A 1153433-nucleotide genomic window follows, 5' to 3' on the forward strand; every position below is an offset into this window, starting at 1 on the left:
CACCGTCACTAATAATAAACAGTATGTGGGTTTCTCAGGAAGGTGGTTCCTACAGGGACGTGGGACGATCAAGCTATTATCCTGTAATGCATGAAGTACACAAAGCTTGTTAATCTGTACACCGGTTTTCAAAAAGCCCCTGAGTAATCGGACGCTTTTAGCTCCAAGGATCCATAAGTGGATTACCGCGGCATCGATAAAGCTTTTGATTGATATTTAATACATATTCGTTCTGAAGCAACAGCTTGAGTATCTGAAACGAATAAAATATTAGTGAATTGTTTATTTATTGGGAAGAGAAAAACTATGTTGAACCTTTCATAACAAATAATAACGCGTTGCTATAGCACGACGTGATAAAAAGGGCCAGTGCTAAGCTGATGTGAATGTCGAAAAAATGCATTTAATGCAATTTGATGTACATTCGATGTGCACTGAAGAAGTGATCCACCCCTTGGCGTTATCCCAGATTATGCGAGATTTCACGAATTATGTGTGAGCTGAGCTGAAACATTTCAGGACCCCTTTCAGCGTTATGAAATTTGTGAACAATAAGCCCCTTCTGATCAACCGTAGAACGGAAAGTTATCTCAAAAAATGGTTAAATACAACAGCGTGATACTGCTAGTGATTTATACGAAATTTCCGACAGCGAGTGGGCTGGTCGAAAACGCCCTTTCAAAAAGTCTGACCACGTTCTCGAACCAAGAAAATTCGTCGCATGCAACATTTTTCAAACCCATTTCCATCGTCGCGTAAACAAAACCAGCTAGGCACGCACACATTCAAGCGGGATGATGCATTTTTGTGCATTGTTTCTATCGTCACACGAGTCGAAACCGTGAAACCGTTGCGCGGTGGGGTAAAGTTGTGTGCGTAAATAACCGACGGTTTTTTTTTTTATTGCGAAAAGCAACACAACAAAATCGGGAGATTGCGTCGCGACGTCCCCTCAGATCAGAAGTTTTTCTCGTTCGAAGACGACACATCACTGTCACGATATTCTGCAACAGAAGAAAAAAGCTGTGTTTTGTTTGTTGTTTTCTCTATGCGGTGAAAAACAGTTTCCTCTGGGTTGTAATTGTGGAAAAGTGCAGTGCAAATCAGGGTGAAGAGTGAAAAATCCGGAGACAGGTTTTCTGGTAAACGTGAGGACAAAAGCGGAGACATTTTTGGTGGGGTGACATCTTGCATTTTTTTTTTTCGCTGCCCCATCATTCGTCGCGATAGTACGTGTTCTTCTGCCCCCGTTTGGAAGCTGGTAGTAACTTGGACGTGGCCGGTGTAGAGGCGGATGCAGCGGGAGATCCCATCAGCTGTCCGATCAGCAGAAGCCGACGGCCGTTTCTGGAAGAGCAGTCATCATGGAGTACTACGCAATTTACCTGCCGTACAAGGAACCGGAGCTGTGTAAGAATCCAATACCAGTCAGCAGGGCTAGGAGCGGGTGTCTTTTAATAGACGGTCTCTATTATAATACAAGTCCTAACAAAAGTTATTTTCTATTGATGGTCTCTGAAGTCTCTTTTTAACCAAAATGGTATCTTCTGCTTCTTCTTCTTTGTGGCATCACGTCCCAGCTGGGACAGAGCCTGCTACTCAGCTTAGTGTTCTTATGAGCACTTCCACATTTGTTAACTGAGAGCTTTCTTTGCTTATTGAGCATTTCTGCATTATGTATATCGTTTGGCAGGTACGAAGATACTCTGTGCCCTGAGAAGTACACACGACCCTCAGCTTGATCTTGTTAAATAGCTGCGTGTTTAGCGTTACGGCTATCTAGGCCCCAAAATGGTCTCTAAAGTCACTTTTTTGCCTCTTTCAGGGTGTCCATCCATCCGGGAAAAGCGGGAAAAACCCGGGAATCACAAGTGGCCGGGAAATTGTACAACACACCGGGAAAATCACTAGAATGTTTTTTCATGAGATGCACGACTGAGTTGCTTGAGAGACAGTTAACGGATTCTAGTATAACTTGAGCTTAAATAAACGTTAATTCCAAGGAGAGATCTTCGGCCTATTTTTTCACATTAGCTATCGTTTTCATATGAAATGCATTACAAATTTCTGGCTGAAGATATCGAGCACATTCAAAGAATTTCTTGAGAAACATCATTGAGATCATTGAAAAGTGTTTAGTACTTCCTGGGATTCCTGGCAAGGTTTTTGATAAGATGCTAATAATTTTTTATTAAGATTCATGGCACATTTTTGATTACGAGTCCTTAATGAAATTTAGGATTCTATGAAAGAGTTATGACGGATTTTTCTTGAAATTTTGAGCAAATTCCTTTAGAATGGTAAAAGTATAGCTTAAAGACTTTGGGAAATTTCTTGGGACGGTTTCTGATATTCTGAACAAATTAATTTATAATTGCTTTTTGACAGATACCTGGAGGAACTAATTCGGATTCTTGAAGAAGTCTTGTTTGGATTATTAACTTAACTAATCCGTGATCCGTGATCTATGATAAAGCCCTTTGGAGCTCCCTTATCAAATTTTGTATGGATTTCTGCTGATTTACAGCGTATTCTTCCTGAAACTCTGAACGTTTTGCTTATAAGATTCTCAATGAGTTAATGAGGAACTTTTTAATGGATGAATAAATGGCATGGTCCTCTAGGTATACTTGGAGAGATTTTTGTTTATTTCTTAACTAAACTCTTGACAAAATATTTGATGGTTTGCTATGAAGATGATTGCTCATGTTATGTAATTATTTTTTTGCAATCAAGCAATCAAATGTATTTAGCGAATTATCGTTTCTGCGAGAGTTGCAGTAGATCAAGAATTTCTTAAGGAACCAGCTATGAACCATGTCAGACGCATAATTTTAAAGGCGTTCTTAGTAGAAGATTTGTTGGTGACTAAAACATATTGTTTTGTGGAACAATGATTTGAATTTAGTTATTTAGTTTAGCTAGTATACAGAGCAGTGTTGATAGACTCACACTCAAAATCTCAATCAATACGCTCTCCCGTGAGAGCAAACTCATTAGAAATCTGCTTCGCAAATCTCACGCTTGAGATTTTGATGCAAAATCAACTCAATCAACTCAAACCGTAAAAAATGATTTCAGTCGCAAAACCCGGCAAAAACTCGTGAAACCCGAATGTTGTTGTTTACGGTAGAAAGGATTAACATAATTTTACCAGACTAACAAGAAATTATTGCCGTGTGTGAGTCAAATGTGGAAATACGAGACAATGAGTTAAAAAGGTGAGCCAACTCATACATGATTTTTTGACTGCTGAGTTGCATGATTGACAACTCACGCATGAAAAATCTCAAGCGTGAGTTGTGAGAAATTGAGTTTTTCACAACACTGATACAGAGCAGATTTTTATCTCCCAATTTCCTAGGAATTCTAGTGCATTTTCCAGTGGCAAACACTCTCGATTAAATGCAAAATTTTTCGAGAGTTAAATACATTTTTTTAACAATATAATTGAATTGATATATCTAAAAAAAACTGGTCTGAGGATAACTTCTGCTAATTTCAAGTGCGGACAATTGTCTACATAATATTGATTTTTTTTATATATACAATTTGGTGAACTGATACTTCTAAACTTTTCGCACTAACAACGACATTATTGTTCAACCATAAGGCCTGTTCATTTAAGAAAGTGGACACGTGTTTTTTACAGTAAACTGTTTATTTTCGAACAAATTCATGAGTTTACCTAAAATACATGGAAATCAACGTAATTTCGACCAAATTCACATAAATTTGAACATTTATTGAGCATTGCTGGAGAATGCTCTTACTTTTCTCATTATACCTCCCATAAGGTTCTGCACAACTTTTTTCGGAACTTTTCGTTGTGCTGCTGTTCGTTGTGACCACATTTTCTTGAAAAAATCGATGGAGCTTGCTTCTCTTCCATCCTTCTTAAGATGTCGTTTGATTATTGCCCAATATGTTTCAATGGGGCGTAGTTCTGAGCAATTTGATGGATTCGATCATTTTTCTACAAATTCGACTTGTTCCTTCTTGAGCATCTCCAAAGTAGCTGAAGCATAGTGAGCCGATGCTAAGTCTGGCAAAAACAATAGAGGCATGGTATGCTTTCCGTAGATGGGCAGAAGCAATTTTTTAATGCATTCAGTTCTGTAATTTTCACTGTTGATTGAACCCGTCGTGAAATATGTAGTATTTTCATACTGCAGGAGCAAATTGCTTGCCATAAAGAATCATTTTTCCCAAATTTTTCTGTTGGGATGTATCGTACGTCGTCAGGAATATCTGTTTTGGCCAAAGCGTTGAAAAAATTCAATTTGGACACTTCGCGATTTTAGCCAACGACAGTTTTTCTGTACACCATTTGTGCAGAAAAAAAATGCGAGTCGCCATGTCAATTCAACCCATCGCTTGGAATTTATAATTTTTTTATGTCAAATTTTGTCTGCTGTCAAAATAAACACTTGGGTACACACTGAAACAAAATTTTATTTGTTTTTATGGAATTTTCACACCTAAATGTTAATATTTAGGTGTCCACTTACTTAAATGAACAGTCCTTACCATTTAATACCATTCAATGGCATCACGACTGTAATGGTAGCTGACTAAGTCGCTTCAGAAATTTACAAAACCTTTGAGCGATGGAATGGATGGAAAAATTCTATTCTGAAGGCAATTTCCATTGTAAATTAGTTCATTTTGCTGCTCTAGTGATAAACACCAACAATGTTTTTCTTCCATAGCCAAATCATTTACTTGCAAGTCAATTTATCTTCAAAATCCTATTTAAAATTATCCGGTGCATCCAACCTACGTTTTGCATGGTAAATTTATTTATTCGAAACTTGAAAATTCAAGCATTTTTGCGATCATTTCTCCCGATTACATTTGTGTTGTTGCTTAATTCTCTCACGTCTTTCGCGTTCCATCTAATTTTTACCACTGATTAAACAACTCTTCCGGATCAAAAGGTTTTAATAAGCTTCTCGCTATGACTACTATAAGCAACACAGTCATTAAAAAGTAGCGGACAAATACTAAGTGAAACAGACTTCATACCTGTTTGTCTAAAACTCTTTCAAAGTTTAAAACCGTTAAACAATATTTTTAAAATAACTTCCATTTTTTTTGGCAAAAATTATACTGCCCACAACTGCATATCTGTAACATTCGACAAATGCAGGCATTGAGTAAATGGAATACCAAATTTGCATTTTATGGCAGTATGGGAGGAAATTAATATTTCTAAAAATTACAAAGAACTCAAAAGTGCTTATTTGTGGCTGAAATTGTGTACAGCTCATATCACACACTAAGTGAATAGTCAGAAAATAATTCTGATGAAAATTTAATTGCTACTACATTATGAGGCTCATGGATAATCTCAATGTTACTGTTATGCGGTTATAATTACCAATGTGGCAAAAAAAAACTTGGTATCTTTTTTTAAAGTTTTCTAGAACAATCTCACAGATTTCAGTAAGTTGATCGAAAGTATTTATCATTTGATGGCTCTCAAATTGTCAAAAATGTCGAATGTAACAAATATGCAGTTTTGCGCAGTATATATCAAATAATAAGTCAAATGATAACTAAAACATTTGCAACTTTTTCGTATAGAAATGTCAGCGATTTTCTTCAAAAATCGCTCTCAATAGTGGAGTGCTCGGAATATGAATCATGATCGGAATTTGAGTACGAAACTTAGTTTGACAAAACGAAAAAGTTGCAAATGTTATCATTTGACTTATTATTTGGCATACAAAAGCAAGCAGCTGTAGAATTTATTTAAATCTTCTATGAGTTAGTGATTAGATTCAAATAACCCTCTATTCTGTTTGGTTCAATATTTATGAAATTGCAATTGCATAGCTAATGTTTTCCAATATTTGAAACAATGAAATGCTGTTCTGACGTTAACAAAATGCATAGAATGATAATAAATCTTTGAGCGGTTTAGTGGAATTCGGTTTTTCATTTACTGCATAAAATGATCTTATAAAATTTATCGATAAAAAAAAGATTATGTATTTGAAGACCTGCTTCAAACTCCATAGTTTGAAAACTAATATTTTGAAATCCAGATAAAATACCAAACCTTTTTGTTGAAAATGTCCAACAACATCCGGTTTTGAACTTTTAGGCATCCGGGAAAAATCCGGGAATTGGAAAACTGATTTTGAATGGACACCCTGGGTATAGTACCAATGAGTTACATAGACTATCCAATGAACCAATGCACGAGCTCACGAATTTGACGTTTGAGCGGTGCCAAATTCACTCGTTGCCATGGTCACGTAAAAAACACGGCACCGCTCAAACGTCAAATAATGAACCCGTGCATTGGTCCATGTTGAAAGATTGGAACAAATGTCAAATAAAATAATTATTTTCCGGCAAAAATCGTTACAATTTTCTATTTCCACGGTTAATGCGTTATATATTTAGGTTTAGTTTGGTTAAGTAAATTAAAAACGTGTTTTTTTTCTATTATAAGCAGGTGAAATCAACTCATCTGTAAAAAATCTGAACTGCTACCGCAAATGACTTTTGTTTTATCCATTACTTTGTCTGCCGTATATCCTAGTCGTGACAGAAAGTCGGCTACTACATTATCCTTTCCTTGTTTATATCTGATATCAAATTCCAGTCCTTGCAGTTTTAATCTCAGTCTTGTCAGGGTTGTAGACGATTCCCTTAGGTGCCATATAGATACCAGTGGTCTATGATCGGTATATATAATGAACTTCTGGTTGTAGATGTAGTGTTTGAAGTATTCTACAGCCCATGTGATGGCCAATAGTTCCTTTTCAATAGTATGATATCTGACTTCTGCTCCCACTAGAGCTCGACTCGCGAAAGCTATAGGTCTATCTGTGGTTCTTTCATTTGATAAAACCGCACCTATGGCGTAGTCACTGGCGTCTGTTGTTAAAACGAACGTATCCTTGTAATTTGGTCGTACTAATATTGTGTCGGATGTCAAGAAGTTTTTCAACCTTATAAATGCTTGCTGGCATTCTTCTGTCCATATAAATTTTACGTTCTTTTTCAGTAGATTATTTAATGGTTTTCTTACTTCTGCTAAGTTTGGAATAAACTTTCCGTAGAAATTTACTGTACCTAAGAACGATCTTACTGCCTTTTGAGTCATCGGGACTGGCATGTCACGGATGGCAGTAATATTGTCTTCCATTGGGCGTATTCCTTCCTTGTCAACTATGTGTCCCAAATATTTGATCTCCTGTTTCAATATCTGACATTTGCTGGGCTCTACTTTTAAATTGTATTTCCGCAGTGCTTCTAAAACCTTACACAAGTTTTCATTGTGTTCTTCTATTGTTTTTCCGAAAACAATAATGTCATCCAAATAGACGATAGCTTTCACATCTTTGATACTGTATAGTACCGTATTCATCAATTTCTGGAATGTTGATGGACTGTTTCTCAGTCCCATTGGCATTCTTGTGAATTCAAAATGACCTCTAGGGGTGGAGAAGGCTGTTTTAGCTGCATCGTGTGGATGTATTCGTACTTGATAGAATCCAGATTTTAAATCTAAAGTTGAGAAGAAACAATTATCTTCAAGATCGTCCAAAATTTCGTTAATATTGTGTATCGGGTATACAAATGGTTTAGTTATAAGGTTCAGTGATCTGAAGTCTACAACTATACGGTACTTTTTCTTCCCTTCTGCATCTAGGTCCTTTTTAGGTATACATAAAACTGGAGCATTCCATGGACTCTTGCTGGGTTGGATTACCCCTTGCCTTTCCATTTCTGCTATTTCCTCATTAATTTGTTTCTTAGTTGATTCTGGGAATCTATACTGCCGTTTGTTTATTGGGACGGTTGTTGTTGTAATATGTTGTTAACAAAATGTCAATAAAATCTTAAATTTGTTTTACCAAATTAGGATGATAGTGTTGTCTAATAACACAGAACACCTTGATATAAGAAATGAATTTAATGTTTGGAATGATACTAATAAAGAAATTAAGAAAAAGAAGAAAAAAAAAACAAACTACATTAGGTCTCGAAAGTTTGTTTGTTAAACACTTAGTCGCTACCAGCCCTGGTTACATTATTATGCCGATTCCCGTTCGATTAGCGTTCTGCCATAGTAGGTATCAAAATCAACACTAACCCATATCGTTTTCGCTTTTTATTTTTAGCCGTCAAGAGCTTCTACAACGATAAGGAGGAGGCACTCAAGGTGCTGAAATCGCACAAGGAAGCCCGCCTGAAAGCGTTCCGCACCAGCGAGGAGGCGGTCTATTTCTATCTCAATGGGCCATCGGATCCGGTGCCGTCGACCGCGCCCAAATGTAAGTATACCAGTGCTCCATTCTTTGATTCTTCGGTTGGTGACGAATTAAAAATATCAATCCTTCTGCGATTGAAATGGTTTAGTTTCGCATTTTGTTGTGTTGGGGACTATTTCTGGAATAGTTAATGCTCCATGTTCTGGAATTTTGCTAGATGCATTATCGCAGAAGCGGCATCCTAATTGTGTAATTTAGTTGCTTCACGAAGTTACTCAGTCACCATGCTGAAGTTTTATTCGTTAGTTATGGAAAATGGTCGTAAGTGTATCTATTTTTTGTTACATATTTTGTATACCTTAACATTTGTTCTGCAATCAGGTCACAACATATATTTATAAGATTCCATATTTACTTACATGTTTGAAGTATTAGCCATAGTTCATTGTCAGTTCTATTAATCTTGTAAATGCCTTTAAAGCCTTATTTTATCATAAAAAGCTATTTGAGATGTAGTCCTGGACTGTCCAATCTCAGAGAAGATATCTTTTTGGCAATACTTATTTGTTTATTTCCAGGCTTAAGCGCCACTAGGCATTCATTATTTCTATGTTCTCCATTCTCTCCAGCACCGACCAGCACAACGTCCAAACTGAAGCTCGAAAAGACCCCGTTCAAGGCGCCGAAAAGCCAAGAACTGGTAGCCTTCCGCAAGAACATCGAAAAGAACGAACTGGACATGGTACGGAACATCGTTCAGCTGAACCCGCGCTATCTGGTCAGTTCGGGCGATACGCCCACCATCTTGAAGGAAGGTCCCCGCTACAACGCGCTGCATGTGGCCGCCATCGAGGGCAACACGGACATGTGCAGGCTGGTCTTGCAGACGATCGAAAATCCCAGCTTCATCGAGTTCCTGCACGGCCAGCGGAATCCCTCGACCGACGAGGTCAGTGCCATCCTGTTGGATCTGTATCTGAACATGCCGGACAAGTGCCGGAGCGAGACGCCGCTGCACTTTGCCGCCAAGTTTGGATCGGTGGGCGTGGTGGAAGTGCTGATCTCGTATCCCCAGTGCAAGATGACCAAAAACTGCGACGGACACCTGCCAAAAGATGTAAGTACAGGGAGTTGTGAAAAAATTTGGTCAATTTTGAAAGGCTGTAACTTTGTCAAATATTTCCCTATTTAAATCTTGAAGAAATGCTGAACAGATAAACTAAATTAAAGAGAAATATAACCGTAATCGTTTTACAAATTCTCTCCACAAAGTGGCCACTATAGTCAGCCATTAATAGTGAGTTACATGCGTGACATGAATATGAGACGTCACATGGCATGTTTTGGTGTTAAAGTTAAAACCCAAATGTACCCTAAGGAAAAGTTTTCCCGGGGCACCTGGTTGCGTCATGCATGGCTAAATCGACTTGGAATGGCTCAAAATTGGTTAGATACCGTCAAACGGGGTAACTTGCAACACATTGTAGTTTACAACTAAATTTCAGTATAAAACCCAAATTTCAAAAGAAAATTTGTTTTAAATCGGTGCTTCAATACGTGTGACTCACAATTCAAGAAACGGCCACGATTAAAGCTGTTATTATAAATATGTTCATACATTAAACATAATTTTTTTAAATGTCTTGAAAACTGATACTTGATGGAGGTTCAAAATCGTTACCTGAAAACAAGAGATAGATTTAATTTACAAAAGTAATAATCTACATGGTGTTTCTATAACTAATAAGTGATAATATTACAAATTTTATTTTACGAAATTGTAGCAGTAACTCATTAATAAAAATCATTTTTATATAAATGTACCTATGCGGGTGACTTACAACACTTTATTTCTAAGCAATTTAGAGAATTATAAAAGTTAAACACTTTTTGCTAAGTCTTCTTTGTTATTAAAAGAGTAATAATTCATCATTCAACTACAAATACTCATCAAAAATATTGTTCCCATACAAAAATAGCTAAATTATTTTCTTACAAAAAGGTGTTCAAAATGGTCTTGTACTGATTCGAGTGTTTTAAATACATGAATAACAATACTTAACAATTGTGACTAATAAAAAATATCAACATTTTGTTGGCAAAAACTAAATTAGAATTGAGTGTTGCAAGTCAGCTCGAAGGATATTTAAAAAATTTAAATATTATATTATTTAAAAATAATTCGATTCAATCTTCTGTCATTCCATTCTGTGGGCGGGCCGGCCATTCAAAGTTCTATGAGGAATTTAAATTTTTAGATGACGATTAGATCATGGTTTTGGTAGATTGAAGTTGAAAAGTGTTGCAAGTCACCCCGTTTGACGGTAGCTTAAAACGGCTTACAAATGCTTAAAATGCTTATAGGGGCAAGAGGAGCACCCCTAGTTTGTGTCGTTCCTACCGTTTTTTCAATAAATAATTTGGGGTTCTGACGAACATCATTAAATAGATATGACGACCATAAATTTCAGCTAAAAATCAACAGCACAACGTAAATATTGTCAAAAATACATAGTAGTCCAAACATTTACCTTTCCATTTAAGGCCGCACGGGACGTCATCATAATCACCCTATCCATTTCACGAAGCAAATCTCAAGAACCACTCCATATATCGATGCGAAAATGTATCACTATGATTCTATATATGTACTGCACAACCCGATAAATTTTCAGCTTCATCGGATCACTAAAACTCGAGATTTGCTTCCACAAAGTTTTGATGATTATTGTTAGAGTGAGACGAAAGATAGGGAAAATAACACGGTCTCCCGTGTCCCCTTAAGATTTGGTCATTTAAAAGTGATATTTTTGTTGCGTAAACAAAATAATTCATACGTTTTTGGCCGTATAGTTATAGAATAATCTTCTGTAGATAATCAGGAGCAACACTATTATAAAACTTAAAGAATATTTAAATTGTTTTGATTACATTAATAAGTTTTTACCCTTGGGGCAAGATGAGCACCATGTTCAAAATTAAGTAAAAGTGTGAATTTATAGAACCACATTTAGCTGTGGGCTTGAATTACGGTATCCCTTTTGTACAAAATTATTTTTCTAAAACATATATAAACAAACAACAAATTTAATCGTTTTTTAAGTAAAACCTTAGTAATTTATGATTTTTTTTTTAAGTTTTAAAAACTAAGCTAATTAAAGATAAATACCATCAGAAATTAAAGATAATATCTTCGGATATTAAAGGCATTGAAAAATAACCAAAATTTGAAAACAAAAAATGTTTTCGTGGCAACCTGGATTTGAACCAATGACCTTGCGATCGATAGGCCCGTGCGTACACCACGCGCCTATCGACGCGTTGATGTGAGGTGATGCTAAAATGGTACATAAAGCGTTCGTATTGCATTAATCGTTCCACCTTTCATAAGGCAAAATGTAAGAAATTCGATAAGGTACCGCGGGGCAAGTGGGTAAATGAGGTAATTGAAAATACACCCGATTCTGTTTTTGCACGGATTTTTTTTACACGGCTTTTTTTTGCACGGTTTCTCGAAATAACACGGATTTTTTTTGCACGGTTTTTTTTTTTACACGGTACGCATCCCCCGTGCAAAAAAAGAATCGGGTGTAATTGGTATATTTTACGGCACTCAAAATAATCCAAACGTCATTGCTACGTGGAAAATCACGTAGCCCAGTTCAAATTCATTTTATCCTGACTTTACCTGACTAAGGTAATGATTACCAGGGCATATATAATCATCAAAAAGATACTCGGTCATTTTCACTACGGTAGCCCATTACACTTACGTGAAATTCACGTACAGTCACCCCACAGTTATGGATCAGCTAAGGGTCATATTTTAGAATAAAATATGATTACAAGTCATGGTGACCTTGTACAACACAAATTTACCCGTCTGGCAATGACGAATATTATTGTTTTCGAGAATAGACATAAACAATCGCGGTTATTTACGAAAAAGTGTCGATTTCGAAAGAAATTTCAAACGTTGTCCATCCCACAGATGTGGATCAGTGGAACAGGAGGGTCCTTATTATGGATCAAATCGACTCATATTATGGATCAGAACACTATAAAAGCAATTTATCTGTGTAGCAAACGAATGGTGTGTTAGTGAAAGTATACGTTTCGGCGTTTCTTTCGGAATCGTCTTATCGTTGATTCATAACTGTGGTACGGGTTTCAATGCCCCACAGTTATGAATCAACGATTCTATGAATACGGATAAAATTTTATTTCATACCGACGAATAAAATATGCTAGAAGATGTTATGATTGATTGCAATGCTGTACAGATTTATGGTTCACGTAGATAAAATGTGTTCTGCGTAATTGCAACTATATTTGATGAGATATTCTCCGTTTAAGTCAACTTTGATCCATATCTGTGTGCTATCCATAACTGTGGGTTGACTGTAGACACTTAATTCATTCTGAGTTTTGACATTTGCACATTGCGTTCATTCTGTGTTCAGCTCAAATATAAATATGGTGGCCACTAGTTTTTTCAGGAGCATTTTTGATATTCCGCTTGATCGTTTTCGAGGTAAATATGGTTTAAATACTGGATAATACTATATTAATTAAGAGTTTATCTAATTGATTAGAAACACAGCAAGGCCGACACGCAACGTTTGGAACGAACCAGCTCCTGAATGGTTTGGCACCGGCCGGAGTCAAACGGATAACGTGCATTTACTGTAGTTTTTTACCCATTCTACAGACATGTTCGAATGCCGCTGGACTATACCGAGAATACAATTATACAGTGTTTCAAATCACCTACAAAATGCGTTGCTAATTTATGCTGGGTATCGACTGAATCTAATAAATATTTTAATTTCTCTAGTTTATTGCTTTTTTTTTTCTAGAAATTGAAAAAAAAAACCTCCGGAAGCTAACTCGAAACAGGTGGTTTCATTAAAAATAATAATAACTTATAGTGAAAAATTATGTGGGATTTATTGGGAACCTTCGTAATAACTACGTGAAAATCCACGTAGCTGTTACGTGAAACTTCAATCGAACGGATGACGTTCATTAGTTCATGCGTTCATTCGGTGCTACGTTACATCCACGTTAGTGCTACGTGAAAAGTGCGATGGAAAAAAACCACGTATGTTTCCACGTAGCACTGACGTGTGGATTATTTTGAGTGTGGATATGTGAATTAACGTCTTGAGCTCATGCGTAAACCTTCGAGGCCATTCAACCTGTCCACTATCACTCCGTAACAAGTTGACAGCGTGCAATCTTATTTTAATATGTTCAGTGGAAAAAAGTAGCGGAAAACAATTTTCTGTACCACTTCTTAGTTGTCCCCTCTGACAGTTTCAAACTGAAATGAAAAAAGTTTTAGAATAAATTCGACTTAGACCTAAAAAACAAAATTGAAACACCGTCAATTTTCTTAGAAAAACATAACGTGCTGATAATTCAAGAAACACTATACTCAAAGCGTCAAAAGCTATTAGAAATCATGGAACATCTCTAAAAGTGGTTGCCAAACATTACGATATTAATTTGTCTACTTCGGGCAGCCGATTAAAAGGAAGACGTTGACTGAAAAGTTGCATTATTAGAGAACGCACGGAAATCTCGTGGAATGTCTATGTAAAGCTAGTTCAAAACATAAAAATGGGGTATTGGTCTATCCACATAAAAAAGATTCTAAATACTTTATTGAAGGATTCCGTTCGTTTTTTCCGGAAGAGTTATCCGACGTCATATCCGACATTCTTAAAAACAAATAACGAGCGGTGGAAATTCTACAGAGCAGAAATGCAATCGCTGTTCCAAAATGCAAGAACTAACATTGGAAATGTTGCAGTTATAATGTTGTCGAATCATTTTAACAAACATAACTGAACAGAAGAAAATTCAAGTGAGAAGAATTAAATATTCTTTGTTTACATGTTAGGGGTAGTTGGGGCGGTTTGGCCAATGGGGTGGAATGAGCACCTCTTGAAAACTGCATAAATTCTTGAAATTTCATCTTAAACAACATGCAACCCCAAAGCTGATGAGGAAATGAAACAATAGTCATGTTATAAGTCAGTGTTCGAAACTCAAAGAAAAAGAAATAAATGATGTTCGAAAAAACTGCTCATATTGCCCCGAATGTTTTTTTTTTTTTAATTTCATCATTTCAGAATGATGATGTTTGACTGTTGGAATGTTCTTAAAAAAATACATCTTCTTGCACAGAGTATTTGAAAATACTAATAACTTTCAAGCGTAGTATCAAAATAATTAAATTTTTAGATTGTATGAGATTATTTTGCGATAAAAAATAGGGTGCTCATATCACCCCATCAGTAAAAAATCGACTCGAAAAATTACAAATTTTGAAAAATCAATCATTCATCCTCCTCCTTTCTGGCGTTACGTCCCCACTGGGACAGAGCCTGCTTCTCAGCTTAGTGTTCTTATGAGCACACTTCCACAGTTATTAACTGAGAGCTTACTATGCCAATGACCATTTTTGCATGCGTATATCGTGTGGCAGGTACGATGATACTTTATGCCCTGGGAAGTCGAGAAAATTTCCAACCCGAAAAGATCCTCGACCGATGGGATTCGAACCCATGACCCTCAGCTTGGTCTTGCTGAATAGCTGCGCGTTTACCGCTACGGCTATCTGGGCCCCTCAATCATTCATCCGTGATCTTTATAAGACAAAGGAAATCATGCGGATCTAGTGTATTCATCTAAAAAGTGTTGGAAATCATGCAAACATTCGAAAAACTTATAATATTTTCGACTTTTCCTTAAGGTGGCCAAACTGCCCCACTTTCCCCTACTTATGTTATATTGTTCATTGGGACGCCTTAACAAATGTTAAAGCTGAAAGAAATCGTGAATATAACTGTTTTTTTTTTCGAATTTATTGTTCAAAACGATAAACTTTTCACTTGCTCCACTTTTGGGAAAAGTGAAAAGTAAGGAGACGTTTTTCAAAAACGTAATAACGTGTATTTTTTTCTTTAATTCTTCAGAAAATTTCAGCATGCTTATATTTGGTGGGAGTCAAGTTAAACAATATACACGACCTCATTTGTTTCAACTTAAAGTCTCTAGAATTTGAAGAAGCTCAACTATGCGAATTCCATTGCCCCACGGTACCTTAGTCTAGTTCACAGCGTGTAGGATAAAACGACCTTGCAGGACTTAAAATAGCTGGTAACGACTCAGAATGGCCTAAAACGTCTGAAAAGAGCTCAAACTGGTTTTAAATGGCTTAAAGTGGATTTAAGTGGTTAAAAATGGCTTAATGGTTCGAAATGACTGGCTTATAATGGCCTAAAACGCATTTTTAGCTTAAAGCAGCTTCAAATAGCTTAAAACGACCAAAAACGGCTGTAAATGGCTTTACCGTAATAATGACCATAAATTTACCTATTTTTAACATAGTAAGTCTCAAAAGGCCTACCCCTACAGAAACATTGAGAAACAAGATAGCGTGCCGATCCATGATTCATTTTTTTGTATAGACGTGTTTCCGTGTTGCCAAAATCGAATCGAATCGTTGCACTAAAGCTGTAGCCCCTGTAGATCTGGGAGGGAGAAACCTATAGAAAATTTCTGTACGTCATAGTAAACCGGGATTCCCCTGTCACGAACTGTCACTGTGAGCCCAGATCTCAAACATTGGACTAACATGGAAAAAGCGCGTAACTGATCAAAACACATTTTCGCATTTCATCAAAAGTGACAAAAATCGAATGAAAATCAATTCATGCACACAATGCAAGTAATGTCACGTGAGCACCTTTCAATCTGATTGAATATAAAGCATTGAAAACGCATCGTTTTACTTTTTGCAATGAAAATTAATGTTTGGTGCATAGAAAACTGTGGCCCTTTTTCCATGTTTGTCAGGAAAGATCGAAAGTACACAACAAAAGAAAACTACCGATTTTCCCCAAGCCTGCCTTGATTGTTGTTGGCAAGCTGGAGTTATCTTGCAGTTCAAACAAACGTTGATCTATAATTAGTATGTAGTATCTGTGCCTCCCTAGATAGTTATAGCTGTAGCCTAGATACCTAGATAGTTATAGCTGTAGGATCTTAGTAGTCCATGCTGTATGTAACTTGACAAGGGACTTTAATAAATGATCATTAATAAGTATACAACCAAGCAATAAAGTCTCGTCATTACAATAGCTCGCCTAACGGGAGCCCAATGAAAACGAAGTATTTTTCAACAACGTACGAAATTCCACTGTATACCTATAGTTTTTATCTTGGTTCATTTGTTGCCTAAAAACACTCGGTTATCAAAGGCCTATTGCATTCAGTACCGCAATGATAATTATCCTTGTGATAATTATCGCGATAAGCTAAGAGCTTGAGCTTGATTTGCCGCCCGTAGTTGCTACTCCTGTATCGCAAAATCAGTTGCACCTACACAAGGAACCTACCAGATGACTGGTTGAGATTAACAGACACCCTCAGTGAATAAGTACTGGTGATCTTCTATTTTTAGGCAACAATGGCGCCTGCCACGTCACAATGCAGATCAATGAGGGGAAGGGGAAGGAGTTGAAGATGCATTCAAGTGGCTCCAACGGTAGACCGTATATATCGCTGCGTCTACGCCAGTTCATGCGGGAAGGGGGAAGGGGTGGTAATTTTGATGGCAAAAAAGCTTGCTTGGTTTCGTTAGCAGATTGCCTATGTGTCAGGCGTATGGAAAGGCGTGCGCAGGGAAACGGTTTATTTCTGCCTGTCTCGGGTTCTAGCAAAAGCTATGAAGCTAGGGGCAACGAATTGAGACTTGCTTGAAAATGCCTATTTTCGTATCATTTCCGCGATAATTTCGTTCACCACACATAATAACACAAAATTTCAATAAGAGCACGTGAATTTTTATATTACTATTGTTAAAAGCTTCAAAACACGTTGAACTAGCGGGTAAAATAAATCAAAATTGAATTGTTGAAAACTAATATGTACTACAGAACAACACAAAACACTGAAGAATAAATAGTTACAACAGACGGAAAACGAACGAAGAAAACTAAAAACTGTAAGTTAACCCTAAATTTGTTAAAATGTAAAATCTAATAAACTATTTTTTGTTACTCCGCCAAAAACGAATTCGTCTAGAGAGGTTTTTCGAAGTCTAACCGTCCGTCCCGTAACAATCTTCCAGAGTTTTTATCTCCGGTTATCTCCGGGAACATCAATAGATGTCGACCGAGTCGGCCGCATATCGGTACTGTATTCTCTGCGAGCAGCGCAGCCGCTAGCCTATGATTGAGTGTGCCAGATGTCACAATCGATACCATAATTCATGCGCCGGTATCCAAGATGGTACGTCGGCTACATCTTAAAATGGCTTAAAAAGTCTTAACCTTTGCGTTCCTAACCTATGTTTATAACCAAATTTTCGTGATCTTTTGGTTTTAATTTCCATAATTTTCAGCCGATTTAAATTTCTCTATATTGATGACTTTGGAAAGTAGGATGGGCAGTGTGTTGCGATGGCCCAAGCCATCGGGATCGTTTTCGTCGCGCAATCGCTGCTTTTTTTTCGTTCGTGGCTCGGTTCACGCTTCTTTTGATGGGCAGTGTTTTGCGAAGGCCCAAGCTATCGGCATTTCGCGCGTTTTGCTGGCCAGTGATTCGCGAAACCCAAGCTGAAGATGATTTGTGGCTGCTCAGTCAAGGATGAAGAATAAATTGGTGAGCTCGTTCTGTGCTTTTATTTCATATCTGTTAAATATGTAAAAAAAAAGACAATTTACACCGTCTTCAGCCAAAGGCTGCTCAGACTGGACGATCACTAACATTAGGCAACGGACAACACGGAACACCCAGTAGCCCAGTGATGAATTTTTCGTTTGACGAAAAGTTTCCACCGACCGGAGCGGGAATCGAACCCACACCCCATGACACAATACGCCTAAACGACTGACGCCGCTAACCGCAAGGCCTCGAAGCCCACATTTTCATCGTTACAACGGTGGGAATGTTATGTGAATATGATTATTCATCAAACTATGAATGGTTCGTCACTGTGAGTGTTGGCATAAGAGTGTTCTGAAATGGTCCAATCAATCGAGTTTATTTTTCTCTTCTTTTCAAATGAGTAAAATACGATAATATACGCTTTCTCCTGACAGCAGAAGGAATGTTGCGTTTATGTATTGTTCAATAAACTTTGAATAGTTCGCCACTTCAAGTGTCGGCATTAATTTTCTTCCACTTGGAAATTTTTCATATTCACGAAAAATATTATATTTAGGTAGCTGGATCCTATTCTTGGCACTTTTGATTCACTTCTGCAGTGGAGTTTTTTGTAAGCTACTGAGCTCATATTTGGCTACAACATGCGCCGTATTAAAGTGCTTCTTATTGCAAAGTTTCAGACAATTCGGCCGAGAATAACCCACCATGCCAAAGTGAATCATGGAAGTGCCCAAGTAGCTTTGCACCCTATAAGCATTTATAAGCATGTTTATATCTCACACATAATCCTTCATCATGATATAATCGCTCATCAAAATGAATCCTGTGACCCAACGAACCTCACCATTAACAAACATCCCTTCTCGTAACCTTTGTGGAGATGCAGAGGCAAACATGGTCTCCAAATAGCAAAGGTTACACACTAACATTCTTTTCCCCCATCCCACCTGACTGCAAGGACGTGGCCGGTGCCGTTGTTGACCCTGCATAAATAGAGGCACTGAATTATGCACACTGAAGAAGGTTATGGCCAATCCCATTCGAATTTCTAGGTGATTCTAGCAACCATAGATATGTGCAGTCAGTCTAAGCTAAGCTGATGACTTTGGAAAGTAGGATGCTGAGATTTATCATCAGGGTACTTACCATGCTAGAAAAAGTTGAACATGTCGTAATCGGCGGACCCCGATTCGGTAGGTGCCCTGACGAACTTGTGACTCTCCATTGCGATGACAATTCTGAATTCGGAAAATTTCTTAGCAACTCTTCAAAAAAAGTGAAATTTTTTAAACAACTCTTTGAAGACACGTTACAGTGAAACCTCCACGAATCGATATCTGAAGGGACCATCGACTCATGGAAATATCGAGTCATGGAAACAAATGCCTTGGAAAGCTGCTTGAGGGGACCATCCTAGTAACCATGACATTTTGCTTTTAGTATGGTTCCATGAGTCGATATCGAGTCATGGAACATCGTCTCATGGAGGTTTCACTGTACCTTCAAAACGAAAGTAGTTCCGAGCGATCTCAGATTATGCCTTCTCAATTTCGGGGGATACCCGATGCTGCTGCTGCTTCTGCTAGCACCCAATCGCTACGCCGACCGAAACAAGAATGGGTTGCGCGAGCAATCGCACCACTTTTCTGCTCTTCTTCGCTGCTGTCGGGGAAATCTCAACCCGATTCCAATAGTGACCCGTTCGCTTTGCCGTCCGTGATACGAATGAAGTGTCACTGTTTTATTCCATTGCTTTGTTCGTTGGCAGGGAAACCTCAACGCGATTTGTGCCGCTGCTATTCACGTTCTTGAGCAGAATAAGCCACACCTCTTTTACAACGATGTGGAAGAATTCGCAAAACGGCCAGACCCTACTGTATGGGATATGTGAATCAGATATTTTTAAACAATACTACTAATTTAAAAGCAAGTTTTTTTAACAGTTTTATTGTTCATATCGTTCTTTATTCTCTAAAGAACAGGCAAGAAAAGTGACTTATTTCTTCAAGGATATATGAACGTAATGACCAATAAATACTTTAACATTTAAGACTCTTTACAATTGACATATAAGACTATAATCTCACGTAAAAGACAGGATAAAGGATTAAACGCAATAGCATGACTAAAAATGACACTTAAGTGACAAATTATTCTAAATCATTTTGACTAGACAGTATTAGGAATGTCACTACTATTTCAAACAAATTTCGATGGAGCTGCTGATTTTTACAATGCTTCCTTTACCTTGTCACATGAAAAAAACAGTGTTCATGTGGGCGCCTGAGTATTGGTCCTGGCAGAGGGGAAAATTTTCAAAAGTCAGACAGAGGGTTCAGCCTTGACAAGTAAAACTGTCAGGCAACTCCAACTGAACAAAATATAAAACAAAAAAAAAATAGGTCAGGGACACAAAGGTTGAAATGACCTTAAATGGTTAGATATGGCTTGAAATGGTTGAAAATGAAGGTTTAAATATCTTGAAACGGAAGGGTATAAAACAACTAAAACAGGCTTAAATTAACTTGAAACGACTAAAAACGTTTTTTTTCTGTTTCTGTTCGGGATGAACAACTGCGACCGTTTTTCTATGATCTTTTGTGGTATATCATCGTATAATCGTGTTCTAAGTTTAGTTCATGTGGTTCTACTCCTTTACTTTTGAGAGATAATGAAATAGTCGTTTTTAATACAATTATCATTCTTGGCCAATTTGCATAAGGCCTCTTTAGAAAAAAGATACCGTTATTTATACCTTTTGGAGAAAACAGTTTGTCACCATTAAACTCTCAATAGCGCGCCCCTCATTCAGGTTCGGCCACTAAGCTGGTTGAATGATACTGATTTTGACCATGCATCGGTACTACAGCATATCAAATTATTGCTTCTACTTTTACTTATAAGGCTCAAATTCGTTTTTTGTAACTGTGAAAAGGTTTCATTGCATTAGACATTTAGATTCCTTGAAACAAAAAGCTTATTCTAGAAGGTGATTCGGAATCGTTTATCTCCTAGATATCGAAAGATAAGCACTTGAACTCGGAAAGAACTTGTCTCATAATTTGAAACCATCCTCAGATGCTAATTGAGACATTTTTCCACATCGACCTTTCCATCATCTATGACAAATACGTGGGTCTTAATATACTCTTATACTCTTCCGACCGTAACTTATAAGTATTAACAAGAAAAGATACAACAAGAGTACAATATGGTAGGTCTTACGCTTACGGTTAAATGATTTGATTACATTCTGGACTTACTACCGGTTCCGATTCCTTAGACATTTTTTAACGATATTTTCATCCCAGGGCTAGGTTCTTTTCGTCACCAACAGCTTTCCTTCCCTTTCTAAGAAAGTCGTCTTTATAACTCTTACGTCATAAGTGACTATCCCGGAGATGGTATTCGATTCCAGATCCTTGTCATGAGAGGCATGTGTTCTATCCCCTACACAAGATCCATCTCCTTTCCTTGGACATAGCCATATCTTGGTTGTTTCTAGATCGATTTTGATATATGGCGCATTATTGACCCTTCAGGAATCCCTCTAATTGCTCAATGTGCAGTCATACTTTGAAGTTTTATCTGACTTCCTTGCTGAAATTATGTATTAATGTTACTGCATAATACGTGCTTTTGAAAATTCGGATTATCACTGGTATCCAATGGCCATAACTCATCTCTGTGGGTGCATCGCGAAACTATATTAGTTTACTCGTTAAGTAATATTTGACAAAGTTGCTTTTCACTGCTCAGCAAGTAATTAATTTTGAACAATTCACAGATCATTTGCAACCGCGCCAAAAGTAAAAACGACACGCCAGAAATTCGCAAGGCCATAGCAGATCTGCTGCAGGAGCGGTTTTTCGTGCCGGTTATCCGGGCCGTGGACAACAGCACGCCGCCGGTCGTGGGAGAACCGTTCACATTCACGAACCCACCGAATCTGGAAGCCAAAGACCGCTTCAGTCCGAAGCTGGAAATCAAAGCCTACGCCGGACCAATGGACAAAGAGAAGGCACATGTTTTCTGCAAACGGTGGAAGACACCGCCGAGGTTGATCCCCTCGCCGAAGTTTATCTCGCCGGTGAAGGCACTGAGTTCGAGTAAGATTCCGGTGTCCACGTTGGGGGCACTCAGTCCGCTGTCGTCGACTCCGATAGGGAAGAAAGCCGGCGGTCGGAGAGCTCTGTTTCCCAATAGGTCTTTCGAGTTGGATGCGGACGAGCACGATAAAAGTAATTCGTTGAATAACAATTTCGAAATCGATGTCGTCAAAGAGGACGTGGATCAGGAAGCACTGGAGGAGCAGCGACAACTGGACGAGAAAAATGGAAACAGTTTAAAGCCGACACCAAAAATTATCAACATGCGAGCGAGCCCAATAAAGAGAGGAATCGATGGATTCCTGTTCCGGAAGTACCGTGAAAGACTACAGAACTCGTTTGCCACTATCTACGACGATGATGATGACGACATCGACGGAGCGATGAATGACAGTCGAGAACTGGAGAACGTGGCAGAGAGATCCATGGGAAACGGTGAGGCAAACTACAGCTATTTCTGCGATGAAAACAACTCGATCTACGAGGGTACGAATATCACGGAATCACCGTCGTTCAAAGAACGGAAACTGCGACTGACTGACACGGAGAAAGGGCTTGAGATTATTGGGCGTAACTTGGCCCAGGATCACGACGTCGGTTGGAACGAATACTGGAACTTTTTGGGAACCTTCGCCGACCTGAGAAGCAATGAAGGCTTACAACTCCTAGAAGACTACCTCCGAAAGCGCCAACTCCAGCTAGATTTTAACGAACAGGAAGCACTCCTAAAAGCATCCCGTCTTCCGGTGGCCGTCAAAACCCCGATCCCCACGCTAGAAAAACCAAACGACAGCCTCGGTTCGATCTGCGACGCCCTGGACAAGATGTCCCTGGCCGAAGCGCTGAAAGCCTCGCCACAGATAACTGCCGCCAACTTCCGTAAGCGCTTGGGCAATCAACAACCGGCTACTACTCCCGCACCCGAACCGATCCGCTCGAGGATCACCAACCCGTACCTGTGCCTGCACAACTCGCTGCAGGTCTTTGCCAAGCGGTTCGTCAAGAACCTGGACGCGAGCAGCAGCAGCACCATGACGCTGGACTTTGGGGCGTTCTTCCAGCAGGCCGTGGTGGACTGCGTCCGGAAGCTCAACACCATGGTGGACAACTACCGGAAGGATGCCGCGTTCGGGTCGATCGACTTTAGCAAGGTGCACTCGCGGTACGCGCAGCTGATCGTGATCACGATCGAGCAGCAGCGGGACACGGCACAGGGGGTGGTAAGTATCGGGGTGTTCTTCGGAAAAGTCTGACTCGCTTCAGGCAAGTTGTTGCATTAGAAAACAGATAGTTATTTAGGAAGGTTAGTCATTCCTTCAGGAAAAATCATTAGCCCTTCAAGAAAGATCATGAGCCCTTCAGGAAAGTTATTATATTCTTCAGAAAAGTTTGGCAATCCTTCAGGAAGACTAATCAGTCCTTCAGGCAAGTTAATCCACCCTTAGAGTAAGTTTGTTCTTTAAAAGTTAGCTCATCAGTACTTTGGGAAATTGAAGTATTATTAGCCCTTCAGAAAAGTTAGTCAATTCTTCAAAATAGTTTGACAGTCATTCAGGATGATCAGTCAGTCCTCTAAAAATGTAAGTCACCTCTATTGATCAGCAATGTCCTTCAGAAGAGTCTAATTACTTCAGGCAAGTTGTTGCTTCAGGAAAGATAGGCTATTCTTAAAGAAAGCTAGTTAATGCTTCAAGAACGCTCACTAGCCCTTCAAGAAACATCGTTTACCCCTTCAAGAAAGTTAATCAATTCTTCAGAAACGTTTGACAGTCCTTCAGGCAAGGTAATCCTTTGGGGTAGTCCTTCAGAAAAGTTAGGTCATCAGTACTTTGGGAAAATTGATCGGTCCTTCAGGAAAGTTAGGCCTTAAGAGAAGTTGATTAACTCTTCAAGAAAGATCATTAGTACCCCAGAAAATTTCATTTTCACCAAAGTTGCCATTTTCGCATTCGTATATCGTTTGGCAGGTACGATGATACTCTATGCTCAGGGAAGTTAAGCAAATTTCGATTCCGAAAAGATCCGGGCTCGACCGGGACTCGAACCCACCTTCAGTATGGCTCTAACTCTCTCTAATTATTCGGCTAAGGAAGGCTCCGCCCTTCAGAAATGACTCAGACTGAAAAGCTAGTCCTTCAGAGCAGATAGTCCTACAAAAAAGTTCATCAGTCCAATTTTGCTGGCATTCTGCAAGCCTAAATGTCTTTTTCCTCATAAATCGGCGTGCCGAAAATCACTATGCGGTCCTTCGGAAAAGTTAGTCAGTTCTCCAGGAATGTTAGCCAGTCCTTCAGAATAGTTAGTCTGTCCTTGAGAAAAGTTAGCTTGTCCTTAAAGATTGATCTCAGAAAGTTATGCTTTTTTTTTCAGAAAAGTTAGTCCTTCAGAAAAGTCAAATTAACCTTTTCTCCCCTTCTTCAGATTCACCGACTGAAAGTCCTGCTGGACAAAAGCCGGGAGCTCAACTCGGCCAGTCGCTATCCGGACATGCACGATAGTCTGATGTGCCTCCAGAACTTCCTCGATTTCTACATCTACAAAAAGGCCGAACTGATGCGTGGAAATAATCAGACGAACTCCTCCGACCAGGAGGACACTTCTGCACAAGATTCCTCACCACACCAAACGGAGGACAGCTGCAGTCGGACGTGGCGCGAAGATCCACTGGTGCACAGTTGCAACTGTCGGATCGACGGAGTCTACGCCAAGAAGGGCAGCCTGGAACGGTTGAACAAACGGCGCGAGCAACGGAAATTAGCGGCCGCGGCAGCCAATAGCAGCAGTAGCATTGCGGCAACAATGCTGAGCAGAACCATTTCTAGTCTGGGACGTTCGATGACAGCAGCGCCGACGACGACGCCGACGTCGACGGAGCTAGGGAACTTCGAAACGTATCGGAATCCCGCGGCGACGGCTCTTGGCGGGGCGTCCGACGAGGAGGATGACGAATACTTTGTAAGTAGTAATCGGACAGGGTTGGTAGCAGGTCTTTTCTTAGACTTGGTCACTATTATTATGCAAGTCTCTAAAAAGTCTCGATTATTAGTTGAAGGCCTCTCAAGTCAAGTCCCTTTTTGAACCAAAATCATTCCTAGAGACTCCAGTGAAACGTCCAGAGACTTCTACATGAATACTTCACAGGTTATCAATTTGTGTGATTTGTGCTAACGTAAGAACAACACGACATTCACGAAACGCGACGCGAGACAAGACATAACACTTATAGTTTTTACTGTCGTTATATATACTTCACAGGCTCATCTGAAATTTATTCTCTGATTCATCGAGGAAAAGCCTCATGAATTCTTCTTGTTATTTTTTCTGGAACAGTTTCAAAGACTTTTTCAGGCACTCCTCCAGAAATTCTCTGAAGAATTTCCTCACACATTTTCCCAGAAATTCCACCAGCGCTTACACTGAGAATTTTCACAGAAACGGTACCGGTGTTTCTTTTACAGATTTCTGCACTTATTCTTTCACCAGTTTCTCCAGTTGTTACTCTTTCTCCATCAGACCTCTTAAAGATTTCTACAGGAGCTCTGACAAAAAAATCCATAAAACCCAACACGAATTCCTCTAGGAATTTCTACGGAGATTTAGCCAACTGTTTTCATTCTTTATGGAACTCAGCTTTTTTACCCAGGAATTGTTCCAAAAACTGTTCCAGAAAATATATTGAAATCATTAGGATTTCTTCAAGAAATTCAGCCAGGAAAATCTCATGTACTTCGTTACCTAGAAAAGCATTTCAGCATTTCATACTGGGATTGTTCCTGCAGTGCTTTCAAGCATTTCTCGATTAAGTTTCTCTTCGGTCATTTCTTCATAAATTTCTATCTTAGCAATTTATATTATACACTACCCACCATAAGTATGGAATCGTTGCAATACTGAGTATTGCAGCACTTTTAAGTTTAGCATCACCCAAAATCCAGTGATAATTTTTTTTTCAACAAAAATAATAAATCGCAGGGGCTCAAAGACGTATTTTTTAAGATGACCTCAAAAATTCATTGATCTAGCACTTCAGAATCATGAGATAATATTCATTTTAGGTGATGCTAAACTTTTTAAGGTGCTGCAATATTCAGTATGAGTGTTGCAATACGCGATTCCATACTTATGGTGGGTACACTATATACACTATATCTACAAAATCGTACAAGACATCCTCAAGAGTCTAGAAGTTCTTTCATAGATCTCTCCACGAGTTCATCATTAATGTCTACAGAGGTTTTATTAGAGATTACTACAGGATTTTGTTTAGAATATCCGCCATGCCATCACCGCATCAAGGTAGGCAACACCAGCCTACTGAAGTCTGCCGTATTTTACACCAGTGTTAATGAATATTCGCTTCTTTATGCACATGACATAACTCGTGATTTATGTGTGTTTTCTAGTTCCCCGACGAGTAAGGTCCATAGTACTTCACTTTCGAAAACACCGAAGGTCGCTTTCAACGTCTATGCTTTGTGCCCGTAGAGAGCTACCAAAAATATCAATGTTTTATGCAGGGTGAATTTTGTTTCCGTTTGTAAGTTTCGGTACCTAAGTTGATTACCATAAAAGACCCTATTCGCAGCCAACATACGTCTTTTCACTTCACGAAAAACGTCATTGTCACATGTCACAAGTTTTCCAAGATTAGCAAATTCTTCAACAACTTCAAACACACCTCAATCAAATACTATCTCAGTATCAACGTCAATAGGCCGGTCTCTATTTCCTCATGCAACCATGCACTTTGCTTTTCGCCAAATGTCGGTTCCTCGAACGCACAGAGGTCTAGTTTTTCAAAAAAGCTGTCCAACACAAAATGCTTAAACTTGATTTGAGGTTTTAAAAACAAAGTCAAATATTCATCTGCAAAATCAGAACGCAAACGAGAATTCAAAAAAAAAAACATAAATTTGGCATTGTCGGACAAAAAACAGCTACACATTTCCACCAGAACCCGTGCCAATTTGAGTTTCGATATACCTTATTTTGGTCGATCCCGAGTTCTTGTCTATATACGGCATCCCTGGTTACATTTTTTTTTTTCAAGTGTTGTTAACCTTATTATACTAAAAGTTACTGTTGTAGGTACACTCCAACCTCTTTTTAAGACCGTTTTTTTTACCGACGGTTCTTTTTCCGACCACTTTTTTACGACCGGAATTCAGATTAACGACCGTTTTTATAAATGACCATAATCTTAAAAAGTTATCAAAATAGAGGATCATGATGTTCAGCAAAATTGTTCAGTAGTTCAAGGGCTAACGGATATCTCTGTTTTCCGGATAGCTCAGGATCCTGACCTCTTAGAAAGATGGCGCCTTCGGCAAAGTTGTTCAGTAGCTCAAGGATTATCATTATAAAAGTTACGAGATTCATAATTCTGCCACCAGGCGGCGCTAGTGAGCATGAAACTTTTGTATTGGGTTATCTTAGGATCCTAGCCACTTAGAAAGATGTCACCTTCGGCAAAGTTGTTCAGTAGCTCAAGGACTATCATTATAAAAGCTTTGAGATTTAAAATTTTGCCACCAGGCGGCGCTAGTGAGCATAAAACTTTTGTTCTGGGTTATCTTTGGATCCTGACCACTTAGAAAGATGTCGCATTTGGCAGAGTTGTTCAGTAGCTCAAGGACTATCATTATAAAAGCTATGAGATTCAAAATTCCGCCACCAGGCGGCGCTAGTGAGCATAGAACTTTTGTTTTGTGTTTTGCGCTAGTGAGCATAGGAGCCTCGCTAGCGCCGCCTGGTGGTAAAATTTCGAATCTCATAACTTTCATAATGATAGTCTTTGAGCTGATAAGCAACTTTGTCGAAGACGCCACCTTCTGAATAGTCATAATCCAGAGCTATCCGCAAAACAATAATTATATGCTCACGAGCGCCGCCTGGTGACGGAATTTTGGATCTCATAGCTTCTATAAAGATAGCGCTTGAGCTACCGAACAACTTTGCCGAAGACGCCATCTTTCTGAATAGCCATAATCGAGAGCTATCCGAAAAACAAAAATTATGTGCTCACTAGCGCCGCCTGAAGGCGGAAATTCAAATCTAATAGCTTTTATAATGATAGTCCTTGAGCTACTGAACAACTCTGCCGAAAACGTTATCGTTCTAAGTGGTCAGGATCCGGAGTTATCCGCAAAACAAAAGTTCTATGCTCACTAGCGCCGCCTGGTGACAAAATTTCGAATCTCATAGCTTCCATAATGATAGTCCTTGAGCTACTGAACAACTTTGTCGAAGACGCCAACTTTCTATGTGGTCAGGATCCTGAGCTATCCGGAAAACAAAAATTCTATGCTCACTAGCGCCGCCTGGTGGAAAAATCTCGAATCTCTTGGCTAGAATAATGATAGTCCTTGAGCTACTGAATAACTTTGTCGAAGACGCCATCTTTCTAAGTGATCAGGATCCTGATATATACGCAAAACAATAGTTGCATGCACACTTGTACTGCCTGGTGGCGCAATTTCAGCAGTGTTGCCAGCTACGAAAAAAAATTTGAACCCTTCATGAAAAACTGGATTACAGCTGAAGAGTATTGCTTTGTTGCTAAGCATTATATTTTTCTGTTCCGCTCAAGTTTGATGGTTTTGATCTTTACTTTATTCTTCTTAAACAGTGTTGTTAGCCACATGAACATTTGTGATTCGGCCGACTGTATGGCACGCAACACTTCCTTCAACTTTGGTGAATATTCGGTATCGTTATCTTTAATTTTTTTTGGTATTTGCATATCACACCCCCATAAAATTGGCTCTTTTGATAACAATCGAGCAGTGTTGCCATCTATTACTAAAATATTAAAACTTGAACGGCCATTTTGGAAAGTTCTCAACCCATGCTTCAATTTTGCCGAATATGTCGAATCAGTATTTCCGCATCTAGACGTTGCATTTTTCAAAACATAATTATTACCCAGATTTTTTTTACGACCCCCCGATAACGGTCGTAAAAAGAGGTTGGGGTGTATGTCAAACAATCAAAGAACAGTTTCTTTATGCTGTACAAATCGCTCTCCGCCACTTCTCGCGGAGATAACGTGCTCAAATGGGCTCTCAAAATTATTGAATCGAATGAAGAAGGTTTTCTTCTGTCTAATAAGTTTGCCCAAAAGTTAGGTTAGTTTTTAGAAAAAATTGAAAGGCTGCTAATGTATGTACAACAGCGTTTTTTTTTTAAATTTTGCTCTACGAGAACCAAAAAATTGTAAAATGCAAATCTTCAATCCTAAATCATATTCAAATTAACTTTCTATGGCTAAAAATAGTAAAATATTGAGTAGAGCAGAGCAGAACAAAACAGAGCAGAACAGAGCAGAGCAGAGTAGAACAGAACAAAATAGAGTAAAGCAGAACAGAATAGAGAATATTACAGTATGGAATAGAGAAAATAATACAATCAAATAGAAAATAAAACAGAATAGAGAATAGAATAGAATAGATAATAGAATAGAGAATAGAATAGAGAATAGAATAGAGAATAGATTAGAGAATAGAATCGAGAATAGAATAGAGAATAGAATAGAGAATAGAATAGAGAATAGAATAGAGAATAGAATAGAGAATAGAATAGAGAATAGAATAGAGAATAGAATAGAGAATAGAATAGAGAATAGAATAGAGAATAGAATAGAGAATATAATAAAGAACAGAATAGAGAATAGAATAGAAAATAGAATGGAGAATAGAATGGAGAATAGAATAGATAATATAATAGAGAATAGAATAGAATAGATAATAGAACATAATATAGAATAGAAAAGAGAATAAAATAGAATAGTGAATAGATCAAAATAATTACATAATTGAATAAAGAATATAATACAATAGACAACAGAATAGAAAATAATAGACTAAAATTAATAGAATAGAATTAATGGTCTATATTTAATGTCTCCCTTTTTAGAGGCAAGAAGAGGTACTCCAGGTTGGTAAATGCTGGGTATGGCGTATCATTGGTACCTTGCGTACCTGAAGGAATAAAATAGACCCCTCTGTGTGCTCCTTAGCTTTCTGCTCAGCAACTCTTATCCCTGCCTCCTCGCGGTTCTGGTCGGGGTACCAGTTACCTCAAGGATTATCGGGTAGCCAACCCCGGTGGGGGCTTTGGTCGTATGCTGGCAGGAAGTGCGGGGTTTGCTTCTGCAAACCTGGAGCGTCTGTACTCCATGTTAGGAGCGGCTCACAACAGCGTCTGTCCCCCATGTCCGGGGGGGCTGATCATCGTCCGAGTGCCACACAAGGACTCTAAGCTAAACTGTGCACTATGGCCCTCCGAACATTTAGGGGGAGTGGTCCTCCGGAAATCAAGGGGGTTGGTGTCAGGCTCTGCAAGCCAGCCGTAAAAAATCAAGCAACGAATAATCAACGAGACAATGCAAACCGGGATAATCGGCGAAGACCACTGCGACGTGAAGAGATCAGCGGTTGGAAGCTCGGTACGTGGATCTGTAAATCTCTCAACTTCATCGGGAGCACACGAATACTCGGCGATGTACTGAAGGACCGCTGATTTGGCATCGTAGCGTTGCAAAAAATGTGTTGGAAGGGATCAATGGTGTAAATGTTTAGAGCAGTAATCCTCAGCCCTGTTTTTCGGCCATTTTTTATTTATGAGGTTGGCCAGAAGGAGGAGTTTAGACCGACTATTGGAAAGATCAGCATCCATGGGCTGGCGAACGAAAACGGCTTACGATCAATTGATTTCGCCGCCTCCAAGAATATGGCCATTCGTTGCACCTACTCCCGTATCGGTACACCCGGATATCACCACAGCAGACAGAATCGCAAATCGACTTCTCCGACATTATGGACGTCAGGACGTGGCGGACCTAATCGACTCTGGCCACTATCTGGTGATGGTTAAACTGCGCCCAAAACTCTCCATCGTTAACAACGTACAGTACTGATGGCCGCCCCGCTATGACCTAGAGCGGCTTAAGCAACCGGATGGCGCAACTGCATACGCACAGCACCTCGAGGCTGCATTACCGGAAGAGGGTGAGTTGAAGCCCCTCTTGAGGACTGCTGGAGAACAGTAAAAGCAGCTATCCACAATGCATCTGAGAGCAACGTCGGATACGAAGTTAACGAAACGATTGGTTCGACGAGGAATGTAGGCAGATTCTGGAGGAGAAGAATGCAGCGCGGGCGGTCGTGCTGCAGTAAGGGACCCAGCAGAACGTGAATCGTTATAGCCGGAAAAGGCAAAGGCAGACACGACTCTTTCGAAAAAAAAAAACGCCGCGTGGAGGAGACGGAGTGCAGAAGACGGAAAAGCTGTGCCAGTCTCAAGAAACACGTAAGTTCTATCAGAAGCTCAACGTATCTCACAACGGCTTCGTGCCGCGAGCCGAGATGTGCAGGGATAAGGATGGGAGCATCTTGACGGACAAGCATGAGGGGATCGAAAGGTGGAAGCAGCTCTTCGACGAACACCTGCATGGCGCTGAGAGCACACACAATGAAGGTTGGGACAATGGAGAAAATGCCTTCGTTTGTACTGCGGATGATGGAAACCAACTAGCCCCCACTTTGATGGAGGTTAAGGATGCCATTCACCAGGTCAAGAACAATAAAGCTGCTGGTAAGGATGGTATCGGAGCTGAACTCATAAAGATGGGCTCGGAGAGGCTGGCCATTTGTTTGCACCGGCTGACAGACACAATCTGGGAAACAGAACAGCTACCGGAGGAGAGGAAGGAAGGTGTAATATGTCCCATCTACAAGAAAGGCGACAAGTTAGATTGTGAGAACTTTCGAGTGATCACCATTCTAAATGCTTCTTACAAAGTTCTATCCTAGATCATCTTCCGTCGTCTATCACCTGTAGTAAACGAGTTTGTAGGAAGTTATTAAGCCGGTTTCGTTCTAGGCCAATCGACAACGGATCAGTTCTTTACTGTACGACTAGAGTGTCCATTTCCCGGCCATTTCGCTCGTCCCGGGATTCGGGATAAAAACCTATGCCTGTCCCGGGAAATCCCGGGATCCCGGGAAATCCCGGGATCCCGGGATTTATAAAATTTTCAATCAAACTAGCATTTTGGTTGAAATGGAAGTACAAATTTAACAATACATTTCTTTTCAATGAAATTAACAGATAATGAAACTTTTCAAAATAATATGTCAATTAAAGCAAATCACATTTCACATAAGACTTTCTTATTCTGATAAAATAATCTAACAAAAATCAAAACTGATATGATTTTTTTCGAATTCTCTATAACACTTATGAATGGAAGTATGGTAAAAACTTAAGTCATAATTCTAAAGCAATTTGTTTGAATTTGAAAAGTCATAAAAACTTTAGAACAAAAGAAACGATTAAAGATCATTGAAAAAATTGTAGACCATGTTAAAAGTTAATTTCTGAAAATTATTGACTGAAGTTTATTGCCGTGAATTGCAAGTCAGTCCTATCTGCGTTTTGATCGAAATTGAGTTGATATCAGTTTTCAATATATCTTTTAATGATCTTTCAGCTGCACTAAAAATCATTTTTGTTCAGCTAAATTAGAAAAAAAAAAACACCAAGATGAATTGTCCTATAATGAAAAGTAAACGCATGTCAGTTCCACTGCAGATTTTTGCATCGTGTAACATAAAAATTAATCGTTATTTGGTCATCTTAATATTTTGTTGGAAAGGCAACGAAGTGAAAAGCAAATTATTAAAGTTTCATTAAGACCGAAACATGTTCCAATCTCCTGGAATTTTTGAATATGTGTATGGAAAACAAGATTGAGAACTTCTCAGTCAATTTTTTCAATGCGTACTTTTTTAGATGGTACTGACTTGCGATTTGCGGCAGAGTTCTGTTTGATCTTTCGACCTTGACGCTTGCTTTTGCCGGAGCGAGCGACGAGGGCAGGATCAAACATGTCGCGCGTCGATCTCGTAAGTGAAAAAGTGGCGTGATCGGGGAGTTCGGTTGGAGTAAGTTAAAATGTGCCGCGATCGGTTCGTTCTTTTTGATCTTTCGACGACCTTGACGCTTGCTCCTGGGCAGTGCGTCAAGAAAGCCCGAGCTGTCGTCCGTGTTTTTTTCGGGTCGCGCGCCTATTTTTTTTTTTTTTCTGAGTGCTAGCCGAGCAAACGAGTGAAGCTGAAAGTGGATTGTGGCTGCTCAGTCAAGGATAACGGATCAATTGGTGAGCTCGTTTCATGCTACTATTTCTAATCTATAAAATATGTATGACTGCACATTTAATCGTTACAATGGTGGGATGTAAATATGATGTTTCAACAAACTATGGATGGTTCGTCACTGTGAGTGTCGACACAAACTCTGATTCATGATTTATTTATGTTTAACATTTTTTTTTCAGAACACCCCTTATATACCTTCATTTTTGTAATTAAAAAAACTTTGAATGGTTCGACACTACAAGTGTAGACTTGCGAAAGGTTCACTTTATTCAACAAACTTTGGATGGTTCGCCACTGTAAGTGTCGGCATAAGAAAAGGAGTGTTCTATGATGTCCCAACCAATTGAGTCTTTTGTTTCTTTTCAAATGAGTAAAATATAATAACACATGCTTTCGTACTGACAGCTGTAGGAATGTTACATTTAGGTATTTGTCAACAAACTTTGAATGGTTCGTCACCTCAAGTGTCGGCATAATTTTCCTCTACATAGAAATTATATGAACAATTATATTTACGTATAAGCATGTATATATCTCACAAATCATTGTTTATCATGGTCTAATCGCTTATCAAAGTGAATCCTTTGACTCAACGATCCTCCCCATTAACAAACATCCCTCCCAGTAACCTTTGTGGAGATGCAGAGGCAAACACGGTCTCCAAATAGCAAAGGTTACACACTAACATTCCTTCCCTCAATCCCACCTGACTGCAAGGACGTGGCCGGCGCCGTTATTGACCTTGTATAAATAGAGGCACTGAATTATGCACACTGAAGAAGATTATGGCCAATCCCAGCTGAACTTCTAGTTGATTCTTTGTGCATTTTCACTGACTTCGGTCAATCACGGAATAGCAACCATTGATATGTGTAGTCAGTCTAAGCTACGCTAAGCTAAGCTAAGGTACTGACTTGCGATTTGCGGCAGTTTACTTTCAAATTTGTTATCTCTGCATATGATTATAAAATCTATTTTATTTATTTATTTATTTATTTATTTATTTATTTATTTCATGTCGTCAATCAGAAGTAGACCATTTTGTTACAATTTTACACTTAATATTATATAGTTTGAAAACGTTATTTTCTTAATCTAGTTCGAATTTTGATATGACATAAATTTTTGTTTTAGTTCCGATTTCGTCATAGTAAAGTCAATGGTTTCGCAATGTTTATTGTAAACAGACATTATTTGATTTAAAGGCTCAAATTAGGCATAATTTGTGCGGTGATAGTTTGTATAAAAAATACTACGACTTCGCAGTTGTCTTGAAGGAGCATAAAAATTTAATTTTGATAAAAGTGTCATCGAGTCAATACGATGCGAAACTATATCGTTTACAAACGGGACCATTGCAAATTCGCGACGTTTCTTCAATGTTTGAATATTAATGAGCATGCATCGTGCTTCATAAGATGGTAGAGGTAACCTTGTCCAACCTAATCTTCGAAGTGCGAACAACAGAAATTGTTTTTGAACTGATTCTATACGATTTTCATGGGTTGATGAAAATTGTGACCAAACTATGCTACAGTATTCTAAAATTGAACGCACATAGGTTATGTATATTGTTTTTATAGTGTATGGATCGTGAAAATTATAGCTAAATCGTTTTATAAATGCTAACATCTTGTTTGCCTTGTTGATAATTGTATTATAGTGATCTATAAAAGTAACTTTGGAATCTAAAATCACTCCTAAATCTCTTATTCTTACGCATTTTTCTACTAGTTGATTCCCTAGGTAGACTGTTGTGTTAGGTATACTACGCTTTCTGCTAAAGGATATTGAATTACATTTTTTCACGTTCAATTGAAGAAGGCTTTTATTGCACTATTTGTAAAACATATCAATTTCATTTTGAAAAGTATGTATATCTTCATCGTTTACTATTTCAAGAAACAGTTTCATGTCATCAGCATATATGAGAGCTTTCACTTTTTTCAGAATGAAGGAAATGTCGTTAACGCACTTTGGCTTATCAGGTGGCCAATAATCAAAAAAGTGATGTGCCCCAAATTTCAATTCTTGTTCGCCATTTCATTGTAAACATGTCTGCTAAGAAATCCCCAAAATATTAGGGCATGATTTGCATTGCACACTCAGATATGAGGTGCCAAAGTTGAGCCTATGAAGAAAAACTTGTTTTTATTAACAAAAACTATGGTTTATTCAAATAAATATAACTTTTTTTCTATAATACTTACGTAAAATGTTTTTACACCATTTGAAAGCTTACAAAAAAGGCTTCCTAGAAACAATAAAAAAATAACAAAAAGCTTCAAAATAGTGGCTTTTATGATGTTTTTTTTTTGTAAAGCAGTTAAAAAATCGAATAAGCTTATAGTTAACACATCGAGTACTTTTTTGTCCCAAGTTGCCCCAGGCTTAAATTCAGTTCCAAGGGTTCTTTGAGTGGTAAACTAAAGGATCGTGAAGAGTTTAGCTGCACAAATTTGCACTTTTTTAATTAAGGGCTTTTTGAATTTTTTCAATATTTTTAACCATTTTCTATTGAAAACGGCTAAAAACTAATTCAGAAAATGATTTAATGACGCTAAATCATTCAAATCATCATTTCTATGTATGTTTTAACATTTATAATGATTTGCACAACGTTAATCGCATAAATGGCATATATGCATTATAAGTAACAAAGTTTAATATTTCGCTATAGGCCCTATTCAAAAGTTAGTCTCGAAAACTTGTTTTTGAAAATAAAACATCAAATTTGTATCATAAAACTCATAAATACGATATGAGATGGAAAAAATATTTTTGGCCGCCAGTCTGTATGGAAACCGCCCATAGTGTAACGTATAAAATAAAGAATAATGGCCCTAAATGAGACCCTTGAGGAACTCCCGATGTAACTTTAATTGGAATAGATTTTACTCCTTTGTATCTAACTATTTGTTGACGATTAGTAAGATAAGACTCTACCCATTTAAGAAGGTCCGGTTGAAATCCTATTTTTTCTAACTTGAAAAGCAACATTGGTATGTCAATGCGATCGAAAGCTTTACTGAAATCTGTATAGAGAGCTTCCACGTGATTACCATTATCCATGGCTGTCAAAGAATAATGAATGAACTCCAGCAAGTTTGTGCATGTTGAGCGTCCCTTAAAAAAACCATGCTGAGTATGAGTTATTCTGTTTTTAACCATATCGAATAAAATTTTATTTATTATTGCCTCGAAAATCTTTGGAATACATGAGATAATGGCTATCCCACGATAATTACGTATGTCAGATTTTTTGCCACTTTTAAAGATCGGCACTAAAAATGAGCTTTTCCATGTTTCAGGGAAACTACCTGATTGCAGAGACATATTGCAGAGCCAAAATAGCGGAGATGCAAGTTCGATTGATAACATTTTCAAAAATACAGGTGGAATCCCGTCAGGTCCAGCACCTTTGGAGACATCTAGACTTTTTAGTGCATCTACAATATCATGTACTTTGATTTGATTGACGCAAATGCCATTTGGGATTTCCGGAAGAAATGAGAAATATTCACGATCTCGATTATTTTCCGAATAAGTAGTGTAAACGTCTTGAAAAAATGTTGCAAACAGATTGCAGCTTTCTTCAGGGTTCACACCAATTTTATCATCAAGGTGCATTTCAGATGGAAAGTTGTTAGATTTGGTTTTAGTTTTAACGTAATTAAAGAAATTTTTACGACATGATTTCAATTCACGCTCAGTTTGTTCATTATACTCTTCAAATGCGGTATCAATGGCAAGATTTAATAGATCGCAAATATTCAAATAGTTAATTAAATTTGCATCAATTTTACATTTGTTGTATATTTTATGTGCCTTTTGCTTACGATTCTTTAAATTTTTGATTTCTCTACTAAACCATATAGGATACTTTGAGTTATGATTCCTTCTTCTTTTTATTAAGGGTATATCGTCGTGTATTATGTCGTTTAAAATTTTGTAAAACATTTTAACGGCAGATTCAACATTTTCTTCGTTTCTTAACACATTTTGCCAACTTAGGGCCCTATTTTATAAGTCGAGTCGATCATAAACGACTCGACTGAAGTCCCTGTCGACCAAAAACTTCGCTCGACTTGGCTCTGTCACTCGAGTTTATCGACAGTTGTCACTCTATGTGACTGGATTACTATGGGAGTCGACGGGTGACGTCTGAAATATGCATGCTTACTTTGATCGACAATGACTTCAGACGAGTCACGTGAATTCGCTCGCATTACAAAATAGACCCCTTACTTGATTGATTTTCTGTCTTATATTGTCATAATTTGCTGAACGATAATCATGAACTTCTTCAAAGTCGCAATCTTTAGGTCTGTTATTTCCATGCACGAATAAAGAAAACTCAATAGCTGTATGAAAAAGTTCGTTTTTCCATAAGGGAGTCAATGATTCTACCACACAGAAATCTTCATCAGTATTGGTCATTAAGAGATCTAAATAACAGTTCTGCTGATTTTTAACGTGGTTAATATGGTTTAGGCCTAGACTTGCCGATGTATCACATATAAATTGCAAAGCCTCATTTTCTCCAAATATTAGCAGGATGCTCTCGTTGTCGACGTCTGGGAAGAAATCGGCTAATGTGGAAAAGAGAAGCATTAAAACTTTGCAACTAGACAAATAAATATGCGTTTCTTACTTGGTAAATTGATCTTTTCATGAAAATAATTACACGATTATTCTCCTTTTCATTATGCTCTTCTACTTTATCAAATAAGGTTGATAATGAGGAAAAATGTAATTGTGTTCCATTGAAATTTAGTGATTATCATCAAATTCTACGTACATAAGTTTCGGGAATCCCGGGAATCTCGGGATTCCCGGGATGTCAGAAATAAAATCCCGGGAAACGGGAAATCCCGAAATTTGTCAAATCCCGGGATTTTTTGTCCCGGGATGGACACTCTATGTACGACAAATCCTCCAATAATGTCGTCAATACCAGGTCCCAACGCATCACCTTTCCATCGATTTCAAGGCGGCATACGACAGTATCGACTGCATAGAGCTATGAAATATCATGGACGAGAACAGCTTTCCCGGGAAGCTCACGAGACTGATAAGAGCGACGATGGAGGGTGTGCAAAATTGTGTAAAGGTTTCAGGCGAACATTCCAGTTCGTTTGGATCCCGCCGGGGACTACGACAAGCTGATGGACTTCCGTGCCTGTTAATCAATATTTCGCTACAAGGTGTTATGTGGAGAGCCGGGCTTAACAACCGGGGTACGATTTTTACGAGATCCAGTCAATTTGTTTGCTTCGCGGATGATATGGACACCCGCCTGAAATTCGAGGCAACGAAAGTTGGATTGGCGGTGAATGCGACCAAGACAAAGTACATGCTAGCTTGTAGGGTCGAGCGCGACAGGGTAGCAGTGTAACGATAGACGGGGATACGTTCGAGGTGGTCGACGAGTTCGTCTACCTAGGATCCTTGCTGACGGCTGACAATAACGTTAGCCGTGAAATAAGGAAACACATCATCAGTGGAAGTCGGGCCTACTATGGCCTCCACAAGAGCTGCTGTCAAAAAATATTCACACCCGTACCAAATGTACCATGTACAAAACGCTTATAGGCCGGTAGTCCTCTACGGACATGAAACGTGGACGATGCTCGAGGAGGACTTGCAAGCATTTGGAGTCTTTGAATGCCGGGTGCTTAGGACGATCTTTGACGGTGTGTGGCGGCGAAGGGTGAACCACGAGCTCGCCCAACTCAACAACTCTGCAAAGATGATGTTCGCTTCGGATCCAGTTGGTACAAGAAGGCGTGGAGCGCAGCGAGCTAAGTGGGCGGATCAAGTGCGCAGCGATTGTGGCGTGAAATTGTTGATTCAGTGTGTTATCTGTTTAGATGTTAACTAAATAAATGAACAAATGGAGAGCTTCTCCATTGACCTGGATACAGTAAATTTGTTATACAGTAAATTTTTTATACAGTAAATTTGAAAGTGCGTCTCCTAGCCACTATCCGTATGTGGCTGAAAGCTCGTCTGTGATCGGAACACTAGATTTCGAACCATCCAGCGCTGCACGTATTAGCCTAATTAGTTTCAGCGGAAAACCATGTTCTGACATTATCTACCACAGGTCATTTCTTCTTACTGAATTATATGCTGTCAATAAGTGTTTTTTCCAGGCATTAATAATTATAAATACAATAATTTCTTATAACTGTTCTTGACAATTGACAGACATCCCCAAAAAAATCGTGGATAATAACTACTGAAAGAATCTTGGAGAATCCCTTAAGTTATCCTTAGAGAAATTCCTGATTGAAAACTCGAAGCTACGACAATTATTTATTAGAGAAGACCTAAGAAAAAGGTCAAAGTATCTCTGGAGAAATTACAGCTTGTATTTTTGAAACACTTTCTATACGAAAATTTTGGACGAAAACCTACTAATAATTCTGCTGATTATCAGCAACGTTTTGCTGAAACTTATCTAATCGTACTGCAATTTGTGTTGCTGAAGTCTCCAGCGTGGCAAAATTCGACAAACTTTGTCGAACGAGTTTAGTTCGCGAAGGGTAATCGGTGCAAAAATCACTAGATGAAATCCTGGCGAACTTGGGATTTTTTTGAGAAGTTTTTGGAAGAATCTTTAGAGAAATTCTTGAAGGAAAACCTGGTAAATCTTTGGTTACTTGATTCCTATTGGATCTCTTTTTGGTCTGTTTGGTCTCTTAAGCTTCTATGTTTGAGACACTCGATCGCTACTAGCCCAGTAATCGGTAATGTAACCTTCTAATCCAATTTCATCTTACGAATCTTGCAGAGCTGCAGCGACTCGGAGCTGGAAAGCGGGACCGATTCGGATGATCCGAACGTGAGCTACGAGACACCTCCGTCGAGCCCTTCGTTCTTCTCGAAAACGGGCGAGTTCGACTTCAGTACGTTGTCTTCGACTGAAGATGACAAAGCCATGCTGAGTGCGACGGACGATGAGCGGGACGAGGATCAGTTCTTGGACGTGGAAGAGCGCGAGGAAGACAGCAGTGGTAGTAGCGATGGCAAGGAGGAGCAGTACAAAGTCTTCATTGAGGGGCAGGAACCCAGCAAGCAGGACGTCGACGTGCTGAACGTGCTCGAAAAGCGTGTGATAGATCAGGACAAGTTTCCGCTGGTGCATGAATGGCGGAAAGCGATGCTCAAGCTACCGGTGGAGGAGAGGGATAGGTGCGTAAGGCCGCCAAGCGTCGCCCCTCCGTATCGCAGGATAATCCAATGAATCTCCCATTTCAGATTATCCTCAAATACGCAGAAATCTCGTTGGCGAGCGGCCATCAACGGAGGCATTTCGGTGTCGGATCTCAGCAGTGGTAACAACAATAGCGCCCCTCTCATCGGCGGGGGCGGTGAGTCACCTCCGGCCAGTCCTGTGGGTTCCGTCTCCCGAGTGTTTCGGACCGGAAGCTTGGGCAGCACTGGCGCCAACAGCACTACTTCCTTCGATAGTCGAATAAGCTTGATGAACGTTTCTGACTATGCCGGTGGCCGGATCCATCAGCGAGTAGCTCCAGCGCCATCTTCGTAGTCCCGATCCTCCCGGACGGTTGGAAGGTTAGTTTTTCGTTCTAGCTTAGAGTTTTTCCTTGTTTTATTGAATTGGTTCTGCGAGACTCTTATTTTATCCATGAGCAACGGATCGACACGTACGATAACTCTTGTTATTCGTTGTTTAAGTGATTTTATTCCCTTTATTTGAATTAATTCTGCTAGAAGCTCCATTTTCCATAATTTTAACTTATCGGCGATCCGGAGGCTCATGATTCAGGAATCACTTAGCATTAGTATGTAAAGAGGAAAACCAGCCTGCCAAAAAACCCTATGAGGACGCCATGTTCCGAGAACTGAGAAGTCACCAAACTCTTACAATTCCTCGTCATCACCGCTCGAACTACAAATCAGCGACAAGTGTGAAGAACCAGTGTCCATTGTGAGACTTAATAAGCCTTCATTTTTCCGTTTTTACTCCTAACATTATCAGAATTTTACACTAAGTGAGCGAACTAAGCGATTGAATGAAAAAAAAAACATTATTATATGGGACATTTATCTAAAGAAATGCAAACATTAGTCAATCTTTAAAGCCCGTCTCGGCGTTCTGATCCTGGTCCTAAAACTATTCGAAAAGTGTCCCTTGTTCCTCGTTAGGTATTTATTTGGGATGCAAATTAGGCCGTCCCCTGCAAACAACACCTTGCCGCCGGAGTAATTAAGTCGAATGAATAAATTCGCACGCCCGACAAGTGCTCGCAGGTGCTGCTAAATGCAGAACATTTAGCTTTTCTCTCCGCTTTCCGCCCCAACTCTCACTTGGTCTTGATGTTGCTGTGCGAAACTTTTGCTTTTTAATCGGAGTACTTCGTCTACTTGAGCAAGGAATGGGGGTCCGAGTGGGGGACAGGCAAATGAAGACATGGATTTTGACGTGATGCTGCTGAATAATTTATGATCACTCTTTCGTTCCGGTTGCGATAATACTTTCTTTGGTATTTCTTTCGTCTCTTTCTGATTGAGGTGTGTCGATGCAGATGGTGGTATGCTGTCCACTTAGTTGATAGATTGTTACTAGGCAGATGTCGCCAAACAATTCATGGTAGGTACCTACATTGCATAGTGTTGCGGTTTCTAACTTTTTGGTTATAAACTATTCGTGTTTAGCTTTTATTCCAGTTTGCATACTTAGTTATTGTAACACATATGTTTTTGTGATTATTTATCATTTTATAGTTGTCGTAATCTGCTGAGGATGTTAAGCATCCTCAGCCAAATCGTCGCAACACGTCTGTTGCTCTCAACTATCACCGATTAACTGACTCATGTTTTTCACTGTGATCGTTGCATACGCAGACTTTCGATTCGCTATTTGTGTGTAATCGTATCACTTACGCACACACTCTCTCGTTCTTTTCTTCACCGAACGAGCGACGGCTTCTTCCAACCCAGTCTCCAAAGATTCAAATAACTCTCCCACTGAAGCCTCTATCCAACGCATGATGCCAACCGAACGCAGCCCCTAGCGTTATTATTGAAATGGTCCTATTTTCAAATGATGATTATCGACATCATTTATATAAGACCGAATTTAAATGTATGTTTTTTATAGCTTCAATATAATAAAACTGTTAATATTATAAACAGCTATGAATCTATTACCACAATAGTGTTTGTCAATTTTTGTTAATTTGTGTTGCGTTTTCTAATTTTTTAATTATCTCTTATTCGTTTTTTAGCATTTCTTTCAGTTTACCAGTTTCAACACATAATATGTTTTTATGATTATTTTGCTTATTTTTTCTTCGTTTATTTTGTTACTATTTTCCAACAACGAAGCGTGAAAGCAAAGCAACACATTCCATTTTAAGCCAAACGACAATTAAGCGAAAACGGGCCGATAAGGATAAGGATTTGATCTAGCTCCCTCAACAAGAAACTCATCGTCAGTCTGCATGACAACGACACGAGCTCCAACCGTCCAACATCTGAAGCAGACTGACAATTGGCCCCTTTTCCGAACGAACGTGCATTAACGAACAAGAATATGACATGATTTGAGCTACTTACCGGATGAACGTGTAATGATCGAAAAGTGAAAGCAGCACTTCGATGAACACCTGAATGGTGTGGAAAGCGCAGGTATTGAGAGGGAGAAATCAAGACATCGGAGGAAATGTCTACATTAAAGAGTCTAAATTATAAAGAGACGAAATCTGATCATATTCAAAATAAATCAGCTAGCAACTATGCCAAATCTATTACGCAGCACTGCCAATGTTGAATCCCACGCTAAAAGTGAGTCACAGGTTTTATGTGTTGAATTTTCACAGGTTTGGGTAACGAATGAAAAATTGACTAAATGTGTGGAAAACCAATGTAATGAGTTGAGCATTCTTTATGCAAAGCATGAAAATTGCAACCGACACTCATGTATTCAGAAAAAATGCTACTTCAGAAGAAGGAAAATTTTCGTGGACGGTAACATTTTTGTGTGAGCCGTTTTCAGCTTGTGTGAAAAAGTATTTGACAAGTCTCCTGCTCGATTGGAATGACATTGACAGTAAACTTGGAATTCCAATTGGAACATTTCGCTTCTTTGTTTTTAGTTTCTTTAGTCTACATCAGCTTGGCGGACGATGGAAAGCAATCGGATTCCAGTTTTAGGAAAGTTAATAATGCCATACAACAGCTCAAAAACGGGGAAACAACTGTAATGAAGGGTAGGGAAACTGTGGGTAAAATGAACCGGGGGGGTGGGGGGTGGGGGTTGTAAAATGAACAGGTTTGTGTTTTACGGTAATTATGCTATAAATCTATGCAAAACATAGCACCATCCTTAATACTCAGATTAATAAATTATTTCGACAACTCAAGCACGAACTAGAACTGTCAAAAACTGGATAAGAAAACAAAAACAAAGTACGCCTTGGTTTTCTCATGTGATGTAATTTTTCACTCTTGGAATTTAAGGTTTTTGTGACTAAAATCATCAAAAATCTATTGAACTGCGTAGAACATCATATCTTTAAGGTTTTTATGATAAGTAGACGGAAATTGAAAGTATTTTTATCTTTTAAATTCTTAGAACAAATGATTTGAATATGTTGATTCATTGGGGGTAAAATGAACCACTCGAGATGGGGGTAATATGAACACCATTGCAGGGCGAATATTGCCGGATTTTATTTCAGATGCCGAGAGTTTTCCGGAGAAAATACAAAGACAGACATCGGCAGCCATCAAAATGGTCGCAGCTAAACGTTCCATCGATTCCAGAATGTCTGTGAGATATGCATTGTTCATGTACCAGATGCCGAGAATCATACTGCAAATTAAATGGTGTTCATTTTACCCCCAGCATGTGTCCATTTTACCCCCAGTATATGTTCATATTACCCCCATTGTATGTTCATTTTACCCCCAAGTATATGTTCATATTACCCCGTTACATGTTCATTTTACCCACATGTTTAGAACATTGACTCTGTGGAAAGAAATTTTCAAAACTATAATAATGTTGATAAAATTCTATTTCCATCACAATATTTCAACTTGTTACATGGCATAAATATACTTCTTCAATTCTGAGCTATTGAAAAAGAATCTGACAGCTTCATAAGCAAGAAAACATGAGAATTGCTTAGGGTGTTCATTTTACCCCCAGTTCCCCTATAGGTGCCAACTTGCGATTTAGTTTAGGAGCGAAGCTCTACAAAAAATGCACTACATTATCATCATATCCATATCAAGTCAATTTGTTTGCTTCGCAAATGATATAGGTATTATAAGATGGCAGACCTATACTCCTTTTATACCTATACGATACAGCGATCGATAATCGATGTACTATATCCACATAACACCACGATTCCATAATCCCAGCGCTTAACGGTAGGAGATTGCGACATACAGTCCAAGCGATTCCTCAAGCAGCCTTTCGAGGATGATTTTTACAGGTTCTGCTGTAATTGCTAGTAAACTTAAGCTCCTGGTAGGCGGGCCGCTATCCATATTTAGAAATGGATGACTAATCTGGTCAAAAGTGCTTGGAATTAGCAGAAACCTAAAGCGACTAGAAATCATGTCGTACCCGCATTTCATTGTTGTCCCAGTAAATATTTTGGTTGGTATAACTTTTGTTATACATCATTCTATATGAATCAATTCAATCGTATAGAATGCATGAAAAGCCTATATACAGTGGCCCAATTTCATATTCGTACAGGATACTGTTTCCACATCAAGTTAGTTAAAAACTATTAAATGAAGTATTGAGTTACAAATACTTTATCCACATTGAAGGTAACAGGTGTTAACTATTGTTTGCCAATCACAAAATGTTTCCATTTACATTCATCTTTGGATTGATAGAAAAGTATTGAATTGATGTCTGAAATTCACCCAGTTCCATATTCGTACACCTACCAAAATTCATACGCACAACGTTCAAAACTAAATTTAGAAGCTCTATTTGATTACTGAAATGCTTTATTATGATGTTCAGATGTAGTGAAATACATTTGGACAATTTATTAGTGGACATATATGAAATTTAGGTAAAGTTATGAGAAATGCCAGTTTTCCAATGATTTTTGCTATTAATTCCTATAATTCGAACAATAACGTTTATTTTTGTCATTGGATCCAATCTATAGATTATACTCGTAAGCTCTGATAGAAATTTAGTTGAAATATATATAGTTTACAGAAATCATAAACAGTTTTTATCCCTTTTCAGTTCAGAAAATTGTTGTGCCATAAATTCAAAGCTCTTCTAAAATGATATTTTTAATCAATGTAAACCAAATTTTCATTCTAAACAACAGGTAAATGTTAATTTTGAATTTGTCTGTAAACATAATTTGAACTACGAACTTCGTTTTACAATAAAGTACCCTAAACTACGCTGTACATACCTCCACATAATTGATGTCATCGTAATATTCAATTATCTTTGAAATAATATTCAAATTATATTCAAAATAGCACCCTATTTTGCAATTTATTGATTTTATAAGAAAAATACAAAATAACTTGAATGAGCAGAGAGCATTGATATACTATTTAATAGAATATATCCTGTTGTTTTCATCATTTTAAAAAACGTTTGTGTTGCGGTTATGGCAATAATATTTATTCTTTAAATCTCTATAATCATATTTGGTAGTAAAATGTAAACGATAATATGCAATGTTTTGATAGGAACATTAACTATGGATTATGTATATACATTTAGGAGCCAAACATAAAGAAATTGACTAAAATTTTTGGTTTTGGATTTGTTATAAATGTTATACTACCTAAGACTCAAAAGTATAAGTTGTCTATATCCACTCCTAGCTACTCTCAAACTGATTATAATTTTTTGAAACTTGTGCAATATTCGCAGTTATCATTCTTAAGGAAGTGATGTTGGAAAAATGCAATTTATTGTTCGACTTACCGAACATTTTAGCAAAAAACATGGGAAAACTGGTATTTTTCTTAAATTTACTTAAGTTTCAAATATGTCCGCTTTTAAATTTTCCAAATGTATTCTACTGCATCTGAACAACACAACGAAGAGCTTAAGTAATCATCTTGTCCATTAAAAATTAGTTTTGAATGCTGTATATTTATTTTTTGTTAGGTGTACGAATATGGAATTGGGTCAATTATAGACACAATCTCAATACTTTTCCATTATTCCGAAGATTTAAGCAAATGAATACAGTTTGTCATTGTCAAACAATAGATGACACCTATAACCTTCATTATTGATAAAGTATATCGAAGTCCATGCACCATTTAATAGATTTATACCAACTTGATATGAAAACAGTGCCCCGTACGAAAATGAGATTGAGTGACTGTACCTACCAAAGTGGAGGCTATATGCGTACTTGGCACGATATTTTCAGACTTTCTGCGATCAGATATACGATGCCACAAAATTTGGATGTAAATGAAAAAAAGTTCCCAGCAAGTCTCGAACGCGGGACCTTTTAGTTAGGAATCGGATATCTTACCACTGTACCATCAAGGGTTTCATGTTGGATGGGTCATTAATTGTCAATATTAATACATGTTTCATGTACAGCGACACATACTGTGTTGTTCTTTGATGCCCATCGTCAGCAGATACCAAGTATGGGTGGCAATTTTTGCTAAGTTATTGCGATTTCATACGATGCTTTCTGAATTGATATATGATCTGTCAGTTTATACAACTTAACGCGATTCTATGTTGCACTATTTACGAAATGTTTTGTTGTCAACACAGATTGTTGTTTATGAATCGTATTGGGAATTTATATACAACTTGTGTTGAGATTGATAGCGTTTAATTTGGCATCTTGTGCGATTCTGATTTTTGACGTACGAATATGTGATTTTGGATGCACATTCTTATACGATACGTGGTTCACTGGGGTGAGAGATCGCATATCCCAGGGCTGATAGCAGATCTCTTTTTGATGCAAGTCTCTAAAAAGTCTCTATTCCTAATTGAAGGTATCTGATTTTTTTTTACCAAAATAATCTCCAAAGTCGCTATTTTCCGTTTGTTTCCAGTGGATAATATAATACCTAAACAGGAATTTCCAAAATGCTTTTTCAAGATTTCCTTCCAAGATTGTTCTACCAATCCCAGTTTTTCAACATTTTTCTTGTAGTTAGCGGGTACTGCCCCGTATGGACATCCTAAGCAATTTGTCATTTTTCACTGGCAAGACATAAATATTATACTGTTTTTTATATGCAGTATGCTTCTTAGAATATTTTAGGCGTGTGTTTAACATTGTTACAGAATTATGAACAATTTATGTTGTTTCCAGAAAAGGATTTAAAAATCCATATATTTGGCAGGGGCACCATTTAGCTAGCGGGACAAAGTGGACACATCTGTTGGGCAGTATGTACAGTTGTGTTCAGAATAATAGTAGTGAAAGCCGGTAGTGATTCCTTCAGAATCCAAGAAGGATTTCTTCAGAATCCTGGAAGGATTCCTGCAGAATCCTGGAAGGATTCCTGCAGAATCCAGGAAGGATTCCTCCAGAATCCTGGAAGGATTCTTCCAGAATCCTGGAAGGATTCTTCCAGAATCCTGGAAGGATTCTTCCAGAATCCTGGAAGGATTCTTCCAGAATCCTGGAAGGATTCTTCCAGAATCCTGGAAGGATTCCTCCAGAATCGTGGAAGGATTCCTCCAGAATCCTGGAAGGATTCCTCCAGAATCCTGGAAGGATTCCTCCAGAATCCTGGAAGGATTCCTCCAGAATCCTGGAAGGATTCCTCCAGAATCCTGGAAGGATTCCTCCAGAATCCTGGAAGGATTCCTCCAGAATCCTGGAAGGATTCCTCCAGAATCCTGGAAGGATTCCTCCAGAATCCTGGAAGGATTCCTCTAGAATCCTGGAAGGATTCCTCCAGAATCCTGGAAGGATTCCTCCAGAATCCTGGAAGGATTCCTCCAGAATCCTGGAAGGATTCCTCCAGAATCCTGGAACGATTCCTCGTGAATCCTGGAAGGATTCCTCCAGAATCCTGGAAGGATTCCTCCAGAATCCTGGAACGATTCCTCGTGAATCCTGGAAGGATTCCTCCAGAATCCTGGAAGGGTTCCTCCAGAATCCTGTAAGGATTCCTCCAGAATCCTGGAAGGGTTCCTCCAGAATCCTGTAAGGATTCCTCCAGAATCCTGTAAGGATTCCTCCAGAATCCTGTAAGGATTCCTCCAGAATCCTGCAAGGATTCCTCCAGAATCCTGCAAGGATTCCTCCAGAATCCTGCAAGGATTCCTCCAGAATCCTGCAAGGATTCCTCCAGAATCCTGCAAGGATTCCTCCAGAATCCTGCAAGGATTCCTCCAGAATCCTGCAAGGATTCCTCCAGAATCCTGCAAGGATTCCTCCAGAATCCTGCAAGGATTCCTCCAGAATCCTGCAAGGATTCCTCCAGAATCCTGCAAGGATTCCTCCAGAATCCTGCAAGGATTCCTCCAGAATCCTGCAAGGATTCCTCCAGAATCCTGCAAGGATTCCTCCAGAATCCTGCAAGGATTCCTCCAGAATCCTGCAAGGATTCCTCCAGAATCCTGCAAGGATTCCTCCAGAATCCTGCAAGGATTCCTCCAGAATCCTGCAAGGATTCCTCCAGAATCCTGCAAGGATTCCTCCAGAATCCTGCAAGGATTCCTCCAGAATCCTGCAAGGATTCCTCCAGAATCCTGCAAGGATTCCTCCAGAATCCTGCAAGGATTCCTCCAGAATCCTGCAAGGATTCCTCCAGAATCCTGCAAGGATTCCTCCAGAATCCTGCAAGGATTCCTCCAGAATCCTGCAAGGATTCCTCCAGAATCCTGCAAGGATTCCTCCAGAATCCTGCAAGGATTCCTCCAGAATCCTGCAAGGATTCCTCCAGAATCCTGCAAGGATTCCTCCAGAATCCTGCAAGGATTTCTCCAGAATCCTGCAAGGATTTCTCCAGAATCCTGCAAGGATTCCTCCAGGATCCAATCCTGTAAGGATTCCTCCAGAATCCTGTAAGGATTCCTCCAGAATCCTGTAAGGATTCCTCCAGAATCCTGTAAGGATTCCTCCAGAATCCTGTAAGGATTCCTCCAGAATCCTGTAAGGATTCCTCCAGAATCCTGTAAGGATTCCTCCAGAATCCTGTAAGGATTCCTCCAGAATCCTGTAAGGATTCCTCCAGAATCCTGTAAGGATTCCTTCAGAATCCTGTAAGGATTCCTTCAGAATCCTGCAAGGATTCCTCCAGAATCCTGCAAGGATTCCTCCAGAATCCTGCAAGGATTCCTCCAGAATCCTGCAAGGATTCCTCCAGAATCCTGCAAGGATTCCTCCAGAATCCTGCAAGGATTCCTCCAGAATCCTGCAAGGATTCCTCCAGAATCCTGCAAGGATTTCTCCAGAATCCTGCAAGGATTCCTCCAGAATCCTGCAAGGATTCCTCCAGAATCCTGTAAGGATTCCTCCAGAATCCTGTAAGGATTCCTTCAGAATCTTCCCGAATTCTTTGGGAATTCTCCCCGAATTCCAAGGAGATCCTTCTCAATATCCTTCGGAGATTCTCACGAATACCTTGTGGGATTCTTTCAGAATCCTTGTGGGATTCTTTCGGAATCCTTGTGCTATTCTTTCAGAATCCTTGTGCGATTCTTTCAGAATCCTTGTGGGTGTAGCATACCAGTTGCATCCATAACCCAAAATAAAACCCATGTTGTAAAATAACACACACCAACCATCCTAGCACCAAAGCAATGACCAGGCAATTATGTAATCACAAACGGCACATATGGAAGTCATTAACCACCGAGGTGCATCGTTCTATCGGCTCACCTTACCTCCCTCGGTGAGGTCCGGAGCTGGTTGCAGGCAACTCGGAGGAGTCAAATAACAAGCCAAGCCAAAGTGATCGCGACAAATAACCGATATTGCTTAGCATGCAAAGATGAACTTTTTGGTCACATTGTCAATCCAGTTGTCTCACCTATGCAACAAATTACTCTCTCTATCATACACACTTTAGCAAACTGTTCCAGACCTCGAAAATGTATAAAAACCTTTGAACTGCAATAAACGTGACGATTCTGATACATTAGCTCGACCCAATTGGACGTTTCCAAATTTGGCCATCGACCACTAATTGAAGAACCCTTAAGCGACCCAACTGGCAAACGTCAGGTTGGCTATCGTTTAGCAAGTAAAGTCAAGTTCGTCGCGATTCAATTAAGAACAGCGAGGTTCGCAAAACCACGTTGTACCGCGGCATACCAGTGATCGCGGCGTACCAGTGATAAGTGACCTAAAAGTGATAAGTAACCTAAATGGGATTCTTTCAGAATCCTTCTGGGATTTTTTCAGAATCCTTGTGGGATTCTTTCAGCATCCCTCTCGGATTCTTCCAGAATCCTTCGGGGAATCATCCCGAATCCTTCGGGTATTCTTTCCGAATCCTTTGGGTGTTCTTCCCGAGTCCTTCGAGGATTCTTACCGAATTGTTTAGGGATTCTTCCCAAATTTTTTGGGAATTCTTCCAGAATCCTTCGGGTATTATTCCCGAATCCTTCGGGGACTCTTCCCGAATTATTTGGGGATTCTTCTCGAGTCTTCGGTGGATTCTACCTCAATGCTTCGGGGAATCTTCATCAATCCTTCTGGAATTCTCCTAGAATCCTTCGAGGATTTTTTTTATAATTCTTTGGGAATTCTTCCCGAATCTTTCCTGAATTTTATCCAGGGATTCAATTGATTAATTTTTCTGAATAATTGCCTTTGCGATTCGTCTAGAAAAACCTCGAAGTTTTATGAAATGTTAAGAAGTTTTCAGAGATGCTCGCTGTAGTATTTGTTTTAGCGATAATTTTCATAAATAATTAATAATTAATTAATTTAATTCAATAATCAATCATAATTGTTGGCGCTGTTCACCGTGGCCAACTCCGGTCGGGTCGGGTGGACTGTATATTTCGGGATGAAAGGAACAACACCACTGATTCTGCTAGTCCACAGTACACTTTATTTCACTACTTTACACTGTTCGCCTTTTACACTTTACTATTACTGTTCACTTCACTTTCACTTACTCGGATCGGGTTATATTCGCGGCAGGTTAAAACAATACTGACTCACATGGTGGAGCGGTCGCATATTTATACCAGTGCGTTCGTATTCTAGAAGTTTCGACGGTTCTCATTCTCGAAGGTGCTCATTCTCGAAGCTTCTGGAACAGCACTCACTGGCGGAACTCACTGGAACTCTCGTCGGGGATACACTCATAGGGAACTCACGGCATTTGAGTTCCTGTTGGTAATTCACATGGTACTCACGCTTATTGTTGATACTCGTACACTCAGTGGCGTAGTCAGGGTGGGTCGAGAAAGGGCTACATTCGGATACACCTTGAGTCGCACATGTTTATGGCCCGTTCCGTACGGAACAATAATTATCTTGACGATTCTCTGGACACATCCCTGGAATAATTCTTCGAGTACTTGTGAAATTTCTCAAAGAATTCCTTATGGACTTTCTGAAGACATCATAAAAGAAATCTCTGTAGTAATTTTTAACGGTGTCTGTAAGATTCTGTCCGTCCGTCTCTCTCCGTTGCCAACAACCTAATCCCCTCCCTTTGTTTATATCCCTCCTGTCAGTGCCATGCAATGCAAGGTTAATTAAACTTAAGGTATGCACCTCCAGATGACGATGCGATACATCACAAGGTATGCCATAAGAGGTACTTACTCTTAGTACTCTTAGCAGTATACTACAATCTCCCCTTTTCAATAAAAATGCAACAAACTTACTGGATAATATTTAAATAAAAATTTATATAGTTTTGAACGTGAAGCTCAAATATTATTCCCTTTTGGTGCTATGGTTACTATTGCCTCTTCAAATTACATGCATCAATTGTACATGCGTTTCAGTCTCTTCTGCTCTTCTGATTGAAGTATGAACTCTTAATCAAAAACAAGTTTTGTATTCAGATTTGTATTATCTAAAAGCATGACAAAATCTGTCTATCTCTCTGAAATAGTTCTCAACAGTACCTTCCTCTTTTTTCTTTTTTTTTTCTAAACTAATACTATTCCAGGAAGAAAAGTATGCTATTCCAGCCGAGAACTTCATATACCAATTAAATTCATCATTACCGTGCGTTCCAAGTCCATCTATAACACTTACCGACATCCAAACGTTATACATAATTTGCTATTGATTTCTATTGAGAAATAGTAATAATTTCAGAACGCATATGTATTTTGCTCTGAAGTTCACTATCACATCCAGTGGTGAAATACGGTGAACAAATTCTGTTAATGTGTTGCAAAATAATGCTACCATAACTTGTATTTCCGTTGATTCATGCTGCATGCTTTATTTGCTAATAATCGCCCAAATTTTGTTTTACTCTGGTTCTCCGATACATGAAATATTGAGCACATCGGTCGTTATTTGTTCGAGAGCGTGTGAGCGTTGCTCCTGCTTAACTTTTGTTTATTCGCGATTCATTTCCACCACTGATTACATCCACACAAATGGTACCAACACACTTGACCATTATATACTTAATAAGCCCCTTAGAATCAACTACCCTCTAAACTAGTGTAAAGTACAGCACCTTTCTGCCGTACAAGAGTATATTTAACAACACAAGCTTGATACTATCCAATTTCCATCAATATTATTCAAACGCTATTAATATTACGAAATATTCGTAAAACAATATCCCTCAAGCAACTAAACGAGCTTTTCATTGCACTGCATTTTGTTAAGGTATTTTTTGATTGAATCCAGTATATAAACTTTAGTATGAATTAATATCGAAACGCGTGCACATGTTGAAATTCTCATTGATACGAGTGCAAGCTACTGTTTTACATTCTGTTATTTTTATCCATTGATCCTTTGATCTAGTATATTGGTTTTCGTTCAACAAAACATTTGACATTTCACTCGATCATTGACTTGTAAATAAATTCCATAATAACCAAAACTATAACTTCAAACAGGACGCCACCATCGTGTTAAGTTTTTCTGTGAATTGATTCGTAAGTGTAACTGATTGTTTGATGCGTTCATCAATTGGTAACCCCTACACAATACAAAGTCAACTCATGCTAATGCATCTACTGCGTGCCATCTTTCACACCATTGCTTTGTATTGTTTTTTTTTTATTTATGCATGAGGCTTTACTGCATCAAATCCTTCGGCTGTTTTCAGCAATACCCCGACTATGAGCAGCATTACAAATCTGTCAAATATTTTCAGTCCTTTTCGAATACAAGCTAATGAATATTTCAGCAGTCAATAACAAAGCTTGTATTCGGTCTTGCCTCGACCCAGATACGCATTTGTCCATCATACTAAAGTGATTACCTTATGCTTTTCTGTAGTCAGTAGTTCAAAGAAAAACTCGAAAATTTGCAGCCCAAGAACACGTTGAACCAACAAGAAAAGGAATCTAGAAAACAACCAACCGAGTTTAGTTGTACAACTTTGCAACATAACTCCGATGTTCTGTATTTGTTAACAACCTCTTTAGCTTTTTATCATCATTGAGAGGAAATTCAGTCACGTTCACCTTACAGAATCATTGCTTTATAGAGGTTTTCAGGCAAACTGCCACGAATACCAAGTCATGGTCCAATGAACTGTGTATTTGATCCCTGTTTAGCAAGCTCGTCTGCCTTTTCATTTCCTACAATGCCATTGTGTCCCGGAACCCAATACAAACATACAGAGTTTTCTTGGCACACCTTTCGCAATGAGAGAATGCATTCCCAGACAAGTCTTGATGAGCATTTATATGCGCCCAATGCCTTCAACGCAGCTTGACTATCAGAAAAAATACAGATATTTGCATGTCTGTATTTTCTCTTAAGACAAATATTAGCGCATTCTAGTATGGCAAAAATCTCCGCTTGGAATACTGTTGGATAGCTTCCCATCGCCACGGACACGTTTGTCCCAGGGCCGTAGATTCCTGCTCCAGTTTGTGTCCCAATTTTTGAGCCATCTGTGAAGAATTTTATGGAGCCTTGACGAACATTGGGACCTCCAACATCCCAATCCGTACGCGTCGTATCGCATACATTGTAAGGGATATCAGAATTGTCCACAGTTTTCATCCAGTCCTCATGCATAGTCATCACTGGCCCACAATGGATATGTTGTGAAATATTCAAGTGCCCAACAAGATCACCTGATTTGAACTTATTTAATCTATTAAGCCTTAGAAAACTCTTCTCCGCTTCTAATTGTACAAATTCGTACAACGGTAGCAGATGAAGAATAGCATCTAATGCTTTTGACGGAGTGCTTTGCATCGCTCCCGTTATAGCGATGGACACAAGACGTTGTACTTTTGATAGTTTTGCTTGTGTTGTGGCCTCTTTTGTTTTTGGCCACCACACTAGCGAAGCATATGTTACTTTTGGACGAATTATGGCCAAATAAATCCACATTATCATTTTTGGTTTCAAGCCCCATCTTCTGCCAAAAATTTTGGAGCATGCCCAAAATGAACTTGTAGCTTTATTAGTCACATATTCAATATGAGCATTCCAATTCAGTTTAGAATCCAAAATTACTCCTAAGTATTTGACTTGTTCACTAAGGTGCATTTGTACTCCTCCAAGCTTCAAAGCTTTTAGGATGAACTTCCTTTTCTTAGTAAAAGGGACAATTACTACTTTTGAAGGATTTATGTTAAGGCCCTCCTGAATACACCAAGAATTGGTTAAGTTTAGGGCCAGTTGCATTCGTTCTGAAATGATATTGTCAAACTTTCCTCTCACAATAATGACTATATCATCTGCAAATCCTACAACATCGAAACCTTTTTCTTCCAAGCTTTTAAGAAGATCGTCAACTACTAAAGACCACAATAGAGGCGAGAGGACTCCTCCTTGTGGACAACCTTTTGTAGCCCTTACTGTTATAGACGAACTTCCCAGCTCGGAAGTGATTTCTCTTTTTGCAAGCATATTATTGATCCAGTTAATGATATTCTTGTTGAAATTCCTTTTCTTCATTGCACGAGTCATTGAAGAATAGGAAGCGTTGTCGAAGGCTCCTTCAATGTCCAAGAATGAGCAAAGTGCTATTTCTTTCACTGAAAGAGTTTTTTCCACTTTTGTTACCAATGAATAGTAAAAAGGGACATGCCACAAAAGTTCAATCCAATGGACGCAGTGGCTTAACCTTCCCAACAAATAAAAAAAAAAATAAAAAACGCATGGTCCATCTTACACAAGTCGATTTCCTGATAATGAAAACGTATCGATGTTTGTATGACGTTATTTGAGCTTTCGGTCAGCGTCAGTCCGGCAGCAATTCTGTTTATGTTTGCTTTTTCACAGCAAACAAAAGCAATGTTGTGACAGTTCCCACAACAAACAAAGAGAATTTTGTCAACATTGCACTACTACGCAGGCGGTTGAATTAGTATATAGAGCTTAGTAACATTTGAACTCACGAACACTCGCATACTCCCCTGAGAAACGTGCACACGATCTCCAGACTCATCAAAATGCTGTATTATTCAATTTGAATAATTTTCACCTAGATTCTGGGTGGATTTTGAGACAAAGTGCATATTGTTTTCCTCTGACTTTCACATCCACATCTACACTAGGGCACCCATACCATTAAGCGTGTTAACCACTATTACTGCAAACCATGTGGAAATCTATCACCTACCACAACGTCTACGCAGTCGAAGTACGCATAACAACCACTTTCTCAGTTAACCAATCAAAACTCTTCCTATCCATGAAAAACAGATTACTGACAACTACTATACAATTTTCTTATTGGGTACAGTTGGAGTAGCACAAAATTCTATATTACCCACTGGAAACCAAGGCGGGTTCCCTTCACTACTCTGGCTAATGCACACACTTTGCTGGAAACCACTCTTTCAATCACTCTTCCTTCTTCCAGCACAGGCACAAAACTTTATTACAAGGGACATCTTGTCCTTGATCTCTTATTTCAATCTGATGACTTGTATGACATATTATGTCCAGAACTTAGAAAACGAAAAACATGCTCTTTTGCAACCTATCCGGTCGTCATCAAAAACAAATACATCGATCTTCGAACGAACTGGAGATCCACTGCGTACTGCAAAATATTTCGACTGGACAACAGTCACTCCACATCGCCGGTACTCAAACAAAGATCGCTACTTGCTCTCCTGCATGACTCCAGTACAAACAAATAATAGTTAGTGACCCACTCTAACTGCCTCTACAACACAATTAGAAAAATCATTCTCTGTCAAACAGACGCCCACGCAACAGAAGTAAAAACTCATAGGCCCTATGCAATTCAGATGCATTCTTAGTGGTCTTCACACAATTTGAATAAGCTATCTGTCTAACAACACAAACAAGGACAATCTCCCTTCAATGATAGCATCCAATCATCCAAAACTCAATCCCACTATGCTGCGCTTGCGCTCGTTCAATTACACCTTTATGACAACCGCATTGCACTCCTGAACCTATGACCCAACTCTGAACTATAATTTGCATCGACTCTGTTCAATTGCAATCCTCCGTGGGAAACCGGGTGTTCTTTTTCTGCTTCATTTCATCAAATCTCTTTGATTCACAACCCCAGATACTTCCTGATATGCACGTCGTGAACTCTTGCATATTCTATACGAATGCCAACCAGCCATATGCACTCTCTGTATCTCTTTAGAAGCATTCTACCACTTCTCTCATTTTGAAATCCTGCTGATTTCCGCCATATAAATTTCATCAGGATAATTCCTGTTTTCAAAATATGCCATCCGGGGAATTCTACCAATTCTCGCAATTTACTCGGGAAATTCTTGCACATTTCCGCCAACGCCATGAGAACCAATCTGGTTCTCTCGAACTTTGCCCCCGGGAGAATTCTATCAATTCTCGCTTTTCATTCAAGGGAAATCCTACAGATTTCCGCCAACGCCATGAGAATCACTCTGATTCTCGCAAAGTTCGCCCCGGAGAATTCTGCCCAATTCTCGCTTCAGAAACATTTCGCATGTTTTTTGGCACTTCCTCACACCAGATTTGCACAAATCGCACATTTCTCCGACTTCTTTTTGTGAATCCAATCACCAACAGTTGATTTTCTGCTAATTGCATATTTACCTCTTATTTTTTCTCCTCGTCGCCAGCTGTAAGATTCTGTCCGTCCGTCTCTCTCCGTTGCCAACAACCTAATCCCCTCCCTTTGTTTATATCCCTCCTGTCAGTGCCATGCAATGCAAGGTTAATTAAACTTAAGGTATGCACCTCCAGATGACGATGCGATACATCACAAGGTATGCCATAAGAGGTACTTACTCTTAGTACTCTTAGCAGTATACTACAGTGTCCTTAGAGAAATCCTCGGTTGAAATCATGGGAAAACATAACGACTATTCTGAAGGAAGTTCTAAGAAATTAGTGGAGGCTTCTCTGCAGAAGTTATTGTTTTGACTCTTGAAAATGTCCTAAACGGAAATTGTGGACGAAATCCTAGCGAAATCAATTGAAGAATCACTTCCGACTCCCGAATATTCTTCAAACATTTGTGGAAGAAAATCTGAGTAATTCCTGAAGAAATTCGAAGTGGTCTTTGGAGTATTTTCTGTGGATATTTTTTAAAAAGGAAGCATTGCATGCTTTAGGGTATATAGAGTGTCCGGAATCAAATTGCGACGCGAACTGAAATATAGTCAGTTATCGTTAGACCATCAACCAAGCCGGTTGTATTTTCATTTAACTCCAAACGGTTATGGACCTATGCACGAGTTCACGAATTTGACGTTTGAGCGATGCTGAATTCACTAGTTTCCATGGTCACATAAATAACACGGCACCGCTCAAATGTCACATAATGAACACGTGCATTCATCCATGGACCGATGCACGAGTTCACTTATTTGACGTTTGAGCGGTGCCGAATTCACTAGTTTCCACGGTGACATAAATAACACGGCACCGCTAAAACGTCAAATAATGAATCCGTGCATAGGTCCATTGGCCAACTGCTTGGGTATCCGTTGCCGTAGCAACCGATCAACAAAGTGATTTTTTTTCTGAAACTTAAGCCGAAATGCAGAAAGTTTAAGTCCCGAAGCTCAATGGATCTAATTATAGTAGGTGGAAGTTCAGCACCGAACTGTTGCTGATCCGGGAAGATCTCTGGAAATTTGTCACCAACCTCGACCGGAAGAAGTAACTGCGACGGAAATCGTCCCGCGGAATGCTGCTGCTGTCGAAGCTTGGGATTCCGGAGATCTGTGTGCTCGAGCGACGATCAGTCTCTTGATGGGGAGCAAACAGCCGACGCTGACATCTAAGGTATCTGTAGAATAAGATAGCGATGCAATAAATAGATATGAAAATTGATAAATTATGTTGAAATACTTTTCCTGGTGAAAGAATCATAAATCATCTTGAATGAATGCCTTTACTCGGGAACGAAAACAGTCAATTATTTCTCCAATTTGCTTCTTCTTCATTGCTTCATTTTGCTTGCTTCTGATTGGTCGTAATAACTTGTTTTCTAATTGGCCGATGTAACTTGTTTCTTATTGGTCTTCGCTGCTTGTTTCTGATTGGCCGTTGTTCATCCGCCATGCTATTGACTGTTTAACGATAAACTTGCGACGATCCACGCGCCATCACATTTCGTATAACGGAGGGCATTAGAACTAACTTGGAGGTGATGATTTGGAGGTTATTTGGCAATTTGGAGGTTAAAATCCCCTCCAAACACTAGCGATTTTGCGGTGGGATGTTGACGTTTGATGACGAATATAAAGCGATGGCATTGCTCGATCAAGCTCATTCATCAGTGTAACGTTGTGAGTGACACAACTCAGCAGCAGCAGTAGCAGAGTACGGGGAAAAGCAGAGAAACCAGTCGGCATTGGCAGAGCGTCGATAGCAGCAGCGGAGCGGCGAAAAGTGAGCTGAGCCACACAGTGACACATTGTCGGAGCGAGCTGGTGGCAAAGCGGTACAGTGAGGCAAAGCGATATAGTGACGCACACTGATACAGTGAGTATTGCGGTAAACTAAACGGCCCTTTTTTAGGGTCACAAGTTATTAAGAGAAATCAGTTCACAATGCAACAGTTCTTTTTAGAGCTACAAGATGTTAAGAAAAAATCCTAAACGGCCCTTTTTTAGGGCCACGAGTTATTAAGAGAAATCAGTTCACAATGCAACAGTTCTTTTTAGAGCTACAAGTTGTTAAGAAAAAAAAAAAATCGGCCCTTTTTCAGGGCCACGAGTCATACCGGAAAAATATTCACGACGATCAAGCGGATTCAACAGAAGCGGATACCAAAAAGGAACCTATCCACCATGTCCGGTTACGACAGTATCGTATCTGCGAAATTTGATTGCCATGCGGTACTTTGAAGGCGACGACATGGAGAGCACGTGAACGGAATGGAGGAAGTTTCCGACCATCTCTCCGTGGCAGGACTGGGACTTGACGGGCAGCTGCAGATTGCACTGGTACTGAATAGTTCCGAAAACGTTCAACACACTCTGACGACCGCGTTGGAGAGCCGAGCGGACGACGAGCTGACGCTGGACCACGTGAAGACCAAACTGATCGACGAAGTGACGAAGCAGGGTAGTTTCGGCAAATCCGGTAAGAAGGTAATTTCGTGTGTCAAGCCGTGCAAATAAATGAGTACCATCGTTTTGTTTCCGAGAAACTAGCAGCCTAGCAAGTCAGCGTACGATGCAGCCGAGGACGTTAGCTGAAGCTTTAGCGAGCGCAGAGCGGGAACAATGGAAGGCCGTGAAGGATGAGACGTATGCAGGCTGCATAATGCAGCACAGCAAGCAAACCTCACCTGGGATATCTCTTCGCAAGGCCCGATTAGTTGCCCAGGGATGCAGCTTTTCATTTAACTCCAAGATCTTCTGCTTTCTGACGTCTTCAAGGACAATCGAAGCGACAGAAATTGGTGCTACTATCAAAGGCGGGGAAATCACCTGGTGACCCGTCGGCATATAGACCTAGCTGTCTACTAGATACAACGGGTAAGTTATTGGAGAGGTTGATCCTCAACAGGCTAGTACCGTATACGGAAGGTGCGGACGGCCTGTCCAACAACCAGTTTAGATTCAGGAAAGGTAAATCTACTCTGAACGATATGCAGTCGGTCGTTCAGACAGCTGAGGTGGCAATCGAGCGTAAAAGGAGCGGCATCCGTTACTGCACGGTTGTCGCTCTGGATGTGAAGAATGCGCTCAACAGCGCAAGCTGGGGAGCAATAAGGATTGTTCATTTTATAAAGTGGACACCTTGTACATGCAATATCTTTTTAATTTATTATTGAAATCGCAATCGGTTTTCTGTACGTCGTTCGACTAATGCTGTACAATATTGTGATAATGAAAAAGCCACCAAAATAATTATATTTCACACGAACAAGGCACAAAGTTTAGAACGATCGATTTTTGGAGATTATCATAACCAACGATTATTAAACAAAATTCTGGAAAATTCGACAAAATATATTTTTTGATTTTATAAAAGGCTTGCTATTTGAAAGCATCATCAATCAAAAGCCTGCAGCAAAATTTCAAATTATTTTTAAGAGCAACAATTTATCAGATATCATAAAATCATTTTTTCACCGCTTTTTTGGTGAAAAATATTTTAATTTGGAATGTAACTGATATGAGTATATATTTTTGGTTCAAAGTACGTCCTGACGGAGGTACAAATAGAGTAAAGTGGGGCAAAAGTTCGAGTGGGGCAAAAGTTTCTTTTTAAGATTTCTAGCTCAAATCAAATCAAAACTTAGAAATGTCATGGTGGTTTGAATGCTATTCAAGTAAGAGACTTTCACTCCAAATATCATAAAAGTTGATTGAGATTTGGAAAAGTTATGGCTATTTGTTGTTTTTCGACGTAACTATTGTAATATTTGATCAAAATTTCGATGCATGGAACCAAATGAAGATAAAATATTTTTCAATATTTTATGTAAGGGCGTTCCTAGGCCTATCATAAGGATGCTTTGACGTGTATTAGTTTTTCCATAAATAGTTGGAATCAATTTTTGGCCCATAGCGGGGCAAAAGTTCGAATCTGCGGGGCAAAAGTTCGACCCATGTATAAACCCACGGAACATTTTTCAAATTTCCTGAAATCTACATATTATCTTCAAATTTAGCGAAATTTGCCTGATCGTGCGAAAAATGTCACAAAAATTTTACATTTTCACTTAGTTTTGCGAAAAACTGCTATTTTTTGGATGTATTATAATTAACCCTGTTTTGGGCATTTTTTGATGAAAATTTAGTGTGTATTTTTCGGCAAACATAAGTTTACGACTGGTATAAAGTATGCCTGGCATAAAAGTATTGATATTTTGCGTTTTAGCCAACGAACTTTTGCCCCACACTAGATTCGAACTTTTGCCCCACCGGTGGGGCAAAAGTTCGTTTAAGACAATCAATTTTGAAACTGTTATAACTAAAAATGGGTTAATATTTTGACACAAGTTTGTTCAGCAAAGTTATAGCCAATATGTTGAAGGTTCGCTGTATGGTATTTGTTTTGTTTCATCTGCTATTATTTTCCTGGAAACTTTGATTATACCACTAAGGTCGAACTTTTGCCCCACCTTACTCTATAGTATTAATATGAAAAATAACCAATGCCTTCATAGAGTTGCTTATTTAGTCCCCATGTCACATTTAAAGTACAATAGAAGAACAAATGTTTTATTTTCAGAAGACCTCTCAAAGCACAATGACAATCATCAAAACTGGCAACACTGGTGTAATTGAATCGAATTTATTTTCCATGTCTTATTTTTATAATATGTTATTCTGAGAATTCCGATCAAAATATTCGAAGAAACACTCCTACAATTTTCTGTTGATCGATAAATATGCGTAAATGATTTTAAAGTATGAGATTTTTCAATAATACGACCATAAAGAGTAAAGTTTATATTTGAGAATGCGATTGAAACTCACGAATTAGCTTTCATTTATACTAATATAGTTTCTTTACTAATACAAACCAATTTTTGACACGCTTTCTACTTTCCTTTTTTGTAGGGAGTAAGAATATGGTGTATCAGCAAATTTGGCCATAAAGGATAAATCCTTAGAGTGATTTAGTGTCAGAGAATGGTTGAATATTATAATATTTTTTAAAGGTCTACCTATATTAGAATAGTAAAGGATACCAACACACAATTTGTTTATAAAAATAAGGATTTTTGTTATGCGAAAAATAATGCTTAACTTTGATAAGCAGTTTTTCTTAGGAGTTTTTGGAAAATTTATTTAATTCTTCAACCAAAAGCATTTTGTAAGATTTTATATTTTCAAATAATTGTTGAATAATAGTTGAACGATAAACAGAAAACCGATTACGATTTTATCAATAAATAAAAAAGATATAGCTTAAAAAAGGTGTCCACTTTATAAAATGAACAGTCCTTAGCACACGCACTTCACCGCCTCTGATGGTAGGATTCTACTGTATGACACAGAGGAGGGCAGAAAAGCGTTCGAATTACCGCGGTAATACCTCAAGGTTTAATCCTGGGCCCGCTTTTATGGAATGCGATGTACGATGACGTACTGAGGCTGCCCCTTCCGACGGGTGTTAAGATTGGCTTCGCCGACGATATCACCCGATAGGGTCTATGGGAATCAATGGAGGAAGTAGAGTTGATAGCAGTGCCCTCTCTTTCCATAGTTGAGGAGTGGATGAAGTCTAGGAAAGTAGAACTTTCCCGTCACAAGACTGTGGTGGTGGTGGTCAACAACCGCAAATCCGAGCAACGGGCGCTTATCTCGGTATGTGATTGCACCATAGAGTCCAAGCGATCCCTTAGGCATCTTGGGGTAATGATCGATGACAAGCTCAGCTTCGCTAGCCACGTTGAATATGCCTGTAAAAGGGCATCTACGGCTAAAGCGGCGCTATCGAGGATGATGTCTAACAGCTGGCGTGGCGCTGTCCAGGTATAGATGAACAATCTGGTTAAAAACGCTTAGAACGAGTAGAAACCTAAAGCGGTTGGAAAGCACGTACAGGATAATGTGCTTAAGAGTAGCAAGTGAATACCGGACGGTATCTTAAGAGGCCGTGTGCATCATAGCCGGGATGACGCCCATCGGGCTCATCATCAAGGAAGATGTTCAATGCTTCAACCAAAGAGGTACCAGAGGAGTCAGCGACACGTGTAAAGAGGAAACGCTCAAAAGTTGACAGCAGGAATGGGATAACTCCACTAAGGGTAGATGGACCCATCGGCTAATACCAAATGTGTCAGATTAGTACAAAAGAAAGAGAAGTGAACTTCCACCTGATGCAGTTTCTGTCAGGATATGGTTGCTATAGGCAGTACCTGCATAGGTTCGGGCACTCAGAACCTCCTGTGTGCCTCAGTTATGCTGGTGTGGAGGAAACAGCGGAGCATGTCGTATTCGATTTCCCCCGTTTCATTGTTGCGAGAGGTCGCATGCTCGCTACATGCAGGGGGGACACGTTCTCCGATAATATAATCCAGCCCTATAATATAGCCCTGCCGAGGCTGGTCCCCTATAACATCGTTAAATTCGGCTAGGAGAAGCAGTTTGTCTAGGTCATTTCTGCCACATGTGTTAAGTGTTATATGCCCTGGCCCCTCCCCGAAGAAATACCGTAAGTTGGTTCCGGGGAGATAAGGGTCTGAGGCCAAGGGTAATGTCTGTGCACTCTGTACACCGCTTGAGCGAGAATTGCGCACGTTCAGTGCCTGGGCTTGTTTTAGTGAGTCGTCGGTAGTGCGGCATCTCCACACTCCCTGAGTTACCTTCTCAGGAGATTGCAGGTTTCATCCTTGTGAAAAAATGGTTCGACTCGTTAGATTAATTCTGGAACGTTTCAATTAGTATTTCTTGTCGAACGATGTTAAAACATCTTTACCTAAGAGGTTCCGTTACAACCCTTGAACATAAACTCTTAGAGTTTTTCCTCAATTTTCCGGTGAAATTCGACATTTTTTTCACTTTTTTACTTGAGTCGTAAGCTTTTTCGATGATTTTTATTAATGAATAAGCGTTTCTATACCACAGGGCAACCTCATGGAGACGCTTGGTTGCTGACTCTTGGTTCTAAATGAACATCTACCTCATCCATTCGGTCATTTTGAACCACCACCATTTTTCAACCAACTTTTCGACACGATTTCAAACCGTAAAAAGCTCAAATTGGTATTGTAAAGCCACTGTTAAGACTTGTAATTGCCTTAAGATGATTATAACACAAAGCCATTTTAGAATTTTCAAGAGCACTAGTCTAGAGAACCAAACAGTGCTTTGATCTAAAAATTTGATCGACGGATCATCACCAATATGCTACCAATCGATCAAATTTTTAAAGCGAACAAATTCCATACTCTCTAGATCTGCGAACTTGAACGTTTGAAACGTCTTAGAACTCGTCCTGCCAATGGTTAAAGTACTTGCCCTTCACTCTCAAAACACAGAATCCGTTCATTACTGGTTCCACCAGATAACTCGCTTTATGTGCTTCCCAATCCCTATAAAGCCTATAAAGATGTGGTACTTACTTGGATGGAATGTTATCAAATCGATAAACGTAAAACATAATATCCAAAAAACTATTGACGTTGTAGAACATCTTTTATATTTATCAAATAAACATTCATATTTCATATTCAGGTTAATACAAAATGTAGGAACATAAGTTTAAAAACTTCATCTTTAGTTTGGTCCGGCCACTTACGGCAAGTATCCATTGTAGACCAGTCCACCCGGGTCGACTATCACATTGTTCTCTAGCGGCTTGATCCTCTCACTGTACGGTGCCACCATAATCCGTCGAAACTGGTTTGGCCTGGCCAAGTTCGCAATCCGTTCGTACCGGGACATGTACGGTTTGGCTGGTCCGGCCAAAATCAATCCTTTACTGTTGGGTATCTTAACGGCTTCGAACTCCTGCTGGATCAATCCCACCGTTATGACTTGCTTGTTGTTGAACGATCGTTTGGTCAGACCTTCGGGCTGTGGTTCGGGTGGAGTCGAAGCCTGAATTCGATTTCCTAGATCCGGTTTGAGACTGAGATCGTACCGATGCTGAGGTTGTTTCAGCTGCTTCTGCTCGATGGCGATGAGCTCATCACGGTTTTTGTACAACATACAGCAGGCACGCATCGTGAAGAAGTAGATGATCTCTACCCCAGACAGGAGACTGAAGCCCAAGAAGAGACCTGCGATACCACCGAATGATACCAGAAGGTCGACCCAACCGAACAGGACTTCGCGCTTGTAGCGAATGATGGGCCACGTGAGGTACTCGATCGTTACTACCGCATCCTTGTTGCCGTCGGAGATCAATCTGCATGAGAAATGGGAGATCTTGACTCTTGAAAGTTTTGATGAAGCAACAAGGCACTTACGATTTGGAATACTTCTCGATGTCGTACACCGTATTGTGACAACCCAGTTCGCAGTCCTGGCATCCGCTGATGCTGGTGATGTTTGCCACGTACTTGTCCAAACACGCCAGCTCCTTGACGGTACAGGACGGCAGCGAAACCGGCGGGGCATAGAACGGAGGAATGCACTTGCAGTACTGGAGACACTTCTGCATCCGGCACTCCTTCATGCAGCCCGAAAAGGTGTAATCGTCCCAGTAGTACTTTAGTTTGACCTCGTCCGGAAAGATGCACTTGCGCTGTCCGGTGGAGAGCTGCCGGGCGTCCTCGGTGGTGTAGGTTTCCTTCATCGAGATGAGGAAGTCGATGGCGAAGTTTTCCTCCCACTCGACGTGCGGCCGGAAGTCCCAGCCGGAGATTTCGTTGTACGAGTGGACGAAGATGTGCGACCGGCGGGACGGTTTGAACGTGAGGCCCCACTTTTTATCCGTTTCGTACAGGAAGTTGACCTTAGTGGTGCGCTCTCTGGTGGGGATGGGTAGAGGGAAATTATTGTAATATAGGGCTGGTTGTAAGTCTCTGGTCACTATTTTAATTCAGATCTTTAAAAGTCTCTAATGGTCTCTAATGGCGGATCTCTAAAATTTTGTGCTCAAAAACCTTTTTTTAATTTCTCTGTAGTATTCCTGAGTAACTCTTCAACAGCGTTTTTATCATGCTTTTTTGTATTGAAGAACGTTACACTCTTCATTCACAATGAACAAATGCTGAATATTATGGGAAAGCTTATTAACTACACTAACTATTAAAAAAACTTACTTAAAACAAAATCCTATAAGCACAATCCGGAAAATCTACTACAACTGCGTTACACAAACTTGTTTCAAAAATAGATATAAAAAAAAGATTTGGATCAAAGGAAGCAGCTTTTGATAATGTATCATCTAAATTCATGGCGAGGGCAATCGTAAAATGGATTAGTGAAATGTTATCAAACGCGAAATAACAGCTGCTCTTGGTATGGTGCAGAGCTACTTGGGCACTTCCATGATTCACTTTGACATGTGGGATTTTTCTCGGCCGAATTGTCTGAAACTTGTGGCCAAATATTAGCTCAGTAGCTTTGAAAAAACCCCACTGCCGAAGTGAATCAAACGTGCCAAGAATAGGATCCGGCTCCTAAACGTATCTTTATCCGTGAAAGCTGTAAAGGGGTGTCAAAATCATGATTATGCACCCCGATATCATGATAACAGAGTGTTTCCATGTTATGACAATACACCATGATTCGGACTCATGGCGGTGTTCAAAACCGCGTAAAAAACTTCAGTGTACTTTATTACTAAGAAAATCTATGATTTTTTTCGCTTCATAGCTTAAGATTTCTTCTGAAAATAAATGCACTTTTGGCAATATTTTACATTAAAACTACAGATATCACCACAAGACTCATTATTGTCCCAATTACAAATTAAAAATGATTAAAAAATTGTTTGTTTATCTAAATCAATGGTTTAAGACGATTTTCATTCATTGAGTTTATTTATTCATTACATATTCCTGAATCAGTGCGCATCGTACCTTCGAGCTGTGCGTACACGAATTCTCTCTGCTCTTGGAAGCTTTCTTTAAAAACTACCTAAATCAATAAAACAGTACTTTTCAGTGCCAAAATTCAAAACTGTACTTTTCAGTGCTACTAAAACAGTACTTTTTTTCTACTATTGATCCCTTTACGATCCTTGTTTGGACCCGTGCCTTCGATTTTTCGTTGGACCCGTTGGCGAAAGCTAGCGGTGGTAATCCTTCTTGGACACCGTCTTGGGAAAAAAACCTCTCGAAGGTCACGTCTTCTTTCGTTTATTCACTAAACATGGTTGCAACAACAAACAAAAGGAAGGGTGAATCTCTGAATTCACTACTTCCTTCCAAAAAAGTGGGTTTTAAAACTGTCACTACACGTGGCAAGAATGGAAGAAAGGACGTTTCCCCGGAATGCGAACTTTCTTCCAAGGGTGAAATGGATAATGTTGATAATTTTTTACCAATTTTACCGAACACCAAATCGAAGCAGTCTCCAGCCCAGGCTCTTTGATTCAAGTGAGGAAACAAAGAGTGCCGCCTATCGTGGTCAGTTGTTCCGAATTTGCGGGATTTAGACAGTAGATCTTGATTCCATTAGGGGAATCAAGGTCGCCTTTCAAATCGCAAAGAAAGGAGACTGTCGCGTTTTGCCGGAAACTCTTAAAGATCACGAACTTCTTCTCAAACATCTTGAAGAGAAGAAGCACATTTTTTTACTTATGACGACAAAACTGAACAATTGTTCAAAGTCGTCTTGAAAGGTCTCTCAAGTGACTATGAGTCACCTGAAGAGATCAAAAATGGAATAAAGTAGTCCAAGTAATCATTATGAAAAAGAGAACCCAATCTGGCTTTGTTCCGAAAAGGCTTTCTCAAGAATATTATTTAGTTCACTTTAACAAAAAAGATCTAAATAATATTAAAGCTTTAGAAAAAGCTAGACTTATGTTCGATGTCCGTGTGACATGGGGACATTTCCAGAAACCTGGAGGAAATTACCAGAACCCCACTCAGTGCTGTCGGTGCCAAAAGTGGGGTCATGGTACAAAAAATTGTCGCATGGATGCTAAATGCATGATTTGCGGAGGTTCTTCTAACGCTAAGGACGTCTGTCCAGTGAAGGAAGATATCACCAAGTTTACATGCTCGAATTGCGGGGGCAATCATAAGTCCATTTTTTTGGGATTGCCCTTCGGGTCGGGTAGCCGTTCGAATCTTTCAATTTCGAATATATCTACCCAAGGCAAATCCTTTGCCGATATCGTAGCAGGTAATTTGAACTCCTCCCCTATTCATACTTTGAGTACCCATTCTACTTGTTTCAAATCAAATGAAAAATAAAAACCCTGCCGCCACAGGAAACTTCTACTCCGCCTCTTCGTCTTCCGAACATTCTAACGGGAAATCATCAGATAATGTACCCACTTCAAGTGATATGTCTGACTCTGATTTTAATTTTGAAGCAAAAATTTAAATGTTATGTAAAACACGATTTGATTTGTATTTTGCTTTGTATTATAGGCTATAGCAACAGCGACAGTAAATACAAAAAAAAATTTGTTCTCGTATTTTTTGTGTTATATTTTTCATAAAACCGTTGGGAAAGGTTTCAGACGTAAAAACAATGCCACTGGCTTTATTTTTCGATTTTATTCGAATATTAAATTGTTCTTAGTCATGCGGCTACCCTATATGTATTTTATACCAGTAAATTTGTTGGTTATTTCTTTTCTTTGTGAGTAATTTATTCATGTTTTTCTAAAGAAATGTTAGCTTCATTTCAAACACTAGGCTTCAGAACAACAAAGTTTATAGCATTAAGCAAAAGTCCTCGTGGAGTTTATTCTTGATTCAACTGGAGTCTTTATGATAAAAATTGTGACTGTTACATCCATGAAAACTTTATAAGTCTACTGAATTCATAGAAAAGATCCCTTGAAAATTGCTTAAATTTATATAGCAAAATTCGTCAAAAACGATATCTATTTTATGAACAACTTTTTATTTACTAAAAACAAAAAATCAGCATCGAAATATAACTAGTGATGTAGTGAGTTCATTGGTAAGAATTATATGATAAGTAAATGGTGCGATGGTATTTGTTTGAAAATACAGTCGCCTCTCTACATCTCGATATCGAAAGGTCCATCGAGATAGGGAGAGATCGAGACAAAGAACAATTTTTTGATGAATACTAGATTGAAAACACTCCGATGCCAAGAATTTAATACACAAACAGACGTCATTTTGCGCTCCTAATTTGTTTTCAATCCCAAAACTTTGGTCTAGTATCCTTCGATATTGGTCATATTGACATACGGAGAGAAAATTGAGAACGAAAAATCAACAGAAACACATCGAGATATGGGGATATCGAGATAAGAAGGATATCGAGATATGGAGAGTGAAAATGTATGCAGACTGAAGGGACTTACGAAATCATCGACAAAGGGAGAGATATCGAGATGTAGAACATCGAGATGGGGAGAACCGACTGTGGATAGTAATTTCTTTTCTTATAAAGCTACCCGGGAAATATGAAAATCCCTGGAAAGACGGGAATCCCGGGAAACAGGAAATCATTTCCCGGGAAACGGGAATTCCGGGAAATCTCAATTCCCGGGAAATGTTCCCGGGAATGAAAACTCTACCGAGGAGTCCTCTGCACGTCCACAAGTAAACACTGGGATTTTGGATATGAGGGAGGGATTCGTTATATAATTTGAAATGAATGCGCCTAACCGGATTCGCCATATTACTCGATAAACGCATTGAACGCCGAACAAGTGTTCGTCACTCGCCTCCCAAGCGACAAGATCAAAGGATCAAACACTAACAACGCGTTCCGCGATCCGCGACACTAATCCACCGTGCTACGCGAGCCGCGCGCAACACGATTGATCCTGCCCTCATCGCCTGCCCCCGCAGGAGCAAGCGTCAAGGTCGAAGGATCAATATAAATAAAATAAAAAAATATTTGTGTTTATTTTTATTTTGCCATTGTATGAATGCCACATTTTCCAAGATATGGATTGGATATAAATTAAGTAAAGTAGGGGTATCATTCATAACTAATAATTTGGGAAATCCATTCGCTAACAATCTTGATGAGATCACTTATCCTTTTAGTTACACCACACTCTTGTTTGAATCTTTTAATAATATAAACCCTTTTTTCATAACAATAATTCAATCCTATATAAAAGCTTCTCCTTCTGATATTTGTAAAAAAAAAGATAATTTTTTTCTTGTTTTAATTTCTTAAATCCAGTTAACTGTGGGCTTCTTGGCCGTGCGGTTTGTGTTACCAAGTATTTAGCCGTATCGAGTCAAGGGGTGTGGGTTCGATTCCCGCTTCGGCAGGAAGGTTTTTCAACTGTCCACTGGGCGTTGCATGCTAGTCCGTTGTCTAGTGTGGTGCTTCCTTCAAAGGGCAAATCGTCCACTGGAAGCATTAACGTGTCGGTGTCTCAAAAAAAAAAAAACTCTCCCTTACTCGATATTTTGTATCTCGATATTTCCCCTAACTCGATGGAATGCGCGTCCCTTCAATATAGCATGCTTCGGTTCCTCCGGATAGAGGAGAAGAGCAAAAGAATAACAAAATTTACCGTTAAAATAGAATGTTTGAATAGCAAAATTTGTTCTTTGTTTGTTCGAGATAAGAGATAAAATAACAAAACTAATAACTGAGTTTGTATGGCATAAAAACTAAATCATAACATATTTTACCATTGTAATAACAAAATAATAGAAAAAATATAGGAAACCGTAAATAGCAAAATATGTTATTATTTTGATATTGATAACTAAATAAAAACTAAATAAGCTATTCACGAGTAGATCAAAATAACGATTTTAGTTCTTTGACTTTAATATCTAAATTTAGCATGATTAAAAAATAAACTTTTAGCTTTCCTGATAAAAAACTTTTGCTTTTTGAATATTTAATGAATATCATACGAAAAAATGAGCTATTATGGCAAAATTTGATTTTGGTTTGTTCTCATAAATTATTTAAGTTAAGTTTTCAAATATCAAAATAATGACATATTTTACTGTGATGGCGATGTTTGTTATTCTTTAGATATTTAATGTTTATTTTTAGTATTTTTGCACAAATAACAAATTTTACCATGATAGTATATTTTGTAATTGATTAGTTATTACATGACTCTCAAGTATAACATACCAATGACAAATTTTGCTATGATTGTATGTTTTGCTATTGATGAGATCATGAAATATTTAATGTCATATATTAAAAACATAATAATGGTCAAACTAGATATGATTGCAAAATTTGTTCTTATTTTACCATTATTTTGTTATTCAGCTCTACCCGGGCTCTGTAAGTCGATACCTCTATGTCTCGATGTTCCCTAACTCGATGCGATCCGTTTGAGTTTCCCAGGTGAGCTTACCTCTCTCACTCGATATATTCGTGAAAAGTCCCATATGTTCTCCAAATGTTAAGACATTTTATTAAATTGAATATTATTGTTAAATTGATAGTAAAATTAAGGTTTACTACCCATGTCTGGGTGATAAAATTTTCAATTTTTTTCAGGCCATTAAAAAAGTGCCACATAGGTAAATGTGGCAAAATGGTTTTATTTTTCACGTCAAAATCACTATTTTGCATGTATTTTGTCAGAATAATGAAAAGTTTAAAATTTCAAAACTATGTGTTCTCCCGAACTCAAGGGTTCCTTCAATATCAAGTTAGGGAGAGTTGATTATAGTATTATTCCAAACAATACATTCATTTCTTATATCGAGGTGTTCTGTGTTAGGAAACACTATCATCCTTGTTTGGTTAAAGTCAACAATGTATTACATTTCATTTGTCGTAGTAGTAGAGAATAAACTTATCCTAAATAGTAAAAAAAGATGCTGGATAGTAGCAAATAAAACAGCAGGATAAGAAGATTTTGCTCGATGCGTATAGCAAATTTGTCATCCTCCTTGAGCAGATCAAAATGTTAGCCCTTGTGGTACTGAACAGCTTTGCCGAAGACACCAGCTTCCTAAGTGGTCAGGCTACTGAGCTATCCGCAAAACAAAAAATCAGTGCTCACTAGCGCCGCCTGGTGGCGTAATTCCGTATTAGAATGACCACCGCATGTCAGCCCTTGAGCTACTGGTATCAGAAGGCCGGCTCCAAAAGCACGTTCCCCACCGGTTGGGAGATTTGTGCCATCGCCATATTTGAGCCTATTTCATCATCTACCCGATGGGAGAGGAAAGGGAAGGGAAAGATGGGAGGAAATAGGAGTGGGTCCCTTGAAGAGGGAAGATCGCATAAGCGAAATGAGAGCATGTAGCTCCATACCACAATGGGTTCGAACAGCGCCCTAAAAAGGGCACTGCAAAACGCGTGAGCGTAAAGAGAGCCTATAGCTCATTACCACAGCGGGTTAAGAATAACAGGATGTCCTGAAGATTCAGGCTTCTGTATTCAGTTTCACTTAATAAGTGTTTACCAAGTAATTGGAATCGCATTTGCGCAAAAACTGGACAGTTACATATCAGGTGATACGAAGTTCCATAATCGGAGTCACAACTATCACACACAAATGAGTCAGCACGCTGAATATTTGCCATGTGATAGTTGAGTCGGCAGTGGCCTGTCAACGCTCTGACCAAGAGACTGCAATTCTGCTTTGACAGATTTGTTAAATACTTCGCCACCTTTGGAGATGGCTCAGTAATATACAATTTTGTTTGACGACACGACTCCAAACTATTCCAATATTGCTTGTGCTGAGTTGCCGCCCAAGAGTTTATCTGAAGCTTCACCCAGCACTTCGAAATTGGAATAGCCGGCTCAGGGCCAATGAAGTCATGCGATGCTCCATCGCGAGCTAGCTCATCAGCCAATTCATTTCCAGCGATGGAAGAATGGCCAGGTACCCATACAAGGTTTACAGAGTTGACTGAATTCAGTTCCTCAATTTGAGTTCGACATGCGATAACAAGCTTCGACCTTGAGTTGGCCGAAGCGAGAGCTTTTATAGCAGCCTGACTATCTGAACAGAAGTATATGACTTTACCCATTACGCGCTGTTGAAGTGCTGATTGCACTCCACACATAAGAGCAAATATTTCCGCCTGAAAAACGGTGCAGTTTCTACCAAGTGAGTAAAACTGATTCAGCCTTAGCTCACGAGAATATACTCCTGCACCAGCTCTACCTTCAAGAAGGGAGCCATCAGTGTAACATACTATATTGTTTGATATACTTCTTTCCAAATAGCCAGACGTCCACTCTTCCCGTGAAGGGAATTGTGTGGTAAATGTCCTGTAAGGAAAGTTACAAGCAATTGTGAGATCACTTGGAGCAAGGACAATTTTGTCCCAATTCACCAAAAGTGGAAACAACGAAGTGTGTGTAGATCTACGATTCACTGGATTTTTCTCCAGTAGATCCAGTACCCATAAACGGTAAGAGCAAGAAAGTGCTTCTTGTTTAAGATATATGTGTAGTGGCGCAACGTCGAAAAGGGCCTCGAGCGCTGCTGTGGGAGTTGTAGAGAACGCACCAGACATCGCCATCAAGCACATCCTTTGGAGATGGCCCAATTTTGATTGGATTGTTCTCACTTCGCCCTTTTGCCACCACACAAGACATCCATATGCCAATATTGGTCGAACAACTGTTGTGTAAATCCATTTGATATATTTGGGTTTGAGGCCCCAAGTTTTACCAAAGGTTCGCCGGCATTGACCGAAGGCCATGCAAGCTTTTTTGACTCTGAAATCAATGTGAGGTGTCCATGAAAGTTTGGAATCTAGAATGACTCCGACATACTTTACTTGATCAGTCACATTAATCTCAGTGCCAAAAAGACGTAAAGGTCGAATTCCATCGCGGTTTCGTCTTTCCGTAAAAAGAACAATAGATGTTTTATTCGGGTTAACCGAAAGGCCATATTGGCGACACCAACTCTCGACTACCTGAAGAGCACTTTGCATCAGGTCGAATAGGGTGCTTATGCACATACCAACTATCAGAGCTAGATAGTCGTCGGCAAATCCATAAGTTGGAAAACCGCAATTATTGAGTTGCCTCAATAGCGTATCTGCTACGAGATTCCACAAAAGTGGTGACAAGACTCCCCCTTGGGGGCATCCGCAAACACTCAATTTTCGAATCGCTGATTGACGCAATGTCGAGAAGAGATGTCGGTTTTTGAGCATTTGATGAATCCAATTGGTAATCATTGTAGGTAGCCCATGGTTTCGTGCGGCTTCCAATATGGCATCGAAAGACACGTTATCAAAGGCACCCTCAATATCCAAGAAAACACCCAAGCACGATTGCTTCTGAGCGAATGCTTTCTCGATATCGTATACAACTTTGTGTAAAAGAGTCACAGTGGACTTTCCAGATTGGTAAGCATGTTGATTCACATGAAGAGGCATGTTTGCCAAATAAACATCACGGATGTGATGATCGATAATCCGTTCCAGACATTTCAGAAGAAAAGAGGTCAGACTGATTGGTCTAAAACTCTTCGCTTCCTCATACGACGCACGTCCTCCTTTTGGGATAAACTTTACAGTAATATCACGCCAGGATTTGGGAATGTACCCGGTAGCAAAACTGCTTACAAGTAGCTTTTTCAAAACATGTTTGATAAACTCAAATCCCTTTTGGAGCAGAACAGGATAAATCCCATCCGCTCCTGGAGATTTGAAAGGAGCAAAACTATTAAGTGCCCATTGAATCGATTCAGTAGTTACGATACTGCGAGCCGAGGCCAGAGACTCGTAACTACATGAAAAGACATTTGATTCATCCGTAGATGCTATGTCCACACATCCGGGGAAGTGTGTATTGAATAAACATTCTAAAACTTCTTCATCGGAAGAAGTAAAGTCACCATTAGGTAAGCGAATTTCGTTCACTTGGAAATCCTTAGATTTTGCAAGAATTTTGTTCAACCGACTGACTTCACTCAAACTGGAAACATTTGTACAAAGGTTTTTCCAGCCGGATCGTTCAGCAGAACGAAGAGCCTTCTTGTAAGCCTTGCGAGCTGACTTGAACGACTCTGATCCAGCTGAACGGCGTCTGTTCCAACTCCTTCTACATTGTTTCCTGAGTCTAGTCAGATCGGAATTCCACCATGGGGTCCCTCTTGTAGTCTTTACAGACCGCAGAGGACATGCTTCTTCAAAAGCTTCCATAATGTAGGATGTTGTAGTATCAACGGCATCATCCAGATCACTTGGATTTTCAATGGACGGAGAATATCCATGAAATTTGGTCGCAACCAATTCAATGTAGAGTTCCCAGTTTGTTGACCGGGGATTCCTAAAACGCAAAGTCTGCGCAGTTACATTTGAATGTTCAAAGAAGATGTAGCGATGATCAGATAATGATTCCTCATCTGATACATGCCAATTCGTCAACTCGTGACTGATTCTATTCGAGCAGAGCGTTATGTCTAACACTTCTTCTCTATTAGAAACCATGAAGGTTGGGCGATTGCCTATGTTAAGTAATCCAAGGTCTGTACTACTTAAGTATTCCATCAGACTGGAGCCTCTCAAATTGATATCCGAGCTGCCCCAGATGATGTGATGAGCATTGGCATCACTGCCCACAATCAGCGGAAGGCCTTTTGTTACGCAGTGTACGACAACTCGTTTGAAGTCATCCGTTGGGGATGGTTCATCATGTGGTAAATATACCGAACAATAGACGTATTTCCTGTTGAGGTCACCAACAGAAACATCGATTGTGACAGCACATACATCTCTGGTAGTTAACTCAGAAATGAGTGTAGCAACGATTGCTTTATTAACGAGCACGCATGCGCGGGGCATGGAGCGCGAGTTTGCCATTTCAAGCTTGCTAAAAGTAGCAAAAACTGGGTCCACAAGGTTACCTAGATAGAAGTTCCCTCTACGAAAGTAGGGTTCTTGAACTAGCGCCACTTGGGCTGCACCATTTTGCATGAGTCTGCAAAGATTGATCGTTGCTGTTCTTTTATGCTGAAGATTGATCTGAGCTAACCTAACCGTAGCCACTACCCAAACTAGGCAGGATTAAGCTTTTTGCAATCTCAGCACGAAAAAGACCAGCAACGAAAAAACCAGATCGGTATCTATTTAAAGTCGCCAAAGGCGAAAGAGCACAGAATACACTGTGTAAAACGCATAATGCGAATCCATATAGGTGATAATTTAAATTAAATGTCAACATATTCATAATCCCACCCTTATTAAGCCTCAAGATAGAGACTGAGGAAGGGCAGCCGATTATCTCGGAGAAACACAAGGTCACCTGCACCATTGCTCCGGGTAGCACAGGAAGGACTCAATACTGTGGAGGGCGCCCTGGTACCCCACAGGCTCCGTTTGCGGTTAGGTTTTATTTAGACCCCCCTAACCATTCATTCTTAGGCACGGTACGCATCACACCATAAATTAGGGGTCACCTGTGAGGTGGACTTTTACCACCGGAACAGGCAATCCGTAGTGTTAATTCTTAGCCAGTTGAAACAACCGCTACCGACACTACGCGGCTATCTAGGCTGCTCGGGAAAAGGAGGTTAATATTGATGATTAACTCCTGACGTGCCCAAGCAGCCACTGATTGTATGTTTTGCTATTGATGAGATCATGAAATATTTAATGTCATATATTAAAAACATAATAATGGTCAAACTAGATATGATTGCAAAATTTGTTCTTATTTTACCATTATTTTGTTATTCAGCTCTACCCGGGCTCTGTAAGTCGATACCTCTATGTCTCGATGTTCCCTAACTCGATGCGATCCGTTTGAGTTTCCCAGGTGAGCTTACCTCTCTCACTCGATATATTCGTGAAAAGTCCCATATGTTCTCCAAATGTTAAGACATTTTATTAAATTGAATATTATTGTTAAATTGATAGTAAAATTAAGGTTTACTACCCATGTCTGGGTGATAAAATTTTCAATTTTTTTCAGGCCATTAAAAAAGTGCCACATAGGTAAATGTGGCAAAATGGTTTTATTTTTCACGTCAAAATCACTATTTTGCATGTATTTTGTCAGAATAATGAAAAGTTTAAAATTTCAAAACTATGTGTTCTCCCGAACTCAAGGGTTCCTTCAATATCAAGTTAGGGAGAGTTGATTATAGTATTATTCCAAACAATACATTCATTTCTTATATCGAGGTGTTCTGTGTTAGGAAACACTATCATCCTTGTTTGGTTAAAGTCAACAATGTATTACATTTCATTTGTCGTAGTAGTAGAGAATAAACTTATCCTAAATAGTAAAAAAAGATGCTGGATAGTAGCAAATAAAACAGCAGGATAAGAAGATTTTGCTCGATGCGTATAGCAAATTTGTCATCCTCCTTGAGCAGATCAAAATGTTAGCCCTTGTGGTACTGAACAGCTTTGCCGAAGACACCAGCTTCCTAAGTGGTCAGGCTACTGAGCTATCCGCAAAACAAAAAATCAGTGCTCACTAGCGCCGCCTGGTGGCGTAATTCCGTATTAGAATGACCACCGCATGTCAGCCCTTGAGCTACTGAATAACTCTTCCGAAGACACTAACATTCCAAAACATCAGGTTCGAGAAATATCGTGTTACAAATTTTGCATTCCTATCCCTCATACCCATGTAACACGCGAAAAATCTTTCAAAGAGATGCATTCTAAAATTGGTTCCAAATATGTATAAATAAAAGCATCTGTAACTTATCTAGTTCTAGTTCCGTCGCATATTAATATCAAAAGCTTATATAGTTTCGTTATAGTTCCAATACACTTGCATTTCACCCCTTGTTTGGCGTTTAACTTTATCGAAACAACGAGAATTGCTGCAAACCCGAGCAAAGTTGAATAGCAAAATGATAATAAATCTTGTTACCTGGTTATCATCATTTGATAACTGATTTTGTTATCATCTTAGCTGAATTAACAGCCAACATAACAAAAATGAGAACTCTAATTTGTTTGTAGAATAACAAAGTAATAGTAAATTATGTTATTACTGAGTTCAAGTTGATAACTAAATTTACAGCATCATATTTTTTTGAATTTTATGATCATAAATCAGGGAAAAAAAATTGAGCAACGTCTTAGATGTCTTTTCGTCTTGTTACCATCGTATTTCATCAATATTTTTCAATTGTGGATGGTTTTGCAATCGTATTCTCAAAAACAAGATATTTCAATTACAATGACCCAATGTCATCCCATCTAAGGGGTGAGATTAGGTCGTTTTTTATTTACGTGTAGTGCCGTTATTTAATTTTGTTAAATCATAAATTGTTTTATGATGAACTGCCTGGAGAATATCCAAAAAAATGAAAGTGATACTAGGCATAATGTCACAATGAACCTTCGGAAATAGTTTTGGCAGTGCCGTTGGAAAAAATGTCTGGGTGAATCCTTTGGAAAATAAACTAATTCATTCCACCGTTTCCGTTTCGAAGAAAAAAGTGACAAGAAAGCTGTTGTTGTATTGCAATATGGACCGATGCACGAGTTCACAAATTTGACGTTTGAGCGGTGCCGAATAGGCCAGGGGAAGTGGTTCACCTAGAGTGAATTTCTGTCAAAGAAAAAGTAGATTTTGTATGAGATTTGACAGAAAAATGAAGGACAAGTTCATCCACTTCTCCTGGCCTATTCACTGGTTGCCATGGTCACGTAAATAACACGGCACCGCTCAAACGTCAGATAGTGAACTGGTGCATCGGTCCATTGTTGTGTTGTTGAATTCAAACAACCCTTAAAGGCTTCGTGTTGCTAGTCGAAATATGCAGGAAAAATGGTAAGAGCATATTTTTGAATGACAGTGGAAGAATAATTTCAATGAACACCTGAACGGTTCAGCGGCCTGAGGAAAACACAAGACCAGGACAGTAGAAATATGTACTGTCGCTCTGTCGTGTTTTGTACAATCGCACGACCGAGCACACTATGCTATCTATCTCTATCCTATTTCTTTTCAAACCTTTCTAAAAGACTTACTCTACATCCTGATTCGACACATATCGTGCATTGAACGAGTAGCAAAACCCATGCTCCGAATACACCTGCTTGAAGTACGCACAGCAATCGATCGGCTCGTCCTTATACCGGCAGTCGACGAAAGTTTTCGTACAACCAATCGCCATTTTGAAAACCAGCTTCCGCAAGTTCTGCAGCGACTTCATAACCAGCCCATTCGTGTCCGAAATATTACTGCCCAGGGCCACCAGCTTGTCCAGCACTCCATACGACATCTGAGTCAACAGCTTCAGAAACGGTTCATACTGTTCCGATCCGGCTTCGTAGTTGGCCAGCGTTACCAGGGCCACCTCGCTAACTTGCTTCTCGTCATAGGGCACTTCCGGACAGACCATCACCGTTGGGAAAATCACCTCCTGATTGTGGAAATCCGTGTCCAGCCCGGTGATGGTCGGATTGGTTTGGAACTTCTCCCACAGACTGAAAATGATGACGATGGCCGCGACGGCCCCGGTGGCCACGAAGCTAAACCACATGAATCGCTCGAAAAAGGGTCGCCCCTCCTCAGCGATATAGCGCACTCCATGAAGGGTGGAATTTTCGAAGAACTCCTTTGTCTGATACAGGAGACTGCCCTTCAACAGCCGGACCGTTCCGAAGGGATCCTTTTTCTTTTTCGGTTTCTTCGTCTTCTTGGACTTGGCGGGTTTCTTTACGGCACCTTTTTTCTTGACCGTTACTTTGTCCGAAGGATCCATCTCGCAGTGAATTACATTTTATTGCTTTGAGAAGAGAAACGGATACTTGAAACGACACAGAATGGTACACGTGTTCCGGTGATTTGGGGGACGTTGTCAATGTTGAGCGCGGTCGCGTGATTGACTGTGATTATAGTGCTCGATGTGATCGAGTCAGGTATATAATTTTTGGGTTATGCGCACTGATTTCCGGCGTAACAATCTTATCTGGGGATGTAATCAGTGCCGGACTGAGGACACGCGAATGGCGCGACGGGAGTTGTTCTGGATTGAATTCCTTATCCTTTATTGAATCATTAACGTTACCGTGATTGAGAGTGGAGTTGGGCAACTGTGTCATGAGTTGTGGATAGTAATAAATTGTTTGAATGATTTTTGTCAGTGTTTATGAAAATGGAGTACTGAAGGCTAGTCTTAAGCCAATACTTATTTCAGTAATTTTCTATACACTCCCGTCCAAAAGTTCGGATTAAACCCCTAAAAACATACAAAAGGGTTTTTTTTTCGAGGATTTTGAGATAACGGTTCAAATGTCGTACCGGTTTAAAATTTGGGTCGATCCAATACTGAGAAAATAACCATATTTTCTCAGTGTAGTTTTCGAAAAATGTCACAATTTCAAGTAGAATTTAGTAAACATAAAAATACCTACGAAAGTAAGATTAATTCATTCTCTAGGGGGACCCACATTTTTAGACGAGAGTGCAAACTCTTGTACAGTTAAAAAGGAATTAAGAATTTTTTCGTTCAAAATCAACAAAGTTTAAATGAAAATGTGTTCACTGTATACTATTCTCCATTCAAATTACAGTGAACTGCTTTTTGAGTTTCGATGATGACGATGATTGCAATGACGGATTATTTACATTGGCGTTAATAGGGAGGGGCCAGGGAGGGCCTGGCCCCCCTGAATCATGGGCTTGCCCCCCGAAAAAAAAATGGAGAAGAAATGACAATATAGTTGAAGCTAGTTTTTAGTATCAAACTTATTATACTAAACGCGTTAAATGCACTTTGAATATAAATTTCTGGACGATCATTGTTTGACAGGCAATTGCAATATTTAATTTTAAAACGTCACATACTGCTATATTGCTATATACTGTTTCCTTTTGGCCCTTTCCCGATATTGAAATTCATTGAAGCATGTTTTAGAATTAGCAGAACTGGCTTGATCCATTTGTAGTGGTATTGTTAATTAGAAAACCAAAGTCTCTTCTTATCTTCTTCTTATTATCTAGAACGAATCGTTGTTTAGAATTTATTAGAATTTTATGCATGTGAAATCACAAAACATTATTAAATTTATCTTGGCTCAGATTCCTTATTTTACCAAGTCCAATGAAAAAGACGTTTTTTATGTGACCTTTACCTTCATCTATGTCAATCTACTGTATTAAAACTGATTATTTTTCAAGCATAAGCTCATGTATTTTTCAGTGAAAATGTATTTCTCAGTATATTTAAAGACCGGCCGGATTTATTTTTCAATTTTTAGTATCCCAAAATTGAACATTATTAGAGAGAGTGGGGCAAAAGTTCGAGTTGTACAATATTTTTTTAAGATTCCTAGCTCAATTCAAATCAAAGCTTATAAATGTCATAGTGTAGTTTCACTACAAATATCATAAGAATCGATTGAGATTTGGAAAAATTATGGCTGTTTGTTGTGTTTTGACGTAAAAAATATAAGTTTTGATCAAACTTTCATTACATGGAAATAAATAAGGATAAATTCTTCTTTGATTTTTTTATGTAAGCGCGTTTTTAGGCATCATAAGGATGCTTCGATGTGTAATGTGTATTAGTTACTACATAATTGCTTAGAATCAATTTTTCAACTCATATTGTGGCAAAAGTTCGAATCAGCGGGGCAAAAGTTTGAACCATATAAGCTCGCAGAGAAATTCACAAATTATTCCAAATTAACATATTATCTTCAAGTTTTGCGAAATTCCCCTGATCGTGCGAAAAAAATCACCAAAATTTCACATTTTCGCTTAGTTTTGCAAAAAGCTGCTTTTTTGGGTATTTTTTTGATGACAAATTAGTGTGTTTTTCTACAAACATACACTACCCGCCATAAGTATGGAATCGCATCATCTAGTATTGCAACACCTCAATTGAATATTGCAGCACCCCCCAAAAAGTTTAGCATCACCCGTAAGCTATTACACTAATGACGCAATATCTTGGAAACCTTACTTTCTAGAAAGCTGCGGTCTTCAGCAAAGTTGTTCAGAAGCTTTACGGCGTTCATCAGCTGACATTTTTAATGCGCCATTTTGCCGCTACGTGGCGCTAGTGTGCATGTAATTTGGTCATATTTCAGACGGCTCTAGCTCATGAACCTGATTACTTAGAATGTTCGTGTCTTCAGCAAAGTTGTTCAGAAGCTTAAAAGCAATCTGAAAGAGCACTGATCGGTTAGCATTTTTGCCGATACGTGGCGCTAGTGTGCATGTAAATTGGTCATATTTTAGACGGCTTTGGCTCATGAACCTGACCACTTAGAATGTTCGTGTCTTCAGCAAAGTTGTTCAGAAGCTTAAAAACAATCTGAGGTAGCACTGATTGGTTAGCAATTTTGCCGCTACGTGGCGCAAGTGTGCATGTCATTTGATCATATTCTAGCAGGCTCTAGCTCATGAACCTGACAACTCAGAATTTTCGTGTTTTCAGCAAAGTTGATCAGAAGCTTAAAAGCAATGTGAAACAGCACTGATTGGTTAGCAATTTTGCCGCTACGTGGCGCTAGTGTGCATGTTAATTGGTCATATTTTAGACGGCTCTAGCTCATGAACCTGACCACTTAGAATGTTCGTGTCTTCAGCAAAGTTGTTCAGAAGCTTAAAAACAATCTGAGGTAGCACTGATTGGTTAGCAATTTTGCCGCTACGTGGCGCAAGTGTGCATGTCATTTGATCATATTCTAGCAGGCTCTAGCTCATGAACCTGACAACTTAGAATGTTCGTGTCTTCAGCAAAGTTGATCAGAAGCTTAAAAGCAATGTGAAACAGCACTGACAGGATCCCTTGTCTTTTGGGAACTCGCAATCTAAGCCATCTGTCTCCTCTCTCTCAGATGTGCAGGTAGGTTTGGTTATATTTTCGCGGGCTCTAGCACATGATCTTGACCACCTAGAATGTTCGTATCTTCAGCAAATATTTAGAAGAAGGCATTTTCTAAGAACCTGTTTACTTAGACAAAATTCAAAACATTGTGGAATTTAATACAGTGAGGACCCGATTTTGTCAGCCCCTCGATGAATTTTAGGCTGACAAAATGGGGAACCTGACAAAATCGGGTCATTTTATTATGTTCCTGTTTTTCAAATTTCGACGTGTTTATGATTGCTTGTGAACCGCGTCAAGAACTTGCATGGACTTTAAAGAGTTCATATTCCTAGCTACAAACAATACATTACACTCTTTTTGCATGAAACATAAAACTATACAAGATATTCAACGTATTTTTTTTCATAGTAAGCTAAGTAAAGTCCTAAACGCGTCTTATTTCAATGTTGAGTGACGGGTCTATTTAAAGTCTTGCAGATTTACCTATTGGAAAAATTCCAAAGATTCGATTCGTTGTGGTCCCTTTGATCGCCAATTTTGCTTTGTCCAGTAAAACAAATGGAATCAACCTGAGTTCCTAGTTATACATGATCGATGAATTATCTAAAAATTTCTCACAGAACACAGAAATTCCTAAAGAGGTTCATATTAAAAATCCTCTTGATTCAGAAACTCCTTCGAAATAGCATGAATGATTGCCTCGAAGCTCTTCTTAAAATTCATTTTAGTATAATTCAAAGAATGTTTCATACGGAGTTTTCACATAATTTTTCCTAAATATTGTTTTAAAACTCAATGTTCGGAAATGGAATGTGTGTAAAAATATTTCTTACTGTATGAAAACCAAGAAATTTTCTTTATTTTTCATGGATTTTATTTGCTGGGTTTTTAGCGCAGAAGTATTCATAAATTACATCACATGAAGTTGTGAATAAATCTCATAAATTATTCCTATACCTAAGGGATGATTTAATGCTTCAAAATGATTTTGACGAAATTCCTTGTCAAGTTCCTTAAAATCTCGTGACAAATTTTGAAATTTATCTCGAGACATACTGAAGATAAAAATTGAATGAATTCAACAAGGACTAAAAGAAGATAATTATTGGAGTAATTACTTGAAAAATGAAAATATTCTATTAGAATTTTAAGTGAAGTTTGTGGTCGAGTTCAAGTTCAAGCAAAAATCAATTTTAATTTAGACGCAAAACCCTTTCGGTGTACCCAGTATGTTTCTGGAACAATTTATGAAATTATTGTTTGGAAATTTTTGAAAGAAAAGTTTCAACAGGAATCCATAGATTAATTTTTAAAATAGTATTGAGAGAAATTCTCGGAGGAATTCATGAATGAACCTACACACATGTTTTTTTTTGTCATAAACTCGGCTGTATGAATCCCGTTTTTTTTTTATTTTAAAAATGATTTAACTAGCGAGTTGCCAAGTTGCTAAGTAACGAAACACAGTTTTATGATACTTGAGATCGCTGTACATAACTCGTTTAATATTTGGCATATTAAATTGAGTTTTTATGGAAGAATTTTTAGAATAACCTCTAGAAAACACCTTTAAATTTTGTTGAGGAATCTCTGGAGAAATTCGAGGCACAGCCAGGAACGATTTATATAATAATTTCAGGAATAATTGGAGAAACACGTTGGAGAAATATCTGGAGGATTATGAATGATATCTCGAGTGGAATTCCTGTGGGATATACGAGGAGTCCGATTACTCTAATGATAATATTCTGCTGAAGACACGAACATTCTAAGTGGTCAGGTTCATGAGCTAGAGCCGTCTGAAATATAACCAATTTACATGCACACTAGCGCTACGTAGCGGCAAAATTGCTAACCAATCAGTGCTGTCTCAGATTGCTTTTAAGCTTCTGAACAACTTTGCTGAAAACACGAACACTCTAAGTGGCCAGGTTCATGAGCTAGAACCGTCTAAAATATGACCAATTTACATGCACACTTGCGCCACGTAGCGGCTAAATTGCTAACCAATCAGTGCTGTTTCACATTGCTTTTAAGCTTCTGAACAACTTTGCTGAAGACACGAACATTCTAAGTGGTCAGGTTCATGAGCCAGAGCCGTCTAAAATATGGCCAATTTACATGCACACTAGCGCCACGTAGCGGCAAAATTGCTAACCAATCAGTGCTACCTCAGATTGCTTTTAAGCTTCTGAACAACTTTGCTGAAGACACGAACATTCTAAGTGGTCAGGTTCATGAGCTAGAGCCGTCTAATATATGACCAATTTACATGCACACTGGCGCCACGTAGCGGCAAAATTGCTAACCAATCAGTGCTGTTTCACATTGCTTTTAAGCTTCTGAACAACTTTGCTGAAGACACGAACATTCTAAGTGGTCAGGTTCATGAGCTAGAGCCGTCTAAAATATAACCAATTTACATGCACACTAGCGCTACGTAGCGGCAAAATTGCTAACCAATTAGTGCTGTCTCAGATTGTTTTTAAGCTTCTGAACAACTTTGCTGAAGACACGAACATTCTAAGTAATCAGGTTCATGAGCTAGAGCCGTCTAAAATAGGACCAAATTACATGCACACTAGCGCCACGTAGCGGCAAAATGGCGCATTAAAAATGTCAGCTGATGAACGCCGTAAGGCTTCTGAACAACTTTGCTGAAGACCGCAGCTTTCTAGAAAGTAAGGTTTCCAAGATATTGCGTCATTAGTGTAATAGCTTACGGGTGATGCTAAACTTTTTGGGGTGCTGCAATATTCAATTGAGGTGTTGCAATACTAGATGATGCGATTCCATACTTATGGCGGGTAGTGTATGTTTATGGCTGGTATAAAGTATGTATGTCGTAAAAGTGTCGGTATTTTCTGTATCGACCAGTGAACTTTTGCCCCAAAAAGTTCGATTAAGACAATCAGCGAAATTATAGCAAATAAGTTGAAGGTTCACTGTATGGTATTTATTTCTTTTAAACTGCTATTGTTTTTATGTAAATTTTGATTATACCGCTAAGGTCGAACTTTTGCCCTACCTTACTCTAATTGGATATTAATAAATTCATGAGCAAAATACCTTTCATCCTGCTTTCTTCAACAACTGTTATCGTACGAATTTGCTGACGACAGCTTTATTTGAACACAAACAAAACCTTCAATCCTTCAATATGATGGTAGCCAAGCAGCTTTAGGATTTGAAGTTTTTAACTCTAACAATATGATATTATTCAATCCTTTGTTCAAATTTTGATTTCGAGAGGTTGAGGAAAATGAATCGTTCGCTACAGAAATTCAGGGCAGCAATCATTCATATCTTCAAACTAACAAACTTTTTTTTTCAAAGGCTAGAGATTTTTTTTGACTTGTCGGCTTCAAAAGATTTGAATTTCACATTAATCTTGAACATTAATTAAACTGATACATTTAAATCTTTATCTTGTTTTAAAACTTTGCAAAAATTCTAGTTCACATGGAATTGGAAAGGTGAATCCTGATATTGTTTATCCTTTTAAATCCTTGTATTCGAGATCTATAAGATATCTATAAGGGTTCAATACGTCATCTTGGCAATATAAAACGAAAAAAATATATTTTCAAATACGTTTACTTTTTTTACATAGAAGTACCAAATGTCAAATGTCATCTAAGAAAATTCATCAATCGGTTTTGGACGATATTCAGGTTTTGATTCACCTCTGTATGAAAGTGCGCCACCATAATCGGTTCACAAATATTATCGAAACAAGCACTTTTATCTCTCGTGAGAAGGGGCCGTGGCCCCCTCAAGTCTGATGGCTATTTACGCCCATAACGTGATTTTCACAGTCATGTCAAATTATTTGTTAAAAATAACAAGATAAATCTAACATAACTCTTGATTCAATTTTATTGTTTGGAGCAGATGCATTTGGTATTGTGTATCTGTTAATATGTATTGCAATAAATTATTGAACGAAACTGTTCAACAGCAATCATATTAACTACAAGCTACGGTACCCCGTATATCTCACAAATAGAACTCTATCCAAACTTGAACGGCAGATCCGCAACTTTGTCGAACCAGGCCATTACCATTTGTGGGTGACATCAATGTGCCACAAGATGCGTACCGTTTCGAATGGATTGATTTACATCGTCGAACAATTCTATATAGCAGTACTCAACAATGGTTCCGACACTTTTTCTACAATGGACGTTTCACTTCTTTTATAGATGCCTCTACAGTAAGTCGTAATACCGTGGCCCCATACTTGACGCACTTAGGACTTTTAAATATCAATCAGCTGTAATAAATTTAAAACGACATAATACTCTGGAATTTTGAAAAAAAGTAGGCGGAAATTGTGCGACTCTCAGGATGGATTACCAACTAGTGAGCTCGTTTCGTGTTTATGATAACACATTTCTATTGTTTCATGTAATTTCCAAACAAACTAAGGATGGTTTTTCACTACAAGTGTTTGCATAAACCCTTATTCCTTTTTTGTGTAATTTAAATATTCCCATTTCTTTCTTTTTTATTTTTACTAAAAATAAATTTGAATGGAGTAGTGTTTGATCCGTCGACCTTGACGCTTGCTCCTGCGGGGGCGGGCGATGAGGGCAGGATCAAACATGTCACGCGTCGGACGAGTAAAGTGAAAAAGTGCCGCGATCGATTAGTTCTTTTTGATCCTTCGACTTTGACGCTTACTCCTGGGCAGTGCGTCAAGAAAGCCCGAGCAGTCGTCAATTGTTTTCCCTCTCAGGTCATGTGGCTTTATATAGCCGTGCCTGAGTGCTTTTATATAGCCGAGCAAACGAGTGAAGCTGAAAGTGGATTGTTGCTGCTCAGTCAAGGATGACGGATCATTTGGTGAGCTCGTTTCAAGCTACTATTTCCAAACTATAATATATGTATGACTGCACATTTAATCGTTACAACGGTGGGACGTAAATATGGTTTTTCAACAAAATTTGAATGGTTCGTCACTATGAGTGTCGACATAAACTCTAATTCATGAATTATTTATGTATTTCTAATTTTTTTTCAAAACACCCCTTTCTTTTTACCTTTATTTTTGTAATTAAGAAAAATTTCAAATGGTTCGACACTACAAGCGAAGACTTGCAAAAGGTTCACTTTATTCAACAAACTTTGGATGGTTCGCCATTGTAAGTGTCGGCATAAGAGTGTTAATGATACAGTCAAACCTCCATGAGTCGATATTGAAGGGACCATCGACTCATGGAAATATCGAGTCATGGAACAGCTATTCTTTGGAAAGCTGTTTGAAGGGACCATCATAGTAACCATGATTTTATGTTTTTAGTATGGTTCCATGAGTCGATATCGAGCAATGGAACATCGACTCATGGAGGGATGACTGTAATATAAGAGTATATAAGAGTGTTCTATGATGTTCCAGCCATTCTTATTCTTTTCAAATAAGTAAAATATAATAACACATGCTTTCGTCCTGACAGCTGTAGGAATGTTACATTTAGGTATTTGTTCAACAAACTTTGAATGGTTCGTCACCTCAAGTGTCGGTATAACTTTCCTCTACATATAAATTGTTAATATGAAATGAAAATATTATATTTACATATAAGCATGTTCATATCTCACAAATAATTATTTATCATGGTCTAATCGCTTATCAAAATGAATCATGTAACCCAACGATCCTCCCCATTAACAAACATTACTTTCAGTAACCTTTCTGGAGATGCAGTAGCAAACACAGTCTCCAAATAGCAAAGATTACACACTGACATTCCTTCCCCCAATCCCACCTGACTGCAAGGACGTGGCCGGCGCCGTTATTGACCCTGTATAAATAGAGGCACTGAATTATGCACACTGAAGAGGATTATGGCCAATCCCAGCTGAACTTCTAGTTGATTCTTTGTGCATTTTCACTGACTCCGGTCAATCCCGGAATAGCAACCATTGATATGTGAAGTCAGTCTAAGCTACCCGACTAAGAGTACATAGCAAAATTATATCAGCATATGTTATTATGTTATAAGTTTTTTTCGAACATAGGTTGTTACAAAATTGATGCAGGATGTTGTTAAAATAACTAAAATTATAACAAAAAGTATATAAATAGTAACATAAACATAACAAAATGTGTTTTAATTCTATCAAAAACATATCAAACCAAGTTATAATGTTTGATACTTTGTATCAAAATTATAATACTGTTCGATATGCGATAATATTGTATATTATTGAAATGCATAACTATCTATTTATTTTGTTATAAAGTTGTTAAAAATGAACAAAAAAATATCTTAAAGGGAAATCTATATCGATCGCTATCGAAAATCACTGACTGGTTGACCGGGTTGTAACAGAAATATAACACAATATGTTGTATTTCTATAAAAAAACATATCAAACTTAGATATATTTTTCTATACAAACTATCAAAACTATAATACTGTCTGATATACAAAAAAAAATCGATTACGAGTTTTTTTGATCAATTATATGAAAATTCTCACAAAACTTTGTATTTGGAGCAATACCTACATAGAAAAATGTATGTTTTTAAATAAATCGAGCAATTCAAAATTGGGCTTATAGCACAAAAAGTCAATTTTCAGTAACTTTAGTCAATGGTATAATTAAGATAATAACAAATCACAGCTAAAAATATGTTGTAAATTTCAATTTATTTTCATGCACATATTTGGAGCATCAAAATAAACTGAAATGTTCAGTTTATTTTGATGCTCCAAATATGTGCATGAAAATAAATTGAAATGTCAACACCAAATCACTTATGTTTTAATCGAATGTACTTTAAATTTACACAATCATGTAACATTCAACCATCTTTAGTTGAAAATCAAACATAATGCTGTAACAATAGATGAATTTTACTCACTTCTCCTATACTCTTCTTTTCACGCTACATTGAAATTTAAATATTTTTATCTGTGTTTGTTACCGCTTGGATGGTTTAAGAAACCCCAAGAAGAACCCATGAGACCTTTCTTTCATACCCCCCATGTGTAGGTATTTAATTTTATTATAAAATTAACAAAAATAAACAAATAGAAACATATTCAACAAATATAACATATTTTGTTATTTTGTTTTGTTTTTTTAGGCGTCTATACTCTATGTTAGGAGCGGCTCACAACAGCGTCTGTTCCCCATGTCAGGGGCAGCTGATCATCATCCGAGTGCCAGAGAAGGACTCTAGGCTAAACTGCGCACTATGGCCCTCCGAATATTTAGGGTGAATGGTCCTCCGGAAATCTAGGGGGTTGATGACAGGCCCTGCGAGCCAGGAATAAAAATACATTAACACATGAACGTCAGGACCAGAACAATCGGCAAAGATCACAGCGACGGAATTTGACTTGAGATTGGAAATTCTGTACGTGGAACTGCAAATCTCTCATCTTCATCGGAAGCACACGCATACTCTCCGATGTACTGAAGATCCGCGGTTTCGGCGTCGTAGCGCTGCAGGAGATGTGCTGGACAGGTTCGATGGTGCAAACGTGCGAACGTTTAGAGGTAACCATACAATCTACCAGAGCTGCGGCAACACACGTGAGCTGGTAACAGCTTTTATAGTGATGGGTGATATGCAGAAGCGCGTGATCGGGTAGTGGTCGATCAATGAATAAATTTGCAAGTTAAGAATCAAAGGCCAATTCTTTAACTTCAGCATAATCAATGTGCATAGCCCACACTCCGGAAGTACTGATGATGAAAAGGACGCATTTTACGCGCAGCTAGAACGCGAGTACGACCGCTACCCAAGCCACGACTTCAAGAGGAGATTTGAACGCTCAGGTTGGCCAGGAAGAGGAGTTCAGATCGACAATTGGAAAGTTCAGCGCCCACCGGCTGACGAACGAGAACGCCCTACGACTGATAGATTTTGCCGCCTCCAAGAATATGGCGATTCGTAGCACCTATTTCCAGCACAGCCTTGCGTACACGCTAAGATCAGTCTACCCAAAAATGGGTAGTTGATTCACCCAAATTTGGGTTTCTGTTGCATAACCTATAATATGGGTAAATTATACTGATAAAATTTGGTAAAATTCACTCATATTATGAGTAAAGTATGTTTACCTATATATGAGTACCACAAACTACCCATATTTGGATGAAAATAAAAAAAATAACTTCATGGTCATCAACGACGTTATCAAGAAGGAGGTAGCGGCTAAGAGCGGCTGGCTGATAGAGCTAAATTGCAAACTAAATATAATTTATAGCAGTTTTTAACTGATAAAGAAGTTCATTTTACAACATGCATTCCGCTACGGAAGAAACTGCAGTAAGGTGAACCAGCGATGAACTTCCATCCGAGCCTCGTGTGACCATCCGAACTGATACCATTTTACTCTCTTCCGGCAGTTCGGATTGGAAGGTGCGATTTGATACTTTGGCTGGGAAAACCTGCCTGGGGTTAACATTTCGATTATACCATGCCCGGATCCACTAGGGCAATGCAGATCCAATATTGATGCTCTCAATAAATGAAACATGTGCCTACTATTTCTATTGAAGTGTATTCATTTATAATAAACTACAAAACCGTATTAAAAATATTCTAGCTCTAAAAAAGTGAAAATCATGAATTTCCAAATAAAAATAAATTACCCATTTATGGGTAGAGAGACTTTACCAATTTATGAGTAAAACTCGTTTACCCATGAAATGAGTGTGTGCACTTTTCGCCGATTATGGGTAAACTTTACCCATATTTGGGTAGACTGATCTTAGTGTATCGGTACACCTAGAGGCCACCTTAGCAAACAGAATAGTGAATAAAGTGGTTGTAAATTAGAATTGAAGTTTTTAAAAGTTGAAGAAGTTCCTGCCGAACTTAAGTGGTATCGGTATCGATACAGCGAAGGCTTCGTCAGCACAGCGGACAGTGGAAACTAATCAGAGCTGGGGAAAGCTGAAGATGCCATTCAACAGCTCAAAAACAACAAGGCTGCTGGCAAGGATGATATCGGAGTCAAATTCATCAAGTTGGGCCCGGACAGGTTGGCCGCTTGTCTGCATCGGCTGATAGTCAGAATCTGGGAAACGAAACAGCTACCGGAGGAGTGGAAGCAAGGCGTTATATGCCCCTATCTACAAAAAGGGCAACAAACTGGAGTGTGAAAATTATCGTGCAATCACCATCCTAAACGCCGCCTACAAAGTGCTATCCCAGATTCTCTTCCGTCGTCTATCACCTATAGCAAACGAGTTCGTGGGAAGTTATCAAGCAGGTTTCATCGACGGCCGCTCGACAACGGACCAGATCTTTTCCGTACGGCAAATCCTCCAGAAATGCCATGAGTACCAGGTCCCTACGCACCATTTGTTCATCGATTTCAAGGCGGCATATGATAGTATCGACCGCGTAGAGCTATGGAAAATCATGGACGAGAACAGCTTTCCCGGGAGGCTCACAAGATTGATCAGAGCAACGATGGACGGTGTGCAAAACTGCGTGAAGATCTCGGGCGAACACTCCAGTTCGCTCGAGTCTCGGCGGGGACTACGACAGGGCGACGGACTTTCGTGCCTGTTGTTCAATATTGCGCTTGAAGGTGTCATGCAGAGAGCCGGTCTTAACAGACGAGGCACGATTTTCACGAGATCCGGACAATTTGTTTGCTTCGCGGACGACATGGATATCATTGGGAGCAAAATTTGAAACGGTGGCAGATTTGTTCCGCCTAAAACGCGAAGCAACAGAAGTCGGGCTAATGGTGAATGCGTACATGCTGGTTAGCGGAACTGAGGGTGACAGGGCCCGCCTAGGAAGCAGTGTTACGATAGACGGGGATACCTTCGAGGTGGTGGACGATTTCGTCTACCTCGGATCCTTGTTGACGGCTGACAACAATGTTAGTCGGAAAATACGAAGGCTCATCATCAGCGGAAGTCGTGCCTACTATGGGCTCCAGAAGAAACTGCGGTCAAGAAAGATTCACCCCCGCACCAAATGCACGATGTACAAAACGCTCATAAGACCGGTAGTCCTCTGTGGGCATGAGACGTGGACTATGCTCGAGGCGGACTTGCAAGCTCTTGGGGTTTTCGAACGCCGAGTGCTAAGGACCATCTTCGGCGGCGTGCAGGAGAACGGCGTGTGGCGGCGAAGGATGAACCACGAGCTCACCCAACTCTACGGCGAACCCAGTATCGTGAAGGTAGCTAAAGCTGGAAGGATACGCTGGGCAGGGCATGTTGCAAGAATGCCAGACAACAGCCTTGTAAAGATGGTGTTCGCTACGAATCCGGTCGGAACAAGAAGGCGTTGGGCGCAGCGAGCTAGGTGGATTGACCAGGTACACCAAGACCTAGAGAGCGTGGGTCACAGTCGAGGATGGAGAGAAGCGGCCATGAACCGAGTGAATTGGCGAAATATTGTTGCCGAGGTTTTATCAAGATAATTGATGTAAAGCCAAATAAGGCTCAGATACGAAAATGATGTACTACAATAATGTTCAGGAAAGGCAAAGGAATGATACTACGGTTGAATTTTTATGATTAGGCATGAGGTCAATGTCGCGAATTCTCGCGTGAATTTTCGGGATGAAGTTTGTGGTGACTGACGCAGCCGTGTTGCAGTGCTTGTGGCCCGCAAACTTAAGGATGTTGCGGAAGAGTGGAATCCCGAAAATTCACGCGAGAATTCGTGACAGTCAAGAATCTCATTGAATGAAAACTGTAGGGAAATGTATGTTTTACAGGTACTTAAATGAACAAAAATCAATTTTATTAGGTCAAACCTATCTTAAATCGGCAAACACTGTTCTAAAAAGTTGTAAAGTACTAATAATACGTTCAACTAGTGGTATTTATTTTGATTTTAGTTTTTCAAAATTCTCGTTAGAATTTATTGAAGGTAAAAAACAGTCAAAAAACACTAATTTGATTTGAGGCACCTCCTAATCTCCTCCAAATTGGATGAAAATTTGTCTGGTAGTTTGTTTTAGTATTGCAATTAGGACTAGGGGTGACTGGTTGAATCCCAGACTTTTCGATTTTTGTGAAATGGTCTAGTGCATAATCTGCCATAGCTGTTCTCGGTCGATTGTATCATAGGCCGATTTAAAATCGATGAATAAATGATGTGTGGGTATATTGTATTAGCGGTATTTCTGCAACACCTGGCGGATGACGCATATTTGGTCCGTTGTTGCTTGTTCGCCCATAAATCATGCCTGATATTGCCCAACGAATTCTCTAGCGATTGGTGATAGACGGCGGCATAGAAGTTGGGAGAGTACCTTGTAGGCGGCGCTCAAAATTGTGATGGCACGATAATTAGCGCAATCCAACTTGTCGCCCTTTTTGTAGATGGGACACACGACACCTTCCATACACTCCTCCGGCAATACTTCCTCCTCCCAAATCTTGGAAATAACCCAGTGCAGCGCTCTTGCCAGTGCATCACCACCGTATTTTAGCAACTCGCTCGGTAGTTGGTCCCCTCCATTGGCTTTGTTGTTTTTCAACCGTCTAATCTCCGTTTCTACCTCTTGGAGATCTGGAGGCGGAAGTCTTTCGTCGTCCGCGCGCGCTCCCAAAGTTATTTCCGCCTCCATTAGGTACTTTGTCTTCGAAGCCATGAGAAAAAATTACTTAAATTTGGTTTATTTATTTATTTACTGCTTTAGTCAACAGGTGAAGTTCCCACCCCAATGACAATTGATCTTAAGTCTAAAAGCAAAAAAACCAAAACAAACATTTCACATGAATTAACATAAAAATTGTCTAAAATTACACTTATTTGTTCCACGCGACACATTAAAATTAAACACATGATAACTACTATTAAACACACGGGACATGCTACGCATTGGTTCGTGAAGGCCATAATTTGTTCTGGCGGAAGGAATGTTCAGAAATGGATGAAACCGGAGATTTCGGCGACGAGTGTTGATGTCCAATGAACTGAGCAGCAGAGGGCTGTCTATCGATCCTTGCAAAAGGCCAGAGATGAAGCACGCCTTTGCTACATTGCGTCTAGGTTCCAGAAGGTCCAGATCAATAAGTTTGCAGCGGCTTTCATAGCTTGGCAAGTTCAGTGGATCTCTCCACCTAAGTCGGCGAAGGGCGAAGCGCACGAATTTGCGTTGAATGGCCTCAATTCGTTGAATCTCGTTCCTGTAGAATGGTGACCATACAACCGATGAGTATTCCAGGATAGGGCGTACAATTGAGCAGTATAAAGCTTTCAGGCAATACACATCGGTGAACTTTTTGCTGAAGCGGAACAGAAAACCCAGCTGCGCAGAAGCTTTCGAGACGATGTAAGCAACATGATCCTTAAAAGTCAGCTTAGTGTCCAATAGAACGCCTAAGTCCTTCACCGTAGTTACACGTTGCAGTTCGACACCAGCCAAACCATAATTAAACTGTAGAAGTGTGCGTCTGCGGCCAAATGAAATCACTGAGCACTTGGACACATTTAGGGACATCCTGTTGATATTACACCATTCTGCGAATATTTCCAACTGATGTTGCAAAAACTCAGAATCTTGCGGTTTAATGATTGTGCAGTAAAGCTTTATATCATCAGCGTAAGAAAGTTTTAGGCAGTCCAGAATAAAGTTGACATCGTTCATGTAAAGCAAAAACAAGAAAGGCCCGAGGTGGCTGCCTTGAGGTACGCCAGACCAGACCGAGAAAGGCATCGAAACATGTTCGCCAATTTTGACGGACATGCTTCGTCCAGTCAGGTAGGATTTCAGCCAGAGAAGCATGTTGTCATTCAAGCCCAGTTTGTCAAATTTCGCAATTGCAATTTGATGGTTCATCTTATCAAACGCTGCCGATAAATCGGTGTGTATCGCGTCTACTTGGTGACCAGATTCTATTTGGCGTATCACGAATGAGGTAAAGCAAGTCAAATTGGTTGTCGTTGAACGTCTAGACATAAAGCCATGCTGATTTGGCGATATGTAATGAGAGTAGCTCTGAGTTAGTTTGCGAAGAACAATTAACTCAAACAATTTAGACGTTGAACTCAGTGCAGCAATTCCACGATAATTCGAAACGCTCTGTCTACATCCTTTTTTAAACACTGGAAAAACATAGGAGTGTTTCCAGCAGTCCGGGAAAACGTTAGTACTTAGAGATGTGTTGAATAATTTTGCCAGCGGCGATGCTAATGAATTCATACAGCGTTTGAGGACTAGAGAAGGTATGCCGTCAGGGCCAAATCCAGTAGACGATTTCAGTTCCTTTCCAGCCGCGATGACCATGTTGTCAGTGATAGTGAACTGCTCTGATGCAGGTAGTCGAGGAACATTTGTGGTGGCATTGGTTATGTCTTGAGGGTGGAGATGCTCATTGATGAAAACGTTGCTGAACTGGGTGCGAAAAAGATTTGCAATGTCCATGGTGGAATTGAATTCGTTCAGGCCATCGGTCATCGTAGAGGGCAATCCGACCTCCTTTCTTTGCTCATTTACATAACGCCAGAAACTTTTAGGGTTAGTTTTGAGGCGGTTTTGCAAACGGTTTTGGAAAGAGTTGTACAGACGATTATTGAGTTTCTTGTATTCGGCATTCACTTCCATGTATGTTGCTCGCGTAGAGTCTGTACGGTACTTGCTATGTCGCCGAAGAGCTGATTGTTTCATTCTTTTCAGATGGTTAAGTCCGGTTTTCGACCACGCTGGCTTGGGCATATCGCGCCTGAGCTGGACTGGAACGAACTGGTCAATAGCGTACATCAGTATACCAGACAAGGTCGACGCAGCGAGATTAGCTTCAGAATCGTGGAGCGCTTCGTCCCAGTCAACATTCGCAAGAAAATTATTCATTCCGGAAAAATCGGCCTTGCTGAAGTCGTAGTTGACACCTTCAGTTGTATCACGGAAGCGTAGTTGTGGTCTTATCGCAATTTTCGTCAGCACAGGTGGATGGTGCCTACACATTTTTACGAGTGGGGACGGAGCCTGCATTACCACACAGTCGTTTTGTATTTCCTCAATGAAAAAGCACAGATCCAGTATGCGATTATTTTCGTTTTCCACATCATTCATCTGGCGGAGTCTAGCGGTACTATACGCGTCAAGAAGTTTCCGCGAAGCCAGGCTAATCGAGGATCGGGTTGCGACGGGAAAAAGATAAACGTGAAAATTCCGTTGCCAAAAGATCGCACTTAAGTTGTAGTCACCCAGAATAACAAGTTTGTCTCTTGGTCCCATTTGTGAGACCACCCAATTCAGGGAGTCGAGATGTTTTTCGATCACAATTTCGTCATTTACACGATCTGGTGGAATATAGACCACGCATAAATATAGCATTGCATCAACAGTGCTGATAGCGATCCAAACTTGCTCAACCATCGAACTTCCAGGAGGATCTATCACATGGGATTTGTAGTTTGAACGAACGGCTAGCAAAACTCCACCTCCTGAGCATTTATCACTATTCGAGGATGACCTATCTTGTCGATAGACGCAATAAGAGTCGTCAAACAGTTGGCTAGTAGAAGTATTTCCGTTAAGCCAGGTTTCGGTAAGGGCGTAGATGTCGTAGCAACCGTCACTGAAGGCCAACTGATACTCGGCAAGAGAGCTGTTGATTCCGCCAACATTTTGGTAGTACATTAGAATATTGGTGGGAGCCGACGCATCATTTCTCGCATTGGTTGCGGCCCTAGGGATTGAAGAATCATCAGGACAAGACACACCATTATTGGATAGATACTTGCCATCGCAGGTGGCTTGGAAGACCCCTTCACCAACACTAGACTCAGGGCCGGGACGACTTGGATGGCACGAACGAAATTGCTGCAACGTTTCTTCGACGACACTCGATGGCGCGACTGAGCTAGGTGGAATAGGGGCTTCCATAGTGCTTAGTGTCGAGCGTCCCGGGTTAGATGCTGATGAGCATGATGAACGGTACGAATACGATGCGATGGGTACAGAGGACATCGTTAATGTACTGGAAGCGGGGAGACGATCAGGAAGAGTTTGTTCTATTGAGTTAGAGTACTTGCCTGGAAAAGCAGGCTGGAGAACCCCTTCCACAGATTCGACAGCAGGACCACGACGACTCCGATGAACGATGGCTGCAATTGGCTGGACTGCGCCGATCTGAGAAGAGGTCTCCATTGTGCTTTCTACGGTGCGTCGTGGTTTATTATTTTGTGGTCAGCAGTCAGCAGTGTCCATGGCGGCTTGATGGGGAGTTACTTCGGAATCTGATGTAACAAGGATCGATGGAGTACTTGGTTCGGGCATCCAATAGTTCCGTTCGTTGGTGTTTTCGAATTCACGGAAGAGAATTCCGCTTGGCCATGAGGAAGGGTCGAGGGCTGCTGTTCGATATTCAGGATCAATGCCGACTTTGAATGAAATGAAATTCAACGAATTCACATCTGTTCCCTGCTTGATTAGAGGAATAGCTTTTGCTGAATTGCATTGCAGGCTCTCTTTCGTTAATTTTTCAACTGCATCTGGTTTAACGCTAGGATGCAGTCGAGAGAGGTAAATCCAGAACAAAGCAGTTGGCTGTGGCACGGTGGCAATACTGACAGAGTCAGTCGCCTTTGTACCACCAAGAAGAGGCTTGGTAACTTGAGGATCATTTTCCATCCGGCGGCGCTTTGATGCGCGACGATTGATAGAAGCGGGATGTAATGGAGTGACCGAGTTGAATTGATTCGAAAGCTGAGCGATTTGTTCACTATGCTTCATTAATTCCCGTTTCAGTTCATCGTGAGCAGCTTGTTGATTTCTGGTGAGCTCATTTATCGTGTTTCCGACGGAAGAGATGGCATTTCCGAAGCGCGTTAACTTCATCAACTTCACGCATTCATCACACATCCAATTCAAATTAGATGAATCATTAATGGCTTTGATGATATTTTTGTCGATGTTTGCGCATCGCAAATGAACGACATGATCACAGAATCCCATGCAAATAATCACTTCTTCGCCACGCTTGATCGATTTTGCGCAGCGGTCACATGCAGCGGTCATTTCGACGAGATGATTGGCCCTTATTCTAGCACACACTTGATATTTTATGCTAGCGTAAGTCCAATGCACGGATGCGAGTGTGTGTGTGCACCACTACTTCGAAGACTACGAATTTAACTTGCTTGCAAGTCGAGTAGGTGAAAGCACACTAGCTGCGCAGCTTGCAATTGTAGTTTACGCTATCCACCGGGGTGCGTCGCTTTGGTTTAATTCAGCGTGGAGAGCAGTATTGGTTCATTCTTTGTTGAGCTACCGTGCGAGACAGTCGATAGTTCTCGTGTGTCCGGGTTCACCCCCGTTTTTCCAAATCTTTGGTATTTCGACGCCTATTGCAAAGTGTTTTTAGTGCAGTGAAGAGCCTTAGTTCGGCTTGGAAGCGGAACACTTTTGGCGAAGCCATTGTGTTGCCGTTTAATCGAGTTTTGCGCAAAAGTATTGAACGTTTTCGCCATTGCGTGGTTATTTTCCGATCACGTGTATCGTAGAAGACAGCTTGCACCTCGTCCCGTGTGCTACCTGAGTGATCATCGTTTGTGGTGTGCATATAGCGTGCACAGCGGTGCGCTCTCCACACCGACAGTGGTCACCATCGTTATCGACGTCTGTGTTGGTTGGTGGCAGGCAGTGAGAGACCAACCACACATACACCGTACCAGCGAACCAGGAACCAGACCGTCCTTTTTTGATCACGTGTATCATCGAAGGCAGCTCGCACCCCGTCCCGTGTGCTACCTGTGTGCAGTGCAGAGTTCATCAGTGCGATCATCGTCTGTGGTGTGCGCATAGCGTGGACAGCGGAGATCAACCACACATCTACGCGTCCCAGCGAATGGTCGTACGTTACTTGCTACCTCTCCCCAAGCGTAGACGCCCATCGGTTACAGCATCGACGACGCCAGCGTGGATAGAGTAAAAGATAAGTACCTCTCGTTGTTCTTCTCCTCTTCACGTCTTTTTTGATTAGTTTTTACTGCGTGTGAAAGTTTTCCCTCTTCCCTTTCCCCTTTGTATGTGTTTTTTTTCAGTTTGATTCAATTTCCATTTCTGTTTATAGTGTTAGTTTGAGTTATTCGTGCGCCCTTTGCGGTGTTAAGCTACCGCAATGGGTGTAGATGATGATGGCGGGGGAACGTCGTATCCCCTCACTGAGTCTTCGAATGTGTTGAACCAACAAAAAACAAACACCTCTATGCCCAATCCATGTGTGTCCCCTCAATCTGATGTGTCTCAAATGGACACCAATATTCTACCATCTCCGACGTCCCCTCGCCTCAAGGCCTACCCGCCCGACTCTGGTGGGCCTTTTGTTGTTTTCTTTCGATCCAAAGGCAAACGGTTGAACACTATTCAGATCAGTAAGGATCTGACTAAGCGATTCTCTTCCGTTGTCGCCATTGACACAGTGGGTTCTGGTAAGCTGCGCGTCACCGTCAGTGACCGTAAACAGGCCAATGAGATTGTGGCCTGTGAGCTCTTTACTCGGGAGTATCAAACTTATCTGCCAAGCCATCGGGTTGAGATTGCGGGAGTGGTCACCGAAGGTAGTATGACCTGCGAAGAATTGATGCAGGGTTGTGGTCGCTTCAAAAACCCTTCTCTCCCATCTGTCCCCATACTGGAATGCAAGCAATTGCATTCCGTATCCCTGGTGGGAGAAAAGAAGATCTATTCACATTCTGAATCCTTCTGTGTGACCTTTTCCGGATCTGCTTTGCCGAATTTTCTTGTAATCGGCAAACTTCGTTTACCTGTGCGGCTGTACGTACCGAAGGTAATGAATTGCACAAATTGCAAGCAGCTGGGCCATACTGCCCAGTATTGCTGCAATAAACCTCGCTGTGCTTCTTGCGGGGAGAGACATGTGGATGGTGCATGTAGTATACCGCCAAAATGCGTTTATTGCAACGAAAGTCCACCACATGCCCTCGAAAACTGCCCGACGTACATACGCCGGCAGCAACATCAGCGACGATCATTAGAGCAGCGCTCTCGGCGTAGTTTTGCCGAGATGTTGAAAAAGGCTGCTCCGTCTGCTGAATCCCAAAATATCTACTCTTCTCTGTCTCTTGATGATCAGGGCTCCGACTCTGAGGTTGGTGAAGGAATTTCCTTCGTTTTCAAGGGTTCATCGAGGAAGCGTGTGAGACTCCAGAGACCCACAAAAAAGCCTCGGAATCTGTCTAGCAGTGATGACCCACCAGCCATGAAAAATACTAAGCCTGTCGCGAAAGTCTCAAAGCTTTCACCTCCTGGATTCAAACTCCAAGAGGAAAGAGACTTTCCGCCACTACCGGGAAAATCTAAAATCCCAAATATTCCAAAATTTCAAACTGCTCAGCCAAAAGAAAGTTCGCATTCGGAGCCCCTAGGGCAACCTCAGGGCGTTCCAATGTTTACGCTTTCTGGCATTATAGATATCATCCTTAATTTCTTCAATGCTTCTGACCCAGTGAAGAACATTGTCAAAGGATTGCTTCCATGTGTGACTCCTCTTTTGAAGCAACTGGCTTCTAGAATGCCCCTCCTTGCAACGATCATATCTTTTGATGGATAATTTATCCACAGAGGTCGAAGATATGATTTCTGTTCTACACTGGAACTGTCGTAGTATTATGCCTAAATTAGATAGTTTTAAATTTTTAGTTAGTAATTTACAGTGCGATGTTTTTGCGTTATCAGAAACATGGCTAACACCTGATGTGACCCTTCCTTTCCATGATTTTAATATTATTCGCCTGGATCGATCCGACTCATATGGAGGAGTGCTTTTGGGGATCAAAAAGCATCACTCGTTCTACAGAGTCGATCTGCCGCCGATGTCAGGCATTGAAGTCGTTGCATGTCAGGTGACTATCCGAGGCAAAAGCCTCAGTGTCGCCTCCATATATCTTCCTCCGAGATCGGTGATATCTCGCAGAGATCTCTCTCACATCTGCTCTGTTATGCCTGAACCACGGTTGTTCATTGGGGATTTCAACTCCCACGGAACAGGCTGGGGGGAACTGTATGACGACCACCGATCAACGTTGATATATGACCTCTGCGACGACTTCAATATGACAATTCTCAACACTGGGGAAGTTACACGAGTGGCACCTCCAGCTCAAGATGGAAGTCCTAGGGATAGCCGTTTAGACCTCTCAATATGTTCAAGCTCGTTATCGCTGGATTGTTCATGGAGGGTAATCCAGGATCCCCATGGTAGCGATCACTTGCCGATCGTAGTTTCAATTTCCAATGGAACACAACAGTCTTCATCCATCGATCTCGCCTACGACCTCACAAAGCACATAGACTGGGGAAAGTACGCGGAAACGATCATTGATGGAGAACAAGCGGTAGAAGTACTTCCTCCGTTGGAAGAGTATCGCTTTTTATCCGAGTTGATTCTCAACAGCGCTCTTCAAGCCCAACGCCGTCCTGTGCCTGGTCCGTCGGTTCGCAAGAAGCCTCCCAATCCGTGGTGGGATGAAGAGTGTAAGGCACTATATCGCGAGAAATCCGCCGCGTTTAAAGACTTCCGGAAACGTGGTTCAATTGACAACTATGAGCGCTATTCTTCCCTTGAACGCAAGTTTAAAAGCTTGGTCAAAGCGAAGAAAAGCAGTTATTGGCGTCATTTTGTGGAAGGATTATCACGTGAGACCTCGTTGAGAACGCTTTGGACCGTCGGAAGAAGAATGCGTAATACATCGTCGGTTAATGAAGATCGAGAGAGCTCTCCTCGGTGGATTATCGATTTCGCTAAGAAAGTTTGTCCGGATTCCGTTCCTGTTGATCGCGTGCGACGAGATATTCCGGTGGATAGGGACGCCATGGATAGACCTTTTTCGATGGTTGAATTCTCACTTGCTCTCCTTTCATGTAACAATTCCGCTCCAGGAATGGATCGAATCAAGTTCAATTTGCTTAAGGGCCTACCTGACGTCGCAAAGAGGCGCCTATTGAACTTGTTTAATCACTTTCTGGAGTGTAACATTGTTCCGGATGACTGGAGGCAGGTGAGAGTAATAGCCATCCAAAAACCCGGGAAACCCGCGTCGAACTATAATTCGTACCGCCCAATTGCGATGTTGTCGTGTATTCGCAAGTTGTTAGAGAAGATGATTCTCTTTCGGCTGGATAAATGGGTTGAATCGAATGGCATGCTGTCAGATACACAGTTTGGTTTTCGCAGAGCCAAAGGAACGAACGACTGTCTTGCGCTGCTTTCTTCAGAAATTCAACTTGCCTTTGCCCAAAAGGAACAGATGGGTTCAGTATTTTTGGATATTAAGGGTGCTTTTGACTCAGTTTGTGTTGATGTCCTTTCAGACAAACTCCACGCAAGTGGCCTTTCATCAGTTTTGAACAATTTTTTGTACAATTTGTTGTCCGAGAAGCATATGAGTTTTACTCATGGCAACTTGTCAGTTTCACGAATAAGCTACATGGGTCTCCCCCAGGGATCATGTCTGAGTCCCCTTCTTTATAATTTTTATGTGAGAGACATTGATGACTGTCTCATGGAAAATTGCTCGTTAAGACAGCTTGCAGACGACTGTGTTGTTTCTGTCACAGGACCAACAGCAGCCGAACTACAAGGACCCTTACAAGATACTCTGGACAATTTGTCTACTTGGGCCTTAAAGCTGGGTATCGAATTCTCTGCGGAGAAAACTGAGATGGTTGTCTTTTCAAAGAAACACAAACCTGCCAAGTTTCCGCTTACACTCATGGGTAAGACAATCACTCATAGCTTGTCTTCTAAATATCTCGGGGTCTGGTTCGACGCCAAATGCACCTGGGGGAAACACATTGTGTATCTGACACAGAAATGCCAAAAACGAATCAACTTCATGCGAACTATAACCGGAACATGGTGGGGAGCCCATCCGGAAGATCTGATCAAGCTGTACCAAACAACCATCTTGTCGGTCTTAGAGTACGGTAGCTTTTGCTTTCAATCCGCGGCGAAAACACATATGCTGAAGATACAGCGGATTCAGTACCGCTGTCTTCGCATCGCGCTAGGCTGCATGAACTCGACTCACACAATGAGTTTAGAGGTACTTGCAGGAGTACAGCCCCTGACAGATCGTTTCGCGGAGTTAACACTCAGGTTCCTCATCCGTTGTGAGGTTCTCAATCCATTGGTTATTGAAAACTACGAAAAGCTGCTTGAACATAACCCTCAAACTCGTTTCATGAGTGTGTACTACTGGTACATGACGCTGGAGGTTAGCCCATCTTCGGTTAACACCAATCGTGATAACTTCCTAGAATTCGACTGTTCCTCTGTAGTATTTGATTTGTCCATGAAGCAAGATATCCATGGTATACCAGATCACTTTCGTTCAAAGTTTATCCCTCCCATGTTTGCAAGTAAATTCGGGCATGTCAGCGAGAACCGACAATTCTTCACTGATGGGTCAAAAATGGATGATATCACTGGTTTCGGTGTTTACAACGTTTCTCATAGCGCCTCCTTCATGCTTCAAAAACCATGTTCTGTATATGTTGCTGAACTAGCAGCTATACATTACACCTTAGAGTACATCAGTTCTCTCCCACCCGAGCACTTCTTCATTTTTTCCGACAGTTTAAGTTCTCTGGAGGCTGTTCGGTCAATGAAGCCGGTGAAGCACTCAGCGTACTTCCTGAATAGAATACGCCAGGCATTGAGTGCTTTGTCAATTCGCTCTTACACTATTACCCTAGCTTGGGTCCCTTCGCATTGCTCCATTCCTGGCAATGAGAAAGCGGACTCTCTGGCTAAGGTAGGCGCTAAAGAAGGCGATGTTTACGAGCGTCAAATCGCCTTCGAAGAATTTTTTGCATTGGCCCGTCGGGAGACCTTGATCAGCTGGCAACAGAAATGGAGAGACGGAGAAATGGGTAGATGGCTGCATTCCATATTTCCACAGGTGTCGAAAAAGCCATGGTTCAAGGGGTTGGGCATGAGCCGTGATTTCATTCGTGTCATGTGTCGGCTTATGTCCAATCACTATTCGTTAAGCGCGCATACCCACCGTATTGGGCTCTCAGAAAGTAATCTCTGTGTTTGCGGCGTGGCTTACCAGGATATCGAACATGTTGTGTGGGGATGCGTTGAGCATCGTGGCGTCAGATCTGAGCTGACTGAAACTCTCCGGATCCGAGGAAAGCAGCAGAAACCTGTCAGGGAAGTGTTGGCGGGCCTTGATTTAGAATATATGAATTTAATCCATCTGTTTTTGAAGCGTATCAATATCCGGGTTTGATTGTGTTCGTTCCCTGTCTTTCTTTTTCCCATTCAAATTGTCCTCTTCTCGTCGTGTCTCCCACAAACCGTTTCTGTTTAGTTTCATTACAGATCTGGACATCCTGTCCCTTCAAGCTTCATCAGCTTAGTAGTCTAAGTAGCTTAAGAAATTCCAAAAAATCCTTTCCTTCCCTATTTCAAATGTATCCACTAACCTTAAAACTTCCGCAAACTAACATAGTTTTTAAAATAAGTTCAAATTTCAAAATGTAAATAATGTAAAAAAAAGAAAAGATTTCGGCTCTGTTATGCCCTACGGCGCCTGAGCCTGCCAAATAAACGAGATAAGTAAAAAAAAAAAAAAAAGAGCAGTATTGGTATTGTTTATCAGCAAAACGAAGTACGACTTAGCGCAATTAGCGATTATATCACAAAGGCACTAATCACAGATGTTGACTCATAAACGCTCGATTCACTGAACGTATACAGTACACGGGGAACAGAAACGGCGATTTTAGGATGTGGTTAACAAATAAAACGAAGCTTAAATACGAGACCGAATACAATTTGCATAACGTACAAGTAGCAGTGATGCCAATTGTTTGATTCAACGCAAAATTGAGTTAATTTTACTCAAGCCTGAGAATAATGTATTTACCCAAATTTGGCTTATTTTGCCAAACTACCCCCATTTAGTAGGTGCAGCTTACTCTATTTTTGACAACATTGGTGGGGAAGAGAAAGAGAGAATACCGAGAGATTTTGGGTTGTGGGAATAATCGAAATACTTGATTTTGCGTAAAATCAATCAAAAAATAGGTAAAATGCTTTTTTCCGTGTACCGTAAGGACGTCATCCACAGCATTTCAACACATTTAATTCTTTCAAAAATCTGTGTTTTTATATTTTACATCACTTTTTGCTAGACACAAGGTGAAACCTTTGTTTTTGTAGTAAAAGAATCATTTCAAAAAATGTGTGTTTACGCCGAATAATATGTATGACAATTATACATGTGTATGGCGCTATTCACCGCTCATCTTAGATCTGGTAGGAATTAATTTACTTTCACTGGCTGATTGAAAACTTTGTACCATGGTAAGTGATCCATTAGTTGTAAAGGCCCAAACGCAATGATAGCGGAACGGCAACGGAATGCGGAACCGGTTCGCCAGCATGAACTATGATCAGCTTGTCGACTCAGTGTTGATCCAATTTCATTCGTTGTCAGCTCAGTCGAGATGTTGTGATTCATGCTGGCGAACCGGTTCCGCATTCCGCTGCCGTTCCGCTATCATTGCGTTTGGGCCTTAAGTGTTCCTACAGTTGCGGTAGTGCTATTTATACTGATTTTATTGTGCTCTGCAAGATGAATCCACGTAATGCGATTATCTGAAAATGTCGATGTACCGTCGCAGTAGTAATGAAAATCACCAAATGTTTCAGATTTAGCAAATTTGAAACATTTGTGTAGTGGTTATTTAATTATGGGACAATTTTACTTGCTGTTTTTCCTAATTATCCCGAACAAATTATTTTATTTCATTAGTGCAGCTGAAAGAGCATTGAAATATTGAATATTGAAAACTGAATTCAACTCAATTTTGACGAAAATGCATATGAGACTGACTTGTGATTCGCGGCAGTATAGGAACAAAAATTAAAAATATACCTCAACTAAATGAACAGTGTACCAATGGACCGATGCACGAGTTCAATATTCGATGTTTGAGCGGTGCCGTGTTATTTACGTGACCATATGGCAACAAGTGAATTTCGGCCATGGACCTATGCACAGGTTTACTTTTTGACGTTTGAGCGGTGCCAAATTCACTTGTTGCTATGGTTATATAAATAACACGGCACCGTTAAACGTCAACGAGTGAACTCATGCATTGGTCCATAATGGATCAGTGCACGAGTTCACTATTTGACGTTTAAGCGCTGCCAAATTCACTGGTTTCCATGGTCACATAAATAACACGGCACCTCTAAAACGTCAGATAGTGAACTCGTGCATTGGTCCATGGAGGTATTATTTTCCACTGACATGCCGTTGGTCACTTCGATAAAATTATTTTTCACATAAAGTTCAAGTTGTTACTTCCCGTTATAACTATAATATGTACATTCATCACATTTTTTGAATTTTTAGCGGTTAAATGAAGTTGAATCGTGCTTAGTGCCTCCACTATTGGAACATTCACCCTACTATACGACAGTATACTAAGCTATGACAGGCAAGAAGCATTTTTCGCTCCACCAAAATAAATCTAGTATTGAACTCACATTTACCACCTTAAACAGCTTGAAACTATTTTTATCAGACAATACAAAAATAAAATTTGATGTCCTGATAAATGGTGGTAATTTTTCGTGCTTATTCTGCGCGGCGTGTGAGGTGAGACGAGTCGAATGAGGTGACAATTGTCGACTCGCTCCCATTAGTTGTCTCACGTCACTCGCTGTGAGAGCGACTCGTCTCGACTCACACGTCGCGCAGAATAAGCACATTTGTCGCAGATTTGTTTTTCGGTTTACAAAAAATAACGTCATGAGCGATGAATGCCGTTCTTACGATACAGTCGACTCTCCATATCTCGATGTTCTACAATCCGATATCTCTCCCTATGTCGATGAATGCTTCGGTCCCTTCGTTCTGCATATATTTTCACTCTCCATATCTCGATATCCTCTTTATCTCGATATCTCCCTATCTCGATGTGATTGTCGTTCCCGATTTTCTCTCTGTATGTCGATATGCCCATTATCAAAGGTTACTAGACCAAATTTAAGAATTCAAAACAATTTGCGAAGACAAAATGACATCTGTTTGTTTTTTTATTTTCCTGGTAACGGAGTGATTTTCAATCTAGTATTCTATAAAAATTTGTTCTGTGTCTCGATCTCTCCCTATCTCGATGGTCCCTTCGATATCAAGATGTGGAGAGGCAACTGTATATTCCTATTTTATAGCTCGCTCCTGAAGGAGTAACACAATTAAAGGAACAAACCTTGATCATTCTGATCATGATATACAAAAGCTAAGCATAAAACCCGTTTATTTTAAACATCAATTTTCCGAGCATTTATAACGTAAAACATGTTAAAATTTATTCATATAAAAATCATGGTAAATACCCATCGTAGAAGAGACCATTCACGTTGCCTAGCACTTTCTGATCGAGTGGCTTGATCTTCTCGCTGTACGGTGCCACAAGAATCGGATGAAAATGGTTCGGCTTGGCCATGCTGGCAATCCGTTCGTACCGGGAAATGTACCGTTTGGCTGGTCCAGCCAGAAGCAGTCCCTTGCTGTTGGGTACCTTAACAGCTTCGAACTCCTGCTCGATCAAGCCCACCGTTATGACTTGCTTGTTGGTGAGCGATCGTTTCGTCAGACCTTCGGGTTGTGGATTCGTTGGTGTCGAGGCATGAATCCGATATCGAAGATCCGGTTTAAGCCCGAGATCGAACCGATGCTGGGGTCGCTTCAGTTTCGCCTGCTCGATGGCGATGAGCTCATCGCGGTTTTTGTACAACATACAGCAAGCACGCATCGTGAAGAAGTAAATAATCTCTACTCCAGACAGCAGGCTGAAGCCCAAAAAGAGACCCGCGATGCCACCGAATGATACCAGCAGGTCGACCCACCCAAACAGGACTTCGCGTTTGTAGCGGATCAGAGGCCATGTGAGGAACTCGATTGTAACGACTTCATCATTGGTGACATTCGTGGTTCTGTGAAAGAATGATTAGGTACATCTCTTGAAACATTAGTTCCATGTTGAAGCAAACACTTACGACTTTGAATACTTCTCGACGTCGTACACCTTGTTGTGACAGGCCAGCTCGCAATTCTTGCATCCATTGCTGCTGGTGATGTTGGCCGTGTATTTTACCAAGCAAGCCAACTGCTTGATGGTGCAGAATGCTAACGAATTCGGTGGGGCGTAAAACGGTGGAACGCATTTGCAGAACTTTAGACACTTCCGAATCCGACACTCTTTCATGCAGCCGGAGAATGTGTACCCATCTCGGTAGTATTTGAGTTTGACCTCGTCCGGAAAGATGCATTTGCGCTGCCAGATGGAGAGCTGCCGGGCGTCTTCGGTGGTGTAGGTTTCCTTCTTCGAAATGAGTATGCCGATGGCAAAATCATCCTCCCATTGGGCATGCGGGTGGAACTCTAGGCCGGAAATTTCGTCGTACGAATGTATGAAGATGTGCGATGGGCGAGACGGTTTGAACGAGAGGCCCCATCTCTTGTCCGTTTCGTATAGGTTGTTGAACTCGGTTGTGCGTTCCCTGTTGGAGAATGGATAAACTTATTAACCCTTCAGTCGTCGCGCGGTTTGCCACCGTCAGAAGCACCACGCTGTGTACGAAAAGCGAGGTTTTTTCACCACTGTTGTACAAAATACAACAGCGCGACGACTGAAGTGTGAGACTGAGATGATACTTGCAGGTTTTAACGCACCGAAATTCAGTTTTTACTCTGCCACAATTTTTGTTCTCTCTCACCACCAATTTTGTTGAAAATCAGTGGGTTGGTCAGGGTTCTAATTCTCTAAAAACAATGACCAAAGATTTCCCAAGTAACCATAAGCACTAATAATAAGCCCTTAATCAACATCATAGATGCGTACATGCATTATAATAGCACCACAAATGCTTACACACCTTATAACAGCACTTCCGCTGTATAGAAACCCTATTACAGCATCATTAATGCTTCTAAGCCTGATGCATGCAGGCATTCAATAAGCACTATATTGGCTTTATATTCGAATACAGGGTATGTTTAAATGCCATCCAGTGTTTTGACAGATATACCACGTGCTTTGTGTTTGCATATAGTGGTAAAAGGGAGTCAAAAATAAATCTTCTCACTACTACAATTGCAGGTTTTATGACTGGGAAAAGTGATGGTTTAAATTGGCCACTTTTCTTTCCAATACTATTCATCTTATGTGGCCGTAGGAGCAAAGGAGCAGGACAACAACTCAACAATACGAGTGTCGCAGGTTCGAGACGCAAAATGAGGAATTTCATCATCATAAAACGAGGATCAAAATGTGGCAATTGCAAGTCCTCAAAAGGATGGAAACTACCAAAACAAATATGTCTGATACGGAGAAGTACTATCTGTATCATTTTATTACATTTTTTGCATACTATTAGAGGTTTCCGTTTTCATTCATTCATTTATTTACCTCGTGTACCAGTTGCTTGGCCGCATACGCGAAAGCTCTCTGGCTGCGTACGCGAAAGCACAAAATATTCGCCCTAAAAACCTGGCGAAAACAACTGACGTTTCTCACGTGGTCTTATATCAGCATTAGTGGTGCAGAGAAGCACGGTTATATCTTGGCACTATAATGGCACGCTATTTCGCCTTTTCTGGCATTATAATAGCATTATATGCGTATATAAAACTGACATGCATCAAATGATTACCCTATAGGCACATATAATGCTGTTACCGTGCCGCATTTTCGTGCTTACTGGTTACTTACTTGGGTTAAGCTTATGCCAAGGATCTCATAAGAAATTATCAAAAGGTTTTGCTAAAAATTCTACACAGATGTTGCAAGTAATCCTCCCATAATCCGTCTTGAATCTATCTAGGTTTCTTTCAAGCATCTTGTAGTACTTCTGCATCTTCTCTTTGACACCGCGTTATTTTGAGCACTTGCACAGCTAATAACTGAGAGCTTTTATGCCATTTGTTCTATTTTTCATTCGTATATCGTGTGGCAAGCAGGAAGGGAATCAGCCTAACACAAAAACATCCTTGAACGGTGGGATTCGAACCCACGACCCTCAGATTGATCTTGCAGAATAGCTGTGCATTCACCGCTATGGCTATTTGGACCTCCACATTGTATTACTTCTAGAAACCAATTGGAAATTAATCTTGCCAGACATTCTCCGAAGGTTTTATTCTGTAATCACTCGCAGTGTTGCATTTGAACGCGTTCATTTCGCGTTCCAGTTCAAATTTTTGAACGAAAGATCAAGTAGGCTTGAACATTGAGCAGTTCAAAAATTTGAACGCAAAAGAGCAGAAAAATGAACGCGAAAGGAAAATTGTTTTCATGCCAGATCAAAACAAATTTAACAGCAGAAATATTTACTAGAGATGTCAAGGAACACGAAAGGTTCCATACATTGTACGGGATACGAACTCAGTGCAGTTCAAAGTAGTACTTTTTAAGTTTTGTGCTTCAGTGTGCATTTTAAAGTGAACGGGCCGTTCGTGAGCAGCGTCAGAAACTTGCACGAGATATCAATGTTTACTGCGTTCACGTGCAAAATTAGAACGCGTTCAGTTCATTTTTGGCTCGCGTTCAGTTTAAAATGCATCACTGATCACTCGAGAGATATCTCTAAAGCTTTCAGTAAGAATTACTCCGGGATTTTCGCTAGAGACTTCTGCATGCTGAGGTTCGTGGGTTCGAATCCCGCTGGTCGAGGATATTTTCGTAAAAGAAATTTTTTCGTTTCCCAGGGCATAGAGTATCTTCGTACTTGCCACACGATATACACATGCAAAAATGGTCAATCAGCAAAGAAAGCACTCAGTTAATAACTGTGGAAGTGCTCATAAGAACACTCATCTGAGAAGCAGGCTCTGTCCCAGTTGTGACGTAACGCCAGAAAGAAGAAGAAGTTCTGCATGTATTTTTTGAGATGTTCACAAAATTTTTTTCATTGACTTCTCCAGAAGATCTAGCATATAGTTTTTTTTTTATTAATTCTAAAGAAACACTGCAGATTGGTCCAGAAATTGTTCAAACAACTGATGTGTTCTCAACGAAATTCCCATTAAAGTGTTTAGTGATTCTCTCAGGAATTGTTCTACGAGTTACCTTAGTGATGTTTTTCATGAGTTCGTTTACGAATCTTCTAACATTTTTTCATGAAATTTCCTCAACGTGCCTCTGAAAGGCCCAAGTAAAAATTGAACAAATGTAAAAATTGAAAAAAAAGCAATGTTTTGCTTCATAATCCACAATTCCTAAAAATAAAAACACAGAGCTGTTTTATCATTAAAATAAAACGGCTTTTTTTTTAATTTGTTGATTTTAATGCAGAGAAGGCCTCAGTCGAGTGGTTAGAATCCGCGGCTACAAAGCAAAGCCATGCTGAAGGCGTCTGGGTTCTGTTCCCGGTCGGACCCGGATCTTTTCGTAAAGGAAATTTCCTTGACTTCCCTGGGCATAGGGTTTATTTACAAATTTCATAACACCAAAAATGACCATTTTAGACACCCACCCACCCCCTCGTAACGCTTTTTATATGAGTGTTTAACAAATTTTGTACGAGCTGTCACAAGTCAAGGACACCCCCCACCCCCTTCAGCGTTATGAAATTTGTGAATGGGCCCATAGAGTATCATCGTATCTGCCACACGATATACGAATGCGAAAATGGCAATTTTGGCAAAGAAAGCTCTCAGTTAATAACTGTAGAAGTGCTCATAGAACACTAAGCTGAGAAGCAGGCTCCGTTCCGGTATGGACGTAATGCCAAGAAGAAAAAGAAGAAGGCAGAGAACTGCGTTTTCAGTTTTGATATTTGCTTTATTTTTACTAGGATTATTTATGCCTTAAGAAATACATGGAGGAATTGCTGTTATTTTTTCTGAAATTTCTGATGATTTCCTCTAAGAATTGTCGGAAATATTATTTCTATGATTGTGCCAATTCTCCCTGAATGTTTCCCCGAATTTCATTTCACCGAACCTGTTTCTCCGAAAAGCGATACACACTAGACTGATGCAAATTTTGAAATTTTGGCTTCCCTGTGCTTAAACGGTGTCAATTATGATTAAAATCATTCTCCCAAAATTTGAAGTGATTTGGTAGAAATTTGGTTGTGCACACGCCATTTGAAGTTTATATTGAAATTACTATGTAAAAGGCAAAGCTTTTGTGTTCAGTCCTCTAACTGCTCGAAATAATAATATATGAAAAAGGGAACAAACTCTTCTCATGTGAAATCCTTCCAGTTACAACTTTGCCGAAGACCACATTTTGATGGGACGTAAGGATTACTTACTTTACTTTTGCTGGCGCTACGTCCTTCAAGACATGACCTGCGCCACAATGTTACGCCAACTAACTCGGTCCATGGCTGCTAACCTCCAATTCCTCGATCACCCCACACTTCCAAGATCCTGCTCCACTTGGTCAAACCACCTAGCTCGTTGCGCTCCCCTTCGTCTTGTACCGGCCGGATTTGAGTTGAACACCATTTTTGCAGGATTGTTGTCCGGCATTCTCACAACGTGTCCCGCCCATCGTACCCTTCCAGCTTTGGCGACTTTCGTGATACTGGGTTCACCGTAGAGTTGCGCAAGCTCGTGGTTCATTCTTCTCCTCCATACGCCGTTCTCACATACTCCGCCGAAGATCTTCCTAAGCACACCTCGTTCAAAAACTCCTAGCGCTTGCAGGTCCTCTTCGAGCATTGTCCACGTCTCATGCCCGTAGAGGACTACCGGTCTTATTAGCGTCTTGTACATGGTACACTTAGTACGGAAGTGAAGTTTACCAGACCGCAAGGTCTTGTGGAGTCCATAGTAAGCACGACTTCCGGCGATGATACGTCTTCGAATTTCTCTACTGCAGTTGTTATCCGACGTTATCAATGATCCGAGGTAGACGAATTCGTCCACCACCTCGAACTCATCCCCGTCGATCGTCACGCGTCTGCCTATGCTAGCTCTATCGCGCTTGGTTCCTCCAGCCAGCAGATATTTCGTCTTCGACGTATTAACCTTCAATCCAACCCGATCTGCTTCACGTTTCAGCCTGGTATACTGTTCAGCAACCACCTGGAACGTTCTTCCGACAATGTCCACGTCGTCAGCGAAACAAATGAACTGGCTGGATTTATTGAAGATCGTGCCCCGCATGTTGAAGCCCGCCCGTTTCATAACACCTTCTAGCGCAATATTGAACAGGAGGCAGGAAAGACCATCGCCTTGTCGAAGTCCTTTGCGTGTTTCAAACGGGTCCGATAAAGCACCCGATATCTTCACACAGCACTGTACACTATCCATCGTAGCTTTGATCAGTCTAGTCAGTTTCCCGGGAAAACCGTTCTCGTCCATAATCTTCCATAGCTCTTCGCGGTCGATGGTATCATCGGCCGCTTTGAAATCGATGAATAGGTGGTGCGTAGGGACTTGATATTTGCGACACTTTTGGAGGATCTGCCGCAACATAAAGATTTGGTCTGTCGTCGATCGACCGTCCACAAATCCGGCTTGATAACTTCCAACAAATCTGCTTGCCAGTGGCGATAGACGGCGGAAGATGATCTGGGAAAGCACTTTATAGGCTGCATTAAGAATGGTGATCGCTCGATAGTTCTCACATTCTAACTTGTCACCCTTTTTGAATATTGGGTATATTATTCCCTCCTTCCACTCCTCCGGTAGCTGTTCTGTATCCCAGATCCTGGCTATCAATCGGTGCAGACAAGTGGCCAACCTGTCCGGGCCCATTTTAATAAGTTCCGCTCCAATACCATCCTTTCCAGCTGCTTTGTTGTTCTTGAGCTGTTTGATAGCATCCTTAACTTCACCTATTGTGGGAGTTGGCACGTCTCCCTCATCCGCCGTACTGATGAAGCCATTCCTCCTGCTGTCTTGATCTTCCTCCTCCGCGCCGTTTAGGTGTTCATCGTAGTGCTGCTTCCACCTTTCAATCACCTCACGTTCGTCCGTCAAGATACCACCATCCTTATCCCGGCACATTTCGGCTCGCGGCACAAAGCCTTTGCGGGATGCATTTAGTTTCTTGTAGAACTTTCGTGTTTCTTGAGAACGATACAACTGCTCCATCTCTTCGCACTCCAACTCTTCCAGGCGGCGCTTTTTATCCCGGAATAGATGGGTTTGCTGTCTTCGCTTCTGTTTGTATCGTTCCACGTTTTGACGGGTGCCTTGCTGCAGCATCATCGCCCGCGCTGCATTCTTCTCGTCCAAAACCGTCTGACACTCCTCGTCGAACCAACCGTTCCGTCGATTTGCTTCCACGAACCCAATGGCACCTTCCGCTGCGTTGTTAATGGCTGCTTTGAGACTACTCCAGCAGTCCTCAAGAGGGGCTTCGGTGAGCTCTCCCTCTTCCGGCAACGCTGCCTCAAGGCTTTGCGCGTATTCAGTTGTGACTTCGGGTTGCTTGAGTCGCTCCAGATTGTACCGGGGCGGGCGTCGGTACCGAATGTTTTTCACAAAGGAGAGTCGTTGGCGCACTTTAACCGTCACAAGGTAGTGGTCCGAATCGATGTTTGCGCCGCGATAGGTTCTGACCTGGGAGGGAGGCACCGATACTACACACGAAATATGACACATTTTTTTTTTCAAACTGCAAGAAAACTCCAGCTTGCCAACAACAATCAAGGCACACTTGATGAAAATCGCTAGTTTTCTTTTGTTGTGTACCTTTGAACTTTTTGGACAAACATGAAAAAAGGGCCAAAGTTTTCTATGCATTTTATTTTCGTTTTTATTAGAAAAAGTAAAATTATGCGTATTTGAATACTTTATATTCAATCAGAATAAAAGGTGCTATCGTGACATTACTTTTGAATAGGCATGAATAGCTTATCAATCGATTTTTTGTCACATTTGATGAAATGCAAATATATGTTTTGATCAATTACGCTCTTTTTCCATGTTTGTCCGTTGTTTAAGATCCGGGCTCACAGTGACAGTTCGTGACAGCAGAATCTCGGCTCACTATGACGTACAGAAATTGCGTATCGGTTTCTCCCTCCCAGGTTCTGACGTCGATAATGTCCGAGAAGTGCCTTCCATCAATCAAAACGTGGTCGATTTGTGATTCAGTCTGTTGGGGTGATCTCCAGGTGTACCGATACGGGAGGCTGTGCTGGAAGTAGGTACTACGTATGGCCATGTTTTTGGAGGCGGCGAAATCAATCAGTCTAAGGCCGTTTTCGTTCGTAAGCTGGTGAGCGCCGAACTTCCCTATAATCGGTCTAAATTCCTCCTCCTGGCCAACCTGAGCGTTGAGATCTCCGATAACGATTTTGACATCATGGCTTGGGCAGCCGTCGTATTCACGTTCCAGCTGCGCGTAGAAAGCGTCCTTATCGTCATCGTCACTTGCTAGGTGAGGGCTGTGCACGTTGTTTATGCTGATATTGAAGAAACGGCCTTTGATCCTCAACTTGCACATTCTGTTGTCGATTGGCCACCACCCAATCACGCGCCTCTGCATTTCGCCCATCACGATAAAAGCTGTGCCCAGCTCATGTCTATTGCCGCAGCTCTGGTAGATGGTATAACCATCCTTATACGTATGTACCGTCGACCCTTTCCAGCAAACCTCCTGCAGCGCTACGATGTCGAACTTGCGGACCCTCAATAATTCGGAAAGAATGCGGGTACTTCCCAAGAAATTGAGAGACTTACAGTTCCATGATCCGAGTTTCCAATCGTTAGTCCGTTTTCGATGCCTGGGTCTATGCCGATTGTTCCGGTCCGAATTTACATTGTATGCTTCCTGTACTGATGATTTTTACGGCTGGCTTGTAAGGCCTGCACCAACCCCCTGTCTCGCCGGAGGATCATCGTGCACAGCACTGTTTAGAGTCCCACGCTGGCACTAGGACGATGATCAGCCGCTCCTAACATGGAGAACAGACGCTGTTTTGAGCCGCCCCTAACATGGAGAACAGACGCTCTGATAAGCTACACCCTCAGAAGAGAGGAGCCCCCCTTCCCTGTCAGCATACGACCAAGGTTCCACCAGGGTTGGTTACCCGATCTTCCCTACGGTTACTCGTATCCCAGGCGGCACCACGGGGAGGTAGGGATAGGAGTTACTGGACAAGAGGCTAAGGACCACAAATGGGGTCTATTTTATACCTGCAGGTACGCGAAGTACCAATGGTACGCATTGTCCAGTCATTTACCACCCAACGTATCTTACTGCATATCAATAATACTGATGCGACATTGCTTATATTCGACAAATTACAAGAGCTGTCAAGCAAAAGAGCATTAACGCTACATTACAAATGTATTAATGCACTTATATTACTTTATGAATTGCTTGGTTGCTTTATAAACATTCTTGCATTAGTTCGACTGTATAAGGGCCCTTTTCCACTTTTAAACTACTTTAATGGTAGGCTTACGGCAATGCAGCTGATATATATAAGCAATGATATAATGCTCCATGGTTACTTGGGTATCACCTTCATAATATAGTACACCGTACACAAACTTAGATTTTTTTTCACGGCTATCTCGGTTTCCCGATTTTAACCGAGACTCAGCTAACAATTTGTCCGGTTGCTTAGCAACGAAGCACAATTTACTGATACTCGGCTTTTATTTACTGAGATCCCAGGAAATTTGTTTGCTGACTTCTCGGCTGTGCGGATCTCGGTTGAAACAAGCCGAGAATCGGCATTCTAATTTTAATGTGCAGCTGAAAAAGGTGCAAGAATAGTCTTCAGTAGTCAACTAGAAAGAACGGTAGGCAATCGAAAGAAGGAGATATTGCACACTACCAAAAAATCATGCGATTTCATATCTTTCTGCCCAGACAACCAGAAGTCGCATAACAGTTTACGAACAAAATCGTTCACTCATACAAATTGCATCACATCCGCACTAAATGGTGGTTGAAATCGTTTCATCGATGATTTTCCTCGCATAAAACGCTATTTTACGAGTTCATATGTACATTTTGTTTTGTTCCGTATACTCGTACAAAGTAATTCGGATCAATCCGTAGCAGCTGTCAAATAAATTTTGTTTCCATAAATTATGTCGTATGAGAGTATGGATTAGATCGCAATAAAATCTACACACTCGCATTGAATGCTATGTTTCATCATATAAAATATGCACGTATATCGCCTCCACTTTTGTACATATAAGGCCTTTTCACGACATCTTATACGTAAAACGTTGCACATATAAGCATCGCATAACGCAAAAGATGATTTCATTATACGTGAATTCTGGTTGTCTGGGTGATGCACATAAAAGCAGTGTTGTGAAAAACTCAATTTCTCATAACTCACGCTTGAGATTTTTCATGCGTGACTTGTCAATCACGCAACTCAGCAGTCAAAAAATCATGAATGAGTTGGCTCACCTTTTCGACTCATTGTCTCGTAGTCTACAGTTTACTCACAAACTGCAATATTTTCTTGTTAATCTGGTAAAATTATAGTGATCCTTTCTAACGCAAACAACAACATTAGGGTTTCACGAATTTTTGACGGGTTTTACGACTGAATCATTTTTTACGGTTTGAGTTGATTGAGTGATGTTACATCTAAATCTCAGGCGTGAGATTTGCGAAGCAGATCTCTAATGAGTTTGTACTCACGGGAGAGCGTATTGATTGAGATTTGAGTGTGAGTCTATCAACACAGCATAAAAGAAGCGAGCCGAATGACATAAATTTGTGTCGAATTTTCAATAAGATAGTGTCTAATACGGGAATCTAATGTAGGAATAATATGAGAACTTATTTGAAGAGATGCAACAAGAATCGCTATAATTGCTGTACCAATTCGTGTTAACATATCAATTGGAAAATTTACTAGAGTTATTATTTGACAAATCGCTGCAAATTTGGAAAAATTTGTAGGAAAAATAAATATTTGTAGGAATTTCTTGAAAAAATTCTAGAGGAACACCTCGACTACCTCTAGCACGAATGCTCTCGTTTGGTGAAAAGTATCTTTGATAAACAAACAACGAATTCTCGACAACTTTCTTGTGAAATCTTTAAAAGTTTTCCAAGAGAAAAAAAACCCCCTTTTTAGAGTACAAGTACTCTTTTTTGCCTTAAAAATGTGTGTACTATTCTTTTTTGCTAAACGGGCTCAAGTGTACTCTTTTTCAGTTATTACTGACGATAATCGTCAAATCAAATTACCTGTTGAAGAAGTCATATCAACTTTTTTCCCAGGATAATACAGATAATTCACCGATTTTTGACAAAAACTGGCACACAATCAACCCACAAATTATTTTCAATAAAAAAAGTCAGTCAAAATTCAAAATCACTTTGTTTCGAATAATTTAATCTTATTGAAGCAACTTGTTTTGTCAAACGCTTTTTAAAGAAACGTCATTTTGGCGATGCAATTTTTGATGAACGTGGGAAAAAAGATGTGGGAATGAAAAGATTTCAGTTTGAAGTGTAGTATGGAAATCATAAAAAAAAACTATTAAATCAATCAAGCTTCTTAGTTTCATAATGTTTAAAAAGTCCTTAATAAAACTTAAATCGAAAACAATACTTGAGGTTCTTTTCACACATTTCACTCTTCTTAGTTCTTCTGGTTCCTTCACATACTCAAATTGTTCTACATTTTCTTAAGATTTTTTTCAACAAAACTCATTTGAAAGACAATATTTTTTGAAAACAATCGAACGACTTTTGGTATAGTAAATATAATAAATAAAATTGATAGAAAAAATCGATTCACTTAGAGTCAATGTTCAATATAGTAAGAGAGTATGGCATGAGACAAATGAGAGTTAAATTTCGTAAAATATTTGATAAAAACTTGAGAATAGTGTCTCCCTGAAAAACTTAATTTTTATTTATATGTAAGAAAAGTGGCTGTGATTAAAGGCCCAAACGCAATGATAGCGGAACGGCAACGGAAAGCGGAAAAAAAAAAAAAAAAAATTGGAGCTAATACCGGGGAGAATCTGTGAGAAATCTGTGAGATTGTTCTAGAAAATTCGAAAAAAATACCAAGTTGTTTTGTCACATTGGTAATTGAGCAATTCTCGCTGAAACCAGGCCGCCATCGGCACCCATCGTTAGAATGCCAATTTTATGTCACTGATCGCTAGTTTTCGATAAAACTCAAGGGTGGTTCTTTCTGTTTTCTCAAATTGGTGGACCCCTCGTACGCTAGTTAGCTGAACAGTTTGCGAAAAAGCCCATTTTTTCATAAATCTTGGGCATTTCTTCACGGGATATGTCTCTTATTTCGCTTGGAACACATAGCAAACTTAGTGGCATCGTATAGAGAAAGGATGTAGCTTTCATTTAAACTTGAAAAATTTTTGGCGGCCATTTTGAATTTGGCCGCCATCTTGAATTTTGTTAGAAAAATCGATTTTTCACCATTAGCGCACCGCCAGTTTTGAATTCAGAGATCACCATCAGAATGCTGAGGAAAAATTGCGTAAGATAGGCTACAGAAACTAGGTGAGCAATGGTATTTACCCTATCAAATGAACGATTTTCTAAATCATGTTATACGATTTTGACGTATTTTGTGAGTGCAATCAATACAAACATCATATTTTGTACAACAAAGAAACAGGTTTTCAATCTTTGGTGTTTTATTCGAGTCGAGTAAAGAATAAGAATATTATTTTTAGTGAAAAAATCTGGCGGCCATCTTGGATTTTGACGCCATCTTGATTTTAGGTAGTAGAATTAATTTTTCACCTTGATAGCACTCAGCATATCGAATTTAGAGGCTACCAATAAAAAAGGTTACGTATACTCTTCTTCTTATTATTCTTCATTTTACTGACGTTACGTCCCTACTGGAACCGAGCCTGATACTCAGCTTTATTAGTTATAAATCCAGGTTATTAAACAAGAATTTTGTTTTTTAATGAATTCAGTAATAATGAATAAATAAATTCAATAAATGAAAACCGTCAAAAAGCATTGATTGTAATAAACAAACATTTTTTTTACCCTATGCATTGTTGTTCATCATACGTAATTCCGAAAGGCAGGTATATAATTTCGAGGTTAGAAAAACTGGCGGCCATCTTGGCTTTCGACGCCATCTTTGTTTTTAGCAGTTGCATGATTTTTTACCATCTCAGTGCTCATCATGTTGAATTATACAATGAGGCCTCCGTTAAAAAAAAATAGATTCTATCTTTCTTATCTTATCTCAGCTGTTCAACTGATTGATCATTTGTATCAATGGTTTTAGACCAAATAAATGAAAGAAATAATGATATTTTACAACTCGAAGATATGCAGAAGAATCATTCAGGTAGCAAATAAGCGTTAAAAAATCCTATTGGTTAATTTGAGTTTAAAACTAGTTAAGCTGAAGGGCTGGCTCTGTTCCAGTAGGGACGTAACGTGAGGAAAAAGAAAAACAAGAAGAAGAATAAGTGTAACGGTAGCATTGAAATTCAACATGTTGAGTGCTAACAAGGTGAAAACTCATTCTACTACTTAAAACCAAGATGGCGTCAAAATCATCTGTCTCAAATAATACACCAACAATTGAAAACTTGTTTCTTTGTTGGGTCCACCAATTTGAGAAAACAGAAAGGACCACCCTTAAGTTTTATCGAAAACTAGCGATCAGTGACATAAAATTGGCATTCTAACGATGGGTGCCGATGGCGGCCTGGTTTCAGCGAAAATTGCTCAATTATAACCGCATAACAGTCACATTGAGATTATAAATGAGTCTCATAATGTCATAGCAACGAAATTTCTATCAGAATTATTTTCTGACTGTTCACCTAGTATGCGATATGAGTTGTACAAAATATCAGCCTCGAATAAGCACTTTTGAGATCCTGGTAATTTTTAGAAATTTTACTTTCCTCTCATACCACTACCTGTGCTCATACTACCATAAAATGCATACTTGGTATTCCATTTACTCAATGCCTACTTTTGTCGAATGTTACAAATATGCAGTTATGGGCAGCTGTACGTCCATTACAACTCGACTGAACATTCAATTTTAGTATCTGGCTATGAGAGATTTGGGATAATCAGTCTCATTATTTGTTATAAAGGTTGAGTAGTGAATGGTAAATATACATCATTTTCACAACTTACCATTGCGGCATAGTGTCGTAGAACTTAGCGTTGAACCCATAGCAAAACCCAAACTCCGAAAAAACCGACTTAAACTGGCTGCAGCAGTCCAGTTCCATGCCACGGAACCAACAGTTTGACAACAAATCTTCACACCCAATTGCCACATAGTATACGAAGCTTCGAATATTTTTGACCACGTTCAGCAAACCCACATCCTCCGAAGTCACTATTTGTCGGTAGGAAATTCCCGCCAACGCATTCACAGTAGGTTCAACTTCCGTATAGTTCACCAAAGGATCAATCAGTTGCACAATCTTTTCGGCTCTGGCTGCATCCACGACATCCGTTGGACAGACCAGCACCGTGGGAAAAGTGGTCCAGTTGTGCTGAAATCCAGTGTCCGGACCGGTGATGGTTGGTTTCGTCTGGAACCGCTGCCACAGATTGAAGATAATGATGAGCGTCGTAACCGAACTGATGGAAACCATACAGAACCAGCAGAACTTTTCCCAAAACGGCCTTCCCTGCTCGGTGATGAAGCGAACTCCGTGTAGGGTGGACTGCGCAAAAGTTTCCCTCAATTGTACCAACAAACTGGCCCGGAACAACCGGAGGAAGGTGAGTGGGTCCATGCTGCTTGTCCGGGCTTAGTCTGATTTAACGACACTGGACATGCAGGTTCTTAAGGGAAACTGAAACGGATTCCCGGTGCAAAATTGCTGGAACGATGCTGGCGTGACCGTTGCATATAATTCACACCTTGGGCGGGTATGTTCTTAATTGAATTGCACACTAGCGAGGTTGTGAGCATGGATGTTGGACATGGTTTTCGTTTTAAATGTTGAACAAGATGGAAGCACAACCGTTGCAACGAACTTTGGTGGGACAGTACTCTTTTTATTATATCCCTTTCGGGACGAACCAGCACAATTGTGCTGTTCGGCACCCTTGACATCGAATGACTATTTCAGCCAATAAATCATTGTTTTACTAAACTTTTTCGATTTCGATTATTGAATTATCATTGATACTTGTAATCAAGCACAACAGCTTTTGTTTACATCGTGTTTAGAAAACACCAGCTCAGGGTAAACAAAAAGTAAACAAACACCGTAAGAATGGGCAAAAGCGTGATAGTGGACATGGAGAGGATTTAGATTGACTTAAAAACAATGGACGTAATTTTTGAATTTCCCCTTGCTTTGATAATCGATCAATACCATGTTGACGCGATAATCCATTTTGGTGTTCTACAATGTATGCCGGTTCAATTTCTGCCATAATATTTATGAAATTTGACAACTGAAGCTGAAAACCTTTACTTACTATTTGCTTCCAAACCACAGAGTCCTTTGAATGGCATACTATTAATGTATGCAGCCCATGCTAGTCTTCTTCTTCTTCTTCTTCTTGGCATTACATCCTCACTGGGACAGAGCCTGCTTCTCACCTTAGTGTTCAATGAGCACTTCCATAGTTATTACCTGAGAGCTTCCATTGCCAAAGTTGCCATTTTCACATTCGTATATTATGTGGCAAGTACGATGAAACTCTATGCCCAGGGATTGTCTCCAGCACTCGTATTTATGCAGTAGTTACGTCATGGTAGATTATAAAACTTAAAAAGTCTACCAAACATCAGACTTTTTGAAAACATTTTGCCAGACATTGTTCGAAGGTTTTATCAACAGTCCGCAATGGAGATATGCACAGATGAGTAGTCGACAAACGAATTACATACATTCTCGAGTATCAGGAAATCGTGCTTCGTTATTTGGCAACCTGGCAATTGTTTGTTAAAAATGAAAAACCGAAAAACACAGCCGAGTTCACGAAAAAGAAATTTGGTATGTAGGTTCATTCATGAATTCCTCTAAAAATTTCTCTAAAGGTTAAGATGCATCGAAGCCAAACCTCGAATTTACAAGAGCACATATCTAGAGAACCAGGTAACCGTTTGTACTGGAAATTTAACTCATTGGTCACATTTTGTTACATTCTTTGAGGGTTTTTTTAAGTAATAACTCGAAGATTTCCTTTAAAATTTGCTCCAAATGTTTTATTGGTTTTCTGCCTTGAATAACTCTATAAGCTCTTGAAAGTATCCCTTCAAAACTACATATTGATGAAATTTGCTCACAGTATTCTTAATGTAGTTTGGCCTAGGACTCATCAATAGTTTCAAAAACTCCTCTTGAAACTGTCTTAGAGATTCCTTCAGAAATTCCTCTAATTTCACTTCTAGTTTTTTTGCAAAATTGCTACGATTATGATGGATTCTTACAGGAATCATCTCACGAGATTTTTCATTAATTCGACCAGGAATTTCACGAAGATCTTTTTCAAGCATTTAATCATCCCATAGGTATGGAAATAATTTCAGATATTTATTCACGACTTTATCGAATGTCATTTATGAATACCTTCCTCTAAGAACACAAAAAAATCGCAAACTTAAGAAAGTTTCTTAAAATATTATTTTTTAATTTTCATACTGGAAACAATTTTTTTACAACAATTCCAGGTCAAATTATTGATGAAACTGTTAAAACAATTCTATAAAAATCTTAAAAACAGTTCTGGATGAATTTAAAAATGTTTTAAAATTTACATAGAAATCTCCAGTTGAAATATTCTATGAATTATACTTGAAGGAATTGCAAGAAGAGCTTCAAGGCAATTACTGATGCCATTTTAAAAGAAATTCTGGGAAAAAAACCTAAAGAAATTTTCGATTGATTTTTCTTAAGAATTGCGGTGTCCTAAGAAAAATGCTTAGATAATTCAACGGTTAGGTAGAACTAAGATTCAGATTGATGCCGGTTGTATTACAGGCCAGAGCAAAATTGCCGATCAAAGGGATCCTTTGGCGTGAAATTTGAGAATGAAATTGTGAGGGCCGCTTTTCTCACCCTGATAAACAAAAAAAAATCTGACTACGCCCCCTTTAAAAGCTACGTAGGTCGTAAACGTAGTTCATAAGTAAATATTAACATGTTAAAATTTGAAAAAAAAACAGAAACAAAATATATGTCCCGATTTTGTCAGGTTCCCCATTTTGTCAGCCTAAAATTCATCGGGGGGCTGACAAAATCGGGTCTCTACTGTATTACAATGACTTAAATTCCATTTTAAGCAAATAGACTCGATGTAAAAAATAAAATAAAATAAATTTGATATTGGGAGCCAGATAGCCATACGGTATACACGCAGATACTAAGCAAGATCATGCTGAGGGTCGTAGGTTAGAGTCCAGCCGGTCGAGCATCTTTTCGTAAAGGGAATTTTCTCGACTTCCCTGAGCGTAGAGTATGATCGTACCTGTCACACGATATACACATGCAACATTGGTCGATTGACAAAGAAAGCTGTTAGTTAATATCTGTGGAAGTGCTCATGAGAAGTTGAGAAGCAGGCTTCTTTAGCGTCAGAAAGAAGAAGAATAAATTTTATGGTAATTATTTGCACTTAAAAACGTCCAAGCTGTCGGGCACATATGACGTAAATTTACATGAATTTTTAGGAAAGCTGCTTACGCAGACTGAATATTTTGACGAAGAGCTAAAAAGGAGCTCTAGGAATAAAATGAATGATTCCAGTTATTTAAAATAAATTAGTTCCATGTTACCAACCTTAACAAAAACATGGTTCAAGCATCATTTGAAGGAAGGCTATGTGATTTCAAAAGTGATAGTGTATATGTTAGGTAAAGTGAGTGAAAGAGGTTGGAGGGAGTCTCTAAAAAAATAATTTAATTTTCGAGTCTAGTACACGACTCTGACAACGGCCATATAGTGGAGGTCGAATTATGCGTAACTGTCAAAGGATACAAACTGTAGTGGAATAAAATGATATAGTTCTTAATTCGGTTTTCATTTATTTATAGGTATTCCACTAAACAATTCGAAGGTTTATTATTATTTTCAATTTTAATTTTTATTGCAAAATTAGGCTGATACAAATATTAAATTTCTTTTATGTCCGAGACCACTTGGAAGGTACGAGGGGGGGGATAAAAATAAATAAGGAACAAAAAAATCAAAAAGGAAAAAAAAGTTATTTTTCGAATTTTTATTTTTAACGATAATTGTTAAACTTTTTTAAAACGTCCTCTGGATCATTATTTTACTTGTTTTTTTAGGGGAACATGGTCCAATTCGGACCTAGTAACAGTTTTTTGGCCATATCTTTTCAGCACGATGAACAGCATGAAAAGTTTTATGTTTTCGTGAAAGCGCAATTCAGCGCGCACATTTTTCTCTCAGAGAGTTTTGTGATAGCTCCTACCAGAACATGGCTAGACATTTTTGAACCAACTTCTCCAAAAGGTCCGAATTCGACCAGCCTTGTTCCAATTAGGACCCTCCATGTTTTAATTCGGAACACCCTATATTTCATCGTTATTTGCAGTGTTAGTAACAAAATATAACTCAGATTTGTTTGGTATTAAAGCTTATTGAACTTTTTCTGCAAGCGCAAGCATAAAAAATAAACTCAATGTGTGAGAAATTTCAAACTAATTCGAGTCAGAACAAGCTCAAGTGAATTATGAATTTCATTAAAAAATATATCAGAAACTTGTTCAAAATTGGGTACAGTCAACTCTTCCTGACTCGATTTTGAACAGACTATCGTGCATGGGAGCTATCGAGATGAAGTACACATATTTTCAAATTTTAGAGCTTTTTTATTTATTTTGACAAAATACATTCAAAAAAATAATTTTGAAGTTGAATATTGTAAAATTTTCCACACATTAAAACTTTGCTATGAAATATCGGGTTGAAAAGATGAACATGTATGGGAAACTCAAACAGACAACAAACAGACTCGAAGTCTCGGAAATTCAAGTTTGAGAAGTACCTACTTATATTTATGGTTTAAAGTACACTATATTGAAGGGACTGCGCTTTCCTTCAAGCTTGTGAACAAAAACACAGTAAAACGGATGAGGGATAGTTGACTGAATTGCTCTTATATAGTACTCGTAAACGTTTTTTATAGCGTATTGCCAAACTATTTTGGATAAATCTTGGCTGTGGTATTGATGGAAATGCTTTTCAAGTAGCTGATTTATTGATTCCTTTAGTTTTTGCTAATCTACCTTATTTCTTAGATTTTTTGCGAAGCCATTTTCTTGACCGCAACAGAAACAAAGGGACTATTAATCAATATTACAACTTCTGTGATTTTCGATCGAGTCGGGAAGATTTTCGCGGGGTGGAACTCTTAGAATAGACTGAGTACACGTTGAAAATCAAGAGGTCCGTATTGAACCATATCAAAAGGTCCGGATTGGACCAACACACATTTTGAGATTTTCAAACTCGTTGAACACAAACGGTGCATAGACATATCAAAACCATATGGTCAGATGAAAGCTTAGGCTAGGGTGATTCGATTATAAAATAACACAGAGAAATTGAAGAATTATTGTCGCTTATAGAAGCTTGGAAATAACGCCAACCGACAGTACACCTGAGCACTTTACAACAATAAACTAATATAAAAAGCAAACGTAATAACTGAAAGGCGTCAAATTTATTGTGTTAGATCTAAGCCAAACGGTGAGCAGAAAAACGGTACCCACGATCTTTACAGTAGCGCCAGTATTGAGAAATGCTTGATGGTCCGAATTAGAACAGGGTCCGAATTGGACCAGGTTCCCCTACTTTAAAAATTGATAAAAACCTAACTGATGTCAAAAAAATGATGAATCTTTTTTTTTCTCCCCTTCAAAATTTTCGGATTTTTGAAGGGGGGGGGGTGACATAAAAGAAAATTAATATTTGTATCAGCCTTATTTTTGAGGAAAAATCCCACATAATTTAGGAGGATATAAACAAACATAGCAAAAAAAAGACGATTTGATTGAGCCAATTAGTTTTCAAGTTATTCACACATGTATTTTTACCCATTTTTATATGACGTAGACTTGTTCTTGAATAATCTCGATAAACGTCATCGTCACGTGATGCTTTGAATATAAGAGAGAATATGAAGTATTTTTATCTCTCGTACATTGTTCTCGTTCCATTTATAAAAAAAATCATATTGATTCAAATACATTATTTTTTTTAATTTCAATGTGCATTAAGGTGATTATAAAACGAAGCCAAACTTCGAATTTTCAAGTGCACAAGACGAGAGAATCTGACAAAAGTTTGCCTTGAAAACCAATTAAATTGCTTGCTTGCTGGTGGTGACCATTGGGATAGATTTTCTACGCGTAGCGCTGTTTCGTTCTCAAGTCTTGTGCTCTTGAAAATTTGAGGTGTGGCTTCGTTATATAATCACCTTAAAAAAAGCATAATTATTTCTGAATTTTTGGGTCACCCTATCTCACGAAAGAGCACCCTAATGACGAAATAAAAAATAAGGGTCCAAAATTTTTTAAAAAGGCATGACTTAAACAACTTTCTAAAAAAATAAAAAAAAATATTTTTTTTTTTCGAACATCGACCGCCTTGGGGACGGACCAGCACAATTGTGCTGGTCTGAATTTGACCCTAAAAAGTTCATGGAGTGATAGAATAGCCAAAATAAAGAATGTTTTGTTCTACGAGATGATGAGTTTATAAGGTAAATTTTGAAATAATCACTCAAATATGGTCCGTCCCGAAAGGGATATTCAATGGATTTGAGATATACAGTCATACCTTGATATAACGTAACCTCTTCATAACGTAACACAATGTAACGTAATTTTCATAAACTAAAAAAAAAAAATAACATTCAACCACTTATCAAAACCAAGTTGAAATAATACAAGCGTATTCTATCACTAAATATAGGGTAGATCTACCTGTTTGGGAGCTGGTCCCTTTCCTTCCAAGTGAGTGGACTGTATTAGGGCCTTGCGGGTTATCCGGTGGGAATTCCTGGTTGGACAAGTTCTTCGGGCAATTGGATACTTGTCTTCCAATAATCTCAGGTGGGTTTCTCTCCGGGTAATCACTTAAGACACTTCAATTTACGCACATAAACACACTATTTATTCCACAAAAGTTCGTCATACAATAATCAACCCATTTATTAGGTAAAACACATTTATTCTAGGACACAAACTACATTTATCTATTTCGCGTCAATTATTTAAAATGCTTATTATTAGCTACGACCGAGCTGGGTGCCGATGTTGGGAAAACTATATTCTTACAAAATACAAACTACGTTACACAAAACTATGGAGACACGAAGTAATTACGTTGTTACGTCATCGTTACATGCTTCGTTCGGGAACAATCTCTCGCTCTTATGATGAGTCGTGTACACACTTAAAAACGACATCGCTGTTCGGTAATTTATTTTACGGTCTTCGATCAGTAAACCACAAAAAATACTGAGATTTCAGCACTCTTTGTTGAAATTACTAATTTTCAGTAATATTTTTCCTAATTTACTGAACTCAGTAAACGATTATGCTGATAAGACCGCAAAATTACAAATTCGCCGAGAAAGAGCAAAAAGTCAGTAAAATGATAGTACTGACTAATCAGTATCGATTATTTTACCGAGTTTTCGTTAATATGAAATGAAAACAATAAACAACGTTTGCTATCTGCCAAGTCACAAAAAAAAACTCCTGCAATAGCATGTTTCCTGATGAAAATTTCCATTTTCTTGAAGGAAATCTCATTTTATTAATATTTAAAAACATCCAGCTCTGTTGTATCCAGTCGCAACTCATGGTAAGTAATCGGAAATGTATTGATGAATAAAAATCACAACGGTCTTCCGACAATGTTTGTGCAGCTGAACAATGTGTTTAATTGGTGCTTGGATTGCGCAGCGACATGAGCTTTGCATCCAAAACTTACGGAAGGACGCTCCGATTCTGGTGGGCATCATATTCGTTATGATTTTTCAATCCTAGCTTGTAGGGCAACGCATCCCAAACTTTTCTCGACGAGCCACCTTGATGGAAGCTAGATTGGGCAAGTCTCTGTCCAGCCAGGGTGCCATGTAAACCGAATGTGAGAAGCGTTGCGAGGAAATGTTTGGACATCAGTTTCCTAACTTGGGATGAACTGGAGCATAAAAACGGGAATGATGAAATCATTATTATTATGTTCATGTTGAGAACAACCCGTATAGTACTAAAATCGTTTAACTGAAAAAATCAGTAAACAGAAGTAAATAAAAAAAAATTACTGAGAAAGGCAGTAACGTTCCGCAAAAATGTTTACTGACTTAGTCGGTATTTTTTTGACAGTTCAAAATTTTCTGGATTTGCGGAGTTTTCGGTACTTATAAAACATTACCGACTTAACTCTGCTGTTCAAAAACCCAGTAAAATTTTACCGACTTCGGTAATAAAATCTAAGTGTGTAATTCGGCTAAGCGAACAACTTATGTTTCAACGAGGGGGCCGTCAATGCGTTGGGTGGTTATTCCGAGTTGCAAACACTACCAATAGTGTAGGTAATAAGCACGATTGAACTTCATTTAACCGCTTAAATCCGAGATGCGCAATTAATGTACATACACGTTACATTGTAACGTGAAAGAACGAACATTGACTTAAAGAGAAACATGATTTCATCGCAGTAACCAACGGCGTGTCAGTAAAAAATACTACCTCCACTATTGGTACAATGTTCCTTTAGTTGCGGTATATTTTTAATTTGTGTTTCTAAACTTGCATCAACAAGACATGGAATAAAATCAGTGAAAATGGCATTGATTATAAATAATTTTTCTCTCGGTAAAATATATCTTGAACATTGAAGTACAATATGATCAATGTCTTCATAAGAGATTCCACACTCACACAAATTGGAATCTTCAATATTGATACAATATAAATGACTGTTACACAAATAATGATTTGATAACAGTCGTAAAAAATTGGGGTGGGTAATGTCTATTACATTACCGCGGGGTTGACGTAGAACTACGATGATTAATAATTTGATTTGTCAAGTGTATGAATTTGTAAGTGTACTAGTTTTGTGTTGTTATTGATCGGATGAAGTTTTCAGAAGTATACTCTTTTTGGACTCATTTTGGTAGTCCTGAAAAGAACCATTTGTCGTTCTGTGGTTCCGAGAACCATTGTTTGGTGTTCCAGGAATAATGCCAGATGATTGAATTTGTTTTTTGGTCGTTGCTTCCTTGTGTTGCTTGGTTGGGTGATCGGTTTCTGGCTCCAGCTGTAGTTCGCCAAACTCCTCCAGTAGATTAGATGTTTGATAGTTCGGGTGCTTCGATCGTTAGAATCGATAGAATCGGTCCAGTGCTTTGGTCTGTAGCAATATCCATTGAGCATTTAGGCTCTGTACATTGATACTCATCAATATGCAGGCTTGGCCGCTATGATCCAGTATTTCACGCAGTTCGTCTCAAAGCGTCACTAATCGATGATTGCCTAAGCGCTGCAGCTCATTCCTCAAGTCAACCCTCTTGAGAGAATTGCTGCCTTTGGCGTGATGGAACTTAAAAAGTAAGAGGTTGTTTCCGAGATACGACCGCCAAAGTGACGTTGGATAACATTAGTATCTTCTATTTCCTGGCTTGAGACCGTCACGAACTTATGAAAGATTTCTGAGAGAACAGCACCAATTTTCGACCCAACACTAACTTTCGACCGATTTTCGATACGGTTTTGGCCTACTTTGTATGAAAATCCGAAAATTGGCACAGAATTCTTGTAGGTCGAAAATAAGTGCTCTTCTAATCAATTTTCACACTATTTGTTGCATGCCATTGTTGACCTATTATGAACATTTTGTGTTATTATTTGGTTGGTTCGATTAACTCTTCAACCGGTCGATGGAAGAAGAAGCATGAGCGATAACTTTTGCTCAACAAACAAATATTCCGCTTGAAGGTCCACGCATGACCCACTAAGATTGATTGCTTAAGTGGGTTCCGAAGCCTTTCGATACTCGTCGTATCCGTGGCGAACGTGCTGAAATTGCATTGAAGCACAATTTCAAACAACTGCCCTTTTCAGGGCCACAATTGATTCAATAATTTATTTAGTTATCAATTATAGTTTCGGATGATTAGTTTTCAACGGAGATAAATGGCAAACAAAGTTTAACATAGGTTCCCGTCGTTCGGGTCGGGCGGCGGTAGCAGTCTTTTCTGTGTGCGTATTTCCATTCGTTCGACAATGTCTTACCAAATCGAAACGTCAACAAAGCTGTTGCTTATTAGTTTTAGCTCTGTGTTCGACGAGTTGATACTGATCGCTCTAGTATCATTTAGGTAGCGACGGCGACAACGGCATTATGCGATCATCTCTAAATGCGAAACAAACCGGGAGGAATTCTTCATTCAAGTGCCGTTCGCAATTTATCCGACCCATGCACACACTGTCGAGGATTGCCCCGCGCGCGCACATGACTGACCAAAATCTGAATCAATCACATTCAATCATCAGTAATGTCGCTCTTCAAGGTGGAAAATTCTCACAACTCTTTTAAAATGAAATTGTCGTCCTGAAAAGGACGGTTGGTGGTAGTCACCGTCGATCAAACTGGGTTTTCATTCCATTGTTAGACAGAAACACACCAAAAGATCACCGAAAACGATTAAATTAAAATGCGGTCGGTAATTTTGTGCTCTCTTGTCCATCCTTGTATTCGATGGTTTGCTCACTCCTCCGACGGTAATTATCAAGGTTTCTGGACGCATTCTCCACGAATTCGATGGGCTAGCTGGATGCCAAGGGCCATGATGAGCAATTACACGGAACCCGCAGCTTTTAGCTTGGGAATAAACAGCAGCAGCAGCGACGAACGTGTAAATTTTATTCCGATATGAGTCCTTCTCCGGTTGCTGGTCAACGATTGACTGATGCGCGCGTGAAGTCGAGTTTGGTTGGCTTCAACTGAACACGAGATAATAAAGAGAAGTAAGAAGAAGACCGAAAGGGGCGTTTCCCTTTGAATGACGAAAGTGGCTAAGATATCGCGCAATGATGTCTGTGTCAGGAATACACAAGAAAAATGTGCTTTTCTATAAAAAATAAGACATGCTTCGATATTTCCCAATTTTTCAATAGTTTAGTCATGATAATCAATAGTTTTCATTGTTGGAGTAGATTCGAAAGATTTCCAACCGATTGGTGCAAGAATCTTGAAAATCTATCCGGGCGTTAGTAAGTTATTAAAAGTCAAAATCTAACAACTTTTCGTGACGCGAGCGATTTTTTGTTTTTCGAAATTGTACCCCAGTATGTTGCCGTAAGATGTTATCCAACGTCAACAAATTGGAAGAGTTTGTCAAAAATAGCCCTTGCAGTGAAGTAACCCGCGACAAACCAACATATACCAATTGCTGATCCTGGCTTTTGTCATAGTCGTACACGACCTCGGGGAAAGTTCCACCTTGCGACTTATGAACAGTAAAAGCACAGGCGCTAACCATCGGGAACTGAATGCGTTTGCATTTGATTATGCCGCACAGTTTGAAAGTAAAATAAAAATTCTCTATACAGGAGTGAAATTGGAGTTTCAAAACCAAGAGCCTTACGTTGGCATGAAATATTTTGAACTCTTATAACTGTTTTCTGGTTTAACGAAATTCCTTGAATGGCACCTCAATTGAAAGACAAGACATCAAAGGGTCATGTCGTTTACTTACTGAATCCCACATAACTGTCTAAATAGTTTAATAACTGTTTTAGAAGAGAACGTTGATTTCAAGCAAATCTATAAATAGGGGTGGCTAGAGAAAATTTGACGTCATTTGCTTTCCATTCTCCGCTTGGATCGCATCTCAGCAGGCAACAGATCGTCTTGCTCTGACCGGGCGTGCTTCTCAGGCACAGACTTCGATAGCGAAGGACTTCCCCGTTTGTCTTGCTTCGCTCAAATCAAACTGTCGAGCGAGCGAGAGAAGATGCCGTCCGAAGCCAAAGTCATCACCGCTGCCGCCGCCAAGAAGAAGAAGAAGAAGAAGAAGAAGAAGAAGAGGAAGCAGTCCACAGGAAAATTTGCGGTCGAACTGTGAACACGGTCGGGCAAGTCATTCTGGCTTTGTGCTTCACCGCTTGTTTGCGTTCACCCAGCCATCGTCATCACCGCCATCATCAGATTTCAACTTAAGCCCGGTGATCCACTACCTGTTATTGTTGTGCGTCATCCACGCCACGAATCTTTCGGTTCGTCGTATAAGCAAATAACTTGCTCAAATTTATACATTTGAGTTGAGGATTCCCCGTTTGACCATGGCAATCAACTGATAACATCCCGCAGTGTTATTTATCTGTAAGAGCATCAAAGCTAACAAAGCCATCGTCCTGAAAAAGCCATCAAATTGGTGGAAAAGAGTTAAAAGAGAAATATTTTCGACTTTATATATGACTTCTTATATTCCTAAATCAATTTCACAGCTTCATACAAAATTTCATTTGTCATGAATAATTTATGACTAAACATTTTGAGACTGTAATCGCGGACGCTGCTGCAGTGCCGTCGGGGTGAGTGCTCAACATTCCACAACAATTGTAAAATAGAGTGGCATTTCCAACAGCGTCTTTGATGTTCCATATTTTGTGGGAAAACTTTGATTAGCAAAATTCACAAAACTTTGATTAGCAAATCACATGTAACAAAATTGCGACATTTTAAGAATGCATTCGAATAGACATTCTCATTGAACAATTGTAATAATTTTGGCACCCATGGATCAGAAATTTACCGTTATAATAAAGAAAACTATTGAATATCATGCGTGATTTTAATTTATTGTAAGCTATTAAAATAATGTTGATATTTTTACTGTCCATACGAACGCGCATGTGAATTTTCCAAGATATGTAAATCCCTAACCAAGACATCAACTTCATGTACCTTATCCTAGATTGGTCAATCAGAAGAAGGCGAAGAATACGAAAGGGAGGAGCATCGTCTGCAATTCAAGTTATGTAAAACATACTATCTTTGACAGATTCGGTCATTTAAGGGACGAATGACCTTCGGATTAAAATCCCTCTGTAACAACAACAGGATTCGGTTCATTTCATTTACACTTTCGAGCTAGTAAGAACTTCTCGTGATAATATAGCTAGTAATATTTCTTAATGTGCTTACCAAAAACTTGCTATAATCTCTTAATTCATCTCGTAGCATCATACAATATCTGATTTATCACGAATTATCGACAATACGACAATTTGAGGATGTTCCAAGAACGCTGCTGCAGTGCCGTCGGGATGCAATAACAGCATAATGCTCATCTTGTACATCACTTGCCAAGAAATCAATTTCATATAGCCTATTTCTCAGATTAACGCAATAGACAACATGTTGAAAAATCAATTCAGATCAATAGTTGCTCATTACAATTGGTCAAGAAACAATTTATTGATTTTAATGTCGCAATTTTAATACATTTTCCAATTTCCGTACTCGAGAATTTCGGAAGCGGGGGCCGTGATGCTCTGGATGGATTGTCCTCCATGACTGGTCCTGGCTGGATATATTCGTGGGGAGAAACTCGACCCTTTACTGCAGGAATTTCATTACCAACTCTTTGGTAAAGCAGAAATTTTCCGAGAAAAAATCCTGATAAAAGTGAACTTTTTCAAAACAACTCTTATTGATTGGAATATTTATCAACAACTCTTTGTTAAGTAAAATCATCCTTAATAACTCTTTGCTCCATCGCCAAACCAAACCATTTCATTGAATTCATCAAGTACAAGAATATGAATGGTAAGGAGAGGCAGATGGTGTATATTTCGCTGGTGTTAGTTTCCAACAGGTCGCCGGTTGGCGCTGACTACTAATCCGTCCACTGAATGATTTTCAGTTGTTGCTTTCGCTTCGTTGCTCTCTGGTTCCGTTCGCTACTCGCACACTGCTGTGGCTTTCACGCGCTCTTCTTTGCTGCTCCGCTGCTTGATCCGTTCGTTATGCCGTTCGATTTGTGAATGAGCTGGGAGCAGAACAACCAGTGGTTTTATTTGCTCGAGCTCCGTTCACCGATGGCGAGTGGTGGGGTTCTCGCTTGGTTGTTTCGTCACTCCGTTCGCTACTCGCACGCGATTGGTTATTGCTTTCGCGCTATTTTCGTTGATGGTAAAAAAAGGCAACGCTGAGAAAAAAAAGGCAACTCTATTGATTTTTCATGCAAAATGACCGACTTTGATAAACTATATCTCAGTTATTTATGGACCGATTTGAATGAAATTTTCACAGAATATCAGACATAACTTAAATTTTAACATATGTTTTTGAGTGATTTTTCCAATCACACGTTGAAAAGCAGTTACGATTTGACTAAAGTGAATATTTTGACGATTTTTTTATGATTGACATAACTAAACATATTGAAGGAATAGCTTCATGGTATCTTCAGCAAAGTTGTAGACTTTGACGAGATGAATAAGTTTGCTCAAGACAGTTTTTGTGTAAGGCTATGAAATTTTAAGATAAAAAGTTTTGAATTTTTCGTCGAAAATTACACTTTAGTCAAACCGTTATTACTTATAAACTTGTGATTGGAAAAATTATTCAAAAATATATGTTAAAATTCAAGTTACATCTGATGTTCTGTGAAAGTTTCATTCGAAAATATTTCCATAATAACGGAGGTCTAACTTACCAAAGTTGGTGATTTTGTATGGAAAATCAAAAAAGTTGCAAATGCATGCGAATAAGTTGGGGCCTTCCTTAGCCGAGTGGTTAGTGTCCGCGGCTACAAAGCAAAGCCATGCTGAAGGTGTCTTGGTTCGATTCCCGGTCGGTCCAGGATCTTTTCGGAATGGAAATTTTCTTGACTTCCCTTGGCATAGAGTATAATCGTACCTGTCACACGATATACGAATGCAAAAATGGAAACTTTGGCAAAGAAAGCTCTCAGTTGATAACTGTGGAAGTGTCATAAGAACACTAAGCTGAGAAGCAGGCTCTGTTCCAGTGAGGACGTTATGCCAAGAAGAAGAAGATGTGAATAAGTTCTCTGTTTATTCAACAAACCAGCTGAATAATTCATGGGTGCACAACAGAAACAGGGTAGCGGATCACAGGGATTTAGTTGAAATCTGGAAACGTAGCTCAATATTGAAATCTTGAGTGATTTCACAAACCAGATTCTGGATTAACAGCTCAGCAAGCCTCTAGCAGCGAGGTACTTCTCGCTAAGCAAGTTCGGAGGAGCTCTTACCAGCTCGAAAGCGGAAATGGAATGAAACTGAATCCAACGAAGGCAGCATGTTTTATAACCTTGGAATAGCAGATGATGCTCCTCCCTTTTGTGCTCTTCGCTTTCTGAACGACCAATCTGGGAAATGGGTATGTGCCAATAATGTGTTGGGCTTGGAATTACTTGAAAATTGCGGAGAATACTATTACGTGAGAAATTGGTCGAACATGAATTGTTGGAATGATTGGCATTCCCTAAATATTCAATACGAGCTATTGATAATTAATAGTTTTCTTTATTATGACGGTAAATTTCTGATCCATGGGTGCCAAAATTATTACAATTGTTCAATGAGAATGTCTTTTCAAAAGCATTCTAAATATGTCGCAATTTTGTCACATGGGATAATTTTCCTAATCAAAGTGTTCCCATAAAATATGGAACATAAAAGGCGCTGTTGGAAAAGCCACTCTATTTTGCAATCGTTGTGAAATGTTGAGCACTCACCCCGACGGCACTGCAGCAGCGTCCGCGAGTACAATCTCAAATGGTTGAGTCATAAATTATTCGTGACAAATGAAATTTTGTATGAAGCTGTGAAATTGATTTAGGAATATTAGAAGTTATAAATAAAATCGGAAATATTTCTCTTTTAACTCTTTTCCACAAATTTGATGGCTCTGAAAAGAACCGATGGCTTTGTTAGCTTCGATGTTGTTACGGATAACTAACACTGCTCGGACCAGCAAAACTCAGGGGGCTTCTGGTATTTGCTCCTAACGGGATTGCTTCTTGACCACCAATGATGATTTCATCACGAGTCGAAATTTTGAAGCGCGGGTCAACAGCTTCTCGGCCGATGAAATTTGCGGCGGCATGACGATGGCTGGGTGAACGCAAACAAGCAGTGAACCACAAAGCGAGAATGACTCGCCCGACCGTGTTCACAGTTCGACCGCAATTTCTCCTGTGGACTGCTTCCTCTTCTTCTTCTAGGCGGCGGCAGCGGTGATGGCTTTAGCTTCGGACGGCATCTTCTCTCGCTCGCTCGACAGTTTGATTTGAGCAAAGCAAGACAAACGGGGGCGTCCTTCGCTATCGATGTCTGTGCCTGAAAAGCACGTCCGGTCAGAGCAAGCCGATCTGTCGCCTGCTGAGATGCGAGCCAATCGGAGAGTGAAAAGCAAATGACGTCAAATTTTCTCTAACCACCCCTATTTATAGATTTGCTTGAAATCAACGTTCTCTTTTAAAACAGTTATTAAACTATTTAGACAGGTATGTGGGATTCAGTAAGTAAACGACATGAAGCTTTGATGTCTTGGCTTTCGATTGAGGTGCTAATCAAGAAATTCCGTTAAGCCAGTGCAAAGTTATAAACGTTTAAAATATTTCATGCCAACGTAACGCTCCTGGTTTTGAAATTCCAATTTCACTCCTGTATAGAGAAGAAAGACGTACTTCTACGTCAAAAGAGCAAATAAAATTTCTACTGCCTGGTATATTCTTAAACCAAGGAAAGTGACTGACCTTAGGACAAATTGAATAACACCATCTTCCTTTATCGCTAGAATTCCAACAAATTTGCCATTTACTAATGGAATATTTTTTTAATTTGGGATAACATTCAGAAGAAGAAATGTCACGGTTATAAATAAGCCCCCGAGCAACACCAAATTTAGCCAATAAATTAGCCTGCTCATTACCATAAATTTTGCAATGGGAAGGGATCCATATTATTTTTATGATAAATCCCTGAGAGTGAAATCAAATAAAAGTTGTTTCAACGTAAATAACGTAAACACTACCCGCCATAAGTATGGAATTGCATCATCTAGTATTGCAACACCTCAATTGAATATTGCAGCACCCCCCAAAAAGTTTAGCATCACCTGTAAACTATTACACAAATGACGCAATATCTTGGAAACCTTACTTTCTAGAAAGCTGCGGTCTTCAGCAAAGTTGTTCAGAAGCCTTACGGCGTTCTTCAGCTGAAATTTTTAATGCGCCATTTTGCCGCTACGTGGCGCTAGTGTGCATGTAATTTGGTCATACTCTAGCAGGCTCTAGCTCATGAACCTGACCACTTAGAATGTTCGTGTCATCAGCAAAGTTGTTCAGAAGCAATCTGAGGCAGCACTCATTGGTTAGAAATTTTGCCGCTACGTGGCGCTAGTGTGTATATCATTTGATCATATTTTAGACGGCTCTAGCTCATGAACTTGACCACTTAGAATGTTCATATCTTCAGCAAAATTGTTCAGAAGCTCAAAAGCAATGGGAAACAGCACTGATTGGTTAGTAATTTTGCGCTAGTGTGCATGTAAATTGGTCATATTTTAGACAGCTCTAGCTCATGAACCTGTCCACTGAGAATGTTCGTGTCTTCAGCAAAGTTGGTCAGAAGCTTAAAAACAATCTGAGACAGCACTGTTTAATTAGCAATTTAGCCGCTACGTGGCGCTAGTGTGCATGTCATTTGATCATTAAGTATAGCCTATTTTAACAAAAAAATGTCAAATTTTGATTTTTTTTAACACGTACAGTCAAACTTCCATGAGTCGATATTGAAGGGACCATCGACTCATGGAAATATCGTGGAACAGCTATTCTTTGGAAAGCTGTTTGAGGGGACCATCATAGTAACCATGATTTCATGTTTTTAGTATGGTTCCATGAGTCGATATCGAGTAATGGAACATCGACTCATGGAGGGATGACTGTAGTAAACAATTATATGTATTATATTCCACAATGTTTTGAATTTTGTCTATGTAAACAGGTTCGTAGAAAATGCCTTCTTCTAAATATTTGCTGAAGATACGAACATTGAGGGGCCCAGATAGCCGTAGCGGTAAACGCGCAGCTATTCAGCATGACCAAGCTGAGGGTCGTGGGTTCGAATCCCACCGGTCGAGGATCTTTTCGGGTTGGAAATTTTCTCGACTTCCCAGGGCATAGAGTATCTACGTACCTGCCACACGATATACACATGCAAAAATGGTCATCGGCATAGTAAGCTCTCAGTTAATAACTGTGGAAGTGCTCATAAGAACACTAAGCTGAGAAGCAGGCTCTGTCCCAGTGGGGACGTAAACGCCAGAAAGAAGAAGAACGAACATTCTAAGTGGTCAAGATCATGTGCTAGAGCCCGCGAAAATATAACCAAATCTACCTGCACATCTGAGAGAGAGGAGACAGATGGCATAGATTGCGAGCTCCCAAAAGACAAGGGAACCTGTCATAAACTGCCACTGGAAAACCACACATTTGAAGAGCAAAGCGTAAAATACCTTCAAAATTTAAGTAAAGGGGGGTCTGTAGCCTTGAGGTTACGCTTTCGCTTCATAAGCGGAAGATCATGGGTTCGATTCCCAGCCCCTCCACAAAAAACCCGTCCAGCCACCAGAAGACGCCTCACGGAGGATCGTGCTTTGGGGAGCACATCCATCCTCCGTCAGTATCAGATGGTGACTGAGACAAACTGATCCTCTTCGCAGGCAGCTAGCCTCACTAATAGCAGAGCTCTCTCCTACCTGCTCGGTGTGAGAGTAAAAGGTAGGAGAGAATGAAACTAGATGTAAATATAGATAAGTTGAAAATAGATCTGTATCGATAAAGAAGCTACAGATCAACTGAGTCCGACACAGTAGTGGCCACAAGCACGGAGTGCCTATATATATAAAAAAAATAAGTAAAGGTAATTAAATTTTCTAGGTGTTTTTCGATGACTGCACATTTTAAATAGTTGAATACTTAAATATAGTTGTGTGATGGCAAACTGCTATTGATTTTTTTATTCATACCTTTTTCATAGTGAACAACAAGAAGTGAATTATTTGGACCAAAATAAGGTCATTAGACCATTGTGCACAACCCAAGAACTAAAGAAAGAAGTCTAAGAAAGCAAGAAAACATGCCAACTGTCAGTGAGCTGTCTCCTCTCTCAGCTGTACACTAGCACCACATAGCGGCAAAATTGCTAATCAATCAGTGCTGCCTCACATTGCTTTTAAGCTTCTGACCAACTTTGCTGAAGACACGAATATTCTACAGGGTGTCCGCAAATTATTCGAACAGCAAAATTTTGGAAAGATAATCTCTCATTGAAAACAGTGAAAATTCAATGTGCATGTACCTTTTATAATACAACTGTATGGTAACACAAAATACAACTTCAAATAATTTCGAAATGATTGCTTGTTACTGAGATTGAGATTTTTTTTCGGAGACGTTTTTCCTGAGGGCCGCTAGTCATACTGGAGATGTGTTATTCCTAAAATCTATAAGAGATGAATCCAAATGTCCTATTATTATTAAAAGTTACCTACAGTTTAGTGGCTTCAAGTTAGACTGGAAATAGGAAATTGTACGGTTCAAATCCAGTGAGTTCTATAGACATTTCTCTTCCGTCATAACGCTCGAAAAACAGCTCCTTATAAGACATCTCAATACATTTAGCTTGGTTTTGCAAATATTTGAAATCGGAAATGTGTCGAACTTATGTCTTAAGAATATAATAAGACAATGTTTAAAACCATGCAAGAATATTGATTTTTTTATGCTTGTTTGTTTAGAGCCATGTCTTCAAAGTTTGTACGGATAATTTGCGGACACCCTGTAAGTGGTCAGGTTCATGAGCTAGAGCCTGCTAGAATATGATCAAATTACATACACACTAGCGCCACGTAGCGGCAAAATTGCTAACCATTCAGTGCTGTTTCACATTGCTTTTAAGCTTCTTAACAACTTTGCTGAAGACACGAATATTCTAAGTAGTCAGGTTCATGAGCTAGAGCCTGCTAGAATATGACCAATTTACATGCACACTAGCGCCACGTAGCGCTGATGAACGCATTTTTTATTTTTATTGATAAAATCGGTAATGTTGCTTTCAGGTTTCAGAAAAATGTATATCTAGTATTGTTATTTGTTTAATACATTCGACATTCTGCCTCACAGTGGGATAATTTAATCCGACACTGGTTGAAATTAATTTAATGTTTTTGTGAAACCTTTTGAGAATGTCGTGCTTTGTAAAAGCGTAGATGGCGCTTGTGGTCACCATATATATTTGACTAAATTCTTTGCAATAATATTTACATATTTCTGTGATTTTTTAAGAAGTGCTTTCGGATGGCGGCGCGTAAAATCTTGAGCTTTGACACATGGTAGAATGATTGAATTTGATTGTAAAATAAAACTATGTAAACCTTTCTACGATGTACTTTTGAAATTATGCTTTCGGCAAAGTCGACAAGCAGACGTTTATGGTTGTCGGAAATACCCGAAATTCAATAACACAGTGGAGTTTATGGATCTGATAAATAGGTAAAATTATTAAAAAGATTCAATAAATTATTTTCAGAATATTGTTTCAGAAAAGCTACCTAATGATGGGACGAAAAATATGTAGAGCTGCTGTACTGTGGAGTAATTGCACTTTTTTTGGGTTAAATTTTTTAACTGTTCCTTTGATCTTTTTAAAGATGATGAAAATATTCGATGTTCATTCGATTTTTATAATCTGCTGGTTCAGACATAGCGTGTGCAGGTGTGATTTACTAATGGTGGCCTGAAGGATACGGAATTTTGTGGCACAGGGGTGTAATTGAACCAAATATTGGGCCAATACAATTTTAACGTAGCCATGTAGTTTTTAGAGGATCATGTTTTAGCAAAATTGTTAAGGACGTTTATGGTCTCAAAATAGTGATCTGAATATCATGGAATTCTGCCGCACAGAATTGTTATTAAATCAGATTATTAGGCAAAACTGTGAATACATTTTAACTCATAAAATTCAGTTCCTCAATTATTCAACCGATTGTTTGAGCTTTCATTGAAAGGAAATAGTTTAAGCGTTGGCGCAATTCTTCTGAAACCTTCCACGTTTTTGTGAGAGGTAAATAGGGTTGGTGTACCAGTTATGGACATATTGGTTCCCTATTTCGCCATACGTGATTACTTTAATGTCTTCAAATTTTGAAAATGTTTGTGTGTTGTAGTAGTTAGATATTACATATATATTGATGTAAAAACATTCAAAAAGATTCAACATGTGAAAGTTATTAGAATTTTACATGTGGCCAAATAGGGAACCACTATGGCCATAACTGGTACAGTTTCCCTATGTTTCTTTTTTTCTTGTTTGCATAAAGCTAATCATATAGCTCTGGTTTAAGGTCTGGTTTTAAGAAGCGACCCAAATCTTATCAGAAAGGTGCCGGTCAGTGAAAAGATAGCCTCACACATGTTGGGGACTGCTTGGCTTCAATGGTAAATAACCTGGATCACTAGAAAATCCGCAATATTCATAAAAATTATCAATTTATAAAATGATCCAATCAGGACTGCCCATGAACCACTACAACTCCCTTTGGAAGATCCGCAAAACTGGTCGTAAAAATCATCCCAGACCACTGCACAGTATTTCGATCGGCCGAAATCGTGAATTTAATTCTGTAGCACCTTTAAACGTGATTTTTTCGGAATGGTGTCTTCGGACGAAAATTTTCTAAAAATATAGCGCATATATTGACGGTAAATGTTAGTTCGCAACTCTGCCGGCGCTGCGAAAATATTTTTTTTTGAAATGACGATCTTTAAATATGATGTCTTCGGCAAAGTTGTAGATAATTCAAATACAAACAACTTTGCCAAAGACACCTGGTGTGTATTCAGCCGCATTTCCAAAATACGGGAGTATTTTATGAACGACCCCCTGAAACTAGTTTTTCTTCGATATTTTGAAAATGCGAAGTTTCCGGTAGAAACAATGTTCTACAAAATTGTGTAAACAGTCAAAATGAATCATTCTCTAAAGACCAAGGAAAAGCAGTTATAACTATTTAAGTGCAAAAATCAGTCATTTTTGGGGTCCGTGTATTTATTCGGGTGGCAGCTGGTGGCAGATGAAACCTAGGGTCTGTCTCAATTGGGCTATTAAAAATAATTCACACTTAAATTTGACAGTTCAAAAATAATTTCCCCTACAAACGATTAATGAACTGTCAAATATTAATTTTTGCTGGTCCAATTCGCGAAAGTTGCCGAACCAACGTTATCATAATTTATGATGATTCGTGAAAAGAAAATACTTCAATCTATTTTGTTTGTCTGTTGAAAATTGCTTCGAATCATTGGAAGTGTATCTGCTTTAGCCAAGTCAAGTAAATAGTTTTTTTTTTATTTATCAAACATATGAGATATGTTGTAATAATGTTCAACATTTCTGATCTCTAGGAAACAAGACTCTGAAAATATGCCGTCAATGTATCGTCAGCCTTGGTGAGGAAAATTGTATTACTATTATCGGCGCTTGCGGTTAAAGTTAGAAACGGTTTCGCACCGTTGTTGGATTTTTTTTTAAATCTATGCGAGGTTGGAAGTGGTGCATTCGATTCGCATCCGAATGCGGCTCTAATACGCCCTACTTCCAAAGAGTGGTATCTTGCATGGATTCTGAGAAAACTCCATTTTCGGTAAACTGCATTTTCGAACGATTGATCGAACTTACAATTATTCATCTCATCAGCTTTAGGAAAAATCTGGACAAATTCTTACCGTACACGCAAACAAATTTTGTTGTATAATCTACCAAATCCATGGTAGAATTAAGAACTGTACCAACGATTTTCAACCGACTACAAAAATCTGTTAAGTTTACTATAATCTGGTGAAAATCACTGAGCAGTGCAGTCAATTTGACTATGTCCATAGTAGCATCCACTACAAAGCATTGTATTTCAATCCGTGACACCCACCGTACAACACAGTGTGGTCAAAAGTATGATGCTAAACTTCTCAAATCAAGAATGTTTCTAGTCAAAAATACTATAACTCTGGTTGAATCAACAGAAGAAATTTTCTTGTATAGTGATGTTGACTATGTTTTGGTAGAGTTAACAGATTAATGTAGTCAGTTGAAAATCGTTGGTGCAGTTCTTAATTTTACCATGGATTCAGTAGATTCTACAATAAAATTCATTTCAGTGTACGGACCAAGGTACGAACAATAGTTTGAAACCGAAACAGTGTTCTTAAGTATATTGTTAAATTTAGGTTTCAGAATGTCCGGAAAAATAAAATCTCTCTCAACCAATAACTTTATTTTCGATAGTTGTTTGCATCAGTTATCGTGAAGCTAAGCTGGCTTATATATTCCAGGGGTAACGTATAAAGCGTTTTCTCGTATTTAGACGAATACCGAGTTATGTATCTTATATTATATTTTAGATGTGCGAAAACGTCCACTGTTGTAAAGTGAAGCCATACTGAAGGAGTCTGGGTTCGATTTCTGGAGAATCCACTGTTATTCTTAATGGAAATTTCCTTGACCTTGTTTAAGGGGGCACAATCCATCATCAATTTGAGAATTTTCAAAAGCAGTTTTTTTGAGAATGTGTTCACTATATTCCATTCTTCAACCAAAACACAGTGATAACACTTTCGTCGTATAAATTTTAGTTTTGATCAGAAAAACTGGTGTTGAAGTTCCAATTATGACGATGACGGATCGTTGAACGTTGGTCCTAATAGAAATTGAGACATTTTTAAGCCTCCAAAATGCAGTTTTTAAACAAATTGAAGAAAATAAAAACACAGTTTAGACACTGGATGCTTAATATTATGCACAATGCTCTTTATTATGAGCTAAATGTTTATCTACATAGGTGTTTTATGCAAGGCCTTTGACGAGCTTCATCAGATCTATAGTCAAAGTCGTCGTAGTCCTTTGATGCTGCATTATATTCTCAACGTTCGACAATTCCAGTAAGAATGCATGGTGATCTGTCATTGATGCGATACATCGAATTGAATGATCATAATTTGTCGTAAATGGGGCGTGACAATGAGTAGTTGGTTATTAGAACAACTCCGTCCACAATTCCGACCATAAATCCCCTGCCTTCATCTTCAAAGCTAAATAGCTTAGATAGAAACGTAGATGCCGTCATTGATGGAAAACACTTTGAAAATAGTCGCCTTGCTTTCCTGCTGGTAATTGAACGACAATCGTTATCATATTGTTGAAACAAACGTAAGGAATTAATGTACCTATTCTTACGGTTCCTTATTACAATTCTGTGGGGGTGGCGTCTCATCAGCGAAATCCGAAACATTCAAGTTCGCATGATAATCAACGAGTAGTTCAACCAGACTCCAGTTCCGCCGTTCCACGGCTACATGTAGAGAACTGATGAACTTGTTTTGGACACATAGACGGGGTTTGGGATTTTTCACCAATAGCAACTCAGCTTTCTCAATCATAATCTTCGGCGGCGTTTGTTCCGACATGCACTTTATTGACTTCTATTTTTGACACTAGAAGCTCGACATAGTCCAAATTTCCGCAGGTCCTTGCATTGTGCACCTTGATGAGACTATTTTGGTTGATTCCGGCTTGAGATATACTGGAAATCATCAGGTCTCCTGTGGTCGCTGCTTTCCAGATGTTTTGTACGTCGAAATGCTTTGCGAGTACCTTGCCAGCTGTTCAGGAAAGACTCCTGGTTGTGAGGATTTCATCCCACCCTTGCAACCTGTTCCGTCACTGAGAAAAAGTGATCGTAAATAAATCTATTCTGGCCAGAATATTAAACTTACTTTTACTGGTCTTGAATCTTGCAAAGGCAGCAGGAATATCCGACCGCAGATGAATTACCGGATAGGGGAAACAACATTATGTTGAAAGTAAACAACTAACACCGATCGCCCGAGCGAGCGAAAAAGAAAATAACTATCGATCTGTCAAATTTAAGTCTGCTCTGCAGCAGACTTATTTTTGACAGATCGAAATCAGGGGTGGAATAATTATCGAACTGTCAAGTTTAAGTACGAATTATTTTCAATAGCCCAATTGAGACAGACCCCTAGTAGGGTTAAAAATACACCATTAGTAGTTGTAAATGTCGATAGTGTCATTAGTATCCACGAGTATCCCTTTTACTTAGAGGAAGTTTCATCAATGACTCTTATTACCCTGTAGTACTTAGTTATGTGATGGGTAGAGGGCTATGTGACTCCAAACTTCTTCTCTTTCTTCTCCTTGACACATTTTTCATCTTTATACACACACTCAATAGGTTCCAAATACATTTATGAAGAAAGTTCTCAATTAGTCTTTACTAAATGACTCGCCCTACAACTATTTTTCGCTTGCAGTTTTAGCTATTTTTCGTACATAGACACTATAGTAAGTGCAAGCTATGCAAATTTGGTGAAATATTCTGTTGAGAAAAGAATAAATCATTGAATCACTATTCTGTGAATCAAATCAGTGTTTAAATGTTAACGCAGTTCTTATGGCTGCGACACTCATTTACAAAATGATCTGATATTAAGGCACTTGCCTGATTTTGGATTTGAATTTGATACATCACTTAATTTGCTACTCACCGCATCGTTCTTGCACGTGTCATGTAGTAAACACTAGCCTGCTAGTTTATCTTTTTGGTCTTTTAGTGCTATTATTCGACCAATTAAGCGTGTCAGCTGTATAATGCTAGCACGCAGAGCGAATTAAAGTGCTATTTGGTTACTTGGAATGTACGAAAAAACGCAAAAATCTCAAGTGAAAAATAGTTGTAGGGCGAGTCATTTCGTAAAGCGACTTTTCAGGAGATTGAAAACTTTCTTCAAAAATGTATATGAAACCTATTGGTTGTGCGTAATGATGAAGAATGTGTCAAGGAGAAGACAAAGAAGAAGTATGGAACCACATAGCCCTCTACCCATCATATAACTAAGTACTACAGGATAATAAGAGTCATTGATGAAACTTCTTCTAAGTAAAAGGGATAGTCGTGGATACTAATGGCACTATCGACATTTACAACTACGAATGATGTATTTTGAATCCTACTAGGTTTCATCTGCCACCAGCTGCCACCCGAATATATACACGGACCCCAAAAATGACTGTTTTTGCACTTAAACGGTTATAACTGCTTTTCCTTGATCTTTAGAAGACTAGTGTCTCCCAGAGAATGATTCATTTTGACTGTTTACATAATTTTGTAGAACATTGTTGCTACCGGAAACTTCGTATTTTCAATATATCGAAGAAAAACTAGTTTCAGGGGGTCGTTCATAAAATACTCCCGTATTTTGGAAATGCGGCTGAATACACACTAGGTGTCTTTGGCAAAGTTGTTTGTATTTGAATTATCTACAACTTTGCCGAAGACATCATATTTAAAGACCGTCATTTCAAAAAAAAAAAAATATTTTCGCAGCGCCGCCCGTGGCAAAGTTGCGAACTAACATTTACCGTCAATATATGCGCTATATTTTTAGAAAATTTTCGTCCGAAGACACCATTCCGAAAAAATCACGTTCAAAGGTGTGTGTGTGTGTGTGTGTGATACAATCCACCTCCCACTGGCCGGCAGTGCTTTTATGGAAGAAAATTGTATGCATGTATTTAATAATACCCTTCTATATCTTTATATCTGCAGACAATTTTAGCCCAGGTGATGAAAGGTGATAGCTCTACTGAAATTCCAACGACCCATTTCAAGAATGGCAGTAAATACACACACATTCTGAGGTCATTTTTATTTACAGTAAGCCCCGCATAAAAACATCCAGATATCAAATGGATATATGCAATGTTTTACACTTCCCGAATCGAAAATTATATTTTCGACCCTGGCACGTATTTAGTTTGAATTGGTAATAAGTGAGTAAAGTAAACAATAATAAAGAACGATTTTACCAGGATGTGAAGCAGTTTTGCTCCGTCGCCGCACTGGGGTTTCCGTAAAATACTATACACTTTTTCACCGCACTCCACGCATAACACGTTCGATCCTGACCGCATCACCCGCCCCCGCAGGAGCAAGCGTCGCAGTCAAAGGATCACACACTACTGCAAAACAGGGGAAAAAAATCTCCGGCAACGAAAATACGCGCGAATCCGTCATGCAAAATCAATCGGACGACGCAAAACCGAACTGTCCTGCTTGGGCTTCACAAAGCACTACCCAGCAAGACGCTCCAAAACAGGGGCAAAAAATTCTCCGGCAACGAAAATACGCGCGAATCCGTCAGGAAAATCAATCGGACGACGCAAAACCGAACTGTCCTGCTTGGGCTTCACGAAGCACTCTTGCCACAGTTACTGCCATAATGTTCTATTCCTAAATTACTATTTCATTTGTTTTTATTCATTTTGTTATAATCATTCTGAATTAATATATCAAAATACAAATGAAAGATTTTACTTACCCTGTAGCGTTAGCGTTAGCGTTAGCGTAGTTAAAAGATTTTACTTACCCTGTATCTACGAAAACTATGTGAAATGAATATTTATTTGTTTTTATGCTCATTGAAATTTACATAATTGAAACATGTATTCAAACATTACTATTTTCATCAAAGTTTCGTTCGTTGTTTCTTCTTTCTGGTATTGCGGTCAACATGCGATGAACTTCTCATCTTAATATTCTAATGAATACTTTCACAAATTTTAACTGGGATCTTTCTTCGCCAATCGATTATCTCTGCATTTGTATATCATGTAGTAAACAAAAATACATTACGAGATCATCGATCGGTGGAGTTGAAATTTACGACCCTCAGCAGGCATTGCAGAATTGGCTCTCATTTGAGTATGAAGCACGATCAAACCAAGCAAAGAAAAACATCCCATCTGTTGTGGTCCACGATCGTCATTCTATCGCAAGGTGTAACAAGTCTGATAAATGGAAGCAGCGAGCGAGAGCCCCAAAGAGAGAGCTATGATAAAATCCATTTTTCTCGCTTGTTTACCGTTGGGGATAGTGGTTTTTCTTTACTGGCACGATGAACAATCCACGAACTTCCAATAGCAATAGTTCCCCCCAGGCTTGGAGCATGTTTAGAGGGGTGTTATCAGGCACTACTATCCCCCCAATCTGATCAAACTTGTAGCAGTATACGATAAACAGTCTCTCATAATGTGCAGCATGTTATGATAGTTACAAAGAGCGATACGTGAGAGATTCTCTCAATTTTCTCAGGATTCAATCCCTGGCTGAGCGTTTACTACTAGGCTATCAGGGTTCATTCTCAATGATGCTACAAATATTTTATCCATGATCAATTTGACATCAATACACTCGTAAAACCAAATTTGTCACACACTGCTAGTCCTAATACACAACATGATTTATTCATACTTATTGAAACGTTGTTTTTTAATGTTATCTGTTCTTTAATTATGCAAATTTGAATACGATCACCATTACTAATTCATTGCATTTTTACTAATCAAGACTCTCAGTTGGTGAATGTAATACAATACATAATTGGTTTCAATTAACTTCTAGTTATTGATTATTATAATGCATACAGTTTCTGTGATTCTAGTAGCACGTACTTGTTGTTCAGTAAATGTGGCCCACTTATGCATCATATACATATATACATCGTCAGGCAAACAATTCTAAAATGTCTGATCAAGTTGCTAAGCTGATCTCCATGGCGCGCAGTTGCCAATAGCTTCTCCCATTCCAGAATAGTCATTCAAAATAATAAAAAAAAACAAACAGTTCCTTTCCGTGACACTCAGTTTCTGCTCAGTATTTGCACACAGTTGCTTCTCTGGTTTAGAATAGCCGTCCAGGAACAGCGCAAAATATATCTTCATATTTGTCGATTAAAAATAGCACACAATTGCTTTCCCAAATAAATAGTTGTCGCACATTCAATAGCACACAATTTCTATTGCACTCTATAAAGCTTACAAAAAATCGTTTAAAAATAACGCACAGTTGCTCTCCATGGCACATATTAGCCGATTAAAAATAGCACACAGTTTCTCTACATGGCACACAGTTTCCGATCCAAAAAAGCACACAGTTTCTCTCCATAATCTTCAATAATCGTTCAGATAATAGCGCACAGTTGTTCTCCATAGCTTTCAATTATCGTTCAAAAGTAGCACACAGTTGCTTTCCATGGCACACAATTGTCAATCCAAAATAGCACACAGTTGCTCTCCATAATCTTCAATCATCGTTCAAGAATAGCACACAGTTGCTCTCCATAATCTCCAATAATCGTTGAGAAAATGGCACACAGTTGCTCTCCATAGCTCTCAATTATCGTTCAAAAGTAGCACACAGTTGCGCTCCATGGCACACAGTTGCCGATCCAAAATAGCACACAGTTGCTCTCCATAATCTTCATTCATCGTTCAAGATTAGCACACAGTTGCTCTCCATAATCTTCAATAATCGTTCAGATAATAGCGCACAGTTGCTCTCCATAGCTTTCAATTATCTTTCAAAAATAGCACACAGTTGCTCTCCATGGCACACAGTTGCCGATACAAAATAGCACACAGTTTCTCTTCATAACCTTCAATCATCGTTCGAAAATATCACACAGTTGCTCGCCACAATCTTCAATAATCGTTCAGAAAATAGCACACAGTTGCTCTCCAAAGTTTTTAATTATCGTTCAAATATAGCAAACAGTTGCTTTCCATGGCACACAATTGTCAATCCAAAATAGCACACAGTTGCTCTCCATAATCTTCATTCATCGTTCAAGATTAGCACACAGTTGCTCTCCATAATCTTCAATAATCGTTCAGATAATAGCGCACAGTTGCTCTCCATAGCTTTCAATTATCGTTCAAAAATAGCACACAGTTGCTCTCCATGGCACACAGTTGCCGATACAAAATAGCACACAGTTTCTCTTCATAACCTTCAATCATCGTTCGAAAATATCACACAGTTGCTCGCCACAATCTTCAATAATCGTTCAGAAAATAGCACACAGTTGCTCTCCAAAGTTTTTAATTATCGTTCAAATATAGCAAACATAAGCCTTAATCGCCGAATAATAAATAGAAAACCATTGACTTACACTACTGGCAAATACATAGTAGAACTCAATATAAAGCACCCAATTTGTCTCCATGGCTTGCAATTCCCAATCAGTAATCAACATTTAGTTACTTTGTCAAAACATAACTAACAGTAATTTTCAACTGCATATTTTTGCGCTCAAAGTTCTTCATCATATTTAATAATAATATGCATAACATTATTTATAAGCATGAACGTGCGTTGATTAATTATCCATGTGGTATATTTTAGCATATATGTTTTTCAATATCATACTTCGAGCCTTCATTATACTTGTATTAACATTCTTTATGACTTATCACTTTAGAAGTTGGATTGTCATTTACAATTGTAGTTTACAATTGCTTAACAGTTCTAGAATGCTTTAGTATTTCTTAAACTTAAATAACATATTGGTTCTACGACGGCCATGGCGTTTATTGGTAATGTCAGAAATCCAATATTTCACATAAAATTGACTTCAGCTCTTCCTAATTTTATATATTTAGTAAGTAGTCGAGCTAAACCTAATAAAAAGACATGACTGATTATATCTTAACTCCATATATTCCATGGCATGTTTCCGCTTTGTGAACTTTTGAATTAATTTCAACATGGAAAGTTTTAATAACAAAAAATTTCATCAATGCTAGTAATAATGTCAATATCATACAAATAGAGGCGTGTCCTCCAGTTTCCTCCCTCATTCAAAAGTTCCGAAACCAACAATAGTCAACACCACATATTTTAGCTAAGCATAAAACATTATCATGATTTTCATTTGGAAGGAAAGCCCCCCGAAAGATGTAGAATTCGCTTTGAACCCAAGGCTAAACGACAGAGGTGGCACTCTAACATTATTCTTTTCATTTTCACAAGCTCACAAACATCTACCATACCTCACATTATATCGTCAAGGAACGAACTACACCATACATCGCAGCAATCATTGCTTTTGCTTTTACAAAAATAAAAATGTGACACACGATCTCGATGTTTTCAACATTGCTGTTTAACCCCATCTAAATCAATGACATGGTGGAAAAACTATTCTTCTAGTTTGTATAGAATTTTTTGGAAGGAAACCCTCTGTTACAAACTGATCAAAGGTCAGCACCTACACCATTATCTCCAAACAGAAACGCCTTACGGCCACCCACCGCGCTGTCATCGAGCTCGATCTCTCCCAGCAAATCATCTATACTAATACCTACCTTCTTTCAATGTCCATCGTTGGACGCCAACAACTTTTACCCATTTCCACTATCAGTAACATCAAAATACAATTATCAAACAATCACACTATTTCTTATTACACCTATCTCAATATCCTAATTTGAACCTCGTCGCCAAAAAGTAGTGTCGGAGGTACATAATTAAAACACGTCTGTTCTTCAGAATCACGACCAAAAAAGAAAAAGAAAAGAAAAAAAAAAAAAAAAAAAAAAAAAAAAAAAATCACGTTCAAAGGTGCTACAGAATTAAGTTCACGATTTCGGCCGATCGAAATACTGTGCACTGTTCGTTTTTTTAACACGTAAAATACCATAATTATAGAACATATAAAATTTGCAATACACGTATAATTGGGGGCCTTTCTCAGCCGAGTGGTTAGAGTCCGCGGCTACAAAGCAAAGCCATGCTTAAGGTGTCTGGGTTCGATTCCCGGTCGGTCCAGGATCTTTTCGTAATGGAAATTTCCTTGACTTCCCTGGGCATGGAGTATAATCGGATCTGCCACACGATATACGAATGTGAAAATAGCAACTTTGGAAAAGAATGCTCTCAGTTAATAACTGTGAAAGTACTCATAAGAACACTAAACTGAGAAGCAGGCTCTGTCCCAGTGAGGACGTAACGCCAGGAAGAAGAAGTATAATTTGTATTGAAATTAAAGACCACCTTGATCACCGAAGTTTATAACAAAAGTAATCAAATTCATTATTATACAACGTAAAGGATGAATGTCAACATAGATAAATGTCATGTCTTGTCCAGAAGATTTGAAAAAAAAACTACGTGTCTAAGTTTATTTTTATGAGATGACATTCTTTTACGGTTGCTCCAGATCCTCTTAAGAGCTTTATAGCGGCCACCTATATCCAAGAACAATCCCGATCATCTGTTATGTTTAGTAATTGATTTCTGATATGTTTTGAAAGAAGCGCAATGATCTAGGATGATTTTCACGAAATGACCATTTTTACGGATGTTCCGGATCTTCCAGAGGCCATTATTGAGACCACCTAGGTCCATGAACAATTCTAATTATGTATTGCGTTTTATTATAAGAAGTTCTGATGAGTTTGCAAAAAAAAACTGTCTTAGATTGTTTTTATGAATTGACCATTTTTAAGGATATTCCGGATTATCCGCTGGAGAACCACGTTGTTTACCATCAAAGCCTAGTATTCCACAACATCTAAGAGACTATTCCTGCACTAAACGGCACCTGTCTGATAAGATTTGGGTCACTAGCCAACGAGTTAGTTAAAAACCAGAGCTACTTGATCAGATTTGAGTGAAAAACAAGAGAAAACAGACATACCCACATTTTACAAAAACGGGGAGGGTTTTAGTGGGGTGGCACCAACGCTAAAAGCTAGTAAAACTATTTCCATCTAATACAAATCAAAAATTTCGAAAATCGGTTGTAGCATTGCTGAGAACAATCATTTTGAAATTTGTAGTTTCATCCTGAAAATTTACGGTTAAAATTAACGTAACGCGACACCAAAACTTTGCACCTAGTGTAACTTCTCGAAGAATGGTCCGATTTTAAATCTTTTTTTATGGAAACTCGTACCTTGACGAGTAGGAAAGGAATCCAAAATATAAGAGTTCTATAAGAAGTATATATTTGACAATGTCAAAAATAAGGCTATTTTCGTAACGCGACACCATAATAATGTGACTATTTGAAAAAATACGTTTTCAAAGAACCAATAATTTGTTTGAAAAAATTAAACCCATACATAACAATGTCATCTTATACCCTTCTAGTTAACGGATAAGACAATCATATTACACTTGATAAACTATGATACAGGGCTTTTATAAAAATGTTGTTTTATGTCTCAATTTCTCACCAATAAATTATATGAAATTTATATAACTTTTCAGGTATATTATTCACTGTATTTTCAATCAAATTTATGTTTTTTATATAATTCAACATATTGTCTTTCATGTTCTGCACAGCTTTGGAAATATTTCATAGTTTGAATTTTTGATATCTTGGCTAGATGTACGTGGAATGTGTCATTGGATTGTAGTACAGCAAGTCAATTTGGGTTGATGAGATTAGCTGGAAACACATTTTAGTATTGGAGGAAAAATTCCCTTATATGATTAGGCCAATGTACGTTGTTGCTCTTGAGTTTGATGCTGACCACGAAAACATGGCTGCCTAGCACCGGGTTGGGCGAATCTCTGGAGGAATTCCTGGTGGGATCATTGTTGGAATTCCTATCATAACCCATAGTGACCTCTGGAAGAATTTCTAGTATAAGACATGTAAAATTCTTGATAATGAACAACATAGGAATTCTTTGTAAAAAGGTCTAGTCTGGAGGAATTCTAAGAATTCGTGAGCGAATAATTAACTATAAATCATATAAAATACGCTAGTTCACCTACATAGAAAGACCAATTAGGGACATGTCGAAATGTTAATATGCAAAAGAAAAAAAAGCCCTGCCATCCCTGAATCCCCAAAACGTGTTTAATCCCGTTACTGCACAGCGAAGATTAAAAGTTGATGCCCACCTGAAGCACCGCCGGATTAATGTGTTGTCGGTCGATGACAGTTAGCCAGTGGACCCCATTCGTACTGCCAAGAGGGACAGACCGAGACGCAAGACCCACCACGGCACGGTCATCAAAATGCAATTAGATGCAAATCTCTGCCACATTTTGATGGCGAGGTTGGGTGAAAAGGGATTTTTTCCTGGTGGCGATGTACCGAAACGACCGAAACCGAACGCACACACATACAGTATTGGACAATCCAATCGGCCATGGCGAGTTTGCCACTATACAAATAATCTAGAAAATCTAGGTCCATATATAATCTAATAGATCCAACCCCTATTTTGTGCGGAAAATAGAAACAATTGCAAATACACTGTCCAACACTGTAAATCCTGACTGACTCTGGTTGGCGTGACTGACGACCGCGATTATATGGTGACACCGAAATGGGGGGAGCTTTTCGGATTTATGGAAATGATGGGACGACGCACGGCTGCCCGCCGCTATTCGGAGCGGCACGCACAATGTTTAATGAGCGCTTTCCATGTGTTGGTGCAATTTATTTAGTTTATTACTTCATTTCGTTTTTATATAAGAATTTTAAAGTGAGGAGGTTTTTCATACATTTTGATTTGGTTTCGTTCGGTTGGTTGTTCTGTCACACAGTTTTGATTCGAGTTGCTTCTTGATGTTTAAAGTTTGAGGATCGGGTGGGACTTCGTTCTGGAAATTTAAACTCTACGCGTGGAACAGTTTGATATGTGAAACGATTCGGTCATTGTACGTAATGTTTTGCAATGAAGAGAGGTTTTGGCTCGGTTTCCGTTTTGCGGCGTGGGATTCGGTGTTGTAATAAGTGGAAGACTCTCAACAAACTTTTATTTTTTGAATGAATAGATGCTTTGGAGAATGTAGTGTAGACAGCAAATCGTGTTCAATGAAGAAATAACCTTAAAAAAGTAGGTTCGAATACAAACATGTTATAGCTTTTGGATGCCAGCAGAATTTGGAAAAGCTTCCAGCAAACGCTAAAAAAACCCACAACATGGTTGAAAAGCTTTTAACATAGCTGCAAAAGCTTTTCCAGCTTCTGCTGGCAGCTTATCCGGAAGCTTTTACAGCTTCTGTTGGAAACTTTTCCAGCTTTTACAGCCTCTTCTAGAAGCTTTTTCAGCGTCTGCTGGAAGCTCTTCTAGCGTCTGTTGGAAGTTTTTCCAGCGTCTGTTGGATGTTTTTCTAGCCTCTACCGGAAGCTTTTTCAGCCCCTGCTGGAAGCTTTTTCAGCGTCTGGTGGAAGCTTTTCCAGCGTCTTTTGAAAGCTTTTCCAGCGTCTGCTGGAAGCTTTTCAAGCGTCTGCTCGATGATTTTCCAGCCTCTGCTGGAAGCTCTGTCAGCCTGTGCTGGAAGCTTTGCCAGCCTCTTCTGTAAGCTTTTCCAGCGTCTGCTGGAAGATTTAGCTTTTCCAGCTTCTGTTCGAAGTTTTTCCTGCTTCTGCTTGAAGATTTTCCAGCTTCTGCTGGAAGCTTTTCCAGCTTCTGTTGGAAGCTTTTCCAGCTTCTGTTGGAAGCTTTTTCAGCGTCTGCTGGAAGGTTTGCCAGCCTCTTCTGTAAGCTTTTCCAGCGCCTGCTGGAAGATTTACCATCGTTTGCTGGAAGCTTTTTCAGCCTCTGCTGGAAGTTTTTTCAGCCCTTGCTAGGAGCTTTTCCAGATTCTGCTAGAAAATTTTCCAGCGTCTGCTGGAAACTTTTCCAGCGTCTGCTGGAAACTTTTCCAGCGTCTGCTGGACGATTTTCCAACCTCTGCTGGAAGCTTTGTCAGCCTCTGCTGAAAGGTTTGCCAGCCTCTTCTGTAAGCTTTTCCAGCGTCTGCTGGAAGATTTAGCTTTTCCAGCTTCTGCTGGATGCTTTTCCAGCTTCTGCTGGAAGCTTTTCCAGCTTCTGCTGGCAGCTTTTCCAGCTTCTGTTCGAAGTTTTTCCTGCTTCTGCTTGAAGATTTTCCAGCTTCTGCTGGAAGCTTTTCCAGCTTCTGTTGGAAGCTTTTCCAGCTTCTGTTGGAAGCTTTTTCAGCGTCTGCTGGAAGGTTTGCCAGCCTCTTCTGTAAGCTTTTCCAGCGCCTGCTGGAAGATTTACCATTGTTTGCTGGAAGCTTTTTCAGCCTCTGCTGGAAGTTTTTTCAGCCCTTGCTAGGAGCTTTTCCAGATTCTGCTAGAAAATTTTCCAGCGTCTGCTGGAAACTTTTCCAGCGTCTGCTGGAAACTTTTCCAGCGTCTGCTGGACGATTTTCCAACCTCTGCTGGAAGCTTTGTCAGCCTCTGCTGAAAGGTTTGCCAGCCTCTTCTGTAAGCTTTTCCAGCGTCTGCTGGAAGTTTTTGCAGTGTTAGCTAGAAGCTTTTTCAGTCCCTGCTGGAAGTTTTACAGCCCCTGCTGGAAGCTTCTCCAGCGACTGCTGGAAGCTTTTCCAGCTTCTGCTAGGAGCTTTTCCAGCGTCTGCTGGAAGCTTTTGCTGCGTCTGCTGGAAGCTTTTGCTGCGTCTGCTGGAAGCTTTTCCAGCATTTGCTGGAAGCTTTTCCAGCATTTGCTGGAAGCTTTTCCAGCGTCTGCTGGAAGCTTTGTCAGCTTCTGCTGGAAGCTTTATCGGCCCCTGCTGAAAGCTTATCCAGCTCCTGCTGGAAGCTTATCCAGCGACTGTTGGAAGTTTTTCCAGCCTCTGCTGGGAGCTTTTTCAGTGTCTGCTGGAAGTTTTCCAGCTTCTGTTGGATTTTTTTCTAGCCTCTACTGGAAGCTTTTCCAGCGTCTGCAGGCAGTTTTTCCAGGGTCTGCTAAAATCTTTGTCAGCCTGTGCTGGAAAATTTCCCAGCCTCTTCTGGAAGCTTATTCAGCGTCTGCTGGAAGTTTTTTCAGCGTCTGTTGGAAGCTTTATCAGCCCCTGCTGGAAGCTTTTTCAGCCCCTTCAGGAAGCTTCTCCAGCTTCTGCTGAAAGCTTTTCTAGCTTCTGGTGGAAGCTTTTCCAGCTTCTGCTGGAAGCTTTTCCAGCTTCTGCTGGAAGCTTTTCCAGCTTCTGCTGGAAGCTTTTCCAGCTTCTGCTGGAAGCTTTTCCAGCTTCTGCTGGAAGTTTTTGCAGCGTTAGCTAGAAGCTTGTTTAGTGCCTGCTGGAAGCTTTTCCAGCTTCTTGTTTAGTGCCTGCTGGAAGCTTTTCCAGCTTCTGCTGGAAGCTTTTCCAGCTTCTGCTGGAAGCTTTTCCAGCTTCTGCTAGGAGCTTTTCCAGCGTCTGCTGGAAGCTTTTGCTGCGTCTGCTGGAAGCTTTTGCTGCGTCTGCTGGAAGCTTTTCCAGCATTTGCTGGAAGCTTTTCCAGCATTTGCTGGAAGCTTTTCCAGCGTCTGCTGGAAGCTTTGTCAGCTTCTGCTGGAAGCTTTATCGGCCCCTGCTGAAAGCTTATCCAGCTCCTGCTGGAAGCTTATCCAGCGACTGTTGGAAGTTTTTCCAGCCTCTGCTGGGAGCTTTTTCAGTGTCTGCTGGAAGTTTTCCAGCTTCTGTTGGATTTTTTTCTAGCCTCTACTGGAAGCTTTTCCAGCGTCTGCAGGCAGTTTTTCCAGGGTCTGCTAAAATCTTTGTCAGCCTGTGCTGGAAAATTTCCCAGCCTCTTCTGGAAGCTTATTCAGCGTCTGCTGGAAGTTTTTTCAGCGTCTGTTGGAAGCTTTATCAGCCCCTGCTGGAAGCTTTTTCAGCCCCTTCAGGAAGCTTCTCCAGCTTCTGCTGAAAGCTTTTCTAGCTTCTGGTGGAAGCTTTTCCAGCTTCTGCTGGAAGCTTTTCCAGCTTCTGCTGGAAGCTTTTCCAGCTTCTGCTGGAAGCTTTTCCAGCTTATGCTGGAAGCTTTTCCAGCTTATGCTGGAAGCTTTTCCAGCTTCTGCTGGAAGTTTTTGCAGCGTTAGCTAGAAGCTTGTTTAGTGCCTGCTGGAAGCTTTTCCAACTTCTTGTTTAGTGCCTGCTGGAAGCTTTTCCAGCTTCTGCTGGAAGCTTTTCCAGCTTCTGCTGGAAGCTTTTCCAGCTTCTGCTGGAAGCTTTTCCAGCTTCTGCTGGAAGCTTTTCCAGCTTCTGCTGGAAGCTTTTCCAGCTTCTGCTGGAAGCTTTTCCAGCTTCTGCTGGAAGCTTTTCCAGCTTCTGCTAGGAGCTTTTCCAGCGTCTGCTGGAAGCTTTTGCTGCGTCTGCTGGAAGCTTTTGCTGCGTCTGCTGGAAGCTTTTCCAGCATTTGCTGGAAGCTTTTCCAGCGTCTGCTGGAAGCTTTGTCAGCTTCTGCTGGAAGCTTTATCGGCCCCTGCTGAAAGCTTATCCAGCTCCTGCTGGAAGCTTATCCAGCGACTGTTGGAAGTTTTTCCAGCCTCTGCTGGGAGCTTTTTCAGTGTCTGCTGGAAGTTTTCCAGCTTCTGTTGGATTTTTTTCTAGCCTCTACTGGAAGCTTTTCCAGCGTCTGCAGGCAGTTTTTCCAGGGTCTGCTAAAATCTTTGTCAGCCTGTGCTGGAAAATTTCCCAGCCTCTTCTGGAAGCTTATTCAGCGTCTGCTGGAAGTTTTTTCAGCGTCTGTTGGAAGCTTTATCAGCCCCTGCTGGAAGCTTTTTCAGCCCCTTCAGGAAGCTTCTCCAGCTTCTGCTGAAAGCTTTTCTAGCTTCTGGTGGAAGCTTTTCCAGCTTCTGCTGGAAGCTTTTCCAGCTTCTGCTGGAAGCTTTTCCAGCTTCTGCTGGAAGCTTTTCCAGCTTATGCTGGAAGCTTTTCCAGCTTCTGCTGGAAGCTTTTCCAGCTTCTGCTGGAAGCTTTTCCAGCTTCTGCTGGAAGCTTTTCCAGCTTCTGCTGGAAGCTTTTCCAGCTTCTGCTGGAAGCTTTTCCAGCTTCTGCTGGAAGCTTTTCCAGCTTCTGCTGGAAGCTTTTCCAGCTTCTGCTGGAAGCTTTTCCAGCTTCTGCTGGAAGCTTTGTCAGCCTCTGCTGGAAGGTTTGCCAGCCTCTTCTGTAAGCTTTTCCAGCGTCTGCTGGAAGATTTACCATCGTTTGCTGGAAGCTTTTTCAGCGTTTGCTAGAAGCTTTTCCAGCATCTGCTGGAAGTTTTTGCAGCGTTAGCTAGAAGCTTTTTCAGTGCCTGCTGGAAGTTTTCCAGCACCTGCTGGAAGCTTAACCAGCTTCTGTTGGAAGCTTTTCCAGCTTCTGCTGGAAGCTTTTCCAGCCTCTGCTGGAAGCTTTTTCAGCGACTCCTGGAAGCTTTTCCAGCGTCTGCTGGCAGATTTTCCAGCCTCTGCTGGAAGCTTTGTCAGCCTCTGCTGGAAGGTTTGCCAGCCTCTTCTTTTAGCTTTTCCAGCGTCTGCTGGAAGAATTTCCATCGCTTGCTGGAAGCTTTTCCAGCTTCTGCTGGAAGTTTTTCCAGAGTCTGTTGGAAGCTTTATCAGCCCCTGCTGGAAGCTTTTTCAGTCCCTGACGGAAGCTTTTTCAGCCCCTGCTGGAAGCTTTTTCACCCCCTGCTGGAAGCTTCTCCAGCTTCTGCTAGAAGCTTTTCCAGCGTCTACTGGAAGCTTTTCCAGCTCCTGTTGAAAGCTTTTCCAGCTTCTGTTGGAAGCTTTTCCAGCTTCTGTTGGAACCTTTTCCAGCTTCTGTTGGAAGCTTTTCCAGTTTCTGTTGGAAGCTTTTCCAGCTTCTGTTGGAAGCTTTTTCAGTTTCTGTTGGAAGCTTTTCCAGCTTCTGTTGGAAGCTTTCCCAGCTTCTGTTGGAAGCTTTTCCAGCTTCTGTTGGAAGCTTTTCCAGCTTCTGTTGGAAGCTTCTCCAGCTTCTGTTGGAAGCTTTTCCAGCTCCTGCTGGAAGCTTTTCCAGCTCCTGCTAAAAGCTTTTGCTGGATGCTTTTCCAGCTTCTGCTGGATGCTTTTCCAGCTTCTGCTGGAATTTTTTTCAGCAGAAGCAGAAAAGCTTCCAGCAAAAGTTGGAAATACTTTTAGTTTAAATTTATAGCTCGCTGAACATTACTAAAGGACCTATGAACAAATAAGAGATTCTCTCCTCTCTCGCTCTCTTTCGTTTACAACAGTGGAATACTAAAGCTTTTGGGAGGTTTTTCATAGATCGAAAAGCAGTTTTCCTAGATTTCCTTGTCTAGCGTTTCATACAAAAAACGCAATAGAAGAGGTTAATAAGACTCAGTTATTGATTGAAGAGAAAGTAAACAAAGAGAACCTCTTAATGTTAGATAAGTATTTTTAAACATTGCGCAAGTGATGATGGTTTTATGGAAAATAAGATTATTTCTTTCATTGAACCCGCTTCTGTGTACAATGGTTTTTTAGGCATTGTTTTTATTCGGAAAATATGTTCGATTCTGGTGCGCTTTTGTTGTATGAATTCTCTGTTTGATTGAAAATTTTAACACATTAAATGTTTACATTCTTCTTTCGCAACGGGTTTTCGACATTTCACGAACACATCAGTGTCAGTTTCACATATGTAGTTATTATCAAGTCATGATTCTCAACATCGAAAGAGAAGCTGTTCAATAGTTTTCATACGTCATCTGATAGATTTTGATACTATAGTAGTTTCTTCTCACTGTTTTCTTAAGCCCATTATAAGTAACAAAGTAAAACATTCGACTCAATTCCAACAATTAAAATGTGTCGTTTGATATACATTCAAACCGTTGCGTTTATGCTGATCAAATCTGATAACTGTTATACGGATCATTGATTACATAGTCTTTCAAACTGCAAGCAAAAAATCAAACTATTTCAAATACCTTACTGTACTTTTTACTGTCTAACTACCAAATCACACACTCTTATAATTTGTGTATTTATTTGCCATTGAATTTCTTCCTACCATGGCCTGCTTTACCCCTTTGTTAAAAGATCAGTTTTCGTTGTTTCTCCGCGGCGCCTACTGCGTCAATTCAAATACGTCGTCAATCAATACTGAAAACCGCTTGCTTTGATCCCCTTTGTTTGCTGCTTTGTTTCATTGTTATTGGTTTTCATCTAATCAAAAGCACAAAAGTGTTCTGTTAAGTTGTGGGTGTGTGTGTTTGGAAAAATTACACAACAAATACAAATATGTACAAACAGATCACATCTACATACATCTACGTGTGACGGTTTACACACCGAGCTGTACAATGCTCAAAACACACGCATAGACATACGAACGCGATTAGATCACAAACAGGTCGCTGCAGCTGCCGGAACTGCGCCGCTTGACGCGCAGATTCCGTTTGAACTTCAAAAACGAAGTCAGCAGCAGTTTGGTGCGATTGGCGAATTTGTTTGCAGCGGTACCGGTGGCGGAGCACGACTTGTCATCGATCAGGTTGAACCGCTTGACGTTGGGCTGCGGTGAGGCACGTTGCTGCTCGCGGGCTTCCTGCTGTTGCGCTCCGAGGTCCTCCTGCATCTGGCCGTCGAACGACAGGCGCTTCAGGAAGCGACTGTTCACGCTGTTGAGGTTCTGCGTTGAGGTACTCGGCAGGTCGTACCGCTTCCTATGGAGAAGGTTCATCTCGTTATCGGTGGATCGCTCGTCGTCGCTCTCGGCATCGTCGTCATCGGGGAAGTCCTGAACTTTCTTGCGTAGACGTTTGTCCCCAAGGTTGTAGTCATCGTCGTCTTCCGACCCGAACTTGCCGATACTGCTGCGGCGTACGATACGCCGTATCCGGCTGGTGGCATCCCGGGCCGGAAGCTCTCGCATAGACATGGCCATCTTGCGGCCTTTGATGGGCGTTTTGACCGGAGGAACTATGGAGCCTGCTATGCTGTTGCGTTGCTTGTCCGTGAGTCGGTTGATTCGTTGAGGGTTCAGCTTCACCTGGGCTACGATGCCGACGAGCAGTTCGTCCACGTTGTAGTCCATGCCGCTGGACGTTTCGATGAACTTGGCACCGATTTCTTTGGCAAGTCGTCGGGCGGCATGCGTAGGAACTTCACGCTGACGCTCCAGGTCAGTTTTGTTGCCGACCAAAATCACTCCACGGGTCAGCAGCATTTCCGAATCTTTGAGAAAGTGCAAGATCTTCTCCGCTTTTTTGAACGATCCTCGGTCTACGACCGAGTAGACCACGACGAAGATGTCGATGTGGTACGTCGAGCAGAATGCTTCCTCCTGTCGAGGAAATGAAGTTGAAGTGGGAAGATGTGGAAGAATGTCTTAGAATCAGAACTTACCGACATCTCGCACGCGGGGTGATCGATGATCTCCAGGTCGGTCTCCTGTCCGTCCAGCAGCACTGAAACCGTCTTCTGGCCGTAATCATCATCTGAAAACAACTTCCGTGAGTTTCCTAACACTCAAAACAGTCTTCCAACCTAACTTACCAAGGCTCAAATCGTACGCGCAGATATACTCCGATGTGGTGAACTGGTAGGTCAGCGCCGTCTTGCCCACCCCGGAAGCTCCCAGCATGGCCACCTTGAAGCCCGGAATCTTTTCCTTCTCGCCATCGTCCAGATTATCCTCGCTGCCTTCCCGGGAAGCCGAGGCCATCTGCACGTCCTGCTTCTGCGAACCGCTGCTACCCTTGCGATCCTTGGCACCTCCGGAACCGGCCGACGTTACCGAGTTGATCGACCGCGATCGACGACTTCTGCAATCATAGTTTTTCAGTTAGCATAAGACATTTGTAGTGTTTCAATATACGAACCGCATCGAATCGCCGAGATTACAAATTCCATGCGATGTTATGCTGAAGCTCCGCAACCGGTAATATACCAGATCCATGTCGGCGCAATGGATTGCGGATCGTCGAGTATCCGCCAGTCGAGGCTACCGTGAAACGCAAAAGAGAAGATTTTTAAATTATTTCGATATCACGAAGTTGATTTTTGCGAAAACTAGATTGGAAAAGTTTCATCCATCTGAAGAAGCTAGAAAAGCTCCCAGCGAGCCTCGCAGGATATATTCACGACTCGTGCTGTAAAAATCGTCATTCTGCAATTTGTTCCGTAAACTAATATAATAGAAGCTGAAAAAACTTCCCAGCAGGAGTTGTTATTTGTTTGGGTGTAGAATCACTACGTCAAAGGGAATTGATCTCATGAGCAGTAGCTGGAAAAGCTTCCAGCAGAATGCTTCATAATTTCCAACAGAAGCTCAATAAGCTTCTAGCAGAAGCTGGATATGCTTCCTTCAGAAGCTAGTATAGGTTCCTGTTAAGTAGGCCTGCCCAACCTTTTTAGCTCTTTTCCGACATACTTCGCAATCATTGTTTTTCTTTGTTTTTTACCCTACATACATACATGTACATGTCCAAAAGCCTTAATTTTTGCTTTAAGAGTTAACTCTCGACTTAACTATTTTATCTTCACCAAAACTCGTGCAAAGTTTTTCTGGCTTACTTAGACTTAACTTTGTAGCGGTATTTGCTAGAGTAATTAATTAAGGATATTTGTTGACGTAGGACTACGTCTTGCTTCTCTATACAGGAGTGAAATTGGAATTTCAAAACCAAGAGCGTTACGTTGGCACGAAATATTTTAAACGTTTATAACTTTTTGCTGGCTCAACGAAATTCCTTGATTAGCACCTCAATCGAAAGACAAGCCATCAAAGGTTCATGCCGTTTACTTACTGGATCACACATACATGTCCAAATAGTTTAATAACTGTTTTAGAAAACATTGATTTCAAGCAAATCTATAAATAGGGGTACTAGAGAAAAGTTAACGCCATGTGCTTTTCACTCTCCGCTTGGATCACTTCTCAGCAGGCAACCAACAGATCGGCTTGCTCTGACCGGGCGTGCTTCTCAGACACAGACATCGATAGCAAAGGACCCCCCATTTGTCTTGCTTCGCTCAAATCAAACTGACCGTCGACCGACCGAGAGAAGATGCCGTCCGAAGCCAAAGCCATCAGATACAAATATCTGTATTTCTATGTAATGGAAATGATCACTTCTGCAAGAAAGCATTATTATTTTGTTGATAGTATGTTACAAACTATTATTTGAAAACTTTTTTCCAAGTTCTCAAAAAATCACGGATTTTTTCCAACTATTTATTTTTTTCTTATTTTATGTTTTTTTTTTTAACTTTTATTACAACTGGCAAGTATTTATTCGCTTCCAAATAAGCATTAATACAAGTTGCCTCAAATGAGAAGGATTTTAATATATTATATCGAGGTATCGGGCCTTCCTTAGCCGAGTGGTTAGAGTCCGCAGCTACAAAGCAAAGCCATGCTGAAGGTGTCTGGGTTCGATTCCCGGTCTTTCCAGGATCTTTTCGTAACGGAAATTTCCTTGACTTCCCTGGGCATAGAGTATAATCGTATCTGTCACACGATATACGAATGAGAAAATGGCAACTTTGGCAAAGAAAGCTCTCAGTTAATAACTGTGGAAGTGCTCATAAGAACACTAAGCTGAGAAGCAGGCTCTGTCCCAGTGAGGACGTTAATGCCAAGAAGAAAAAGAAGCCGAGGTATAGGATATCGAGTAATGGAGAATCTACTGTATTTTCAGTGATGAAAAACAGGTGAAGGTTTCAGCTTCTGAAGAAAGTACCAGAAAAGGTCCTAGGAAAAGCTTTCAGAAGAAGCTGCTCACTGCAGAAGCTGAAAAAGCTACTAGCTGATGCTAGCTAACTACAGAGACTGAAAAAGTTTTCAACAAAAGCTGGGTAAACTTCTAGTAAAAGCTGAACAAACTTTTAGCAAAAGCCAAGAAAACTTACAACAAAGGCTGGAAAAGCTCCTAGCAAAGGCTAGTAAAGCTTCCAGCAGGAGCTGGAACAGTTTCCAGCAAAATCTGGAAAAGCTCTCAGCGGAAGCAAAAAAAGCTTCGAGTATAGAAGCTAAACAAATTTCCAGATAGCTGAGATAGAAGTTGACAAAGCTCGTAGCAGTAGCTGAAAAATGCTTTCAACGGAAGCTAACAAAGCTTCTAGCAGAAGCTTAAAAACGCTTCAAGAAAAGCTGGAAAAGCTTCTAGAAGAAGTTGGAGAAAATTTCCAGCAGTTACTGAAAGACTTCGCAGTATAAGTTTAAAAAGCTTCCGGCAGTAGTTGATGTTTGTTGAAACGTAGATCCACTGCGTCCATTGAGTTGAACTTTTGTGCAGAAGTTGGAGAAACTTCTAGCATAATCCTGGAAAGCTTCCAGCAGAGACTGATAAAGCTGGACAAAAAGGCTCCATTAGAAGCTGGTTGAGCTTCTGTAGATTCCTATAGACAAAAAGGGAAAGCTTCCAGCAGGAGCTAGAAAAACTTTCAGCAAAAGCTGGAAAAGCTTCTAAAATGAAGCATGAAACGCTTATAGTAGAAAGTATAGAAAAGCTTGCAGGTGAAAGTTTAGAAAAACCTGCAGTAGTAAGCTTGGAGAAGCTTTCAATAGAAAGTTTGGAAGAATATCCGGCATAAAGCTTGGAAAATATTCCAGTATAAAGTATTTAAGTGGAGAACGGAAGCTCGAAAAGTATCCAGCAGAAGCAGAAGCTTCAATTTTAAATATTGATCTCCGGCATTCATGTATATGAATTGAAGAATTTTTGAATTCAATCTGAAAATCTAACTTCTGCAAAAGATCATACCAGAAATCATCTGAAGAATTCATCAACAGTCCACAGCGAGTCTTGCGAGGAATCGGTCAATAAACTGTTATGAAACTCAAAGGGTTTTGAAATAAATTCATCCAGGAATTCTTCGATGAATTTGTCAAGGAATTCGATAATGTACAAATCCACACCTCCAGCAGAAATTTCTTCTGGGATTCTTTCGAATTTTCTACTAGATATTTTCATTTAGATTATTCAAAGAATTTGAATTGAATGAATCACAATGAAAAATATGTGATTTTGATAAATAAATACAGATTTATTGTATACGGTACACTTACCCCTACTTTTCAATGGGGTGGGGTAAGTGGATCAAGTATCTTTATCATTTATTGGCTGACTGCTTACGAGAATTTTAATAAGTTTTCATACCCGCAAATGTTGTTTTTCCTTTTTTTTCATTCCCAGCTTAAATTTGTCAAATTGAGCATAGAAAAATTGAATTAATCCACCTAAATGTTTTTTTAACCTTTCTGGTATACAAACGAATAAAAAAGAATAATAATTTCAAAACTCACATGAAACTTTTCGTGGATTATCTAAGCTGAGTTGCAGAAGAGCAAAATATACTAATTTTCCAATTGAACACATAGTACCGTACCTTATTTGACCATATAAATTGTTCTAGACAGATGATACAAATATATTCATAAATAGAATAGAAGAATTTCAGTTTGTTATTCAAAAGTAAATGTAACTAATATTTTTAAATGACGAGTCTTTTTCGAAAACATCGTTAGGAATAATCCTACAATACTTCTGTATAACTTATGTGTATAAATGGTTGCATTTTCTCCAATTTTTTTCAGTTACAATGTTTTTTTTTCTTATAATTAGTGTGAACTAATCCATACATATTTTTCATTATATTTTGATTAAATAAAGATACTTTCTTATTTCAAAGTATTAAAATGTAACATTACATTAGCACTAATAACAAGAACGAGAGTAATATCATTCTTACCATACATAATTACACCACATTTGTTTAGAGAACTGATTTTTTTTATTGGTGATCCACTTACCCCACCATGGTGGAGCAAGTGGATCATTTGGCGCAATTTTTTCAAGTCCTTCATACTCAATACAGGCCCAAATAGCCGTAGCGGTAAACGCGCAGCTATTCAGCAAGACCAAGCTGAGGGTCGTGGGTTCGAATCCCACCGGTCGAGGATCTTTTCGGGTTGGAAATTTTCTCGACTTCCCAGGGCATAGAGTATCTTCGTACCTGCCACACGATATACGCATGCAAAAATGGTCATTGGCATAGTAAGCTCTCAGTTAATAACTGTAGAAGTGCTCATAAGAACACTAAGCTGAGAAGCAGGCTCTGTCCCAGTGGGGACGTAACGCCAGAAAAGAAGAAGAAGAAGATACTCAATACATGGCAATCAGAAAAATCGAAATACATGTCGATTTGAAGTATAATAGTTCATCATTTGTTATCCACAGAAAAAAGTTTGAATTACGTTATTCACGTTAGCCGTACATAACAATGAAGGTGACTATTGATTTTTCTGTATCCACTTACCCCACGGTACCTTATATTCAGGTATTCCTTAACGTAGTGTTTCAGAAATATACCTGATAACTATCTCTGAATTTCACTTTATAATTCCAAGAAGTCCTTCAAAAGTCCTTTCAAACATCTTTTTTATAAAAATTGTCGTTGGAGATCCTTGATGAAATACAACCTGCGACTAATAAAAAATATTGTTCAGAGAAGAATTATTTTATGAACTCTTGCAGAAATTATTTTTCCCTTCTGGAATTAATGTAGGATTTTTGCAAACCAGGTATTTGGAGAACATCTCCAAGCACTGCCGCCTTAGGAAGTTCCCCAAGAAATTACTTCAAGTATTTTTCCAGTAACCTACCTTGAGTAGTTTTAAGCTTTTTCTCCAGGAATTCTGATTCTGCTTCTTCAGTAGTTTGCAGAATTCTTCAGGTAATTGGAGCTTCTTGAGAAGTTTTTTTTTTGTATTTTGCTAGCATTCCTTCTCAGATTATTCTTGGTATTACTCCAGATACAACATAAAAAAGAACTTACCGTATTGTCTCAAGTTCCAAACATGACTCATTTTCCGAACAGTTGCGATTTTGAAGGTATAAATCAATATTTTCAAACCCTTTACAATTAGGATGCGTTAGATGGGTTCTACAGTGAAATGGACTTGAATCATAGAATTGATGAACTGTGATGAAATTTGAGTGATTTTCTTGCAAAATCGTTATTAAAAGTCAAGTGTATGGAATATCAGTCATGTTCGTGATTTGAGACAATACGGTATAGCGATTCCTGCAAAAGTATTACAAGGCATTTCTCTAGGATTTCACAAGTGACTTTTCATAGAATTTTATCTAGAAATTCTCTGTGGAGTTATTTTGAGAATTTCTTTAAAAGTTCCTCGAAAATTACTACAGAGACACAGTTATGTTTCCAATTCCGAACATAACTCATAATCCGAACACTCGACTTTTTATAGTATTTTTTTTTTTTCAGGAAAATTACTCATTATGGCGATCGATTTTCCAAGACTTCAACCAGAAGTACCTAATATGTTATGTTTTTATTTCCTCGGGATATTATAACTAAGTTTATCTTAAACATCTTGCATTGATTTCTTTATGAGTTAATCTTGTTACTTCCTTAGAATATTTTAATATTTTAAGAATTCTTCCAAATATTGAAAAAGACATTCTTCCACGGAAACATGAAAAGCAGTCCAAAGATTTTTTTAAGACTTCATCTAATGTTTTTTCGGGTTTACTATAATTTGTCAATAAATATCTCTAAGAATGCTACTAAAAATTACCAAAAGAGTACTTTGAAACACTATTTAAGGTCAGGGAGTTACTTTTGGAAGAAATGTTGGTGGAAACTATCTTAGGAATCCTTGAAGACATTGTACGAACCTGTCTTGACAAATAGAAATTTGGAGCTTATTCCAACCTGGATTTTTTTGAACAAATTGAAAAAATGATCGTTTTGGTTTTTACTTAGCTCATTTTAATGAACCGGATCTTCTGAACGATTCAGTGGCTTAGCGGCTCGCAAAGAAGAGCGAACTGCAGAGAAGAGCGGTTCACTCCGAGCGTCATGCATTGTACTTTTATTTTTGCTCTCTCATACTACGTACATTGTGCCCAGAAACTAACGATATACTCCGCCAATTTCCCGTACCCGAACCAAAAGGAAGAAGCAAATGTATGCAAATTAGGTAGTTGTTTGGTTGTGTAATGCTGAGAGGGTGGAGCTGCAGCAAACTGTGTTTGCAGGTGTGCCGTGGCGCGCAAAGCAGGTCACGTGTCAATCGTTATACGAGAAACGAACAAAAGAGAATAAGGGGAAAAGAATCGGTTCGTTCTTTTTCTGGGTCACTTTTCGTCTGATCCGTGCTGATCAAATGAACCGACTCTCGCAAAAAAAGAGCCACGGATCACTCGTTCATTCAAGTGATCTGGATCTTTTGAACGGCTGCCCATCTCTACCATGAACAAAAAAGGACGGATGTGGTTCACAGTTAAATATTTCACGCAAAAAGGGTGCAAAGTTAGTGTAGAATGATCATTTTAGCATTAAACATTTCGCACAAATTCGTAGGTGGTACAGTCCTAGACAATTGTATGAGGGTTGCCTCCTTCCCGTCCGTTACCAACGTCAGAGCTGTCCTGGCCACGTCCTTGCAAAAGCTGGGGAATGGGAAAGGATGATTGATTGAACACCTACTTAAGAAAGATGCAGAGAACTCTAGGATCTCTCATAGATGTTACGGGATGTTGTGGAATGTTGATGGAAAGAATAGTGCCAAAGGATACGTTCGGTAGACGTTCTGGCCGACAAATGTTTAGTATTTACGCATTGTGATTATGCGCTGCTGATCAGAACAAACTCACCAAATTCCATTTTCGAAAATCCTCCGCAGCCTATCGCTCCTTTAATAATGAACAAAAGCTTGAGCCGTAACTTAGCACTGCCCATCAAAATGCACGCACTGCAATTCTTAATTCATCCCAAACTGAGCATCCTCGAATCACATTCGATTTTTTAATCAACACGCACAGGGGATAAAAAACGAGTCACGTGAAACGAATTCAATTGATGGTGCCATCACAGAGCACTCCCGAACAAAACTCAAACAAAACTCCACAAAACATCTTCGGTTTTGATCTCCGATAATAAATCTATCTATCACTTTCAAAAACATATTCCCACAGATCATTTGCACGTGGCGTAATTTTCACCAGCGAATTGAAAAAAAAATGCGAAAGAACGCGGTCGAGGTAAACGTGACACAAAATTCAAAACGCAGCCACCCGCGCGCATGGCTTGCTGCGATCTCAGTGTAGAATGATCATTTTTGCGACAAATTCGAGAATGCACTTTTAAGGAGGGAATTCACAGGCTACTCTTATGATTCGACATCCTCCCACAAACCACAGGTCACATCGAACCGCACAGACAAAATCGACCAGCCAGCAGCCGAAATCATACATACTTTGATTAGATATTATACACTTTTGCTGCAGTGCGCCAAAGTGCGGAGAAAGTTAACGAGCCATGATCTGAAAAAGCGTTAAAACTTTCGCCTTAATTACGCTGCTCCCTGCACAGATTGAGCCGCAGCCAAACGGAATTGAAAGCATGCACGAATGAACATAAATCCTCTTGGCGCTGTTTTCCTGCTGGTTTTCTTCGTCTGGAAATGTGGACTGGAAAACCGAAACTCACGACGAGCGGTTCCCTAAATGATGATATGAGAAAAGTTTTTTGGAGAGCGTGTTGAACCCGAATTTCATTAAGGTACAAGCAATCATTTTCATTTCGTGTTAGTCGATGATGATACTTTAAAAACGCATGTTTCGTAGTGTAAATTGTGATACAATGTTGGAAAAGCTTCTGCTTGTCTTTCGACCTTTGATCTTCTTCTTTTTCTGTTTTTGGCATTACGTCCTCACTGGGGCAAAGCCTGCTTCTCAGATTAGTGTTCAATGAGTACTTCCACAGAGAGCTTTATTTGCCAAAGTTGCCATTTTCGCATTAGTATATCGTGTGACAAGTACGATGTTGCTCTTTGCCCAGGAAAGTCAAGGAAATTTCCAGTACGAAAAGATCCTGGACCGACCGGGAATCGAACCCAGACACCTTCAGCATGGCTTTGCTTTGTAGCCGCGGACTCTAACCACTCGGCTAATGCAGCCCACAGACGACTCAGACGGTTTGGTCAACATTGGCTCAGCCCCCAAGTTAGTCAAACCAATTTATATTCGTACGACCGCTTGACGAACTGTTAGATTTTGTGGCACTATCTATTAAGTTACCCAATGGAGTGCGCCAAAATGTTCAAAAACGCCTTTTGCTTGACCCTTTGGATACTTTATATAAACAATATTTGGAAACCTGTAAGAGTGAACAGGAATCTGTCTCATTCACATCGTTCTGTAAACTTAAACCAAAACAATGTGTTTATACAAAGGATTCATCGGCCATGAATGTTTGTGTTTGCATGATACATGAGAATATGAAATTCATGGTTGATGCATTGAAAAAAACTAATTGCTTTGAAGTTCATAATACAGAAAAAAACTTAACACCTTTTTGACTAGTCAAATGATATGTCCAGATAGTACAGATGAGGTCCTGTGAGGATTGTAAATTAAAGAAATTAGGTTTTGTTGCCAATCGCTTAGATGAAAACAACGTTGAAGAAGTTAAGTATTGTTTTTGGATTATTTCTCCTCGTTGTGAAATTATCAACAAAGAGGAAAATGTAAATGATTTTATAGAAAACTTGAAAAATCTCATAGAGAAGTTTCTTGTGCATCAATTCAATGTAGATAAACAAAATAAATTTATAAGAGCTAAAAAAGAATCACTAGTTGAAAACAAAGAAATAATGTGCCAGATGGATTTCGTGGAAAATTATTCGTGCGTGATACAAGATTCCATTCAAAGCCATTACTTTGTACGACCTCAAGTAACAATACATCCATTTGTAATTTATTACAAAGACAAATCTTCGATCAAAGTCTTAAATTTTGTTGTAATTGCTGACATAAAAAAGCATAACACGACATCAGTTTATGCTTTTCAAACAAAACTAATTTCAAGATTGAAAAATAAATTTCCTGAGCTTGAAAAAATCATTTATCTTTCTGATGGTTGCGGAGAGCAGTACAAAAATAAATCAAATTTCAAAAAATGTATGCAACCATTAAAATGATTTTAAAATTAGAGCAGAATGGCACTTTTTCCAAACCTCACATGGAAAAGGTCCATGTGATGGTATCGGTGGCAATATTAAGTGAATGGCTAGAGATGCTAGTATTAGAAAGTCAGCGGAAATTAAAAACGCCAAACAATTTTTTGACTGGGCTGTGTCGCAAAAGGTGAAAGACCAATTTAAAAAAGATTGGAAATTCATCTATGCAACTGAAAATGACTATTCAGAGGCTGAAAAATTACTTCAGGAGAGATTTTCTAACCTTGTTCCAATTCCTGGAACAAAAAAATATCATTCATTTATTCCAAAAGACGAACGAAGCATTTTTGCGAGTGAATTCTTTGATGCACATGAAAACCAAGAAAATACAGCATAATTTGTTCTTAATACTACAAAGAAACGAAAACCTTCTGGTGGTAGCAACCAAAGGCAATCTTCCCGGTTGAAAAAATAGATAGTTTTAAGATAAAATGTTAGTTATGTACTGAATAATTGAATAAATAAAATTAAAGAAAAATATAAAAAGAATCTCAATCCCTTGAAATGGAAAAGAAACAGTTTTTTCAGCTTTGCTTAATGGTGTAATGTTTCATGAAAAATATAATCCAATCCAACTTATACTTCATTAAAACCAATCCCATATCGTTTCTTTCAGATCTTTTAGAAAATTTGCAATTGCTTTGATAAAAAAAACCTTGTTTTTCTGATGCTTCGATTGAAATATGAAAAAAGAACATCCTAAAAGTTACTAGAATTGAAGTTTATAGAGTTTCCTTCTCAAAAATATTTTAATAAAAATTTTCCGCGAGTTCGGGCATAGATTTTCCAGCTTTTCTTTATGAATTTCCCTAACGGTGGAAAATTTTGTGGAAAACATTTTCCAGTTAATATTTTTTTTGGATTTTTGAGAAAACTTGCTTAAATTTTCATATAAAAACTTTGTTTCTACGATGCTTCGTTCTTGAGTTATGATTTTTCAAAGTAAGTAGTGTCAAGGGAAAACAAAAAATTTCCACCTGAGTTTTCCGGAAAAATAGGTGACCCTGAATTTTTCTCAATTTTTTTTTATTCATATATCCATGAGCCCTGCCTGTGGAAAAAGTTTCATGAAAATCTGAGACCCTTCGGCCCAATTTGTACGATAATAAAAAAAAATCCCCTACTTTAAAAACGCATGTTTCGTAGTGTAAATTGTGATACAATGTTGGAAAAGCTTCTGCTTGTCTTTCGACCTTTGATCTTCTTCTTTTTCTGTTTTTGGCATTACGTCCTCACTGGGGCAAAGCCTGCTTCTCAGATTAGTGTTCAATGAGTACTTCCACAGAGAGCTTTATTTGCCAAAGTTGCCATTTTCGCATTAGTATATCGTGTGACAAGTAAGATGTTGCTCTTTGCCCAGGGAAGTCAAGGAAATTTCCAGTACGAAAAGATCCTGGACCGACCGGGAATCGAACTCAGACACCTTCAGCATGGCTTTGTTTTGTTGTAGCCGCGGACTCTAACCACTCGGCTAATGCAGCCCACAGACGACTCAGACGGTTTGGTCAATGTAAGATATTGATGAAGACTTGTTGGAAGATTAATTGTTTCTTTATTGAAGCTGAATCTTAAACTGACTAGAGCATGAGCATGAGCATGAGCATAGATGACCGTACAATTCGTAGTTGCTACTCCGTGATTGACCAGAACAATCGAAGTTGCACAGGGAGTTTATGAATAGGGCTTGGGATTAGCTTACCATTCTTCAATGTGCACAAATCGAGAGCTCAAATTTTAAAAGTCAATAACGGCGCCGGCCACGTCCTTACGGTCATCGGGGAAGGGAAGGAATGTTAGTTAGACAACCGTTGTTACTAGAGACCGAGTATACCTCTGCATCTCCACAGTTGTCATGGAAAGGATATTGGGTTAGTGGGATAAGGTAAAGATCTGGGAGTCACCAATGGTTGGTGATGCGATCCATGATATAATCAAGCCTAATCAGATTCGCGATATAATTCGATAAACGCATTGTACCCCAAACAAGTATTCATCACTCGCCCGCGCAAGGGCAAGCGACTCGATCAATAGATCAAACACTACTAAGGATCCGCGGCGCTTTTTCATTTCACTACTCGACCTACGCTCGACATGTTTGATTCTGCCCACGTCACTCGCCCTCGCTTGAGCAAGCGTCAAGGTCGAAAGATCAAACACAACTAACCGATCGCGGCACTTTTCCACTTTACTCGACCGACGTGCGACATGTTTGATCCTGCCCTCGTCACTCGCCCCTGCAAGAGCAAGTGTCAAGGTCGGAAGATCAAACACAACTCCTGAATCTTAAACTGACTAGTGTACAGAAATTGGATGGTTTATATAGGGTAAATGATGGCTTCGGCACCCTGAGGGTATTTTCGGCAGCACTAACTTATCGTCCTTGTTTGAATTTATCTACGGAGCCAGAATTAACTTCAATGTACTCAACATATTCTTGAACTATAATCTTCCATGAAAATCACATCTTTCACAAAAATATTATATAACATGGGTTTTACCATTAAATGAAATAAGTGCTTACGAAATTATCGTCTTTCGTGAGCTGCCGAATAAAGCAACACAAGAACAGCTTACAAAAACTCACCACTTCAATAGGTCCAATTCTCCGCTCCAATGCCAATTTTTTCACAAAAGCTACACACCGATCACTTAATGCACTATTGAACTTTTGATTTGTATATAAAGCACTCGAAAATACTTAATTTTTATGCTTTAAATCACATATTAAAATTAATGCACTTCGATTTCCTCGGCAATCACTTTTTATTATGGGACCAGGTTGGCAGAAAACCATATTCAATTGCGGTATATTTATTATTTTTGATTTAAATTGACAGAAAAATACGAACATGACTAATTAATTTATTGCAATTAGGCAACAAAGCATGCATTGGTAACAATTGAGCCTTTTAGTACTTACTTATTGGAAGATTGTAGTTCATAATCTTCAATATACTGAGAAACATATAAAATATACGTCTTTCAATATGTTAACTATTTTGGCAACACTCCTGTTGTTAAACAGGCAATCAGAGGATGATGTTTTTGTGTCAAGTCATAAGTGCATTGATTTGCAAAGGGCCTATTCTGATTTTCTCATACACTGAGAATAATACGAACGTAAAAAAAATTGTAAAAATAGCCTGTAGCATTTTCAATTTCGCGTTACCTTTTAGCGATTTTTTGCGCATAGACACTAGGGTGCGGCTTATTTTCCAAAAGTTCTCAAAACCAAAAATTCGTGTGCTGTTATGAATTCAAATCGTATAAGAAGAGAAACCTCAAAGTTTGAGCCAAATATATTAAGATTTATTTATTTATTTATTCGCCGTCTTTGACTACAGGTCACACAGACTGAAAACTTAATATTATGTACTTTACTTAAATTCTATTTCTTATCCTATTAACAATTTAGGGGTGGCGCATGCGTCTTTACGGTGAATTTTCAAGTTATAAAAAATGGCCTTCAGTGAAGTCACCATAACTTCAATTATTTCTTACCAATTTTAAAACTTTTAGCATCATTATTTTCAAAATTAATTTCATGGAAACTTTGTAGAACATCAAATTTGTCTTAAATCGAAACAAGTCTTTGTTAAAAGTAGTTTTCTCGAAATATTTCTTCATTTTACTGGAAAATTCATATTTGTTTTTCCATAACTTCATAAATACTCAACCTATTTCAAATATTAGTACAGTCGAAGCTTGTTATAACGACATGCCAAGGGACCGTCGTAATAGAGAAATGTCGTTATAGAGAATAGTGATAACATTCAAATCTTTTTCAAGGGATTGAAAAATGTCGCTATAGAGAGCTTTTGTCGCTATAAAAGTGGTCGTTATAACGAGCTTTGACTGTACATGTTTTTGAAGCAAAAAATAGTTGTTACCATCTTGTTCATACAACACATTTTTCTAAAAAATGGTTTTGGCTTAGTTTTGTAACAAAAACTACCAAAAACATGATTTTTTAAAGAAAAAATCGAATTTATTTGGATTATTTATGTTTTTTCCCCAAAAATTACATTTTTCCTATAAAACTTGTGTTCATAAAGCATTTTGTTTTAATTACGAGTTGAATAGGGCATGTATTTTTTAACATGAGGAAAAATATTATTGTTTCAAAATTATAAAAAAATTGTTGACAAGTTCTTTTTAAAGGTTTAACAAATGAGGAAAACCAGTTTCAGCTTTAAAAATATTGATTAACTGACAAAAAATAAATAAAAAAAACTGGCGTTTTTCGTTAAAAAATCATGGTTTTGTGCAGTTTTTGTTGAATAACTTGGTCAAATCATTTTTTTTAGTGAAATGTGGCGTATGAAAAGTATGAAAACAATTAAGTAAGCTTCTAAACCATGCAAAAAGATTTGGAATCGGTTGAAGTTATGGTCAAACAAAGATATTATTTTAGTAAAATGAGGAAACATTTGTAGTAAACTACTTTTTATTGAAACTAGTTTTGATTTTACACAAATTTGATATTCTACAAAGTTTTCATAAATTTAGTTTTTAAGAAAATGGTGCTGAAAGTTTCAAAATTGGTTCAAAATTACGGAAGATATGGTGATTTCACTGAAGGCCATTTTTTATAACTTGAAAATTTACCTTCAAGACGCTTGCAAACCCCCCCCCACCCCCCTCTAAATCTTAATATTTTTGGCTCAAACTCAGAGGTTTCTCTTCTAAAATGATTCGAGTTCATAAGAGTACAAGAATTTTTAGATTTGAGAGCTTTTGAAAAATAAGCCGCACCCTAATAAACAGTAGTGTGAGTAGCGAATGCATGTAGCCCATTCAAACGCAAGTCTGAAATTCAAGTAATCCGATAATCGTGTTCCGTGGATTTTTCTTGGCAGAGCACAATATTATGAATCAATTTACTATGCAACTTCTAGGCTTGATTCGCACTTGCTGCAAGACCATCACATGGCAATTTTTACAGCCGAAATGCTGCCATAGCGAGATTGAATACAAAAAATATTCGATAAAATAAATGAAAACGAAATTAGGCAGCGTCAATTTATGACATAACGTTAAAATGTACAATTTTCGACCATTACCCCCTCCGCAACGGTCTTTGCATGAAAATAATAAATTTTGTTAGCGTTACGCAATTTGTGGACGGTGCCTTAGTCTGTATAAATTTAGTGGCGATGTGTATTCAACTTGACTCTCTGCTATTGACTGTTTAACGATAAACTTGCGACGATCGACGCGCCACCATATTTCATATAACGGAGGTTATTAGAACTAACTTGGAGGTGATGTTTTGGAGGTTATTTGGCAATTTGGAGGTTAAAATCACCTCCAAACACTAGCGATTTTGCGGTGGGATGTTGACGTTTGATCACGAATTCTATTTATAACTGCAATTCTGTTCTCAGTGTAGTCTGTATTTTTCTGCATTGGCCCTTTCAACGAATAGAACATAATGAGTGACATTTAATTTCAGGATTTGTCAACAAATACGAAATGTTACCAATAATAAACTAGTTTTAGCGCAGTTTTGGATTGCCAAAGTGAACATTTTTGTTGCCGACAATAGTAATTGCATTGCCGATAAAAGAACAAGTGACTCGTGACTTTGGTGAGGAAAAATAGAAGATTAAGAGCAAGCATGGGAAAATTCACTCACTCACCCGAACGCCACCGATAAAAAATAGCAAAAAATCTGCTGCTACCGAACATTCAGTGATAGCTGAATCGTACTGGGTGGAGTGTAGCATGAAAGCGTCAAAACCGATTGTGTAAAAGCAAGAATCGGAAGGAACACGAAGAGAAGTGAATACCAATACACTTGTATCTGCGAGGCTCGAGTGAAAGCATTAAGCATCCATTCACCGAATGCTTTGAACTGAGTGAGCGGATTCCCACTCACTGAATCATTCCGTGGTGTGGATTGCCAGTCAGTGAATACTCATCAGCACTCAAATCCGAATACCACTCCAACGGAATCAGAATGTAAACAATCATTCGGTATGCATTCGGTTGCCTTCGGCTTTTAGAATCGGTAGCGACTCAATCAGTTGCCGTTTTTTGTTTCGCTTGGCGCTCGCCGAAGAAGCAGAATGGGCACTGGAAATTGAAACGTTCGGCTTGGTTAGAGAAACGGCTTTCTCGCTCCCGACTGTGCGTGGAAGCGAATGAGAGAAACACAAAAACTGAGTGAGTGTTTCCCATGCTTGATTAAGAGAATAAAATAGTGTTTTGTGTATTATAATTAACAAATGAAGAGTGCTCAAGTGTAGTTAAAGTGCTAATTGTTGTGCTCTATTGTTGCGTAAAATTGCCCTCTTAAAAGTTCAGCTGCTTAGACTGCCGACAATACGTAAGTTCCCCTAGCAGTTAAAATCAACAACCGGCTGGTTGCTAGGTGGCAACAGATCTCCAAGGTAGCAGTGCTGCATCGCCGCAATGAACCGATGCATGAGTTCACTATCTGACGTTTGAGCGGTGCCGTGTTATTTACGTGACCATGGAAACGAGTGAATTCGGCACCGCTCAAACGGCAAATTAGTGAACTCGTGCATATGTCCATGGACCTGTGCACGAGTTCACTATTTGACGTTTGAGCGGTGCTGAATTCACTTGTTGCCATGGTCACGTAAATAACACGGCACCGCTCAAACGTCAGATAGTGAACTCTTGCATCGGTCCATGGTTAACAACGCCACGCGCTACGCTTTTCGACGCCAAATTTGTGCCGCCTTGCTTGTTGCTGCAGCGCGTAAAAGCATTGCTTTCAATACACCACAGTCAACATTGGCTCCGCCCCCAAGTTATCAAACCAATTTATATTTGTACGACCGCTTGACGAACTGTTAGATTTTGTGGCACCAACATTATTCACCATATTTCAAGTGATCTCTGCTCGTATAGTATATATGTGATTATGCAACCAGAAAGGAGGATATTTTCGATTGTTGCGTGAATGCGATGCAGCAGAGAAAAATCGGAATTCAATCAAATAGTGGCTCTTGAAAAAAACTTGTCGACTATTGTGGCTCATCATCAACACTGGTACTTGAAAATTGAAAACATGTAGGGAGCAGGATTTTAAACAATTCGGCTGATAAAAACTCTTATGCGCCAAAGTCAATCAAGATAATAAACAAGTAGTTTTTTACCCAAGGGGTTTATCCAGGAATTTTAAAAGGAAATTCTCCATGAATCGCTATATAGACACTTATCTAGGGAATCCTTCAGAAATTCCTTCAAGAATTCTTCCAATAATTTCACCAGAGATTACTCCAGAAAATTGTAGACGGATTCCTCCAGAAGTTAACATCAGATTTTTCCACATAGAATTCCACCATGGATTCCTAAAAAAAAACTCCAGAGGTTCTCCCAAATCTTCTTTTACGGGTTTCTTCAGAAATTACACCACGGAATTCTCCAGTTATTAACATCATAAATTGTTCGGGAAATTTTTACAAAAAATCCTAAACAAATAACTCAAGTTCTTCTTTCGTCTGGAAAATCCTCCAGGAATTCCTTCAGCGATTCGTTTAGATATATTCCGCTAGGCACGAAGCATGAGATTTCTTTAGCAACTCTTCTGAGAAATATTCCAGAAAACCCACAAGGGACTCCACCAGGAACAATGCTCAATTTTTTTCAAGATATCCTCCTGAAATACGGGATACCTCCAGAAATTTTTTCACAGATTTCAGCAGAAATTCCTTCAAGGATTTTGCAAAATTTTCTAGGTATACCTTGAAATCCACCAGAAATAAACAACCGAAATTTCTTCACAAATTCTTTCATGGTTTCCCAAACAACTTTCTAAAAAATTTTCTATTTTTTAAATTCGCCGGAAAAAATCAACCCGGAATTTTTTCACAAATTCTTCCAAAAATTACGCAAGGAATTCCATAGGAAGTTCCACCAAAAGTTACCAACAGATTTTTTTTATAGAATTTCTCCCAGCTATGCACAAGAAATGCATCCACAAATTCTACCATGGCTTCCTCGGGAAAATCCTCCAACATTTCTATTCTGTGATTCTTTCAGAAATTCCTAAACACAATACCTTACAGATTTCTACAACAAATTTTCCAGGGGTTTCTTCAAGAAATTATCCATATATTTTAACATAAATCCTTCAAAACTTCCCCAACAAATTCCTCTTGTCAGGAATTATTCAGGGATTCCTTCCTTTATTATATCAAGGATTTTTCCTGAAGTTTCTTAGTGATTTATTCAGAGATTCCACTTACACACAATCCTCCAGGGATTACTTCTAAAAAAACCGAATTCCTCCAGAAATTTCTTCAGTAATTCATCCAGAATTTTCTGCAGAAATTATTTCAGGAATTCCTAAAGAAAATACAGTGATACCTCCATGAGTCGATGTTCCATGTCTCGATATCGACTCATGGAACCATACTAAAAACAAAATTTCATGGTTACTATGATGGTCCCTAGAGATAGCTTTCCAAAGGATTGCAGTTCCATGACTCGATATTTCCATGAGTCGATGGTCCCTTCAATATCGACTCATGGAGGTTTCACTGTATAATAAGAAATTCCTTCAGAAATTTCACTGAGAGTTCATGCAGAAAATTCCAGCCCTCCTACATTCCTACAAAGATTTTTCTACGATTCTTTCATGAAGTACTCCATAGTTTTTTTACAGAATTTCCTCAAAGAATATTCATAACTAATTCCTTCCGGTTGTTTTCCTTGAATTTCTCTATGATTTGATACAGAATATTTTCAGCGATTGATCCAACATTATTCCGGATATTCTTCACGGAATTCTTCTGGAGATACATCCAAAATTCCCTCTTGGATTTCTTGCATGAATTTCTCCAGGAATACCACCGTCAGGACTTCCTCCAGAAATTCATCAATTGATTTCAGAAATCCCTTCAGAGACTCCTCTCAGAATATTTGCAATGATGTTTCCAGTTTTTTCAGGTATTCCTCCAGACACTTCTTTCGGAAATCTCCAAAAGAGTTACTCAAAAATTACTTTAGAAATTCTTACAGTTATTCCACACGATTTTTTCAATATAGGTATTTCTCCACGAATTCCTTCTAATTTTTTTCATGGATTCCACCACAAATGTCTTCAACAATTCCTCCAGTAATTACCTCATAGAAATCTTCAATAAATGTTTCCATAGACTCCTGCAGGAATTCTACTATGTATTCCTTCAAAAGTATTTGCAAAATTTTGCATTTTTCAGGTATTTCTCCATTATTATCTTAGAAAATTAATCAAGAGACTCCTCCAAGTACGCCACTGCCAGGAATGTATCAAAAGACTTTCAAAGCCTTTCAGAATTTACTTCAGAAATTCTTGAAGAGATTCCTTCCAGAATATTTGCAAATATTTCTAAAGGATATTGTCAATAATTTCTTCACGTGCTATTCATGGGATCCTTACTGCGATAGTTCCAAGAATGCCTTTAGAGATCCTTCCAGAATTTTTCCCAAAAATTTCTAGCGATTTTTTAAAAATTCCTCTATGAATTATTTGGTGATTTTTTTTTTAATTACTCAAATTAATTTATGCTACGATTCCTTCACAAATTTCTCTAAATATTTCTTCTTCAATTCCTCCAAAAATTCCATCAAGATTTTTTTATAAATCTTTTCGGAAGAATTTGTGTGAGTGTGAATCGTGCAATTGTTGTAGGAATACCAAAATGAATTGCTAAAGTACTGCCTGGAGGATTACTTGAAGATATTCTTCTTTGTGCAATCCCTTACGATATTTCTGAAGAAATCTCCGAGGAATTTCTTCAAAAACACCATTGCAAAATTTCCTGGAAAAGTTTCTGAATGATTTTCAAGAGAAATGCCTTGCAGATTTGATGGAGGAATTTCCAAAGAGAGTAGGAACCCTAAGAAGAATCGCATGAAGAATCCCTGTAGAGACCCCAAGAAAAATACCAGGTGGAATTCCTGGAAAAATCTCTAGAGGAATTCTCAAAGGAAATGCCTGTAGGTATGATGAATTGCTGTAGGACTGTTGTACAAATTTCTGAAGTAGTTTATTGAGAAATCCCTGTATCCTTGGAGGAATTCCTTAATAAACTTCCGCGGAAAGTTTTAGGAGAACTTTGTGTAGTGGTTATGGTTAGAATGCCCAGCGAAATTGCTATATTCGGCGATGTGTGTAGAAGTTGGAGATTTATCGTGCCACTTGAGTACCCCTAACCGAAAAAAAGTGTTAGTTGTACTAAACCGATTTAGACCCGACGGGCGAAAGTTCGTGTCGTGGTCGGAAACGCAACGTGAAGATTGCACTTCGTCTCACGCTCGTAAGTGTGGCGATTGCCATGCGACTGAACCGAGATGAAATCGGTTCAGCAGAAATGAGTGGTAGTGGGCTTCCGTGGAATCGTCAGTCATTCTGGTAACTATCGTAGTAGCGATCAGATGTGAATGTATTTCTACCATCTTTCGTTCACTACAATGGCGCAGTCAGTAGGACAGATGGATAGTTTAGTGATTCATTGTTTAATTGTGAGAAAGTAGTGATCAAATTTGTGATTTTCTTCAAAGTGTCTCAACAAAAAGTTGTTAAAAAATGCAGATAATGTTCGTTGCGAGAAAAGTGTACACTAGAACAAAATGGGGGACAATGATTGGATTTGGATGGAATTTGGATTGGATTTGGAACATATGTGAACAATTGAGTCTGGAGAAAAAGTGAGCGAGAAGAACAAAATGGGGAGCAGGGAAATTTGGTGGAGAAGTATGAGGGTTAGAAAAATATATTAGTTCATGGAAATGGAGTTAGGGGACGGGAAGAACGCATGAAAAATAAAACGTGTGTGAATAATTAAGCCTGGAAAAAAATATAAGCGAGTAAAAAAAATGACAGATGATGATGAAAAGCACGATAAAAAATGGCACGACAGAAAAATAATTCGGTTTAATGGATAAGATATGGAATGGCAATGTGAAAACAATTCTGAATACCAAGTAAATATGAATGAGAGAGATATGGAAAGAGAAAAAAAAACATGAGATAAGAGAAAGAAATTAACCTAAACTTGTGAGACATAGAGTTCAAGAGACAATATAAGAAAAAAAAAAAATAACTAAATGCGTTTCAAACGTGATTGTTGCAAAAAAAAATCTATAACGGAAGAACTCGAGCAAAAAAAAAACATGGGTTAAAAAAAATGAGCAAAAGAATGCCGAGACAGATGTTTTAAGAGAATATAAGGGAAAAAAAATTGAGATCAGTTTCAAAGGAATTGACTGCAAAAAAAAACATGCACGAGAAAAAAAATTATATGACACGAAAGCTTGAAATGGTATTGGAAAGATTAAGAAAAAAATAATGAAAACAACATAAGAATGGACATTATTCGGCTTTAACTTGGATAAGCTTTGAATTGGATGTGAGACGGATATAGATTGCTTGTGATTGAATTTTATCGGATTCTGTTTTAATGTGCATTGGATTTGATTTGAAAGTGAATAAGATTTGGATAGAATCAAAAGTGATTATATTTCTCTGGATTAGGAATGGGTAAGGATGGATATTTATTCTATTCGGATTGGATTTAGTTTGAATTTGGTTTTGGATTGGATTTGGATTGGATTCAGATTGGATTTGAATTTGGATTGAATTGGGATTAGATTTGCATTTGTATTGGATTAAGATTCAATTTGAATTGGATTTGAATTTAATTTGGATTGGATCTGGAATGGATTTGGATTTGGATTTAGATTGGATTTGGATTATATTTGGATTTGGATTGCACTCGAATTGCAATTGGATTGGATTTGGATTCGATTTGAATTGAACTTGGATTTGATTTGGAGTGGAATTTGGATTGGATTTGGATTTCATTTACATTGGATTTGGATTTTGATTACATTTGGATTGCAATTGGATTGCATTAGGATTGGGTTTGGATTAGATTTGAATCGAATTTCGATTGGATTTAGTTTGGATTTGCATTAGAATTGGATTTGAATTGAATTTGGATTGGATTTGGATTGGTTTTGAATTTGGTTTGGATTTGGATTGAATTTGGATTGGATTTGGATTGGATTTGGATGGGATTTGGATTGGATTTGGATTGGATTTGGATTGGATTTGGATTGGATTTGGATTGGATTGGATTGGATTGGATTGGATTTGGATTGGATTTGGATTGGATTTGGATTGGATTTGGATTGGATTTGGATTGGATTTGGATTGGATTTGGATTGGATTTGGATTGGATTTGGATTGGATTTGGATTGGATTTGGATTGGATTTGGATTGGATTTGGATTGGATTTGGATTGGATTTGGATTGGATTTGGATTGGATTTGGATTGGATTTGGATTGGATTTGGATTGGATTTGGATTGGATTTGGATTGGATTTGGATTGGATTTGGATTGGATTTGGATTGGATTGGATTGGATTGGATTTGGATTGGATTTGGATTGGATTTGGATTGGATTTGGATTGGATTTGGATTGGATTTGGATTGGATTTGGATTGGATTTGGATTGGATTTGGATTGGATTTGGATTGGATTTGGATTGGATTTGGATTGGATTTGGATTGGATTTGGATTGGATTTGGATTGGATTTGGATTGGATTTGGATTGGATTTGGATTGGATTTGGATTGGATTTGGATTGGATTTGGATTGGATTGGATTGGATTGGATTTGGATTGGATTTGGATTGGATTTGGATTTACTTTCAGATACTTTTCAATAAATATATCACCAAAAATTCCCACAAGGATTTCACCAGAACTTTTTTCAGGACTACTCCTTAAGAGCCAGTTCGCGAGAGCCGCAACCCCTTCTTGTATTGATGTTCTCCGATCAGGCTGAAATTTTCAGGGATTATTCTACTATATAAAAGATGATGTTTTGCAAAATTTTAGATTTTTATATTAGGGGGAAGTGGGACAAAATGACCCCCAATGATTTTATGTCACTAAACATGCAAAATCATAAAAACTGATATAACTATAGTAAAAGTGCACGGATTTTGTTGAAATTTGGCATGAATACTCTACGTTATATGAACTTTGAGATTGGCATGGTATATGGATTTTGAAAGCACTTCAAATCGAGAAAAATGAGTTTTTCATAAAAAATTTAGTGATTTTCAAATCGATTTTTTTCTTACCAACCGAACTAGGTCAAAAAACTAAATGTGACGTTTTGTAGGGTAACTCATGGCCTTTCATTTGAGGTGCATTCCAGATATGCCGTTTCAAAAATTTTCGAAAAAAAATTTTTTTTCGGGGTAGTGTTTGAACTTGAGCCATTTTGCGAGTACCGCAACCGCCTTGTCTAGAGAGGTTGTATTGATGTTCCCTGATCGAGCTGAAATTTACAGGAGTTGTTTTCCTATATAAAAGAATATATTCTGCAAAATTTCAGATTTGTATATTAGGGAGAAGTGGTACAAAATAACCACTAATGATTTAATATATAAAAACATTCAAAATCAATTAAAGTGCTATAATAGCGATAGTAAAAATAAAAGAATTTGCATGAAATTTGGCATGTTTAATTAACGTTATATGAACTTCAAAATGAACATGGTATTTGGATTAGAAAAATGTTTCAAATTGATAAAAAAATCTGTTTTATTTTTTTTTAATTAGTTTTTTTCAAATCGACTTATATTTTTGTCAACCGAATCAGTTTAAACAAATAAATATGAAGTTTTGTAGGGAAACTCAGGAACTTTGTGTATTATTATGTTACAATCACTACTACTGCGACGATTGCCTCCATCTAAGCGCCCCTCAAACGCATGGGGGAAATGTAAAGTGGGGGAATGAGAATTGAAAAAAATACCTACTCATTGTTGATTGATCGATGTGAATGCAAAATCGTTTATTAAGTGAATTATAATTTATATATTATTACTATATGCTTATTAAAACTGAATAATTACAGATAGCGACCTGAATTACCCTATATTGAATTTAAAAATTTGAATTTGTTTGCCTAGTAAGAGACCAAATGTAAGTAATAAAAATATGCTATACGATTATCTCTAACCAATAAATTTATACCTTTGAGCTGATCTCATCGGGGACATTGATGAGTTTGTTGAACAGACCTCCGAAAGGCCAATACGTCGTAATAACTACAAAAACAGCCATTTTTTCATTCAATATAGTTGTATAAATGTTGTCAATTTAGCATTTTATTGGTAAATATTATCAGAGTGTCCGGATATTGGTACCGTCTGAATTTTGATTTACCACGGTACACCGCGAATGAAAGCCCTTGAGTTGTCCTACAAAACTTCAACCTAGTTCGGTTGACCAAAAATAAGTCGATTTGAAAAAAAAAAACTAGTTTTACAAACAGGTTTTTCCTCGATTTGAAACATTTTTTCATCCAAAATGATCATTCATATAACGTAAAGTAAACATGCCAAATTTCATACAAATTCGTGCATTTTTACAACCGCTATTCTTCTTCTTCTTTCTGGCGTTACGTCCCGACTGGGACAAAACCTGCTTCTCAGCTTAGTGTTCTCATGAGCACTTCCACAGTTATTAACTGAGAGCTTTCTATGCCGATTGACCATTTTTGCATATGTATATCATGTGGCAGGTACGAAGATACTCTATGCCCTGGGATGTCGAGAGAATTTCCAACCCGAAAAGATCCTCGGCCGGTGGGATTCGAACCCACGACCCTCAGCTTGGTCTTGCTGAATAGCTGCGCGTTTACCGCTACGGCTATCTGGGCCCCTACTATCGCTATTATAGCAGTTTAATTAATTTTGTATTTTTTTATATATTAAATCATTAGTGGTTATTTTGTACCACTTCTCCCTAATATACAAATCTGTAATTTTGCGAAATATCTTCTTTTATATAGGAAAACATTTCCTGTAAATTTCAGCTCGATCGGAGAACATTAATACAACCTCTCTAGACAAGGCGGTTGCGGTACTCGCAAAATGGCTCAAGTTCAAACACTACACAGAAAAAAATTTTTTTTTCGAAAATTTTTAAAACGGCATATCTAGATTACACCTCAAATGAAAGCTCATGAGTTACCCTACAAAACGTCATATTTAGTTTTTTGACCTAGTTCGGTTGGTAAGAAAAAAATCGATTTGAAAATCACTAAATTTTTTATGAAAAACTCATTTTTCTCGATTTGAAGTACTTTCAAAATCCATATACCATGCCAACCTCAAAGTTCATATAACGTAGAGTATTCATGCCAAATTTCAACATAATCCGTGCACTTTTACTATAGTTATATCAGTTTTTGTGATTTTGCATGTTTAGTGACATGAAATCATTGGGGGTCATTTTGTCCCACTTCCCCCTAATATAAAAATCTAATATTTTGCAAAACATCATCTTTTATATAGAAGAACAATCCCTAAAAATTTCAGCCTGATCGGAGAACATCAATACAACTTCCCTTGGAAAGGGGGTTGCGGTTCTCGCGAACTGGCTCTTAAATTCTACCAGCAGTTGCTTCAGAAATTCCAAAAGGAATTTCTTCAGCGATTCTTTATTTTTTTTACTGGGATTTATGCAAAAACTTTCCAAGGGATTTAATCAGTGATTCATCCAATGCTTCCCACAAGAATTCCACCAAAATATCCTCCAAAGATTTCCAGGAATTCCTCCAGCTAAACTTCAAGAATTTCTATTTAGATTCTATAAGGTTTTTTTTCCCGCGATTCCACCAGGAATATCTCTAGAAATTCTTAGAGAGATTAGTCATTGAACTTCTCCAGGGAATTCTCTGATGATTCCTTCAAGGATTTCACAGTAAATTGTTCACGAATTTAAAAAAAAAAAATCTTCAAGGGATTCAACCTGAACACATTTAGAGAAATGCTTTGTTTAATCCTCTGAGTAAATATCTGTGGAATCCCTGGAAGAATAATCTTTTGGAATTTTGTAGCTGCCTTCCTAATGGAATACCTAGAGTAGAAAAGGGAAGAATTTCTAGTTCAATCCTTCGTCGAATTCCTGGTCGATTATCTCGCGGAAATATTGGTGGTTTTTCAGAAAAAAAAATCTTGTTAGCTTGTGGAGTTTATTTGGTTAATACCCTGGAGGAATTTCCGGATAACCTAAAAAATTCTAAGAAGGGAAATCCTAGTCAAACCATTGAAGTATTTTCTGGTAGAACTTCTGACGAAGCTGTGGTAGATTTTTCTGGTGGAAATTCTAGCTAAACTCTGGTGATATTCCCAGTGTTTACCTTGGAAGAACTCCTGACGAAATTCATTTAAAAATGGTGAAATAATTAGAGAAATTACTGATGGAGTTTTTATAGGATCATTAGAGATTATCTTATGGAACCTTTGGCGGATTTTTTTCCAGAATGTTTTGGAAGAGGATTTTTTGAATTCCCGGTAAAATCAAAGGAACATATTCGTGAAGTTTCTGAAAGAATTCTTAGTGAAATCCCCATGAGAATTTCAACTGAAATCCTTCCAGATTTTCCTTAAGGAAATCATGGAAAATTACCTGGACAAATTCCAGATGCAATCCATGGATGAACCTCTGATGGTATCCTTAGAGAAAACCCTGGAGGATTTTTAGTTGGAATCCTTAGAGATAATCCTAGCGGAATTCTCGAGGGAATTCCTGGTGGAATCAATGAAGGAATTCTCAGAGCAATCCCTGAAGTAGATCCTTTTTTTGAATCCTAGGAGGAACTCCTCATAGAGTCACTGGAGGATGTACTGGGGGGTTCCCAAATTACTTGGGAAATCTGTATGAGACATTTTTGGTAAAATTGCTGGATGAAATCCTGAAAACCCCCAAGAATCCCTGCAGATGTTCCGCGAGAAATTTCATGAAATATTCCGGAAGGAATTTCTAGAGTAATTCCAGTGATAGAATCCTTATATGAAATTTCTGGTAAAATCTCATGAGGAATTCCTGATAACCCATGACGATTCTAGGAGATATTAATTCCTTGGGGCATCTCTTGATCAATTCCGGGAGGACTCATTTGAAGAATTCCTGGACGAATCCCTTGAAGAATTCTCACAAAAAAAAACCCTGAAGGAAAATTTTGATACAATCCATTCATAAATTCCGGGAGGAATCCGTAGCAAATAGCTTGATGAAAACTAGAGTAACCATAGAGGTATTCCTGAAGGAAGCTTTAGAAGAATTCCTGATAGAATTTCTAACAGAACTTCTGATGGAACCCCAGAAGCTGTTCGTGATGGAGTCCCAGGAGGATTTTGTAATGGAATCTAAGAAGTATTTTAAAAGGAATCCATGGAAGAATTTCTCATGGAATCCCTGTGAAACTTCTTATGGAATCTATTGAAAATTCCTGTTGAAATCCAAAGAGAAACTTTTGATGGAATCCTCGGAAGAACTTCTGACGTAATCCCTGGTGTAATTTATGATAGAATCCCCAGAGAAACTTTTGATAGAATTCCTGTAGCAATACCAGGTAGACTTACTGAAGGATCTCCAAAAGAAATTCCTACAAAAGCTTATATGATTCTTGAAGGTACTTCTGATGAAATCCTTGGAGGAACTCCTGATACAATCCCTAGAAGGACTCCTTCCCTAGAGAAACTCCTGCAATAATCCATAAATGAACTTCTGATGTAATCCCTGGAGGAATATCCGATGGAACTCCTGTAAGAATCCCTAGAAGAATTCCTTATGATATCCCTAGAAGGAGTCCTGATGGAATTCCTCAAGGAATTCCTGATATGATCTCTAGAGGAAATCCTGATTGAATCTTTGGAGGCAATTCAGGTGGAAGAACTCCTAGCTATAGATATTCTTCAAGCAACTCCTAATCATTGAAGGGACTCCTGATAAAATCCCTGGAAGAATTCCTGATAAGTTTCCAGTTAGAACTCCTGGTAAGTTTCCGGTTAGAACTCCTGAGAATCCCTAGAGGAACTCCTGATATTTCTAGAAGAAACATTGATGGGATTCCTCGAGGAACATCTGATTTGATCTCTTGAAGAATTCCGGGTGAAATTTCAGAAGGCACTCTTGATGGAATCCCTGGAGGATCAAATCGCATTTTGACTTTCCACTCCTAATGAAATCTCCAGAAGCCCTAAAGGTACCCTCGATAAAATCACTACAGGAGCTCCTGATGAAATCCCTGGGGAAACTCCTGAATTAATCCTTGGAAGCATTTGTAAAGATATTCTTGAAGGAACTCTGGATGGAATCATTGGAGGAATTTCTGTTAAAATCCCGAGAAGAACTCCTGATAGAATCCCTAGAGCAAAGATGAACGGAGTCCATGGAGGAATTCCAGGTAGAATCTCTGAAATATCTCCTGATAGAATCCCAAGAGAAACTTCTGATGAAATCCCTAATTGAGTTCCAGGTGCAATCCCTGAAAGAACACCTGATCGAATATCTGGAGGAATTCCAGACGGAATTCCTGAAGAATTCTTGATGGAATCCCTAGACGAACATCTGATGAGACCCCCAGAAGAATTCTTGATGGAATTCCTAGGGGAACTTCCGATGGATTCCGGAGAGGAGCTTCCGATGGAATCCCTAGAGCTAGTCCTGATAAAACCCTGAAGGAACTGCTGAAAGAACCTACGTGAAATTTATGATTGAACCTTTAGAAGTTCTCCTGATGGAATGCCTGGATGTAATCGTGTTTAATTCCCTACAATAACTCCTGACTCTAGAGGCCTTCGTTAGCCGTGTGATCGGAGTCTGCGGCTACAAAGCAAAACCTTGCTGAAGGTTTCTGGTTTAAATTTCCAGTCGGTCCAGGATCTTTTCGTAATGGAAATTTCCTTGCCTTCCCGGGGCATAGAGTATCATCGTACCTGCCACACGATATATGAATTCGAAAATGGCAACTTTGGCAAAGAAAGCTCTTAGTTAATAACTGTGGAAATGCCCATTGCACTCTAAGCTGAGAAGCAGGCTCTATCTCAGTGAGGACGTAACACCAAGAAGAAGAAGAACTCCTGATTCTCAGAGGAATCACTGATGGAATCTCTGTAGAAACTCCTGATAGTATCCCATGAGGAATTCCAGGTGAACTTTCGGAAGGAATTTATAAAGGAATTCTTTCAGGAATTTCTTGTTAAATCAGTGGACAAAATGTTGATTAAATTTCTGGAAGAACACCTGGTGGAATCATGAAGCAGTTTTGGAAGAATTCCTGGTAAAACCCCTGTAGTTCAAATCCAGGTACAATCCATGGATGGATTTATTGAATCACAGGTGGAACTGCAGATGGATTCACTGAAGATATTTCTGGAGAAATTGGTTGAGGAATAATTAAATAATCCTTGGTGAATTTGCTAAAGAAAACGGTTAGAGATAGTTGGAAACGATAGTAAAATATTTAGAAACAACTAAAGAGCGTGCATTTGATAGATCACTGTGGCACCGACGCTGCGTAAATTCAAGCATTTTGAGTTTCCACCCATCTGCATCGGCAGTTCATGGGACATCGACATCGACATGATGACGTCGGTGTTCGTGCAACATCCCTACAGACGGTACGTTCGGTTCGTCGAACATTTGGCTCCGCCCACTGGTGGTTTGAGCAAAATCAAACTCGTTTGATTTTGGCCGACCGATTCGTCAACCGTCAAACTGGTTTCACAAACTGTCAAATTGGTTCGTCAAGCAGCATAACACACGGTCAAACATAACGCCAACGTGACCACCCACCTGGAGGCGGAGTCAATGTTGGTCAAACCGTCTGAGTCGTCTGTGGGCTGCATAAAAAAGGCCCCTTTTCTTATATTTTGAATTTGTTTACCGGCATATCGGTCTATTTTGCTCGAAGTAAGAGGGAGCATGGAGAAGAAAGCAATGAATACTAGATGGATAGGTACCGTAAGGGAACGACGAGAGAAATTGGATTAGATGTTGAAGAGGGCATATCATATGGAACAGTATTACTTGAAACGTCCTTGTGGCCAACGTCCCCAATGGTCGTTCCCAGCGTGTTTTTTAGAATGACACTACCAAGACACCCTAAACAAATTAAAAATATAATTATCATGGTCGATACCTTTGTATGTAAAATAAAAAAAATAAAATAAAAAAAATATATACGAGAGAGATACTTTCTAGTTCACGGTTTATTTCAAACTGGTTTGTACATGATATCAGTTGTCCTATTTATTCTCCGCTATTCCTAGAGAGCTTGTATGGAACATTCTAGTCTAGCAGCCTATTGTTGCATGCAATAATGTATTGTGGCGTAACTGTTGTACAATAAAAGCTATTGCCGAATCTTCTGGAAACGTCAAAGAATGATAAACAATAAAAATATGATTCCAATGTTTGGATCTGGAATGGGCTTGAAATTTTTGTCAATTTCGATTTAATACCGTGAAGAGTCATCAAATGATAAACACTTTCAACTTACTGAAATCTGTAAGTTTGCTCTTGAAAATGCGAAAAAATAACAAGGTGTTTTGTGACATTGATGATTGTAATACCATAACAGTCTCATAGGGATTATACATGAGCCTCGTAATGTGGGAACATTTCTATCAGAATTATCCAATATTAGCTGTACACAATTTCAGCCCCCATTTTTGAAATTTTGGTAATTTTTAGAAATTTTAGTTTCTTTGGCATAAAATGCACATTTGGTATTCTATTTACTCGATGCTTACTTTTGTCCAATGTTACAAATATGCAGTTATGCGCAGCTAATTTAGCCAGAGTGTTCTTAGTTTGTCAACCCTCATAAGAAACCAAAGCAATCGGCCAATTTAGGAATCGAAGTGTAAAATGTGGCCAAATGGTTCTGGTGGCCCATATTCACCAACGCAATTTTTCAACGCGAACAAATGGTTTCTGTTCAGTTTACTTCCAAATTCAATACCCATTCTGACTACAGTAAAACGTTTATCGCCGTACCGTAAATCGACAGTCACATAATTGAGGGAGCGTCCATCAAGTAAAAATGTAATGAAGTCATTTTTCACACAGACATAAAAGAGAAGCAATCCACCGTCGAAAACGGCCACCCAGAACTATACAAGAAACTCGTCGTAAAAGAAAACTTCCACCGTAAATAGCAGATATTATGGCGGTCGTGCTTTGTCAGCGGAATCATGACCTGTTCCATCACCATCTTCTCCGTTTAAGGCACGCGAATTTCTTTATCCTGGCTACCGTAGCTTGGGATTAGATTGATCACTGGGGCGAGTTTGATTAGGATGCTCAATGTCTCGTTGCCATCTCAGGCATTCCATGTTCTCTAACGGGTGTTCAATAAATCTTGAAAATTATTTCAGTCATATTGAAAAAAAAAAATCAACGAATTCAGTATCTTTTTTTTATTAAAAAAACATAATGTTTATTCTTCAACGTCAAGGAATATTAAGAAAGGGCCCTGATCAGCCGTACGACGCAAATTAGTCGTGATGCTCTCACAAAAGCACTGGACGGCACTGACGTCCATCTTCCGGATACAATTCCGGATCCTCGTGGTCAACTGTTCAAGGGGCAAGTACGCCGGGTTCTTTCTTTCCGTAGGTACGGCGTTTCGTAAAACCGTACAACACGCTCGCGGAGTGCTTGCGGTTTCGACGCCATCTTCGATTGAACTGACAGCACTCGAGCAAAAAGAAACATGCCACCTATTTTTAGGGAGTACAGAGAGTAATTCTTTTGGAGAGAAAAAAATACGTTATTTTCTTGGAGAGAAAAAAACTCAAAATGAATCGTTATGCCAGTAATTGTATAAAAACTATGAAATTAAAATATATAGCAAAGTTACTACGTTTTACGGTACTAGCAAAGCTCGAAAAGCTTTGTTCTGCCCTGTTCAGGATAATGGGCAACGGATTCCATCAGTAGCGGTGGAAGCGAAGACGACAAACGATGTAAGACGGCATAAAAAGGATATAAATCATTCATTCTTGCACGTCCATTCTCGGGTAGTGTATTCGAACGTCGTCGTTTGGACTTGAGTACTTCGGAGTAGACGACTATTACGGAGGACAGTTATGCATTCCACTGGGGGTAATCTTGAACTCTTCATTGAATGAGTGATGATTATTTTCAATTATTTCCTTATGTCGGCTTACGCGAAGTGCTTATAGATGTGACAATGTGGGATCTTAAGCTGACATTTCGGTACTCTCATACTGCGTACATTGTTCAACGGAGTATTGCAATGTATGATGTATGCTGTACCAATATAGAGCATCTGTGGTAATACCAGGAAGAAATCTCTGCAGAGGATTCAAAATAAAATCTTGAAAATGATTCTGAAGCTCCCTCTCTGGTATAGTACTAATGAGTTACATTGAGTATTTAATGTTGAAACATTAGAACGAATGTCGAATAAAATTATTCATAATTGTAGACAAAAATCTTTGCAATAGAAGGCCGTTATATATTTAGGTTAAGTTATGGTTATAGGTTATGTTGATCGAAAGTGTTTTTTTCTTATACTGAACTTGAACTGCTACGGAAAATGGAATATAATAGGGGTATTCACTTAACTGCGTAATTCCCCCGGTAAATCGTGTTAAGTTAGTAATCTTAAATATTTCATGACATCGCATAAGCCGCGAATGGAACATTTCAAATAGTTGGAAAATAACATCCAAGAACGCCTTGGAGATGATAACAAATATCAACAAAACAATTATGAATTTGTCTCCCGAAATTTTTACCTTATAAAGACTATGAAATTTAGAAATTCAATTGTTTACAATTAAAGTACGTAACTTCTTATTATCATTACAGTGGGAAGATGCTGGAGGGTAATCCAAGATTCCCAGAAAGACACAAGCTTGAGTCCCTTGATGAAATGCTGGTAATTGATTCGGAAAGAATTAGTGGAAGCCGAAGTTGAAGATTTTCCTTTGTAAAGAATCAGTGTCCAGTATCTGCGTTATTCTCAGATACTGTACACTGATGTTTTTTTTACTAGGGGGAACACTGTAACCAGACCCTTGAGAAGGTGTAGGGATACCTCACCATCAACGACCCACTCAAATCAGCCCATGCACTGTATGCCAGCAATTTTCGGTGAATTGCTCAAGTGGTGTACAGAATGCATAGATACTACCCTTGCCCTCGTGCTCTTTTCTCCCCGGACCCACCATCACGGTATTACTTCGGAGAACCGGACATTGGGGGTGTGAATCAAAACATATATTAGAGGTTTTTTCAATTCGAGGCAGCATTAGTGAGGTTTCTGGGCAAATTCGTTAAGAAGAACTGTATATATGGTTTTTTGGAAGTCCTCGCCGCTCCACTAGCGTGCGAAGTAAAAATGGTTCTCAACAAAAGGGACACAGTCATCCATAGTTTATGTACATTCAGATTTCTTATTTTACAAAACAAACACGTTAAGGAATCATTAATGGGAATAAGATCAATCAGCAATCATTCACCAACCGGTAACCGTGCTACGGTTATTAGCAATGAGACTTGCGACTCTTAACCTATTTCCAGGTCCAAATTGAATCAAATTCATGGAAGAATAGCCTTTGAGCGTACCTAACTCCTTCCCGTTTCCTGTCCCCTCCACCTGAGTATCGCTGTCACATCGTTTCAAATGTAATAACGTTTTCGCATCGCCACTCCAAATTCAATTTTCTCTTGCAGCAATGTGGAAACATTTCCCACAGCGAACATTACAGCAGTTACACAAAAGCATGATGTAGAACCCCCAGTTCTCGTACAGTACCTACTTCTCCGAAGGGAAATACAACGTGAGATCACGTCCTAGCCGCCACATCTCCTTCAGCCATTTCATGACCCACCTGCTTGGAAAAACGCTCCTCTCAAGCGTCTTTGACAGAAATGTCTCACCACTCATTCAGTCGGAAGTGGAAAAGTGGCACACACAGGGGTTAGTCAAAAATTTGAGATAGGCGAAATATTGTAAATTCAAACATGTATAACCTTCTTCAAAATATATAAAGTTTGAAGTGTTCAGAAGCATCCGGCGGGAAATTTTGTCTAGTTTCATAAATTGGACATGAAGCCGACGAGACACTTAAAGCTCCTGAACAATTTGTATCTTAACAACTATATCAAGCTTAGGGAAACGCGTTTTAGTGAACTATTATGTTCTATTTTTACTTTTAGATAACTTAAACGATTTAGTAGCCAACAAATCTAGAGCCGGTTCTTCAGGGCAATAAGTCCAAGTGGTACAATCTAAACGTTGCCAAACTATTTATTTATAATGTTGAATATCAGATCTTAATGATTTATGCAAATTAAAATGGTTGACATGGGAAATAAACAAAGATAACTTGGCATGTCCTTAAATATCGCCTTTTTCACCCGACTTGAACCAGTGATCCACTGCAATAACTCCGGCTACTAGAGTGTTCCCGAGTTCCACCGGTCACTTTTAGAAACTAGAGATGTGGGCTAGTATACTTACAAAAAAAATATTTCAATCTGTTACGTATTCGCTGAGCGGTGAGAGTTTAAGTATTTTTGCTTTCACTCAGGCCTATACGGATTAGTAAAACATTTGTTTCGCAAATATCTCTGGAACCGGAGCTATTGAAAAGATCGCGTGTTCTGCAGAGTTATTTATAGTAGATCAAAGGCTATTTTTGTTTGAGCCTTGAAATTCAAGATTGGCTAAAATAATGATAGACCTTGAGCTACTGAACAACTTTGCGGAAGACTCCATCTTTCTAAATGGTCATGATCCTGAAAAAAAAACAAAACAAAAGTTTCATGTTCACTAGCGTCACTTAGTGGCAAAATCTCGGATTTCTTTACTCAAATAATGATTGTCCTTGGGCTACTGAACAACTTTGCCGAAGACGCCATCTTTCTAAACGGACAGGCTACTGAGATATCTGTAAAGTAAAAGTAAAAGCTTCATAGCCACCTAGCGGTCAAATTCCGAATTGAATGAGCTCCACCTCCACAACAACTTTTCAGAAGACCCCAAGTTTCGAAATTATCTGGATTTCGAGATATACCGATCTCTAGTTACTACAAAAGGTACCAAAGTTTGACAGATCGCTGTACACTTTTTACGGCATTCTATATTTTGCTGACATAAGGTTGTCTTTGGCTATACTTTAAACAAAAACTGTCGAGTATGATTCATAACAAGCATTAACGTGGTCGGTATATTGTTTTACAAGCTCTATTTTTTAAAGCAAGATTTTATCTCATTTTTGAGGTTTGGCTTAGATGTATCTTCACTTTAATATTTGACGAGAGATTGGTCAAAAACGGTGATCGGTGGACCCTTGGTATGGATTGACATGTCAGTGGGTAGGACAAACTGTAGCTATATAGGCAAATGTTTTGCAAAGGGTAGTGCAAATGGTTAGAAGCTATCATTAAGATACATTCTCGTTTCAAGGGATACTTGAAAAATGATTTCAATAATTAATTCTTTTAATCAAGGATTCTATTACAAGGATTTGTCTGAAGGTTCAACAGAGATTTCTTCTTAAATTTGCTATAGCTTGGCCAGGAAGGCTTTAATAGAGTGCTCCATAGCATCAATGAATATCGAAAATTTAAAAATTTAGCGTTATGTAATAAATGGACTCTGCCGTATGCTAAGAATTCTTTGATGAGGGATTTAAAAAGACACTTTTCTGGAGAATCTTTAAAGATTTTTTGCAGAAAGTTTAGGGAAGTTTTTGCGAGTCTTCTCTCATGACTTCTATGCAGTTTCCTTCCTTCATCGAACATCAAAGTTTATACATCAATTTCGTCACACGACAAGGAAATCAGATAGATCATCAAGAAATTAGAACAAGCTCAAAAAATAGTATTCTGTAAGGAAAATCCATGACCTACTAGAGATACACTAGAGAAGTTTATCCATTTCTAGAGGGTGGCTACTGTTCCCTCGAAAGTATATGTACAACATATATACATACTCATATAGGACCATCAAATTATATTCCGTCAAGTTTTGAGTTCAACTACCGTTTAAGGTTATACATGAACTTCTTTCTCTACAGGCCTTCAGATGTACAAGTGTAACCAGCGATCTATGGAAGGATTATGAACAAGCTTGATACCTATAAGAGCTTGTATAATTACCCGCAACCAGGTTTTTTATGGTCACCCAAGAACTGCTTGCCGTATAGATCATCAGAACCATAAGCACAACGAGTGATCTGAAAGAATTTTGAAAATTAAGATAATATACATACAACCTCGTATAGTCAGGCTATACCATGTTTTAAGTTCAGCGACTATTGAAGATTTTTTTTTTCAAATTTCTTTATGTTTGGGTCTACAGATCTATAAACGTAACTAGTGATCTCTGGAAGGTTTATGAATAACACACAAATAGTCTCATGCAGATATGTATCCATAAGATTATACAAGAACTAAAAGCATAACCTGTTATTTTTTGAAGGATTAGGAACGAGGTAGATACCTTTACGAGCTTATCACCACGCTACCAGGATTCGAGTTCAACAACTATTTAAGGATATCCAAGAGCTACTTGGAGTACAGGTCATTAAAACTACAAGCATAACGAGTGAGAATATTGCAAACTATGATATTTCACATACAGGCTCATTTAATTATGCTGTACCAAATTTTGAATTTAACGACTATTTAAGGTTATCCAAGAGTGCGCTTGGTAAAACCCCGTGTTTTTTTTCTGTCAGCAGTGCGCTTGGTAATACTCAAGCTATTTCGTTTTTTTCTGTGCAAGCAAGTTTTTTTCTGCGTCGCTGGATTGACTTCAGCCGAGGATGGATTACCAACTGGTGAGCTCGTTTCATGCCACAAATTTGATCGTGACAGTGCTGCAATTATTCATTGGGCTGTTCGTCATTATCAGTGTCGGCATAAGCTCTTATTATTTTATAAAAAAAAAACTTGAGATGAGCGTACCAGAGCGTACCAGAGCGTCGCAGTTATCAATAATAACCTTTGAATAGTTTGGCATTAAAAATGTCGACGTGCTGATAGCTAATTTCTTAAATTGAGGCTTCATTAATCGCATCACCTACCAAGATGAATTCTGATCATGTAGCTTTTGAACCCTTCCACTAACAAAACTTTTTCCGCTGAAAACCATGGAGATGCAGAGGTGATCTCGGTCTCTAGTAGCAATGGACGTCATATTATACGTCCATTACTTCCTTCGATGACCGTAAAGACGTGGATTTTTTTTTCGAGTCCAACGGCTGTTTAAAGTTATCCAAGAATTAGGTAGAGTACAAGTTTACAAACGACTCGTCACCTTATACAACCTTTCAATATAGGGAACATCCACACAGTCTCATATGATTAGGTTTAATCGAGTTAAATGTTATGTATTACATACATAAATAGTGATCTCTTGAAGGTTTATGAACAACAAATCACAAATATGTATGTATAGGCACAGAGAACAGACATGGAGGCTCGAGCAAAATTTCATCTGAACCATGTGTAAAGGTTCGAATCAACCATCAGCGCCGCCAACGCAGACAGCCCGACATACAAACTCGTTTCGACAACACGATGTCACTAGTGAACGTCAAAATGCATTAGCACACAAAGCAACGCTAGCGACAAGTGGCAATTTTTGATATCGACACTAGCGCCAAAGTGTAAAAAGCGGCAAATTTGTAGCGTTCTCAATGTGACGACAGCGCCACGTAACAGGAGCATAACGACATACTTTGAAATGACCAGTACAAGCTTTACACACGCTGACGAGAAAAGATGAACGTCTGTTCTCTGTGGTATAGGGTTCTTTGAGTACAAGCATACACTGAGAACAGCGTTGCAGTTGAAAAAACATTACATACACAACGCCACTTTATTTGTGCAGACTAATTTCAAATATTTTGTGTATTAAATTTTACCATGGTACCATTTGAATAGTAAAAGTTACTATATTATGGTTAAAAACTTGCAGCAGGCAAGAAAACAACCCAGGATCTTGCGATTGTCCAGCGCAAACGCTTACGGCATGGCTAACGATACGATTGAATGGATTACCTGCTTTGCTCTTTTCTCGTTTTATTATGTATGGGGAAAGGCATCTAACTTCAAATTTCTCGTAAATGAAAGCATTAATTGAAAAAATATTTGGTAGGCGTGATAGTCGTTATCATCAGGTACAACCGGAACCGAATATTTTTTCGAAAATTGTAACTATTTTTTTATGCAATTTTGAGAAATAATTCGTTAGATGATTTTCGACACACAAAAATTTTTCACGTTACCTTTTAGCGATTTTTCGTGCATAGACACTAGCGCATGTGCGTTACTGTGCGGTGAGTAGCGAAACAAGCCATGTATGTAACCTATACATGGTAATCCATTTTCCAATTTTCTCTCTCTAAATGTCATCAACACCGACCCGATCTGTACATTTTCGAGGGAAAAAAAGTTAATTATGTTTTTCAGTGATTTCTGATTGCCTACGAAATAACTATTCCGAGAAAAAAAAGTAAATTGTGTGCTTCTTCCTATGCTGCATACGGTGCGTTCTCAACATAAATCTGTTTTGAAGGTTCTTCTACTGGCCATCAGATGTCGAAGAGATCGTTAAGCTTTGAAATTATTTGCCTATTGGCAATATCGAAGAACCCTGTGTGAGCAGTGTATCTATCAGTATACACTTATTTGTCGTGTGTGTACTGACCAAATGAATTTTCAAAAACATTGTTGTGAAAATATTTGTCTTACTCTGCACTGTGTTTTATTTTCTCGTTTTCATGCGCTTTTTGAATAGCGCCCAAACCGTTGATTTTAGCGATATAGTTTGTTCGGAGAAGTTTCTTGGTATATTAAAGCGCAACTTTTGACGAAAAAAGTTTTGTGATCAATTCACTTAGCAGTGAGATAGAAAAACTATTTTTTCAAAAAATTTAGATAGACATATGGTGTCTTCGGCAAAGTTGTAGAATTGGCAATTTGGAACAACTTTGTCGAAGACAGAATTTTTCTATCTCTTATACTTTTTGAGATATATGCCGTTGTATGTGAATGACCCCTAGAAATCATAATTTTTATCATAATTTTTTTCCAAGATTTTTAACATTTTTTGTGTTTTCTACAAAGTTTTTTGTAATAGAAAAATCCGTGTTTTTGCTGAACATATCATCACCCTATCTTTTGAAGTAACAAAGTTATTCATGAATTACTCTTTTTCCAAGGGGTAGTTTAGGCCTCTATAACTGGCCTCGGCGCAAAATGGCGCAGACAACTCTTATAAATCATGAAAGTACCATATCTCCCCTTTCGGAAGTTGATAAAAACTTTTGTCTATAAGCGTCTTTGCATGGGTTTTACTATCAAACAAATAAGCCTTATTAAAACGAATTCGACTGATAATTATTTTACTTTAAGAGTTAGAGAGGAACAATGTTCAGCAAAAACACGCGTTTTAAGATGTTCAACAACTTTGTAGAAGACATGAAAAATGTTAAAAATTTAAGTAGAAAGTTATAAACGAAAATGATTTTAAACGTTTTTTTTTATACAAATTTGTGTACTTTAAGTTAAAAGCTTCGTAACTCTTTTACAAGATTTTTAACATTTTTCATGTCTTGTACAAAGTTGTTGAACATCTTAAAACGCGTGTTTTTGCTGAACATTGTTCCTCTCTATCTCTTAACGTAAAAGAATTATCAGTCGAATTCGTTTTAATAAGGCTTATTTGTTTGATAATAAAAACCCATGCAAATACGCTTATAGACAAAAGTTTTTATCAACTGCCGAAAGGGGAGATATGGTACTTTCATGATTAGTAAGAGTTGTCTGCGCCATTTTGCGCCGAAGTCAGTTATAGAGGCCTAAACTACCCCTTGAAAAAAGAGTAATTCATGAATAACTTTGTTACTTCAAAAGATAGGGTAATGATATGTTCAGCAAAAACACGGGTTTTACTATGACAAACAACTTTGTAGAAAACACAAAAAATGTTAAAAATCTTGGAAAAAAGTTATGATAAGAAATATGATTTTTAGGGGTCATTCACATACAACGGCATACATCTCAAAAAGTATAAGAGATAGAAAAATTGTGTCTTCGACAAAGTTCTTTCAAATTGTCAATTCTACAACTTTGCCGAAGTCACCATATGTCTATCTAAATGTTTTGAAAAAATAGTTTTTCTATCTCACTGCTAGGTGGATTGATCACAAAACTTTTTTCGTCAAAAGTTGCGCTTTAATATACCAAGAAACTTCTCCGAACAAACTATATCGCTAAAATCAACGGTTTGGGCGCTATTCAAAAAGCGCATGAAAACGAGAAAATAAAACACAGTGCTCTGTAGCCAATACTTGCAGATACGGCAAAATATTAATTGTAAAAGTATGCAAAACACATTTTATTTGGTCAATTTTGCAACTCCTTTCAGTTCTCCAGTGGCAAGCATGGACAAATATTGTAAATTTTGCACCCTATCGGACGCGACCATTTGTAATCGTCGCCGGTGAAACCGTCGCCAAAATCGTCGCCAGGCAATCAACCGCTGTGTATTTGACTTTTCACCAGTCTTACCAACACAATAGCAAATCACCTCCTTTGATTTTTTTTCTGGCATTTGACGTTTCACCAGTCTTGCCAACACGAAGGCGAATCACCTCCTTCGATTGGTTTAGCTGGCGACGATTTTTTTCAGTCTGTTCGAAAGTTGGCGGCGCGTTTTGTTGCGAATGAAACAGACAATAAGAGTTTGTCGGATGTTTGATCATGGTGTACTGACCTTTGGCAAATAATAGGCAAACGGCAAACATTGGCCAAACGTCTGAAACGTCAAAAAGCCAAATATTTGCACACTTGGCAAAGTGTGTACTGATAGCTATTGATATTGATACTGATAGCGTGAATGTCATAAACGAAAACTTCGACATCTGGTGGCCACTAGGAGAACGTCTCGTTTCAGATGACTTTTGACTCATCAGAGCTGCGCTGTTCGTGCTGCCTAGAAAAGACCGGAGTCGGTTTTTTTTTCCTTCGAACCATCTTTGGTACAAGCCTACAGATCTATAAGCGTAACCAGTGATCTTTAGGAGAATTGGGTCCTAAAACTATAAATGAATTCTTGTTTTTATTTAATAATACGAAAGAGTTCTTTCAACCAGTGCTGGGAATGGTAACAGTAGTAGGCTTGAATTTCGCGAAAATCACGTGGCTTTCCCAGTACAGTAGTTCAAAAACGTGAATCTCATCAAGTAGCCTATGTTGGGTGAATGAATTTTCTAAATCGTGAGTGTCATTGAAGGCTCTAAATGCGGGAAATGCAGCAGGAAATAGAACATTTTTCTACAGTAATTTTGGGTTGCCCTTAGCAACGGGTGTTTTGCGATTTTCAAGGCTCTTTGCCTACAGCAGCGGTAGGCGTGAGTTTCACTGGCTTCGCTGACTACGATTGGCTTTGTTTGGCTACTGTAGAATGAATTTCAGATTTTTTCCCAACCCTGCTTTCAACTACTTTAGCAATTTTTCCAGCTCAAATAACGGCTATAACATTTTTAAACTTTAATTTTAGAAATGGTTCCAAATATGAACCTTGACACTTTTGACCATGTTTGACGTTCACTTTCTCGACAAAAATGCCACAGGGCTTCTAGTTTTAACACTGGGGTTGTTCCTATCTGACATTTCGGAATGGACACGGAAAACAAAATATACCCTAAATTTGAGTTTAAACTAAAAAATGTGACAAAATATCAAAAACCGCAAAAAATGTTTTTTGGACTAAAATCAACAAAACTAAAATTGAGACAGAGCTTTAGGACCATATTAAGTACAGGGTGATTACTATATCCTGTCAGTAAAAAAAGTAACCATAGAAAAAAGATGGTTGTATGAATTTTAATAACCAGTGCATATTCAGTTTTGGACATCAGAACATTTATCTTTGCTATGCATAGATAACATATTAGTTTTTTTACCTCAATTTCCAGCCACATGCGTGGATTCAGAAGCATTACAGTTAACACGCACGTTATTCAAAAGCATATATTTTAACCAAAAAAGACATATTTTTTCGCTAAAATTTTCCATAATCAATCTTTTTTTTTTTAAGGCACTCTGTGCTCGTGGCCACTACTGTGCCGGAATCAGGTGATCTGTAGCTTCTTTACCGATACAGATCTATTTTTAACTTATCTACATTTACATATCAACTTTCACTCTCTCCTACTCTTTTACTCTCACACCGAGCAGGTAGGAGAGAGCTTTGTTGTTAGTGAGGCTAGCTGCCTGCGAAGAGGGTGAGTTTGTCTCAGTCACCATCTGACGGAGGATGGATGTGCTCCCCAAAGCACGGTCCTCCGTGAGGCGTCTTCTGGTGGCTGGACGGTTTTTTTTGTGGAGGGGCTGGGAATCGAACCCATGACCTTCCGCTTATGAAGCGAAAGCGTAACCTCAAGGCTACAGACCCCCCTATATAATCAATCTTATGCTATTTCCTAGTTAGTCTAAAAGATTGTGGTAACATGCTGTTTCAGTCAGGAAAATTTTCAGCGGAGTTTAGTCAAAAATACATATTTGTGGAAAACGTGCGTGCCAGGTTCAATGCCTTTAAAACAACACAAATGGCTAAAAACTGAAGTAAATGAAAAAAGATTTAATCTTTGTTTTGTCAAAACAAACTTCATAGATATGCAAAACAGGATGTACACCGGAAATTAAAATTCATACATACATCTTTTATCTATGATCATTTACTTTACTGACAGGAATAAGTAATCACCCTGTACAAGATTGATACCTATGTGGACTTATATAATTATACTCTACCGGGATTTGAGATCAACAACCGATTAACTAGAAACTAGAATAATAGATTCTACTAAGTTTGGTTATCTTAGAATACTTAAGTAAGCCGCTGAACTTCAAATTTGATGGAATATGTTTGTTCTTATCTGTTTGAGAATGATTATTTTAAAAATCTCTGGTTACGCCTACAGATCTGCACTCAACGAAGTTTTTGGATAACCGAACACAATCGTTGATGTCAAAACTTGATAGAACAAATTGTTTGACCCTAGTTTGGCAAAACTTTTATCATTACGTCAGAAAAGAGTTTGCTTCTAGATCTATAGGTTTTTGCTCGAACGATTTAAAAGGTAACCTGAAAACGTTAATCTTGATCCAACGTAGTTGTATGAGCCTTGTGGATTTATCGTCAAGAGATCACTGGTTACGTTTGTTGATCTGAAGACCTAGACTCAACTGTGTTCTTGGATAACCCTAGAAAGCCGTTGGACTCCAAACTTCATTAAATATGCTTGTTTGAGTCTACTTAGGTATAAACCTAATTAATTACCCTTAGAAAGATCTCTGGTTACGCATGTAGATACAAAAGCCTTGACTCAAAGAGATATTTGGATAAATGGTAACAACCGTTGATTTCGAATTTCTAGGACATATTTGGTTGAGCTTTTTTGGGTGTAAACCTTATTCATTAACGTCAGCTTGGTGCCTGGTTATACGTGTAGATTTTAACTCATAAATTCAAGGGAGTTCTTGGATAATCTTAGATAAACACTGAACTATGAATGTTGCACATGTTTTCGGTATGGTAGAATAGCATTTTAAAGTGGCCTATGAGTTTTTACATGCAATTTATTTAAAAAATTCTATTTAAAAAAAATATACACTGAAAAAGGTTTCATTTTTAATCATGGAAAATAGAAAATTAAAACTTTTTTTTAAATTACTCAAAAATCCAATCTGTAGTATTTTTCAAATTTTCACCGTAGAATCTTGATGGGAAACATATTTGGGGGACAAAGCTTTATGATGGAGAAATTTTTAATATATTTTTAGAACAATTTTTGACCGATTTTTGGAATTTTAATCTTTTTATCAAACATTAATCTTATTATGCGTGGTAAAGATAGATAAATTATGGGCAAATTAAAAAAAAAAAAATCACTTGCTTCATATTTGAACCCATAACTCTTGTATGCTAGACGAGCTCTTTACCAACTAAGCTACAAAGTCACTTGCCAGTGGCTAGGTAGCTTAGTTCCGGTGAAAGTTCAAATAGCTCGTGACTGTATACTACCCTTTGTTTTATGAAAAATTTAAACATGTGTAAAAAATGTTTTAGGCGCTCTTTTTATATAGCTGATATGGGGTAACATTGATCACCTATGTACACATTGTTCGGAAATATTGAAAATGTCGTTACTTATTTTAACCATGGCCGACTATGAAGGCCAAATGCTTACATAAACGACTTTCTGAATTATATTAAAATTAAAAACACTTTGAATCACGGAATACGCCTTCACTTTCATTAGCTCATGAATATGAGAAAGCGAAGCACCATTCATGATTTGGAAATGTTCCACCAATAAATGATGATGCGAACTTTTTACGAGATGAATTATTCCGATCAATGTTACCCCGCTGATCAATGATACCCCAGATTACGGTATGTATATTTTTCGAAGATTCACAATAATGGGACAAGTCTACTACACATGACAGACATATTTATAAATCTATCAGATTTCCAACAAAAGGACGACACACTAACTTTTGACTCATTTTGCTTTCGAGACATTTTTAATCCATTTAAATAACGTTGAGTCAATCCCATTCATTATAATTTGAAAAAAAAAAAATGTTTTGTTAGGTATGTGGATTTGAGATTGTTCTGCTTGAATCTCGACTATATTCCGAAACACTTTGAATATTTTTAAATGTATGGAATCAACTCGATCTGAAATAATTCGATGTGATTCAAAAAAGTTGGTACCGTAATTCGTAACTTAAGAATTTACAACTCGTCATTGACAGACTCAGAATCTTTGTTTTTCTTTTATCATAAATCCGCTTACTAATGAAAACACGCGCTTATTCCAAAGGAATTTCTCTATCTAAATATGTACTATACGGATTTCAAAATTTTATTTTAGTAATTAAATGGTTTAATTTATTAGTTGCAGAAGTTTTGACACTATTTTCAAAACCTGCACAGACTGTAACTTAAAACTAAACAATAGACAACCATGCTCCAATAGTACAACCGAGAAACATTCCTGACAAAAAGTTTCAATGAGTTCAGCGGGAATGGAACCCACATACCATGACACGATACGCTTAACTGCCTTAACTTAATACGCTAATCAATTTCGCCTCAGAGTGTGAATTTCAATTTTTTTTATTTTTCAGGTTATTTTATCAACAATTGAATGTTGTTTTATCACAAATCAATTACGTAGCCTGGCAGTGATCGGCGAAGTACTGATTTTCTCGAAATTAGTTTCACAATATCTGGACTCCTAAGGACAATACAGTGAACTCTCCTGCAATCGATGTTCCATCTCGATATCGAGTTAGAGAGCAATAGTAAAATTTGGTTGGCTACCTCCCAAACTCGATATGGTACCTTCAATATCAAGTTATGAAGAGGACCTGGTATCGAATCCCATCCCCGAGATAGTCACTACAAATTTCAGTGACGACTTCCTTTGGAAGGGAAGTAAAGCCGTTGGTCCCGAGATGAACTAGCCCAGGGCTAAAATTCTCGTTAATAAAGATAAAAAAAGTTATGAAAGGTTGACTGTATTGAAGAAAATTCTAAAATGTTGATAAATTTACCCCGGCCCGGTACCAAAATTGGTTTCTACAAATTTATGCAAAAACTAATACATTTCAAGGCATCCTCACTTTATGCATTGCTAAACGCTTACATAAAAATAAAATAATATTTTTTTCTCATGTTGTTCCATATAATGCAAGTTCGATAGAAAATGACTTTTTTTTACGTCTGAAAACAGCAAATCTTAACCAATTTCTTTAATTTTTAGAGTTGATGTCCCTTACAGGAATAGAATCCCACATTACTCTAAATGTAAAGATTTACAACAGGTGCAAGTATTAGTGACTAGAAAATTGATATTTAGACATGCCCTACGGAAATCCGTAACAACTGCGGTGACCAACAGTCATCATGTCCAATCAGGTCAATTTATATTCAGCCATTTACATAAAAGTTATGCATGTTGGAATTTTGACAAAGTTTAGCCAAATTTTTTGTTTTATCCCTGTACTTTTCATATTCCGTCCCAAAACTCACCTTTCGATTCTCGACCGGCATGCTGGAGGTTCGCATCCGTTGACGCGCCGATTCGGTTGATCCTGGTCCTCCAACACCACCACCTCCGCCACCACTTCCCGGCCCAGTCCCCGGTGGAACCGGTGTTCTACTGCCATCCCGTCCACCACCCCCGCAAACGATGGCCGTGGTACTGATACTGACGGTGCGATGAGCCGAAGGATGGTGGTGATACGATTGCTGTTGCTGCTGTTGATTGCTGAAATTGCTGTCGTTCTCCTCGTTCTGAAAGCGTCCCGACTTGCTGTGGGGAGGCGCCGAATTGCACCCATCACCTCCCCCTCCACCCCCTCCATGTTTCAGTCGCGACGAGGACGGTGACGATGATAGATGGCCACCTGCTCCATCTTTTGGCGCCATTGTGCCAAAGTTGAAATTGAGCTGCTGAAGTTTGCCGTTTGGCTGGCCACTTCCGGTCTCCGACTGCCCCATGGCGTCGATGGCGTCCATATTGGTCTGGATTGCGGTCGGGGGGCCGGTGTTGGCGCCTTCGGTGGTGCTGGTGCTAACACCGCTGACGCTTTCCACCAGGGTGGACAGGGTGGAGGTGGATGAGGCCAGGGTGCTCCCCTTGGTGTTGGTTGAAAGCGTGGGAAATTTATCACGGGGCTCGAATCTGCAATGGGAGAGGAACGCAATCTTTATTAGTGATGTAAGGAGTTGTTTTGAAAATTCACTAAACCTCTTCTTGTATGTGAATTCAATTTTATGATTTTTTTTATTAAGAACTTCGTAAATAGAGTTTACACGATTGAATGACACATAATGACATGGAATGATAATTTTCGCGAAAATTATGGTATTTGTTTTGATCTTCAGCTTTGTAATTCAATTCAGATATGTTTAACCTATCAAGTAGTAATGACTGTATTCATAGCCGAAAAAAATGCACGCACAAGCCTTATTTCAATTGTTTTTGTATTTTCTGGTAGGGTAGTTGTACCAATTATAGATGTCCAGATAACCAATACGCCGTATATTTGACCGAAATGTTTTTTTTATCTTTATTATACTGCCCATAACTGCATAACAGTCACATTCGACATTTTTGACAAATTGGAGTTAATACCGGGGAGAGTCATCAAATGATAAATACTTTCGATCAACTTACTAAAATCTGTGAGTTTGTTCTAGAAAATTCGAAAAAAATACCAAGTTGTTTTGTCACATTGGCAATTGTAACCGCATAACAGTCACATTGAGATTATACATGAGCCTCATAATGTAGTAGCAACGAAATTTCTATCAGAATTTTTTTTTGACTATTCACCCAATATGCGGTGTGGCCTTTCAGCCTCAAATAAGCTCTTTTGAATTCTTAATGATTTTTTGAAATTTTAGTTTCCTCCCATACTACAGTAAAATGCAAACTTGGTATCCCATTTAGTCAATGCCTACTTTTGTCGAATGTTACAAATATGCAGTTATGGGCAGTATAGAGGTTTTCAGCTTTCGCAGCTGGTTCTCCTCTTCAAACGTTTAAAGCTAATTTTTATGTCTCGTTGAACAATTTGTATCAGATTTTGCAGTGTGTAGCGTATTTATTCTTAATGAGTTCGTTGAAAATCGCCTGATTTTTTTTTCCAGTGACTCGCCTGCCCGTGTTTCTCGTTTGATTGACCAATCAACTTTGGGATTGGGACGATCCCATCATCGATTTCCGACTCGGTGGAGTGTGGCTATTTAGGGAAAGTCAATATTAGTATATTGTTGCAACAACTTTCTTGTCTCATCGAGGATAAAAATGTCTCTTTGTGCACCGTATGTTTTTTCGATAAAGCTTATCGCTCTGTTGCTTGCTGCCGCAGTTAGGATGTACTCAAAAGGGAGTATTCCGGCTTCAACCATTGTGGACAAAGTCGGAGAGCTTAGAAGTGAGACGTATCATTTTGTTGTAAGTAGGGCTAAACATTTGGATCATAAGCGTTGCTGAACGGATTGTAATTTCTAGGCCGTACAGTAACTTGCTGATTGTTATGCTCCAACCAATATTCATTAGCGACCTCCGGTTGTTAGTTGAGTGCCTTCCGCTTATCGCTTTAATTAGGCGTATTCTGCTTTCGCTGTCTTTTTTCACGAAGGAAGCAAAGAGCAAAGCAAAGTTGCATTTTCTGTCGGCGACAACTCCTAGGATTTTTGCTTCTTTTTTGAACGCAACCTCACATCCATCGACAATTACTGGGTTTGTCCAAGGGTGATGTTTAAAGTTACAAACATGTGAAATTACACATTTTTCCGCAGCCATCTTGAAGCCACAGGAATAGGGCTGTGCACTATGAGGATTTATCGGTATCGGCGATATCGTATTGAATAAATATCGGTACCGGCGATATATCGGATTTGACATTATCGATATAGAACCGATATTCGATAATTTTCAAAAAAGATATTTAAAAGTAAAACCGACAATATAGGATTTGTTTGACAACAACTGCTGCATTATGGAGTCCATCACTTGAATTTCATAGTGATACTTTGCCATAAACATGTATTTTTAAAATTTATTGAACAATTTTCAATAATGTGATATAAACAAAATTATTTATCGGAACTGTTATCGGATCGATAATAGCTTTATCGATATCGAAAAATATCGGGCCGACAGATATCGGATATCGTATCGATAAAATCAATCCGATAATAACGATATTATCGATAATATCGATATTTGCACAGCCCTACACAGGAACTTGTCCACTTCGAAACTTTACGCACCGCTGATTGGAGTTTACGCCGTATGAGTTTGGGACTTCTACCAACAACGACAAGTATTATGTCAGCGGCGTACACGATGATAAATATATCATTGGGGGGATCGTTGAAGACGGAGTTCATAGCCACCAAAAAAGAGAGAGACGGCTAGTACGGATCCTTGCGGTACACCTGATTCCTCGATGAATTTTTCTGACAAATTGTTTCCGACGATCACTTGAAAAGTTCGTCTATCCAGGAAGCCTTTTAATGAATTTCCCCATGTTTCCTACGATGCCCCAGTTGATGAGCTGGCGCAATACTGAGGGTCGCCAGACCCTATTGTAGGCCTTAGAGAGGTCTAATGCAGCTATATCAACATGTAGTGCGTTGGAGAGAGCGTCATGTAATACCTGTCCAAACGATCTAGGAGTTGTTTTTCTTGGAGAACTGTTGTTAATCGGCGAATAACCATGCGTTCCAAAACTTTTGAGATGCAGCTAGTTAATGCAATCGGTCTAAAGTCTTAGGGGTTAATTGACGTTGCCTGTTTTTTTTTTGGGATCGGAACACCGAGACTGTGACGACTAATAACGCAATCTTACCTCATAATGGCAGACGTTTTAGTAACGGATAACTTATCCCGACTGGCCCAGCCGATTTTCCGTTGCTGGCATCCAAAGAGAAAAGAAGTTCCTCCATTGTGAAAGGCTGGTTGAAGTCGTTATTTTCCTCATCGGTCGGAACGATAATTTCCGATAGCGTGCAGTTCTTATCTTCAGAATTTTAGGAAACTATCGTGATGAAATCTTAGCGAAGTATTTTCCAATGTTATTAGCAACGAACGTTGGGTCACGAGATATGATATCATCTTGGCAAATAGCAATCCCTCTCAATTTCCTTCGACCAGATAGTGCATTGACTCGCCTCCACATTTCACTCGTTGATTGCTCACAATCGAAACCATCAAGGAAATTCTCCCAAGACCTCTGCTTTGCGTCTCTGATTGTCTTTCTACACTCGTTTCGAAGTCGTCTGTACTCGGCATGAATTGCATCATTATTGGGGTGGTCCCTTTGAATACGTTTCACCGCCCTCAGAGCTTTCCTACGGGCTTTCACTGCAGTTTTCACTTCATCGCACCACCAGTGTGAAGCTTTTTTTCCGGGTCTACTGCTCGTCTTCGGGATTTGCTTCGTTGCAGCATCAATTATGATGTTGGATAGTTCTTCAAGCTGATATTCACGGTTGGGATCTGTGAAGCTCTGAATCGATGTTGGCAAGCGGGAGCCCCACGAAAAACCTTTCATTCCATTCTGACGTTACTATAGGAGTGAGGCGTCAAAGTTGTGCCATGCCTACTAGATCGTTTGATGTTCGATCCGCTGCTACATTCTCGGATATCTTTCAACAGGCTTTTGATTGTCAGCCATCATAACAGGGTTGGAAGACAAGATCTATGACAATGTTCATTCAGTACCACACATCCTCCCTCTTCTCAGGAAAAAAAAAGTTTCAAGTGATGAGTTTTCACATCGTTTTCGTCATCACGAAAGCTTTTAGGAATTCAGGATATATCTTTCACATCGCTAAGAATTTCCCCGATGTATACTGTCTCATATCTCAACTGTTCACTTGTACATGTGACTTGGAAACATTTTTCCGCTGTAGGATACGGTGTTGAACTTATTGATCGGTTGAATGTCGTTCCATTCATTAGAAACGGCAAGCTAATTCTATGCAATGACATCTCTAAGACAAATTAATTTTGGACAAAATATTGCTATTAATAAACTGACATATACATGTTGAACAGAGTAGCATCAGCGTTTGACTCTCATCTTGCTGTACATTCAAACCACCGTACTTTCACGAAAATACTCACTCGAAGACTTGTTTGGCTGTTATTACTTGTTTTGATATAACATACCATGATCTACTAAGTTACTAGACATCATTGGGCTTACATATATTATTCTATAGATACATTTTCGACCGCCAGTCGCGCATGCATGTGAGCATCACTTTTATTAGGAACTAATTTGTGACCACTAGTCGCGATAGCAAGTGTACACCACCATTGCTTAGAGCAAATATACGATCACTAGTCGAGCTTAAAACATCAATAATACTTGATAGGAACAAGTATACGACCACCAGTCGAGTTAACAACATTAATAGCAGTTACTAAGAACAAGTATGCGACCACCAGTCGAGGTAGCAAGTGTACACCACCATTGCTTAGAACAAATATACGACCACCAGTCGAGTTTACAACATCAATAATACTTGCTATGAACAAGCATACGACCACCAGTCGAGTTAACAACATTAACAGCGGTTACTAAGAACAAGTATGCGACCACCAGTCGCGGTAGCAAGTGTACACCACCATTGCTTAGAACAAATATACGACCACCAGTCGAGCTTCCAACATCAATAATAGGGGGAGATCCCCCAGTACCGGACACTTAAGCCACTAAATTCATAATTCGAAAAATATTGGTTTTATGTACTCGTGTTACCCATTTATGATAAATATTATCATTTTTATAGTGTACAAAAATAAATTTGAAAATATAAGTATGAATTTCGACATTGCATTTTGATGATGTATTTTAGTACCAAATTGATCGATCTTGAAAGGTGGCACCCAATACCAGACACAATCTGGAAATGCCTCGAATTCTGTAAATTTGAACCTCATTGAATGTGTTTACTTTAGAAATAGTATATAATTGGCAATTCAATGCATTTGCAACATTTACAAGAACAATTTGATTATTTCATAGTTTGCAAGATGTCCATCAAAAACCTCTTTCTTATGTGATGAAAAATAGCACATTTTACGATGTTGTTCTGAATGTTCATTTTTCTTAATTTTATTGCATGTTTGATACCATGATCGACGCAATCCATGAAAAATGAATGTATTTTGAGACAATCGTGAAATAATTACAAAGATATCATATAACAAATCAGGCTGTCCGAAACTGGGGGACAGGAGGTGCTTAAACAAAATTGTAATTTGTCCATATTTAGTCCAATTATGGTACAAAATTCATTCATACTATCAAATTAGGATTATGTTCAAATATGCTTGCGTGATCGAAAATATTTTTTCATTTTCAAAATAATTACTAAATAGGCTCAAAATTAAGGCAATACGTCAATTTTTTTGAAATTTTCAATCTTTTGTACTTTTTCTAAAAGGCATGCATATTTTAAGGATGTGTTATTCTACGCAAACATTAGTCTCCATAATAGCTTCCTTTACTACTAATACACCATCTTGATTGGACCATGATTTCTCAATGTTTCGACTTTGTCCGGTATTGGGTGCTGTCCGGTACTGGGGGATCTCCCCCTACTTGCCAAGAACAAGTATACGACCACCAGTCGAGTTAACAACATCAATAGCAGTTATTAAGAACAAATACGCGACCACCAGTTGCGGTAGCAAGTGTACACCACAATGGAACAAGTATGCGACTACCAGTCGAGTTAACAACATCAATAGCACTTCATAGGAACAACCATGCGACCACCAGTCGCGGAGGCAAGTGTACACCACCATTGCTTAGAACAAATATGCGACCACCAGTCGCGCTAGCAATATCAATAACATTGATTGATAGGAACAAGTTTACGACCAACAGTCGCGTTAAGGACATATTTTGCAACCATTTGTCGCGTTAGACATTACTTTTATATTGCAACCACCAGTCGCTTTTAGGGACATTTTTTGGACATCCTTTTGTTTTATTGCAAACTCCAATCGCGGCAAGAATATTTATTTTTATTGCAACCACCTGTCACGTTAAGGACATTTTTTTTGCATTGCAAACACTAGTTGTGTTAAGGACATTTTTTCCATTGCAACTACCAGTCGCGTTGAGGACATTTTTTTGCATTCATACATGTTTTTTAACATGGCATTTATTTAGAAATAATAATGAATTGAGCAGATTTGAAATGATTATCGACACAAAATTCACAAAAAAATTACCGATTCAGTATGCTTCACACTTAACTTGTAAACATTACTGGATACACAATGTACTGAAGGAAATAGGAAAGAAAACAATCATGTGCACTATTGGGCAAATTTGACCGAAACATCGATAGTACTGAATCGATTCAAATTCGATACGTCGAATCGTTCCGTTTATTCAATCGAATCCTTTGTACCGTAATCCGGAGTAACATTGATCAGCGGGGTAACATTGATCGGGATGACTCATCTTGTTAAACGTTCAAATAAGGATTTATTGATGAAACATTTTCGAACCATGAATGGTGCCTCTCTTTCGTATATTCATAAGCTAATGATAATTAGGGTTTTTGCCAAAATTGCGTTTAGTTCATGCGCAAATTTGTCAACTTTTTGAAACAATGATTTCTATCATTTTCACTGACACTACCGAAAATTCATGTCTCACATGAGTTCTGCAGACGATGTGATCAAGGAAAATGCGGGTGTTACTAAAAATGGCATCGCCGAAAACGATTCCGTTGTCAAATCTTCCATAAGTTTATTCAATTAGGCAACATTAACTAATTACTATTACGAATGTAGAATTTCCTGAGGAAATTGCCTACTTTTAGGCGTATTACGCGGTTCAAGGTGTTTTTAATTTTGAAATAACTCAAAAAGTGAATGACTTGTAAGAGTTTGGTCTTCATATTCGGCTTCAGAGGACCTGATTTTAGTAAGTAACGACATTTCCAATATTAACGAACGTTGTTTACTTGGGTGATCAATGTTACCCCATATTAGCTGAATCAAAAAATCACTTAAAACATTTATTTAAATATGTTTAAATCTTTCGAAAAACAAAATAAAGTACATAGCTAGGAGCGGTGGGTGCCAGTACTTGTTTTAAAATTATGAAACTTGTAACATTTGTATTGTGAAATGAAAAATTTAAGAAAAATTAAAAAAAATGATCAATGTTACCCCGGATTACGGTATCCATTTTTTTTTAAATCTATTCGATTTTTCCAATCGTAAGCAAATTTACAAGAACAACGACTCAAATTAAGACCAAATCCCTTGAATTAGGATTTCATGTAGTGCTAACATAAAAAAATCGATTAATTGGAACGAAAAATCTACTTTTGCAACATCAATTCAAAATCGCCCATGGCTAGGCAAATTTGCACACACTAACATTCATTTTTCACTCTATCTTACTTGATTAAAACTATTTTATTTTCATTTGAAAGCAGGAGAGATAAAATATAGAAATGTGCGTATTATCACAGAAGAAACAATAAAATGATCACATACAAACAAAGCGAAATTTTATTATTGTTTATATAGAAATTTGCAGAGTTGATGAATGTTACGGGCGTTTTTTTTGTACGATTGATATAACTAAATGATAAGTTATACAAATTGATTAACATTCAAAAAAACCACTAATAGAACTTTACCACTTCACTTCTCTTTTGCATTATTATATTGCTGTTTGCATTTGAGATGCAAATCTTGTCCAAACGTCCTCCAAATGCGGCAACACAAAACAATCAAAGGACACCTAGTAACGATTGCATAAATCACCGCCGCCCTAGCAAGAAAAATCCATCTTTGACATCGCATTACTTGTGGAAAATCTTACCGCATTTGGTGTTCCCGCATTTGATATTTGCATTTCAAACGCACACAGCAATACAAATTATACTTATTATACATATTATTATACATTTTGCACGGATATGTTCAACTGACTTCTGCAAAAAAATAGTTCAGTTCCTAACGTTATTCTGCTTCCGTTCAACTTATGAAGAAAAAAGGTCCTTAATAAAAGCAGAATGCGCACTTCATAACTTAGATGAATCAGCTCGAAATAACATAATCTTTGAATCGGATAAAACAGATGAAACACTTTCTCCATTATTTTTTACAATCAAATATTTTCATCGAAGTAATCTGTTTGAATTCAAAAGCAAAACAAAATATTCACTTCAAAGCCTGCATCGCGCAACTCAAATAGTTGAGGTGATGCTGATGTTCAATAAGAACAACAACAAGCTGCTTCAACGAGTAGTGAAGCGGCTAATACATATTCATGTCATATTTCCTCTTCAATCAGTTTTCTCTTGTTCATAGAAAAATACCACATTGCTGTTTACTTACAGATAGGGAAAGTGTACCAGTTATGGCCATAGTGGTTCCCTATTTGAACATACGGGAAATTTCGATAGCTTGCACATTTTAAATCTATTTGAATGTTTAAACATAAAGATATATCTTAAATTTTACTACTACAACACAAAGAATTTTTCAAAATGTGAAAACATACAAGTAATCCCGTATGGCGAAATAGGGAACCACTATGGCCATAACTGGTACACCTACCCTATATGCCTTTTTTATCAGATTCAAACTTCACTCCACAATCACTCTGAACACATATTTTCACACGCGGTTTAAGAAGCACTCGACACAAACACGTTTTCTAGTGGACACTCCCGCTTGTTAACGAATCCAGGCTCTCCAGGAACACGAAATATTATTTAAAATTCTGGCAGGATCACCAAATGTGAAGCTCTGAATCGATATTGGCAAGCGGGAGCCCCACGAAAAACCTTTCATTCCATTCTGACGTTACTATAGGAGTGAGGTGTCAAAGTTGTACCATGCCTACTAGATCGTTTGATGTTCGATCCGCTGCACAATGGTCCGAGGGCGGCCAAAACCTCAAAAATTAAAGTTGTTTTATCCGAACAGTAATATTTTTCCCGACTTCCTCAACACTTCTGTTGTTCAAATCCAAAGTTTGAAGCAGATTCATTGGAGTTTGAATTTTATACAGCTCCTTGAGTGGACCGTGGACATGATTTTTCAAAAAAATTAATATTTACGATCCATTTTTCACAAGCTGTTTATGAATTTAAAGAGAGCTCAAGCCGCAATGGTATCTTTAGAGAAGTTGTTTGTATATACATATGGCATACCTGAGTTGAATAAAAATTTTCATTATATTCATACAAAGTGAATTAAAGTTAAAATTGTTCAAAAAACATATTATTTTTTATAAAAGTACCCTAAGACATTAGTAGCCCGCGATGAGAATAAGTTCATTCGAAAGCTAAAAACAAGAGCTTTCAAGTAGGGTACAAATTATTTTGCGAAAACTTGCGATAGACCACTTTCAACGCGTTTGAAAGTGTACGGAGTGCAATTCTAATTGAATAATAATAATCCTGTAATACGCTAGTACGTGCATTGCAATCGCAGTAGTCATGAATTGCATCCCGTTCCGAGAAGAAATGAAAAACTCGCTCCTATCTTCTTCTTCTTTTTATTTCTGGCGTTACGTCCCAACTAGGACAAAGCCTGCTTTTAAGCAGGCAGGTGTTCTTATGACCACTTCCGCAGTTATTAACTAAGGACTTTCTTTGCCGATTGACCATGTTTGCATGTGTATGTTGTCTGGCAGGTACGATGATACTTTATGCTCTGGCAAGTCGAGAAAATATACTTTAAAAAAAGACCCTCGACTGGTGGGATCCGAATCCACGATTCTCAGGTTAGTCTAGCTGAATAGCTGCGCGTTTACTGCCAGGACTCGCTGGGCCTGTATGTATGCAATATTTTGGTGTTATACCTTAATTAAATATTGTCCATACCGTTATTTGACATTATTAGGATATTGAACTACCATGAATTTCAATTTGAGCTGTCACTAAATAATATAACACAAATTATCTCGGCTTATTAAGAAGGTTGAACAAAACTATTTTCTTCGACATGCAGCCTCCAGATAAAATGATACAAATTGGAAAAATCATTTCCTACGTGGACTTGCTTTAGCTGTTAAAACAAGTATGACAACAGACTGGAGCTAAAGACATGGCAATCATGCTGAAACTGATTAAATGGATGATACTTGCAAAAAGGCAGGGTTAGATCTGAGATATTTATGGACAAATGTGCATGAAATTTTCACATTTTTTTTTTCAGACGTCACATGAATTTCAACATATATTTTTGAGTGGTTTTTCCAATCAATAGTTCATCGTAGTGTTTTTTTTTACAAATTTGAAAAATTGGCACATTCAATAAATAAGGTGTTCATTGAGACGAGATGAACATATTTACTTATGATGGTTTTTGTGTAGAGCTTCCATACCTTTGGATGAATAATTAATTATTTTTGTCAAAAATTGCGCTTAATCTAGTTGTTTTTACTATTGGAGTTGTGCATGGAAAAATTACTCAAAAATATATGTTGAAACCCAAGTAATGCCTGGCATGCTGTGAAAATTTCATTTCAATCCGCCAATAAATAACTGCGAATCAGTCTGCCTAAGTTGACCATTTTGTATGGAAGATTGGAAAAGTTGGAAATGTATTGTCCAAACCTGAATATTCGAATTATCAGTCCAAAACAAGAAAAAATCGGTAATAAATGTCCATAATAGTTCAATATGGCATAAAATATGTCAAATATATGTTTTCAACTATTTTAAAGAGAGTTTGAGGTTTTGTCCGACATTTGTTCTAGATCGAACCTTTGTGCGCTGCTACATTCTCGGATATCTTTCAACAGGCTTTTGATTGTCAGCCATCATAACAGGGTTGGAAGATCTATGACAATGTTCATTCAGTACCACACAGGATCTATTAGAGATGTGATGGTTTGTTCATATCCTTCCCAGTTTGCTTCGTTGAGTTTCCATTTTGGACGACGGGTTGTCTCCGGTGGGGGTACATTGCACACTGGGCCAGGAGCAGAATTTAGCCAGACAAAACCTCTAGCGCTTTATGAGTGCATTTTTTCGGGTTGGTGTCAAAGGAGGCTTATCTTAAATTTGTTTGTTCTTCAATTTGATGACAAAAGTTAGTTGGAAATTTCGCCGCATAGGTGGCGCTGCGATGCAAACTTTTTTGTTTTGCGTCCTAGAGCTTTCGCGTCTTGGGCAATGTTTTAGAACGTGTAAAAATACGACAAGTTGTCGAAAACACCAAAGTTCCAGGACTTCAAATAACAAAGTTATGGTAAAAATTGTGTAAATCACTTAAATTTTACGTTTTTTTCTACTTTTTACGTCAAAATCGTAAAATGTTTCATTTTAAAAACCATGCGTCGCTTAATTTCCATAACATGCATGTACTGTATGAAAAAAATCTTATTTTATATGAACATTTTTTTTTTTAAAAGACACCGACACGTTAATGCTTCCAGTGGACGATTAGCCCTTTGAAGGAAGCACCACACTAGACAACGGACTAGCATGCAACGCCCAGTGGCACAGTCGAAATACGTTCCTGACGAAAAGTTTTTCCGGACTGAAGCGGGAATCGAACCCACACTCCTTGGCACGATGCGCTTAAATGCTTGGTAACACTAACATTTGAATTTTTGAATAAATTATCGTAAAAAAATCATAATTTTTAACATAACTTTACTGCAAAAACTTATCAATGTTCCAAAATACGCTGTATTTCATCTACTAAATGTCAAAGTTTGCCATTGCCTACACACCAAAAAAAAGTCTTAGATTTACACGTAACGTAATTTTAGCCTCAATCATGCAAAGCCAATTCAATGATAAAACCTATAAACACATATATCATTGTTACCAAATCCTTAATATTGAACGCGAAAAGTCTTCTGTCGAAGAACGTTGTATGCAAACCGGCTCGGTTTACATGATTTTCATGCTGAAAATTCAATCTATAATAATGTACATGACATGACAAGCCATCGATCCATCCATGTGCATTATTTTTGACAGAATATTCAGCGTAGAATCATGTAAACCGAGCATTCTTGTTTGCAATTTCATTTTCTAGATGCAAGAAAGCATGCAATATTGGCGAATGTTAGATAGAAGATCATGAAATGTTTCAGTTTCACTCAAGATTGGAAGCATTTTCGAATGCAATGAGACAGTTTACATTAATTATCGTTGGATGTTCAGTTGCAACTCCTTTTACATGATAATCATAAAAAAATACGTACTTGAGAATTTTTTGCTGTGTTTCTCTAAATTTTAAAATTCGAGATGTGGCTTCGATGCACCTCCACCTTAAGTAAAAATAACCCACGAAAATTAAAAACCTTAAATGAAATGTAGTGTTTTATATTACCAACCTGTTCATCTATTGAGACTATGGTAAAAATAATCGTTATTTGGAAAACGAACTTAAATTAAAGAAAAAAACTCCGCGGCGTGGTACATTCTGATCGGTATCGACCTATGGAATACCGTGCGCCTCCACAATTACATTCGTTTAGCATATAGAACGATAGAGTGCGGGCCCGCAATACATTTGTTCACAGAGTCAAAACGTTCCGAACGTTTTGTCTTATTTATTTGTTTTGTTTGTTTTATACTATAACTAGGATCGATTATAATAGGAACAAAAATTTGCAAATAACACTATTACTGGAACATGTCCCAATAATGAAGGTAAAACTTTCTTGAAAGGTTCAATGATTTTATCATTATAAGGTTATATTTTACCTGAAATTGAATAGAAAGCTGGCGATATGAAAAACGTGCTTCCGTTAGTTTTGGTAATTTCTCATTCCACAACCGGTTACTACGTTATAACTGGAATAGGCGCCCTAATACGTTTTCTTGAATAGGTTTGCACTTTTTTTTATTTTTCTTGAGCGGAACAGCATACTATAACCACGACCATGGCGTTACGTTCCAGCTGGGGCAGAGCCTGCTTCACAGCTTCTTATGAATACTTCGTCAGTAATGGATCATTAAAATAACCAGAACGGCCGCTATGGAAAGCATAGATAGCGCCACCGTAGCCTTGTGTGTTTGACAGAACAGCAAAGCTGTCACAATGTTAAATCCCATAAACAGTGGCCTTTTTTTGATGCGGTGAGCACTTGCAAAATCAACCTTCAATGATCCATGATCTTTCTTTGCCGATTAAACATTTTGGATTTGTGTTTCCGTGCGCAAATACGAAGATACTGTGTTTAAAATTTGCATCAGTCTAGTGGGCAGGGTGTGTTGTTAGACTGCCGATTCTCTGTCACCCTTCAATACGTTTATCTGACATTATAAATTAGCGTTTTCATCTTTTTGAGTATTTGAATATTTCAAATAATTGTGCTTTCTCTGTTTCGGAATGATTGAACTCCTTATGGAATCAATCAAGCATGAAACATTGAGGGCACCAAACATCCTCAATTCCCGGGTGAGCCATATTGAGTTCAGGTCGATCAAATCCAGTGGCACCATTACCGTCAAGTTTATCCCATTCCCGGCTCGATTCACAACCAAGATATAAAAGCACAAATAAACCCCACAGCCATTCTTGTTTAAATGCACCAACAACGAGTGGAAAGCAGTGCGCCGAGAAGGAACGAATGAATGAATGAATGAACGAATGCACGGAATATTCAGATTATGCTAGTTTAAACTCTTGCCATGCCATGTCTTCGTCTTCGCAATCTGCACGACAACTGCCAACGAACGATGAGGGTGGTGACTGTGCGAAACGAACAAAGTCCGTGAGATAACCGGTTCGGATAAGGACACTCCACCGCTGCTCCCGGGTCCTCGTGGCAAAGGCCAACGACGGACAAGTTGTTTCTAGTAGTTTCTACCGGGGAACGGGGTGTCTTTGGTAAATGCGGAACTTTGATTTTGAACATTAGATTTGAAATGATAATTGGGGTTTTTAGGGGTGTTGAGATTATCTCATTTTCAAATTTTTCGTTAAAAGATGACTCAAATACCAATTTTTTCTATTAAAAAAATATTTGAAAATTTTGAAGAAAAATTTTTGTTTAAATATTTTTGATGGGATCTCTGGTGGAATTCCAGAATTCTCGATGGAATTTCTGGAACCCTCTCTGAAGAAGCTCTTGGGTGAATCCCTGGAACTAATTCTTACGCCCTATCGGAGCCGATTCGGATTCCTAAAAGTGCTCAGAAGTGCTTTTTGGTCGAGGTTTTCGCGTCTCTTTACTTATGGATAAAAAAACCCCGTCAACTTCGATCCGTCGTCGATTGTCCTGATTTGACACTATTGGAACCGATTCTTGGTATTCTTAATGTATAATTGTTATTTTTTTCTTATTGCATCTGAAAGTTTAAGCAAGTTGGATTTGAATGCTCCAGAGCTTAAAAAGATTCTGCAGAATGAACTCTTAAGTGCAAAAAAAAAAGCAAAACGATGAAATCCATATCAAAATGATTAAGCAGATTTGCTCAAATACACTTCACCTGACAGTTTCCATATTTTCGCTGACAACAGTTTCAGAAAAGGACGCTGGATGGGCGGTGAAGGTGAACCACAATTCCAACACAACGCCAACTGCGCTCCTGCAAGACTAATAAGCAGGGTATGGTTTTCCTTACGAGCAGCCAGCAGCAGGAAGAAAAAGGAAGATTCATCGTCGTCCTCGTCGTCGACGTCGTCGGTATGGTCTCGTCATAGCAAGTCATGAATTTTAAAACGTGCAATCTCTCAAACTGCTCGTTTCCTTCAGTATCTATAGGTATCTTGTACTGACTCGCCAACAAGACCGCGGGAACGAGGCAATACTACACCGAGGTGGAACATTCATACTTGGTAAAAGATGCATTTTTTTCTTCACTTCCTTGTGGAAAGTCTCGCTTCCAGCCATAGTGAAGTGCGAGATTGAGTTTTCTAAAGGAGCAGCTCTTTAGCCGCACTATTTACCGCGCATCCTTGGATGGTGTGTAATGGACCCGCACCATTGACGAGGGCAATGATGATGGCAAACCGGATGGTGGAAATATTCAAATCAGCGTGTTAACTCGCAATCGTGAACCGGAATACAGAAATCTCGGCATTTACACGTCCCTCACGGGGGGAGGACAAAGGCGAAATTGGGTTTCATCATCTTTATCATTAATCGGGATCAGTGTCAGTGGGTGAATTTTCCCCATCCAGAAGAGCTACTCGACCAGTACTTGAAGGCTGACTAGAAGTAAAATGGTACGCCACTCGCAACGCCGCTAGCACGCCTCTGGCGTAGGGTATCGAACATGTTTGACAGCGGTTTGTTTACAATTGTATAGAGAGCAACTGGGTAAGTTTGATCAAAGTAGTCGATCGCGTTCAGAAATAACGTCAAATGGAACTCTAAAGAAGAAAAAATATTGTGCACAAACACCAGGCTCAAGACCTCTTGAGCCCTTTTCAAATGTTTGTCACGAATTTATGTTTGTACAACCGCTTGACGAACTGTCAAATCTTGTTGCACCAACATTGATGTGACCGGGATGGAAAATATTTTCGACCGTTGATTTTTGAGTGACTGTTGTTCCGATGAATGCGAAAAAGGTACAAATTGCTTCCGGTATCAATCGGATGAAACAAAAATCGATAAGTAATTATGAATTAATGATACCGCGTTTCAGAATCGAGAAAATATTTATGAAGAATCAAAACAAACTAATTGGGTCCTAATTTTTAATGAATTCTTAACGTTCTTTCAACTACCATTTTTTCCAACTTTTCCAACTTAAATAATGGCTATAACATATTTAATCTTTAATTTTCATGTTTGACGTTCACTTTGTCGCCAAAAATGCCACAGGGCTTTTAGTTTTAACACTGGGGTTGTTCCTATCTGACATTTCAGAAGGGACACGGAAAACAAAATATGCCCAAAATTTGAGTTTTAATAAAGGGGTGTGACAGAATCTCAAAAACCGTAAAAAAAGTTTTTTTGGACTTAAATCAACAAAAATCATTAAAAAAAAATTGAGTAAACATGTGTTTCTGGCCTAAACTTCAGCGTTTGGTACTAAAATTGAGACAGGGTCCTAACTATTAAAAATGTGAATGGAATTTTAGCTAATCATTGTCCATTGGTAACATATGTACCAAGATTTAATATTTAAGTTTCCAGTAGGGAGGGAGGGGTTCTCACGTAATATCCTTCAAGGAAAAGAATTGGAAATTTCACCAGGGAATTCCCCAGATATTAACATCATAAATTCATCCCGAAATTAATCCGAACAAAAAATCCTCACCAAATTACTCAAGTTATTCCTCTTTTAGAAAATCTTTCAAAAATTGCACCAGAAATTCGTCCGGAAAATCCTCCAGGAATTCCTCCAGCGATTCATCCACGAATACCACTAGGGATTACTACATGAGGTATAAGACTTCTTTAAAAAAATCTTTCAAGAATTATTCCAGAAAATCCAAAAGGGGCTCCACCAGGATTACTGCTAAAAATTCATTCAGGAAATCCTTCATAGATTCCTCTTAAAATATGAGATACCTCCAGAAATTCTTTCAGAGATTCTAGCAGAAATTCCTTCAGGGAGCTTGCAATATTTTCTAGGTATTCTAGGAACGCCGTCAATAATCCACCAGAAAATAAACATAGAAAATTCCTTCACAAATTCATTTAAGAATTTATAAAGGTTTTCCTACTTTAGTAATTCATTGAAAAAAATCAACCAGGAATTCCAGAGGAAGTTGCATCATCAGAGACACTTTAAGAATTTCTCTTAATGAAATGCATTCACAAATTCTACCATGATTTCCTCCAGAATATCCTCCAGCATTTCTGTCAGTGATTCTTTCAGAAATTCCTGAAGAAAATTCCTTTTGAGATTCCTTCAGCAAATTTTCCAGGGATTTCTCCAAAAAATTCCGTAAGGTATTCCTTTTTTAGGAATTCTTCCTTAAAATTCTTCAGGGATTACTTCAGATATTCTTCCAGGAATAGGGTCCTAAAGCCCTGTCCCAATTTTAGTGCCAAAAGCTTAAGTTTAGGCCAAACACACATGTTTACTCAACTTTTTAATGTTTTTCGTTTGTTTAAGCCCAAAAAACAAGTTTTATGTTTATTGTAGATTTTGTCACACCCCTTGGCTTAAACTCAAATTTTGGGTGTATTTTGTTTTCCGTGTCCCTTCCGAAATGTCAGATAGGAACAACCCCAGTGTTGAAAATAAAAGCCCTGTGGTGTTTTTGCCGACTAAGCGAACATTTTAGGACCCTATTCCTCCCTTAATTATTCCAAGCATTTAACTAGAAGTTTCTTAGTGATTCCTTCAGAGATTCCACTTATACAAAATCCACCGGTGATTCCTTCTGGAAATATTTCAGATTCCTTCAGAAATTTCTTCAGTGATTCATTCAGAATTTTCTGCAGAAATTACGCCAGGAATTCCTGTAGAAGGAACCATAAGAAATTCCTTCAGAAATTTCACTGAGATTTCTTGTAAAAAATTCCAATTCTCCTTCAGAAAATTCTCCAGAAATTCTTTCAGAGATTATTTATTTTAATATTAATAAATCTTTATAAATTGATTACAGAGCATCTTCATAATTGAATAAACAGCCTACTCCTATTTTGTTTTTCAAAAAACTCTCCATCAAATTTATTGACATATTCCTCCAGAAACTCCTCCAAAGATTCCTCTGGGAATGTATCCAGAAATGATTCCTGGCATTCCTATAAGAATTTTTCTAAAAAAAATCTACAGGAAATCCACTAGAAATTCCTCCAGGAATACTTCTATGTTTTCAGAAATTTTTGCACAGGATTCCTTAAAAAAAATCAACAGAGATTCCTCTACGATTTTCTTAAGTACTCCAGAGATTTTTACAGAATTTCCTCGGAGATTTTCTTCAGCAGTTCCTCTAGAAATTCATTATTTGTCTCTTGAATATTTATAACTAATTTTTTCAGGTTATTTTTCATGAACTTCTGTATGATTTGCTTCAGAAATTTCTGTATGAACAACTGCAAGGGTTTTTACAAAAAATACGTCCAGAAGCATTTTCAGAAGGTACCGTAAAACGGGGTAGCTTTGATAATGCGGGTAACTTTGATAATGCGTAACCCATCGCATACTAAACGAAATATCATAATTTCTGTTAATCAGTTAAGCAAAACGAATGCAAAACTAAAGAATATTAGTATGACACTTCATGTAAGAGCGGTTTTCATTTGAATCAAGAACATTTTAGGCTTTTTATACGAATTCAAAAAATTTACACAATTTTAACATTTTCGAAACGCTTACAAACAATCTATTCTACGATCACTATTTGATGTAGTTTTGAATAGTTGGCCACTAATCTTTGATAGCCTAGTTATCATAGAACTTGAATACGGTCTCAAATCTCTTAGCGAAAAGCATTTTCACAAACTGGGACCATTTTTTTTATCTAAGTCAGAAATTTCCATATAACGTTAAACGCCTAAAGGTATGCAATGCCCTACAAATGTTCGCTATTCATTCAATTTTGTTCGAATCATACTCCATTATCAAAGTTACCCCAAAACAGAAAACCAACTTTCGATTATATGAAAAATTATATATCCAATCAAAATAAATCTTTTGCCAATTTATCGACTGTAATCGATAGCTAGGATGCCAGTACTTGTTTTAAAAATATAAATTGTAAATCTCTGAAACAGCATGCAAAAATATTCAAGTTTTCTTCGAAAAAACTATCAAAGTTACCCCGTTTTACGGTACTTCGGAAACCCCTCTATCTATCCCTTCAGAGATTGATTCTGAAATTTTACAATCTTTCCTCTAGAAATAAGTTCAAAGCTTCCACCGGAAATTTCCATGGATTCTCTCAGAAGTTTCTTCATTGATTCCGTCGGTATTCTCTCGGTATTCGGTCAGTAACTATTTCTAAAATTTTTAAATGTTTTCTTCTTCGTCTCGGCATTACGTTCTCACTGGGTCAGAGCCTGCTTCTCAGCTTAGTGTTCAATTAGGACTTCCACAGTTATTAACTGAGAGCTTTCTTAGCCAAAGTTGCCATTTTCGCAGTCGTATATCGTGTGGCAAGTACGATGGTACTTTATGCCTAGGGAAGCCAAGGAAATTTTCATTACGAAAAGATCCTGGACCGACCGGGAATCGAACCCAGACACCTTCAGCATGGCTTTGTGACCGCGGACTCTAAGTACTCGGCTAAGGAAGGCCCCAAAGTTAATTCTTAAAGGTATTCTTTCAAAAATTGTCTTGATAAATTATTCAGGAATATCTACAAGAATATCCATGTAACATTATTAACTGAACAATAGTTTATTCATTCTAAAAGCAGCAGAATTGTTTATTAGGTTGCTTCAGAAATTTCTACAGATATTTCCCCAGGGAATCATCCAGGAATTTTTTCATGATTTTTTCTGTAAAATAGCCAACAATTACTTCATGATTTTCACCGGTACTCCTACAGAAATTTTTCCAGCCATTACTTCGAAATTATTCCAGATATTCCCCATAGAATTCTTCTGGAGGTACGTTCGGAATTTCCTCTTAGAATTCTTTCAACGGTTTCTCCAGATATACCACCGTCAGGAATTACTGCGGAGATTCATCAAGGGATTTTAGATTGTTTCAGATATTCCGCCAGAGACTCCTCTCGTAATATTTGCAATCATTTCTACAGGAGTTTCTTCAGGTATTCTTCCAGGAATTTATTTAATTTTTTGACGTGTTTCTCCAGAAACGCTTTAAAAAAGTCTCGCTAAGAGATTCCTCCAGGTTTACCACTGCCAGAAATTCCTCAGGAATGTGTCAAGGAATTTCAAAGCCTTTCAGAATTTACATCACAGATTGTTTCAGAGATTCCTTCCAGAAAACTTGCAAAAATTTCTTAAGCCATTTATTTCACAATGTATTCTTCATGGGATTCTTACAGTGAGTTCCTTCAGAAATCCTTCCAGAATTTTCTCTCAAAACTCCTTCAATAAATCATCCAGAAATTATTTTAGGAAATCCTCCAGCGATTTAAGAAATTTCTCTTTGAATTAGATACTTCTCTTATGGAATTTCTTGGAGAACACCATAAGAAATCCCTACAAATATTCCTGGAGGATTTTCTTCAGGATTTTCTAGATGAATCCCTTGCGAATTTTATGGAGGAATTTCCAAACAGATTAGGAATCTAAATCAGAATCGCAGGAAGTAACCCTGAAGGAATTCCAACAAATCTTCTAGGAGGAATTGCTGGTAAAATCTCTAGAGGAATTCTCAGAGGAAATCCTCTAGGAATTCCTAAAGAAATGCTGTAGGACAATTGTACAAATTACTGGATCTCTAAATGATCTTTAAAGAAATTTCCTGAGAAACCACGGTATCCTTAGAGGAATTCCTGAATGAAATTCCGCAGGAAGTTTAGAAGAACCTTGGAAATTATTATGAAAGGATAACTGAAAAAAATTCTAAATGAAACCCTGGCGTTATTTCAAAAGATTATCTACTGGGATTTTTGAAACTTTTCTTGGGCGATTACTTAAATAAAAAACTAGAGAATTTTTTGGGAGAAATCTCTTGAGTAGTTTCTGGTAAAAATGTGGATTTTCTAAAACATCTCAACAAGAAGATTTTTTGGAGGCATTTCTCAATCCCTGTATAAAATTCCGAAGTAATCACTGGCGGAAAGCCTGCCGGAATTTATGGAAGAACCCCTGGAGACACGTTTGAAGGAGAATCTATGACATTTGGTCGAAAGACTTTTGGTCGAATGACGTGTGGTCGAAAATACATTTGATCGAACGGACATTTCGTCGAATGGACATTTGGTCGAAAAGGTTTAGCTGCAACAGAGATCATTTGATATTTGATCGAACCGACATTTCGTGGAAAGGATAAAGGCTTAGATAAAGGTAGATTCTAAATAGTATGGAAACAATGTTTTACGTTTGGCCTGACTATCGTCAAGAGTAGCATTTTGTCGCTAATACAAGAGTGATTGAATAATCGAAAAAGTATGAGCCATATAACCAACAATCTTTATACGACTAGCAAAATGTTGTTATTCAATTTGATGAAGACTTTCCCAATATATTGATCAACCTCTTGCGTTTTTAATGTTTCATGCTGCTTTTTCGTTCAGGCATGTTCTGCGGCAAACCACCTGTTGTCTCCTCAGTCAACTTGTCTTCCCTTACCCGATACATTGAATTAGCACAATTTTCATTCAAAGATTCTACTGCAAACTCTGTTATTCACCAGAGGTCATCAACAGCTAAGCCATATATTTGTTTTAAGATTGTTATTAAGCTGAAAGTCTCAATAAGCCAATTAGCCATAAGTAGAGTTACCGACACTTAACATTCACTTCGCTATAAAGGTTTACCTTAAAGCATTTTTTTCCTGCCGTTTTAATTATGATTTCCGTGTTCAAAAACCTTACCCATGTCCGTAAGCTGCAAGACCCGGAATTAAAAGAAAGAACCCGAGCACACTCCCCGAATTCTTCCATCAAATGAAGATCAGCAATTCATTACGAAGAACGATGACATTTGAAATTAATAATAAATAATAAAAACATTATGTGTGCAAATTCGAGTAATAAAATAAAAACTGGTTGAGCAGATTTCCAAAGAATGATGATATTTCCAAAGAATAATAAATTCACTAAGCTAGTCAATGCAGTCAGCAGTCAATGTACAAAAATCTACTTCTAAAAAGTTCATTTGAGTAATCATCGAAATCCTATACATTGACATAACTTCAAATCACAAACAAACAGATGATTGTTATTTGAAATATGGCTACATAAAATGTCCCATTTTTCATTCAACAACAGTTATTAATTTAGATTATTAACAAGAATACGTTAATTCTGCCAAATGATCCTTCAGTAAACCATTTAAAAATAAGCCTTCGGCCCAAATTTCGTCATTCGAATAAATGTCACTTGACGAAATGTTCTAAAGCCATTCGACAAAATGTCCTTTCGATCAAATGTCCTTTCCACCAAATGTACTTTCAACCAAATGTCATTCGACCAAACGTCATTCGACCAAACGTCATTCGACCAAATAGCATTCGACGAAATGTCCTAAAGCCAGCTTAATACATTAGCTTAAAAATCCTCCAGAGAACCTGATAATATTCTCTCAGAAATTTATCCAGATATTCCTCAATAAAACCTTCAGGTACTTTTCCAGAACATTCTCCAGAGATTTCAAGATATTGATCTGTATAAACTTCCAGAATTCCACGATGCATTTTCCAAAAAAACACTAAAATTCTTTAAAGTGTAAGTTCAGAAATTCCTTTAGAAAATCGTTCATAGATTCCTGTATGACATCCTCGAGGCATTACTTCAGGAAATCTTTAAGGCATTTCTCCAGATATTTTTTCAGAGATACTTACAAAGATTACTCCGTGTATTCTTCTAGTCATTTATTAAGAAATTACTCTACATGTTTGTCCATTTATTCTTTCAGGTATCTTTCCAAGGATTGAATTTTCCTATTAAATAATTTCTCCCAGTTATTCCTCCAGGGATTCCTCAAAACGTAAGGTTTCCTCCAGAGAGTTATCCAAGAATTTCTACAGGGTTTTCGTCAAAAAAATTTCTCGAGATTTTGTCACAAAGTCCATAAGAAATTTTGTTCAGAAATCATTCCAAGGCTTCCTTCAAAGGCTTCAGGACATTTCGTCGAAAGACATTTGGTCGAATGACATTTCGTCGAAAGACATTTGGTCGAATGACGTTTAGTCGAATGACATTTGGTCGAAAGTACATTTGGTCGAAAGTAAATTTGGTACATTGATTTGGAGCATTTATTTTGGTCGAATGATGTTTAGTTGAACAGACATTTGGTTGAAAGCTAATTTTCAAATGGTTTATTGAAAGATCATATGGTGAAATTGATTATTGTTTTATAAGATTTGCAAAGTCTTTTGAATAATCTGAATCATTAACTGGTGTTAAATAAAGAAACGGGACATTTTAGGTCGCCTTAATTTTAAAATACAAACATCTTTTTAATTGTAATTAGAAGTTATGCCAATATCGAGGATTACGATGATGATTCAAATGAACTTTTTTTGCTTTTTTTGTACATTGACTGAAATATTTAGCTCTAGTGAATTTATTATTCTTTGAAAATATCATCATTCTTTGAAAAACTGTTCAACAAGTTATTTTCTTACTCAACGATGTGAACATTACCTCGGGTGAAAATCAGAGTTTGCAGTAAAGGCTTTGAATTATTAATTATGGCTTGTTTCCATTAAAGATCAGCTTATCCCGAATCACAGAACATGCTTGAACGTAAAAGCAGCATGAAACGTCAAAAACCCAAGAGGTTGATCAATATGTTGGAAGAGCGTCCATCAAATTGAATGACAAAAAATCGCTTATCACATACACCCGATTCTGTTTTTGCACGGGTTTTTTTTACACGGCCGTGCAAAAAAAGTTTCCATACATTTTTTTCCGCCAAAAACTTATTTTTGCATGAAACGTCGAGAAATGGTATCACTTTTTATGCACGGTTTTTTAAATTTTGAACTGAAAAATTTTTTTTGCACGGGATGCGTACCGTGCAAAAACAGAATCGGGTGTTTACCTAGATTGTAGGTAAAATGACTGATACTTTTTCAATTATTCAATCACTCTTGTAATAGCGACAAAATGCTACTCTCAACGATAGTCAGATTAAACGTAAACCTTTGTTTTCATACTGTTTAGATTTGACCACTATCCTTAGCACGAAATGTCGGTTCGACCAAATATATGCTTTCTGTTGCAACTAAGCCTTTTCGACCAAATGTCCATTCGAAGAAATGTCCGTTCGACCAAATGTACTTTCGACCAAACGTCATTCGACTAAATGTCATTCGACCAAATGTCATAGATTCTTCAAATACACAGTTCATTGGACCGGAGCCATTCTGTGGCATATCGTACTGTGCACTAAATATGAAACTAGAAAGCTGGGAACGACAAAGGGTGATGACCAATTGGATGGTCACTAGAGTGATGCAAATTTTAAAATGTTTGCTCCCCTATGCTTAAACGATTTTAATTATGGTAAATAGCATCCTCCCATTTGAAGTGATTCGGAAGAAATTTGACTGTGCACACGCCATTTGAAGTTTATATGAAGATTACTATGGAAAACGCCGATCTTTTGTGTTCAGCCCTCTATATCTTCGTCATAATATTTTATGGAAAAATGAACAAATTCTTCTAATGTGAAACCCTCCCAGCTACAACTTTGCCGAAAACCACTTTTTGATTGGACCTCAGGATAAATTGTTATTCATCATCATGAAGTTGGTTTGCATGTAGCATGCTTCATCAACTGTTCGACAGGCAACAGTGCCCAGTGGGACGAAACTGAAAATTGACGGTCAAAACCTCTTAGAGGCGTTTTAGCCCATAGGTGTCTTCAGAACATTATTTTGAATTGTCATCCTGAGTAATAATAATAAATAATTTTTATATTATACTGAATAGGGCACCCAAGAAAAAAATATATTTTTGATAAATAATTTTTAGGGCGATCATCACTTCAGCAATGTTTTAGATCTTTTTATTTTGAACAACTTTGCTGAACATACTTGACATATTTGACTTTATTTTCACGATGATATGTTTAAATTTCACAAATTTTACCATAAATATCAGTTTTTTGACCATTTCTATGATCAATGTGCAATTTATGAGCATAACATGTTCTACAACATTTTATATAGTACACAAATACACAACTTTGTGCAATATACAAAAGCTGTGAATTCATCACATCGGAAGATATAATGAAATTAAGGTAAAATTTATATAATTTTCGACCATTTTTCTAGGCAAGTTTCTCTTGAATCGGCACTTTTCGGCAGCCATATTTAATATGCCTTGATGCCTTATTATATCAGTTAAGGCCCCATGGCAAAAGAATGATCGGGTTTCACAGGGCATATTGGTTTCAACCATTTTTTTGACGAGCATGGAATTTCGATCTTAAATTGTTTTTTGACCTTCGTATGCTCACAGTGCAATTAATAAACTTGGAATACTCTGTATTTATTATATAGCAAAACAGCATTTTAAAACAACATCTTTGTCACACTGCTCAATTTTAGCTCCAAATCGTAGTAGCCGACGATAATTCGCCTTCGGTCAAAATGTGTGAAAAATTTAAGAATAAATAATATTATGTATTTATGATAAAAAAGCAAATAATAATAGAGAGTAATACAAAATTTCACCTGTTAAGCCCAATTCTTCTAATTTTTGAACCATTAGGTTGTTGTGCCAGCAAAAGTGAACTTGCTGATACAAGAGAAACCTACCTAGTAAATTCTCAAAAATAATAGGGGAACCTTGTCCAATTCGGACCCTGTTCTAATACGAACCATCAAGCATTTCTCAATACTGGCGTTACTGTAAAGATCGTGTATACCGTTTTTCTACCCATCTTCTGGCTTAGATCTAACACAATAAATATGACGCCTTTCAGTTAATTAGTTTGATTTTTATATTAGTTTGTTTTTTTGAAGTGCTCTAGTGTGCTGTAGGTTAGCATTATTTCTAAGCTTCTGTAAGCGACAATAATTCTACCATCTATTTGTGTTATTTTATAATCGAATCCCCTAAGCTTAAGCTTTCATCTGATCATATGGTTTTGATATGTCTATGCACTGGTTGCGCTCAACTAGTTTGAAAATAAAAAAAAGTGTGTTGGTCCAATCCGGACCTTTTGAAATGGTTCAATACGGACCCTTTACTTTTCAACGACCACTCAGTCTATTCCAAGAGCTTCACCCCGTGAAAGTGTTCTCGACTTGGTAGGATATTATCGCGTCTCCAGTTGAAAGCCGGAATCATCGACACGCGAAAACAATTTTTTTTCTTAATCTATGCGTTGAACCTAACGTCGGGCATAGTGCGCTGGACAGCGGACGTGGTATACTACGCAGCGCACCTTGCCCGACGTAGCTCCGACCCATGGATTCAGAGAAAATCCATTTTTCGCGTGTCGAAAATTCCGGTTTTCAACTGTGAGAATAATACAAAAGTTGTAATAATGATCGATGATGCCTTTGTTTCTGTTGTGGTCAAGAAAAACGTCTTCGGAAAATCTAAGAAATACGGTAGACCAAGAAATAAAGAAATCATAAAATAGTTCAAAAAAGCTCTCTCTGAGAGAAAAGTGTGCGCGCTAAATCAGGCTTCCACGAAAACATAAAACTTTTAATGTCATTCATCGTGCTCAATAGATATGGCCAAAAAACTGCTACTAGGTCCGAATTGGACCATGTTCCCCTATTTATTTTAATAAAAACATTTTTTTTTTCGATGCAATACTTTTACAGCTTGTCAGTTTTTACAAATGTCTTCAACTATGTTTTGTGATATAAAAAATTACAGAATATCTCAAGTTTATTGATTGCACTGTGGGCACACAAAAGGTCAAAAAACTAATTGATGTCAATATTCCAAGCTTGTCAAAAAAATTGTTGAAATCAATGTGCCCTATGAGACCCGATCATTCTTTTGCCATGGGGCTGTAACTGATATAATAAGGCATCAAAGCATATTAAATATGGCTGCCGAAGAGTGCCGATTCAAGAGAAACTTGCCTAGAAAAATGGTCGAAAATTATATAAATTTTACCTTAATTTCATTATATCTTCCGATGTGATGAATTCACAGCTTTTGTATGTTGCACAAAGTTGTGTATTTTTGTACTAAATAAAATGTTGTAGAACATGTTATGCTCATAAATTGCACACTGATCATAGAAATGGTAAAAAAACTAACATTTATGGTAAAATTCGTGAAATTTAAACATATCATCGTGAAAATGAAGTCAAATATATCAAGTATGTTCAGCAAAGTTGTTCAAAATAAAAAGATCTAAAACATTGCTGAAGTGATGATCGCCCTAATATTTTTTAGGAGAAGGTTTCGACCGTAATTGTTTTTAAATGATTATTGTTTTATGGCTATATCGGTCATGCGACTCAAAGGTAAAGGGAGTCTATAGAAGTAAATGATGGAAACGAATAGGTGCATAGGCGTCGCAAGGGAGCGACAAGATTGAAATTTAATTAGGTGGTGAAAATTGAGCAAGCCATTTTAAAGTCAGTAAGCATCGAAGCGTCCTGTATTTTGCCTAGCTTCTCTACTGGAAAAGGATTGGCTCAAAGCTTTGAGCTTTCAGTGTAACTTTGAAATTATTTTTCATTATTACTCGGGATGACAATTCAAAACAATGTCCCGAAGAAACCTATGGGCGAAAACGCCTCTAAGAGGTTTTGACCGTCATTTTTCAGTTTCATCCCACAGTGCAGTGGTGCTCCTGGCGGGAAGAATAGATCAAAGTAATCCAGGCTACTATGTTCTACAGCAAAAAAGCAGTGTTGCTTTGAAAGTAATTGAATGATCATCTCAGCACGATTTAGACTTTGTTATCAAAAATAACAAATTATCCTTACGTCTCATCGAAATATGGTCTTCGGCAAAGTTGTAGCTGGGAATTTTTCACATGAGTGTGTTCATTTTTCCATAGATTATTATGACGAGCAGTTAGAGGGCTGAACACAAAAGGTTAGCCTTTTCCATAGTAATTTTCATATAAACTTTAAATAGCGTGTGCAGAACCAAATTTCTTCCGACTATTGACAACCAAGTGAAATTTGGACTGGAAATCCCAGTAAGGTTGTGGGTTTTATTAACTCTATTTTGTCTGACTGGGAAAAGACGCGTAAAAGTGCTTAAGCTGTTCACTTGATTCATGGCGGACAGTTTTAGTTCCTTCAATGATGCGAATAGTAAAAAAAACATGCCACAAAAGTTCAATCCAATGGACGCAGTGACTTAACCTTCTCAACAAAAAAAAAAGTCACTGGAAAGTGATTCGCTACACGGGAAAAAAAATCTGATTCCCAAATCATGATTTACAAGTCATGAAATTCATAATTTGGTTAGGTCATGATATCAGGACCACAAATCATGGTTCCTGGAACCATAATCATCATTCCTCATAAGCGTAACATCCAGAGTGACAACACCAAACGGGGTGCATTGCATAATTTCATTCGTTTCGATCACCTTGTTTCCAACAAAGTAAAGTTGTAGTGTGGTATGATGCGGAACTGTCAATCCGAAGGTTCTTGGTTCGAATCTCTCGCTAGCTTTTAATATTTTTTTATGTTATCGATCATAAACGGATGCGCGGCTCATGATTTTAGGCATATGATTCATGATTCAGAGCAATCCGCAACAAAAACATAACGCTTGTGGAGCGTTACGGCAATTTGATTCATGATATCATGGCTCCAAATCATGGTGTATTTTAATATGCTGAGAACACTCTGAAATCATAATATCATGAGTCATAATCTTGTTTTTGGATCCTGATTTCTACCCGTGTACCAGCCCAGAGAATTCTTGAAGGAATTACTCGAGAAGTTTCTCGAGGAGCTCCTGAAAAAAAATACTCATAGAATCCTTTAACCATTCTGCTTAGAAATATGTGAGATCATCAAGTGATTACTACAGTCATCTCTCCCTTACTCGATATTGACGGGACCATCGACTTAGGGAGGTATCGAGTTACAGCACATAAAACCAATGCAACTGCGATCCAAGGGACCATCGAGTTAGCCATGAAAACCAACTTTTACTATGGTTCTCTAACTCGATAGCGAGATACGCAATATCGAGTAAGGGAGAGTTAACTGTAAATTATTTACGGAAATATCTCAATAAAAAATTTCAATTATTTCTGGTATAATGAAAAATTTCTCTCATCGCCGATTTGGCCAGCTGCCACTAGACTTTTAGAACTTATTGAATTTCGGGTTCTTTTGTGCGTACCGATTTGCTTCCAGTCAGCCTTCAACAAACTCGCGTTTGTTTGGCAGTGCGAAGCGAAATATGGAGAAGCAAAACCGAGCTGAAGAATCTCATTAAAAATTTGAGTTTCTCAGCAGTTCAAGTGTGGGAATGCCGCTCGGGGGGCAGCACCCGGCTGGGGAGTTCTGTTACGGCCCACCTAGCTTCGTTTTTCGCAGATGGACGATAACAAAAGAATGGAGGAAACCGAGCGTACCTACCTACCGGTGTTTTCGCAGTGGAGTCCTCCCCGGGGAACCCTCGTAGGGGGAAGCGGAGTGCTTTGCAATTTACGGGGCTTTTGTCGTTGATGTGGCTTTTGGAATTTGAATTGCGCTGGGAGGGATGAACGAAGGAGGCCTTGGTGGAGAACCGGAGTCAGATACAACCAGCGGAAAGTAGGCGAAAGAGAATGGTTGTTGAAATTTTACTGCTGTCGGCAGATGTTTCTGGATATTGCTTTGTAATTCCGAACGGAATTAAGTTCGGGTAGGTCTATGCATACCATAAATAGAGTTTTCATGGCGACAAACTGCAGAGCTTTTGCTACCAATATTTTGCCTGGGAATGTGTGGTTTACTATCATTCTGTTCGATCTAATCTTCGATTGGTCTAGTTGGATGAAATCATTGAAGTTTTGTTAGATTTTATGAACAATTGCAATTAAGTAGCGAATTTGAGGAAAATTTTGATGCTTTGAAATTGATTGGTAGGGTGAAATTGATCACCGTGTCACACAATTGCTTTCCTTGCTATAGGAGTACCAATACCTATGAAACTTGTAGTAAATTAACTTTGTTTATCTTAACTATTGTCGAATTATGTGTAGTGAAGTTTTTCAGGTTAAACATGGTTTCTTTGATAGTTTTATTACATTATATTGTACTAAAAAGTCATAGGTGTAAAAGTGTGTAAAAAACTTGGACGCTGAAGTCAACTCCTGTTTTTTGACAAAGCGAAATTTTGGGAAACCCCAATATACATACCGAGGGCGTAAGACATTGGTAATTGACAACCGTTTAAATGCTTGAATTTCCATCAAACAATAGTTGACATCAAGCATCTCATAGAATGGAACGATATCCCATAATTTAATCAATTTGATCAAACATCGAGCAACTTTGACGGGATTAAAGCAAATTACCATTTGATGACATGTCATCCGATCTTCCTCGAATCGAAATATCATTCATACAAATACCCACCCCTTAGCCGGCAACGAACGAAGTTTTAAGCAACGTCTAGAACCAAAAGCTATCAGACAACCACAAGATCCTGCTAACAGGATGGAAAACTAATCCACCGTGAAGCGGAGTGTATGTATACGTAGGTGGTAGCCTAACAAATCCCATCTCCATACATGAAACCTGCCGGTGCGTGTGAAGCGGGATCTGGAGGTGTGGAAAACGTACAGATGCTTTCAGCATACGGTCGGTCGGTGGTGCTTCTCCTTCCCATGGTCGGAGGAATGCCGCCCGAGATAGAGCATGAGCCGAGAAGATCCCAACTTAAAAAGGGACACGTTCCCGGCCGCAAACGGAATATCCTACATGTTGTATGCACAGCAAAAAATAGATTGAAATCGACCGACTTGTCTCAAGCACTAAAATACCGCTATAGTGAAACCTCCATGAGTCGATGTTCCATGACTCGATATCGACTCATGGAACCATATTAGAAACCAAATTTCATGGTTACTATGATGGTCCCTTGAAACTGCTTTCCAAAGGATTTTTGTTCCATGACTCGATATTTCCATGAGTCGATGGACCCTTCAATATCGACTCATGGAGGTATCACTGTATTTACTTAATTTAAGACTGCTGAATCCATAACCTTTTTTTAAAAATATCATGGCATGTCTAGTTTTTGCGATACTGGCTGTTAAAAAAGCATTTTATACCGATTTCAGTCAAATTGCATGCAAGTTTCTCAGCTTGTATGGCGATAAATTTGCTTTGTTTGCCAAGGAACTCAAACATTATGTATTAAAAAAATACTCATTAAAAAAGTTAATAATACTTTCGACGATTAATGCTTTAGAAAAGTTTTGCACCTTTCCATACAAATGGAACGAAGAATTTTGTATGGAAGCTGCGGGCATGTTGGAAAATGGGTATAATCAAATCTTGCAGTTAAAGGCGAAGTAGGCCATCATTGAAATTTGTACGCGTCGTCGATGATTGTTGCTCATTCATCTCACGATTTCGAATCAAAGAAAATCAGTTGGTTTTGCATTGACACAGCTGAAAATGTATCAGCATACTTTATGCATGTTAGCGCACATTTTCAAGTCAATATAAACCATCAAGACTAGGTTTTATCACTTTGAAATGCAAGCTGAAAAGTCATCATTGTTGCCAAAACGAATGACGGGCTACTTAGCCTTAACTCAAAATATATTCTACATGAAAGTTTAAGACCTAGGCTGCATTCTTAATGATTACATCACTGAAAAGTTTTATAAATCAAAGTTTAAATTTGAAATTAAAGTTTTGGTGAAAATCCTGGTTTTTGATGAGATCTTTGATAGTGTGTATGAAAATCTTGAAAGTATTTTATGATACTGGAAGAAATATGATGAAAATCCAGGAAGGACTCTGATGAAGACCTAATAAATATTTTGGCATTCTGGAAGGAATTCAATAAGAATCCTGGAAATATTTTGTTGTGAATTCTGTAAGGATTCTAATGAGAATCCTGGAAGAATTCTGATTATAATCATGAATGATAATAGATGAACATTTAAGAATTATAGTAGTCTGATGAGAATCCTGGAGCATTTTGTTGTGAAGCCTGGAAGGCTTCTGATGAGAAAATTAGAAGACATCTTATGAGATTTTGCAACTATTCTTATGAGAATCCTTCTGAGAGAATCCTGGAATGTTTCTAATAAAAATCCTAAGAGGATTTTGATGAGAATCCTAAAACGTTTCTGATGAGAATTTTAAAAGCTTCTGATGAGAATCCTGGTTGCAGCATTTTCATTGGATCGATCCTGGACTCTCATCAGAATCGTTCCAGGAAACTCATCAGGTTTCTCTCTGGATTCTCATCAGAAACCTTCCATGATTCTCATCATAAGCTTTCTAGGATTCTCATCAGAATCGTTCCAGGATTCTCATCAGAAACCTTCTAGGATTCTCATTAGTATACTTGCAAGATTATTATAAAATGCCTTTAAAGATTCTCATCAGAAGCCTTCAGGGATTCGCAACATAATGCTTCTAGGATTCCCATCAGATTTATTTTAGAATTCTAGGATTCTTATCAAAATATTTCAGAATTCTCATCAGAATCCTTTCAAAATTCTCTTCAGAATCCTCTGGAATTCTGAAAGAAATTGTATGAGAATTTTGGGAAGAATTCTGATGATAATCCTGGATGATGTCTGTTGAAAATCCTAGGAAGTCTGATGAGCATCCTGGAAGCATTTTGCTGCGAATCCTGGAAGGCTCCTGATGAGAATCTTTGAAGGCTTCTGATGAGCATCCTGGAAGGTGCAACCTAAAAGGCTTCTAATGAGAACCTGCGAGGATTCTGAATCCAAAAAAGCTTCTGACGAGAATCTTGGTAGTCTTCTGATGAGAACCCAGGAAGTTATATGATGAGAGCCCTGGAAGGCTTCTGATGAGAAAATTAGAAGACATCTTATGAGGTCTTGCAACTATTCTTATGAGAATCCTTCTGAGAGAATCCTGGAAGTTTTCTAATAAAAATCCTAAGAGGATTTTGATGAGAATCCTAAAACGTTTCTGATGAGAATCTTAAAAACTTCTGATGAGAATCCTGGTTGCAGCATTTTCATTGGATCGATCCTGGACTCTCATCAGAATCGTTCCAGGAAACTCATCAGATTTCTCTCTGGATTCTCATCAGAAGCCTTCCATGATTCTCATCGTAAGCTTTCCAGGATTCTCATCAGAATCGTTCCAGGATTCTCATCAGAAACCGTCTAGGATTCTCATTAGTATACTTGCAAGATTATTATAAAATGCCTTCAAAGATTCTCATTAGAAGCCTTCAGGGATTCACAACATAATGTTTCTAGGATTCCCATCAGATTTCTTTTAGAATTCTAGGGTTCTTATCAAAATATTTCAGGATTCTCATTCTTTCAAAATTCTCATCAGAATCCTCTGGAATTCTGAAAGAAATTGTATGAGAATTCTGGAAAAAATTCTGATGATAATCCTGGATGATGTCTGTTGAAAATCCTAGAATCATAAAAGAAGTCGGATGAGCATACTGGAAGCATTTTGCTGCGAATTCTGGAAGGTTTCTGATGAGCAACCTAAAAGGCTTCTAATGAGAATCTGTGTGGATTCTGATAAGATGATAAGAGCCCTGGGACGATTCTGATGAGAATCCTGGAAGGCTTCTGACGAGAAATTAGGAAGGCTTCTGATGTGAACCTGCGAGGTTTATGATGAGACCTCTGAAGGCTTCTGATGAGAATCCTGGAAGGATTTTGATGAGAGTCCTGGAAGAGTCTGATGAGAATCCTTGAAAATTCCTGATGAGAACCTGGAAGGCTTCTGATGAGAACACTGGATGGTTTCTGATGAGAATCCTAGAAGACTTTTGTTGAGAATCCTTGAAGCCATCTGACGAGAATCCTAGAAGGCTTCTGATTAGAATCCGGGAAGGCTTCTGATGAACACCCTGGAAGGCTTCTGATGAGAATTCAGGAACCATTCTGATGAGAATCCTGAAAGCTTCTGGTGAGAATCCTAGAAAGCTTCTGATGAGAAACCACGAAGTCTTCTGATGAGAATGCTGGAAGGCTTCTGAGGAGAAACCTGGAAGGCTTCAGATGAGAACACTTGATGGTTTCTGATGAGAATCTTAGAAGGCTTTTGATGAGAATCCTTGAAGGCTTAGGATGAGAAACCGGAGAATCTGTGTGGTTTCTGATTAGAGCCCTGGAAGGCTTCTGATGAGAATCATGGAAGGATTTTGCTGAGAATCCTGGCAGCTTCTGATGAGAATCCTGGAAGGTTTCTAATGAGAACCAGCGAGGATTCTGATGAGAGCCCTGGATAGATTCTGATTTTGAGGATGATTGTGAGGAGATTTCTGGAAGGCTTCTGATGAACATCCTGTAAGGCTTCTGATGAGAATCTGCGTGGATTCTAATGAGAGCCCTGTATGGCTTCTGATGAGAATCCTGAGAGGATTTTGATGCGAATTCTGGAATGATTCTGATGAGAAACCTTAAAGCTTCTGGTGAGAAACCTAGAAGGCTTCTAATGACAACCTGTGAGGATTCTGATGAGAGCCCTGAGACGATTCTGAAGAAAATCCTGGGAGGATGAGAATCCTGGAAAGATTCTGATGAGAATCCTGAAAGCTTCTGATGAGAATCCTACAAGGCTTCTGATGTGAACTGTGGAAGTCTTCTAATGAGAATCCTCGGATGATTTTTAGGAGAAATCTGGAACGGTTCTAATTAGAATTCTGAAAGCTTCTGTTGATAATTTTGTAAGGCTTCTGATGAGAACCCTGGAAGGCTTATGATGAGAACCATGGATGGCTTCTGATGATAATCTTGGAAGGTTTCTAATGAGAGCCTTCGAGGATTCTGAATCCTAGAAGGCTTCTAATCAGAACCTTGGAAGGCTTCTGATGAGAACCCAGGAAGGCATCTGATGAGAGCCCTGAAAGGCTTCTGGTGAGAACCCAGGAAGGCTTCTGATGAGAACCCTGGAAGGCTTCTCATAAGAATCCTGGATGGCTTCTAATGAGAACCTGCAAGGATTCTGAATCCTTAAGAGCTTCTGACGAGAATCTTGGAAGTCTTCTGATGAGAATCCTAGAAGGCTTCTGGTGAGAATCCTGGAAGTCTTCTGATGAGAATCCTTGAAGGCTTCTCATGAGAACCTGCGAGGATTTTGATGAGAGCCCTGGAACGATTCTGATGAGAATCCTCGGATGATTTTTAGGAGAATTCTGGAACGGTTCTAATTAGAATTCTGAAAGCTTCTGATGATAATTTTGGAAGGCTTCTGATGATAACTCTGGAAGGCTTCTGATGAGAACCCTGGAAGGCTTATGATGAGAACCATGGATGGCTTCTGATGATAATCTTGGAAGGTTTCTAATGAGAGCCTTCGAGGATCTGAATCCTAGAAGGCTTCTAATGAGAATCTTGGAAGGCTTCTGATGAGAACCCAGGAAGGCATCTAATGAGAGCCCTGAAAGGCTTCTGATGAGAACCCAGGAAGGCTTCTGATGAGAACCCTGGAAGGCTTCTCATGAGAATCCTGGATGGCTTCTAATGAGAGCCTGCGAGGATTCTGAATCCTTAAGAGCTTCTGACGAGAATCTTGGAAGTCTTCTGATGAGAATCTTAGAAGGCTTCTGGTGAGAATCCTGGAAGGCTTCCGATGAGAACCCTGGAAGGCTTCTGAAGAGAATCCTAGAAGGCTTCTGGTGAGAATCCTGGAAGGCATCTGATGAGAGCCCTGGAAGGCTTCTGATGAGAACTCTGGAAGGCAAGTTCCATGCTCGGGTTCATGTGCCGCAATGCCGCAGACTTTGACGACGTTTACGCTCTGAAGACATTGTACTGTTCGCTAGTTTGAAATGTTCTCGAATACGGAGTTCAAATATGGGCTCCACATCATGCTGTCCACGAATTGCGTATTGAACGCATTGCTTTACGGCGGCTGCCTTGGACCAATCCAGATAGCTTACCAGCATACGAACATAGATGTGCGCTTATCGGACTGAAAACGCTGTCAAAACGCCGTACTTCGCTGCAGAGATTATTCATATTTGACATGATAAATCATCATATTGATTGCAACAGCGTGCTCCAGAAAATCAATATTCGTGCCCCTCTCCGACAACTACGCAACACTAACTTCTTGTGGACTCCTGTACACCGAACCGCTTATGGCTATAAAAACTCATTGGACAGATCTTGTAGATTATTCAACGGCGTTTACGATTTGTTTGATTTCTATATTAGTAGATTAGTTTTTAAAAATAGAATTAAGAATATTTAAGCAGTCTGTGTGGCTTCCGCCAAAGATGTTGAACTAATAAATAAATAAATGAAGAATCCTAGAAGGCTTCTGATGATAACCCTGGAAGGTTTCTGATGAGAACCTTGGAAGGCTCATGATGAGAACCATGGATAGCTTCTGATGATAATCTTGGAAGGTTTCTAATGTGAAACTTCGATGATTCTGAATCCTTGAAAGCTTCTGATGATAATTTTGGAAGGCATCTGATGAGAACCCTAGAAGGCTTCTGATGAGAACCCTGAAAGGCTTCTGATGATAATCCTAGAAGGCTTCTGGTGAGAATCCTGGAAGTCTTCTGATGAGAATCCTGGAAGGCTTCTAACGAGAACCTGCGAGGATTTTGATGAGAGCCCTGGAACGATTCTTATGAGAATCCTTGGATGATTTTTCGGAAAATTTTGGAACGGTTCTAATTAGTATTCTGAAAGCTTCTGATGATAATTTTGGAAGGCTTCTGATGAGAACCTTGGAAGGCTTATGATGAGAACCATGGATGGCTTCTGATGATAATCTTGGAAGGTTTCTAATGAGAACCTTCGATGATTCTGAATCCTAGAAAGCTTTTGACGAGAATCTTGGAAGTCTTCTGATGAGAGCCAGCGAGGATTCTGATGAGAGCCCTGGAAGGCTTCTGGTGAGAATCTTGGAAGGCATCTGATGAGAGCCCTGGAAGGATTCTGATGAGAGCCCTGCAACAATTCTGATGAGAATCCTTGGATGATTTTGAGGAGAATTCTGGAACGGTTCTAATGAGGATTCTGAGAGCTTCTGACGATAATCTTGGAAAACTTCTGATGAGAACTCTGGAAGGCTTCTGATAAGAACCCTGAATCTTAGAAAGCTTCAGATGAGAATATTGGAAGGCTTCTTATGAGAATCCTGGATGGCTTCTAATGAGAACCCTGAAAGGCTTCTGATGAGAATCCTAGAAGGCTTCTGGTGAGAATCCTGGAAGTCTTCTGATGAGAATCCTGGAACTGTACTTCATATTTGCGACAAGACCGATGCGAAGCTAAAATCACGATATACTACAATTTCTTTTTTGCTGTGTACCCAGAGCACAACTCGGGACCGAACGGGAAATATGTAGTTCTTACCGTAAGGAAAAACAGCTGTATTTGACCCCGGGGTCTAGGTGTGCGGTAGGATGAACTCTTCCATGGGAAGGATGGGGGGATGAACATCTTGCGTTCGACTGCTTCATCTTTGCAGCATTGCTCTTTCCGAACGGGGTGTTGTAATGGGGAAATAGCAAGATGAAGTGAAAATGAAGTAAAAAATTGCTCACAGCTGGAGGTGGATTCGATAGGTTCGTGTAACCTACTTATGATTCCGTCCATGTGAGCATGAAATACAGCACCATTTCGATTGAAAGTTTGAACATTAGGTGTTTTGATGGGGATTTGAACAGCTATCTGCATTCAAGTAAGCTATGACTGAACATTTATGTGTTTTTTAATTGATTTTCCTCTATAGACTGAGCTATGCAAGCATTTAACAAACGTTAGTTCCGTTTTTCAATGTATTATTAGTTTATATTCTAGGGAAAGACCTCAAGAAACTGTATTTATAAGGGCTAGATTTACGGAAAAATCCCTGGTTGAAATATTTAAGGCATTTCTCATGATTCATGAATAAATTGCAAAAATAATTCTTGATAGAATGCCTAGAGAAATTGCTGATCGACTTCCTATGCGCTTTCTAATGGAATTCATCATTTGGAGATATCCTAGGAAGGTATCATGGTTGAACTTCAGTGGTATGAATATACCACTGAAATAATTTCATCATGCATTTTTAAGGTGGAATCTCAGATTTTCTGGAATTTTTGTTACTGGAAATACTTGAGAAATTGACAAGGGAAATTCTGTAGGAATATCAGCCCTGTCGTCGTAAAATTTGAGCTTCTCAGTCGTCCCTTTTTTGAGGGGGGCGTTACTATAGCCCAGAGGGCGCTTCTGTTTCCAGGCGTTATGATGTTTTCTCATAAGAAACATCACATATATTTTAGTATATAGGGATCAACTATGACGGAGGTTATATTTGCTATGGGATTTCGACTTTTAGTCTGTACAGATCACAAACGGAAATCCAAAAACCCTTAGCAACATTAAATATATAAAAATTACAAATATCACAAATACTTCAATATACATTCCTAACAAGCGAAAACTAATATGCTTTTGCACCTATTTAGTTTGTATTTCATTTCTATTAAAATATGGAACGAAGATACCAAGTACATGGGCTTCAAATGATTCAGTTGATAAATTTGCGAATGTAAAAAGTGAAAATTATTTACTCCTTGTACCAATTGAAACTACCATAACAATGTCTGTGACTATTTATTACAGTCTAACAACTAAGACTATTACGATGTGCACTTTAAAATTAATCTCAATCCATGAAATAAACTCAGTCTTTTAGAACCTATCACTCAATGTAAAACGGATCATCGAGTGCAAATCCAAAAACCTCATCGAATCGTTTATCGTTTTCAAATTCGCCTCAAATTTTTTTTTTTCTAATGTTCGGCATTTTGCTTTTATAACAATATATTGTTATTGCATTTCGCTTTTTAAACAAAATTGTGAAAAATTTAAGCAAATTGATGCAACAGTCAAAAGCATAATTTTGACAATACAACTGAATAGTACCGTTTTGATTCATATTACGGACACTTAAGGCCTCAATGTCGTATAACCCAGCTTGGACCATACAAAATAAATCATTCTGTATGATTTTTTAGCGTTATCGAGCGTCGAAAATGAGAACTTTTGGACGGCGAAAATTGAAACATTTCGTGCGAAATGTTTCCCATACAAACGACAGTGTCCGGAATTTGAAGCTGTCCGTAATATGAATCAAAACGGTATGATAGTTTTTATTACTTGACTTTTTTGTATTTCTTTTTGTTTGATAAATTGACTAAGAACGAAATTGCCTTGTACAAAATATGATGTTTGCATTTAATCAGAAATTCGTTCATTATTGCAAACTGTCAAGCCTAGGGTTCAGCATTTTGAGTTATTTTTTTGTTTTTTATTTATGAGGGTTTAAACTTGATTAGCCAGTTCATTCGCCTCGCAATTTTAATTAACCAAAACGCATCTCCTTTAGTTTTATGAAATTGAAGCGAAATACGACACAAACTGTAATTCTAATTATGTATGCCAATGGTAATCACATTTCAGCGATATTTACTCAACCATAACTCGAAACATTTTTAACGAAGTATTATGCGTATTATCAGTTCTGTCAGACTAAGAAAATTTGATTAGGAAGCAAAGAAAAGTTTTAAAGTTTTAAATAAATTAATACTTAAGATGAAATATTTCAAATGATTGATTATATTTGAACGTAAAGTATTCATATATTATACATACGTATAGAAAAACATTATATTTTTTTCTTTACAAAATAAATCAAATAATTAAGTTAACAAAGACTTTTTTTGAGTTTTCTAAAAGCAGGACATCTAGAACGTTCGAACTTTTTTTAACTTTAAGAAGAGGTGTTCAATTTTCAGCCAAATCTTATTTCTGGCATTACGTCCCCACTGGGACAGAACCTGCTTCTCAGCTTAGTGTTCTTATGAGCACTTCCACAGTTATTACCTGAGAGCTTACTGTGCCAACGACCATTTTTTTGCATGCGTATATCGTGTGGCAGGTACGAAGATATTCTATGCCCTGGGAACTCGAGAAAATTTCCAACCCGAAAAGATCCTCGACCGGTGATAATCGAAACCCACGATTCTCAGCTTGGTCTTGCTGAATAGCTGCGCGTTTACCGCTACGGCTGGCTTAAATTAAAATAAAATATCGCTCAAAATGAAAAAAAAAAATCAACAATTGCTCTGGATTTCAATATATTTTGCTATGGTTTTATCGTTTGTAGTTTTACGATGGATATATTGTCATCTGGTAGCAATCTGTCACTGAGAACTATTCTTGCACCTTCATGAACTGCATCATTTCTTGAAGTGACAGGTCATTCGGAAAAAATGGGATTCGAGGAAAAGGGTTATTCGGGGAACTGCCATTCGCAGAAGCGACATTCGAGGAAAAGTAGCAAAATCGTTTGACAAACAGTATGGAAATATAATATGAGACAAAATATAGATATTATAAACAACGTATGGGCCCATTCACAAATATCATAACGCTTGAGGGAGAGGATGGGTGTCCTAAGGATGTTACGGCCCATACAAAAACTAAATAATGTTCATATAAAAAGTGTTACAAAAGGGTGGGTGAGTGTCCAAAATGGTCAATATTAGCGTTATGAAATAAATGAATGAGCCCTATTAAACGGAAAGAACTCACCAATATAATAAATAAATAGCTCAGCATACACAATCAACATTGATCTTGATTGCATTGCTCGTTCTCGCAAGAGCAGACGACGCAACTAAAGTACCAAATACTACTCTCCGCTTGATATACGTTAGTTAAGTTCATAGAGCAAACAAAATTTAATTGTTAAGATGCAGCTGATCTACGTGAACAAAGTATTATTACTTCAGGGCGTTGATACAGAATGAAAAATTTAATTGATTTTTACATGGCGTTACGATTTAATTCATTAATGTGGACTTGAGTTAAATTACTGCAGGATGTTGATAGAGCTTGGAATTTTCAATTAATGACCTACAGAGCATTGAGATCTACCTGATCTACATAGAATAAGGTCAAACTACTCCAGGGCGGTAATACAGTTTGGAATATTAAATTGATGTTCTAAAGGGATTTAAGATGCACCTGAACTACATAAGATAAGCTTGAAATATTCCAGAACGTTGAACAGGCTAGAATTTCCAATTGATGGCATATAGGACGTTAAGGTATACGTGAGAAAGGAACAAATTAATCCAGGGCGTTGATATATTTTGACAATTTCGATGACATCAATCAGAGCGTTGAGATGCACCTGATCTTCAAAAGATAAAGTAAAATTACTTCAGGGCGTTGATACTACTAGGAAATTTCTATTGATTTTAAACAGGGCGTAAATATCCTCCAGATCTTGCAAAGATCTATATGGAATAAAACAGAATTACTTCAGACCATTGATATAGCTTGGTCGATTGATGTTATACAAAGTGTTAAGATGTTTCTGAACTATGTGAAATAAGAGCAAATTACTTCAGGGCGTTGCAAAAGCTTGGAATTTTTAATTGATGTCCTACAGGGCGTTGCAATGTACCTGATCTACATAAAATAAGCTCAAATTACTCCAGGACATTGATATAGCTTGGAATTTTCAATGGATACAGGGCATTAGGTTGCACCTGATTTACGTAAGACAAGGTCATTGGACAAGGTCGCAAGACAAGGAAAATAGATATCGACAAGGAAAATAATATGAATTGCATGAATTGCGTTAATGTGCACCTTATCTAAGATCTACATGAGACAAGGTCGAATTACTCCAGGGCGTCAATACAGATTGGAATTTTCAATCGATACAGGGCATTGAGGTGCACCTGATCTTCGTAAGACAAGGTCAAATAAGTGAAGGGCGTTTATACATCTTAACATTTGTCCCACAGGGCGTTAAAATGCAGCTTATTTACATGTAACAAGGTCAATTCACTCCAGGGCGTTGAATATTCAATTGATGTCCTACAGGGAGTAAAGATGCACTTGGTCTACGTAAAATGAGGTCACATTACTCCAGGACGTTGAGAAAGCTTGAATTTTCAATTGATGTCCTACAGGGCGATGAGATGTATTTGATCGACATAGGATTAGGTCAAATTACTTGAAATTTTTTAATAATGTCCTACAGCCATGTACGTTAAGATGTTGCTGGTCTATATGAGACAAGTTCAAATCACTCTAGGGCGTCAATAGATTGTAGCTTTCAATCGATGCAGGTCATTGCGGTACACCTGATCTACGTGAGACAAGGTCAAATCAGTCAAGGGTGTTTGTACATCTTGACATTTGTCCCACAGGGCGTTAAGATGCAGCTGATTTACATGGCACGAGTCCAAGTTACTCCAGGGCGTTGACAATGCTTAAAATATTCAAGTGATGTGGGGCGTAAAGATGGGCGTAAGGATGCACTTGGTCTACATAAGGGAGGTCAAGTTACTCTTCGGCGTTGATAAAGCTTGAATTTTTAATTGATGTCATACAGGGCGTTAGGATGCTCGGATCTATATGGGACAAAGTAAAATTACTCCAGGGCGTTGATACAGCTTGTAGTTTTCAATTTTAATCTACGTGAAATAATGTGAAATTACTCTAGGGCGTTGATACAGCTCAAAAATTTCGATGGAATTTTTACAGGGCGGTAATATGTTCTATATGATGTTCTGAAAGAAATAGGGTAACAGAGCGTTGGTAGGTACAGGTTGTAAATTTCGATTGATATCTTATAGGGCGCTAGATTGTTGTTGATTTTGCACATTTTTTTCTATGATTTCGGGTGAAAAATTCAAAAAAAAATCTGAGAAAAGCTTCTTAGTCGTCGACTAAGCGCGACTAAGCAGGACGACAGGGCTGAGGAATATTGAACCTCAATCTTGAAAGAATTTCTACAGATTACAAAAGTAACTGTTGGTGGTATTTCTACAATCCTAAATATATTCTTAAAAGAGTTCCGAAGGAACCTTTGAAGAAATTCCTGCTGATGAAATCTTTGACAAGATTCACTGGAAAATACCTGAATCCTTGGAAACTAACTCAAAGAAATATTGCTCGTTGGTACACATAACAGCGGTTCTATCGAAAACACCCAAGAGTGCTATGGTAAAAAAAACCACAAAGCGTATAGCATGGAAAGCCATCTCCCCTATTACACCTGGAGTTTCGATGTCCCCAAGCATGTTGTTGATCCACTGTGTAAACATATCAATAACAACTACTAAACAAGTCGTTTTGTCACCACTTGAAAAGCTCACATCGTTAAAACTCACAAACAGGCGCCCATCCTTCTACTACAGTGTTGTTATTATATCCGTTGTTTGCTCTTCAAACCGCGCCCTCTTCCTGTCTTCGCAGCTTCACCCACCACGAAACTCTTGTCATGTACCATTCAGTCGTCTATGTATACAATGTACTGACTGTGGGGGAAAGGGGCTCAAAATGGCATCCATATGATATATTTTAAACTCTTTGTACGACGGTTTTACAACCACTTTTTCACGACCGAAATTTAAATTAACGACCGTTTCAACAAAAAGGAGAAAAAGATAAAAAGAAAGCAAAGACTATCATAAGCTGTCATAAAGAGAGTCGGTAGACTCACACTAAAATCTCAATTATTGAGTTATCCCACGAGGAGAGCAAACTCATTTGAAATCTGCTTTGCAAAACTCACGCATGAGATTTTGATGCAAAATCACTTGCTCACGCTCATACCGCCAATGGTATTGCTTACATTGCAAAGGTTTATAATATCTCTAGCATAGAAACAAACAATAAGGTAAAAAGGTGTAATACGCCCCCCCTTAAGGAAAAACTGCTCTATCGCAGTAGCAAATGCATCACTTCTATAGTTTTCTATGTCAATGTGTTGCTTACTTAGTTGGCCATTCTCTGCACGCAACTTACTTCTTCCAGGTTGCTTTAAAAAAGTGTACAAGATGTTTTTTTGTAAACGGTCCCAATGTTTACGTTTCAAAACAACCCGGGCAATATGCCCCTCCCGTAGAAAAAAGGTCCACAGCGTTATAGAAATGTTTCCAAGGATAATTCCACCACCTGCTAATCTCAAAGGGGTCCATTAGCAGTCGTCTTCCGGTAAAAGTTTTTGTATTAAGTACAATAGTAAAGAATGAGCTTCATCCCCCCTGAGGCTTGCTTATCAAAAGCAAATTTTTAAACCAAAAACCTGATTTTCGATATTTTTATAATTTCTTTTGATTGTTTATACTTTTCAAAGAACATATATGCGTAACATCATTTTTTCGCGAATATTCAAGATATGTAATCATATTTATGTATGAAAGAAGCCTCAATCCCGTGAAAACGAAGAGGGGCGTATTGCCCCGTTGGGGCGTATTACACCCAGTTACCCTACGTACTTTGCGTGAAAAAAAATTGTGTAAATACAACCCAATGAGATCCCAATCGGATGAGCCAACCCATGGAGGCGCGTGGTTGTTACTTCGTTGTCGAAACTGAGTGGCGCTTCAATCATCACTCTGAAATTGCTCTCATTGATTGTGGTGTCCGTAGTGTCGGATTACGTTATTAAAAACACGTCTGTCTAGTTAAATCGAATATCAAAACATGAGCCTTTATATTTCTTGGCTACTATGATCTATGACATTACAAATAGCATTCTTGTTCTAGTATGCTCAACTTGTGCACGTGCCCGATCGTACAACTCCTCCTTTTCATCATTTTTTTTTTTAATCTTCATGTAAATAGTTCTACACCGCAAAACCTTTGTTAATATGATGTGGATTCAAAGCCTCAGTGCGTAAAGTAGATTCCATAAGCATGAAACCTGTAAATGGGAAGAGATTTTTTTGTACATAATTTAATGCTTTGCAAAACTTAACTTCGCGTCTTTACATTTTCTTATTTTCTTCTTTTATATCCAACTCCGCCTGATTGCTTTAACTCATGTAGCGTAGTTACTCAAATTATTATTTTGATTTATCACATTTCTCCTCTTTTTCCCTTCATTTTCGCACTTAACATTCATTTTTATAAACTAAAATAACTGATTTCACTGAACTTCACTATATATGTTTATTATTGCAATGTTTCTACTTATGCACACAATTTCACGTAATATAGGGAAAAAACATATTGTGGTTTGTATCCTATCTATCTTAATGGACTGAGTATGCAATATCTTTTACCTTGATTTTAAACATCTACTGGATTGACTGGTTTGCTAAAAACATCTTCCTTAATGTGAAAAGCTTGCTAACAAAATCGTTTTGATATGCGGATAATGTTACATATATAACGTGATGATTTATGATGAAAATCACTTCAAAGACCAATAATAAATACGTTTGGCTAAATTGGGACACAGTCGTAACACTATCGTAAAATCTGTTCAGCTTTCTACTGCTTTTTCAATGTTTCTATTTTTATCGCTTTTTGAAGCCGACCTAACGATTTGCGAGCTTTGATGAATTTATCAATATTAAAGTGTTTATTACATCAGTATGAAATATTCTTAATTGAGCCGAAAATGTATATTTTTATTATTATCTTTATTAGGAAGATTTTCAGCAAACGACTGATTTGTCTCCAAAATATAATTATACTATTGTTTATAAAACCAACATTTTTCAATGCTCAAACGAAATACTTGACTGACTGATAACTTTTATTTATTTCAAAATGCTCCATAATTAATAAAAAAATAGTATTCTTCCGAAGTTGTTTATACTCTGGACATCTAACTTGAATTAATATATAGAGAATTATTAAACTTTAAAACATAAATTAAAACTCTAAATACCTCAAGTTTTTACCCTTTTCATTTGTAGGGTTGCGTCCCAACTAACTAAAAGCTTGCTATTTAGCTTAATATTTTTATGAACAGTTCAAGTTATTAACTGAGAACATATTTTTGCTCATAGACACTTTAAGCCTTGCGGAAGTCAAGAAAATGTCAAACCTGAAAAGGTACTCAACTGGTGGGATTTGAACCTACGACCATGTTCTAATCTTGCAAAATAGCACAGCTATTCATCGCTACGGCCCCATTCCTTAACCAATGGAATGATTTAAAACCTATACTTTTATTCTTAATAAATCCTCATTTGCACATACACGGTTTTCTTTTCAAACTTAATCAAACAATTGAAAAATCACCTGTTCTCATCGTCATAATTTTATTAAAGTAATATTCACATCCACGTCATATCTTATCAGGAAACTGATCTGTTCACATCATGGCTGTTGCCATCGTTAACAATCAAATTTCCGCTACCACGCAAATACTTATCACAACATACAAGTTCACAAACGCAATAATTCATAGCACTTAATCAGTGTAGACAAATTGCTATATTGTTGGTACTCAGTGGAACTAACTCTATAAAAAAACTACGTTATTTTATAAACAGCATCATCAAAAAAACATTTCATAATAATTTCAGATCACATTAAGGCAAAGTATGCTGCCAAAACCGAATGACGGCTACTTAGTCTTAAGGCTTATATTTTCTTTTTCTTGGCACACTGTTGTTCATATGCAAAAAAAAACATTGTTGTTTATACGCACCAGTTTGTATGCAAACTAATCTTATATTCTTTGAAACACCATATCTTTCAACAGAACGTACACAATAACCTCTGAATAAATAGAACACAGTTTTTCCTCTAAATCACACACTTTGACTATCAATAACTATCATCAATAAATAACACGCACATTATATCAAATCATTTATTGCCAATAAATAAGTAGAACTTTTTGGCATACATTTGCCCTTTCGTAATTACAGTAGTTCCTCAAAATATATTTTTATTTAAGTTGCTTGTTACGCAAGTTGTACAGTAACTATTTCAGTAATAGTTCAACATTGTTCCCAATGTCACTCAGTTGTCTGCCATGAACTAACATTAACTGTCATTAAGAAATCTGAGCATAGTTTATTTCCCAGGCAAATAATTGCCTTCTAACAACAAGCACACAGTCGCGGTCCTTGTCATACAATAACCGATCAATAAGTAGCACACAGTTGCTCTCGATGGCACACATTTGCCTTTTGACAATTAGCTCACAGTTACGCACCATAGCACACAGTTGCCTTTCAACAATTAGCACACAGTTGCTTTCCATGGCACACAGATGCCTTTCAACAATTAGGTCACAGTTTCTCTCCATAGCACACGGTTGCGTTTCATAAAGTAGCACACAGTTGCTCTCCATGGCACACATTTGCCGATCAAAAAGTAGCACACTGTTGCTCTCCATGACTTAGTTTTTTTTTTATAATTAACACACAAATGATTTTCTCGAGACACAGCCGGCCTTTCGAATACTAGCCCAGAGTTGTCCTCTATGACACACAGTAGGCCTTTCAATAGTTAGCACACAGTTGCTATCCACGACACTTAGTTGGCCTTTTAGTAAATAGCACACAGTTGCTATCCATAACACATAGTTGACGAACAAAGAGTAGCACACGGTTGCTCTCCATGAAACACAGCTATTTTTCAGTAGAACACAGTTGCCACAGTTCATAATTATTTTAAACTATCAAACTGCTGTCGTGCATTAGAAAACTTCTTAATTTGTATTTTTTTTCACAACGATAAGCATTGTTTCAATAGTTATATGCAATATGCAAACCAAGGAAAATTGTTAACATTATTGGCAAACTCATGAGGATTTTTCAAGTGAAACTATGATATGCCATGCACAAATAAATATTTAAAAATATTTTCCGATAAGATCTGTAACTATACCATTTTAATATGATTCATGATAATATGCTATAAAGAATTAGTTAATATTATGTATCATCTCTCGCTTTAACAACAACAAAAACATGCTCTCTGCAATTCATTTGTCGTTCTTCATTCATATCTTTCATCTCAATTTTTTTTTTAAATATTACTCTTCATTTTAAAACTAAGCATCCATCAGTTAAGTGTAATACAACTGCATTTTAAAACGTCAATACTCCAACTTATATAAAAACGAAGAAATATCAAAGAAAGGTGATTTTACCTTGAAGAAACCTTTTTCACGGTTAATAACAATTGCTCATAAGAGTTATACGAAGTATTGGATGAAAAAGTTCTTCACATCAATAACACCAATTAATCAGTTTTCTACTAGTCCACTATCGTGGAGTCAAATAATGATTATTCGTTTTGCTTTATAAAATATAACTTGCACACATATCTTTCTAAATAGTTACATACACTCTATTCAATTAACTTTATCTTGCTTTTTTACATTTCCATTATACGTAGCTATTTATTTATTAACTTATGCAATCACATTTGGTAAAAAGTGATTTACTACGTTCCTCAACCTTTAGCAAGACACAAATGAAACCTTAAGGCTTTTAGTAAATCGGTGGTCTTTGTCATTTTGATTTTCCAATGTGCGAAACACTGAAACTTATTATATTTTTTAATAAAGCTGGTGAAGTTATCTAGATGCTTTGATAACAATTCATTACATTACATTCATTAACAAATTTTCACATTTTCATTCTTCAAGCATCTGTCAAAAATCTCTTATGCATCTACGATGTGTCAGACCAGTAAGGGAATTCAATAAATATTATAAATTCAAAAAGGGTAAAACTTGTATATTCCATACCGAAGCCAATTAGTTTTCCCAATAACATTTCCTTGCTGTTACCAATGTTGAACGAAATAACTCTGGTGAGAAAACCTCGCTTTTCATACACAGTACTAACGCTTTGGTTCTGACCGTAGTCAACCACGTAACAACTGGCAGATTAAATCATTCTGAGACAAAATCCTTACTCTTACTCCCTAATGATCAATAAATTACCTTCGTTTTGCCTGCGTGACAGCATTTTGGATGCACTGAAAACTTATAAATATACGTACATATCTCTAACTGTTTGTCCATTCTATGTTGACGAGCAATTTGGATACAAACCATCGGGCTTTTCCATCACCAATCACAACGTAACAACAAACGGATTCAAATTAACTTAACCATTTTCGCGGCCGATAGGATATATTTTCTTCTCTTTCATTTCACTTCAATTTTCTCTTCGTCGCCAAAATGTAGTGTTGGATTACGTTATTAAAAACACGTCTGTCTAGTTGAATCGAATATCAAAACATGAGCTTTTATATTTCTTGGGTACTATGATCTATGACATTACAAATAGCATTCTTGTTCTAGTATGCTCAACTTGTGCACGTGCCCGATCGTACAGTGTCTAGCGAAGTTCATGTTGACTCTTCTATTGATTTTAAAATTCTTATTTCTTTTTTTTTTTTTTTCAATGCACCATTGTGAATCACTTTCCCCTAACGACCGTTTCTAGTCCTACTTTGTATCCGATACGTGCACCCACTTGTTCGCTCCCATTGTAGGCAACAATTTGACCCTCTTGTACTGCCGTTGACGAGCGAACTTTCCACAACAAGGAAAACCACACAAATTTCACTCATTTTCTTCGTTGTATTCGGAACGAGGTTGGTTTGTTGGATGGTCGGTTGATTGCTTGGGTTGGGTTGGCGGTTTTCACTTGCCATTCGCCGCGCCGCCATTCCCACCGCAAACCACTTGGCTTTAGATTACATATTTCACGTGGAATTTTCTCCGGCATTGTCATTATCGTCCTCAAGTCGGAAGAGCAACTTTTTCACCGGGAACAGTTATTGGCAATCAGCTCGGGCCCATCGCACAGTGGTTCGATGGTGGTCAAAATCTCCACAAGAAAAACACTTTGCTGGTTTAAATCCAAACTTTGAAGCAGATTCTATTTTTTGACGTTGGATGACGTCTTACGGCGGTTGGAGTCAGATTTATACTAATAAGTTGGGTAAAAGTTGATTGAAAAGGAAGTTAGGGTCATTTTTACCCGACTTGACCCACCGGAATAACTCCAAACCGGTAGAGATTTCCAAAAAATCCAATGATGATTAAAAAACTAGACGTTCCATTCGAACTTAACCGAATGCAATCCGTGAAAAATTGTCAAAATGGCAGCATTTTGACACTTTTTTTTCATTTGCTGGGCGGATACGGGTTAATTGGCACAGAAAGCTCTCAAGCGTATAACTAAGGAAGTGCACAACAAGAACACTAAGCTGAAAAGCAGGATCTTTCCCAGTTGGGACGTAACGCTAGAAGAAAACGAAGAAGATTTGTTACAGAACTACTGTGTACAAAAAAGCTGCCTTAAGCACCATTAAATGAAATTGTTTAGGAAGCTTTAAATTATTTTTTGGATACAGTGTTGCCAAATATATTTCTTTTCAATTTCGAAACTTCAAATCGATTTCTTGTGGAAAGAGTATTTGTTATTTCTATTGGTTTGCTCTATTGTGTTTATTCGGCATTTTCTTATCGAGAGCACTGAACTCCCCGAGGTGTTTTGAGCCTATCTTGAAAATATGTAAGATTTATACTGCCGTGAATCACAAGTCAGTCACATCTGAATTTTCGTCAGAATTGAGTTGAGTTCAGTTTTCAACATATCCTCCAATGCTCTTCTAGCTGCACTTATGAGATTATATGATTTGTTTGGAAAAATTAACCCGTATAGGGCCTATACTATAGGCAGTATAAAGAAAAATAACTAAAACTCTCACCGCTCAGCGAATACTTAACAGGGCTCAATTATTTTTTGACAGTTTACCCGAGCAGAAGAAAATAACTACTGAATACCAAATTGAGGTATTCCATACCGGATAATTTCCAATGTTTCAAACTGGATGAGGTATGAATTAGCCCTGCATAAGAGGTAAAATACCTCACATAATACCTTCCGGATATTCTACAAATACCAAGCTGATAATTAGATCAGGTATTGTAATATCTAAATAATACATGCTGGATTTCCATATAAAAGCGTTTTTTTTTTCAATAATAGTTCAATACCTCCAGCAATATGGAATACCTCAATTTGGTGTTCAGTAGTTATTTTCTTCTGCTCGGGATATGAAGGAGTTTTAAGAAAAACGTGTCAGCCTAAACCTTCCTAGAAACAATTGAATCGGATGGCCATATGTACTGCATTTGATTGATCCTAAAAATGACTATTTTCGGGTCCCCTGGACGCCCCAAATTTGTGATAAAGTGATCAATTTGTATCTTAAATTCTGTTTCAAGCTTATGGGAAGACATTTTAGTAAACTATTATGTTTGATCCCTACTTGTAGAGAACTGAATCGGTCCAGTATCCAACAAATCTAGAGCAGGTTATTATTATTATTATCTTTATTAAGGAGATTTTCAGCCCACGGCTGGTTCATCTCAAAATAAACAAAAAAACCTCTGTGTAAACTATATGGTGCAAAACTTTTTATTTATAATGTAGAATATCAGATCTTAATGATTTATGCAAATTAAAATGATTGCCATTGGAAGTAAATAAAGATAACTTGTCATTTACCAAAAATATGCCCTATTACCCGACTCCCAGTGACCCACCGGAAAAACTCTGACCACAAGAATATTGCCAAGTTAAGATTTGGATATGTTCCACTCCAGCATTTCGCGTCAACCCGAACAAAGGTTGACAGTACTCTCTCAGATCTGGAATTTATCTGGACTTTGTTATCCCTTGAAAAAAAGTTTTGTATGGATGGCTTGCAGATAATTTTCTAAATTTTTCATTAAAAATACCGAAAAAAATCTCATATGGTGTCTGCACTGCCATGTCTATGTAGTCGGGATTCTGATATATCCGCAAAATAAAAGTTTCATGCTCACAAACACCGCCTGGTCTCATAACTTTTATAATGATAGTCCTTGAGCTACTGAACAACATTGCCGAAGACGCCATCTTTCAAAGTGCCCAGGATCCTGAGCTATTCGCAAAACAAAAGTTCTATGCTCACTAGCGCCGCCTGGTGGCGAAATTTTGAATCTCATAACTTGTATAATGATAGCGCTTGAGCTACTGAGCAACTTTGCCGAAGGCGCCATCTTTCAAAGTGGCCAGGATCCTGAGATATCCGCAAAACAAAAGTTTCATGCTCACTAGCGTCGCCTGATGGCAAAATTTTGAACCTCATAGCATTTATAATGAAAACGCTCGAGCTACTGAACAACTTTGTCGAAAACGCCATCTTTCTTAGTGGTCAGGATCCTGAGCTATCGGGAAAACAAAAATTTTATGCTCACTAGCGCCGCCTGGTGGCCAAATCTCGAATCTCTTGGCTAGAATAATGATAGTCCTTGAGCTACTGAACAACTTTGCCGAAGACGCCATCTTTCTAAGTGGTCAGGATCTTGAGCTATCCGCAAAACAAAAGTTCTATGCTCACTAGCGCCGCCTAGTGGCATAATTCCGCAATTGAATGGTCACCATATGTTAGCCCTTGGACTACTGAACAATTTTGCTGAACATAGTGATCCTCTATTTTGAATACTTTTTAAGATAATGATCATTTATAAAAACGGTCGTTAATCTGAATTTCGGTCGTTAAAAAGTGGTCGGAAAAAGAACCGTCGGTAAAAAAAACGGTCGTAAAAAGAGGTTGGAGTGTATTTTGAATATTTTTCATTACATAACACAGTGTCCGATTTTGTCTGTCCCCGTCCGGGCTACCCCCAATTTGAATGCAATATTTTCCGTTGTTTTTCCGCGATTATATTGAAAATTATCCCATATGATGATATTTGACGCCAGGAAGCGTCCATCAATTACGTCACGGCCTTTCAATACAATCCTTCTCAACCCCCATCTTTCATGAAGATTGTATATGTTTGTTATTTATTGTTATTTCTCAAAATTTTGTATGTATTGTTGCGTTTCGCTTTAGTTTCCCTCTCTTTATGAGCGTGATGTATGTTATGAACGCTCCCATATGCTACGTTAAGCTTAAATTTATATTGATATTATTATGATGAATTTGAAAACCTCAAATACGCTTCAAAATGGGCCAAATATAAAAAAAAATCGAACAAATTCATGATATGCTTAAAAGTTAAGCATTGAAAATTGTAAGAAATCCCTATTATAATGAATTGTATCCAACACAATGATGATGAATAAAACAGTTTTGGTTGAGCGTTGCGGTAAATCAGAAGTAGATGCACCGCATTACAAAAAATGAGATGTATTTTCGCGTATTTTATTTTGTATGGAGATTTTGTTGAAATATTTGAAGATTGTGACTCAAATTTATTGCCCTAAAATCTTTTTTAAATCCTGGAAGTAGTAAATGTAATTGAAATTGACTCTTCAGCAAACATTAGTTTATTCATGCCTGCAGTGCATTTATGTCACTGTAAGCCTGGAGCGTTCAAAATATGAGTAAACATTTCATATCAAAAACAAATGGAGCGTTTGACGATGTAAAGGTGAAGATGCATCGAAGCCAAACCTTAAATTTTCAAGAGCACAAATATAGAGAAGTAAACATCCGTTCAAAGTGCAACCTTAACCGATTGGTCCCCATCAGCGTGTGGCCAATTGATTAAGTTTTCAGCTCAAACCGCTGTCTGGTTCTCTTGATTTGTGCTCTTAAAAATTTGAGGTCTGGCTCCGACGCATACTCACCTTAAGAAATTCGTCTTTAATAAAATATTATGTGAATTCACTTTGTGTATGTGTCTCAAACTATTTTTGTCACAAATTTATTCAAATGCATCGTTTTTGAGTTATGAATTTCCAAAATATTAAATTAATTTTATTTGATAGGCCTTTCAAAAGCGTATTCTAAGAAAACCAGCTACACAGAGACGGGATTCAATTCAATTTTGGGTTGGTTCATCGCAATTCTGAGTTTCAGCCCAATTTCTTTATTTTTGGCTAAATTTCCAAGGTCTCCGTTAGGTAGTTTGCCTATAATTTTATTAGCAAAATATGCTCAATGTTGGCTTAATTCAACGCAAAATTGAGTTTTTTCTACCCAAGCTTGAGAAATATTTACCCAAATTTAGCTTACTGGCCCCATTGAGTAGATGCAGCTCTTTATATTTTCGACAACATTCGTGAGGAAGAAAGATAATACCGAGAAATTTTGGGTTGAAAGTATTATTGATATACCTAATTTTGGATAAAGTGAACTTAAAATTTAGGTATTTTTTTCTCCGTATAGTTTTCAAAATACCAAATGTCATATTGGATAGTCATTATTACATGTACAAAATTCAGTATTATGTTTTTTGATTCGATAGGAAGAAAGACATGTACATTTCTTTTCATGGAAATTACAAATAAATTGTTTGGAATATAAAAAAACCCAAATCACCTCCTCCCAAAATAAACTTTAACGTAACCATATGAAAGACCCCTTAAAATATTTTTGTCATCTCAAAGTTCTGTCCCCTCAAACATTTCTAATTTGTCTACATTATTTTTTAAAAATTTGGTAGGTCTTAGGACCCTCTCCTTAATTTGTGTAGATTTTAGCCCTTTTTCCCTTACAAGTCTTTATTATTCATAAACCATTATTTACACTTCCAAAGTTGACAAACAGGAACAAAAATAAATTGTCACGATTTTGTCAGCCTAAAAAATATTGAGGGGATTACAAAATCGGGTCCTTACTGTACTTGAATTGTGAACTAATCGATCATCCTGCTGAGAAATTTCAAAGATTGTGGTGATTTAAAGGTGGCCCAAAGACAATGTAAGTTTATATGGAAATTACTATGGAGAAATTTTGAGATATGGGATCATGCACAAATTACGTCACGCTCCGAGAGGGGGGAGGGGGTCAATCCAAGTGTGACAAGCCTTACACAAATTTAGGAGGACTCATACAAAAAACGTGACAAAGGGGGGGGGTCAAAAGAGTTGAAATTTAGCGTGATATAATTTGTGTACTATCCCTATGTTACAAACACGCTAGTACTGGAATGTAGTACAAACTTATTATCCCAAAGTAAAAACTCATTCTCCAAACCATAATAAAGAAATTTGATGAAGAGAGAAATTCAATCCAACGGATAGCAGAAGTTTGTTTTCTATTATTTAGCTTAATATGGGATTTAAGCCCTGCAAACATGCACAAAAATCCCAAGCAAAATTAGCTCCAAAGGGATTTGTTACTTCAGCAACATCCTTAATTAAGGTTTGAAGAATGAGTTTTCAGTATGGGATGATAAGTTTCTACTTATACTACAGTACTAGCGTGTTTGGAAAATTTCTCAAAATTTCTTCATAGTCATTTCCATATAAACCTACATTGTCTTTGGGCCACATTTAAACCACCACCTAGAATGTTGAAAATTTCACAGATTAATATTTTGATGGTAAGGAGCATATAGATTGGACTCTCAAACATTTTTAAATTTTGAACCGCCCTATTGCACCATCTATTATTGGTAACCCAAGAACAAAAATTGATAAAAAGATAACGAACTATCATTGAGATGGTATCTGCGTCAATCAAAATATTTCAACCTCTTCTATGAGGAAAAACGATAAAAAGAATGATAAAATTATGTGTTCCGCTTAGAACTGGTTGAGCCACTATTGGTACACGTGTTCCAGTACAGGTATGTTCCGTTTTTATCAACACGATCGGCAATTTTCAGTTGACAAAAACGGAACCGTGACAAAAACGGAATAATTTTCTTAGACAAAATATTTTATAAATTTAAAGTAAAATTGCGGTTTTGTCAGTATAATACACATTTCATCATAATTATGGACAGTGTTGATGTTTAGGAGCAGTGATTAGCATTAAGATTGTTTATTCGTATAAGTTCGTAAATAAGGTGGATTGCAGACTCTGATCAATCAATATGATAAATTAATGCGATATATCATTAATAGTTTTAGTTTTCTTGATTAGAATTTAAATGTATGAAATATGGAATAATAAAACGATAATCGCATAAATGTGCTGTGTATCATGAGATAGGTCATATTTGTAAAAATAACTACAAGGAAGAGGGTCAAGCTGATCATTGTTTTTTAAAGAAAGATTGTTTTTCGAAAACACAAAAGTGTACAAACTCCCGAACAAGCATTATCAAATTATAACTTTTTGGTTAGAATTTCTTTTATTAAGTTTTATGAATAAGCGCATGGCAGTTGGTATAAGCTCTTAATTAAACGTTCGGTCTCCACGTGAAGAAGAGGCGCGTGTTTGCTCAAAGATCAAGATCCAAATACATTTGAGATAGAAACGTGCATGACGTGGGACTATCCATTATTAACAGTTTCTCAAATTGTCACCCATTTCAGTCCATTTTCCTCTTTCTTGATGCAATTTTATTGTATGGAGATTCCAAATATTTAAATAGATTGTAAAATTTTGCTGGACCTTTTCCCATATTCTTGCAATGGGACCTTATCAATGGCTATTGCTATAATCTGTGCAATGTTTTAGAGTTTGAGAGATAATAGATAATGTACCAAATATGACGAGATCGATAGCATAGAGAAACAGACGTAACACTTAGAACAAATCGTGCTCAAAATCATAGTGGCGAAAACATGTACGCTCAATGCTAAAATCTCTGTAGTTGGCCGATGGACCAACAGGTGGCGATAGTGTGTAAACGTCAAACACGAACAAAAACGACGCGAGCGCTACGGGTGGTGGATTGACCACCTACCATATATTCGAATCGATCGTTAAAAAGTTGGTCGATGGACAGCTATGAGAGTCTGTTTGTCTGTGTCGATAGTCTTATCAAAAATAAAATGAACTTGATCATGTCCCTTTCCATTTCTAAAACTATCTTGAACTCATTCTCAGGTACAGTACTGGACAGAATAAAGTACGCATTGGCCGTTTTTCCATACAAAATGGTCAAGTTTGGAGATCTGAATCTCAGCTTTTAGTGGTCCGATTGATCTAATATTTTCACCACAGCCTAGATATAACATAGATTTTACTCTATTAAAATATCACTGCATTTGAAACACAATCTTTTATATTATTGAAAATCTCTCAATTTGCAAAAAATTGCAAAATTTAATTTTGAAAATATTTTGAAAACAATCAGTTTTACCGAAAAATGATGTTCTGTAAACTTGTGTGTCATATCAAATTGTACATTTTTGCAGAAGGACATATTGCTCTAAATATTTTCATTTGAAAATTATTTTTACTTTAAAATTTTGTCATTTTTATCGAAATTTGAGATTTTCGATAACTTAAAAGTTCGTTAATGAAAAACTATGAATTTTTAGCCTAGCAAATTTGAGGTTACTTTCAAGCTGCGTTGAAAATATCAGGTCAATCGGACAACTAGAAACCGAGATATAAGACTCCAAACTTGATCATTTTGTATGAAAAAACGGCCAATGCGTACTTTATTCTGTCCGGTACTGTACATCCCTTATGAACTGAACATGCTCATTGATATATGTCTATAACATTCACAACGAAAATTCTATTATGCCATTTTATATAAGAAAAAGGAGAGGTCTCTACAACTCTGTTAAGTACTTATCACAAATTCCAGTTGTTGCTAGCAGGCTTGATAATACTCCTCAACATCAACAGGTGACATACTCTAACATAGCGTGGTGCTTTTGCCTCTTTGCGAGAGAGCAATAAAATTATAAATAGAGAGGCAACTAAAATGAGCGAGGAAGATGCAGAACAGAGCAAAATTCCATAAAAAAGAGTGCCATCACAACTTTGCGAGGGCTGTTTTGTTCGGGCGGGACACTCAAGAGTTTTTTCAAAGTGTGAGTAAATGTGAGCATAGTACCAAAAGCGAAAAAGAGTATCAGAAAAAATCCTCGTATTTTTTGCACTCTCCCTCGAAACGTTTGAGGATCTGTGTTGAATCCTCAAGATCTGTGTTAAAACATCGAAATCGTTTCATTTTTGTATCGCAGAAGACTTCTGTCAAGCCTGGTGGCTAGGACGTGGCCAGAGCAACTCTCGACTGCTGAAAGATGCATCAATATCGTCCAACGGCCCATGCTATGTTTGAAAACTCTAATTGATTAGCGGATAGGAAGAAGTCAAACCTTATTTAATCGTATATGACTTGACATCTATTATGGATCGTAGGTGATCAACACTAACATAATGCCAAAAATTCAACCCTGAGGCTATTGAAAAACATTCAATAGCATAAAAATAAGTTTTTAGTTTATATTTGAAGCATTTTAAAAATAAGAAAAAATATTTTTTGTGTTGATAAAAACGGAATAATTTGTTGACGAAATCGGAACGTGATAAAAACGGAACATACCTGTAGTAGATTTTTTGGTCTGATAAAAATTTGAGATTTCGAAAATAGATTAAACTAGAGATTAAACTGATTTATTAGCCTTGCATAGCAAAGCAATAGGGGCCTTCCGTAGCCAAGTGGTTCGAGTCCGCAGCTATAAAGCAAAGCCATTTAGGAACCCAAACTATCTCCACAGACGTCACGGGATCGATTTTTTTAATTATTAGGCATATGTCACTTGCACCTATTTGCTTCTAACCCCTTCACATGTCGTTTGAATCGAAAATATACGTTTTTTCTACTGTCCTCGTACAACCATAATCATTGGTACCGGAACCTGCTTTACCATTTCAATGAGAGTTTGAGGTTTTGATCGACATTTGTTCTAGATCAAACCACTGTGCACCGACTCGAAGGGTTACACACGAGCCACTTACCTCACAATCTTGGGTGCCCTCCACGCAGCATCATCGCAGTATGCCGGGTACAAGTAGCTATCATCGTCGTCGGCGTCTTCTAGAGCAACAGTAACAGCACCATAATGTTCCAGTAGCAACAATCTAGTAGGCAACGGTCTCGTAACATGAATTTGAATCATGCTGAAAATTGCATCCGCTCCGACTTGAAGTGGATCTAGGTTGTAACTGAAGAGAGTGAGTTGCTTAACGCCACCTAACAGGGTCGCACCATGCACACGCAAACGGCAATCAAGGTCGACTCAGGGGGGCTGTGAAGTGTTTTGGAAAAGTGTGCTTCTAAACAATCGTTAAGCCGTGTTTCGTTGGTTGCCGTTTTAGTGGATTCCAGTACTCCCTGAGGCGATGGATAAACATTAAGGTGGCCCATGGTAAATGTAAAAAAAATAATCAAACTGTAAATTGTTAAATTATACAGTCAACTCTCCATAACTCGATATTAAAGGGACCATCGAGTTAGATAGGTATCGAATTATAGATCACAAAACCAGTGCAAATGCGACCCAATGGACCATCGAGGTAGCCATGGTTTTCTTACTCGATATCAAGATACGGAATTTGTTCATTTGGACTTTCACATAAGCGAATGCACCACATTAGTGTGAGTAACACTACCGTTATGAGCCACCCTAATAACCATTCTAAAGTCTAAATATGGAATGCGATTGGAGGAAAACGTGATAATCGTCATTTTCGATCGGCGGGAATGACGTCGTGCGGTCATGATTGAAAATTGATTTGTAAACTTTTCGCTGGACCATGATCCCATCACTCAGTCGGCAGGCCAAGGTGTTTGCGCAAAACGGTGTTGATTGAGTGGTTGTTTTTTGAACGAGTCGAACAAAAGGTTATTTTGGAAATATAGTAGAAACATTCCAACGCGCAAATTGTTACTTATATTTAGTCACGATCATCGGATTGAAAATATTTTCCTTGCTTTAAATCCATTTCGATAGGGAAAACTTTTCTGTTTGTTTGTTTTTCAGAGCAACGATTACAATCATTTTTTTTTTGTTTTAACATGCAGTCGCCAACCATATCGGCCGACATCTATTTTTAGGAAGTTAATTACAATTATTTATCTTTATATAGAGAGAATTTTTTCTCAACGCAAGTTAACGGCTTTTTAGGGGGAATGGGGCAAAAAATGTTTCATCTGAATGGTCTTTCTAAAGCCAAATATGCAATCGAAAAGGGAACGTCCATAAATCACGCCTTCCGAGGTTAGAGGGAATTATGCGACTTATACAAAACATAAATTATGCATATAGGGTGCAGAGCTACTTGGGCACTTCCATGATTCACTTTGGCATGGGGGGTTTTTCTCGGCCGATTTGCCTAAAACTTTGCAGTAGATACTACCTCAATACAACGCATATGGTGTCCAAATATGAACTCAGTAGCTTTCAAAAAACCCATCTACCGAAGTGAATTAAAAGTGCCGAGAATAGGATCCGGCTCCCTACCGTTCAAGGAATTTTAGTTCAGTGCGTGATTATTTCTTGACCGATTCTCTAAGGCAATCAAGGAATTTAGGAAGATTATTTCAGGATCTTCTCTTGTAATTATCAGAACGTAATGACACCGCCCACCACCCTCTGTCCTTTGGTCCTACCTCTAGCATATGGTTTTCAAACCTAGCTTGTTATGGTGGTTCGGTTGAAAATCTATTAGTAAATAATATTTTCTCAATTTCCCTGGGCATAGAATATCAATAGAATAGGGCCCTAAAATTTTGGACAATATCTTCATATTCACGATAGACCGCGTCCTCGAACTAGTTTGGCAAATTTTCCCGCTCATATAATGGTTTTACTATATTTAAACTTTAAATTTAAAAATTGGTCCAAATTTGAACTTTGACACTTTTTTTATCATGTCTTGCATAACTTAAAGCCATTGGTAACCGAGTGTGTAGCTCGTTATTTTAAAGCAAATAAATGAACTAAGATGAAAACTATCACCACTGTGAGTTGGAGGAGGATCTTTTCTTCAATGACAACAAGCTTCACACTTGGTTACCAAGTGCTTTTAGGACGAGATCACAAATAAATCGACATGTTTGAAGTTCACTTCGCCGACAAATTTTCATTGGGGTTTATTGTAGGTTGCTTTGAAATATGGATTTTCGGTGTACTTCGTTGATCATACCTATTTTCTGGCTCGGAAGCGGTTGCCGATAATTATTTAACAAATAGGGTAGATGTACCAATAGTGGAGGTACTAAGCACGATTGAACTTTTTTCAACCGCCTTAACTCAAGAAGCGCAATTAAAGCACATTTTGATGTTGTAATGGGAAGTAATGACTAGGGCTGTGCAAATATCGATATTATCGATAATATCGATATTATCGGATCGATTTTATCGATACGATATCCGATATCTGTCGGCTCGATATTTTCTGATATCGATAAAGCAATTATCGATCCGATAACAGTTCTGATTTATTTATTTATTTCTTCTTCTTTCCGGCGTTACGTCCCCACTGGGACAGAGCCTGCATCTCAGATTAGTGTTCTAATGAGCACTTCCACAGTTATTAACTGAGAGCTTACTATGCCAATGACCATTTTTGCATGTGTATATCGTGTGGCAGGTACGAAGATACTCTATGCCCTGGGAAGTCGAGAAAATTTCCAACCCGAAAAGATCCTCGACCGGTGGGATTCGAACCCACGACCCTCAGCTTGGTCTTGCTGAATAGCTGCGCGTTTACTGCTACGGCTATCTGGGCCCTGATTTATTTCTGATAAATCAGAACAGCATTTGTTGTTTATATTACATAATTGAAAATTGTTCAATAAATTTTAAAAATTCATTGGATATGGCAAAGTATCCCTAAGTAATCGACTCCATAATGCAACAGTTGGTGTCAAACGAAGCCGGTATTGTCAGTTACATTTTTAAACATCTCTTTTGAAAATTATCGAATATCGGTTAGATATCGATAATGTCAAATCCGATATATCGTCGATACCGATATTGATTCAATATGATATCGCCGATACCGATAAATCCTCATAGTGCACAGCCCTAGTAATGACCATTGACTTAATGAGAAAAAAGATTTCATCGTAGTAATCTACGGCATGTCAGTGAAAAATAATACCTCCACTATTGGTACTCTGTTCCTTTAGTTGCGATATATGTTTAATTTGTGTTCCTATAGTTGCGGTATCCGTTGTTTTCTTATGGGATCCTCCACTATAGGAACACTTTACCGCAACTATTGGTACAAGCAAGAAAAGTTTCAGCAATTTCAGTGATATTTCATCAGTTTTAAAGCAATTTGAACGATCTTTTCAACTATTACGTGTATTAACAAGCCAATACGTCGATTGGCAGTGTCGGTTCAGTGGCTAATGTAATAAAATCAGTGAAAATGGCACTACCGCAACTATAGGAACACCCACAACTAAGGGAACACTTACCCTACGTTCAAAAACAAACTTTTTCAATGAAATTAATGAAGAATATCGCAGAACTGGAAACCTTGCTCGTTCTTCGGTGATAATTGAAGATCAAAAACCAGAACGGTGAAAGACAAAGGCAAAATTGGTAGCACGTGGTTTTTCATGACATTTATTTTTGTTAAGATGCTGTCAGATCGCAAGGTTGCACTTTGCCGTCACACTTCTAAGCGTAACACTTTCAAAGTGTGCTGTTCGATTCGGTGTGAACAGCGTAATAACTCTATTTAAAGCTAGGTATGCTGTTCCGCTCAAGAAAAGTATAAATTTCTTCCCAAGAAATGGTCAAAAAATGTCCTACAGTGAGCTCCATTTGAAATGACATTTCTTTTCAACTGCGTATTGCGATCAAAGAAAAATGCTTTTCTTGAGCATTTCTTGCAAGAAATTTCCCACGCATCGAGATAGGCGATTACTTTTCTGTTGAAGTGCATACTTCGCTTAAAGTGTTAACAGTGGGGTTGTTTTTATCTGAAATTTCGAGATGGCACGGAAAACAAGCCTAAATTTGAGTTTAAACCAAGGGGTGTGACAAAATCTCTAAACCCTGAGATGTGACGTTAGATAGAGGAAGAAGAAGGGTTGCCGAAATCCTCAAAGGGGTGGTCCATGAGTTACGTAGGGGTTTATGGGGGAGAAGGGGTTCGAGATTTCTTACGCGCCATAGAAATTATTTGTGGTTTTCATACAAAAATCTTACCATGGAAGGAGGGGGGGGGGGCGGCGGGTTCGAAAAACCACCAAAATAGTCTTACGTAGTCGTTGGACAACCCCAAAGATATTATTCATCATTTACTAAAATAATGCAGTTTCAGCAGATTCCTTTAGATATTACTAGTACAAGCCGTTTTCTAGGGATTATATGAGGGATACCGCTTAATTTTTTCAGGAATAGCTAAGGATTCTATCAAGAATGTCCTTGAAATTAGCTAATATTTATTATAAGATATCCTGATGACATTTCTTTATACACAACTCTTGAAAGTTTTGTTTTCCTGAGTTTTTGAAATTAATCACTCCATGACTGCATCCTTGGATCTCTTTAATGAGAAATTCTTTGAGTGTGCATGCTCTATATCAGTGTTCCTCAACCTAATTGACTAGGCGGGCCACTCCAATGCATTCAAATCATGATGCGGGCCGCAAGTTATGTGAGGATATATATTAACGACTTTTTTTAAGAATCTTTTTTTTTATAAACACGAAGATGAGATTTCTATGATCTTTAATGCTTTCCCTAATAGAACATCACGATCACAACGTTTCTTCAGCGTCGATGACATCAAACATCTGGATTCTCATGAATTTAAATAATTCTTTGAATTTGGGAAATATTTTAATTTTATCAACCAAGTTATAACTTAAAAACTGATACACTTTTGAGAAATATTTGAGTTTTCCTTCATCACAATGACACATTTTAAGGCCATAAAAGATGAACGTTGAAGTTACTGCGAAGAGAAGAAATTTTTAGAAATGAAAAGAAATTACGAAGCTCGTAGCCTGCTTTCTTTTCGAAAAAAATGCAAGATTTGATGAACCTTGAAATGTTAGAAAGTGTTCGAACTATTTCTGAGCTGATAAATATAGTTGATGCCTCATTAATTCCTGATAAATTGAATGTGATTGTTGGACATGTAGAAAAGCAAACAAACTGGACGTAATTTTAATAACGGAACGGAATCTTTAAAACAAATTGACACAGAATCGGGCTTTTCTGGACCACTACATATGTGAGTTAGTTTTGATTTTGTGCTTTTTTATGCTTCATTTTCACAAATTATGCATGTCACATTGAGATGCCTCATATTGCGAATCATCTTCTTGTGTCATATACTTTGCGGAAAACCAAAATAAATGAACAAAGGAAAAGGTTTTTTCCAGAATTTGTTGAGTTACACACATGAAGTGTAATTGAGAAGAGCTCAATTTAGTGCGAATCGTACTTAATTGTGTAACTTCGTTTAAGCGTGGATAAATTAAAATAGTGTCCAATAATTTACTACATGCAGGCCACTTGCATTAATGTTCAAAATCGGTTCACGGGCCTCACAAAATGCTCTCGAGGGCCACAGTTTGGTGACCACTGCTCTATATCAATGTGGGACATTAGAAGGTGCGGTCAAGCATTCAAATTAGTATTTGTGACAACTTCAGTTTCAAAGTGGTAGTTGTGCGGTGCCAACTTCGACGAGCCGAAAGTTCACGAAGTTGCCGAAGATAACTTCATTTATGGTAAGCTGCGAACCAAATTGTTAGCTGGGCTGTTGTCACCATCAGCTGATCGTTTTGTTAACATATTTTTCGTGACTAATACAAGCATACACATACTTAGAACCGCACCTCTCCTATATGATATCGGCTTTATATGAGTGTGTAGTGGGGCGGTTAAAAATTTGTTCAAAAAATGTTTGAAAATCCAATATTCCTTATCTTTCTTACCATCCTTACCATAATAATAGTGTTCTGTGAGCAGGCATTGCAGAATTCGCTCTCATTTGAGTATGAAGCACGATCAAAGCAAGCAAAGAAAAACATCCCATCCGTTGCGGTCCACGATCGTCATTGTAAGGTGTAACAAGTCTGATAAATGGAAGCAGCGGGCGAGAGCCCCAAAGAGAGAGCGATGATAAAATCCATTTTTCTCGCTTGTTTACCGTTGGGGATAGGTGTTTTTCTTTACTGGCACGATAAACAATCCATGAACTTCCAATAGCAATAGTGTCCCACATGTTTAGAGCATGTTTAGAGGAGTTTTATCATTTACTGCTATCCCCCCAATCTGATCAAAGTTGTAGCAGTATACGATAAACAGTCTCTCATAATGTGCAGCATGTTATGATAGTTACAGAGAGCGATACGTGAGAGATTCTCTCAATTTTCTCAGGATTCAATCCCTGTCTGTGAGTAATTCTTAGAGTATTATAAGGTGGTTGACAGCCACGACACTTGTGATAGTTAAATATTTACGCTGGCTACCCTGTCAGGAGCTTATTATTGCAATTGGTTATTGTTCAGCCAAGGTGGGAAGAATCACTCGGAATATTTTAACTAAAAAAGCGGCTCATACACAATGCAGTGTATAACAAAAACGATTGATAGAAAAGGTGTATCAGAAAACCTTAGGCGCGTAATGTAAACCACCTTGATAAAAGTAAATGGATGCGTAATGAAAACCTTCCAAATTAAACAAATACGGTGTGCAATGAAAACCCCCTAAAAATAGAGTGTAATGCACAGGGCCGGACAATTTAATTTCATTGAAAGCATTTTCAGTCCCCAGCTGTCAAGCTTGTCTTTCATCACTCAATCAACCGGATGTCTAACAGCGTTGTGAGCCACACTAACACATTCACATAACATGAACGGTAGGCGTACCTCGATGCGTATACCGGGTTTTCATGATGCGAGATTTCACGCACACTACGACGAAACTGTCAAATGGTTCTGTTATTGCAATGAACCGATGCACGAGTTCACTATTTGACTTTTGAGCGGTGCCGCGTTATTTACGTGACCATGGCAACGGACCAATGCACGAGTTCACTAATTTGACGTTTGAGCAGTGCCGAATTCACTCGTTGCCATGGTCACGTAAATAACACGGCACCGCTCAAACGTCAAATAGTGAACTCGTGCATTGATCCATAAGCCTGCAGATTGAAATTGATTAATTGATTCTGCCAAATATTTCTCAACTGAGGTATGTCTTCAGGGATTCTTGATAAAATATTTTGAAGATTTTCGATCAAAAATACAACCAGATCATTTAAGGTACATTTTAGACGATTTTAAAAGAGTTTTTTTTCAGAATTATTTTTAATTATACCTCAGGGATTAAATCAGAAATGCTTCAAAGAATTCCACAAAGAAATCTCCCATGAGTTAAAATGTTAAAAATCCAAGTAAAAACCCTTCAAAAAATCCTACTGTGTATTGAATGTTTCAATCATTTATGAAAAAACTTCACAAAATCACTGAGAAAATTTTCTAAATCATTATCTTAAAAATTCTATAATAAATGAAAATTGGGAAGCATCTTTCGGTGAATACATCCGGGAATTGCTAAAGGATTTTTAACGATAATTCCTCCAACGATTACTACGGAAATTATTTCAATGATTCGTACGAAGATTTGTATAGGGAGATTCCTCCGCGAGTTCATCAAGCAATTCCTGCAGAATCCCTCTAGGGATTAATCCGAGAATTCCAACTAGGATTCCTCTGACCATTCCTCCTATGGTTTCGGTGGGTTTACCTCCTGGGATTTTTAGAATACCTCAAAGGAATCCCTTTCTTCTATGAGTCCCTTTAGGGATTTTTCCAGAAGGTCATTCAGGGATTCCTCGAGGGATTCTCTTTGGATATCCACCAATAATTTCTTAAGGATATCGTCTAGAAAATCCTCCAGAATATGCTTCACGAAATCCTCCAGAGATTCCTATCAGAATTGCTTCGGTGATACCACCAGGAAGATCTCCAATGATTCCTTCAGCGACTCGCCTATTAATTCCTAAAAAGATTCCTTCCAGAATTCCGCCAACAATTTCAGGATTTCCTGAAGGTATTCCTGCCAAAATTACTTCAAGAATTCATTCAGGATACATCTCAGAATGGGGGAGGACCATGGTGCTGCACGCATTTCCTCCAAGGATTTTTCCAGTCATTTCTAAAAGAAAAAACACCTAAAGGGATTTTTTCGATATTTTTTCTAGTATTTCTTCTGGAGAAGCCTCCTGAAAGTTCTTCAGGAATTATTCCAGGGATTTTCGCATAAATTCAGTAATTCTTCTAAGTAGTCTTGTTGGGATTTCTTCAAGGATACCTCCAGATTCTACAGAGATTTCCTCTTCCTGAAATTCCTCCAGAAACTCTTACAGCACGATTTTCATGGATTTCCATCTCCAGGGATTTCTATCTAAAAGACATACCAGGACCGATGAATGCTTCCACGGATGCATACAGAAATTCTTCAAGTGATTACTCTAGAGATTTTTCAAGTTATAAATCCAGAAGTACTCTTCCGAATCCTTTCCAGGAATTCCTTAATGAATTCTTCCAAGTATTCCTGCAGGAGCTCCTACAGCAATTCCTTTTAGGGGTTTTCAGTGATTCGTATAGGAATTTTTCAACTCATTCCTTTCTTCAAATATTCCTCCAGGAATCCCTGGAGGAATATTTGGATTGGAGTAAGGAATGAGTGGAAAAAATCCTATACGAATCACTGAAAACCCCTAAAGCGTCGAAATTTATTCTGGAATTCCTCCAGATTTTCCTTCGAGAATGCAAGAGTTTTCGTTAAGGAGTCCTTCATGATTATTTTCAAAGATTCCATAAAAAATCCTCCAGGATACCTCGGAGAAAATTCTAAAGAAATATCCGGAGAACCAATTGGAGAAACTGCTGGAGCAATCCCTGAAGGAACTCCTGAAGGAATTCCTGGCGGAATCCATACAGAAATTCCTTGAGAAATCTATGAAAAAAAAAATCCTGAGAAAATCCCTGTAGAAACTGTTGAAAGAATCCCTTAAGGGATACCATACTCTAGTGAAACTTCTGGAGGAATCCCTGAAAAAAAAACTAAAGGAATTTCTGGAGGAACTCTTGGAGGATATTCTGAAGGAACCTCTGGAGGGATTCCTGCAGGAAATCCTAGATATATAATACTATTGGAGAAATTCCTGAAGGAACTCCTGGAAAAAAAATCTGGAGGAACTTCGGAAGTAATCCCTGGAGAAACTCATTGACGAATTCCTGAAGAAACTTCTGGATGAATTTCTAAACAAACGAAAAATATTCAGAGGAATTCCTGAATAGATATTTGGAGGATTACCTGGAGGATTTCCTGAAGGAACTCTTGCAGGAATTCCTGAATGAACTTTTGGAGGAATTCCTGTGAGAAATCTTGAAGGAACTCCTGGAGGAAATGCTGAAGAAACCCCTGGAGACATTCCTGAAGAAATTTCTCGAGGAACTCTTGGATGAATTCCTGGAGGAATATTTGGAGGAATTCCCGAAGAAATATTTGGAAGAATGCCTAGATGAACTCCTGGAGTAATCCCTGAAAAAAATCCTTGAGAAATTTCTTAAGGAATTATTGGAAGAACTCCTGGAGGAAATGCTGAAGAAACCCCTGGAACAATTTCTGCAGGAACTCCTGAAGGAATTCCTGAAGGAACTCCTGGAGACATTCCTGGAGAAATTCCTCGAGGAGCTCTTGGATGAATTCCTGGAGGAATATTATGAGAAATTCCTTGAAGAATATTTAGAGGAATTCCTAAAGAAATATTTGGAGGAACGCCTGGATGAACTCCTGGAGTAATCCCTGGACAAATTCCTGGACGAATTCCTGAAGGATTTTCTGGATGAATTCCATCAGGAACTCCTGGATGAATTCCATAAAGAACTTCTGGAAGAATTCCTGAACGAAGTCCAGAAAGAATTTCTTAACGAACCCCTGCAAGAATATTTGATGAAATTCCTGGAGGAATATTTGGAGGAATACCTGGAGGAATTCTTAGAAAAATTCCTGATCCTTCCTGGAGAAATTCCTGAGGAGTAAATACTCTGTAAAAATCATGAAAAAATCTCCTAAGAAATCTAGCGGTGGAATTACGAAACGAATGTGTGTGAAACGAAGAACGAAGCACCGCAGTTGTTCGGCATTATCAAAACGACACAGCTAAGCTTTCGTTTTTCACATGATGGTTCCGAAAATGCACAGCCCTGGTAATGAAAACCATCCGGAAAAAATATGGTGTGAAATGAAAACCATTCGACAAAATATATTTTTCCATGAAAACCACCTGAAAAAAATATGTGTGTGATGAAAACCGCTTGAGAATAACAGGGTATATGCAGTAATGACCCGATTTTGTCAGCCCTCGATTTTGTCTACCCCCGATTTTATGTACCCCCGATATTAGCACCTTTTTTGACCCGATATTGTCTACCCCCGATTTTAGCATCCTTTTTGGCCGATTTTGTCAGCCTTAAAATTGAAATTTATTTAATCAGAGTAAGCTCGTCTATACTGGCAATATTGGGTGCATAAAGTCAATTATGTCCTTGACCACGTCTATACAATCATCCTAAGACCAAAATTTTGAAATAGGAAATTTTCAATAATTATTCATGAAACTGATCAATGTTACCTTGAATTACGGTACATAGAAAATTGAAGTAAAAAACACAATGTTTAGATTAAAACTAAGTCCTTGAGTTAAAATAAACCTTGAAACCAGTCGACAAAGAATTTCCCGATTTCAGTTCTTTTCCGATTTTGTCAACCCTAAATTCAGCATGGGGCTGACAAAATCGGGACATTAATGTAATGAGAACCACCCGAGGCTTAATATGATGTGTAATGAAACCACCTGAAATAAAATAGGGTGTGTAATTACTTGATCGTGGAGTTTCTGTGTAAGAAAATGCCACCAGAATAGAGGTAGTGCTTCGTGAGGCCCAAGCAGGACAGTTCGGTTTTGCGTCGTCCGTTATATTTTGCTCACGATTTCGCGCGTTTTCGTCGCCGGAGAAATTTTTTTCCTGTTTTGGAACGTCTTGCTGGGTAGTGCTTCGTGAGGCCCAAGCAGGACAGTTCGGTTTTGCGTCGTCCGTTATATTTTGCTCACGATTTCGCGCGTTTTCGTCGCCGGAGAAATGTGTTTCCTGTTTTAGAGCGTCTTGCTGGGTAGTGCTTCGTGAGGCCCAAGCAGGACAGTTCGGTTTTGCGTCGTCCGATATATTTTGCTCACAATTTCGCGCGTTTTCGTCGCCGGAGAATTTTTTTTTTTTCCTGTTTTGGAGCGTCTTGCTGGGTAGTGCTTCGTGAGGCCCAAGCAAGACAGTTCGGTTTTGCGTCGTCCGTTAGATTTTGCTCACGATTTCGCGCGTTTTCGTCGCCGGAGAATTTTTTTTTCCTGTTTTTGAGCGTCTTGCTGTGTAGTGCTTCGTGAGGCCCAAGCAAGACAGTTCGGTTTTGCGTCGTCCGTTAGATTTTGCTCACGATTTCGCGCGTTTTCGTCGCCGGAGAATTTTTTTTTTCCTGTTTTTGAGCGTCTTGCTGGGTAGTGCTTCGTGAGGCCCAAGCAGGACAGTTCGGTTTTGCGTCGTCCGTTATATTTTGCTCACGATTTCGCGCGTTTTCGTCGCCGGAGAAATTTTTTTTCCTGTTTTGGAGCGTCTTGCTGGGTAGTGCTTCGTGAGGCCCAAGCAAAACAGTTCGGTTTTGCGTCGTCCGTTAGATTTTGCTCACGATTTCGCGCGTTTTCGTCGCCGGAGAATTTTTTTTTTTTTTCCTGTTTTTGAGCGTCTTGCTGGGTAGGTATTTGGGAAGGCCCAAGCAAGACGGTTTGTTTTCGGAACGCCAAGAAGTTTTGCTGACAGTGTCAGTTTTGTGTTCAGTCGAGAATGGATTACCTACTGGTGAGTTCGTTTCATGCTTATGATAACACATATTTTCTTGAAAGCGTAACTTTTATGTAATATTAAAACTAACTTTGTATGGTTCGTCACTATAAGTGTCGGCATTATGCTATTTTCTTATTCAATTTCAATATACATATATTTTTCTCTTTTTGACATTATTGAAAATTATCTTTTGAATTGTTCGACATTGTGAATGTTGACGTATTTTTTAAAACTTCTACCATATCGAGACAAAATGCACAGTAATACTCATATGTCATTTTCAAACAAACTATGTATGGTTCGTCACTACAAGTGTCGGCATTATTTCTGTTTCATATAATTTAAAATATATACATGTAATTTTCAATTTTCGTCATTAATAAAAACGTCTTTTGAATTGTTCGACATTATAGATGTTGACGTATTTTTTAAAGTTTCTAAAAACCAAAAACTTCTCGAGACAAAAATACAAAACTAGCTTTAAATATAAGTCGTATATTTCCCCCTTGTCCATGGATCGCATCACCGACCAGAGGTGACTCCCAGATCTTTTCCTCCCTCACTAATAAACACCCTTCCCGTGGTGATTGTGGAGATGCAGAGGTATTCTCGGTCTCTAGAAGCAACAATCATTACACCCTAACATTCCTTCCCCATCCCAACTGACTGTAAGGACTTGGCCGGCGCCGTTATTGATCAATAATATTAGATCTGCTAAAATTGCACTTCGAGAGTAAGCGGAAACTCCCATCCCTTATTCATTTGGATCGTAGTACAATTCTTACCAGTTCCGATCAATCACGGAGTAGCAACCATTGACATGTACAGTCAGTCTATGCTATGCTATGCTATGCTATGCTAATTTTTCCGAACAAATCATATTATTTCTTTAGTGCAGCTGATAGAGCTGTTGAAAACTGAACTCAACTCAATTTTGACGAAAATGCAGATGGGCCTGACTTGCGATTCCCGGCAGTGTAGCATTTTTACATTTCCGTCAATGTTAATTAAATAGAATAATAGACTGAACTTTTGTAAAATGACAATCGGTTATTTATTTTTGTTAAGAATATTATTAAAATAAATAACTTTAGTTCTAACACGTACAATAATCAAGAATTAACACCGTTCACGTCTTATCGCGATAAAAATTGCCAATAGAATGCTCAACTCTCAACATTGCAGTGACGACGACCCTATGCTAAAGATCAGTTGCGAGCAGCTTCGTTTTTTTCGTGTTCATTTGGTTCGTTTGCTTCTTTGAAAGCTCAACCAAAGAACTATCGTGCTATTATCGAAACCGACCGAACCGAAGATTGGGCACCTTCCATCTCACTTTTCGTTTGTCAAGCCGAAGCATCGACTCGTCATTCGATCTACCTACACTCTCACACTCGGCTCTACTTTTAACCCGAAGCATTCACATAGTCATCTGTTTTAAAATCCGAATTTCACCCCTCTTCTCAACCAGCCACACTCTCTGCAGAGATAAGGCGCTCAATCGCATACAACGCGCATTCTTCCGTTTGCCGATTCTCTTTCGTATAGCAAATTATGTTCTCTGGTTCGATATAAGACACGCTTAAATATTATCTACTCAAGTTTTGTATTTTGTTTTAATTAGTTTATATTAAAGGAATATTTATACACCATCGTACCATGCTTTAATCGTATCAGTTTTCTTCTGTTTTTTTTTTTTTAATCAGCTTTTAAACATGCTAGTGTTTCGGTATATTTTATTACCAAAAATCGTATATCTACTACACAACGGTAAAGGTTTTGCACGATTTTAGAGCACGATTCGGACTAGTTGAAGGAACGCATTTAGCCGAAGGTACGCATTTAGAAGTACCGTAACCCGGGGGCAAATTGATCACTGATTTACAACTTTTTGTTGTGTTATCCTTCGGAATTCAAATAATGTTAAATTAATTACGACAAAATCAGTACTTCATTGATCTTTATCAGTTTATGTAATCGACTTTTCATGAAATAATATTTAACATATCATAAAAAATAGTTTCAATATCAAAAAATAAAAATGACACACTGGGGCGAAATTGATCATCATATAACGAAGCAGGTTTGACAATGAAAAATTTTCTATTTACTAAATTTGGGTCTCCTGAATCTGAAAATGGTGGCATCTTGGCATCTTGATGCTCCTCTGAGCAAACGCTCAACTGTACCAGGATTAACACGGCAATCGACATAAACGGCTATGAACAAATGGACCTCTCTAAGACTGAGAAAAGCATCCCTGCGTACTCTCCGATATCTACCTGCGAAAAGTAGAGAGCGACCTTAGAACGATCTCACCAGACCGACGTTAAAATGGACTCTGCCGACCTTTTCCACCCTTGGGCGCCAGCAATGGAGAAAACGAACACTCGCACGTAAAGGTTAACTTAAATTTTTCTATGCACGCGTTTTATCCTACTACCTCGTGTCCACTTTTATATTGTATGACGGGGTTGGTGGTCTGATGGCTACCGCTTCTGTTTCATAAGCAGAAGGTCATGGGTTCAATCCCAGGCCCGTCCCTTTCCTCGTACTTTGAAGTTGTATATCTCTCACTTGCTTCTATCTTCCATTTTAAATCTATCACACTCGAACTATTCGTTCATAGCAAATGCTAGAACCAGATTCGGACAAGATACCGTTTCCCTAACGCTTCCATTCTTCCACGCGCATGCCTTTCCTTACGCCCAATTCATAGGCAGTCTGCTAACCACAAAAGCAAACGTCTCTGTCATGCCTTTCCCCCAATCCAAACACTCCCGCATGAACTGGCGTAGATGTAGTGGTATATACGGTCTACGTGGGAGCCAGTATAATGCATCATCAATTCCACCCCCTTCCCCACATTGGTCTGCATTCTGACGTGGCAGGCACCATTCTCGTCTAAAAAATAGAAGATCACCAGTACTTATACACTGAGGATGCCTGTTAGTCCCAAGCAGTCATTCGGTTGGTTCCTTGTGTAAGTGCAGCTGATCTGGCGATACTGGAGTAGCATCCACGGGCGGCCAATCAAGCTCAAGCTCAAGCTCAACCTCGTGTCCACTTTTATATCTTTGTATTCAGATTTACAGCAAGACCGGGATTGCGTTAGTGAACTGTAGAACTAGAACTCCGATAAGCGAATGAGACCTTCGCCTCGTATATTTTTAGTTTTGTTTTTTTTTATCTGTTTTCGACCGTTCCGTTGTGGAACAGGTTTAAACAAAAAAAAAACCCAAAAGGGCTTATCCTCTTTACGAAACATCGAACATGGGGTTCCATAGCAATTTGTGAATAGGGTCAAAATTCAGATAAGGATACAACAGCAACGAAAAACATTCACAGCGGTACAGGACCCTATCACTACTGTGGTATTTCTGCTGTAATTGCACAAGAAACGTGAAGGGTTCGATATTGAGTGAGTGCTTCGTGAAGCCCAAGCAGGACAGTTCGGTTTTGCGTCGTCCGATAGATTTGGCTCACGGTTTCGCGCGTGTTTTCGTCGCTGGAGATTTTTTTTCTGTTTTGGAGCGTCTTGCTGGGTAGTGCTTCGTGAAGCCCAAGCAGGACAGTTTTTTCATTCAGAAATGGAATAGTGAAAAGTGAAAAATGAAAACGTGATTTGTTTGATTTGTGTCCTCAGTACTATTGGTTTTTGGCTGCCCTAAGTTCACCGAACCATCCGGAAGTAACAGGCAGCACATAAATTTAGAGAATCAATCCGGTGAGTTTGTTCCATTATGATACTTTTTCTTTTGTGAGCCTTCCGGATCGTTTTTGTCCGCGTCGTGGAACTTCTGATCGTTTCTTGAACGGAAAATGTTATTTTCGGAGTTTGACAATTATGTTCAGATTGCGCATTCTGTCCGGGCGGGTGTTACGCAACTAACAATCGGTTGTGGATGCTTTTTAACCGTTCGATGACCCTGGAGGGATCGATTCTGCTTTTCGTATAATTTTGAGCAGAAAAACCGACTGTGTTATCCTAGGGAGTTTAGTTCGAACGCGCTTCCTTTCGTTTTTCGATTATCTAAAAATGCAGTACCGCCCAGTACAGTTTTTCAATAGGCGTGATATTTTTTTTACGCGTATCGTTATTTTATACAATCCGATGACCCTGGAGGGATCGGTTTTGCTTTTTACTGGTTATTGAGCAAAAATATTACTGCACAATCCACAAGCATTTCGCGAAATACTATTTATACTATTTATACTATAAATAAGCTATTGTTTTCTCTTTTGATTGCCGGCATTCAAAAGATTAATTTGAAAACGCTTAAACAACAAATATTTATGGTCTATCGCCAGCTTTCTAGGCGAATCCTGACAATATACCTTCCCCAACCTCCAACTCCGTAGCACTTATGAGGGTGTCGCTGAGTCGGTGGCCTCTCATTAAGTAAGTGCTACATCAACATTTCCTTCCCCTATCCCTAGTTACGGTAAAGATGGGCGTGGCCGGGAATAGCGATATTCATGCTTTTAGTATTCTTGTTTATGATTTGAACAAGGTATACTCCTCTGCCTTGTTCTTGAAAGTAGTCAGGATGAGATTATTAAAAAGAGACATGAATGTTGCTAGTATCCAATCTACGAAGTATACCGTGACTACGCTAACGCTAACGCTAACGCTACGCTAACGCTAACGCTAACGCTAAGAAAATGCCACCAGAATAGATAATTAGTACCATGTTCTAGAAATGCAAAAACATTTTTCAGATAGATTAGATAATATTTTGGTATTCTAAATATACATTAGGAGTACAATTCCGAGTTTTGAGACAAAAACGTGTTCCGCATTATTGGAGTGCTTCGTGAAGCCCAAGCGGGACGGTTCGATTTTTGCGTCGTCGGGGAGGTTTTGTTCTCGGTTTCGCGCGTGTTTTCGTCAACGAAGAACTTCTTTTTTTCTTGTTTACACGCGTCTTACTGGGTAGGTATTTGAGAAAGCCTAAGCAAGACGGTTTGTTTTCGGGACGCCAAGAAGTTTTTCTGTTCGCACTGTGTGAGTGCGAAGAGATATTTGTGTTCAGTCGAGGATGGATTACCAACTGATGAGTTCGTTTCATGCTTATGATAACACATTTTTTCTTGAAAGCGTAACCTTTATGTAATATTGAAACAAACTTTGTATGGTTTGTCACTATAAGTGTCGGCATTATATTGTTGTGTGCATTTGAAATGCAAATATCAAATGCGGGAACACCAAATGCGGTAAGATTTTAAACAAGGAAGGCGAAGTCAAAATTTGATTTTCTTTGCTAGGTTGGCGGTGATATGCATCATGGTTGCTAAGTATCCTTTGGTTACTTGATGTTACCGCATTTGAAGTTCAGTTAGACTGTATTTGCACGTCAAACGCAAACAGCAATACTTTAATATACATATATTGTTCTCTTTTTGACATTATTAAAATATCTTTTGAATTGTTCGACATTGTGAATGTTGACGTATATTTTGAAACTTCTACCATCTCGAGACAAAAATGCACAGTTATACTCATATGTAATTTTCAAATAAACTATATATGGTTCGTCACTATAAGTGTCGGCATTATTCCTGTTTCATATGATTTAAAATATATACATATAATTCTCAGTTTTCGCTATTAATAATAACTTCTTTTGAATTGTTCGACATTATAGATGTTGACGTATTTTTTTAAATCTTCTACCAAAAACTTCTCGAAACAAGAATACAAAACTAGCTTTAAATATAAGTCGTATATTTCCCCTCTTGTCCATGGATCGCATCACGGACCAGAGGTGACTCCCAGATCTTTTCCTCCCTCACTAATAAACACCCTTCCCGTGGTGATTGTGGAGATGCAGAGGTATTCTCGGTCTCTAGAAGCAACAATCATTACACCCTAACATTCCTTCCCCATCCCCATCCCAACTGACTGTAAGGTCTTGGCCGGCGCCGTTATTGATCAATAATATTAGATCTGCTAAAATTGCACTTCGAGAGTAAGCGGAAACTCCTATCTCTTATTCATTTGGATCGTAGTGAAATTCTTACCAGTTCCGATCAATCACGGAGTAGCAACCATTGACATGTACAGTCAGTCTATGCTATGCTATGCTATGCTATGCTAAAACGTGTTCCGCATTATTATAGTTCAAATCAGCTTATGGTTCATTTTGTCTGTTTTTCTACAAATTACTAATATATTTTATTCATTTTATTTTATTTTAATCGCAGAAATTGTTGGAAACACTAGTCGAATTCAGTAGATTTTTTGTGATATCTAGGGTGTTAGGAAAAAAATCATGAAAAAATCTACTCCAATTCTCTGAACATGAAAAATATACTTACAAGAATAAGTTTCTACAGAAACTAATGAAGAATTCCTGGGTGAATCGCAAGCGAAATCATCCCAAGAATCTCATGAAATCGGAGCATTCTTAGATTCATTCAGGACTTGTTTTTCTAGGATAGCATTAGAAACTCCTCCAAAATGTAATGTGTACCTTAGAGGAATTCCTGACTTATTTTTTGCTGGATTTCTTAAATTTTTATTAGAATAGCTCGAAATTGAGAATTCTTCAGGAAAGCTTCAGGAAAAAATGACTCACATTTTTAGAAAAGACATTGGTGGTTTGTTAAGAAGTGCCTGCCGGGACCGGCGTTCTTTGATGTAACAGCTCGAGTAAATCCTTCAAGAACCCTTAACGTCCGGAAAAATATTCAAGAGACATTCTTCTGAAGTTCCTATCCACTTCATAGAGAAAAAACTTTCTAACAAATTTTTGGCAATTCTTCAGTGAACACACGATCGTACATAATAGGATATATGACTACAAATTTGGAGGCGATATACGTACATATTGAATGCAGCCTAATGGCGCATACACGTATATCGCCTCCACATTTGTACTCATATGCGTAATTCGTATACGAATTTGTGTTTACTGGGTCTTTTAGCTAATTAAATAGAAAACTAATTACTTTTTTGAATTAACACTGTAAAATCTCATAACTTTGTATAAATTATTGAAAATGATCAATAAATGGAAGACATAAAATAAGATGCAACATTTTTGAAATTTCGAAAACTGTCGTTCTTCTTCTTCTTGTCATTACGTCCTGACTGGGACAAAGCCTGCTTCTCAGCTTAGTGTTCAATGAGCACTTCCACAAATTCGAAGTTGCCATTTTCGCATTTGTATATCGTGTAACAGGTACGATGATACTCTATGCCCAGGGAAGTCAAGAAAATTTCCATTACGAGAAGATCCCGTACCGACCGGGAATCGAACCCAGACATCAGCAGAATGGCTTATGTTGTTTCGATAAAAAGTAGGCCGACATGCAACGGAATTGCACTATTATTAGTTTCTGTAATGGGTGTACTGTCAAATTCTCCAACAGTACATTATATGCCAAGCCTCTTGTTTACCAATCTAGACAAGTAAACAGATTTCACCCAAATTCCGTAACCTAGAAAACAACCGATCGCTTTCGAATCAACCACCTGACAGCGAAAACGTGATCCAATTTTAGACTACAAACAAACGGTTTTTCGGAGGCCCCAACAAAACGCGGAAGGGCATTTTGCATCGGTACAAAAATAGCGCGCTTGTTTCCATCCCCCCGCGTGCCCGCTATCAGCTGCCCGTCATGAATCATCGCGCCAAAACGCAGTAGGCCCCTCGGCGCTCGTCGCCAAACATAAATACAATGTCATGCTTTGTTCTGGTACCACCGCCGAGATTGACGCACTGAACTGGAATTACGTAAATGGGGGGAAAACCATCAGCTTGCTTGGTTTTCGAAACGGATAACGATGCTAAATCGGTTGGGTTTCCACGGAAAACATGCCTCCTTTCGATCGAGAAGGCAACCAAGGCTGATAAATGTTGCTTCCAGTGAATATGCGCCTACTCTAATGCTGTTACGTACACACATAATTCCCGAAAGTACAAGACTTCATGAAAATGCACAATGCGAGCGAATCGAACCGAAACAACCATGAGGGTGGCCAGTGGGGTGCGTCGCAACCATCCCCCCCTGATAGACGGAAAATAAATTTTGTATAAACTTTAGTTTAATTTTTGAGAGACCGGCAAACTTTGAAAGCTTTGTCTCGATTTTATTACCAAACGCTAAGGTTCATATTTAGACCCATTTTATTGATTAAAGTTTAAATATTATATAGCCGTTATTTGAGCAGGAAAATTTACTCAAGAAGTAGCAAGAACACGCTCTATCGTGTTATTTAATAAAATCAAGAATTTATCAAAAATTTTAGGACTCTATTGAAGAGAAAGAAGGGAAACAGAGTCTCTTCATGATTGATAGATTCGTTTGAAAAGACACGCGAGAAACCTCTGCCTTTTAGACGAAATTGACACTTCCTCTAACAGGCGAAAATTGTCCTGACCACATCTTTACCTGGGTGCTGCGAATTGAATCCCTTTTTATTTTCAAGCAAATCTTGAAACATGCTTCTTGTGAAGAATTGAGTTTGTCGTATTAGTACCTCAAACGTCACTTTGAGTTTTCTGTTTATCAAATTTCGCTCTCTGATCTCTCTCTGGAGAGCTTGAATGCGTCCTAGCTCGAATGACTTTCTCATTGTGAAATCGGCTAATAGTGGGTCTGCTAGGAGTTCGTGGATCTATTTCATTTTTATGTGACTGTGCCTTCGGATTACAACGCTGAGTTCGTTCAAAAGTTGCCGGAGGAGCAATTGAAAGGATCATGTCGATGGTTTTATTATTCCGGCCGTAGCATACCCCCTCAATCAAGAAGGTGGGCTAATAAGATGTATAAACTCGATTCCTAGCATCAAACCGAATAACATCGAAAACGACGATTCTGATTAATCAATTTCGGAAACACCGATAGCGTCAGCATCTCGAACGCTTCAATTATAAAGATTATTTGGGTGGCCAAAAGCCAAAAGGAGAAGAAATACTCAACCGACAAAATGTTGCGCATGGAGTGTCAAGTATTTATCCTTGTGTGAATATTAGGTACACTGTTGTTGAAATAAGTCTTAAATAATATTTAGACTATTAAACAATTTGTTGCAATATAAAGAAAATAACAAAAATAAATATATTTTTTATCTCTGACATTACAATACTTTCTCACGAGATCACATTATTCTCTCACAAGTAACATAACCACAATCTGGAATGTTTGGCTCCGACAATCAGGCTCCCGCTTGACAAGCAAATTGAGTCAGACCGCAGCACCAAGATCTTTACTAAAGCTTTATTGCAGAAACAATCCGTTCTCGAATACGTGAACAGCTGTCATAAACTCGAGATCAAGCAAAAATACATGGTGAACTAGATCATGTTTACATGTTGATTCGACCTATGCACGGATTCACTTTATGACGTTTTAGACTATGGAAACAAGTGAATTTGGCACTGCTCAAACGTCAAATTAATGAACTCATGCATTGGTCCATGGACCGATGCACGAGTTCACTAATTTGACGTTTGAGCGGTGCCGAATTCACTTGTTACCATGGCCACATAAATAACACGGCACCGCTCAAACGTCAAATAATGAACTCGTACATCGGTCCATGGATCGATGCACGAGTTCATGGATTTGACGTTTGAGCGGTGCCGAATTCACTCGTTGCCATGGTCACGTAATTAACGACGTCAAATAGTGAACTCGTGCCTCGATCCATTGTCTGATTTCGAAAACGTTCATGTTCATGTTCATTTTTGACAGTCCCTTTTCTTTGTATCTTTTTTATGAGCGTGTGGAGGAAAGGAAAAGAATAATCGATTGCCGTCTTGTGAGAAATTCGGTAATTGATGTCGCCCCCACCCCCCGAATGGGCTACGCCCATGGAAGAAAACCCCCTTCGTTTGCTTTTCGTGATGGCATCCGGGCGTGCTATTTATCGCCCTGAGGGGGCTGACCTGACGTTGTACAGCTTCTGGAAGAGCTCTTGCCCACATGTAGGTGCAGATGTTTGACATGTAATTCGCATTAATATTGAACACTCACCTCGCACCGGGCGACAGAGGCTGCTGCGATGGAATCTCCGTCTTCAGGAACCGATACAGGTCCGGAGTGGGTCGCGCCACGCTTATCGACGACGAACGCCTCCGGTTGAATATCGGTGACTTTTGGTGCTGTAGATAATCCTGCACGTGGGGGGAGAGAGAGAGATAGAGAGAATAGTTACATCGGATGCGGGTGGAAATTAGGGTGACCCAGAAGAATAAACTATGTTCGAAAAGTCATTGTACTCCATTCTCATGTTTATAAAACAAATCAACTTTCTAAAAGAAGCATTTCGAGGTTCCGCCAGATCAATTTATGAAAAATTGTCATTATTGATAAAATTGTCTTAGTAAACTCTCCATAATTCGATATTGAAGGAACCATCGAGTTAGGGAGATATCAAGTTACAGAATACAAAACGAGTGCAACTGCGATCTAAGGGACCATCGAGTAACCATGAAACCGAATTTTACTATGGTTCTCTAACTCAATATCGAGAAACGGAATATCGAATACAGGAGAGTTGACTGTATTTGACGTTTTGCGCCAATATTTTCAAAGCCCATATTTCTAAAATATTTTCTTATTGTTCTATGGCATTTGTGCGGTAGAAGTTTTCTAAAATATTCAATTTTCATTGTTTTTTTTTCTTTCAGGCGTTACGTCCCCACTGGGAAAGACGCTTAGTATTTTAACTTTCTTCTCAGCTTATGGAAAGTATGCACTTCAACAGAAAAATAGTCGCCTATCTCGATGCATGGGAAATTTCTTGCAAGAAATGCTTAAGAAAAGCATTTTTCTTTGATCGCAGTACGCAGTTGAAAAGAAATGTCAATTCAAATGGAGCTCACTGTAGAAAACTTCTTGACCATTTCTTACGCAGAAATTGTTACTTTTCTTGAGCGTAACAGCATATCTAGCTTTAGTGTTCTTTTCAGCACTTCCACAGCTATTTACTAAGAGCTTTCTTCGCCAATCGACCATTTTTGCATGTGTATATCGTGTGGCAGGTATGAAGATACTCTATGCCATACCATGGGATGTCGAGAAAATTTCCAACCCGAAAAAATCCGCGACTGGTGGGATTTGAACCAACTACCCCCAGCTTGATCTTGCCGAATAGCTGCGCGTTTACCAAAAACGAAACAAAGACCTCCAAGTTCCTTGCAGAAGCTAAAAAAAAATTATAGCACATAATGCACCCCACAGACGCTCAGACGGTTTGACCAACATTGACTCCGCCCCCAAGTTAGTCAAACCGACTTAAGTTGATACAACCGTTTTACCGACTGTCAAGGTTGGTTGCAGCAACACGACATTTCTTCGCATGTTTTTAGACTTGCCGAGAGTCTAGTGAATATGTGATTGTATTTTTTTCGAATGCTGTGGCTGCGGGGGAGATTCTTTTCGTGATTTTCTGGCAATAATCGCAATAAGAAAGAGAAGAACTTTCAACATTTAAGTACCGGATGAAATAAATGTTTAAGAGGAATCCCAGTTATAAATCATACGAAATATTCCGGAAAAACTCAGAAATCATGACGGGTCTCTTTCGGCAAATATTCTGAGCAGTCATTGGTATGGGAACCCGACCAGAACCACATAACAAGATTATAACACATTTCTATCAGCAGCAGTTATAAATAACAGAAGATGATAAAATTTTGCTATCAAGATGGCATTGTTCTCAACTTGCTATATTTTTAGTAACACATTTATAACAACATTTGTAATATTTTTGACATCGCATTTATAAGTTTGTTGCAAATGACATCCGATGTCATAAACAGTAACAAAGTTTGCAATAATTTAGTTACTTTATAATAGCCTTGCAACACATTCTGTAATAATTTTGATATAATTGTAACAGGGTTTGTTATATTTTAGTTTAATTTGGTACAAATTTTGTTAGAATTTTTGTTATTTTAACTACTAACGGTACATGTTTTATAACAACTGGTGATATAAAAAAATCATATCAGGGGAGCACATTGTGTAATAATCTTGTTTCTTCCGTCTGGTCGGGAATGGCCATGGGATTTTCTTTTTCAAACATTCTATCCAGAATCTTTCAGTCGTTTCCTCTAGTTATTCTGCTTTGACGTTTTTCCAGGAATCCATAAGCTATACTTAGGATTCCAGCAAAAGCTCTTCCTGGGATTCTACCACGAATTTTATCAATAATTCCTTTAGAAATTTATCCACAGATTCAACCAGAAATTCCTCCGGGGAACATTTTTCAGGCATACCTTCAGGTGGTATTTTTCCAAGGATTCCTTTATAGGGTCCTCTACAAATTATTGTGGATTTCAACCATTGATTCCTTCAAAGATCTGTCCAAAAAATCCATAGGAATTTTTTCAGGGCTAACTCGAAGGCTGCCTACTAGAATTCCTCCAGATTGTTATAACAACTTTTTCGAAGATTTCTTCAGAAATTTCTCTAGAAGTTAGTTCCAAGGATTCCATCACGCGTTATCCAGGAATCACATCAAGAATTCTTTCAGAAACTTCTCAAGGGATTTCTAAAAAAATCATCACCAGAAATTCCCCCAAGGATTTCACCAGAACTTTTTTAAGGGCTTGCTCTTAGGACTCCTCCTCAAATTCCTCAAGGAGTTACATCAGAAAATCCACCAGGAGTTTCTTCAGCGATTCTTTCTAGCAATTTTTCAACAAATTTCTCCAGGGATCTATACAAATACTTCTCAAGGGATTTCTCCAGTGGTTTATCCAATGCTTCATTTAGGAATTCCTCCAACGAAACTTCAAGCATTTCTATACAGTTACTACCCACAATTTATCCAAGGATTCATCAAGTTCCTCCATAGATTCCACCAACAATTCCTCCAAGAATTCCATCAGAAATTGAAGGCTTTCAAGATTTCCAGAGAAATACTGTAAAAAAATCATCAAAACTTAATCAGCAGGAATTCCTTTAGAGATTCTACTTGTAATTTTTTGAGAGGATCCCCCAGGTTATCCTTCGGTATTCCTCTAGTAGAGAATCTTCAATTGATTCTTTTATAAACTCCACCAGTGTTTCCTCCAAAGATTCTCTCTTGTATCTCTGAAGGGACCCTACGAGGCATTCGTCCTGGGATTTCTGCAGGAATTACTTCAATAATCTATTATAAATTTCTCCGAGGATTCCTAAAGGAATTTAACCATCAATTCCATCTAGTATTTCTTGAAGGATTTTTTTCAAAGAATCTACCAGGAATTATCTTAGGGAATCTTTCAGAAACTCCTTCAGGGATTGCTTTAAAAGTTTTTCCAGAAATATACTAAGGAATCTCTCCAGGAAACTCTCTAGGAATTAATCTACTGATTTCTTTGGTTATACATCAAAGAATTTCTAAAAATATATCTCCATGGATTTTTTTCAGCAATGAAAAAAAATCTTTTAGATCTACTGTAGGGATTCATCCTGAGGTATTTAGAGAAATATGTTGTTTGAAACTCTGAATAAATATCACTTAACTTCCTGGAGGAATTTATGAAGCACAATCCTAGTAACACCTTTCAAGTATTTTATGGTTGAACTTTTGGCGAAACTCTGGTAGATTTTTCTGGTGGTAGTTCTAGCGAAACTCTGGTGATATTCCCAGTATTAACGCTAGAAGAAATCCTTAAAAAACTTCTCTCGCGAAAAATTACAGGTGATATAATTAGGGAAAATACTGTTGAAGTATCTGAAGGAATTGCTAGTGGAATCTTTATAGGAAATTGTGGTCAAATCGCATAGGAAATTCATTATTGGATAATTAGAGTTCATCTTGGTGGCATCCACGAAGTAACCTCCCAGAGGAATCTCCTCCTGAAGAAATTCCTGTTTTAAATCCCAGGAGGAATTCCTGATAGAGTCACTGGATGATATACTGGTAGATTCCCAAATTACAGGTAAAACTATTATAATAAATTTCTGGTAAAATCGCTGGAGGGTTCCTGAAAACCCCCAAGAATCCCTGGAGTTATTCCACGAGAAATTCCTTGAAAAATCCGGAGGAATCCTTTGATGATTTCCGGGATTGATTCCTTAAGGAAATCCGGGAGGAACCCCATGATGAATTCCGCGAGGAATCCTTTGAAAAATTCCGGAAGGAATCTCTTGAGTAATGCCGGTAATGAAATAATTATAATAAATTTCTGATAAAATCCCTGGAGGAAATCCTGATCATCTTCGAGAATCGTTGGAGATATTGCTGGAGGAATTCTTTGAGGATTGATTCCTTAAGGAATATCGGGAGGTATCCCTTGACTAATTCCGGGAGGAATCTCTTAAAGAATTCCAGGAATTCTACCTTGAAAAGTTCTTGGATGAATCTCTTAAAGTATTTTCTAGAAGTTCGGGTAATATCTCCTAATAAATTCCGAAAAAAATTCATAATAAATTAACCCAGAACAACCCTTGAGTGATTCCTGAAGGAACCTTTAGAAAAATTCCTGATAGAATCTCTGACAGAACTTCTGATGGAATCCCTGCAAAAATTCCCAATGAAATCTATTAAAGAACTCCTTCAGATGAAATCCTTGGAAAAACTTGTGATGTAATACCTGGAATAATTCCTGATAGAATCATTAGAGAAACTCTTGATAGAATTCCTGTAGAAATTCCAGGGGGAATCTCTGAAGGAACTCCTAATGAAAACCCTAGAGGAACTCCTGATAAAGTCCTTAGAAGAACTACTTATGGAATCCCTTGGGAACTCGTAATGAAATGCCAAAAACGACTTCTGTTGTTTTGCCCTGTAGGAATTGCTAATTGAACTCCTGATAAAATCCTTAAAGAACTCCTGATGGAAATTCTTGGGAACTCCTATTGAAAGACTCAGGGGAACTCCTGATGAAATCCATATAGAAACTCTTGATAGAATCCCAGAAAGAATTTCAGGTGGAATGTCTAAAGAAAATGCTTATGAAACCCCTGAAGTAACTCTTCTTGAAATTCCCAGAAGAACTCCTGATGTTATCCCTAGAAGAAACTTCTGATGCAATCCCTCGAGGATCCAGGCGAGTAAACTTCTGATACAATCTTTAGAGGAACTCCTGATGGAATCTCTAAGGGAACTCCTGTTGAAATTTCTGAAGAATTTAATGATGATTCCTAAAAGAATTCCTGACGGAATCCGGAGGAACGGAACCCTTGTACGAATTCCTAAAGATATTCTTGCAGGAACACCAGATGAAATCATTGGAGGAATTTCTGATAAAATTCCTGATGGAACTCCTGATAGAATGCCTAGAGAAATTTCTTATGATATCCTTAGAAGATCCTGATGGAATTCTCAGGTGACCTCCTGATATAAATTCTGGAGGAAGTCCTAATAGAATCTCGGAAGAAATGCTAGCTGGAATCTCTGAAGGAACTCTTGGTGGAATTTCTGGAGGAACTCCTGATGAAATCCTTGGAGGAAATCTTAAATATATTGTTGAAGGAGCTCCTGATGGAATCAATGGAGGAATTTCTGATGAAATTCATAGAACAACTAGTGATGGAATCTCTACAGAAACCCCTGATAGAATCTCTGGAAGGAATTCCAGGTGGAATCGCTGGAGAAACTTCTAATGGAATTGCTAGAGGTATTCCTGATGGAATCCGTTTAAATTTCCGGTCGGTCCAGGATCTTTTGGTAATGGAAATTTCCTTGACTTCCCTGGGTATAGAGTATCATCGTACCTGCCACAATGCAAAAATGGCAACTTTGGCAAAGAAAGCTCTCAGTTAAAAACTGTGGAAATGCCCATTGTACTCTAAGCTGATCATGAATTCCTTCAATAAATCTTTAGGAATTCCTCCAAGGATTCCATCAACAGTTCTTCCAGGGATTCCATTGGAAGTTCCTATAGGAAATACGTTGTAAGTTATGGCCTTCAGTCTGTTACGCTCAAAAACGTCGAAACGTCGGATGAAAACTTAAAATCCGTTTTTGAGCATAATAGACTGAAGGCCATAACCTACAACATAATCATCACAGTCGTATCCCCGATATAGGAAATACTCCAGGAGTTTTTCTAGGGAAATCATCACGAGTTCCTCCAATGATTTCATCAGGAGTTCCTTCAAGAATATCTTAAGGATTTCCTCCAAGGATTCCATCAGGAGTTGCTCTAGGGATTCCATCAGGACTTCTTCCGGAGTTCTAGCGATTCTATGAGGAGTTCTTCAGGAATATTATCGGGAATTCGTTCAGGGATTTCACCAGGAGTTCCTATAGAAATTCCATCAGGAACTCTTCTGGGGAATTCATCAGAAGTTCCTCCAATGATTTCATCATGAATTCCTTCAATGAATCTTTAGGAATTCCTCCAAGGATTTCATCAACAGCTCCTCCAGGGATTCTAAGAAGAGTGCCTTTAGGGCATCCATCAGAGTTCTTCTGGGAATTTCTTCAGAAGTTTCTCCAGGGATTCCATCAGAAATCTTAGTTTTATCAGGAATCCATTCATGGATTCTTCCAGGAATTTTATCAGGAATTCCTATGGAAATTTCAGGGAATTTATCAAAAGATCCTTAAATGTTTGTTGTGGAGTTGCTATATGAATTTTATCAAGAATACCTTTAGGACTTCCAACAGAGTTCTTCTGGGGATTTCATCAGGAGTTCCTCCAGGAATTCCATCGATAGTTTCTTCGTAGATTTCACCTGGGATTCTTCTAGAGATTCTATCAAGAGTTCCTCCAGAGAATATATCAGGAGTACCTATAGAAATTCCATTAGATTTTTTTTCTAGAGATACCATAAGGAGTTCCTCTAGGGATTCTATCAGGAGATCTAACAGGAATCTTATCAGGAATTCCTCCAGGGATTTCTGCAGCAGCTCCTATAGGGATTCCATCAGGAGTTTTTTTAGAAATTCCATCAGAAGTTTCTTCAGGGATACCACCTGAAATTTACCTAGAGATTATATCAGAATTTCCCTGAGGAAATGCATCAGGATTTTTTTAGGGATTGCATAAGGAGTTTCTTCAGAAATACTATCAGTAATTTTCTCAGAAATTTCAACAGGAGTTCCCATACAGATAAATTCCTTCAGTCCTCTAGACATTACATCAAAAGTTTTTTTACATATTCCACCTGGAATTCCTCCAGAGATAACATCACAAATTCTTCAAGGGATTACATCAGGAGTTGTTCTGGGGACTACATACCGAGTTCTTCAAGGGATTTCATTCATACATTCCACCCGGAATTTCTACAGGGTTTTTTTTTCAGAAGTTTTGCTAGGGATTCTAGGGCGTTCCTTCGGAGATTGCACCTAGAATTTAACTAGAGATTATATCAGGGATTCCTCAAGGAATTCCATCAGGATTTCTTCTTGAAATTTTATAAGGAGTTTCACAGGCATATTATCAGGAACTCCTTTAGGGATTTCATCAGAAGTTCCTATAAGGATCCCGCCTGAAGTTCCTTCAGATCTTCCGTTTGCAGTTTTTCCAGGATCAGGTTACATCAGGAGTTCTTCTAGGGGTTCAATTAGGAGTCCTTCTAGAGATTTTATCAGGAGTTTCTCCAATGGTTTTATCAGTCGTTCCTTTAAGTATATCAAAAGTTTCTGTAAGAATTCCTTCTCTCAGTTCTTTCAGATATTCTACCTGCAATTCCTACAGCGATTCTATCAAGAGATTCTCTAGGAATTCCTTAAAAAAATCCCTCAGGTATTACATCAGAAGTTCTTCCATGGATTCCTTTTGAACACCGTCTAGGGTTTCATTAGAAGTTTTGGCAGGGATTCTATCAGGATTTCTTCTAAAGGGAGTTTGGGGTTTTTGTGGGTACCGTCAGACTTTTACTATTCCCTCCCGGAATTTCTTAAGGGATTCTACCAGAATTTCCTTCCAGTGGTATTTGTAGAGAATTCTTCAAGGGAGTCCTTCCGGAACTATTCAAGGGATGCCTCCCGAAATTCTTTAAAAAATTAATATCTCCAAGGTTATTAGGAATTCCTCCTAGGATTTTAACAGAAATTTCTAGTAAGGATTTGATAAGCGAAATTACTCAAAAGATTCCTTCCGGAATTTATTAGGGATTTCTCGCGGAATGCCTCCAGGAATTCTTGGGATTTTCAGGAATTTCCCCGGCAATTTTACCAAATATTTCTTATAAATTCCTTAAGGAATCCTATGAGAAATTTCTGGTAGGTTCTTGAAGTAATTCCTTCAAAAATCCCAGGTCGAATGCCTGGTAGGGTTCTTTCAGGGGTACAAGGAAGAATTTTTGAGGGAAAAACTGGAAGAATTTAGAAATTAATTCATGGGACATTCCTTAGGAGAATTCTTTGAGAATAACCGGGGGGAAGTTCTCAAAAAATTGCAAGCGGAATCTCTAAAGAAATTTCTGGGGGAATCCCGTGAAGGTTTTTTTTAATCTTTTGCAGTATTTCTTGTGAAATCACTGAAAGTTACCTGGTGGAATCCCTAGAGGAACTTCCTGATGAATCCTTGGAGAAATTCTGGGTATAATCACTGTAGGACTGCCCATAACTGCAAAACAGTCACATTCGACATTTTTGACAAATTGGAGTTAATACCATGGAGAGTCAACAAATGACAAATACTTTCGATCAACTTACTGATTGATTGATTGATTGATTGATTGATTGATTGATTGATTGATTGATTGATTGATTGATTGATTGATTGATTGATTGATTGATTGATTGATTGATTATTATTATGGTATTAACTCCAATTTGTCAAAAATGTCGAATGTGACTGTTTTGCAGTTATGGGCAGAGGAGTTCCTGGAGTAAATCTCGCCACGTATTTCTGTAGGAATAATGGAAGGAATTTCTAGCAAAAATCGTATAGAACCCCCTGAAGCAATCCCTACAAGAATGTTTGGATTAATCGCTGAGGGATATTTTGAAGGTATTTCGAGGGAAATCACTAAATGAATCACTGGAAGATTTCCGATAGGAGCAAATGGAATTCCTGTATTGAATTCTTAGGAGGGATTCATCGAGCAATTTCTTTAAGAATTTTGGTGGAATTCCTGGTGAAATCGCAGAATAAGAATCCTTATTGAATCTGTTTAGAAATTCCTGAAGTTTCACTGGAGGAATTTCTAAATAAATCTTTGGAGAATGTTTTGGTGGAATACTTAAGGGAAGCATTATAAAACCCTTGGGAAGTTTTTGGGTAATTCTCTGGAGGACTCTGTAGAAAAAGTACAATAAATAATCGCTGAAGAAATTGCTTTTGGAATTTGTGGAGCAACTCCTCTTAGAATATAAGGAGAAGTCCTAGGAGGAAACCCTCATAAAAGTCCTGGTAAAATCCTTGGGGGAATTTCTGGTGATGAATTTCTTGAGATGTATCTGAAAGAATGCGTGATGTGATTCCTTAATTCCTAAAGGTATCTTCGAAAAAGTTTATATAGCAATCTCTGGAGGAATTCTTGTAGGCAACCTTGGAGAAATCTGTAAAATAATACTGCAGAAATCACTTGAGGTATTTTTTGGATTGACCTTCGAAGGAATCAGTGGAGGAAATCCTGAATAAATAGTGGAGTAACCTTTGAAGGAATATCTGGAAGAATGCCACCTGACGGTATGCCTGAAGAATTTTCCCCGGATAAATTTTGGTTTGAAACTGTGGGTGGGTAAATTTCTAGAGATATTATTGGAAATATTCCTGGTAGAATCCCTAGTATTACCCATGGATTAAAAGAAGTGATTACCATAGCCATTTCCATATCGATGACTGTTTAAAATAATCCCCGACAGAAACCCGTCATAATTTTAGAGTGTTGCCGGAATTTTTCGTGCGAATTATAACTGGAGTTCCTCATCAATATCCGTTTTTTCGAGTACCTAAATTATGAAATTTCCGCTCTTCGTCACTTCGATTATTGCCCTTAAATCGTAAAAATATGTCACTTTGTAGCAGTGACAATTCGAATAAAAAAAAAACACATATTCACTAGACTTGCCGAGATCATTCAAAGCATGCCAAGAAATATAGTGTTGCTGCAACGAACCTTGACAGTCGGTCAAACGATTGCAGCAACATAAATCGGTTTGACTAACTTGGGGGGCGGAGTCAATGTTGGTCAAACCGTCTCAGCGTCTGTGGGGTGCATTATGGAGTTCCTGTCAGAGTTCCTGAGATCATTGGTGCATTCTCTGGTAAAATTGCTAGAGAACTCTACGTGGAAATTTTGAAGAAATTCTTTGAATAAATCCAGGAGAATTTTTTGGGCAATTTTCTCATAAAGTTCTTGAGGGTTCCCTGGGCAATCACCGCAGGAATTTATTGAGTAGTTTTAGTGGTAATTGATGGAGAAATACTGGAGAAACCATTGGAGGAAATTCTGGAAGAATTTCGGCAGGAATTTTTTAATGGATCCCTGAATGAGTTTCTTGGGGTATCCCTGGAGGAATATTTGAATGAATCCACTGACGAATTTCTGTAGGCGAAGAACGTCAAATGGAATCTCTGGAGAAAATCCTGGAGAATTCTTGGAGAAATTTCCAGAAGAATTCCAGGTGGAGTTTTGAGGGAAATCTCTTAGCAAATTTCTGGGTAATATCTTAACTAACATTTACCGGTAACATCACAAGGAGACTTTTTGAAGGAATTCTTAGAGGAATATTTTAAGTAATGGTGGCAGAACTCCTAGTAATATGTATGGATAAACTGCTGAAGAATCTCTCGAGGCATTCCTGGAAGAAAGCCTGGAAGTACCCTTGGAAGCTGTTGCAGGATTCGCTCGATCGGATTCACCGACAGGGACGGGCTCACCTGGGAAACGGAGAAGGACCAAATGCGACGGGAACTCTTCTTGCTTCTTCACAGAGGCTGGCACGGGATCGCTTTAACAGTTTCGCTCACCTGCAAATGGTCGGAAACTATCAGACGGAACACTTCTTCCTTTTTCTTCGGGAAATCTCCGCAATGGAGAATGAAATTACAATTTAAACGGTTTCTAATTTGGAGGTTTTCGCTTTATTGCACTAATCTAACACGCGGTTTGACAAGTAATGATTTTTTTTCATGGCCTACTGCTCTTCAACATCCTCCGGGAACTTTGCCGTCTGACCCATAGAAAACCTTCTCTATAATTCCTTTGGGCCAACATCCACGATGTGAGTTTTCGTCGATGATCATCACGAAATCCCCTATGGCAAATTCGTAATAGTTCCGGTTGTCTTGCCATTTTTGCCTCTTCATTAATTCGGGACGATAAGCTGACACCCATTTTCGCCAGAAACGATCGGCGTATATTTGTGCCTGCTTGTAAGCTGCTCTGCAATCCAAACTGCTCTCGATAAAGTCGTGATCGTACCGCATGTGGTTGTTTCTTCCGAGCAACAGCATATTCGGGGTTATTGGCTCAGGCTCTTGAAGATCACTTGAGATTTCCGTTAAAGGTCTTTCCTTCAGCATAGCACGCATTCCAGTCTTCACTGAACGCACTAATCGTTCCCAACAACCTCCAAAATGGGGCGCACCTGGAGGTATGAAAGACCACTCTATTCCCCTAACACTTAGTGTCTCTTCTATTTGCTGCTGATCGAGCTCCTTGACCAACTTCTTCAATTTTTGATTTGCACCCGTGAAGTTTGTGCCGTTGTCAGTTAGAATTTTCTGAGGTATACCACGAATGGCCATAAAACAACGAATAGCCATTATGCAACTGTTTGCATCTAAACGACCCAGCGCTTTTCGACGTGTCGTCCAACCTTCACCGTTAGTGGTCCAAAATAGTCGAGTCCTGTATGAGTAAACGGGAAGGCGAAAGGAGACGTCCGTTCTGGGGGTAAATTACCCATTTGAGCCACGTTCGGTTTCGCCCGTAGTTCTCTGCACTTCCTACAAAGGGTCAAGATACGGTGACGATGCTTGAGATTGTTGACAATCGTTTCTCATCCTTGATGACCGTTCGCATTGTGATATGTCCCAATCAGCAAGTTTGTGAAGCTATGGTTGTCAGGAAGTATCACAGGGTTATTAACATCAAAGGGTTTGCTCTTACCTTTCATTCTTATAATACCATCAACCAGAACAGGAGAATGAGCGTGCAATCGACTTGATGTTTTCACATGCCCTGACGTTCTCAAACTGCAAATTTCTTCAGCAAAGGATTCCATTTAAACTTTCCTGAACCACGCCAATTTTGCTTCTTCCATATCATGTACATTGATCATGAATTTCTTCGGTTTTTCCTTTTTGGGAAGCGCCAGGAATTTCCTCATCTTGAACTAATAGGCTGTTGATCTTATCAGACGGTTATAGTCCGAAAATCTTCCAATATCGGGCATATGTACTGCATCATTCTTTCCGTAAACTTGATGACAAACAGATTCTTCGTCAGCTTCAAGTTCCAAATGAAAATTCACTGCTTCTTTTGATGACATCGTTACGCATGCTTGATTCGGCCAGTCACTTTGACGGTGTTTCACGAATTCCGGACCACGCAGCCAGTCAGTCATGCTCTCAATTTTCGAAGATTTAGTTGTGAGGTCCGCAACGTTCAACTCCGAAGGAATCCAGTTCCACATTCCGATGTTATGTCCATTTTCTTTGAATTTGCAGACTCTCGATCCTACGTAGGCAGTTAGTTTTTCCTTGGTACAGAGCCAGCCAAACAAATTTTTGAATCTGTCCAGAAGTACGTAGATGTTATTTCCACCTCCAGTTCCTCTTGTACCACCTTCATCATTTGGCTGGAAAGCACACATCCTTGTAGTTCAAGTCTAGGGACAGTTCGTGATTTCAAGTGAGCTACACGTGATTTGGCTAGTACCAGTGCAACATGCGATTTGTCAGGATATCGATGTACCATGTAAATCACGGTAGCGAAGGCTTTATCGCTTGCATCCGAAAAAGCGTGAAGCTCTACACTCCGAAATGACGGAACGCCGGGAAAATAATATCTAGGAATTGTTATCTCCTTCAACTGCGCGGTTTTCTGAAGCCATTCCGTCCATTTTGGGATCAGTCCTTCAGGTATTTGATCGTCCCAAGCAATTTGAAGTCGCCATAAGTCTTGAAATAATATCTGCAGATGGATTGTAACAGGGCTAAGTATGTTCAGGGGATCGAAAATTCCCATCATGAACTGTAGTAACTGTCGTTTTGTAGGAATATCTACTCCGGAGCGGAGTGCCTCATCAAGGTTAGGAAAATCGAAGGAAAAAACTATCTCATCGGCAGTGATGGCATTTTCCTCAGTGTGAGGGAGAGCGGTGCGTATTGTTACACGCAATCTTGCTTTCAGAGTGAGAGCACACTCACAAGTTAATATTCACCACCGCTGATATGGTGAGCGCGCTGACTAAGGGAGAAGAGATGATCACTTGTATCACTCAATGCACTAGGGTGTAATTAAAGAGCACCGACAATTCTCCACGGTGAGCGTATTTTGTTCACCACAGTGAGCACCAAGGTGAGCACTGCAGAGCGAGCTCTACATTTTGCACTGGAGTGTTCACTGATGTGATGAATTTAAAACGTCGTTGGAATGATTAGACATTAAATGGATGTTATGATAGAGATGCATGTACATTATCTGAAACACCCCCTAACGTGTGTTTTACGTCGATAGAGTCTCTCTCTTTAGTGATGCAGTTTTTATGGCAGCGCGCGGCACCGGAAGTTTAGATATTTGCGGATACGCAGCCGTCTCCTAAGAAATGAAACAACCGCGGTTTTGCTCCCTTTTAAGTAAATCTTTATGGGACATTGCGGTGTCTTATTATTCACCGCAAGGAATTTCGGAGAAAATGCGAATTAGTGTTATAACACGATGCTATCGTTATTATCCTTCCGGTTGTCGCTCAGTAGGTTGTCGCTCCACCACGTACAGTGACTCAATCTCATTTTCGTACGGGGCACTGTTTTCATATCAAGTTGGTATAAATCATTTGCTGGTGTATTCATTTGCTTAAATCTTTAGAATAATTGAAAAGTATTGAGATTGTGTTTATAATTGACCCAATTACATATTCGTACACCTAACAAAAAAGAAATATACAGTATTCAAAACTAATTTTTAATGAACTAGATGATTACTTAAGCTCTTCCTTGTGTTGTTCAGATGCAGTGGAATACATTTGGAAAATTTAAAAGCGGACATATTTGAAACTTAAGTGAATTTAAGAAAAATACCAGTTTTCCCATGTTTTTTGCTAAAATATTCGGTAAGTAGAACAATAAATTGCATTTTTTTCAACATCACTTCCTTATGAATGATAATTGCGAATATTGCACAAGTTTCAAAAAATTATAATCAGTTTTAGAATAGCTAGGAGTGGATATCGACAACTTATACTTTTGAATCTTAGGTAGTATAACATTTATAACAAATCCAAAACCAAAAATTTTAGTCAATTTCTTTATGTTTGGCTCCTAAATGTATATACATAATCCATAGTTAATGTTCCTATCAAAACATTGCGTAATTATCTTTTTTAATTTACATTTTACTACCAAACATGATTATAGAGATTTAAAGAATAAATATTATTGCCATAACCGCAACACAAACGTTTTTAAAAATGATGAAAACAACAGGATATATTCTATTAAATAGTATATCAATGCTCTCTGCTCATTCAAGGTATTTTGTATATTTATTATAAAATCAATAAATTGCAAAATAGGGTGCTATTTTGAATATAATTTGAATATTATTTCAAAGATTATTGAATATTACGATGACATCAATTATGTGGAGGTATGTACAGCGTAGTTTAGGGTACTTTATTGTAAAACGAAGTTCGTAGTTCAAATTATTTTTACAGACAAATTCAAAATTAACATTTACCTGTTGTTTAGAATGAAAATTAACACTGATTAAAAATATCATTTTAGAAGAGTTTTGAACTTATGGCACAACAATTTTCTGAACTCAAAAGGGATAAAAACTGTTTATGATTTCTGTAAACTATATATATTTCAACTAAATTTCTATCAGAGCTTACGAGTATAATCTATAGATTGGATACAATGACAAAAATAAACGTTATTGTTCGAATTATAGGATTTAATAGCAAAAATCATTGGAAAACTGACTTTTCTCATAACTTTACCTTAATTTCATATATGTCCACTAATAAATTGCCCAAATGTATTTCACTACATCTGAACATCATAATAAAGCATTTCAGTAATCAAATAGAGCTTCTAAATTTAGTTTTGAACGTTGGGCGTATGAATTCTGGTAGGTGTACGAATATGGAATTGGGTGAATTTTAGACATCAATTCAATACTTTTCTATTAATCCAAAGATGAATGTAAATGGAAACATTTTGTGATTGGCAAACAATAGATAACACCTGTTACCTTCAATGTGGATAAAGTATTTGTAGCTCAATACTTCATTTAATAGTTTTTTACTAACTTGATGTGGAAACAGTATCCTGTACGAATATGAAATTGGGCCACTGTATATGCTGTTTAAGCGAGCTTTTCCACATGCATTGTACCAGAGTCGCAGCCACGTTGAAAACCATGGGTAGGACAAATGTTGGAAATTTTTTTTAACACAGTGGAGCTAGGATAACATTTAATCCCATGGAATCCTAGACTGGAAACTGAAAGTTACTTTATTTGAGGGGCGCAAAGGGAAATAAGTGACATTTTGGTCGATTTTTAGATGAGTTGAGGAAATCTACTGTTTCCAAGCGTTCTAACGATTTTCATGTGATTTTTCCGATCAACAGGAAAATAACATGATTCTTAGAAGACTTTTCGTCTTTACAGGGCTAGTAGCGAGTGAGTGCATGAAAAAGGAGGAAATAGGAGCCAGGAGATAAGAGTTTAATGCTTCATAGCATCAGAGCAGACATTTCTCTTAGATCTCAGATTTTTTTTAAGAATTCCTCGTGACATTACGATAAGTATTACTGGATGTGTTTTTTTTTCATAATTTTCTCTAAAAAATCATCACAAAATTTATTCAAGTATTCGTGTTTAGTTGTTACTCCGGAAATTTTTAAAGGAGTTCATTTAGCGATTTTTTCTCGAGGAATTTCTACGATAATTTTCCTAAGGAATTTCTCAAAGAATTTAGGCTTCCACAAGATTTATACTTGGATTTTCCCAAAAAGACCACAGAAATTAACTCTTTCAAGATTTCATCCAGTGATTCATCCATCGATTCCTCTGGGACATCTTTCAAAATTCTCAGTCTAAACGTCTTCTGAAATTCAGTCAATAACTTTTCCAGAAACTTCTGGGGATTTCCCATAAAAATGTCTTTTAGAAAGAGTTCAACTAGTTATTTCTCTAAAAATACAGTCAGCAATTACTCCAGACATTCCTTCCAAGACTTCTACTTACATTTCTCCAATGATTCTTTGAGAATTTGTCAAGTATGTTTTGAAAGTTTTTCAGTAATTCTTCCAGGAATGCCTCAGGGAAACGCCAAGGATTTTTTTTTTCTGAAAATTACATCAGCGAGGCATTTCTAAAGAAAATTCTAAAGTTACCTCTGATAAAACCTGTGTATGTTGTGTGTAAGTGTAAGTGTGTAGTATCAACTGGTGTGAAAACTTAAATAAACTTTCGAAGATTGCATGGGATTTTTATGAGAAACTTTTTAAAAAATGTTTGGAATAACTGCAGGAGTGATACTTGGATGAAATGCTCGAAAAGTTCCGAGAAAATTCTTGAAGGAATCCACATGAACAAGCGGAGGATTTCTTGCAGAGTTTCTTGAAAAATCTATTTTTTAAAACTTTGGAATGATCCTTTGTGCATTTCGCTGAAGAAATTCAGTAGAAATCTTTGGAATATCTCCTAGAGCAACAACTGGAGAATTAGTGAAAAAAATATCTAGAGGAAAATTAAAGTAATGTCAATTTTCAAACTTTTTAAGTCAATACCAACTTTACCCTTTTTTTCACCTGGTGCTTAACTTTTAAGCCGGTGGTGTGAAAATTTTCAAATCTTGTGATAATGAAATTGAGTATATTTGTAGTTCACTGCCAAAATTTTATGCCAATTGCTCTTATGTAAACAAAGTTACAGCATGCCAAAGTTGAGCATTTTGTATGAAAATCGGCAACTGTACATGATAGAAAATTCATCCCAGAGATCTCAATTTGTTATGGTAACTTTTGACATCTGTAAAGAATACTCAATTAAAATTGTATATCGGTTTTTCAAACATATGCTGAGATATATTAAATTATGCTTTGAGCCATTCTCGCCCCTCAGATCATTGTCACCCCGTCGACGGTATATGTTGTGAAGTTCCCAAAATCACACATTTGCCCTAATTATCAATCTGCAAATGCTCCAAGAAAGAACAATTTGAGCTTGATTAAGCACTTCAATATCAACTCCTATAAGAATGAAGGAGAAGGCCGCGGTGCTTACTAGTAAGCGTATTTTATGGACGACCCCTAAAATGCGCCGTTATCTCTATTATTTCTATGCCTTCATGCATCCTATGGAGCATAATTTGTTCTTTCATGTTTGTTATCTTTCATACCGAATTTTGAAAGCAGAGCTCAACATGTCGTATGGAACCCTATGCTGAGGATATGTTCAAAGAGATATTTAATGTAATAATAATGAACCATACTCATGCAGTTGCAATTTCTGATTCTATCGTAAGCCAACTTTGAGCGAAGCAACTCTCCTTTTGGTTTGAAGCTTGCGTGTGGGAACAAAACAGGTTACACGTTGCAGTTTCTGTACTTCATTAACGCGAAATATAGTTCGCGCCCAGCAGGGAATTTACATATCATCGAGCATAGAATAGCGCGCTCTCCAGCCATGCAATGCACTGCAGTGCCGCACTGGCGTGGATAACACTGGTGAGTTCGCCGGAGTGAGAGATCTAGAGCGCGCGCAAAATTCACTTCACCGGTGTGGTGAGTTTCTGATTTCTCTTTGCTCTCACCACACTCGAACTCGCGCGCTCTCGAATGCGTAGTTCACCACAGTGAGTGTATGTTTTTTCTCGCATGTGGAGCGACTGATGCTCCTCAGTGAGACTGATTCACTTACACACTAGTGCTACACACTGGTGAAATGCCATCACTGCTCATCGGTACTGAGCTTCCACAACAGACCAAGAACACGAACATCCGTTTTCAGTTCAGCTCTCAACGATGGATCCAGCGATTTTAGTACAGCTTCAGAGTTGGATACAAATTTAACCAGCTTGAAACCACCATGCTCGTGTGCCGTGATTACATTCTTAATCAGATCAATTGCTTGTTGCTCAGTGCCAGTTGAATCGAAATGGTCATCAACGTAGTGCTGTTTGACTATTGGACGCAGTACTCCAGGAAATCGTTCGTCTAGTTCTTTTGCATTGAAATTCTTAATGAACTGGGCAATTGACGGAGAAGATACCGCACCAAAAATCATCGCCATCATCACATAAACTTCGGGAGGGGTTGAACGATTCATGCCACGCCAGAAGAACCGTTGGGAATTCTGATCTTGCTCGCGAATACGCACCTGGTGGAACATCTCTTTGATGTCTGCCATGAAAGCCACTTTCTTCTGCCTACCTCTCATAAGAACAGCAGTTAACGATCAACGCTCCGTCATCGTAATCATAGTCATCATCGAAACTTCAAAAGCAGTTTTTCTGTTCAAAACTAAAAATTATTCGATGAAAATGTGTTCACTGTGTTTCGGTTGGAGAATACGATATAGTGAACACATTTTCCTGAAAGCATTCTTGATTTTGAACGAAAAAACTGCTTTTGAAAATTCCGAAATCAATGACGGATCCTGCCCCCTTAAAAATGGAACAAAATCAGGTCCCTTCAGTAAAAGGTCGTTCAGGGAGAACCCATGCGATTTGGCTATAGCATCCATTACCAGCCGAAACTTATTCGCAGTCATCACGCTGAACTGCGGCAAGTACCAGGTGTTAGACGTCTCGTTCAACTCCTTTGGCTCTGCTTCCTCGCGATGCCTTTCTCGATATAATCTTCAATCTTCTGGCAATACTAATCGGCAAACTTCGGATCTGCATCCATTTTTCTCTCCATGATGGTTAGCCGGCGGAGCGCTTGCGGCTTGCTGTCGGGAAACGAAAAGTTGCTGTAACGATACACCTGGCCAACCTCGAAACGGTCTTCACATCGTTTCAACGCGCGATTCATGATGTCCAAAGCTCTCTCATCTTCTTCGGACATCGTTGGACCTAGTTGTCTGATTCCAAAATCTTCGATTGTATACTGTTGTTTGATCAATTCAGTCAACTCCAAATCTTGTTTGTTATTACAGAGGAAAACGTGAAACTGATCAGCAACTTGCACTGTCCCGAATTCAATTTCTCCATGGATTGTTCAACCGAGATGGCAGCGCGTTAGTTGTAATCCTCGCACTGAATACTGCACAGTCTTCAAAGGAACGATCAAACCAGCGTTGTTTGATCCAATTAGCATTTTTGGAGAAGCATTTTGCAAAACGGACAATTTTTCCTCATCAAGAAGTGGATACAAACTCATTATCTTAGCGATGTCGAAGTCCACACTTGGAAGATTCAAATTCTTGATAGCTCTTACATTGTCCACTTCGTACCATTTGGCTTGATCTCTTGGTCCAGCAATTTGGAATGATAGCATCATCGACTCTGAATCGTTGTGTGTAATTCCATTTGTCCAACGGTATGTTACAGGGGATACTGGACCACGTAGATCCAATTTTCAGCCAAATTCGAGTCGATCATGGAGGTGGATGATCCTTCGTTGAACAGAGCGAACACGTCCTGTACTCTGCGTTGACTGCGAATTCGAACCTTACCAACACGTAGCAGCGTTCTTTCGTTTCTTTCGTTTCCTCCGTTTACATGACAAAGCTCCTCAACTTGCTTCTTCTCAAACGTGTTAACTGGCTTCTTGTACTCTTCATCTGAATGCACCAGATCGTGATGGTTCTTGTCGCATACCGAACAGGTTTTATCGGACCGACATTCACGACGAGAATGATCCTGCCTTAAGCATATGTAACAAACTTTGCAGGATCTTGCAGCAGAACGTCGTTGATTTACCGACAGTTTAGTGAACTGTTCACACTTGGCTAGACTTCGGTGATCGTTTGAACTGCATAGAGGATACTTGTTTTAATTATGAATCGTGGTTTACGGCCAACCAGCCGAGTGGAAGTTTAACAATGGGCATCTAATTCTTCCGAAAGAGGTGCACTTTGCGAAAGAGGACCACGTGATTATTGAGCTGAAATCGAATTCAGGTTAACTTCTGCGTTCATGAGTCCTCTCATGGCGTAGTGGTTAACGCGCCCCAACTAGAGATCGGGGAGTCGTGAGTTCGATTCTCACTGAGAAGACGTGTAACTTTTTCGCAAATCTTCACATCAATTTGCCCATCTAATCCAATTGCAAATTATATGTAATGTTTAGCTTTTCGGTAGTTGTTGCATAGAGGATATTTCCCTGGCACTTGAGCTGCTCGCGCATTCACGTTTAGAACAGGTGGCCTTGGTCTGAAGAACGATACATCCTTGCGCTCGTTTCGGTTTGAGAAGACGGGATTCATGCTTGCCAGTTGGTTTCCACCGCTGTTCCGATGACAGCATTGTAGAAAGAACGGAAAGATTCGATGTTTCCATCCTTAACATAATCCAGATTACGTAGTAGCTCCAGTCTATTAGCTACGACCCTCTCAGTGCGTCCGAAATTAGATTTCAGCATTCGCATAAACAGATCGACATTTTCATGGGCAAACAGCAGACACTCCACAGTTTAGCGAGCTTTTCCCTACAATGCGTTGTTCAATCGTCTGAGGTTCTCCCTGTTCGTCAGCTGGTACTCGGTGGTAGACGTCTTGAACTCATTTTCGAATATCGGCCAGTCCATTATGTTTCCGGTAAACTGCGGTAGATCTCTGACATGCCGGCTATGGAGGGCCTTGAGAGCATGACGCCTCATTCACGGCGGTACCGGTAGCAGCTGCACTGCGCGGCGCATTTCCAGTGGCACCGTTATCAACATCATCATTGGCAGTATTCTCGTTTTCGTTCAACCATGCTTGAACACGTTGCGTTGAGCCGCAACTCGATGCACCAGAACACGAACGCAACTCACTAATCTGGATTGCACGTTCACGCTTCTTCCTGATGAATTCGGCCATTTTCTGCTCCCTCTTGAGCTCGAAATCTTTCTGGATCTTGAGAGTTTCAAGTCGCTGCTCCGCTTCAATCCTATCCTGCTCTAGGGAGACACGTAGTTCCTCTTCCTCCAGCTCGTCAACGAGTTCCAAAGCTCTAATCTGGCTCTGGGTTTCGCTCACTGATGACCAGGCTTGATAATTCTCCTCAACATCATCAGAGTTCGGTGACATACTCTAGAGCAGCGTGCTGCCAGTGCCTCTTTGCGAGGGAGCCAAAAAATGCTAAGCAGCGAGGCAACGAAAAATGAGCGAGGAAGATGGAGCACAAAAAAAAACCGAGTTAAATTCCATCAAAAAAGGGTGCTCTCACAACTCCCCGAGGACTGTCTGTTCGGTCGGTAGACTCGAGAGTTCGTTTGAAGTGTGAGTGATGGTGAGCATCGCAACGAGAGAGAGAGAGTGTCTGAAAAAATCCTCGCATTTTTCTGCACTCTCACTCGAATCGCTTGAGGATCTGTGTTGAAAATTTTGAGTTTATTTTTTTCTCCTCAGAAAAACGGCAAAATCGCCTCCTCTTTGCCTCGCAGAGGAGTTTCTATCAAGCCTGCTGATGACACCTTGCTTCTACGCGATCGCTTGTTAGCACCACTACCTGACGCGCAACTTCTTAACGATTAAGATGTCTTATTTCTATCATGTTGTTCACCGCCTATGCTATCATTAACTCTAGGAATACTAGCTATTACATTTTTGTTTACGGGGGTTCGTTGCATTGTGAATTTTCTTTCTAAGTTCGGGATTTTGCAATGATAGTCTATTCTATAAGGTTCTTAGGGACTGTACCTACGTTGCACCTTTTCGATTGCTGCAGGTGCTCTTCCATATAAACTGGGTATTGGTTATCGAAGGACCAAATGTTTCAGGATTCGCTCGCTCGGATTCACCGACAGGGACGGGCTCACCTGGGAAACGGAAAACGACCAAATGCGATGGGAACGTCTTCTCGGGAGCTCTTCTTGCTTCTTCACAGAGGCTGGCACGGAATCCTTGTATAAATTCTTGTAGGCATTTCGGAAGAACCCCTGAAAGTATCCCTGATGAAATCCCTGGAGGAAACCTTGCAGAAATTTTGTTTGAAAAATTCGGAAAAGAATTGCAAGTATATACATGGTAGAATTTCATGAGAAATTCCAAATTTTCGAAGAATTTCTTGCTGTAATCTTGGAAAAATTCCTAGTAAAATTTATGAAGGAATATATTTTAAGAAACTGAAGAATTACTGGAAACATTCCTAAAAGAATTCGTGAAAAATACGTGAATTAACACTCCACTCAATGTTTTGGATTAATACCTGGATGAACAGCAGGGAGGAACCAATGTTGGTCAAACAGACTGAGCTACATAAGGTAGTAGAGCAAAATCTGCCGTGAAAAGTACTGCGATCTGTCAAACTTGGGTACACGGAAAAATCAAACTACCCAAATAATAAGATCTTTCTACTCAAATGTGGGTAAACTGCATTTAGTTTTTACCCACGGTTGGGTTGTTTTGCCTCTCCCGCAACATCAATGTTGTCAAAAACAGAGAGAGATGCACCGACTCAGCGTCGAAGTTCAATGGAATAAGCCAAATTTGGGTTCTTACGAGTTTACCTAACGTTAAGTTGTTTTTACCCATCACGGAGACATCGAAAGCTAACGCTGGGTAGATTTTTTTTGCAATGTGTTGTTTGTTTTGCCGTCGTCAAATGAAAACAACCTAACGATAGGTATATATCAGTTAACCCAAAACACATCTCCATTTAGTGGTTTACAGAATAACAGTGACGTTTATTATCTCCCTCTTAGTGACCCTTATTTCTTAGCCTACTACATCTCTTCTTGTCTTTAATAAAATTTAATTAATAATTAGCTGACCTTATTAAACTCGAATGGTATGAAACAACATGATAATTACTAAAACATGTAAAAATAATTATCCTAATATGAAATATTTTGGTAAGACTTTGCTGTTATGTAATGTGTTTTAAATAAATTGATATGTTTCTTCAATTCCAGAACTACGTAGCGTTCTTGCTGTGCATCGAGCTTCAGTATAACTTATAAGAATCCTGCCATGTTCTTTGGTTCAATCGTCGTATTCCTGGACGTCACAAACTTCGAAGTTGACAGTTGCGCTTGCCTAAATTTTATTGAAAATATGTATTAGTAAAAAGCTTATTAATAATAGTCGATTCAAAGCTATATACTTTACCGTATTTTTCCTTTTTTTTATAATTTACACAGAAAATATGTTGATACTTATGCTTTTCAGTGGAAATCTCGTGCATCCGCGTTTCTTCAGTTTCATTCTTTTTTAATATTTCATTCTTCAAAACACCTGGACATTTTGCTTTAATTTTTTTTTTCTGAAATTGTAACTAAAGTTGCATCTAACATATCAAAAATGTTAACATATTCTTATTATATATTATATTGCATATTTAATGAGAAACTTTATTATAGAACAAACTACAGAATAAACAAATATATTATTTTCTTGGGACTATTCGCGTAATTTAATGTATCATAACACATATAGTTTAAATTATTTCATGATCCTAACATTTCACTTTTTTTAACCGTAGCTGAGCTGAAAGCTTATACACTGAGTACACTAACTTTTTAAAAAGATCAATTATATCGACAACCAGTAGCACCACACTTGATGTGGTCCCTTTTTTCATCTTTCAGTTTAAGGATTAGACCAGCCTCGATTACTAGCTACGAATTTCTCAAGTCACCTTTGTTGTTTTCTAAAACATTTTTTAGAGAATATGGCAAAAATTATATGATTTCCCAAAAAGAATCTGAAATGGACCAGATTTTTTTCATTTCCTTCGTTATATGAGATGTAGACCGGAATGTTTCCCTTTAACCTCTACTAATCAAACAAGAGCGGACTGGACGATTTGAGATATTCCTTAATTTTTTTTTCAAATGGGCCGAATTTTCACAAACTCCCTACATTTTTTTACAGAAACGGACCAGGGTTTCTACCCTCTTCGTTCCTTATGGAGAAGTAGACCGGAATTAGTTGTTCCCTTTACTCTCTACTAATCAACCAACAGCGGACCGGATGATTTGTGTTATTCCTTCATTTTTTCAAATGGGCCGAATTTACACAAACTCCCTACGTTCTTTGTACAGAAACGGACCAGGAATTTTATCCTCTACGTTTCTTATGGAGAAGCAGACCGGAATCAGGTGTTCCCTTTACTCTCTACTGTTTGACCAAGAGCGGACCGGATGATTTGTGTTATTCCTTCATATCTTTTTGGACATGACCCGAATTTCCACAATCTCCCTACGTTTTTTTTCAGAAGCAGACCAGGATAACTGTCCTCTATGTTTCTTTCGGAGTAGCAGACCGGAATTACTTAAAGTATTCCCTTTACTCTCTACTAATTAGTTATTATGTAAGATATTTGTAATATTCCTTCATTTCTTTTCAGAAATGGACCGAATTTACTTTCCTTCATATCCACGACACGAACCCAAATATGCTATAGCTAATATCTTTCTTTATTACATTTCTAATAAAATGTGTTTTCGTTATTCGTTACTCATTACATGATTTCAATTAAGCGTTCATATAGTTTCCATTAGATTTAAAATATTGTTATTCATCATCCACGTATTGTGCATACGTTAATAGCAATTTCAAGTAAATCTATACAAGTCATGCATTAATTTATTGATTATTATATAGTCATTAACACCACCATGGAATTTATCTTTCTATCATATGAAAATAAATCCACCTGATCCACCTTTCCATTATGTATTTATCAAATGAAATAAACAGACTATCCACACTGACTGACTGTACGCCCTTTTAAATAATAGATATTAATATTTTTAAGTTTCAACTGAATATCCAGATATGATGCACACAAAGCAAATGATGCAAAACAAAGCCAACTTTATAATAGTCATGATAAAAGTGCCAACCACTGATGTGATGTATTAGCGAGAAAGTAAATTTTATTATATTTTCTCAATTCACAAACCAGAACATTAACAAAATTTGCGATAGTAAATTTGATTCCCAGATAAGATATTTTAAGAGTTTATCGTTTTTGCTTAGTTAAAACGATTTATAGACAAAAGTATTTGTTGTCATTGTTTAAGCCTAAATTCGATCCTTAATTGCGATTTGCGATTATAGGTAGTTTCTCGATTTTATCACTATTCGTTTTAATATCGCTTCATAATTTCTCTCTGATCTTAGAACGCTTTTCTGTTGATTTATCACGCCACAAAAATTGTGTGACATTCATACATTTTACATTGAAAAATAACACTAAACAATCAACATATATCTGTTTGATCGATCCCTTGCGTACTTTTTATTTCATTCGCTCTATTTCTGCATCATAAAGCTCAAATTTTAATTATAATTATAGGGCACTAAAATACATTTTTATTAAAACACGCTTCGCTATATCACGCCATCCAATCCATGATATCGAGAAATTACTGTATCATGATTTTAAATAATGTAACAAAAATAGCCATATTCACTACATGTAGAAAATTTTCTTAGCTCATAATTTTCCATCTTAACAATGTTCCATAATTTGAACACCTGAAAACTAATCCTTTTATTTCAATTATAACTCAATCTTGAAGAATTAAAACGCTGTACGGCAGAATATTCGTTGTTGTTTATTCGCAAAAAAAAACTTTATTTCACATTGATCGAATCCCCAATATACTTATATTTAACTACTATTGCTTTTGTGTAACATTGCTCGCAATCTTTAAATGATCACATTAATCAGAACAACTGAATCAAACCTGTAATCAGCATATAATAATCCAGTTTACTGTATTTTTTATGAATGCCAAATTCTTTGCATCTTATGATGAAAAATTTGGCATTTTACTCTGTGATTTTACTTTCGATAAAATCACTATAATTGCATTGGAACGTATGACAACAATATTATGAGGACGATTCATTACTTGCCGAAAAAAACATAAAGCAAAAACAATCAATAACAAACGTATCGAATACCCCCCTTCTTTTCATTTTTTTCTCAGCCACTACACTAACATCTCTTGTTAACTTACTTCTGGAATAAATTCATCGGAATATTCACCATAATCTATCTTTCTTGCATTTAAGCTGATAAATAATCAGCTCTTTACCGCACTCACCAGGATTTAATATTAATCTTACCTGAATTGAGTTACAGTATGCCTTCGCGTTCCTCATGCTTTCTTTTCCCTTGAAAAGTTCTTTCATCAATAAATACCTACATTTACGTTCCACTCCACAGAGAAATGATATGGTAAAATAATTTTTTTTCTTTTATTTCACTTTTTTCACTCGTCGCCATTGTAGAGAACCCAAAACACATCTCCATTTAGTGGTATACAGAATAACAGTGACGTTTATTATCTCCCTCTTAGTGACCCTTATTTCTTAGCCTACTACAGTATATATCAGTTAACCCAAATTTGGGTTATCCCACGGAAGAGCCAAATTGCGTCAAAAGAAGTCAAAGTTGGGTTGATTTGCGGCTCCGTGTAGGTACCGTTTTCAGTACCAAGGCAACTATGGCTCTATTCGTTTCTGCGCTTAGCGCTACGGTTATCTGGGCCCTAGCCTAATCCGCACAAAACGTCAAAATACGACAATTTTCTTAAAAATGCCCATTTTTCATTAATCGATCTGGCGGAACCCCAAACGATTTTTCAGATTCTCTCTGGAACACCCTAGTGAACATGTGCTGCAGAGGCGATGAACCAGGAGGGACTTAAGGCTGCTAAAGCTTACCTGCGTGGAACAACAGCAGTTTCCGTTAAGCGGCAGTCCACAATTGGAACAGTTGCTGACGTTGGCAACGCCGGGTGCCGTCGAGAAGGAAGAACAGGAGCCGCTCAGGTTGGCTTTATTGACACTTTGATTGAAAACCGACGCGATAGAGGGAGACGGAGAGATCGAACCACCTGAAGCCGACGCCTTCGAACGGTGCACCCTTAATGAATTGTTTCTGCTGTGATGCGGCTTCAACGAGGTGGGTTGCTGCGATTGTTGTTGCTGCTGCTGCTGCTGTTGCTGTTGATGATGTCGCATGAAGCAGTAGGAGGTGGTTGTTTTTGTCATCTTTGATGAGAGGTTTTTACTGCTGGCGTTGTTGGCATTGCTGAGGGTGTCTTCTTCGACTTCGTCGCTGTTTTCTGCAAAGAGAAGACGGGAGAAACGATATTGAGTGACATAGCCCTTTATAGTTGTCGCTGACGATGTGTCGCTATTGAATGCTCTTTGACAAGCTTTTCGTGGAAAAATGTTGGGAAACATGCCATGAATTGAGTAGGTATTTTAAAGAGGTGATGTTCAGTAATTCACACAGCAATTCTGGACAAACATTTGAAAAGGATACATTGACATTGGCAAACAACAGACATTGCAGAAATCGCTCTTATTTGATTTCAAAGCATAATCAAAGCAAGCGAAGAAAAATATCCTATCTGTAGTGGTTCATGGTTGGCAATATATCGTAAGTTGTAACAAATTTGATAAAAAAGACCAACGAACATGCGCCCCAAAAGAGAGAGCGATGATAAAATCCATGTTTATCGCTAGCTGACCATTGGGTCTAGGTGTTTTATTTTACTGACACGATCAACAATCCCCGGACATCCGCAATAGTATCCCCTATGTTTGGAGGTTGCTTAAAGGGGTTTTATCATGTACTGCTATCCCCCCGATCTAATCGGAGCTGTAGCAGTATACGATAAACAGGCTCTCATGATATGCTGCAAACCATGATTGTTACAGAGAGCGATAAATAAGAGATTCTCTCAATTTTCTCAAACTCCAACCCCTGGTTGTACGTTGTATGTGACCAGGTCCGTCCCACTCGGGCTCAGATTAGGTACCACATCTAGTACTGCATTTGGTCCCTCGGTAGTGCAAAAGGTACCCAAGTTTGACAGATCGCAGTACACTTTGCACGGCATTCTAGATTACCTTATGAGCCGTAAAATTTTGGGCAACTGCAAGGGACATGGAGGTATTTAATGTGTCTTTGATGTAACGGTTCTTGCATGAACATTTTTGAAATTTTGTAGTCGGAAGGCAACGTAAACGATAATGTAAGCGTTAAACATGTTAATGTTCCAATGAAATATTCCGTAGATTTATCAATCCAACCACCAACCACCGTGATGGATGTTCGACAATTCAATTAAAAATGGCCAATCATCAGCGTTCCTGGGCGGCACGCGTTGTTATCATTTATCGGCGGTAGATAATTAACTTGGTCAATCATGAATTGATGAAATGGCGAAACCGAGAGGAGTGCGGTCCGACGCCAGAGGGATGGATGGATGGAATGGATAATTGATAGACAACTCCCACTCTTCGTGTCGAATAATAATTCATTCGTCGGAGCACAAATCCTCTTCCCGGTTGGCGACACGAATTTTCAATTAGCATTTTACCGCCGGCATCTGGAAGCCCCCCAAGGGAAACTTGCGATAACTTAATTCGGTGGGATTAAATAGCATGGCGGAGGAAATCCAGTTTCAGTAAATTGAAATTGGGTAATTTTAATAGAGTTTTCGAATTAAGAAGTACCTATGGTCTCGAGCAAAGGAAGTATTCCAGAAGCATGAAGTTGAAGAAATAACAAATGCCCACTTGCGTCCCAATTGATCATCAAAAAACGGAATTATTTAGATAGTATTTTGGAAGAAACTCGGATTTTTTTCTGCATAATGTTGTAAGGATTTATGACACCAACTTGTCACGAAACGTAATAGATAACGTAATTCAAATCAGTTGCGTAACGACAATTACGCAATGCTTTTTTGTTGCGAAATTGTTATGAGTTGTGTAATGAATCATTCTACAATAATTTCAGAAATTGCAAAATAATAGTGAATGCATCCCGATATGATTTCTGATGTCCTCTAAGAGATTGCAAAACATATTTTTTTGCAATTTCTCATCGTAATAGGCTGCTTTTCATCACGTCAATTTTTCATGAAACGGCCTACTTTCCTGCACTGAGTTATGCAACTGTTTCGTAGCAAATACTTGTTTTACAGAAGTATTGTCAATCGCAATAATCAGCTACGGAAAAGATTCATTCCTTTTGTTATCCAGTCAAAAATCATTCAAGAATTCTAGCAAAAAAAAAAATCATAGGGAATTTTCTATGTGATTCTTCCACGATTCTTTCAGGTATTCAACCATGTGCTTTGAAGAGATTCTTCTGAGAATTCCTACAGGAGTTTCTTCATGAATCATTTTCGTACTTTTCAGTGCTTTCTCCACCTTTATTAGTTTTGACTGAGTTCATCCTGAGATTCAAACGAAAAATCATTCCCAGACTTTATAATCTAACCAGAAAATTTCTCAATGAATCTCTATCGAATTGCTTGAAAATCTCTTGAAGAATTCCATCTGAGAGTACTTTAGTAAATCTTTTAATCATTTCTCCTGGAAGGTCCTCTACGTACTTATTAAACATAAATTCCAATTGTTAGTTTAAAGTATCCTCCAGCTGATCATTAATAGATTGTTTACGATTTTCAAGAACTACTGAGGATTTCTCCAAAAAATAATACAAACAATTCTTGGAGTCTCACCGACAATGTGTTCAAGATCACCAAGCAAGGATTCATTCCCCGAATTCTTAAGAGAGTTCGTCAACAGCTTTTCCAACTTTGCTTTTGAAGTTATTTCTTAAGCTTCACTATAGGATTGTTTGAAAAAATCGTAGCAAAAATTATTATTAAAAATTAAATGATTCCTTCAGGTGTTACTCTAAGGATTCCTCGTAACATTCCACAAGCATGAACAATCAAAAAGCATTCAATTGGGAAAACATTAATCATGAATTCTCAAAAAAGTTTTCCGCAAATCTATCTGCATTTTTTCACATATAATTATTTTCAAGATTTCTCTAGAATCAAGGAGCAACACCTCGCATTCCTTTAAAACTCTCTAGAAAATATTTTTTTTATTTTCTTTCAAAATGTCTAACTAAAGTTTTTTTTTAAGAATTCTAACATTTCTATTAAATTAATCAATTTATTACGCGTGGTAAAGATGGACAAATTATGGGTGAAATTATGAATAAAATCCATGGGTTCGGCTGGGATTCGAACCCAGGACTCTTGTATGCTAGACGAGCGTTTTTTCAACTGATCTACCGAGCCGCTTGGTGATCCAATAACTGAAATGGTTAAAAGTTTAGAATTAGAATCTCCACAGATCACGCAGACCCCTTTCATAACCCACATCCAAGAAAGATAATTTACAATCTTTTCTCTAGAAGCAAATTACAGGATAGTTAAAACCTCTCTAATAAGTTTACAAATTAAACAAACTTCTCAAGAAGTTTCATCAAAATCTTCTTTAGAAATTATCCTTGAAATCTATCCTTCCTTGACTTCTGGTTTTCCAGAATTCTGCCAATGAGCCTCTAGGAATTCCGCCCTCGTATCGAACAAAAATTCAAATCAAGAATATGGATTCTGACAATAATTGGTAAAATTATTTCTAGAGAAGTGTTTTTAGGAAGAGGAATACAAATTTCTTTATGGATATCTTTTTTTCCCACTTTCCAGTTGTTTTGCTACATGTTTCTTTACAGATTCCTTACCACTATGCTAATTTCGGAAGCAAAAGTTTTTGAGATCTATCATATTTTTTACAATGATTATATTTCTCCAATACAGTTAATTTCCATGAGGAATCTGAATTCTGATTCTGATCGACTTCAAGAAATAACGAGTCGTGGAACAAAAACTTTCAGAAAACTGTTTCAAAAAGCCATCATAGTAGCCATGAAATTCAGTTTAAGAGCAGTTCCTTGAGTTGATATCGAGTAATGTAGATGAAAGTGTAGATTAAAACTGGGTACATGATTGTTTTTCTTCAATAATTCAAATGATATAGTATGCCATGAAAGACTTGATCATGTGTCAGTTAATTGTTGTCTTCATGGTTCGAGGTGAGCAATTTATTTTGTGAATGTGTTACTTTTAACACGGAAAATCAAATTTTAAAGCATATTCATGTCGATATCTCTAAAATTTCAGAGCGCACGATCTCTTGTCCGGAGCTTGTAGATTTGTTTTAAAGCGGAAAGAGCGTTGATTCTTGGATATTTCGAAACAGAGAATCCAGATCAAAGGTATCAATTTGGAGATTCCTTCGATTTTGAGAACTGTTAGGTTGTTTAACCTTAAATATGTGTTTAATCACCGGATTTGCTTAAATTTTGAGCTTCCGGAAAACTGCGACCACGAATTCGAGATGAAATCCAAAGCCAGCTTGTACTGTGAGCAGATATAATAATTTCATGAAAGAATAAAATATATTTTTCCGATAATTTAAAAATACACTTAAATATTTGCCACGAAAATATTAATCGCGTAATGGAAAGGAAACCGTAAAAAAATTAAAAAATCTCTAAAACACCAAAATATACCTCTCTGGAATTTTGACATCCGTTTCATCAAGTATTGCTCTATGTTGCCTGAAATTTTGAGCTTGCGATTTTTTGCGCTTTTGGAGATATTAAGGTTCAAAAATTGCTCTATTTTTCAAGTTTTTTTTTCATAATTTCTTAGGTTTTATGCGTCGTTGTATATTTATCAGCAAAAAATATTATATGACATGGTTCTTAGGAAAATTGTTTTTTCACTAATTTTCTCTATTTTCGCCAATAACTCGAAAACAGTAGGTTGTGGAATTTTGACGTCTTCGAGAGAGTTGTTTATTTTATCAAAATGAACAACTTTTCCGAACATGCCAAGTCTCTAAAACGTCAAAGTAAAAAGTTGGATTGTGGCGCCACCTATGCGGACGATTTATGAACTATCCGTTTATGTCAGTAGATGGTCCTCGTTGTTACAAAAAACTTTGCCGAAGACACCAAATACCGGAAACGCCTCGTTACCGAGTTATTAATGTTGTCCCGCCAGATTGCGTTCCTGGCCTATAGTGCATTGACTCTGATCACTATCTGGTGATGGTGAAACTGCGCCCAAAACTATCCGTCATCAACAATGTATTGCTGTTTGCATTTGAGATGCAAATTTTGACTAAACGTCTTCCAAATGCGGTAAAACAAAACAATCAAAGGACACCTAGCAACGTTTTCCAAAATCACCGCCAACCTAGCAAGAAAAATCTATCTTTGACATCGCATTTCTTGTAGAAAATCTTACCGCATTTGGTGTTCCCACATTTGATATTTGCGTTTCAAATGCACACAGCAATACGTTATCGACGCCCGCCTCGATCTGAGAGAGAGGAGACAGCTCACTGACAACTGGTTTGTTTTCTCGGCTTCTTTGATTTCTTCTTCTCATATTTGGGTTGTGAACAATGGTGCGGAGAGCACAAACTGGGTAAAAACCATTTTCACATTCTATTTGTTATCAAAAAGATCATAAAATAAAAAAAATCCATAGCAATTTGAGTCCAATCGACAATATTTAAATAATCAACGATTTAATATGCAAGAGCACAGGAAAACAACCTGAATTTTCAATCATATCCAGTTTTAGTTTGGCCAAATTTTGACGGTTTTTCACCCTCTGCCCTTCGAATGTGCGGTTTTCCAGTGACAGTTGATGACAGGTTCCCTTGACTTTTGGGAGCTCGCAATCAAAGCCAGCTGTCTCCTCTCTCTCAGGCCTCGATATAACCTAGCGCGACTGGCCCAACCGAACGTCGCCGCCGAATACGCAAAGCATATCGAGGTAGCGTTGCCGGAAGAAGGCGAATTTGACGAAGCCCCTCTTGAGGGACTGGGGGACTGGAGCAACATAAAAGCAGCCGTCAACAACGCAGCCGAGAGCATCGTCGGGTACTTGGAAAGGAGGACGTGTAATGGTTGGTTCGACGAAGAATGCAGGCGGGTTTTGGAGAAGAAGGATGCAGCACGGGCTGCAATGTTGCAGCAAGGAACGCGATAAAACGTGGAACAATATAAAAGAAAACGTAAGCAGCAAACCCGCCTATTCCGGGACAAAAAGCGTCGCCTGTAAAAAGCGGAATGTGAAGAAATGGAGCAGCTGCATCGTTCACAAGAAACGCGATAGTTCTACGAGAAGCTTAACGCATCCCGAAAAGGCGTCGTGCCGCGAGCGGAAATGTGTAGGGATAAGGACGGAAGCATCTTGGAGGACGGACGTGGGGGGTGATTGAAAGGTGGAAGCAGCTCTACGATGAACACCTGAATGGCACGGAGAACACAGGCGCGGAGGTTCACGACAGCGAAGGAAGTGACTACGTCAGCACGGCGGATGAAAGAAACCAACTCAACCAGCTCAAGAACAACAAAGCAGCTGATAAGGATGGTAGGGTGCAGAGCTTCTTGGGCACTTACAAGATTCACTTTGGCATGGGGTGGGGGGTTTTTTCCTCGACCGAATTGTCTGAAACTTTGCAAGAAGAAGCATTTCAATACGACGCATATTGTGGCAAAATAAGAGCTCAGTAGCTTTCAATAAACCCCACTGCCGAAGTGAACCAAAAGTGCCAAGAATAGGATCCGACTCCCTATTGGAGCTGAACTTATCAAAATGGGCTCGGAGCGGTTGGCCACCTGTTGCTGCCGGAGGAGGGGAAGCAAGGGGTCATATGCCCCATCTACAACCTGGGGGACAAACTGGAATGTGAAAACCATCCAGAATGCCGCCTACAAAGTGCTATCCCAGGTTATCTTACGTCGTCCATCACCAATAGCAAATGAGTTTGTGGGAAGTTATCAAGCTGGTTTCATCAACGATCGCTCGACGACGGACCAAATCTTCACTGTACGGCAAATCCTCCAGAAATGCCGTGAATACTAAGTCCCAACGCATCACCTGTTCATCGATTTAAAAGCGGCTTATGATGGAATCGACTGCGAAGAGCTATGGAAAATCATGGACGAGTACAGTTTTCCCGGGAAGCTCACAAGACACAAACGATGGACGGTGTGCAGAATAGCGTGAAGATTTCGGGTGAACACTACTTGCTTCGAACGATATCTGGTACATGGTGGAGTGCACGTCCGAATTATATGATTAATTTTTACAAGACAACCATATTGTCAGTGATAGAGTAACAGTTGCTTTGTATTCCATCAAACAGCGAGAGTCCACTTTTTGAAACTACACAGTTAAAAATAATAAAGATTACACGTCATGTAAACTTCTTTTATACGATGTAAACATGACGTCATGTAAATTTAAGTCTGGAATCATGTCAATTTGTGTTATATGTCATGTAATCACACAGAATCCTGCTGGTATATAACATATAATTGAAGTTTACATGACATGTCATGTAAATATCCATTATATACCACGCTCCAATTATGTGCATTATATGTCTCAGAAATTTACACGTTTCGTTCGAACTGTGTAGGAAGGATTCAATATAAAAGTCTACGAATGTGCATGGGACTAAAGACCCACACAATGACAATAGAAATACTAGCAGGAGTCTCTTCGATTGTAGTTAAGTACATATCTTCGATACCTATTCTTAATAACATTGGTAAACTGTTTGAAATGAACCCGCAGTCCACCTACTCGAAAGTATAAAAACTCTGTTTAACGGTCCTTTTTGCAACTCATGAACATTTACACTACTTTGACATAGGCCGCCTATCTGACTTCTCGGATATACCAATCGATAAATCTTTGATATAAATTTTCAGTTGGAAACATTATTGCATCTGTTGGTTCCCTGTGTAAGTACAGCTGTTCTTGCAATAACGGAGTAGCAACTGCGGTTGGTCAATCATGCTCAGGCTCAAAATTTCAAGATCAAAAATCGCTTTAAAAGACAATATTTTTGTTTTGTCAGTCTCCTACTTCCAGACACTTTCCTATAATGTAGCCAATGCTCCGTGGTAAATTAATTCATTCAGTTAGACCTATAAAAAGGTAAGGTTGAGGTACGCCAAAGCTTATTGAAAATATGAATTACCGTTTTGATTCATATTACGGACACTTAAGGCCTCAGTGAAGTATAACCCAGCTTGGACCATACAAAATAAATCATTATGTGTGATTTTTTAGCCTTATCGAGCGTCGGAAGCCCTTAACTTTCGGATGGTGGGTAAAAAATACGCGTCCGCAAATTGGATAAATTTAAATAAATCAAAACGTGTGGCCTTTTCATGATTCTTATTCCGGACGCTCCCTCACTTTTGCCTCATATTCCGGACGCTTTGATTCGAATTACGGACAGCTCATGATAATCATTAATGGAACAATCAAAACATCAATTGAAATCGTTCAACCACTTAAGAGACGTCTAAGGTAGTTGGGCATTATAAATTTGCAATGATATTTATGAAAAAAACCCAATAAAACGAGCCTCGAAAATGAGAACTTTTGGACGGCGACAATTGAAACATTTCGTGTGAAATGTTTCCCATACAAACGAGAGTGTCCGGAATTTGAAGCTGTCCGTAATATGAATCAAAACGGTACCTTTGCGCCATAGGCTAGATAATCTGCCATAAAAAGCTCATAAGCTCTCAAACGGCCATGAAGGAGTTCTCCGAAGGTCAAGGAAATTTAGAATCTCCGGAGAAAGTAGGGAAAAGAATGAGTCGCGGCCAAAGCCGAACTTGAGCGAGCATTCAACATAAACCGTGGCACTCCCGAATTATTTCGAAGAAGTTCGTGGGAAATATCGAACTTCCGTTGAGTTCGGTCGATGGCACCTTCCCTAATCTGAGGATCACGGTTTCATTTTACTTTCGTTCGATCCGCAGATTAAAGTAGAAGTAACGTGGTATACCGGTTTAAGAAGCTGTGTAATGTGAGTGAATGTAACGTGGTGATATGCCACTGGATGGCCACCATCCCGAAGGTCTACCGGGAGTACACCTGCCCACGTGAACCCGCGATCACACGTGGACCACCGAACGAACCGCTGTCTCCATCAATGCGACACACCAGGAGCACAGAATCACCAGCAAACCATCAGCAATCCAGCAAGGAACCCCACCGCAGCTGTCGCCAGCGATAATTCGGTGAGTCGATTCCTTTTTGCACCGTTCTAATGAATGTTTATAGTTTTTGATTAGTTCCAAGAATGACCGTTAGAATATAGAAATGTTCTCCCGTTACTTTGTTTCCGTTTGATGTTGTTTGCGTGGCGCAGCTTGACTGCCGTCTTGCGCACCCTCTTCTATACTAGTCGCGCCTCTTGCGGACAGTAGTGGAACCGCCAGTGATGAGACAGTATATAGTGTGCGACAACTGTGCATGTTGCACTGTCTTAGGTATGGGTGTCGTCTTACTAGGCATTTCACGGCGAAATTCTCTCTCTTTCGTTCTTCAATAAAACTTGAAAACAATGGTGCCAGTACCTGTCAACTTTGACAGGTACTAGCACCGTTGTTTTCAGATTTCGCGAAGGAGGGAAAAAGAGCGATTTTTTGATGACGTCACCGTGTAATGGGCAACTGCGTGCTTTGGAGGAATGATTTTGGAGTGCGACAGTATATGTTGTTGCGTAGGGTTGATACCCCAGTTTTTGCGTGATATGTTCACTTGATATGTTCACACTAGGGAAATTCTTAACTTTTAGATAATAAAAAATGACGTCTGCTTCGTTTGGAATTCAAAGTACAAGAGACCGAATCTCGAGTAAGTTTATTAGGGTAGGTTTCCTCTCTCATACAAATAGATTATCGCTCTAGTAACGACTCTCTCAAAAGGGTTCTGGCTATTTACCCGAACATTACAATTCTTCCTCCTTTAGATCTGACATTATAATATTTTTTTATTGTTTTTAACATCAGTGTATCTTCGAATTCATTATTCACTTGAATTATGATAATAGAACGTTTGCTATCTAACAATCACATATGCATTATACTTCAAACATGGTTTACAATAATTCTCAATAGTTTCGTTTAGTATTCATTTGCTTCTTACTTCTATAATTGAATTCTTCGAAATTATTAGCAGTTTAAACTTCAAATTTTTCTTTTTTTTGCGACTCAATGGCGATTCATCGTTCTTAACATTGCTATTGGAAGTATTTTTTGAAAACGATTTTCTTGATATCCATCTCTTTTCAATCGCGAATAACTTCGCGTTGCTATCGGGCTAGTTCTTGTACATTTAACTCGTTTCTTCTCAATGTTCTGCCCAGATTCGGTGGCCTCGTCCGGAAATCTGAGCAGTTCTTCAGAGTTTAAGGAGTCTCTTCGTCGCTTCTCTCGTTGCATAGATACATAGCGTTGCAATTATGCCTGTATTGGCGAAATAACATTCTGTTTCTCAAGCGAATCGATATGCTCTACAACCTTCTCTCTCAATTCAAACGGCACGTCGTAGGCTTTTTTAAATATCGGTTTGTCCTCTCGAAGAATAAGGTCAGCTTCAAACCCCATGTCAATATTAGAGCCTAGTCTGCTATCAACATCTCCGTTTACTGCGTTGATCCCTAACGAATTTCCAAACGTATTTCTCCAGTTTGAATAGAAAATGTCCAGCCAATTTCTACCAAATAACGGCACAAACCGTCTTGTACAGTCAAGTATGATTAGTGGCACTCGTTGCTCAACATGATTTGCCACAACTTTCACCAATATAAGTTACAAATCACATTTTGATGAGGATTGCTTTCTCCGTATCCACGACGATTTGCATAACTAGTACTCGGTTGGCTATAATGATGGTTACGATCCCGTCTATGGTTATCATATCGATTATTATTGTAATGTGCTCGCTCACGTTCTCCACTTAAACTTCTACTTCTACTACGATTTCCTAAACGATATTTAATCGAATTTATTTCTCTTGGATCCTCAATTCGTTCTGCTAACTCTTTCGCACGACACTTTGCTAACTCAGTCCTAATCACCATTTGTTCGACTTCCTCTAACTTCATATCGTCCCTCATCAGCAAGTTATGTTTCAAGTCCTGATCTCGCAAACCGAAAATTATTTTATCTTTAATTGCTTCATCCTTATGTGCTCCGAAACCACAGTGGCTTGCCAATAATTTTAAAGCCAAAACATAGTTTTCTGCAGGCTCATCAATACCCTGTAATTATGCGGGTAGATAATAAAAAATCACGTCTGCTTCGTTTGGAATTCAAAGCACAAGAGACCGAATCTCGAGTAAGTTTATTAGGGTAAGTTTCCTCTCTCATACAAATAGATTATCGTTCTCGTAACGACTCTCTCAAAGGGTTCTGGCTATTTACCCGAACATTACATTGCGTAGGTTGTAGGCACGCTGGCTCGATGCTTAACTTATTCGGGGATTCTAAATGGACTCGCCCTGACGAGTCTCAACCGGGCAAAATTAAACTTGTTGTGCGGTCTCCTCGCGGAGTGGCGCTAAAACCGCATAATTTCTCCCCGGATCGGTCAGTGTCGGCTACAGTGGCCACATTTCAGTTACATACAGTGGGAAAAATTGAGCGTCTCAGAAGCTTCTCCATTTTAAAGCATCAAAACACTTGCTTCTTACATCATTCAAACACAAAAAGAAAGGAAACAAAACGCGTGAACTAACTGCGCTACAGAACGGGTAACGATTCTGCAGCGCCGTCAGCTAACCTGAAATCTAAGTCCACATTCTCTTTCATAACTTGACATAACTTGATCGAGTCGAATACTCAACGCGTAATGACGATCTGAACAAGCCACAGTTGGTTTATGAGTAAGTGCCGTGAATAATCGAACAGTATCGATGCTAAAATAACAATATTCCTCTGTTGTTCGTAGGCACGCTTAGGAGTGTTGAATTGGACACATCTAAGAGAGCCGAAGAAGATGCAAAGTTATGAAAGAAAATGTGTGGTCGTGAATAACTTCGATTTCAGTTTCGCCAACGAGGCTGAAGAATCATTACCCGTTCTGTAACGTAGTAAGTTAACTCGCCCTGTCCAGCGTACTGGGGAGTCGTGGGATCGAACTCCACGAAGAACGATTCCATTGTTTTCCATAATTTTGTATCTCAATTTGTCCAAATTGACATTTGTGTCTATGAGCTTCAGGTTTCTCTAACTACCAATCGGATGGTAAGCCGTAACAGCGACAACAACCCTAGTTATTCAAAACGAAGGCAAGTTTGACTTCTTAGATTGATGTACCTCCCTTCAAGAAACCTTGGCTCAGGGTATATGGCTGAATTTACAGCAATATGGAATGCAGGGTTTCGTTCTACTTCGTCGTAAGCGCTATTATTCGTCGTTTCAAACATAAACAATTTTGTGAAAGCTGTTATGGTTCGTACACTTGATAAAGTTGAAATTTAGCGTGACATAATTTGTGTACCAGCCCTAAAAGGAAGAAGTTTCAAAATTTCATTACTTTGAATTCCTGCTCATTCCGCAATTCAAGGAAATGAGTATGCACTTGCAAGGCACTGTACAATGAGAGGAGTTTCATCGAGCATTGGAAAAGCATGATTTCAATAATGTTATAAAGCATTGCATTGGATTGGATTTGGAATCACAGCGATCTGGGAAGATTGTTAAACCTAGGCACACAGGATTCAAATTCGACAACGCGTTCATAAACAATATTATTATGTCCAGACTAATATCTAATCATTTTACTCTGAACGCTCATCTTTTCAGAATTTTAATTTAATTTAATATTAAATTATTACTCAAATCACCTTATGCGAATGCAACGAATACTACGAACATTTCGACCACATTTTTTGGAACGCCAACAAACATATGGCTTTAAAAATCACGACGCAGATCACTTTGAGTCGAATGGGGGGACCTTTCAATGCTTCCATTAGAGATGTTCTTGGAATGATGGACATCCCAACTATGCGAATCATCAATAACTTCATATGAAACGCTAAAATCAAAATATATTGTCAAGTACGAATTTAAAAAAAAAATGCTTGACCATGGATAAAATAACATATTTTATAAAAAAAATCTATGTATTGGCTACGAAATGGTTACACCTGATAATAATTCTTCGACCTGTTTAGTGAAATACCTATATATAAACAAGTCTGGTCTAGTACACGACACTGAGGACGGCCTTACAGTTGGAGTTGAAATACGCGTATTTGTCAAAGGATACAAGCTCTAGCGGAATTAACTGGTATAGTACTAAATTAGGTTTTTTCGTTTGATTACACCAACTGAAATTGCCTAATAAATTGCGGGGTTTGTGTTCACAAAGAAACTGCGACATCACAGAACTTCCAATATTTAAAATCGAATTATAGCTCTCTTGGCCGATAATACATGTGAATTCGGGAATGATCAACTTCTCTCCATTGATCAACCATACCCTGAATCACGGTACCTAGAGTGCCTGTAAATCCACTCTGACGGTACCTAGCCGGTTTTACATTACCAAATAATGTTTTCATAAACGTCTAGAATCCGAAAAATATCTTTAGCTACATCAGAATGCCACAATCGTAAAATGGAAAGTTCATTGCCTAAACACGCAACATCGTCTCCACAGCCATAAGTTTCCCATTTTATGCCCCAGCATCGAACCCTCGTATGGTTGGGTAGGATAGGATCTTTCTTTGAGGGCAACATTTTCTTTCATTCCATATTGCTCCGGCAACAGCGAAAACGTTAAGAGCAAAGGACTAAGCACACAATGATGGCACACACATTGGCTGGAAAAGACTGAAATCAGACGAAGCTCTCTATGGCAACTCAGCTCGCTCGGCGGTAAGAGCAGTTTAATTTATATTGAATTCCCTACAGGGGGAGCTTTTCTAGAGGGTGATGATCGTACGTGTGTGTGTATGTTTGTTTCGTCTGTTCGGTCGAAAAGTTTTCTACCCGGTACACCACATTTGCACTCACATGGTGTGGTCAATTCCCGGAAGAATGGAAACATATTGAGAGCTTTCAGACGGAAGGAATGTTTCGGAAAAGTTATAATCGTTCGTGGATTTATGAACAAATTTTTACTTTTTACTCCATCCGAAACGAGTTGATTACTTCAATGGTATGTGAACTTGAAACAATGTAATTTTAGAAGGCATTCTTTAGTGCACAGTTTTGCAAAAAATATGTATTTTAAAACCCTTTACAAGATGAGAGGGGTTTGAAAATATGAAGACTTCAGTGTGATTTTCACGGCTCCATTTTTGCCATTCGAGAGCTTTTTATTTGGGTTTTGTCCCTTTGTGGCGTTCCGTCACAACTGAGACAGAGCTTGCTTCTCAGATTAGGCTTCTTATGAGCATTTCCTCAATTATTAACTGAGAACCTTCTTGGGCAGTATAGTTCCATCATGCGACAGCTCAAAATTCATGATTTTTCATCCAGATCTTAATGGACACCATACCAAAAATCTGCTTAGTGTCCTTATCAAAACTTCTTCAGTTATTTACTGAGAACTTCCTTTGCTGGTTGACCATTTTTGCATGCGTACGAAGATACTGAATGTTCTGGTAAGTCGAAACATTTTCAATCAAACATAATCCTCGACCGAAGGGATTCGAGCCCACGTCCCCTCAGCCTGGTTTTCATAGAAATATCTTCAAGGCATTATCAAGAAATTGTTCCAGGAGATACACTAGGACAGTCTCTTCAAGGATTTCTCAACATATTTTTCAAGTGATGTCTCCAGAGTATCCTCCTAGGATTCTTTCACTGATACATACAAAGGTATTCCCAAGTAATCCTCTCAAGATTCGTCCAGCAATTTTCGGGATTCTTCTACGACTCGAGCCAGGGATTTAACCAGGAAATCCTCCAGGGATTTCATCGGGAATTCCTTCAGGTGTTCTACTACTCACGAATTCCTCAAGAAATTCATCCACGAATTCTTCCAGAGTTACCTCCAGGAAAATCGCTACATAACTTACTCCAAGGATCTCTCCAGATACATGAATTCCGCTGGGATTTCTCGAGAGATTCGTTCTGGGCCTCCAAAAATCATCCAGGGATTACTCCAAGAGTTCCTCTTGGAATTGTCCCAGAGATTATCTCATGAATTTCTGCAAGAATTTTATCAGAAATTATCCTAACAATTTCTCCAGGAATTACGTCAAGAAAAAGTCTAAATAAATTCCTGCAGTAAAATCTCATTTATTCCTTTTGGAAAATCTCTACATGGATTCTTCCAGAGATTCCCTCCAAGGATGATTCCAAGCTGGGAGGGAGGCACCGATACTACACACGAAATATAGAGCAACGTTATTTTGAACTGCAAGATAACTCCAGTACGCCAACAACAATCAAGGCAGGCTTCGAGAAAATCGGTAGTTTCCTTTTGTTGTGCACCTTCGATCTTTCCTGACAAACATGGAAAAAGGGCCACAGTTTTCTATGCACTTAATATTCATTTTCATTGGAAAAAGTAGAACGATGCGTTTTTCAATGCTTTATGTTCAATCAGATTAAATGGTGCTCACGTGACATTACTTACATTATGTGCATGAATTGATTTTTATTCGATTTTTATCACTTTTGAAGAAATACGAAAATGTGTTTTAATCAGTTACGCGCTTTTTTCGTGTTAGTCCAATGTTTGAGATCTGGGCTCACAGTGACAGTTCGTGACAGCGGAATCTCGGCTCACTATGACGTACAGAAATTTTGTATTGGTTTCTCCCTCCCAGATTCCAAGGATTTCTTCAGGAAAATCTGCACAGAGGGTTTTCCCGGGATGTCTACCAGCAAAATCTCTTATGTATTTCTTCTTAGGATACTCCAAGGACTCTCCACGGAATACTCCAGAGATGCCTCCAGGAGTTCTTCTGTAATTAACATAGATAATCCTTCCTACAGGAGTTTCTCCAGGAATTTTCGAGGTATTTCTTACAGGGTTCTTTTATACAGAGATTTCGCAATGAGTTCCTGTAAAAATGTATTTAGTGATTCCTTCATAGGTTCCTCCAGTAAAAACTCTACTGGGATTTTTCCAGAATTTTTTCCAAAGATTCCTCTAGGATCTGTTTGATGAATTCTTCCAGGAATTTTCCGGTATTTTACGGAGATTTTTATTATGGATTTTTCAAGCATTTTCTCCTGATATTCCTGCAGAGGAATCTATGATATTTAGTCGAATGACTTTTGGTCGGAAGTACATTTAGTCGAATGGACATTTGGTCGAAAAGGTTTAGTTGTAGCAAAAAGCATATTAATTTTGGTCGAACCGACATTTCGCGGAAGGGTTCAAATTTAAATAGTATGGAAACAATGTTTTACGTTCAGTCTGACTATTGTTGAGAGTAGCATTTTGTCGCTAATACAAGAGTGATGGAATAAATGAAAAATTATCAGGTTTTTTACCAACAATCTTTTATGCAATCAGCAAAATTTTGTTAATCAATTTGGTCAACCTCTTGCGTTTTTGACTTTTCATGCTACTTGTTCGTTCAGGCATGTTTTGCGATTCGAGATAAGCTGATCATAAATGAAAGCAAGCCAACTTTTGACTCGTTTTCCCTTACATACTTCTTTTTCTTCTTTCTGGAATTACGTCTCCACTGGGACAGAGCCTGCTTCTCAGCTTAGTGTTCTTATGAGCACTTCCACAGTCATTAACTGAGAGCTTACTGTGCCAATGACCATTTTTGCATGCGTATATCGTGTGGCAGGTACGAAGATACTCTATGCCCTGGGAAGTCGAGAAAATTTCCAACCCGAAAAGATCCTTGACCGGTGGGATTCGAACCCACGACCCTCAGCTTGGTCATGCTGAATAGCTGCGCGTTCACCGCTACGGCTATCTGGGCCCCTTCCCTTACATACATAGAAGTCAAATTGGCCATAAGTAAAGGTACCGACACCTAACAATCACTTTGCTATAAAGGTTTTCCTTAAAGCAAAATTTTCCTGCGTTTTAATTCTGATCTCCGCATTCAAAAATCTTACCGACGTCCGTAAGCTGTAAGACCAGGATTTCAAAGAAATATCCTGAGTACCATTTTGTCTCAAATTCCGAACAGACTCATATTCCGAACACCCGCTTTTTGTATGGCGATTTGGTTGAAATGTTTCACTGAAATATGTCATCAAGTTACTAGGAAATGGCAGTCAATCGCAATTCAATTTAAACATATTCCAACCTGTTTTAGACCTCGGGAGTAGTGATGATACTCTAGCTCGAGGCTAGTAAAACCAGCTCAGATAAATTTATTTGCGAAATTCTTAATTTGAATACGATTTATTCGTGCTGTTCGGAATTTGAATCAAGGTGTTCGGAATATGAGACAGAATGAGCACAGTGTTCGGCATATGAATCAAAATTTTGTTCCATACTTTTACATGAAAACGATACTGAACACGTTAAAATAAATATTTTTACCGGCACACCCAACAGCTAACAATCCGACTTGACGAATGAATTGAAATTTTCACAGATATCATCTAATTTATGTCCATGAGATGCATTTGAAGTCACGCTTGGCCTAAAGTGTTCGGAATATGAGTCAAAACGGTACTCGCTCCGCATGCTTCCATCAGATGAAGATCAGCAGTTCATTACGAAGAACGATGACATTTCAAAAGAATAATAAATAATAAAGCGGGTGACCCAATTCGCATAAAGATGTTTCGCATAAGGACGATTCGCATAAATCAGTTTCATACAAGAACAGGTAGCATTTTAAAGAAAGCGTATAATTCTTGTTGGAAATTGCCAACTAAGTTCAGAGGTTCCGTAATAATAATTCCGGAAATGAAACAACCGGAAACTGAGTTTTGGTTCCAATCCGGATAATTATTATTTTCCTGCGAAGAATCAATATGTTTTAACGAATTCATCTTGCGTTCATTGAACAGTATAACGTTCGCTTAAATTTAAGTTCAATCTGTGTGTTTTATATAATAATTTATCATTTAAATTGTCTTTTTCGTTGACTTACGTTTAGTCCTGTTTTCGTGTCGAGTCCAATCCGTACAGTCTTTGAACCAGTCTAATGTCTAGTCGAAGAACCAGTTAATGTAATAGAGATGTAATCTGATCGCTAGCCGTACTATGAACCGTACTGTAATGTTTAAGATAGCTTTTAACAAATGCATAGTTTTAAGGAATAATCTAACTTTACCACATTAACTCATAAAGTTTACTAATTACTTTAGGTTAAGTGCATGATTGCCCTCCGGCGAGTAGTTTCCTGCAGAATCACACTAATATTAGGCTCAACAATTACTTCGTCATCTACATAGATACTACCTCTTTAATGAAGCTAATGAATGTACGTAATTAATATATAAGAAATTCACTAGTAATTTTACAAAAATCTGCGCTATCTTAATCTGCACTTCTCATTCAACTTTGCAGTTCAATATAAACAATATCCCTGCAACGTCTCATCAAACTGTTATTCCAATGCGTTCCGTTTTTACTGTACCTATCGGTTGGGACATAATTCGTCTATAGAGACCAAAAGCAGAGAGGCGCGCTGGCGTAAAATCGCCAACAATTCTGATAATGCCAGTTCAGTTATCAATACCTCATTTTGGTATTCAAACGGTATTTGATTTTTTTTAAACAATTAAGAATACTTCATTTTGGTATTCGATAGCTATTGAGGACTGCTGGAGGTATTGAACTAGTATTGAAAAAATTTTATATGAAAATCCATCAAGTATTATTTAGGTATTTCAATACCTGATCTAATTATCAGCTTGGTATTTGTAGAATATGCAGAAGGTATTATTTGAGGTATTTTGCTCTTATGCAAGGCTCATTCATACCTCATTCAGGTTGTAAGTATTGGAAATTATCTGGTATGGAATACCTTGAGAGGTATTTAGTAGTTATTTTCTTCTGCTCGGGTATCGAGCAATTCGAGTGTATAAAATTTATAATAACTTTCATATTTTCTGGTAATGCAGCCTTTAACAACCTAATTATAATCTAATGGACCATTGAACACTCATTTGGTTGCAAACATAGCACAGGAAATAAGATAATATTTGCTTCTGTTTCTTGATCAGAATGAGTGTGTCAGAGAATATTACAAGTGTTGACACACAGTGATCGGCGCAAAATAGTGGGTGGTGTGTGTTTATCTTGTTTTCGCTCATGGCTCGTTATCTTCCACGAACCATAAATGTCATGCTTGTTGTATGAATGCATGCGGATAATTGGGATGAAAATTGGAGGTGAATGGACTGGATTGTTTGAAAATATTTGGGACCAGGAAATCAGGATATCCTGCAAGTACTGTGTTGATTCTTTTTTCAAGGATGCTTTAAATCTCGGAGACAGACCTTAAGTCATCAAAAATAGAGGTGCTTAGAAGCAAAGAGGTGTTAGTGACAAAAACCTGATTTTTAGAACGACTTTTGAAGTTTTTTCCAGCAATTTTTGATTCCATGCAAATTGTATGGGAGTCATAAAACACGCCATTCTTTTTCGAATTATGTTGATTTTTCAGATGCATTGTAAACATATTTGGAAAATGTTTTAGTATTCTTAACTCAAACCCCACCAAAATGTACATTATGCCCCTTTGGATTTCATTATTTCAAAAATTCATCTGCTTTTCTGAATTCGAATCTCAAAGTTAGAGCCAAGCGGCATGAAAGTAAATTTTATGGTTATAAAATATGACCTTCAGTAAAGTCGACTTAACTTTGTTATTTTGTAACCAATTTGATGCTTTCAGCATCATTCTCTTCAAAATTGAATTTATAAAAAGTTTGTATAACGTAAAATTAGGCGAAAAAATCAGAATTAGGTTCAAAACACCATGAAAAAGGCCACTGTATCGCTTTTGTAGCGTTCGGAAATTCGAAGCGCAACGGTATGTACTTTTGAATTGACTTCTATGCATTACTTTTTTGCAATAAAAATACAACAAAAGTTAATCGATGGATTTATTACAAAACTTGCCTCCCGCATCCTCCTTTCAATATTTGACTAGTATTAGCACTTTGATGAGGGAGTTTAATAATTGGTTTATACCTAAAGATCAAAAACAAATTTAAAAAAATTACAAGTTTTTTTTAAACGAATCGATCGTTTTTGTGTCTTACATTCGCATATCTCTTATTTCCTTCGTTTTATTCCTTCGACATTTTATCCCTTCGACCTTTTGGCATTCGACGTTTCGGTATTCGACATTTTGTCCTTTCGACGTTTTGTCCCTTCGACGTTTTGTCCTTTCGACGTTTTGGCATTCGACGTTTTGGAATTCGACGTTTTGTCACCCAAGTGGGTGCGGTCCGCATCAGGCTCCTGATTCTTAGGGAACTCGAAATCACGTTGAACATTTCTCATAAGCAATAGATATTCGAGTTTAGCAAACAGCAATATATAGAGACAGGGAGGATCAGGTTTGAGGGAACCTGAATTGGTACGTAGGGGCCCCTATTTTTAACAGTACATAAGGTTTTTGGTTTAAAATATTCATTATTCTGTTAATCAACGAATATCCGACAGCCCTTTTATTACTTTAGCCAGAAACTGGTTTGCGAACTTTTAATTATAAGCCACATGCTGAACCAATCCGGCCCTTACGCCTTTTAAAACAAATGTTTGTACTCAATATTTTTCACATTCTTGAAAAATACTAAAGCATTTTTCGGAAACGTGAACAATGGGCTCTAAAATCTATTTTTACAAAAAAAAGGTATCTGAAGCCACTTCTTCTATAAATTGTTATAAAGATTAATTCCTGGAATTCGTCATTGATGGTCAATGATTTCTCAAGATATGCTTAGAATTTACTCAACAAAATCCTTCAGCAATCCAATAATGGAATAACTCCGCAAATTTATCCAGAAATTTTAAAAGGATTTTATAGAAAGATTGTTTCAACGATTTTTCTGTGATTTTTTCAGAATTATTGTCTCAAATTAATTATTTGAGGAAATATTTCTACAGGACTGCTTCCCGGAAAATTTATCAAGGTTTAATTCAGGGTTGAATAAGTTCATGTAAAAAATTTTCATATAAGAATTCCTCGGAGAAGTTTCATGTCGTTTTCTCGGTAATGATTTCAGTCTACTTTAAAACCACTCCTTCAAGAACTATCCAGTGATTATCGTAGGAGTTGCTCCATAAATTCATTCGGGGATTATTGCACAATATCTTTTAAGCATTCTTCTAGGAATTTCACAACAAATTCATCCTGGAATTTCTCAAAATTGTCTCCTGAAGTTTCAAGTTCTTTCAATAATTGATGAAGTAAATTTCCCATGGATTCTTCAATTTTTTGCGAGACTAGTTCAATACTGTCTCAAGAGTCCAAAAGAAATCGGAAAATCTTCAAAAGACTTCACTCTTGCAGAAAGGTGTCATGTATTTCACCATGCAGTGATATCTCTAGGATTTAGCTTGGGAAAGTCTACCAGATTTTTTGTCAGGAATTTTCCATGTTATGAAAAATTTCCTCAGTATCTCCTTGGAGATATTCCAAGAGAAATCCTGGATGAAATCTCTGAAAAAAATGAAGAATTTGTTGTAGAATTCCTGAAAAAAAAAATTGGGAGAAATGACTCAATGTAGCTTTGGACAATTTTCTAGTTGGAATATTGAAGAAATTCTGAATTAACATAAGAGTACATTTCAAAAAATCGACGAATGGATCTCTGGAGTAAATTCCGAAGTAATCGTAGGATGAGTTCCGAAAAACATCACTTCTTTGAGAAATTTTAGAACGGACTATTGATAAAATCTTTAATTTTATTTCTAAGGGTATCCTTGGAAGCACTTGTGAATGAATTTTTGAAAGTATCAAAAACAAAATCATCCAAAGAATTCCTTATGTTTTTTTTGAATTTTCCACTTTTTGTACTATTGAAGAGATGTTCGAATAAATAGGGTAGTGCTTCGTGAAGCCCAAGCAGGACGGTTCGGTTTGCGTCGTCGGATAGATTTTTCTAACGGTTTCGCGCGTGTTTTCGTTGCCGGAGAATTTTTATTTTTTTTCCAGTTTTGGAGCGTCTTGCTAGGTTAGGTAGTTCTTCGTGAAGCCCAAGCAGGACGGTTCGATTTTGCGTCGTCAGATAGGTTTTGCTCACGGTTTCGCGCGTGGTTTCGTCGTTGAAGAATTATTATTTTTTTTCTGTTTTGAAGCGTCTTGCCGGGTAGGTATATGGGAAGGCACAAGCAAGACGGTTTGTTTTCGGGACGCCAAGAAGTTTTGCTGTCAATTTTGTGTTCAGTCGAGGATGGATTACCAACTGGTGAGCTCGTTTCATGCTTGTGATAACACATTTTTTCTTGAAAGCGTAACTTTTAAGTAAAATTAAAACAAACTTTGTATGGTTCGTCACTATAAGTGTCGAAATTATGCTTTTTTTCTTATACAATTTCAATATACATATATTTTTCTCTTTTTGACATTATTAAAAATTATCTTTTGAATTGTTCGACATTGTGAATGTTGACGTATTTTTTAAAACTTCTACCATATCGAGACAAAATGCACAGTAATACTTATATGTAATTTTCAAACAAACTATGTATAGTTCGTTACTACAAGTGACGGCATTATTCCATTTAAAATATATACATGTAATTTTCAGTTTTCGTCATTAATAAAAACATTTTTTGAATAGTTCGACATTATAGATGTTGACGTATTTTTAAAGCTTCTACCAAAAACTTCTCGAGGCAAAAATACAAAACTAGCTTCAAATATAAGTCGTATATTTCCCCCTTGTCCATGGATCGCATCATCGACCAGAGGTGACTCCCAGATCTTTTCCTCCCTCACTAATGAACACCCTTCCCGTGGTGATTGTGGAGATGCAGAGGTATTCTCGGTCTCTAGAAGCAACAATCATTACACCCTAACATTCGTTCCCCATCCCAACTGACTGTAAGGACTTGGCCACCGCCGTTATTGATCAATAATATTAGATCTGCTAAAATTGCACTTCGAGAGTAAGCGGAAACTCCCATCCCTTATTCATTTGGATCGTAGTGCAATTCTTACCAGTTCCGATCAATCACGGAGTAGCAACCATTGACATGTACAGTCAGTCTATGCTATGCTATGCTATGCTATGCTATTGAAGAGATGTTCGAATAAATAGATGAACGAAACTTCTATAAAATTCATAAATTAAATTCTGATAAAATTTCAGAAAAAAAAATAAACACATATACAGTGATACCTCCATGAGTCGATGTTCCATGACTCGATATCGACTCATGGAACCATACTAAAAACATAATTTCATGGTTACTATGATGGTCCCTAGAAGCAGCTTTCCAAAGAATTGCTGTTCCATGACTCGATATTTCCATGAGTCGATGGTCCCTTCAATATCGACTCATGGAGGTTTACGTTACGAGGAATTCCCACATAAATATTACGTTATTACGTTACGAGGAATTCCCACATAAATATTTAAAAAGCTTTTATGAGAGGTGTTTTATTGAATTCTCTGAGGAATCCTTATTAAAACTCGATTCCTGTTCAGTCACCTTTGGACACGTTTTTCTGCCTCAATCTAAAATGCAGATTTCAAGACACTTGGCCGCTACTAGCCCAGACATGATCGTAGCGCTATATTACTTTTCATTAATTGACATTTTGATTCCTAAATAAAAAGTTAAAAACGAATTCATATCTATTGGAAGAATATAATGATTTCGATTACTTGACTAGTTTCATGTCAATTGTATGTTAGCTTAGCAGCACAAATCACTAGTTTAGAGGGCCCCCGTATATGACTCCGCTCCGGGCCCCGAAAACTCTAGCTACGCCACTGATTTTGGTCCTCTCGTTATGCAGATGTGCTCTTCAAATCTTGAAGAAAACTGAAATCTTTCCCGTGTCGTTTTTCCGGTCGCCTAGTTCCCCACCAAATCCGTCCCTTTTGTATAGCAACTGGTTACCGTTGTGTCGAATCCACGTTGATCAGCAACAAAACCACCAGAATATTATGATGTAGAATGCCAAAGAAAAGATGAGTAACCATCCTTACGTACCATTATCTCGATCAAACTGCGATTTTTCGGTACCGTAATCCGGGGTAACATTGATAATTGTTCTGAATGTTTCTTTAATATTTCGTTTGAAAATGCAAATGTTGCAAATTTTAAATTTTTAAAACAAGTACCACCACCCATAGCTCGAGACTATATACTGTATTTTGTTTATTGAAAGATTTAAGCATGTTAAAAAAATGTTTTAGGCAACTTTTTGATTTAGCTGATATGGGGTAACATTGATCACCTATGTAAACAACGTTCGGTAATACTGAAAATGTCGTTACTTACACAAACCATGGTTCCTGAAGCCGAATATGAAGGCCAAACGCTTACAAGTCATTTACTTTTTGAATTATTTTGAAATTAAAAACACCTCAACCCACGGAAAACGCCTAAAGGTAGGAAATTTTCTAAGGGAAGTTTACATTTTTAACAGTAATTCGGTAATGTTTCCTAATTGAGCATACTTATAAAAATTTTGACAACGGAATCGTTTTTGGCGATGCCATTTTTAGTAAGAGCCATCCCAAGTAACAATTCCACAGCAATTTGGCATTCGTGTGAATTTATCAATATTTTATGACAGTTACGTGAATGATGTAATAGCTAGAGGCGGCATTTAACGTTGCTAGAAGATGATATTTTGTAAGTCAGCTCTTGGTTGTTCTTAAAACCTTTTAGAGACAAAATATGAAATCAAAATGTTGTGGCTCAAAAACCAGCTTTATTGCAGCATATGATACCACATTTAAACTGCTTGAAGTGGCTGAATTACACTTATTTGTTACGGCTATGATAAAAGATTGATATAATACACCTTGTTGTCATAAAAGCTGCTTTTAAACTGATTAATTTGCACAGATTCAAGGATAACTTACCTTATCATACCTATTAAACCAGTACTGGGGCTCTTAATATGCGATAACACCATTAGCATTGTGAATTTATAACCCACCACACCATCATTGACATTGCGTTATTAATCAAAAACACTAATTCTTAATAGAAAAACGCCAAACTAATGTCCGTTTTCATTGTTTTTGCGTATTTTCTTCAAAACAGCACTCTCAAACTGTCAAACTTTGTTGAATGCTGCTTAGTTACCATAACAAGCGGAAAAAAAGCTGAATCATCTTCGATTAGCATTTATTGAGGCAATTTCACATCCACAAATGCCGAATAATAACAGTGTGCTCTTATTTGTGTTTTTATGATGACAAAAAAGCATTTGTCGATGAATCTATCAATTATGGTCCCGCCATATTAACTTTTCTCCAATTGCCACAATTTTACTTTTTTTAAATCATATTATCTCCACGAATTCGCTTATAAGATGCTATGGTATGATGATTAAATTGACTAAATATAATTTAACGAACAATTTCTGCCTAATCAAACGAACAAATATTGAATATGTTTTATTTTTCACCTGGCGGTTTATTTTAGCAAATGCTAAATAACTAGAAACATACCATTTTCAGAGGGGGTGTACAATGTAACTTCTTTTTCATCACATTTCACAGTAAATATCACTTGGCATCAGGGCCGCATTTACGGGGGGGCGAGGGGGCCATGGCCCCCGGGCCCCCACATTTTAGGGGCCCCCACAAATCTTGCCAAATATATATGTAGTTAAGCTTCTACGAAAAATTAGAATCAATGAAATAGTATGATTTGAAACCTTCCATTTATTTTAAAGAAATCCGCAATAATGGGCGAAGTTTATGAAAATAAACTCAAATGAATTTCCAAAACAAAATATTAGAACATTTAGAATGGGATTTTGTTTACTTTATGAGAAACAAGAAGATTAGGAAATATCGAAAAACGATCTTGATAAACAAATAGAGTGTTATCCTTTTGCTTAAATTCCTCACGATTTCCTCACGAATGTAATTTTACCAATTGTAACAAAAGCTTTCTCAATAAAGTTTAAGACTAGGATCAAATGTAATTTATAGATCAGCAGATCAAGTAATAGAACTTAATAATTGAAAATGAATTTAAAAAATGATTACTTTTTGGGACATACTGCATGGAGAAAGAGACCAGACAGGAAGCAAAAAGAGACCGAAAATGAACCAAACAGAAAACAAAAAATTAAACGTAATCTAATAAGAATTAGAAGATAAGAGTTTGGGGTTTCATTATAGAATCAGGCCAGACACTTATTACTTGCTCGTGTCTTTCCGACAGTATTACTGTTTGTATTTTTTTCATGATTTTCTCTAGGAATTTCGTGAGAATTCAGGTATTTTCCGAAAGATTCAGATAAGTTCATTAAGTGTTTATTTCTCGTGGAGAATTTTCTTAAGGAAATCCCCCAAGAATTTTGTTTCGGTATCTCAAGCATATAACCAGTATTTATCTAAGGATAATCATACAAATTACCTTAGAGATTCCATCAGAAATTTCTTCAAAGATAGTTTTAAGGAAGTCCCAAGTCCCCAAAGAATTTCCGAGTTCTTACATCGATTTCCTTAGTGTATCCTCAAGATTTACGTTAAGAACATCTTCAAAAAATCTTTGTAAGATCTCTTAAAGTAACAACTGGAGAATTCGGTTGAAAGATTAGTGAAAAAATATTTGAAGGAGCTCTTTGGGAAAAAATAATCAGGATAACCTCTTAGGAAATTACTAAAGGTAGTATCATTGGAGTACTCAAGGATTTCCTAGAGAAAATCCTCTAATCATCATTTAAAAAAATTGCTGGAGGAATTTTTGGGTGTATTGGAAGAGAAATCTCTAGAAGAATTTCTAGAGAGATGCCTGTATGAGTCCCTGAAAATATTGCAGATGGAATCTCTGGCCAAATCACTAGAAGATTTCTTGAAGTTTTTCCTCGAGACGAAATCCTTGAAGAACCTGTTGTATAGTCGCGATCAATTTTTGATTTTTTTTTTCTTTGGAATCAGTAGAATTTTGCATAAGGATTCATTATAACCCAGGTAAGGAAAAAAGAGACTTTAGAGGCCATTTTGATTAAACTAGAGACCTAGACTGCCCATAACTGCATATTTGTAACATTCGACAAAAGTAGGCATTGAGTAAATGGGATACCAGGTTTGCATTTCACTGCAGTATGGGAGGAAACTAAAATTTCTAATCATTAAGAATTCAAAAGAGCTTATTTGAGGCGAAAATTTTGTACAACTCATATTACATATTGGGTGAATAGTCAGAAAATAATTCTGATAGAAATTTCGTTGCTACTACATTATGAGGCTCATGTACAATCTCAATGTGACTGTTATGCGGTTACAATTGCCAATGTGACAAAACCACTTGGTATTTTTTTCGAATTTTCTAGAACAGTCTCACAAATTTTAGTAAGTTGATCGAAAGTATTTATCATTTGATGACTCTCCATTGTATTAACTCCAATTTGTCAAAAATGTCGAATGTGACTGTTATGCAGTTATGGGCAGTAGAGACCTTTCTTGAAAATTAGAGACCATGTTTCTAGAAAAACAATGGTTAAATAAATCTGAAAATTCAACAACTTGAACATTAAAATAGGAATAGAATAAGCATAATTTGAATTAGGGACCAATAAGAAAGGAATCATCAAATGAATTTTGTTGGTCACGAATAAGCCCCAAAAAACATTGTCTTTAGTCGAGTCTAAGTGGTAATTTCGGGGTTTCATATACTTATAGGTATTTCACTAAACAGCTCAAAGATTTATTACCATTGAATTTAACCTGTAAATAGATCAACATGATTTATCATAATGAAAACCATACAAAAACATTAAACATATTTAATCTATTCTAAAGTATCAAAATGTTTTTCAGAAAAAAGGGCCCTCACACGACAATGGCCCTCAGGCCCCCACATTCATAAATCCGGCCCTGCTCAGCACTAAAGATTTGAGCACTATAGCAACATAAATCACTTCCAACATCTTATAAGCACTACGAAATAAATTACCACAGACGTGTTTTTAATCTTACCCAGGTAACCAATAAGCCGTAATATAATGCTAATAGCCGTGATATAATGCTAATAGGCCGTTAAATAGCACTATATAAGCCGTATATGGGGGATTGGGCCCGATATACGGCTTATGGTTACCTGGGTATTTTGTTTTGTTTACGTTAGAATAAATCCGGCAAGATCGACTTTATGATAAAACCATTTTCAAGATGAAGCGACATTCATCCAGAAAAGGTGGCCTCAAAATAACTACCATAAATGCTATTTTGCTTTATTCGTGTGACATAAATATACCCTTCATAGTCTCTTTCAGAGTGGGCCAACTAGTCACGTTCTTATCTACAAGAGGTTTTAGGGTATGCGATTAAGGCAACAGTGTCTTGACCGTGGTATTATGGGTGTTTATTTATAGCACTCTGGAAGTAATTCGTAAAACTAAAATTGTTACTTGGGACATTTTCCTTGCTTATATCGTTTGCAGAACTTATGTGCGACATGAATCTTCGGTTGTGTCATCCTAAACAATTAAAATCATTATTTCGAAAAGTTAACAGATTTACGCATAAGGTAAACGCAATTTTCACAAAAACATTACCTTTTATTAGCTCATGAATATAAGGAAGAGAAGTACCATTAATGATTTGGAAATGTTTCATCAATAAATGATAATACAAACTTTTGATGAGATGAGTCATTCCAATCAATGATACCCCGGATTACGGTACTTAAGTTCAGTGAGAGTGAACCAAGTGTGCATAGTCCATCAAATAATCGTTCTATTAAAAGTTCGGATTATGTGTTTCCATGATTATCACTTCACATTATATTGTTTGGCAGTAACATAAAGGTGTGTCGAAATATTGAGCCAAAACTTTCACGAGTTTAAACATTGCTATTTTTTAAGCCCATTTTTCTCAAAATATGTAAAATGCCACTTGGTCCACTCAGACTTAATTCAGACATATGTCGTTCAAAAAAACCAACATATGCCGAAAATGTCAGTGGCACGTCATCCTTGCGAACATGGGTGCTACAGTATGGCAGGCACAAAATACTCTATGGCCAGGGGATTCAAAGTAATATCCATTACAAAAAGATTCTGCACCGACCGGGAATCCAACCCACACACCTTTGGCATGGTTTTGATTTGTACCCGCGGTCATTACCAATAGACTTGGTGACCTATACTTTAAGTAGTTCCTTGATAACCTTCAATGGTCATTATACCCATAATTTGGTAGACCATAATTAAGCGAGCCTGTTTTGGCATCAACCACGCTCACAAGCTTCCAAAAGATAGATGGTATCTGGTAGGGTCAGTGCACCAATAGCCGCAGAGCTTAGAACAAATATTCGTACAAATTTGAAACATAAAACGGTATGATTTTTACGTCATCTGAAAGCTTTTCGGTTTTTCTTGGATTTCGTTGGTTCTTATAAGCCAAACATTTTGCCCTTGATTTTTTTTTATTCGATGACCTTGCTGGAATCCCTGATTTTGACCTTTCGAAGCAATGGGGTTTATTTAAATTTTTCTTGAAAATGTACCGCCGAGAATAGCTCGCTTTTTTATTCAAATCCTATTTAGCTTCACTCCTCGGCGGTACTGCAGGAAAATTTACAGCAGTTTCCATGAATCTTATCAAGCGAGCGCAGTGGCGTCTGCGATATTTCAACGCGCTCTGGTTTGATCTACGTAATGCAGATGACAAGGCACCAAAAGGGTTGTCTGTCAATCAGTCGCGTCACTTCGGTGCTATTGTGTGATCATGCAGGGGTTTTCTTGACGGTGACGAGGTACAGTGGTCAAGATTTAAAAAAATCTTCAATTGCGCATTCTTAATATTATACAAGTTTTGACTTGTCATAGAAGTGGAACATGTTTTTGGGTTGCATACTCCATTTTGGGCATAGTCACCATATTGAGGTTTTCATGGAATAAAACTAACAAAATTACTATCACATTTTGAGGCTTCCAAAAATTCATTTTTTTTTATAAATGTGCATCTATTAAGTGCCCAAACGTGCTGAAAAACTTTTTTTTGTAAGCAAGGATCTGCCCGTAAAGGCATAACTGTCCCATATGGAATTAGTAGGCATTGAGAAAACAGCGCTCAAAGTTTGAAGTTTGCATTTTCATACAAATGTTTATAATTTTCTGGTAAATTTTTGAATGCAATATTTATTTAGCTTCACCCCACAGAGTATTCATTTTTCTAATATTCATCAGTAAAAAATATAAAAATGAACATAATTCCAGTTTTGCAGTTGTTATTAGGGTTCAAAGTTCATATAGAGACTGTTATGTCTATATTTTGCAATATGGGACTGCACGAACTTCATATTTTTTCACAACATTTTTAAACAAAGTGTATAAATTTTCATATGCGTAGTGAAGTGTATATTAAAACATGAATGTTGCGATGAAAAAAGGTGTTGGTTCGAAAATCAATATGGGACAGTTATGCTTTTATGGGCAGTATATGAATGTTAGACTTTGTGTTTCAACTAAATTGAAATTTGAATTTTTGCCAGATATTTAGAAAATTGGACTTCTGTGCGATGGTGATGTTATCTGGATGGGTGCACTTATAACGAGATTGAGCGCCCGATATGACAACGTCGATATGAAACATGAGCTCTACTACTTTGGTTTTCTTTTCCCCCGCGATGTCATGGTAACCACCCACAAGAGCACAAGCACGAAGCTGGAAAGGATGTTCAGGTAAATCAGCTTAACTTCAACACACAAATGGGATTTTCGGCGAGCTCATAATTTGCATGTGACGAAATGTTATTTCATGGAGATGAAGAGTCTATTTTTTTTTTTGCGTTTTTCTATTGTGACTTTTTGCGGCTTATTTTTCTTGGATCTATTTCGTGAGTTTTATTCCTAAGTGACCAATATGATTTTCTTGGTCATTATAATAGGCATTTAGTCAACCAATTTGTGGATTACGACCATGCCTATTCACAAATTCTCACAAATTTCTGCTGTTTTGTTGAAGCTTTTTTTTATCAGTAAACCGTTTTTGTACGATTGAACCTTTTCTTTCTTCCAGAAGCTCCTAACTAGGAAATGTTACAAGTTAGATTGTCTCTGTCGAAGTGCACACAGCAACTTCGTCCTCGCCAAACAAACCACATTCTTACACCCCATGAATATTAATCAGTCACTTCGTGGGTTCTTTCGTTCTTTGAGCTGTGCTTTCCCATCTCTTCGGCATCCAGACGCGATAACGACGTGTCACGTTGAATTATATATGCCGAAACCTTGACTTGACGCTTGGTGTCAAAATTTGCCATCATCGCTTGGTTGGTTTTCGCCGGCATAACACAATCGAATGTTTGTCGTAGACAAACGAGAAATTTGCAGAACAGAAAAGCAAACCAACCGGTGCATAGTAGAGTATTTTGGGAGGAAGAACGGACGCAATTCAGTTGCGATTGAACGGATTATAAAAAAGAAATAAGAAATTTAGCTAAAAAACGAGAAATCAATCGAAGGAACATGGGAAAGTATGGTCAAGTTATTGGCAATTCCCGCCTAAGGAATCTTGCTGTTATAAGGTTTTGAGGTTTTGAAGTTTACATGTACCGTAAATCGGGGTAACTTTGATAGTTTTTTCGAAGAAAACTTGAATATTTATGCATACTGTTTCAAAGAATTATAATTTAAATTTTTAAAACAAGTACTGGCATCCTAACTATCGCTTACAGTTGAAAGATTGCCAAAAGATTCATTCTGAATGGATATATAATTTTGAATATAATCCAAAGTCTGTTTTCTGCTTTGGGGTAACTTTGATAATGGAGCACAAATCGAACAAAATTGAATGAATTATGGAACATTTATAGGGCGTTGCATACCTTTAGGCGTTTAACGCTATATTGAAATTTTTGACTTAGATTACAAAAATGGTCCCAGTTTATACAAATTGTTGTCGCTAAGAGATTTGAGACCGAATTTATGTTCTACTATAACTAGGCTGTCAAGGATAAGTGACGAACTTATTAAGACTTCATCAAATAGTGATCGTAGAACTGATTGTTTGTAAGCGTTTCAAAAATGCTAAAATCTTTCAAATTTTTAATATTTTCATATAAATCCTCAAATGTACTTGATTCTAACAAAAATAGCTTTGACATGAAGTGTCATACTAATACTCTTTACTTTTGCATTAGTTTTGCTTAACTGATTAACAGAAACTTTGTTATTTCGTCTAGTATGTTCTGGGTCTCGCACTATCAAAGTTACCCGCATTATCAAAGTTACCCCGTTTTACGGTACACGCTTTCCGGTGGGGATCGAACCCACGAATCCCTATTCGCCAGGTGGGCGCTTCAATCTACAAGCTGCGAAGCCCCTTCAGATACCCCGACGCTGGCTAAATCATTATTTTTTCATTAAAATTGTTATAGGAGGTTTGACTGTATTGTCCAAACCATTTCATATGCGCTCAAAAATCAATATGAGGTAGTTAAATCACGATATAATAATAAATCCAATATAACCCAATAATGTTCAGTCTTTTACACTAATGCACGGAGCACCTGTTGAAACGATGAAAAATTTGATACTCTAACGTTAAAATGAAAAATGCGATTTTTTGGCGTTTCTACTATGAGTGTTAAAAAATCCCATATGTATTTTGAGAACTTGTGAAATAATGGTGCAAAAATATCGAGTTACAAAAAAGTTATCAAGGTTTGAATATTTTTATTGCGGTAAAAAATGAAGCTGCTGGTAGAGGGGTAAACAGATTTCACATGATTTTGACTTTATAAACTAAGTTTGTGACAAGAACCAATTACATTCATCAGTTTTATCTAATTTTGCTGCCAAAAGAATAATATGTGAAAATTGTATGAACGAGCGGTTCCACAGAAAATGACGACTTTTTTTCCCAAATTTCATTTTTATACTTTTTGATTTGGATGAAATTTTGCACATGCTTTCTTTATGCCCAAAAATGCCTTTTTGCATCATCGGTTCGCCATTTTGACTCTAGCCTTACTTTTGAGAAGGGCCTAAGAAAAAATTCCTTAATAATTTTCAAAAAAATATAACTTGGAAACGGTTTGTCCGATCAGTTTGGTGTCTTCCGCAAAGTTTTAGGTTATTGTTGGGACTATCTGGAAAAAAAATATACACTGTACAAAAAAGTTGTAATTTTTTTATATTTCGAAAATAGAGCTTAAAAATCAATTTTCTCAAAAATCGTATTTTTGATTTATTTTTTGATTTTTTATATGTTAGAGTAGATAAAAAATGAAGTTTTTTGCACAGTGGGTCAAGATGGAGAAATCATGGACAAAAAAGTTATGATTTTTTAAAAAAAGGTGAATTTTTGAAAATGGTCATAATAAACTTTTTAAATGTTTTTCAAACCGATTTTATGAGAGTACGCAAAATATACAACAAAAAAGGTATACAGGAAAATCAGGCTAACTTTTACCGTTTTAAAGATACAGATACAGATACAGAGTTATGATATAATTTTCGGTCATTTTAGAATGTTTTCGAGGCTCATAAGCCTAGAAATTTGTTCATTGTCTGAAAGAGCAGATAATTTTTGACTAACAAGTTTGAAAAAATATTGATTTGGTAATTTTTCATGGTATGAGGCGATTGCCCTGTAAAAATGATTTATTTATTTATTTTAACGAAACACAACTTCAACATTCAACATTGTGATATTTTGTAATGTAATTATCAAGAAAATATGGAACAAAATGTTAAAAGTTTAGAAATAACAAAATAACGAATATAAAGCAATCAATACGTGAAATGCATTTATATCGATTTAAGATAATGAAATATTTCCATTCGAAAACAAAAGCTTTATGAGTAGAGGAGTAACGTGCCCAGTTGTCTCACACAAATATACCTGATGTTTTTTTAAAGTACAGCACGTTGGTATATTTTTGTGGTCGGACAGAAACGTACCTAATAGTTGATTCAAGTACCCATGTTGGTATAAAAAGAGCTGATGCAGCAAAGACACATTGTGTGAGCAAGTGATAAACAAGCAAGTGATAATCAAGTGAAAAGTAAAAGATAGCTTAGAACAATGAAGTATAAAATGAACACCATCAACAAACTAAACTAAACTCTTAACTAGCTCGGGAACTCACAACGTTTGTGTATGTACCATTCACGAAAATGTGAATCTCATAACCCACAGCTTACAAAAATACGGTTTATCTAATGAATTAAAAGTGTCACAGATAGTTTGACATGTGAAAATGCAACAGTAGATTATTTTTTACACCGATGTAAAAATTGCGTTGACACAACTTCCTTAGAAAAAAAGTTATTAGAAGAAATGGATGAAAAATTTGTAGATGAAATTATTTTTGAACAATGGGTCACAAATGATAGATGCGATATAGAGACGTTCGCAAAACAGAAGGAGGTTTGTTTCCTATTTCATTCAAAAGTTAGAAAAATTGATACCACATGATTTAATTAAAACAGAGCAGTCTACATTTATGAAAAATAAAAAAAAAACTTGCAGGAAAGAGAATTTGTAGCTATATGTGATTTTTCAGAAAATTACACTTTTGTACTTCAGGATGAATGTTCATCACTGGAATGCGGAGCAAGCAACTATTCATCCATTTGCGATTTAAAGGAAAATGGCATGCTCAATCATTTAAGCTTTGTAGTAATTTCCGCAGATTTGAGGCATGATTCTATATCCGTTAACTTATTTATCTCAAAAATGATTAATTTTTTACGCCAAGAAAAGCACTTTAATTTGAACAAAATTTATTTCATGTCCGATGGAGCTGCATCACAATATAAAAATAGAAAGAACTTTTCTAGTCTTTACCAATTTAAGAAAAACTATGATTTAGATGTTGAATGGCATTTTTTCGCAACATCGCATGGCAAAGGGCCCTGCGATGCATTAGGGGGAACAATAAAAAGCATGGCTACAAGGGCTAGTCTAGCTAAAGAACGTGAACATCCCATCAAAAATGCCAAGGAATTATTTGATTGGGCTCAAAAGCGAAAGGAGGAGCCACTTACACAAATTTTCTTTTCTTATGCAACTACAACAGAGTATGAACATATCAAGGAGCAGCTTAATGAACAATATTCGAAAGCAATAACTATTCAGGGAACACGAAAATACCATTCATTTATTCCAGTTTCCGTTGATAAAATGGAAGTTAGGCAATTTTCAAACTGTAATGATAGTAAAAAAATTGTAAACATTATCAAAAAGTAAGAAATCTGTATCAAAATAGGACGCTCCATCATTGTATAAGAACATGAAATAAAATGCTCTCAGAAAAAAAAAATCTTCATTTTATCAACTCGAAAAACATCCGAAAACAACCAAAAGTTGTGAATTTTCAGTAAATTTAATTTTAAAATCGCTGTATCTCGGAAACGGTAGCAATTAGCAAAATTTTCTCATAGACCTTTTTTGTTGCAAATTTTGCGTACTTTCAAAAAATCGGGTCGAAAAGCATTCAAAAAGTTTATTCAAACCATATTGAAAAATCAACCTTTTTTTAAAAAAATTTGGGGTGGGTAATGTCTATTACATTACCGCGGGGTTGACGTAGAACTACGATGATTAATAATTTGATTTGTCATGTGTATGAATTTGTAGAGTAAGGTGGGGCAAAAGTTCGACCTTAGTGGTATAATCAAAGTTTCCAGGAAAACAATAGCAGTTGAAACAAAACAAATACCATACATTGTATCTTCAACGTATTGGCTATAATTTTGCTGATCAAACTTGTGTCAAAATATTTACCCATTTTTAGTTATAACAGTTTCAAAATTAATTGTCTTATTCGAACTTTTGCCCCACCGGTGGGGCATGAGTTCAAATCTAGTGTGGGGCAAAAGTTCGCTGGCTAAAACACAAAATATCGATCCTTTTATGATAGGCATACTTTACACCAGCCGTAAACTTAAGTTTGACGAAAAATACACACTAAATTTTCATCAAAAAATTGCCCAAAACCGGGTTAATTGTAATATACTCAAAAATAGCAGTTTTTCACAAAACTATGTGGAAATGAAAAATTTTGGTGACAATTTTCACACAATCAGACAAATTTAACTGAATTTGTAGATAATATGTGGATTTTAGGCAATTTGCAAATTTTTCCGTGATTTTATACATGGGTCGAACTTTTGCCCCGCTGATTCGAACTTTTGCCCCATTATGGGCCAAAAATTGTTTTCAAGCATCTATGCAAAAACTAATACACCTCAAAGCAACCTTATGATAGGCCTAGAAACGCCTTTACATAAAATATTGAAGAAGATTTTATCTTCAATTGGTTCCATGCAACGAAAGTTTGACCAAAAATTACAATATTCACGTCGAAAAACAACAAATAGCCATAACTTTTCCAAATCTCAATCGATTTTTATGATATATGGATTGAAAGTCTCTTACTTGAATAGCATTCGAACCACCATGACATTTATAAGATTTGTTTTGAATTGAGCTGGAAATCTTAAAAAGAAACTCTTACCCCACTCGAACTTTTGCCCCACTTTACTCTAAGTGTACTAGTTTTGTGTTGTTATTGATCGGATGAAGTTTTCAGAAGTTAACTCTTTTTGGACTCATTTTGGTAGTCCTGAAAAGAACCATTTGTCGTTCTGTGGTTTGCGCAATTTCTAAGCCCAACTCATTATTGGCACATACCCATTTCCCAGATTGGTCGATCAGAAAGCGAAGAGCACAAAAGGGAGGAGCATCATCTGCTATTCTGAGGTTATAAAACATGCTTCCTTCGTCGGATTCAGTTTCATTCTAATTCCGCTTTCGAGCTGGTAAGAGCTCCTCCGAACTTGCTCAGCGAGAAATACCTCGCTGCTAGAAATCTGCTGAGCTGTCATTCTTCAAGCTGCCAATCCAGCATCTGGTCTGTGAAATCGCTCAAGATTTCTAGGTTGACCGATCCGCGCTTCTAGATTTCGCCTCGTGGTAAACTCGTGGTCACAGCATCCAAGCTCAATCGGCCCTTTTCTGGGCCAACATACGTTCATAAAAGGGTTTATTGGATGATATTTACTGATTTATCTATAATGATCTAAATATCGCGGTATACTATAATTTGTTTCACATAATTTACCCCACATAATTATATGAATTTGAGAATTTACCACTGCAGCGCCGTCGGACCGCAATAACATCATGCTACTCAGCATTGTATGGTATTGCTGTGTGCATTTGAAATGCAAATACCAAATGCGGGAACACCAAATGCGGTAAGATTTTCAACAAGGAAGGCGAAGTCAAAATTTGATTTTCTTTGCTAGGTTGGCGGTGATATGCATCATGGTTGCTAAGAATCCTTTGGTTACTTGGTGTTACCGCATTTTAAGTTCAGCTAGACTGGATTTGCACGTCAAACGCAAACAGCAATATTTCTAACAGCATCGTTGATTTATCATATAATGGGGGAACACTTCCTAAATTCTCGAGTATTATATTGGAAAATGTATTAAAATTGCGACAGATTTTAAATACTGTTCAATAAACTGTTTCCTGACCAATTGTAATAAGCAACTATTGATCTGAAATTTTTCTACATGTTAGTCTATTGCGTTAATATGAGAAATAGGCTATATGAAATTGATGTCTTGGCAAGGGATGTACAAGATGAGCATTATGCATTAATTTTCCAATTTCCGTACTCGAGAATTTTAGAAGCGGGGGCCGTGATGCTCGGGATGGATTGTCCTCCATGACTGGTCCTGGCTGGAAATATTCGTGGGGAGAAACTCGACCCTTTGCTGCTGGAATTTCATTAACAACTCTTTGGTAAAGCAGAAATTTCTGATAAAAGTGAACTTTTTCAAAACAACTCTTATTGATTGGAATATTAATCAACAACTCTTTGTTAAGTAAAATCATCCTAAATAACTCTTTGCTCCATCGCCAAACCAAACCATTTCATTGAATTCATCAAGTACAAGAATATGAATGGTAAGGAGAGGCAGATGGTGTATATTTTGCTGGCGTTACTTTCCAACAGGTCGCCGGTTGGCGCTGACTACTAATCCGTCCACTGAATGATTTTCAGTTGTTGCTTTCGCTCTCTGGTTCCGTTCGCTACTCGCACACTGCTGTGGCTTTCACGCGCTCTTCTTTGCTGCTCCGCTGCTTGATCCGTTCGTTATGCCGTTCGATTTGTGAATGAGCTGGGAACAGAACAACCAGTGGTTTTATTTGCTCGAGCTCCGTTCACCGATGGCGAGTGGTGGGGCTCTCGCTTGGTTGTTTCGTCACTTCGTTCGCTACTCGCACGCGATTGGTTATTGCTTTCGCGCTATTTTCGTTGATGGTGTGATTCTTCGCTGAGAAATAAAAACTGCAACTCTTTTGATTTTTCATGCAAAACGACCAACTTTGATAAACTATATCTCAGTTATTTATGGACTGATTTGAATGAAATTTTAACAGAATATCAGACATAACTTAAATTTTACCATATGTTTTTGAGTGATTTTTCCAATCACACGTTGAAAAGCAATAACGGTTTGACTAAAAAGAATTTTTTGACGATTTTTTATGGTTGACATAACTAAACATATTGAAGGAATAGCTTCATGGAATCTTCAGAAACGTTGTAGATTTTGACGAGATGAATAAGTTTGTTGGAGACAGTTTTTGTGTAAGGCTATCAGATTTTAAGATAAAAAGTTTTGAATTTTTCGTCGAAAATTGCAGTTTAGTAAAACCGTTATTACTTATAAACTTGTGATTGGAAAAAATTTCAAAAATATATGTTAAAATTCAAGTTACATCTGATGTTCTGTGAATGTTTCATTCGAAAATATTTCCATAAATAACTGAGATCTAACTTTCCAAAGTTGGTCATTTTGTATGGAAAATCGAAAAAGTTGCAAATGCATGCGAATAAGTTGGGGCCTTCCTTAGCCGAGTGGTTAGAGTCCGCGGCTACAAAGCAAAGCCATGCTGAAGGTGTCTGGGTTCGATTCCGGGTCGGTCCAGGATCTTTTCGTAATGGAAATTTTCTTTACTTCCCTGGGCATAGAGTATAATCGTACCTGCCACACGATATACGAATGCAAAAATGGAAACTTTGGCAAAGAAAGCTCTCAGTTAATAACTGTGGAAGTGTCATAAGAACACTAAGCTAAGAAGCAGGCTCTGTCCCAGTGAGGACGTTAATGCCAAGAAGAAGAAAAAATGTGAATAAGTTCTCAGTTTATTCGACAAACCAGCTAAATATTTCATGGGTGCACAACAGCAACAGGGTAGCGGATCACAGGGATTTAGTTGAAATCTGGAAACGTAACTCAATAGTGAGCAAGTTCGGAGGAGCTCTTACCAGCTCGAAAGCGGAAATGGAATGAAACTGAATCCAACGAAGGCAGCATGTTTTATAACCTTGGAATAGCAGATGATGCTCCTCCCTTTTGTGCTCTTCGCTTTCTGATCGACCAATCTGGGAAATGGGTATGTGCCAATAATGAGTTTTGCTTGGAATTATTTGAAAATTGCGGAGAATACTAATACGTGAGAAATTGGTCAAACATGAATTGTTGGAATGATTGGCATTCCCTAAATATTCAATACGAGCTATTGATAATTAATAGTTTTCTTTATTATGACGGTAAATTTCTGATCCATGGGTGCCAAAATTATTACAATTGTTCAATGAGAATGTCTTTTCCAAAGCATTCTAAATATGTCGCAATTTTGTCACATGGGATAATTTTCCTAATCAAAGTGTTCCCATAAAATATGGAACATAAAAGGCGCTGTTGGAAAAGCCACTCTATTTTGCAATCGTTGTGAAATGTTGTGCACTCACCCCGACGGCACTGCAGCAGCGTCCGCGAGTACAATCTAAAATGGTTGAGTCATAAATTATTCACGACAAATGAAATTTTGTATGAGGCCGTGAAATTGATTTAGGAATACTAGAAGTTATAAATAAAGTCGCAAATATTTCTCTTTTAACTCTTTTCCACAAATTTGATGGCTCTGAAAAGAACCGATGGCTTTGTTAGCTTCGATGTTGTTACGGATAAATAACACTGCTCGGACCAGCAAAACTCAGGGGGCTTCTGGTATTTGCTCCTAACGGGATTGCTTCTTGACCACCAATGATGATTTCATCACGAGTCGAAATTATGAAGCGCGAGTCAACAGCTCCTCGGCCGATGAAATTTGCGGCGGCGATGACGATGGCTGGGTGAACGCAAACAAGCGGTGAACCACAAAGCGAGAATGACTCGCCCGACCGTGTTCACAGTTCGACCGCAATTTCTCCTGTGGACTGCTTCCTCTTCTTCTTCTTGGCGGCGGCAGCGGTGATGGCTTTATCTTCGGACGGCATCTTCTCTCGCTCGCTCGACAGTTTGATTTGAGCGAAGCAAGACAAACGGGGGCGTCCTTCGCTATCGATGTCTGTGCCTGAGAAGCACGCCCGGTCAGAACAAGCCGATCTGTCGCCTGCTGAGATGCGAGCCAATCGGAGAGTGAAAAGCAAATGACGTCAAATTTTCTCTAGCCACCCCTATTTATAGATTTGCTTGAAATCAACGTTCTCTTTTAAAACAGTTATTAAACTATTTGGACAGGTATGTGGGATTCAGTAAGTAAACGACATGAAGCTTTGATGTCTTGGCTTTCGATTGAGATGCTAATCAAGAAATTTCGTTAAGCCAGCGAAAAGTTATAAACGTTTAAAATATTTCATGCCAACGTAACGCTCTTGGTTTTGAAATTCCAATTTCACTCCTGTATAGAGAAGAGAGACGTACTTCTACGTCAAAAATCATAACTTTTTTGTCCATGATTTCTCCATCTTGACCCACTGTGCAAAAGACTCCATTTTAAAAAAATACAAAAATAAAAAAATCAAGAAAACGATTTTTGAGAAAATGTATTTTAGGCTTTATTTTTGAAATTAAAAAAAAAACACATTTTTTTTACAGTGTTATCGTTTGCATCATATCGAAGCATAAACGGCATTTTGAGTGCAATTTCATGCCAGCAAACATAGAAAACATCATAAATAATTAGTCTTGTGATTAGATTTATCAGCATCTTTGGAAAAACTGCTCTGCTGACTAAGGTTTTTAATATTAGTTTATTTTGAATACAATACTTTTCACTTTTTCAGCCATAAAAACGACGGGCTGCATTTGACGTTTCGTAACAGCGGAATCTGGGCTGCATATGACGTTGATATTTTTCCTTTTCACGAGTCTCTCAGCTAAAAACTAAGATGGCGTCGAAATCCAAGATGGCCGCCAGACTTTCCAACCTCAACATGAAACACCTGCGTTTCGGCATTACGTCCACATTAGAACAAAGCCTGATTCGCAATTTTCAATTTCGTTATTTTTCACATGCATGTAAGGCGGTAGTAAAAACGATACTTTATGGTTAAGAAAATCAAGGATTTTTTTGCTAAAAAAATAAGATTTTCATTTTTAAATAATGCACTTTTGCCAATGTTTTACGTTAAAACTACAGATATTACCACAAAACTTACTAATATCCCAGCGCGCAATTTATAAACTTCATTCAATGACAAAAATGCATATGATAAAAAACTGTTTGTGTATTTCAATCAATGTTTCTGGACGGTTTTTATTCATTAAATTTATGTATTCATCATTACTGAACTCAAAGATATGTTGAATCTGCATTATAATAAAATCCTATTTAATAACCTGTATTTATAATTAATAAAGCTTAGTTTCAGGCTCGGTTCCAATAGGGACGTTACGTCAGGAAAAAAAAAGGAGAAGAGTAAACGTAACCTTGTTATTATTGGTAACCTCTAAATTCGACATGCTGAGTGTTATCAAGGTGAAAAATTAATTTTACTACTTAAAATCAAGATGGCGTCATAATCCAAGATGACCGCCAAATTTTTTACTCAAAATAATACTCCTATTCTTTATCTGACTCGAATAATACACCAACGATTAAAAACTTTTTTCTTTTTGTACAAAAAATGTTGATTGCATTGATTGCACTCGCCATATACGTCAAAATCGTAGAACATGATTTAGAAATGATCTCCTATTTCGTCAATCCTACACTCATATTATGGAGTTTTCGTTGGCACGATTATCCGAATAGTCATTAATACAAGGAGCGCAAAATATAGTACGGGTCTGTAGATAATTTTGACTTATTCCTAAATAAACATGCAGTATATTTGAAATTCATTGCATTACAAATGATGTACATTCACTATTCAGACATTGATTGACTCTTTAACCGACAGCGGATCAACAAGCTTTTGAATACTGCTACAACGCCTGCGATTTATCATTATTTATATCGGATCTGAAGGTATAACTGTCTTCCGGTTTCTCGCAGCGATTTTCCGAAGAACGAAAGTACAGAGCATGTCCTTGTATTTGCATGTTCCGAGGTGATTTTCTATCTACTATATGCGCGATTCTTGATCATTCATCCAAGATTTCAGTTGGCTCAATTCACCAATACAATTACTTTGTTGGGGCGCAGCCATGACCCAATCAACGAATCCACGCTCTGAAATAAAATAAGGGTAGAAAATGGGTAGATTGAATAGTACAATTGCGAGCTTGTCAAAACTTTTGAAGAACACGGATTCGCGTTCAATCTAGTGATCCTTGTGTTTGTTCAAAAACTGAACATGAACACGAGAGCAATCAAAGGAACATTTGTGAACGCTCACAGAACATGAGCGTTCAAAATGCATCTCTGGGGTGCCGATGGCGGCCTGGTTTCAGCGAGAATTGCTCATGGTATTCTTTACGTGGCGATTAGGATACCAGGTTGTATTTGGTGCATCTGAGTTCTCAAAAATTTCAACCAAATAGATTTGAAGTTGAAAAGTGTTGCAAGTTACCCCGTTCGACGGTATTTTGCCTTATAATAGAGGTAGAAATCTATTAATTGACGCCAAAAGAGAATGGACACTATAATGGCCTACTCTTCCTACCAAAAAAACAGTGCTGAAAAGTACTACTTTTCAGCACTAATATCAGTATCGAAAAGTAGAACTTTTCAGTACTGTTTTGGAATTGCATCCATACGTCATTTTTTAAATTGTTCTGAATTGCTCAATGACATAGTAAACTAGGATCTAATTCTACATCCGCATGATGAACCGAATTGAGTCGGATTCAAATTATACCATGCCCACATAGTTACGGATCACCCACAGTTACGGATCACCCACAGTTACGGATCACTTTGGCGTTCAATATCGGATAACTCGCTCAAAACATAAACGTTAATGTAAAACATATTTTTACCATGTCATACTATTTGTCTTCTACGATTTGTAATGTTAAGCACAACATTCAACCGCTAAATAACGGTGATTTTGACAAATGTTTAGTTGGTACAGTAAAAAAGGTAACTTTGATACTTTTTTCGAGGAAAACTTCCGGTTTCCAAACCTTTCCAAAAAAATAAATACAGTGAAAAGATCCTGTTTTGATGTTTGACAGTATTTTTGCACATTTTTTTGGTTGACAAAAAAATAAATTATATCTTTCAGTCAAAATTCACGCATCGTACCATTCGATTTTCTTTTTACCATAGTGGCAGCTCACCAAATCTGGTCAGTACAGCACAGGACTATTATGTCGCTTCAGGAATGGTAACAACCGCTTTTAGAGGCACTCGTAGACGTAGATCTCTTGATCGATTGTTCCCGTAGTGATGAAAATGTCACTTTTTAGTCCACACGATAGTTTGATGGTTTTGAAAATTTTGGCCACCTTCCCTTTTCCTGATGTGGTATAAAACTCCTGTCCCGGAAGCTGCTTGAAATCCGCCTTCACATAAGTTTTGTGTGAGAACGTCAGATTCTCTCGCTGCGCGAGCAAAATTTTGACACGCTGCTTTTCTTACTTGGACGCCATATTGAAAACTTGAGAGCAAAAGGTGTAAAGACATCATAGCAACCATTGTATATACAATCTACATTCCAATGCAGCATTTCAGGGATTTTTTAAAATCATTTTCAATAGAGACACATCAATTTGAAGTTGACCAATTTTTGCGCATTCCAGTTACCATGACCCCACAGTTATGGATCAAATAGTGTGGAGTCCAACCTATAAAATTCAATAAAACGACATGGCAAACGTAAAATTGTTATTTAAAAGCACGAATTGAATCGTTTCAAAACGAACTTCGGTTAGTAAACTGTTTTGAGTGAAATATTTACTCAGGACTGCATAAAAATTAAAAAAATGTATGGGTTTCTGAAAACCATATTATGGATCAATTTTCATATTATGGATCAAATTATGACATATTACGGATCAGTGTGCAAAGTCAAGAAAAAATAGCAGCATTAGAGCTGGAAACAAGGGTAAAATGCCCTTTTTTTGTGATACTGCATTGTAGTAACTGAGACATGAACTGTTTTCGCTCCACACCAAGTTTCCCACCCATTTTTGTCCGCTAAAAAAATGAAATTTACAAACCTTGATGTTTTATCAATTTTATCCTTAGTGCTATTGTCTGAAAATGTTAAATCCAATGCTTAAAATGGCAGAAATCTGCATTCTTTGGAAGTGATCCATAACCGTGGTAAACAATCATTTCCTGATCCATATTATGGATCACTAGTTAGAAGTGCTAATATTCGGTATTTAGAATCAACAATCAAGATAAATGTTTTCCAAAGATGAATCCATACTAAATCGAAGCGAACGAGCATGTTTTATGCTATAACATTTGAATTTTACACCGTTATTTGGCGGTAGAATGTTGTGCTTAACATTACAAATGGTAGAAGACAAATAGTATAACATGGGAAAAATATGTTTTACGCCAACGTTTATGTTTTGAGCGAGTTTTCCGATGTTGAACGCCAAAGTGATCCGTCACTGTGGGTGATCCGTAACTGTGTGGGCGTGGTACATTCAGGACTTTTACAGCCAATTAAAATGCTAAAAACTCATTAAACACTTTGCAGATATTATTTAGTCAATCAACCAACACTTATGATTTTTGGAGATAATATCAACTGAAATGTCTGAACTGGCTGAAAAAAATTTGAATATTGTTTTGATTTATATATGACAACAATATGACCCTAGTAGCTGGCACGGTCTTCAAAGAATGCCCGAACTAAGAAGATTTCAATAATTGAGATTGTTAGAAAAGTTCCCAATAAATATGATCGTGATGGAACTTTAAAACTGCTTCCTTCCTTCAAACTTCAATGACAACTATTGCGATACAGTTGTACTTTCCAAAAAGCTTTCGACAACGCTGCAAGGAACTAGGAAATTAAGATTTTTTTGGCGACCCTCTTAATAGTGATCCTCAACCCCTCAGGGGGTTGCGACCAACAGTTTGGGAAACTGTGTTCTATAGGAATAAATATGGAATGGTGTTTGTATGTCACGAAATGCCTTTATAGTCTTATAGTTATGTTCCTGAAATGGTCCAGATTAAAAAAATCATAGCATAAATGGCGCATTCTCATCATTGTACTATTTTCAGTCATAAATAGTGTTTTGAAACATGATTTCCAATGATTGAAAATGAAGTAATGGCACAAAAACAATAAAAAATCTGAACTTATATATGGATAGTCGAAAGATTTCCCCGCTAAACCTTATCGAAAATATATAAGTTTTTCACAAAAACAGAGGAAATCGGTCAAAATTGGACATTTACCGATGTTTAACAGGAACTCGTTTAACAATTCCTTGTATTTTTGCTCTGGTGTAGTCTACAAATTACGTAACGCTTGAAGGGGGCACAGGGTTCGTAAAATCACTACGGCTCAAATAACAAAAAATACGAAAATTTTCATACAAATTGCGATACTAAGGAATCCAATATTTTTAATTTTAACGCTACGTAATAATTAGATGCAGCTTTAAGATAGCGTTTTTTTTTATAAGCCATTCAATCGTGACTGAATTGTGTCCTATTTCTTCACTGTGTCGCGCTATGCATCGAAATCGAGTTAAATGTGGAACCGTACACACTTAAACAGACCTTCTGAGTTCGGTAACTTTTTTTACCGATTTGAATCGGTGAAAAAATAAAACACAGACGTATCGGTAAATGACAGCATATTCACCGAAAACTGTGACTAAAATTACCGATTGTCAGTGATTCTATCGCGATTTGACGAACACGGTAAAAATTTTCACTGACAAATCGGTAAATAATTCGAAGCGCTGATGTCGGTGAAATATAAAGCTGACTGTTCGGTAAACACACCCCTGCATCACCGAACTCGGTGATCTAGCCGCACGAACTGTCAAATCCGCCATATTCGTTTGTTTTCATCTACCTGTAAATCGCGTCGCAAGGAAATCTGTTTCCGAAAATATAAGCGTTTTAAGTAACAAAATAAAATGGAGCAAGTGCTGGAGCAAATACGCGAGGAGGATGAGCGAATCGTAGATATTTTTCGTAAGTAATACAGTTTTCTTTTATTAAAATACATGTTTTGCAGGCGATCGATGCCGTTGAATGTTTTTTTCTGTCGGTCGCGAGTACCAGGTTATGTAACCGGACTGCACCGTCACTTCAATGACCACATAAAAAAGAGAGATTGTTTACCGGAAAACACTCTTTTTGACTGCTGTTTTCCTAAATGTACTGCGAGATACGGTGTTCATCGGCGGATTTGTAACAAACACCAACACATTGACTACGACTGGTGTAAAATTTTTGCATGGATTGCAGTGAATGAATACAGTGGCATGGCGTTTCATTTAAGTGGAAATTGATTTAATTAAAACGCATCCGTAAACGCAAAATAAAAATACGATCATTTAAAGAGTATTTAAAGAGTATGTCTTTTTTTAATGCGTAATGCTTGGAAGATTTTTTTTCTATTCAATAATGCCTTAAAAATCACAAATTTAACAGTGGCTTGAAAAAATTACAGTTTTTCGGTAATTCCAGGGATAAATATTGGCTTCAAATTTACAGATTTACGGTAAATTTAATTACAATGCAGGCTTGTTGGCTTCGGTAAAATTTACCGATCTATCAGCAATTTTGACAGTTGGTCCTTTCGATCCAAATTACTGATTGATCGGTAATTTATTCGTTTACCGAACTCATTACCGACCGTTCAGCTGTTGAGATTTCGGTAAATGAATTACCGAAGTCGGTAGTTTTTTCCAAGTGTGTACCAGGTCGGGTTCGTCGCTTTTCAATCAAAAATTCATGTCCTGCCGCAAATCGCGCCAACCTTGAACGGTGAAAATGAAATTGTCTGAGTTAAATTGGTTCAACAGAGAAAGACAATAAACGGGCTGTACTCTTCTTGGAAAGCACATCCCAACCGACTCCGCCCCCCGCCATCGAATCAGAGACGAAAATACGAGCAAAAGATATTTTAATCGCTTTTGTGAGCTTTTGGGTAGCTACTTTGGCAAATACCCGGCCAAAGACACGACGACGACGGAAGCCTTCCGGCAATACTGGGAACGCTCGAAAAATAACTCCCGCTCCTGTTATGAAACTCGCTGGGAAAAGTTTTCCAAACCTTATCAGCCGATTGCAAATTTTATGGGATTGAATAAAAAACAATAAAGCATTATCAGGATTATCACGCGGGGGGAATCGCTATCGGCACGAAGGAGAAGTTTTATAAGGTATTTTTGGAGATTTTTGTAATTTCTTCGATTTTAAGAAAATTGAATTTTATCTAATGACTGTTTGAGAAGTTTTGTCGAATCCACAACGGTTTTCAACACAACATGGAATCAAAATTTGTAACCTACAGACTAGAATTTATTTAACCGACTTCAGTAGAACAAATTTTCGAGACTCCAATAGTTGTTAGTTTGAAAACCTAATCTTGGCGCTTATTTTATTGAGTTGTTGGCAGTTTAAGTGTAATCAAATACGTCAAATTTTTCGTGAAATCATTTCTTCCGTGATCATAACTCTCTCAAAAAATGATTCGTGACAGGCCCCGTTATTATATTTTTTCAGTGCAATTTGCCATTTCTCCAAGAGTTTTCCCAAATTGATTGTTGGCAATTCCCCTCAATACCTTTAATTGATTGGCATAATTTACGAAAATTGATTCAATTTTCACATGCTCTTCACCACATTGGAATGCCGAACGACTGTACTAACGAGCGATTTAACGACGCACGTTTCCATTTTCATAATTTCATTCTACAGTCATCATATGAAACGAGTCAGCATACAGAATCGAACATCGTCATCATTCCACGTATAGGTAGTCTGTCTGCTCTCCCCCTCCTCTGTGGCACGTGCTCTGTCCCATCGGGGAGCATCAAATCGACATCGCTGTCCTGGAAAAATGAGGGAGAATTTTTAACCGAAACACAAGCGAGTCAATTATCCCATTCCCATCCCATCAGTTTCCATTCCGTTGATGTTTTCGAAGCAATTTTCGAGTTCAATAAAACCATTGAAAACTTCTTCTACCGAACGCAATTTTCTCGTTTCGTGATGCTAACTCATGCTCGATCATCGATTATATCACAGACTGTGCTATGGATGGGATATGATTATGGATGGAATAACATCTCTCTCGGGCAGTGATGCCAACTCTTTAGGACTATCTCTACCAGAACTGTTCTCTTGCTTATGTGACACAACAGTTTCTGATTTTTCAGGTTAATGCCCTCCTTTACTCGAGAATAACACAAATCACTTAAGTTGTTTATGGAAACTTCCAAACTAAGCGAGTCATTTCGAATAAACATGGAAGCTTGGAAGATCCGTTTTTTTGTTTTGCAGAAGCAATTTCCCCTTTGTGAACTTCTAGAAGTATGCAAATGCAACCCACCATGGCTCACCGACACGTTCCTTGCCTGTCATAAGAACCAGATGCTATTAGGGCAAAATGGTTCAAAATGTACTCTTGAGGTTAAGTGGTCCAGTTTACATTTTAATGAACACTCCAACCTCTTTTTACGACCGTTTTTTAACCGACAGTTCGTTTTACGACCACTTTTTTACGACCGAAATTCAGATTACAACCGTTTTGATAAATAATCAATATCTTAAAAAGTATTCAAAATAGAGGATCATGATCTTCAGCAAAATTGTTAAGTAGTTCAAGGGCTAACATATGGTGGTCATTGAATTGCGGAATTCTGCCACTAGGTGGCGCTAGTAAGCATCGAAATTTATTTCACGGACATCTCAGGATCCTGACCACTTAGAAAAATGGCGTCTTCGGCAAAGTTGTTGAGTAGCTCAAGGTCTATTATTATAAAAGCTATGAGTTTCAAAATTTTGCAACCAAGTGGCACTAGTGAGCATAGAACTTTTGTTTTGCGGATATCTCATGATCCTGGCCACTTAGAAAGATGGCGTCTTCGGCAAAGTTATTCAGTAGCTCAAGGACTATCATTATAAAAGCTATGAGATTCAAAATTTTGCCACCAGGCGGCGCTAGTGAGCTTAGAACTTTTATTTAGCGGTTATCTTAGGATCCAGGCCACATAGAAAGATGGCGTCTTTGGCAAAGTTGTTCAGTAGCTCAATGACTATCATTATTCTAGCCAAAAGATTCGAGATTTTGCCACCAGGTGGCGCTAGTGAGCATATAACTTTTGTTTTGCGGATATCTCAGGATCCTGGCCACTTAGAAAGATGGCGTCTTCGGCAAAGTTGTTCAGTAGCTCAAGGACTATCAGTATAAAAGCTAGAAGATTTAAAATTTTCAGAGTTGTTCAGAAGCTGAAGGACTATCACTATTCTAGCCAAGTGATTCGAAATTTTGGCCACCAGGCGGCGCTAGTGAGCACAGAATTTTTGTTTTGCGGATAGCTTAGGATCCTGACCACTTAGAAAGATGGCGCCATAGGCAAAGTTGTTCATCAACTCAAGGAATATAATCATAATAGCCATGAAATACAAAATTTTGCCACCAGGTGACGCTAGTGAGCTTAGAACTTTTTTTACCTTTCTTTCTTCGGTAAACTTGTTGAGTAGCTCAACTTTGCCCAAGACACCATGTCTATGTAATCAGGATCCTGAGCTATCCGCAAAACAAAAATTCTATGCTTACTAGCGCCGCCTGGTGGCAAAGTCTCGAATCTTTTGGCCAGAATAATGATAGTCCTTGAGCTACTGAACAACTTTGCCGAAGACGCCATCTTTCTAAGTGGTCAGGATTATGAGCTATCCAGAAAACAAAAATTCTATGCTTACTAGCGCCGCCTGGTGGCAAAATCTCGAATCTTTTGGCTAGAATATTGATAGTCCTTGAGCTACTGAACAACTCTGCCGAAGACGCTATCTTTCTATGTGGTCAGGATCCTGTGCTATCCGCAAAACAATTCTATGCTCATTAGCGCCACCTGGTGGCAAAATCTCGAATCTCTTGGCCAGAATAATAATAGTTCTTGAGCTATTAAACAACTTTGCCGAAAACGACATCTTTCTAAGTGGTAAGGATCATGAGATATCCACAAAACAAAAGTTGCATGCACACTTGTACTGCCTGGTGGCGCAATTCCACTTAAGCAGTGTTGCCAGCTACGACAAAATTTTGAACTCTTCATGAAAATCTGGATTACAGTTGAAGAGTATTGCTAGGTTGCTAAGCATTCTATTTTTCTGTTCCGCTCAAGTTTAATGGTTTTGATATTTTTTTTATTCTTCTTAAACAGTGTTGCCAGCCACATTAACATTTGTGATTCGGCCGACTGTATAGCACGCAACACTTCCTTCAACTTTGGTGAACATTCGGTATCGTTATCTTTAATATTTTTTTTGGTATTTGCATATCACACCCCCATATAAAATTGGCTCTTTTGATAACAATCGAGCAGTGTTGCCATCTATTACCAAAATATGAAAACTTGAACGGCCATTTTGGAATATTCTCAACCCATGCTTCAACTTTTCCGAATATCTCGAATCAGTATTTCCGCATCTAGACGTTGCATTTTTCAAAAACATAATTATACCCCTGATATTTTTTACGACCGATTTTTTTTTACGATCCCCCGATAACGGTCGTAAAAAGAGGTTGGGGTGTACTTAAATCACTCCGTTGGTGATATAATATCATTTCTAGAACTTCAATCTCTTGTTATCATTCTTCGTCGACAAATTATTACAAAAATTATTATTTATATCTCAAAATAAGCCTTTTCAAAACTATCAATTACCGTACACCCCGTTAATTTGAACGGTACCTCACGCAAACCATCGGGGTTCATTTTTAATTCGAACATCTAGTCACCCTAGAAACGTGTTTCTGGTAACCTCTTTCATTGTTTTGTTTTGATTTTGCGTTCCGTTCCAAATTAGCGGGGTACAAATTAAAAAGTGTTCAGATTAAACGTGTTCAAACCAACGGGGGTACCCGGTATTACAATACTTAGTTTTACATATCTAAAAACGAAACATTGCGCATTTAACGAAAAGTGGTCAAGTATTGACTGCTAATAATTCAGCCATTTATTGAAAGATTTTTAATATATATCTATCAGTCGATCCTTCTTGATAGTCTGCAGCAAGATGTTGATTTTCGTCTTGACAGTCTTCAAGTTAACAGATCAGTCGGCTCTTTCAGGGCCAACAAACGTCGTCGGACTGCAATTATTACATATTGTGCAACATCAAAAATCATCATTTCAAACAGCGTATTTTTTGACCCACTTTTTGAGTACAGAAATTGGAACAAGTAGGTACCGTAATTCGGGGTAACATTCATCATTTTTTTTAGTTTTTCTTAAATTTTTCATTTGACAATACAAATGTTACAAGTTTTATATTTTTAAAACAAGTACTGACACCCACCGCTCCAAACTATATACTTTATTTTGTTATTTGAAAGATTTTAACATGTTTAAATAAATGTTTTAAGTGATTTTTTGATTCAGCTGATATGGGGTAACATTGATCACCCGAATAAACAACGTTCGGTGTTATTGGAAATGTCGTTACTTACTAAAATCATGGCCCCTGAAGCCGAATATGAAGACCAAACTCTTACAAGTCATTTACTTTTTGAGTTATTTCAAAGTTAATAACATCTTGAGACGCGGAATACGCCTAAAAGTAGGCAATTTCCTAAGGTAAATCTACATTCTTAATTGTAATTAGTTAATGTTGTCTAATTGAATAAACTTATAAAAGATTTGACAACGGAATCGTTTTCGGCGATGCCATATTTACTAACAATAGAATTTTTCTTGATCACATCGTCTGCAGAGAGACATTAATTTTCGGTAGTGTCAGTGAGAACGATAGAAATTATTGATTCAAAAAATTGACAAATTTACGCATGAAGTAAACGCAATTTTCATTTGCTTATGAATATAAGTAAGAGAGGCACCATTCATGATTCGAAAATGTTTCATCAATAAATCTTTATTTAAATTTTTAACGAGATGAGTCATTTCGATCAATGTTACCCGCTAATCAATGTTACCCCGGATTACGGTACCTAACTCTATTTCGATACATTATATTTAAACCCTTACAACTTCGCTTAAAGCTGTTTCTGGATAAATCGTAACGATTTTAGCATCAATCGATCAGAAATTTACTTATGAGTAAACAATATCGATTACCAATGGCTAACTACTGAAAATTTGGTAAATGTGAAACCCTTTCCTAAGTGAGATTTCAGAATTAGGTATTATTTAAAAATTGTCAACCACTCTCTTATCCATCCGAACGCACCTAAGCATTTTACACGAGACATGTAAATCCATAGCCAGGATATACACAATGTAAATTGGTCGATCAGAAGGCGAAGCGAAGAACACGAATGGAAGGCACATCATCCGTTGTTCTAGGGGTATTAACCTTTACGTTACCGGCCTCCAACAAGGCATTTTCAAATAGCTACCATTGCGCCAATTTCCATTCGATTTGTTGGAAACCACCGTCAGTTTACTTTAAAAAGGTTTCAGTTATGTGTCATAAATGGGGAATGCTCAATTCGGAACCATGCCGGAGATATTCCGGATTGTACTGGGGTCACAAGGGTGCCAAATTTGGGAAATGTGATTATTTTTTTTTAATTATTGCAGTTTCAACACTGAAGTTTTTTTTGTGAAATATATGATAATGGTCGATTGTCATCATTCCAACGTAATTCGAATAAGTAAACCGTTCCGGAACATGATTGCCGGTTCCCCCAGGGCCAGTTTGGGGACATTTCCGTTTCATGTCCAAAACATACCGTGCGACGTCTCAATCTTCATGAATTCGGTAGAACATGCCAATAAAAGAAGAAAACTCCTCATTGAGGACATTTCCGTTTTTTGTCGGAAACATACCATACGACGTATCAATCTTCATGAATACGAAAGAACTTGTCAATGAAAAAGAAAAACCCCGGTAAAAAACAGATGTGGCCACTTTTTGGCCGTTTTTTTATCGGAAACATACCGTGCGACGTCCCAATCTTCATGAATTCGAGAGAACATGTCAATAAAAGAAGAAAAAACTCGGTACAAACCGATATGGCCGCTTCAGATCACCTGGCACTGTTTCTACGAGGGCCTCTTTGGGGACATTTCCGTTTCATATCCAAAACATATCGTGTTACGTCTCAATCTTCTTGAATTAGAAAGAACATGTCAATGAAGGAAGAATAAACTAAATATCAATAGATTTGGCAACCTGACGCAGGTTCCGCTAGGGCCTCTTTGACGACATTTCCAAATCTATTGAAATTTAGTTTATCCTTCCTTTATTGACTTGTTCTCCAGAATTCATGAAGAGTGAGACGTCGCACGGTATGTTTTGGGCATGAAACGGATATGTCCCCAAACTGGCCCTGGCCGAACCGGCTACCATGTCCCGGAACAGTCCACTTATTAAAATTATATTGAAATGATGACAATCGACCATTATCTTACGTTTTACATAAAAACTTTAGTGTTGTAGCTGAAATAAATAAAAAAAATAGTCACATTTCCCGAATTTGGCACCCTTATGACCCCAGTACAACACGGAATATCTCCGGCATGATTCCGAATACAGAATTGTCAATTTATGACAAATAACTGAAACCTTTTTAAAGTAAGCTGAGGGTGGTTTCAAAAATATCTAATTTCGAAATGGCAGCTGTTTGAAAATGCCTTGTCGGAGGCCGGTAACGTAAAGGTTAAACAAACTAAATTCGCCTAATTGGGCTTCGTTCGATTTTCACTTTCGAGCTGGTAAGTGATCGTTTGTAGAAGTTTATTAAACAAAGTCGCTTGCGCGTGACATTCTTTTCTACAATGAGCCTACTATTTACTCAGCTTCTGGTTTGTGAAATCTAAAGATTCCAAGGTTGACCTGCGCTTCTAGATATTGTCTTACAGTCGCTACCTGTTTATGACATACAAGCAGGCTTGGAAACTGTGACCACTATTTACCACAGTTCATCGGTTCTGCCAGTCAACCAAAACACAAAGCAGTAGCAGCATTAATTCGCGTCTACGAAGGTAATTACCACAGTTGACCCTATGTGTGAAGCTCCGAATATTTTACATGGCAAAGCATAGGAAGTCAATTTTCAAATGCTTCTAAAAAATTCAAAACAATTTTTAATTAAATTCTGTTAAGTGGACGGGGTTAGACTTTTGGTCAACTATAGAATCAGCAGCATATTGAGAAAATATATAAAACTCAAAATTATGTGCCTATAATGTAGCCCATCAAAAGTATATCGACATTTACTAAAAAGATTTTAAATAACTATTGAAGTTAATTTTATACAAGCATTTGAAATTTGGCTTCCTATACCTTGCCGGGTAAAATTTTCGACGCTTCACGCATCGAGCAAGCTTTTCCCAGATGGCAGCACCGTACCTTCGTACACACGAATACCATCCGGCGTTGCGCTGCCAACGGTTCACACACTGCTATGATCGTTTTCGGTCAGCCATCTCGAGTTGAATGATTGAAGAAGATGTTAAATAATTCAATCGCTAATATTTCGGTTGTGTTTTCAACTAATAGAAATCTATTAGCGCTAATAGCAAGAGCATAATCATTTCGTTGCGATACATATAAACAAATTCAATTTCATGCTACCTTTATCAAGTAAAAATGCAAAACTCCGAAAACCGGAAAAATTGTGTCACCACTCTGCTCGAGTCATTTCGCATTCGGGTTCGGAAAAACGTATGGAAGCAGATGATTACAGTTTTGAAGAGCCGTGACATTTTTTGTTTTGAATGTTCATGGTTTGCTTTGGATTTTGATGGTCGTGTAGAAACATGTAAATGTAGAGGTGGTAAATGTTTACTACAGTACTTTTCACATCCCTGCATACAAGCAAGCCAAAACTGGCACTACTTTTGTCAGTTAAAAGCAATTTGAACGCTCTTTTCAACTATTCCGTGTACCAACAAGCCAATCCGTCGATTGGCAGTGTCGGTTCTGTGGCTAATACAATAAAATCAGTGAAAACGGCACTACCGCAACTATAGGAACACCCACAACTAAGGGAACACTTACCCTAACGAAACTTCTGTTCAATATTTTGTACCCTCACTCATTACTGCTGGCTTTATCAATCCGAACAAGGATTTTTAATTTTTTATACATTTGCAGCTGTAAACTTTGTTAAGGTTTGCAAGGTACAATAGCAAAATACTACAAATTGAATAGGATCCGCTCAAATTAGAAACCAAATTCATGTATCCTCAACAGGAAAACAAAATATATGATCGGTGAGAGGGGAGGGGTTGATTGATATGCTACGTGTTTTCCTAGGGGGGTATCAGTTGTTAAAAACCAGTGAAAAAATGCTACGTCATTTATGGACGGCCCCTTATAGTAGAAGCTATAAAAATCTTGCATGAAATATATACAGGGCTCTCCGTAGAACAGTGTTTGGTTTTTGATCTGAATAAGCCGGTCGAACCATATTCAGAGAGTGTAACAGCTCGTGAACCATTACAGATTTTTCGGCACATCACATTCGGAGAGCCCTGTGAAAGTAAACATTCACTCTCTCGTTTGGTACAAGAGCGTTCAAGAGCAGCAATTCTTACAGACTGCAACAGTATGGGGCTCTGCACAAAAATCATTCTCTCTCTTTCATTCTACCATCAAATTAGTAAACAACAAGGCCAGTAAAAGTCAAAACGCCATACAAAATCAAAACAGTGCAGAGGCCTATTGAGCCTGGGAGGGAGGCACAGATACTACACACAAAATATGACACAATGTTTTTTTCAAACTGCAAGAAAACTCCAGCTTGCCAGCGACAATCAAGCGACAATGATGAAAATCGCCCATTTTCTTTTGTTGTGTTACTTCAATCTTTACGGAAAAACATGGAAAAAAGGCCAAAGTTTTGTGTGCATCACATTTTCGTTTTTATTGTAAAAAGAGAAACTATGCGTATTTGAATACTTTATATTCCATCAGAATAAAAGGTGCTATCGTGACATTAGCTTTGAATAACCATGAATAGCTTTTAAATCGTTTTTTTTTTCTCACGTTTGATGAAATGCAAGAATATGTTTTGATCAATTATGCGCTTTTATCATGTTAGTCCATTGTTTAAGATCCGGGCTCACAGTGACAGCAGCTCACAAGCAGCGAGGCTGCTGTCAATCTTAAATTTTCGTAAAATGATCTGAGTGTGCCTAGAAATGCACGGTCATGATTTCGTCACGCTAAAAAAATGTTATATAATTCATATAACACAAAGACCACCAACTTTTAAGAAAAGTTGTACTTGGTCTAAATATGCATGAGTGTTTTCCAACTTTTCTAAAATATGTTTCTAACTAACATATGGCTGGCAACTTTCTGATTAAGTATATTAATTGAATTAAATAACTCATTACGCGTGGTAAAGATGGACAAATTATGGGTGAAATTATGAAAAAAATCCACGTAATTTCCATATAAACTATGATGTGTGCACAACCAAATCTCTTCCAACTCAAATTTTAGGAAAATGATTTTCATCATAATTGACACCGTTTAAGCATAGGGAACAAAACCTTCAAAATTTACATCAGTCTACAGTCAACAGCCAACACTTTCACTAAGCGTTTCTTGAGAGTCTGGAGAGTACGAATGCGAAAATGGAAAAACACAACACTTATCCGAAAATCAGTCCATGTCCCAGTGGAGACGTATTGCCAAGAAATAACACTAAGCGTTCCTTCAAAATTAAAAGAATTTTCACCGGGATTTTAAAAGGGTTCTTCGAGAAACTCTTCCTTGGATTCCTTCAGAAATTATTTAAGATCCCTTCTGAAACTTTTCCAGGGATCCCGTAAAAGACATGTATTTAAAGTTCTTTTAATTCCTCCAGAGGTTGCTCTAAAAAATCCTCCAGTGATTCCTCCAAATCGAAAAAAAACCTATGAGATTCCTTCATTTTCTTCATGAGCTTTTCAAGGAACAATAATACCTTCATGGATTACACCAAGCGTTTCTCTGAAGATTCTTCCATAAATTTTCCCAAGTATTCATCCCTAGATTTATTTAGGATTTCTTCCAGTGGTTCTGTCAGGAGTTTTTCAGGATTTCTACGAAAATTCCTCTAAGGACTTCTACGGCAGGCTTTGGATAATTCAACGATCATTGATACACGAGCCATAATTTCATCCAATTTATCCACCTGCATTCAAACAACACGCATGTCAAGATAGAGACAAGATACCGAGCCATGAACGAAAACAAGACAGACACACACCACCCACTGTTTGGCGCCGATCACTGTGTGTCAACACTTGTAACATTCGTTGAAAAACTCTTATTATGATCAAGAAACAGAGGCGAATATATTTTATTTTCTGTGCTATGTTTGCAACCAAAGGGGTGTTCAATGGTTCAATACATTATAATTAGCTTGTTAAAGGCTGCATTACCAGAAAATATGAAAGTTATTGAAAGTTAATGGCTCAATACTGAGAGGGAGAAACCAATACGAAATTTATGTACGTCAAGGTGAGCCGAGATTATGCTGTCACAAACTGTCACTGTGAGCCCGGATCTTAAACAATGGACTAACATGATAAAAGCGCATAATTGATCAAAACATATTCTTGCATTTCATCAAACGTGAGAAAAAAAAACCGATTTAAAAGCTATTCATGGTTATTCAAAGCTAATGTCACGATAGCACCTTTTATTCTGATGGAATATAAAGTATTCAAATACGCATAGTTTCTCTTTTTACAATAAAAACGAAAATGTGATGCACACAAAACTTTGGCCCTTTTTTCTTGTTTTTCCGTAAAGATTGAAGTTACACAACAAAAGAAAATGGGCAATTTTCATCAAGTCTGCCTTGATTGTCGCTGGCAAGCTGGAGTTTTCTTGCAGTTTGAAAAAAACATTGTGTCATATTTTGTGTGTAGTATCTGTGCCTCCCTCCCAGGTCCAATGCACGCGTTCATTAATTTGACGTTTGAGCGGTGCTGAATTCATTCGTTGCCAAGGTCACTTAAATAACACGGCATCGCTCAAACGTCAGATAGTGAACCCGTGCATAGGTCCATTGTTGCCTGGTGAAGCATTCTACATGCAAACCCACTTTATGATAATGAATTCTGACGTCCAATCAAAATGTAGTCTTTGGCAAAGTTATACCTATAAGGATTTCATATGAGAAGAGTTTGTTAGGAAAAGATAATAAAATATGATGATGAAGAGATAGAGGGCTGAACAGAAAAAGTTAGCGTTTTCAATAGTAATATTTACATAAACTTCAAATAGCGTTTGCACAGTCAAATTCCTTTAAATAAATTTGAAACTTTGGGAGAATGGTATTTTACAATTTAAAAATCGTTTAAGCATAGGGGAGCCATAGTTAAACAATTTGCATCACTCTAGTGTTTAATATACTTGTGATGCATTTCATCAGAAATCATCGAAAAAACCATTTGAATAAATTTGATTTAATTCTTGTGAAAATCCGTGGTGAATTTCTTGGAGAATCTTTCGATTGAAAATTTGTAAAATTTCATGGAAGAACTGCTAAAGCTTTTAGAACCCTGGATGTGTTCACGATTGGATTCTTGCATGGCACAATGGTCGGGCTCCATATAAAGGGGCGGCCAAAACTACCAAAAACTTTTTTTTAGATTTTTATGATTTTTTTAGTTTTAAAATATACTTCATGTGATATATTATTATGATCCTTAATTGAAATTGAACTAAAATTTAAATTTCTATCATTTTTATGACGGCAAACCAGCTGAAGTCAAAAAATTGAAAAATGTAACAATAAAATAAAGCACAAAATTTATAATTTAGGAATGCAATATTTCCCCAAAGTTACCCACTATTTGAAAGCTTATGGTTCAACACTTTTATCGAGCAAAAGGATGGAAAAAAATAGTTGGTTTATGTTTTAATACTATTCAATATTACACTTTAGTAATTTTGGTGATTTTAAATATGAAAAACAACTCTTGTCGCGTCATGTCGCCGCCATTTGGAATATTGCATATCAAAAAGCATCCTTAAATCTTACAAAAAACCTTTAAAATTTTTGCAGAAATTTGCTGATTTGCAAGTTAGAGCTATTTGAATAATTCAATATTTTACATATATTTTGATGATATTTTTCATACAAAGTTTATTTAAAATATATTTTACCACTATTCAAACACATTTTGACCAAACTCAATCAAATATGAACAAAATTTGTGCTTTCAGCCCAGTTTGATAACAATTTTAATTTAAAAAAATCTTTTTTTCAAAGTTACGTAATTTATGAATAACCCCTACTGAAACAACAAAAACGCCAAATAACATATTCAGATTACATATTTCATCGATTAAGGCAATAAAAATAGTTTGGGCCAAACTTCACTTTTTTTCGACCATTGTGCATGGTTCGAATTGGATTCTTGCATGCAAGTACGAATTCCTAGACCTACTGGAAGAATCGCTAGACAAATTCCAGAAAGCGTCCCGGAAAGCTCTCGATTGGAATTAAAGAATTGACACTCAATTTTAGATTGAAATTCATATTCCTGATATGTGCATTGATTTCAAAATTAAAAAAAAAAACTTTTAACCTTCCGTCAGTCGCTCAAAAAAAAGTTACACCATCGGTCGCATCGTGTACTGAGTACACGCGGAGCAATTTTGATTGTACATCCAAAGCTAGGCAAGATAGAATATAGATGTCTTCGGTAAATTTCTTCAGTCCAACGGTACCAATTGGTCAGTGGACAAAAAACACTTTGGAAACATCCTCATCTACCTGTGGCCATCGGATTGTGCCCCGGGGGAACCGATGTAGTGGACATTTCGCAATGCAACATTTCGCACACAAATATCTCAGGATCTACATTTTTTAGCAAGATGGTGTTTTCGGCAAAGTTGTTCAGTAGGTCAAGGGCTAACATGTGATAGGCTGCTTGTTTCGAAATTCTGCCACCAGATGGTGCTAGTGAGCATTTAATTTTTCAAACACCGATATCTCAAGATCCTGATTACCTAGAAAGATGATGTCTTCGACAAAGTTGTTTAGTGGGCCAAGGACTAACATATGATAAGCTACCTAACAAGAAAAACTGCCACAAGATGCCGCTAGTGAGCATGCAATATTTTAATCACGAATATTCCAGGATCCAGATTTTTTAGAAAGATGGTGTTTTCGGCAAAGTTGTTCAGTAGTTCAAGGGCTACCATGTGATGATCTTCTTGATTCGGAATTCTTTCAATAGATGGCGCTAGTGAGCATGATATTTTTCGAACACAGATATCTCAGGATCCAGGTTACCTATAAAGTTGACGTCTTCGACAAAAGTGTTGAATAGGTCAAGGTCTAGTATGTAATATCCCACTCAACTTAAAATTATACCAGCATATGGCACTAGTGATCATGCTGTATTTTGATCGCGAACATGTTAACCTTCCATCAGTCGGAACACCATCGGTCGCATCGTGTACTGAGTACACGCGGAACCATTTTGATTGTAAGTCGAACGCTGGGAAGCTAGAATTTTGAAGTATTCGACAAATTTGTTCCTTTGATTCGTACAAATCAGACAGTGGCCACATCCCACCCAGAAACACAACCTGACCATTAGGTGGCCATCGGAATGTGTCCCGGAGGAACCTGCTAAGTGAACAATCTTTCGGTTGCTGATATCTCAGCATCCTGATTACTTTGAGAAATGGTGTCTTCGGCAAAGTTGTTGAATAGGTCAAGAGCCAACATATGATAGGCCATGAAATTAAAAATTCTGCCACCAGGTGGTGCTAGTGAGTAAGCAATTCTTCGAAGCAAAATATCTCAGAATCCTCATTACTTTGGAAGTTGCTGACTTCGGCAATGTTGTTGAGCGGGTCAAGAGCTGCCAAACAACAGGCCGTTAGATTCCAAATTCTGCCACCAGGCGACGCTAGTGAGCATTCAATTTTTCGAGTCTCGATATCTCAAAATCCTGATAACTTAGAAAGCTGGTGTCTTCGGCAAAGTTGTTGAGAAGGTCGAGGGCCAACATATGATAGACTCTTAAATTCAGAATTCTGCTACCAGGCGCCGATAGTAAGTATGCAATTTTTCAAACCTGAATATTTCTGAATCCTGTTCCTCTATGTAGCTGGTGTCTTCGGATTCTGATCACTTAGAAAGCTGGTGTCTTTGGTAAAGTTGTTGAATGGGTTACAGGCTGACCAAAAATAAGCCGATAGATGCTGAAATCTGAAGGCAACGTGTGTGAGCATACAATTTTTGGACTTAGATATTTCAGGACCCTGATGACTTGGAGAGTTGGTGTCTTCGGCAAAATTGTTGAGTGGGTCAAAGACTGACAAGCTATTAGCTGTTAGTTTTGGATTTCTGCAATCAAGTGGCGCTAGTGAACATGATTTTTTTTTAATTATTGCTTGAAGTTGCTGATTATTTAGAAAGGTGACATCTTCTTCAAAGCTGTTGAATGGGTCAAGAGTTTACATAGAATGGGCCGTAAGAATTCTACCATCAGGCGATGCAAGTGAATTAATCATGGCTGCGCTACTTGCTTCAAAAACGCTAAAGAGCACAAAAGGCACTTCAAAGAAAATAACGATAAAAATGTATATTTTACAATCCACCACATCATTTTATTTCCAGTTCAAATATACGAATTCAACAACAAAAAATAAACAAATTTTCATCACGCATGAACCTGTTGACTCCATGGCTAATCATCATCACTCGTCGTCATGGTGACGCACGGTTCGCACGTTGCAACCATTGTTAGATGTTTTCTGCAAACAAACCTGTTGCACGTATTGCAACGAACTGTCGTTGATGTATTTTTGCACAGCTTGCATCGTCCTTTTGCTCTTCCTGCCAGAGGTTGTTGTTCTTCAATTGGCACTAGACGACGCAGCAGCTGTCTGATGTTCTGTGGTAGCGTCGGGATTCCAGCTCGCACTTGAAGATGCTCTTTCATCAGACACATTGCAAGGTTCTTGAGAAAAATTCTACGAGAAACGCTTTCAGTTCCCGCTTTCGCCATGTATATAACTTGTGAGTTGATGCCTGAGATGTTGAGCAAAACGTAAAAGTATGCCTGAGTCCAAAGCCGAGTGATCCTGGATACTGAATATGCAGCACACATCTTGTCAACCATGTCGACGCCACCTTTAGTATCGTTATAATCGATGATGACCATCGGTTTGCCAGATTCCTTATCAATATCGGGCTGATCGTGCATAGTGGAGAGTAGAATCACTGCACGATTTTTCTTCGGTACATATGAAACGAGCATACTCTCTTTTTGAAATCCGAACACGCTATTTTCTCGCTTCCTTGATTTGTTAGGTAAGAATTCCATCGGGATTTCTTTCTTATTTTTCTTTATGGTACCGAGACATGTGAGTCCAATGCTCAGCAAGTAATTTGCCAAGGCGAGACTTGTGTACCAATTATCCATTGTGATATTTCTGTTAGACTGTTTTATAGGATCAACAAGACGCTGTACAACATCTCTTGGTGAGTTAGATACGCTGTTCGGTCCATCATGCTGCTTTCCACAGTACAATTCTAGATTGTACGTGTAGAACGATCTTGCATCACACATTGCTTGAATTTTCAAACCATATTTTGCAGGTTTTTTGGGCATGTATTGAATAAAGCTGCATCGGCCCCTAAACGCATGAAGCATTTCATCGATGGTCATATATTCACTCGGAATGTAACAGCTTTTACAATTCGCGATAAACTGATCGTTGAAATCTCGAATTGCAGCGATTTTATCAGTTTTCAATCGATCCGGCCTTGTCGTTCTGTCGTCGAACCGCATATGTCGCAAAAGAAACAGAAATCTTCTGTAGGACATCAGTGTGCTAAGCAGAGGGATTCCTGTACCATCATTTTCCCATAACTCAACAACGTTTGTATGTGCACTTTTCTTCAGGCCAATCAAAAACAGCATGCCTAAGAAAATAAAAATAAAACCGAATCTTTAAGAATTTCAAAAAAAAAAAACGCACTGGAATATTTTTTATTGAATAGAATGGAAGAAACAGAAAGCAAAATTGCGGTAGATGGATTTCAAGCATTGTGATACAATGCATGAGACTTTAGGTAAGAGCAAGTTTATCCAATAACTAATCCCTTCTATTAGTATCAAAGAAATGAGGGTAGACCACAAAATCATAGAAACAAAATAATACAATTAATTAGTAGAATAATGGTAATATTTCTCAGAAAGTTGTATAAGTATGAATGTCAGGCAACCTTGAAATTAATATGAATAATTTTTTAAAACGGACCGATTTTCAAATTTTCTTTTTACCCTGAATAAAGTTGATTCTAGCTGTTTTTTTTTTTCAATTTCTATTCATTATTTTTTCCACCTTTGTCTATGGTACAGACTGTCTTAAAGTGGTTTTAAATTACACTAACCTTAATTTTTAATCTTAGTTTTCAACATCACTTTAGACAAATTAAAATCAAATCAGTCACTTATGTCATTGAAAGCTTAAACATATAAACAATAAGGGCTATTTTAACCATAAGCAGTTCAGTTATAAAAATTGTCAAAAAAGCGAAACTGCGAAGGACAGTGGAGGTTGCCACAATTCATATGCCATTTCAGTTTTTAAAAATACAAAGAATGCGTTAGATGATGCAGTTATAGACGATAGTTATAAGCGTTTTTTTTTTTCAATTTCTGTCCGTGCGATGTGGTGAAATTGACCCCAAATTCAAATCGTAATAAATTCACAATTTACGGGGACGAATTTTTATGAAAAGAGGTAAAAAAATAAAATTTGAAACGATTTTACATACAACTATACTTTCTTCATCGGTAAAGATTTGATACAAGGATAGGGCTACTGTATTGCACATTGATCAGTTGAAAATTACACCGCATGATAGAGCTAGTACAGAAAACATTATGCTGTTAGGCCTCGAATTCTAAAATTTTAGAACAATTTTTCAAGTTATTTGAAAAAAAAAAAGTTTTGCATTACAACGCTGAAAAAAGATCCGCATACGTTTCTGCATACAATCGAACAAAGTGATACATTTTTGAACTTATGTTGACTATAACGCTGAGTATTATAACTTTGAAATTGCGAACTGCAAAGTCAACATGGCTGCCAACATTAATTATAAGCTACTATGTCTTAGATAAAACTCAAAATGAATGCCTCAAATCATGGAGGATAATGTGTATTTATATTTTTAATCATAAAATAAACAACTATGAAGAACAAAACACCGATATTTCCTACATTTAATTGAAAAATAAAAATTATACAAGAAAGGAAACCCGCTCTCATACTAACAAACCAGATAGTTGGTTCAAAAAACAGATTTTTGGATTTAATCTAGATGCTTAATGGAATAACAAGCCGTCTCATTGGCTGTGCCAACAATCGTGCTTCCTGAAGCACAAAACATTTTGTATGCCCTTAGATGATAAACACGTTTGAAGGATTTAACCTATAATTTTGTCACCAAAACACTTTTTTTCTGCGGGTAGACAACATAGGCTAGATATCAGTAATCAAAAAGTCAACTTTATAACGTGAATTCACTGTGATTATAACATCAGTGTTTTTTTTTCGCTAATAGTCTGGACTCCATGTTATTTCATTAAACATATTTTGAAGGCATTTTTTAATTCCAGCAATTTTTCATGAACTAAAAACGTTTTGTTTAAAAAGTTTTTTTTTAAAGCTTACTTAAGGAAAACAATAGAAAAATTTTGATGGGAAATGTCATATTATTTTTATACTTGTAGCGGTAAACGTGCAGTTATTCTTCAGAGAGGCCAGAAAAATAAAGATACATTATAAAAATACATCAAGGTATTGGCGACCCGTTTGTGAAATTCAAGAAATTTCTTGCAGGATCAAGAGAAAAACATTTTAAGAATCCCAGGTTTAACTCCTGGGAAAAATGTGAAACTTCCTTTAATCAAATTCTTCGATGCATTATTTGATAGATTCATAGAGAAATTTGTTTTAAGATAACATGGCAAAAACCTGATGAATGCCATATTAGATATTTTTTCAGATTTCTATAAAGATTTGCCTTGAAACAAAATGAGATCGGTACACTAAATAATGAACTAACATGCGGTGCCCAATGACATAGTTAGAGAACGTTCTTCGAGAGAAAAAAACAGGATTGAAGAAGGAATTTAACCCACACCACTTAAATTTGAACTATCGGTCTCCGGACTGGTTCACTATTGATAAAATCGGGTGTGGGTCGTTTTCGGTTTCTAATCAGATTGCTGATTACAGTCTAAAATCTCCCTTATTCGTCAAAATCGATGAGTTTTTCATTTTTTCCAACTCTGGTTTTTCTTGCAAACATTTTACGGATTTTGGGTCGGGTTCGCGTTTGAACAACGAAATTCTTTCGGGATCGGATTTGAAAATAATACAATAAGGGGCCATGCCCAAGTTACGTCACGTTACAAGAAGAGAAGGGGTCATGCACAACGTGACAAGTTTTGTGTGACGTAAAGTTTAGACTATCTCTATGGGAAGGGAAGATGTTTGCAACATGAACGTTTGATTTTCCATTTCAGTATCACCTTGCTTCAAAGCGTAGATGGACGCGCGCAGGCACTCCGTGCTCTTGGCCACTACTGTGCCGGAATCAGTTTATCTGTATCTTCTTACCGATACAGTTCTATTTTTAATCAATCTATATTTACATCTGCTTTCACTCTCTTCTGCTCTTTTGCTCTCACTCCGAGCAGGTAGGAGAGTGTTCTGCTGTTGGTCCAATCGATTTCCATAAGCCATAGTCCATTGTTCTTGCGGTGGTTCGTTTTACCGTGTTCCTGAGTCGTTTGAGACTAGCTGCTTGCGAAGTGGGTCAGTTTGTCTCAGTCACCATCTGATACTGACGGAGGATGGATGTGCTCCCCAAAGCACGGTCCTCCGTGCGGCGTCTTCTGGTGGCTGGACGGGTTGTTTTTTTTTTGGAGGGGCTGGGAATTGAATCCATGACCTTCCGCTTATGAAGCGAAGGCGTAACCTCAAGGCTACTGACCCCCCTCAATGGACGCACGTTGTCCGCAAAATCCTATCGATCCCAAGGTTCTTAATTCGATAGCAGTTTGTTTCGGATAACATTATTTCAAATTTTGTTTTCTTAAGGCAAATTAATAAAATTCAACCCGACTCCTTGGGGTTAATTTCATTTATATAAGATGTTTCTATGTATTTCCTGAGAGAAGTCTTAGGTAGGACCGATAAAAAAATAAACACAAATGCACGTACGAAAAACTTTACTTACCCAATAATGCCGTCATTTCACTGATGGATGTCACTTGAGCATCTCTGTCTCTACTGTAGGCACCTAAAATACCATGAAAACCGGAACCAAAATATAATAACATGTTTTTCATTTCATATAGCTTCGCTTATACTACCTTTGCTTTGTATTTGTTCATTGGTGTGAATTACAAGGTTTTCGATCATTTCAGCGTTAATGATTTTGAGAAACGCACTCAGTTCATTCGTGACATCATTTGACGAAGTGGTCAACCCAGTTTTAAATTTTACAATATTTTTGCGTTTGGTTTTTTACGACTTATACGGAACTTTTTTCCACAAGAGATTTTCTCCAGTATCTACTGGTGCACGAGACTTAGTAGGTAGCATACCTCTTCCAAGAAAAAAAAGACCGGAACTATCATTTGGTTCATCTTCTTCCGTGGATTCTTCACTTTGTTCAGATTCCGAATCATGGTCGCTGTTTAAAATGATCTCTTGTTCGGAATCCGAATCATCAGAAAAATGTTCAGGCACAGCTTCCTGAAGGAAGTCCAACATGGCACTTCGCCGATTCATTCTAAAAACCAAATACGATTCATTATTTTAACGTACAGAAATTGTAATGTAACGGTAATGTACTTGAGAAATCAAACCTTCACAGCAGATGTAATAAAAAATGTGGTAAAGACTCCCACTCAATGAAAATTCAGCCGCGTTGATGTGCTCTAAACAGACGATTGAATAATGACGAGCTCGACGGTAGTTTGTTTTTCCTATATGCGATGGTCACACATACATTTACTTGCATTCATAATTCCGTGTTCTTGGAAGAGAGTTAGAGAGTGAGAAACAAATATAAAGCAATGAAGATAAGGAATCCGATGGCTTCGGTGTACAGGACAGGACGGTGTACTTGTATTTGTGATGAAAGATCAGTTTATTTTTAGATTGCGGTCTATAGTAAGTCACTGCTGACACATTTTGGTTTTTTATTTTATGAAACGAGCAGTGAGCGAGACAGTTCAAAAATGTTGATATGCACAAATACAATGACGATGTTGTTCTGGTATGGGGATATGAAAACTTGAAGCTAGATTACATAACATGAAACAAAACGATGTGGAGGCTGTGATGACTCATTTTGTTTTTCCTGCTTTGTTTTGAAACGTAAAGATTTGAACCGTTTACACAAAAAAAACATCTTGTACCCTTTTCAGAAGCTACCTGGCAAGAAAAAGTTGCATGTAGTAAACGGGCAACTAATAAAAAACAATATCAGAAGTAATGCATTTGCTTCTGCAATATAGCAGATTTTCCTTAGGGAGGGGGCGTATTATACCTTCTTACCCTAATGACTTCGAAGGACTATTACAACCTTATTTGTTGGGAAGTTGAATATATACACAGATAGATAGATTTGCCGAATGACCAGCTGAACTTATTCATTTTCCGACTGAACAGATTTTTCTAGGGCTTATTTCAATAATGGAATGTGTTTTGTGGTTCTATTTGTCTACCGACTTATAAATACTATTCCACTGAACAAATTTGCTGAAAACACCATTATTCTATTTTGCCTAGCATTGGATTTATAACCGAAATTGCTCCGCGTGTACTTAGTACACGATGCGACCGCCCGTGTGACGGGCCCGGTGAAAAAAAAGTTACACGAGCGGTCGCACTGGTGTACTGAGTACACGCGTAAAAACTTAGTTTAAAAACACGATGTTTTCGAATACTTTTCGTTGATTTTTTCGAAAAAAAATCTCTCTACAAGCAAGAAGAAGAGTAGATCTTGGAATAGGACCAACACCCGGATCGATTTGAATGGACTTTCAACGTGTTTTTCGTGTTTTCGCAAAGTGCGTGTACTCAGTACACTAGGGCGACCGACGGTGGGTTAATTTAACATATGTAGTTTTACACTTCGATCATATTAGAGCTCGTTGTTATTTATTTATTTATTCTGTGAATTTTTCTACACCCTCTTAGATCAAGAGGAAGTTCATGATTGTACGAGAGGATTTACGTGGGACAACAATGGAGTTCCACGGCCGTGTGAGGGGTCTTTCAGTAGAAGGGAGTCTTCCAGGTTCTAGTTGAGGTGTACATAAGTAGGGAGTGGGTTGATTGTATAATTATGTCTATCTTCTCAACATCCCTCTATTTCACTAATTTAAATTCCAACTCTTTAATCCTTAAAAATCCATTAAGATCCCCAATCCACTTCTATTAAGCCACCCTTTTACAATGCCTAATGAGGTCCATGATGCAAGTCACTTTTCATTATGATAGCAACCCCTGTTACACTATGCTGCCTTATGGTACTGTTTATGCTTCATAAACAGCAATAGTTTGCGTTATAAAAAATGTATTTCTGGAAAAATATTCAATTCGGCAGTAGGAAACATTGTAGGTTACCTACACGATTCTTGTAAAACTTTGTTATATCTCTGAAAAATGCGATAAACGTTCCAGTCGTCGCATGGTTTGCCACCGTCAGAACCACCACGCTGCTGTTGTGAACGAGAAGCGAGGTTTTTTCAACAGTGTTGTACCAAATACAACAAAGCCACGACTGAAGTGTTAAGTTTAAGTTGAAATTTTGAACCATCTTCCCCTAGGCGTCTCAGCGTGACGATGTTTGCTTACTTACTACTAAAACGAAGACGAAAGCAAATGCACTCGTTCTGCAAAGTGAGGTTATGTACAACTTGCAAATTGGATGAAAAATATGCGTTCTGCCGTTACAGGGTGCTCAAGGAGGACAAAAAATACTCTGCTGCGATTTGTATTGGCACGTGTTACACTCCGCCAACTGCGATACCTAGAAAGAAAGAATGGCTTGTTTTACATGCGAATCTAGTGCCATTGAATATGGAAACGATCGCTAACGGTTGTCGATGTGAATTTCTGTTAACATTCCATCTCTGACATCCGCCGAGGAGACGCAGAACGGAATTATCCGATACAAGCAAGCCGGAATTGAATTAGACTCCCCGCTCTGATCCTTCTGTTTTCTTTCAGGGAATAGATTTCTCCCGGCTGGGATTAGCATAATTCCATGCATATATTGAATGAAAATGAAAAGTATCCGCTCCGATGACAGTCTCTCAAGAAGGGTAGAAAAAGGCTAAGCACCGTGTTCCATTTGGGACCGGAAAACGGAAGTCACCACCAGCGCCGTTGTCGTCGTCGGTCGCTAACTTGATAACGACCGTCATCGCCGGCAGGGCTGGTAACGAATAGTGATTTCAAAAATAATTGACAAATTCGGTCCAGAATGAATCGAAATTATTAAGAATCGTACTCGATAATCCTCGCTTTGGAATACATATTTTTTCCAAATGCTTTACTTGATATTTTCTAAAATAATATAACACTAAAAATCGACTCGCTACAAGCCCTGCAAAAGGGACACGCAGTAGCCCATGGTTGCCGCTTCAGAGGTAAACGACCGCAACCGATTTTACACGGTTTTTGCAGTCAGCAGTCAGCCTTCTTTGATTTTCTTCGTGGCTAAAGTGGAACAACGGATAGCTAGTAGGTGTACCAGGAATGAAATAACTTTGCCTTGTTTCGTTTTGTGGCTTCGGCGGAAATGGGTCTACGGTTGGAAGGTTTTTTTTCTTCCTTCCACGAATGAAATAGAGGAAGCCCCGGTTTGCATGGCGTTTGTATGCTAATTCATTAAAAGGGTTTTGTTGGGTATTTATACGAATGGGAGAAAGCGTGGCGAACTGTGTTGGTCGACATTTCTCGATTACTTTTTCAAATCGACGTAAGTAACTTTTATACGGTTATGAGAAAAATTAATTAAGAAGAATCACAACCTGTCTTCTTAAACTGTTTTAAAATCAAACACTTTTTTTACCATTTTTTCGCCGTATACATCGCTTAAATTTTGCATACAATCAGCTTGCGTTCAGTAACTAGATAGTTTCTATTATTTCCCACAAAAATAATTACAGTAATGACCCGATTATGTCTGCCCCCGATTTCGTCTACCCCCGATTTTAGTACCCTTTTCGACCCGGTTTTGGCATCCTTTCTTCCCGATTTTGTCAGCCTAAAATTTATATTTATTTTAATCATAGTAAAAACGTCTATACTGGAAATATTGAGTGCATAAAGTCAAATATGACCTTCGTCACGTCTATACAATTGGGACATTACTGTATAACAAAATGATGAGCCGTTTCATTCAGTTACTTTTGACGTTTTTCTACCAGTGTAAAATCGGCTCAAGTGGTGTTTTGTTTTGATTCGTGGTTAAGTCACTTTGTCTCTCCATACAACGGAGCGGTGAAAGTAGCGGTTGGGTTGCGAAAGTTGAAATTCTTACTTAAGCCGTTTTGTAATTCCCGAGTTCTAAAAGTGAAAAAATCTAGTGTGGAATTTCGTCTGCGAAACACGTGTAGCGGGCCCCCCGGCTAGGTCACTGGTTTTTTTCGGAATATTGATCACTCTGTTTTCTTCTAACAATTTTTATTATTACTAAAAGGTCGTCACAATTCACTAGCTTTCCACCCTTAGAATCGTTCTTAAGGAATCGATTGAGACACTTTCACTTTACCCTCGATTCTGATAGCGTATGTGGGTGGTTCCACCAATTTCCCGAAATATACTTTATCCACCTATACTTTATCCACCTTATATCACTACCAAACACTCTCGACCCGAATTGGCCCGCTCGTCAATTTGGCAGAAAATGCCCACTGAACTTTGAACGAAAATGTCGAAAACGAACGGCACACCTCGTCCGAACTGGGGGACCGTCAGAACTGCGGACGTCGTACACTTTCTTCGCACCGAGGCCCCTTCCATCTTGGCGGGTCGGTTTTAAAGGGTTGATTCCACTCCCAGAAGAGGAACTCACTCTCTTAATTCGTAGAACTTATCGTCTTGTTCTAACGATCCGTGAGCGATGAGCGTAACAAAATCCGCATGTGAGTCACCGTTCTTCGCGGTTTGTGGTGTGGCTGAAATGAAAAACTTAAGCAAAACAATACGATTACCCGCCGCCTATAGGGCTAAGCAAACCAGAAAGCTGCGTAAGTAAAAAAGTTCTCGCGCACGGTTGTTTGCTTTACTCCATAGCGGTAAAATTATGTCACTTTAAATTTGGCACTGTCGGCCAAGGTAAAACAAACAAAACCAAATTGACTTCTGGTTATCTGCAGTTACGCAACAAACTACTGCAACGAGGAAGCATCCGTTACTTTGCTTCGTCAGGCTATGTGCAAGAAAACCATCATTTCCCGGATACGTAGAAAGTACCGTATCATGATGCTAGGCTGGTACACACGGTCGATAAAGTATTTTTGTTCACTTTTTTGACTTGAGACTATTTGAATAAGTTTTCGAGATTTGTTTTTAGAAGTCGCGTGTAGATTTGTTTATAACTCTACAGCGATTCATTAGAAGAACTGTAACTTCAATTGTGTTATTAAAGCTTATTCTCTGTAACTCTTACATGGATTATGCAAGTTTTAGCCTTTAGAATCAAAAGCTATGCGTACTAAACTTTGCAGTTGAGGGGGGTCTGTAGCCTTGAGGTTACGCTTTCGCTTCATAAGCAGAAGGTCATGGATTCGGTTCCCAACCCCTCCATAAAAAACCCGTCCAGCCACCAGAAGGCGCTTCACGGAGGACTGTGCTTTGGGGAGCACATCCATCCTCCGTCAGTATCAGATGGTGACTGAGATAAACTGACCCTCTTCGCAGGCAGCTAGCCTCACTAACAGCAGAGCTCTCTCCTACCTGCTCGGTGTGAGAGTAAAAGAGTAGGAGAGAGAGTGAAAGAAGATGTAAATATAGATAAGTTAAAAATAGATCTGTATCGGTAAAGAAGGTACAGATCAACTGATTCCAGTAATGGCCACGAGCACAGAGTGCCTTATATATATATATATATATATATATATATATATATATATATATATATATATATATATATATATATATATATATATATATATATAATATATATATATATATATATATATATATATATATATATATATATATATATATATATATATATATATATATATATATATATATATATATATATATATATATATATATATATTAAAATATATATATATATATATATATATATATATATATATATATATATATATATATATATATACAGGGTGTTAGGTTCGTGAGTGCAGACATTTTAAGGGGTGATAGAGGACCATGTTAGATGAAAAAAATCGTTCTACGGATATGGTCAATTCTTAACTGTTACCGAGTTATTAAACATTCAATGTTTTAGGATATGTTTGCCTTTAAGTGGTTATAACTTTGGAATAGTTCAACGCATCTCAATTCTCTTACTTCCATTTGAAAGCTAATTAAATTTCCAATCTACTAACAACTTTACATCTAATGGGTTTTGCAAATAAATTCATTTTTAAGAGCAAATAAGTTCAAAGGTAGTGATTTTTCTCTTGTTTTTGTCAGTTTACTTTAAAAAATGCGTAATAAATTTCATGCTTGTCTTAAGCAAAGTTGTGTGCTTCAAGCTGCTCTACAATTCGTTCTTTGACACCAAACTGCTATCTCTACGCGTTCTCTTGTAATTTTGATTTGAACACGCCACTTTGGGTCATAAATTTTGGTCCGTAAACGCAACAGGGAACAGTTCATTTCACCCCACTGTGTTGCAAAACTTGACGCATTGTTTGCATCCGCGCACAGCACACTTGATCTCAGGTTTAGACAACAACAGCTTGGCGCGTATGATTAAGCACACGCTGCTGTGCGTTCTTTTGCATGCTGTTTGAAACTTAAAATAAATCGTTTTTGTCCGATGGAAATCAAATTTTCAAAATGTTGAAGGAGTGTAGTAAAACATTGATCGGTTTGTTATTTTTCTGTTGATGATTGATCTGAATTGTAAGCAATAATTGTCATTGCTCGTAGAGTTAATGTTTCAAAGTACTGCATAACAGTATTGATGAAACAACATTGAACATACAGATAATGTTTATCTGGTTGATTCATATCAGTTTATTTGAAGGCTCTGTGCAATGTTCCAAAGACTGCAAGGATGCTGCTAAACATTTGGAAGCAGTAACACCCAGACATTTAAAAAAAAAGTGTCTACACCGAGGAATTGTCAAATAAACTCTTCTATGAATTTTTCAGCTCTTCTTTAAGAAATTGTTCATGGTAACACTCACCAAATTTGTAGTGGAATTCGTTTAAAAGTGCTTACTAAATTCATCCTGATATTTACTAAGGTATTCGTGTTGAAATTTATCTAGGGATTACACCAGGAATCTCTCAGGTTCTGTTATAAAAGCAGGATAATCGTCAACAAATTCAAACTGGATTTTCTCCAGATGTTTTTTGAGGAATACATGTAATTTTCAATTCAATTCTTCTCAAATTATCCAACAAATTCTTCATAGAGGTGCTGAAAAATGTTTGAAACAAGAAATCTCATGAGGATATCGATGAATGAGTTGATGCAAAAATTCAATTCCAGGAATCCTTGAAAAAATCTTCAGTAGACTCGATGGAAAAATGTCTGATAATATTCCTTGAAGAACCACTCGAAGTTTGGTTAATTGTGTTTACTTTAAAGATCCATTTCTCCAGAATTGTTGAATTGAGTTTCTCCAGGAATTTTTCTATACATTCTTTCGGAGTTCTTCCAGTTATTCTTCCGAAGTACCTCTGGAGCTCCACCGGTAGATTCTCAACAGTTCTTCCGAAAAAGTCTCCAGAGCTCCACCGAGAATTTGTTCTTCGGCAATTCCTTGGGACTTCATCCGGGTACTCTTAGGGAGTTTCTTCTGGAATTCCTTCGAAGCTCCACTGATTTTTTTTTCAAACGTTGCTTCCTAAATTCCTCTGGAATCCCTCCCACAATTTCTCCGGAGCTCCTCCAGGAACTGTACTGTAGTTCCTTTAGGAATTTACACGCGAATTGCTTCAAGAATCTGGCAGCTTCACCAGAAATTCTACCGCAGTTTCTCCAGGAATCCTGCCGGTTGTTCCTCCGAGAATTTTCCAAGAATATACCCGAGAGTTTTCTTGGAAGGCCTCCGGGAGTTCCTCCAAAAATTTCTTCAGGAGTTCTTCCACAAATTCCTTTGAGAGGTCCTCCAAGAATTTCTGAGGATTCCTTTCCCGGGAATTTCTTCAAAATTTTCATAGGGAGTTCCTTCAAGAATCCCTTGAGACCTCATCCTAAAATTCCTGAGTTCGTAGGAAGCCGCTATGAAGAAAATCCAATGGAATTCCCTGTAGAGCTCTGGAGGAACTCCGGAGGATATGCTGGATGGAATTCAGAAGAATTACTGCAACAATTTTGGAAGAATTTCTTGAGCAACTTCGGAGGAATTACCGTTGAAACTACGAAGGAATTACCGTTGAAGCTACGAAGCAATTCTCGGAGGAACTCTGAAGGAACCCTGGACAAATTCGTACAGAACACTTAAGGAACTCCTTAGCCGAGTGGTTAGAGTCCGCGGCTACAAAGCAAAGCCATGCTGAAGGTGTCTGGGTTCGATTCCCGGTCGGTCCAGGAACTCCGGAAGAATACCATGAGGAACTCTTGAGAAATTCGCGGAGGAACTCTGGGATATTTCACAGAGAAAATCTAGGGGAATTTCCGGAGTAACTCTTGAGGAATTTCTAGCGGAACTCCGGAGGATTTCCGATAAATTACTGCACGAACTCTGGAAAATTCCTGGAGGAATTGCTTGAGGAACTCCGACAAAAATTCCATGAGGAACTCTGAAGAAATTCGTAGCGGACCTCCAAAAGAATTCCTGGAGGAATTGTGGAATATTTTCTAGAGAAACTTCGAAACAAAATCCTGAAGGAACTATTGAGGAAATCCTGGAGGAATCTGGCTGGGTTTGACTGTAACTCTTAATCGTTCTGATTTAACGGCTACGCAGTCTTTCAGAAAATGAAACAAGGTTTATAACTTGTCCTACGTTTCGACCCGGGGTTGGTGTCTTGGAACTTTGGAGATATTTCTGGAGGATCTCCAAAGGAACTCCTTGAAGAACTCCGATGATTTTCTGGAGGAACTCCGAAATAGTTCCTAGATCCATAAAGGGATTCCCGGCGAAAATTTCGAAAGAATTCTTGGAGAAATTTCTAGAGAAACTACGATGGAACTCCTTGAGAAACTCTGAAAGAATTCCTGGAGAAAATCCGAAAGAATTCCTGGAGAAACTTGGAAGCCCGGAGAACTTTGAAAAATTCCCGGTGGAGCTCTGGGGGATTTCCAGAAGGAAGTCTGCAGGAATTCCTGGATGAATGCCCAAAACAGCTCTGAAGGAATTCCTGGAGGAACTCTTAAAAAAATCCTGGAGGAATTCCGGATGAATTGTTGGAGGAACTCCGGACAAATTGCTGAAGGAACTCCAGAAGAACTGCTGAAGATCTGCTGAGGAATTTACGAGAGTAATCTGGAAAAAATCCTGGAAGAATTTCTGAAACTACTATGGAATAACTCTGAAAGGAGCTATGAAGGAAATACAATGGAATTCCCTGTGGAGTTCTGGAGGATAAGCTGGATACAATCCAGAAGAAGTACTGGAAAACTCCGGAGGAATTTCTACAGCAACTCAGAAGGATCTATCGTTAAAGCTACGAAGGAATTCTCGGAGGAACTCTGAAGGAACCCTGGACAAGTTCCTTGAGAATCTCCAAAGCAAATCCCGGAGGAACTACGGAGCAATTCCTGTAGGAATTCGAAGGCGTTCTTATAGAAACTCCGGATGTGTTCTTTAAGGAACTCCGGAGGCGTTTCTAGAGGAATTTTTGGAGAAGCTAAGGAGGAAATTCGGAGGAGTTAGCGTTGGAGCTCCAGAGGAACTTTTCAGGAATAACTGGATGAGGAATAGCTAGAGTACCTCCAAAGGATATAACTTTGGAAGAATTTCCAGTGGAAATCCGGAGAAATTTCCGAGGAGTTGCTGATTGAAATCCAAAGGAATTGCCTGAGGAAATGCGGAATAATTTTTGGAAGGATTTGAAAAAAATCCTGTAGGAACTCCGGAAGAACTTCACGAGGAACTCTTGAGGAATTCCGGGAAGGAAGTCTAGAGGAGTTCCCGAAGAAACTCTTGAGACATTTCCTGAGAAATTCTGCAGAAATCCTCGAATTTTTTGAAGTAGCTTCAGAAGAATTCCTTGTGGAACTCTGGAGCATTTCCAAGGAATTATTTGAGGAACTCTGGATAATTCCTGGAGAAATTCCGAAAAAAGGAGGAACCACGGAAGAAATGCGAAGGAATTCCTTGTAGAGCTTCAAAAGAATTCCCGGAGGAATATTTGGAATTTCTCCAGAGGCATTTCTGAAGGAAATTCCTGAAGGAAATCCTCGGCGAATAATATCTAGAGAAAATTCCCACAGAAATTCCTAGGAGAAATCCCTAGATGAATTTCCTGGAGCAAATCCTTGGAGGAAATTCTGGATGAATTTCTGTAGCTAATCTCCAGAGCTATTAATGGAGGGATTTCGGAGGAATTGATGTAAGAAATCCACGAAGAAAATTATGGACAAAATCTCTGGATGAAATTCCCGGATCAATTCTTGGAGGAAATACTTAGGTCTTAGACGAGTTCTTGGAGGAAATCTCCAAAGGAATTCCTAGGGGAAAACCCCGGCGGAATTTCTGAAGATATCCCTGGAAAGTTTTCTGAAACAAATTCTGAAAGAAATACCCGGAGAAATCCCTGAGGAATTCGTTGAGAAAACCCCGGAGTAATTCTTGGAGGATATCTGATGCAAATCCCAAAAATTTCCTGGAGGAAATCTCCGGAAAAATTCTCTGAAAAATCCCCGATATAATTTCTGGAGAGAGAGAATTCATCCACAGAGGAATTCCTAAAGAAAATCTCCAGAGGAATTCTTGGAAAACATTTCCGGAGGAATTTCTGGAGGAAATCCCAGGAGGAATTTCGGAAGGAAATCCCCGGAGTTGCTACTTGAGGTACCTCTCGTAGCAATTCCTGGAGGTAATCCCCGGAGGAATTCCCAAAACAAATTGCTGGAGAAAATCTCCGGGGGAGTTCTTGGGGGAATCCCCGGAGGAATTCATAGAGCAAATTGCCAAACGAGTTTCTGGAGGAAATCCTCGGCGGAATTGCTATTACAGATCTCCTGGGGATTTCTTGGAGAAAATCTCCGAATGAGTTCTTGAGGGATATCCACGTAAAAATCGTTGAAATTGCCGAAGAAATTCCTGGGTGAAATTTCCGAAGAAATTTTTGTGGGAAATCTCCGGATAAATTCTCTAAAATAATGCCCGAAAGAATTTCTTGACAAAATCTTTTGAAGAAATTCCTTGATAAAATAACCGGAGTTTTTGGTGGAAATCACCGGAGGAATTCTTGAAAAAAATCTCTGGTGCAAATCCTCAGCGAAATTTCTGGAGTAGATCCCGGATAAATTCACTGAAAAAGTCCCCAAAAGAAGCCCCTAAGAAATTCCTGCGAATAGCTGACAGTGTCTTTGCGATATTATAAATCCATTTCTAGATTTATTCTACCTGTTACACATTCACTGCGTTAGCCATTGAATGAGATGTACACTTTAAAAATGGTGACGTACTGCAAATTAACATGATTCGTGTCAAATGTGAAATTGACATGCTTTGCAAAAAAAAAAAATTTTAAAATTTCCCTAAGGATTTTATGATAATAAATGTTTTTAGCATCCATCTTAACATATCTCAAAATTCATCATGGATTTTATGTTCAAAGATACTTCCAGGATATTTTTAAAAAAATTCTTCCAAGAATATTTACAGAAATGTTTTAAAACATTTTGCCAGGAATTTTTCATCATTTTTTTTTAATGATTCGTTCGAAAATAACCTGGAAATTATGTTGAAAGTTTCCTCAGCTCAATGAATTTTTCAAGAATGCCTTAAGAAAGTAGTTCAGAAATAAATCCAGATATTTTCCTAGCAATTCTTGCATGCCTACAACCAGGAATTGTAAATGGATGTAGTGGCATTCATAATGGTGCTCACAAAATACCTTCCATTTTTCTGAAAAAAGGAATTAAGGAACTATAACACAAAAACAAATCAAGCAGTTTAAGAATATTTTTCTGCGACTAATATTTGATTTTGTAGTATATCCCTCATTTTACAATTCCTCGGTGTTAAATGTGCTCCAGGAATTTGTCCGAGGATTTTCTCCAGGAATTTCTTAGGGGCTTTCCAATAGGAATTCTTTTTGGGAGTTTTTCAGTCAATTTATCCGGGATCTGCTCCAGAAATTTCGCTGGGGATTTGCACCATAGATTTTTTCCAAGAATTCCTCCGTTGATTTCCACCAAAAATTCCGGTTAATTTATCCAGGAATTTCTTCAAAAGATTTTGTCAAGAAATTCTTTCGGGCATTTTTTCAGAGAGGTTATCCGGAGATTTCCCACAGAAGTTTCTTTGGAAATTTCACCCAGGAATTTCTTCGGCAATTTCAACGATTCCTACGGGGATATCCCTCAAAAACTCATTCGGAGATTTTCTCCAGGGAATCCCCAGGAGATCTGTAATAGCAATTCCGCCGAGGATTTCCTCCAGAAACTCGTCTGGCAATTTGCTCTATAAATTCCTCCGGGGATTCCCCCAAGAACTCCTCTGGGGATTTTCTCCAGGAATTTCTTCAGCAATTTGTTTTTGGAATTCCTCCAGGGATTACCTCTAGGAATTGCTACGAGAGGTACCTCAAGTAGCACCTCCGGGGATTTCCTCCCGAAATTCCTCCTGGGATTTTCTCTCGAAATTCCTCCTGGGATTTCCTCCAGAAATTCCTCCGGAAATGTTTTCCAAGAATTCCTCCGGAGATTGTCTTTAGGAATTCCTCTGTGGATGAATTCTCACTCTTCAGAAGTTATATCGGCGATTTTTCTGAGAATTTTTCCGGAGATTTCCTCCAGGAAATGTTTGGGATTTGCATCAGATATCCTCCAAGAATTACTCCGGGATTTTCTCAACGAATTCCTCAGGGAATTCCCAATAGCGATTTCTCCGGGTATTTCTTTCAGAATTTGTTTCAGAAAACTTTCCAGGGATATCTTCAGAAATTCCGCCGGGGTTTTCCCTAGGAATTCCTTCGGAGATTTCCTCCAAGAACTCGTCTAAGACCTAAGTATTTCCTCCAAGAATTGATCCGGGAATTTCATCCAGAGATTTTGTTGGTTGGTAAATGGCTGGGCATGGCGTACCATTGGTACCTCGCGTACCTGAAGGAATAAAATAGACCCCTTTGTGCGGTCCTTAGCCTCTTGCCCAGCAACTCCTATCCCTACCTCCTCGCGGTACTGGCCGGGGTACGAGTAACCTTAGGGAAGATCGGGTAACCAACCCCCGGTGGGAACTTTGGTCGTATGCTGACAGGGAAGGGGGGGTTTGCTTTTGCTTTTGCTTCTGCAAACCTTGAGCGTCTGTACTCCATGTTAGGAGCGGCTCACAACAGCGTCTGTTCCCCATGTCAGGGGCGGCTGATCATCGTCCGAGTGCCAGAGAAGGACTCTAAGCTAAACTGCGCACTATGGTCCTCCGAACATTTAGGGGGAATGGTCCTCCGGAAATCTAGGGGGTTGGTGTCAGGCCCTGCAAGCCAACCGTAAAAAAATCAAGCAACGAATAATCAACGAGAGAATACGAACCGGGACAATCGGCGAAGACCACAGCGACGTAAAGGGACTAGCGATTGGAAGCTCGGTACGTGGAACTGTAAATCTCTCAACTTCATCGGGAGCACACGCATACTCGCCGACGTGCTGAAGGACCGTGGATTCGGCATCGTAGCGTTGCAGGAAGTGTGTTGGAAGGGATCAATGGTGCGAACGTTTAGAGGTAACCATACCATCTACCAGAGCTGCGGCAATACACATGAGCTGGGAACAGCTTTTATAGTGATGGGTGATATGCAGAGGCGCGTGATCGGGTGGTGGCCGATCAATGAGAGAATGTGCAAGTTGAGGATCAAAGGCCGGTTCTTCAACTTCAGCATAATAAACGTGCACAGCCCTCACTCCGGAAGCACTGATGATGATAAAGACGCTTTTTACGCGCAGCTTGAACGCGAGTACGACAGTTGCCCAAGCCACGACGTCAAAATCATCATAGGAGATCTAAACGCTCAGGTTGGCCAGGAGGAGGAATTCAGACCGACGATTGGAAAGTTCAGCGCCCACAGGCTGACGAACGAGAACGGCCTACGACTAATTGATTTTGCCGCCTCCAAGAATATGGCCATTCGTAGCACCTACTTCCAGCACAGCCTTCCGTACCGATACACCTGGAGATCACCACAGCAGACAGAATCGCAAATCGACCACGTTCTGATTGATGGTCGGCACTTCTCCGACATAATCGACGTCAGGACCTATCGTGGCGCTAACATCGACTCTGACCACTATCTGGTGATGGTCAAACTGCGCCCAAAATTCTCCGTCGTTAACAACGTACGGTACCGACGGCCGCCCCGGTATGACCTAGAGCGGCTCAAGCAACCGGATGTCGCAGCGGCATACGCGCAGCAACTCGAGGCTGCATTACCGGATGAGGGTGAGCTGGACGAAGCCCCTCTTGAGGACTGCTGGAGAACAGTTAAAGCAGCCATCAACGATGCAGCTGAGAGCAACGTCGGGTACGTGGGACGGAGTCGACGGAACGATTGGTTCGACGAGGAGTGCCAGGAGGTTTTGAAGGAGAAGTATGCAGCGCGGGCGGTCATGCTGCAGCAAGGGATCCGGCAGAACGTGGAACGCTATAAACAGAAACGGCAACAGCAGACCCGCCTCTTTCGGGAGAAAAAACGCCGCCTGGAGGAGACGGAGTGCGAGGAGATGGAACAGCTGTGCCGGTCTCAGGAAACGCGTAGGTTCTATCAGAAGCTCAACGCATTCCGCAACGGCTTCGTGCCGCGAGCCGAGATGTGCAGGGATAAGGATGGGAGCATTCTGACGGACGAGCGTGAGGTGATCGAAAGGTGGAAGCAGCACTTCGACGAGCACCTGAATGGTGCTGAGAGCACAGGCAATGAAGGACGGGACAACGGAGGAAATGCCTTCGTCAGTACTGCGGAAGATGGAAACCAACCAGCCCCCACTTTGAGGGAGGTTAAGGATGCCATTCACCAGCTCAAGAACAATAAAGCTGCTGGTAAGGATGGTATCGGAGCTGAACTCATAAAGATGGGTCCGGAAAGGCTGGCCATTTGTCTGCACCGGCTGATAGGCACAATCTGGGAAACAGAACAGCTACCGGAGGAGTGGAAGGAAGGGGTAATCTGCCCAATCTACAAGAAAGGCGACAAGTTAGACTGTGAGAACTTTCGAGCGATCACCATTCTAAATGCGGCCTACAAAGTATTATCCCAGATCATCTTCCGTCGTTTGTCACCCGTAGTAAACGAGTTCGTGGGAAGTTATCAAGCCGGCTTCGTTGACGGCCGATCGACAACGGACCAGATCTTTACTGTACGGCAAATCCTCCAAAAATGTCGTGAATACCAGGTCCCAACGCATCACCTTTTCACCGATTTCAAGGCGGCATACGACAGTATCGATCGCGTAGAGCTATGGAAAATCATGGACGAGAACAGCTTTCCCGGGAAGCTCACGAGACTGATAAGAGCGACGATGGAAGGTGTGCAAAATTGTGTGAAGGTTTCAGGCGAACACTCCAGTTCGTTTGGATCCCACCGGGGACTACGACAAGGTGATGGACTTTCGTGCCTGTTGTTCAATATTGCGCTAGAAGGTGTTATGCGGAGAGCCGAGCTTAACAGCCGGGGTACGATTTTTACGAGATCCAGTCAATTTGTTTGCTTCGCGGATGATATGGACATCGTCGGCCGAACATTTGAAAAGGTGGCAGACCTGTACACCCGCCTGAAACGCGAGGCAGCAAAAGTTGGACTGGTGGTGAATGCGGCCAAGACAAAGTACATGCTAGCTGGTGGGGCCGAGCGCGACAGGGCTCGCCTAGGTAGCAGTGTTACGATAGACGGGGATACGTTTGAGGTGGTCGACGAGTTCGTCTACCTTGGATCCTTGATGACGGCTGACAATAACGTTAGCCGTGAAATACGAAGGCGCATCATCAGTGGAAGTCGGGCCTACTATGGCCTCCAGAAGAAGCTGCGGTCAAAAAAGATTCACGCCCGCACCAAATGTACCATGTACAAAACGCTCATAAGGCCGGTAGTCCTCTACGGGCATGAAACGTGGACGATGCTCGAGGAGGACCTGCAAGCACTTGGAGTCTTCGAACGTCGGGTGCTTAGGACGATCTTCGGCGATGTGCAGGAGAACGGTGTGTGGCGGCGAAGGATGAACCACGAGCTCGCCCAACTCTTCGGCGAACCCAGTATCCAGAAGGTGGCCAAAGCTGGAAGGATACGATGGGCAGGGCATGTTGCAAGAATGCCGGACAGCAACCCTGCAAAGATGGTGTTCGCTTCGGATCCGGTTGGTACAAGAAGGCGTGGAGCGCAGCGAGCTAGGTGGGCGGATCAAGTGCGTATCGATTTGGCGAGCGTGGGGCAGAACCGAGGATGGAGAGATGCGGCCACGAACCGAGTATTGTGGCGTGAAATTGTTGATTCAGTGTTATCTGTGTAGATGTTAACCAAATAAATGAATTTTGTTCATAATTTTCTTCGGGGATTTCTTACATCAATTCCTCCGAAATCCCTCCATTAATAGCTCTGGAGATTAGCTACAGAAATTCATCCAGAATTTCCTCCAAGGATTTGCTCCAGGAAATTCATCTAGGGATTTCTCCTAGGAATTTCTGTGGGAATTTTCTCTAGATATTCCTCGCCGAGGATTTCCTTAAGGAATTTCCTTCAGAAATGCCTCTGGAGAAATTCCAAATATTTCTCCGGGAATTCTTTTGAAGCTCTACAAGGAATTCCTTCGCATTTCTTCCGTGGTTCCTCCTTTTTTCGGAATTTCTCCAGGAATTATCCAGAGTTCCTCAAATAATTCCTTGGAAATGCTCCAGAGTTCCACAAGGAATTCTTCTGAAGCAACTTCAAAAAATTCCCTAAATTCCCTTCGAGGATTTCTGCAGAATTTCTCAGGAAATGTCTCAAGAGTTTCTTCGGGAACTCCTCTAGACTTCCTTCCCGGAATTCCTCAAGAGTTCCTCGTGAAGTTCTTCCGGAGTTCCTCCAGGATTTTTTTCAAATCCTTCCAAAAATTATTCCGCATTTCCTCAGGCAATTCATCTGGATTTCAATCAGCAACTTCTCGGAAAATTCTCCACTGGAAATTCTTCCAAAGTTATTTCAGAAAATCCTTTGGAGGTACTCAAGCTATTCCTCATCCAGTTATTCCTGAAAAGTTCCTCTGGAGCTCCAACGCTAACTTTCCCGAATTTCCTCCTTAGTTTCTCCAGAAATTCCTCTAGAAACGCCTCCGCAGTTCCTCAAGAAACACATCCGGAGTTTCTATAAGAACGCCTTCGAATTCCTACTGGAATTGCTCCGTAGTTCCTCCGGGATTTGCTTTGGAGATTCTCTAGGAAGTTTTCCAGGGTTCCTTCAGAGTTCCTCCGAGAATTCCTTCGTAGCTTTAACGATAATTCCTTCTGAGTTGCTATAGAAATTCCTCCGGAGTTTTTCCAGTACTTCTTCTGGATTGTATCCAGCTTATCCTCCAGAGCTCCACAGGGAATTCCATTGGATTTCCTTCATAGCTCCTTTTGGAGTTATTCCGTAGTATTTTCAGAAATTCTTCCAGGATTTTTTCCAGATTGCCCTCGTAAATTCCTCAGCAGATCTCCAGCAGTTCTTCTGGAGTTCCTTCAGCAATTTGTCCGGAGTTCCTCCAGCAATTCATCCGGAACTCCTCCAGGATTTTTAAAGAGTTCCTCCAGGAATTCCTTCAAAGCTGTTTTGGGCATTCCTCCAGGAATTCCTACAGACTTCCTTCTGGAAATCCTGCAGAGCTCCACCGGGAATTTTTCAAAGTTCTCCGGGCTTCCAAGTTTCTCCAAGAATTCTTTCGGATTTTCTCCAGGAATTCTTTCAGAGTTTCTCAAGGAGTTCCATCGTAGTTTCTCTAAAAATTTCTCCAAAAATTCTTTCAAAATTTTTGCCGGGAATCCCTTTATGGATCTAGGAATTCTTTCGGAGTTCCTCCAGAAAATCCTCGGAGTTCTTCAAGGAGTTCCTTTGGAGATCCTCCAGAAATTTCTCCAAAGTTTCAAGACACCAACCCCGGGTCAAAACGTAGGGCAAGTTATAAACCTCGTTTCATTTTCTGAAAGACTGCGTAGCCGTTAAATCAGAACTATTAAGAGTTACAGTCAAACCCCGCCAGATTCCTCCATAGTTCCTTCAGAAATTTTTTTTCGAAGTTTCTCTAGAAAATGTTCCGCAGTTCCCCCGGCAAATCTTTCGGTGTTCCTCCAGGAATTTTTTTGGAGGTAGACTACGAATTTTTTCAGGTATCCTCATGCAATTTTTGTCGGAGTTCCTCAAGCAATTCCTTCAGATTTGCTCCGGAAATTCCTTTGGATTCCAGCAGGTATTTCTTCGGATTACCGCCAATGTTCGGAGTTTTTCCAGGAATTTTCCAGAGTTCGTGCAGTAATTTATCGGAAATCCTCCGGAGTTCCGCTAGGAATTCCTCAAGAGTTACTCCGGAATTTCCCCTAGATTTTCTCTGTGAAATATCCCAGAGTTCCTCCGCGAATTTCTCAAGAGTTCCTCATGGTATTCTTCCGGAGTTCCTGGACCGACCGGGAATCGAACCCAGACACCTTCAGCATGGCTTTGCTTTGTAGCCGCGGACTCTAACCACTCGGCTAAGGAGTTCCTTAAGTGTTCTGTACGAATTTGTCCAGGGTTCCTTCAGAGTTCCTCCGAGAATTGCTTCGTAGCTTCAACGGTAATTCCTTCGTAGTTTCAACGGTAATTCCTCCGAAGTTGCTCAAGAAATTCTTCCAAAATTGTTGCAGTAATTCTTCTGAATTCCATCCAGCATATCCTCCGGAGTTCCTCCAGAGCTCTACAGGGAATTCCATTGGATTTTCTTCATAGCGGCTTCCTACGAACTCAGGAATTTTAGGATGAGGTCTCAAGGGATTCTTGAAGGAACTCCCTATGAAAATTTTGAAGAAATTCCCGGGAAAGGAATCCTCAGAAATTCTTGGAGGACCTCTCAAAGGAATTTGTGGAAGAACTCCTGAAGAAATTTTTGGAGGAACTCCCGGAGGCCTTCCAAGAAAACTCTCGGGTATATTCTTGGAAAATTCTCGGAGGAACAACCGGCAGGATTCCTGGAGAAACTGCGGTAGAATTTCTGGTGAAGCTGCCAGATTCTTGAAGCAATTCGCGTGTAAATTCCTAAAGGAACTACAGTACAGTTCCTGGAGGAGCTCCGGAGAAATTGTGGGAGGGATTCCAGAGGAATTTAGGAAGCAACGTTTGAAAAAAAAATCAGTGGAGCTTCGAAGGAATTCCAGAAGAAACTCCCTAAGAGTACCCGGATGAAGTCCCAAGGAATTGCCGAAGAACAAATTCTCGGTGGAGCTCTGGAGACTTTTTCGGAAGAACTGTTGAGAATCTACCGGTGGAGCTCCAGAGGTACTTCGGAAGAATAACTGGAAGAACTCCGAAAGAATGTATAGAAAAAATCCTGGAGAAACTCAATTCAACAATTCTGGAGAAATGGATCTTTAAAGTAAACACAATTAACCAAACTTCGAGTGGTTCTTCAAGGAATATTATCAGACATTTTTCCATCGAGTCTACTGAAGATTTTTTCAAGGATTCCTGGAATTGAATTTTTGCATCAACTCATTCATCGATATCCTCATGAGATTTCTTGTTTCAAACATTTTTCAGCACCTCTATGAAGAATTTGTTGGATAATTTGAGAAGAATTGAATTGAAAATTACATGTATTCCTCAAAAAACATCTGGAGAAAATCCAGTTTGAATTTGTTGACGATTATCCTGCTTTTATAACAGAACCTGAGAGATTCCTGGTGTAATCCCTAGATAAATTTCAACACGAATACCTTAGTAAATATCAGGATGAATTTAGTAAGCACTTTTAAACGAATTCCACTACAAATTTGGTGAGTGTTACCATGAACAATTTCTTAAAGAAGAGCTGAAAAATTCATAGAAGAGTTTATTTGACAATTCCTCGGTGTAGACACTTTTTTTTTAAATGTCTGGGTGTTACTGCTTCCAAATGTTTAGCAGCATCCTTGCAGTCTTTGGAACATTGCACAGAGCCTTCAAATAAACTGATATGAATCAACCAGATAAACATTATCTGTATGTTCAATGTTGTTTCATCAATACTGTTATGCAGTACTTTGAAACATTAACTCTACGAGCAATGACAATTATTGCTTACAATTCAGATCAATCATCAACAGAAAAATAACAAACCGATCAATGTTTTACTACACTCCTTCAACATTTTGAAAATTTGATTTCCATCGGACAAAAACGATTTATTTTAAGTTTCAAACAGCATGCAAAAGAACGCACAGCAGCGTGTGCTTAATCATACGCGCCAAGCTGTTGTTGTCTAAACCTGAGATCAAGTGTGCTGTGCGCGGATGCAAACAATGCGTCAAGTTTTGCAACACAGTGGGGTGAAATGAACTGTTCCCTGTTGCGTTTACGGACCAAAATTTATGACCCAAAGTGGCGTGTTCAAATCAAAATTACAAGAGAACGCGTAGAGATAGCAGTTTGGTGTCAAAGAACGAATTGTAGAGCAGCTTGAAGCACACAACTTTGCTTAAGACAAGCATGAAATTTATTACGCATTTTTTAAAGTAAACTGACAAAAACAAGAGAAAAATCACTACCTTTGAACTTATTTGCTCTTAAAAATGAATTTATTTGCAAAACCCATTAGATGTAAAGTTGTTAGTAGATTGGAAATTTAATTAGCTTTCAAATGGAAGTAAGAGAATTGAGATGCGTTGAACTATTCCAAAGTTATAACCACTTAAAGGCAAACATATCCTAAAACATTGAATGTTTAATAACTCGGTAACAGTTAAGAATTGAACATATCCGTAGAACGATTTTTTTCATCTAACATGGTCCTCTATCACCCCTTAAAATGTCTGCACTCACGAACCTAACACCCTGTATATATATATATATATATATATATATATATATATATATATATATATATATATATATATATATATATATATATATATATATATATATATATATATATATATATATATATATATATATATATATATATATATATATATATATATATATATATATATATATATATATATATATATATATATATATATATATATATATATATATATATATATATATATATATATATATATATATATATATATATATATATATATATATATATATATATATATATATATATATATATATATATATATATATATATATATATATATATATATATATATATATATATATATATATATATATATATATATATATATATATATATATATATATATATATATATATATATATATATATATATATATATATATATATATATACATACATTACTTTTTAAGACACTACACGTTAATGCTTCCAGTGGGCTATTTGCCCTTTGAAGGAAGCACCACACTAGACAACGGACTAGCATGCAACGCCCAGTGGCACAGTCAAAAAACATTCCTCTCGAAAAGTTTTCGGTCTGAGGCGGGAATCGAACCCACACTTCTTAGCACGATGCGGCTAAATGCCTCGGTGACACTAACCGCACGGCTATGAAGCCCACATATATATATATATATATATATATATATATATATATATATATATATATATATATATATATATATATATATATATATATATATATATATATATATATATATATATATATACAGGTCGGACTCGATTATCCGGAGTAAAGATTTTTTTTTCATTCCGGTTAATCGAATCACTAAGAAAAAAAAATGAAATCTTCCATAAAAGAACTTCAATATTATCTTTTTTCGTTGTTTTATTTATATAATGCGGTGGCTTAGCCAGATTTTTTTTCTGGGAACAGTAGGGGTCCCCACAAGAAAACAATTTTTGTCCATCATACACAAAAATCCACATTTTCATAATCGAGTCTAAAATTCCGGATAATCGAATCCCGGATAATCGAGTCTCCGGATAATCGAGTCCGACCTGTATATATATATATATATATATCAATGACAGGGTGGTGAACTAGAAAGAGCGATAAGCAATCGAAAGAAGGAGATCATTACTAATTTTCGAATGAACACATCTAGCGTATAATGCATACATCGGTTAAACTGAAAAAAGCCAATCAAATAAAGAAGAGTGCGTATCAGATGACCGGTTTGTTCGCCACCTTGAAATGTGTAATGTTATGCAATCATGAGTACCAATTTGATGCTCAGGGAAACTGGGTTTTTTAGGGGGACTAGCATTCGGCGAAAGTTCAGGGGAAAATATTCGGGGATAAACATTTGTGAAAAAGTAACACAACTCTTTTTAAGTACTATTTTTACCCGAGTATTGTTTTTCCGAACGTCATTTCCCCAAATGTCATTTCTCTGAATATCTCATTTCCTAGCTATTTAGGGTAATTGGCCTTCATTGATGTCACAACTTCTTTAAAAAACGTGAACGAACCGATTTTTCGACATTTCCCAGAAAACTACTCCTCCGAATGTAAATTCCCCGATTGAAGTTTTGCCATATGAACCATTTCCCCGAAAACTATTTTCCCGAGAGTACTGTTTCCTTGAAAAGATGTAATGTGGCCTACATACTAAAAGCCATTCACAATTCGGCTGCCAAAAAGTGTACAACGTGGTAACTGGTGTACGTTTGAATTAAAAATAGTTAAATTTATTATAAATCCATGTGTAAAAAGAAACTCATGTTCAAAGCTTCGAGAGAGGCAAAACGGACCTTTAAATCATCAACCCCTTCGATGCCAGTGATTATGAGGCCAATAATATAGGGGAACACAACCTGTATTGTAAAGAGAGGATATTTATGAATTTGAAAACAAGCAACTCTTACGTTATCAATCGAAGTTACAAAAAAAAATCATAAAATATATGAAACACAAACTACTAATGCAGATCAACCAATAGCCCCGGCATTATGTGCCTAACTCTTAGATACGTTCAAAATAATTTACGTGTGATGTCCTCTCATATTTTTAGGTCACGCCTTTGAGTGCTGCGCAAACTGTTCTCAATAAATCAAACTTAATTTTACAGTTCTACCATTTACCTATATGGATTATGTCTAAGCAAATGACATGAATCATAAGATTTGTTCACCTTTTTGAAAAAAAAAACAAATCCAGAACCAAAATTCTAAAATAAAACTACCATATTCCTTCCGGGCATAGGCGTACATAGCAATCAAACTTCAGAGGGGGAGGGGGCACGGCCCCTGAACATTGGAGGTATTGGATCGTTAAGGATTTACAAAACTTCCCATTCGAAGAAAGCAAAACGGATGGTACCATGTTCAGTTTTCAGATTTTTCAGCCAAAATTTCGTGAGTGCGCTTGAAAGAGTATAAGATTACGATTCTAATGACACACTCCACACTGACCATAAAAGCAAGCATAACTGTCCAATATGGACTGTCAAACAAACACCTTTTTTCGTCGCAACATTCATGTTTCAATATATTCTTTACTATGCAAATAAAAAATAAACACACTTTGTTTCAAAATGTTGTGGAAAAATATTCAAAATAAAGGCATACCGTAATCCGGGGTATCATTGATCAGCGGGGTAACATTAATCGGAATGACTCTCGTAAAAAGTTGGTATCATCATTTATTGATGAAACATTTCCAAAGCATGAATGTTGCTTCTCTTTCTTATATTAATGAGCTATTAAAACTTTAGATTTTTGCAAAAATTACGTTAACTTTATGCGTAAATTTTCCAAGTTTGCGAAACAGTGATTTCAATGGTTAAGGATGACACTACCGAAGATTCATGTCTCACATAGGTTCTGGAAGCGATATGAGCAAGGAAAAAAAAGGCTCTCATTAAAAATGGCACCGCCCAAAACGATTCCGCTGTCAAAACTTTTATAAGTATGTTTAATTAGGCAACATAAACGAATTACTGTTAAGAATGTAAAATTCCCTTAGGAAATTGCATACCTTTAGGCGTATTTCGCAATTTGAGGTGTTTTTAATTTTAAATTAACTCGAAAAGTAAATGAGATGTAAGCGTTTGGACATCAGGGGCCATGATTTAAGTAAGTAACGAAATTTTCAATATTACCGAACGTTGTTTACATGGATGATCAATGTTACCCCATATCAGCTAAATGAAAAAATCACATAAAATATTTTTGTAAACATGCTTAAATCTTTCAAAAAACAAAATACAGTATGTAGTCACGAGCTATGGGTGGCAGTACTTGTTTTAAAAATATAAAAGTCAGAACATTTGCATTTTTGAATTAAATATTTAAGAAATATCCTAAAAACTGATCAAAGTTACCCCGGATTACGGTAACAGTCTCTGTATAAATATTCAACCCAAATAGCATCAGCAAAACGTGAATAGTGTTCAAGTTTTTATTTTTTTGCCGATCAATAGAAGGAGTATAAGTGATCTGTGTGGTGATGCTAAATGACCCAGACAACCAGAAGTCACATAGCAGTTTATGAAGAAAGTCGTTTATTTGTACAAACTGCATCACTCCTGCACTAAATGGTGGATGAAATCATTTGATCGATGAATTTCCTCGCAAAAAAATGCTATATTATGAGTTCATATGTACATTCCGTTTCGTCCCGTATACTTTTACTAAGTAAGTCGGATCAATCCGTCGCAGCTGTCAAATAAACTTTGTTATCATAAATTAAGTCGCATAAGAGTACAGACTAGAAAATCTGCACACTCGCATTGTATGCTATATTTCATCATATAAAATATGTACGTATGTTGCCTCCACTTTTGTACGCATAGAGCCTTTTCACGACATCTTAAATGTGGAACTTTGCACATATAAGCGTCACATAAAGCAAAAGGTGATTTGGTTAAACGTACATTCTGGTTGTCTGAGGAATATGGCATGCAGATATATACTAAAAAATTACGAAAATTTGTTAGTTTCTCAATGCCTACTCTTTGTATATGGAACAGTTATGCCTTTATGGGCAGTGCAACACATAGTCAAAAGCAATCATTTGCATGTGGTATAGCCCTCGACTCGACTTACCAGCAGCATTCACTCGTGCGATTCTCCGTTCATTTCAGATGAACGACCATTCACGTTGAAGTCATTTTATATAAACAGAGAGCAGTGTCGCATTCATTTCTTTCTTAAAGAGAGAAGTGAGGCAAGCACGGCAGCGCCACCATGACAGTTGTGAGTACAGTCCACACTACACTATATATTCAGTTTGACCGTTGAAGCGTGCGATGGATACGATCGAGTGTTTTATGTCTGTTTGTCTGTGCGTATTCTCCCAGGCAACCAAAAGATACGTGTGACGCAATCACCTTCTGCAATTGCGTTGATTAACTGTGCAAAGTTTTACGTATAAGATGTCGTGAGAAGGCTTTATACTTACAAAAGTGGAGGCAATATACGTGCATGTTTTAAGTGATAAACATTAGCATACAATGCGAGTGCATAAAATTTATTGTGAACTATTCTGTACCCTCTTACGACTTGTTTTATGATAACAATGTTGATTTGACAACTGTTACGAATTGATTCGACTTACTTTGTACGTGTATGTGAGACGAACAAAAACGAACGAATGAACTTAGAATAAAACGCTTCACGCGAGGAAACTCGTCACTAAAACAATTTCCGTCACAGTTTTGTGCGGGTGTGATGTTATTTGTACAAGTAAACACATTTTTACGTTAACCCTTATGCGATTTCTGGCTGTCTGGGTTATGCACCTTTCTTAATGTGATTGGCAATTCTATCGAGTTTACTCCTCAACGTCTTTGGCGATATGTGTTCAGTCGAGAACAACCAAATACCGCCTTATTTCAATGATATTTGCATCCTTCGTAGGATAAAGTTTTAGATAAATGTCCATAAATTGAATGTATGCTAATTTTCAACATATCTTCCTATAATCAGCTGCAGCAACATGGTGTCAAAATTTCGAATATTATCGGAGTTGCATGTAGGGTCGATGTACCAATAGCCGCATAGCTAAGAACAAATATTCGTATAAAATCGAAAAATACGCTAGCGTCATTATTTTTGCATCATCTGAAAGCTTTTTATCTTGGTTTTGTGGGAAAAATATGGAAACTACGAAGACTCATATGTTTGTATATATTATCGCTTGTGTCACTATATGAATACATGTGCCTATAGTAGCACTTTTTCTAATTTCTGTTCCTATAGTAGCACTAGCATCACGGCGTTGGCAAAATACTAATCAAAACCGTATTTTTACAAAGCTTTTATGTTTTTCCTTCAAAGTATGGATCAAAAGCTTTTGTTTGATGTAAAAAAAAATCTAAATTCATTAATTATTTCGTATAATAACAAATAGTTTCTCTCAGTAGTGCTACTATAGGAACAATAGGTTTACTATAGGCGCAAGGGAGCTCAAATTTTAAGCAAAACTAATTATTTCGATCATTTTTTCAACAAAATAAAGCTGTGTATCAATGGTACTTAGATAAATAGGTCCTGACCTTCATGTCAAAAAATATTTTGAAAATATTTATAGCGAAACGGCCGTAAAAAGCCACTAGTGCGACTATAGGGGACTGTCCACTAAGAGAACACTGAAGATACTTTCACATCTTAAAAGTTTGAAAATAATCTGTCGCGGAAACAAAACAAAATAAAATCGTCGAACTTGTTTAACCTTCTACCCGACCAGTGGATTAAAATAAGGTTGTATCACAAATATAGCAAGATTTGTGAGAAATAACAAATTTTGTTTCATTTTTGTTCGAAGCATTTTGACTTGCTGGAGGAAATTATAACACAATTAAAAAAAACAAAGACAAAGACAAAGACTGTTAAAATGTGTATCAATTTAGAACATAATTATAGAATAATTTGTTATAGAAAATCTGCGAGAAATTGCTTATGAATACATGTGCGCTTGAATGTTTTTTTTTTGTTATAATTCAGTAATTCGCCTCCAATCGCGAAACGCAACATACTCTTAGTCATCTATACTTTGGTAGCGCAACTACTAGGTGGATGAGAGATTTGATTTTTCACGCATTCATCACATGCCGCTGTGGGGTAAAATGTTTTATTTTCCTGATATAAGGCGGTGAAACAGTTAGGCGGAAAAGGTAGGAATATCCATTCTCTTCGTTCTGCATACGTTCGTTTTTTGTATTATTGCACTCCTTTCATAAAAATTGAGATCCGGCCGTTAGGAGCTCTAGTTTGAGGTTGGAAAACCAGGATATGTGAGGTAAGTTTCATTGGAAATTTCGCCTGCGTGATTTTTGCGCTTGAATAAAACACGTTTCGGAACATTCTCTGCTGCCTCTAAAAATACCTTTGGATAGAGAAATGAGTTTTCTACCATTGGATCTCATTCAATTTCATACATTACTTCACTTAAGCGGTAAAAATAAATATTTTGTGCCGAATGTTTTGAAACCATGAATGGGTTTGACATTGCTTTCGGAAACCATAATCAACAGCAACATAGGCGGCGTCCATTTATTACGTAACGCTTAAATTGGAAATTTTAAACCCCCTCCCCCCCCTCCGTAACGCTTTTTGTATGATTTTTTTTAAATTTTTGTATGAGCCGTAACGCTTGAGCCTACTCCCCCCCTCCCCCTAGAGCGTTACGTAATTTGTGGATGCCGCCATACCCCAGCGAACGAATTGTCGTTTTGGAAACGAATGGAAAATATCAAAATAAGTTATATTTTTGTTTGATTTGAAACATAATAAGTCATTTTTTTTAGTGTAGAGAAATTTTTTTTATTTGAACTACTAATCAGCTAAAATTATAACATATTTTGTTAGTAAAAAGGCGCTAACTGAGTAACAAGACCTGTTGCAACTCTGTTGTAATCCACTGGTCGGGTAATAACAAAATCTTAGCCCAAATGCCAAACATTTCCGTTAATATATCAGAGGTCCATGGAAGTTCGATAATAATCGAGTTTTGGGCACCGTATTCCATTATATATGTGCGAATCGTATAAGTCAAAAAAGAACTGTATTTTGATTATCTTAACATTATTTTCGTAAAGGTATCGGAGTGAAAAGCAAATTACTAACATTTCATAGAGATTTGAACATTCTACAATAATCTCGGATTTTCTGAACACTCGCATGGAAAACGAGTTTTAAACTTCTGAGCTTGTTCTTGATGCCTACTTTTTGCGATTAATGCCAAAATAAAACACTTAATAAGCGTTCTACACAAATCGTGGCACGAAAAGAGTGCCATGGTGTTGATAATTATTTGAATTTTTGTAAGGCTACTATGGCAGAGTTGGGAAAAGTTCTGAGATTCACACTACAGTAGGTAAGCGTAGCGAATCACAGTCAGCAAAGCCAGTTTAACTCACGCCGCTGTGGGCAAAATGCCTTGAAAATAGCAAAACACTCGATGCTAAGGGCAAAAGTACTGTAGAAAATGTTCTCTTTTCTGCTGCATTTCCCGCATTTACAGCCTTTAATGACACAACGGATTTGGAAAATTCATGTACATGGACCGATGCACGAGTTGCCGTGTTATATACGTGTCCATGGCAACGAGTGAATTCGGCACCGCTCAAACGTCAAATAGTGAACTCGTGCACTGGTCCATAGGCTACTTGATGAGATTAACGATTTTCAACTACTGTGATGAGAGAAGCCATGCGATTTTTGCAAAATTCAAGCCTACTACTATGACCATTCCCAGTCCTGTACCTACTTTGGTTTTGCTTGACGAAATTTCGAATGAATGGAAATCGTTAGCAATTCCATGAAAAAGATCTTGCAAAATCTTGGACTGAAATGAAATTCACATAGATACAAAGCAAGTTAAGACCAACGTTACCTGAAATGCCACAAACCACCGGGAGAAGGTAAGTTACTAAAAAGTTTTCGCGCCCTCGTTGCAATCATAAATTTTAATTAGCTTCGTGCAAAGTGGTTCGCGAGTTGTGACAAATGTTTCCATTCTTACAATGTTAAATGCAAACGTATACCCACGAGGTACAACACCCCTGTACAGTTCAGGTTTTATGGCCTCAGAGAAGCGCCCGAAAAAAACCCCTCTGAAATGTAATAATGTCATGCAAAATGCCACTACCTATGTTATTGGCTAGGTGAAAATGCGTTTATAGCCCTATTGCATACACACACTGGCACAAAATAGCACAATGAAACCGAGGTATTTTTAATTACAAATTGCCGACGACTCTGATGGTCGAATGTTGCCTCACAATGCCGGAAATAGCCATTAAACATGGACACAATGTATATTTTTTGCCTCGATAAACGGCCGGGAAAGGTGTTGCCCAGTGCATTTTCAGCGCTTTTTTACGACCGGGGGCTCGTAAATTAAGGCGAAACCACCTCCGCCATGTCATCGTTCGACCACTGGGCCCGGTTTCGGTGGCGAAACTTCGGCATAAATGAGAGAAAGTAAGTGGCAAGAGCAATAAAAATGAGTGCAGTACGGTGCACGCGATGTTCGACGGGGGGATTTATGACAGTACTTTGAGAAACAATTTAATTAAAATGCAACGAAGGCTTTAATTTGATTTCGATGGCAAAAAAAAAACACCAGAATGGCAGGCCGATGTATGACAGGGGGATTACAAAGAGGATTTTTCAGTCGGATACAGTCACATAATAAATTATTGGTTGGTGTTTTTTGTTGTGAAAATATGTTTACGGTTACAGAGAAGGCTAACATGGACGGATAAACTTAAAAGAGCACCTCTACCCTTGTTCATAAAATGTATAATATTTTTTTTATTCTAAGAAAAACAACGTATTCGTTAATTCCAGATGCTCGCAGTGAATCTCTTGAGAAATGCTCGTAAAACTCTAATCTGAGATGTAGATTTCCAAATTGTTATAGGTTTTCAAAAACATTAATTTGCGTTAGTTTAGGACTTCATTGCACGATTGCACTATGAGCAGTTTGTCCATGCACAGTCACTATGGCTGTGCTGCCAAAGCTAATGATGGACTACTTAGCCTTAACTCTCGTTACTGGATGAAAGATGAACGTCAGTAAATGAAATATTTAAAACAGCATGCCAAGAAAGAAGATCCAACATGCACAACAAGCACAATATTTCTTGAATGTATTCTCCACCACCCACCGCCTACTATGTTAATACAATTTCCCATCGCGCAAATAAAACTGTCCCTCTGTCAGGGCTTTGGGTGAATAATGACCGTTCAATGTATCGGAATAATCTTCCACGCGCTCTGGCAGAGCAGTCGTGGCTGCTTGTCACTCGTGCTCTGTTTTACCCATGAAACAGGAAACGGAAATTTATTTCGCATTCTTGGCAATCTTCTTGAAGACATTTGAGAGAACAGAAGAACGACGGACAACGGCTCAAGCCCGTCTACTGCGATGCGTACAGTGGAATCCTTCCAAATCCTTGGCCATCATCATTATTGTCATTGTGTTCAGCAGAAGGTCTGGCTCTTTTTCAAATGACGGCCGTTTATGTCCTGACAAGACAAGTCTTGGACCAGCTTCAACGGACCGTACATGTGTATGCTCAGCACAGCAGGATGCTTCGAACGAGAGCCCAAAATGAAAAGCAAACATTACTTTATGGATATAGAATAGGCTAATTCTCGTCTTTTGGTAGAGTCGACCATGCAGGCCTTGTTTGCTGAAATAATGTCACCCTAAGGGCAAACCGATTCGTTGCTTCTGACGCTAGGTTACTTTAAAGTTAAACGATATCCAGAATCCTGTTTTGAACACTGTACTAAATGTCATAGTTGACATGGCATACGGACATCTGTTTCTGTCGCCTACTTCGAGGAAGCTTCTGGAAAGCAATAAACTTTCGCAACATTCCACATCCGCTCGACAAATTTCCCATCTCTCGAGCTGTCACGTAGGTAGGTATTCCTAGTCCGGTGGCGACGGCGGCAAACCGCTCACTCAATGACAGCGAATAGCTCCGGCTAATGAATTATTTTGTCAGTTCTAATTATCCCCCGCGGTTGCGGTTGAGCCAGGCAAGGCTCTCCGATACGCGCCGGAGTCAACGCGACGTCATCGGACCTGCGATGCACTTTGTAAGCACTAGTACTGTGAAACGGGGTAATATAGATCGGAAAGCCCTCCTAGTAAAAACTTCGAAATGCGTAAACTGCTTGAAACAATTATTTTCATGATTATACAGTTAACTCTCTCTTACTCGACATTCCGTATCTCGATATTGTCTGTTTCATTCACAACAAAACGCGCCGCCAACTTTCGAACAGACTGAAAAAAATCATCGCCAGCAAACCAATCAAAGGAGGTGCTTTGCTTTTGTGTTGGCAAGACTGGGGAAACGTCAAATGCCAGAAAATAAATCAAAGGAGGTGATTTGCCATTGTGTTGGTAAGACTGGTGTAACGTCAAATTCACATCGGTTGCTTGGCTGGCGACGATTTTGGCGACGGTTTCACCGGCGACGATTACAAATCGTCGCGTCCGATAGGGTGCAAAATTTACAATATCGAGTTACAAAAAACCATAGTAAAAGTTGGTTTTCATGGCCAACTCGATGGTCCCTCGGATCGCAGTTGCACTGGTTTTGTGTTCTGTAACTCTAACCATCTAACCTTCGAGGTAGCCATGAAAACCAACTTTTACTATGGTTCTCTAAATCAATATCGAGATACGAAGTATCAACTATCGAATACTGTGGAGAGTTAACTGTAAATACCTAAAAAACTGAGAAGTTTTACCCCAGTTTACGGTAGTAGTAATGGAGTCGCCTGGTGGCGTTTGAGGCGACCGATCCCAATCTCGTGGAAGCGCGCATTTCCGGAACATAACCCCCTGCGGCCATCCTAGAGTCACTCTCAATCGTTTCTTATCAGTTAGATTGGAGTTTCGCCATTGGATGGCAATTGCGTGGTGCACTTCCGCTAGGTACACACAGTTAAACGTTGATTATAATGGATTTGATATCAAATTAGTGGAGTGCATTGAAAGTGAACTGCGTTTATGGCCCTTCCAGGTGAGGGCGAGAGCTATAGGCGCTTGGTCGCCTCGATTTGATAGAAGGTTTCTGGCGAATTATAGAGTGTAAATATCATTTTATTGCACAATTTGCCACGGGGGAATAGGATGGCATGAGAACAGAGGTTTGGGACAGTCAGAACAGATCGGGTGAATTTTCAGCAATCGATTATTTGTTACTTTCGATTTAGAGTAAAGTGACCAGATGTATTTAGCTCCAAAGCGGGACAAAATTTCAGAAAATGCAAAGCAAAAGTATGGAAAATGATTTCAAATTGTTTGAAGTTGCAAACTCAAATACACAAGTATTGCTTGCGATAGTCATTTTTATTAATGATTCAGTTTGACTTGATATAGCTGAGTTGTTAAAGTTTTGGACAAGTCGCATTCGATTTTTGCAATTCAATGCGTTTTTACTTAATCATGAGCACTCCGACGTTTCTTCTTATTCTTCTTGGCATTAACGTCTTCACTGGGACAGAGCCTGCTTCTCAGCTTAGTGTTCTTATGAGCACTTCCACAGTTATTAACTGAGAGCTTTCTTTGCCGAAATTGCCATTTTTGCATTTGTTATATCGTGTGGCAGGTACGATTATACTCTATGTCCAGGGAAGTCAAGGAAATTTCCATTACGAAAAGATCCTGGACCGACCGGGAATTGAACCCAGACACCTTCAGCATGGCTTTGCTTTGTAGCCGCGGACTCTAACCACTCGGCTAAGGAAGGCCCCGACGTTTATACTTTTCATCAATTGTGTCCACCAGTCTTCCAGAAAATTTTGATGAGATACATTAAAAAAAATCTTGTTTGACATTGAAACGCAATCGGGGTTTTGAAGCGAACGGTACTCAAAATAGAGCGCGTTCTAAACAAAACAAGAGAAACTGTCGTTTGTCCTGAAAATTTGCATAGCGTTTATTTTAGCTGCCTGAAGTACGATTTTTAATTTAATTGGAAGCTTAAATTGGTGTTTATTGCGTATTAGAAATCTAAGATAAGACCTACAGAGTAGAATTTTGTTCAATATTAGGACACAGATCTCGGAACATTATTCTGTGAAAATTTAGAGAAAAGCTCTCATATAAATCTAAATTACATTTGACAAGATTATAGGCAGTTTTCTTGTAGAATTGTGAAAGAAAGTTTTAAAAATTCTAGGTCACATATTCACATAGTCATTTGCAGCATTTTTAAAGGTTCTTGGTGAGATTCAGATGGATCGTAAACACATATAAATCACCTTTTGCGTTATGCGATGCTTATATAAGCAATTTTTCCGCATAATACAACAACGTACAAAAGTAAAGGCGATATATGTACATATTTTATATGATGAAAGTTGGCATGCAATGCGAATGTATAGGCTATTTTGCGAACTGTTCTATAATCTTTTGCGACTTATTCTATTATAACAAAGTTGATTTGACAACTGCTACTTTGTACGTGTATACAGATCAAAACAAAATGCACCGATGAACTCAAAAAACGGCTTTCTGTGCGAGAAAACGCGACATTCAAATTTCGGTGCGATGTTATATGTACAAGTAAACGGGATTTTTTCGTTAATTCTTCTGCCTCAATTTAAATGGCTTACAGAGATGCTTGAAATTGTAAGGTGTTACTATCTGATTTGCTTCGAACGAATCATCAAAAGGCAAAGGATTCATACAAACTCTGTTGCCAATCCATTTCTTTGATGTTCGTATAAGAAGTTAATTCGATAGGTAATAATAATAATAATTGCGCTAGAGATGCAGGACATTTTAATGATTTGAATGAAATGCGGGACATTTCGCGGGACTCTTTTCAGTGCGGGACAAATGGTTAAAATGCGGGACTCCAGAGAAAAGCGGGACGTCTGGTTACTTTAATTTAAAGTAATTCGGGGCAAACGCTCGTTGGGTCTTTTACAGTACACGAGAAACAAACTCTGGCAACACTGTATGGGTTTGTAGACCTGTGCGCCGCCGCCACCGATTCATTTTATGTCCCGCCGACGCCGAATGTGCTATCGGTGGCGTGCCTTACGCCGATCGGCATCACGCCGACAATTTTGGTTTTCACGCCGAACAATTATTCATCTCGAAACAATTGATAACCTTTTTAAGAAAAAAAAAAAAACTGCACCAGAGAGTATTACTTTGGAAGTTCCTACAAGCATTCTTAAAGATATTATTTAGTGGATATTTATAAAAATTTCTCCAGGATATCTCTCTACGGCTTCCATTGAAAATTCTCCACAAGAACTTTCCAGAAACGATTCCTGTCTCCAACGATTCATCCAATAATTGCTCGTTAGATTCGTCCTCAAATATCTGCAAGCATTTTATAGTCCACATCTAGCAGCCTTCAGAGATTGCTTCAAAAATTTAAATTATTTCACCAGCACGGTTTCTTAGAGTTCAATCTTGTGTTTATGCTATGAATGTACGACAGTTGTGATTTATGTGCTATGATTTTGTAACAAAGATATTTATCTACACCAAACCAAAATGTATTCATCTTAAGAACTATACTCAACAGTTTTTGTTCACACACTTAGAATAAAATGCCGAAACTCGGCTTTCGGAAACGGATATCCGCACAGCCGAGCGCTCGGCAGTCATCTGATTAACTCGGTTTCTGTGAAAGAATTTGCTACCGTGTTAAACTGAGAATCTCGGCATCTCACAAACTTAAATCTCAGTAAAAATGAACAACAATCTATATTGAGACACTTTCGGCGCAGAACGTATTCCAAATTTATTGACGTAGAAGTACGTCTCTCTTCTCTATACAGGAGTGAAATTGGAATTTCAAAACCAAGAGCGTTACGTTGGCATGAAATATTTTAAACGTTTATAACTTTTCGCTGGCTTAACGAAATTTCTTGATTAGCATCTCAATCGAAAGCCAAGACATCAAAGCTTCATGTCGTTTACTTACTGAATCCCACATACCTGTCCAAATAGTTTAATAACTGTTTTAAAAGAGAACGTTGATTTCAAGCAAATCTATAAATAGGGGTGGCTAGAGAAAATTTGACGTCATTTGCTTTTCACTCTCCGATTGGCTCGCATCTCAGCAGGCGACAGATCGGCTTGTTCTGACCGGGCGTGCTTCTCAGGCACAGACATCGATAGCGAAGGACGCCCCCGTTTGTCTTGCTTCGCTCAAATCAAACTGTCGAGCGAGCGAGAGAAGATGCCGTCCGAAGATAAAGCCATCACCGCTGCCGCCGCCAAGAAGAAGAAGAGGAAGCAGTCCACAGGAGAAATTGCGGTCGAACTGTGAACACGGTCGGGCGAGTCATTCTCGCTTTGTGGTTCACCGCTTGTTTGCGTTCACCCAGCCATCGTCATCGCCGCCGCAAATTTCATCGGCCGAGGAGCTGTTGACTCGCGCTTCATAATTTCGACTCGTGATGAAATCATCATTGGTGGTCAAGAAGCAATCCCGTTAGGAGCAAATACCAGAAGCCCCCTGAGTTTTGCTGGTCCGAGCAGTGTTATTTATCCGTAACAACATCGAAGCTAACAAAGCCATCGGTTCTTTTCAGAGCCATCAAATTTGTGGAAAAGAGTTAAAAGAGAAATATTTGCGACTTTATTTATAACTTCTAGTATTCCTAAATCAATTTCACGGCCTCATACAAAATTTCATTTGTCGTGAATAATTTATGACTCAACCATTTTAGATTGTACTCGCGGACGCTGCTGCAGTGCCGTCGGGGTGAGTGCACAACATTTCACAACGATTGCAAAATAGAGTGGCTTTTCCAACAGCGCCTTTTATGTTCCATATTTTATGGGAACACTTTGATTAGGAAAATTATCCCATGTGACAAAATTGCGACATATTTAGAATGCTTTGGAAAAGACATTCTCATTGAACAATTGTAATAATTTTGGCACCCATGGATCAGAAATTTACCGTCATAATAAAGAAAACTATTAATTATCAATAGCTCGTATTGAATATTTAGGGAATGCCAATCATTCCAACAATTCATGTTTGACCAATTTCTCACGTATTAGTATTCTCCGCAATTTTCAAATAATTCCAAGCAAAACTCATTATTGGCACATACCCATTTCCCAGATTGGTCGATCAGAAAGCGAAGAGCACAAAAGGGAGGAGCATCATCTGCTATTCCAAGGTTATAAAACATGCTGCCTTCGTTGGATTCAGTTTCATTCCATTTCCGCTTTCGAGCTGGTAAGAGCTCCTCCGAACTTGCTCACTATTGAGTTACGTTTCCAGATTTCAACTAAATCCCTGTGATCCGCTACCCTGTTGCTGTTGTGCACCCATGAAATATTTAGCTGGTTTGTCGAATAAACTGAGAACTTATTCACATTTTTTCTTCTTCTTGGCATTAACGTCCTCACTGGGACAGAGCCTGCTTCTTAGCTTAGTGTTCTTATGACACTTCCACAGTTATTAACTGAGAGCTTTCTTTGCCAAAGTTTCCATTTTTGCATTCGTATATCGTGTGGCAGGTACGATTATACTCTATGCCCAGGGAAGTAAAGAAAATTTCCATTACGAAAAGATCCTGGACCGACCCGGAATCGAACCCAGACACCTTCAGCATGGCTTTGCTTTGTAGCCGCGGACTCTAACCACTCGGCTAAGGAAGGCCCCAACTTATTCGCATGCATTTGCAACTTTTTCGATTTTCCATACAAAATGACCAACTTTGGAAAGTTAGATCTCAGTTATTTATGGAAATATTTTCGAATGAAACATTCACAGAACATCAGATGTAACTTGAATTTTAACATATATTTTTGAAATTTTTTCCAATCACAAGTTTATAAGTAATAACGGTTTTACTAAACTGCAATTTTCGACGAAAAATTCAAAACTTTTTATCTTAAAATCTGATAGCCTTACACAAAAACTGTCTCCAACAAACTTATTCATCTCGTCAAAATCTACAACGTTTCTGAAGATTCCATGAAGCTATTCCTTCAATATGTTTAGTTATGTCAACCATAAAAAATCGTCAAAAAATTCTTTTTAGTCAAACCGTTATTGCTTTTCAACGTGTGATTGGAAAAATCACTCAAAAACATATGGTAAAATTTAAGTTATGTCTGATATTCTGTTAAAATTTCATTCAAATCAGTCCATAAATAACTGAGATATAGTTTATCAAAGTTGGTCGTTTTGCATGAAAAATCAAAAGAGTTGCAGTTTTTATTTCTCAGCGAAGAATCACACCATCAACGAAAATAGCGCGAAAGCAATAACCAATCGCGTGCGAGTAGCGAACGAAGTGACGAAACAACCAAGCGAGAGCCCCACCACTCGCCATCGGTGAACGGAGCTCGAGCAAATAAAACCACTGGTTGTTCTGTTCCCAGCTCATTCACAAATCGAACGGCATAACGAACGGATCAAGCAGCGGAGCAGCAAAGAAGAGCGCGTGAAAGCCACAGCAGTGTGCGAGTAGCGAACGGAACCAGAGAGCGAAAGCAACAACTGAAAATCATTCAGTGGACGGATTAGTAGTCAGCGCCAACCGGCGACCTGTTGGAAAGTAACGCCAGCAAAATATACACCATCTGCCTCTCCTTACCATTCATATTCTTGTACTTGATGAATTCAATGAAATGGTTTGGTTTGGCGATGGAGCAAAGAGTTATTTAGGATGATTTTACTTAACAAAGAGTTGTTGATTAATATTCCAATCAATAAGAGTTGTTTTGAAAAAGTTCACTTTTATCAGAAATTTCTGCTTTACCAAAGAGTTGTTAATGAAATTCCAGCAGCAAAGGGTCGAGTTTCTCCCCACGAATATTTCCAGCCAGGACCAGTCATGGAGGACAATCCATCCCGAGCATCACGGCCCCCGCTTCTAAAATTCTCGAGTACGGAAATTGGAAAATTAATGCATAATGCTCATCTTGTACATCCCTTGCCAAGACATCAATTTCATATAGCCTATTTCTCATATTAACGCAATAGACTAACATGTAGAAAAATTTCAGATCAATAGTTGCTTATTACAATTGGTCAGGAAACAGTTTATTGAACAGTATTTAAAATCTGTCGCAATTTTAATACATTTTCCAATATAATACTCGAGAATTTAGGAAGTGTTCCCCCATTATATGATAAATCAACGATGCTGTTAGAAATATTGCTGTTTGCGTTTGACGTGCAAATCCAGTCTAGCTGAACTTAAAATGCGGTAACACCAAGTAACCAAAGGATTCTTAGCAACCATGATGCATATCACCGCCAACCTAGCAAAGAAAATCAAATTTTGACTTCGCCTTCCTTGTTGAAAATCTTACCGCATTTGGTGTTCCCGCATTTGGTATTTGCATTTCAAATGCACACAGCAATACCATACAATGCTGAGTAGCATGATGTTATTGCGGTCCGACGGCGCTGCAGTGGTAAATTCTCAAATTCATATAATTATGTGGGGTAAATTATGTGAAACAAATTATAGTATACCGCGATATTTAGATCATTATAGATAAATCAGTAAATATCATCCAATAAACCCTTTTATGAACGTATGTTGGCCCAGAAAAGGGCCGATTGAGCTTGGATGCTGTGACCACGAGTTTACCACGAGGCGAAATCTAGAAGCGCGGATCGGTCAACCTAGAAATCTTGAGCGATTTCACAGACCAGATGCTGGATTGGCAGCTTGAAGAATGACAGCTCAGCAGATTTCTAGCAGCGAGGTATTTCTCGCTGAGCAAGTTCGGAGGAGCTCTTACCAGCTCGAAAGCGGAATTAGAATGAAACTGAATCCGACGAAGGAAGCATGTTTTATAACCTCAGAATAGCAGATGATGCTCCTCCCTTTTGTGCTCTTCGCTTTCTGATCGACCAATCTGGGAAATGGGTATGTGCCAATAATGAGTTGGGCTTAGAAATTGCGCAAACCACAGAACGACAAATGGTTCTTTTCAGGACTACCAAAATGAGTCCAAAAAGAGTTAACTTCTGAAAACTTCATCCGATCAATAACAACACAAAACTAGTACACTTAGAGTAAAGTGGGGCAAAAGTTCGAGTGGGGTAAGAGTTTCTTTTTAAGATTTCCAGCTCAATTCAAAACAAATCTTATAAATGTCATGGTGGTTCGAATGCTATTCAAGTAAGAGACTTTCAATCCATATATCATAAAAATCGATTGAGATTTGGAAAAGTTATGGCTATTTGTTGTTTTTCGACGTGAATATTGTAATTTTTGGTCAAACTTTCGTTGCATGGAACCAATTGAAGATAAAATCTTCTTCAATATTTTATGTAAAGGCGTTTCTAGGCCTATCATAAGGTTGCTTTGAGGTGTATTAGTTTTTGCATAGATGCTTGAAAACAATTTTTGGCCCATAATGGGGCAAAAGTTCGAATCAGCGGGGCAAAAGTTCGACCCATGTATAAAATCACGGAAAAATTTGCAAATTGCCTAAAATCCACATATTATCTACAAATTCAGTTAAATTTGTCTGATTGTGTGAAAATTGTCACCAAAATTTTTCATTTCCACATAGTTTTGTGAAAAACTGCTATTTTTGAGTATATTACAATTAACCCGGTTTTGGGCAATTTTTTGATGAAAATTTAGTGTGTATTTTTCGTCAAACTTAAGTTTACGGCTGGTGTAAAGTATGCCTATCATAAAAGGATCGATATTTTGTGTTTTAGCCAGCGAACTTTTGCCCCACACTAGATTTGAACTCATGCCCCACCGGTGGGGCAAAAGTTCGAATAAGACAATTAATTTTGAAACTGTTATAACTAAAAATGGGTAAATATTTTGACACAAGTTTGATCAGCAAAATTATAGCCAATACGTTGAAGATACAATGTATGGTATTTGTTTTGTTTCAACTGCTATTGTTTTCCTGGAAACTTTGATTATACCACTAAGGTCGAACTTTTGCCCCACCTTACTCTACAAATTCATACACATGACAAATCAAATTATTAATCATCGTAGTTCTACGTCAACCCCGCGGTAATGTAATAGACATTACCCACCCCAAATTTTTTAGTTTACATTTATGTTTTTAAGCAATGCTAACTTTGGGCTGCCCATAAATCATAATTGAAAATAATTATTGACATGTCCTTAAAATTCGACTAATTATTCCATAATTACTTCCCGGCAGAAAACGAACGACATTGTATACTAAATTACATAAAAAACAACAACTTTGAGCATACTTACAGAAGAGTTCGTACAATCTAACTTCCTCCAGACTTATAATTTCAGGCACTTGGTTAATTGTAGAAACTTTTCCACGATATTTTCACTACTTTTCTACGTATACACAAAACCGATGCACTTTTCCGAATGTAAATGAAAACAAGATGGCAGATGGTAAAACAAAATACTGAGAATCTCGGTAAACTTAGCTGGAAACCGATATATCAGCATTCGAGCCAACTGAGTTCAGTGAAAACGTTGTTAACATTGGTGCTCGGCTTACAATATTGCCGAGATACGGGTAAAATGTAGAACTAACCGAGATTTCAGTTTCAGAAGCTGCCGAATCTCGGTTAAAATTGTTTTTTAGCTGGGTTTTCAGCAAAATGGGCAGAAGCCGAGTTGACTCAGCATTTAAGTTTGTACAGTATGGCTCACTATACGGTAAAATGAACAAATGTACATGGAAGTCGCATAATACTGAACGCATTATATACGGTTCGAGTAAACCACAATTTGAAATCGGTATATCTCAAAATCCGGCACGGTAAATGACCAGAGTTGCTTAATATCAATCATATCAGCTGATGACTGATGCTCTAAAACTATCAATATCACTTGCTAGCTATCAATATCACTTTGATTTGACAACCAACAGCAGTGATGCGACATCGCACTCTAGATCATAATCACTGCAGAATGAGTGATCACGTGGCAATTATCTATGCTATTGATATTTTTCAGTGACCAACACATTATTTCATTCTATCTGCAATACTGTCAAAAATATCGTACTGATGCATTGCCATTTTATTTGCTTAATTTAAGGCCAAACTTAACCCATCAGTGATATCCATAGTCTATCGCCATCAATGCACTAGTGATGGAGTAGACAGCATGTTGATGTGATAAAGATTGATCCGAATTGTATCGTAGTCGGCTTGTACAAATCAGCAAATTTCGAGCGTTGATAGTGACAGCGAGCAACTCTGTAAATGACTGAGCATGGCGTATTGGTACCTCGCGTACCGGCAGGAATAAAATAGACCCCTTTGTGCGGTCCTTAGCCTCTTGCCCAGCAACTCCTATCCCTACCTCCTCGTGATGCTGGCCGGGGTACGAGTAACCGTAGGGAAGATCGGGCAACCAACCCCCCGTGGGAACTTTGGTCGTAAGCTGACAGGGAAAGGGGGGGGGGGGTCTTTTGCTTCTGCAAACCTTGAGTGTCTGTACTTGTGAGGAGCGGCTCACAACAGCGTCTGTTCCCCATGTCAGGGGCGGCTGATCATCGTCCGAGTGCCAGAGAAGGACTCTAAGCTGAACTGCGCACTATGGTCCTCCGAACATTTAGGGGGAATGGTCCTCCGGAAATCTAAAGAGTTGGTGTCAGGCCCTGCAAGCCAACCGTAAAAACACATCAGCACAGGAACGTCAACGAGAGATCAAACACTTTTCAGTGTTGTACGATAACACAGTACGACAAAAAAAAAGTCGATCTGAATGCACAGCACGGTGTCTCTGGTAGAACAACATTAATATAAAAAAAATCAGTATCGTTAAAACATCCACCAAATGAAAGCTTAGGCTTTCCCCTTTCATTTGAGACCTGTTTGGAAATGTTTTATCGGGGGGTCCTGAACATTTTTTTTTTCAAAACAGTACAATGACGTATTTTAGTACCGTAAAACGGGGTAACTTTGATAGTTTTTTCGAAGAAAACTTGAATATTTTTGCATGCTGTTTCAAAGATTTACTATTTATATTTTTAAAACAAGTACTGGCATCCTAGCTATCGATTACAGTCGATAAATTGGCAAAAGATTCATTTTGAATGGATATATAATTTTTCATATAATCGAAAGTTGGTTTTCTGTTTTGGGGTAACTTTGGTAATGGAGTATGATTCGAACAAAATTGAATGAATAATGAACATTTGTAGGGCATTGCATACCTCTAGGCGTTAAACGTTATATGGAAATTTCTGACTTAGATTACAAAAATGGTCCCAGTTTGTGAATATGCTTTTTGCTAAGAGATTTGAGACCGTATTCAAGTTCTATGATAACTAGGCTATCAAAGATAAGTGGCCAACTATTCAAAACTACATCAAATAGTGATCGTAGAACAGATTGTTTGTAAGCGTTTTGAAAATGCTAAAATTGTGTAATTTTTTAAATTCGTATAAAAAGCCTAAAATGTTCTCGATTTAAATGAAAACCGCTCTTACATGAAGTGTCGTACTAATATTCTTTAGTTTTGCATTCGTTTTGCTTAACTAATTAACAGAAATTATGATATTTCATTTAGTATGCGGTGGGTTACGCACTATCAAAGTTACCCGCATTATCAAAGTTACCCCGTTTTACGGTACTCATTTCTAAATTATGGTTCACACAGTCATTTTCTTTCATGCTTATCTAGGTAGCCATGACAAATTTTACTACGAATAGTTAACCAATTAATAGAAAGGATTTAGCATTATACCATTCTATTTAAACCAATTCCAAACACGACATATCGATAAAGTAAATACGGTTAATACGACTTACAAATGCTCACTATTGTACATTACTACAGCTCAATGAAGCTGTCGATCATATGCTTCTGAGTTCTCCGGAACCTTAACATGATTCCAAGCAGCTTGAAAATCGAAATGTACGGTTTCACTGGCTTATTACCCGTATTTGCTCAAACCACTTCCTGTGATTTTACAAAACTCCGGGATATGATAGCGCAAATATGGAACTTCGAGCTATTGGGTAAGCAATCCATGTTTTTGAAAAGTTCTCAACCTTTTCTGCAAAATCATCATCCAGACTCGTTTGAAAACAACTTTTATATACCTGATCAAAATGATCAAGCGCCTGAAATACATTTTTTCATTGAAAAGAGATAATTTACAGAACAGTACGATAAATTACAATTGCTAGCAAACCTGGATTTCACTTCCAAAACATGCCGATTTTCCAAAAGCTTCTGACAGTTTCAGCTGGTGAATCCACATTTGCTGTGGCGTTGGCATCTGATGATCCTCACCTATGATAATAGAATTAATTTTAAGGTTATCTTTATGAATCACACAGTCAAACTGCTGATGCCTACCCATTCCTCGACGTTATTTGGATCAATGTATTATACTTTTTTGTCAATTAGATTTACAACACCTTGTTTTATATGCAAGGAAGGTGGTGGGCAATTTGTTCGTCGGGTGATCCATCGAGCAGTGGATAGTAAATACAATTGAAGTACTGATCCGCCAGTTTATGGTCCGAGCCGAGACTTTTCCATTTCGCGGACGCGTTTGTGACCAAGTATTCGTGGATGACCAACTACATTGGATAGATTATTTTGTGTGGTACATTATGGGAAAGGAAATGTTGTACTATCTCTCATAATTACTTGCTGGAAATATTTTCGGCACTGCAGTCAAATATTTCCAGCAAGTTAAACCATTCAGTCGTTAACAATAACCGTCACATTATTACGCAAAACGGATTGCCGATTTTCAAATCTCCAGCAATGAAGCAATGAAGCACCTAAAATTATTCAAAAGTAACAGTGTCTTCCAGATTTTCTCAATATTGCCATATTTTTCTGGAACGCCAGAAGCAACAGCAAGCAGCAACAGTATTTTTACGCCAGTATTCCTACATCGGCCTTGAGTCCCGATGACTTCGGAATTATGCTCGATAATCGACATTACAGTATATTACAGGTTTTAATTCAGTTTCTGCATTATCGTTCAAATCAAAATGCAGATGTGTTACCTCTAAAAACTCCTGAACTGATTGGTTAAGTCTGCTGATTTTGAAAGCAATTGTTGGGGCGATTGCAACATCCAAACTCCTTAGACAGCTGCTCAACGGCAACGTTCATCTGGTGCTCAAATCACATTTTTTTTTAATCAAAAACAAATCAGCGAACAAATGTTTTTTTTAGGTTGCACAGATGTTGAATTAGATTAGGTGATAAACCGTGTAGATTCGACATCCAAAAAATTTAATTAGCACTTACTTTTTGCATTATTGTGTCTACCACGTTTTCCCTTTAGTTTTGGTGAGATTGTAGTTCTCAATTCATTACATGCGTCGAGTGGTAAGTTTTAAATTGTATTTATATTTATACAATGCTATATTCAAAAGTTTAAATTGGTTACTAAACTTAAAAAAAAACATATATTTTTAGGACAATACCAGACATTAATTCTGATGTCGTGAAGAATGTGCTGTTCAATAATATCAAACACTATTGCTGATAACGGTTGCAGACACATAATTTCTAAATACAATACGCAAATCTTCGAACGATTGTCTTCATGGCTTTTCGGTTTCATGTTTCAGGTCTCCTGATAGAATGTAGTGTAAAATAGGTGTGAAATTGGGATATATTTATTGTAATCATTAACAGGCATACCTCTAATCAGCAAACCAAAATGTTGATCCAAAACAATGAATTTATAAACATATCACGCGACACAAGCACAAATTTTTCGCTATACCACCTTAGAACGCGACAACTTAAGCAATGCAGCGTTATAACACAGCCCCAATTTCCCTACCATTGATGCCAGTTTAGTTGTTTGTGGAATCTGTGGAACCATTTGTAATGTAATGATCCATGAACAAATGTTATCTCAAACGGTTTGTTTATTACTAATCGTAAATAGCAATATCTTATGAAAATATATTTGAATTTTAAGACGGTAGCATATAACTGAATCTAAATAATGGTTATTCATTGAAAATATTTGAAACCTCTAAACATTTATTTTACTTAAAATTTTAAATACTATTTACAACCATTTTAGTTTTGTATAAATAAATAAATTTTGATAACAAAAAATAAACAATTTTACTATTTACTGAATTTATAATCAAATGAACAGCAATACTGCCAAAACAAAAACAAGCTTGTTTTATGGAAACCTGGACAAACATTTAAAAAGGGCGCATCGACATTGGTAAACAATGGCTCTGTAAGACGCTGTTGTGCCCAATTTACCGCGATCACGCTCACCAATACTACTATTAGGAAGAGTTAACACAAATCTTTCTAATAGTGGTGTTAGTTTGCATGGGCGAGCTAAAAAGGGCTCAACTTTTCTGAAAACAGGCTCAAGACCTCTCCATCCCTTTTCAAATGTTTGTCCAGAAATATTTGTCATGGCCTTCTACGGTTCGATTGAGTTGTCATCATATTGTGCAAGCGATTCATTGTATCATACTATTGGTGGAAGAAGATCACCTATGGTACGTATCTCTTACTAAAATAAAAAAAAAATGTTCAGGACCCCCCGATAGAACATTTTCAAACCGGTCTCAAATGAAAGGGGAAAGCCTAAGCTTTCATTTGGTGGGTGTTTCAGCGATACTGATTTTTTAATTTTAATGTTTTCTACCAGAGACACCGTGACAGAGACGGGACACCCCGGACTTGAAAGTACATATAAAAATAAACATAAATAATGGCGTTTTCAGAATTTTCGTGTCTGCCCCAGGTCGTTTTTAAAATATAGTTGAACATGTTGCATTTTTTATTTAAATATCTAATCTAATCAATAACCCCGACACAATGTTTTATTTTCAGGACAGCAGAACTCATGTGGCATATTATGTTTTTAACTTGAAATTCAATATGAAGAGTTGTACTAGGCTTTGCATGGGCCCTCCCCCCTTTTTTGTACCCTCCCCATTTTAAAAGTATCTCAAATGATGGAATATTTAATATAAATGGTTAAAATAAATGATTTTAGTTATACTACAACTGGTGGATCTCTCCAAAAATATCGTGGTTTATGAACAACCCCTTGAGCATACTGTGGAGCCGTCCATAAATTACGTGTTCATTTTAGGGAGGGGGGGGATCTGTTCTAAGGTTACGATTTATACAAATAAAAATAAGAAATTGAAGAGTTTACCACAAGGGCAAGGGGGATGAAAAATATCAAAAATATAATCACGTGGTTTATGAAGGGCCCTGCAAGGCTATTATGTTTCATGTTTGCAATATCGAATTTAAGCTCAAGGGGCTCTCCATAAACAATGTGGCCTTTTTAAGTTTGTATATAGACAAAAGGCCACGACGGGGGAGAGGGATCTTGATGTCCAAAAATATGTCCTGAATGTTCCCTGACCGATCAACGGACTTTGAACTAATTTTTAATTAATCTTATGCTTGTGTGATAACTATACCTTCTTATGAATGTCCTATCGATATGGTGCCCGAAAACTGCTTTGTTCTGGGTATTAAACATTGAAGGATACACAATGATGAAATTGAAGCATTTGGAAATCGTTACATTTCACATTGATTAATTGTAAAACAAACATTACTTTTGCCTCCTGGCCAACGATTTGCGGGTAAGATCAATCACCTCACATTCGACCGTTGAGTTGATTTATACTTATACTTATAAAAATAATATACGACGTGATATGTTTTTTCATTCAAGTGAAAAACAAAGTGTTAATTGCACGGTGAAAATGGATAACTCTAAGTGTGATTTGGTTAGAAGTCTCTTGTGTAACATTTTGTATTTGACTAATTACCCTGATTTTAAATGAAAAATAATTGCAGATTTAAATCTGATCAATATTCTCATGGGGCTAAAAAAGGGTAATCCAAAGTTTTGTTCGCCTATGGGACAGGAACAATGATGGGGATAAATATTCTGAATCAGCATGGCCACCACGTCCTTCTATTGATAAGTACCCAGACAGTAAACCAAATTTATACAGTTTATATTAGAAGCTTTAAGCTTGGACTTGTTACACAGCTCTGTAAAAAAAAAGGTTTACCAAAATTCTAAAGTAAAGGATCCTTTCCTAAAACTAAGTGACATGAGAGTTGAGATAGGCATTTTCGATGTGCCCAAAATTCGAGATATATTCAAAAGTACTGATTTTGATAACATATTGACAATTTGTTTGTGCTGGTTTTCTGGGAATCCACAGAGCTTACAACTACAAAGAACTCATAAGTAACACGATGGCTTTTCATAGCTAGACATTAATGTTACATTGAATTTTTTTTTTTATTGTTTTGTTTTGAAAAGTCTGTGTTGTCTTGAAAGATTTCCTTCAAACTTGGGAAGTTTTTTGGACGAGCAGGGCGAGCAAGCACATCAAGATTTTAAGGATATCGAACAACAAAGGGAAAAATATCGTCAATGCAATGGGAACATATTGTTGAGATTTGTTCGACAAAAAGATCCTGATCAACATAAAAGACAATCACCAACCAAAGCAAAATACTTCGTTGTTCAATACATTTAAAAAGGTTAATAAAAAGTATCATGAAACATATATTCCATTTTTTTCTCAATCGGAAATTCTAATTTATACTGTAGCAAAAGTATAAAAAATGCCTAAATGCCCAATAACAATTAAAAGGCACTTTTTTGACCAAATGAAGTATTGTCATTGTGCTGTTCATACATGAAAAATGATGCAAAGTACAGAATTTGATAGAAATAAGTGAAAAGTTAGTCTGTTAGATCTTAAAATCATTATAGTGAACAAGAAGCAAAATAACCTGCAAGGGATTCTTCATAAACAACGTGGTTAATTTTTTTGGTATTTTTCATCCCCCTTCCCCTTGTGATTCACTCTTCAAATTTTTAGTTTTATTTTTTAACCTTATTAACCTTTTTTTCAGTATGTTTACCGGCATATTGGTCTATTTTGCTTGAAGTAAGAGGGAGCATGGGGAAGAAAGCAATGAATACTAGATGGATAGGTACCGTAAGGGAACGGCGAGAGAAATTGGATTAGATGTTGAAGAGGGCATACCATATGAAACAGTATTACTTGAAACGTCCTTCCTTGGGGCTAACGTCCCGTAATTATTATGAACCGTAATATTTAAACAGACCCCCCCCCGTAAAATGAACATGCAATTTATGACACAGTATGGTCAAGGGGTTGTTCATAAACCACGATATTTCTGAAGAGATTCACCAGTTTAAGTATCACAAAAAATCTTTTATTTCAACCATTTAAATTAAATATTCCATCATTTGCGATACTTTAAAAATGGTGAGAATACAAAAAGGGGGGGCGGGTCCATACAAATCTTAGTACAACTCTTCATATTGAATCTCATGTTAAAAGCATAATAATCTTTCTCTACATGTAACCATATACGTTTGGGTAGAGTAAATGGCATTACAAGCTTATCCTAGTTGTCCCTCTTTAAGAGGAAAATAACCATCATCGTTTAACAAATTTTCAGAACCATTTTTTTTTTTTTTTGCTCAAAATCGAAGCTACAGGGGATAGGCAAAATGATTGAGATAGGCAAAATTTTGCCCAAATTTAAATGCTTATAACTTTATGAAAAATGGATGAAATTGGATGCATCTGGAAGCAGTCGACGGCAAATTTGGTCCAGTTTTAGGAACTTCCTTGGCCATGCATATTGGCCACTGGACACCAGAGATGTTCCGGATTTTCTGAGGTCATGTCCAAATGTCATTTTTTCTGTCGCTTGTATTTTTGTGTGGTGTAAAGTTAGATAGATGTTTGCAGTTTTCCTAGAAACTAGAACTAATAGGAAGTTGAATGCCACCGGACGCATTAAGATTGGTTGGAAATCTTCAGAAATATGACCATTTCCGTAAAACTGGTTCCGGAAAGCATGGTCAGTCATGTTTGTATTTCCAATCATGTAAATATTATCCGGAGCTATATCCAAGCGGACACCAACCTTAAAAATGATGTTTCCTGCAGCGTATTCAGAACCATTAGATGCACAGACCACTCTATAGAAGGTTCCAGGTGCCCTGGGGGAAGTGGTCTATTAGGAACATATCCGGAACCATATCAATATGGGCATCAAACTTCATTATTTTCAAAGGTTATGCTTTCCGAAGCATTTCCAGCATCACCGGCTGCCATAACCACTTAATAGTAGGTTTTAGGTGCCCCGGGGGATGTGGCCAATTCGGAACATGTTCTATGTTCAAGAAAATCTTTCATTGCATTGCACTTGCTACCTGAAATATGATGATACATTTTCATAAGGATTGATTGAAATTTGAACGAAAGAAATAGTTTTTAATTTTTTTTATTGCTGATGATTGAATGATGGATTCTTGAGCCTTAAAATAGTAAAACCCTGCTCTATTGCATTGTTATCGATTCCAATAAAGTCATTAAGGGGTATATGCGACGAAACATAAAATTGAACAGTAAATTTGGAAACTCATATCCTTTTCATTCCATGTAGTTGAGCTTGAGCTTGAGCTTGATTGTCCGCCCGTGGATGCTACTCCAGTATCGCCAGATCAGCTGCACTTACACAAGGAATCAACCAGATGACTGCTTGGGACTAATAGACACCCTTACTTAAGCCATACAACAACCGTGTAGTTATAATCCTGTCTTGACTGAGAATGTAGAACAGGATATTTTTGCGTAAAATGCTGAGGGCAATACTCGGTGGAAAACAAGACGTTAACATCAAGAGTAGTACCAGATGTACAAAGAATCAAAAAAAAATACGGCAGACTTTAGTGGGCTGGTCACTTAGTGTGAAAGTCGAAGAATAAGCTGTAAATAAATGATAGTTAGCATTCAATGATTCACATTTATCGAACATAACAACAATATCATATTGAAATTTATTTCTTAGATTTTATTCTATTAAACTAGGCATACTGATTCAAGCCATGTAAAACATACTTCAGCCACTCTAGTAGGTTAAGTCAGTTGTAGTTATTCCAATTATATAAATGGTGTCAATTATATACTAGTTGAGAACAGTTCAGCCAACTTTTTGAGCGCTTATTTAAAAGTGCTCTTATGCAATTTTATGATGAATTAAATTGAATTTTCAAGTCAAAAACTTCAAAACAAGATTTCTTGGAATTCCTCCTAGGGATTTTTTTTTTCAATTGGTCTAGAGGTGCAGAATGACCTCAGGAATCGAGCCCTGTACTCAGATTCGATGGAAATTTTTTTTTTATCATAATAACGGTCTGTCGGGGCACCGTGACCGACAGACAAATATTTGAGATCGATTTATATGCTTTTTAAGGTAACTTAGAGAACCAGTATTTTGATCTACAAATATTCCCAGTGATATTTCGAAAGAACAATGCACATTGGGACAGATCACAAAATTATGAGAAATACATTATTTTCACTAGGAAAATGACTTTTTATAGAACAAACCTACTAGGGTAGGGTGGTCTATTAAAAACTGATATATAGCCAATGGTTGATGGACAAAAAGTCGAAAATGATTTGCTTTGTGGGAAATTTTTCCTTCCTTGAAAAAAATATTTCCGACCTTTTGTCCCTTCTTTTTTGTTCTTCGACCTTTTGTCCTTTCGATCTTTTGTCTTTCGACCTTCTGTCTTTTCGACCTTTTGTCATAGATTCTTCGGTAACAGAATTGAGTGGTTTTATTCATTCGTCTATTAGATATAAGGTACCGTGGGGTAAGTGGATACAGAAAAATCAATAGTTAACTTCATTGTTATGTACAGCTAACGTGAATAATGTAACTTAAACTTTTTTCTGGGGATAACAAATAAGGGACTATTATACTTCAAATCGTCATTTATTTCGATTTTTCTGATTGTTATGTATTGAGTAAGAGAGACTTAAAAATTTGCGCCAAATAATCTACTTGCCCCACCATGGTGGGGTAAGTGGATCACCTTTAAAAAAATCTGTTCTCGAAACAAATGTAGTGTGATTATGTTAAATAAGAATGATATTACCCTCGCTCTTGTTATTAGTGCTACTAATGTTACATTTTATTACTTTAAAATTAAAAAGTATCTTTAATAAATCAAAATATTATAAAAAGTATGTATAAATCAATTCATACTAATTTGAACAAAAAAAAAAAACATTGTAACTAGAAAAAATTGGAGAAAATTCATCTATTTATACGCATAAGTTATACAGAAGTATTGTAGGATTATTCTTGAAGATAATTTCGAAAAACACTCTTGGTTTAAAAATATTAGTTTCATTTATTTTTGAATAACAAACTGAAATCCTTCTATTTTATTTATGAATATATGTGTATCATCTGTCTAGAACAATTTATATGGTCAAATAAGGTACGATACTATGGTTTCGATTGGAAAATAAGTATATTTTTCCTTTTACAACTCAGCTTAGATAAACCACGAAAAGTTTCGTGTGAATTTTGAAATTATTATTCTTTTTATATTTTTTTATACAAGAAAGGTTTTTAAAAACTTTTAGGTGGATTAATTCAAATTTTCTATGGTCAATTTGACAAATTCAAGCTGGGAATGGAACAAAATAAAGGAAAACAACATTTGCTTTGATCCACTTACCCCACCCCAATAAAAGGAGGGGTAAGTGTACCATGTCCAATATATTTGTATTTATTTATAAAAATGACATGTTTTTCATTGTGATTCTTCCAATTAGAACTGAAATGCTCACCATGTGTCGAAAAAATTAATAGAATTCGATTTTAGACAGAGATACAATGAATTTTTGATTGATGGAAAACAATTTTCAAATTAATTACTTTTTGCAGCTAACAAGTTTGCTTGTGTTAGTGTACGTGTAGTACCAGTTTTGCAATAGTTTCAGTGTGGGCGTAAGAATATAACCTAAAACGAAGCAATGGTGCGAAAACATTCAACATATTCAAGTATTTATGCTTTATATTGACAAATGATCCACTTGCCCCACTGCTACACTTCCCCCACTGTACCTTACCATAATATAATTGTAATTTGTGAAATGTGTATAAAGATGTAAAAACGAGTATTTTTTACTGAAAATTTATGATTTTTTTTTTCTCAAATATTGTTTTTTTTCTGAAAAGTTGAAAGTTTGAAAATTTGTTGAGCTGTTCAAAAGTTATGATTTTTAAAATTAAAAAAAATCTAATGCGCTGAGACCTACAGTGTGTGCCGATAAAAAATGACTGATTTTTTTATTTTCAAAAATATATATCTCAAAAACTAAAAAACATGCATCGCTGAAAATTTGGCAGTAGACGTAATTTTCTGAACTTTCAAGAAAAAAATGAAAACAGCAATAGCCCCTTTTGTTCCGAGGCCTTCAAAACACGAAAAAAAGGAAGTTATTTTTTTCATGTAAAAAAAAAAACAATTTTTGTGAAATTTTATATTTTTCTTGTCAAAATCTTTAGCTTTTATTTCGTCCAAGAAAATTGGAAGTCGGTCAAGCGGTTCAAAAGTTATAATTAAAAAAAAAAAATAATTTAGTAGATTCGCGATTTTTTGGTCACCCTATTTTGGAAATGGTCACCCTAATCAAAAATCTAAAAACACATGTATCCTAATTTCGGATAAGGAACAAAAAAGCAAATTTTTACTAGATCGGTTTTTCATGGAATGGATGCATAATAAAATTATATTTAATATGAATAAAGTTTATGCCGACACTTGAAGGGAAAAACGATTCATAGTTTGTTTGAAAAATACATTTTGAAAAATAAGTTTAAAACCCTATTCAATCTTCTTAATTCAATGCAGTTCGATTTAAAATAGTATAAAATGTGAAAAATTCATGAAAATTTTATAAATGAAACCGTATAGATACCCTGTAACCAAAATGTAACCAAGAAGTTCGTCGACATTCATAATATCGAAATAATCAAAGGTTGGTAATGACGAAAACAGAAGGGTATATGTATTTTAGAATTGTTTAAAACAGAATAAGGGTTGATGCCGACACTAGTAGTGACGAACTATCCATAGTTTGTTTGGAAAATACAAAATGTAACGTTGCCCATATTCTACCAAGAATTAAGTATAACGATTGTTCAAGACCATCCAAAATGTCCCTGAAGTATAAGTTAATATCAACAAGCATAGTAGTCTCTCATAGGTTTTTAATAACATTTTAATCGTTATGGTTCATCCGCACGTTGCAAAACTAGATTTTTTTTAAGCACTAGTCGTATTTATCCTACACGGCAAGCCTGTCACCTAAATGTCTCCACGGAATGTCTTGCCGCTTTCAGAAATGCTCCAGCACATCACCATTTTTTGCTACAGATCGTAGAAATTATACAAATACTGATTTTATTGATATTTGATGGAAATTAAAACCATGATTTATTTGGTAAATTACTCCACCGAGTATCCAAATAAGGACTTAAATGTCATATGAAACATAGTTTGATTGAAATTTCCCGAATTATTATCGATTTAATCGAATTTGAACATGCTTGCACCCTTCACACGAAAAGCATCGCTTCTTTTATACGAACAAATACAATACTTTTCCAAATCATCATAAAGTACCGTTTTAGTTACGAAAATAATACAAACTTCGTTGATTCATATTCTTTAGTACCTAAATACAGGTTTCTGTAGTAAACTATGAACTCAAATATCTTATACGCTGGAAAACTTGCATGCAAGTTATCTGAAATCGTTAAATAATGCATTTTCAACTATTAATATCTCAAAACCCAGACATGTTTCAAAATGGCAATAGATTCAACCATCCCGAATAAAGTTAAAAGCAGTATTTTGGAGCTTGAGACAAAAATTTGTTCTGCAGTGATATTGGAGTTTGATCTAGAGGACATTTTTTCTTTTTGTGTTCAATGTTTTTCTTTGTAAAATGTTGGAGTATTTTTTACTAACATAATTATATTTTCCTGTAATTCAAACCATACCGTTGCACTGTGTTTTATTTTGTCGATTTCATACGCTTTTTAAACAGCGTCCAAACCGTTGATTTTAGCGATATAGTTTGTTCGGAGAAGTTTCTTGGTATAATAAAGCGCATCTTTTGATGCAAAAAGTTTTGTGAGCAGTGAGATAGAAAAACTATTTTTTCAAAACATTTAGATAGACGTATGGTGTCTTCGGAAAAGCTGTAGAATTGCCAATTTGAAACAACTTTGTCGAAAACGTGATTTTTCTAACTCTTATGCTTTTTGAGATATATGCCGTTGTATGTGAATGGCCCCTAAAAATCATATTTTTTATCAAAACTTTTTTCCAAGATTTTTTGTGTTTTCTACAAAGCTGTTCATCATGAAAAAACCCGTGTTTTTGCTAAACATATGATTACACTATCTTTTGAAGTAACAAAGTAAGGTACCGTGGGGTAAGTGGATACAGAAAAATCAACAGTCAACTTCATTGTTATGTACAGCTAACGTGAATAATGTAATTCAAATTTTTTTTCTGTGGATAACAAATGAGGAACTAATGTGCTTCAAATCGTTTCTTGTTTCGATTTTTCTGATTGTTATGTATTGAGTATGAGCGACTTGAAAATTTGCACCAAATGATCCACTTGCCCCACCATGGTGGGGTAAGTGGATCACCATACAAAAAAAATATATTCTCAAAACTAGTATGGTATAATTATGTGTAGTATGCTGCCGTTATACGCATAATTGTCCCATGTTCCAAAATATGCAATCGAGAAAAACGCGTTTAAAGATTTTAACACATTTAGGCCTCGTATTGACCAGGTGTGTGGTAAATTAAATTAAAATCATTACAGTAGTATAAAGAATGGCGTGTTCATTGGAGTCAAGAGTTTGTGTTATGGGAAAAATGTAAATTTAGCTACGAAATTCATAGTGGGACTGTTATGCCTAGAAATACGGGGTTTTCGGTGAATTTCTACGCATAACAGTCCCACAGATAGTAGTGATCAATTATGTGCTAAGCATACTGCTGTAGATGACCGTTCCTATGTATATGTATATATTGTACCGAATGTAGAGGACGTACATCCTCAAGACTATGTTAAGGCACCTAATGAAGGCTCAAGTGACATGTGCCAAACGGAGCTACGTGTAGGGAAGTGAAGAAATAAGATTTTATAGTTTGGGATGGAAAGCAAAGTTTTCTGTTTGTGTGATAATGAGAAAATGTATGAGTTAGTAAATGAAAGAGTGGATGAGTAAGTATTAGAGTTTATATGATGTAATAAATTCCTTTATCGACACTTCCTGTTGCAAGCTTGACAGAAACTCATCCGGGAATCCAAGGTTATTTAGCGGAGTAAATATTCATCTCAAATTTCAAGACACAAATATTCACCTGATTTTACATTTCTTTGGACTTGGTTTACAAAATCATCGCAAATTAAGTTTAAGAGCCGCCAACATATTTGCCACTTGCACCGAAGAACCAGTTATCCAGAATAACCAGGTCATCCAAAACCTCGTGAACTATACTTCTTTTGACTTGATTTGCAAATTCATGAAGTTTGGGAACTTAGTTTCAGAACCGACAATTTAGTGGCCATTTCCCCCAGGAAACCAGGAATTCGGAACAATCCGACATGTGGTCAAGTCATTCAAATACATCTGAACCACCTTTAGTAAAAATTGATATGTAGCAAGCCAGGTTTCAGATTCGCCAATATGATGGCCACTTCCACCAGTAAACCGGTATTCGGAACAACCCAACATGTGGCAAAGTCATCCAAATGATGGTCGAACAATTTTTATTTAGACTTGGTTTGCTAAATCATGAAGTTGATTTGTCGCAAGCCATGGACTCGAAATTAAAGTGGTTACTGATTCTTCAAGTGGGATTACTTCAGTGCTCCCCGCGATAAATTCAAAATTACGGTAAATTTCTAATCGAAAACCGCGGTTGATTGACCCTGAAAATTCAATTAAAATTAATTGAAAAACGGATGGGAAATAATATTTTGATATTGAAAATTTCAATCAAATATGACGTTGGGCTCGCATGAATGATGAATACATCCCGATAATACAAACACATAAAACAGGTTGTGTTCCACATGGGATGTAAAGCCAACGTAAGAAGATATTCAAAACGATTTTCCCAAACTCCAGCTCAATAAAAACTGCCTACTGAATATTTTGTTCGAGATCAGCGCAGCGAATTGTATAGTGTGACAGTTATGCGTAGAAATACAGTAGTGGGACAGTTATGCGTGGAAATTCATCAATGGGACAAATTGACTTGGCTTACTTTTCATTGAGTTTCCGAACAAAGTTAATTTTTGGTAAGTGTTTTCTAAAACTATACGTAAAAATAAACAGTTTGATGAAAAAAAGTCAAAATGCACAAAAAGTAACATGGGACAATTATGCGTATAACGGCAGTATGAATGATATTACTTTCGTTCTTGTTAATAGTGCTAGTAATATTACATTTTGATAGTTAAAAAATTAAAAAAAAACTTTATTTTATCAAAATAATATTTAAAAATTTTACATTAGTTCACACTAATTCGAACAAAAGAAAATTTTTTTTGGCTAGTATAATTTGGAGGAAATTCATCCATTTATACACATAAGCTATACAGAAGTATTGCAGGGGTATTCCAAATGATGTTTTCGAAAAACACTTATTGTTTAAAAACATAAGTTACATTTATTTTTGAATAAAAAACTGAAATCTTTTTATTCTATTGATGAATATAATTATATCATATGTCTAGAACAATTTATATGGTCAAATAAGGTACGACATTGGGCATTCAATTGAAAGAAACAAATATTTTGGTCTTTTGCAACTCAGCTTAGATAAACGACGTAAAGTTTTGATTCAAATATTGCAATATTCATTCTTTTGTATGTTTTATACCAGAAAGATTAAACATAAACTGTTAGGGGGATTAATTCAATTTTTTTATAGTCAGTTTGACAAATTTAAGCTAGGAATGAGAAAAGTTAAAGGAAAACTACATTTGCGGATATTAAAACTTATTCAAATTCTTGTAAACAGTGTGTCAATAAATGATAATAATACTTGATCCACTTACCCCACCCCATTCAAAACTGGGGATAAGTGAACCATGTCCAATATATTTGTATTTATTTATAAAAATCTCATATTTTTCATTGTGATTCATTCAATTAGAATCGAAATGCTTACCATGTGTTGAAAAAACTAATAGTATTCGATTTTAGACAAAGATAGAATGGATTTTTGATTGATAGAAAACAATTTTAAAATAAATCAATTTTTGCGGCTCACAAGTTTGCTTGTGTTAGTGTACGTGTAGTACCAGTTTTGCAATAGTATTAGTGTGGACGTAAGAATATAACCTAAAACGAAGCAATGGTTCAAAAACATTCAACATATTCAAGTATTTAAGCTTAATATGGACAAATGATCCACTTACCCCACTGATACACTTCCTCCACTGTACCTTAATTCATGATTTTTTTCAAGGGGTAGTTTAGGCCCCTATAACTGCCCTCGGCGCAAAATGGCGCAGACAACTCTGACAAATCATGAAATTGTCATATACAGGTATGCTCCGTTTTTATCACGTTCCGATTTTGTCACGTTCCGATTTCGTCAACAAATTATTCCGTTTTTATCAACACACAAAACTTTTTTTATTTTTTATTTTCAAAATGTTTAGAATATAAACTAAATACTTATTTTGAAACAATTGAAATGCTTTTTGATAGCCTTAGAGTTGAATTTTCGACAATACGTCAAATTGAGCATCTACGATACATGGTAGGTGTCAAGTCATATACGTTTCAATTAGGTTTGACTCCTTCTTATGCGCTAATCAATTGAAGTTTTCAAACTTAGCTTGGTCTGTTGGACAAGATTGACCCATCCATCAACAATCAAGAGTTGCTCTGGCCACGTCCTAACAACAACTGGAGTTTGTGATTAGTTGAATATGTATTTAAGAGAGTTGCAGAGACCTTTCCTTTTTCTTATATAAAACGAATTCCCCTCCCTCTACGGTATAATTTTTTGTATGAAAATGAAAAAAAAAAATTTGCGAGCCTGATGCAGTGCATCTAACGATGTGCTCGAACGAAGAACTGCTACTATACAATACACTTTCAACTTTTTCGTTTTTCCATACAAAATGATCAAATTTAGAGGGCTAGAACTTGGTTATTCAAAGACCGTAAGACCGATTTGATTGAAATTGATCAGGGATGCACTTGGGAATAAACTCAAGAATATTTGGGCAACGGTTAGAGACATGATCGAGTTTATTTTATTTTTGACAAGACTGTCGACTTTGTCATATTTTGGACATTATCTTTTATCTCTCAAACTCGATATTGTCTGTTTCATTCACAACAAAACGCGCCGCCAACTTTCGAACAGACTGAAAAAAATCATCGCCAGCAAACCAATCAAAGGAGGTGCTTTGCTTTTGTGTTGGCAAGACTGGGGAAACGTCAAATGCCAGAAAATAAATCAAAGGAGGTGATTTGCCATTGTGTTGGTAAGACTGGTGTAACGTCAAATTCACATCGGTTGCTTGGCTGGCGACGATTTTGGCGACGGTTTCACCGGCGACGATTACAAATCGTCGCGTCCGATAGGGTGCAAAATTTACAATAGCATTGCACAAATTATAGCAAACAGCCATTGATTAGAGTCTTTTCCAAGGGGTAGGGAAAAAGGTCCAGCAAAACTAAGCAATCTGTAGAAGATTTTGTTGCCATCCCAAATTTGCTGGAATGTTGATCTTTCAGCAGACATGAACCCCTTCCTCACATGGAGACTAAAAGGTTTATTAGGATTCTTATACCAACAGCCATACGCTTATTCAGATAAGGGACCTTCCTTAGCCGAGCGGTTAGAATCCACGGCTACAAAGCAAAGCCATGCTGAAGGTGTCTGGGTTCGATTCCCGGTCGGTCCAGGATCTTTTCGTAATAGAAATTTCCTTGACTTTCCTGGGCATCGAGTATCATCGTATCTGCCACACGATATACGAATGCGAAAATGGCAACTTTGGCAAAGAAAGCACTCAGTGAATAACTGTGAAAGTGCTCATAAGAACACTAAGCTGAGAAGCAGGCTCTGTCCCAGTGAGGATGTTAATGCCAAGAAGGAGGAGACGCTTATTCAGAAAACTTTACAAAAGAGTTTCTTAACAAAAAGTTCTTACTTGGTCATGCTTATTCTAGAGTTTGTACACTTGTGTGTTTATGATGAACTTCTATATAAATAAAACTTGAATTGTGTTTGTACGTCACGAAATGCCTTAAGAACGGTCTGATACACTTGCATGATTATTTGACTGTTGCATTGGTTAAGTGTTCCAACGTGTTTGAGTGAAGGAAACGATTTGGAAATTTATCTGGAATAACTGGACAAACACCTGGAGACTAATCTGTCGTTTTGTATGGGGGATTGCATGTCATTTTTCAGCAGCCTACTTGATGGCAAAACAATGCTTGACGCGACCACTAGTATTCAATACTATTTTTACTCAACAAAAAACTAGAACTCAAGGTTTATTTATTGCCAGTCTATTTGTGATCTAATGTAAAGCTTAAAGGCGATGCACAGTATTTCGATCGGCCGAAATCGTGAACTTAATTCTGTAGCACCTTTAAACGTGATTTTTTCGGAATGGTGTCTTCGGACGAAAATTTTCTAAAAATATAGCGCATATATTGACGGTAAATGTTAGTTCGCAACTTTGCCACGGGCGGCGCTGCGAAAATATTGTTTTTGAAATGACGATCTTTAAATATGATGTCTTCGGCAAAGTTGTAGATAATTCAAATACAAACAACTTTGCCAAAGACACCTAGTGTGTATTCAGCCGCATTTTCAAAATACGGGAGTATTTTATGAACGACCCCCTAAAACTAGTTTTTCTTGTATATTTTGAAAATGCGAAGTTTCCGGTATCAACAATGTTCTACAAAATTGTGTAAACAGTCAAAATTATTCATTCTCTAGAAGACACTAGGTTTCTAAAGACCAAGGAAAAGCAGTTATAACCGTTTAAGTGCAAAAATCAGTCATTTTCGGGGTCCGTGTATTTATTCGGGTGGCAGCTGGTGGCAGATAAAACCTAGTGGGATTCATAATACATCATTAGTAGTTGTAAATGTCGATAGTGTCATTAGTATCCACGAGTATCCCTTTTACTTAGAGGAAGTTTCATCAATGACTCTTATTACCCTGAAGTACTTAGTTATGTGATGGGTAGAGGGCTATGTGACTCCAAACTTCTTCTTTTTCTTCTTCTTGACACATTCTTCATCTTTATACACACACTCAATAGGTTCAAAATACTTTTATGAAGAAAGTTCTCAATTAGTCTTTACAAAATGACTCGCCATACAACTATTTTTCGCTTGCAGTTCTAGCTATTTTTCGTTCATAGACACTATAGTAAGTGCAAGCTATGCAAATTTGGTGTAATATTCTGTTGACAAAAGAATAAATCATTGAATCACTATTCTGTAAATCAAATCAGTGTTTAAATGTTAACGCAGTTCTTATGGTTGCATCACTCATTTACAAAATGATCTGATATTGAGGCACTTGCCTGATTTTGGATTTGAATTTGATACATCAGAGGGATTTCACGGAGGCATGCAAGTCGATTCTGATCGACCATTTCAAAAATATCTGAAACTTTGCACAGTTTTTCAGTTCCATCTAAATCGTCATTTTCCGATATCGAATCTTCAAGTTGAGTCACGACTAACTTTTCAAAAGGGTGTATGTGAAAATGATTCAAAAATATTCAAAAAGCTGCACAGCAAAAACGGTTCGTTCGATTGTTAGACAACTAAAGAAGCAAAGTTAGACAACTAAATAAAGATTCCAAAAAAAAATGAACACAGTAAAAAAAAATATTTTTGCATTAAAAAACATCATTTTTGTCACAAAAACTCAAATATCTCAAAACCCTATCGGAATACCAACGTAATTTTTTGAGGGAAAACGGTCCATTATATTAGCTATCTACCCTAAAAATTTGGTGATGGTAAGCCAATAAACAAAAAAGTTATGACATTTCAAATATTTCACAAATTTGACACTTAGTGATTTTTTTTTTTTCAATGTTATTTTTTTTTAGGACCGCAGTTTGTTGCTGAATTTTTTGTTAAGTGTACCACATGAGGTTAACAAGTTGTTTTCATGATATTTTATTTAATTATTCATAACTATTTAGCATCTATTAGAAAGTTAGACGCGATCCAGTGTTGTGATCTAAAGTCTTGATAGTGTCATATTTTTTATTGTACGTAACTGAAGAAAAATTCTCTCAATAGTGTTGAAACCTTTTGATAAAAGAAACCTATAAGAAATCTAATATTGAAGACAAAAGCTCCAAAAAAAGTTTTCTATACAGGTATACGACTAGTTTACCTGCAAAAAGTTTACCTCGTAGAGAACAAGGCGGGTCTATACCCAGGTGATCTAGTATACGTAAAGCAGGTCGGTTTTCTCGGCGCTGGTTTTCTCCACAAAGTTAAAATCTGATTACACCTGGGTATAGACCCGCCTTGGTAGAGAATAGACTTTGTTAATCATATTTGGGAGAAAGCGAGTAACTTCAACAACATCAAAAACATGATAGGTACATACCATGAACATACTCACGAAAAAGCTAAAAATATACTACCACTATGGTTATAAAAGATTTAATTGTAAAATTTTTCTTCAGTCAAGCAAACGACACCAAACTAGTCAGTAAAAACTTAAAAGTGATTTTGTTTATTAAAATCTAACGAGCAACATGAGTAGTCGCTTTCTCAACTGTTGCAGGCCGTTTGCAAAAAAAAAGTGTTCGAAAGAGCTACGAAATCTCACCGAAAGCACCATAGATAAACTGAAAGCGGCTGGTTATGCTCCAATGTCTACATTGAATACAAATTTACGCATTTGTACGTCCTGCCGTTTAAACGTTGACAAACGGGCAATCTGTACATCATCGGTGGATCAGGTTGCAGGAAGTTCGAAAACAACAACAACTGAGGAATTACTAGATGCACCGACAACAACTGAGGAGTTACCAGAAGTACCAAGTGCAGATAGTCTTGCCACGGTACCATCAGCGACATCTGTTTCAACAAATCAACAATAAATAAATAAATAAGTATTAATAAAATGTTTTCATGATCTCATAACGCACACCCAAATCCAAAACTTTTAAAGTTTATATATAACATTTAGAAACTCATCGATCATACTCTAAAAAAAAATATCCTGGTAATTTTTTTTTTTATTTTCGTGTAATCTGTTAATTCATTTTAATTTATACATATATACATATACATATAATATTTATACATATACATAATATTCATACATATAATATACATAATACTAATGAATACATGAAAACGACTTGTTTAATTCACGCAAGGCCCTTAACAATAAAATCAGCAACAAACTGCGGTTCCCGTAATAATTAACACCGAAAAAAAATTTTTTTTTTCTACTAAATGTGAAAATTGTGACATTTTTGAAATGTCATAACTTTTTTGTTTATTGGTTTACCATCACCAAATTTTTATGGTAGATAGCTAATATAATGGACCGTTTTCCCTCAAAAAATTACGTTGGTATTCCGATAGGGTTTTGAGAGATTTGAGTTTTTGTGTCAAAAATTATGTTTTTTTAATGCAAAAAAAAAATTTTTTACTGTGTGTTTTTTTTTTGGAATCTTTTTTTAGTTGTCTAACTTTGTTTCTTTAGTTGTCTAACAATCGAACGAACCGTTTTTGCTGTGCAGCTTTTTGAATATTTTTAAACCATTTTCACATACACCCTTTTGAAAAGTTAGTCGTGACTCAACTTGAAGATTTGATATCGGAAAATGACGATTTAGATGGAACTGGAAAACTGTGCAAAGTTTCAGCTCAATAGAAAAAAATGAATTAAAAAATTTACCAAATTTTGGTGCTGTTGCTTGGAATCACTCATCACTTAATTTACTACTCACCGCATCGTTCTTGCACGTGTCATGTAGTAAACACTAGCCTGCTAGTTTATCTTTTTGGTCTTTTAGTGCTATTATTCGACCAATTAAGCGTGTCAGCTGTATAATGCTAGCACGCAGAGCGAATTGAAGTGCTATTTGGTTACTTGGGATGTACGAAAAAACGCAAAAATCTCAAGTGAAGAATAGCTGTAGGGTGAGTCATTTCGTAAAGCGTCATTTCTCAAAATTGATAACTTTCTTCATAAATGTATTTTAAACTTATTGGTTGTGCGTAATGATGAAGAATGTGTCAAGAAGCAGAAAAAGAAGAAGTATGGAGCCACATAGCCCTCTACCCATCACATAACTAAGTACTACAGGGTAATAAGAGTAATTGATGAAACTTCCTCTAAGTAAAAGGGATACTCGTGGATACTAATGACACTATCGACATTTACAACTACTAATGATGTATTATGAATCCCACTAGGTTTTATCTGCCACCAGCTGCCACCCGAATAAATACACGGACCCCAAAAATGACTGATTTTTGCACTTAAACGGTTATAACTGCTTTTCCTTGGTCTTTAGAAACCTAGTGTCTTCTAGAGAATGATTCATTTTGACTGTTTACACAATTTTGTAGAACATTGTTGCTACCGGAAACTTCACATTTTCAAAATATACGAGAAAAACTAGTTTTAGGGGGTCGTTCATAAAATACTCCCGTATTTTGGAAATGCGGCTGAATACACACTAGGTGTCTTTGGCAAAGTTGTTTGTATTTGAATTATCTACAACTTTGCCGAAGACATCATATTTAAAGATCGTCATTTCAAAAAAAATATTTTCGCAGCGCCGCCCGTGGCAAAGTTGCGAACTAACATTTACCGTCAATATATGCGCTATATTTTCAGAAAATTTTCGTCCGAAGACACCATTCCGAAAAAATCACGTTTAAAGGTGCTACAGAATTAAGTTCACGATTTCGGCCGATCGAAATACTGTGCGATGGTGGGGCTGTTCTAGATTGCCGATTAGTGCATCCTTATCGAAGTTGGTAATAATAACTTTTAAAGAAAGATCACCACAATTATTTTACTGTAAAATTTGGAACTCCAAAACACAGAAAACCGTAAGTATTCATTTCAATTTGCAAAACTTTCTCATCATAACTTCACATTTGATCATCAGTCGAATGTGACCCAAAAATTCAAAAAATGTACCTTGGCAAAAAAGCTCTCAGTTGATAACTGCGGAAGTGTTTATAAAAACACCAAGTTGAGAAGAAGGCTCTTTCTCAGTTGGGATGTAATGCCATAAAGAAGAAGAAGAAGAAGCAGAAGGATGAGGATGAATAGTAGAAAAAAAAGTGGTTTCTTATTTAATCTTTCTTAAAAAAAACAATGATCAGCTTGCCCCACATCCTTGTAGATATTTTTACAAATATGACGAACCATAACTGTTTGTACATAACATATACTGCCACTTTTCACATAGTTGTCTTACCTTCTTCTTCTTCTTATTTCTGGCGTTACGTCCCCACTGGGACAGAGCCTGCTTCTCAGCTTAGTGTTCTTATGAGCACTTCCACAGTTATTAACTGAGAGCTTACTGTGCCAATGACCATTGTTGCATGTGTATATCGTGTGGCAGGTACGAAGATACTCTATGCCCTGGGAAGTCGAGAAAATTTCCAATCCGAAAAGATCCTCGACCGGTGAGATTCGAACCCACGACCCTCAGCTTGGTCTTACTGAACAGCTGCGCGTTTACCGCTACGGCTATCTGGGCCCCTTACCTTCTGTGGGGTTTTTATTTACATGAGACAGTTATGCGAATAAGGACAGTATATGGATAATGGCATTTGAACCTATTTGAACCATTTCAACGCTCATTTTGAAAAATAACTTATTCTAAATGTACCTTTTTACATAGCACCGAAGATAATCCGAACTCTTACATTTTCACACTGATCCTGGAAGGTGGCACAGTGCATGGGTGGGCAAGTGAACAGACGGAAGTGACACCGTCATAAATCGACACGTTTGAAAAGGGTTCCGGGCGACCCCATTTCATGCTGATATGGTGCAATCCAATTTTCCCAAAATGGCAGCAAAAGGTAGGATGAAGATCTAGCGGAATAATGTTGGTATTTACAAAGAGGAAAATTGAGTGATAAATTAGGAGGAAAAAGCCGCCTCACAGGCAGGCGTTGCTATTTTCAGACATTCTTTGTTGGTCAAAGTTGAGTTGAAAAGTTCCGCCGGAGCTGTTCTTGAAACTTTTTGGAAGAAATTTTATTGCAGGATAAAGTTCGGCTGTGGACTTAAATTTTCCGGGAAATCAATTTGTCGACAAAGTAAACTTGACGTCTACCCCGAAAAGTATGCTTTGAGTAGGGAGAGCGGGAAAGGTAGCAGGCTGTGACAAGAATCGCTGAGTGATAGAAAATTGATTGATCGGGAACGGGTAGAAAACGGATGAGAAAAGTTGGAAAAATCACTGACCGAAGAAGGAGGGCACGATGCGTCTGAGAACGGATGTCAAGGATTCTTTCGGGCGGAAATTAAATTACCGAACGAAAATGGATCACTAGAATAACCTGGCGTTGAAAGGGGCCTTTCTTCACTAGAAGGTCCCGGTCGACCAATCATCGACGGCGGATGGACCACCCTAGTTCTTCCTCACGTCCGTTGCGTTCTTCACGATTTGCGGTTTACAGTCAAACCTCCATGATTCGTTATCTGAAGGGTATCGAGTCACGGAATAAAAAATTGTGGACAGCTGTTTAAAGGGACCATCATAGTAACCATGAAATTTTATCATGTACAGTGAACCTCCATCGACTCATGGAGGTTTCACTGTACATGAAAACGAATAATGAAGTGGGTTATTTTCCTTCGAGTGGATTTGAGAATTCTAGGGAAAAGGAACAGTGTAGTTCAAGGAAGCAAGCAAGAATAGGCACGCTTTTTCAAACTGATGCAACGGCTTTCAAAGAAAGGGATTTTTTTTCAACGGGTTTAAAACTGTAAATCAGTCAAGTGTTTGTCAGAATCACTTGACCTAGATCTGACCAATTATCATATGAATGTTGCTCAGGGCAAATGCTAAACATGAAAATTCACATATTTTGTAATAAGAAATGAAAACAGACGGAGAACCGATTCAAATAAATCGAACATTGATCATAGTAGGCCAAACACATGTTCGATTGATTGCAATTGTAGTAAACAGAAAGACGAGGAAGCTTTTTCTTCTTCTTCTTGGCATTACGTCATCATTGGGACAAAGCCTGTTTCTCAGCTTAGTGTTCAATGAGTACTTCCACAGTTATTAAATAAGAGCTTTCTTTGTCAAAGTTGCAATTTTTCGCATTCGTATGTCGTGTGGCAGGTACGATGACACTCTTTGCGCAGGGAAGTCAAGGAAATTTCCATTACGAAAAGATTCTGAACCGACCGGGAATCGAACCCAGACACATTCAGCGTGGCTTTGTTTTGTAACCGCGGACTCTAATCACTCGGCTGAGGAAGGCGTAACGAAGCGAGAGTAAAAGAGTAAAGAGATTTGTTTGGTAACTAAATAGTTGTTTACATTTGCTTGACGTTTAATCACCACAATTCAAACCACCATAATTCAAACGAAACTTTTTCTTTCCCTTCACAAAAGTATTCCAACTGCGCACCGCACACTTTGACTTTGAATAAAACGCTCTATTTTTTATTTCCTGTTGTTGTGGTCGTCGTCAGTGCTTCTCCTTTCCTGTTTTTGTTGCACATCGCTGAACAAGCAGTTTTTGCCGCACACCTGCATCCTCGATCCACACGCCCCTCGATCCCAATCAATAAACCGCTTTTCCATTCAATTTTCGAATGTTGCTCTTATCCTTTCCACTTGGAAAACGTTCGGAGGAAAATTTTCGAGCTCTACGATACCTCCCTTCAGGAGTTGGGAAGGTGAGGGAGCAGAGGGCTCACTCAGCATCCTCCTCCCCATCATTGCCATCGCACACTTGACTTTGACGATAAGGTACCGTGGGGCAAGTGGGTAATGAAATTCGCATAGTTGAGATTCTTCAAATTCTAGAGACTTTAATTTGAAACAAATGAGGTCGTGTATATTTTTTAGCTTGACTCCCACCAAATATAAGCAGCATGGTAAAATTGATTTTTATGAAAAATTAAAGAAAAAATTACAGAAAAAGTTTTTGAAAAATGTCTCCTTACTTTTCACTTGCCCCAAAAGTGGGGCAAGTGAAAAGTTTACCGTTTTGAACAATAAATTCAAAAACAAATAGTTATATTCACGATTTCTATTAGCTTTAACATTTGTTAAGGCTTCCCAATGAACAATAACATAAGTAACATGTAAACAAAGAAAATATTATTCTTTTCACTTGAATTTTTTTCTGTTCAGCTATGTTAGTTGAAATGATTCGACAACATTATAACTGCAACATTTCCAATGTTAGTTCTTACATTATAGGACAGCAATTGCATTTCTGCTCTGTAGAATTTACACCGCTCGTTATTTGTTTTCGAGAAAGTCGGATATGACGTCGGATAACTCTTCGGGAGAAATCAAACAGAATTCTTCAATAACGTATTTAGAATATTTTTTATGTGGATAGACCTATACCCCATTTTTATGTTTTGAACTAGCTTTACATAGACATTCCACGAGATTTCCGTGTGTTCTGCAATATTGCAACTTTTCAGTCAACGTCTTCCTTTTAATTGGCTGCCCGAAGTAGACATATAAATATTGCAATGTTTGGCAACATCTTTTAGAGAATTTCCATGATTTCTAATAGCTTTTAACGCTTGAGTATAGTGTTTCTTGAATTATCAGCACGTTATGTTTTTCTATGATAATTGCGAACCATGTTTAGTTATGGCTACTTAAAGAGAAAACACAAATACAATCTCTAATGATAAACTTTTCACTTGCCCCACCTAATAAGAAAATTGACGGTGTTTAAATTTAGTTATTTTTGGGTCTACGTCGAATTAATTCTAAAACTTTTTTTATTGCAGTTTGAAACTGTCACAGAGGACAACTAAAAAGTGGTACAGGAAATTATTTTACGCAACTTTTGCCACTGAAAATATTAAAATAATATTGTACGCCGCCAACTTGTTACGGAGTAACAGTTGACAAGTTAACAATTTTTCGCTCTATTATGCAATAATGGCTGAAAAATCTCAGAAATCTCTTACCTATCGCAATGTTCTCAATGGCCTCAAAGGTTTACGCATGAGTTTAAAACGTTAATACAACATATTCAGTAAAATATATCAATTGTTTTCACTTACCCCATTTACCCACTTGCCCCGCGGTACCTTAACTGGTTCTCGAGTTTCTGATGTCTGCACAACAAACAGGACCCGGCGACAATATGAAAATCTACGCTTTTCTTTACACCGCCTCCGCAGCAAAACCATAAGTAAGAAAGCCGACCGACGAAGGCTAAATTTGCTCGTTAGCGCACAGAGCTACCGGCATTAAGGATGCTGTTTTATAGCTCCTCTTTTACTTGGTACGTTTGATTATCATGTGGCAGCAACGCGACAGTTATTTTCTATGACAAGCAGGATGAAAACGGTCTCGTCATCGAGAAGAATACCTTAGCTCAATTTCATGCGACGCGAACAGCAATGATTGGCACCTTAACATTTGTATTAAGGTAATATAAATTAAGCTCGTGCATAACCAGAGAAGCGCTATTTTTTTTATTTGTTGATGTTTTCATATTTTTCTAGGTTTGATATAAAATTACGAAAACCAAATATGACTAGATCGCGGACGTAAAATGAATCAGTTTGCGAAACAAGGAAATGTGTGAAGTTCTTCTTCTTCTTTCTTGCGTTACGTCCCAACTGGGACAAAGCCTGCTTCTCAGATTTGTGTTCTTATGTGCACTTCCACAGTTATTAACTGAGAGCTTTGCCGATTGACCATTTTTTGCATGCTTTTGTGTATCGTGTGGCAGGTATGAAGCTACTCTATGCCCTGGGAATCGAGAAAATTTCCCTTACGAAAAGATCCTCTACCAGCGGGATTCGAACCCACGACCCTCAGCATGGTCATGCTGAATAGCTGCACGTTTACCGCTACGGCTGTCTGGGCCCCTTTGGCTTGGGTCCGCTCAGTATAAAACGACCCAAGCCAAACGTCAAATTAACCGATCCCTACTAGGAAGCGGGCCTGTCTGTGGCAGTCATTAGCGCTTTTTAAAAAGCTGGATACAGAGTTTAATTCGTCAAACTTTTTTGAGGACGTCTACTTCTTTCTCTTTTTCTTCTTTTTTCTGGCGTTACGACCTCTTTAGAACAGATTGATTGAGCAGCTGCAGCTACTTTAATCAACATGCACATTTCACAACAGCGAATTATTACACCGGCGAAGCGAATACCAGAACTCGAACTAATAAAACGCGATTTATTGCGACGAGACGATGCTAGAATAAACGACGATGCAATAAAGAATTTTCTGGTGAAGATGAAAGGAAGCCAAAACTCAAACCCTCAAGAGCACAAATCTAGAGAACCAGACCGCGGTTCAAACTGAAAACCTTATCGATTGGTCACCACCAGCGAGTGACCATTCGACCAAGCCCCCAGCCCGGTCCGCTGTCCGGCTCTCCAGACACGAGCTCTTGAAAATGTGAGGTATGGCTTTGATGCTTCTTCACCTGCTGCTTGGGCTTTAACAAAGCAGTGCCCAGCAGAACACTGTAGTAACCGAAACCTAACTGATCGGCCAAACTTGCTCAGAAAACTCTCTTCCCGGCAATTGAGATTTATTTTGGAAAACTCTCTTTCCGTCCTTGGAGAACTCTCTCTCCAATTTTTTTTACATTGGCTCAGAAAACTCTCTTTCCGGTCCTGGAGAACTCTCTCTCCATAATCAACTTTTAACATTGCTCGGAAAACTCTCTTCCCGGCAATTTGAATACATTTTGGAAAACTCTCTTTCCAAAATCCAGCTCGGAAAACTCTCTTTCCGTCATTGGAGAACTCTCTCTCCATAATCAACTTTTAACATTGCTCGGAAAAATCTTTTCCCGGCAATTTGAATACATTTTGGAAAACTCTCTTTCCAAAATCCATCTCGGAAAACTCTCTTTCCGTCATTGGAGAACTCTCTCTCCAATTTTTTTTTTTGCATTGGCTCAGAAAACTCTCTTTCCGTCCTTGGAGAACTCTCTCTTTCCATAATCAACTTTTCACATTGCTCGGAAAACTCTCTTCCCGGCAATAAAAATACATTCAATGTTTATCTCCGGTAGAGATAAACACAACTTACCATTAACCGACTGCGCCATGTAGTAACCGAAACCTAACTGATCGGCCAAACTTGCTCAGAAAACTCTCTTCCCGGCAATTGAGATTTATTTTGGAAAACTCTCTTTCCGTCCTTGGAGAACTCTCTCTCCAATTTTTTTTACATTGGCTCAGAAAACTCTCTTTCCGGTCCTGGAGAACTCTCTCTCCATAATCAACTTTTAACATTGCTAGGAAAACTCTCTTCCCGGCAATTTGGATACATTTTGGAAAACTCTCTTTCCAGAATCCGGCTCGGAAAACTCTCTTTCCGTCCTTGGAGAACTCTCTCTCCATAATCAACTTTTCACATTGCTCGGAAAACTCTCTTCCCGGCAATTTGAATACATTTTGGAAAACTCTCTTTCCAAAATCCAGCTCGGAAAACTCTCTTTCCGTCATTGGAGAACTCTCTCTCCATAATCAACTTTTAACATTGCTCGGAAAAATCTTTTCCCGGCAATTTGAATACATTTTGGAAAACTCTCTTTCCAAAATCCAGCTCGGAAAACTCTCTTTCCGTCATTGGAGAACTCTCTCTCCAATTTTTTTTTTTTGCATTGGCTCAGAAAACTCTCTTTCCGTCCTTGGAGAACTCTCTCTCCATAATCCACTTTTCACATTGCTAGGAAAACTCTCTTCCCGGCAATTTGGATTGATTTTGGAAAACTCTCTTTCCAGAATCCGGCTCGGAAAACTCTCTTTCCGTCCTTGGAGAACTCTCTCTCCATAATCAACTTTTAACATTGCTCGGAAAACTCTCTTCCCGGCAATTTGAATACATTTTGGAAAACTCTCTTTCCAAAATCCAGCTCGGAAAACTCTCTTTCCGTCATTGGAGAACTCTCTCTCCAATTTTTTTTTGCATTGGCTCAGAAAACTCTCTTTCCGTCCTTGGAGAACTCTCTCTTTCCATAATCAACTTTTCACATTGCTCGGAAAACTCTCTTCCCGGCAATAAAAATACATTCAATGTTTATCTCCGGTAGAGATAAACACAACTTACCATTAACCGACTGCGCCATGTAGTAACCGAAACCTAACTGATCGGCCAAACTTGCTCAGAAAACTCTCTTCCCGGCAATTGAGATTTATTTTGGAAAACTCTCTTTCCGTCCTTGGAGAACTCTCTCTCCAATTTTTTTTACATTGGCTCAGAAAACTCTCTTTCCGGTCCTGGAGAACTCTCTCTCCATAATCAACTTTTAACATTGCTAGGAAAACTCTCTTCCCGGCAATTTGGATACATTTTGGAAAACTCTCTTTCCAGAATCCGGCTCGGAAAACTCTCTTTCCGTCCTTGGAGAACTCTCTCTCCATAATCAACTTTTCACATTGCTCGGAAAACTCTCTTCCCGGCAATTTGAATACATTTTGGAAAACTCTCTTTCCAAAATCCAGCTCGGAAAACTCTCTTTCCGTCATTGGAGAACTCTCTCTCCATAATCAACTTTTAACATTGCTCGGAAAAATCTTTTCCCGGCAATTTGAATACATTTTGGAAAACTCTCTTTCCAAAATCCAGCTCGGAAAACTCTCTTTCCGTCATTGGAGAACTCTCTCTCCAATTTTTTTTTTGCATTGGCTCAGAAAACTCTCTTTCCGTCCTTGGAGAACTCTCTCTCCATAATCCACTTTTCACATTGCTAGGAAAACTCTCTTCCCGGCAATTTGGATTGATTTTGGAAAACTCTCTTTCCAGAATCCGGCTCGGAAAACTCTCTTTCCGTCCTTGGAGAACTCTCTCTCCATAATCAACTTTTAACATTGCTCGGAAAACTCTCTTCCCGGCAATTTGAATACATTTTGGAAAACTCTCTTTCCAAAATCCAGCTCGGAAAACTCTCTTTCCGTCATTGGAGAACTCTCTCTCCAATTTTTTTTGCATTGGCTCAGAAAACTCTCTTTCCGTCCTTGGAGAACTCTCTCTTTCCATAATCAACTTTTCACATTGCTCGGAAAACTCTCTTCCCGGCAATAAAAATACATTCAATGTTTATCTCCGGTAGAGATAAACACAACTTACCATTAACCGACTGCGCCATGTAGTAACCGAAACCTAACTGATCGGCCAAACTTGAGCCGAACCAACAAATATACACACTAGGGTAGAAGTACCAATTATGGCTATAGTACCAATTATGGCAATAATGGGAACAAAAAGAGATTTTCCTTATTGTTTCACTAGACTATAATGGCTTATATTCACAGGAATGATTAAACTATTTGTTTTTGATGGTAACTAAACCTTGAAAAGAACATTCGTGCAATAAGCTTCGAAAAATGAACATTTGAAAATTTTGCCTCACATATATGTTACCTTCTTAGCAGTTGGCTAAGGGACCTCCGTTACGAAATGTATGTTTTCATCCGGATAAACTGTTTCAACCGATGAATGTATGTTACCTAGTGAGAACAAATGAATAAATTTAGCTGGTATGCAATCAATTCTACTGTTTTAAGTTGGAAATCGTGTTATTTCCACTATGTCGATAACTGGTACAAAGAGTGTATGAGAGCCCAATTATGGCAATACTCTGGAGGCGGTTTGTTTACATTTTTTGATCAGTAAAATAAAAGAAGTAAAGCTATTTTACTGGTGACTTCCACGACGGGACTGTTCGGTAAGGCATTACCCAACTAACCATTCAGAGCCACAAACAAGCATGCATGTTTAATTATTGTTCAATAATGGTAATGGCAGCTGAATAAAAAATTTGCTCTATAAAGAGCTGAGAAGGTGCTTTTTTAACACAAACTTAGATCAATGTTCAACGTTATGCATTAGAATGAACAAAAGTTGAATCGCCACTTATTAAACGTTTCCAAAGATTCTCATTCGACTAGTCAAGATTGTTCTACAAATGAGCTGAACAAGACATGTTTCCCCCAATTAAAAAGCCAATATTCCACTAAACAAATGTATATGTATAAAAGGATATTCAGAAGACGAACTAACGTTTTACTTGCGTCGCACTTCAGCTATTCCCACATGTTTAACATAAGCATGAATAAGAGCTGAATAAGTATCTTATAAAATCCTAGTTCAGCTTCAGTATATTATTAGAACAGTTGATCCAATAGAGGCCAAAATGACGATTAACAAACACATTGTTCAGCAATAAATAAGCCTTGTAAATGCGATCACACTATAGCTAAATTTCATAAAATGGACAAAATATCCGAAATTCGTGTTGAGTTCCGAATGCATTTCAAAGCTCATAAATTATGCTTTCTTAAAACTTTTGAAATAGCTGTTCAGAAAATAAACATGGTCAGTCTCCAGAAATGCAGAATTATTGTGAAAAACAAAAATAAACATTTAAGCTAAGTATTCCGAGTAGGAGCAAAGTACTGACAAACAAAGCGTGATATTGACTTGATTGACATAAGAGATAAAATATCTGAAGAGAATATCAAAATTTTGTTCCTAGAACTTCTAAGCCCATGAAAAATTTGATGTACGCAGATCTAATGAATAGCTCGCAGCTATTGGTAAAATCTTGCAGAATCTAAATATGACATGCCAATTTTGTTCTAGTAGTTTATTTTAGATATCATTTCCAGATATTTTTATCATACATCTATCAAGTTAATATCACTTTAAGCTATCCATATTATATTTTCTATTGCTAAACTTTTTTCGCCTGCTCGGGATGTTTTTTCGTACAAGAAAAATGGAAATTTTTTTGACAGAATTGATTAAATAAATGTCTATAGCCAGCTACATTTGAAATGACATTTCTTCACAACTGAATAAATACTGCGCTCTAAGAAAAATGATTTACTTGGCCATTTCCGAAAATAAAAATTGCATCAATATATTCGAATATTTTTCTATTCAGGTGGGTTCTGAGGACTAACCCTTCAAATGATTCAAATATATTCATACAGAGAACTTTTACTTCAATGCATATGTAATAGGTTTATGAAAAATACAAATAAAAAAATAATCAAACTATAATTTATAAAATTATTTAAGGTAATTAATCATTTTTGAACAAACTAAAACTTATTATGAAATTAGATTAATTATTTCAGACTGTTTTTACTTTGTGTAAATAAACATTATTTTGACCAACATCGACATAAATTTTCTCACTGTGCGCTAAAAATAGCCGACTGAACTCAGCTTGGATGAGCACTAAACAGCAGCAGCTGAATAATAAGCTTGTTCAGTTGTAGATTAGCTTACCATGTGTTGATTAGGCGTTGTCGAATAGAAGCTCGAACGTGGTCAATATTCAGCTATGAGAAGTTTATATTTTGCACTGGACGGTATAATCATCAATTCTAGGATGGCGCAGATGGCAAGGCATACCGCTGACGATTGGAAGGTCTCGAGTTCGAATCCAGTATACAGGCGATTTTTAAATAAGATTGTTATACTATAATAATAATAGTGCACACTACATTTATAAAGTGCCTAGAAAAATATTTTTTTGTTTTTATTAGTCTTTAATTATTTTTAGACCAGCCGTATAAAAGTTGAACTAAATGCTTGTAAAACGTTTTTAAAGCTGAAAAATAAAGTTGGTATTCAACGACATGCTTTAAAGTTTCTCCAAATTTGTGTGAACAATGCTTTAACAAAGGTTGGCCATGGAAATTATTAAAATGTTATAAAACATGATGCTGGATAAAACTGCCATAATGGTGTTTGTTAAATGAGTGAATGTTAGTTGGGTATCTTCATGTTTTGTACTCAATTACTAAGATTTTTCAATCACACGTTCGAAAACGTTCGCGAGCGGAAGATGCTAATTTCATGATAGAGAGGGGTTTTCAGCGACACTTGATTTTTGAATTTTCCCTCTTTTTTCGTTAAAAATTGGCACTGGAATAGTAATGTGAGATCATTAATGCTGTTTTGTATCATAATTTGCATTTACACTACATATTGACTTCTTTTTCGAAAATTAATTTTCTCCCATGAACCCATTGCAAAAAATTGATTTAACATATATTTAACCCAAAATCTTTGGAAAATTTTATGGACGATATCTTCATTACATTATCATTCGCTCTTCATGGCGTTTGAGTTCATTTCGTGCAAATATTCGATAGTCCATAATTGGTACACTTTTATGTCGAATGCTAGGAACGCTATTGCCATAAGTGGTACAAGGACAACGCTTTTTAAAATCCATTTTTAGAAGCTTAAAGTCAATTTAGTACTAAAACTGTTTAAATCAACAGATTCGCAAGGCTTTAAACTAGTAATTGACACCAACAAGTCATGCTTGCGTTTTAGAGACGCGGTTACAACTTGATTTTTATTACTAATGTTGACATATTGCATCCATAATTGGTACACTTACCCTATAACAAACACCGTCCGTTCGCTACAAAAGTTGTCACCAAACCGGATCGAGTTGTTTTCAAAACTGGCTTCTTTCCCGCACAGTTTCGCCCGTTTCGCCTTATCTGCTTTTCGTTCATTTTCGCTCGTTGTTTGACATCTCTTGTCCACGCTTAGCATAATACAAGTAGAATCGAAAACAATTTACCTTATTTTTTTCAATATTTCAATCTATAACAACTCTATTCGCCACAAACACGTGCAGAATAAACCTTTTTAATTCCGCTATAGACAATTTTTCCCAAAAACTACACCAGCCGAATCTTATAATTTGAGGAGACGATAGAAACGTGACAGATCAATTTTCAAAACATACGTTCGCGCGCGCTGCCTACTACGATCCTCAAATTCAATTATTTAAATAACAAACCAATAACTCCAAATATTGATATCGCAGCTAGCGGTGACCGCGAATGGACGTTTTAAATGTGCTTATTCTGCTTTTGCACGATACACCATATTGAGGGGTGAACCCAAACGTTTGCACGATGACTTGAGTGGCTGTTTCATTGGCTTTGAATAGTATTCAAATTTTTCCGCAAAAATTTTGTGAGTGCTTTTTAAAGAATATAAGACTAAGATTCTAATGACACCTTGTTTTAAAATTTCGGTCGATCCAATGCTGAGGAAGGACTGTTCATTTAAGAAAGTGGACACCTAAATATTAGCATTTTGGTGTAAAAATTCCATAAAAACAAATAAAATTTTGTTTCAGTGTGATCTCAAGTGTTTATTTTGACAGCAGACAAAAGTTGACATAAAAAAAATTATAAATTCTAAACGGTGGGTCGTATTGACATGGAAACTTTCAATTTTTTTCTGCACAAATGGTGTACAGAAAAACTGCCGTTCCGAGATTTGGCTTAAATCGCGAAGTGTCCAAATTGATTTTTTTCAACGCTGTGGCCAAAACAGATATTCCTGACGACGTACGATACATCCCAACAGAAAAATTTGGGAAAAATGATTTGGTATGGCAAGCAATTTGCTTCTGCGGTATGAAAGTACTACATATTTCACGACGGGTTCAATCAACGGCGAAAATTACAGAACTGAATGTATTAAAAAATGGCTTCTGCCCATCTACTGGAAGCATACCATGCCTCCATTGTTTTTGCCATACCTAGCATCGGCTCACTATGCTTCAGCTACTTTGGAGATGCTCAAGAAGGAATAAGTCGAATTTGTAGAAAAATGATCGAATCCATAAAATTGCTCAGAACTACGCCTCACTGAAACATATTGGGCAATAATCAAACGGCATCTTAAGAAGGATGGAAGAGAAGCAAGCTCCATCGATTTTTTCAAGAAAATGTGGTCAGCAGTTCAAAAAGCAGTTCGAAAAGTTCCGAAAAAAGTTGTGCAGAATTTTATGGGAGGTATCAAAAGAAAAGTAAGAGCATTCTCCAGCAATGATCAATTAATGTTCAAATTTATGTGAATTTGATCGAAATTACGTTGATTTCCATGTAAACTCATGAATTTGTTCGAAAATAAACAGATACTGTAAAAAACACGTGTCCACTTTCTTAAATGAACAGTCCTTAGCTATGTTTTCTTAGTGTGTGTGTGTGTTTTTTTGAAAATGTCACAACTTTGAGTAAAAATTTAGTATGCAAAATTCAAAGAATGTTTTTGGAAAAATACATACGAAGTAAGAATAACTCTTTTTTTTCGCATGCGGCCTAGAGAGTTTCAATTGGACGTGAAATTACTGAGTTTGGGGTGAACCCAAACTTATGCACGGGAGTATGTCTGAAGACCTATAACACTGCGGAACACGTTTTTGTCTCAAGCACCAAAATACTACGATTTACTCAATTAGGGGTTGCTGAATCCATTGCCGTTTTCAAAAATAGCATAGCACGTCTAGTTTTTGAGATATTGACTGTTGAAAATGCTAAATTTGACGATTTAAACCAACTAGCATGCAAGTTTTCCAACTTGTATGGCAATTTATTTGCTTAATTTGTCACAAAATCCAAACTTCATGTGTTAAACAATACTTTTTAACAAAGTTCATAATTCTTCCGCTGGTAAAATGTTATTTTTTGGTGGTTCTGAAAAGTATTGTCTTATGCCATATAAGAGAAACGAAGAATTTTATATGGAGACTGTAAGCATGTTAAAAAAATCGATTTAAATTGAATTTAATGGCAAATTTACAATCAAATTATATCTTAATTGAAAGTTCAAGTCCTATTTTGCATGATTGGTGGATTAAATCACAAAAAAGTTTGATAAATAATACTTTAAACTTCATGTAAACATTAATAAAACCTGTGTTTTATACAACTTTAGCGACCTGTAGCTAAAAATTGATACGTGCTGCAACATTTCTGAGAACGGTATCAAATTCAGCGACCCAAAATCTACTAGAGAAACATAATTTGATCCTTGAGACACGCAAAAAATGACATTTTTGTTACGCTGTGTAATCCAGGATTTTTTTAAATAGTCCTGAACATCTTTTGAATATAACAAAACAATACAACAACTACTAAATAAGAGCAAAATTTTGTTTCGAGCTTCTTTGAATATGCAAAGAATTAAATAGATTCATTGATAACTCTTATACAATGGTCGATATTCGTTAGCCATATAGCAATTTTTATACAAAATGTGTCATAAAAAAATCAAGAGATTAGTTTTACTGTAAATTGTAACCACGAACATTATACTCAGGCAATCGCTATGGATAGCATCGCATCCGCATCGGTCCATGGTCAGCAATGTTTCGCAAGTTGTATCAAGCTAACAGCAGCAAAGGAGAGCCCCAAAGAGAAAGCAACGATAAAACTCATTTGTCTCTCTTGTTTACCATTAGCGTTGGATGTTTTCGTTTAGTCAAGTTACACTTATGTTCAGTTTTCCATGAATCGATGCATCTCCATGAGTTTTTTTTTAGAATATATCATGAAGTTTCTAGTCTTCCAACTGTCTGAATGATTTTAGGTTTGAATTGAAGACATTTAGACCAATTTTAGAAATCACCGTATGTCAAAAATGAAAATGAAACGTGAATATTACATGAAATGTTGAATAGGGTCCTAAAGGCCTACCCCAATTTTAGCGCCAAACGCTTAAGTTTAGGCCAAAAACACATGTTTACTCAATTTGTTAATTTTTTTTTTGTTTAAGTCCAAAAAAATTTTTTTAGATTTTGTTACACTCCTTGGCTTAAACTCAAATTTTGGGTGTATTTTGCTTTCCGTGTCCCTTACTAAATGTCAGATAGGAACAACCCCAGTGTTGAAACTAAAAGCCCTGTGGTGTTTTTGTCGATTAAGCAAACGTCAAAAATGATCTCAAGTGTCAAGGTTCATTTATGGACCCAATTTTTAAATATGTTGTTTAAATATGATGTAGCCGTTATTTGAGCGGGGAAAATTGCTAAAGTAGTTGCAGTGACATGCTCTTTCGTGTCGTTAAATAAAAACAAGATTTGATTAAACATTTTAGGACCCAATTGCATCAATGATTGCTTGCTACACTCATCATTGATCGTTAGAATTCCAATTTTATGTCATTGATCGCTAGTAAATGCTAAAACTAGAGGGAGGTCATTTCGGTTCACTCAAATCTTGGATTATGACGCCATCTTGGATTTAAGAAGCAGAATGTGTTTTTCACCTTGTTGAACTTGATAATACGCGAATTATCATACAAAAGATTGATGATATCTATTTTAGATTTTTTTTTTTTTTTTTGAAGACGATGTCTCATAACGCGCAATTCCCAAAACATCCTCCAACCATGTGACTAATAGGGGCCCAGATAGCCGTAGCGGTAAACGCGCAGCTATTCAGCAAGACCAAGCTGAGGGTCGTGGGTTCGAATCCCACCGGTCGAGGATCTTTTCGGGTTGGAAATTTTCTCGACTTCCCAGGGCATAGAGTATCTTCGTACCTGCCACACGATATACGCATGCAAAAATGGTCATTGGCATAGTAAGCTCTCAGTTAATAACTGTGGAAGTGCTCATAAGAACACTTAGCTGAGAAGCAGGCTCTGTCCCAGTGGGAACGAAACGCCAGAAAAGAAGAAGAAGATGTGTCTATTAAAAAATCTGACTGTGTACTGAGCTTCTGTTTATGTTTTTACTCACCACTAATTTTGTAACTCCGCCCGGCTCCGCTCCCGCTCGGCGTCGTTCCGCACACGAAGTTCTTCATCTCGAACGAAGTAGGCGACCGATCGTCAATTTTCGAGTTCGACTTGGACCGATTAATCCCCCCTCCCGGCCCAGGAAACCCCGTTACCGTCAAACCACCGCCGCCCCCTCCACCAGCAACGATCCCAGCAAGCGCCGACGATGACGGCGACCGATCCACAATGGCACTCTTTATCAAACTCAGATTCTTCATTGCTTTGTCTTCTTCACTTCCACCACAGAACCCCAAATCACTTCCCGATCCGCCCAACTGATTCCGAATGTTGTTGATCAGCAGCTGCTGCTGCTGATTGGTCGAATGAAAGCCGACGGTTGCCGACGGCGGCCGATGATCCGGGTAGGCCGGTTTGTTCCGGTGCAATCGGAACGAGCTGGACCGACCGAAGTTGTAGTTGCTGTTGCCGGATGCGAACCCGAGCCCAAACGAACGATTGCCGGTGTAGGACGAGGCGGAATGCGGAGCCGGGCCACCGGTGAATACGGATGCGCTGTTGCCGCCTCCGCCGGAGGCACCCGAAGCGGCATTGGAAGACCGATTGTAGCGACACTTTGTGCTGCGGGGGATGTCCTGCAGAGAGGGAAGAGAGAGCATAAAGAATATCAGTGATTATTCGAGCATTTTTTCATTCGATAAGAATTCGAAATCGAATCGGTTGAAATCGAATCGATCGAAATCGAATTACAATTGTTATTTACATTGTCATTGACATTGTCTTTGACATTGTCATTGACATTGCCATTGACATTGTAAATGTAATTATCTATTTAGATTCGATTTGTTTCCGAATGAAATTGCGATTATAATCCTTTCTGAGTAATCGTAATAAATTTCACTAAACAGAAACAAACCACGTATAGACATTTGTATGGAATTTATCGCATTCAATCCTCAAATCAAAATGAAAAATCCGAAAAGCTACCCACCTTATCCTCTAGTATGTTGGAGAACACGTCCACGTGGTCGTCCTCCTCGTTGAGCATGGCGAAAAAGTCTTTGAAGCTGTCCGGGAACGAAGCGGGGAACTGCCCGGTTCCGCCGGAAGTGGACGATCCAATCGAGGGCGAACACCCATTGCTCCCGAATTGGTTCTGCTGTGGCTGCTGATGTTGCTGATAATGCTGCTGCTGGAGGTGTTGTGGCGTTTGCTGTTGACTTTGTTGCTGTTGTTTCTGCTGTTGTTGCTGTTGCCGAACGCCTCCGCTGCTGCCACCGTCCATGATGGTCATCTCCTGGAGTCACTACTGCTCGGTGACCGTATCACTTTCACACCATCATGGCAATCGTTTTTCGTTGGATTCGATTGGATTCAGCTGGATACGATGAACCGTGAAGCTGCTGTTCAGCCGGGAGCATAAACCAACAAAGAGAAAGAAATAAAAGCGGAAATTGTATTGTCGGTTTTGCACATGTTTGTTTGCTTATGTGGTGTTGATTGCGGAAGGAGGGGGGCTGATTGCAAGCACTTTATTGCTATAATCGTGCAGCTTTACGCGGTCGATGACTGCGCGTGGGATTATCGCATTTCAGCAGCGTTTACATGGCGGGTCTTTGCAACCCCCAGAGGAACTTTACAGAGTGACGCCTTCGAAGTAGGCTGGGCGTTGACGTCATTTGCATAAACATATTCAATCAGTTTCCAGGCCTACTTCGTTTCGGGATTATTGTTATTGGTGCCTCGCAGTAGGCTTCTGTTGCATGCTTGTTTGCTTCAATTTGCATGATCAAACTAGCAGGCTGTTTATGGAATTAGATATGGAATTTCATCTCGTCTTCATTGACCTTTATTCAGCCAACGTGCGTGTCATTAGCTAAAAAACACAATAAAATGCGCATAACTCTTATGTTTCTTGAAGAATATTGCTGAAAATTTTTATTTTTTATATACAAACCTCGATGAGTCGATATCGACCCATGGAAATATCGAGTCATGGAATGAAAATGTTTAGAAAGTTGTATGACGGCATTATCATAGTAACCTTGAAATTTTAAGTCCATTTCGAATCATGGAACATCGACTCATGGAAGTGTTACTGTAATATTTTTACAACATATACATACTTCAATCTGGTAATATAAGGCTTCTTCTAAAAATATACATTATGCTACGTTTACATGTGTAATTTCTTCAAGTGGTTAACACATTTGTAGAAAATTCACGAATTCTTTAGCAAACGATTTTCGGCTGTTACATCGCACTTTTATTACCTTTTTTTTGACAAATTGGCAAGAATCTGATTACTTCAAATTGGAATAAATAGCATGTACAGTCAACCAAAATGCTGCTTTTTGCCTTTGTGAGTTAAAAAAAAATTCTGTGAGAGAATATACTCCATGTCATTTATTCTATAACTCAGTCGTGATCTTATAACCTGGCAACACCACTCCCATATTTGAGTTGTTCACTTGTTGGAATCAAATTATTTACAAAACAGTAAACTTCAAACCGATCTTCCATTGTTAGAATTTGTTTATTAATAATTTCCCAAATTTTATCTCATTCAGAATCAATTTAACTTTCTATGTTTGGAATGCAATTATTCGGTTCGACGAAATTCTCGTACAGCAGTTTTGTTGAGTTCAATTCAAATCGGACACTGATTTTTTTTTGCAACAATGGTAATCTATTCTCTGGCATTCTCAGTTAATCTTTGTGGAATCCTAAATTCAAAAAGATACATTTCATGTACAAAATTAACGTTTATGTCTGTATTGTCAAATTAATTAATAATAAAAAGCGCCTTAATGTTGGCTTTTGGGTCAATTAGTTTCAAGCCTTCTTTGAGGAAATCAAGGTAAAGCTGGTTTCATTCAACTCTGAATGTAAATCCATTCCATATGCAATTCCCAGAAGCTTTCCTCATCTCTTAAACACGTCTGTTGAGTGGTGGAGCTGGTGGTGGTTTAAGATTTTTCATGTTATCATTACAAGATTTATTCACGCAGTTTGACCGGTTACAACCAACTTATCGAGATGCAGCATAATTTTTCCTGATGAAATTTTTGTGAGCAATTTGTAAGCGAGAAGCATTTCTGTTAGAGTGTTTTAAGCTCAAACGAATCTACGACATTTGGTCGAATGACGTTTAGTCGAAAGTATGTTTGGTCGAAAAGATTTTAATTGCTTTAAGAAGCATATGATATATGATCGAAAGGATATTTAGTCGAAAAGAAATTTTCAGATCATTTAACAGAGTGACATTTCAACACAATGTTGTTTTAATTGAAAAGGGGAAAAGCATGTATGGTAGATGCTATTACTAGAGATTGCATATGCTATAACAACATGATATAATGCAATAAATCTGCAATGGTGTACTGGTGTTTCTTGAACAAACATATTGAAGGCTTTATGTTGAGAGAAAGATAATAAAAATAGTAAATTAAATTGAAAAAAAAAAGAATTTCTTGAAAATCTTCAAATTTTGATAAATAGTTTTAGGACTGCCGGTTTAGGGACAAAATGTCGAAAGACAAAACGTCGAAACCCAAAACTTCGAATGCCAAAACAAAACGTCGAAAGCAGTAGTTTTTCAAGCGAAGGTTTTTGGATAAATGGCGTTGCTAAAGAAAAAAAATGGTTGCGTTACGGATAGCGTTGAAAACAGCAAAATTTACAATTTTCATCACAGTAGGCATGGAACAGATTTCCCAGAAAAATGTCAAACTACTATTAATTTCGGACAAGAAAAGAAATACATAGTGCAGCACTTGAAGCAAATCGAAATTATAGCCTGAGTTAAAGAACCATGAGAACCGGATTAGCATGCTGAATGAGAGGAATACAAACAACTGTGTCGCCACTTGATGGTTGGTGTTAGGAATTGACTGTTCAAAAGGTTGTTTTCTGTATGTTTCACTGCTAGCGCTAACTGCTAAATTTTTTTTTGTAAGAACGATGTAAAAAGTCATTAGTTATTACCCTATCAGTGAATTCTTCATTCTTTAAAAATGTACTCATTCTTCTGTCAAATAATTACATTTGAATGGATTGATTGATTGTCTTTTCGGTAACAGATGTTCACGATCATGTGTATAGAAATCAGGATATCCAGCAAGTATTAAATTTAAACTATTGAATTAACTTCTATAAATACATTGATTTATTATTTCTGTAGATTATTTTTACAGACAAACAGACATAACAACTAGAGAATTATCAATTTAACACATAGTCCATGGGATGGTACACAAATTATGTCACGCTAAATTTCATTTTTTCAACCCCTTCCCCCTCCCCCCTTTTGATCACGGATCTGGAGAACCAAACTTCCATTGAAGCTAAAAAATTTATTGGTTGGTCACTAGCTGGTGGTGACCAATCAATTAGGTTTTCAGCTCAAACGGATGTTTGGTTCTCCAGATCCGTGCTCTTGAAAATTTGAACTTTGGCTTCGATTCATCTTCACCTTAAAACACTCGGTTTGGTTAACCAGCGGTACTGTGCAAACGTCAAACTCGAGCAAAAACGATACGAGTCCTTTCAATGATTATTTAGAATAAACACTTTATTGAGAGACTCAAACAATTATTTTAAAACCTGAAGATTAAAAGCAATCTTCAACATTTTCTGCAAGTTTTGGCTATTTTAATTCGATTCTTTTACTATCCTTTCCAATACCAGCTAAATATTACGCTACCACGGTAATAACATAGGAAAAAAATATTTTTTTACTGCCTTTACTATTCAATATCTGGTAGTATTACATTTTTATCGATTTTTGCTGACATTTGTAATTATTTTTGTTTTCGAAGTTTCTTCGACGTTTTATTTTATTTTGGCATTCGACATCTGTCTTTCAAAGTTTTGGAATTCGACATTTTGTCTTTCGACGTTTTGTCACCCAACCAGCACTGCCTCCTGCAAAATTTTACCGAAAATTTTCGGGGGAGACAAGAAGTCAAGAGCAAATTTGTATCGGCCTTTTTAATCGAAGTCATCGACTCCGTTATCAAATTCAGATTTTTGCACAAGGAATGTAATTTAGCTGGAAGTCATAATCACAATAATAACTCGCCATGAATAGGAAAGCGCTACAGGTGAAATTTTTGATTCTCTTCGTCAAAATCGTTTCCCTAAAGCCATGGCCATTCTCAATCATGTTCAAAATAACAAATTTAAATAAACATTACCTATTTTTTATTTTTGTAATTATAACAAAAAAAGGCTCGATACAAAGAGTGTTGTTGTTTCTCTCAGATATTAATAAAAACTTTCTATAAAAACTATATGATGTAACTTTTTAATCACCCCCCCCCCCCTCCCATCACTAAAAGAAGCCCTTTCATGTGACAATCAGAGGTATACTCGGGCTCTAATAATAATAACAAACATTCCTTGCTTTTCCAAACGACTGTAGCATGAAAACACAACACAAATGGCTGTTATTGTGTTTGCATAATCTCTAAAAGATTAGAGAACTTAAAAGTACATGGAGTACCATGTACCTTTTAATTTCACTCCTAAATGCTTATCTTTGACAGATACGCATTTTGATTTAAAGTCATACGCTAATCCCTTTTCTAATTCCTTGCCCGCTTTTTTGCCTCAGCAACGTATTCTTTGAATCTTATTTCTAGAGTTCGTTTTGTTTGTCCTGAATAGATTTTATTACAATGGGGGCATGAAATTTACTCCTGCTCTATTTAGTTTATTAATTTTATCCTTTGTTGATCCTAATTTAGATTTTAGCTGACTACTTCTACTGCTGAAAACCGAATCTACACCATATTTTCGGAATTTCTTAGCCAAAGGCTTTGTAATCTTGCTATCAAAATTCACCGCTACTCTTTTTAAATCCTCTTTTTCGACAGTAAGTGTTGTCATACTTTTTCTATATTTTTCCCTTGCCCTCTTATCTATTGTTGCTTGTATTGTACTATTCCTATATCCGTTAAGCCTAGCCGTCTCAAAAATATAATCTAGTTCTTTTGATTTTCCAGTTTCACTTAAAGGAAGGGTTTGCATTCTATGTATCATATGATGAGAAGCCGCCATTTTATGTTGATAAGTGTGGTTGGAAGTACTCGGATTAACTCGCATAGTATTAGTTGGTTTCCGTTAAATTTCAAATTCAAAGTGAGACGATTCCCTAGTAATTAGCAAATCCAAAAAAGGTAGTTTACTATCCTTTTCCTCTTCATGGGTAAATTTTATATCTTTGTGGATACTGTTAATTGCTTCTAAAATTTTTGGCATGTAATCCTTTTTGATAATGCTAAACACATCATCTACATATCTCCACCAACGCTGTGGTAACAATTCTTTCTTTTTCAAAATGCTTTCAAAATTGGCCATAAACAACTCGCTCAAAAACGGAGCCAATGGATTACCCCTTGGTGCACCTTTTGTCTGTTTCTAAAAATTACCACGGAAGCTAAAATAGTTCTCTTCCATACAAAGTCGGGTTAATTTGATATAATACCGAACTTTGTATTTCCAATTTGACTCATTGTGTTGGTTAAGTAGCCATTCTTCCAAATGGTTTATGGCTTTTTTAACTGGCACACTAGGAAAAAATGCTTTAACATCAAAAGAAACCATAATTTCATCATCTTGAATATACCCAGAAGCCTGAAGTTGCAAACTCCTGAGTATTGTTAACTGAACGGCTTTCAAAAGGTTTGGGCATGGATTGGAATTCCTTAACCATCCACTTTGCAAGGTTGTGTGTAGGAGACCCTTCTGCTGAGATAATTTCAAAAATAGTCTAAAATATCTATACAGCTAAAATATTTCTCTTCCATACAAAAAAAAAAAGATTAGTCTACATAGGTTTTGACATATTTTATGTTTAGTCGTCGTTTAACATAGATGGCTTTTTAATTAGAGGTTACATGAATAGCATCACATAACCAGGTGAATCTAGATTGTGTAGTTTCTGAATCCTTCCCACTAGCAAAAACCCCTTCCCGTAACAACCATGAAGATGCAGAGGTATACTTGTTCTTTAGTAACAATGTATGTCACACTAACAATCCTTCCCTTTCCCGATGACCGCTGCTACTGTAGCTGAGTTCGCCTAGCATTCAGTGAATGAGAGATGTCGTTGTGGTGAGACCGAACAAGTAATTTTCTCTACAGAATTTCAACATGAATGTTGTTATTCTTTCAATCATTTTTATAGTAAATTCAATAAACTTTCGGAGATATTATAATCAGCCTATTTGTGAATTTTGAGGACACTTTTTATATTTTGAATAATAAATGCATTTTTTAGAAGTTATTAGTGTTCACCCTATTTACCAGTCCATTGTCGCGGTTTTGTATAAACAACGTCATGGAAGACTTCGCTTTTCGAAGCCAGCATCAAAGAGCTGCTTCTCTGTCCATAAAAGCATAACTGTCGAAGATTGAAGTTTGTTTTCTCATACAAATATTCATAATTCTCTAGCACATATCTGCATGCAATTATCATTTGAAATTTCCGCACAGATAACTCATTTCGCTTCTAAGACCGGAACAAATTTGAAATTTTACTTTTGTCACTCCGCACCTCGAATTGGGAATATCAATGAATTGACTAATTTTCAGTGTAGTTTTTCATGATTTTCCGTGTTTTGGCTAGTATTTTAAACTATTCTTTACAATATTGTGTGAGTTAACAAGTATTATCACATAAACTTGATTAGAGAGAAACCAAGAAATTGTTGCAATTGCTGATCGTAGTAGACTGTTTTTCAACACGTCAACCCCTCATGGAATGGCCTATTTTCCCGCATTATGGTAGGAGCCTTCTACCCAAGTGAAAAGCGCTTGGTAATGACTCATTACGCAACGCTTCCCAGTAACTTAATGAAGCACGTGTGATTTATACAACTATCATTCTTAGAAAACGGAGAGGTCTATGAAATTTAGTTCTTAGGATTTGTGTAATTATTATTATTATAATAAAATGGGGAGTTCAAGAGAGTTTAATAAGCTGTTTTTTTTACTGAATTAACAAATAATTTATTTTATCAGTTCAAATAAGTGTATTTTATTCAAAAAATGTCTACCTATCTATTTTGGTGACAAATAATTATACAATTAGTCAAATTATTAATTTGAGCTGGGTTTGGAACATTTGAGCTTTTGAATTATTTAGAAATTTTCGAAGTATCCTTCAGCACCAGGAGAAGATTCCCATCATTCATGCCTCTTCAGGACATAAATATCTACCTGAGAATCTGCAGGCAGAGACACGGACGATCGAAAAAACCAGTGTCCTTTGTAATCCGCTGGTGACGCTTCAGTGGAGCTTCAGAAATTCTTGATTAGATTTCACCTGTAGGAAACCAGCCAGTCCGCTGGCGACTGTCGATCAATCAGAACATCAGAATCAGAATCGCTCATTGTTTCAAAGAATGGTGCTATCCGGACGATAGTTTGAAAAATTGTGATAATTGTACAGTATAACCTACTATAATCAGAATTTTTCAAACATGGCTACGGATGGCCATGCGCAGATGAAATAAGGTACACCGGAGCAAATTGAAACGGGTGGGGCAAGATGAAATTCAAAAGGATAATAATGAATGTTAGCAGATATATTTTCCATAAAAATTTGTTCCATCTGTTAACTTAATGTTTCTAGAATTGAATTTCCTGTGTGTGTTAAACGTGTTGATTCAAAAACTGGTTCGTGGATGCTAAATTCCAAATGGATTATGAACTGCAGTTTTGTGTCAGTTTTTCGTGCGGTGCGTGCATTTTCTTAGGCAGCGCTAAGTTACAGCTCACGTTATTGTTCTTTGTTAGAGAAGCGACGGATTTCAGAGGAGTTTCGAAAAATGAATTTGGTGAGTTTGCTCTGATCAGCAGCGCATGATCACAAGGCGTAAATATTAACCTTTTTTCGACCAAAACGTCTACCGAACGTATCCTATGGCATTTCCCTTTCCATCAACATTCCACAACATCCCGTAACACCTATGAGAGGTCGTAGAGTTCTCTGCATCTTTCTTAAGTAGGTGTTCAATCAATTATCCTTTCCCATTCCCCAGCTTTCGCAAGGACGTGGCCAGGACAGCTCTCGACTATTGGAGGATGCGTCAATCTTGTCTAAGAGTTAGAGGTTAGTCCCAAATTTCTGACTGTGGTAACGGACGGGAAGGAGGCAACCATCATACAATGGTGTAGTACTGTACCACCTACGAATTTGTGCGAAATGCTTAATACTAATGCTTATGCTAATTATCGAATTTCACTATGATAACATGCCATTTCATCTAACCCCAGCCATTTCAACTTGCCCCGGTGTACCTTAGTTATTTATGCAACGAGTTGCAAAATGACGATTTTCAGCATGAGTCGACGAGTGCTGAAAAAATCGAGCTTCTGACTCTATATCTGTTGAATGATCCGAATTTGACTCAATTCGGATATTCAAACGGATGTATAACCAGAACCTAGTTGTCTAAGTTATTTAGAGATTCAGAGCAATTCGATAAATGATGAATAGAGGCAATCAGATATCAATTTGATAACTCCCAAAACAAAGCTGAAAAGGGCAACTTTTCAATACCGTTATTAGTGCTGAAAAGTAGCACTTTCTGATACTGTTTCTTCTGGTAGGAAAAGTAGGCCATTATGTTGATCAATTTTATTCCAAAATTATATCCTCAAGTAACCTTTCTTGAAATTGCAAAACATGTAGTACGCAACTCGGTGCAGAACTCGATTTTTACAGCACACGTTGTGATCATCCAACTCGTCAGCAGCACGAGTCGTACGAGGCTTGCCGAGTCGGATAATTACGACGAGTGCTGTAAAAATCGAGTTCTGCAACGAGTTACGTACAACATTTTTTGCAATTTCGTAGAAGACTACTTGAGGGTATCAGAAATTATATCGGAATGCATTCACCATTATTCTACATTTTCTGAAAAATTGTTTTGTTATGATTCATTACGCAACTCAAAACAGTTGCGTAATGAGAAAGCGTTGCCTAATGAATCATTACAGCACTGGTTTCAGTTGCGTAATGACTATTCCCGCACTGCATACTTCAGTGCAGAAAAGTAGGCCGTGTCATGACAGATTGGCGTGATGCAAAACAGCCTATTACGATGAGAAATTACAAAAACTACTATTATAAGTGTGAATTTCTCAAGTATGTTTGTTTATACAATTATGAATGTGATTTCAGATTGAGTTTCTGATTCAGAATAGTATTAATGTCAATTTCAAATGTACAACATTTAACGATGGAATATCTATGTGATTTTCAATGAATCAAGTAACCCTAATTCAAATTTTCTGCGCCTTAAAGTGCAACGAAAACAGAGTCTAGTACACGACACTCAAGATGGCCTTACAGTTGAGGTCGAAAAACGCGTATCTATGTAGTTAGGTGGAGAAGGATACAAACTCTAGTGGAATTGAATTTCTAAATTCGATATATATTTCTAAATTCGATATATATATATATCGATATATATATTATTTCTAAATTCGATTTTTCATTTACTTAATTTCTATATATTTCTAAATTATATTTTTCATTTACTTAATGAAGATCTTTTTCAAATCAATCTAGTGGTGTCTTTTAAAATGTATTGTAGTTCAGAAAGAAAATTCACTTAAATTTCTTTCAATTAACTATTCGAACACTTCATCCAACAATACATATGAATATATATTAAACTGTTTCTTTTGACTTTCATCATATCTGTTTATTCAATGCTGCAATAATTTAAAAATTTGATTGTTTCGCATAGGAAAACCATCATGAAAGCACATTGCCTCAGGATAATAATTAACTAGCAACCTACGGATCGATTGCAATGAAAAAAAAAATTGGTTTGACCAGTATATTTAACAAAACCTTGATTGTTTTGCGATTAAGCATTAGAAATTGTTTAATGTTCAGCCAAACTTCTTTTTACGCCCCTAACTGGGAGAGCGTCAAAATAATTGGACCGTAGAGTTCGTAAGCTCGAATTTCGAGCGTAAAAAAGTTACACAGTGTAACAAAAAAGGCACTTTTGCGTGCTTCAAGAACCAAATTATGTGTCTCTAGTAAATTTGGGGCCGCTGTATCTGATGCCGTTCTCAGAAATGTCCCTGCACGTCACAATTTTTAGCTACAGGTCGCCAAAGTTGTATAAAACACTGGTTTAAGTGATGTTTACATAAAATTTAAGGTATGATTTATCAAACTTTTTTTGTGATCCAATCCAGTAAGCATGCAGAATAGGACTTCAACTTTCATCTTAGATGTAATTTGGTAGAAATTGCACGATAAAATTAAGAATAAATCAATTTTTTCGACATACTTACAGTCTCCATACAAAACTCTTTGTTTCTCTTATATAGCAAAATACAATACTTTCCTAAAACACCAAAAAATAACTTTTGAGCATCGATAGTAGTATGACCTATGCTGATAAGTATTGTTAAACACATAAAGTTTGAAGTCTGTGGCAAAAAAAGCAAATAAATTGCCATACAAGCTGGCAAACTTGCATGCAAGAAAATTGCTCTCAAAGTTTATGTTGAGTAAGGTTAAATTTATTAAAAAACATATTATTTATTATTTATTTTCTTTTATCTCTCATTAAGTGAATTCAATTCACCTGTCAACATTCTGAACTGTTGTTGACAGAAAGTTAATAATTTATTTATTAAGTTTTACCAAATTGGGATAATAGCGAATACACAGAACACCTAGATATAATAAATGCATATATTCGAGGTGAACCAGCCTCGGGCTGAAAGCCTCGTTAATGAAGACAATAATAATAAATGCATATAATGTTTGCAACAATACTAACAATGAAATTAAAAAGGGGATCTCAAAACACATACATAAACCTGGAAAAATTTTGGACATAAAAAATAACATTTACTCTTCATGCAATACGTCATATCAACAACAACTGCGAATAAAAGCCACAAGTATCCAACATAGTGAAGCACTTCAGAATAATTCTATCATAGTATCAAAAGTAAATCTATATGAAATCCAAACATAAAAGACAGCATCATAGAAACCGCCGAAGAAAAATAAAACGAAGTCCATAAGCGATTTTCTCGTCTCGACAGTTCAAATCGCCCGGCTCTTGTGCGATTCTCTCGATGGCACATGGTCGAGTGGTCCACCGTTTCTTCTCGTTTGCCGCTCCGCACAGGCCCGGATAATAAACTGTTGGACTAAAAGCGGCTTTCGCATTTAGTTTGGTTTGATACGACGCTTTCATGGTCGTAATTCTTGCGTCTTTCTATTGGTATGTATTATTTTCAACAGTTTCGAGATGGGAGGGCAAAAAATAGCTCCCGGAATGAACCGCAGCATGCGTTGGCACGTGGGTTGGATCGATTTTTGACTTTGATGGCACTCGGGGAGCTTTTTTCCGGAGAATCGACCAATGAATGGTTCTGGAAATAATGTGACATTGGAGATTAAAAAGCGGTTCCGTGAATGATGCTTTGAAACTGAATTCCGAAAAGCATCAAGCAGTTTGTTATTGACATCATATTTTTTTTTAATTAGGGGTATTTTGCTTATTTAAGCATAACGGTCGCATTTTGATAAAGTAGGCATTGAGAAAAATGCGCTCAAAGTTTGAAGTTTGTCCAAAGACGAAATAAAGACTTAGTAGTCGAGTTCAGAGGACCTTGCTTAGCCGAGTGGTTAGAGTCCGCGGTTACAAAGCAAAGCCATGCTGAAGGTGTCTGGATCGGTCTAGGATCTGGGCACAGAGTATCGTCGTACTTGCCACACGATATACGAATGCGAAAATAGCAACTTTGGCAGATGACTCCATTTTGCTTCTATTGATCAACAAAATATATAAACTTGAACACAATTCACATTATGCAGTTGCTATTTGGGTTGAAAGTTTATAAAAACTGAGGAATATCTCCTGACAAAACTATTAGATAATCTTTTGAAAGAATCTACTCAGAAGCTCCAGGATAATCTTTAAATAAACTCCTGATATTAGTAAGACCTCCAAGGTGATCGCAATTCGAAAAAAATGGGAACCACTGCTTTAAAATATATGAATCTAGGATGTCTGATTCAAAAACAACTACAATCTTCATTAAACGTCAAACCCCATATTCAAGTGGTGTATTAAGAATATGAAGTAATCTGTAAACAGTGATAACCATTCCTAGTGAAATACTCAAGTAAATCAGCGCGTGTTATTACACCGACGTCCTAACCTCAAATAGCTTTCAATTTACACTAACATTACAGGCACGTGCATCACACAGCCAACTGTGCCCATAACATCATTCGCCACAAATCTCATGCCGTAGCCAACTTCGATCCTTTCCGGAAAAACTCCCACTGCATACAGATGTCGATTAGCGCCGTGGGGTGGCAGTGTCAGAGCTTCAGACTCCACTCGCAGACTCCCCGGGCCGACAGCAGAGGGCACCTTCGTGGCTAATGGACTCCAGTGTCAGTGACTTGGTTCCTAACGCTACCACACGGCCTACCACACGGCGGCTATCACGATAATTGCCCGCATCCATTCCACACATCACATCTCGCATCAGCATTGGCATCACAGAGCAAAACGGCAGGGAAACCAACGCACAGTGGTTTGATCTAGAACACATATTGGCCAAAACCTCAAAACCACAAACTCTTATTTTCATTAAGTAATTAATTAATTGTTATTAAGTAATTGTTGTATTTTTACTTTACTAATAAACAGTGTTTGTCGGTGCGCTTGACTCCGCTGCTCTGTTCGTCATGCTCTTCGGGTGGACCGGTTGCAATTCCGGTAGAGGGGCGACTTCCGGTTCGCAAGCGCCTCGACGACCCAAAGCCGGCATGCGGTTCGTTGTAAATCATGAAGAAAGCTACGATGTGGTAGCTAGAGTTGGAGTACCGTAATCCGGGGTAACATTGATCATTTTTTTGGATATTTCTGTGGAATTTACGGCTAAGCACGTAAATTGAAAGTGGTTCCGAATAGTCATGTACCAACGACGATTTAAACATAGGACAGTTAAAGTTAGACCAAACACTAGACAAAAAACGACAAATTAATCTCCCCTGAGGAAGACACAATCCCCGTGTCGAAACGTTGGGTTGAAACAAAACTCGTTTTAATCATTCCAAGACTGCTTAGCCGTAAATTCCACAGTTAAAATAAACAGTCGATTGCTCCACAAAATTGGATATTTCTTAAATATTTTTTTCGAAAATGCTATAGTTGCAAATTTTATATTTTTAAAACAAGTACTGCCACCCACAGCTCGTGAGCATATACTTTATTTTGTTTTTTGAAAGGTTTAACTTGTTAAAAAAAAATGTTTTAAATGATTTTTTTATTTAGCTGATATGGGGTAACATTGATCACCTATGTAAACAACGTTCGGCAATATTGAAAATGTCGTTACCTACTAAAATCATGGCCCCTGAAGCCGAATATGAAGGCCAAATGCTTACAAGTCATTTACTTTTTGAGTTATTTTAAAATTAAAAACATCTCGAACCACGGAATACGCCTAAAGGTAGGCAATTTCCTAAGGGAAAGTTACATTCTTAACAGTAATTCGGTAATGTTGCCTAATTGAACATACTTATGAAAGTTTTGACAACGGAATCATTTTCGGCGATGCCGTTTTTAGTAAGAACCGCATTTTTCTGGCTCATTTTATTTACAGAACTTATGTGAGACATGAATGTTTGGAAGTGTCATCCTTAACCATTGAAATCATTGTTTCGAAAAGTTGCCAAATTTACGCATAAGGTAAACGCAATTTTCGCAAAAATGTTCACTTTCATCAGCTGATGAATATAAGAAATAGAAACACTATTCATGGTTTGGAAATGTTCCATCAATAAATGATAATGCGAACTTTTTATGAGATGGGTTATTCCGATCAATGTTACCCCGCTGATCAATGATACCCCGGATTACGGTACATAAATATTGATTGTTTTTATATGAGCGTGCATGTTTGATCTTAGCGTGCATGCGTTATTAGAGTATGTTCGTGTATGTTTTATTAAAGCGTGTGATAATTGACAGCTGAAAAAAACTTGAAAAACCGCGTGAAAGACTTTGCATGCGTGTCTCGTGATCGAGACCTTAATTTAGTGAAGGATTTTGTGTCGTACGGATGTGCTGATTTGAAACCAGCGCTTATTGGTTCGGCCGATGGCGGAATCGGCCAAACATGAGTTTTCTGTTCGATCTGGATACTACAGACACTACTCAGCGTAGTTCCCGACGGCGAAGCTAGAGTACTCCGATGGAGAGTTCTTCGATGGAGGAAGACCCCCCGAAACCGGTAACGTTACGCGTTGTTTTTACTCCGTTGTTGGCCGGTAGAGTGCCGAAGTCGGCCCAGCGATTCCGGTTGAAGAATGGCTTCCGGTTCACTGACGCTCCGAAGATTCAAGCCGGTAATACGCTTGTACTACTCAGAATAACCCTGACGGTGAATCTATCCTACTCCGACAAAGATTTCCCCGGCGGTGGAAGATCTTTCGAACCGATGCTTTCCGGGCAGATGCCGAGATTGGTCCTACGACTCCAGTGGAAAGAAGCTTCCGATTAACAGGCGTCTCGACGATCTTTTACCGGTACTACTACACGATCTACTCAGCTAGTCCCCGGCGGAAAATCTTGCCTACCCCGATGGTGGTCGGTTTGGTGCCAACGTCAGTCCTGCGATTCCGGTAGAGGTAAACTTCCGGGTCGCAGATGTCACTGATACTACGCTGCCCTTCTACGCCTACTTGTCCTATGTTCTATGTAAACCTTATGGACCGTGGGACAAATATGCGTAGAAGGGCAGTACGTAACGCTCGAAGTACTCGGCCTAGTCCCCGCCGGAGGATCTAGCCTACTCCGATCGCGACTCGACGCCCACTGGTCATTTCGCCATTTCTGTTGCAGAGACGACATGATATGCGTTATCGCTCTGTTCATCGCGTGTCACGTAGTTATGGGTTGACATATTTTCTGCACTATGATGTCGGGGTTTAAATCTCCATCGCTGCTTCCGAGCATTTCGTTCCGCACTTCCGCGAATCTTTAGCAGTCAAAAACTACAGGTTGCGATGACTTCTCGATGTTGGAACAGTTAGGGCAGTGTGGTGACTCTGTATGCCCGAATCTATGGAGATAGTTTCTGAAACATCCATGATAGGAACTGTGTCAGCTAAAAGTTCCCCTCTTCATGCTTTCTTTTTGTCCAGGTTTGGGATGATCCGTTGGGTCCATCTTCGATCTTGATGTCTCTGCGTTGGTAGCACTCGATATCCTCCGCCAAATTGATGCAGGTTATCGATATCGTTCTATACACTTTCGCGACTCCGTCTTACATCCCGTTCCAAAGAGTTCGACCGAGAATGGAACCTTGAGCGACGCCAGCTGTCACTTGCATTGACTTCTGCCGTTCATTTGTTCCGTGCACCAAGATTCTACTCTGGTGTTGCTATTCAGCATTTTGCACAGATAGTCGCTGTAGAATGCGTTCTCCACATCTTTCGTAACCACGGCACAGTATCGATCTCCTCTTCGTTTCTGCTTCGACGCCTTATCAGCACACTCGAGCGCTGTTCGCATTGCGTCTACCGTCAATACGCCTTTGCGGAATCCAAAGTGCATTTGCGACAACCCGCGATCACTCTTCGTACACTTCGTCAGCCTGTTAAGGATTATTCTTTCCAGGAATTTTCCGAGCGTATCCAGCAGGCAAATGGGCCTAAACGAGGCTAGATCTCCCAATGGCTTCCCTGGCTTTGACAGTAGTTTCAGCTTCTGGATTTTCCAGCTACCTAGAAAGTTACCTTCGTCAAGACACTTTTGCAACACCTTCCTGAGCGTGTACGGATATGCCAGAATGGTAGCTTTCAGCATCACATTCAGTTTACCAGCTGTACCAGGGGCTTTCATCGATTTTAGTCGTTTCTGTGCTTCTACAAGCTCATTAGACACTTGCCGGTCCTCGTCTTCACCGTACGGCGTTTGTGGCAGGACGTTAGATCGTGCTTCGGGGAAACACCCTTCACGATCAACTTCAGCTTGTCTGGGCACATCTCAGCTGAGGTCGAAGGGTCCTTGTTCTTCACCATAACGATACACTCGATACGCATTACTCCACGGATTGGTGTCTGTATCTCGGCACAGCTCCTTGTAGCAATTAGATTTACTAAGCTTGATCTCCCGTTTGAGTGCAGTTCTAGCTTCTCGAAAAGCCGTCCTTCTCTCCATTTACGATCAATGCTCCGTCATCGTAATCATCGTCATTATCGAAACTTGAAAAGCAGTTTTTCGGTACAATACTAAAAATTATTCGATTATAATGTGTTCACTGTGTTTCGGTAGGGGAACAGAATACAGTGAACACATTTTCCTGTAAATTTTCTTGATTTTGAACGAAAAAACTGCTTTTGAAAATTCCGAAAACAATGACGGTTCCTGCCCCCTTTAATCCCAGCTCTCCTTTTGTCTTTTACACACAGAATCGTGTCTTTCACTCCCGCTCGCTAGTTATTTTTCCCATTGTTGCCACTGGGTTCCGTTGACCGGCGATGCGGTAGCGAATCGCTTGATGGTCGCTATGGGTGTACCCCTCATATGCTCTTCAAGTTCATTTTCGCCGACAATGCAGGCTTGCATCCTTCCAGGATGCATCCAGGATCCTTCCACTTCTCTGCAATGAGCTAACGGAGCCTCCATAATCTAGCTTCGCTCACTCTGTTGCCTCATACCATAGCCCAGGCATTGAAGTCTTCTGTAATGAGTATAGGCTTCCTTCCGATCAACTTGTCAGTTAGCTGATTCACCATCTGGCTCCCGAGCTCCCACAGTCATACCCACATGTCTATGGTGCACTCTTTCTGGTGGGAGCTTGGGATTTTTTTTCCTTACTTACATACTTTTGCTGGCTCTACGTCCTTCAAGACAAGACCAGCGCCGCAATGTTACGCCAATTATCTCGGTCCATGGCTGCTAACCTCTAGTTTCTCGATCGCCCCCCACTTCCAAGATCCTAGTCCACTTGGTCAAACCACCTAGCTCGTTGCGCTCCCCTTCGTCTTGTACCAGCCGGATTTGGTGTGAACACCATTTTTGCGGGATTGTTGTCCGGCATTCTTACAACGTGTCCCACCCATCGTACCCTTCCAGCTTTGGCGACTTTTTGGATACTGGGATCACTGTAGAGTTGCGCAAGCTCGTGGTTCATTCTTCTCCTCCATACGCCGTTCTCACATACTCCGCCGAAGATCGTCCTAAGCACACGTCGTTCAAAAACTTCTAGCACTTGCAAGTCCTCTTCGAGCATTGTCCACGTCTCATGCCCGTAGAGGACTACCGGTCTTATCAGCGTCTTGTACATGGTACACTTAGTACGGAAGTGAAGTTTACCAGACCGCAAGGTCTTGTGGAGTCCGTATTTGGTCGAATTTCTCTACTCCAGTTGTTATCCGACGTTATCAATGATTCGAGGTAGACAAATTCATCCACCACCTCGAACTCATCCCCATCGATCTCACTAGTCTGTCAATGCGAGCTGTATCGCGCTCGGTTCCTCCAGCCAGCAGATATTTCGTCTTCGACGTATTTACCTTCAATCCAACCCGATCTGCTCCACGTTTCAGCCTGGTATACTGTTCAGAAACCACCTGGAACGTTATTCCGACAATGTCCACGTCGTCAGCAAAGCAGATAAACTGGCTGGATTTATTGAAGATCGTGCCCCGCATGTTGAAGCCCGCCCGTTTCATAACACCTTCTAGCGCAATATTGAACAGGAGGCAGGAAAGACCATCGCCTTGTCGAAGCCCTTTGCGTGTTTCAAACGGGTCCGATAATGCACCCGATATCTTCACACAGCACTGTACACTATCCATCGTTGCTTTGATCAGTCTAGTCAGTTTCCCGGGAAAACCATTCTCGTCCATAATCTTCCATAGCTATTCGTGGTCGATGGTATCATAGGCCGATTTGAAATCGATGAATAGGTGGTGCGTAGGGACTTGATATTCGCGACACTTTTGGAGGATCTGCCGCAACTGTGGGCTTCGTGGCCGTGCGGTTAGCGGCGTCAGTCGTTTAGGCGTATTGTGTCACGGGGTGTGAGTTCGATTCCCACTCCGGTCGGTGGAAACTTTTCGTCATACGAAAAATTCATCACTGGGCTACTGGGTGTTATGTGTTGTCCGTTGCCTTATGTTCGTGATTGTTCAGTCTGTGCAGCCTTTGGCTGAAGACGGTGTAAATTGTCTTAACATAAAGATTTGGTCTGTCGTCGATCGCCCGTCCACAAAACCGGCTTGATAACTTCCCACAAATCTGCTTGCCAGTGGCGATAGACGGCGGAAGATGATCTGGGAAAGCAACTTATAGGCTGCGTTAAGAATGGTTATCGCTCGATAGTTCTCATATTCTAATTTGTCACCCTTTTTGTATATTGGGTATATTATTCCCTCCTTCCACTCCTCCGGTAGCTGTTCTGTATCCCAGATCCTGGCTATCAATCGGTGCAGACAAGTGGCCAACCTGTCCGGGCCCATTTTAATAAGTTCCGCTCCAATACCATCCTTTCCAGCTGCTTTGTTGTTCTTGAGCTGTTTGATAGCATCCTTAACTTCACCTATTGTGGGAGTTGGCACGTCTCCTTCATTCGCCGTACTGATGAAGCCATTCCTCCTGCTATCTTGATCTTCCTACTCTGCGCCGTTTAGGTGTTCATCGTAGTGCTGCTTCCACCTTTCAATCACCCCACATTCATCCGTCAAGATACCTCCATCCTTATCCCGGCACATTTCGGCTCGCGGCATAAAGCCTTTGCGGGATGCATTGAGTTTCTTGTAGAACTTACGCGTGTCTTGAGAACGATACAGCTGCTCCATCTCTTCGCACTCCAACTCTTCCAGACGGCGCTTTTTATCCCGGAATAGATGGGTTTGCTGCCTTCGCTTCTGTTTGTATCGTTTCACGTTTTGTTGGGTGCCTTGATGCAGCATCATTGTCTGCGCTGCATTCTTCCCGTCCAAAACCGTCCGACACTCCTCGTCGAACCAACCATTCCGTCGAGCCTGGGCTTAAGCACCCTTACTCGCTCTCTGAAACGAAAATAAAAGTTACTCTGATCCCCATCCCGTAAAACAGCCATTTATGTATGTAAATTGAAAATAAACACACGCAAAAACGCCACTAATCCTCAGAGTGGCATTTTGAACCACTTTCCCATATTTGTTTTGATATGTAAGTAAAACTTAAAATAATTATAATAAAAATCAGAACAATCTCACTCAGTTGATCAAAGGCCACGATGGAACTATCAGCGCCATATACGCTTCCATCTACTGCGCTTCCATCCCCTTTCGCTCATGCCAGAAAACGCTCACGATCGATCACACGCCAGGTGCACATTTATTTCACTTTTTCCAATTCACATTTTTTTGCCCTAACTTTTTAACTACTGATTTTTATTTCTTTAAATTTTGCAACGCAAAGCTTTGTTTCGGAAAGAATTGTTTCAAAACACAAGCTGAATTCCAAAGAAACAATTAACCAAAACTAGTTCTGGATTTAGACAAATTTGGTGTTCTACGAAGTTTTCATAAATTGAATTTTGAAGATAACGGTGCTATTGTTCGTTTAGTTAAGGAATAGATTCTCGTGCACACTTTCAACGTGGAAAAATAAATACTCACACGTCAGTTTATATGGCACTTTCATAGAAGCACACACCTTGCATTCAATGTAAAATCCAACATAATGCGTTACATGTGCGTTACTTGTTTGTTTTGTTAGCTATGACGCCATCCAATATATGGCAAACATGGTGGGAGAATATTTTGGTGTGACAAAATTATTTAGGTGTTAGTCTATTAGAGGGCAAAATCCTCAATAAAAGTTCCTAAATTGGTTAGACAATAACGAAGATATCTCGTGTAACAATACTAAATTCTAAAGGGCCAATGATCAAATTGTAAACAAATCGGGGTTTGATACCAGTCGATAGCATCTCCCAACACCCACAAACTATGCAAACATTGTCAACATAATCATAAAACTTACCGTTATAAACTCGATTTTTAAAACGGCCAATAACCGCTTTTTTCCAAATCATGCATTGGCCCACTGTTTGAAACGGCCAATGTCGGTTCTCGCTCTATCAAGAGGGCCTACAATCGGAAAATTTCGCAAACTGTCATTGCACGCAGTGAACTGGACTATCGAAATTCATACATTTTGCCTTATGTAAGATGGAACAATTATCGTAATACGAACGCTTTATGTATCGTTTTTAGCATCAATCCACACCAAGGCGTTGATAGGCGCGGAGTGTACACACGAGCCTATCGATCGCAAAATCCTTGGTTCGATTCCAAGTTGCCGCGAAAACTATTTTTGTTTTCAAATTTCAGTTTCATAAGGCAAATTTATGAATTTCAACCCGATTCCTTGGGCGAATTTTCATAAGGAATTCCTATGTTTATCGATAGTCCATTTGCCTGAGTGTGGCCTTAGCATGGTGAGAGGCCAATGACTCTCTCTTGCTCATTCATTGAAAACTGAAAAGGCCTAGCCTTGGGCCAAGCACGCTAATAAAATTAAATTTTGACCAATAGAAAAAACCCCATGCCTTGTTGAAAATCGAAAATGGGCCAAGCATTTAAACTCATCATTTTTTCCACAAAAAAAAAAAGATTATTAGCGTGTAGTAATAGTAAATCGTCACTCAACTAGCTAGAAATCACATTGATTGATTTAAATATTGAGAAATAGGAATTGAAGGGTTTGTTCACAAATTGCATAACGCCAAAAATGGTTATTTTTGACCCACCCACCCCCTCATAACGCATTTTGTATGAATACTTTTCGAATCTTGTATGAGCTGTAACATCTCAAGGACGCCCACCAACACGCTTCAGCGTTATGAAATTTGTGAATGGGCCCTAAAGGTGGTGAATAAAATTCAAATCGAATTTTCTCAGAGTCAACGATCTGAGGATTGGCCCTTTTGAATTGTTACGCGAGATATGGTGACTTCACTGACCACTTTTTAAATATAACTTGAAAATTCACCTTCAAGACGCTTGCGCCACCTCTAAATCTTAATATTTTTAGCTTAAACTTAGAGGTTTCTCTTTTAATGTGGTTTGAATTCATAGGAACACGCGAACTTTTGAAAAATAAGCCGCACCCTATTGCCCATACTCACAGAACAGTCCTATGGAGCACTGCACTGTTTTGATTTTGTATGAGTTTTTGACGTTTACTGGCCTTATTGTTTACTAATTTTATGAAGGAGTGAAAGAGTGAGACTGATTTCTGTGCAGAGCCCCATAGGCCTCTGCACTGTTTTGATTTTGTATGGGATTTTGTCGTTTGCTGGCCTTGTTGTTAACAAATTTCGTGAAAGAGTGAAAGGGAGAGGTACATTTTTGTACAGAGCCCCATATATTTGACGTTTACACTGCCACCCACTGTTGGGCCATCGACCAAACACACCGATTTTAGCATTGGGCGTACATGTTCTCTCGACTATGATTTTAATCGCGAGTTGTTTGAAGTGTTACGTCTGTTTGTGCTATTTCTTCGCATAACATTAAAAATACGACGAATTAGAAATTCTTATATTTAACAAATTTGAAATTTTCTGATTATTTTCAATGTTTGCTCAAAACTGACTTTTTTCAACTAAGTTACTTTCATTGGAATGTCTTTAAGAAAAAGACCGGCTTCGAAAAATTGACCGTCACTAAAAAGAGATTCGCTACCAGCCCTGTGACTGGTGATGCCAGAACTAGGGGGCATAGCGCTAATAGTAATAAAATGATGTTCATTTTTCTTGTATGATTTCAAGATAATTCCAATAGGTAACTTACTCCTTAGTTTTATTCCATTTAGCAGAAATATTACAAACTCCCACTATTTCACCCATTTCACAATAGCCAAACAATTTCAAGAATCAAGATGGCAAAAAACACGCCACCGCAGAACAACTTTCTTTGGCAGACTATTCCATATAAATAATTCGCAAACTTACCTTAAATGCTGCAAAAGGAACTTTAACCGAATTGAATACCGTTTTGTCTCAAATTCCGAACAGACTCATATTCCGAACACTCGGTTTTTGTATGCGATTTGGTTGAAATGTTTCGCTGAAATATGTCAGCAAATAATAAGGAAATGGCAATCAATTGCAATTCAATTTAAAACGTTTCCAATATAATTTCTACCGTGGGAGTAGTAATGACCCTCGAGTTTGAGACCAGTAGAACAATCTCAGATTAATTTATTTGCGAAATTATTCATTTGAATACAATTTATTCGTGCTGTTCGGAATTTGAATCAAGGTGTTCGGAATATGAGACAGAATAAGCACAGTGTTCGGCATTTGAATCAAAATGTTGTTCGCTAGTTTACGTTAATACAATACTAAAACTAATTAAACCAACATTATAATTGATACACCTAACAGCTAACAGTTAGGCTTTGCGAAGTAATTAAAATTTACACAAAAATCATCCAATTTATGCCAATCAGAGGAATTTGAAGTCACTGTTGGCCTTAAGTGTTCGGAATATGAGTCAAAACGGTACGCAAAAATAATGCGTAAGTGCACTAATTTCCTTTGGTGAAGACACGAGGGAGATGTCAGCCAAATCTAGATCTTTTACTTTACGGCGAGGAAACGCGACGCACTTGTAGTTTCTTTCAGAGGACATTAACGAATCTATTTTATGGGTGATCCCCTTATGTACATAAAATATTAAATTAAAAATGTTTGTTTAAAAAAAAATTAAAAATGTATGATTTAGCAATTTATTGTAATGGTTGACATATTAATGTGGATTGACGAATGAAACTGGATGGGTCGCACTTGCCTCGGTTTGACAAGCCATTACTGTATTTAATGGCTCATTCTACAACTTTTCATCTAAAGGTATAAGATTATTCGATTAAATTCATGCACACACCAGCAAATATGTTGTCAAAATGTGACCGTGTTGTTGAATTTTCAAAATATTGATATTTGAGAATAACATTTAACAATTTGTTTGAACTATGGTGGTTTAGGTCCCACTTGCCCTGGGGTAGCTTACCATTACGTTATGAGCTCCCTTTTCATTCATAAGAGACTGGTCAACTTTTGATCCAAAACATAAATTTTCTTGAAAGATGTCTGCTGTGAGTCTGTTTGATTCGATACCTCAAAAGTGTTGAGGAAGCTGAGAAAAATATTACTATTTCTTGAAAACTTACATATAGTCTCAAGTCAGAAAAGTGAACAAACTTACTTTATCAATCCTACGTGTTTCACAGACGAAATTCTACACGTTTCGCTCTAACCGAACTGGATTTTTCACTTTTAGAACGTTTAATTCTGGAATTACAAAACGGCGTAAGTAAGAATTTCAACTTTCGCAACCTAAACGCTACTTTCACTGCTCCGTTGTATGGAGAGACAAAGTGACTTTACCACGAATTAAAACAATACACTACTTGAGCCGATTTACACTGGTAGAAAACGTCGAAAGTAACTGAATGATACGGCTTATCATTTTGTTATAATTATTTGTGTGGGAAATAATAGAAACTACCTAGAATTTGAGCGCGAGCTGATTGTATGCAAAATTTAAGCGATGTACACGGCAAAAAAATGTTAAAAAGCTAATTAATTTTAAAACTGTTTTAGATGACAGGTTGTGATTCTTCTTAATTAGTTTTCTCAAAACCGTATGAAAGTTACTTACGTCGATTTGAAAAGTAATCGAGATTTGGAGAAAACTATTTCGATTTTGAGGTGGCCAAAAACCATAGAACCACTGTGCATCAATGCGCCGCTTGCCAATCTCGGCCAATTTCCATTCCTGGTGGTGTGACGGCGGCAGTAGGCGTGAATACGTGCGTGTGCGGTTCCATTATGTCAAACGTCGTGGTAGGAATGCGGCAGTGATTCCCAAATCGAATTTTCTCTTTCGGCGCGTAATACTCTACGTCGAGATCTGAAACACCACGTGGGAAACCCCGATGACATCTCACCACATAACATTCCAACAAAAACTGGCGAAACTGTGCGCTTGGCCTACTACCACATATCGTGGCCTACTGATAAAAATGAATGCGAAATCGCGTTTCGACGTTTCATCGAATCATCCAAGCAACCCGCTGTGGTGAAAGCAGTCTGACTCTGTGTGTGCGTGATTGTGAGAAAAGGACAATTTCCGTCTTTGCCCTGGAAGTTGCTGCTGGATGGAGCAGTTCCGGGTTAGAGGATGAGTTCGTGAGCGAGGGACATGTTTGGAATGGGGGTGGGTGAGAGACGGGTAATTATGTTGAGGAAAGTTAATTTCTCTCATATCGTTTCGGTATCCATTACAGCCATAGCTCATGGGGGCAAAAAATTATCCTCGAGGGTATCGTAGTAGGGTCTGGACCGGTTGTTGGCCAGAGGAAGGAATGATGAATTTTAAACATTTTCAACGGATAATCCGATAGAAGTATGTACAGTATGGGACAAGGCATTTGTAACTTTCTCGATTTTACATACAGAATTGAAAGGCTAGGATCTGAGTTCATTTTGGGGCGAACTGAATGAAATTTTCACATAACTTGAATTTCCATATATATTTTTTGAGTTGGTATCAAATCTCGAATTTAGAAGGAATGAGAATCTGACTAAAGTAAACTTTTTGACAATCTGTAATGTTTGACTCATTTAAAAAAGGAGTTAAGAAATAGCATCATGGTGGCTTCATCGAAGTTGTAAATAAGGACGAATAGTTCATTATAGATAGTTTTTGTGCAGGACTGCACGACAGGATAACCTGTTTATAATTTGTCATCGAAAATTTTACTTGAGTTAAATTATAATTACAGTCAACTCTCCCTTACTCGATATTTCGTATCTCGATATCGTGTTGGAGAACCATAGTAAAAGTTGGTTTTCATGGCTACCTCGATAGTCCCTTGGGTCGCATTTGTACTCTTTTTGTGTTCTATAACTCGATACCTCCCTAACTTCAATATCGAGTTATGGGGAGAACTTTTAAACTAATAATTGGAAAAGTTACTCAAAATAGAATGAATTTCAAGTTATGTCTGTCGTGCCGTGAAAGTTTCTTTTAAATCGTTCCACAACTGAGAACTAGCCTTACAAAGTTGATCATTTTGTAAGGTAATTTGCAAAATTTACAAATGTGTTTTCCAATACTGTAGACATGTGCAGATTCCAACGAAAGAGAGCAAGACCCGTGGAAGGATACATACCTACTATGAGGCCAAGCATTCCTCAGTGCTCTGTAGAAACGTTATCCAAATCATGTCGGAGCGAAACCACCATCAGCGGATCAGATCCACGTTGGTCGTCGTTCCAACCATTTGCGATGCGAGATGCGGGTGATATCTCCCGGTGCGATGAAGATGAGTGAGTGATTATTGGCGAATTAGCTTCCCTTCCTTATCTGCTTGTTCATCGTGTTTCATCATCATTAAATGGAGATGGAAAAGGAAATGGCAAGCATACGTATACCTAAGGTGAATTTGATGGAACAAAGACTCGCAAGATGACAGTATTGTTTGCTTTAGTTCATTAATTCAATTCAAACAATCACATAATACTTTTGTGGTGGGTTTCTAATATTTTAGGTTCAATTGGTAGGTGTTCAGACAGACCGGACTAGATGATATTTTTGCGTTGTAACGATTAGCTAACGATTGCCTCAATTCTATTTCTATGCTGCTTTGATATCTGTGGAGCTCAGAATCGTTGTTGGCAAGCGGGAGCCCCACGAAGAACCTTTCATTTCATTTTGACGTTACTATAGGAGTGAGGCGTCGAAGTTATCCCAGCCTACTAGATTGATGTCCGATCCGATGCTACGTTCTCAGAGTTCTTTCAACAGGCTTTTGATTGTCAGCCATCATAACAGGGTTGGAAGACAAGATCTGTGACAATGTTCAATCAGTATCACACATCCTCCCTCTAATCAGGAAAAAAAAATGAAGTGATGAGTTTTTACATCGTTTTCGTCATCACTAAAGCTTCTAGGAATTCAGGAAATAACTTCTACAACGCTAAGAACTTCACTGATGTATACTGCTTCACATCTCGTACATGCGACTTTGAAACATTTTTCCGCTGTACGCGTTCTGTTCAGAAAATTGAACTTTAAGCAGGCTTTGATTGCTCGCTCGACGAACAAAGTTCATTTTCGTGGCGTAATTTGATTGATCGGTTGTTAAGTGAAACTTATTCTTCCGGCTTTTGGTTAAATTACACACGTTTCTCAATAATGGTATGTATCTTTGTTTTATTGCTCTACAATGTTACTTTATATAACATGAAACATGAAATTAGTTTTAGGATTCGAAAACTAAACTAACATCATCGAAACGAAAACTACCTGCCAAGGAATCTCCTGCTATCAATTCACAGATATTGAAACCCCTCCGGCGAAATGCAAGCTATGCCAAAAACATCTTTTGTCCACGAAAATAAGTAATTTGAAGCGCCACTTAAAAGACATGCATCCGAAAAGGTTTCTAGAGCTAGGGCTTGATCCTGAAGAAGTTAGCTTAGAAGACTCTGAACCGCGACCCAAGAAAATGATGAAAGTGACAATTGAAATCGACTCCAACTTTTTCACAAGAGCATGTGTAAAAATGGTTACATCCGGAGGCTTGCCGTTGTCTATTTTCGAAAAACCTGGTATTTGTGAAATTCTGACAAAAATTCAAGATGCTCTCAAGATGAAACTCAATCGCAACAAGGCTAAGTACACAGCTGACCAATTCAAGAAACGCATAACTGAAGATTTGAAAAACAGATTCGTTTGTTTGAAGTTGGACTCAGCAACAAGAAAAGGACGGAGCATTTTCATTTCATTTTCATTTTGCAGCGTTTGGTGGGGCAATGAGAGCGCAAGTCAGTCCAAAGCCGGGGAAAGGGATAGGTAATGGCCGTAATAGTCTATGCGGACCACTGGAAACCATCGGAAAGGATAAGAAGGGTTGGGGTAGGGTATAGGGAATGGAGAAGACTTGACACAGTAATACGATTAATGCTGCAAAATGTAAATGTGCTGAAAGCAATTTAATTTGAGTTTTGAAGTTAGATTTGACTTATTAAAATTCCAAATAGATCGGCCATTGTACAAGTAAGAAAGAATATGCTGATCGCTTTCTAGAAATTTTATAAACAACAAAATAATAACAATATGAGAGTGATGCTAAGGGCTGCTGATGGTACAATGCGACGCTTTAGGAGATTTTGATACTGATTGAACATTACTATACAGAGCGATGGTGGTAACTTTACAAACTTTATCTGTTCTTGCACTGATTGACGATGCTGATTTATATAAAAATATTTTAAAAATATTTGCTATTATTCGTGCTTATTCTGCGCGGCGTGTTAGTCGAAACGACTCGCTCTCACCGCGAGTGACGTGAGACGACTAATGTTAATCAAATGGGAGCGAGTCGACAATTGTCACCTCATTCGACTCGTGTCACCTCACACGCCGCGCAGAATAGGCACGATTAGTTCATTTGTTTATGTGATCTAAGTGTTAATAATCGAAAAATTTTACATACCCTTGGTAATAATACTTCCCTGATCAGAAATATTATATTTTGAGCACCCTTTTCGAAGCTATTCTATTCAGGTATCCATGTACTGCTTTCAATCCTGAAATTATTCTTATTGTGCATGCTCATGCATTATATTAGTGATGATCATAATCATGCAACAGATAAGAAGGAGAGAAAAAGAGAATATAGGAACAGTGATTAGTAATGAGTTAATTATGTAGTTTTGTTAGAATTATAAACAATTAAACAGCAGTAATAAATAGCTTTTAAAATGACTTTGCAGCATAGCTGAGCCTTTCGGATCGTAAGACCAATGTATAAAAATAATTTGTTTCGAAATTGTCCGCGTGGTCTTCTAGTGCCCCTATTAGATAAGAATCAGTCATAGACATACATACCGAATGCTCGCCATGACCCTATGACCAACATTTGTATATGTATAGCCTTAGCTGATGTGGCCTTTCCAATAGGTAGTTCTTTCTCTCATTGATTGTCTTCAAAACCTTATCAAGTATAGACAATTGATTTTATTTCATTCATTACTACATTTAAGCTACACTGTACTTATTAAGTATTGGGCATTATTTTATGTTTTTATCACTATTGATATTATCAAGGCCAAAATTCCCAGTGAGTGAAGAATTTTGTAGTACTAGAACACCATAGAAGATCGCTAAACATCACCTAATCATGGAACGGCGTTTTGCTCTATTATTTTAGGTAGATGCTATTGATCTCCCTTTGCTCCTATCCGCAACCCGGTGCACGCGCCCTGTTGGTTTTCGAAAACCTCGTAGAAGATTACAAACCCCAAATGACATTCCCAATTACTACCCCACATTGCACATTCAAGGGTCTGATTGTGCTCCTAACCCACCCTCAGTTCGTAATCTTCTCGCCAGTTTGAAATTATATTTTCCCGATGTGAAAGTAATTTTGATGAGTGATAGCCTAGTGCAGCCCAACTGCATAGTACAGTAGTTTAACCAGAATTTTTAGGTCAGAAGATAAAATCTAAATTTTGTAATAAAAAGGTTGCCATTGCTTTGAAATTCACCCAACATCTAATCAAAACTACTAACAACAGCGATCAATTATCAAAATTCATCGCTCCCTGGAAAATATAATCCCAAGCCCAGGGAACAAGAAAAGGATGCAGCATTTTGAGTGTAAATGTGCAATATTTGAAGGATTCGAAAATAACGATAAGGACGCTCGGCATAGTGGACATCAAAGTTGCACTAACGGCGGTAAATATTCGTGAGGAGATACATAAGATACTTGCTAAATATGAAATCGGATTGGATCAAGTTTACTCAATAACCACCGATAACGGCGCCAATTTTGTGAAAGCAGTAGAACTTTTGATGCTTTACCAGCTTCTAATAAAAAAGTTTTCTAATTTTAGTAAGAAGCTTTAGCAACATTGCCTGGAAGCATAACGGTTCGCCTGTTTTAAGCTAATGCTTGGTGCTTTTACATCATCTATCGAATAATTTCGTTCCCACTTAGTGATGTATATTTCTTCATAAATAAAAGTTTTTGACAGGCTTTCACTTAATAATTCGCAGCACTAATCCCGAGTCGCGAGTTGACCCTCTCATGCAAAGATTCATGCGAAGTTAGATGCAAACTATCCGTCGACGCTGAATGACAACCATCTGATGGCTTCTTGAATGGACAAAGTGTCACGCAGTAAATAAAGAAACTCAACCGAATCCGATTTTGTTCACTTGTTGCAAATAGATCTTGATATTTTTCATTTGATTTGAAAAAGAAACTACGTTTCGAGATGAACAGCGTATTAACAAGTAACGTCCACCCGAAGCTCAAATACAGTTTATCACGCCCTGTAACAATACTTCAATGATAGTCCGCTGTGAAAAAATGAAGCAAATTGGTGCAACAGTTTTAGAGTAATATTTTTGTTCCTAAAAATTTTTGTTTGCTGAAGATTTTGAAATCTTCAAAAAATATTTTGTAATTTTCGGATTTCTTGAAGACAACTCAACCGATTTCGATGATTTTTCAGAGAAGCTTCTTATAACCTGACATTGTATAGCTCACAAGGAACATCTAAATATCTTCAAAATCATATGACCAATGAACAATATTGACACAGATTCTAAAAATAGAAGAGTTTTTTTGAGAGCTTGTGGAAAAATGGTGCAAATATATATAAAAACAAAAAAGTTATCGCTGTTTGAATATTTTTTTGTGGTGAAAAAACGAAGTTGCCGGTAGAGGGGTTTATAACCATACGGATTGGGTTACCGGACATCTCAATATATGTGTCAATGAATACACATCGTCCAAAGTTCCCGGACACCTGTAGACCAGTATTTTAAAACTTAAAAAAATATTCAATTTTGTGACAAACCTGTTGATTATCAATGTTTTCCCTCGGCCAGAAGCCCTGGCTACGCCCATGTGTGGAATGCTTTGGGTTGAGTTCGAATATGGAACCCTTGCAGAGAATTCCCTGAAACTTTTGCAAAATCAACTTCGTGATATTGAAATAATTTTAAACTCTTCTATTTTTCTTTTCACGGTAGCCTCGACTGGCGGACACTCGACGATCCGCAATCCATTGCGCTGACATGCACCTGGAATATTACCGATTGCGGAGCTTCAGCATCACCTCGCATGGGATTTGTAACCTCGGCGATTCGATGCGGTATGTAGATTAGAACACTACATATGTCTTATCCTATCTAAAAAAAAACTTCGATAATTGCAGAAGTCGTCGATCGCGGTCGATAAACTCGGTAACGTCGGCCGGTTCCGGAGGTGCCAAGGATCGCGAGGGTAGCAACGGTTCGCAGAAGCAGGACGTGCAGATGGCCTCGGCTTCCCGGGAGGGCAGCGAGGACAATCTGGACGATGGCAAAAAGGAAAAGATACCGGGCTTTAAGGTGGCCATGCTGGGAGCTTCCGGGGTGGGCAAGACGGCGTTGACCTACCAGTTCACCACGTCGGAGTACATCTGCGCGTACGATTTGAGCCTTGGTAAGTTAGGGTGGAAGACTGTTTCGAGCGGTAGGAAACTAAATGGAGTCGATTTCAGATGACGATTACGGCCAGAAGACGGTTTCAGTGCTGCTGGACGGACAGGAAACCGATCTGGAGATCATCGATCACCCCGCGTGCGAGATGTCGGTAAGTTCCGATTCTATGAAACTCTTTCAATTCTTCCCACTTTAACTCCATATCCCCGACAGGAGGAAGCATTCTGCTCGACATACCACATCGACATCTTCGTCGTCGTATACTCGGTCGTAGACCGAGGATCGTTCAAAAAAGCGGAGAAGATCTTGCACTTTCTCAAGGATTCGGAAATGTTGCTGACACGTGGAGTCATCCTGGTGGGTACGAAAATGACCTGGAGCGCCAGCGCGAAGTTCCTACGCATGCCGCCAGGCGGCTTGCCAAAGAAATCGGTGCCAAGTTCATCGAAACGTCCAGCGGCATGGATTACAACGTGGACGAACTGCTCGTCGGCATTGTAGCCCAGGTGAAGCTGAACCCTCAAAGAATCAACCGGCTGACGGACAAGCAGCGCAACAGCATAGCAGGCTCCATAGTTCCTCCGGTCAAACGCCCATCAAAGGCCGCAAGATGGCCATGTCTATGCGAGAGCTTCCGGCCCGGGATGCCACCAGCCGGATACGGCGTATCGTACGCCGCAGCAGTATCGGCAAGTTCGGGTCAGAAGACGACGATGACTACAACCTTGGGGACAAGCGTCTCCGCAAGAAAGTTCAGGACTTCCCCGGTGACGACGATGCCGAGAGCGACGACGAGCGATCCACCGACAACGAGATGAACCTCCTCCATAGGAAGCGGTACGAGCTGCCGAGTACCTCAACGCAGAACCTCAACAGCGTGAACAGTCGCTTCCTGAAGCGCCTGTCGTTCGACGGCCAGATGCAGGAGGACCTCGGAGCGCAACAGCAGGAAGCCCGCGAGCAGCAACGTGCCTCACCGCAGCCCAACGTAAAGCGGTTCAACCTGATCGATGACAAGTCGTGCTTCGCCACCGGTACCGCTACAAACAAATTCGCCAATCGCACCAAACTGCTGCTGACTTCGTTTTTGAAGTTCAAACGGAATCTGCGCGTCAAGCGGCGCAGTTCCGGCAGCTGCAGCGACCTGTTTGTGATCTAATCGCGTTCGTATGTCTATGCGTGTGTTTTGAGCATTGTACAGCTCGGTGTGTAAACCGTCACACGTAGATGTATGTAGATGTGATCTGTTTGTACATATTTGTATATGTTGTGTAATTTTTCCAAACACACACACCCACAACTTAGTAGAACACTTTTGTGCTTTTGATTAGATGAAAACCAATAACCATGAAACAAAGCAGCAAACAAAGGGGATCAAAGCAAGCGGTTTTCAGTATTGATTGACGACGTATTTGAATTGACGCAGTAGGCGCCGCGGAGAAACAACGAAAACTGATCTTTTAACAAAGGGGCAAAGCAGGCCATGGTAGGAAGAAATTCAATGGCAAATAAATACACAAATTACAAGAGTGTGTGATTTGGTAGTTAGACAGTAAAAAGTACAGTAAATAGTTTGATTTTTTGCTTGCAGTTTGAAAGACTATGTTATCATTGATCCGTATAACAGTTATCAGATTTGATCAGCATAAACTCAGTGGTTTGAATGTATATCAAACGACACATTTTAATTGTTGGAATTGAATCGAATGTTTTACTTTGTTACTTATAATAGGCTTAAGAAAACAGTGAGAAGAAACTACTATAGTATCAAAATCTATCAGATGACGTATGGAAACTATTGAACAGCTTCTCTTTCGATGCTGAGAATCATGACTTGATAATAACTACATATGTGAAACTGACACTGATATGTTCGTGAAATGTCGAAAATCCGTTGCGAATGAAGAATGTAAATATTTAATGTGTTAAAATTTTCAATCAAACAGAGAATTCATACAACAAAAGCGCACCAGAATCGAACATATTTTCCGAATAAAAACCATGCCTAAAAAACCATTGTACACAGAAGCGGGTTCAATGAAAGAAATAATATTATTTTCCATAAAACCATCATCACTTGCGCAACGTTTAAAAAATACCTATCTAACATTAAGAGGTTCTCTTTGTTTACTTTCTCTTTAATCAATAACTGAGTCTTATAAACCTCTTCTGTTGCGTTTTTTTGTATGAAACGCTAGACAAGGAAATCTAGGAAAATTGCTTTTCGATCTATAGTGAAAAACCTCCCAAAAGCTTTAACATTCCACTGTTGTAAATGAAAGAGAGCGAGAGAGGAGAGAATCTCTTATTTGTTCATAGGTCCTTTAGTAATGTTCAGCGAGCTATTAATTTTAACTAAAAGTTTTCTTCGAATATGGAAATGGGTTCTTGAGCTTCTGCTGGACGCTCTCTCAGCTTTCAATGAAATCTGTCCGAAAGTTGCCGGATGCTTTTCCAGCCTCTTCTGGAAACTTTTCCAGCATATTCTAGAAGCTTTTCCAGCGTCTGGTGGAAACTTTTTCAGGGTCTAATGGAAGCTTATTCAGCTTATGCTGGAAGTTATTCCAGCGTCTGCTGGAAGCTTTTCAGCCACTGTTGGAAGCTTTTCCAGCGTCCACTGCAAGCATTTCCAGCGTCTGCTGGAAGCTTTTCCAATTTCTGCTGGGAAGCACATCTAGCTTATGCTGAAAAGATTTTCCAGCTTTTACATGTAAGTTTGTAAGTAATTGTAAGCTTTCGAAGCTTCTGCTTGGAAGTTTTTGGAAGTATTTCCAACTTTTGCTGGAAGCTTTTCCTGCTTCTGCTGAAAAAGTTTCCAGCAGAAGCTGGAAAAGCTTCTAGCAGGAGCTGGAAAAGCTTCCAGCAGGAGCTGGAAAAGCAAGAAGATCAAGTAAATATAACTAAAAATGACGATGAAGATTTCGATATAGATGCTCCAAATGACGAGCCCAGTGCAATCGACTATGAGGATAATGAATCACCAGTATTGACGGATTGGGAATCTGATGATGAAGATAATTTTAATGAAGATGAATACTATGAAATAAACGATGAACCTGAGGAAGTGTTGTTATCCGAGGCCATGCTGAATGGAGTCCGTTGTGCTGCGCATACGTTGCAACTTGCAGTGTACGATGTCATCAAATCGAAAAGATTCAAGAAAAAACTCGAGTTTATTAAGTAAATTGCTGCTGCGCTTCGCACAAAAAAGTGGCGACATATTTTCAAGTTACATAGAAAACCCATTGCGACACTTGAATGAGACACAAGATGGAATTCAGCATATTTGATGGTTGAATATTTTATGGAGCATAAAGAGTTCATCCAGAATATTTTGAAGAACGATCAAACACTGCGAATTGGATCTAAAATGTGGAAATTTATTGAAGAATTTTCAAAGGCATTCAAACCAGTTTATTCAGCTACCTTGAAGCAAGCATGGGAAAATTCACTCACTCACCCGAACGCTACCGATAAAATATCTGCAAAGTATCTGCTGCCACCGAATGTTCAATGACTGCCGAACGCTACTAGGGTAAGCGCAATCCCGACGAATCGCAAACGATTGAGATAAACCGAAAATGAAAAGATATGCGGAGCGGAGAGAGCACCTATCCTCTCTTAAATTGGAGACACGAAAGAACGCGTTCGCCATTCAATCATTGAAAGCTTCCTGCGAAATGTACAGATTTTTCGTTCACTGAATCATTTCGCCTTGTGTATTCCCAGTCAGTGAACGCTCTTCAGCTCTCAAACACGAATGCCATTCGTGCGGAATCGGAATGTAAAGAATCATTCGCTACAGCAATCGGATGCCTTCGGCACAAGGAGTCGGTAGTGAATCATTCTGTTGCCGTTTTTGTCTAACTTGTCGCTCGGCGAACAAGAAGAAAGCGCATTGGAAATTGAAACACTCCGCTTGGTTGGAGAAACGGCAATCTCGCTCTTGACCGCTTGTGGAAGTGAGCGAGAGAAACACAATATTCGAGTGAATGTTTCCCATGCTTGCCTTGAAGTTGCAGAATGAATCTATAACCATGGGAGATTTCTATTTCGTTTGATTGACATGTCGCATTGAATTGGAAGAAGTTGCGTCGCCATTGTCAATAAGCTTACTTGGAGCAATGGAGAAGCGGCAGTCCAATCTATTTAATAATAATTTGTTTGATTTTGAATGCGTTCAAATTGTAGAACTGAACTGAGAGTTCAAGAGCACTTGGAAAAAATGAACAATGATCAATGATTACAGTGATCAAGATCAATTTGGAAGAACAATTGGCTTGCTCATCTGCTCGCGTTCTGTTCAAAATGCAACACTGCCCAACGTATATGAAGGTGACATTTTGGTCGATTTTGAGTCTAGGTTACACATTGTACTATTTCAAGCTTTTTAACTATATTTTTAAGTGGTTTCCAGTTTGTACAGTACAATTTATACGGAGTAAAAAATTGTTGAAACTCTTCAAAATCGTTTGTCTCACAAGCAGGTTTTTGTCGCCCACACTCATTGATCCCAACTTACTCTCCAGAGTTAAACCCTTCAGTAGTTCAAATTCAACTTCTGATAATTAAAACCTTGTACATAACATTAGGCATATTCTAAGGGAAATTACCACTTAAGAAAACTAAAGCATCAAAATTGTTTTCTGGGAAAAAGGCCCCCACAAGACCACGGGGCCTCCACATTTGTAAATCTGACCCTAAATATACAATTATTTTGTGGAGCTTTTTTTTTGTAAAAGTGTCAAATTTTACGAGCCAAATTATTTATCGACGTGAAAGTACAATATGCGCCAGTTCATTTGTTCAAACTGATAATATTAAAATGAATATGATTATAAACAAATTGTTCAAATTAGTTATAATAAAAGAATTTAATTCGCCTGAAACAACATTTTTCGACCGCCGGGATTCGAATCCATGACCCTCAGCTTGGCCATTCTGAATAGTTGCTCGTTTACAGCTACGACCAGGTAACACTCCAAATTTCATTTTGTGACCACAGTTACAAGCATTAAGGCCGCACGGGACGTCATCATAATCACCCTATCCATTTCAAGAAGCAAATCCCAAGAACCACTCCATATATCGATGTGAAAAATGTATCACTATGATTCTATATGTGTAGTGCACAACCCGATAAATTTTCAGCTTCATCGGTTCACTAAAACTCGAGATTTGCTTCCACAAAGTGTTGATGATAATTGTTAGAGTGAGACAAAAGATAGGGAAAATAACACGGTCTCCCGTGTCGCCTTAATTACATACAAAGATTAACCTCGCTCGCTCGTATTCCAAGCATCGGTCGCAAGCGCATACTTTAAGGCAGCATTCAATTTTCTTGCATAGACAAAAAATGGAACTGAGTTCATCTCCCACGAAACGCGGTGGTAACCGGAATGTCTGTCAAATTTAAACAGTTCTATGCAATAAACAAATTTCAACACGATAATTGAAAAACTTTCTGCATTCATTTGAGAGATCGTTTGTTTGCGACAGAGGCATGCTCGACTGTCAGACAGCAATGCAGTTCCTTTGACACAGGGCAACTTTTGTAAACAGTAACCCGTTGCTATTTCCGCTCCTTTTGCAAATGAACTGAACAAACCAGGGCACTCGCATCTGCCCTATTTCGACACTAGTTGAAATAACAACCTCTTCCTCTATCATGTATAGAGGGGCATTATCTTTTTTTTAGGGGGCCAAACTATTTGTAGTTGCACATGTTTGGACGACGTGCTCATGCCAACTTGTGCAGTGCATGCATGTATGCCATTGATGATGTGTTTATCCGACATTGACACATCATCGCTAGATCAAAGCAATCCAGCTTGCATGTTCATCAATCCATCCATCCGCTCAGCAGCAATCTGCGCTTGATGATGGTAACATTTGACAAGGCTTTTGAAGTGTAGATATCGATGGGAGAAACTGGGAATGAGCAATAGATGGATTTGTTTTTAGTGTTCGGCTGACAAATCTATGAAGCGAGATTTTTTTCCGGGATTTTTTATGTTTGCGGTTAGAATGTTTGATTTGAAGATGAGGGATTTCACGGAGGCATGCAAGTCGATTCTGATCGACCATTTCAAAAATATCTGAAACTTTGCACAGTTTTTCAGTTCCATCTAAATCGTCATTTTCCGATATCGAATCTTCAAGTTGAGTCACGACTAACTTTTCAAAAGGGTGTATGTGAAAATGATTCAAAAATATTCAAAAAGCTGCACAGCAAAAACGGTTCGTTCGATTGTTAGACAACTAAAGAAGCAAAGTTAGACAACTAAATAAAGATTCCAAAAAAAATGAACACAGTAAAAAAAAAATATTTTTGCATTAAAAAACATCATTTTTGTCACAAAAACTCAAATATCTCAAAACCCTATCGGAATACCAACGTAATTTTTTGAGGGAAAACGGTCCATTATATTAGCTATCTACCCTAAAAATTTGGTGATGGTAAGCCAATAAACAAAAAAGTTATGACATTTCAAATATTTCACAAATTTGACACTTAGTGATTTTTTTTTTTTCAATGTTATTTTTTTTTAGGACCGCAGTTTGTTGCTGAATTTTTTGTTAAGTGTACCACATGAGGTTAACAAGTTGTTTTCATGATATTTTATTTAATTATTCATAACTATTTAGCATCTATTAGAAAGTTAGACGCGATCCAGTGTTGTGATCTAAAGTCTTGATAGTGTCATATTTTTTATTGTACGTAACTGAAGAAAAATTCTCTCAATAGTGTTGAAACCTTTTGATAAAAGAAACCTATAAGAAATCTAATATTGAAGACAAAAGCTCCAAAAAAAGTTTTCTATACAGGTATACGACTAGTTTACCTGCAAAAAGTTTACCTCGTAGAGAACAAGGCGGGTCTATACCCAGGTGATCTAGTATACGTAAAGCAGGTCGGTTTTCTCGGCGCTGGTTTTCTCCACAAAGTTAAAATCTGATTACACCTGGGTATAGACCCGCCTTGGTAGAGAATAGACTTTGTTAATCATATTTGGGAGAAAGCGAGTAACTTCAACAACATCAAAAACATGATAGGTACATACCATGAACATACTCACGAAAAAGCTAAAAATATACTACCACTATGGTTATAAAAGATTTAATTGTAAAATTTTTCTTCAGTCAAGCAAACGACACCAAACTAGTCAGTAAAAACTTAAAAGTGATTTTGTTTATTAAAATCTAACGAGCAACATGAGTAGTCGCTTTCTCAACTGTTGCAGGCCGTTTGCAAAAAAAAAGTGTTCGAAAGAGCTACGAAATCTCACCGAAAGCACCATAGATAAACTGATAGCGGCTGGTTATGCTCCAATGTCTACATTGAATACAAATTTACGCATTTGTACGTCCTGCCGTTTAAACGTTGACAAACGGGCAATCTGTACATCATCGGTGGATCAGGTTGCAGGAAGTTCGAAAACAACAACAACTGAGGAATTACTAGATGCACCGACAACAACTGAGGAGTTACCAGAAGTACCAAGTGCAGATAGTCTTGCCACGGTACCATCAGCGACATCTGTTTCAACAAATCAACAATAAATAAATAAATAAGTATTAATAAAATGTTTTCATGATCTCATAACGCACACCCAAATCCAAAACTTTTAAAGTTTATATATAACATTTAGAAACTCATCGATCATACTCTAAAAAAAAATATCCTGGTAATTTTTTTTTTTATTTTCGTGTAATCTGTTAATTCATTTTAATTTATACATATATACATATACATATAATATTTATACATATACATAATATTCATACATATAATATACATAATACTAATGAATACATGAAAACGACTTGTTTAATTCACGCAAGGCCCTTAACAATAAAATCAGCAACAAACTGCGGTTCCCGTAATAATTAACACCGAAAAAAAAATTTTTTTTTTCTACTAAATGTGAAAATTGTGACATTTTTGAAATGTCATAACTTTTTTGTTTATTGGTTTACCATCACCAAATTTTTATGGTAGATAGCTAATATAATGGACCGTTTTCCCTCAAAAAATTACGTTGGTATTCCGATAGGGTTTTGAGAGATTTGAGTTTTTGTGTCAAAAATTATGTTTTTTTAATGCAAAAAAAAAAATTTTTTACTGTGTGTTTTTTTTTTGGAATCTTTTTTTAGTTGTCTAACTTTGTTTCTTTAGTTGTCTAACAATCGAACGAACCGTTTTTGCTGTGCAGCTTTTTGAATATTTTTAAACCATTTTCACATACACCCTTTTGAAAAGTTAGTCGTGACTCAACTTGAAGATTTGATATCGGAAAATGACGATTTAGATGGAACTGGAAAACTGTGCAAAGTTTCAGCTCAATAGAAAAAAATGAATTAAAAAATTTACCAAATTTTGGTGCTGTTGCTTGGAATCACTCAGATATTTTGACGTTAACTACGTCTTACGGCAATATACTGAGTGTCAATTGAAAATCTAAAATGTTGAGACCGTCACGAATTTATGTAAGATTTTGAATACTAATAACTCAGCCATTTATCGGTAGATTTTCAATATTTTCCCACCAATCGGTCGGAAATTTATGCAACATTTTACTCAAATGGAGAAAACTTTTGATTTTTGACGACAGACTGTCGAAAATTGGGAAAATGTCGACTCTTTTCTTACGCAACCAAACCCACGATTCTTTTGGGCTGGCAAATGACCAATTTCTGCTTCTTCGCGCATTCTTCTCTTGACGTTAACTACGTCTTACGGCAATATACTGGGTGTCAATTGAAAATCTAAAATGTTGAGACCGTCACAGTATTATGTTAGAGTTTGAACTAAAAGAAGGCTGCAACTATGAAAATCGACTAAAATTCAAATGCAGAAAATCCCTTGGCGTAGTTAACGTCATGCGGTCGTGTCTTGTACACAACCCCCTCTGATTTTTTTATCTGTGTACACTGAAACTTTCATATACGTAAAAGTGAATATACTTCATAACATTTACGTGATATTACGTATATGGAATCCTCGGAACACTCTGATAATCCATGATAACTTCATGGTAATTGCTGTTATGCATTATAATTACAACATTTCCAAGATTCTAACAAAAACTAGCTGAATATTAATGTACCTAATCGTTAAAGAAATATGTGTTTCAACACGACTCGAAACATCCTTGAACATCTAATCAACAAAGCAAACATGTTTGCCCTTCAGTTTCCATTCACATGTAAATTTAAACTCCAGCTCTAAAGGTTAAAGCTACCGATTTCAATAACCTCCCTCCGCCTGTCTCTTTTAGGTATCCGGGAAATGCTGATCAGTACAAAAAATCTCATTAATTAGCACAACCCATCCACCCGTAATTCCTCGTCCCTTTTTGGCAAGCCACACCAAGGATGGCACTCAATTTCTCCCTCTTTGTCCATCCGGCCAGGGCAAGGCACAACAAGACGTGTCCGTCGTAATGCAATTAATTATCACCAGCCATCCGTCCTGTAGGCACTCGACGGCTTTTTCTCATATAGTAATAAAGAGCTCCGGCATCTGATGGCGCTTGACGCCTTTCTTTGCTTCTTTTTCGTCATAAACAGGATTCCAACCCCAAACACCCCCCGGCTCAGTTCCTCGCAAACCACTTCCCCGTGCCAAGATTTTTGCTGAGATAAAGGATTAATTAGCACCAGGGTACGTCCGGTCAGTCTGTTAGAAGCTTTGATGTCTACCGCATCTCGTGCCACTCCTATCCTGTATACAGCTTAAGGCAAGGCAAGCAAAACGAAGGAGGCGCATGGTTCGACATAATCACATCAAAGTTGGCCACACTCTGAGAGAGAGATTATGGACCGATGGTGAGAGCTGAAGTGCATCAAGATCTACACAGCAATTGCTTACAGGTGTCGTTACGATAGGAACGACCAAGCTGTTGGGAAGGGTATGTACTTAAGGTGAAGATGCATCGAAGCCAAACCTCGAAATTTCAAGAGCACAAATCTGGAGAACCAAACACCCGTTTGAGCTGAAAACTTAATCGATTGATCACCACCAGCTAGTGACCAGTGAGTAGCATTTTCAGCACAAACGGTTGTCTGGTTGTCTAGATTTGTGCTCTTGAAAATTCGAGGTTTGGCTTCGATGCATCTTCACGTTAACCTCGATGATTTCGATCCATGCGAGATGTGGCATGTGCAACAATGAAGGCCAACGATTGAGGAGTCGAAAAGTTCACTGCCATCAAGAGCTTGGCAAAGATCAAACCCTGCTGCTTCTCCTATCGTTGATTGTAGGCATTTGTTTGCCAAGCCGCAGGCTACTTAGATAGGCACATAGATAGCCATAGTTCACCGGAAGGAAAACGAAGTGGTAAAGAAGATAATACCCCATGTAATAACCAGTTTATTGCAACTTGTGTGGTAACGATGAGGATGTGTGGGCAACCGAGGATGTTTAATCCTTGCCAATGCCATTCGCCTTGCATACAAAATAAGGAAAGATTGATAATGCAAACGATAGGCAGGAGCAGTAAGCGCAAGCTTGCAGGTACATATGCTTTTCATTTTTAGTTACTTTATCAATATTACAGTCAACTCTAGAGAGCTCAAATAAAAATAAATAAATTTCAATGTTGTGTAAACTGAAGTCTACTGTAAAAATAAATCAAATTCGTGCGTTGTTACAACATCATGAACACTCCTATAAACATACATTCAATTTTCAACTAAAAATGCTTGAATATTACATGATCGTGTAAATTTAAGGTGAATTCGATTGGAAAATAATGGTTTGGTCAATTTAGGTATATTTTGATGCTCCAAATATGAAAATAAACTTAAATTTACAACATATTTTGTAGCTGTGTACTTTAAAACGAGTTTCCGAAAACTGATCAAACTAACATGATTTTTTTCATACTTCCAATTCCATATTACTGACTATCAGTGTTCCCAAGAAGCTATTTTGAAAGTTTTCCGGCTCGGAACATTGATGGTCAATATAGATGGTAGTTTCAACAGTACAACAATTTTATAAATATAAATTCAAAATATAACTGGCTACCGCAATCCTCAAAATGTTGCTTATGAAAGAGTTTTTTTAGACTCAGAACATAAGAGCGCACAAAAAAGATCTTAATCTTCCGAAACTTAAATGGCAAAAACGATTCAAACTTGCTAGTTCTATATTACTAACTATGCGTGTTCTCAAAATATTGCTTGAAGCTTTCTAGGCTCAGACTTCTGATGTTTCAATTGCACAATCGATTTACTAGTTCTGTTCGATTGGCTATCTGTGTTGTTTAAATAATACTTTGGGATACGTTTTCCAGAATCACAACATGAAAGTGAGCATAAGAGATAAAAATGTTTTAAATTTTGAATGACACAAAAGATGTATACTGTTGTCTACTTTAGTAAGATAGTATCATATTACTGGCTGTATGTGCTCTGAAAATTCTGCTTGAAGTTCTTCATGTTCAGAACATAAAGTAAGCACAATAGATCATAAATTTCTAAAGTTTCAATGGTACTAACGATTTATCTTTTCTAGTTCTATCTGTTCTCAAAATACTGTTTTGGATTTTTTTTTTCAATCTTTTTAAAACAATGTGAGCAAAAGATGTTAAGATATTCAAAGTTTCAACGGCACAAATGGTTTATGCTTTACAGCTCTATATTTGCTGACTATCTCTGCCCTAAAAACAATTTTTGGCTCAGAACATCGAACCGAGCAAAAGAGATCATAATATTTTAAAGTTTGAATGGCAACAAATGATTTACACTTTCTAATTCTATATTACTGGCCATCAGTATTTTCAAAATGTCGCTTTAAGTTTTCAGAACGACAAAGTGGGCAAAACAGCATGTAATTTTCTGAGGTTTCAGTGTTACAAAATGAGTAAAAAATATCATAATCCTCAAAATCATCCTCAATTGTACATACGACTTACTAGTTCTATATTACTGGTTATTTTAATCTTTCTGGTTCTACACTACTGACCATTTGTGGTCTCAAACACTGCTGTCGAAAGAGTTTTCTAGGCTCAGAACATAAAAAAGCAAATGAGATTAAAATTTTCTAAGAATTCAATGATGCAAATGATCGGTGTTTTGTCAAACTGGACCATGTGTTTTTCGATATGATGAGGGAAACGTTTTCGAACTATTCAATATGACACAATTTTTGCACTTTTTGTTGTAATATTGAAACTTGGTTATTTGATGAATCATATGTATCAAGATACCATCGAAAAAATGCGGATTGATGGAATTTTCGACTTATTTTTACAAAGCCACATCGAGCAACTGATTAACACTTTATAGTTTTATATAACTATCTGTATTATCAAAATGTTACTTTTGAAAGATATTTGTATAAATATAACTCAAAAACGATCTAATTTTATGAGACAGAACACTGTTTGCTTTGTGTTGATTTTATACCTTACAATTTTGGTATTTTGTTTTATTTTCGTGTTAAACAACTGTTGCTTTTTCTGTGACAGAACTAAACAAAACAAATTCAGAGAGCAACAAATATTTGGCGCAAAATATTAAAAAACTTTAGTTTTATTAGGCTTTTTTCTACACAAAAAATGTTCAATTTAATGTTTTTTTTTGTACAAAATTCGAGCATCTTACTTGGTATTCTGTAACTCTCTATTTTTCTATTACTCGATGGAAGGTGTAGCTCTTTCAATCTAGCATACTGTGATCCTTGTGTAAATCGATACCTCTCGAATTTGATGTTTTCTTACCAATGCGATTAATTTCAATAACACCCTATCTCGATGGTTTTATCAATAGCGAGCTACGGAGGGAGAGATGGTTGTATTTCAAAGAAATTAATACAAGTAGTAAGTAAATTCATCGACAGCCTGATATATGTTTAATGTTAGTCTTGCCAAAAAATGTACGTTAAATAAAGACATATAAATTTAATTCATACATTCAAAATTTAAAAAAAAAAACAGTAGAAAAATGAATCAGCATAGTAGCATCAAAAATATGATACTCTTTAAAAAAAAAAAGTTTTCATTAATACAACCTTTCAGGGGACTTATTTATTTAATTTATCCTTTCGGGAAACACTCTTTACTCTAGCTTACCCAATAAGCACTTCTTTTCGATTGACTTACTCAGAAAACTCACTCAAATTATTTTTAATCTTACCCTGTTAGGGGGCTTTATTCTGGTTAACATTTTCAGGAAAGTTTTTTTTTATTTTACCTTATCATCTCGAGGAAATGGTCTGTTTTAGTTTATCTTCTTAGGGGACTCATTTTGCTCTAGCTTACCCTTTTAGGGAACTCACCCTGTTTGATTTCATAATATATCATTCCTGGGAATTTGCTCGAATTATTTTTCATTTTAACTTACCCTCTCAAAGGGCTTTTTTAAATTTACCCCTTCAGGGATTTTTTTTTAACTCTCGGGGGCTCATTGGGAACTATGTCATATTATCTTATCGGGGAACTCTTTTACTCTAGCTTACCCACTCAGGAGATCCACTCTATGTAAAAAATGTCCTAAAATGTTTTATGAAATCTTATGTTTATTTAATATCACGAAAGAGTATGTGACTGCAACTACTTTAGCAATTTTTCCGCTCAAATAACGTTAGGTCCATAAATGAACCTTGAGTTAGGTCCATAAATGAACCTTGACACTTTTGATCATGTTTGACGTTCGATTAGTAGACAAAATTACCACAGCGGTTTTAGTTTTAACACTGGGATTGTTCCTATCTGATATTTCTGAAGAGACACGGGAAACAAAATACACCCAAAATTTGAGTTTAAGCCAAGGGGTGTGACAAAATCTAAAAAAAACATGACAAATATTTTTTGGAGTTGAACAAACGAAAAACATTTAAAAATTGAGTAAACATGTGTTATTGGCCTAAACTTACGCGTTTGGCGTTAAAATTGGGACAGGACTTTAGGACCCTATTGTATCCTCATTGTATAATCTATCCTCTCAGAGAGTTCACTATTATTTTTCATTTAAGCTTACCCTCTCAGGAGATTTTTTCCTTGCTTATCCTCTAAGAGGACTCTTTTTGTTTTGCTTTCTCTCTCAGGAGACTATTTATTTGTTTTTTTTTTTGTTATTTTCTTTTTACTTACCCTCTCAGACAATTTTTTAATCTTACCCTCCCAGGAGACTTTTTTTTATTTGCATACCATCTCAGGGGTTTGTCTCATTGTGCTTCTCCTCACAGGGGACTTTTTTATGCTTATTCTCTCTGGGGACTCGTTGTTTTTTTACTCTATCAGGGGATTTTTTATATTTTGCTTACCATCGCAGGGGACTTTTTTCCTTGCTTACCCTCTCATCAGGGGATACTTTTTTTTTGCTTACCCTCTCAGGACTTTTTCTTTTTACTAACCCTATCAGGGGATTCTTTATCTTGGCTTACCCTCTTAGAGGACTCTTTTTCTTGCCTTAACCTATCAGGGGACTCTTTTTTTGACTACCCTCTCAGGGGACTTTTAATGTTATGATTACGCTCCCAGGGAACTTTCATTATTTTAGTTTACCCTCTCAGGGGACTCTATTTTTTTGCTTACCCTCTCAGGGGACTTTTCTCATTTCGCTTACTGTCGCGCACTGAAGCCTAAGCTTCCGACCCGAAGCACACCGAGTTAATCCGTAACCCGATGTTACGTTCCGCGAAGGTTTGAACTCTTCGGTGCGACAGTGTCGATGTGAAATTGTGTAGTGAATCTATCATCAGCCAAACGTGTCTAGCTGATGTTGTGATCTCTCACTTGAATCAAACTTGGGAAGGGCCTAGTACCGCTATGATTAGGGGAGCGGCCTATGTTCCGTCTTCAGAAGATTGATTCAGGGTTGAGACTTGATTCAGGTGGTCAATTATTTCCCTTTGTCTTTGCAGTATTGGCATATCACCTGGCATAAGCTAGGAGAATTCCAACACGTTAAAGATTAAGTTCTGCCTTCAAATAAGGTTGGGAAGGGCCTAGTACCGCTATGATTAGGGGAGCGGCCTATGGTCCGTCTTCAGAACCTTATAGAATTCAAACTTTAAGAAAGGAAAAGAAGAGGAGAGAAGATTTCTTTCAAGTTAATCGACTGGTCGCATCGAGTATTCAAAAGACAATCCTGTATTTTTCTAGCTTCATTCCGCTTATATAGAGGCCTTGGGTCTGGCTACCCAAACTTAACTCTAAAGTGAAAAAGAGATGCTAGAATTCTTACTTATCAAACTAAATTATTCTATTTTCCCTCCCATGCTACCTCACACGCGCAAGTACAGTCGATTTTTATTACTTTTCCAAACCCGGGACCTAATCCAGTCCATACGCGACAAATGCATGCCAGCTCAAAATAATCAACTTCGAGGTGCACCAATCCTAGCGCTATCAGACCTCCCTCGCTATGAGACGGCTGCGCATTTTCATTCCCTTGGATTTGTTTTGGGATTTTTATTATCTTGTCGGCGATCGTCCCTAGGGGCCTTTTGGTTATCGCTGCCGGTTCCGTAGAACCTAAGCAAAGCGAGAATGGTGGATTTTTCCACATTGCTCAACTTCTTTCTGGTAAGTTGACTTACCACCTAAAGGGAGACATCTTCGCCTTCTTGACAAAGGGTAATTATCGTCGCAATTTACGACCTTTCTATTTGTGTCTTTTTCTCTTGCGCTTATCCGCCCGCCTCGTCAATACTATTCCCACGCGCATTGATCGGTGCATCCGTCCGAGCTGCAGTACTACATTCAGGGTGCGTACAGATAAGCTAACGTGCATTCGTTTTTGGTTATTATTATTCCTTTCTTCGCGCGGGTGCTGCTTTTGTCTAAGACTGGCGTACTTACGGTGTCAAATAGCTAGTTCGGAAAATTTTGAGATGGAACCTTTTCCTGCCTCTGTCTTTCTATCTTTCTCCAGAGTCAGGTTTGATGTCAATGCACTTCTATCGTTGCCCATATGTTGGGTCGGGTTTGTTTTCTGTTTCCTAGGTTATTGACCGACTGGAGGTCGATCGGAATCAATTTCAATTTGCTAATTTGCCAATAATTGAATCTGTAAATTATAAAACTACCGCGTCAGTGACATTCCCTCAGCCGTAAAGAATCGTAGAATCCTTTACCTAGTCTAAGTAGTTGCATAATTTTCAAGAATCCATTTACATTTTCTTTAATCGTGCCTTTTGTTTGTTTGTTTATTTGTGTTCGTTCCTCTCTGTATGTTTAATTACTACTTCCTCTTATTTTGCATTGATATCAATTTGTACTTGTGTTCTTTTCTTCTTCTTTTTTAATTGGTCCATCTCCGTATTTACCCATATAATGTTTGTATAAAATGTTCAATAATGAATATCTTAATGTACTTGACATGTATAAGTTTTTTTTTTTTTTTTTTTTTTTAATTGCATGATTGCATGATTTTTGATTCTTTCATATAATTTTTATAAATTGTATATATGTTTTGTATGGGTAATATGTTGCATTGCTGCATATAAATGTTTATAATAATTGTAATAATTGTATAAATTCATTAATATTATATATGTGTTTATTTTTATAACGTTTTAATTGTTTGTCACTTCTTATTCCTACTTCGGTTGACTCTCCATGTTGATTTGTTGTCTGTTGCCGCTTGTAGTGATTGAGCTTGGCCGGGTTAGCCCTCAGGTGTAGATTGCTATCTTTCAGCAATTGTTAAGACTGGGGTGCCCTTTACTTGTAGATCTGAGACCGGCTGGTCCTCAGTATTGATATTTGGCGAGGTTGGTTGGCCCTCAGCCGTGTTGATTGTGACTTGTCGCTGAGTTGGTGTTATCTTTGGGTTGTGATATTTCGGCAAAGCTGGTTAGCCCTCAGCCGTGTTGATAGGTAACTAATGAGGCTGCGATAGTAATAGCTTGAGCCCCTGGTTTGATTGATTTCTTCTGTTCTAAGGGTCGGTTTGACCCCTAGTCGTCTTTTCGGATTATAACTTCAGTAGGATCGGAATGATCCTTCATCTTAGGGTTTATCTTCGGTCTTGTCATCTTGGCTTGTTGTTGGGTTGCCTTGTTTCGGGTTGACAATTGATTTCTTCAGTTTGGTTGGTTTTCGGATTTCAGGTTGGGACGTCTGTTGACTCTCGGGTAGCAGCGTCACACGGATCTCCTCCAGCTCGGTGCCCGCCACCTCATGCTTCTTCCTGTTAATATTCCTCAAAGTATTTCGGTGAGATAAAAATGACGTCATAGAATCCCAAAATGAGGCAATGAGTTGCCATCCAAACCCATAAATGTCGTAGAGTATACGACCATGCATGATTGTATCAATTAAGAATTTGATGCATCTACCGAGTAAATATAATCCAATCATTGTCGATGTAAAGTTCCCTAACGCAGTAGACAATGAAATAATTTTATTCCAATACTTATTGATAACGTTATCAATTATCTTTTCCGAGACTAAGGCTTCGAAATGGAACCCTTGTCGATTTGGGCTTTGTCCAGTCAGCATCTTATGAACCACATTAGATGCTATCCGACGATCTCCTTGATCGTAAATCATGGTACGCATCTTTTGGATGCTTTCCTGATCATAAATGCCACTTTCCATTAAATTTGGTAATGGTGTGTAGCGCCATTTAGTGACAATTTCTGTTGCAAGCTTCTGAGGAGGAATCGTTTCTCTTATTTTACCATCGAAGGTATACCATCTTCCCCCAAATTGAAATTTAGCGGGAAGAAGTGGAGTGCATTCTATTTCTGTTCCCCTCATCTGCAACGTTCTGGTAACAGGAGTTAAAAACATTGTGTCATTTCCGTATTTTACTGGAAGCTCCTGATAGCATCGTTCTGATGCAAAAGGTTGTACGTATACAGGTTTACACTGTAATACGTGAAGAACTTCGCCTGCCACAACTGCCGAAAATCCGGAACGACGCATTATACTCGTAACGAATTCCATGGGATTTATTCTTGCTAATGTTAATTTCGTCTCTAACAAAGCTTTATCTAATTTGCACATTTCCGTCATTACGGTCCTGTATACATCATCCAATCTTTTCCCAATATAATTTTCTACTAACGTTATTTTAGAATTAAAATACGTGAATAAATCATAATTTCTTACACTTGCTGGTCTGCGACTAAAAGGTGATTTAAACGATGATGACTCCAAAATAAATATTCTGGGGTGATCAGTAGCATGTCCTTTGTAACCACAAATCTGAGTTGCTTGTTTTGTTCGAATTGAAAATAGGTGCGAATCTGAAATGGCTGTATATACTGCCTGGTTACTCTTCTTTTCACCATCCTCATTTGTCGTCTTGTTTACTGTACCTTCGTAAATGACCTCAAATTCGGTGTCCTCACACCGCCGATCAAGACTTACTTCCCAAGTTGAATACCCATCTTCGGAATCCAAACATTTTCCATGCGAGTATGGACATACTATTCCATGTCGTAAAAGTATTTGATCATTTTCATGGTCTACTGTAGCTACATAATTGTACAATGAAACTTCGTATTCAAAATATACTAAAGCATCTAGCCATGTATATTCAGGAGTTTTATATACTCCACCGCTACAGTGACTCGACCAAACACTTCCAACTACTAGAGTTTCACCTCTAGTTGTATGATTTCGTTTCAGTTCGCTAAGTCCAGCATTCACCGTTAGTGGGAGGGTCCCAAGTAAATGTATTCGTCTACATTCTTCAGGTGTAAATTCCCTCACTATATAGGCGTACCTTCTCTCATAATCAGATGTATGAGAGTGTATTCCACAATGCTTAACAATGCGTTTGATTATAACCTTGCACTGATATACCATGGCGCTACTTTTTGCGCTTCTCTGAAGCACTTGAATAGGTACTTCAGTGGTAGTGAGATTTTTGACGGTGGGTATGCAAGAATCTACATCTAATAATGAATAACTGGTCATGTTTATATCAGGATTGGCGCAGTCATAGGCGATTAATCCTGAGGGCTCCGATGCGAAAACGGTCCCTATGCAAAATAACATCATTAATGCCTTAAGGGCTCCTCCTGATGAAAATCTAATTTTCCTTGTTTGAGATTCGCTTTTCTGTAATCGCTGGCTGCTCTTTTCCTCCCTTGCTTTGTCATTCCAACGGTCGCGCATTTCTTTTATCTTGTCAACATCAAGTTTACGCCGCTTTCCCCAGGAATCGAAGTTTGATTTCGCGCTTCCTTGAGAAGGTTCCGGTTCCGTGGTTTTCATTATCTTTTCTGGATTAAGTATTTTATTTTGTTGTAAATTTTTAGCCCATTCTAATTCTGTAAGCTTTCTTTTCCTAGTTGCCTTCGAAGAAGTCGGCAATTCCATCTCCTGGTGGGCATGTACTTCGCGATGATGATTCACGATGCATATGTCTTTTATTTTAGGATGTTTGATCCTCTTGGCTTGTATTGGAAGTTGAGTTTTGTCGTTCGTTTTTGGAGGTTGTAGCTTAGGCTTTGGCTTGTTAATTTGGCCATGTTCCTTGGTAGATATTTCCTTCACATGATTAATGGAAGCTTTGGGTTCTTCCTTCCTATCGTCTTCTTTTCTCATGACGTCTAAGACCGCTATCTTTGTAGCTGGTCTAGAATAAATTCCCTGAATAGTTTTGACTTGGGCGGATCGAACTTGTCCATCGGCTGCCCGTCTTACCTCAACTATTCTTCCTTTGAGCCACTTTCCAGGATGTGTTTCCTTATCAGTTATTAATACAACGTCTCCTTCCTTTAGTGGCTCAACTTTCTTCGTCCACTTGTTCCGTTTCAACAAGGTTGGCAAATACTCCTTTTGCCACCTTTCCCAAAAATGTTGAGAGTATAGGTTTATTCTCTCATATTGTTTTTTAGTCAGACATCCGGTGGGAATAGAATAGGGAGGCGCATATTCGCCGGCCCTTCCTATCAGAAAATGAAAAGGGGTTAGAGGTTCCTCGTCCTCGTTGTCTAATGAAATGTGTGTCAACGGCCTAGAATTTAATATGAATTCTGCTTGGATGAGAGCAGATCTTAATTCTTCTATAGTAGGCTTACGCATTTGAGTACACTCTGGCATTGCTTTTAAGCATTTCTTTATTGATTGGATTAATCTTTCCCAGGCCCCTCCAAAATGTGGAGCTGCGGGTGGATTAAACGTCCAATTTATTTCCATTGCCGCTGCAATGCTCCCGCCGAACTTCTTGTCTATTTCATTTATGGCGGCCTTCATTTCTTTTTCGGCCCCAATGAAGTTCGTACCGTTGTCACTGTAAAGATGCTGAACCTTTCCTCTACGATTCTGGAAATTCTTCAGACATACGAGGAAAGCATCAGTATCCAGTCTTTCGGCTAATTCAACATGGGTTGCCCTAGTGGACATGCATGTAAATATCACGCCCCATCGTTTTTCTATGGAACGTTTTACTTGGACTTCTATTGGTCCAAAGTAATCGACCCCAGTATGTGTAAATGGATACGCATACATTGCCGTACGACATGGAGGCAGAGGTGCCATTTGCGGTGCTACTGGTGCAGCTCGTTTGTTTTTGCAATATTGGCATTCTCTTTTAATCTTCTTCAACAATGCCCTTGCCTTTATTACCCAATATTTTTGACGAATTGCTCCAAGTACGACATTATCTCCTTGATGAAGATATCGTTCATGGTAATTTTTCACTATCAATATTGATATGTAGTGTTTATTGGGTAATATTATAGGCATTCGAGCCGAGCGCGGTATAGCAATTGCGTTTTGCAATCGACTTCTCGCTCTCATTACTCCATACTCATCTAACATTGGTATCAAGGTAGCAATATTACTTGAAATCGTCAGATCACAATTTTTCGTGAGATCGTTCATCTCACTTTTATATGATTCCCATTGAGCCTTTCGTATTATTGCGTATTCGGCCATCATTCTATCGTGATAGGCAATGATTCGATCAAAACTTTGCTTGTTCTTTATCCAATCGGTAAATTTCTTTATATATGTGATATTTTTTACCAATTTATTCCAATTGGAGTAGCGCCATTCGTTTATATAATCGAATGACTTATGATCATAGTCATGTACCAACATTACATCCTTTATTTCTTCCAGAGTGTTCGAGTTAAATTTTGATTTGGGCCATTCCTTTTCTTCATTCCACAGAAAGGATGGTCCTGTTAACCATTTTGATTTCCCCTTTACTTCCTTTGTTCCTTCATCAGCTGGGTTTTGCCCAGTGGGTACATAACGCCACTGGTCTATTTTTGTTACATCTAGTATTTCGCCCACACGATGAGCCACGAATTGCTTATATTTTCTATGGTCGGAGTGAATCCATGATAGGACTGTTTGTGAATCTGACCAGTAAGTAGTTCTGCTTGGAACTATGCGTAATTCTTCTAGGATTGTTTGTGCTAATCTAGCACCTAGAACCGCTGCCTGCAATTCTAAGCGTGGGATAGATAATTTTCGTACGGGAGCTACTTTAGCCTTTGCTGTTACCAGTTTTACGCTCACGGTTTGTCCGTACGCTCCTACGCCTCTGGTATATATGGTTGTAGCAAATGCATACTCACTAGGGGACGGACCTGGTGTAGTGGTTAGAACACTCGCCTCTTACGCCGAGGACCTGGGATCGAATCCCATCCCCGACATAGTCACTTATGACGTAAAAAGTTATAGTGACGACTTCCTTCGGAAGGGAAGTAAAGCCGTTGGTCCCGAGATGAACTAGCCCAGGGCTAAAAATCTCGTTAATAAAGTCAAATCAATCAATCAATCAAATGCATACTCAGATGCATCTACGAATACATGTAGTTCAAACGTTTTTGCTTGATTACATAATATCCACCGAGGTATTCTTATATCCTTAGCTTGAGCTATATTCGTAAGCCATTGGTTCCATTGTTGTTGAGATTGAGGGGATAGTTCCTCATCCCAATCTGTCATTTCGGTATGCAATTTTTGCATTAATATTTTTCCATGAATGGTAAGGTGAGATATTAATCCCATTGGGTCGTAAATACTCATTACGAATGATAATACCTCTCTCATAGTTGGTGGCCTTACGCCTTTGGTTACGGCTTCGGGTAATCTATTGAAACGCAGTTCGAAACCTATGCTGTCTGAAGCCGTGTTCCAATATACTCCTAGGACCTTTTCATTTAACGTATCTTTATCCTCTAATTGTTTTAGTGGATTTTGCTGCACTCTTTCTTGAGGCAGTGCGGCTAGGATGTTCTTATCATTGGAAACAAAATTCCTAATGTAAAAACCTGCCTGTTGATGGATTTCTGTTACATCCTTTATTGTTCCTATAGCTTCTTCTACCGTATTGAAACTATCAATATAATCATCCACGTAATGTTGGGTTTTAATCGCCTTGGCTGCTTTAGGCTTTATTTCTTTAAACTGCTCGGCGTTATGGTTCTTGACAATCTGAGCACATGCAGGTGAGCATGTTGCCCCGAATGTCATTACCTGCATGGTATATACGTCAGGTTTTCGGGTCATATCGAAATCCCTGAATAAGAAGCATTGTTTCATTTGATCTTCGGTGTTTATTTTAATTTGACAAAACATTTCCTTAATGTCCCCAGCCGTAGCATATTTTCCTTCTCTGAACCGAGTGGTTACTCCAAAGGATGATGTTGTAGCATCTGGCCCGGCTAGTAAAACCGAATTCAAAGAAACTCCTTTATTTTTGGCCGCTGCGTCAAATACCAGACGAGGCTTAGGAGGAACCTTATTTTTATTGTACACAATGAAGTGTGGCAAATAGTATATTTCTTTTTCCCACGCTTCTAGTTCCTCCTGTGATAGTTTACGAATGTATCCCTTGTCCAAGTATTCTTTAATAGTGGCATTCATCCACACCTTTACATCTTCCTTATTCTTGAACCGAGTTTCTTCATTCATCAGACGCTTAAATGCCTGCGTGTAGCTCTCGGGAAGTACTGTATTATCTTCCCTCCAGAGCAAGCCTATTTCATATCGATTACCATCGTACTTAAGGGTTTTGTCTATAATTTCCTTAGCACGCGTTATTTCCTTAGATTCTGGTAGGACTTCTGGTACCTTTACCCCAAAATCTTCGACTGAAAAATAATTTTGCATCATTTTACGCAAATTTTCTTCGTCTTCTCCTTCTTCTTGGATTATCATTATATGATCTTCATGGATATCTCCACTGATATTCCCGAAGATCAGCCATCCCAGTGGTGTCTCAATAGCAATTGGCTTATTTGGGCCGTCGTATTTTCTATCGATCGGCAACAACAAGTGGCTTTGGTTCAAGCCAATGAGTAGTTTCGGCTGAGCTCTTTTGAAGCTTTTAATAGGTAGCCGTCTCAAATGATGATAATCTCTACTCATTTCTTGGTAATCTAATGTTTGGACGGGTAATTGTAGATTGTCTACTGTCCTTACGTCCCTTACACAAAATTTCTCCCCACTTGTACCCTGAAGTTCAAATTGAACTCTGGTACTGTGTTTTTCTTCCTTTGAGAAGTTTTGAGTCCATTTTATTTTAAGTGGAGCTGGTATTCCTTCCAACTTAAGTTGGTCAGCAATATAGCTGTCAATCAACGTCAAGGAAGATCCGGGATCCAAAAATGCATAGGTTTTTATCTGATACGGTCCGTTTCTAATAGTCACAGGAATGATTTGATAAAATACCTGTGACGGAACCTGATAATGTAAATTTGTTTGAGCAATTTCGGTCTGGTCTTTTTTCTTTGTTGAATCAGAATTTTTTGATTGTCTGCTGTAGTATCCAGGCGATCCTTTTAGATGCAACATAGGGTGATGCTTCCCGCTGCATCCATTAATTCCGCAACTTGCATAGTTACGGCACCTGTCTTCATGCTTCCGTAGACATATTTGGCATCTTCCGTTAGCATGTACTAATCTTAATCTTTCTAAAGCAGCCATTCCTCTAAATTTAGAGCAATATTTTATTTGATGCCCTCTATCGCATACGAAGCATCGCTTTACTGCTTCTTGGTGCAGATTTACGCGATTTCGTCTTTCCGGGAGAGCACGACCCATTTCCCTTAGGACGTCTGCTCGTGGTTTTATGAAGTTGAGCAAATCTCTTAGCGTCCTCACCCCGGAATTGTTGGAACTAGTTGTTTCCAACCACTTAATTTGCATTTCATACGGAAGTTTTGAGACGATATCTTCCGTCATTCGTGGATCTCTTAGATATTCTGGTTTTTTCATTGCTTCCAAATGAGAAACCAAATTCTCAAGGGCATCGGACATGTCAATTATGGTATGTAAACCACTAAGCTTGACACGATCGATGTCATCCCTCAGTTCTTTATATATCTTTTGGAACTGCCCAAATTGGCGTTCTAGTCTGTCCAAGATCTGTTGGACGTTAGAAGGATCAAGCATTAAAGCTTGTACACTTCTTGCTGCAGCTCCGCTTAGGGATTGCTGCAAGCGAATTAGATTCTCTGAATCAGAGTATTCCCCCGATTCAGTTGTTTCTAGGAAGCGTCGCTTATAAATTGGCCATTCTCTGGCAATGCCAGAGAAGGTTGGCAACGATTGGAGTTGCCTTCTCATCAGTACTGATAGTACTTTTCCTTCTGAGACTCTATTGTCATCTAAGGATTCATCCGATCTTGATTTTGAGCGTTGCAGCACATCTGCAAGCCCTTTAAGCACATCTTGCTTAGAATCTTCCTCCTTCTTAGCCTTTAGGAGCTCTTCCTTATATTTTTCAAGTTCGAGCTCCAAGGAACTAGAATGAACCTCAGACCTTCTATGGGCCTTGGCTCTCTCATCTAGTTCCATTTTCATTTGATTCATTTTGCTTGTCATGGCAGTCATGACGTCTTCGTATTCACTGCATTGAATACATAACCATCTCTCAGTAGGTTTTGGTAGATTTTTTAAACCAGTACATTGTTGATGGAACCAGTGGTCACATTGATCACATGCGACCATGCTGTCATCTCCATCTGGGCTGGTGCACAATCGGCAATGCCCATTGTCATTGACGACGAATTTCTTATTTCGTATCATGACTGCGACTTGAGTCGTCTTGTGGTGGTCACCCTTTTATTTTATTTTTTTTTTTTTGTTATTTGTTAGCTTTTAAGCTTTGTCTCCGTAAGGCGAACTTTTGGCCTTCGGTTATTCGTAAGGCTCTTTTGACCCCGAATTTAATTTGTTCCGTAAGGCTCTTTTGACCCTCGGTTATTCGTAAGGCTCTTTTGACCCCGAATTTAATTTGTTCCGTAAGGCTCTTTTGACCCTCGGTTATTCGTAAGGCTCTTTTGACCCCGAATTTGATTTGTTCCGTAAGGCTCTTTTGACCCTCGGTTATTCGTAAGGCTTCTTTTGACCCCGAATTTGATTTGTTCCGTAAGGCTCTTTTGACCCTCGGTTATTCGTAAGGCTCCTTTGACCCCGAATTTAATTTGTTCCGTAAGGCTCTTTTGACCCTCGGTTATTCGTAAGGCTCTTTTGACCCCGAATTTAATTTGTTCCGTAAGGCTCTTTTGACCCTCGGTTATTCGTAAGGCTCTTTTGACCCCGAATTTAATTTGTTCCGTAAGGCTCTTTTGACCCTCGGTTATTCTTTTTTTTTTTTTTTTATTTATTCTTCCCCTTGAAGTAGACCGGAGTCTTTATTCCTCCCGAGAAGTGAAGACCGGAGTCTTTTATTCTGTCGACTTATTGAATGTCGATGTATTTATTTTGTTCTTATTATCTCGGATATTGGTGTTTAAAGGGAACCGATAATTTATTTTAGTTTAAGATTGTTTAAATCTTTGCTAATGCTGCTTGATATTTAGCAGCTAAACGTTTTGGCTGTTCGTATCTAAATTTGGATACAGTTTGCAGCACCTCTTTTTATTATTATTATTATTATTATCTTTATTAACGAGATTTGCAGCCCGAGGAATGCACCTCTTTTTGTTTGTTTGTACCAGGCCACAATGTTAGCTTGTAGTGCCTAGATTCAGTTATTTGGCCGTGCGCGATGGGAGTTTTCATCCAACGCTTATGGCTTTGTGAATTTTGAATTTTTTGGTACTGTCGGTCCCTTTCGTTAAACTCCTCCGCGACGTCCTTTATTTGTTTGAGCAACGCGTCGCCCGACATTGAAGGAAAAATTAAGGTATATCCCGAGAGAATTTATTTCTTTTATTTTTTCTTTCTTTGTGATATTAAAAGAAAATAGCTTTCCAATTCACTTTTTCTCCACTTCACTTTAAGCATGCAATAATTTGCGAACTTTAGGGTGTCGCTAACCCTTGACTCACCTGTATTGTTGGTACTCACCACACTTGCACTTGAGAACTTTGATCCTCTCTGGAGCCACCAAATTGTCGCGCACTGAAGCCTAAGCTTCCGACCCGAAGCACACCGAGTTAATCCGTAACCCGATGTTACGTTCCGCGAAGGTTTGAACTCTTCGGTGCGACAGTGTCGATGTGAAATTGTGTAGTGAATCTATCATCAGCCAAACGTGTCTAGCTGATGTTGTGATCTCTCACTTGAATCAAACTTGGGAAGGGCCTAGTACCGCTATGATTAGGGGAGCGGCCTATGTTCCGTCTTCAGAAGATTGATTCAGGGTTGAGACTTGATTCAGGTGGTCAATTATTTCCCTTTGTCTTTGCAGTATTGGCATATCACCTGGCATAAGCTAGGAGAATTCCAACACGTTAAAGATTAAGTTCTGCCTTCAAATAAGGTTGGGAAGGGCCTAGTACCGCTATGATTAGGGGAGCGGCCTATGGTCCGTCTTCAGAACCTTATAGAATTCAAACTTTAAGAAAGGAAAAGAAGAGGAGAGAAGATTTCTTTCAAGTTAATCGACTGGTCGCATCGAGTATTCAAAAGACAATCCTGTATTTTTCTAGCTTCATTCCGCTTATATAGAGGCCTTGGGTCTGGCTACCCAAACTTAACTCTAAAGTGAAAAAGAGATGCTAGAATTCTTACTTATCAAACTAAATTATTCTATTTTCCCTCCCATGCTACCTCACACGCGCAAGTACAGTCGATTTTTATTACTTTTCCAAACCCGGGACCTAATCCAGTCCATACGCGACAAATGCATGCCAGCTCAAAATAATCAACTTCGAGGTGCACCAATCCTAGCGCTATCAGACCTCCCTCGCTATGAGACGGCTGCGCATTTTCATTCCCTTGGATTTGTTTTGGGATTTTTATTATCTTGTCGGCGATCGTCCCTAGGGGCCTTTTGGTTATCGCTGCCGGTTCCGTAGAACCTAAGCAAAGCGAGAATGGTGGATTTTTCCACATTGCTCAACTTCTTTCTGGTAAGTTGACTTACCACCTAAAGGGAGACATCTTCGCCTTCTTGACAAAGGGTAATTATCGTCGCAATTTACGACCTTTCTATTTGTGTCTTTTTCTCTTGCGCTTATCCGCCCGCCTCGTCAATACTATTCCCACGCGCATTGATCGGTGCATCCGTCCGAGCTGCAGTACTACATTCAGGGTGCGTACAGATAAGCTAACGTGCATTCGTTTTTGGTTATTATTATTCCTTTCTTCGCGCGGGTGCTGCTTTTGTCTAAGACTGGCGTACTTACGGTGTCAAATAGCTAGTTCGGAAAATTTTGAGATGGAACCTTTTCCTGCCTCTGTCTTTCTATCTTTCTCCAGAGTCAGGTTTGATGTCAATGCACTTCTATCGTTGCCCATATGTTGGGTCGGGTTTGTTTTCTGTTTCCTAGGTTATTGACCGACTGGAGGTCGATCGGAATCAATTTCAATTTGCTAATTTGCCAATAATTGAATCTGTAAATTATAAAACTACCGCGTCAGTGACACTTACCCTCTCAGGAGACTCTTTTTTTTTTGGCTTACCCTCTCAGGGGACTCTTATTTTTGACTACCCTTTCAGGGGACTTTTATGTTTTGATTACCCTTTATTTTTTTAGTTACCCTCTCAGGGGACTCAATTTTTTTGCTTACCCTCTCAGAGGACTTTTTTTTTGCTTACCCTCTCAGGGGACTCTTTTTCTTGGCATACCCTCTCAGGGCACTCATATTTTTTTTTGACTACCCTCTCAGGGGACTTTTTTTTTGCTTACCCTCTCAGGGGCCTTTTTCGTTTTGCTTACCCTCTCAGGGGACTCTTTTTCTTTGCTTACCCTCTCAGGGGACTATTTATTTTCTGTTTACCCCCTCAGGGAACTTTTAATTTTTTTTGCTTACATTCAGGGGATTTTTTTTGCTTACCCTCTCAAGGGACTCTTTTCTTTCGCTTACCCTCTCAGGGGACACTCTTTCATTTATTTTTGCTAACCCTTTTTCTTTTTGCTTACCCTCTCAGGGGACTCTCTCCCTTTGCTTACCCTCTCAGGGGAAACTTTTATATTTGCTTACCCTCTCAGGGCACTGTTTTTTTGCTTGTCCTCTTAGGGGACTTTTTATTATATTTTTTTGCTCGCCCTCGCAGGGGATTCTTTTTTTTTGCTTACATTCTCTCTCTCACTTTTTTATTTTATCCTCTCAGAGAACTATTTTATTTTATCCTCTCGAGGAACTCTGTCCACTCCAACTTACTCTCAGGGACTTCTTTTTTTTTACTAGCTCTCTCAGGGGACCTTTTTTTTTTCTCTCAGCGGACGTTTCTTTTTATTTGATTTTATCCTCTCGGGGAACCAATTGTAGTCTAGCTTACCTTCTCAGGGACATCACTCTGGGTATTTGCATAATCTATGCTCTCAGGTTATCCGCTCAAATTTTTTTTAGCATTTTAACTTACCCTCTCAGGAGATTTTTTGTGTCTTTTTTAAACATTGATTTTATACCAGGTTTGTATAATATCAATTGAAAAATATCGAACCATTTAACAAAATTTAATCATGATCATTTCCTTTAATTATTTCTTAGTCACATAACCCTCTGTTTGCATGAAACTAAAAAGGTTTTTTTTAGCACAAAAAAGCTTCATTCTTTCTTTTTTAATACTGTGTTTATTAATTGTTTATGTGAATGTGTTAAATGAATATTTAATTTATTTTTGAAAAATTTATCAACGCTTTTTTACAGTTGCGTATTGCGCATTTACATTATTCAGTAAGACAAACAAAAATTTGTTGTTTTTAGTAATCGCTCGCCTCGTATACATGCATTGCACAATCAAAAGGCTCTATGTCTTTAGCTATATTAATATACTAATTATGGTTTTATCACAGAATACGCAACCTTCGAATTATTTTTGTGGTTCTGCGGAATAGCATTCATTTCTAATGTTTGGAAGTTGGCTAACGGCCCAACCGTGGCGCTTGCATAGTTTTTTTTTACAAAGCATTGCATCACCATTTAATTCAATGTGGCAGTGATCTGTAAAAAAAATCAAAAATTTGTTTTTCGAACTACCATAGTAAGCCATGCTGCATTATCTACAAAATGAAAAAAAAAATAAGGAAAATTATTACCATAGTATGAAAAGCCATTGAATTCAATTCAATTCAATTACCATAGTATTGATTATTACTCGCACAAATGAATAATAACAACACCTTTCTTATTTATTTGTTCAATATCATGATTTATCTTATTTATTTGTGGTGTCTGTTGTCAGACGGCTAAGACCGTTTACGGTCCATCTTGCCTAAATGTCAGCTACCTTAGAAAAATTGTGCATTGAAAACGGTTGCTGTGCAACCATCACGCATTTGCTAATAACACGAGTTACCTTCTTTGTTGGATACATACTTTTTTAACATGTCAAACAAAAGCTTGAAACAAACACTGGTTTTCGTAACTGATACTTTCCACAGACACTTATTTCGAAAAACCCAACACAAATCGAGGACGGAACATTAGGTCTACCCTTGGGTCCACTTGGACGTCACTTATCCGTTTTTTTTCTTTTGGGAGCTGATGCACAACCGTACCAACTGCGCCATGTAGTGACCAGCCTTCTTATAGAGCCGATCTACCTTCCAAATCAAAGCACATTTTCCCGATCACGTTTTTCTTTAAATTTCAAATGAATTTTAATAAATAACTGAAGCACTTGTTTGATCATTATCAAAACACATTTATTCTTCCCGAAATATATCAACAAACTGAATCCTTTTTTATTTGAAAATATCTGCCAACTATGATTTGAATTGAATTGCTTTTCTATACTGGCTTGACAGTTCGTTTGCCCTCGCGTATATTTTGATTCTAGCATATTTTGCTTCTAGCCTCTCATAATCCCTACAGTTATTATTATTTATTATTATTCATACTATTTTTTTCCAATTGAATAGAAAGATCGTGCGTTGAAATTGCATTCTCCTCATGTTTTTAAAACGGATCAAGAGTTTAAGACCATCGTCTATAATCACGGATTCAAATTTTGGAATTGCAATGCTCCTAGCTTCAGCAATGGAATACGTTAAAGTTTTGAGAGCATTGTCAATATAAAATTTCGTTTGCAAAGAAATGTTAACATCAAGATAACTGAAAAGGATGGATCGTAACAAGCGGCGTGTGCGGGTGGTTGTGTTTTAAATCATCTGTCACGTTTGTTCGGCTCCTCGTATATTTTAGATTCAGCTGAAGCAAGTATAATATTTAAACTATTGTTAAAAAAAGGGCACGTTAATTTTTTTTCTTGAACACGAAACGGTTCCTCTTCCACTTTTTCTTTGTTGTTTGGTTTTACGTTTGAAATGAGTTCGTTTTTGTTAGGCATAGCCGAAATGGAAATGTTTTTTTTTTCTTGCGTTTCGCCGGCAGTGCGTTTGGTAAAATAAATCAAAATATAACATACATTTTAAATTACACAAAAAACCCCATTTTGAATATTTTTTTTAAATTTCACTATAGAATCTTGGAAGTATACAGATGTTTGGGACTAAGTTTCATTATGGAGAAATTTTTAATAAAAAAGTTTTTCTAAGAACAACTCGGTCGATTTTCAAAATTTTGATTTTTGACAAAATAAATACGTGCTGATGACACAATAAGAATCTTGAAATTATTCTGCATCATAATGATTATATAGATAATTTCTCTAGAAGTAGCCATTTTCGAATTGTATCGAGTTTAATGCAAAAAATATCCTTTTAATATTAAAATAGGCCATTTTCATTAGTTTTTCGCGATTCTCCATCAAGACCCAAGTAACCATAAGCACTAATAATAAGCCCTTAATCAGCATCATAGATGCGTACACGCATTATAATAGCACCACAAATGCTTACACACCTTATAACATCACTTCCGCTGCATAGAAACCCTTTTACAGCATCATTAATGCTTCTAAGCCTGATGCATACAGGCATTAAATAAGCACTATATTTGCTTTATATTCGAATACAGGGCATGTTTAAAAGCCATCCAATTTTTTGACAGATATACCATGACCCCACAGTTATGGATCAAATAGTGTGGGGTCCAACCTCTAAAATTCAATAAAACGACATGGAAAACGTAAAATTGTAATTTAAAAGCACGAATCAAATCGTTTCAAATTGAAACTTCGGTTAGTAAACTGTATTAAGTGTAATATTTACATAGGATTGCACAAAAATTAAAAATTTTGTCGATTCCTGAAAACCATATTATGGATCAATTTTCATATTATGGATCAAATTGTGACATATTACGGATCAGTGCGCAAAATCAAGAGATTTTAAACTCAATGCATCTGTATTGCATGGTATGGCGAAAGTTAACAATGTGTCATATATTACTGCAAAAATAGCAGTGTTAGAGCTGGAAACAAGGGTAAAATGCCCATTTTTTTGTGATACTGCATTGTAGTAACTGAGACATGAACTGTTTCCGCTCCGCACCCAGTTTTCCCCCCATTTTTGTCTGCTAAAATATGAAATTTACAAACCTTGATGTTTTATTAGTTTTATCCTTAGTGTTATTGTCTGAAAATGTCGAATCCACTGCATACAATAGCAGAAATCTACATTCTTTGGAAGTGATCCATAACCGTGGTAAACAATCATTTCCTGGTCCATATTATGGATCACTAGTTAGAAGTGCTAATATTCGGTGTTTTGAATAAAAAATCATGTAAAATGTTTTCTAAAGATGAATTCATACTAAATCGAAGCGAACGAGCATAAAACATGCTATAACATTTGAATTTTACCACCTGTGGGAGCTTATGGATGCTGACGGCACTTCTTACAGAAAACGACCATATAATGATAGCTGTGTGGTACCAACTAAACATTTGTCAAAAACACCGTTATTTAGCGGTTGAATGTTATGCTTAACATTACAAATGGTAGAAGACAAATAGTATAACATGGGAAAAATATGTTTTACGTCAACGTTTATGTTTTGAGCGAGTTATCCGATGTTGAACGCCAAAGTGATCCGTCACTGTGGGTGATCCGTAACTGTGTGGGCATGGTACCACGTGCTTTGTGTTTGCATATAGTGGTAAGAGGGAGTCAAACGTAAATCTTTTCACTACTACAATTGCAGGTTTTATGACGGAGAAAAGTGATGGTTTAAATTGGTCACTTTTCTTTCCAATACTATTTATCTTATGTGGCCGTAGGAGCAAAGGACTCAACAACTCAACAATACGGGTGTCGCAGGTTCGAGACGCAAAATGAGGAATTTCATCATCATAAAACGAGGATCAAAATGTAGCAATTGCAAGTCCTCAAAAGGATGAAAACTACCAAAACGAATATGTCTGATACGGAGAATTACTATCTGTATCATTTTATTACATTTTTTGCATACTTTTAGAGGTTTCCGTTTTCATTCATTCATTTATTTACCTCGTGTACCAGTTGCTTGGCCGCATACGCGAAAGCTCTCTGGCTGCGTACGCGAATGCACAAAATGTTCGCCCTAAAAACCTGGCGAAAACATCTGACGTTTCTCACGTGGTCTTATATCAGCATTAGTGGTGCAGAGAAGCACGGTTATATATTGGCACTATAATGGCACGCTATTTCGCCTTTTCTGGCATTATAATAGCATTATATGCGTATATAAAACTGACATGCATCAAATGATTACCCTATATGCGCATATAATGCTGTTACCGTGCCGCATTATCGTGCTTACTGGTTACTTGGGGAAAATGGTCTTTACCCAAGTAACCAGTAAGCACGATAATGCGGCACGGTAACAGCATTATATGCGCATATAGGGTAATCATTTGATGCATGTCAGTTTTATATACGCATATAATGCTATTATAATGCCAGAAAAGGCGAAATAGCGTGCCATTATAGTGTCAATATATAACCGTGCTTCTCTGCACCACTAATGCTGATATAAGACCACGTGAGAAACGTCAGATGTTTTCGCCAGGTTTTTAGGGCGAACATTTTGTGCATTCGCGTACGCAGCCAGAGAGCTTTCGCGTATGCGGCCAAGCAACTGGTACACGAGGTAAATAAATGAATGAATGAAAACGGAAACCACTAATAGTATGCAAAATATGTAATAAAATGATACAGATAGTAATTCTCCGTATCAGACATATTCGTTTTGGTAGTTTTCATCCTTTTGAGGACTTGCAATTGCTACATTTTGATCCTCGTTTTATGATGATGAAATTCCTCATTTTGCGTCTCGAACCTGCGACACCCGTATTGTTGAGTTGTTGAGTCCTTTGCTCCTACGGCCACATAAGATAAATAGCATTGGAAAGAAAAGTGACCAATTTAAACCATCACTTTTCTCCGTCATAAAACCTGCAATTGTAGTAGTGAAAAGATTTACGTTTGACTCCCTCTTACCACTATATGCAAACACAAAGCACGTGGTATATCTGTCAAAATATTGGATGGCTTTTAAACATGCCCTGTATTCGAATATAAAGCCAATATAGTGCTTATTTAATGCCTCTATGCATCAGGCTTAGAAGCATTAAAGATGCTGTAATAGGGTTTCTATGCAGCGGAAGTGCTGTTATAAGGTGTGTAAGCATTTGTGGTGCTATTATAATGCGTGTACGCATCTATGATGCTGATTAAGGGCTTATTATTAGTGCTTATGGTTACTTGAGTACTCTCGAACACGTATTATCATTGATGGAGAATCGCGAATAACTAATGAAAATGGCTCATTTTAATATTTAAATAATAGTTTTTGCATTAAACTCGATATAATTCAAAAATGGATTCTTCTAGAGAAATTATTCATATAATCATTGTGGTTTAGAATCATTTCAAGATTCTTATTGTATCATCACAACTTATTTATTTTGAAAAAAAAAATGAAAATCGACCAAAGGTTGTTTTTAGAAAAACTTGTATATTATAAATTTGTCCATCATGAAACTTTGTCCCAAACATCTTTTAACTATCAAGATTCTATGGTGAAAATTAAAAAACTATTAAAAATGGGGATTTTTGTGTAATTTAAAATTAATGTTTTATCTTCGATATTTTCAAAACAAACAAAAAATATTTTTTCAGTGTGTATTTTTTACTTGTAGGCCAAATGGTTCACTACAATTTCTTCATAGAACATTTTTCTCTAAAATTAACAGTTGCGGAGTGAGAATTGTTCAAATAAGTTGCATGCAAAAATTCATAGGTCAATTTAAAAAGTTATTCTATGGAAAACACTTATTTTACCATACCAAAAACATGTGCAAAATTTGCTGCAAATCGAAGATGGTCGAGTTCTGCGACTGACCGATTTCACATGGAATTCGTCAATTGAAGATATTCTACTGTTTGTAAGAGCAATATTTTCAGTTGATTTTTCCGCTCAACAGAAAAAATAACATGCTGAGAAGTGTATTTTCTCAAACTAACGGACCTTCAGTAATGAATGAGAATGATTTCAATACCTTTCTGTAATTGAAGTATTTTTTTTTTTCGCTCCAAGAGAATTGCTCTCTAGTAAAGTCTAAAAATTGTGTTTTTCAAAATCCAGGATAACTCATGATTTTTTTTGCATACGACTAGTCAAGAACATAAGTTTCATTGTCACGAAGAAAGAAAAGTGGGGTCACGTGGGGCTTTTTTGTTGTGGCGGTTTGAAAGTTTCATGAAAACCTGGGGGGTGCGAACAGGATATCAACAAGCAGCCAGGCTGCTGTCAAGCAGAAATTTTCATCAAAATGATCCGAGTATGCCTAGGAGTGTGCGGTCATTAGTTCGTCACGCTAAAAACTGCTATACATTTTATGTGATCAACTGTTGAAAAAACGTTTACTTGGTCTTATTGATGCGTAAGTTTTTCAGAACTTTTGTGAAATATATTTTTAACTAACATACGATCAGAAACAATCGAATTCAACTGATTTATGGAACTTATTGCCTGCATCAAACTGCAGAAGATTTGTGTGAAGTATTTTGCACATCTTGAAAATGGTTTCCTGCGAGACAAGCAAACAAACAACGGTTAGCATTGGTAGAAAAAATTGTGTTCAAATTGAATGACCAAAATGTTGGAGACCGCACCCCTTAGATGAAAACATGTTTTAAAAAAATGGTCATAGGGTAGGTGTACTAGTTATCTTGAATGCCTTCACATTTAGAAAAGATTTTTGTGCACTAGACGGATTTCACGCCAACTCGACACGCGATTGGCAGCACCCCTTCAGAATTCAATGTAACTTTCTGGGTGTGAAGACTATGTGAAACTAAGATACTTTACATACTTTGTTTTTTCAAAATCGATCTAGACTAACATTTGGAAAGGGTCAAAGTTTTTTTTTACTTTTTTATAAACCCGTATAACTTGAAAACGGTAAGACCTACAAAAAGTGTTGTATGGAGGACTGTCGTGAAATTTCCTGACGTTTTAGAAAAAAATATTAAAAAAATAAAAACACATTTTCTGCACTGAAAAAAAAAATATTCAAAACTTTAAAGTCGATTTAGAAGAAACGGCCATTTCAGATTTTGATCATCCTTAAGCAAAAAGTTTCGTAATTAAATTTACTAAAAGTCGTCCATACATTGCAAATTGGGCATATTTTAAAGAAAAAGTTTTTCTAACATCGAATTTTTTAAGTCCAAAATGAATTTTTTATTTAATTTTCATTTCGCTTTAAATAGTCTAGTCTGATCATATTTTCAAGTGATAAATGAGTTTTAATCACAAAATAGATTATATTTGTTTTATTGGGAGAAGTTAAAAGAAATAAAACGAAATTATACAGTTTTTTTTATTAAATTCAATTGATCTCGCACCATACCGCTTATGAGAAAATCAACTCCTTCTAAAAATCCGACGGGTTTTTTATGGTTGGAAAGATATCACAATAATAACACAATCTTAACAGCAGCAGTTATAATTTTCAGAAAAGTTGCTAATTATCAGTATTTAACTTTCGTCCTTGACGCTTTTTTGTCTTTTTTGTTTCGTAGAAAAGAAGACTGTTATTTGCAAATAAAATCATGAGTTATGAGCTTATCAACTTTTTTTAGGTAGATAACAATACAAACATATTCATTATTTCTTATTCATCTGGCGTTTAAGGCAGGTACGTTTAGTAAGTTTTTTTTTCACAACACTTTTTCTAGAAGAGAATTTAATGGGATATGGATAAGGTTGTTACTTTTCAATGCTTGCAATACTGTTGTGATACCTTTCGAACCATAAAAATCCGTCGGATTGTTAGACGGAGTTGATTTCCTCATAGGCAGAGGCGAAGTTCATTGATTGCCTTCATTTATAAAACATAATCACTGTATAAATCCGTTTTTTAACTATTCTCAATAAAAAATGCAATTTATTTTCTGATTCAAACTCATTTATCACTTGAAAACACGATCATATTTGACAGTTTAAAACAAAATCTTTGAAAAAAAAATCAGTTTTGGACTTAAAAAATTCGAAGTTAGAAAAACTTTTTTCTCTAAAATATGTCCAGTTTGCAATGTATGGACGACTTTTAGTAAATTTTATTACGAAACTTTTTGCTTAAGGATGATCAAAATCTGAAATGGCCGTTTTTTTTAAATCGACTTTGAAGTTTTGAATATTTTTTTTTTTTCAGTGCAGAAAATGTGTTTTTATTTTTTTAATATTTTTTTCTAAAACGTCAGGAAATTTCACGACAGTCCTCCATACAACACTTTTTTGTAGGTCTTACCGTTTTCAAGTTATACGGGTTTATAAAAAAAAAGTGAAAAAAAACTTTGACCCTTTCCAAATGTTAGTCTAGATCGATTTTGAAAAAACTAAGTACGCAAAGTATCTTAGTTTTACATACTTTTGACATCCAGAAAGTTTCATTGAATTCTGAAGGGGTGCTGCCAATCGCGTGTCGAGTTGGCGTGAAATCCGTCAGGTAGAGCTTTTGGTGCAATCCATAGTATAGCTTATTGATTCCTGGAAAAACTTCAAAGCAGAATAAATAGAGGAAACGATTAACAGATTCTGGATAGAATGTTTGAAAAAAAATCCCTTGGCCATTCCCATATCAATGACTGCTCAGAATATTTCCCGAGAGAGACCCGTCATGATTTCTGAGTTTTGCTGGAATATTTCGTACGAATTATAACTGAAATTTCTCTTAAATATTAATTTCTTCCGGTATTTACATGTTGAATATTCCTCTCTTCCTTACTGCGATTATTGCCAGAAAATCACGAAAAGATTCTTCCTTACAGCCACAGCATTCGAAAAAATAATAACCACATATTCACTAGACTGTCGGCAAGTCTAAAAATGCAAAGAAATATCGTGTTGCTGCAACCAACCTTGACAGTTGGTCAAACGGTTGTATCAACATAAGTCGGTTTGACCAACTTGGGGGTGGAGTCAATGTTGGTCAAACCGTCTGAGCGTCTGTGGGCTGCATTACGGATGTTAATAAAAAGGTTTCATCAGACCCTCCTACAATTTTTCTTACAGAAGCTTCTTTGCTTCTTTATGTTTCCAATAGAAGGCTCAAAATAGCATTCAACAGAAGCAAAATTCGAGAATTTATGCTCCCTTGCGTGGGCTACTTTAATGGTGAAAACGAGCCAAAGCTCACAAAAGATTCTTCGTCCCTCGCGACATTAAATTTCCACAAATGGTACCTTTCGCCATCCAAAAATTCTTCACCCGCTCGTTTCCTATATCAATTTCCACCGTATTTAATTAAACACTCCTAATTCGGCGTGGAAAAAAGCATCACCGATAAAACTTTTATCACCCCTCTCATATAACCCTCTCCACCGCGTTGTTTCAAAACCCACTCGCACCCGGGGACGACGATTCGACCCGGCGTATCGATTTTCGCAAAAACAACCCATCGTAATAAAATGCGGGAAGCGAAACAGATGGCTTGCTTGGCTTGCGAGAGCCGGTTGCCAGCTGATGGCCCTTCCAATAAAGTCAAAAGTGTGCGTCTGAGCCATGGCGCGATGGGTGGTGGAGCGACACACCGTGGTGCACCTTATACAAAGGATGAACAAAACCACAAAACAGTCCCAAGCCCATCGATTGCGACAGTTCACTCACTTTACTAGATCCTCTAAGTAATATGAAAATAAATAAAAATAAATAATTAAGTTCCCAAGAATAGAAATCTATACAAAAACGAAAAACAGGCAAATTTAAGAAACTTCAATTTTTGAAGTTTTGTCCAGCCATGCACCACTGTGCGACAGGGAAAAAGTTTCCGACCGAAACCGACCCGACGATGGGTCATCAAATTTGCGTCTCACCGCCTGGAAAAGTACCTACTGCGAAATGCGTCGATGTGCTGGGCTGCCGCCGTTGCGTTGGGTTGGCGCCAAAGGTATTTGAGTGGTGAAATTTCCAAGTAATGATAACATTAATGCGGCTTAGTAGAGTTATTAAATCATTATCATTCGTTTTTGATGGATTTTCCATTTGCGGGGCAGTTTGATGGCATTTTCGGAGGGGGAAAGTGAGACACCAGAGGAGGAGGAAGCGACACTCGGAAGCGTGATAACGATCGATTATGGAGGAAACGACGACCACGCGACGCTATAAATAGGTCGTTTAGGCCGTTTAGGCTGTCGTCGTCGATTACTGTTTTGGGTGTCGAGGAAGGGTTAGGGGCTGGACGATAAAATGATAATTATCTACGGAGGATTAGAAACACCTCGTGACTTGGGAGTCAAGCAGTGCGTGTGTTTGGAAATTCATCGATTTTCCCGCCACAAGCGATTTAACCCGAATGAGTAACCATTTTGCATGTTTGCGTTTTGGTGGTTTTGCGCCGATTTCCAATAAACCGCAGCCACAATTTACTGTACCGAGAAACTAATTACCGGTGGTAGTGCAGTGTGCATTTCAGTTTCACTGGATTATTGTTTTTCGCACTTGTTTACGTAAATTTTGAGAATACTTTCAAGGATGTACCCTTACCCCACAGTTATGGATAAATTAGTGTTGAATTTAACCTAGTGAATTATCAATAAGCAATACAGAAAACATAAATTTTGAACGTAAAAGTACGAATCTATCTGTTTCAAATTGGAGCTTCGGTTAGTGAACTATTTGTTGTGTAATATTGACCCAGGAACCGAAATTGCAAATTCTATCTGTTGCTGATAATGGATAACTTTTCACATTATGGATGAAATTGTAACATGTTATGCATAATACTTAATTTCGTTGAAATCGTTGAAAATCGTTCTACAGGGGATAGGCAAAATGATTGAGATAGGCAAAATTTTGCCCAAATTCAAATGCTTATAACTTTATGAAAAATGGATGAAATTGGATGCATCTGGAAACAGTCGACGGCAAATTTGGTCCATGCATATTGGCCACTGGACACCGGAGATGTTCCGGATTTTCTGAGGTCATGTCCAAATGTCGTTTTTTCTGTCGCTTGTATTTTTATGCGGTGTAAAGTTAGATAGATGTTTGCAATTTTCCTAGAAACTAGAACTAATAGGAAGTTGAATGCCACTGGACGCATTAAGATTGGTTGGAAATCTTCAGAATTATGACCATTTCCGTAAAACTGGTTCCGGAAAGCATGGTCAGTCATGTTTGTATTTCCAATCATGTAAATATTATCCGGAGCTATATCCAAGCGGACAGCAACCTTAAAAATGATGTTTCCTGCAGCGTATTCAGAACCATTAGATGCACAGACCACTCTATAGAAGGTTCCAGGTACCCCGGGGAAGTGGTCAATTAGGAACATATCCGGAACCATATCAATATGGGCATCAAACTTCATGATTTTTGAAGGTTATGCTTTCCGAAGCATTTCCAGCATCACCGGCTGCCATGACCACTTTATAGTAGGTTCCAGGTGCCCCGGGGGATGAGGTCATGTTTCGAATTGGCCACATCTCTAGGAGCCCCTGGAATTTACTATAGAGTGGTTATTACATCATGTGGTTCTGAAAATGATCGCCATTTTCCAAGTCCCATGGATCTTACTGTTTATGGTAGAATGTGATTCTAAACAGATGAACGGACATGTTCCGAATCGGCCACATTGCCCGGGGCACCTGGAACCTACTATAAAGTGGTCATGTCAGCCGGTGATGCTGGAAATGCTTCGGAAAGCATAACCTTTAAAAATCATGAAGTTTGATGCCCATATTGATATGGTTCCGGATATGTTCCTAATTGACCACTTCCCCCAGGGTACTTGGAACCTTCTATAGTGTAGTCTGTGCATCTAATGGTTCTGAATATGCTGCAGGAATTATCATTTTTAAGGTTGCTGTCCGCTTGGATATAGCTCCGTATAATATTAACATGATTGGAAATACAAACATGTCTGACCATGCTTTCAAGAACCAGTTTTACGGAAATGGTCATATTTCTGAAGATTTCCAACCAATCTTAATGCGTCTGGTGGCATTCAACTTCCTATTAGTTCTAGTTTCTAGAAAAATTGCAAACATCTATCGAACTTTACACCGCACAAAAATAGAAGCGACAGAAAAAACGACATTTGGACATGACCTCAGAAAATCCGGAACATCTCCGGTGTCCAGTGGCCAATATGCATGGCCAAGAAAGTTCCTAAAACTGGAATTTGCCGTCGACTGCTTCCAGATGCATCCAATTTCATCCATTTTTCATAAAGTTATAAGCATTTGAATTTGGGCAAAATTTTGCCTATCTCAATCATTTTGCCTATCCCCTGTAAATTGTAAATGAGCGGTTCCACGCCGCTTCGCAAACCCGATTATTTTTGTATACAATCGAAGCTCGTTATAACGACAACTTTTATAGAGTTAAAAGCTCTCTATAGCAACTTTTGTTGGTCCCTTGAAAAATATTTTCATGTTATAATTGTTCTTTATAATGACATTTCTCTATTACGACGGTCCCTTGCGATGTCGTTATAACAAGCTTCGACTGTATTTTGAATCACCTGAAAATTTGCATACAGATTCTTTATGACTAAAAATGCCATTATGCACTTTCAGACCGCCATTTTGAACCTCGCCTTATTTTTGAGAAGGGCGTATCGGAAAATGCATGGCAAATCTTTAAAAAACTGTAACTCGAAAACGGTTTGCCCGATCGATTTGAGATCTTCTACAAAGTTGAAGGTATTGCTTAGGACTATATGGAGAAAAATATGCACGGTAAAAAAAAGTTACAGATTATTTTATATTTCAAAAACAAAATTTTAAAATCGATTTTCTCCAGAAACGCAGTTTCGAATTTTTTTTAATTTTTTGACTTATGTGATTTATTGCACAATGTTTCAAAATGAAAGAATTATGGACAAAAAAGTCATGATTTTTTTTAAAATTACAGATTTTGAAAAAAATCGAAATAGAGGAAAACAATAATGTTTTATGTGATTATTTGAAAGTACAGAAAAATTGCAATCGAAAAGTACTGAAGTAATTTTTTTCTAGGTTGCATCAATTTCGAGATATACTCATATTTATATAATTTTTTCAAATAAAAAATGAAAAATAGACCCTTTTCAAGCATATTTCGTGTTTCTCCATTCCAGAAAAAAATTATTTTGATTGAGCGAATCGTAGCTAAATCGTTTATCGCTTGATCAAAACATTTATGCTAAAGTATTGAAAAAAGAGTGCACGGTAAACAATATAAACGATATTTTCAAATGAAAATTTGAAGCTAATAGTTCTTAAAAACCACAACATTGATGTTTTTAATTTTTGGATATATTTTACGGTTGTTGTAGGTATTGTTTAGGACTATTTGGAAAAAAAATGCACGGTAAAATATAATGACAGATTTTTTTAATAAAAAAAAATTAAAATCGATTTTCTATGAAAAGCATCTGTGATTTTTATTATTTTTGGACATGTTTTAGGGGACAACTTATGTGATTTATTGCACAATGTTTCATTATGGAAGAATTATGGACAAAAAAGTTATAATTTTATAAAATATTACAAATTTTGAAAAAAATCGAAATAAAGGAAAACAATATTTTTTTATGTGTTTATTTGATAGTACAGAAAATGCATTGGAAGAGTACTTAAGTAAAATTTTTCTAGGTTGCATCAATTTCGAGATATACTCATACTTATATAAAATTTTCAAATAAAAAAAGAAAAATAGGCCCTTTTCAAACATATTCCGTGTTTCTCCATTCCGAACAATTTTATTTTGATTTCAACAACACAAATCAAGTACACAACACTGAAGACGGCTTTACAGTTGAGGTTGAAATACGCGTATCTGTCCATGGATACAATAGTAGAATTAAAAGGAACAGTACTACTTATCTTTTTGTATATTTACAGGTATTCTACTAAACAGGCTCCACAAGGGTTTTCATCACTTTTGCCTGTGTTAGTAAGTATGATGAATAAACACGTTTTTCCCATACCCATACATTCGGACATGGTAAATGAATGAAAGAAAATCGATGCTTCAACGTACTTCATGGGTACAAAAATAATGCGCTATGTTGTCAAGCTTTATCACTGTAGCAATCATCATTGAAAAAAATGCGGTACAAAAACTTCATGGTGTGAAGTACGTATGTAGTATATAAGGTAAGTCTGAAACCGGGAGAGCATTAGTGTTGTATCATCAGTGATTGTAGGTGACGTTTATTTGCCTGTGAAATTGACGTGCTACGAAAGAAGATACAGCATTACATTGTGGATTAAGGAGGCGTTTTACAGAGGTATTTATTTTTGTTGTGCGTGAAGCTGTACAAATATCATTTTTTCGCAATGAGTTATATCAGTTCAAGATGTATTAAACTGTTCAAACAAAGTTGTTCTAAACATTGTCGAAATCTTACGGAAGATAATATTCAGAAATTGGTTTTGTTGGGATTTGCTGAACAGAATAAATTAAATAGTAAGCTTAAAATTTGTGATTCTTGTCGTTTAAAACTGTCTAATTGTACTCAACTAACTAGTAGCGATGACTCATCGAGCAGTGATGAACATGTAAGTTCTGATACTGAAATGAATGTTCCAAGTCAGGAGTCTTTGGTAACTGTACCGTCAATGACCTCGGTCAATACGACTGATTCTGAAATAGGTGAATGTTCACAAAGTGTAAATATTGAAATTTTTAACAAATCAATTTCCAGTATTTTAACATCTCCAATTGATCGTAAAAAAATGAATTCAATAAATTATGTAAAGCGAAAATATGAAGAAGTTCATAAAAAAAAATAAGAAGAGAAATATTCAAGTTAAATACAATTGATGAAATTGACAGAGATAAGGTTAACGAGTTTGATGAAATGATTGCACAAATTAAAGATAAATTTTCTAAAGACGGTATCACCAGGAACGTAAAACTCCAACTACTTTCAATATTGCCGAGGTCATGGACGGTTCAAAAAATAATGGATACATTTATTACATCCAGGTATTTGGCAACACAAGCTAAACAGTCCTTAGAACAAGAACAACAAGAAAGTACCGTCAAACGGGGCTTCTTTTGACATTATTTCCACATTCTTTAATTTTGAGGATTTGTAACTCTTAGAATTATGGATAGATGTTGATAATTTTTGCCTATATTTAAGTTGTATATGTGCGTAACAAATGTACAAAATATGAGGCAAATCCATCAAGAAATAACAAAAATGCTTGAATAGCGAAAAAAGTGTGTCCTTCAAGACAAAAATGGGGCTACTTTGGACATTTTCACAAATTGCTAATGAAATGATTTTTCTTTATAACTTTCAAACTGATTCAATAGATTGTCGTCCACTGTGATGTTATGAAACGTTTTTCATTGATAAACTTAATGTAGAAAATTGCAAAGCTAGAATCAATTACACATATATAACAAATTTCAACGAAACATGCCATTCACTATTCTCAGTTTGCAGTATGAAACTTAAATTTTCAACTTCCTCTTAAATGGAACTATCATGTACGAATGCTCGATTTTCAAGTTGACATAAACGAACGACGTAACTACTAGGTACTGCGATTATAAATGAGTTATGTACAAAAACTCTTTTTTTTATTCTTACTGTTATATGAACGATATGTTGAAGGATCACATTAATACCGGTAACTAATTTAATACCAGTAAGTAATTTTCATTAAAAACGCAATCTATAAAGCAAAGTTTAGCAAGATCGTAAAGAAGTAAGTTTGCTTTTGTAATATGCCTTTAGCTTCTTAGCAGTTTAGAGCTGGCTTAAGAGTAGTTTAATTTAAGCATTTGAAGGATGCAAATGTTCTGTACTACAAATTCATGTAATATATGACGAAAAAACTGTTTTTTAGAGATTATGTTGTGAATTTGGCATTTGTACGTATTGAAATATGTGTGATTTATGTCTATTCACTTTTACAAACATTTACTTTATTTTTCTTATGTTATAAAATACACAAACCAAAACATTATAATAAAATAAAAGTCGCAAAAATAAGACCGTTGATCAATTATTTTAATAAAACAACAATTTTAAGCAAAACAAATCACAAGATTTTCATGAAACATGACGATTCGATAGTTTTGTGATGATCCCAATAAGTTTCCACGACATGGGTAAAATTCAAACAATGTTTGTATAGCCAATGTTTAATACCCTGTGAATATTTATTCGGGCTATTTTGAAATGCTTTCTTGTTTATCCTGTTATTGTTGATGTTGTTCCAAGAAAAAATCATGCCTAGTGGTAGAGCATATATTGGTTAATAAAAGTGCTGAAGACACAAAATTGCTCAGATTAATATTTACTCTGTTAATAACAACAAAAGGTCAGTGTCCAAAGTAGCCCCTGGAATCAAAAGTAGCCCCGTCCGACGGTAATAAATCTTCGAGCTGTTTAGTAGAATACCTATAAGTAGATGAAAAAACCGAATTTCGAGTCTAGTACACGACGCTGAATACGGCCTTACAGTTGAGGTCGAAATACGCGTATCTGTAAAGGATACAAACTATAGTGGAATTAAATGGTACAGTACTAAATTCGGTTTTTTCATCTACTTAACAAGAAAGTAGTTGATATAATTAAGAAATAAAATTGCAGTATATATATATATATATATATATATATATATATATATATATATATATATATATATATATATATATATATATATATATATATATATATATATATATATATATATATATATATATATATGTATAAAAAACAAAAACAAAAAATACAAAAAAAACAAACTCCTTCTCCACGGTTGTACGATCTTCCCGCGATGAGAGGGCTTTACCCATTAGCCGGGCTTAGCCCTGGGGACCAAAGGTACACCGTTGTGATAGAATCACATTTTTAATTCCACGTTAAGATTTACCGTGTATATCTCGGAAGTGATGCATCTCAGCTAAATTTTACTTGAGTATTTTTCGATAGAAATTTTTCATATTTATTATATATATAGTTATTTTTCTGTACTCAAAAAAACGCACCAAAAATATCGTTTTACATAAATTCGTTTTATTTATTTTTTGAAATAATTTATTTTTTATTCCAAAAATCTTCCGTTTTGAGGCATTGTGCAAGAAATTACAAACGATATGTTGCAAAAAATATCCAAAAATTAAAAACATCAATTTTGCGGTCTTTAAGAACAATGAACTTCAAATTTTCATTTGAAAATTTCGTTTATATTTGTTTCTACCGTGCATACTTTTTTAAATACTTTAGTATATAGGTTTTGATCAAACAATAAACAATTCAGCTACGATTCACTATATCAAAATAAAATATTTCTGGAATGGAGAAACACGAAATATGTTTAAAAAGGGCCTATTTCACTTTTTTATTTGAAAATTTTAAATGAATATGAGTATATCTCGAAATTGATGCAACCTAGAAAAAAATAACTTCAGTAAAATCGAAATAGAGGAAAACAATAATTTTTTATGTGATTATTTGAAAGTACAGAAAAATTGCAATCGAAAAGCAATTTTTCTGTACTTTCAAATAATCACATAAAAAATTATTGTTTTCCTCTATTTCGATTTTTTTTTTTCAAAATCTGTAATTTTATTAAAAATCATAACATTTTTGTCCATAATTCTTCCATTTTGAAACATTGTGCAATAAATCACATAAGTTGTCCCCTAAAACATATCCAAAAATAAAACAAATCAAAACTGCGTTTCTGGAGAAAATCGATTTTAAAATTTTGTTTTTGAAATAAAAAATAATCTGTAACTTTTTTTTTACCATGCATATTTTTCTCCATATAGTCCTAAGCAATACCTACAACTTTGTAGAAGATCTCAAATCGATCGGACAAACCGTTTTCGAGTTACAGTTTTTTAAAGATTTGCTATGCATTTTCCGATACGCCCTTCTCAAAAATAAGGCGAGGTTCAAAATGGCGGTCTGAAAATGCAAAATGGCATTTTTGGTCATAAAGAATCTGTATGCAAGTTTTCAGGCGATTCAAAAAATACAAAAATTAAATATAAAAAAAAATCGTCATGTTCGGTGGAATTGCTCAATACTAAATCCCACACTGTCACCCTACGAACCACATTACAACAATCCCTGGATTCACACTAGAATAAAGAGATCCACATTGAAATGCCAGAATCTACACTGGAGTTCTGGGATTATTATATTTTTTAAATAAACAAGTTAGGGTGGTACTGGAAAATCAGTTTTTTCTTAATAACTTTTTTACGACAATTTCTCGCAAAAACTTCCGAGCACTTTTAGAACTTTTGACTTTTTGAAACTACTGTTCTAATTCTTATTGTTACAGAGTTATCAGAGATTTTCTTCGAAAAAATGGTTGCTTTCAAATGCCCATACCTCCGAAAGGCGCAAACGGATTCTCAATATTGTTTCGCCATTAGAAAGAATATCTTTTTCTCTATTCATGGTGTAAAAACTGCTTTGTTTGAAGAGATTGAAAAAAAATTGAAAATAATAGGTTTTTAAACAAAACACGTTCATAACTTGAAAAATAATCGAGATAGCTTTTGGGTGCTTTCAGCAAAACTGAAAGTTCTGAAAATGTTTCATACTAAGTATTCATAAAAAATCAACGCTTCAAGATACATTCACCATAAACCGAAATTTATATGGTAAAGAAAGCGAAAAATAGATATGTTTGATAGAACAACCGAAATAACTGTATAAAAAGTCGTTTAAAATTGAATACACATGTATTGATATCGATCATAGTAAGCGGAATCTAAGGAGCTAAAAGAAGGAAAATTATTTGCTGAAGCAGAGCGACCTTCTGGGTCGTTACCTTAGACAGACATTTGGGACTTATATCATGCTCTTGTTCAAGATTCATGTATTCTTCAACAGAATACATGAATCTTGAATACACGAATGCTGCCCTGACTAATTCGTTGTGGCAGATTTAGATTAAGGTGGCCATTTCTCATCACTGAAAAAAAAATTTCTGAAAAATATACAGAAACTATGCCGAAGACACCATATATCAAAAATTGACGGTTTAGGCGCAATATTTTTTGTCTTCCTAGATATGGCTTTGGGACCAATCTGCACTGGTATCAAATTCCCTTACTGAAATCCTGCGATCCACACTACAATTCCGGGATATTCACTGAAATTCTACGATCCATATTACAATACCAGGATCCACATTGCAATCAAAAGATCGACACTGAAATTCTGCGATTCACACTACAACCCTAGGGTTCACACTGAACTTCTAAGATCCACACTACAATCCCAGGATCCTGCATAGCTTGGATTCACACTTAAACATCAAATCACACTGGAATTCCAGGATCTGCACTGGAATCCCAGAATCCAAAAGCAAAAAAAATGAAATATTGTATGCTTGAACATAGCGGAAAAAATCTGAATTAAAAACCTCTTCCATTAGACTGCTCTTGAACCCTTTTCGCAACTTTTTCAATCTATTGTATTTTGAATCACTCAAATATGCACTCACCACAAATCAATGCCAACTTGGAAATCGTAAAACCGTGTTGGTATTCATACTGTTTGAGGGGTGTTGAGATTATTTCAATTTAAGATTCGTTTATTCACTCCAAAACCAAGTTTTTAAAAAGTATGGAGTACCGGAACTTTTTAAAAAATATATTTCAAAATTTGAAAAAAAAATTGAATCTAGACAACATAGCATTCACGAACTGCAACCTGTTCGTTAAGATGTCTTCTTCCTGAAGATGTGTCCCTAGTCTTCATCGTTGCACCATGGCCTCCTTTGTAATTCGTAAACAAACTGTCATTATATTATCCGCCTTTATTTTTGTGATGTTTATTGATTTCTTGTGATTTACAAGTGGAAAAAATTTGAAAAATATATTGTTGTGCTCAGAAAAGCTTGAGGTTCTGAAGAAAATCCCGTATGTTTGGAGGAAGTTTAAAAAAATTCGTTAACTTTTTCTAGAAACTCCATGAACTTCGAGACAAAGCTTTGTATGCGATGTCTCGAGGTCTTTCGTGAAATCAATACTTTAGATGGTTGTGTCCTGGGATGGAGAAACCAATACGAAATTTATGTACGTCAAGATGAGCCGAGATTTTGCTGTCACGAACTGTCGCTGTGAGCCCAGATCTAAAACAATGGACAAACATGATAAAAGCGCGTAATTGATTAAAACGTATTTTAGCATTTTATCAAATGTGGCAATAGCACCTTTTATCCTGATTGAATATAAAGTGTTCAAATGCGCATTATTAAACTTTAACCAATAAAAAAGAAAATTAAATGCACAAAAATCATTGGCCCATATTCCATGTTTGTCCAGAACGATCGAAAGAACACAACAAAAGAAAACTAGCGATTTTCATCAAGTCTGCTTTGATTGTCGTTGGCAAGCTGAAGTTTTCTTGCAAATCGAAATAACTTTGTGTCATATTTTGTGTGTAATATCGGTGCCTCCCTCCCAGGTTGTGTCTACTTATGACCGTAGTCTGTATTCTATTCTTTGTAAATATCTTAAAGTCCTATCCTTATTCACAATTTAGTTTTTGGTTTTCACCTTAAAGCCATTGGATGTTACCCTCTTACTTCTTGTTAGTGCAGAAGACATATTCCCCAATTAAACTCCAAATTGATGGAATGCCATTATTCTTTCCCGCAAGACAAATGTCTGCGATAAACTTTGCTTGTGAGTAATTAATTCAAACCGGAGACTGCGCTGAGATAGTGGCAAGCTCCTTCCTCTTGTTGAAAATGTTCCGTGGAATGAGGTTTATGACTTTATACTGAGGCGAAACCATTCACTTGCTTCTTGTTTCCTCGGAAGGGAAGCTTCTACCACCTACTGTAACCGAGCGTCCTCCAAGGAGATAATGAAATGCAAATATTTAGATATCTGGTATTTTTTCTTCTCAGTGCTCCGGAAAATCAATGAAGGAAGCGAGCGTCCAGTTCTATTATTGCAAACGCGTGGATATTTTTAAATTACAGCATCCCCCCTGGATCAGGTTTCATTCGCCAGGGAAAACACAAAGCAAATCTTGTCTCGAGGTTAATCTGCCGCAAGGAATGCGGTATCGAGGATATTTTGTTAACAAGACATTCCTCCTGGGTTTCGGTTCTTTCGTTTTGATCCTGGGGTTCGGGATTTTTATTGCTAGGTATACGGGTATACAGTGACTCTTCATTTATAACGCAGAACTTTGATTTTAACTCAATTTTTGTAATGGAAATTATATTTCATAAACAATTTACTGATTTTCGTTACAAACAAATTTCTGCATGAAATTTTAAGAAGCTTTTGCTCAAAGCTCTCAGAAACTTCTGCTTGAAGCTGTCAGGGGCTCCTGCTTGAAGCTTTCAGAAGTTTCTAATTGAAGGTTTCAGCAGGTTCTGCTTGAAGCTTTCAGAAGCTTCTGCTTGAAGCTTTCAGAAGCTTCTGCTCGAAGCTCTGAGAAGCTTCTGCTCAAAGCTCTTAGAAGCTTATGCTCGAAGCTCTTAGAAGCTGCTGCTTGAAGTTTCAGAAGCTTCTGCTTGAAGCTTTCAGAAGCGTCTGTTTGAAGCTTTCAGAAGCTTCTGCTTGAAGCTTTCAGAAGCTTCTGCTTGATGCTTTCAGAAGCCTCTGCTTAAAGCTTCCAGAAGCTCTTGCTTGAAGCTTTCAGAAGCTTCTGCTCGAAGCTTCTGCTTGAAGCTTTCAGAAGCTTCTGAATGTAGCTTTTGTTTGAAGTTTTCAGAAGCTTCTGCTTGATGCTTTCAGAAGCTACTGCTTAAAGCTTTCAGCAGCTACTGCTTGAATCTTTCAGAACCTACTGCTTGAATAATTCAGAGGCTTCTGCTTGAAGCATTCAGAAGCTTCTGCTTGAAGCTTTCAGAACCTTCTGCTTGAATTTTTAGAAGCTTCTGCTTGAATATTTCAGAAGCTTCTGCTTGAAGCTTTCAGAAGTTTCTTCTTGAAACTTTCACAAGCTTCTACTTGAAACTTTCAGAAGCTTCTGCTTGAAGCTTTCAGAAGCTTCTGCTTGAAGCTTTCAGAAGCTTCTGCTTGAAGCTTTCAGAAGCTGCTGCTTGAAACATTCAGAAGCATCTGCTTGAAGCTTTCAGAACCTCCTGCTTGAATTCTTAGAAGCTTCTGCTTGAATAGTTCAGAAGCTTCTGCTTGAAGCTTTCAGAAGCTTCTGCTTGAAGCTCTCAGAAGCTTCTGCTTGAAGCTTTCAGAATCTGCTGCTTGAAACTTTCAGAAACATCTGCTCGAAGCTTTCAGAAGCTTCTGCTTGAAGCTTTCAGAAGCTTCTGCTTGAAGCTCTGAGAAGCTTCTGCTCGAAGCTCTTAGAAGCTACTGCTTGAAGCTTTCAGAAGCTGCTGCTTGAAGCTTCCAGAACCTTCTGCTTGAAGCTTTCAGAAGCATCTGTTCAGAAGCTTCTGCTTGAAGCTTTCAGAAGCTTCTGCTAGAAGCTTTCAGCAGCTTATGCTTGAAGCTTTCAGAAGCTTCTGCTTGAAGCTCTCAGAAGCTTCTGCTTGAAGCTTTCAGAATCTGCTGCTTGAAACTTTCAGAAACATCTGCTCGAAGATTTCAGAAGCTTCTGCTTGAAGCTTTCAGAAGCTTCTGCTTGAAGCTCTGAGAAGCTTCTGCTCGAAGCTCTTAGAAGCTACTGCTTGAAGCTTTCAGAAGCTGCTGCTTGAAGCTTCCAGAACCTTCTGCTTGAAGCTTTCAGAAGCATCTGTTCAGAAGCTTCTGCTTGAAGCTTTCAGAAGCTTCTGCTAGAAGCTTTCAGCAGCTTCTGCTTGAAGCTTTCAGAAGCTTCTGCTCGAAGCTTCTGCTTGAAGCTTTCAGAAGCTTCTGAATGTAGCTTTTGTTTGAAGTTTTCAGAAGCTTCTGCTTGATGCTTTCAGAAGCTACTGCTTAAAGCTTTCAGCAGCTACTGCTTGAATCTTTCAGAACCTACTGCTTGAATAATTCAGAGGCTTCTGCTTGAAGCATTCAGAAGCTTCTGCTTGAAGCTTTCAGAACCTTCTGCTTGAATTTTTAGAAGCTTCTGCTTGAAGCTTCCAGAACCTTCTGCTTGAAGCTTTCAGAAGTTTCTTCTTGAAACTTTCACAAGCTTCTACTTGAAACTTTCAGAAGCTTCTGCTTGAAGCTTTCAGAAGCTTCTGCTTGAAGCTTTCAGAAGCTTCTGCTTGAAGCTTTCAGAAGCTGCTGCTTGAAACATTCAGAAGCATCTGCTTGAAGCTTTCAGAACCTCCTGCTTGAATTCTTAGAAGCTTCTGCTTGAATAGTTCAGAAGCTTCTGCTTGAAGCTTTCAGAAGCTTCTGCTTGAAGCTCTCAGAAGCTTCTGCTTGAAGCTTTCAGAATCTGCTGCTTGAAACTTTCAGAAACATCTGCTCGAAGCTTTCAGAAGCTTCTGCTTGAAGCTTTCAGAAGCTTCTGCTTGAAGCTCTGAGAAGCTTCTGCTCGAAGCTCTTAGAAGCTACTGCTTGAAGCTTTCAGAAGCTGCTGCTTGAAGCTTCCAGAACCTTCTGCTTGAAGCTTTCAGAAGCATCTGTTCAGAAGCTTCTGCTTGAAGCTTTCAGAAGCTTCTGCTTGAAGCTTTCAGCAGCTTACGCTTGAAGCTTTCAGAAGCTTCTGCTTGAAGCTCTCAGAAGCTTCTGCTTGAAGCTTTCAGAATCTGCTGCTTGAAACTTTCAGAAACATCTGCTCGAAGCTTTCAGAAGCTTCTGCTTGAAGCTTTCAGAAGCTTCTGCTTGAAGCTCTGAGAAGCTTCTGCTCGAAGCTCTTAGAAGCTACTGCTTGAAGCTTTCAGAAGCTGCTGCTTGAAGCTTCCAGAACCTTCTGCTTGAAGCTTTCAGAAGCATCTGTTCAGAAGCTTCTGCTTGAAGCTTTCAGAAGCTTCTGCTAGAAGCTTTCAGCAGCTTCTGCTTGAAGCTTTCAGAAGCTTCTGCTTGAAGCTTTTAGCAGCTTTTGCTTCAAGCTTTCAGAAGCTTCTGCTTGAAACTTTCAGAAGCTACTGCTTGAATCATTCAGAGGTTTCTGCTTGAAGCATTCAGAAGCTTCTGCTTGAAGCTTTTAGAACCTTATGCTTGAATTCTTAGAAGCTTCTGCTTGAATATTTCAGAAGCTTCTGCTTGAAGCTTTCAGAAGCTTCTGCTTGAAGCTTTCAGAAGCTGCTGCTTGAAACTTTTAAGAAGCATCTGCTTGAAGCTTTCAGAAGTTTCTACTTGAAGCTTTCATAAGCTTTTAAAAGCTTCTGCTGGAAGCCTTTAAAAGCTTCTGCTTAAAGCTTGCAGAAGATTCTGCTTGAAGCTTTCAGAAGCTTCTGGAGGAAGCTACGAGAGCTTCTGTAGAATACTCTGAGAACTTCCAAAGGAAGCTACACTAGCTTCAGGAGAACGCATTAGAAGCTACTAGGGATACTACCTAAACTTCTAGACGAAAGTCCGAATGCTTTTAAATGAAACTTCATCAACGTCTAACGGAAATATCGTGAGCTTCAAGAGGAATTTCTTGGAACTGCAAGAAGCTCCAGAAGCTTCTGGAAGAAGCTCGCAAGCTCCGCAGAAGAAAAGATTTTTTTCTTTACTAAGTTTTTTTTTTCTGATTTTCTAAACATGTTTCGGTATTCCTAATGATTCAAAAACATCGGGTGTCTCACAAATGACGGTTCAACGTATGCGCTATCAATAGACGATAATGGAAGTCCTGGCTGCTGCGCAATGAACCGATAAAAAAGGGTTCGCTTCCGCCGACTTGGTATTTCTTACGGCAACCTTTCAGCCATAAAGCGGACAATAAACCGAAATCGAAGTAGCCATTTGCTCAATATCGGATTCCTTTCTGACCACTTGCCGACACAAGGCAACAAGGTTGGCCGTGATTTGGGATTGACCGATAAATTTTCTTGGAGTGCCTGCTTGTATCCGATTTGGGAGAAAGTAATCCAATTTTAATCATAGCTATCAATCCGAATCGTAAGATTCAAGTTAGTGATTTGGAATGTAAGCACCTATCAAAATTCGATTTGCATGTAACTGAGTCCAGTATGCTAACTTCCTGCTTCAGGATAAATGCATATCAAACAGAAGAGCAGCAAGTAATTTCCCGTTTTTCTCATAAAAGAAACCCCCACACTACCCGACTCGCTCCCAGACTACTGTGCATACAACTGCGTATCAGGTTACTTCGTTCGCACTGCTTTTCAAACGAGTTGTGCAAAGAAAATCGAATTAAATAAATTCACCGTTTAGAATTTAATAACCAGGCAAGAAGGTACCTTCCGACTTGAGCAGCAAGACCGAAGCAGAAGCAGCAGCACCCAGCAAGTCAGCACAAGTGGCTGCCCCGGCAAGGAACGGTTCCAATTTTCTTGGATAGTTCTCTAATTTGATTCGGCGTGACCTCTCTGATTTAATAAAACGAACTTCGCATGATATGCATACTTCATCAGGGGAAAAAGTTTCCTTATGCGGTTTGGATGCGCTTTGAAGATTCGAGTGTGCGTCTCCGGAGGGGGTTCTGAAGGCACTATGGGCGGTTTCCGTAGAATCTGGTGTCCAAAAATAACGAGTTTTGTTACTAACGACGCGAAAGACCCCTTGTACGATTAACTTAATGAAAATAATCATACATATTAGAACTTGTATAGTAATGATGATATGAACGATATTCAGATATCCCCTAAAACAATATCGCCACCAGTTATGTTCTGCGGCTGAGCTGTATGTTTAGACAATATTCCTCGAGGTAATGGTTAATAAAGAACCTATCAGATCAAGTTATTTCCCCGATTTTTGCTCACCTGATCGCCCACAGTGAAACAGGGAGGCAAATGATAAGTTATTCATCGTGTCAGATTGGCAAAAGTTGTGACTTTGCTCGGTATCATCAACTTGGAGGTATGTACAAAATGAAAATTTCAGAAACCTATGCAAATTGAATGTTTCTGCTGTTTGACAGCTCCCGCAGACAGAATGAGGAGGGAAACACTCATCGCAATTTGCAGTAGACGTTGATTGCCCAATAGCAACCCTTACGCAGAAATGTTGATGATGAGGTGCGATGATGGAACGAAAGACAAGCAGACGTAAAACTCGAAATATCATCATCGCACGTCTAGAATGTGCTCAATTCCAATATTTGGTAATTGGCCGACTCATGGCGCTTCTGTCGCTTTTGTTCGAATTTGACATTTGCACACTACCGCCACCAGTCGCTGTTGGCTAAACACAATATTTTGAGCATTGAAGCAAAGACAAAATAAAGAGCTTTATGTCCCTTGCAGTTACCATAAATGTTGGTATTAGAGCAAAACCTAGAATTCCTTGAAGAAGGTACTTTTTTTTGTCCAATTCCGACCATGACTCATAGTCCGAACACGTGACTTTTCATAGCGATTTTTTCGAATGTAGTACTAGTAAATGGTACCCATTGTGAGCCCGACTACTATGTTTTTATGTCGTCTTTGAACGCGTGCTTAACTAATGTTTACGTGGCTATATTTCAAATTGAAAGTTGATCTAGCTGTTTGGTCTGTTTGTCTGTGATGAAACCGTAGTACAGCGGAAATTTAAGTTCGTTGGTTGGCAGCCAGCTGTCGACCTCATTTCGTGTCCCGCTTTTCCTACAAAGTAACTTCCGCAGCCGTCAGGGTAGGGCTCTTCGAATAAACTTGGGCCTCATGTCAGACCTGCGAGGAGTGTTTTGAGACGCAAATGTAAACTTCATATCGCGTTTTATAAAGTTCTCCACTACGAAAAATCATTTTACGTAACTTTTGTAAAGCAATGGATGATCCATTCTATATAATTTTATATGTTTAAAATATCTACTCCTCGAGTCATTTTTTCATAAATTGAATTAGGGCTTGTTCAATCCTAGAAAAACTATGCGAATTCTCGAAACTCCAGAACTCCCAGGAAAATGAGCTTTTATAATCATAGTCAAAACTCGTTTAAAAAACTATTCATCCATTCTGTAAATACTCATAGAGAATCGAAGAAAATATTTGTAAAAAATATTGATAAGTAGATTTTTTTTGTTAGACGCATTTTCTAGTTTAGTAGTAGTTTTCTCGCAAAAAGCAGCGTTTCCTTGTTTTCCTTTTAGAATTTCAACAAACCTTGTTGTGCAACGATCTCTGCGGAATAAGAGGGGCTTTGATCGGACCGGCTAGCAACATTAGAAACGCCTCAAAACCAAAATCTGTATGCAAACATTTATTTTACATTCCTGCTCCTTAAAGCTACCCTAGGGTAAGGTATCTAATTTTCGACCCAGTGCTAGTTTTCGACCCATTGATAGCACAAACTTTATTTAAATTACTATTTAAAATTTTGAAACATTTGTAAACCACTGGAATATGCCGGTGTCTGAATCAGTCCCTTTTTCTTTCATTGATGAGAAATTGCCACATTTTAAAAAGACTCAATTCAGTATAAAAACAGATCAGAGCGATGCCTAATAGATACAGTTTGATGAAAAGAGATCAAATTTAGGCTAATTGTATAGACTTAAGTGCATCTATAAGCTAAAATATATTTTAAAATGCTCAGATTTCAATTTTCGACCGATCGAAAAAACATGCCATGATTTCAGCAGGTGATGTGCTAAGACAAGACATGACAGGTCAAAGTACAAAAAACGAAACCAATTGCCTGTCTAAAAAGACCACTTCTCATTGGTCGTTTTGGCAAAGGCCTACTTTCATATCGTTGAGTTGGATTGCAACAGGGCACTTCGTTGATAGCCTGGCCGTGTTGCTAGATCCTAAATTAGAGTTTTCATCAAAAGTTTGAAATTTTTTCAATTTCAATTTTTTCTTTTTGTTTCAAATCTATTAATATTCGATGTTAAGTTTACCGCATGTGCTCCTAAAATATTAAAATACATAAAAATACTTATTTGAGAGCAATTTTATGGAAATTGTGTTAATTTTCTCAAAAATATCGTAGGTTTTGAATAAAAACGTGAGTTTCAAAAAAGAAAGCATCCTCTTTTGCAATAAATTAATGAAGCGAGCAAGAAACAATTAAATTATGAGCCTTGATATTTGAAATTGTCCACAAGATTTTCTTAAAAAGAATACTGGTAGCTCTGGCTTTTGTATCGTCAAGGTTATCGACTGAAAAACAACTGGGCAGTCTTAGTTGAGCTGGCACGTCCTGTCCTAGGTGATGTGTTTTAGTTTTCGACCCTTCATCAAAAGTAAATATCGTTCATGAAGGTGATGTCTCTTTGGTAGAGTTAAATTGCTTGCTTCAACGGTTTTCACGGATCTTGCTTTAATTTCATCTAAAATATGTGGATTAATATATCACAGCGCTCAGAACAATACAGGCAAGTCTACGCAGAAACCGACATTCGGCAGCAGCATCAGGTAGTCAACAAGACTCGGTTATGGAATTACGCAATTACATATATTTAATTTAAGATTTGCAGTCCGTTTTTCGTCCAGGACAGTCCACAATGGAAGAGAAGACAGAATTTGAAGTGTGGATAATCCGCAGTCAGCGACGGGGATGGCCAGCGAAACATGTCCCAAAGTCGGAGTATGTTAAAGGGTTTCTTGATGCTCCAGGTGAATTGGTAGAGTATGATAAATAAAATCGCGAAATTTTTCATATGTTTAAACAAAATGGTATTACATGTTTCAATGAAAATATGCTATTGCTATACTATATCCTATTGCAACAATAGAATGTAATGCAGTTTGTTCCACGTAAGATTGGACAGTGAGAAAATCGGGCTCCAAAATACGACTAAATGCAATATCTCAGCTGGGTAATGGTTTCAGGAAATAATTTTGACCATTCTAGATCGGAAAAAGGCTGCTGAATCGATTGGTGGCGGTCCTATTGACCGGAGACTTCACCCTGGCCACCTAGAGCCCTGGAACCATCCTGAGTTCCTTACGGCAAGTAGAATTATTGGAACTGATATAAACTGTCATGATTTCGTTTTGCTGCGGAACAGCACACGACAATATTCTTGCATGGCGGATTTAGTGATATGAATATTTGACCATTATGGCCATTTCATGGTTCCGGATCTAACCCGGAACATCCCTAAAATCGGCAATATTGAAAAAAAAATGTTCTGATGGTTCCTTTGTCTCTTGTTGATTAGAAAGAAGTACTCTTACAATTCGTATTAAGTAATCTGGATGTTTTACCATTACGGCCATTTTATGGTTCCGGAACTAACCCGGAACATCCGTAAAATTGTAAATGTTTAAAAGAAAACAAATGATCTGATAGTTCCTTTATGTCTTTTTGATTAGAGAGAAGTATTCTTACAAGTCGGATTTAGTTATCTGAATGTTTCACCATTATGACCATTTTATGGTTCCGGAACTAACCCGGAACATCCGTAAAATTAGTAATATTGAAAAAAAAAATGTTCTGATAGTTCCTTTGTCTCTTGTTTGTTAGAATGAAGTATTCTTACATTTCGTATTTAGTAATCTGAATGTTTGACCATTATGGTCATTTTATAGTTTCGGAATTAACCCGGAACATCTGTAAAATTTTCCATATTGAAAAAAAACCTGCATGTTTGATCACTTTGATCATCTTATAATTCCGTAATTAACCCGGAACATCCGTAAAATTAGCAATATTGAAAAAAAAAATGATCAACTTTGGTAAGCTAGATCTCAGTTATTTATGGAACTTTTTGAATGAAATTTTCACAGAACATCAAACATATCGTTATTCCAACATGCAATTTTGAATAAGTTTTACAATCACGAGTTTGAAAGTAATAGCAATTTTCCTAAAGACGAAAATTCAAAACTGTTACACAATAACTGCATAAAGCAAACTTGTCCATCTTGTCAAAATCTACAACTTTGTACCTGCACCATAAAACTAGTCCTTAAATTTATTTAGTTATGTCAACTAACTCCTCAAATATTTTCTCAACTTATCGAACCAAGATTGACATGCAATTGTATGCAAGTTGAAATTGTCATGCTCCAAGTAATCATTCATTTCAAATGAAGGAAAAAATCATAACATTAGAAATTTAAAAAGCCTTTTAATTGACGCACAATTCAAAACCGGAAAAAAATAATTACAATGCCAGGAAAAAGTCTGGAAACTAAAAATTGGATTCCGATGGCCACCCTGTAATATTCATTTCATTTCCCCATGAAACATTAAGAAAAATACAAATTTATCGGCAAATACATCTCTTTTACAGCTATTTTTAAATTCTGAGTTAGTTCACATAATTTTAACTTTTTCAAAGGTATTCGGCAATTCATCAAACAAGAATTTGGTTTGAAGCCCCTCGTGCCATGGAATGCAATGATAGAACACCGCAAATCAATAATACCGTCATTTTCAAATCCAAACTGGGAAAAAGGATACCTGTCGTGTAGTATACCCATTCGTAACCTAATTGAAAATGATGCGAGAAGAATAATGGAACTTCCAACTATAAGAACTATAAATTCCTTAAAACTCCCAGTCGTAATTGACTGCTTAATGAGGATTGCTGGGAGTCTGGATTCAGCAACTGGAATTTCTCGGTACAACCAGGGCAGTATTCTTGGTAGCGACGATTCCTCCCTATCAGAAAATTTTATGTGTTTACAACTAATAACTAGTTCTGGGGAAGAAATTTATAACAATCCCAACCCGCAATCAGATTTCTTATGCCGTCCAAGATCACTAAGCTGGACTAAAGAGACCGATGAGATCACATTGGAAATGTTCACCAAATTTTATGTAGAGGTGAAAGGAATAAAAACTAACCCCGTGATTATCACTGTGGATAATATTCGTCTTCAAATAACTGCAGAAGCGGTATATTCTTTGATAGACGGCAAAGCTGCTAATGCTATCTTCGGCAATAAAAATACCCACGCCTGCCCAGTGTGTATTTCAGGACCAGATGGAGTTATAGGTCTATCATATTCTCACTCCCGGTTGAACTTCACGGAATGGTTGATTCGTAACGCTGCCAAAAAGAGGATTCCCAATAATCCAGCATTGAAACATCCGGAAGTGCAGTCAGAGCATAGAAGAATTTCAAACAAACTTGAAGATCGTTTCAAAGCGCATGTTAACCGACCATAGCCAGATGGATGTGGAAGCTCGTATAACGAATAAATATAAGAACAATAAGCAGTTTGGCACTCTCATCGCAAAGGCTCGAACCCGACAAAGTTAAAATTTTATACGAGGAGTTAGAAAAAAACATACTGACAGAATTCCCTTTTATAAAAAAAGTTGCCACCTTGCTTGCATAAGTACAAACACTTAAGTGATCGATAATTATCGGAGTACATCACCAAATTGGTAAGTGTGTTAGCTTAAAGTGTATAAAATATTATCTGGTTTTTTTATTCTAGCCTTACACTATGAATTTTGTTGATGAGCAGGCAGATGAACGCATGCACAAACGGCTTAAATTTTCGAGGCCTAACCTAGCCCGAAAAACAACTCCGGAAGATAACATGTACGATATAATGGTTGCAGCTTTGGCCTGATCTGACATCAAAATATCGTACACTACGTATAAAAAACGACAAAATTGCAAAGCTAATGAAGACCATGATATTGATTTGGCGCAATATTATGAAGGTCATCAAATGGAGATCGAAAACAAGGAATCAGCACAAACGGATGAGGAAAGCTTTGACATAGAAAGCTCTGAAGAATTGTCTAGCGAAGAGAGTTCAATGTCTGATAACGAATGACGAGCGTCATTTTTGTTTTATTTTTTTGTCAATGTTTGTTAAAAATTGATGATTTTCTGTTTATTAATGTTTATTGTTTAATTGTTCATACTTGATTAATGTTATAGGCATAAGAAATGTGACTAGAATTCTTAAAAATAACAATAAGAGATAAAAGATAAATATTTTGTTTCCATTCTCACATTTCATATATTTTTTTCTTTGTAGCATTTACATAATATGTTATTCTTTGAGAGTTCTGTTTGATCTTTCGACCTTGACACTTGCTTTTGCCGGGGCGAACGACGAGGGCAGGATCAAACATGTCGCGCGTTGGTCTAGTAAGTGAAAAAGTGGCGTGATCGGTGAGTTCGGTTGGAGTAACTGAAAAAGTGCCGCGATCGGTTAGTTCTGTTTGATCCTTCGACCTTGACGCTTGCTCCTGGGCAGTGCGTCAGGAAAGCCCGAACAGTTTTTTTTTTTTTATTATTCTTTTTGGGTCGCGCGCTTATTTTTTTTTTCCTGAGTGCTTTTTTATAGCCGAGCAAACGAGTGAAGCCGAAAGTGGATTGTGGCTGCTCAGTCAAGGATAACGGATCAATTGGTGAGCTCGTTTCATGCTACTATTTCTAATCTATAAAATATGTATGACTGCACATTCAATCGTTACAATGGTGGGATGCAAATATGATTTTTCAACAAACTATGGATGGTTCGTCACTGTGAGTGTCGACACAAACTCTGATTCATGATTTATTTATGTTTAACATTTTTTTTTTCAGAACACCTCTTATATACCTTTATTTTTGTAATTAAAAATACTTTGAATGGTTCAACACTACAAGTGTAGACTTGCGAAAGGTTCACTTTATTCAACAAACTTTGGATGGTTCGCCACTGTAAGTGTCGGCATAAGAATAAGAGTGTTCTATGATGTCCCAACCAATCGAGTTTTTTGTTTCTTTTCAAATGAGTAAAATATAATAACACATGCTTTCGTCCTGACAGCTATAGGAATGTTACATTTAGGTATTTGTTCAACAAACTTTGAATGGTTCGTCACCTCAAGTGTCGGCATAATTTTCCTCTACATAGAAATTGTTCATATCAAATGAAAATATTATATTTACGTATAAGCATGTATATATCTCACAAATCATTGTTTATCATGGTCTAATCGCTTATCAAAGTGAATCCTATGACCCAACGATCCTCCCCATTAACAAACATCCCTCTCAGTAACCTTTGTGGAGATGCAGAGGCAAACACGGTCTCCAAATAGCAAAGGTTACACACTAACATTCCTTCCCCCAATCCCACCTGACTGCAAGGACGTGGCCGGCGCCGTTATTGACCCTGTATAAATAGAGGCACTGAATTATGCACACTGAAGAAGATTATGGCCAATCCCAGCCGAACTTCTAGTTGATTCTTTGTGCATTTTCACTGACTTCGGTCAATCACGGAATAGCAACCATTGATATGTGTAGTCAGTCTAAGCTAAGCTAAGCTGTAGCATTTACATAATATGTTATTCTTTGAGTACCAATCGGAATTTTTGGAACAACCAGTTTACGAATTGGTAATTCAGATTTTTTATCATAAATTTGTCTCAAGAGGGGCATCATATAAGAGATTGAAGGAATACCATTGAAAGTTTTAAATAACTACCTTTTATAGGACGGAGAAGAAGAACAACATATGATTTACTATAGAATTGAAGATGCTTGTTTTGCGAAATAAAATTTTTAACTTTGTTTAACTTTGACGTTTAAGAGAAAACTAATTATATCTTATACCAAAGACCTCGACTTTCCACAACATCGTCGAATACTAGTTGGACGATGTACAGAAAACCATTTACGATTTCATTGCTAAATGCGAATTGTAAGAGTACTTCTTTCTAACAACCAAGAGACAAAGGAATTATCAGAACATATTATTAATATTTACAATTTTACGGATGTTCCGGGTTCGTTCCGGAACCGTAAAATGGCCAAATGGTCAAACATTCAGATTACAGGTCGGACTCGATTATCCGGAGTATCGTTTTTTTTTCATTTTTTTCCGGATAATCGAATCCTCCGGATAATCGAATCACTAAGAAAAAATTGAAATTTTTGACAAAAGAACTTAAAAATATTATCTTTTTTCGTTATTTTATTTATATGATCCGGTGGTGTAGCCAGAATTTTTTTCTACGAACAGTAGGGGTCTTCACAAGATTTTTTTTTTTTGACCAACATACACAAACAAACACTTTATCAAACCCCCCTTGTCTTAAATAAGTTCTAAACTGCAAAACGATTCATATTGTATATTGCAATACCAAATTATCTTAGATTTATGCATAAAAAATGAAAAACAAGAACATCAAAAAACTAATTCCGGATAATCGAGTCCCCGGATAATCGAGTCTCCAGATAATCGAGTCCGACCTGTACTAAATCCGACTTGTAAGAATACTTCTCTCTTATCAACAAGACATAAAATCAGAACATTTGTTTTCTTTTCAATATTTCCAATTTTACGGTTGTTCCGGGTTAGTTCCGGAACCATAAAATGGCCGTAATGGTCAAACATTCAGATTACTAAATACGAATTGTAAGAGTACTTCTTTCTAACCAACAAGAGACAAAGGAACTATCAGAACATTTGTTTTTCAATATTGCCAATTTTACGGATGTTCCGGGTTAGTTCCGGAACCATAAAATGGTTATAATGATCAAACATACATATTACTAAAAACGAATTGTAATACTTCTTTCTAACCAACAAGAGACAAAGGAACTATCATAACATATTTGTTTAATATTTTCAATTTTACGGATGTTCCGGGTTTGTTCCGGAACCGTAAAATGGCCATAATGGTCAAATATTCAGATTACTAAATCCGACTTGTAAGAATACTTCTTTCTAATCAACAAGACATAAAGGAACTATCAGAACATTCGTTTTCTTTTAAATATTTCCAATTTTACGGATGTTCCGGGTTAGTTCCGGAACTATAAAATGGCCGTAATGGTCAAACATTCAGATTACTAAATACGAATTGTAAGAGTACTTCTTTCTAATCAACAAGAGACAAAGGAACCATCAGAACTTTTTTTTTTAATGTTCACAATTTTACGGATGTTCCGGGTTAGTTCTGGAACCATGAAATGCCAATAATGGTCAATAATTCATATCACTAAATCCGCCATGCAAGAATATTGTCGTGTGCTGTTCCGCAGTTCCAATAATTCTACTTGCCGTAAGGAACTCAGGATGGTTCCAGGGCTCTAGGTGGCCAGGGTGAAGTCTCCGGTCAATGGGACCGTCACAAATCGATTCAGCAGCCTTTTCCCGATCTAGAATGGTCAAAATCATTTCCTGAAACCATTACCCAGCTGAGATATTGCATTTAGTCGCGTTTTGGAGCCCGATTTCCTCACTGTGGATTGTTTCAATAATAGAATAATAGATTAGTGTCCATGAATGTCGTTTTTCCTTAGTCATACAGGTTGTGCTTAATGTGAAGATGAATCGAAGCCAAATCTTAAATTTTCAAGAGCATAAATCTGGAGACACAAACATCCGCGGAAACCGTTTAAACTGAAAACTTTACAGATAAAAATATTTAAATTTCAATGTAGCGTAAACAGAAGAAGATAGTAAAGGTAAACCAAATTCATTTATTCTTAAAGCATCGAGTTTGATTTTCAACTAAAAACGCATAAATGTTACTTGATCGTGTTAATTTAAAGTTTATTCGATTAAAAAATAAGCGATTTGTCGTTGACATTTCAGTTTATTTTGATGCTTCAAATATGTGCATGGAAATAAAATGAAATTTTCAACATATTTTTAGCTGTGTTAATCGGTTGATCACTAGCTGGTGGTGACCTGGGAGGGAGGCACCGATACTACACACGAAATTGGAATTTATGTTTCTGGTAGCACGCTGGACAAATAAAGATCTTGAAAAGTAATCAAATAATATTCTATAATAAATTGATAATTTTCGCACATACATCAGGGTTTAAAACCCCCACATTGCCATCGAATGATAAAAGTGCTCTCAAATAGAGAATAAGTAAATTCATTTCCTTCAGATAAGCACAAACTTGATATAAATTTCGTAGAATAGTGTTTTCCTCATGCAATATACCGATTTTATTGTTTCAATTTGACACAGGTCGAAAATTAGCACATGCATGGGTCGAAAAATAGCACAAAAAGATAAAGTCATTTATCCTCAAAATTACATAAAATACAATGAAATATCATCTGATAGAAGCTATACACGAACAAATAATATGTGTTTTTAATCGATTGCCAAATTTGAATATTAGTTTATGATTTTTTGCCGGGTTTTTAGAAGTTTTCGACTCCTATGCTGGTTTCATGGGTCGAAATATAGTGCTTTTACCCTACTAAGGATTCTTAGATATTTTTCTAAATCATTGCACTTCTTCTTACAGTGATACCTCCATGAGTCGATGTTCCATGACTCGATATCGACTCATGGAACTATACTAAAAGCAAAATTTCATGGTTACTTCGATGGTCCCTAGAAGCAGCTTTCCAAAGGATTGCTGTTCCATGACTCGATATTTCCATGAGTCGATGGTCCCTTCAATATCGACTCATGGAGGTTTCACTGTATCTGCATTTAGGCGAGATCGCTTAGACTACTCACGCACACTGCTTTCGACGTATCTCTACCTTTCCGTGCATGCTTCTCAGTGGCCGGAGCGGCCTGATGAACGTGCCCGCTCAGTATTCTGCTTGCTTCACGGGACCCGGAGCAGCCTTCCACGGTGCATAACTGCACCCTCGACGGTATTCTCGTCCGCAAGCTGGCGAATTGGTTCACTCCTCACGGCTAAACGCAAACTGGCCTTTCTTCCCGGTGATGGATGCAAATATGCTGCTGCCGGCGCTCGTCGCTGGTCCCCAGGGATGGTCGTGGTTGTTTGCTAGTCAGTCCTGATCGACGAATTGAGCCGCCGCCTGATCGGAACTTGTGTTGGGGGGATCGAAACTGCAACACATAAAAGAAAAGAGCCCTCAGTTAGAATCAGCGTCATTCGTCCATTAATGCTTCACTCACTTCTTTTGAAGGCTCTTCCTTTATTTCTTCCCGTGGTGGTTGATGATGTCCGAAAGAAAAGCGGTGCCTTTTCAATGCGGTCGGATCTGTCTTGTAAAGAGCATTCAACTTTGCTTACCCACTGGTGCGATGACTTCGGATTTCAATTGGCAAGCCGAATTCTCCTGCGGCGATCGTTTTCACGGATTGCGGCACGAGGTTCCGATTGGCGATCTCTTCTTTGCTGACTGTAGCTGTTACCGTCCTTGAGGGGTGTCAGCGTGCCTCGTGTCGCGGGATCTGATTTTATCGAAGCGGATTGATGAACATGTTGAAATCAAAGCAACTCAGCAATATTTGAATTCTGTTTATGAACAGTTAGTTTCCATGTTGCTATGATCGTTATGTATAACAACTGCAAAGCAACCATTCTGACATAAATATCCCCATGTCACCAGGACCGAAAATCAGTTTGTTAGTGTTTCTCTTTAAGTTATCGGCCCAGTCACGCCATACCTAAGAGCCAGTGAAAAGTGACAAGTTCTCGAAGCCGTTCCAGCCCCAAGATGTCCAGTGCGAAGAAAGCAGGAATCGTGCAGTTTGCCGGGGAAGACTACGACACTTGGAAGTTCCGGGTGGAGACCCAAGTTTCGGCGCATGTAGTGAAGGAATCCATCACGGAGGACCCCCCGGCGGAGGAACTAGCGAGGACCGCTTTCCTGGAGAAGGGCGAAAAAGCGAAAGCGCTTCTGGTGGCATACATTTAGCAAGCTTCCAGGCGAAGCTTTAGCAAACTTCCAGGTAATGGTTTTGCAAGCTTCCAGGTGAAGCTTTTGTAAGCTTCCAGGAGAAGCTTTAGCAAGCTTCAGCAAGTTTCCAGGCAAAATTTTTGCAAGCTTGCAGACGAAGCTTCAGCAAGCTCCCATGCGAAGCTTGAGCAAGCTTCTAGAAGAACTTTTAGCAAGCTTTCAGGCGAAGCTTTAGTAAGCTTCCAGGTGAAGTTTTAACAAGTTTCCAGCCAAAGCTTCAGAAAACTTCCTGCCGAGGCTTTAGCGGTTCCGGGTCATTTGGCCGAAAGCCATTTGGCCGAAAGGGTCATTTGGCCCAACGCCATTTGGCCGAACGCCATTTGGCCGAATGCCGTTCGGCCGAAATTGGACCCAGACAACCAAAATGTACGCATAACGAAATCACCTGGAGGCTTTATATGTGCAAAATTTCACTTATAAGATGTCGCGAAAAGGCCTTCTACGTACAAAAGTGGAGGCGATATGCGTGCATATGTTATGTGATAATCATTAACATACAATGCGAGTGTATAAATATTCTACCGAAATAGCCTGTGATCTTATGCGACTTAACTTATGATAACAAATGTTGATTTGACAGCTGCTACGGATTAGTTCGACTTACTTTGTACGAGTGTACGGGACGAAACAAAATGTACAAATGAACTCAGAAAAAAAGTGTTTTATGCGAGGAAACCCGTCAATTTGACGAGTTAATCCATGGTGTTTTGCGGTTTGATGTAATTAGTATGAATAAACGAGTTATATCGTGAACTTTCATGCGATTTCTGGTTGTCTGGGTATGGTTTTATGATGAATTCCAAAGTAATTATTCACCTTATTCATAAAAAAGGGATAAATCATCATTGATATACATAAGCTTTTTAGTGTTTGTTGAAGAAACAGTCAGTGTTGAAAGAAGAACATCCTAAATGTAAGCAGTTGTTCACTTCGATGCTAGCGGTAATAGCCACCAGCAGATGTTTTGGCATTACGTTTGTAGTTAGCTTTAGATAGTAACTATAACGGTTTAAAACTTATTCATCCTTCTGCTGGATCGGCTTGCTTCGATCCCTCGAACCTGTTCAGTTCCCTCGAAGTGTTCAGTTTTCATGTTGTAATCTTAATCTTGAAGGAGAATAACATCTAACCTAAGTTAACCCTTGAGCTAAAAAAATGTGTTTTGAATAAAACTTATTATAAGCATTAATTCAAATAACTATGAAAAATATCTCTCTTGAAAGAACAGCCTATGATCAAAAGAAGAAAAAATCTCTTATGAAAATTTAAGCAAGTGTAATGCATATAATCATTTCATCAGTACAACTACAAAGAACTGCCGATGATTTAAAGAATAAAAAATTCTCAATTAAAATATAAGCTAAACTATTGCCGATAGTAATGGAACCAGTATAACTGAGAATAGCCTATGTTTATTAGAAGGAAAAAAATATGATGAAATTATTACACCGTTGGTAATCCAGTGGCGAATCAATCATCACCTCAGAGTCTTGACGCGAAGTGTGGAATTCACATATTCGTCCAAAATTAAAGGGTCGATGTTATCATTCACTTGAACCTCATATAGTGGCAAACATGACGTCCCGTCACATCATAAAAATCAACAAATTACAGGTCGGACTCGATTATCCGGAGTATCATTTTTTTTCACTCCGGATAACCAAATTCTCCGGATAATCGAATCACTAAGAAAAAAATTGAAATCTTCGGTAAAAGAACTTAAATATTATCTTTTTTTGTGTTGTTTGATTTACATGATGCGGTGGCGTAGCCAGAAATTTTTTTCTAGGAACTTTAGGGATCCCTACAAGAAAAACTAAATTTTGACCAGCATACACAAAAAAACACCTTTTTCAAACCCCCTTTTCTTAATTACGTTCAAAATTGCAAAACCATTCATATTGTATACTGCCCATAACTGCAAAACAGTCACATTCGACATTTTTGACAAAATGGAGTTAATGCCATGGAGAGTCATCAAATGATAAATACTTTCGATCAACTTACCGAAATCTGTGAGATTGTTCTAGAAAATTCTAAAAAAATACCAAGTTGTTTTGTCACATTGGTAATTATAACCACATAACAGTCACATTGAGATTATAAATGGGCCTCGTAATGTGATAGCAATGAAATTTCTATCAGAATTATTTTCTGACAATTCACCTAGTATGCGATATGAGTTGTACAAAATATCAGCCTGAAATAAGCACTTTTGAATTCCTGGTAATTTTTAGAAATTTTAGTTTCCTCCCATACTGCCGTAAAATGCACACTTGGTATTCTACTTACTCAATGCCTACTTTTGTCGAATGTTACAAATATGCAGTTATGGGCAGTATATTGCAATACCAAATTATCTCAGATTTATGCATAAAAATTTAAAAATGAGAACATCAAAAACAAATTCCGGATAATCGAGTCTAAAATTCCGGATAATCGAATCCCGGATAATCGAGTCCCCGGATAATCGAGTCCGACCTGTAATTAGCTTATCAGTTATTGGGTCACACTTATGAATCCTACACATTAGCGTTGTAGCCATTTGATTTTTTTTTTTGTCCATGATTCGGCCAAACGGCATTCGGCCAAATGACCCTTTCGGCCAAATGACATTCGGCCAAATGGCGTTCGGCCAAACGGCATTCGGCCAAACGGCGTTCGGCCAAATGGCCGGACACCGGCTTTAGCATGCTTCCAGACGAAACTCTAGCAAGCTTCCAGGCGAAGCTTTAGCAAGATTTCAGCCAAAGCTTTTGCATCTTTAGCATGTTTTGTAAGCTTTTTCAGAAGCAGATTGGTAACCACTCAAACTTTATCGAAATGTTTCCTTAGCATTCAAGAAGTTCAAAAGAAGACGAGTCCTTCGTATCATAAATCAAAATATTGCTTCGCTATGATTGCATAATCACTGAGCCATCCCACATGATATGCACTTCTTGTGCCATTGCACTTCGTCTCGCTACAACTGTCAGCAATAAATGTAAACATCAAACAATCCCAGTATTATGCCCATTGTAAGTGGGATGGTAATTACTGTGATGTAGAGCTTTGTGCACAACCGTGCTTGCTCTGGAGTTAGATATACATATTCATTTCAAACAAGCAAACCAGGGCACAGAAGCTAATCTCCATCAACAAAGCATGGTCCAACCGGATATACGGGGGGGGGCAAGAAGGGTGACAACGGATGGACGAGGGTGGTAATTAAATCAATCAAGTGGCGTGAAAACGGCTGCTGCTGCCAGTCTTCCGCCTTTCCGGTCCGAATCGGATGAGTAGGTATCACAAACAGATAGACGGACAGACAGATGGAAAGACGGACACCATTACAACACGCAGAGCTGTATTTACGTCTAGATCCATGGGCCCGGGCCCTCACATTTTAGGGACCCCACAAATCACGATTAAAAGAATTTGTTATGAACTTCAAAATGCAATTAGGCGCCTTCCATAAATTACATAACGCTCAAGGTGGCTCAAGCGTTACGGCTCATACATAAGTTATAAATTTTTCTTATAAAAAGCGTTACGGAGGGGGAAGGGGGTACAAAATTTCCAATTTTAGCGTTACGTAATAAATGGACGCTGCCTTATAAACCGATAAAATGGAACTTACTTTTTGAACCACATCAAAAGATTTGAATGGCTCAAGGCGTTCCAATAAAATACGAAGAGATTCGAGGAAAACGGTAACCTTTCCCCTAACCTACTTCTACTTCTTATATTTCATATAATACTTTTAATTCTTCTGCTTCCCCTACTTTTTCTACTTCTTCTATTTCTTAATATCCTTCTTTTTCTTATTCTTTTTTGTCGTCTAGTTCTTCTTCTTTTATGCTTTACGCCTACAAATTATGCCTACAAATTACAGAGCCTGCTTCAATGAGGAACTGCACTACTATCATTTGTAAATCCAGCCCTGACAATATAAAATCGGAACACGAGGAGTAGCTGATGATCCAACTGAAGTTGATTGCACACAATTGTCCCCGGTTCAGTGGGTCCGGGGGTCAGGCTGGCAGCTCGTAAGGAAGGGAATCGAAGTGATAATTTAATTTTATTCAAGTAGCTCTGAAGCAAAGATTTTGAATTTAGTAAAATGGTACTGATAATAGCCGTGTATGTGCCATATGAGACTGAAATGGTCAGCTTTTTGCAGGTCCTTCCATTGGGGCCAAGTTTACCTCTACATTAACACACCCGAAACATTGACATTGTCGCTATAATGACCAGCATTGCACCAAAATTTCAGAGCCATAAGTTTTTGAAAAGCAACAATTTGATTTTAATTCGATTCTGTCTACATACTTGCAGATAGTTTAAGTAAAAGGACAGATAAAATGGTTTACAACTTTGGCAAATTAGTGACATCAAAACATTAATAGAGTCAGGCTTCAATATGTATAAGCTAAGGTCTTCTAAATATACCTTAGAGTTAAGGTCTATGATTATATATGATTTAGTATATGTGGATTTATTCATTATTTCTGAATACAAGAACACCTGGTTTTTCAAATCATCATATTATATTTCTAAAAATCATATAATGAGCAATGCAATAATTTTCAGCCGTCAGCAAGGATCCAAGGTAGACGACCACCTCGAACGTATCCCCGGCTATCGTAACACTGCTACCTAGACGAGCCATGTTCCAGCATGTACTTTGTCTTGGACGCATTCACCACCAGTCCAACTTTTGCTGCCACGAGTTTCAGGCGGGTGTACAGGTCTGCCACCTTTTCAAATGTTCGGCCAACAATGTCCATATCATCCGCGAACCAAACAAATTAACTGGATCTCGTAAAAATCGTACCCCGACTGTTGAGCCCGCCTCTCCGCATAACACCTTCTAGCGCAATATTGAACAACAGGCACGAAAGTCCATTACCCTGTCGTAGTCCCCGGCGGAATCCAAACGAACTAGAGTGTTCGCCTGAAACCTTCACACAATTTTGCACACCTTTCATCGTCGCTCTTATCAGTCTCGTGAGCTTCCCGGGTCCATAATTTTCCATAGCTCTACGCGGTCGATACTATCATATGCCGCCTTGAAAATGATAAAAAGGTGATACGTTGGGACCTGGTATTCACGACATTCTTGGAGGATTTACCGTACAGTAAAGATCTGATCCGTTGTTGATCGGCAGTTTACGAAGTCGGCTTGATAACTTCCCACACGTTTACTACAGGTGACAAACGACGGAAGATGATCTGGGATAATACTTTGTAGGCCGCATTTAAAAAAAATACTCCTTCCTTCCACTCCTTCGGTAGCTGTTCTCTTTCCCAGATTGTGCCTATCAGCCGATGCAGACAAATGGCCAGCCCATCCGAGCCCATCTTTATGAGTTCAGCTCCGATATCATCGTTACCAGCAGCTTTCATTTTCTTGGGTTGGTAAATACCTGGTTAGTTTCCATCGCCCGCAGTACTGACGAAGGCATTTCCTCCGTTGTCCCGTCCTTCATTGCCCGTGCTCTCAGCTCCATTCAGGTGTTCGTCGAAGTGCTGCTTCCACCTTTCGATCACCTCACGCTTGTCCGTCAAAATGCTCCCATGCTTATCCCTGCACATCTCAGCTCGCGGTACGAAGCCGTTGCGGGATGCGTTGGCTTCTGAAAGAACTTACGCGTTTCTTGAGACCGGCACAGCTGTTTCATCTCCTCGCACACCGTCTCCTCCAAGCGGCGTTTTTTCTCCCGAAAGAGGCGGGTCTGCTGTTGCCGTTTCCATCTATAACATTCCACGTTCTGTCTGGTCCCTTGTCGAATCAATCGATCCGTCGACTCCGGCCCACGTACCCGACGTTGCTCTCAAGTGCATTGTGGATGGCTGCTTTTACTGTTTTCCAGCAGTCCTCAAGAGGGGCTTCATTCAGCCTCTAGTGCCGGTAGTGCAGCTTCGAGGTGCTGCGCGTACGCAGTTGCGACATGCGGTTGCTTAAGCCGCTCTAGGTCATACCGGGGCGGCCGTCGGTACCGTACGTTGTTAACGACGGAGAGTTGTGGGCGCATTTTCACCATCACCAGATAGTGGTCAGAGTCGATGTTAGCGCCACGATAGGTCCTGACATCGATAACATCGGAGAAGAGCCGTCCATCAATCAGAACGTGGTCGATTTGTGATTCTGTCTGCTGTGGTGATCTCCAGGTGTATCGGTATTGAAGACTGTGCTGGAAGTAGGAGCTACGAATGGCCATATTCTTGGAGGCGGCGAAATCAATTAGTCGTAATTTGTTTTCGTTTGTCACCCGGTGGGCGCTGAACTTTCCAATAGTCAGTCTGAATTCCTCCTCCTGGCCAACCTGAGCGTTTAGATCTCCTATGACAATTTTGACGTCGTGGCTTGGGCAGTAGGCCATCCCTTATTTTTTCGAAAATGCGAAATGTTATAAGTTCGTCATTGTGAAGTGCTCGTTTTGGTAAGAAAAAAATCAGGTAAAAATTTGAAGTCCGTACGTGGACGCTAAGTGGTCCCCCAACGGCCCTTAAGGTATAGGCGTAGATGACCCCGTGCGCAAAATCGAGCTCGCTGCTCTAGTGCACGCAGCATGAGTACGAAAAGCCACCAGTAACAAATTGTCCTGCGCGCGTTGATAATCAGCATAGAAATTTGTTTTCTATGGGATGATTCAAATATAACGCAACGCAATATTTGCCAATTTTAGACCCCCTCCTTCCCCCACATAACAGCTATTGTATGAAAAAATCATATTTTTTGTATAAACCGTAACACTATGGAAAACACCCTCCCTCCCCCTGTTACGTTACTTAAGTAAAATACGTGTTATCAGTTTTAACGTTTATTGAGTTATGGTCCTTCATCAGTCTAATGTCAGGTCTTGTCTAAGTCATGGCCTACTTAAGATTGGGAGTAGCTTAGTGTAATGTAATTACTTAATATCTGAATACTACATTCGGTCATCCTGACTCGTCGATGTCCTCATCGACATCGTAATTAGAGAGTACACTGGAATCTGAGAGCCATTTTTTCATGTTATTTGGTGAACAAATTGAGCTAGATGGCAAACTTGATACTTGAAAACCATCAATATCTGTAACAAGGTATCGATCATTCGGTAACATCTTCTTAATAATATAGGGACCTTTAAACTTTTTACAAAGTTTATTATCAACATTAGTTTTTAAGACAACAAAATCTCCTTCTTTATAATTTTGAACGAGCTTTCGTTTTCTGTCCACAATTTCCTTATTATATTACTGAAGTTTTGATATGTTATCTTTTGCTTTTGCTCGAATTTCTGACAAATTGTAATTTCGCGACGAAAGCTAATTGTTTTTTACAAATATTTCTATATTGTTGGTTTCGTTATTCAAATTTTTGGAATGTATCAAATAATAATATGCTAGGGAAATTTTTGATTGATCTATTGTATGTATTGTTATAAATAAATTTCAAATTCGGAAGTAAATTATCCCATTTAAGATTTGTATCATCTAATAATTTTGCTAATATTGGAGTAAGGGTTCTATTTATTCCTTCAGCCTGACCATTAGCTTCGAGCGTGTATGAGGCTGTTTTGATGTGATGAATACATTGATTCATGCAAAAGTTTTTAAATTGTTCTAATGTAAAGCAACTTCCTCTATCTGTAATAATTCTTGATGGTTTACTATAGTGGTTCATGTATATTATCAAGTTATCTATTACTTCATTGGTGTTCGTTGTTTTGGTTGGATAAAACTTAACATATTTAGTAAAAGCATCTACAATTACAAGAATATATTTGAAATTTTTTGATGACTGGAGCTGGATTGGACCATAATGATCCATATGTATTGTTTGAAACGGATTTTGACCCTTATCAATATTTTTTAAAAACCCTTCCTTTTTAGTGTCAGATGGACTATAAAATATACAACTCAAACAATTATGTATGTATTTCTTTACTATCTTTTTCATACTTGAAAACCAGTAAATTTTTTTCGATTTCAATTATTGTTTTCTCAATACCTATGTGGCCCAATTTATTATGGCAAATTCGTATTATGTTATCTATCATTGTCTTTGGTACTACAAGTAAAAACTTTTCGCTATCTTTTCTGAACAAAACTCCATTTCTTAGTTCAAAGTTTGGGAAGGTATTTGATTCTAAATGTGTTTTTATGTTTCTAATCTTTTCGTCCTGTTCTTGTGCCAGAATCACGTTTCTTTCAATATCCTCAATATCTAACAGACAAATGTTGTGCTCTTTATTTTCATTTAAGGTGATTATAGAACGAAGCCACATCTCAATTTTTCAAGAACACAAGACTTGAGAACCAAACAGCGCTCCGCGTTGAAAATTTATCCCATTGGTCACCACCAGCAAGCAAGCAATTTAATTGATTTTCAACGCGAACTGTTGTCAGATTCTCCAGTCTTATGCACTTGAAAATTCAACGTATGGCTTCGTTTTATAATCACCTTAATGTACGGTTATCCGATTTCTTTTCAATCTCACCCATCAAAAATCTACTTAAAGCGTCTACATGTTGAATTTTATTTCCATCTCTATATTCTAAGGTATAATTGTAATTCTTTGCCCATCGGCTAATCTTAGGATTGATTTCTTTTTTAGCCAATGTTTGTGCCAAAGCATTACAATCAGTAAAAATTTTGAATTTTAATCCGGACAAATATACATGAAATCGTTTCACAGCATGTACAACAGCAAGTGTTTCTAGCTCAAAGCTATGTAACTTTATTTCATACTCATCAGTTCTCTTACTAAAGAAACTAACGGGATGATAATTCCCATTATTTTATTTTTGTAATAAAGTTGCACCGAAACTCAAAGAGCTTTCATCACAATGTAACTGTGTTTCAGCTTTGGGATCATAGATTGCCAAAACTGGAGCTGTTATCAATTTATTTCTCAAAAGTTCAAAAGCATGAATTTTCTTATCATCAAAAACAAATTCAACATCCTTCTCTAATAAGTTATACAAAGGGTTAGCAATTGATGCAAAATTTTTAATGAATTTTCCAAAGTAACTAGTTAAACCTAAATATCTTTGAACGTCTTTTGAATTTTTCGGGAGTGGAAAATTAGATATAGCTTCAATATGGCACTTGCTTGGTTTTCTACCATATTCATTAATCGAATAACCTAAATAATCAATTTCATTGAAACAAAACTTACATTTATCTAAATTTAATTCCAGCAGATTTCTACTCAAAATTGTTAAAACTTGTTTAAATGTTTCAAAATGTTCTTTTAATGTTTCTGAAGCAAATAAAATATCGTCAATGTAAACAACTACCTTTCCTTCATCAATAAGCGATTTAAAAATTTTGGTAACAAATCTTTGAAACACAGCTGGTGCATTACAAAGGCCAAAAGGAACCCGTAAATATTCATATTGACCTGTTGGCGTAACAAAAGAAGTATATTTGGTACATTCAGAAGAAATTTTGATTTGATGAAAACCAGATTTCAAATCTAAAATTGTATACACTGACTTTTCTTTAAGCTTATCATAAATGTCTTCTATTAATGGTAGAGGATAATTATCACGATATGTATCTTTATTTAAGCTTCGGTAATCTACGCTTAATCTTATATCATTGTCTTTTTTCGGAATAACTACAATGGGACTTGCAAAAGGAGAATCGCTTTCTTTTATTATTCCCAATTTGAGCAATTCGTTAACTTTATCATCTACTTTAATTTTATCATTTTGAGAAAGTCGCCTTGGTTTAAAATGAAATGGTGCACCAGATTTTAACATGATTTCCATCTCGTAATTAATTTCAGGACCGATAGGACGATTGAAGTTAAAATAGTACATTTCCAAAACATTATTTAACGTTGACAAATATCACCTACATTTTTGATAGTTTTAAAATCACAAACCAAGTTTATGTTTTTTACCTTATTTTCAGCTCCATTTGTTTCGTCATTCATTTTTTTTTTAACTAGTTCGTTTATTTGGGGCTCAAATGCGTGTAACGCTTTACGGAGCCGAAGTTCATTTTTGTACTATTTACAATTTATTTACTTTTTCATTACCAAAGTTAGTATGGGATGGAGCCAGGGTACTCGTGGCAACTCGAGGTTAATGGTCACAATTTTGAAAGCGAAGGACATGGTAAGGATTGGGATTAGGGTTCTCTGCAGCTCATCCGGGAGGTATAGCGTGGTAGCTCTATTATCGTGACATGGTGTTGGTAATTTCGTCATTCATTATTGGACATTTAAGTATATTAATTTTGCTCTTTTCTATGATAGTTTTAATTCCAGGATTAAGAATAACATCTCGCCCAATTATAACGTCATATGAAAGTATACCCGAATCAGGAACCACCAAAAACTCAATACTGAAAGTTAAATTTTGAATTAGTATAGTTACTAATCTACCCACAATCTTAAGTCCAGATCCTCCGATACCCTTGAATGTGTTTTTGCTATTATAAGGATAAATGTTTCTTATTTTTGCTAAACTAAGGCGTATCAGACAAACTGGACTTCCTGTATCAAATAACGCTTTCAAATTAATTTTAAAATCTGTCAAATGAATATCTACCAGTCCATCATGTTCGAGGTCAACCGTCTTGTTATCAAAGTCTGGATAATTTTATCAGCTGCGATCCTTGGTATTTTCTCATTTCCACAACGTTTTCTCTCAACTGGATTCCTACAGAAAGCATCTCGACCACAAGTTCTTGATTTATGGCTGCTCGGTCTCCGACAATGTGTGGCAATATGTCCAGGTAAATAACAGTTGTAACAAACAGGGGGGCTTGCGTATGAAAATTTTTGCTTTTGTAGATGAATTGCTTGAAAGACTTTGAGAAGGCTTGCAACAGTCGAAAATCCACTTATTTTTGCTTGATTTTTCAAATGACGATCGGGGATTCCTTCAATGGCATATTCGATCAATTCTCCTTCAGGTAATTTCAGCGGCACAGCAAGGTTTCTTTTTGCAACAAAGTATTCCAAAAACGTTTCTTCAGGACTCCACTTTCGAAATTCTAATTGCTTTCTTGTTTCAAACAGGCTGAAGGACACAATGAACGTTGTCTTGATTAGATTGATTACACCTTGATAATTCATTTCAAATACATCTGGTTGTGACGATAGCCATATTTTCGCATTACTTCGAAGGTGCTTAAAAATCATCAGTTTCATTACATCTTCTTCTACATTGAACGTTTTTCGAGTCTTCTCCACTGTATAGATGAACAATTCAACGTCTTCGTCTGGTGCTCCCGAGAAGAACGGCAAAAAGGCGGACAGCTCGTCTAGCTTTATTGATCGTTTTGTAGTACAACATCTTTGATCCACAGTAAGGGCATCTCCACTTCCTCCGGTATTAGTGTTTGCTACTTCAGCGTTCAGCGTATCGGACTGGTTATTGACGTCTTGGGAAGGAAGAAAACTTCCAAGATTCTCTATAACATCAACTTCCGACTGTGAATGACTCCGCAGGTACGTGTTCAAACACTGTTCATATCCCACTTCTGATATTTTAGTAAAATACGTGTTATCAGTTTTCACGTTTATTGAGTTATGGTCCTTAATCAGTCTAATGTCAGGTCTTGTCTAAGTCATGGCCTACTTGAGATTGGGAGTAGCTTAGTGTAATGTAATTACTTAATACAGTGAAACCTCCATGAGTCGATATTGAATGGACCATCGACTCATGGAAATATCGAGTCATGGAACAGCAATCCTTTGGAAAGCTGTTTCAAGGGACCATCATAGTAACCATGAAATTTTGTTTCTAGTATGGTTCCATGAGTCGATATCGAGTCATGGAACATCGACTCATGGAGGTATTACTGTATCTGAATACTACAGTTACGTAATATTTGAACGAATCCTTTGTAGTTATAAATTTTATGTTAGCGTGCAGTGTTAGGAAGATATCCACAGTATAAAATATTATTTTACTCAAAATTCTATGCTGATTATCAATTTGTTACTTGTGGCTTTTCGTACTCATGTTGCGTACACTAGAGCAGCAGAGCTCGATTTGGCGCACGTGGTCATCTATAGCTAATACGTTTAGGGTCGTTGGGGGACCACTTTGCGTCCACGTACGGACTTCAAATTTTTACCTGATTTTTTTCTTACCAAAACGAGCACTTAACAATGACGAACTTATAAAATTTCGCATTTTCGAAAAATAAGGGACGCCCTATTGGACAGCTGTCGTACCGTAATCCGGGGACAAATTGATCACTATTTCACAACTTTTTGTTGTGTTATCCTTCGGAATTCAAATATTGTCAAATAAATTTCGACAAAACCAGTACTCCATTGATCTTTATCATTTTATGATACCGCTTTTCAATGGAATAATATTGAACACATCGTAAAAATAGCTTTGATATCATAAATTTAAAATGACACATTGGGGCGAAATTGATCATTATATCACAAAGCAGATTGTAGAATGAAAAATCTCCCTATCTACTTAATTTGGGTCTCCTGAATCTGAAAATGATGTCAAAATTCTTATAACTCGAGTATTTGACCAGTTTATTGCAAAATTTAATCTGCCCAATACGCCTAAATGTAGGCAATTTCGCTTTGAAATAAGCATATTATTCGAGTTTAAACGGTTTTATGAACAAAAAACTATGTTTGCTATGCTGTATGGTACCAAAAATAAGTTCAGTAGTTCATACTTGAGCTTGCACAACATTTTTAGCACTCAATATTACCAGGTAGGCATACCACCACTGGATTGTTTTGCACAGACAATTCCAACTGTATTGCTTACACCTTTAAAAATTGTGATTTTTTCTATGCAAAACTGACCTTAATAAAAATGAAATAGCTCAAAATCATCATTAGACATCTATAAACTAGAAAACATGGAATGTCTGTGGTGCCAATGAAACCTTCAGAATCCTTGGATGGAAAGGTTTTTGGTACCGACCTGATCAAATTAGCCCCAGTGATCAATTTGCCCCCAGATTACGGTACTCGCGTTCGAACTGCGCGTCAAAAGCGTCTTTATCATTATCAGTGGTTTCAGAGTGAGGGCTGTGCACGTTTATTATGCTGAAGTTGAAAAACCGGCCTTCCAGCCTCAATTTGCACATTCTCTCATTGGCCACCACCCGATCACGCACCTCTGCATTTCACCCATCACTATAACAGCTGCTCCCAGCTCGTGTGTGTTGCCGCAGCTCTGGTAGATGGTATGGTTACCTCTCTAAACGTTCGCACCATTAATCCCTTCTAACACACTTCCTGCAACGCTACGATGTCGAATCCGCGGTCCTTCAGCACGTCGACGAGTATGCCTGTGCTCCCGATGAAGTTGAGAGATTTACAGTTCCACGTACCGAGCTTCTCCCTTTACGTCGCTATGGTCTTCGCCGATTTTTTACGGCTGGCTTGCAGGGCCTGCCATCAACCCCCTAGATTTCCGGAGGACCATTCCCCCTAAATGTTCGGAGGACCATAGTGCGCAGTTTAGCTTAGAGTCCTTCTCTGGCACTCGGACGATGATCAGCCGCCCCTAACATGGGGAACCGACGCTGTTGTGAGCCGCTCTTAACATGGAGTACAGACGCTCCAGGTTTGCAGAAGCAAAAGCAAAAACAAACCCCCCTTCCCTGTCAGCATACGACCAGAGTTCCCACCGGGGTTGCTTACCCGATCTTCCCTAAGGTTACTCGTACCCCGGCCAGTACCGCGAAGAGGTAGGGATAGGAGTTGCTGGGCAAGAGGCTACGGACCACACAAAGGGGTCTATTTTATTCCATCCATTTACCGTGCCGGGACGGGCCAGGTGTAGTAATTAGAACACACTCCTCGCACGCCGAGGATCTGGAATCGAATCCCATCTTCAAGATCGTCACGTATGACCGTCGCATGGTATATTTTTGACATAAATATGAAATGTCCCCAAAGATGCCCTAGCGGGACCTGTGCCAGGTGCTCTAGAGAGACCATATTAGTTAATATCAGGTTCATCAAAGACAATAAATTTTCTACGAATTATGGATCAGAGCTGTTCCAGTATATCGGTCAGAAAAGGTGCAGAAGCAGAAATCCGATCGAAGGAGTCGGGAAAGACATATTGCCGTAGTGTGGGTTATCTGAAACGTTTTGTTCAAGGAAAGCAAGTTGACGAGGACGAAGCTGTAGTAGCAGAAGCAAATAAAGTCGGAGAAACCGTTTAAGTGATCGGCAATCAAGTTGAGTCAAGCGCTGCGACAGACGGAGAAACAACAGCTCGGTGCAGTCGGCGTGAAATGAACATTCCACAGTATTTTAAGCATTATGTAACTCATGTAGATAAAAATGATTGTTCTGATGACTAAGTAAAGGGAGAACGCGCCATGGGCTTGAGAGAGAATCAGTTAGTGTATGGAAGACGAATAACAAAGTTTTCAATATACCGTTTTGATTCGAAAGCCGGACACTTAAGCACCTGGGCTGATCCAACCTAATATTTTTCAAGGAAATTTAAATAAAGAGATGAAATATTTTGTTGAAGTATGAAATCAACAGTCTTTTGAGATCAAAAATGCGTTAATAATAACGAGTAATAGGATATAAACCACTAAAAATACACTAAATGTGTGGCATGTCTTGCTTCGAAATCCGGACACTGAATAATGTATGCTTTGAATCCCGGACACTTTTGCTTCGAAATCCGGACACTCTGAAATTATCAACAAATTCTTTGAATTTTGAGAAAGGTTTTTGACATGTTCTACAAACAACATAGAGATTTGATACAATTATAAAAAGGCAATTGATGTACTGTAAAATTCAACATATCAACTTTAGAAAAGAAGCAACAGTTCACGCTAAGATAAGAACCTACCGTCGGACGGGGCTACTTTTGATTCCGGGGGCTACTTTGGACACTCATCTTTTGAATTTATTTGCAGCGTAAATAGTAATCTGAGCAATTTTGTGTCTTCATCACTTTCATTAATCGATGTATGCTCTATCACTAGGCATGAATTTTTTTTTGGAACAACATCACCAATAACAGGATAAACAAGAAAACATTTAAAAAAAGTAAGAATAAATATTCACAAGGTATAAAACATTGGTTATGCAAACATTGTTTGATTTTTTCCCATGTCGTGGAAAGTTATTGGGAGCATCACAAATCTATCAAATCGTCATGTTTCATAAAAATCTTGTGATTTGTTTTGCTTAAAATTGTTGTTTTACTAAAATAATTGATCAAAGGTCTTATTTTTACGACTTTTATTTTATCTTAATGTTTTGGATTGACTATTTTACAACATAAAAAAATTAAAATAAATATTTGGAAGAGTGAACAGACATTAAGCACACATATTCCAATACGTACCAATGACAAGTTCACAACATAATCCTTAAAAAAATATTTTCCGTCATATTTTATATGAATTTGCAGTACAAAACAATTACATCCTTCAATTGCTAAAATGAATTACTCTTAAGCCAGCTCTAAACTGTTAGAAGCTAAAAGCATATTACAAAAACAAACTTTTACTTCTTTACGATCTTGTAAAACTTTCCTTTATAGATTGCGTTTTAAATGAGAATTACTTTTAGTTACAGGTATTAATGTGATCCTTTAACATATCGTTCAGAAGTAAGAATAGAAAAGACAGTTTTTGTATATAACTCATTAATCATCGCACTACCTAGTAGCTACATCGCTCGATTATGTCAACTTAAGGCCGCACGGGACGTCATCATAATCACCCTATCCATTCCAAGAAGCAAATCCCAAGAACCACTCCATATATCGATGCGAAAATGTATCACTATGATTCAATATATGTAGTGCACAACTCGATACATTTTCAGCTTCATCGGTTCACTAAAACTCGAGATTTGCTTCCACAAAGTTTTGATGATAAGTGTTAGAGTGAGACGAAAGATAGGGAAAATAACACGGTCTCCCGTGTCCCCTTAAGAGGAAGTTGAAAGTTTAAGTTTCATACTACAAACTGACAATAGTGAATAGCATGTTTCGCTGAAATTTGTTATACATATATGTGTAATTGTTTCGAGCTTTGAAATGTTCTAAATTATGTTTATCAATGAAAAAACGTTCAATAACATCATAATTGACGATAATTTATAGATTCAGTTTGAAATTTATAAGGAAAAATCATTTCATTATCGAATTGTGAAAATGTCCAAAGTAGCCTCTTCTTTGTCTTGAAGGACACACTTTTTTTGCTATTGCATTTTTGTTATTTCTTGATGGATTTGCTTCATATTTTGCATATTTGTTACGTACATATACAACTTAAATATATGCAAGAATTATCAATATCTATCCATAATTCTAAGAGTAAAAAATCCTCAAAGATGAATAATGTGGAAATAATGTCAAAAGAAGCCCCGTTTGACGGTATTTAAAGTTTAATGCCTCTATAATAAAGTAATTTTTAATCTAAGCAGTTAACGCTTAGAAATGAATAACATTCGATTGAAGCTAAAATTGATTATTTTAAAATGTGTACTACTCCTATGCAGTAAGCATTCAAGTGCATGGAAAGCTTTGTATCCTCTGTATCAATAGAATTAGTTAAACTGATGCACGAATCGAATGTCAGGTGTTTAAGCTTTATTCTTTATTTCTCACTGAATGAGGAAATGACTGCCGAATAGCACTTTTTAAATATTCATTCCTTACTTCTTTTTACACAGCATGCATTCGTTTGATTTGTAATTTGAAAAACAAAATACCTATGAGCAAAATATTTACAGCACCATCACGAAATATAGTGCAGGACTTAAACAACTATTTGTGTTTAGTTGAACACTCACTCACTCACAATCCATCACTTCCCTAAGCTTTGTAATGTTTTCAGCTACTATAAAACAGTCATTAACACTATTATTACAATTTTTTTCATATTCTTGCAACAAATACTATGAATAGAAAGTAAAAGTATGGTGCGTCCGGTTTTCGAAACGGTAGAATTTCATGCTTCAAAAGCCGGACACCAATCATTTCTAACAAATACTGGAAACATAACCAGTTTATGTTACTTTTCACCATTTGCAAACATCACTGGACACAATAATATAGCTCAATTATGCTCAATATCACTTCAAAGCTCTTCAATACTTTGAAATTACAAGATTCGTTCAAGCAGTGAATCTATGGCTTCGATCTAACCAGCGCGAAAACTAACGTTGAATATGACACGATTTGTTTATTTTTATTTTTAACAATCATTTTACCAGGTTACTATGATGAAAATTGCATCAACATATAGAACTTAAAATTGGGCTCCGATTCGTATATAATTGTTTAAAATTAAAATGCATATGAATGTAAAAATAGCTTAAATTGTACTAAGTGTCCGGCTTTCGAAGCGTCCGGGAATTCGATGCAAAACGGTACGGTGTATTGTTGAGTAATTGAGATGAATGTTTCATGATATAAATAATTCCGAAATATTAATTATAATACAGAAAACTATAACTAGTATCTTTTTTAAGTCAACTGAGTGAGGTCTAAAAATAAAAGAGTGGAAATTGAAGAAATATCAGCTTTTTGAAAATGTCTTGTCGGAGATCAGTTCGTAAAGGTTAATAAAGGAAAAACGCCTTCGAAACCCTGAGACTCTGGGGGCCGCTTGTACTCCTTTAAGATTCGCGAATAAGAAAAAAAAAACGATCACTACTGCTCTGGAACATTTCTTTTCTACATCTCAATATCGAACACTCTCTATCCTATTGCCATTTCATTTTATTTCCATTAATCTCCCAATAGGCCCATATTTCCGTTTCCCCCAAGGCAATGGCATCGATTCCGCAAAAGGTACAACAATTGAAACCACTGGAAGACTGATTCTGGTCTTTTTGCACAGCCCCGGCGACGAGAAGGTGGATAGTCGACAGAAATCAATTTATTATGCGCTTCCGTTCAGTTAGGGAGCAACCCGTCCATCCCTTTGCGCTATAGCTCTAAATCCCGCGCCGTGTAACTTTCGTTTCCATTCACAGCGCGGCAGCATGATCGTCGGGAGCTTTCAGTTTGTATTCAACGAATTGAATGAGTTAGTTGGCTAACGTGAAGGAATGGAATAATGGCACACAAAGGTCCAGTTATCTAAAACGCTGACAAAATAGTTATTTATGCAACAAGATGCAAAATGATGATTTTTTCATCACGAGTTGTACATTTATCCAACGAGGCTTGCCGAGTTGGATAAATACAACGAGTGCTGAAAAAATCGAGTTTTTTTGCCATTATTTTTAAATTCGAGCTTTTTTGCCATTATTTTTAAATTTGCATCACTATGTGGCGTGCAGCAGCAATTCGAATGAAGCCGGTGAATACTTTTCCGCGAAACCATGTTTTTTCCTTCATTTTTTTTTCTCTCGATCCATAGGAACTAGTTGGCTGCTACCTTGGTAACCTAGTAGAATACTCGTGCCTCGTCAAAACAACATCATAGCCTACTTCGGTAAAGTGCAGCTTATGGATGGTGTAACTAGATGATGCTCCGTCGTAGAAACAAGACAGGAATGTAACCGGGGAAGAGTAATCTCGAATTCATTGGCTTCGTACTGCTACTATACGCATAACTGTCCCATATTTTAGTAAATTCCGTAGAATTTGGGACCATTTTGCACATATAAAAAGTTCTGACTCTCCGGAAAAAGAAATGTTCGGGAAAATGTAGATCATTCAGTTTTCCATATTGCATTTTCATATTGCCTACCCAACGAGCTAGGATGAAAGGAAGCACCGTTTGGTGCAATTTTCCTGATGCTCTCTATTGCTATTCCGTTTTCCAATTCAGGAAAGCATTTCCGGTATAAACGTTTTTGAATTGTCAATGTTTTAATTGATGGCGGTGGAAATCATTGCCATTTCCTCCGTTTTGCTTGGTAGTTTTTCGCTTGATCGCGTACCTAGAGTACAAACTCTTTTACAATTTGCACGATTAGCATCACATACCTGTTTCCCTATGTTTTTTTTCGTCTGAATATAGGCACCACTCACCTGGAAAAGTAATCGCTCATCTTGATGCGAGGGCAATAACATAGAGCAATTTCTCATTGTATTAGGCTGTTTTTCATCACGCAGATCCATGATGAAACGGTCTACTATCCCGCAAACTTAATTTTTTCAGCCAAGTTTCGGTATTTTTTGAAACATTTTATCGAGATTCGCACCTCTCAGATCTCAGCAAGCGAGAAATTCTTTTTGTTGAGATTCAGAACTTTTTGCTGAGAATCAACTATAAAAAAAAATCACTTAATTTTCGAGCTTAGCTCCGTGCTCAAATTTGTCCATGAGTTGCGTATTGATTCGTTACGTAACGCTTTTCAGTAATACGGTCTCAAAGCCCTGTCCCAATTTTAATCCAAATGCTTGACCCAGTTTACAAGCTATTGAATTTGCTATTTCTTTGCTAATTACTCTTCGTTCATTGTGTGGTATGTATAGTTTCCACTTTTTATTGCATCGTTCAAATTGTAAGAAAACCATAGCACAGTCTATAATTGAAATGCAGAATAAGCAAGAAGCAATTCGACCGTCGTCAAAACGCTTGCTTCACTGACCCCGTTAAAAAAAGAATCGTACCGCTGGATGCTTCATATCGCAGGAGCTATTTTTGTGACACCCTCTTGCAGCACACCGGAAACAACCGCCCGTGATGCCTAATGGAGCGGAACGGAGCGGAAATTGCATTCCTGGTCAAGACGTTCTTGTGGTCAGCGTAAACGTAAAGTAGGTTATAGGTGCCTGTTTGCTGGTTATGGCGTTGATTCGAAGCCCACTCACACTGACCGGAGAAAGAACGTGCCCCAACCCAATGCCTTCAGCGAAGCATCCCTGATAAAATGTTTTATATAAATACAATACGTATTATTTAAGCAATACCCAACAACAAAATCATATTGGAAAACAATGGGAACATGATAAAATATATGTATACAATAAAAACAATTGTGAATTTTGAGCCAAAAAAATTGTTTCAACTTTGCTGAAAAATGCATCAATATAGACTTTATTGTACACCATAGGTTGTATGATGTTTCAAAAATTTTAACTATATTTATTAATTTGTAATTTTTGTTCGGGTAACCGTAAAGGAAACTGTACAACGAATGAAAGTATTCAATTTGAATAGGATGATTTCATCCGCATCTATAGGCTCAGTTTCTCTGCCGGTGTAAGCTCTCCCCGTCTATGGTGACGCTTACCCGAGTTTGAGGATCAATTTTGAAACAAATTATAATTCTATTTCCAAGCGAACTAATTGAAAAATCTTCACGTTCAGTGCTCAACACGCCCACCTCGGCCACAGTAATCGCGCTGTGTTGCAGGGCAAAATGGTTCAAAATGCACTCATGGAGAAACGTAGCCCTATTTACATTTTAATGGAATCAATCATATTTACAGTACATGTATATATGATTGATTTAATTGAAAATCATTCCTAAAAATACTAATCGTTTATTATTGCACTTTGACAAAAACATATTTCAGAAACTGGTGAGCGGTTCCATTTGAATTCGAATGTCGGTTTACATTTGTATTTTTTGATTTGGCTGAAATTTGGCATATGTTTTCTTTATAACCAAAAATGCCTATTTGCATCACCGGTTCGCCATTTTTACCCTAGCGTTACTTTTGAGAAGGGCCTAAGAAAAAAGCCTTAACAATTTTCAAAAAATTAAAACTCTGAAACTATTTGTCCGATCGGTTTGGTGTCTTCCGCAAAGTTTTAGGTTATTGTTGGAACTATCTGAAAAAATATACACTGTAAAAAAAATGTTGTAATTTTTTTTTTGGAAAATAAAGATTAAAAATCCATTTTCTCAAAAATCGTTTTTTTTTTTTATTTTTTATATTTTAAAGTAGACAAAAAATGGAGTCTTTTGCACAGTGGGTCAAGATGGAGAAATCATGGACAAAAAAGTTATGATTTTTTTAAAAAAACGTTGATTTTTCAATATGGTCTAAATAAACTTTTTGAATGCTTTTTTTTTAAAGTACGCATTTTTTTTTTTTTTAAGTACGCAAAATTTGCAACAAAAAAGGTACAGTGGGATTCCGTTTTTGGCATACTCCGTTTTTGGCATGTTCCATTTTTGGCACCCCCCGATTTTGGCAACAAAATGGATCCGTTTTTGGCAACATTTTTGAATGCCATTAAAATTTGTAATTTTTTTGTAAATATTATCGCATCTGTTGCTTTAGTCCTTTTAATACAGTGCTTCCCAAACTTTTTCAACTTTCGCCCCCTTGAGGCCAATATCAATCTGGAATCGCCCCCCTGATATGTGATTCAATTATTTTAATAAGGACAAATAATGTCTTCGACTCCCATATCTAAAGAATCATAATAAAATAACTATTATGTACATTTAAAATTATGTTCTTAAATATCGGTAACCTGGGCTGTAAATTATAATATCGATTTTAAAACTATCTTGCGTACATTACAGGCTACTGATTTAGTCGGTAAAAGTCTGGTCCAGCTTCAACTTAACAATTGTAATGTTCCTAAGCGTCTTGTGACTTAGTTAAAGGCGAAGTTCTCCAAAACTGAACCAAATGCAATGTTTTCCAAGCAAACGCTTTTATGTTTGCATGAAATGTCTTATTTGAGTGAACTGCAATGATTCTGTTCGCAATTGTTTGTTTTTGAATGATCTCACCCCGTGAATTGTGATTAATCTGCTATTCCTAAAATAACTGGAATAATTTTCAGAAATTGTGAGTAATAAATGCCTGACGTTTCTAACGCTTTTCTTTATCCAATCCAAAAACCCTGAAAATTATATGAAAATCCAGAATGTTTTTCAACTCATTTATCAATTCAATTTATCAAATGGGTGTTTTTCTAACACCAAGAAAAACTCGAGTTTTTCGGACGTTCTGGAGGTATACATCCAACGCATTTTCGTAATTTCTTCAAACCTATTTAAAAAAAGGGTTTTTTCTGTCTTTGGCATCGCTGGAACGCGATTTTTGTAGGCTATTTTTTCAATTTTTTTCTATAAAATGATTAAAAACATCACAAACGTACCGTAGTTTTTTTTTTGTAAAAAGCTGGATGCCAGAAATATTAACTTCCAAACCTCAAAGTTCACATATAAAAAAAACCTTATACATATTGAGCACCTGAAAATCTCAAAATCTCTGACCATTCTTGAAAATCACATTATATTCAAAAAGCTCAATGAATAACACAAATATTTTGTGTTTGACAATCATGTAATGTTGTCTATAATAATCTTAAAATTACCATGGTTAGAGATATAACGATCTAAGGTAAAATAGTCCTGGACATATATATATGTTTGGAATTGATTCAGAGCGTTAATGATGAATCATAAATTTAATCATGATTAATGATTAATGATTATGATTAATCAAAAATGTTAATCATTAATCACAAAAAATCAAAAGTTAATCATTAATCACTAATCATAATCATTGCAATTTTATGTTTTAATCATTAGGCTGATACAAATATTAAATTTCTTTTATGTCCGAGACCACTTGGAAGGTACGAGGGGGGGGATAAAAATAAATAAGGAACAAAAAAATAAAAATGAAAAAAAAGTTTTTTTTTTAAATTATTATTTTTAATGATAGTTGTTAAACTTCTTTTAATCGTCCTCTGGATCATTATTTTACTTGTTTTTTACTTTAAAAATTGAAAAAAACCTAAATGATGTCAAAATACGATGAATCTTTTTTTTTCTCCCCTTCAAAATTTTCGGATTTTCGAAGGGGGGGGGTGACATAAAAGAAAATTAATATTTGTATCAGCCTTAATCATTAATCATAATCATAAAGATCGTTAATTTTATTCAGTAATCATAATCTTAATCATAAGTCAAACATTTAATCAATCATTGAACAGAATTTAACAAATTTTACAACATTGCCTTCTAATGTATAAATAAATTTTACATTTCTTATATCTTGTGGCACGAAAAATGAGAGTTTATGCCCAAGGAACGTCGAAATCCAACCAGGTACAGCATGGCTTTGCTTTGTATCCGAAGACCCTTAAATATTTCCTCCATGTAAGACGGTGCATTTCTTAGTTGTATATGATCCGAATCCGAAGACGCGGTTGGAAGCTTGTGAGTTGTTTGTGAGCTTGTGAGTTGCTGTTTATAGGGGCAGATCACAACATTTCGACCTAGCACTAGTTTTTTGGCCGTTCATTAGATTGTTGTATACTTTGTATGAAAATCCGAAAATTGGCATAACATTTTCAAGATCAAAAATTAGTCCTTTTCCTTTAGTAGGTGGTATTTCTGTCAATACTTCTTCGCTGTTTTTGTTCACTTTTGATGTTTGCAATCTAACATCGCCTGCAGAAATTCACTGAATGTAGCAATTTTCTTCAATAATGAGTAAAGCCATTCATTTTCATGTTTATGGCTCATTTGTTACACACTTCAAGGCGTGTGTTCCGTCCCGACGTCACAAAATTCAGTTCGAGAAACGCTGGCAGCAGGCAGCAGCGGAATATTCCATCATCAACATCCTTGCATTGTGCTACCCGGTTTGCAGCATCAAAATAGGGAGCGGAAAATACCCCAAAGGACAATTTGCGTCCCTTTTCTGTTCATTTAATTGCCATCCATCTAGCAAGCTATGTATAGCGTGAACGCATCAACCAAACAGATTGCACCACCACTAGCACAACCTTCATCATCATCATCATCAAACCCACTGTAGCATCTTCCAGGCAGTGGAAATTTCCATCATTCCCCACACCGTTGCGCATGCAAGACTTTGTTTACCTGCAGCCTATATAAGAAGCTTGCATGCGCAAGAACATCATCAGTTTCGATTCAGTTTAGTATCAGTTTTCTTTGAAGCTTTGTAACATCAAGTTGAGAATATAGTTTAGTAGTCAAGTGAAGCAAATCATCTTTTCCTCCTCCACCAGTGGAAGCCAAGCAGCCTTCCGTGAAGGCTTGAGTCATCAATAGTCCATTTCAGTCGAGCTATCGGTCCTGTGCCCTGTTGCACCAAGCAACAGGTTAGCGGACGATCAACAGATCGTTCCGTTCAAGCTCAACAGAGCAAACCCCGTTGCACGCCGCAACATATGGTCCAATCGAGCCGGATACAGTTCCGTGGAGGCTGCAACAGCAGCAGAGTCAGTCGTCAATCAACAGATTGAGACAAATCCATTCCAATTGCTATCGCCGATAGCAATCAGCTTTCCTACCAAAGGATTGCTGTTGTTCCTGCCCGGTAGCTCGACACAAGAGCGAAAAGAATATTCCTGGTTTCCATTGGCGGAGAGGAGACGAAATTCCCCAAGTGAAGTGAACAGAGACAGTGAAAAAGTCCCGGAGTCCGAATCATTTCCACCCCGAAAGTAATTCGCGCGCGTGTGAAGTGGTTCCAGAATGGCCGAAGTGAAAAGGCTGTTCGCCCAACGTAGCCTCGTCGAGGCAAAAGTGAAGCGGCTCCAGGAACAGTTGGTTGACAGGGATGGTACCAACCGACCAAGCTTTGCACGAGTGAAGCTTTATGTTAGTGAGCTCCAGTTTCTGTACCAAGAATACCAGAGAGTGTATAGCGAGTTGCTGTCTGCATTCCCAGCCGAGCGGTATGCAGATCTTGACGAGAATTATGAGCGCTTCGAGGACCTCCATTTTGATGCCTGCTTACTGGTGGAAACGTTGTTGCTATCCTTTCCGACCACCGGTAACAAGTACCAGCACAGTCGAGCGTTGTCATACAACTATTTCGCTGCGACCACTGCGCCACGCTGGCGCACCCCGATCATACGAAGCCGATCACCGAGCTCAATGACGGAACAATCCGTTCCGATTGCAGACGTGATGAAGGAGCCAAACACGTCGCCACCGAAAGAGTTGTCCCCAGAGCAGCTGTTCCCAGCCCAAGCGAACGAGTTGAAGGTGAGCCAGATTGCCCTCAACTCAATCCACTCCTTGCAGCCACCAAGCGCTGAAACTTCAGCCATGAAGTTAATTCCTGTGTGTGGAGCAGCCCTGGTCCGTTCCGAAGGTGATCTCGCCGAGGTCATCAAGAGCAAGTCGGCACCAATGCCGATTGTCCCGCCTTCTGTTGCTCCAATAGCTCAGAAGTGCCATCGTGAAGAAGATTCCACCCACCGTGGAAAAATGTCAACGACGTGTGAAGAGGTGACAACCGTTGCCTACGAAGACGAGTCGAACCCTCCGTCAAAGCAGACAGTTCATCAAGCGACAACCACGATTCCACCGATAGCGATGCCATTCCTAACAACAGCCGGAATCCATCCGATAAAGGAGTCAACCCCGATGCCCACCGGAAAACGTCCGGTATTAAGCGAAGCCCGAAACCAGAGATTGACCAAGAAGATGATGCCGCCGGTCAACCCGACTGGTGATTCCAAGCAATCCCTTACCAAGTCCAGGCCGGAGAAACCACCAGATGAAGCCCCCATGCGACGTCGAGCCAGCGAAGCCATCCCGGAGTGCGTGTCCCGAGCGCATCCACCCAAAGATGTTCATCAAGTGGTAAGCAAGCTTTCGATTTGTGGTGTGTGCCTATTCCCTATCCTGGCTCAAAGTGGTTTCCCCAGTCCACCTTTGAAGAATCCCATAGAAACATTAGTGTTGTTGAGTTTCCATTGCCAACTTGAAGTTTTGTTCCATTGAGTAAGATGTGTATCCATGTAAGATTTCCACCCACAATACAGTCCACTTGACGAGTTCTACAAGAAATGATAATTCCATCAAACGATCTTTCAAGTTTTGTGCCTTACCGAGTTTGTTTCCCTTATGTTGATTCCTTATCCTAATATGAGTATCTAGTATTGCAACAAGTAACATACGAATCCCAGTGAAGTGTTTGCCCATTAATTCCAAATTCCAAGATATGATTATTGTGATCCGTGAGTCCAAGTGAATTTTCCTCCCATTGAGTTTTTTATCGTTGAATCCTTCCCTACCAAGTTGTATGATGTATGATACCGTGCCCACTAAGAGAGTGTAGCCGATTTCCTCAAGTTACTAGTGTTCCATTTAGTGACAGTTAGATAGCGTCGTAACCAACCTTTTATCCAACCATGAATTTTACATCTGAAAGTTGTGTCCTCCTTATTTTGCCTCGATTCCTTATCCAGTGTTTGTTTAGCCCTTTCACCGAGTCAAGATAGTTCGCCAATCCTTATTGAAGCTTATGTACCCACAATGCCTAATAGTACCCAGTTATCCAAATACAGTCCACAAGTATTGATACATCCGTGTAAATCCCAACATTTGAGTTAGTATGGCAGTCTACCATAAACTGCCCACCAATGTTTTCTTCAACACCTGTGCCCTTTGTGTAATTTAAGGTTCCTTGCAGTGCCTTAAGTACAATTCCCTTTTATCTCGATTATTTCCCTTTGTGACATACAACCACCAAAGTTGACCTATTCCAGAAGTGTGGAAAGAGTTTCTTCTGCCTCAAGTGTGTCGCCAGTTGATGATTCCGTTTTGTGATCTCCTGTGAAACAAGCAGTTCCTTCCGCATGTAAGTCCGTAGTTCCTTCCATCCCTTTGAGATTATATGTTAAATCGTAGAAAGCTATTGTTTCCACCCTGACAGTCCTTATGAGTAGAGTCCCTGAGTTCCCCATCACCGTGAATTTTTTTCGTCATACCAAGTCCTCCATTGAATCCATCCCTTTACCTCTTTTGGCCGGGGAGTATGTTCGCGCCAACGCGAAGTTTATGATGAGTTTGTCTATGAGTCCTTCCCACCCCTGTTCCATATAACCTCGAGCCGCCGCGAGTATTTCGGCCTCTCATCCCGACAACTAACAAACATCCCAATTGTCCCACACACACATGCCACAGTCGTTAGTTTTGCTTGTTTCCCTTTCCCATCCTTCCGAGCGACATGATCGAGCATGTACGCAATCCAGTCGATCAGCTATGTAAAGCGTGAAGAGCACCCCAGTGAGAAGCATCGCACTTCCACCACCACAACCATCACCAGTGAGCAGACCTAATACATAGCAGGCAGTGGAAGTTTCCATCGCAACCCCACCGCTGCATATGCAATGTTTTTGGCTACCTGTCACCTATATAAGGAGATTGCATGTGCAAGAATTTCAGTTTTATTTCAACCATCACTCTGTACAAATCTAGAGAAATACAGTAGTTAAAGTTAAAGTTACCAAACCGCCTTTCCCTCCACCAGTGGAAGCCAATCAGCCTTTTTGAAGGCTAGAGTTGCAAGAGCCCCCTCCAGTCGAGCTATCGGTCCTGTGCCCTGTTGCTCCCGGCAACAGGTGGACGGAAGATCAACAGATCGTTCCGTTCCCGCTCACCCGAGCCAAAGTCCCAGTTGCACGCCGCAACAGCGTGTAAGTAGCATCCATTCATTACGTAGCGCTAAAAATTGAGTTTTTGAACCCTGGAAAAATGCTTTTTGTATGAACATTTTCAAAATTCTGTTTGAGTCACACCGTATGAGCCTCCCCCTCTCCCTTCGAGCATTACGTGATTTGTGGACGGTGCATCTTCCTAAGGCCATTTAATTATTCTTTTATTGAAAATCATTGATTAGTCATCCAAAAGCTAATGAATTAATGCCCAAAAGTATGCTCTAAACGCCTTGAAGTATGCAACAGACAAGGTATACATTATATAATGATGAATTTTTCCCTTGATTAGCAATAAATCTGATATAAAATCTTTTGAACTTCGTTACAGCAATATTATTAATGGCGAACCATTTTTACTAAAAAATTTTGATTCAAATCAAGGAAATTTCTTTAAAACATTGTTTGAAAAAATATTTATCCAAGTTTTTCATAAAGATCTCGTTAGGAAATACCTACCAAATGTTCAAACTGATTTCGCTCAAAATTTCTCCAAGAATTGGGACAACCTCAAATTTTCAAAAGCTTAAATCTAGAGAACTAAACAGCCGTTACAGCGGAAAATTTAATTGATGGGTCTCCACCAACGAGTGACCAACCGATTAAGTTTTTAGCTCAAACAGCTGTCCGTTTCTCTAGATTTGTGTTCTTGAAAATTTGAGGTTTGGCTTCGATGCAACTTCACCTTAACAACCCGGCATATATTCAAGTTTATCATTAACGTCTGAAACTTCCGCTTAAAGCTTAATAATTCATGAAGTTGGATATGCAGCAAGCTACGCTCCACAGAGCCGATATATTGACCACTACCTCCAGGATACTGGCTCTTGAATCAGAGCAATTAATCCCGATTTGTGATTGAAAACTGTGATTAATTTGCTATAGCGAAGTTCAGAAGATTTTTATATATGATTGTTTGTTAATCATGAGTAATATTCATCATTTTCTAGTGTTAGTATATAACCCACTGGTTGCATACTTTGTCGTTTAGTGCATATTTTCGGGTATTTAATCATTCGTTATTGAATGATTAATGATTAATCAAAGATTAATCATAAAAATTAAAAATTAAATGACATGAGATGCCCAAAAAACCTTTAAGTATGCAACGAATGATCACACTCTTTAAAATTTATCGGTACACTTATGATTAAAAAAAACTGAATCAAATAGCTCTCATCATGAATTCGGAACTATCGTAATTTACGAATCGATACCCGCAGTTTCAAAGACAAACTGCAATCCTAATATTTACGGAATTTCTATAGAAGACGACTGAAAAACATAATTTTGAAAAACAACATTACATATACTTCGCATATGGATTAAATGAAAAAAAAGGTGTGAAATTTGCGATAAAATTACACGTCTTCTTGGTGAGAATCGAACTCACGACTCCCTGTTCACTAGATAGGGTGCGTTATCCATACACCACGAGAGGACTCACGGATGCAGAAGTTAACCTGAATTCGATTTCATCTCAATAATCACACACTACTCGCCAACGACTTGTTGGATGAGATTTGTATAGTGCAAGCTCACAATGAGCTCACAATATAAATACGATAAATGATAATTAAAAAAAAACAATTGTTTTGAAATTGAAAATTTTGATCAAATTTGACATTAGGCATGTAAGGGTCAATCATAATCATTAATCATAATCACTAATCATACTGAGTTTAATCATTAATCATAATCATTAATCATCTAAAATTGTAATTTAATCATCATTCATAATCATTAATCATACTCTGGCTTAAAAATCAATCACAATCATTATTCATGACTTAAGAAATTTTAATCAATGATCATAATCATTAATCATGATAAAATTGAATGTAATCATTAATCACTTAATCAATCATTGCGACCCGTTAATCATTAACGCTCTGAATTGATTTATCTTCAGATGTGTTTTCAGGCTATGAGTAATTAATTTCAAATGCTCCCATGTTAGCTTTTTCGCCCCCCAAATTCTGTTTTACAAATTTTCGCCCCCTTGAGCCTGAAAATCGCCCCCAGGGGGCGAATTCGCCCACTTTGGGAATCACTGTTTTAATAGCATGTCAACTCTTGACCGATTACATTTCAGAGCTCCATTTTCGTCGATATTCCCCCAAATCTCATCAACTACTTAGAACTCCCGTATGTGATTATTTACTTCAGGATGGTCATTGGTCATGTATTCGCAATGTATCTTGAGGCTAATAATCTCTACCAGTATCTCAACAAGAAACCAATATATTTTCTTAGGCATTCATATTGAGTGACCAGCCCACTTGAATCTGCCACAAGGTGATACACTAAAAACACTTTTAAATTTGGAACAGCTCGTTTGAACGAAGCACAAGCACCAACATAAGAAGAGCAACAACATCTATGACTCACACAGAGTTACAATCATAAATCTCGTCTCACCTTTTTGATCACTGTCCTTATAATTATGGATTTACATAAATTGCGCATGTAAAAACATACTGAGTAATAGATACAAATACAGCAAAATGTCTTTTAAGAATTTTCATTAAATTAATTGCGTTATTCTGGAGAATTGCAGAAATGTCAACAAATGTCCATTAAAAGAGTTCATATAGTAAATTTGTATATCATTTTTTAAGAATTTCACCGGTACCATGACAAATGCAAATACAGTCCAAATAACACTTTATTTTCAACCATCTCATTGATGAGTGCGATAAATACGATTGAGAGTGTTTTAATTTTTTGTCTGTGGTATTGGTGTGAATATTGATCTTTTTGCGTCAACTATTTAGAGCTTCGTTCCCTCTTTGCTATAGACTCCGTAAGGCGTTAGATTTGTTAAGAGACGATCCAGAATTCTATACAAGATTGTTAATCAAGGATGCGGGTCTCAACGTAATCAAAATGTTCCTTTCGAGCTGGGTCTATGAGTTTCCTAACTGTACCCTGGAGAATCTTCAGGGGATTCTTGGTTCTTAGGAGAATTTTCAGAAATTTCAAAGGATTTATGAAGATGTCTGCAGATTCCAAGTGGACACTGAGGGTTTCTTGTGGGATCCTGAGAATGTAAAATTGGTTATGGGGGACTATGCCCCGAAATTTGGTGATTCCTAATAAACTCTTAAGATTTTTAAAGCGTCCTGTAAATTTTAATCGGGATAATGTGCAGCTCTAGTGGTATTTTGAGCATTTCTGTCGAAATATTGGGGTATTTTGAAAAGGTTTCCTGAGAAATTTGATGAGTGCTAGTGCTAGCCTAATAATAATAAAGTTTTGAAAATGTTTTTCGGAGATTTGAGAATTTTCAGCAAAAGCACAGCGGAATCCCAAGATGCTAATTCCTTGCAAAATCCTGAGAATTGTAGGCGAGATCCTGCGGATTCCTGGCAAGATACTTCGAAGCCCTAGCGTTTTTTCTAAAGATTTCTTATGATAACCTGAAGATTCCTATCAAGCTCTTTAGGTTTCTTAGCAGGAGCCTGTAAATTTCCGTTGATTTTATAAGGTAGGTGTAAAACATATATCAAGCTCAATTGAAACTTATTTCAAGTAAAAATTAAATTCCTACACAAATAACAAGTCGCATTTATCAATCATCTCATACTTATGTTTGCCCTTTTGACTGCAGGCAACTATTCATTATAAATTACTATATAGAAACTTAAATTAAAGAAGCAATTTAAAAAAAAATACGCTAAAGCCCAAAAGTTAAACTGATTTTAAATGTTTATTTAATTAGAAAAAAGTTTATGCCGTTTTGCAATACGCGTTTGTTTCATAAATACGTCTTCGTAAGAACACAAAAATAAATTTTATTTTTTTCGTATTCTGACATAGTTTTAAGAAAATGTCCAGTTCTTGAATAAAGGTCACTAATGCGATTATTGATTTTACATGGCCCACTTATACAAAAAGTATACAACAAGCTCCTATAAAAAAACATTGAAGACGTTGAAGCGTAACAAGTATGTAAAACGTTTGCCAGAATTTATTTTATAGAGCTATAGATTCATAGCATAGTATGACCCTACGGAAAACTGCTTCGGAATGAACCTTTCCGAAGTATTGATGCCCTATAATTCCATAAAGATGATGTATTAACATGTTAATGATGTTTTAAAACCAAAAGTTGAAAAAAAATTTAAAATATGGGTTCCAATTTCAGCACGGTTTAGTTTTTGGCAACTGAAAATTTCGACTTTGTTGCCAAAAACGGAATCCCACTGTATATGAGAAAATTTTGCTAATCGCTACCATTTCCAAGATACAGCGATTTTAAAATTAAATTTACTGAAAATTCACAACTTTTGGTTGTTTTCGGATGTTTTTCGAGTTGATAAAATAAAGATTTTTTTCCGAAAGCATTTTATTTCATGTTCTTATACAATGATGGAGCGTCCTATTTTGATACAGATTTCGCACTTTTTCATAATGTTTACAATTTTTTTACTATCATTACAGTTTGAAAATTGCCTAACTTCTATTTTATCTACGGAAACTGGAATAAATCAATGGTATTTTTGTGTTCCCTGAATAGTTATTGCTTTCGAATATTGTTCACTAATGCTTCTAATGTCTCCTTACTAGAAACATTCAAGTTGGAGTTCGTTGATTCTATTGAAGTTCCTGACGTTGCTTCCAATGACTCCTGACTAGGAATATTCATATTGGAATCCGTTGACTGTATTGAAGTTGTTGATGCTGATGTTCCTTTTGTTTCCTCTTCCATGCAAACATCTTCCTCTTCACTACTGGATAAGTCATCACTGCTTGATAATGCTGTTCTTTTGGCCAATTGTCAACGACACGAATCGCAAATTTTAAATTGTTTATTAAACTGATTTTCATCTGCAAATCCTAGTTCAACTAATTTGGCAATATTACTTTCCGTGAGATTTCGGTAACTTTTTGAACACTTTTTTGAAAACACATTTACACAACCTTTGTTGATGGTGTTCATTTTATACTTCATTGTTCCAAGCTATCTTTTACTTTTCACTTGATTATCACTTTCTTGTTTATCACTTGCTTGTGTCTTTGCTGCATCAGCTCTTTTTTATACCAACATGGGTACTTGAATCAACTATTAGTTACCAAGGATGGAAATCTAGTGATCATGATAAAACAAATGATGCATCGTGGTTGTTCTTTATCATGCGATCATAGCAACAACGACGAACCCTTAGTCGTCAAGCCATCACAACAAACTCCACTCCGCGAAAAATGAATCGCTCGGCCTGTGAGCTGACGATCGATTGTTCGCGAATCAAAGTCATAATTTTGGAGGATTTTTCTGATTGCACTCCACGATTTGTCTCCTAGCTTGTCGTTTATCATCTGAAAGTCAATCGTGCCTGGTATGTGAGAGAGTTTATCCGTGAATTTTGAATTGATTCTTATTAATCGCAACATGTTACAATATCCGACAAACCCTTTGTCCTACGACAAACAGTTCATCGGATGCTTGATATATCTATGATAATCACGCGTGGTGAGGTGTTGAAATCATGTTGCTGCAAGAGCGACGGCCCTCTTGGACCATTCAAATACCGTGTTGTTTGTCGTTAGAGCTGATTTTTTTCCATCCATGTTAGTTACGTTTCTGTCCGACCACAAAAATATACCAACGTGCAATACTTTATGAAAATATCAGGTATATTTGTGCGAGACAACTGGGCACGTTACTCCTCTACTCATAAAGCTTTTGTTTTCGAATGGAAATATTTCATTATCTTAAATCGATATAAATGCATTTCACGTATTGATTGCTTTATATTCGTTATTTTGTTATTTTTTAACTTTTAACATTTTGTTCCATATTTTCTTGATAATTACATATCAAAATATCTAGGCTGACCATAAGCCAACCAGATAAAACGGGACAAATAAAAAACAAAAATGGGACAATTTTAAAAGACATAGATTGTGCGATTGTGCTACTTTTCTCCGAATGGCCCGTTTCTCCCAAGCCATTTATCCGAATGACACGTTCCATTGTAAAGCAATGCAGCTCAAAAAGTGCAATAATAGTTTTTACCCGAGCAGGCGGAAAAAGCTAAGTAATACCAAATTTTGATATGGACATACAAAAGTGATATTAATTTGATATAAGATATTGAGATATAAGAGATAAAAGATCCGAAAATAATATCTAAAATTTACTCCTGGAATATTTAGCTTTTGTAAAATCTAACCATTATTAGCGAGCTGTTCCTTAGATCCAACATCAAATTTAGTTGTGGCTCAGAAGTTCCAGGAATAAAATCTTGATATAATCTTCAGATCTTTTATCTCTTATGTCAATCAAATCAATATCTCGATTAAATGGTCAGAACTTTGCTTCTGCTCGAGTAGTGAGATAGTGTTGAGTTACAAAAATACGATAAGCTACCAAAGAAGGAGATATTTGATCATTCTCGACTAAATACATATTGTTCACCACCTTGAAATGCGAAAGTTTATGACAATTATGAGTGGTAGAACTTTCCGGAGAACTGAGCTATTCGAGGAAACGGGGTTTTCGGGGAACTAGCATTCTGAGAACCGGCGCACAGTGGCCCAAAGCTGGCCAAAAGTCAAAAAAATAAAGTTTGCAAATTCCTTCTTGAATATATTTTCTTGATTTCTTCAGTATTGAATAACAATTCCCCAAAGTTTCAGATCGATCGGTGTACATTTCGATTTTGTGACAATCATGTGACCTGGAGAGATGTCAGCTGAAATTGACCCTTTTGAATTCTTCAAATTTCGTGAAGGTTGTTCTATAGAAATTGCAGTTTCTGTACTAAATCATGACCAAACCTTTCTCAACCGGTCTCATTCGAAAGAATATACCTTAAGCTTTGTATTGAAGATATTTTAAACCATATTTGACATATTTACCATTTGAGAATGTCAAGAAGTGTGTAAAATAGAGCTCCTTAAAAAATAAGTCATTTTTTCAAAGGTAGTGCAAGATATCTGGGAAACGCTCTAAAATGATCAATTACCCCTTAATGTGTAGCAAATATTCCATAGTTTTCGATGTACTATGGCTTCACTTGCGCTTTTTTGCGCCAAGATAAGAAAAATTATTTTTAGTTACACTACGAATCAGCCCATTAGACCATCATACTTGATATAAATATCGCATTTTTTACCTTTATAAGCTCCCGAATAGATTCAAAAACCATCTTGAGCTTGCCCACGATATTTAACTTCAAATTGGCATCAAAAGAATGACGTTTCATTTGATTTTGATCTGGATACGGATTTCATTGATTGAATTAAAAAATGTGCTATTTTAAACAAATTCTGTCAAATGTACCGGAAATATCGATTTTCTGTTTCAGCGACTATTTTTATCAAATTACCTCTAAAAATCATGTTTTGTCAAATATTTAGCATTTTTAAACGTTTTGAGTGAGAATTGTACTTTTGGCCAGCATTTGTATGGGATGCGGCCACTGTGCGGCGTTGGGAAAACGATATTCGGTAAACCGCCATTCGAAGGAAAGTAGCAGAACCAGATTATGCAATTCCAAGCTACATGTCTGTATGATTCAATAAAAATCACTTAAGAACCTTGACGCACGTTCTTTGATTTCCAAAAAGCAGCGTTTTTTGAAAAATTCCTTAAAAAATCTTTACACTTTTCAATTTTTCCAATTCAAACGAAATTTTTTCTAATATTTTATTACTTTATTGAAATATCCACTTTTTAAACAGTTAATCCAATCAATTGCGTATCAGAAGTAAACATATAGTTGTTCTTTTTCATTTTAGGTATTATAGAATCTTATGAAGACCCGTATTTTGGAAATCCACCAAAATTTGGCATACATATGAGTAAAGAAATGCAAAAAGTTAAGCAGAAGCATGTAAGGATCAAGTTTAACTCTGAGAAACTAATAATTCCTTGGAAAATACATAAGTAAGAAAATTAACTCTGAAATATTTCTAAAAACTGTTTGTTATGTTGATATTTTTATTGTTTTACTGGTGTTGAAAATTATGTGCCAATTCTCCATTTCCTAAAATACGGGACAATTCAAGCATTTTCCATAAAACGACGGGACAGCCCGTTGAGGGGATGAAAACGGTACTGTCCCGTTAAATACGGTACGTATGGTCAGCCTAAAAATATCACAATGTTGAATGTTGAAGTTGTGTTTCGTTAAAAAAAAATAAATAAATCATTTTTACAGGCCACAATTTTTATTTCGCCTCATACCATGAAATATTACCAAATCAATATTTTTCAAACATTTTAGTCAAAAATTATCTGCTCTTTCAGACAATGAACAAATTTCTAGGCTTATGAGCCTCGAAAAACATTCGAAAATGGAAAATTATATCATAATTTTGTATTAAAATCGCAGTATCTTTAAAACGGCAAACCTTTTTTGTTGTAAACTTTGCGTACTTTTATAAAATCTAGTTGAAAAACATTTAAAAGGTTTATTATGACCATTTTAAAAAAATTTACCTTTTTTTATATCATAACTTTTTTGTCCATGATTTCTCCATCTTGACCCACTGTGCAAAAGACTTCATTTTTTGTCTACTTTAACATTAAAAAAATAAAATAAAAACCAAAAATACGTTTTTTTTTTTTGAGAAAATTGGTTTTTAGGCTTTATTTTCGAAATATAAAAAATTACAACATTTATTTTTTACAGTTTATATTTTTTTCCAGATACACCCGATTCTGTTTTTGCACGGGGGATGCGTACCGTGCAAAAAAAGTTTTCAGTTCAAAATTTCAAAAACCGTGCAAAAATAGTAACACCAATTCTCGACGTTTCATGCAAAAATAAGGTTTTGGTAAAAAAATTTGTATGGAAACTTTTTTTGCACGGCCGTGTAAAAAAAATCCGTGCAAAAACAGAATCGGGTGTAGTCCCAAAAATAACCTAAAACTTTGCGGAAGACACCAAACTGAGCGGACAATCCGTTTCTAAGTTATATTTTTTTGAAAATTATTAAGGATTTTTTTTTTCTTAGGCCCTTCTCAAATGTAAGGCTAGAGTCAAAATGGCGAACCGATTATGCAAAAAGGCATTTTTGGGCTTAAAGAAAGCATGTGCAAAATTTCATCCAAATGAAAATATATTAAAAAGAAATTTGGGAAAAAAAAGTCGTCATTTTCTGTGGAACCGCTCTGGTAGTTTTGATGATTTTATACCAAACACAGATCTCAAAATAATCTTTTACACTATCAAGCAACTAATACTGTTCAAATAATATATAAATACGTTACACCCATTTTTCTATGATAAGTCATAATTTGACATTTATTATTTTTTAAGCTGTTTTGATTTTGAGTTGCTCCAATCTGTTTTAAGCCATTTTAAGCCGTTTCAAACAATTTGAGGCAATTTTAGGCCATTTAATTCGTTTTAAGTCATTTTCAGCCGTTTTACACCATTTTGAGTAGCTTAAAGCCATTTTCAGCCGTTTCAAGCCATTTCAAGCTATTTTTAAAATATTTTAAGTAATTTTAGTCGTTTCAAACCGTTTCAAGCTTTTTTAAGCTGTTTTAGGCCATTTTGAGCCGTTTTAAGCAGTCTTCCCAAACGAACCACGAACACGTCGGCTCAGCCGGTTTCGTACTCTCCTGGTACTCTGTTCTCGTGTGCAAACCGAAACGCTCGAACCTGAACCCAAACATGTGTAAAGTGAACATCAGTTCAAACGCCGGTTTGAAAACCGGTCCTGATATGCAACCGCGGTTCAAATTTTGGTGCAAATCTTCAATTGCATCCGAGGTTCTGAACGACCCGGACAGACAGAAAACAGTTGATATCCACGCTTATCAATTTCTACTTATCGTGTCTTGCTGTATGATATTATTTAAGCCATATTATAGTAAAATCCTTGTTTTTTTTTCATAAAGTTAGCGCTGAATATTATTTAAAGAATTGATCTTAGTTGATCTACTTAAATATAACATTTATTCAAGCCTCAAGGGTCTTGAGATTTGAACCAAGAAGATCCATATATGATCCGTAGAAATTTATCTGCGTGGATTTCAACCGTTTCCTGTCTGTCTGCTTTGTGCCATCAATTGAACCTAAGGCGGCATCTTCAAATTACGTAACGCTCTAGGGGGAGGGGGGAGTTGGCTCGAGCGTTATGGCCCATACATAAATTTTCATACAAAAAGCGTTACGGAGGGGGGAGGGGTCAAAAATTTCCAAACTTAGCGTTACGTAATAAATGGACGCTGCCTAAGTTTGAACCGAAGTACACATGTACCGGGTTCGGTTTGAAATAGGGTTAAATGGTTCAAAATACCACTTTAAGGATTTGTAACGTTTTTTCTTAATGAGATCCACATTTAAACGCCATTCGAAGTCCTAACAGTATCTTTACAATATTTGCTAGCTACCATCATGAGAACATTTCCAAAATTTGAGATTTTTACGGGTTTAAATCTTGTAGAAAAGTTGGTTGAAAAATGGAGGTGGTTCAAAATGACAAAATGGATGGGGTAGAATGCCATGTAGTATGGGGCGATCCATTAGTTAGGTAAGACAATTTTCGGGATTTTCAACCCCCCTCCCCCCATGGTAAGATTTTTTGTATGAAAACTAAAAATAAATTGTATGGCGCGTAAGAAATCTCAAAACCCCCCACCCCCCATAAACCCTTACGTAATTAATGGATCGCCCCTATGGAGAAATAGTAGTCAGCAACCAAGTTTCTCCATGAGTTTGCTCTGTGGTTTGCTTATTCGTCGATAAAATCATCGGAAAACCTTAATATTTAGGCAAAAAAGTAAAAAACTGTTGAATTTTAGCGGTAAATTAAGTAAAAATATATGAGTTTATGTCCAAGGGTTGTGTCTTGGGTAAACATATTTTAACATCGTTTGGCAAAGAATACAAATTGAAACGTTCTAGGAATGATTTTATGAGGTGATCCATTTTACCCCATCTGTGCGTATTGGACCATGTTCCCCTACTGGTACAGAGACGAAGCGCGTTTGCGGTTCAACATAAGTTGCAAAATTAAAACCAAAGATGCACATCGGTTCTGTTCATGGGAAGGCTGGTTTAAGCCATTTTTATCCACTTTTAAACCGTTTTAAGCCATTTTGTAATAGACACGGACACCGTCTTCAACCATTTAGCTGCACAGATTGTAACTTAACACTAGACAACGGACAAGCATGCTTCAGTGGCACAGCCGAGAAACATTCCTGACGAAAAGCTTCAATAGCTGAAGCGGAAATTAAATCCATACTCCTTAACACGACCACGATGCCCACGATGCTATTTTAAGCCGTTTTAATTTATTTTAAGCCATTTTAAGCAATTTTCAGTCATTTCAAGCCATTTTCAGTCGTTCAAAACTATTTAGCCTCTTTAAGCCATTTTAATCCATGCTAATCCGTTAAAGCCCTGTTTAAGATCTGTTTAAACCGTTTTACAAGCCCTTACAAACCTGTTTTACCCCTGTTTTGAACCGTTCTGAACCGTTTTAAGCCATTTTAAGTCGTTTATGGCTATCGTTTATGGCTATTTTAACACATTTTATGCCATTTTGAGGCATTTCAAGTCATTTTAATCCTTTTTTTTAAGACACCTACACGTTAATGCCGTTTTATGCCTTTTTAAGCCATTACAAGCCGTTATAAGCAGTTTCAAGCCGTTTTAAGTAGTTTTGATCATTTTTAAGCCGTTTTAAGCTGTTTTAAGCCGTTTAAAGTCATTTCAAGAAACATCCTAAAGGTATCTCAGAACAAGTGTTGGATAAATTATAGGAGATACTATTGAATACAGAAAAAGTTTCAATAGATTCCTGGAAAATAGGTATTATTCCGGGAGTTATTTCTGGAGGAAACACCTAAACATATCGGTTGGGAGATTGGTGGAAGAATCCTGATTTTTTTACGGGTTATGGACAAAAGGTCGAAAGACAAAACGTCGAAAGGACAAAAGGTCGAAAGACAGAAGGTCGAAAGGACAAAAGGTCGAAAGTGATTTGCTTGGTGGGAAATTTTTCCTTCTTTGAAAAAAGATTTTCGACCTTTTGTCCCTTTTTTTTTTTGTTCTTCGACCTTTTGTCCTTTCAACCTTTTGTCTTTCGACCTTTTGTCCTTTCGACCTTTTGTCCTTTCGACCTTTTGTCTTTCGACCTTTTGTCATAGATTCAACATAAGGAAGTAATTCCCCTCCTTCTTTAGAGCAGCGGTTTTCGTATTGTGCTCCGTGGAGCACTTGGTGCTCCGCGAAACCTTGACAGGTGCTCCGCGACAATTTTTAAAAGGTGTACCAATGCCTTGAAATATCTCAACTTTTTGCTTAAAAATGTGGTTTTAATTATACCGAGTGCTTTGCGAAGGCCCAAGCAGTCCGATTCATTTTCGCGCACTTGGAGTGTTTTTTCGGTGGCTTCATTCGCTTGCTCAGTGCTTTGCGAAGGCCCAAGCTGTCCGATTCATTTTTCGCGTGCTCGGAATGTTTTTTTTTGTTCAGTTAGCACTTCATTCGCGCGCCATCGGAGTTATTTTATATTCCTGCTTATACCTGTTGACGCTGTGATTGTAACTGTTCAGTTGAGGATGGATTACCAATTGGTGAGCTCGTTTCATGCTTGTAATAACACATTTGAATCATAACATGTATTTTTTTTTTTGATTTGTTGAAAAACTATGAATGGTTTGTCATTTTAAGTGTTGACATTTGAATCATAACATGTATTTTTTTTTTTATTTGTTGAACAAACTATGAATGGTTTGTCATTTTAAGTGTTGACATAAGCGCTTATTCATGTTTTATAAAATTTCGAGATTCAAACCTTTGAATTGTTCGATGTTTAAGATGTCGACGCATTGATAGATAACTTTTTAAACTGAGGTTACATGAATCGCATCACTTACCAAGGTGAATCCAGATCATGTAGCTTTGAATCCCTCCCACTAACAAAACTCTTTCCTGTGGCAACCATGAAGATGCAGAGGTATACTCGGTCTTTAGTAACGATGGACGTCGCACTAACATTGCTTTCCTTCCCCGATGACCGTAAGGACGTGTCCGGCGCCGTTATTGACATTACTTTTTTCAGAGTGCTCGAAAATGTACATTGAAGATGGTATGCTATCCCAAGCTACATTTGTTCGTTCCCTGTACAATTTCGATAATTCTTGTCAATCACGGAGCAGCAACTATGAATTGTACGGTCATCAATGTTCATGCTCATGCTCAAATGTGGTTTTAATTATACCAAACCAAGCCACATCAAGAATTTTCAGTTAAGAGCACTGCTTTGTTCTCTAGATTTGTACTCTTGACAAATTTATACGTGGTTTTAATTTATCTTCACTTTATGTTATTTTCGACGTTATGGTGGATGACATAACAATGTTTTTACGAGTCAAAATGTCGATCATTATATAAAATTCATGTACCTCGTGTTATATCACGAAAACGTTCAACGTTTGGGTTAAGATTTTAACGCATTAAAATTGGATTAAAAAGAAATGTTTTGCTTCAGCAGTTATTTGAACTAAAACCAAAAATTTCGTAACCAAAGCAATTTTACCGTTTTAAAAACAAGAATTTTGAAATATTTGATGAAAATCAAATAACGTTTCATTTAGATGCCTGCTTGTAACAGTTTAAGTCTGAAGTAAAAATTCTTCCTCAATCAAAAGATTAATCGAAGTCAAACCTCAAGTTTTCTCTAGCACAAATCTGGAGAATCAAACATCCGTTTGAGCTATAAACTTGATCTTATAATAATCAACAGCAAGTGACCAATCGATCAAGTTTTCAGCTCAAATAAATATTTGGTTCTCCAGACTTGTGTAAACTTTTTTTTGGCTTCGAATCATCTCAATCTTAAGGTGAAAGATTGGCAAGCATAAATCTTACTTCCCGATTTTCGCAGGAGGTATAGGGTCCATTGAAGCTTTCAAAAGTCCAGATTTCAAAAGGAGGAGTGATGAAGAAGAGGTGCTCCTCGCTACAATTTTATTTCGTAAAGAGCTCCGTGAGCCAAAAAGGCTAAAAACCTCTGCTTTAGAGCAAAACCATTGATGGAATACCTAGAGAGTTATAGACAAAATCTAAAAATAAAAATCCATAGTGGAATTTTTCGAAGAATTCCTCCTGCCGATTTCCAAAGGCTGATTTTGCTCCGCTTTCGACACCAATCAAATCTCTCTCACTTTTTGAGTTTTTTTTTTAAACCGATTACTGATCCCGTTGCCTGCTCATGAAATTGAATTTGTTCGCATTTTAGACCAATACTATTGATTGATAGCCAGGATCTGGGATACAGAACAGCTACCGGAGGAGTGGAAGGAGGGAATAATATACCCAATATACAAAAAGGGTGACAAGTTAGAATGTGAGAACTATCGATTTCTCATTCCATTCTCAATGCAGCCTATAAAGTGCTTTCCCAGATCATCTTCCGCCGTCTATCGCCACTGGCAAGCAGATTTGTGGGAAGTTATCAAGCCGATTTTTGTGGACGGGCGATCGACGACAGACCAAATCTTTATGTTGCGGCAGATCCTCCAAAAGTGTCGCGAATATCAAGTCCCTAGGCACCACCTATTCATCGATTTCAAAGCGGCCTATGATACCATCGACCGCGAAGAGCTATGGAAGATTATGGACGAGAACGGTTTTCCCGGGAAACTGACTAGACTGATCAAAGCAACGATGGATAGTGTACAGTGCTGTGTAAAGATATCGGATGCTTTATCGGACCCGTTTGAAACACGCAAAGGACTTCGACAAGGCGATGGTCTTTCCTGCCTCCTGTTCAATAATGCACTAGAAGGTGTTATGAAACGGGCGGGCTTCAACATGCGGGCCACGATCTTCAATAAATCCAGCCAGTTCATTTGTTTCGCTGACGACGTTGACATTGTCGGGAGAACGTTCCAGGTGGTTGCTGAACAGTATACCAAGCTGAAACGTGAAGCAGATCGGGTTGGATTGAAGGTAAATACGTCGAAGACGAAATATCTGCTGGCTGGAGGAACCGAGCGCGATAGAGCTCGCATAGGCAGACGCGTGACGATCGACGGGGATGAGTTCGAGGTGGTGGACGAATTTGTCTACCTCGGATCACTGATAAAGTCGGATAACAACTGCAGCAGAGAAATTCGAAGACGTATCATTGCCGGAAGACTTGCTTACTATGGACTCCACAAGACCTTGCGGTCTGGTAAACTTCACTTCCGTACTAAGTGTACCATGTACAAGACGCTAATAAGGCCGGTAGTCTTCTACGGGCATGAGACGTGGACAATGCTCGAAGAGGACCTGCAAGCGCTAGGAGTTTTTAAACGACGTGTGCTTAGGACGATCTTCGGCGGAGTATGTGAGAACGGCGTATGGAGGAGAAGAATGAACCACGAGCTTGCGCAACTCTACGGTGAACCCAGTATCACGAAAGTCGCCAAAGCTGGAAGGGTATGAGGGGCGGGACTCGTAGTGAGAATGCCGGACAACAATCCCGCAAAAATGGTGTTCAGCTCAAATCCGGCCGGTACAAGACGAAGAGGAGCGCAACGAGCTAGGATCGAGGAATTGGAGGTTAGCAGCCATGGACCGAGTTAGTTGGCGTAACATTGTGGCGCAGGTCATGTCTTGAAGGACGTAGAGCCTGCAAAAGTAAAGTACACACTCAGTTGAGCTCGGCTAATTTTCATTCTTTTGCCGAGATCCGCACAGCCGAGCGGTCAGCAACTCAGATTTAGCTGATATGTCAGCAAAAAAACAAGTTTAGTTATAGCAGCACCTTCGGGTGCCGCTGACATCAAACGTCACTTCTGCTGAGATGTCAGCAAATGAACTTTAACCGAGATTTGCACAGCTGAGATCGGCATTCTGATTTAAGAGTGTAAATTCTATTGACTCCCTTTAACTTTGAGTCGCATGACCGCTAAAGCCATAAAACAATTAAAATAAAATCTACGTATATTGTTCGTTATTATTTCCATTCCAAAGTAAGTTTCATTTCTATTATCGTGAAAAGCACAAAGAAGTGTTGTTTTCCTTCTTGCGGTGTCGATTTTCATAATCAGAAGAACAATTATCACGATGATAACATTTCGCATCATAAGTTTCCAACACATACCGATGCGAGGAATCGATGGCTAAATGCCATTGCTAACGCGGATAAAATCACTTATAATAAAACCGAAGACTTGCAATGCACATTCTCACATACCAGCTTTGCGCAGTATTTGTCTTGTTTGGCGCATTTTGTCCCATTTTCACTCATACGGAAGGTAAACATTCAACAAATATATGAGTGTGCGTGAGAATTGCAACTGGAGTATAAATTTATGCTCCCGATAAGAAGACACAACAAGACCTGTCAAATACCATATTGAAAAACTATGATGTCATTCCTTTGCAAATCCTGGCTATGGCCATGTTCTCTCATGTGCTGTCCTTTTGGCATTTACATGTAGCATGTGCGATTTTTTGATTAAGCTAATATTGATCTTCCAAGCAAAATATTATCGGTAAAATTGAAAGTACCGTTACTTACCAAAATCATGGCCGCTGAAGCCGAATATAAAGGCTAAACTCATACAAATCATTCACTTTTTGAGTTATTTCAATATAAATACAATACACCTAAAGGTAGGCAATTCCCTAAGGAAATTATGCATTCTTTTACTTAGAAGCCATTTTTGCCATGACTCTTTAATAGGGTCATCCATAATCATAAAAATTATTGATTTGAAAAGTTGAGAAAATTACGCATGAAATTTAACTCTTTTAAAAACCCTAATCTGCCATTTCTCTGTAAAATTTAACTGAGCCAGGGATAGGGTGCGACTCAAAACTCTTTCAGTGCAGCACGCGCTGCCGGGAGACAGCACGTTCAATTTGAAAGAGACGTGCTAGTGCAATATGAATTGTGTTGCACCCATTCTTTTTTGTGTGCTTAAACTCCCATGTGCCGTTGCTGATAATCTCTCTGAGCATTAGGCAAGGCTCTCTCAAATAACATCACTTTGCTTTGATGACGGAGTACGGATGGACGCCACTCTCAAACGAACCACACAAACGTTTGTTTACTTCATAAATCATACATGATTTCGCCTCACACACAGGGTAGATGTACCAATAGTGGAGGTACTAAGAACGATTAATCTTCATTTAACCGCTTAAATTCAAGTAGCGCAATTAATGAACATATTAATGTTGTAACGGGAAGAAACGACCATTGACTTAATGAGAAAAATGATTTCATCGCAGTAGCCAACGGCATGTCAGTGAAAAATAGTACCTACACTGTTCCTTTAGTTGCGGTATATTTTTCATTTGCGTTCTAATGGACCAATGCATGAGTTCACTAATTTGACGATTGAGCGGTGCCGTATTCACTTGTTCCTATGGTTACGTAAATAACACGGCACCGCTCAAACGTCAAGTAATGAACTCGTGCATTGGTCGATAGTTGCGGTATCCGTTGTTTTCTTATGGGATCTTCCACTATGGACCGATGCACGAGTCCACTAATTTGACGTTTGAGCGGTGCCGAATTCACTGTTTGCTATGGGCACATAAATAACACAGCTCCGCTCAAACGTCAAATATTGAACTCGTGCGTTTATGGGTCACTGCACAACAATCTAACTCTCTCTTTTACTCTTACATAAAATTTGTAAACAACAAGGTCAGTAAACGTCAAAATACCAAACAAAATCAAAACAGTGCAGAGCCCCATTGTCGTTTTTGTTTTTTGGAACTGGATCGGTGATCAATACATAAACAAACCAACTTCAAGCATAGTTCGCATACACTCCTAAAAATAATGAAAATCACTCCGGACGTAATTCACATTATGACTGAATGACACATGATGTAAGTGATGAAATGACGTAAAAATGGGTTCTGAAAGATGTATTGAAATAAAAATGTAATTTTACATGATGAAGGGCATGAAAACGATGTCGCTATGATTGATGTTTCCCGAATCAGACACCATCGTATTTAAAATGTGACACAAATTCACGTCATTCGGCTCGCTTCTTTTATGTGCATCCAAAAGACGTAAAATCGCATGATTTTTTCGGAGTGTGTAGCATAGTTGTAGTTCGGTCGAACCTAAATCGGGTTGGGGTTGAAACTATGATTCAGAACGGATTGCGTCAGTTTCAACCTAGATTCAAAAACGAATTCGACATATGTTATTGCTGTGTGCAATTCCACGGAAGTGTCAAGAGTTTTGTCGGTTTTTTTGACACCCCCTCTCCCGAGGGATGATTTGTTGTATGAAATGATAAATAATTTGTCTGGCACGTAACAAATATCTTCCTGCCCCTTCCACATGACTCACCCTACATATAACTCCTTACTTAATTAGTGAACGGCCTCTAATTACAAAATAATTTCAGAACATTGTAAAAAATGTCCTACGTCCTAGTTTTAAATTCATGTGCTTTCTACGTAAGGACCCATTCACAAATTTCATAACGCTGAAGGTCCTTAAGATGTTACAGCTCATACAAAATTTGAAAAATGTTCATACAAAATGCCTTACGAGGGGGTGGGTGGGTGTCAAAAATGGTAATTTTCGGCGATATGAAACTTGTGAATAAACCCTAAAATGATTTTGAAAGGTAGAGCAAGCAACAAATAATTCGACACCGCCGTCAGTCACATTCGTTCTCGATTACGTTTCCAATGAAAAGCACCAAACGAAGCACATTGTGCTTTACTCCAAGAGTTTTAAAGAGTAGAGCTGGAGCTATCTTTTGTCTCTCACACAGTTGCGGCAATACTCGCACCTTCTTTTGTGTCACTCAAGAAAAACAGGAGACGCACGCAAAAGTCGGGTGCAGCACATGCATATTTTGCACCGCTCTGAGTTTTCTGCCATTCTCTGAACTGAGCATAAGTTGGCATTTTGAACCATCTTACCCTATTGAAATTTGAGAAAGAGAGAAAAACTTAATCAAACGACCACTTTCTTGGAAGCAACTTTTCCGGAATGCGAAGATTGGAAGAAGCTGTTTTTAAGCCCGAGAAAGGGCGAAAATTGCATCCAGGTGGGAGTAAAGTTTTTCCCGCCCTACAGGTGCTTCGCGAGGTTCAACAGGTTTCCGGTCGGAATACCGAGCGCCAAACAATAACGCTCTGTGCTGAAATGCTTCCGGAAGACGCACGATTCGGATTTTCAATTTGCAAAGTTGCGAAAGCTAAAGTATCGAATTTCTCACCATTTTCTAGGGGGGTTGTAACGTGCTTGGGGAAGTGAAGCGGAGCATCTTCTGAGAACTTTGGCACTTCCCGATGTCACCGTTGGTGGTGGATGTCGAACGCAGGGGGGTAAGTTGGAATTTAACTTTGAAATTAATTCTCCGCTGCAACTGGTTTGAGAATGGGGTCGAAAGTTTGAGCAGCGTTGATGGCTGCTACAAATTAAACAGAGGTTGCCCTATCCAGGCTAAAAAGTAAATGGAAGACGCAGATAAGCTATCGAAAAGGGGAGTGAAGTTACGCTTACATTGTTTGCTACTATCAGGGCATTATCGTAACGGAGCACAAAATCTATTTTAGTTAGTTAGCTTTTTGGGATTTCATTGAATTCCATCACAGAGAACAGACATCGCAATCGAATCTCAAACTTGTGTGAGGAATTTACCGGGCTCTTCAAATGAAAGAATAAGCCAAAAGACTGTGTGGTACTGAATGAACATTGCCATAGATCTTGTCTTCCAACCCTGTTATGATGGCTGACAATCAAAAGCCTGTTGAAAGATATCCGAGAATGTAGCAGCGGATCGAACATCAAACGATCTAGTAGGCATGGCACAACTTTGACGCCTCACTCCTATAGTAACGTCAGAATGGAATAAAAGGTTTTTCGTGGGGCTCCCGCTTGCCAACATCGATTCAGAGCTTCACAAAGACTATTAACACAATTAACAGCTACTGGAACGAAGCTGTCCAGCATCTGGAAGGAAGCTTTCCAGCTTCTGGAAGGAAGCCTTCTAAACCTGAAAACACACCTTCTAGAAGCTGTGAAAACTTCATCCAGAAGAAGTTTTTTTTTCTAGAAGAAGGTTTTTTTCTAGAAAGAATTTAACTATTTTCTGCAAGATGTTTATGTATGAAGCTTCCTCAGCTTTTGTAAGAAGCTTACCCGAAAAAGCTTTATTCCAGCAGCTGGAAAAGGTTCTTGTGGAAGCAGGGAAAGCTTTCTAAAACATGTAAAGACTTTTTTTCAGAAGATGTGAAAGCTACTTTCCAGAAACTGAAAAAGTTTGTTTTCCCATAAATAATGACTTGCTAGCAAAACGATCTCATAATCAGTCAACCCTTTTTGGCAGGCACAACAAATTGTATGAATTAACATATTGAATCACTTTCCTCCTAATTACCACGCTCAAAATTAAGACTTTCATACATGTACAGGGTGTCCGCAAATTATCCGTACAAACTTTGACTACCTGGCTCTATACAACCAAGCATAATAAATTCAATATTCTTGCATGGTTTTAAACATTGGCTTATTATATTCTTAAGAAATAAGTTTGTCACATTTCCGATTTCAAATGATTGCAAAACCAACCCAAATGTATTAAGGTGTCTTAAAGGGAGCTGTTTTCTGAGCTTTATGACGGAAGAGAAATGTCCATAGAACTCACTGGAATTGAACCGTACAATTTTATATTTCCAGTCTAACTTGAAGCCATTAACCTGTAGATTACTTCAAATAACAATAGGACATTTGGATTGATCTCTTTTAGGTTTTAGGGATAATACATCCCCAGTATGACTAGCGGCCCTCAGGAAAAACGTCTCCGAAAAATTTAAATTTGCCTACCTCAGTAACAAGCAATCATTTCGAAATTTTTTAAAGTTGTATTTTGTGTTAACATATAGATGTATTATAAAAGGTACATGGACATTGATTTTTCATTGTTTTCAATGTGAGATCATCTTTCCAATATTTTGCTGTTCGGATAATTTGCGGACACCCTGTACGACTAAAACCGTCACAAATAGAGGCTACACGAGAATGGTTGCTCGATATTCTAAGTCCGGTCAGGCGTGTCCATTTGGGTGATTACATTTCAATTACCGTGGTCGCCACCGCCACGCTTCCATTCACTATTGTGTACAGTCAAACCTTCATGAGCCAAAGTTTGAAATATGGATTCATGGAACTGAAATGCTATGGGAATCTGTTTGATGAGACCATCATAGTAGCCATGGATTTTTGTTTTTAGTACGGTCCCACGAATCGAAATCGACTCATGGAACTACGACTCAAGGAAGTTTCACTGTATCCATTTGGAAACGGGAGAATTGCCAGAAATAATGAAGTGAGCTCTGAACTCATCGGCTTTGGCGACGTCCGTGTTTTCACGTCCACTCACATTCATGTTTGGTATTGTGCGCTTTCAGTGGCTGTCGTTCCGTGATCCCTTCGGCAAATAATATACAAAGGGAGCATCAGAATGTCGCCAGTGACCGGAATCCAGAGGAATCGTATTGTTTGAGGGTGTGGAACCAGTTTTGGGACCGGGATTTTGTCCAATCTGAGTATTGCTAAAAACTATAGACTAAAATCAATTCTACTCATTCTGTGGTAGTAGGTACACTCCCGTGGAAAAGTTTGGGTCTGTTTCATTGATTTTGAATAGTTTTCAGATTTATCCGCCTGTTAAACTGATTCTAACAGCAATTCCGAAACGGTTGAAGTAGTTGGGAACAGCTTTAGCTGAAATATTTAATTGCTTCTTAAATTCTGTTACATATAATTATACACTCTACTTACAATTTTTCAGTTTTCTTCTCGCTTACTTTAGGCTAGTTTTCAATCCGTACTCGTAGGGTAGGTTTTAGATCTAATTGTATACATAAGTAGGTTTTAAGTTCATATTATTTAAGTTCATTTAATAGTTATCCCTACCTTGGATCAATTGTTCAAATTAGTATATAAGAGAAAATAATAATTTTATAATGCACAATAACGAATTCAAGTTTTGTTTACGCAAACTCTCCGACTATCAATTCTGCTTATTATCCTTCGTTGACGTCTGCCACATCTCCGACGATTGTCAAAGGTGAAGTTTCTACCCTTTCGCGTGCCCCGTAAGATCCCTGTGGTTCTTTGTGACGGGTGTCTACCGGCGGGTACTCGTCGTCACACCGCCAAAAATTCGTGAGTGCTCTTCAAAGAATGCTGAGGAAATTAGCTATGTTTTTTTAGTGTAGTTTTTGAAAAATGTCACAATTTTAAGTAAAAAGTTGGTATACAAATTCAAAGAATGTTTTTGGAAAAATACATACGAAGTAAGAATAACTCTTTGCCTTTCGAATGAACTGAACACTTTTGTATGTTTTTTTAGGGGGTGAACCCAAACTTATGCCCGGCAGTGTACCTCTGATAAAAAAAATTAATATATTTAATTTTAACAATTTTCCAACAAGTTAACCAAAAACAAAACGTATTTTCTACACTTCAATAACAATCTGTTCAATTATTTGATATCTGAGAGAGATATTGCGCTGACTTTGAATGCGAGCTCCCAAATTTGAACCTGTCATCAACTGTCACGGTAAACCGTACAAGGGCAAAGCAAGAAAATTCGATCAAATTGGGTTTTTGATATTTTTAAAAGTCATCAAATTTGTACGGACTTTTCCGTTACATATTATAAAAATTCGTGGAATCGTTAGGCCAATGCAAATTAAAATACATTTCAATGATTTATTGCATTATGTGTGCTTCATTAAGGCATTGCAGAATTCGTTCTCAATTGCAAGCAAAGCAAAGCATTGCATCTGTATCAGTTCATGATTATCAGCATTAGCAGCTGCGAAAGAAAGCCCCAAAGGGAGCGTTGATAAAACCCATTTTTTTCACTTATCTATGTTTCATTTTACTAGCAAGATAAACGATCCCCGAACATTCCAAAAGCAATTTCATGCTATATTTAGACCAATAGAACTTAAGGTACCGTAAATTCGGGTGTAATTGATCAGTAGGGTGAAATTGATCACCGTGTCACGCGATTTTATTTCTTACTAATAGTGCACCAAGCTCATTGCAGCTTATAGTAAATGAACGTTGTTTGTCTTAAATAATGTCTGATTGTGTATAGTGAAGTTTTTTGTGCCACAGAATGTTTATTTCTATGAAAATAATGTAAAATTCTAGAATCAAATGTAGTGTGAAATTGATCATCATCTATAAACTTCTAATTTTAAACAAGGATTTGGACATGGTGTAAACCTGAAAGTTTGTGAGGATGCTAACAATATATCTCCAAAACAGATTTTACTATCAAAACTCTTACCGATTTGCTCGTTTTGTTGAAAAATTCAATTTTCTGCAACAAAGTAGGGAAATCCATTGGAAATTGCCTACATTTAGGCGTTTTGCGCGGAATTCATGAAATTTAATTATTGATTATTCCCATAAATATTGTCTTGTTAAGAATTTAGCAAGCAGATTTGGATTCAGGAGGCCCAAATTAAGTATGTAAAGTTGATTTCGAAACTAACAATAATAACATTGACAAGTGATCAATTTCACCCCGAAATGGGATTCCCCGATTTTTAATTTTAGACCAGATTTTTGGCACTAACATCACATTTGTTGAAAAATTTCGGTACATGAGCCAATGAGGTTCACCGTCGTACTTGTTTTCCTGCATTTAATTGTATGATATTGATAACAGTTTAGAAAGCATACCAAGAAAACAGTGAAAAATGATCAATTTCACCCGAAATTACGATACTTTTATTGAATGATTTTCAAGGCATTTTTCGCACAAAACAATTAAATTTATTGTTTTCATTGTGTTTCCATAAAATTTTATTTTGATTTGATTCACGTTGTGATTTGTAGGCTTCGTAGCCGTGCGGTTAGTGTCACCAGGCATTTAGCCGCATCGTGCTAAGGAGTGTGGGATCGATTCCCGCTGCAGGCCGGAAAACTTTTCGTGAGAAATGTTCTCCGACTGTACCATTGGGCGTTGCATGCTAGTCCGTTGTCTAGTGTGGTGCTTCCTTCACAGGGCAAAATGCCCACTGGAAGCATTAACGTGTGGGTGTCTTTAAAAAAAAAAAAATATCGCATGAAAACGATTGTAGATGTATGCAGTCACTTAAAATTTCACGGATTTGTGCGCGATCATTTCTTCGATAGCGTGAAACACGGTGACTTTAATATTTAGATGCAAAAGCAAGGAAATCTGAAAATTTGTGCAATAAAAAACTTTTTATTTTTTATTTTTAAAACTAGTACTGGTATCTCAGTTAACGAATGTAGTTGAAAGATTGCATAACGATTCATTTTAAATGAACCGATAATTTTGTTTATATAATTGAACGTCGGTTTTCGGTTTTTGAAGTTAACTACGTCTTACGGCAATATACTGGGTATCAATTGAAAATCTAAAATGTTGCGACCGTCCCGAAATTATGTTAGATTTTGAACTCTAATGACTCAGCCATTTATAGGTAGATTTTCAATATTTTCCTGCCAATTTGGTCGGAAATTTATACAACATTTCACTCAAATGGAGAAATCTATTGATTTTTGACGATAAACTATTGAAAATAGGATGTTACTCGAATCTAACAGTTAAATCGGCAGTTTTTGATGAATAATTGACAATACGACCAATTGAAATTTACGGTGGAGATGACGATATCGATGCCTGGAGCACTTCTGCGAACGGAGAGCTCCTCGCTGTTCATTCCATTACATTCTAAATTACAACTAAATGAAGGCTGCAATTATGACGATTGACTAAAATTCATGCAATGCAGCAAATCACTTAGTAGTCATGTCGATAAACGTCATGCGGTTGTGTCTTGTACACAACCCCTCTGATTTTTGGGTACCGTCAAACGGGGTAACTTGCAACACTTTTCAACTTCAAATCTATTTGGACGAAAATTTTAAGGACTTAGATGATCCAAATACAATCTGGTATCCTAATCGCTACGTAAAGAATGCCATGTGGTATTTATTTTATTAAAATTTGTTTTCCTGGGATCAGGAGAGGCTGAAAATATGCCTTTTTAATGCTACCCCTGATGTGGGGTAACATGCAACACACAATACAGACTGAAGTTTACTATCAAAAATGTTATCAATACCGTTTTTTAAATCATTAAATAATTAACTGCAGTAAAAACATGACAATAAACAGAAACTAGGTACCATCATTTTTTAAAAATCATTATTTTTGATTGAACTATGAGTATTGACCATATGCGATTAAAAAATCGATTGATTTTGTATTTTATTGGTTCCACAAGTGGAAATTTTTAGCAAATCACAAGTCTTGACGGCTAGTAGACAGCCATTTAAAGGTTTTAGTGCTACTTTTTTATTCAACTTTGTTTTGAGGTTTTGCTTCACATAAGATATTTTTCATTCATGTTTTAACCAAAGCAACGTATCATATATTGATCGCATGTCTTGAAATGGCCTCTGTTGGTCATTGAAAATAGCTATATTTATATTTCATGCAAAAAGTTCATAATGACAGATCTGCAAGTTACATTTGAAACATAGTTTTAAAATTAATCATAGTTTTCACGAATAAAAATAATAAATTTCAATAATAATGCTATTAATGTTACTTTTTTCTACCAGACGTGTAATTGGTTGAGGTTTAACAATTTTAATGTAATTCTACAAATAAATTATCAATCTTGCTTTTTCATGTGTTTTTGATGACAAGCGGCAGAAAACATCTTTCCATTGAGATTAAAATTGCTGTTGCAAGTTACCCCTCAAGGGTAGTCAAAAACGTTTTCAATTATGTTCAGTGTATAAACGTGAAATTAACAAAACTTTTTTATAGTGCTTTTGTACAATATTAAATACTGTAGCAAAATGCAAATACCTAGAATAATATTTATAACCCGTTTGTATGGTACTAGGAACGATTTTCCGCCTTATTTTTATACGATCAAACGTGTGATATGATTTTCTCCTCCAGCAAACCAACCAAAGTAGAAATGATACCAAAATCCTCATCAAAACCTCTCTTTTTATACCTAAGATCATTAACCGGTGTAACAAATTAGAACAATTTAACTTAATGTTTTAGAAAACGTCAATTCAGTAACATGTCGTTGTGTTGCAAGTTTCACCCCTGTTGCAAGTTACCCCGTTTGACGGTAACTTTTATAATGGGTTATGAAAACACATGGAAATCGACCGTCAAACTAATGTTTGGTAGCATTGCAGTTGGAACATGATTGAAGAATTTGGAAAAAAAACGTGGAGTAGATTTAACAGAAAAATAAACCTACAAAGGTGTTGTAAGATAAAACAGGCATGACAAACACCGTTATAAGTCTGAATATTACGGTTCTTTAGAAAATTTTCCGTTCTGCGGTAGCCGCCAAGTTCTACCGCAGCTGTCAAAGTTCTACCGCAGCCTTGAAAATCAGTAATGTGACAGCTGCGGTAGCTTTCTGTTCAACCGTAGAATGGAAAGTTATCTCTAAAGTTGCAATAAATTGATATACATAAAACTTATGAAATGATATCGGTTGATTTCCACTTATCTACATAGATCAAACGTTTTTGGAATAGGGTCGATGAACCAATAGTCGCGTAGCTGATTATTTTAGTAGTGCTACTATAGGAACAATAGGTTTACTGTAGGCGCAATAGGGCTTAAATTTCAAGCAAAACTATTTACTTCGATCAGTTTTTATACAAAATCGCGCTGTGTAACAATGATACTTAGATAAATAGCTGCTGACCTTCATGTTAAATAATATTTTGCGACGACTTATAGCCTAACGGCCGTGATAAGCCACTAGTGCCACTATAGGGGACTGTCTAGGCGTTCAATATTGTATGGAAATTATCGACATCGATTACAAAAACGGCCACAATTTGTAAAAATGATTTTCTTTAAGAGATTTGAGACCGTATATACTATACGTGTTCTACAATATATTAGCTACCAGGGAAAAGTGACGAACTCTTAGAAATTTTATCAAATAATGATAGTAGAACAAATTGTTTGTAACAGTTTGAAATGTGTTGAAATCTTATCGATTTTCAATATTTGAATATAAAGCTTAAAATGTTATCGATTCCAACGAAAATAGCTCTGCCACGAAGTGCCATATCAGTAGGGAGCCGAATTCTATTCTTGGCACTTTTGATTTACTTCGGCAGTGGGTTTTTTTTTTTTTTGAAAGCTACAGAGCTCATATTTGGCTACAATATGCGTCGTACTAAAGCGCTTTTTATTGCAAAGTTTCAGACAATTCGGCCGGGAAAAAAACCCCATGCCAAAGTGAATCATGGAACTGCCAAGTAGCTCTGCACCCTACTCCTTACACGCAGAAGAATTCCTTTATATATCCTGGTAATTACTTTTACTTACGCACAAATAGTTGTTTCAAATCAAAATAAACTTATGCAAAATAAACACTAAATTATCGTCAAATCAAATACACACACATCATTGATTCAGCTATCCACAATGACGTAAATACGGGGGTACTAGGGGGGTCTTAGCCCCCCTAGAAAAGTTGAAGCCCCCTACAATATTTGAAAACTCATGATAAGTATGCACCTTACATAAGAAATTTCTTGATCGAATGGGTCAAGCCCCCTCTAGATTTGAATTCAAGTTACGCTAATGGCTACCCACTTGTACTTATATCGAAAAACATTCACATCTTTTCACTCCTAGTCATGCTCAACATCTACTAACTTCTAACTTGCGTGGAATAGTGTAGGTGGAAAGATAATCGGCACTCACGCAGGAGATCACTTATCTAATCCATGTTTGCCAACGCGCACTATGTTATTATTTTTGCTTTTGTTTTTGTAAGTCGATAAAGCAGAATAACCCTTTTGAGATATACTGATAGAGTAGAACATAATGATGGGTCAACCTTGCAAAATATTGTACACTAGAGTGGTTCAAAAAATCATTTTTGCTCCACACCGCTCATTCAATCCTAGATTAAATACTGAGTGTCCTCACAAAATTTGAGCTCATTCGGATGAAAACTGAGACTGCACAAGCCCTTTGAAGTTTATATGGGAATTACTATGGGAAATGCAAGCAGTTCATTCAATCGGTCATAGTGTTTGCCCATGTGCTCTTGGGGATTAGAACTACGTTGATACTGTGAGATACAATAGTCAGCTACAACTTTGCCGAAGACAGTTTTGAAATCGGCCGCCCCAGTAATTAATTATTGATTTTTGAATGAGTTGTAAAACTTTGGCTATAATTATTGGGCTGTTCTGCGGGCATCACTGGATATATGCCGTAAAACATAGTAGCCATGATTTGTGCGTGCTATCTTTTGCGCCAGGTGCAGCAATGTTGCCTGTTCAGAAGTTAAATGAGCACTGCTGAATAATTTGTGACTGGATATAAATCAATAACTAATTACTGATTCGTCCGATTTGAAAACGGTCTTCAGCAAAGTTGTAGCTGATGAATGTATCTCACAGTATCAATGTAGCTCTAATCGTCAAGAGCTCATGGTCAAAAACTATGACCGATTGAATGATTTGCTTGCTTTTTCCATAGTAATTCCCATATAAACTTCAAAGGGCTTGTGCAGTCTCAGTTTTCATCCGAATGAGCTCAAATTTTGGGAGGACACTCAGAATTTGAGCTAGGATCGAATGAGCGGTGTGGAGCAAAAACGATTTTTTGAACCACTCTATTGTACACGCAATTTAATTTATCTTGCAATAACTATAATATAGTTGAATTTTGACGTTTGATGTTTGTAAAATCAATCAAAAATATAATTGTAAACAACTATGGGGTAAAGTTATTTCCAACAATATATTTTAAAATCAACTATATTTATAGTTATCTCCAAAATAATTTAAAAATATAGTTAATTTGACCGGAAAATTTGTAATGAATAGTATATTTTATTCTCCGTGTATTTTTACATTCGTTTTGCTTAACTGATTAACAGAAATTATCTTATTTCGTTAAGTATTTTGTGGATCTCTCACTATCCAAGTTAACCCCATTATCAAAGAAACCTAGTTCAACAATATATTTTTAAACCATAGCTCAGAAGATACCAAACAAGATTTCTTGAAGGGAGGTTCATCAATCAAAGCAGTCAGTGGGTGCGAAGAGAGGTAGGATACGGGGGAAGAAGTGACAACTGGCGAGCTGGCTAGCTGGGGAGTGCATCTGAGAGAGAGGAGACAGCTCACTGACAGCTGGCATGTTTTCTAGCCTTCTTTGACTTCTTTTTTCAATTCTTGGGTAGTGTTTAGATAAACTTATTTTGAATGAATACAAAACAAATCAATAGCGGTTCGCCAACACACAACTATATTTAGGTATTCTACTTTTTAAAATGTGAAATCATCGAAAAACGCCTAGAAATGTTAATTACATTTACTTGAATTTTGACGCTTTTTCACGTTCTGCCCTCCGAATGTGTTGGTTTTCCAGTGACAGTTGCTGACAGCTTACCTTGACTTTTGGGAACTCGCAAACTAAGCCAGCGGTCTCCACTTTCTCAGGTTTGCATGTATCATTTCTATGGGATTGTTTACTACCTAGAACATATCCTACCGGTGAAGTGAAAATTTTCTTCCGCATTCCTATGTGGAATTTGCCTTATATGCTTGTGTTTGAGATTATGTGTCTATTGTGTTTAAAATCATGTTAAAAGGAAGTGTTTTGATGCTTGAATTTGGATAAAGTCCTCACGTTATGGATACTTGAATCAAATTAACAAATCAAAATGGAGTGTGGCTAGTGAAACATGTCACATAGCACGTTTTTTCTAACAAAATATGTTATAATGTTGGCTGGTTAGAAGTTAAAATAACGAAAAACATAATAGAACTAAATCTACACTAAACAAAATATGCTTAAATTTAAACAAAAATGTAACTCGTTATGTTTCAAATCAAACAAAAATATAACTTATTTTTTTATATTCCATAACTGAGTTATAACAAAATTGGTCATAACAGTTGATCTCCATTTTAATAACAAATTGTGAACTAATTATGTTATAATTTGAAACAACGTTTGTTATTATAATTGATTTTTTTTTGGATTATGTTGTAATTTCTTCCATCTAGTCAAAATGATTCTATCAAAAATGAAACAAAATCTGTTATTTGCAACAAATCTTGATATATTTGTGTTACAACTTTGTTGTAATCCACTAGTCGGGTACTTCGTACGTGACTGGCAAAAAAGATGGTTGTGGTTTGTCGCGATTTTGAACGTGAAATATTGTTTGAATAAAAGCCTTTTGGATGAACTTAGTGTTTTCAAGAAATCAACATATTCAGACAAAGTGTATAAATGTTTGTGAGACATGACTTTTTCTAGCATCCTCTAACCAAACCAAACTCGGATGCAGTATTCCCTTTTAGATACCTTTATACCAACATGATTTACAGTACTTGCGAATATCTACAAAAATGTTCACAGTTTTCACAAATATGTTAACACATTTTATCCAAAATGGCCTAACGTTTATTTAGCTTGTGATTCTTGTAATAATGAATTTATTTATTGCACTTATGGATTCCAATACAATAATTTTGATAGATAGTGAATTATTTGACCATATTAAGTAAACACGGTGCAATTTGATGTAAAAGAGGTGAGCAGAAAGTCGGTGTTCGATTGTGTTGGTGCAGTGTAATCTCAAAAGGAACAATACGTGACGTCGTATGGGCTTATTGGGCAATGCTTTGAGTGGGCACAAAACTTTTCCTAACCTTAACCTTAATAGACAGGGGAAGAATGGAAAACCTCTAAAGCAAACAACTGAGAACGAAAGAAGTAAAACTGTATTCAAATATCATTCTTTTAAGATTGCAAATCTGTGAATGTCCCTACTTTTTCCAATTAATGGAATCGAATTTCATAACTACGTCAACATATGTTTATCAGTTCGAGTGAAATGTCCGTGAACTCATATATCCCTAAGATGTCAGATTATTCTCCTCCAAGATCAAGATGGTAACGTGTGAACTGAACTCTGTACCATTGCTTGCGTATAGCAGTAAACCTAACAACTCGGTGAACACTTGCATCAAAGAAGCTCAATGTTTCTCCGTTGTGAAAAGAAGAAGCCAAAACTTGTGATTGCTAGAATTACGAAATATATTACTTGGTACGATTCGAGGGATCAAAGCAGGCCGATCCTGCAGAAGGACGAATCCCTAAATCGTAAAGTGTTTTAGTTATTGTCAAAATCTGACTGTACACACAATGCGAAAACCTCTTTTGGCAGTTATTGCCACTAGCAAAGAAGTGAATAATTACATACATTTACGATGTTCTTCTTTCAGGTGAAACTCCTTTGAATCCACTAATAACTGTATAAAAGTAGTGGTATACAAACAATATTCTCCTATTTGTTAATAATAGTGAAATTATAATTGATAAGACGTTGTTGCCAGTAATCGCTACTTAAATTTGAGTCTTTTCCCCTTCGACTAAATAAGATTTCTTGATGTCGTACGTAATCATCAACGTATCTGACAGCCCTGCAAGCGAGCAGCCGGCGTAAAATTAGACAAACAAAAAATGCGAAATACTGTGATCAAGTGATTGTTTTTAGCACGGTTTGGTGAAATTTTAAGTTGTTTTTATCAGAAATCAACCAGTAATTGTGCTTTAATTAACAGGTAGTGAAAGTAAACAGTGTTGGAGGTTCTACGTTTAGCAAAAGTGGTAAAATTCGGCGAAAAGTGTTCTTCATTCGCAGGCGGATAAGTATAAACAATTGTAGCAAAGTTAAACGTCCGCGTTGGAAATCAGCACGGTTCATGAAATTTCCACCAGCTACTAGTGTTGAAACTACGGAAATCGTAGGGTAATAGTGTTTTGATGTCTCGTTAGCAATTTGGGAGTGAGCTTAGTGTAGGTAAGTGAAATATTTTGAGAAATAATGTGGACTTCCAGAAATGTGTTTGTATATGTGAGGAAGCCATATTCACTGCCATGACAGGGATTCCTTCCTATATGTCCTTCAGTACTGACTGTTTCTTGAATTAACACTATATAGCTGATTATGTGTATACAAACGATAATTTATGCTTCTTTTAGAATAATACTGCTGCAAAACTAGTATTTTGCGTTCACCAACAAAATCAAACTTGTAAACAACTAAAATATAAACGTCTTTCTTGTAAAGCTCAATTGAAAGGGAGGAAATTATTCAAATTCTTCAGCCGAAGGTAAATTATTGCACGTCAATTTGCTACATAAATTGTTCGAGGACGATACAAATACACGGTTAAAAATAATAAAAAATACTGTTCTTAGAGATGTATTAAACAAAATATGTAATAGGACACGAAAACGATGGTACTGTGATTGACATTTCTCGAATCTGAAGGATACGCACTGAAAATCAACAAACATGCTGTCTAACTAAATTTTTCGTAAAAATTATCCGAGTATGCCTAGAAATGTAAAGTCATGATTTCGCAACGCTAAAAATTAAACTGTTGAAGAAACGTTGTGTTTGGTCCAAACTATTCATAACTCTTTTACAACTGTTTTGTCATATGTTTCTAACTAACATACGGCCAAAAACTTTCTGATTAAGTCTATTTATTGGGTTTATTGTCGGTATTGAACTGCGGAAGCATTGTGCGAAGTATTTTAAGTGTGCACTTTGAATGTGGTGTTCTGCGAGACATGTAAACAAACAACGGATAGCACTCGTGCAAAAGATTTTGTTCCAAGTCGTTCAACCTGGATGTTCGAGTCCGCACCCCCCAGACAGTAACGGATTCAAAATTCGACACAAATTTCCGTCATTTGGCTCATTTCTTTTATGTGTAAAGACGTAAAATCACGTGATTTTTTTGGATTGTGTATATTTACAAACATAACGAAAAGATTCCAGTTCGTCAAACGAAAGTAAATGTAATCAGTATTTTTAAAATTCAAATTTCACAAATACATTGAGGAGTGATCCTACAACACTTTTTTATAACAGATGTGTAAAATAGGTAAAATTCCTTCAAAAGATTCTAATTACACAAGTTATGAATTCTAGTTACAATGCTTTATTTTTAATTCTTATCAATGTGAACATATGTTCAGAAGCTTTTCATAATACAATGATTGGAGATATTATTTATTTTTAGATTATCAAATTATGTAGTATAGAACGACAGTAATATCATACCTGATATACATTAAATATTAAATAACATTTGTTCTAAGAATATGTTACGTTTTATGAGGTGTCCAATTACCCCATCGAGGTGGCCAAGTGGATATCTTTGAGCAAATTTTCAAGTCTCGCAAACTAACTAAATGCAAAATAATCAGAAAAATCAGAACAAATTGCGTTTTGAAGCATATTAGTACCTCGTTTTTCATAGAAAAAAGTTCAATTCACATTATTCACATTGGCTGAACAGCAAGATGAAGTTAACTATTGATTTTTCTGTATTCACTTAGGTACGATTCAAATACGACATCCATTGTTTTTCGGGATTTCTAGACTTCCTCTCCCCTCTGTCACCCCTCCCCCTTTTTTCCAATACCTTATACATGTACTGTCCGTACTATATGGTCTAAATAAACTTTTTGAATGCTTTTCGACACGATTTTATGGAAGTACGCAAAATTTTCAACAAAAAAGGTATATGAGAAAATTTTGCTAATTGCTACCGAAACATTTGAAAAGTTTATTATGACCATTTTCAACAAATTCACCTTTTTTTTTAAATCATAACTTTTTTGTCCATGATTTCTCCATCTTGACCCACTGTGCAAAAGACTTCATTTTTTGTCTACTTTAACATATAAAAAAGTAAAAAAAAAATCAAAAATACGATTTTTGAGAAAATTGATTTTTAACCTTTATTTTCGATATATAAAATATTACAACATTTTTTTTTTACAGTGTATATTTTTTCCAGATAGTCCCAACAATAACCTAAAATTTTGCGGAAGACACCAAACTGATCGGACAAACCGTTTCTAAGTTATAATTTTTTGAAAATTATTAAGGATTTTTTTTCTTAGGCCCTTTTCAAAAGTAAGGCTAGAGTCAAAATGGCGAGCCGATGATGCAAAAAGGCATTTTTGGGCATAAAGAAAGCATGTGCAAAATTTCATCCAAATCAAAAAATACAAAAGTAAACCGACATTCGAATTCAAATGGAACCGCTCAGATGTCAATTAATAAATGTATGAAAAGCGGCGTTAAAATTCGATCAATTTATTCAAAAAATGGTATAAACAATCATGTATAAAGCAAGACAATAATTTACTGAACTATCCCTAGGAACTATCCTTAAATTGGCTTGTATCAGTTTCCTGTGAAAAACGATAAATGAATCAAGATAAACAGATCAATATATGAAACACAACTCGGGCGGAAGAAGAAAACAAACAACTCAAAAAAGGACGATTTCAGTAGAATTGATACGTGTCACTAGGACGACCATTACCTGTAAGAAGTTTTTCTTTCTTAAGCCTGATTCGCTGCTGACAAGTAATTTCTCGGCCTATCTTGATGCATGGGAAATTTCTGCAAGGAATCGATCAAGAATGCGCTTTTTTCTGATCGCAGTACGCAGTTGAAAAGAACTGTCAGTTCAAATGGGAGTCACTGTAGAAAATTTCTGCAAGGAATCGGCGAGAAATTTCTTTAGCGATTCCTTTTCAGTAGCAAACCAGGCTTTAAGCTAAGTATGCTGTTTTGCTCAAGAAAAGTAAAGAAATTCCTTGACTGAAAGGGTCAAGAAATTTCCTACAGAGAGCCCCCTTTGAAGTGACATTTCTTCTCAACTGCGTACTGCGATCAGAAAAAAGTGATTTTCTTGACCATTTCTTGGGAGAAATTTTCCACGCATCGAGATAGGCGATTCCTTTTCTTGTCAGTAGCAAACCGGCCTTTAGAGCTGAACATCTAAGCAAGCAAAGCCTACCATTTGTCTCTCCATACCGAAGACAAACGACAGGTCATTCTATTGAAAATTAATTATTCATTCGGAGCCGACACCGGGATCGCCACTTTGTTGTTTCAGTGCCATCTGTCGTCGTACCAAAGCTCACACAGACTGCTTTTCGGAGGGTGAAAATGATGCTTCGCAACAATTTGCACTCTGCTGCCTCCATACGAAACTAATTAAAACCAATTACGTATGGTATCGGATGGTTTGGGAGGAGTGCTTCGACACTTTTACCACAGACAAACAGACGTAACACTTTACTTTACTACAATTTATTTTTAAAACCATCTCCCAATCCAACAATCATCATCTGGTGGTCACACTGCATATAATATGGCTAGTAGCCATTGGCTACGTAGAACAAGGCGTACAGAAGACGCTAGTGTGACACGTCAAACACGGAAGAAAACGAATTGAATTGGAATGGCCGTTTAAACTGTGGTCGACAGTTAATTTCGTAAGTGTTAAGTCTGTTTATCCGTCTCTGTCGGACGGATCGTTCCATTGCAACATTGTTTCCCGCAACAAAGACAATTTCGATAGTGAATTTCATTGGAACATCGTCCCCTCGGCGATTGCCCTCTGTTTGCTTTGATGGCATTCCCGGCGACTTTCGTTGCCTCTGTAGGTAATCCCTCGAGACATGGATTGCTGCAATCACAATAATTTTCCAGCTACTCGTCTCCATGTGCAAAAAGTCATTTCGTCGCTCACATCCAAGTGAACTTTGACCTACATTCATTCATGCTACTATGTAACAGTGCCTACTACTCGAGTGGGTCTCGAATGCTTCGACCGGTCGCAGCTCTATTGCTTTGGGTAGAGGTTCCCAAACATTTCAGGATCGTGACGCGTTTACCAATTCGATGGGGATTGAAAACTTTCCCATTCATTCAATGACCAATGTTAATTGCTTAGAAGAAGTGCTACGGTGGCCAGTTTGGGAAGTACTGGCTTTGGGGATGGAATGGAATGGGATTTCATCATACCCTAAAACACGTTCGCACTCCTGTTCGGTGTTATCTGATTCCGGCGCACGCTTGCCGGCTGCTGCCACTGTATGATTGATGACCTATACCGTTATGTGCCACCATCATACAATGGAAGGACTTCTATGTAGGCATAGGCATGGAGGTGTAATATCGTGAAACAGCGCGTCAAATATGAATTCGCTTCATTTGGTTACCCGAGTAAAAAATAAAAGATATTTTTTTGATATCATTAAAAAAAAATGATAAGAATTGGCGCAATTGGACCCGATGACTAACGAAAACTAATGGCTCAATCAGCCGAATTGCAACAGGAGCAATTCCATCGCAACTTCATCGCTCGAAACACTTTACAAGACTGACGTGTCATTCGCCTTTTCCCGTTTGCTTAGGTTTTCATTGTTACTAGAACTATATGCCCTCCTGCTTATTTGATATCTTCTATAGTACCCCTCTCAATCCCTACATTCTCCTCCTTATCTACTCTTATAATTGTAAGCTAGTTTCATCTATTATCTTTCATTCATTTCATGTTGTCCTTGAGTTCTTTCATATTAAAGATAACATACATATATTCCAAAAAATGAGATAACATTTTATATCTACAACTTCATCATCATCATTCTTCATTCCTCATTCCTCACTCTTCATTCCTCATTTATCATTCCTAACTCTCCATTTCTTACTCATCACTCCTTACTCCCCATTCCTCATTACTCATTCCTTACCCATCATTCTTTATTGCTCACTCCTCGCTCCTTACACCTCATTAGTTATCCCTCATTCCTCACTTCTCACTCTTCACATCTGAGTCCTAATTCTTCATTCCCCACTCCTCTTTCACTATTCCTTACAAATCATCCATCATTCCTCATCTCTTCCTTTTCACTTCGCACTTCTGATTTCTAATTCCTCACACATCCATTCTCATTCCTCACTCCTCATTCTTCACTTCTCACTCCTCACTCCTCACTCCTCATTCCTCACTCCTCATTCCTCGTTCCTAATTCCTCACTCCTCATAACTCATTTCTTACCCATCATTTCTTATTGCTAACTTCTCACTCCTTACACCTCATTCGTTATTCATCATTCCTCACTTCTCACTCTTCACATATGATTCCTAATTCTTCATTCCTCACACCACATTTCTCACTCCTCATTCCTCATTCCTTAAACCTCATTTTTCACTCGTCACTCCTTCTTCCTCACTTCTCACTTTTCACACCTCACCCATCATTCCTTACTCCTCATTTCTCACATCTCACTCTTCAAACCTCATTCCGCAATCCTCATTCCACATTCCTCAATCCTCACTTCTCATTCCTCATTCTTCATCTCTCATTTCTCAATCCTCATTTCTTACTCCTCATACTTCATATCTCATTCCTCATTCCTTATTTCTTACTTCTCATTCCTCATACTACACTTCTTATTGTTCACTTCTTACTCCTCATTCCTCATGTTTCATTCCTTACTCCTTACCCCTAATTTCTCACTCCTCATTCCTCATTTCTCATTCCTCATCTCTATCTCCTCATTATGTACTCCTCATTCCTCAATCCTCACTCCTCATTTCTCGTTCCTCACTTCTCACTCTTTATTCCTCACTCCTCATTGTTCAATCCTCATTTCTCATTCCTCATTTCTCACTCTTCATATCTGAGTCCTAATTCTTCATTCCTTACTCATCTTTCATTATTACTTACAAATCATTCATCACTCCTCATTCCTTCCTCTTCACTTTGCATTTCTGATTCCTCATTCCTCACACTTCACTTCTCATTCCTCACTCCTCATCCCTCAATCCTCATTCTTTACTTCTCATACCTCACTCCTCATTCCTCACTCCTCATTCCTCGTTCCTAATTCCTCACTCCTCATAACTCATTCCTTACCCATCATTCCTTATTGCTAACTTCACACTTCTTACATCTCATACGTTATCCCACATTCCTCACTTCTCACTTTTCACATCTGAGTCCTAATTCTTCATTCCTCACTCCTCTTTCATTACTCCTTACAAATCATTCATCATTCCTCATCCCTTCCTCTTCACTTCGCACTTCTGATTCCTCATTCCTCACACTTCACTTCTCATTCCTCACTCCTCATCCCTCAATCCTCATTCTTCACTCCTCACTCCACATTCCTCACTTCTCATTCCTCGTTCCTAATTCCACACTCCTCATAACTCATTCCTTACCCATCATTCCTTATTGCTAACTTCTCACTCCTTACACCTCACTCATTATCCCTCATTCCTCACATCTCACTCTTCACATATGATTCCTAATTCTTCATTCCTCACACCACATTACTCACTCCTCATTCCTCATTCCTTAAACCTCATTTTTCACTCGTCACTCCTTCTTCCTCACTTCTCACTTTTCACACCTTACCCATCATTCCTCACTCATCATTCCTTACTCCTCATTCCTCACATCTCACTCTTCAAACCTCATTCCTCAATCCCCATTCCACATTTCTCATTCCTCATTCCACTTTCCTCACTTCTCACTCTTCATTCATCATTCCTCGTTCTTCGCTCCTCACTCCTCATTCCTCATTATTTAATCCTTATTCCTCATTCCTCATCCCCAACTCTTCATACCTCACTCCTCGTTCCTCATTCCTCACGTCTCATTTGTTATTCTTTATTCCTCACTCATCACTGTCCACACCTCACTTCTCATTCTTCATTACTCACACCTCATTTCTCATTCCTCACTTCTCACTTCTCATGCTTTACTACTCACTCCTCGGTCTTCATTCCTCCTCATTCTTCGTTTCTCATTCTTCACACTCACTCCTCATTCTTCACTGCTTAATCCTCATTCCTCACTCTTCACAATTCACTCCTCATGCTTTATAACTCATTCTTCACTCCTCCTTCAGCATTTCTCATTCCTCACTTTTCATTCCTAACTTCTCACTCTCATTCCTTATTCATCACTCCTCAATCCTTGTTCTCCACCCTCGGCTTATTTCTCACTCTTCACAACTCACTTCTCATTCCTTATTCCTCATTTCTAATTCCTTATTCCTCATTCTTCATGCCTCAGTTTTTACTCTTTATTCCTCACTCTTTATTCCTAACTCCTCATTCCTCTCGGAGAGTTGCTTTACCTCTGGGGAATTACTTTACCCTCTCGGGGGAATTACTTTACCCTCTCGGGGAAATTACTTTACCCTCTCGGGGGAATTGATTTACCCTCTCGGGGGAATTACTTTACCCTCTCGGGGGAATTGATTTACCCTCTCGGGGGAATTACTTTACCCTCTCGGGGGAATTGCTTTACCCTCTCGGGGGAATTGATTTACCCTCTCGGGGGAATTACTTTACCCTCTCGGGGAATTGATTTACCCTCTCGGGGGAATTACTTTACCCTCTCGGGGGAATTGCTTTACCCTCTCGGGGGAATTACTTTACCCTCTCGGGGAAATTGCTTTACCCTCTTGGGGGAACTGATTTACCCTCTCGGGGGAATTACTTTACCCTCTCGGGGGAATTACTTTACCCTCTCAGGGGAATTGATTTACCCTTTCAGGTGAGTTTATGCATTGCCTTGATGTATTTGACCTTATAACAAATTATGAAGCATAACAAAATAAAGTCGGGCTCATTTGAAGGATTCGCGCAATATCATTTTCCAATTGTGTTCCAACTTAATTATTTACATTACACTGAATAATACTGGCCATTCATAAATATAAAATACAGTGGAGATTCGCTCGTTGGAGCTCCGCTACATGGCATGACTCGATGGTTGGATGTTCACTGGTTGGAAAATATTCCAACTAAAAAGCACTCGAATGTCAAGACTAGATGTCAAACTGATTTTGACTTCTGAGCATCGTTGCATTGAAGTCTCCATATATAGAATAAATGTGCATGTATATGTGCGAATCGTGACAATTTGCTCTCCAGCTGCGTTAGTCTGCAGCATTTTCACCTGCTGTCAGTCGTTCCAACTAACGGGGCGGATTCGCTAGATGGAAGGCAGTCGTGTTCCAACCAGCGAATCCCCGCTGTAACATTATTTCTTATCCAACATTTAAATTTATTACAAGCAACAAGAAAAACAAATCTTAAAAACACATGAATCGCGACCTCTGAATTCCATCAAAGCAATCCAGCATAAAATCAACAAAAAAAATTACCACGAAAATATGACGTCACTATTGTAATTTATTCTGCTTGCAATACCAACACAAATGATTCCAATATCAACCTCTATCGTCTTGGTTTACATCAACGGCAATGCCAAACAAAACTGAAAACATTCAAAGTTTTTACCACTTTTGTACTTCCGTTTCAGGCCGAGACTCTGAATGTTTGAGAGCGCACAATATACTTACCAACTGTGCCATTGTAGTGTCCGGAAGGAGGAACCGGCACATTCAAAACTAATGGCTCAATCAGCCGAATTGCAACAGGAGCAATTCCATCGCAACTTCATCGCTCGAAACACTTTACAAGACTGACGTGTCATTCGCCTTTTCCCGTTTGCTTAGGTTTTCATTGTTACTAGAACTATATGCCCTCCTGCTTATTTGATATCTTCTATAGTACCCCTCTCAATCCCTACAGTAACCACAAGCACTCTTAACCCGTATAGGCCTGAGTGAAAGAAAAAACACTAATACCATTACCGTTCAGCGAATTCTTAACGGATTCAAATGATCTTTTGTCAGTATACTGGCACACATATCTAGTTTCTAGAAGTGACCAGAGGAACTCGGGAATATTTCTGTGGCCGGAGTTATTCCGGTAGGTTACTGGGTCAAGGCGGGTAAAAAATGGCTTTTTTTTTTGGACATGGCAAGTTGTCTTTATTTATTTGCTATGACATTCATTAAAATTTGCATAAATTATAGAGATCTGATATTCAACACTATAAATAAAGAGTTTTGGACCGTTTAGAGTATACCGGATGTGGCCACTCAGATCTGATCCCCGGAAGTAGCGGCTATAGATTTGTTCGATACCAAACCGTTTCAATTCTCAAAAAGTAGAGGTTAAACATAAAAGTTCACTATAACGCGTTCCCATAAGCTTGACACAAATGTTTAGATACAAAATGGCCAATTTATCATAAATTTGAGGCGTCCCGGGACCCGGAAATGGACATTTGTAGGATCAATCAAATGTAGGAAACATGGTTATCCAAATCAATCGTTTCTCAAAAGGTTTATACTGATGCGATTTACTTAAAATTCTTTGATATAGTGGCCACAATATAGCCGATTCCCGAAATAATCTGTGACTTGGAATTTGCCTACCTCCAGGGCCACAAACGATCAGCACCCTTTTCACCCGACTTGACCCAGTAGCCCACCGGAATAACTCCGGCCACAGGATCATTTCCGAGATCCTCTGGCCACTTTTCGTAACTAGATATGTGTACGAGTACACTGACAAAAACTCATTGAAATCAGTTATATATTCGCTGAGTGATGTGAGTTTTAGTTGTTTTTCTTTCACTCAGGCCTATACGGGTTAATAGCCTTTTGTAGTTACAGGGCTATTATACGGCTACTATAGGGTCTGTCAATTTTATATCAGTACTATATTAGCAAGCAGGGTGAATTAAAAAGCTATTTCATTTCTTTGGTAACTCATCCTATGGGTTTATGATACTGACATAGACCAATGAAGCAAAACTCTATTATTTCGTTAATGCAATAATGGAAACAGAAAACCAATCAATAGATTTTTTCCTCTGAAAATTGATAAGTTATTAGGAGGCCAGTTCCTTTGATAACTGTTTTATGTGATTTTACATCACATTGATGTATTTTCGATTATTCGATTATTGTTCGGGTAGCCAACCATGCCGCAGCTGAATTCTTTTTTTTTCGAAATGATATGGAATTCGGCAAGCCATACGACGGAAGTATACACCTATAACTTTATGCCCACGTGGTGATGGTGATGTAACCGGGGGGCTTGCGATTGTGTGATTTTGTCATCAGGTGATCAATCAAAATTTCCGGCATTGTCGTCGGTAATAATACGAAGTTTACATTGTGTGTAAATGGAATTGCTGTAATTGAGATTCATTGCGAATTGCGAATGTGAATTACGGCTAGATCGCTGTAATTAATCACTCCAATGAACGATAACTCATCGAAGTGAAAAAAAAGAGTATTTCAGTTTGGAATAAACAATTATTTGATTGACTTCAAATGAGATCGAAATCATTGTTACAAAAGCTGAGCGAACAACAGCTGGAAAACATTACCAGATGCTTCCTGCCAGAAGCCTGGAAACCTTGCTTCCAGAATCCTCGAAAGCTTCCTGCCAGAAGCTAAAAAATTTCCTTCCAGAAGCCTCGAAAGCTTCCTGCCAGAAAAAGAAAAGCTTCCTGCCAGAAACCTGGAAAGTTTCCATTAATAAGCCTGGAAATTTTCCATCCATAAGCCTGAAAAGCTTCCTGCCAGAAGCTGGAAAGCTTCCTGCCAGAAGCTGGAAAGCTTCCTGCCAGAAGCTGGAAAGCTTCCTGCCAGAAGCTGGAAAACTTCCTGCCAGAAGGTGGAAAGCTTCCTGCCAGAAGGTGGAAAGCTTTCTGCCAGAAGCTGGAAAGCTTCCTGCCAGAAGCTGGAAAGCTTCCTGCCAGAAGCTGGAAAGCTTCCTGCCAGAAGCTGGAAAGCTTCCTGCCAGAAGCTGGAAAGCTTCCTGCCAGAAGCTGGAAAGCTTCCTGCCAGAAGCTGGAAAGCTTCCTGCCAGAAGCTGGAAAGCTTCCTGCCAGAAGCTGGAAAGCTTCCTGCCAGAAGCTGGAAAGCTTCCTGCCAGAAGCTGGAAAGCTTCCTGCCAGAAGCTGGAAAGCTTCCTGCCAGAAGCTGGAAAGCTTCCTGCCAGAAGCTGGAAAGCTTCCTGCCAGAAGCTGGAAAGCTTCCTGCCAGAAGCTGGAAAGCTTCCTGCCAGAAGCTGGAAAGCTTCCTGCCAGAAGCTGGAAAGCTTCCTGCCAGAAGCTGGAAAGCTTCCTGCCAGAAGCTGGAAAGCTTCCTGCCAGAAGCTGGAAAGCTTCCTGCCAGAAGCTGGAAAGCTTCCTGCCAGAAGCTGGAAAGCTTCCTGCCAGAAGCTGGAAAGCTTCCCAAGCCTGCCAGAAGCTGGAAAGCTTCCTGCCAGAAGCTGGAAAGCTTCCTGCCAGAAGCTGGAAAGCTTCCTGCCAGAAGCTGGAAAGCTTCCTGCCAGAAGCTGGAAAGCTTCCTGCCAGAAGCTGGAAAGCTTCCTGCCAGAAGCTGGAAAGCTTCCTGCCAGAAGCTGGAAAGCTTCCTGCCAGAAGCTGGAAAGCTTCCTGCCAGAAGCTGGAAAGCTTCCTGCCAGAAGCTGGAAAGCTGCCTGCCAGAAGCTGGAAAGCTGTCTGCCAGAAGCTGGAAAGCTGTCTGCCAGAAGCTGGAAAGCTGTCTGCCAGAAGCTGGAAAGCGTCCGCCAGCAGTTGGAAAGCTTCCTGCCAGAAGCTGGAAAGCTTCCTGCCACAAGCTGGAAAGCTTCCTGCCAGAAGCTGGAAAGCTTCCTGCCAGAAGCTGGAAAGCTTCCTGCCAGAAGCTGGAAAACTTCCTGCCAGAAGCTGGAAAGCTTCCTGCCAGAAGCTGGAAAGCTTCCTGCCAGAAGCTGGAAAGCTTCCTGCCAGAAGCTGGAAAGCTTCCTGCCAGAAGCTGGAAAGCTTCCTGCCAGAAGCTGGAAAGCTTCCTGCCAGAAGCTGGAAAGCTTCCTGCCAGAGCTGGAAGCTTCCTGCCAGAACTGGAAGCTTCCTGCCAGAAGCTGGAAAGCTTCCTGCCAGAAGCTGGAAAGCTTCCTGCCAGAAGCTGGAAAGCTTCCTGCCAGAAGCTGGAAAGCTTCCTGCCAGAAGCTGGAAAGCTTCCTGCCAGAAGCTGGAAAGCTTCCTGCCAGAAGCTGGAAAGCTTCCTGCCAGAAGCTGGAAAGCTTCCTGCCAGAAGCTGGAAAGCTTCCTGCCAGAAGCTGGAAAGCTTCCTGCCAGAAGCTGGAAAGCTTCCTGCCAGAAGCTGGAAAGCTTCCTGCCAGAAGCTGGAAAGCTTCCTGCCAGAAGCTGGAAAGCTTCCTGCCAGAAGCTGGAAAGCTTCCTGCCAGAAGCTGGAAAGCTTCCTGCCAGAAGCTGGAAAGCTTCCTGCCAGAAGCTGGAAAGCTTCCTGCCAGAAGCTGGAAAGCTTCCTGCCAGAAGCTGGAAAGCTGCCTGCCAGAAGCTGGAAAGCTTCCTGCCAGAAGCTGGAAAGCTTCCTGCCAGAAGCTTTAAAATGTTAAGGTAATGTACTGTAGGTTAAGATAACACACCCGAGGTCCAAATACAGTAAACTCTATTCCAAATCTTTATATCGAGTTAAAGAAACATAGTAAAAGTTGGTTGTCATGGCTACCTCAATTATCCATTGAGCATCAAGTTATGGAAAGTTGGTCCTTCTTAACATAACTACTCTTCTTACCACATATCCCGGACTACAAACGGATTTTCACTGAATCATCACTGATCAAAGTAAGCCTTTTATATTGCAGCGAAGCGCAAAACGAACCTCCAGCGAAATGCTCTCCGCATGCAGCCTGCTTTGACCACAGCAGTTGAGCATACACCAGCCATCGCAGATGACGAAGGAGGTTTTATTCTGCTCACAGAAGGATTCCTATGGTACCATCTTGCTGATTCGATCTCTCTGTGTAGGGTGTGCATCGCGACGCGATATCGATTATTTCCACTCAGTACCAACTATGGCAGGCAAGGCAGCAGCAGTTGTTTGCGTTCCCCGTCCTCAATAACACTGATCGAATTAGTGAAAACATTGAACTGACAGGCAGCAATCGGTCCTATCGTGCAGCCAACGGCAAAGAAGTAGGGCTAGACGGGGCAAGATGAGCACCCAGAAGGATGAGGTCGATCTAAGCCTACTTAAACAATCTTTTTTTGTTGAAATTAGTAATCATCCTTGTAGTTGACAATATTACTTCAACCTTCGACTGTAAAATGTTTAAAAAATGGAAAATTTCCAAATGACAAAAATAGTCCGAGGCAAGTTGACCATCCGCATGAATAAATGATATTCACTTGAGATAACCATAATCTTCCAATGTTAGTAGTGTCTGAAGATATAATCTCGATCTTCTGAGGGTATTTATCTTCAACTAATTTAACTTTTCAGTCATAATTTAAAAAAAACTTAACCAACTTTAAATACATTTCTGAGTCTTCGCAATGAAAAAGATATAAATATGATTTCTATTTATGGAATATATCGCATTTATATCGTCAAATTGGATATAAAAAGGTAGGTTTTTGGACTGAAATATGACAAAATTTACGTTCTAATACTGATTTTTCAGTTACAATTTTTGACTGCCTTATTAGTTTATGATTCTTAATCAGAATCCCAAATATTTTTTCAAAAACTTTGATAAGACGTCTCAAACAAAGAGTGCTCATATTGCTCCGAGTGGCCATCTTACCCCTCCTACCCCTAGGCAACTATAGACTAGAGGACCTGAAGCACTTCCGCCGAAGAACAAACAGCTATCATAATGGGGTGGGATAGTGCACGACAGAAGGTACGAGGTAGGTACGATCCTACCGGGGGCCGATGATGGCTGAGAATGGACAAGAAAACAGGAGTTGATAAAAATTTTCTTCTTCGTTCCCGCAAGGCAGAATGGAAAACTTCCTGGGAGGTTCTGGAAGGACTGAGCTGGGGTCAGCTCTGGAGTGATAAATGATTTCCTCCACGTGACACGACCCGGCAGTCCATGCTTTGTGGCGAGAGCTGCCTGCTTGCCTGCCAGCTACAGAGTTTACTAAGGAATGGCATTTGGAAAGGTGCACAGAAGAGTAATATGGGTCAATCTTGGCCAAAATTATTTTCAGCCTTCAATGGACTTGTAATGTACATTTTTCTTACTCGTGCCTAATTTTTATCTTGGGGTTAGCAAAAGTTTAGCGCAACATGTGTTTTTGGCCGAAACTCTACTTCTTCTTTTTGGCGTTTAGTTTCAACTGGGACAGAGTCTGATCCGTAGCCTAATGTGTGACAAGGTTGATCAATAAATAAATAAATAAATAAATAAATAAATAAATAAATAAATAAATAATGTTTTTATGACCACTCCACAGACATTAAGGTGGTTATAAAACGAAGCCACACCTCAAATTTTCAAGAGCACAAGACTTGAGAACCAAACAGCGCTTCGCGTTGAAAATCTTTCCCAATGGTCACCACCAGCAAGCAAGCAATTTGATTGGTTTTCAACGTTAACTGTTTTCTGATACTCTCGTCTTGTGCACTTGAAAATTCAAAGTTTGGCTTCGTTTTACAATCACCTTAAGGTGACACGGGAGACCGTGTTATTTTTCCTATCTTTTGTCACACTCTAACAATTATCATCAAAACTTTGTGGAAGCAAATCTCGAGTTTTAGTGAACCGATGAAGCTGTAAATGTATTGGGTTGTGCACTACATATATAGAATCATAGTGATACATTTTTCGCATCGATATATGGAGTGGTTCTTGAGATTTGCTTCTTCAAATGGATAGGGTGATTATGATGACGTCCCGTGCGGCCCTAACTGAGAGCTTTTTTTTTTATTGACCATTATGCAACGTCAGTATATCGTGAGTAAATATAGTTAAGAACCTTTATTAAAAACAAATGTAATGTATCTAGATTGCGGTAAGAAAACCATTTAAATAAATCTTATATATTTGTTTCTAGAGCGGTTCCACGCGTAATCGTCCATAAAATGCTGAAATCTGACATGTACCATTCCGATTTGGATGAAACTGCGCAGATGTATTGAGTATATGAGACGAAAATTATCTCATATAATTGGGGATCGTTTAGAATCGAGAGTGACTTCTGATAAGGGCGTATGTATTTTTGGCACCACCATTTAAAAAAATTGTACCTCGGAAACCGTTTGTTATAGAGAAATAGTGTCTGAGGAGGGATGGTAGACAAGCAAATAGGCTTTGTAAAAAAAATATACGCTGAAAAAAAAATACTTTTATTTTCATGAAAAAAATCGAAATTAAACCTTAAAACACAAATTGCAAAAAATAGGTATCTTCGATTTTTTTCAATATTTTTCTGTAAAATTTCAATGTAAAACGAGATGTTTTAAGCACAGTTTCAACATGGTGCAATCTAAAATAAAAAAGTTTTTCTAGGAGCAACTTTTGGTGCATTCCTGAAAATTCAATTTCTGGCCGTAGAAAAGACGTTTTGATGCTGCAATATGACTCTTCATCCAAAAACAATTCAAAATGCTGATAACAATGATCTTCCTAAAACTAGCCGTTTTCAAGATATTTAGAATTCAATTATATTAATATCATAAAACTTAAGAAAATAAGCCCGTTTTATAAGTTGCTCCAGATGCTCCACCAACAATGTTACGTTTATCTCTTTCCACATTAATATCCCATGTTTTAAGGGCAGTTTCAACATGGTGCAATTAAAAATAAAAAAGTTTTTCTAAGGGCAACTTTTGGTGCATTTCTGAAAATTCAATTTCTGGTTATAGAAAAGGCGTTTTGCTGCTGCAATATGATTTTTTATCCAAAAACAATTCAAAATTCTAATATCAATGATCTTCCTATAAGTTAGCGCTTCAAGATATTTGGGATTGAATTATATTAATATCATAAAACTTAAGAAAATACGCCCGTTTCTTACATTATTCCAGATGCTCCATCAACAATGTTACGTTAATCTCTTCCCACATTAATATCCCATCTACTTTTTCTTTGACATTTAGACGGTTGGATGAACTGTTCGAAAGATACAGGATGATTGTTGGAATATTGTTGAGAATTAATATAAGTACGTAACACTGGATAAATTTCCATCGCCCACGAATTTAACGATCAGTTTAAAATACAATAGTTGTCAAGTTCACAACCAGAGGCGCGCGCGTCGCTTTCCTTCGTGTTTGACATTTCACACTACCACCACCTGTTGGACATGTGGCACAAAAAGTTATTTCGTTCAATAAGCTCACTAGATGGTGGTAGTATTTGTGGTCGAGAGAATTTTATGAAAAATGTTCTAGGTGTTACTTCTGTTTGTCTGTGGTATTTTGATGGAAGATGATAATATGAATTATGTTAAGGAGGGGAAGAAGGAAAAACGCCTTTAAACTTCTTAACCTTATTTATTTATTCTCACGATTATTGTACATAATTTTAATATTTTTATTTGTTTTAATATATATTGATATAGAACAGATATTAAATGTCAACATCAACAAGATTTGATGCAGGATCGCACTTTTATTTACATTCTCGCACTTATGAAAACTGACTGCGCAGTCTAGTGGTGAACGAAATACCCAATAATGTGGGAAGAGATTAACGTAACATTGTTGATGGAGCATCTGGAATAATGCAAGAGACGGGCGTATTTTCTTAAGTTTTATTATATTAATATAATTCAATCCCAAATATCTTGAAGCGGTTACTTATAGGAAGATCATTGATATTAAAATTTTGAATTGTTTTTGGATAAAGAATCATATTGCAGCATCAAAACGCCTTTTCTATAACCAGAAATTGAATTTTCAGAAATACACCAAAAGTTGCCCTTAGAAAAACTTTTTTATTTTTAATTGCACCATGTTGAAACTGCCCTTAAAACATGGAATATTAATGTGGAAAGAGATAAACGTAACATTGTTGGTGGAGCATCTGGAGTAACTTATGAAACGGGCTTATTTTCTTAAGTTTTATGATATTAATATAATTGAATCCTAAATATCCTGAAAACGGCTAGTTTTAGGAAGATCATTGTTATCAGCATTTTGAATTGTTTTTGGGTGAAGAATCATATTACAGCATCAAAACGTCAAATGTCTACGGCCAGATATTGAATTTTCAGAAATGCGCTAAAAGTTGCTCTTAGAAAAACTTTTTTATTTTAGATTGCACCATGTTGAAACTGTGCTTAAAACATCTGGTTTTACATTGAAATTTTACAGAAAAAATTTGAAAAAAATCGAAGATACCTAATTTTTGCAATTTGTGTTTTAAGGTTTAATTTCGATTTTTTCATGAAAATAAAAGTATTTTTTTTTCAGTGTAATTTTTTGTATACAAAGCCTATTTGATTGTCTACCACCATCCCTTCTCAGACACTATTTCTCTATAACAAACGGTTTCCGAGGTACATTTTTTTTAAATGGTGATGCTAGAAATACTTACGCCCTTATCAGAAGTTACTCTTGATTTTAAATGGTCTCTCCACCAGTGGAAAAAACTTATTCTATTAAATCGAAACTATGTGCAAAATTCCATTTGAATCCAAGGTAGTCGAGTTTCATCGTTTACCGATTTGGCGTGGAACCGCTCATTATTGATTCCAAAGTCTAAACCATGCTGAGATGATCATTCAATTGCTTTCAGAGCAACACTGCTTTTTTGCTGTAGAACATAGTACACTGAGAAAAATCTACACGTCAAGGTCGTGTGTTTTACTTATAGATTTGCGCAATGAGGAAAACCACATGATTTGAGTGTGGTAGCCATATGGATATCATCATTGATTTCACGGTATAATAACATGTGTATCAACATTAGGTTGTCATGTGAAACAAACATGAATTTCCAAATATTAAATCATGAAAACCAACTGATTTGCTTATTGAATTCGAAATGTAGCTTTAGATAGTCATGTGTGATAGAACATAAATGTCATGGGACTGAAAGAAGAAATTTGGTAGAAAAACTTTTGCTCCCCAAAATATGGATCCGAGGCTCCTCTGCTTGTCGCAAGCTCTCTTGATTTTTTTTCAAACCCGTGAGCCAGCAACAAGCGGAGCGCCGCATAATTTGGGAAGCCAGGGATAAGCATATTCCATTTTTTTTTCGAAACTGAAAGCCGGGAAAATCTGTTAGTGGAATCCGATTTTTCTACTTAACTAGACATTATAATCAATGTTTTCTTATAGAAAGGTGGAATTCTCGTATATTGGTCAACTTCACTAATAAAAGAAAAATCGAATTCACAAATTTTCATCTAACACTTTCAGCTTCAAAATTTGCTTCTTCTCTTTGGAAGCATGATGATGACTGTCGTTCGACACGAGGTCCAACCGCAATTCAGTTCACTATGCATCCCATGGGTTGATCACAAACAATTTAGAAGCTTTGAACATGGAAATCGATAGCATTGCTCATGGATTTCATCATAACAATCTCATTGCGCATATCAATGAATCGACCAACTTGAACATGATGATTATGACACAAGATAACCATAAGCAAATCACACTGAATCCGTGTTGGAGTGATGATCTATGCGTCCATAGGTTGACACATACGAATCTGAAGAGAAAGCTTCGGGAACTTATGTGGAAAATTTATGGAATCCCTGTTGTCGGTTGATGAATCAATCCATGAAGCAAAACACACACGAAGTTTGCAAGAAAATCATAGCAAATCGATATGGACGTTCATGAATCGATCCATAATTTTAAATACACAGATCGAGCGTGTGGATTTTTATCAGTGTAGCCTAGATTACTTTGATCTATTCTTCCCGCCAGGAGTACCACTGTTGCCTGTCGAATAGTTGGTGAAGCTTACTGAAGGCAAACCCACTTTATGATGATGGATAACAATTTTTCCTGATGTTTAATCAAAATGTGGTCTTCGGCAAAGTTGTAGCTGGAAGAATTTCACATGAGACGAGAGCGTTCACTTTTCCATTAAATATTATGACGAAAAGATAGAGGGCTGAACACAAACTTCGAATGGCGTGTGCACAGTCAAATTTCTGCCAAATCATTTCAAATTTTGGGAGGATGCTTTTTAAAATTTCGAAATTTGTATCACTCTAGTTTCTATCCATTACGTCCTAACTGGGACAGGGCCAGCTTCTCAGCTTAGTGCTCAATGAGCCAGTTATTAACTGAGAACTTTCTTTGGCTATGTTGCCATTTTCGCATTCGTATATTGTGCGGCAGGTACGATGATAATTTATGCCCAGGGAAATTTCCACCTGGACCGAGCGGGAATCGAACTCAAACACCTGCAACATGACTTTGCTTTGTAGCCGCTGACTGTAACCACTCGGCTAAGGAAGGCAGGCGCATTTTTTACACATTGAGTTTGAATAAAGTGGTTTATTGATCAAATAAATCGCCATACAAGTTGGTAAACTAAATGTGTTATGATATTTTTGAAAAAGTCAATGGATTCACAAATCCTTAATCTTCTCTCTGGGACTTGGAGTTTTTGGGGTCAACTAAAATCGTGATAACTTCACGGAATTTCAATCAGTTTTCATTGAGTAATTTATTTTCACTTGAAAATATAAGAAAATCCAAAAAGGGGGAGGTTTATAGTGGAAAAAAAGTAAAAAACGGGAAATTTGGAAACTTTGGACGGTTTTATGATGATTTGATTTAGATTGTACTGTTGTTTGTGAGCAGTCTGTCTCCTGTATGAAGGGCCAAAAAAAGTTTTCACAAACAACTGTAAAATCAAGCCCTTGATTGACAGAAGAATACTTCCACTAGATGGGGTCGAAGAACCCGCCCTCAATCCACGAAATAGGAGGAAGCAGTCCCAAGCTCCCTGTCCAAATCGCTTAAATCCCTCTTGAGGCGACAGTCCAACCCAAAAGACATGCTATTCCAGAAATTCAATCAGATTTAATCCATCATGGAAAGATCTCGCCGGTTTCTGTTTATAGTTGGGCAGTTTTTGGAGCACAACGTCCAAACTGTTGTTTGCTTGGATGAAATTACTTATACAAAAAAATGCTCCGGCGACGCGAAAACGCCGCAAGCGGTCGCACTTGCTTGGTTATTCCCGAACCATTCATGTACGCCTTCATTCTCGTTTACGGCCGATCCAACTTTCGATTGAATCTTATTTGCTCGAATGCATGGCCCACTTGATTTTGCTGGCGTAAACGGGAATGCAAAATGGTTTTCGATCGAAAAAACGTTCGAACGTAGCGGAATTTGGGGCAAGTCTGCCACCTTAAGCAAATTGATTTCTAACTTTGTCTAAAGCTTATAAAATCCACCAATTTAGCCTCATGATGTTAGTTTCACATCTTTTCATAACCACTATGCCATTTAAAAAGAAAATTATTTCAAAAAGTATTAGTTTTGGAGCTTCTCAAACATTATCCGAAATAAACTATTTTTCGACACTATGGGGCAAGTGTGCCACCGAATGAACATCGCATGTAATTCTACTTGTAATGAAATTTTCTTTATTTCATATTAATATTACTTACAAAGCAGACGCTAATCGATAGTTTAAAAAATAATTTTAAGTTTACCGTAATAAGGGGATGCTTTATAAGAAGGTTCAAAACATGCACAACTCCCTATTACTCAATTCGAATAACTAAAATGGTTATTTTTGTATCCATTTAATACAATGTATGTATTACCTTGATATTACGGCGAATATGTATAATATTAAACTAGATCAGCACTGAATAACGGTAAAATATTGATGAACTTATGTAAAACGGTACTTAATAAGCTAAAAAACATGTTATTATTAAATATTTTGAGAAAAAATCACTTTAGGGGCAAAAATGTCAGTTATTCCCCTACTATACTTCAGAAACTACTATTGGTGCCTCATTTTGGTTTATTATTATGATTATGTTGATGACGTTAACATTTTTATAAATTTCACTCCAACAGTTTTTGCTTACCAAATAGGTGGCACACTTGCCCCAATAAGTATACATTTCAACCAAACTGGATTTCGTATGAAAAACGAGATACTTTTTTCGTTCAAATGCCACAATAACTTACACATTTGAATAGTTTCACGATGTACAGAACGTTAGAAAAATCTGGTAATAATTTACTCTCCACCATGCTATTTTAAAACAACGAAATCTTATAAAAATTCACTCAAATTTGGTTGTCTTTGCACAAGTCGATGTAAATACGTGAAAAATAAAGCAATTTTCGTCATATTTTGATCATTGTATTGTGAACTATAAGGGAACATATTGTTAAGCTCAAAGAGAAAATAAATATTATAGGTTTTATAAAAACCAGGGGTGGCACACTTGCCCCTATGGCACACTTGCCCCAAAGTCCGCTAAACAAGAATAGGGGTGGCTAATTATAAGATATGAATTCTGTCAATAAATGCTAAACAATGTCTCCAGAAATATTTTAAGGAAGATCGTTACAAGTTTCTTCATGAATATCTTAATAAATGCATGCTAGAGTTCTAGCAGAAAATTGACCTTCCCAATTATTTTGCTTGTTTCGGAAGCATATGTTTTCTTTAGATTACTCAACAAATTTCCTAATGAATTTTCAATGCAGATTCACAGGCAAATATTTAGGAGCTTAGAAATTTAATGTTGAATCTGGAAGCATCTGTTATCAGTTTGTGGTATATAAAAAGTTGATATAGAAGGAATTGTTGACCTTCTGAAAGAATTCACGTTGAAACTATTAAAAAATTTAACAAATTTTTTTGTCTAATTTCCGGTAAATTTGTACCCATTATCCCATATATTTCTGAAACCACCGTTCGATATTCCTAGGAAAATTTAAGTACTTTTTAGGATTTATTAGATATTTGTGGCCTTATCCACAGAGTCAGAGACGTCACGAACTTTTAAACGAATTTATTCGGGTAACGTTAAAGTTTCCTATAAACAAACTACATGATTAGATATGTTGTTCTGGTACAATTTCAGATAGACTTACGTTTTATGCATTAAGCACTCAAATTATTGTCTCGCTACTCAGTTTAAACTGAATCTCGGGAAGGGCGAATATGACATGACTGAATAGTTATTTTTAGAATTTACAAGGGTATTATTATTGTAGTTTTACCTTAATGATAGTTATGTCAGTAAACGCAGTGACGAAGCAAATTCATGGGATAACCTAATAAATGGGGAACCTGAGAACAATCGGCATATACTGTACGAATTCATTATAATTTCATAATTTGTTCTCACCTGAGAGTTCAATTAGCTTAATAGCAAAGTATAAGGATTCTTAGTAAAATATTAGCAATTACAGCCGAAAATATTGGAAAAAGAGTTCACTATTTCAACCTCGCGCTACAAACTCCTATCTTTTAATCCGCCTCCCTTTGTGTTGATGCCATACATGTCAATCAATCCGTTGTCATCGCTGTCACTCTGATCTAATGCGCAAGGTGCTGGATAGCAGGTGCGGCACTACCAGAGGGGTGTTCGCAACAATATTAATTCTTAAAAAATAGTGTTTTGTCGATGGTTGATTCAAAATTCAATTTCCATACTAATTTAGAACGCGTTTTAAAAATAGTTTCAGGACACAGACAATTTTGAAGCTATGAATTCTGGTTTAATTTTTAATGTAGATTCAAAATATGTAAAAAAAACTGGATAGCCATAAGCAAGCCATCGAAGTCAGAACCACCACGCTGATGTTGTGTGCCGTAAGGATGCCATTCACCGTTCACCGCTCATTGAATTATTTTAGGAAAACTGAACAAACTTTCGCCATAAAAGCTAACAACACGTATTAGACTTATAAAATGGATTATACATATTATAGTGAAATTCATATGATTGTATATCATATATTACTACGATGTAATGTACCAAACCCATACGTGCGAGGTAGAATGAACTACCATAAATCTGGCAGCACAGTTGCTGCTTGATTGCCGATAGGGCAATAATGCTAGTTACAACTTGCGAAACATTGCCGTTTGTGGACCGATAAGGATGCAGTGTTTTTCTTCGCTTGCTTTGATCGTACTTCGAAATCAATTGAGAACGAATTCTGCAATGCCTGTACAAAAGTATTCTTCCTCAATCACACCAAGAAGAAAAAACTTCTTTTGGTTCGTTACCGTGCTTAAAAATTAGATTCTTCCACAGCCTTGCTTAAGCATGCTTATATCCCAGTTTGGAACTGAGAAATACTTAAAGTCTACTTTAATAGGACAATTCAAACAAAATATAAACTTTTATACCGTCAAACACTTTTATACCCTTGGGAGCCTTCCTTAGCCGAGTAATTAGCGTCCGCGGCTACAAAGCAAAGCCATGCTGAAGGTGTCTGGGTTCGATTCCCGGTCGGTCCAGGATCTTTTCGTAATGGAAATTTCCTTGACTTCCCTGGGCATAGAGTATCATCGTACCTGCCACATGATATACAAATGCGAAAATGGCAACTTTGGCAAAGAAAGCTCTCAGTTAATAACTGTGGAAGTGCTCATAAGAACACTAAGCTGAGTAGCAGGCTCTGTCCCAGTGCGGACGTTAATATCAAGAAGAAGAAGAACCGTCAAACAGTTCATATACAATACAGATTGCATACAGTGTATAAAATTTTGATGAAATATGCATATTTTCAGAGATCTAGGGGGTATCCATTTCGCCAATGTGTTCATTATGCTCCTAATTCCCCTACGTGGAATGAATTTGTGTGCATTTGAAAATAATGTCGTTTTCGTTTTTAGGAACGGTGATCAACACATAAATTAACCAAAGTCAAGCAAAGCGTAGTTCGGTCGAACCGGAATCGGGTTGGGGTTGAAACTGAGATTCAGAACGGGTTGCGCCAGGTTCAAAAACGAATTCGACATAAGAAGCTTTTGGACTTCAAATCTGCACGCATTACCAGTGACCTTTCTAATGTTAATATACAAGATTTACACTCAAACAGATTTAGAAAGTTTTGCGATCAACTTTTTTTTACGATTATTCAAAAACGTCTTTGAATGAAGACCTTCGTATCTACAGGCGTAACCTGATATCTTTCGGAAGTTTTCTAAAGAGGAATAATCAAGCAGATTCAGACAAACATATTCCATCAAGTTTTGAGTTCAGCGGCTTAATACATGACTTCGGATAAACAAACGTTACCAGTAATCTTAGTCCTATGTATGCGTAATCATTGACCTATCTGATTTTATTGCTGTTTGCCTTTGAGATGCAAATCTTGACTGAATGCGTTTCTAATGCGGTAAAACACAGCAATAATGAATGAGATTTACACCCAAAAAGGCTCAATTAAATATGTTGTAGGCCTGTTGAGGTTCATACTCAAGCGGACTCGAATGAACATAATCTATAAAGTTTGAAATCCAACGGTTTTCTAGGCTTTCTTTCCGGGAACTCCGTGGAGTACGAGACTTCATATCAACAAGCGTAACAAACTTTTTTTTTTTGGAAACCAACTCAGGAGGATTACAGCAAGCCATGCGTGCGGGCGGTCGCGTTTTGAATTTTCCCTCACGTTTACTCGGTTCCGCGTTATTTTTAATTCAGCTGGTGAAAAACTATGCCATTTTCTGATGTTCTATCGAAAAATTTTTTTTAAGTAAAATAAGGGGTTTTCTTCGCGAAGATTTAATTTAAAGATAGCTTGCGTCTGCGTACTTGATTCTGCTGGTGGTTCGGCCGATACTACGCCAGCCTGTTAGTTGTTTTTTTCGTTTGTATTGTCTGTTTCATTCACAACAAAACGCGCCGCCAACTTTCAAACCGACTGAAAAAATCGTCGCCAGCAAACCAATCAAAGGAGGTGAGTTGCCTTTATGTTGGTAAGACTGGTGAAACGTCAAACGCCAGAAAATGAATCAAAGCAGGTGGTATGCCATTATGTTGGTAAAACTGGTGAAACGTGACTGGTTACTGACTTTAAAATGGCTTGCTCAATTTTCACCACCTAATTAAAAATTTTCAATCTTGTCGCTCCCTTGCGACGCCTATGCATCTACAGTACTGACCCGATTTTGTCAGCCCCCGATTTCGTCTGCCCCCGATTTTGTCTACCCCCGATTTTGTCAGCTTTTTGACCCGATTTTGTCAGCCTATTTGAAATTTGTCAAAAAATTGTTATCGTCATGTTTTAACACGCTTATATTAAAATTGATGATGATGTTTGATGTCATGCACGCATGGGCATAGCCAGAGGGGGCAATGGCAATGCCTTTTATCAAGTGTTAAAAATCGATATTACCAATATAAGGGAGGGGGAGCCCCTGATAAATAAAAACTAACTACGCCCATGTCCATTGCCCTCTTAAAAGTCCATGTAACCACGTAACACGTCAAAATTTGAAAAACAGGAACAAAATAAAATGACCCGATTTTGTCAGGTTCCCCATTTTGTCAGCCTAAAATTCATCGAGGGGCTGACAAAATCGGGTCCTTACTGTATTTGTTTCCATCATTTGCTTCTATAGACTCCCTTTACCTTTGAGTCGCATGACCGCTACAGCCTTAAAACAAAAATAATACGAAACAATCACGGTCGAAACCTTCTCCTACTTATATGCTGCTTCATTGTGTTTCACTCTCTATTTACATATTTGTTAAATATTTTAACACAATTTATAAGAAGGTTTCAAATAATAATGAATACATAATACATTTCCGTCAAACTGGAGGGAGGTCAGAGTCTTCTTTTCGTTTCAGAGAACGAGTAAGGGCGCTTAAGCCTAGGCTTTAAAGCCAGAACATACGGAAGAAATACCTCAGTTCCATCCTACGAAAAGGTCAACAAACAACAATGGAGTGCGCATAAACTTTCTTAGCAACGCCACTCCCAACGAATTTGCTAACCCCTTTAAATGGAATGGTTGGTACGATTGTCCCCGTTTCTTCCCTTACGATATTAAAAAAAAAATGCATCTATCAGTCATTCATTCGTGAATAATCTGATAGCCGGAAATTTCTGAATTACCCCAAGACTGCACAGTGGACCTGACCATTATAATATTTGTCTCAATACTGAAAGAAATTGCGGTATTTTCAATATTGGCTTTGCAAGCACTTAAAATAGAATAGAAACCAACAAGGATTATACCAAAACATCCATGAACTTCCAACAAATATTTGCCTTCAGCGTAATCAAGCGTAATCAGTGATTTTAGGAGCCTTCAAAAATTGGTTCAACACAATTGTGTGAGCCTGCGTAAGTATAAATCTGATTATTGCATCTTAGGCGGCATCCACAAATTACGTAACGCTGGAAGGGGGGGCGGAGGTAAGCTCAAGCGTTACGACCCATTTAAAAAATTTAAAATTCCCATTCAATAAGCGTTACGGAGAGGGGAGAGGCGAAAATTTCCAATTTTAGCGTTACGTAATAAATGGACGCTGCCTTAAAGAGCCAACTGAGTTGTAGCCCTGAAAGACTGTTCATATCGGAGTTCTATAATAACAATTATAATCGTTGAACTAATAATTTGATAGATTTCAGCTACACATATTTATCGGCATAATCTTAGTTGGTTACAGGTCATTTGACCGAATGCCATTTGGCCAAATGCCGTTTGGCCGAACGCCATTTGGCCGAATGCCGTTTCGCCAAAAAAATCACAATAATGAAAAACTATGGATAGCCTGTAAAACACCATATGTGAAGCAGAGTGCAACTGTGAGTCTTCTAAAAAAATAACATCCTTGCCTAAGCTAATATTACTACCGTCCAATTCAAGCAGATAAGTGGATACGCAAACAAATTTTGTTGTATTATCTATCGAACCCATGGTAGAATTAAGAACTGCACCAACGATTTTCAACCGACTACAAAAATCTGTCAAGTTTACTATAATCTGGTAAAAATCACTAAGCAGTGTCTACACGCAAACAAATTTTGTTGTATTATCTATCGAACCCATGGTAGAATTAAGAACTGCACCAACGATTTTCAACCGACTACAAAAATCTGTCAAGTTTACTATAATCTGGTAAAAATCACTAAGCAGTGCAGTAAATGTGACTATGTCCATAGTAGAATCCACTACAAAGCATTGTATTTCAATCCGTGGCACCCACCGTACAACACAGTGTGGTCAAAAGTATAATGCCAAACTTGTCAAATCTAGAATGTTTCTAGTCATAAATACAACTCTGATTAAATAAACAGAATGTATTTTCTTGTGTAGTGATGTTGACTATGTTTTGGTAGAGTTAACAGGTTAATGTAGTCGGTTGAAAATCGTTGTTGCAGTTCTTAATTTTACCATGGATTTAGTAGTTTGTACAATAAAATTCATTTCAGTGTATGATTGTTGAGCATGAGCATGAGCATGATTGACCGCCCGCAGATGCTACTCCGTTATTGCAAGACCAGCTTTACTTACACAGGGAACCAACAGACTCTACTCGGGATCAGTAGCATCCTCAATGTGTAAGAACTTATTATAACAAACAATAACGGCGCCGGTTGCGTCCGAATGCAGGTTATGGGAGGGAAATGTTGACGTGTTACTTGTTTTATGGAAGCCGAGGAGTCCTCTGCACTTCCACAAGTAGACACGACGAATTCCATCTAGAATGAGTCGAAAAAAATAAAAATTGTACTCGATAGTCTTCGATTTGGATTAAATTTTGCACATGTTTTTGGTATGGTAGAATAAGTGTTTTCCATAGAAAAATTGATCTTTTTGACTCAAGTGTAACTTTTGAAAATGGCCTATAAATTTTTACATGCAACTTATTTGAAAAATTTCAAATCCGAAACTGTTGATTTTAGAGAAAAATGTTCTATGAAGAAGTTGTAGTGAATCATTTAGACTATAAGAAAAAAATATACACTGAAAAAATAATTTATTTATTTTCATAGAAAATTCAAAAAATAAAACTTAAATTTTAAATTACAGAAATACCCCCTTTTTAATATTTTTTAAATTTTCACCGTAGAATCTTGATAGTAAAGAGATGATTAGGACAAAGTTTCATGATAGAGAAATTTTTAATAAAAAAGTTTTTCTAAGAACAACTTTTGGTCGATTTTCAAAATCTTGATTTTTTTTTTTTTTTTTTTTTTTTGTCAAAATAAATACGTACTGATGATACAGTAAGCATCTTAAAATGATTCTAAGCCATAATGATTATATGAATAATTTCTCTAGAAGTAGCCAATTTCGAATTATATCGAGTTTAATGCAAAAAATATTGTTTAAATATTAAAATAGGCCATTTTTATTAGTTATTCGTGATTCTCCATCAAGGAAAATAAGTATGTGGAAAGAAATATGGTTTTTACTCTCGAAAACGTGTTATTATTAATGGAGAAACGCGAATAACTTATGAAAATGTCCTATTTTAACATTTAAATAATATTTTTTGCATTAAACTCGATATAATTCGATAATGGCTACTTCTAGAGAAAATATTCATATAATCATTATGGCTTAGAATCATTCCTTTACTGTATCATCAGAACGTATTTAATTTGATAAAAATCAAAATTTTGAAAGTCGACCAAAAATTGTTCTTAGAAAAACTTTTTTATTAAAAATTTCTCCATCGTTAAATTTTGTCCCAAACATCTTTTTACTATCTATGGTGAAAATAAAAAAAAAATAAATATAATGTTTTTGTGTAATTTAAAATTCAAGTTTTATTTTTGAATTTTCTATGAAAATAAATAAAATATTTTTTCAATGTATATTTTTTTCTTAAAGTCCAAACGGTTCACTACAACTTCTTCATAGAACATTTTTCTCTAAAATCAACAGTTTCGGAGTTAGAATTTTTCAAATAAGTTGCATGCAATAATTTATAGGCCATTTTCAAAAGTTACACTTGAGTCAAAATGATCAATTTTTCTTTGGAAAACACTTATTCTACCATACCAAAAATATGTGCAAAATTTAATCCAAATTGAAGATGGTCGAGTTCTGTGACTGACCGAATTGCATGGAATCCGTCACACTGGGAGTTTGGATAAGGGAAAAGTTTGGGTGAAGGATTCATTTTGGTAAACGATGAATATATAATTTGAAATGAATGCGCCTAACCGGATTCGCGATATTACTCAATAAAAGCATTGAACGCCGAACAAGTGTTCGTCGCTCGCCCCACAGGAGCAAGCGACAAGATCAAAGGATCAAACACTACTTACCCGATCCAAAATACTATTCCACCGTGGTACGCGAACAACGCGCGACAGTTTGATCCTGCCCTCGTCGCCCGCCCCCGCAGGAGCAAGCAACCAGGTCGAAGGATCAAACAATACTCTGGATATTGTCTATGATTATTCTAACATTATCAATAAAAAGAGAAGCCCATTTCTTAAAGAAGGACTGATTATCATTTATATATAAATAACTAGCTTTCAGTATAAGTTGAAGAAATAATCAGTGCTGATGAAGGTGGCCCATTTCGTATAAAGAGGTTTCGCATGCGCATGCGAAACGTCCTGCATACGGACGTTTGGTATAATGGACGTTTCGCATAAAGCAGTTTCATACAAGAACAGGTATCATTTTAAAGAAGGAATACAATTCTGATTATTCAAAATGTCCATTATGCCAAACGTCCGAATGCAAAACGTCCTTATGCGAAACGTTTTTATGCGAAATGTCCCACCCCCAGTGCTGATAGGGCATAAATTAAAGGAATACCCTTTTCATGAAAAAAATAATCTTGGATGATAATGTTATCATATTTTACGCAAGTATTCACTGCAATGACAGAACTCATGATTAGAATAAAGCTCTAGATGAATCTTCAGTGCCAATAATTGTGAGAAAACTCAGCTTTAAAAAAACTGCCTATGGTAAAAAGAAAGAAAAATCTCTTACAAAACGGTAAAAAGTGTAATACAAGTAATGGTTACATTGATATAACTACAAAGAGCTTCCAATAACTCAAAGAAGGTAAAATACCCAATTGAAATGTAAGCGAGTTTTTGTCAATAGTAATACAACCAATAAAACTCGAAAGAATAGCCTATATTTATAAGAGCATTGATGACCGTACAATTCGTAGTTGCTATTCCGTGATTGACAAGAATCATCGAAATTGTACAGGGATCCAACAGATGTAGCTTGGGAGTAGCATACCATCTTCAATGTACATTTTTGAGGACTCTGAAATTAGTAATGTCAATAATGGCGCCGGCCACGTCCTTACGGTCATCGGGGATGGGAAGGAATGTTAGTGTGACATCCATTGTTAATAAAGACCGAGATGCAGAGGTACATCTTCATGGTTGCCACGGGAAGGAGTTTTGTTAGTGAGAGGGCGTCAAAGCTACATGATCAGGATTACCCTTGGTAAGTGATGCGATTCATGTAACCTCTGTTTAAAAAGTTATCTATCAATGCGTCGACATCTTAAACATCGGACTATTCAAAGGTTAACACTTAAAGTGACGAACCATTCATAATTTGTTCAACAAATTCATAAAAAATACATGTTATGATACAAATGTGTTATTACAAGCATGAAACGAGCTCACCAGTTGGTAATCCATCCTCGACTGAATAGTTGCAATCGCAGCGTCATCACGTATAAGCAGGAATATAAAAAAAAACTCCAATGGCGCGCGAATGAAGTGCTAACTGAAAAAAAAACACTCCGCGGCGCGAAAAACTTATCGGATAGCTTGGGCTTTCGCAAAGCACTACCCGAGCGAACGAAGCCTGCGAAAAAACACTCCTAGCGCGTAAAAACTGAAGCGCTTGGGCCTTTGCAAAGCACTAAGCAAACGAACAAAGCCTCCGAAAAAAACACTCCGAGCGCGCCGAAAATTAATCGGACTGCTTGGGCCTTCACAAAGCACTCAGAATAGCATAAATATAAGAAGGGAGAAATTCAGATGAAATCAATGAAGCAATCATTAGCTTAGAGTTTCGAAATTATGGGCGGAATTCAATTTATTTTTTCAAATTAACATATCACTTATAAAGCTTATTTATTATCTTATTATTTAATATTTTAATTAAGGCCGAGTAGCCCGTCATTAGTTGCGGCAGCCATGTTGACATTGCAGTTTGCGATTTCAAATTAATAAAACTCGGTCCTAATAGTTCACATTCATCCGGAAAAGTATCACTGTATGCGCTGACATGCAGAGAGTAAACTGATACTTTTTTAGGTCCGTCTGTACAATACCAACTGATTTTCTTTAATTCGAATTTGTGACATGATTTAGCAACAATCATCACCGATGCATACATATTCCAATGACGGCCTACTTCGCCTTAACTTCAAAAAATATAGTGTGATCCTCAGTTTTTAAAATTAGAAATTATGGCCACGAATTTGTTATAGTTACTCCTCGGTGCGGATTGTGGCGATGAAGGTATTGCATTTAGAGACGGACTGACGAAAGGATGGGAGGGTTGCTCTGCCTTATAGCTCCACTAAATCGAATCGAACACATCGCTTTTGATGTTGTTTATGGGCGGGTCAGTCCTGGACCCGGAGTCGGTTCATTGCGGTATCGGAAGTATAGAATCGAGACTAGAAGAAAGACTGACAGAAACAGCAGCTGACAATCGAAGTAAATTGATGAAGGTGATGGACCAGTTTCCCTCGAGCGATAAAGAATCGGAACAGGTAAACACGAAGGTTCACCTATGGGGAAGTCTTTTCAATGATTGTGAACGGGAAATGTAAGGAACTGCTTACGACAGTCGCAGATATAGCTTTCGTGCGTTCTTTAGAATTCGATTTGATCTGTTCGAAGGAGACGCATGGTAGTTTGAAGGTACGTCCAGCCAGAGCGAATTTCACTAAGAGAGGGTCAACCGCGAAGCTTGCTGCAGTAGGATAGAAAGAACCAAATTGATGGGTCGTAAAAAGTGTGCTTCGGTTATTCTACAAAGCATATTTCCGATTGTTCTTCAAGGGAGAATAAAACCGACCGAGAAAGAATGAAAGCATACTTATCGACTGGAACCCCGCCGTATCTGATAAAGAAGTATCGTTTCGTGAATAGAATGCGGACTCGGATTCATAAATTAAGTACGGTTCGTTTACGGAGAAGGCGTGCCATTATTGCCACTCCATCAAGTGGAATAATCGATTGCTCGTTGAAAGAAAGATAAAAACGTGAAATCTGCTTCTGGATGAGCGTCGTATTTGGTTAAAAATGTTAGATGCTGTGTACCGTGTAGGAATTATATTAAAGTCAACATAGAACAAAGCAACAAATAGAAATTTTAAAGAATAAATATCTTTTTTTTTTTTTGTTTTTTACAAGGGGGAAATCTGCAAACAGATCCCCTGAGAAGATAACTCAGGGAATGCGGGGATGACGCACCAACGACGACCCGCTAAAACCAGCCTATGCACTGTGCTTGAGCAATTCATTTAGAATTGCTCAAGTGGTGAACAGTGCATCGACATGACCCTTGGACTCAGACCCTCATCTCCCCGGAACCACCTTACGGTATTTCTTCGGGAAGGGACCAGTGCATATAGCACAACACGTGTAGCAGAAGTAGCCTAGGCAAACTGCTTCTCCTAGCCGACTTAAACAATGTTACAAGGGACCAGCCTCGGCAGGGCTAATCCTCTGCAGCCAACTCTTGGTCGGCGCGCCATAGACGCTGCAATTCTAACATAATGTGAGTGACAGCCGTAGTTACTGCATTCCAGCACTCGGCATCCGCGCACATTCTCTCTATAATATTGTCAGGGGACGTGTCCCCTCCGCATGTAGTGAGCATGCGACCTCTCACAACGATGAAACGGGGGCAATCGAACACGACATGCTCCGCTGTTTCCTCTACACCAGCACAATTGGGGCACGCAGGAGATTCTGAGTGCCCGAACCTATGCAGGTACTGTCTATAGCAACCATGTCCTGACAGAAACTGCGTCAGGTGGAAGTTCACTTCCCCATGGCTTCTACCATACCAATCTGACACATTTGGTATTAGCCGATGGGTCCATCTACCCTTAGTGGAGTTATCCCATTCCTGCTGCCAGCTTCTGAGCGTTTCCTCTTTACACGTGTCGCGGACTCCTCTGGTACCCCTTTGGTTGAAGCATTGAGCATCTTCCTTAATGATGAGCCCGATGGGCGTCATCCCGGCTATGATGCACACGGCCTCTTTAGATACCGTCCGGTATGCACTTGCTACTCTTAAGCACATTATCCTGTACGTGCTTTCCAACCGCTTTAGGTTTCTTCTCGTTATAAGCGCTTTTGACCAGATTGGTCCTCCATACCTTAGTATGGATAGCGCCACGCTTGCCAACAGCTTGCGTTTGCTGGCAATTACAGCAGAGCTGTTAGACATCATCCTCGAAAGCGCCGCTATAGCCGTAGATGCCCTTTTACAGGCATATTCAACGTGGCTAGCGAAGCTCAGCTTGTCATCAATCATTACCCCAAGATGCCTAAGGGATCGTTTGGACTCTATGGTGCAATCACCTACCGAGATAAGCGCCCGTTGCTCGGACTTGCGGTTGTTGACCACCACCACCTCAGTCTTGTGACGGGCCAGTCCTAGTTTCCTAGACTTCATCCATTCCTCAACCAGGGAAATAGAGTGCGCTGCTGTCAACTCTACTTCCTCCATCGATTCACCATAGACCACTAGGGTGATATCGTCGGCGAAGCCAACAATCTTAACACCCGTCGGAAGGGGCAGCCTCAGTACGTCATCGTACATCGCATTCCATAACATCGGGCCCAGGATTGAACCTTGAGGTACTCCCACGGTAATTCGAACGCTTTTCTGCCCCTCCTCTGTGTCATACAGTAGAATCCTACCATCAAAATAGCTTTCTAGAAGCTTACACAACTGCACCGGTACCTTGAGGCGGTGAAGCGCGTGTGCTATTGCTTCCCAGCTTGCGCTGTTGAACGCATTCTTCACATCCAGAGTGACAACCGCGCAGTAACGGATGCCGCTCCTTTTATGCTCGATTGCCACCTCAGCTGTTTGAACGACCGACTGGATGGCGTCCAGAGTAGATTTACCTTTTCTGAATCCAAACTGGTTGTTGGACAGGCCGTCCGCACTCTCCGTATACGGTACTAGTCTGTTGAGAATCAACCTCTCCAATAACTTGCCCGTCGTATCTAGTAGACAGATAGGTCTATACGCCGACGGGTCACCTGGTGGTTTCCCCGCCTTTGGTAGTAGCACCAATTTCTGTCGCTTCCATACATCCGGGAAGATTCCTTGATCAATGCAGCGTTGCATCGTGGTTCTGAACATGTCCGGATCCGTGTTCACTGCCGCTTTTAAGGCAACATTCGGGATACCATCGGGTCCCGTTGCCTTGTTTGACGCGAATGATTTCACGACTTCTGCCAGCTCTTCGTTCGTCACTCTCGCCACTTCTTCTTCTTCATCTGCCGCATACGGCGCTGGGGGCCATGGGCTTATGGGATGGTGCGGGAAAAGTACATCGATTATCGATCGCAGCAACTCGGGCGATTTCTCTTGGGGCGCTATGGCTCCTTTGGTCTTAGCCATTACCACTCTGTAGGCGTCACCCCATGGACTAGAATTGGCACTCTCGCATAGGCTTTCAAAGCATGCCCGTTTCCGACTCTTGATTTCCTTTTTGAGAGCCAACTTTGCCTCTCTGAATGCTGCACCGCGTTCCTCTCTTTGTGCTTCTGTGCGTGCGCGTTGCATTCTTCGTCTAGCCCGAAAGCAGATTGCTCGAAGATTTGCAATTGATTCGCACCACCAATACACCGGCGGCCTGTTCTCTCTAGGAGGGGCTTTTCTCGGCATGGAAGCATCACACGCTCGTGATATCACAGCAACTAGCTCTTCACCGTTTAGGTCCAGAGTGCTCCGTTCGCGCCTCAGGGCTTCAGTGAATACTTCGCCGTCGAAGCGCGCTGTTTTCCATCCTCGGGCTTGGGTCGAGTTACATCGCGCTGCCTTCCGCCCGCCTGGTATTATACTATAGCGAATCGTTTGATGATCGCTATGAGTATAACCGTCATCAACGCGCCAGTTCATGGTACCTAAAAGGTTAGGACTACAAAACGTCACGTCGATAATCGATTCTGCACCATTTCTGCGGAAGGTACTCACTGTACCCACATTTGCCAGCTCTACATTTAAAGCGGCCAGGGATTCCAGCAATAGTTGGCCTCTTTGATTGGTGCAGCGGCTACCCCACTCCACTGCCCATGCATTAAAGTCGCCAGCTATCACTACTGGCTGCCGATTAGCTAGTTCGGCTATCATCCTGTCGACCATGTGGGAAAATTCCTCAATCGACCACCTTGGGGGCGCGTAACAACTGCAATAGAACACGCCGTTGATTTTTGCTATCGCAAAACCGTCATTTGAGCTAGAGACTACTTCTTGGATTGGGTATCGTCCTGTCGTCCCTATAGCTGCTAACTGTTGAGACCTATCCGCCACCCAGTTCCCGTTGTTGGCTGGTATGCGGTATGGGTCCGATAGTAACACCACGTCAGTCTTGGTTTCCGAGACTGACTGCCAAAGCAGCTGCTGGGCTGCATCACAGTGGTTTAAATTTAACTGTGTTACTTCCGTTTTGGCTGCTTTGATACTCCGCTTGTGCCCGGACATTTGGGTCCGCCCGTTAAGTGTCCGTTGTCTGCTCTGTCGACACATATTAGGCACTTAGCGATTTGCTTACAATCGCTTGCCCTATGGCCTTCAGCGCCGCATTTTCTGCACATCTTACTTCTGTCGGGACCATTGCAATTCCACGACTTATGGCCCTTCCCGAAACACTTGAAGCAAACTTCAGGAGGCTGTTGTATGCTCAGCCGGCAAACCGACCAGCCTACCTAGAATAAATATCTAGGGAACCAAAAATGGTACTGCGCTGAAGATTAGATTGATCGATTACCACCAGCAAGTGACCAATCCATCAAATGCATAAAAGAGAAAGAAATATCTGGTTATCCAGACATGTGCTTTTGATAATTCGTGGTGTGGCTGCGGTTCTTCTTTATCTTGAAAGGTTTAGGATGAGCAATGCGATAATCCGTGCAAATATCTATTTTTAATCTAAACTATATTTAATACGGTTTCTGAAGACAGTTCACATAATGAAGATATGAAAGTTTAAAGAGGTTTATGAAAGAAATACGGTTTCAATAGACAAACTGGGTTTTCAATTAAAATTAGTTTGAGTTGATTCATTTCGTTTAAGTAATCTGATTTTCGTTAAAAAAAATGGAATTCCAATGAAAATTGCCTCCTGGTAAAGGTTTTTCTTAAGTTTAAAGAAAAACATCAAGAAACTGAGAAAGTTTATTTCCGGAGTTCAAAATGTATCTTCCAGAAACTGAGAAAGCTTCTTCCAAAACTGTGAAACCTTTTTTCCTGAGTGGGAAAACATCAATAAAAAAATCAATAATAAACTATGTCAGCTTCTGCACGAAACTTTTACAGCAATTGGAATGAAGCTTTCAAGATTCTGGAAAAAAAAACTTTCCCGTGTATCTGGAAAGGAGGCATCCATTAAATACGTCACGCAAAAAATATCGGAAATTCACCAATTCCTCCCCATTCTATGTCATTTCCCCTCCACATTATGTTACACTTTTTATATGAAATCTTCAAACAAATTGTGTGAACCATCACGATTCGCTGAACTCTTCCTTCCTTCTTATAGCATGTCGTACTTTGAAGCTGATCCCAAAAAAGCTTTTCCAGCTTTTCTAAGGAAGTATTCCCAGCTTCTGGTAAAAAGCTTTTTCAGCTACTAGAAAGAAGCTTCCCCACATCCTGGAGCGAAGTTTTCACAGCTTTTAGAAAGCAGCAGCTTCTGGTAAAAAGGGTTTTCAGCTTCCACAGCTTGAAAAAGTTTTTCTAACTTCTGGAAAGAAGCTCTAACAGCTTTAGGAAAAAACTTTTCTTCTACAAGGAAGCTTTCCCAGCCTCTGGAAAGAAACTTTATCAGCAACTAGTTTACAAAGTTTCCCAAATTCTGGAACACAGCTTTCTTAGCATCTGAAACGAAACTTTTTCAGCTTTTAGAACGAAGCTTTTTCAGCTGCTTTTTTAGCTTCTGGAATGAAACTTTCCACTCTCTGGGTTGAAGCATTCCCAACCTTTTTTCCCATCTTCTGGATCGAAGCTTTTCAAGCATTTGAAACGAAGCTGTTCAAGAATAAGCATAAGCATTGATGACCTACAATTCGTAGTTGCTACTTCGTGATTGACCAAAATAATCGAAGTTGCACAAGGAACCAAGAGATGTAGCTTGGATGTAGCTTTCCATCTTCAGTGTACATTTTCTCCAAACATTAAAAAATCAATCACGGCGCTGGCCACGTCCTTACGGTCATCGGGGAACAAAAGGAATGCTAGTGTGACATCCATTGTTACTAGAGACCGAGATCACCTCTGCATGTCCATGGTTGTCATGGGAAGGTGTTTTGTTAGTGGGGAGGGATCATAGCTGCATGGTCAGGATTTACCTTGGTAAGTGTTGCGATTCATGCAACCTCTGTTCAAAAAATCACCTATCAGTACTCTAAAGACAGCTTTGGACATACGGTTAGTCGACACTTTTAACGTCGAACCATTCAAAGGTTATTTTTCTATCCAGCTTTTTACGCTAACTTTGATATAAACTTTGAATCACCCCTTTTAGAAGTCTCTTGTCTACACTATAATATTTTCATGGTTTAATCTAAGCAAACTTTGCATTGATAATTTTTTTTCATAATGATACAAAGGAACATCAAAAAAATGATCTTTTATTTAGGGGTCTATTTAATAAGTTGAGTCGATCAAAATGACTCGACTGGAGTCACTGTCGACCGAAAAATTCGCTCGACTCAGCTCTGTCACTCGAGTTTTTGGACAGTTGTCACTCTATGTGACTGGATTACTATGGGAGTCGACGGGTGACATCTGAAATATGCATGCTTGCTTTGATCGACAATGAATACAGACGAGTCACATGAATCTGCTCGATTTACAAAATAGGCCCCTTATTCAAGTAACAAGAATCTGGAAATTTTATTACGGATTTTCTGGGCTTAAACTGTATTAATGCTAATTGTGCCATTTTAGGTTCATGATAAGCAGTCATCAAAGGGACCGGTGCCTGATAATACTCGATGGGTTATTTTGAGGACTTACGTGAATGAGTGTTACGAACTTTTCAACGAATTTGGTGCCAAACGAATTGTTCCAGGGACAAATACTTATAGATTTTTTTACAAGACACACCTTGAGCGACCTTGAAATGAATTTATGGAGTTCGGGGGATATCCTCGCTTATAGAACAGTCCAAATGAAACCCTAAGCGGTTACTGACCATTATTGAATACGAAGGAGTTTAACATTTTTTATCACACCTTTTACTTGGGTAATGTTTTCTGCATCCAATAGATAGATAAATTGTCCCCCATAAATGGACGATCATTATTCGAACATCTCAGACCACTATACGTTTGAAAATTCTCATGTATATTCTAATATATCCCCTTATTTCATGAAGTTTACGGAATGTTAACATAACGGCCCAGCCAGGTTTTGTGATGCTTGTGGATCATGTTAATTAGAGTATAGAGAAAAAACGATGTACCAAATTGTATGCTCTCGATTTTTTTTATCTCCAATAAAATATGCTTTCCTCAAATCAATGCCTAAAATGAATACAAATAAATTTAAAGAATAGGTATTGCAACATAAAAAAACAGCTGCAAAACAAATCCTGTAAAAATATTTGACATTACAATCAACAATCAAAGAGCATGGCCTACTAAGACCTAACTATAAAATCGGTAGGCATAAATGTCAAATTCAAATCACCCCCCGCAAATTTATAGCTAGCGTAAAAAGCTGGATAATGATAAAAATCAGGAAAAAGGAAAGGTATGGGTTTTAATGTTGATTACAAGAGTCTATGTAGACACTTACAGTGACGAACTGTTCATACTTTGTAAAATTTATTCATTTAAGTAACATTCCCACCGTTGTCATTATAAAAATACGTTCCATAACATATTATACATTTAAAATAAAAGCATGAAACGAGCTCATCAAATTGATTATCCATCCCTGATTGAGCAGTTGTAGCTACTCATTTTACCAAAGCAAAATAACACTCCGGCGACGCAAAAATGAACTCGATAAAAAAAAACTTCGGCAACGCGACGACGCAAAAAAAATAGATATTCCTGGTGAAGATGAAACGAAGCCAAAACTCAAACCCTCAAGAGCCCAAACCTAGAGTACCAGACAGCGGTTCAAGCTGAAAATCTGATCGATTGGTCACCACCAGCGAGCGATCATTCGATTAAGCCTTCATGCCGTTCTGCTCTCCGACTCTCCAGACTTGTGCTCCCGAAAATTTGAGGCTTTGCTTCGATGCATCTTCACCTTTTGCTTGGGATTTAATGAAGCACTGCCCAGCAGACCGCGTTCAGAATAAACCATTCTTTTTCCAATACATCACTTTTTTTGCAAAAACTTCACCAGCCATTTCACCAGCCGAATCTAATAACTTGCGGAGACGATAAAAACGTGACAGATAAATTTTCAACACTTCCGTTCGCGCGCGCTACCTACTGCGATCGCATCTGAAACGAAGCTTTAAGCTTTAAATTTATTTAATCGATTCTGTCAAATAAATTTCCACTTTTCTTGTACAGAACAACATCCCGAGCAGGCGAACAAAGCTTAGCAAAAGCAAATTATAATATGGATAGCTAAAAGTGATATTAACTTGATAGATTTAAGATATAAAAGATCTGGAAATGATATCTAAAATTAACTACTGGAACAAAATTGGCACGACATATTTAGATTCTGTAATATTTGACCAATAGCTGCGAACTATTCATTAGATCAGCGAGCATCGAATTCTTCATAGATTCAGAAGTTTCAGGAACAAAATGTTGATATTGTTTTCAGATCTTTTATCTCTTATGTAAATCTAGTCAATATCACGCTTTGTTTGTCAGTACTTCGCTCCTACTCTGAATACTTGGCTTAAATGTTTATTTTTGTTTTCCATAATAATCCTATATTTCTGGAGGCTGACCATATTTGTTTTCTGAACAGCTATTTAAAAGAAAGAAAGCATAAGTTATGAGCTTGGAAATGCATTCGGAACTCAACACGAATTTCGGATATTTTGTCCATTTCAGCTATAGTGTGATCTCTTTTGCAAGGCTTATTTATTGCTGAACAATTTGTTTGTTAATCGTTATTTTGGCCTCTTTCGGATCAACTGTTCTCTTAATATACTGAAGCTGGATTATAATTTTATAAAACGATCAATAAAAAAACGATCAACTGATGGAGCATACACTTCGTAGTTGCTACTCCGTGATCAATCAGGATAGTGATATTACACAGAGAACAACTCAGATGAAGCTTGGGTTTTAGCTTTTTTCCATCTTCAATGTACAATCCCACAACCCTTGATATTTTTCGATTGATAAGGGCGCTGGCCACGTCCTTATGTCCACCGGGGAGAGGAAGGAAGTTAATTAGTTAGCTGTTGTTACTAGAAAACCGGAGAATCTCCTGCATTTCTCACAGCTACCTTGGAGGGAAGAGTGTTTTGTTAGTGATGGATGAGGTATTCGACAGTATGAATACCACTGTGGTAAGCGGTTAAGTCAATATATTCAATTCTAGCGATAGATAGAACTGATGATGTTTGCGCCATTATGACGCAGAGAGATAGAGAAAGACAGCTATTAGAAAGAGTGTTACAAATATGTGAAAGGGACGGGCCTGGGATTGAACCCATGACCTTCAGCTTGCAAAGCAGAAGCGATAGCCATTAGACCACCAACCCCGTCTTGAAGCTGGATTATAATTTTATAAAATACTTATTCGGCTATCAATGTTTATGTTTGTGTAACATGTGGAAATAGCTGAAGTGCGAAGCAAGTAAAACGTTAGTTCGTCTTCTTAGTATCCCTTTATACATATACATTTGTTAGGTGGAATATTGTTTTTTTAATTGGGGAAAACATGGCTTGTTCAGATTATTAGTAAAACAATATTGACTATGTAGTCGAATGAGAATCTTTGGAAACGTTTAATACGTGGTGATTCAACTTTTTTTCAGTCCAATGCATGACGCTGGACATCGACCTAGGTTTGTGTTTAAAGCAGTGTTTCCCAACCGGTGGTACGCGGACCCCTAGGGACCGTGAAGACTTCTCAGGGGGGCCGCGAAGCCGTTTCAAATAAGTGAAGTTTTTCACTTTTTTTTATCGTTTAACCTATGATATATCACATTCAAACAGATACAGATGATTTTAAATTGTGCTTATTGAAAATTTAAACATCAATATTTTCTCGAGGTATGCATATAAAATTCGTGATATACTTACGATTTTCCTTGATGGATTTCTAGCGAGATTTTTGGAAAAAATCCATAGGAGTTCTTGACGCACAGTCTATGGAATTCGTGAAATTCAAAATACTTTACGTATTTTGCCCTCCAAAGTTAACAGGATTTCTGGTTGATTTCTTGTGAGAATTTTGACATATGGCTGTAGTAGCCACTCTTCTTAGTGTTTAAGAAGATTCTTGACGATTATCTGAAAAGCTTCTCTGGCAGTTATAGGAGATTATTTTTTCCATGGATCATAATTGAATATGAAGTCTATTAGCAAGTGTCTAAAAATATTCGTAGAAGGCGCCACAGTTGATACTTACTAGGTACCTAAAAATATCTCCAGAAAATTTTTCGGCAAAAATATCTTTACGGACTCTGGTGAAATCATCAATAGAATTTTACAGGTAACCATAGCAGACATCTCAAATGGAATCTAGACGTTATCTTTATGCGCCCTTGTCGAAGATTTTTCGTAGGATTCCCCTAAACCGCTAACCAGGTTTCCTGCTAGTTTTTTTTTTCTAATGTCTGATAAAATTATTGATAAATCTTTTGTGAGATCTATTTGGATATACTGGAAATAAGTAGAAAGAATATGTCTTACATTGATATAGCAATAGTAGTCAATTCAATTTGACCCTCATACTGAATTGTATTTAATTCAACTGATACTAACAGAACGAACAAATCCTTTATTTTCAAACATTTCGATTTCAAGTACATTCATTTCCACTTTCCAGAGGTCCGTGGGATATTTGTAGAAATGTAGAAAGGGGACCGCAGCTTCAAAAAAGTTGAGAACCACTGGTTTGAAGAGCATCTTCGTATCTCCTTATTCAGCTATCTTTATTAAACAGTAATTAAACATGCATGCTTATTTGTGGCACTGAATTGTTAATTGGTATGCCACGATACATAGATGGTGTTACCTAAATAAGGAGCTCAAATGTCAAAAAGGTGCTGACGATGTCGATCTGAGGTCTCCATATATAGAATATATATTCATAAATAGGTTTTTATAACCTGCAAACAAAAAATAAAATAATATGGCAATCAGTCCACAGCCCGGGAAGTCCCCTCTCTTAAATCATTTAGGTTCAAATAAGTAAAAGGTACCAAAATCATGACGTAGAATAGAGACCACTGCTTAATATAGGAAGACACAACATAGGTGTGTTACAAGATTCTCCATTTGCCTGAATCTTGCGCATTCTCGGCTAGCCGGCCCAGCTGATCCTTGCTGTATTGAAAAATAATTCAACTAAACAGCTCAAATGTATATTTTTTCAATATCACGAATTAAAAGTTAGAACTCCTAGTTGTGATGGCATTTATGAATCGTCCTCTTAAAACAGTTATTCGATTGTAATCGTTCTAGGAATTTATCAAGGTTACAACTAAGCATTAGTTGGGGCCCAGATAGCCGTAGCGGTAAACGTGCAGCTATTCAGCATGACCATGCTGAGGGTCGTGGGCTCGAATCCCGCTGGTCGAGGATCTTTTCGTAAAGGAAATTTTCTCGAATCCCAGGGCATAGAGTATCTTCGTACCTGCCACACGATTTACACATGCAAAAATGGTCAATCGGCAAAGAAAGCTCTCAGTTAATAACTGTGGATGTGCTCATAAGAACACTAATCTGAGAAGCAGGCTTTGTCCCAGTTGGGACATAACGCCAGAAAGAAGAAGAAGAAGAAGAAGAAACAACTAAGAATTGTACTGAACATTTTCCCCTGAACCACTGAAAGGATTTCTTGGCGTACCCTTGACCAAGAAATCCCGTGGGCTTCTCAAGTATTCCTTTACCAATAATTCCAAAGATTCATCCACGAATTATTTTACTTATTTCAAATCCTTAAATCCTAACTCTTAAAAGTTTTAATTCCTCCTCCTTCGTCCAGGAAGCCCTTCTTGGATTCGTCCATTATCACAAAAAGTTTTTCAAGTAATTAAAGCATTGATTTCCCCAGAAACTCCTTAGCAATTCAAGCAGGTTGTTCAAGAATTCTTCTAATACTTCTTTTATAAGAAATATCGTTAAAAATCCAAGAATTCAAGGAATATTGACGAAGTTTCAAATATTTGCTTTGGAAGAATCTCGGCATGTTTCATATCAAGCTATATTCTAAACTTTTCTCCATGGATACCTATATGAGGGAACTCCTCGTAAAATTATATTTATAATTAAATCAAACATTTGATCTTGATTGTCTCCATGATCTGCATCGAAAACCACAACAACAGAATTTCAGGGATTGGCACAATATATGAATTTTAACCCACCGTCGGTCGCCCTAGTGTACTGAGTACACGCACTTTGCGAAAACTCGAAAAACACGATGAAAACCCCTTCAAATTGATTCGGGTGTCGGTCCTATTCCAAGATCTACTCTTCTTCTTGCTTGTAGGAAAGAAATTTTTCGAAAAAATCAACGAAAAGTATTCGAAAACTTCGTGTATCTAACCTAAGTTTTTACGCGTGTACTCAGTACACCAGTGCGACCGCTCGTGTAAATTTTTTTACCGAGCCCGTCACACGAGCGGTCGCATCGTGTACTGAGTACACGCGGAGCATTTTGATTATAAATCTAAAACTAGGCAAGATAGAATATTGATGTTTTCGGCAAATTTCTTCAGTTAAACTGTACCATTCGGTCAGTGGACAAATGAAACTTTGAAAACATCCTCACCCTTCAGTGGCCATCGGAATGTGTCCCGGGGGAACCGATGAAGTGGACATTTCGCAATGCAACATCTCGATCACAAATATCTCAGGATCTAGATTTTTTAGCAAGATGGTGTCTTCGACAAAGTTGTTCAGTAAATCAAGGACTAACATGTGATAGGCTGCTTGTTTCGGAATTCTGTCACTAGTTGGCGCTAGTGAGCATGTAATTTTTCAAACACGGATATCTTAGGATCCTGATTACCTAGAAAGATGCGGTCTTCGACAAAGTTGTTTAGTAGGTCAAGGACTATCATATCATAGGTCATCTAACTTGAAATTATGCCATCAGATGGCGCTAGTGAGCATGCAATATTTCAATCACGAGTATCTCATGATCCCGATTTTTTAGAAATATGGTGTTTTTGGTAAAGATGTTCGATAGTTCAAGGAGTAATAGATCATCTATTTAATTCGAAATTCTTTCACCAGATGGCACTAGTGAGTATGCCATTTTTTGAACATTAGGATCCCGATTACTTAGAAAGTTGACGTCTTCAACAAAAGTGTTGAGTAGGTGATATGCCATGTGATAGGCCACCCAACTTGAAATTCTACTACCAGATAGCGCTTGTGTGCATGCTGTATTTTGATCGGGGCAAGCTGTAAAGTAGATCAAGGACTAAACATGTGATGTGACGTTAAATTCGCAATTTTTCCACAACACGGTGTTGATGATTATTAGAGCGGTTCATAACATAAAAAAGTTTGAAAATCCAATCTCGCATATGTTCGTTACTATAATTACTATAAATATAATGTTTTGTGAAATTTTCAGTTTTCTAGGTGGTTATTAAAAGGTGGCCCAAAGACGATGTAGGTTTATATGCAAATTACTATGGAGAAATTAAAAAAAATGTTCCAAATACGTTAATACTACATTGTAAGTACAAACTTTTCATCACATAGTAAAAACTCATTCTTCAAACTTTAATAAAGTAATTTGCTGAAGAGATAAATTCATTCCAACGGATATGAGAAGAGATTTCCATGAGTTTGTTTGCCTTCATTTAGCTTCATACGGGATTATAGCCCTGCAAACATAAAAAAGAAATTCCCAAACAATTTAGCTCAAAAGGGATTTGTTTTTTCAGCAACATCCTTCATTAGGGTTTGAATGAATGAGTTTTCACTATGGCATGATAAATTTGTACTTACATTACAGTACTAACGTGTCTGGAACATTTCTCAAAAATTTTCCATAGTAATTTCCATATAAACCTACATTGTCTTTGGGCCACCTTTAAATCGCCACCGAAAAAGCTAAAAATTTCACAGAACACTATTTTTATGGTAAGGATGATAAGGAAGATGCGGGAGATTGGATTTTCAAACATATTAATATTTCTCATTTAAAAAAAATAGATTAGAAAGATGGCGTCTTTGATCAAGTTATTCTGTACATCACGGGCCAACGTGTAAGGTGTAAAATTTTTCCTCATTCAATTTAAAATACAGTGGGATGCTAGATGTACTTCCATCAGGCTACGCTAGAGGTCCCAATTCAAATTTTTCTAATGCAGAATCTCGAGTTCCCGATCATTCTGAAAGGTGACGTCTTCTTCAAAGTTATTCAGTAAGCAAGTGCTGGGCAATTATATTTGGAATCATGTAACCCGGCGAAAGTGAGCATTTTATTTTCTTAACATCTTATGATTCTGATCATTTGGGCTATCAGTGCACGTTTTGTCAAATGTTGAAATACTTCGCTACCAGTGAATTGATAGGCAAGCACAAAATAAAACAAGGGATATAAGGTTCATTATCGTTCAAAATCTAGATTCAAATTGATCAATCTTATTTTTTTATATAGCCTATTAATCAAACTTCTGATGAATACATTGATTATGTTTGCGTGAAAAGACTTCGTAAAACGCAAAGCAGTTCTCCTCACATAAGACGCACTCAATCTACGCGATATACAGGTGAATGGAGATCCACCGAGATGTCGGCTAACCGAATTTTTCACAACATAATTACTGTTAGATTTTGGTAAGATTCGTTTTCGACACCATGCCAAAGTGTTTCCTAAATTTGCTATGATATAGCATCAATAAAGAACAAAGTGTATAATAAAATCAATGTTGAAGGATGATTTTCTATTTTGTTGTTTAAATAATATGACTACAAAAATGAGTCTTGAAAAGATCGTTTAATTTTGACATGCTTCGGTTTATAACAACATAAATAACTTTGAACTTTCTCTGCACTGGTATATTGTGAAACCTCCATGAGTCACTGTAATTATCCCCAACAACAGCTTTCCAAGGTATTACTGTACAAAACGCGATATTACCATGAGTAGATCATCGCTTCAATTATCAGAGCAATCATGTAGCGTGGACTATAATGATAAACCCAAAGAATATGATTATACTAGAGAAGCGCTGACAGCGTTTTGAATTTATTTATAAACAACACAGGCAATAACAATAAATCGTTGCACGTCTGGCATAACCTTAAAACTTCATATAAAAAATATGTCAACAATTCCAGCAGTGAATGTCAATTCCATATAAAAAAAATCGAAACAATTCCAGCAGTGAGTGTCAAAGAGCAGGACTGTCAATTGAGCGTGATGAGAGAGGGACAGAGAAGGGAAATCATTCGTGACGTCACCATGCACTCTTCTATCACGTTCGAGGTGATTCGAGCAATGTTGTAGTGCGCGTGTCATCCTGTGAGTTGCCATAATAGACCAAGCTAGCCGGTAACGTCACTTTCATATCGCTTTGCACTAACTCACACCCAATTGTTTTTATGTAACAGCTTTCTGCCGCCCATTAGACAGGCCTTTTCATGAGACAGGTCCGTGTTTCCATTCGTTTCTATCGGTGGAGGACTGGTGTATACACGGGATCGTCATTTCCATACAAGACTGTCAAAGACCTTCCGAATTAGTTTATTTGAAACATTTCGTGAAAAGACCTATTGCTCGATTGGAACCGCGTTTGACAGTTCTATGATTCGCGCTTCTCTATATAAACAAGTTCTGTGGATAAACCCTACTTTCTTGATAATCTTAAATTTCAAGTAGTGTAGTAGAATACCTTGAAGTGAATGAAAGCTGAATTTAGTAGTGAATCGTTTAATCCCACTAGAGTGTGTATCCTTGGACAGATACGCGTACTTTGATCTCCATTATAAGCTCGTCTTCAATATCATGTACTAGACTCAACGAAGACTCAACTCGGAAAGTGATTCTATAAAAAAAATATATGTTAAAATGAAAAGGAGGACGAATTTTATAAAAAATTGTTTCAAGAAAAATCCAACACAATTTGTAAAGAGAACAGAAAACGCCATATTTCTAAATACTGTCAAACCTCCATGAATCGATGTTCCATAGCTCGATATCGACTCATGAAACCATACTTGAAACAAAAACAAAAATCATGGTTACTATGATGCACCCTTCAATCAGCTTTCCAAAGAATATCTGTTCCATAACTCAATATTTCCATTAGTCGATGATCCCTTAAATATCTACTGGAAACTTGAATGTAGTTAAGATTCTGAAGTATTTACTTATAAAATTTTCATGCTGAATAGCGCCGTTTGGTAGCATAATTTCGAATCAAACGGATTATAACATGTTAAACATACTTTAGCCTTGGACAGAATGAACAACTTTGTTGAAGACATCATTTTCATGATTATCCAATCACGATCCTAGATATTTGGGTTGGAAATACAGCATACTCAGTATCACCATCTAGCGGAAGAATTCCGAACCAAGTGAGGCCCATCACAAATTTGTACTTGATTTAAAAAACCGTTTATCCGAATCCTTATCTTTTGATGTAATCGGGATCTTCAGAAATAATTAATCATAAATATGCATGCTCACTAGCGCCACCTGTTGGATGATTTTTAAAACTTGAAGTCCTTCCCATTTAGGCTTCTATCTAATGAACAACTTTGCCGAATATGTAATATTTCTTAGTAATGAGGATATCCCATGATCATTTTTTAGGAATCAGGATCCAAAGATATCTGCGTCCTTGATCTACTAAACAGCTTTGCTGAAGACACCATCTTGCTATAATATCGCTATCCTGAGAATCCTGAGGGAAATCTGCAAACAGACGCCTGAGAAGGTAACTCAGGCAGTATGGGGTTGCCGCACCAACGACGACCCACTAAAACCAGCCAATGCACTGTACTTGAGCAATTCTTGTTGAATTGCTCATGTGGTGTACAGTGCATCGATATAACCCTTGGTCTCAGACCCTTATCTCCCCGGACCCACCTTACGCTATTTCGGTATGGTACTGCCATCCTGAGATAGCCGCAATCAATATACAGCATGCTCACTAGCGCACATGCTAGACCTTGACGTACTATTGTTGAAGACCCCAACTTTCTAGGTAATCGGGATCCTGAGATATCTGTGTTCAAAAAATGTCATACTCACTAGCGTCATCTGGTGAAAGAATTCCGAATTAAATAGATCATCACATATTACTCCTTGAACTATCGAACAACATTGCCAAAAACACCATATTTCTAAAAAATCGGGATCATGAGAAACTCGTGATTGAAATATTGCATGCTCACTAGCGCCATCTGATGGCAGAATTTCAAGTTAGATGGCCTGTGATATGATAGTCCTTGACCTACTAAACAACTTTGTCGAAGACCGCATCTTTCTAGGTAATCAGGATCCTAAGATATCCGTGTTTGAAAAATTACATGCTCACTAGCGCCAACTAGTGACAGAATTCCGAAACAAACAGCCTATCACATGTTAGTCCTTGATTTACTGAACAACTTTGTCGAAGACACCATCTTGCTAAAAAATCTAGATCCTGAGATATTTGTGATCGAGATGTTGCATTGCGAAATGTCCACTTCATCGGTTCCCCCGGGACACATTCCGATGGCCACTGAAGGGTGAGGATGTTTTCAAAGTTTCATTTGTCCACTGACCGATTGGTACCGTTGAACTGAAGAAATTTGCCGAAAACATCAATACTCTATCTTGCCTAGCTTTAGATTGACAATCAAAATTGCTCCGCGTGTACTCAGTACACGATGCGACCGCTGGTGTAACTTTTTTTTGAGCGACTGACGGAAGGTTAAGAATATGTCCTGCGATTTCGCCAAAATATCTGGTGAATCGCTTCAGGATATTTTTTAAGCTTTCGCAGCTGGTTCGCCTCTTACAATACAGAAAGTTATTCAAGAATACGAAGATCCAAGTATATCCATTAAACTTGAACAGGAACATTTAGAAACTTCTGAAGCAATTGCTCCTTTTATATTTATCGCTTACATGAAATGTTGCATTAAAAACTAATTCCTGGCGGAAGTTCTGGCTACGCTCTCGTTTGGGTGGATTTTTATAAGTAGAATATCAACCCTTAAATCACGAAATTTTCTTTTAAATGTTAAACGTTTTCGAAAAACAAGATGAAGTTTCGTGTGAGTTCGGTAACAAAAGGCATATTTTACGAGCCTCTATTTGAGGGGCCCCCAAATCTACCTCCGCGCCGGGCCCCCAAAACTCTAGCTACGCCACTGGCCACACGATATACGAATGCAAAATGATAACTTTGGCAAAGAAAACTGTCAGTTACTGTGAAAGTTCTCATAAAAACCCCAACTAACAGTTTTAGCGCTATAAGCGAAGATTATTTGCTTTCTGCTGTATACCAGTTGATTTGAAGTAGTGAACGCTGCAAAATATGAAACCTGTTGAAAATAGAACGATTAGCGTTAATACAACCTCAACGCAAACATTTTGCAGCTACAAATCTTAGCTAACTATATTTCATCTTTTTGCTGCTTTTACTAAGCTGAAACTCAATACCTTAAACAGTAGCAACCTAATGTTGTGGAATAAAAGTCTTCATAATTCATACGGCTGCTTCTATAAAACATTATTTGTTATGCTGGATGATATACAATTATGGAGCGCTTTGTCGTTTGTTATACAGCGAACATACAGCGAACAAACAACAACTTGTGGCGCATCTACACGGCCTGTTGGATGTAAATATGGCGTTTGACTTTTCACACCTTTTACAGACTGTAACATCTTATAACAGCATTATACAATATTATGTGAACCGTTTTCGATGTAGAAGAAAACGGTGTTTTTTCTTCGCTTTCGTTGTATACTGTGGTGGCAGCAAGGACAGCTTCGAGGCTTGTGGATGCAGAGATCGTGAGTTCAATCCCAAGCGGTGAACGGGTACTCTAATTGTGTAACATTTGGAAACGTATGTGAGTTCAGAAAGCTGTAAAACAACTTGAAAATAATATTTAATCAATAATGCAGTGAAGTTGTATAAACATTATTCAACACTGGTGAAATCTTTGAAAAAGCGCCTTCCGAAGATGCTATACAGCTATTTGGCCTATAACAGTCGAGACAAAGCAATGATCGGTATGCATAAGATTCGCCTGATTTGTTAATAAAAGGATCACATAAAAGTATTCGTTCGAATGTACAGCGCATTTACTCAGCATGAAGCCGTATGAGCGGTTCCACTCGAAATCGTCCATTAAATGCTGATATCTGACATGTACCATTCCGATTTGGATGAAACTGCGCAGATGTATTAAGTATATGAGACGAAAATTATCTCATATAATTGGGTATCGTTTAGAATCGAGAGTAACTTCTGATAAGGGCGTATGTATTTTTGGCACCACCATTTAAAAAAAATTGTTCCTCGGAAACCGTTTGTTATAGAGAAATAGTGTCTGAGGAGGGATGGTAGACAATCAAATAGGCTTTGTGAAAAAATATACACTGAAAAAAAAAACTTTTATTTGCATGAAAAAATCGAAATTACACCTTGAAACACAAATTGCACAAAATAGGTATGTTCGATTTTTTTTTTCAAATTTGTTCTGTAAAGTTTCAATGTAAATGTTTTAAGCACAGTTTCAACAGGGTGCAATCTAAAATAAAAAAGTTTTTCTAAGAGCAACTTTTGGTGCATTTCTGAAAATTCAATTTTTGGCCGTAGAAAAGACGTTTTGATGCTGTAATATGATTCTTCACCCAAAAAAATTCAAAATGCTAATAACAATGATCTTCCTGAAACTAGCCGTTTTCAAGATATTTAGGATTCAATTATATTAATATCATAAAACTTAAGAAAATACGCCCGTTTCATAAGTTACTCCAGATGCTCCACCAACAATGTTACGTTTATCTCTTTCCACATTAATATCCCATGTTTTAAGGGCAGTTTCAACAGGGTGCAATTTAAAATAAAAAAGTTTTTCTAAGGGCAACTTTTGGTGTATTTCTGAAAATTCAATTTCTGGTTATAGAAAAGGCGTTTTGATGCTGCAATATGATTTTTCATCCAAAAACAATTCAAAATTCTAAAATCAATGATCTTCCTATAAGTTACCGCTTCAAGATATTTGGGATTGAATTATATTAATATCATAAAACTTAAAAAAATACGCCCGTTTCTTACATTATTCCAGATGCTCCATCAACAATGTTACGTTAATCTCTTCCCACATTAATATCCCATCTACTTTTTCTTTGACATTTAGACGGTTGGATGAACTGTTCGAAAGATACAGGATGATTGTTGGAATATTGTTGAGAATTAATTTAAGTATTACCACAGACAAACAGACGTAACACTGGATAAATTTCCATTTTGAATCGGTTAAAAAACGTTTCGATGATGAACATTTTTTGTTACTCTTCGGGAACGGTCTACAGCACTTGTACACTTTTGTGAGATCCATTTTTCTCTAATATTGAACGTTAACTGTTTATCTGTTTAACTGTTAATCGCTTCTATATGCTATAACTAGGTACCTAGTGTAGGGAATATTTGTAAATTTGTACGGTCATGATTTGCCAGCATGGCCAGGTATACGCTTGTACGGGTAAGCAAAATGGGAGGTACTTCGAGTAAGAGAAAATTGAGAGCGGGTAGATAGAAAAGTTCGATAGAATCCGCTATAAAAGGCAGGGAACAATCAGGCTCTGGGCATTCTTGTGTAGATTGTGGTCGAGATGTGACGTACGGTCACGACACCTAGATAGGAAACGCATATAAAAATCTAGTTCAAGCACTAAAAGAACAAAGAATTCGTTGAAGTATGTATGTATCGCTATGTACCCGCTAGTGTTTCGAGCGAAACAGAGAATGTGCCCCGAGCGCTTGATCAACTATTGTTTTCATTGCCTCCGTATTTGTCTTGGTTTGTTTGATGGATCATTTTGGAGGGGTTGGTGGCGGCTAATAATATTGTTACATATTGTTATTGTTACTTCTCAACAATTCGTTTATTTGTGTAAGTGTTCGGGGCACATTCACCACTGGACTCCGCAGTTAGTTTTTATAAGTGAGTGAAGGAAAATAAAAGTGCGATTCTGCATCCAATCTTGTTGATGTCTTCAGCGCACTCATTCATTATAAATCGTAGAATAAGTGCGCTGAAGACACCAACAAGATTTGATGCAGGATCGCACTTTTATTTACATTCTCGCACTTATGAAAACTGACTGCGCAGTCCAGTGGTGAACAAAATACCCAATAATCTGGGAAGAGATTAACGTAACATTGTTGATGGAGCATCTGGAATAATGCAAGAAACAAGCGTATTTTCTTAAGTTTTATGATATTTATATAATTCAATCCCAAATATCTTGAAGCGGTAACTTATAGGAAGATCATTGATTTTAGAATTTTGAATTGTTTTTGGGTAAAAAATCATATTGCAGCATCAAAACGCCTTTTCTATAACCAGAAATTGAATTTTCAGAAATACACCAAAAGTTGCCCTTAGAAAAACTTTTTTATTTTAAATTGCACCATGTTGAAACTGCCCTTAAAACATGGGATATTAATGTGGAAAGAGATAAACGTAACATTGTTGGTGGAACATCTGGAGTAACTTATGAAACGGGCGTATTTTCTTAAGTTTTATGATATCAATATAATTGAATCCTAAATATCTTGAAAACGGCTAGTTTCAGGAAGATCATTGTTATTAGCATTTTGAATTTTTTTCAGGTGAAGAATCATATTACAGCATCAAAACGTCTTTTCTACGGCCAGAAATTGAATTTTCAGAAATGCACCAAAAGTTGCTCTTAGAAAAACTTTTTTATTTTAGATTGCACCATGTTGAAACTATGCTTAAAACATCTGGTTTTACATTGAAATTTTACAGAAAAAATTTGAAAAAATCGAAGATACCTATTTTGTGCAATTTGTGTTTTAAGGTTTAATTTCGATTTTTTCATGAAAATAAAAGTTTTTTTTTTTAGTGTATATTTTTTTTTACAAAGCCTATTTGATTGTCTACCATCCCTCCTCAGACACTTTTTCTCTATAACAAACGGTTTCCGAGGTACATTTTTTTTAAATGGTGATGCTAAAAATACTTAAGCCCTTATCAGAAGTTACTCTTGATTTTAAATGGTCTCTCCACCAATGGAAAAAACTTATTCTATTATATCGAAACTATGTGCAAAATTCCATTTGAATCCAAGGTAGTCGAGTTTCATCGTTTACCGATTTGGCGTGGAACCGCTCGTATAAAGAAAGCTACAACAATATGCCTAGAAATGTGTACCGCTAAAACATGTTTCATTTCCAAAACACTAAGCTCAAATTAAGGATATTATTACAATCGAAGCGAATACCTCGCATTCTCAGCTGCATCCCTATTCATACCGGTTTCGTTACGTTGCGTTGGCTCGTTCAAATCACCTTTACCATAAGGTCATATTATCCAACTCAGTGGGTATAATTCCCACTGCTCGTGCAGCCTGGTAGGGTACAAGCTCCTCTGTTGCTCTTTGATTGCGATTTATGGACGGTTCATAGTTGGGTCCAGCACAGACAAACAGATACACTTAGAACAATTTGCTTCAAAATCCATAGCTCACTTCACACAATCATCATCTGGTGGATAATTTGCACGAATTACGATTATGTGCAGCAAGGCCTGAAGAAGGCGCCAGTGCAAAACGTCAACCAGAAATGAAAACGATGCTCACGCCTCTGGTTGTGAGTTACAAAACCTAGAAAATTTGAAATTCTCGTCGAAAGCGTAATCGATGGAAATTTCGTCAGTGTTACGTCTGTTTGTCTATGCATTCAGTTTGGAGCGTTGAGATGTTTCCCTTAGCTCTGTTGAAAGATATCGCGCAGCGTGCGGTACCAGGTTCACTCTCAACTCAGCATACCTAATACTGGCGCTCTTCATCTAGAGAATTATTCCGACATAAATTGCCAGCGACTGTTTCCCAGGGGACGCATCTTTGGGTCGACCGTCGGTAAACGGATCCTTAATGGGATATTCCACGACGGACGGACAAACAGTCGGACGAAGGAACACGAGCTAGCGACCGCAACCGTAATGCGTGATTTTGGCTGCGAATATAAACGCACTTTAGCGGTTATGGGAAAGGTTCTTCTTCTGCTTCTAAGGCAATTACGTACCAACTGATAACTGAGCCTGCTCCTTTGGCTAGTGTTCTATAATCACATTCACAGAGAGCTTTAAAAGACATTCGTAACGATGCACTCTATGAACCATGAGAGACGAGAAAATATCCTCGACCACCATAGAGCACCAAAATGCGAAGGTAGGTACAGCATCCAACATAACATGGCAATGCCTTCGGCATCGAATGTGACTCTATAGCCCGAAGGGCAACAGCTTTCATCAGCAGTGTCCGTTTGCGTTGTACAAATAAATTGAATCGACTTGATGGTGGATCTGCAGACGTTAACGTGACCTGACTGGCTTGGCTATTTATTCGAATGGGGGGCTCTAAATAGCCACAAAATTTCCGTACCGTCATAATATTTGCTCGGTCATCTGACTTACTTGTGGAGAGAAGTGTATTGGATTGCTGAGAAATCATCTTACAGAACAGTGAATAATAATTGTTATTTGTAGTTATCCTACTGGGCCGTTGCCCAGAGAAATTGTTTTCATGTAAAAAATGTGAATTCACTTATGGGTCACTTGCTTGAAAATTCTAACGCCTTTAAAACACTTCCTGAAACGGAGTTCCACATTTCATGCCATTCTTCTATAAATAACACCCTCAGAATTGCTCCGAAAACATGTTTATTACCCAAACAAGGATATTGTTCCACGGAGCAAAAATTCAAATTCCGCCGCTAAAAGTTGCAGCAAAACGTGGAAAAATGCAAACCTAAACGTTTCTCGAGGCGACCTAAGCACCCATATACCGATGTATCTGAGGAAAAGTCAACAGATCTTGCTAGTCAGCTTGTTGAAGATTTGCACCGACCGATGCAATTGGAAAAGTTCGACTTGGGCACGTAGCAGTCGATTCCACCGTCGATCCAAGTAGGAGTAGTAGGCGCCGCTCTATTGAATGTTTTTTTCTGCTGAAGTGATGGCAGTTGGCGGGAAAAATATGCAACCATAAAATGCAAGTGCGCAATGCGATATGAAAACAATCGAACTCGACGAATGCTGTTAATGGATTGTTTGGAACGTGCTTCTTGTAAAAATGACGATAATCCTTTCTTTTTCGTGTTGGCAGTTTACCTCCATAAAGGAGGACAATACTTATGACTGTATTCAATCGATGCAGGAGAGCAGTTTTTCACGATGAAAATTGTATTTTGTAATATTTAATGCAATGTATTGAGCAACAGTGCACATTGGTCCACGGAACGAAATTAAGTGGAATAAATTAATAACTTGAAAAATATAAGAGATAGAGTTTTGGTGTCTTCTGAACATTTGTTTGTCTGGTCATGGCGCGTTATATGCAAAAGTGTCCTGAGCGCCAAATTTCATAGCTTTCGAAATTCGCTCTCAAACTTTTTTATTTCAAAAGATAGCGCAACAAAATGTTCTACAATATTGAGGATTATAGAAAATATGAAAACTTCGTAGAACATCATTTTTTTTCTATATCTGATAGTTTTAGAGATATAGGTCACTTTAGAACTTTTTGGTCAAAAATCGGTTTTTCCTCAATACTAACGAAAATATCAATTTTTCAAGCCTACTATGTTCTGAAGAGTTTTAGATATGAGCAAAATACACATTTTTTCTGAAGAAGTCATACCTCTAAAATTTTCATATGAAAAGATATAAGCGTTTTTGCAGTTTTTTAACCCACTTTTCCAAGCGTAACATTTCAAAATGGCGCAAGTGGAATCAAAAACTTTTCCCGTTACTTGAATAAGCATATCTTCAAGTGTATTTTAAGAAACTTCGGTGATAGTACATTTTGATTTTCTCTAATAAATGCGTTTTGAATTATTCCTCAATTTTACATAGAAAACAGATTTTTTCTGACGTCTGGTGAAACTTATGCAATTACAGTAGAATATTTTATAATATATTCATAAAAATTGAATTATTTTAGGCGCAAACAAGAATATTGTAGATGTTGATCATGCCAACTTTTTATAAATATCGATAATAATTTAACTTTACAGAAAAGTTCGGCCTTTGAATTACCTTGACTTTTCATTATAGAATTCTGTTTACACTAAGTTTCATGGTAACGCCACAAATGCGGTCCAAATTATGCATATTGCATATGCACGCTCCTTAAAAGTGTGATAGCATAAGGGTCATCCAAAAATGACGTCCATCAATTGGGGAGATGGAGGGGATCTATGAGAGTGTAACAGTGCATGCATAAGGTATTGAAAAAAGCGTGACAGCGGACGGAGGGGGGTCCGGAAATCCCGAAAAACGATGGACGTCATATTTGAATCGTCCCATACCGTGTGTGTCATCTAATCCTTATGGTGTATTCGGTGCACTTATTCCTTGTAATGTAATGTAACAAGTGCAGCGAATGAATCGGAATGATCTGATGCGGACGTGTAATTATGTCACACTTTTCTACACCCTGCAAATTGTGTGACCGTCCACCGTACGACGGGGAAGTACACAATAATTTGTACAATCACGATCATTTATCAATAAATTACTGATTTGTAAGTATCGTGCCGCTGCCTATAAATTTCAAGTTAAAAAATATTCTACTTGAACCATCGTGATTTCAATCAACATCGTCAGTCTTAAACTTTTTTGGCTGAATGGTGTGAAATTGTATGTACTAGAATATAAATTGCTATTTTGATCATCTCCCACTTCTCTAATACATATGAGTGGAACCATAAATAAAACTGCTTCCTTTAATGTTGGATAAATACAGTTTATACACTAAACGTCATTATCCCGCACTTAAATTCGCAAACGTGCACCTAAACAACACTTATGATGTCACGTTTTAAAAATTATTTATTGGTAAAGAAAATAAAATGTGAGTTTTAAAATTTTTATTTCACTTTTTAATTATATAAGCTCAAAAATATTCAAAATCTATCATTATTTGCTTGTATCAGTCATATTCGAAAGTTAATATTAAAATGATAATAAATCTTCGAGCTGTTTAGTTAAATAGATAAAAAGCCGAATTTAGTAGTATTCCATTTAATTAGACTAGTCGAGTCTAGTACACGACACTGAAGACGGCAGTTGAGGTCGAAATACGCGTATCTGTCAAAGGATACAAACTCTAGTGGAATTAAATGCTACTTATTAAAAGCCAAACTTCGAATTTTCAAGTGCACAAGACAGGAGAATCTGACAACAGTTCGCGTTGATAATCAATCAAATTACTTTCTTGCTGGTGGTGACCAACGTGGAGTGCTGTTTGGCTCTCAAGTCTTGTGCTCTTGAAAATTTGAGGTGTGACTTCGTTCTATAATCACCTTAAATGAGGGATTAGTAAAGGTTATATATAAACTTGAAAAGGTATCGAAAATAAGTAGTTTTTAATATTTTTGAGATTTTGATCAAAGTTTTATTTTCCAATGTTATATTCATACGGAGGCCGAGTGCATATAATTGACATAGTTAAGTATTGTCTAGTTCAAAAAAACACTTATACAAACTTAAAAAAAGGGAATGCAACTGAATTTGCATTGTTCAATCTAGTGAAAGCTTCAGCTTATATTGGCAGGACTTCTTTTGAATTTGTTTAAATTCATCGAGTTTTCCTTCCATTGACGGTATTTTATAGCAAAAAACAAATATTTCTGTAATTATTACCGATATGAAAAAAAATACCAATACTAAACTACTTGTTCATCCCAAGAATGATTCAGTATTTATTTATGTATTGAAAAATGTTCGACTGTAATTGAATAAGAATCTCAAGAAGTTGAAAAATCTGTTTTCTAAGTAAAATTAAGGGATAATTCAAAACACATTTATTAGAGAAAATCAAAATATACTATCACCAAATTTTCTTAAAATGCACTTTAAGATATGCTTATTCAAGTAACGGGAAAAGTTTTTGATTTCACTTGCGCCATTTTGAAATGTTTCGCTTGGAAAAGTGGATGAAAAAACTACAAAAACGCTTATATCTTTTCATATGAAAATTTTAGAGGCATGACGTATTCAGAGAAAATGTGTATTTTGCTCATATCTAAAACTCTTCAGAACATAGTAGGCCTGAAAAATTGATATTTACGTTAGTATTGAGGTAAAACCCGATTTTTGACCATAAAGTTCTAAAGTTACCTATATCTCTAAAACTATCAGATATAGAAAAAAATGATGTTCTACGAAGTTTTCATATTTTCTATAATCCTCAATATTGTAGAACATTTTGTCGCGCTATCTTTTGAAATAAAAAAGTTTGAGAGCGAATTTCGAAAGCTATGAAATTTGGCGCTTAGGACACTTTTGCGTATAACGCGCCATGATCAGACAAACAAATGTTCAGAAGACACCAAAACTCTATCTCTTATATTTTTCAAGTTATTAATTTATTCCACTTAATTTCGTTCCGTGGACCAATGTGCACTGTTGCTCAATACATTGCAATAAATATTACAAAATACAAATTAAGTGTCGTAAGCCTTCTCATATTTTAAAGCATTGTTATAAAATAGTTCCCAACAGCTTCTAGGGGGTTCACATCCAAGCTGTAGGCAAACCACTTCAATACAAAAATATTTCACTCTTCGAGGGACTGTTTGTTTTTTTTAGGCATGGCAGAAGGCATTGTCTTGCTCAAATTTTTCACACATAACTTCTTCAGCAAATGATATGAGATTGATTATAAGGAATTGGTAATACAATTCCGAGTTTTTTTGTGCGAATGAAACTAATCGAAGTTTTTTCTACCAAGCTGAATCCAACACAGATCTTTACAGAAGCTTTTCCAAAGTTTTCCTTCTCCTTTGGTTGACTTTTTACGTGTTCTATCTTATTTATCGGCTACTTAATCCGTCTGAACCTGGGAGGGAGGCTCCGATACTACACACGAAATATAGAAAAACGTTTGTTTGAACTGCAAGATAACTTCAGCTTGCCAACAACAATCAAGGCAGGCTTGGGGAAAACCGCTAGTTTTCTTTTGTTGTGTACTTTCGATCTTTCCTGACAAACATGGAAAAAGGGCCACAGTTTTCTATGCAATAAATAATAATTTTCATTGGAAAAATTAAAACGATGCGTTTTTCAATGCTATATATTCAATCAGTTGGAAGGTGCTCACGTGACATTACTTACATTTTGTGTATGAATTGATTTTCATTCAATTTTTGTCACTTTTGATGAAATTCGAAAATGTTTTTTATTCAGTTACGCGCTTTTTCCATGTTAGTCCAATGTTTGAGATCTGGGCTCACAGTGACAGTTCGTGACAGCGGAATCTCGGCTCACTATGACGTACAGAAATTTTGTATTGGTTTCTCCCTCCCAGGTCTGAACCATCCAGGCTTATCTGTTTGTTGTCCTTAAAGACAACATATGAACATTGGATTCTGTAATTAATATTTTTGGGCAAAAGCCAAACGGGATTTCTTATGACGTTTTGTATGTTTTGGAACAGGAATATCCTTTTGTGAATAAAATGTTGGGATCAGGGCCGGATTTACCAAGGGGGGGGGTTGGTACATTTGTGTTGTGGGTGCCCTTTTCCCAGAAAACATGTTGATTCTTTAGAATAGATTAGATATTTTTGTAAGGTTTTCATTAGCGGAAATCAAACTATTAAAAGCATGCTTAAAATACTTTATGAACGTGAACCAATTTTAAACTAATGGTTTCTTAAATATTTCATATATCTTTGTAGATTTTACATGTTTCCAGGTTGTTTTTGGGGCATATTTGTCAACAACAAAATTCATTTGATGATTCCCTTCTTATTGGTACCCTAATTCAAATTATGCCTTTTGTAGTCATGTTTTGATATTTAAGCTGTTGAGCATCCAGGCTGATTCACTTAACAGTTTTAATTGAAAAAAAAACGGTGTAGAACTGATAGCAAGTTTTTTTCTTTCTAGAGACGTGGTCTCTATTTAAAACAAAGTCTATATTTTCAATGGAAGGTCTCTGTTTCAATCAAAAAAGTCTCTAAAGTTTTTTTTTCCTTATTTTGAGCGAATCCTGATGCAAAAGGCTCCAGAGAAGGATTCAAAGACGTTAACGCGACTATTCAAAAGGTTCTGCGAGAATTTCGTCTCACATATCTCAAGGAAAAATTTTACGAAAATTTTAGAAAACAACCCTAAAAGTTGACGTAATCAAATTCAAATCAAAATCTCCGATAACAATAATAAAAAATAAGCTAAATTTTGACACCGTGATACAAAATTAGGAACATTCACGAGTTTTATCAAAATTATGAAATTTGTGGTTATTATACTCAAACACATTAATAGGGGAAAGTGGGGCAGTTTGGCCACTCTAAGGAAAAGTCGATAAAAGTGCTGAAAATATTATTAATTTATCGAATGTTTGCATGATTTTCAACAATTTTTAGATGAATACACTAGATCCGCATGATTCAAAGACACGGACACCGTCTTCAGCCATTTAGCTGCACAGACTGTAACTTAACATTAGGCAACGGACAAGCATGCTCCAGTGGCACAGCCGAGAAACATTCCTGACGAAAAGTTTCAATGGCTGCAGCGGGAATCGAACCCACACCTCATGACACAATACGATCAACTGCCTGACGACACTAACCGCACGGCCACGAAGTCCACGAAGTTCCTTTGTCTTATAAAGTTCACGGATGAATGATTGATTTTTCAAAATTTGTCATTTTTCGAGTCGATTTTTTACTGATGGAGTGATATGAGCACCCCATTTTTGATTGCAAAATAATCTCATATAATCTAAAACTTCAATTATGCTGTTACTACACTTGAAAGTTATTAGTATTTATAAACACTCCATGCAAGAAAACATAATTTTTTAAGAACATTCTAACAGTCAAACTTCATCATTCTGAAATGATGAAATTTAAAAGAGCCATTCGGGGCAATATGGGCAGTTTTTTCGAACATCATTTATTTATTTTTCTTTGAGTTTTGAACACTTACTTATAACATGCCTATTGCTTCATTTCCTCATAAGCTTTGGGGTTGCATGTTATTTCAGATGAAACTTCAAGAATTTATGCAGTTTTCAAGGGGTGCTCATTCCACCCCATTGGCCAAACTGCTCCAACGACCCCTAAGGGCTTAAAAAGAAATATTTCGCTTCAGAATCTCGCTCAGTTCTTATAGCTAAAATACAAATTTGGAAAATTTCTAAACTTCAAATCAATGATTTGATGCCTTTTTCAAAAATTTTTGACATGTAGTTTCATTTAGATGCCTTATTGCCACAGTTTAGGTCTGTAATGTAATTTAATTTGAAATTACCCCTGATCTAGAGAATCCTCCATCAATTCTCCCATAAATACTTCTAGCGATTTTTCAAATAATTCTTAGAGCATTTTCTCCAGGAAATACTTCAGCACTCCAACGATACTACCTCCAGTATTTTCAACATCGATGGAAGAAACACCAAATTAAATTCTGAAGGACTTCCTTAAAAATTATCTAAAAGAATATTTGGAGAAATTTCTGATAAAATCTCTTAGACAATTTATTAATTCTTCTTCTTCTTTCTGGCATTACGTCCCCACTGGGACAGAGCCAGCTTCTCAGCTCCACAGTTATTAACTGAGAGCTTTCTATGCCAATGACCATTTTTGCATGTGTATATCGTGTGGCAGGTACGAATACTCTATGTCCTAGGAAGTCGAGAAAATTTCCAACCCGAAAAGATCCTCGACTGGTGGGATTCTAACCCACGACCCTTAGTTTGGTCTTGCTGAATAGCTGCACGTTTACCGCTACGGCTATCTGGGCCCCTATTTGATTATGCTTGGTAAAATCCAGCTTATATTATTGGGATATCTGAAACAAAATTCTTGGAGGAATTCCTTAGGAAAATTCTTGGAGGAATTCCACAGGAAGTAATCACTTAATGAACTCCTGGAGACATCTTCGGGTTAATCTCTGAATCTTTGGGAAAATACTTTAATTTTCACGAAATTCCTAGAGAAAATCATGAAGAAATACATACAATAATACAAGCAGTAATGTCACTAGGAATTACAGACAAAGAGAAATGTATGACCGAATTCTATGATGGAAAATCAAACTCTTATCTTCTGGTTCCTTTGAGGTTTTATTTTGTTTTTCTGTCCATTGTTTGATCTATTTTCGGTCTCTTTTACGTCTGGTCTCTTTTTTCAAGTTAGAGGTCTCTAAAGTTACTGTTTCCAAGGCACTTGAACTCTACCAGCCCTGCAGCGTGAACGAAAGATCACTCGAGTCATTAGAAAAAATATATATATATAATTAAGTCCTATTAGTTGATCTGAAAATATATAAATTGCATTCGGATCTACGTTAAGAAAGCTTTCGTTACAGTTGGAAAAGTGAAATTAGAAAAATGTTATGATTTTAAGCAACAGGATAGCACTTTGCTTGTTTATCCAAATAGTTTTTGAATCTATCTCAATCTTCTCGTTTCTCGTGAAGTCAACATGGGATTTTGTTCTAAACATGTTCTAATATTTTGTTTTTTTTTGTATTTTTTTTTAGTTTATTTGCATACAATTCGCACATGATTCCGGATTTATTAATTACATAAATGAATATTTTGAATCATATGATGCGATTCCAAAATGTATCGTAATCCGGGGTAACATTGATCAGTTTTTGGGATATTTCAGCATACTCATACCATTTGCAGAACTCATGTGAGACATGAATCTAAACGTTAATCAGATTCGGATGCGGTTTAGTGACATTGTTTGCTTTGGAGCTATATTTTACAAATACAGGACGAGCAGCGTTTTCGAAATGGCAGTTATCAAGGAACATACGGAAATTACGCGACCTTCAAGACTCAGTTGACATTTCGTTTTCGCATCATGTAGACGTGTTTTGAGCTTACCGATAAGTGAAAACAATTGCTATTGTTCTTAATATACCGTCGCGTGTCGGCGCGTTGCCGAATTCTGCCCGCCCTGTGGAGTGGACCAAACCATCGTCAAGATGAATGACCACCGCAAGGATTCCCTCTACCTAGACTTCAGTGCCATGCCCACCCGCCCCAAGCTGGAAAAAGTTCACGAGCTAATCAGCAAAAAAAATCAACCTAGATATGTCTAGGGTAAACTGTATCTAACCAAGCATGAGTAAAGCGCGAGTCATTATCGAGGTCAAATCGCAGGCTTATGTGGAGGAATTAGTAGCAGAACATAGCCTGAAGCATACCGTTGAGCTCAACGATAATCAGTATGCTATCCCGCTAGTACCACACGACAATGCTATTGAGGTTAAGGTAGCTGATATGCCGTCATATATCTCTACCGAGAGCATAGTTAAGCACCTAGCACCCTACGGTGAAGTTCTTTCCACACAAGATGAACTGTGGAAAGACTTTTGGCCTGGCCTACCCACCCGAGCAGAAGAAAATAACTACTGAATACCAAATTGAGGTATTCCATACCAGATAATTTCCAATACTTACAACCTGAATGAGGTATGAATGAGCCCTGCATAAGAGGTAAAATACCTCAAATAATACCTTCTGCATATTCTACAAATACCAAGCTGATAACTAGATCAGGTATTGTAATACCTAAATAATACTTCATGGATTTTCATATAAAAATGAACTTTTTCAATACTAGTTCAATACCTCCAGCAGTCCTCAATACCTGTCGAATACCAAAATGAAGTATTTTTAATTGTTTTAAACATTCTTTTCAAATACCATTGTAATACCAAAATGAGGTATTGATAACTGAACAATACCTAATTTTGGTATGATACCAAAATATGGTATGCATAAGCTATTGGGGAGTTATTTGTTCCTGCTCGGGCACTGGCGTAAGACTAGTACGGATGAGGATACACAAACCGATTCCATCGTACTTATCGATCGGAACATACACTGCCTTCATCGCTTACCGCAACCAGGTTCGCACCTGCCGTTATTGCGTCCGGCCTCTGCATATTGGTCGTACATGCGATGAGGTCCGCAAAGAGATGGGCCTCGACATCAATAGCCGGCAAACGGCTGCACAAGTGGTACAGGGAATGTTACCACCATCGTCAGCATCTACAACAAATCCGCCATCTTCAACGTCACCAAACACATCTATTGCTATGGAAACATCAAACGAAACCGAAGAGAATACCAGATCTCACAACAATCTGGTAGCTGCAATTACTGATCGCATTATGGCGACGGCTGGGAAACCAACTAGCAGACCCTCTTCAGCGACGCGTCTGTCATCGGAAAACTCCCAGGTCGCCGGACCAAGCAAGAACAATGCGTGTGCTGATTCCCCACCCCAGACCACGGATTTCGTCATCTCAGATGATGGCGAAGAAGCACCGGCAAGTATCATCGCCCTCAAAAGACATCGTTCTCCGAAATCTGTTATATCAACCGACGCCCCCTTCTTAGAAGTTAAACTCAAGAGCAGAAGTAGGACCAATAACACTTCCTCTTCACGGTAAGCTTTAGAACTGGTGTATGTCACGCCGAAGCTAGTCAAGATGCTATCACTCGTCTCAAGCTAATTCCACTTTCATTCTCTTCAACATCATTCATCTTCGAACCGTGCCGGACGTTATTATCAGCAAAACACAATAAAATACGTGGCTATGATATGGAGTACAATAATGCACGGCACTCACCCAACGTAAACATTCTTCACTCCAGCGAGGGCTACTCCTTTTCACAGGTAAGCCCTAGTATATGTACTGCCGAAGCCACAGATGCTGCCGTCGTTTTAAAGCAATTTGTATCTCTTTTCACAAAACTACACTGACATTCGTTATCAACCCTGCACATCCTGCATACTATTCAACAAACTCATCACAACGTTTCAATTGATGAGAAAACGCACAACCTTTGGAAGCAATCAGTATGTACCAGCACTTCTATCCATGCCATCGTGAATAACACCACCTACCGCATCGTGGGCTTTTCCCTTTATGAGGTAAGCCAAAGTATATGTCCTACCGAAGCAATTCCAGTTACTGCCGCTCTAGAAAACCGAACACTTCTTTCAGACCCGAAAGCTTTCCACGTACTACGCACCTTGTGGGTTCACTTCACTCCGGCAACTAAGATGCATACACTGACGAACTACACATTGATCTCGGACCACGGACCATCGCAAAAAACTGTTTCATTCACCGAATTATTGAATCGCCACAGGATGATCGATGTCGACTCAGTTCATTCACGGTTCACAGGTGAGCGAATGGACTTATCCACGGTCTTCTTTTATCCTCTACTTTTTTTTCTTTTCTGCTCTAAATGCGGGCAATGTTTACATTAAATGACATCCGGACCAACATCCGGACAACGAATGTTCACCGAATGAACACGAAGTGGATGAATGTACAACGAATTCGTTCATTTTTTGTAAACACGGCCCGCAGTAAAGGTTTTCTTCCCGCTGGAAGTTGCAGCGTGACGTCATCGTAGATTAGTTCATAGGGAAACTAATTGTGCTTTCAAAACATCAACCAAAATCCATCGTAACTGACGTCACACGAACAGCTGATCGTTTGACAAGCACTTCGCTTCATTGTGTCTGCTTTGTCCACGTCACATTGAGGATCAGAGACATGGAACGCACACAAGGTTTATGTAAGGCTCCGCCAGGTACGACTATGTAAATTTATTTCGATGGATTTGTTAAGCTATAAGATTGCTACAATTAAATCTGCAACATCTCAAACAAAACAAAAGTTGATGCACTGAAATCATTCATTCGTTCTTTAGAACTGGATGTTATTTTTCTGCAAGAAGTGCAAAGCGAAGAGATACAAATGCCAGGGTACACAATAATATTCAATGTTGATGCTGCATAACGTGGTACTGCTGTGGCGGTTAGAGATCTGTACAACGTACATAATATAGAAAAGAGTTTAGACAATCGCATAATCTCATTAAGGATAGGATCAGTCACTTTCATCAACATCTATGCTCCCTCTGGTGCTTTGTTAAGGAACGCGAGAGAGGAATTTTTCAATTCATCAGTTGCACATTACCTTCATCATGCCACCAAATTGGTAGTGCTAGATGGGGACTTCAATGCGGTAGTTAATCCTAAAGATGCGACAGGTAGCAGCAGTATTAGTCCGATGTGTAAACGGTTGATGAACGCAGCACAATTAGCAGATTCTTGGGAAGTACTGAATGGAAACAGGGTGGAATTTTCCTTCATTCGAACAAACACGGCATCACGACTTGATCGCATACTTATTTCAAACGTTGTGAAGCCTCAACTGCGTACTGCCCACTTCTCAGTTACTGCGTTTTCGGATCATAAGGCTTTTGTAATACGGATGGTTCTTCCTAACTTTGGTACTCCGGCTGGACGTGGAATTTGGCGCCTACAACCACACATTTTGGAAGACATTGAAGTTTTGAACAAGCTGTCTAGGAAATGGGCATACTGGGTGCGTTCTAGAAGAAACTTTCGTTCCTGGTTAGAATGGTGGGTTTCATTCACCAAACCGAAGTTAGTCTCATTTCTAAAATCGAAAACGTCGATCGTACACCGTGACTTCAGAGACGCAATGGAATTATATCGGAGTTTACTGAAAGAAGCCTACGATAACTATTTCGGTAATCCAGATCAACTAGCTAGGATAAACCATATTAAAGCTCAAATGTTTAGTCATCAACGACACTTTTCTACGCAATTCAGAAAAATCAACGAAACGTTTCTATCTGGCGAATCGACAACACTTTTTCACGTAGCTCAAATCCAAGGAAAGAGAACTAAAAGTACAATTACCATGCTTGAAACAGAAAACGGAAGCGAAATCCGTGATCAAGCTCAAATAAAGAACACGATCAAAACGTACTTCGAATCATTGTACTCTTTAGCAGAAAATGAAGAGTCTGAAGTTTTCTTGCCGACCAAAATTATTCCTGAAAACAATTACTCCAATCTTATGCATGCAGCAACACAAGATGAAGTTTTTGCTGCAATCAAATGTAGCTTATCAAGAAAGTCTCCAGGCGTAGATGGGCTTCCAAAAGAATTCTTCTTGAAAGCTTGGCGCATCATAGCGCTTGAATTCACAAATGTGATCAACGACGCTTTGCATGGAAATGTGATGAAGCAATTCTTCGATGAAATCATAGTTCTAGTTAAGAAGAAAGGAAGAGACAGAAGCATAAAAGGTTATCGTCCAATATCTCTTCTGAACTACGATTATAAAGTTTTAGCAAGAGTGCTCAAACAAAGGATGAATAATTTGCTTTCATTCGTACTGACAGATCATCAGAAATGTTCAAATGGAAGGAGAACTATTTTCGAAGCAACATGCCGTATCTCTGATAAAATTGCTCAACTGAAACATGCTCGCCGAAATGCACTTCTGGTTTCTTTTGATCTCGATCATGCCTTTGATAGAGTGAATCATCGGTTCTTGAGAGAAACTATGCTTCGAATGAACTTCAATCTGCAGTTTGTAAATCTTCTCGCTACAATTTGGAGTCAATCGTTCTCTAAAATCCTGATCAATGGACATCTAACCCAGGAATTTAAAATTGATCGATCAGTGAGGCAAGGGGATCCGCTCTCAATGCATTTATTTGTACTATATTTGCAACCGTTACTAGATCGTATCGTGCATCGTTTCCCGACTGCAGTAATCAATGCCTATGCAGATGATATTTCCATGTTTTTTGATAATGAAGAAATACTTGTCGAAGTAGCTAACATCTTTGTCAAAACTTTGTCAACATTCTTGGAGTGCGCTATGGTGACAACATCAAACAAGCCCAAAAACTGAATTGGCAAGCAGTATTGAATGGGTTGCGAACACGGCTATGGTTGCATCACCCAAGAAAGCTAAACTTGATTCAGAAAATTATTTTGCTTAACACCTACATTAATTCCAAAATATGGTACATGGCGTCTAACATTCCACTCACTAAAGGATTCATCAATCAAATTAGAGCAGAAATCGGGAAATTTGTCTGGCACGGTCAAACGCTTCAACGGATAGCTTTCTGCAATCTGATTCTTCCCAAAAAATCGAGGAGGATTAAAACTCCACTGCCCGGAAACTAAATCGAAAGCCTTACTTCTTAATCGTTTGATTAGTTTGATTCACCAGCTTCCGTTTTTGAGCAGTTTTCTGGATAACCCAAACGACCCGATTCCTCCCATGTTCAACCATATCATTCGATTAAGAGAAGAGTTGCCAAGTCTACCGGATCAACTTAAGGACAACCCGTCCTCTCAAGGCATTTACCATCATTTGCTTGCACAGAAACCGGATCCAGGATTTGTCTCAGCAAATCAACGAAATTGGAAAGCAATTTTCAAAATTCTTCATTGCAAAACGTTAAATTCCTCTCAGCGTGCAAACTGGTACACAATAATGAACAATAAGATCAAACATAGAGAATTGCTCTTTCAACGAGGTGCTGTAGACGATGAAGTTTGTGAAATTTGTCCAGGAGAACCAAAATCTGTTGTGCATAAGCTTTTCCGGTGTCAACGAGTTAGGGATATTTGGCGATACCAGCGAAGTCTTATTTTGAGATGTGAACCTAGCTTGCGTAGGCTAGAACCTGAAGACTTCATATATCCTGTCCTTCATAACGTTAGCCGCAATAGTAGAGAATATATCATCAAATCCCTAGGAAATTACTTTAGCTATGTAATAGAAACACCTGAAAATAATTTAGGCTTGGATAGTTTTATATTTCACAACACTGTAAATAATATCTAAACGACAATATAAAATTTTACAAAAAAAAAGACTTGCCATAATGGGGTTCTAAGGCTCTGCCCCAATTTTAGTACCAAACGCTTAATTTTAGGCCAAAAACACATGTATACTTAAATGTTATGTTTCCCACCGTCCTGGCATTTGATGAGAATCTTTCCGTTCCTGCCGGCCACACGTAGGGGCCCAGATAGCCGTAGCGGTAAACGCGCAGCTATTCAGCATGACCATGCTGAGGGCCGTGGGTTCGAATCCCGCTGGTCTAGGATCTTTTCGTAATGGAAATTTCCTCGATTCCCAGGGCATAGAGTATCTTCGTACCTGCCACACGATATACAGATGCAAAAATGGTCAATCGGCAAAGAAAGCTCTCAGTTAATAACTGTGGAAGTGCTCATAAGAACACTAATCTGAGAAGCAGGCTTTGTCCCAGCTGGGACGTAACGCCAGAAAGAAGAAGAAGACGTAGGGGGGCATGGGGCAAGAAGGACACCCGGGGCAAGACTGCCACCTCTAATTTCACGTAGTTCAAATCAATTTTTTGATGTTTAACGCAGGATAAGTATAAATTGAGTACTAATTGAGGGTTGTGTAAATATTACAGTTAAAAATGTTTAGTACAAAAAAATAGAAAAATGTCTTTAACTCACCAACGCAAAATATGCGAAATATTATAAGAATGTAAGACTGGAAAACAAGGTTTGACTCCCAATAAATACAAAACATATTGATTTTTCCGCACAGTATTGATGATTTTCAATTGTTTAATATAGCTGTGAGGAATTTTTATCGAAAAAGTCCTTTCGACATTAAATTTTACATATATAATAACAGTATGTCTTATGGGGCAAGAGGGACACCGCAATTTTCTCATATAAAATCAAATGAACTTTTATTTTTCTTGTTTTATATTGCATTCAATCAATGTTTCCTACTGAATAAAATCAAAATAAACCATCTTGGGCATTCAAAATAGTTTCGGAAAATTTTTACTATAATTTTTATAGTCAAATAAGATGAAAACTAAATTAATTTCGTAAAATTACTTTTTAACTATAAGTCAACTTTTATCCCTCAGTTTTTATCTTTACTTGCTCTACAATTTATCCTTTAGGCGGGGAAATAATAATATACAAAATTTGTTGCATTTTGCTCTGGTGGTCTTCTTGCCCCATACGAGTGGCACTCTTGCCCCGTGTATCATTGGACATTTTCAAAAATCTCAAATCATCATGTGTTTCTTATATTTTTGAAATCTATCGATAACATCATTTAGAACAAGAGCTGAGCTTGCCCCTACACTGAAACAATCTTCAAAAATTGTGCTTATCAACCATGATTTGATCCTATATATCTTAAGGTGTCCTTCTTGCCCCCAGCCCCCCTACTTGAACCCCATCGGCGACTGCAATTCTTTAGCTTGTTGGTATAGCGTTCTTCCAAATGATGTTAGTTCGTCTCTTATTACCACTCGGTGGGTTGACCCACGAAATGAATTAGCTTCCAAGTTCCAAATCCTTCTGTAGCACATCGAACTGCTTTGAAAGAAAATCTTGCGACTCCTCGATTGCTTTAGTCGTCTTCACCAAAGTATCAATTTTGTTGGCAGATTGTTCGAAGGCTAGTCGTAGGTGCGTGGATTCTTGCTTCGATTCTTGGACGGATTGTGCGAGCAATTTGATCTCGTCGATAATTTGATCATAACCGTTCTGCTCTCGGGCACTACGCGCAAACATGTCAGCACATTCAACGGAGCAGTAAAAAGGTCGCTTCTTGGCTTTTAGAACGGCGTTTCCTTGTAGATTTTTGCAGCGAAAATGAACTGATTTAGCGCATTGGACACACTCGATGGTCGGAGCAATAACTGTAATGATTGGTGTAGTAATAACTGGTGTGGAACCACGTGGACCTTGAATCAAATTTTGAAGAATCCATGGAGATTTGAACATTTTATTTGAAAAATTATTAGATAAATGTATGAACCGCAGCAATAATATTTTAATGAAATACTAGAGAAATGCCGTGCGAAAGTTCTAGAGGAGCTTAATGGGGGACCCCAGGTTAAATTCAAGTAATTCTTGGATTTTTTTATAGATTTCATCGAACAATCCCTGAACAATTTTTGGAGCAATTGCTGACAGTAATCGTGGATGAGTTTTGAAAAAGAATTTTTCAGAAAATGTCTGGAATAAATGAAAAATCGGCGAACCAATTATTGTATGATTTCTTGGAAAAATGTAAAAACGATTTTTTTCTAAAACTCTGGAATGAACGTTTGTGTTCTATAGGATCTATGGGAAAACCATCTTGAAATAACAACTGGAGAAATCGGTGAAGGAATCAGTGGAAAAAAATCTGGAGGAAATCCTGGGATAAGATTTCTTTTTAGGGTAATCTCTGAGAAAATTACTGCAGTTTTTTTTAAACTCTGTAATAAGCCTTTGAAGCGTTGGAGTGCTCTCGGATTTTCTGGACCAAAATCTATAGGAATTCTTCTGAGCCTCCATCGCTGGTAGCATTTCCGAAGAAATTACTAGAGAAATTACCAGAATTCCTGCAGTATTCCTCGCGGTCTGAGAAAAATATAATTAAGAACTTGTGGAATAGTCTCTAGAATTTTGCACTAGGATTCAATGCAAGCAGATTAAAAAAGTGACTTTAGCTACCATATTGATGTGGCCAAAAATAGAGACTTGCATTAAAATAGTGACCAAGACTCTAAAAAACTGATTATCTTGAAAATGTATTATTTTTTTGAAACTATTGCATTTTTTGCTCTTTTTTACAACGTTTATTATTTTTGTATAATAAGAAAAGAAATGTTTTCAACTATGTTCAAAACATTATGAATAACGCTCAAATGGAACTGTACTTGCTTTTGCCAACTTGGCAATCTTAAGTTCTGCTTCCTTTTCTAAACATGTCAACTAGCGTGGTGATAGCGGCGCAGCCAAAAAATTTTTTATTGGAAAGATTTTGTGTTAAAATAACGATATATGCTACCCTATTATATCATGTACTACTGCTTCAAAATGATTTCCCTGAGTGTTACCAAAATTCCCTGAGAATTCCAGGTTTGAGGAAGATGAGGAGTTTTTATACATATTCTTCTATAAACTTTTGGTTGAACTCAAAAACCAAAAAAAAAAAAAGTTCATGAAGGTGTAGTATTAAAAGAACACGTTATTTCGCCAAAACTTGCTTCGGGCCAGTACTATGAGCAGATATACGTTTTATTAGCATTTAATGTCTTGCACTACTGCCAAATATGTATAATGCTGGATAGAGGCAATTGTAATTGCTTAAAAGTTACTTGGGTCGAAATATGCGTATGTATTGAGATAAGCAGACACGAATGCCTCTCAGATATGTGGTAAAGTGTCTTTAGTAAAGCATAATAATAATAAAAATAATTGAAAGAAAGCAATTAGAACGGAATTGAAAGGCACATTACTCAAATATATTGTTTTGATACTCTTTATTGAGATGCTGCACAGAGGGTTCGAATACGTAAAAAAAAGTTAAGTTCACACTTCTCAGTATCTAAAGATGTTCGTCGCAATGGCCGATTCGTAACCAAACTTACGTTTTTCAAATCAGACTTTTCGATACAGAAAAATGTCAATATTTGATTTGATACGATTATTGAATCAGCATAGCGATACCATGATATAGAAATATCATAATATACATATTTCGAAGCAGATATTCCATAGATATTTAAGGTAGTATGAAATAAATTGTAAATTGTTTACAAATCTACAAGAACTGCTCAAGATGTATGCTTATGAATTTCATCGCACTTTAAGGCGAAGTAGGCCGTTATTGAAATTTGTACTGGGCATCAATGGTTGCGGCTGATTCGTTTCACGATTGCGAAATTAAGAAAATCACTTGGTTTTGCACTGACATAGCTGAAAAGTATCAGTATACTTTCTGCATGTAAGCGCAAGTAGTGATACTTTTCTGAATCAATATTCCTTTTGTTGACTGAGTTTTATCACTTTGAAATTGCGAGATGAAAATTCAAAATGGCTGCTAAAACGAATGACGGGCTACTTAGCCTTAACTGAAAGTTTAAATGTCATAAATTTGAAGCATTTTAAACACACCAATAACGCTCTACAGTTCTGTCAAAATATTGGTGTTATGCAAATGAAAAATGAAATATCGAATATCGAATTCTCCTACTGGATTTTAAAGTTCCACCAGAATATAAAGGTAGGTATAGGGGAAAACGATCATCACTATCATCCATTGTACGCATTAAATTTCATAACAGCACGACATTGTCTACGCATAGGAAACGGTCGTCCATTCCCACTGTTCCGCAATCAGCGCCTGCATAAATTCCAATGAAGAAAGAAACGAAATGTAAAGAAAAGCCACTTACGTTGTTGTTGTTATCTTCAGAGACTGCTAAAGGTCCACTCGCAGAAATTCACTTTCCAATCCTTTTTCCATTACCGTCTTCCGCTATTCGGCATGTGTCACCAATATAGGTAGTCTTCTACACACTGTCCACGTGGTTATTCCGGTCTCAGCATGCCACGACGAAGCACCGCTGGCGCTGGAACGATTGCCGCGATGATGTTGTTGGCGGTGGCCCCATCAAATGCGATTAGTTGTAATCCTTTTTGAACTGCTCGGCAAACGACGACACTACATGGAACATGGACAACACACAATCGTATAGAGCGCCTCTTCCGAACAAATTTGCTTCAATAACTAATAATGGTTTCACATTTTTCACCAGCACATTTCATTTGCCTTGCACATGCTGCATCGCGAACGCCCCGCACTGATAGCAGGATAACAAAAATACGTAGTAGGCTACTGCGTGGTACCGTCCTTTGCGATGTTCTTAGTAGGCACTGCTGAACCCTGCCACACAGCACATAGGGGGGGCGACCTCTCGCCCGGAGCACTTGGATGATTTCGCGTAACCTTTTGGCCTAAATTTAGGTCACCGTCCGTCGCCGATGTTGCCTAACCTCAGGGGACGTGTGTCAAAGCAACAGGCTGCAGCAGCTTGCCCGTGGTCAATTAGAGTGCGAGCACGGACGAAACTCCTAGCTCGAAACAGTTGATTGAACCCCCGCGGTTCCAACTACTCTTTCCACCACTCCCCGCGAACCTTTCAAATGTTCGGGTATAGACACTATTTTTCACGTTTTTTCTCTCTCTCTGATAACAAATATCAGCGAAACACGCACATATGTGCAAATACACTAACCGCCTCCTCCCCCTGGACCACCCAGGTCTCCATCACACAGAAAAACACCGATCGATGTATAGATATCTATATCTACATGATCTCCCTATCACCCTGCGTGCACTTTCCAGGAAGAAGAACAAAACTTCTAGGCAAAGTCAAGCAGCAATTGAGAGAAAAAAACACACTCATAAACGCGCGCGGCGCCAATTGCACTCCACACTTCGAATTCCGGGATTCGATTTCCGCTTCCGAGAAACTCCGCCGATGAACTGAAGGCGAAGCCCGAAAGGGAGCTTAGTTTTATCAGGCCAAACAGGAGGAAGCTTTCCATGTTCGGGAGCCATGCGTTCGGGAAAATCTCTTGCAGTATACGCATGCGTTCGCAATCATGAAAAGCTCCGAGTGGGGCCCGAATCTCAGTGGCGGCAAATCGTTGCAACCTGAGGAATGTTTGTGTTTGGAATGCAACTTTTCTGTGAATTCTTCGCTAACGTGGCTACGCGCTGCAAAAGTGCATGTGGTTTGTATTTATGTAGGAAGGACAACGATAAAGAGACAAGAGTTGTGGGTTGTTAGGGAAAATTCTTGACGTTCTCTGTATCTACTAACTTCACTTTGAATCATTTGTACCCCCAGTAGTTTCTGGATAAGAAAGATCTCCATCCTGAGGGATTTCTTTACCGGATGCACTGGAATCTTGTTAAGGTCGAGAGCAGGTGGTTCGTGGAGTAAAAATGCACAACCGTGTGCGGTTGACGTTTTAATAGCATTCTTCTTTTATGTTGTTGCTCGAATTTGGCATATCAATTTCAACTTTGCCAGTTACCACATTGTTCTTGAGTTTGAGTGGAAACTACAACATACTCTGGTTTACTTTCATTTTTCACTTTGTTGATTTAGTCGTATTACCTCCGCCTTGACTTTTTGTAACTGGCGTCTTAGGGGCCATTCAAGTGTTCATTGTAGTACTGTTTCCTGCTTTCCATGCCACCTTTGTTTGACTGGCCACAAGCCTATTACCGCAGACAGACGTTCAAGTTAGACTCAGCGACTAGTGTAAAAACATGGCCGCCACAAATCGCCAAGTGGCAATCCTGAACCGACCGGGAATCGAACCCTTCAGCATGGCTTTGCTTTGTACCCGCGGACTCTAACCACTTGGCTAAGGAAAGCCCCCTGATAGTTAGGATACTCCTTCCAAAAATATCTATGGAGATTGATTTATAAAATCCATCAGGGATGTTTAAAGGGCTTTCTCTGAAAAATTTTGAATTTTTCTAACAGATGGTGGCATAGTAAGCTATCAGTTAATAACTGTGGAAGTGCTCATAAGAACACTAAGCTGAGAAGCAGGCTCTGTCCCTGTGCGGACGTAACGCCAGAAAAGAAGAAGAAGATGGTGTTCAAGAAATACCGTTCAATTTACTTTTTGTTATTATTCCTATGATTTTTGAAAATTTATCGTCTATTCCAACATGTTAATGTATTTTTTTCAAGTTATTTTAAGTTTCAACCTACTTTTATTTTCAGTTCTACAAATTACACCAAGGATCCGTCCAAAAATTTATCCAGGTTTTATTTTTTGAATAATTGCCAAACTATTGGCATTATTCAATAATACTTTCAACAATTACGGTAAAATGTCTTTTAAAGATTTCTCAAAAATATATTATTTGATATAGTTTTTATAGAAATACTTGGGTAGTTCTAAAAAAGTAACTTAAATGCTGAAGAAAAAAGAAATACTTTAAATTACATTTCTATAATTATCAAAGGATTTCCTTGAATGTTTCATCATATCCAGCTTTTTACGCTAGCTATAAAACAACAAGGGGTGATTCGGATTTGACATTTCTTGCCTATATATTTTATAGTTAGATCTTAGTAGGCAATCTTTTGAGTTTGTTGATAGAACTGTCAAGAATTTTCCCTCTATTGTTGTGATGTGTTTTTCGTAATTTGATTCTTTTATACTTATGATATTTGTTTAAAATTGTTTTTATCTCATTTTAGGCAATTATTTCAGTTAATCTGCTTCCTCATGAGCACTATGCATAATAATATAACATATGTTTGACGCAGCAAGGAAACTGTACAATATGTACCTATCAATATTGGACAAATCCAGCTGATTAATAATTACTATTGGATCATTTTCATCAAGCTTCATCAAAAAATGAGTTGAGAGTGGATCAGACAAAATAGCTTATATTCCAGCTTTAGAAAAGTTGTTCTGAAAAGCTCACATAGGCTATACAAAATTCTCACGATTACTAACAAGAGAATAGAATTCATAGAATCCTGAGCATTAATCTACCGCAATACTAAGAGGAATCCTTGAGAAGTTTTGCAATGTCTTGGGTCTTACGCAAAACCAAACAGGATTCTATAATAATATTGGCCAGAAATTTTGGTAGCGATAAAGTTCAATGGAGAATCAGACACAATTTCTAACAAGATCTCACAAAATATTGCGCTGAACTTTTATATAACTCAAGATTACGTAGTTTTACAAATATGTTGAAAAAAAAACAGATTTGCTCATGTTTTACTTGTATCATGTAAATTTGTTTCCCATCCGACAAATTCTGAAATTTGTCCCGCGATTCTAAAACGTTTGCAGGCTTGTCCCGGCTACATAATGAAGCGGCTGTCGCTAAGCTCGAGACTTGAAAGCAACTGTAATTTCATTAATCTTAATAATTTTTTATTCTGATTTGTAGATTGAATCACTAATTTTAATGTAGATTGAATCACATTTATCAGTGTTGATCCAATAATGTAACAAGGTTTGCATTGAATTACTCAGACTAGATAGCCGTGTAGTGTCGGTAGCGGTTGTTTCAATTGGTTAAGAATTAACACTACGGACTGCCTGTTCCGGTGGTAAAAGTCCACCTAACAGGTGACCCCTAATTCATGCGGCTTTAAGCTTACCGTGCCTAAGAATGAATGGTTAGGGAGGTCTAAATAAAACCTAACCGCGAACGGAGCCTGTGGAGTACCAGGGCGCCCTCTACAGTATTATGCCCTTCCTGTGCTACCCGGAGCAATGGTGCAGGTGACCTTGTGTTTCTCCGAGATAATCGGCTGCCCTTCTTCAGTCTCAAGCCTGAGGCTAAATAAGGGTGGGATTATTAAAACGTTGTAATTTAGTTTGAATTTTCACCTCTATGGTTTCGCATTATGCGTATTACACAGTGTAGTCTGTGCTTTTCGCTTTTGGCAACTTTTAAGAGATACCGATCTGTTTTTTTCGCTGCTGGTCTTTTTCGTTCTGAGATTGCGAAAAGCTTAATCCTGCCTAGTTTGGGTAGTGGCTACGGTTAGGATAGCTTAGTTAGACCAATCTTCAGCAAAGAATATCAGCAACGATCAATCTTTGTAGACTCATGCAAATGGTACAGTTCAAATGGCGCAAAAACCTTACCTTGTGGACCTAGCTTTTGCTACTTTCAGCAAACATGAAATGGCAAACTCGCGTGCCATAGCTCGTGCATGCGTGCTCGTAAATAGCGCTGACGTTACTAAACTCATTTATGAGTTAACAACCAGAGATGTATGTGCTGTCACAATTGATATTTCTGTTGGTGACCTCAATAGGAAATACGTTTTTCGTTTTGTGGTGTATTTACCACATGATGAACTATCCCCAATGGATGATTTCAAACGAGTTGTCGTTCACTGCCTATGAAAAGGCCGTCTGTTGATTGTGAGCAGTGATGCTGATACTCAAGTGCGCATCGTACCTTCGTGCTGTGCGTACACGAATTCTCTCTGCTCTTGGAAGTTTTCTTAAAAACTACCTAAAGCAATAAAACAGTACTTTTCAGTGCTACAAAATCAGTACTTTTCAGTGCTAAAATTAAAAACGGTACTTTTCAGTGCTACTAAAACAGTACTTTTCAGTACTATTTTTTCTACTATTGATCCCTTTACGATCCTTGTTTGGACCCGTGCCTTCGATTTTTCGTTGGACCCGTTGGCGAAAGCTAGCGGTGGTAATCCTTCTTGGACACCGTCTTGGGAAAAAACCTTTCGAAGGTCACGTCTTCTTTCGTTTATTAATTAAACATGGTATCAACAACAAACAAAAGGAAGGGTGAATCTCTGAATTCACTACTTCCTTCCAAAAAAGTGGGTTTTAAAACTGTCACTACACGTGGAAAGAATGGAAGAAAGGACGCTTCCCCGGAATGCGAAGTTTCTTCCAAGGGTGAAATGAATAATTGTATCGAAATGAGCAATCAGTTCGATGCTCTAGACAAATTTTCCGAACACCAAATCGAAGCAGCCTCTAGCCCAGGCTCTTTGATTCAATTGAGGAAGCAAAGAGTGCCGCCTATCGTGGTCAGTTGTTCCGAATTTGCGGGATTTAGGCAGGAGATCTTGAACTCCATTAGGGGAATCAAGGTTTCCTTCCAAATCGCAAAGAAAGGAGACTGTCGCGTTTTGCCGGAAACTCTTAAAGATCGTGAGCTTCTTCTCAAACATCTTGAAGAGAAGAAGCACAAATTTTTTACTTATGACGACAAAACTGAACGTTTGTTCAAAGTTGTCTTGAAAGGTCTCTCAAGTGACTATAAATCACCTGAAGAGATCAAAAATGGAATAAATGATTTACTTGGATTTTCCCCAGTCCAAGTAATCATTATGAAAAAGAGAACCCAATCTGGCATTGTTCGGAAAGGGCTTTCTCAAGAATTTTATTTAGTTCACTTTAACAAAAAAGAACTAAATAATATTAAAGCTTTAGAAAAAGCAAAACTTTTGTTTGATGTCCGTGTGACATGGGAACATTTCCAGAAACCTGGAGGAAATTACCAGAACCCCACTCAGTGCCGTCGGTGCCAAAAGTGGGGTCATGGTACAAAAAATTGTCGCATGGATGCTAAATGCATGATTTGCGGAGGTTCTTCTCACGCCAAAGACGTCTGTCCAGTGAAGGAAGATACCACCAAATTCATATGTTGTAATTGCGGGGCTAACCATAAGTCCAATTTTTGGAATTGTCCTTCACGAAAAAAGGTCATTGAGGCTCGTGCCAGGCAGATGAAAGATAATATCCGTTACGATAACGGTCGTTTCCGGAATTTGCCTGGTAGAGTATCGAACAATGCTCATTTTTCAGTTAACGATCGCTTGATTAGGAATCATACCCATCAGGAAGATCATAATCATGCTCAGTCACAAACTAATTTTAATCCGTCGGGTAGCCGTTCGAATCTTTCTATTTCGAATGTATCTACCCACGGTAAATCCTTTGCCGATATCGTAGCAGGAAATTCGAACTCCTCCCCTGCTCGATCCATGGGTACCCATTCTACTAGTTTCAAATCAAATGGAAAAAACCCTACCGCCACAGGTAACTCCGCTTCTTCGTCTACCGAAAATTCCAATGGGAAATCACATGACATGTCTGCCTCTGATTTTAATTTTCTAACTGAACAATTGAATCTAATGATTGATGCAATGTTCAAAGCCACCACTATGACTGAAGCAGTCCAAGTAGGTGTAAAATTTACAAATCAAATTGTTATTGGATTACGTTTTTCTAATGGATCCAAATAATAATTTAAATATTTTAAATTGGAATGCTCGTTCTCTGAATGGTAAAGAGGACGAGCTGTTTAATTTTCTTACGGTTAATAACGTGCATATAGCAGTTATTACCGAAACGTATTTAAAACCTGGATCTAAACTCAAAAGAGATCCTAACTTTTTTGTTTATCGTAATGATCGACTTGATGGGGCATGTGGGGGAGTTGCAATCATCATTCATAGGCGTATAAAACATCAACTGTTTTCGTCATTTGAAACTAAAGTTTTTGAAACTTTAGGTGTTTCTGTTGAAACACAGTTTGGTAAATATACTTTCATAGCTGCCTATTTGCCTTTTCAATGCTCTGGGCAGCAAGTTAATTTGCTCCAAACTGACTTGCGTAAATTGACTCGCAATAAGTCAAAATTTTTTGTCATTGGTGACTTTAATGCCAAACATCGGTCATGGAATAATTCTCAAAGTAATTCCAACGGCAGAATTTTATTTGATGAGTGCTCTTCAGGATATTTCTCAATTCAATACCCTGATAGCCCCACATGTTTTTCCTCTTCTAGAAATCCATCTACGATTGATTTGGTCTTAACCGACTCTAGTCATCTTTGTAGCCAACTGATTACTCATGCTGATTTTGATTCTGATCATGTCCCTGTTACATTTCAAATATCCCAAGAAGCGATTCTCAATCCTATCAGCTCCACTTTCAATTATTTACGAGCCGACTGGAATATATATAAAACGTATGTTGACTCCAATCTTGATGTTAACATTTCTTTAGAAACTAAACTTGATATTGACAATGCTCTTGAAACTTTAACAAATTCCATTGTTGAAGCCCGGAGCATTGCAATTCCAAAATGTGAAGTAAAATTTGAATCCGTGATTATAGACGATGATCTTAAACTCTTGATCCGTCTGAAAAACGTGAGGAGAAGGCAATTTCAACGCACTCGCGATCCTGCTATGAAAATTATATGGCAGGATTTGCAGAAAGAAATCAAGAAACGTTTTGCTCAATTAAGAAACAAAAATTTTGAAAATAAAATTTCTCAATTGGACCCTGGCTCTAAGCCCTTTTGGAAATTATCGAAAATCTTGAAAAAACCTCAGAAGCCAATACCGGCATTGAAAGAGGAAAACAAATTATTACTAACTAATTGCGAAAAAGCTCAAAAACTTGCTATGCAGTTTGAAAGTGCGCACAATTTTAATTTAGGACTTACTAGTCCAATTGAAAATGAAGTTACTCAGGAGTTCGAAAATATTCTCAATCAAGAGAACGTTTTCGAAAATGCCTGGGAGACTGATTTGGAAGAAGTGAGAACTATTATTAAAAAATTCAAAAACATGAAAGCTCCTGGCGATGATGGAATTTTCTACATCCTCATCAAGAAACTTCCAGAAAGTAGCTTATCATTTTTAGTTGATATATTTAACAAATGTTTTCAATTAGCATATTTTCCTGACAAATGGAAAAATGCTAAGGTTGTTCCAATTTTAAAACCAGACAAAAATCCTGCAGAAGCTTCTAGCTATCGTCCAATCAGTTTGCTTTCCTCCATCAGTAAACTTTTTGAAAAGCTTATTTTGAACAGAATGATGGCCCACATCAACGAAAATTCAATTTTTGCCAATGAACAGTTCGGATTCCGCCATGGACATTCGACCACTCATCAACTTTTACGTGTAACAAATTTGATCCGTTCCAACAAATCTGAAGGCTATTCTACTGGTCTTGCTCTTCTAGACATAGAAAAAGCATTCGACAGTGTTTGGCATGAAGGTTTGATTGTAAAATTGAAAAACTTTAATTTTCCAACATACATTGTTAGAATAATTCAAAGTTATCTGTCAAATCGTACACTTCAGGTTAATTATCAGAACTCCAAATCTGAAAGACTTCCTGTAAGAGCTGGTGTTCCCCAAGGCAGCATTTTGGGACCAATATTATACAATATTTTCACATCTGACTTACCTGAGCTACCTCAGGGATGTCAAAAATCTTTGTTTGCGGATGACACAGGCCTCTCCGCCAAAGGACGAAGCCTGCGTGTCATCTGTAGTCGATTGCAAAAAAGTTTGGATATTTTTTCTTCATACTTGCAAAAATGGAAGATTTCTCCTAATGCTTCCAAAACTCAACTAATAATATTCCCACATAAACCAAAAGCTCTTTATTTGAAACCTTCAAGTAGACATGTTGTCACGATGAGAGGGGTTCCAATAAATTGGTCAGATGAAGTTAAGTATCTAGGGCTCATGCTAGATAAGAATTTAACTTTCAAAAATCACATTGAGGGCATTCAAGCCAAATGTAATAAATATGTAAAATGTCTCTATCCCCTTATTAATAGAAAATCAAAACTTTGTCTTAAGAACAAGCTGTTGATATTCAAACAAATTTTCAGGCCAGCCATGTTGTATGCTGTACCAATATGGACTAGCTGTTGTAATACCAGGAAGAAAGCTCTGCAGAGAATTCAAAATAAAATTTTGAAAATGATTCTGAGGCTTCCTCCCTGGTATAGTACCAATGAGTTACATAGAATATCCAATGTTGAAACATTGGAACAAATGTCAAATAAAATAATTAATAATTTCAGGCAAAAATCGTTACAATCTTCTATTGCCACGATTAATGCGTTATATGTTTAGGTTAAGTTAGGTTAAGTATATTAAAAACATTTTTTTTTCTCTTATAAGCAGGTGAAATCAACTCACCTGTAAAAAAACTGAACTGCTACGGCAAATGAAATGTAATATGTTGTTAACAAAATGTTAATTAAATCTTAAATTTGTTTTACCAAATTAGGATGATAGTGTTGTCAAATAACACAGAACACCTAGATATAAGAAATGAATGTAATGTTTGGAATGATACTAATAAAGAAATTGAAAAAAAAAAAAAAAAAAAAAAAAAAAAAAAAAAAGTGATGCTGATACTCATCACATCATCTGGAGCAGCTCAGATATCAATTTGAGAAGCTCCAGACTGATGGAATGCTTAAGTAGTTCAAATCTTGGATTACTTATTTCAGGGAATCGCCCAACCTTCATGGTATCTGCTAGAGAAGAAGTGTTAGACATAATGCTCTGCTTGAACAGAATCAGTCACGAGTAGAGTGTCCATCCCGGGACATCGCGGGCCAAAAAATCCCGGGATTCTAGCTCTGACATCCCGGGAATCCCGGGATTCCAGAAATGTACGTAGAATTTCATGAAAACTACTAAATTTCAATTAAAACCATGACATTTTTCCTCGCTATCAAGCCTTATTTGATAAAATAGAGAAGCATAATGAAAACAGATTATAAATGAGTAATTATTTTCATGAAAAAAAACAAGTAGGAAACACATATTTTTATTTGTTTGGTTGTAAAGCTTTAATGCTTTTCTTTTCAACATTTGCCATTTTTATAAGCCTATGCTGAGATAGCAAATTTGAAAGTGCCGTAAAACGGGGTAACTTTGATAGTTTTTTCGAAGAAAACTTGAATATTTATGCATGCTGTTACAAAAATGTACAATTTATATTTTTAAAACAAGTACTGGCATCCTAGCTATCGATTACAGTCGATAGATTGGCAAAAGATTTATTATGAATTGATATATAATTTTTCATATAATCGAAAGTTGGTTTTCTGTTTTGGGGTAACTTTGATAATGGAGTATGATTCGAACAAAATTGAATGAATAACGAACATTTGTAGGGCATTGCATACCGCTAGGCGTTTAATGTTATATGGAAATTTTTGACTTAAATTACAAAAATGGTCCCAGCCTGGTAAATTTGCTTTTCGCTAAGAGATTTGAGACCATATTCAAGTTCTATGATAATTAGGCTGTCAAAGATAAGTGGCCATTTATTCAAAACTACATCAAATAGTGATCGTAGAACAGATTGTTTGTAAGCGTTTCGAATATGCAAAAATTGTGATTTTTTTTAAATTCGTATAAAAAGCCTAATATGTTCTTGATTCAAATGAAAACCGCTCTAACATGAAGTGTCATACTAATATTCTTTAGTTTTGCATTCGTTTTGCTTAACTGATTAACAGAAATCATGATATTTCGTTTAGTATGTGGTGGGTTACGCACTATCAAAGTTACCCGCATTATCAAAGTTACCCCGTTTTACGGTACACCAAAATTTCAGTCAATAATTTTCAGTATTTAACTTTTAGCATGATCTGCAATACCTTCAATGATCTTTAATCGTTTTTGTTATAAAGTTTTTATGACTTTTCACTTTGACTTTTGTTGACTTCGTGGCCGTACGGCTAGTGTTATCAAACATTTAGCCGCATCGAGTCAAGAAGTATGGGTTCGATTCCCGCTTCAGCCCGGAAAACTTTTCATCAGGAACGTATTTCGACTATGCTACTGGGCGTTGCATGCTATTCTTTTGTCTAGTGTGATGTTTCCATAAAAGGACTGGAAGCATTAACGAGTAGGTGTCTTTAATTTGAAGAATGTTTAAAGCAAATTGCTTTAAAATTATGGCTTAAGTTTCTACCATGCTTCAATTCATAGGTGTAATAGAGCATTAAAAAAAATCGTTAGCAAACCCGTAATTATTCAAGCTAATTTTTGATTTTTGTTAGGTTACCTCATCAGAATAAGAAAATCTTATCTTTAATGTAATTTGCTATTATAAACATATTATCTTGCAAAGTTACTTTATCTGTTTATTTTATTTAAAAAAACATTGTTTTGTTATATTTGTACTTCCATTTCAACCAAAATGCTAGTTTTATTGAAAATTTGATAAATCCCGGGATCCCGGGATTTCCCGGGACAAGCTTAGATTTTTGTCCCGAATCCCGGGACGAGCAAAATGGTCGGGAAATGGACACTCTAGTCACGAGTTGACGAATTGTCATGTATCAGATGATGAGTCATAATCTGATCATCGCTACATCTCTATATGAATATATGAATGTAAATTCGCAGACTTTGCAGTTTTTATACTCCACAAACTGAGAATTGGTTGTGACCAAATTCTTTGAATTCTCTCCGTCCATTGAAAATCCTAGTGATTTGAATGTTTCCACTTCCGGTGAATTGGGACACAATTAACATCTTAAATTCGAGTGAATTCCACAATTGCTTGTCACTTTGTTCCTCACAACTCCCTTCGCGGGACGAGTTGACGTCTGGCTATTTGTAAAGCAATATGTCAGATAGTCAGGCTGCTTTTAAAGCTCTTGCTTCGGCCAACTCAAGGTCTAGCTTTGTTATCACGTTATGCACGTCGAACTCAATTTGAAGAACTGAATTCAGTGAACTTTGTAAAACTTATATGGGTCCTTGCTATTCTTCCATTGCTGGGAATGAATTGGCCTATGAATTAGCTCGCAATGGAGCATCGCATGACTTCATTGGCTCTCAGGCAGCTATTCCAATTTCAAAGTGCTGGGTGAAGCTTCAGAAATTCTTGGGCGGCAACTCAGCACCAGCAATATTGGAATAATTTTGAGTCATGTCGTCAAACAAAATTGTACATTATTGAGCCATCCCAAAGGTGGCTAAGTATTTAACAAATCTCAACTAGTAGACACAAAAGTCAATTTGGACAAATTTGAGATGTAAGATTGTGAAAAATAATAGAATCGTTCTGGTGGGCTTCGATCCCACGACTCCCAATACGCTAGACTGGGTGCGTTAACCAACGCCACAGAACGGGTAACGATTCTGCAGCGCAATCGGCCAACCTGAAACCAAAATCCGTCACGACCCCATTTTCTCCTTCACAACCCTACGCCTCCTTCGGCTCTCTGAGATGCCCAATTCGACTTTCCTAAGCGTGCCTACGAACAACAGTTCTGCCGACAATATTCATATCATGCACGAAGCAAACAAATTCGCTGGATTTTATGAAAATCGTACCTAGGATATTGAACTCCGCATGCCACCTTCACGCGATGTTGAACAGCAGGCACGAAAGTCCATCACCCTGTCGAAGTCCCCGGCGGGATTCGAAAGAACTGGAATGTTCGCCCGAAATTTTCTCGCTATTCTGCGCACCGTCCATCGTTGCTCTTATTAGTCTTGTGAGCTTCCCGGGAAAGCTGCACTCGCCCATGTTTTAGTTCATTGCGGTCCATGCTATAATAAATCGCTTTAAAACCGATGAACAGGTGATGCGTTGGGACTTAGTATTCGCGGCATTTATGGAGGATTTGCCATACAGTGAAGATGTAGTCCATCGTCGAGCGGCCGTTGATGAAACCTGCTTGATAACTTCCCACAAACTCATTTGCTATTGGTGATAGACGACGGAAGATAATCTGGGATAGCACTTTGTAGGCGGCCTTCAGGATAGTGATCGCACGATAGTTTTTACATTCCAGTTTGTCCCCCTTCTTGTAGATGGGGCATATAACGCCTTGCTTTCACTCCTCCCGTAGCTGTTCCGTTGCCCAGATTCTGACTATCATCCGATGCAGACAAGCTGCCAACCTGTCCGGGCCCATCTTGATGAGTTCGGCTCCGATACCATCCTTGCCAGCGGCTTTGTTGTTCTTGAGCTGTTGAATGGCATCCTTAACTTCCCCCATCGTGGGAGCTGGTTGGTTTCCACTGTCCGCTGTGCTGACGTAGCCATTGTCTTCGCTGTCCTGACCATCTGTGCCTGTGTTTTCTGCGCCATTCAGGTGTTCATCGTGCTTCCACCTTTCGATCACCTCGCGTCCGTCCGTCAAGATGCTCCCATCCCTATCCCGGCACATCTCAGCTCGCGGCACGAAGCCTTTGCGGGATGTGTTGAGCTTCTGATAGAACTTCCGCGTTTCTTGAGAACGATACAACAACTCCATCTCTTGGCATTCCACCTCTTCCAGGCGGCGCTTTTTGTCCCGGAATAGGCGAGTTTGCTGTTTCCGCTTCAGTCTGTATCGTTCCACGTTTTGCCGCGTACCATGCTGCTGCATTGCAGCCCGCGCTGCATTCTTCTCCTCTAAAACCTCCTGGCACTCCTCGTCGAACCAATCGTTTCTTGAGCTCTGTTCCACATATCCGACAATGTTTTCGGCAGCGTCGTTAATGGCTGCTTTGACTGTCCTCCAGCAGTCCTCAAGAGGGGCCCTATCGAGCTCGCCCTCATCCGGCAACGCTGCCTCAAGATACTGCGCGTACGCATTGGCGACATCCGGTTGTTTCAGTTGCGCTGGATTGTACCGAGGCGGGCGTCGGTACCGTACGTTATTAACGACGGAGACTTTTGGGCGCAGTTTAACTATCACCAGATAGTGATCAGAGTCGATGTTAGCGCCACGATAGGTCCTGACGTCGATAATGTCGGAGAAGTGACATCCATCAATAAGAACGTGGTCGATTTGTGATTCTGTCTGATGTAGTGATCTCCAGGTGTATCGGTATGGTAGGCTATGCTGAAGGAGGTGCTACAAATGGCCATATTTTTGGAGGCGGCGAAATCAATTAGTCGTAGGCCGTTTTCGTTCATCAGCCGGTAGGCGCTGAACTTTCCAAAAGTCGGTCTAAATTCCTCCTCCTGGCCACCATTCGCCGATTGTTCCGGTTCGTATTATTTCGTTGATTATTCGTTGCTTGATTTTTTTACGGTTGGCTTGCAAGGCCTGACACCAACCCCCTAGATTTCCGGAGGACCATTCTCCCTAAATGTTCGGAGGGCCATAGTGCGCAGTTTAGCTTAGAGTCCTTCTCTAGCACTCGGGCGATGATCAGCCGCCCTGACATGGGGAACAGACGCTGTTGTGAGCCGCTCCTAACATGGGGAACATACGCTCCAGGTTTACAGAAGCAAAAACGCTTGCTTATTTACCATTGGGGGTAGGTGTGCTACTTTAATGGCATGATAAACAATCCTCGAACATCCTTGAGCAATAGTGCCCCTCAGGTTTGGAGCTTGTTTAGGTGGGTTTTATTAGTTTTATCATGCACTGCTATCTTACCCGATCTAATCAGAGCTGTAGCAGTATACAATACGGCTCTCATGATGTGCTGCAAATCATGATTGTTACAAAGAGCAATAAGGGAGAGAATCTCTCTCTAAGTGTAGAACTAGCCCTTGTGTGTTAAAATACACTCTAATAAAGATTTAAAAAAAAAAAAAAAAAAAAAAAGAGAATCTCTCAATTTCCCTGATGCGAGTTAGGCGATGGGTTTTGAAGAATTTATTTCTAAACGTTACATTTTCTTGTCTTGAACGTTGAGCTTGAGCTTGATTGGCCACCCGTGATTGCTACCACTTGCTACAGTACAGGCTCAAAATCCGTAAAAAAATAATAGGCGTTTTGTACGAAGTGGATGGATTTAGATTCATTTCTTAGGTGTACGGATTTCGATCCCACACAATACTCCAGTATCGCCAGATCAGCAGCAGGTACACAAGGAACCAACCGAATGACTGCTTGGGACTAGCAGACACCCTCAGTGTATAAGTGCTAGTGATCTTCTATTTTTAGGCAACAATGGCGCCTGCCACGTCAGAATGCAGACCAATGAGGGAAAACGGGAGGCATTGATAATGCATTAAACTGGCCCCGCTTAGACCGTATATACCACTGCGTCAACGCCAGTTCATGCGGGAGTGTATGGGTTGGGGGAAAGGCATGGCAGTGAGGTTTGCTCTTTGGTTAGCAGACTGCCTATATATCAGACGTAAGGAAAGGCGTGCTATAATGATGATAGAGTGAAGCTTAGGGAAACGGTTTCTTGTCCGTTTCTGGTTCTGGCGTTTGCTATGAACGAGTAGGGTGTGAGTATGATAGATTGAGAGTTGAAGATCGAAGCAAGTGAAAGGTACGAGTACAAAGTACGAGGAAAGGGACGGGCCTGGGATTGAACCCACGACCTTCTGCATATGAAGCAGAAACGGTAGTCATTAGACCACCGAACCCGTCCCCTAAACTTTACATTTTCTTGTCTGTAGATTTACTAGCAAATATATAAAATCATTCAAACTATTATCAATAAACTATTTATTAATAATTCTATAAAATCGCATCTTTTAAAAATTATTAAAATTTCTAGTTGTAAATTCGGCCTGAATTTTTATGCGTTGGCCAATGCACCTAACCTCACTGTAGTCATATTTCGTCACGCAAATGTACAATCAGGATTACGCGATGCTAGCGAAATCGCATCTAGTGCATTATGATAGAATAGGTTTGCATGGGAACGTTCGATGAAGGATTTGTATCGTTGAACTGCCATCTAGACATAAGAGAAATTGTGCGGAGTTCACCACAAGTGCATATGAAATCGATTGTTTGCATAAATCGGCTGAACACAGCTCGCAACTAACGCTCTTCGTATACATGCAATGATCAAGATAACGAAAAAAAAAAGCTATTACTTTCCTATATGGAAATAATGGTAATTTGGTTTGTTGGACACTCATTATTCCCACTGAGTGCAGGGTGCTGCTGGCCATGTGCCATGTGACATTGTCCCCATCCCTTCCGCATATGATTATAGGAAAACGGTCAAAGAAAGAAAGAACGCAATCAGTGCAGAACCGATTCATCAGTAGTTTGTTGAAATTGTTTCGGGTTCCGTTAACCCATGGTTGGCATGTGGGATGATTGCAATCATCCAGAGTGTACAAGAAGTGAACAACGGATATTAGATTTTTTGTGACGCTACAAATAACGACAGTACGCGATGTGGGATCACTTATAAAATATGTTACATTTTTTTGAAGGTGGTACTAGTGAATGATGGTACTAATATTTAGATTCTGTTGAGCTGAAATACAAGATGTGAATGCAATCTTAGATTCATAATCGATGCGTAACGTAAGTTGTGCATGACCACTATATCTAGGATACTCTATTGGTAATCAGAGTCAAAAGTTAATATATTTCTATCCGATGCAGCGTTACTTTTTCTTTCCTGTGGCATCGAATTCGAGGAAAAAGAGCAAACAGTATGATCAGGTTAAGTTAAATAAAGGTCAGAAAAATGCAATCACTTTCGTTGTGCATTATACCATACCATCGCTGATGAGTAAAAATATGGAGGAACATTTTATTTTAAGCGTTATTGGCAATTCTATGTAGCTACTATTCAATCAATCCTGTCGAGTAATGCATAAATCAGCATACACGTAAGGAATAGAAGTACTATAAGGTTTTTGTTTTGTGACTCCACAGGTATGGATTGATGCCGAATACAACCCATTAAATTCAATAATACAACATAGAAAACATAAAATTTTAATGTAAAAGCACGAATCGTATCATTTCAAATTGGAACTTCGATTATTAAACTATTTTTTGTGTAATGTAGTGAAATTACATAAAAATAAAAGTTCTATCAGTTTCTTAAAACACTATTATGGATCAATGTTTAACACATGGATCTCTGTTCTCACGGCGTGTATATGGGAAAGGTTTATCACAAAAAATAGGCATCGCTAAATCTTTCCCCATTTGAAAATATAGGTTTTTAGCTTCCATTTGACGTGTTCTCGATTGTATAACATTTTGCGGTAATCCACTTCGCGATAAACCCTCTCGCGGTGTACCATTTCGCGAGGTACCGTATCGCGTAATTCTGTGTTCAAAAGAAGGGAAAATCACTGATGAAAATGTTATCAGTGATATTGCCAACAATTAATCGTGCAACTCGTACGGAAATCTATTGATCAAAAGAAGGCAATGTCACCAATTAAGGACTGTTCATTTTATAAAGTGGACACTTAGGACATGCAATATCTTTTTAATTTATCAATGAAATCGAAATCGGTTTTCTGTACATCGTTCGACTAATATTGTACAATGCTGTGGTAATAAAAAAGTTACCAAAATAATATGATTTCACACTAATAAGGCACAACGTTTAGAACGGTCGATTTTTGGAGGTTATCAAAATCAAGGATTATTAAAAATCGGCAGGAAAATTCGACAATTTATATCTTTTATTTTCAAAAAATGGTTGTACTTAGAAAGCATCATCAATTAGAAGCTTGCTAAAAAATATCAAGTTATTTTTGGAGAAGCAATTTTGCAGATATCATAAAATCATTTTTTATCAATTTTTTTAAAGAAAAATATCTTAAATTAAATGGAACTGATATGAGTAGAATTTTAAGGTTTAAAGTACGTCCAGACGGAAGTAATAATATAGTATTTATAATAAAAATAACTTACGCCTTCATAGAGTTGCTGATTTAGTCCCCACGTCATATTTTAAGCACAATAGAAAAACAAATAATTTATTTTCAGAAGACCACTCAAAGCACAATGACAATCATCAAGATTGGGAACACTGCTTGAATTAAATCAAATTTATTTTGCATGTATTATTTTCAGAATGTGTTATTCTGAGACTACCTATCAAAATATTTTGAGAAAAATGCTTACAGTTTGCTCTAGATCGATATACATGCGTATATAATTTTAAAAGTATGGGATTTTTCAATAAAACGACCATAAAGAGTAAATTTGGTACCCAAGAATGCGGTTAAAACTCAAGATTTTGCTTTTTTTTATACATATATAGTTTTTTTAGTAATCTAAACCAGTTTTGAACACGCTCATTACTTCACTTTTTTGCTGGTAGTAAAAAGATGGTGTATCAGCAAATTTGACCATAAGGAATAGATCACTAAAGTGACTCAGCGTCAGTGGCGTAGCTAGAGTTTTCGGGGCCCGGTGCGGAGTCAAATTCGGGGGCCCTTCCAAGTGGGGATATATTCCAATTGACTAGTCTACTTTTGACGTTAACTACGTCTTACGTCTTGTCAATTGAAAATCTAAAATTTTGCGACCGTCACGAAATTATGTAAGATTTTGAACGCTAATAACACAGTCATTTATCGATAGATTTTCAATATTTTCCCACCAATCGGTCGGAAATGTATACAACAATTTCCTCGAATGGAGAAAACTATTGATTATTAACTATATACTATTGAAAATTGGGAAAATGTCGACCCCTTTCTTACGCAACCAATCACGTGCAAGCAGTTTTTCACGCTTCTTTTGCGTTCCGCTTCGCACTATAAAAGCAGACCGATTCCTGCTTCTTCGCTCATTCTTCTTTTTGCCGTCAGACTGTGAACATGGTTGGCGAGCAAGTCTCGAGTGCCTTTCGCATTCTCAGCTCAGTTTTCAATGGTACGCGAATGGAACAACAACACGCCGCCGTGACTGAAGCCGCTTGTTGAAGCGCCCATCGTCATCGCCACCGCAAACCTCATCGGGCGAGGAGGATTTCTACCAGTGCGCCGTCAGCTCCTCGCTACCAGAGGCAAGCTGTTGATCGTCAAGCGGCGACAAAACACCAGCGTCCGGATTGTGAAATCGCTGAAGATTTCCTAATGGACTCGCGCTTCCAGAATTGGCCCTGCAGGAATCGGGGCGCAAAGGCGGTAAGTTTGTACGAGATGGGTGAAGAAAATCGACCAAAGCCGCTTGTTGAAGCGCACATCGTCATCTGCACCGCAAATCTCATCGGGCGAGGAGGATTGCAACCAGTGCGCCGTCAAAATGTTTCCGTGTTACGCAAATCCAACAATTCAATCGGCCCTTTTCAGAGCCAACAAATGTGTTTTGAAGAGTTATTTGTGTAATATTCCCTAATGTGTTTACCATATACTTGCTATAATCTCTTAATTCATCTCATAGCATTATACAATAATTGATTTATTACGAATAATTGACAATACGGCAATTTGATGATGTTTCCGAGGACGCTGCTGCAGTGCCGTCGGGATGCAATAACAGCATAATGCTCATCTTGTACATCCCTTACCAAGACATCAGTTTCAGATAGCCTATTTCCCAGATAAGAAAACGAAGAATTTTAAAGGAGGAGCATCATGGGGCCCAGATAGCCGTAGCGGTAAACGCGCAGCTATTCAGCAAGACCAAGCTAAGGGTCGTGGGTTCGAATCCCACCAGTCGAGGATCTTTTCGGGTTGGAAATTTTCTCGACTTCCCAGGGCATTAAGTATCATCGTACCTGCCACACGATATACATATGCAAAAATGGTCATTGGCATAGTAAGCTCTCAGTTAATAACTGTGGAAGTGCTCATTAGAACACTAAGCTGAGAAGCAGGCTCTGTTCCAGAGGGGACGTAACGCCAGAAAGAAGAAGAATCATCTGCTATTCTAAGGGTATAAAGCATCCCTCCTTCGTTGAATGCGGTTTCATTCTGTTTTCGCTTTCGAACTGGTAAAAGCTCCTCCAAACCTGCTCAGCTCCTCGCTACCAGAAGCAAGCTGTTGATCACCAAGCGGCGGCAAGTTTGTACGAGATGGCTGAAGAAAATCGACCAAAGCCGCTTGTTGAAGCGCACATCGTCATCAGCACCGCAAATCTCACCGGGCGAGGAGGATTGCAACCAGTGCGCCGTCAAAATGTTTCCGTGTTACGCAAATCCAACAATTCAATCGGCCCTTTTCAGAGCCAACAAATGTGTTTTGAAGAGTTATTTGTGTAATATTCCCTAATGTGTTTACCATATACTTGCTATAATCTCTTAATTCATCTCATAGCATTACCGGGTACCCCCGTTGGTTTGACCACATTTAATCTGAACACTTTTTTAATTTGTACCCCGCTAATTTGCACATCGTTCAGATTAAAAATGGTTCAAACGTCATTTAGCTCATGGAACGAGGTAAAGTGGAATGGAACGCTGTAGAACGGAACGCAGAATCAAAAAAAAAAAAAACAGTGAAAGAGGTGACCAGAAACACGTTTCTAGGGTGACTAGATGTTCAAATTAAAAATGAACCCCGATGGTTTGCATGAGGTATCGTTCAAATTTACGGGGGTGTACGGTATACAATAATTGATTTATTACGAATAATTGACAATACGGCAATTTGAGGATGTTTCCGAGGACGCTGATGCAGTGCCGTCGGGATGCAATAACAGCATAATGCTCATCTTGTACATCCCTTACCAAGACATCAGTTTCATATAGAACTATTTCCCAGATAAGAAAACGAAGAATTTGAAAGGAGGAGCATCATCTGCTATTCTAAGGGTATAAAGCATCCCTCCTTCGTTGTATTCGGTTTCATTCTGTTTTCGCTTTCGAGCTGGTAAGAGCTCCTCCAAACTTGCTCAGCTCCTCGCTACCAGAGGCAAGCTGTTGATCACCAAACGGCAGCAAGTTTGTACGAGATGGCTGAAGAAAATCGATGAAAGCCGCTTGTTGAAGCGCACGTCGTCATCAGCACAGCAAATCTCATCGGGCGAGGAGGATTGCAACCAGTGCGCCGTCAAAATGTGTCCGTGTTACGCAAATTCAACAATTCAATCGGCCCTTTTCAGAGCCAACAAATGTGTTTTAAAGAGTTGATTGTGTAATATTCCCTAATTTGCTCGAGATGGCTGAAGAAAATCAACCGATTTATGTTGCATTTATTTTTATTTCTCAAATAAGTATTGACACTCATTACTCGTGTATGTATACATTATTTTGTTTTCTGAAACTTTTAAGCATGTTTGAAAAATATTATATGTGATTTTTTATTCAGCTGTTATGGGGTAACATTGATCACCCATGAAAACAGCGTTCGGTAATATTGAAAATATTATCACTTACTAAACTCATGGTCCCTGAAGCCGAATAGGAAGGCCAAACTTTTACAAGTTGTTTACTTTTTGAGATATTTCAAAATTTAAAACGCCCAAAGGTAGGGCAACTTCCTAAGGAAATTTTGCATTCTTTATAGTAATTTGTGAATTATGCCCAACTGAACATATTTATGAAATTTTTGATAATTTTGATGAATTGATAAGTAACAATAACATTTCTCTTGCTCATATCGTTTACAGAACTCATGTGAGACAAGATTCTTTGATCGCGTTATCCATAATCATGAAAACCATTGTTTCCAAAAATTGGAAAATATACGCATGAACACAACTCAATGTTAATTCTAATTTTTTTATGAGGAGGGTCATTGCGATCAATGTTCCCCGCTGAATAATGTTACCCCGGATTACAGTACCTTGAAAAAATCAACCGGAGCTTTTTCCAATGATACCCTTAGATTTTTTTTTTTCAATAATTCCCTCTGAAAATTTCCCAAAAAAAACTCCTCAAGAAATTGTTCCTTATTTCTCTAGGAATTTGTCCAAAAAGATGCCAAGCAAAATCTTCCAGATTCTGTTAAAAAAGATTCCATTAAAAAACCTAGATATATTTATAAACGAAATCGTTAAGATATCACTAATGAAATACATGATAAATACCTTCAAAAGAGAAGTCTTTCAAAGATCTCTTCTGGACCCTTGAGAAAGTTTTGGATGAGTCTTGAGAGACACCAATAATGAAATGATTGGAAAATTATCCAACCAAAATGTGCTAGAGGAAACCCCTGGAAAATCTCGAATAAACTTTTTGAGGAGTCAAAGCAATACTTGCTTTAGGATTTTGTAGTTTAAAACACTAAATACACTTTTAAATTGAAGAATAGAAGTGAAACTTACTTCAATAATGATTCCAGAAATCTTTGAAGGGAATCCTTATTTATGGAGAAGTTTATGAGGAATCCTTGGTTGAATTTATTGTTATTTTTTTTTTTTTTTTTTTTTTTGAAAAGATCCTTGAAGATTTTGTGGAATAATCACTGGAAGAATTTATGAAGTAATTCCTGATATCCAATATGGTAATTATTGAAGGATTAATTCTGAAAATGGCTGGAAGTGTTTCTGAAAAATTGCCATGAAATATTTTCGATGAACTCGTGTATGATTTATCTTGCTATTGTTTATACAAATCACACCAATCGTAGAATGAACCTTTGTTATTTTCCTGGAAAAATTTCTGCAGGAATGTTTTTAAATTATCTCAGTGTATTACCTGGAGGATTCGTTACAAGAATTTCTGATAGAATTTTTGATGTACTTCTGTCGCTGGACTGTTGAACGATTTTTGGAGTAAATTTAGAAGCAACTCCTCTTAAAATATTTTAAGTAATCATCAAAGAAATTTCAAGATAAATTCCCAGAAAAAATGCTAGGGGAATCTCCATAAGTATTCCTTTCGTATACATTAAGAAAGCTCTGAAAATATCTCTTGAACAATTCCTGAAGATGAAAATATGTGAACCATTGGAATAGTCCCATAGTGATCTCTGAAGCGTCAAGAATTTACATCAAGATTCATTGCAATTCGAAAAAAAAGGAAAAAAAAAACTTTAAATAGATTAAACGTTTTGCGTAAAAAAAAACTTTAGCGACCTTTGATAACCTTTGTTTGCGTTATCGAAATATGCGTTATTATTTTTCAAGAATGTATAAAATATTGTGTACAAATATTTCTTTCGGCTTGGTTCAGGGTAAAGCTCATATACAAATGTTTCCAAACCAGTTTCTGGCTTCCTCAGGCTTAAGTTAAAGAGACCCTTTTGATATTCGATGATGAACAGAACAATGTATTTTTGAATCCAAAACCACGATACTCTGTTCAAAAGTACTGTTCTATCGCATCGAAATAAACGCTACCCTTATCAATATACTAAATGCTATAGGGGCCCCTGTTCATTACCAATTCAGGAGCCCTCCAAATCTGTTTTCCCATGCCCCGATACAATTCATTATGTAAAAAAATCCACTTTTAATGCTATGATAAATTTTTACCATGATTTCGGGGCCCCCAAGAGCCTGGGGCCCGGTGCGGACCGCACCCACCGCACCCCCCTAGCTACGCTACTGCTCAGCGTCAGGAACTGATGGAATATTATTGATGTTTTTAAAAGCTCTACCTTAAGTTGAATAGTAAAGGATACCAACATACAATTTGTTCATTAAATTTAGGATTTTTTTCATGCGAAAAATAATGCTTAAACTTGACGAACAGTTTTTCTTAGGAGTTTTTGCAAAAACTATTTAGTTCTTCAACCGAAAGCATTTTGTAAGTTTCTGTATTTTCATAACATTGTAGAATAATAGTTGAACGATACACAGAAAACCGTTTACGATTTCATCAATAAATAAAAAAGATATAGCATAAAAAAGGTGTCCACTTTATAAAATGAACAGTCCCTAAATGTTAGTAGCTACAATTTAACAGTGAAATGAGCAAAAAACATATGCAGACGCAGCCATTCGATGAAAAGCCGATCTAGTGGGTTACCGAATTCTGTGAAAATTTGCTATTTTGTTCCTTATTCGAAATAAGGATACACATGTTTTTGGATTTTATTTTGGGTGACGATTTCCGAAATAGGGTGACCAGAAAAATCGCGAATTTGCAGAATTTTTGTTTTCAAAACTATTATAACTTTTGAACTGTTCGACCGATTTTCAATTTTTTTGGACGAAATGAAAGATTTGTGCTTTTCAGGAAAAAACATGAAATTTCACAAAAAAATGCTGTTTTCATTTTTTCTTGAAAGTTCAGAACTTTTGAACAGTTCAACCGATTTCCAATCTTTTTTTATGGAATGAAAGCTTAAGATTTCAAATTTTCCGAAAAAAATATAAAACTTTGAAAAAATATTTTTTTTCCATTAAAATAAATGAAAATTTCTAAAAAAGACTAGAAATTTTTATATATTTTCATGAGCGGTTCCATTTGAATTCGAAAATCGGTTTACTTTTGTATTTTTTGATTTGGATGAAATTTTGCACATGCTTTCTTTATGCCCAAAAATGCCTTTTTGCATCATCGGCTTTGACTCTAGCCTTACTTTTGAGAAGGGCCTAAGAAAAAAATCCTTAATAATTTTCAAAAAATTATAACTTAGAAACAATTTGTCCGATCAGTTTGGTGCCTTCCGCAAAGTTTTAGGTTATTGTTGGGACTATCTGGAAAAAATATACACTGTAAAAAAAATGTTGTAATTTTTTAAATATCGAAAATAAAGCTTAAAAATCAATTTTCTCAAAAATCGTATTTTTGATTTTTTTATTTTTTTATATGTTGAAGTAGACAAAAAATGAAGTCTTTTGCACAGTGGGTCAAGATGGAGAAATCATGGACAAAAAAGTTATGATTTTTAAAAAAAAAAGGTGAATTTGTCGAAAATGGTCATAATAAACTTTTCAAATGTTTCGGTAGTTTATTTAGACCATATTAAAAAATCAGTTTTTTTTTCTAAAAAATCATAACTTTTTTGTCAATGATTTCTCCATCTTGACCCACTGTGCAAAAGACTTAATTTTTTGTCTACTTTAACATATAAAAAAATAAAAAAAAATAATAAATACGATTTTTGAGAAAATTGATTTTTAAGCTTTATTTTCAATATATAAAATATTACAACTTTTTTTTTACAGTGTATATTTTTTTCCAGATAGTCCCAACAATAACCTAAAACTTTGCGGAAGACTCCAAACTGATCGGAAAAAACCGTTTCTAAGTTATATTATAATGACCGAAAATTGAAAATTATATCATAATTTTGTATTAAAATCGCTGTATCGTTAAAACTGTAAAAGTTAGCCTGATTTTTCCGTATACCTTTTTTGTTGTAAATTTTGCGTACTTTCATAAAATCGAGTTTAAAAATATTTAAAAAGTTTATTATGACCATTTTCAACAAATTCACCTATTTTCAAAAAATCATAACTTTTTTGTCCATGATTTCTACATCTTGACCCACTGTGCAAAAGACTTCATTTTTTGTCTTCTTTAACATATAAAAAAAATCAAAAATACGATTTTTGAGAAAATTGATTTTTAAGCTTTATTTTCGATATATAAAATATTACAACATTTTTTTTACAGTGTATATTTTTTCCAGATAGTCCCAACAATAACCTAAAACTTTGCGGAAGGCACCAAACTGATCGGACAAACCATTTCTAAGTTATAATTTTTTGAAAATTATTAAGGTTTTTTTTCTTAGGCCCTTCTCAAAAGTAAGGCTAGAGTCAAAATGGCGAGCCGATGATGCAAAAAGGCATTTTTGGGCATAAAGAAAGCATGTGCAAAATTTCATCCAAATCAAAAAATATCAAAATGAAATTTGGGAAAAAGTCGTCATTTTCTGTGGAACCGCTCTCATGTAAATTTTTTTTTTTAGATTTTTCAATTTTGTATGAAAAGTTAAAATCATTAGCTTTCATTCAATAAAAAAATATTGGAAATCGGTTTAGCTATTCAAAATTGATGATTTTTTAAAATAAAAATTTTATTCGCGGAGACCTACAGTGTGTACCGATGAAAAATGACTGATTTTTTATTTTCAAAAAAATATATCTCAAAAACTAAAACACATACATTGCTGAAAATTTGACAGTAAACGTAAAATTTTCTGAACTTAAAAAAAAGGAGAACAGCAGTAGCCCCTTTGGTCCCGAGTAGTGATCCTTTATAGAGAGATAAGCGGAAATAAAATGGAATGATTTGGCAACAGACCAGCAGTGCTGATTTTGCTCGGCGTCGAGAATAATATTGTAACACGAACTTGACTTCATCATTGCTAAGAAGTGTATTTTTTTCGTTATAGATCTTTGAGCTACATATCCAAACCAATGAACAGCCGAAAAAATCAACAACTAAAAATCGCATTGACACAAATTTTAAAAAGCTAAATATTTCATTTTTTTGCTTCCTGCAAAATTACTTTTACCGAAATAATTTCAAGCGGATTACATTACTCCTCAAGAAAAGTTCAAAACAAACAAAACGCATGTTCGTTTGGCTCACAATTTGACAGCTCTCGCTGCTCGATTGGCTCACACTTTGACAGAAATGTCAGCTTCCGCGAATCTCTCTTATAAAGGATTACTAGTCCCGAGGCCTTCAAAACACGAAAACACGGAAATTATTGATTTTTTTTTTCATGTAAAAATGCAATTTTTGTGAAATTTTATATTTTTTCTGAAAAGTCAAAATTTTTATCTTTCATTTCGTCCAAAAAGTTGTTTTTTTTTTAATAAAACATTTGCAAAACCGCGATTTTTCTGGTCACCCTAATAAAAAAATCCAAAAACACGTGTATCCTTATTTCGGATAAGGAACAAAATAGCAAATTTTCACGGTGTTCGGTGACCCACTAGATCGGTTTTTCATGGAATGGCTGTATATGCACTGCCGTTCTACGCCTACTTGTCCCATATTCTATGTAAACCTTATGGACCGCGGGACAAATATGCGGAGAATGGCAGTGTAGTTCCGAATCATTTGACCGAATGACGTTTGATCAAAAGGGTCAATTAGATGAACACCGTTTGATCGAAAAAAAAAGAGTAAACTAAAGTATGAGTGTTACCAATGAGCTCCGAAGATACACTGCATAGGACAAATCATGCTTAAAGAAGGACAATTCATCATTGATATAGAGATAACTGAAAAATAACCGGTGTGAAAGTGCTAAATTGAAAGAATATACTTTTTATGACAGAAAGCGAAATCTCTAATAAAAATGTTATCGTATATCACATTAGTATTCGCTTTAGCGACAGAGGGAAAAAAATGTGTTTTTATGAAGACTTGATGAACGTGCCATAAATTTCAATGGCAATAATTATGAGAAAAGCATGTTTTGAAAGAACAGCTTATGATCAGAAGCAGGAGAAATCTCTTATGAAAATGTAACCAAGTGTAATACAAATAATCGTTAGACCAGTATAACTACAAAAAGCTGCTAAGGACTTAAAAAAGTAAAATTGTCAGTTAAAACACAAGCGAAATTTTGTCTCAAAAGAATAGCTTATGTTTAATTAAAAAAAAAGATAAATTAAAGAAAAACAGTGGGATTCATCATTGGGCCAAAATACATCCTACATATTAGCGTTGTTGGTATCTGATTAATTTGAAGTTCGTAATTTGGTCAAATGGTAAAATTGCTGGTCACCATTCAAAATACAGTCAACTCTCTCTTACTCGATATCGAGTTAGATCCGAGATGAGCCAGCCTCGGGCTGCAAATCTCGTTTTGAGTTAAGAAACCATAGTAAATGCTGGTTTTCATTACTTGCTCCGATGGATCGCAGTTATACTGGTTTTGTGTTCTTTGACTCGATAGCTCCCCTAACACGAAGGTCTTTTCAGTATCGAGTTATTGAGAATTGACTTTTATATCCTATAATCTAAGATAAGCGGTAACCGCGAACTGGTATAGGCCGCAAAATGGCATACCGTGAAATGGTACAAATCGCGAAAAGGTAAACCGCGAAATGGTACATCGCGAATTGGTTGACCGCGAAATGTTTTATCGCCAAATGTCAGACAACCCGTGTTCTCCAATAAATCCTCCGAGGGATCACGAATATTTTTTTGACGTTGGATAACGTCTTACGGCCAGTCTTGGGAACTGTGACCACAATTCACCACAGTTCATCGATTCTGCCATTCAACCAAAACACAAAGCAGCAGCAGCATCAATACCATCAGGCGTTGCGCTGCCAACGGTTCACACACTGCTTGACTGTTTTTGTCTCTCCACTATGACCGTTTTCGGGCAGGCATTCCAAGGTGAATGATTGAAAAAAGTGTTAAATCATTCAATCGCTAATATTTCGCTAGTGTTTTCAACTAATTGAAATCTATTAGCTCTAACAGAAAGAGCGCAATCATTCCGTTGCGATACATATAAACAGGTTCAATTTCATGCTACCTTTATCGAGCAAAAATGCAAAACCCCGAAAACCGCAAAAATCGTGTCACCACTGTGCTCGAGTCATTTCGCATTCGGGGTTGAAAAACGTTGCGAAGAAGAAGATTACAGTTTTGAAGAGCCGTGACATTTTTTTGTTTTGAACGGTTATGGTTTGCTTTGGATTTTGATGGTCGGGTAGAAAGATGTAAATGTAGAGGCGGTAAATGTTTGTTCCAGTATTTTTCTCATCACTGCTTACAACATACCGTGCGAGCTCCATATTATAGACAGTTCCATATTCTGAACAGTTTACGACAAACTTAATGATTTCAATCTTCTAATCCAATTGTTTGCACAAAAACTTATGTAACTTACATCAGTTACATATTTTCTTATCGTATATCCGAGGCACAGATTTATTTTGGCAATATTTCACCCGATTTGATGAAAAATAAAGGTCGGACTTTGCCAAACGTGGAAAAAACATGGCCGCTAAGCCTGTGCACTAAGACGCCGGTCAAAACATTTGCTTCATTTTGGGTTGACAATATAATCAAATTCCATTCGTAGCTGCTGGAAACTGATCGGTGAGAATATATCCTTACACGGAGAAAATGAAGTACTCAAAAGTGAGTTCATTCCACTCAATTCCGGGGGTTCGTGCGTTAACCTAATTTTGAGTTGATGGGGTAGAAGTTGTTTTCATTTGCAGCCATGCGAAAAAATACCTACTGGCTAAGTTCTCTCCACTCAACCGGCAGATCAAATAACTCAACTTCCAGTACTATGCCACTTACTCAAATTTGAGGTAACGCACAAAGGTTCGGTTTTTGGGTTGTTTGGCTCTTCGCTCTCTGACAACAATAGAAGGAGCGAATAAATAGGGAAAGAAAAATAACTCAAAAGTAAGTTAAAAAATACTCAAATATGGGTTTTCCGTTTTCTCCGTGTATATTATTTACAAATATTTGGAGCTACTGCGTGCAATCTCTAATTAATCAAGTGTTCATAGACCGGCACCAAATGTTGTTGATTGATCCTTATTATGAACAGATATGAGCCTCCTTACGTGCCATAAATTCCTTTGTTCTTTTGACTTTTACTGTGCGCCGCGTGTTGGTGCTGTCTCGCTCTTTCTCACAGGCAACTTGAAAACAGGGCGCACAGTAAAAGTCAAACGTTTTATGACATGCATAGGCTCATGTCGCGGCAAAAAAGAATCACCGTTCACGACCCGTGGAAGCTGGAGAGAACTATTATTACTATTTTCAGGAAGGGGTTTTCGACTAGAAGCACGGCAAGTCTATAGACCAATCCAATTGCCTGCGTAGTAGTGCAATGTTGACAAAATTTTCTTTGTTTGCTGTGAGAACTGCCACAACATTGCTTTTGTTTGCTGTGAGAAAGCAAACATAAACAAAATAGCTGCCAAGCATTCACTTCCTTGTTGGACTGACGTTGACCGAAAGCTCAAATGACGTCAAACAAACATCGATACGTTTTAATTCTGAGGAAATCGATTTGTGTAAGATTGATCGTGCGCTGGTGTTCGTGGCAGTTTACTTGTAGACTTCTATACGGAATTGCTGTCAGTATTCTATACTCCAAGGTGAAAAATCTGCTATACATAACCGTCCAGGAAAACCAATCATATTGTCGGAAGATCTTCTTCTTCTTTCTGGCGTTACGTCCCAACTGGGACAAAGCCTGCTTCTCAGATTAGTGTTCTTATGAGCACTTCCACAGTTATTAACTGAGAGCTTTCTTTGCCGATTGACCATTTTTGCATTCGTGTGGCAGGTACGAAGATACTCTATGCCCTGGGAATCGAGAAAATTTCCTTTACGAAAAGATCCTCGACCAGCGGGATTCGAACCCACGACCCTCAGCATGGTCATGCTGAATAGCTGCGCGTTTACCGCTACGGCTATCTGGGTCGGAAGAAGATGAGGATCGCATATCGGATTATATAGTCCGGTCAGCTGAATCTGGCTTCCCCATCGGCACAAGCCGCTTAAGAATATCGGTAGGTCAGTGCATGGTTCTTTCCGGAAAATCAAGTGACTTTCCAAATAACATTCCAGGAAGAAATTGGATTCAGTTTGGATTTGGAGTTTGGACTCACCGACATCCGGATATTTAGAGACGGATCCCGATCTAAACAGCAAAGAAAGCGATCAGGTCCGCTAGGTCCGCTAAAAAGGCCTGGAGAAGGAGAATTGCTAATCCAGCTTTTTACGCTAGCTATAAAACGACAGGGGGTGATTAGATTTTGCCATTTATTTGCTACTGATTTTATAGTTTGGTCTAAGTAGGCTGTAATTTGAGATTGTTGATTCGACTGTCAATAATTTTCACTCGTGCTTCCACAGCATTTGTTTTGCAGCTAAGTTTCATTCGAATATAAATTCTTGAAAATTCACCATTTATTAACAACTATTATTGTACAATTTTAGGCATAATCAAAAATCCTGAAGCTTGTAGAAAGATCAAATATGGCAGAGCCAAAGGCACAATATTCTACCAATAGAGACAGTGTTGTTTCATCGTTATGTCTATTTGCCATCTCGACTTTTTTGCTACCACGGACAGCTGTCTTGATATAACTAAAAAAAATCGCATTCAAACCACAAGACTTGCAAATTAAATTGTAAGAAAAAACATAGAAAAAATCGTAAATACACAATCCAGGTGGTCAAAACCTGGTCTATCTCAATTTACACCTATATTATAAGCAGCGACACACATTGGTTATTCTTATATTACGTGTCTTTTACCACGTCAAATTCGATGATTTCCGGGCATAGGCCTTTTCATATGCTTTTCCTTTTGCATTTCCATTTGCGTTGCACAGAAATGTGATTGTTCGTATGTTGAGTACAAGGAAATACGCAAACGATGGTACGGAACCAAGCGGGAAATATCTCAGTAATAGCAGCTTAATAGGTATCAGACTGTTAAATTTATTATTAAATTATTAGAATAAAATAGTATTCCCGATTGGGGCTTACCGAGGAATTGTTCAGGTTAGGATGTAGAAAGATGAGGAAAGGTGTTATAAATTGCATTGCTAACAGGACCGCTTATTATTGCGAAATCGCATATAAAAGTGCGAGATAACGTCGGATCGGTCATCGGATCCGGAGTCATAATACGTCAATTGGATCCGGGTTCATTATATGTCTCAGTGAACAAACCAACTTAACATTTCGAGCGCATTAGTTCGAAAAAAAAATGCTGTCAGGAGTCGTCACGGCCGCGTTTATTTATTAATTTCAGTAAACACGATTAAGCACTCTTTTCACAGGCACAATTACAACCAAAACCCTTGTAGATGAGTTTTAACCAAACCTGAAAGAAAAGAACCATTAGGCTGTGAACCGTTTCACCAATTCGTTTAACTATTAGTTAAAATTTGACATTTCGATAGTTATTTTCCCCTCAAATGGTTAAATTGAACTTCACGGTCGACCCATTTGAGCTTTGACAGTCGAGTAGTTATTTCAGAACAAAGTTGACAGATGGTTAGTTATTCTCAAATTCACGGGAGCAGAAAATAACTTTCGAACTGTCAAGTTTAACCATGCTCCAGAGAAGGGTTATTTCTAACCTGAGGGGAAATAACTATCGATCTGTCAAATTTGAACTAAAAGTTAAACGAATGGATCAATGCATGAGTTTACTATGGACCAATGCACGAGTTCACTATTTGACGTTTTAGCGGTGCCGTGTTATTTATGTGGCCATGGTAACCCGTGAATTCGGCACCGCTCAAACGTCTAATTAGTGAACTCGTGCATCGGTCCATTCGACGTTTGAGCGGTGCCGTATTATTTACGTAACCATGGTATCGAGTGAATCTGGCACCGCTCTAACGTCAAATTAGTGACCTCGTGCATTGGTCCATAGGTGAAACCTGAGACGAGACTCGCGAAGACGGTCTTCTTTTTCTGTGATTGCTGAGTTTTTTTCTTATTCCACTTTGTGTTTATAACAATAGGGTCCTAAAGCCCTGTCCCAATTTTAGTGCCAAACGCTTAAGTTTAAGCCAAGAACACATGTTTACTCAATTTTCTAATGTTTTCCGTTGGTTTGAGCCCAAAAAACATTTTTTTGAGATTTTGTCACATCCTTTGGCTTAAACTCAAATTTTGGGTGTATTTTGTTTTCCGTGTCCCTTACGAAATGTCAGATAGGAACAACCCCAGTGGTCGAACTCCAACCCCTGTGGTGTTTTTGTCGACTAAGCGAACGTCAAACATGATCAAAAGTGTCAAGGTTCATTTATGGACCAAATTTTTAAATTAAAGTTAAAACATGATATAGCCATTATTTGAGCCGGAAAAATTGTCAAAGTTGTTACAGTAACATGCTCTTTCGTGTTCTTACATAAAAACAAGATTTCATTAAAAATTTTAGGACCCAATTATGCGCAATCCGTTCAAACCTTCACATGAACCTCTCAGCAAAAAATGTATGAGTTTGCATCACATCGAATCATAAATAGCCGTTTGAGTGTAATTTCATGCCAGCAAACGTAGCAGACATTAGAAATAATTAATCTTCTGCTTAGATTTATCAGCAACTTTGGAAAAAACTGCTCCGCTGACTGAGGTTTTTAATAACAATTTACTTTGAACATAATACTTTTCACTTTTTCAGCCATAAAAACGGTGGGCTGCATTTGACGTTTCGTGAGAGGGGAATCTAGGCTGCATATGACGTTGATATTTTTCCTCTTCGCGAGTCTCTCTCAGGGCGAAACGGTTCACAACCTTAGTATACAATAGGAAAATAGAAAATATATATTTTTTTTTTTTTCAATTTTCTCCAAACCCAGCTAACAACCTAAGACAACAACACAACAACATAAGCGTTTCTTTGACAACATAACAATAATCAAAAATCGCAAAGCTTACTGCGACCCAGCTATAAAAATTATAGTGTACGCAAGGGATGTCAGAAGGGGTGATTCAAAGTTTATAGCAAGCTAGCGTAAAAAGCTGGATAGATTGCCACTTTGTTGTAAACTGCTGTTGTAAACCATCAATAAATATCATTGCTTTTGTATGATACATATGGATTTATTGCTGTCTATAATTAGGAACACTTTTGTCCATTATTAGGAACAAGTACTTATTGACTGTTCAGAATAAGGAACATGGACACGGTTTTCAAAAATAAATCGTCTGACTCATCCCTTATGATTATGCAACCATTATCGAGCCCTAAGTTAAAATATATATTTAGCACATTCGATGGTAGTCAATACCGACGACTAAAAAGAAAACCTCTTGTTTTAATTAAACCGTTATCTTCAGATTTTCTTAAGCGTTCAGAATATGGTGCCGGCACGGTAGTGTGATTCACGTGGCGGCTTGATTTTACTCCTGATTTTAAATTCTGCAAAGTTAAACGTGTGCCATCTCGCTGAACAACAATGTGCGGATCTGGATGAAAGTTACATGTTAATTTGTTTTTCTTGACTAAATTCTTCACGACAACATGATCGCCAACATCTATATTAGAAGGTTTAGCCTTCCTCTTACAATCTGTATACTTCTTCCATGACGCTTTAGATTTTTCATCATTTCTCCTTGCTTATTCAACATCAATTTCACGATTTGATCTTGGAACTCTCCCTTACTCGATATTCCGTATCTCGATATCGAGTTAGAGAAACATACTAAACGTTTATTTTCATGGCTAACTCATGGTCCCTTGGATCGCAGTTGCACTTGTTTTGTGTTCTGTAAATCGATACCTCCATAACTCGATGGTCCCTTCAATATCGAGTTAGGGAGAGTTGACTGTATTATTAAATGAAAATTCAGAGAATGTAGCATCTAGTGAACATAGATATTAAGGATATATAATCTAGTAAGCACAGCATTTAAGGATATGGAAATAAATGACATTCTGTACTCAACCCTCTTCGTCATGGGCCCTTTTAGAATTGTTACGCGAGAAGTCTTAGAAAATTCGCATACAAATTTTAGAAATTCTAAGTAGAATTTTCAACGAATCCCAAAAACAATTTTTGGTAGGAGTGCCAAAGTAGTTGCTGACCTGGGGAAAACTTGTGGTGGAAAACTTCTCTCCTGGCATATACTCTGTAAATTCTGACGGCAATTCAATCAACTACTCTGCCATAAATATGTCCCGGGTTTCGGCCAAATTTTATTCAATACCTTTGCAATAAAATTTAAATAATTTCTGAAATTTTGTCAAAATTTTCGTCACTAAGTTCTCCAAAAATTAAGAATACAGAAAATCTGCCTTGCTGTTTTAGTTTAACTAGCTTTTTCAAATTGTTGTTTTTATAATCAGGGCCCAAAAATTAATGTCTATTTTATTGCAAAAAAGTGACTTGTTGCAAATAGTAACATTATAGTCGTGTCAAAAAAGTGACTTGCTACCAGCCCTGTGAAACGGAGATATCATCCATAAACAGAAGTAGATCACTGCAGTTATGCCATTATGATACTGAACGCTAGACAGAGGCAATACTTACGTGTTTTCTGAGACTTTTAATCCATCATGCACTGAATTTCTTTCATCGATTTATCAACACTGAATTCCATTGGTGGCGAATGATTGGTTTCTTAGATCATACTTTTTATTATTAAATATACACAGATGGAATCAATCCGTGCCTTACTGCGGCTTGGAACCACGGCCAAATCCTCCTCGCTAAAATTAAAAAAAGAAATAGGAAAGAAACGTTAGATCGTTCGATAGGTAAACACAATCTTCAAGAAACTTACGAATTCGACATCTCCGGCTCCGGCACCGACATCGCCCTTCTTGTCCGGGCCTCCGGCTTGCTGGGTGCGACGGTACGCCTGTCGGTCTTCGCCTCCCTTGGGGCCATCGGCAGACCGGGGTCCGGCAGCGGCACGGGCCCTCTGTGGTTCCGAACGGGCAGCGCGCTTCAGCGTCGACGGAACAATCTCCGGGGGCAGGTGCAGGTAGGACCGCAGATACTCAATACCCTCGTTGGTCAGGTACCAGTAGTAGTGGCGCCAGGCGAACTGCTCCTTCACGAAGTTCTTGGACTTCAGCGATTGCATCGTCTTGATGACGTGCAGGTTCGGGATGTTTTCCAGCTCCGGGTGCTTCGGGGCATAGAAATCCTTCTGGGCCACTAGGACTCCCTCTTTGAAGAGGTACTCGTAGATGGCGACGCGATGGGCTTTGGGCATAAACATCTGCCGGGGAAAACGCACAAGAACACAAAAATCATTTTAGATTTACCAATAAGTCACTTTATATGAAGGAAACATAAGAGGTTAGTGTAAATCTTCTTTGCCCAGCACTCAAATCGCTCTTCAATATTGACACTGTCACACAGGGGGAAAGGCACCCAATATCTTCTAACATCAGTTTTCACCGGGAAAACCCCAACATCCACCAGTCAAAATCACAGATTCACATCGAGCGCACTATCGGGCACAATTTTACACTAATCTCTCACAAATATCCTTCGATTTTTCACGGAAAATTCACAAAAAATCACCTTGCACGAAATGTGTTACAACAATTCCATACGATTGCCGGAAAGAGAAAGAGCGAAGGCGGCTGCCGTTTGACAACTGGTGACAGTTTTTGCTGTCATAACTGACAGATGGAACGCACCGAGCGGAGAAACGCAAAGTCCGTTTCCGGCGAGGTGGACAGTGGGATACGGTGGGTAGTAAAAATTGAAAGTGCTCGAAAATACTTCAGTATTGGTGGCGGAGAAATCAAACAAACACAATTCGGAATGTTTCGCGCACAATCCGGGTTTTCTTCGGGCAATGTGATCGTTTGAGCTAGTATATTGCTACATGAGATCTAAAAAAATGTTTCTCGCCATAGCACGTGCTCAAACGCACGTTTATTTTTGTGCGCTCATGGCAAGCTGATCTCATGCTCTTGATGTGAAGCGCGTATACATTAGACTTATTCATTATTTCAAAAATGTCTGGAAACTCCCCAGTCAACCAATACTTTAATATTACATGTCGAAATGAACTTCTGGTCAAAATTTCAGTCAATTTGGAGTAAATTTAGGTTTGCTTCAAATCAATTTTGTGTTTTTGGGTTATTTTCAAGCTTTAAAAAATCATAACTACCGAAAGGAACACCAAACCTTATCGGAAATACCTCTACACAGTAGTTTTTTCGAATTCCACGAACTTTTATCTAACACGGTTTTAATATTGGAGCAAGTTTTAACATAGTTTGGTTGAGGTTTGTGTCTCGAGGTTCTTGAAAATCTCTATTTTCGGGGAGTGTTTTCTCTGGAAAGCATACTTGTATGAAAACTTCAGATTTTAAATTTCCAGACATGATGACTATGCGCATCTAAAAGTCAATACCGTTTAAAGTTACCATTTATCTTACGAAAATAAATTGTAAAAAATAGAGAATTATGAAGCACATTTGTAAATCCGCTGTTAGTGAGCCAAAAGCACCATCGTGAGCTTCAAAGAACATAAAAAATGAACACGTTAGCACTGCCTTTTCTCAGTCGATGATGATGATTGTTTTCAAATCGTTCTAAATGGTCAGTGAAATGCGATCAAAACAATCATCAATTGGAAAGAAAAAGCAATGCTAACTTGTTCAATTTATTCATTCGTCGGTACATGTGTCACGCACGATTTAACTTTCATCAAGTTGCGATAATGTGCTCGCTTTTTGGGCATTTTTTGTAATTTATTCCCTCAAGCAACATGTAAGCAGTTGATGGTCAATGAATTCATAGGTTTATTATGTTTGATTCCCGTTGACTAGGGCTTGAAGAAATAATGTCAATGTGTGTTTTCTATACCATATATATTGAGAAAACTGTGATTTCTGGGTACTGTGGCGAACAAGTCTGGATCAAACAATGTTAAAACTCAATTTAATCTTATTAGCGTTTTCGACAAACTTTAACAGAATAAAATTAGCTTTCAAATAGCGGTAATAGCCAGTGGTTTTGATATTCCACATGACAGTTATGATTTTTCAAACATTGAAATAAGCACAAAAACACATTTTTAACTTGAAGCATACCGTAATCTTTATCAAATGACCAGACGATGTTCTTAGCATGAGAATTCAGAATATTACTTGACTGGAAGATTAACAGAGATTTTTTCAAATATGAACAGGTCTAGTATACATGACTCACGATATCTCATGCACAATAACAGAAATATTAAAATTAGAACGCTAGAGGCGCTGTTTTCTGCATACAATGGCTGTATTGTAGATGAACCTACCACAGTAGCCTTGATTTTTTATTGGCGCAGTCTACCGGTACTCAAAGTGTCAAATCGTTTGTTTTGTTTTTCTCATATTTTGAGGTTGAAAACGAAGTGAAGCGTGTAATCTGTGGAACAGCCAACGCCCATTCACAAATTTCATAAAGCTGAAAGGGGTGCGTGGGTATCCTTAAGATGTTACATCTCATAAAAAATTCGAAAAATATTCATACAAAATGCGTAACGAGGGGGTGAGTGGGTGTCAAAAATTACCATTTTTGGCGTTATGAAATTTGTGAATAAACCCTTAACAGAGCTCGGAACACAAACAACGATGGTATCCTGCAGTTGAACAAATCATTTAGGGCATATTCACAAATTTCATAACGCTGAAGGGGGTGGGTGGGTGTCCTCACGATGCCACATTGGAGAAATCCAAACCCAAAGGTGGAAAAAAATGATAACTTTCACAATAGAAAGATTAAAAGTAAGTTTTATAGCTCATTCGAAAGGAAATTTTCTCAGGAATCGATTGGTGATGGTTTCATGAATGTGGGGCCACTCTGGGATAAGCTATGGTGCCCGTTTTGCCCCAATTCCTTGAAAATTATAGATTTTCATGTTGTTTTGAGTAAAACTGTTTTATTGTGGAGATTATTTCCCATGAAATCCATCATTTCTGGTCCATTCAACAATGTTTCACAGAGAACGTTATAAAAAGATGGAAATTTAGGAGATTATGGGGCCAAATGTACAATGAAATATTTTTGAAGAGGAATTTTTGTTTAAAATTTTTTCAACGTTTTTTTATATTGAAATAAATTTTAAAATAGTTTAATAATCATGAATATAGGTTGCAGAAATAAGTTGTATTAAAATTTTCAGAATATGTATGCAAAATATTGTGAATAATTTACCTTCTTATATCACAAATTCCAAATATTTCCAAACGATGTGCGATAGTTTGGGTAAACGATATTGATCTAAATGATCGATTGCCGTTAGCCTCATTGATAGGAGATAGTGGGAGCATATAGTTTTTTGGCTATGTTTGCCCCAATTCCCCTAAAAACGAATTCTTTCATTATTATTGTACAGATATCTCCGAATTAAATTTATTATGTACTAAATTGTTTATTCAGAAGTTGATACAGTATTTAAATCCTAAAACATAGGAGATTATGGGGATCTTTTACACATAAATAAAAAAAAACAAATAAAAAAACTCAAAAATGGATCCATTAAGTAACCATCAGCAGTTTTTTTCTGATTGAAATAAATCACTCAGAATTAAATTAGTTACACAATCATACCTGAAGAAATTTCATGAGAATAAAATTGCGTGGAAGTGCCCAAGTAGCTCTGCCTGCACCCTACTACTGAAAAAGTAATCATAAACGAACATAGTCTTCCATATATTTCAATATGGCACATTTTGATTAAAGATGTAGTAGTTAATAATGCTTAATTCAAAATAAATTGACGCTTATATTGAGCTGTTCGGTCATCCAATCCGCATGGTTATTAAATTAATTAACTCATTACGCTTGGTAAAGATGGACAAATCATGGGTGAAATTATGAAAAAAATCCACGTGCTCGGCTGGGATTTGAACCCAGGACTCTTGTATGCTAGACGAGCGCTTTACCAACTAAGCTACCGAGCCCGTAAAGCGCTCGTCCAGCATACAAGAGTCCTGGGTTCAAATCCAAGCTGAGCTTGTATATTTTTTCATATTTTCACCCATAATTTGTCCATCTTTACCACGCGCAATGAGTTAATTAATTTAAATTTCTTCATGTTATGCATTTTAGAAGGCTCTTGAACATGCTTGAAATACAGTCAAACAAATGTAACCATAATTACTGTTTACAATATTAACAAAATGTGGTTCACCATGTTAACCAACAAGCAATCTGTTAACAGCAAATGTAGAGGCAACATAACAAACATAGTAACTATAAATAATACTAATGAAATGAATGATCGATTTTGCAAAAATCTAGAATTGAGCATTATTAACAACTGCATTATTACTTTTAAGATAACTTTTTCTGTAGTGTATGATGGCAATTGGGTCCTAAAGCCCTGTCCCAATTTAAGTGCCAAACGCTTAAGTTTAGGCCAAAAACACATGTTTACTCAATTTTCTAATGTTTTCCGTTGGTTTAAGCCCAAAAAAAGTTTTATTAGATTTTGTCATATCCTTTGGCTTAAACTCAAATTTTGGGTGTATTTTGTTTTCCGTGTCCCTTACGAAATGTCAGATAGGAACAACCCCAGTGGTCGAACTAAAACCCCTGTGGTGTTTTTGTCGACTAAGCGAACGTCAAACATGATCAAAAGTGTCAATGTTCATTTATGGACCAAATTTTTAAATTAAAGTTTAAACATGATATAGCCATTATTTGAGCGGGAAAAATTGCTAAAGTAATTACAGTAACATGCTTTTTCGTGTTATTAAATAAAAACAAGATTTCATTACAAATTTTAGGACCCAATTGGAATATTGAATACCAAATATCCATAAAAAGACAAAATTATTTCCCGAATAATTTCTTGTAAAATGCAATTTGACTCTCACGAAATTGCTACAGTAATGATTGAGTAACTAACCTGATCCTGAGTAATTTGTTGCAATCAGAAAAAACGGCTAATGATTTCTTGATAGATTCATTTTTGATTTTTTTATTTGGTTATTTTTTATTTATGTGTAATAGATCCCCAAAATCTCCTATGTTTTATGATTTAAATATTGTATCAGATACAGAATAAACAATTCAGTACACAATAATTTTGATTTGGGGAAAAAGTTGAATTAATTACGAAATAAATCGTGTTTAGGGGAATTGTGGCAAAAATACCCAAAAAAATATATGCTCCCACTATCTCCTATCAATGAGGCTAACGGCAATCGATCATTTAGATCAATATCGTTTACCCAAACCACAGACAAACAGACGTAACACTTAGAACAAATCTCGATCAAAATCATAGTCACGAGGACACGTGCGCCCAATGCTAAAATTATTGTATTTGGCCGACGGGCCAGCAGATGGCGGACAAAAACGATGCGAGCGCTGCGGGTGGCGGATTGGCCACCTACCATATTTTTGAATCGACCGTTAAAAAGGTGGTCGATGGATAATGATGAGAGTGTGACGTCTGTTTGTCTGTGCCCAAACTATCGCACATCGTTTGGAAATGTTTGGAATTTGTGATATAAGAAGGTAAATTATTCACAATATGTTGCATAGAGCATACATAATTATCATACATATTCTACAAATTTTACTACAACTTATTTCTGCAAGCTATATTCATGATTATTTGACTATTTTATTTATTAGAATTTATTTCAATAAAAAAACACGTTGAAAAAATTTAAAACAAAAATTCTTTTTCAAAAATATGTCATTGTACATTTGGCCCCATAATCCCCTAAATTTCCATCTTTTTATAACGTTCTCTGTGAAACATTGTTGAATGGACTAGAAATGATGGATTTCATGGGAAATAATTTCCACAATAAAACAGTTTTACTCAAAACAACATGAAAATTTAAAATTTTCATGGAATTGAGGCAAAACGGGCACCATAGATTATCCTAGAGTGGCCCCACATTCATGAAACCATCACCAATCGATTCCTGAGAAAATTTCCTTTCGAATGAGCTATAAAACTTATTTTTTATCTTTCTATTGTGAAAGTTATCAATTTTTTCCACCTTTGGGTTCGGAATTCCCCAATGTGCAATGTTACGGCTCATATGAAATTTGTAGAATGTTCATACAAATAGCGTTACGAAGGGGTGGGTGGGTGTCAAAAATGGTCATTTTCAGCGTTATGAAATTAATGAATGAGCCCTTATACAAGTTCAATTCGGTGCCGATGCTGCACTTTTCGTTTTCCCGTCATATAGTATTGAAATCGTTGCTTTAACGCTTATGTGCTGCAGGTTAAAATGTGTCGGGGGCAAGCATGGGAAACATTTACTCGAATATTGCGTTTCTCTCGCTCACTTCCACAAGCGGTCAAGAGCGAGATCGCCGTTTCTCCAACCAAGCGGAGTGTTTCAATTTCCAATGCGCTTTATTCTTGCTCGCCGAACGACAAGTTAGACAAAAACGGCAACAGAATGATTCACTATACCAACTCCTTGTGCCGAAGGCATCCGATTGCTGTAGTGAATGATTCTTTACATTCCGATCCCGCAAGAATGGCATTCATGTTTGAGAGCTGAAGAACGTTCACGGACTGGGAATACACAAGGCGAAATGATTCAGTGAACGCAAAATCTGTACATTTCGCAGGAAGCTTTCAGTGATTGAATGGCAAACGCGTTCTTTCGTGTCTTCCATTTAAGAGCCGATAGGTGCTCTCTCCGCTCCGTATATCTTTTCATTTTCGGTTTATCTCAATTGTTTGCGATTCGTCGGGATTGCACTCACTCTAGTAGCGTTCGACAGTCATTGAATATTCGGTGGCAGCAGATACTTTGCAGATATTTTATCGGTAGCGTTCGGGTGAGTGAGTGAATTTCCTAATGCTTGGTCGGGGGAGCTATCTTTACATAGTTTCAATTTCGATTTGGATCTTAAAACTTGATTATATAATCAGGCAGCAGCTCAGCAATGAACTTTTTCTTTCATTTGAAAAGAATCACCCAGTGCAATGACAAATCTAGACGAGAATGCATAAAAAATCAAAACTGTATAGTTTAAACGGAAGAGCCTTTTCCCACTCAACACGCTCGAGTGAAGAGTAAATGAAATGAGCCAATACACCCGCATAATTATGAACCATACATCTACTGTTTCCCTTCAATCCACAACAATTAACAACAGTATTCGTATAATTCGTTGCATGCATGCTATAAAACGTTTGACTTTTACTGTGCGCCCTGTTTTCAAGTTGCCCATGAGAGAGAGCGAGATAGCATCAACACACGGCGCACAGTAGAAGTCAAAATAACAAAAAAAAAAATCATGGCACGCACAGAGGCTCAAAGAATCAATGTTTTGATTTCGAAAGCAGATTGCTATGGATAAGTTGAAGAAAATTTGACAGTTTGAGTACCACCTCCATAGATGTTGGTCACAAGATTAGCAGTGACAATAGCAGTCTAATTTCTAATATGTCTATTTGCACAATCGAGTTTCAAAGTCAAATTCGCGATTACTTTTTCAAATCGACGTAAGTAATTTTCATACGGGTTTAAGAAAGTTAATTAGGAAGAATCACAAACTGTCTTCTAAAACTGTTTTGAAATGAATCCCCTTTTTAACATTTTTTACCGTGTACAACGCTTAAATTTTGCATGCAATCAGCTCGCATTAAAGTACTGAGTAGTTTCTATCGTTTCCCACAAAAAATGTATGCCAAAATGATAAGCCGTTTCATTCAATTACTTACGACGTTTTTGTACCAATGTAAAAACGACTCAAGTAGTGTTTTGTTTTGATTCGTGGATAAGTCACTTTGTCTCTCCATACAAAGAAGCGGCGAATGTCAAGGTTATATTGCGAACGTTGAGAATCTAACTTACGCCGTTTTGTTAATCCTGAAATTAAACGTTCTAAAAGTGAAAAATCGCGTTGGTTTAGAGCGGAACGTGTAGAATTTCATCCGCGAAATACGTAGGATTGATCATTATTATTATTTGTATATTTCATCCGACTTTTGATAAAGTAAGTTGGTATACATTTCTGACTCGAGTCTGTTTGAATATGTTTCCGAGAAATAACTTAATTTGCTAACCTCAACTTAGCATTATTTTAATACCGGATCTTGATTCTCCTGAAAGCAGTGAAATAGTATGGATAACAAGTAAAAGTACTTAATTTAGGACAGTTTCAGTTGTTTGTGTAAATCCAAAAGCTTGGCGCATTATGCATGGTATAGTGATAGCAAAGACACATTGAAGACCTCCATGTCCCTTGCAGTTGCCCAAAATTTTATGGCTCATAGGGTAATCTAGAATACCGTGAAAAGTGTACTGCGATCTGTCATACTTGGGTCGTTTTGCACTACCGAGGGAAGAAATGCAGTACTAGAAGTGGTACCCAATCTGAGTCCGAATGGGACGGAGCTTGTGATAGTCCATTTTACGAAACGACAACACTGATGATATTGCTATATACGTTACAATACCGTCTCCTATCAAATTTTCATTTATAAAAATGAGCGAACAGCTGACCCAAAACGGCTCGTACAATGGACTATGCACTTGAAACTTAGGGCGCGCTCAAGTATTTTTTTTTTACTGAAATAATTTTGACAGTTGATCCAGTATGAGCGAAGTGTCACTTTTACTTGCGGAACAATGGACCGATGCACGAGTTCACTAATTTGACGTTTCAGCGGTGCCGAATTCACTGGTTTCCATGGTCACATAAATGACACGGCACCGCTAAAACGTGAAAAAGTGAACCTGTGCATAGGTCCTTTGAGCAGCAAATGTTTTCGTTCGGAAAAGTGGCAGTTTCGTTTGATTTATACGGCAAGCGTTACCGACGTTTTGAAATCAGCTTATTTTCTCAGCAGCGTACAGCTCAAGTAATTTCGGTAGCGGAATCATTCCTTGACCGTTTGTTGTCTTAAGCTAAGTATGCTGTTTCGCTCAAGAAAAGTAAAGAAATTCCTTTACTGAAAGGGTCAAGAAATTTCCTACAGAGAGCTCCCTTTAAAGTGACATTTCTTCTCAACTGCGTACTGCGATCAGAAAAAAGTGATTTTCTTGACCATTTCTTGGGAGAAATTTTCCACGCATCGAGATAGGCGATTCCTTTTCTTGTCAGTAGCAAACCGGCCTTTATCCTTTTGCACAGTACTTAGCATACACAGTGTTATTAGCTTGAAATATCGGAAGCAGAATTAAAAAGCAGCAGATAGAAAAGAGTAAAAAGTGAGTAATCTTTAGTAATTTGGTGTCTACTCTTATTTTTGAGTGCAGACTGAGTTTAACTTTCACCTTAATCTGCTCGATTCAAAACATTGCGTTTCTGCCAAACGGATCTGCGTTTCGTAACATTAGAGCTGTGCCATTTTCGCCGTTGCGGTTCTTCGCAAGCGTTCATCTAACCATCGACTGTGCAGAAATAAGGGCGTAAATAATAATGTTATATTTTGATCTTCAGATTGAATGTTCCATGATAACAGCTCAACGCCTCATTATTTAACTTCTGTCTGAACAATGAACAGGAATTACTTCTAGACTGTAGTTATAAGTCAAAAATACTATTGCAGATCTCAAAAATAGATACCGACATCGAAATAAAGTTTTCTTAGGCCCTTATTCACGATTGTTAGACCATGATGATTCATCCAGATTCATCGACGCCGTTAATTTTTCTTCGTGCGTCAAAAAAAACCGAGCGGCTTTTCGTTCGCAAAACGAAAGAGAGGAAAGAGAGCTGTCATCCGTAGAAAGGAAGAAAGAAAGAGAGAGGGTGCTTTGCTTTTTCTGGACGCGCATCACAGAAAGAAACAAGCAAAGGAAAGCAAAAGTCCGAGGTCGGATTTTTTCCAAATCCAAGAAATTTCGTGTTTTTCGCTTGTTCCGGACTTCCGGCCGTGCTGGGCCTGTTCGCGAGTGTCGATTGATTGTGTTTCGTGTGTGATTGGAAGAATTTCAGCGAGTTCGAGGGGGGAAAATCTGTGTTTTTGTCGCGGAAAATGTCTTCGTCTTCTCATCATCCGTTTGGTCATCTGAACCACAACAATAACAACAGCAACAGCCTGGGCGGAGGAATCTCCTCCGTAAATCACAATAATCTGCAGCCCCAGATCAATCTCTCCTCGGGCTTCGAAGACTTTGACGATGTGGACAACGAGCAGACCCAGCAGCAGCAGGAACTTCTGTTCGACGACGATGACAACATGGACGATAGCGATCAAGGTAAAAGTCGTCCAGAGTTATGGCTTTCTGATGCAATTTGTTGGGATTCTTGTGATACTGGTTTCGTTTTAGATACGGAGGAGGCAAGCGAGACGGAGTTGGGCTCCAGCGGAAACCATCGGAACATTGACGAGCCGATCGAGATCAAAGAACAGTGAGTATTCACCTGCCCTTCGAATCTTGTTTTCCAATTGCAGGGCTGGTAGCGGGCAACTTTTCAGAAACGGGCACTCTTCCAAGCCAGTCACTATAACAGGGGTTTCGGAAAGGGCCCTTAAATAGACTTGGTGTCTATTTAATTGCAAGTCACTTAAAAGTCTATTTGAAACAAAATGGTGTCTTAAGTAACATGTTTTTTCATAAAAAAATCAGTTTACTTTAGCAGTATCTGGAATAGGATACCGGGTACGTTGGTTTTACCACATCTATGAATGAACACTTTTTAATTTGTACCCCACCAATTTGCACATCGTTCAGATCAAAAATCGTTCAAACGCCAAGGAACGGAGTAAAATGAAATAGAACGCTGTGGAACGGAACGCAGAATCAAAACAAAACAGTGAAAGAGGTAACCGATGGTTTGCATGAGATACCGTTCAAATTAGCGGGGGTGCACGGTATACATTTGTTAAAATTATGTGAGTTTGACGCATATCTAAACGCAAAAAAACTGGTCTCACATGTTCGTAATAAAGTTATACTATGCCTATCATATTCGGTTTATCTCTTTTAGCAACAAATATATCCTATACATCTGAAGTTTTGACGAAGTGAATGATTAAAATTTTATTTAAAATAATCAGAAATAATCAGATTTCCTAGACAAGTTTTTTTTTTCATAATTATAAAGATTAAGATTAAAATTGAACGGTATCTTTTGGATAGTCATTTCAATCTCACATAAATTTCAAGTTAATTTTTGTTAAATAGCGATCTATCATTTACGGCAGTACTGAAAATTCCAGTATGAATGACTAATATGATCACTTCCTACATGAATAATAAGCTATTGAATAAGTTGCCAACAAACTACATTCGAAGCTTGTTATAACGACATCTCAAGAGACCGTCGTAATAGAGAAATGTCGTTATAGAGAATAGTGATAACATTAAAATCTTTTTCAAGGGACCGAAAAATGTCGCTATAAAAGTGGTCGTTATAACGAGCTTCGACTGTATGCCTAATGTTAAAGTTTGAGTGCTGGTTCTATCCTTCTCAAAATTTAACACCTATTTACTCTTAAAGTTAAAAAAATAAAATAAAATTGTTCTTTTTTTTTTTAGTTTTTCATATTTTTGACAATTGTTTCAGAGTACCGTGCGAGCTCCATATGATAGACAGTTCCATATTCTGATAATAAATCTTCGAGCTGTTTAGTAGAATACCTATAAGTAGATGAAAAAAACGAATTTAGTACTATACCATTTAATTCCACTAGAGTTTGTATCCTTTGACAGATACGCGTATTTCGACCTCAACTATAAGGCCGTCTTCAGTGTCGTGTACTAGACTCGACTAGTACACGACACTGAAGACGGCCTTATAGTTGGAGTCGAAATACGCGTATCTGTCAAAGGATACCAACTCTGATGGAATTAAATGGTATAGTACTAAATTCGGTTTTTTCATCTACTTATCCATATTCTGAACATTTTTGGATAAACTTAATAATTTCAATCTCCTAATCCAAATTTTTGCACAAAAACTTAAATAACTTACATCAGCTATATATTTTCTCATCGTTTATCCGAGACACAGATTTATTTTGACAATATTTCACGCGAATTGACGAAAAATAAAGTGCCGATTTTGACAAACGTGTAAAAAAATATGTCCGCTTAGCCCACAGACGCTCAGACCAACATTGACTCCGCCCCTAGGATAATACTTATGTTGGTGCTATGTTTGAACGTGTGTGATGCTGCTTGACGAATCGGTCGGCCAAAATCAAACGAGTTTGATTTTGCTCAAACCACCGGCGGGCGGAGCCAAATGGTTGACGAACTGATCGTACTGTCTGTAGGGATGTTGCAAGAACATCGACGTCATCAAGTCAAATTGAAGCTTCGACGTCCCTTGAGCTACCAATGCCAATTATCTACAGAGCATAAGCGCAAAACTGCTGTAATTCCATCAAAAGTTCAATAAGAAATTCATCCTGAGATTGTATCAGGAATTCCACCAAGAAGTTCAAAAGAAATTCCTGCAGATAATCCTCTTGGAATATCTTATAGAATTCAACCAAAATTCCTTAATGGATTTCATCGGTAATTCCATCGAGCGTTCCTCCAGAAATTTAATTTAGATGTTGGCCAGTGATTTAACAAGGGATTCCTGTAAGAATTCCTCTAGAAATTCCTTCCGAAAGTTCACCTGGAATTCCTCAGTGGATTCCACTAGGAGTGCCTCAAGGAATACCATCAGGAGTTTCTCTAATCTCTAAGGATTCCTTAAAAAGTTCTTCCAATAATTACATCAGAAAAACTTCAAAAGTTTCCATCGCAAGTTATTGTAACGATTCCACCAGGAATTCCTTCAGAGATTCCACCAAAAACTCCCATCAAAATTTCCTCCAAAGATTCCATCAGTAGTTCCTCTAGGGATCAGGAGTTATTCTGGGGAATAAAACACGAGTTCATCCAGGCGGTCCATCAGGAGTACTTCTAAAAAATTAATCATGAATTCCACGAAGGATTCGTTCAGGAGTTTCCTCTGGGTTTTTATCAGGAGTCCCTCTAGAGCTTCCATCAGTAGTTCCTCTATAAATTCTTTCGGAATTTCCTCCAAGGATTCCACCACAGTTCTTCTGGAGATTTCATCAGATGTTCCTCTAGGGATTCAATCAGAAATTCCTCCAGAGATTCCATCAGAGTTCCTTCGGGGATTGCACCTTGAACTCATCTAGGGATTCCATCAGGAGTTCCTCGTGCAATTCCATCAGAAGTTTGTTCAGGAGTTCTTCTTAGGATTCCATCAGAAGTTCCTTCAAGAACATCTTCAGAAATTCGTCCAAGGATTCCACCAATTCGTCCAACGATTTTATCCAGCAGGGTGTCTACTACCTGTAAAAACCTGGAAAACCTGGAATTATCAGGGAATTTTATTGAACCTGGAAAATACCTGAAATTCTCAGGGAATTTCGATAACAATCAGGGAATTCTTTGAGCCAGTTGTGCTTGGTAGAATATGTTCAGTGCAAAGGATTTTCGCGTCCAAACCTCCCAAAAAATATCGGCTGCGCCGCTACCAAAACAATCGAATTGAACTTTCCAGTGAGGATCTTTTCGGATATGAAATTTATCGACTTCCTAAGATATGATTGCATTTCATGAATAATATTTTATCAGTAGTGCATTCACACATTTGCATGTAGGCAAAGTGTACCAGTTATGGCTATTTTTTTCTGTTCGGAACATAAACCACTGCGACCAAGATTTGATCTATTGTAGTATATCCCGTGTCCTTTGTTTAGTGCATGTCGTGTTACCTTATCCTTATTGAGAAGTGATAAAGTATTCGGTTTTCTTACAGTTGTAACTTGATCGCAGGAATTGAATTGAAAGGTTCCTCCTTTTATACCCTTTGAAGAATGTTACACTCTCCACAGGCGCTCCCCTTTATCAGTCAAAATCGGATCCCTTGATAAAGCCAAGAAATTACACCGATATTGTCCATGCATCAGAATCCTAGTCTTTACTTCTTCAAACTAAAGAACTAAATAAATAAAAGATTAGAAAACAAATTGTTGTATTCGACTCATTTTTTTTCCTTGTCTCAAGATCATTTTCGGCAACTGGGAAAATCGAGACTTTTCACTTTCAGCAAGGTTTACAAATGTAAGTAGGACTAAAAAATGTTCTTTTGATTACTGTAATATCCTGTTCTCTTCGTTTGAAGCAGTCAGGACTAGGGTTCACTGGTAGATCTTTACCCCATAACGCACCATGAAAAGGTGATCTACCCGCGTTATGAATGTTTTAACAGCAAGATGTAACCTGTATCTTACTGCCAAAACGCACAAAACCTTTTGAAATGTAAAACACGTATGGTGAAATAGGGAACCACTATGGCCATAACTGGTGCACCTACCCTACTATTTTTAAAACTATTCAACAGTTATAAAACTGATTTTGGGAGAGTAATCTGGAATTCAAAGAACTTTCAATTCAAATTGTCTATATAATCAATTTATCAATTTTATAGCAGGTCGCTATTTAGAGACTTGGCCGCGTTTTAGAGACTTGGTCTCTGGAATTATCCTTGTGGTTTCTCGAGAATTCTAGAGATTCTTCTACCATTTCTCCAAGATATTCTTCCAGCGATTTTTCAAAGAATATAAGATTGAGAATTGAGCAATTTCTCAAGAATTTGCTCCAGGAATTTCTCGAACACTTCAACTTTCACTTCCTTTAGAAATTTGCTCAGGAACTACTTTGAATTTTTTTTACAAAAACTATCTTCCTCCAGATATTATTCCACCAATCATTCAACCGAGTTTTCCAGTTGTTACTCTAGGAGATCTCCCAAATATTTTGAGTTTTTCCTAAGAAAATCCGCTAAAGTTAATTCCAGAGGGTTCAGGGATTTTTTTCCAAGCAACTCAACAAGAATTTCTGTACCATTTCATCCACGGTTACTCCAAAAATTTCTCAAAAAAATCTTCGAGGGGTTATTTGAGAAAATTTATTAAAAAATTTTCAAAGAATTCATCAAATTCGATCCTGTGTTTCATAATGGAGTTCCTCTAGATGTGTTTCTAGGAATTTCATTATAACTTCTAGTTATAGTTCTTCCAAACATTTATCTAAAAATCCAATGGAATCTACAAAAGTGTATTTAAGGTTCCATACTAATTTATTCTGCAGCATTTTTTCCAGAAAATTCTCACACAAATTTTAAGGGATTCTGTCCGATGTTTTTCAAGGAGTTCGTTCAGAAAATGCTGCAGGCTATTATCCAGAGTTTTGATTTATTCGTTTTTTTTAATCATCCTAACAGTTTAATTCGGTAAACATCTACAATTTTCTCAAGGGTCTATGAGTTCTTCTAGTAACCCTTATTATCAAGGGTGACTTAAAAACTTACACAAGTTTCATTATGGGTTACTTTAAAATTTGCTACCTCTCGAATATTTTTGAATACTTTCTCAAAATTTTGAAAAAATCCTGGAAGAATGCTTGGACAAATTCTCAAAGACCTCCTTGAGAAATCTTAAAAAATTACTGTAGGAATTTCTAAAGAAATCTTCGAGTAATTCCTGGAGATTTCTTCAGAGATATCCTAGTTGAAATCTTAAAGAAATTCTGACTTATAGTTTTTAAGAAATCCCTAGAGGCATCTTTGGAGAATCTTCTGGTTGAATTTTCAAAGAAGGAGGGCATAGTGCTTTCTTGAAAAATAGCTGAAAGATCTTTAGAGAAATTCCTGATAATACCTGAGTTTATTTCTGTGATTATATTTGGCAAAAACCAGGTTCTGTTTTTGAGATATTCTCAACAAAATGCTTTGATGAATTTCTTAGGAAAAAATCTCGAAGGGATTCCATGGGAAATAATCATTAACTGACTCCTGCTGAAATTTAGGAGATGAGCTTGCCTCGAGTTGCAAATCTCTCAAATTCGTAGTAATACCGTAAACAAGTAATCTTTGATAATGCGGGTAACTTTGATAGTGCGTTACCCACCACATACTAAACGAAATATCATAATTTCTGTTAATCGGTTAAGCAAAATGAATGCAAATCTAAACAATATTAGTATACCTTAGATACTTCATGCAAGAGCTGTTTTCATTTGAATCGAGAGCATTTGAGGCTTTATATACGAATATTAAAAATTAATACGATTTTAGCATTTTCGAAACGCTTACAAACAATGTGTTCTACGATCACTATTTGATGAATTTTTGAATAGAATTGAATTGAATTGAATTCAATTCAGTTGAATAAAACTTAAGCTTTGATATGGTTTCACCTTGAAATAGCTTCAACATGAATTTAACAAAATCTGGAAGCTTGAAACAGTATTGAATAACCATAGTATAGGCTATCTCGATGGCCCCTTGGATCGCAGATGCACTGCATTTGTGCTCTTTAAGTCGATACCTTCTTAACTCGATGGTTCCTTCAATATCGAGTTTGGGAGAGTTGACTGTATAAATTAGGGTGTTTCTTGAAATTGAATTATTTTTCAAAACCTGGAAATATCAGGGAATTTCATGACGAGTAGACACCCTGTCCAGTAGAGTGACGCAAATTTAGAAATTTTGGCTCCCCTATGCTTAAACGATTTATATTATGGTAAATAGCTTCCTTCCAAAGTTTTAAATGATTCGAGATATGGAGATTACTATGGAAAACGCCAACTTTTTGTGTTCAGGCCTCTATCCCTTCTACATAATATTTTATCGAAAAGTGAACAACCTCTGGTCATGTGAAATACTTTCAGCTACAACTTTGCTGAAGACCACATTTTGATAGGACTTAAGGATAAATTGCTATTCTTAATCATAAAGGGGCCGTCCATAAATAACGTAGCATTTTTTCACAGATTTTTTACACCCCCCCTCCCTCCTCGTAGCATTTCGTCACAAAGGATGATACCCCCCCCCCCTCGAAAAATACGTAGCATATCAAGCAACCACCCCCCCCCCCCCCTCATCGTTATATTTTTTTAAATTTGTTTTTCTTAGCGTCTGGGCTGAAACAATAAATTGGAATTTAATACAAAGTTTGATATTAATTACTGGCTGAAACGTAAGGATAATCTAACAAATAACAGTTCGATAAAAAGCAGCTCTCAAAAGTAATTTGGAAAACAGTTTTAAATAAACATATTTCCTGTTTAAGTTTTGGTTTCCAGTTTCATCTAGGCTAAGTAAGTTGTATTAACTTAAACAGGAAATAAGTTTATTTCAAACTGTTTTCCAAATTACTCTACATCAGCTCTTGTTACCATAAAAATATAGTTAACAACAGAAAATGAAAAAAAAAGAAATGCTTGGTTTGATTAATTCAGCTAACAGTAACGAGTTAAGGTACAATATATTTTATAATATATTGAACAGAAATTTCGTGTATTAGAGGTTTGTTTTTTTTTTAATTATTCATTATTATCGCAATTCAAATCCATTTGGAACGTTTAGAAAATGTTAGCGATTATTATACAAAAAATTCATCTCTATTTATATTTCAGCTGAATTTCATTATTGTTCTCCATACTGAAATAATCTTACACAACCTATAATACAACAATTATATAATAAAATATTCTTTATTCAAGTTACCTAGTTATTAGGAAATTGATTGATAGAGCAATTTCGATAACACTCGTCTGTTGTTCTCATTAATATTCAGGCTATTTCATGAAGAGCATTGAGATATCAAAACAAATGTTTGAGTTGATTGGGTGGAGATCTCCTGCAACATTGAATGCATAATCCACGGAATAAATATATTGTTTCAATGTAATATTTGCCAAAACGAGCATAATTTGTCTCTCTTGAAGAAATAAAGCCAACAGGGAAAACAATGTTCTCAAAGTCGTTAAAGCACTGATTTTTAATTAATATATTAAAGTTCTATTTTGTTTATTTAAAAATTTATTAATTTAGAGACGAATGTAATATAATATTCACATAATTATTTAAATTTAAAGCTTTAAAAAATCTGTTTGATAGCATTCATCAAGAAAATCTACAATTTCATAGATTTTTTTTTTCAATTCTGTAACATGAATGTTTTGAAGCTGAATTATCATTTTATGACCCAAGTTTATGAGTGAAACAAAGAAAAATAACTTTGATAAACATAAATGTGTGCCATTTCTTACCGACATTTTTTAAAATGCTACGTCCACTAGCTAGAACCCCTCCCTCCCTCTCGTCACACATCGTCACAAATTCGTGAAGCCCCCCCCCCCTCCCCCTAAAAAGCTACGTCATTTATGGACGACCCCAAACTGGGTTCCCATTTTGCATGCTTAACCAACTGCTCGGCAGGCAACAGTGGTGCTCCTGGAGGGTAGAATAGATCAAAGTAATCCAGGCTACTATGTTCTACTGCAAAAAAGCAGTGTTGCTCTGAAAGTAATTGAATGATCATCTGAGCATGATTTAGACTTTGTTATCAATAATAACAAATTATCCTTACGTCCCATCAAAATGTGGTCTTCGGCAAAGTTGTAGCTGGGAAGATTTCACCTAAGTAGAGTTTGTTCACTTTTCCATGAATTATTATTACGAGCAGTTAGAGGACAGAACACAAAAGGTTTGTCTTTTCCATAGTAATTTACATAGGAACTTCAAATGGCCTGTGCACAACCAAATTTCTTCCAAATCACTTCAAATTTTGGGAGAATGATTTTCATCATAATTGACACCGTTTAAGCATAGGGGAGCTAAAACTTCAAAATTTGCATCAGTCTTCTGTCTAGGGATTACATTAGGAGTTCTTATAGGTATTCTATCAGGAGTACTATTAGGGCTTTCATCAGAGTTCTTCCGGAGATTTCATCAGAAGTTCCCCCAAGGATTCCGTCAAGAGTTCCTTCTGAGATTCTATCAGGAGTTCCATAAGTAAATTTATCAGGAATTCCTCCAGGGATTTCATCGAGAGTCCCTAATGACGGTCCATCAGGAGTTCATCTAAGGATTCCATTAGGAGTCCCTCCAAAGATTCCATCAGGAGTTCCTTCAAGAATATCTTTAGAAATTCCTCCAAGGACTTCATCAGGAGTTCCTATAGGGATTCTATCAGGAGTACCTTCAGGGATTCCATCAAGTATTCCTTCAGAGATTCCACCTGGATTTACTCCAAGGATTCTATCAGCAGTTCCTCCAGAGATTATATCAGGAGTTGCCCGAGCAATTCCATCAGGATTCCTACTAGGGATAATAAGGATTATAAGGAATTCCTCTAGGGATTCTATGAGGAGTTCCATCAGGAATTGTTCCAGGGATTTCATCAGGAGTTCATCTATGGACTTCATCTGGAGTCCCTCCAATGATTCCATCACGAGGTTCTTCAAGAATATCATTAGAATATCCAAGAAGTCCATCAGGAGTTTCTATAGGGATTGTGTCAGGAGTACCTTCAGGGCTTCAATCAGAGTTCTTCTGGAGATTTCATCAGGATTTTCAAAGGATTCCATAAGGAGTCCCTATAGGGATTCAATTAGGAATTCCTATAGGGATAACAACAGAAGTTCTTATTGGGATTTCATCATGGAGGTAGTCTTTCCTGAATTTCTCAAGGGATCCCTCCCGGAATTCTTAAAGGGATTTCTCCTGGAATTAATCAAGGTATGCCTCCTGAAATCCCTCAAGGAATCAATCCTTAAATAATACTTCCAAGGATTCTCGAGGGTTATAAGAATTCTCCTGGGGTTTTATCAGAAATTTCTCATAAGGATTTCATCACCGGAATTACTCACCGGATATTCTCGAAGGATTCTTCGCGGAATTCCTAAAGGAATCAAACCCGGAGATCCTCAAGGGATTCCCCCGGATTTTTCTGAGGAATTTTTCGCGGAATAACTCCAGGGATTCTTGGGGGGTTTCAGGAATTCCTCCAGCGATTTTACCAGAAATTGCTTATAATGATTTCACCAGAAATTTGTTATAAGAATTTCACCTGTAATTTGGGGATTCCAGGAGTTCCTTCTGGGATTTAAAACAGGAATTCCTTCAGAGATTTCTCTGAGAATTCCACCAGAGGTTCCTCCGTAGATTCCGTCAAAATGAACTCCAATGATCCTATAACGAATTTCCAATGGGATTCGATCACAATTTCCTATAATTATTCCTTCAAAGACCTCACCAGTATTTTTATTTCACCTGTAATTTTCCGCGAGAGAAATTTTTTTAAGGAATTTCACAAGTTCTTCTAGGGTTACACTGATAATATCACCGAAGTTCTACCATAAAATACTTGAAAGGTTTTACTAGGATTTCCCTTCAGGGCTATCAGAAATTCCTCTTGATATTTACTCAGAGGATTAAACAAAACATTTCTCTGACTGTTTTCAGGTTGAATCCCTGGAGAAACACCTGGAAGAATTTTGTTTGGATAATTTCTGGAAAATCCATGGAGCATATTCTTGAGAAATCCTTGGAGGAATCACCAAAGAAATCACTGGAGAAATTCCCCGAGAATTTCCTGAAGATATTTCTTAATATATTTCTGGAAGAACTTTGAAAGCAATCCCTGAAGGAGTTCCTAAAAGATTATCTAAGGTAATCCTCCAACAAATACTGAAAGTAATTGATGGAAAAATTCCTTTAGGAATCCTCGGAGAAATTTATGGTTGATTATTGAAGTAATTCCTGCAGAATAAATTGGACGAATGCCTCGTAGGATCCCTGCAGAGATAAAAGGGAGAATCTTTGGAGCAAACGCTAGTGGAATTTAAAAAATAATTTATTGAAGATTCCATAGTTGAATACCGCAGGATAGCCTGGAGGAACCAGTCAAAAAATTGTAAGCGGCATCTCTAAAGGAATTCCTGCTGATATCCCGTGTAGAAAGTTTTGATGATTTTTTTGCAGTGTTTCTCGTAGAATCCCTGATGGTTTCTTGGAGGAATTCTTGGTGGAATCCCTGCAGGAACTCCTTGATGAATCCTTGGATAAATTCTGGGTAGAATCATCATCAAAAATTCCTGGAGTAAATCTGTTCGTGTATTTCTGTAGGAATTTCGGTTAAAGATATTCTGGAAAAATCTGTTGAGGAATTACTAGGAAAATCATTAGAAGAATCACTGGGTAGGAGTAATTCCTGGTGGAAAATCTTAGTGGATTTTTTTTATAAAATCCCTGTATTAATTTCTTGGAATGAATGAACGATTGTTCACGTTGAAGAAAATCCTGGTGAAAATTCTGAAGAAACTCCTTGTGGAATTTAAGGAAAAATCCTAGGATGAAGCCCTAAAACAAAGTTCTGGTGAAATCCTGGGGGGAATTTCTGGTGATGAATTGCTTGAGCAAACCGTTGAGAAGTATTTGAATGAATTTATGATGTGATTCCTGAGTAACGCGTGATGAACTAACTTGGAACTAACTGCTAGAGGAATCCCTGAAGGAATCTTTGAATAAATTATTATATTAATCCCTAGATGAATTCTCGTAGGCAGCCATAAAGTAAGCCCGAAGAAGAAATTACTTGTGAATTTTTTCAGATGGATCTTTGTAGGTTTCAGTGGAGCAAATCCTCAATATTTTGTAGACGATCCTTTGAAGGAATCTCTGGAATTATGCCACCTGAAGGTATTCCTGAAGGATTTTCCTCGGATGAATTGCTTATATAATTCCAGGTATAATCTCGGGAAGAATTTTTGATGGAATCTTTAGCATAGCCCATCAATTCCTAGAAAAACTTCAAAGTAGAAAAACTAGAGGAAATTACTTACAGATTCCAGATAGAAAAAAAAAAAATCTCGGAATCTTCGTACAACAAGTTTACAATCAACGAAGAGGGAAAAGGGCTGGAAGGGATAACAAGTTGAGAAACTGTTGATACTGGACGTTCCATCGTCACGCACGTTTTCGTTTCAAAATTGCTAAGATCCTTGAGCAGACACCTACCTCTTCTCTTCGAGAAGACCAAAAGGTTAATGATAAGTCCTATACACAATGCCATACGCCTATTTATGAAACTATTGACAAAAGAGTTTCAAACCAAGAAGTTCTAATTTGGCGATGCTTGTTCTGGGGTATGCACACTTCTGTATTTTTGATAAACCTATTCAATATCAGCTTTACTGAACAAAAAAAACACTAGATTTTGATTTTAATTTAGTGTTATCCCATTCGTGATCTAACACAAAGCTAAAATGCGAAGTAAGTGCTGCTCTAGAATAGTGATTAGTGCATCCCAGTCGAAGTTAGAAGTGATAACTTTAGAACAAAACATAAATTTTATAATTTTACCGACCAGATTTTGGCAATTCAAAGCACAGGAAACTGTAAATATTCTTTTGAGCATGCGAAACTTTCACAATTTTTTTCCTCACATTTATTCGTCAATCGGCAAAAAATATATTTTGGAAAAAAAAACTAAGTTAATAACTGCGGATGTCTTTATTAGAACACTAAGCTGAGAAGAATGCCGTAAAACAAATGAGAAAAAGAAAAAGGATGAAGCGAAGATAAAGTAGAAAGAAAATCAATGATCCCAGGCAGAAAAGTTGATTTTATACTATTCTTGAAGTGTTCTCTAACACCAATTCTATCAAATCTGGAATAAAACCAGTAATTCTTCAATCCTACGCTAATCCAATTATAAACCTATCATAAAACTAAAGTGGCCCATACTAAAGACGTTGTTGGAAAGCAAATTTCAAGTATGTAGCAATCACAGGCGGCCAATTATGCTCAAGATCATGACACCAACATGATCCAATGCAATCTCGCAATCGCGCTCTCTTTTATTCGGAACTCTCGCACTTACGACCAGACGTACTTCGCAGTCCAGAAGTGGAAGAAGTACACCATAACTATAACATATTCATTTGATTCGGTTTGTCTATCAATGGAGCTCTGAAGAAAGGCTCAACTCATTTCCAAGATTGTAGGAGAATTGTACTCTACGATTCAGTAAAATTATGTTTGAAATTTTCGCCTTTCGCCAATATTTTTTTTTTTTTGCTTCATTTATCGAATGCTGAAATTATGGTTAAAAAATATTGTTGCAATGCTAGCAAGATAAAGCTTATAAACTTGTTTTTTGTTTCATATTGAACCTTAAATCGAACTCTTCAATTTAGTATTAACGGGGTTGGTGGTCTAATGGCATAAGCAGAAAAAAGTCTTGGGTTCAATCCCAGGCCCGTCCCTTTCCTCGTACTTTGTAGTTGTATTTCCCACTTGCTTCTATCTTCCACTCTTAATCGATCATAGCTGCTATATCGAAGTTCATTTGCTAGAACCAGAGACGGGCAAAAAAAAACGTTTCCCTACGCTTCAATTCTTCTATCATTATAGCACGCCTTTACTTACGCCTGATACATAGGCAGTCTGCTAGCCAAATAGCAAGCCTCTTTGCCATAAACTTATACCTTCCCGCATGAACTAGCGTAGAAGCAGTGGTCTATACGGTCTACTGTGGGAGCCAGTTTAATTCATCACCAATTCTTCCCCCTTTCCCTCATTGGTCGGCATTTTGACGTGGCAGGCGTCATTGTTGCCTAAAAATAGGAGATCACCAGCACTTATACACTGAGGGTTTCTGTTAGTCCCAGACTATATACATGCTCCATATCAACTGCAGCGATTCTCAGTAGACAGGATGTCCCGGGCCCGATCCATCTGACAAGTCAATCTAGCCCTCTGTCACCATAGAAGATGGTGCCTCCATCTATGTTAATAGCCTGGTTAGTCGCAAGCAGTCATTCGGTTGGTTCCTTGTAGAGATGGGCAAAACGGCTCATTTTAATGAACGGATCCGATCTGAATCATTCATTTTAGTGAACCGGATCTTTTGAACGGTTCAGTGGCTCAGTGGCAAAAGAAGAGCAAACTTTAATTGAACGGAAAAAGAGTGGTTCACTCCCTGTTGCGCGACATGTGTCGTTCCTTTCGTTTCTTTCTCTCTCTCATTCTTCGTACATTCTTCCCCAGAAACTCACAATACACTCGGCCGATTTCCCCTACTCGAACCAAAAGGCAGAAGCAAAAAATGTGCTTGCCATTCAGGTGGGCACTTTTTCTCTCTATCTTACATCTTCCTGTGTCCAAGTAGGCGGGGCAAATTTGTCTGTCTATGCTGAGAGCGCAGAGAGCACGGTGCAGCAGAAACCGTTGCTTGCATGTGTAGCGTGGCGCGCAAAGCAAGGCACGTGTCAAGCGTTGTAATAAAGTTGAGGAACGAACAAAGGAGAATAAGGGAAAAATCGGAACGTTCTTTTCCCAGGTCGCTTATTAGCTGATCCGTGCTGATCAAATAAACTGACTCTAGCCAAAAAAAAGCCACGGATCACTCGTTCTTTCGAGTGAACCGGATTTTTTGAACGGTTCTGGTTCTTATTGCCCATCTCTAGTTCCTTGTGTAAGTGCAGCTGATCTGGCGATACTGGAGTAGCAACCACGGGCGACCAATCAAGCTCAGCTCAAGCCCAATTTTAATTGTGATGAAAATATAGGAAAAATTGTTTTTGTTAGAATCTTGATAAATTTTACTTCATTTAGGCGACAGCAAGTCCGAATTAGCTTATTTAATTTTTAAGTTTTCCGAAGCATAACCCAACTTTTATTCATCAATTGTGCTTTGCTCTTTTGTGGATGTTCAGATACATATAGTAGGAATTTGTTGATGTATTTCCCAAATATCTCTGAACTTCAATCTAATTAAAAATAATTCATAAATAAGTTACATCAAGTCTTCCCAATTTGTCCATATTACGAAAAAAAAAAACACAAAAATGTCAAGTCGCCGGATCATGTTGTTACCCTTTTTTTTAATTTTTGGGCATCTGGGAAAATCCGGGAATTGGAAAACTGTGTTTGAATGGATACGCTGAATAAACTACAATTGCAATCAACAAGCATATATTCAGATCAGTTAAGATCACCTGCAGACATTATCCGTGGATTATGTTAAGGAATTTCTTTCGTAAATTCTTGTAACGAGAGTGTGTCTGAAATCAATTCTGCTGACCTAGACCCTGTTGTAGGTCTTGGCAAATTCAAAAGACAATACGCTTCGTGAAATCTTAGTGAAATATTGGAAGACTTCCATTGCAACTGTTGGAAACTGCCTTGAGTAATCAAGGAAAAAAAATCCTGCATGGATCCAAATGTTCCTACGCGAATCCTCCACAGACTCTTCGAGGAAGAGCATCAGAAATTCTTTCAGTGGTTTTTCAATATTTTCTTTCAATTATACAATAAGAAATGGTTCTATACATACGTTCAACAATTTTTCGTAAGAAATTACTCAATTGAAGAATTTTTCCAGAATTTGCTCGGGGAAATCATTTACTCCAGTGCTGACATCACCTGTCGTTTCTACAGGGATAATTCTCAGGATTTCCCCAAAATGTCAAAGGGTTCCTGCAAAAATTGTTGTACAGAATCTATCAGGAATTGCTCCTAGAAATCTTGCAGATATTTTTCCAGACTTTACATTGGAATCTCTTTAGAAATATAGAGCATTTTCTTAGCTCAGTGGCCAAGTTCGCGGTTATTAATCAAAGCGGTGCGGAAGGTGTTTGTGTTCGATTCCAGGTCATTTACTTTCTCCGCTTCGTTTTATGGAGAGACAAAGTGACGTAACCACGAATCAAAACAAATCACTACTTGAGTCAATCTTGCACTGGTACAAAAGGTCGAAAGACAAAACTTTTCAAGGACGAAAGGACAAAAGATCAAAAATGATTAGTTCGGTGGAAGATTTTTCCTTCTTTAAAAAATGCTTTTCGACCTTTTGTCCCTTCTTTTTTGTTCTTCGACCATTTGTCTTTCGACTTTCTGTCATTTCGACCTTTTGTCATAGATTCAGTGCAAAAACGTCGTCAGTAATTGAATAAAACGGTGTATCATTATGTAATCATTTTTTTTGTGGAAAACAAAAGAAACTACCTAATTTGGGATGGTGCTACGCCACGTGCAAATGATATGTGGGAACATGTTTTTCAAAGTGATAGATAGATTTTTTTATCGGAGATTAAAACCGGAGATGTTTTGTGAAGTTTTGTTTGCGTTTTTCTCGAGAGTGCTCTGTGATGGCACCATCAATTGAATTCGTTTCGTGTGATTCGTTTTTTATCCCCCGTGCGTGTTGATTCAAACATTGAATGTGATTCGTGGATGCTCGGTTCGGGATGGATTAAGAATTGCACTGCGTGCATTTTGATGGGCAGTGCTAAGTTACGGCTCAAGCTGTTGTTCATTATTAGAGGAGCGATAGACTGCGGAGGATTTTCGAAGATGGAATTTGGTGAGTTTGTTCTGATCAGCAGCGCATAATCACAATGCGTAAATACTATCCATTTGTCGACCAGAACGTCTACCGAACGTATCCTTTGGCACTACCCTTTCCATCAACATTCCACAACATTCCGTAACATCTATGAGAGGTCGTAGAGTTCTCTGCATCTTTCTTAAGTAGGTGTTCAATCAATCATCCTTTCCCATTCCCCAGCTTTCGCAAGGACGTGGCCAGGACAGCTCTTGATTATTGGAGGATGCGTCAATCTGGTCTAAGAGTTAGAGGTTATTCCCAAATATCTGACTTTGGTAACGGACGGGAAGGAGGCTACCCTCATACAATTGTCTAGGACTGTACCATCTACGAATTTGTGCGAAATGCTTAATGCTAATGCTAATGCTAATGCTAACAAAAGAAACTACCTAATTTTTGAACACGAGCTGATTGTATGTAAAATTGGATAACGCGGCGAAAAAAGATTATACAGGGGTTTCCTTTTAAAGCACTTAAGAAGAAGACAGTTGGTGTTTTTACTTTTGGTAATCGAAAAACATTGAGAACTTTTTTGGACCATTTTTAAAAGATTCTCGAAAACAGTCTCAGAGATTTTTTTTGTTAAAATAAAAAAATCTGAATGCAAATTTTAATGGAAATTCAAGGTAGAAATCCCCATTGAAATTTCTGAAGTTTTTTCTGAAAATATATTTAGAAGAAATACTGCCTAAATTATTTAAGTATCAGTGAAATTCCTGGAAGCATGTTAAGACCAACTTCCAAACGAATCATCGAACCATTTTCTGTTGTGTTTCTGGAAATGTCTTTGGAAAGATTTCGAATTAAATTACATGAAAGTCTATAAAAGGATAAATGGGTCAACTCCTGAAGTAATTTCTGGAGAATTGATAAACCATTACAGAGTAATGTCATGAGAAATCCTTCTTTACAATTTCTGAGTATTCCCTATTTCGTCTATTTATGGTGCTTTTTTCAAGTCTGTTTTAGATTTCCGTTCAGTCTGATTTCCGTTTTCTTGTTTTCTTAATCTTTCAGAATGTACCAGGACAAGTTGGCATCGCTGAAGAAACAGCTGGACGAGCTGCGCGCCGGAACCCACCCGGAGTACGTCCGCCGGGTGAAGAAGCTGGAGCACCAGTACAACGAGCGGATTCGGCTGAACGAGATCTACCGGGAGTATTTGATCAGTTGCGTTGAGCGCGACTACATCCTGGAGAAGAATGCCGCCGTCAAGGAGTACGAAGAGAAGAAGAACGACCTGCAGGAGAATCTGGTGACGGACTTCGAGGACCGTAGGAAGATGATCGAGAGCGAACGAGCCACGATGGAATTGACGGGAGATTCGATCGATGTTAAACCGACGGTTACGAGGAAGCTTCGACGTCGACCTAATGAACCGCTTCCGGTTCCGGAGAAACGCCGAAAGCCGACTACTGGGCAGTTGGTTCTTTTGCTGGACGAGAAGGAAGTCGAGAACGATCTCAAACTGATCAGCCGTTGCAAAGCGATTCATTCCATCCGGAACCATACGAACAGCACATCCACTGCCGGAAACGGAAGCTCTGGTCAGAATGCCAACAGCGCTCCGTTGACCAACTTGGCCAGCCCGGTCAATAGCTATCCGATGAACAGCAGTAGCCAGATCTCCACAACCGGTGGCATCGCTTCCAGCTCCAATGACATCACCATGGCCGCTCTTCCCACCTCAACCCTGGCTGCCATCAATCCAAATAACACTCCGTCAGGACCGCTCGCTTCCTCGGGAAGCGCTAGCCACAGTCTGAACCAAACTCAGCAGCAGCCACAGCCGCAACAACCACCACAGCCTCCGCAGCAGCAGCAGCAACCTCCTCCGCAATCCGGCAGCCAACAGCAGTCATCAAACTCGAACCAGCCTCAGCAAGCGGCCCCACAGCTTCCCCAGCAGTCCCAACAACCCCAGCAGCAACCCCCTCAACAACAGCCGCTGGTCGAAACCAAGATCGAGGACGGGAAGCTGCTGTACGAGCGCCGCTGGTTCCACCGGGGCCAACCGGTCTACGTCGAGGGCAAGGACATTCCGCGCTTCTCGGCCAACATCTCCGCCATCGGCAGCGAAGCCATCTGGGTCAAGAAGACGTCCGACGGCCAGAAGGTGCGCATCTTCACCAACCAGCTCAGTCGCGGCAAGGTCTCCATCAAGCGGCGCGCCAATTGAGGAAACAAGGATCTCAACTCTCGAGCGAGTGATTTTAGTTTTTTACCCCCTTTCTTACGTCCGTAATTCGAGTGATTTGAAGAGAGACACCCACACCAGAACATTTTCTCCGTATTTTTTAAGTTAAGAGCACAACCGAGATATCTTTGAATGGACAAATTTCTATCTCATCTAATTAGCATCAAACACAAAACTGGAATTGGCCCCCAACCGTGTGGGAATGAAGAGAATGAAGCTTTGCCGTGTCGATGGTTTAGTATTAGTATCATCCTATGGAATAACTATGTTTTACAATTGTACCTAAGAATTGGGCGTTTTTTTTTCATTGCATAATGGTAGTGAGATTGTGAAATTCCTTGAGTTCACTTGAGATTTTGATAGTTAGCTGGTGCAGTTGTGCGGTAAGTATTACATTAATGCGTATGGGAACACCATAAGGTGAAGATGAATCGAAGCCAAACCTAAAATTTTCAATAGTACATATCTAGAGAACCAAATAGCGGTTCAAGCTGAAAAGCTGATCGATTGGGCACCCCCAGCCAGTAATCAAGGTTACAGCTTGTCTGGTTCTCTAGATTGGTGCTCTTAAATCTTAATCTTCACCATAAATTCCCGAATTACAGCCGGATTATCTTTCGCTCATTCAACATATGGCCTGTAGATCATTTAGCAGTACTTACCATTGTCCATCGTCGACAATTCTAAAGGAATTGTTGAAGCTGAATAGAGGTAGTGTCGCATCCTAATTCTGAATTGTGTATTTAGGATCAGGATCAGATGCTTATTGAGTTATCAGCCAGTAACTATTGAAAAATGGACATAACCTTCACTGTGATGAGATTTCATCACTTAATACTTTATTGCTTTCGACAGCGGTGATCCTCGTATATGGAAGAGCGAACAACCCTTACCCTTGTAGGGTTCTTCTCGACTCAGGCTCACATAGGGGAAGTGGTGGTAAAATGAACAGGGGTGGTAAAATGAACACCGTGCCTTTTACCGAGAAAAATCAAATTTCAATGAATTTTTATCATGCACGGACGATTTTAAGCACAATTCGGTGTGTTCGGGTTGATACGGAGGTCAATTTCAACGAAAACTAAGAATTTAGAAAATCGCGTTTGAAAATTAGAATTGACGTAACTTTTCGCTCGGAGGTCTAGAGGATTTTCAGTGAGGTAAATATCGTTATGATATGATGCCAATTCTGATATTTCCCTGGGCTTGGGATTATATTTTCCAGGGAGCGATGAATTTTGATAATTGATCGCTGTTGTTAGTAGTTTTGATTAGATGTTGGGTAAATTTCAAAGCAATGGCAACCTTTTTATTACAAAATTTAGATTTTATCTTCTGACCTAAAGATTCTGGTTAAACTACTGTACTATGCAGTTGGGCTGCACTACGCTATCACTCATCAAAATTACTTTCACTTCGGGAAAATATAATTTCAAACTGGCGAGAAGATTACAGACTGAGGGTGGGTTAGGAGCACAATCAGACCCTTGAATGTGCAATGTGGGGTAGTAATTGGGAATGCCATTGACGGTTTGTAATCTTCTACGAGGTTTTCGAAAACCAACAGGGCGCGTGCACCGGGTTGCGGATAGGAGCAAAGGGAGATCAATAGCATCTACCTAAAATAATAGAGCAAAAAGCCGTTCCATGATTAGGTAATGTTAAGCGATCTTCTATGGTGTTCTAGTACTATAAAATTCTTCACTCACTGGGAATTCTGGCCTTGATAATATCAATAGTGATAAAAACATAAAATAATACCTAATACTTAATAAGTACAATGTAGCTTTAATGTAGTAATAAATGAAATAAAATCAATTTTCTATACTTGACAAGGTTTTGAAGACAATCAATGAGTGAAAGAACTACCTATTAGAAAAGCCACATCAGCTAAGTCTATACATATACAAATGTTGGTCATAGGGTCATGGCGAGCATTCGATATGTATGTCTATGACTGATTCTGATCTAATAGGGGCACTAGAAGACCACGCGGACAATTTCGAAACAAATTATTTTTATACATCGGTCTTATGATCCGAAAGGCTCAGCTATGCTGCAAAGTAATTTTATAAGTTATTCATTACTGCTGTTTAATTGTTTATAATTCTAACAAAACTACATAATTAACTCATTACTAATCACTGTTCCTATATTCTCTTTTTCTCTCCTTCTTATCTGTTGCATGATTATGAGCATCACTAATATAATGCATGAGCATGCACAATAAGAATAATTTCAGGATTGAAAGCAGTACATACCTGGATAGAATAGCTTCGAAAAGGGCGCTCAAAATATAATATTTTTGGTCAGGGAAGTATTTTATCAAGGTTATGTAAAATTTTTCCATTATTAACACCTAGATCACACAAACAAATGAACTAATATCAAATATTTTTTAAATATTTTTATATAAATCAGCATCGTCAATCAGTGTAAAAACAGATAAAGTTTGTAAAGTTATCACCATCGATTAAATTGCGCTCTGTATAGTAATGTTCATTCAGTATCAAAATCTCCTAAAGCGTCGCATTGTGCCATCAGCAGCCCTTAGCATCACTCTCATATTGTTGTTATTTTGTTGTTTATAAAATTTCTAGAAAGCGATCAGCATATTCTTTCTTACTTGTACAATGGGCGATCTATTTGGAATTTTAATAAGTCAAATCAAACTTCAAAACTCAAATTAAATTGCTTTCAGCACATTTACATTTTGCAGCATTAATCGCATTACTGTGTCAAGTCTTCTCCATTCCCTATACCCTACCCCAACCCTTCTTATCCTTTCCGATGGTGTTCAAGTGGTCCGCATAGACTATTACGGCCATTACCTATCCCTTACCCCGGCTTTGGACTGACTTGCGCTCTCATTGCCCCACCAAACGCTGCAAAATGAAAATGAAAATGAAAATGATATGATGCCAATTCTGATATTTTTAAATTTCTTTTTGAATGGGTTACAATCCTTAAAGGATATATTTTCGGATATGCAATGAAAATTTTCAAAAATATTTGTTTCGCTCACGTTTTATGCATGATGTCCATTTACCACCAACAGATGTTCATTTTACCCACATAGTGCAGGTAAATGAACATTTGGATCGTTTTTTGCTAACGATAAAAATATGTGAAAATTTAGTAATTTTAGTCTGAATTAGTGTCGCTGCTTTAGATAACATTCCTACCTTTGATGTTGTGCGATAGAACTACAGAAATTCCTCGTTTTTCTATTAGAAACAAGATGATATCCTTAAGGTGTTCATTTTACCACCCCTTCCCCTACAAACTTTGTGTGTGAGCACTTCGCTGCTCTGTTGGGATTAAGGTGAAACAGTTTGGAATCAACTTCTAAGATTGCACTGAAACTTCAAAGGCACAAATCACACGAAGAAATAGTTTGCCAACTATTTCTCCAGTTTTGTGCTTTTGAAAACGTGAGTAGGGGCACAAGTCGGCCATTGTGACGGCCATCTTTAGATTCCGAGCCTGCGAACTATTCGATTAGTGGGCTGAATGAAACACGAACGAAGATTCGGTTCAAGATCCACGCTAAATTGAAATCCCGATTAACAGATTACACCGCTTGTCTTGAGATGCTAGTGGTGCCGAAGATAACCGGTGATTTACCAGTTACGAAAGTGGATTCGAGAGCGATCACCATCCCTGAAGATATCCACCTAGCTGACCCGAGCTTTGGTGTTCCGGATAAGGTTGATATGCTGTTGGGCGCCGAAATATTCTTTGAAATGCTGAAGTCCGGACGTGTTCAACTACCGAATTGTTCAGCGATACTCCAGGAAACGCAGTTCGGTTGTGATTCTGTCCCCGATAAGGAGCCTTCAGTACTCCATTCACTCTGCGCGCGAACGGAAAAAGACATTGGACATCTCGTAAAGCGTTTTTGGGAAATCGAAGCCTACTGCGACCCTATTGCGCAAACTCAAACAGCTGAAGAGGAATGCTTGGATCATTTTCGACAGACTCATGAGCGTACTGCGGAAGGACGGTACATTGTCCGTCTCCCGTTCAACGACCTGAAACAACAACTGGGCGAATCACGCACGATGGCTGAGAAACGCTTCCTCGCCTTGGAGAGGAGATTGGACAAAGCGCCTGTATTGAAAGATCAGTACATGTCGTTTCTTCGCGAATACGAACTACTTGGGAGGAGCTCCTAGTATAGTCTTTGGATAAAAACTCGGGGTAATCCCTGAGGAAATAACTGGAGGTGAATCGTTGGAGTGCTCAAGGTTTTCTTGGAGAAAGTCCCAAGCACCCTTTGCAAGTATTTCAGATGAAATCTCTTGAAAAATCACTGCAAGATTTCTTGAATTTTTCCCATGAGATGTTTGAACAGAAATTCCTAAAGAACCTGCTGAAAAACTGCATTAAAGCCTTTGATTTTTTATCTCTGGAGGCCGTAGAATTTCGCATCAGGATTCACTGCAATCTTAATGAGGGAATAAGAGACTCCAGAAAGCATTTTGATTAAAATTGAGATCTTAGAGATCTTCCATTAAAATAGTGACTATTCAGAGACTTTCATGAAAACAGAGACCTACCCAACAAACATTGGTGGTTGAATAACAGTTCATTCAGCTGAATATGTTTGAGAGTGGTTGGTTACAAATATCTAGCCTACGCTAAAGTATCAAAATGTTTTTTTTTCTGGGAAGTTGGCCCCCACAAGGTAATGGCCCCCGGGCCCCCACATTTGTAAATCCGGCCCTGGGTCCAAAATATATTGGTTACCCTACACAGTTCGAACAAAACGTGTAAATTTCTGAGACATATAATGCACATAATTGGAGCGTGGAATATCATGGATATTTACATGATATGTCATGTAAACTTCAATTATAGGTATGTCATGTAATCCAGCAGAATCATTTGTGATTACATGACATAAAACACATTTTTACATGATTTCAGACTTAGATTTACATGACGTCATGTTTACATCGCATAAACGAAGATTACATGACGTATAATCTTCATTATTTTTAACTGTGTACTTACTGAAATTTCAATTCAATTTGCATTGTAAATCAAACGCCTGTATTGCATTTTTATTGAATGAGCATAAATGTGGCATAAGAATTATCCTAAACACATTTTTGATAGATTTTATTCAGATAATTCATGTTACTTTACAGATGTCCGGATTTAGATTCATAAGTGTCCGGATTTAAAACCAAGGCACGTATGGACCGATGCACGAGTTCACTAATTTGACGTTTGAGCAGTGCCAAATTCACTCGTTACCATGGCCACATAAATAACACGGCACCGCTCAAACGTTTAATAATGAACTCGTGCATTGGTCCATAGCAGTCCGGATTTAAGGACAAGACATGCTTGATTATTTCAATGTTTTTCGTGATATTTTCATAACTTTTTACATGACAATTATCGTTCAAACCAAGATATGGTATGTAAAAATATGTGTCAATATCACACTTCAATTTAATTCGTGAAATACTTGCTAAAAATAGAGTTCGAACATTTGCCTCTACTTAAGCGTCCGAGTATTGATTCACCACGGTACACAGTTATATGAAAAATTTAGATTCTCGCTCCAGTCCACTTTTTGGATTGCATTTGGGTCCCATAACAACTGTGTAAAACTTCAACTCGATCGGTGAAACTATATTTTAGCGCCAGCCGTTCAAATTTTGTATGGGATTTATTATGGGAAAACTTATTTTGCAAAGAAAAATCCCCAGAGGTCGCCCATCGTCCTATATAAAAATTCTGAACATAAAGCTCGATAGGTATTTTTATGATGAACAACATTGTCGAAGGCCGCAAAGCAGTCTGATGCTTTTGAAAAAAGTTATTAAGCATAGACTATTCTGAAATTTTGTTCAAGTTTGTTATTATTGTTATTCCTTTACGTGATAATCAACGTTATCTTGCCAATAGGTTTTCATAGAATAACTTTTTCACAAGATTGAAGAATTCTTATAGGAGCACCTCGGACCATTTCTGAAGGCACGACAAACTCAACAAGAACATCAGAAAACTTATTAGCGCATTATTCAATCCCTTAATGCATTCAGTTTAGAATATTAAGATAAATTGCTCTGGGAGAAAATCTACGTAATTCATATCGAAATCCTTGAAACATAACTAAAACAAATTACCTGTAACGAAACATCGTGAACAATTGAACACAGAGGCGTCTATTCCACCTGTTCTATCTGTTCTTGGAACATGTACGTATTTGAAAAGAAATTATAATTATATGGAATATCTATCTATCTATCTATCTATATAAATAAAAATGGAATGGTGTTTGTATGTCACGAAATGGCTCACGAACGGGGCAACGGATTTGGATAATTCTTCCCCCATTTTGTTCGTTAAGGGTTCCGACGTGTTTGTGTGTATAAAAGTTTCAGGATGCTCACCGGGAAAGTAGGAGAAACGGGACTGAACGGAACTGTCATTTTGTAGGGGACGATTCATAGCGGTTTTCAACAGCCTACTTGATGGCAAGACGAAGTTTGCCGGGACCACTAGTAAACAATAAACACTGATAAGTATTTAATCAAATCCCCTAAACTTGACCGCTTGTTGTATCCCCCGCCCGTTCCATGTTTATGGAGAACGATATAAAACGAACATCCCAAGAAGCCACCTTTAAAAATCAATCAATCTACCACGAACACTACATGCATATGAAGCAAAAGCGTGCGATGTGTTGCGAGTCGGTACGGTACTCCTTAGATCTTCTTTCTTCTCTACCTTTATTTCTAACAAATCTCGGTCTACCCGTTCGACAGTTCATCAGAACAACAGGAATGGTTGCCAAAAATCAGATTGTGCTGGCATTTGCACCGCCAAATTGAGCATTCATCCGAGTTCATTTTAAAAGACACTGACACGTTAATGCTTCCAGTGGGCATTTATGCCCTTTGAAGGAAGCACCACACTAGACAACGGACTAGCATGCAACGCCCAGTGGCACAGTCGGAAAACATTCCTTACGAAAAGTTTACCGGCCTGAGGCGGGAATCGAACCCACACTCCCTAGCACGATGCGGCTAAATGCCTGGTGACACTAACCGCACGGCTACGAAGCCCACTAATTTTACTCTAGTTTATCTTCCATACGTTCTCCTCGAATGTATTGCGCATTTCTTTCGCCACTGGACTATCGCAGAAGTTTTTACAAGTGCGGGAACGCTAATAAAAGTGCGCGATTGCATCAAATCGAGTCGGTGTCTTCAGCGCGGTTATTCATCGCAGTCCAAAGAATAAGTGCTCTGAAGATACCAACATGATTCGTTGCAATCTCGCACTTTTATTCACATTTTCGCACTTATGAAGCCGCACTTCGCAGTCCAGTAGTGAAAGAAATACACAATAGAACCAACAGCAGTGATTTAAGCATTTTACTGGTTGTTCTGCCTCTCCTTCGTATGGACCGATGCACGAGTTCACTAATTTGACGTTTGAGCGGTGCCGAATTCATTCGTTGCCATGGTCACATAAATAACACGGCACCGCTAAAACGTCAAATAGTGAACTCATGCATAGGTCCATTCTCAACACGCGTCGACGCTAATGATAGATGACACAAGTATGCATTGATTGCAGTGTAAAACAATATAGATTGTAAAGTATTTTGCAGTTATAAAGCAGCTTGGAAAAAAAATAAAACAAACAAATATATGTTTATGAACTGAAATTGTAGAGTGAACTGTGTATCAATGTTTCCTATGCTAAATATCAAACATTAAATACCCTAAAGAAAAGTTGGGTTTGTGTGAGCGATTTTGAGCACTTCGTAGCAAAGCTACACTTACACATGTACACGAAAAGGTGTCTTCAATGGGAAGCTTGCATGTGTGCAGAAATGTTCAACTTAATTCAGAATGAATGAATGGAAGCTAGAAGTGTGCCACGTTATTTTTTTCGTTCTACATGAGGTTAGATCAGGAAGCAGAAAAACATTGTTTTTTAAATTGTTCAACTCCGCTGAACAAGTCGGACTGGACCAAGTGCTTTTTAATGATTTCAGTAAAACGTACTCTAAGTATTCGGAATAATAGATTTTTTGCATTTTTTGCTGTTATATTGAAACTTATCTATTCGATGAATCATCTGTATAAAAATAGTATCTTTTATATCCTGTAAATAAAAATAAAATAATATGTTGATCAGTCCACAGTTTGGGAAGTCTCTCCTCTGCGCCTACAGCAGCTAGTATTTAAGGCTCACAAATCACTTAGGTACGAACATGTAAAAAATACCAGATTCATAAGGTAGAATAATGAATATCACTTGATATACACTCCCGTGCAAAAGTTTGGGTTCACCCCTCAAAAACATACAAAAGTGTTCTGTCCATATCTCTGTGATTACACGTCCAATAGGGTCCTAAAGCCCTGTCCCTATTTTAGTGCCAAACGCTTAAGTTTGGGCCAATAACACATGTTTACTCAATTTTCTAATGTTTTCCGTTGGTTTGAGCCCAAAAAACATTTTTTAAATTTTGTCACACCCCTTGGCTTAAACTCAAATTTTGGGTGTATTTTGTTTTCCGTGTCCCTTCCGAAATGTCAGATAGGAACAACCCCAGTGGTCGAACTAAAACCCCTGTGGTGTTTTTGTCGACTAAGCGAACGTCAAACATGATCTTAAGTGTCAAGGTTCATTTATGGACCCAATTTTTAAATTAAAGTTTAAACATGATATAGCCGTTATTTGAGCGGAAAAAATTGCTAAAGTAGTTGCAGTAAGGTGCTCTTTGGTGTTATTGAATAAAAACAAGATTTGATTAAACATTTTAGGACCCAATTGAAACTCTTTAAGCCGCATTCGAAAGGCAAAGAGTTATTCTTTCTTCGTATGTATTTTTCCAAAAACATTTTTTTTAATTTTGTATACTAAATTTATACTTAAAGTTGTGCTTTCAAGTTATATTTCACAGCGGTTATTGTAGAGTGATTCCAAGCAACATAGGCTACATAGGCTTCTAGGTTCATCAGAACTATCGGCCATTTTCGACCTAATGACCCTTTCGGCCTAACGGCATTCGGCCTAATGACCTGAGAGGGAGCAGCAGGCTGTGCGCGCGAATGGCTGCTTTTGCTTTTTGCTGTCGCGTTTATATCGGAATCGTAAAATATTGGCTGGTGAAGTGCTTAAACGGTTTTTGGTGCTATGCCACCCGGAAGATAATTCGAGGAAAGAAGTGATGTGAAGTGATATTTTCTGCAGTTTGGCTAGTGATACACAATTTGAATTATAGCCCATGAGTGAAATACAAAGTTCCTGCAATCGCATGGGTTTGGCTGTGTTGTTGTGTGTGTTGTCACGGTTTTTGCGACTTAGCGGCTTTCGGCCGGTGAATATGGTGCTATGCCACCCGTCATATGTTGAAGAAACAACTGTTTTGTGAAATAATATTTGCGTATGCTTCCCATCACAATGTTGAGAAAATGAACCGTGTGTTTACGTTTGCTGAATATTTGCAAATATCTACGGCATGATGAAAAAAAAAATCAGTGTGGCGGAGGCGCTTGGCTGGTTTCCATGGTGATGACGGCGCCGCGGCCGACTTGGATGAAATCGGTGAGATTGTTCTGGTTATGATTGTTGCTTTGATAAACTAAATACGAGCCAATTCTAAAAAGTATATTTTTAGAATTTGGAAGTGTGTTTGTATTATTATTATCCATTTGATAACGGTAATGCATACATGCGGGGCTTATTGTAAGTGAAGGTGACTTCTGAATGGACGTGTCTCTCCAGCCATTCTGAAATGGGTCACTGGATCTGCAATAGAGCTATCACCTTCTAACTCCTGGACTAAAGCTATTTGCAAAAGCAAAGTAGCATTGCAGATAGGTTTTTTCCATAATATCACTGCCGGACAGTGGGTGTTAGATGGAATACACACACACACACACTAAATTTATACTTAAAGTTGTGACATTTCAAAAAAAAAACACACTGAAAAATCATATTTAATTTCCTCAGCATTGGGTCGACCAAAATTTCAAATCAAAGTATCATTAGAATCGTAATCTTATATTCTTTGAAGAGATTTCACGAAATTTTGGCGGAAAAATCTAGAAAGTATTCAAAATCAATGAAACAGTCAGTCAAGTCATCGTGCAAAAGTTTGGGTTCACCCCTCAGTATGATGCAAATCGTGCAAAAGTTTGGGTTCACCTGAGCCACACGCACATCATTTTTGTCAATATCTCTGCCATTTTTCAACCGATTTTAATAGTTTAAAGCTTTTTTGAGCGCAAATAATGGTGCGTACATGATTGGTTTGAGATTTCACAGATTTAAGTAAGTTCAGGTGAACCCAAACTTTTGCACGATACACCATACTGAGGGGTGAACCCAAACTTTTGCACGATGACTTGACCGACTGTTTCATTGATTTTGAATACTTTTCAGATTTTTCCGCAAAAATTTCGTGGGGTCTCTTCAAAGAATATAAGATTACGATTCTAATGACACTTTGATTTGAAATTTTGGTCGACCCAATGCTGAGGAAATTAGATATGATTTTTCAGTGTGTTTTTTGAAAAATGTCACAACTTTAAGTACAAATTTAGTATACAAAGTTCAAAGAATAATTTTGGAAAAATACATACGAAGTAAGAATAACTCTTTGCCTTTCGAATGCGGCTTAAAGAGTTTGAATTGGACGTGTAATCACAGAGATATGGACTGAACACTTTTGAATGTTTTTTAGGGGGTGAACCCAAACTTATGCACGGGAGTGTAGGTAGACATGACAGTATCAAAAAGATCAAAATTGTTTGAGTTCTTGACTACTCTGTAAAAGGCCCAAATTTCATGTAGTCCGGTCTGTCTGAACAACGACCAATTGTGAATCGTTTAAACGGTAAAATTACATTTGCCCTATATTATTCAATTGTAGCTCTCAAAATTTACCTTCTACATCTAAACTAAGTGCGTTTTAACACTTATTTTAGATGGAGAAGGTAAATTGTGCTCTACTGCATTATTGAAAGTTTGTTGGAAAAGCCGTTTTCTATGAGATCTTTGGAGATTGCATCCGCGGTTTGGAGGAGGAAAGATTGTTTTATTTGATGCGAATGGTTGGTAAAGGAGAATTGTTACAAACTTTAAAAAGGAGCACATTCCATAATATAATTGATTTGTTTGGCAATCGTATTCGAAAACGCATTCCACTATTGTATAAAAAAAACAAGAAATAAATGTTGAGTGGATGCAAAATACATATTTTTTTTTATTAGAATGGAACCTAAGCATTTTTGTTCTATAAGTCAGTATTTCCATGAGTCTGTGGTCTCATTAATATCCACTCATGAAAGTTTAACTGTAGACGAAGCTATGGTGTAAAGAACAGGTAGAGCTGAAGACCACGAGACGCCTCTGATTGAACAGTACCCTAAGAAAAAAATGAAAACATTTGGCGAAAAAAATCTATGTGATGATTGATAAATGATATGTCTTTGAAAGTATTCCTGAAATAATCCTAGGAACTCTAAATGCTATTTTTGGAGAAATTCAAGACTGAAAGAGATTCTCTAACAATTTTTAAAGAATCATGGAAATGAGGAAATCTTAGAAGAGTTCACGGAGAAATATCTGAAAAAATATGTTTAAGAATTCCGATAGGAATTTGTTAGAAATCGATGTGGAATTCCATGAAGCAATTCTCCAAGAAAGTTCTTTGGCAATGGCTAGCATTTTACCTGGGAAAAGAAATGTCCAAATTTCAGCATAACTTTCTTCCACTAAAAAGCATGGTGGATGATCGTAATAGTGTTGCGTCTTATATTTATAAAAAAAAAAGTTATAATAATGTTTAAGCAGGAAGGAGTCAAAAATTGTCGTTTATGCCTGAAATTTGTGAAATTATATCTGAGGTAGTTCAGTACATCTTTATTCACACAAATTTTTAAGTTTGGAAAGTAATAGGTAGTCAATTGCTCAGTTTTATCATATCAACTTGAATAAGCGCTCCAGAATGTTATCTGCCAGGTATATTTCAGTGAAGTAAAAGTTTTTTCTTAGTTTGTACGTACGACCTACACTGAGAGGCAAAATAAAGTGCCCACCTTACCAGTTTTCGAATTTCTCTCATTGATTTGGTTCAAATTAAAGTTAACACACCTAAATCTTTTGTGATATTTTATTTTTGATGTTCTTTTAAAGTTGCACTTACGAAATTTTGATAAAAAAAGGAATTTTACTCAAAGAAAAAGAAAATCAATTTGTATTGAAAAAAAAGTAGTGACAAAAAAAAGTGCCCACTTCCTTCTTGGCCCCAGAAAAGATGATTTGAGAAAAATAAAAAGCAATTTAATAGTTAATGTGTCCTCCTTTGGCCTTAAGGACTTGCTGGAGGCTCTTCGGCATGCTTTTCACCAGGTTTTGTAGGTGTTGTGGATCTAGTTCTTCCCAGGCGCGCTCCAAGGCTTCAAAATAATTATTTTTGTTGGTAACACCAGTTTTTTCAACCCTGGCATCGAGAATCGCCCACAAATTCTCGATGGGGTTCAGGTCTGGGCTTTGTGGAGGCCATTCCAGCGGTTTAATCCGACAAGACCGGAAGAAAGACTTGGTCTTCTTTCCAGTATGCTTCGGGTCGTTGTTCTAAAGAAATACGAATTTCTCTTCAAGGCCCATCTGGATCAGCGAAACCTCCAGATTTTCCCGCAAGATGTTAATGTAGGAATCTGCCGTCATTATTCCGTCGATTTTCACGAGGCTTCCTACTCCACCCCATGAAAAACACCCCCAGACCATCACATTTCCTCCTCCATGCTTCACCGTTCCTTGGATGTGGCGCTCTGCACCACACACGAGCCCGCCGCTCTCGGTTAGACAGCTCGAGCTTCAGGAGCGCCACATCCAAGGAACGGTGACGCATGGAGGTGTGATGTGATGAAATGTGATGGTCTGAGGGTGTTTTTCATGGAGTGGAGTAGGAAGCCTCGTGAAAATCGACGGAATAATGACGGCAGATTCCTACATTAACATCTTGTGGGAAAATCTTGGGGTTTCGCTGATCCAGACGGGCCTTGAAGAGAAATTCATATTTCTTTAGAACAACGACCCGAAGCATACTGGAAAGAAGACCAAGTCTTTCTTCCGGTCTTGTCGGATTAAACCGCTGGAATGGCCTCCACAAAGCCCAGACCTGAACCCCATCGAGAATTTGTGGGCGATTCTCGATGCCAGGGTTGAAAAAACTGGTTTTACCAACAAAAATAATTATTTTGAAGCCTTGGAGCGCGCCTGGGAAGAACTAGATCCATAACACCTACAAAACCTGGTGAAAAGCATGCCGAAGCGCCTCCAGCAAGTCCTTAAGGCCAAAGGAGGACACATTAACTATTAAATTGCTTTTTATTTTTCTCAAATCATCTTTTCTGGGGCCAAGAAGGAAGTGGGCACTTATTTTTGTCACTACTTTTTTTTTCAATACAAATTGATTTTCTTTTTCTTTGAGTAAAATTCTTTTTTTTATCAAAATTTCGTAAGTGCAACTTTAAAAGAACATCAAAAATAAAATATCACAAAAGATTTAGGTGTGTTAACTTTAATTTGAACCAAATCAATGAGAGAAATTCGAAAACTGGTAAGGTGGGCACTTTATTTTGCCTCTCAGTGTATAACATAAACTATATATCGTGCAAATCTTCGGATATGGCAGCAACACCTAGACGTAGCAGGGTGAGCAGTCACTCCCGAACACACTCAACAACCCTGTGGGTTGGCTGGAATAATCACTCTGGAATTCGAAATCCTTTGAAATGCATCGAACACTGTTCGCCCATCCGTGGAAGTGGGTTGGACACTCCCAGTGCCCGAAGCAGGGCTGTTAAGTATCATGGCGGACTTGCGACGAAACGAGTCTTCTCACTGTCACTCGTTGTAGCTACATTTCATGTGCTCACTTTGTCACGTCGCAATGACGGAACTCTCACCAGAGCAAATTTAATGTTGGTTTGCTATTAAAAATTTTATCTAATTTTGGAGAATTGCGGGAAGTAAATGTGTTTGATAAGTTACGTGGATATCCCTCCATGATTCCAGGGGTATAAATAACAATGATATCAGATAAAAACTAATAATTATAACTAATACAAACTAATAATTATCAAGTTTACGATTCCGTCACAAGCCGTAGGGACGGAAAAATGAAAGAGAATTTGAAAAAAATCTGTCATTGTCTCGCCGTCCGATGACAGCGAGGGAAGCATCTAAGTAAAAGTCGCACGACATCCTCTATTTACAGTGACGCATTCTAGCCCTGGCCCGAAGTCCTTGGATTGGTTTTACATACGCCCTCTGCGTCCACCCGTGGGAGCAGATTGGACACCCCTGGTGCCTAGTATCTTTAGAATCCTGGAGAGTAGTATAGACGCCCTATGCGTCAACTCTTGGGAGTAGATTGGACACCCCTGGTGCCCGAGATCCTTGGGAATGCATTGAACAGACGCCATGTGCGCCCATCCGTGGAAGTGGAGACACTCCTAGTACCCGTAATCCTTAGATTGGTTGAATAGACGCTCTGAGGTTCGAATTCATTCGGTTTGGATGGAATGGACGCCCTGTGCGTCCGTGCCCGTGGAAGTACAGTGGACATCGTTATTTTGACTTCCTAGGAGGCAATACCTGTCGTCGTCGTCATGCAATGTTTGCTGAACCGTTGAATGATGTCAAACCTCGTGGAAGTGCGAAATATTAAGATTTTTAAGCGCAGTCATCCGTGTCCTAGCTTCGGAGACATATACTAATCCATTTTCACTAATATGACCTAAAAAAACTGCTACCTTGTCGTTTGATTACATCACGAGTCCGTGTAAATTGGCCGTTGGCGCTTAAGTCACCGAGTTTCGCAAAACCTCGTTGAATTTTTAACGGGGACAATTGATTGTTGGTCGTCGAGTCGCTACAAAGGCAGAAGCCAAGCTGCTCTCGGAATCGCAACAGTGAAGTAAAGGACAAAGCCGAACAGTTTGCTTTCTAAATGATGGATTTCTTTCTCAATGAACAATAAGGATTGTCAGTGCGATAAAAACTCAAATTATAATTTATCAAACTTAGGTAGATATAAAAGTGCAGATACATATGACGCGTAATTTATGTCTAGTTATTGTTGTTTTATGTAGGACGTTCAAGAGCTAGTTTACCTTCGGTAAATATTTGGATGCGAATGTACGAAATGGTTGACCAATCATTCAACTTGATTCAAGCTCTTTTCTAATACGGTTCACTACTACTTCTTTCACAGCGATATCAAAGGCAGTCGGAAAACGATAGATCAATTGAATCAAACTAAGTGCATGCTATAATGTAAAATGTAATAGATGAGAAGAGGTTGAACAAACGACAGGAAATCTCAAGTCAGAACTCGGGAGTACGATATGATAACGAAATCTTAGAAGAGAAACTCTTCGAATTTTTCTTAGACTGATAACCACAAAGCAGTAAACGTGTCAATGATTCATATAAAAGCTGAGAAGTCATAAAACAGCTGTTTAGAATATTCTTTTGCGAATTATTGCATGGGTGTTTACGTTTAGTGGTTACCTGCGTAAATAATAATGAGAACTTGAGAAATTCTCGGTCAGAAAGCGTAGAGAACAAGATATGATTCTCCGATTGAAACAAATTCTTGCACAAGTCCTCTGATCGTTGATTTATATACAAAACAATTTATTGCTTAACCATAGCCACAAACTATCAACCTCTATCCCGAGTGTCTTCCCACTTGGGAATTCCTGTTGTCGAGCCTAAAGAACACCAAATCGACCCCCTACACATTAGAAACTTCAAACCGTCGTCGTCAAACGCTTGCGGATCTCCTCCGCCAGATTTTCCACGGGAACTTCGTCTTCTTTTCGACTGGAAATCTCTCTCAGCTTCACGACGCCCCGAGACAGCTCCCCATCGCCGAGGACCACTGCGTATGGAATCTGGTTCTCTTCACAGTACTGCAACTGGGCCAGCAGCTTCGGGTTCTGCTTGTAGGGGTGTTCCGCCTGTGGGAAAGGTTCAAAATTAGTTAAAACTAGCAATTGTTCAATTGAAGTCAGCACTTGGTATCTTCGTGTGTCCCTTGTATGGTCTTTTTTGGTCCCATTTTAAAGCATAAGATCTTTAAAGTTCCTATTTCAAAGGCACTCACCTTAATACCGGCATCCCACAGCTTGTTCAGCACCTCCATTCGCTTTAAATGCAGTCCCTTGTGAGCCGAAGCCACGTAAGCCTCGATCTCCGTCGTTCGGATCTTCTTCTGCTGGTTCTTGGCTTCCAGGATCGAGAAGATCCGCTCCACACCGATCGAAACACCCACGCAGGGAACCTGTTTTCGCTTCGGGTTGAACATTCCCACTAGATTGTCGTACCGTCCGCCGCCTGCCACCGAACCGACGCTGACTTCCTCCTCCTTGTCCTTGCCCTTCTTGCCATTTTCTACGGGTAAAGGCTCTGCCTTCAGCACCGCTTCGTAGATGACTCCCGTGTAGTAATCCAGTCCACGGGCCAAACTCAAGTCGAACACGATCTTATCCTTGAGTCCGAAAATTTCACAATATTGCAGCAGAAGTCGCATGTCTTCGATGCCTTCAATTGCTGATTTGATGTTCTTAAGTTTCTCATCCTCCGCCAGCTTATCCACCAATTCCGCACCGCCATTCATCCTAACGTACTCCCCAATTCTGTCCGCGATCTCCCCATCCAATCCCTTCTCGTCCATCATCTCCTTCCGTACCTCCTCCCAGGGAGTCTTGTCCAGCTTATCCACAGACGAACAGATCGTCCGGAACTTGTCCGCTGGCACCCCGCAAGCCTCGAACATTCCGTCCAGCAGCTTCCGGTGGTTCAACTTGACCACAAACTCCCCGATATCCAGCTCGGTCAGAATCTCCGTCACGACCTTCACGCACTCCGCATCCGGCAGCATCGGATCGTACGTTCCGGCAATGTCGAAATCGCACTGGTAGAACTCCCTGTACCTACCCCGGGTCATGGCCGGATTATCCCTCCGGTAAACCTTGGCGATGTGATACCGCCGGATGTTGAACACATTGCCCATGCCGACGAATCTGGCAAACGGAACCGTCAGATCGTATCGCAGTGCCAGGATCTCGCCGCCCTGATCCTTCAGATCGTAGATCAGCTTGCTGTCCTCGCCGTACTTTCCCGTTAGGACTTCCTTCAGCTCAAACACCGGCGTGTCGATCGTTTCGGCGCCGTGCTTCTTGAAGATGGTTTTAACTCGCTCCAGAATGTCCAGGCGGAGGGCCATCGCCTCAGGGCCATAGTCCCGGGTACCTTTCGGCGTTTTCAGTGTGATATTCTTGTTACCCCGCTCTGGTTCGTCCTGTAGCTTGGCCTTGAGGGCCAACAACTTGGCGACCTCCTCATCGATCTGCAAAGAAGTGATAGAGAAAAGAGAGATTCGATCAAGATTACGTGTTCAAGCAGTTCAGGGCGAAAAGGTGACGCGAACCTGAGTGATTTGGTGGAAGATTTTGTCGTTAGCTTTGAGCTGAAACGGGGCCGTATTGGCGCACGTACAGAAACGACAATTGCCATGGCCGAGTGCTTTGAATCGGCGATCCTCGATAGCCGAAGAAGAGTTGGCACGATCGAACCGTCCAGCGGCGATCGCGCTTCTGGTGAGCGATCTATGAAGTGTGGTTATCGCGACGGTGCCCCTTGAACGTATTTGGCTCAACATGTTACTTCAACTGCGTATTTGGTTATGTGAAGCAGTTTAAATTCCGATTTAGCTCCTTTCGTATATGAGGTCAGATTCCCGAATACTTAATGATCATAATCGCAGTTAATGATGCTTTCTAGAAGGTTGGAATTAGGCTGAGCGTATCTCTTTATGTTTGCTCACTTTTATAGGAAGTTTTGAGGTCATACATTTGGAAGCAACAAATAGAAAAAAGAGAAGACGAAAATTAATCAGGATATGGCACATACAAACGCAACAAAATACATAGATAAGAGAAGTGGGGCTACCCCGAGAGTCGTTTAGCAATACTATTCAAATGATCAAAGACTATTTGTGCCAAAACATACAGAACACCCTTCAAATATTAGCATGCCTATAGTAAAACGATGTACGGTACTGACGCCAGCCTCGGTACAATTTGGCGCGCCTAAAACAACCAATATGTACGCGCAGCATTCTGAGGCAGCATTGCCGTGAGGGCGAGCACGATCGAAAGACTTGAAAACTGATGGACTGCTGGAGGACAATCAAAGAGGCCATTAATGGTGCTACCAACGATTGTTTCCACGAGGAGTTTCATGAGGTTTTGGAGGAGAAGGATGCAGCACGGTACGCGACAAATAGTGAAACGATACAGACTGAAGTGAAAAGAGTAAACCCGCCTTTTTCCGGACAAAAAGCTCTGCCTGGAAGAGGTGGAATGCCAAGAGAAGGAGTTCCTACACCGTTCTCAAGATACGCGGAAGCTCTACCACAGGGTTTCTCAACCGGTGGTCCGCGGACCCCTAGGGGGCCGTGAAGAGTTCCCAGGGGGTCCGCGAAGCCATTGAGAACAAGTGTCGTTTGTCCTAACTGATGAAAAAGTTTCACGTAAAAATTCAAAAGGGCCGATCCTCAGATCATTGAATCAGAGAATATTGATCACTACTGTTCGCGCACGGGTAGGACCCTACCTTAATCGTTGTGGTTTTGAGGTACTCGGAAGAATGAAACGAAAGGCGTACGGTAGCGTCTTGCCATTGCAATGGTCAAGTTGAGACTGTTTATTTGACTAATACCATATATACAAATACGTATAGGCGTAGGGACAAACACTGATTTGCACAAACAACTACATTTTCAATTGCTATTTCTCTATATTCATATGATATCTTGCTCGTTGATTGCATTTTACTATTTCAACACGTTAATAATAGATATCATTATGAAAACTGCCAAAAATGTGGAAAACGATATGAAATTAAATGTTTTACCCATTTTTGATTTTCAAGCAAACATTGGCCTATTTATGAGTTTTGTTAGTGTGCCGTGGCCCAAGGATAGGTTCTTTGGGTTTCCAATGAATGAGCAAGAGACAGTTTGCGAATTTTTCCGATTGTAGGCCATCTTGATGGAGAAAGATCCGATCATCGGCCATTTTGAGCAGTGGACCAATGAATGATTTGGAAAAAAGCGGGTGTTGGCTGTTTTGAAAATCGAATTTAAAACGTATTATATAACGAGTTTTATGATTATGTCGACAATGTTTGTATAGTTTGTGTGTGTTGGGAGATACAATCGAATTGTATCATAGCCCGATTTTTTTTTACATTTGGATCATTGGCCCTTTAGAATTTCAACGCAAAAAATGTGATGAATTTTGAAGGCCCAAGTAAAAATGGAGCAAATGTCTTTTTTCGCCGTTTAAATAAACCAATCAAAGAAAATAAAAACACAGAGCTTCCTTATTTTGCAAGTAAAACAGCTGAGTGTTTTTATTTTTAACGATTTGTTGATTTTGACTGCTTTTTCACTTTTGGCATTTGCTTCATTTTTTACTTGGGCCTTAACCCTCTAATACCCAAATTTTTATTTTCGATCTAAATATCATTTTTAGTTATCTAAAATCGTTCTAAACACGTTTTGGGCAATTATTTATTTTTATTCGCAAATCTATGAATTTTGGTTTTTGATTTTTATAATTTTTATTTTTGAATATCCTTACACTTTTTCATTTTTTCTTGAAGCCTCTTCTAGTTACTGATTTTTGGCAATAATAAAAATTCAACTTTTTACGGTACTTTTAACAATATTAAATTTTTATTATTTTTCTGGAATTTTTTTATTTTCCGTGCAATTAACGGAAAAACAGGTTTGAAATTATTTCAATACCACCAAGCTCTTCTTTTGTGATAGGTTGATCGTAGAAAAATATAAAAGTTACGATTTTTTATATTACACGTTAAATGTACACGGGCATTTGTAGGTTATATAAGAATACAATTTTTCAAACAATTTTCAAAAATACAAAAAAAAATCAAAAGTCATAACAAACTTTTCTTATATGCGTGTTATGAGTCAAGGTTCAAGCCAAAAAAAAATCATTTTGATTTCCGAGCTACGAAAAAATACACAAAATTCCAAAGTGTACCCCGTCTAAAGGCGGGGTTGGGTATTAGAGGGTTAATACAATTTGGTCTCAAGAGAACATTTTTACCGAGTTGCAAATATATGATCTGTCTGAAACCTATTTTGTTCTTTCCAATGTAAATTCTTGGTTGTTGATTACCTCAGTCTTAATCTGACAAGGGAAGGTCACGATGGTGTTACACGGGGTTTTCAACCGGAGTATTTTCGTTAGATTCTACATGTCGAAATATGTAAAACCCCAAAGCCTTTCGGGTGATGAACCAGTGGTGTAGCTAGGAGGGGCTCCGAAAGGGTCGATTTTGTACAAATATAATATTATGATTCATTATTGAAAATTTGCCAAAAAGATTTTTCGTTGTATATATTGTGATAGTAATGAACAGAATTGGCATTAATGCATGTTTATAATGTATTTTATGCCATCGGCGTAACTAGCATGGGATACACTGCCGTGAATCGCAAGTCAGTCCCATCTGCATTTTCGTCAAAATTGAGTTGAGTTCAGTTTTCAACATCTCTTCCAACACACTTAGAATTTATCACAGCTTTCTGAGAAATTTCACCGAATTCTCAACAGCAGATTTTTCGGTGAACCGTTCGGTGATTATTTACTTCACCGAACGATCTGTAAATCTTGAAAAAGTTCATCTGTCAAAAGCACCGAATAGTCCGGTGATTTTGTACAGATATTCACCCTCATTCTTGTTTACGGCGGATCCAACTTTCGATCGAATCCTATTCGTTCGAATCCATTGCCCATTTGATTTTGCTGGCGTAAACGAGAATGCAACAGGGTTTTCGATCGAAAGCGCATTCGTACGTAAACAAGAATAGGGGTGATTTTGTGGAATTGTTAGTTGTTTCAGGAGGTTTCACTGAGCTTTTCGGTGAAATTCCACAGATTTACGGTTATTTATTTGTTATTCAATTCGCATTTCACCGATTGATTCGGTGTATTCTTACAGAAGGCTTGTGAAATGGGAAAAAGTTTCTATTCCGACTTTTCGTGTTATGATATTATCCCAATCATCACGAAGCAGAGCCTACATCACTCTAAATATACATAATGAATAACGCAACCTACTAAGAAAAATCTTTTTGGCAAATTTTCAATTGACTCAATAATATTATATTCGTACAAAATCGACCCTTTCAAAGCCCCTCCTAGCTACACCACTGGTCCATCGCCCGAAAGGCCTTGGGGTTTTTCATATTTCGACATGTAGAATCTAACAAAAATACTCCGGTTGAAAACCCCGTGTAACACCATCGTGACCTTCCCTTGTGAGATAGCCGACAACCAAGATTTTATGCTTCAACTTCCAGCCGCAACCCCCAATAGTTCCTTTCAAAAGTGAAAATACTGAAAAATATCATCAATACGATCCTGTCAGTTAAGGGTTGCAAGTCAGCTATAGTTATTCAACGTACAGCCATGCAAATTGTATTCAGTGTGAACTTGAAAATTTAAAACTAAGATAATTTCTGGAGGTATCAATAAAAAAATATCTGAAATATTTGAAGATTAATCCTTATTAGATTTTGCAAGCTAGCTGACGAGATCCAAGGTTTTTGGAGATTTCCTGACGATTTTTTGATAATTTCCCCTACGGCTTGTAAGGAACACATGAAATCTGCAATTAACTCCTGGCAATATTTTTGGCGAAATTCGGAGTTATTCCATGTGAACTATTTTATTTATTTGCACTCCTCATTCACTTCGAAAGGTTCTTGCTTCAAACTACCGTTTTAACTCATATTCCGAACACTTAAGGACATATAGGAAGGAATCCCTGTCATGGCAGTGAAAATGGCTTCCTCACACATATAAACACATTTCTGGAAGTCCACATTATTTCTCAAAATATTTCACTTACCTACACTAAGTTCACTCCCAAATTGCTAACGAGACATCAGAACACTATTACCTTACGATTTCCGTAGTTTTAACACTAGTAGCTGGTGGAAATTTCATGAACCGTGCTAATTTTTAACACGGACGTTTAACTTTGCTACAGTTGTTTACACTTATCCGCCTGCGAACGAAGGACACTTTTCGCTAATTTTACCACTTTCGCAAAACATAGAACCTCCTACGCAGTTTACTTTCACTACTTGTTAATTAAAGAATTATTACTAATGGATTTCTGATGAAAACAACTTAAAATTTCACCAAACCGTGCTAAAAACAATCACTCGATCACAGCATTTCGCTTTTTTAATTTTTCTAATTTTACGCCGGCTGCTCGCTTGCAGGGCTGTCAGATATGTTGATGGTTACGTACGACATCAAGCAATCTTATTTAATCGAAGAGGAAAAGACTCATATTGAAGTAGCGATTACTGGCAACAACGTCTTATCAATTATAATTTCACTATTACCAACAAATAGGAGAATATTTTTTGTGTACCACTACTTTTATACAGTTATTAGTGGATTCAAAGGAGTTTCACCTTAAGGCCAACAGGGACTTCAAATGCACCTGGTGGGCATAAATTTGTTGATTTTATGAAAAAGTTAGTAAGGTACCGCGGGGCAAGTGGGTAAATGGGGTAAGTGAAAACAATTCATATATTTTACTGAATATGTGAATTAACGTTTTAAACTCATGCGTAAACCTTTGAGGTCATTGAGAACTTTACGATAGGTAAGAGATTTCTGAGATTTTTCAGCCATTATTGCATAATAGAGTGAAAAATTGTTAACCTGTCAACTGTTATTCCGTAACAAGTTGGCGACGTACAGTCTTATTTTAATATTTTCAGTGGAAAAAAGTTACGGAAAATAATTTCCTGTACCACTTCTTAGTTGTCCTCTGTGACAGTTTCAAACTGCAATAAAAAAAGTTTTAGAATTAATTCGACGTAGACCTAAAAATAAGTAAATTTAAACACCGTCAATTTTCTTATCAGGTGGGGCAAGTGAAAAGTTTATCATTAGAGGTTGAATTTGTGTTTTCTCTTTAAGTAGCCATAAGTAAACATGGTTCGCAATTATCACAGAAAAACATAACGTGCTGATAATTCAAGAAACACTATACTCAAGCGTTAAAAGCTATTAGAAATCATGGAAATTCTCTAAAAGATGTTGCCAAACATTACAATATCAATATGTCTACTTCGGGCAGCCAATCAAAAGGAAGACGTTGACTGAAAAGTTGCAATATTAGAGTACACACGGAAATCTCGTGGAATGTCTATGTAAAGCTAGTTCAAAACATAAAAATGGGGTATAGCTCTATCCACATAAAAAAGACCCTAAATACGTTGTTGAAGGATTCCGTTTGATTTCTCCCGAAGAGTTATCCGACGTCATATCCGACTTTCTCAAAAACAAATAACGAGCGGTGGAAATTCTACAGAGCAGAAATGCAATTGCTGTCCTATAATGTAAGAACTAACATTGGAAATGTTGCAGTTATAGAGTAAAGTGGGGCAAAAGTTCGAGTGGGGCAAGAGTTTCTTTTTAAGATTTCTAGCTCAAATCAAATCAAAACTTAAAAATGTCATGGTGGTTCGAATGGTATTCAAGTAAGAGACTTTCACTCCAAATATCATAAAAATCGATTGAGATTTGGAAAAGTTATGGCAATTTGTTGTTTTTCGACGTAAATATTGTAATATTTGGTCAAACTTTCGATGCATAGAAGCAAATGAAGATAAAATATTTTTCAATATTTTATGTACGGGCGTTTCTAGGCCTATGATAAGGATGCTTTAACGTGTATTAGTTTTTCCATAAATAGTTGGAATCAATTTTTGGCCCATAGCGGGGCAAAAGTTCGAATCTGCGGGGCAAAAGTTCGACCCATGTATAAACCCACGGAAAATTTTTCAAATTTCCTGAAATCTACATATTATCTTCAAATTTAGCAAAATTTGCCTGATCGTGCGAAAAATGTCACAAAGATTTTACATTTCCACTTAGTTTTGCGAAAAACTGCTATTTTTGGGTGTATTACAATTAACCCTGTTTTGGGCATTTTTTGATGAAAATTTAGTGTGTATTTTTCGGCAAACACAAGTTTACGACTGGTATAAAGTATGTCTGGCATAAAAGTATTGATGTTTTGTGTTTTAGCCAACGAACTTTTGCCCCACACTAGATTCGAACTTTTGCCCCACCGGTGGGGCAAAAGTTCGTTTAAGACAATCAGTTTTGAAACTGTTATAACTAAAAATGGGTAAATATTTTGACACAAGTTTGTTCAGCAAAGTTATAGCCAATATGTTGAAGGTTCGCTGTATGGTATTTGTTTTGTTTCGTCTGCTATTATTTTCCTGTAAACTTTGATTATACCACTAAGGTCGAACTTTTGCCCCACCTTACTCTAATGTTGTCGAATCATTTCAACTAACATAACTGAACAGAAGAAAATTGAAGTGAAAAGAATAACATTTTCTTTGTTTACATGTTACTTGTGTTATTGTTCATTGGGAAGCTTTAACAAGTGTTAAAGCTAATAGAAATCGTGAATATAACTGTTTGTTTTTGAATTTATTGTTCAAAACGGTAAACTTTTCACCTGCCCCACTTTTGGGGCAAGTGAAAAGTAAGCAGACATTTTTCAAAAACTTTTTCTGTAATTTTTTCTTCAATTTTTCATAAAAATCAATTTCAGCATGCTGCTTATATATTGTGGGAGTCAAGCTAAAAAATATACACAACCTCATTTGTTTCAATTTAAAGTCTCTAGAATTGAAAGAATCTCAACTATGCGAATTTCATTACCCACTTGCCAACTGATCGACTTGCAACCTTTGCGAATTCGAAGAGACGTTTGTAGAGCTTTAACCGTCGTCGATACTCTAAACGGAAGAATCGATTGCGAAGCTATCCTGCAACAAATGCATCTGAACGTGCAACCTCGTCCACTGCGGAATAGTTCGATGATGAGGCTTCCATTTCGTCGCACCAATTATGGATTGAGCAATGCTGTTCATGGTCTGCAACGTGTTTTTAATCGTGTGGCGTCGATCTTCGATTTCCATCTGACACGAAATATGCTTCGTCGTAAATTTTCTAGCTTTTTCGCTGGCCGGAGGGACTGAAGACATATTTTAAGTTTGAAATGTTTTACGATCTCGACTTTTTTATATTCAATGTTTTGCCATGTTTGTTTTGTTATATAATATGTATTTTTGTTTTTATTTTTAATATCATTGGGACTATACATAGTCTGTTGATGTAAACCTAAATAAATAAATAAATAAAGAAATATTTATTTAAACTTGTTCAGTATTGTTTTTACTTAAAAGTATGGAACAGCATTTTGATTCAAATGCCGAACACTGTGTTCATGCTGTCTCATATTCCGGACACCTTCATTCAAATTCCAAACAGCACAAATAAATTGTATTCAAATGAATAATTTCACAAATAAATTTATTTGATTTAGTTTTACTGGTCTCCAGCAAGAGAATCACCACTACTTCCGAGGTATAAAATAGATTGGAAGATGATTAAATTGAATTGTAATTCACTGCCATTTCCTGATAGTTTTATGAGATATTTCAATGAAACATTTCAACTTCATAACCATACATTTTAAGAACCATATATTTTAAGAACTTCCATTTTTAGGGATCCGTGAGACGTTTGTAAAGCTTCAGAGGGGGTCGCGGTATCAGAATGGTTGAGAAATACTGCTCTACCAGAAACATAATGCATTCCGCAAAGGCTTCGTGTCGCTGAAACGCGCAGTAGGGCGATTCATAATTTAAAAATAATTGGAAATCCAATCTCCCATATCTTCCTTGCCATCCTCACCATCAAAATAGTGTTCTGTGAAATTTTCAACTTTCTAGATGGTGATTCAAAGGTGGCTCAAAGACAATGTAGGTTTATATGAATATTTTTATAGAGCATTTTCTGAAGAAACAAATCTCTTTTGAGATAACTTTGTTTGGGACATTTGTAGATGTGTGCAAGGCTATAATCACATATGAACCTTAACAATAGTAAACAAACTCATGAATATCTCTTCTCCTATCCGTCGGATTGAATTGCTCTTTTCTACAAATTTATTTATTATGGTTTGAAGAATGAGTTTTCACTATGGGATAATAAGTTTGTACTCACATTCCAGTACTGACGTGTTTGGAATATTTTTCAAAATTTCTCCATGGTAATTTCCATATAAACCTACATTGTCTTTGGGCCACCTTTAAATCACCACATAGAAAGCTGAAAATTTCACAGAACACAATTTTAATTGTGCGGGAGATATGGGAGATTGCATTTTCGATTATTTTTATATTTTGAATCGCATTAATGCGCAGGTATATGTACGGGAGGATCTTGACGAACGGACACGAGGTGATCGAAAGGTGGAAGAAGCACCACGATGAACACCTGAATGGAGCACAGAAGATCAGAACAGCGAAGGTGATGGCTACGTAAGCATAGCGCATAGTGGAAATTGACCAGCTTCCACAATGAGGTAAGTTAAGGATACCATTGCACACTAGTCCACCAATACTTTTCCTCAGTGTTGCTAAAGAACAGAGATAATTATAATAAATCTTCGAGCTGTTTAGTGGAATACCTATAAGTTTTTTTTTGTCAGTAGCAGTCAGTAGGGGTAGTACTGGCACTTTTAATCTGCCCTAAGCTCCTTCCCAGCAGTTGCTTTTATAAGCCTCTTTTGCGTTCATCACACAGACGTTCCTAAGCAATGTTGCTCAAATGGTCAAATGTACCCAGTCTACTATCAAACTATGATACGACCTGAAATGCTACTAGAGTGGTTGAAGTGAAGAACGAAATGGTTTTATTAAAAGGTCCTTATTCCCCATTTCATGTCATCACTCACAATCGACACTTTTATTTTTGACACTATCAAGTATACCTCCGATTATCACTCATCAACATTCGTAAAACACTTCAGACATACTTTCCATTATATCACTATCACTGCTACACATTTTCATCAAAATTACATCACACCATTTTCATGTAAATTCATTGTTATTATCATTTACCATCTGTTATCATTACTAAGCAATTAAAAGATATTCAATTTGAATTTTTCATTATTTTGTTGCTGTAGAGTTATTACTATTCAAACTACGATTTAGCACTACGATCAAGAAAGTTACAGAAAAAAAAAATCACTTCGGTTCATTCTTCTGCACTCGCTGTCATTATCAACACTTTAATGTGTGAAGAACTCTTTAAGAGTTTGTTTTGAGATTTTTTACTAACTTTCTAATTAATTTCACTTTCGATACCTTCAACAATTCAGTCTAGAATTTTTCTATGGATAACCACATCAGGAATCATCTATCCAAAAATTGTTTCATGGATTCCCCTAGGACGTCCTACAGCATTCACATTTAGACCATCTTCGAGAATTCAATATTCCTTCAGGAATTCCTCCAATTTTTTTTTGAAGATTTTAAAAATGAAGTCTTTAAATATATTTTGCAGCCATTGAAGGAAATCTGTTAGATTGATTGGAAGATTTTTTTCAATCTGGAATTTGGAAATAAAACCCTAGAGTTACCTCAGATGAAACTTGTGTAAGTTTTAAGTACGCCTTGATGAATTGTTACGAGGATCTCCGAAAGAATTCCTATTTTTTTATTAGACTTCCTAGAATATTCTTGATAAATTGCTAAGATAACTGAATGAAATCTCAACAGCTGAACAGTTTGGTAATGTAAATTAACATAGTACAGTTTTATTCAACAATTTTAAGGAATAAATGACCGGAAGCTGTAAAAAATTACGAAATTGTTAAGCTGTTTTATCACGGTAAAATTTACGGATTCCGGTAAAATGAGCTTAGTGCGAAGAAATTTCTGATGAATTACCATCTATGAAAGAACTCATGGACTCCTGAGGAAATCTTGGAGAATTTTCTACAAAAATGGTTAGGTTAATTATAGAAATAAGAATCAACCGAACAAACTTCTCGACAAACGTCAAACTAATTTCCCCTGAGGGAGACACACTCCCCGTGTCGAAACGTTGGGTTAGAAAAAAAACCTCGTTTTAATGATTCCTAGACTGCGTAGCCGAAAATTCCACAAGTACCGTAATCCGGGGTATCATTGGCACCAACGTAAATTTGGCAACTTTTCGAAACAATGATTTTAATGGTTAACACTTCAATCGTCGCGCTGTTGTATTTTGTACAACACTAATAAAAAAAACCTCGCTTTTCGTTCACAACAGCAGCGTGGTAGTTCTGACGGTGGCCAACCACGCGACGACTGGAAGGTTAAGGATGAAGCTACCAAACATTCATGTCCCACATAAGTTCTGTAAACGATATGAGCAAGGAAAATGCGGTTCTTACTAAAAATGGCATTTCCGAAAACGATTCCGTTGTCAAAAGTTTCATAAGTATGTTCAATTAAGCAATTTTTTTTTTTTTTTTTTTTTTTTTTTTTTTTTTTTTTTTTTTTTTTTTTTTTTTTTTTTTTTTTTTTTTTTTTTTTTTTGAGGCACTCCGTGCTCTTGGCCACTACTGTGCCGGAATCAGTTTATCTGTATCTTCCTTACCGATACAGTTCTATTTTTAACTAATCTATATTTACATCTGCTCTCACTCTCTTCTGCTCTTTTGCTCTCACACCGAGCAGGTAGGAGAGTGCTCTGCTGTTGGTCCAATCGATTTCCATAAGCCATAGTCCATTTTGCTCTCGCGGTGGTTCGTTTTGCCGTGTTCCTGAGTCGTTTGAGGCTAGCTGCCTGCGAAGTGGGTCAGTTTGTCTCAGTCACCATCTGAAACTGACGGAGGATGGATGTGCTCCCCTCCTAAGCACGGTCCTCCGTGCGGCGTCTTCTGGTGGCTGGACGGGTTATTTTTTGGAGGGGCTGGGAATTGAATCCATGACCTTCCGCTTATGAAGCGAAAGCGTAACCTCAAGGCTACGGACCCCCCTAATTAAGCAATATTACCGAATTACTGTTAAGAATGTAAATTCCCCTTAGGAAATTGCCTTCTTTTAGGCGTATTCCGTGGTTCGAGGTGTTTTTAGTTTTGAAATAACTCAAAAAGTAAATGACTTGTAAGAGTTTGGCCTTCATATTCGGCTTCAGGGGCCATGACCCTTGTACTTGTTTTAAAAATATAAAATTTGTAACATTTGCATTTTCAAACGAAGTATTTGAGAAATATTCAAAAAAAGATCAATGTGACCCCGGATTACGATACCTTATTCAGATAAATAATTAGTTTTTGCAGTTTATTCGAAAACGTTCTAGAGTTTTGAATTGAACATAATCGATCAAATATTGTTCAATGTTTTTAAAAATTGTGCATGAAGCAGGGTTTGTAGCGGCCGAGTGTTTTAAAAATAAGGTAATATAGGAACCTTTTCTTCTGAAAAAATAGAATAAATAAGAACTGAAAAGAGACCGATAAGAGGCCATATAGTAATAAAAAAAAATACAAAACGAAACCAGGAGAAAAGAGTTTGATTAGACCAGACATTTCTACGAGAAAATTTCTAAAAATGTTTCGAAGAATTCCTTCATATATTATTTCAGATATTTTTCAAAAAGCCCTTGGTCCTCCAGGATTTTATCCGGTGATTTTTCAATCGGTTTTACTAGAACATCATCCAAGACTCCCATGCATTTAAAAAATGTTGTAATATACAACCAGAAACTTCTTCATATGTCTCCAAGATCTTCTCAGGATTTTCTACAAAATTGTCCTTCAGAATTCATTTAAGATTTTAACTAGAAAATTCTCAAAGGATACCTTCAGAAATTACTACTAAGGTTTCTTTGGGAATTCATCCAATGGTTCTGAGAGATTTGTTAAGGAAGCTTTCATTTTTTTTCTGAAGCATTCTTCCAAGAGTTTTTCATCTTCAAGGAAATGTAAATGATTTTCTCAAGTAAACTGAGAAATTGGTGAAACAAATCGTAACGTATTCTTAAAGCAAATCATAGGATAATTTCTGTTGAAACTTGTGTAAGTTTTTTTTTTTCAATTTTGAAAATAAAATTCCTTGGCTTCTCGGACCTTCCAGTCGTTTTCCAGAAATATTTCAGACTGCTGATTTGTTGGTTTGGTATGTTTAAGATGGTATAAATAAACTGAGTAGAAAAAACTGAGCTTTTACTTTACTTCAGGTGAAGTTGCATCGAAGTCAAACCTCAAATTTTCAGGAGCACAAATCTAGAGAACTAGAACTAGAGCTGAAAATTTAAACGATTGGTCACACGCTGGTAGTGCTTTTGAAATTTTGTGGTTTGGCTTCGATGCATCTTCACCTTAGATACACATGTCAAAAAACTTTCTTGCACGTTTATTCAAAATGATATGATAAAACTGAGTACCTTTAAACTTAAAAAGCGGTAAAAGTAGAGTAAAAGATCAAAAAGTTCTGATTCACTTATTGATCATACTCATTTTAAACCTTCAAGCACAAAATATACATTGAAAATTGTAATAAAGGATGTAGGGTCGATAGGGGCACCCAAGTAACCATGGAGCATTATATCATCGCATATATAGTGTAGCTGCATTGCCGTAAGTCTACCAATAAAGTAGTTTAAAAGTGGAAAAGGGCCCTTTTACAGTTGCACTAATGCAAAAACGACGATAAAGCAATGAAGCAATTTATAAAGTAACATTAGTGCAGCAGTGCAATTTATAAAATGATATTAGTGCATTGATACATTTTTAATGTAGAGTTAATGCTATATTGCTTGACAGCTCTTGGAATATGTCGAATAAAGGCAATGTTACATCAATGTTGTTGATATGCAGTAGAATACGTGCAATGTTATAATGCTTGTGGTTACTTGGGCAGTATGATCCACCTAAGCAAAAGTTCTTGAAAAGCATAGAAACACAATACAATTTAATCGATTCATAAGCTTAATTTGTGGTTTGAAGTATCTCCTTTCATACCACAGTTGTATTTTGGTAGAAAGATTACTTAGAATTTAGTTGGAAACATTTTTGAAAAAACACTATTTTGTGTGTGACTCTACACTATACGGGGCGAAATGGTCCACCCTAAGCGGTAATTTGAGCCACCATACTAAATCTAATTATTTTAATTAGAAAATCATTTGCAAGGCTTAATTTAGAAGAAGACAATATGTATGAGAGAGTTTAATGCAAAAACTTGGTTGAAGTTTCTTTTGAATCAAGAGCTTCAGTTTTCAAACATTGTCGTTCAAATAAGTTTAACCAGTTAAAAATTCTAGTTTTAATTCAAATCACGTGCGACGACAATATTGCAATCAAATATAACATGCCATTTTTGATTATCTATTTTTGTTTTTTTTTTTTTTTTTTGTCGGTAGCGATAGGGGTAGTACTGGCACTCTTAATCTGCCCTAAGCTTCTTCCCAGCATTTGCTTTTATAAGCATCTATTGCGTTCATCACACAGACGTTCCTAAGCAATGTTGCTCAAATGGTCACTGTGTACCCTAGCAGCAATCAGCCCTTACCGTAGTAGTTTTGCAGTCTAGTACTTTAGACTACTATCAAACTATGATAAGGCCTGAAATGCTACTAGAGTGGTTAAAGTGAAGAACGAAATAGTTTTATTAAAAGGTCCTCATTCCCCATTTCATCTCATCACTCACTATCGTCACTTTTATTTTCGACACTTATCACCGATTATCACTCATCAACTTTCGTAATACACTTCAGATATACTTTCTATTATATCACTTTTCACATCACACCATTTTCATATAAATTCATTGTTATTAGCATTTACCATCTGTTACCATTACTAAGTAATTAAAAGATATTCAATTTAAATGTTTCATTATTTTTGTTGCTGTAGAGTCATTACTATTCAAACTACAATTTAGCACTATCAACAAAGTTACAGTAAAACATAATCACTTCGATCCATTTTTCTGCACTCGCTGTCATTATTAACACTTTTATCATGCATACAATAATGAATAATGTTTATATTCAGAGAAATGATTGCAAAATGTATTATGGCCTTTATTAAATTAGTAGAGTTCACATCATTATTATTATATTTCTAACAAAACTATCAGAATCACTTAGAATTTCATTTTCAAATTTTCATCACCATAGATTTTATTATAAACACACTATTAGCACCAACACAATCACTAAATTTAATAACAACAAGTGTTACTCGCAGTTCCACCAAACACCCATTCTTATGTTGCATTATAAAACGATTATAAAACGATTGATCACACGTTAGCTTCGAAACTTAACAACCATTACTGATTAGTACAAAGGATGCTACAGCTCGTTGTAAACGAACTGAACCATCAACAACCAGCACTGGTTTATAAGAAACTAATGAGCCCTGGCGGTCCCTCCGTTCGAAGAGGACCTGATAATATGCCGAAACATATTAACAGATCCTCCGCCTGAATGCAGCCGTTTCATGATGAATCATGAACCGTTAGAGGTGTGCCAAAGTATTGGGAAGGTGATATGTTTCACATACGGGTATTATTATGATGCACCTTCTACTTTGGCACCGTCAAACCCTGTGATCGTGGCCAGGGATTATCTATTTTTGTTATAAGAAAAGTTCGACTGGCTATGACCATATTGCCCCGTTCCTAGATGTTTTATATAAATTATGTTTTATAGAAAAAAATATTTAAAATCTATACAATTTCGTGCACATAATGCCTATAAATAATGGAAGAACGAACTGCTGTGGAAAAAATGGAAAACAATAAACAAAACTTTATGCAAAGCTTATTTTTACATCCAAAATCTTATAAGATTTTCGTAGTAGCATCAACGTTTCAGATTTTTATCGATATACAGTGCCTTCCCGATTTTGGCAACACCCGCTTTTGTCTACCTCCGATTTTGGCAACATTTTCTTCCCGATTTTGGCAACACATTGAAAAATATTTTCAATTGATTATTAAGTACTGTACCCTAATATTGTGAGTTAAAACTAAGTGAAAATAAGTCAAAATGAAAATGTTGGTGACCATTGCGAGCTAAGAAAGTTAATGTTGAACGTACTTATAAGTAAATTGCGCATATTTCAAAGTCATTGTTTAACGTACAGGAGAATTCTGTATAAATATAGCAAGCTGTATAAATAATTGCTACATTGTTTAAAAGGCACAATCAACTGGTGGAATAGGATGGTAATCGATAGTAAAAACAAGAATGGGTTTTGAAGTAGTCATTGAAAAACTTTTATAGAAGAATTCTCAGAGTGAGTTGAAGAAGAGCCCATGATGTCCAATGATTCTCCAATCTTTGGACGTTGTTATGTTCATATGGTTCTTCTTCCTGTCGCATTTATCGAATATAGACATTTGGAAATCGTCTCCAGCAATCTAGACCAATCTTCAACAGTCAAAAGTTTTACTGAACACATCCTTGCGATAATTGAAGTGTGGTATAGAAGAATATTTGTATGCATACTTTAGACACCTCTACAATTAAAAAGAAGAAAGAATTAATGATTACTACATTTTTTCCACTGACACCGCATCTAAGCTACATTTTTTTTATTCTCCGTTTTCATTTTTACGGATGTTCCAGAGTCTTACAGAAATCAAATCGAACCTAACGATACATGTGGGAATTGAATGTCTACCAGAAGCATCAATTGGTGTAATCCTTGAGCAATGTGCCAAAGACATTTTGCAAGCAGCTTCTTAACGAGTTCGTAAAAAATCTAATGGTATTCTCTTGAAAAACTAAATGCAATGAAATGAATGAAATTTGGAATTTCGGCAGCAAAACTTTCAATAATATTCAGTTTGAATATGACTCCTCGCGTTGCTTCAATTCACCACACATTTCTTCTTAAACATGATTTTTTTTTTCAAGATACGTTATTGGGCAAAACATTTGCAACTTTTTCGATTTTCCATACAAAATAACCAACTTCGGTAAGCCAGATCTCAGTTATTTATTGACCGATTTGAATGAAATTTTCGCAGAACATTAGACATAACTTGAATTTGAACATATATTTTTGAGCGATTTTTCCAATCACAAGTTCAAAAGCAGTAATGGTTTTACTACAGTGAACTTTTCGACGATTTCTTATAAATGACATAACTAAACATATTGAAGGAATAGCTTTATGGTATCTTCAGCTAAGTTGCAGATTTTAACAAGATAAACAAGTTTGCTCAAGACAGTTTTTGTGTAGGGCTATCAGATTTTGAGATAATAAGTTTTGAATTTTTCGTCGAAAATTACATTTTAGTTTAACCGTTATAACTTATAAACTCGTGATTGGAAAAAATATTCAAAAATATATGTTAAAATTCAAGTTATGTCTGATGTTCTGCGAAAATTTCATTCAAATCGGTCAATAAATAACTGAGATCAGGCTTATAAAAATTGGTCATTTTGTATGGAAAATCGTAAAAAGTGGCAAATGTTTTGTCCAATACTGTATATCTTCCAATCCTTCTTTTTCTTGGCATAACGTTCTCACTGGGACACACACAGCCTGCTTCTCAGCTTAGTTTTAATGAGCACTTCCACAGTTATTAACTGAGAAGTTTCTAGGCCAAAAGTTGCCATTTTCGAATGCGTATATCGTGTGGCAAGTACGATGATACTCTATTTCCCAGGGAAGTCAAGAAAATTTCCATTACGAAAAGATCCTGAACCGACCGGGAATCAAACCCACGCCTTTAGCATGGCTTTGCTTTGTAATTGGGGACTCTAACCACTTGACTCAGGAAGGCCCCAATCCTCTAAACATTAATTTTACAACTCTCAGCATGTTTTTTCTCGAATCTCAGCAAATGAGCGTAATGTTTGAAAACTCGTCATTAACTCTATTTCTGGGTGCATGGCGGTGCCAGAAACAGACAACCTGAACAACAGAAAACCTGACATTACATTTCAACCGTGATAACATTGATAGTAATAGCAAGAAGTAATTTAGAAGAACTTCCACTTTTTTCCACTTAGAACCTTGCTCACGGTGTGCTGAAACACACATATTATCGAACTTGCATGAACCTCCGATCTTTTTTCACTAAAAGTTAGCCTTGGTAGTCAAAAAAAGTTTGCGGCATATTAAAAAATCTTTCATCGGCAAAAAATTGAAAAAAGTCGATTTTTGTATTCTTGCCCTTTCTCCATATAAGGGTTCATAGGAGAATATTAGAGTTACACTAATTGTTATGATTTTTTAACGGTTAAAGACCAATTTGACGTATACTGAACACGAATGAATTATCAGATGTTTTAAATTGAGCATCATTTCCTACGCACACTCATACAATATGACCAGCCCATGGTGGTATGCCGCATTTTATCTAATAAAAAATCACTATTCTTTTCTGGATAGTTAGCTATTCATACGAACACTTCGTATTCTTCATTTTGGAAAAACGTTCCAACTTGGACATAGACTGTGAGTTTCGTGCCTATTCTGCGCGGCGTGTGAGGTGACACTAGTCGAATGAGGTGACAATTGTCGACTCGCTCCCATTTGATTATCATTAGTCGTCTCACGTCACTCGCGGTGAGAGCGAGTCGTCTCGACTCACACGCCGCGCAGAATAAGGACGTTTATGCTAGTTTTTTCCATCAGGTATCTATAATCGTGTCTATTCTGCGCGGCGTGTGAGGTGACACGAGTCGAATGAGGTGACAATTGTCGACTCGCTCCCATTTGAATAACATTAGTCGTCTCACGTCACTCTCCGTGAGAGCGACTCGTTTCGACTCACACGCCGCGCAGAATAAGCACGATTATTCGACATGAATTAAAACCACTTTTTTCGCTTTGAAAATCTCGTTGGTAAATATAGCCCACCCGAACCAGTTTCGTTCAGAGATTTAGTTTTGGTTTCTAAATTGGCCAAACTCATTGATTTCTTATGAGAGTGGCCAAATTAGGAGTACCCTGGCCAAATAAGGTGTATGGGAGTTCAAATTATAAGGGAAATGAATTGTGTTTCTTATGTTTTGAATCAATTCTGACGAATAAATGAATGTTTCTCTGTCATGTCAATGTGATCTACTGAACACAAAAGGTTACATGCTGATTGGCTGTGTAAAACGGTGTATAATCCATTATGGCTACAACTGGCGTATGGCCAAAATCGGCGCTTCTACCATACACGCAAAAGTGTTGAAAGATAATTCAATTTAACATGATTTACAGTGAATAGCTTATACAGTCTTAATATGGTTTCAAGTCCATCATGAAGTTTTGCGCGTTCAATAATCTGCTCTTATATTTCGCATTGCGCACAGTAGAGCGTGATCGTTTGTCATAAAATGAAGAATAATGCGGCGTTGATAGCAAATCGATCTAACGTAATCCCGCACTTTGGTTTACGACCTCACACTCATGGACGGCACATTTTGAAAAACAGACTCAACAACTTCATTAACTATTATAATCAACTCTCCCTTACTTTATATTTCGTATCTCGAGTTTGAGAACCAAAGTGAAATTTAGATTTTATGGCTTTATGACCATCGGGGTGGTCCTTTCGATTGTATATGTACTGGTTTTGTGTTCTGTAACTCGGTACCTCCCTTAATGGATGACTCTCTTAATATCGTGGTTGGAGAATTAAGTGGAACATGAAGACATAAATTTTAGTATTTTGTTTTAGATAGGTGAATGGAACTAAGCATACGTTAATGGTGGGAGGTTCTATAAACCTTTACAACGAGCGGCTACAAGATTTCAATACAATTCTGAATAAAAACTTTATAAATATCGCATTATATTGTTACACTTACATGAAATGTAAGGTATTTAGAGATTTTTTGTTTTGAAATTATAATTTTTCTGCATAAAACCCTTTCATATTCTGTATATGTAAAGATATTTTTTCAATACCTGTATAAGCTCTAGTTTTAAAGGTAGACATACCGTATAGAGCTCTGCGTAAAAATCTTCCTTTATCTTTCACTCTTTCAAAATAATTGTGAACAACAATGCAAGAAGGAGTAAAAAATGCCGTATGAAATCGAAACAGAGCAGTGCCCTATGTGTTTGTATATCTGTTTATGTTTATGGCTGTATGTAATTGTTTAATTTTATTGGCTTGCAACTTTCTTAAGAACGCTTCATATTTATTAATATTTTCCAATGATTCCAATTATGCAGTAGAATTGGGAACAAGGATTAAATCAGGCCTGCCCAAAAGACGAGTACTCGACATTGAAGAAGTCTGTAAGTCGCAGAAGAAATAAGCCTATCTGTCAAGATAAGCAACATATTAGAGTTAAAAGGAGTTGCTCGTTACTAGTGATTTTTAGTATTTTCATTAAAGGTAATAATTTCTCTGGTCAGATTATTATTGCAAAAATAAACCAAAAAGGTTAGGCCGGCCTGGATTACATTGATGAATTGTAGTGTGTTTATTTTATATTTATAAAAAATTATGTCAATAAGTGAAGTGGTTATAAAACGGCATACTACGGCTGGTCATATTGTATGAGTGTGCGTAAGAAATTATGCTCAATTTAAAACATCTGATAATTCATTCGTGTTCAATATACGTCAAATTGGTCGTTAACCGTTAAAATTCATAAAAATTATTGTAACTCTAATATTCTCCTATGAACCCTTATATGGAGAAGGGGCAAGAATAAAAAATCGACTTTTTTCAAATTTTTGCCGATGAAAGATTTTTTAATATGCCGCAAGCTTTTTTTGACTACCAAGGCTAACTTTTAGTGAAAAAAGATCGGAGGTTCATGCAAGTTCGATAATATGTGTGTTTCAGCACACCGTGTTGCTCACTATTAAGACGTGTGGTCACCAAAATTGCGCTCTATGTTCAAGAAATCCCTAAAATAACCCCACCCAAAAGGATCTTCAACCGAACCTGTATTCACAATCAGCTACTTTCAATATGATCTGGCTTTAAAGCTGCATATTTGCGCAGTTGCAAATGGCCCATTTGAACAGTTGCAAATGGCCACTGAAAGTAATACCACGCTTGTACTGTGTACAACAAGTGTGCTTTTCAAATGGTGCATATAATCAGTACATGATGTATCTGCTTTTGAATCAAAAGTTAAACTGAAGGAAGAAGGCTCCCAGATATTTTTCACATCATTCGTGCCATGCATTTTCTGATACTTTTAGAGATTAGAATGATAAAAACATAAGCATTTCAACATTCCCGAATTTGGCAACATAAAAACCGAGCCTTGTTGCCAAAATCGGTAAGACACTGTATGAAGTACAAAATCAGATTTTCGCGTGGTTTTCACGGTGGTGGCTAATTGAAGCATACTTTATGAGGTCCTAAGGTTATCGAGATCAAAATCTGTTTTTTTAAGCTCAAATGAAAGGTGACCCATTTTACCCCGTATGACCATACCGCCCCGCCTTCCCCTACTCGGATACTGAACTACCTATAATATTAAGATATAGTTTCATAAATTTCTGGCATAAATGACCATTTTTGATTTTATACCGCTTTCTGATTATACCATAATTTGTATATAAGACGCAACACTATCAAGATTATCCACCATGCGATTTTATTGGAAGCCCTTTTTCCTGAATTTTGACTATTTCTTTTTCCAGGTAAAATTCCAGCAATGACCAAAGAATTTTTTCAGATAATTGCTTCAAGGAATTCAACAGAAATTTCTCAGAAATTCCTTTTTTAATTCTCAATCGTATTTTTCCAAGTATTTCTCCAATACTTCTTCAGGAACTTCTAATATTTCTCCCAGAAACTACTTAACTTTTTGTTTCAAATAAAGGGGGATTTTGGTCATAATGAACACATGTGGCGAGATGGGCCTTATCCTTCGATAATATGCATATTTCTTCATCACTTTTTACACTGTATGATACATGTAGTGTATATGAAGTTTTTGACGGTATAAAAGTTTGTTTGCTTCAATCGTTTATTAAAAGTTGACTTTAACTTTTTGTTGAGTTGGCCTAATCAATAACTTTGCAGACAATGAAGTTGTGTGATATTGTAGTATTAATATTTTCCCTGACCTCTAGTGAACTTCCCTGACTTTCCCTGATATTCCAGGTCAAAAACCGAATTCCCTGGCATTCCCTAACTTTCCAGTTTTTTTTTTTCAGGTAGTCGATACCCTGTAATATCTCGCAGGATTTGATAAAGGAACTCCTGAAAAAACATACGACGTAATCCCCAAAAAAATAGGTAGGAGCAGTCTTGGGAACTGTGACCACAATTCACCACAGTTCATCGATTCTGCCATTCCACCAAAACACAAAGCAGCAGCAGCATCAATACCATCAGGCGATGCGCTGCCAACGGTTCACACACTGCTTGACTGTTTTTGTCTCTCCACTATGACCATTTTCGGGCAGCCATTCCAAGCTGAATGATTGAAAAAAGTGTTAAATCATTCAATCGCTAATATTTCGCTTGTGTTTTCAACTAATTGAAATCTATTAGCTCTAACAGAAAGACCACAATCATTCCGTTACGATACATATAAACAAGTTCAATTTCATACTGCCTTTATCGAGCAAAAATGCAAAACCCCGAAAACCGCAAAAATCGTGTCACCACTGTGCTCGAGTCATTTCGCATTCGGAGTTGAAAAACGTTAGGAAGAAGAAGATTACATTTTTTGAAGAGCCGTGACGTTTTTTGTTTTGAACCGTCATGGTTTGCTTTGGATTTTGATGGTCGTGTAGAAAGATGTAAATGTAGAGGCGGTAAATGTTTGCTCCAGTACTTTTCTCATCCCTGGGTAGGAGTGATCGGAGGAATTCTTGAAAAATGCTGTAGTATCAACTGGTGTGGAACCCTCAATGAACTTTTCAATATCTCATGGAATATTCTGTTTTTTTAGTTCATCGAAAAAATGTTTGGAAGAACTCCAGTCATCCTTTGTGGGTTTTCTTGAAATACATTCTGATGGAATCTTTGGAAGATCTCTTAGAGTAACAACTGGATAATTCGGTTGAAAAGTTAGTTAAAAAATATCTGGATGTAGTAACGTTAAAGTGCTCATGGATTTCTTGAAGCAAATTCTGGAGAAATTCTTGTAAGCATCCTTTGAAAAATGATTGAAAGAATTGGTAGAGGAATTGCTTGAAGAGTTTCTGGAGAGAAACTATTATTAGCTATTACCTAAGTATTAGTTCCTGATAGTATTATAGATGAAATCTCTGGAGAAACCACTAGGATAATTCCTGTTTTTAAGAAATATGAAAAGAAATGAAAAAAGAGACTTCAGAAACCATTTTGGTTTAAATAGAGACTACAGCGACCTTTTATCAAAAATATAGATACTTTTTATAGAGTTGCATAAAAATGGTCTCTAAAAAGAAACCTTCTACCAGTCCTAGACATGTTCATCGTTTACTGATTAAATATAGAGATATTAAAAACATCAATCATATTTTGGTAAGTCAATAAAATTTCATACTCGCAAGGGTCCTCACTGATTATCTCAAATAGCGTTTTGATAGCGGCTCTCGTTTTTAATTTCTTCAGATTACGAGAGGAACTTCATAAGAGAATATCCAAGGATTCGTTAATTAATACGTTCAACAATTGATGCCTATATTTCTCCAATGATTCCTTCAAGTATTTGATCTGGAATCCTTCCAAAAATGCTACAGAAATTCCTCTACGTTCTTCCATTATTTTCTAGAGAATCTTAAAGAAATTCTCCGGTTTTCCAAAAATTACCTAATGAAATCCTCCAAAATTTAACCTGAATAACACAAATTTCTCTAGGTTTTCATCAGTTTAACGGTCCTGTTTCTGGCGATCCATCACTAGCATGGATATCAGATATGTATCTATTCTCAGAGAGAACATAAGAGTTAGAAAAGAGAACAAAAGACATTTCACAACATTAAATCATAATAACCATTGACATTCTTACGAAATTTGTGATCAATTATTAGGATACATTGCCTAATTATTGCAGTTACACATCGATCAATTTTCTCTCTAACTGAAGCACTGTGCGGAACCGTTTTTTTTTGCCATTTCCCATGCACCAGTTTCGCGGTGCCGTAAGAACTATTCAATGAAGAAAGACTGCATCTACGAGTCGTGAAAGTAAGCCTGGCATCGCAACCCATTTTTTGTACCTTTTGTAATTGCAAGTGAAGGTGAACGGGTTCGGGTAGGGAGTCGTGACGGCCTCGCTCAGCTGATACTTGCAAGCCTCAGCAGAATCAAGTACAAGTCAGTATTGAATCCACGTTGTCAAACCGGGGGCACGTCACTTGCCTTGATTCAATGAGCGAATTCTCCTCCAAGCCCCACTCCTTATGTTTCGTGGTATGCCGAAGGTTACTAACCTTAGATTTTTCCGCCTTGGCTGCCTTCAAACTGCGAACCACGTCGCCCTGGGCGGTAATTGCAGCCAGTACAGTTTCACGCTCGGTCATCACTAGTTTCGATTGATGGGCAATCACAAATTGGCAAATCGCTGAATTTTGGTCTCCGAAATTCAGAAAAACTGCTTCTTGCACCCGAAGGAAGCACTTTGACACATGTGTTCGCGCGACGAGGTAAACACTGGGAGTGACAGCGAGGCCGACGCGAACGAAAAGTCGATCCGACTGACAGCATCAGATGAGTTCATTCCGTTCATTGAGCTTACGTTCCTACCGGGACCTTGACTTATTCTTGAGAAAATCGAACAACAAAAATGGGGATGCATGAAAGGCTTATGATCTTCGGCTCGTCTGTAAATTACTGGCATAAATAAGGTATTCAGCCCAAAAATATTTGATTTCAAGAAAATGTTCAGTTCCAATTAGCAATTAGAAACAACATTTTTGTTTCCAGAAAATGTAAGCCTAAGCTTCAACCCAGTTGGAATGACAGTTAGTTCAAAAATTCACAGCAGATTAAAAGAGATGTAGATAAAAAATAGTCATTAATGCATACATTTTAGTAAGTCTGGGACTCTTTTTATATCTGAGTGTACGAGTGTCAAACCCACTCTAATTTCAAGTGCTCCTGACATCGTTTTCAAAAATCTGTTAATTAGAACTTTGTCTTTATCTTTTCATAGGCCAGGGGAAGTGGTTAACCCAGAGTGAATTTATAGCAGAGAAGGAGTAGATTTCGTATGAAAATTGACAGGAAAATGAATGACAAGTTCATCCATTTCTCCTGGCCTATGGATCTATGCACATGTTCACTAATTTGACGTTTGAGCGGTGGCGAATTCACTGTTTCCATGGTCACGTAAGTAATACGGCACCGCTAAAACGTCAAATAGTGAACCCATGCATAGGTCCATTTAGACTGTTAGTTTGCGAGAAATCAACAATTCTCGCGTTCAGTATCATAAGAGCGTAACTACAGTGTTCGATTTCACTTCACGGAGAACTCTGGAAATACTATTTAGGATAATATATAACACATCTGTTGCATTTTTTAATTTTATACATTGCTCAGCGTATGAAGTATGCATCATCAACATATGTTTTATGCTTAACCATGCATTTTTGAAAATTATTATTTTCAGTACATTTTGACTGTTGTGTGCTATACTTGGAACTTGGCGATTTTTCTTTTTTAGTTTCAGCTGCAAACTTTGGCATCGAGAAAATAACGTGGCAACTTTCAATGTGAGTTTTTTCTTGGATTCGTTGGAGTTAAGATTAATAGATTGATAATTCAGACCTATAGTATCCTAAAGTAAGTAATAAAAACTACAACCAATAGGTTTATAAAGAAATAGTAACAAAAATTTTATAAATTTCAGCCACCTAACCGTGTGCCTGAATCGTGTTGGAAAATTCAGATGCCTCGAGGATCCATAACGAAAAATGGCAGAACAGCCTGACTGGGAAACATAAGGTCTATTCAAGGGGTGGATCACTCCTGATGCATCTGATAAATCGAAATAATTTCATGCATTTAAATGCATGTGAATGCACACTCGACAAATTTGCAATGCATGGCTTGCTTCAATAATTTGATGATGTTTTGTCGAAGTGTCAAACTCGTTCTTCCATACTCACGCAAAAATGGTTGACCAGAGGAACTAAAACATTTAACATTTAACCCGTCAACTAATTTGAGAACCATATAACGGCATCATTAAAAAGGGTTAAATCTCTTCGTGGATAGTAAGGTTGATGAAAATGTGGACTTCAGCTACGGGAAGTGCAGCTTTATGTGTTATAAGTAGGACTTTATCCGGAAGTAACTGTTTCACGTGCTTTATGACCCTAGTGATCCAATACCGGTACATCCTGCCAGCCTTATAATCGGTTGGCTACTTGCTGGTATTTTTGAACAGGATTATTACATTATGCCTAAAAATATTTGTTCCTCAAGTAGCAACTCAATAACTACGAAACATGTCGGTATGAGTAGGTCAAAGAAATATTAATGGAAAGTCCAAGGCAATGTTTCATGATTCAACAGATTTATTACAAGGAGGAATAATTGGTATATCAGCGTATATCTTAGCGAGTTTCTACATGGGCTGGAGTCTGCGGATCCCTGGTTGTGAAACGTGGCGTTAAATGATCTGATCTAGCTTATCGTACTCTACTTGTCCTCTATCGGCATTGAAGGAAATAAAACAAACTATGGGGACATATAATTATCATAGTTTTTGTTCCTATATTTCCACTTAGAGTTTGATTAAAAAGCTTGATGCGAACTTCCATCCGTCACAACTAAGGCACAGACTGTGGGATTTTTCGGAAAGCTGTTCCGGTTACTCCTGCTTCTAAACAGCACTGTAATCCGATACTTGATGCCTTATAAACCTATGGACGTTATCGAACATGCATACATTTCAAATATATTATATTTTTCAATTCTTTAGCAATCTGAAATGGAAGAAGTTTGTAATTAGTTGCAGAATAGAAAATTGAGAAGAGAATAAGACTTTCACAACAAACAACGATACGTTACTATAGAACGATACGATGGTGCGGATCTGGGCTACGTTGATTGGATTGTCGAAAAAATGCATTTGATGCAATTTGATGCACATTTGATGTACACTGAACAAGTGATCCACCCCTTGGGTCTATTCCTCGCTGACCACGTCGAGATTTTTCAGTCAACCGAAATCGAAAAAGCTTTGCCATAAAGTGACCGGAGAGAGCGGAGTAATTCATTGGAATGAAGTGGTCGTTCCGCGGTGAAACGATGGATACCGGTGGACATTCTATCTGGCCGTATGACTGTGTGGATGCCGTTGTTCGACGCTTTCCACAACCGGTTCCGTACGTGTTCGGATGGAGTAACGACGGTAGTCTGCAGGATGTTACCGGACGGCATTGGTGACAGAACGAGATGGCATCTATGAGTTTGCGTGTAACAGACTGCTAGAGGTAATCCGTAACGCGGTGCATGTGTTTTTGACGAAATAAATGTTATATTTTTATCAACTTGTTTGATTTCCTTCATTTGATTGTTATATTCCATGCCGGCCATTGGGTTTGAATGTAAACAAAAAATCATGATAGCTAAATAATATTGCGCAATTATGCTTTATGATTCATAAAAATCGTTTATACTATGGGGAGTATAATTTAGTTATATTCATTCCATGGGGTGAATAGACCGAATATGGTTTTAGTATAAGCTTTAAGCCTTTTAGTATTTAATTATTTAACCGTGTTCATCTATTTTCTCTTATTACTTGAGCGGGTGAATATCTTTGACTGATATTATTTACTCAGTAGAAAGTATTCATCATCCTTCATCGTAGTGAACCGTAAAATGCTTCAAAAATCGAGGGAATTTCTTGTAATAATGCAAAGAGAAAATCGACAAAGAAAAATCGATAACTGCAGATACGCCTGTAAACGCGAGAATTTTACGCATGAGTACTTTGTTCTGTCAAAGCCATAGGTCAGGGGAAGTGGTTTATCTAGAGTTAATTAAAACTAATTTAAAAATTTGATTTTGTTTGAAAATTGACAGGAAAATGAATGAGAAGTTCATCCACTTCTTCTGGTCGACGCAAATCGAACCCACCTCTTGCTAGACAAAACCTTTACTCACTTGACTAAATGAGAGCCCCAAATGCTAATGAACCCGCATGAATTCGGTTGATTCGACTCTGCAAAATGCATCTGACAGCATGATCGCGTTCACACATACATCCTTGAACTGCACTGGAGCACTGTTGTAGCTTGCGCATGACTCACTCAAAACAACCTCGTTTTTCATTGAAATTTTCTCAAGGTATTGTTCAAACACATTATGTCATAAACTTCATATCCTTTAAGTGAAAATCCAAACTTTTTAAAATTCAAATAATTTCCTCTGAAAGTTTTTATTTAAATAGAGATTTATCGCATTTGCCGTACAATACTGAATCGGCGCCATGCATGATTCACAGCAAAACACAAAACAAAACAACTCCCGAAGGCGAATGTCAAACGTGCAGGATAAACATTACCGAATTTTCACTGATAACACGTACATAAGTGGTGACGGCGACGTCGAGTGCTTTGCATCTGAATTACTCCGCTAAGTGATTGATTGCTGTTTTGCAACTTTTATAAAACACCAAATCAAAACAAATCGCATAGTTCGAAACTTGTCGGTGTGGTTATCCCGGTGAAGCTCGTCCCAGTGCAGCACGATGGGCCAGCAAGTGTCCACTTTGCCGCAGAAGATCCTACCGAACGATACGGTGGATTCGCTGCAGTTCGAAATAAAAAAGCAGGCGCAGATTTTCTCCGAGATCGGCAGCCTCAGCTACGAGGACTTCCAGAAATGTCTGGCCGATCTCAATAGCTTGTGAGTAAATACTTGATTATGATGCATTTTACAATTTAACAATGAAAACAAAAACAAACAAAAAGCTAGCAAGTCTTTAATGAGGCTAATAAACGTCAAAGTCCCATACAAAATCAAAACAGTGCAGAGGCCTATAGAATCCTAAAACCAATTTTCTTGAATTCCTTGAGTGTAGAATACTACATGCAGCGAACTGGACTATCGAAATTCATACATTTTGCCTTATGAAAGATGGAACGATTATCGCAATGGGGCCCTGCACAAAAATGTACCTCTCCCTTTCATTCTTTCACGAAATTTGTAAACAACAAGGCCAGTAAACGTCAAAATCCCATACAAAATCAAAACAGTGCAGAGGCCTATAGGAACGCTGTATGTATCGTTTTAAAATCACTCCACATCAAGGCGTCAATTTTCGCGGGGTGTACGCACGAGCCTATCGATCGCAAGGTCCCTGGTTCGATTCCAGGTTGCCGCGAAAACTATTTTTGTTTTCCAATTTCGGTTTCATAAGACAAATTTATGAATTTCAACCCAATTCATTGTAGCGAATTTTCAAAGGCGGTTCCTGTGTTTATCGATAGTCCATTTGCCTGAGTGTATCATAAGCTAAGTATGCTGTTTCGCTCAAGAAAAGTAAATCAATTCCTTGAATGAATGGGTCAAGCAATTTTCTACAGAGAGCCCCGTTTGAAATTACATTTCTTCTCAACTGCGTATTGCGATCAAATAAATGTGATTTTTCTGACTATTTCTTGGAAGAAATTTTCCACGCATCGAGATGGGCGATTACTTTTCTTGTCATCAATCAATCCAGTATGCAAACCAGGCTATAGACATAATACCAAGACGTAGGAACCAAAAATAAATTGAAATGATTCGATTTGTGACCCCTATTTGTTGAAATGTGATATTACAATCTCATAACTGAGGACAATGGAAATTTGCTATGAAAAATCTTAAAATTTCGCGGTCGTAATGCGATCAAACCAAAATTTTGCTGTTCAATGTTATACTCAAAAATGCAAATATTCTTCAAGGGTCAGTAAAACAACACAATCCTATAGTGTTCTGTTACAATACATTAAATTGTTTTTGAATTGTATATTCTAAAAAGAATAATGTTGCTTTGACATTTAATTATAATACGCTGTTTTCAATACGTTATATAGAACAATATTGGTTTATTTCATTCACTGCCCATAAAAGCATAAACTGTTCCATATCAAAACACTTTGTATGAAAATGTCGTGGAAAAATATGAAGGGGTGCGGTACCATATTGAGAAATAAAGACGTAACAGTCTCTATATGAATTTTTGAACTAAATATCAACTGTTAAACGTGAATCGTGTTCAAGTTTTTTATAGTATGCTGATCAATAGAAGCAAAATGAGTTATCTGTGACGGTGCGGTGGTGTTAAATGGATGTAGCATGTAGAGATGTAGTAGAAAATTATAAACTTTTGTATGAGGATACAATTTTCAAATTTTTAGGGCTATTTTCTCAATGCCTACTTTTTCCCAGGGCATAGAGTATCGTCCTACTTGCCACACGATATACACATGCAAAAATGGTCAATCGGCAAAGAAAGCTCTCAGTTAATAACTGTGGAAGTGCTCATAAGAACAATAATCTGAAAAGCAGGCTTTGTCCCAGTTGGGACGTAACGCCAGATAGAAGAACAGTTATGCCTTTCTGGACAATTCACTGAATGGTACGTTTTTATCTGAGTTGCTGTTGGACATCTCCGTCGATCATCACGCGTCTGCCAATGTGAGATCTATCACGTTCGATTCCTCCAGCCAGCAGATATTTCGTCTTCGACATATTCACATTCAATCCAACCCGGTCTGCTTCACGTTTCAGCCTGGTATACTGTTAAGAAACCACCTAGAACGTTCTTCCGACAATTTTCACGTCGTAAGCGAAACAGATAAACTGGCTGGTTTTATTGAAGATCGTGCCTTGCATGTGGAAGCCCGCCCGTTTCATAACACCTTCTAGCGCAATATTGAACAGGAGGCAGGAAAAACCATCGTCTTGTCGAAGTCCTTTGCGTGTTTCAAACGGGTCCGATAACGCACCCGATATCTTCACACATCACTGTACCAAAGACACATTAAAGACCTCCATGTCCCTTGCAGTTGCCCAACATTTTATGGCTCATAAGGTAATCTAGAATGCCATGAAAAGTGTACTGCGATCTGCCAAACTTGGGTACCTTTTGTACTACCGAGGGACCAAATGCAGTACTAGAAGTGGTATCCAATGTAAGCCCGAGTGGGTCGGACCTGACTGTACACTATCTATCGTTGCCTTGATCATCGTCCATAATCTTCCATAGCTCTTCGCGGTCGATGGTATCATAGGCCACTTTGAAATCGATGAAAAGTTGGTGCGTAGGAACTTGATATTCACGACACTTTTGAAGGATCTTTCGCAACATAAAGATTTGGTCTGGTGTCGATCGCCCGTCCACAAAATCGTCTTGATAACTTCCCACAAATCTGCTTGCCAGTGGCGATAAACGGCGGAAGATGATCTGTGAAAGCACTTTATAGGCTGCGTTAAGAATGGTGTTCGCACGATAGCTCTCACATTTTAACTTGTCACCCTGTTTGTAGATTGGGTATATTATTCCCTCCTTCCACTCCTCCGGTAGCTGTTCTATATCCCAGATCCTGGCTATTAATCGGTGCAGACAAGTAGCCAACCAGTCCGGACCCATTTTAATAAGTTCCGCTCCAATACCATTCTTTCCAGCTGCTTAGTTGTTCTTGAGCTGTTTGATAGTATCCTTAACTTCACTTATTGTGGAAGTTAGCACGTCTCCCTCATCACAACGGCGTTGAAATCTTTATATATGCAAATTACAATGAAGTATGGGAAAATTTCTGTTCAATTTATGCTCCTCAAACATTCAGAAGACAAAACTCGCAAAAACGCGGCTATTTGTTGGGACTTTAGAATGCCGACTGCATAGGACTATTTTTAGCTGCGTGCCGGAGAATGGTTTGTGGCGGTCAAGGATGAACCACGAGCTCACCCAACTCTGCGAGACGAAACCAGTATTGAATAGTGACCCTGCAAAGATGGTATTTGCTTCGGATCCGGAATTAAATGGTTCATTCTGTGTTATCCGTTGCAATTTTAACGTTGCCCATCTAAAGATAGTGTAAAAAACATCATTGAACTGCTACCCCTTTATCAGTCTCGAATTGGCGTTGGACGATAATTTATTTATCTCCCAACAACGACGGTCTTAACTATTCTAACCAAGACGGGTTCATTTCACCACACTCTGGCTATAGAGTACATTGCGCACATCTTTGTTCTAACAATCTTAATCGTCTCTCACTCTCTCTCTTCCCCATAGATCGCGCAAATGTCTGGACCCGAACGGGAAACAGCTAGTCTTCGCGGTCAAAAAAGGCACCGACAGCAGCGTCCTCTGGAAGGGTACGGTACGCATTGCGTGCGTCAAGGTTGATCCCACCACCAAAAAGGTCGAATGTTACAAACTGCTGAACCTGAAGCAATTCCTGCAGGTGTTCCGCACCTTCCAGACCAATCTGCACGCGATGGTTACCGTTGAGACGCAAAGGATCCGTAGTCCCACATCCAGTCCAACACATTCCAGTTCCACGTCGACCACAACGACCAACGGGCGCAATGGTAGCTCATCGAGTGGGGCCGGATCGTTCGAGCGACCGGATTTCAGCCCACAAACGCCAAATTCATTTGTATTTCCGCATGGCCCAACGATCACAACGGCATCGATGCTGATGGAACAGGTCGATGCAATCAGTGGTGGTGGAGGTGTCGCATACTCCTGTGAGGATTCAAACGGAGGAGCCATCGGAGGGGGACCCATCGAGTGCAACGAGTGCTGCATCTGCATGGAACGGAAACCGGAAGTGTCGCTTCCATGCGCTCACAGCTACTGCACACCCTGCATCGAGCAGTGGAATATACACCAGAAGAAATGTCCGATATGTGACGAGGAGCTGGCCAGTACCGACGACACTTGGGTCCTGTCAGAGATGCCAGAAGCTGAGGAGATCAGTGAAGAGATCTGTGTCACCTTGATGAAGTTGTCTGTCGATGAGCGTAAAAAGTGAGTGCCAGATGGGTGTCGCGGAGAATAATTATCTGTTTTATGTTTCACGCATCTGGGAATGAGTACCTGCAGAGCTGATGTGTGATGAGAATGTGTCGGAAATTCATGACTACATACAATGGCTACAACTAGTCTGTTGGTCATTGTATTGCTATGCGAATAGTAGATCTGTTAGGTTTGTTTTTGTAATGCTATTGTTTGATATCGTTTATTCATTAAGTATATGACATATTCTCTTATAAAATCAGAAACGAAACAACAAAATATTCTATAAAAAATGACTTGTTCATTATGCAAAATTATTGAATGCTATCAACGCTTGAAATATACATATTAATAAATGTAGATTAACAGTTTTCAAACAGAGAAAGCCCAAATAACCGTGGCGATAAATGCGCGGCTATTCAAGACAATCCAAGCAACCATTCGGCGTTCGAAAACCCCAAGAGTTTGCAAGTCCTCCTCAAGCATAGTCCACGTATCATGCCCGTAGAGGACTACCGGTCTTTTGAGCGTTTTGTACATCGTGCATTTGGTGCGGGGCTGAATCATTCTTAACCGCAGTTTCTTATGGAGCCCATAGTAGGCACGACTTCGTATTTCCCGACTTACATTGTTGTCAGCAAGGATCCGATGTAGACGAACTTGTTCACCACCTCGAAGCTATTCCCGTCTATCATGACACTGCTTCCTAGGTGGGCCCTGTCACGCTCAGTTCCGCCTACTAGCATGTACTTTGTTTTCGACGCATTCACCATTAGCCCGACTCTTGTTGCTTCGTGTTTCAAGCGTGTGAAAAAAATCTACCACCGTTACACATTTTCATCCGAATTAAAGTGCAATTTCGTTACTTGGGTATTCAAGCAGAATTCGAGAGTGAGAGGGTTTGTTGCGAATAAAGTGACAAAGACTATACTCAGCATCGTCATGTCTAGACTTAAAGTTCCGCTCAGACAAAAAAGCGAAGAAAATCCAAGATAAAAAATAAGCGCCTATAATTCCAATAAACAATATTGTTATATAAGAACAGCCAATAATGTTTAAAAAAGGCAATATTCCAAATTAAATATTGACAGCTCTAATGACAATTACCAAAGTCAAATAATCATATGGAGAAAAATAGAAAAGAGAATATTCATTCTAGCACCTTGAAGTCCAATTACGGAGGAATCAGACTACTAAATTAAAGTTGTTTTAACACACCTACTACGAAGACTTCTAAAGCTAACGCTAACGGGTAGAATGTTTTCACACTGAATTGTTTGTTCACTGTCGTCAAACGAAAACTACCTACTGATAGCTATATGCCAGTTAACATTCAACGCTCCTTCATCGTAATCATCGTCATCATCGAAACTTCAAAAGCAGTTTTTCTGTTCAAAACTGAAAATCATTTGATAAAAATATGTTCACTTTGTTTCGGTTGGAGAGTAGAATACAGTGAACATATTTTTCTGCAAATTTTCTCGATTTTGAACGTAAAACCTGCTTTTGAAAATTCCAAAATCATTGACAGATCCTGCCCCCTTAAGCCAAATTTGGGTTATCCTATATGGAAAAGCCGCGTTGAGTGAAAAGAAGTCAAAGTAAGGTTGATTTGCGACTCCGTGATACCACTAAATATTGTTGTTTACGCTTGAATGCGTTTTCGATCGAGAACCGTTTTGCATTCCCGTTTACTCCCACAAAATCAAGTGAACTTGGATCTGCCTTAAAGGCTGGTTTGCTGCTAACAAGAAAAGAATCTCGACGCGCGGATTTTTTTTTCCAAGGAATGGTCCAGAAAATTAATTATATTCAATCGCAGTACGCAGTTGAGAAAAAATGTCATTTCAAATGGGACTCCCTGCCAGAAATTTCTTCAATTTTCTTAAGCGAAAAAGCATAATTTGCTCAAACGAGAATTATGAGAATGCACAGTAGAGTGATGCAAACTTCGAAATGTTGGCTCCCCTATGCTTAAACGACTTATATAATTGTATTTCGCATCCTCCCAAAGTTTGAAATGAATCGGAATAAATTTGACTGTGCACAGGCCATTTGAAGTTTATATGGAGATTACCTGAGACGAGACTCGCGAAGACGGTCTTCTTTTTCTGTGATTGCTGAGTTTTTTTCTTATTCCACTTTGTGTTTATACCAATTATGCGCAAGCCGTTCAATCCCCCACATGAACCTCTCAGCAAAAATGATTGAGTTTGCATCACATCGAATCATAAATAGCCGTTTGAGTGAAATTTCATGCCAGCAAACGTAGCAGACATTAGAAATAATTAATCTTCTGCTTAGATTTATCAGCAACTTTGGAAAAAACTGCTCCGCTGACTGAGGTTTTTAATAAACAGTTAACTTTGAACACAATACTTTTCACTTTTTCAGCCATAAAAACGGTGGGCTGCATTTGACGTTTCGTGAGAGGGGAATCTGGGCTGCATATGACGTTGATATTTTTCTTCTTCGCGAGTCTCTCTCAGGAGATTACTATGGGAAACGCCATCCTTTTGTGTTCAGCCCTGTATCTCTTCGTCATAATGTTTTATGAAAAATTGAACACAATCTTCACACTAACTTGAAAGTACCCATAAAATGGGTTCCAAATACCCATTTTTATTAGCAGTACTGAGTTGTCAGAAAAAGAGTATTTTACAAATGTCAGAAAAAGGGTACTGTTGCAATTGCAATGAATGAGAGACAGGTGTCCGATTTTTTGAACGACGTATATTTGTTGATAACGAAGTTAAAAAACTCCTACCAAAGAAAATTGTTGTACAGTAGAGTAAGTTTATGTTGTACATAGTAGGTGTGTTTTGTTTCATTTCATTATATCTTGATTAGGGTAATTTAATGATAGCTTTTAAGAAAAAACTTACGTTTAGTGTCTCTGACTCGTGACTTGCTTGCTCGCAATAGAAATAATAATGAAGGCAGCAAAATTTAGCTAAAATTAGGTTTAACGTTAGGTTAAATTTCACAATAGTTCAATAACTTTTACTTGTTTTAATGTGTTCTATGTTCGTTTGAGTATCTTAGTATGTTCCAGTAGATTATAGGCGCTCAGGAAACTGTATTTCAATTTAGATAATTTAATTCAATTTGGTTCCTTGAACAGATAACTTTCAACTAACCTAGATATTTTAGATGCCGTAATATTTAATTAACTTCTGATCACTTGTTTGCTGACGCTCTTAATTCACTTGTTTTACACACTTTTAACTAGGATAGACTTTTAAATTTAGTTCTAGTTTTTGTTTAGCAGTAATTATGAGGTATTTTAACTCAAAAAAGGCACTTTCTTTTATGGACAAACTCCACATGACTGTTCTTAGCTGACTTGCATGTTTTTTCCTCGACTCACGTTATCTGACACTTCTTTGGCTAACACAATGAATCTCCGTCACCGTGGGCAAGGATGACAACTAAAGGTTGGTACCGGTAATGTGTTTGGATGTATGGTGCGATGCACGCGAAGTTGCAACAGGTACTTTATCCCCATAATGAAGTTTCTAATTGATTACCAATAATGGGTAGATAATACGCATGGTACTCTGAAGAGCAGCACCGCCATTTTCCAGTTGCTGTGCGGATCTGTTTGTTTTTAGTACAGTAAAAACCTTTTTGATGTGGGAATTTGTTGTACTTGTTGTCTGGGGTGTATCTGCTGTTTGAAAAGCTACAGTTTATAAAATATTTATTAAGGTAAGTACTTTCTGACGCAGTTTTTATGTGGGTTACAAGATCACTAGTTTCATCGTTTTTATTCAACAGGATTTCGATACGGATGTGGCAAAATAATTTCCAGAGCCGATTTCCAATATGCTGGATGGAGTACTGAGAGAGAGTATCCGGAAGGTGTTCCATATGAAGAGCAATCAGTGGTCCAGTGATTGATCCCCAGTGGTTATTTCAGATAATCCGTTGGAGCATCTAAGATCGGCATTTCATAATTGAAAAAAAAAAAAAAACATATATATCATTGTGACGATAATGTGCGACCATAACATATAAATAAATTTTGAAATTTAAATCTGTTTTATTCTTGTTCATTATTTTTTTAATTTTGAGGTTGGTCAACCGAATCCAGAGCGATATCGACAAAAAAATGAGGTTAATTTACCCATTATTCCAAAACCAATCAAGAGTGAAAAATACCCATGTTTTGAAGTTCATGTCTAATACTCTTTAATGGGTAAATCGCCTTTACCCATTTAATGAGTTAAGCCACTTTAGTCGGAAATGGGTACGAAAGTACCCATTAATGGGTACTTCCAAGTTAGCGTGTTCTCATGAGAAATCTTTTCAGCTACACTCAGAAATAAAAATAGTCACAGAATTACTAAAGTTTATGCATCAATGACTATTTTCTATCTGCCTCTTTTTCATTCTGCTGTGAATTTCTACACTAAATGTCATTTCACCTGGGTTGAAGCTTAGCGATGTTTCAACCCAGGCGAATTGACAAATAGGAATAAAATTCCCTGCAGAATGAAAGAGAGGCAGATAGAAAATAGTCATGCATGTTGGGTTTGAAATGAACATCTCTAGATTTGCGATATGCAGAAAACAATTTGCCTTGAGTTGCCTGTTACTTGTGCGTGTTTGCAATGCTCTATCCGAGAAGTCATTACTAGAAGTCATGGCAGTTGTGGTCCAGGATCCCAGGAAATCAACATACATTACTAAAATTTAGTTATTCTGTGACTACTCGTGTTTCTGAGTACAACTTTGCCGAGGACCACATTTTGATTGGACGTCAGGATAAATTGCTATTCATAATCATAAACTAGGTATGCATTTTGTATGCTGAACCAACTGCCCGGCAGGCAACAGTGGTGCTCCTGGTGGGTAGAATGGATCAAAGTAATCCAGGCTACTATGTTCTACAGTAAAAACGCAGTGTTGCTCTGAAAGTAATTGGGTCCTAAAGCCCTGTCCCAATTTTAGTGCCAAACGCTTAAAATTAGGCCAAAAACACATGTTTACTCAATTTTCTATTGTTTTCCGTTGGTTTAAGCCCAAAAACATTTTTATTAGATTTTGTCGAATCCTTTGGCTTAAACTCAAATTTTGGGTGTATTTTGTTTTCCGTGTCCCTTACGAAACGTCAGATAGTAACAACCCCAGTGGTCGAACTAAAACCCCTGTGGTGTTTTTGTCGACTAAGCGAACGTCAAACATGATCAAAAGTGTCAAGGTTCATTTATGGACCAAATTTTTAAATTAAAGTTCAAACATGATATAGCCATTATTTGAGCGGGAAAAATTGCTAAAGTAATTACAGTAACATGCTTTTTCGTGTTATTAAATGAAAACAAGATTTCATTACAAATTTTAGGACCCAATTGAATGATCATCTCAGCATGGTATAGACTTTGTTATCAATAATAACAAATTATCCCTACGTCCCATCAAAATGTGGTCTTCGGCAAAGTTGTAGCTGGGAAAATTTCACATGAGAAGAGTTTGTTCCATAGATTATTATTTCGAGCAGTTAGAGGACTGAACACAAAAGCTTTGCGTTTTTCATAGTAATTTCCATATAAACTCCAAATAGCGTGTGCACAACCAAATTTCTTCCAAATAACTTCAGATTTTGGGAGAATGTTTTTTATCATAATTGACACCGTTTTAGCATAGGGAGCAAAAATTTCAAAATTTGCGTCAGTCTAATGCACATGCAGCTGAAACCCTGCTATTTCCGAGTTCGTTTTCTCAATCATAGATGAGAACATGATAATTTGGAGTGATGGGTCATTCGGGGTAATCGGTTATGCGGTGTAATGGAATTCAGGGTGAAGTAGAATAAACCCGTGTCGAATTGAAAACCTTATTTTTTCAACGCCGCACCCTATTCTTCGATTTAATATCAGCGAACGTGCCCCATCTGCTTTACACAAGTTCCACACACACCTACAGCGTTCGAAAGTAAACAAGATGCTGTCAGTCCACCAACACACTCTCGCACCCGACCTCTGACAGCCACAAACGTCAAATCGGAAGGGAAAGTGCGATGCACTTTTTTCAGCTCAGCTCAGTCACAATCTTCATTTTCATCATGGCTTTACGTTTCCGAAGTGTGTCATAGAGAAAAACACGATTTTCGCGTAAATATCAGTGAAATTCGGTACGCAAAGTGTCCGCCGTCATCCCCGGGACTCCATTCACGATGGATTTCGGCAAGTTGCTGAGCGTGGCCCAGCGCAATGCCACCAACTCGGAGCAGAAATCTTCCGAGGTAAGAGACAAGACAAAACTATTAGTCTCGACGATTCCATCGAATCACAGACAAACAGAAGAGGGAAACCCAAACCTGATTGCCCAAGAAGGGGGCTAGGGTTTGAGGTGAGGGATCTTGTCGGGAAAGGAAACGAAGTGCAACACTTTGCGCCAGCTCGCGCGAGGATGATCACGTTTTGGAAGAGGGGAATCGATTTCAGAGCGGGCGGAAGGTCACGCAATAGAAATAGAATGCCCGTTTCGCACACTCTGCAAGCGTTCCGTATGCTAAAAGCGGAATCGAATGCTACGTAGTCAACTTATTCCGCAGGAAAATTCCAGCGTTTATTGTCACTGTCTGTATGTCACTTGTAATTTGTATAGTTTGGTGTTTATCTTTGTGTTGAACGGTACTGATTCATGTTCGCTGCCCAAATGAGCGATGATTTTATTTGCGCTGTTCGCGTCTGAATAATCTTTCGCACTTTTTGTGCTATTGAACCCTTCCAGCTGTTAGCGTTCAAAACGGTGTTCGTAAATTAGGTTTGGGGTTTTGTCATAGGAAGTCGTCTTATCTCTTATCGGTATAGGGGCACATCCGTCATTGGCATTATTTGTAGGATACAATTAAGATGATTAAGCTAATTAATTTACTAGTGGTAACGTCCGTGACTGCAAAGCAACGCCATGCTGTAGTGTTTGGGTAATCTGCTGAAGTTTCAAAATCGGGACATTTTGCATTTTATTACAATTTGCAAATTTCATTTTGTCTCAAATTTTGATCATTTCAAACAGCAGCGATTACAAAGATTTTTTTCCAATTTTTAATGTTGGATTTCAAATTTTTAATCTAGGATTTCGAGAAACTTCTAGATCACTGACCCAGTTCCTAAAGGGAAAAACGACATAAGATAATAAAAAAAATCCAGACCATTGAATTTAATTAGTTTAACGAAAACAAAATTTACGTTTTTATTCACTACTCCAGTATATAAGTAAATATATTGAAATTTTACCAAAAATCACTCTTGGAATTGGAGGTGTACACTACACTACTTCTTCTTCTTGGCATTAACGTCCTCACTGAGATAAAACCTGCTTCTCAGCTTAGTGTGCTTATGCACTCCTACAGTTATTAACCCGTATTACTATTATAATAGGCCTGAGTGAAAGCAAAAATTATAAAACCCTCACCGCTCAGCGAATTCTTAATGGATTCAAATGATTTTTTGTCAGTATACTGGCACACATATCTAGTTTCTAGAAGTGGACAGAGGAACGCGAAAATATTCTTGTGCTCGGAGTTATTCCGTTGGGTCACTGGGCCAGGTCGGGTGAGAAAGAACAATGACCGAATGATCATTCAATAGAGTTAATATTTATGATAACTAGAAATAAATAAATAGAAACTCGGATTTTCAAGCCTCTGGGTATTTGTAATTAATCATGATTGTTACGAAATTTTGAGTTTAAATTCCAGATTACTTTTCGAAAATCGTTTTTTTTTAAACCAAATATTTTTCAATAATTTTAAAAATTGTGCATGAAGGCTGGCATGAAAAAAAAAAACGAAACCTAACAGGAACCAGGGTAATATAGTTTGATCAGACCAGACATTTCTCTGAGAATATTTTGAAAACTTTTTTTTTTAATTTCTCGTGGCATTACAACGACATCCCAGCAATTCTGGTATATGCCAGTAAAGGACAAACATTCAAAGAATTCCTCAAAAAAAAAAAAAAAAAAAAATGTTTGGATGTCTCAAAATAGAAGCAGGATTTTTCCAAAAAATACCTCAGGGCTTCCATCATAAATTCCTTCATATATCATTCCAGATATTTTCCAAAAAGGCCCATTAGAATTTTAGCCGATCATTCTCCAATCAGTTTTTCTAGAACATCCTCGAAGATTCCCGATTAGAACATGTTGTAATATTCAACCAGGAATTTCTCCAGATGTCTCCAAGGATTTCTCAGGATTTTCTACAAAATTGTTCTTTATTTATTTATTTATTTTTATTTCAGTTCATGTAACGTAAGGATAATCCTTTTTAAAATGTTACACTGTGGTGTATTTAGTTTATTAATGAACAATTTTAACTCTACATCTAATTTAAGTTCCTGAATTTGACTATTTGACCTTTTCACCGCATTCGTTCGATCTCACTGAGTAGACCCTTTCTGAAAACTAAGATTGAGGACGAAGATTTGAGTAATGGAGATAAACAGTGTAAAACTGGCTAAACTGGCACCCAAGAAGAACATCTTGTAAATGGGTAACATGTGAGAACCTATTAAGGTTAAAAACCTCCATGAGTCGATGTTCCATGACTCGATATCGACTCATGGAACCATACTAAAAGCAAAATTTCATGGTTACTAGGATGGTCCCCTGAAGAAGCTTTCCAAGGCATTTGTTTCCATGACTCGATATTTCCATGAGTCGATGGTCCCTTCAGATATCGACTCATGGAGGTTTCACTGTATCTGATACACGCATTTAGGGCAACTCGTAACTTATTTAATGACAAAGCTGAAGCATGACTACACACGAACTCCCCGTAAGTAAAATGAGGTAGTATTAGCGACTTAAATAGCTTAATTTTCATAGATGTGTCAAGGTGTCTGCTAATCATGTTGAGTCTTTTAAGTGTTCCATAGATTTTACCACATTGACCATTAATAAAAGCAGCCCATGATAAGTTTGTGGTAAATATCACACCAAGATTATTTAGTCGATCGAAAAACTGTATTATCTGTCCGTCCATAGAGATGATTGGAGGGTTGGGAGGATTTTTACGCTTGCTTATAAGCATAGCCTTAGTTTTAGATGGATTTATCTCAAGTAAGTTATTACGTGACCAATGTGAAATATTCACCAGATCGTGATTTATTTTCCTGGCGATTTCGTTCATATCAACTTCTCCGGAAATACATATATAAATTTGCACATCATCCGCGAACATGTGTATGGAGCAATATTCAAGAACAGCAGGCAAGTCATTTATGAACAGTGAAAATAATAAAGGCCCAAGTACAAACCCCTGCGGTACTCCAGATTTTATTTCACTAAATGCAGAAAGGAGTCCATTATGGAAAACAGCTTGCTGCCTTCCACTCAAATAGGACTGAATCAGTTCTGCTGCGATTTGGGAAAAACTAAACTTAGTAGATAATTTTTTCACTAGCTTTGAGTGTGAAACACGATCAAACGCTTTTGCGAAGTCGATGAGGAGCAAAATGGCTAATCCTTTCTTCTCAATTACGTGGGAAATATCGTCATGTACCTTGATTAACGCAGAGTTCGTGTTATGATTACTGCGGAATCCAGATTGACGTGGATGCAAGAAATCGTTGTCGGAAATAAATTTGTTAATTTGACATTTAATCAATTTTTCGAACACTTTTGACAAGGCACAAAGAATGCTGATCGGGCGCAAATTTAAAATTGCTGAACAGTTTCCTTTCTTTTTGATTGGAATTATTTTTGAGTTTTTCCAAGCCCGAGGAAAAATAGAAGTTTTAATTATGGAGTCAAATAAGTACTTATAAATTGGCAGAGCCAGAGGTAATAAAATTTTAATAAACCGTATAGGAATATTATCTAATCCAACTGCATTGGACTTGACTGAAAAAATACAGTTAATAATATCGTGTTCAAGAAATTCTAGAAATTTAAAACCATCAGTAGAGAGATTTCGAAAAGGAGTAGAATCATCGTTAGTGAAATTTGATATGAAGTAATTATTAATTTCATCCGCAGTCAAATCGTTCTGTTCAAGAAACCGGGAATCTTTAGATAATCCTAATTCTTTTATATTATTCCATAGTTGTTTACTCGGTAGGTCAACTTTCAACTTTTGTTTATCATATTTAGCTTTTGCCTGTATAATCAGTTCATTAGCTTTATTTCTAAGTCTTTTGTAAGAATTTCGGTCAATTTGTTCTTTGGTCCTTTTCCATTTATTGTATGCTAGGTTTCTATTAATAATCGCATGAGAAATATCATTATTGAACCATGGGGTTTTATTATCTTTCTTACGCCGCAAGGGTATATACTGGTCATGAAGTTTGAGCAAGTGATAATTCAAATACTCGAGCATTTCATCAGGGTTATCCATGTTGAAAAACAAATTCCAGTTAATACTATGGAAACCATCAAATAACGCAACAGAGTCAAAATAGGCATAGTCACGGTAGCTAACATAGTCTTTTTGCCTGTTTGATGAGTACCGAAGTGAACAAAAAATCAAGTCGTGGTGAGAAACACCGGGCATAGAGAGCTGATCCTGTTTCACGACAGTATCTGGTGCATCAGTTATGAAAAGATCTAGTAGGGAGCATCCTGATCGATGGTAAAATGTTGGCTCAGAATTAGTACATGCAACTTACGTGATCGACTAAAATGTTTTAGTTAATCTGTATTGAAATCCCCAATAATGTAAGATCCTTTGTACTTAATCGTACAATTTTCTAAAACATCGTACAAAGTATCAGTGCAATCAATATTGGGAGGATTATAAACGACGCCCAGCAATATTTTGTCTTCTCCAACTTTAACCTCAATATTCAAATACTCGGTGCCACAGAAATCATCAGCGGAATTATTTGACATTGACACGACCTTGTACGATAAATTATTTCTCAGATAGATACAAATACCCCCACCATGCCTATTTCTATCGTTGCGTATGAGCTTATAGCCATTGATACTTAGCATTGAGTTATTAATGGTGCTATTCAGCCATGTTTCCGTAAAACAAATTACATCGACCTTGCTGTCAGTAAAGTTTAACTTCAGTTCATGGAATTTTGAAAAATTTCGAGCGGTTAAGCTTTGGACGTTCATGTGACAGATGTTTAGAAATTCAGGTTGCAAAGCAGCATTAAGTACGATTCGAGGAATAATAGTGTTTGGAGACGCATTATTAAGCGGAAATTCATCCATTATCAAAGCAGTTGATTAAGATTTGCCTCAGAAAAAGATCACTCATGAAACCGAAGCGGTATGCAATGTCAAGGTCAAACGAAAAGAAATCTTTAAACACTAACTTGTACATTACAAATACATCAATGGTCTAAGTTCAGTTGATAATGTAGATGAGAAGAAAAAGAAAACTCAAATTTCGATTTTAACAAAGCCAAAACTATAACTATCTCAACCACCATCAGCGTAACAAGTATTGCGAATGATAATAGCAGTAATTAACAATAACAGCAACAGCCACAACAACAAAGGTAACAGGCCCCAAGGTAGCTCCAACAACAGCAACAGCAACAGCAAAATCCGGGGTCCGTGTTTTTTCAACAGCTGACTTTCAGGAGTGGATGGAGTCATGGGATAAATTAAGGAGGGAAGCACGGATGAGCTTAGGCAGGAGAGAGAGCGAATTTTGGATAGGTTCATTTGATCAACGGTTTACAGTTAACTTTCAGGAGCGGATGGAAGCACGGAACTAGTTTAAGGAAGGCTGCATGGAAGAGTTCAGGAAGGAGAAGAGAAACTATGGGGAAAGGTTTGATGAGAATCCAGCTCTAAGATGACTGATGTCGTTGATCGGCTCAGCTGCAGATCCTTCTCTACGCTGAACATAGACTATCCCACAACGCGTGAAAACCTTAAGCAGAATTCCATTCTTTTTCATTTTGATTGCTTCCGTTCGTATGGCTCTGGCTTGCAGTGTTAGGCTCTCGTTGACGTAAACTCTCTGGTCGCTGTCGAATCCAACGGTGCGAAGGGTCATGTTTCTTGTTTTGAGGTACCGCTTGTAGAATTCTTCTCTGGCATTTCTGAAGGCGAACTGGCAGACAATCGGTGGAGAGGATCCAGCTGTGATGGGAGGGCGCATCAGTCTCTAGATTTTTTAAAACTACAAATTTCTCTTAAAATACCTTCAAGAATTACTCCAGAGATTGCTCCTAATATTTCTTCGGAAATTCCTCCATTGATTCTAAGAGATTTCTCAAGGAAGTTTTTCGATTTTTTTTTCTCTAGCATTCTTTTATAAGATTTTGTCAAGGAAAGTTGAATGAAATTTTTCAGAAAGCTGAGAATTTGGAGAATTGTTGAGATAAACTTGTGACGTATTCCTAAAGCAAATTTTAGGGTACCTTCTGTTACAGTTACTTTTGTAATTTCTTAGGTCATCCTTGATAAAAGAAGATTCCCACTCTTGAAGAACTTTCAGAAAATTTCCAAGATTATTGCTAAAATAATTTAAAAAAAGAAAAAAAAAATCATATCTCGCCGGATATTGTGAAGGAACTACTGGAAAAACAGGACGTAATTGGAACATATTTTAATGAACTCTAGTAATCCTTGGATGAAATGCTAAAGAAATTCCTAGAAAAAATCTAAAGAAACTTAATAAGGAAACACAGGTCGAATTTAAGGAATTGTTTGAAATGTGCATAATAGATTCACTCGAATAACCCCTCGAAGAACTTTTGGAGATATTCTTTGGAATAACCGGAGTTGAAATAGCGTTGAAATCCTTGTCGGGTTTTCTTGGAAGAAATTCTGTGGGAAACTTCGGATTAACGACTGTAGAATTCGGCTGAAAAGTTAGTAAAAAATATCTTGAGGAATTCCTAGGATAGTATTTGTTCAAAGTACTCCCTGAGAAAATTACTAGAGGTAGTAGCGTTGAAATGCTCAAAGATTTCCTGAAGTGAAGGACAGGAGGAATTCCTGTAAGCATCCCATGAAAAATTGCTAAAGGAATTGGTAGAGGAATTTCTTAAAGAACTCATGGGTTATGACGCAAAAATCCTTTGTCGTGAACATATTCTATCATGAATTACTGCCTCAAAATAGTTTCCCTATTTGCGATCGAAGTTCCCTGAGAATTCCAGGTTTTTTCAAGAATGAATAAAATTCCCTGATAATTCCAGGTTTTTCAAGGTAGTAGGGTTGTGTACGATATGCGCGTAAGAGTATCTGAAAGTTGCTCTGAAGCCTTTAGTAATTTGACTCAGAATTGACTGTGAAAAAGGGACTTAAAAGACCATTTTGATTAATAAGGAGACTATAGACTATTAACAATGACACTTTTTAAAGACTTGTATTGAAATATTGGCCAAAATACACATCCCTGGTACGATTTTCTTCTCAAAATCATTATTATGTCAGAATCTGTTGTGAGATTCTGTTTGAAATCTTGAAATTCAAAATAAATATAAAATTTTACTAATGGTTTTATAAGAATAATATCCCGGATTCTGAAAAATTCTTGCCCCAAGAATGCCTCAATCCTTCGCACTCCTCTTGAAATTTCTGCACCAATTTTGCCTTGACGAATTCCAAAAACTCATCCAGTTTTTTTTAAAGAGATTTTTTGAATAATTTAAAAATGGTTGAGCCTTCTAACACTACTATATCCAGTAAATCGCACAATGATTACTCTGGAAATTCTACTAAAAACTATCTTAGGATTTCCTCCAGATTTTTTCAACTAACTCTTACACTGATTTCACCAATCTTCTTAAAGTTTCCCATAAAATTTCTACGTTTTCTTCCAAGAAAATCCACGAAGGTCTATTCCAAAGCTTTTAAGGTGAAACATCTCGGAATTCAAAGATGGCCTCCACAATGGCCGAGTCGGGTCCCTACTCACATTTTCAAAGGCACTAAACTGGAGAAATAGTTGGCAAACGTTTCTGATCTTCCTATTTCAAGCTTGCTGCTGGTGCACAAAGCCAACATAAAAAGTTCACTGTTTTTGAATGCTTCCTTGGCGAGATTTGTGCCTTTGAAGCTTTAGTACATTCTTAGAAGTTGATTCCAGACTGTTTTGTTTTTTTCCAGGAAGTTCTACAAAAAAATTCCAAATGTTTCTACGCGGATTTTTCAGTTAACATGTTCCAGTAATGGAGGAAGTGATTTTTTGAATGATTCAATGATTTTATTATTCTATAATTATTTTTTACGTGAAAAAGAATAGAAAAGCTATTAAATGACTTATTCAGGTATGAAAAACGAGCTTTCGTTATTGTTTGGCAATTTTTTATTCATCAACCTGTTACTATTCCCCCTATCACTGATACACACGTCCTATCTCTGTGTTCAGAATTTTCATATAAGGCAGTGGGTGACCTCTGGCGATTTTTCTTTGCAAAAGTAAGTTTTCCCATAGTAAATCCCATACTAACTCTGAAGGGCTGTCGTCAAATTATATTTTCTTCGATCGAGATTAAATTATTTTGCACAGTTGTTATGGATCCCTAAAGCAATCCAAAAAATGGACTGGATCGAGAATCCGACACTAGTGATCATTTCTTAGAAAACTTGGAATAATCATCCAGAAGACACTAATGCTAAGATCTACATACATGAGGTATGCGCTACGTAAACTGTTGAAGGGATACACAATATGAACACAAAGGTGAAATCTCTGGGTTCTCCCATGCTCTTCCCATAAGAAACTATTGAAGAGATCAAACATCTGGATTATCAAGAATATCGACAAAGACTGGACACCAGAACTGCTAGTTTAATTTAAGCGCCCATGCAACTTAGGAAAAACGTTTCTTCGATAGAAATTAAAAGACATCAACAAGCAGAAAGCAACAGTTTTCGCAAAGCCATCCATTATTTGGAGATTCGAAAACAAAATCTGAAGCCCTCTGACTACCAAAGCTTTGTTTGTAGATTCCAGAAAATTTCGAAATTTGACGAATAGGGCTTTAGACAGATTGAAAGCTATTCCTGAGCTGATACATAAAGGTTTATTTTCAAATTCCAGATAATTATTAGAATTTTCAACATGGACAACGCAGATGCAGACTGGTTTGAAAGACAAGTTTTCCGAAAACTTAGTTGATAAAACAATTCAATATAACCCCGGTCACCAAGTAATTACAGTTTACGGGAAAAATCACACTACTATTCAAAATCCTTACGCGGGCCGCACAAAACCTTCTCGAGGGCCGCACTTTGGTGACCACTGGGTTAGGGGGTCTAAATAAATCCTGTGGAGTACCAGGGCCGCCCTCTGCAGTGTTGTGCCCTTCCTGTGCTACCCGGAGCAATGGCGCAGGTGACCTTGTGTTTCTCCGAGATAATCGGCTGCCCTTCTTCAGTCTCTAGCTTGAGGCTAAATAAGGGTGGGATTATGAATATGTTGCTATTTAATTTAAATTATTACTTATATAGATTCGCATTATGCGTTCTACACAGTGTATTCTGTGCTTTTTCGCCTTTGGCGACTTTCAATAGATACCGAGCTGTTTTTTCGCTGCTGGTCTTTTTCGTGCTGAGATTGCAAAAAGCTTAATCCTGCCTAGTTTGGGTAGTGGCTACGGTTAGGTTAGCTCAGATCAATCTTCAGCATAAAAGAACAGCAACTTGCAGACTCATGCAAAATGATACAGCCCAAGTGGCGCTAGTTCAAGAACCCTACTTTCGTAGAGGGAACGTCTATCTAGCTTGTGGACCCAGTGTTTGCTACTTTCAGCAAACCTGAAATGGCAATCGCGCTCCATGCCCCACGCATGCGTGCTCGTTAATAAAGCAATCGTTGCTACACTCATTTCTGAGTTAACTACCAGAGATGTATGTGCTGTCACAATCGATGTTTCTGTTGGTGACCTCAACAGGAAATACGTCTATTGTTCGGTATATTACTACATGATGAACCATCCCCAACGGATGACTTTAAACGAGTTGTCGCACACTGCGTAACAAAAGGCCTTCCGCTGATTGTGGGCAGTGATGCAAATGCTCATCACATCATCTGGGGCAGCTCAGATATCAATTTGAGAGGCTCCAGGCTGATGGAATACTTAAGTAGTACAGATCTTGGATTACTTAACATAGGCAATCGCCCAACTTTCGTGGTATTTAATAGAGAAGAAGTGTTAGACATAACGCTTTGCTCTCGAATAGAATCAGTCACGAGTTGACTAATTGGCATGTATCAGATGATGAATCATTATCTGGTCATAGCTACATCTTCTTTGAACATTCAAATGTAACTGCGCACACTTTGCGTTTTAGGAATCCCCGGTCAACAAACTGGGAACTCTACACTGGATTGGTTGCGACTAAATTTCATGGATATTCTCCGTCCATTGAAAATCCAAGTGATTTGTTGACAGTGCCGTAGCGTGCGGTTGGCCAGGTTGGCGACCGCCAAGGGCGCAAACCTTCAGGGGGCGCCAAAATGCGTTACCAGGGTGTCTACTACCTGGAAAAACCTGGAAAACCTGGAATTATCAGGGAATTTTATTCAACCTGGAAAAAACCTGGAATTCTCAGGGAATTTCGATCACAATCAGGGAAACTATTTTGAGGCAGTAATTCTATCATAAACAGGGTGTCGACTACCTGGAAAAACCTGGAAAGTCAGGGAATGTCAGGGAATTAAATTTATGACCTGGAAGGTCAGGGAAAGTCAGGGAATTTCACTTGATGTCAGGGAAAAAACATCAATACTACAACATCAAACGAGTTGATTGTCTGGAAAGTTATTGGAAAGTCAGCAATACGATATCTATCTATCTATATAAATAAAAATGGAATGGTGTTTGTATGTCACGAAATGACTTACGAACGGGTCAACAGATTTGAATGATTAATTCTCCGTTTTGTTCGTCAAGGGTTCCGACGTGTTTGTGTAAGGTACCGTGGGGTAAGTGGATACAGAAAAATCAATAGTTAGCTTCATTGTTATGTACAGCTAACGTGAATAATGTAACTCAAACTTTTTTCTGTGGATAACAAATAAGGGACTATTATACTTCAAATCGTCATTTATTCCGATTTTTCTGATTGTTATGTATTGAGTATGAGAGACTTACAAATTTGCGCCAAATGATCCACTTGTCCCACCATGGTGGGGTAAGTGGATCACCATTAAAAAAAAATCTGTTCTCGAAACAAATGTAGTGTGATTATGTTTAATAAGAATCATATAACCCTCGTTTTTGTTATTAGTGCTAGTAATGTTACATTTGAATACTTTAAAATAAAAAAGTATCTCTATTTAATCAAAATATAATAAAAAGTATGTATATATTAGCTCATACTAAATTAAACAAAAAAAAAATACATTGTAGGTAGAAAAATTTGGAGAAAATTCATCCATTTATACGCATAAGTTATACAGAAGTATTGTAAGATAATTCGTAACGATATTTTCGAAAAACACTCTTGGTTTAAAAATATTAGTTACATTTATTTTTGAATAACAAACTGAAATCGTTCTATTTTATTTATGAATATATGTGTATCATCTGTCTAGAACAATTTATATGGTCAAATAAGGTACTATACTATGTTTTCGATTGGAAAATTAGTATATTTTGCTCTTTTACAACTCAACTTAGATAAACCACGAAAAGTTTCGTGTGAATTTTGAAATTATTATTCTTTTTATATTTTTTTATACCAGAAAGGTTAAAAAAAACTTTTAGGTGGACTAATTCAAATTTTCTATGGTCAATTTGGCAAATTCAAGCTGGGAATGGAACAAAATAAAGGAAAACAACATTTGCGGATATTAAAGCTTATTAAAATTCTCGTAAGCATTCTGCCAATAAATGATAATTAGGGTAGATGTACCGATAGTGGAGGTACTAAGCACGACTGAACCTCATTTAACCGCCTAAATTCAAGAAGCGCAATTATTGTACATGTTAATGTTGTGACGGGAAGTAACGACCATTGACTTAATGAGAAAAATGATTTCATCGCAGTAATCCACGGCATGTCAGTGAAAAATAATAACTCCACTATTGGTACTCTGTTCCTTTAGTTGCGGTATATTTTTAATTTGTGTTCCTATAGTTGCGGTATCCGTTGTTTTCTTATGGGACCCTCCACTATAGGAACACTTTACCGCAACTATTGGTACAAGTAAGAAACGTTTTGGCAATTTTAGTGATATTTCATCAGTTTTAAAGCAATTTGAACGCTCTTTTCAACTATTCCGCGTATCAACAAGCCAATACATCGATTGCCAGTGTCGGTTCTGTGGTTAATGTGATAAAATCAGTGAAAACGGCACTACCGCAACTATAGGAACACCCACAACTAAGGGAACACTTACCCTATTCTTGATCCACTTACCCCATTGAAAAGTAGGGATAAGTGTACCATGTCCAATATATTTGTATTTATTCATAAAAATGACATATTTTTCATTGTGATTAATTCAATTAGAGCTGAAATGCTCTCCATGTGTCGAAAAAAATAATAGAATTCGTTTTTAGACAAAGATACAATGGATTTTTGATTGATAGAAAACGATTTTAAAATTAATTACTTTTTGCAGCTAACAAGTTTGCTTGTGTTAGTGTACGTGTAGTACCAGTTTTGCAATAGTATCAGTGTGGGCGTAAAAACACAACCTAAAGCGAAGCAATGGTGCGAACACATTCAACATATTCAAGTATTTATGCTTTATATTGACAAATGATCCACTTACCCCACTGATACACTTCCCCCACTGTACCTTATATAGAAAGCCCCGGATATTCACCGGGAAAGTCGAAAAAACGAGAGTGAACGGAACTGTCATTTTGTATGGGACGATCCTTAGCGATTTTCAACAGCCTACTTGATGGCATGACGAAGTTTGTCGGGATCACTAGTATGGAATAAAAAGGGTAATCAATCTTTTAAAATAGCAGTTTACCATTGAGTAAACTGTACTTTACTGATTGTATTTATCCTCAGAATTCAAATTTTCTGAATTAAAAAGCATCAACAGTACTCTCCGAACAACTTCTTCGAAATTGACATGGATTGCTTTAAACATGTTTTATTGTTAAGTTTCCTAGATCAACTCAATGCCTAGTTTGGCGCATTCGCTCAAAATCTTGAAAAAAAAATGGAGTCCAATCCATCAAATTATGTCAATCCTTACAAGTTTGCGCAAAATATCCGAGTAGAACAGTAGAAACTAAGTATAGACAAAAACCAATAAGGATTCTCGTATTTAAGTGATTACTGGCTGGTGGTGATCAATCGATCAATTGTTCAGCTCTTAACACTGTTTGATTTTCTGGATTTGTGGTCCCGATGATGGTACAATTTTTCGGTTTAATGTTCTGGACAGTTCCACTTTGATTATATTTGATGTAAAATTGCAGCACGAGAAAATAAATAAAAAAACTAAAATTTTGTGGAAAATACTGATGTTGCAGATATCAGGATATGGACAGGATATTTCTTGTCTATTTTTCAAGTTGTTTCTGAAAATAGTTTGTTCAGATAATACCGCCTTTCTTCAGGATTTTTATCAGGAGCTTTCTCATAGGTATGACCAGTTTTTTTTCTTAGAATATACCCAGGAAATTCTCCAAAACATCATTGAAAAGCAGAAATTCCAGGAATATTGTTTGAAATAATCTGAAGTCGAGTCTAGTACACGACACTGAAGACGGCCTTACAGTTGAGGTCGAAATACGCATATCTGTCAAAGGATACAAACTCTAGTGGAATTAAACGGTATAGTACCAAATTCGATTCTTTCTTCTACCTATTCAATAAGCTCTTGACATTTTGTGAGATTACTTGGAGATACTCATAAAAGAATTCTTAGAGCAGTTCTTCTGACCGTTGCTAAAGGCACGACAAATACATGAGGAGCATCTGAACACTTATTATTAGCGCATAATTCAATCCCTGAATGCATTCCGTCAAGATGATTATAATACGAGGCCCTACCTTGAATTTTCAAGAGCACTAGTCTAAAGAACCAAACAGAGCTCTGAACTGAAAATTTGATCGTTTGAGCATTCCACAATGCAACCAACCTAGGTCAGGTTTTCTAGATCTGTGAGCTTGAAAATTCGAAATTTGGCTATGTCTATATTCACCTTAAATTGAAGATACAACGAATCCACACCTCAAATTTTCAAGAGCATAAATCTAGTAAACCAAGTCGGATCAGATCGGAATCCTACAATATTTACTAAAACAAAATACCTGTAACTAATCATCGTGAAGCATTATTGAAAATATTCTAAGAAAAAAAAATGAAAGCATTTTGGAAAAAAACTCTATGTGATTCCTGAAAAATTTCTTTAGACTTGTTCTTGAAATAATCCTAAAAATCCAAATTCTATTCATGGAGAAATTCAAGATTGAAAGAAATACAATTTTTAGAAAACCCTGGAGAGGAGCTGCTAAGGGAAATCGACATGGAGAAGTATTGAAGAAATATCTGTAAAAATATGTTTAGGAATTCCAAGAGGAATTTCTGAGAAATCTATGTGGAATTTCTTGAAGTTATTCTCCAAAAAGGTTCTTCAGCAATGGCTAGATGGTTGGTTTGACTTTATTAACGAGATTTTTAGCCCTGGGCTAGTTCATCTCGGGACCAACGGCTTTACTTCCCTTCCGAAGGAAGTCGTCACTATAACTTTTTACATCATAAGTGACTATGTCGGGGATGAGATTCGATCCCAGGTCTTCGGCGTGAGAGGCGAGTGTTCTAACAGCAATGGCTAGAATTTTACCTGGAAAAAGTAATAGCTAAATTTCAGGATAAATTTCTTACACTTAGAAAGCATCGTGGATGATCGTAATAGCACACCTTAGTTCAATTACTCAGTTTTAACATATCAACTTGAATAAACGCTAAAAATGTTATCCGACAAATATATTTCAGTAAAGTAATAACTTTTGTTCAGTTTATTCATACGACCTATAACATAAACTTTACATCATGCAAATTATCGGATATGTATCTTCTTGTACACATCGTACTAATTTCGGTTCAAATTAACCAATTGAGTGGCCTGGAATTTTTCTGGAAAACGACTGGAAGGTCAGGGAAAGTCAGGGAATTTTATTTTCAAAATTGAGTCGACACCCTGATAAAATGTGTTCACGACACAGATATTTTGCGCCAAAACCCAGAGCAACTATTATTTGCGAGAAAATTCTCTTCAATAGAAAAAAAATTCGGCTGCGCCGCTGTCAAAATATTATTTGAGGCGTTCAGCGAGACCCCTTTCAAGTATGGAATTTTATCGACTTACCAAAACATGATTGACATTTTTAATATCTCTATATTTAATCAGTAAAAGATTAACATATCTAGGGCCGGTAGCAGGTTCCTTCTTAGAGAATTGGTCTTTGTTTTTATGCAAGTCTACAACTAGTATCTATTTTTGATGAAAGGTCTCCGAAGTCTCTATTTTAACCAAAATGGCCTTTAAAGCCTCTTTTTCCTTATCTTGCTTGCAGATAATTATGATGCTAAATGTCTTCTCTTATTTCTCAAAGAACAGCTTCAGGAATCGTCCTAATCGTTTCTCCAGTGATTTTATCTAAAATACTATCAGCAAATAATACAGGGTTCTCCCCATAAAATCTTCAAGAAATCCCTCTACCAATTCTTTCAATAATTTTTCAAATAATGCTTAAAGGAATTCTTCTAGAATTTGCTTCAGGAAATCCTCAAGCACTTCAATGTTACTACCTCCAGTAATTTTCCAAAGACTATCCTAGGAATTCTTCCAGATATTTTTCACTAACATTTCAGCCGAATTCTTCAGTCGTTACTCTAAGAGATCGCCCAATGATTTCCATAGATTTTTTATTCAAGAAAACCCGCAAGAGTTCATTCTTGAGTTTTTGATAAAAATTCGTTCAAGAATTATTTTTTTAAGGAACCAGACAAAAATTTCTACGCCATTTCATCTACGGTTTTTACAAAGAATTGCTACAAAAAATCCTCAAGGGGTTATTTGAATGAATTTATTGAGAACATTCCAAATTATTCCTTAAATATTACCTGTTTCATTTTGAGTTTCCCTAGGTTTTTTTGTCGAGAAATTTCTCTAGCATTTTATCCAAGGATGACTGCAGTTCTTCCAAACATTTTTCAATGAATTACTCAAAAAATCCGCAAAGAATATTCAATAGTTCATTTGAGGTTCCACACCAGTTAACACTACAGCATTTTTTTACATTTCAAGAAATCCTCCGATCATTCCTACACATTTTTTGTGATTTCGTCCTATATGTTTTCACGAATTCCTTCATAAAATCATGCAAGATGTCATCCAGAGATTCGAACAAGACATAACACTTATCGTTCTTACAATCGTAAGAACGATAAGTGTTATGTCTTGTCTCGCGTCGCGTCTTGTATGATTCGATGACTTCTGAAAATAATCTTAGGACTAATCTTAAAGAGTTTCAGAAAGACAATTTTGTAGAAAATCCTGAAAAATTCTTGGAGACATCTGGAGTAGTTTCTGGTTGAATATTCCAATTTTTTTTTAAACGAGAATCTAGAAAAGTCGATGGAAGAATCGCCGGATAAAATCCTGGAGGACTAAGCTGCCGTGAATCGCAAGGGACATTTCGTCGAATGACGTTTGGTCGAATGACATTTGGTCGAAAGGACATTTGGTCGAATTGCTTTGGAACATTTATTCTGGTCGAATGACGTTTAGTTGAAATTTGGTTGGAAGCTTATTTTCAAATGGATTATTGAAAGATCATTTGGTAAAATTGAGTATTGTTTTCCAAGTTTTGCAAAATTGGTAAGATAACTTATTCTTTTGAATAATCTGAATCATTCGCTGTTGTTGAATAAAAAACGGGACATTTTATGTTTTTTTTTTTTTAAATTCCATACTTTTTTTTATTTGTAATTTAAGGTTATGTCAAAATCAAGGATTTTGATAATTACTCAAATGAAAATTTTGGAAGTAGTTTTTTGTACATTGACTGAGATATTTAACTCTAGTGAATTTATTATTCTTTGAAAATATCATCATTTTTTAAAAAAAAACTGCTCAACAAGTTATTTTATAGCTCAACGATGTGAACATAACGTTTTCATTATTAATTATTCTTTTGAAATGTCCTCGTTCTTTGTAATGAACTGCTGATCTTCATTTGATGGAAGCATTCGGAGATAGTGCTCTTGATCTTTCTTTGAATTTCGGGTCTTGCAGCTTATGGACGTGGGTATGACTTTTAAATGCGGAAATTAGAATTGAAACGGCAGCAAAAATTTGTTTCTTATGCAACATCTTTATGGAGAAGTGAATGTTAGGTGTCGATAACTCTACTTATGGCCAATTGGCTTATGTATTGTGACTTCCAGCTCAATAACATTCCTCAAGCAAATGTATGGCTTTGCTGACAGTGTTAATCACCTCGGGTGAAAAACAGAATTTGCAGTAAAAGCTTTGAATTATAAAAAAATTAAGTTGTGCTAATTCTATGTATCGGGGAAGGGAAGACGAGTTGACTGAGGTGACAAAAGTTGTCTTGCTTTCATTTAAGATCAGCTTATCTCGAATCTAATATGCCCGAAACGAAAGCAGCATGTAACGTCAAAAAAACACAAGAGGTTGATCAATATATTGGAAGAGCGTCCATCAAATTGAATAACAAAATTTTGCTTATCGCATATAGATTGTTGGTAAAATGGCTAATACATTTTCAATTATTTGATCACTCTTGTATAGGCGACAAAATGCTACTCTCGACGATAGTCAGACTAAACATTAACCTTCGTTTTCATACTATTTAGATTCGACCACTATCTTTTCCACGAAATGTCGGTTCGACCAAATATCATATGCTTTGTATTCCAACTAAACCTTTTCGACCAAATGTCCATTCGACGAAATGTCCGTTCGACCAAATGTACTTTCGACCAAACGTTATTCGACTAAATGTCATTCGACCAAATGTATGTCTTTCGACCAAATGTCATAGATTCAATCGCAAGTCATTCCCATCTTAAAAAAGTAGGCATTGATAAAATTGGCTGTAAAGTTTTCAAACTCGAATATTCAAAAAATTCCACAGGATTGGAACATGCAACAATCTTAGGGGTCTATTTTGTAAATCGAACAGAATCATGTGACTCATCTGTAGTCACTGTCGATCAAAGTAAGCATGCATATTTCAGATGTCACCCGTTGACTTCCATAGTCATCCAGTCACATTGAGTGACAACAGTCGAAAAACTCGAGTGACAGAGCTGAGTTGAGCGAATTTTTCGGTCGACAGTGACTCCAGTCGAGTCATTTTGATCGACTCGACTTATAAAATAGGGCCCTTAATGTAACTTTCACAACTTGCTTTTCACATCTTTCCGAAAAAAATAAAAGATGGTCAAAACAAGTTAAATTTTTGTGTTCCACAGTGAGAAAGCCTGTAGTGGGACTGATATGCGGTTACTTTTCATTATGGGACAATTTGACTTGCTGTTTTTTCCTAATTATTCCGAACAAACCATATTATTTCATTAGTACAGCTGAAAGAGCATTGGAAAAGATGTTGAAAACTAAACTTAACTAAACTTTTTAAAAATGCAGGTTTCATTTTCCAAAACATTTTTTTAAGAGATTTTTTAAGAAAATTTTTGAGAGATTTCATGAGAAATAATCATAAAACAACTTCTAAAGAAAAAAAAATCTCTCAAATAAAGTAATCTATAATCTAAAGGAATTTTTAGTTATCACAAAAAATTTCCAAAACAAGTTTTAGAAATATTCTCTGATAAATGTCTGGTCGTATCAAACTTTTTTCTCCTAGTTACTTGGATACCGTTTGGTCTCTTTTCGGTCTCTTTCTGGTTCCTGTTTAGCTCTTTTTTCAGTTTTTTTTTAAATTTCGAATTTTCAAGACACTCACTCGTTATCGGAACTGCTACGTGCGCAATTTTTAAAATTATTTAATGCACATTTTTTTAATTTTTTTGTAAAATATTTGATTGCAGAAAAAACCATTCTGAAATTTAAACAACTGTTAAATTTAAAATTTCTCAACAATTATGATTAACTCTCTCTTTCCCACGACTTCAATCGACTATTTATTTAGGAAAAAAGCGTTTTTATAAAAATGTAAAAATTGCTTGAACAAATATGATTGCAAATGGGCTAAATAATTCGAAACCAGAGAATTATTGTTTATCAATAGTTTTACTATTGAAACAGTTAATTGATTGTTGAGTTAAAATGATGTGTATAGAATCATATTTATTTAACTATTACATTGTATTTATTTGATTGAGTTTGTCTTAAGTTCGTCGAAAATCGATGGAGCCCTTGAGCTACCATGGGAAAGGGAAGATTAAGTAATTTAGAACTCTTGAACATTTTAGAATGAAATGTAACAAGCATACTGATACACTTGAAAGTTCCGTTAAGTTCACGATGATGAAAAGAGCTCTTACAAACGAAATCAAAGACTATATCAATGGCAAATTAAATTCATTTGAATAAATCATAATCTTTGGTATTATTAGCACCTTCATATTGAAATAGCTTCAGCATGCGTTAAAAAATATCTAGAAGTGTATAAATTGCTATTGAATCAAAAACACTTCAATATTTATCATTATTTTGTTTTAGCCATATAAAATTAGAGTATTTCTTAAACCTGGAATTATTTTGAGAAACCTGGAAAAACCTGGAAATATCAGGGATTTTCATTTCGGTAAACGAGTAGACACCCTGGTTACGCTTTTTGTCAAATTTTTAGAAAAATTTCAAAAATTAAAAATTTTGTTAAAAATAAGAACTGTTAAAACACTATCTGGATCGATTCAAGCAAAATATTTTGAAAGCATACCACAAGATGTTGAATATTCGTCAATTGTAAATTTTTTAGATATTTTTTTAATATTTTCATATTTATTAAATATTTTTTCAAATAGTTCTTAATGACAATACTTTGTAAATCAGTTGTGGCAGAAAATATTTTAGAAAATCCGTGGATATCTTGAAAATAGACACCAAACGAATATTAATACTTTGAAAATTGAAGGCTTAACAGCGGAAACCACAGAATTATTGGCGAACGGGACTTTCAGAGAATTGTATAACATTGAAATTAGAACATAAAATAGGCTATTGTTCCTAATAATAGTAATACTTGTTTGTTTCTAGAAAAAAATCCTTGGAAATCCGTACAGAACTCTCAACATTTCAAGAAAGGTTTGTATTTAGTGACAGCATTTTCGATTTTATTCCGTGCTGCCATTTTTAATGCAACTAGAGTCACGATTCCTAATCGGGGGTACATGGACCCTCATTCCCAAATAATCTCGCTGAAAAGACCACCATTCAGAGCACTGTTTCCCCGTGATCATGTTAGAAGGTTAGAATATAGTGTTTTAGAGGATATCTTGACAAAATTTCTTCAGATCACAATTCTTTTTTAATCTCTTCAAGTATGTATAAAACTTCTTCTTTAATTTTTACACAAATTTTCTTGAGTTACTTTTACAAAAATTGTGGAAGTAAATTTTTGATTCATGGAAAAATATAAAAAAAATATTGAAAGATTTGCGTAAGAAGTTTAAAACTCTCCGAAGTCGAATTCGGAAGGAAATTTCTGGATTGGGTCGACAATACAGCTAAAACATTGCAGTAAAAGATTTTCTGAAAATTTCGTTTGCAATATTAAACAAATGTATTAAAATACTATGAAAAGATGATTTAGCAATATTCACAATAGTTCATTTAATAATATGAATTCCACTGAGGTTGAAGGTTAAAGTTGATAAATCCGGTAGTTTCTACGAATAGACAGTAATTTTATAAACTATTTGTTTAAGGTGAAGATGTATCGAAGCCATGCATCAAAATTTCTAGAGCAGACACGCGAAGACACGGATGAGTCCACCTGGAAAACATAGTACAGATGTTGGCCTTTCTAATGCACGTAATTTTGTTTGCAACTTTTTGCAACTTTTCGAGATATATTAGTGTGAAAAAGGTGAATTTTCCCCAATGAAATGCTTATAACTCATAGAAAAAATGAAGATATTGTCTTGTGTGTTCAGCAAAGTTTTGTATTTTGAAAATATAAACATAGTCCTAGAACATTGTAAGCCATGAAAATCGCTACGAAAAAAGTTAAGTGAGTATTTGTACTTTTGAAGTGGTTTTTATATGAAAATCGCTATAAATTGTTTATTTTAATAGATAGAGTTAAAGTGTCTTCGACAACTTTTCTTCATTTAACAATTCCAACAGCTTTGTCGAAGACACCAAATGCTTTTAACGACAAACTGAGAAAATAAAAATTTTATAAAAATTATGAGTAAATTAATCAAAAATTTGTAAATGTCAAAAGTTGCTGCTTAACATATGCATTAACTTTGCCGAATATAGTATGCCAATATTTTCACTCTTTGATACTGAAAAAGCTGATGATCGTGTTTTTTGGGTTTCAAACCACTGTGAAATCGTATGCAGAATGAAGGGACCGAAGCAATTATCGACATAGGGAGAGATTTCGAGATGTAGAACATCGAGATGTGGAGAGTCGACTGTATAATATTAGCAGAGGTACTAGTCGTATTGCCGCAAGAAATTCACGAAAGACTTAGAAATATCCTTAATTAACTTCCTAGTCGGATTATCTGATAAATTCTTCTTCTTGTGGTTCCATTTTGTTTTCTTGGTTCCTTTTTGGTCTGTTCTTGTTCTCTTTTTCTGTTTTTATTCCCATTTGGTCTTTTTTTTTTGAGGCATGGGGTCTCTAAAATTACTTAGTCGCTACCAGCCGCCCGAGATGGGATTTGATCCCAGGTCCTCGGCATTTAAGGTATGTGCTCTAATCAGTATGCCAGATCCGGAAGACACTCCTGGAAGAATACCTGAAAGTTTGTCTGTGGAGGAACTTTGGGAGAAATTTCTGGAGGAACTCCTAGAGGAATTCGTGGAAAAAATCCTCTTGTAAAAACTCCTAACAGAATACCTGGAGAAATATCTGATCCTGAACGAATTGCTGGAATTGCTTAAGGAACTCTTGTAGGAACTTCTGGGATATCTTCTGGACACATTTTCGGAAACTCGTAGCGGAATTTCTAGAGTAATTTCTGGACGAATTCCTCTTGAAGGAACTCCTAAACGAATACCTATAAAAACTCCTGAAGAAATACCTGAAGGCAATCTTTGGAAAATTCCTGATCAAACTCCTGGAGGAATTCGTGAAGGAATTTCTGGAGAAATATCTGAAGAAACCCTTGGAGGAATTTCTTAAGCAACCTATGGTGGAATTCCTAATAACCAGTAGCGCAACCAGGATTTGGATCTAGGGGGGGTTTTGTGAACCTGAAGATAATGTGTTTTTTTGGAAAGCAACACGGATGTAAAAAAAAATTCTAACAGAAAAACTAAAAATATTTCTAGATTAACATTAAAGAAAAACCATAACAACATATGCAAAATTGAGCTTTTCTCGTCCACCCTGCACATCATTTTTTTTTTTTGGTGAAATCAGCAATATTTTGCTGAAATTTTCCAAGCTGATATGTTCAGAAAATCAAGTTGCTGAGTTGCAGTAGAAACCTGCTGATTACTTAGCGTTCTGATCTAAATATCAGGAAATCTGTTCTCTGAAAATGTCAGATCGACAAATTTCAGCAAAAAATAGTAATTTGGTGTGTTGGCATACATTTTCATATTAATTTACAACGCTACTCAAATCAAATCTGTTGTGCCTGGTGGAATTTTACAGAAGTTTCTCGAAATACGTTCGGATTCCAATAAAAATTTCGTTCGCAATATTCTAATACGTTTAAATCTACATTTTTCGAAGTTTGCTCGAAAGTTTATCCAGGCTACATTTGGATGCACGCACATAATTGGCGTGATAGCGTTCAATCACTATTCATCTGTCATGTTCCTTACATATGTTTATCAGACGAATCAGTTCGATTATTAGACAGCATTGCAGATATTGAAACATTTTTAGATTGTAAACGGAAATTTGTGGTTTTACAGCATAGCAACGGAACTACGATCTCCCTTTATCTTTCCTGAAATTTTTATTTGTGATCATTAAAAACTATGGAATTGCTTTTCCGTAAATTCGCTTACTCTCTGGAGGTGATAAAATTCGGCCAAATGTTGAGGCAGCTTGAAAATTTTTCATAACATCGAATTTTGAATCAATCAGCTGTTCAAACGGTCTCGATATGCACACGTATCAGCATGTTTGTTTGACAAACTTCTCTTAAAAATAAAACCCTGAAAAATCGAGAAAAGTAAGGTTTTTTTTTACTCTTTTATGGTTTTTAAATTAGAAAGCCACAACTTAGAATAACATTATTGTTAATACAACTTACTGTCCAGTATTTGTGCATTTTAGTGTTGAATTTCAACAATGTATTTGATAATTCTTAAAAAAAATTCTGCTCTGGGGGGGGGGGGGGGGGCTGGGGTTGACCCTCAAAACCCCCCCTTGGTTGCGCCACTGCTAATAACTAATAATGGAATTTATGGGACAAAACCATGAGGAATTCCTGGTGAATCTCCTGGTAGAAACTGTTGGAAAAATTCCTAACCGAACTCCTTGAGAAATTCCTTATTTCTTGAAGAAATTTCCGGAGAAAGCCCTGGATGAATTTATGAAGAAACTCCTTAAGAAATTTCGAGTTAGTTTTTTTTAGGAATTCCTGTATTCCTGAAGGAATTTTTGCAACATAAAAGAACTCCTAGTTGAATCTTGACAGAGCTCCTGGAGATACTCCAATGGGAACTCCTGATGGAGTATGATAGAACTCTGGAGGAATTTATGTAGGAGCTTCTAGTGGAATAGGATAACGACTGTTTATTTTGTTCTCAAACGCTAACAGTTGGCGCCAGCGGCAAAATTACAGACAACAACCTTTCGAACATTCAGTTTCTCTTACCGGCCGCCGAGCGGCGACACTGATGTTTGTATTCCCCTCACTGATCACGCTACGCTGGATTCTCAAATTTCTCAAACTTTCAACACAAGCGCATGGAAGAATGGTAGTCGCAGAACTGTCAAAACGTATGTAAAATAATGAAAATCGTAAATTGCTTGCAATTAGGAAACTGAATCAAAAAAGTAGTGATTAGAAATCAAGTGTAAAGTGAATACATAACTTTTTGTGTTTAGTTCATCTTCCGTGGTGCTTTCTTTGCTTCAGGATTTCGTTTTTACTATCATTGAAAAAGAGCCATCTATTGCCTTTTCAGTTTTGAATATCTCCCTATTCCTGAAGGAACTCCTGGAGGAATTCCTTAAGGAACCCCTGGTGGAATTACTGGATAAGCCGCTTGTGGAAATTCTGGGGAACTCTGGGACGAATTCCCGGATGTACTTATGAACGAACTCATGGTGGAATTCCTGTAGAAATCCATGAAAAAATCTCTTGGTGGAATTCCACAAGGTACTACCGGAGGAAATTCTTGTTAAATTCTTAAATTATCTTCTAACGGAACTTCTGGGTGAATTTTTGGAACAAGTTCTGGGGGAATTTCTGAACAAATTCCTGGAAGAATTTCTGAAGAAACATCTGAAGGAAATCTGAGACGATTTGCTGAAGGAACTCCTGAAGAAATCACTGGAGGAACTTGGCAGGAATTTCTGGAAACTACTAGTAGAATTTCTCGAGAAATTCCTCTTAGGAGGAACTTTTGGAAAAATACTTATAGAAACTCTGAGACGAATTCCTGAATGAAATCTTGGAGAATACATGGATAAATTTCTGAAGGAATTCCTGAAGAAATTCTTGAAGGATTTTCTGAAGAAATATCTAAAGGAACTACTGAAGAAATTTTCCAAAGAACTTCATGGTAGAATTACAGAAAGAACCTCTTGCGCAATACATGGGGAAACTTCTGGTGGAATTCCTGGGAGAAACCTTTGAGGAATTTCATGGAAAACTTCTAGAGAATTCCTCAAGAAACTTCTGGTAGAACTCCTCCAGCAACTCCTTAAAAAATTTTCAAGGTACACCTGGAAGAATTTCTAGAGGAATCTTTGGATAAATTTCTGAAGAAACTCCTGAGGAATGTTTAGAATATTTTTTAGGAATTCTTCCTAATTCCTGTTGGAATTCCAGTAGCCTGAGGAAACTCCTGGGGAAATTCTTATAGGATCACCTAGAAAAATTCCTGAATGAATTCCTGGATGATTTTCCCGTAGTGGAAGTCCTGGATAAACTCCTGGAGGAATTTTTGGGCAACACCTGAAGAATTTCTGAAGGAATTCTCAAAGGAACTCAAATAAAATTTTTTTGTGGTGCTTCTGGATGAGTTTCTAGAGTTATTTCTTTTGGATTTTTTGGAGGAAATTCTGGAGGAATTCCTGAATGATCCCCGGAATGAATTCCAGGAGGTACTCTTGAAGAAATTACTGAAGGAACTCCTAGAGAAATTACTGTAGGAACTTGGGTAGGAACTGTTGGAGAAACTTCTGGATAAATTTTTAAAAACATCTGCAAGAATTCTAGAGTATTTTCTGGAAAAATTTCTTGAATGAACTCCTAACGGAATTTCGTCAATGAAATGCCAAACATGTTCTTATTAAGTAATACCCATCTTTCTTTTCTCTTTCTCCCCCAGTCCCGTTACTACTCGACCAAATTCGCCCCACCCAAGAAGGAATCCAAGGACAAGAAACTGTCGGCTAACATCCAGAAGTTCCTCGCCAAAAAAGAAGAGGAAGAACGCCAGAAGGCCCTGGAGGAGAAACGCAAACGCGATGAGTTGATGGCCAAGCGGGACCCCAAGGCGAAGAAGAAGATCGAAAAGATGCTGAAGGTCATCAAATCGGCAAACAAATCGGTGCTGGACGATGCCATCGATCAGAACGACACGGCCGTCACGTTGCAAGGTCCGGAACAGCCGGACGAAGACGATTATGGTTACACGTCTAATGTGGCGTCCCAACTCTACCAGCAGCTGATGGACAAGTACAAGAACACTCCGGAGGAGAAGAAGTTCAAGGACGGCTCCAAACGGGTCATGTCCAAAGAGGATATGGAACGCGCAAAGGCACGAGTGAAAGATGCCTTGAACCGGGTTGAGGAGGAAGAGAATGCTCCTAGGACTAGGAAGCGGAAAGATGCTGGGGAAGGAAGTACCCGGACGAGGAAAGTGCAAGTGGTAGTAGCAAAAAGCTGGTCGGTCCGGATAGGTATGATCCGGAGGAGGAACGACGGAAAGAAGCAGAAGCGAAGGCGAAGGAGGAAGCTGCCAAGAAGAAAGCACGAAGACCTGCGGGACCTGCTCCACCGGATTTTGCCACGTTGCTCAAATTGGCCGAGCAGAAACAGATGGAACCGGTAAAGGTAGAGGTCCCAGTAGTAGAAAAGAAAAAAGAACCGGAACGTCTCATGACTAAGAAAGAGAAGAAAGAGTACGAAGAACGCCAAGCTTATCTAGAGCAGAAAAGGATTCGGGATCGAATACGAAACGATCCTCGTCTTTCGGAGAAGGAGCGACAGATCAAATTGGCACAGTACGATGCAATCAAAGCTGGGAAGGTTCCACCATCTGCCGGGGCCAACAAACCCGGACCAACTAGTACAAATGTGATGACACCAAATGGGCGTATTCCAAAGCTGAACTCGTCCGCCGGATCTTCTGAGAAGCCATCAACGGCGTCTCCAAAGCCAACATCATCCAGTTCCAGTTCCAAGCCTTCCTCTTCCTCCCGACCAGACGAAAAACGGACGTTCCCGCAGAAAACCTCTGCCGAGGCAGCGTCCGCCAAGAGCAAACTCGAAGCGGCTCTCACAGCATCCAGGAAGCCTCCCAGCAGCGCACAATCCTCTTCCGCCTCCAGGGAACCATCTAGCATTAAAAAACCAGTTCCATCGTCTCAACAGAATGGCGCTGCGAAAATCTCATCCACCGCGAAACCATCACCACAATCTTCAGCAAAACCCACGCCTTCATCAACGGCCAATGGCCAAAAAACCAGACCATTCCCGCCGGCGGACGTACCTCAGAAGACCCGCCAATTCCCGCCACCAGACGTGCAGAAAACGCGCCAATTCCCACCGCCGGATGTGCAAAAAACACGCCAGTTCCCACCTCCGGATGTGATGCGGAAACGACCGCTGGATGCCCGTGGCAAACCATCCTCGTCGGCCCCGATGAAGAAACGCCGCCCCGTCATCGAGGACAGCGACAGCGAGTACGACTCGGAAATGGACGATTTCATCGACGATGGCGACGAGGAGATGGACTACTCGTCCCAGATCAAGGCCATCTTCGGGTACGACAAATCGCGCTACCGGGACGAGGACTTTGACGACCGGGAGATGGAATCGACCTTCGCCCAACAGATGCGGGAGGAGTTCATCAGTAAGAAGATCGGTCTGATGGAAGATCTGGAGGATATGCGCATGGAGGAGGAGGAGAAACGGATGAAGGCCCTCAAGAAGAAGCAGGCGGCCAAGCGGAAATGAAAATGGTTCTAGAGGATCAGGCAATTGCTGTTTGGAAGGTTTTGATTAATTTTACACCACTTATGCAAATACCTATTTATTTTTTAATAATGATTTATTAATTTTTGTTAGTGCTTTATTACGCTAAATACCCACGTTTAGCAAAATTCGTTAGAACACTGAGAGGGCGCTTTTGAGATTTTAGTGCGAGAGCTTCTTCTGATAGGTTGATTTTGTTACGCAACGTACTTTGGTTTGATTTGCAATAGATTTTTTTTAACCAACTACCTAAATTAGCCCAATAAAAAAAGTGCAAAACGACGATTTAGAAGGAAAATAGTGAAAGACCATGTTGTCGATAAATTGTGGCCCACAAATTTATGGAATAAAAGCGAATGAAAATTATACAAAAGTATACATAACAATATTTTCGTAGAAGTGTTCAGGCAAAACATAAAAGCGAGCCTATCTGTATTCATCATTGAGAAACTCCCTGATTGTAAAGTCGGCAAAGAACCTTATATGCCAAACCAGTGACCAGCCTTATATGGTAAATATGACGAGTTTGGAATTTCAATCTTTATATCTTTGGATGCTGGAAGCAGTACTACGAAGAACATCTGAATGATGCTAAGGACAAGGTTGACACGAGATCACGAACAACATGACCGTCTGCAATGTTGGTTTCTGTTAGAAACTAAGTAATCATAATAGACATATAATGTATGAATACATTCATTTATTTAGTTAACATCTACACAGATAACACTGAATCAACAATTTCACGCCACAATACTTCGTGGCCGCATCTCTCCATCCTCGGTTCTGCCCCACGCTCGCCAAATCGATACGCACTTGATCCGCCCACCTAGCTCGCTGCGCTCCACGCCTTCTTGTACCAACCGGATCCGAAGCGAATACCATCTTTGCAGGGTTGCTGTCTGGCATTCTTGCAGCATGCCCTGCCCATCGTATCCTTCCTGCTTTGGCCACCTTCTGGATACTGGGTTCGCCGTAGAGTTGGGCGAGCTCGTGGTTCATCCTTCGCCGCCACACACCGTTTTTCTGTACATCGCTAAAGATCGTCCTAGGCACCCGACGTTCGAAGACTCCAAGTGCTTGCAGGTCCTCCTCGAGCATCGTCCACGTTTCATGCCCGTAGAGGACTACCGGCCTTATGAGCGTTTTGTACATGGTACATTTGGTGCGGGTGTGAATCTTTTTTGACCGCAGCTTCTTCTGGAGGCCATAGTAGGCCCGACTTCCACTGATGATGCGCTTCCGTATTTCACGGCTAACGTTATTGTCAGCCGTCATCAAGGATCCAAGGTAGACGAACTCGTCGACAACCTCGAACGTATCCCCGTCTATCGTAACACTGCTACCTAGGCGAGCCCTGTCGCTCTCGGCCCCACCAGCTAGCATGTACTTTGTCTTGGCCGCATTTACCACCAGTCCAACTTTTGCTGCCTCGCGTTTCAGGCGGGTGTACAGGTCTGCCACCATTTCAAATGTTCAGCCGACGATGTCCATATCATCCGCGAAGCAAACAAATTGACTGGATCTCGTAAAAATCGTACCCCGGCTGTTAAGCCTGGCTCTCCGCATAACACCTTCTAGCGCAATATTGAACAACAGGCACGAAAGTCCATCACCTTGTCGTAGTCCCCGGTGGGATCCAAACGAACTGGAGTGTTCGCCTGAAACCTTCACACAATTTTGAACACCTTCCATCGTCGCTCTTATCAGTCTCGTGAGCTTCCCGGGAAAGCTGTTCTCGTCCATGATTTTCCATAGCTCTACGCGGTCGATACTGTCGTATGCCGCCTTGAAATCGATGAAAAGGTGATGCGTTGGGAGGATTTGCCGTACAGTAAAGATCTGGTCCGTTGTCGATCGGCCGTCAACGAAGCCGGCTTGATAACTTCCCACGAACTCGTTTACTACGGGTGACAGACGACGGAAGATGATCTGGGATAATACTTTGTAGGCCGCATTTAGAATGGTGATCGCTCGAAAGTTCTCACAATCTAACTTGTCGCCTTTCTTGTAGATGGGGCAGATTACCCCTTCCTTCTACTCCTCCGGTAGCTGTTCTGTTTCCCAGATTGTGCCTATCAGCCGGTGCAGACAAATGGCCAGCCTTTCCGGACCCATCTTTATGAGTTCAGCTCCGATACCATCCTTACCAGCAGCTTTATTGTTCTTGAGCTGGTGAATGGCATCCTTAACCTCCCTCAAAGTGGGGGCTGGTTGGTTTCCATCTTCCTCAGTACTGACGAAGGCATTTCCTCCGTTGTCCCGTCCTTCATTGTCTGTGCTCTCAGCACCATTCAGGTGCTCGTCGAAGTGCTGCTTCCACCTTTCGATCACCTCACGCTCGTCCGTCAGAATGCTCCCGTCCTTATCCCTGCACATTTCGGCTCGCGGCACGAAGCCGTTGCGGGATGCGTTGAGCTTCTGATAGAACCTACGCGTTTCCTGAGACCGGCACAGCTGTTCCATCTCCTCGCACTCCGTCTCCTCCAGGCGGCGTTTTTTCTCCCGAAAGAGGCGGGTCTGCTGTTGCCGTTTCCGTTTATAGCGTTCCACGTTCTGCCGGGTCCCTTGCTGCAGCATGACCGCCCGCGCTGCATTCTTCTCCTTCAAAACCTCCTGGCACTCCTCGTCGAACCAATCGTTCCGTCGACTCCGTCCCACGTACCCGACGTTGCTCTCAGCTGCATCGTTGATGGCTGCTTTTACTGTTCTCCAGCAGTCCTCAAGAGGGGCTTCGTCCAGCTCACCCTCTTCCGGTAATGCAGCCTCGAGTTGCTGCGCGTATGCCGCTGCGACATCCGGTTGCTTGAGCCGCTCTAGGTCATACCGGGGCGGCCGTCGGTACCGTACGTTGTTAACGACGGAGAGTTTTGGGCGCAGTTTGACCATCACCAGATAGTGGTCAGAGTCGATGTTAGCGCCACGATAGGTCCTGACGTCGATAATGTCGGAGAAGTGCCGACCATCAATTAGAACGTGGTCGATTTGCGATTCTGTCTGCTGTGGTGATCTCCAGGTGTATCGGTACGGAAGGCTGTGCTAGGTGCTACGAATGGCCATATTCTTGGAGGCGACAAAATCAATTAGTCGTAGGCCGTTTTCGTTCGTCAGCCGGTGGGCGCTGAACTTTCCAATCGTCGGTCTGAATTCCTCCTCCTGGTCAACCTGAGCGTTTAGATCTCCTATGATGATTTTGACGTCGTGGCTTGGGCAACTGTCGCACTCGCGTTCAAGCTGCGCGTAAAAAGCGTCTTTATCATCATCAGTGCTTCCGGAGTGAGAGCTGTGCAAGTTTGTTATGCTAAAGTTGAAGAACCGGCCTTTGAGCCTCAACTTGCACATTCTCTCATTGATCGACCACCACCCGATCACGCGCCTCTGCATATCACCCATCACTATAAAAGCTGTTCCCAGCTCATGTGTATTGCCGCAGCTCTGGTAGGTGGTATGGTTACCTCTAAACGTTCGCACCATTGATCCCTTCCAACACACTTCCTGCAGCGCTACGATGCCGAATCCACGGTCCTTCAGCACGTCAGCGAGTATGCGTGTGCTCCCGATGAAGTTGAGAGATTTACAGTTCCACGTACCGAGCTTCCAATCGCTTTATGAATGTATGAATTATAGATCGTATTAACATGGAGTACAGACGCTCAAGGTTTGCAGAAGCAAAAGCAAAAGCAAACCCCCCCTTCCCTGTCAGCATACGACCAAAGTTCCCACCGGGGGTTGGTTACCCGATCTTCCCTAAGGTTACTCGTACCCCGGCCAGTAATGTATGAATTATAGATCGTATTAAGGTGAAGGTTCATTGAGCACGTAAACATAATGTTGCCACCCGCTAAACCACCCTCCCGAGCCACTCACACGGCGGAGCACAATGTTATGTGCGTCGGCCAAAAATAAATCATCATGTTCCATGTACCGTCGAACGGGGTGACTTGCAACACTTTTCAATTTCAATCAACCAAAACCATGATCTAAACGTAATCTAAAAATCTATATTCCTTGTAGAACTTTGAATGGCCGGCTCGACTACAATGAGATGATAGAAAATTGAATCGAATTATTTTGTCATATCAAAAGTCATCAAAAAGGTGAAATTTTTTAAATGTCCTTGTGCGGGGTGACTTGCAACACTCTCTGCTAATTTAGTTTTTTCCAACGAAATGTTGATATTTTTTATTAGTCACACTTGTTGAGTATTGTTATTCATGTATTTAAAGCATTCGAACCAGTACAAGAACATTTAGAATACATTTTTGTCAGAAAATAATTGAGCTATTTTTGTCTGGGAAAATGAGGCGTTAAATCATCAAGGTCCAATATCTTAACTGAACAATATTTTTAACGAGTGTTTGTAGTTGATTGATGAATTATTACTCTTTTGATTATAAAGTAGAACTAACATAAAAGTTTTTACTTTTTATAAAACTCTAAATTGCTTAGAAATAAAGTGTTGCAAGTCACCCCGCATAGGTACATGTGTACAAAAATTATTTTTATTAAAAAATTGTTGCTACAATTTCGTAAAATAAAGTTCGTCATATAATCACTTATTAGTTATAGAAACAACATGTAGAGTATTACTTTTGTACATTAAATCTATCTCATGTTTTCAGGTCACGATTTTGAACCTCCATCAGATATCAGTTTTCTAGACATTTAAAGAATTATGTTTATTGTATGAACATATTTATAATAACAGTTCTAATCGTGGCCCCTACTTGAATTGTGAGTCACACGTATTGAAGCACCGATTTAAAACGAATTTTCTATTGAAAATTGTGTTTTATAGTGAAATTTAGTAGTAAATTACAATGTGTTGCAAGTCACCCCGCCGTTTCAAGTCACTCCGTTTGACGGTATACCTCCACCTACAGAATTATGTAGGCATTATTACTTGCACACGTTTCATACAAATGTATTATTGTCGATATGAATTCTTCAACAACTTCATAAAAGCTCAAAATCACAATTTATTTCATTTGGTAGTGGAAACATGTTTTTTGACCAAAATTATTATAAGCATTTTTCACACCATGCACGTGTTGTTTACTTTTTTTGGCAGTTTTCTCCTCTCTTCTCTCGCTTCTCACGGACGGAGAAAGTTGCCATCAGTATGCATTTGAATTCTACAGTCAATTGTACTGTATAATATCTAATATTCATTTTTGCTGTTAAATTGCGTCGTACATTGTTTTTCTCATGCTTAAAAATGTCTTGCAACACTTGTGACATTGTACACAGTGTTATAAAATTGTAAAATACGTGGTTGTAGCAAGTGTATGAATATCCAAACATTTAATTCCAAACATAAAAACTGACATCACTTCCAATCAGTGAGAGCTGCGCATCCGATTCATAAACAATGTAGGCCCAGTGAATCCGTATTCCGGTGTTATTTTTCGAGCACAAATCGTTGAACATATGTGTTTTGTTGCTCCCAGGAGTACGGCGCGAGAAAACATAAAGTGTTACAAGTATCGCATCAGATTTTTGAATTGTCACGGTGAGTAGAAAAACCATGAAAAGTGAATTTTAGAACGGGCACCGAAAAGCCTTCAAACAACAACACGGTGCGTGAAGAAGAAGTGATTCGGTAGTGCGTGATATTTAACAACACAAATCACAGCAATAACTTCTTGTTTGTATTCAAAAACAGGCAATTTGTGAAAAACACATTATGACATGCTTTCATTTAAGAAACCACCGCTCTACAATAAGGTTAGTAACTTCAAATAATCATTTTGGAGGATTTGTACCAGTGCGCCGTCAAAATGTGTCAGTGTTACGCAAATTCAACATTTCAATCGGCCCTTTCCAGAGCCAACAAATGTGTTTTAAAGAGTTGATTGTGTAATATTCCTTAATTTGTTCGAGATGGTTGAAGAAAATCGACCAAAGCCGCCAAAATGTGTCCATGTTACGCAAATTCAACAATTCAATCGGCTCTTTCCGGAGCCAACAAAATGTGTTTTAAAGAGTTAATTGTGAAATATTCCCTAATGTGTTTATCACATACTTGCTATAATTTCTTAATTCATCTCATAGCAGCATACAATAATTGATTTATTACGAATAATTGACAATACGGCAATTTGAGGATGTTTCCGAAGACGCTGCTGCAGTGCCGTCGGGATGCAATAACAGCATAATGCTAATCTTGTAATTCCCTTACCCAGACATCATTTTCATATAGCCTATTTCCCAGATAAGAAAACGAAGAATTTGAAAGGAGGAGCATCACCTGCTATTCTAAGGGTATAAAGCATCCCTTCTTCGATGAATTCGGTTTCATTCTGTTTTCGCTTTCGAGCTGGTAAGAGCTCCTGCAAACCTGCTCAGCTCCTCGCTACCAGAGGCAAGCTGTTTGTGCGAGATGGCTGAAGAAAATCGACCGAAGCCGCTTGTTGAAGCGCACATCGTCATCCGCACCGCAAATCTCATCGGGCGAGGAGGATTGCAACCATTGCGCCGTCAAAGTGTGTCCGTGTTACGCAAATTCAACAATTCAATCGGCCCTTTTCAGAGCCAACAAATGTGTTTCAAAGAGTTGATTGTGTAATATTCCTTAATTTGTTCGAGATGGCTGAAGAAAATTTACCAAAGCCGCTTGTTGAAGCACGCATCGTCATCAGCACCGAAAATCTCACCGGGTGAGGAAGATTGCAATCAGTGCGCCGTCAAAATGTGTCCGTGTTACGCAAATTCAACAATTCAATCGGCACTTTTCAGAGCCAACAAATGTGTTTCAAAGAGTTGATTGTGTAATATTCTTTAATTTGTTCGAGATGGCTGAAGAAAATCGACCAAAGCCGCCAAAATGTGTCCGTGTTACGCAAATTCAACAATTCAATCGGCTCTTTCCGGAGCCAACAAATGTGTTTTAAAGAGTTAATTGTATAATATTCCCTAATGTGTTTATCACATACTTGCTATAATTTCTTAATTCATCTCATAGCAGCATACAATAATTGATTTATTACGAATAATTGACAATACGGCAATTTGAGGATGTTTCCGAAGACGCTGCTGCAGTGCCGTCGGGAGGCAATAACAGCATAATGCTAATCTTGTAATTCCCTTACCCAGACATCAGTTTCATATAGCCTATTTCCCAGATAAGAAAACGAAGAATTTGAAAGGAGGAGCATCACCTGCTATTCTAAGGGTATATAGCATCCCTTCTTCGATGAATTCGGTTTCATTCTGTTTTCGCTTTCGAGCTGGTAAGAGCTCCTCCAAACCTGCTCAGCTCCTCGCTACCAGAGGCAAGCTGATTGTACGAGATGGCAGAAGAAAATCGACCAAAGCCGCTTGTTAACACGCACATCGTCATCCGCACCGCAAATCTCATCGGGCGAGGAGGATTGCAACCAGTGCGCCGTCAAAGTGTGTCCGTGTTACGCAAATTCAACAATTCAATCGGCCCTTTTCAGAGCCATCAAATGTGTTTTAAAGAGTTGATTGTGTAATATTCCCTAATTTGTTTGAGATGGCTGAAGAAAATCGACCAAAGCCGCTTGTTGAAGCGCACATCGTCATCGTCATCGTCATTTGTGTAATATTCCCTAATGTGTTTATCACATACTTGCTATAATTTCATAATTCATCTCATAGCAGCATACAACAATTGATTTATTACGAATAATTGACAATACGGCAATTTGAGGATGTTTCCGAGGACGCTGCTGCTGTGCCGTTGGGATGCAATATATTTTCTATTGTTAAGGAATGATTCAAATATTACGTAACGCAAAATTTTATTTTAAACATATATATTTTCTAAATTCACAAACCATTACATTCTGGATTATAACTAAAGGAAGGTTGCAATTATGACATTTGACTATAATACAAATGCAGCAAATTAAATGGCGTAGTTAACGTCATGCGGTCGTGTCTTGTACACAACCCCTACTGATTTTTTTTGTTATCGCTCCCCAAAACACTGTGAGAAGCGTGGGAGGAGGGAGTGGAAAGTGAAGGGGGAAGTAAGGTGCCATATTAGAGGCCATTTTGGTACCCAAGGGGATATGTCCTTAATAGTAAGCCATGAATTATTTTCAAATAAATAATGTTCATTAGTTGCCCGAACCTCACCTGAGTAAGACGTACTTTATCAGGTTATTGGCCCAGAACAGTTTCCATAGAAACGGCGTTGTTTGGCGGAGGAATTTTTTTTTCAGTCTTGAAAATTTTGAAGACTTTCGTGAAGAATGATGTCCAATCAAGCCGCTGATGGTGCCGTAGGTGCTCAAGATCAAGTCATTGGAGATGGAAGACGTCCCGGTGCACAAGCTGGCGGAACGAGATTACCCGGAGGTATGGTTTCGTTGCAAGCGAGAGAAGTGCTTCGTGGATCGGAATATTACAATTCCTGGGCGTTTTGCACCAAGATGGTCCTCATCAAGGAGCGGACCTGGTGTGCCGTGAAAGAGCGTAATGAAGGAGATCCGGAAGTAAGTCAGGAATTGTCAGAACAAGCTCTGGCAACCATCTGCCTGAATATCGATCGGAGCATTTACGGGCTGGTGCAGAATGCGAAAACTGCTAAAGAAGCGTGGGACAACTTGCGGAACACGTTCGAGGACAGCGGTTCTACTCGCAGGATTGCTCTTCTTCGTAAGTTGACGAGTATTCGACTGGTAGATGCCGAGAGGGACGATGATGTCTTTTGCCAGTCCCCATAGGAGTACGTGAACGAAATTATGCTCACGTGTAACCAGCTGGCGGAAGTCGGCTTCAAGGTGGACGACACTTGGATTTGCCGAAGAAGTACGATCTAATGATTTTGGGTCTGGAGTCATCCGGAGTGGCACTGACAGCGGACATGGTCAAGGCTAAGATCATACAGGAGGTGAAGGTCACGGACGGTTCAAAAGCGTCCGAAAACAATAATGCGTTTTTCAGCAAACAAAACGCATCGAAGAAGCAAGTCGAGAAGTCTGGCGTGAAGTGCTTCCGTTGTAGGAAGCTGGGACACTTTGCGTCGGAATGCTAGAAGGAAGCGAGCGAGAAGAAGAAAGAGAAGCGTGATACTCAAAAAGGGCATGCGGCATTCTTTGCTGCACGTGCAGTGCAGTCATCTGAGCGGAACGACAGCGATTGGTTTTTTTTTATTCTGGTGCAACCGCACACTTGTGCCGGAACAAAAATATACTGGAAAATCCGTTGAATGTGTCGACGAGGATCAACGTGGCCAACAATGCAGAGGTGGCCGTTGTGGCGAAATGATCGGTGAAGCTGGAGGCAGATTGCGGTGAAGCGACAGTGGACCTCACGATGAGCTATGTTTTTTGCGTCCCTGATTTGGCGATTAATCTACTTTCCGTAAGCAAGGTATGCCAAAAGGGATTTAAGGTGGTGTTTGCGAAGGAGGAGTGCAAAGTTGTCAACCCCGACAACAAGGTAGTTGCGATTGACCTTGAAGTGAATGGCCTCTACAAGCTATCCGAAGTGAAGAAGCCCATTGCGAATTTGGTTCAGGACGACAAGTACGAGATGTGGCATCGGCGTATGGGGCATCTGTCCGCCGGTGGAATGAAGCGATTGAAGGAGATGGTAACCGGACTGGAATATGATGTGGAAACCTCGGAGAGATGCATACCGTGCATTCAAGGCAAGCATTGTCGTCAACCGTTCAAGGCGAAGGGGCACCGAGAAGACCGAGTATTGGAACTGATCCACTCGGACTTGTGCGGCCCTATGGAAACCAAGTCGATTGGAGGCAGCCGTTTCTTTCTGACCTTCATCGACGACGATCTAATCTAATCTAATCTAAGCGCTTGCACAGCCAATATTGAAAAGCATCCTGGAAATACCTAAATATATTCAGGTATTTTCTTGTCAGTATTAATATTTGCACAATATCAGCGATATGATACAAACATTAAAATGGCCAGGCCCACTGTGCAGACTTTGGGGTAAAAGAAAATTGAAAAAAATATGACTATTAGGTTATTCACGCATGAATAAACTAATGGACAACTTTTTTTCAATTCAAGGAAGGAAGAAACGGGGACAACCGTACCAACCGTTTCAATTCAGGGTAATAGATAAAATCGTTGGGAGTGGTGTTGCTAGAAAAGTTAATGCACACTCCATTGCTGTTCTCCTGGGATGGGACATAGGCATTTCTTCCTCATGTCCTGGCTCTAGAGCCTAGGTTTAAGCGCCTTTGCTCGCTCTCTGAAACGAGATGAAAAGTTATTTTGCCCCTTTTCTCCTATACAAGAACTGAAACAGTTTCCCATAAATTGAAACACATTTGTGCAGAATAATAAACAATATATAACAAATACAAACATAAATTAGAAACAAACATATTCTTTTTCTATGATATATCATGAGCATGAGCATGAGCATGATTGACCGCCAACAGATGCTACTCCGTCATTGCAGGAACAGCTGTACTTACACAGGGAACCAACAGATACTACTCGGGATCAGTGGCATCATCAATGTGTAAGTACTGGTGCTACCATTATTATAGCAAACAATAACGGCGCCGGCCGCGTCCGAATGCATGTCAATTTGGGGATGGGAGGGTAATGTTGACGTATTACTTGCTTTATGGAAGCCGAGGAGTCCTCTGCACTTCCACAAGTAGACACTGGAAGTTTGGATATGGGAAAGGTTTGGGTAAAGGATTTGTTTTGGTAAACGATAAATATATAATTTGAAATGAATGCGCCTAACCGAATTCACGATATTACTCGATAAAAGCATTGAACGCCGATCAAGTGTTCATCGCTCGACCCACAGGAGCAAGCAACCAGGTCGAAGGATCAAACACTACTCAAATAAAGTGTCCATTGAATGTTTTGCAAAGTAAAAATTCTAAATATAAAGGGATGGAAATACTAATCAATATAATAATGATCAGAACAATCTCACCATAAGCCTTTTTCTTACTACGCTTCTGAAGCTTCATCTAGCTTCTCTCAGGATTAGCAAGGGCATCTCCATAGAAACGCTCGCTCTGCGGAGTGTAATGAAATTTCTTCGTTGCTCCTGATTTTACCAAAGCCTTTCATATCTGCATTTATTTCACGTTTCCTTCACTAGCCACTAGTCTGAGGCGCACGCGGTTGCGCTTCAAATCTCTTTTCTATGATTTTTGTCACATTTCAAACTTCTCCACTTTATTGTTCAATTGAAATTCACATATTGCATGGACTTGCAAAAACATGTTAGTTATGCCAAGTACGACGCTTACGAAGGAATTTTTCTCCGCGACCAACACAACAGAGGAACTTAACACTTTTCCAATCGATCACTAGAATAAATATTTTACTAAAACACGACACTTTAATATGACTATCGCCAAATAGAGTTCTTTAATACTACAATCCAATGGTAATACAACTGAAATTATTGGCTGTCAGCTGTCGAAATTCACTAAATCGCTGACAGGCAGCAGGAGAAAAAAACACCGGACAGAAAAAAAATGACGTCCACATTCGCGCGCGGCCTACTCAGATCGAATCTATGACGAAATAGGGAACCACTATGTCCATAACTGGTACACGTACATGTGGTACATGTGCATTTTTTCATTTCAAGGTTCTTCAAATTTCAAAGCATTCGAACATTGAGTTTAGAGGTAGATTCTTCAAATGTCTACGGGGATTGAAATTTTTCGAATTACGGAGCAAATCCTTCTAATTGAGTAATAGATTACTCGACTTTGGAAATTACATTTCAAATAAGACAATAGAAATACATTTTGAAAATTTCTCGAATTTGAGAAATTATTCTGAATTTGATGAATTTTGGAATGAGTTAGGTATTAAAATAGAAAAATAATGTATCTATTTTTCTGGCAAATATTTGACGACAACCCTTCGAAACTCCTTAATAACTCTTGGAATGCTTTTATTTCAAGAATTTTTTTTTTCTGTTTCTGTTCGGGATGAACCACTGCGACCAGTTTTCTTTGATCTTTTGTGGTATACCCGTGTCCTTTGTTTAGTGCATGTCGTTCTACTCCATTACTATTGAGAAATAATGAAGTAGTCGTTTTTTATACAAATATCATTCTTCACAATTTTGCATAGAGCCCCTTTAGAAAAAGATACCGCTATTTATACTTTTTCTAGGAAACAGTTTGTCATCATTAAACTCTCAAAAGCGCGCCCCTTAATCAGGCTCGGCCACTATGCTGGTTGAATGATACTGGTGTTGACCATGCATCGATACTCTAGCGTATCAAATTATTGCTTCTACTTGTAAGCTTCAAAGTCGTTTTTTGAATCTGTGAACAGGTTTCATCACATGAGACACTTAGATTCCTTGAAACAAGAAGCTTATTTTAGAAGTTAGGAGGTCTGCTACTCCACTGATTCGGAATCGTTTCCCTCCTAGATATCGAAAGATAAACTCTTGAACTCGGAAAGAACTTGTCTCATGAGTTGAAACCAACATCAGATGCTGATTGAGCCATTTTTCCACTTTGATTTCCTCAGCATCTAGGACAAATAGGTGGGTCTTAGCACTTGTTACTCTCTTATACTCTTCCGACCGTAACTTATAAGTATTCACAAGAACAGATACAACAAGAGTACAATATGGTAGATCTTACATTATGGTAGAACGTCAATTAAATTGAATTTTGAAACTCTTTAAATTATTTTTTTTAAATTCGATCCCTGAGGAAGAATCCTTTAGAATATCTAGAATATGTACGAGAGATTCCTCCATAATTTGCTGGAGAGTATCCTTCGGAATCGCTGGAAGAGATTCTCTTGGAGAAGTTACTCCCGAATCTCTAGTAGAGATTCCTCCTAAACATTTGAGAGGGATTTCTACCGCACATATCTGAAAGATTCCATCCAAATCTCTGGAAGAGAAGTGTTCTAAATCTCTGGGAAAATTTCATCTGAATCTCTACGAGTCATGGCATCTAGAATATCTAGTAGAGATTTTTCCACTTTCAAAATCTCTGAGAGATAATCCCTCCGAACCTCTAGGAAAGATTCCTACCAGAATCCCTGAAAGAGATTTAGAGGAGAATTTTGAAATAATTCTTTCGAATTTTCAAAAATATTTTTATGCAACCATAATAGCATGCTAAATGTATTTTAAGTAAAAGGAACTGAAAGGGTTTTTGACATGTTTAATGGATTTTCTAAGGGGCTGTTAATTAATTACGTAAAAAAAATTTCGACCACCCTGCTCCCTATTGTAAGATTTTTGTGTATGAAAAATTTCATTTCATTTTCATTTTGCAGCGTTTGGTGGGGCAATGAGAGCGCAAGTCAGTCCAAAGCCGGGGGAAGGGATAGGTAATGGCCGTCCCAACAAACATTTTTGCTGAATAAGGGTTGAACAAATCACACTCAAGCTAACTTCAGTTGAATAAACTATTATTCAGCTACTAATGTTACTTGGGGTAATAGTCTATGCGGACCACTTGAACACCATCGGAAAGGATAAGAAGGGTTGGGGTAGGGTATAGGGAATGGAGAAGACTTGACACAGTAATGCGATTAATGCTGCAAAATGTAAATGTGCTGAAAGCAATTAAATTTGAGTTTTGTAGTTAGATTTGACTTATTAAAATTCCAAATAGATCGGCCATTGTACAAGTAAGAAAGAATATGCTGATCGCTTTCTAGAAATTTTATAAACAATAAAATAATAACAATATGTGGGCTGCTGATGGCACAATGCGACGCTTTAGGAGATTTTGATACTGATTGAACATTACTATACAGAGCGCAATTCAATCGATGGTGATAACTTTACAAACTTTATCTGTTTTTGCACTGATTGACGATGCTGATTCAAATAAAAATATTTTAAAAATATTTGATATTATTAGTTCATTTGTTTGTGTGATCTAAGTGTTAATAATGGAAAAATTTTTTACATACCCTTAATAATAATACTTCCCTGATCAGAAATATTATATTTTGAGCGCCCTTTTCGAAGCTATTCTATCCAGGTATCCATGTACTGCTTTCAATCCTGAAATTATTCTTATTGTGCATGCTCATGCGTTATATTAGTGATGCTCATAATCATGCAACAGATAAGAAGGAGAGAAAAAGAGAATATAGAAACAGTGATTAGTAATGAGTTAATTATGTAGTTTTGTTAAAATTATAAACAATTAAACAGTAGTAATGAATAGCTTCTAAAATGACTTTGCAGCATAGCTGAGCCTTTCGGATCGTAAGACCGATGTATAAAAATAATTTGTTTCGAAATTGTCCGCGTGGTCTTCTAGTGCCCCTATTAGATAAGAATCAATCATAGACGTACATACCGAATGCTCGCCATGACCCTATGACCAACATTTGTATATGTATAGCCTTAGCTGATGTGGCTTTTCTAATAGGTAGTTCTTTCACTCATTGATTGTCTTCAAAACCTTGTCAAGTATAGAAAATTGATTTTATTTCATTTATTACTATATTGAAGCTACATTGTACTTATCAAGTATTAGGTATTATTTTATGTTTTTATCACTATTGTTATTATCAAGGCCAAAATTCCCAGTGAGTGAAGAATTTTATAGTACTAGAACACCATAGAAGATTGCTAAACATTACCTAATCATCGAACGGCTTTTTGTTCTATTATTTTAGGTAGATGCTATTGATCTCCCTTTGCTCCTATCCGCAACCCGGTGCACGCGCCCTGTTGGTTTTCGAAAACCTCGTAGAAGATTACAAACCGTCAATGGTATTCCCAATTACTACCCCACATTGCACATTCAAGGGTCTAATTGTGCTCCTAACCCACCCTCAGTTCGTAATCTTCTCGCCAGTTTGAAATTATTTTTTCCCGAAGTGAAAGTAATTTTGATGAGTGATAGCCTAGTGCAGCCCAACTGCATAGTACAGTAGTTTAACCAGAATTTTTAGGTCAGAAGATAAAATCTAAATTTTGTAATAAAAAGGTTGCCATTGCTTTGAAATTCACCCAACATCTAATCAAAACTACTAACAACAGCGATCAATTATCAAAATTCATCGCTCCCTGGAAAATATAATCCCAAGCCTAGGGTCTGACCTTCATCGACGACGATAGTCGAAAAACCGTCGTTTATTTTCTGAAGTCTAAAACGGAAGTGCCCGAGGCGTTGCAAGAATATAAGGCTTTTGCGGAGAACCAAACTGGAGAACGGATCAAGCGAATACGGACAGACAATGGCAAAGAGTATGTCAACCGAAATTTCCGAAATTTTTTGCGAAAGGAAGGAATCCAGCACGAGACGTCTGCTCCCTACAACCCGGAACAAAATGGTATGGCAGAGAGGATGAATCGGACGTTGGTCGAGAGAGCGAGGAGTATGCTGTCCGATGCGGATCTCGATAACAGTTTTTGGGCAGAAGCAGTCGCAGTTGCATCGCATGTAGTCAATCGTTCGCCGACAAAGGGACTATCGGTAACCCCGGAGGAAAAGTTTTCTGGCAAACGGCCGGATGTGTCGCATCTTCGCATATTCGGAACCAATGTGATGGTGAATGTATCGAAGGAGAAGCGGAGGAAATGGGAATAGAAGTCTGAAGCGTGTATTTTCGTTGGCTACAGCGAAGGCTCCAAGGCGTACAGGGTGTACAACAAGGTGAGCAAGAAAGTGTTTGTCAGCAGGGATGTGATATTCCTTGATGAATGCCAATCGAAGCGCAGCAACCCGATAGATGAGCCAGAAGACAACGTGGAAGGGAGTGAGTTGATTATCCAGAGGGAACGACGATGCATCCGATGGCGCTGCAAATGAGGAGAATCGGTTGGACGAATCGATCTACAGTGATGCAGATTCGATTATCGATGGGGAGCAACAACCTTCCGTGCTCCCTCCACAATCAGAAGACCCACAATTGTTGGTAAGACGCAGTGCGAGGGAGCACGTTACCCCAGGCAAGTATCGTGATTATATCATGAGCTGTAATATTTTTGCTGATAGCGTTTCCCAACCCGAGCAGATAAATTATGTTGACACGGGGATCGAACCACAGACATTTCGTCAGGCAATTACCGGGCATGACCGCGACTGATGGAAGGAAGCGATGGTGGCGGAATTCGAGGCCCTGGCGGTGAAAGAAACCTGGAATCTGGTCGACCTGCCGAGCGGGAGGAAACCCTTACAATGCAAGTGGGTCTACAAGGTGAAGACGAATCTGGATGGAACTGTGGAGCGATACAAAGCCCGTTTGTTGATAAAGGGCTTTTCCCAGGTGAAAGGCGTCGACTACAACGAAACGTTTTCACCTGTAGTTCGTTATGCTACCATCCGGTACCTAATGTCGATGGCTACCTGAACCTCCAAATCCATCAGCTTGATGCGGTGACGGCGTTTTTGCAAGGAGATCTAGGTGATGAAGCCATGGTACAGCCGGAATGATTCGTCGATCCAAATTCATCCAGGAAAGTTTGTCGGCTGCGTAAAGCACTCTATGGCCTCAAGTAAGCCAGTAGGGTGTGGAACCAAAAATTGGACGCTGAGTTGAAACGGATAGGACTGAAGCGATCATCCTTCGATACGTGCGTGTACTTCAAATTTGAAGGTGGTATGATTTTGATTGTAGCTGTATACGTGGATGACATGTTGGTGTTTTCCAACTACCAGCGTTGAGTGAATAGGCTAAAGAAGGACCTGATGGCCAAATTTCAAATGAACGACATCGGTTTAGCCATCAAAATTCTTGGAATGCGAGTGACCAGAGACGATAGCCGAGTGATGCTCGATCAAGAGAGCTACATCAACGATTTGCTGCAGCGATTCAATGTTGCCAATTGCAATGTCGTGGCGAATCCTGATCCAAACCAGAAGCTAACGAAGGAGATGTGTGCAAACACCGATGAGGAACGAACGCTGATGGAGAGCGTGTCATACCGAGAGCTGATGGGAAGTCTGCAATACTTGGCGCAGTCGACTAGACCGGACATTAGTTTCGCGGTCAACATGGTAAGCCAGTTCTGCCAGAATCGAGGAAAGGCACATTGGACAGCAGCGAAACGAATACTGCGGTATTTGAAAGGTACGAAGTCGAGGAAACTAACGTATTCCAAGGAGTCGGCAGAAGCATTTGTCGGCTACAGTGACGCGGACTCGGGAAACGATCCCGATACTCGTCGTTCGATCACTGGCTATGTTTTCAAGCAAGCAGGTGGTGCGATTTCGTGGAGTTGTCGGAAGCAAGCCACAGTTGCTTTGTCCACAATGGAGGCGGAGTATATGGCTGTTTCAGCGGCGACCCAAGAAGCCCTGTGGTGGCGTGGACTACGTGAAGAGCTCCAAGGGATATCCGAAGCTGTTCAAATCCGTTGCGATAATCTCAGCGCTGTGCATTTGGCGAAAAAGGAGGTCGGATATTCACCCCGCAGCAAGCATATTGATATCCGACACCATTTCGTGCGAGAGAAATTGGCGCAGAACATCATCGGACTTGAGCACATTGGAGCAGGTGAGCAAATCGCGGATGCTCTTACCAAGGCGATTCCAGTAGCGAAGCTTGAAGGATTGATGAAGACCCTTGGAATTCTGTAATTCAAGATTAAGGGGGAATGTTGGAAACTAAGTAATCATTGAATTATAGATCGTATTAATAGTAAGCCATGAATTATTTTCAAATAAATAATGTTCATTAGTTGCCCGAACCTCGCCTGAGTAAGACGTACTTTATCAAGCTCTAATAAAGAATATTTAAGAATATAATAGAAATACGGAGGCGCATCATCAGTGGAAGTCAGGCCTACTATGGCCTCCACAAGAAGCTGCGGTCAAAAAAGATTCACGCCCGCACCAAATGTATCATGTACAAAACGCTCATTAGGCCGGTAGTCCTCTACGGACATGAAACGTGGACGATACTCGAGGAGGACATGCAAGTACTTGGAGTCTTCGAACGTCGGGTGCTTAGGACGATCTTCAGCGGTGTGCAGGATAACGGTGTGTGGCGGCGAAGGATGAACCACGAGGTCGCCCAACTCTACGGCGAACCCAGTATCCAGAAGGTGGCCAAAGCTGGAAGGATACGATGGGCAGGGCATGTTGCAAGAATGCCGGACAGCAACCCTGCAAAGATGGCCCCATTAAACATTTGACAGTTCAACAGCCGACTAAATTGGTTGAAAAATCGGTCGATTGTTGCACCGACGCTTATGGAAGTTTAACACAGCGATCAACTGACTATTCGCCAGATTAAATCGGGTGGCCGACGAAATCTGGTGTTTAGTAGGTCAACTTGCTTGGATTTTACTTAAAATACCGATTTATCCACCTATTTAGTAGGATTACGTCAGCCCACCCTATTAAATCGGGTGATATTTGGTTGATCCCTATGTTAATCTTCCATAAGCGTCGATGCAACAATCGATCGATTTTTCAACAAATTTAGTCGGCTGTTGAACTGTCAAATGTTTAATGGGGGGTGTTCGCTTCGGATCCGGTTGGTACAAGAAGGCGTGGAGCGCAGCGAGCTAGATGGGCGGATCAAGTGCGCATTGATTTGGCGAGCGTGGGGCAGGACCGAAGATGGAGAGATGCGGCCACGAACCGAGCATTGTGCCGTGAAATTGTTGATTCAGTGTTATCTGTTTAGATGTTAAATAAATAAATTAAATGAATGAACGTTTCCACTGCCATCATACGAGGATCGATGCATGCCTAGCGACATTAAATTTAAATGAGCGTCGCGGAATAGCCATGATTTCATTTTTAAATGATATTGTAGCGCATCGTATTGATTCCACCAAATTTTTATCATGTTTAAATTTCTACACGCTCGCTTGACAATTGCGAAATCGGAATTTGTTTGCGTCAAAATTCGGCGCAATTGTTCGAATGATGAACACCGCTAGCGCATGACGGCTCACCATAGTAGCACGTCCGAAAGAACTTGAAACTATTGAGAACCAGAGCTACATGTCCAAAGCCCTGATAAAGGTGGATGGTTGTGATGGCTATAACCGTGGTCATCATGTAAAGAACAAACGGGCAATGCTGTATCGTGTCAGCACCGAGGAGGCAGCCCCTCTAGCATGATGTAGGTCGCGCAACCCCGATTAGGTGGCCTATCGAAGACTCTTCACCAACCAAGAAAGGCAAAAGTAGATGTAGGTAGGAATCGAATGATGTCTCTTTATGATCAGCATTGCACAGAAATTGATCTGACCATGTCGCGAACAAAGCTAAGACAATATTTTAACTTCTTAAGATATAATACAACACAGAATTAAGCAAACATGTAGTCTACTATTGATTGACGAAATAAATAAAAGAATTCGTCCAGGAATAAGACCCGAACTTGTTTATGAAAGAATGAGAAAGGAAGACCTCCAGGGATTCCTAAAGAAAAATTTTCCAAGAAATTCCTCATTTTTTTTCGGGAATTGCTGCATAGATTTGTTCAGAAATTCCCCAATGAATAACCCAAAAAAATCCATTGATTTTTGCAAGGAATTCTGAAGAAATTCCCACAACGATTCCACTAGAGATTTAAAGTTATTCATTCAGGTTAACATTCTTGTTAACTAGATACATCCAGAGAACGCTTTATGAATTTATACAGGAATTCCTGATAAAACGTTCTTCAAGTAATCTCTCATAGAATCTTCTAGGGTTTTCTTTCGAGATCATTCTTACAGGGATTCCTGCTTAAAGGCCCAAACACAATGATAGCGGAACGGCAACGGAAAGCGGAACTCTAGTAATTCTTCAAAAGGGATTTTTCAGGAACCAAAACCTCAGAACCAGATTTTTTTATGGAATTCTCTAGGAGTTAAAAGTTATACAGGAAGACCTCCAAGATTCTACAAGGGAATCAAGGGATTCCCAGTACATATTCGTACGTCAAAATTCAGAATCGCACATGCCAAATTAAACGTAATCAATATGATCACCACTTGTATATAAATCCCCTCTACGATTCCTTAATGACAATCTGTGTTGAGAACAAAACATATCGTAAATTATGTAATCCAGAATCGTTTCAAGTTGTATAAACTGGCAGATATTATATATTGTCGCACCGCCATCAAACCGAATCGCGCCAGCGAGACTCGCGACGCACCTCAACTCGCCGCTTTTTGAAATCAGTTTTTAAGTGTGGCGCTGCATTCTTACGATGTTTATGAACGCAGCGCACTATTCAAATATTATTCGCAAAGCTTGAAGATTGAGAAAAAAATAGTTAAAAATAAATGTTTGTCCTTATTTTTGCGGGATCCATAAATAATATCAATCCAGCACAGCATCAAATGGAATCGCAATAACATGGCACCCAATCTTGATATCTGCTGATGATGGGTCTCAAAGAATAACAAAGCGAGTGTCGTTGTAGAGAAGCTAGTATAATAAGCAAATAGCAAATAATCACTCCTTTTACGAATCAACTGAGATTCGTTTGAAATTTATACAGTGGATCATCCAGATAAACTTTCAGAAACACATCTAGGGACTTTTTCAAGAACACCTTGAGGATTTCTCTAGGGATTCTTTAGCAAGTAATCCAGGACTTTCTGATGGGAATTCTTCCAAAGATTTCTGAATGGATGCATAAAAAAATCCTTCAATCATTCCTACTGATTTTTTCAAGATTGTTCCAAAGATTCCTTCAGGAATTTCTACAGAGAAAAATCATCCAAGAGTTCTTACAGAAATGATACCAATTATTCTTTCAAGGAACGAGGATATTAAAAAACCCGATGATTGATCATCGATAAACTGAAAAAAAATAAAAACCAAACACGACAAAAATACCTAAAGAAAAACAAAAAGTTTTTGCAAAGATTCTGCCGTTAGAGAGGTTTATGTTTGGGAAAAAGTCCTAATACTTCTACTTCTTACATATAGGATAGATCCACTACGGATCGTATGTTTTCGAAAGTTTATACTATATTTTAATGATTATCTATTAATAAAATGGTTAGTCTCTTGAAAAACTTCTCAATGCTTTAACTATTCTTTACGCGAACTTTCCTCTTCAGCGAATAGTTGTAACAAGCATCGACTGTAGAAGGTATTCGTAAAATTTCTCTTGCCGTTTTTTTGCATTCATCACCGAAAAAACACATCTAAGCATGAGCAAGTACCGCACCGTGCTGCATCGATGATCGCGACGACGATCAACCCCCGGCCCTAAGATTTGGTCAATTAGTCCGATCAAATTCATCGGTCACACCATGCGAAAAGGGTGATCGCGGCATACCCGGTGGTGTTCGATCAAGTGGAACCACGTCAACAACGGTCAAACGCACAGCGGCTTAATTCACCGTTAAGCCATCGTTGTTTCGCTACCGGTAGGGTCACTCCATAGCAGCTTCGTAACTTGTGGAATTTCCTGATCGCTAAGAAGTTCATACTGTCGACGAACCCGTGTCGAATCGCCAATGGGGTCCCGTCTTCAGGCGCACAATGACAGGGCATATGATCGACGTCGTCATTTCACAGTACCCGAATATAGGGGTCAAGAGAAGGCGATCGCGATCGATCGATCGATCAGCGTTCCGTTTCTGGATCAGTGACCACCACGGCACTCCACGGTGTCCTATAAATACAACTAGTTCCGGAAGGGTTTGGTCAGTTGTAAGTGAAGTGCGGTGCTTGGACGACATGATCGTAAAGTGCGTTTCGGTAGTGCTGGTCCTGATCGGATCGGTTCAGAGTGGACTGACGTATCCCTACGCGGACGGATATCCTTATGGGACGGCGATAGTGACGGAATCGAAACTGTTGAAGGGGGCTTCCACTAGAGGAACCACCGAAGCTGGAAAAGATTTGCGGAACTTCAGTCGCGATCACGTGTTCGACGAAGGCGGCAAGATCAATTCGGCGAATGATGCTATACGGTATCATGCGTTGGATAATGCAGTGAACGGACACAGGATAGCCGATGCTTCCAAGGGTGGTTCGCTGGATAAGGTGAACCACTTGGCCGGGGAGAATTTCGAGGCGGATAAGTCGCACAACCGGAAGCAGGTGAAATCGGGATTCACAAATTCTTATCACAAGGATGAATCGGGTAGCAAGAGTTCTTTCTACGAAGATTCGGATGACCATGGTGGCAAGCAGGTGTTTGATAACCGGAAGAACTTGAGGAACAACTTCAACGATCACCTGTACAATAAAGAGTTGAGAAATGATCAACTTCGAGATCGGTACGACGATCGTTTTGGAGGACATGATCTTCGCGGGGTGCGTGATTTTCATCACCAGGCGGCTGCCGATCGAGGTTATTCTTTGAGATTTCATCCCAAATCCCCAATTGATAACTTCTTCTCCTGTTAGGCAATCTCCACGACTACCGAGACGGATTTCGGAACGATCGTGATCATCACGTGAACGACTACGCCCAGGAGTTCTACCCGGTGCTGCCTCCGTTGGTTCCGGTGCGCAACTACGACGAGCTGTTTCAAAGGCGTACCTTCCACGAGCCAAGGCCGATGTTCAAAACGGGCCCTTCGTCGCCGATAACGGTGTACGAGGATCCACGCGAGTACATGTACGATTATCCGGCGCATTCGGTTGGGGATCGGTTCCTGCGGCGACGGTACGATGACGATTTGGCCGAGCGTACGCGGATCATTTTCAGACCAAGTCCGCTGATGAACTATCCGCAGCGGTACTAGAGTATTGTGTTTGTAACTTTATTTATATCTGTATGTTAAACATACGCTGATACAGTGTTAATTCAGATATCTTATACAGTGAGACTATAATAATCTTTTTAAATGTTTAGAGGCGTGAATAATGCAGCTTGGATTTTGTTCAAAGGCATCTCAACATAATCACTAAACATCGATTCTTTGAACAGAATAACAATTTTGTTTCAACAAATGACCTAGGTCATCATTTTGGGGATTCTGATAAACTGGGTTAAAATAAAAACCACTAGTTTATAGCTAAATACTAACAATTTTAGTTTCTTTTGTTCAAAAAATCTTACGAAAACCCCTATTGCATTTTCATACTCCTAGTCAGTTTTTGACTGATTTCAACGTACCGTGCCGGCACCATATTCTGAACGCTTAAGAAAATCTGACGATAATGGCTTAATTAAAATCGGAGGTTTTCTTTTTAGTCGTCGGTATTGACTACCTTCGCATGTGCTAAATATATATTTTAACTTATGGCTCGATATTGGTTGCATAATCCTAAGGGATCAGTCAGACGATTTGTTTTTGAAACCCGTGTCCATGTTCCTTATTCTGAACAGTCAACAAGGAAGTGTCTCTAATAATGGACAAAAGTGTTCCTAATTATAGACAGCAATAAATCCATGTGTATCAAACAAAAGCAATGATATTTATCAACAGCAATTCAAAGAGGCAATCTATTGGTAATTCTGTAAACTGAATCCATTTTCTTCTTGGAATGTTATTTGGAAAATCACTGATATTCTTGAGGGGCTTGTGCCGATGGAGAAGCCAGATTTAGCTGACCGGACTATATAATCCGATATGCGATCCTCATCTTCTTCCGACAATATGGTTGGTTTTCCTGGACGTTTATGTATTGTAGATTTTTCACCTTGGAGTATAGAACACTGACAGCAATTCCGTATAGACCTGCCGTGCTTCTAGTCGAAAAACCCCTTCATGACAATAGGAATAGTCCTCCCCAGCTTCCACGGGTCGTGTACGGTGTTTCTTTTTTGCCGCGGCATATCTGTTTATAATAAGGATCAATCAACAACATTTGGTGCCGATCTTTGAACACTTGATTAATTAAAGATTGCACACAGTAGCCCCAAATATTTGTAAATAATATAAGATATATTCTCCCCAATCAGTTTCCAGCAGCTACGAATGAAATTTGATTATATTGTCAACCCAAGATGAAGCAAATGTTTTGACCGGCGTCTTATTGCACAGGCTTAGCGGGCATGTTTTTTTCACGTTTGTCGAACTTTATTTTTCGTCAAATCGCGTGAAATATTGCCAAAATAAATCTGTGCCTCGGATATACGATAAGAAAATATGTAGCTGATGTAAGTTATATAAGTTTTCGTGCAAAAAATTGGATTAGAAGATTGAAATCATTAAGTTTGTCGTAAACTGTTCGAAATATGGAACTGTCTATAATATGGAGCTCGCACGGTATAAGGTACTGTCGTGCATCCTGGTTGACAGACTGAGGCCGCTCGTCTGTGAATAACAGGCTGGTTTGCGGATCTTCCTATATGTAAAACTTGCGGCGAGTCTGCAAGTTTATTGATAATAAGCCATTTTATGAGACGTTTCTAATCATATGGTTTCCGTTTGTTTACCAGCTTTGAAAGTTTCTGGCGGGCCGATTTATTTACGTTTCTTCTAGCGCTACATTTGGAAGGAGCTTATTCAACAATGGCGCTGGTGGCATTGCAACAAAGTTTTTAATTTTCGCATGTAAAATTGAAATCGGCAGGCAGGGAAGATAGTTTTCATCTACAGGTAACATAAAACATGTAAACTGGGTAGAAACATGCGCTGAATGAGACGGGAACGTCATCACCAACAAAAATGTGACCAGCGCCATTCAGATATCATGCTAGTTTTTGAACAACAACAATGAGCGGCCCGCCAGAAAACGTCACTTAAACGTCTCGTAAAATGGCTTATTGATATTCAGACATCGGACGATTAAAGTCTATAACACATACCGTAAAATCGGGTGAAATTGATCAGAAGGGTGAAATTGATCATCGTATTACACGATTCATTTATTCGTAATGGAGCACAAATGTCAATGTAAGCTGCAGTAAATGAACGTTATTGTCGAATTGTGTGTTGTGAAGTTTTTTACGTTAAAGAATGTTTATTACTATGAAAATAATGTTAAATTTCAAAATCATGCACGGTGCAGTATTGACAAACACCTATAAACTTCTATTTATAAGCAAGGATACGAACATGGTATAAACCTGAAAGTTTGTGAGGATGCTTGAGATATATCCCCAAACCAGATTTCATCACCAAAACTCGTACCAATTAGATCATATGGTTGAAATAATTAAATTTCTGTTAGATATCATTGAATTCCTTAGGAAATTGCATACATTTAGGCGTTTTCCGCGTAATTCTTGAAATTTAACTATTCGTTATTTATATAAATATTGCATTGTTAAGATTTTGACAAGCATGTTCGGATTCAGGCAGCTCAAATTTATCATGTAGAGTTGTTTTGAAAACTAACGATAATGGCATTGGCAAGTGATCAATTTCACCCCGAAATGAGATCCTGATTTTTTATTTTAGAGATATTTGTTAACACTAAAATGACATTTGTTAGAAAATTTCGGTACATAAGTCGATGAGGCTTACCTTCGTACTTGTTTTCCTGCATTTAGTTGTTTGGCATTGTTAACATTATAGAAAACAGACTAGAAAAACCGTGAAAAATGATCAATTTCACCCGAAATTACGGTATTGTCAATTCACAAATATCGATGGTCCGCCGAATTGCTTTCAAGCTTCTGAACAAGTTTGCCGAAGACACGCACTTCCTACACTGAAATGAGTTTTATTGTAGAAACTACAGAATCCATGGTAAAATTAAGAACTGCACCAACGATTTTCAACCGACTACATTAATCTGTTAACTCTACCAAAACATAGTCAACATCACTACACAAGAAAATTTCTTCTGTTGATTTAACCAGAATTGTAGTATTTTTGACTAGAAACATTCTAGATTTGAGAAGTTTAGCATCATACTTTTGACCACACTGTGTTGTACGGTGGGTGTCACGGATTGAAATACAATGCTTTGTAGTGGATGCTACTATGGACATAGTCAAATTTACTGCACTGCACAGTGATTTTCACCAAATTATAGTAAACTTAACAGATTTTTGTAGTCGGTTGAAAATCGTTGGTGCAGTTCTTAATTCTACCATGGATTCGGTAGATTATACAACAAAATTTGTTTGCGTGTATGTTGTCGAGATCATGAGGTAGATTCTGCTAGAACAGGAGTGTTCAGCCTTTTTGGCTTGCGGAGCACTTTTAGAAATAAAATTGTTGCGCGGAGCACTTGTTATTCATCATCACACCGTTTGAAATCTGGACTTTTTACACGCTTAAATCGAGCCTATAATTCATACGAAAATCGTGCAGCAAGATTTACGTTAGTTTCATTAAGGTGAAGATGAATCGAAGCCAAACCTGAAATTTTCAAAACACACATGGAGAACCAAACATTCGTTTAAGCTGAAAGCTTGATCGATTGGTCACTTGCTGTTGTTTTTAATCAATCATATTTTCAACTGGAACAGATGTTCGGTTCTCCAGGTTTGTGCTTGAAATAAAAATATGTTTGGATTCGATTCATTCTCACCTTAATTATGATTTTATATTAAATTTTTAATTTCAATGTAAAAATATTTGTTTTGTTTGAATGAGCAAGCTTTTTTATTCCAAAGTTGAACTGTGACAATTGCGCATCTAAATGAAACTTTATTTGTTTTTCTTTTGATTTTCGTGGCTTGAAAACTTTGATTAGGAAATTTTCGAACTTTTATTCTTAGTCAACTGATTGAGTTCGGGCACAAGTTCAGATCTCACAAAACTATAACACAATGAAACATTCTAAATACTCTATTGAGGTATGTTGGATGTTTTCAACTTTGAGAAATTCTTCCCATTGTGATATTGCGGGGAAATTTAAAAATTTGGATAGCCTCGCGGAAATAACGTGCAGGGGGCTATCTCCGCACAGAACAAAAATCACATAGTGTGCGTTGAAGGCTGATTGAAAAAAAAAAACATCAATCACTACTTTTCACATCGTTGTTTTACCTTTCATGCCCTAGGAGAAAACTTGAAAATTGACCTTTCCAATTAATTACAATGCTGTTAGACACCTATCCCTCCTTGGGAATGCTAATTGTAACCACGAAGACGAAGACAGTATATAGGATAGATAAGGGACATCGATTTCATAAAGGCATCATGTTAAGCGTTCTTGTTGAACACAAATACGGAATGAAATTGTGGATCACGTCTTTATTCATCGATTGTGTATTCAATTAAAAACTTTAAAGACTAGCGTAGGCAAATTTATACTAGCAGAACTGCACCCCACAGCGGAGTTCTCAGAACTTAGATGTTCGTGATAAATTTGATTGAACGTGTTGGTACTTGCAATAACGCTTCATGTGTTCATACTTCATATCATACACAATTTTGTGATTTAATCACTGTCGTCGAGGTAGTCTTTAAATTTGTTCCTGATTGTGACACCAATCAAAACAATCACACCTAACGACGAGCAACGCTGACTTTGATGATTAGCCTGGAAAATTTAGCAGCCTAAGGATTTCAATTTTCCAGGAATCAAAATTTTTCTTGCAACGCGTAATATCTGTTCTATAAGTAGGGAAAGTGTACCAGTTATGGCCATAGTGGTTCCCTATTTGGCCATATGGGACATTTTGGTAATTTTCACATTTCAAGTATTTTCGAACGCTTCAACATCAAGATATATCTTAAATTTAACTACTACAACACACAAGAAAATTCAAAATTTGAAGACATTAAAGTAATCACGTATGGTGAAATAGGGAACCACTATGTCCATAACTGGTACACTTACCCTAGATATCGCGATCGTGGTTGTCTAAAGACTGTCTTTATTGAAGCTTTCAGAAGTACAGCTAACTTAAGTCTAATACATCTTTTTAGTCTTTTCATTATTATTATTACAATGGAAGGTACTTTCAGTTGTCGATCAATTGAGCTGAACCAATCAGAGGTTAATAGAAAGTTTCTCAAAGAGAGAGAGAGAGAGAATTAGGACAATTTTTAAGTGAGAGCATGTGTGGGAAAAATGCTTATGCTTGTAGCGTAGTGCACTTGACGACACTCCAGCAACTTGATGCATGGGCATAAAATATAGACTGAGTTCAAGTGCCTTACATGGTGATGCAATAAAGAAGAAATCGGATTACGGTTGACTACCGCATTTTAGGTGGGAACTTTTAGTTTAGAATTTTCTTGAGGTGACGACGACATGGGTCGTCGTTCTGTGTTATTTGAGAATAAGCATATGCAATAATTTAGTTTGAGCACTGATTGTCGTTGGTGTAACCAAGCGGTCAATAGCTGATTTCAGAATTATGTTCGATCCTAGACTGTGAGAAAGTTTGGATTTGAAGCATGTGTTGGAGAAGACTGGGAATCATAATGGGTGGTATACTAACCATACTTAAAAACACAATTTTGCAAACTGTTCCAAATAAAATGTATTGGAATATTTTTCCGAACGAAATATTCTTAATCTTCCTATTCTAAAACATCAGCTAAAGTTTTAAACGTTTCGTTAAATATCCGAGGTACAAGTTCAATAATGATCGAGGTTTTGACTCAGCCTTCCCACATCTTTACTCTTCCACAATACAGTTGTTGTGGAAGCGATGTAGGTACGATAGGCAAACAGTTTCAACACTAAATAAATCGCACTCGCTCTTTCCGCGTGTATAGTAAAATGAGATGGATGGATTTGGGTTATGAAAGGGGTCCGCGTGCTCTGTAGGGATTTGAATTCTAAACTTGTAACCAACTCAGTTATTGGGTCACCAAGTGGCTCGGTGGCTTAGTTGGTAAAGCGCTCGTCTAGCATACAAGAGTCTTGGGTTCAAATCCCAGCCAAGCACGTGGATTTTTTCATAATTTCACCCATAATTTGTCCATCTTTACTACGCGTAATGAGTTAATTAATTTAATAACCATGCGGATTGGATTACCGAGCAGCTCAATATAAGCGTCAATTCATGAAACTCCTAAAAAAAGTTTTCAAAACTGTCGCGGAGCACCTGCCAAGGCTTCGCGGAGCATCAAGTGCTCCGCGGAGCATGATATGAAAACCGCTGTGCTAGAATATGGTCAAATTTACTTTCACACTGGCGTCACGTAACGGCTGAATTGTGTATTAAAATTTTCATCTTATGAACGCCGTAAGGTTCCTGAACAATTTTGATGAAGAGCGCAACTTTATCAGAAATATTATAGTTTTCAGGTGATGCTAAACTTTTTGAGGGGTGCTGCAATATTCAATTGCGGTGTTGCAATACTAGGTGATGCGATTCCATTCTTATGGTGGGTAGTGTAAGTGTCAGGACCATAGAGAACATGCTTCTTATTGTATAATCTGTGAAGACAGAAAAAAGACGGGGTTGGTGGTCTGATGGCTACCGCTTCTGCTTCTGGGTTCAATCCCAGGCCCGTCCCTTTCCTCGTACTTTGTAGTTGTATATCTCTCACTTGCTTCTGTCTTCCATTCTAAATCTATCACACTCAAAATATTCGTTCATAGCAAACGCTAGAACCAGAGACGGACAAGAAACCGTTTTCCTAACGCTTCCATTCTTCCACGCGCATGCCTTTCCTCACGCCTGATACATAGGCAGTCTGCTAACCACAAAAGCAAACCTCTCTGCCATGCCTTTTCCCCCAATCCATACACTCCGCATGAACTGGCGTAGATGCAGTCGGACTCCACGGTCTACAGTGGGCTAGTATAAGTGCAACATCATTTCCTCCCCCTTCCCCCACATTGGTCTGCATTCTGACGTGGCAGGCGCCATTATAGCCTAAAAATAGAAGATCACCAGCACTTATACACTGAGGATGCCTGTTAGTCCCAAGCAGTCATTCGGTTGGTTCCTTGTGTAAGTGCAGCTGATCTGGCGATACTGGAGTAGCATCCACGGGCGGCCAATCAAGCTCAAGCTCAAGCTCAAGCTCAATCTGTGAAGACAGAAACGTCACATTTAGTGTAAACTTACAACTTCCCCATAGGCATGTAGGGTCTATCACAAAAGGCCGAAAAACATTCTACAATTTTTTCGACATTTTTACACTAGCAGTAATCTGTTATTGGCGTTGCAGTCAGTGTAAATCAAAAGCTGATTCGTTTCAATTGTCCGACGTTTCGATGTATTTAACACCTTTTTCAAGGATTAGAAACAAAGGATTAGAAACGAAAGGTGTGCTGAGAAATTTCTTTGCCAATTGGTCATTTTTGCATGCGTAAGGACTGCTCATTTAAGAAAGTGGACACGTGTTTTTTACAGTAAACTGTTTATTTTCGAACAACAAAGTTTACCTAAAATACATGGAAACAACTGCACAACTGCACAACTTTTTTCGGAACTTTTCGAACTGCTTTTTGAACTGCTGACCACATTTTCTTGAAAAAATCGATGGAGCTTGCTTCTCTTCCATCCTTCTTAAGATGCCGTTTGATTATTGCCCAATATGTTTCAATGAGGCGTAGTTCTGAGCAATTTGATGGATTCGATCATTTTTCTACAAATTCGACTTATTCCTTCTTGAGCATCTCCAAAGTAGCTGAAGCATAGTGAGGTCTGGCAAAAACAATGGAGGCATGGTATGCTTTCAGTAGATGGGCAGAAGCCATTTTTTAATGCATTCAGTTCTGTAATTTTCGCCGTTGATTGAACCCGTCGTGAAATATGTAGTACTTTCATACCGCAGGAGCAAATTGCTTGCCATACCAAATCATTTTTTCCCAAATTTTTCTGTTGGGATGTATCGTACGTCGTCAGGAATATCTGTTTTGTCCACAGCGTTGAAAAAAATCAATTTGGACACTTCGCGATTTAAGCCAAATCTCGGAACGGCAGTTTTTCTTTACACCATTTGTGCAGAAAAAAATTGAGAGTCGCCATGTCAATTCGACCCATCGTTTAGAATTTATAATTTTTTTATGTCAACTTTTGTCTGCTGTCAAAATAAACACTTGAGATCACACTGAAACATAATTTTATTTGTTTTTATGGAATTTTTACACCAAAATGCTAATATTTAGGTGTCCACTTTCTTAAATGAACAGTCCTTATATCTTATGGTAGGTACGAAGATACTCTATGCCCTGGAAAGTCGACAAAATTTTGATTACGAGAAAATCCTCGACCGGCGGAATTTGAACCCACAACTCTCAGATGCATGTTGCATTTTGTACAACACAGGCGGAAAACCTCCCGACAGCTGGAAGGGTGAATGTACGATGAAAAGTTTTCTTAGTAAGCTTATGTGTTCTTGTGAACACTTCAACACTTGTTAACTCCTTATCCCTGCAGGAATCATTCTCCTAGTTGTTGTGTAATAGTAGTTTACAACAAGTTGCAGATTGATGATTTTTACAGCACGAGTCGTAAAATTATCCTACGAGGCTTGCAGTCTATGCATTTGTTTACATCGATGGAGGGCCGGTGCTAACACGGGCCTGTCATTTTCATAGAAGAACTGTCAAAGTGCTTCCCGATCAGCTGATTTGAGACGTCATGTGAATGAACCGATAATTGAGCGGCACATTTTTCCGTACGGAAAAGTGACAGCTCAATTTGATTTGTACAGCAGGCGTTACCGACGTTATGACATCAGCTCTACTTCTCAGCAGCGTACAGCTCAAGTAATTCCGGCAGCGGAATCATTCCTTAAGGCCCAAGTAAAAATGGAGCAAAAGTCAAAACTGAATAAGCAGTTTTCTCTTTTCAAATATACAAATCTAAGAAAATAAAAACACACAGCTCTTTTATTTGCCAAATAAAAAGGCTGTGTGTTTTTATTTTCATCAATTTGTTGTTTTAAAAGCAGAAAACTGCTTTTTCATTTCTGACTTTTGTGCTATTTTGTCTTGCGCCTTAACCGTTTCTTGTCCTATCTTTTTGCACAGTACTTTTGATCAGCGTACCGGCCATAAGTTTGCTTATACCGGGCAAACGTTTAGATTTACTCATGACACATAATCGATGCTAATGCTATGCACGCTCTTCGGAAATCAGTGAAATTTTGCACTGTTTAACTGTTATTTAAAAAGGAATGGACATATATATTTTTTTTAATCAACCCTCATTTTATAGGTTTGTTAATTTCAACTTAAATTTGGTGTTGTAAGATTTTGAAGTTTACATGTACACGACTTCAAACGTACAAATTAAAATTGAAACTGCAAAATAGAAACCACAGGCTTCGGTGGGGATCGAACCCACAACTCCCTATTCGCTAGATGGGCGCTTCATCCTACAAGTTGCGGAGCCCCTTGAGAGACCCCTTCAAACCCTTTAAATCCGGACCGCTGTGCGCCAGCTAGTAAACAGTTTGCAAAAAATCCCCTTTTCAATAATTCTTAGGCATTTCTTCACGTGATATGTGTCATATTTCCTTTGGAACACATAGCAAACTTAGTGGCATCGTATAGAGGAAAGATGTAGCTTTCATTTTTTTTTTTTTTTTTTGTATGGTATTCAGTTGGAGCTGCCTGACAGCTTCACTTGTCAAGGCTGAACCCTCGGTCTGGCTTTTGCCAAGTTTCCCCTCTACCAGGACCAATACTCAGACGGACTAGGCAATGGCGCCCACATGAACACTGTTTTTTATTAGTATTGTGACGTGGTAGTTTTTGAAAAGTACCCATATTCCTTTGCTTCTGAGAAAAAGAAGCATAGTGAAAATCAGCAGCTCCATCAGAATTTGTTATAGTAGTGTCATTACTAATACTGTCTATTCGAAATGGTTTTGAATAATTTGTCAATCAAGTGCTATTCTGATTACTTCTGTATTTTACGTAAGATTAGAGTTTTAAATGTCAATTGTCGTCAAGTCTTAACAAAATTAGGCTGTTTAGTAGTAGTTCTAGTTAATTTCTTTTTTATTGTTATAAGTATTAATTGGTCATTACGTTCATATATCCTTAAAGAAAAAAGTCACTTTTAGTCAAGTCATTTTTATAGTGAATATTTACGAGTAAAGTTACCTTAGACTTCTATTACAGCTCCTACAAGATTCACTTTTCGGTGGCAAATGCATTGCTTCACAACGCCTACTTTCTACTTATAAATTTTGCGAAAATGAAGCTGGAATTAGATTATTTATACCGTTGTTACAAAAGAGGTATTTCTTATTATGGCAATGTAAAAACCATATTAAAATAAGATTGTCGCCACTTATATCTACTCAGTGAATCTACTAGTCATTTTCCTCAGAGTAATATTCCCTACGTCGTATATGATAACGATGTATCTAGCTAGCTAATAGTAAGAGTGGCTACGGATCATTCTGGTTAGCAAAAGGCAAACTGAACGTCACCAATAGTATTAATGTCCACTTCGAATAGATTATTTATTTGAAATGGGCATCAATTCTATCAATGACGCAGAATGTCCGTTAGATCACATCCGAGATATTATTGCGTCTATGCCATATGAATTATGACGCGGCTTTAAGCAAAAAGTGCCAAAATGTGATACCACCACTACAGGTTACGCCTTTGGTTTCCATCATATGGGCTAATGGATTATGCCCTCCCATCGCGGCAAGGTCGCATAACCAAGGGGAGGGAGGAAAGATGTAGCTTTCATTTGAAGCCAAAAATATTTTGGTGGCTATTTTAAAGACTGGACTCGGAAAAAATTAGACACACAAAAATTATCATCAAAAATTCATTTTAAATCGGATATTTCTCAAATTTTTAGGTAATAAATAACTATGTATTAGCTATTTTTTGCATATTTTTTTAACTGAATTTCCTTCCCAATACAATTTCTTTAACACTGCTCATGAGATCTTGGGCGAGGCTTTGCCCATCTTTCTTACACAATTTCTCCCAGTTTCATCGATTTTGATTCACTACACTTTTTTATTAAATTTAGGGGAGTTAGAGCATGTTTAAAACTACTATTTGAACTTTAATACTTCACTTTTTGCAAAAAAATAAAATAATAAAATCACTAGTAAGGCGAGCAAATACCTATAAACTCTAATATGTGTTGCTTATCCTGACAGATAGGCCTATTTCGTCTGCGACCTACTGACTTCTTCAGTGTCGAGTGCTCGACTTTGGTTTGATTGTTTTGGTTTTTTCTTCAACTTCTTCTTCATTATCGCCCAAAACTTTTCGATCGTACCAATCCATTACAGGCTTGGCATAATGGCACGAAGCGGCCAGAACAGTGGGCAGCAAGCGCTTCTGCAAGTATTCCTCTTGATAAATCTGCCCGTTTATGGTGCCGATTGTAACGCCCGCACTCGCGTATCGCCTGCCACAACAGGTACTTCTTCGCGAATTTGTCAATCTTTCTCTTCCGGAACCTCCATGCGGGACGTACCGACAAAAAACTCGAGGCCGGAGATTTGTTTGGTGTCATCCTTGATGTATGTCGCGTCGTCCATGACGAGACAGCCTTGCTTGATCAGCCACTCACGGTACAGCTTCCGCGCACGCAATTTGGCCACCGTGTTTTGCTTGTCAGTCCGGTCAGCGCCTTCCTGACCTTAAAAACACGTAGCCCAGCCCGCTTTATGGTCTGCTGGACGAACTACTTCGACGAACTGACCCTTTTGGCCACGTCTCAGGTGGAAAGGTTCGGGTTATTCTTGAAGTAGAGGGATTCCACGGAGGCATGCAAGTCGATTCTGATCGACCATTTCAAAAATATCTGAAACTTTGCACAGTTTTCCAGTTCCATCTAAATCGTCATTTTCCGATATCAAATCTTCAAGTTGAGTCACGACTAACTTTTCAAAAGGGTGTATGTGAAAATGGTTCAAAAATATTCAAAAAGCTGCACAGCAAAAACGGTTCGTTCGATTGTTAGACAACTAAAGAAACAAAGTTAGACAACTAAATAAAGATTTCAAAAAAAAATACACACAGTAAAAAAAATCATTTTTGCATTAAAAAACATCATTTTTGTCACAAAAACTCAAATATCTCAAAACCCTATCGGAATACCAACGTATTTTTTTGAGGGAAAACGGTCCATTATATTAGCTATCTACCATAAAAATTTGGTGATGGTAAGCCAATAAACAAAAAAGTTATGACATTTCAAATATTTCACAAACTTGACACTTAGTGAAATTTTTTTTTTCATTGTTAATTTTTTTTAGGACCGCAGTTTGTTGCTGAATTTTTTGTTAAGGGTACCACATGAGGTTAACAAGTTGTTTTCATGATATTTTATTTAATTATTCATAACTATTATAGCATCTATTAGAAAGTTAGACGCGATCCAGTGTTGTGATCTAAAGTCTTGATAGTGTCATATTTTTTTATTGTACGTAACTGAAGAAAAATTCTCTCAATAGTGTTGAAACCTTTTGATAAAAGAAACCTATAAGAAATCTAATATTGAAGACAAAAGCTACAAAAAAAGTTTTCTATACAGGTATACGACTAGTTTACCTGCAAAAAGTTTACCTCGTAGAGAACAAGGCGGGTCTATACCCAGGTGATCTAGTATACGTAAAGCAGGTCGGTTTTCTCGGCGCTGGTTTTCTCCACAAAGTTAAAATCTGATTACACCTGGGTATAGACCCGCCTTGGTAGAGAATAGACTTTGTTAATCATATTTGGGAGAAAGCGAGTAACTTCAACAACATCAAAAACATGATAGGTACATACCATGGACATACTCACGAAAAAGCTAAAAATATACTACCACTATGGTTATAAAAGATTTGATTGTAAAATTTTTCTTCAGTCAAGCAAACGACACCAAACTAGTCAGTAAAAACTTATAAGTGATTTTGTTTATTAAAATCTAACGAGCAACATGAGTAGTCGCTTTCTCAACTGTTGCAGGCCGTTTGCAGAAAAAAAGTGTTCGAAAGAGCTACGAAATCTCACCGAAAGCACCATAGATAAACTGAAAGCGGCTGGTTATGCTCCAATGTCTACATTGAATACAAATTTACGCATTTGTACGTCCTGCCGTTTAAACGTTGACAAACGGGCAATCTGTACATCATCGGTGGATCAGGTTGCAGGAAGTTCGAAAACAACAACAACTGAGGAATTACTAGATGCACCGACAACAACTGAGGAGTTACCAGAAGTACCAAGTGCAGATAGTCTTGCCACGGTACCATCAGCGACATCTGTTTCAACAAATCAATCAGAAGATGAGTGCATCCAGAAGGTCAACATCGAACGCTTCAACGAAGGGATAGCTGGAATAAAAGTGACTCCGATTAAATGGACGAAGATGGGTCACGTCAATTATCCCGAGAAAAAATACCGTGAAATCAACGAAGCTGTACGAAGAAACCTTTTCAAATTAGGACCTGAGGATGTGGAAAATACAGACTACGATGAGGTAATTATGAATATGAAGGAAAGGTTCTCGAATCTAGCCACGACAAGGAAAGAAAAATTATTGATTTTGTCGATGCTGCCAAGCTCGTGGTCTATTCAAGACGCCATTGATGAGTTCAAAACCAATAGAAATACAGCAAAAGAGGCAAAACAATTAAAAAATAACTGTCTTGCAACCAAAAATGCTAGGTCGAGTACTTCATTAACAGATGAGACAAAAGAAAAAATAATTCAATATTTTGAAGACGATGAAGTAAGTAGAGCTAGCTGGCCAAAAAGATTATGTATCTGTAAAAAAAGATGGAAAGCGTCAAGCAATCCAAAAACGATTAATGATGACTACTTTGAAAGAAGCGTATACACGCTTCAAGGAAATTAACAAAAATATTAAGGTAGGTTTTTCCTCATTTGCAAGCCTTCGTCCAAGGCAATGCAAGCTTCTATCCAATTCAGGAACACATAATGTTTGTGTGTGCACAACACACGAAAATATTAACCTAATCTTACATAGTTTGAAAAGAATCAATTTATCAAAGGATATCAAAATGTTAACTGGTAGTCTTTTGTGTGAAAATACAACATCAAATTGCTATCTACGATCTTGTTCGGATTGTCCAGATTCTTCATCATTGGAAAATACTTTATTCGCTGAGTTTGAAGAAAATTATATTCATCAGTTATCATTTGAGCAATGGGTGACCACGGATAGGTGTGACCTAGAAACTATTGTAAAACCTGTAGATGAGTTTGTGTCATTTTTTTGCTTGAAATTAGAAAGTTTAATTCCTCACGACTTTATTAAAACAGAGCAATCCCGCTTTTTAAAAAATACGAAAAATACATTACAAGATGGTGAATTTTTAGTCATTTGTGATTTTTCTGAAAACTATAGCTTTGTATTGCAAGATGAAGAGCAGTCCCATCACTGGAACGTACAACAAGCTACAATTCATCCATTCGTTATTTATTTCAATGGAAGTACGCAAATTGAACATTTTAGTTTTATTGTAATTTCCGAAGATTTAAGACACGACTCAGTATCTGTAAATTTGTTCATTGCCAAAATGATTAACTTTTTACGCGTTGATAAGGATAAAGAAATCAGAAAGATATATTTCATGTCTGATGGAGCAGCATCGCAGTACAAAAACCGTAAGAATTTTTCGAGCCTATGTCAATTTAAATCAAAGTACGGAATTGATGCAGAATGGCATTTCTTTGCTACGTCGCATGGCAATGGTCCTTGTGATGCTATTGGAGGAACCATAAAGCGCATGGCCACAAGAGCAAGTTTAGCCAAAGAACGTGAGCATCCAATTAAAACTGCAAAAGAACTATTTGATTGGGCGAATCGCAGAAAAGAAGAAGATTTAACAAAATTATCAATTTGTTTTACTACTACTGAAGAGTACGAATTAAAGGCATCAGAGCTCAGCGAGCAATATAATAACGCGAAAACGATCCAAGAAACCCAAAAATTTCACTGTTTCATTCCATTGTCAGAAAATAAAATTAAAGCAAAACTATACTCGAACTGTACTGATAATGATGCAAAAGTGTTCGATATTGTAAAAAAATGAATAACAATAAATAAATAAATAAGTATTAATAAAATGTTTTCATGATCTCATAACGCATATCCAAATCCAAAACTTTTAAAGTTTATATATAACATTTAGAAACTCATCGATCATACTCTAAAAAAAAAAATCCTGGTAAAAAAAAAATTATTTTCGTGTAATCTGTTAATTCATTTTAATTTATACATATATACATATACATATAATATTTATACATATACATAATATATACATATAATATACATAATACTAATGAATACATGAAAACGACTTGTTTAATTCACGCAAGGCCCTTAACAATAAAATCAGCAACAAACTGCGGTTCCCGTAATAATTTACACCGAAAAAAATTTTTTTTTTTCTACTAAATGTGAAAATTGTGACATGTTTGAAATGTCATAACTTTTTTGTTTATTGGTTTACCATCACCAAATTTTTATGGTAGATAGCTAATATAATGGACCGTTTTCCCTCAAAAAATTACGTTGGTATTCCGATAGGGTTTTGAGATATTTGAGTTTTTGTGTCAAAAATTATGTTTTTTAATGCAAAAAAAAATTTTTTTACTGTGTGTATTTTTTTTGGAATCTTTATTTAGTTGTCTAACTTTGTTTGTTTAGTTGTCTAACAATCGAACGAACCGTTTTTGCTGTGCAGCTTTTTGAATATTTTTGAACCATTTTCACATACACCCTTTTGAAAAGTTAGTCGTGACTCAACTTGAAGATTTGATATCGGAAAATGACGATTTAGATGGAACTGGAAAACTGTGCAAAGTTTCAGCTCAATAGAAAAAAATGAATTAAAAAATTTACCAAATTTTGGTGCTGTTGCTTGGAATCACTCAGTATTGTAAGTTCGGTCAATCGTTAGAAAATGCATTTCGCCGAAGTTGGATTTTTCCCGGAATCTATGCAAGATACCCTACTTCGGAAGTAGGGCGCATTCGAGCGCATCCAGATGCGAATCGAATGGACCACTTCCGAAGTTAGGTATCTCCCATAGGTTATCTTCCGCGCCTTCTCTGGGTATTCCGTTTTCGGCTTTCTGACGCTTCCAGCGCGCCGCTTATTGGTCTTCGTCTCTTCACAACGAACATCTTCACAACGCGGGACACTGTGGAATGGTGGATTTCAATCCTTTTGCCGATCTATCTGTGCGACTGACCAGGATTATCGATCACCACGCCCATGATTCGCTGGGGTAGCTCTTCTTGATTACTACTACTATTTGACAGATCGCGATACAATTTTGCACACATAAACATAACACTCTAAACTAGTACTACCCAAAATTTCATTAATTTTTACCCACGTGATAAAAAGTTACACCCAAAAAAGTGTCGCATTTTTTCCGAGTCCCATCTTTAATTTTAATTCTCATTCCGTCCAGAGGCCTCCATCGGCGGACTGCCGCTTTATCCGCGTTTATTAGAGCTCGGAAGATGGTCAGTGTCAGATTGTTTTCAGAAGGCCATGAGTTCAACTCTTTAATGTGAATGTAATCCACTGAACACGATATTCTTTTCGAAGCAAGTGAATTGCTTCGCAAACCATCTTACAATCCACCATGACAACAATTTGAAACAAAGATACCGACTGAGTACCTTAATAATAGAAAATTTGGAGGCCTCATGCCTGAAAAAGAGATCAAATCCAAACCAGAAACAAACAAACAGGAACAAAAAAGATTAGACAGGAACCAAGAAAACTCAACAAAAATCCACATAGGAACCAGGAGATAAGATTTTGTTTAAATAATCCCCAGAGAATGCATCAGGAACATTTTAAAAAATTTCTACAGATATGCTTTTACAAATATATCAAAAAAGTTCTCCAGGAATTTATCCAGTGGTTATTTCATCGGCCTCACTTAATTTTTGTCCTAGAATGCAATTGCTCCAGATATGTCTCCATGTCTTAGTAGTTCAAGAATTTCTCCAAGAATACCTTCAGAAACTACTCCAGAGATATCTTTAGGAAGTCCTCCAGAAATTCTTCGACGAGTTTCCCAAGGAAGTTTTCAAAATGTTTTTCCAGTGGTATCTCCAAAGAATTGTCATGGATGTTTTTTGTTAGACATTCTTGGAAACCTTCCTGATGAATTCCGATAGGCATTTCTTAAAGATGTTATATAGTGATCTCTGACAGAACTGTTGTAGAAATTCCCGATGAAATCATGCAAGGATCTCTGAAAGAAATCCGGGACTCTTGAGGACTTGGAGAATTTCCTAGATAGGTTGCGAAGATTAATACGTTGCAAAGAATCACACGAACGTCCTGGACAATATCAAGCAGGATGATCTGAAAAAATAATTTTGAAATATAACGGACGGTATTTCCTGCAGAAATTTTCCTAGAAAATTATTGAGATAATTACTATTTGTATTTGCTGGAGTGAAACCTTACCCATTTGAAATTCAATTTTGAAGGATCCATGGAATTTTACTTGCAAAGTTACTCGAGAAATGTTTGGAAGAACTACAGAACTGTAATCCCTGGATGGAATGCTAGAGTAACTCCTAGAGGAACATAATTAGGATTGCCCGGTCGAATTTAGGAATTAGTGGAAGAGTTTTTTTTATAGATCTCCTGGAATAATCCCTGACGATTTTTGCAGCAATTTTTGGAAGAAACTATAGATGCACTTTTAAAGGAATTCATATGAAATAGCTGGAAGAAAAGAACAAAAGAATTTATAAAACTGTAGGGTTGGTTTCCTGCAAAAATTTCTAAGCGAATTTCGTCCTAACTATGTGTTGAAATAAAACAATTAGGAAGGAAATTAAAATCGTCAAATCAAATTAAAATCATTGGTATGAAGAAATCGGAGGAAAAATTACCGCAAAATCTCGAGAAAAATTTATGAGAACATTTTTTTTCTTTTTAAAAATTAATTAAGCTAGTTACGTTGGTTTTCCTGGAGCAAAGTCTGAAGAAATTTCTCTTTTGCAAAATTTGCAATAGAAATCTTTAAAGATATCGCTAGAAGAAATCCTAGGGCTTTTTCTCAAGGAATCTGGGAAGTTCCTCAAAAAATTGAAGGTTTCTCTGAAGCCCCTAGAATTTTCATCCAGAATATTATGCAAGGACTTCTTCTTCTTCTTCTTCTTCTTGGCATTAACGTCTTTACTGGGACAGAGCCTGATTCTCAGATTAGTGTTCTTATGAGCGCTTCCACAGTTATTAACTGAGAGCTTCCTTTGCCAAAGTTGCCATTTGCGCATTCGTATCTCGTGTGGCAGATACAATGGTATTCTATGCCCAGGGAAGCCAAGGAAATTTCCATTACGAAAAGATCCTGGACCGACCGGGAATCGAACCCTGACACCTTCAGCATGGCTTTGCTTTGTAGCCGCGGACTCTAACTACTCGGCTAAGGAAGACCCCTTTATTTAAGGAGTAAAGGAAAAAAATGACTTTAAAGATTTAGAGAACTGCTATCAGTGACTGGTAGCGACTGAGTGTCCTGGAAACAAGAATCTTAGAGATAACTTTTGCCTGGAAAAAGAGACCAAACAGGAATCAAGTTAACAAAAAAAAAAAATAAATAAATAAACAACATGAACCAGGAGATAACGAGTTTAATCCCTTATAGAATCAGAAATCTTCTTCAATCGAGTCGATTAGAATTTCTTCCAATATTTGCGTTTGGGACATTTGCAAGAGCTCAAGCAATAATTTCTGCAGAGATGCCTCCACTGATTACTTTAGATTTCTTCCATAATTGTTCAGTTTTACTACGATTTCGTCCAAGAATCTCTCTAAGGATAGCTACAGAAATAACGCCAGAGATTCCTCTTATGATTTCTTAGGTCCAGCAGAAATTCATAGCAGAATTTTCTGAAAACATTCCTTGAAAAACGGTACAAAGAATTCCTGATGAAACTAGTGTATAAATGGTCGGAATAATTGCTGAATTTACTGGTGTGAACTGGGGATTTTTTTTTATTATCGTACAAATTGGGCCGAAGGGTCTCAGATTTTCATGAAACTTTTTCCACAGGCAGGGCTCATGGATATATACATAAAAAAATTGAGAAAAATTCAGGGTCGCCTATTTTTCTGGAAAACTCAGGTGGAATTTTTTGTTTTCCCTTGACACTACTTACTTTGAAAAATCATAACTCAAGAACGAAGCATCGTAGAAACAAAGTTTTTATATGAAAATTTAAGCAAATTTTCTCAAAAATCCAAAAAAAAAATATGAACTGGAAAAAGTTTTCCACAAAATTTTCCACCGTTGGAAAATTCGTAAAGAAAAGCCGGAAAAACTATGCCCGAACTCGTGGAAAATTTTCAAAAAAATATTTTCGAAAAGGTAATTTTATAAGCTTTAATCACTGAAATTTTTGGAATGCACTTTTTTTTCCATTTTTGAGTTATGGCCAATTTTGTGAAAAATGTCCATATAAGACTTTTCTTTGAAAAATCATAACTCAAGAACGAAACATCGTAGATACAAAATTTTTGTATGAAAATTTAAGCAACTTTTCTCAGAAATCAAAAAAAAAATATGAACTGGAAAAAGTTTTCCACAAAATTTTCCACCGTTGGGAAAATTCGTAAAGAAAAGCCGGAAAAACTATGCCCGAACCCGGAGAAAATTTTCAAAAAAATATTTTTGAGAAGGTAATTTTATAAGCTTTAATCACTGAAATTTTTGGAATGCACTTTTTTTTCGTTTTTGAGTTATGGCCAATTTTGTGAAAAATGTCCAGATGTGCCATATAAGACTTTTCTTTGAAAAATCATAACTCAAGAACGAAACATTGTAGAAACAAAATTTTTATATGAAAATTTAAGCAAATTTTCTCAGAAATCAAAAAATAAATGAACTGGAAAAAGTTTTCCACAAAATTTTCCACCGTTAGGGAAATTCATAAAGAAAAGCTGGAAAATCTATGCCCGAACTCGCGGAAAATTTTTATTAAAATATTTTTGAGAAGGAAACTTTATAAAATTCAATTCTAGTAACTTTTAGGATGTACTTTTTTTTTGTTCCTGAGTTATGGTCAATTTTGTGAAAAATGACCATATTAGCCTTTTCATTGAAAACCCATATTTTAATCGAAGCATCAGAAAAACAAGGTTTTTTTTATCAAAGCAATTGCAAATTTTCTAAAAGATCTGAAAGAAACGATATGGGATTGGTTTTAATGAAGTATAAGTCGAATTGGATTATATTTTTCATGAAACATTACACCGTTAAGCAAAGCTAAAAAACTGTTTCTTTTCCATTCCAAGGGATTCTTTCTTTTCTATGGAACAAATAAGATTCTTTTTATATTTTTCTTTAATTTTATTTATTCAATTATTCAGTACATAACTTACATTTTATCTTAAAACTATCTATTTTTTCAACCGGGAAGATTGCTACCACCAGAAGATTTTCGTTTCTTTGTAGTATTAAGAACAAAGCATGCTGCATTTTCTTGGTTTTCATGTGCATCTGAGAATTCACTCGCAAAAATGCTTCGTTCGTCTTTTGGAATAAATGAATGATATTTTTTTGTTCCAGGAATTGGAACAAGGTTAGAAAATCTCTCCTGAAGTAATTTTTCAGCCTCTGAATAGTCATTTCCAGTTGCATAGATGAATTCCCAATGTTTTTTAAATTGGTCTTTCACCTTTTGCGACACAGCCCAGTCAAAAAATTGTTTGGCGTTATTAATTTCCGCTGACTTTCTAATACTACCATCTCTAGCCATTCGCTTAATATTACCACCGATACCATCACATGGACCTTTTCCATGTGAGGTTGGGAAAAAGTGCCATTCTGCTCTAATTTTAAAATCATTTTCATGGTTGCATACATTTTTGAAATTTGATTTATTTTTGTACTGCTCTCCGCAACCATCAGAAAGATAAATGATTTTTTCAAGCTCAGGAAATTTATTTTTCAATCTTGAAATTAGTTTTGTTTGAAAAGCATAAACTGATGTCGTGTTATGCTTTTTTATGTCAGCAATTACAACAAAATTTAAGACTTTGATCGAAGATTTGTCTTTGTAATAAATTACAAATGGATGTATTGTTACTTGAGGTCGTACAAAGTAATGGCTTTGAATGGAATCTTGTATCACGCACGAATAATTTTCCGCGAAATCCATCTGGCACATTATTTCTTTGTTTTCAACTAGTGATTCCTTTTTAGCTCTTATAAATTTATTTTGTTTATCTACTTTGAATTGATGCACAAGAAACTTCTCTGTGAGATTTTTCAAGTTTTCTATAAAATCATTTACATTTTCCTCTATGTTGATAATTTCACAACGAGGAGAAATAATCCAAAAACAATACTTAACTTCTTCAACGTTGTTTTCATCTAAGCGATTGGCAACAAAATCTAATTTCTTTAATTTACAATCCTCACAGGACCTCAAGTAACAATCATCTGTACTATCTGGACATATCATTTGACTAGTCAAAAAGGTGTTAAGTTTTTTTTCTGTATTATGAACTTCAAAGCAATTAGTTTTTTTCAATGCATCAACCCTGAATTTCATATTCTCATGTATCATGCAAACACAAACATTCATGGCCGATGAATCCTTTGTATAAACACATTGTTTTGGTTTAAGTTTCCAGATCGATGTGAATGCGACAGATTCCTGTTCACTCTTACAGGTTTCCAAATATTGTTTATATAAAGTATCCAAAGGGTCAAGCAAAAGGCGTTTTTGAACATTTTGGCCCATTCCATTGGGTAACTTAATAGATATGGTATCTTTCAAGCCAGGAAATGGCCGACTGATATCATCCCTTAGGTAAAAATTTGAAACTATGTCTTGGACATCTGATCCATGCGAGGGTCGTCCTACTTTTGAAAGTGGTTGAATCCCTAAATTGTATTTTTTTGATTCAGTTATAACGTGTTGAGACACGTCAAAATGAGCTTTAACTTTGGCATATGACCAATTCCGAGGAAGTAATTTTAGAAGTTCAATTGCGATAGTTACTACTAGAAGCATCCAAACGTGAAGATTTTACTTGAAAAGAAATTTCCAAGAATTTAGCAAGCTCTTGTATTTTTTGTACATTATTTATAGAACCAACTGACTCACTGATTGGGAAACCTATTCAGCAATTCTCCAATCTGAATCATACATAATTGAAAATAATATTAAATCCATAATGCAGTTGGAATCGGCGTCCGCCTGTATTAAAAACAAAATTCTTAATGCTTATCAAGAGAGTTGCCCGACTAGAACAACTAGTTCGAGTAGAGATGTTCCATGGTGGAACAAAAATCTAGATAAGCTCAGAAAAACAGCGCGTAGAGAATTTAACCGCGCTAAGCGTACTTCCGATTGGAGCCTATACAAAAAAGCTCTAACAGACTATAATAAGGAGCTAAGGCGCTCAAAACGGAAATCATGGGTTAGTATGTGCGAGAACATAGAGATGACCCCCGTGGTAGCCAGGCTTCAAAAAACACTCTCAAAAGAACACTCCAATGGTCTGGGTAGTATCCGTAGAGTCGACGGTTCATTCACTGTAGAGCCAAGCGATACAGTGAGTGGAATGTTAAGAATTCACTTCCCTGACTCAATTCCTCAATCAAGAATAAGTGACGAAGGTACTGAGATTGCTGTTTCAGTTCCACAAGAGACCATATCTTTGGTTTCTGGGACAAAAAGAGACGCAATTAAGGTTGCCAAAGAAGCTTTTACTTGTGCCAGAGTTGAAAGGGCTGTGAGATCTTTTGAGCCATTCAAATCTGCTGGCATGGATGGGATCTTCCCAGCGTTAATCCAAAAAGCGGAGAAAACGCTAATCCCACACATGGTAGAGATTTTTAGGGCGAGCTTGATTTTAGGGCATATTCCAGATGATTGGCGTCAAGTTCGAGTTGTCTTCATTCCTAAAACAGGTAAAAAAGACAAAACAAATCCCAAAGCATTTAGGCCGATCAGTTTGTCATCCGTGATGCTTAAAATCATGGAAAAGGTATTGTGCGAATACATAAATTCTAAATTTATGAAAGCAATGCCTCTTTCACAACACCAATTTGCGTATCAGAGTGGCAAATCCACGATCTCAGCACTACATTCGTTAGTCAATAAGATCGAAAAAACTCTACAAGCTAAAGAAATCGCTCTTGTAGCATTTCTTGACATTGAGGGTGCATTCGATAATGCTTCTTATTCGTCTATAGGATCGGCAATGTTGAGGAGGAATTTCGACCCATGCATTGCTACCTGGGTACATGCTATGCTAGCCAATCGACAGATCTCCTCTGAGCTAAGTGGTTCGTGCGTCACTGTAAAGGCTACAAGAGGGTGCCCACAAGGTGGGGTTCGGAAACAGTGAGGCTACGGCAAGGGCAAAGTTAAACAAAATCCAACGTATTGCCTGTATAGCAATTACTGGTGCAGCACGCAGTACACCCACCTCTGCCTTAGACGCGATGCTTAATCTGCCCCGGCTGGATCAATTCATAAAGCTGGACGCTGAGAAAAGTGCGTTGAGGCTGAAACGAACAAAAACCCTACTATCAGGTGATCTTACGGGTCACCTCAGTATATAAAATGAATTTTCTAAAAATCCAATTGTAGAAAAGTGTAGTGACAGGATGGAAATGGTAGTCAACTATGACATACCCTATCAGAATGGGAAGAAGGTGGACCCAACATCCCTCCAGGGTCTATAAAATTCTACACAGATGGTTCCAAAATGAATAATCTGGCAGGTTCTGGAGTCTACGGACCCCGAACAAAAACCTCAATTCACTTAGGACAGTGGTCTATAGTATTTCAGGCAGAAATATATGCTATCTTAGAATGTGCGTTACTATGCCTGAAGAGGAAATACAGACACGCAAGTATATGTATTCTCTCCGACAGCCAAGCGGCTCTTCAGGCGCTTAACACTTACACGTGTAACTCAAAACTAGTGTGGGAATGCATTCTAGCTTTGAAAAAACTAGCTCTCTGCAATCGAGTTAACCTATATTGGATCCCAGGGCATGCGGGTCTAGAGGGAAACGAAATTGCTGATGAGCTGGCCAGAAACGGATCTGCTAATAGGTTCACTGGCCCCGAGCCATTCTTCGGAATATCAGACAGTTTCCTAAAGATGGAACTGAACAACTGGCTGGTTAGCCAGACCTCATCAAACTGGGATGCATCTCCTAATACGAGTCAGTCAAAAAGGCTTGTAAATATAAACCCAAAGAGAACCCAACAACTATTAGGTCTCAGCAAAAGGGATCTCAGTTTATACACTGGTCTAGTAACAGGACACTGCCCCAGCAAATACCATTTACAAAAGATCGGTGTTGTTCAAAACTCCAACTGTCGCTTCTGTGACGATGAGCGAGAAACATCAGAACACCTCATCTGCTATTGCAGTGCACAAATCCATCGTAGGTCCAGGATATTTGGTAAGCCCTTCTTAGAGCCTGCCGATATAAGGATCGCAACCCCCAGCAATGTTATAGGCTTTATTAAGCTAATTGCACCAGACTGGGGAAATTCTCACACTGCAGCTTAGGACCATTATTTCTCAATAATAAGGTGTTCATGAGCTCAGAAGTACATAGATCATTTAGTGACATACATGTCACTGGATGATGTATGTACTATACATACAGTAAAAGGGGATATCACAATAGTTCAAGTTAATTGGACGCAGTGATTCAACACCCGACAAAGAAAAAAAAAACTGACTCACCCGAGGAAGGAGTTTCCTTTGGCGGTGCCAACGAAGATAGTGGTGAAACTTGTTCCTCAAACGCCATTGCTTCTGGAAGATCCGTTACGAGAGCCTTCTGGTCACCGGTAATGGAGCACTTCACGCAAATTTTCATCTTTTCCGTAATCCACCGAACTCCATTCGAATGAAGCTTACTGATGAGGCCTTGGCTGATCAATCGTAGATTTGTCCTTACTGATTTGTGGCCGTCCAGTCCGAAGGGGTTACAGCATAAAGAATTGTATTCGTAATATTGAACTTTGTCCATTTCAACAGCTTCGGGAAAACTTTTTTCACTTTCCAAAAATTAATAACGAGGAATATACAGCTGATAGACAACACTTGCACTTTCTCACTGCTCTTTGTTAGTTTTTGGTAAACTTACGATTCTCAAGCCTTTAAACGCTTTAAACTTGAATTGGTAAATACCTATTTGTCATATTGTCTACCCATTTATTTAACTGTCAATTTTGTAGTTACTTAACAGGAAAAAATTGCCTACATTCTGATTGAAGAAAACTTTGTTTCTATGTAGTTTCGTTCTTAAGAAATTTTGTTTATGAACTTATAAATTTGTAAATATATGGTTCAAACAGCTCATCCTAGCAATATTTGATCATGTTTTAGGAACGAAAAATGAGCGTATTGAAAAATATTGTAGGATTGGATCGCTCTTTTCAAATATACTTTGTTTGAAAGCTGGAAAAGCTAATCGGGTTTTCATTATTTGTTTTCATAAACAGTGAAAAATGTCCTGGGAAACTGATTCCATTTCAAAAATTTCATATTTTTGAGATAATTTGAATCCGGTTCGACAAGTCATGATGAGTCTTGAGTCATGATTTTTAAACGAAAAGGCATGTATGGCAAATCTTTGCATTTTTTACAAAATTGACCATAGATCAGGAACTAAAGAAAAGTACATCCTAAAAGTTACCACAATTGAAGTTTATAAAGTTTCTTTCTTAAAAATATTTTATTAAAAAATTTCCGCGAGTTCGGGCATAGATTTTCCAGCTTTTTTTATCAATTTCCCCAACGGTGGAAAATTTTGTGGAAAACTTTTTCCAGTTCATATTTTTTTTTTGATTTCTGAGAAAATTTGCTTAAATTTTCATATAAAAATTTTGTTTCTACAATGTTTCGTTCTTGAGTTATGATTTTTCAAAGAAAAGTCTTATATGGCACATCTGGACATTTTTCACAAAATTGTCCATAACTCAAAAACGAAAAAAAAGTGCATTCCAAAAATTTCAGTGATTAAAGCTTATAAAATTACCGTTTCGAAAATATTTTTTTTTTGAAAATTTTCCACGAGTTCGGGCATAGTTTTTTCGGCTTTTCTTTACGAATTTTCCCAACGGTGGAAAATTTTGTGGAAAACTTTTCCAGTTCATATTTTTTTTGGATTTTTGGGAAAATTTGCTTAAATTTTCATATAAAAACTTTGTTTCTACGATGCTTCGTTCTTGAGTTATGATTTTTCAAAGTAAGTAGTGTCAAGGGAAAACAAAAAATTTCCACCTGAGTTTTCCGGAAAAATAGGCGACCCTGAATTTTTCTCAATTTTTTTTTTATTCATATAAAAAAAGGAAAAAGTTTCATGAAAATCTGAGACCCTTCGGCCCAAACCCGTACGGTAATTAAAAAAAATCCCCAACTCTCAAATGATTTTTTTGAAGAATCTATTTAGATTTTACTTGAATAATTACTCGAAAATTATTTGGAGGATCTGGAGGAGTATTTGTTTGAACGTGGATGAAAAGTTGGAGAAATTTCTGAAGGAACTTAGTGATGAATCCTAGGTCGAATTTTGTGAGGAATTCCTGGAAGACTTCTTAATAGATTTCCGAGAATAAACTTTTTTTTAAGGTAAATCCTGAAACTGTAAATTTTACTAAGGAATTCGTATGGGAAAGGCTGGATAAATAATTCAAAACATCGGAGTCATTCTTGTAGGGGTTCCAGGAAAAACCTTTGACGAATTTCTTCAGAAAATCTGGAATAAACCCTTGATGTTTTGCTTGGAGGCACTCTTTTGGAAGATCTGCTAGAGTAACTACAGGAAAATTCATTGGAAAACTGGAATTGAGGAATAATATTTTGGAAAAATCCTTGCTAGGTATTTTGAATCAGAATTCACTGCACAGGGGACAAAATAGTGACTTTAGAGACCATAATGGTTGAAATAGGACCATGTAATAAAAATAGAGATTTCTTCAAGACATTTGCATTAATATAGTGACCAATTCTCAAAAAAGTGGTCGGCTACCAGTCTGCTACTCTATAGATAAGAAAATGCAATGCCGTGATATCGTTCACTACAGGCGAGTCGAAAAAAAGCGCGCAAACCACACAACCCCACAAAGGGGGAAAAAGTACAATAATCCTTAAATTTTATTTGGGGGCAAAATTTTAAGAATGGATAATTTTCATTTTTATAATCGCGTAGGTGTAGTAATTTAGATTTTAGTTGCTGTATACAATTACTTGTTTTTTTTATATGCAATTTTCTGTAGTAGGGCTAATCATTCATCATCATCATCATCTTAGAAAACAATATAGAGAAAGTACAATAAGCTGGCTGGAGCGCAAAACAGAAGAAACTACACTTTACCATCATTACTAAGGCAAGCAGCTATTGTGAATTCCTTATTATATAGAGAAAACTGAAACACGTAACCCATGAGTAGAAAAAATGAACCAACGGGGATATAGGAAATTGAATGATGTTCTGAACGTGGGAAAACGAGGAAACGTTGGAAAATGCTTGGATCACTAGTATGGGCAATGGAAACCATTGGGGAAATATTTTCACAAACCAAATATCCAATCAAACTTACTTTCGATCTTTCGCATCTTCAGAGAGGAGGGAGAAAAAAGATAGATGGTTTCGCTTACTCATCGTCGTCCAAGGTCTGCGAGACGAGGAAATCCGCCGCCTGGTACTCGTTCCGTTCGCAGGCAATGTACGCCTGGATGACCAAATGTTCCGGGAATCCGAGTGCCTTCAGTCGATCGATCGCATCCATGTCGGACTGGGTCAAACTGTCCACCATGGCGGCGGCTGTCGTTTCTAGTTCCCGCGGGACCCCCATCCGGCCGGTCGGTTCTTCCGTGCCCTCGTTGATCAGCGAGAGGAATTCTACCTGGTTCTCGGAGATGATGCGCATCAGATCCGGATTGCTCGATTGGATCTTCTGCAGTAAATGCGGCAACAGGCTGGGATCCTCCTGCAGTAGGCGCTTCATCTCCAGGAAGGTCGGATGCTCCCGTAGGAAGGCCAGTCTACTTTCCTGGGTGGTGCCACCGGACACGGCAGCGCTGCCACCGCCACTTCCGCCACCACCGCCGCCACCGCCCATCGAACTGGTGGCAATCTCCGAGAGCAAGTACTCGACGGCACGGTCCGGGTTGTTGTCGCAGATCTCCAGCGCGATGCGAGCTTCCTCCAGGGAATATCCCATCTCTGTTTGGATTAGAGGGGAAGATGGGGCGAGATTTTAGTTAGTAATATAAGAAGGTTTATAGAAAATATCTTAACGTATGAGAGTCACAGACAAACAGACATAACATTCTTAAAGATTTTCATTGCTTCAGTTCAAATGATCATGAGCATTAACCCTTTAATGCTCTTGGCATCTGTTTGCGCCAATCGCCGATAGCCATCAGCTTATAGGACACAAATTCATTTAGCTTTGCTTCAACACATAAATCTCGACGATATCCATTACATACCACTACAGGACCACTAACTCCTTCATTAGTGTCCGAGCAGATAAACTATAGCTCTACTTTTCTTTCTAATGTTAATTATCAGGGTGTCTACTCATTCACAGAAATGAAATTCCCTGATATTTCCAGGTTTTACCAGGATTCAAAAAATAATTCCAGATATATGAAATTCTTCAAACATAAATAATTGACGAATAGTTAATTTTAAATGACTGTAAAAATTTTCCAAACATAGTACTTAACCTAATAATATCTAACACTGAATTTCATTTTTTCCTTCAATAAAACAATCTGTTTTGTTCTAAACGTGTAGACAAGATAAGGAAAAAAATAAAAACTTCTGGTGATTTTTATTTAATTTCCACGAAAAACATGAATGTTTATCAAATGATCTGAAAGTGCCTTTATGATTAAGTCAGATATAAAAAAAAATCAGTTTCGAGCTGTCAAAGCTATTGATGCACAAACAGCAAAATTTGATGCGTTGTTTTTCGTTGATTTCGCTCATTTTTTTCGCCGAATAATTAACTTCGTGCCACTAAAGTGGATAACCACGGTTCGGGTCGCAATATTCCGCGCAATAATGTGCAAAGTTCGCAATCCAACATAATTATTTGCCGTGATTACGATAAAACTCCGTCGGTAACCTCAATCGTCGACTCCGGTGATCGCAACGATGCCAAGCGGCTAAAACGTACTCACTGTCAGCCTTCTCCAGCCGACGATCGCAATTCTCTCCCGATGGAGATCGGACCATCAATTCAACCTATGGTTGCTACTCAGAACCTCTTCGAAACGCTGTCCACTGACGACCCAGATGGAAACGTGAACAACAGATCGCAATCGCCACTCAATGCCCCGAAGAAGAATCGTCGCCGCCCTCTAATCACTATTGTAAACAAGGTGACTCCAGCACGGAATTTTTCACCTACACTCCGTCGCACCAACAGCCCGTGCGATTCATACTCTCGGGTCTCGCACTGTATGATTTGGCTGAGCTGAAGGAGGAATTGTTGCTCAATGAAGTGCGCCCGTTGGACCTCAAAATTTTCTCTCGAAAAAAAAGTGGTCCTGAAGAAAGTGTGCTGTACCTGCTTTGTTTCGTGAAAGGATCTATCAAGCTCTCGGAGCTGCAAGGAGTAAAGACACTGTTCAACACGGTGGTGAAGTGGAGATTTTTCACCAGAAAACCTGACGATTCCGTCCAGTGCCATCGGTGTCAACGCTTTGGCCATGGAATGCGCTTCTGTGACATCTCTCCATCCTGTGTTAAATGCGGGGAGAAACATCTCATAGCAAACTGCAAGCTCCCGGTGAAGGCCAACCTCAAGGATGCTTCCGTCTCACGCAGTCTTATTCGGTGCGCTAACTGCAGTGGTAATCACACAGCCAATTTCCGAGGCTGCCCCTGCCGGCTGAGTTATATCAAACAACTCGAAGAAAATCGTCAGCGTGCTTCGAAGAAAACTACAGCGCCCAACACCCGCGCACCACCGACCTCTCTCCCTAGGATCAATTCCAACATTCAAAATCGTCTGAACAATCGTAGTGTTGCCGGAGGACCTTCTTACTCGCAAGTACTACAGGGTTCTGATCAACCAGATCGATGCGCAAATCTTTTTTCGGTCAGCGAGTTTCTTTGCCTGGCGAGGGATCTTTTTCATCGTTTGCAAGGCTGCCGTTCTAAGGAGCAACAATTCCTAGCTTTATCCGAGCTAATAATCAAATACGTTTACAATGACTAGCCTACCATGTCTGCGCGTAGTTAATTGGAACGGAAGATCCGTTCACGGCAAATCGCTAGAATTTTTCGATTTTGTACAACGTCATGGCATAGAAGTTGCTGTCGTCACCGAAACCTGGTTGCGCCCAAATATTTCATTTCTTCATCCATCTCCTGTGTTCGTCTCGATCGGCCATCAAGTGATGAAGGCAGCAGAGGAGGAGGTGTACTAATAGCTGTTCGAAAAGGATTAGCTTTCAAGCAGCTGAATATTTCGACCAAAAAAATCGAGGCAACAGGCATTACCATCTCATCAGCTGGTAATGATCTTCGCATTATCGCTGCATATTTTCCTGGAACGCGTCGGAGCTCTGAGTGGTCCAAATTTCGACGGGAAATTCGCTCTCTGGTTACGCAAAACTCACCGTATTTCATCATTGGGGACTTAAATGCCAGACATCGTTCTTGGAACTGTGCCAAGAATAACAAAGCTGGAACTATCTTGTTTCAGGAGGCTTCACACTTCGGCTTTAACATCAACTTCCCGGACTCTCCTACGTTTATTCCTTCAGGGCGAGGGCACCCGTCCACGTTAGACATTGTGTTGTCCAATAATTTGATCAACATGTCGAAACCAACCGTACACAACGAGCTGTCGTCTGACCACCTGCCCGTTACCTTCGAGATCAGTCTGTCGTCCGATCCTGTGACAACTACTGAATCTGTTCGCTGCTACACACGTGCAGATTGGCTTGCTTTCCAACGGTTGATAAACACAAAACTTTGCCCGAATAACCCAATGTTGCCAAACATCCGTGATGAAAACGGAATCAATGCTGCGCTCAATTTCTTCAAAGATGCTCTTCTCGACGCAGAATCTGTTGCTGTGCCACTAGTCACCCTTCGTCCGTACGATGTCGCGCAAATCCCTGACGAAACAAAACTCCTCATCCAGCTTCGTAATCGACGTCGGCGACAGTGGATGAGAACCAGAGATCCTATGCTGAAACACATTGTTCTTTCGCTCAACGATCGCATTCGTGGGGAGTGCGCAAACGCACGGTTCAGCAAGTTTTCTCAAACCTTAGCTTCAATGGAGCGTGGCGATAATAAACTTTGGCGCATCACCAAAGCGCTGAAGAAAACGACCAAGTACAGCCCCCCGCTGCGCAGTGGAGACACGTTATTCGCTTGTCCTAAGGAGAAAGCCAAACTGCTCGCTGAAAGTTTTACACTTGCTCACAACAATCAATCGAACAGATCGACCTTTCTCCGCCTGTTGCCGACAACTCCTGGTTAGCTCGCCCCAAGGAAATTGCCACAATTATTCGTAATTTGAAACCCAAAAAAGCGCCTGGTCACGATGGAATCAAAAACATGCTTCTAAAACGACTTCCTCGAAAAGGGTATGTGGTTCTCGCTAAAATTTTCTCCGCTTGCCTGAAACTATGCTACTTTCCCGATGACTGGAAACACGCTATAGTTGTCGCCATTCCGAAAGCGAATAAGGACCATTCCATCCCCTCTAACTACAGACCAATCAGCCTGCTGCCAACATTGAGCAAACTTTTCGAACGCATCATTTTGACGCGTATCGAGAAACATCTGGAGACAGTTCGTTTGATTCCTCATGAACAATTTGGGTTTCAAAAAGGGCATTCTACCAGCCACCAAATCGTACGGCTGGTGAAGGAAGTAAGATGGAACTTCCAGCAAGAAAAATCATCAGGCTTAATCCTCCTTGATGTAGAGAAAGCCTACGATTCAGTATGGCATGAAGCGATCTTGCATAAAATGTTGGTGGGCAATTTTCCCATGTCGATTCTGAAAATAATGCGAAGCTTCCTGAAGGATCGTTCCTTCCAAGTGGCTGTAAACGGTTGTACGTCCGATCGAATGTCCGTACTATACGGTGTTCCTCAAGGTTCTGTTCTGAGCCCAACACTATACAACATTTTTTCCGCCGACATAGTAAAAGTCAACGGAGTCCAGTACTACTTTTTCGCTGATGACACTGGTTTCCTTGCCTCACATCGCGATGCAGGAACGATAATCGAAACGCTACAGCATGCTCAGAACTCCATCCAAGAGTACCAAAGAAAATGGAAGGTGAAAGTCAACCCAACGAAATCGCAAGCCATATTCTTTACTCGGCGTCGTAGCCCTCGGCACCTACCCCAAAGTAACGTGTCTTGTAACGGCGTGGACTTTCCATGGTCACCAAATGTTGGCTATCTTGGTATAACCCTGGATCAGAAGCTAAAGTTTGGTTGTCACGTGACCAACTGCCTCCAGAAATGCGATAAGCTCGTTAAAATGCTGTATGCTCTTGTTAAAAGACGCTCCCGTTTGGACCCTGGTACCAAGATCCTGCTATACAAAACTGTTCTCAGGCCAACGGTTGCGTATGGCTTTCCTGCTTGGTATGACTGTGCACAATCCCACCGGAACAAAGTCCAAGTTAAGCAAAACCGTTTGCTCAAGATGACGCTGGATTTAAGCCCTTTCCATCCGACTGACGATGTACACCGACTTGCTGGCGTTGAGCGGATCGATGATTGGTTTCGGAGATTAATGCCCAAATTCATGAACAGCTGTTCGTCATCTGTAAATCCTCTTTTACAAGAGCTGGCTGCATAGATTGCAGGGTGGCCACCAATTTTCCATTTTGAAATTCCCGCTTTTTTCCCGGTTTTCCCGATACAGTCGCCAAAATTTTCCCGGTTTTGGATTTAGCTATTTGAAGATATTTCAACTCAATTTCTTGATTTTTTCTTCATGAAAATAAACAGTTCTCCAAAGCAAACGACACACTTAGAATGAAACAAAAATCTGTGAAATATGATTCAACAGATTTTTCTGTGGAACAACAAAACTGTCGAAAATTCACTGAAAATTCGGTGAAAGCTAAAATTTAAAAAAAGTCTGTGAAAAATTAACATGAAGCTTGGTGAAAATCCATCTTTTTACCAAACACTGAAAATCTGAGAAATCATTATGTGTGGCCGGCGTTGCGAACATCGCCAAAGTTCATATGTTTGTATTTTTATATAAATATACTGGACTTCAAAAACTAGATGAAACATTGGGTATTTTTTTAATTCCGTTCAATAAACGATCAGTTTATATAGTCAAAAAAAGTTAAAATTCCAAATAGCTTCCGTTGTTGAGTGCTTTCATTTCAATCATCACGTGTCTAATCTTGATCTCGCTATTCAGAAAAGAAATCACCAAAAATTCGTAAAATATCATCAAACTATATTCAATTTGGACAGCTCAACTTTTTCCAGCTTCACGGATCGATCGGTGAAATAAATTATCAATATTCAATGAAATTGCACAGAAATTTGTGATCTCTACCTTATTTATTAGTTTTTTTGTCCATTTTATGAAGAATGAAATATTAGATGATTTTGAAAATAATTTATACCAATAAAAAAAAGTTTATTGAACCTTGATTGAAAACATCGAGTCAAAAAAGCTAGAGAAAAGGTTAAAAAAATGTTATTCTTGAGTCAAGGACCATGACATTAATGGAAAGATTTTGAACATATTTCGAAACATGAAAGTTGTAGAAAATCGTTATATTTAAATAACACTGGAAAGCTTAAATTTGTTCTACTTTTCTCACAACATAGCTTGTGAGAAAAGTAGAACAAATTTAAGCTTTCCAGTGTTATTTAAATATAACGATTTTCTACAACTTCTGGTTTGTAGATTTATAGCTCCGAAATGTTCGTTCAACACGATTTTCCCGGTTGTCATCTTAAATTCCCGGTTTTTTTCCCGGTGGAATCAAATTCCCGTCTTTTTCCCGCTTTTCCCGTTTTTCCCGGTTCGGTGGCCACCCTGAGATTGATGTGATATTAGATTTAAGCTTTTCTTTTCTGTCTTTTTCCTAAGTAAATTCGAAGGTTTTTTTTGTTCTTTCCCTTCCCGGTCCAAATAGTTGCTTGTCGTTCATTAACACAAAATGTGCTCATTTGTTCTATGTCATTGTTGTAAGGAATTCCATATCTCGATTGTTAACCTCTAAACACAATTTGTAATTGCTAAGGTAAAAATAAAAATAATTGAAATTGAAATTGAAAAAAGATATAAAAAAATATTCAATCTTAAGAAAAAATAGTTATTTCCTTAAAATGGAATTCAGATTTTTGAGCATCAGCGACGTACCCAGAATATTTATCTGGGAGAATTTGATATTTTTTCCTAGATGATATCTTGGGGAAATCAGGACTAGTTGTTGTAATTGTAATTGCTCAATCCACACCCTGGCAGACAATTATCCGCCCATCTAGACACGGGCTGGGTGAGGACCTACCAAGCCTCCCCCGTTAACATGTCCTATACCGTTTAGCACACCGGGATCTTCCACAAGCAGGCGCCGGAATTAAAGCGGTCCCACAAGCTTCAGATACATTAAATAGATATAGTCCCTCTGGCACTAAACCGAATGGCGCCCTCCGCTTCACCACTAGTACTGCTTCCCCACACGCCAAGCACAATATCGAAAGTAGTGCGTTGTATAGCAAATACAGTACACCACCTCCGACACTATGCCAAATGTACAGGAAAAACAGCACCAGTAAGAAAGCGGAAGGCGCACCACTCGGTTCAGTGCCAGAAGGACTATAAGTATAACGAAGAAGAAACGAAAAGATAGTAGAGTTGGATCGGTTATTTGATTGCTGAAACGAAAAAAACAGAAAAAACAGAAACAAAGTGTTAACATTAAAACGGGGTTTTATAATTGATAAATGTATCGATAGTTTCTCATCTGTTACGTTTCCTTATCGTAGCGCTGTCGATTTTTTCCATCTCCAGGGTGTTCGTCTCCGCTCGAGCAATGAGGACCATGATGAAATGAGAATATAAAAATGTGAGCATTAGTGTTGATCTAGTAATAGATTAATTTAAACTGCTTTTCATGTGCTAAGTAACTTGTAAACTCCTACTCAATTATGTTTTGTTGGCCTACACGTTTTATTTAGATACAATTTTTATTTAGAAAACTATTTGGATCCGAGATTTTAGGTGCAGATTGAGCATGTTTGATAAAACAAGCATCCTGTTTTCAGTTGAAGAATGTTCAAGAAGTTGATGATTCTGTTATTTATACTGGCTACATACAAGAATTCACTATTGATGTAATATATGGATATTGAAAGTTCCAACGCGCGATTATAATACTTCAGTTTTCGTGCTGTTGTATTGGTGTAAGTAGTGGGAAACCAATCAGTTTGGTGATTCTAACGGTAACAAATAGCAAGACGAAAGGAAAGTTGATAATCTATCATCATTATGATTTCAGTCCTAATTTCATGATCAGTTTAATAAATTCCGCGTATGATTCGGCAATTTTAACAATTTATACATGTGTATTCGAATAAAACAGACTACGGGCATTTATTACCTGTTGCAAGGTTCCTAAGTGATCAGATATTTATCATTTTCTACAGCCTAATTTAATAATACCTACATTGGGTTGTAACAAAAATTTGATCTTGGGATGTTGATTTGCCTCCTAATCATAGTTTCGACAATAGTCACATGCTTACTATCCCTTATGGCAGTGTTGTTGATTCTATTGTCTATCGCTCATCAGTTTCGCGCCACCCGGCAGGGACTTGGTCCTATGTACCCAATACTCTGCTGTGTCTTAACTTCACGCAATACATTCTGTAGATGTGTGATACAGTTTGCGGAATATTATGATTTATCACTTCGTTCAGATGGAAAATTCTGTTATGGTACCATATTCACATATCAGATAACTCCCACCTGGAACGATGTAATACATCGGAGACATGTAGATTCAGATGTATGTAGACGATCTATGCCTAGTTCGGCTCTGATCGACAGGCAATCAGTGTATTCAGTTTTTCAACTAGCTTGAAGCGATGAACGTATCAAGACAAGCTCTCCACTATATCTGCTAGCAATCACCGGTCGTCGATAGACATTTCGGTTCTTTTCTGCTAAAGAAAGACCCGATTGTATGCCAAAGACTATGGCTCATGCTTTTCAATACAGCTGGAAAAACAAGAACTACACCCAGCACCAAATAGTACGTAACTATGAGGCGGACCGGAAGGTTTGATAAGCAATCCCCACCTTGGGGAAATCAGGACTAGTTGTTCTCAAAATAAGAATTTTTGAGACCTCTTGCTTGAAAAAAAAAAAAAATAAACCAAAACGAGTTCTTACATGGATTACGAATACAAAAAGACACCTAACAAGAACCACGACATGAGAGTTTGATTCCTAAGTAGAACAGACATTTTTATAAGTTTGTTTCTAAAGCTTTTTTTTTTTGAATTCCTCGTGACCTTACAAGTATTACTGCTCGTTTTACTATGAATTTCATTCAAAATAAAACCGAAGATCTCTTCAGGAGGGCGCGGTAAATGGCTGGGCATGGCGTACCATTGGTACCTCGCGTACCTGCAGGAATAAAATAGACCCCTTTGTGCGGTCCTTAGCCTCTTGCCCAGCAACTCCTATCCCTACCTCCTCGTGGTACTGGCCGGGGTACGAGTAACCTTGGGGAAGATCGGGTAACCAACCCCCGGTGGGAACTTTGGTCGTATGCTGACAGGGAAGGGGGAGTTTGCTTTTGCAAACCTGGAGCGTCTGTACTTCACGTTAGGAGCGGCTCACAACAGCGTCTGTTCCCCATGTCAGGGGCGGCTGATCATCGTCCGAGTGCCAGAGAAGGACTCTAAGCTAAACTGCGCACTATGGTCCCCCGAACATTTAGGGGGAATGGTCCACCGGAAATCTAGGGGGTTGGTGTCAGGCCCTGCAAGCCAGCCGTAAAAAATCAAGCAACGAATAATCAACGAGAGAATACGAACCGGGACAATCGGCGAAGACCACAGCGACGTAAAGGGACTGGCGATTGGAAGCTCGGTACGTGGAACTGTAAATCTCTCAACTTCATCGGGAGCACACGCATACTCGCCGACGTGCTGAAGGACCGTGGATTCGGCATCGTAGCGTTGCAGGAAGTGTGTTGGAAGGGATCAATGGTGCGAACGTTTAGAGTTAACCATACCATCTACCAGAGCTGCGGCAATACACATGAGCTGGGAACAGCTTTTATAGTGATGGGTGATATGCAGAGGCGCGTGATCGGGTGGTGGCCGATCAATGAGAGAATGTGCAAGTTGAGGATCAAAGGCCGGTTCTTCAACTTCAGCATAATAAACATGCACAGCCCTCACTCCGGAAGCACTGATGATGATAAAGACGCTTTTTACGCGCAGCTTGAACGCGAGTACGATAGTTGCCCAAGCCACGACGTCAAAATCATCATAGGAGATCTAAACGCTCAGGTTGGCCAGGAGGAGGAATTCAGACCGACGATTGGAAAGTTCAGCGCCCACCGGCTGACGAACGAAAACGGCCTACGACTAATTGATTTTGCCGCCTCCAAGAGTATGGCCATTCGTAGCACCTACTTCCAGCACAGCCTTTCGTACCGATACACCTGGAGATCACCACAGCAGACAGAATCGCAAATCGACCACGTTCTGATTGATGGTCGGCACTTCTCCGACATTATCGACGTCAGGGCATCGACATTATCGATCGTGGCGCTAACATCGACTCTGACCACTATCTGGTGATGGTCAAACTGCGTCCAAAACTCTCCGTCGTTAACAACGTACGGTACCGACGGCCGCCCCGGTATGATCTAGAGCGGCTCAAGCAACCGGATGTCGCAGCGGCATACGCGCAGCAACTCGAGGCTGCATTACCGGAAGAGGGTGAGCTGGACGAAGCCCCTCTTGAGGACTGCAGGAGAACAGTAAAAGCAGCCATCAACGATGCAGCTGAGAGCAACGTCGGGTACGTGGGACGGAGTCGACGGAACGATTGGTTCGACGAGGAGTGCCAGGGGGTTTAGGAGGAGAAGAATGCAGCGCGGGTGGTCATGCTGCAGTAAGGGACCCGGCAGAACGTGGAACGCTATAAACGGAAACGGCAACAGCAAACCCGCCTCTTTCGGGAGAAAAATGAAATTATTTGGCTTTACATCAATTATCTTGATAAAGCCTCGCCAACAATATTTCGCCAATTCCCTCGGTTCATGGCCGCTTCTCTCCATCCTCGACTGTGACCCACGCTCTCCAGGTCCTGGTGTACCTGGTCAATCCACCTAGCTCGCTGCGCCCCACGCCTTCTTGTTCCGACCGGATTCGTGGCGAACACCATCTTTACAGGGTTGTTGTCCGGCATTCTTGCAACATGCCCTGCCCAGCGTATCCTTCCAGCTTTAGCTACCTTCACGATACTGGGTTCGCCGTAGAGTTGAGCGAGCTCGTGGTTCATCCTTCGCCGCCACACGCCGTTCTCCTGCACGCCGCCGAAGATCGTCCTTAGCACTCGGCGTTCGAAAACCCCAAGAGCTTGCAAGTCCTCCTCGAGCATAGTCCACGCCTCATGCCCATAGAGGACTACCGGTCTTATGAGCGTTTTGTACATCGTGCATTTGGTGCGGGGGTGAATCTTTCTTGACCGCAGTTTCTTCTGGAGCCCATAGTAAGCACGACTTCCGCTGATGATGCGCCTTCGTATTTCCCGACTAACATTGTTGTCAGCCGTCAACAAGGATCCGAGGTAGACGAACTCGTCCACCACCTCGAAGGTATCCCCGTCTATCGTAACACTGCTTCCTAGGCGGGCCCTGTCGCGCTCAGTTCCGCCAACCAGCATGTACTTTGTTTTCGACGCATTCACCATTAGCCCGACTCTTGTTGCTTCGCGTTTCAGGCGGGTGAACAAATCTGCCACCGTTTCAAATTTTCTCCCAATAATATCCATGTCGTCCGCGAAGCAAACAAATTGTCCGGATCTCGTGAAAATCGTGCCTCGACTGTTAAGTCCGGCTCTCCGCATGACACCTTCAAGCGCAATATTGAACAACAGGCACGAAAGTCCGTCGCCCTGTCGTAGTCCCCGCCGAGACTCGAACGAACTGGAGTGTTCGCCCGAGATCTTCACGCAGTTTTGCACACCGTCCATCGTTGCTCTGATCAATCTTGTGAGCTTCCCGGGAAAGCTGTTCTCGTCCATGATTTTCCATAGCTCTATGCGGTCGATACTATCGTATGCCGCCTTGAAATCGATGAACAGATGGTGCGTAGGGACCTGGTACTCACGGCATTTCTGGAGGATTTGTCGCACGGAAAAGATCTGGTCCGTTGTCGAGCGGCCGTCGATGAAACCTGCTTGATAACTTCCCACGAACTCGTTTGCTATAGGTGATAGACGACGGAAGAGAATCTGGGATAGCACTTTATAGGCGGCGTTTAGGATGGTGATTGCACGATAATTTTCACACTCCAGTTTGTCGCCCTTTTTGTAGATAGGGCATATAACGCCTTGCTTCCACTCCTCCGGTAGCTGTTCCGTTTCCCAGATTCTGACTATCAGCCGATGCAGACAAGCGGCTAACCTGTCCGGGCCCATCTTGATGAGTTCGGCTCCGATACCATCCTTGCCAGCGGCTTTGTTGTTCTTGAGCTGTTGAATGGCATCCTTAACTTCCCCCATCGTGGGAGCTGGTTGATTTCCGCTGTCCGCTGTGCTGACGTAGCCATCGCCTTCGCTGTCCTGACCTTCTGTGCCTGTGTTTTCTGCGCCATTCAGGTGTTCATCGTAGTGCTGCTTCCACCTTTCGATCACCTCGCGTCCGTCCGTCAAGATGCTCCCATCCTTATCCCGGCACATCTCAGCTCGCGGCACGAAGCCTTTGCGGGATGTGTTGAGCTTCTGATAGAACTTCCGCGTTTCTTGAGAACGGTACAGCAACTCCATCTCTTGGCATTCCACCTCTTCCAGGCGGCGCTTTTTGTCCCGGAATAGGCGGGTTTGCTGTTTCCGCTTCAGTCTGTATCGTTCCACGTTTTGCCGCGTACCATGCTGCAGCATTGCAGCCCGCGCTGCATTCTTCTCCTCTAAAACCTCCTGGCACTCCTCGTCGAACCAATCGTTTCTTGAACTCCGTTCCACATATCCGACAACGCTTTCGGCAGCGTCGTTAATGGCTGCTTTGACTGTCCTCCAGCAGTCCTCAAGAGGGGCCCTATCGAGCTCGCCCTCATCCGGCAACGCTGCCTCAAGATGCTGCGCGTACGCATTGGCGACATCCGGTAGTTTCAGCCGCTCGAGATTGTACCGGGGCGGGCGTCGGTACCGTACATTGTTGATGACGGATAGTTTTGGGCGCAGTTTCACCATCACCAGGTAGTGGTCGGAGTCAATGTTGGCGCCACGATAGGTTCTGACGTCGGTTATGTCGGAGAAGTGCCGTCCATCGATCAAAACGTGGTCGATTTGCGATTCTGTCTGCTGAGGTGATCTCCAGGTGTACCGATACGGGAGGCTGTGCTGGAAATAGGTGCTACGAATGGCCATGTTCTTGGAGGCGGCAAAATCTATCAGTCGTAGGCCGTTCTCGTTCGTCAGCCGGTGGGCGCTGAACTTTCCAATCGTCGGTCTGAACTCCTCCTCCTGGCCAACCTGAGCGTTTAAGTCTCCTATGATGATCTTGACGTCGTGGCTTGGGCAGCGGTCGTACTCGCGTTCGAGCTGCGCGTAAAATGCGTCCTTGTCATCATCAGTGCTTCCGGAGTGTGGGCTATGCACGTTGATTATGCTGAAGTTAAAGAATCGGCCTTTGATTCTTAACTTGCACATTCGTTCATTGATCGGCCACCACCCGATCACGCGCCTTTGCATATCACCCATCACTATGAAAGCTGTTCCCAGCTCGCGTGTGTTGCCGCAGCTCTGGTAGATGGTATGATTACCTCTAAACGTTCGCACCAATGCTCCTGTCCAGCACACCTCCTGCAGCGCTACGATGTCGAAACCGCGGGTCTTCAGTACATCGGAGAGTATGCGAGTACTTCCAATGAAGTTGAGAGATTTGCAGTTCCACGTACCGAGTTTCCAATCGCTAGTCCATTTTCGTCGCTGTGGTCTTTGCCGATTGTTCCGGGTCGTATTCTCTCGTTGACGTTCCTGTGCTGATGTGTTTTTACGGCTGGCTTGCAGGGCCTGACACCAACCCCCTAGATTTCCGGAGGACCATTCCCCCTAAATGTTCGGAGGGCCATAGTGCGCAGTTTAGCTTAGAGTCCTTCTCTGGCACTCGGACGATGATCAGCCGCCCCTGACATGGGGAACAGACGCTGTTGTGAGCCGCTCCTAACGTGGAGTACAGACGCTCCAGGTTTGCAAAAGCAAACCCCCCCTTCCCTGTCAGCATACGACCAAAGTTCCCACCGGGGGTTGGTTACCCGATTCTTCGGGAGAAAAAACGCCGCCTGGAGGAGACGGAGTGCGAGGAGATGGAACAGCTGTGCCGCTCTCAAGAAACGCGTAAGTTCTATCAGAAGCTCAACGCATCCCGCAACGGCTTCGTGCCGCGAGCCGAGATGTGCAGGGATAAGGATGGGAGCATTCTGACGGACGAGCATGAGGCAGGGTGGCCACCAAAATCCAATTTTCAAATTCCCGCTTTTTTTCCGGTTTTCCCGGTATATTTTTCAGTATTTTCCCGGTTTTTATTTGTGCTAGTAAGGAAATTTTTGTCAGTTTTTGCTCACTTTGGTAGCCTTTTTTAAAGCTATTGAACCCATATTTTTCAACAATACGCTTGTTGCTTAGGTGTATCTTACTGTCAAGATAATTGCCCCATATGCCAAAGTAAATTATCCAGGGTCCCGGTCCCAAACAGTTAATGAGGTTGAAGATATTTCCACAATTTCTAATCCTTCGATTTTCATGAGAATGAAAGGTTCTCTAAACTAAATAAGTTAATGATGAAAAACAGGATAGATAAATAACTTAATTTGAGAGATTTACCAGCCGAGGCTGGCACATCTCTTGAAAATGAAACGAAGCCACACAAGTAAAAGCATGTATCTGTACTTTATTTATTCTTAGTCGATTAGTTAGCTTATATCATATTACAAGCTCTTATAAATAAAGGATTGTTTTCAATAACATCTGGACTTATTTTCAATGCGATATTTTTGAGTGCTTAAATCTTCTGAAGTTTCTCAACTTCGATGTGAAACTTTAAGTTAAATGAGTTATAGAGAAGTCCAAAAAATGTTATCCCTGACAGTAAGAGGAAATATTAAAAGTAAATCGAAACATCGTTAACCATTAGTAAAATAAAACATTATAAAGAATAGTCAAGTCAAATCATTAATATTTAATAAGACATATTAAATTTAAAATTAGTGGTGCACCTAAGGGAAAACAGCTGAAACTGTCTGATAAAATCATAAAATATGTGATTTTAACTAACCAGTCCTTCTATCATTTAAATGTATGAAATTACGATTTATTCAAACATTCCCTTCAAAAACCCTTGCACCAATATTAGGAACATTGTTCCTTTAGTGGCGCAATCAATTGATTGCTTATGGGACCCTGCACTATGGGTACTGTTGCACCACTATAGGTGCAAAGAAGAAAAATTTTCGAGAAAAATAATTGTTTTAAATAGCTTAGCAATTCAATGTCGTGGATGTTGTTCGATTGCTTGTCTCATTTTCGAATTGTAGATCAAAGAAAAATATTACATAATCATTTATTAGAGAGGAACATGTCAAAACACACTACCTCCTCTAAGAAAGCGTTTGCCCTATTTGTACAAATTCATAGATGTTTCGTTACAATACAATCAAAGCTGTTATTTTAAATAAACAATTTTTAATGATTTGTAAGTTTAGAGCTTAAAGATGTTCGTTCAAAACCGATTTTCCCGGTGACCGCTTCAAATTCCCGGTTTTTCCCGCTTTTTTCCCGATGAATTCAAATTCCCGTCTTTTTCCCGTTTTTCCCGGTTCGGTGGCCACCCTGATGAGGTGATCGAAAGGTGGAAGCAGCACTTCGACGAGCACCTGAATGGTGCTGAGAGCACAGGCAATGAAGGACGAGACAACGGAGGAAATGCCTTCGTTAGTACTGCGGAAGATGGAAACCAACCAGCCCCCACTTTGAGGGAGGTTAAGGATGCCATTCACCAGCTCAAGAACAATAAAGCTGCTGGTAAGGATGGTATCGGAGCTGAACTCATAAAGATGGGTCCGAAAAGGCTGGCCATTTGTCTGCACTGGCTGATAGGCACAATCTGGGAAACAGAACAGCTACCGGAGGAGTGGAAGGAAGGTGTAATATGGCCCATCTACAAGAAAGGCGACAAGTTAGATTGTGAGAACTTTCGAGCGATCACCATTCTAAATGCGGCCTACAAAGTATTATCCCAGATCATCTTCCGTCGTCTGTCACCTGTAGTAAACGAGTTCGTGGGAAGTTATCAAGCCGGCTTCGTTGACGGCCGATCGACAACGGACCAGATCTTTACTGTACGGCAAATCCTCCAAAAATGTCGTGAATATCAGGTCCCAACGCATCACCTTTTCATCGATTTCAAGGCGGCATACGACAGTATCGACCGCGTAGAGCTATGGAAAATCATGGACGAGAACAGCTTTCCCGGGAAGCTCACGAGACTGATAAGAGCGACGATGGAAGGTGTGCAAAATTGTGTGAAGGTTTCAGGCGAACACTCCAGTTCGTTTGGATCCCACCGGGGACTACGACAAGGTGATGGACTTTCGTGCCTGTTGTTCAATATTGCGCTAGAAGGTGTTATGCGGAGAGCCGGGCTTAACAGCCGGGGTACGATTTTTACGAGATCCAGTCAATTTATTTGCTTCGCGGATGATATGGACATCGTCGGCTGAACATTTGAAATGGTGGCAGACCTGTACACCCGCCTGAAACGCGAGGCAGCAAAAGTTGGACTGGTGGTAAATGCGGCCAAGACAAAGTACATGCTAGCTGGTGGGGCCGAGCGCGACAGGGCTCGCCTAGGTAGCAGTGTTACGATAGACGGGGATACGTTCGAGGTGGTCGACGAATTCGTCTACCTTGGATCCTCGCTGATGGCTGACAATAACGTTGGCCGTGAAATACGGAGGCGCATCATCAGTGGAAGTCGGGCCTACTATGGCCTCCAGAAGAAGCTGCGGTCAAAAAAGATTCACGCCCGCACCAAATGTACCATGTACAAAACGCTCATAAGGCCGGTAGTCCTCTACGGGCATGAAACGTGGACGATGCTCGAGGAGGACCTGCAAGCACTTGGAGTCTTCGAACGTCGGGTGCTTAGGACGATCTTCGGCGGTGTGCAGGAAAACGGTGTGTCGCGGCGAAGGATGAACCACGAGCTCGCCCAACTCTACGGCGAACCCAGTATCCAGAAGGTGGCCAAAGCTGGAAAGATACGATGGGCAGGGCATGTTGCAAGAATGCCGGACAGCAACCCTGCAAAGATGGTGTTCGCTTCGGATCCGGTTGGTACAAGAAGGCGTGGAGCGCAGCGAGCTAGGTGGGCGGATCAAGTGCGTATCGATTTGGCGAGCGTGGGCAGAACCGAGGATGGAGAGATGCGGCCACGAACCGAGTATTGTGGCGTGAAATTGTTGATTCAGTGTTATCTGTGTAGATGTTAACTAAATAAATTATAAAGGGAAAATGTACGCGTGACTGATATGCGTTTATTTGCTCTTGAATGTACGAGAATAAACGCATAACAGTATCAGTGCTTACTATGATGCATCGGTCTTCACATGTGAATTGTTGTTGTTTTGACAGTTTGGTGTCCGCATTCAAAGTTGTGAAAATTACTGCTCTCGATTATTTGAAAAGTTATGGTGCTTCTGATAGTTCCGAGGATGAATGCAGGAATTTGGCCGATGGTGACCCGTTGAACAATGACGCGGGCTCTGAAGACAAATTCACTGGCTTCGAAGATAAGGACGGCTGGCGGCGACGCAGATTTCAGTTTCCACTAAAGACGTAGCATTGGGTAAGCTATTTGAAATCGTTGGAGGACACAGTATATGTGACGGGGACTGATGAAATGGACTCAGACGGAAGTCAAACGGCCGTTGATGAATTTGCCAAAAACGCAAGAGAACAAAATATATTGAAAAAAAAAAAAGAATTAAATGCGAGACACAACGCCAAGAAGCGCCGTTTATCGCATCTAGTAAAGCTTATCGCTTGTGGGTGTATAATGAACTGCGGGCTTAAGGTGATAATAAAACGAAGCCAAACTTTGAATTTTCAAGTGCACAAGACTGAAGAATCTGACAACAATTCGCAATGAAAATCAATCAAATAGCTTGCTTCCTGGTGGTGACCAATGGGATAAATTTTCAACGTGGAGCGCTGTTTGGTTCTCAAGTCTTGTGCTTTTGAAAATTTGAGGTATGGCTTTGTTCTATAATCACCTTAAAATATCTAAGAAAAACCGTATTCGACTAAACACGGTACTCTGTATTCACGAGAGCAAACCAGCTATATTCGCTAGAGCGTGTGACGAATGGATGTTCAAAGACGGCGTCGTACGAGGAAGACGATCCAATGCACGAGTTCACTAATTTGACGTTTGAGCGGTGCCGAATTCACTCGTTGCCATGGTCACGTAAATAACACGGCACCGCTCAAACGTCAGATAGTGAACATGTGCATCGGTCCATAGCTTTGTATTTCATCTGGCTGAATTGAACGATTCTTTCGTCTAAGTGTGTCGGAGATTTTTTCTAAACACTTTGGATTAAGCCAACAATTGTGGATAAGTATATTTTCCTTACTTGACTTCCTTATCAACACAATTTGTCGCAAGTCCTTGTCACACAAGTCGCGAGACTAACATGCGTTTATTAGTAACGCGGGACAGACCAAGTTCGATGTTGATTTCAACATTTCTAGAACAAACGTATCATTTTCTCATACTACCATGAAAGTGCATGCAATTTGATGACGTTTCCCGTAATCACCTAAAAATTGACAAAAACTCACGTGGGACTGTTATGCATTTATGGGCAGTCTAGTACTGCATTTGGTCCCTCGGTAGTGCAAAAGGTACCCAAGTTTGACATATCGGAGTACACTTTTCACGGCATTCTAGATTAGCTTATGAGCCTTAAAATGTTGGGCAACTGCAAGGGACATGGAGGTCTTTAATTTGTCTTTGTTAGGTATTTACAATCTCATGGGGAGTCGTTCGAATGAATCATCACATATTTTGCGTCTCGCGTGATTTTTTGATATTTGAGATATTGAGGTGGCTCGCCTGATCAATTAGGTTGAGCACCACTGCATTACAAACTAATAATATTGATTTTGAACTCCATAAAAAAAATTTCGTTCTGGAAAGTCTTCGAGGAATCTCTGGTGTTCGATGGAAATTTGATTATTGTTACGTCTGTTCGTCTGTAGTTCAGCTGTTGTTACAAAAAATATCAGAAATTTCTTGAAATTAAAATTCGGTGACACACAGTGCTTTTTACAGTAATTATTCCATTTTTGACTATTAAACTCCCAAGAACATGTCCAAACATGTCTTAATAAGCAGGTTTCAAAATATATCAACCACACTCACCCGTTATCCTCTGCACCTTAATCTGGATGTCATCCTGCGGCGGTTCTTCCGGCTTTTTGTCCTCCTTCGGTTTCTCCTCCTCCTCCTTTTTCTCCTGCTCCTTGGGCTTCTCCTCCGGTGCCTCACTGGCCGCTGCGGTTGCTTCCGATTGTGCACCGCTTTCGCTCTTTGCTGTGCTGCTCTTGGTTTCAGCTGGAGCAGTGGCACTACTAGAGGCCGCTGGTTCCGCCGGGGCCGTCGTGGGCTTCTTGTTCATAACCACAACGAACTTCTTGTCGTCCAGGCTGTAATGACTGAGCGGCAGGTCGTCTTCCATGATTTTTCCCAGGTAGATCAGCCGCTGCCGCTCGACCGGGTAGTCCTGTTTGCTCTCCTGGAAGAACTTCTCCTTCAGCGTCCGGACGGTGTCCTTTTCGACGTCCACCTCGATCTGGAACGCTTCCTGCTTCAATGTTTTGATGGTGATCTTCATGGCTGCCGTTTTTGCCTTTCCTTTCCCAGGAGAAATATGATGCTCTGCGGAAGAAAACAGCATCCGCCAATTAATCCACCGGCACCGTAATCGGAATCTTGCTCGACTTACCTTTCGCAGCGCGTTACAAATCGGGGTTCAGCTTTATCGGATTAAAACGCAATTTTCGTCGCAAGTTTTGGGTCAGAATTTGCACTCGTAAATGATTTTCATATTTCCACCAATTTGACAGCTCAGTCAGAATCGCATCACGACGACGGCACGGATCGGATCAATGTGATGGATTTTACTAAGGTGGCGCAGATGATTGATGCGTGCCACTAGTTCTCTCTTTCATTCTCCCGCTGTTCTTAAGCAGCGCAAATAGTGACGTCATTATTTGCGCTGCATAAGAACAGCGGGAGAATGAAAGAGAGAACTAGTGGCACGCATCAATGATCTGCGCCACCTTAGTAAAATCCATCACATTGGGATCGGATCTGACGAGGATGTGGTGCTTTCTCGCTTGCACTAGTGGTGATAAGGGCGGATGATGCGTGTCGTGCCGTCTCGTTTCTTCGTTGTGGACGAGGGAGCGGACAGCAGTAATGCACGAAAATGAGGAAAAAGTCAAATTTGCAAGAAAAATAAACCTTACACTGAATGGATTCATTTCCGGGATTTTGGTGAAACATTTTGAAGTTTTTCTATAAGAATCCCTCTCCGAGATCCTAAGAGAAGCCCTCACCGGAATTCTTAGAGAATCCCTCTCCGGAATTTCCAGAGAATCTCTCTCCGGAATTCCGTAAATTCCTCTCCGGGATTCTGAAAGAATCCCTTCCGGGATATTGAAAGAATCCTTTTCCGGGATTCTTAAAGAATCTTTTTTAGGGTTTTGAGATAATCTCTTTCCGGGATTCTGAAAGAATCCTTCTCCGGGATTCTGAAAGAATCCCTTTCCGGGATTCTGAAAGTATCCCTTTCCGGGATTCTGAAAGTATCCCTTTCCGGGATTCTGCAAGAATCCCTCTTCGGAATTCTGCAAGAATCCCTCTCCGGAATTCTGCAAGAATCCCGGAAATTCCTTGACTGAATGGGTCAAGAAATTTCCTACAGAGAGCTCCATTTGAAATGACATTTCTTTTCAACTGCGTACTGCGATCAGAAAAATGTGATTTTCTGGACCATTTCTGGGAAGAAATTTTCCACGCATCGAGATACGCGATTCCTTTTCTTGTCAGTAGCAAACCAATAATTGGGTCCTAAAATGTTTAATGAATTCTCGTTTTTATTCAATACTACGAAAGAGCATGTTCTTGCAACTACTTTAGCAAGTTTTCCCGCTCAAATAACGGCTATATCATTTTTTGACTTCAATTTTAAAAATGGTTTCAAATATCAACCTTGACACTTGTGATCTTGTTTGACATTCACTTTTTCGACAAAAATGCCACAGGGCATATAGTTTTAACACTGGGGTTGTTCCTATTTGACATTTCGGAAGGGACACGGAAAACAAAATATACCCAAAATTCGAGTTTAAACCAAGGGGTGTGACAAAATCTCAAAAATCATTAAAAAAAATGTTATTTGTACTTAAACCAATGAAAATCATTTAAAAATTGAGTAAACATGTGTTTTTGCCCTAAACTTAAGCGTTTGGTAATAAAATTGAGACAGGGCTTTAGGACCCTATTCAGCAAAGCAATAATTCTGCTAATGATCCTCTGGGAAACTTCAGTAAAAAAATAGCCAGGAGTCTACCAAGTACAATTCTGGACAGAAAAAAAGTACAATTTGAAAGCCTGGATCTCAATATTGTAAATACGAATTTTAAATTTAAACGGCCAATGATTAGCCTTCAAAACGTATTTTCCAAAATGGAAAATCGTACACACATCAATGGTATTCGAAGGAGTCTGTTGAAGATTTATTCAGGATTTTTTCCCAGGATTTTCGAAAACATTTTTTTATAACTCGGATATTCTATAATAATTTTACCAGTAATTTAAAAAGGTCTCGACAGGATTTTTTTTTCCCAAAAAAAAAAGGTATCCACCAAAAATCAAATCCGGATGTTGCTATTCATATTTCAGGAGAGAAGCTCTTACAAAACTTCGTCAGAATTTTATGCGAAGTCAATATCACAGATATAATTTGAAAATCTAACCTCAAATATCTAGCTAGCAATCTTGTATTGACATAATGACTTTAAAGGAAGCACAAAAATCTTCCATTCGAAAACAATGAATTCTTGTAAATGGGGTCATGCACAAATTACGTCACGCTCCAAGGGGGGGGAGGGGGTCGAGTCAAGTGTGACAAGCCTTACAAAATTTTCGGAGGACTCATACAAAAAGTGTGACAAAGGGGGGAGAGGGGGTCGAAAAAGTTGAAATTTAGCGTGACATAATTTGTGTACCATCCCAATCAAGTGAGGTTAGAGACATCTCACATATATTCATCGATCAAGAAGCACGGCAGTTATTTATAATGCCCCCCTGGAAAGCCATCAGAGGCCCTTGGGGATCGAAGGAAAGTCAACGCGGACCATCGGTTGGGAAACCCTGCTCCATAGCATAATGTGCTTAATCCCGAAAACACTAAACACATGGACACAACGTCTAAGAAGTTTGTCAGAAATTGCTTAGAAATGACAAAAGTTTAATTTTGTTTATCTAGCTTAAAAGGAACAATAGCTCCAAAACCATTTTCAAATAAGAGATTCATTCCTGTTTTCAAACATGTTACCAATGTGATCGAACGAATTTTGAAAATTGTATCAAGTAAAAATCCCATTATCATGTTAATACGTTTTAATCTGGATGTTTTAACCCGTTTTATCAAATTTAGAGTTCTGTCATATTTTGTGAAAGTCAGTGTAAACAACAAAGTAGACACTTAGGACAAATTTTAATTAAAATCCATCGCCCACTTTACCTTCATTTGGTGAGCATGTTGCACGAAATACTGTTTTGTTCAATAAGGCCTGCAGATGGCAATAATGTGAAACGTCAAACATAAAGAAAAACGATGCACGCACCTCTGGGTGTGAGGTAGGAAACAGAAAATTTAAAATGGTAGTTAAATGAGTGGTCGATGGAAATTTCTTCAGTGTTACGTCTGTTTGTCTGTGTCTAAATTTTAGCACTGTAGTTTAACTTCACAGAACAAGCAAACAGAAATATATAAAAGCATTAACTGGTAAGAAGAATAGATAATTCCCTTACACCACACTTATTTTCGAAAAGAGACTTTTTTCATAAAAAATGATTAAAAATCTACCTACACTCAGAATCATTGCTAATCACAGAATTACTAAATTTTAGTAATTTGTGACTATTTTCTACCTGCCTCTCTTGCATTCTGCAAGAAATTTTAATCATGTTTATCAATTCACCAGGGTTGAAGCATCACTAAGCTTCAACCTAGAAATCACAGTTAAGCTAAGTATGCTGTTTCGCTCAAGAAAAGTAAAGAAATTCCTTGATTGAAAGGGTCAAGAAATTTCCTTCAGAGAGCCCCCTTTGAAGTGACATTTCTTCTCAACTGCGTACTGCGATCAGAAAAATGTGATTTTCTTTACCATTTCTTGGGAGAAATTTTCCACGCATCGAGATAGGCGATTCCTTTTCTTGTCAGTAGCAAACCGGCCTTTAGTGTAAAAAATTACAGCAGAATAAAAGAGGGGCAAAAAGACAATAGTCATTTATGCAAAAACTGTACTTATCTTCTAAGTTACCTAAATATTTTTCTCAATGGACCAATGCATGAGTTCACGAATTTGACGTTTGAGCGGTGCCGAATTCACTCGTTGCCATGGTCACGTAAATAACACGGCACCGCTCAGGGATCGTTCAAATATTACGTAACGCATCAGGGGGAGGGAGGGGGTCTTACATAGTGTTACGGTCCATACACAAAAATAAAAATTTTCATACAAAAGCTGTTACGTGGGGGAGGGAGGGGGTTCAAAATTGGCAAATTTTGCGTTACGTAATATTTGAATGAACCCTCAAACGTCAGATAGTGAACTCGTGCATTGATCCATATGCAGATGAATGTATTGAGCCCAAAAATCTGGAACAAAAATGTTCCTTCTCCGGGATTCTAAAAGAATCTCTCTCTCTGGGATTCTAAAAGAGTCCTTCTCCGGGATTCTAAAAGAATGCTTCTCAGAGATTCTAAAAGAATCCCTCTCCGGGTTTTTGAAAGAATCTCTCTCCGGAATTCTGAAATCTCTAGTATTATAAAAGAATACTTCTCCGATATTCTAAAAGAATACTTCTCTGGTATTCTAAAAAAAATACCTCTTCGGTTTCTGAAAGAATACCTCTTCAGGATTCTGAAAGAATTCCTCCAAACGATTCTGAAAAAACTCCTCCCCGGGATTCTGAAAGAATTCCTCTCCGAGATTTTGACAGAATTCCTCTCCGGGATTCTGAAAGAATTTTTTCCGGGATTTTGAAAGATGCCCTGTCCGGGATTTGAAAATAATCCCTCTCCGGGTTTCTGAAAGAATCTCTCTCCGGAATTCTTAAATCTCTAGTATTGTAAAAGAATACCTTTCCGGTTTCTGAAAGAATACCTCTCCACGATTCTGGAAGAACTCCTCTCCGGGATTCTTAAATTCTTCTCCGAGATTCTGTAAGAATTCCTCTCCGGGATTCGGATAGAATCTTTCTCCGGGAGTTTGAAAGATGTCTTGTTCGGGATTTTAAAATAATCCCTCTCCGGGATTCTGAAAGAATCTATCTTTGGGGTTTTGAAAGAATCGCTTTCCAGGATTTTGAAAGTTGCCCTCTCCGGGATTTTAAAAGAATCTTTCTCCAGGATTCTGAAAAAATCCCTCTCCGGGATTTTGAAAGAATCCCGCTTTGAGATTCGCATTGAATGGATGGATGGAATGCTTTTGAAATGTTATGGCTGTTGAGTCATTTGTTTGACATTCAAGCAGATATGTTAACACTCTCATCTGACCCATTTCAAGCAATATAAAAGAAAATCAGAAAAATCCGACTCCTCCTGGACTGATAGATAATTCGATATCCCTCTTCATCACTATTTCAGTGGTCCCGGTCAGTTTTAAACCCAGAGCACATAACCTGTTCAACCAAAGTGAAGTGGATCATAACGGCAATAGCTCTCCATCTGAGCCAACATCATCAATCCTGAAATGCGACAAAAGGAATGAGACACCGCCACGGTCAATTGCGGTCCCGATCCTCCGTCCATCGGACTCGAAACTGCGCCGACCAATTGAGAGGTTATGAATACAGCAATCGGAGGTGTGACTCTCGTCGAATATATAAATAATGGATGTCCGCGCTGGGGGCACTCAAGGACCACAACGTGGATATCTGTCCTCTGGGTGATGAAGTGGACCACTTCTGCGGGTTATGGGTGAAACAAAAGCCATGAAGTGGAATAATTTTTCGGGTGGATTTCTTCCCGGAGAGCGCGGATTTCATCAAGTGGGCCATGCATAATAAAATGAAAACGGATTTTATTCGGTGTCAATTAGAGTAGGCTCGGCATGGCGTTGTTCTCGATGATCGAAGTAGGCTATGTACTCGTTTGGATGGTATATTTAATGAGAACCCGAACGAAGTATCTCGTTGTGATGTTTGGTTTTGATCGTCATAAATGGGAGGGTAATTGGAACGGCGAAAGGATAAATGGAAGCCGGAAAAAGTGTGGTTTAATTGATGAAAGAGGAACGAAATTTGCAGATGCGTCACTCGATGCGAGAAGGAGGGGAAGGGCGAAGCGGAATAATAAAATAAGGATTTGCTAGACGGCATTTGAAGAAAAGGGAACAAAAAATCAAGTTGGACCGAGTTGGTAGAGTTTCTACATTCGGATTGGGGTGTAATTTATTGTCTGGAGGATTAAGTTTTATTAATTGATTTTTTATTTAAATGATGGGAACGACAATGGCTCTGGTGGCCGGATTTCTAGCGGTGGTAAACAAACCAGAATACTGAGATAGTTAGGTTAGGTTGAAAAAAAAAACCTATTCAATTTCAGACTCGTAGGAACCAAGAGGTAGGGAAGGGATTGAAAAAGTGGATGATTAAGTACATATGAGGAGGACGGAACCTTCGGCAAAGGAAGAAAACATAATAACGAAGGATGAAAGGCTTTGCCAGGATACTCGTATGTCAGTCCCTCTTGTCTATTTGTTCTGCATTAATAAGTTCCCTTAGTGAGTAATTGAATCCAGTTGCCAAAAACGGATGGTCTGTGAATCCATAATTGGGTAAGTGGCTGGTTTTACCGATGAGTGTCGTTTGTCCTCGGTAAAATTTTGTACGAAACTAGATTCTGCCGGCAGCAGATTATTTTCACCATTTTCATTAGCTTCACATATCGCAGATTGGAATCAGAAACACGTGCCGCTTGCTGCGACAGTAATAGAAATAGATGCAAAGCGTGCTATGATCCTTCGGTCGAGTCGGCAAAACTGTAGCGATTTCTGATTAAGATAAAAGCCGCACACACAATCGCAGCAAACCATTGATTTTTATTTGCACTCTTGGTTTGGCAGCGCGGAAGCACGCTCTCGAGCATCCACGCTAATTCAATTTTTCGTCAAAAACCAAGTTCGACACGTGACTCGTCGACCCTCTTCAGCGAAAAAACGAGGGACGACTCGGTTGGTGACTTATGACGGTTTTGTCGATCGATAAAGATAATTACCTGCTATTCTTCGCCCTCGACAACGCTCAGTTTGACCGTAAAATTAGCAATTTTCAGATTTCCATTTTTAACAAACACGATATTCCTCATTGTTAAATTTAATTAAAAACGTCATCTAGCATGCCATGTCGTGAACGGCGAATCACATTTTTATGCAAATTTTCCTCCACCGCACGCTTACTAGGATGCCAAACAAACAGCCAGCAAATCTCGTGACATTTGACAGTTACCTAACCCCCCTTTGGTCAGTTTGCGTTCCGAATCCGGGAGAGCGGAGAATTTAAATTATACACATGTCTTGTCCCCACCTCTGCTCGGGCGAATCCAAAGTAAATTGCGGTTGCATTTTCCTTCCAGTCCGGGGAAAAACAGGAAATTAACCTGCTCCTTTGCCTCAAGGATCCCTCGTGGAAAATAGTTGGGTATGGTTGCTTGCCTGACCAGCTGATTGATGTCTGGAATGCGTAAATTCGATAATTACACGGACATTGTGTGCTGGCCGGGGCGGCATAATGACATATAGTCAAACACATGGCATGCTTTAAGTCAAGTTTTCACCTGATTTGACGTTTTACAAACGTATCAAAGGGTACGATGTTTACACGGTGATTACCGCTTTGGACGATAGGCCTTTTCATGTGACAGATCCGTCTATGCATTTGTTTACATCGGTGGAGGACCGGTGCTAACACGGGCCTGTCATTTTCATAGAAGAACTGTCAAAGTGCTTCCCGATCAGCTGATTTGAGACGTCATGTGAATAGGCCTATAGATGGGGACCATGTCGGACGCTAAAGCGAAACATGCTCTCTTAGAAGCGAGAGATGAAGCTATTTGTTCTTATTCCCTGGCCTATTTTTATCATTAATAATTATGATGAAATTGGAAAAGTCAAAATCTGTCAATAGGAATTCAAAGACCTATCTCAAATTGTTTACTGTGTCACGTTTACTCAATTTTCTAATGTTTTGTTGTTTTTACACGAAGCATGTGAGATAAACAGGTCAATAGTGTCTTTAAGCTTTGTCCCAATTTTTGTACCAATCACTTAAATTTAGGCTAGAAACACATGTTTTCTAAATTTTTGAATGTTTCCCATTAGTTTTGTTTCTGGTTTTTGAAATTTTGTTACACCCCTTAGTTTGAACTCAAGTTTTGTGGGTATTTTGTTTTCCGTGTCCTTTCCGAAATATCAGATAGGAACAACCCTAGTGTTAAAAAGTTGAACCCCTGTGGCGTTTGTCGACTATCTCAACGTTTAAGCTAAGTATGCTGTTCCGCTCAAGAAAAGTAAAAATTTCTGCGGAAGAAATGGTCAAAAAATTTTCTACAGTGAGCTTCATTTGAATTGACATTTCTTCTCAACTGCGTGAATACTGCTATCAAAGAAAAATGCTGTTCTTGACCATTCCTTGCAATAAATTTTCCACGCATCGAGATAGGCGATTACTTTTCTGTTGAAGTTCATACTTTGCTTTAATTAGCTGTTATTTGAGCAATAAAAAATTCAAAGTAGTTGCAAGAACATGCTCTATCGTGTTACTAAATAACATAAACATCAAGACAAAGATTTAATTAAAAAAAATATCACCCTATTGATAATGGATACGTTTCAGGGATGGTACACAAATTATGTTACGCTTAATTTCAACTTTTTCGACCCACTACCCCCCCTTTGTCACACTTTTTGTATGAGTCCTCCGTGTCCCCCTTGGAGCGCGACGTAATATATGCATGACCTCTTACTTACTTTGTATTTATCTTACTTCTTACTTATCTCACCTCTTACTTATCTTACTTCTTACTTATCTTACTTCTTACTAGTTTATCTTCATACTGGCAAATTCGTTAAATTCGATATTTTTCGCATAATTCCTGTAACACACCTTAGTTATGTTTACAATTTTCAAATAGCCACAGCGTCGTCTACTTAGTTGCGTGACAGCCGACTTCCTGATGAAAGTTAAAACGCGTTCCCTGTCACTTTATTCTTTCCCTCGGTCACCCGCTTCATCAATCCTTTTACACAATTTACAGTAGCAGGATTCAGTTTAATTATATTTCCATTGTAGTGTCCGTCCCCTCCCGAACTTTTAATTTCTCGTAAGCAGTTTTCATTGAGTGCTAGGATCTCTATTTTTTTTGGTCGCACGAATGGTTGAGTTTGTTGCGGGAGTTGAGTAACTTTTAAACTACGACGTGCTTTGGCACGTGGCCATGTGTGTGGCTTCCGTCAAATCTTGTTAATGCGAATAGACCACTCCCGTCAGATTTTATTCTAATGTTTCATATACTTAAAAAAAAGTACTCTTTCTAGCTATACATTATGTAGTGTTTTGAAGATTCAAAGATGAACTTCTGATTTTCGTAACCTATTTAAAACTTGAATTCGTTTGACACTTCTTTTTCCTTTTCAAATCATTTTTTCCAAAATTAAAATTTGGAGAACGGCCTATTGTGAAATTCGTCCATAAATGGATTTATAAATAATAAAACTTCCAAGAAATCACCTTTGCGCCTTCACCCTCATCCACGTGACAGCGTTTGCTGATGTTGCACCCATCGCCATATGCAACGGCGTCAAGCGAGATTGTAATCTTCATATAGGATATTTTCGGTGGCAGCATCGCAAAAGAGTAGGCCGTGCGTGAGCGTGCCATTAGAACCAGATTATCCTGGAAATTAACTTGATGTGGTCGAGTGATAGTCAATGGGAATGGGATTTTGGATTTGGCGCGCGAGTGCGGGTGGTAGCACTACTGACTGTCACCGCAGTAGCAATCGTTGTTGTTGTGTAATAAATGGTGTTCTTGACTTGTTTTTTCTCAACTCGTATTCTCCAGTAAATCAAAAGAAAATCTGATTGTTTGGCTGGTACTCACGTTTGGCACTGCAAAATCGTGGGAAGCATGTGAGTTTTTCATAGGTTTATAAACTTTTAGGGATAGGAAAATACTGTTGAGTACTTCTACAAGTGGAAACTGACCCTTGATTCTTAATTTGTTTTCAAAAACATCTTCAAATGTCTTACTTCTGTGAACGTCAATTCTAGTACGACATTCGATACCTTGGTACCTGTGAGAACCTCGCGAAAAGGAAAACTATCGACGTCATATGCTGCCCAGATTCTGCTGTCATGAAACGTCAAATGCAAACAGTCGTTTTTATGGCTGAAAAGGTGAAAAGTAATGTATTCAAAATAAACTGTTTTTCAAAACCTCAGTGCTGATAAATCTATACACAAGGGTAGATAGATATATAGATATCTGTAAATGAAAACCCGAATTTAGTACTATACCATTTAATTCCACTAGAGTTTGTATCTTTTGACCGATACGCGTATTTAAACCTCAACTGTAATGCCGTCTTCAGTGTCGTGTACTAGACTCGTCGATTCTACTACTTTATATGAACTTCCTAAAATTTGCACAGATTTATAGTAGGTCGAAAATTAGTGCTTTTCCCCTATTATAGAGAGGCTATTTGACCAGCAAGTTCATTGTTATTTATATAAATAAAAATGGAATGGTGTTTGTATGTCACGAGTTGGCTTGAGAACGATTCAACGGATTTGCATCACTGTTCAATTTCGACCAGGACTCCGACTTGTTTAACGTAGAAATAGTTAAGGAAAGTCTCCAGAATAGTCGGAAAACAAAAGGAATACTAAACTTCCATTTTGTATGGGAAATCGCATGTCATTTTTCCTGTAAAGCCTGTTAATGAACAGATTTTTTACCGAGCTGAAAATTGAATCCATTGTACAATGGTTCGTAAGGCCAATTGAAGTGTTATTGATTAAGAATCGCGAATATCTAATAAATGTGGCCGATTCTATTATTAAATATATAATTTTTTGCAAAAATCTTGAAATAACTCGAAAATGGCTAAAGGGTGTCCACGATGAAATTGGCACACACATTTTCATCCGATTGCCATCAAATTTTCAGGGATTGAAAAATAACTATTAAACTTCATTATACCATTTTACCCGTATTTTATTTACAGTCCATACGCAAATGCACACACCTTGGCCTTAACCCCGGCCATAAGATTCTGCACAACCTGTGAATCAACCGTTTTTTGCATGTAAACCCATACTTTATTCAGTTCCTCGACTGTCTTCACTACCTTAGGTCGTTTAAGAAGGTGCTGCTTCATAATGGCCCAGTACTTCTCGATGGGGCGGAGCTCCGGAGTGTTGGGAGGGTTGAACATTTTCGGCACGAAATTGACCTTATTCTCCGCATACCACTTCAGCACGTCTTTGAAGTAGTGGCACGAGGCCAAATCCGGCAAGAAGATTGTTGGGACGTTGTGGGCCTTCAGGAGAGGAAGCAGCCGCTTCTGGGGTTGTATGACATTTGCCAGAAAACCATTTGCCAGAAAGCCGTTTGCCAGAATCAATTTGCCAGAATGGATCATTTGCCAGAAAACCATTTGCCAGAATAGACCATTCACCAGAAAGTCATTCCCCAGAAAGACCATTTCCCAGAAAAAATATTACTACATTACTTTTCTTTGTGTAGCAATATTTAGGTGTGTAAAATCTTTCGAATCATTATGATTTTCAGCGTACGATACATAATTATATGCAAAATAATTGTGACGTAAGTTTTCAACCCTCTAATAATAAAAGTTTTGTTTTCGATCTAAATATTCATTTTCGTTATCTAAAATCATTCTAAACACGGTTTGGGCAATGATTTATTTTTCTTCGTAAATTTATGAATTTTGGTTTTGATTTTTAAAATTTTTATTATTGAACATCCCTATCCTTTTCAATTTTTTCTTGAAGCCTCTTCTGGTGACTGATTTTTGACAATAATAAAAATTTGAATTTTTACTATACTTTTAAAAATATGAATTTTTTTTTTCTGGAATATTTTTTATTTTCCGTGTAACTAACGAAAAAACAGATTTGAAATCATTCCAATACCATCAGGCTCTTCTTCTGTGATAGGTTGATCGTAGAAAAATATAAAAGGTACGATTTTTTATAATACACGTTAAATGAATCCCAGGCATTTGTAGGTTATATAAGAATACAATTTTTCAAACAATTTTCAATAATACAAAAAAGTTTCAAAAATCATAAAAAACTTTTCTTATATGCGTGTTATGAGTCAAGGTTTAAGCCAAAAATAAAATCATTTTAATTTCCGAGCTACGAAAAAATACACAAAATTCCAAAGTGTACCCCGTCTAAAGGCGGGGTTGGGTATTAGAGGGTTAAGCTTTTTGTTTGATAAAATGTTTTAAACTAATAATGATATCATAAACTTATTATATAGATAGCTGTAGTGGTAAACATGCAGCTATTCAGCAAGCTGACGTGAGTTCGAATTCCACCGGGATTTTATTGGATTGAAAATTTTCTCGATTTCCCAGGGCATAGAGCATATTCATATCAGCAATACGTTATACACATGCAAAAATGATCAATTGGCAATAAAAGGTCTTAGTTAATAACTGTGGAGGTGCCCGTAAGAACACAAAGCTGAGATTTGGCTCTGTCACAGTTGGGACGTAACATAAGATAAGAAGAAGTAGGTGTAATAGATTTCCGAGGTTTTCATAGTTTCTGAGAAATAACTGTTTTTCTTTAATGTTAAAATAGTCATCAATTTTATACAAGCTATTAGGGGTCGTCCATTAACCATGTGATCATTTATGAGAGGATGGAAGGGGGCCTGGCCAATGACCACTATACAAACAATTCTTTTTAAATTTGTGTATGGACGAAAGACCCCGTGGAGGTAAAAAATCCGAAAGAATTGACCACGTTGTTAATGGACAACCCCTGATTTTCCCTTCTTTGAAGATTAGGCTGTTCTTTAGGGCTAACTAATTCAAGGACTTATATGCTTCATAGGAGATTTACCCTTCTTTATATTATTGGCTAGTCTTTATAATTGTACTGTGTGTTTCTGCCTGCAGTTAACAGAAGGAATGGAAGTAATGTAAGCAAGGTAATGTCATCTCAATTTTAAATAATTACAGCTAAAAAAAATCAATATAGGACTGCTGTCAATAAAAATGTCTGTAAAAAGGATTTATGTAAAAATTGCAAATATCGGAAAATGGACAATCAATATATGTCCTCAAATAAAAAAAAAATAAATTGAAATGGAATATTTACCATGACCTTCATCAAATTTCTCATTGAAGATTACTCGAGTGATTCCGAAAACATTAATCTTCATAATCGACTTATTTCGTAGAGCAAGCGACAGAATATGAGAAACCAAAATATGTGTGTTTTTTTGGTTTCCACCATTAATCATGGCCACGTAGCAGAATTTCAAAATATCTCCGGTTCCAGATAGCTAAAACTAGCAATCAGGGTAAACACTGAAGATTGAAGAGTTTTCCGGCAGCCTGTCGCAAATGTTGTAAAACTACTTTAAAACAATAAATAATGCGGTTCAAATTAGTTTAACGTTCTTTTCAAGGACTGAATAGTGTATTTGAGATGAAGATGCATCGAAGCCAAACCTCAAATTTTCAAGAGCATAAACCTCGAGAACCAGCCAGCGGTTTGAGCTGAAAACTTAATCGATTGGTCACACGCTGGTGGTGACCAATCGATTAAATTTTCAGCTGGAATGGCTGTTTGGGTCTCTAGATTTGCGCTCTTGAAAATTTGAGGTTTGGCTTCGATGCGTATTCACAAATATGTCGATCAATTGATATCAAGGTGGAAAACGAATTACAAAAAATGATTCTGGGGAATGGTTTTCTGGCAAAAATCATTCTGGCAAATTGATTCTGGCAAATGGTTTTCTGGCAAATGTCATACAATCGCTTCTGGAGGTACTCTGTCATGTACACCTGTCCGTTCATCGTGTCCTGGGTCACGAAAGGTGCACTCCGCTTCCCGCACGTGCAGATGGCTTGCCAAACCAGGAATTTCTTCGCAAATTTGGACATCTTCTGAGTGCGGACATGCTCTGGAACGCTGAACTTATCCTTGGCCGTGAAAAACAGGTTGCCGCGGATCTTCACATATGTTTCGTCGTCGTCCATGATGCAGCATTCAACTTTCGTCAGCATTTTGAGGTACAACTTCCTGGCACGGGTTTTGGCGGACTTGTTCTGCTTCTCGTCGCGAAGGGGCCTTTTGTATCTTGAACGTTCGAAGCCCAGCCTTAGTTTTGGCCTTCTGGACAAAACTTCGGCTTAGGTGCAGGTTCTTAGCCATATCCCGAACGGAGGCGTTCGGGTTTCGGTTGAAGGCCCCAACTACGCGGTTGTGATTTTTGGTGTTGTACGGAATACCTTTTCCTTCACTCCTGGGCTTCCGATCGGAGGTCAATCGTTCCTCGAACCGCTTAATCACTCGCGACACCGTGTAATTCGCGATTCCCAACGTTTTAGCGATGGAACGATGCGAGAGATCCTTGTTCTCGTGATGAATGCGCAAGATTTTATCACGCACGAGCTGTTCTTCCGACTCCATTTGCGCGAGTTTTGATCACAGGACTTTAAAACTTGCAGGATGTAAATAATGCACTTTGAACTAAATCCACCCAAATTTTCATTAAATTCTACCCAAAAATTAAAAAGTTAGAGCAAGTTCATAGTGTGGCAATTTCATCGTGGAGACCCTTTACTTTTAGAAGAATGATCATTATGGTAGACTATTCTATTTCAAAATTCTTATTGTGTCATTGCATTTAACATTTTTATTAAAAACTAGTGGGCCCGGCAAACTTCGTCTTGCCATCAAGTAGGCTGTTGAAAAACGCTATGGATCGTCCCATACAAAATGACAGTTCCGTTCACGCTCGTTTTTCCAACTTTCCCGGTGAATATCCTGGGGTTTTTATACACACAAACACGTCGGAACACTTGACGAACAAAACGGAAAAATAATCATTCAAATCGATTGACCCGTTCGGAAGCCATTTCGTGACATACAAACACCACTCCATTTTTATTTATATAGATTTCTCTATCATAACACATTGTCTCAAACATCTTTTTCCTATCAAGCTTCTATGGTGAAAATTAAAAAAAACTAATAATAATGGGCTTTATGTGTCATTAAAAATATAAGTTTCATTTTTGATGTTTTTAAGATAAAAAAGTGAAACATTTTTTCAGTGTAGGGTGAGTGTACCGGTTATGGACATAAAGGTTCCCTATTTCGCCATACGTGATAATTTGATTATAATCAATTTTTAAATAATTCTGTGTTTTTGAGTAGCTTAGTATGGCCCTTATATTGTAAGGCTAATATAGGGCTTAACAGCTGTACTATAGCACTATATCAGTACGCAGGGTGAATTAAAGTTCTATTTAAGGACTTGGGTCGTCTTGAGTTCTTTTAAGGATAACTCTTAGAAAATTTTGAAGGTTTTCTCACGAAATTTTGTCTGGCATACCATCTTAGATGCTAACAAAATTATTAACACCAGCAGCTACTCCAAGAATCCAACATTTTTTAGTAGGTTTCGCACTATGCGGTGTTTTTTCGCACGGGGTATTCAACCGTATGGATCACTGTGGTAAGCAATTAAGTCGATTAATCAATTCTAGCGATTCTAAAATTGATTCGGTTGACGCAGAGAGATATGAAAAGATAGCTATGAGTAATAATGTTACAAATATGAGAAAGGGACGTGCCTGGGATTGAATCGTTGAGCTTCTTCTGCTTGGAAAGCAGAAGTGATAGCCATTAGCGTAGCTACGATTTCTTTCTGGAGAGGACCTAGAGGGACCAAACAAATTCTTGTTTAACAGAAGTAAAATGGGTCGCAATAATAACGATTTTCACTAATTTCATAGTTTGCCTTATTTTTTACTTAATTTGTTTGTGATTTTGCTTCGTATCGCTGAACATCAGCGATATTTTTTATATTTTGTGTAATTCCGTTAAAAAGACAATCAAGAATTCTTCCAAAAAACTCATGAGAAATATTTTTTGTGATTCTTCCACGAACTTTTCAAGGTTTAATAAATGTGTTTTTAAGAGGTTCTTCTAAGCATTACCACGGAGATTTTTTTATGAATTATTTTTGTGCTCTTTTAGAAATTTACTAAGAAACAGTACAAGGAATTGTAGGAGTCACCAAAATTGTCATCAAGATCATCAAGCAAGGATTCTTTCATAAATTCTTCAGATATTCCACCAACAGTTTTTCCAACTATGGCTTTGAGGTTCTCTCGGGTGCATATTTTATAAAATCTCGCAGCAATAGGGTAACGACTGTTTATTTCGTTCTTAAACGCTAACATTTGGCACCAGCGGCAAAAAAGTACAGGCAACAACCTTTCGAACATTCAGTTTCTTTCACTGGCCGCCGAGCGACGATACTATTGTTTGTATTCCACCCACTGATCGCGCTACACTGGATTCTCAAATTTCTCAAACTTCCAACACAAGCGCATGGAAGAATGGTAGTCGGAGAACTGTCAAAACGTATTGGAAATGATGAAAAACGTAGATTAGGGTTCATTCAAATATTACGTAACGCAAAATTTGCCAATTTTAGACCACCTTCCTCCCCTACGTAACAGCTTTCGTAAGGAAAATTCAAAATTTTGTATGGACCGTAACACTATGTAAGACCCCCTCCCTCCCCCTATTGTGTTACGTAATATTTGAACGATCCCTTACTTGCAATTAGGAAACTGGATCAAAAAAGTGGTGCTTAGAAATCAAGTGTAATGTGAATACATAACTTTTTGTGTTTAGTTCATCTCCCGTGGTGCGTTCTGTGCATCAGGACTCGTTTTTACTACCACTGAAAAAGAGCCATCTATTGCCTTTTCAGTTTTGAATATCGCCCTATTCCTCAAGGATTTCTCAAAAAAAAAATCGCAGCAAAAGTTATTTAGGGCTTCCCGCATAAAAACGGCAAAAGATTCTTGCAAGTGTTTTCTAATGATTCCTTCTAATATTCCACAAGATTTTTACTAGCAATTGAAACGGATTCGATAGGGTCCTAATTTTTGTGTCCCCATTTTTGTGCCAAACGCTTAAGTTTAGGCCAAAAACACATGTTTACTCAATTTTCTAATGTTTTCCGTTGGTTTAAATCTAAAAAACATTTTTTAATGTTTTTTTAGATTTTGTCGCACCCCTTGGCTTAAACTCAAATTTTGGGTGTGATTTGTTTTCCGTGTCCCTTCCGAAATGTCAGATAGGAACAACCCCAGTGTTAAAACTAAAAGCCCTGTGGTGTTTTTGTCGACTAAGCGAACGTCAAACATGCTCAAAAGTGTCAAGGTTCATTTATGGACCCAATTTTTAAATTAAAGTTTAAACACGATATAGCCGTTATTTGAGCGGGAAAAATTGCTCAAGTAGTTTCAGTAACATGCTCTTTCGTGTAATTAAATAAAAACAAGATTTCGTTTAAAATTTTAGGACCCAATTGGGAAAATGTTCTTTGTGTGTTTGCAGAGAAGTTCTACGTAGATTTCTCTAAGAATCAGTTCGATGTTGCGTCCCGCATTCCTTAAAAACTATCATGAAAATATTTTTTTTAATTTCTTTAAAAATGCCTACCCAAGAAAATTTTAAAAATTCTAACATTCCTCTAAATTTTCTAGCGAAACACGTTCAACTTTTCAAAAACTCTTCCGCAAAAATACTGAAAAACTTCCCGAGCAAATCGTTTGAATTTAAAAAAAAATATCAAGAAGTTCCATCTGAATCAAATTATTAATAAGTTTCATTCCCCAGAATTTTACCAGAAAGCCTCTAGGAATTCCGCTTCGGAATTGCACAAGAACTTAATCTCAGTATATGAATTCTAACAATAATTAACAAAACTATTCGTAAATAAATGTTTTAGGGGAGATTCTGACACATCTCTATATGCATATCTTAATTAATCTTTTCCCCCTTCCAAGTTATTTTACTAAATGTTTCTCCACAGATTTCTTTATAACGGAAACATCCTTGGGACTTTTGAACAAATATCTTCTGGAGACTTGAAGGCAAGATACATTGAAAAAAAAATCGAGATGAGTTATATTGCTAACCGTACTACGTGACAAAACGACGAAACCGAAAAAAACTGAACTAGCAATTGGGTCCTAAAATTTTTAAGGAATTCTTGTTTTTATTTAATAATACGGAAGAACATGTTCTTGCAACTACTTTAGCAATTTTTATAGCTCAAATATTGACCACAACTTATTTAGATTTTAATTTTAAAAATGGTTCCAGAAATGAACCTTGACACTTTTGATCATGTTTGACGTTCACTTTGTCGACAAAAATACCACAGGGGTTTTAGTTCTAACACTGGGGTTGTTCCTACCTGTCTGACATTTCTGAAGGGACGCGGAAAACGCAATATACCAAAAATTTTAGTTTAAACCAAGGGATATGACAAAATCCCAAAAATCGTAAAAATATGTTTTTTGGACTTAAACCAATGAGTATCATTTTGAAATTGAGTAAACGTGTGTTTCCAGCCTAAACTTAAGACTTCGGTACTAAAATTGGGACATGGCTGTAGGACCCTATTACATAATTTTATTCGTCCTTTCTCTCAGTCCCTTGAAGGCAAATTAGTATATTTTAACAGTTCATGTGCCGGCTCGAGTCCTGACTGCAGCGGTTCCAGGCCCTCTTTACACTATTGCTGGCGTGGAATGAAATGAAAAAAAAAAAACTCTTTACCATAGTTTGTCATGTTTTCTACATCCAACACATGGCTTGGAAGCTAATTTCTCGGCATCCAGGAATTGTTTGAGTCATATAGTATCAAGTAAATATTTCACTGTTTTTAAACGACGCAGACCTTGACGAAGATCAAAATTTGAGGTATCAAAAATCTAACATCCGAGCACGCCAGAGTTTCGTTGTGTTTGCTGACTGCTTTTGTTAGAATAAGTCAATTCTATTATTATGTACAAAAAGCTGCTCATTTTATATTCTTCATCTCCATTAGTTTGGCTTAGAAACTAATTCTATGTGTGTGTGTATTCTAATTGTGGTTTAATGATACCTAAAAAGAAAAAGAATAAAGTTATCTGTCCCATTTGTTGCAATACAAAAAAAAAGGTGGATAAGATTTGACAGGGGCAATAATTTTTTGAAAAATTAAATATTTGTTTTAGTTAAATCCGGAACATATTCCAGAATCAATTTGTGGGTAAAAAGTAGATAAAGAAATAATGGTTGCCATCCAGGAGGAATTCTCGTTGAAAGCGTGAACTTATCTCATAAACTGATTAATTTAAAAAAGTAACTAATGTTCTAAAGCCATTCTTCAAAATTTCTTGAGGAATTTGATTATACTAAAAATTTTAAAGGAATTTAGAAGGGCGGCTTTAAAAAAATCTACACATCTGTTGGAAATCAATCAAATTATTGTAGGAACTTTTTAAAAATTTAAAGCATTTTAAATTACTGCAAAAAATTAAAACAAAATCAAAGAAAGAATATACATTTGTGGTCGATTGTGTTGGACTTTATCACACCAGTTTAAATTTGTGCCATCCATTTGAATATAGCAAGGCTTTTTCTGCTCCTACGCCAATGGGGATAGTCCCTACCCCGTCAGTTTGAACATTTACAAACATTTATGCAAAAACCAATGCGTTTGGGATCGAAATCGATCGAAAGAAGGCGATGTTTGGTCATTTCCGATTGAATCTTTATTGCCAAAGATGACGAGGACGGCGAAACTCGAAAGAAATGCCAAGCAAAATAAGTAGGGTGATTCTCCGCCCACACACAGTTATGAAAATTATGAGTGCCAAAAACTTTTCGGGGACATGGGCTATTCAGGAAAACGGGATGTTCGGGAAATTGGGTTCTAAAATTTTCAATAAATTCTTAAAAATAAAAGAGCAACAACAACAACAACTTCAGCAATTCTCCCGGCTAAAAACGGCTACAACACATTTAAACTTTAATTTAAAAATTGGGTCCATAAATGAACCTTGACACTTTTGATCATGTTTGACGTTCACTTTGTCGTCAAAAATGCCACAGGGCTTTTAGTTTTAACATTGGGGTTGTTCCTATCTGACATTTCGGAAGGGACACGGAAAATAAAATACACTCAAAATTTGAGTTTAAAACAAGAGCTGTGACAAAATCTCAAAAACCGTAAAAAAATGTTTTTTAAGTCCGAAAATCATCAAAAATTGAGTAAACATGTATTTTTGGCTTAAACTTAAGCGTTTGGTACTAAAATTGAGACAGGGCTTTAGGACCCTATTGGCATTTGTGGAACTGGCATTCGGGGAAAAGTAGCACAATCCGCTAATGCACCTCGGAGCATTTTTACACAAAGCATCAAATAAGCTCATATTTTCTTTTTGTTGTATGTGATAGCACTTAGATCAAAAGTAACAAAAACAAACTTTTCCAATTTTTATCTACAAATATTGAACCACCAAGATATTTTGATTATTTAATTTGATTAAGCTTGAAATCTCATAAAGAAAATCTTGCTCCTCTCGAACTTTTTCCCCACTTTGTTGTACTAGACAGTGGCCAGTTGCTTATGATCTAGTTTGGCATTGTTCTGCAGTCCGTAAGATAATAAATTTAGTCCATCTTGATTAGCTTAGTTCCAATGTCTTCCTTATCAACTGTACAATAGAGTACAGTAGTCATCCTTACCCAGATAGTATCCTTGTACCTGCCATACGATATGCGCATGCAAAAATGGTAAATTGGCAAAGAATTCAGGTAACAACTATGAAGATGCTCATAAGAACACTAAGCTGAGATGCCGGTCCTGTTCCAGTTGGCATGTTGCGCCAAAAAAGAGAGGAAGAAGAAGTTATCCTTACCAGCTGTAACAATAGAGTTGTTGAATGGCATTCTTAATGGTGTGAACCGTTTCACCGATTCGTTAAACTTTTAGTTAAAATTTGACAGTTCGATGGTTCTTTCCCCTCGGGGTAAAAATAATCCTGCTCTGAAGCATGGTTAAACTTGATAGTTCAAAAGCTATTCTCTGCTCCCGGTAATTTAAGAATAACCAACCATCTGTCAACTTTTTTCTCTGAAGTATTACTCGACTGTCAAAACTCAGATGGGTTGACCGCAAAGTTCAATTTGACCGATTCAGGGGAAAATAACTATCGAAATGCCAAATTTTAACTTAACTAAGTGGATGGTACTGACGTACTTAAGGCCGCACGAGACGTCATTATGATCACCCTATCCATTTGAAGAAGCAAATCTCAAATACTACTCCACATATCGATGCGAAAAATTTATCACTGTATTCTATATATGTAGTGTACAACCCATCAAATTTTTCAGCTAAATCGGTTCACTAAAACTCGAGATTTGCTTCTGCAAAGTTTTGATGATAATTGTAAGAGTGAGACAAAAGATAGGGAAAATAACACGGTCTTCCGTGTCACCTCATCCATTATCATGTCTCTGAGTATCGATGCTCTTAGTACCATGCAGGTGTTCGTTGGGATGCTTCTTCCACTTTTCAACCACATCACCTCCATTTTTTGTTTACGAAGCTCTTCTAAGGGTAGTTGATGTTTTACAAACGCACACTACGATGTAGATTTTTCGATTGAACTAATGCACTAACAATCTCACATTTTAGCACAAGCGAGCATCGTAGGAAATCAACCTAAACGCTTTGTGTTTGACCAATACGTATACATCCTTCTTCGAACTGGAAACAGATTCTCCCGCAAAGCAATCGACTCCCATTTCCCTACTTTCCCACGCTTCCTACCAACCTATCGCAATCATCATCATCAGCTGGTCCTCCTCGTCGAAGCTTTGTCCCGTTTTTTTTTATTCTCGAGCATTTCGTGCCAAATCTCGCAGTAAATGGCTCTAATGGTCGCCAAAGAGCAGCGGCTGATGGCGAGTCACGTGGCCGACCATCTCTAAGCTCGCTCATCCACCTCCTCCACAACCACAGAGCAGACTAGAGAGATGAGCCCGGTTTGTCCCACCTCCTGGATTTTCTCGCGTGCGCTTCGTGCGCTGCTCACCTTATGTAGAGAAGTTTTCCTCGTGCTGTTGGTCCTTTTCTCACACTGCCAGTTCACCGACATAGAGGGCGAGGCGAGAGAGAACAGCGAAGAGAGAGGGAGAGCGTCGACTCGAGGTGTGAAGTGTCAAAAGGCAGAGTTTTCCAAATTGGGGAAAGGTGGTGGGTGTTAGGTGGGTAGCGTGGGTAAATAATCGGATAGAGACGAATTTTCCTGGGAGAGAGAAGGTGAGAGAAGTAAATAGCGATTGGGTGGTGAGAGAACGCTTGCGGTGGTCGCAGCAGGCGGCGATAACAAATGCAGTGCCAGACCAGTTGACGTTTGGACGTCGCGACGTGCGGAAGCCGGTTGCTTGGATTGAAAACGATTTCGATTAAACTGGCGACGTTGGAGAAGCACAGGTGTCTGCAACAAGTTTACTTTTGATCGACGTTAGTTCTGTTCTTGGCCAGCAGAGTGATTTCGACGACGAAGCGAGATAGCGCGCGCAAAGTAAACAGCAACCCGCACAAATCTGTCTAATTAATTACCGCATCACTATCAAGTGGGTGCAATTAAAATTAAATAAAAATTGTTCGTTCAAGTCGCGCAGCTCATCGAGAACGAGGAAGCCCGACTGGGAGAGAGAGTGAGGGAGAGTATGTGAACCGGGGAGTGATTTGTTGTCTTATTTTTAATTAAGAGCTCCGGAGCGATAACCACATGGTCGAGGTCTGGCGGGATTGCATGTGAATATTGTTTCCATGAATGAAACTCCCGAAAGTGGGGAAGATCATCATCATTTGCCTGGAAGAAGTCAGCTGAGTGAGTGCATATCACTGTGTCAACTAGCAAAAACAACGACAAAAGCTTATAATTATTCAAATATTTAACTTTTCAAAGCGAGATAAATAACGACGCACTGGAGTGCTTGGAATGCTCCCTGCAAGTGTCAGGCAGTAGGCGATGAAACAAGTGCTGAAATTTATGGGTGTTTAGCAACAGCACAGTAGTAGGCCGCGAAGAATCGTCAAGAAGGCGAGCGAGCAAGCAAAAAAACAACGGCCAACGGAAGAATTTGCTCAAAAAGAAGATATCACTTTCCGGCGAGTTATTTTAATTAGAAAACGCAACCGGCAGCAAACAACACTCGAAAGCAGTGGCATTTGAATTGCAGCCGCAGTTCAAGAAAAAAAAGTGCAATTTAAACACACAACTGTAACTACCGACAGCCAGAAGTGCAGCAGAAAGAGGCATCAGTGTGAAATTTGAGAAGTTTGAAGTCGAGTGAGTTTAGTGAGTGAGTGCTAAGGAAAACAAAAAGGTGCAACACGGTGGGAAAGTAGTGTTGTGTAATTCGATCATTAGCAGGCATTGAAGTAGCAGAAGAAGGCGGATTCCAATCGATTGGACGAGTAGGCGAGAAAAGCAGGCGGAAGGAATTTTGCAACCCGGCAACCGTTAACCGTTGGATCCTGCGGCCAAGATAGTTGCCGACAGCAGTTACTTATCCGTGAGTGATACCTATATTGCCTCTCTCTCTTTGATGGTCGCTGGTTGCTTTGATTCGCGTGGGAATGTCTGTTTGCGCGGGAATTTGGTGGAATTTTGATTCGAGGCGATGGTATCGATTCGCGTTTCAATTAGGATCAGTAGTGTGTACGTAGATTCTGATATAAATAATGAAGCTTCTCAAACACCATCACCATCCCTGCTCTATTTTTATGTACCATGAATTCAAATTTTCATGATATTCCGTATTTAGATATTAAGTTAGCGAACTACAGTAATAGGTTTTCATAGCTACTTTGATTGTCCATTGGATCGCATTTGCACTGATTTTGTGTTTTATAGCTCGATATCTCCCTAACTCGATGGTCCTTCCAATATCGAGTTATGGAGATTAGACTGTATAACGTATTTAGAGATGATATAGAGGTAGTCATTCGGCATGTTTGCTTAAGTCCACTATGTGCAATTTCCATATAGACTGGCGCCTAAAAATATGTTTGCCATCTCATGTTAAATATATGAGTTTTTTTTATGCACATATGTATGTTGAAGGGGAACTAAACCCAAAGAAGTCACCACGATTATTTCGGAATTTACATTGTGCATACGCGAGTATCGAGTTCAATATTTATTTCACGGCAACAGAACCATTCTGCCGTATTAGTATCTTAGAGCTACCTAATACAATGCAATGGAAATACTGTGGAGAGCATACAAAGTTCAGTCTGTTAACAGAGATGTTTTGTTTTTAAGAAACAAGTTTTCGAAACAAACTTTTGAAAAGACCCTATAGTGAAATAATTATTGTAATTATTTTTTAATTGTTTGTGGAAAAATTATGTTAATTGTGAATTATTTTGATATATTCTATATTTGTGTATCAGTTTCTGAAGGTGATTTTAATAAAAAGTAGGTTGAAACATAAAATTTTAAATCGAAAGTCTTTACCCGTCATCGAAAAATACCAATAAATTGATAATAAATCTTCGAGCTGTTTAGTAGAATACCTATAAGTAGATGAAAAAGCGAATTTAGTACTATACCATTTAATTCCACTAGAGTTTGTATCCTTTGACAGATACGCGTATTTCGACCTCAACTGTAAGGCCGTCTTCAGTGTCGTGTACTAGACTCGACTTCCAATCGCGTATCTGTCAAAGAATACAAACTCTAGTGGAATTAAATGGTATAGTACTAAATTCGGGTTTTCATCGGGCCCAGATAGCCGTAGCGGTAAACGCGCAGCTATTCAGCAAGACCAAGCTGAGGGTCGTGGGTTCGAATCCCACCGGTCGAGGATCTTTTCGGGTTGGAAATTGTCTCGACTTCCCAGGGCATAGAGTATCTTCGTACCTGCCACACGATATACACATGCAAAAATGGTCATTGGCATAGTAAGCTCTCAGTTAATAACTGTGGAAGTGCTCATAAGAACACTAAGCTGAGAAGCAGGCTCTGTCCCAGTGGGGACGTAACGCCAGAAAGAAGAAGAAGATACTGTTTTCCATCAATTTAAACACATTTGGGCATAATAATAAACAGGATTTTAAAAATCATAGTAGGGGAACTGGGTGTAAAATGCGCCGTTGGGGTAAAATTCGCACCCCTGTTTTGAACGAACGACGTGCTTTGGGGCGCTGGTTTTCACCCGAGATAATGGAAAATGTATTAAAATGCTTCTCTATATATATTTTTAAGTGTTTTCCTGGCAAAAATCGTGAAAAACTCGAAAAAACGTTTTTCGCTGTTTTCGTTGTAATTTTGTGTTATTTTCTAGGCAATTTTTCAGGCCGATAAACAACAACACTTTTAAAACTATCACCGAGAATCGACTTGTGCACTCCCATTGTTTGTATTCCATTCGCAAAAAGTGTTGAATTTATCCTTAAAAAGCGTATTGAAGGACTTAAACTTTAATCAACTCGTGGGGCAAAACGGCCACACCTGTTTCATAACACCAAAACAGCCGTTTGAATTCAAATTCCAGCAAACGTAATGCCAAGCTGTAGTTACGTGCCAATTTGAACCTTACAAATGCACATTTTTCGAACCAGCATGCATACTATAATCATACAATAACATCTGATCAAACGCCCTTATGTATGCAACTTATTTGCAAGCATGATTGCGCATGCGTATGCGCGAACGACTAACGCCGAGATCAGGTGGCTCGTTTTACCCCGCAAAAAATAAAAATGCACATAAGCAAGCATTTTATAAAAATTGGTTTATTAACTCCAGAAAAAAGAAAATGGATAGCTGTTTCTACTATTTGATAGAAAACATGTTTGTCTATGAGATAGTGAATAAAAAAGGCTTATAATAATGTTCTTCATAGCTAAAAACGCTTCCTTCCTTAGAGGGCGCGTTTTACCCCCAGTTACCCTACATATATTTAGATTAAAATGATACTATTGAGTTCCAAAAATGATCTAAAATCGGATTTCAGTAATGTAACAACGTTTGAGGTTTTTGTATTCCTGGATTTTGGATCCCGCTGTTACCGCCAATGATATGGCATGTTGTGCTTGAAGCAATCGACGGAAGCTTTTCGGTGGTCAGTGAAGACAGCATTTCTCTTTTCTTGGAGCCTTGGGACATTTCTGCATTGATCTGTCTGCTATGAATGGCTCAGGATGCCAAAACTGACACTTAATTGTACTCCTTCTTGGCCAATCCTCAAGCCAAAGCTACTTCCTCCGACTTTACTCGGGCTCACAAAATTACCGAATTGCACCGTTTTTAAAACAGCAGCAACACTGCGTTTGAAAAATCTTCAAAGTAACAACAATTAGCATCACTACACTCCAATATTCAACTTAATAATGTATTTAATGCAGCAATAAACTCAAATTAACGTGAATCTGCCAGCCGAAGGGAAAATTCACGCGGAGCGAAAACAAACGAGAAACAAAATTCAAAACACGTCAGCTCGCACGCATGGCTTGCTACCATGACCTTTGTGCGACCATATTGGTACCAGAAACATAAATGTTTATTACTTAAAAATGGTTGCAATAAATTGCGTAATTTTTTTCACAACAAACACTCATCAGTGCATTGTTTTGAAAAGCGAATAACGGAACATGAGGAAAAAATGTAGCCTAACATATAAGAGTGTGTTTCGGGTAGGCGTTGTTTCCCCAAGAAATTTTAGAATATCTCCGGAGCCAGATGGCAAACGATCAAAGTCCACACAATTTACTAACAATTGTTTACAATTTTTATTAACTAGATCGGGGGTTCGTAAATTCAGTTGGTTCGTAAACTGAATCAGTTCGTAAAACAAGGTTTTGCCTTTTGGAGTACGTTCGTAAGAAATTCATCGTAAGTAGGGTAAATGATGGCTTCGGCACCCTGAGGGTATTTTCGGCAGCACCCTTTTATCGTCCTTGTTAAAATTTATCTACGGAACAAGAGTTACCTTCAATGTACTCAATATATTCCTTGAACAATTATCTTCCATGTAAACCTCATCTTTCACAACAATATTATATAATATGGGTTTTAACATTGAATGAAATAAATGCTTACGAAATTATTGTCATTTGTGAGCTGCCGAATAAAACTACACAAGAACAGCTTAAGAAAAACTCACCACTTTGAAATGTCCAATTCTCCGCTCCAATACCAATTTGTCACAAAAGCTACGCACCGATCACTATTAAACTTTTGATTTGTCTATAAAGCACTCGAAAATACTGAATTTTTATGCTTCAAATCACAAATTAAAATTAATGCACTTTGCTTTCCTCGGCAATTACTTTTTATTATGGGAATATGTTGCCAGAAAACCATATTCAATTGCGGTGTGTTTTTTATTCACAATTTAAATTCATTGAAAAATCGATCACAACTAATTAATTCATTGGAATTAGGCAACAAAACATGCATGGGTAATAATTGAGCCCTTCAATACTTTCCTTATCTGTATATTGTAGCGCATATACTTCAATGTACTGAGAAACATATAAAATATACGTCTTTCGATAGGTTAACTATTTTGGCAACACTCCTGTTGTTCTACAGGCAATCAGAGGATGATGTATTTGTGTCAAATCATAAGTGAATTGATTTACAAAGGGCCAATTCTGATTTTCTCGTACACTGAAAATAATATGAACGTAAAAAAAAGATGTAAAAAAGCCTGTAGAATTTTCAATTTTGCGTAACCTTTTAGGGATTTTTTGCGTATAGTCACTAGGGTGCGGCTTATTTTTCAAAAGTCCTCAAAACCAAAAATTCGTGTGCTCTTATGAATTCAAATCATATTAGAAGAGAAACCTCAAAGTTTGAGCCAAAAATGTTAAAATTTAGGGGTGGCACAAGCCGAGTGGTTAGAATCCGCGGCTACAAAGCAAAGTCATGCTGAAGGTGTCTGGGTTCGATTCCCGGTCGGTCCAGGATCTTTTCGTAATGGAAATTCCCTTTACTTCCCTGGACATAGAGAAAAATCGTACCTGCCGCACGATATACGAATGCTAAAATGGCAACTTTGGCAAAAAAAAACTCTCAGTTAATAACTGTGAAAGTGCTCATTAGAACACTAAGCTGAGAAGCAGGCTCTGTCCCAGTGAGGACGTTAATGCCAAGAAGAAGAAGAAGGGTGGTGCAAGCTTCTTGGAGGTGAATTTTCAAGTTATAAAAAATGGCCTTCAGTGAAGTCACCATAACTTCGGTTATTTCTAACCAATTCTTAAACTTTTAGCATCATTGTTTTCAAAATTAAATTTATGAAAACTTTGTAAAACATCAAATTTGTCTTAAATTGAAACAAGTTTTGTTAGAAGTAGTTTTCTCGAAATTTTTCTTCTTATTTGTTTGACCATAACTTCATAAATATATAACCGATTTCAAATATTTGTATGTACCTGTTTTTGAAGCAAAAAGAGTTGTTATCATATTGTTCATACAACACATTTACAAAGAAATGGTTTTGGCTTAGTTTTGTAACAAAAACTACCCAAAAACATGATTTTTTAAAGAAAAAATCGAATCTCATTGGATTATTTAACTTTTTCAGCCAAAAATTACATTTTTCCTATAAAGCATTTTGTTTTAATTACGAGTTGAATAGTGCATATATTTTTTAACATGAGCAAAAATATTAATGTTTCAAAATTATTTAAAAATTGTTGACAAGTTCTTTTCAAAGGTTTAACAAATGAGGAAAACCAGTTTCAGCTTTAAAAATATTGTTTAACTGACAAAAATTGAAAAAAAAAAAAAAAACTGACGTTTTTCGTTAAAAACTCATGTTTTTGTGCAGTTTTTGTTGAATAACTTGGTCAAAACATTTTTTAGTGAAATGTGGTGTATGAAAAGTTTGAAAACAATTAAGTAAGCTTCTAAACCATGCAAAAAGATTTGGAATCGGTTGAGTATTCATGAAGTCATGGTCAAACAAAGATATTTTTTTAGTAAAATGAGGAGTAAACTACTTTTTATTGAAACTAGTTTTGATTTTACATAAATTTGATATTCTACAAAGTTTTCATAAATTAAATTTTTAAGATAATGATGCTGAAAGTTTTAAAATTGTTTAGAAATTACCGAAGTCATGGTGACTTCACTGAAGGCCATTTTTTATAACTTGAAAATTTACCTTCAATGCAAAAAAAAAATGCATGAAAAAAAATTGTGTTTGAGCCTACTCCCCCTCCCCCTAGAGCGTTATGTAATTAGTTAGCACCACCCTAGTAACACACCAGCTAAGCACCAGCACATTCACTGCACCGGCGCGGCATCGATGATCCCAGAACCGACAGCCAGTCAAAACATCGTTTGGAATTTATCAAAACATAAACATAAATTAATATCTAATAAAAGAGCATGTGGCTCGATAGCGACAGTTTGTTCAGTTCGTTCAGTTCAATTAGCTAGTTCAGTCTTAAGTTAGTCATCCGAAATCATTTTTTAAAAATTAAGTTTTAGTTCTTAATTTATTAACTGGCGCCCGAATAGGGACCAGCGCGAGTGTAGGTTAATTGTGTCGTGAGTGTTAAAATATCGCGAGCATTATCCGAAAATTTCAACTTTACCGCAGCACAAGTGGCGACCGCTACTACAGCAGCAGACGTGAAGAAAGCGCCCCTAGTCACCATCATATAGGAAAAACGGGATCAGCGCATCTTCGCTGGGACAGTTGAGGCTCGTGTCTGGTCTTAAAACAACAGGAGTTCCGACGTTAGAGGACGGATACCCGAACTAAAGAGTTTCGACGTAACAGGACGGAACCGACGGACAACTGAAGTACTCGCCGTTACAGGAATAGAGTATTCAGAGTATGATAAGAATACTATTGTAAGTATAATTAACAAATTATTATTTTTTTTCAGAGTAGAAAGAAAAATTAAGTGCATAAGTGTATTAAGTGTTTGTAAGTGTAGTTTATAATTGTGTAACTAAATAAAAAAGTTCTCAAATAATTCCAATCAATTAAATAAAAAAAAATCTGGATCAAATAATAGAACAATTCGGCTCATTAAATCTAAATATGCCTAACGATATTCAGAATATACTCGATCGCTTAGAATTTTTGGAAAAACAAAATGTGGTGCCAACGGAATTGGATTATAATGATCCAATTCTTTATTATTTAAACCCGGATGGTTCACCAGCTGATCCATCTTCAATAGAAAAGATTCCGGATTTAATAAACACCATACCTAATTTTGAAGGTTCATCAAACGAGTTAAGCAGCTGGATTCGAGATGTGGATGCTCTTGTCAAAGCTTATCAAGTTAATCCCTCAAGTTCTGTGCAGCAAAAAAATAAATTCTATGCAATCTGCACAACTATACGTAGAAAAATTAGGGGAGAAGCAAATACGGCTCTCGTAAATTCAGATGTGAATATAAATTGGAATCTCATAAAAAAAACATTGTTAACATATTATGGTGAGAAACGAGATCTCACGACTTTGGACTACCAACTGATGAATATCACGCAATCAGGAAGACAATTGAAAATTTATTACGACGAAATAAATAAATTACTTTCTCTAATTGCAGGACAAATTAAAACTAATCAAAATTACCAGCATCCAGAAGCTTCAAAAGCTATGATAAGTATGTATAACAAAAAGGCAATTGATGCGTTCATTAGGGGATTAGATGGTGATATTGGTAAGTTTCTTAAAAATTATGAACCTGAATCTTTAGCTAATGCATATGCGTATTGCATAACTTATCAAAACATCGAGTTTCGAAAAATAATGACAAAAACAAGAAACCATGAAATGCCTTCAACGTCAAAAGGTTTTTCATCTACAAAATTGCCACCTTTAATTCCACCTAAAGTACCATTTAGGATACCGAATAGCAATAATATGCAAAATAATCCATTTCAACACAGACAAATGCCAAATTATCAGTTTCAAAATAGGCAACCTATGATACCACACATGCCAAAACCTACACCACACTTCCAATTCACAAGACCACAATTTCCTCCACATATGAGTTTCCCACCTAGAACACAATCAGTTCCTCAATTCACAACTCAGCTAAAACAACAACCAATAAATCAACCCAATACTTTCCAACCAAAGCCAGTTCCAATGGAAGTGGACCCCTCAATTAGAAGTAATATGGTAAATTATGCTAACCGACCTCGTAATTTCCATATTGAATCTGATGATTCTGAAAGTTATTTTCAAGAACTACCATATTTAGTAAATAATGAAGATCCAGAAATGACTTCTTTTGAAAAATATTGTAAAAATTTTGAATATCAACAACCAATTGATGATCAATCCAATGAAGAGATTGTAGAAGATTGTGAATTGAATTTTTTAGAATAAAATCATCATTACCATATTTTCTACATTATGGTAATGGAAAACTGGAAAACCCATTGCAAATTTTAGTTGACACTGGATCGAATAAAAATTTTATTCATCCTAAATATACTAAAATATCCCATGCGGTTGAAAATCCTTTTTATGTTTCATCAATAGGAGGAGACATAAAAATTGAGAAATTTTCTCAAGGTAAAATTTTTGCACCATACTCAAATGTTAACGTGAAACTTTTTCATATGCCTAAACTAAAATCATTCGATGCAATAATAGGTCATGACACGCTTAAGGAAATAAAAGCTGTTATTGATACATCAAACGAAAAATTAATAATTGATTCAAAATTTGAAATTCCTCTATTACAACGTAAGCTACAAATGATCAATCAAATAAATATTCGGGATGACCATCTTCAAAAATTTGAGAAAGAAAAAATTCATGAATTATTACAACAATATAAAGACCTTTTTTTACCTCCGGATGAGAAATTGACATTTACAACCAAGATAAAAGCCGATATTAGAACCGTTGATGAAAACCCTGTGTATTCAAAATCTTATCCATATCCTCAAGCTTTTAAAAGCGAAGTTTGTAACCAAATTGAAAAAATGTTACATGATGGAATAATAAGACCATCCAGGTCTCCATATAATTCTCCCGTATGGATAGTTCCCAAAAAGTTAGATGCCTCTGGCAAGAAAAAGTTTAGACTTGTTATTGATTATCGCAAATTAAATCAAAAAACGATAAGTGATAGATACCCGATTCCCGATACGTCTACTATTTTGGCTAATTTAGGTAAAATGAAATACTTCACAACCCTTGACTTAGCATCTGGTTTTCACCAGATCCCTCTGAATGATAACGATATTGAAAAAACAGCTTTTTCCGTCAATAATGGAAAGTATGAATTCGTTCGGCTACCTTTTGGATTGAAAAATGCCCCTGCCATTTTTCAGCGTGTAATGGATGATGTTTTACACGAATATATTGGAAAAATATGTTATGTCTATATTGATGACATAATTATATTTGGAGAAACTTTAGAAGAACAACTGAAAAATTTAAAAATAATTCTTGAAACACTTCGTAAAGCAAATTTTAAAATACAATCAGACAAATCTGAATGGTTGAAAACAGAAGTTGAATTCCTTGGATTTATTGTATCCAAAAATGGGTTGAAACCAAATCCTAAAAAAATTGAGAGTATTCAAAATTATCCAGAACCACGAAACTTAAAAGAATTAAGAGCATTTCTTGGATTATCCGGATATTACAGGAGATTTGTAAAAGATTATGCTAAAATTGCTAAGCCACTCACTAGATATCTAAAAGGAGAAAATGGACATCGACAAATTTCAAAAAATGAATCTAAAAATTTTAATATAACATTGGATAGTGAAGGAAAGAAAGCTTTTAAATTACTGAAAGAAATCTTGTCATCAGAAGATGTTTTAGCATTTCCTGATTTTAATAAACCTTTTTTACTTACAACTGATGCATCAAATAAAGCAATAGGTGCTGTGTTGTCTCAAAACTTTCATGATGGAGAAAGACCAATTACTTTCATTTCTAAAACTTTATCAAGCACAGAAGAAAATTATGCAACTAATGAAAAAGAGATGCTTGCAATAGTTTGGGCATTGCATACTCTTAGAAATTTTATTTATGGTCATAAAATTGTAATTTATACAGACCACCAACCTTTAACTTTCACAATATCTCCAAAGAATAATAATGCAAAGCTTAAGAGATGGAAGGCTTTTATTGAAGAGCACGACCATGAGATTTTCTATAAACCAGGCAAAGCTAATGTAGTAGCTGATGCCTTATCACGTATTCAAATAAATTCTCTAACTGCACTCAGCAGATGATGACGACAGCTCTTTTATTCCATCTACAGAAGCTCCAATAAATGTTTTCAAAAATCAATTATTTTTCAAAATTGGAACCAAATCAAGATACGGTTTAGTTGTACCATTCGATAATTACAAAAGACATATTTTCATTGAACCTAGATTCTCAAGAGATTTTTTGAAACAACAACTTAAGAAATATTTAAATCCAAATGTTATAAATGGTATTTATACAGATGAACCTATTATGGGTGAAATTCAAGAAATTTTTAAAGAAACGTTTAATCCTAGATTGATGAAAGTCAGATATTCTCAAATCAAAGTTCAAGATTTAAATAACCAGGAAAACCAATTAGAAGAAATAAAAAAGATTCATCAATTCGCTCATAGAAATGCAAAAGAGAATGCAGAACAACTTTTGAAACATTATTACTTTCCTAAAATGACAAAAATGGTTGAACAATTTGTAAACACGTGTGATATATGTAAAACAGAAAAATATCAAAGAAATCCACAGAAATTTATACCATTCAAAACACCAATTCCAACTTATCCATCTCAAATAATTCACATAGATATTTTCACATATGATCAAGATAATTTGTTTTTGACTTCAATAGATAAATTTTCAAAATATTTGAAATATAAAGCAATTGAAAGTAAATCACTTCTTGATATAGAAGATGCTGTTTGCGCTCACATTACGGACGGCATCATCGGTTGCTGTTTCGCACCAACCGAGCGGCGTGCATACGAAAGTTGATTCATTCAACTTTCGTATTGTTCATTTCCCGCCTATCCATCTGCGTTATCATCAGCCCAGCGTGATGCTTCTCTGCTTTGGCGGCAACATCCAAGCGCGCCAAACTACACAAAGCAGAACGCGCGAAAGTGATATTGTTTTCCGTACTGTGCACCTATAAAAGGTGCACCCGATTTGTATGTAGTATACAGTTTCATTCGTTCCCCACCGAGTAGGCACGCTGCCTCTCGGTGGCAATAAAGTTAGAAATTCAAATCGTAGCCGTTGTTCTTCGTCGTTGTCCCCGTCATCCTTCTTCCAACACAACGTAGGGCCCGTCCGCAGACGAAACATTGGTGCCGTGACCAGGATTGGCCGCCACGGAGCGACCACGGACCGACCAAACCAAGGATTGATCGCATCGCCAGCGATCTCGAAGCGAAAGTGCGAGTGAAATCCCGACGGCGATCGAAGACAACGTAACCGTTCATCCTCCTACCGGACCGGCGAGTCCATCAGTGAAGCAGTGAAACCTCCTTCCAGACCGTTGTGTCCACCAAACAAGTCCATCTTACTTCCGGACCGGCGTGTACAAATTCGACCCAAGCAAATCACCCTTCCGGATCGGCGCATCCACTATTCAAGCTCCAAACAGGCAGTCTATCATCAACCCTCCGAACCGGCGTGTTCACATTCGGACTATGTGGCATCATGTCCGACGGCCCATCCATCCTTCCAAACGATCTTGTCAATCGGCAAAATTCCATTCACCTGCGTGTGGATCTTCCGGAGCTAGGCGCTTCATTTCCGACACGATCATCGGCAGTATCCGTTGGCGCTCAGGAATTCCGACCTTCCACTCGGCGTAGTCAGGTCACGCTTGTCGTCCGTCAAGCAGGAATCTCCCACTGGTCAACTACCAAAATACCAAACCGTGATTCCAACAGACGTTTCATCCGTTCCATTGGTCGAATCAAACGGTCACCCTTTTCACCGGCGTTGTGAAACTTCCGAAGCTACTGCTTCATTCCGATTCGACCAACGGCAGCATCCACTGGCACACGGGAATTCTGGCCTTCCACTCGGCGCAGTCAGGCCAAGCTACAATCCACGCAGCAAGAATCTCCCAACGACCAGCATCAGTACCACTCCAATCCAAAAACAACATCCCAATAGAATGAGGCATCAATCGATCGGAGCATCTAATAAATTACCATCTCCATTCAAACGGACCGCCCCGGCAACGACAGACATCCAAATCCAATCCTACCTACGGCAGTCATCGATCGAGCGAGCAAAGCAGTATTAGAAAACGAATTTTCAATTTCGTTTTGAGGCGCCGGGATGTTTGCGCTCACATTACGGACGGCATCATCGGTTGCTGTTTCGCACCAACCGAGCGGCGTGCATACGAAAGTTGATTCATTCAACTTTCGTATTGTTCATTTCCCGCCTATCCATCTGCGTTATCATCAGCCCAGCGTGATGCTTCTCTGCTTTGGCGGCAACATCCAAGCGCGCCAACTACACAAAGCAGAACGCGCGAAAGTGATATTGTTTTCCGTACTGTGCACCTATAAAAGGTGCACCCGATTTGTATATAGAATACAGTTTCTTCCATTCCCCACCGAGTAGGCACGCTGCCTCTCGGTGGAAATAAATCGATTAGTATTATCGAAAGCAGTTCGAATTTTTCTTCGTCGTCATCCCCGTCATACCTTCCAACACAACGTAGGGCTCCATCTCCAATCAAACATTGGTGCCGTGACCAGGATTCGCGGCCCATTCCATCCCCGGTCAAACAGATGCCTTATTAGATTTGATACACGAATGGAACATACCAAAAACAATTATTATGGACAATGAAAGTTCTTTCAACTCAAATATTATTGAACAGCGGTTAAGAGATTTGAATATTGAAATTTATAAAACTCCTATAAACAGATCAGAGACGAATGGACAAATTGAACGTTGTCATTCGACTTTAAGGGAAATAGCAAGATGTCTTAAAAAAGAGACACCTCAAATAGATATACCACAATTGATTCGTTCATCAGTTTACAAATATAATAACACTATACACAGTTTTGTAAAAAACACGCCACACAATATTTATATCGGTGAAACGAACCAAAATTTGGATGAACAGGAAATAGCCAGAAGAAAAACTAAAAGTCACGAGAAAATTTTGAATTTATATAACGAAAAAAATGAGAAAATATTAGATAAACAATATCCAAATTTTCAACCAGGATCTTATGTATTTGAAAAAGCGAAAGAAATTTCTAAAAGAAAAAGTAGGTATAAAAAGATTCAAGTTAAAGAAGATTTCGACACATATATTATTGATTCAAATAACCGTAAAATTCATAAAATGAATATCAGAAAAAAATAACACATTAATTTTTATTCTTTTATTTTTAGAACAATTCTTGTTTACACGATGTACAGCCATGTGGAATCAACTATCAGAATACACGACTTGAATAAAAATCCTTTAGCCATCATACCCATAGGAAAAGCCAAACTTCAATTAGGACATGTAAGAATAATCCAACCAGTTAATTTCACATACTTTGAAGACATAATTGAAAATTTTGATGAGATGTTAAGAACTAATAAACTAAGTGGAAAATTGTATCAAGTATTGAAGAAAAAACATGCACATTTGTATAACACTTATTATAAACTAAAACCTAATGTTCATCGAAGAAAACGTTGGGATAGTCTAGGCACTGCATGGAAATGGATAGCAGGAAATCCAGATGCTGAAGATCTAAGGATTATCAACCAAACGATGAATAATTTGATCGGATATAACAATCAACAAGTTTTTGTCAACAATGCTATGGATACAAGGATTCAACAAATCAGCAAAATTACAAACGACCTTCTTGAACTGGATTTCAAAACAAAATTACAACATGAAGTGGAAATGAATATACTTATTGCGATACTCAATATAGATGCTGTACAAAATCAACTAGAAGTTTTGGAAGATGCGATATTACTAGCGAAACATGGTATTCCAAGCAGCAGAATTTTGTCAATGACAGAATATGCCAAAATAAAACCATTTTTAGAGCAGCAAAATGTTCATGTTACAACATTTGAAAAACTCTTATCGAAATCATCAGCCCAAGTTACAATGAATAATACACATGTAATTTATATGCTAAAAATACCTCAATTATCATCAGAAACATATGAATATGAATTCATAGACTCTTTGGTACAAAATCAAAAAAGGGTACATCTTTATTCAAATCACATTCTCTACAATTCAACAAAAATATATGAAATCAGCAATGAATGTACACAAGATGAAACTCTCTATATTTGTGATACCAAAATCCTAAAAACTCCAAGTCAATGCATCCGCAATCTCATCAGGATACAGCACGCCAACTGTACATATGAAAAAGTGTATACAACTGGAAACATCAAACACATAGATGAAGCAACTCTTTTACTCAATGATGTAAATGTTAGTTTACACTCAAATTGTACTAACAATACTCAGAGGTTAAAAGGATCTTATATAATTCAATTCGAACATTGTGAATTATATTTGGATAATAATTTATACCGCAACTCTATCATCAACCTCAACAGCAAAACCTTTAGACCAACAACAGGATTATTGGTAGAAGAAGATTCAATAATCGATATTCCATCACCGGAATTTTTGGCAAATTTAACGCTAAACCATAGAGGTATTTTGGAACATGTGTATCTACAAAATGAGTCACTAAAATGGAAACAGCATATTTTTGAAATAATGGGTAGTTCTGGAAAACTTATTATAATCATAATGCTAGTAATTGGAATAATTATCAAGTATTGGAAACCAAAACAAACAAATATCAATATCAAAATAAGTGAACAACCAACTGCAACAGCTCCCATATGAGAAGAAATTCGTAAACCTGAAAATGAGTCATCAAGTTATACAGACATTTCTACATAACGTTTCTTGGAAATTCAGAAATTTTTAAACATGCCGACACAAGAACGCTCAATAAGACTTTGAGGACAAAGTCTTTTGAAGGCGGAGGAGTTAGCACCACCCTAGTAACACACCAGCTAAGCACCAGCACATTCACTGCACCGGCGCGGCATCGATGATCCCAGAACCGACAGCCAGTCAAAACATCGTTTGGAATTTATCAAAACATAAACATAAATTAATATCTAATAAAAGAGCATGTGGCTCGATAGCGACAGTTTGTTCAGTTCGTTCAGTTCAATTAGCTAGTTCAGTCTTAAGTTAGTCATCCGAAATCATTTTTTAAAAATTAAGTTTTAGTTCTTAATTTATTAACTTAATTTGTGGACGGCACCTTAGTCTGCATTAATTTAGTGGCGTTGTGTATTCAATTTGACTCTCTGCTATTTTATTTATAACTGCAATTCTGTTCTCAGTGTAGTCTGTATTTTTCTGCATTGGCCCTTTCAACGACGAAACATAATGAGTGACATTTAATTACAGGATTTGTCAACAAATACGAAATGTTACCAATACATAAACTAGTTTTTGCGCAGTTTTCGATTGCCGAAGTGAACATTTTTATTGCCGACAATAGTAATTGCATTGCCGATAAAAGAACAAGTGCCTCGTGACTTTGTTGAGGAAAAATAGAAGATTAAGAGAATAAAATAGTGTTTTGTGTATAATAATTAATGAATGAAGAGTGCTTAAGTGTAGTTCAGGTGTCTCTTGCTAATTTTTGTGCTCAATTGTTGCGTAAAATTGCCCTCTTAAAAGTTCAGCTGCTTAGGCTGCCGACAATACGTAAGTTCCCCTATTTCAATAAATTTCGCTTCCTAATAACGAAAAGTTATGCTAGTCATATTATTGATATTTGTGAATCTTAGTTAGCCAAAATGTTTGCAAGTTTTCTAATAAGGCCTTGAGTTTGGGACTCTACCTGAACAAATGGAGATTAACTCAATATTTCTAAGCCTTAGTACATCTCTCTACTGTGCTCACTTAGAAGATTTTTTTTCTCGGTACAACCAATCAAGTACAACAGGTGTATATACCTGCAATAAACTGGCGTGTTTAGCGATCTTTTGATGTTTTTTTTATATGGCAAAGGCCCTCATCTATCCATAGCAGAAAACTAACTATTGTTATAAATTGTACCGATATCCTAAGTCCAAGGACTTAATCAAATATAGGCCCTAGGATCTACAAGCGAGATCAATGGTCTATTGACAGCTCTTGAATATATCACAGTCTCGTGAATGAATGCATTTAAGTCATCAGAATATTGTATTAGTTTGTACGGATGTTTTTGGTCCTCCAAGATCTCTATCGAATATAGGCCGCAGGATCTACAAGCGTAACCAATTATTCATAGATAGTTCTTAAATATTGCGAAGGCCCCTAACTATTCATATCAATAAACGAAATATTGTATTGAGTTGCGACGATGTTCCTAGATTCCACGAAATATATGCCTTAGGATCTACGAGTGTAAGCAGTTGTACATTGATGGTATTATATTATGGCCTAAAATCTTAGTTCTACAAATTAGTAAATGGAGTATTGAATAGGGTCCTAAAACCCTGTCCCAATTTTAGTGCCAAACGCTTAGGTTTAGGTCAAAAACACATGTTTACTCAATTTTCTAATGTTTTCCGATGGTTTAAGTCTAAAAAAACATGTTTTATGTTTTTTAGATTTTGTCACACCCCTTGGCTAAAACTCAAATTTTGGGTGTATTTTGTTTTCCGTGTCTCTTCCGAAATGTCAGATAGGAACAACCCCAGTGTAAAAACTAAAAACCCTGTGGTGTTTTTGTCGACTAAGCGAACGTCAAACATGATCTCAAATGTCAAGGTTCATTTATGGATTCAATTTTTAAATTAATGTTTAAACATGATATAGCCGTTATTTGAGCGGGAAAAATTGCTAAAGTAGTTGCAGTAACATGCTCTTTCGTGTTATTGAGTAAAAACAAGATTTCATTAAAAATTTTAGGACTCTAGTAATAGTTGTTAGTTATGGCATATAATCTTGATCCTTCATACAAGTAAACGGTCTTCTCTGTCTTCTGTCTTCTGTCGTGTTCTCTCTTCTGTCTTCTGTGGATTTGGCATAAAGGAAATTTGACACAAAGCTGATTAACACAAGAACATACAGAAGTTCAAAAAATAAGCAGAATTTCCTTCATGTAAAATGTCGATTATGCGAAACGTCCATGATCAAAAATGTTGTAAATGACCTACCCACGTGAAAAGGGGTTGAAGTGTTAGTGAATTTTTACTGCGCTGTTCAAAAGGATACACGGAGACGAAATTCAACTCAATTTTGAGTTGTTTCAACGCAATTCCGTAGTTGAGCCCATTAACTCAATTTTGACTAAATTTCCAAGGTCCCCACTAGGTAGTTTGGCTTTAGTTCCATTAGAAAAATATACTCAGTTTTGGGTTGATTTAACGCAAAATTGAGTTCTTTCGACCCAAACATAATGCACCCCACAGACGCTCAGACGGTTTGACCAACATTGACTCCGCCCCTCAGGTTGATGCTCATGTTGGTGCTATGTTTGGCCGTGTGTGATGCTGCTTGACGAACCAATTTGACAGTTTGTGAAACCAATTTGACGGTTGACGAATCGGTCGGCCAAAATCAAACGAGTTTGGTTTTGCTCAAACCACCGGTGGGCGGAGCCAAATGTTCGACGAACCGATCGTACCGTCTGTAGGGATGTTGCACGAACACCGACGTCATCATGTCAAATTGAAGCTTCGACGTCCCATGAACTTCCGATGCAGATGGGTGGAAAATCAAAATGCATGAATTTACGCAGCGTCGGTGCCATAGTGATCTATCAAATGCACGCTCTTGAGTTGTTTCTATATATTTCACTATCGTTTCCAACTATCTCTAACTGTTTTCTTTAGCAAATTCACCAAGGATTCTTTAATTTTTCCTCAACCAATTTCTCCAGAAATATCTTCATAGAATCCATCAGCAATTTCACCTGTGGTTCAAAAAATCCATCCATGGATTGTACCTGAATTTGTACTACAGGGATTCCATCAGGAATTTTACCAGGAATTTCTCCAGGCAATCCTCTTGAAATATCTTTAGGAATTCTTCCAAAAATCCTTCATGATTCCACCAGGTGTTCTTCTAGAAATTTAATCAACATTTTGTCCTGTGGTTTAACAAGAAATTCCTGTAAAAATTCTTTTATAAATTCCTTCCGAAAGTTGGAATTCCTGGAATTCCTCATGAGATTCTATCAGGAGTTCCTACAGGGATACCATCAGTGATTCCTCTAAGAATCAGGAATTCTTCTTCTTCTTGGCGTTACGTCCTCACTGGGACAGAGCCTGCTTCTCAACTTTGCCTCCAAAGATTCAATCAGGATTTCCTCCAGAGATCATATCAGGGATTCCTTGAGGAATTTCATCAAGACTCCTTCTACGGATATCATAAGGAATTCTTCTAGGGATTCTTACAGGAGTTTTTTTTTTCTATTTTTATGAACGAGATTTTCAGCCCTGGGCTAGTTTATCTCGGGACCAACGGCTTTACTTCCCTTCCGAAGGAAGACGTCACTGAAATTTTTAGTGACTATCTCGGGAATGGAATTCGGTCCCAGGTCCTCGGCGTGAGAGGCGTGTGTTCTAACCACTACACCAGGTCCGTCCCCTTCTTACAGGAGTTCCATCAGAAATTCCTCCAGGGATTCCATCAGGAGTTCCTTCAGCGATAGCAACTGGAACTTCTCCAGGGATTCCATCAGGAATACCTCTAGCAATTCCATTAGAAGTTTCTCCAGGGATTTCATCAGCAGTTCCTTCAGAGATGCCACCTGGAATTCCTTCCAGAGATTCTATCAGGGGTTTCTCTAGGGATTCCATCACTAGTTATTCTATGAATTTCATCAGAAATTCCTCCATTGATTCCATCAGGAGCTCCTTCAACAATATATTTAAATTTCCTCCAAGGATTTTATCAGGAGTTCCTCCAGGGATGCCATAAATAGTTTCTTCTGAGATTTCACCCGAAATTCTTCAAGAGATTCTATCAGGAGTTCCTTTATAGATACTATCATAAGTTCCTTCAGGAAACTTATCGGAATTCCTCCAGAAATTTCATGAGGAGTTCATCTAGAGATTTCATCGGGACTCTATTAGGAGTTCCTCCAACAATATCTTTATATTCCTCCAAGGATTCCATCAGGAGTTCCTCCGAATTCCGTTAGGAATTCCTTCAGGAATTCCTACAGGGCACAACAACAGAAGTCATTTTTGGCATTTCATTACGAGTTCCCAAGGGATTCCATAAGGAGTTCTTCTAAGGACTTTATCAGGAGTTCCTCTAGGGTTTCCATTAGGAGTTCCTTCAGAGATTCCACCTGGAATTTCTACAGGAATTCTATCAAGAGTTTCTCTAATGATTCTATCAGGAATTTCTTCAGGGATAACATCACAAGTTTCTCCAAGGATTCCATCTGAAGGAGTTCTTCAATAGATTGGGAATTTCTCCAGGGATTCCATCGGAAGATCCTTCACGGATTCCATTAGAAAAACTTCTAAGACTTTATTATAAACCTCCTGGGATTCCATCAGAAGTTCTGTCAGGGATTCTATCAGGAATTCTTCTAATGGTTCCTTCAGGAATCCCTCTAGGGTTATTCTGTGTTAATTTATTATGAATTCTTTTCGGAATTTATTAGGAGATACTACCCAAACATCTAGAGAATACTCCAAGAAGAGATTCATCCAAGAACTCTTAAAGGTAGTCGTCCTGGAATTCCTTAAGGGATTCCTCCCGGAATTATTCAAGGGATACCTCCCGAAATTCCTTAAGGAATCAATCCTCAAGGAATTCCTCCAGCAAAATCTCCAACGATTCTCGAAGATTATCAGGATTTTCTCCAAGGATTTTATCAGAAATTTCTTATAAGTTCTCCAGCATTACTCAAGAGATTCCTTCCGGAATTTTTCAAAGGATTCCTCGCGAAATTCATCATGGGGCTCCTCCCGCATTTCCTTAAGGTATCAATCCCGGAAATCCTCAAGGGATTCCTCCGGATTTTTCAAGAAATTTCTGGTGGAATAACCCCAGGGATTCTTGGGGGTTTTCAGGAACCCTCCAGCGATATTATCAGAAATTTATTATAACAGTTTTACCTGTAATTTGGGAATCTACCTGTATATCATCCAGTGACTCTATTAGGAATTCCTCCTGGGATATAAAACAGGAATTCCATCAGGGATTCCTCTGGGAGGTTCCTTCGTGGATGCCACCAAGATGAACTCCAATTATCCAATAACGAATTTCCTATGCGATTTGACCACAATTTCCTTTAAAGATTCCACTAGTAATTCCTTCAGATAGTTCAACTGTCTTTTCCCTAATTATATAACCTGTAATTTTTCGCGGGAGAAATTTTTTAAGGAATTTCACAAGGAGTTCTTCTAACGTTATCACTGGGAACATCACCAGAGTTTCGTTAGAATTACCACCAGAAAAATCTACCAGAGTTTCGCCAGAAGTTCAACCATAAAATATTTCAAAGGTGTTTCTAAGATTGTGCTTCAGGATAATCATAAATTCCTCCAGGGAGTTAACTGATATATAAAGTAGATCTAAAAGATTTTTTTTTATTTCTGACAAAAAATCCATGGAGATATACTTTTAGAAATTCTTGGAGGTATCACGAAAGAAATCAATAGATTAATTCCTAGAGAGTTTCCTGGCGAGATTCCATAATATATTTCTGGAAGAACTTTCAAAGAAATCCCTGAAGGAGTTTCTGAAAGATTCTCTAAGGTAATTCCTGGTAGATTCCTTGGAAAAAATCCTTCAAGAAATACTGGATGGAATTGATGGATAAATTCTTTTAAGAATCCTCGGAGAAATTTATATTAATTATTGAAGTAATTCCTGCAGAAATCTCAGGACGAATGCCTCGTAGGGTCCCTTCAGAAATACAATTAAGAATCTTTGGAGGAAACACTGGTGGAGTTTATAAAAGAATTTATTGAAGATTCTCTAGAGGAATACCGAAGGATAACCTGGGGGATCTCTATAGGAATTCCTGCTGATCAAGTTTTGATTATTGTTTTTTTTTTACGTAGGACTACGTCTTTGTTTTCTATATTGGGGTGCACTTTAAAAATACGGAAAATGAGACAAGTAACGAAATTAGGGGAGATTTTGAACGTTAATAACTCAGTTGTTTATGAACCAATTATTACGATTTTAGTATCATTCGATCAGAAATGTATCTACGCATCGTTAGAATTGTATCCGATAAGTGAATTTTGTTGTTAAACTATTGAAAATTTGATAAATGTTGACCCCTTTCTTATCCAACCAATCACGTTCGAGCATTTTTCGACGGTATCGCTTCCCACTATAAAAGCAAGCGGGTCCCTGCTTCTTCCCTCAGTCTTCTTTTTGCGGTCGGACTGTGAACACGATCGGGCGAGTCATTCTCGCTTTGCTTTTGCACCCGCGTCACAGTCCAATTTGTGTCGTCGGAAGAGGAAGACGCAAGATTGATTTGCGGCGGCGATAACGATGGCTTGGGCGCTTCTCCGAGCGGAGGACTACTGCCGCTCGGAAAAGCGTCCAAGCCATCGTCATCGCTGCCGCAAATTTATTCGCGCTCCCAGATTTCGACTCGTGATAAATAAATTCAGCATCGGTGGTCAAGAAGCAAGCCCGTTAGGAGCCAATTACCAGAAGCACCCAGAGTTGCTGATCCGAGGAGCTGCTGCTAATCGAGCGTCGGATTAGTGAAATCGCTCAAGATTTCAAGAGTGAGCATCGTTTCCAGATTTCGACTTGTGCCCGGGGATCCAATACCCGTTGCTGTTCTGCGCCATACACGTCACGAACCATTCAGCTGGTTTGTCGTATAAGCAAATTCCCCGTTTGACCATGGAAATCAACTGATAACATCCCGTAGTGCTATTTATCTGTAACCGTATCGAGGCTAAGAAAGCCAGAAAATCGACCAAAGCCGCCAAAATGTGTCCGTGTTACGCAAATTCAACAATTCAATCGGCCCTTTTCAGAGCCAACAAATGTGTTTTAAAGAGTTATTTGTAAAATATTCCCTAATGTGTTTACCACATACTTGCTATAATCTCTTAATTCATCTCATAGCGTCATACAATAATTGATTTATTACGAATAATTGACAATACGGCAATTTGAGGATGTTTCCGAGGACGCTGCTGCAGTGCCGTCGGGATGCAATAACAGCATAATGCTCATCTTGTGCATCCCTTACCAAGACATCAGTTTCATAGAGCCTATTTCCCAGATAAGAAAACGAAGAATTTGAAAGGTGGAGCATCATCTGCTATTCAAAGGGTATAAAGCATCCCTCCTTCGTTGAATTCGGTTTCATTCTGTTTTCGCTTTCGAGCTGGTAAGAGCTCCTCCAAACATGCTCAGCTCCTCGCTACCAGAGGCAAGCTGTTGATCACCAAGCGGCGGCAAGTTTTTACGAGATGGCTGAAGAAAATCGACCAAAGCCGCTTTTTGAAGCACACATCGTCATCAGCACCGCAAATCTCATCGGGCGAGGCGGATTGCAACCAGTGCGCCGTCAAAATGTGTCCGTGTTACGCAAATTCAGCAATTCAATCGGCCCTTTTCAGAGCCAACAAATGTGTTTTAAAGAGTTATTTGTGTAATATATCCTGTTGTGTTTACCACATACTTGCTATAATCTCTTAATTCATCTCATAGCGTCATATAATAATTGATTTATTACGAATAATTGACAATACGGCAATTTGAGGATGTTTCCGAGGACGCTGCTGCTGTGCCGTTGGGATGGAATATATTTTCTATTGTTACGTGGTCCTACGTCACCAGTTCGTACAACCCGATAGGGATGTACCCTTATAGTTTTTGCAGTATTTCTCTTGATATCTTTGAAGGCTTTCTGATGAAATTCTTGGAGGAATTGTTGGTGGAATCCCTGGAGGAACTTGATGAATCCTTGGATAAATTGTGGGTAGTATCTGTATTGAAATGCTTCAAGTTCCGCTGGAGGAATTCTTAAATAAATCTTTGGAGGATTTTTTGGTGGAATCCACAACAATTTGTAGAGGAACCTCTAAAGGAATCCTTGGAAAAATTCCACCTGAAGGTATACCTGAAAAATGTTCCCCGGAGGAATTTCTGGTTGAATCTGTGGATAAATTTCTAAATGAATTATTGATAAAATTCGTGGTAGAATCCCAGGAAGAGCTTTTGGTGGAATCCTTAGTATAGCTTATAGATTCCTGGAAAAACTTCAAACTACACTTTTTTGATATTAAATTTAAAGGAGGGATTAGTAGAGTATGTTTAAAACTACTAATTGAACTTTAACACTTCACTTTTTGCAAAAAATAAAATGCTGGAATGTTTGAAAAAAAAAAATGCCATGGCCATTCCCATATCAATGACTGCTCAGAATATTTTCCGAAAGAGACCCGTCATGATTTCTGAGTTTTGCCGGAATATTTCGTACGAATTATAACTGGAATTCCTCTTAAATATTTATTTCTTCCGGTACTTAAATGTTGAAAGTTCTTCTCTTCCTTACTGCGATTATTGTCAGAAAATCGCGAAAAGATTCTCCCCCACAGCCACAGCATTCGAAAAAAATAACAATCACATATTCACTAGACTCTCGGCAAGTCTACACACTACGGTGAATTTCACCGTAATCTCAACAGCTGAACAGTTCGGTGAAATAAAACACCGTATTTCATCGGAATTTAACGGATTACGGTGATTTTTTTTACCGAATACTGTAAAAATTTACCGTACTCCGTTAATTTATTTCACCTGTTGAGATTTCACAGGAATCCGTAAAATAATTTAGTGTGTAAAAACATGCGAAGAATTATCGTGTTGCTGCAACCAACCTTGACAGTTGGTCAAACGGTTGTATCAACATAAGTCGGTTTGACTAACTTGGGGGCGGAGTCAATGTTGGTCAAACCGTCTGAGCGTCTGTGGGCTGCATAAGAAAAGTTGCATTTACCCAAATTTGGCTTATTGGGCCAAAGTACCCCCATTGGGTAGATAGAGATCTCTCTATTTTTGACAACATTCGTGTGGGAGAAAGAGAAAACCGAGAGATTTTGGGTTGAAACTATAATCGATATACTTAATTTTGGGTAAAGTAAACTCAAAAATTAGGTAAAAATATTTCTCCGTGTAGGCCATGAAGCAACAGTCAAAGAAAGTTTCCAATTTCTCAATTATTTCTGCATTCACGTACCCATTAGAGTGGATTTCATCGCGATGATAACGTTTGCTTACTCAATTCATGGCATTTACTGAATTAATTATCAATACAAACAATTTACCGTATTGCCACCAGTTAAGCCATCGAACTATATTTCCTATCGAAGACACCCATGCAACCGTAGAAGGTTCCGATTTGTTTGACATCTGTCAATAAATTACGGTCTGCTTGGATGGCGCAAACAAGTCGTAAATTGCATGGCCTTCTCAGAGGCCCATAATCTACCGTTATCAAAACAAAAGCCGTTGCTAATTTCAAATTTACGATTGTTTGTCGGTCGATGGATTTCGCTCCGCGAGCAGGCTTCAATCAATCAGTTCGCTGCTATTTTTATGGGAAGTTCAAAATGGATTGTATACCTACTTACTCATACGGGCGATGCACACAATAAAACAGTCATCCGCGCGGGATCATGCTTACAAACAGAGAGTGAACTCATTAAACCGCTCGCAATCTCACGCTTGATTCGCTTGAGAATTTTTCCAAACAACAACGGTTTGATTGATGTTTGTTCCAATTAGGACAACATTCTGCGTCTGAATGGGTGAGGAAAAGGCTTCTTGAAAAATTTCAATTAATAAATCCAATTAAAAATTCCGATTATGCTTTGTGTGTCTCCGACTCCGCCGCAGCGCTCATCACCACGAAAGGCTTCGTTCGCCGCACTCGTTTCGTGATTTGAGAGAGCGAAAGAGAGTCGTGTGTCACCCTCGTTTCGTTTCGTCGGCAGGGTTCGGTTCGGTTGATTATAATAGGAAATCCTCTGAATTTAAATAAAGAAAATTTAATTCCAAGCGCAATTTGTTGTGCGCTCTATCAAAAATTAAGAACTTTTCAGCGCGAAGAAGGGGTTCGACACTTTCGTTTTTTTTTGGTGCGGTAAAATGTGAGACCCAGGAGCAGAGCTCGTTAATTTTAATTGCATCTCACACGCACCGTCGATGGGATAGAAACAAACAAGCGCGTGTTTGTGCATCCATTCCATCTAGTCGTCCTCGAAATGGAAATTAGGACGAGAGATAGGAAAGGAAATGAAAAATTACCGATTGCGTTGTTCGCTTTGTGTTGATCCTAGCAATCACTGAGAAATCGTGTGTGAGCACTCGCCACCGACGACCTCCTACGAGTTTTGTCAGCTTGTGGCTCTCGTTGCAGTCGTCGGGGAGGTTCGGGAAAAAATGCCTACTTTGATGAAAAAACTCTAATTTTCCCCCTTCCTTTACCGCTAACCTTTCGTCACGCGGGTTAATTGTATTTGAACTTTGCGTGTGAGCTCAAAGGAAATTTCGAACGGCGAGCAACAATAGGGGATTCATTACCCTTGTATTTGCCGAGGATTGATTGCTGCGAAGAACGAATGCAATATGTGTAACGAGATTTTTGATTGGAACTAATTTGTGGGCATTGTGCAGAAATTTAATTAGAAATGGCAACCTTCGCCTACGGTTCGATACTTTGACACTGACGGCTCTAGCATGACAGATATAATTACAGCACGACTTAAGAGGCTAAAATGTTGACTTTTTCCGAGGAAAGAAAACATTACAGGCCTTTCAGCGCCTAGGAACATCTATTAACTGCTTCGAATTTCGAGTCCAAATTGGATCGTAAATGGGACGATGTTTACATTCAATTACGACCGACTAACCAAATTTGACGTTTCTCGAAATTATAAAAATGTAAACAGCAGTCCCATAAAAATATCGAAAAGCCACTCGCTCCTGGTCCATCGGACCAGGAAGAAAAATAACACTCATAAATCCTTTCTAAAAGGATGGTAAATAAATTAGAAGCCCAATTGATGACTCCAGTGGATTGCAACGGATGGTTTGTTTACTCTTACCACTTATATTTGTGTTCTGTTTCGCCTCGTTTCGAATCCTGAATAGTGCAGAAGATTGGAAAGCACAGAGCGAAGAAAGCAGCAATCTCCGTTTCCCGTTTATCGAGAAATCTATTAAGAATCAACAGCTTCCCAAGCCTTAACTAAAGCGTGTGATGGTCTGAGGCTTATTATTATCCGGAATGTCGTCCGTCCTCAACACCAAGAAAAACAACGACGCGATTGTCGGTCGTCGGACGCGTACGTAAAAGTCGATTTGTCCAGATAATTTCCCACCTCGTAATTTCTCCTTATCCTCTAGCCAGATGGTTTGCCAGCAGCCAACCCCCAAGGATGAGTTCGAAATTACCATAATCTCTTTATAAATTACACTCCCCTAGGTGGCTGAGACCTTTTTTTCCTATTCTGTTTGCGTTTTTTCTTCGGCCTAAGCAGTGTCTTCCCCCTTCATTACTTAGGACGTGGCCGGCGTTGCTTTCGTCGTCGTCGGTCGACCGACGCATCCAAGCAGCCGAGCCGAAGCATTTTCTCACACACATTACGGACGACCGGCGGTGACTAATGGAAGTCGGGGCCTACTGGGATGATTTTGGGTTAGGAATGGGGACGACGACGGCTGTTGCTTCTTAATCTGCGGCTTGGCCGAAGTAAAAAGGAAGATTGCAAACGATGGACCGCCGGAAATTTGGGTAGCTAAATATGCGGAACGAGTCAGTCCATTCGGTGATGAGTGGTGGAGGAAGGATCAGTTTTCTCCGGGCTTCTGTTCTTTTGGCGGAAGATTAAGGAATCTGATGGACCGCTTGGGCTAGACTGGGGAGTATGATTTATTTGGTGGAAAATGAAGACGGTTCATGCCGGTTATTTACTGTTTGGATTCTTATCTTCGGAACGCTTCCGATTAGAATAGACCGCATTTGTTGAGGCTCATCTTCGTCATTTTTCAAATACATGCGGTCACTATTAATGTTATGCGGTTGAGATTGAGGCTCGTTTTAACTATGGCAGATAATGTCTGAACATGGTTTTCCGGCGAAAACAATTAGACTGATACCTGCAACGCTGGATGGTTCGTTTGACCAAAGACAATAAAAGGCCTTGTAGTTACCCAACATTCGAGTTGGCATATGAGGTAATAGATCAAAATCTTGAATGTGAAGAGTGTACTGCGATCTGTCAATCTTGGGTACCAATTGCAGTACCAAGGGAACAAATGTAGTACTAGAAGCGGTACTCAATCTGAACCCAACTACTATATCTCTATTCTTCTCTGGTTGTATCTTCAGTTTTATCCTATTTTATTTATAGGATACAAGTTTGTTTGACAAAAGACAGAAGACAGAGAAGACAGAGAAGACAGAGAAGACAGAGAAGACAGAGAAGACAGAGAAGACAGAGAAGACAGAGAAGACAGAGAAGACAGAGAAGACAGAGAAGACAGAGAAGACAGAGAAGACAGAGAAGACAGAGAAGACAGAGAAGACAGAGAAGACAGAGAAGACAGAGAAGACAGAGAAGACAGAGAAGACAGAGAAGGCCAGAAGCCAGAAGACAGGATACATAATCCAGAAACCAGAAGCCAGAAGTCAGAAGCCAGAAGTCAGAAGTCAGAAGTCAGACGCCAGAAGCCAGAAGCCCGAAGCTAGAAGACAGAAGCCAGAAGACAGAAGTCAGAAGCCAGAAAGCAGAAGCCAGAAGACAGAAGACTGAGAAGACAAGGAAGACAGAGAAGACAGAGAAGACGGAGAAGACAAAGAAGACGGAGAAGACAGAGAAGACAGAGAAGACGAAGAAGACAAAGAAGACAGAGAAGACTTTTAATAGAATTAATAGAATGCTTTTAAGAATCATAGCTTTCATCTGAAAACCTTTCAGGAATTTCTCTAGTTATCTCTTTAGGATTATTTTTGCAGGAATTCCTTCAGGAAAAAATAAGTTTCCTATAAATAAATACTCTTCTATGATTCAGATTTTGTTTTGCCAAAATATTGTAACACATTATAACTACTTGAGAATTTTCAACAATTCCTTCAGTAAAAAAATCTCTGAAGGGATTCCTGTTTGAAATGATAGAGAATTTTCTGAAGAATTCCTTAAGAAATTTTCGAAAAAAAAACTTGAAGAAATTTTTTGAAGTATCTTTGTAGGAATTTTTTTCCTTCACTAGTGTTGCCAGCAATCAAATGAACTCTTTGTAAATGGTAAAAAAATGCCCTTGGTTGGAGTTGTACATGATACAAATTTGCTGTTTTGCATCCATGAATTACATAGTTTAGCAGTGTTGCCATCAACTAAACATTTGAAATTTCAATAGAAGCTCTAGGTGCTTTCAAAGGTGGTTCAACCTTCACTTTAAGTTTTATAATTATTCGAGGATTGCGTCTTTCATCTGATCTCACCCACAGAAGTAAGAGAACAAAAATGGAAGTTGTTGTATGCGTACTGTAGAAAAGATTATAAAATTTTCCAGACAAAAATGATTACGACGATAACAGCTGTCAAGAGTCCCTGCTTATTGCTATCAAAGCAGCTTATCAGATTTCATTTCTAATTACAAGTTTTACAGATAGCTTCTACTCTTCGTCAATAAAACTGGGAACCTAGAATAGGTATTACATACCCAAGACCAATCGGCAAGCCAAAGAAGCAATCCTCAACAACGTCGTAAAACAAACAGCCCGCAAACTCAGCGCCTTCTGCGATTGCCAGGAGTTATCACCACCACCTACTGCGATACTTCGATAGTGCTGCGATATGCGCGCGCGAGAAAGTGGTTAAGCATTCAGAAGGCTTGTCCATAACAGTTCTCGACTCGTCGGTACAGTGGCCCAAAGCTGCCCAATAATAGGAAAAAAGTTTGTGAATTCTTTAACTGTTATTTTTTCCAGTTCAGTTGTCAGCTAAATCTTTTGAATTTAATTATAGTATTCAGTGCGGCCACTGTGCACAGGGGCAGAACCGCGCCTCCGCCGAACATGCATGGGTTATTTAATTAACCACTTGAGGGGGCGCATAAATTTGTCAAACGAAACGCCGCGACTATCGGGCACGGTATTTACGAGAACAAGAACGACGATGATGACGACGTGGGGTCCCTGCAAACGCGTAGGTCGTTTGTAAGCGCTTATAAAAATTCATGGTTCTTTCTTCTTGTGCCTATATGTACATGGCAGCAATCATGAGGATAATGTCAGCCAGGGAAAGCAAAAGTTTCGTGTTTGATTTCGATAATTGCCATTTAGCACGCTAACCTGCTCCGTTTGGTTGCGTCTATGGCACAGGACGTGTTTTGACGAGGTGGGCTGGAAGAGTCAAATACTTGGTGGTGAACAAGGATATCTGATACTTGTTTGTTTTGTTGATAGAATTAACTAATTTACGTGATTTTACGTTCCCCTTCGAAATTGGTCTGCAATTTCAACATAAGTCCAAATGTGATTATAACGGTCCAGTAAAAATACAATACTTGACAGAATAGAGCATGCATTGACCGTTTTTCATTGAATATGCTCAAGATTGGGAGCTGAAGCCGAGAAGCTGTTACAATTAACCTGTGAATTTTTTTTTCATAAATTTGTTCGAGATGGATAGGCATGACGTTGTCAAGAAGCTGACAGTTTTCGGAATATATCACCTTCTCAATATGGTACACCGTGATTTCCTACTATGATCCAGAACACCCGCCTACTAAGGCTATGAAAAATCTAAAATCTCATTTTTTTTTAATTGGTTTGAAAACAATCAACTTACTTGAAACGTTTTATTCCTCAAGCTTGTTTTGAACAATTTTTCAGAAGGCCATGTTAAGTTAAATATTCACATTGAAATTCTCTAAATTTGACCGTTTTATATTAAAATCATCGAATGCGTACCGTCAAACGGGGTAACTTGCAACACATCGACTTATACCGAATTGATGTTTGTTTGTAACCTTGATTAGAATTTCTTTTGAAAAGTATCACATCGGTTATTTATCTTGATTATGAAACAGCACATTTTGGCATGAATATGGGTATTGTTTTTATTTTGCTGGATGTGAAGATTATGTTCCACGTTTGTTTGAATGAAAACAAGACTGAAAATCGAGGACTTTATAGTGTACAATGGGAGAAGAAAAAACATTTGATAATTTTGCGCTGTAACCATGCAATAAATTTTGCACATGTTTTTGTTATGGTAAAATCCATAGATAAATCGATCATTTTTACTCGAGTATTACTTCTGAAAATTGCCTTAGGGATTTTGCATGCAATTAATTTGAAAAATGCATTTTAGAGGAAAAAAATCTATGAAGAAATTGTTGAGCGAATTGTTTTTTTTTTATATTTTATTAGAAGAAATTTAAAATAAAACCTAAATTTTAAATTTTTAACCGCTCGAGAACCTAATTTTTAATATTTTTCAAATTTCTACCTTGTAATCTTGATAGCCAGGGCAGGATTTATAAAAAAATGTAGGGGCCTCAGGGCCAGAGTCTTGTGGGGGCTTTTTCCCAGAAAACAATTTTGATGCTTTAGTGTTTTCTCATTGGTAAATTCTTGGTAATTTGGATAAGGTTTTAATCACTAGAAGTTTGGTTTGAACTACTGTAATACCCTCAGAAGTGCAAGTTGGGAACAATGGGAGTAAATGTTTTCAAGTTTTTCGGCAATGTTTTACTTTGTACAAAGAGCCAGAGTACCAAAAAACTAGCAAGTCTTCTACTAATTATGTTATTTTTTATATGAAAATGGCACCTTAAAATACAGTTACAATGCTTGAAAATGGTACAATGTTTCAGTACACCAAACTCAAATCGACCAAGCACCAAACTAACATTTACATACATTGAGCCCCTCAATTGTAATTCATTATTACTAACTTGAAATATATCAGAATATTGTCAAATCTTCTTACCTATCGACGTACTTGTCCTTGAAATTTAAGAAATGTGTATACCACAGTGATCTACCATTAATTTTTCATTCTAATTAATTTCTAAATTTATTCAAACTATACCAAACGAAACTCTTAGAAACAAACATAGACTGAAACCCTTAGATTAAAAACAATTGGGCAAATATACTGCACACTACAGATAAGCATAAAAAAAAACATTTAGATTACAAGCCAGAGCATTACACTCTTTAAAATTAGAAATCCTAAATGTTCAATTCTTTTGATGTAATTCAATAAGTTGGACCCATTTCATCAGTTTTTATAATGATTCTTCAGTGTTCAATATTGTAGTCGTATTTTGTGGGAACCACCAAAACTGAGGGGGCCATAGCCCCTTTGTACCCCCGAAAATACTGAATATCGTGATCATTAATTTTAGAGTTATTTGAAATGTAATGTAAACATTTAATAATAAAATAATAGAATAGGCTATTTGAATTATTTATTCGTGATTCTCCAATAGGTTTTTGATCGAGCCAAACCTTTTACCAACTAATAGCGAGAGCTCAACCCTATACTATTTTTGCGGTTTTATTCTCTAAAAAAATCGGAAATTCATCAGTTATATGTTGATGAAACCTTCTTATAAAAAAAACAAAGCTGTCGAAAAAAGTGTAATATTTCTATTCAAAAATTAAATACAAACCCAAAGCCTCTAAAATTTACTCAACTTTTGGGTTTAATCTGAATAAACTACAGAAAAAAAAAGGAAAAATAAATTTTAATAAGTATCTTATGTTTCTCTTGTACAATTTGTCAAGAGATCCTTGACAATTCTTTCAAAAGTTTCAATAATCTACAGTAAAATTATTTCTTATTTCTTCAAATTATATTTGACGTTCCATAAACTTAAGCATAAATAAAAAACGGCCAAATGAAGCAGAATATTGTTAGTTGAAGTTTAATTGGAGAAAAGTACAAATTTTTCCAATTCACTATCTCAAACTGCGATCGATTCTATCTATATAAACAAAACTGTAATGGTGTTTGTATGTCACGAGTTCGCTTGAAAGCGGAACAACCAATCTGAATGGTACTTTCGCTATTGTTTTCCGACGTGTTTGTGTACAATGATATTTGTTTGCATTTGCTCACGTTTGTTTCGTCAAACCCAACTGTACGGCCTACTCACTAATATAACATTTGCCGGGACATATAAGCTAATAAATATTTGAAAAAAAAAAAAAAAAAAAATCTTCTTCCTCAATATTTTAATGAAGTTGGCGCCTCTGTAATGGCTCGGGATGGTTCAGAATAATTTCACGGCTTTTTATCATAAAAACGAGTCAAAAAACAAAATTTTGAAAATCGTACAATAGTTTTTCATAGAAAACCTTTTTTATTCAAATAGTCTTTTCCAGTGATGCATTTGAACGCGTTCAGTTTGCGTTCCAGTTCAGTTTATTGAACGGGGGATCAAGTAGGCTTTCTCATTGTTCAGTTCAAAAATTTGAACCCTTGAGAGCAGAAAAGTGAACGCAGATTGTTTTGACACGTTTCACGCCATCTCACTATGCTAATGTTGATTTTAAGGTGCTCAAAGTAAGAAAAAACACATTGATTTATGATAAAATTGAATGTATCATCAATTCAAGAAATGTTTCCCAGGTAAAACATTAAATTCATGCTTCAATTACAATTGTAATGATTTGCGATCTGAACGGGCCGTTCGAGAGCAACGGCGTGCTCTGGCTCGAGAGTTCAAAGTTTACTGCGTTCTCGAGCAAAAATTGAACTTGCTCCGTTCATTTGTGGCTCGCGTTCAGTTCAAAATGCATCACTGGTCTTTTCCATGGAACTTCGTCCCAAATATCTATTTGCCATCAATATTCCATGATGAAAATTCGAAAAATATATGAAAAGGAGTTTTGTTTTGTGATTTAAAATATAAGTTTATTTTAAAGGCTGGTTTGCTACTGACAAGAAAAGGAATCGCCTATCTCGATGCGTGGAAAATTTCTTCCCAGAAATGGTCCAGAAAATCAAATTTTTCTGATCGTAGTACGTAGTTGAGAAGAAATGTCATTTCAAATGGGGCTCTCTGTAGAAAATTTCTTGACCCATTCAGTCAAGGAATTTCTTTACTTTTCTTGAGTGAAACAGCATACTTAGCTTAAGAGTGCGTTGTGGTAGTCCAAGCAATCGTGTTGCATACTGCTGAACAGTGCGTCGTAGAAGCCCAAGCAATCATGATTTTGTTTTGTTTCATCGTGGCGTCAAATTGATTACTTTTCGAAGGCCCAAGCTGCCCGATTCGTTTTTCACGAGCGCGTTCGATACTTTTGTTTTGTTTTGTTGGCGGTTGGCTTCGTTTGCTTGGGCAGTGCTTTGCGATAGCCCAAGCTGTCTGATTTGTTTTCCACGTGCTCGGAGTGATTTTTTCCAGTTAGCGCTTTATTCACGCGCCATCGAAGTCATTTTAAATCCCAGCTTATGCGTGTTGACGCCGAGATTGTGACTGTACAGCCGAGGATGGATCACCAATTGGTGAGCTCGTTTCATGTTTCATTTGTATAAAGGCATGTATTTTTTATGTAGGATGCAGAGCCACTTGAGTGCGACGTTTATGATTTTGACGCATTAATATATAGCTTCTTCTCATGTACATAGAAACAAGTAGCTCCGATTGACGTTGAAGGAAATATGGTGCAATTGTAATTTGTAATATCATTCATTCATTCAGCGTAAGTCTGTTAGTTAAAAACTTTTGATCAGGTCAAGGAAAAGGTGATACCACCAGTCTTCTAAACTGAGCCACGAAATGGATGCCCAAATTGTTTTGCAAGGATTATCAAACATGAATTCGAAAGCAATTGAGATGTTGAGAGTTTAGAGAACATTCTATCTAAATCAACAGCCCTAGAATCGGCCATTGTGGACGGGTAGTCCTGTTAAACCACTGATTTGGTTCTGTTAGTAAGCTCACTGCTGTTCTTACAGTAAATCAATAAAATATATGATTTTTCTCTCACATGGTTTTACTGTATCTTTTACATACAAAGTTGCTATCTTGTTGGGTGACGCTGGTCATTAATTACGTATACGTCGGTGAAAGAAATGAACATGCCAAACTGCGCTTCCTCTAGTGGACAACATCAATGGAACATACATTTGAGCCAACCCTATTACCACATAATATCCACCTTGTAAATGGATGATTATTCCAAAATAGTAGTTTACGGAACAAGTTGCAGAATGAAAAATCATCACAGCACGAGTCGTAAATTTATCCTACGAGGCTTGCCGAGAAATTATATCGGAATGCATTCACCATCATTTTACAATTTCTGAAAAATGGTTGTGTAATGATTCATTACGTAACCCAAAACAGTTACGTAATGAATCATTACAGCACTGGTTTCAGTTGCGTAATGACTATTCACGCACTTCATACTTCAGTGCAGGAAAGTAGGCCGTTTCATGACAGATTGGCATAATGAAAAACAGCCTATTACGATGAGAAAATGCAAAAAAGTATTTTTGCAATTCCGTTGCAAATGCAATGAGAATATGATCAACATAACGGCCTACTTTTCCTACCAAATAAAACAGTGCTGAAAAGTGCTACTTTTCAGCACTCTTTTCGGTGCTGAAAAGTAGCACTTTTCAGTACTGTTTTGGTAGGCGTCAACCGAACAACCCAGTGTCCTAGTCTCTTCATGCCATGCTTATTGTGCGCGGCGTGTGAGTCGAGACGAGTCGTTTTCACCTCGGGTGACGTGATGCGACTAATGTTAATCAAATGGAAGCGAGTCGACACCTCACCGATTCGTCTTGCCTTACATGCCGCACAGAAAAAGCACAATTGCATCTGATTCTTGAGTTTGTTCTATGTCTGGCGTGAGGTGAGAGTTGTCGGTGTCCTATAGCGAGGTGACAATTCTCGACTCGAGCGAAGTGACTTTCCATGTGGTTTACACGGCGAGTCACTTCACTAGAGTCTACATCCGTTGTGCGATCAGGCTCCGACACAGGTTGGCGATACTGATGTGGGGTGTCGGATCGTCCAGCATTTGTAGTCACTGTGCTCTCTTACCTGTTCATTCCTCTAATAGGGAATATAGATCTGCATGATACCGATGGGAACGAGAAGAATTGTGACATTCATGGGTACTACTGTGTCACAGCCTACGTGATTGAAAAATACTGAATTGAAACTGCGCCACATTTGCTTTCAGGAACAAGGCTGGGGAGTAAACCTTGGCCCAATCTTAGAATCATGGACAATATTGCCAAAAGCATGAATATTGCTATTCCCGGCCACGCCCATCTTTACCCATCTTTAGCGTAACGCCCATCTTTACCGTAACTTGGGATGTTGATGTAGCACTTACTTAACGAGAGGCCACCGAATCAGCGAATCCCTCATAAGTGCTACGGATGTGGAGGTTGGGAGAGGTTTAAGGCCGATTTCTTCGAACTTATTTGCCTGAAAAGTCAGCGATAGACACAGAGCATTTGTGGTTAAGTTTTAATAGTTTAATAATTTAAATGCCGGCAATCAAAAAAGAAAAAAAATATTTTATTAATAGTTTAGTTGATTACATTTTAAACTATTGTGATTTACTGCTCAGTAAACATTAAAGCGGAGTATGCACTACAACAGAAAAGTAATCACCTATCTCGATGTGGGAAACGCAGTTGAAAAGAAATGTCAATTCAAATGGAGCTCACTGTAGAACGTTTCTTGATCATTTCTTGCGCAGATTTTTTTTTCTTTTCTTGAGCGGAACAGCATACCTATCTTAAGAAGCAAAACCGATTCCTCAAGGGTCAACGGATTACAAGAAAAAAACGCGACATTATGTTATACATGTGCGAAACATCCGACCGACGATAATAAACTAATCAAAGAAAAAAAAAAAAAAGACGCTGGCCCGAAAAAAGTCCGAGCCAATTCCACGACATGCAGCCGACCAAAACGCGTAAATCGAATAAATCGAACGATCCGAATAGGCGATAATAAAATGTCGAATCACAATGCCAGCTACGTAAATACCGACGGATACTAAAGCATACGCGGAATCCGATATTACATACCGCAATCCGGAACAGCAAAAACGATCAAAACTCTTCGCAATTCAAATTCAAACGTCGTAATTCAGTTTATAAAGGAACGAATTCATCAGATAAATTTGAGAGCTCCTGGAAAGTACGACATGTGGAAAGTTGTACGTTGGCCAAAAATTGTGATACTCTCGTATTCCGCCACAAAAACTGCAACTGCACAATCTGTCTTTTAGAGGCGCAGAAAATAAAAGACACTTGCATTCTTCTCATCTGTAAACTTCAATTATTTCACTTCAACTACAAACACAAAGATTTCACAAAAAAAAAAAAACAATCCGTGTGGCGTAGCACCGATCGAACCAGCAGCGGAATCGCAAGAAGCTTTATCAAGGACGCGAAAAAACGTGATGAGCAATTCAAAACACGTCCGTTTATGGTAAGGCCTACTGCGCTTTTTTACTAGAATTTTTGATATACATGGCATGCAAAAACTCATGGGCCATTTTCAGAGGTTATTCTACATCATGGTCGATTTTCCTATTGACATTTTATATATTTGTTACATTTGAAAGTAAAATTTGTATCTAGCATGAGCCCTAGATACTTAACTGGTCCCCGAATGCTGCCTTGAGAAATACCAGCTCTTACCTTAAGGCTTTCAGATTTGGAATTCTGATAATTAACTTGAAGGGAACGATTTGACAGATAACTTCTAACAATGTATTTTGTAAAATCATTTTTTTTTATTTTACAATCAATTTTCTTGCCAAATACATAATTTTATTTTTTTTTTTAATTTTTCAAGGATGCCTAACATATGAAATATAATTTCTCAGAACAGCTTTTTGGTTGCAGGTGATGCACCTAAACCCGATCTCAAACAGTCCATGACCGGCGATTACCTTCAAAGTAAACCCCCCGTCAACAAATCTCGGTTTTTCACGCCCCAATAAAAATCCAACAATCCTTCACTTGGAGGGGAGTGCTCACAATCGCAGATTAGCATCATACGACTGCCGTAAACAAGAGTGCTCATAAACCAGATCCGTATATGTGTTTCTTTTTTCCTGGAGCTGCGACAAGAGCACAGATTGACATTAAACGATTTTCCAACTGCATGGTACTGTGAGCGAATAAGTGGCATCAGCATTGCTCCCGTCCAGTGGCTCTAGCTCCGAACGACACACAGAAAGAAAAACATTTGATGTAAAATTTAGCGTTAAATCATGCAAATAAAGTGAATAACAGAATTATCACAAATTTACATTACACATAATGCAAAATTACATCAACATTATGTATGTTGATGTAATTTTACACGATGTTCAATGTAAATTAATGACGAATCTGACATTCCATTTATGTGCATGATTTTCCGCTGAAATTTACATGGATTTTTCTTTATGTGCACCAATATCATGTATGATGCAAAATTGTTGCAATCTCTTTCCACCATGTCAGTCAAAAATACAGGAAAGGGTTGATTTTACCAACGTTGTTGTCTAGACGTGATATTGGTTGAGACAAAAACCCACGATTTAAATGTCTGCATTTACATTTCAGAAGATTCTTCTCTATAACCCCAGAAAAAATCGAACCTTTTTCGTGTGTCATGCATCCTGACTGATGCACCGTAGAGATGGATCTCTTCCCCTCCCCTGTCAGAGAATGCAATTTGTAACTCAGGCGTGAAACGATAACACGTTCGTTGAAGCTCTTTTGCGGTCTTTTTTCATCCATGGGCGTAGTCAGGTTCTCCCTTCAGGGTGATGTGGAGCAACGACTGTAGATGTTTATTCACAATTTTCACGTGAAATGACCATGTAAGATACCTTTCACATTAATGGGACCAAGACTTTTACTAATATAAAAAAAAAACAAAATTTAAAAAACCTTAAGCAACACCCCTTAATTTTGTTCATTTGGTTTCTCAGTAGCTACTTTGAAAATTTGGAAATCTGGAGGGCTAAAGAAGTATAAAGTTTCGCCTTTTCAGTTCCATAATCATTTTTTTGGACAGATTCTTCACAAAATCCTTTGCGGACTGTTGTTGAAACCATTAATTGATATCTGGTAAGGCCTTCGACAGAAACCTCTGCTGACTACGCCCATAACCGCAACCGACCACTATCAGTCTGCTGAGTGCACCACACCATTACTGCACCCAATTGCATTCACATGCATCCAAGTAGCCTATGTATGACAAATGGCATATCATCGCATAGATACGATGCAACGCAAGCAGTCTCGTTGTCTGTCTGGGACTGGCGCTGCTGTAAACTGATATCCCAGCCTACTCTTCTATGGGTTTGTGGAGAGCGTTTGTGGTTTTTACTCGTCAAAGCATACTGTGAAATCTGGGAAAGCGAACAGATTCTTTTGCGGTTTGTTTGCTTTCCGCATGGTTTGGGGACAAAATGACGATTGTCAAAATGTCGAATCCCAAAACGTCGAAAGAGACAGAACGTCAAAAACAGGCAGCTTTCAATAGCGATGAATTATTATTTATTGTTTCGAAAGAGAATCATTCTTCCAAGGCATTTTTGTTACTTTTCAATTTTCTTGTTACGATGTTTGCGCTTTCGTCGTTTTGTCCTTTTTCACGATTTGTCCATTTGGAATTTTGGCGTTCTACGTTTTGTCTATCGACGTTTTGCCACCGCAACTTCCCGCATCGTATAATGCTTCATCTGTCATTGTTTCTGCTCAAATATTGTATCAGAACCAACTCACAAAAAATAAAAACTAATTTTCCAGCGAGTGATCATTTTCACACACATTCGCTAATAGATTTTCTTCTGGGCGCACAAAAGAAAGCAAACATTAATCGACCACACACACGCTCTCTTCTAAATGAGCAGCACGCACCCGCAAGAAGATGCTTTGCTAGAGCAATTAGCGTGTCTTGTGAGTCCATTACGGCAGTTTACAAGATAGTTTTCTCCGTATCCCCTTGAGATGGAGTTAAAGCTAAGCGAAACAACAGACGCAGTGCGAGCAACAATTTGTCGTTTGCGGCGAATTTTGACGTGTCATTCAGAAATGCTTCCTTACGAAATTGTACTCATTCTAGAAGCAGAAGAAGAGAGCAGAAAATTCGCATAAAAATTCGCGTTAATATAATTCAATTTTTATTAACAAAACATACAATTGTTAAACCATATGGAAACAAAATCTACCTATGATTCTAAGTAACATCCGAGTGAAATGTTTTCTCAGTGTATGACAGATCGATTCGAGTTGAAGCGTCAAGTCGCTTCCACAGTGTCCGGACCTTAAGTAATAAGTAAACCACGTGCGCTAATGATGATGCCAACAACGACAACAACCAAGAGAACATCTCTTTCTCCTCATGCGTTTTGCGGAGTGGTTGAACGTTCCGTGCGGATGTGTCATTTGTTAACTTAATTTGTTTGTATCGCTGTGCGGAGCGGCCAGAATGTGTGGCAATGTAATTAATGCTTAATTATCATCTCATCGTAGGGATAGGCAATTAGCACGGAATGAATGCAATAGAAATGCGTTTGATGACGGACATAAATTTAATACATTCTACTAATACAAAACACGTAATAAAAAAAAAAATAGAACTAAGAATATTATGAAAAAAATATTTCATTTCAAGTTAGCTATGGTAACATTCTCCATATTTTGGAGCATAAGGATAGCTGGTTCGTCTTCGTGGTCGCTTCTTGTAAAGTGAACACGAAGTGTTATGGAAAGTTATACAGTCAGTTTATGATATTCCTATATCTCGATATTGAGCCATAGGTGCATAGTAAGATTTGTTTTTCACGACTATCTCGATGGTCCCTTGAACCGCAGTTGCACTGATTGCGTGTTCCATAACTCGATATATCTCTAGCTCGATGTAGCTTTAACATAGGAGTTATAGAGAGTTTTTATCTCATAGTAAAAACTTATTCTTCGAACATTAATAAAAGAAGTTGGTGAAGAAACAAATCCTTTTTGAGCTAATGCTCATACTTACGTTTTTTTTTTTGAGACAATGATTTCCATGATCATGAATGACGCTATTCTGTCTATATATTGAACACCGTGATTAAAATTTCAAACAGTATAAATAAATTACATTAAAATAAATAATATCGTAAAGAAATTCATTTGATTTGAACTACTACGCACTTCTTGGAGTTAAATTTAGCGTTAAGCATTAAACTTGAGATGCAAATGACCGTCCTTCGTAGGAAATTCATTGATATATTTCAATGAAATGTTTCAACGAAATCTGGTAACAAAACTTGAGTTTTCGGAATTTGAGACAAAACGGTAAATAAAGAAAATTCTGTTTTACTAAAAATGACATCGACAAAAAAGATTCCACGGTTAAAAATTTCATAGGTAGTTATTTGAACACACCTGCAAAATCGCCGAATTATTATAAGGCGGCATCCAAAAATTACGTAACGCTCTAGGGGGAAGGGGAGTAGGTTCAAGCGTTCCAGGGGGGGGGGGGGGTCTGTCGTAGTTTTTTTTTTCAAAAATTTACAATTTTAGCGTTACGTAATAAATGGACGCTGCCTAAGCAATGCAGAATTTCAAGAAAAAATGAAAAATAATAGGGATGTTCAAAAATAAAAATTATAAAAATCAAAAACTAATATTTTAATATTTGCGAATAAAAATTCTTGTTTAGAATGATTTAAAATAACGAAAAATATACCTATCAAAATCAAAAATTAAAATTTTGGTATTAGAGAGTCAAGCATTTTTTGAGGTAAATAGCAATATCATCAAAGCAACCAATGGTACAACGTCGACGTTGGAACTAATGAACGAGTATGATTAGGGAAAGTGTACCAGTTATGGCCATAGTGGTTCCCTATTTGGCCATATGCAAAATTTGGAGAACTTTTATATTTTTAATCTTTTTGAATGTTTTAAGATCACGATATATCCTATATTTTACCACTAAAACACAAAAAACTTTTCAAAATGTGAAGACATTTAAGATATTACGTATTGCAAAATAGGGAACCACTATGGCCATAACTGGTACACTTACCCTAGTTAGAATGTCCAAAAAGAGTGCAAATTCTCTGAAATGTTAATTTTCTAACTATTTCGCATTTGCGGACAATAGGCCCCGCCCCTGCCCCACTCTTGTTGCCATCTATTTACGAGCAAGTTCCTTAGCATTTTTTTAGCGTGCATAAGCAGTTGACAGTTCCGGGGCATAAAATCCCTATATTGTGGGGCATACTGTCCATTGGTCATGGGGCGCACTATCCGTTTGTTGTGGGGCATATTATAATGATGCTGTGTCATATTGTTCAGGTTCTTTTTGAAGTGCAAGTTTTAGATGATTGTAAAAATGATGTTATTTCTGTTAATTAAGTAGAGTTTTAAGAAAAGCTTGCATTTTTTAAACGACTTGTGAGATAATGAACCAATTGGTGTGTTTTTTTTTCATTAGAGAAAGTACTGTTGACACAGATATTTCCATTTTTCTGAAGGTGGGGGGGGGGGGGGGGGGGTGGGGGTTGGGTTGGGTGTAATATACCGGGATACCCAAATGTTTTGAGATAGATATTATGATTCTGCGTTTCATGTTGGCTATTTCCCCTGTCGGGACTCGAACCTAAAGTAAATGAGAGATGATATAATGGTCGGGCGCGCCTATCCTCAGGACCACAAACGCGGCATGTATTTGCCGGTAAAAATGTGTAATTTAAAGCTATGAGTCAGCACGACCAGATGAAGCCGCATCTGTCACTTTTTAGCTGTTCAGATTTTGTTTTGTTTTTATACACGGTTGAATTATTTGCAACCATCTCGCCAGGAAGAGATTTTTTCATGAAAACAGTAAGTTTTTAAGCATTATTTATGATAATCCATTTATTTCACATTCAATTGTTTCTAGATATGTCCAGTGCAACAATAAATGCGCAGCGAAAAGACGCTGCTACCCACGATCCTGACTAAATTTCTGCCGAAAGTGTGCATGTTTAAGGACCTTGGGCAGATGGATCGGAGTCGAATAAACATGCCTTATATTTCACCTTCAAATTGGAATAGGATACAGCAGAAAATAGGTCGGAATTTGTGAAAATGGAATTAATAAATAACTATGATAAAGTATTTTTGAGTTACTTGCACACTGGATCTCAGCAAAATTTATAGTCTTCTTCATCCACACTGGGATATAGCATGTAGGTATGCCAGAACAGTGTTCTATGGTCACTTCCACAATTATTATTGATTGTGATGCTCTTTTTTGCCAAAGTTGCTATGTTTTTCATATGCCGTTGATCATAAAAGTAAATGAAATTTTATACAAGAAATGGGCTGATCGGGAATTGAATCCAGGCACCGTCAACATGACTTTGTTTTGTGCCCACCAAAGTTACTTTAAGGAAGAAGTGACGAAGTATTGCCGTATTTCTTGCAATTAAGCATTGAACAAGATTATGCAATGAAGCATTAGTTGGTAACCGTATATAACTCATGAGTGCACGTTTTGCTGGTGAAATAAAGCAATGCTTCAATGCATTCGTAATTTGGACTTAAAGCATTATTGCACGCATGTTGCTAAATAAAAGCAATGATGCATTGGTTCGCTGAATTACAGTTAAATTACGGTAATGCTTTAATGCTTGCGGTTACTTGGGTACCGTTTCCATTTATATTACGGACACTTAAGGCCTCAGTGAAGTATAATTTATCAGATATCATATAAAATAAATCATTCTGAATGATTACTCCACGTTATCGAGCCTTCAAAACACTTAACTTTCGAATTTTTTACCATTCGGCTGTGAAATTTATTTCGTTCATAACCGCTAACAGTTGGCGCCACCGGCAAAAAGTACAGACAACAACCTTTCGAACATTCAATTCCTCTCATTGACTGCCGAGCAGCGACACTGATGTTTGTATTCCATTCACTTATCGCGCTACGCTGGATTCTCAAATTTTTCAAACTTCTAACACAAGCCCACGGTAGTCGAGAGCTGTCAAAACGTATGGAAAATGATGAACAACGTAAATTACTAGCAATTAGGAAACTGGATCGAAAAAGTAGAGATTAGAAATCAAGTGTAATGTGAATAGATAACTTTTTGTGTTTAGTTCATCTGACATGGTGGTTTCTTTGCTTCTGGATTTGGATTTTACTACTAACGACAAAAATTGAAACATTTCATGTGAAATGTTTCCCATACAACGTAGAGTGTACGGAATTTGAAGCTGACGGTAATAGGAATCATAACGGTAACTGTTGTCGTTGTTCAAAACTGAAAACTGAACAGTGTTGCCTCGCCAGATGGCGAACCACCCTTCGGTAGTATTTTTCGCTGGTCACTGGACAAATCACCGTTGCATAAAAAGTGATAAACCCATCACTCGTCATTGCAATACATCCGATACCAAACGGGAGAAACACGGGGAGAGAGTGTGTAATTTCGATTATTGAATTACACCAATTTTTAACTTTCAAATTGCCATTCGAGACTCTGTACTGGCACTGTCGCCCCATCTACCTCTTTGCTTACACTCAAAAAATGTGACAGGACGATAAAAAAACGTGCTCGCCGTCAGCTGTCGTCAGCAGGCAATGTTTGTGACCGGATATCAAATGACATTATTTTCCTCCGATATGTGTCCAGCCCCGAAACGTGAAAAATACAATCCTTCCACCCCCATTGATTACAGGGGATGCTGCGCCGGCTGGTAGCCGCAATGCTTTTTTAATTATTTTAATTGCAAACGTCGTCGTCGTCGTCACCATCATCAACTTCACCCGACCAAAAGCACATAACAAAGGTGTAACACATTTCTATCAATACCAGTTAATAAATACAGAAGTTGATATTATTTTCTCATAAACGTGGCTTTGGCTTAGTTTCTTACGTTTTCTGTAACCGATTTTTGACAATATTTGTTATATTTTTGACATTGCATTTGTCCGTTTGTTTTAAATTACATCCGAAGTTATCAAAAGTAGATGATATTAATTGATATGACAGGATTTGGTATATTTTTGTTTTATTCTGTTACATTCTTGTTTCTCCCGTCTGCTCGGGCAGCGCAGTCGGTCATCAGCGATTCCGTTCTCGTTTCGTAGTTTGATACTGTTGCATCCCCCCTCAATCGCCACCATGGCCTATTAGGATCTAGTGCAAAAGTAAGCAATTTTTCGTGAGTTTTTCTCCCGCAGATTCGGTTTCAGATTGGTTCGGATGTATTACTCATACAAATCACATACACACCACGTGCGGTGTCATCGTCGTCGTCGCTGCATCAAAAGGGGATCCTCTTGATGGACACCAGCGTTGTCAACCTTCCAGATTTGTCTGGAATATTCCAGATATTTTGAAGCCCCATTTTACAAAAATCTGGAAGATCCAGATAAAATTTTAAATGAATTTGTAAGGTTTTGTAAATAATGTGTAAGGTTCTCCATATACGACATAAGAGATCCAGACTTTTCCAGACAAATTTTCAAAATCTTCCAGATTTTTGAAATATTGACTTGGCATCCCTGATGGACACAGACATGAAGCGACAGAGCAGCGACAGAGCAGCGAGTCCTCGTCGCGGATTGACCAAAAAGGACGACCACGACTCGACGAGTGGATGTTCGGTCACTCACCGAACGAGTGTTATTCAATTATCTCATTTTTCCTGCTCTTTCGTGGTTCACCACCATCATCGCCCCAAAACGGCCAGCTATGTTTGCTGTATGTTGACGATTGGTGGGGGCTAGAAGAGTAGGCCATGGCGTCGGTCATCAGCGGTGGTAAATTGAATCCACAGTTGACACATAAGATTTAATTGCTGGAAACGACGTGGACGTCACCAACCACGTGATTTGACTCGGTTTTTTTTCGTCTCGATCCTGGTGGTTTGGTTTCTCTGGGTTTGAGGTGAAACTTCTTCCTCTGACAGTGACACAACTGGGTTGGTGGAACATCTCTGCATAAGATGGCTGCAGCTCTCAAGATGTCACTGCGTCTCATCGAATATTTATCCCACCGGGAGCCAATTTCATTGAATTTCAATATTTAATAAGGACCAAGTGGTTGATGGCACTTTCTTCGTTAGATTGAGAGAGGAAAGTTTTGCGCCAAACAAACTAGGAAATGAAACTATTTCCCAAAGTAACAACTATCGAATATTCATGCCCTCCGGGGAAAGGGGCGAGACACTCCACTCAACTCGGCTACTTAATACAAAGGTAAACACACATTCCACCGCCCAAAATTCCGACACGAAATTCCAGCTTTGAACTCCGACCCGGGTGGCTCCGACTTGGTGGCTTGCGGGCATGAAACCAAAACAGTTGCAAACAGGGGGCGAAAGGAGCGATAACATATTTCAAATTGTCTTATCCGTGTGCGCTCGCTCCAAGCGTTCCGAAGATGTGGTGTCAGTTCACATAGAAAGGATCAAATTGCACCAAAGGTTGGTTCTCGAAGGCACAAAACAACTTGAGAAACGGTGGGAAAAGTTTGGAAACAATTTGTTGCCGCAGCCCAGAAGCCGAAGCTGCTCACAAGTCACAAATTAAATTTGCAAGATTAGACACATTGTGATTGGGGGCGAAGCTGCTCTCTCTCGCTCAAGTTGTGGCTATTTGGTCGGCGTTCAGACAGACTGGACCAAGCGTTTTTTTAATGGTTTTAGGAAAACCAACCCTAAGCATTCACAATGTAAAAATTATTGCATTATTTCTTATGATAATGGAACTTAACTGTTTGATGCCACATCTGCATTAGAATAGCATCGGAAAAATCAGAACTTATAGAATTCTGAACGTATCTGCATAACGCCAAAATATCCTCTAGTCCGGTCTGTCTGAACACCGACCATTTGTGCTCGATGAAATTGGGATCAAAGTGAACTGTGTCGATCTTATTTCCATGGTGATGCGGGCTGTTGAGTGTTGGTCAAAGTTAGCTTGCTCGAAAGAACTCATTGACAATAGTTATTTATGCAACAAGATGCAAAATGATGATTTTTTTAGCACGTGTTGTACATTTGTCCAACGAGGCTCGCCGAGTTGGATAAATACAACGAGTGCTGAAAAAATAGAGTTTTGCATCGAGTTGCATACAACGTTTTTTGCTATTACGAAAAATGCCGTTCTATTGAATTATTTTAACAGCACAATCCTATTACAAGAGTATCCACATGGCCTTCCATGCGACGCATAGACTCCGTAGTTTTCAATCATGTAGGCTGTGACATAGCAGCCTGATCTTAATTATGACAGTCACAAATTTTCACGCTTCAATCGAGAATCTATTGATCGGATTTCGACGAGGGACCAGACTAGACGCCGCACACAATTTCGACTTTTTAAAGTTATTTCTCATGTACCAAATTGCCTGCACGGACCGTGAAGTTAGGTTCAGGATATTTGGGATTTACCCTACATCAACATTTACAAACTATGGGTGACCTTCTGGGGAGCTTCTAAATCAGAATGGCTTTCGATCTCCCTTTACTTGGATACCGATCGCCCTATGGTTGCAGAAGCAGTAGTATGCATGACCATGGTCAAAAACTTGAGATACAGGCGTAGGGGCCCAGATAGCCGTAGTGGTAAACGCGCAGCTATTCAGCAAGACCAAGCTGAGGGTCGTGGGTTCGAATCCCACCGTTCGAGGATCCGAAAAAGGTTGGACATTTTCTCGACTTCCCAAAGCATAGACTATCTTCGTACCTGCCACACGATATACGCATGCAAAAATGGTCATTGGCATAGTAAGCTCTCAGTTAATAACTGTGGAAGTGCTCATAAGAACACTAAGCTGAGAAACAGGCTCTGTCCCAGTGGGGACGTAACGCCAGAAAGATGATGACAGGCGTATAAAGAGACGATAAATCTTCGAGCTGTTTAGTGGAATATGATGAGTATGGGGAGACGCAGATTTGGTGACTCTCAAAATAGAACTGAAAAGTGCTACTTTTCAGCACCGAAATGAGTGCTGAAAAGTAGCACTTTTCAGCATTGTTTTTGTTGTTAGGAAAAGTAGGCCGTTATGTTGTGCATTACCTTGATATAAAGTAGGCTTATATGCAACGTAATAGCAAAAAAATTTATTACGCCTCAATATTCTTTTTTTGGTATTCTTCTTCTGCTTTGCATTACGTCTTCGCTGGGCCAGAGCCTGCTTCTCAGCTTAGTGTTCTTATGAGTACTTTCACAGTTTTTAACTGAGAGCTTTCTATGCCAAAGTTGCCATTTTCGCATTCGTATATCGTGTAGCAAGTACGATAAAGTGAACACACTTAAATTTATAAATCGATCTCGGTATACAAATTGTGGAGAATCCTAAAGCTGCAATCTTGTTAATAAGGCCGGAACAAATTTGAAATTTTACTTTTGTCTCCCCCCCATTCAAAATTTTCAAAAATTCAGAAGGGGAAAATAAATAAAATATCTTATTTTCAGTGTAGGATTCCATTATTGTTCGTGTTTTTAGCTAGCTTTGTAATTCGTCTTTACTGTATTATATGAGATAACAGGTGTTATTGGATTACAAGTCCTCAATTTGTTTGTTTTACTGTAACAGTGTGGCCTATGAAAATAGATTTTTTATGATTTTCGTGAATTCTTCTTCTTCTTATCATTACGTCCCTACTGGGGCAGAGCCTGCTTCTCAGCTATTAATGATAATAATTATTAATGATAACTGTGAACACTTTCACAGTTATTAATTGAGAACTTTCTTTGCCAAAGTTGCCATTTTCGCATTCGTATATCATGTGGCAGGTACGATAACACTTAATGCCCAGGGAAGTCAAAATTAAAAAAGTTTGTAAATTCAATCTCTCATATCTTTTTTACAATCCTTACCGTAAAAATAGAGTTCGGTGAAATTTCCAGCTTTCTAGGTGGCCCAAATACGATGTTGGTTTATATGGAAATTACTATGGAGAAATGTTGAAAAATGTTCCAAGCACGTTAGTACTGGAATGTAAGTAAAAATTTATCATCCTATAGTAAAAATTCATTCTTCAAACCATAATAAAGAAGTTAGTCGAAGAGAGCAATTCAATCCGACCGATAGGAGAAAAGATATTCATGAGTTTGTTAGCTATTAGCTTCACAGCCCAGCAAACATCTACAAAAATCCCAAACAAAATTTGCTCAAAACGGATTTGTTTCCTCAGCAACTTCCTTCATTAAGACATGAAGAATAAGTTTTCCCTGAGGGATGATATGTTTGTACTTACAGTACTAACGTAATTGGAACATTTTTCAGAAATTCTGCGTATTAATTTTCATATAAACCTACATCGTCTTTGGGCCACCTTCAAATCAAATAGAAAGCTGAAAATTTCACAGAACGCTATTTTTATGGTAAGATTATAAGGAAGATATGAGAGATTGGATTTTCAAACATTTTTAAAATTGGAATCTCCCTAATGTTACATACATGTTGGACCAAATTGATACAGTCTAAATATGATTTTTAGTTGCATATAAATGCAACGTTTTCGCAGTCTTCTTGAAATTGTTAATAGCTAGAGTACAATTTGAAAGCCGTTTTATGAAAAATGTTATACGATCGATGTTACGAACAATAAAAAATGTCGTGTTTACTATTCAAACATTTTGATTTGACGGATATTTGTAGCAAAATATTGTTTTTCACCATATGATAATAAAAAATGATGATTTTCCCTGAATTTCCATTTTATTATTTTTTGTCCCCCCCCTCGACACATTTTGATGGAAGGTGACAAAAGAAGATTTTAAGATTTGTTCCGGCCTAATTTGCTCAAACCTTTTCCTCTGCTCCGCCTTCTTGGATGTCAATATAATATCCAGCATCTATTTACAGCATCTATTCGACAAACTTGTTAGCGTTAGCGTTAGCGTAGTTACGGTATACTTCATAGATTGGATACTAGCATTATTCATGTTTCTTTTTAATAATCTCATCCTGACTACTTTCAGGAACAAGGCAGGGGAGTATACCTTGTTCAAATCATAAACAAGAATACTAAAAGCATGAATATCACTATTCCCGGCCACGACCATCTTTACCGTAACTTGGGATAGGGGAAGGAAATGTTGATGTAGCACTTACTTAATGAGAGGCCACCGACTCAGCGACACCCTCATAAGTGCTACGGAGTTGGAGGTTGGGGAAGGTATATTGTCAGGATTCACCCTGAGACAGTGATGCATTTCAAACTGAACGCGAGCCAAAAGTGAACTGAACGCGTTCTTATTTTGAACGAAAACGCAGCAAACAGTGAACTTGCGTGCAAGATTCGGACGCTGCTCACGAACGGCCCGTTCACTTTAAAATGCACAGCGAAGCACGAAACGTTAAAACACTACTTTGAACAACATTGAATTCATATCACGCACAATGTATGGAACTTTAAGCGTTCCTTGACACCTTTTACAAGTCTTTCTGCTTCTAAACATGTTTTAAATCTGCCATTGAAAGAATTTTCCTTTCGCGTTCATTTTTCGGCTCCCTTGGGTTCAAAATTTTGAACTGATCAATGTTCAAGCCTACTTGATCCCTCGTTCAAAAATTTGAACTGGAACGCAAACTGAACGCGTTCAAATGCAACACTGCCCTGAGAGCTGGCGATAGACCATAAACATTTGTTGTTTAAGTGTTTTCAATTTAATCTTTTGAATGCCGGCAATCAAAAGAGAAAACAATAGTTTATTTATAGTATAAATAGTATTTCGCGAAATGCTAGTCGATTGTGCAGTAATATTTTTGCTCAATAGCTAGTAAAAAGCAAAACCGATCCCTCCAGAGTCATCGGATTGTATAACGATACGCGTAAAAAAAAAACCTCAGAGACGAAAACAAGCGCGAACCGTAAGCAAAACCTATCTGACGACGCAAAATCGAACTTTCCTGCTTGGGCTTCACGAAGCACTGCCCAACAAAAGGCTCCAAAACAGGAAAAAGAAAAAAAAATCTTCGGCGACGAAAACACGCGCGAAACCGTGAGCAAAAAATATCTGACGACGCAAAATCAAACTGTCCTGCTTGGGCTTCACGAAGCACTACCCAGCAAGACGCTCCAAAAAAGGGAAAAAAAATCTCCAGCGACGAGAACAAACCGCGAGCAAAATCTATCGGACGACGCTCCAAAACAGGAAAAAAAAATCTCCCGCATCTATTCGACAAACTTGTTCTACAAATACTAAAATAATAAAAGTATGGAAACAGATTTTTACAAACAAAAAGTCGCCATCTTTGATTCCAAAATGATGACGCCGTCTTGGATTTCAAAATGGCATCTGATATCAAAAATGTCCTATATGTGCAAACCGCTTAAATAAAGTACGTCGTAGATCGGGGTAGGTTTGATGTGAGTTATAGTTTGATTTGAATTACACGAATCATCTTTGTTGGATTAAATCGGTCTCCCTAGCAACCGAAGTTTTCTCTAATGAACAACGGTAGGAAATAATTTCTTTTGGTCCTGTTTAAGTCTCCACTCAAGCAAGTCAATAATAGTAGTTTACGGAACAAGTTGCAGAATGATGATTTTAACAGCTCGAATCGAAAACGAGGCTTGCCGAGTAGGATAATTACGACGAGTGTTGTAAAAATCGAGTTCTGCAGAGTTACGTACAACATTTTTTGCAATTTCGTAGAAGACCACTTGAGGGTATCAGAAATTATATCGGAATGTATTCACCATTATTTTACAATTTCTGAAAAATTGTTGTGTTATGATTCATGACGCAACTCAAAACAATTGCGAAATGAGGAAGCGTTGCGTAATGAATCATTACAGCACTGCACAGCAAAAAAATCTTAGATTGACACGTAACGTAATTTTAGCATCAATCATGGAAAGCCATTTCTCATGTATTATTCAATGATAAAACCCATAAACACATCTATTCTATCCAACATTGTTACCGAAATCCTTAATATTGAACGCGAAACGTCTTCTCTCAAAGAATGTTGGATGGAAAACGGCTCGGTTTACATGATTTTCACGCTGAAAATTCAAGACAGTCTGGCGTGATGATAAACAGCCTATTACGATGAGAAATTGCTAAATAGTAGTATACGCAACAAGTTGTAGAATGATGATTTTTACAGCACGAGTCGATAATTTACGATAATTACGACGAGAATGCAAATATTTTTTTTTGCAATTTCTCATCATAATAGGCTGTTTTTCATCACGCCAATCTGTCATGAAACGGCCTACTTCCCTGCACTGAAGTATGTAGTGCGGGAATAGTCATTACTCAACTGAAATCAGTGCTGTAATGGTTCATTACACAACGCTTTCTCATCACGCAACTGTTTTGAGTTGCGTTATGAATCATAACACAACAATTTTTCAGAAATTGTAGAAAAATGGTGAATGCATTCTGATACCCTCAAGTGGTCTTCTACGAAATTGCAAAAAATGTTGTATGTAACTCGTTGCAGAATTCGATTTTTACAGCACTCTTCGTAATTATCCTATTCGGCAAGCCTCGTAGGATAAATTTACCACTCGTCCTGTAAAAATCAACATTCTGCAATTTGTTCCGTAAACTACTATTCTTTGTGTTCCGGTTATTTCTAACCATCAAGAGGTTATGGGTGAATCACGCTGTTCTCGGGCACCGGTTTCAACAACTGGCGTTTTTGAGTGGAAAAGAATCTGAAGTCCGTGATGCTATTGGATGTCATCATGAACGATCCTCCTGGTGAAGCGGCCGAGTTCACGAAGTTCTAGGAAGATGACGCTAGGGCGGCACAACTGCTGATCTCATTCATCCATGACGATCTGCTAGATCTAGTGCGGGACAAGGAGACGTCCAAGGAGATTTGGAAAGGCTTTTCCGTCTACGCTAAGAAGTTTTTTTTCGTCGCAAACGTTAGTCAGGAAGCAACTTGCAAAGCTACGGATGCTGGATGGTTCGTCCGTTGAAGATCACCTGAAAACCTTCGAAGAACTGATCCGGCAACTGACGCTGGCTGGAGTGAAGTTTGAAGAAAACGCTATTGTGTCCCAGCTGCTTGATACCCTTCCCGAGTCGTTCGACCCGTTAGTTACGGCGCTTGAAAATTTTAAGCTGGATGTTGTTCGCGAGCGACTTCTTGCCGAGGAGCTCAAGAAAACCGACCGGACGGATTTCTTCCAAGAAAAACCTGCAGCACTCCACGGATCGAAGCAAATCGCTGTCAGAAGAAGGGACAAAAGACCAAGGACTGTCGTGTGAAGTTGAGGACTGAATATGGACACGCTGAAGCTAACGCTGCTTCTGGAGGTAAAGCGGTAGCTCTCACGACCGTAAGTTGCTCCTAAACGCAGAACGAGGGAGTGGCTTCCTTCAAGCTGGATTCCGGAGTCTCAGACCACCTTGGAAATGTGGAGCACTGTATCGCCGACCTCATTAAGCTGAAGCAAGCTGTCTTAATAACGACAGGACGATCAATCCCTGATTTGCAAGGCACGATCAAAGTCGTCAACAGGTAAGGTAACTATATCAGGCTGAAGGATGTCCCTTTCGTACCTGATCTTCGAGCGAACCTGCTTTTATATGTTTCCGTACCGGATAGAGGGAATGATGAGCGGACTGATTATAGCGTAAATTAGGTACTGTGATGAGTTGCTTTTGAAAAAATCTTCTGTTTCTACTGGAGCACGGTAAAAAGAAGCAAGGTATAACACTCCCAAAAATAACATTTGGCAGTGACGTCATTCTTATCGCAAACTCGAGCGAGTGCAAAAGAAAACAAAGGTTTGCTCTTTTTTACTATCCTGTAAGCCTCATGCTTGACGGTAGGAATGACGACACATGTTTTGATTGAAAACCGTTGTTCACACGTGGGAATAGCCTACCTTGTTGTGTCTACCGTGAACTGGAGTATCAGAACAGACTGAAGTCTGATTTATTTTTGCTCTTGTTCGAGCCCTTTGGCTCTCGCGCTTGTCCGTTCGCAGACAATGGACATGCCCTATATCAACTGCAGCGATTCGCAGTAGACAGGATGTCCCGGGCCCGATCTATCTGACAAGCCAATCGAGCCCTCTGTCACCATAGAAGATGGTGTACCCATGCATGTCGATAACCTGTTCGTTCGATAGACGAACGTCAAATGACAAATCGTAAGGGATGTTCATAACGAACATATCACCTGCTATCTGCGAAGAAGATGACAAAAGCGAATCTGGATGTCAGGTTCACGAAAAATGAAGCAATCCTGGAATACAGTCGTGACCTGATTGCGAGATGTCCTATGCGGGGAGACTTTTACGATCTCCGCGTCGATACTGTGACGGTCAACATGTGTGGAGCTGTGAACGGTAATCTGTGGCATCGTTGACTGGCCCATTTGGGGAGCAAGAATTGGCTGGCACTCGTTGAGCATTAGAGTAAGGTGGGGCAAAAGTTCGACCTTAGTGGTATAATCAAAGTTTGCAGGAAAATAATAGCAGATGAAACAAAACAAATACCATACAGCGAACCTTCAACATATTGGCTATAACTTTCCTGAACAAACTTGTGTGAAAATATTTACCCATTTTTAGTTATAACAGTTTCAAAACTGATTGTCTTAAACGAACTTTTGCCCCACCGGTGGGGCAAAAGTTCGAATCTAGTGTGGGGCAAAAGTTCGTTGGCTAAACACAAAATATCAATACTTTTATGCCAGGCATACATTATACCAGCCGTAAACTTATGTTTGCCGAAAAATACACACTAAACTTTCATCAAAAAATGCCCAAAACAGGGTTAATTGTAATTCACCCAAAAAATAGCAGTTTTTCGCAAAACTAAGTGAAAACGTAAAATTTTTGTGACATTTTTTGCACGATCAGGAAAATTTCGCTAAATTTGAAGATAATATGTAGAATTAAGGAAATTTGAAAAAAATTCCGTGAGTTTATATATGGGTCGAACTTTTGCCCCGCAGATTCGAACTTTTGCCCCGCTATGGGCCAAAAATTGATTCCAACTATTTATGGAAAAACGAATACACGTCAAAGCATCTTTATGATAGGCCTAGAAACGCCCTTACATAAAATATTGAAAAATATTTTATCTTCATTTGGTTCCATGCATCGAAAGTTTGACCAAATATTACAATATTTACGTCGAAAAACAACAATTAGCCATAACTTTTCCAAATCTTAATCGATTTTTATGATATTTGGAGTGAAAGCCTCTTACTTGAATAGCATTCGAACCACCATGATATTTCTAAGTTTTGATTTGATTTGAGCTAGAAATCTTAAAAAGAAACTCTTGCCGCAATCGAACTTTTGCCCCACTTTACTCTACATGGCAACAGGTATTCCCGAGAAGCCAGGTAAGTTGGATTTTCGTGATGTTTGTGTTCTCGGAAAGCAGTGCAGAGAACCTTTCACTGGTACTAGACCTCTACAACGAGTGCACTCCGATGTGTGCGATTCAACTTATTTGCGGTTCGTCACATTTTTTGATAATTAAACGCACTTCGCAGTAGCATATCCAATCAAGAAAGGGTTTTTCCCTCTTCCAAATTCTAGTTAAAATAAATAAATAAATAAATAAATCCAATCAAAAAAAAGTCCGAGGTGTTCCAAGGGGATCCAAGTCGAACCATCCGTAGCGTATACACCACAGCAAATTGGGGTGTCTGAACGGTTCGATCGGACAACCGTCGAAAAGGTGCGTGCGATACTGATTGAAGACAAATTTCCGAAGAATCTGTGGAACGAAGTGGCCCTAGCGGTGGTATACCTGACGAACAGGAATCCAACCAACGCGGTATCAGGCTGGAAGACTCCTGCGGAAATGTGGACTGGTCACAAGTCGGACGTTAGCAAATTACGTATGTTCGGCTGTAAAGCATTTGCTTGGGTGTTCACTAGACCTATTCATTATTTCAAAAATGTCTGGAAACTCCCCAGTCAACCAATACTTTAATTTTACATGTCGAAATGAACTTCTGGTCAAAATTTCAGTCAATTTGGAGTAAATTTAGGTGTGCTTCAAATCAATTTTGTGTTTTTGGGCTATTTTCAAGCTTTAAAAAATCATAACTACCGAAAGGAACACCAAACCTAATCGAAAATACCTCTACACACTAGTTTATCAAATTCTACAAACTTTTGTCGAACACGGTTTTATGATTGGAGCAAGTTTTAACATAGTTTGGTTGAGGTTTGTGTCTCGAGGTTCTTGAAAATCTCTATTTCCGGGGAGTGTTTTCTCTGGAAAGCATACCTGTATGAAATCTTCAGATTTTAAATTTCCAGACATGATGACTATGCACATCTTAAAGTCAATCCCGTTCAAAGTTACCATTTATCTTACGAAAATAAATTGTAAAAAATAGATATTTATAAAGCACATTTCTGGAAACTTTTTTCAGAAGGGCGAATCTAACAAAATTAAGAAATTGAGTTTGATACTTGGCAGGTTCCTGCATGCAACATAGTTTTAAGAAATGCAAGAAAAAAATATTTTACTCGAACTACTAGTTGATAAATCATGAAAAACAAAACGGCGTAATTAATTGTTTGATTCGATTTTTCTTAGTGTGCTATTCCGCCTTTTTTCCTGCACACCACACATATGGTGGCAAAAGGGCTAATTGGTAATCTTCATTATATTTGGGCATTTCAATATTTTTGCGCTTTTCTTTCACAAAAACTTACTAATAAATTACTTTATTGATTATTTTGTGATAATAAAAGTTCATGCTATCCATCAGACTAGTAACTGGAATTATTGAACAACAAAATAACAATCCAGAGTAAGCGAAAGTACGGTGGAAATTTCATCCATATTACCATCGATCACCACCCAAAATCATCACTTCTCTTGGCTACCGTACTTTTACGGCATTTATGTTACTAAAGATAATGATAAATGTACACAAAATACCTGTTTAAATACATAATAGACCACTTCCCACCGCTAGCGGGAGTCATCCAATAGGGAACACGAATGTTATCCCAGTTGCAGGCGACGATCTTTGACTTCTTCCTGTAGCCATGTACTCAGCTGCATTTCCTCTGGGGACACCACTTGACCGGGGAATCTAATTAATAGGAAGAAAACCAACCATCAGATGCGGGGGGAACGGTCGGTGTTTTTTACGCATTGATCGCTTTGTCAGCAGATTTGGCTGGAACATAAATAACAGACTTACCTCCGGGTTCCCGTGGCTTCTCAAAGCGGTACGTTTCTGGTGGTGCCACTAAGTGATAGTACCAGTGAGGAATGCTGGTATTTTTCACTATTTTTAACTTTTTTATTATATTTTTATGCTCGATGCAATACGGCGTAATTAACATAGAAGAAAACGAAAGGGATAAACCAGAGTGGATCTAGATAAGAGTGGCGTCAATGTCAAAATTGGAACAACGTCGAGCTGTCATCTCCATACAAATCCGCGTTCCAATCGAGCAGGAGACCTGTCAAAACTGGAACATGACGTCACTCTTGTTTACAGGCACTCTAGGATAAACAAATCGGCGAATCTGACAGATGATTTGTCAGTTGGACGCAGCCAATGGGCTCAATTGGAATTACGATTTGACAAAGGACGAATATTCTGAAGGGCGCAATGAGAACGATGTTTCGAAAAGGGCTGGGCGATATTTTTCTTAAATTAGTGTGGCAAAATGATTATAGAAAAATATGATCATTGGTGAAATGATAGATCAATTGATAATCAATATGATAAAAAGTAATGCGGGTTAAAAATAGTGTGTATAGGAAATAGAGAATTAATTTCTTGTGAGGAAATTTCAATCAATAATTTCTCATATTGTCATCAATGTCAATTTCGCCGTTTTGAAAAAAGTGCACAGATTTGTAAATCCGCTGTGAGTGAGCCAAAAGCACCACCGTGAGCTTCGAAGAACATAAAAAATGAACACGTTAGCACTGCCTTTTCTCAGTCGATGATGATGATTGTTTTCAAATTGTTCTAAATGGTCAGTGAAATGCGATCAAAACAATCATCAATTGGAAAGAAAAAGCAATGCTAACTTGTTCAATTCATTCATTCGTCGGTACATGTGTCTCGCACAATTTAACTTTCATCAGGTTGCGATGCTGTGCTCGATCTTTGGGCATTTTTTGTAATTTATTGTCTCAAGCAACATGTAAGCAGTTGATGGTCAATGAATTCATAGGTTTATTATGTTTGATTCCCGTTGACAAGGGCTTGAAGAAATAATGTCAATGTGTGTTTTCTATACCATACATATTGAGAAAACTGTGATTTCTGGGTACTGTGGCGAACAAATCTGGATTAAACAATGTTAAAACTCAATTTTATCTTATTAGCGTCTTCGACAAACTTTAACAGAATAAAATTAGCTTTCAAATAGTGGTAATAGCAATTGGTTTTGATTTTCCGCATGCCAGTTATGATTTTTCAAACGTTGAAATAAGCCCAAAAACACATTTTTAACTTGAAGCATACCGTAATCTTTATCAAATAAGCTGAAAATTTTACCAGACGATGTTCTTAGCATGAGAATTCAGAATACTACTTGACCGTAAGATTTACTGAGATTTTTTCAAATATGAACAGGTCTAGTGTTCACGGCAAAGATAGGCAAACTGGATCCGGACAGCAAGCCTGCTTTGATGGCCGGCTACGATGGACAAAGAGATGAAGAATTTATTTTTGACCAGAGATGTCAAGTTTGATGAGATAAATTTTAAGGTTGCCTCTGAGATGCGCGACGAAACTCCTTTGGTTGTTGTTCCGTACGAGTTCGATGTTCCACATGTGGAAAACGTGCAAACCCCTTAACAGTCCGTTCAGCCCGATGAGGTGGTGACTCACGTACAGAAATCGCTGACGATCAGATGAAGCCCTTTGGCAACAAATGATAGGTGAAGAACTGCAGTCGCTGGCGGACAACCATGTTTGGCGATTGTTAAGATCTCATTTCTGTACGGTGAGTTTGAAGAAGATGTCTACATGGTCATACCCGAAGGAGTCACCTCCGAACCTTGTATGCAAGTAGGAGCGATCGCTGTATGGAACAACAAGCTGAACGACCTTCTTCTGAATGTCGGGTTTATTCAATCCAGGCATATATATTGTGTGTGTACCAGGATCGAGGGGGGTATACATCATCATCTACGTAGACGATTCGCTCATCGCTGGCGTTCGGCTGGACCCCTGGTAAAGGAGAGTGCTGACGAAGTTTGGAAGCCCGTCAAGACCCAGAAGGAGAAAAGCTGCTTTCTTCCCACACGAGCTGCAAATTCTGCATCGCATCCTTATCGTCAATTACTGGGCAGCCTCATGTACACGAGGCTGTGTGCCCGACCCGACATATGTTATATGGTTGAATACTTCGGGCGTTTTCAAGTTTAACCTGTATGAATACCTATAAAATAGATAAATGGTGTATGGGTGTAACTATTTACCCGTTGGGTATTTTCTATTGAACTTTGGGGTGTAATTTGTTCAATATGTATTTGTTTACGCTGTGTAAGCTTCACTAGCAGATGTGCAATGGTTGTAAAGATGGAGTTGGAAGAAATTTTGCGCACGTATCTTGAAAATCCGGATCTTTTTCATCGTGCCATCACCTGGTAATGGTATATTCTACAGTGTCTCGTGTTTTAAATCGGTACCATGTACGTTTGACCATCGATCGGAAAGAAAAATGTGGCAAAAGTGAATCTTCGTATAGTGTTTAGGATCACAAGCTCTGCATCCAGATGTTGACGAAACCACATTGCCTCGTTATGGACGATGAGTCGTATGTAAAAGCAGCTCCAGTTTTTCACTGCTCATCATAAATTCGACACCCTGAGGATGTTAGAAGCAGTAGATGTCAAAGTTTTCCAAAAAAATATATTATTTGGCAAGCAATTTGATTGTGTGGAAAGCGGAGCACTCCATTCGTGACAACTGGAATGGTCAATGGGCAGGTGTACCTAAAGGAAAGCCTCCAAAAGCGTCTACTTCCTCTTCTAAGGTCCTACGATTTTATGGCCGGATTTGGCCTCGTGCTATTAGGCTTTGGAGTAGTACAATTCCGTGCCGAAGCATCTCAATCCCCCGAACGCACCGGAACTGCGGTGAATTGAAAAGTACTGGGACATCATGAAGCAGGCACTTCGGAAGCACCCTAAGGAAGTGAAATCGGAGGAAGATATGGAGAAAAAATGGACTGCCACGCAAAAAAAAAGTTGGTCCAAGTGTTGTGCAGGATCTTATGAGTAGTGTGAAGAGAAAAGTTCGTGCATTTGGATATGGAATTCATAACATGTTTTATTTTTATCCCTGAAAGTTTGAAGATGATTGGTTGAACGTGTGAATTTCGCCAAATATTTGTGTGTGTCACAATTTGATTCCGTACACCCTTCATGTAACACTATTCTATTCTATTCTAAGTGCTTGCACAACCAATATTGAAAAACATCCTGGCAATACCGAAATTTCTTCCAGTATGTTCTTGTTAGCATTAATATTTGCAGTATTTCAATGATTTGATACGAACTTAAAAAAGTCCAGGCCCACTGTGAACTCTTGGGGTTTGAAGGTTCTTCAAAAATTCACGGTGATTGGTTTATTCTCGAACATAATAGACGAAAAATTTTGAAATATTGTAAAGGAAGAAATGGGGACAACCGTATAAAACCGTTTCATTTAGGGAGATAGTCAACTCCGTTGGAGTGACGATGCTAAGAATGTTAAAGGGAGTGCGTAACTGTGGTTTGTAATCCTTTCCTGGGATGGAACACTTTTATTTCTTCCGTATGTCCTGGCTCTAGAGCTTAGGCTTAAGTGCCCTTACTCGCTCTCTGAAATGATAAGAAAAGTAATTCTGATATCCCTCCTAATTTACTGCAACCAATGATGTATTACAGTAAATACAATATCAATAAAATGGAAAAGTAAAACTACAAGGAACGTTCTCACCAGTTTCAATCAGCTAGAGCCTTAAGCATCCTCTTCACTAATGAGATTTTTCTTTTTTTTAAATACTGGACAAATACTACACATATTCAACATCATTTTCTTCTGCCTAAGCGTCATCATTGTTCGGAACGCAAATAAAAATATTTTTCATCGTAGTAGGTCTTTGATTTTTGAAAACAAAGCAACACTTTCCCATTATGGACCGATGCACGAATTCACTATCTGACGTTTGAGCGGTGCCGTGTTATTTACGTGACCATGGCAACAAGTGAATACGGCACCGCTCAAACGTCAAATAATGAACCCGTGCATAGGTCCATTCGTGGATTGTCACTTTTATTAACACTGATCACAGATTTACATCACTAATTTTTCGAAATTCGAGATTAAGCTCATATCAGACAGAAAAAGAGTTCTTCTAAAGCCTTTTTTTGCACATGTCACCACAATTTCAATCAAAATACACAAAACAGTTCACGGTGACTTCCAAATGCATGCGATGAACAAGTGCTATGCCCGCGATTTTCTCAACATTAAGCATAAGATGTCCGTATCGCACTATTCATCTAAACTTATGTTTTAAGCACTACTCAATCAACAAATAAACTTGCTCAATTTTTTAAGCTATAGATACTTTTTCCAAACACTGCACCATTTATTTTACCTGCCGAATGCAAAAATTTCCGCAGACGATAAAAACGTGACAGATCAACTTTCAACACATCCGTTCGCGCGTGCTGCCTACTGCGATCCGTCCATTCATTACGTAATACTCTTCGTAACGCATTTTGCATGAAAAACTTTCAATTTTTTGTTCGAGCTGTAACGCTTCAGCTTACCTGCTCCCCCTTCCAGTGTTATGAAATGTGTGGGCGGCGTTTAAGGGAATTTGTAGAAGATTCTCGGATGGAATTTTTGACGAAATCGTGGGATAAATAATGGGGTGATCCTTGGTAGATTTCCAGAAGGACGACTCTCTGCTGTAATATCTAAAGAAGTTGCTACTGAAAGATCCAATAAAACTGTAGGATAAAAGATTTTCGCGAGTAAATCACGATGGGATTTCAGTTTAATTTCTTAGAAGAACCCTTTAAAACGTCCATAAAACATTTTTTTAATGAAATATTGCGAGGAATTTGTTGGAAGAAAATTTAGATAAATTCCTAAAGGAAATACCTTAGATAATATAATATCGATTTTAATTAAAATTTTTCCTGGAATTCATGTGTAATTTCTTGAAGAATTCCTATCTGGTACTTTATGCTCAGAAACCTAATTGATGTGTGTATACTGCCAAATTGATTCAAACCTAGAAAAAAAAAAAACTTTTTCGATTCGCAAAAGTATCCCGTTGAAAACCGGTAATCATCTCGACGCAAACAGTGAAAGGGTTTTCCGTTGTTGTCGGAAAACTCTCCGGAAAACTCCACAATTTTTATGTTTTCCACGTGCCCACGTCTCCACTGCAGCTAGTTGCTTTTTTCCCGCCACACTGAATCCAGTCCCTCGGTTCGCGCCCATCACATCCACCGGGTAACTAGATTTATTGTCCTTCCACGTTTTGTTCCTTGCCCGGTGACCATTAAAACACTGAAAATAAATCGAAACAAGAAAACACACGGCAAACAGCGGAAAAGTTTTCCCCCCTTTCGGAAAACCGATAAATTTTCCGGTGCCCAGTTAGTTGTAAATGCGCTTCTCGAAACGGGCAGGCAGTTAATTAAAAAGTCGTTGTTGCCCATTTTGGCGTTGATGCTCGCTCGCACACTTATCGGTGCGCTCCATTACCGGATGAGAAAAGTTTTTCCATCGCCGCCGTGATGTTCTTATCGGAGATTTTTTTCTTGTTAGTAGGGTAGGTGTACCAGTAATCGCTACCCTATGTACAACATTCTCACATCTGACTTACACTGAGGCAAAAATCACGCATGATTTTCATAAGATCACACTAATGAACGCGTTTTTTATTATTGTTTTGTTGGTTCATAAGACAATTGCGTATTTCATTCGACGAGATTGAGATTCATAAGACAAGTGTAATTCTTTCATAATAATCAATTGTCAATGTCATAAGAACGCTTATGAACCCCATTGCTCATCATTGTGAAGAACCACGTGAGGCAAATTTTCTCGGTACAGCCATTTCACTATTATAAATTCAATATGGCTTCCGAAATGGACGTGTTTGCTGATTTGTCGCTGGCTGACTCCGTTTCTAATGCGTCAAAGGGTAAATATTTTCTATTTATCATCAATTCCGCTGTAACTAACTCTTTCTTTCAATCAGATTAAGGAATTGGATCCAAAGAATAAGATTTTTGAATGAAAATTCAAAACAATTTGTATGACGCGTAAGAAATCACAAACCCCCCTCATCCATTGAACGGCCCCTAACGTAAACCTGCACCAATTCAGGCGTTCTTCACAACTTTTCTCAATAATGTTTCGCTGCTATGCTTCTTCGCGTTCAAAATAGGTTAGCCAACTAGAGAAAATCGAATTTTCATCCATTTTGTCGTATCGCAAATCGATTCTAATGCTTACAGTAAAGTGCTTTAATCGATTTGCGACATGACAAAATGGATGAAAATTTAATTTTCTCAAGTTGGTTAACCTATTTTTCAACGCGGATTAATATTATTCATTCGTTGAAATTTATAATCTAAAGCTCAAATCACACAAGACAGGCTTATGGAACCAAGAATGGATCAGAACGTATTTCATAAGACTATCTATGGATTTTGTTATCAAGTCAATGCTGGTTCATAAGATCATCTTACGAAATTTCTTCGAGGTGTATTATGGAAACAACATCTGCCGAAAACCATACGATGGTCTTATGAATTTCAAAGATTTTTCTTGTGTCGTAATTCCATAAGCAATTCTTATGACAGTCTTACGTTTGCTTTCCTCAGTGTATTTGAGTTTTCTCAGGGATGTCAAAAATCCTTGTTTGCGGATGGCATAGTAGACTTGTTGTCACGATGAGAAAGATTTCAATAAATTGGTCTCATGAAGTTAAGTATCTAGGGCTCATGCTAGATAAAATTTATCTTTCAAAATTCACATTTAGGTCATTCAAGCCAAATGTTACAAATATATAAAATAGCTGTATCCACTTATTAAAAATGAAAACTTTGTCTCAAGAACAAGCTTTTGATCTTCAAACGAATTTTAAGGCCAGCCATGTTGTATGCTTTGTTGTAATCATTAGATTCATTAGATACAACAAGCATAGCGAATACCGGCACATGTACCCTACACAGAAAACAAAAACCATCCAATTTTTACAAGTGTCTCCGTTTCTTTTCTTCAGCAGATGATGACGATGGACGTCACCAAACCGGAACCGCCGTCGAATGGAGGTGGTCCCGGTCTCAGCGGAGGCAGTGTTGCCAACGGAAATGGATCGCAGCAGTCCGGACCGGGAACCGGTGGTCAAAATGGAATCGGCAACGGCAGTCACAATCACAGTCAGCAGTTGTGCGCCGGCTGCGGGAAACACATTCAGGATCGGTTTCTCCTGAGGGCTTTGGATCTGCTGTGGCACGAAGATTGCCTAAAATGTGGCTGCTGTGATTGTCGCCTGGGGGAAGTCGGATCCACACTGTACACCAAGGGCAACCTGATGCTGTGCAAGCGAGATTATTTGAGGTAAGTAGGTGTGGCGCTCGCTGCTTTCGATTTTAGCTGTTCGAGCAACTCGATGAGTTAATTGAAGCTTGAAAAATTTCAGGCTGTTTGGCAACACGGGATTTTGCGCCGCGTGCAACAAGGTGATACCGGCCTTCGAGATGGTGATGCGGGCCCGGAACAACGTCTACCATCTCGAGTGCTTCGCCTGTCAGCAGTGCAATCATCGGTAAGTCCGAATGCGGCTTCCGGGGTGGAATAGGGGGTTCCCAAATTTCATTTCTTGGGCATCGATGTCAATTAACTCTGATATTACTGACTTTTGCCATCAGAACTAATCCAATGCGGTCATCGGGGAAGAGAAGGAATGTTAGTTAGACAACCATTGTTACTAGAGTCCATCTAGAGTGCATCTCCACAGTTGTCATGGGAAGGTTAGTGGGATAAGGTAAAGATCTGGGAGTCACCAGCTCACACCTAACCGGATTCGCGCTAATATTCGATAAACGCATTGTACGCCGAACAAGTGTTTATCGCACGCAGAGCAAGCGATACGGTCAAAAGATCAAACACTGCAAACGTGATCCGCGACTCTATTCCTCCGTGCTATGCGATCCGCGACACTATTTCATCGTGCTATGCGAGGGGCAAGTGCCGCGACCAAGAATCAATCACTACTCACAAAAAGCTGAAAATTTCATTACAATAGTAAAATGTGATATACCTAATATCAAAATATGTTGTATATTTGTTATTTTGAATACCACTCACAACTTGTGTTATTGCTGAGATCTTCTATACAAAATACCAATGGACATCCCTCTCTCCTATCATAGTTTATTTTGTTTATCTAAATATGGTTCGTTACAATATCCGAGACTCCTTCCCTAAAAATATATGTCATTTATGGACGGTTTTTTTTTACTATGTCAACAAAATTACTGATTTTGTTTTTTTTATCCACAATATTTCAATAAAGGCTTGTTTTGCAATTATTGTTTTACCGAGTTTTTGCCGTTGGTTTGTTCTTATAATGTCAATACTTTGATAAAATTCTTCTGTTATTTTAGTCAAATGGAAAAAATTGCCTTTAGCTGCAATTTTTTCTATCCGGGTCATCTTATGTCTCCTCTTGACTAAATTTTTGACTGCACAAATGCTCCCACTACTTTTTATTTATTACTAAAAGAGCATTCTATCAATGTAACCTGTTTTAAATGAACGTTGTTTGTCTTAACTATTGTCAGATTATGTGTTATTCGTTGTTCAAGATGTTTATTTCTATAAAAATAATGTAAAAATACAGAATCGTGTTCGGTGTGGTACCTATTGACATACATCCACAAACTGCTTGTTCTAAAGAAGGATTTGTACATGGTGCTACCTTGAAAGTTTGTGAACAGGGATTGACTCCTGAGAAAATTGAGAGAATCACTTACGTATCGCTCTCTGTAACTATCATAATATGCAGCACATTATGAGATACTGTTTATTCTATACTGCTACAACAAGCTCCAATCCTGGGGGACACGATTGGTAAAAAAACCTATCCCCATCGGTAGACAAGCGCCTCTCCCCATGGTAAGATTTTTTTATGAAAATAAAAAATACTTTGTATGGCGCATAAGAAATCTAAAACCCCCTCTCCCTCCATAAACTCTTACGTAATTAATGGTCGACCTCTTGCTTTGATCGTGCTTCAAAACCAAATGAGAGTGAATTCTGCAATGCCTGTATGTGAATATGTTTAAAATAAATTCCCAAAACAGATTTTACCATCAAAACTTGTACCAATTCGTCCATTTTATCAATATAATTGAGTTTCTGTTATATAACTTGAAATTACTTTGAAAATTGCCTACATTTAGGCGTTTTGCGTGGTATTCTTGGCAGTTACCTAATATTTCCATAAAAATTGCATCGTTAAGAACTTTACAAGTATATTCAGATTCAGGGAATCCAAATTATGTAGGGGAACTTACGTATTGTCGGCAGCCTAAGCAGTTGAACTTTTAGGAAGGCAATTATACACAACAACAAAGCACAACAATTAACAGGAGACACCTGAACTACACTTGAGCACACTTAATTTATTAATTATTATGCACAGAACACTATTTTGTTCTCTAAATCGTCTATTTTTCCTCAGCAAAGTCACGGAGGGGGGAATTAGGTCCGTCCCACTCGGGCTCAGAATGGGTACCACTTCTAGTACTGCATTCGGTCCCTCGGTAGTGCAAAAGGTACCCAAGCTTGACAGATCGCAGTACACTTTTCACGGCATTCTAGATTACCTTATGAGCCAAAAAATTTTGGACAACTGCAAGGGACATGTAGGTCTTTAATTTGTCTTTGGGGGAATGGTCGAACACGGTTCTCTTGATTTGTTCTTATTGTGTTTCAATTCTACATGCGGCGATCTGGACTATAGAAATTCATACATTTTGCCTTAAGAAAGATGGAACGATTGCAATACGAAAGCTTTATTAATCGTTTTAGCATCACCCCACATCAAGGCGTCGATAGACGGAATCTATGACAAAAGGTCGAAAGACAAAAGGTCGAAAGAAAAGAAGGTTGAAAGACAAAAGGTTGAAAGACCAAAAGGTCGAAAGGACAAAAGGTCGAAGAACAAAAAAGGGGAGACAAAAGCTCGAAAATCTTTTTACAAAGAAGGAAAAATTTCCCACCAAGCAAATCATTTTCCACCTTTTGTCCTTTCAACCTTTTGTCCATAAACCCGATAGACGAGGGGAGTGCCCAGAGCCTATCGATCACAAGGTTGAAAGGACAAAAGGTCGAAAGGAAAAAAGGCCGAAGAACAAAAAAGGGGAGACAAAAGCTCGAAAATCTTTTTGCAAAGAAGGAAAAATTTCCCACCAAGCAAATCGTTTTCGACCTTTTGTCCTTTCGACCTTTTGTCGTTTCGACCTTTTGTCGTTTCGACCTTTTGTCCATAAACCCGATAGACGAGGGGAGTGCCCAGAGCCTATCGATCACAAGGTTCTTGGTTCGATTCCAGGTAACAGGCTTCAAATTTATCCCTCTCATTTACCATTATCAGGTCTATCTTTTGATACTATCAAATGATACTGTCACTATGGGTAGTGATAGGGATACTTCTTGAAAAATGATGAATAGAAGATAGACTATGTTATCTCTATCAATTGATAGACGGATGGAGATACTATCAGCATTTTTATCCCTGTTGGATCAAGCATATCTTTATCATCTATCTTTGGGGAAAAATATACTTTTTGCAAAATTCTATAGCTATCCCTATCTATCCTTTCGTTGACACAAATACTGAAACCAAAATCTTGCGCATAATGGAAAAATACCCATATTGCATGGGTTTTCAATGATTTTACGAAACCGGAGGCCGCCATCTTGGATTTCAAAATGCCGTCGGATATTGATTTTCGTCATCCCCTCGTCGCGCCCGTTCCAAAAATACCCATATTGCATGGGTTTTTAACGATTTTCCTTAACTGGAGTTTGCCATCTTGGATTTCAAAATGGCGTCGGATATCGATGTTCATCATCCCCTCGTCGTGCCCGTTCCGAAATTACCCATATTGCATGGGGTTCAACAATTTTCCTTGACCAGATGCCGCCATCATTGATTTCAAAATGGCGCCGAGCATCGATTTTCGGCATCCCCTCGTCGCGCCCGTTCCTAAAATGCCCATATTGCATGGGTTTTCAAAGATTTTACTAATCCGGAGGCCGCCATCTTGTCTATCAGATAGATGATAGTATCGTCTATCTGATAATTTTGATGCCTGCCTGAGGCTACCGTGAAATATATTTATGCAATGAGAATACATTTTTTTTTAGCCGAACGCATCAAGTCAAATTGCGAAATTTGTTCAAAAATAAATGAGGACTTACGCATTTTTGGCCGAGTCTCACTCCCAACGACGGTACTTGCACATTTGTTTTCAATGTTCCACGATTTTTTTCTGGTTTATGAATATTGTTCGATCCTTTCGGATCAAAATCCAAACTTTGCCAGTAAAATTGATTTGCGTTCCTATTATTCTCAGTGTATGAGAAAATCAGAATAGGCCCTTTGCAAATCAATTCAATTATGACTTGACACAAAAACATCATCCTCTGATTGCCTATAGAACATCAGGAGTGTTGCCAAAATAGTTCAACTATTAAAAGACGTATATTTTATATGTTTCTCAGTATATTGAAGATTATGCCCTACAATCTACTAATAAGAAAGTATTTAAAGGCTCAATTGTTACCAATGCATGATTTGTTGGCTAATTCCAATTAATTAATTAGTTGTGTTCTATTTTTTCGGTGAATATTGTAAATTTTGCACCCTATCGGACGCGATGATTTGTAATCGTCGCCGATGAAACCGTCGCCAAAATCGTCGCTAGCCAAGCAGCCGCTGTGAATTTGACGTTTCACCAGTCTTGCCAACACAAAGGAAAATCACATCCTATGATTAGTTTGCTGGCGACGATTTTTTCAGTTTGCTCGAAAGTTGGCGGCGCGTTTTGTTGCGAATGAAACAGACAATAATAAATACATCGCAATTGAATATGGTTTTCTGGCAACCTAGTCCAGTAATAAAAATTGATTGCCGAGGAAATCAAAGTGCATTAATTTCAATTTGTGATTTAAAGCATAAAAATTAAGTATTTTCGAGTGCTTTATATACAAATCAAAAGTTCAATAGTGCATAAGTGATCGGAGCGTAGCTTGTGTGAAAAAATTGGCATTAGAGCTGAGAATTGGACCTTTTGAAGTGGTGAGTTTTTGTAAGCTGTTCTTGTGTTGTTTTATTCGGCAGCTCACGAATGACGATAGTTTCGTAAGCATTTATTTGATTTATATATATCTATGAAACAAACAGTATTATATTACAAATCAACATTACCTGGTTTCACTTACAAACTAAAAATAACTTAATCGGCAATTACATATTGAAACAAACTCCGGTAATATGTAGCATACAAACCGAAAAGTTTTTGGCAATCATAATTATCATAACTTCATGCATTTCAGGAAGATGAATCCGTCATCTGATATACCCTTCTTAATTGTCTGTCCGGTTCTTTAGAATTTCTCCGTCGTCGGTATCTTTGTTAATATTAGTTTAGTCAAATATGACCAAATGTCTCCTTGTTTGATTGCTTATCGTTCTTTTTAGTTCATCACCCTGTCATTGAAAACATTTTTTGCAGCTTTTTGAAAAGCATCACTTTACGAGAAGTCATTCGAGGGAAAAGGGTCTTACGGAGAGCTGGCGTTCGGAGAAATGACATTCGGAGAAACGAAACACGGGGTAAAGTAGCACAATCGCGAGTAACAGTGGCACATGGGGATTCCTAGCGGAACCTATGAGCTTCATGACTGGATCCTGGGGAATACTAACAATATTTTTGGTACTTCTGATGTGATCCTGAAGGCCCAAACGCAATGATAGCAGAACGGCAACGGAATGCGGAACCGGTTCGCCAGCATGTATCACAACATCTCGACTGAGCTGACAACGAATGAAATTGGATCAACACTGAGTCGACAAGCTGATTATAGTTCATGCTGGCGAACCGGTTCCGCATTCCGTTGCCGTTCCGCTATCATTGCGATTGGGCCTTGAGAATTTGCAGCGGAATCTTGAGGGTACTGAAAGGGATCTGGGCATTTTTTAGCAGACTACTGGGTTATCTTGCTAGAAATTGTGGTTTTATTGTGTAATCCTGAGAATTTATAGTTGATCCTTAAGAATTCTTAGATTGGGGGGATGGTAATAATGTAAACTCCTAATGGAATCCTGTGGATTCCTAGTGGCTTCATGGTAAATTCAAATATCTAACATTCAAACATCTTCAAAATTCTGAATAGGATCACAATGGAATCTGGTAGTATCCGTGGAATTTCTTATGAACGCTTGAGAATTTCTAACGAGAAGAAGAACTCCTTTAAATTTAGTGCTGAACTTCTCGTTAGAATTTCACTAAATGTTCTAGATATCAAATCGATTGATTTTTTCAAATCCAGATATATTTTAATATACTGCTTCGCGACTAAAAATGTGTGAACCAACGTGCGAACTACGATTTTTGACCAAATTCGCCGCGTCGCGAGTCGCTTCGCTATTGTGCTCATCTATGCCCTCCGCCGTGTGCATTATGCGCACTGTTGAGAATCGAGTTGCGCCGCGGCGAAGTTGGCCAAAAATCAAACTTCGCACGTTGGTTAACCCATTTTTCTACGCGAAGCAGTATGTATATGGTTAAGGAGCACCTATTTTACAATAGGGTAACAACTGTTTATTTCGTTCATAAACGCTAACAGTTGGCGCCAGCGGCAAAAAGTACAGACAACAACCTTTCCAACATTCAGTTTCTCTTACTGGCCGCCGAGCAGCGATACTGATGTTTGTATTACAGTCACTGATCGCGCTACGCTGGATTTTCAAATTTCTCAAACTTCCAACACAAGCGCATGGAAGAATGCGATGTGGGATATTTAGAGGTGTGGGCGAACATCAAATTAGTATATGTGATGACATCATTTTTGAAGTGGTAGTTGTGCAATGCCAACTTCGGCGAGCCGAAAGTTCACGAAGTAACCGAAGATGACGTCACGTTGCTAAAGCTGCGAACATAATTTTCCGCAGCCTTGTCGTCACCATCAGCTGATCGTTTTGTTTACATCTTTTTTGTGATCAATACAAGTAAACGCATATTAAGAGCCGGACCATTGCGAAGAATGGTAGTCGAGAACTGTCAAAACGTATGGAAAATAATGAAAAACGTAAATTAGACGCTGTTGAGCCCAATTCAACTTGATCACGCTCACCAATACAACTATCAGGAATAGCTAACACCTGAGAGAGACTTGCGAAGAGGAAAAATATCAACGTCATATGCAGCCCAGATTCCCCTCTCACGAAACGTCAAATGCAGCCCACCGTTTTTATGGCTGAAAAAGTGAAAAGTATTGTGTTCAAAGTAAACTGTTATTAAACACCTCAGGCGGCGGAGCAGTTTTTTTTCCAAAGTTGCTGATAAATCTAAGCAGAAGATTAATTATTTCTAATGTCTGCTACGTTTCTGGCATGAAATTTCACTCAAACGGCTATTTATGTTTCGATGTGATGCAAACTCTATCATTTTTTGCTGAGAGGTTCATGTGAGGATTTGAACAACATGCGCAAAATTGGTATAAACACAAAGTGGAATAAGAAAAAAACTCAGCAATCACAGAAAAAGAAGACCATCTTCGCGAGTCTCGTCTCAGGCTAACACCAATCTTTCTGATAGTGGTGTTAGTTTGCATGGGCGGGTTAAAAAGGGTTCAACAGCAACGTTGCTAAAAAAAGGCTCAAGAGCTGTTACAAAATACGAGATTATGCTGACAAAAATGTGAACAAAATTTTCTGTGTGCATCCAAGTTACCAATAAATGCACACTATCATATCAAGCCTCATCGTACCTCCTCTCTTTGCCACGATTGACGATCAACATCACCCCACGATCAAGCAGCAAGATCTCCAACAATGCCAAACAATAGGATGATCATTGTACCACTGAAGTTGCTAGCGTGCGGTCCGGTCCTTCTATAAAGTGCATGGTGGTTAGAATCAAGTGAAATTGACATCAAAATCCACAACATCAATTGAGAAGGTGATATCTCTAATGATGCCATGTAAGGAATCAACTCTAACGACCTTATTTTACCCTTAGAAAGACCCGCGTTTAGTACGTAAACCGCGTGTGCCTCCGAAGGGTCTGTATTTGACACGCAGGTTATAGAGGTAACATAAAAGTCCTCCTTTCTACATAACGTAGCACTAATACGAACATTTAGCTCTCCTCGCATGTACTAAGTGCTGATCATGTGCTACGAACGGACAATTCATTGATCGAATCGAGATCATAGAGCTCCGTTCCCAAAACCAAGGTAATGAGGTTCATGATTAGTAACCTACATCATCAACATGGTCACTCAATTTCAGTCCATTGCTAATTACAATTAAACCACGTTATCCGGAAGAAATATATACGAACAGAAGGCCTTCAAAACCAGGTATGGATACAGGGATTCTGGTGATTTCACAGTTCCAGCTAACATGTGACAACCTCAAAAGAGGGCCTTTTTGTTTGCAGTCCAATCTGGCACGTGAAGACCGGACAGAACGCTCTGTCTCTCTCACTGCATGCACTTTTCCCGTGCCCTTGAGACGACCGCTGCGGGAGGCTGCATGAGCAGGATCTACGCAAAGAGGAGAGGAGAGGAGTGACATCATCACTTTGTTGCGACGATTGCATGGCATTGGTGCGACACAATCACTTCGGGAGACATCAACACCGTGTGCGACAAGATCGGATTGGACACCTCTGCGACAATCACGCTGCAACATTCCAGCGCAACAGCCTGGTACGACATTAGTGGTGCATCAATGCAACAATCTTGCAACCACGTATGCTGTACGCACAGGACTGAAACGGCTGTCATCCACGAACAACTGAAGTGAAGCCTAAAATTTGGTGCTGGAGAAGGTGCTGATTTGACAGCTCGTCCAAAAATACCGTTTTAGGCACGAGACACACTCGTTTTCGAATGCGACATTCATATTTTACCTATCCATCTGGTGTTGAGTGCATATTACTTTATCCAGTGTTTCTGTAATTGCTAGATAATTTAGCCACATTCTACAACGAAAAATGATTATCACTCAAGTTATCAATAGTATAATGTTTTTCTCATACGACATTTGTCGCTTCCGCACGGGGTTTGATGAGGGGGGCCTAAATTTGTTTACTCCAGCACTAGCGCCACACAAATGGTGGTAGGCTTCAAGAACTAGCGCTTTCTTCAGGGGGTTGGCTGTACGTGTGCATAGTGCGACGGCTGTAGTTCTTCGTGGATGCAGCCATGGTACGGGGCCCCAAACGAAGCTGATGAGGTCATAGTAGCTGAGCAGGTACTCTAGCTTTAAGAAATGTGAACGAGAGAATTGTTTCCAAGCATAAATGCAACAAATATCACATTCTGATGAGTTATTCGTATTGAGTTGAGTTTGAGTTAAGCCTTTATTACCGCTTGCACCTTGCCTCAATTGGTAGCTAGCCGGTCCCCTAGGTTTACCGTTTTCCTCGTGGAGCCTCTTGAGCAATCGAACTGTTGCGTTATATATTCCACACCTCTTGGAAGAAAGCAAGAAAGATACTTGCAATAGAGCTCTTGGGCACTTCTCAAATGTTTGTCCAGAATTACTAGCATTGAGGAAACTGGATCGAAAAATTAGTGATTAGAAATCAAGCGTAATGTGAATAGATAACTTTTTGTTTTTAGTTTATCTGCCATGGTGCTTTCTTTGCTCCAGGATTTCGATTTTACTACAATTGAAAAAGAGCCAACTATTGCCTTTTATAAATTGAATATCACCCTATTATTGTGTAAATCTTGAAGAAACTATTTGCAAAGTCCTTGGTTATTAAGAGTTGCTAATGAATTTGATAGAAAATTTAAGTACTCAACAAACACTTTTGTACTATTTTATCTCTAGCCAAATGAACAAGTATTTTCTCTGAAACTCCTTTAAAAATCGATTGAGATAAGTTCCAATAGCCATCAAAAACTATTCCAGAAGAAAATGTTTATCATGTTTTGTATAACATTTGCATGAGGGTAAATAATAGTTCAATGTTTTCCTGCCGCTACAGATTTTCAATTAAAACACTGCATAAAATTTTGCAACTGAAAGTTTGAGAAAGCATCCTGAAATCCCGCTATAGCTCTAGATGTGAGTTAAGCTTCACAGAGTTCCACTTTGAGAACCACTGCCACAACAGTACATCATTTATTTACGTCGTGTACCGGAGATCTCCGGGATTTTTTTTTCTCCTTGATGCGACCAAACGCGCCGAAACAAAAGGCTTCCGGTTTCGGGACAGTTTTGCATGCGGAATGACATTTGAAATTCCGCAACCTTCGTTCGTTTTCTGACGGTCCAAATAGCACTGGAGGGAAATCAGAAAACCATTTTGCCGGTCGTTACCCAAACCGGCACCCGGTTTTTTGATGAATACGTAATGTGACTTATGTCGTTGTGGGAGTGGGTTGGGAGAAACTGACCTTTTGTTTGTTTTGGATTGCTTTCGATGGTTGTGGATGAGGGGCGGGCATTTTGAAGAAGTTTGTAATAACATTAACAATTTATCATTTCTCCGGTCCGAACGGTAGAGGGAAAACCGAAGGAGGCATTGAGATGATATTTGAATGGGAATGTGTTTGGGCTACATGGTCGGTGGCTACTGCGATTGTGACAGGATCTGTCAAAAACTGTGGAAAATTGATTTCCCCTTTTCTGGTTTGTGATATCCTATGGTTTTCAAGTGAACTCCAGAGGGTGTGGGATTTCTCTGGTGATTAATGAATAGTTGTGAAATGAAATCTTTTGGGGACGAATTTTCAAATGGTGGGATTAGGTGAAATAGAGCCGTTTAGGTTCATAAGATTGATTGTCCTTGATGGCTGCCGAGAACAGGTTTGAATAATTTTAATATTTTTGATCCAATTCAGACTTGAAGGGATGTTTGAAAAGAATTTATTTAGGCTCCCTCACTTAAAATTAGGAGAAAAGCACTAGTTTTGGACCTACAAGAATTTTGTGCCAAAAGGGTTCAACATTTTTTGATGAAGTTTTGTTTTTATTAAATAAAACAAAAGATCGTGTTCTTGCTACTAATTTGAAAAAAAAAAATCTCGCACATATAATGGCTATATCATATTAAAGCTTTAATTTTTTAAATTGGTCCAAATTTGAACCTTGACATTTTTTATTATGTTCAATAATAAATAAATTATTAGAAATGAAACGTGGATATTTAATGTACCCTTTCACATAGGGTGACCGAATTGTCATTCGGTCTTTCGAGCAATTTCGTCCGTCTCATATAGGTCAACTTGTTTGGGCAGTGCTGCCAAAAACCACTTCTAGTATTACCATCGTCAAAAGTTCCCTTCCGACGACGTTGGAACAATTTAGACACAGAAACCAAATTTTAATAAGCTCGATACAGCCGAAAACCGCGTTTCCGTATTGAAAACTATCCTAGCGAGCGTAATATTGTTTTAATTTGATTTATAATCCTTGACAAATAAATTATACGACGAGGGAGGGGTTCGGTTGCGACGTTGTTTCCGAATGATAATGATGGTACTTTCCACGAGGGGTACTGCTCAGTGTTTGCGTCGGAAGATAAACGACGAACGACGACGACGAAGGGCATTTCATATTTTGCGGTCATGGGGACAGATTTGGCTGGTAAATTGGTTCCGTGCCTGCTTGGATTTATAATTTCAGCTTGGCATTCGGTTTTTCTATTGTCAAAATGGATGGAAGGAAGAGTAGGATGCTGGGTGCCCCAAACAAAAACGAAAGGGTTACGGCAGTAATTACGTATCATTTACATTTCCCAGCGGCTGGCAAATACAATTTACATTATTGATGGTTCAACGGCGAGGTGGGAGTCGGAGGATCCATTTATTTTGGATTTAGGAATTTGATATCATTCATATTTGCGGTGGGGTTCGTTTAATTGAAGTTTTTGCGTCGAGAAGAAGAGTGAGTGCATGTGTAATCAATCTTTGTGCCTTTGACAATACTTTTAAAACGTCAAATCAGCTACGAGTGGGTGTTGTCATGGCCAACTGATGGACTGAGGGGTTTCCCGACGGCGATGAAATCAAATATACCGTGTTCAGCTTTCTATTGAAATATTAATTTCTATGTTCGATCGCAAATCGAACGAGTAAAAGTGCCCTCCTGGGAGTTGGCACAGTGCATGGTGCTGCAATTTGTTCTACGAAGCGGTCATGAATCATCTTATACAATATCCAGACATTGCAGGATTCGTTTTCAATTGATTTCGAAGCACGATCAAAGCAAGCGAAGAAAAACATCGCATATGCATCGTTCCATGATCGGCAATGTTTCGTCAGTTATATTGTGTATTTCTCTTACTACTGGACTGCGAAGTGCGGCTTCATAAGTGCGAAAATGCGAATAAAAGTGCGGGATTGCATCGAATCATGTTGGTGTCTTCAGAGCACTTAGGATAACCGATATATTTTGGACCCCTGGGCCATTTTCCTGCAAATTTCCCAGTTTAAATCGATAGACCAACTCAATTCGCATGTCATTTGGAAAGATAGGACTATTCCGCACTTGCATCAACCGTATGTACAAAGAAAATGTGTTAATTTATCTGAAATTAATTTAATTTAATCGGTTCATCCTTGCAACCGTTACAACACGTTACACACAGAAATTGAAGCCGTCAGAAATTTTCCAGATGCAAACAAAATCTTTTTTCAAATTTCTGAACTAAAAGCGTAGAATTTCTTCGGTTTTCCATTGTCAATCGATTGATTAGACTATGGGCAAGCATATTATACAACCAGTGTCGTGGACTTTGCCGCCAAACGATAAAAATGCCGGGGGTCCAAAATACTTATATCCAGCTTTTTACGCTAGCTTGCTATAAACTTTGATTCACCCCTTTTTGACGTTGCTTGCATACACTCAAATATTTTTATGGTTTAATCAAAGCAAACTTCGCTTAGTTAAAAGTTTGCCATGTTGATGCAAAGGAACGTCAAAAAATGGATCCTTGATTGAGGTAACGAAAATCTGAAAAAAATCATTTCGGATTTTCTGTATTTAACACAGTTTACGTACTTCTTCTGTGTTTATACAATTTACTAATAGTTTTGGCATTTTATGTAAATAGTCAGCAGGCACCAAAAAGACTGATTTCTGTTAATTCGATAATGATCTATTTTAAGAGCGGAACTATGTGAATTAGTGTTAGGAACTGTACGAAGATTTTGAAGCCAAACAAACAGATTCGAGGATTGAATACTAATGATTTTGTTAGTTTTTCTTGCAAGACTGGCCTTATATGACCTTTGAATGAATTTATGGAGTTCAGGGGATATTCTCGCTTGAAGAACAGCCCAAATTTCGGCCTGAATACCATTCAGTGAATGTTTTCTGATCATTTTTGTATTCGTAGAAGTACATCTGAGTACAATTTTTACCATACCTCCTGCGTCATCTTTTCGGGATCCAAGAAAAATACTGTCCCACATACCGTTTTGACTCATATTCCGAACACTTAAGGACAACGGTGACTTCAAATGCATCTGATTGGCATTAATTGGCTGATATTTGTGTATATTTTAATTTCTTCGCAAAGTCTAACTGTTAACTGTTGGGTGTACCAATAATAATGTTGATTTGATTATTTTTTGTATTGTTTTATCGTAAAAGTAAGGAACAACATTTTGACTCAAATGCCGAACACTGTGTTTATTCTGTCTCATATTCCGAACACCTTGATTCAAATTCCGAACAGCACGATTAAATCATATTCAAATAAATAATTTCGCAAATAAATTTATCTGAGCTTGTTTTACTGGTCTCAAACTAGAGAAGCACCACTACTCCCGTGGTAAAAATTATATTGGAGACGTTAAAATTGAATTGCAATTGACTGCCATTTCCTTGTTATTCGGTGACATATTTCAGCGAAACATTTCAACCAAATCGCCATACAAAAACCAAGTGTTCGGAATATGAGTCTGTTCGGAATTTGAGACAAAACGGTAAATGATAATTGAGGCAAATTAATTACCCGGCAATGGTTAATGAAATGTAACAACATGTTTGAACGACACAGAACTTGACGATATTCGAACATCTCAGACTACCACTTGAAGACGTTTGAAATCTTTTATGCAAGTTTTAATATTGTAAATTTTGCACCTTATCGGACGCGATGATTTGTAATCGTCGCCAAAATCGTCGCCAGTCAACAAGCAGCTGCGAATTTGACGTTTCACCAGTTTTACCAACACAACGGCACATCACCTCCTTTGATTTGTTTGCTGGCGACGATTTGGTCGGTCTGCTTGAATGTTGGCGGCGCGTTTTGTTGTCCATGAAACAGACAATATTCACCCTTTCTCCGTAAATATTTTGAAAAGTTATCAACCACATAAGGGCCAGTGTGAGTCAGAGTATTTGAACCAATACCGATGTATAAAATGCTATCTTCAAAATTATTCAGCTCTAATATTTGGTCACGCTTTCCTCGTGTCGATTCCTAAAACGAAAAAAATAAAGTTTGTAAAAATAGATAAATATTGCAATAAAAAATAAACACAGCTGTAGAACAAACCCAGTGAAAATTTTTGACAATTCAATCAACAATTGAAAAGCATGGCCTACTAAGACTTAATCATAAAATCGATAAGCAAGAAATGCCAAAGTCAAATCACCCCCCGCAGTTTTATAGCTAGCGTAAAAAACTGGATACTTTGAGGGTCCAAAATGTATTGGTGTGTCCAAAATAATGAAAAACAGTGCTTCGCAATTCAATTTTTTTCGACGTTTTTTGGATCCCTTATGATCGTATGGGCATTTTATCTCGTAGAGTAAGTTTATCTCTACATTTTGCCATGTTTTTTGACTTGGTTACGTTGTGCAGTTAATTAATTGGGACAACAAACTGAAATCACTTCCTTAGGGGGTCCAAAATACGACCGTTACCCTATTCTTTGGACTTCGATAAATAACCCCGCTGAAGACACCGACACGATTTGATGCAATCGTGCACTTTTAATAGCGTTCCCGTACTTGCAAAAACTTGTGCGATAGTCCAGTGGTGAAAGAAATGCGCAATAACAAGCTTGACAAGCAGCAGCTGCGAACGAGAGCTCCAAAGAGAAAGCGATGATAAACCCCATTTTCCTCGCTTATTGCCAATGGTCAAGGTGTTTTACTGACATGATGATCAATCTCCGAACATCCTACATCAATAGTGCCCCCAGGTTTGGAGCTTGTTTAGAAGGTTTTTTCATGCTCGGTTATCCCCTTGAAATAATCAGAGCTGTAGCAGAAGATGATGAACATGCTCTCATGAAGTGTAGCGGATCATGATTATTACAGAGAGCGATAAGTAAGAGATACTCTCTCAGAATTCATCCCCTGACAATATCTGATGAAAAATATTATCAGAAATAAATTCCGATGCTCTGTATGTATGAACATTAAAGTCAAATGTTTTTTAGAGACATTATGAATACGTTTTCAAACTGTTCGCATGCATTTAGGATTACAAAGAGCGTGTTAGAGATGAATTTCTTGAAAATGTACAACATGTTTAATAATGTGATTACTACTATTCTATTAGACGGCTTCAAAATTTTGCTTGCTCACAAACGAAATGTAAACCCTATGAGTCGGTGAAATTCATGAAACATTTAAGCAAGGTTTTGTTTATATCTTGGTTTAATTGTTAAAGGAACCTATTTAATTTCTGGTCTTATCAACGGGATTCCTACATGTAGTACTTAAAAACTTGTTGTCATTAATAGAAATTTCGGATATAAAAAACATGTTTTTTCGGTTTTTAAAGGTTTCGGGACCAAAAAGGCAACAATTTGACAGTAAACGTAAAATTTTTTGAACTTTTAAGAAAAAATGAGAACAGCAATAGCCCCTTTGGTCCCGAAGCTTTCAAACGGATTTTTTTTAATTTTTTTTCATGTTAAAACCAATTTTTGTGAAATTTTATATTTTTCTTCAAAAGTCAAAATCTTTAGCTTTCATTTCGTCCAAGAAAATTGAAAATCGGTCAAGCGGTTCAAAAGTTATAATTTTTTTAAATATTATTTTTTTTCTTATTATTTATTTATTTTATTTTATTTTTTATCGGGATTTTACTGGTCACCCTATTTTGGAAATGATTACCCAAATCAAAAAATCTAAAAACACGTGGATCCTTATTTTGGATAAGGAACAAAATAGCAAATTTTCACGAAATTCGGAGACCCACTAGATCGTTTTTTTATGGAATGGCTGTATAAAAATAATCGTAACATTCAGAATTATAGAATTTATTAACATTTGGAGGATATTTGAAACTGTTTTATGAAAATATCGAGCTAGAGAGGAAAACTTGCATGGGAAACTCAAACAGATCGCATCGAGTTAGGGAGGTATCGACTTACAGAGGAATCAAAGTATGTTAAATCGTAGCGGATTCCATCGAGTTAGGGAAAATATCGAGATACCGAATATTGAGTTGACTGTATTTAAGAAAAATGTAGTATAAGTTTTTAAACTCACAGTAGTTTATAAGTTTCAATGCAACTGATACTATTTTAATCTAGAAATCTTTTTTTATCAATACAGTCGACGTGATCTGTTTATCTCAGAATTGAACAATAATCCGTTATCGTTCTTCAGTGCTACACACTTAAACGGTTTCGCCGAGAGCCCAACAGCTGATATCTCGGTAATAATTTGACGATTCTCGGTAGAACCGAATCTCGGTAACGTTCGCCGAGATCTCGGCAAAAAATTCGGATTGCCGAAATCTCGGTAAAATAAGTACCGAGATTCGGCGTTAAAAATTACCGATTTCTCAGCTGTTGGGTTCCCGGCGAAAAATTTTACTGAGGTCGGTGAAATAATTTAAGTGTGTATGGGAAAACTCAACGTATAAACGATTAACGTTAGGAACTTGATACTCCGACCGTTGTATTTCAAACTAGGTGTATTTCCTCAGCTTAAAAGTCAGCCGGCAACACTCCCCGACCCGTAACTTTGCCCGGAACTCAACAGGCTAAAGTTACCATCAACATCTAGCCGAGCTAGCTTCGAGACTGGCCAACGAATTACTCCCGTAGAGGTCTGCACGGCTGCCTGCCGTACTCTTCCGTCACTTACGTCAAGTGGTTCGACTTCAAGTATCCGACCTCTTGTTTATCTATTCCTTGTACCTTCGGATCCGACGATCACTAAGTAAACCACCTCTATTGATTTCACGTCCTCGAATCGCCAAGTCCGTCGAGCAATCGTTGGTAGATACTCGCGAATTCAACGACGCTAGAATGTGTCAACCATGACCCACCCTCGCTTCCACCTGCTGCTTCATGCTTGCCTAGCTTCCTGCAATGTCCGCGCTGGCTGTGTTACTTCGCTCGAACTCATCAATAAACAGTGTTTCGGAGTCATAGCCTCTCGCTAAAGAGGATCAACAAGAACAAAGGTCAGTAAGCGAGAGTTTCCTCATTCGGAGTCCTCGAAGTGTACATCGCATCCAGTGCTGTCTTGATCGATCTCACTAGCGTTTCCCACGTGCCGCCGATGTGGGGAGCTGCTGGTGGAACCGGATAGTCGCTTGATGGCCATGTGATAACTAGCTAGGGAACTCCAACTGACTGGTCAAGCTTCCATAGTAGGCTGGATTCGAAACGCTGTTCAATCCGCCTCGTTGAACTCTTCAGTAGGCGGTTGGCTCTCTGGATCTCTTATGAGTCTGGTGAGACTTTCAGTTACAGATGTGAAAACTCAGAGCATGATAGATGCTACCGGATACAGATCCGGAGACTCTTGACAATCCATAACCTTGTGACCCGGTTTCTTACATACCAGGCACCTGAGGCCGTCTTTGTGAAACATCTGACATCGGTGTGTCTTCCACAACACTCCTCAGTCCACTACGAGCTCCCCATTTCCTTGGGTTCCTCAGATTTTGAACGCTGGGTCGTTCTTGAATCCATATGAAGGGTAACGTCTGCCGCTGCTGTCGCTAGTCTCGACATAAACTGCGCGAAAGTTCGCAAGATTGCAATTGGAGCTTGCAGCTTGAACATCGCCCAGTCCAATTTTAGATTGGCTGGTCGCTTGATCACCAGCTCGTACAGATTTGATGTTCCGGCTTATCATACAAAGTCTCCAATGTGGCGATGATATGTGGAACAGCAGCAGGAAACAGTAGGCGATTCTTCACGGCCTCCAACGCTTTTCTGATTCCAAGGTTTTCGCCATCCGTGTACCCACAAGCTTGTGTAGAGTTAGCAAACGAACTTATGAATACTGGCCAACACTCCGGGTTTCCCGAAAACATTGGCGAAAACATTGGCAAATACAATTTTCTCCAAGAATGTTGGCCGGCCCATGTGAAGCAAATTGAAGATCCTGATGTCAAGAACTGGGACTGGGAACTGGGACTGATCTCGACTAAGGGGGCAGGCTTGCCTACACTAGAGCACTTGCAGACATTCCTTTCGGAGTACCGCTCAACTCCAAACCGATATACACCACAGTCGGTGTCTCCGGCAGAAGACGTTCCTTGGACTACGTTGGACCTTTTGAAGGAGCCTGATCCTGTAGCTCCGGCAGTCAAGAACCACGGCATGGAGCAGTCAAGCGCTACTTCAAAGAAGATGACCTGGTGTATGTTGAACATCTTTCCCAAAATACCAAATCTTGGGTGCCAGGTCGACGCATCGAGCAAAAAGTTTATCCGTTCACTATATCATGTCACTGGACACGAACATGAGGCCGAAGCTGGTGAGCTCGCATGTCAACCAAATGCGCCCTCGCTACGATTCCGACGTGACAGAGTCAGCAACGCAGCAACTACCATGGAATCTTGATAGAGGAAGTGAAATTTTCTTTCGCAATCGCTACACACTTAAACGGTTTCGCCGAGAACCCAACAGCTTATATCTCGGTAATAATTTGACGATTCTCGGTAAAACTTTTACCGAGATCTCGGTAAACGTTTACCGAATCTCGGTAACGTTCGCCGAGATCTCGGCAAAAAATTCGGATTGCCGAAATCTCGGTAAAATAAGTACCGAGATTCGGAGTTAAAATTTACCGAGCTCTCAGCTGTTGGGTTCTCGGCGAAAAATTTTACTGAGATCGGTGAAATAATTTAAGTGTGTAGACCAGTTTCGCTTGCCTCCCGATGCCGGCCTTACTTGAGGTTGATTGTCTTGACGAAGGTGCGTCGGAAACAAGTTCTGTGTCACCGATTAAAGAAGTAGAAGAAATCCAGTCCGTATTAGCGCCCGTGCCATCTGACCCAAGTTGAGAATTTTCCGGACGTGAATCAAGACTTCTTACGACTTCTTTTAAGAGGGGGAGATGCAGTAGGTCTAGCCTGATTTGAAATTATCATAGTTGGCCGTGCCTGTAAATTAGAAATATAATTCATTAGTTGGCCATCATATGATCATATATTTTTTTGCATTCTAAACATATACATACCTAGGAAATCAACACTAACTCCTAGATGTCACATAACAGTGTAATGTGTATAAAGTTTATGTTTCTCCATCCTTGAGATTATAATTGATCCATGAAATGGTATGGTAGTGAAAAAGATTTCTGGATTTTTGGCCCATAGGCGACACCACTGTGCAGTGCAACGACGCAAACCGTAGAAATCGAACCCATTTGAGAACAATGGCGCAACAATGGTGGTCGAACTTTTCTACATTCGGTCTCGTGTCGGAAATGTTTCCCCTTTTCAGTAGAAATCCTGTTATTTTTTTCTGACCGATAAATGTTTTTTTTTTCTATTCCGTTGCAGGTTCTGCGTCGGCGACAAGTTCTACCTATGCGAGAATAAAATCCTCTGCGAGTACGACTACGAGGAACGATTGGTGTTTGCTTCGATGGCCAACCACCCGATGCTGAAACGTCAAATCGGACCGGGAGGTCCACAACAACAACAAGGGGCTGGCGTCGGTACCGGAGGGCATCCACACCCGATTCAGAACGGCATAGGAGGCCATGGACCGACGGCAGGTGGTCAACAGCAGCAGCAAGGTCAATCGCAGAACTCGCTGATGTCCCAGTTGGTTGCGGGACAACGGGCTGCCGGAGGCGACCATAATAATAACAGTAATCTACCGGTGTCACTCGGTGGCGGCGGTCCATCACCATTTGGGACGCCTACGCACATGAAGGCGGCGCTCAGTTCTGCTAGTTAAATTTGCGTTGTTCCTTTTTTTCTATCTGTTGTGCATTTTTTCCCTTAACATGGCGAAAAATGCAGTGGGATGCAAAAGTACTCAAATTACTCAAAAAATCACAACGATGTGCAATATTTTTGAATCGTGCTTTCATCCCTAGCTCGATGGATACGGCTGTCATTATTGTTGCATCAAAAATATATAAACTATCAAAGCAGCCATGTGCCAAAAACCCGTAAGCAGAAAAACGCATCGCGAAGCCCCTCGTTCATGTTCGTGCATCAATGTGTCATATTTCGCCATTGCCTACTGCGTTACATTTTTTGTTTTCCTGCAAACCACGCGAGTGCCATAAATTTATGCACTTTTTTCCTCGCAAAAAACGTGGAAATCAGTTGCATAAATCAAATTTACTCAATTAGATAAGCCCGAGTCGGTGGGCGGCGAGGGTTTGTTTAACACTTCATTTTCCGCTATTTGCTTGCGAATAAATTATCATCGTTTTTTCATTTAATTCTCACTCAATCAAAGACTGATAATTTTCACGAACGCGAACGCCAACGCAGGTCGATGTATGCGTAGCGAAAGATTGTCGATCGGTAGTCGTTCATTGTACTATAAATTGAGGTTAAACATCTCGAATCAATGTAAACAAAAGGCGCGGTTGAAAGTATTTTTTTTTATTCCGTGTCCATTCTCAACTGTAAATACTCTAGGTCATACAATTATTCGAGTTGATTTGTTGAATATGATTATTTTCTCTTTTTAGGATAACCTTAATTGAAAAAAAAACTTTGTTTATTATGCCATCTTTCCGTAACAAAAAAAAAACAACTGCATAATTGTCAAATTGAAAAAAAAAACATCGAACGAAATGTTCGCATTAAAGTCGTAAATGTTTCTGGCAAATAATCACCTAAAATTAAAGTTTGTGTAAAGGAAACCCTCACATAACTCATAAAATACAGAAAACGAACTAGAGGTAAACCAAAGAAAGCCAGTACTTATTGTTGCTGAGAGTGAAACCCTAAAGTGAAGCTGATTAAAAAAAAAAACTCAAGATAGAATCGCATAAATGGTAATTAGTCAAATTATTAAAGTGGAAAACAAAGGAAGCTATTAATCGTACAAACAAACTTTTCACTCCAAATGGAATTGTCTTCGAAAGTCTTGGAAGCTGCAAATCCCCGGCAGCTGACGGAATTCCCATCCTTGAATGAATAAGACTCCAAAGACGTTGCCGCCACAGCCGCCGAATAATGAAATCATTCCCATCGCGGAAGGAAGTACGAGGTGATTAAGTCAATCAATCTGGCGAACTCTTTCTTCCTTGGTCCCCCCACCCCACCTCCACCGCCGCGAGTAGCAGAATCCGAATAAAACTTTTCCAATAAGTTTTTATTGCCGAGTTTGGAATAGTCTTCGTTGTCGTCGTAGCTAGTTGATCTTCTGGTTATCGTTTCCATTATTTCCCGGGACTAATTTTCGCGGCGGCGGATATTCTCGTTGCCTTTTGTGAAATATCCCGGCTGGCGGCAGCAATAATTATATATTTAAATGTTTCAATTAACTCCTTCCACCGTGAGCGTCGGGATTTTCAGCTTCCGAAAGGGTTCGTTCGGGAGGCAAAGGAAAAGGATCGATGTCGTTCTTGTGTCTAACTTACAACGGTTGAACCCGGAAGGTGAGAGTTCTGATCCGGTTGTTAATCCGGTGGTATAAAGTGGCAATCTGATTAGCTGAGAGTGCTCGGGGAAATTTGTTTGAGTTAAAAATGGAAAGGTTTCATTTGTGGAAGTTAAGAAGTATACCGTGATGCGGGTAAAATTGATCATTAATCTTTATTAATTCGTTCACTATTACATTTTATGCAAGTTTTATGTTTTCAAAATCAGTGTTGGTTTCATATGATTTCGTAAATATATAAATTTAAGTTTTGAAAAGTTTTGAATATTTTCAAAACTTGTGAAAGTGTTTTTTTTTTAGGTAACATTGAACGAGTACTTGTATAATTAATTATGATCATGGTTCTCTCGGGCTTGCCATTGGATATAGATATAAAGCGTTGTGTTTGGATGAGCATCTAATTCTTCCGAAAGAGGTGCGCTTTCCTTAAGAAGACCACGAGGTTATTGAGCTGAAATCGAATTCAGGTTAACTTCTGCGTCCATGAGTCTTCTCGTGGCGTAGGGGTAACGCACCTTATCTAGAGAACATGGAGTTGTGAGTTCGATTCTCACCGAGAAGAAGTGTAACTTTTTCGCAAATTTCACATCAATTTGTCCATTCAATCCAATTGCAAAGTATATGTAATGTTTAGTTTTCCGGTAATTATTGAACGAGTGTTTACATCGTTCTAAAATGCTGACAATAGGGCGATATTCAAAACTGGAAAGGCAATAGATGGCTCTTTCTCAGTGGTAGTAAAAACGAAATTATGAAGCACAGGAGCACCACGGAAGACGAACTTACACAAAAAGTTATATATTCACATTACGTTTGATTTATAATCACTCCTTTTTTGATCCAGTTTCCAAATTGCAAATAATTTAAGTTTTTCATTATTTTTAATACGTTTTGACAGTTCTTGACTGCCATTGTTCCATGCGCTTGTATTGAATGTTTGAGAAATTTGAGAATCCAGGGTAGCGCGATCAGTGAGTGGAATACATACAAACATCAGTGTCGGCCAGTGAGAGAAACTGAATGTCCGAAAGGTTGTTGTCTGTACTTTTTGCGTTTAGTTCATCTTCCGTGATGCTTTGTTGCCTCTTCAGTTTTGAGTATCAACCTTTTTGTTCAGCCAGGGTTGCGATGGATCTTCTTCGTGAACAATGATCGACGCATCTTCGCGATCCAACATTCGCCAAAATTCATTTTTCATTTTTGCGTCACGAAGAGTATCGCAAAAAGCGAACGGATGCAACGCTGAAGAAGCAAAATGAACACACCGATAAGTGGTTCGCGAAGCCTTTCCACTCGTAGGATTCATTTATCCACACGCTGTTCATTCTCGTGATTCATTGCAAGGTTGCTTCTTCTCGTAAAGTCAAGCAAACACTCCACGCTAAGCCAGCTCCATGCAGCGCATGTGTTAAAACTACACAGAATGAGGCAACCAATGCAGAACTGGCTGACTGAGTGAAAATTCTGAGTAGGTCGCACTCATTCTGTGAGTTGCCGACGTTTTGGCCTTCGGCTGTCCGGGATCGATGGAAACGGAACTGTCAATGATATCCCGCGTGGCAGCAAACAGTTGGCCGTTGGTAAGATGGGGAGTTTTCTGAGATGTTTTCTAGCGAAAAGCCGGAAGATGGTCGCAAATGCGAAAGTTTTTTCCCCATTTGCTTCCGCTTCGGCTATTCAAATGAAAAAAATCTCTGAAAATCTTTAAAATTGGAATGTTTTATGTTTTCAGAAGCAAAACAAAAATGGAAACGAATTCCGCATTCCAAGCGTTCCTCCTCTGTGCGCAATTCACTCATTCAGTTTTGTTTACCACCGTTTGCACAAAACTGTGTACAGCCCCTTTCCACAGAATCTGTGCTGCACGAAAAGAAGCCAATTTTGTGCGCTTGGCACTCATTTTTGAGCGGAGCAAGTTTAGCGTGATTGTTGCAAGCCCGCATTGAAGATGATCGAAATGAATATTTTCCTGTTCTTCGCGAAGAGTAGGCAGCGTGGATCGTACCGTTCACATTATCGAGCGATGGACAATCACCCGATGATAGCGTCGGGAGAAACAGCGATCCGAAAATGAAACACGAACGAATGAAGCGCCCGAACGGTTGTTTGTGTTTATTCGCAGATTCTGTTTTGATGCCTACGAAAATTCATCGTGCCTCGCGTTTCCGATCGTTGTTCAGCAACATTGTGTTCAGCTGTAGCGATCAGTAGCGTAGCTAGGGTTTTTGGGGCCCGGTGCGGTGTTCCATTTAGGGGCCCTCAAGAAAGTAATGTGAACGCCGTTCAAATGCGAATGCTCATGTGAAATCAACTGTTGAAATAAACGATGACCAAATAGCTTTTATAGAATTATGACTAAAATGATGGAACTTATGTTGATATGTTGATAATGTTGCTGTAGTCGGTAAATGACACATATGCCAGTTAATGAGCCTACAGTTCTTCTTTTTCAATTCTTGTTCAAAAATACATTAGTTTACTTAAAATTATCGAGAGGACTTCCAGTGAATTGTAAGTTGATATATTAGCTGGCGGAGTAGCTCTGGAAAGCAATGATCCATATACAGCTTAAATTGGGAATTCTAGCGTAATGTTGACATTTCCCGAATGTTGTGTTTTGTTCGATTTTGAAATTCTGGCAGAAAAGCCTTAAATTATGCTAACTAATTACAAAATGAACACCAAAGATTTTCTCAAGAGTTCATTTTGTGATTTTCACGAACTTCCTAAAAACTAATAAACCCTAAAAAATCCAATATTAGGATAACCATAAAAGTTACCTTAGAGATTCCAGCATAAATTTCTTCAAAAAACCTTCCTAAAATTGTTCAAGAAAATAAGTACTCCAGGAATGTTTACAATGATTTTACGTTTTCTCATAACTTCCACCAAGATTCCCATTTATAATATCTTTATGATTTCAAATAGTATTTTCTCAAAGGATTTTCTAGAATTTCTTTTTCAAATTATCGTTCAGATTTTAACCAGTGAATTCCTTCAGGAATTACTCCAGAGATTGTCCCTAAGATTACTTCGGGAATTAAAAAATATAGAGTTCTTAGAGATTTTTTTAATTGCGACAGTGATCTTGTAGGAATTACACTAGTTAATACTCATGATATTCATGTATAAAAACTTCTGAGATATTCCTCAAAAATAATTCCAGGGATTCCACCAGATTTTTTTTTCAAAGCGATTTCAGAGATTGCTCTAAGAGTTTCTAGAAACATTTGATCAGTATTGACTTATCGGATTCCCGTCCCAAGGATTTCTTGAGAAATTTCATAAGAAAATTGTAATTAAATTCCTCCAGGATTTTATCCAAAATATGTCCAAGAACTGTTTCCATTCTGGAATTCTGGATTTTAGGGATTTTAAATTCAAGGATTTTGAATTTCTCCAATAGTTTCTTTTTCAAATATATCTATGAATTCTTCTATGCCTTTGATCAAGAATTTCACCAAGTGATTTCTCCAGGATATAAAGAAGATTCAACTATAAATTCTTCAAACCATTCTGCCTACGATACTTCAATTTTTCTGGAGTATAGAAATTCATAAATTATTCCAGCAGTTAATCATGAATTCTTCCAGCGACTCTTTTGAAGAGCTATTCAGTAATGATTCTTGAAATGCCCTAGCAATTATTCTAAAAACTGGTACAGGTATTCGTCCAAAAACCTAAAAAAAACAATTTTCTCGAAATATCGTCAGTAAATAAATTACGAAATCCTTCCATTTGATTCCATCAGGAATTTCTTAAGAAAGTTCTTTAGGATTTTTTTAGTAGGTTCTCCAAGTAATCTTTAAAGTTTTCGTCTATAGAATATCCTACTAATATTTTGTTTTACAAAATATATTCGGGAATTCATCCAAAAACTTATCAAGATCTCCAGATCCCCCAGAGAATTCTCCTGGAATAATGCCGATACTCTCGTTCTGAAACTTTTTCATGGAAAATCTCTCAACGTTAGTTCTTCTTTGAATGCAGTTTTCTAGTGATTCCTTCATCAATTTACTGATACGTTTTTTAAAGAATTCTTAGGGAATTTATTCTAAAATTCTGTCAAGAAATAACAAAAGGATTTATATCAAGAGTTCCCCAAAGCAAAGTTCTTCAAGTCCCATAATTGCCTATGGTCGGTGTTCTCTTAGTGGACAGTCCCCTATAGTCGCAATAGTGGCTACTTACGGCCATTTTGATATAAATCGTTTCAAAACATTTTTTGACATGAAGGTCAGGAGCTATTTATCTAAGTACCATTGATACACAGATTGAATTTGTTCAAAAAATGATCGAAATAATTAGTTTTACTTAAAATTTGAGCTCCCTTGCGCCTATAGTAAAGCTATTGTTCCTAAAGTAGCACTGCTGAGAGAAACTATTTTTTTATTTTACGAAATAATTGATGAATTAAGAACTTTTTTTACATCAAACGATAGCTTTTGCTATTACACTTTGAAGGAAAAATATAGAAATTTTGTAAAAATACTGTTTTGATAAGTATTTTGCCAACGATGTCATCCTAGTGCTACTATAGGAACAGAAATTAGAAAAAGTGCTACTATAGACATGTATTCCTATAGTGGCACACGCGATAATAAATACAAAAATTTGAGTTTTCGTAGTTTTCATATTTTTCCCATAAAACCAAGATAGAAAGATTTAAGATGATGTAAAAATAATTAAATAATTACGCTAGCGTTATTTTTGGATTTTCTTCGAATTTTTGTTCTTACCAATGCAATTATTGGTACAACATGCAAAACTTTGTAAGAAAGATTGAAAATGCTTGCTAGGTCAATAACATCAATTCATGATCCGTTTTCCAATAAAAGTATACATGTCGAACGAAATTTAGATACAAAAAAACTTGCTTCGATATAACGTAACCTCGATGTAACTTAACGAATATAAAAATCGAGTTATGTTATATCGAAGTATTGCTGTAAAAAGTCCTGTATGGCAAACTGGGGAAACTGGCATAGGAATTCTCTTAGGAATTCTTTGAAAAATCCTCAAATGCAAATGAACAGTATAGTATTTTTCAAAGAGCTCCTTTATAAAGCTAGGGAAGATCTCCTATACCGTTCTTATTCATATTACGGACACTTAAGGCCTCAGTGAAGTATAACTCATCAGAAAGCATATAAAATAAATCATTATGTATAATTCTTCTGCGTTATCGAGCCTTCAAAACACTTAACTTTCGAATGTTGGGTGAAGATTTTGATTCCGCAACAGGAATAATTTTAAATAAATGAAAATGTGTGGCCTTTTCATGATTCTTATTCCGGACGCCTCTTCGCTTTTGCCTCGTATTCCGGACACTTTGATTCGAATTCCGGACAGCTCATGGAAATCGTAGTTAGAAAGGTCAAATCATCAATTTAAATCGACAAATCATTGAATAGACGTCTGAGGCAATTGGGTATTGTAAATTTGTATAGAATCTATGGAAAAAAAAATTCACTATCAGAATTTATGAAGTTTTTTCTCGAGGAATCTGAAAAGAAATTCCTAAAGAACCAGTAAAAAAATTTTTTGATAAAAAGTCTCTATTTTTAAGATTTTTTAAAAATAGAGCTTTTAAAAATAAAACCTTGCATTAAAATAGAGGCTAAGACTCTAAAAAGAGATCTTCTACCAGCCTTGAATATGTACAAACCATGATCGAAGATGGTTACTGATTCTAAATTATAATTGAAATGAAATACGGTGAGGTCTGTAACATACCTCCAAATCAGTTTCCGATACGGTTATGGGCCCCGCACATTTAGGTAGATCAGTATGAATTTCAAAATTAAACCGAGTTGTCGAGAATGAATTTTGAGGTATTTAAGCTTTTCTAATCACTAATACCATTGATTATGGGGCCCTACACATTGCCGATCAAGGTCACCGTCAAACTGAGTTTTCATCTGCTTGTAACCTGTAAATGAAACACTTACCACGATTTGGGGGCCCCTATGAACTCGGGGCCCGGTATGGACCGCACCCACCGCACCCCCCTAGCTACGCTACTGGTAGCGATTACGATGAAATTCTCAGATTCCGATAAAATGAGCTTATGGAGCTTATGAATAGATTGTGAATACAAGATCAACAGTAAAAACAGGAAAACTTCTGATGAACTTTCACGATTTTCCTATTTGTTGAAGATCATAAAAATCCTTAGCTCGAAAACTTTGTATTGTAGTACAAACGTTTTATAATGTAAAAAAATATATATAAATCAATGTGAATTTTTTAGTTTTTCTAAGAAGTATGGAATGAGACGGGGTTGGTGGTCTGATGGCTACTGCTTCTGCTTCATATGCAGAAGGTCATGGGTTCAATCCCAGGCCCGTCCCTTTCCTCGTACTTTGTAGTTGTATATCTCTCACTTGCTTCTATCTTCCTTTCTAAATATACCACACTCAAACTATTCGTTCATAGCGAACGCTAGAACCAGAGACGGACAAGAAACCGTTTCCCTAACACTTCCTACTTCCACGCGCACGCCTTTCTTACGCCTGATACATAGGCAGTCTGCTAACCACAAAAGCAAACCTATCTGCCTTGCCTTTCCCCCAATCCATACACTCCCGCATGAACTGACGTGGATGCAGTGGAATATACGTATAATTCCTCCCCCTTCCCCTCATTGGTCTGCATTCTGACGTGGCAGGTGCCATTGTTGCCTAAAAATAGAAGATCACCAGCACTTATACACTGAGGATGCCTGTTAGTCCCAATCAGTCATTCGGTTGGTTCCTTGTGTAAGTGCAGCTGATCTGGCGATACTGGAGTGCATCCACGGGCGGCCAATCAAGCTCAAGCTCAAGCTAAGTAGTATGGAATGTTTCATTGTGTCGACGTTGTTTAACCTAGAAGGTGAAGCATTTTTTCGGTTAACTGATTCTCATCACTTAGATCAAACGATCTTCGCAAGGCTTACAAGATTCATATAAAGCAAATAACAACGGTAAAGTTCTCAATAAAATGACTTCCTTATAAGATGAGGAATAGATCTTGGTGCCATTCTTCAAGAACTCTTGCTTAGAGAGTAGAAGTTCACAACAAGAGTTCTGATGACAAACTTTTTGAAATTCTAACGAAAATCATGTCAGCATAATGATGAAAATCCTCTCATAGTTCGAATGAGATTCCTTTCTAGGATGAGAACCCTTCCAGGAATCGGATGAGCATCCTTAGAATCTCTCAGTGTTCGAATGAGAATCCTCTCAGGATTCTGTTGAGAACCCTCTCAAAATTCTAATGAGAAACATCTCAGCACGTTTGTAAATCCCAGGACTCTTCCAAATTAAAAAAAAATCTTTAGAAATTATACCATCATCACCGAAATTATTGTACCTGAATAAATACTACTGAAATCGTGGAATTTTTAACCGAAATCTAAAAATTTCTGTCGAAATACCAATATTTCAGCCATCGAAAGCACAAGATTTTCTCCAATGTTCCAGAATGATCATCCAAATTCCAGAATTCCCATTTAACAAGGGGATATAGATATTTTACATATTTATTACATTTGGCATGAATGCCCTCAATGTGATTTTTGAAAGATAAATTCTTATCTAGCATGAGCCCTAGATACTTAACTTCATCTGACCAATTTATTGGAACCCCTCTCATCGTGACAACATGTCTTCTTGAAGGTCTCAAATAAAGAGCTTCTGATTTATGCGGGAATATTATTAGTTAAGTTTTGGAAGCATTAGGAGAAATCTTCCATTTTTGCAAGTTTATGAAGAAAAAATATCCAAACTTTTTTGCAACGGACTACAGATGACACGCAGGCTTCGTCCTTTGGCGGTAAGGCCTGTGTCATCCGCAAACAAGGATTTTTGATATCCCTGAGGTAACTCAGGTAAGTCAGATGTGAAAATATTGTATAATAGTGCCAAAATGCTGCCTTGGGGAACACCAGCTCTTACAGGAAGTCTTTCAGATCTCAGAATATTGTTTAATTACAGTCGCCTCTCCACAGCTCGATATCGAAGGGACCATCGAGATAGGGAGAGATCGAGAAATAGAACAAATTGTCAATGGATACTAGATTGAAAATCACTCCATTACTAGGAAAATTAAAAAAACAAAGAGACGTGTCTTTGCAAATTGTTTTGAATCTCTGAAATCAAGTCTAGTAACCTTTGATAATGGGCATATCGACATACGGAGAGAAACTCGGGAATGAAAATCACATCGAGATAGGGAGATATCGAGATAAGGAGGATATCGAGATATCGAGAGTGAAAATGTATGCAGAATGAAGGGACCGAAAACATAGGGAGAGATATCGAGATGTGAAACATCGAGATGTGGAAAGTCGACTGTAATAGGAACCTCATTGATTATCAATTATCTTAAACTGACACTCTGCTGCTTCTGATAATCAAAAACACCAACGATATACGGGCATCGTTGTTTGTTTTCTTCATCTACTTTTGTGCAATCTTCATTGGTATACTCATATTGGTGGTGGTGCGGTTACTTTGATGGAGGCATAAATGTCAGCGAATTGAGTATAGTGAGCATGATTTTTTTTCGTCCCTGATTTTCAATGCCGATCTCGTCAAGATACAGAGATTTGCCTTTACGCGCTCGAAGAATATCGTTGCGAACTTTTGAGTTGTTGAACTCCACATGTATCATACCTGTAGTGTCCGGAAGGAGGAACCGGCACATTCAAAACTAATAGCTCAATCAGCCGAATTGCAACAGGAGCAATTCCATCGCAACTTTATCGCTCGAAACACTTTACAAGACTGACGTGTCATTCGCCTTTTCCCGTTTGCTTAGGTTTTCATTGTTACTGGAACTATATGCCCTCCTGCTTATTTGATATCTTCTATAGTACCCCTCTCAATCCCTACATTCTCCTCCTTATCTACTCTTATAATTGTAAGATAGTTTCATCTATTATCTTTCATTCATTTCATGTTGTCCTTGAGTTCTTTCATATTAAAGATAACATACATATATTCCAAAAAATGAGATAACATCTTGTATCTACAACTTCATCATCATCATTCTTCATTCCTCATTCCTCACTCTTCATTCCTCATTTATCATTCCTAACTCTCCATTTCTTACTCATCACTCTTTATTCTTCACTCCTTACTCCTCATTCCTCATTAATCATTCCTTACCCATCATTCCTTATTGCTCACTCCTCACTCCTTACACCTCATTCGTTATCCCTCATTCCTCACTTCTCACCCTTCATATCTGAGTCCTAATTCTTAATTCCCCACTCCTCTTTCATTATTCCTTATAAATCATCCATCATTCCTCATCTCTTCCTCTTCACTTCGCACTTCTGATTTCTAATTCCTCACACATCCATTCTCATTCCTCACTTCTCATACTTCACTTCTCACTCCTCACTCCTCACTCCTCATTCCTCACTCCTCATTCCTCGTTCCTAATTCCTCACTCCTCATAACTCATTCCTTACCCATCATTTCTTATTGCTAACTTCTCACTCCTTACACCTCATTCGTTATTCATCATTTCTCACTTCTCACTCTTCACATATGATTCCTAATTCTTCATTCCTCACACCACATTTCTCACTCCTCACTCCTCATTCCTCATTCCTTAAACCTCATTTTTCACTCGTCACTCCTTCTTCCTCACTTCTCACTTTTCACACCTCACCCATCATTCTTCACTTACTACTTTCATTCCTTACTCCTCATTTCTCACATCTCACTCTTCAAACCTCATTCCTCAATCCTCATTCCACATTCCTCAATCCTCACTTCTCATTCCTCATTCTTCATCTCTCATTTCTCAATCCTCATTTCTTACTCCTCATACTTCATATCTCATTCCTCATTCCTTATTTCTTACTTCTCATTCCTCATACTACACTTCTTATTGTTCACTTCTTACTCCTCATTCCTCATGTCTCATTCCTTACTCCTTACCCCTAATTTCTCACTCCTCGTTCCTCATTTCTCATTCCTCATCTCTATCTCCTCATTATGTACTCCTCATTCCTCAATCCTCACTTCTCATTTCTCATTCCTCACTTCTCACTCTTCATTCCTTACTCCTCATTTTTCAATCCTCATTTCTCATTCCTCACTTCTCACTCTTCATATCTGAGTCCTAATTCTTCATTCCTTACTCCTCTTTCATTATTTCTTACAAATCATTCATCACTCCTCATTCCTTCCTCTTCACTTCGCATTTCTGATTCCTCATTCCTCACACTTCACTTCTCATTCCTCACTCCTCATCCCTCAATCCTCATTCTTTACTTCTCATTCCTCACTCCTCATTCCTCACTCCTCATTCCTCACTCCTCATTCCTCGTTCCTAATTCCTCACTCCTCATAACTCATTCCTTACCCATCATTCCTTATTGCTAACTTCTCACTCCTTACATCTCATTCGTTATCCGTCATTCCTCACATCTCACTCTTCACATATGATTCCTAATTCTTCATTCCTCACACCACATTACTCACTCCTCATTCCTCATTCCTTAAACCTCATTTTTCACTCGTCACTCCTTCTTCCTCGCTTCTCACTTTTCACACCTCATCCATCATTCCTCACTCATCATTCCTTACTCCTCATGCCTCACATCTCATTCTTCAAACCTCATTCCTCAATCCCCATTCCACATTTCTCATTCCTCATCTCTATCTCCTCATTATGTATTCCTCATTCCTCAATCCTCACTCCTCATTTCACATTCCTCACTTCTCACTCTTCATTCATCTTTCCTCGTTCTTCGCTCCTCACTCCTCATTCTTTAATCCTTATTCCTCATTCCTCACCCCCAACTCTTCATACCTCACTCCTCGTTCCTCATTCCTCACGCCTCATTTGTTATTCTTTATTCCTCACTCATCACTGTCCACACCTCACTTCTCATTCTTCATTACTCACACCTCATTTCTCATTCCTCACTTCTCACTTCTCATGCTACTCACTACTCACTCCTCGCTCTTCATTCCTCCTCATTCTTCGTTTCTCATTCTTCACACTCACTCCTCAATCCTCATTCTTCACTGCTTAATCCTCATTCCTCACTCTTCACAATTCACTCCTCATGTTTTACAACTCATTCTTCACTCCTCATTCAGCATTTCTCATTCCTCACTTTTCATTCCTAACTTCTCACTCTCATTCCTTATTCATCACTCCTCAATCCTTGTTCTTCACCCTCGGCTTATTTCTCACTCTTCACAACTCACTTATCATTCCTTATTCCTCATTTCTAATTCCTTATTCCTCATTCTTCATGCCTCAATTTTTACTCTTTATTGCTCATTCCTCACTCTTTATTCCTAACTCCTCATTCCTCTCGGAGAGTTGCTTTACCTCTGGGGAATTACTTTACCCTCTCGGGGGAATTGATTTACCCTCTCGGGGGAATTACTTTACCCTCTCGGGGGAATTGCTTTACCCTCTCGGGGGAATTGATTTACCCTCTGGGGGGAATTGATTTACCCTCTCGGGGGAATTACTTTACCCTCTCAGGGGAATTGATTTACCCTTTCAGGTGAGTTTATGCATTGCTTTGATGTATTTGACCTTATAACAAATTATGAAGCATAACAAAATAAAGTCGGGCTTATTTGAAGGATTCGCGCAATATCATTTTCCAATTGTGTTCCAACTTAATTATTTACATTACATTGAATAATACTGGTCATTCATAAATATAAAATAACATTATTTCTTACCCAACATTTAAATTTATTACAAGCAACAAGAAAAACAAATCTTAAAAACACATGAATCGCGACCTCTGAATTTTATCAAAGCAATCCAGCATAAAATCAACAACAAAATTTATCACGAAAATATGACGTCACTATTGTGCTTATTCTGCTTGCAATACCAACACAAATGATTCCAATATCAACCTCTATCGTCTTGGTTTACATCAACGGCAATGCCAAACAAAACTGAAAACATTAAAAAATTTTACCACTTATGTACTTCCGTTTCAGGCCGAGACTTTGAATGTTTGGGAGCGCACAATATACTTACCAACTGTGCCATTGTAGTGTCCGGAAGGAGGAACCGGCACATTCAAAACTAATAGCTCAATCAGCCAAATTGCAACAGGAGCAATTCCATCGCAACTTTATCGCTCGAAACACTTTACAAGACTGACGTGTCATTCGCCTTTTCCCGTTTGCTTAGGTTTTCATTGTTACTGGAACTATATGCCCTCCTGCTTATTCGATATCTTCTATAGTACCCCTCTCAATCCCTACAATACCATTTTTGAAACGTCGCGCTATCTCTATATCAGGCGAGTAGAGTTGTACACCGACAGCAGCAGCAATCTTGGAGACGATTATGGTTTCACTGAGAGTGAGTGATTTTGGCACACCGTTGAGAATTAGTTCATTCTTCAGAGCAGCTTGCTTTGACCACATAGTACACGGTCATAAAACCTCGAAAACAAATGATCTGTAAACATCCCGTGAAAATGTCTATACTACTATGCTCAAACATTAATGCTTGTGGAATACAAACTTATACGATTCTTTATTCGGGTCAGACTCGCATGATGTGGTGGATGAAATATCTAGCCGAACAAAAATCATTCACGTACGAGTTTTCGTATTGCAGGCTCTCTCAGAATGATCGTGTTGCAAGTAATTTGTTTTTTTTTTTGTGGTATTATATTACTCCAATGTTGCTTTGAAACATTTCGTTTTCTATTTCCATTCCATTCACTACAGGCTTTAGGACCCTATTCAACCAATAGTAGACTTTATAAAACGAGTTGAGCCTAGTTGGGATAGTGTGCCACCAATGTTTATTACATGTCAATTGTGAGAGGATATTTTATGAGTAGCAGATTTAACATGGGTCATAGCACAATATTCCTAAATGGTGGAAGCAGTGGTCGAAAAGTTCTACAGAAGAGAAAAAAAACTTTTACATTGTAATTTTTGGTTTCAGAAAATCAGTTCTAATCTAGCCAGCACAGATTCTACTTTTATGTTTTGTTGGAATTTAACCAGTACAGCAGCGTCCATTCATTACGTAAGGGGCTGTCCATTAATTATGTAAGGGTTTATGGGGGGAGGGAGGATCTGAGATTTCTTACGCGTCATACACTTTATTTTTAATTCCCATAGAAAAAATCTTACAATGCGGAGAAAAATTGTCTTACGTAATTAATGGACCGCCCCTAAACGCTAAAATTGTAAACTTTAAGACCCCCTGCTCCCTTCGTAACGCTTTTTTAATGAAATTTTTTTTTTGGTATGAGCCGTAACGCTTGAGCCTACTCCCATCATCCCCATTGACCCTTTTACACATCGACCGTAATCGGATTTTTAGTTTGTATTCAAATCTCAGATATTTAAGTGCGTATGAGTGACCTTCCGATTCCATGGCATGCTCCTGCAGGGTGAGCGACGGAATCAAGACCAATTGTTTTCGGTCTACGTGGCGCGAGTGCAAAAATAAACGCGTTTCTCAGTTATTTAGTATGTATGCTTCAAATAAAGCTGAAAGTGGATTGTGGTTGCTCAGTCGAGGATGAAGGATCAATTGGTGAGCTCGTTACATCCCTTTTTTTCAAATCTGTAAAATATGTATGACCGCACATTTAATCGTTACGACGGAGGGACATATATATGAGTTTTCAACAAACTATGAATGGTTCGTTACTGTGAGTGTCAGCATAGACTCTTATTCATATATTTTGTTTTAAGGCTGTCTCTTGTCTTGTCAGTAGCAAGAAAATAAATCGCCTATGTCGATGCGTGGAAAATTTCTTCCAAGAAATGGTCAAGAAAATCATTTTTTTCTGATCTCAGTACGCAGTTGAGAAGAAATGTCACTTCAAAGGGGGCTCTCTGTAGGAAATTTCTTGACCCATTCAGTCAAGAAATTTCTTTACTTTTCTTGAGCGAAACAGCATACTTAGCTTTATATGTTATTATATAAAATCCCTTTCCCTTTGTTTTTGTAATAAGGGAAAAGCTTTGAGTGGTTCGGTCTGTTTGTCTATGCTAAAAGTGTAGACTTGCAAAACGTTCATTTTATTCAAAACACTTTGAATGGTTCGCCACTGTAAGTGTCGGCATAGGAGTGTTATGTGATGGCCCAGCCAATCATTTTTTTATTTGAGTAAAATATTGTAACACATGCTTTCGTACTAACAGCTGCAGGAATGTTGCTTTTAGCTATTTGTTCATCAAAATTTGAATGGATCGTCACTACAAGTATCGACATTATTTTCCCTTATCAAAGTGAATCCTGTGACCCAACGATCCCCCCCATTAACAACCATCCCTCCCAGTATCCTTTGTGGAGATGCAGAGGAAAACACGGTCTCCAAATAGCAAAGGTTACACACTAACATTCCTTCCCTCAATCCCACCTGACTGCAAAGACGTGGCCGGCGCCGTTATTGACCCTGTATAAATAGAGGCACTGAATTATGCACACTGAAGAAAACTATGGCCAATCCCAGCCGAACTTCTAGTTGATTCTTTGTGCATTTTCACTGACTTCGGTTATTCACGGAATAGCAAACATTGATATGTGTAGTCAGTCTAAGCTAAGCTTAGCTGAAATCTCAGATATTTACTTAAGTTTCTATTAAAATAAGTGATAGTCTGATCATTTATCGTAAGGGCAATGATAAACATTGCTAAACATTTATTTCGAATTTTAATTGCACGTGCTTAATGACAAATTTCGAACAATAAAGTCGCTCAGATATAACGTGATTTGTGCAAAACTGATCAGAGGAGCTTCTAGAAATGTCTTTGCTTTTGTCTTATCACTAGCATAAATAAGGCATTTTTTTCAATAACATCGATGTTACTGAATCGATTTACATTTGAGCAGCCGAAACGATTCACCAATTTAATCAAATTCTTCGGATCGATGTTTTTGAATGGATTCTCATCGGAATTGATTTAAGATAGGTATATGAGATTTGAAATGTACCCAAAGACATTTGCATTCGATTTTTACAACATCCAGTTTAATCAGTTTTGGAAATCAATACTAGGCTAGTTCAAAATTTGGTTTCTTTTTCTTAAACTCATTATGAAATATTTATCGATTTCAACAAACTGAATCGTTTAAAAAAAACCTAATGAAGAATATCGATTCACTCAATTTTAGATGCATCAAACATCAAATCAAAAATTTGCAATGAAAACAACAATTTTTGGAACATTCATTTAAAATCGTCCAACGCTACTTAGCATTCTTCTGGTCAGACGACTCTTTAATTTTATTTACCATATCGGCACAACGACTCATATGGCGTAATGTACTTTTCATCTAACGGAAGTTGGTCTCTACTCTAAGCAAACCAGAAAAAACTTCCCAGAAACCACTAATGCAACAAAGTCTGGCACAACGAGCGCCAATTTGCTCTATCGTCTCACCGTAATGCTCGGATAACGATAATCCTGGGACTCATTGTATCTTCTGTTGTGTGGTGATGATTGCTAATAAAATCACGAATTATGCAATTATGAGTTTAGACAAAATGTTTCTACTGGACCCTCGGCATCGTGCGGGATCAGACGCTCCGTGGCGATGCCAAAACTACGACGATGATGGCGATAGTTTCCTTTTCACAGCCAACCAAAGCGTAATGAACATCCAAACGATGCGGTACGGTTCATGTATCTGCAGATGACACCTAACCGTACACACACTTGGGTGGAGCGACGAAGAAGACGTTCGGTTGTGTGGCCATTCTGGAACCTGACCGCACTCCAGATTTAAAGCCCAGGGACTGAGGCGTGTTGGCCCCAAAGTCAAGACCAGACCGAAGCGAATGTATGCACCGTAAATGACGACGACGATGACAGCCTCCGTCATAGTGACCATGTGCAGAGAATGTATTATCCCCATAGTTACGCACCATTTGCCAGTGAGTGGTCCCCCGCATCAATTAATCATGGTTTGCATATGAAAGGACACGCACCAGATGGCGCCACCTCGCATTGCCTACTTGGACTTCTCCGCACCTTCGTTCGTTTTGATGCGTTGATATGTGATGGAAGTCGGATAATCGGAAAGATTTATGTCAAGTTTGGCACCCCTTTAATTAAATCTTGCCAACCGAAATGGTTATGATTCCGGTGGTCAGCCTGGCCGAACCGGTGTGATGACCGTTTCAATTATGGTAGGTATGCGGTCAGCTGAATCTTTTTCTGGGATCATCAGGAACGAGTTCATAAAAAGAAATGATCTCCATAACGGTTATTTCCCTTGGTGAAACGATGCCGATAAATAGCCCTCTCCTCGGTAAGATGTAACAAGGAGGATTAGCCGAGTGGGAAGCTGATAAAGACATCGTAAAAGTACTTCAAGAGCAGGCAATTCACCCCAACCCGAACCCACCACAAGAAACATATGCCATTCCAAGCACGGGGAGGAAAAGTTTGATTACCGCAATGTGAGCGTGGGGAGCCATTTAATGCACGCGCCTTCGGTGTCCACCCCTGCCATCATGACAGCGCAATCAAACTGACAAGGTAAGTCCGCAGGGATGGGGCAAAAGGCTCAACCACGAGTTAATTTCAATAAATTGCCGATTATGGAAAGCTTTTGGCGAAAATAAACAGATCATTATCATGGCCGGTTGTGTTGGTTTTGTTGTTTTTGCAGATACGGGAGGGATGGGACACTCCATGGAAAAAAGCCTCCCTGAAATGAACAAAAACAACAACGGTACCGCAGTGGAATGCACAACGGTGAACAAAAAAAAAAGAACACATTAAAATATGTGTACCAACAAACGGTAAAAAGGGACAACGAGTATCGCTTCATGCATAATTAGCTCATAATTTTTCGCTTTAAAGCAGATCAACAGATAAGCAAGCGCGCGGTCGGAAAATGCGGATCGGATTCAGCGGTTGATTTCGGAATCCGGAAGCCGGGCTGGCTAACTGATTTCATACTTTGTGTTTTCTGATTGCACATTTAACATACTTTTAAATTGTAAACATCAAACGTGTAACATTTTTAGTTTAGAGTTATTTCCAGCTTAAATTAGAGTGAAAAGTTCATTTTTCGACTGACTATTTCCAATGCAAATGAAACGTTTACATGTATTAGAAGATATCTGACATAACATTTTACATTATTTTTTTTTCTATATCCCTCCCCTCAGTCTTCGTTTTGGAACTAAGGCCTATCAAATAGAAGGATTTTTATGATTTCAAAAGAGAATAACCCAAAACCGGTGCATCAGATTATTGTGGTGTCTTCGAAGAAGTTTCAGCAAATTACAAGAACTATTAGAAAGCTCAGTGTATATCTTTCAAATAGTTCTTGTAATTTGCTAAAATCATTGTGGGGATCATAACGGGGATTTTGGACAATATAAAAAACCGATATTTTTAAAACCATCCTCTTCGATTATCATATCACATCATATAAAACTGGGGCCTTCCTTAGCCGAGTGGTTAGAATCCGCGGCTACAAATCAAAGCCATGCGGAAGGTGTCTGGGTTCGATTCCTAGTCGGTCCAGGATCTTTTTGTAATGGAAATTTCCTTGACTTCCCTGGACATAGAGTACCATCGTACCTGCCACACGATATACGAATGCGAAAATGGCAACTTTGGCAAATAATTGGCAAGTAATGCTAAGAGGAAGGATGTAAAATAAAATTGCAATGCGATTGTTACATGTGATGCAAACAATCTCAGTGTTCGTTTGTTCCAAACTATGAATTGGAATCTGTACCCAAATATCGATTTTCAAAATCAATGTTCAATGAACTGTTCTCATCCGTTAAGTGCCGTGGGCAATCGAAAGTAAAATTGGCTGAATTGCTCCCCTTAGCAAGGAGAGAAAACTGACTGACGTAGTCTATTATTTCAGGAAAGTTGAGAAACTGTTGCTGTTGCTGCACAATACTCCTCTATTTCCCGACAGCTGAACGGTGGGAACTCCCAGTTGAGTCATATTGTTATCGTGCTACATCCTACATATGCCGCTTCTCATTTGGCATTCAATGCTCGCCCAGTCGCATACGGCAGATGAAACTCCAAGGGACAACTTTTCCATTTTCCATTTCCGGTTGAGAGTACAACGACAAACGTTATGGTGCGTGCTGCCACTGCTTAGGTACATTTAGACTTTTTACGTGGGACCAGTTTAGAGATTGGCCAATGGTCATTTGAGTTTTACATTTGTATGTTTTTTGTGAAGCATTTGTAACCGGTTAAGGTGAAGATACATCGAAGCCAAACCTCAAATTTTTAAGAGCACAAATCGATAGAACTAAACAGCTGTTCAAGCTGAAAACTTGAAACATAAACTAAAACTGGAAACTGAAATCTAGAGAACTAGACAGCGGTTTGAGATGAAAACTTGATCGATTGCATTGGTCATACGCTAATGACGAATCGATTAAGTTTTCGGCTCAAATCGCTGTCTAGTTTTCTAGATTTCTGTTTTTGAAAATTTGAGGTTTGATTTTGATGCATCTTCACCTTAAGAACCCAGCCAACAAAAATTGATAATAGTTTGCTTGTCAAATGGATTAACCCTCCTACAACTGAATCCGAATTACTACATGTTTATTTTGGATTATTCTGTAATTCATTTATTTATTTATTGTACCACCACCTTTGACTTTATGTCGTACAGACTGTATAACTTAAAATTAGGCATTGATTACATACATTACTTTCTATTCTATTGCGAGTAACAATTTCTTTTACAGATACAATATATTAATTAACACAAACAGAAAAAGCTCTAGTGGCATCAAATGTCTACATGAATTAACATCACAATAAAACTCCTCACATTCTCAAATCCAGTTCAACAAATCAAGCAATCAAAATTCGGAATCACTTTGAAACAAATTATAAAATAACAAACACTTTAAATCTATTTATCGATTTTAATCATGAATTGTACATCGTTAGCGTTTGCATTCATACGGGAGGCTTCCACGTTTCACTCATTTAGTTAAGAAACTCTCGAAATTTAATTCCCTTCGGCCGCGTAGAAGCGCTCAATGCTAATGGTGTTAGCTTCATATTCAAGAGGACTTTGAATGAAATGTAAGAGCCCATTCACAAATTTCATAACGCTGAAGGGGGTGGGTGGGTGCCCTTGTGATGTTACAACTCATACAAAGTTGGCAGAATATTCATACGAAAATGGATACGAGGGGGTGGGTGGGTGTCGAAAATGGCCATTTTTGGCGTCATGAAATTTGTGAATGGACCCTAATCAAAAGTGTTCGTGTTCTTGTGTTTCGATACAAGCTTCACTACTTCCCTGCAACACGCAATAGGAATATTCAACGATCGTTATACCATCTCACTTATATCGTCTTCAGTTACACTTCTATCGATGTGTGTTCGGAACACTGCGACGGCTCGGTTTGTAGACTTGCGCAAGAGATGATATCATTAGATCCGTCCAACAGTTTAGGCGACGACGCAGGTGAAGAGTGACGAAACGGAGTTACAGCTTCTAGTTTCTGCACAACATTCGCAAGGGTTTGGGCAATTTCTGTTACGGTGGATTTCAGATCGGCAATTTCTTCCTCGGTCGATCGGAGTGTTTCTGTGGTCGTAGATGCATCGACATGTATTCGCTCTCTTATCTTACAGAACAGGGTCATACATGTATCGCAGATAAATCACGAAGGAAAAACAGCCTAGTTTGAAACAACCAATTTTTTTGTTGAATTTCAAACTAGCAATTTAGTTGTTTTTAACCTAATATTTTCATTCCTTGCTGTGCGCTTGAACAAGACAGTTCAGTCTTTGGCAGTCGGTAGTTTTTTTTGGTTTTTTCTCCCACCGCCCGAGTGGGTTTTTACCAGTGCAGTTTACTTCTGTAGTGCTATAGACCGCGCACCGTGAAGGAAGCGAACCAGATTGGCAAAGGTCAACTGGTATCGTGCCACCATTTGATTGATATTATCACCATCATCCCCCGGTGATTGGTTCCCCGCTACATCAGTGTAGAAGACCAGCAGCGGTCATCGAACGGGAACGGATAAGTATCAATTTGTATACCTACTCCACATCTATTGAATTGCTTTCGCATCTCCGAACAAACAGTGTTGAGTTCAAGGTTGTTTGTTGTTTCTCCTCTGTCTCTCTCCCGGTGCAATTTCGGCCGTATAGGGGAGTTGGGTACAAAATAGCCCACTGATTAGTTAAGTTTTTTTTCTAGATTTTTTTTTTGTTAATTTATTTTGCCTATTTAGGGGAGGTGTGTACAAAATAGTCCACTGATAGGTTAATTTTTTTTTCTGCATTTTTTTTTTTGTTTTTTTTTAGTATTATTTTTTTTTTATTATTTGGTTGCGGTTGAATTCTTTTCCGCATGGACGAATCGGATGGAGGCGATACGCCTCCTAAAGATCTCGTTGCTCGAACGCGGTTTTATCAACCGTCTTCGGCTGGGCCTTGGGTTGTCTATTTCCGGCGCAAAAATAAGATTTTGAATGTGCTCTCGATCTCTAGAGAGCTGACGCGTAAATATCCTGGGACCGTTATTCACCAAGTGAAGCAATCCAAGCTGCGTGTAACTGCACCTAGTTACAAAGCAGCGAATGAGATTGCTCAGCATGAGGCTTTTACTGTGGAGTACTTTATCTACATACCCGCCAGAGAGGTCGAGGTGGAAGGGAAAATTATCGACGCGAGTCTGACATGTGAAGACATTAAGACTGGCTAAGGTATTTTTGAGAACCGGTCCATTCCTGATGTGGCTATACTGGATTGTAAACAATTGCAATCAGTTTCCATGGAAGGAAATAAGAAAGTGTTTTCGCCGTCAGCCTCGTTTCGTGTAACTTTTCCTGGTTCCGTTCTCCCGAAATTTGTTTGCATCGATAGTGTTTTTTACCCAGTGCGCCTATACGTGCCGAAGGTATTTAATTGTACCAACTGCAAACAGCTTGGTCATAGTGCTAGCTTTTGCGACAACAAGCCCCGTTGTGGCAAATGCAACCAAGCTCCCTTGGAAGATGCTTGCACACAGGAAGCTGTAAAATGCAGCTACTGTCGTGAGGATCTTCATGACTTGCAGAAGTGCCCGGCATACAAAAGGCGCATTCGAAATGAGAGTCGCTCCATTGTGAAGCGCTCCAAGAAGACATATGCGGAAATGGTAAAATCTTTAAAAAAGTCCGCAGAAGAGTCTTCATCAGCCATCCCAGTTGGTAACTCTTTTCAAGAGTTGTCTTCCGATGAAGCGAACGACGACGAAACCGATGGGGGAGATTCTTCGGAGGTACACGCACCCGGTAAAAGAAAGTCTCCATCTTCTCCGGGACTGCGCCTTAAGGTATTGAAATCTTCCCTCAGAAGTTTGCCTAATCCCAAAGGAGGTGGGGCAAATTTAAAAATCCCGAAGAAACAGGTCTTTGATGCTTCCGTTCCGTGTTGCAGCAAAGATCTGCCGCCCCCGCCTCCACCGACTAAATACACTTCGAAAAGAAGCTCTAAACAAGATAGCAAGAAAAAAGCGACTGAAGTCCCTCGCTCTTCCTCGAAAACCCCCCGGGCTAAGCGAGGACTGTTAACTTTTACGGCCCTTGTGGATCGCATATGTAATGCTCTCGGAGTTTCAGACTCATTCAGAGGCATACTCGACCTTTTTCTCCCCGCAATAGAAGAGTATCTCAGGGAATTAACTATTTCGTGGCCCCTCCTTGCTTCGATCATATCTTTCGATGGCTAATTCATCAAGTGAGGTACAAGATATGATAACTGTGCTACAGTGGAACTGTCATAGTCTAATACCTAAATTAGACACATTTAAGTTTTTGCTTCACAATTCCGATTGTGATATATTTGCACTCTGTGAAACATGGCTTTCTTCTGAAGATGATCTTAACTTCTACGACTTTAACATTATACGCCAGGATCGAGATGATAATTACGGGGGTGTGCTTTTAGGGATCAAAAAGTGCCATTCATTCTACAGAATCCCCTTCCCGACTCATCCAGGCATAGAAATCGTTGCTTGCCAAATAAACGTAAAGGGTAAAGATCTTTGCGTAGCTTCTGTTTATATTCCTCCAAGAGTTTCAATAAACCGCCGTCATCTTTGGAATGCAGTCTCCATGCTCTCATTCCCGATTTTAATACTGGGTGATATGAACTCCCATGGTACTGGATGGGGCGAATCTTATGACGATTATAGAGCGGCTATTTTCTATGACTTATGCGACGATTTCAACTTGAACATTTTGAATACAGGTGAAGCGACACGTATTTCATCCGACGGCAAAGAAAGCCGCATTGACCTATCTTTGGGTTCAAGTTCACTATCATTCGATTGCATGTGGAAGGTGATTGATGACCCCCATGGTAGTGATCACTTGCCCATAATAACTGCTATCAGAAATAATTTTGAAAGGTCAGAACAGTCAATTCAGGTTCCTTTCGACCTCACTAGGAATATCGATTGGCAAAAATTTGCATCAGCGGTAACTTTTGGTATCGAATCATTCAACACTCTCCCACCGTTGGATGAGTATCGATTCCTAACAGAATTGATTTATAAAAGGGCATTAGAATCCCAAAAACAACGAGTTCCAAGTGCATCCTTCAAAAGACGACCAGCCACACCTGGTTGGGATGATGAATGCACTCAGTTGTATCGAGAAAAATCTAATGCCTTCAAAGCTTTTCGTAGATATGGTACCTCAGAACTTTATTTAGAGTACTCGAAGCTCGAAAAAAGACTGAAGAATCTTATTAAAGCGAAGAAGCGTAGCTATTGGCGACGTTTTATCGATGGCCTCTCACGAGAAACTTCAATGACGACGCTTTGGAGAGTGGCTCGCAACATGCGAAACCGCTCATCCTCAAATGAGAGTGACGAATACTCCAACCGATGGATATTCAACTTCGCAAAAAAGGTCTGTCCTGACTCAGTTCCAGCTCATCCGCCTTTTTGGGAAACTCCAAGAGACGATTCTTTGGACAGACCATTCACTATGCTGGAATTTTCTATGGCTCTTCTTTCATCAAACAACTCCTCTCCGGGACGCGATATGATTAAGTTCAATCTTCTTAAAAATCTCCCCGATATCGCTAAAAGACGGTTGCTTGACTTGTTCAACTCATTCATGGAGCACAACATTGTTCCACCGGAATGGAGACAGGTCAAAGTAATAGCAATTCAAAAGCCTGGGAAACCAGCGTCTGATCATAATTCATACCGCCCGATCGCTATGTTATCATGTTTAAGGAAATTGTTAGAAAAAATGATCCTATCGCGACTCGACCACTGGGTCGAATCAAACAACATGCTTTCCAGTACACAATTTGGCTTTCGCAAGGGCAAAGGAACAAACGATTGTCTAGCGTTGCTTTCATCAGATATTCAACTAGCCTTTGCGGACAAGGAGCAATTGGCTTCAGTTTTCTTGGATATCAAGGGCGCTTTTGATTCAGTTTCCATAGAAATATTGTCAGAAAACTTGCACAATAGTGGACTACCTGGAATATTGAATAATTTTTTGTACAATCTGTTGTCAGAAAAACACATGAGCTTCACTCTCGGTCAACTGACAACTTCCAGAATTAGCTATATGGGCCTTCCCCAAGGCTCATGTCTGAGTCCCTTGCTTTATAATTTTTATGTTAAAGATATTGACAACTGTTTGGAAGAACCATGCACGTTAAGACAACTAGCAGATGATGCTGTGGTTTCTATGAAGGGCCCACGAGCGGAAATCTTGCAAAGACCATTGCAAAATTCCCTTGATAATCTATCCACTTGGGCTAGAAATTTAGGGATCGAGTTTGCTCCGCAAAAAACTCAACTGGTCGTATTTTCAAGGAAGCGGAACCCTGCCCAACTAAAGCTTAAGCTTTTGGGAACAGACATCGACCAGTCTTTGACTTCAAAATACCTTGGGGTCTGGTTTGATTCAAAAGGCACTTGGCGAACTCATATTGGGTATTTAACGGAAAAATGTCAACAAAGGATCAATTTTCTACGAACAATTACCGGAACATGGTGGGGTGCTCACCCGGAAGACCTCATAAAACTCTATAAAACAACCATTCTCTCTGTTCTAGAGTATGGCTCTTTCTGTTTTCTCTCAGCAGCAAAATGCCACCTGATTAAATTGGAACGAATTCAATATCGTTGTTTGCGTATCGCCTTAGGGTGTATGCACTCAACACATAATGCGAGCTTAGAGGTTCTGGCAGGGGTTTTACCGCTACAGAACCGATTCTGGGAGCTCTCGCTAAGAATACTTATTAAGTGTGGAGTGAGCAACACACTCGTCATCGAAAACTTTGAAGAATTGCTCAAACTGAACACTCAGTCAAAATTCATGAGAGTTTATCTCTACTACATGTCATCTGACATTAGCCTTCCATGTTATAACCCTCCACGTGTACGCTTCACCAATGACAGTTCCTCTGTTTAATATGATGTGTCCATGAAACAAGCTATTCATGGAATTCAACTTCGATGTATAACTATTCCACGTATTTTCAACGCAAAGTTCCAGAATGTTGATTCCTACAGGAGATATTTCACTGACGGGTCACGTATAAATGGATCCACTGGTTTCGGTGTCTTCAATGAAAATTCTTCCGCCTTCCGAAAACTTCAGGAACCTTGCACGGTTTATGTTGCTGAGCTGGCAGCAATCAACTTCGCTTTGGGGATGATCTCAAACATGCCCGCAGACCACTTCTTCATCTTCTCGGATAGTCTCAGTTCAATCGAGGCACTCCGATCGATGAAACCCGTAAAGCATGCATCTTACTTTCTTACAAAAATAAGAGAGCAGATGTGTGCACTGGTCGAAAGATCATACAAGATTACCTTTGTATGGGTCCCCTCACATTGCCTAATTTATGGCAATGAGAAGGCGGATTCTCTCGCAAAGGTGGGCGCTGAGGAAGGTGAGATTTATGATAGACGAATTTCACACGATGAATTTTTTCATTTAGTACGTCAAAGTTCTCTTCACGGTTGGCAAAGCGATTGGCTAAATGGCCAACTGGGACGGTGGTTACATTCCATAATTCCTAGAGTTTCCTTGCGAGCCTGGTGGAAAGGTTTGGACATAAGTCGAGATTTCATTCGCGTGATGCACATCTACACAGGATTAACCTCGCGCTGAGCAATATTTGTAATAGGTGTGGTTCCGGTTATGATGACATCGATCATGTAGTTTGGCAGTGCCCGGATATTGACGCCTCCAGAGCGCAACTTTTGGATACCCTTGCGGCCCGAGGTAGACAACCCTATGTTCCAGTTAGAGATGTGTTGGGCACCCGCGATCTTATTTATATGGTCGCAATTTACGATTTTCTTCGCTCGTCTTGTATAAAAGTTTAATTCTCTTGTGTTCTCTTCCCCAGTTTTTTTTTTGTGTTTTGTCCACTTTGTGTTGGATTGAGGATCCTGGCCATCCGGCAGTCGAATACCGGCAAGAAATCGCTACCAACGCCATGAAACGAGAATCAAGATGCCACGTTATACCTCCCGGATGAGCTGCTGAGAACCCTGATTCCAATCCCTACCATGTCCTTCCTTCAAAAATTGTGACCACTAACCTCGAGCTGCCACGAGTACCCTGGCTCCATCCCATATTAATGTTGAAAAAGCCAATTAATTGTATGTGATAAAAATACAAAAAATGAATTTCGGCTCCGTAAAGCGTTAAACGCATTTGAGCTTCAAATAAACGAACTAGATAAAAAAAAACCTAATATTTGTTGTTTCAAGCTAATGGTTTTGTTTGAAACAAGTTTTTTTCATCGGCTGTTTTCAATTGAAATTTTTTTGTTTTTTAACGAGTATTATGGTTGTTTTAAACTAATGTTTCAGTCAGCATTAACAAACAGCTGGTTTGTTTTAACTAAAAACTAGTTTGTTTATTTCTCTAGTAAATTTTTTGTTTCAAATTAAAATCATAGGTTGATTTGAAGATAACATCATATTGAAACAAACTAAGATTATGTTTGAATCAAAAACGACCAACAAATTAGTTTGAAACAAACCAACTTCATGTGTTGTTCCTTTTATTGTTGGTTACCTCACAGTTATCTTTAGAAACTCCGACATCTTGAAATATAGTTGCAATATTGAAGAACATTAAAGAATATGTCAGGTTCTGTAGGTAATTTGATTTGTCATATATTGTTTTTTAATCCATATTGAGTCAATACTTTTATTTTTCAAGTGTGCATCCAAATGAAGGCCATACAACATCCTTCGCAGAGCAAAGAAATATACTATGGAGGTGCTTCACTTATTATTATTTTATTCCACATCAACGGTAAGAGAGATTTTATTTAACTTATTTGGATGTGCATATCAAGCGCTTATCTAAAAATATATTTTTTCCTTTATAGAATCGAGGAAGTGCACAACCGAGACTCGAAATCGCTATTCTGAATTCCTTGAGGAATTTTGTCGACAGAATACAAAATTCGTTCAATCACAGGAAGTCATTATTATGCGGATTTAATTACTGTGATTGTCTTTAAAACATTCTTTTATTATATTTTTTGTTGTTTCAAATAAATTTGAACACACGAAAGATTTGTTGCATTAATTTTAAAATGAGAAAATGAAAAAACAGTATAGTACCATAATCAAACCCAAACATCAGGTTAAATCAACCAGCAAATTTGTTTACTTCGAATTGATTCTTGGTTGATTCAAAACGCTTTCCTTGGCTTGAAACAACCTAGATTTTTGGTTGTTCTCAGAACTGTCAAATTCAACAACAAATCTAAAGGTTTTTTCAAACTAAAGATTTGTTGAAATTATCTGGAAAACCGAAAAACAAACAACCTCGAATTCTAGTTTGTTTCAACCGATGCATGTTGTTGATTCAAACCAGAATTTTTTTTGTGCATATTTCAACCTATAAATTTGTTTGAAATTAACTAAAAATTGGTTGTTTTTACTAATTATTTTTCTCCGTGATATATAATGTTGCTCGATAGAGCACACAAAGCGGTTTCTGTGATACCAACACAGTTTGCATGGAACCATTTGGCGCAATGTTCTTTACACACCGTATATAGTTCACTATTAACGTTGATTTGGAGAGGGCATTTCTCGCAGTACTGGGCCATTGTGATATTTAATTTCAACGCACAATTTATTCTCTTCGATTTTTCTAGCCCGTGAATGTTGTGCAACTAACGTTTTACACTTAATAACTAGCCCAACGACTCATGAACAATCCAGTTCAATCTCGATAATTTTAAGTGAACGGTTTTATACTTAAAGTCGTTTAAAACAGCACGAAAAGGTTCACGCACGTAGTCAAGCAAGCGACACAAACGAATGGAATGATAGATAGATCGAATGTTTAACAAGTTGTAAGGTTGCTTAGACTTGATTCAGATTCAGTGCAAGTGAGTAGCACATCTCTTATTTTTAGGAAACCTATCACAGTAGTTGATAAACTTCATCTTTATCCCCGCACATCTCGGCTCGCGGCACGAAGCTATTGTGAAATGCATAGAGCTTCTAATAGAACTTCCGAGTTTCTTGAGACCGGTAGAGTTATTCCATCTTCTTGAGTGTTATTCGACCTGCAAACAGGCGGGTATTCATTTAAATGTTTTGTAAAACATTAGGCTCCTTCTTCGGACCATTTCCTGTACTCGGTTCAAACGATCAAGTTAAAATTTGTTTCAGACAAGCATAACACGTCGGGTCTGAATGGGTTAATTGGGATTAGTTATGAAAAAGTTACACTTGTTTGTTACAGCTTACTTGAAAGAGCTAATTTTTCCAAGTTTGACACATGTTAATTACGCTTCAATAGAAATTTAAATAGGCACAATGACATTTCGATCTACACAGGGCCATATTAATGAGGGTCCAAGGGAGCATGGTCCCCAGGCCGCCACAATTCATGGGTTCCCACACAATACGACTGACCGCAAAAAAAGCGTAAACTTTTTGAATCACATCGATAATTTGAAAGTTTAAAGTTTCTTACTTCAGATTAGGATATTATTCTTTGGCTTGAAATATAAATGTTTTTTAGGCTTGTCTGTAGTGTGCAGTATATTGACCTTATTGTTTTGTATCTGAGAGTTTTGTTTGATGCTCTTTAACATAAATATAAAAATGAATGAATATTCAATTGGAATTGCTTTCACTGACAGCAAAAATAGTTTCCAATTTGAATTCATGGGAACAATTTTCTGCTCTCAGTTTTGATATTTCAACCGTTAAGGACGAAAATGACAACAAACCGCGTTATCAAAATCAGTGCCATCACATCATCAAAATTAGTTTTCAATACAACTCAAGCTTTGCTCGGGAATGTTGACGTGTCACTCGCTCTAAGGAAGCCATTTGAAAAGTAGTCCATCAATCTGTACAAAAATTGACTAAATACGCAATATGCCGAAACCATTGATGATGAACCATTCAAAAATGTTGCATGATGCAACAATAATCTAAAACGTAAGCAAAGTCTATAGGAAAAGTTGACACTTCTTTTATCGAAATTCAAAGATCTCGTAGTATTATGGGAAAATAACAAAAAAAAAATCGAGCTCGTTGCATTTAAATAGGATGTAAAACATAAAACAAGCACAGCAAAAATATTGTAATACAGCCATTCCATGAAAAACCGATCTAGTGGGTCACCGAATTCCGTGAAAATTTGCTATTTTGTTCCTTATCTGAAAAAAGGATACATGTGTTTTTGGATTTTTTTATTAGGGTGACCATTTCCTAAAAAGGGTGATCAGAAAAATTTCATTGCAAAATTTTTATTTTTTACGAAATCATAACTTTTGAACCGCTTTTCTTGGACGAAACGAAAGCTAACGATTTAAAATTTTCAAGAAAAAAAATTCACAAAAATTGATTTTTTTACATGGAGAAAATAAAAAATATCCGTTTTTTCGTGCTTTGAAGGTTTCAGGACCAAAGGGGCTATTGCTGTTCTCATTTTTTCGAGAAAGTTCAGAAAATTTTGCTGTCACTGTCGAATTTTCGTTTACTGTAAAATTACACTGGGACAGAGCCAGCTACTCAGCGTAGTGTTCCTATGAGCACTTCTACAGTTATTAACTGAGAGCTTTCTTTGCCAAAGTTGCCATTTTTGCATTCGTTTATCGTGTGGCAGATACGATGATACTCTATGCCCAGGGAAATCAAGGCAATTTCCATTACGAAAAGATCCTGGACCGACCGGGAATTGAACCCAGACACCTTCAGCATGGCTTTGCTTGGTAGCCGCGGACTCTAACCACTCGGCTAAGGAAGGCCCCCATTTTTCATGTATATTTTTCTTGAAAATTCAAAATCTTTAGCTTTCAGAAAATTAAGGTACAGTGGGGGAAGTGTAGCAGTGGGGTAAGTGGATCATTTGTCAATATAAAGCATAAATACTTGAATATGTTGAATGTTTTCGCACCATTGCTTCGTTTTAGGTTATATTCTTACGCCACCACTGAAACTATTGCAAAACTGGTACTACACGTACACTAACACAAGCAAACTTGTTAGCTGCAAAAAGTAATTAATTTGAAAATTGTTTTCCATCAATCAAAAATTCATTGTATCTCAGTCTAAAATCGAATACTATTTGTTTTTTCAACACATGTTGAGCATTTCAGTTCTAATTGAATGAATCACAATGAAAAATATGTCATTTTTATAAATAAATACAAATATATTGGACATGGTACACTTACCCCTACTTTTTAATGGGGTGGGGTAAGTGGATCAAGAATAATTATCATTTATTGGCAGACTGCTTACGATAAATTTAATAAGCTATAATATCCGCAAATGTTGTTTTCCTTTATTTTGTTCCATTCCCAGCTTGAATTTGTCAAATTGGCCATAGAAAATTTGAATTAATCCACCTAAAAGATTTTTTTAACCTTTCTTGTATAAAAAAAAATATTAAAAGAATAATAATTTCAAAATTCACACGAAACTTTTCGTGGTTTATCTAAGCTGAGTTGTAAAATAGCAAAATATACTTATTTTTCAATCGAAAGCATAGTATCGTACCTTATTTGACCATATAATTTGTTCTAGACAGATAGTACACATATATTCATAAATAAAATAGAAGGATTTCAGTTTGTTATTCAAAAGTAAATGTAACTTATGTTTTTAAACCATGAGTGTTTTTCGAAAATATCTTTAAGAATAATCCTATAATACTTCTGTTTAACTTATGCGTATAAAAGAAAGAATTTTCTCCAAATTTTTCCAGTTACAATGTTTTTTTTTGTTTAAAATAGTATGAATTAATATATACATACTTTGTATAATATTTTGATTAATAAAAATACTTTTTAATTTTAAAGTATTAAAATGTAACTTAAGTAGCACTAATAACAAGAGCGAAGGTAATATCATTCTTATTAAACATAATCACACTACATTTGTTTCGAGAACAGATTTTTTTTAAAAGTGATCCACTTACCACACCATGGTGGGCAAGTAGATCATTAAGCTCAAAAATTTAGGTGTTTCATACTCAATACATAACAATCAGAAAAATCTAAATGAATGACGATTTGAAGTATAATAGTCCCTTATTTGTTATCCACAGAAAAAAGTTTGAGTTACATTATTCACGTTAGCTGTACATAATAATGAAGTTAACTATTGATTTTATCTGTATCCACTTACCCCACGGTACCTTAACTGTATTGTTTGAACGATAATTACGGACGAAATATTGCACATGCTCTTTTCTCGATACGTAAGTAATATCAGCGGATATATTCCGATCAGTTGATCTGATCTTTTTTCTCGTTACTGATTTTCGGACGCCCACAAGGTTACTGGCTGGGTTTATTGCTGATTTGCAGCGTAGTGCTTGGACTGTATGCAAAATTGTAACCTACAAGCTGTAATTTCACTTTTCGTTGAATATGCTATGAATTATAAGAAATAAACGTGATTTGTTGAATAAGGTCTTTCATTTCTTCTCTTCTTCATAACCTCAATCTGCAGCGTCGCTCATAAAATAATGGAGTTTTATTACCCATGTTCGTACAAGAGGTCAAGAGTGAAAAATACCCATTATTTGAAATTCGAAGCTAATACTCTTTAATGAGTTGATGAACTTTACTCTTTTAATGAGTTAAGCCACTTTTCTTAGAAATAGGTAGCTTATTACCTATTAGTGGGTTATTTCATGTTAGCGTGTATGTTAATCGTTGTTTACTTCCGCCTCAAAGCATTGCCGTAGTTAGAAAAAGTGGACGTGTTGAGGTCAGAGGAAGCGTTTTAACAGCGTTAAGCATGGGTGGCAAAACAAATTTCGCTGCAGGTCCGAAACCTGATCGTACGTAATTGTTACATGAACCATACCCAGTCCTCAATTGCTGAGAGATATGGAGTGAGTCGCGGTGCAGCTAAAAAGTTATTCCTGAAGCACCAAAGGCTTGGAACGCTGTTGCTGATCAGCCTGGACGTGGACAAAAACGTAAAACAGATCACCGAGAGGACCGCAAAATCATCCGAGAGATCAAGAAAAAATCGTTCATCATCATCCGAGAAATGAAATACAAGTTGAGTTTACGATTTCTGGCCTCGTCGACACATCGCTGATCATAGGTTGAAGAGCCATTTCGTACCCAATCTGAGCCCGAGTGAGACGGACCTGTAATGATCTCAAGCATATGGCTAAGAAAACGCTCGCAATCTTCCGATCCAGCCACGTTAAACCTTTGAAATGGCCACCTCAGAGCCCTGACTTGAACCCGATCGAGAACCTATGAGTGATTCTGGATAGTAAAGTGGAGAAAACTAGCGTAATCATCAAAAAAATGTATTTTGTGGCGTTGGAAAAGGCCTGGAACGAAATGGATCTCCGCTACCTCAAAAACCTAGTGAAAAGCTTCTCAAAACGACTGCAGGCTATCATCAAGCCAAGAGGAGGTCACACTGATTGTTGATAAATTAACTTTATTTGCTTTCAACTAATTTTTCTGTTTAGTTTTGAAAATTATCGTTTACTTTGTCATAGCTAATAAAAGTGATATCCATGAAATTGCTGTTTATTTTTGTTTGTGTAATAAAAACAACCAATACCAGTAAACAAAAAAATGTTTATCTTTTGACAGGATGTTATGATGCGCCCAACTCTAATGCAATTCTTGACTTTTGGGCATATTTTTGAATTTATCATGGAATGATCTTTTTTCGCCGGTCACTGTAACTGTATTTTTTCACAGATCATTTTTTTTAGATTCCTCTAAAATCAAGAAACAACATCCCCCGTTCCTTGAAAACTTTTGTCTTGTTTTTTTTCAAAAATGCCTATCAAACAAATGGTTAAACAATTCTTACATTCTTATAAAATTCCCAGCAGAATACGTTCAACTGTTCTTGCAAAAACCCTTCTACGAAATTACTTCCCGAATAGTTTGTTCATGGATTTGTTAGAAAATTATACGCACTAACGAAATTTCCAAAAAAAAAATCCCTCAAAAAATTCCAAAAGAAATTTTTCAGGAGACTTACTGAGATTTTGCAATTCATTCTTGAACTACTAAAAAAAAAAAAAAACAGAAATTCCATCAAGTATTATTTCAGGCAGAGGGATGGCATCATAGTTTTTTAATATGGTATTTGACAGGTCTTGTTGTGCCTTCTTATCGGGAGCATAAATTTATACTCCAGTTGCAATTTTCACGCACACTCATATATTTGTTGAATGTTTATCATCCGTTTAAGAGAAAATGGGACAATCATATTGGTTGGAAACTTATGATGCGAAATGTTATCATCGTTATAATTGTTCTTCAGATTATGAAAATCGACACCGCAAGAAGGAAAACAACACTTCATTGTGCTTTTCACGATTATAGAAATGCAACTTACTTTTATTTTAAACCGCGAGCTACGCTATGGCAATAATAACGAACAATATGCATAGATTTTGTGTGCCTAGGTTCGTTTTCCCACATTCGCACCAGCTGCATTGCTTATAGCTTAATAGTATTGGTGAGCGCTGCTTGCGTTCGATAAGAGGCAACAAAATATGGCCATCATATCGGCCCCCTGATTTCAGGTTCTAGAAATAACTCCATTTTCTTCGAATGGTCATCTCAGGATTCTTCCATAAATAACATTTACAAATTTATCCACTCCCCATTTTTTTTCAACAACTACTCCATGAATATCTCAATATTTTTAAGGATTGCTTTACAAATTCCTCTGCCAATCACTCCATATTGGTTTTCTAGAGAAACACATACAAAGAAGGGTTGAAAATACTTTGTTGATAATTTTTTAAACAATTGCTGTTTAAATATAATTCGAAAAAAAAAATTCCTGTCGTAAAATTCATAACTTGTCTATTATAATAAAGAATGATCGGCGTTAAAACGAATAGAAGTTCTACTGAGAGTTTAGTCACAAATACTTAGATAATATTTTGTATGAGCTCTGAAGTTTCATGATACTATATAGTGAACATATTGATGTAGAAAAACAAACTTTTTTGAATGGTCTAAAATTGTTTTTTTTTGGTACAGTAGAATGTAAGTTCGGGTTAACTCAGTAGGATGTATGCGACTTACTTCAGTGACTCAACTCAGGGGCTTCCTGGTTTCCCTAATCGAGTGGATTAGTTAGGTTGGGAAGGGGTTCCTTCCGCCGCTTTCCAGACCGGTCTACGGCCCACACTCACGCTCGCACGCGGCAGCGGCGTCCTTCTCTCCGTACACTGATAAAAATTCACACGCTCGATCTGTGTGTTTAAAATTATCGATCGATTCATGAACGTCCATATCGATTTGCTATGATTTTCTTGCAAACTTCTTGTGTGTTACACATTAAATTCCTGTGTTTTGCTTCATGGATTGATTCATCAACCGACAACAGGGATTCCATATTTTTTCCACATAAGTTCCCGAAGCTTTCTCTTCAGATTCGTATGTGTCAACCTATGGACGCATAGATCATCACTCCAACACGGATTCAGTGTGTTTTGCTTATGGTTATCTTGTGTCATAATCATCATGTTCAAGTTGGTCGATTCATTGATTTGCGCAATGAGAAATTGTTTGTGATCAACCCAAGGGATGCATAGTGAACTGAATTGCGGTTGGACCTCGTGTCGAACGATAGTCATCATCATGCTTCCAAAGAGAAGAAGCAAATTTTGAAGCTGAAAGTGTTAGATGAAAATTTGTGAATTCGATTTTTCTTTTATTAGTGAAGTTGACCGATATACGAGAGTTCTACCTTTCTATAAGAAAACATTGATTAATGTATAGTTTAGTAGAAAAATCGGATTCCACTAACAGATTTTCCTGGCTTTCAGTTTCGAAAAAAATGGAATATGCTTATCCCTGGCTTCCCAAATTATGGATTTGCGGCGCCCCGCATGTTGCTGGCTCACGGGTTTGAAAAAAAAATCAAGAGAGCTTGCGACAAGCAGAGGAGCCTCGGATCCATATTTTGGGGAGCAAAAGTTTTTCTACCAAATTTCTTCTTTTAGTCCCTTGACATTTATGTTCTATCACACATGACTATCTAAAGCTACTACATTTCGAATTCAATAAGCAAATCAGTTGGTTTTCATGATTTAATATTTGGAAATTCATCATGTGGTTTTCTTCATTGCGCAAATCTACAGTGAAACCTCCATGAGTCGATATTGAAGGGACCATCGACTCATGGAAATATCGAGTCACAGAACAGCAATCCTTTGGAAAGCTGCTTCTAGGGACCATCATAGTAACCATGAAATTTTGTTTTTAGTATGGTTCCATGAGTCGATATCGAGTCATGGAACATCGACTCATGGAGGTATTACTGTATAAGTAAAATACACGACCTTGACGTGTAGATTTTTCTCAGTGTAGGACGGACTCACCAACGTTATCACTGGGAGGGGGTCGTCCTTACACTTTTCTCACCCTAGTCGGCTCACTCACTCCCTGTCTTCGTGATATTCACGCTACGTCCACTGTTAGCTTGGGGCTCGTGGCCTAATTGCATTACTATGAACTCGCGGGCGCACAGTGCTTCGACCGTATGGCACTTGGGGACAAAAGTCATAACGGGATGTTTTATGCGGTTTTGCCTTACGATGTTGAGGAGTATCTCGTTATACACAAAAAATAACTCATTATTGGCATAAATGACACATATAACATCAGTAATGGCATGAGTGGCTTTTACGTCAAATTTTACATTTGACACCATAGAACAGTGCTCGCTTGGAAGAAATGTTCAAAATAAAAATGCATGAAAAAGTACTTGAGTCGTTCGCATGAACGATGTATGTGACATGCGTAACCATAAAAGTATCTCAATAACCAACTTTTTATAAAAATATTGAAGTACGTATTATTCCAATGAATAAAATGAAAAAAAAAAGGTTGAATAAAGTTTATTTTTATTAACAACACAATTCATTTACGACCTAGTAATCATCCGAGAACTGAACTATTGCTACAAAAGAATATTGAAATGTCGTTTGACCAGAGGGTTTTATTTTCTTTTATTTCGATCATTTTCAATGGAACGTCGCAATGATTCCGGTCAGCAAATTTTCATCCGATTTTCCTGCTTCCGAAATTGTTTGTTTGTATATGCTGTGTCCTGAACTTCCATCGAAGCCCCACTTGCAAACCAGTTTTACAGCAGTAGAAGCTTCCAACGAAATATCCTTCATGATACTGAATGCAAAACAATTCATGAGCTGTTGTAGATCGACTGTAGCAGCTGTTTCTGATGCAGAAATCGGTTTCGGAATTATGTTTTGTTTCTCTTGCTTTAGCGCATAAAGGCTAGGAAGCAAGTTCGGATGTAATTCGTTCAAAGTGGTTCGAACTAAATTGTACTTTCGTTCCGACAGATCTAAGCAATGTTCAAAGCTAATGCCTGTGCTGCAGTCATGACCTGTACTTGATCCCCACTCGAAGAATTTGATAAATTGTCAGAGAATGCGAGCTCTTCGTTCATAAGATCTGCAACACGTCCCTTTTAAGTTTTTCTTGAACATTCATTGAACGGTTTGTGAGGCCCCATGCCAGCCTTTGCAGCCGAACTGGAAATATCTGCATCGTCAGTTTCCTGAATGCGCGGAAGCTGAACTGGTTTTGCTAACCAGTCGGATTTTCGCTTCATGAAAATTTTGTATGATTTTCCACACTAAGCCCACTTTTGGTTTATTTTGCAACAATAAAATTTGCAAAATATCTTTAGCTCGTTCTCAAATATCTTGGAGAAAGAATCAGTGCCATAACATCTGTACATGAAATTCAGAACATCATTTTTCCGATTGGGTGGAGCGGCAGAAAACTACTACTCGAAACAATCTTTATTGATGGTTGTGGCAGCATATCCTAAAAATCCTAAGATGACGAACAATTGGCAAACATATGCAGCTGGAATCACTTCCAGAATTAAAAAAATACTTCAAATTTTATTTTAAGGTGGATTTCAGAAAGGTACTTTGAGGCACTTTATTGTATGGGCAAAAAGAAGATAAATGTTTTAATTTTCTTCTATATTAAAAAGCATGTAGCTCAGAAGCATCTTTTTCAACAATTGCTAAAATACATCACAGAAAATTGAACTTACTTGTTTCAATACGGTCTATAACGATTTTCATTTTGAAAATATAATAAGCATGGGAATGAAGCGAATTGTAGAGGGACTGGATTGACACGAAAACAATGAATAATATAGAACAATGAAACAACTTGTCAACACGTGGTGTTTTGGTTTGTTTTGAAAACTGCACGAACTTTCTAATATCTGTACTACACGTTCAAAATATATGTTAACATCATGGCTTACTTGATTCGGTCGAATATGAAAGTTGATTTATTGACTTTTGTCCAAGGGACGATGCACTGTGGGGCGGTTCGAGGGTTTTATTCAAATCGTGGCCCGTCTTGGCCTCGCACTCACGACGTTTCTCCACACAATTACTGGTTCTTCGGCCCAAAGGTATCAAAATCTTCTCCTTGGCCAACACTATAGCATGCGGACTTAACCCAGAAGATGGGCGAGCGGTATTTCAACACGACGGACTAAGTTTTCGATTTGTCTCCTTCGACGGTTCGAGCACAAGAAAGCGACCCCTGTCTGTCTCGCTAACTCGAGACCCTCCGCGATCGCCGATGGGCGGAAACTCCCAACCAAAGAGTCAATTTTTGCGTTCCCCCCTTATGTCATCGCGTTTTCGCTGTCGGAGTGGGGCTCAGCATTTTACGGTTCGAAAAAGAGGGGATTTTTTTTACAATAAATAATCTAACTCCTACACTCTGACAAATACAATTTAACGATAATTGAGTATTACCTATGGGACATTTATTTTAAATGTAACAATATGTTTAACGCGAAAATATTGCCGGTATTTTTTAAGAACATTGCCGAAGATGTGTTGTCCATTACTTTGAAAATTTGTTGAGGAATTCCTGATGGACTTTCGGAAATCAGGAACCAGCCCTGTCGTCGTAAAATTTGAGCAATGTTTATGTTATTTATTTCCACATGATAAGTATAATTATACTAAATAACTCATACTTTTGCTTAAAATCAAGATGGCGTCATAATACAATATAGCCACCAGATTTTTTACCCAAAATTTAATCCCATTGTACAGTTTACTCAAGCAAAGAACCTGCCATTGAATACTTATTACTTTGTTGTACGAAATATGTTATTTTCATAAATTTAGAAAATCGTTCATTTCAAACGGCTAATACCATTGCTCACCTAGTTTTTGCAGCTGTTCTAACTAAGTTTTTTCTTAGGGAAGTTTCAAATATGACGTCCATCATATTTATGGATTTCTAGACCTCCCACCCCCCTCTGTCATGCTTTTTCCAATACCTAATACATGCACTGTCACACTTTCGTAGACCACTACCCTCCCTCAAATGATGGGTGTCATTTTTGGGTGACCCCTTAGATAGCTTTTTGAAGGTGACCACAAAATTAAAATCGAATGGTGCACTAATGGTAAAATTCAAGGTTTTTCTGATAAAATTCAAGATGACCAAATTTCGAATGACCAAATTTATTGCATATAAATGCTGCATACTTTCTCAGTTTGATTTGTGTTTAAGGATATATGAAAAGGAAGATACGTGAAGAAATACCTGAAATGTATCAAAAAATGAGCTTCTCTTGAAACTGCTAGTTAGCGTAAGAGGGTTCATCTAATATGCCTGCTTCCCTCTGACGACAATTTCGCCAGAGATGTAATTGATTGAAATAAATATGCCTCAAAATGCGGCTTATGTGGAATTGTCGAACAGATTCACGAACAAATGCTCAAGGTTTCTTAACCCTCTAATACCCAAATTTTTATTTTCGATTAAAGTTTTATTTTTCGTTATCTAAAATCGTTCTAAACACGTTTTGGGCATTTATTTATTTTTATTCGCAAATTTTTAAATATTGGTTTTTGATTTTTATAATTTTTATTTTTGAACATCCCTAGCTGTTTTAATTTTTTCTTGAAGCCTTTTCTAGTTGTTGATTTTTGGCAACAATAAAAATTTAAATTGTTACGGTATTTTTAAAAATATTAAATTTTTATTTTTTTTTCGGAGCGTATTTTATTTTCCGTGTAACTAACGGAAAAATAGTTTTGAAATGATTGTAACACCACCAGGCTCTTCGTTTGTGATAGGTTAATCGTAGAAAAATATAAAAGGTACGATTTTTTATATTAAACGTTAAATGAAGCCCAGGCATTTGTAGGTTATATAAGAATACATTTTTTCAAACAATTTCTAAAAATACAAAAAAGTTTCAAAAGTCATGAAAAACTTTTCTTATATGCGTGTTATGAGTCAAGGTATAATCCAAAAATAAAATCATTTTGATTTGCGAGCTACGAAAAAATACACAAAATTCCAAAGTGTACCCCGTCTAAAGGCGGGGTTGGATATTAGAGGGTTAAAGCAGGACATCTAGAAAGTTTGAACCTTATTTTTGGATTAAACAAGAGGTTCGAACTTCACCCAAATGTATCGCTTAATTTTAAAATAAAATGTCGCTTTCAAGTGATATCAAAGTGCAAAAAATTGACAATTGCCCTGGATTTCAAAATATTACGCTATTGTTTATTATAATAGTTTGGAATTGGATCTTTTAGTGGATTTTAGAATTGTTGATTATTCATTACCAGTGCTGGGAATGGTAATAGTAGTAGGCTTGAATTTTCGCGAAAATCACGTGGCTCTCCCAGTACAGTAGTTCAAAGCGAATCTCATCAAGTAGCCTATGTTGGGTGCACGAATTTTCTAAATCATGAGTGTCATTGAATGCTCTTAATGCGGGAAATGCAGCGGGAAATAGAACATTTTTCTACAGTAATTTTGGGTTGCCCTTAGCAACGGGTGTTTTGCAATTTTCAAAGCATTTTGCCTACAGCAGCGATGGGCGTGAGTTTCACTGGCTTCGCTGACTGTGATTGGCTTTGTTTGGCTACTGTAGAGTGAATTTCAGATTTTTTCCCAACCCTGTTCATTACAGCAGGTTTTCAAAATCATTTCAGCAAATACCGTTTTTGATGCGTACTTGATAATGAATTTTCGTCACTATCACATGAAAACTATTGGCCCAAAATGAACAAGAATATGAATTGATTGTCTTTAGAACATATGAAATGATTTTTTTCTGCTTCAAAATTTCATGTATCTCATCAAACTTCAAGAGTAACTTGTGATGATTCGATCGATTTTGTTTCATGCTGAAGTTATGTCGAAATTTCAACATAATTTCTCTTTTCACACGAAAAAGTGATTTATATTCTTCTTCTTTCTGGCGTTACGTCCCAACTGGGACAGAGCCTGCTTCTCAGCTTAGTGTTCTTATGAGCACTTCCACAGTTATTAACTGAGAGCTTACTGTGCCAATAACCATTTTTGCATGCGTATATCGTGTGGCAGGTACGAAGATACTCTATGCCCTGGGAATCGAGAAAATTTCCTTTACGAAAAGATCCTCGACCAGCGGGATTTGAACCCACGACCCTCAGCATGGTCATGCTGAATAGCTGCGCGTTTACCGCTACGACTATCTGGGCCCTTAGTGATTTATATACCACAGGAATATCAGAATTTCAGAATTCAGTGGTGACAAGGGGTCGCCAGCTCGGAAATTTCAATTGATTTTCTACAGGGCGTTAATTTGCTCCTGATTACTCCAGGTTGCTTAAACAGCTTGATAATTTCAATTGGTGTCCTACAGAGCGTAGAGATGTAACTGATCTATTTGGATTAAGGTCAAATTTCTGCAGGGCTTTGATAAAGCTTTGAATTTTAAATTATTTTTCTACAGAGAATTAAGATGAGCTATCTGAGACAATATCAAATTAATCAAATTACAGCTTAACAATTTTCATTAATACCATACAGCGCGTTGATATGCATATGATCTACTTGGAGTTAGGTCAATATACTTCAGAGCGTTGATAAAGTTTGAAATTTTTAATTGATGCCCTACATGACGATGAGATGCAGCCAATCTACATATAATAAAGTGAAAATAATCCAGAATGTTGATATTGCTTGGAATTTTCAGCTTATGCCCTACAGGTCTGACCTAAATGAGACATGGTCAAACTCCATGACGTTAATGAAGCTTAACCATTTTGATTGAGACAATGTCTGATCACTCAAAAATGCATGAGCGTTTGAGAAGCTTGTATTTAACAATTAATATGCTTCAGGGCGTTAAGATGCACCTTATCTTCTTGAAATAAGGTCAAATTACTCTAAGGCATCGATACAGCTTGGAATTTTTAATTTATTTAGAGCGTTAAGGCGCACTTTATCTACATAGGATAAGCTCATTTTTTCGTAGGTACCGCTAAGAATTTGCAATTGATCTTAATCAAGGCATTAAGATGCAGCTGATCCACATAACACAAGGTCAAATAATTTCAGTGTGTTGAATCAGCATGGAAATTTCGATTAATCCCAAAGGGGTTTTAAGATCCTCCAGATCTTGCAAAGATATAGGTGAAATAAAGTCAAATTACTCCAGGGCGTTGATATAGCTTACCATTTTTAATTGATGTGGGACCAATTTTAATTTGACACAGGACGTTCAAATACACCTGATCTATTTGGAATACTGTCAAATTTCTCCTGGGTGTTGATACATCCTGTTATTTACAATTGACGATCTACAGGGCGTTAAGATGCACCTAATCGACAAAGGATAAGAACAAATTACTCCAGGGCGTTGATACAGCAATGAATTTATTAAATGATGTCTTACTTGGCGTTAAGATACAGCTCATCTATTTGAGGCAAAATCAAATTACTCCAGAGCGTTGTTACAGCTTGACAATCTCGATTGATGTTATACAGGGCTATGAGGTGCGCCTGATCTACATATGATAAAGTCAAATGACCGTAGGGGTTTGATACAGCAAGAAAATTTTTTATTGATTTGCGTAAAGATGCTTCAGATCTCGCCAAGATCTTTGTGGACTTTTACTCTAGGGCGTTGATACAGCTTGGAATTATCAAATTAAGAGCGGTTGCATGCACTTGATCTACATGGAAAAAGGTCAAATTATTCCAGGGCGTTGATCCAGCTTAGAGTTTACGATAAATGTCCTACAGGGCGTTAAATTGTGTCTGATATACATGAAATAAGCTCAAATTACTCCAAGGTGTATCAACGCCCTGGAACACGTAGGTTTCGATTGATTTTCTACAAAGCGTTCAGATGCTCTAGATCTCGTAAAGATCTGTGTGGAATAAAGCCAAATTTTTCTAGGGCGTTGATAAAGCTAGGAATTTTTAATTGATGTCCTACAGAGCGTCAAGAGGCACCTGATCTACATGGCATAAAATCATATTACTTCAGGACGTTTAAACAGCATGAAAATTTCGATTGATTTTCTTCGGGGCGTTGAGATGTTTCAGATCTCGCAAAGATCTATGTGGAATAAAGTCAAGCTACTCCAGTACGTGGACACAGATGGATCGATTTATGTCATACAGGGAGTATAGATGCATCTGATCTACGTGAAGCAATATAGAATTACTGCACAGCGTTGATAAAACTTGGAATTTTCAATTGATGTCCTACAGAGCGTTGAGATGGACCTGATCTACATTGGGCAAAGTCTAAGCACTCCAGGGCGTTTATAAAGCTCAGAAATTTTGATGGATTTTCTACAAGGCGTAAAGATGCTCCAGATCTCGCAAAGATATGTGTGGAATGTAGTCAAATTTGTCTAGGGCGTTGAAACAATTTGAAAATTTCGATTGATGTCCTACAGAGCGTCAAGATGCGCCTGATACACATAATAAGGTCGAATAACTACAGGGCGTTGATACAGATAAGAAATTTTGATAGATTTTCTACAGGGCATACAGATGCACCCGATCTCGCTAAGATCTGTGTGGAATAACGTCAAACTATTCCAGGGCGTTGATACAGCTTGATCGATTGATGTCATACAGGGCGTTGAGTTGCACCTGATAGACCACACCACGTTGAGTTGCACCACATAGAGCAAAGTCAAAATACTCCAGGGCGTTAATACAACTAGGAATTGATGTCTACAGACCATTAAGATGCACTCGATCTACATAGAAGAAAGTAAAACTACTCCAGGGCGTTAATATAGCTTGTAATTATTAAATGATATCCTACAGGACGTTAAATGCAACTGATCCAATTAAGACAAGGTCAAATTACTCCAGGGCGTTGATACAGCTTGACAATTTCGATTGATGTTACACAGGGCGTTTAGTTGCACCTGATCTACATGCAACAAAGTTAAATTAATTCAGGTCGATGATACAGCTTGAATTTTCAACTGATTTCCCGAAGGGCGTTAAGAAAAAATCTGAGAAAAGCTTCTTAGTCGTTGACTAAGCGCGACTAAGCAGGAAGACAGGGCTGTCAGGAACCATACATTTGAGAATTCTGCGATTTTTCAAATCTCCTACAATTGGTTCCAAAAGCCCTGTCTTAACTTTAGTTTCAAACGCTTAAGTTTAGGCCAAAAACACATGTTTTCTCAATTTTCTAATGTTTTCCGTTGGTTTAAGTCCAAAAAACATTATTGCATTTTTTTTAGATTTTGTCATACCACTTGGCTTAAACTCAAATTTTAAGTGTATTTTTTTATCATGTCAGATAGGAACAACCCCAATGTTAAAAATAAAATCCCTGTGGTGTTTTTGTCGACTAAGCGAACGTCAAACATGATCAAAAATGTCAAGGTTCATTTATGGACTCAATAGGCCTATTCACAAGACGTTTCAAAACAGCTGATCGGTAAGCTCTTTGACAGTTCTTCTATGGAGATGACAGTCCAGTGTTAGCACCGGCCCTTAACCGATGTAAACAAATGCAAACAATCACATGAAAAACGTATTTTTAAATTAAAGTTTAAGCATGATATAATCGTTCTTTGAGCGTGAAAAAATTGCTAAAGTAGTTGCAACTTACCTGGTTTAAGATTCCAGCAGAATCTTCTTTAGATATTATAGCCTGATTCGCTGCTGACAAGTAATTTCTCGGCCTATCTTGATGCATGGGACATTTCTGCAAGGAATCGATCAAGAATGCGCTTTTTTTCTGATCGCAGTACGCAGTTGAAAAGAACTGTCAGTTCAAATGGGAGTCGCTGTAGAAAATTTCTGCAAGGAATCGGCAAGAAATTTCTTTAGCGATTCCTTTTCAGAAGCAAATCAGGCTTATCCCAAAATCTATCATTTCTTGACTTCTGGTTTTCTTGAATTCTGCCAGAATGCATCTAAACATTCCGCCCCAGTATCACAAAAAATTTAAACCAAGAATATGGATTCTGACAAAAATTGGTACACTTATTTCTAAAGAAGTGTTTTAAGGAAGGTCAATACAAACTTTGTTATGAATATCGCAAAAAAAACTTTCCCCCTTCCCAGTTATTTTGCTACAAATTCCTTCACCTCTGTGCTAATTTTGGAAGCAAAAGTTATCCTGGGGTATTTTAACAAGGGACATTTCAAAAAACAATTTTCTTTCTAATTCATGAATAAACCGGGATTCGAATCAAAAGTTATTAAAAAAAATTCAGTAGAATTTTTGACGCAATTTGTGATGTACAGTTGACTCTCCCTTACTCGATATTCCGTATCTCGATATCGAGTTAGAGAACCATAGTAAAAGTTGGATTTCATGGCTACCTCGATACATAGATTTTGTGGTCTACAACACGATATCTCACAAACTCGCCCTCGTCTCTTCAATATCGAGTTATGGAGATTTGTCTGTATCAAATACGCTAACTTAGTTCTTCCATGTTTTTCTACAACCTTCAAAAGTTTGTTAGTTTAATAATTCGTTACGTTCATTTTTGCTTTTCTGCTTTATTATTCATCTTTTTCTTTCTCTCTTGATAAATATTTATCATGAAAAGATACATATATTAAAATTACGTTTTTGCTAGATCGTTAGCAAACTGCAAGTCCTGCATTACCAAGATACCGGATCAGCAAGTACCCTTCTCAATTTACAAAATCGTTTACGTAAAGGTATCAAGGGTTGATATCGCCATTACTTCCCCCATCTTCAACCGTCCAAATATCCGAAAAAAAAAATCCCCATTCTAAATCCCGCCAACTTTAAAATCGGACCATTTACCCTTTCAACCACGGGGCTCTTTTGAATTGGAAATCCTTTCACGCAATCTACACTTTTATGGCGGCCGATTTAGACAGGAAAAGTGCCCATCGTCTTCGTCTTCCCTGTTCCGGCGGATGCTCTTCCTTCGGGCAGACTGATGGCAAATACCTGCTGCAGTTATCTTCTCCACCAAGGACCTAGGACTAAATCTCTTCGCATTTATAAACATGTATTCATACATGCATTTCGTAGTCGGTAGATGCGCGTCATGGAAGCTGCTAACGATCTTCTCGGTATCATCATCGACATACCTCATTCTCCTGCTGTTACTCATCCTTTCGTAAGGAAATGTGGGAAATGATCTCGCACATCATTTTTCACAGCTGTGTCCCTCGCCCTCATCCAGCGAGGAAAATCTCCTGTTATACTTTGTGTCTATTGTTATTTTATTCATCCCCACGACCGAGGCCGAGACCATTTTCCGTTTGTTCGTTTCGACTTTGACGTCGATTATGGTCTCTCTGATTCTGGCAAACGAAGTCCGATGTTCTTTCCGCAGCTCGTTTGTCGATATCGTGTCCCTTTGTTGTTGTGTGTGGAGTTTTCTCCCCTCGCTCGATTCGGTAGCTATTGTAAGACGCAAGAAGTGATCCAACTTAATCGGCTACATCAAGTGGCTCTTTGCTACAATGCAACGCGTCTATCTCCCTTGGCTGATGGGGAGGTTTATGAAGGTGACGCCTTGTAGCGTAGCTAGGGGAGTGCGGTGGGTGCGGTCCACACCGGGCCCGGGTTCCTATTGAATATCAATGAACTTCTCGTCAATATGATGTGCAACATATCGAATCAATGACGTTTGGTCGAAAAACAGCTGGTCGTATGACATTTAGTTAAACGGACATTTCGTCGAAAGGATATTTGCTCAAAATTTATGGAATTGCAATAGAAAACATCGAATACAAATCAAATGGAAGTAATGTGCGGGATTGCATTGAATCCTGTTGGTGTATTCAGAGCACTTATTCTTTGATTTACGAAGAATAAGTCCCCCGAAGACACCTACCCGATTTGATGCAATTGTGAACTTTTATTAGCGTTTCCGCACTTGTAACAACTTCTGCGATAGCCCAGTGAAAGTGAAAGAAATGCGCAATATTTGTCGTTGATACACAGAGTTGTTCAATAATCAAAAGGGATGAGTATGTATACGACCCGTGCTATTACTGGTTCATACACTTGCTTGCTTAACATTATAGCGCATGAAATCAGGGAAAGTAGTTTTGGGCTTGGAAGTCCGCTTAGATGTACTGGTGAAATGTGTGATATTTCCCATAGGAACACATAGCAAACTTGGTAACATCATATAGAAGAGGGATGATGCCTTAATTTGAAGCTAAACAAATTAGCGGTCATCTTGAATATTGCAATGAAAAACGTTGTGCACGTTTCATTTTGAATTCTGAGAACACCGTCAGAACGCTTTGAAAAAACTAAGTAAGAGAAGTTTTCAACAACAGATGTTTCCAATCATTGTTTTTTTTATTCGAGTCGAATGAAGAATTGGAGTATTGTTTTGAATGAAAAATCTTGGTTTTGAGAATAAAAATGAGCTTTTCACCTCGTTAGAACTAAACACGCATAAAGAAACATTTGTATTCAATAACCTGTTTTTATAACTAATTGGGATGCGAAGCTGGCTTTGTTTTAGTAAGAACTAACAAAAAGTGTTTTAATTTATAGTGAAACGTGTTTATAGTTTAAAAATTTTCTTGATTTTTTGAGCCATAATCGAAGCCGAAATTCAAATTTTCAAGAGCAGGGATGTGGAGAACCAAACACCCGTTTGAGCTGAAAACCTAATTGATTGGTCACCACCAGCTAGTGATCAATCGATTAAGTTTTCAGCTTAAACGGATGTTTGGTTCTCCAGATCCGTGCTCTTGAAAATTTGAAGTTTGGCTTCGTTTCATCTTCACCATAAAGTACCGTTTTAACTGCCGCCCTAATAACATGTGAAAAACAGCAAAATAGAACAGATGAGAAGCAGGCTTTGTTCCAATATGAAAGTAATGCCAAAATGCTCAGAAGTATCATTTTGAGTAACAAAATTTTGCGACTATTGGCATTACGTCCGTATAGAGACAAAGTGTGTTTCTCAGCAGTTCAATTTCGCTACTTTTCTCATGTATGTCGGGCGGAAACTTAATGAAACAAAAAATCAAAGTAATTTTAAGCGCAAAAATTTTATATTTTTCACGTCACTTTTCCAAAGCACTGTTCTAACATTGAGAGGCTTTCGTTATTTACTTTCTCCTTAATCAATAACTGAGCCACATAAACCTATACTGTTGCTTTTTTGTATAAAACGCTAAAGGCCGTTGTCTTTCGATCATTAGTCAAAAACTTCCCAAAGGCATTTTCTAGTATTGTACTGTTAAAATCTAGAATATAATATCTCATTGTTACATATGTCCTTCTAGAAAGTTACGTGAAATTTCCACTATTAATCAATGCTTTTTGACAATGGTTTATATTGAACCTACAGATATCACCACAAGATTTACTAATATCGATTGTTCATATCAGTTGACGATTTTAGAACAAATAAATTAAATATTGAATGCCATTCCTAAACTCGAAGATATACCGAAGACTCATTCTGGTGCCAAATAAACATAATGAATAACAAAATTCCTATTTATTGACCTGTTTTTTATAACTAATTTAGTTTAGAAACATGCTCTGTTCAAGCAAGGACGTAACGCCAGGAAAAACGAAAATAAGAAAACTAAGAGGAAGCGTAACCAGTTTTCAGCGGTGGTCTCAAAATTCAACATGTTCAATGCTAACAAGGTGAAAACTTATTCTACTAGGGTCACTCGGTGTAATACGCCCCAACAGGGCAATAGCCCCTCATCATTTTCATGGGATTTAGGCTTCTTTTACACGTAAACAGGATTACATATCTTAAATATTTCAGAAAAAAAAATATGATGCGTATATATGTTCTTTTAAGAGTAAAATCAATCAATAGAAATAAAAAAAAAGAAAATCTGGTTTTGGTTTGAAATTTTGCTTCTAATAAGCAAGCCTCAGTGTGAATGAAGCCCATTCCTTACGATTGTACTTAATATAAAACCTTTCACCCGGAGACGACGGCTTATGGATCCTTTTAAAATTAGCAGGTGGTGGAATTCTCCTTGGAAACATTTCCGTTTACAAAAATAAAACATCTTATACACTTTTTCGAAGCAACCTGGAAAGAGAATGTTGCATGCAGAGCATGACCAACTAAATAAGCAACACATCGACATAAAAAACTTTAGAAGTGATGCATTTGCTACTGTAAAAGGGAAGTTTTTCCTTAAGGGTGGGGGTCCATTTCACCTTTTTATTTAATTTTCAATCAAGATGGCGTCAAAATCCAAGATGACTGCCAGATTTTTTCACTAAAAACGATATTCCGTTTCCTCACTTGACTCGAATAAAAAAAACAACGATAGAAAACTTGTATCTTTGTTTTTAGAAAAAATGATTTTTACATTGGTTGCACTCATAATGTACGTCAAAATCCTAGACAGGCTTCTTCCTTGCTCTTGACTTATCCTCTTTCTCCCCCTTTTAATGATCAACTACAAAAGAGAAGCGATTTTACCCACACGCAAACTGAGCGTACGAACTTTGCGGGATGAAGAGTTTACACGTTTGTCTTTGCTTATTTTCATTCCCACAGTGGTGAAGAGATTATTTTGACAACCTCAGTGCTTAAAAGAGAAAGAGATTATTTTCTCCCTTTCTCAGTTAGGGGGAGAGCATGTTTTCCCATTGCTCAGTTCGGGGAAGAGCATCTCCATACAGCTCTTCGTTGTCTCTTTGTAGCTCTTTGCCCAAAAGGGCAAAGAGGAAAGCGAAATCATGCTCTTGCGTTGACGGAGAAACCAACCTCAGTTCATCCCAAAAGCAATGGTGATGTCTTTGCAGAGCCTCGCAGTAAGCTAGAGCTGTCAAATGAAAGATGTGCGTTTGGATAGAACCTGGGAGGGAGAAACCAATACAAAATTTCTGTACGTCATAGTGAGCCGGGATTTCGCTGTCACGAACTGTCACTGTGAGCCCAGATCTCAAACATTGGACTAACATGCAAAATGCGCGTAACTGATTAAAACACATTTTCGCATTTCATCAAAAGTGACAAAAATCGAATGAAAATCAATTCATGCACACAATGCAAGTAATGTCACGTGAGCACCTTTCAATCGGATTGAATATAAAGCATTGCAAAACGCATCGTTTTACTTTTTCCAATAAAAATGAATATTTAGCGTATAGAAAACTGTGGCCTTTTTTCTATGTTTGTCAGGAAAAATCGAAAGTACACAACAAAAGAAAACTAGCGATTTTCCCCAAGCCTGCCTTGATTGTTGTTGGCAAGCTGGAGTTATCTTGCAGTTCAAACAAACATTGTTCTATACTTCGTGTGTAGTATCGGTGCCTCCCTCCCAGGATAGAACCAACGTTTCTCTTCACTCTCTCAGCCACGGATTATTCAACCAACATTGAATGCTGACTCATAATTGTTGTGAGCGTACGAGGTCGCTCCATCTATCAGATCAAGATGAGCAAAATAAAGCCTGATCCTAGAACATGATTTGGAAAATGGTTCATTTAATGGGATAAATACTATTGCTCACCTGACGAAGTTCATAAAGGTGGTCAAGTTCAGAATGACCGCAATGTTTTTTTCCTTGAAATGGAAGCTACATTATTAATTTATACGAGTTTGCAATCTGTTCGTGGATTTATTAAAAATGGGCCGTTTTTGCAAACTTATTAGCTAGCTGCCACCATTTAGTTTTAGTCGATTTTACACTGGTACAAAAACGTCGCAAGTGACTGAATAAAACGGCTTATCATTTTGTCATAAAATTTTTGTGGGATATAATAGGAACTCCCTAATTTTTGAACGCGAGCTTATTGTATGCAAAATTTAAGCAATGTACACAGCGAAAAAATGTTAAAAAGGTGATTCATTTTAAAACAGTTTTAGAAGACAGGTTGTGATTTTTCTGAATTAATTTTCTCAAAACCGAAAGGAAGTTACTTACGTCGAATTGAAAAATTCATCGGAAAATGGTCTACAGCCTTTCGACCATATATCCATTCGACCATAAGTCATTGGTTCAAATGTCCTTAAGCCCAAAAAGCCTCTCAATATTAGATAGGACACTTTAAAAGGATACGCAAGAATTCAATAGTCATTATAGTAATTCACTGATTTTGTATTATCTGCGGAGCACATGTGAGGACTGGATTTTTGGTAGTGCCGTTCATAATCATGCAAATTGTGGAAGAACCAAAGGGCAATCAAACTCACAACGTTCTTGTGAGTTCCGGATTACCCACAGCCAGGGATTGAATCCTGAGAAAATTGAGAGATTCTTTCACGCATAGCTCTCTGTAACTATCGTAATATGCAGCACATTATTGGAGACTGTTTATCGTCTACTGCTACAACTTTGATCAGATCGGAGGGATAACAGTGCATGATAAACCCCTCTAAACAAACTCCAAACCTGGGGGACACTATTGTTATCGTAAGTTCGGGGTTTGTTTTTCGTGCCAATAAAGTAAAACACCTGTCCCCCCAACGGTAAACAAGCGAGAAAAAAGGAAGTTATCATCGCTCTCTCTTTGGAGCTCTCGTTCGCTGCTCCTGTTTATCAGACTTGTTACAACTTGCGATGCATTGCTGATCACGGACCGCAACAGATGTGATGTTCGCTTGCTTTGATCGTGCTTCAAAATCGAATGAGAGTGAATTTTGCAATGCCTGTCCCCAGCAGATCGTTTGACGTAGAATGAAGAAACGCTAACGTATGATGAGATAGTAGAATAAAAATGAATCATTGAAGGTCACTCATTTGGCACTCATCGCATCAAAGCAGCGGCACCACCGTATATGGGATTTAACATTGTGACAGCATCGCTGTTCTTTCAAACAGACACACACACATCTACGGTGGCACTATCTAGAGTAAGGTGGGGCAAAAGTTCGACCTTAGTGGTATAATCAAAGTTTCCAGGAACAAAGTAGCAGTTGAAACAAAACAAATACCATACAGTGAACCTTCAACATATTGGCTATAATTTTGCTGAACAAACTTGTGTCACAATATTTACCCATTTTTAGTTAAAACAATTTCAAAATTGATTGTCTTAATCGAACTTTTGCCCCACCGGTGGGGCAAGAGTTCGAATCTAGTGTGGGGCAAAAGTTCGCTGGCTAAAACACAAAATGTCGATACTTCTATGACAGGCATTCTTTACACCAACCGTAAACATATGTTTGCCGAAAAATACACACTAAATTTTCATCAAAAAATTGCCCAAAACGAGGTTAATTGTGATATACTCAAAAATAACAGTTTTTCGCAAAACTAAGTGGAAATGTAAAATTTTGGTGACATTTTTAGCACGATCAGACAAATTTTGCTAAATTTGAAGATAACATGTGGATTTTAGGCAATTTGCAAATTTTCCCGTGAGTTTATACATGGGTTGAACTTTTGCCCCGCTGATTCGAACTTTTGCCCCACTATGGGCTAAAAAGTGTTTCTAAGCATTTATGCAAAAACTAATACACCTTAAAGCATCCTTATTATAGGCCTAGAAACGCCCTTAAGAGTAAAGTGGGGCAAAAGTTCGAGTGGGGTAAGAGTTTCTTTTTAAGATTTCTAGCTCAATTTAAAACAAATCTTATAAATGCCATGGTGGTTCGAAAGCTATTCAAGTAAGAGATTTTCAATCCAAATATCATAAAAATCGATTGAGATTTGCAAAAGTTATGGCCATTTGTTGTTTTTCGACGTGAATATTATAATTTTTGGACAAACTTTCGTTGCATTGAACCAATTGAAGATAAAATCTTTTTCAATATTTTATGTAAGGGCGTTTCTAGGCCTATCATAAGGTTGGTTTGAAGTGTATTAGTTTTTGCATAAATGCTTGAAAACAATTTTTGGCCCATAGTGGGGCAAAAGTTCGAATCAGCGGGGCAAAAGTTCGACCCATGTATTAACTCACGGAAAAATTTGCAAATTGCCTAATATCCACATATTATCTTCAAATTTAGTTAAATTTGTCTGATCGTGTTGTAGGGCAAAAGTTCGACCTTAGTGGTATAATCAAAGTTTCCAGGAAAACAATAGCAGTTAAAACAAAACAAATACCATACAGTGAACCTTCAACATATTGACTATAATTTTGCTGAACAAACCTATGTCAAAATATTTACCCATTTTTAGTTATATCAGTTTCAAAATTGATTGTCTTATTCGAACTTTAGCCAAACCGGTGGGGCAAGAGTTCGAATCTAGTGTGGGGCAAAAGTATGCCGGCTGAAACACAAAATATCGATCCTTTTATGACAGGCATACTTTACACCAGCCGTAAACTTAAGTTTGACGAAATATACACACTAAATTTTCATCGAAAAATTGCCCAAAACGAGGTTAATTGTAATAAGCCATTTTACGAGACGTTCGAATGACGTTTTCTGGCGGGCCGCTCATTGTTGTTGTTCAAAAAATTAGCATGATATCTGAATGGCGCTGGTCACATTTTTGTTGCCGATGACTTCCCCGTCTCTTTCAGCGCATGTTTCTGCCCGGTTTAAATGTATTACAGGTAACGTAGATGAAAAATATCTTCCCTGCCTACCGATTTAAATTTTACATGCGAACATTAAAAACTGTGTTGCATTTCCACCAGCGCCATTATTGAATATGCTCCTTCCAAATGTAGCGCTAGAAGAAACGTAAATAAATCGGCCCGCCAGAAACTTTCAAAGCTGGTAAACAAACGGAAACCATATGATTCGAAACGTCTCATAAAATGGCTTATACAGTCAGTGACATAAGTTAGTAACCAAATGCTGTTTCTCCATACAAAATGCCCAAGTTTGGGGTGCTGTATCTCAGCTTCTGGCAGTCCGAATTAGCTGAAATTTGGATGACGAACTACAAATAACTTGAAATTTTGCCAGTGAGGGAATTATTACATTGCAGTCATTTTACATAGAGTTTCAGAGGGTTGTTCAAAGACAAAAGTAAGTAACCGAGAGACTTTTTAATTTAATTCGAAAACGGTAAGCCGTGGAAAGTTGGTGTGTTCTGCAAATTTGTGTGACTTCTGAAATTGAACAACTTTGTGGAACAGATCAACCACCCACAACTTACCGATTTAGGCAAAATTTCAAGTTATTTGTAGTTCGTCATCCAAATTTCAGCCAATTCGGACTACCAGAAGCTGAGATACAGCACCCCAAACTTGGGCATTTTGTATGGAAAAACAGCATTTGGTTACTAACTTATGTCACTGACTGTATACTCAAAAATAGCAGTTTTTCGCAAAACTAAGTGGAAATGTAAAATTTTGGTGACAGTTTTCACACGATCAGATAAATTTAACGAAATTTGAAGATAATATGTGGATTTTAGGCAAATCGCTATTTTTCCCGTGATTTTATAGATGAGTCAAACTTTTGCCCCACTATGGGCCAAAAATTGTTTTCAAAAATTTATTCAAAAACTAATACACCTCAAAGCAACCTTATGATAGGCTTAGAAACGCCCGTACATAAAATATTGAAAAAGATGTTATCTTCAATTGGTTCCATGCAACGAAAGTTTGTCAAAAAATTACAATATTCACGTCGAAAAACAACAAATAGCCATAACTTTTCCAAATCTCAATCGATTCTTATGATATTTGGATTGAAAATCTCTTACTTGAATAGCATTCGAGCCACCGTGACATTTATAAGATTTGTTTTGAATTGAGCTAGAAATCTTAAAAAGAAACTCTTACCCCACTCGAACTTTTGCCCCACTTTACTCTATTGAATATATTCTGTCAACAACTTGGATTGGATTAAATGGCCTTACAGTTGAGGTCGAAATACGCATATCTGTCAAAGGATACAAACTCCAGTGGGATTAAATGGTATAGTACTTAATTCGGTTTTCCTTCTACTTAAGATTATTTAGATCTTCGAGCATGGGAATGCTTTGATTCCCAGAGCATGACGAAATATGCGGTTTTCCTAATTTATTGACCCCATCAATATATAGCCGAAACATTTAACCTTTCGGTTGTCGCGCGAATTTTTGTAACTCGAGTAGTCACGCGTTGTACTTTGTACAACACGCTTTGTTTTTGCAAATATCCCAGGAGCCTGACTACTTCGAAAGATGGCGTCTTCGGTAAAGTTGTTCAGTGGTTCAAGGGCTATCATCGATCGAGTTAGTTGATTCTTAATTTTGCCAACTGATGACGCTAGTGAGCATGAAACATTTGTTTTGCAGATCTCAGGATATTGACCACTTAGAAAGTTGTTTGATAGCTCAAATGCTTTCTTTGTTTAATCCTTAAAGTTCAAGTTTAGCTATAATTATGATGGTCCTTGAGCTACGCATCAACTTTGTCGAAGATGCCATCTTTCTCAAAGGTCAGGATCCTGAAGTATCCGCAAAACAAAAGTTTCATGCTCACTAGCGTCGCCTGGTGGCAAAATTTTGTATCCCCTAGCTCGAACAATGAGAGTCCTCAACTTACTGAACAACTTTGCCGAAGATGCCAGGATCCTACAATATCCACAGAACAAAAGTAATAGTTCCATGTCCACTAGTGCCACGCGGTCAAATTCAGAAATAAATGACGTACCATCAGATAGCGCTCCACCTCCAGAACAACTTAACTCAAGACCCCATATTTCTAAATTATCTGGATTTTGAGATATACCGATTTAAAATTGCGGTCTACTAATAATTATGCGACTTCTTTGTACATTTGTTGATTTTACCGCATTATAAAGAGCTATACTGTTAACAAAAACTGTTGAGTGTTGATCTTAAGAAGATTCTTGAGGAATACATTTTGGTTTGGTGTCTATAGACATCTTTGTTACATAATCATAGCATATAAATCCCAACTGTTGTACAAAGTACAACAGAGCGGCAGCCCGAAGGTTAAGCACAATGGATCATTGAAGGTCACTCATTCGGCACTCACCGCATCAAAACAGCAGCACCACCGTATATGGGATTTAACTTTGGCATTGTTGTTCTGTCAAACACATAAGACTCCGGTGGCGCTATCAATGCATCTCATCGCGGCCGTTTTGGTTATTTTAATGATTCATTACTCTTGACCAGCCCTGTCGTCCTGCTTAGTCACGCTTTGTCGACGACTAAGAAGCTTTTCTCAGATTTTTTTTAGAATTTTTCACCCGAAGTCATAAACATAATGTGCAACATCAACAACAATCTAGCGCTCCATAAGATATCAATCGAAATTTCCAACCTGTACCTTCCAACGCTCTGGAGTAATTTGACCCTATTTCGTATAGAACTTCATATAGAACAGGAGTATATTACCGCCCTGTATCAACGCCCTAGAGTAATTTCACCATATTTTTCGGCCGGTAAAACATCGATTGAAAATTTTAAGCTTTATCAATACCCTAGAGTAATTTGACCTTATTCTACGTAGATCAAAGTAGAAAACTCTAAGCTGTTTCAACGCCCTGGAGTAATTTTACTTTGTCCCATATAGATCCGTAGTACCCTAACGCCCTGTATGACATCATTAAAAATTCAAGCTTTATCAACGCCTAGGAGTAACTTGACCTCCTTCATGTAGACGCCCATCTTTACGCCCCACATCACTTGAATATTCCAAGCATTATTAACGCTCTGGAGTAGTTTGGACTCGTGCCATGTAAATCAGCTGCATCTTAACGCTCTGTGAGACAAAATCAAGATGTATAAACGCTCTTGACTCATTTGACCTTGTCTTACGTGGATCAGGTGCACCTCAATGCTCTGTATAGATTGAAAACTCCAATCTGTATCGATGCTCTAGAGTAATAGATTAGCTACATTTCAACGCCCTGTAGGACATTATTTAAAAACTTCAAGTTATATAAATGCCCTGGATTTATTTGACCTCATCTTATGTAAACCAAGTGCAGCTTGACGCCCTGTAAGACATCAATAGAAACTCCAAGCTCTATCAACGCCCTGGAGTAATTTGACCCATATCGATCAAATACATCTCAACGCCCTGTAGGACATCAATTGAAAATATAAGCTTTATCAACGCCCTGGAGTAATGTGACCTCATTTTACGTAGACCAAGTGCATCTTTACGTCCTGTTGGACATCAATTAAATATTCCGCCCTGAAGTGATTTGACCTTGCTCCATGTAAATTAGCTGTATTTTAACGACCTGTGGGACAAATGTCAAGGTGTATAAACGCTCTCCACTAATTTGACCTTGTCTTACGTAGATCAAGTGCACCTCAATGCCCTGTGTTGATTGAATATTCCAATCTGTATTGACGCCTTGGAGTAATTCGACCTTGTTTCACGTGGATTTTAGATCAGGTGCATATTGACGCCCTGTAGGACATTATTCATATTAACGCCCTGTTCGATATCTATATTCCTTGTCTTACGTAGATCAGGTGCAACTTAAGGCCCTGTATCTATTGAAAATTCCAAGCCGTATCAACGCCCTGGAGTAATTTGACCTCATTCCTTGTAGATCAGGTACATCTCAACGCCCTATAGGACATCAATTCAAAATTCCAAGCTTAAGCAACGCCCTGGCCTTATGTCACGTAGTTCAGAAACATCTCTACGCTTATACAACCGATCAAGCTAGATTAACGCTCTGAAGTAATTTGAGTTTATTCCATAATGATCTTTGAGAGATCTGAAGCATATTTACGCCTTGTTGAAAATCAATAGAAATTTCTTAGCAGAATCAACGCCCGGGAGTAACTTGAATTTATCTTTTGAAGATCAGGTGTATCTTAACGCTCTGATTGATGTCATCGAAATTGTCAAAATATATCAACGCCCTGGATTATGTTGTTCCTTTCTCACGTATATTAGGTAAACCTTAACGTCCTCTAGGACATCAATAGCAAATTCTAGCCTTTTCAACGCCCTGAAATAATTCAAGCTTATCTTATGTAGGTCAGGTGCATTTTTACGCCCTTCAGGGAATATTCCAAACTGTGTTACCACTCAGGAGGAATTTGACCTAATTCTATGTAGATTAGGTACAATTTTACGATAGTAGGGCATGAATCGAAAATTCCGAGATGTATCAATGCCCTGGAGTAATTTGACCGTATTTCACATTGAGCAAGTGCATCTTAATGCCCTGTATGGCATCAATCGAAATTGTCAAGCTATATAGGAATTGATCTTGTTTCATGTAGATCATATTAACGCTTTGTTAAACATCAATTGCATGTTAAAATGTGCATACATTCTGAACTATATCAACACTCTGGAGTAATTTGACCTTATCCTATGAATATTTTTTAATCTATATCAACGCCCTGAAGTGATTATACTTTGTTTCATGTAGATTAGCTGCATTTTAACGCTCAATTTAATTAATTTGTTTTATGTCCATAACTAACGTATATCAAGTGAGAAGTAGTAGTAGTTTGGTCCTTTAGTTACGTCGTCTGCTCATGTGGGAACGAGCGATGCAATAAGAATCAATGTTGATTAGCGTATTGTGAATGTCAAGCAATTCATTTATTATTTTGGTGAGTTCTTTCCGTTCTATATGTTGTTTATAATATCTATATTTTGTCTCATATGATTTTTTCATACTATTTATCAAAGGATTGTGCTAATTTTCCTCGAATGTCGTTTCCGCGAATGAAAGTTCCCCGAATAGCCCTTTTCCTCGAATCTCATTTTTCAATAGAAATATTAGAAGTAGAACGCTAGTGGCGCTGTTGTCACAAAACTGAATTTAATAATTATTACCTTCAATAATGGTTTTTCATTGTTTGTTCGTTGTTTGTTCATGTCGTTGTTTTGGTTTTTAAAATTATTTTGACACTTTGAGGCCCGGTACTCACGCTGTCAGTTTGTGGCAAACTAGATGTTGGTAACACGAACAGCAGCGACATTAGCATTCTTAGGTTGATGCTTCTACTCATTTTTCCGAATGAACTGTCACTTCGAGAAGTGATGCAGCCCTTGAAGGTGCAAACACAGTTCTCAGAAACAGGATGCGTACTAGATGACTGGTCCGTTCACTACTCTGAAATGTAGAAAGTCGTGAAACGGGATACTCGGAGAACAGACATTCAAGGGACTGACGTTCGAGGAAACGACGAGGAAACAATATTTAGGGCAAACTAGCACAATCCTTTGGTTAAATGGATACTACGATATAAAAGCATTTGCCTGTATGCACTTGATTCCTAATATTAGGTATTATTAAAGAAATTATTGGTTAAATTATCTCGAGAGATCCTTCGATAAAAGCACGTGATCATTAAGGGGCCCAAGACCCGAAGTTTGATCAAATATCTAAAAGTTTAAAGCTGAATAATTATATATACTTATATAATATATGTTCTATAGACAGTCAGTTCATACCCTTGTTTATTTTGAACCAATAATTTTCATGTGATAGTGATAAACTTTCGTAATCAAGTATACACCAAGAACAGTATATTGGTGTTTAAAATTTGATGAAATTAGTTTGAAACCCTTCTGTAACTACTACTTGGCAATTACAAGAACCACTAATATATCTAAATTAAAACTACAAAAGATAAAACCATAGCGAAATACATTGAAATCCCGAGAAATTGTTGACTTTTTTCATTTTTATATCACCTCGAGAGCGATATTTCATTTTTAATTTAAGCCTTAATTTGGCTGAAAATCGAACACCTCTTCTTTAAGTAAAAAAAAGCAGTTCAAACGTTCTAGATGTCTTGCTTTTAGAAAACTCAAAAAAATCTTTTTAATCTTAATTATTTGATTATTTTTTTTAAAGAGAAATATCATATATTTCTATATGTATGCTTCATATATTACTATACGTTCAAACATAATCAAACATTCGAAACATCAAGTCTTAAGTATTAATTTATTTATGTCTAACTTTAAAACTTTTCTTTGCATTGAAGTCAAGTCTACAAATTTTCCTTGTCTTACATGACTGAGCCTACACATAATATTTCTTTAAAACAATGTTTCGAGTTGAGTAGTTATCGCTGAAACGCGGTTACCATAGGCATATATTATTACAATTAAAGTTTGCATCGTAGTTCGCTTGAATTTTATAAAACTACAGGAGAAGCGTTTTGGTAAATTCAAATTGCTGGACCCTAGCTTGATAGTTTACGTGTTTCACCGTTTGCGCTTCGTTTTGAATTCTGAGATCAGCATCAAAAAGCTTAGAAAACACTGGGTTCAAGCAGCTGCCAAACTGTCCTATAATATTTACCGAAGAAACGGATTTCTAATTAAATGCGAACATCATATCACATCATATTGAACAATGCCATTTTGTTCTTAGTCAATTTATCAAACAAAAATAAATACAATATCAAGTAATAAAAAAATCATACAATTTAGTTGAATTGTCAAAATTTTGCTTTTGACTTTAAGCTTACGGGCAGAATGGTACCAGAAACTTATATGGTCGTTACTCGTAAAATATTGCATCAATTTGCTTAAATTTTTAACAATTTTGTTTGAAAAGCGAAATGCAATAACCATATATTGTTTGAAAAGCAAAATGCCGAACATTAGAAAAATTTTGAAATTTGAGGCAGACACAAAAATGTTTACAATTAAACGGTTTGATGTGGTTATTGGATTAGCATTAGATGATCCGTTTTACACTGAGTGATAGGTTCTACAAGACTGAGTTTATTTCATGGATTAAGATTTCTTTTTAAAGAGCGTAATATCGTGAAAGTCTTAGTTGTTAGACTCTAGGAAATAGACACATAGCATATACAGTAGTATAAAAGCCATTGTTATAGTAGATTCAATTGATACAAGGACAAAATAACTATCACTTTTTTTTATTAGCAAATTATTCAACTAAATAATGTTTAAGCCCATGTACTTGATCTCTTGATTCCAAATTTTCATATAAATGGCACACAAACTAAATACGTGCAAATGAATATTGGTTTTCGTTTGTTAGGAATGTATATTGAAGTATTGTGATATTTGTAATTTTTGTATTATGTATGTATGTATCTATGTATTAAAATAGTTGTGATATTTCTTATGCGAACATCACGCATACAGTGATGCGTACAAGTTTTTTTTTCTCATTACGATGGATTGAACTTTGTTTACGTTCAATTTCAAATTCGAGTTTCGGCTTATATGCTCATGCTCATGCTTATAAACTCATTGAATTTCGCGTGTGACCAAGGCGAAAATACAAAATTTCGCGGCTTTGTCGCGGTCCCATACTTTTTGCCACATTTTACACAAGAATACAATTTACACATTTTACACAAGAATACAATTTTTCAATGAAAATAGCAATTATATGTAAAATTTTACGGAATATCATGAAATATGGTTTTATTTTATAAATCAAGATGTCAGAGTAGTAATGTAACATTTAAAACGAAAGGAGCAATCTACAAAAACGTGCAAGTTTAAACTAAACGGTCATAATATGTTTTATAAAACTTCAATATGAATAAAATATTTTTATGTGTACAAAAATGAAATTCAGTGTGGTTTCCTTATAAATTCTTCAAATTTAAGTAATTTCGCGGAATTTCCTAAATTTCGCGGAATTCGCAGCTTCCGCGAAATCGCTAATTTCCATTGTCCCTATTTATTAGGTATTAAAAGACCACACACTGCTCGCCAACGACGTGCTAGACGAGATTTGTATAGTGCGGGCTATCAATGGGTCGCGTCGTTCTCAAACGACCGGTTACGGAACATGAGTCCGTTGCTCGATAAATACTTCTTAATTATAATTTATCGGGCTAACCAGCCGAGCAATTTAAAAAAAATATAACTTTTATTTGAAAGAAGAGCAATCTCTGGGTAAAAAATAATATACTATTCGCAATATATTCTCCACTGTCGGTATTCAAAAAGTATTTTTCTGCCTTACTCTATGCAAGAGCATGAGATTGTTGAATAAAGTATAAAGTATTAATTTTGTGCCAATTTATTTCGAAATAAGCCTGATGGATTCGAAAGAAACGTAAAAACGAAAGTCACCTTAAGAAATCCTTGATTTCAGTCTCATTTAGCTAAGTGACCGTTATGCCAAACGAATTTATGCTAAATGACCTACCACCATTCATTATTTTACAATGTTAAAATGCTTTGCAATCAACTACTTGAAGTCACTCATTAAATTCACGTTGGCGAAGAGAAACACACTTCTATATCGGGGCTCCCAAGTTATAACTAAGCACCGTGCCACGAAAATCCTAGTTATGCCACTGGTGAAGTCGAGATTCATTCGTTTGTCCCGGTGCATAATCGTTTTTCGGTAGCTTACGAGGGGTGGCTATGATTTGCAAAGCAAAAGTGCATCAACTTAATGAGTTTAGCCGATTAGAAGACAGAGGAACGCATTACGCACCAGGATGTAGGTACAATAATGGACCACCGTTGGATCTTCCACAGGATATTCGAACCGCCTTCAAAGCACTGCAAATGGATATTCCCATTGCGTATGCCTTGGACCATAACGATAGTGATGATGTTGGACACAGATGCTACTGTCGTCATCCAACCAACCAAATCTGCAGATGAGAGGCGTGAAAGTTGCACTGCGGCGCAAACTTTTCCCTTTCCCACTTTGCGTATAACTACACTCACGTGCAAAAGTTTGGGGTTACTTCTTTAAAAAAGATTCAAAAGTATTTTGTCCAGATCTCTATCAAAACATGCCCAATTGTTGCTTGCTTTATTTATTGAAACCCCTCAGTATGACCCCAAACTTGTCTTGAATGATTGTTTTAGATTTCCATTTTTGTGCCAAAATTTTGCAAGTGCTCTATTCACTGCTAAGAAAATTGTAGATATATTTTTTAATTAATTTCTCTACTTCAAGTGAAAATTTAGTGTACAAAATTAGAAAAAAAAACCTGTTTCGATCAAAATGCCTACAAATTAAGATTTCGTATGAGCCATAGAGAATTTTAATAAAATGTGTATTCCCAGAGATATGGACAAAACACTTGTGTATGTTTTAGAGGGTGACTCCAAACTTTTGCACGGGAGTGTATATGCATTTGTACCTTGCGTAGGCGTTAAGGAATCCCAATCCCAGCCCTATCAGAGTTGAATGCAAATGAGCACGCATTGCTTTCCGGATAGCTCCACACCCCCACAATAACCAAACCGGATCTGTTTGTACAGAGGTATGGTGATGACACATCCTTTCATTTATTTGCCAGATAACGAACACGGACTGTCTCGCTCCTTCTTGCCTTGCCTGATGGTTGGTTTCAATATTATAGGTTTTGTGCCTTCGGTATCTTGGTGTCCGGGGACTTGCGTCCATTGAGTTTTCGTATTTTTCAATGTGTTTTACTTCGTCGTAAGCGCTATTATTCGTCGTAACAACATAACATGTTCCACCACGGCGGATATTCAAACTCACCTGCAACATTGATTCTTCTTACAAGAGTAATTTTGTGAAAGCTGTTATGGTTCGTCCACTTGTCCATCAAAAATGTAATAAAACTGTTTTATTCCGATAAATAATTTCAGTCTTATTATCCACTTTGCATTTTTTCACCGAAATCGTATGTACGAAGACGTACCGAGCGAAATCGGATTAGCGATCGACTGAGCCACGCCACATTATAATTCATATTTCTTCCCGCCCCTCTGTTGTATTTACTTCACCGGGCACTTATTTACACTACAGAAAACCTCAGTACACCTTCGCAGAAGGATTTCATTCCAATCACACGCCGTAAAACGTCTATAGTTTACGTCTATTGTCACTCATTGGATAGTCATTGTCACTTATCGGTTCATTTTTGATTGCCAAGGGATCTTCTACCAATTCTGCCCAAGTAACACAACTTGTTATATAACAGTTTGAAATTCACGATTTATTTTGTATTTTTCTAGAATTCATGACTTGAAACCAAACACTTGTAGAGCTAAAACAGCGCAAAAACTGGCGGCTTATATAACATCTTATAGATGTCTCATAATAAAATCATAGAACTAAGATCTTGTTCAACCAACAATCTGTCAACGCGCTCTCAACATAATAGAAGTAACGATTACATATAAAATAGTGAAAAGTCATAATAATGTTCTTTGACAACAACAAATACTAACATGTTACTTCTATACATGCATATGTTGTAACTGAGTACATTGCAAGTGATATAACTTTCAAAATACTTTTATAGTACAGCATAATATATTATTTGTAATGTAGCTATTTTCAAGTGATTTAACCTGCAGTAAACATTTGTACATCTAATTATACTCGTAATCAAATTAACCACGTGCAAAGCAGAGTAAATTGAAGGAAATAAAATATGTTTGGATTATTCATGGCTATAAAAATAAACATGGTATCATAATCATCAATGAGGGTCCTGATTTCAATGCGGTTCGAGATGTTTGGTGCAACTTTTGATTTTACTCTCCAAAAATTCATGCGCCATTAAAATGATTGAAAACAGAGATGTGAAATCTCCAAAAAATCCTTATTTTTGTAAGATTTGTTTTGAGCTACAAAAAAAAAAAAACAATATGGCACGTAGCTTTCAGTTTAGAATAGTTCATGTTCATGAATTATATATCCCAACCAATAACTCATTCCAATAACCTGAAATTTATTCATATATATAATTAATTCCATATATAACTGTCTTGATCAAAATTAATCGATATCCAGACCGCATAACCAGAGTGAATACAGCTCCCTTACCTGAAATTTTCAGCATTTCTTACTCGTTGGCATTGTTTTATGTTTTTAGACGGTACTGTCATATGTGTCAATTCATTCAACACATTAAATCTTGTTTAGATTGAGAGGTTATAAAATATTTAAAGAAAACTTATAATAACCGTAATAATACATCATAAGAGCATGTCTGCAAGCTCCTCTCAAATAAGTTATTGCTTTGTATTGCGATAGTTATTATAACATCTTTACAACTTAATTACAGCTTCAGTGAATCAAAAACAAACAAACGTCAAATTTTTATTTATTTGTAAATAATGCAGCAAAATTTACGAACGCAATGAGTAAAACGGCTCGATTTTTATCAAAACAATTTGCATTTAGAACGCAAAAACACTAACTACGGCCCCTAAATCAATGTTTAGGATGTGAAGTATATACAGTCAGTGACATGAGTTAGTAATCAAATGCAGTTTCATACAAAATGCCCAAGTTTGAGGTGCTGTATCTCAGCATCTGGTAGTCCGAATCGGCTGAAATTTGGATGACGAACTACAAATAACTTGAAATTTTGCCTGTAAGAGAATTATTACATTGCAATAATTTTACATAGAAGAGGACCTGGCGATCCTAAACGTTCGGGGCAACTGGAGAAGTTTCGCCCAAGACCGACGAAGATGGAGCTCTACAATACGCCCGGCAATGGCGTGACGCTACGCTGTAGCCATCAAGGTATCAAGGTAGGTAATTTTACATATAGTTTCAGAGGGTTGTTCAAAGGCAAAAGTAAGTCAACTGGCAACACTGGTGCATCCATACTACTCATCAATTCGTAGCTGAAAAAAAAATCTCCAAATAATTGGAAATACGACTCAATCGTTTATTCAACAGTGATCTCTACATTAACCAGGCCAAGGCACATCGCTGGACGTGTTATCTCCACCCACGCTAGCCCGGATAAGGCAAAAAAAATCCGAATCTCTAGTGGTCTGGTAACTATAGCCATCCGTAGCAAACCAATTGATTTTTGACTCATCTATTGTCTCACCACCAGCACTTTGTCGTATAGAAGCTAGTTGAGCTGTCTTTGTTATACACATTCGCTTTCATTCGTTCTACAGTTTTGTCTATCCGTGGCCGTGAAATTATTGTTAGTTGATGCAGAAGTCAATGTCAAAAAATGTTTCGACTTGTGTGATTTGTCGGAGAGAAGAGAAAGATCTGCGCAAATTACTGGAATGCGGTTACTGCCAAAAAGTTGAACACGTCACATGCAAGAATATCGTTGGGAGTGCGGTACGGAAATTACGTTGTCAAACCTACTACTGTTCTGAGGATTGCAAGGCACAGCATTTAAGGTCACCAAAACCGGCGGAAATGGAATCCCAGGTCCTCAAGGAGGTCCGCATGGTCCTGAGCGAAGTCAAGGGAACGCGTGCTGAAATGCAAGCTGAGATGCTAGCTGTGAGAACAACGATCGGTGAGCTCGAGAAGTTTCACAACTTCTTATCCGAAAAGCTAGATTGTTTGATGGATGACATGAAATTGGTAAGACGGGAGCAAAGTGAGCTGAAAACAATGTATGAAGGACTACAAAGTGATCAACGAGCAACTTCTTCAACTGTAGAGCAACTGGAGCTGGAGGTAGATCGTTTGAAAAGAAGAGATCTGTCGAAAAACGTCGTCATCGTTGGAGTTCCGATGGTGAAAAACGAATCGACCGTCCAAATCGTCAAAAAAATTTCCGTCGTGATTGGATATGATCTACCCGATGATGCAGTTTTGGACGCTAAGCGGATCTTATCCAAAGTTCAATCGCAAAACGGAATGAAATCGGCGCCTATCAAAGTGGTATTCTCCAATGAAACTCACAAGGAAGAGCTGTTATTGAAAAAGAAGTCACATGGGCCACTCTTACTTTCGACCATTGATGCCACCTTTGGAGATGGAAAAATCGTTCTGCGGGATGAGCTCACATCTTATGGAATGAATCTACTGAAGGAGGTCCGTGAAGTTCAGAAGAAATTTGACTTGAAGTATGTATGGCCAGGGCGTAATGGAGCTGTACTAGTCAAGAAGGGGGACAACTCTAAGATTGATGTCATTCGGTGCCTCAGTGATGTCGACTTGCTTCAGCGTAGAAATCTAAAGCGTCAACTAACAGTATCACCAGAAAAACCAGCACAAAAACGATAGATGTTGGATGTGTACACCGCTGTTCTTGTTTGTAACCCACAATGTATGTTGGGATCCCATTTAAATTGCACCAGTCGAACATCTTCTCGGATTATAGCACGCGAAAACACATATCAATTACTATCATGCGGGGCAGACATCTACTTCTGATCTGCCACAACGCTCAACCAAAACTACTTTATTCAATACCTTTGTTCTATACAATTCATTTTAATAGGGATTTCCTACAATTTCGATTACTTAAATTTAAATCCCAACATTCGGCCACCCTGACTGACATCCGTCTCGGGTGTCGTCATTATCCTCGTCGTCGTCATCGTTATCCCCGTCGTTCTGATCAGAAGCTTCCAGTCTAATGTCGTTCTCATTTGCTTTTCTTTTCCTAAACCGTATTCTCCGCCATCCACCAAGCATAACGTAGCGCATCAGTTTGACGTAGTAATGTTGATGATTTATTTTGTTCCAACACTGACGAACATGTTTTCGGTATTTACCAGTACATTTCTTGAGCCGAAATGATCGAGGACCCCTAAATCGATTTCGCTTCTTCGGCTCTTGCAGTAGAATATTACCAACGCCACACAGCCGATCATTCATATTTATCTCAAATGCGTTATCGTCACACATCGTTCCAACCATTTCTGTAACGTTTGCGTTCGATAGACTAGACACAGTTGAAACCACACTATCGTTGATTGGGCTTTTGTCAACTGCTTCGCAATTGTTTCCATTTTCTTCTTTCGTCTCACAATTATCACCATGTGGACTTGAGCGAATCTCGGCAATGGTAGAACTTATTGATGCAAAGTTGGATTTTACATCGTTGAAATCTGAGCGCATTGCACTTACTTCAAGCGCTAATTTGGATGATCCAACAGCAAGCATCTCCACTTGAGCAGCGAAAATAGTCCAAAAACTCCCATGGTATTTTGGATCTATTTCTTCACGTCTTATAATTCCTCCGACGTTGTAATTGTTATTCGCGGCTATATCACTATGCTCCTTGGCTTCATTAGAATGTGCACCGTTTGGGATTCCCGGACGAGCCCCCAAATTTGTTGGGATCCCATTTAAATTGCACCAGTCGAACATCTTCTCGGATTATAGCACGCGAAAACACATATCAATTACTATCATGCGGGGCAGACATCTACTTCTGATCTGCCACAACGCTCAACCAAAACTACTTTATTCAATACCTTTGTTCTATACAATTCATTTTAATAGGGATTTCCTACAATTTCGATTACTTAAATTTAAATCCCAACATGTATACTAATAATAAGTTTGATTGTATATCTGATTGGATTGAGCAAAATAAAATGCCTATTGGCGGATCAAATTCATTGAAAATACTTCAGTGGAATATCAGGGGCATTAATGATCTTGCAAAATTTGATTGTGTTGGTGAACTGTTGCAGAGATGTAAGAAGCGTATCGATATTGTTATATTATGCGAAACCTGGGTTAAATCCGATAGAACTCAGATGTATAAATTGGATGGTTATACTGGAGTGTTCTCCTCAAGATCGGAGTCACACGGGGGGTTAGCTGTGTTCATGAGGAATGGATTGATCGTTGAAGTTTGTCAGAACCGAGCCGTGGAGGGGTTTCACCACATTCATTGTCAACTACTTTCAAGTGGGAAACGAATTAATTTTCACGCTGTATATAGACCTCCATCGTACGGAGTGAGAGAATTCCTTGACAATATCGAGAATATGCTATCAGTAAATAGGAAAGGAGATGAATGTATAATTGTGGGAGACATGAATGTACCTATCAACATGGGATCGAATAATGTTGTACAGGAATACCTTCGCCTGTTAATATCATACAATGTTGTAGTTTCGAACACACATGTTACCAGGCCATCTAGTTGTAACGTTCTTGATCATGTAATTTGCTCGGAAAACTTGGCCAATACCGTTATAAATGACACTGTTGAAAACACAATTAGCGACCATTGCTTGATTATGTCGTCATTTAATCTTGCATGTGTATCGGAAACCTGCACGCTACAGAAAGAAATTGTGGATCACTCACGCCTCAGCGAATTGTTCGTTTCCTCTCTTGTGTCCTTGCCTGATAATATGGCTCCTGGAGAAAAACTGTCTCATATAGTTGAATGCTACCGTAACTGCCTTATACAATGCACCAGAACGGTTTCCATTCAAGCGAAGGTGAAAGGGCACTGTCCATGGATTACAATAGAACTTTGGAAACTAATGAGTATTAAAGACCGCCTATTCAAGCGACATAAAATTCATCCCAATGATCAACATACTTCCGATCTATTGGACCATGTTTCAAAATTGCTTTTGAAGAAGAAAAAATTGGCTAAACGGAACTACTACCATACTATCATTGAAAAAGCTTCTCAAAGTAATGCGTGGAAAGTAGTCAATGAAGTAGTTGGCAAGAATAACAATACTGATACCCCCAATCGAATCTGGAAAGACGGAGTTTTACTGTCCGATCAAGGCTTGATTTGTTCTGCATTCAACTCGTTTTTCTGCAATATTGGAGCTCAGTTAGCAGCAACAATTCCCAGTGCGAGAGACCCTGACCGTTTCAGAACAACAACCGGCCATTCGTCATCAATATATCTCTCTCCTGCAACGCTTAATGAAACAATCACGCTGATAAATGATTTGAAAGAGAGGAAATCACCGGGTCCCGACATGATATCAGCCAAATTCATCAAAATTCATTATGCCATATTTGCCCCTCTGCTGACGGATGTTTTCAACGAGATGATAAGTACCGGTAATTTTCCTGAGTGCTTGAAAGTGGCGAAAGTGATACCAATCTTCAAGTCTGGAGACCCTAGAGAACTGAACAATTATCGACCTATCTCCTGCTTATCAGTTTTGGACAAAATACTGGAGAAGATGCTTGCTTGTAGGATTATGAACTATGCATCTCATTTTGGTCTGATCTTTTCGCATCAGTATGGCTTCAGAAAAGGGTCTGGCACTCTAAGCGCGACTTGTGATCTTGTCGAGGGAATATATGAATCTCTGGATGCTAAAAGAATGGTCGGTGCAGTCTTTATTGACCTCAAAAAGGCTTTTGACACCATAAATCACGAGCTGCTCTTGGAAAAACTGGAATTATTTGGAATCAGAGGAACAACTTTAACTCTTCTGGAAAGCTATCTCACCAATCGGCAGCAGTTCGTATCAATCGGAAATACTATCAGTGAGATTCGTACCATTAGCTCAGGGGTTCCCCAAGGCAGTAATCTCGGCCCATTATTGTTCTTATTGTTCATCAACGATATCTGCAAGCTGAATCTTAAAGGGGAAATCTGCTTATTTGCTGATGACATTTCACTTTTCTACAAAGATGTTCAATACCGTAATATTCAACAACAAATGGACCATGATCTCAATCTGTTGTATGATTACTTCTGCGCTAATAAGCTGTCTCTGAACCTGAAGAAAACGAAATGCATGTTCATTCACTCACCAAGGCGTAGATTTCCTCCTCGCTTACCTCTCACAGTACATGGCGTCAATGTTGAGGAAGTGCATGAATATGTTTTCTTGGGACTTACAATCGACTCCACAATGAGCTGGTCTGGACACATCAGAAACCTCAAAAAGAAACTCAGTTCTATATGCGGAGCCCTACGGAGAGTATCCAACTTCATTCCTGGTAAATGGTTGATGCAGCTGTATTATACGTTGGTTCACTCAAGACTGAGTTACTTAGTAGCACTTTGGGGATCCGCTAGCAAATCGATTCTCCGTGAGCTTCAAGTGGTACAAAATCGATGCCTTAAGATTGCTTTAAACAAACCTTTCCGGTTTTCTACCGCCATGCTGTATTCCAATCGAAGCGATAATATTTTACCGATTAAAGCACTGTACGATCTGCAAACGCTCACTCATGTCCACAGAATATCCCATGACCCTTCACTGCATCACAACATCGCCATAAGAAGGATTCAACGTAGTCGTGCATCAAGACAAGCAGGAAACTTTTCTCTTGTCAGGCCAAATACTGAAATGGGCCGTAAGAAGCTAACTTTTTATGGATTCAAGCTGCATAATGACCTTCGTCCAGAATGCAAATCAGTTAACAACATCAGTATCTTCAAAAAGATGTTAACAATGGAGATGAAACAAAATGTTTCAAAATACTTGTTTTAATATCCCAAACCACATTTCACTTATACATTACGTATATTCTTTTGATCCGCTTCCATCCACAGCCACCGCCCTCCACCCACCAGCCACCGCCCGCCATCAACCACCCGCCGCCAACCTCCCACCATCACTCAACGCCTTCGAAACGAAATGTTAAGCAGTAGTATTGATGTAAAGTGTCTGAATATTATTGTTGTAGATAGTTTATGAAGCACACTTCCTTAAAAGAGCTTGAGCTCACTGGAAGGTGCACACTTGTAATAATGAATGAAAAGATGAGGGGGTTTTTACGCCTTTTGGAGAGAAAACTTGAAAGAAGTTTACTCCAAAGGGCTTTTCCCAACTCCGAAAAAAAGATTAATAAATAAAATAAAAAAAAAAAAAAAAAAAGTAACCGAGAGACTTTTTAATTTAATTCGAAAACGGTAAGTCGTGGAAAGTTGGTGTGTTCTGCAAATTTGTGTGACTTCTTAAATTGAACAACTTTGTGGAGCAGACCAACAACCCACAATTTACCGGTTTTAAATTAAATTTCAAAGTCTCTCGGTTACTTACTTTTGTTTTTGAACAACCCTCTGAAACTCTATGTAAAAAACTGCAATGTAATAATTCCCTTACAGGCAAAACTTCAAGTTCTTTGTAGTTTGTCATCCAAATTTCAGCTAATTCGGACTACCAGAAGCTGAGATACAGCACCCCAAATTCGACATTTTGTATGGAAAAACAGCATTTGGTTACTAATTCATGTCACTGACTGTAGTAATTTTGAGGTTCTCTGCAAAAAAGTAAATATTCAATGAATTAGAACGGAGCGAACTGCTGGAAATGAAATGGAACTTAGTGATATACAGCAAAGCCATGTTCTATCCTCAATCTCAAGGGAAAGCTGTCTGTTACCAACAAAAAGCCATTGACGAACCAGAACGCTTGCCTATCGATTAAATGCCGATGCCTTTGGAAAAAATGCCATTTGTGCAGTACACTCCATTCCATTTTCTGTATGATTCAGTATGCCAGCATCCAGCAGCTCCACCTTATAATAAAACTCCTGCAGCCATTCCTTGCTGTGCGCTTGAACAAGACAGTTCAGTCTTTGGCAGACGGTAGTTTTTTTTTTGGTTTTTTCTCCCACCGCCCGAGTGGGTTTTTACCAGTGCAGTTTACTTCTGGTTCTAGTGCTATAGACCGCGCACCGTGAAGGAAGCGAACCAGATTGGCAAAGGTCAACTGGTATCGTGCCACCATTTGATTGATATTATCACCATCATCCCCCGGTGATTGGTTCCCCGCATACATCAGTGTAGCAGACCAGCAGCGGTCATCGAACGGGAACGGGTAAGTATCAATTTGTATACCTACTCCACACCTATTGAATTGCTTTCGCATCTCCGAACAAACAGTGTTAAGTTCAAGGTTGTTTGTTGTTTCTCCTCTGTCTCTCTCCCGGTGCAATTTCGGCCGTATAGGGGAGTTGGGTACAAAATAGCCCACAGATTGGTTAAGTTTTTTTTTTCTCGATTTTTTTTTTTTTAATTTATTCTGCCTATTTAGGGGAGGTGTGTACAAAATAGTCCACTGATAGGTTTTTTTTTTTTTTTTTTTTTTTTTCTGCATTTTTTTGTTTTTTTTTTTTTATTATTATTTTTTTTTTATTATTTGGTTAGGGTTGAATTCTTTTCCCAATGGACGAATCGGATGGAGGCGATACGCCTCCTAAAGATCTGGTTGCTCGAACGCGGTTTTATCAACCGTCTTCGGCTGGGCCTTGGGTTGTCTATTTCCGGCGCAAAAATAAGATTTTGAATGTGCTCTCGATCTCTAGAGAGCTGACGCGTAAATATCCTGGGACCGTTATTCACCAAGTGAAGCAATCCAAGCTGCGTGTAACTGCACCTAGTTACAAAGCAGCGAATGAGATTGCTCAGCATGAGGCTTTTACTGTGGAGTACTTTATCTACATACCCGCCAGAGAGGTCGAGGTGGAAGGGAAAATTATCGACGCGAGTCTGACATGTGAAGACATTAAGACTGGCAAAGGCATTTTTGAGAACCGGTCCATTCCTGATGTGGCTATACTGGATTGTAAACAATTGCAATCAGTTTCCATGGAAGGAAATAAGAAAGTGTTTTCGCCGTCAGCCTCGTTTCGTGTAACTTTTCCTGGTTCCGTTCTCCCGAAATTTGTTTGCATCGATAGTGTTTTTTACCCAGTGCGCCTATACGTGCCGAAGGTATTTAATTGTACCAACTGCAAACAGCTTGGTCATAGTGCTAGCTTTTGCGACAACAAGCCCCGTTGTGGCAAATGCAACCAAGCTCACTTGGAAGATGCTTGCACACAGGAAGCTGTAAAATGCAGCTACTGTCGTGAGGATCTTCATGACTTGCAGAAGTGCCCGGCATACAAAAGGCGCATTCGAAATGAGAGTCGCTCCATTGTGAAGCGCTCCAAGAAGACATAAGCGGAAATGGTAAAATCTTTAAAAAAATCCGCAGAAGAGACTTCATCAGCCATCCCAGTTGGTAACTCTTTTCAAGAGTTGTCTTCCGATGAAGCGAACGACGACGAAACCGATGGGGGAGATTCTTCGGAGGTACACGCACCCGGTAAAAGAAAGTCTCCATCTTCTCCGGGACTGCGCCGTAAGGTATTGAAATCTTCCCTCAGAAGTTTGCCTAATCCCAAAGGAGGTGGGGCAAATTTAAAAATCCCGAAGAAACAGGTCTTTGATGCTTCCGTTCCGTGTTGCAGCAAAGATCTGCCGCCCCCGCCTCCACCGACTAAATACACTTCGAAAAGAAGCTCTAGACAAGATAGCAAGAAAAAAGCTACTGAAGTCCCTCGCTCTTCCTCGAAAACCCCCCGGGCTAAGCGAGGACTGTTAACTTTTACGGCCCTTGTGGATCGCATATGTAATGCTCTCGGAGTTTCAGACTCATTCAGAGGCATACTCGACCTTTTTCTCCCCGCAATAGAAGAGTATCTCAGGGAATTAACTATTTCGTGGCCCCTCCTTGCTTCGATCATATCTTTCGATGGCTAATTCATCAAGTGAGGTACAAGATATGATAACTGTGCTACAGTGGAACTGTCATAGTCTAAAACCTAAATTAGACACATTTAAGTTTTTGCTTCACAATTCCGATTGTGATATATTTGCACTCTGTGAAACATGGCTTTCTTCTGAAGATGATCTTAACTTCTACGACTTTAACATTATACGCCAGGATCGAGATGATAATTACGGGGGTGTGCTTTTAGGGATCAAAAAGTGCCATTCATTCTACAGAATCCCCATCCCGACTCATCCAGGCATAGAAATCGTTGCTTGCCAAATAAACGTAAAGGGTAAAGATCTTTGCGTAGCTTCTGTTTACATTCCTCCAAGAGTTTCAATAAACCGCCGTCTTCTTTGGAATGCAGTCTCCATGCTCTCATCTCCAGTTTTAATACTGGGTGATATGAACTCACATGGTACTGGATGGGGCGAATCTTATGACGATTATAGAGCGGCTATTTTCTATGACTTATGCGACGATTTCAACTTGAACATTTTGAACACAGGTGAAGCGACACGTATTTCATCCGACGGCAAAGAAAGCCGCATTGACCTATCTTTGGGTTCAAGTTCACTATCATTCGATTGCATGTGGAAGGTGATTGATGACCCCCATGGTAGTGATCACTTGCCCATAATAACCTCTATCAGAAATAATCTTGAAAGGTCAGAACAGTCAATTCAGGTTCCTTTTGACCTCACTAGGAATATCGATTGGCAAAAATTTGCATCAGCGGTAACTTTCGGTATCGAATCATTCAACACTCTCCCACCGTTGGATGAGTATCGATTCCTAACAGAATTGATTTATAAAAGTGCATTAGAATCCCAAAAACAACGAGTTCCAAGTGCATCCTTCAAAAGACGACCAGGCACGCCTGGTTGGGATGATGAATGCACTCAGTTGTATCGAGAAAAATCTAATGCCTTCAAAGCTTTTCGTAGATATGGTACCTCAGAACTTTATTTAGAGTACTCGAAGCTCGAAAAAAGACTGAAGAATCTTATTAAAGCGAAGAAGCGTAGCTATTGGCGTCGTTTTATCGATGGCCTCTCACGAGAAACTTCAATGACGACGCTTTGGAGAGTGGCTCGCAACATGCGAAACCGCTCATCCTCAAATGAGAGTGACGAATACTCCAACCGATGGATATTCAACTTCGCAAAAAAGGTCTGTCCTGACTCAGTTCCAGCTCATCCGCCTTTTTGGGAAACTCCAAGAGACGATTCTTTGGACAGACCATTCACTATGCTGGAATTTTCTATGGCTCTTCTTTCATCAAACAACTCCTCTCCGGGACGCGATATGATTAAGTTCAATCTTCTTAAAAATCTCCCCGATATCGCTAAAAGACGGTTGCTTGACCTGTTCAACTCATTCATGGAGCACAACATTGTTCCACCTGAATGGAGACAGGTCAAAGTAATAGCTATTCAAAAGCCTGGGAAACCAGCGTCTGATCATAATTCGTACCGCCCGATCGCTATGTTATCATGTTTAAGGAAATTGTTAGAAAAAATGATCCTATCCCGACTCGATCACTGGGTCGAATCAAACAACATGCTTTCCAGTACACAATTTGGCTTTCGCAAGGGCAAAGGAACAAACGATTGTCTAGCGTTGCTTTCATCAGATATTCAACTAGCCTTTGCGGACAAGGAGCAATTGGCTTCGGTTTTCTTGGATATTAAGGGCGCTTTTGATTCAGTTTCCATAGAAATATTGTCAGAAAATTTGCACAATAGTGGACTACCTGGGATATTGAATAATTTCTTGTACAATCTGTTGTCAGAAAAACACATGAGCTTCACTCTCGGTCAACTGACAACTTCCAGAATTAGCTATATGGGCCTTCCCCAAGGCTCATGTCTGAGTCCCTTGCTTTATAATTTTTATGTTAAAGATATTGACAACTGTTTGGAAGAACCATGCACGCTAAGACAACTTGCAGATGATGCTGTGGTTTCTATGAAGGGCCCACGAGCGGAAATCTTGCAAAGACCATTGCAAAATTCCCTTGATAATCTATCCACTTGGGCTAGAAATTTAGGGATCGAGTTTGCTCCGCAAAAAACTCAACTGGTCGTATTTTCACGGAAGCGGAATCCTGCCCAACTAAAGCTTAAGCTTTTGGGAACAGACATCGACCAGTCTTTGACTTCAAAATACCTTGGGGTCTGGTTTGATTCAAAAGGCACTTGGCGAACTCATATTAGGTATTTAACGGAAAAATGTCAACAAAGGATCAATTTTCTACGAACAATTACCGGAACATGGTGGGGTGCTCACCCGGAAGACCTCATAAAACTCTATAAAACAACCATTCTCTCTGTTCTAGAGTATGGCTCTTTCTGTTTTCTCTCAGCAGCAAACTGCCACTTGATTAAATTGGAACGAATTCAATATCGTTGTTTGCGTATCGCCTTAGGGTGTATGCACTCAACACATAATGGGAGCCTAGAGGTTCTGGCAGGGGTTTTACCGCTACAGAACCGATTCTGGGAGCTCTCGCTAAGAATACTTATTAAGTGTGGAGTGAGCAACACACTCGTCATCGAAAACTTTGAAGAATTGCTCAAACTGAACACTCAGTCAAAATTCATGAGAGTTTATCTCTACTACATGTCATCTGACATTAGCCTTCCATGTTATAACCCTCCACGTGTACGCTTCACCAATGACAGTTCCTCTGTTGAATATGATGTGTCCATGAAACAAGCTATTCATGGAATTCCAGATCAACTTCGATGTATAACTATTCCACGTATTTTCAACGCAAAGTTCCAGAATGTTGATTCCTACAGGAGATATTTCACTGACGGGTCTCGTATAAATGGATCCACTGGTTTCGGTGTCTTCAATGAAAATTCTTCCGCCTTCCGAAAACTTCAGGAACCTTGCACGGTTTATGTTGCTGAGCTGGCAGCAATCAACTTCGCTTTGGGGATGATCTCAAACATGCCCGCAGACCACTTCTTCATCTTTTCGGATAGTCTCAGTTCAATCGAGGCACTCCGATCGATGAAACCCGTAAAGCATGCATCTTACTTCCTTACAAAAATAAGAGAGCAGATGTGTGCACTGGTCGAAAGATCATACAAGATTACCTTTGTATGGGTCCCCTCACATTGCCTAATTTATGGCAATGAGAAGGCGGACTCTCTCGCAAAGGTGGGCGCTGAGGAAGGTGAGATTTATGATAGACGAATTTCACACGATGAATTTTTTCATTTAGTACGTCAAAGTTCTCTTCACGGTTGGCAAAGCGATTGGCTAAATGGCCAACTGGGACGGTGGTTACATTCCATAATTCCTAGAGTTTCCTTGCGAGCCTGGTGGAAAGGTTTGGACATAAGTCGAGATTTCATTCGCGTGATGTCAAGACTTATGTCCAACCATTACTCGCTAGATGCACATCTCCACAGGATTAACCTCGCGCTGAGCAATATTTGTAATAGGTGTGGTTCCGGTTATGATGACATCGATCACGTAGTTTGGCAGTGCCCGGATATGGACGCCTCCAGAGCGCAACTTTTGGATACCCTTGCGGCCCGAGGTAGACAACCCTATGTTCCAGTTAGAGATGTGTTGGGCACCCGCGATCTTATTTATATGGTCGCAATTTACGATTTTCTTCGCTCGTCTTGTATAAAAGTTTAATTCTCTTGTGTTCTCTTCCCCAGTTTCTTTTTTTTTTGTGTTTTGTCCACTTTGTGTTGGATTGAGGATCCTGGCCATCCGGCAGTCGAATACCGGCAAGAAATCGCTACCAACGCCATGAAACAAGAATCAAGATGTCACGTTATACCTCCCGGATGAGCTGCTGAGAACCCTGATTCCAATCCCTACCAAGTCCTTCCTTCAAAAATTGTGACCACTAACCTCGAGCTGCCACGAGTACCCTGGCTCCATCCCATATTAATGTTGAAAAAGCCAATTAATTGTATGTAAAAAAAATACAAAAAATGAATTTCGGCTCCGTAAAGCGTTAAACGCATTTGAGCCTCAAATAAACGAACTAGATAAAAAAAAAAAAAAAAACTCCTGCAGGTGTTAGAATGTTTCCAAAAGATGCACAACCATATTGTTATCTGTTGTTTTCCTACCAGCTGGAGATAATATTCTATCGCCATCACGAGACAGAGCCATCAGAATTTTGTAGTTAAGCACCGGCAAACGGGAGTGGGTAATAATTGTGCAGTTCATAGTTTACGTCATAGATCATGGTGTTAAGGATAAGTTGAAACTAATTTGAAAATACATCTGTAAAGCTTATTGTTGTTTGATGGTAAAAGGTGCGATATGAATCCTATATAAGTTATTTTAATGTACTTTGAGTTATAATTTCACTTAAAATATGTTTTTTGAATACTGTTTTATAACTTTAAAATCACCAACGTTGTTATGGATTTCACCTATAAATCTCCTATATAACAATATCTTCTATCTACTTCCAAGAAAGATGTTTTCGTTGATACTTGGGTGGCTCTTCCTCCACGTACTCTTCACAATCATCAAATTCTTTGTCTTTAAACTCTTCGCACTCTTCACCTGGTACAGGGTCAGCAATCGGTTGTTCTCTTCCCTCCAGTCACCGTGAAAGACAGCGGGTTCGCTACATGACAAGGCTAAAGAGTTAGCGGAATCGCTTGGAGTTGGCGGGTTCGCTATGGTTAAGCGGGTTCGCTATAAGCTAGTGGGTTCACTATATGATTAAGCGGGTTCGCTTGTAATCAGAAAGTTGGCTATGAAATTGCAAGTCAGTCCAAATTTGTGTTTGATTGGTTACAAAATAAACCGGTGGTGTCATTATCAAGTTTAAGCGGGTTCGCTGATATTTATTAGTTGGGACTCACGGCATAAAAAATTAACAAGGCAGGCTCTTTACTGATAAAGCCTGTCCACGATAAATTTCGGACACTTTTTTTTCAGTGTAGGTTTTGAATTATTTCACGGATTGCTGAAACGTTTCACTTATATGACAGCTGAAACTCTCAACTTTATTTCGTGGTACAACATGTTTACATTATCGTAACATTCACTGAAATGGCGTCCAATCAAGTGGAAGTGCGCAAACGCATTTTGTTTGAACGGCAGCAAAATCCGAATTTATCGGTACGCGATCTTGCCAAAAAACTAAAGCTACCGAAAAGTACGGTATTTAGTGTTTGCAAATCATTTGACCAGCGCTTGACTGTGGATCGGAAGGTTGGAAGTGGAACAAATCGAAAAGTATGCTCCCGACAAATGGATAAGAAGGTGGTAGCCATTATTGAGAAAAATCCCAATCTTTCTGTGCGAAATGTGGCTCGCAAAGTTGGGAAGTCAAAATCAAAATCAAAGAAGGATTAACATCCTTGTCAACTGTTTATTTTGTAGATATAACTCTTTTATTCTGAAATAAACAATTGTTTTTGTTGAATTATGAGTAACTTTTTTTTTGCTGCCATTATTTGGGTGTCCGAAATTTAACGTGGACAGGCTTTATAAACATCAAGTTTGGTTGTAAACATGTGACGTCACTCCTATCGTACCATATACCATCCGGATCACTAGATCAATTTTTTTGAAAATTTGTTCGAGGTGGATAGGAATGACGTCTTCAAGTAGCTGTCAGTTCGGAATATACCACCTTCTTAATTTAGTAGGTGGTATTTCGGAATATACCACCTTCTTAATTTAGTACACCGTGGTTGGGACTTAAGGTCAACAAGGATTGAGATCAAGAAATCATTTTATTTTATTTTTTTTTGTAAACTAAGATCAAATTTATTTTTCTTCATACTGAATAGTTATGTGAATGATGCAACAATCCAATATACTACAGTAGTATCATTCTCAGCATGTCTATCATATCTAAGTTTTTGGTTTGTTATTTTTTTGGAACAGGGCTAGCAGCGATAGCCGGATCAAACCATTCCAGTCCTCGATTGAATCCTCGCAACTTCCGTTGGCCTGGTCGAAATGGAAAAGAGATTTGGAATCGTATTTTGAATCGGAAAAGATTGAATCTCAGTACGATAAGAAATCAAAATTATTGTACCTTGGTGGTTCCGATTTGAGGGACATATACGACAATTTGCCAGAGACGGCGAATGTTCCCCATGTGTTGAAAGATCCTCCGTATTATTTATTTATTTATTTTCAAACCTCAACTGATCGATGTCTTAATGAGGATTAAGATGGGGAAAAGCCCTTTTGCATGAACTGTAGTCCAAACAAAAGGGCGTAAAAACCCCATATCTTTTCAAAACAAAATACAATGGATTACATACAGATTAAAAATAATACATAAAAAATATAAAATACAAATCGACATTTCTACGCAATAAATACTAATACAGAGCTATGAGAGAAGTAATCATTTGTCACGTTCATACGCAGCAGTATTCGTCACTCGTTGAATTGAAGAAAGATGACCGAGAACAAAAAAGAAAAGAACACTCAAGAAGCATCATTTAAAACGTTTAAAATTATTGGACTGGGACTCACCTAATTGCGACACAATTTTGCTCACTCAGATTCCGGATGTAGAGAGAAACGTCTTAGTCTGCTTTTGAATACTGAAGCTGAGATGGAATAATCGAATAGATGATAGACTTTGTTGAATTCCCGGCACAAAGCAGTGATGGGTTCATTGATTCCGTAATCCGTTCTACGAAAATCCGGTCTGAGAGGATCTCTGGAACGCAGGGATACTGAAGGCGCATTGATGTTCAGTCGCTTAAGAATATTTGGAGCGTCTATAACCGCTAATAACAGTTTACCGGCGAATAATGCTTTCAAAGAATTCCGTCGATTGCGAAGCGATTCCATACCAAGCAAACGGCATCGTATTTCATATGCTGGCATGTTGGCAATATCGTTCCAGGGGAGCAGCATATCTGGTGAATTTGGCCTGAATTGCTTCTATTCTCAATATCCATACATTTGTGTAAGGGCTCCAAACAACGCATGCATATTCCAGTGTGGAGCGAACTAGCGAATAATATAGTGATCTTAAAGTGAAATGATCAGAGAAATCTCCGGTTGATCGCATGATGAAACCCAAGATTCTATTTGCTCTTGCAAATATATTAGAAAAATGGTTACGAAAAGACAGATTTGTGTCAAGAAGGACTCCAAGGTCTTTGACGACGGTGACACGCGACAGCAGAGTACCACAGATTTGATAATCCCATGTTATTGGACATTTTTTCCGGTTGAATGATATCACTGTACATTTTTGGGCACTTATAACCAGATGATTTCTGATACACCAATCTTCAAAGAGATCAACCAAACTCTGCAGCTCGATGCAATCCTCGTGATTCTTTACAACTAGATAGATCTTTAGATCATCCGCATACACTAAACGAAATCCAGCAGGTAACAAGCAGCATACATCATTGATGAATATCGAGAATAGTAACGGACCTAAATTACTGCCATGGGGTACGCCAGAGTTGTTAGTGAAATAGTAAGATTGTACCGCACGTATTTTAACAGACAATCGCCGATTCCTCAAGTAAGATTCAAGCCAACGAGTGAAGAACGAAGGTGTTTCCAATCTTTCCATTTTAGCTATTAGAATCAAATCAAAATTATAACGTAGCTATAGCCAAGCTCGATGCTCATTTCGAGCCATTCCGCCGACGAACATATGAACGGCATCAATTCCGACAAATTTTCCAGAATTCGTCGGAACGCTTTTCGGATTTCATGTTGAGACTAAGGGCACAGGTTAAACGCTGCGAATACGATAAACCAAATGAAATGATTCTGGACCAGATCGTGGAGAAATGTGCTTCCAGCAAGTTGAAACAAAAAATGCTGAAGCGAGATATGAGTTTGGAGGAAGTTGAAGCCTTGGGCACAAGCTTGGAGGATAGCGAGAAGAAACTCAAGGAGTTCGGTGGTTCAACGGTGAGAGGAGACATTCAAAAGGTCAATAGTTGGGGATCTTTTAAGAAACAACCAGGAAGAGTGCAGCTCGGAAATCTTTGGGGTCAAACCTCGTCGAACAAACCTGATGGTCGTGAAAGAATGAGCCAAGGACCAGATTATGATTCTCAGCGGTATACTAACCGTTCGATACCTGTTTGTTTTGCTTGCGGAAGACGAGGTCATGTAAAAGGAGCGGAATCTTGTGCAGCTAAGGGAGCCGCCTGCATGAAATGTGGAAATATCGGGCATTTTGCCAGACAGTGTTTGAAACGACCGAATACCAGGCAACCATCGGGACTTCCGCCAAAACGTGTAAGAATGGTTCAAGGACACAGCGAAGAGGACAAAAGTGACGGATATATTTTTTATGCGATGGGAAGTAATACCTTCCGATTCACTGTTGGGGGCGTCGAAATCCCGATGACAATTGATTCAGGGGGGTTAATTAGGGTAGGTGTACCCATTATGGATGCAATATGTCAACAGTAGTGATAAAAATCAAGTTGTAACCGCATTTCTAAAACGCAAGCAAGACTTGTTGGTGACAATTACTAGTTTAAAGCCTTGCGAATCTGTTGATTTAAACAGTTTTAGTACTAAATTGACTTTAAGCTTCTAAAAATGGATTTTGAAAAGCGTTGTCTTTGTACCAATTATGGCAATAGCGTTCCTAGCATTCGATATAAAAGTATACCAATTATGGACTATCGAATATTTGCACGAAATGAACTCAAACGCCATCCAGGGCGATTAAAAATGCAACGCTAATATGTAATGAAGATATCGCTCATAAAATTTTCCAAAAATTTTGGGTTAAATAGATGTTAAATCAATTTTTTGCAATGGGTTCATGGGAGAAAATTAATTTTCGAAAAAGAAGTCAAAATGTAGTGTAAATGCAAATTGTGATACAAAACAGCATTAATGATCTCACATTACCTTTCCAGTGCCAATTTTTAACGAAAAAAGAGGGAAAATTCAAAAATCGAGTGTCGCTGAAAACCCCTCTCTACCATGAAATTAGCATCTTCCGCTCGCGAACGTTTGCGAACGTGTGATTGAAAAATCTTAGTAATTGAGTACAAAACATGAAGATAATGCCTTACCGAACCGTCCCGTCGTGGAAGTCACCCGTAAAATAGCTTTACTTCTTTTATTTCACTGATCAAAAAATGTAAACAAACCGCCTCCAGAGTATTGCCATAATTGGGCTCTCATACACTCTTTGTACCAGTTATCGACATAGTGGAAATAACACGATTTCCAACTTTAAACAGTAGAATTGATTGCATACCAGCTAAATTTATTCATTTGTTCTCACTAGGCAACATACATTCATCGATTGAAACAGTTTATCAGGATGAAAACATACATTTCGTAACGGAGGTCCCTTAGCCAACTGCTAAGAAGGTGACATATATGTGAGGCAAAATTTTCAAATGTTCATTTTTCGTAGTTTATTGCACGAATGTTCTTTTCAAGGTTTATTTACCATCAAAAACAAATAGTTTAATCATTCCTGTGAATATAAGCCATTATAGTCTAGTGAAACAATAAGAAAAATATCTTTTTGTTCCCACTATTGCCATAATTGGTACTATAGCCATAATTGGTACTTCTACCCTAGAAAAAGTTCATCTTACTAGGTGTGGAATATGACTCAAGAAGTTGACCGAAATTTCACGTGTTATGCATCGGAAACACCGATGAAAATTGTCGGCCGTTCCATGTCCACCATCGAAGGCGGTGGCAGACAAACGGCAGCCCAATTCTACGTTGCTGAAAAGGGTCAACAGTGTTTGCTTGGAGATGACACAGTGAAAGTTCTCAAAGTGCTCAAAGTTGGTTTTGGCCTGAGAGAGAGGAGACAGCTCACTGACAACTGGCTTGTTTTCTTGGCTTCTTTGATTTCTTCTTCTCATGTTTGGGTTGTGCACAATGGTTCGGAGAGCACAAACTGGGTCAAAACCATTTTCACATTCCATTTGTTATCAAAAAGATCATAAAATAAAAACATTTCAATATCAATTTGAGTCCAATCGACAATATTCAAATGTTCAATGATTTTATATGCGAAAGCAAAGGAAAACAACCTTAATTTTCAATCACACCCAGTTTTAGTTTGACCAAATTTTGACGGCTTATCACGTTCTGCCCTCCGAATGTGCGGTTTTCCAGTGACAGTTGATGACAGGTTCCCTTGACTTTTGGGATCTCGCAATCTAATGTCGTTTTCGTTTTTAAACCTGGGTTAGTGTTAACCTGACTCCAGAATAAAAAAACGTTTTCAGGTTAATCTGTCAAACCGTGTGTTGGTGTGCGTGCCATCACGCGGAGCTGTCTTGTCAAACGTTGCTTCGCTGTAATATTCTTGTTCAACCTGTGTTTGCCGTTTTTACCAAGCTAATACAAAAATACTACAAGTATTATAATATTTTTGCAATTTCTCATCGTAGTAGGCTGTTTTTCATCACGCTAATCTGTCATGAAACGGCCTACTTTCCTGCACTAGTCATTACGCAACTGAAACCAGTGCTGTAATGATTCATTACGCAACGCTTTCTCATAACGCAACTGTTTTGAGTTGCGTAAAGAATCATTACAAAAAAATCAGAAATTGTAAAATGATGGTTAATGCATTCCGATATAATTTCTGATACCGTCAAGTGATCTTCTACGAAATTGCAAAAAATGTTGTACGTAACTCGTTGCAGAACTCGATTTTTACAGCACTCGTCGTAATTATCCTCCTCCTACTTTACGACGCGTGCTGTAAAAATCATCATTCTGCAACTTGTTCCGTAAACTACTATTTCGTATCCGTTTCCAAAACTGCGCAAATCTCATGACACTAATTTCAGCTGTTGCTTTTTATAGGCGGAAACTAGAATAAAATAATTCTGTACTCAAATTGTATACAAATGCATATACCGTAATCCGGGAGCATATTGATCACATCGCAAGGCACGTTTCACAACTTTTTGTTATGCCATCCTTTGGAATCTCCATAACTCGATATCCAAGAGACCATCGACTTATAGAATTATCGAGTTATAGACTATACGGACACAATTCTAAAATCAGAAGAACAAATTTCTGTATTTCCAATACATTAATGATCACATCCTTAAGAAGGCAATATTATTTTGGTAATAGTATTTTAAAAACAATTATTTGAAAACTTTTTTTTGTAAAATCACGTTACTTTACTGACAATCAATAATTTTATTTGTTAATGTTTTGATGTTTTGGACTTTTATTACAACTTACAAGGAATTATTCCTCCAAACCAACCTTCAACCTCCAAACAAGAACTAGTCTTTTAAAATAAATATCGAGTTATGGAGACATTTACCTCTAACGTGACAGCGACTAGTGGAGATATCGAGTTACGGAAATATCGACCTAAGGAGAGCACGATGTAAAGAAATTCGAAGTTACCGATAAATCCATCTTCTTCTTCTTCTTTCTGGCGTTATGTCCCCACTGGGACAGAGTTTGCTTCTTAGCATAGTGTTCTTATGAGCACTTCCAAAGTTATTCACTGAGAGCTTACTGTACCAATGACCATTTTTGCATGCGTATATCCTCGACCGGTGCGATTCGAACCCACGACCCTCAGCTTGGTCATGCTGAATAGCTGCGCGTTTACCGCTACGGCTATCTGGACCCATCTATTTATAGCATATATCGAGTTGTGGAGATTCGACTGTAGTTCAAAATCATCATTAGATGTTTGTAAAGTAGAAAACATGACATGTCTGTGGTATCAACGAAACATTAAACAACTACTCTGTAGACGAATTCCGGCGCGTATTTTCTTCGAAAAAAAAAAAAATTCTTGCTAGCGAGTAATGGAAGAAAATACCTACTGATCATTCCAGTGATCAATTTGCCCCGGATTACGGTACATACAGTGACCCCACGCAGTTGAATCACCCACAATGTATGAATCAGCTGACTTCAAAAGACAAAATTATTATCAAACTTGTCACAAAACATCACAGAATTATTTTTACTGATAAAAAACTATGTGTAAAAATAATTCTGTAATGTTTTGTGACAAGTTTGATAATAATTTTGTCTTTTGAAATCAGCTGATTCATAAATTGTGGGTGATTCAACTGCGTGGGGTCACTGTACTACCTTTTTATCCATACCATGTAGTTCTCCACCACGTCGTTCAGAAAATGCACACACGCTTTCGCTTAATTATCTTTTTTTTCGAAATAACTCATAAAAGCAAATCTGCAGGTGCATGCACCTCACTGGCAGGAGTTTCGAGTTAAAATTTGATTCAGATTCTTATTCAAATAATTTGACCTCGGAATCAGCGAGCGTAACCGCAAGCACACAATTTTGCATTTTGGATGTTTTTTTGTTGATTTGTACTGAAGGACAGTTCTTGTTGTTTCAATCTTGACAATTCGTATGAAGTTGTATTGGTGAACCCAGTCATGAAACCGTGATTTATCACAGTGCGAACCTATCGGTTTTTGGGGTTGGAACTAGTGCGAAACTAGGTCCAACCTGAGCGAATAAAAAAACGTTTTGACAGCAGTTAGGTTGGAACTAGTGCGAACCTAGGTTGGAACTGAACAAAAACGAATTCGACATAAGCCAGCTGTCTCCTCTCTCTCATGTTTTGACATTGGGAACATTGCCAACGAACCAGCCAAAGAGTTCCCAAAGTTTAAGGGCGTAGTGGTAGAGATTCCCATTGATCAAGCGATGCAACCAGTGCAACAAGCCTATCGTCGCGCGCCGTATGCTTTGGAGGATAAAGTAGACTGCCGTTCTACGCATATTTGTCCCGCAGTCCATAAGGTTTACATAGAACATGGGACAAGTAGGCGTAGAAGGGCAGTAGAGGAGAAGCTAAGAGTTTTGTTGGCACAAGGGATCATAGAAAAGGTGAGAGGACCGTCCCCATGGGTTTCACCAATGGTGCCGGTGTTGAACGAGTCTGGAGATGTACCTACGCTTGTGCATCGACATGAGTCGAGCCAACCAGGCAGTGTTGCGCGAAACACATCCTCTACCATTGGTAGATGAGCTGTTGGGATCAGTCAACGGAGCGGTGCGGTTCTCCAAAATAGATATAAGAGATGCGTACCATCAAGTTGAAATTTCGGAGAAATCGCGACCGATAACCACGTTTGTGACGAATAATGGGCTATACAGGTAAATGGAGATTTATAGAACTTCAAAAATCGAAATCTGTTTTTTTTTTCGCTATATTTTTTGAAAAGCAGTCCAAGCAGTACCAAGTCAAAATTGGTATTGGAATGAAATAAACGAAAGTAATCGATTGTTTATATTTTGCATTCTTAACTAAACAGATATAAGAGGCTCATGTTTGGTATCTGCTGTGCACCGGAAATATTCCAGAAAACTATGGAAAATATTTTGGCAGGTTTGGATGGCATCATCGTGTATCTGGATGACGTGTTTTTATTTGGATCATCAGAAAAAGAACATAATGATAGGCTTCAAGCACTACGTAACCGATTGGATGAGTACGGTATACTTCTTAACCACGACAAATGTGTGTACAACGTAGAAGAAGTAGTTTTTCTCGGTCATGTTTTGAACAAAAACGGTATAAGGCCTACGGAACATCGCATGATAACTATCAAAAGCTTCCGAGAACCCAAAAATGTTTCTGAACTGAGAAGCTTTTTGGGACTGATAACTTATGTTAGCCAGTTTATACCACACTTGGCATCAAAAACTGAATCACTAAGGAAACTTCTGCGAGGTGGTGTAGCTTTTCGTTGGGGTGATATGCACCGTAGAGCATTCGATGAAATTAAAGAAGCCATTTCTGATATTGGATACTTGGGTTTTTATAACAAGCTCGACATAACGAAGTTGATTGCAGATGCCAGTCCTGATGGTTTAGGTGCAGTATTGTTACAGGAAAATTCTGAGGGAGAGACGAGAATCATTACTTTTGCAAGCAAGGCACTGACAGAACTGGAAAGGAAATATTTTCAAACTGAACGCGAGGCGCTTGTACTTGTCTGGGGCGTGGAGAAATTTAGTCTCTATCTTCTCGGAAGACGTTTTCAACTGATAACAGACTGCAAAGTGTTGAAGTTTCTGTTCAACTCGCGATCTAGGCCGTGTCCTCGTATCGAACGATGAGTTCTCCGCCTCCAGTCTTACGATTACGAAGTCATTCACGAACCAGGAGCTAGTAATCTGGCGGATGCTCTGTCTAGATTATCGATAAGGACACCAATGGCACCAAGGCATTTGATTCATCAGGCGAAGCGTATATCCACCAACTTCTGGAATACTCGGTTCCGGATGCAGTAACACTTGTAGATGTCAAGGAGGCATCTCTTGAAGATGAAACCTTACAAGAACTGCGTAAAGCTTTGGAAACGGATCAATGGGAAGACAAAGTGAAAGGATACAAACAGTTCAAAACTGAGTTACTCGTGATGGGAGATGTCCTCATGCGAGGAGATCGGCTAATAATTCCAGAGAAGCTACAACAAAATGTCCTACTCTGCGCACACGAAGGACATCCGGGTATGAGCGCTATGAAAAGAAGGCTCCGTCAAAAGGTATGGTGGCCTAAAATCGACGAGCAAGTTGAAAAGTGCGTTAAAGACTGCAACGCCTGCACGATAGTATCAACAACAGGACCTCCAGAGCCTATGATGCGGTCGAGAATGCCAACAAGAGCGTGGTCGGATGTAGCAACAGATTTTCTTGGGCCTCTGCCAAGTGATCATAATTTATTGGTGATGATCGATTAGTTCAGTCGATTTGCTGAGGTAGTAGTGATGAAGCAAAACGTACTATTGAAGCATTATTTGAAACATTTGGTCGTTTTGGTATTCCGGAAGTACTGCGGTCAGATAACGGCCCTCAGTTTATTAGTGGAATCCTCGGAACGTTTTGTAGAGAATATGGTATTACACAGCAGAAAACTACCCCGTACTGGCCGCAAGCCAACGGAGAAGGATGAACATCACAATCTTGAAACGCCTTCGTATAAGCCAGGAACTCGAATCGTCTGATTGGAAGTGGGACTTGAGGAACTTCTTGCTCATGTATAATTCGACGCCCCATTCAATCACTGGCGTTGCTCCTTCGGCGTTGATGTTTGGACGTGTACTGCGGGACAAACTACCGAGCGCACAGGAAACTACAGAAAAAATAACAGGAAGCATCAGGGATCGTGACTGGACTAAAAAAGTTACAGCAGCAGAATCGGAGAACAAGCAACGTCGAGCAAAACCGAATGAACTGAAGGAAGGAGACACTGTGGTTGCTAGAAAGATTCTAAAAGAAAACAAACTTTCCGGAAATTTTTGGCCACGAACGATTCCAGTTACTCAAAAGATCTGGTACGGAGGTTGAACTGAAGTCAATGGAAACAGGCCGGACGTATCACAGGAATGTAGCACATTTAAAACGAATTAGCGAAGATACAGAGCCTTACGGAGAAAGCACGACAGTTGAAGAAACATCAACTGGAAACTTGTCATCGTCTAATCGGGTGATAATCTCTAGAGAACGCAGAGAGCACAGGGTTCCCAGCTATTTGCAAGACTATGTTAAAACAGTAGAATCTAATAATAAGTAAAGGGGGAATGTGGCATCTGAGTTTCATGATTATATTTGTATCAGTGTAATCATAAGGGACGAGTTGGAAAACGGTACCGATAGAACAGAAGTGTTGAAGTACGCTGCCGGAGTAAACGTGCTTTTAAGTAATTCGGCCGACAAATAATAAAAAGTTAATGTATATTTCATATCGTGTTATTAAGTGCACCATTCGAAGATCTCCGTTTTCACACACTTTATCCTCGGAGCTTCCACCTGGCAACCTGTGAGACCAGAGGCAGGTTACGAAGTAGAATCACGCCGTTCGGAGAAACAAACACCAGGAATATACGGGATTATCGGAGACGATTGTAAAGGCACGCGGCGTCGTTGAGAATCGTTTATTTACTTTAACAAAAAGGGTCAAAGTGTGTTGAATGGGCAAGGTATAATAACCATATGGTATTGCGCGATCTTGCATGTACACAAGGTGTATGATAGAGCACCGTTGTACCGGCTAACAGATAACGGTTCCTTCGATTATGCTGTTTTCGCTGCATTGTGAGCCGTTAGTTGAGCGACGAATAAAAAGTGATTGTAACCGAAATAAAAATAGATACGACGAATAGAGACATAATAAGCTATTAGATTTTGAAAATTATTTTAAAGTTTTGTTGCTGAAGTGCTCATAAAACTTACGTCGATTTGAAAACGCAATCGAAATTTGATCAAAATTATTGTCGAAATCCGTGATGATCGATAACACGTTTGAACTGGTATGTTGATACCAAGAGACAACATATGCCAGCAGAATCTAATGATGAACGATTGATACCATTCAACGGATACAGTTTCCATCCATTGTCCCGTAACCTCCAGTAATGTTTTAATTTTCCTCCAGCCAAGATAAATAACCCAATTATCAATCATTGTCCGCCGTCACGAAACCGGCCCTGGGAATGTAATTCCTGATCTTGATTCACCCCAAACCGCAGCAGGCCGGTTTGATTGAATGACTCGATCTCGTTCTCCACGCGTGCATATTCATTCCAACCAAACATGTCTACTTGGATTGACTCGGAGAGACGAAGAACGGTCGCGTGTAATGCCCGCTTATCTTTATCTCATTTTAGGTGATGATTTATGATGTGGTATTTGTTAGAGAAAAACCGCTTGCCGATTTCTTTCATCGAAGTGAATAACAGTAGATGGTGAGGATTCGAGGAAGGGGATTTGCAACAAAGGACTTGTCCAAGAAATCAATTTCCCTCAAGATGATATCTTATTGTTTGGTTGATACGTATTTTTTGTCTGTTGAAGATTTTCCGTCGGTTGAAAAACAAATTCAATTTCCTCGCCTTTCATATTGTCTCCATGTGAACCGATCCCAAAATTAATAGAAAATTAAGACGTCCACAGGCTACTGAAAAATTCATAAATATCACTTAGGCAAAGCCTTGTTCGGAATCTCAACCCCGAGCACTTGTGGAGAAGGTCCGAAAAATGGCGCATTAAGATAATAATCTGGTCAGAAAATCCGTCCTCCTTGGTTGCACAAATCCGGACAGACACACACACGATGGGCAACCTCCGGACACGAAAGCCAAACCGGTCAGGAACGAGGGAAACACACGTGTGTCACTTGCTTGGTCGGTCCTGGGGTACCCTGATAAAAATATGTTATAAATAGGATAGGTTTTATTGTCACAATGTCATTTTTTTGAATTAGTTTAGCATCTTCTTCATCATGGCATAACGTCCTCACTGGAACACTGGAACGCCTGCTTCTCAGCTTAGTGTTCAATGACCACTTCCACAGTTATTAACTGAGAGCTTTCTTTACCAAAGCTGCCATTTTCGCATTCGTATATCGTGTGACAGGTACGATGATATGCCCAGGGAAGTCAAGGAAATTTACATTACGAAAAGATCCTGGATCGACCGGGAATCGAACCTAGCATGGCTTTGCTTTGTAGTCGCGGATTCTAAACACTTGGCTAAGGAAGGTTCCGAATAGTAAACTTTTATACGGGTAACCACAGACGAAGAAACACTACTCGCTCAGAGAGCCATTTAATTTAGATATAATATCCTGTGGCTATTAAATGGTCGTTAGGTTAAATGACCAAAAAATATGCAAAACCGCCGCAGGGTTGTTACCAGCGTTGCGTTGTGGTAGACACGACACGAGTGAATCTCTCGGCTTCATAAATTCATTTTCTGTAACCTGACGCAAATGCAGGGCGCTTGCTGCGATTCGGACGTTTGGGCAGGGGTGTGAAATGAAGAGGGTTGGAGTTTTTTCCTGGTCCGATTGTGGAAAAATCCGAAAGGGTTTTAAGCGACATTTGATGATTTATGTGCGGATGGAAATCTGGACCAGACTAGTACGAGGGAAATTAATTTACTTTTTGCTAGGTGGTTTCACTTCCTCCTAGTGAAACCGGAAGTTTGAGGTGATAACGATTAATCATTTTCGGTTCGGACGACGTGTCAAGTCATTCCCGGTCAAAACTCGCCTACTCATCCGGTGTCATTTTATCATTTTCTTGTTCGTAATCTTAGTACAACAAACCACCAGTGTTCATATTACGAAGGAAATTGTCCTGAGAGTAGTCTCTCCAGACAAGGTGTAAACAAGCGGATAAAAAGGAAAATAAACACTTCTCCCGTGCAGCAAGTGTTTATTGTCTGCCAGTGCCAGTCTTTTCCGAGTCGGTTTGTTTGAGGTTAGGTTATCGATTGTGTCTTCCGGCTGCTGGCAAGCAAGTTGTTTGTCTTACCCACCCCTGCTTGTGATAATACTCCCTCCCCCCACGTTCTCAGTGGCGCAAACGTCCAACAACAGAGCGGGGTTTTCCTAATTTCGGAATCATTGCTCAATCTGACTCGCTAAATCCTTGAAAAATGTTTACAGAATGTAAGTTGTCTCTGTTAGGGCTGCCCCTTCTTACGGCGAAATAAAAATCCGCGTACCGAAAGACGTCTGTTTTTATTACTGTCATTCTTCCACGAGGAAGACGAGCTCGGTTTTGCTTTGCTTGGCAGTGTTGCCAATTTATGAGACAACCATATTGAATTATAATATACACTATAAGGTTAGTCACTTTTCTTTCTTTCTTTTGACGTTGATTAAGCTAAAGTTTAAAAATATTTAAAATGTTTATTATGACCATTTTCGAAACTTCACCTATTTTCAATAAATCATAACTTTTTTGTCCATGACTTCTACATCTTGACCCACTATGCAAAAGACTTCATTTTTTGTCTACTTTAATATTTAAAAAAATTAAATAAAATTAAAAATACGATTTTTGAGAAAATTTATTTTTAAGCTTTATTTTCGATATGTAAAAAATTACAATTTTTTTTTTACAGTGTATATTTTTTCCAGATAGTCCCAACAATAACCTGAAACTTTGCGGAAGGCACCAAACTGATCGGACAAACCGTTTCTAAGTTATAATTTTTTGAAAATTATTAAGGATTTTTTTCTTAGGCCCTTCTCAAAAGTAAGGCTAGAGTCAAAATGGCGAGCCGATGATGCAAAAAGGCATTTTTGGGCATAAAGAAAGCATGTGCAAAATTTCATCCAAATCAAAAAAATTAAAAATTAAATTTGGGAGAAAAGTCGTCATTTTCTGTGGAACCGCTCAAAAGCAAACACCAAACAGTGGAGTAAATATATATCAAACAGTAGGGCTCACAGCAAACCAAAGTATTTATCAAATAGAAAGCAAAACAGCAGAGCAAACCGCAGAGCAAGAAGCGCTGAGAATAGTATGCTTAAGAGCAAATCAAATACAAGACAATGTAGTAGCGTTAACAGTTCAACAAACATGGAGGCAATCAACTGAACAAACAGCACGGCAAACAGTAAGCAAAAAGCAGGGTAATTATAAGAGCAAAAAGTATTGCAAATAGCACGGCAAGCAGCAGAGCAAATAGTAGAACAAATAGTATAGCGCATAGTAAAAAACAGCAGATCGGGGATTAGAGCAAACAGCAAAGAATAGTCCTGACAGTGAAGCAAATCGTAGAATAAATAGCAGAGCAAACAGCAAAGAACAAGCAGAACATCATAGAACAAGCAGACAAAACAGCAGACCACTCAGCAGACTAAATAGCAGAGTGATTAACTAATCAAATAGTAAACCAAAAAATAGAACAAATAGTTAGGCGAACACCCAAACTGACAGCAATCGAAACAGCAAAGCAAATAGCACCGCAAACATCAACACAAAAAAGGCTAAACAACCTAATAACAGTGAAAGAAGAGCGAATAGAGGATGCAGAGCAAGAGCAAGAGTAGCGAGAGCTGATTCTATATTGTTCCATGCAATGAAAGTTCGACCAAAAATTACAATTTTGACGTCTTAGAACAATAAACAGCCATAACGTTTCCAAATCTCTATCGATTTCTGAGTGAAAGTGTCTTACTTGAAAAGATTTCAAATCACCATGACATTTGTAATATATTTTTTTAATTGAGCTAGAAATCTGAAAAAGCTCTTCCCACTCGAACATTTGCCTCACTTTATTCTAAAGATTATATCGAGTAAATAGCTTATTGAGAGCAAAAAGAAAACAATGAAAGAGCAAATTGCGAGCAAACATGTGCATAACTTAAAGAGTGAATGAGCAAAGATCTAGTCTACAGAAACCAGTTGAGAACAAACAGAGAGATAACAGAGATCAAGTGTAAAGAAAGTTTGAAATAACAAGAGAAAAAGCAGGACCTAGTAAACACAATGTAAACAAAGAGCAAACCAATGTAAATTTAGAGCAAACAGAGATTGAGCAGAAAACAAACAGAAAACAAAACAAATCGAAGATAGAGACCAGAAAGTTAGCAAATAAAATACAACAGAAAGCAATGAGAGATTGAAATATAAGTAAAAAATAACAGTCACTAAAATACTTTAATGAAATTTAACAATGAGTGAATAGAAAACAAATAGGGAGCAAATCAAACAGAAACATAACAAGAAAAAACATAGAACGAGTGTAAACAACACAAAACAAAGAGCGAAATAGTAGCAAACCGCTAGAAAATGGAAATCAAATAGGAAACAGACCAAGAACTACCAGAGCGAAAACGCATTCTCTCTTAAATAGTTCGTGAATATGGTAACTGAAATCACCAAAAATGATCACTAATTTATGAAAACACTGATGTTTCGGTCATTGACAACAAAAGGAAAGTGCTAAGAAGCAATACACAAATCGAGAACAAAAAAAAAAGCAAAAACAGAGTATTTAGAGAGAGAACTGAAAACTAATCACCTAACAGAGTAAATAGCAGAGCAAATTGAATAACAAACAACAATTAAAAACAAATTACAAAGATAAACAATCAACACAGAAACAATCCAACGAGTAGCAGTAAAAAGATTCAGATAATTAATAGAGCAAACAATAGAGCTAACAGAACACAGTAAAACATACTTACAAGAGCAAGAGCACAACAAACAGCAGGACAAACAGTAGAGCAAGTAACAGAGTAAACAACAAAACCAATACCAGAGCAAACAGTAGAGCAAAAGTAATGCAAAAGTTGAACAATCTGCAGAATGAATAGTTTTAGAAACATTACAGAGTAAACAGCTGAATAAATTACTGCACATACAGTAGATCAAACGATGGGCAAACAGCAGAGTAAACAAATGAGCAAATAGCAGCGAAGAGAACAGATCAAATGACTGAGCGAAAAGCAGAGAAAATAACAAAACAATCAGTAGATCAAACATTAGAGCAAACAGAGAGGCCAGAAGCAGAGAAAACAACCAGCAGAAAAATAGTGCAGCAGAAGCAGAGCGAACAGCAGAATTAATAACAGAGCAAATATAATAACAAACAGAAAGGCAAACAGTCGTGCAAATAGCAAGGCAAACACTAGAATAAAAAGGAGGACGAAAAACAGAACGAGCTTTAGCAAACTAATCGCAGATGAAGATTATATCGAGAAAATAGTAAGCATAGCAAACTGATAGCAATTAAAGATTATATTGAGACAATAACTTGTTAAGAGCAAGCTGTAAGCAAACAAAGAGCAAATCGTGAGCGAACGTGTGTATAATTTAGAGAGTAGGGAGCCAAAATTGTTTTCAACAGAAGTTCATGGGAGAGAAATAAATATCAAGTGTGAAAAAGCTTGAAATATAAAGTTTAAAGACCAAAATCAAAAGCTAGTGAACAGAGTGCAAATAAAGAGCAAACCATTGCACATTTAGACCAAACAGAGGTTATGCAGAAAACAAACAGAAAGTAAAACAGTAAACAGAGTGAAAACTTAGACCAAAGAGTCAGTAAATAAAATACAACATGAACGGAATGGAAAGAGACATAGAGAGAAAAAATATTTAAAATGGCAGTCAAAGACCAAAATTAAAATGAAAGGAAACAAAGAGTGAACACAAAAGAAGCAAAGTGTAAATTTTTCAAATTCAAAGAAAGTGCAAATTATTAGCAAACCGATAAAAAATAGAAATCAAATAAGTATCAGACGAAAAGCTAACAGAGATCAAATTGAGAAAACAGAAATGCTAATTTGTTGGTCATTGACAATAAAGCTGGGCTTAAAAAAAAAATAATAAGAGAACTAAAAGAAAGAAAAACAGAGCATTGAGAGTGTAAACTGAATGCTTATTGTCTACTAACTAAAGTAACCTTTAAATAGATAGCAAAAGAGTAGAGCACCTAGCAGAATAAACAGCAGAGCATATAAAATAGCAAACAATAAATTAAAGAGTGGAACAAACAGCGAAGGAAACAGCACAATTAGCACTAGTACAGCCTACAAGAGAGTTTGCATAGCAAACAACTGGGCGAACAGTTGGGCATAAAGCAAAACAAACAGAAAAACAAATAGCAAAGCATATAGTAGAGCAAATAGTAGTTAAAAGAGCAGGGTGAACAACACAGTAAATTGAAGAGAAAACCGTAACTTGAAGAGCGCAGAAAATAGCAGAGCCTACAGCAGATTAGATAGCACGGCAAACAATAGAGAGCACAGCAGCATAAACAGCAGGACACAGGGGCAATCAGCAGAACAAAGAGCAAGCAGCATGACCAAAAAGCAAGAGCAAACAGCATAAGCAAACAGCAAGAGAAAACAGTAAGAGTAAGCAGGAAGAGCAAACAGCAAGGGCAAACAACAAGGGCAAACATCAAGAGAGAACAATTAAAGCAACCAGCAAGAGCAAACATCAAGAGCAGCAATAGCAAGCAGTAAGAGCAAACAGCAAGAGCAAACAGAAAGAGAAAAGAGCAAAAGAAAACAGCAATATCAAACAGCAAGAGCAAACATCAAGAGCATACAGCAAGACCAAACAACAAGAGCAAACAACTAGAACAAACAGCAAGCGAAAACAACAAGAGCAAACAGCAAAACCAAACAGCTAGAGCATACAGCAAGGCCAAACAACAAGAGCAAAGAGTAAGCGAAAACAGCAAGATCAAACAGCAAACAACAAGAGCAAACAGCTCGAACAAACAGCAACCAGCAAGAGTGAACAGCAAGAGCAAACAGCAAAACCAAATAGCAAGAGCAAACAGCACGACCAAGCAGATATACCAAACAGAAAAAGCAAACAGCAACAGCAAACAGCAAGAACAAACACCAAGAGCAAACAGCAAGAGCAAAAAGCAAAAGCAAGAAGAGAAAGCAAACTGCAAAAGCAAACAGCAAGAGAAAATACTAAAGGCAAACAGCAAGAGAAAACACTAAAGGCAAACAGCAAGATTAAGCAAAACCAATCAGCAAGACCAAACAGCAAGAGCAAACAACAAGCGCAAATAGCAATGGCAAACGCAATATCAAAGAACAAAGGCAACCAGCAAGAGCAAATAGCAAGAGCAATCAGCAAGACCAAACAACAAGAGAAAACAGCAATAGCAAACGCAAGAGCAAACAGCAAAAGCAGTGGATACGAGTAACTGACACTGAAGAAGGCTACAAGTGGTAGACGAAATACGTGTATCTGTTAAAGATAAGCAATTAGGGTGGAATCAAAAGGTACGATGTATTCCAATATACTTTTTTGTTTCTCTATTGAGATTCTGCTCAGAGGATTCGAACACATTAAAAAGAGTTAAGAGCAAACAGCAAGAGCAAATAGCAAGAGCAAACAGCAAGAGTAAACAACAAGAGTAAACAGCAAGAACAAACAGCAAGTGCCAAGAGCCAAGAGCAAGCCGCAAGAGAAAACAGCAAGAGCCGAGAGCAAACAGCAAGTGAAAACAGCAAGAGCAAACAGAAAGAGCAAACAGCAGAACCAAACAGCAAAATCCCTGTTGGCAAAAAAAAAAAACAAGAGAAAACAGCAAGAGCCAAAAGCAAACAGCAAGCAAAAACAACAAGAGCAAATATCAAGAGCAAACAGCAAGACCAAACAGCAAGAGAAAACAACATGAGTAATTAGCAGGAACAAACATTAAGAGCAAACAGCAAGAGCAAACAGAAAGAGCAAACAGCAGAACCAAACGGCAAAATCCCTGTTGGCAAAAAAAAAAAAAACAAGAGAAAACAGCAAGAGCCAAAAGCAAACAGCAAGCGAAAACAACAAGAGCAAATATCAAGAGCAAACAGCAAGACCAAACAGCAAGAGAAAACAACATGAGTAATTAGCAAGACCAAACATTAAGAGCAAACAGAAAGAGTGAAAAGGGATAGCAAAATGGTGTAACAAAAGAGCAAATCGATGAAATTTCAGAGCAAACAAAGAGCAAACATCAATCAAACGTTCAGAGAACCATCGAAGTACATTGAGCAATAAAGTGGAAAAGGGATAGAAAAAAAAGGGAAAACAGATAATGGTTTATGATCAACAAGAATTAAAATGAAGGAAAACAAAAAGTGAACAGAAGGCACTGTACTAGACGAGTAGCTAACAGGAAACACACTAAAAACATACACACTTAAAAAAAAGTGAGTTTGATAGCTGAAATCAACGAAAGTCACTGAAACTCAGAGAAAACAAAAAAAGGAGGAATTTGGGAGTAAGCTGAATGCTAGTTGTCTATTAACAAAAGTTTCTTTTAAATAGAAAGAAAAACAGTAAAGTGAACGACAGAGCAAACATACAAATTAAGCAGTGGAGCAAACACCAGAGTAATTAGCAGAGCAAACTGCAGAGTAAATAGCACATAAAACGGTAGTATAAACACCAATATAACATCAATGGCAGAGCAAACAGCAAATCAAATAACAGAGTAAATGTTAGAGCAAAATGTAGTGCAAAAAGCAGGGTAAAAAGCACAGCAGCCTCCAAGAGCGTAGAGAATAGCAGGCTAAACAGCAAAGCAAAGAATAGTATATAAGCAGCGTAAGCAGAAGAAAAAAAATAAGAGTAATCAGCTGTACAATCTGCAATGTTTGACCTTGTAGACCAAATAGCAGAGCCAACAACATGGCAAACAACATAACAAATAGTAGAGTAGTAGCAGAGAAAATAGCAATAAGCAGCAGATTAAATAATAGAGCGAACAAAAGAGCTTACAGCTAGGCTAGGAAGTCCAAACTGCACAGGAATAATAGATTAAGCAGCAGAACAAATAGCTGAGCAAACATTAGAAGACGAATAAGAAAGTGAATAACAAAGCAAACAACAAATTAAGTATTAGAGAAAACTGTAGGAAAGCAAACAACAGAGCAAATAGTAGAACAGCGAAGCCAATAGAAAAGCAAAAAATATACGAACAGTTAAGCAAACAACCGAGCAGATAGCAGAGCAAATAGTATCGTAAAAATTGGAGTAAAAGCAAGAGCACGCTTATCACTTCGTTAGTGGATCCACACTTATTTTGAAAACATCTTAATGCAAAGTGAGAGCAAGTAGAGATCAAATCGGAAGTAACGAAAAGAAAAACAAACAGATTACAATAATGTAACACAGAAAACAAAGTGGATTGACATCAAACAATTACTTTATTGAGAGCAAACAGAAACTCTCCAATAACACTTGAAAAACAGTTAGAGTCCAAAGGAGTGGGAACCAGATATTAAAGAAACAGCAAAGAAAACGCAAGCAGAAGGAAAATGCAAAAAAAGTAAACAGAGGCAAAAGAGAATTGAGCTAAAATAGTGAACAAACATAGAATGCACAAGGAGCCAAACGAGAAACATGAGATAAGCACAGAGAGAATAAGTCAAAAATTAACGTTTGTTTTGGTTGGGTAAGTTCATCCACTGTATAAAGTAAGAGCAAGCCGAAAAAATAACGAGTAAACCGAAGGATGTTTTCACTGTGGGAATTTGCTCGACTCTGAATACTCGGCTAAGTAGCAAGCGCTGTTCCAGTTAGAACAGAACGTCAGAAAAAAAGAAGGAAAAGAAGAAGGGGATAACACAAAGCAAAGAACAAGCAAACAGTAATTTAAGGTCAAGTAAATATAAGATAAACAGGAACCAAAAACTGAAAGTAATCAAGAAGCAAACATATAGTAAATAGCATGAGGCAAGCAGTTATAAATTCGCGAAAAAAGAGGAAGAATAGATGAACGAATAGAGCAAACCAGGTCAAATAGACGACACTCAGAAAAAGACAAATGACAATTAATGTTAAGTTGAGGGCTGCAATTTCGAACATTTTGGTCATTCGATTAATCGAATTTGAACACAATTTTTTCTACCAATGCTAATCGTTGTTTGTTTAGTTGTCTCGCAGGAAACCATTTTCAAGATGCACACTCAAAATACTTCACACAAAGCTTCTGCAATTTGATGCAGGTAATAAGTCCAATAAACCAGCTGAATCAGATAGTTTCTGACCGTATGTTAGTTCAAAATATATTTTACAAAAGTTCTGAAAAACTTTCGCAACAAAAAGACCAAGTAAAGGTTTTTTCAACAGTTGATAGTTTTTTTGCATACCAGATTTAGCGTGACGAAGTAATGGCCACACATTCATAGGCATACTCGGATCATTTTGATGAAAATTTTAGCTTGACAGCAGCCTAGCTGCCTTGCCTGTTGATATCCAGTTCGCACCCCCTAGATGTTAAGTGGATGGAAAAATCAAGGGATCGGGCAACAAACCCCATTCAAAGTAAACATCAGTCTGGCACCACTGCCACCGAATGTCAATTTAATCGACCCCACCCCTGCAGTTTGTTGTCTGTCCCGCGCGCTCGAGGGGAGCGACACTTTTCGCCGGTGCTTGTTATGTATGCAAATGAGTAAACAACTTCGGCAAAAAGTGTTTTAAATTCCCGCACCCGAGATAGAAAGTGCAAATCCAGCGCGCGTCTTTTCGGGCATTTTTATTCGACTTTTATCGTCTTCCCTCGGCGGTGGAGCGGGACCCGAATTGACTAATCGAGTACAAGGTTTAGCGAATGACGATGGCAAAGAACTTAATACCGAGCCCTGCGAGGGGTATTACACACTAATCGAGGAAAACTGCCACTTTTTATGCCGGAGTGCGTCGATTTGGTGTCGGCTAAGAAAATTGAGCAAATCTCGGTTTAATCTCTTTGAAAAATTATACCTCGTTCGTTTTCGGCGGCGAAAAAACAGACAACAAACCCGAAGGTGCCTTGGCAGCAGGGGTGGGATAAACACTTGCGAAATTCGTTCAACCGTCCTAGAGACGACGATGCCAGCATTATCGTCATCATCACAGTTGGCTGTTTTCGCGCGCGCGATGACACGGGAAGACGACCGACGACGAAGTACGAAGTAAGTGTCGTGTAGAGTTTTTTTTATGACACTATTAAAGATCCTTTTCTCGAGATTATAATCTCATTTGTTTATCCTGTCGTTGGGTGAGGCAAAGGAACTCCCGTACCAGAAGGGTATAGATAAATTTGTTTCTATTGTGTTGCTGTTTAGGGAATCCGTTCCTACACTTTGGAGTAGGTAAATAGAATTTAAATCAAGTTGTATCGAATTCGTGGTTTGAGCCTTCGATTGGTGAAAGATGTTAAGGACCAATGCACGAGTTCACTCGATGAGCGGTGCCGTGTTATTTATGTGACCATAGCAACCAGTGAATATGGCACCGCTCAAACGTCAAATTCGTGAACTCGTGCAATGGACCAATGCATGAGTTCATTAATTTGACGTTTGAGCGGTGCCAAATTCACTGGTTGCCATGGTCACATAAATAATACGGCACCGCTCAAACGTCAAATAGTGAACTCGTGCACCGGCCCATAGAATGAATGTGTATATAAAACTATGCTTGTATAAAGGGAATTTTCATAAATCATCGTAATTTACAACATTTGCACTCTAATCCATCGTGGCGCTAACATTGGCTCTGAATGCTACCTGGTGATGGCCAAACTACGCCCAAATATATCCGTCGTCAAAGATGTACGGTACCGACGCCCGTTCCGGTACATATTACCAACAACCAGATGTCGAAAATGCGTACGCGCAGCATCTTGGGGCAGCGTGCCGTACGATGGAGTCCCTCTTGAGGACTACTGGAGGACTGTCAAGGCAGCCATCGAACAACGTTCCCGAAAAATGCTGGAAGTTAAGGATGCCATTCAACAGTTCAAGAACAACAAGGCCACTGGAATGAAAGGTCGGAGAGGATCGTCGCTCATGTGTGTTTTCGTAAGACCATAGAGTTTTCATTGAAGACACCGAAACCAGTAGCTCCATTAATACGGGATCCGCCAGTGAAATATCTCTTATAGATGTGTAAGCATTTCACCTAGATGGAACGCATAAAATTCTCCTTCCCCATGGTGACACATCTCATTAATGGTTATTATTTTTACTAAACACGTACACCTCTTAATCGGTAAATTCAATATTGTGCTTCCATCATCTAACGCTTCCGTACCTATATGGTAAGCACCGGCAATAAACTTTCCACGGATTTCGTATGTCCTTGCTCCAAAAACCGTGTGTTCGAAAACCGAAGAGGGTTGAAAACGTGATTCCCCGAGGCACATTCACTACACCAAGCGAAAACATATGTGGAAACGTGGGCAAACCTTCCCTCGGTACCTACACTGAAATAGCAAGGGATAAAATGACGCGGTGATGATGATTCCTGAAATCCGCCAGGCAAAATTGTATCATATCCATTTTCAGTTTTTAATGACACTCGCAAACTGGATGGGAAGCGACGCGAGTGCACTCATACCCCTTCATAACACAGTGGTTCGATCAAAAATAAATGTCAGCCAAAAACAACAAGCTGTCATTTGAGTGGTACATATTGTACTAAGCAAATTTTCCAAGCTTCAAGAATTATGGATTTTTATTTTCAAGCATTCCTTGTTTGGACTCAGCAGATTTTTTTTGTCTCAAACACCAAATACATCTATTTGGCTTGATTTAGAGTTGTTGAATCGATTATCGTTTTCAAACATATCACAATATCCGCTGTGATATATAACTAGAAAGAACAGCCTTTGACTGAAAGAATAAAAAAAAACACTGATGCCATTTGAAAAAGTAGTAAATAAACAAATGTTATTTCGGTCGTACGACTCTTTCGGACTAAAGAGATTCGGCCTAACGGCCTGTATCCGATTTGATCCTTAAGACAGGCAAATTTTTGCTACGCTGTTTGATTAGGATATTGTTGATATAGGTTAACTGTCACGCTACTGTGAGAAAAAAACCCCGTAGACGACGGTGACCCCAAAACAGCGTTACACGAACTTAAAAAAAAAATCATAACTTTACAAATATTTGTCCAAATGCTGAAAATTTTTCACTCATGAAAACATTGTGGAAATTCGCTTTTAAAAAAATAACACACATGGTCGTAGCAAGGTAGACGGTCCGTGAGGGGCTGAGCAAAAATGGTCAACCTCAGAAAAACAGCTTTACAATGGTTCAAAATTCAAAGCGATGCAATCAAGTTTGTTTTCTCCATAAAATTGATTGTAGAAGTCAAGTTATTAAATTTAATAGAGACATACTTTTTTGAAAACACCCCAAATTTGTTTTACCTTTAAAACTATAGAGACCCTTTTTTCTCCTGTTTATCTGTGGCTTAAAATTCAATACAATTATATGTATATTTTTAACATAAATTCAATTGTTGGAACCAACTAAACCTATTCGAATTAGTACAGAAACTTCTGATTACACTCAAAATTTATTTCACCTAAAAATCTGCTAAAAACCCTATTTCATGAGTCTGTTTGCCTGTAATTCGAAATCCAAAGTAATAACAAGTAGTTTTTTTCTGCATGAACTTTCTTATAGAAGTTAAGTGAGCACGTTAAAGAAGAAAATTGGTTGTAGAAGTTAAGTAAACATGTTTGAGAAGTAATGCAAATTTTTGATTACACTCGAACTTTATTTCACATGAAAAACTAAGAAAAACCCTCTATCAGCCTGTTAGCCTATAAATCATAATTGAAGACGATGAAATTTAATTGTTTCGTTCGAAATTTATTTATAGAACTTATATTAACATGTTTGGTTAAAAAATATAATTCTCGATTGCACTCAACATTTATTTTACTTAAAAAACCAAGGACAAATCCTATTTTAAAAATTATATGTATCTATATCAAAATCTAAGGCAATGATATGTTTCCTTTTTTATATCAATCGGATTAAATAATTATCACTTGATAATTATTGAGTAGAAATAGAAATTTGTGATTACACTCAAAATTTATATTACCTAAGATACAGCAAAAATTCCTATTTCATTAGTCGTTTGCCTGTAAAACGAAATTCTAAGCAATGACAAGTAGTTTTTTTTTGGCATGAAATTGCTTATAGAAGTTAAGTGAACTTGTTTGAGAAGTAATATATATTTTATTGTAACACTTCAAATGTATTTAACCTAATAAATTCCGAGAAACCCTATCTCACGAGCTAGGTTGCTTGTGAATCAAAGTTAAAGGCGATGACGCGCAGCTAGTTCTGAATAAACTTGCTTATAAAAGTTAGGTGGACATGTTAAAGTAGATATTGAGATTTCTGATTACACACAAAATTTATTTTCCCAAAGATATTACGTAAAACCCTGTTTAATAAACATATGTGCTACTAATTAAAAACTCAAATCGATGAATTGAAACATAAAATTGATTGTAGAAGTCATGTAAATATGTTTGAGAAGTACCGTAATTTCGGGTGAAATTGATCTATTAGAGGGAAATAAAATAATGTGACACAATGATCAATTTCACCCTACTGATCAATTTCACCCGAATTTACGGTAATACAAATTCTGATTACTCTCAATATTGTTATTTGTCAAAAAAAGGACATTTATGCTTGTAAAAAAAAATCAAAGCAATACTATTTTGTTTTTTTTTTTTTTAACATCAAATTGATAGTAGAATTTCAGTAAAGTTTAAGAAGTAATGGAAATTTGAGATTACAATCAAATTTTTTTTCACATAAGAAACTAAGGTAAACCCTCAATCATGAGCTTGTTTCCCTGTAAATCATCCCAGACAACCAGAATGTGCATATAACGAAATTACCTTTTGCGTTATGAGATGCTTATATGTGCAAAGATTCCGTATAATATGTCGTCAAAAGGCGATATATGTGCATAATTTATACGATGAAAATTAACATACAATGCGAGTGTACAGATTTTATTGCGAATTAATCTGTAACCTTATACGACTTGGTTTATGATAACAAAGTTGATTTGACAGCTGCTACGGATTGATTCAACTTCCTTTGTACGTTTATACGGAACGGAACAAAATGCACTGATGAACTCAGAAAATAGCGTTCTATGCAAGGAAATTTATCATTCAAACGATTTTATTTAACATATTGTGCAGGTGTGATGTAATTCGCACAAATAAACGACTTTTTACGTAAATTGTTATGCGATTTCTGGTTGTCTGTGATAATTCAAAGCGATGACATTTATTTTTTTCGTTATAAATTTACTAATAGAAGCTATTTTAACATATTTGAGTTCAGAATATAATATTTGATTGCACCCAATTAACCCCAATTTTCAAATTTCATGCCACTAAATCAAAATCTAAGGCGACGATATGTAGTTTATTTTCAAAATAAATTGATTGTAGAAGTCAAGCGAAAATTATTGAATAAAATAGATTTTTTTATTACACTATAAATTTATATTATCTAAGAAACTAAGAACAACGATATTTCATGAGACTGTTTGCCTTTAATTTGAATTCAAAGCGATGACATTGAGTTTTTTCAAGATAAATTTCTCTAGAGTAGTGAACATGTTTGAGAACAAAATATTTTTTTTATCACACACAAAAATTGTTTTACTTAAAAACTATGAATATCATAGCTTTAAGTAAAATAAAGTTTGAGTATAATCAAACATTTTATTTCTACTCAAACATGTTCACTTGGCTTCTGCAATCAATTCAATGTCAAAGAACTGCATATTGCTTTAGATTTTAGATTTTCATTGGGATTATCATAGTATTCAAGTAAAACAATTTTTGAGTGTAATTGAAAAATATATTTTCTTCCTCAAACGTGTATACTTAACTGCTATAAAGAAATTTATATCGAAAAAACTTGAAAGACATTTTTTCCCAGTTTCCTAGTTGTCAAAATTTATGTTAAGTGTGCTATTACCTTTTTTATACGTAATAAAAAAGGGCTTTTTTATTTTATATGTTAATTCAACTTCTACAAACTGATGTTTGAAAAACAATATATCATTGCTTTGAATATTTCTTTACAAACATGAATATTTTTTGACAGAGCTTTACGTAGTTTCTTGGGTAAAATAAATGTTGAGTGTAATCAAAAATTTGTATCACTCCTTAAACATATTTACCTAACTTTTATAATCAATTTGTTGTTGAATAAATAACATATTATAGCCTGAGTTTTTATTCAAAAAACATATAAGTTCATGAATTAAGGTTTAACGTAGTTTCTTGAGTAAACAAATTTTGTGTGTTCCTAAAAACTACTATTACTGCTTTAACGGGTTCTTTTAGCTTCTCTTATTAAGTTTATTTCGAAAAAGCTATGTGCCATCGCTCTGAATTAAGATTTACAGGCAAACAAGCTCATGAAATCAGTGTTTCGTAGTTTCTCAGGTCAAATAAACTTGAAGCTTTATTAGATAATATCTATTTCTTCTCAAACATGTTCACTTATCTTCTATTAACAAATTCAATCCGAAGATAACTACTTGTCATTGCTTTGGATTTTGATTTACACAAAAATATACTAATGTAATAGGGTTTTTAGCAGTTTCTTAGGTGAAACAAATTTTGAGTGTAATCAGAAGTTTCTATTTTTGCTCATACATCTTAATTTGACTTTTGCAATTTATTTTATGTCGAGAAAACTACATGCGATTGCTTTGAATTTTTAGCTACAGGTAAAAAAAGTTTTTTTTTTAGTTTTTAGGTAAAATATTTTTTTCAAAAATGTATATCTCTATTAAATTTTATTAACTTGACTTCTACAATCAATTTTATGAAAAAAAACCTACATGTCATTGCTTTAAATTTTGATTTACACGCAAACGGGACCAGGAAATAGGGTACACCCCTTTAATACCTTATATCTTACTACGACTATGTGTAATATTATTTTTCCCTGAAAGCAATAATTGTAAGCATTCAAATGGTAAAAGAAAATAATTAATCGGTTTATTCCGTGTAAAGTGATGATTTTTTGAAAATATTGCACCATTGTTTAATGTAAGCCCCTTATTTTTGTTTTCCTAGCTACGACCATGTTTAGTGTTTTTCTATTGAAGATCTACACTAGAAGTGTCGAATTGTGAAACAAAATCAAAAATTGATTGCATAGCGGCACCGAAATATTTATCTATAGGTTTGGTAAACATTTCAAATGGGAGCCCCCCATTCTCCATTTGCCTTGCTACGACTCTGTTTGATATTTTTCCCTGCAATGCTGATCTTGAAAGTTTCCAACGGTGAAATAAAATTATAATATTTTTGTCTGATGGCTGAGATAAGAGCTCTAAACAATTGTAATGCTCTTTTTTAGGAAGACATATTTTCACACCCCCCTTAAGACACTCTGTACCTTGCTACGACTATGTAGAATATTTTTGTTTATTAATTGAAGAGTCAAGCTTTATGACTGTGAAAGAAGATTTGAAATCGGATGACTAGTTTTAGAGTAATGGCTGTTAAAAAATCTGTGTAACGCTATATTTTAGCACCGTTTCGTGACAGTTAATATGATTGTTCTGAACAACATTTAATTCGAATATTCAAATATACAAATTTGTTTCATAATCTGCCTCAATCCAAGTCTCATCTATTTCGTCAATTTCAGCATCATTATGTTAACGTTAAGATGCATTGAAGCCAAACCTCGAATTTTAAGGAACACAAAATAACAGGATTTTTTTGTTCGATGTGTTCTTTAAGGCATTCATAAATTTATTTAGTCTAATGACTATGTCAAGATTTGAATCATTTATAAAATTGCATATTTATACAGCCCGCAAAAGAATCGTTGTTATGGAGCATTCATTAATACGAAATAATGTTAGAATTGCGAGATCTTAAGAAGTGTGACGTACCATACAAGTATCTTTAAAATGTGATATGAAAATTATAATTTTTAAATGATCAAATTTCACGTGATGTTATTACTGAACATTTCCTTGTTCAAATCGCATTCCACAGCTGAGACGAGACTTGCGAAGAGGAAAAAAACAAGGTCGTATGTAACCCAGATTCCGTAGTCACGAAACGTCAAATGGGGACCGTCGTTTTTATGACTGAAAAAGTAAAAAGTATTGCATTCGAAATTAGTTGTTATTTAAAACATCATTCATCGGAGCAGTTTTTCCAAAGATGCTGATGAATCAAAACACAAGATTAGCGCCATTTCTAATGTCTACTACGTTTGCTGGCATGACATTTCACTCTAAAGGCTATTTATGCTTCGGTGCAATGCAAACGCAATATTTTTAGCTGAGATGTCATGTGAGGATTTGAATGGATTTTCCATTGATTGATGTAAACACAGAGTGGAATGAGAAAAACTCAGTAATCACAGAATAAGAAAACCGTCTTCACGAGTCTCTTCTCAGCTCCACACCACTCGGGATTCATGACTACTATGATGAAGACTAAAGCCTTGATTTCACAACGCGAATGATGTTGCTGAAGAAACAGTGGCGTAGCTAGAGCTACCTATGCAAAATATTTGGTTGCAACGTTTTAGGGATACGAAAATTATAAATAGAGCAATTGCTTAAAAAGTTTCTATACGTTTCTGTTCAATAGATCTTCTTTTATATTCGTATTCTTGAAAAACTTTCTGTATAGTAAGAGGCGAACCAGCTGCGGAATCTGAAAATCTATATAAAATAAAGACACAAAAACTTTCTGTATGTTGTGTGGTATATCTATAATTATTCCTAGTTAGTTAACTTCTTTGAAGATTCGTAAAAACATCATGGAACGATTCATCAGATATTTTGGTGAATAAGTAGGATATATTCTTAAAATTCATGTTTTGCGCAAATTCCTGAAATTTTGTTGTGGTTTTCGAGGCAGATCAAGGAGACAATCAAGATAAAATGTATAATTTTATTATAAATATTAAATATTATATTATGGGGAATTCTCATCGAAACTGGGTTTTGTGGCCGAGTAGTTAGTGTCGCCAAGCAGTAATCGCTTCGTGTCATGGGGTGTGGACTCGATTCCCGCTTCAGCCGTCGAAACTTTTCGTCAGGAATGCTTTTCGGCTGTGCCAGTGGAGCATACTTGACCGTTGTCTAGTTTTAAGTTACAGTCTGTGCAGCTAAATGGCTGAAGACGGTTTTTTTTTAAACTTATAGGTATCCTCAGAGAACATTTTAGAATATACCTCTTGATAAAAAAAACGTGCCGAGATTCTTAAAAAAAATCTTGGAACTTCATCAAAATTCCTGAAATTATTGGATTTATTATAAAAGAAGTCTTAGAAGAATTAAAAAAAAAAACTGGTAGAATTGCTAAGGAGCTTCTGGGGAAATCATAGCTTTTATTACTCGAAGAACTTTTTGTAATAATGAACGAATGGACAAAAAATGAAGGACAAATCCAAAAGAATTGCCTATTATCTGAGAATCCCTCAGCTGCTAAGATACCAGAAAAAAATCATCTGATAAATCTCAAGAGCTTTATTTGGAATAAGTAAAATAATTCGTGGAAGAATCTCTGGAATTATTGATAAAGGAGTACCGTGCTGCATCAATACCCGGACACCTAAGCAGTTACAAACGTTTGAACCCTATTTTAAATATGATTTATTGCGATTACATTAATATTTTATTGTTTTACAAACAAAGTCATACAACATCATTATGGAAGTAATTATTCTTCCTTTAAAAATTACGATTTTATTATGAAAATCGTCAAAATAATGAGACACGTCTTGGTTTTAAGTCCGGACATCTGAAGGGGATCTTGTCTTTAAATCCGGACACTCTTGAATCGAAATCCGGACAAGTCTAAATTCTCATGAATTATTCACGATCATTCCACTAAAATCATACTCCAGTTCAATTCCATAGCACACACTGAAGGATTTAAGTCATTCATGTATCTTACAATGCTTCGAAGAGCAGAAAATAACTTAAACATGCACTTTGATTACCTGCGCTATTAGGCTTGTGGCTTGAGCGTCAGCAACATCAGATTCACGCAATTTTTCCACATAATTTGATGCTTGTTTCACTCATAATGACTTCTTTATGAATAGTCGCTATGTTTATACATATCTCTACATGTTTCACATTTTTTAATTGACTCATTTGACGTAAAAAAATAGTTAAAATATAATGTCCGGATTTCAAACACTTGATCATAATCCCGGACAGTTTCTTCTTTCAGCACTAAACACACATTTGCACTATATTCCTTGGTTTGCGAGTCACTGGAATGTTCAATTCTCATTCAGGGTACAATTATATTCAAATGAATTCACTTATGACTAATGAAAACATCACTAATGACTTATTAATCAAACACATTATTAGAAGTCAAACATTGAAGCTGGGTTTCACCAAAAGAACTTTCGTGGTGAAAATATGACGGCTGACTGGAGCAAGGTTTTTGTTTTGTTTTTATTAATTATATGGCAATGGTTACTAGATCGAAAATGGTATGAACATGTTCAAAATACTTTAAATTAACAATTTCAATCAAATGTGGGCACTTAAATATTCAATTTCACATCATTTTAATGAATTTATTCAGACTGTCCGGATATTGGTACCGTCCGGATTTTGATTCACCACGGTACTTGAGAAATCCACGGGATTTCTTGGTCAACGGTACGCCAACGAAACCCATTCAGAGGAAAATGCTCAGAGGTCTCCTCAGTGGAATTCTTAGTTGAAAGTTTGATAAATTCCTAGAACGAGTGCTGTAGGGATTCTTGAAGAAACCTTTCTCTAAAAATCCTTTATCTATATAAGAACGCCTCATAGATTTTTACTAAATTACAAAATAAAAAATCCTGGTGGCATTGCTCTTAATATTCTGTACTGTTTCTACATGAAACTGCTGAAAAAATTCCCTGGATTTGTTGCTAATTTTGATTCTGAAGAAATTCAAAGTAGTTTGTGGTCTTCCGATTCCATGGCATGCTCTTGCAGGGCGAGCGACGGAATCAAGACCAATTGTTTTTGGTCCACGTGGCGCGAGTGCGAAAAAAGATTCGCGTTTCTCAGTTAGTATGTATGCTTCAAATAAAGCTGAAAATTGTGGCTGCTCAATCAAGGATGAAGGATCAATTGGTGAGCTCGTTCCATGCTTTTTTTAATCTATAAAATATGTATGACCGCACATTTAAGCGTTACAACGGTGGGACATAAATATGATTATTCAACAAACTATGAATGGTTCATCACTGTAAGTGTCGGCATAAACTCTATTTCATATTTTTGTATATAAAATCCCTTGCCTTTTACCTTTATTTTTATAAAAAAAAGCTTTGAATGGTTCGGTCTGTTTGTCTGTGCTAGAAGTATAGACTTGCAAAAACTTCATTTTATTCAAAACACTTTGAATGGTTCGCCACTGTAAGTGTCGGCATAAGAATATTATGTGATGGTCCAGCCAATCGATGTATTTTTTCAATTTGAGTAAAATATTGTTACACATGCTTTCGTCCTAACATCTGTAGGAATGTTGCTTTTAGCTATTTGTTCAACAAACTTTGAATGGTTGGTCACTTCAAGTAACGACATTATTTACTCCTATTTGGAAATATTCCATGTCAATTGAATATATTATATTCCTAAGCATGTTAACAAATAATCGTTTATCATGGTCTAATCGCTTACCAAAGTGAATCCTGTGACCCAACGATCCTTCCCATCAACAACCATCCCTTCCAGTAACCTTTGTGGAGATGCAGAGGAAAACACGGTCTCCAAATAGCAAAGGTTACACACTAACATTACTTTCCTCAATTCCTTTTCCATTCCTTCCCCCCCCCCCGCCGTTATTGACCATGTATAAATAAAGGCACTGAATTATGCACACTGAAGAAGATTATGGCCAATCCCAGCCGAACTTCTAGTTGATTCTTTGTGCATCTTCACTGACTTTGGTCAATCACGGAATAGCAACCATTGATATGTGTAGTCAGTCTAAGCTAAGCTAAGCTAAGCTAAGCTAAGCTAATTTTGATTCTGAAGAAATCCAATTAGAATTTCTACAAAAATTCTCGAAAGAAATCTACAACGAATTCTTGGAAATATGATCTCTTTTTTACAACGAAATCTTAAATGAATCTCTGGATACGTTTAATAATAGAATGATATTAATGATAGAAACTCCTCTGCGATGCAAAGATGAGGCGATTTCGCCGTTTTTCTGCGGAGTAAAAACTAAACTCAAAGTTTTCAACACAGATCCTCAAGCGATTCGAGTGAGGGTGCAAAAAAAGCGAAGATTTTTTTTTAACTCACTTTCTCTTGTTGCGATGCTCACCTTTACTCACGCTTCAAACGAACTCTTGAGTGTCCCGCCCGATCAAGACAGTCCTCGGAGAATTGTGATGGCACTCTTTTTTTTATGGAATTTTACTCTGTTATGTTTTGTGCTGCATCTTCCTCGCTCAATTTTCGTTGCCTCTTTGTTTAATACTTTTTCGCTCCCTCGCAAAGAGGCAAAGGCAGCACGCTGCTCTAGAGTATGTCACCGAACACTGATGAGAAGAACCTCTACTTCGCCGAACACCAGGAGTATTTTATAGAGAACTTTACTATTGGATGTTTTTTGAAGGTATTATTGGATGATTCAAAAAATAATACCTGCAGGAACCCTAACTATTTTCCCTCGCCTTGAGCCTCCCAAATGGTCTTGGACATAAAAGAAAGCTATTTGCATTAATTTGAATAGTGGATAATAAATCAAAATCATTAGCTTACTCATTCTACTAAATTCGTGATTATGAATATACCTCAAATATTGTAATCTTACAAAAATGTACACCTTTGGTTTTCAACTAACTTATATTCTATTGAGATGATCTCTGTATCATTTTTTATGGCAATGAGAATGGTTCAGATAGTAAGAAAATAAATATAAATAAAAAACTCACCAATGCTTCAGATTTTTGGAGGCTTACAAACTTGGGCTGATTTGATTAGATTCAAAATTCATGAAGTATCATATAAATATGAATATATAAGATTAATTCAACATCCATTCTCAATCATCAACATCTTCAAAATAGGTATCTGGGCCAGCTTAAATATCTACATCAGGGCCGCGTTTAGCTATTAGAAGGCTTGCTTCTCTCATGCGTGCAATCGATTGAACAACAAAAAGGACAATAACTTAGAAAATAAATATTTGTGAAGGCCCCTGAAATGTGGGGGCCCAAGGCCACGGTTCACTCGGGGCCCTCGACTCACCCTAAACCTAGGGATAATCAAGGGGCCCCTGTCCAAGTATCCTCCAAAACTTATGCTTAACAATGTTGACAAAGTTGACATACTCATTTTCTTTTTGGGATCTTACAAATTGTCAATTTCCTACTAGCTATGTCGATCTTTTAATGCTATGAGAAACTCGCACTGCGATTTTGGGGCCGCTAGGAGCTCGGGGCCCGGTGCGGGCCGCACCCACCGCACCCCCTAGCTACGCTACTGTGAAGAAACAAATACCTTTTGATCTTATTTTGTTTGAGTTTTTTTGTACGAGTTTGCAGGGCTATAACCACACATTAAGCTAAATAATAGCAAACAAACTCATGAATATCTCTTCTACTATCCGTCGGATTAAATTTCAATCTTCTTTCTTCATTATGGTTTGAAGAATAAGTTTTTACTATGGGATAATAAGTTTGTACTTACATTACAGTACTAGCGTGTTTGGAACATATCTCAAAACTTCTCCATAGTAATTTCCATATAAACCTACATTGTCTTTGGGTCTCCTTTTAATCACCACCTAGAAAGCTGAAAATTTCACAGAACACTATTTTTATGGTAAGGATGGTAAAGAGCACATGGGAGATTGGATTTAGTAACATTTTTAAAATTTGAATCGCCCTATTGTTTATCCGTCCAGTAAGGTTTGATTGCTCCCGCGGGGGTGAGCGATGAGGGCAGGATCAAACATGTTGCGCGTTGTTCACGTAATGAATTCAAAAAGCGCCGCGAATCGTTAGTAGTGTTTGATGTATTGATCGCGTCGCTTGCTGTTGCGTGGGCGAGTGACGAACTCTAGTTCGGCTTACAATGCGATTATCGAATTATACCGCGAATCCGATTAGGCGTGATTATATCATGGATCGCATCACCATTGGTGACTCCCAGATCTTTACCTTATCCCACTAACCCAATACCCTATCCATGACAATTGTGGAGATGCAGAGGTATACTCGGTCTCTAGTAACAACGGTTGTCTAACTAACATTCCTTACCCGATGACCGTAAGGACGTGGCCGGCGCCATTATTGACTTTTAATATTTGAGCTCTCGATCTGTGCACATTAAAGAATGGTAAGCTAATCCCAAGCCCCATTCATTAATTCTCTGTGCAACTTCGATTGTTCGGGTCAATCACGGAGTAGCAACTACGAATTGTACGGTCATCTATGCTCATGCTCATGCTCTGTAATGGTCTTAAACTGTGTAAATTGATTTGTGAAATATTGAGCGTTTCGTTAAAATAAGTCATTGGAATTACAGGAGATGTTATGTTGTGATTGGGATTACTGTGTTAACTTTATCTATTATTTTTTGTATCATTGAGCCAACTTTAGTTACTAGGAGAACCGTGCTTGGATCTGAGTCCGGTTTGTCATTAACTTGCAGGATTGTCGAAAAAAGTCATGTAGTTGTTTGGACATTGTCTGGAGTCGTTCTGCTTCAGAGACTGCGTGCGGGTTGTTAGTGACGACACTTGCTCGGGTATCTGCTCTACCTGAGGGAAAGTGTTTTTGACAATTGTTGGGGTTTTCGCTGGTTTTGATAGTTGTTCGATGATTTTGCTGTAGTCTACTTTCCTGTTTGGTCTTGACGGTATTTGACGGAATCCAGCTACTTGTCTATTTGCACGTTCTAATCCAGAGAATTCGTCGATAGACTCTGTAGAGAAGAGAAGTGCTGCAAACCGGTTGCTTGTTTTCGGGTACATTTCTTCAGCTTCGGCAAACGGCATTTTGTTGATCATCATGGCTGCGTTGATCTGTTTTCGTCGTTGTCGTTCCGGGCATTGAGTGTCGGTGGGTGGGTAGGTGGTTTTACCGCAATTTTTGCATTTCACCGGCATGTTTTGGTTGATGATCTTCGGAAATTATTTTACCGCATCTTTTACAGGATTATTTTCCTTTGTACGCTGCTGCTTTGTGTCTTATTCTCCAACACTTGTTGCAGATCATCACTGGATAGATGTATATTTCCGGTTTGGCCAGAACTTCATAGAGTTGAACAACTCTTGGAAGTTCCGAACCCTCCACCGTTATTTTAATAGCTCGCGTGTTGACCAGTTTGTCGTCTTTTTTGCGTTTTATCCTGTCGACTCGAATTACTTTCTTATTGCTGATGATTTTTTCAATTTTGCTTTTCCGTCACGTCTTTGTAACGCCCGTAGTTTCTGTCAGCATCTTTGGGATGAAAGCTCTGTAGTTGTTTTCCCTCAGCTGAGTTGAGGATTTTTTCTGTGTCTTGTGGTTTCCTGTAGGTGAGTTTATACCTGAACTGTCCTTCTTCTTCTTCTTCCTGGCGTTACGTCCCCACTGGGACAGAGCCTGCTTCTCAGCTTAGTGTTCTTATGAGCACTTCCACAGTTATTAACTGAGAGCTTACTATGCCAATGACCATTTTTGCATGCGTATATCGTGTGGCAGGTACGAAGATACTCTATGCCCTGGGAAGTCGAGAAAATTTCCAACCCGAAAAGATCCTCGACCGGTGGGACTCGAACCCACGACCCTCAGCTTGGTCTTGCTGAATAGCTGCGCGTTTACCGCTACGGCTATCTGGGCTAACTGTCCTGTCCTTTTCAGTTCAGTAAACTCAGAGGGACGACGCCCTTTTTTTTTCACTCTGTAATTTGACAGCTTGAGCTGTGCCTCCTTATCGGGAGCATAATTTATACTCCAGAGTCAAATTCCACTCACACACCTATATGTTTCGAATGTTTACCTTTTCCAACGAGAGAAAACAGTACAAAACGCATGAAGCGCAACGAAATCTGCTAAACCTGATGATGGTGATGAGCTGAAGAAAAGCAAATGTTTCTTCGGAAAATCAAACCATAGTTAACAGATAAAAAAAGGAAGTGTGAATCAGTTTCTTCAGAATGAAACGCAAGTAATGCGTTGAATTTGTGTGTCGTGGTTCATTTCTCCACATTTGCACCAGATACTTTGTTGATGTGCACATTCGTATGGGTGAGCTCCGCTATCGTTTTATAAGAAGCAACAGAAAAAGGTACTCTTAGCAATCCCTTGGGCAAACTGGTCCAACTTCATTTTGTGTTGGAATTTTCCTAGCCCCATTGGTTCCAGCAGCACTTCTCCTTCTTTAAGGCGAAGTAGGCCATCATTGAAATTTATACGCGTCGTTGTTGATTGTTGCTAATTCATCTCACGATTTCGATTCAAAGAAAATCAGTTGGTTTTGCACTGACACAGCTGAAAAAGTATCAACATACTTTATGCATGTTAACGTGTACAGTGACACATTTTCAAGTCGATATAAACTATCAAGACTGAGTTTTATCACTTTGAAATGCATGTCGAAAAGTCATCATTGTTGCCATAACGAATGACGGGCTACTTAGCCTTAAGCCTGATTCGCTGCTGACAAGTAATTTCTCGGCCTATCTTGATGCATGGGAAATTTATGCAAGGAATCGATCAAGAATGCGCTTTGATCGCAGTACGCAATTGAATAGAATTGTCAGTTCAAATGGGAGTCGCTGTAGAAAATTTCTGCAAGGAATCGGCGAGAAATTTCTTTAGCGATGCCTTTTCAGTAGCAAATCAGGCTTTAATCGCAATTGGCTCGATGAAAATTACGTTGTGTGTGTTGTTTTTGATTTTGAATTCATCATAATGTAGCTTCCTGGTCTTTGTGTTTGTTGGGTTCTGTTTTAGGTTGTGTGGTTTGTGATGTTTTGAGATTGGTGTTGGTGTGCGTGTCGATGAAGTCGTCTGACTTGGTGTTTGTGTCTGGTTTTGAATTTCTTTCATGTTGTTTGTTAGTGTGTATGATGTGTTTAGTTGATATTCGGTACCTGATTTCGTCTTTTTCTTTTTTTGATTGTTCTTCGCGTCGTTTTCTGGTCATAACCTGATTTCGTCTCGTGGTTGTCTCGTCGAAGCCCATGAATTCCGAATCCATTAGGTCTTCATCAGAAGATGGGGGTAGGGTCGTGCTTGGCCATGTCTTACCTTTATCGGAGGGCTTGGAGCCCCACTCACCTGCCGAATTCATGCTTGGGAAACAAGCATGAACCACTGTCCGTCACTTGTTTTCACATCTAACCTAGTTTTATTTGGTACACTTACAAATGCCGATTTTTTCTCACACTTAATGTACTAATTAATTTAAAACGATGTTTTTTCTCTATCTACTTCAACTATTCACTTTTGTCAATTTTTTTCTACGCTATAAAAGTTTTTAATAATTTTTTACTCCGCGCTGTTACACGAACAAAATGGATTCACTCCACTTGACTTTCACTTGGCTTGCAGCTATTGTGGGTGGTTCGAGGGCGAATGATTGACCAATGCACGAGTTCATTAATTTGACGTTTGAGCAGGCCGAGTTCACTCGTTGTCATGGTCACGTAAGTAACACGGCATCGCTCAAACATCAGATAGTGAACTCGTGCATCGGTCCATTAAGGCGAAGTAGGCCGTCATTGAAATTTGTACGCGTCGTTGATGATTGTTGCTAATTCATGTCACGATTTAAAATTAAAGAAAATCAGTTGGTTTTTCACTGACATAGCTGAAAAAGTATCAGCATACTTTATGCATGTTAGCGCGTACAGTGATACTTTTTCAAATGAATATAAACTATCAAGATTGAGTTTTATCACTTTGAAATGCAAGCTGAAAAGTCATCATTGTTGCTAAAACGAATGACGGGCTATTTGGCCTTAAGTAGAAGCATTAGCCGTGGAATGCTAATGTCGCGACTGTTCGTGTGATCAACATCTAGTTTGCCGCGCTCTGACAGCATCAGTACCGGGTCTATAAGTGTCAAATCTTTTTTTTAACCATAATAAAACATTCTCTACAACATGGCACTAAACAAACAATCAAAAACTTCAAAAGTAAGTATTAATAAAATAATTCCCTTTTGTGATAACAGTGCCACTAGCGTTCTACTACTTATATTTCTAATGTCTACTACAAAAACAGTTCAACATACAATTCACAGGGCCGGTGCAACGTAGTGATAATAATCATCGCACTCGCATATTATTCAATGGCCCAAATTCAAACAATTGCTACCTATGATGACTGAATTTTACTGCTTCGAAATTTCAAGTTGCCAAGTCGACAATACTGCCAAAATAAATGACGCGCTACTTAGGCTTAACGATCAACGCTCCGTCATCGTAATCATCATCATCATCATCGTAACTACAAAAGCAGTTGTTCTGTTCAAAACTAAAAAATATTCGATGAAAATGTGTTCACTGGGTGTCGGTTGGAGAACAGAAAACAGTGAACACATTTTCCTGTAAATTTTCTTGATTTTGAACGAAAAAAACTTCTTGTGAAAATTCCGAAATCAATGACGGATCCTGTTCCCTTAAAGTTATGATGAAAGATTGGTATGATAAATACTTCTTGTTGTCAGAAATACTATTGTTCAACCATTTGGCTTTCTCGTGGCTCCTGACAACTTACCTTATTTTCCCCTAATAAATCCGTTTTGGTTTTCCAAAAATTCAAGAAAACCATTCATATCGCAATATGCACCCCTATTACTATGTACATTTGAATGCTCTTTCGATCGAAAACCACTTTGCATTACCGTTTACGCCCGCAGAATCAAGTAGGTCGGTGATTCGAACGAATAGGATTACTTACTGATTTATCATTTAAAAAACGACAAAATAATATTCTTTTTCGATGTTTTTTCGCAGTTTCGTCCCCGTTGCATGCCTTAGCTGTCAAACCTTGTTGGAATGCTGCTTGATCACAACAAAAAGTGAAATAATCCTGAATCATCCACAATCAGCATATATAAAACAATTTTGCAGTTACAAATGCCGATTCATGACATTATGCTTTTATTTCTATTTTTTATAACAAATGGCTCCGCCATATGGGTTTTTACTAAGATTGTTTATATTCACTTTTTCCAAATGAAATTTTCTTTGGAAATTGTGTCATTAAATTCTAAAGTATTATGTAAATGCCGATTATATTTGATTCAAGTCAGAAGAACAGACCAAACAAGCCAAAAACTGCTAAATATGTTTTGTTTATCATCTTACAAGTAACTTTTTCTGAGAAAAAAGCATTCATCTAGATGAGTTGGCCTAACAATTGATACCATAAATGCTATATTGTTTTACTTGAGAGATATAACTATAAACTCCACAGCCACTTCTAGAGTGGGCCAGCTAGTCATGTTCAACTCTGCAAGGGTTTTGGTGGATGCTAATAATGCGAAAGTACCTTGTACATATATTTATGAATATTGGGTTATAGCACCCTGGAGTTAATAAAACTGAATTTGTTACTTGGGAAATAAATTTGCTACGTTAGAGAAGCATCATAAAAACGAATACATCCTATTGATAAATCTTTTGTGTACATTAGTAAAGTTTTTAGTAAAAACAATGGGCCGTATGAATAAAATGTAGTAAAGTTGAGTTAACTACATTCTCGGTAGTAAACGCTATATGTGGAACACGAGTGGAACATGCTTGTGTCATTTTCCTCTCTACACCTTTCGAACATACTACAAACAACGCATTGCTATGAATAAAGGTAGCATTTACTACAAAGCTACTGGTAGTTAGCTTATAGGTTGCTACACATGCTTTGAGATTGCGAAATTGAATGGAATAATTTACTTTTGAGTAAAAATCTTGGGAAAACTATGAGTTTTGATATTTCGGAAGGTATTTTGAGTTTTGATTAGGAATTCTGAGGTTTCGAAAACATTCACCCCGCGAGATTCCGGTAAGATTACCGGCAGTAGCAATTTGTAATATCCTTGTGAATTCTGGGAGATCGCAGCAAGCCGTGCGCGCGGGCGGCTGCGTTTTGAATTTTCTGTCACGTTTACCTCGGTTCCGCGTTTTGAATTTTTTTGGAATTCAGCTTGTGCTTTGAAACAATTCTTTGCGTAATCAAATTTGATGAAATAAAAATCGGTAGTTAAAAAGCTACATTAGTGCAAAAAATGTGAATCGGCAAAAGTGGAATAAATGTGCACCTGACGTGTTATCGATCGTGAGCGTTTTCTGGCATGAGCGAAAGGGGATGGAAGCGCAGTAGATGGAAGCTTTCATGGCTATGACACCTCCACCGTGGCCTTCGATCAACTGAGTGAGATGGTTCTGATTATAATTGTTATTATTTCAAGTTTACATATCAAAACAAATAGGGGAACGTAGATTTTCTTTGGAAATCTGGAATTCCTGTAATAACTTTGGGATTCCGATAGGGATGTCGGATTTTTTATTCTAGGAAAATTGCGGAAATACTCTAGAATTGAGGTGAAAATGGGATTCCGGATATTAATCTCTTGGAATTCTGTGGGTATCTCTGAGATTGCGGTGGGATTCCTGCGAATAATTGTGTTAATATTTGTAATTTTGATAATCAGTTGTTGTAATTATTGTAAAAACCTTTAAGATTCAGTTGATCTCCAGTTCCGTTGGAATTTAAAAGCAAAGCTTTAATATGAACTTTTTGAATGTCGGTAAATATTTTATAGATTTCAATGGGATTTTTTGTGAAATCGATAAGAATTTCAATAATTTCAAAGGGAACCCTGCTATTTTAGGGGAGATTCTAACGACTACCAATGGAATCACTACAATTCCCATAAAAATCTTTACATTCTAAGTTCTAGAAATTCCAAGGATACTATCAGAAACCCCACCAATATAACGAGAATATCACAGAGACACTTTGAACTTTCGGTATTAAACATGCTGTTAAGAAAACACACGGGGAGCATCAAAATTCTACCGCAAATTCGCCAAAATCTTAGTACTGGTGCTAGAAAATATGTGGTTCCTAATTTGATAGCTGTAATCTTAAACTAATATTAAAAAAATCACCAATCACTGGCGTTGGCGAAGACCGAAAACCACCCAGAAAATTCTTTGAGGTACCATCATCATAAAATCATAGACATAAAGAGAATACCAGACTAATCGCAAAGTTACACTACAAATCTTGGTAACGGTTACATTCCATGCATTTCCTTCATATGCATGATTGTATCAATTTTAAGTGTCACTCTGAATAGATTGTTCTTTACGTGCAGAATTACTCTGCACTCTGAATGGAAATTTCTTAACGTGCAGCTTCAGTCACTGCTCATGTTCGAAAGTAGTAAGTACTACATGTTCGAAAAGTTTTTTATTCATACCAAAAGTCTAGAAAACTTTGTGGATTTTATTTTTGAGTAGATGCTACATGTAGTAAAGTTCAGCGCTTTTTATTCATACCGCCCAATAAATCCCTTCATAATCCTTGCAAAAATCATTCAATTTTAGTTCTTCGGATAAATCAACAGAAAAAAAACGGTTTAACATGTTTTTACCTAGATATTGTCTATTTCACGGACAACAAAACGCGCCGCCAACTTTCAAACAGATCATCAAAATCGTCGCCAGCAAACAAATCAAATGAGGTGACTTCTCGTTGTGTTGGTAAGACTAAGTGAAACGTCAAATTCAAAGCGGCTGGTTTGCTGGCAATGATTACAAATCGTCGCGTCCGATAAGGTGCAAAACTAACAATATTCAACGTAATATTCATAAAGCATCTTATTTCTCAGAATCACTATGCATTTATATTCTTTTAGCAGAATTGGGTGCGAAATGGGCCACTAATATAAATTTTATTGAAAAATAATCTTCACAAGTAGTAAAGAAAATTCGATGTATCTGCTTCAAAATTTGAATTTAAACCACTCAAGCATTAAGGAAGCTACGAAAATTACCATTCGGAGTAAACAACTTTTATATGCAAAGTATTGGCCGTCTTCGAACCACTGCGCACGAGTCGATCGTTTGTGAAAACATAGTAGGCCTCAGCAGCAACCCCCCATATGGAAAATCAGAATCAGGTAAAACTCTCGCGGCTTGCTCCGATTTCGCGTGGTTTTCGCGCGGTAAATTTCCCCAGAGTCCAGCGCCAGGCCGTTCATAAACTGTCATACTTTTGTTAATAAATTTTCAATTTTATAATTAAACCTAGATTAAATGCAACAGATAAAAACGATAATGTTCGGTCCGAAAAATTAATTGCACATTAATTACCCCTCTCACTTCACCAACAATAACAACGCTTGTTGGTACGGTGACTGGTTTCGGAAAATCGGGTCGCCTCTCCGGAGGATACTAAATCTGATCGGGCCGAGAGGGCGCGTGGAAAATCGCGCTTTTTGCATAAGCCCACTACAACTGCTCTGGACCACCGGAGATGAATCTCTTCGGTCCAATGTGGTGTAACAAAATTGGAGCAATTTGTTCTGGGATTATAATGGCCAGTTGGCGTGGATCTGGTCTAATTTGGCAAACGAGCGGAGGAGGCTGTAACTAACGACGAGATATGGCGGATTTTCCTGCAGAAGGGTTTTTGTACACTTACTGGGTGGGCTGATGCCGTGATATTTATACGCAGGATAACGTTAGAATTTTAATTACTGTGCCTTTGATCATTCAGCGCTCTGTGAAATTCAAGACACAGTCTAATGGTGTGATGGAAACAAATTTCACCGGGGAATTCAATTTTGTAAATTTGATGGCATGAATCGGCAAAACACAAAACTAGTCGATTTGCAGAAGATTCTAACACGACTCTTATAAGGCTATCCATGAGGACTTTTCGTGATAGGACTGACGGCTAAAAGTGTGAATGCAACCGAAATGAAAGAGTAAACAAATCATGCGAGTGTTATCGGAGCTTTACATTTTCCTTTGTAATCGAAAAGAGGGATTCCACGGAGGCATGCAAGTCGATTCTGATCGACCATTTCAAAAATATCTGAAACTTTGCACAGTTTTTCAGTTCCATCTAAATCGTCATTTTCCGATATCAAATCTTCAAGTTGAGTCACGACTAACTTTTCAAAAGGGTGTATGTGAAAATGGTTCAAAAATATTCAAAAAGCTGTACAGCAAAAACGGTTCGTTCGATTGTTAGACAACTAAAGAAACAAAGTTAGACAACTAAATAAAGATTCCAAAAAAAATACACACAGTAAAAAAATTTTTTTTTGCATTAAAAAACATCATTTTTGTCACAAAAACTCAAATATCTCAAAACCCTATCGGAATACCAACGTAATTTTTTGAGGGAAAACGGTCCATTATATTAGCTATCTACCATAAAAATTTGGTGATGGTAAGCCAATAAACAAAAAAGTTATGACATTTCAAATATTTCACAAATTTGACACTTAGTGAATTTTTTTTTTTCATTGTTAATTTTTTTAGGACCGCAGTTTGTTGCTGAATTTTTTGTTAAGGGTACCACATGAGGTTAACAAGTTGTTTTCATGATATTTTATTTAATTATTCATAACTATTATAGCATCTATTAGAAAGTTAGACGCGATCCAGTGTTGTGATCTAAAGTCTTGATAGTGTCATATTTTTTATTGTACGTAACTGAAGAAAAATTCTCTCAATAGTGTTGAAACCTTTTGATAAAAGAAACCTATAAGAAATCTAATATTGAAGACAAAAGCTACAAAAAAAGTTTTCTATACAGGTATACGACTAGTTTACCTGCAAAAAGTTTACCTCGTAGAGAACAAGGCGGGTCTATACCCAGGTGATCTAGTATACGTAAAGCAGGTCGGTTTTCTCGGCGCTGGTTTTCTCCACAAAGTTAAAATCTGATTACACCTGGGTATAGACCCGCCTTGGTAGAGAATAGAATTTGTTAATCATATTTGGGAGAAAGCGAGTAACTTCAACAACATCAAAAACATGATAGGTACATACCATGAACATACTCACGAAAAAGCTAAAAATATACTACCACTATGGTTATAAAAGATTTAATTGTAAAATTTTTCTTCAGTCAAGCAAACGACACCAAACTAGTCAGTAAAAACTTAAAAGTGATTTTGTTTATTAAAATCTAACGAGCAACATGAGTAGTCGCTTTCTCAACTGTTGCAGGCCGTTTGCAGAAAAAAAGTGTTCGAAAGAGCTACGAAATCTCACCGAAAGCACCATAGATAAACTGAAAGCGGCTGGTTATGCTCCAATGTCTACATTGAATACAAATTTACGCATTTGTACGTCCTGCCGTTTAAACGTTGACAAACGGGCAATCTGTACATCATCGGTGGATCAGGTTGCAGGAAGTTCGAAAACAACAACAACTGAGGAATTACTAGATGCACCGACAACAACTGAGGAGTTACCAGAAGTACCAAGTGCAGATAGTCTTGCCACGGTACCATCAGCGACATCTGTTTCAACAAATCAATCAGAAGATGAGTGCATCCAGAAGGTCAACATCGAACGCTTCAACGAAGGGATAGCTGGAATAAAAGTGACTCCGATTAAATGGACGAAGATGGGTTACGTCAATTATCCCGAGAAAAAATACCGTGAAATCAACGAAGCTGTACGAAGAAACCTCTTCAAATTAGGAACTGAGGATGTGGAAAATACAGACTACGATGAGGTAATTATGAATATGAAGGAAAGGTTCTCGAATCTAGCCACGACAAGGAAAGAAAAATTATTGATTTTGTCGATGCTGCCAAGCTCGTGGTCTATTCAAGACGCCATTGATGAGTTCAAAACCAATAGAAATACAGCAAAAGAGGCAAAACAATTCAAAAATAACTGTCTTGCAACCAAAAATGCTAGGTCGAGTACTTCATTAACAGATGAGACAAAAGAAAAAATAATTCAATGTTTTGAAGACGATGAAGTAAGTAGAGCTATGCCTGGCCAAAAAGATTATGTATCTGTAAAAAAAGATGGAAAGCGTCAAGCAATCCAAAAACGATTAATGATGACTACTTTGAAAGAAGCGTATACACGCTTCAAGGAAATTAACGAAAATATTAAGATAGGTTTTTCCTCATTTGCAAGCCTTCGTCCAAGGCAATGCAAGCTTCTATCCAATTCAGGAACACATAATGTTTGTGTGTGCACAACACACGAAAATATTAACCTAATCTTACATAGTTTGAAAAGAATCAATTTATCAAAGGATATTAAAATGTTAACTGGTAGTCTTTTGTGTGAAAATACAACATCAAATTGCTATCTACGATCTTGTTCGGATTGTCCAGATTCTTCATCATTGGAAAATACTTTATTCGCTGAGTTTGAAGAAAATTATATTGATCAGTTATCATTTGAGCAATGGGTGACCACGGATAGGTGTGACCTAGAAACTATTGTAAAACATGTAGATGAGTTTGTGTCATTTTTTTGCTTGAAATCAGAAAGTTTAATTCCTCACGACTTTATTAAAACAGAGCAATCCCGCTTTTTAAAAAATACGAAAAATACATTACAAGATGGTGAATTTTTAGTCATTTGTGATTTTTCTGAAAACTATAGCTTTGTATTGCAAGATGAAGTGCAGTCCCATCACTGGAACGTACAACAAGCTACAATTCATCCATTCGTTATTTATTTCAATGGAAGTACGCAAATTGAACATTTTAGTTTTATTGTAATTTCCGAAGATTTATGACACGACTCAGTATCTGTAAATTTGTTCATTGCCAAAATGATTAACTTTTTACGCGTTGATAAGGATAAAGAAATCAGAAAGATATATTTCATGTCTGATGGAGCAGCATCGCAGTACAAAAACCGTAAGAATTTTCGAGCCTATGTCAATTTAAATCAAAGTACGGAATTGATGCAGAATGGCATTTCTTTGCTACGTCACATGGCAAAGGTCCTTGTGATGCTATTGGAGAAACCATAAAGCGCATGGCCACAAGAGCAAGTTTAGCCAAAGAACGTGAGCATCCAATTAAAACTGCAAAAGAACTATTTGATTGGGCGAATCGCAGAAAAGAAGAAGATTTAACAAAATTATAATTTTGTTTTACTACTACTGAAGAGTACGAATTAACGGCATCAGAGCTCAGCGAGCAATATAATAACGCGAAAACGATCCAAGGAACCCAAAAATTTCACTGTTTCATTCCATTGTCAGAAAATGAAATTAAAGCAAAACTATACTCGAACTGTACTGATAATGATGCAAAAGTGTTCGATATTGTAAAAAAATTGAATAACAATAAATAAATAAATAAGTATTAATAAAATGTTATCATGATCTCATAACGCATACCCAAATCAAAAATTTTCTACTAAATGTGAAAATTGTGACATGTTTGAAATGTCATAACTTTTTTGTTTATTGGTTTACCATCACCAAATTTTTATGGTAGATAGCTAATATAATGGACCGTTTTCCCTCGTTGGTATTCCGATAGGGTTTTGAGATATTTGAGTTTTTGTGTCAAAAATTATGTTTTTTAATGCAAAAAAATTTTTTTTTACTGTGTGTATTTTTTTTGGAATCTTTATTTAATTGTCTAACTTTGTTTCTTTAGTTGTCTAACAATCGAACGAACCGTTTTTGCTGTGCAGCTTTTTGAATATTTTTGAACCATTTTCACATACACCCTTTTGAAAAGTTAGTCGTGACTCAACTTGAAGATTTGATATCGGAAAATGACGATTTAGATGGAACTGGAAAACTGTGCAAAGTTTCAGCTCAATAGAAAAAAATGAATTAAAAAATTTACCAAATTTTGGTGCTGTTAATTGGAATCACTCAAAAGTCTCTCCGATCGCGAAACGTCAAAAGCACGTGGTAAACAAAAAAAAAAACCAGCTGATCGCAGCTGTCTCATAGATTGCCTTATTGTCAAAACATAACTAATTGTTTATTACACAGTAGAACAAAGATAACCTTTTCGCGTGTCTCAAAGATCAAAATTTGATTTTATGATGTGTTTCCACTGAAATTGGGGTTGCTGAATCTGTTTCCGCTGTCAGAAATACTACAGCACGTCAAAATTTTTATCCACAGATCGTCAAAGTTGTCTAAAATATCAATTTCATTGATGTTTAAAAGAAATCGCTTATAAATAAAAATGTAGTGGTGTTTGTATGTCACGAAATGGCTTGAGAACGGTCCAACGGATTGCCGAAAGATTTTCACTGTTGCACTCCTCAAGGGATGCGACGTGTTCGTGCGAAGAAAAAATTCAGGAAAGTCTCCGGATTTATCGGGAAAACGGGAGAAGACTAAGGTGTAATTTGTATGGGGAATTTCTTGACGTTTTCCAACAGCCTACTTGATGGCAAAACGAAGTTTGCCGGGACCACTAGTATTATATAATAATAGCAATATGCTGATCCAAAGTTAGCTCAGCATCCTAAGAATTTTGCTTCTACCAAAGTTTATATAAGCATTAATTAAAGCAAATTATGATGGGTACCATATTCCATTGTAGATAACTTTAATTTTGTAGCAAACCATTCCTTTGTTGATAAAAAAACTTTGTCCATCTCCCAAGAAACTGCACCGTCATTAATTAAAAATTCTTAAAAACATTCTCCGGAAATCACACCGTTGGGACATCCCGAAGAACGAAAAAAAAATGTCACCCCTTTTTCTAAATCAAGTAGAAATGCCATTACCCGTGGGTGGATCGTCAGGTCATTTAATGAAGTAACAACAAGCAATTTTAATGCAAATGAATTGCCGGGCCCATAAAATTAATCCCACCGGCCGGCCGTCTAGCCGAGTGACGTTGACGGAAGATTGGTTTTACAGTAAGATGCACTCCAGGCCACTGGAGGAGGGGAGAGCCTAAGAAAAAGGGTTACCCTAAGAGTTTTTCCTCGTCACTGACACCAGGTCAACAAAGCAATCCTATGGGGGTGAAAAGGGGTGCAATGATGGTGGTTGATTGTAAGTTATGGACCACTCTAGGATGAAGGGTTTCTACGGCTTCCGATGGCATCTAATTACTGGGTTGCTGGGATCCTGATTTATGATGGCTTTTTCTTGTTGCTTTTGGAAGTGATTTTTTCTGGAAAATGTAATCAACCAAGATTGATGACTTTGTATGAATGGAGTACCTTTGCATTGTGTGATTTCTTGTGATGACAAAATTGTAATTTTCAGGAGTTTTGAAAATCTTTTCATTTTGCTGACATAATTTTTTCATATTGAATGATACCTCGATATAATGAAACTCATTTTTTATTTTTCTGTTTTAAGTCCTTTTAACAGTTTTTTTTTCAATTTTCGGAGTGTTTTATTATTATTTCGATGGTTTTTCTGCTATTCTTTCTTTTCCTATTTTTTTGGCATTGCATACCTTTTGATACAGAGTCTGTTTCTCAGCTTTGTATCCTATATTGATACATTCATCCTGTTGACCAATTCCCATTCTCCCCAAACCACCTGCCATTCGTTCCGTCTAATTTATTTTCACGTCTGAATACCTAAATCGATTACCATTAATTATGGAACCATCTCCACTTAACTGCAGAAGGCCGGAAAAACGCTTTTCCACACACACTCACACTGCTTGGCATAGCACCGTAACACGTGTTCCGGATCCCAGAGCCGATACTCCACAGAGCTGACCGCCGTGTGCATAAGCCGATACGCCACCGAAACCGGGTTGACCGAAATTAATTGCCCTGGTGCTAACTCAATTTACCTGTCTGGTCATCGAATTTATCTCTCCCCTGTGGCTTTTCCGGTGTGTTTGCTGTTCCGGCTACCGGAAAACCAGGTGGCGGGGGTGGTCAGCTTAGTTAATGGCCATGATCAAAGCAGTCGCTTAAGTTTGCTACTAAGCGTAGCATTTCTCAAGGATAACTTGATGATGATGCTTCGTTCGAATCGTCGTAAGGTTCTCCTACCAAGGACTACCAAGGTTAGCAACGGTTACTAATTGAAGCACGTGTGCCTACTTTGTTTCACCGGCGCACAAAATCCATGTGTGTGAATTCAGGCGCCCAGCGACAGCGATGTACCAGAAGCATGCCTACATGTAGGCGCTGGTCGCGTATTTATCATCAACATGTTGCACATTAATCAAATTTAAATTAGTACCCTCTCTTTCCCTGGGTAGGCACAATAACCCATAGAGTATATGGATGGATGAAGCGCGCACGCCAGCTGGCGGTGCATTATGTTGTTGACTCATATTTATGCGAAACACCACGCGGTCGGCCTACTGCGAGTACATATTTGTGAACACTTCGGTGGCGCTCGCAGCCAGCCAGTGTTTCAATGTTGCAAAATGTGTATAACTCTTTCAGGATCCTTTCGCTAGATGAGGGGATGAGTTCGGGTGCTAATTTTTTACATATTCCCGGAAAGTATTAATTTGAAACGACGTGTTTCTGTTTACAAGTGGTTCTCAATGCAAACTTTTTCTATAATGTTTCCTCATAAATGATTTTAGATGGCAATTCGGTTCCAACCGATTCAAGTTGCCCAGCAACTCCTATCCCTACCTCCTCGCGGTACTGGCCGGGGTACGAGTAACCTTAGGGAAGATCGGGTAACCAACCCCCGGTGGGAACTTTGGTCGTATGCTGACAGGGAAGGGGGGGTTTGCTTTTGCTTTTGCTTCTGCAAACCTTGAGCGTCTGTACTCCATGTTAGGAGCGGCTCACAACAGCGTCTGTTCCCCATGTCAGGGGCGGCTGATCATCGTCCGAGTGCCAGAGAAGGACTCTAAGCTAAACTGCGCACTATGGTCCTCCGAACATTTAGGGGGAATGGTCCTCCGGAAATCTAGGGGGTTGGTGTCAGGCCCTGCAAGCCAGCCGTAAAAAAATCAAGCAACGAATAATCAACGAGAGAATACGAACCGGGACAATCGGCGAAGACCACAGCGACGTAAAGGGACTAGCGATTGGAAGCTCGGTACGTGGAACTGTAAGTCTCTCAACTTCATCGGGAGCACACGCATACTTGCCGACGTGCTGAAGGACTGTGGATTCGGCATCGTAGCGTTGCAGGAAGTGTGTTGGAAGGGATCAATGGTGCGAACGTTTAGAGGTAACCATACCATCTACCAGAGCTGCGGCAATACACATGAGCTGGGAACAGCTTTTATAGTGATGGGTGATATGCAGAGGCGCGTGATCGGGTGGTGGCCGATCAATGAGAGAATGTGCAAGTTGAGGATCAAAGGCCGGTTCTTCAACTTCAGCATAATAAACGTGCACAGCCCTCACTCCGGAAGCACTGATGATGATAAAGACGCTTTTAACGCGCAGCTCGAACGCGAGTACGACAGCTGCCCAAGCCACGACGTCAAAATCACCATAGGAGATCTAAACGCTCAGGTTGGCCAGGAGGAGGAATTCAGACCGACGATTGGAAAGTTCAGCGCCCACCGGCTGACGAACGAAAACGGCCTACGACTAATTGATTTTGCCGCCTCCAAGAATATGGCCATTCGTAGCACCTACTTCCAGCACAGCCTTCCGTACCGATACACCTGGAGATCACCACAGCAGACAGAATCGCAAATCGACCACGTTCTGATTGATGGTCGGCACTTCTCCGACATTATCGACGTCAGGACCTATCGTGGCGCTAACATCGACTCTGACCACTATCTGGTGATGGTCAAACTGCGCCCAAAACTCTCCGTCGTTAACAACGTACGGTACCGACGGCCGCCCCGGTATGACCTAGAGCGGCTCAAGCAACCGGATGTCGCAGCGGCATACGCGCAGCAACTCGAGGCTGCATTACCGGAAGAGGGTGAGCTGGACGAAGCCCCTCTTGAGGACTGCTGGAGAACAGTAAAAGCAGCCATCAACGATGCAGCCGAGAGCAACGTCGGGTACGTAGGACGGAGTCGACGGAACGATTGGTTCGACGAGGAGTGCCAGGAGGTTTTGAAGGAGAAGAATGCAGCGCGGGCGGTCATGCTGCAGCAAGGGACCCGGCAGAACGTGGAACGCTATAAACGGAAACGGTAACAGCAGACCGGCCTCTTTCGGGAGAAAGAACGCCGCCTGGAGGAGACGGAGTGCGAGGAGATGGAACAGCTGTGCCGGTCTCAGGAAACGCGTAGGTTCTATCAGAAGCTCAACGCATCCCGCAACGGCTTCGTGCCGCGAGCCGAGATGTGCAGGGATAAGGATGGGAGCATTCTGACGGACGAGCGTGAGGTGATCGAAAGGTGGAAGCAGCACTTCGACGAGCACCTGAATGGTGCTGAGAGCACAGGCAATGAAGGACGGGACAACGGAGGAAATGCCTTCGTCAGTACTGCGGAAGATGGAAACCAACCAGCCCCCACTTTGAGGGAGGTTAAGGATGCCATTCACCAGCTCAAGAACAATAAAGCTGCTGGTAAGGATGGTATCGGAGCTGAACTCATAAAGATGGGTCCGGAAAGGCTGGCCATTTATCTGCACCGGCTGATAGGCACAATCTGGGAAACTGAACAGCTACCGGAGGAGTGGAAGGAAGGGGTAATCTGCCCTATCTACAAGAAAGGCGACAAGTTAGATTGTGAGAACTTTCGAGCGATCACCATTCTAAATGCGGCCTACAAAGTATTATCCCAGATCATCTTCCGTCGTTTGTCACCTGTAGTAAACGAGTTCGTGGGAAGTTATCAAGCCGGCTTCGTTGACGGCCGATCGACAACGGACCAGATCTTTACTGTACGGCAAATCCTCCAAAAATGTCGTGAATACCAGGTCCCAACGCATCACCTTACATCGATTTCAAGGCGGCATACGACAGTATCGACCGCGTAGAGCTATGGAAAATCATGGACGAGAACAGCTTTCCCGGGAAGCTCACGAGACTGATAAGAGCAACGATGGAAGGTGTGCAAAATTGTGTGAAGGTTTCAGGCGAACACTCCAGTTCGTTTGGATCCCACCGGGGAATACGACAAGGTGATGGACTTTCGTGCCTGTTGTTCAATATTGCGCTAGAAGGTGTTATGCGGAGAGCCGGGCTTAACAGCCGGGGTACGATTTTTACGAGATCCAGTCAATTTGTTTGCTTCGCGGATGATATGGACTTCGTCGGCCGAACGTTTGAAAAGGTGGCAGACCTGTACACCCGCCTGAAACGCGAGGCAGCAAAAGTTGGACTGGTGGTGAATGCGGCCAAGACAAAGTACATGCTAGCTGGTGGGGCCGAGCGCGACAGGGCTCGCCTAGGTAGCAGTGTTACGATAGACGGGGATACGTTCGAGGTGGTCGACGAGTTCGTCTACCTTGGATCCTTGCTGACGGCTGACAATAACGTTAGCCGTGAAATACGGAGGCGCATCATCAGTGGAAGTCGGGCCTACTATGGCCTCCAGAAGAAGCTGCGGTCAAAAAAGATTCACGCCCGCACCAAATGTACCATGTACAAAACGCTCATAAGGCCGGTAGTCCTCTACGGGCATGAAACGTGAACGATGCTCGAGGAGGACTTGCAAGCACTTGGAGTTTTCGAACGTCGGGTGCTTAGGACGATCTTCGGCGGTGTGCAGGAGAACGGTGTGTGGCGGCGAAGGATGAATCACGAGCTCGCCCAACTCTACGGCGAACCCAGTATCCAGAAGGTGGCCAAAGCTGGAAGGATACGATGGGCAGGGCATGTTGCAAGAATGCCGGATAGCAACCCTGCAAAGATGGTATTCGCTTCGGATCCGGTTGGTACAAGAAGGCGTGGAGCGCAGCGAGCTAGGTGGGCGGATCAAGTGCGTATCGATTTGGCGAGCGTGGGGCAGAACCGAGGATGGAGAGATGCGGCCACGAACCGAGTATTGTGGCGTGAAATTGTTGATTCAGTGTTATCTGTGTAGATGTTAACTAAATAAATGAATGATTCAAGTTAATCGAAATACTTTTAATCCGCTATAAGAAAGCCAATTTGTATAAGAACACCACTAAGATAGCTGTGCCGACAAGACCCCTCGTTCGAACAGCCCTGATCATCGCAACACTGTCTTCATCGCTGACAGTGTGAAGAGTAAGGGAGAATGACGTTTTTTGAAAAATGTCAGGCGACAGATTACGGGAAAACTGCTACAAGTGAGTTCATACGACTATCAAAACATAAAATTTTCCAAAATTATTGTTTAATAAAATAGGGATTTGTTGGAATTATTTGAGCTAGAAATTACCGCAGACAAGACTGTAAGTGAATTAATTATACAAACTTTATTATGACGCAAATTACCATGAATTGCATCATTAGGCTGAAATCGGACTGAGCAATTGAGCTCTAGAGGGATAATACGACCCAAAATTGTAGTTTTGAGGCAAAGGTCACCAAATTTGTAAGTGTTCCCAATCCATATTACTACCAAACTAAGCCGAATAATAATAAATAACCGTATATTTTAGCTTGAAGCTAACCTACCAAAGAATCGGGTTTGCTGTCTTGAGTTGGTGTCACCTAATCCCACAAATCTTCAAGAAATTTGCGGTATTTCAACAAGGACGGATGATCGTACTTCCCTTACGACCCCTCGTAACTGCCAGTCCTGCGAACGGCCTGATACGACAGAAGGTGAAATGGTCCAGTGTTGTGTCTGTAGACTATGGGAGCATTTTGGATGCGCTGGAGTAGGAATAGAGGTGAAGCAGCACAACATCAGGTATGTCTGTGAGAAATGTTCTGTCAAGCAGGGAACATCATTCGGAAGTGTCCTTCAATTACCAACTGATGATCGGCGTAAAGCGAAAGGATCGAAGGCTAGCTCTAAGGCGGTCTCGAAAAGGGGAAAAGCTAATGTTGATCCACCTGAGAGCGTCAGCTCCAGTGTTCGCGCAAAATTGTTAGAAGAGGAGTTAAAGCTGGTAGAAGAAGAGCAACGGCTGATGGAACTGGAGCTTCAGGAACAGGAGGAAATCAAAAAGCGGCAATTGGTTGAAGAAGAGCGTAAACTACAGGAGAAACGACGTCTCGCGGAGGAGGAAAACAATATCCAGGAACGAAAACTTCAGGAGGAACTTGAAATGAAGCGGAAGCAGATGAAAATTCGGAAGGAATCCTTGGAAAAGCGGCAGGCAATCATCCGACAGGCAGCATCCATGGGCAGCAGAAGTGGTTCAATTCAGGATTCGAAAGAAAAGGTGAACAAGTGGCTGGATTCGCAAAGGAACGCTGGAAGATTTGTAGGTTCTCCGAAGGGCGACGACAACGATGACAAACAAACTGTCGATCATGACCTACTGGATGCGGCCGTGGACCCAGCATTTCAATATCCCGATCTCGGTGCACTTTCGGTCGAACCAAACCCTGTGCGTCGCTCAAGATTGCCATCTCAAGTCGGTCAAAGGGCCTTTCACAGCCCGGTGCTTGTACGTCCGTCGCCTCCAACGCTCACTCAAGTACAAATCGCCGCGCGACAGGTTCTGCGAAAGAACCTTCCTACGTTCGGAGGGAACCCAGAAGACTGGCCAATCTTTATCGGCAACTTCGAACAGTCTACAGCTACATGTGGATATTCAGAAGCGGAAAATCTGGTACGACTTCAACGTTGTTTGAAGAGAAACGCGCTGGAATCGGTACGTAGCCGACTACTCTTGCCCGCCAGTGTGCCGCACGTCATCAAGACCCTGCGTACGCTCTACGGAAGACCAGAGCTCCTCATTCGATCGCTGATGACGAAAATTCGCCAGGTTCCAGCTCCTCGGCATGACCGTTTGGAAACGTTAATACACTTCGGTCTTTCGGTGCAAAATCTGGTCGATCACCTCAAGGCAGCAAGCCAGTTAAGTCATCTTACGAACCCGGCTTTGATGCAGGAACTTGTTGAGAAACTGCCTGGATCCATGCGACTGGACTGGGCAATCTACAAAAACAGAAACCAGCCAGTGACCCTCGAAACGTTCGGGGACTTCATGGCCGGGCTAGTAACAGCGGCGAGTGAGGTGTCTTTCGAACTTCCCGGAGAAAGTTCCACAACGAAAAATGACAAACGAAAATTCAGGGAAACTGGCAACGTTTATGCACATTCTGGTGAACGAACATCTCCTTCAGCGACCGGAGGGTCTACCTTGGTAACAAATTCTCTGGCAACGAACAGTGGATCGGCTTCTCCTGCTACTCTGAAGATTTCTGAGCCATGCGCAGCTTGTGGTCGGAGTGGACATCGGGTAGCAGAATGTCATCAGTTCAACGGTGCGACTGTGGACGAACACTGGAAGCTTGTCCAGCGAAAGGGACTGTGTCGAACGTGTCTAAATAGCCATGGGAAATGGCCGTGTCGTTCCTGGAGTGGATGTGACATCGAAGGATTAGCATTAGAATTAGCATTAGCATTAAGCATTTCGCACAAACTCGTAGGTGGTACAGTCCTAGACCATTGTATGAGGGTTGCCTCCTTCCCGTCCGTTACCAAAGTCAGAGATTTGGGATTAACCTTTAACTCTTAGACAAGATTGACGCATCCTCCAATAATCGAGAGCTGTCCTGGCCACGTCCTTGCGAAACCTGGGGAATGGGAAAGGATAATTGATTGAACACCTACTTAAGAAAGATGCAGAGAACTCTACGACCTCTCATAGGTATTACGGGATGTTGTGGAATGTTGATGGAAAGGGTAGTGCCATAGGATACGTTCGGTAGACGTTCTGGCCGACAAATGGTTAGTATTTACGCATTGTGATTATGCGCTGCTGATCAGAACAAACTCACCAAATTTCTTTGTTGAAAATCCACTGCAATCTGTCGCTCCTCTAATAATGAACAATAGCGTGAGCCGTACTTAGTACTGCCCATCAAAATGCACGCACTGTAGTTTTTAATCCATCCCGAATCGAGCATCCACGAATCACATTCAATTCTTGAATCAACACGCACGGGAGATAAACAAAAACAAGTCACGCGAAACGAATTCAACTTATGGTGCCATTACAGACATTACAGAGCACTCTCGAGCAAAACGCAAGCAAATCGAATAAAAGTAAAAAAACAAACTTCACAAAGCATCTTCAGATATAGTCTCCGATAAAAAAACACATCTATCACTTCGAAAAACATGTTTCCACAGAACATTTGCACGTGGCGTAGCACGGCCGAATCTAATTTTCACCAGCGGAAAAAAAAAGAACGCGAACGAGGTAAACGTGACACAAAATTCAAAACGCAGCCGCCCGCGCGCATGGCTTGCTGCGATCTGGATGTGACATCGAAGGATGCCCAAGCAACCAAAAGTTCGGATAAAAGGGCATATTTTGGCTTAATCAGCTTACTTTTTAAGTAATTAACCGGACTTTACAGTTTATTTAAAGTTCGTTTAAGTTTGATGTTTACCTTCAAGTACAAAATAAGTTCAATTCGAATTCAAGTTGTTGATGAGTTCATGAGTTACTCTTTTGAGAATCAAGTTCATTTAATATCCGCAGTGATCTCTTAATCAGCGAGAAAGTTTCAATGAAACTAGATTTATACCAAAAGTAAACTACGGAGTTCACTGCTTAAGTACAATCCGAACTATTGGTTGCTTGGGTGTAGACAAAAGCATAATACTCTTCTACACACCTATTCTCTCTCTCCGGGGAACGTAGGAATGTCAGCGAGCCACGTGATGTCGGAAGATTTGAAGTGGCCACTTTTTCGAATTGTACCCGTCGTTCTCTTCAGCGACAGTTCCTCTCAACTCATATTCGCGTTTATAGATGAGGGATCTTCTTACACTCTACTAGAAGAATCAGTTGCGAAGCAGCTTGGAGTCAGAGGTCAGCTAGAGCCACTTACACTCCAATGGACCGGAAACGTAAAGCGGAAAGAAGAGAAATCACATCGTGTCCAGGTTGAAATCGCTGGCAAGGGTTGCACCAACCGACACAAGTTAGTAGATGCCCGTACGGTTAGTCAACTCGTGTTACCTTCACAATCTCTCAAATACGGGGAACTAGCAGATCGGTTTCCTCACCTTCGTGGTCTACCTCTGGAAGACTACCCAAGTAACACAACTTGTCATATAACTGTTCGAAATGCACGTTTTATACATGTTCGATTGTTATTTTCTAGTATTACTGGCTTAATATCGTACGCTTGTATAGCTCAAACAGCGCAAAAAATGGCGGCTTATATAACATCTTACTTATGTCCCGTAGTCAAACCAGAGCACGTATTATTCTGGTCAATGGACGATTTATAG

General features: G+C 38.1%; 13 protein-coding genes and 2 long non-coding RNA genes across 20 annotated transcripts; 8 read left to right on the forward strand and 7 right to left on the reverse strand.

Annotated features, from left to right (window-relative positions):
- Positions 1 to 909: 909 nt before the first annotated feature.
- Positions 910 to 41299, forward strand: LOC5576059. The gene is made up of 7 exons (XM_021856854.1): positions 910 to 1410; positions 8145 to 8297; positions 8864 to 9351; positions 21706 to 23247; positions 24449 to 24982; positions 39986 to 40386; positions 40453 to 41299. Exons 1-7 carry the CDS (start codon positions 1365 to 1367, stop codon positions 40742 to 40744), a joined length of 3456 nt encoding a protein of 1151 aa, XP_021712546.1. The 5' UTR covers positions 910 to 1364; the 3' UTR covers positions 40745 to 41299.
- A 23625-nt stretch (positions 41300 to 64924) lies between these two features.
- LOC5579136 (sodium channel protein Nach) lies at positions 64925 to 80011 on the reverse strand. Its single transcript, XM_001664179.2, has 3 exons — positions 79213 to 80011; positions 65659 to 66162; positions 64925 to 65597 (listed from the first exon to the last, which is right to left on the reverse strand). Exons 1-3 carry the CDS (start codon positions 79947 to 79949, stop codon positions 64982 to 64984), a joined length of 1857 nt encoding a protein of 618 aa, XP_001664229.2. The 5' UTR covers positions 79950 to 80011; the 3' UTR covers positions 64925 to 64981.
- Positions 80012 to 108116: 28105 nt separating this feature from the next.
- On the reverse strand, positions 108117 to 122733 carry LOC5579133 (sodium channel protein Nach). The gene is made up of 3 exons (XM_021857011.1): positions 122081 to 122733; positions 109023 to 109526; positions 108117 to 108959 (listed from the first exon to the last, which is right to left on the reverse strand). Exons 1-3 carry the CDS (start codon positions 122692 to 122694, stop codon positions 108347 to 108349), a joined length of 1731 nt encoding a protein of 576 aa, XP_021712703.1. The 5' UTR covers positions 122695 to 122733; the 3' UTR covers positions 108117 to 108346.
- A 39339-nt stretch (positions 122734 to 162072) lies between these two features.
- Positions 162073 to 694716, reverse strand: LOC110681295. Of its 2 annotated transcripts, none has more exons than XM_021857080.1 (10): positions 693584 to 694716; positions 464315 to 464723; positions 463325 to 463958; positions 316870 to 317273; positions 289994 to 290133; positions 209534 to 210188; positions 164423 to 164544; positions 164097 to 164365; positions 163947 to 164038; positions 162073 to 163884 (listed from the first exon to the last, which is right to left on the reverse strand). In XM_021857080.1, the coding sequence occupies exons 2-10, from the start codon at positions 464615 to 464617 to the stop codon at positions 162937 to 162939; spliced, it is 3567 nt and encodes a 1188-aa protein (XP_021712772.1). In that variant the 5' UTR covers positions 464618 to 464723; positions 693584 to 694716; the 3' UTR covers positions 162073 to 162936. The 2 variants fall into 2 exon arrangements, with proteins under 2 accessions (XP_021712772.1, XP_021712821.1); XM_021857129.1 differs by having other exon boundaries at positions 464315 to 464726.
- Positions 494507 to 495429, forward strand: LOC110674264 (ras-related protein rapB-like). The gene is made up of 4 exons (XM_021838532.1): positions 494507 to 494583; positions 494647 to 494915; positions 494974 to 495065; positions 495128 to 495429. Exons 1-4 carry the CDS (start codon positions 494507 to 494509, stop codon positions 495413 to 495415), a joined length of 726 nt encoding a protein of 241 aa, XP_021694224.1. The 3' UTR covers positions 495416 to 495429.
- A 28639-nt stretch (positions 694717 to 723355) lies between the features above and the next one.
- LOC110674423 lies at positions 723356 to 724804 on the forward strand. The gene is made up of 2 exons (XR_002498850.1): positions 723356 to 723500; positions 723559 to 724804. It is a non-coding gene; the product is annotated as an uncharacterized LOC110674423 (long non-coding RNA).
- Positions 724805 to 728052: 3248 nt separating this feature from the next.
- On the reverse strand, positions 728053 to 729126 carry LOC5573413 (40S ribosomal protein S10b). Its single transcript, XM_001654537.2, has 3 exons — positions 728994 to 729126; positions 728242 to 728685; positions 728053 to 728167 (listed from the first exon to the last, which is right to left on the reverse strand). The coding sequence occupies exons 2-3, from the start codon at positions 728683 to 728685 to the stop codon at positions 728132 to 728134; spliced, it is 480 nt and encodes a 159-aa protein (XP_001654587.1). The 5' UTR covers positions 728994 to 729126; the 3' UTR covers positions 728053 to 728131.
- Positions 729127 to 738133: 9007 nt separating this feature from the next.
- LOC5573412 (sin3 histone deacetylase corepressor complex component SDS3) lies at positions 738134 to 757052 on the forward strand. Its single transcript, XM_021857250.1, has 3 exons — positions 738134 to 738610; positions 738683 to 738764; positions 755584 to 757052. The coding sequence occupies exons 1-3, from the start codon at positions 738388 to 738390 to the stop codon at positions 756743 to 756745; spliced, it is 1467 nt and encodes a 488-aa protein (XP_021712942.1). The 5' UTR covers positions 738134 to 738387; the 3' UTR covers positions 756746 to 757052.
- A 14748-nt stretch (positions 757053 to 771800) lies between these two features.
- Positions 771801 to 798359, reverse strand: LOC5573411 (histidine--tRNA ligase, cytoplasmic). Of its 2 annotated transcripts, XM_021857260.1 has the most exons (4): positions 798119 to 798359; positions 774255 to 774649; positions 772929 to 774173; positions 771801 to 772782 (listed from the first exon to the last, which is right to left on the reverse strand). In XM_021857260.1, exons 2-4 carry the CDS (start codon positions 774483 to 774485, stop codon positions 772573 to 772575), a joined length of 1686 nt encoding a protein of 561 aa, XP_021712952.1. In that variant the 5' UTR covers positions 774486 to 774649; positions 798119 to 798359; the 3' UTR covers positions 771801 to 772572. The 2 variants fall into 2 exon arrangements, with proteins under 2 accessions (XP_021712952.1, XP_001654585.1); XM_001654535.2 differs by lacking the exon at positions 774255 to 774649.
- A 3791-nt stretch (positions 798360 to 802150) lies between these two features.
- Positions 802151 to 807018, forward strand: LOC5573410 (RING finger protein 141). Its single transcript, XM_001654534.2, has 2 exons — positions 802151 to 802550; positions 805930 to 807018. Exons 1-2 carry the CDS (start codon positions 802393 to 802395, stop codon positions 806672 to 806674), a joined length of 903 nt encoding a protein of 300 aa, XP_001654584.1. The 5' UTR covers positions 802151 to 802392; the 3' UTR covers positions 806675 to 807018.
- A 5635-nt stretch (positions 807019 to 812653) lies between these two features.
- Positions 812654 to 840461, forward strand: LOC5573409 (protein SPT2 homolog). Its single transcript, XM_021857287.1, is given in 3 exon segments — positions 812654 to 812905; positions 838203 to 838754; positions 838757 to 840461. Coding segments are annotated over 3 exon segments (1920 nt in total). The 5' UTR covers positions 812654 to 812836; the 3' UTR covers positions 840056 to 840461.
- Positions 840462 to 861384: 20923 nt separating this feature from the next.
- LOC5573408 lies at positions 861385 to 862941 on the forward strand. Its single transcript, XM_001654532.2, has 2 exons — positions 861385 to 862266; positions 862323 to 862941. Exons 1-2 carry the CDS (start codon positions 861450 to 861452, stop codon positions 862661 to 862663), a joined length of 1158 nt encoding a protein of 385 aa, XP_001654582.2. The 5' UTR covers positions 861385 to 861449; the 3' UTR covers positions 862664 to 862941.
- Positions 862942 to 889791: 26850 nt separating this feature from the next.
- On the reverse strand, positions 889792 to 910112 carry LOC5573407 (UV excision repair protein RAD23 homolog B). Its single transcript, XM_001654531.2, has 3 exons — positions 909940 to 910112; positions 909357 to 909872; positions 889792 to 890881 (listed from the first exon to the last, which is right to left on the reverse strand). The coding sequence occupies exons 2-3, from the start codon at positions 909826 to 909828 to the stop codon at positions 890310 to 890312; spliced, it is 1044 nt and encodes a 347-aa protein (XP_001654581.2). The 5' UTR covers positions 909829 to 909872; positions 909940 to 910112; the 3' UTR covers positions 889792 to 890309.
- Positions 910113 to 931783: 21671 nt separating this feature from the next.
- Positions 931784 to 1016844, forward strand: LOC5579020 (LIM domain transcription factor LMO4). Of its 4 annotated transcripts, none has more exons than XM_021857313.1 (4): positions 931784 to 932956; positions 995621 to 995958; positions 996026 to 996166; positions 1015377 to 1016844. In XM_021857313.1, exons 2-4 carry the CDS (start codon positions 995624 to 995626, stop codon positions 1015777 to 1015779), a joined length of 879 nt encoding a protein of 292 aa, XP_021713005.1. In that variant the 5' UTR covers positions 931784 to 932956; positions 995621 to 995623; the 3' UTR covers positions 1015780 to 1016844. The 4 variants fall into 4 exon arrangements, with proteins under 4 accessions (XP_021713005.1, XP_021713019.1, XP_021713012.1 ...); XM_021857327.1 differs by having other exon boundaries at positions 996041 to 996166; XM_021857320.1 differs by having other exon boundaries at positions 995624 to 995958.
- A 12469-nt stretch (positions 1016845 to 1029313) lies between these two features.
- On the reverse strand, positions 1029314 to 1029556 carry LOC110681497. The gene is made up of 2 exons (XR_002503224.1): positions 1029469 to 1029556; positions 1029314 to 1029383 (listed from the first exon to the last, which is right to left on the reverse strand). It is a non-coding gene; the product is annotated as an uncharacterized LOC110681497 (long non-coding RNA).
- Between the last annotated feature and the right edge of the window lie 123877 nt (positions 1029557 to 1153433).

This window comes from Aedes aegypti, chromosome 1, assembly GCF_002204515.2.
Source record: "Aedes aegypti strain LVP_AGWG chromosome 1, AaegL5.0 Primary Assembly, whole genome shotgun sequence".
Classification (NCBI taxonomy): Eukaryota; Metazoa; Arthropoda; class Insecta; order Diptera; family Culicidae; genus Aedes; species Aedes aegypti.

What these genes read in the sequence shown, in the direction of transcription:
- LOC5576059 (XM_021856854.1), top strand. Translation starts at nt 1,365, where the DNA reads ATGGAGTACTACGCAATTTACCTGCCGTACAAGGAACCGGAGCTGT. An exon ending in GTACAAGGAACCGGAGCTGT is followed by an intron (nt 1,411 to 8,144) that starts GTAAGAATCCAA and finishes TTTTATTTTTAG; the next exon opens with CCGTCAAGAGCTTCTACAAC. An exon ending in GGGACACGGCACAGGGGGTG is followed by an intron (nt 23,248 to 24,448) that starts GTAAGTATCGGG and finishes CCCCTTCTTCAG; the next exon opens with ATTCACCGACTGAAAGTCCT.
- LOC5579136 (XM_001664179.2), bottom strand. Translation starts at nt 79,949, where the DNA reads ATGGATCCTTCGGACAAAGTAACGGTCAAGAAAAAAGGTGCCGTAAAG. An exon ending in GTGTCGAATCAGGATGTAGA is followed by an intron (nt 66,163 to 79,212) that starts GTAAGTCTTTTA and finishes CATCCCCACCAG; the next exon opens with AGAGCGCACCACTAAGGTCA. An exon ending in ATCGAGAAGTATTCCAAATC is followed by an intron (nt 65,598 to 65,658) that starts GTAAGTGCCTTG and finishes TTTCTCATGCAG; the next exon opens with ATTGATCTCCGACGGCAACA.
- LOC5579133 (XM_021857011.1), bottom strand. Translation starts at nt 122,694, where the DNA reads ATGGACCCACTCACCTTCCTCCGGTTGTTCCGGGCCAGTTTGTTGGTA. An exon ending in TACGACACTATGCCGCAATG is followed by an intron (nt 109,527 to 122,080) that starts GTAAGTTGTGAA and finishes ATTCTCCAACAG; the next exon opens with GGAACGCACAACCGAGTTCA. An exon ending in GTCGAGAAGTATTCAAAGTC is followed by an intron (nt 108,960 to 109,022) that starts GTAAGTGTTTGC and finishes ATTCTTTCACAG; the next exon opens with AACCACGAATGTCACCAATG.
- LOC110681295 (XM_021857080.1), bottom strand. Translation starts at nt 464,617, where the DNA reads ATGACCATCATGGACGGTGGCAGCAGCGGAGGCGTTCGGCAACAGCAA. An exon ending in CCAACATACTAGAGGATAAG is followed by an intron (nt 463,959 to 464,314) that starts GTGGGTAGCTTT and finishes CCCTCTCTGCAG; the next exon opens with GACATCCCCCGCAGCACAAA. An exon ending in ACTGCTGTTGTTCCACGCAG is followed by an intron (nt 290,134 to 316,869) that starts GTAAGCTTTAGC and finishes CCCCACGTGCAG; the next exon opens with GATTATCTACAGCACCAAAA.
- LOC110674264 (XM_021838532.1), top strand. Translation starts at nt 494,507, where the DNA reads ATGCACCTGGAATATTACCGATTGCGGAGCTTCAGCATCACCTCGCAT. An exon ending in CGCGTACGATTTGAGCCTTG is followed by an intron (nt 494,916 to 494,973) that starts GTAAGTTAGGGT and finishes AGTCGATTTCAG; the next exon opens with ATGACGATTACGGCCAGAAG. An exon ending in ACCCCGCGTGCGAGATGTCG is followed by an intron (nt 495,066 to 495,127) that starts GTAAGTTCCGAT and finishes TATCCCCGACAG; the next exon opens with GAGGAAGCATTCTGCTCGAC.
- LOC5573413 (XM_001654537.2), bottom strand. Translation starts at nt 728,685, where the DNA reads ATGTTTATGCCCAAAGCCCATCGCGTCGCCATCTACGAGTACCTCTTC. An exon ending in GAGCCGGAGATGTCGAATTC is followed by an intron (nt 728,168 to 728,241) that starts GTAAGTTTCTTG and finishes TTTTAATTTTAG; the next exon opens with CGAGGAGGATTTGGCCGTGG.
- LOC5573412 (XM_021857250.1), top strand. Translation starts at nt 738,388, where the DNA reads ATGTCTTCGTCTTCTCATCATCCGTTTGGTCATCTGAACCACAACAAT. An exon ending in CATGGACGATAGCGATCAAG is followed by an intron (nt 738,611 to 738,682) that starts GTAAAAGTCGTC and finishes GTTTCGTTTTAG; the next exon opens with ATACGGAGGAGGCAAGCGAG. An exon ending in CCGATCGAGATCAAAGAACA is followed by an intron (nt 738,765 to 755,583) that starts GTGAGTATTCAC and finishes TTAATCTTTCAG; the next exon opens with AATGTACCAGGACAAGTTGG.
- LOC5573411 (XM_021857260.1), bottom strand. Translation starts at nt 774,485, where the DNA reads ATGTTGAGCCAAATACGTTCAAGGGGCACCGTCGCGATAACCACACTT. An exon ending in TCTTCCACCAAATCACTCAG is followed by an intron (nt 774,174 to 774,254) that starts GTTCGCGTCACC and finishes ACTTCTTTGCAG; the next exon opens with ATCGATGAGGAGGTCGCCAA. An exon ending in TGTGGGATGCCGGTATTAAG is followed by an intron (nt 772,783 to 772,928) that starts GTGAGTGCCTTT and finishes CCTTTCCCACAG; the next exon opens with GCGGAACACCCCTACAAGCA.
- LOC5573410 (XM_001654534.2), top strand. Translation starts at nt 802,393, where the DNA reads ATGGGCCAGCAAGTGTCCACTTTGCCGCAGAAGATCCTACCGAACGAT. An exon ending in CTGGCCGATCTCAATAGCTT is followed by an intron (nt 802,551 to 805,929) that starts GTGAGTAAATAC and finishes TCTTCCCCATAG; the next exon opens with ATCGCGCAAATGTCTGGACC.
- LOC5573408 (XM_001654532.2), top strand. Translation starts at nt 861,450, where the DNA reads ATGACAGGGCATATGATCGACGTCGTCATTTCACAGTACCCGAATATA. An exon ending in CCAGGCGGCTGCCGATCGAG is followed by an intron (nt 862,267 to 862,322) that starts GTTATTCTTTGA and finishes TTCTCCTGTTAG; the next exon opens with GCAATCTCCACGACTACCGA.
- LOC5573407 (XM_001654531.2), bottom strand. Translation starts at nt 909,828, where the DNA reads ATGAAGATCACCATCAAAACATTGAAGCAGGAAGCGTTCCAGATCGAG. An exon ending in TAAGGTGCAGAGGATAACGG is followed by an intron (nt 890,882 to 909,356) that starts GTGAGTGTGGTT and finishes TAATCCAAACAG; the next exon opens with AGATGGGATATTCCCTGGAG.
- LOC5579020 (XM_021857305.1), top strand. Translation starts at nt 942,860, where the DNA reads ATGGGTGAAATTCAAGAAATTTTTAAAGAAACGTTTAATCCTAGATTG. An exon ending in ATCACTTCTTGATATAGAAG is followed by an intron (nt 943,296 to 945,159) that starts ATGCTGTTTGCG and finishes CCGGTCAAACAG; the next exon opens with ATGCCTTATTAGATTTGATA.